The 1,153,433-nt window shown below is 35.9% G+C and overlaps 3 protein-coding genes and 1 pseudogene across 10 annotated transcripts; 1 reads left to right on the plus strand and 3 right to left on the minus strand.

The window, feature by feature from the left end:
- Positions 1-49,256: 49,256 nt before the first annotated feature.
- On the minus strand, positions 49,257-631,720 carry GRM5 (glutamate metabotropic receptor 5). 5 transcript variants are annotated; one of them, XR_010121538.1, is made up of 11 exons: positions 631,405-631,720; positions 612,673-613,533; positions 411,599-411,848; positions 198,548-198,783; positions 151,048-151,294; positions 143,301-143,469; positions 136,704-136,830; positions 111,449-112,388; positions 69,907-70,002; positions 52,086-54,171; positions 49,257-50,622 (listed from the first exon to the last, which is right to left on the minus strand). XR_010121538.1 is itself a non-coding variant. In XM_055283195.2 (10 exons), exons 2-10 carry the CDS (start codon positions 613,331-613,333, stop codon positions 53,265-53,267), a joined length of 3,633 nt encoding a protein of 1,210 aa, XP_055139170.1. In that variant the 5' UTR covers positions 613,334-613,533; positions 631,405-631,720; the 3' UTR covers positions 49,257-53,264. The 5 variants fall into 5 exon arrangements, 4 of the variants coding, with proteins under 4 accessions (XP_055139170.1, XP_055139171.1, XP_055139172.1 ...); XM_055283195.2 differs by having other exon boundaries at positions 49,257-54,171; XM_055283196.2 differs by lacking the exon at positions 631,405-631,720 and adding an exon at positions 629,111-629,282 and having other exon boundaries at positions 49,257-54,171.
- Positions 631,721-744,188: 112,468 nt separating this feature from the next.
- On the plus strand, positions 744,189-860,665 carry TYR (tyrosinase). Its single transcript, XM_055281345.2, has 5 exons — positions 744,189-745,007; positions 757,617-757,833; positions 793,596-793,743; positions 850,987-851,168; positions 860,317-860,665. The coding sequence occupies exons 1-5, from the start codon at positions 744,189-744,191 to the stop codon at positions 860,541-860,543; spliced, it is 1,593 nt and encodes a 530-aa protein (XP_055137320.1). The 3' UTR covers positions 860,544-860,665.
- Positions 858,890-859,651, minus strand: LOC129484103 (chromobox protein homolog 3-like; annotated as a pseudogene).
- A 26,694-nt stretch (positions 860,666-887,359) lies between the features above and the next one.
- NOX4 (NADPH oxidase 4) lies at positions 887,360-1,057,016 on the minus strand. Of its 4 annotated transcripts, none has more exons than XM_055283208.2 (18): positions 1,056,960-1,057,016; positions 1,056,225-1,056,320; positions 1,016,896-1,017,006; positions 1,014,742-1,014,826; positions 1,009,450-1,009,547; positions 1,005,756-1,005,783; positions 997,921-997,993; positions 986,831-986,911; positions 967,078-967,294; positions 964,965-965,129; positions 964,767-964,829; positions 935,217-935,277; positions 916,821-916,902; positions 903,611-903,730; positions 901,613-901,721; positions 898,998-899,066; positions 897,379-897,479; positions 887,360-887,813 (listed from the first exon to the last, which is right to left on the minus strand). In XM_055283208.2, the coding sequence occupies exons 1-18, from the start codon at positions 1,057,014-1,057,016 to the stop codon at positions 887,693-887,695; spliced, it is 1,737 nt and encodes a 578-aa protein (XP_055139183.1). In that variant the 3' UTR covers positions 887,360-887,692. The 4 variants fall into 4 exon arrangements, with proteins under 4 accessions (XP_055139183.1, XP_063498090.1, XP_055139186.1 ...); XM_063642020.1 differs by lacking the exon at positions 1,056,960-1,057,016 and adding an exon at positions 1,056,622-1,056,739 and having other exon boundaries at positions 1,056,225-1,056,322; XM_055283211.2 differs by lacking the exon at positions 903,611-903,730.
- Between the last annotated feature and the right edge of the window lie 96,417 nt (positions 1,057,017-1,153,433).

Raw genomic sequence — 1,153,433 nt, forward strand, 5'->3', positions numbered from 1 at the left:
GACTTTGCTGAAGTTGCTAATCAGCTTAAGGAGATTTTGGGCTGAGACAATGGGGTTTTCTAGATATACAATCATATCATCTGCAAACAGGGACAATTTGACTTCCTCTTCCTAATTGAATACCCTTTATTTCCTTCTCCTGCCTGATTGCCCTGGCCAGAACTTCCAGCACTATGTTGAATAGGAGTGGTGAGAGAGGGCATTCCTGTCTTGTGCCAGTTTTCAAAGGGAATGCTTCCAGTTTTTGCCGACTCAGTATGATATTGGCTGTGGGTTTGTCATAGATAGCGCTTATTATTTTGAGATACGTCCCATCAATACCTAATTTATTGAGAGTTTTTAGCATGAAGGGTTGTTGAATTTTGTCAAAGGCCTTTTCTGCATCTATTGAGATAATCATGTGGTTTTTGTCTTTGGTTCTGTTTATATGCTGGATTACATTTATTGATTTGTGTATGTTGAACCAGCCTTGCATCCTAGGGTGAAGCCCACTTGATCATGGTGGATAAGCTTTTTGATGTGCTGCTGGATTCGGTTTGCCAGTATTTTATTGAGGATTTTTGCATCAATGTTCATCAAGGATATTGGTCTGTAATTCTCTTTTTTGGTTATGTCTCTGCCAGGCTTTGGTATCAGGACGATGCTGGCCTCATAAAATGTGTTAGGGACGATTCCCTCTTTTTCTATGGATTGGAATAGTTTCAGAAGGAATGGTACCAGTTCCTCCTTGTACCTCTGGTAGAATTCGGCTGTGAATCCATCAGGTCCTGGACTCTTTTTGGTTGGTAAGCTTTTGATTATTGCCACAATTTCAGAGCCTGTTATTGGTCTATTCAGAGATTCAACTTCTTCCTGGTTTAGTCTTGGGAGGGTGTATGTGTCGAGGAATTTATCCATTTCTTCTAGATTTTCTAGTTTATTTGTGTAGAGGTGTTTGTAGTATTCTCTGATGGTAGTTTGTATTTCTGTGGGATCAATGGTGATATCCTCTTTATCATTTTTTATTGTGTCTATTTGATTCTTCTCTCTTTTATTTATTAGTCTTGCTAGTGGTCTATCAATTTTGTTGATCTTTTCAAAAAAGCATCTCCTGGATTCGTTGATTTTTTGAAGGGTTTTTTGTGTCTCTATCTCCTTCAGTTCTGCTCTGATCTTAGTGATTTCGTGGGTTCTGCTAGCTTTTGAATGTGTTTGCTCTTGCTTTTCTAGTTCTTTAAATTGTGATGTTAGGGTGCCAATTTTGGATCTTTCCTGCTTTCTCTTGTGGGCATTTAGTGCTATAAATTTCCCTCTACACCCTGCTTTGAATGTGTCCCAGAGATTCTGGTATGTCGTGTCTTTGTTCTTGTTGGTTTCAAAGAACATCTTTATTTCTGCCTTCATTTCGTTATGTACCCAGTAGTCATTCTGGAGCAGGTTGTTCAGTTTCCATGTAGTTGAGCGGTTTTGAGTGAGTTTCTTAATCCTGAGTTCTAATTTGATTGCACTGTGGTCTGAGAGACAAGTTTGTCATAATTTCTGTTCTTTTACATTTCCTGAGGAGTGTCTTACTTCCAACTATGTGGTCAATTTTGGAATAAGTGTGGTGTGGTGCTGAAAAGAACGTATATTCTGTTGATTTGGGGTGGAGAGTTCTGTAGATGTCTATTAGGTCTGGTTGGTGCAGAGCTGAGTTCAATTCCTGGATATCCTTGTTAAGTTTCTGTCTCATTGATCTGTCAAATGTTGACAGTCAGGTGTTAAAGTCTCCCATTATTATTGTGTGGGAGTCTAAGTCTCTTTGTAGCTCTCGAAGGACTTGCTTTATGAATCTGGGTGCTCCTGTATTGGATGCATATGTATTTAGGATAGTTAGCTCTTCTTGTTGAATTGATCCCTTTACCATTATGTAATGGCCTTATTTGTCTCTTTCAATCTTCGTTTTTTTAAAGTCTGTTTTATCAGAGACTAGGATTGCAACCCCTGCCTTTTTTTTGTTTTCCATTTGCTTGGTAGATCTTCCTCCATCCCTTTATTTTGAGTGTATGTGTGTCTCTGCATGTGAGATGGGTTTCCTGAATACAGCACACTGATGGGTCTTGACTCTTTATCCAATTTGCCAGTCTGTGTCTTTTAATTGAAGCATTTAGCCCATTTACATTTAAGGTTAATATTGTTATGTGTGAATTTGATCCTGTCATTATGATATTAGCTGGTTATTTTGCTCATTAGTTGATGCAATTTCTTCCTAGCCTGATGATCTTTACAATTTGGCATGTTTTTGCAGTGGCTGGTACCGGTTGTTCCTTTCCATGTTTAGTGTTTCCTTCAGGAGCTCTTATAGGGCAGGCCTGGTGGTGACAAAATCTCTCAGCATTTGCTTGTCTATAAAGTATTTTATTTCTCCTTCACTTATGAAGCTTAGTTTGGCTGGATATGAAATTCTGGGTTGAAAATTCTTTTCTTTAAGAATGTTGAATATCCGCCCCCACTCTCTTCTGGCTTGTAGCGTTTCTGCCAAGAAATCAGCTGTTAGTCTGATGGGTTTCCCTTTGTGGGTAACCCGACCTTTCTCTCTGGCTGCCCTTAACATTTTTTCCTTCATTTCAACTTTGGTGAATCTGACAATTATATGTCTTGGGGTTGCTCTTCTCGAGGAATATCTTTGTGGCGTTCTCTGTATTTCCTGAATTTGAATGTTGGCCTGCCTTGCTAGATTGGGGAAGTTCTCCTTGATAATGTCCTGCAGAGTGTTTTCCAACATGCTTCCATTCTCCCTGTCACTTTCATGTACACCAATCAGATGTAGATTTGGTCTTTTCACATAGTCCCATATTTCTTTGAGGCTTTGTTTGTTTCTTTTTATTCTTTTTTCTCTTAACTTCTGTTCTCACTTCATTGCATTCATTTGATCTTCCATCACTGATACCCTTTCTTCCAGTTGATCGAATCAGCTACTGAGGCTTGTGCGTTCGTCACGTATTTCTCATGTCATGGTTTTCAACTCCATCAGGTCCTTTAAGGATTTCTCTGCATTGGTTATTCTAGTTAGCCTTTCCTCTAATCTTTTTTGAAGGTTTTTAACTTCCTTGCCATGGGTTCAAACTTCCTCCTTTAGCTCGGAGAAATTTGATTGTTTGAAGCCTTCTTCTCTCAACTCGTCAAAGTCATTCTCCGTCCATCTTTGTTCCGTTGTTGGTGAGGAGCTGTGTTACTTTGGAGGAGAAGAGGCGCTCTGAGTTTTAGAATTTTCAGTTTTTCTGTTCTGTTTTTTCCCTATCTTTGTCATTTTATCTACCTTTGGTCTTTGATGATGGTTATGTACAGATGGGGTTTTGGTGTGGATGTCCTTTCTGTTTGTTAGTTTTCCTTCTAACAGTCAGGACCCTCAGCTGCAAGTCTGTTGGAGTTTACCGGACATCCACTCCAGACCCTGTTTGCCTGGGTATCAGCAGTGGAGGCTGCAGAACAGCAAATATTGGTGAACAGCAAATGTAGCTGCCTGATCGTTCCTCTGGAAGTTTTGTCTCAGAGGGGTACCTTGTCTTGTGAGGTGTCAGTCTGACCCTACTTGGGGGTGCCTCCTAGTTAGGCTACTAGGGGGTCAGGGACCCACTGAGGAGGCAGTCTGTCCATTCTCACATTTCAAGCTGTGTGCTGGGAGAACCACTACTTTCTTCATAGCTGTCAGCTAGGAACATTTAAGTCTGCAGAGGTTTCTGCTGCCTTTTATTTGGCTATGCCCTGCCCCCAGAGGTGGAGTCTATAGAGGCAGGCAGGCCTCCTTGAGCTCCTTGAGCTGGGCTCCACCCAGTTCTAGCTTCCAGGCTGCTTTATTTACCTGCTCAAGCCTCAGTAACGGCAGATGCCCCTCGCCCAGCCTCGCTGCTGCCTTGCAGTTTGACCTCAGACTGCTGTCCTAGCAATGAGCGAGGCTCTGTCAGCATTGGACCCTCCGAGCCAGGCATGGGATATAATCTGCTGGTATGCCGTTTGCTAAGACTGTCAGACAAGCACAGTATTAGGGTGGGAGTGACCTGATTTTACAAGTGCCATCTGTAACCCTTTTCCTTGGCTAGGAAAGGGAATTCCCTAGCCCCTTGCACTTCCTGGGTGAGGCAATGCCTCGCCCTGCTTTGGCTCACACTCCATGTGCAGCACCCACTGTCCTTCACCCACTGTCCAACAATCCCCAGTGAGATGAACCCAGTACCTCAGTTGGAAATGCATAAATCGTACGTCTTCTGTGTTGCTCATGCTGGGAGCTGTAGACTGGAGCTGTTCCTGTTTGGCCATCTCTTGGCTAGAGTCCCAAAAATCATAAACCTATTCTGTTTCTTTATAAACAATCTAAGAATAATTCCCAAATTTCTATTTTTAATTGCTTTAATATGAAATTGTTTCACAGTCTTTTAAGAGATTTTCCTCATTGATAACTGTGTATGTTCATTATTTGAACCATGAACTTTATTTATTTTTATCTTTTTTAATTTTTTTATTATTATACTTTAAGTTTTAGGGTACATGTGCACAATGTGCAGGTTTGTTACATATGTATACATGTCCCATGTTGGTGTGCTGCACCCATTAACTCGTCATTTGACATTAGGTATATCTTCTAATGCTATCCCTCCCCACTGCCCCCGACCCCACAACAGTCCCCGGAGTGTGATGTTCCCCTTCCTGTGTCCATGTGTTCTCATTGTTCAATTCCCACCTATGAGTGAGAACATGTGGTGTTTGGTTTTTTGTCCTTGCGATAGTTTACTGAGAATGATGGTTTCCAGTTTCATCCATGTCCCTACAAAGGGCATGAACTCATCATTTTTTATGGCTGCATAGTATTCCATGGTGTATATGTGCCACGTTTTCTTAATCCAGTCTAGCATTGTTGGACATTTGTGTTGAACCATAAACTTTAGGCAGAACATGATTACCATTCTGATAGAAATATGTAAATACCCAGCACTTTCAATTATTAATGACAAATATTTCTTTTTAACTTTACGTTTTAGTTTTTGTGGGCATATAGTAGGCATGTATATTTATGAGGTATATGGAATATTTTGATATATGCATACAATATGTAAGAATCACATCAGGGGAAGTGAGGTATCTATGACCTCAAACATTTAGGCTTTGTGTTACAATTTTCTAGTGTCATTTTCATCAAACCTTTATGTTACAAGCAATAGTATGTCACTCATTGATATTTTTTGGTTGAAATGATCAATTTGGCTGTCTTCTGACTCTTCCACATCATCGATATTCCAGGCTTTTCTGACTTTTGCACACTATCAAAAAAACTTCTGGACTATGGTTCATTGTTGATGTACTATTTTCTCCTGTAGATTTAGAGGATTCATTGAAATGCAGAAGTATTAGTCACAACATAATTGGAGGACAATGATAAACCAGTGCTTCCTCTAAAGCACAAAGTGTTTCATAAACAATCCTCATATTAGCCTTATGACTGACCATAACTCAGGCCCACTGTAAGACAGAACCATGACTGTTTGGCAGATGCTGCCATGATAGCAATCTAATGCCCCAGTGGTATTCTGTGGCATCCTAAAACAGTCAGTGTAAACCAATGAAATGAATATAATACTTTGTTATTAATCTTGCTGTTTAGCACAATTACAATTCTATTAGTTACCAAATGATATGAAATTGTCTTAATTTATAAAGACAACAACAACAACAACAAAAAGCAGTGTGGCTATTTCAGTACTGAACTGTTAAAATGAAGTTCTGAGAACATAAGAACCAAGACAGTACGACTGGAAGCAGGTAGACTTAGATGGCAAATTTAAGAATCTAAGCAAATAAAGAAGGAAATATATTCGGTGTCAGATGGCAGTGTCATACAGAAAAATGAAGCAGGGTTGTTGGGAGATGTTGAGGTTGGAGTTTCTGTTCCATGTTGGAGAGTCAGGGACGACTTCCAAAAAAATGTCAGTAACATCATTCTGTTATGATAATTTACTGAGCTACAAATTTATAATTTGTATACTTTTCTGTGTATTGTGTTTCAAAAATATTTTAAAAATTCAATCATCAACAGTGTTTCAACTATTCAACAGTTTTACTCATTTAAAAAATTTACTTAAAATGTAAAATTCATGACTTTGAATTATTTTTGTGGTTTATGCTTATCTCGTGGACTGTTAGAGACCTTTATAAAGTAATATATCTAGTTTTATTATTTATGACTGAGAAAAGAGGGATTACTGAGAATTTTGAAAACTATTAAATCTTCATGCAGATGGTATAATACAATACTAAAGAAAGAGACTAGAGTTTCAGCCAAAATTTTGAACATTTTTTGATGTTTTCATTGGTACTGTCTCCAAATAAAAGTTCCTCTGGACAATGCAATAATTAGGTAAGTCATTTTAATCATTTTAAAATTATATTTTCTGAGTAAATTTTATATTTACTTCTAGTCAACACATAAATATCAAGGAGAATTAAATAGTATGTCTGAGGAATTAGAAATTGTAAATTGGAAGAATATTTATGACAGCCAAATTGGCAGCTCTTGTGTTCTAGCTGCAGAAATGGTTTGTAAATTGTATCAGATCTTAGATATTTACCTTAATGGAAGTTATAAAATGGAAATCATTAAATATTTGAAAATTAATTTTTTAGCTAGGTTTGGTTTTTCTAAATGATGTATTTAACAGAGATGCCAGTATTCCCTTTCCTTTCATAAAAGACGTATCACTAATAAAGCTGAGAGATTAATTAGATAAACAGTTCAAATAATTGAATATATAAAACAAAACAAAGGATTCATAAAAGAGAAGTGAAACTAGAAATGAAGAAACATAATATACTCCTTGAAGCAAAACAAAGTAACAGTTCTTAAGGCTTAGATTGTCTACAAGTGAAAATACACTTGTTGTAAGATGATAAACATGAAAGTCAAAATAAGATTTTCTATTCCTTTCAACTTGTTGAGTCCTGAAATTTGGTGCAATGATATGTGCAAAGCACTATGAAATAGCAGTACAAAAATAGTAATAAAATCAAGATAACAAAATCACATTCTAGTAAATACTTAACAAAATCTAATAAATGATTTTCCTCATTTAGTAAAAAGTAGAGAGATTGAATATATATGTTTTTAGTTTGTTATTTTAAATTATTATGGACACATAACACATTGTATGCATGTATCAAAATATCACATGTACCCCCAAATAAGGTATGCTTTTATCAAATTGTACCCTATTTTTGGGGTACATGTGATATTTTGATACAAGCATACAATGTGTTTTGATCAAATCAGGATAATTGGGATATCCATCACCTCAAGGATTTATCATTTCTTTATGTTAGGAACTTCCAATTTCACTCATTCTGTTCTTTGAAAATATAACAATAAGTTAGTGTTAACTATAATCTCCCTATTATGCTACCAAATACTAGATCTTATTTCTTCTATCTAACTATATTTTTTGTACCCTTTAACCATCCCTATTTTCTCCCTCTCTCTTTACAACACTTTCCAGCCTCTGGTAACCATCATTTCACTCTCTCTCTGAGTTCAATTTTTTTTTTTAGCTTCCATTTATTAGCAACAATGTGCAACATTTGTCTTTCTTTACCTGGCTTATTTCACTTAACATTGTCCTCCAGTTTTATCCATGTTGCAAATGACAGTATTTCATTTTTAATGGCTGAATAATATTCCATTGTCTAGCTATGCCACATTTTCTTTATCCATTTATCTACTGATGGACATAGGTTGCTTCCATATCTTAGCTACTGTGAATAGTGCTGGAATAAATATGAAAGTGCAGATACCTCTTTGATATATCATTTTCCTTTCTTTTGAATATATATCAAGGTATGGGATTGCTAAGTGATGTGGTAGTTCTATTTTTAGTTTTTTTCAGGAGGCCGCATACTCTTCTTCATACTTTATTAAATTACATTCCTACCAACAGTGTATGAGGGTTCCCCTTTCTCCATATCCTCATCAGCATCTGTTATTGCCTTTTGGATAAAAGCCATTTTAACTGGAGTGAGATGATATCTCATTGTAGTCTCAATTTGCATTTCCCTGATGATTAGTAATGCCAAGCATTTTTCACGTATCTGTTGGCAATTGGTATGTCTTATTTTGAGAAATGACTGTTCAGATTTTGCCCTTTGTTTGATCAGATTACTTTTTCCTATTAAGTTGTTTGAGCTTCTTGTATGTCCTGGTTATTAATCCCTTGTCAGATGGGTAGCTTGCAAATATTTTCTCCCATTCTGTGAGTTGTCTCTTCACTTTGTTGATTGTTTCCTTTGCTGTGCAGAAGTGTTTTAGCTTGATGTGAATCCCTTCTATCCATTTTTGCTTTTGAGGTTTTACTTGAGAAATCTTTTCCCAGACCAATGTCCTGGAGTGTTTCCTCAATGTTGTTGTCTTCTAGAGGTTTCAGTTTCAAGAATTAGATGCAAGTCGTTAATTCATTTTTTTTTTAATATGGCAAGACATAGGGGTCTAGTTTCATTCTTCTGCATATGAATCTCCAGTTTTCCTAGCACAATTTATTGAAAAGGCCGTCCTTTCTCCAATGTATGTTCTTGGCACCTTTGTTGAAAATAAGTTGACTTTGGATGTGTGGATTTATTTTTGGGTTCTCTATTCTGCTCCAATGATCTGTGTGTCTATTTTTCCTGTTGATGTCACACTGTTTTGGTTACTATAGTTTGAGACTGAATATATTAAACTCTCAGGTAATACTAAAAGAGCATAAAAACATTTTGAATGTAATTATTGTTTAAGAGATGCTCAGAGAGGATTCAGCACTATGAACAACATTTTCTTTGTTAAGAGACATTTTTTTTTAACTTGTTGAGGTTACATCTTTAATGGAAGTATTCATTAAAAATACAAATGTGGTGCTCTCTGTTAAAATCTGTCAAAATGTGACACAGAAAAAGGCATTTATCTAACAGCTGAATCAATCAAAAACACCCACCACCAATTTCTAAAATAATTATTTTGAAATTACAAGAATGATCTAATAGATAATTATTCCTACAACTTATATCATTTAGTATTTGACTTGGAGAATAAATTTTAATGTTTTAGACTTAGAATTTTCTATATCTCTACCAGTTATTAAATATTTCTAATACCACACAACTTATCACCTTCTAAGTTAATACATGTCGTCTTTATTTGTTGTATATTATTGTGGTTTTCTGTAAATTAGAATATAAGATCCTTGGAGTCAGACACTTTTGTCTGTTGTGTTCTCTTCTTTTTCTGCAGTACTCATAGAAGTAACTAGCACATTACAGATGCTTCATTTCATCCTTTCAAGAGAACACATACATTTTTACATATTAATATAACTAACATATGTAGTCATGTACTTAGCTTTAAAACATATTTAATTTTTTAAAAGTAGAAAAAGCATTCTCTGATAGAAAGCCAACATATTGGAAATAAATAATAAAATAAAAAGTACTTGTAACCTTTAGAACATGGTAGAAATAAAAATCAAATTACTTAATTCCTGTAAAAAGACAAAATGCGAACACTTCAAACCAAACCCATGTGAGACAGCTAGCGCAATTAACAGAAAAAAATACATAATTTTATTTTATTATTATTATTATTATTATTTTTTAAGGCAGGTCTTCTCACCCAGGCTGGAGCGCAGCTGCTTGATCACAGCTCAATGCAGCCTGGACCTCAGGGGCTCAATCAATCTGCTGCCTCAGCCTCTTGAGTAGCTGGGAATACAGGTGCAAGCCACTACACCCAGCTACTTCTTTTTTCTTTTTTCTTTTGGTAGAGACGGGTTTTGCCATGTTGCCCAGGCTGGCCTTGAACTCCTGGGCTCAAGCAATCCACCTGGCTTGACCTCTCAAAATATTGGGGTTGAGGTATGAGTCACCACACCTGGTCAAAAATGCATACTTTTAATATCTTCATTATTAAGGAATAAAAAGACTAAAATCAAGAAATTTAATATGTATAACACAATTTAGAAGATAAAGCAATTAAAAATCACCCAAAATATAAGTAGCATAATTAATAACTTTTCAAATTAACAGAATTAAAAATAAATATATTAGAAAAATGAATTCTGAAGTTGCCATTTGAAAAGGCCAATACAATGTATAATGCTTAAGCGAAACAGTGAGAGAAAAAAAACTAGTTGAAATTAGGAATGAAAAAAATATATACAGTTGAAACTTGAACAATGTGGGGTTTAGGGGCACCAAAATTTTGCACACTTGAAAATCCATGTATAAATTTTGACACCCCAAAAACCTTAACTACTAAGACCCTACTATTGACCAGAAGCCTTACTGATAAGATGAACACTCATTAGCACATATTCTGTATGTTATATATATTATATACTGTATACTTACAATAAAGTGAGCTAGAGAAAATCATAAGAGAAAATACATTTTTAGTGCTGTACTGTATTGGTCAAAACCATAAGTTTATGTCATCTGTTTACAAGATGAACCATCTGTCTGAAGTAGCTGCCAACTGCAGCTGCAGATCTCACTCTATGGTATATAACAAGCAATTCAACTTTCATTGTTTGTCATGACTTTTCTCTGCTTCTTAGGAGTTCTAACTTCATTAGTGGCACGTTGTTGAGCCCCATGGGTGGTTATTCAACGTTTACAATATTGCGGTAAACACAATGAAAAATTCATGAGAACTGTAATATATCAGTCTTTACTGTGATACATAATTTACTGGAGAGACAAGATGCTTACGTGATGACTAGCGTCACATGGTATTTTAAGTGAATACTCAGGACACAGGTTCACTGCAATAGCAACAGGAGATAATTATGAAATTTTTACAGTGGTACAGTATGTGTTGCAGTTAATTTTATGCAGTTATGATTTAATACTGCATCTTTACATTTGTTTACATTTCTCTGAACTGCAAATGGTGCCATGTATGGTCTGTGAGTGATCTTGTGTGTGTTTTGATAAATTTTAACTATTTATCATAGATTTGTGTGTATGTAATGGTAGTAAATGATAAAATAAACTAGTATCTATGTATATCGTATACATTCATGACATACATCACTTGTCCTTAATATTTTCAGTATCTCTAGGCCACATGTTTCATCTGTAAGTTTTTTCAAATTGTCACAAATCTTTAAAAAACCCCTTCAATGTGTTTATTTAAAAGTCTGCCTCTAAGTGGACAGCACAATTTAAACCCATGTTGTTCAAGGGTCAGCTGTATATCCAGAGATATATTTCCTCATGAAATTGAAGCAAATACATATAAGAATATTATGTGCAACTCTTTGACAAAAACCTTAAAATCTAGAAGATGCCGAGAATATTATAACAATTGTTATGATAGTTAATTTTATATGTTAACTTGACAGAGTTGCCAACTGCATTTGGCGGCCACTTCAGACAGACAATCAATTTTGTAAACAGATGACATGAACTTATGGCATTGATTAATACAGTACAGTACTAAAAATATATTTTCTCTTATGATTTTCTTAACCCTTTTTCTCTAGCGTACTGTATTGTTACTATATAGTATATAATACGTATAACATACAAATATGAGTTAATCAGTGTTTATATTATCAGTAAGGGTTTTGGTCAATAGTAGGGTATTAGTAGTTAAGTTTTTAAACAAATAGCTGATAAAGCATGATTCTCGGGTTTGTCTGTGAAGATCTTTCCAGAAGACATTAGCATAGACTGAGTAAAGATCTGCACTCACCAATGCAGGTGGGCATTATCTAATCTGTTGAGGGCTTGAATAGAACAAAAAGGTGGAGGAAAGGCGAATTTGCTCTCTTAAGTTGGGACATGTATCTTCTCCTGCTCTTGGACTTCAGTAATCCTGGTTTCCAGCCATTGGATTTGGATGGGGACTTTACGATATTGGCTCCTCTAGTCGCCAGGCCTTCCAGTATGGACTGGAGCTACAACAAAGACTTTCCTGGGCCCCCAGCTTGCAGAGAGCAGATCTGGGAGTTCTCATTCTCAATAATTACTCATATACTTTTAAAGATATTTATATATATAAAGATATATATATCTGTATCTACACATATACCTAAACATTTTTTATATAAAGACATATATCTATATATGTAAGATATATAGTTTCTTACCTATATATCTTATATAGATACATATGTCTTTATATTAAAAAACTATATAAATACATGAATATATGTTATATATTTTACATATATTTTAATATATATTTACTGTTTTCTATCATATATAAATATATAAACAGACATATAAATGTATAAAAATATCTTGCATATAAAGTTCTTTATATATATGTAAAAATGTGTGTGTGTATATATATATGTATATTTTCCTATTGGTTTTGTTTTTTTGGATAGTCCTGACTCAGATACATATTAAAAATAGTCTAGCTGGGCATAGTGGCTCATGTCTGTAATCCCAGCTACTTAGGAGGCTAAGGTGGGAAGATCACTTGAAGTCAGGAGTTTCAGACCATCCTGGACAACATAGCAAGACCTCATTCTCTTAAAAATAAAAATAAAAAATTATTTGGGCTGTAGTTCCAGCTGCTCAGGAGGCTGAGGCTGGAGGATAGCTTGAACTCTGGAGTTCGGAGTTTGAGGCTACAGTAAACTATGATTGAAAAGGTGGGCTCTTAGAATGGTGTTTGTTCTATCACTAAAAGTTAGAAAACTAAAATCATAGATATGAAATTTGGGCCACAGCCATCTAATGCCATCCAAGGGAGTAGAAGTCTTACACCAAGACAAGACCTCCTCTATTATGAGGCTCCTATAACAGGTTTGCATATAGTATCATGCTGTTACACTTGTGATTCTATGTACAGTCATCCCTTAGTATCATGGAGGAATGGTTCCAGGAACCCTCATGGATACCAAAATCCACAGATGCTCAAGTCCCTTATAAACAATGGTATAGTATTTGCATATAAACTATCCATATCTTCCTATGTACTTTAAATAATCTCTAGATGATTTCAAATACCTAATACAATGTAAATGCTATGCAAATAGTTGTTATACAGTATTTTTAAAAGTTGTATTATTTTTATTGTTGTATTGTTATTTTTTTGTTGTTTTTTTTTCCCCAAACAACTGCAGTTGGTTGCAACTGTGGATACAGAACCCTTAGATTTAGAGGACCAACTGTAATTCCTTACATCTTTAATTCCATATTTTTTTTTTTTTTTTTTATACTTTAGGGTTTTAGGGTACATGTGCACAATGTGCAGGTTTGTTACATATGTATCCATGTGCCATGTTGATTTCCTGCACCCATTAACTCGTCATTTTGCATTAGGTGTATCTCCTAATGCTGTCCCTCCCCCCTCCCCCCACCCCACAACAGTCCCCGGAGCGTGATGTTCCCCTTCCTGTGTCCATGAGTTCTCATTGTTCAATTCCCACCTATGAGTGAGAACATGCGGTGTTTGGTTTTTTGTCCTTGCGATAGTTTACTGAGAATGATGGTTTCCAGTTTCATCCATGTCCCTACAAAGGACACGAACTCATCATTTTTTATGGCTGCATAGTATTTCATGGTGTATATGTGCCACATTTTCTTAATCCAGTCTATCGTTGTTGGACATTTGGGTTGGTTCCAACTCTTTGCTATTGTGAATAGTGCCGCAATAAACATACGTGTGCATGTGTCTTTATAGCAGCATGATTTATAGTCCTTTGGGTATATACCCAGTAATGGGATGGCTGGGTCAAATGGTATTTCTAGTTCTAGATCCCTGAGGAATCGCCACACTGACTTCCACAATGGTTGAACTAGTTTACAGTCCCACCAACAGTGTAAAAGTGTTCCTATTTCTCCACATCATCTCCAGCACCTGTTGTTTCCTGATTTTTTAATGATGGCCATTCTAACTGGTGTGAGATGGTATCTCACTGTGGTTTTGATTTGCATTTCTCTGATGGCCAGTGATGAGGAGCGTTTCTTCATGTGTTTTTTGGCTGCATAAATGTCTTCTTTTGAGAAGTGTCTGTTCATGTCCTCTGCCCACTTTTTGATGGGGTTGTTTATTTTTTTCTTGTAAATTTGTTTGAGTTCATTGTAGATTCTGGATATTAGCCCTTTGTCAGATGAGTAGGTTGCAAAAATTTTCTCCCATTGTGTAGGTTGCCTGTTCACTCTGATGATAGTTTCTTTTGCTGTGCAGAAGCTCTTTAGTTTAATGAGATCCCATTTGTCGATTTTGGCTTTTGTTGCCATTGCTTTTGGTGTTTTAGACATGAAGTCCTTGCCCACGCCTATGTCCTGAATGGTATTGCCTAGGTTTTCTTGTAGGATTTTATTCCATATTTTAAATAACACAATCAACATCTTTCTTCTCATGAAAGTTTGTCGGAAGAGAGAAAAATTGATGCGATTTCTATTTTAACTACTAAATTCTCTGATTATTATATCTTGTCATAGATTAGAACATTGAAAGTTTGTTTTTTTCCCGTTTTATTCAGTTGTATATTAGAGTCTACCACTGAGAAATGGACTAGTCCTCCTTGTGCTGATCCTACAAAGCTGAGGTCCAGACTGTGATGCATAATAAGTTAAATACATCAAAGTGATAAGGAAACTGTGATGGGATTTCTTGGCACTTAGGGCCACTCTCTTTGCCACAAATGCCAAAGACCAATCTCAACTGGTACCTGCATGTGTTAGTTAGCAAAACTGGTCAGCAGACTTTAAAATACAGTAGTCCTCTCTTATCCTCAGGGAATACATTTCAAAACCCTAGTGGGTGCCTGAAGCCACTGAACCCTATATATACAATGTTTTTCTATCTGAAAACCAAGTTGACTAAGGGACTAATGGTCAGGTAGTATATAGAGCATGGATGCCCTAGACAGGTTTGATTCACATCTCAGGTGATATGGAGCAGGGCAGCGCAAAATTTCATTCATCACTCTATTCAGAACAGTGTGTAACTTAACATGTATGAGTTGTTTATTTCTGGAGTTTTCCATTTAGTATTTTTCCATTTAGTTCTACTCAGAACAGCATGTAACTTAAAATGTATGAATTGTTTATTTCTGGAGTTTTCTATTTAGTATTCCATTTAGTATATTCCATTTAGTAAATGGAGTGTTCCATTTAGGATTCCATTTAGAATGGAGTTCTGGAGTATTCTATTTAGTATTTCCATTTAGTATGGACTGAGGTTGACCAAGGGTAACTGAAACCATAAAAAAAACCATAATCACCGGTAAGGGAGGACTACTGTAATTTCTACTTGCAGTATCTTTCTTATTTTCATCATAGTATCAGAAAAGATATTTTTAGTGGAATTTGATAAGTAAGGAAACTGAGGTTCAGGGAAGCATAATGATTTGACCAAGGTCATGCAAACAGTTGAAAAGCACAAACAAAAACCCAGTTTTTCTGAATCCTGGCCAAGTACTTTTCCCATTATTTTCCTCTAATTCTGTCAGTACTTAACAATTAACCTGTAACCATGTCATATCAGAGATCTGCAGCTTTCAAAATCTGTTCAGGAAATTAAATTATACTTGATTTATAAAATTTATTTCATCATCAGAGTGCATTTTTGTTTATTCTTTTCCTGATGATTAAATGCAATGGGATTCTCCAGTGTATTTGTGTCTTAATTGCTTTGAGGCTCATTAAGTAGAGGATTTGTCACTGTTTTATGCTGCACTGTTGAAAAAATCATTTGGAATTTATATTAACAGACTGGTTGGGTGTCAGAAACACAGTATCATCAATGTTTACTTGGAAGTAATAACAGAATTTTAAGTTATGTTACAAATGGATTCCCGTTATACAGGACCAATGTTAAAATGATAATTTTCTATGAACATATTAGATATATTTATAGGATAAATGCATGTGATATATCTTGTAAGCCTAGAATTATCACCTTATCACATCTCAACCCAACAATCACTCCAAATGATATGTGAAGCTCATGACTCCAAAATCTATACCTCTCCTTGGGTTCCTGAGTGCCATATTGTTTCAAATCTTCAGTCACATATTTTTTTGCGAATCTCCTTTTTGTACCTCAAAATCTACCTAGCATGAACCTGACACAGTCAGTCTCCCTGTGCAAACCTGCTGCCCCCTTGTTCCCCAGCTCTCTTTCTGCTGCTTCTTAGTAACCTAGAGTCATCTTTACTTTCTTTGTCTCACAGCATCAAAGCTTTTCCCCTAAATGTCCCACTGACTTTATCTGTGAAACGTCTCTTACATTCATCACATCTTTATAATACTTTAATCAAACACGTATAGTGCTCAGTATATGCAGATATTTACATAATTAATCAAGTAACTCTCTGGGGCCACAAAGCTATTTAACCCTGAGAAAGGATTCAAAACCAGGTACTCTGGTCCTAAAGGGTCTTAGTGACTGTACTGTGATGCCTCCTGCTGCCTGCGCATTGTAGTACTACCAACATGATTCGGGTTTGTTAATAGCCCAAATGGTCTTTCTGCATCCAGTAACTCTCTTTTTCCAAACCATCAAAAAGGGAAAAGGGGGTAAAGGGAGGGAAAGGAAGCAAAAAAAAAAAAAATTATCTTGTTCGTATTATTTTATCTTCCTCCCACTTAAAACCTTCAGAAACTCTCATTACCTACCCCTTTCCTTCCTCCCCTCGAAATTCCCCCAATGTATGCCTTTCCTTTATAATATGATCCTGACCAGCTATTGTCACTTTCCTTCAAGTAGCCCTTTGATCAGTCTCATCTGACAAAGTGCTCTGTCCTGCCTCAGTACCGTGTATCAGTGCTGTTCCCTGCTTTGGAATGCCTTTTCTATGTCATACCACATGTTCAGTGCTACTGGTTCCTCGAAATCAAGTTCCTCTTTTAAAGCCTTCCTCCATAAACGTATTTTGAGTTTTAAATTAAGTAATCTCTTGCTCTCCCTTCTTGTGCTATCACAGCACCTCATTTATAGTACTGTATGTAAATAATTCTAGGGTATAGGGAAGATGGAGCACATGAAAATGGAAAGAACAATTCCATTTAGGATATAGAATACTCTTCTATGGAATGCCGGTGTTAAGTAAACCACCTACTTCAGTCACCTTCTTTTACAAGTAAGGAACTTAAGATCTTATGAGAGAAAGGGACTTGTTACGAATTGACAGAAACTGCTGTCTCTGATTCCAGGACATTTAATCAATACTATCAATCTGCCTTATCATCCATAAAATAAAATGCTAAGCAGCCACTAAACATGATGATGGAAACCTTGGAAAAAATATCTATGGAAATGTTCAAAGAAGAAGATTAATAAAATGTTCAATGTATTTGATTTTATTTATATAAGATTATGTATGCATATGCACAGATGTGTGTGAGGTGTGCATGACAGAGGAAAAAAAGAAATAGAGACAGAGAAGAGATATCTGTTGAAGAATGTTCATCTAAATTCTAACAATGTTCACGTCTGCGTAATGACATTTTTCTCTACATCATTTTTGGCATCATTTAAAATATTTATTACAAGAATATATTTATGATTAGAACAAAACACAAAATGGCTGAATTAATATTTGGAAAAGGATGGCAAATTACTTCCTTCATATATTTACTTGGGAGATACAACACAGATTGTATTAAAGGATCCCTGTCATTTTTTAAAAATGTGCATTTTGATGGTATTTTCAGAAAGGACTTTTTAACCAGGTAGTAAGGACAGAACTGACTAGGTTCTCTGTTCCTTTTAAATTCAACCTTAGGTAAATTAACAAAGTTGCTGTAGTTCTACACCTATTAAAAAGAAAGAACACAATTTCCAAATAAAACATCTGTATTTTTTTTCCCTGAGGTATTTCATGATCATATTACCCGAGAAGATTGAAAGTTTCCTGTGTGTTTCCTTTAACAATCTGTGTGATTTAAAAGTATGGCCAAAAAGGACACTGATGGACTGAAGGATCACACTTTAAATAAATTCCATTTAAAGGTCACATTATATCTATGGAGTCTTCCCAGAACCAGGCACACTGTAACTTTTAACAGCATTCCTGATTGACTCACTGAGAATATTTTACTAAATCTCTGACTGTTCCTCATAACAAGGACGTGAGGATTCTATTTAAACAAAAATGTTTTAACATTCTGAGAGCAACAGATTTTTTTTTCATAGGCATGCTCTTTGATTGTTTGTCCTGGTTCCCATCAGTTGGTACACTTACTTCTGCCTAGTTTCAGCATCTGTCCCGCCCACTTAAGAGCCCATGCCAATGTGCTAATCATAACTCCATGTAGTTTTAATTTGGGCAGCATCTGTTATTTCATACTGCTGAGGCAGTGCCATGTGGTGCCAAGAGCATGGGCCTTGGAGCCAGACAAACAGGCTTGTGCCTTGGTCTTACCCATTACCAAGTGACCTTAGATAATATGCTTAACTTATTTGAACCCCAATTTCCTCATGTGAGAAAGAGAGTAATGCTAAATCCTGGTCATTGTGAGGAATTAGGAAGTCAGTGTATGTGTTTGTAGAGTGTTTAGCAGTGACTGGTATATTGTAGGTTCTCTACAACGTGTAGCTATTAAGAATCTAATTAAAACCTCTTCACTTCTCTCCTAAGTGATACCATGATGCTTTTTCTCTATGATAATTGTGATGTGAAAACTGATAGGTGGTTCATGGTCTTTTCTATAGCAATATGAGTCATTTGGACTTTAAAATATTTTATTTTACAAAGTACCTCTGAATATAGTATGTTACCACAACAATCCCATGAGATGTATAAGTATACATACATATATATACACACATACAAAAGAGCACACACACAAACATATAATATCCTCATTTAACTGATGAGACCATTGAGGCTAAAAAGGTTAAGTCTTAAAGTACTTTAGGTAGGAAGAGGGGAGGTTAGTAACAGAATCCAGGTGTTCAGAAATGAGGAGAAATTGTCTGTATAACACATCCATGTGGCCCCCCAGCTTTTGACTGCTAGTTTACAGTGATGGCCACAAGTCTTGCTTCAGGTTGGTCATAGGAACACAACTACCTATTCAATTTAAAATATAAAAAAACTTGAGTTCTTACTCTTTGTCAGGCATACTGCTGGACATTTGTACAAATATCACATCATGTAATCTGGGTAGCAACTCTCTGGAGTAGATATCATCTCTATTTTACAGATAAGGTCAGTTGACTTGTCTGTGGTTGCACCACCACTAAGGGTTGGATGCAAAAATGTTTGAAAAATATTGGATCAAATGGCCTATAAATCCTAACAAGTTATATACTTTTGGGCTTCTTTTCCCAAAAGACATTGCTTATGTGGAGTTCTAACTTTTGGAAGTGAGTCATTTTCATAATTTCTGAGATTAACCAAATAAGCAAATCAAGACAGCATAAAACTAAACAGCAGTAAGAGTGATCAATCTACAAGTGCTCCAACCATATGGATGAATTTCCCAAACATAATATTGAGTGACAGAAGCCAGATACAAATAGTATAAATTGTATTCCACTTATAGAGAGCATAGAAAAAGGCACATCCCATCTAGGATGATAGAAGTAAGAAGAGTGGTTAGTCTTTGGGAGAGGCAGAGGCAGAAAGGAAGCAGAAGGGGCCCTTCTGTGTGTTGGTTTCATCTGTGTTTAGCTTACACTTCTGGTATGTACTCTTTTCTGTATTTATTATATTTAATAGAAAGTTGTTAGAAAACCATGTGCTTGATGCTGCATGAAATTAACACTAATTGGCTATTAACTTTTAAAAATACAGTTAGATATGTTTTAGTTTGGGGCCTCCTTCGAGTTGGCCTTTGAAAGAGCACAAACCCAGGAAGTAGTAAGAATGACCTCATTTGGAAGCCTGGGGATACTGGTAAGAAGAGAAGGTTCTAAAACTTCTATAGGGAGTGTAAGCAAAAAGGATTTTTCTGCAGAGGCTCTATGTTCAAAGAATTTGCTGAGGAAGGAGTGTAGCCGTGCAGAGGAAAGTCAGTGTGCAGTCAGCAACCATCAGCAGAGCCAGGTGAGAGAGCTGATCCTCCTGATCCTGGGCACAGGCTAATAAAAGTCAAATAAGCAGCATGACGGAGAATAACAGTTGAAGCTTTGGATGAATTGGTTTCAAATCTTAACTATTACATCAAGGAAAAGTTACTTAAACTCAATGAGCTTCATCTACCTTTTTTCTCAAATGGGTATCATAATGCCAACATTGTGGTATTAGGAAGATTACATTGGGTAATTGTATCAAATATATATTAATAGCATCGTATTTGGCAGGTAGTAAATGCTGACTCTTCCCATTCCCTCATCTCCACACTTTGGATTTTAAAATAAAGATTAAATGTAAATGTTTGGAATCAAAAGGCAAGGGCTTTCCAGTTATCAGGAAGAAGATAATGAAGTGCAGAGAGGTAGCGAGACACAGCCTGTGTGCTAGGGACAGGTAGAGTTAAAATTTAGGCTGGGGTAGGGTTATGGAGGTTCTCAAATGGCAAAGTTCAGATTTTGTGTTTTAGGCCCTGCTGAGCCGTTAAGCAGAGTTTCACTTAATGCGGGCACTGAGGATGGATTAAGATTGGAGAACACCTGAAGATGCAGATGGCATCATGGGGGTTTTGGTTTAACTACAACTATGAAGTTGAATCTGAGTGAGGCTTTAATGTAAAACAAAAAATAAACCAACCCCCAAGCTGCTTTGACGTTGTGGACCCAGAATCCCACTTGAGAGGAATAATGTAGAAATTTGACATCAGCAGGATTAAATTTCCCATCTTTCAATCAGATTTATTGAGTATCAACCACAGCTCAGCTGTCATGCTTTCCCAGTTCTGTTTGGATTAAAGCTATTCTGCTCAAAAGGTTAAAAAAAGCCACTGACAGTGAGCTGCATGGAAAATCCTAACACAAATCCCTTGTTGTCTCCCAGATGCTGCCTCTGGCATGGTTTTTCTGGGTCAGGCTCTTTATGAAGACACTCAACCTTCTCATGGAAGAAAAAAAAAAAAAAACACCAAGAGTTTTAAAACAGGGACCAAAAGGGATAGCGTATTTCAGTCTTCTACTCTGGTGAAATAAAGAGGCTTAAGAGGGGAAAATGTTTCTTGTTTCTTAAGAGTGAAGAATAGTACTTTACAGTGAATAATATACACCCCTCACCCCCGCCACACACACAAACACACACTTTTTTTTTTTTTTTTTTAAGTCATTTGGTCCAGGTGAGCTTTTCTGCTATAATCAGGATATATGTCCCTGGTGCTCTACTCTCGGAGCACAACTTACTCTGTAGGTGAAAAACATACAAGCAATTGCTTCCCTTGGTGTGGGGTGAAATGAGACTGGCATTCGTCCTAGGTAACTGGGCATTGTTCCCCATTTCTCTCACCTCCTCAGCCAGGGCCATTAACTCAGTGTGGCAGCTTCTGTTGAAGGAAGCCCCAGTTAGTAAAACACTGTGCCAATAAAATAATCATGTGCTCTAGGGGAAACAGCCAGCTGTTACAGGCCATGCTGAAGTGCTTTTCAATTTGGGGACAACCATCCTTTTCTTAACAATGACTGCCAAGTACAGATTTGTCATTCACTGAAGACGTGAGGAAGCTTGATATTAAGACCTGTTTCTTTGCGTCCTTTCAAAATCAGGTGTAAGAAACGAGAAAGTCAGGGAAAAAATAGAAAAGGACAAGAAAATAAATGGCCTGACTATGTCATTCATAGAGTTATAATGAGGGCTCTATGAGTTTACTACTTGCTATCATCATCAGGATGATTCAGCATTTAGAAAGATGTTCAAGTATACTCTTTTCCCAATTTCCCTGTCTCTAACTTACACATCACCTCCAGCTCCAGCATGAAGATTTCAAAAATACCACTTATTTATTCTCTTCTGTCATTTTCCTTTAGGACATTGTTTCTATGATCTGAATGTATGTTACCAAAATTCACATGTCGAAACCCCAATGCAATAATATTCAGAGGTGGGGTCTTTGAGAGGTGATTAGCTCATGTTGGAGTCCTCATGAATAAGATCATTGCCCTGATAAAAGAGGCCCAACAGCTTGTTTGCCCCTTGTATTATATGAGGATAAATAAAAATGGTGCTGTCTATGAAGCAGAAAGCAAGCCCTGACCAGACACTGATCTGCTGGCATCTTGATCTTGGACTCCTCAGTCTCTAGAACTTTGAACCACACATTTCTGTCATTTATAAATTACTGCATCTAAGGCATTTTGTTATAGCAGCCTAAGTGGACTAAGACAATCATTCACGTCAGTTTTCCTCTCCGTGCTCTAGCAATAACTTGGACCAGATCCTCAATAATTCACACCTAGTCTGTGGCCATATTCTTTTGGTTGTCTTTAGTGCCTCCTGGCTGTACATTTCAGCTCAATTCATCTTCTTTAAATGTCAATTTTATTATAACATTTCTTAATTTAAGCTCCTTTAATAGTTTTGTCTCTGAAAGTCCATCACCTGGCTTTCAAGCTCCTCTATAATATGGTCCCATCTCAATTTTCTACCTTCTACTGTTATTTAATACATCTCTCTTATTTATGTAGACTCTCTATCTATTCATTAGTCAGGAACTTATGGAACACTCAAGCACATTCAACTATGAGATCTGGCACATAAGAGAGTTTCAGTTAAAATAAATCTGTGAATCAAATCTCCCCTTTCCAATCTTTCCTATATGGAATGGCCTTTACGGATCCCAATCCAAACCCAGCAATCTTTCCAGGCCCAGGTGACATTCAAGCTCTCCAGGGAACCTTCTTCTATGATGCTCATTTTTCTCTGAGTTTGTACAGCACTGGCTGTCTTTACTGCACCATGAAGTGTTTCATTAGACACCGATTTCTCTTTTAGTTTTATGTGTTTTATTGTTTATTTGCATAGTCTGATATTTCAAAAGGGAGCTCAAACTTTGTGAAGTAAAACTACCTACTTTGGGCTATGTTGTATCTTTTTCGAAAGTTCACAATTAGTCAGGACTAGTGAATGATATTGGATAGTTAGGTGTGTCTACCCAAGTCAAACTCTCTTCTCCTATAATATACTCTTGCACATAGTTTTGGCTAAGTAAACACTGTAGGCACCTTGAATCTTCCCTTGTAGTTTATCAGACCCAAGCAAACATCTGAATCAAAGTTTGGCTATCTCAACTGCTGCAAAAAGATAACCTGTAATTTGCATTTGGTTTACATATATTGCTAAACTGAATTAGGGGGAAGTAGAAAAAAAAGAGGTGAATTTGTTGCACACACAACTACTGAGTTACAAAAATGGTGGGCCTCCTGGTGAAGACTCTTGCCCTTTACTAAGGTTTCTAGCCGCAGCTCCTAGAATGCCCAGCTACACCAAATGTCCTGTACTAACATTTTTTGAGCCCCAACATATTCTAACCACACCTCCCTTCATTTTTTTCTAAGTTATAAATAAGGCCTTACTTATTAACATCTCTTCCTAGAGAACATACTCCTTTGGGAAGTGACCAAGATTTTCCTCCTTTCCCTGGCCCTCTGCCTAGGTCTTTTGGCTTTTTATTCTTTGACTCAGCCATTCTCACCGTTTTTCTCATGCTTTCCTTTTCTTTTTCTGTAGGACCTTACTTTGGAACTAGAACTGAGTGACACTGACATCCCAAGGCAACAATAAATTACACAAATTTCATGAGCCATAAAACCAAATGAACACAACAAATTAATTTATCATGGAGCCTTCAACATATTTGTCATGAGAGTCAAACCAAATGTTTTCCAAAAGACTCCCATGAAATAAATTAAAGACAAAATTAATATGTATCTTCCCTACAAAGACTGAAATAGAGCAAAATCAGAGTACTAAAATCGTGTAGGAACAAAAATCCAAATGCCCAATCATATTTCATTAGATTAAACATTGTTTTTTGCTGTTAAATGCAGTGGTTGACAGTAGTAACAATTTCTCATGTTTGGATAGTGCTTGGTATAGGTTACTAGGTCTTTTCATACCCATGTAAGGAGTGGTTAAAAACAGACTCAAAAGCTATGTTTCATAGTGTATGGATTACAGCTGTGTGAGCTTGGGCATGTTCTCTTATCTTCTCTGATTCTCAGTTTCTTCTTTTGTGAAATGGGAATAAATTGGTATCTATATCATAGGGTCAAGCAGAGAGTTAATGTTAGTAATATATCAAACACTTAAAATAGTGCTTATGCATGATAAGCACTTTATTAGTTTGAGCTATACTAGAAAACAGTTATTCCATTTGGCCCTCACAATCACCCTGTGAGGTAGACTGTGAAGGATAGTTATGAGTATCTTGTTTTTGAGGAAATCAAGACCTAGAGAGAACAAGTGACTTGTTAATGATAGTTGTATAACACAAATCTAAGTTTAGGCCTTTTAAATTTCAAGTCCAAGGATGTTTGATGATAAGTTGGGTAGACTGTGCAATTCACAGTCATTGCCAGGTAATAACTGCCTCTTATTTCAGAGATGATCCCTCCAGTAGCTGTTGTTAGTGGAGACCTTAGACCCTAATGACTGGATTGAGTTGGGCGTCTACTCACACTTCAGTCACAATTCCTTTGCTAGGGATTTGGCATTGGATAGAGAATAAGAGTATAAATAAAGATAAAACTGAGATTAAAAGAGTGAGAGACCCATGGGGGCTACAACTCAACTATGGAAACTCAGGAACTCTGGGTTGCCATGTTCCTCTGGTTGTCATACTCCACCAGGTGGCTGGTGAGGCAGAACTGAGAGATCAAAGCTGAATACTGCTTTATTTGCCACCTGTTTTCCTATTTTTCTTTTCATCCCTTCCTAAAGGCTGGCTACATTCCTTTGAAGGGTTTGGTATTTTGTGAGGCAAATGTTAACCATGGGGAGGTAATGTTGACTTCTGATTAAGAGCACTCTGGACTGGATTCAGATGCTACTGAATTTGAATTTGGATTCAAATGCTACTCTTCTCCTTTATCAGCTATGTGACTTTGGTTAAACCTCTGGCGATATGAAAATACTCTGCTCATATGAAAATAATACCTATCTTACCAGTACTGTGAAGAGAAGGTAAATAAGATAATAGTTATAATGCATTCTTAACAGTTCCTGGCAATGCAAATGTTCAATAACTATTAGCTGTTACTCTGTTTATAATAAATTCCCACTTGAGGCTTACATTAGGTCAAAATGGTCTACAACTAAAGTGTTTTAGGACATCATCATTTTCCAAGCAATCCAACTTGAAAATCAGTCAGTCATCTGACTTCTTTTTTCCCTTTATTTTCTGAATCTAATCAGTCACTAAGTCCTATTGATTCTTGGACTGGGAGCCCCTGCTACTGCTCTATCCTATATATCCTCCTTTCATCATATGTGGCCCACTGGATGGCCCACATGTCTAGCTGTCTTTTACACTGCTTCCAAAGTAAAGGATTATACGCTCTGAACTGCATTGCAGAATGGAGTTGATCTGCCATATCTGAATAAGAGCTGTCCATTTCCAGTAGAAAATAGGCTCTCCTATTCCCCACAAACTCTAATTAGAGAATAGCATCTAATGTCAATCTAGAGTTCAAAGCTCTTCATGATCTGGACCCCACAGAGCATTCAGTTCTCATTTCCCAGTTTATCCTTAACATCACTTATACTGCACCTTCACTAGACTGATTATTCACTTTTCTTAAATCCATCTAGTCCTTCTGTATCTTGATATCTTTTTTCCCTCTGGAATCTTTCCTGCCTATCACAATCCTACTTATTCCATAAGCCTGAATCAAGGACTTTGTCTCACAAGAAATAATCCTTGCAAAATGTTTAGGCAGATTGAGGAGGGCGGGGCTTGGGAAGAAAGATGTTCCTAGCACATCCCATTTTTCTTGCTGTCTTTTGCTTTCTCACTGGTAGGCTGCAAAACTTGCAGACATTGTATAAGAGGTAGAGTTCATATCACAGATAATGTAAACTGACATGTTATTGAAAGGCTACAACTGAGGAATTTGGCCTTTTTAGCATCCCCAAACAAATCACAAAAGAAAGCTACAAAGAGGTAAAAATTGGACCATTTAAATTATCTTATTTCCTCCTGAATAATGAGATGGCTTTGTGCATTTGTCATCCTTCAAGTCAACAGCTAGTTATTTGGAAATAAACTATAATCCAGATATGTTGAACAAAATAGTGATGTGAAATGAAAGTATTTTCCCACAAGTTATTAAGTGTGTCATGTGCAAACCATTATCTATGTCCCCTTCAAGGCTGTGAGTCTCATTTCTTAAGGGAAAAAGACAGTTGGGAACCCACTGCATGTATGTACTGGGGAGAAACCATTTTATTCACCTGCTCTTTACTCTATGCCATACCAACATTCTTTCCACATTATTAATAATCACTACAGCCTTATGAGTAAGAAGGCAGTATTATTTGCATTTGTAGTTGATGAAACTGACTCTTTGGGAGGTAAAGTAACTTCCACAGATGCCAGTTTAAGTAAGATTTTTTTCTTAACTCATGGTACCACTAGTAAGTAGAAGAGCAGGGATTGGAATGTAGGTTTGTCTGACTCCAAAGTCTTTGTATGGTAGAGGTACATCCAATGACACCCATCTTTGACTTCTATTGTCTTCTTATATTTAATATTCAGGTATATATATATATATATATATATATATATCTCACATAATTTGCCAACCAAATTGGTACATTTTGAGAGTGACAGTAGATACTATCAAAATTATGCTGGTTATTCCTTTTCACAATTGCCAAGAAAGAACAACAAGGATTTTATTTTTTTTTAAGTTCACCAGGTGGTTCTGACAAGTAGGCAAGGTCATGCATCACTTTCTAAGAGCCTCCTTTTACTTATTCTAAACAAACTATCCAAGCAGTTCAATCAATAAACAATCATATATTGGGCACTCAATATATAGTAGATACTGGGTGCAGAGGATATAGCCCTAAATGCAACAAATCCTGATCTTATAGCACTAAAGGCAGTTAAAGCCTTAATTTCCAGATAGGTCAATCCTGGGAGAAATACTGACTGTAGGATAAACTCTTGTGGTTTATGAGGAACAAGTCCCGAGATTTTCACAAATTTTCAAATGTTTGAAGACAGAACAACAAAGCCAAGGTGAAGGTTCATTCATTAGCTAAGTATAAGAGGTTTTCAAGTATATCATGGAATAGTTAAAACCAAAACTGTAAAATTTGCGAAAATAAAATTTCTGCTAAGTTCACAATAAAATAAAAATGTGTTATTACCTTATTTTTTATGTTGTCTGTTCCCTGACAGCTGATATTTAAAACATATCTTTACATTTGCAGCTTTCATATTTGTTTGTGTAATTAGTTGATTTATCTTTACTTCTGGATTAGATGGCCCAAGAGAGTGACAACTACATGTTTCTTTTCACCATTGCATTGTTAGTGCCTAGCACTATGCCATACACATAGTAGGCAATCATAAACCATCTGTTAAATGAATGAATGCATGAATGAATGAATGAGAGAGACACTTGTCCTAGTCATCATATGAGAATATTCACATTCTAAAGCATTTAGAGCACCTACAGGTAGTACCTTTGGGAAACTTCATGTTTCCCCTGATGAGTCTAGTATTACTAAATCATTTATGGAAGGCAAGAAAACCTGTCATACACTTTGTTAAATTAATATTTTTAATAGGAATTAAACATTATAAAGGTGGCTTTTATTTTAAGAGAAAGCCAAAGGTCACACAGTAAATAAGAAGACAATGAACATATTTGCATATAAATTTTGGTGTTAATTCCTGGGAAAATAGCCATTGCCAAAATTCTTTCCAGAGAAGCTGTGAGTTTACATTCATTTGGATGAGATTTTTTCCACTTTGAGTGTGTGACTGTTGTGTATGTTGAGTAGCATTCTTTTTCTTTGTTTCTTGTGCTTTTAGGGGGCCAAAGATCTGTATAAATTCCTTGGTTATAGATAGCCTTCATGTAGTGGTTTTCTTAAATGCTGGCTGTTTGTACATTGTAGCAACAGTGTACTGCATGTGTCAGCAGGCTTGTTCTCTCTTACAGAGATGGGAGGTGGAGGTCTCTGGAACTTTATTCCTCCGTGCTGTGCGTGTGTGTCAGCAGGAATTATATTGGCTTTTGCAGTTCACTCTACTGGCCTGTAGGTGGCACTTTCAAGTATGAGCTGCCTGAGTGCTCTATAATGGTGTCAGCAGAAGTTGTGATGAGACATATAGGTTGACCTTCTGGCTAATAGGTGGCACTTGCAGGCGGAGGTAGTTGTGGTGGTGGCCGTGGAAATTTTACTTGACCTTTGTTAATGAGGGGAAATACAAGAGTATCCTTGGCAATGGGCTGGACCCTGGGGTTTCCAGGGGTTCCTGTCCTGTGCTCTGCTACCCAGGCAGCTGGAGGAAGCAAATCTGGGTGGGGCTGGGACAGGCAAACCTGTGACCATGCTCTCTGAGGTGAGCGCAAGCCCCAATCCTGGCAGGGCTATAGGCACACTCTCAGGCAGCTGGGGCCAAGGGGCTGAGTGCCTCTCCTTTACCACAGAATCTGCTTAAGGCAAGTTAGGTGGCCTGCAGTTTTCTGCCCAGCAGGCATCAGTGGGACTGGCCCAGCTCCCACACCCCTGGTGCAGCATGTCTTCCTCCAACATTCTGCTGCTGACAGCAGGCCAAAATGGTTAGGCTAGACTCAAGCTATCTGCATTCAGATTACTTAGTCATTCCAGGTGTTTTGGGCTGTGAGACTCCCTTGAACAGAAACCATGGCATCAGGCCTCACTCTTCCCAGTCTAGTCTTAGGAAGGGAGGGGTACCCATCTCCCATGCCACTACATGAACCTGTGCTACACTTTTCTCTTTGTTCTGACAGCGGGGGTTCCTCCCTGACTCAAGATCGCCGCCAGAGAGTTTTGTCTGCCAGTCTAAAGGTCTAAAAGGGTCATGGAACTCTCCTGTAGCTAGGATCTCAGAGGTCTATGGCAGGAATGTTATGCCCTGAGGTTCCTTCACTCATCCCTTCCTTGGATCTGGGTCCAGGTCTGGAGGCTGGTCCTGGCACCTGGCAATGCTGAGCAGGCAGCCCTGCTCCCTCTCTCTTCACTCACGGTGTCTTCTGTTGCCTCTCTATTGAATTTCAGTGTTCTCTTTCAAAAAATCTTTTCAACGTATGAATATTTCCCTGATATTTTGGTTCATCTTTGTGGCAGAGGCTCATCCTGGCTGCATCTAGTCAGCCATCTGGAACCCTTCCCTCCAAAATGTTATAATTTTTGTTTTTCCTTGCTCTGTTTTTATGTGTTCCTCCACCACCCCCCTTTCTCTCTCTCTTTCTCTATCTTTCTCTCTGTGTGTGTGTGTGTCTGTGTGTGTGTGGTGAGTGGTGTATATGTGAGTGTGTGTGTTTCTTCTTTATATAATCTCATAATGTGGAATTGCTGCTTTGGAGAACAAAACGTTCTCTCTCTTGTTTCATCTCTTCCCCCAGTAGGAGAGCTAGTTACTTCTATTTTCTTTTATCCTGTTTCTAATGGGTCTCAAGGTTCTAATACTAACACTTACAGTGTGAGAGTGACTTTGAAAAGGAATCAGAAGAAAAGAACAAATGTGATGTTCACTTGTTCTGAATCTTGTATATGAGGGTTATCAAAGTTGAAGAGATCATTTTCTCTGGTGGAGCTGGCCTAACTTGGAGAAAATATGTTAGTCAATGTTTGGCTACATATTGACAAGTGTTCCCTGCTAGATTGTACAAAAAGGTTTTTGGTTTTAGTTTCACAGAGATGAAAAGAGATATTTTATCTCAAATTTTTAGATATCACTTAAATTTTAGACACAGGGAATCTTGAGATTAAATGATACACAAGGCAATGTATATCCTTGTGACAATAGCCAACACAATGCCTGACACATAAAAAGTGTCAGTAGATACAAGTTTTCTTCTGTACAAAATATAAAGCATAAAAAGTATTAATATCTTTTTTGAGGTCATAAAACTTGATAAAGAATTTTAGTTTTAGAATAGTATTGCTAGGCCAAGCATTGCTGCTCAGTATATGCTAGCCGTGTGATCTTAAGTTACATAATCTTTCTGTACCTTGTTTCCTTAATTTAAAATAAATCCAATTCTGTAGCAGTTTGTGTTACGTTTGGAATATACAAAGAAAGCCCAAAATAACAGTGGCATATTTCCTTCTTACGTAAAAAACTTACAGAGGCGGAAAAGCCAGGGAAGGTATAGTGGCTTCTGCTATCATCAGGAATCCAAGCTATTCCTATTCTGCATCCTTAGCAAGTAACTTCTATACTTAAAATCACCTTACAGTCCAAGGCAGCTGTTAGAGCTCCAATTATTTTGTATATATTCTATGCATCAATACCCTTTAATGAAATTGGGATTCTTTTTCTAAGGATGAATGAGAGAATTGCTAATGTGGAGGAATATAGAAATAGTTGCCATACATTAGGTCTTTTTTGCAGGGTTGGTAGGATAATGAAACAGGATGATGTGTGTAAGATGTCAAGGACAGTGTATGGAACATAATAATAGAACACATAAATGATAATTACTGTTGACAGATATTACAAAGCAAATCAGTCACAGAGTCAAAACTTATGTCTAGGACTCCAGACCCCCTCTACATTTCATTTCTCATGTGTTAACTAAAGATGAATGAGAAAAATGTAGTTGACTATTTACCAGAAGCTAATATATAGGTCTTTAATAGGGTAAACATATACTTGATCCTCTCAAGACCTGGAGGTTTACAGGTTCAGAAAGCTGACTTTGTTGATACATGGTTGTGAATGTGTCTCCTAGAGCAAACTCACAGTAAACAAGTACATGGAGATTGATGTATGGTTACTAAGATGTCAATTATTAATTTACACTGAGAAGCATAACTTCCAAAGGAAAAGATACTATAATCTTTTGCCCAGATATTCATTCCATGATGGTGACCTAAGCATAACTCAAAATTTTATTTGAGGATTATTCGTGAATATAATGACAAAACAAATAAAATAAAATGATCTTACATTGGAAATTGCATCATCTGATTACATCATCTTTTGTGTACTATATTGAGGTGATACTTTCTATATCAGTTTTTCTTTTTCCCCCATCATCTAAGCCTCTGTCTTCCCCTAAAATTATTAAAATTAGCCTTAAGCAAATTATTTCTAAAATTTCTGATCATTTAACACTGTGTCATATACCTAGGTGTTTGGTCAGATTCACTTAATCTGAACTGGGAACTTCCAGAGAAGTAGCTTAGAAACTTACGTTTTTAAATTTTCCCCCAGATGATTCTGCTGAAGAATTCTTTTAAATCTGTTTTTGGGAATCATTAGGCTAGTTTACAATTTTCTTTTTCTTTTTTGAGATAGGATCTTGCTCTGTCATTGCAGCTGGAGTGCAGTAAGGCGATCATAGCTACTGCAGCCTCAGAGTTCTGTGCTCAAGAGATCCTCCTGCATTAGCCTCCTGAGTAGCTGGGACTAGAGGCACATGATATCATGCCCAGCTAATTTTTAATTTTCTTGTAGAGACAGAGTCTCACCATATTTTCCAGTCTGGTCAAGCTCCTGGCTTCAGATGACCCTCCTACTTCCACCTCCCAAAGTGCTGGGATTACAGGCATGGGCGTCACACCCAGCCAGTTTACGACTTCAACATCCTAATGGAGTCAATACTTTGACGTGAGAGAGAGAAGGAAGGAGATGTGAAAGGGATAGCCCAGATCTCTCTGAAAGGGTACTTTACTCTGCAGCAAAGTATTGCCTTCTTCGATCTCCTTCAACTTCCATCCTTAAATTCTGAAGGACCTACTTTCTATTTGCTTGGAAAAAAATGTTATAATGAGCGACACTTACTAACTTTGTCTTCAAGGAGTCCATCAGTACTTAGCAGACATACCCAGTCATTTAAGATGTGTGGAAAATGACTTACAGACTAAACTGGAAAGACAAATTATGGGGGTAGAGGGTAGAGGAAGGAACAACCACAATTGACTGGATGGATTAGTTGAGGATCCAGGAAGGCAGTGACATCTAAACTCGGCCTTAAATAGTGGGTAGGATTTTGACGAGAAAAAGCAGTTAGGGCAAAATGAACACTGTGCATAGACATAAAGGCCTAACATTGTAGAATAGTCTCTTTTGGGTTTAGAATAAAAGTCAACATTGTTTCCTCTCTTGACTTGACTGTCAGGTGATTCCTCTAACTTTTGGAGAATTTCAGGTGAATGCAGGTGACACCTATGTTGAAAAGTTGGTTTCTGAATCTTGGAGATCCTAGTTTAAAGCCAAATTTTGTAAAGAAGCAAGGAAACAACAGCAGAAAGGGAACTGGCTTGAGATGAGGTCAAGCCCTCTCGGAGATGGAGGTAAATGGTTTCAGTTTTTCTTAGGTAGTCTTCAGAGACCAGGAGTTGTGTTGACACATGTGTTCTGATTCATTAGCTAGACAGCTTTAAGGAAATAAAAGGCTCTTGGAGGTTATTGTAAAAGTTTTGGCTTTCACTGTCATGAAAGTCTAGGAAGCTTTTGAGCAAGAGTGTCTTGTTCTGACTTATATTTTAAATAAATCATTCTGGCTATTATGTTGAAAATACACTGGGGAAAGGAGCAGGGAGGCAAAGTGGAAGCAAAGAAACCCTTTAAAAAGCTATTGCTGAAATTCACACAAAAGACAATAGTATTTTTGACCAGCTGGGAGTGGATTGGTGTGAAGTGTTCTGGTTCTGTATACACACACACACACACACACACACACACAGACATTTAATTGACACATGGGAATTGTGCCTATTTATGAGGTAAAATTTGATGCTTCTATAGATTTATATCTTGTATAATGATCAAATTAGGGTACTTAGCATATGCATCACCTCATGCATTTATCATTTCCTTGTGGTAAGAGCATTCAAAAGCCTTTCTTCTAGCTGTTTTGTAATATATAGCACCTTAGCGTTAACTATGGTCACCCTGCTGCGTAGTAGAACACCAGAATGTATTCTTCTTACCTAATTATAACTTTATTCCCATTGAACAACCTCTCTCTTTTCTACTTTCTACTTCTATTATCAACTTTTTCCCCCTAGGTTTCACATATGAATGAGATCATGTGGTGTTTATTTTTCTGTGTCTGGCTTATTTATTTTACTTAACATGATGCCCTCTAGGTTCAACCATGTTGTTACAAATGACAAGATTTCATTATTTTATATGATAGAATAATATTCCATTATGTATATATGCCACATTTCCTTTATCCATTCATCCATTTTTAACCACTTAGGTTGATTCCATGTCTTGGCTATCATAAACAGGGCTGCAATAAACATGGGAGTGTAGATTCATCTTTGACATACTGATTTCATTTCCTTTGGAGATATACAGTATTAGGATTGCTAGATCATAACCAATGGTTCAGTGAGGAAACCAAGGGGAAATTAAAAAAAAAAATTCCCATGAAAAACAAGAATAGAAACACTTCATACCAAAAACCATGGGGCATCACAAAAGTAGTTCTAAGATAGAAGTTTCTAGTGACAAACACCTACCTCAAAAAGAAGAAAGACTTCCAATAAACAACCTAATGATATACCACAAGGAACTAGCAAAACAAGAACAAACTAAGCCCTAAATTGGTAGAAGAAAGGAAATAATAAAACTCAGAGCAGAGAAAACAAAATAGAGACTAAAAATCCTTAAAACATCATTGAAATGATGAGCTGATACTTTGAAAAGAAGAATCCACCAGCCTTTAGCTAGTCTAAGAAAAAGAGAGAAAACACTCAAATAAAATTAAAGATAAAAAGGAGACATTACAACTGTTAACACAGAAATATAAATAAACATAAAAGACTAATATGAACAACTAAAAAATTTCATAATATAGAAAAAAATGGATAAATATCAGGATATATACAAATTATCAAGATAAAATTATGAAGAAATAAAAACTCTAAACAGACTAATAATGAGTGAGAAAATTGAATCGGTAATTAAAAGTCTTCCATCAAGGAAAAGTCCAGGACCTGATGGTTTTACTGCAAAATTTTACCAAACATTTAAAGAAGGACTAATACCAATTCTCCTCAAACTATTCCATAAAACTGAAGAGGAGGGAATATTTCCAAGCTCATTTTACAAGGCCAGAATTACCCTGATTCCAGAACCAAAGACACAACAAAGGAAGAAAAGTATAGACCAATATCTCTGATGAAACTTAGATGCAAAATTCTCAACAAGATACCAGCAAACCAAATCCAACAGCACATTGAAAAGATCATTTACTATGATCAAATGGGATTCATCTCAGGGATGCAAGGGTAATTCCACATATGCAAATCAATAAATGCGATATGCCACATTAACAGTAAGAAAGACAAAAACAATATGAGCATTTCAACGGACAAAAAGCATTTGACAAAATCCACCATCCTTTCATGATAAAAATTCTCGACAAATTGGGCATAGAAGGTATGCACCTCAACATAATAAGGGGCATGTATGATAAACCCATAGTTAACATCACACTGAACAAGCAAAAGCTAAAAGCTTCTACTCTAAGGTCAGAAACAAGACAAAGATGCCCACTTTTACCACTTCTACTCAACGTAGTACTAGAAGTCCTAGCCATAACAATTAGGCAAGAGAAAGAAAGAAAGGGCATCCAAACTGAAAAGGAGAAAGTGAAATTGTCCCTGTTTACAGATGACCTGATCTTATATGTAGAAAACCCTCAAGACTCCACCGAAAAACTCTTAGAACTAATACATAAATTCAGTAAATTTGCATGATTCTGTACATATTTTGATGTTAAATGAGAGCTATGAAGACATGAAAAAGGAAGAAAGGAAAAATGAAGTCAAGGTTAGATTTTGACTAAGCAACTAGAATCGAGTGGATAGAAGATTGAACAGAAATATTTCAATATTTTAGTGCTTAGTATAACAGCCAACAGCTAGTATTTTTCATAGTCCTTTATAATTACAAAGGCATTTGTACACATTATAAAATTATTTTAGCTTCAAAGCAACACTGAAATAGGCTGGACATAATTATCTTCTTCATTTTATAGAAAATAGAATTATGATTCAGGGATATTCAATTATGTGGCCTAAGATCCCATGGCTGGTTAGTAATGGACTCCAATTTTAACCCAGGTCTGTTGAAACCAAATCTAGGTCACTGTCTCTCTGTTTGCCTTTTAATTTGCTATTGCTCCAATATTTATTCAAACTAAAAGTATTTCTACTTTCACACTATTTTCTTATATTCCAACCTATGTAACCAAAGCAGCTGTCATCTAATACCATTCTGTGGAGATGCAGACACAAGGTGAAGGGAAAGAGGAATGTTAAACTGCATGACTGTGCTTCTCTAAGAAACAAACACACTTAGCCATGTTCCTTTGTGACCCGAAAGTGGCAACTTCCTTTACAAATGCTGTTTTATAGCAGAGTTTAATAAAAAGGAGGAGGAAATGTGGTATTGTGAAGGTAGTCCTTACATCAGGACAGAAGTTAGAAGATCTAGTTCAAGTTTTAGCATTTGAACATACTGGATATATGATCACATTCCTAACAAAAAGCTCATGCAAATCTTAGAATGGAGCTCATTATAATGGAGATTAATAATTAACAACTAACATATGACATTGATCATAAACATTATTTTGCTTCAGCCACCATTTATAAAGAAGGACTTCCAACTGGTAAGGATTCTGAGAATGTTAGTAAGAAGCAGACTTGGGGAGATTACAAGTCCATTGCTTTTTGTATGAACCTTCCCATTCTTAGTCCTCTGGAAAACCTAGGTCAACCTTCTCTTTATTTCTTTTTTTTTTTTTTTTTTTTTTTTTTTTTTTTTGAGACGGAGTCTTGCTCTGTCACCCAGGCTGGAGCAGCGCAGTGGCGCGATCTTGGCTCACTGCAAGCTCCGCCTCCCGGTTCACGCCATTCTCCTGCCTCAGCCTCTCCGAGTAGCTGGGACTACAGGCGCCCGCCACCACGCCCGGCTAATTTTTTGTATTTTTAGTAGAGACGGGGTTTCACCGTGGTCTCGATCTCCTGACCTCGTGATCCGCCCTCCTCGGCCTCCCAAAGTGCTGGGATTACAAGCGTGAGCCACCGCGCCCGGCTCTTTATTTCATTTACCAATAATTTTGACCAGAATTCACAAACCTATTTAAAACTTTAAAATAAAAATGCTATCTGCTAGGCACGCTGGCTCACGCCTGTAATCCCAGCACTTTGGTAGGCTGAGGAGGGCAGATCATGAGGTCAGGAGTTTGAGATCAGCCAGGCCAACATAGTGAAACCTCGTCTCTACTAGAAATACAAAAATTAGCTGGGCGTGTTGGCGGGCACATGTAATCCCAGCTATTTGGGAGGCTGAGGCAGGAGAATCATTTGAACCTGGGAGGTGGAGGTTGCAGTGAGCCAAGATCACGCCATTGCACTCCAGCCTGGGCAACAGGGCAAGACTCAATCTCAAAAATAAAAATAAAATAAATAATAAAATAATAATAAAAATGCTATCTAAAAGCTTGCTGAACCCCTCCTTTCCCTCTTCTACTCTCTGTGCATTCTCTGTCCAGATAGTTTGTCACTTGAGTCAAGGCTAAACGCATGGCAAGGAGAATTTATATTGAGTTATTTGCCTGGCTCAGACAACTGCATGTCTCTTAGCACTCTGAATGCCTCTCCTGATGCTATGCATGTCCTTCCTGAGCAGCAGAGGGGCATGTGATGGTGAGATTGAGTTAAAATAAATTAATCCAAGTGGACTGAGTAGGGAAAGAAAGGTATAATCTTGAAAAGCAACCATTTTCACTTAGATATTATCCTATGCAACATTGCCTATCTGTTAGAAGAATGGATTTTTAGCATATTGTCCACACAGATGGATGATGTTAGCAGTGGCTACAATCTCTTGGCCAGGGCTTCTGAGCCAGAAGTGTATCAGACTCATCTCTGGAGAATGCTGAGAGAAATGCTGCTCTATACCCTGTCTCACTCCTTTGCTGCAAATGTTTCCCAACTGGCAACTGCATGAGCACATGATATTCTTTATTTTAAAAAAGTGAGAACTTATTTGGGACCATCCTGAATTACTCTCTCTGGGAAAGAATTTGGAAGGAAGTAAGATTTCCAATTCTGATTCCAATTTTGTAGGATCATATGAACCTGAATGTCATCCTGACCTTGGCTTGCCAGCTGCTCTGTTCTGCCTCTCTAGAATCCTATCTGTTTATGGTTTTCAAGCCACCTGTCAGCATGGCAAGCAGGAGAAAGACTACAGCAAGAGGGCAAATTAGATGTAAATGTCTCCGTGGGCTTTTCTGCCATTGGCAGCTAATGCAATTACACATTGAGCAAGCAGAGTGCCAAACCAAAGAGAAACAGCATGCTGGAGCAGAAAGCCTTTAGAATGAGAGCTAGGAAATGGGTACCAGTCTAATCCACAATGGCTTTTGCATGAGCTAAATGACATTTTATGTCTTCCATTTCGAGTTACAGGCTCATGACAGGTGCTCAATCCTTCCTGGTCCTGACTCTTTTATGAATTAATGGTGGCATTGGGCAAATTAGTACTCTCTGCAACCTCATCTCTAACTAAAAAAGACATGAAAATTAAACAAATACATATTCAGACACAATATTGCTGAGCACAATGCTACGGTTTTTTTAAAATATATAAGTTTAATATACAATGAATGCCTTAATTTATAATTGTGTTTATTCTCTGGTTTCACATGTCCCCATCACAGTGTTAGTTCCTAGTTACATGAATATTCAGAGATATGGAAATGATAAGCTGTGGTAGGTGGTCTCCATGGTCTTTTCTAATTTTCATGATTTATAGGTTTTACAGATATGGTTTGGGTCTGTGTCCCCCCACAAATCTCAAGTCAAATTGTAATTCCCCAATGTTGGAGGTGGGGCCTGGTGGGAAGTGATTGGATCATGGGTGTGGATTTCCCCTTTGGTGCTGTTCTTGTGATAGTGAGTAAGTTACTGTGAGATCTGGTCACTTAAAAGTGTGTAGCACCTCCCCCTTCTCTCTCTTTCTCCTGCTCCGGCCATGTAAAATGAGCCTGCTTCCCCCTTGCCTTCCACCATAATTGTAAGTTTCCTGAGGCCTCCCCAATCATGCTTCCTGTACAGCCTGCAGAACCATCAGCCAATTCAACCCCTTTTCTTTATAAATTACCCAGTCTTAGGTATTTATTTATAGCAGTGTAAGAATGGACTAAAACACTGATTTTCCTGGTTATCAGGAAATTAGGATTACATAGACATACAGTTGTCAGTGTTACTTAAAAAATATAATACTGCATTGATCCAAGAGTGACTGATTAAAGTGTTGGTAATGGGCAGTCTCCTAGGCTGATACAAGGAACAAGCTATGAGAGTTTAATGACTACCCTCTCCTGGGTAAGCATATCTCATGCACTCAACTGCCATACTTCTAGGCAGCCCATTTGAGATGTGAGGGCAACTTTGAAGACAGGGAATATGACATTTCCCAGTTCCAAGACCACAGCGCCTTTAGGTGGCCCTCTCCTAAGCTGCAGCTCTTATCCATTAAGTAAATTTTTCCCTCACCCATTCAGGGCTGGGGTTCATGGCAACTTCATATTGTTACTAGTTCTGCTAATCCCTAGTTAGTTTCCTAACCCTGCTCCTGTCTGTGTAATTTTAATGTATTCATTAACACATTTTCAATGATCATTTTGGGTGTGCTGTTTCCTGCTCACTCGCTTTCTCTTTCCTGAGATCTACTCCCTTTATCCACTGTTTAGTGGACATATTGACTGTAGTTTTACAGTCATCTCAACTCTGTAATCCAATAGAGAACTCATCACAAATCTGCTCCTCAGCTCAGCAATTGATGCTATTCTCTGCTAGTCAAAAGATAGCTGGTGGCATCCTGGACCACTCCATCTCACCCTTTTTATATCAATTTATATTAATCCTCATTCAGAAAATTTTCTAAATTCACTGCTTCTTCACCATCTGTACAATTCTTGCTCTGATTAGTTCCCAAGTCCAGTAGATTATCATCTACATTGGTCTGGCTTCTCATCTACTATTTCTTTGTTTTCATGACTATCAAAATCATATTTTAGAAAAAAAATTTACACATGCCAATCTACTCTTAAAACCCTTTGAAGTCTCCCTATCACTTTAAAGATAAAGTCTAACTTTCTTGGCGAAGCATATAAGCCCTTAAATTTTTTTTTAACCTGTTTTTGCTGTTTTCCTAATACTTACTTATAAGAACTCTACTTTAATTCCACCAAACCACTGGTTGTTTATTACAGATAGTTGCATTTTACACTCATGTCTTTGTACATGCTGTTTCCACTGTCCAGAATATCCTGTGGGTAGTAGTCCCCCAATCCTACCTCTAGCATCACCTTCTCTAGAAAACTTCACAGATAACCCTCGACAACTAGTTGGGTTCCTCTTAGTTGCTGCAATGGCTCCTTACCTTCAGGTGATGGCATGCCCCAGGGCAAAGTGCTCTGTGTTCTGCCGGATGAAATACCACCACTTTGTCCTGCTCTATGCCCCGTGAACACCAGAACACTTATGCCTGCTCTTCTCCTTAAGGTCCTATCTCTTTCCTGGCTGGAGAATGAGGCGTAGGACTCAGATGTGGGCTCTTTTGGAGGGAGGCATCTTATTTATGTCTCATGATGTAAGATGTGCTAGAATGATTGATGGATCTTGGAGTCTGAGATAGTTTTGAATCCCAGGTCTTCTGCTTACCAGCTGCATACTTTTCAAGAAGGAAAATGTTGGAGAGTGTTATACCGACGAATAGCTTGCTTAAGAGTGTTGTTGAGTCCCCAAGTTTAATGGGGTAGTTTGTGGTAAGAGTATTAGTGAAACTGGCTCTGTACTTTGCCTTTGAGCCAGAGCTAGGATTGAGGTATTTATTTATTGATCAAGCTTATCTCAACTACAACATGGAATGTCCATTTTTCACTTGTGAAAAATTATTGCTCAGGTAGATATAGTTTAAAGCTTCCATTTCTATTATAAAGTTCAGTGATTTTTAAGCTAAAATTAACTATAAGGATAATATAAAAAAGTAGTATTCAGTCTTTGATTAGTGAACCCCTTTCATAGAGATTTGTAATCTCATAACATCCCTTAGGATTAAAAAGGTCATAATTTTCAGGTAGTAATGATTAAGAAGTAACTTTAAGCTTAAACATTTATTTTTGATCTATGTATATAACAATTACGTATTACATAAGATTTGCTCCTATATTATCTTTATTCATTGATATATGTGGATATGTGCGTGTGTATGTATATATTCTATATTTATATAAATATAGATATAATTCTATATTTCTATATTTATATAAATATAGATATAATTCTATATTTCTATATTTATATAAATATAGATATAATTCTATATTTCTATATTTATATTTATATAAATATAGATATAATTCTATATTTCTATATTTATATTTATATAAATATAGATATAATTCTATATTTCTATATTTATATTTATATAAATATAGATATAATTCTATATTTCTATACTTATATTTATATAAATATAGATATAATTCTATATTTCCATATTTATATTTATATAAATATAGATATAATTCTATATTTCCATATTTATATTTATATAAATATAGATATAATTCTATATTTCCATATTTATATTTATATAAATATAGATATAATTCTATATTTCCATATTTATATTTATATAAATATAGATATAATTCTATATTTCTATATTTATATTTATATAAATATAGATATAATTCTATATTTCTATATTTATATTTATATAAATATAGATATAATTCTATATTTCTATATTTATATTTATATAAATATAGATATAATTCTATATTTCTATATTTATATTTATATAAATATAGATATAATTCTATATTCTTTATATAAATATAGATATATATTATATATCTCTATATATCTCTACATATGGATATATAGATCTTATAAGATCTCTGTACTTCATTTCCACCAAACCACTGGTTTGGTTATACAAATATAACCAAATCAGAAGTATATTATATTTAATTATATAAATTAAGGAGTATATATAAAATAACCAAACCACTGGTTTGGTTATATAAATATAGTTATCTAAATATATGTATATATATATATAATATATATATATTCACAATAGCTAGGATGTGGAAACAACCTAAATGCCCATCAGTGTATGAATAAAGTATATACATACAATGGATTATTATTGTAATATACAGCAATAATACTATTAAAAAAATAAATCTTTCATATGTGACAACATGGATGAACCTGGAAGAAATTATGTTGAGTGAAATAAGCCAGTCATGGAAAGATCTATATGAGGTATCTAAGACAGTCAAACTCATAGGCTAAAAGAGTAGAATAGTGGTTGCCAGGAGCAAGGGTTAGGGGGAAAGGAGGAGCTGCTAATCAAAGGGTACAAAGTTTCATTTATGCAGTTGAGTAAATTGTAAGGATCTGCTGTAAAACATTGTGTCTATAGTTAACAATAATGTATTGTGTAGTTAAAAATGTTTACAAGGGTAGATCTCATATTAAATGTTCTTACCACAATAAAAAAAAAAAAAAGAGAAGTTAAAATGTATGTTTATACTGCCTTAATGGCGTTAAGGTTTTAGAATAACTGAAATTTTTGGTAACACTGATCTAACTGTGACAGTTGTTTCAACCTATAAAAGAAAAAAGATGGACAGAAGGGAGCTTACCTGAATGAAGGGGACTCTAGAACTGAAGAAGTCTCTTCACCAAAGTCATATATAATGTAGTTTATATTCTTCTAAAGTTTCTTTTTTCTCTCTCTCCAGTTTTAAGTATTTTGATTCGAACACCAGGCCTTTGCCACAATATCTCCCATTTTTTTTTGTAATTGAGTATTCTTTATGTATTTTCATTACTTACTAAGCAGAAACAATTTCATTTACTTTTTCATTTAATCTAATCTGGTTGTAAATGGCTATATCAACTCATTTCTTATATTTATTTCTGATATTTGTTGCAACAAAATGAGTGATTAGTATTTTTATTTGTGTTTCAATTGTTAGGGAATACACACAAGAATATAAGCAACAATAACTAATTTTGCATGGGAATATCGCCACTCATGTTTTATGTTTTATATTTTAAATATTTTATTAGTTAGATCTAAACATCTAACACTGCTACTATTACCACTACTACTACTACCACTAGTAGTGTTACTACTAAAGCAGCTAGCATTCAAAAAACATACTGTATGTTCCATGCTATGCTAGGCACTTCATAGAGTTTTATCTAAAAGGTTAAATACTTATTGAATAGTAATAAGTTAAAGTGGGCTTATGTCCTAGTTTGTTCAAAAGAGTCCAGATATAAGCAGTTTTCCCAGGTAAAGCTATTCTCCAAATATCACTAACACTTTATTCAACTCTCAGAAATGACCTGTTTTGTACAGAGCTTACATATTCACTTTAGAAATTGTGCATATATGACATACTTCTTTTACACCTGATTTAATGGGAATTCTTCTAATATTTTGTTATTAGTATTATATTTTCTATAGGTGTCTGTTTTTTTTTTCTACCTTCAGAAAGTTTTCTTTTAGTTTTAGTTGCTAATTTATTTTGTTTTATTCAGAAATTAGTGTTGGATTTTATCAAATGTTTTTGTATTATATATTACATTTTCTTTTTAATATGTTAATGGAGTAAACCATATTAATAGATTTTTCTAGTTTTGAATAAAACTTTCAATCTAAGGGCAAAATATACTCCTTTATAAAGTATTTAATAGTTTATTAGGTTTTATAGTGTTATATAAATGCTTAGTATTTTACAAAATAATTATATATATTTGATATTTGATCAAATGAAATTTGATTAAATGAGATTTAACTATAATTTCCTTTTATTTCCATATTTGTCTGATTTGTGTACCAAAGTTATGAAAGCGTCATGAATAAGCTATAAATATTTCCATATTTTTTCATCTTCTATATTTATATGTTATGGTGTAATTTACCTGTAAAACATTTAGGCTTATACTTTTTAGAGTAAGATATTTTAAAATTCTCTTTTATAATATTCTATCATTATGGTCTAGGGTTTTTTTTACTTTTATTTCAGTTTGGTAATTATTTTTTTTAGAATAATATTCATTTTACCTATATTTTCAAATGTATTAGCATAAACTTCTACTTAGAAATTTGATATGTCTATATTTCTATGTATATATTTTTTATTACTAGTTTTATGTTTATAATTTGTGCTTTCTTTTACTCAATTAGATTTGATGAATGTTCACATGTGGGTCTTTTCAAATAGATGACTTTTTTTTAATTGTATCAAATTTATTTTTTCCCTTCCAAATCTATTGAGGTGCTTGTGTATTTTCATGTGATAGATAACATCAATAATTTTTCTCACACTGAACTATTATTACTGAACCTTAATTGTGTTTGGACACTATTTCATTTTGTTTTAGTTTTTATAATGTTTATTTGAGAAGACCGAAATTGTTTGCCCTAATTTTTATTTCCATCCAAAGGGAAGGAGAGCTATCATGGTTACTTGGGTCTAATCTTTTTTATTATACTTTAAGTTCTGGGGTACATGTGCAGAATGTGCAGGTTTGTTACATAGGTATACATGGGCCATGGTGGTTTGCTGTATCCATCAACCCGTCATCTACATTAGGTATTTCTCCTAATGCTATCCCTCTCCTAGTCCCCCACCTCCTGACAGGCCCTGGTGTGTGATGTTTCCCTCCCTCTGTCGATGTGATCTCATTATTCAACTTCCACTTATGAGTGAGAACATGTGGTGTTTAGTTTTCTGTTCTTGTGATAGTTTGCTGAGAATGATGGTTTCCAGTGTCATCCCTGTCCCTGCAAAGGACATGAACTCATTCTTTTTTATGGCTGCATAGTATTCCATGTTGTATACGGCCACATTTTCTTTATCCAGTTGATGACTTTGGTTTTAATGGTTAGTTTTAATTTTTTAAAATGTTTGCTTGTATTACTTTGATTTGTTCAATATTAATTATTTGTATTGTATTTGATTTTTATTTATTTTACAACATCTTCAGTTGAATGTTTTCAGTCTTCTTGAAAACATATACATTTATGATAAAACATTTTTTGAGTACTCTTTGGCTGTTCTACAGATTTTAATATACAGAACTGTCACCAATGTTCATTTATAAACAGGATGTCATTTTAGTTAAGTTTTTCTCTTCATTCCAGAAAGCTATCTTAAAAGAGAGATTGTAAGTGAACATATTTCTTTTGGATAACTTTTGTTTTAAATTTAAGATTTCTTATCTTTTAGTCAGTGAATGTGGCCTGTTTAATTTTTGTTTCCTGGAATTTGTTAAAATTATCTTCCTGGTTTAATCCAAGGTTAATATTTATGAATGTTTTAATGATGTAAAAGAGAATGTCTGTCGTCTGTTAATAGGAACAAACCTCTAAGTAGATGTGTTTGATTATTCTTGCTATTTGTGTTACTTAATTACGTAGATTTTTTTTTCTTTTGGCTTCTTGATGTATTTGCAAGTTAAATATATTAAAGCGAGTCATTGTGATTGTGGATTTTTTTTTCCTCTTGTGTTTCCAATAATCTTTGTTTTATAGGTTTTGAAGCCCTATTTTTAAGCACATATAGTTTTATCACTGTTCTATCTTCTGTGTAGATTTTTATCAATTTTAAATATTTCTTTTAATCCTTTTAATGGCTTTTATTTTCAATTATTTCTTGTTGGACATTAATATTCTTACACCTGCCTTTGTTTATCATTTGCTCCTTTAAATGCTTTGTATATATCAGAACTAGTTAACTGATGGTGCTGGTTCAGCAAATACCATCACTTAAGGACATGGTTGCATTATTCTTTTTCTGAGTGCTTCTTAACTTTCTTTAATTTATTTGGGCATTTAAGTCTGTTTGTTGGCCCTGTGGTCATCATTCACATTTTTCTTGTGCTCCTGACCTGTGCTTTGTCAATCAGAAATGGTTGTATCTTATTCTTATTCTTTAGGAATTGACTGCTTTTTTTTGTTGTTGTTTAGTTTTTTTTTGAGAAGGAGTCTCGCTCTTTCTTTTTTTTTTTTTTTTTTTCGAGACGGAGTCTTTCTCTGTCCCCCAGGCTGTAGTGCAGTGGCGCGATCTCGGCTCACTGCAAGCTCCGCCTCCCGGGTTCACGCCATTCTCCTGCCTCAGCCTCCCGAGTAGCTGGGACTACAGGCGCCCGCCACCACGCCAGGCTAATTTTTTTTTGTATTTTTAGTAGAGACAGGGTTTCACCGTGTTAGCCAGGATGGTCTCGATCTCCTGACCTCGTGATCCGCCCGCCTAGGCCTCCCAAAGTGCTGGGATTACAGGCTTGAGCCACCGGCCCGGCCGAGTCTCGCTCTTTCACCCAGGCTGGAGTGCAATGGCGCGATCTCAGCTCATTGCAGACTCCGCCCCCCGGGGTTCACGCCATTCTCCTGCCTCAGCCTCCCGCGTAGCTGGGACTACAGGCGCCCGCCACCTCGCCCGGCTAATTTTTTGTATTTTTAGTAGAGACGGGGTTTCACCATGTTAGCCAGGATGGTCACAATCTCGTGACCTCGTGATCCGCCCTCCTCGGCCTCCCAAAGTGCTGGGATTACAGGCGTGAGCCACCGCGCCCAGCAGGAATTGACTTTTGAGCTTGTCTTTCTTTTTCTTTCATTCTTTCAATTTTTGTTTTTATTGTTGTTGTTGTTGTTTGAGACAGAGTTTCATGATCTCGGCTCAGCTAAGTTTTGTATTTTTTGTAGAGGCAGGGTTTCACCATGTGGCTGAGGCTGAACTTGAATTTCTGGGCTCAAGTAATCTGCCTGCTTTGGCCTCCCAAAGTGCTGGGATTACAGGGATGAGTCACCCGGCCAACTTTGGTGCTTTTTGTTATAGCCATACAAAGAATAAGAAAGCATTTCCACCAGCTTCTTTCATACTGACTGGATAGAACTGGCTAGGATGTTCTCCTAATTTTGTTGCTAAGTTGTCTCGGGTTATTAGAGTGGGTACTTGTCTTCCCAAAACAAGATCTTTTTTTCTCTGTATGCATTTAGATTGTTTCATGCCTTTTTGAAAAGTAAGATGAATTACTAGGGCTAATGATGGGATTTAAGCTCTTCAGAAAATATGATAGAGAGTACCACACACATAGGGAAGTAAAGGGCTAAAGTCTTATCTTAAATATGCAAGAGTAGAAATGCATTTATGTGGTATGTGTTATAGACGTGTTCATGTATTTTTGCTCTTATGTTTTTAAATTAGAAAGAGTTTCTAAAAATAGCTTCTGGATAATACCTGATAGACTTCTACTGCTTTTGGAATACATTTCACTGGTTAGGCAACATCTATTAATGCCGTATCTCACAACATACTGCTTCATCTGAGGCTGTTGAAGTTAAGGAAACTTAATTTCATTTGGTTCAAAACGTTTTGAACCAAAATGAAAGAACATAAATTGTAAAAGAAATCCCTCAGCTTGACCCGTGAAAGTAAAGTAAATGTGCTGACAGAGGTCTAAGAAATCAAAAAATGGGAAGAGAACGAATAATAAAATTGAGCAAGACTTCCAATGGTTCAGTAAAAGGGCTCCTGAAGACAATGCTGTAACTCTATCAATCTGTGTTTACTTCTCTAAAGGCCTAAGGAGATCATCATGGAAATGGCAATGAATTTTGAAAACTAAAAGAAAAAGTGTGTATAAATTATAACTTTTATATATCATAGCATTTCCAAAATAATTTTCATGAAACTCTGAGGAGACAGCTTCATTAGCAAAGTTAATGGATATTAGAATACTATAAATTGGGCTGGGCACGGTGGCTCACGCCTGTAATCCCAGCACTTTGGGAGGCCAAGGCAGGCGGATCATAAGGTCAGGAGATCGAGACCATCCTGTGAATGGTGAAACCACGTCTCTACTAAAAATACAAAAAAGTAGCCGGGCATCATGGCGGGCGCTGGTAGTCCCAGCTTCTTGGGAGACCGAGGCGGGAGAATGGAGCGAACCCCGGAGGCGGAGCTTGCAGTGAGCCGAGTCGCGCAACTGCACTCCAGCCTGGGCGACAGAGGGAGACAGAGCGAGACTGTCTCAAAAAAACAAAACAAAACAAAAAATACTGTAAATTGGTAAGTTCTGAAGTGAAGATAGCCATTTAACTTGGAATTACTACATTTTTCAAACTTTTAAGACTCTAAGAACTTTTATGAATCATCTATTACTATTCAGCAGTTCAGAAAAGCCACAATTTATTATTTTATGTGGTTTTCACGGACATAGAATTTGTATAATTTATAATATAACATCTATCTCATTATAGAAATCTGATAGTATGAAAATCTTTATTTTTAACGTCAACGAATAAAAATACAAGCTTATACATAAATAAGCCAAAGTGTCTGATATGTATATCACATAGCTATCCTGTATATAGATCATATCTCAAAGAGACTTATGTCCTGGCAAAAATAAATGTCTTTGTCCTGGTCTAACAATAATTTAAAATATTTATTCTAGTGGAGGTTAAGTGTTCCTGGAAACTTTTGGTTCAGGATTCTAAGAGTGGCTGGAGAAGATGAATTTAAACATTCTCTTCATAGAACTTATTTACTAACATAATAACCTAAAAGTAATATACAGAGTGAGAAGTAATAACTGATTCTGAATTTTAAAATACCATGAGAGAAACTGTAAATACTAAGCTTTTGCTTAAGGAGATTATTTCATTAATATAATTCTGCCTATCTATGTACTTACCTACCTATTTGCCTAGCTATCATACAAAGTAAATATTTGAAAATTGTTTATGTTCTAACACTGATCATTCATGTACAGCATAACCAAAAACTTGGCCAGCATTCAGCAGAAATTATAACAGAGGAAAAGCATTCTCTCTGTGGTGTTCAATATCAATTTACTAAGTTGTCCTTGATAGACAATTCCAAGGTTGCATATGAGTTCGAATCTCAATAGGTTTCCCCCAGGATATGTGCTTTAAGTTGGACAGGAACTTGTTAAGCTCCACAAATAACATTGATATAACAAATTTAAGCTTCCTGCTGAATATTAACTGTATACTAAATACCACATCGCCACTAATAATACCTATTGAGCATTTATCAGCAATGTTGAAATGAAAGAAACTTCACAGATTATTGTAACTCACTTCTGCATGTAAAGCAAGAGGAACAAGTTGTAGAGAAATCAGAGTGATTTATCCAAAGTCAGTTGGTGACAGGGTAAGAGATACTGGGTTTTAATTCAATGCTATTTCTATTGCATCCGCTGGTTTTAAATTGCCTTCCATAATTTGATGGAGTCTGATAAGGCTCTTTGGATTTTTAGAAGGTAATTTCCTGTACCTGGTTTGTATATGTCACTTCATCCTCAATTTTATGTGAACATATTACCATTCATATCACATTAGAATAAAAGATACTGAAGGGAAGAGTCTGACAAAACAGATAAAATGGCTTTCTTTGTTAAGATCAAACACGTTTTGTATAATAATATATGTATCTACATATGTATATATATCATTATGCATTTAATACAATGTCAGAAGCATAGATCAAATATATTTTTAAATATACCTTGTTTTTCTCTTCCATACATCAAGTATCTACCTTATATTCTGTTGTAGTTTTTCACTAATTTGTGTCCAGGGAATGTATATTTGCTTAAGAATCAGTCAAAGTAAAACTTCTGTTTTCTGGAAAAATTATGTAATATGCACATACATCTACACACAAACACATACACAGAGACACACACGCAGATGGGCTCAAAAGTCAAATGTCTATATAAATACGTAGTTTGTAGACACACATCTATACACACGCAAATAATCTATTTTATCTGTGTGATGTTACCTCTATCAACACATATAATTACGAAACTATTTCTATAATTTGTATGTCTAGACACATAAACAATGCATATTTCCTATATATTTTTAAGTACTTCTTTATGTAACAGTTGTTTGTAGATGTCTTTGGGGACAACATCTCTGGTTGGTTTGTGGTTGGTTTATATTTTCATTTAAATCTATAGTCCACTGCTTACTTTGTAAACCCCATAACTCAAATGTATAGATCATCCAGTATTCAAGATTAATTAGTATCATGGCTCTTTTCATCTTAGAAAACACTATTAAGACAACATTCTAAACATTTGAGGGGAATAATCTTAAAATCATATTATAGTTTTTTTAATGTTTTTTGAAAAGTAACTGGCTTCACAAACACCAAGTACAACATGATTTAGACAACTGAGAAACAGGCAAGTATATTTTGAAGTGCTAAAATAAAACATATTTATACAAGTACAAAGCAAAACAATGCTGATAAAAATGTTAAACTTTATGAAAAAAAATCATTTGCAATTCACATCAAAATAATTTAACATTCTCTATTATTTTAATAGTACAAGCTGCCACAACAGAGAAAGAACAGATACACGCACACAATTTTAAAACCAAATCAGTTATAAGTGCAGAAAAAAGTAAGTACAAGCACTTTTAGCCCACACAAATCTTTTAGGATTGGCACCGTCTTTCTAAAACATCTATAATCTATATAGATTTCTAATTACAACACCATCAGCAGCTGCCATTGATTTCTAGAAATACACACAATATACATAGTATATTTGTTCACATTGGGAAGATCAGTGAAATTCAACCAACTATTTTATACATGCCTCATTCTTCAATAGACAGTAGAGACTCTACCAGGCCTCAGACCCTCTTCAAAGTGAATTCTGACTTATCTTTATGCTTTCACTGATCTGTATTTTTTCACAGTATAAAATTGTAAATGGTAACTATAGAGATTCTGACAGCTTGAGGGTTATTAATAAGCTGTTGCTAAATGTGAACTCACATAATACCTTTGAAGTCTCCAAAACATGTACATTTTACTGGGAGACTAGCATAGGAAATGCTTTTGTTTTTTGTTATTCTTAAAAAGAGCATTTAATTCCTGGCTTGGAAGTCACAGAACTGCAGCAGAGCCATTATACAATTCATTTACAGTCAGAAATAGCTCCTAGTCTTCCTGATCACTTGCTGGTAACAGCAGTAGTTTGGGAAAGATAGTTACTTTCAAGGATTAGCACATTTGGGGATTTGCTTTTTTTCCTTGCTTCAGTCAAATCTCTTATAATTTTTCTTTCCATACTCCCTTTCTGTTACCCATCCCTAGCCCGGAAAGACGGTTCTTCCCAATCCAGATATGTTCTTCTTAGGCTGCTCCCACTCCTTTCCCAAAATAGAAGGACGAGTGGACTGCTTAGATTAGTCAGTATAACTTGGTTAAACCACGTCTTCGTCTTTCCATCCTGGGACATATCTCTCCTTTAGGGTCACTTTGCTGAGCCTTAGCATATCCCCTTGCTTTTAGTCATGCTGGTCCCGACTGAATTATCACTGGGCACCAGGAACAGATTGTTTTGAAGGAAATTCAGTGAGAATGTACCCAAATGAATTGTGAAGTTCATATCCTATAGCCCTAGAATGAATATTCAGTTCTCTTTGTACTGTAGAGTTATTACTTGGAACCTGGTATTAGAATTGGCAAAGAGACAGAGTTAGCATCATTCCAAAATAAAAGATCTCAAGAATGCATTACTAATAATCTTATGTCCAACATACAATGTATTCAATGGAGTGGCAAAAGTTATAGAAACACAGAGAAAAATATACCTTGTTCTCTTCTAATTGGATAAATCATTTTTATTATTACAGTTGATTATGATAGCATGTGGAATTATCAGATGGCAATTTACTTGCATTAAATTTAATTTCTAATGAAGTTTTTTATAAGGTAGTGTACTTTTTAAGAGATATGTTACTAAAAAATAGAAAATGAATTTGACCATGAACAAAGTTTAAACATGTTCTTCAATTGGTCTAGAGTGAAATGTATTGTACTCAAGAATAAAATGAAAATCAAAAGGATTTTATGAGGCACATTTTAAAATGTAGAGCATATAGAGAAAGGTTTTTAATACCTAAGAAGTCAAGATAGGAATCCTCAGGTGAATGCCATCCTTTTGATGAGGATACAAAGGGTATTAATACTTCAAAAGATTTCCATTTTTTTTTTCAGATAGAGGCAGACATTTGCTTTTAATGAAACCATGAAACTTAGCTAGATTTCACTTACATTTTAAAAGCCTCGGTATAATATTTGGGATCAGGGTGCTGTGATGATGTTATTTTCAAATCTAGCATGGGAGGTTCGCTTTCTTTTAAATTAATACTTTAGTATATTAATGTTAGCTTTTAATGTTTTGTATTGGGAGGTTTAACTTAAAGTTGCAAGTAAGAACAAATAGCAGAAAAGAAAACTCAAGCAGAATATTTATTTGAATTTTTTAAAGTGAAGAATGATAAATTATGCCAATGGACTGACTTCTATTTCTCAGTTTATTTTCTTTTAAGTAGATGTGAAATAAAAAAAAAGTACTTACCAAAATAAGGATATTGAGCTAAAAGAAAAAGTTTTATTTATTTTTCTCTCTGCCAAAATATACTTCTGCCTCACAGCATATATTTTTCATAAGGCTATCTTAAGTATAAGGCTGGGTCAACTGAACTTTAAATTTATAGGACACCTCCTCCATTTATTACTATCCTTATTTAAAAATCAAAACATTTGGTACCTGAGGATAGCTGCAATGGGAGAAAGAAAGAGATGACAGTGGATTCAGGTCTTGAACTATGAATTCTACCTATTTGAGACTATCAAAGCCCACTTGTTTCTGTTGTAACTCTAAATCTCTTTTCTGCAGTTTAAAAAGTGACAGTATGAAGTGCACAAAATCATATTAATCATTATTTTAAAAAAGAAAATAAGAATTGCTTTGCCTCTTTTTGGAATGGCTAAGAAAGACTGTGTGGTTAATATTCATTAAGGTTCCTCTTTTTTAGTATTTTGTATTGCTTTGAAAAATCTACATTTGTCATAGTTCATAGCTGCCCTGTTCAAGCAGCCAAGAATAGTTAAAATCACTGCTCACCGGCATAGCTAAATCTCCACTAAGCTGGCTTGACACAGTTTAAAATTTTCAGTGTATTAAGATTGTGTTAATCCTTTCAACAGCAGTCTCTCAAATCGTGACAATGTCTTCATGGGGTCTATGGACCACTCTTCCAGTGGTAGAACTCAAAAAGAACAAAGGAGCTCTTTGTGCATCAGGTTCTCAAAATAAAGGAATGAAGAAGTCCCAATGCATATTTTAATATTTTAGTTGGCGATGCAAACGGAACAGCATTCCTAAAGAGTGGCCATGTTTCTTGAAAGAGATAGCCAGGCTGGAGCTCAAGAATGATTATTATAAAGAGAATTTCCAGCTACAATGCACCCCAGTGAGGGAATTACAAAACAGTATTCCAGAAAATATTTTTTTGCTACTCCAGTATTGATTGGCAACATGGTGAAATAGTCAAGAAATCTTCCACTGGTTTTCTTGGTTAATGGAGGTGAATCTGAAATAAGTAGGTGGAATCCCCGATGCAGGCATTTGGAAGAGTATTTCACAACCCAATTGGAGAGGAAAATCTCTGGTAGAAGCCCTACGTAGTACATTAGCGCAGCACTCACTATCCAGTAGTGTGTTATGCGTGGGACACATTCACAACGCCTCAGTAAATACTGGACCCAAGTTACTGCTTTTCAAGGTCTTTACAGGAAAGAAAAAACAGAAAGAAAAAAGAGAAAAAAGTTGATGTTTTGGTCCCAGATTTTGGGTTTGTTAGAAAATGTACATTCATGTTTGGTGAATCAAAGACTCTTCTGGGAAAAGAATTAAAGTAAACAAATAAAACTTTTTACAGTTGCTTATTAACTACGCTCTTCACCCTCCGTTACGCTGTTTCACACGCACTGCTTCTCTAGAGCAAAGCACTTGGAATGGAACTGTTTGAAGAGATGCCTTGTCAGCCCTCAAAGATATCAGCCGTGTTTCTTAAAAGCCCATGTTTTCTAAGGCCACTAGAAGAAAATCTGCCAAAAGATTTGTCGTCGGTTTCTTCGTCGGTTGTCATGAGATAGCACTATTGATCTCGTGTTTCCATTAAGGGGTGCCCTTGGCATCTTCCCCCTGGGCCGTAACCAGGCGACTATGCTTGCCATTGTGTGTGTGAACACGGGGGGGCTCCACTCCGCACGCGGAGGTCGGGGCGCTTTCCAGGGCCATTCACAACGACGAGGAGCTCTGAGTGTAATCTCTTATGATAAGAGTGTCATATTTGGGAGACGACGGGATACAGAGGGCCGACTCGGACACTGGCGAGTTGGGGGTTGTGCTCCCCGAGTCCACCGAGTCTCTGAAGGGGGACGGCGGGGTGAGAGCCACCAACTCCTCCAGGTCTGGCTTGGCGGCCGCAGCCTCGGGCCCGGCCGCGGGGCTCTCCCGGGCCGCGTCCCCAGCAGCCTGTGCCCCCGCCGCGGGCTGCGCGCCGCCTGTGACCTCGATGGCCGGCAGAGGCTGGATTTCGGCAAAGGTCGTCATGGTCGTGGGCAAATGGATCTCTTTGGGGATCAGGTAGGACGAGCAGAGCGGGGCGCCGACGCTGGGGCTGGGGGCCGCGGTGGATAGCATCATGGAGTTGAGCTCGCTGATGTTGGCCGTGAAGCGGGTGACCACGCTGCTGATCTGCTCCATGAGGGAGCCCTGCGAGGAGCTGCTGCGCGCCGCGGGCTCCGAATGCAGCGACGGCACATCGTCGTCCGTGCGGCTGGCCGAGCCCGCGCGGTGGCTTAGCGTGCTGATGGGTGACGGTGAGCGCGGCCGCGCGGGCGCCGGGAAGTGCTCCTCAGCCTCGGCCACATCATACAGCGCCTTGGGGCCGGCGTCTGGGGACTCCGGCCCGCCAGGACCGGCGCCTGCGCAGCCCGCACCGCCCGTGGCCCCCACGCCCCCTGCGCTCCCGCCTGCGCCAGCGCCCAGGCCACGGCTCTCCGTGCTCTTGGGGAAGGGCTTGATGACGGCCGTTTGGTTGGGGTTTTCTTTCTTGTTGATGTGGATGGACAGGCGCTGCCACAGGTGCTGCCCCCGGCTGCTCTTCTCATTCTGGGCCCACGTGACGGATTTTCCATTGGAGCTGAGGAGAGAAGGGAGAGGAAAGGTGACTCAGCGAGGTGCCCAGGGGGCTTGGATGCCGCTTCCCCAATGGTGGTTGCTCATGGGCTCCGGACTGGGGAGGACTTTTCTAATTCTTTCAGGAAACACAGCATCAAAAGGACATCATGGAAAGAGACCTTGGAAGTGGCTTTCCTTTGCTTGTTTTGAGTTAAAGTCTGCTTTCTATATCAGGGCTTCCGTTTATCATTATCATGAAAATGTGTTAAAGGGGATGCTTGTCAGGATGAAGGAGTGTTTATTAGGATTCTGCGGGAGTTCTGAGCCCACCTGTGAGTGCAGCAGCACACAGATGCAAGGGCTTGCAGTGTCCCGGCTGTGTGCAGAAGTGCCTGGTACAGGACAGGGGCTTCCTAGAGTTAGTGGCCTCTGAAGGAAAACATTACCACTAGGACCCAAACTCACCAACAATCATCAGAGAGGAGGGAAGGGGTAAGAGAGTCAGGGATTACCAGGAGGTAGTCAGTGGTTCCAGTTCCGCCTTTATTCTGGAAGTTGGTATATCTATAACTAGGGTTTTCTGTCTGAACCCCTGATTTTGAACATAGTGTTACTTAGGCTGCCTTACCTGCTGGAAAATAAAAATTTAATGAACACACATTTCTAATGAGAACTTCTTTACTTCATAGAAATTCACCTCACAAATGTATTTTGAGTTCTATACTTGAATAACAGTTCAATGAGTGAGAGTGCTGTATAATGCCTATGGCACTTAGCAGAGTGATCTCAAATTAGGATCCTGGTGAATATTGTGGGACTGACAAGTTTTTTAAAGGCCTTTCTCTCTCTTTCTCCTTTGCACTTCCACCATGGGGTCTGAAAGCCACTCTCACGATGTGATTGGTGCCTCAGCCTCAGTGCCCTAGTACTTCTCCTTACCACTAAAAGCTGACACAGTAGCTTCTGAAGCTGCAGACCTTCTTTCAGAAACTTTACAAAGGTCAGAGAATGTGGCCTGACACTCAGGATATTTTTTTATTTTTTATTTTTTAGACGGAGTTTTGCTCTTGTTGCCCAGGCTGAAGTGCAGTGGCGCCATCTCAGCTCACTGCAACCTTGGCCTCCGGGATTCAAGCAAATCTCCTGCCTCAGCCTCCCGAGTAGCTGGGATTATAGGCATGTGCCACTACACCCAGCTAATTTTGTATTTTTAGTAGATACGGGGTTTCACCATGTTGGTAAGACTGTTCTTGAACTGCTGACCTCAAGTGATCAACCTGCCTCAGCCTCCTAAAGTGTTAGGATTACAGGCGTGAGCCACTGCGCCCGGCTAGGAATGTTATATGAAGAGATTCTGGTGTAGTTTCCCATCAAAAAGTAATCCCAGATCTCTGTTACTAGGGGGTCTGTTATTTTCAGTCAAGACAGCTCTGTTCTAGGGGCTGTGACCAACAGATAGCCTTGAGCAGCCTGACGACCAAAGAAGTTGAAGACTGCAGTTTTATCATCACAACCTATGGTTATTAAACTAAATTCTGTGTAAGACTCACCTAGGATATTTGTCAAAGATATAAGATGTGACTCCCAGTAGAGTTTGATTGTCTGGATTGGCTTCCAAGAATCTATGCTTTTGACAAGCATTCTGTTCTTCTGCTCCCAAAGTAATTCTGAAGCACTTTGTTTCTCAGATTCTTTCACAATCTGAGAAACTCTGGCAGAAAGCCATCCTTTTTTTCTACATCTCCATCGCTCTCCTTGTGCCTCCTTGCTGGAGGGCTGGCTTCCTCTGAGGGGCTGGGGTTGTACCTCATTTGGAATCCACCAGCCTTGAGGCTGCCTGACTGGCCCTGCAGGATCCACTCTGTCTGAGAAACCCACTCCCTTGGTAACAGACCGCCGTTTCTGCAGCCCCTTTAATGACATGCTTTTTCCCTCTTTCCACACTGCTTCCCATTTCTTTATCTGTTCCTTTCCACTTCATGGTCCTTCTTTCTCCGCTCTTTCCTGTGAAATTTCTTTCCATGTAATCTACCCAATATATTGTAGTCTCATGTCCTTCAGAATCCTGGAATATGAGCTTCTTCCACCTCACCCTGCCCTTCCTGGAAAGGATGAATGAACCATTTCCAGGTTTGGAGGTTGCTGTGCATCCATAGTAGCAGAGGGGGCACTGCCAAACAGTTGGTGTTCTTTTCTAGTAGTTTCAGGATTTATTTTTCAATTTTGCATTAGCCTGACTTGCGTGTATTACAATTCTTTTTCCCAGGTGTCCACTAGCTTCTGGAACATGGCAGAGAAGAAATGGGCCAGTTTATTTACGGGATTTGATTGGGAGGATGGTTGCCAACTACACCCTTTCTCCTATCAGAAGGATAAGAAACAGGTGTTTCGAAAGGTACAACTATTCTTTCAGGTCACTAAGGCCCCTTTTAATACAAAGCATGGACTTGAAATCAGGAGACTAATTGGATTTATTCCACCAACTTTTACCTTAGGGACACTCTTGCTCCTAGTACAGAGAGGTTTTGCAAACACTAGCTTTAAAAAAGTTTCTCTCTCTCTCTCTCTCGAATGCCTTTAGTTGAACATGATGGAACATACTTTGGATGTTAGCAGTAACAGTCTTTGGAATCACCTGTAGCCATGCCCCAAAACATGATAGCATGTTGCAAAACCTCTAGGTGAGTGTGTGATGAGGAAACCATCCTAATCAACCAATTCTGTACGAAGTATTGACATCTTTTTCCTGGCTGTGCCTTTGCTTACAGTGCCCATGGCCATAAGGGAGAAAGAGCACCAGACCATCTGAATAACGTGAAAGTGGACACACGAAACACCAGACACCCAGAGAAATGGAGTCCAAATGTGAGTACTTCATTTCATTCTTTTGAACATGAAAGCTTCTTTTTCCCTGAAGTAAATGAGAACTCTTAAGAAAAAAAATCTCCCTACTCACGACATTATTCTGTTTATTAGTAGAATGTACATTCCATGAAGACACAGATCTTATCTATCTTGTTCAGTGACACTCAGCATGATTTTAATAAGCATTTGATGGATAAATAGGATTTTTTGGTTAACAGGGCCACTGTGGGGTGTCATGGAAGGTGCAATAGAATAGAGATCCTAAAATCCCATTCTTATTCTGGATCTGCCATCCCAGATACTTGGAAAGGAATAATCTTTTTAAGCCTCTGTAAGAAGCAGACAATATCTCATTTGGTTCGGGTTGTTTTGAGATTAAATGAGACAATGTAGGTGAAAAGAGCTGGTAAAGAGAAGGTGTCTAAGGATGTTCAGTTTTTGTATTTTATGTGAATACAACATTTCAGAAAATAAAAAGTATACTCAATGCCTTTTTGAACCCTGGTTTAAGGAACAGAGAATTCAGTGCAAAGTAAAATATTTGGTAAGCCATAAAACCTTTCACGTTCTTTCTCTTTTACCTGACCTGGAGTTCCATGATCCATGGCCTCTTTTCACACCCTAAACTATCTCCTTGGGTGATCGCCTCTACCCCATTAAATTCCAAATTAACCTTCTTCCTCAAATCCTTTTCCATTTGTGCTACATCCTCTCTTCCTTTTTGCTTAACTGTATCCTCTTTTTTTCTTATTTTATTTTACCTTAATTGTCTTGTCTTAAAGAAAGCTTTCCTGACCCTGCTAGGCTAGATTCCTATGGCCCCTGCATTCAGGCATATCATAACTCTTTGCTATATGTCTATCTCACCTGCTTGATGGGACATTATGAAGGCACAGACAGAGGGTTTGCTCTTTCCTATATGCCCAGTAGTACCCATGCATTGTTTAGAACATGGTAGTGCTCAGTAATATTTTTGGGCCAATAATTGAGTAGATGAAATGCAATTTATTTTTAAAATTTATACTGAATTGTTTTTCTGTTAGAATTAAGTTTTTAAAATAATTCAATGTTAATGAAACTCTATTTTGCCTTATGGATCTACTTTTACTTCTTACATACCTCCCTTTAATCAATACTACTCAATGTCTACATATTTAAAAAATTTCATTAAATATGAGAATACAAAGCTTGATATCTGCCATGAAAATTGCAGAATAATTACTTCCTTATAACTCATATCTGTCTTAGTGAAATTGCTCAGTGGCGAAATCTTATCGAGGCAGTAGTGATAGTGGAAAAGAGAAAGGACCCAGATTCTCAGTCCAGGATCTGACTCAGAATGATGTTGAGCAAATCACTTGCCACCTTTGAGCTTCTTTCTTTATTGGAAAAAAAAAAAAGAAAGAAAGAAATAAACCTCCCTTGCCCACCTTGCATGATGTCTGGGAAAAAAACAAAAGGATAATACATATGAGGGTACTTTATAGAGCATAGCCCTTCTGCAAATGCAAGGGGTTATTCATTAACATTAAATCTTCTATTCAGCTGAGCTAAGATGTTGCATTTATTATTTAGGCTGAGATTTTTTTTCAGCATCCGTGTTATATGTTTGTCCTTGGGGGCTGAAGTAAGAAAAATGAAAGGGAACTTTTCTTTACCCATCTATGGCACGTCACCTTCCCTCACTGAATATTTTGGACATTAGAAAAGGAGAGGGAAAGAAGAATGGAGGAGAAATGGACAAGATGAACTGATCGCCACATCTGAGGAGAGGGCCAAAAGTAACTTCTTGCTCTCTTCCAGGCACCATTTAACCCTTTTGCAAAATATAATATGATGCCATCTAATGTTCTCTCTGTTATAATTATTTGCTCTTTATTTCTGAAAAACAAAAAGCAGCATATCAATAATGTTATTTGAGGATTAAGTTTTTTGTTTATTTGTTCCATTAATTTTTGTTTACATTTTGGGTCTGCCAAAATGACACTTTCTATCTTTATTCTCAGAGGTTTATTTTTCCTGTTTTTCCCTTCCATATCAGACACTTAGCAATTTTATTCATTTTCAAACAGGCTCTGAATGTCATGTCAATAACCTCACCCAGTTTCTCTATTCCTCTGCTCAAACCTGCAGATATTAGAGTATTCTGCCATGTACACCATCATTAGGAAGCAAACATTAATAAAGGAAAAAAAAAGTTTGACCATCAAAAAAGTCTATGGAATTTATAATTCAATACAGGAATACAGTGTTAAGGTATTCACAAGTGTGACAAAAATGAGGATGGAAAGGAATGTACTGACATGAAAACTACTGCAGAAAAAAAAAGACTGGGTTTTTCTTATCAGGATTAGAAGAATTCAGAGAAAAAGTTGTTCACTGAGGGAAGAAGTTTCAAGGAAGGATTTGCAAATAAAGTGGATATTAACGAGGTCTTAAGGCTTGGGGATGTTAACATAGCATGGATAAGCAAATCTCAATTAATACATGTATTGCATATATGGAAAGGAAACTAATTCTACATGCCTAATCCCATGAAACTCCTCTAACAGCCCTAAGTGACGTGGATTTTCACCTCTCTCTCAAGTAGCAGTCGTTGCCTGTTTCCACAATAATTCCCCCAGAGAATCTCTCTTACCAGGCTTTTAATCCCTAATAAATTCCTGGTGGGAGGAGAATCACTCGATCCTCTCTTAACTAGTCTTTGGTTTAACAACAACAGGAAGCCTTTTCAGAAGCTGCATGTTCATTCACGGTGGGTTATCAAAGTACTTAATGGTACTAGTACAGTCACTACTTCCCCTGAGTCCTCATAAGGAGCAAGCACCTTAACAAAGGAGAATATGACACGGGAGCATATGCCAAGCATTGGAATTGTGTTGAGTCATCACAAATATTTCCTTCTCAAATCAAACTATTTATTTTGATCCACAATTCTGTTACCTGGACTTGGCCTCAAAACTAAACTACTCTAATTGGTATTAGTTGGTAAAGTGATACAAAATTATAGCTAGATACGAGGAATGAGCTCTGGTGTTCTACAGCACTGTAGGGTGAATATAGTTAACTATAATTTGTTGTATATTTTCAAGAAGCTAGAATAAAGGATTTTGAATGTTCACAACACAAAGAAATGATAAATGTTTGTGGTCATAGCTATGCTAATTACCCTGATTTTGTCATTACACTTGGTATACATGTAAGGAAGCATTCCGTATCCTATAATTGTGTACAATTATTAAGTGTCAACTAAAAATAAGTCAAAAAAATCTCACTAAACTACTCTTCATCCTGACATTTAAGTTCTAGGTGTTAGCTGAGATGCTTTAACAGAGATTAGAAGGAATTTTAGATTTTTGTACTTTTTTTTTCAAAACAGGAAATGATTTTTACCAGCAATTACTATAAAGCTCAATTATAATTTAGTAAATAGAGAACAAAGCCAGACATAGCTGTTTTGTGTCTAGAAGCTGCTGCAGTCAGGAAGACTTTGTGGAGGAATTCAGTTTGATGTAAACCTTGAATAAAACATAGAATTGGGATTGGCGGCAAAGAAGAGGAGAATCCTGGAATGATAATAGTTTCCATTTTAATAGAACTTTTCAGCTCACAAGGTGTTTTCACCTATGTCATCATATTTTACCTTCATAACAGCTGTCTAGGGTAGCATTTATCAGATAGTTTTTTAATTACTTATTTACAAGTCTGTTCCCGCACTAAACCTAGAGCATTCCAAGGGCAGATGCTACATGTATCTCCTGTGCTTAATGTGGTGTCTGGTGCAGAGTAGTGCAGAGGAGTGTTAGTGAAATAAAATGAACTATATGATCTTGAATGTTTGATAAAGACAGGTATTATTAACCTTCACTATAGATATGAGAAATGAGGCTTATGGAACTTAACCAAGTCACCCAAGTCAAAGTAAATGGCAGGACAGTGCCCCAAATCTGATGCTAAATCCAGAGTCATTCCCATTGTCTCTGTGCTGAGTGCCAAGATACACACATGAACCAAGGGGCTAACAAGACATACCCTTGTGGAGCATCCAAGATGGCAGTGCCCCAGGCTTTGCCCATAAAACAACCTGATAAATTCTAAAGCTCTGCATCAACATTGCTGAGATAAATCCTGAGGGACTGTAAGATAAAAGTTGTCCCAGGATGTTTAGAATGGTTGCTGGGAAAATAATTTCTGTTTAGGCAAAAGACTCCTTTCTATCTTAGAGCACCTCAGCTGAAGCTTGTGATTTAAATCTGATGTACAAAGGGGATGTTAGTTATGAGGCTTGAATCCTGGGTGCAGATTCACCACCAATATGTTTATTATCAGTGAAGTCTCTTGGTTTAAGAAGGAAGTTTCTTGGTTATCCTAGTTTTTTTTTTTTTAATTGGATAAAATGGGCACATGCCTTATATCTGTCAGTCCTAGTCTCATTTCCTGTGGAATTCTTGGGATGCTGAGCACTGTATCTTTGTACTATTAAAACAAATTTAAATCTACCATGGAAACCATTATTTTGCTTAATGTCAATCTTGTTGTTTCCTCAAAGACAATAGAAATCTTTCCTTTCTCTGGACCCTTAAAAAATTAATTGGGTAGGTTAATTAAGATATTTCCTTAATATTTCCAGATTAAGATATTTTGTTAATATTTCCAGATTAAGATATTTTCTTAATATTTCTAGATTAATTGTGTACCCAATTAATTGGTTACACAAACATACAGCTATTCCTGATTAATGTTTACTTTTTTCTTACAATTGTAATATATTGGCTTCTGTACACACACACACACACACACACACACGTTTCTGATCCCCTCATTTAAATTCTTTTAATCTTTAAAAATATCTGTGCATATGTGTTGTCATATGCATGCTATTAAATTGACTACAAAACTGAGGATTAGAGAGGTTCAAAGAACTTGTGTGCATAAAAGTAGAAAATACTTAAGGTATAAACATCTTGGTAAAGCCAAGATTTTTGATAAGCTACTGATTCTTGGAGGATGGAAGACTGTGTGTAAAAGCTTAGTGTGCTTTGAAGGCATGTGAGAGACAGTGGCAAAAAAAGGTTTTAAAAATGATTAATAATAAATAACGTTTGTGTTGAAGAATCAGTTCAAACTAACTCATTAAACATAGGATTAGATAAAATGATTGATTTAAATTTTCAGAGCACTCAGCTTTGCTGAGTAACTTCCGTCTACATTTCAATATTACCATTATACATAATGGGAATATGCCAATAAGATTAGTTGGACACAATTCCCAGATTTTATCCATATCTTTAGGTGAGACTAAATAGAAAGTATTCCTTAAAATTCACTTCCCTCTCTAGAGCATACAAGTTTGGACTTGATGACCACATGTCAGGCTGTTCCCATTTTGGCTTGGCATTTTCCATTAGAAATGATTTTGATTTCCTTTTTCCTTTTTTACAGAAAATTATAAGCTAGCAAATCTATTGTTTCATATAAGATATATGCATATATAGTATATAACTACTGAATTATCTACAAAAACTACATTTGTGCATAAATGTGTGCGTATAGATGTGTGTGTACATATATATGTCTATTTACAAAATGTTTTTCACAGGCAAGAACAGCAGCCTCACACAAGGCTTTGACCAGCTCCTCCTTTTTTTCAGTAAAAAGAGTGTTAGATAAGAAGAGAACTGAGCAGAAACTGAGATGAGAGAGTCATAGAATTCAAGTATTCCTGTTACATTTCTGTATTACATTTTTTACAGGCTAAGAAAAGAGACTGTTCAATTTAATAATATAAAAAATAGAATATGTTCAATTTAATAATATAAAAATAGAATATACTCTAGTTAGTGATTCTTTCAGAAAAATAAGAAAAGATAATTAGAAATCTGGTTAATATTTGTGGTACTTAATAAAGCTAGTAAATTTCAATTCCAGTCACCAAACATTAGTTACTCTTTTTGGTTTTTGCTGGTCTTATAAGGACTTATCTGGAAAAATGCTTATAATAAGATTTCAAGGATTATTATAAGCTACTCAGCATGCATAATTTTGATGCTATGTTTTTTGATTAACTTTTTAATAAAATTAATTGGCAAATGGTATCGAAAGTAAGAATGACAATAGATGGTTCATGAATAAATGGTTTCAGGGTCAAATAAATGGTTTCAGGGTCAAATAAGTTAAACAAATGAAACTAATTTCTGATGAATTTATCAACTTTTTATGTAATTATTCATTGAGAATTTCCAAGAAGGGCATATGAGCATATATGTTGGCTCCATTATTGTTAGCCATACTGTCATCCCTGCTTCCCTCCAATCCTGACCACCATCCAAATCTTGGCCTTATTATTGGTACCACAGATCTAAAATCTTCATGTAGACTATTGCTCTTGCAGGTTCCATCAGAGTGAGTTTTATTTCTTTATTAAGATTGTCATTTCCTTTAGAGTGGAGATTATTTTATACTTCCCCAAACACCCCATGGTCCCTAAAACAATGCTACCTACATACACAAAAATTATCCGGGCACTTTTAGTGAGTGGTTGATTGAATCAACAGACTCCTCACACTGTTGAGTACTGAAGACATAAAAGTGAACAATACATTTTTGTTTTGTGGCCTTAAAAACCTCAAGTTTAATGAGAAGACACAGGCAACTAGAAAATATGCAATATCAGATGTAAAGGTAAAATACATTAGAGTTATGAAGTTGGGCAGAGTCTAGCTAGACTAAGACTTTTAAAAACGTCAAGGAGGAATGGACATTAGAGTTGGGTTTTGAAACCTGAGGAGGTTTGCTAGGTAGAGCAGGAATGGGGTTTCCTTCTCCCTGGAAGAAGATGGATAGAAAGAGAAATGAAGGATAATCCAGATAGAAACACAGCATGTCTTAAGTCTTAAAATGTGCTGTTGTAGAAAATAGTCAGCATGTTTGGAGACTTGTATATCTGGGATGTCTGAAAAGGAGAACATATGTACATAAGCAGAAGGAATAATGGTCAAATAGTTAGGTTAGGGTTAGTTTATGAAGAACCTTGTATTCTGAGTGCATGAGTTTGTATTTTTTTTCTGGGTGGCTGATAACATAGTGATTATAGTGTGTGAATTGCAGAATCAGACTGAGTTGGGCTCTAATATGGGCTTTACCAATTTTTTAAAAAGATTAAATGAGCAATCATGCAGATAAAGCATTTGACACAGTGTCTCATGTATCTAAGTACTCAATAAATGTTGGCTGCTTTTATAGGCAAACATGGAAAAACATGAATTTTAAAACAGGGAAATTATATCATTGAATTTATTCTTTTGTTATCATTAGATTTTGTTTTACTTACTTTTCCAGAATTGATTTTTGAGCAAACAACCATGGTGGCAGGGTAGAGAAAGACAAGACAAAATAGTAAATACATAAAAAACAACCTTTCTAAACTGGGTGGCCTTGGATAGTAAGAGCACATGCTAAAATTTATTGAATGCCTATTGTGTGTCAGGCAATATGCTAAGTGCTGTACTTATATAATTGCATTTAATTTTCACAGCATCATAGTAAGATAAGTGCTATAATATAATCTGACGTTTATAGAAAATGGATATTAAAGAGTTGAAATGGCACTCCGAGGTCACACACTGGCTAGTGCCAGAACTAGATATTGAAGTTCCTTCGATTTTAGATTTTTCATGAGATTGCTCTACTGTGTATGTTATTTTATTTCCCTGATCCTCATTTTCCTGTGTGTAGCATGGAAAGAAAAAAATTATACCTTCTTTATATGTTCTTGGGAGAACTTAATGCAGAACCTCCATGAAGGGACTAGTATAGTGTGTGATACATGGTAATCATAGCAACGTTACTAATTCTTCTTCTTCTTATTATTTTTTAGAGTATGTTAGAATATTAATATGCAATTGACTTTGGAGATAAAGTGAAGATTATTGTAGAAATTCTAATCTGTTCTCAAAAACCAGCTGGCTTTTATTGTCTGTACTGGAAAGGCAGAATCTTTCTTTTATCTATGGAGTTTAAATTATATAACTATATGCCTTACACTTTCTGAATACTCAATTTAGATCTGTTATTATGTGTTATTCTGTTACTTTTAATTCTGTTTGTACTGGTATAAACTATAGCATGTGATAAGAAATGGGGACTTAATCTGAGGCATAAACTCTCCTGTGTTACAGGGGTTTTATATTGCATTGCAGTTATCTGTTTTTCTGACTGTTTCTCAGTAGACTGCAGATTTTCAAGGGCATTAGTTATATCTTGGTCATCCATTTATCTCTAGAGTCTTTTGAGTGCTTGGTTCATAATAGGTGCTTAATAAATGAGCTTTACCTGAAGGAAGAAATAATTGAATGAATGAAAGGCAATCCTTACACAAGACATTATATTTGGGGCTATCTGAGGTCCTACTCATTTAACAAGGACTATTATGACATGACTCTTACCAAATTCTCCAAGGTTTTATTAAACATTTATACCTACTAAAATTAGATGCTGCATATCACAGGTGAAAATCAGTTACTCAACCAATTGAAAGTTAATAGTTCGCATAGCTTATATCACAAAAGAGTAATAATAATAATTCTCTTTTTGTTCAAAAATAACCCCATACCACCCTCCTTCCTTCTGGCACTGGTGGGGGACTAGAGATCTATTTCATTTGACTGAGGGAGCCCTTCCTCAAAGATAGACTAGGAGGCTCAGAATGTCTTTGTTTCTCCTACATGGCCTACAACATGAGCACATCAGAAAGCAGATTCCAGCCAGGAGTGGTGGCTCACGCCTGTAATCCCAGCATTTTGGGAGGCCTAGGTGGGTGGATCACAAGGTCAGGAGTTCGAGACCAGCCTGGCCAACATAGTAATACCCCGTCTCTACTAAAAATACAAAAAATTAGCCAGGCGTGGTGGCGGGCATCTGTAATTCCAGCTACTCAGGAGGCTGAGGCAGGAGAATCGCTTGAACCTGGGAGGCAGAAGTTGCAGTGAGCCAAGATTGCACCATTGCACTCCAGCCTGGGTGACAGTGCAGACTCTGTCTAAAAAAAAAAAAAAGCAAGCAAGCAGATTCCAAGTACTCCAATGCCATGCCCCTGCTGACACAGAAGATAATAACATTCAGTGTTGAGGTTTCAGTCATTCAGTCATTCCTGAGGCTGGACCATCTTGCCAGGAACTCACATGGTAACAGGGTTTAGAGAATTTCAGTTCTTAGAGCCACCTCCCTGTTTAGGACTCTCTTTCACTTCTCCTGCAAATCAGGAGGATTCTGCTCTGAATCACACTTAGACTGTCCACTGTGAAAATATGAAAAGATGACAAGTTATACTATATTCAGACATAAGGTTAAAAAAAGCCTCTTCACATAAAGGGAAAACAGCAACATATTTCAGGAAGCTAGTATGCTATGGGTACATATTATATTCTCATTCCTTTCCCAGCACGAGGGTTGAGGGAGGAGGGCAGAAGTAAGGAAGCATCTGTCTAAGGCCCTGCTAATGTTACAGATCAGAAAATAGTGCTCTGCTCTGCTTCAACTGTAAACACTGTGAAATGCTTTCTTTCCCCACCAGGCAACTGGGCTCTGGGATAATCATCCTAGGCACGAATTCATAGAGTACTGTCCATTCTACAGCTTCATTATAGAAAACAGGCAAATGAGATGCAGAGTGACACTCTTGGTTTTCTGTGGTTGTTTGAGCTCCCCTTAACCCCTCCCTGGAACTAGTTATTCAATAATGGCCACAGAATAGTCCCAGATATTTGCAGAGTAAATGTGATGCTTGGCTTTGACTCCTGGAAGCAATGGGGGGTGGAGTAGGGATGAATTACAAAGAAAGGCCTTATTAGTTGACACTAAAAGTACCTATAAAAGTCTCATGTACATAGAGGTAACCTTTCTCCAGCCCTTCTATTCAATTCCTGAGTAAGCAAATTTGGATTAACTACTCCAACCCCTTACTTAGAAACTGCTTCCATCACAGTTATCTCCTCTCTGATATCTTTCTATTAATGTTCATTTTAAACTTATTTCTCCTGGATAAATATTATGTGTGTGCTGGCATGTGTGTCTGTGTTTATGTGAACAAATGTGAAGTTGGAAAAGAAGATACCAAGACCTTGTGAATTTTGACCTCTCTTTTCATACGTCTCTAGGCCTTTTCTACTCCCTAAGGGAAAGCTTAAGCATGGCAGGTCTCTCCTCTCTCTCTCTCTTTCTCTCTCTCTCTCTCTGTATGTGTGTGTGTGTGTGTGTCAGTTTTTATATAGTGCTAAAGAAATGAGAAGGAAGAGATACTAGGAAGGGAAGATCATTTGTTTCCAATTAACTCTGCTTATCTGTGTGGCTGAGGTGGATGATCTAACACAATTGTATTTATTGTAGCATGCATTATTCCCCTCTCCTCCACCAGGATATACCAATGTAATAAGCCTTTCTATTATCTCGGCTATATCCAAACAAGTGAGGAAACAAAAATTAAATGATATCTTGCTGTTGTAGAGAAACTCAGACCATTCTTGCTGGAGATACGTCAAGTGATTACATTTGTAGATCTGGACCTGACCCAGGGAAGCCTGGTATGTTTATCTGGGATCTCCTACTCTCCGTGTACTACCCTCTCTGTCCCTTTCCCCTCATTCTCAATCAAGACAGGCTTGAGCAAGTCTAATTTCTGGGATGATCAGATCTAAAGCTCTAAGTATTGACTAAACACTGCTAAGAGCATCGCATGGCATAATTGAGACCAAATGCTTGCCACAAACAGCTCCATGTCATCTCCTACATGAATGGATTACTCTAAAATATCAGTTCATGCACTGGCTACATTGAGATGACTTAGGAAACTTGTTACATGACACATTCCTAAGTTGTATTGCCCAATATTTTGCCTCAGTGTGTTTGATAGTCAGCTAAGTTTGCCAGGTTTGGGAACTCCAGTTTTAGACCTCAAATTAGAAGTCACTCTGGGAAGAGCCCTTGAGCACTCATTTGGTGAAGTCACTTTCACCTTGTCCAGCTTACTCTGGTGCTGTTTGCCTAATTTTCAAGGACATGAATTATGCTACTCTGTTATATCTAAGTGGAAGGAAAATAGGAGCCCCAATAGCATTCTGTTGAGTCACTCCCACAAAATGATCCTCCGAGACTCATTTTGCAGATGAACTGAGATCCAAAGATAGCTGTATAAAGGGATTGTAGGCATAAGGCCATCAGATACACCAAAGTGCACACATATATGCCTACACATGTACACACACTATCATTGCCTTGTCTCGGAGAGCCGTAGACAAATTTGGCCAAGCCCTTGGCCAGGGCTATTAAGAATGATTGCTCAAACTGTATGCTGAACAGTTCTGGGCACCATTTTCATAGACTGCAAAGTGAATAGTCCTCCAGCAGTTGTGCAATATGGTGGGCCTTGGAAAAATTTAGTCATTATTTTGAAAATAGGAAGGAGCCCACCACCGAGGAAGCAAACACAATGTTTGTGGTGAAATTTCAACAGGATGATCTTCTTGTTATGCAATTAGGTCTCAAGCTCTGCTCTCAGCACATGGACACACATATGCACACACTCTACTTATTGAATTTTTCCTTTTCTCTAATCCAGGATGATTTGCAAAAGTTTTCCTTCCATACCTCTACACCACAGATGGATTGAGAAATGTCACAACAAATTAGAAGTGAAGAGTTAAGTCATGGCAAGTGACTCCTCAACTCAAGACTCCTTCAACATTCTAGAACTGTTTAATGTCAATCTTGACTGTCTTTGTCTCCAGGCCCTTTTCTTTTTTCTCTCTTTCTTTTTTATTTTTGAGATAGAGTTTTCGCTCTCGTTGCCTAGGTTGGAGTGCAATGGCATGATATTGACTCACTGCAACCTCCGCCTCCTGGGTTCAAGCAGTCCTCCAGCCTCAGTCTCCTGAGTAGCTAGAATTACAAGCGTGTGTCACCATGCTTGGCTAATTTTCGTGTTTTTAGTAGAGACGGGGTTTCACCACGTTGGCCAGGCTGTTCTTGAACTCCTGACCTCAGCTGATCCACTCGCCTCAGCCTCCCAAAGTGTTGGGATTACAGGCATGAGCCAACGTGCCCGGCCCCAGGGCCCTTTTCTTAAAACCAAATCCCATGCAATAAAGCACGTTTATTTCATGCAACACAGCTTAGTTAATGCTTATAGTTCCAAATACTCCGGTTTACTAGGTACAACTCAATCGCGAGTGCCTAGTATAAAGGAACATGCACAGCACAGCAACAGAGAATGTTCATCACCAAACACAAGGAAGTAAAGGAGATGCAAAGCTATGGTAGCTAGAGGAGGATTAGCTTTCCTGATTTCAGTTCGAGAAAAGCCACTTGTCTCTACAGTCCACTAGTTTGGCAAGGCATTTGCCCTTGGCTGTGAGATGATGTTACATTCAAAGTAAGGTATATTAATTTCCAGGCTTGTCCAGGATCAGGGGCTGGAGTCTTCCCTCAATTGTATTCCTTTCCTTAAAACCAGTTCTAAGCTTTTGCATTTGTTTTATTAAGTGATTGGGTAGCCCTGAAATATGAATTTCCTCCAATCTCTTCCACTTTGCAAACTCCAGAACCATTTGACCAATAAGTTAAAACCCAGAGGAGGACTGACTGTGAGCTAAGGCTTCAGACATGCAAAGCGCACAACCCTGGGAAACAGCAGCATCTGGGACAGGAGGCTCCCATTACTACACATGAGGACATCATAGGTTTTGCAAATCAAACACACACAGAAAACCAGTAGTAGCCCAGGTTGGACACACTGTATGAGTTGCACAGTTGAGTGAGGACCCAGACCAGGGAGCCACCTGTTCCTCTAGCTTGCATACATTTATTTCACACCACCTCAGGCCACTCATAGTTTGCTTACCTGCTCATTGTTGCTCTCCCACCATTCCCCATACTCCCTTTGGGGGTGAAACACTCTATTTCCGACTTGTGCTGGGCCAGTCTCCTGTCTTTGTACCTGGTGAGCATGAACAAGGACAGGAGCAAACAGAAAGACGTGATTGTGTGCTTAACTGCCAGGCTGAAGAAGGGCCGTGACTGTGGAGATGGTCACCCTGTGCCAAAACGGGGGTTCCTGCTTCTCAATGCAATGACCAACCTGTGATACTTATTAGATGAATGTAATGGCATATGGACAACATCAGGGATGATGTTGTTACTTTTTGGTTAAACCACATTTAACCCATTCTTTCACATTGCCTATTAAACTGTGAATATGTCACATTTAATAGTCAATGGTAAAAGGTGTGCAATTTCTAGCATCTTAGAAAAAGATGAATATCAATCAATACATTAGAATCTATTCAGTGCTTACCATGTGTCAGACACTATGCTAGAACTTTACCTAAATTGTATCCTGGCAACAGCCCTGGGCCAGAGGCTTTGTTTTCATTTCCATTTTACTGATGAAGAAACCTAAGATTATAGAGGTTAAGTAAATTAATCAAAGATTAGTTAATTAAGTAAGTGGTTGGGCTGGATTTTGAATACAGGGAATCAAAGTTTAGAAATCACACTTTAGCCATTATAATGTGTTGCCTTCCATTATCAAGTTTTTAAGCTAATTATTATCTTGAGCAAGGCCTCATTGAGTGATACCATTCTGGGTGTTGTTAGACATTGGTAATAACAGAGGAGAGAAGACATGTTCTTTGGATATTAAAAGTTTCTATAACCATTAAGCTAAAGTTTGACTGTCAGTATTGGGATGCTGCCATTATTTTTGTATTATAATTGGCAGTTCACTGCCCTTTGAAGATACTAAATATTTCATCTAAAATAAGTGATGAGATTCCCAATATTACTCTTCTACGTGGTGCATCAAGATGGGTTCTTGTATTTCAATGACAGTTTTTTGAGCTAACATGATTTCACAGAAATAACCTCTTTTACTCATTGATTCGATTATGTAAGGTTGTTGAAAAAGAACTGTTATTTCCATTTGCCAGATGAGGAAGCTAGATTTACTTAACTGACTTCGTGAAAGTCACAAGCCTCATCAGTAGAGAATAACCACCAGTAGAGCTTGCAGGGGCCCAAAGCTCTTAAAGGTTTTATTACCTTTTCGCTAATTAAACTAGAACCTGGTATAATACCACTTCATCCACCTTCCTGGTATCCAATAGGCTATGATAAAAGGAGTTACTGTAATAAGACTTGTTTATCTCAGTACAGTCACACTCTTTTTATTTTCCTGCTGTTTCGAAAGTAGTATAAAATAAAACAAAATGCATAAAGTCAACATCATTATTGATCCTGGGGCAGAGGCCTTCCTCTTAACTTTTTTCCCTTCTAAAATGTTTAAAGTATCTAGTATTTGAAGAAAAATGGCTTATTACATCAAGCAAAATGAATTTAATGGATTACCTATTTAACGGACATTAGTTGAGCATTTATTAAATCCTAGGTAATGGACTTTGCACTACAGATGTAAAGATAAGTAATCTGCAGGCCTTGCCTGATAGAATTTACCTAACAGTAGGAGAAGGAAGGAAAGAAGAAATACATACACAAGTGACTTTAGGTGTAGGCATAAAGAAGAGAGGAAAAGAACTTAGGGACTTTGTTAAAGGAGGTAAATCATCAGACCAAGCTAGATTGAGTAGACTTAATTTTACTAAGAAAATACCTTAGAAGTACCAATGGCCAAATGATGCTCAATGTTTCAATGCAAAGTATTTTGTGCTTATTTGTGAATTGGATTGTTCAACCAAAATACTGCTCTACAGCTCAAATTAAAAAATATTGATAGAATAATAAATTATTGGTGGTCATACAGTTCCTTACAAAGGGATCCTTAACATATTTTTGAATATTTTCTGTTAGGCTAATTGTGAATTAATCATTAAATATTTCACAGATGAGTTAAGAAACCTACAGTCTTCATGCTTATAAGCTCTTCTCTCTCTTTCTCTTTCTCTCATGACTACACACTCTGCCAGGTGACCTCTGTTTATGAAATATGGAATAGATCCTAAGCATCCTATTCTATCTATCAAACTCTAACCTCTGTGAAGAAAAAGGAATGCTTACACACTGCTGATGGGAATGGAAATTAGTTCAGCCACTGTGGAAATCAGCTTGGCAATTTCTCAAAGAACTTACAGCAGAACTACTATTTGACCCAGAAATCCCATTACTGGGCATATACCTAAAGGAATATAAATCTCTCTACCATAAAGACATATCCATGTATATGTTCACTGCAGCACTATTCACTATAACAAAGTCATGGAATCAACCTAAATGCCCATCAACGGTAAACTGGATAAAGAAAATGTGGTACATATACATCATAGAATACTATGCAGTCATAAAAAGAATGAGATGAGGTCCTTTACACATGGATAGCACAGGAGGGCATTATCCTAACCAAACTAATGGAGAAACAGAAAAACAAGTACTTCATGTTTTCATTTATAAATGGGAGCTTAACATTGAGTATGCATGGACACAAAGGGAAAAATAGACACTGGGGCCTCCTCGAGGGTGGAGGGTGGGAGGAGAGTGAGGATCAAAAAACTACCTACCAGGTACTATACTTATTACCTGGGTGATGAAATAATCTGCACATTATACCCCTGCAACACACAACTTACCTATAAAACAAACCTGCACATATACCCCTGAACCTAAAAGTTTAGAAAAACCATAGAAACAAGACAAAAAACAAAAACAAAACCTAACTGCTTTTGGTAAAAGCTTTCACTGACATATAAAAAAGAAAATAATGAAAATTCTAAACAAACAATAATAACAAAACTCATTTTAAAAATGTGAGCAATGTCTTAGACCTTTTGGAACTTTCAAGTAGTTTTTATATTCAATGCAAGCTGAAAATGGCATTAATACAGAATGGGAAACTCATCATTGCTTTCAGATAGGACCCTTCTTGCCTGTCTGTACCTGTAATTATATTCACCAAATATTTAAATAGACCATGTTTTTATTCATTCACTTACTCATTGTCCCATTTACCAGTAATATGCTGTTCAAAGTTACTAATAGCTTTAATAGTCTCAACTGTTGAGTTCAAAAACTCAACATTTTTTTCCAGTTGAGTTTATTTTAGAAATATGGAATTGTCAATTAAAAATAGTTTAAGCTTTTCAGAATTTACAGCTCATGGAATATCAATTTTAAAATTTCATTTCTTTTACATAATAAATTTATATATCAGACACTAAAACAGCCATACACTCATACTTGCAAGGCACTGTTTCAAGTGCTTTGCAAGTATTAACTCACTTTTCAAATGAAATGTTTAATTTACTATAGTTATATTCAAAGTTATAATAAAAAGTAATGACAAAATATTGAGCATGCCAGGCTCTTTGCTGTACACTATTGTAAATTATTAAAACAGCCGTACAAAGCAGCTGCTATTATTCTCATTCTGAAGAGGCAGACACTGAGGATCAGTGTCAGTAAGCCCAACATCATGTGGTTTATGAGCAGGGAGCCCAAGGTTAAAAATCAGGTTTCTCTGGTTCTAAAGCTCATGCTATTTCCAGTAATTTTTCCTCTAAGTGGCAATGTTACTACGTTTAAAAACAAAATTACAAAAGCTTATTATTTACCTTTTCTCTTCTTGACCCCGTTTTGCAAATAAGTAGCAGAGTTATCAAGCACAGGCAGTAGAGAATCTAGTGACAGGACTTTACATTTTGTTACTTCATTTAGGTCCCTATGCCTGTACCAGGCAGGTTTAGTTTACATCATTCAAAACCGTTTACTGAATAGTCCATGTGCTGGGCACTGTGATAAGGAGCATATGGGTGATTATGTCATTGATAAGGTCACAGTCTTGAGTGAGAAGATGAAATGTAAGCAGATAATTTCCAAACAATGTAAGAAGTTTTATTATAGAAACAAATACAAGAAGGGTTACTTAACCCATACTAGATTGGCAGAGAACACTTTAGTGAGATATGATACGTGAGACAAATCTGAAAAATTGAGCAGACATGCACCATGAAGAGAAAATCAGGTGCAAACATGTAGAGAGGTTTAGCAGCATGGTGCATACTGGGAAACACTGTTTAGTTATTTTTATTGTAAGAAGTATAAAATAGGAGGTCAAAGGGGAAAGCAGATGGAGAAGTATATAAAAATGATGAATTTGCTTGTTGATTATGAGATGTCATTGTGGAATCCTTATGCTAGATAAAATATGATCAGAGTTGACATTTAGATAATATGCAATGGACTTGAAGGAACAAAACTAGAGATAGAGAAATACTACTACAGTTATGTATGTGAGAGATGATAAGCTAATGCTTAGGGTAGTGATGATACAGATGAAAAATAGAGCACAGTCTCAAGACTATTTAGGAGGCAAAAATGAGTAGGATTTATTGGATGATGAGTATAATAGGGAGAAGTATAGAATGATACCCCAGTTACTGTGTTGGATGGTGCAGTTAACTGAGTTAAGAAAATTCAAGAGAAGGAGTATATTTGGGGAAGGAAATAAAAAGCTTCATTTTGGAATATTTGATTGGAGATGCTGGTGCGACATCCAAGTAGACATATTCAGCAGACACATGAGTATAAACATTTGGAGGTTAGAAGATTGTTACACACAGGGGAGCTCTCAGCATACCGATGGTTACAAATACAATGAGAATGGTTGAAAATATTCAGAACAGGAAAACTATGTAGACAGTGGAAAGAAGAGGTGAATAGCCATGCTCATTCTACCTGTCCAAAAACTTTCATAACACTGTTAGTGTAAGCATTCCCTTAAAACATTTACTGAAAAAAAAATTTGCTGAGTACCTTGTATATGCTAGACATGGAGTTCAAGGCTCTTCAAGCTTATAAACTTGCGAGTTTTCTTATAAACTCTGGATTTCTAGATTTATACCTAATATAGCTTTGACAATTTAGTTTATAGGCCAGAAGCTTGGCATGAAAAACTCTCACAATAGATTTAATAAATTTCAGAATGACTTATTATGAAATAAGTTTTGCTTATCTTCTGTAAAGATTTTTGTTGTTGTTCTTCTTCTTCTTGTACCTTCTTTGTCCAGGAAGTTCTAGCTCTTCTGTACCGTGTTCTATAAGAGCCTATGTTCATTTGGTAAATCTAAAAGATGTGCAGGTAAGAATAACTTAGGATCAGATAGTAAATGTAATTTTCCATTATTATTTGGATCAAAAATGTCATTTCTTCACCTCAATTCCTCTTTCCTACCAATACCTACCGAATATTGGATTACTGAAATTTCTGTATTGGCTACGTGATTCAAAATGCATAAAAGCGTGCAGAATGAAGTGAAAGATTAGAAGAAAATAAACGAGTTTAAATAATAAATGTGTATATTAGGTGAAATAGCAGATAGATGGAAAATTATGACTGAAGCTGGCAGAAAAAGAGAGATTTTGATATTGGAAATAATGATGCCTTATGTGGGGCTGATCAAGTTTGAGTAAGTGACCAGGAATAGGAACATTAAAATGTATTAGAACTGGGAGGAAGAAAGAAGCTTGGTACTCATCTGTCCTTTATACAAGCACTAAATTCACTCAGAATGATAGCCGGGCTTGGGATAGACAGAAGTTCTTTATCCAGAAGTTGGCAGTAAATAGTAGTTATAAACGAAGCTAAAAGATAGAGGGATAACTAGATTCCATGAGTCTAAATTCAATCAGAGCTTTAATTTTCACATTTTTGTGTGTAAAGGTGTGAAATATATCTGGAAGCAGGGTTGAGTTGCTGACCTCCATCTCTGTGTCCTGTGAAACACGTGATATGGAAGAATAAGAAACTTTACTTGAGAGAGATACGGGGTAGAAATGTCCTTAGTAGGGAACTGGGTTTCAGTTTAAGAAAATAACAGTAAATAGAGTGTTTAGTGAAGCGGTTGAATAAGAAGGGGGGTTTGTCATTAAATAGGAATTATATACAGGGCCTCTATATGGTTTGGAAGGGAAAGGTCCAGTGGATGAAGCAAAGAGCAATATATAGAAGTAGAATTTACAAATGTGGTACAACTTATGAGATGCTAGGAAGATTCCAATGATGAATTCTTTCCTCATTTTTCTCTGATGCCAAAGAGCAAATGTTTTCCATCCTGTATGAGTGAGGACACTCAAGATGCAAATGCTGTTGTGAGTATCCCATGGCATACTGAGACATATTTTCTGATAGATATTGCAGACTCTCTGAGAACATATTTGGTTAGAAATGAGTGGAGAAAGAGCCTAAGTTTCCTAGAGAGTTCAAGAATGGAGGGGAAAAAACACAGCAAATGAGAAAGTTAAAGGCACCAGAGGCACATTTCCCTTACTCCAGTTTTGTCATAGGCTTATCCTGCTCCAGGTTTTGTTCTTTCCAGTAGATAAAACTGTCTTAAAAATAATTTTCTTTTGCCACTTTCTCTCTCACACCGACATCTACTATGGCCCATAGTCTTCCCCTTGAAGGAGCATTGTGCTAAGGCTTGTGAGCACTTAAACTTGTTTTCCATTCCTAAGCTAGCTGTCATTCAGCTTAGTGAAAACCACAGGGAGGTATTTTCTTATATGTGTAGAAACCACAGTATACCTATTTTACTTCATGCTATAATGCTTTAAAGTATTCATAGAAAAAACAGTATGATTTCTCTAAGAAGTCTGTGAAAGGGAGTTGGAAAATGTTGCATATTTCACATATGTCTTATGTGTAAATTTTAGTAACTCAATATAGAATGGACACTAATGAGGCAGAAGGGTAAGTCTGGGGAGTTAAGTGGGTAGGAGTGTGTTCTTCAAGGAAACCTCTCATTTAAACCAATATAGATGCATCCCATTTACAAAGCAAATTTAAATTCTCTCTTTCCTCAACTACTTTTTATTATTTAGAATAGAAGTATGGTATGAGCAGACAAAAACAATATGGGAGGAAAAGAGTCTTTTTGGCCAAGAAAGTGCCAAAAATAGTAAAAGTTATTGAGTGAGGGACATTTGAACTATAGTCATATGACAAGTCACTGTGAATGTTACAGAAAATCCTATAAGGGATTTTCATACCAAAATTGCAGTAAAGATGGCAGAGTTTTAAGACTAAGCTTGAGCATAAACATGGAAGCGCAGAGACTTAAAGAAAAATGACCACGCGAATAAACCCTAAACATAGTGCCTGCATTGTGTAAGCCCTCAACCAACATTTTCTGAGGGAATACCTCCATGAATAAATGAACAAAATGGAATTGTAACTTTAGGGATTATCAAATCTCCAATGGGATTTGCTGTTGTTATTTGTTTTGTTTTTAATAATAAATACAAACTGAAGACATTCTGTACATGTTGGTCAAGAGATCAAGGAAGATGGAAAATATTAAAGATGTTTACAGAAAGTGGTAACTAACGTACAGAGTTTTGAGATAAAGTAATTGTAGAAAAAAGAAGGAAAGAACAGACTTTTTTTGTAATCAGTCAGCATATACTGTGGACTCCATCTACAAAACATACCTAAAATCTGACCTTTTCTCACCAGTATTTATTACCCTGGCCCAAGCCAAAAATACCTGTTAAAATTGTTAACAGTTTCTCAAACTGGTTCTGCTTTGTCCGTTACTAAATTTCCCCAATCCAGACCAAACCCATTCCAACCTCCACCCAGCAAGCAGAATATCCTGTCAAAATAGAAATCTTTTCATATCATTCATCTGCTCAAAACGCTGTTAGTTACCCATTTCTCTGAGTAAATTATGAATTTTTTATCATGGTTTACAAATCCCTACACTTACCTCCCACTCCCTGACTATCTCTCTGATCCCAAAACTCACTTTTTCTCCCTTGCTCACATTGCTTCATCTACAATGATCTTCTTGTTGCTTGAAGACACCAGATATTCTCCCAGCATAATGTCTTTGCTTTGGCCATTTCCTCTGCCTTTAATGCTTTCCTTAAAAATATCCTGAAAGCTTACTTCTTTCAAATTTTTGCCTAAATGTCACTTTCTCAATACATCCTGCCAGACCACCCTATTTAAAAAGGCAACTACCACTCTACTCTTTTTGTTACCATTTCCTGCTTTTATCAGGAACACTTATCTAAAATAATTTATATTTTACTTATTTATTTTATTTATTCTGTTTTCCCCCAGTGGAATCTGTGATGCAAGCTCTATGAAGGCATGGGTTCTGAACTGTATGCTTCACTGCTATCTTTCCAGTGCCTATGATAGTATAGGTAATAATATTTATTGAATGAGGTATGCATGAATGACTGACAAAAAGGAGAATTAAATTATAAATTTCCAGGAAAGTTGCATAAGTAATGAGGAGGCAAATGTTAATCCCCAAGACAATGGGGAAAATGTCTCCAGAGCACATCAGAGGGCTTCAGGCAGCCCCTTCCATCACAGATCTGGAGGCTTAGGAGGAAAAAGTGGTTTTGTGGGCCAGGCCTCGGGTCCCTGAGCTGTGTGCAGCCAGGGACTTGGTGCCCTGCATCCCAGCCACTCTAGTTATGGCTGAAATGGGTCAACATAGAACTCAGACTGTGGCTTCAGAGGATGCAAGCCCCAGGTCTTGGCAGCTTTCATGTGGTGTTGAGCCTGTGGGTACTCGGAAGTCAAGAATTGAGGTTCAGGAACCACCTAGATTTCAGAAGATGTATGAAAATGTCTGACATCCAGGCAGAAGTTTGTTGCAGGGGTGGGGCTTTCATGGAGAACCTCTGCTAGGGCAGTGCAGAAGGGAAACGTGGGGTTGGAGTCCTCACACAGAGTCCCTACTGGGGCACTGCCTAGTGGAGCTGTAAGAAGAGGGCTGCTGTCCTCCAGATGCCAGAATGGTAGATCCACTGACAACTTGCACCGTGTGTCTGGAAAAGCGGTAGACACTCAACACCAGCCTGTGAAAGCAGCTGGGAGGGAGGCTGTACTCTTCAAAGCCACAGAGGTAGAGCTGCCTAAGATCATGGGAGGTCACTTCTTACATTAGTGTGACCTGGATGTGAGACATGAAGTCAAAGGAAATCATTTTGGAAGTTTAAGATTTAACTGCCCTGGTGGATTTTGGACTTCCATGGGACCTGTTGCCCCTTTGTTTTGGCCAATTTCTCCCATTTGGAATGGCTGTATTTACCCAATTCCTGTACACCCATTGTATCTAGGAAGTAACTAACTTGCTTTTGATTTTATAGGCACATAGGTGGAAAGGACTTGCCTTGTCTTGGAAGAGACTTTGGACTGTGCACTTTTGAGTTAATGCTGAAATAATTTGAGACTTTAGGGGACTGTCAGGAAGGCATGATTGGTTTTGAAATGTGAAGTTATGAGATTTGGGAGGGTCTGGGGCAGAATAATATGGTTTGGCTCTGTTTCCCCACCCAAATTTCATCTTCACTTGTACTCCCATAATTCCCATGTGTTGTAGGAGGGACCTTGTGGGAGATAATTGAATCATGGGGGCAGTTTCCCCTATACTGTTCTCGTGGTAGTGAATAAGTCTCACGAGAGCTGATGGTTTGATAAGGGGAAACTTGTTTTGCAAGCTTGGCTATCATTCTCTCTTTGCCTTCTGCCATCCTTGTAAGATGGGACTTGCTTCCCCTTGCCTTCTGCCATGATTGTGAGGCTTCCCCAGCCACGTGGAACTGTAAATCCAATTAAACCTCTTTCTTTTGTAAATTGCACAGTCTCGGGTTGTCTTTATCAGCAGCATGAAAACGAACTAATACAGTTATATGGAAGATACTTATTTTTTAAAATATTTGCCTTTCCTTTGCATTGTCACATTCTTCTTAACAAGCCGTCCCATCCTTACCTTCAGGATGTAGACACTGATTAGACTAAGATGATAATAGTAATTATCAGATTCACTTGCCACTTTACTCATCAGTTTTAGCCAATGATCATGGGAGAGAGTCTTCTGGAGACTTCTGAGAACAATTTCTTTAGTATTAATAAAACACTGGAAAACATAGTCTCTTTTTCTGTGGACAGTGGTCTGGATGTGATACCTGACAGTGCTCCAACCATATGGCAGGCATGAGAGAAGCTAAGCCAACGTTTCAAAAACTGTAGTCCAGTGATTCAGTGGTAGACTGGAAAGGTTGAAATAAGTAGGTCCTTGAGCCACTGTGTCCTTTGAGCTACTGAATTAGCCTTTTTAGTGTCAGAAATTCTTTTTATGTGAGATTAATTTGCTTATCATTTAAGCCACTTTGAGTTAGGTTATAGATTTTCTGAGGCTGAAATCCTCCTATCTGCTATACTTGGTTTCATTAGTTTTTCTTCCAAAACTGAGTCTAAGAATTTCTGAAATTGTTTATAGCATTTACTTAGGTTTGACTGTAAATATTGTGTGTGTCTCTGTGTGTGTGTACACATGTGCGTGTGTGTATATATATGATGAATCTAAAGAAGTTACCACTAACAAATACTTTAGTTTTACTTAGATGTTTGTTTTCTTTTTAAATAATGCTCCTTTCTATATGTGCCATTTATATAAAATAAGTGTGAGAGTTAATAAGTTAGATTCGTAAGGAGCAAAAAAGAGAGAGATCGATTGGGTAAAACAAAGTATTATTTTCTCAATAATCCACACTTAGAGAAAGCCTAGACAATTGGTCCTTATAATTATGGAAGAAACGCCCTTGTTCATTTCCTGAAAGCTATGTTAGTTACAGTCATAACCAGTTACTGTGGGTTTAGCGTTACATTCTTAAACTGATTAGGTAATGGGAAATGATTCAGCTCATAGCACTGAAGCCTTATAACTACTCTGAAAACGCTTTTGTTCACATATATTGAAGAATTGGCATGGGCTTATACATATTTAACAAAAATTGTTGGCAATTATCTTTTGTGTAATTCGAATAAGAAAGTGTCACACACACAAAAAAGAAAATGAACCTCAATGTACTTATGTGCTTATTCCTTATTAGTCAGTGACAGATCCATATACAAGTCGTCCTGGCTCAACTCAGTGATGATTTAGGAGTTCCTTTCCAGCCACCATCTTCTTTGAGACCAATTATAGCAAATTTTGGAGCCAGTTTTTATTTCTTAGCTCTCTCTTTCCCTTTGCCTCCCTGGCTTGAGACAGAATTTTTCTGACTTTAGTTTTTAATCTTGACTTTGCTGTAGTTATTGTATCCACTCCCCGCTTTGTACCAACACAAAGCGTTATAACAGCTTTGAGCACATTCAATTCTGTTCCCATGTTGGTTCCTTGAATACCAGCCAAGACCTCAGCTTTTCGACCTCAGGTGAAATTTGGATCAAATATCTACCCCTAGATGATATCTTTAGTGATCACCCAGAAACACAGTTTATAATTTTAAAACATCTTAGGGAAAATATATGAGGTAGAATGCTGCACATTGCATCTTATTCTACAGATTTATTGCCACATTCCTTCTGGGACCATCCTAATTTTGGATCTTGGCAGTCATAAAGTTAAGAGAGAAACTATGGTGTAATATACTTTTGAATAGCATTCACATTATTATAGAAAAACTTTCCCTATATCATTTAATTTTCTTAACAAACTCAGGAATGTAATTATCCCCATCCAGCAGATAAGGAAACTGTGGCTCAGAAAGCTTCACAATTTGGTCAAGATCCCATAGCTTGTAAGTCTCAGAAGTGCCACTAGAAACCAGATGTTTTACCTCCAAATCTCATGCTCTTCATTAAAAACTTACTTTTTTCTTTATTTCATTCTTAAAACCCCCCTTTTAAATAATCTGATGGCACATTTGAGAGACTGAAAAGGTCGTACATGAAGTTAATAGTGTATACTTAGAGGAGTTAGGCTTTGAGCACAATATACGCTTATTTTTTAAAAGGTCAAATTTGACTACATAATGGTCAAGTGGAATGAATCACCCTCTAGGCCCCTTGCTAACATGCAAACAGATTGGCATTTCTCTGGCTGGAGTTTTCCTAGACAGAAATACACCAAAAATCTGAAGGCTGTAAAAGAGGCATCACTGAGAAGAGCTGACAATCAGTTTCGATGTGTGGGATACAGTGTGATAGCAGAAGACAGACAGGGACGAGATGGTAGAATATTTTAACAACTTCAAAGTGTTACAAAGACAGCTGAAGGAAAGCCCAAGTCAGCCTTCCAAGTCTAATTGATCAGAGGAAAATTCTAGATGAAGGCAGAAGGGAAGTCATTATGGATCTTTAGGTTAGAGGGAAAGAGTGAAGCCAAATTTAAAAACATCAATATTATGCAGTACTATTGCAAAGTAATTCCTTTCTTCAATATCATCTCTCAACCTTCTATGTATCTATATATGTAAATATATTGGAATGATTTACTAGATATTCCATCAGATATTGTGGTCTCCATGTGCAGAAAAACATCTTTTGCACAGACTTGAAATGTCAACTTGATTCCTTCAGATAAATCAGATTAAAAACAAAAATTGAGCATGATTAATAGCTTCAGAAACTAACGGCAAAGTGAACATAAGTTGCAAAATGATTTGAGAAATTGCCAGGTAACATATTTCACTGTGTTCTGCGAAAATAATGGAAAGGTAAAAGCTGAAAAGTGGGGAAGCAATGCAAATAAGGAATTAAAAAGTAAAAAATCAGCTGTATTGACTTAGTAATTCTAGGAATTTGTTCTCAGGAAACAATTCAACATAAGCTCAAAGGTCCCTGCACAAAGATTTTTTCCTTCAATGTTATAGAAAACAGAAAAAAAAAACCCTCAACAAAACAAGAACAAACCAACCACTGGAGAATAGTATAATAAATTACAGCATAGCAATATTATGGAAATGTGTTAAATTTTGTATCGAGTACAGCCTTTCATTTAGCTTCTGAAGAATTCCCAAAGGATGTATTTTAATCCTACTTATGATGAGAGCTTGTTTTCAGATATGAATCATCATAAGTCATTGCCATTTTATTGTGTACTTTCCTTCGACATTACTATTTGTTGTGCAATCAATAGAAATTCAGGAAGATACAGATTTCAAAACCAATCCTAAGGTGCTTTACAAGCTTATACAACATCCTCAATAGGGAAAACTTTTTAGGGAGGGACAAAATGTTAACTATAAGAAGGGTCTCCATAGGAAACATTTCATTATAACATTAATTAAAAGTTGCTAGTTTCTATCTTATAGGACTGAGGAATTTTCAGACAGATAACTTAGTATTTCTAAAGAGAGATAGGTAGTTTTCCAATAGAGATTTTTCCTCACATTTTTACACATGAACAACTGGAAATGCTGTGAAGTCAGATGAAGCTAGATAATAAATATAATAAAAGCCATCACTTACTGAGCACTTGGAATATTCCAGACACAATTCTAAGTCCCTGAATTTACTGATTTAATCGTTGCAACAGTCTTTTGAGTTAGGTACCATTATTATTCCTACTTTACAAATGAAGAACTAGGACACAGGAGATTAAGTGATTTGCCTAGGTTACTAGATTGATCAACTGTGAGGTCAATTTCTTCTCACTAAAATGCTGGCTACAAATAGTAGCTGTGCCATTTGTTAAACCTAGTTCTGTCTTTAAATGGCCCAAGGGATACAGGCAACTGTACTATTTTTCAAAGCTTATCATTTTTTTTTCCCATAATCTCCTTGGCTTGAGCCACTGCCTATGCTTTTACTTGAGCCCTTTCTACCCTTTTGGATAGGAAGACTGATTCCTCTGTGATACTAACTTTGATTAAAATTTGCACCAGCAACTTAATTTTCTCAGTGTGGGGACTGATGGAGCTTAAACCTCAGTAGTGCTCGATGGAAGCAGATTTGCTCTAAAGCTGATGGAGTATCTGGGTCCCTCACTCACGGATGCCCCTGGCAAGGCCTTGTTTCTATTTCTGTATTCATATTTTGTAATCTTTTTCTTAAATAAAGCTCCCCAAGTAGAAGGAACTTTAGGTCTCACAAAGCCTGGATCTACCTGTTTACCAGAGTTTGCCTTTGACCCATAAGGGAATCATAAACTAACTGTGTTTATGTTCATAGGGTTGGTTATGCTTTCTGAGTTACAATTTCCCCACATATAAAATGGAAATATTGAGGATCAGGTAAGATAATTCATGTAAAATGCTTGATTTTAGTATTTGTTTCATAATGTTGCTTTCATATCTGTCATTTTTTTTCTGTACTAATAACTTCTATAACCAGGCAGGCTTTTCCCAGATAGCTCTGATACAAAATATTTGTCCTGTTTCCTCCACATACCCCCTAATACTTACGAAATAGTACTTCCTCATACAAGACATAACCAATATAATCTCCATTAATTCTTTTAAGTTAATGCATCTTTGATTTTCTTACCTCCAGATGGACCTACCTCCATCTGGACCTACCTCCATTTGGATCTGTCTGTTCCCACATACCCTAATTTATGCTGCTGCGATTTAGGCTGGATTTGAAAATGATATGGAGACAGATGATGTTCTTCTCTTTACTTCGTCTCAGCCTGTCTCCCTTGTTAATCTGTAATAGAGCCTATTGTCTTCCTTCATACCAATTATTACAAATTATAATTAAATATCTGCCTGACTACTAGTTTAGTAACTGTCTTTCTCACTACACTGTAAACTTTATGGGTATATGGGCATGTCTGTTCTTTTAACAAGCATCTAGGATAGGGCCTAGTATAGAGCAGCAACTCAACAAGTGAAATGGTAAAAGCAGGGACATTTATCAAAGGCAAGGCAGTACTATTTATCTAAATCTAACTACATCAAAACTAGCCTCCCCCTTCTATCATACACAGAAGTTCATTCACCAGTTCTTGTCTCAACTAAATCATTCTGTTTGCCACCCTCCTTTTTTCCTCTAGCCTTCTTCCTTTACCTTTGTTGCCCTTTTAACCCCTTCTGTCCTATCTCAACGCGTAAAACTTGTCTTTTTTTTCTCATTCCTTTGTCTTTGGACTACTTAGAAACAAAAAAGCTTTCTACATTTTGCAAGAAGCTTAGTTCTCATTTATTTCAGGATTTAAAATAACCAGATTTTCACAAGAACAAGATGAGATAGGGGTGGAAGGAGATTGGGATGTTTCTTTTGCCTATATATATGCGAGGGGTGAAGACTGAAGGGAGGGGAATCATGCTTACTTATGATAGTTGCAGCTGCCCAAGAGTGGGAATGACACCCAGGGAGAGAGAAGCAGTTCTGGAAAGTCCTGGGCATGCAATTACAGGTAGCTAGTGTAAAGTTGTGCACTTACATGGCCATCAAAAGAATCATCTCCACTTCATGACACTGGGAGGAGAGAACTAAAATCACAAGCCTATGACTAGAGATTACCTTTCCACTTCCTCTATTCTTCATCACATTGTCTTTATTTTTATTTCTATTTTTACTTTATTTTATTTTATTTTTTTTTTTGAGACAGAGTCTCGCTCTTTCACCCAGGCTGGAGTGCAGTGGCGTGATATCAGCTCACTGCAAGCTCTGCCTCCCGGGTTCATGCCATTCTCCTGTCTCAGCCTCCTAAGTAGCTGGGACTACAGGCGCCCACCACTATGCCTGGATAATTTTTTTTTTGTATTTTTAGTAGAGATGGGGTTTCACCACGTTAGCCAGGATGGTCTCAATCTCCTGACCTCGTGATCCACCCTCCTTGGCCTCCCAAAGTGCTGGGATTACAGGCATGAGCCACCGCGCCCGGCCCTATCACATTGTCTTAAGAGTATTATTTTAATAAAGGTAATTATATTTCTCCTGGTGCTAGGATAATGTTTTATGGTTAATTATAATCACACATGATTACAGCAGATGGATTTCCTAATTTTGTCATTTCCAAGCTGATTTCCACACTGCTGAGTGTCTATCACAATAAAGGAGAGTGAGATTACTTTAATTTCACAACGCAAAATACCCAAAGAAACATTTACTGATGTTTCTTAAGTACTTAGTATTTGCTAGGTCCTAAGCTAGGAGTTTCATTGTGATCTATTATAGATATTAGGAGTTTATTATGTCAGATTGTGATAAGCTAATGCATGAAGTTAAGTAGTATCATCGTATATACACACGTATATAAGCATATATAAATATATAGACACAGATACACGTATATACACACACACAATCATACACATATACCTATATAAACATACATATAATAGATATACCATAGCTCTTCAGATTTGTCTAACTTGACTGGGCTTTAGTTTGCCTGAGATGGGCAATATATTATGGTAATTAAGTGCACTGGATTTGGAGTTAATTAACATGGATTTTATTCTCAGCAATACCACTTACTAGCTATATTGTTATGAATAACTTGGATAACTTTTTATCAAATTTTCTATTTGAATAATGGAAGAAATACGTAATTTACAGGATTGATGTTTTATGTAGATTTTAGCATTTAATTTCACTAAGACACTTATATGGTTTGGCTCTCTGTCCCCACTCAAATCTCATCTCGAATTGTAATTCTCATGTGCCAAGGGAGGGACCTGTAATCCCCACGTGTGGAGGGAGGGAGGTGATTGGATCGTGAGGGGGAGTTTCCCCCATGCTCTTCTCATGATAGTGAGTTCTTGTGAGATCTAAAGGTTTTATAAGGGGCTCTTCCCCCTTTGCTTTCTCTTCTCTCTCCTGCTCCCTTGTGAGGAAGGTGCCTGCTTAACATTTGGCCATGATTGTTAAGTTTCCTGAAGCCTCCCCAGCCGTGCAGAACTGTGAGTCAATTAAACCACTTTCCTTTATAAATTACCCAGTCTCGTGTAGTACCTTTACAGAAGTGTGAGAGCGGACTAATACAGACACTATGACATATGTACTATTATTATCCCCCTTTCACCGATAAAAACAACTGAGGCACAGAGTGGCTAGGTAGCTTGCTGAAAGTCACACAGTTAGATGAGGCAAAGTCAGCACTCATATTTGGGCTGTTGAACACTGAGGCTTGTATTGTAGAATGCTAGATTAGAGAAAATAACCACAATTACCAAAGGGATGACTAAAAAGAAAAAAAAAACAAAAAAATCAAGTAGAGGGCAAAGAATGAAGAAGAGAAAGAGGAAGAGCAAGCATATGTAACAGGCACTATACTCAGAGCTTTTTAAACATTGTTTCAAACATTGTCTCCTTACAATCCTGGGGAGGGGTATTGATGATCCTATTTAAAAGAGATCTGTAGGTCACAAAGTTTGTAAATGTTGATGTTGGAATTCAAAGCTAGGTTCTTCTGTTTGTAAATGATATACTTAGACACATATTGTGTATTTTCTAGATACCTGGCATAGTTCTTGGTTTTCTACTTGACATCCAGAAAATACATTTCACAGCCTCTCAACTCAAGGAGCTTAGAATCCAATGGGGATGAGAAACATTGACTGTCATAGACAAACAAATAGAGAACACCAAACTCATGGTAAAGATAATAACACCTGCTGGGCATGGTGGCTTATGTCTCTACTTGCAGTACTTTGGGAGGACGAGGCTGGTGGATCACCTGAGGTCAGGAGTTCGAGACCAGCCTGGCCAACATGGTGAAACACCATCTCTACTAAAAATATAAAATTAGCTAGGCATGGTGGCACATACCTGTAATCCCAGCTACAAAGGAGGCTGAGGCAGGAGAATCACCTGAGCCCAGGAAGTGGAGGTTGCAGTAAGCTGAGATTGGGCCACTGCACTCCAGCCTGGATGACAGCGGAAGACTTCATCTCAAAAAAAATAATAACACCTAGGTGTCCTAGAATGAAAAAATGAAGCTCGTAGAAGTGAAATGGAAAATGCCATGGTGGAATTTGAACTTACCCTGGCCTGAGAGGCACAAGCTTGGCACACTGTGCACAACAACTGTTTGTTAACTGCATAAGTGATAAGAGCTGATTAAGTGAAAAGACATGATATTCTTTATCTGTTACCTTTCTTTCTCACACGGAGCCTTGTAGAGCTGACGGTTTAAGATTTCTCCTTCAAGCCTAGAAAGAGGGCAGGGTGTAGAATGTGTCGTTGGAGGAAACAAATGGGTGCAAGCTGACTGCCTTGCTTGTGACTGTCACGTTCACCACAAATAAAATAGCAGAAGGTTTCTGAAGGCAGGGACCATGTATGTATCCCAGTGCCCACAACAGTGAATGGGACCTGGCAAGACTCAATAATAAAAAAAGTGCTGAATGAGAGAATAAATAAATGAGAAAGAAATATTTCAGGGAAGACATAGAGAAATCAGAGAAGAGGAAAATAAAAACCCCACAATCAGGAGCCATACCATCATGTTATCCTTTTTCTTTGTTTTTTGAGGCCTTTCCTGTCCTAATAATTATTTCCCTTTTTGTATACCCACAGTGTCTCCTACAAAGGATCAAGTTACCTATGCTTCTTTACTAACATTATTTCTTGATGACACTGAATTTATTATGAAGAGAAAAGTTATCTGGGGGAGGAATGGTATTGTATTCATTTTTATATCTCCAGTGCCTAACCTACCATCTAGCCCATAGCAGACAACATGGTTGCTATAGCTTGAAAATGTCACCAAAAGTTCACGTGTTGAAAACTTAATTGCCATGTAACAGTATCAAGAGCTGGGGCATTTGGGGGTGATTGTTGTGAGGGCTCTACCCTCACAAATGGATTAATGCTGTTATCCTGGGAAAGGGTTAGTTATTGGGAGAGTGGGCTCCTGATAAAAAGATAAGTTTGTCCCCCATTTGTTCTCTCTCTCTCTCACACACACACACACACACATACACATGCTCTCTTGCCCTTCCAACACCGGATGACCCTCACCAGATGCTGGTGCCATGGTCTTGGATTTCCCAGTCTTCAGAACTGAGAAATAAATTTCGTTTTAAATAATGTTACCCAGTCCATGGTATTCTGTTATGGCAACACAAAACAGTCTAGGAAAATGGTGAAATGGTACCTATTTATTATGATTGCTTGGGTAATAACATTCACTGAGCGGACAGCCTTGCTTTGCTGTGACTGACTTCTGGTCACTCTTTTCTTTCCTAGCCCAGCCTTGTGTTTGCTGCCTGGTTCACATAGTAGACTTTTCTACTGTTTGTATTACGGACTTCCTTCATTTCACAAAGCTTAACTTCATTCTCCATAAATGTGTGCATTGCCCCCTTGTGTCTCCTTGAGTGAAACTCCCCACTAACCTCTGTTTTGGGCTTTCTCCCCACTCCTGTGAGGCTCTGCTGCCCTCTAGGGGGCCTTGTTCATCACACACTTCTCAGGGCCCAGTTGGATCTGCACTTGGCAACACAGTCCTAGTGTAGGAGTGTCATGACAGTGCTGCCAAGCCTCAGCGCTCCTTTGCCTGCTCCTACAGTCCCCAATATAAAATGTGTGGCTATATAATGCGGTTGATTTAGGAACATTAAACTTGGGCATAAGCAAGCAAGAAGTCTGTCAGGAACTGAAACCCATTGCAAGAGGAGGCTGGAAGAGGCTACCACAGGGTCTCAGTGCTCTTGGTACCAATGAAATCCTTGGCGATGAGTATCACACCTGCATCTTGATAGTTTGCACATTATATCACGGTTTACACTATAGAATCCGGTAGCCAACTAATGAGAATGTTCTATTTGACGAATGAACATTGATTTACATCTTTGCCTGGGCCTTTGGGAGACAAAAAACTTCCTCAAAGAGATGGGGCCTGAAATTGCTTTTTGCTAAACCCTCAACCAACATCTGGTTTCCATACCCAATGATGACTCTTAAGTCTATCTAACCTGACTCATCTGCAACTGGAACTATTGACTACTTCTTCATCTTTGAAACACATTTTTCCTGTCATGCTATCACTTGTATCTGGGTCTCAGTTTTTGGACTTTCTTTATTTATCTAGTCTCTGGGCTTGGTTCTTCCAAATTGTGCTTCCAAACAAACCCCAAACTCTCCTAATTATTGGTCCAATTTTCTCGCAGGTTCCTGGACTTGTTCACTTAGATATCTCTTGGAAATTTTAAATTTAATAGTTCCAAAAACAAACACATATTTCTTCAAACCTATTCTCTTTTACCTTACCCACCCCCAATCCAAATTATTTCTAGGTAGTCCTATTATTATCAAATGCAGTTGGCTCCCCCTCCCCCACCCTTTTATTCTCTAGCCTGAACCTTTCCTTTGAGCTCACAGGACATAATATAAACATGTCCAAACTTAGTTATCGATTTTACCCTTCAAACCTCTTCCCCTCGAGGTTGAATTACACAGGTCCAAATCCTCCATTCACAAAGGTAAAATCTAGCACCCATCCTTAAGTATTCTCTTTTCTTTATATGCAACATTCAATCAGTTATTAAGTTTCATCATTATACATTCTAGTTGAAATCATTGTAATTTCTCACCTATCCTGTTGCAATGGACATCTGATTTCCCTCTTCTCTTCCTGTCACTCTAAATTTTATTCTATCTACAGAAACCAGAAAGATTTCTTGAACATATTAATCTTATGATGTAACTCTTCTTCTCAAAGCTTCCAAAGCTTCCTATCACATTCAGGACAATATACAAAATCTATACCTCACCTAGTCTGATCCCCAAATACCAGTCCACATTTTTCTCTTGCCCTTCTCTCCTTTTCTCATTCTACTTTAATCACAATGGAGTTTTTGCTAGTCCCCTAAAATGAAAATCTGTTTCTTGCCTTAAGATATTTTTGGTTGTTGCTGTTTTTGCTTGGGATACATACCTCCACCTCCCAGAACCCTGTGTGTCTTATTTTCTCGCTTCATTCTTCCTTCTCTTCAACTTATTCAGAAGGCTGTTCATGACACTATATCTAAACATATCTAAAATTAGTCCCAAATCAATTTCACTGTAATACCTCACCTTGCTTCTCTTTTTTAAATGGCAATTAATACTATGTATTTGTTTATCTTTTATTGGCATTCTTTCTGACTATAGTTGAAGTTCTTTGAGGGCTAAGATTTTAGATTGTTCTTCATTTTACCCTCAAACCATAGAACAGTTGCTGGCACACAGCATATTCTCAATGAATAGTTACTGAATGTGCTAACGAATATAGTCAAGATATTAAATTATAGCTAAAGTTCCCCAGAATTGTCCTCTATTACAGTGACTTTTGCTTTGCTTTATGTTTAATAATTATATATATTAAAACTTTTGTTGCAGTTTGCTTGGAATTTGGCTAAATGGAGTTTTCTTCCTTTTAGGAAGATGTATACATATATATGATCATAGCCATTTCAGTGAATGGTAAAGTCTTAATATGGGCCCTATGTGTTCAAAACTTCTGTAGACTAGATAGTGAAGAAAGACTTTATATGTGGTGTAAGCTTGATGCGTGGGGATAAATTTCATGCTAATGAAATTCATGTAAATGAATTTATATAAATTCAATGAATTTACTTTGTAAAAACAGCAATGTACAAGAACAATTTGAGTGGTGAGGCAGCTTGGTTTATGCAGAAGATTAATGCTGAGGAGAAGCATAAGGTTAAATTGAAAAGGTAAGAAGAGCAAGCTGAAGATACTATGAGGAATTGCCAGCAGTGTATTTTTCAACAAAAATGGGGAGGTATCGAATAGTTTTTGGTTGGTCAGATGTATTGGTTTCTCATTCTTCTATTAATTAAGATGTATAGATATATGATATTCAATTGTATAGCAATTGTGGAAATTAAAATGAGGATACAAAATCAAAACATTAAAAAACAGTTTTACCTATATCTGATTAAAAATGGGTAAATTGAGGACCAAGAAAAATTAAACGTGATTACATTTTCAGAGTGGGAAGTAGAAAAATTTGTTGCATTTAGTAGAAACCTGGGAAGAAAGAAACTATTACAAATGGATTTATTTGATATAAAAGAAAGTGAGTTTGGATATATTAAAGTTGAGGTGATCCCAGGTATGATAGTGGAGCTATCTAGTTGTCATTTGTAGACTCACAACCAGAACTCAAGGAAGACTAATACTTGAGAATTGAAAGTATAATGATGGGATGGTTGAATTCTCCAAAGAAGAGAACAAAAGCAGACAGAACTCAAGGACCACAGATTGACGTTAGGGAATACCCTCAGTTAGGAGATGAGAAACGGCCTCAAGTAACCCCAAACCTTATTTTTGTGCCTGATGTTATCTCTTGCTGGAATGCCTTCCCCATATAAGCAACTCAAACACTCCCATTATTCTTATATTCAAGGCTATCTCCTCTATGAGTTCCTTTAATAGATCACTTGAGAGTTGAAATTCTATACCTGATTCCCTCTTTTCAGACTGACAGGCAAATATTTTTCAGCTAAAGAATAATGGAGGCTATAATAAGGCATAGTATGAAGAGCACAAGGAGTAGGCTGGCAATCATGGGTTCACATCAGCTCAGTAACAAGCTGGGCATACAGGCTAAAAAAATTATTTCAACTCTCTGAGCCTCAACTTTCACAAGTATAAAAATTAGTGTATTTTTATTTTGCAAGGCTATTGTACAATGAAATAAGATATAATATGTAATAGCACACAGTACTTTGAAGAAACTTGATAAATATGTTTTCTTCTTTAACCAGCCACCAGATATATCCCTATGCCTACCAACTAATGGAAATATTAGATCTACGAAATGCCTTGTTGTGGATGGGGAGGGGAAGGAGTTGGGACATAGAAGGTAAGACCAAAAACGTGTGTCCAAATGATTAAGAAAAGGTAGAAAACTTATTTTAGCCAAAGGGCTAGAGAAAAGGATATTCCTATTTTTCTCTTGTTTCTTTCTTTCCCCGTTACCAAAGGAATGCTGCTTGGGAGAAAAGAGTTGTTAACTCACAGAATTATGCCTGAGGCATACTTTTCTCTGATATAAAATGTTATGTTCTGAAGGAAATATGATTTGCATGCACCAGATATGGTGCAGCAAGACCACTTCTAAGCAGGACTTATGTAAATAAAAGGAACATTTCTTGAGACAGAATTTTGAAAATAAAACTGCTTCGTTTACCTTACCATTCAGATAATTTATAACAATTAATCAAAAACATTTCAATCAAATTTAAGTAGTAACAAATGAGGCCACTAACATCACATGCAAATTTAAAAAATCCACTGTAATCACAGCACTCAAAAATATCAATTCATTATACAAAGGGAGTGTTTTAGATGCAATTCATCAAAATCATCCAGACATAGTCTTTAATAGCTCCACAAATATACTTCAATTATTACAGAGCCAAACCATTTAATTAATCACTACAAAGCATTTGTTCCCTCAAAATAAAACACTTTAAAATATATCATTCATAACATTACAACCGGCCAGATCTAAATCTTCTTAGCATTTACCTTCTACATCTCCAGTGAGAGACATTAATATATTTAAAAAGTATATTACTAGGCACTAGTGGAGCACTTGGAAAGTTGACTTATTCTCTTGGAAAATGAACTACTATTGAGTGTTGATTCACATTAAGGGAGGAGCTAAGCCTTCACCAGAGACTAGAGAAGTGAATCTTCGCTGGTCACCCAGCACATATTTATCAGATAACTTGCTAAAAACAAGCACCAAATTAGTTGCTGAGGGTAGAGAGAAAGCAAGCAATGCCTACAAGAAATTTACAGTCAAGCACAGGGGAAAAACATGCAAATCGATGGTACAATACAACCTGATGAGTTTTATAGGAGATCTAGAGGATCTAATGGAAATACAGTTGATAAAATAAGTAAAACATTTGGGTTAGGAATTGGAGAGTAAGAAGGCATTTTCTAGGTAATAGAAAGGGAGATAAATTCAGGCATTAGTAGAGGCAGGAAGAATACCAAAGAAATGGCCAAGGGGGCCTGGCACAGTTGCTCATGCCTGTAATCTCAGCAATTTGGGAGACCAAGGAGGGTGGATTTCTTGAGTTCAGGGGTTCAAGACCAAGTGGGGGCAACATGGTAATACCTTGTCTCTACAAAAAATACAAAAATTAGCCAGGTGTGGTGGCATGCACCTGTGGTTCCATTTACTTGGGAGGATCACTTTAGCCCAGGCCATGGACAGTGTTTATGCCACTGCACTCCAGCCTGGGCAACAGAGCCATACCCTGTCTCAAAGAAACAAAAAAAAACCCAAACAAAAGGAAACAAACCAAACCCCGACCCCCCAAAAAACAAACAACAACAACAACAAAAATGTCCAAGGATTGTTGTAATTGGGAACTGTATGCACTTTGGTACCGTGTTATAGTATGTGTTCGGAGGTTGGTTGGAGGCACACTGGTGGTGGGAGCTCTAGGGGCTTGACGTAGCAGACTGGTGGCTGGATCCGAGGTTGGGAAGGCCAAGTCATCGAGGGCCAGGTCATTAAAGCTCTGTGAGCCATGTGAAAGAGTTTTAGATTTTTATATTGTAAGGCATGTATACCCCCTGAAATCAATTTGAGTATTGAATAATGTGATTACATTTTCACTTTAGGAAGATTACTCTGGTAGCTGCTGGGACAGGGTGGTGGATCAATAAGAGAGATTTAGAACATTATGTCAGCAGTTCAGACAATAGGTTATGAAGACCTCATCCACGAAGATATCAGTGAAAATGCAAAAGATAAGGTAAAATTAGTAAGAGAAATGACTGGTTGGAAGTGAAGGGTCAGAGCAAGTAAAATTTTAAGGATGACACAGGTTTGGGAAATTAGTTGAAGTTACAGCTTTTATCCAGAGAGGAAATAGAAGAAGAAGAAGAAACTTCAATCAAGGTCTGGAGAAGTGATGATAAAATCATCACTTAATTTCTTGGTCAAAACAGTATTTTCTTCTGATGATCTGATTTAAACATTTAAATTATCCAGATTGTCAAGTACACCTAATTCTAAAAATTGACTGAAGTATTTCTACTAGGTAGGTGCTTAAGAATAGCTGATGAAATTCAACTGTACCTGATCACTTTCTAAAATATATGTTCCACAACAACTTTAGAAGTAGTCTTCATTTGAAGAAACGAAATAAAAATAAAACTGATAAAACGAAACCATGTACTTCATCTGAATCTGTCTTTAGGACACACATCCAACTCCTTGTACCAATTTAGTTCAAGTCAGCCCTGCTTGCATTATGCAGACATTTCAGCTAAGAAACTTAAATGTGCTTCTTGTGTATACTTGCTTTCATGACCAAACCATATTGTCTTCAGACGTTGACTGGATTATAATACAGAGGAGTACTTCAGACAGTGGCTTTATATCTTCCAAAAGAGAAACTGATAAGGGAGTGGGGGAATAAAAAAAGAAAACAGGGAAATGGATAGTTATTTATTCAGTTTATCAAGAGGCTTAAATCGGAAGATTCCTAACTGAAATCAAGTTGTAATGATGATAATATCCCAAATGTCTTTCTCAATACTGACATTTCATTGATTTCTACAAATTATTTACCAGTCTTTCAAATACAATCTTAGTGTTTATAATTTCTGGTAGCTAAGCTAATGGACTCTAGAAACAAACTGCTTAGATTTGAATTTAAAGTCCAATCCTTTCCAGCTGTTTGTCCTTGGGCAATTTAACCTCACATGTCTCAACTTCCTTATTTATAAAATGGGGATACTAATGTTACCGGTCTCATGGGGTTGTTTTAATGGTTCAGTGAATATCTATGCGGTATTGACAGTAGTACCTGTTACTCTCAGTCTCAATTTCACGTCTCAATTTCCTTATCTATAAAGTGGGAATAGTAATGTTACCTGTCTCATGGGGTTGTTTTAGTGGTTCAATGAATGTCTATGTGGTACTGACAGTAGTATCTGCTACATCATAAATGCTCATTGAAAGTTATCATTAGCTCCTATCATCTCCTTTCCACATCCTACACTCCACTTTCCCTTCTGTGGGTTCTGCCTATTTAGACTTTAGCTGGAATGTCCAAGAACTTAACTTTAAATCCTGTGATAGTTGCAAAAACAGTCTGACTTCATTCTTGGTCTCTTTTCTCATCTACCTCCCACCAACAGACCTCAACCTCTTCATACTTACATTGAGCACTTACTTAGGTATAAAATGTTGCAGACCCTGACATATTAATTTTCCCTGATAGTAAAAGGCTATGTGCCCTTTCACAATTCTTTTATCCCCTCCAGAAATGGGATGAGTAAGCACGTGACAAGGCAGATTCGATTCTTATTCAGAAGGTCAAGCTTTAGAGAAATTGATACATTTTAGTATATTTTAGAGCTAAAGTCCTTAACCTCAACAGTTGAATTCAAACCTTAGTTTAGCTATTCACTGCCTTGGGCAAGTTTCTTTCCCTCACCACACTTCAGTGTCCTCATCAGTATAGGAGTCTAATAAACTTTTCTTACAGGGTTATTGTAAGAAGTGAATTAGATTAAACAGAGAGTACACATGGGCACATGGTACATCACCAATCAATGGAAGATCATGGTCGTTTGACTGAAGAATTAACATTGGAAGCAGAACTCATTGAATTGTAAAGGCATTTTCACTGTCAAAAGTGACTGGTAGGAGGATATTTAGGCAAGGCTCCTTCTATAGTATGTGAGGTATATGTTTTTAAAATCTAGCATCAACATTCTAGGAAACAGCTACAGCTCATTTTTTCCAACTTTTAAATGTCACATCTTTTTTTTTTTTTTGAATCAGGATCTTTGTTGCCCAGGCTGGAGTGCAGTGGAATGACCATAGCTCACTGTTGCCTCAAACTCCTGGGCTCAAGTGATCCTCCCACCTCAGCCTCCTGAGTAACTGGTACGATAGCTGTCTGTCACCACATCTAGCTATTTTAATTTTTTTGTAGCGATGGGGTCTTGCTATGTCATCCAGGCCGGTCTTGAACTCCTGGCCCCAAGTGATTCTTTCACGTTGGGCTCCCAACATGCTAGGATTGCAAGCATAAGCCATCGTGGCTGGACTGTTATATCATTTTTATGGATATGGAAATGTGATATCAATGATAATCAGCAAACCAAGGAAAGAAATTTAGAAGTTTGTATTAGGAATCTTCTTCGGTTGGTCCATCTGGGAATCAGCACCTCTGCTCTTACCATTGCATCTGCAAAAGTTTGTCTCTGCTGCTTACATTGAGCTCTCTGTGCAAACCCACAGTGGTAGTCTTTGATTATTGCTACACAAGCTGAGTGCATCTTGGGCAGAAAGGTTCTCTCGCTGGAGTTGCCCAAAGAACTTTGCCTGCCACCTACTGGCCAGGAAAGGGACCTGGTCGGCTGACCGCTGGGGGCCAGGTTAGGGGTTGAGGGGAGAAGAAAAGGAGGAGGAAGGAGTCCATAGACTGTTGACACACAAGGTCTGATTCTTCTCTAGCATTACTGAGGATGGTCAGAAATGCCCCAGAGTTTAAAGGCTTTCTGCTCCTTTCAGCCCACAGCTCATAGTCTGTCTGGCACTATTCTCCCTGGGGATACAGTCACAAAGCAGTGTCTGTACAGTGAATGCAATTAAACAAAAGCCTCTAAAAATTTCCAAGGGGAAATTAGATAACATGTGCTTTGATGTAGGGATTTGGAGTTTGAAGGTGAAAAAGACAGCCAAGACATCAGAAGTCTGCATCTGCTTAGCTCCAGTTCAGCACATTAGCATTCTGCTAACGTGTCTTTTTTTTTTTTAAGTTTTTCACTAAAGTCAATTTGCTCAGTTTTTCTCAAGTACCATCAGATATTTTAAACATTCTTTAGATTAAGACAAGTCCTGAAGTTGGACTTCTGTTGTGAGTGAATGATGAAATCAATTTTTCTTGTGTTTTTATTAGTTAATCAATGAAATGGAAAAGTGCTTGCTAGTCCATTTGGGCTAGAACATTTGGTTCTCATTTTGCTATGCCGGCAGGCCCTAGCTCTGTGCATGGAGGAGAAAAGTCTACTTTTGTCCTTGTCCATTCTCCAGCAATAAGCTGCACACTCAGCTGTATCCAGTGGCTAGATAGTTCCTGAGAGATGTGTCCACAGTTCACTCAGAGTTCCTGTTCCCTCTCATTTTCCTCTGCTGTTCCTTCTGTGCCTTTTCTGCATTGTCATAATGTGTCTGCTTGAGTCAGAGCACACTGTCTGGTGTGCCTGACTCTCACTAATGGGCCAAGTGTGGTCCTGCTTGCTCTCTTCAGCTTCTAATCAAGACTCCAGTGAGATCCAGAGTAAAGTGAACAGGCCACAGCATAGGGGAAAATTAAGATGGATGGTATAGCACAACAGGACCTTGTTTATCCCTGAGGAATATAAGTAGGGGGAATTGGTAGGACTTGCTCTATTTTTACACCTTGTATTACCACGACAGTGATTTACTGAGTATCTACTCAGAGCCAACCTAGGGATGAATATATTCTTGTCCTCAATGATCTCTGGTAGAACAAGCATGTTGGGGGGAAAATACAGTGACTTTCTGTGTGATATGTATGACCTAAGTAAAACCTTGTAAGATGTCATGAAACCTCACAGGAGTTTTGGGTAGGGAAGACCATAATCTCCTCTCCTTTTGCCTAATCCAAGATAGTCTCCCTTTTAAGGAGTGTTGTGGTTAGGAAAGGATCATTCATCTGGGATCCAGATCTTACGAAGGGTGTATTAGTTTTCTATTGCTGCTTTAAAAGTTGACCACAAATTTGGTGGCTTTAAAGCAAAAGAAATTTAATATCTTATAGTTCTGGAGATCAGAAGGCTGAAATGGCTTTCACTGAGTTAAAATCATGGTGTCAGTAGGGCTACATTACTTTCTGGAGGCTGTAGGGGACAATCCATTTCCTTGTATTTTTCAGCTTCTAGAGGCTGCTTGCATTCCTTGGCTTCTATACCCTTCTTCCACATTCAAAGTCAGCAGAGTAGCACTTTCAAATGTCTCTCCGACTCTGGCACCCTGCTTCCCTCTTGTAATATCTTTGTGATCACACTGGGCCCACTGGATAATCCAGGATCATCTTTCCTTAACATAATTGCACCTGCAAGTCCCTTTTGCCATATAAGATAACATATTCACAGGTTCCAGGGAAAAGCATGTGACCATGTTTGGGGGCCATCATCTGGCTACTAAAGAGGACTTCCAGGTTGATATTATTCTATTCCATTACTTCCCTTGTTTTATTCATGCTATTGAAGATGTAATAAGATTCTTTTGTTTAATTTAGCTTTTGTGTTTACAGCAATTCTACATGGTGATGCTGAGATACTAGCCAACTTGTATCCCAAGTTCTTTTCTAATTCCCTGTTAATTAACTGTGTTCCTGCATCTGGCACTGATGCAGTTGTTTGTTTGGACCTGAATGTAGGGGAATGGCAAACAGTCTTTTGGATTGGACATTGGCTCCTAGTGAGGTGAAAAAGTGTTCCCCTCAACCAGAAGTGGAGAAGGTGGATGAAGACTTTTAGCGTAATCTCTGAGACTGCTATGGAATTTACCAGATGGGCAGAATGGAGAGTATGCTTAATAACCCAACCAATAGCAAGCCTCTTATAATAGCAGTGTTATTATCTTACCCTCAGGTGGGCAAGCAATGTCCTAGACTTTAATGAATCTGCAAAACAGAAGTTTGAATATGGAGCAAACAGGAAGGAGGGAACAATTACCCACTTGACATATCCTCTTGAAAGCTTACCAGTCATGGTACTGTGGAAAGAACATGCTGTTTGGACTCAGACAACCTTGAATGTCAGGACCATTTGTGTCCCTTACCAGCTATGTAATCTTAGATCACTTAACCTCTTTCAGCTTCAAGTTTCTCACTTTTAAAACAGAGTTAATAATATCTGACTCATATCACTGTTGTGAGCTTAGAATATGTAAGTTCATGGTTCTCAAAGTGAATCTATATTGTGATTCCTAACCCAGGAATGTCATCATTACTTGGAAGCTCCTCAGCAAAGCAATCTCTCTGGCCCTACTCCAGACCAACTGAATCAGAAACTCTGGGTTGGGAAGTCTTACCCCATAAAATAGTAGTATGCAAAACACATGGAAAAGTGTCTCACATGACTGGGACTTACTTAACAAATGCTGATTGTAATTATTCTTTTCACTGGGAGCCTCATTATATTCACCATGCTTTTTGCTTTAAAGTTACTGTTCGTTTTGGAAGAGCATGGCCAATGACAGATTTATGTTTGTTTACCAAGTTGTGGTCTCTCTTTTTTCTTAAACTAAAAAGTCACATAAATAAATGAAAGAAACAGCATTATTAGTTTGTATTTCTGGCTGTGCTGTTTTAACTCAGCAGAGGGGGAGTCACGCACTCTGGCAACTTCTTTATCCAGAATGTGCTGTTGTGATGCCACAGAGCAAGGCTAGGCAGAAACCTTATGCACCTGAGAGATGCTGTGACTATTTTCTTCAATTGCTTTTTAAATTTTTTGACTAAATATACGTGAAAAACATGAGCGCACACATGCCTCACCAAATACAGCTTAATATTATATGATGTATAAAATTTATTGCAGTGATTTATCATTTAGTTTCTATGTAATTAAGTAAAGATGGATCCACATGTTCTGGGCCTAGTTAAAAATCATATTTTTTATGATTAACCATAAATGCACTGCCAAACCACAACAGGAATGAGAGAAATGGCTAAAACTCACAAACCACCTTTAAACCCTGAGGAAAGTTTGACTTCTAGAAAAGCAGTTAAGCAGAAACTTATTAACTTGCCACCGAAGGATGTAATGAAAGTTTGGAAGGCCATGGATCCCCAGGATAGAGCAATGATTTCCTAGTAATTCAAGCAGGATTCCTGAAGTCAAATATTTCCATGTCAGTAGCATTCTAAAGAATAAAGTCATGTAACCTACTCTTAGATTGTCACCAGGACTGTCTATTAGGTGGGGTCATGAGATGACCCCAGGATTAGTGAAAAGAAAACTCACATTTCATGGATCTGAACTGTGGGACAATTTTTTTTTTTTAGATGGAGTCTTGCTCTGTCACCTAGGCTGGAGTGCAATGGCACAATCTTGGCTCACTGCAATCTCCGCCTCCTGGGTTTAAGCAATTCTTCTGCCTCAGCCTCCCAAGTAGCTGCGATTACAGGTGCCCACCACCACGCCCCGCTAATTTTTGTATTTTTGGTAGAGACAGGGTTTCACCATGTTGATCAGGCTGGTCTTAAACTCCTGACCTCATGATCTGCCTGCCTTGGCCTCCCAAAGTTCTGGGATTACAGGCGTGAGTCACCATGCATGGCCCTGTGGGATACATTCTGTATGATGTTCATAGTGGCCCTTTGAACACAATACAGAGTGAAATGAATGTTTTTGTCCTTATTTTCTAGAGGCTCTGAGAATTTAAATGCTTAGTCTAGGGTCCTGGCTTGTAAATGTCAAAGTCAGGATTAGAATGCATGTCTTCACTGACCAGGCTCACTTTCCTATACCACACTACTTCTGTCAAGTTATGACATGAGAGACACTGACTGCTACCTTGTTCCATCAGGGTCACTTATACTGATTTGTCTATATACCAAAAAAAGAAAAAAAAAGTTGCCTTTAGGGTTATTTCACTGAGATTAAAAATCTGTGTCAAAATATGTGGCAGAAATACCTTCATCATGACCTTATTTATCAACAGTAACAAGAACAAAATGAGATACATGCTTGAGAAAATAATTCCACCAGTAAAGCAATGTTGGAATGAAAAAGAACTTTGAAGACATACAGACCTGCGTTTGAATCCTAAATTTTGGTTCTACCACCTATTAGTTCACTAACTAAAGGCTATTAGGCCTCTATGTGCTTCTGTTACTAATTTTTCTTTATACGTGGATAGGCACAGTATCTGTCATAAAGTAGTTGCTCAGTAAGAGTTTACTGCATACAGGATGAAGCAAGCCATTATTAATCCTTATCATCATAGCACAGATTAATTTATCTATTCTTTAGCAGAGAGGAGGGGAAGTTTTGATTGCGTATGGTGTGTGGAGCAATCAGGTTGATGCTGGGGAGGTAACCATGAGTATTATGGAACTGGATGTCTAAAGTGGGTGTTAAGAAGGGAAAAGAGGCAACTGAAAGGAAATTGGGAGAGCTGGAAGGTGGTTGGCTGATGGCTCCTTGAGGCTAAGCTTATAAGGAAACAACAGAGGATCCTCCTCTGCCCCTTCCCTGTCAGCTTCATCTCCTGTTATCTGCTGACACACATTTTACATGCTCGTGATTCCCTGCACACACCATGTTGTTTCATACTTCTGGGCTGTTGTTCCTGTTGTTTCCCAGTATGGTGTATTCCATGGTTTTCACGTGGCTTAATCATACTTTTTTTTTATATATACTTTAAGTTCTGGGGTACATGTGCAGAACATGCAGGTTTTTTACATAGGTATACACGTGCCATGGTGGTTTGCTGCACCCATCAACCCATCACCTACATTAGGTATTTCTCCTGATGCTATCCCTTTGAGATTCAGCTCAAGTGTCACCTTTCCAGAAACCTTCAAATTGGACTCAATTTACTCTTCAGTGACTTCTGATTTCTCTGTGCATTTTTCTCCCTCATCACTTCATACTCTAAAACACTGAGTTATGTATGAGTTGATCTCCCCCACTACTCTGCGAGCTTCTCCACAGGGCAGGCTTTGTGTCTTGTTTATCTTTATTCTCCCAGAACTCAGCAATGTACCCAGTATATAATGATTATTCTAAAAACTCTGGTTGAATTACACTGGACTGAACCAAGGTGGGAAGCATAAGGATCCTTTGCCTATTTCATTTCACTTCAGATTAGGCACTCTGTCCAAAGAAAAGTAACTATATCAGGGTTTGTGATTCAGCTCTTGGCGATTTATGGCCACGTGAGTTTGTAAATACAGTCCCACATTCGAACCATGGCCAGTCCCAGCTTGTTGTTCTCACTGCTTTTGGGAGCTGTCATTCCAGTCAGTGTTTCTGCAGTTCCTCATTCATTGTTATTATCCAAAGTAAGCACCTGTTGAATGCCATTGTGCTAAGGGATAGGTGGGATTTGGAAAAGGGTTGCAATTTCTGCTGTTGAGATTTCACAGGCCGCACTCCTGTAATTTTGTTCCAAGGGGAGAGAGCAGGAAAGGGTTAGATGACTTGAAACATTGACCCACTGGCAGGTGGATCACGAGGTCAAGAGATCGAGACCATCCTGGACAACATGGTGAAACGCCATCTCTTCTAATAATCCAAAAATTAGCTGGGTGTGGTGGTGCACACCTGTAGTCCCACAACTTGGGAGGCTGGGGCAGGAGAATCACTTGAAACTGGGAGGTGGAGGTTGCAGTGAGCCCAGATCACGCCCCTGTACTACAGTCTGGCAATAGAGCGAGAATCTATCTCAAAAAAAAAAAAAAAAATACAACAAACAACACAACAACAAAACAGCATAATTCTCAGAGTATATTTATAAAGTTCTGTTTTTTTAAATTTGTGGGACTTCTTGGAGGGAAAAATTAGTAAATAGAAGCTGAGTAAAAATGTGGTTTATAAAGAGCTCATAATAAAAGTTTATAATAAAAACTTTGTAACTAAAAATATTATACAAAAAAGTAGTGTAAGCCTTCTCAATTCCTGTAAAAACATTATATGTAATAAAAATAAGTCAGTCAGATTTTATTCTCATAAACAAAATCTGTGCAAATATTTGAAAATCACCACCAAATTTCAGGCAGTTCTTGAGGTTTAAATTTTATCTCAGAGGCTTTTGTGTACTCTATTCACAATCAAATTAGGTTCATTCAGGATATGATGGAATCAAAAGTGTACAGTGCAATAAAGATGCAGGGAGCAGTTTTCAAGGAAATTCCTTGGTGGAGAGTTCTACTCTTCACTCATTAACCTCAGTTTTTCCTCAGTTAGGGCTGCCATGTTTGTCATAAGGGCTGGAATAGGGAACACAGCTTAACGGTTACCTGAGTGGGCTATGAAGCTAGCTTCCTTTTATTCTAATCCTTCCTCTTCTACTTACTGTCTGAATGGGGAAGTCAATTAGCTTCTGTTTGCCTCAGTTTCCTCATGTGTACAATAAATGAGCTAATAATGCCTACCCCATAGATTGTTGTGGATATAAAAAGATTCATTACATTTAAGGGGTTTAGAGCAGTGCCTGGCCCATAGCAAATGCTCAATAAATGTAATTACTCCCTAGCTTCAGCCTTTTCTTGTTCACTGGCAAATGCCAGTGCAGCTCAGACATCATTAGTTATTTATCCATGTATTCATTTAACAAACATTTTTTGAGTACTGAGTATGTGATTGGCACTGTGCAGGGTGCAAATGATACAGAAAATGAGTAAGATACAGCTCTTCTCTTTAATAAGTTCATGGTATTGTGTGTGTGTGTGTGTGTGTGTGTGTGTGGCGAGGCTAGAGATGATGGTGTAAAATAGTCTTTCAATTAAACAGACAATTCTAACGTGGGATGATAAATGCTCTGTAGTGAGAAGCACATGGCTCATTTGGATCATAAGGAGGGGAACTTAATGCAGTCTCAGAGGGCCAGGAGAGGCTTTCCAGCAGAATTGGTATCTAAGATGAATATGAGTTGGCCAAGTGAGAGTTGAGGGTGAGATGGGGTAGGTGTATTTCATACCACAGTAGCTGCCTCTCTAGAGGCCCTAGAGCAAGGAAATTATATAAGGATCAGTGTGGAAAGTCAGGCAGGGGGTGGCCAGAAGCAAGGCTAGCTAAGGGTGAAGGAGTCAGATTAGCAAGGGCCTTTCCTATTATGCAAAAGAAATTTGGCTCTATCCTGTCCTACTGGGTGGAGAAGCCCTGAAGGCTTCTAAACAGGGTTTAAAACACTTAGATAGTTTCTCTTGTTTGAATTAGTATCTTTTAAACATTATTTCTGATTTCTGAAAGAATTTACTACTTCTACCTTTGGGTCCCTCGGTTTCTCTATAGGCTCCTATCATGGCACTGTATTGCTTTATTGAACTTACTGTTTCTAATCCTGCCTTCCCTGGGAGACTGAGGGCTTCTCAAAGATTGTTTTTTATCTATCTCTGTATCCTTAGGATCTGGAACAGTTATTGATGCTGAGTAGGCATTCAATGGAAGCTTGATTTTAAAAAGAAAAGTTGATTTTAGAAAGAAAGCATTTTTTTCTTATATTTTTAGAACAAAGCATTATCAGATAAAATCTGGCCCATCAAGTCAACAAAGTGAGTAATCTTGTTCACTCTGAAGGCACTGTGAGCTCCATGAGGTGCTGCCCAACAGATCTCTAATCCACCTGTCCTTCTGTATGCTCTTTATTAATCACTGCTGGGCAAGCACTGTGCTAGGCACCAAGGGAGATATAAATACGCTGAAGATAGCATTAGATAGTTATGAAAATGTTACATATGTACACAAAACAAACTCTATATCCCGAGGGCCTAGCACAGTGGTGGTATTGCTCAGTCCTCAGTCAATGTCTGTGAATAAATAACAAGTGAAGAAAGGGTGAGGGATATGTGTGAAATATATGGTATACATAATAAATGCTCCAAGAGTCCAGATGAGGGAAAATCTGTGAGATGGGTAAATCTGATAGGGTCTCATTGAGGTGTCCTAGCCTTGGAAGATGAGTAGGATCTGGAGAGATAGAAGGAAAAAGTGGAGGACTCTAAAGAAAGAGAAATAGCATGAACATCACTTCATGCAGACTAATAATGCCTGAAGGAAATATAAGCCATTGGAAATTATAAAAGCTCTGATAACAATTGGGGTATACTGGAATTCACACAAATGAACCAGTTTTCTAGGCATATTGTAATTCGGCCAATGAATGTGGGGAGATCAGCAGTTGCTTTAGCAGACAGCCAAAGTGGGCCCTCATGACAATGCTAATTAAAGCAAAGTTAATTAGTTAATTAAAACGGAAGTGGCAAATGGCAGTTTCTAAATTTCAGTTAAGGTGGAGGCAACACTAATGATTCTGCCACCTGACTAGAATCCCAAGGGAGGGTTTTGCCTTCTGAGAAAATTTATAACTCTGAGCTGTAGGTCTCTGTCATCAATTTAGCTATGAAAGGCCCATTGCATTTTAGAACCCCAGTTCCATGTGCCTGGAAATTCTGAATCTTGCAGAGCTAGAACTTTAGATTCATCAGATTCAATGCTTTATTTAGGTCAGAACTGGCCTTGTGTTCATTTGTCAATTTGCAGCTGAAGTGAATGGCTTAAACGGAAGCCTGGCATTATCTGCTTGACAATGATTTGATGCTGCACCATGTTGTGCTGGAAATTAGTGTCTAGAACCAAAATGTTAATCACAGGGACCTCTATACATTGATGGCATAAATAGCATGTTTCCATATAAAAAAATCTGTAGTGACTCATTTCCATTTAAATAAAAATCTCCCTTTGCTATTTCAGTGAATTGAATGACTGATTCCGGGCACTTTTCTATTTGTGCTCTAGGTTGAGCCAATTTAACTTCACAGAAAATTGTTGGATCTGTTAGAATTACCTCTGTTGTCTCCTTAGGTGCTCAGAGAGCTCAAAGTGATTCTTTCTCCATGATGAGAGGTGGAAATTTGCTTTGTCTAGCCCCCTTCTCACTAAAGATATGAACTACTCTTTGGGCCCCATAAACATGTCTTCTCTTGGGTCTATGATGATGCTTTCCGAAGTAAGTTCTTTGGAGCATCAGTTCTTCAGAATGTTAAGAGGTTTACTTGGAAAAAAATGGTCTTGTGTATATGTTTGCAAAATGATAGAAAGAGTTAACAAATAGATGATAGGTTTCTACAGTGCAAGACTTCTCAGTGTTTATCTCCAATAAGAGAATAGAGTTTTTCACCTTTTTGACCAAATAATTTCTTTTTCATGGAGCTATTTAATTTTTCAAAGAATACACTAATTTTCCAGAGAAAACAGTCCATATATGCTCAGCTCTAGTAATCATCAGCTAAGACCTTAATTTAAAAACTGCTCCATTACTCATTAGTCGTGAGACAATAGGCAAGTCTTCTCACCATGCAGGATCTCAAATTCCTCATCTGAAAAATGGGAGGATTGTTGCTTCAACTTGCAGTGTTTTGTGACAATTAGAAATGTTAGACTAGTTATACATATGAAAAGTTCTGTAAGGTGGCAGAACATAGTAGGTAGGTAATAAATGAACCATTTCGGGGGACTACTTTGATTTGAAACTTTTTTCCAGTCTTCCACTTTGTGCTCCACTTCATCTTACGTCCTTCCTCTTCTTTGCCCACTTCTCTGTTCTATTCCTCTTCCTTCTGTGACTACTACCACTGTGACTACTAGGTGCTAACATTTTAGGCACTATGCACTGGATTATCTAACAAACACCTGACACACCATTTTTTCTTTCCATTTCCATGATAGAGATTGAAGAGACTAAATGTCACTTTCTCATATTCTCTTATATTAGACAGTTTGGGCCAGTGAGACACAAGGGCAATTCTTATGGGACTCTGAGGAGACTTTTGTTTTCCCTAATGAAAGTATACAATGTATGGAACAATGACAACTATATTACAACCATTAGTAAAAGGCCTAGAGAATGGCAGAAGTGTTTGCCTTTGCATCACTGAACCAACACCTGAAGCAATCTCCCTCCACAAGTTTTAAAACGTGAGGAAAATGAGCCCCGAAGTGTGTGTTTGAAAACAGGCTTTCTGCTACTTGCAGACACAATTCTAAAAGGTTGAGGTAGCATTTATTGAATACTTTCTACGTGCTGGTACTAAACACTTAATGCATATTACCTCATTTACTAGTCAAAATAGGAATTATTATCTATGATTTTACAGTTGAGAAAACAGACTAAAGTGCCTTATTCAAATTCATAGCTGAATTGAAATCCAGGTGTGGTTCCAAAGCCAGAACTCTAAACTAGTATGCTGCCTTTGCATTTTCCATCTCTGTACATACAACTTTCCAGGAGCCTGTACTAACTTTTGGAGACATAGTTACCATAATCTTAGATATTATTATATTCTTCATTTTGAGGTATACAATTAGTATCCTCTTTAAGACAGAGAGCCCTTACCGTCTGCCATTCCATGTGGAAGGGACACACACACCCCATCCAGAAACAGACGGCATACCCAATCTCAGATTATAGCAGCCTGTTTCTTCATACACCTGACAGAGGACAGCAGAACAGGGCTGGGCCGAGCATGGTAGATGCTTCTCCACCAAAGACCTACATCCAGAGGCTTGATTTACCTATTTAAGCCCACATGACATCCCAAGAGATGGGCTCAATGGCGTATTAAAATTTTCAAGCCTCAGAAGCACAACTCATGGAAGTGATTTAGAAGAAAATGTAAAAATATTAGAAATACTTGAATTTATTTGTTTCCCATTAGTTAAGCTAAAGTGTGGCGAACCATGTGTTATACATTGGCTTCTATAAAACTAATTATCAAATGGAAGCTGAATCCCTGCATAACCAGCTATATCCTACAGTGTAATAAATAATGCTAAACATCTTGATTTTGTATCACAGAGAAGAAATATTTAGTTTTGGAGCTCATGGAAGCTATAGAGGAAAGGAATTTTAGTTTGCATCTCTTTCTAATGACTGTGGGTTAAAAAGGAGAGCAGATATCAGATGCATGTGATACAAAAGAATTATAGCTTTCCCTGCCCCTTTTTCTTATCCATATCAAAAGCAGGTTCTAGCTTGAATATTCCAGTTGATGGCAAAAAAAGAAATCTCCATATAATCAGACTGTGGCCTGTGTCAGCTATAATCACATAGACAGATCAAGATTTGCCAAGATTGCAGAAAGAAGACCAGACACTTGCCAAAGATCTCTCCTTTCTCTCTTTCAGATTCTAACATCCAAATGCACAGATTTCAAAATTGTAAAAAACTACATGGCCCTGTAGGAAAAACAAGTTAAAACATTGCGACAAAAATCTTTAGAATTTCCATTTTCCAGTGGTTGGCACTATCAGTAAAATTTGTTGCTTTTGTGTGTCCCTTTGTTTATTAAATTAGAAACAAAACAGTTGAAAATATTTATTGAATGTTACTAGAGAAACATTATAACTATAGTAAAGCAAGGGATCAGTGATCCAATTCTTGAGCAGAGACTGATGACCACAGGAGTGAGAGAGATATCTGTAATACAGGACACTGTTGTCTTAATCTTATAAAAGTTAATAGGACAACTAGGGAGTAAGAGTGTGCACATTTGAAGACAAGCAAAAAAGTACCTACCACATTAATACCATCCCAAATTCATTCAACAAACATACCAAAAATCATTATTGAGCATATTCTATGTGCCAAGCACCCTTCAAGGTACAGGCAGGTATTGGAGGCACAGTGATGAGCAAGGTAAAGAAGGCCTCCACCCTTAAGGAGCTTGCTCTGCTTAAATTGGAACATAGGATGTGCTATACAGAATGGCAAGGAGCTGGACAACATAAAGATCGAGATGCCCTGGAAAACTCAGACTGTATAATCAATGTCTCCATAGGTTTGTGCTGCCGTTTATAGTGCTGTCTTTGTTATTAAGATCATCCAGATTGTGTATTTGGTACAGTAACTTTCGTGAGTAAAAGAAGACTGACAATGGTTAACTTAGTTAATCAAACAGCAAACACTTAAGAAGGGCTATGTGGCAGACCCTATACACATGTTAACTTATTCAGTCCTCACAGCCAGTCTATGAAGTATGCATTTCTTTATCTCCATTTTTTCGGAGGAAGAAATCAAGGCATAGAGAGGTTAAGTGAATTTGCCTAAGGTTCTGCACCTGTTAAGTGATGCTGCCAGTATTTAATCCCAGTGCTCTCTAGCACTATACTGTGCTACCTTCAATAAAGTGCCTACTATGTGCCAGCCATTACACATATTATCTCCTTCACTTTTTACAATCCAGTTTGTCAGATGGTAGAAATAAGGTGCAGAGAGATGAAGTAGCACTGCTGTTGTTCAAACCCAAAACAATCTGGCTAGGCAGTCAGTGTTTTCTGCCACCACTCCATGCTGTCTCCCTAAGGGGCTGTCTCTAGTTAGCTTTTTAGGTGCTCAGACATAGACTCCCAATTCCCTCCCTCCATCAATATGTTTGTTTTATATACCAGGCTTTCCTGGGACATTCTGTTTACATATAGGACTTGAAGAAAAGCTGATAAAACAAAAGTTTGAAAAATAAATTTTCTTAGCCAAAAGGAAAGGCTGATCTTGCAGAAATTTCAGAAAAAGAATGGTTCATAGAGGAGTCAGGAAGGCAGATGGAAAATAGGCCAGCAGGTTAGATATATGAAAGGCCTTCTGTGTACAGACCATGACATTGCCAGGATTTATTGAAAAAGAAGACATGAATTACAGTTTAGTTGAACGTCTTGTACAATGTACGTGGAAAGAGATGAGAAGTGTAAAACAAGTAGCAAAGAGTTGAAAGAGGTAAGAGTACAAATTAATAATGTAAACAAATTGGACCTTGTGGATAAAATTCAACTATCCTCTGAGTTATTTTCAAACCTCAGCAGACATAGCATCTTTACCATCATAATAAGTCATGCTTTGAAGATTTAGGACTGATAGAAAAGTAGGACTTTCCTGCAGGCTAAGTGATGGTATAGGAGAATAGTTCAAGCAATGTTATTTAGATATGTAGCTTCCATTTGAAAGCTACATATCTTCCATTAATTTATCTAGGTTTTAGAAATACTGTTAAATTTCAGAAGAGTTAGCAGGGCTGATTTCTTGACCGGCTCTTTTGATGTGTACTTCTTAAATAGAGGTGATACTTTGTCCCAATTATCAATAATCGGTGTTGCCTTTTTGGTACTTCAACATTTTTCCCAAGCCACTGATAACATGATCTTGTCTTTTGAAGTGCGTTGGGATCATTTATCACATAAGGAAGTTCCTTACATGGGGGGAAATCACTGGCTTTTGGCTTTAGATTCTTTTCGGATTGAAATGATCGAATAACTACTACCTGTGATACTGAACTTGGGGTGGGACGAGGCTATAGGCAACAAAGAATTGGGAAACTGACTGGTTGTTTTTATGTGCAAAGTCACTTTGTTGTTTTGCCCTTTTCAGTTGCTTAGACATCTCCCAAAGATTTCATCTTGCCCATTAAGAACTAAAATACAAATCCTACACTCTTGTGCCTCTATCGGATGGGCATTTAAGCACTCTTCTGGCTTGAATAAGGTTTAGGCACGTGCAAGTGCAGTCTGATGTGTCGAGTTCTTGTCATTTTGCTCTCAGTATAATCTTTGTTAGTAATATATTTTTACTCTGTTCTGGTGAACTAGAATTTAACCCACAATGTCACTCTGTTCCCTCAGAACTTGAGGGTCCTTGCCTTGGCTTTGTGAGCTAACTCTGCTCCGTCTGCCCTCTCAACCTCACTCCCCATATGCTGTAACTCTGCTTTATTAGAGATTTTTAACTTCCATGTTTCTAGACTTGGCCTAAGTAATTGGACCCACATCCCATTAACCCCATAAATACAATTTTATGAGAAGGTCCATGCCGTAAGTCACCCTGCCTCACATGGTTTCATTTACTTGGATTTCTACCATTTAAAAGACCCAGGAAACACATGTCTCTGCTCCAGTTTTAGGGGCCAGCGCCCCTCTAAGCCCCCACAACTTTTACCTTAAGGTTTCCCCAGAGGAGCCCCTTCTCTTCCACAGGTTGACTAGGCTGCTGGATCTGCTGGCTGCGGAGGATGACTTGCCATCCCCTACATGCATGCGCACCACGGTAGATGTGGTGAAGGCGCTGCGCACGTTTCTCTCTGGTTTGGCCAGGATGATGTACACCTTCGGCACAAACATGCAGCCTAGGGCCACTGTGGCACTGAGGCTGACTGAGAAACACATGGTGATGATTTTGTAGTTGCTGCCAAAGTAGATTGGCACAAAAGCTAGCCATATAATGCAGGTCGTGTACATTGTGAAGGCAATATACTTGGCCTCGTTGAAGTTAGCTGGAACATTTCTGGTCTTGAACGCATAGAATGTGCAGCTCAAAATCAACAATCCATTGTATCCAAGTGGAGTGACAACTCCTAGGTTGGTGGTGTTACAGATCAGGTAGACTTCTCGAATGCTTGGGTAGTCATGCATTATGTCAGGAGGCTCCATTATAAAGAGGGCAACGATGATGCCCAACTGGATGCATATGAGAATGAAAGCAATCACTAGCTGGGCACAGGCACTCATGAATCTGGGCTTTTTGGTACAGATCTTCTTCTTGCTGCCAGCCAGGATCCTTGCAATACGGTTGGTCTTTGTTACAAGGGCTGAGTAGCTCATGGCTGGGGAGAGACCAATGCCAATTCTCTGAAGGTAGCAGTAAATCTGTTTGGGCTTCGCAATGAGGCAGAAGGTACATAAGTAGCCCAGGCAGATGCCAGCAAGGATAATGTAGCAGAGTTCCCTGCTTGAGGACTTGACTACTGGTGTATCACGGTAAATGATGAAGACTACAGTAACAAACAGGGTGGCCAGGAGGCCAAGGCAGGCAAACACCACAGCTGCAATGGGTTCAGGGTCACCCCATCGAAGATACTGTACTGGGATCAAATCACAACCTGCAGAGACACAAACACATATTGTAAAGGAGGGAGAGATGTTGACTTGGGTCACATATCCCTAAGTTACAAGCAGCTGTTTATGATCATTTCAGTTTGTTCCCCATCTACCTTTCTAATTTCAGAATCTCATGCTACTCATTGTTTCATGTATTCATTCAGAAAATTTTAATGATGATATTACTGAACACATACATGGTCTGTGATATGAACTATTCTAGGTTCTGAAACAAAATAATGCAGAACATGTTTCTTGCCCTCATAAAAAAATAATCAGTGGTATTTTAAACAATTAAAACTGTGATAAGGGCCATGAAGAGGTATAACATGGGTTCTAAGCAGTCTCTGGAAGCAGCAAAGGCCTCCTACAATAGGTATTAGCAAATAAATGTGTTGGTTTGATGGAGTTGGGGATTTCATGGGCTTGTCAAACTTACAGTTAAACTACATTAACTGTAAGGAAGAGAGGCATGAAAAGAAGCCACTGTATGATAGTGTAACAAGTGGCCTAAGATGAGGCTGGGAGGTAAGCAGGAAGGGGATCTTGCAGGTTAGAGAGTCCTAGATCAGTAGGAAGTTATTCTAAGGATCTATGTAGAGCAATGACAGGCTCAGATTTGTGTGTCCGTGTGTGTGTGTGTGTGTGTGTGTGTGTGTGTGTGTTTTAAACATTTCTTTGGTTTCTATGTGGGTTTTGGATGAGATAAAGTTGTGGACACATTTAAGACTAATTTTAGAGCCATATAGAGTGTTTGAATGGATGTGGGAGTGTGTGAAAAGTGAAAAAGGTATGAAATATGACCAACACTAGTAAAGAAGAGTTGGAATTTTCAGAGAATCTTGTGGTTTAGATGTTTTAGAAGATTCTGTTAAAAAAAGGAGGATGTTTATTTTTATAAGAAAACTGACCCCAAAGGCAAACAATTGGCAGGCAAGGGAAGTGCACCACTCTCAAAATCATTCCTTATTCCTTATTTATGACATGGAATTTTTAAATTATTCCTTGGTTATATAGCAGAAAAATAGTGACAGAATATAGCATCATTTGGATTATCTGTCTTTTACAATTTTTTAGGACAGTGGTTCTCAAAGTTGGCTACACACTAGAATCACGAAGACTATATATATACATATTTACACACATATATAAAATCCTGAGACCTGGGTGTCCCATTGGTTGAGCTTCTCACTTAATTTGTCTGAGCGTGACATGGGCATCAGGATTTTTTAACAATACTGTAAGTGCTTCTAATGTGCAACCAAAGTTGAGAACCATTGTTCTAGGAGGATCATTCTTGTCAGACTTTTAAAGAAAATAGACTTGAGATAGCTTCACTGAGTAAGTAGGAAAGGAGGCAAGTAATCTGGAGCATTGGGCATTTGAGGAATGTAGCAGAAATGACTAATTGCATGTCAATATCTATTTTCCCCTTCATTCTCAGCAATAGACTTCTAATTTCATTTGGGATGGTAAAGGCATCAGTTACAATACTACATTTTTCATCAACCATTGCTGTGAAATGTGGCATATGAATAGGTTTTAGCCAATAACATGTACACAGAGGATTCCTGAAAGGAAAATGACTCATGGTAGAAAGTAACCTTTTTCCCTTCTTTACTTTATTCTTCTGCTGCCTGACATATAAACATGATAGCTAGAGCTCCAGCAGTTGTTTTGGACTTTAAGGTAACTTGAAGGACAGAAAATGTGTTCTGGGTTTGGAAGAGAAAAATAGAGGGGGCTCCACTCCCTGAGAACCATGGACCCCCCACTACCTGTGGAATATGCATATCCACATCTTCTTTGTTTAAGCTTCCTTTATTTATTTATTGTCTTGATATATGCAGGGAAAACAAATCCTCATTGATAAGGAGTAAAGTTTTCCTATTAACTTGTCCTATCCCATGATCAAGGGTGTTGCAGTCAGTGGCTTTGAATATCAATGGTTACTGGGAGGTAGGGGAGGCAACAGTAAGTAATGACAGCAAGGAAACATGTAGTTGTTTCAAAATATGCCTAAGGGTAGCTTCGTTGTAGAAAGGGAAGGGAAAGGAAGAGGGAAGGGAAGAAAGAAGGGAAAGAGAAGGGGAAGGGGAAGGGGAAAGGGAAGGGAAGGGAATTATTCTTCCCCTTATTTCTGCTCTGCTGCTGTTTTGCTTTAAGATCTCACATTTCAGATAGTACTATTGGTACTATAATTAAAGTCATAATGGATTTAATAGGAGTTATGAGCTAGCCTGGGATTCTCAGCACACTTTGCAAAATGTTTCTATGGGAAAATGTATTCTTACTCTAAATAATTGTGCATTTAATATTGAAACAAAGGGCTTTAAATTTTAAAAAATTGTGGATAGCTCAGACTAAATATAACTAAATACAAAATAGTTGTGTTATATGACCTCATTCATTATAAAAATACATATCTCATTGCTAATTAATATACCTATATCCATATTTCTAGTCATCTATGTTCCCATGTGCTTCCTATATAGTTGGAATTCAACCTCTGATACTTTAGTACGGCATAGAGTTTAGGCTTATATTTACAAATTTGCTCCTTGGAGAGGCTATTTTACAAAAGAAAGTATCAATCATATATATATATATATATATATATATATATATTTTTTTTTTTTTTTTTTTTTTTTTTTTTTGAGACATAGTCTCGCTTTGTCGCCCAGGCTAGAGTGCAGTGGTGTGATCTTGGCTCACTGCAACCTCTGCCTCCAGAGTTCAAGCGATCCTTGTGCCTCAGCTGCCTGAGTAGCTGAGATTACAGGCATGCCCAGCTAATTTTTTTGTATATTTAGTAGAGACGGGATTTCACCATGTTGGCCAGGCTGGTCGAACTCCTTGCTTTGAGTGATCCACCTGCCTCGGCCTCTCAAAGTTCTGGGATTACAGGCATGAGCCACTGTACCTATCCCATTCCTATATTTATTATTTTATAATAGTTCATTTATAGCAATGATTTGATAATAAAATTTATTAAATATATAGAGGTCTGTTTCTATTGCTAGGTCATATGCTGCTAACGTCCATAGCAATTTACTTATATAGGAAACGTTATGTTTGTATATAGGGCAGGAATCTTTTCATTACCAAAAAGAATGAGCTGGAAAAAGTAATTAAACACTTTAGTTTTACCCCATTTTTTCCTACTGTTCTGCTAAATCTTAATTGTTTTCATCTTAATGTAATTAACAGTTTAATTTCTAAATACTTTGCATAGAATAACATTTACTACTTTTTTATCAGATATATTTTTGAACTCTTCATGTTCAGCTTATTAACATCTGTGTGAAACTAAAGAAAACTCATTAGATATATGTGTTAAAAATGTACATGAGGCTTGCCTCTAACGTGTTGTAATTATTTTCACAAATTTTTCAGAATTTATGTATTTAAATGAATGTTTCTTTTATTTAATGTAAACCATTTAGAAAGTCTTACATTTAGTTTGATGCCTTCATTGCAAAAAATACTGTTGTAACTATTCTCTAAGAATAGCAAATTGGACTCTGATTAAAGGGTTATAATCACTGAATCTTATAATTGAATAAGATCATAGAGTTTCCAAAAAATGGATATGTATCACAATCACTTGGGAAGCCTACAAAACTGTAACTCACGAGTCTAAACTCAGAAGATTTTGAGTCAGTACATTGTGGTGGGGCAAAGGAATCTTTATTTTGAATAAGCAACTTCAGTAATGCCCTATTAGTCTTTGGTGCTTGGTTTGCAATTTAACCTTAGAGATTATCAAGCCAAATTCTTACCCATTGTGCAAATACCTTATGTGATAACTCCAAGATGTAATCATCCTAACCTTACTTAAGGCTTTTTATAAAATATATCATCTCAAGGGCAGCACTGGTGGTGGCGGTGGGGAGATAGATTGAAAAGGCAGGAGGTTGTGATGGCAAGCGAAGACTGGAAATGAAGAAACCAGTCAGAAGACTATCACAAGGAGACAGGGATGATAAAGACAAAAACTAAGTCACTGTACTAGAGAAAACAATTAGTTGGTAAAGACATTTCAGAACTGGAATTGAAAGAAATTATGAAGAAGATAGAAGAATCAAGAAAGGCTTTGTAGCTGATAGTAATACTGTTAACTAAGATGAGGGCTTAGGAAGCAAAGGGTCACATTTCATGGGAATGATATCTAGTTCCAGTTTGAGCATGCTGTTTGTACTGGGTCTGACCTAGTGAGCTTTGAAAAGCTGTCAGTGTGGAAGTTACAGCTTTAGGAATCATCTGTTTATAGAAGCTGAAAATCAGAGACATGGAAATAAACACAACCAATGAGGAAATTCTTAGATGTGGATGAGAACAGAGCCTGGCAGTCTGGTGTAACACCAATACTAATGAATGAGAGAGGGACAGAATATGTCAGGGAAGATGTAACATCAGACAGAAGGAAGGAAGTGTATCAGAAGCCAAAGGAAAGTGTTAATTGGATGGCCCACCACAGTCTCCTCTAACGATATCAGTTCTGTTTCACTTTTTAAAATTCTTACCCAAACAGCTTGCACAAAGCTTCAAGCTTCAGGTTCACAGATATCTCTTCTGACATTAGATAATTATATGTTTTTTTCCCTTCACTAGTATTAGATTTATTTCTTTTGAATAAGGGATATTATACTTTCTAACCTGAAACAAGGTCTACCAAATCTCAGAATCTTGAAATAATGCTAACCTTATTATGATATAAATTTAAATTCTCAGTGATAACTACCCTTACTATGTACACTGTTATACAAATATCTGTGTAGTTATTGTTCCTAACTTCCTTATTTTCTTCTGATCACTGGGCATTTTTTCCATCAATGGTTTTATTTTTTATCCCTGTTTCATCCTTACTGTAATGGTAAGCTACTTAAAGTGTATGTAGAGGTTACCTAAGAGTCTAAAGTGCATATAATGTATAGTTTTATTATGAATTTAATCAATTTAGCATGTTATTATATTTTAAATTAAATAATCTTGATCATGTCAGTGAAATTCCTTCCTAACATGCATATTGCCATTTCTCTGGTTCTCAGAAAATGCACAATATTATATTATTTTCTAGAAATGCAGATGAAACATGGATTAGAAAACTGTGGTCCATTTTCTGATAACATCTATTTAGGTAGCTATTCTCTTTTCATTTTTTTCCCTTTTATACTTGATTCATAAGTCTGTGCTTCTCTTGTATAATCCATCTTTTCATAGCTTGAACTAACATATATTGAAAAGACAAGTTTTTCTTTTTTTAAAGAGGGAAAGTGAGCTGCCAAAACTATACTGTCCACATTCATTCTATTACTTCACTAATGTGTTTCCCATAAGTCTAATAGCAGAATGGATGATCTACTGATTTTCTGGACCCCTAAAAGTGGTGTGACTGCTCATTCACAGCTGGTACTCATGCTTAGTGTTTGATTGTTAGTTTTGCAGTATTAATATTCCTGTAGTTACTAGTTTCTAGACTGCTGCATTTTTCAAACCCTGTTCCAAGTGTCTCTTCAGGGAGAGATGCCTGATGTTCTGTAAATTGGGATGAACAGGAGCTCCTTACCAAGCTCCTAAATTCCTGTGTATTTTGGATAAAGGAAGTTGCTATTTAGAATCTCTGAGAATAAGATGTATGTGCTCTCAGCTGCTGGTTAGGTCATTTCAGGTATACAATGAGAAGGAAGATATAAGATAGATTATAAAAAACTGATATATTAAACTAATATGGGGATACAGAACTGACAAAGGACTCTTGTGGGTTTCCCCTTTGATATGTGAGCAACAGATCTGCCCAGAGCACAAGATGTTGACTGGTGACTAACAACATCATGCTTGCTTTCCATCTATTTAACCAATAAGCCATCTTTCTGCCTTTCCTTCTTTCTTTACCTCTCTGGATTTGGATCTCATGGATGTTGAACTGGGATTGCAGGGTGATACAGAATCAGAATTCTTTCTGTAGTGTTCATATCCCTGATCCTTTAATATTTTTTCTTTACTTAGCCTGAGCTAAAATTTTTCATCACTTCCATAATTCAGAGAATTTGAAGTGATGGGTGTCTGTGTGTGATGTGAGACATTGAGGAAACTAATTTCTCTCTGTAGCACTTACTGTATTTATAATCTAATTTGTGGTGGAGGAGTTTGATTGATTATATCATTAAGGTCTGTCTTCTCTACTTGACTAGAAGCACCCTGATGATAGGGAGTTTGTCTCTTTTGCACACAAATGAGTCCTCAGTATTGAGCATAGTGCCTCACTCATATGGTTAATAATAGCATTTTATAAATTAATATATTTTCTATACAATTAAATATAGAATTCTAATTCTAGTGCATAGATAAGTCGTTCTCAAAAAACTTTTGTGTTGCCTTCAGAAGTCCCAAGTTACAGAACTATTATGTACTGTTTTAGACAGAAGTCTAAAATCAGTTCACTACACTTGAATTTGAGTCTAGTTTCTGGAACCCAAAGAGGGCAAAATTAGATAAGCAGCTCAAAAACTTACTTCTGCCTAGGGATGTGACATGTTTCACATTGGAAATATTCCTCGTGGGTGGGTGCGGTGACTCACGCCTGTAATCCCAGCACTTTGAGAGGCCGAGGCAGGCGGATCACAAGGTCAGGAGTTCAAGAAAAGCCTGGCCAATATGGTGAAACTCCATCTTTACTAAAAATACAAAAATTAGCCAGGCATGGTGGCAGGGGCCTGCAGTCCCAGCTACTCAGGAGGCTGAGGCAGGAGAATCGCTTGAACCCAGGAGATGGAGGTTGCAGTGAGCCAAGATTGCACCACTGCACTCCAGCCTGGGTGACAGAGTGAGACTCCATCTCAAAGAAAAAGATATATTCCTCATGCTGACTAGTCATTTGGGACATTTTTTATGACTGATTAATCTAACTTTGAGTAATTCATTGGATCTGGGAAGTATGTATAGAGGAAAGAATGAGACAGTAACCAGTAAAGTCATTCTTTAAAAAGTGCCATCCAACTATGAAGGTCAGACAGATGTACTTTTCTTAAGGAGGCTGTTAATTGTAACTTTTGTTTTTCTTTTTTTTTACTTTAGGATAGAAAACAAAACAGAAAAGTTCCTAAGTTTTCATCAAGGAAGGCATATTCTATAGTTGATTGATTTTTACCATTACCTTAGCATGAAACAAAACATGGCATGATTGCTTTCTCCAATAAAAATAGAGTCTTTATCCAAGGTGTTAGGCAAGTTTTATTGGTAACTGTCTCAACAGGAAGCTGCCATATTCCTCTTTATGTCAGTATCAAAAACAAAAAAAAGAAGACACTAACATTTATTGAATGCCTACTATGTATCATGTGTTATCCCAGAATTTTATGTAATCATCATAATAAAAAATGAGGTAAATATCATTATCTCTATTTTTCAGAGGGGGCAATATGAAGTTTAATTAGATATGTTAACTATCTGGGACCGAGATTAAAACTCTGTGGTTATCTACTAGCTTATTTAATTTATTTATTTTATCTCTGCTACATCAGGGGAGGCAACTTGGCCAATTACTCCTCTGAAAGAAGTCCTGAGTCTATTTAGTAGGAAACAGAATCATGGTTAATTAACAATGTCTGCATGGGCAAGGTGGGGCTAGTGGTTGCATAAATATTTGATAGCTTTATCTTGACATAAATCCATGCTTCCTCTCAAGAAATCTCATTGGTTCAAACCCTTCAGCAAGATTTTCATTCTGGGCTATGTGTCCTTAGAGTTGCTGCCAGAGACACTGATTGATCAGTTGTTTTTCTTGGGTTCCTAAAGTTTTCTAGGATAGAAAATGTTCCGAATGATCATTCATGGGACATTCCCAACTTTGCTACATAGTAGACTCACAGCCATCCATTTGTCATTGGACCTAGCCTATTCCCCATCCTTCAAAGTTTATTACACATCTCGTTTTAGATTCCCTTAATAGAATTCCTTCACAGAACTGAAAATTCAGAGCTATAGTTTTTATTTTTGTTTTTCTAATTGGTTATATTTTATAGGGGAATTTGAAATTGTGTTCAAAGATTTATAATTAAGACATAAAGAATGATTTAATAGTACTGCAGAGTACTAAAGGGAAATGTGATCACAGATGCACATTTGTAGGAAATAGCTTTGAAAAATATGACTTCCGGTCATACTGCACATGAATAAGAGTGGAAAAACACAGCATGTGAATTTAAATAATAAAGTGTGCTGACTGGAATAATTCCCTCCCTTTCTACTTTTCTCCAGTCCCTTTTTACTAGCTAACTTCTCCTTATTCTTCTACTTTCCAGATTCTCCTTGACGATTATGACTTTTCTGATTCCCTGAGCCTGACTGACAGGTTCCTCTCATGTGGTCAAATGGCTCTCTGGGCCTGTACCCGTCATAGCACTCGCATTCTTACTAATTGTGTATTAGTATTGTCTCTTTGACATGGTAGATTGAGCAATTTGAGAGGAGGAGACTGTTTCTTTGCTTGTTGTATTTCTAGTGCTAGTCATAGTACCTGGCACACAATAGGCAATTAAATAAGTTGAATGAATGAATGAATGATTAACAAAGAAGAGGGCAAGTAAGGAATAAGGAGACATGCCTTTCATTTTCAGCTTGCACACAAATATTTCTTATTAATATGAGCCTTTTACTCTATGTCTCAATTTTTTCATACATAAAATGAAAATAATACAGACTTATCTATAATTAGGGTTTTAATCTGGAGAAACCCTTGCATAAGAATTCACAGATGAGAAATTAAAGAACAATGACCTGAAAAAGGTCAGTGAAGCAATTTCTCAGAAACAAATTTATAAAATGCTTAAAGTTGTTTTTGTATTTTATTGAAATAAAACATTAAACTCATCCCTTTAAAACCTATAGGATATCAGTGGAATTTTGCACACATAATGGGAGCTATAATTTGGGTTTTACAATTCATTTCTATTTACCCTTGCTAGCTTGCCAGACCCTTGTCAAGATCCCTTTCCTGCAGTTTTAGTCAGACTCATAAAATTGCTTATTTTGCAAATAAGCTGCATACTAAAAAGCACTTTCCTCCTATAGCTGGTCATCCATCCAAATGTTCAATAACTTTCTGATTTTATGACTCAGAATTTTGCAACCACTCTCCAGGCCCCACTATATTCCTTCTGTGTTCCCATATACCCTTGATTTTCTTTTCCTTTGAGGCATACCAGGACTGTTCTAAGACCTGAAATTACATTACCTTTCCTAAGGAAGGTTGCAAAATTGTATGCATATTCTGCCACAGATTTTACCTCCTTTTTCTCTTTCCAAGCCTATTTGTTCCTAAATTTTAAGTATCATATTGTAAGTATTCGCCACTTGAGCTATGGGCATACATTTAACTATTCAAATGCTCATGTTTATTACAGAAAGAAAATATGGGGACAAAGTGCACACATGTAAGAAAAGTGTACAAGGGGAAAGATTAATGCCTCATCCTACCCATTAAAGAGATTGAACATTGTTCACACAGCACAGCTACAGCATTTCACTCTTGAGCACCTACACCATTCATACTACTTGGTCCACACCACTATGGTGATAGAAAGGTAATTGTTTGTTCCTTTAAAATAATGTATTGACCAAATGCTCAGGCTCTGTGACTTTACCCTGCTAGTCATTGTATTGAACACTTTATTCTTATTACCTTCTTTAATACCTACAAGGTCCTCATGCGATAGGGACCATTATTTCATCTATTTTCAGTTAAGGAAACTGTTTTCTGTTGGAACTAAAGAGCATTTGAAAGGAACCATAGAAAGAGAAACACAGACATAGAGAAAAGCAGAAGAAATGTAAAGGAAACAGCCAAAATGCAAAAATCAGATATGCAGAGGAAAAAACTCTACAGCATAGTAATGTATCACAAGAGAATTACAATGTCTTTGGGAATTATTGCTGATAGTTCAGATGGGAAATTAGCAAAAGCTTTAGGAGGGAAGGTGATAAAACCTATGTGCCTACATCTCAAGGATTAGTGTGAGGACCATATAAAATAACTTGAACAGTGGCATAATAATTATGAAGTGAGAGAAAGTGGAAATGGGGAAGTGTATACAAAAAACGGTGTGACTCAACATCTGCTAAAGTGCCTGTTTTATTAGATTATGCTTTATTATTCTGGGGAAAAGCCAGGCTACTTTCTCTTTCTAGCTTGTTTAGGTATATATTGCCCTAAGTAAATGGTATTATGTTGTCTTAAATTGTTTGTAAGTACAAGACAGCCCATAATGCTTTGAATTTTTCATCACTTCAATTAAGTGATTTTTTAAAAGGTGTCAAGATAGGAGGGATTTATCTGCTTCATATTACTCATATAATATTTCAATGCTTTGTGAAGCATTTTTCAAGTAGGTTAGGTAATGTAGTAGTTAGCACTGTATCATAATGTTTCATGTTCTAAGGGGAAAATGTGATAATTTATTTTGGGTAAGCTACATTGATCAAAAACTGAAATCCACGAAATCACATTATTGTCTTCAGTCTGGCCATATCAGAGTGGTTTTTGACCACAATGCCATTGTTTTGGTCAGACCACCAATTTATCATTGTGAAGAAGAACGTGGTGAACATTTTTCACTGAGTGGTTTCTGGCAAGATGAAAACTGGTTTATATTCTTTTCAGGGACCTGTTTTGATAAGTTCCATTAAGAGAGGGGCTTTCAGCACTTTTTTTCTTCTTTAGTCAGTGGCGTTTACAAGTTTAAATATACTGTCTTTTTGACTCATCTTGTAGGAAAAAAATTATTAAAAGTTAATGAACGTTGAGAAATTGGAAGAGTAAGAAGGCATTTTAGAATCTATCAATGTGTAAGCCCTGGAATCTCATTTTAAAAGAACCAAAACACAACATTGTTGTTTTTAGTGTTAACTGAAACAACTTTATCAAGCTTATTGTTTGAAAAAAAAGTGCACAAAATTTTTCATTGCATTTTAGAGATCCTGTTAGAAAGAATCCAGTGATTCACAGTCACTTCCATATTTCCTGCAGCATCATGTCATGGAAAAAGCACTAGTTTTACAGAAAGATGGAACAGGGTCTGAGCCTTACTCTCCTGCTTACTGTGTGATCATGAGCATGGGTATTTTCAATTTTCAAACTCAATTTTCTGTAAAATGGAAATCATGATTCCAACCTTTTTTAAAGTTTATTTTTATTATTTTAATTTTTATGGGTACCTAGTAGGGATTCCAACCTTTTTGAGCTGTCAGGAGGATTAGGTGATGGAACACAAACTTGCTATTCTGATAGGTGACAGGTACTCAATACATGGGGATTTCTTACCTTTCTTCCATCCTGTATTCATTTCTTTAGTGAATATTCATTGAATATCTACTATATTCTAACAGCCTGGTATTCTCAAATGAGGAAAATATATAAAAGTTACCGTATTTTGGCTTATATCCTAGCTGAAGGATCAACAGTATATGATCAGCAAAAATACATTAACACATAAACAATATAAAATAGTATGAGGTGATATAGGAGGTAGAGAAAAGAAGAGGTAGAACTGGATACGAGGGGGGTTAGTTTGTAGTATTAAACAGGTTGCTCAGGGTAGACATTTGAGCAAGGACTTGAGGCAGGAAATAATAGTAGTCATGTGGTTATCTGCAGTAAAGCCTTCCAGGCAGATAACTGCTAGGGAAATTACCCCGGGATAAGAGCCTTTCTGACCTATTAATGGCAGAACAAAAAGACCAATGTGTTGAGAGGAAGAACCAGATGAAGTGAAGGGAAAAGTAGGTCAGACACATGACAAAGGACCAGGTCATACAAAACAGGAATTTGTAAGTACTTTGGCTTTTACTTTGAATGAAATGGGAAATCATTGTAGATTCTTATACAATGGAGTAACATTACCTGGCTTATTTTGTAAAAAGATATCTCTGCCTGGAATGTTGAGGAGAGACTGTAAGTAGGGGCAAGGGTAGAATCAAGGAGAAAAGTTAGGAGGTTATTTTCAGAAGAAAGATGATTAATGATGATTGTTAGGCACTTTTACTGGAGATAGTGAGAAGTGGTGGAATTTGGGATATGAAGGATTAGCCAATGGGATTTCTTTACTGACTAAAGGATGTGCAAGACGTCAGTAAATTGACTCCAAACTTATTGGTCTTACCTAATGAAAGAATGGGTTTATCATCAGATCAAATGTCATAGTAAGGATAAAGCAGCCTGGGAGATTAAGAAGGTGTAAAGACCTGGATTTCAGTGATGGAAGTGTAGAATTTAAGATATCTATTAGATATTCAAATAAATATGTCAAGTAGGCAATGGAATATTTAAGTCTGGAGATTAGGTGAGAGATCTGGACAAGATACTTTACATCAAAATGTTTATTGTATAGATGATATTTAATGACATGAATGAAACTGGGTATGATCACCAATGAAGCAAGTGTAGACAGAAAAGAGGATCAAGCCTGAGCTCTGAAGCACTCCAACACAATAGCCTTCATTTTATTTGAAACTCATAAATGTAAAAATATCAGTGACAATAGATGCTAGATCCTTTTTGGGAAAGTTATTTTTTTATTTTTTATTTTGCCAGTGAGGAAAATGTCAAAAGTATATAATGAAGTGATCAATGAAACTAGAAACCTTTTTTATCAGGGACAATGATAAGATAAAAAAACAAATGGCAGGTGCCGTGTAGTATTGTCACAGCTTATGGCTTTCTGGGATTTCCAAGTCACCATTAAACTTCTGCAATTTATTCATTTAGAATCAGAAAGGCTATGAAGCTAATCTAAATGAAGTTAAAAGAGATGTTTATAAGAGTAACCTTAGTTCAACAGATAAAAATTGTCTACTCTCTGCCATTGATTGGGCTAGATAGTCATTGACTTAAAGGGATCTTACTTTCAAATGTAGAAGACATTTAATAAACACATGTTAGGCCAGGCACAGTGGCTCACGCCTGTAATCCCAGCACTTTGGGAGGCTGAGGCGGCCTGACTAACATGGTGAAACCCCATTTCTACTAAAAATACAAAAAATTAGCTGGCATGGTGGCATGTGCCTGTATTCACAGCTACTCAGGAGGCTGAGGCAGGAGAATTGCTTGAACCCAGGAGGCAGAGGTTGCAGTGAGCTGAGACCGCGACACGCCACTGCACTCCAGCCTGGGAGACACAGCGAGACTCCATCTCAATAAATAAATAAATTTAAATAAATAAATAAATCAACACAGGTTAAAACTTTCCCCAAATTTTCTTGTTCATTCATTCTTAAATCAATCCATCTATCTCTCTATTCATTTTTCATCACTGTATTTTAAAAACTTTATTAACAGTAGAGTGATAGTAGTATTCTTGAACAGTTAATGGATACTAAACTTTTTGTATGCTATAAAATTGCTCTAATAATCTTATGAACTAGTTACTACTGTTATCTCAATTTTATGGAAGAGAAAACTGACACTCACAGATAAAAATTTCCGTGCTTTAAGTCGCACAATGAGTCACTGGTGGAGTGTGAATTTGAACATGGGCATGTTTGACTCCAAAACCTTTTGATTTAAACCACTACACTCTTAGAAGAAAATAAAGATGAATTGTTGCAGATTGATATTTTATGCAGCCCAACTTCTCAGCTGTACTTTGTTACACTACATTTGCCGTAAATTCAACTTCCTTAGATTGTACTGGTGAGTGTGTAATGTAGTGAACTTATCTAGAGAAACCTAAAAAGTGCTTAGAGAACTGGGAATTCTGTTGTTAAGCAAAAGTCACTTTCTTTTACAGCTGATCGCCATTATGATCTTTGGTATTTAGGTAAGGATAGTTCCCATAATAGAGGCTTTGATGAAAAAGCGACTGTGAAATGGTGGTGTACTTGCTCTGAATATTATATTGGAAAAAGTATTTTGAGACACACATACATTCCTTAGATATGACGTTTCATTCCTTATGGTCTTTTTTTCTGCCTGAAAATTCATTTCTGTTTTACCTGGTTAGCATCTTATTCTCACATACATGAATTCCCTTTCCACCCAGAAGCTACCTCTGAACTTCCAAGACCTGGTTAATTTCCTCTCATCAATGTTTACTCCCATCCTAGCACTTCCTTTCCTTTCTTCATTCATTTCTGCATTTCCTCCCCTCTCTTTTATTCCTTCATTATACAAACATTAAATTGGTTCTTACACTATGGCAGGGATACTAAATGTTTAGAAATTGCCTCTTTATTTGCATATGTCTCTGCCTAGGCTCTGGGATACTTGAGAGTAGGAAGTGGGGCTCGATCATCATTGTGTGCCCAATACTGGATCTAGTGCTATGTTTGGCACTAGTTGGAACTCAAATATGCGCTAATGAATAATTTCATCCTTTGTGCCACCACTGCATTTGGTGTGTGGTTTAATTATTGTATGTATTATATGTACAATTTAATGCAATTATTTAAGTAAGGTTAGGTACCTTCCATTTATATTTGTATCATGAGAACTTAGCGCAGTGTTAAAAAAAGAGTAGGAACATGATAAAATATCTTTTGCTGAATGAATTAATGAATGATAGATAGCCAGCTGTATATATATGCTCCGGTTCAGATTATTATCTAACCTAGAAACCAAGAAGCTAGATAGCAGAATTCTGAAAGCTATTCCAGTTTCAATATTAACAAAAAATTATTTATTAAAATTGTAATAATAAACACTTATTTCTCATCAAAACTCATCAGAAATTTCCCCTAAAGAATCAGAAACAAATAATATTTAATAGATGCCAAGAATTTTCCCTCCTTTCCTCATCTAAGTTTAATTATAATAGTCAAATAGCACATTTTAAGCACATTTGGAATAAAAAATATCAGAGCAGCCTGGAGATAATTAACATGTGAGTAGCTTGAAGCCGATTTTTTTTTCCTTCTATAATTTCCTGAAAATATGGGGCTCTAAAATGTGATTGTGGAGAGAGACAGGTAGTATAACATAAAAACCCCGCAATCATAGCACCTGGGATTTCTTTTCCACCAGTTTTTTGGTCTTGTCCATGTATAGAATGTTCCTGAGTTTTGTTTCATTCAACTGTAGAATAATATCTATCTAAAAGGATTCAAAAAGATAATGCTTAAGATAGTTATAATAATTGGAAATGAAAAGTAATCTTCCCCATGTTTTTATTTAATGTGCTTATTTATTAAAAGGTAAAAAACCAAAAAGTCCCAAGAAAAATAGGACAAGCTGAGGAACACAAATTAAATGCACATTTGTAAAAAGAGAGCAATTCAAACACGGGAGTTATAAAACCTGCCAGTGGTTACACCTCTTGGAACTCATCCTCTGCTCCCTCCTTGATTCCTACCAACATCTCTTTGTTTAACTCTGCGGCTTTTTTCCTCTTAAGTGAAGAGACAAATGTTCCAACCTCCAAAGCAATTAGGTAACCCAGGGAACCAAAGGAACTTCCTAGAGAATATCCCTATTGACATTACGCTGTTGATACGTATCGTCTTGGATGGAATAAAATGGAAGCATTTTACAGCTTTGGACTTACGTAAGATACATTTCTTTTATGATTGAAAAGCAGGAGATAATGCCAACTTCTTGTCATAAGACTTCCCACCTGGTTACTTCTTGAAAGACAAGATATTTTTGCTCTTTCCTTTTACTTAGTTTATTGGAAGGTTGGCAGCATCTGGTAAGCCCCACCTGGAAGTATTTCTGTGGCTTTGGACTGGGGACCTGAAGATCTTTAGAACTCTTACTACTTATATCTCCTCCTAAATTCTTTGATAAAAAACAAAGATTCTTTCTAGGACAATTTTTGCAGATATGTGGCAGGGAATGTTGTCCCAGAAAAAGCATCTTGGCAAACGCTTTTCAGATAATTCTCTGAACGTCTAGCTCAAATTGTTGCCTTTCACTACTTTTTCTCCTTTCTCTCTCAAACCAGACTACATTTTTCTCAGAGAACTAATTACCTTGTTCTATTGATTTTAATTCCTAATCAAATCTTCGTTGCTTTTGATTCACACTACCTTATCCTTACCCAAACCACTGGTAGATTCACATTGATTTTTGCAAAATTTTCTTACTCTTATCCTCTCTTTATAATTCCCAACTTAGTTTTATATTTTAAAATCTTATCTTTTAGTGTTAAATATTTAAATAGCACAAATAGTATGGAATCATTTAAATTATAAAATTTTTAAATATGCAGAGAAAAGTATAAATGGTATGGAACAAATAAAGTCTATATTAAAAATGTTAATATTTTGTCATATATGTTTCAAATTACACACACACACACACACACACACACGCTAAAGCTATAACTAAAACCTGTTTTGTAACTCTCATCTAATTCCCTTTCTTCTCTTACCAGATGATACTGCTATTCTGAAATCTGTATCCTTCCTTTTCATGTTTTTATACAATATCTACTCTTCACATTGTGACTATGTAAATAATATTTATAAAGCAGCCCATCATGATTGCATTTTCTTTCTTTTCTTTTTTTTTTTTTTTTTGAGACGGAGTCTCGCTCTGTCGCCCAGGCTAGAGTGCAGTGGCGTGACCTCCACTCACTGCAACCTCTGCCTCCCAGGTTTCCCAGGTTCAAGCGATTCTCCTGCCTCAGACTCCTGAGTAGCTGGGATTACAGGCGTGCACCACCGTGGCTGGCTAATTTTTTGTATGTTTAGTAGAGACAAGGTTTTGCCATGTTGGCCAGGCTGGTCTCGAACTCCTGACCTCAGGTAATCCACCCAATGTAGCCTCTCAAAGTGTTGAGATTACAGGCATGAGCCACCGCACCTAGCGCATTTTCTTTCATATTCAATTTTGAATATTTCTGGAGATAATCACCTTGCTTAAAACTATTCTCACCACTAGAATGTAAATATTATAAGAGCAGATAATTTTTTGTTCATAGAAATATTTTCAGCATTTAGAACATTGCCTGAGATGAGGTTCACAACACTCTACTCCAAAACATGGCACTTTGGCATATTGAATTTTTTAAGCTGAAGGAATTTGAGAAACAGCAAGTGCAGAAAGACTTTATGTACTTCTCCCGTCCTTCACCCTTGAAGCAGGTCATAAGACCCTCAAGTGAGAGGTGCCCTCCTTAGACCTGGAGGGAAGGAGCATCCTTGTCTCAGAGGAATCTGAAGGAACAGGCCTTGCTAAGTTTACCTGAGTTTACTTATGCCCTTTATTCTATCTCTTTTCTCTACAACTCTTCATTTTACATTAAACCTAGCATACAAACAGCCAGGTTTACCTGCTTCTTCAGGTCCTTAGGAAGGCTCCAGTGTTACATAAAACTTATATTAAATAAATGTGTATGCTTTTCTTTTGTTAATCTGTTTTTAGTTATAGGGGCCCCATCAACGAACCTAAGATGGGTAGAGGGAAAATGGGAAAATATATATTTCCTCCCCTGCAACTGGAACAGTGAAAGTGCTAGATGCACATTTATTGAATGAATGACTAGATGACTGAATGAATGAATGTTTTTAAATTTCCCTTAAGATAAACTATAAAATATTTACCATCGTTTACCAGGCTCCCCAAAAGGTGGCCTTTGCTTTCTTGTCTCATTTCTCCCTTATACTCAGTTCCATTTCAGTTCCTGTGTTCTGTGTCCACAACACTCTTCTCTTTAATTTTAGTTTGGCCAGCTCCCATCATTACTCCAATTTTTGCATGCCCACAATTCATTGAAGAGGCAATTTTAAGTATCACCTAACTTAGCTTTTACTGTTATGGGCTCTCACACCATTCTGGTCTTCTCTGTTGTCAATACTCAGTATCTTATTATTATTACTTGTCAATATTTGGGAAAATAATCTCCATGAGGGCAGGGATCCTCTTTATCCTATTTACTGCTAGCATAGGTACCTGTTAATTATAAGACAAAGAAATAACTGCTTGCTGTCCTCAATGAAAATAAGTTGAATTGGGGACATGGGCTGTGTTCTGACCTCATCCTCCATTTATTTCTCATTTCTTTCATGTCTTCTTGGTTTTCATACCAGATTCTCTTTATTTCTCTACCTAATTCCTGGGGTTCCTAAGAATTTATGACTGCTATTGAGAATATGGCTGGCTTAAACATCATTTTAATGATTTTATTGATGAAGATACATTCTCATAGTATCATTCAATGCTCTGCATACATGTTTACACACACACACACACACATATATGCACATGTATTTATGTGTAAAAAAAGGAACTTGTAATCCTACCACCTGTAAACATCTTAACGTTAGGTAGCCTTCATTTAGGATATTTTTCTATGAAAAAAATATATACACATACAAAAAGTATATGGCTAAATATATAGGTAGACATTAATGTCAGTTGATTGCTACTGTAAGTTGATTTCTGAACAATTGTTTAATTCCAGGTGGGCTGAGATCTCTTAGCCATGCTGATAATCTTATAGGATTGTGTTGGCATAAAATGAAATAACGTTTCCAAGATGCTGCAAACAGTTCTTGTCACATAGAAAGCATTATATATGTACTGGTTGTTATTATCACAATGAAGGCACTGACCCAAAGGTAACTTGAGCTGTCACATTATAGGCTGAAGTAAGGTAACTATAAGCCAAGTGCATACAAGAAAGGCTTGCAATATTTCCTAAAGCTGGCCCTAAGCTTTTCTGTGGCAGGCTTTTGGAACAGCTGAAGCCATCAGGACAGTCTTCTAGGTAGCAATTCCGAGTGATGTGTTACTTTGAATCAGTCACTGAGGTGGCTTTGCACACAGCTATAGGCTCTTTGGAAAAGTGCTGTAGATTCCAGTTAAAGGTTAAACTTCACATAATATAAACGCAAAGACATTTCTAGGTTTGGCATTTGTCCCCTACCCAGACCCCCACACACATACGCACACTCACATGTATGCACCTAGCCAGAGACAAATCATTTTATTCTTCTGTTTGAAAACCTCCACTGGCCCCACACTGTCTATAGGATAAATTCCAAACTCGTTAAAGGCTTTACTCACAGGCTGGCCTTAATACCTACTTTACAATCTTCATTTGTAACACTCTCCATCATTTTACTGGAGGTTGGCACATATTTACTGAAAGCTTACTCTATGTCAGGCATTGTATTAGGTGCTGAGATTACAAATATGTTTAAGAGACAGCTATGTCCATGAGAGACTAACATTTCAGTGGAAGTGGCAGATATGTATATAGATCATTACAATCTAGTTTGCAAAGTGATTTAAAGGGGAAAGCAGAATTTGTTTTAGAAATACAGAAGAGGAAACTTAGCAGTCCAAGTATGTCAAAGAAGTCTTCATAGAGAAAGTAACACCTGAGCAGAGTAAGGGAGGGTAAGTGGGAGTTACTCAAGTAAAGAAAGAGGGGTAAGCACATTCCAGGCGGAGAAGACAATATGTACACAGACAGGGAGGAATAAAATAGCATTCTGTGTGGATGAGAATTATGAGCAGTCTTTGACAACAGAATGTAAAATGAAAGATGGAAAGCAGTGGTGATTGAAACTAGAAAGATCACAGGAGGGTGGGAAAGAGGACATTTTGTATGTCATGTTGAAAGCTTGGAATATATCATACAGAGTTATAAAACCAGTGGTAAGTTTTGAGTGATGGGATTCAGGAATCCAAGTGTGGCACCTTGGCATTTGAGAAAACAGCAGAAGCAGGAAGGTAACTCTCACCTTCCCCCCAACGTTCTCCCCTGAAGCAGGTCATAAAACTCTCATTTGACAGGTGCTCTCTCTGTACCCAGAGGAAGTGAACATCTGTATATCTCTAAAAATGCAAGGTCACTGACAGCAATCTGAACAAACAGGAATAGCTGAGTTCTATAGCTGAGAGCTAACTATCATTAGATCATGCTTTTTTAATCCAATCATACTCCTCAGTGACTTACCACTTCTCTATCAAACCTAGCATAAAAATACACAAGTTTTCCTGTTTCTTTGTGTTTTCCTTTCCCTATGTAAAACTTATATTTAATAAATGTACATGCTTTTCTCTTGTTAGTTTGTGTCTTGTTCCAAGGATTTAATCCACAAACCTAGGCTGGGAAGAAAAGACAATTACTTTCTCCTATATGAGCAAGGAAATAAAAAAGACGATCTGTATTTTGGATACATTATTCAGTAGCAAGATCATCTTCTCCCGTCAGCACCTTCTTCAAGTAATGTGATGACACCATTTCTTGTGTGCTTGGAAAAAGTTTCAGCTTGCTGTCTCCTTTGTCGTTTTAAAGAAGTGTTAGACAAAGCATTGTTTGCAAAATCTAGGGAGATAATGGAGTCCACTTTAATTGGGAATTCTGTGTGAGCTATGATCTAAGTTATTGGCTCTTTCCAACTTTAAAAATTTTTGTTGTTAGAAGCACCTTGCTTAGGAAATGTTAAATATTTATGTCTGCAACAATTGTCTCAAAATAATAAACTGTGCAATTCCTGTCATTAAAAAAACATCTGAATTCTCCCTGAAAAAATAGCAAGATCAAAAGTGGATTAAAAGGCATGTGGCATAAATCTAGGGGCAAGGGAATAAATTGGAAAGTTACTGCAATATTTAAATATGAGATGAAGAGAACCTAGTTGAGTGAAGAGTTGTACTAGGAGAGGAGGTAAGGTGGTTGGGAATATTTGGCAATTCAAACCATTAGGGTAGATAAGTGACTGGATATGGGTGGCCATATCCACCCAGAGAATAGAAAAGCACGTTTATAGTTAATTAGTAAAGGGGTACAATGTTGAAATGATAAGGTTTGGATATACTGCACTGAAATAACTGAGGACTAACCAAGTTAGTGAGAACTAATCCAGCAAGCAGTTAGATTCATGATCCTGAAACTCAGGAAAAGAATACAGGCTGAGCTGTGCTACTGGGAATTGACAGCATGCGGGTAATAATTAAAACCATCAAAGTAGATGACATCATTTGGAGAGATGGTGTAGGGGGAACAGCACAATGAGCTAGTGATGAAACCCTGGGAAACTTCAATTTTTAATGATCTAGATTAAGTGGAAGAGGCAACAGCAACAACAACAACAAAAACAAAAATACCCAGAAGTGGTGTTTAGGTAGGTAAGAGAAACTTGTGTTATTATACGGCTGGCAGAGGAGAAAACTTCAGGAGACTGTGCAGCATCAAGCCCATTAAAGTGAGCACAAAAGTTTGTAAAATAAGGACTGACAAGGAACTAGCAGTTTGGCCATGTGGTGGCCACAGACATCTTCAGCTAAAATATTTCTGATAGCATGGTAAGGGTGGGAGGCAAATTGGTTTGATAAATCAAGAGTGAAGAAGATAAAAGAAAGATTTATTACTCAAGAAAGCTGATTGGAAAGAGGGATGAGATGGAATTAACAATGCAAGGATTTGGATTTGTCTTTACACTGTAGTAGGACATTTCTGAGATAACACACAGTATATAAGGATGTGTGTGCACCTTTTATATGAGGCAAACCAATAGCCCATTAGCCATTCCTCAGTCTTCCTTAGGTTATGATGTTAATAATTCTGAAATAGCAACTTCCTCTTTCTAGTATCTTCTTCACTTTTTTTTTTTTGTAAAGTAAGCTTCAACTCATGTTTCAAGATTAAACTTTCCCAGATTATCCAGGGTTAGTTTTGCCCCCCCGCTTCCATAATACTTTGTTTATTCTTCACCTATAGCCCCAATAACACTGTTGTTACCTGGTTACATGCTTTTATTTTGCAAGATTATAAATTTCTTAGGAACTTAGACTAAATCTTTGTATTCCCAATCCAAATTACATTTTCTGGCACAAACTAAGGCCTAAATTTGTTAAATTAATCAATTAGCACTTGAAAATCTCAAAGACATCTCTGATATTTTCTATAACTAAACTTTTGATCTTTATGAAATAATCTATTTTAGCCTTCAAAAAAGAAAATTTGGCAACTTCTTTAACACCTTCAGCATCCAATTCATCTGTATGTCTTGTTGGTTTTACCCCAAAGTATATCTCAAATCTTCCAATGCACTACTTAGACATTAAGAGTTCTTGTCTGCAACTACCCAACTTGTCTTCCTGTTTCCACTTTCTATCCCTCTCCAAATTATTCTTGGTAACAGTAACCAGAATAATATTTAAAAATATATTTATAATCATGTATTTTTTCTTATACTAAAATCTCTGCAGTGATTTCTCATTGTCTTGATAATAAAACACTAAAACCCTGAACATGTTCTCCTAGGCTGCATAGGTTCTTGCCCCTGCTACTTTTTTGACCTCTTCTGACACTGTTCTCCTACCTGCTTACCCATATGCAGACATTCACATGTGCTGTTACCCCAGACTGAAATCTCTTCTTAGTTATTATTTGCTAAATATTTATATTTATCATTAGGTCTCAGTTAATTTTTACTTCTTCAGAGAGAAATTATATGACCACAAATTTAAATTATGACCTCTCTGATATTTCCATATTTTTATTCCTGTTCTTTGACTTCATATACAATTTGTCAGTGAGGCACACAAATAGCCCATTAGCAAACAAAGAGCTGACTAACCACGTGCATGTGTTGTTTTATGTCTCTTTCCCCACAAGATGGTAAGATGTATAAGGACTAGGACATAGGGAACAAGTGACACAGGAAGCATTGCTGTTTTTTCACCTCAATTTCTCAAGTACCTAATATTATAATGAAAACAGTAATAACAAAATATTTATCTGTTGAAATAATGAAAGAGTGTGTTCATTCTCAATATCATAGTCTTCCAGAACATGAGACAAAAAGTTACATCTGTATATTCATTCACAAGGTGCTTAGCCATGCAAGTTAGTTGATGATGCAAGACAGTTTTTTATTTTCACAATAATCCAGTTTAAAATTAGACATGTAAATAAATAGTATAAAGAAAAGATAGGAATACTGCTCCTCACCCTTCTTCAAGAAAACCAATCATAGTATTTTTTTTCTTTTTGGCATTCTTACTGTGTGTGTGCACACAGGCACACTATAGATCATCTATTCAACAAAATTTATTGAAGGCTTTGTGTTTAGCACTGAGTCAGCTCTGGGGAAAACAGGATGAATAAGAGCATCAGAAAGCTCATAGTCTAATGGCGAAAATAAGATTCAAATGTAATCAAAAGGCACTTGGATGTTTTATTAAATCAGATTTTTTTTTAAGAAAGGAAAAGTCTTCTGTATACATACCAATCACCAAAAAAAAGTGAGCTGTCTTGAAAGACCCAGGATCATGGAATTTTTAATAACCAGACTTTTGAAATAAGTGAGTACAACTACTATGAATAAAATCATTCGTCCTGGGAGGGATGGAGTCTAACATTGATGACTATGATTTTCTAGCTTCTAGAAGTTTTGTGCTAAATCCATCTGAATTCTAAAACCACTAGACAACCTGACATACCACATGGAGGGCTTTCTGCCTGCAAGGCTTTTCTCCTCTTTTTCTTGCATACTCAGTTCACGGGTGCCCTCCTCATGCTCCCATGTCTATAAATCTATGTCCTCTTATTATATTGTAATCATACTTTTTTGCCTCCTTTATTAATCTGTGAACTTCATTAAGATAGAGGTAGTACTTTTATTTCTATATTTTTATTTTAGTGGTAGGAAAATAAGCACATGAGTGCGTTTAATAAATGTTTATGGAAGAAAAATTGGAAGACAGTATGAAAGGAATCATATTCTGTTTATATATTATAAAAATTAGAAAAGACTATGAAATATAGACTGGAGAACATGATGACATATTCTTTAACATCTGTTGGCACAAAGAAGCAAAAGCCAAAACAAAACAAAAAAGAAAAAAATAAACAAGTAAAATCAAGTCTTGCCCTGTGCCAACAATACTTAAAAAACTTATTAGTTGGAGAATCCTGATTTCAATTAATAAAAACAAGAGAAGAAAAGAACTTTAGATGACATTCTGCCCAATTCGGTGATACCTTCTTGTTCTTGGATATGTCATGACATATTTTCCTCACTGGCTAAAACTTCTTTCTCTTCACCTAAAATGACACACATAACTGGGACCCTATTTAGGAACTTCTGGGAATGTCCTGGGAATGAGGGAAGAATGCCCAGTAGACAAGCTAGGAATTCTGATCTAATTTTGGAGTGAAGACGGACATATAGGTAGATCTCTCCCAGAGATCTGAAGATTTGAATAAGTAGCTCAGACTTTGGGAAGCTTGTGTTCCCAAGGAAATTATTTGTTCGATAAATAAGACTACCCAAGATGAGTAACGCTTGAGGATGTGACCCCCTCTCCCAAGTCTGCATCTTTTTTCAGTTAATTTATATGTGGTGAGATTGTGATAGATTACCTGTGAGATCATCAGTGGGCCAAGACCCCAGCTGGCATGCCTTGCATGTGTACTCATCAAAGACATACTCATTCTCCTTACAAGGTGTACAGGTCCAACAACAGCTGACTTCTCCCTTTCGGATCACCTAAGGCAAATATTTGAAATTTAGATTTTTTTTTTTGCACAGATAAAAATCCAACAATTCTATATTCCAGTGTGCTGTTTTGCAAAGCAGAAAGGCCTTTCGCATACATTATTTTAAGTGTTATCAGATAAGCAGTACAATTTTTAATATTCTTAATTTATAATTAAAGAAAGTAAGGCCGAGTTTAAACAAGTCCAACATCATAAAGTTAGCTGGTGGCAGGATAAGGAATTAAATTAAATGCAAGTCTTGGATAATTAGCCTTGGAAACTTGTATTTAATTAAGTACCTGTGCTTGTGCTCATATGTACATACACATAACTGAATTCACCCCAGGATCTGCTCTGCCTCTCCTTTCCTTAAGTTAAGAACTTCTGCTCCCTGGATTTACTTTAGCTTCCTTCCCTCCATTAGTTGAATAATTGTGAGCAAAAAAAATTGTATATTTCCTAATCTTCTAAAATCTATCCATATTGATAAAAATAATTAGGAATTTGTATTGGGTAGAACAAAGCAAAAGATTAAGATTTTCCTGGAGATGATCTCTTGATCTCTTTCTACTAAAAATCTGATTCAACAATTCAGCCTATTCTTTCCTATTTTGGTAGCTTTGTTTTGTTTGAAGGTTGGTGAGGTCACTGAGACTATTATATACCTCTTAATCTATTTGACTTTTTTAAGGTAATGGAAAATAATTGAAATAATTTAACAGTTGAAAGAGTCACAGATGTTATTCTTTCGAAATAGATGTACCTTTTCTTCCTCACCATTGGTGCATGAAAAGCCTCTCCAGAATAGACAGCATTCATTAAATGTTCTTTTAAATAATTAAAACTGTGATTAATATTCAGCAATGACCAGACACAGTAATGATTACACTTTATATTTCTAGTCTTAGATGCTTACTCTAGTAATGACCTTTGATAATAACATCAGCTAGATACCTATAGCCAAATATAATTGTAAGCTGACAACTGTTTTTTACATTTTTGTACTATTTATTGTACTGACTCTTAAAACTACAACAATACAAGCAGAGAATAATGGCAAAAGGACCTGAAAAAGCTTTTCCCTAAAGTAACTAAATAAGTGAGGCAAAATTGCTCCTTAGACCTGATTAAAGTATTTTTCATAATAATATCGACTATTTCCAGGCTCTTTAGTACTTGTCACGTACGGTTATCCCATTAAAACATTAGAACAGCTCGGTATGAAGTAGCTGGTTTATTTTTTTCATTTTCTTAGGGGAGAAAACTAAGGTAAAGTTAGCTCACATAGCATGTTAGGTTAAATGAGGGATCAAACAATGTATGTTGGACTTCAAATGCTCATGCTTACAAACATTGAGTCTTACTGGAAGATAGACTGCGTGATATTTTGAAAGATGCAGGAGAAAGAGTACTAGCTTAGGAATCAAGTAGCACCAGGGTTCTAGTCTTATTTATAGCCACTAAGTAGTTGTGCAGCCTTAAGCAGTCCTCCAGCTAATGCTCAATTTCTTTTAACTGGACCTATTGCTTTTACGATAATAATATCTACCTTATAGGATTTCCTTAGGATTAAATAAAACAACACAGTGATTTGTAAAGTGTAGAACACTCTAATAATGTTTCATTAATAATATGCACATGAATGACCATATATAGAAATGAAGAATTTCATTTTCAAGGTATACCACACTTGGCAAAACTATCCTTGAACAATCATTAGATTTTGTAATGCAAACAGACATATTGCAAAGCTGAAAGAGTTTCTTTCAGACGTTAGCAGGGATTAGCAAATAAAAGCAGCTGCATTTCCCCCCACTAGAAATACCTTGATTTCTTATGGTTCAGTTTTCATTGGTTTGTGAATTTCAGGTGTTTATTAAAATAAGTTCATGCCCTTTTCCAAGAAGAATTCCAATATTACAATCTCTTTTTGAATCAATAGTGATAACTTAATATGTTTTCCTCTGATCATTTAGAAATTGTTTTATGTTTTCATATTTTATGTTCTGTTTACATTTATTTTGAACACGAGGTAGTGACAGTTCTCTTTCATGGCAATTTAACATTCTGGAAGTAGTGGTGCTTTCTTTTTTATTTATTTTATTTTTTGAGACAGAGTCTTGCATTGTTGCTTAGGCTAGGAGTGCAGTGGTGCCATTTTGGCTCACAGCAGCCTTGACCTCCCCAGCCCAAGAGAGCCTCCCACCCCAGCTTCCTGAATAGCTGGGACTACAGATGTGTGCCACCATGCCCAGTTATTTTTGTTTCTTATTTTTTTGAAGAGATGGGGTCTCACTAAGTTGCCTAGGCTGATCTTGAACTCCTGAGCTCAAGGGATTCTCCCACTTCAGCCTCCCAAAATGTTGAAATTATACTCATGAGCCACTGCACCCACCCAGCTGTGCTTTCTTTGTGAATAACAATATATAACATATCTGAACCTTTACTAGACTAAACCCTTTCATGGAAACTAAGTTTGCAAACTCTGGACAATGCCATGAGATGTTGATATCATGAATGAAATTGCTGTTACAACCTTAAATCATATTAAGAAAATCTTGTAAATTGTATATTTAATAGAGTAAAAATGATATCTGGTTAGGAAAATGGAGTTTGGGATTTTTAAAAAAGGACTAAGCAAATATTATTACAAAATAACCAGTATTAAAAATATGATAATAGGCTGGGTGCGGTGGTTCACGCCTGTAATCCCAGCACTTTGGAAGGCTGAGGTGGGCGGATCACGAGGTCAGGAGATCGAGACCATCCTGGCAACATGGTGAAAACCCACCTCTACTAAAAATATAAAAACATTAGCCAGGTGTGGTGGCACGTACCTGTAATCCCACCTACTCTGGAGGCCGAGGCAGGAGAATCACTTGAACCCGGGAGGCAGAGGTTGCAGTGAGCCGAGATTGTGCCACTGCACTCCAGCCTGGAGACAGAGCGAGACTCTGTCTCAAAAAAATAAAATAAAATAAAATAAAAATAAATTCTGCATTTGGAAGTTACATTTTCCCTTCCTTCCTTCCTTCCCTCCTTCCCTCCATCCCTCTCTTCTTCCCTCCCTCCCTCCTTCTCTCTCTCTCTCTCTTTTTCTCTTTCTCTCTTTCTTTCTTTCTTTTTGACAGAGTGTCACTCTGTCGCCCGGGCTGGAGTGCAGTGGCGCGATCTAGGCTCACTGCAAGCTCCGCCTCCCGGGTTCACGCCATTCTCCAGCCTCAGCCTCCGGAGTAGCTGGGACTACAGGTGCCTACCACCTCACCTGGCTAATTTTTTTTTGTATTTTTAGTAGAGGCGCAGTTTTACCATGTTAGCCAGGATGGTCTCGATCTCCTGACCTTGTGATCCGCCTGCCTCGGCCTCTCAAAGTGCTGGGATTACAGGTGTGAGCCACCCTGCCCGGCCCTAGAAGTTACATTTTCAAAATGTATTGCTGTGAAGGGTCAAAAATAAACAAAAATTATATGGTACTTTACACTGTGTAATCTTTCTACAGGAAGCACTGGAAATTATGAATATTTATATTCTTGGTGGATATGTAAATAATTGTACATGAATTTAAACCCCTCACAATGAAGAGTTTAACTGCAAGATAATTGGCCAAGATGAAAACCTCTTTTGTCTTGATATAACAAGTGTTAGCAAACATTTTTTTGTACAAAGGACCAAATTGTAAATATTTAGGCTTTGGGCCATACAGTCTCTATTGCAACTCAGCAACTCAGCTATCCTGCTCTGCCACTGTAGCAGGAAAGTAGCCATGGAGAATATATAAACAAATGAGCCTGGCTGTATTTTAATAAAACTTTATTTACAAAGACAGGTAGTAGGTCAGATTTAGTCTGTGGGCCATAGTTTACCAGCTCTTGCTGTATACCATAACAAGACATACAGAAAATTTCAGATATCTAATATTTTGTCATTTAGCAGATATTAATGAATTTATTTTTATCTTCATTTACCTTATCTTTCTTCTTTCTGGTCTTATGCTTTCCAAATCTTCAGACCTACCCTTTGAGGGCCTTACTATCAGTATTAAAATATTTCAGTTACAGTCTTAATCACAGATGAAAAAACATGTGAAATGTCTTCTAAACAGAGTGAAGGTAAGGTTGATTGAAAACACCAAGTCCAATGGCTCTAGGAATACACTGTCTGAAATGTGGTATGGTAGTGCTTCAAGAACTGTTTGATTAGCAAATAAATTATTTTGATATCATTTTTCCCTACGGCATTGCATACCAATAGCTGCCCTCACTCCCTTTTTATTATATCTTTGTCTTCTCTTCCTTCACTGAATTTTCATTTCCTGTAAGTGTGGCCACATCTTCTTTAGCCTAAGGGTAATTTTTTAATGTTCTCAAATTACCAAATTATCCCTTACATGTTTTTTTTATCACATACATCTTTTTCTTTTACTCTTTATTTTTTCAATTGACACATAATAATTGTACATATTTATGGGTTACATAGTGATGTTTTGATACACATAATGTACGGCGATCAGATCAGGGTAATTAGCATAGCCATCATCTCAAATACTTATTATTTCTTCATGTTAGGAATGTTCAGTATCCTCCTTCTAGCTATTTGAAACTATAGATTACTTTTAACTATATTCATCCTACAGTGCTAAAGAACACTAGAATTAATTCCTCCTATCTAGCTGTGATTATGCTTCCTTTAACAAAGCTCTCCCTATCCCTCTCTTCCTCCTTCCCTTCCTACCCTCTAGTACGCTCTGTTCTAATTTTTACTTCTGTGAGATCAACATTTTTTATCTTGCACATGTAAGTGAGAACACGTGATATTTAATTTTCTGTCCTTGGCTTATTTCACTTAACATTCTGTTCTCCAGTTCTGTCTACGTTGCTGTGAATGACAGGATTTCATTCTTTGTTATGTTTGAATAGTATTCTATTATGTAGATATACTACATTTTCTTTATCCATTCATCTTGATACTCAACTGCCATCACATTCTGTTCAATCTGGCAGGCCCAGATGAAGGGTGAACCCTCAATTTTCATGCCTTTCCTTCATTGTTCCTCTTCTTTGACCTTTCTCTTCCACTGACTACCATCTTATGTGACAGTGTGCTCTCTGGTTGTCTCTCTCTCTGTACCTGTTGCTGCTCAGCCTCTACCTTTTCTTCCTTTTTTATACTTTGAAAGCAGAAATTCTCCAAGGTATATTCTTGGTCCGTATTTATTTTTTATTTACACTTTTAGGTTCTGCAATTTTATTTATTTTAATAGCTTCAACTTTATTCAATCAGTTCCTAAATCTGTATTCTTAGCTTTATTTTTCATTGCTCTAGACCAAGCTTTTAATCATTGGATGGCTATTTTAAAACCAACATGCCCCCAAACTAACCAATCGCCTTTTCTCTAAAGCCATCCCCATTTTTCTATTCCTGGAAATGCAATCTTTTAGTTACTAACACTTAGAATTTCAGTTGATTGTGCTGACTTCTTTATCTTCCACAACTCGACATCAAATTGGTTGTCAGCCTGATTGAATCTACAAATGTTTTCTCCAAATATGTCTTCTGGCCCCTTTTCATTCTGTTTCTTCCCTAATTCAAGGCCTTGTTACCACTATCATAGCATCCTTCTAACTTGCCTCTTCTTTCTTGTTTTATAAATCTATTTATTCGTCTTCCTGACCACAGCTCAACTTATGCCAGCATCTTGGTCAAAATTATTCTCCGACTCCAGTTTAATGAAAATTAAGTTCAATGTATTTAGTATGATGTTCAAAACTCTCCACAAATCTGGGTTCAACTTATTTCAACTTTCTCTTTTATAATAACCATTTAGAGCATTGCACTCTAGATTATTCACTTGTTGCTGGACAGTCTTCAATTGACCACTTTTGTCCCTTTTCTTTTACTGTGCTTTCTATGTAAATGTTCTCTCCCTGAAATCATACTCATTTTCTATGGTCCAATGTTTGACATTTTATTCAGTAGAAATATCTCTATCCCTTTTGTACAAACTTATATAGCCCTCTTCTTTTCTTAATGAAATCATCACATTTTACATATTGTTTATCTGTGTCCATGATATTTTCTCACATAGACTGTAAGTCTTCTGACAATAAAGCGTGTCTTACTTATTTTTGCCCAATCAATATTATTATATTAATAAACATTTGATGAATATTTATTAAATAAATTAGAATTAGTGTCTTTTCTAACTGTAAACTTTATTCCCAGGAAGTCGTGTCTTTAAAGGCTTGTATGAGCAGAAACGGTGTGGGCAAACATGACTCATCAACTGGTTCAATCAAACCAACTAATAAGACTATTGTGAGTTGCACATGGGATTTCACAAGGAATGAATGAGAATTTCTGACATTAGAAGCTTACAATATAAAAAGTAAAATAAGTGTCTAAAATTATTTAAAATAGCCAATGATAATTAACACTGTTGAATTTACAACAAAAATGAAAGAAACATAGTTTCCATTTTACCTTGATCTGGCCTTTCTCACATGGTTCGCTGCACACGGATCTGATGATGTTGGTTTTCTTGGACCATACTTCATCATCATCCATTTTTAATTCTCCATTGTCCCAACTTCCAACATTGATATAATCAAAGTAATCTTTTCCCATTTCCTTGAAATTCATTATTTCATACCTTAGGAATAAGAATATGATAATTATGCAGTTTGAGATGTAAATATTCAGCTTTGAAAAGGCAATATATTTTATTCCCAAAAATGTGTCTACTGTCATATAAGTAACACTGGAATTTTCCATGACAGTACACTTAGAATAACAAAAAAAAGTCTGTCTATTTCACTTTCTCTGCAGAGACCATTTTTGTACTTTCAAGCTTACACCTGAAATAGAAAGTAATCCCATGGGAGAAGGTGACTTGACCTCAGCAGGATGAAAGACAGTTTCGAAATAACTTCAAGAAGTTTAAACAAGTACTACTGTTAGGCTTCTACAAAAGATAGAAAGGTTTTTGTCTGTATTCAAGCAAAATGATAAAACTTACATTTACTAATCAAGTGAGAAATTTGGTAAATCTTTCATCTTATTTTCAGCTTTAGGGGATATAGGGGTAATTTACAGAGGGCCTCATTTTACCTTTCTTACTTTGCCCATTATCAATGGCTAAATTCATTGTACAAAGAAAATTTTGAGAGTGACGTTTAAAAAATTTGAAAATAGCTTCTGAAGCACCTCATGCAATGTAACAATCCTGGAAGAGGGTAGTTCCTTGTGAGTTCTCAGCCTTTGCTAGCTATTGTTTTTTGAGTATGTGGATAGAAATGTAAAAAGAGAAAATCAATGTGCTTACTTACAAGCCTTTTCTTATAAGTAAGCTCATTTCTAGAGAAGAATCTCTGAAATAATTTTCCAATTTGAGGATATTGGATAAGCAATATCACCACTATCTCAGTTTCTACAGGTATGTCTCAGGTACACACTGTGTTCAGATAGTATTTTATACTGTTTACCCTCTCAGGACTTAGAGTACTGACAGATAGACATATAAATGCCTCTTCCAACCTCCTATGCTCAGCATGTGTAGCTATCTGGAAATTGATATGAATGGAAAATGTTCTCGCTTTTGGATTCAAGTGATGAGATTACTATACACAAACCAATGTTCTGTACAGAAATACTGAGAACAAAACTGGCATCAATCTATTGAAACCTATGTTATAAAATGATGCCATTCTGTTTTCACTCCCAGTCACATTTTTTACTGTATTTTTTTTTTCTTCAGAATATTACCTCATTCTTGTTTTGTTGGTTGTTCAGTAACTTGAGGATTTTCCTGCAGTCAGTAACAATTTGGTGTAACTGTCTAAATTCTACTTCTAAATTAAAAATACCAATTTATAGGATACTTTCCTTCCCTCTAGGTCACAATTATCCTGTGGCCTCTGTGCATGCAATGAGTTGAGATATTAGAGCACAGAGACTGAGGTAAAAAGAACTCACGTGTTATGTCATTGGCTACTTCAAATATATGAGCTTTAAGTATTCAAAGGGTGACTTTCTATGAGCAAATAACCTTTGAAGATTCTAGGATGGGAGAAAGAGAAATGTCAGTGTCAGACTTGTTTCTTTGCTGCTGATAATTTGAAGAAATATGTGGGTGTCATTCCTTACTCAAAAATGAGCTGTCAACTCTGTTTCTAGCAATTCTTAAGTCTGAAAAGTTTAGTTCACACTGTTAATTTTACAGATAATGGACTGAAGCTCAGTGAGGTTAATTAGTACAGATTACAGAGTATGTAAGCATCAGAGCTAGGACCTAAACCAAGTCTTTAGATTTCAAGTCTGCAGTTCCTTCTTCCTTATTAGACTGCTCCAAATCCTGGGTACTGCTCCAAATCCTGGGTAGAGCTGAGAGATCATATTTTCCTTGCTTAAATATTGTAAAAATTTGAACCAATTTATATTGGAAAGCTTTTATCTCTATATCCATGCCTCTTTGTTTTATGTATGACAAATGGTAAAAAGTAAAGGGATCCAGTTTTTGAAAAATAAACATGAAAACTCTATAGATTGGAAAATCACATTTGACAGGGAACTTGTTTTAAGGAAAGTTAAACCTGAATTTCAGTTGAACTCAATAAACTTGTTATAATTACATTAGAGACAATGAACCCTCCCTTTGAAATTAGCCTTTAGATTTCTGGTCATTGTTTCTTAATACAAGGCAAACACAAAGAGATATTATCACTCACGGCTTAAGCTGTGAAAATAGAGCATTGCTTTAAAAATCTTTTTTTAGTACACTAAAAAAAGAAATAGATAATATGTCTCCACAAAAGAATATTCTCTCCTTCACTTGTGAATTGGTATGAGCCCTTTTAATTTTCAGAGATAGAATATAGCTTTTATTCTCCGTCAAAAGGAAAATGAAGTGAATGTTTAAAACATACTCTTACGTAACTTTTAGTTAAGAATCAAAAGACATAATGGCTTCTTGCAATCTTTAGCCATGATTCAATCTAGAAGATTGTATTTTGTTTTCCAAAAAAATAACAGGAGGCCAGGCGCGGTGGCTCACTCCTGTAATCCCAGCACTTTGGGAGGCTGAGGTGGGCAGATCATGAGGTCAGGAGATCGAGACCATTCTGGCTAACATGGTGAAACCCCGTCTCTACTAAAAATACAGCAAATTAGCCGGGCGTGGTGGCAGGCGCCTGTAGTCCCAGCTATTTGGGAGGCTGAGGCAGGAGAACGGCATGAACCTGGGAGGCGGAGCTTGTAGTGAGCCTAGATCGCGCCACTGCACTCCAGCCTGGGCGACAGAGCGAGACTCTGTCTCAAAACAAAACAAAAAAACAGTAATTCAGTGTGCTCTTTGTTTTTGATGGCTTTAGTAAAGATCCAACTTGCACATATTCAGTGTCAGAAGCAAAGATTAGTGTGTCATTCCAATCACAAGACACTTTAATATAAATTTCCAGCCCAGTTTCTTTTTTCTCCTTCCCATCCCCTTCCTCCCATTTATCTCTTCCTCCTTCTCTTTTTCCTCAATCCTCCTCCTCCTCCTTCCTCCTCCTTCTTCTTCCTCCTCCTCCTCCTTCCTCCTGCTCCTTCTCCCTCTCCCTCTTCCTCTCCCCCACCCCTTCCCCGTCCCCCTCCGCCTCCCCCTCCCCTCCCCCTCCCCCAGCCTTTCTTTCTCATTGTACCTCTTGGTTTCTATATTTCTCTGCTTCTGAAATGTTTTTCTCAGCACAGTGTGTTTGTATGTGTAATTTATCTTCTTTAATATCTGTCCCTTCCTTCCCCTTACTCTCTACCTCCTCGTGTCTGCTCTTCCTTAACCAGCCACAATTTAAACCCAGAATATTCTAAATAATTTTAAAAATAAATTTTATATATTGCTCAAAATCAAAATAAACAAACTATGTTACAATAACTACAACAAAAAGTTCTATCAAAGCATTTAAGTTAAACTAGAGAAAGTCAGGTTTCAATTGAACAGAAATAAGGAACTTTCTAAATGGCTAGAACTCTGAAAATTAGAGAAGATTGTCTTCAGATGATAATGAGGGATTTATTCAAGGGGCTGAAACAGGGTTGTTGTTAGAGTAAGTGAAAAATCATTTGGAGAAGACTGCAGAGTATTGCATTTATGTGGGTCCTAAGGCTCTTTCAATCTATAATTCCAATGCTAAGGTGCTTTTGTTAAAAATTCTTAAATGTGTGCTAAATTATCTGTGGGTTGGCATAATAGATACTCCCAAGCCCTGGTCCACACAACAAAGCAATTACAATGATCTGTGCCTTTGGGATTGGATAATCACAGAGTAATGAGAGATCACAGAGTTAGACCAAAAACGTGAATGGCACCTAATACTGGAACACTTTTATACTATATATTAATACATTGATTATATACTATATATTGATTTCATACTATATATTAATACATTAATACATTGAACCATTTCAAATGTAATATAAGAAAAAAAAGAAGGTAAATTTTTACTTGATGATTGTGCCTGAGATTTGCATATGTCCTTGCCTTGTTATTTAATTGACTATGCAACCTTGGGCATGTCTCTTTCTTTCTATGACACAGGTTTTTTACCAGGAAAATCTGGACATTGAAGCAGAACATCTGTGTCTATGAGCAGAGACATATATCAAGAATCCACGTGCACACAAAGTCGTTATCTGCCATTTCTACTGTTCTAGCCTCATATTTTCTATTTACTGCATCTGTTTGTGCTCCTCTGTTCTTTCTTTCCTGCCCTATTTTGGGCCTTTCTTTTCTCTTTTCTTTTCTTTTCTTTTCTTTTCTTTTCTTTTCTTTTCTTTTCTTTTCCTTTCTTTCTTTCTTTCTTTCTTTCTTTCTTTCTTTCTTTCTTTCTTTCTTTCTTCTTTCTTTCTTTCTGTCTTTGTCTCGTTCTCTTTCTCTCTCTCGTTCTCTTTCTCTTTTGTTTGTTCTTATCTCTCTATTGGCTTTTAAATACTCCTCTTTGTATTAAAATTTTTGTGGTTGCTCAAGAGATTACAATATGCATTTTTATTCTACTTAACATTGAGTCACTTAATGTAAAATATAAGAAATTTGGCCTTGTGCAATTTCAAATTCTTTTTCATTTTTGCCATTGTTTTCAAATATTTTGCACCCATATACTTACAAACCCCACAATATAATGTTTTAGTTTTTTGCTTTAATTAATTGGTTGTACTCAGTCTAACACTGGGTGTCCATGTTTCCTCTGCCTACTATGGTCAATTCCAGGCAGCAGCCACGCATCTTAAACTTTAATTCTCAATGGAGTCCCTAAACCAGAGATTAGTAAACTTTTGCTGTGAGGGGATATATGGTAAATATTTTAGGCTTTGAGATGGTTTCTACTTACCTCTGCCATTGTTGTGTACAAGCAGCTATAGCACCTAAATAAATGAATGTGACTGGGTTCCAAAAAACCTTTCTTATAAAAACAAGCAGCAGACTCCATGTGGTCTGCAGATCATAGTTTGATGACTGGTGAACTAGTCTGTTAATGGTAAAATAGTAAAGGTCCATATTTCTTATCTGTAATTGTGAAATCTTTAGAACTCTGAAAATTGTTTTTTTTTTTTTTTTTTTTTTGTAACTCACTTGGCAGTGAAACATAACATTACCTGAACTTTATCTAGGGATGAAACGTGACTGGAGCTAACATGAGGCTATTTATAGTCTTGTTTATCACAATTAATGTGAATATTCATATATTTTGCTGCAGAAATATTAATGTGTTTATTAGGGAGTGCTGTTACATATTATGTTAGGGGCATTACATGATTGTTTAGGCTTTTGTAAATTCAAAAATTCTGGATTCTGTAACACCTGGCACCATGGTTTTCATTAGAGCATTGGGTACTGATAGTAGACTAATCAGATGAGAGATTTAAAAACAATGATTAAAACATACTTTCTAACAGTCTGCAAGTGTGTGCCAGAGTGAGTTGCCATCTCTCTCAGCTTCCTCTGTTTAGGATCCTCCACTTTTAACTCTGGAATTGTAGAGGATTCCTTAATCACCCCAGGATCCTTTGCTTTCTCACTCAGCCGGGAATGCCTTTGATCTGTCAGAACGCTTTTACTCCACAAAAATAACAACCTAATGTCTACAAATAAATTTTCTCAGAATATAGTGTCTTTAAAATTTTGATCCTGGTTGATTAATTGGCAGGCTGTTGTATAAGGTTAGAAGTTGAAGCCCAGGAGACAGAGTTAAAATTTTGACTCTATCATTTACTAGACTGTGTTTTTGGGCAAGTCATTGAATAAGCCTTGGTTTTCTTTAGCTGGAAAAAAGAATGGTAACATTACTTACCTCATAGGATTAAAAAGTAGAGCACTTGACTTAGTGTTTGGCTCAGAACACTATATAACTCAATATATGCTAGTTATAATTTTTTTTTGTAAATGTAACTGGATTATTTGGAGAAACAAAAGGTGGTAAATCACCTTTTCCTGAGTCTGCTTCATGCCCTTAGAGGCCAACTCTGATAATTTATTCATGGGTTAATGTTATACTCAAACCCAGTGGTGCAGGGATAGACTCAAAGCAATCCTGAATTCCCAGAAATTGTTTGCAAAATTTTAAGTATGTTGTTCTTGAAAGAATTTCTATACATTTTGTCTGAGTCTTGAAGGGATGATTGTTCCAAAAAAAGATTAAGAACCCCTTACAACATATTTGGATGATTATGAATAAGGCAGCAATGTTCTGCCACATCCATCAAGGTTTCCCATTGGAATAGAGCTGGACCTTCTGAGGCATCTCCTCCCTCCCTGGTTTGTGGAATGGTTTGGGTACCTGACATAAAAACTCTTGAATTGGTGGAGCTACAGTCTGATCAGATTCTATCAGCAAGTCCTAAGCTGATGTAAGAACTCTAGAGATGCACATGGGAATAATAAATTCATGTGCAGCTATCTGAGCCCAGGCCTTGACCTAAGCCTAAAGACTGAGCTCATTGGTCAGCCTGCTCTTAAAAGATTTACAACTGTGAAGTTTTATTTGGCCCTGAGAAAATGCTTGTATTTTTTCCTTCATGGATATATGGAAGAGCCAAAAAGTAGAAAACAACATGTGAAAATTCAGCTTATTTTGGCAAACAGCCTAGTTATAGCAATATTCAAGTCTCTGGAATAGAAAAAAAAAAAACCTAGGTTTTCACTTGGCTGTATGACCTGAAACTAGCTATCACTTATAAGTCTGGCATGTGAAATAGTAATAGCTGCATTTGGGATAAGCTCTAGCTCATCTTAGAATGTAGAAGTGTGATAAACCAAGGTTGCTGACAGAATGTGTGGGCACGTGTGGTGTGAATTGTTGAGGATTCATGAAACCTCTTTGCAGCGTCAACCACAAACAGAGTGTATAGACAGTTTTCCAAGCACAGTTGTTAAGTATGAGCTATTGCTAGAAGGGCACTGAGAGACCAAAGGACCCTATTGTTTTGATACAAGGCTGAGTGAAGACTCAGCCCTGCTACAACTCAAAATATCATTTCAATGGCATTATTCCTTATAGATTAAAAGTGTCTATAAGTCTTAAATGACTGTGTAGAGTCATTTAAGAATTTGGAGTAGAAGATAAATGTGAATTCTGGTAAGTTCTGGGTACTTAGTGATTTCTCTGGGGACTGACCTATACTTATGAGTTTATGTTCCTCAAGTTCCTCTACAAATAATAAAAGGTAAAATTTCAGAGAAAAAAAACAATTTAGTCCTTAACAAGGAAGAAAGTGATCCAGCTGGAGAATAATAAAATAAAATGACTTGTAACTCACTTGCTGTAGGTACAGCAAACAACAGAACCGAACCTCAGCCCTATTTCTGGATTACCAGAAATCAAATTGTTCCTATTTCAGAATAGTTCAATTACACAAGAAAATATCCGAATACAGGGAATAACATGACAAGCATGTACAGAGAAACCACAGAGATGGTTTTTATTTATCTGTGATCATGTGAGGTTCCTGCCTCTTAGTTTCGGTCCCTGAAATGTGATGATTCCCAAAGCACATTTTGGACATCAGCACAAATGCTTTTTTCCTGGCCACAGGAAATGGGGCTTCTTCTCTCTATCTTTGCTCATTTGGGATGTCAGGGAAGGGGAAGCATTACCAGGAAACCTAGATTAACCACAAAGGAGAGAAAGAGACATTTCAGGATCAAGAGTTGGCTGTTGTTCAGTCTCTACTGTCTAGAGGAGAATTGTAACAATACCTTCCTGGGGAGTCTCCATTCTCATCGAATAGTATTGTATCTCCAGAAACCCCAGTAAAATTGGTTTTCATCAGGGACTCCAAAAGTTTCCGTCCATCAATTGGCTTCATGGCATCACAGAGTCCTGCATAGCCTGGGCAGAGGGACATCTGCATGTTGTGGAGCCCATAGGCCATCGAATAGATGGCGTTGATCACAAATCCCATTTTGGAATCCTGAACATGATGTGTTTTCAGAGTCAGAGAACCTGTTGGGAAACAAATTAAGCGTAGCTTTGAGATACAAATCTACTCTTGCGACATTCCTGGGTACTGAATAATGGGTTACCTGTAATTAGAGAATGCACTAGAGCAATTTTATCAGAGTTAAAACCACGGGTAACACTGAGAAACAGTACCGACATAATGGGCCTGATAGTTATCTTCTGTATTCAGGTTTTTCTTCCAAAACTCTGAAAAAACTTCTGAATCACCAACAGTAGCAAGATCCACTTCCTTCCAAAACCAAACTCTAAGTATGAATGCAGGATAGAACTGTATTTCTGTACCATAAAATGTATCTTAAGGACAGATTCATTTCATTAGTATCAGCTGTGATAATACACCTTTTTGGTGCTCTCATTTACTTAGTGTCTAAGGGCAGATGAGCATCTATCTAAGCAGGCAATTATAATGTGTTTTGATAAGTGCTGAGACAGGACTGAATAGTGAATCAGACCCGGAAGCTCTCTGAAGCTGAGCATTAGGCTAAGTATCAATCGGATGAAGGGGGAGAAAGAGTGGTCCAAGCATTTTTGAAGAATAACAGGTAAGATAGAGCATGCTAGTTTGGGAGACTTTAAGGAAATCAATGACCAGCACAGACAGTAGGAGGTAGGAGAAAGGAGAGAGCTGAAATGGTAGAGGAAGGCAGAGATGCTTAAGCCATGTTAAGATTGCTGCATTTTGGCTAGGCTTGGTGGCTCACGCCTGTAATCCCAACACTTTAGGAGGCTGAGGCGAGTGGATCACCTGAGATCAAGAGTTCAAGAACAGCCTGGCCAACATGGTGAAACCCTGTCTCTACTAAAAACGCAAAATTAGCTGGGTGTGGTGGCACATGCCTCTAATCCCAGCTACTCAGGAGGCTAAGACAGGAGAATCGCTTGAACCTGGGAGGTGCAGGTTGCAGTGTGCCGAGATGGCACCATTACACTCCAGCCTGGGCAACAAGAGGGAAAGTCAGTCAGTCTCAAAACAAACAAACAAACAAAAAAGATTACTGCATTTTATGATAAGAGCTTTGGGATCAATTGAAGTGTTGAAGCTAGGGAGGGACATGATCAGATTTCTATTTTAGAAAGACCAAACTGGCTACATTGTGGAGAAAGGTTTAAAGGGCTGTAGGAGTAGGGCTGTCAGGGAAACTCAAGAGGGAATGCAGTGATTCCAATGACAGAAGAAAATGTTCCTGCCTGTGGTAGAGGCCATGATTATGGCAAAGGTGTCTAGGAAGTGAAATCTATTTCCAGGCCTGGTGATTGTAGAATGAATAGGGTTAAGACATATAGGAAGAGTGTGGTAAAAAAAAAAAAAAAAAAAAAAAAAAAGTGAAAGAAAGAGCTGAGGTAAAGCCAGAGCTTATCATTTTGGAACAAATGTTTTCTTTAAGAAAGGTGTTTTTTTTTCAACAATAACAAACAATAAAAACTCTCCAAAGATAGTATGTTGCTTTATGGCTTCCGAAATTGTAGAGGCCTATCATCTCCATCTTGATTGCTGGCCCAAATACTGACACCTTAAATTTCCCCTGTAGAGAGTCTCCCTAGAGAAACTGGCATAGTTCATTCTGACATAATATAAGATGGGAAATCCTGCTTCCATCTCAGGACTAGACAATAGACCCAGGCTACACTCTAGGCAAATCTTACAATTTCCTTCCCCATACAGACTGGATTCATATTTCCACATTTTACCTCACACTGCTGGAAATTCCATTATTCTAGTTGCCAAGTCGAACACTTTTGAATCACTTTTGACTCCTCTTTTTCCTTCATACCTTCACAACTCTTATTTGATTTATCTTCAAAATTTATCTGGAATTAGACTACTTAGCACTAATCTACTGCTACCAGACTCAGTATATATCCTCTCTTGTCTAGATTATAGCAATAGTCTTCTAACTGGTTTCCTACTTTCTCCGTTTGCCCATCTTCCCTGCACTCCAGCCTGTTTTTAGCACAATAGCCATAATAAGTCCCTTAACTAGAAGTCAGATCATGACAATCCTCTGATCAAACTTCCCAGTGACTTTTTTCTCATTACTAAAAGTAAAAGCCAAAGTCCTTGCAATGGCCTTCAAAGACACACAGGAGCCTGCCTCATGGTATTTCACCCCTTATTCCTTTGACTCAATCTCTTAATACTCTTCTCGTAAATTATTCCGCCCTAGACACACTGACCTTCTCCCACATCTTCAAACATGCTAGGCATGCCCCTGCCTCTGAGCCCTTGTAATTGCTGTGTCTTCTACCTAGAATGCTCTACCCACAAGATTTGTGCAGGACAGTTCTCCAAATGGCCTTGGACTGACCAGGTTTTTCTCCCTTTCTTGCTTGTAGTTTTCAGCAGTAACTGTATGATGGTCTGATAATGTAACTTACTGAGATAGAGAGAGACTGGCTAGAAGAGCCTAGGTTCTGTTTTAGTCTCACCAGAACAGCATGTCCTTCAATGATTTAGCACAGTAAGTCATGTGACCCCGGGATATAACACCCAGGGCAGGCTGCTTTCCAGGGTCCCTTATCTGCTATGCAAGTGGGTTACAGGCAATTGAGACTCTATCCACCCTAGGCAGCTTTCTGAGCCTTGGGGGAGCAGCTCACAATGAGTCCTAGGCTTCTGATGTTTTTTGCTGCCTATCTGTAAGTAATAAATCCATTTCCCATAACTTGCATATGAGTATGTTCTGTCACACAAGCTGGTAACCAGTGCATAGTAAGCTTGCTTCACAAGTTGCAGAGCATTTTTCCTTCCCAATTTATGACTTTACTCAGGCATCATCCTCTCTGTGAGACCTTCTCTGGATATCCTGTCTAAATTGCATCTCTACCTCCCCCCACCAACACTCCCTATCTTCTTTTGTGACATTATTTTCACCTTACCAACACCTAACGTATTTTATAAATTTATCTTATTATCTTGCTTATTGGCTATCTTAAACACTACTCACTAAAATATAAGCTCTATGAAAACAGGGATTTTTTTTTTGAGATGGAGTCTCTCTTTGTGGTCCAGGCTGGAGTGCAGTGGCGCAATCTTGGCTCAATGCAAGCTCTGCCTCCCGGGTTCACACTGTTTTCCTGCCTCAGCCTCCCAAGTAGCTGGGACTACAGGCGCCCGCCACAACGCCCGGCTAAATTTTTTTATATTTTTAGTAGAGACCGGGTTTCACCGTGTTAGCTAGGATGCTCTTGATCTCCTGACCTCGTGATTGGCCCGCCTTGGCCTCCCAAAGTGCTGGGATTACAGGTGTGAGCCACCGCGCCCAGCCTGGATATTTTCTTTTTTGTTTTCTACTCAGTGTGTAGAACAATTTGTGGCACACAGTTGGCCACCAATAAATATTTGGTGAATGAATTAAATTAACAAACTGTCTTCTCTAGACTACCCTTCTATTTTACTTTTTCTCCCTAATCCTACACTAGTACTAGTCCTAACCATTTTCTTCCTCTTACTTTTATTTAGGTTCAGGGGTATATGTGCAGGTTTGTTACATGGGTAAATTATGTTGCTGAGGATTGGTGTATAAATGATCCTGTCACCAAGGTAGTGACCATAGTTCCTGAAAGGTAGCCTTCCAAACCATAGCTCCCTACCACCCTTCCTCTTCAAGCAGTCTCCAGTGTCTGTTATTTCCATATTTATGTCCATGTGTATTCAATGTTTAGCTCCCACTTATAAATGAGAACATGTAGTTTTTGGTTTTCTATTCCTGCATTAGTTCACTCAGGATAATGGCTTTGAGCTTGATCCATGTTGCAGCAAAGGACATGATTTTATTCTCTCTTACAGCTGTGTAGTATTTCATGGTGTATATGTACCACATATTCTTTATCCAGTCCACCACTGATGGGCATCTTGGTTGATTACATGTATTTGCTATTGTGAACAGCACTGTGATGAACATATAAGGGATGTGTCTTTTTCGTAGAATGAGTGCTTTTCCCTTGGGTATATACTCAGTAGTGGGATTCATGTCTGTTCATATTATTTGCCCATTTTAAATGGGGTTGTTTTTTGCCTGCTGATTTGGTTAAGTTCTTTACACATTCTGGATATTAGACCTTTGTTGGATACATAGTTTACAAATATTTTCCCCAATTCTGTAGGTTGTCTGTTTACTCTGCTGATAGTTTCCCTTGCTGTGCAGAAGCCCTTTGCTTAATTAGGTTCTATGCATCAATTTTTGTTTTTGTTGCAATTGCATTGGGGAATTTAGTCATAAATTCTTTGCTAAGGCTAATGTTCAGAATGGTATTTCTTAGGATTTCTTCTAGGGTTTTTATAGTTTTACGTCTTACGTTTAAGTCTTTAATCCATCTTGAGTTAATTTTTGCATATAGTGAATAATAGGAGTCCAATTTCAATCTTCTGCATACAGCTAGCCAGTGATCCCAGCACCATTTATTGGATAGGAAGTCTTTTCCCCATTGTTTGTTACTACTGACTTTGTTGAAGCTCAGTTGAGTGTAAATGTGTGGCTTTGTTTCTGGGTTCTATATTCTGTTTCACTGGCCTATGTGTTTGTTTTTCTACCAGTACCATGCTGTTTGGGATGCTGTAGCCTTGTAGTATAGTTTGAAGTTGGGTGTGTGATGCCTCTGGCTTTGTTCTTTTTGCTTGATTTGAGATCTTTTTGGTTCTATATAAATTTTAGGATACACATTTCTAATTCTGTGAGAAATGAAATTGGTAGTTTGGTAGAAATAGCAATGTATCTGTAAATTACTTTGAGTGGTATGGCCATTTTAACAATATTGATTCTTCCTAACCATGGGCATAGAATGTTTTTCCATTTGTTTGTGTCATCTCTGATTTCTTTCAGCAGTGTTCTGCAATTCTTTTTTTTTTTTTTTTTTTTTTTTTTGAGACGGAGTCTCGCTCTTTCACCCAGGCTGAAGTGCAGTGGCATGATCTCGGCTCACTGCAGGCTCTGCCCCCCAGGGTTCATGCCATTCTCCTGCCTCAGCCTCCCGCATAGCTGGGACAACAGGCGCTCGCCACCTCGCCCAGCTAATTTTTTGTATTTATAGTAGAGACGGTGTTTCACCGTGTTAGCCAGGATGGTCTTGATCTCCTGACCTCGTGATCTGCCCGCCTTGGCCTCCCAAAGTGCTGGGATTACAGGCATGAGCCACCACGCCCGGCCGTGTTCTGTAATTCTTATAGAGATTTTTCACTTCCTTGGTAAATTGTATTCCTAGTTATTCCTTATTATTATTTTTGGCTATTGTAAATGAGATTGTGTTCTTGATTTTGCTCTGAGCTTGGACGTTATTGGTTTATAAAAATTCTACTGATACTTGTACATTGATTTTGTATCCTGAAACTTTACTGAAGTTGTTTATCAGTTCTAGAAGCCTTCTGGTGCAATCTATGGGGTTTTCTTGGTATAGATTCATATCGTCTGCAAAAAGAAGTAGCTTGACTTCCTCTCTTCCTATTTGGATGCCCTTTATTTCTGTCTCTTGCCTGATTGCTCTGGCTAGGACTTCCAGTACTACATTGAATACAAATGAAGAGAATGAATATTCTTGTCTTGTTCCAATTCTCAGAAGGAATGCTTCCAGCTTTTGCCTGTTCAGTATGATGTTGGCTGTGGATTTGTCATAGATGGCTCTTATTATTTTGATGTATGTTCCTTTGTTGCCTAACTTGTTCAGTTTTTACCATGAAGGGATATTGAATTTTATGGAAGGCTTTTTCTGCATCTATTGAGATGATCACGTGGTTTTTGTTACTTCTCTTGCTGTGGTAAATCACATTTATTGATTTGCATATGTTAAACCAACCACGAATCCCAGGAATAAGGCCTACTTGATGGTAGTTAATTAACATTTTCATGTGCTTCTGAATTCTGTTTGCTAGTATTTTTTGAGGATTTTTGCATCTATGTTCATCAGGGATATGAGCCTGTTGTTTTATTTTATTGTTGTGTCTCTGCCAGGCTTTGATATCAGGATGATGCTGGCTGTGTAGAATGAGTTAGGGAGGAGTACCTCCTCCTTGTATTTTTGGAGTAATTTTAATAGGACTGATATTAGCTCTTCTTTGAACATCTGGTAGAATTTGGCTTTGATTCCATTGGGCCCAGGACATTTTTTGGCTGGTAGGCTTTTTATTTCTGATTCAATTTCACAATTTGTTATTTATCTGTTCAGAATTTTTATTTCTTCCTGGTTCAATCTTGAGAGGCTGGGTGTTTTCAGAAATTTACCTATTTCTCCTAGGTTTTCTTGTCTGTGTGCATAGTGATGTTCACAATAGTCTCTGAGGATATTTTATATGTCCGTGGGGTCAGTTGTAATGTCACCTTTGTCATTTCTAATTGTGTTTATTTGGATCTTCTCTTTTTTTTCTTTATTAACCTAGCTAGCAGCCTATCAATCTTGTTTAATCTTGCAAAAAACCAACTTTTGTTTTCATTGATGTTTTGTATGGATTTTCACGTCTCAATTTCAATCATTTCAGTTCTGATTTTGATTATTATCTTCTGCTAGCTTTGATGTTGTTTGGCTTTTGTTTTTCTAGTTCTTCTTCCTTTCCTGGGTGTGATGTTAGGTTGTTAATTTGAGATGATTCTAACTTTTTGATGTAGGCATTTAGTGCTATAAACTTTCCTCCTAACACTGCTTTAGCTATGTCTCGAAGATTTTGGTATGTTATGCCTCTGTTTCATTAGTTTCAAATAATTGTTTGATTTCTACTTTAATTTCATTTTTTATCCCAAAGTCATTCAGGAGCACATTGTTTAATTTCCATGTAACTGTACAGTTTTGATAGATTTTCTTAGTAATGATTTTTAAGTTTTATTGTGCTGTGGTCCGAGGGTGTGTTGGGTATGATGTCAATTTCTTTTAATTTGCTTGGACGTGCTTTATTCCTGAGCACGTGCTCATCTTACAATTATGTGCCATGTGCAGATGAGAAGAACGTATATTCTGTTGTTTTGGGATGGAGTGTTATGTAGATGTGTAATTAGCTCCAACTGGTCAAGTCTTGAGTTTAAGTCCAGAATATCTTCATTAGTTTTATGCCCTGATGATACGTCTGACATTGTCAGTCAGGTGTTGAAGTTCCCCAAGATTATTGTGTAGCTTCCTAAATCTCTTCATAGATCTCTAAAAACCTGTTTTGTGAATCTGGGTGCTCCAGTGTTGGGTACATACACATTTAGGATAGTTGAGTCTTCTTGTTTGTATTGTAACTTTTACCATTATACAATGCTCTTCTTTGTCTTTTAACAAAGTATCATTTGTTTAATGTCTGTTTTATATGATATAAGAAAAGCTACCACTGCAGTTTTTTGTTTTCCATTTGCCTGATAGATCTTTCTCCATGTCTTTAGTTTTAGCCTGTGGGTGTTGTTACTTGTGAGATAGGTCTCCTGAAGTTAGCAGACAGTTGGATCTTGCTTCTTTATCCAACTTGCCATTTTATGCCTTTTAAGTGGGGACATTAGCCCATTTACACTAAGGATATAAATTGATATGTGAGAATTTGATCCTGTTATTGTGCTATTAGCTGCTAACCATTTTTAAAGGATTCAAGAACACTTCCTTCATGAAGACCACCATGACTGCAGATATTAAAATTAAGTTGCACTTTGAACACTGGATCATTTTCTCTAGATCTCTCTCTGACACTCTATATACCTTATTATAGAATTGTGGGAATACTTTAGGGGAGCAGAGTTTGAAACATCCATTTCCTAGGTCAGTCTTATAACCTACCTTTCCCTATTTAACATGCTAAGTAAAGAAGAGGTTACTCACAGGATTGATTCTATTTCCAGAAGACTGGGTATTCAGTGGCAATCTCTGAGGCCACACTTACGTGCTTTACCTTGACCCTAAGCCATGTTCTGCAACTCTGCCTCCCAACCACTATGAGAGTTCAGCAGTACATGTTTTTCTGGCTGTTATAAAAGTGTGGGTTTGAGTCTCATTCTTTTATTTTTCTCTCTTATGAACAGGGTATGGAGATCAATGTTTGAATCCTGTTATGTGTCTTCCTGGCTCTGTGACTTGTACAAGTTACTTCAATTACTTAACATTCAGTTTAATCATCTGCTAAATGATGACCCTTATTTTACAAGGATGATGTGAGGATTAAATGTTATAGAAAGTCATAAGTACCTCACACAGAGCCTGGCACAAGATGCCTCATAAGTAGTAACTGTGTCAAAATGTAAATCGTAATAACCTTTAGTCACTATATATTTCTGGTCAAGACTTTAGAGTATAAAAGTAAGTGAAAGGTCTCACCTGATGGGATGCCCATTAGACTCTCAGGCAGTCACTATTTAGCTTTTTTTTTATTTTGATTTATGCCTTATCCACAATAGACAGCAACTGGCACAAAGGCAAATTTGAGCCTTTTTAATTTGTAAATTAAATCACAGTGTTTAGGGCATGCTTACTATACTGTTTATTGCATTGAATGGAGACAATATTGACAATTTTCATTTGCTTGGCACTTTTCAACATAATTTTGCATGTATCCATTATGTGCCTCAACACTACAAGATAGACATGCACAGCAGAAACTATCCACACTGTATATATATATAAGCTGTAGACAAGTGAAATCGATTTTCCATGGTCACTCAGATGGTAAAAATCAAAAGTAGACAGAAACTTGTAATGTCATGACTAGTTTTCTTGTTATACTATATTGTTATTCACTGGAAAGAAGAAATACCTGTATCACCTTTTTAAAAATTATTCTAAATAAGAGATAAACTTCGGGAAAACAAACAGCAACAACAACAATCTTGAATTTTTCCTATATAATTCCATGTGCCTGTTCTCTCAGATAATGCCTGCTAGCACTGCCCAAGACCTGGGCCCAGGTATGTACAGAAGGTGCCAATCAAAAGCAAGAGCTTAAAAACTGACGGATGCACATGTTTTTTCACAGCTTGTTAAATCATTTGTTATTGTTGAGCATCTGGGAACAACTGGCCTATTTGAGCAGCATTAGGATCTTGTAGAAGTGCCTGGTGACTATTTTCCCTAATCACCCAAAGGCCCAAGTGATTGCAAATTCCTCCCCCTCAAAATGATAATAATAATTGGAAAACCAACAAAATACAAGAAGAGAACAAATAGAAGTTTAACTTTTGTAATTTCTTATTAAGTCATTTTGATGCTTATATATTTTACAGAAAGACATCATAATTTGTTTTAGCATTCATGAGGCATCAGGAGTTCAAGTCATAGAAATCCAAGTTTAAATTCTGCCTGTGCCATTTCACCTACTTTCCAGCCTTCTTCCTCCACCAGAGAAAGAAGCACATGGCTGACCTTTCACCTTCTTCAGGTAGCTGAGAGAGCTCTATTGAAATGTGTGCTAACAAAATCATGACTTTATAAAATGCTTTAATCTCATAAAACCCAATCAGGTAGGGGCCATTTCCACTATAGATTAAGAAACTAAAAAAATCAAAGTTACTGTGAATAGCTGGCAAGCTTAGCTTATTTTTTAAATTGGGGCCAGGTGTGGTTAGTATCCACATTTATAAGAGACATTTGTTAATACATTAGTCTCAATATTATAGATGTGGTGAATATATTGGTAAATTGGGGAATTTTCTTGCCTCTTATCTCTCTAGGTTTAGGTTCCCATCTATCTCCACTCCCTCCATAATTCCACACATGGCTGAAGGGGGTGAATATGCAAGATGACATCGCACTTTGTGTAGAGAATGCCTCTCAACTATTAAGAGCAGCAGAGCATAGCATATAAGAGCACGGATTGGATTCTGGAAGTAGACAGAAGGTTATAATCACAGTTCTGCCATTTTCTTGCTGTTCATTTTTACTAGCAAGTTAGTTAACCTCTCTGTGCCTGAAAAAAATGGTTTTAAAAATAGTATCTAGCAGATTGAGATGATACTTAAACAAGTTTATACTAACAAAGCATTTGATAAAATAAATTGATTTACGTTACCTGGTCCCTGACCCAAGTTTTGTTAATAATAATATATTTATTTCTTCACATTCAAAATATAAAGATCTGGGAGAAGTATGTTGCCAGAGGCATTAGCAAGTGCAAATATGCCTAATATGTTCTTTGAGGAATAAAAGAAATGCTGAAACATAATAAGGGGAAGAGAAATAGGATATGAGGCAAGAGAGATAGGGGTTGGATAAGATAGGGCTTTGGAGTGTTTTTTTTTTACCAGAAAAACATTACAATCTGATTTTCATTAAAAATTTTTTACTTTGCTGCATGGAAAATAGAACAAGAGTAGGAAAGGGGGGAAACACAGGAAATACTGTGACAGAATGCTGAGAGATTATGGTAGCTTAGTCCAGGGTAGGATTCTGAATATATTTTGAAAGTATAGAGAATAGAATGTACTAATGGATAGGATGTGGAGTGTTAGGAAAAATAAAGAATGAAGGATGAGTCCAAGTATTCAGTTAAGTAAGTAGATGGATTAGAGTGTCATTAATTGAGAAGTGAGAAATCACTAATACATAATTACATCTCTGTTCTGTTTTCCTATAATACTGGTACTGGTTTTTATCATATATTAAACATTCAATACAAAAATTGCCTGTTTACATAACTATCTCTAACCTGGATCTAAGGCTCAGTTTTGCTGTCTTGTAACTTTGGCGGTGATCTGTCACTGATTTCCAGGACACTGTGGGCTCCCTAGAGACAAGGATTCTGTGTTCCTCACAGATGCAGCCCTTGTATCTAGCATAGCACCTGAAACACAATTGGCTCTATTAATATATGTTAAGTACATGAATGAGGCCAAAGGGATGACAGGATGCCTCAAGGAGTGTGATCAAATAACAGGTCTCACTCTCAGATTGTCAAGTCAGTTTACCAGACAGAAGGCATTCCTTTGTAGAACAGCACTTATTTAAACAAAACTAAACATAGCCATGCCAATTTACAGCAGGATCTGTTAGGTGGACCAGACAATCTCATTAAGCAATCTCGTGTATTTTCACCATCTAATAAAACTACATGGGAAAAATTTTGGTCCAATCAAGATGGAGTAAGCACACTCTGATTCTCCCACTGAATACAGCTAAAAATCCTGGACAGAGCTGGAGAAGCTAGTTGAGAACTCTGAAAAATAAGTAGTAATAAGTGGATTGGGGAAAAATAACAGAATTCAAAACATCACTGAATCATGCATGAGTTTCTTGGATTTTTTTCCCCAATATCTTCAGATTTAGACTCAAAAGCAGCCAAATCATGGAACTGTGCACCAGATGTAAGCAGAAACAGCTCCAAGAGAAGTTCTTTATTTCCGGTCTGAGGAAAAGAAAATGACAACCTACAAATCAGAGAGAGTGGAAAAAATTCTCTTTTTGTTTTTTCTTTTCTTCTATTTAAGCCCCCAGGTAACCCTGGCAAGGTGATGATAGTAAGTGGTGGTGGCAAAGGCAACAGTGTCTGGGTGGATGCTTATAACTGTAAGGATGGAAACCCTTCTCTGTGACCAAAGGAACTGTATCCCAAGAGTGTGTGGAGGAAAATTATCTGTTGGTTTGTTCCTTTCTCTAGCCTTTCCCCACTTGGTTCCCATGGCAGGGTGATCTCAAGAACAGAAAGTGAGAGGGAGAGGTGAAAATTAAAGTCTCAGATTTCTAGCCAGAAGACCAGGAGGTGGGTGGAAGAGGCTGGAACCTGGAGTGGGACAGGGAGACAGTAGGGCAGGGAGATGGGGAGTGCTAAGAAAGTAGTCCTATAGCATTGAGTATGAACTCTTAGTTTCTCCCTAAGTTGTATAGGCATTGATTTGACTCGGGTCAGCATACCAACTTCTGAGAACTCAACTATGGAATGGAACAATGCCCAGGGCTAAAGACTGACCACTCAATGAGGCATATGTTTGATAAACTTTGATAGCACTGCAAAGGCTTTGAAAACTGACAGTTGGAGGCGGAGCCTAAGAAGGTAAGTGGGAACTTACCTTACAGACTAAACTAACCAGTTTGTTTGCCTATACTTAAAAAAAAAATCAATATTCTCCATTAGATTTAAACAGCACCCAAGATTGCATAACATTATATTTGAAATGTCCAGAATATGGCAACCGTATACAATTATTTGGGAGTGATGTAAAGAGCCCAGAAACTTTTACTAATCTTCTGGCTTCATTTTTAAACTCAGACTGTTGATACTATCTTTCTTTAAATGATTTAGTAGAATTCACTGAGTTTTATTCAATTCTTTTTTCTTGCTGCTTTGGCCCTAGAGAGAAATTCTGGCTCATTAAATAATTTATTAGTTGACTCATTCAGAGATTAAGTCATTGATTAAAAAGACATTTATTGAGTACTTACTGCATGTCAGACACTGTGCTGGATGCTGCTGACAGAAACATAAATAAGATGAATCTGTGTCCTCAAAAAAAAAAAAAAAAAACAAAACAACGATTCAACATATAAAGTATGGGCTCAGTGGTAGAAGCTTGTGGGGACCAAAGGAGTTTCATCTTATTAGGCAAACTTTAAAGTCTTAAGTGCACATAATAAAATGGTTTGTTTTATTCAAAGTTCTTTTCTTATCCAGTAAATGGTAGGCATGTTAATTAGTTGGCATGATAGTGCACCAAAGAACAGGACTTCATTCAGTAGTATTTACTTTGTTCAACGATTATTTTTTAGGGTCTGCTGTGAGCCAGGATTAACCTAGCCATGAGGTTCTGTACTAAGCCGACTTGCCAGGTGCTCTCTGGCTGGATCTGCCTCACAGCAGCATGTAGAGAGGAAATGGAAACAGGAAAGGGCTGCTCTTACTTCTTTTTTTCTTTATTCAAAACTAGATCCCTGAGTTACACCACTTAACATTCATTCCTAATTTTCATATTGTTTAAAAAAATCAGAAGCCTCCAAAAGGATTAGCAGAAACTATAACTCTCCAATCTGTGATTACAATTTAACTTTACAGACCCTCAAAACATGTTATTTAATTCATCTGGGAAACCGGAACTTTGAAGTAGCTGTTAAACAAAGGATAATCAGACTGTCTTAACAGTGCACAATCAAAGAATGTCTGAGATGCAAGAGATTTCAGAGAGCATCTACTCTACAAGCTGAAGAAAGGAAGCCCTTGGGCTGAATTTGGCCTTTAGATATGTTTTATTTGGCCTAAATGCTGTTTTATGGAAATTTCACATTAATATCTAGCTTTGTGGATTCTCTTGATAATTCAGAAGATGTGAAAACACTGGCTCCATATTCTCACATGGCAAATGCTCTGGACCCTGTCTCATCCAAGATTGTGACCTTCTAATTTGGTGAAATACACTAATTTTACAGACAAGGAAAATAAGACCAAGAGGACTTCCCTAAAGTCATACCTTTCGTTAGTAGCAGCTAGCCTCAGAATACTTGCCTCATAATTTCTTGGGTAGTGTTATTTTCATTATGTGAGGCTAATGAACCATTGTTTAAGAATGATTTTGGCAAATTAACTCATGACCATAGAGTAATAAAACAAGCAGCAGTTTATTTTTTTAAAAAATCTTGAGTTAAATCTTTGTGATAGTTCTTATTCTAGGTACTAAAATTCTTTCAGATTGTCCTCACTGTTTCTTCTGTACCCATTTGTAAGGGAAGGATAGTAAAAGGAAGGAAGATATAAGGGAAGGGATTGAAGTATTTTCTTGGAAGATGATTATAAATCTGGAAAATACCACTGGATAACATACGATAACATTGCAATAAAAAAAACTGCAGTGAATCAAATTCTCCCTACTCTCATTTATTTTGTGAATCTACTCATTCTTTATGCATATGGCAAATGGATTTCAGTTATGCACAGTGGATGATACCATATTTTTTCTGCTGTGACAGAAGAGCAGAACATCCCTCCCTTTAAGCCAGAATTAATCTTTTGCCATTACATGCTCCCACAGAAATGTTTATATCTCTATTACAACACACAATACTTTCTGCCATGCATTAGAATTATCTATGTGCTTGTCTATGCCCACCACAGAGTAGGAACTCCCCGAAGGCCAACAATTGTCATGTTTATCTTGGATCTTCCATAGTTTCTAACACCATGGCTTAGACTAGGCAATCCATTTCTTCATTTTGCATTTGCTAAATGCCTATTGTGTGCAAAAGCCTCTAAACATATCATGGGATTCAGAGATTACTTCAGAGTAGAAAATCAGCACTATGTGGATCAGACACACATTGATCTTGTTTATCATTGTTTTTCCAGCACCCAGAACACTGCTCGACATTGTCAGTAATATACCAGTGGATCACACTTATGATGGTTGAAGGTGGAATAGACTTACTGTATGGAATCTAACATAAAGTGGGCCCAACAGAGAAATGAATGTTACAATGAAGGTGCAGGTAGCTTTTTGGGAACATAGATCAAGTTTAATAAAACAAATGACTAGCTATTGATTTAGGGCTTGGGCGGTGACTAGTGTTGTAGGGAAGAAAACAAATAGTCTATGAAAGGGCTGGGGTAACTTATGACATCACATAAATCATTCATCCTATACCTAACACTATACTGCCTATTCTTTGTCAGGAAGCATGGCAATACTGGAAACCCAGAGCTGTATCCACATGCCTGTAGAGACACCAGTTCCTAATATTTGCAGTATCTCCAGTTTATAATTGTGTCCGAAATACAGGCAGTTGACCACTGAATGCTCATATTGAAATGCAAATGCACACAGCAGCTGCAGAAAGAAGAGGCTTCTTCAGGGAGCTTCAGAAATTCAACAGGGATTGCACGCTTCTACGTGCAGAACACCAAATTTTAAATTTAAATGATTCACCATGAACAGCCAGTTGGCAGCCCTCTGATGGACATATTATTTTAGATACCATATCTCTCATTCACATTACAGTATTTTGCAGAACTTCCATATGGTGTGTAAATGAAAGAAGAATTCCACAGGGACATGAGGGCTAATGGTTATGATATTATTTAAAAGATTGTGTGGCAAAAACCATAGCATCAGAGTCTTCTTACTATACTAAGATCAAACTCCTAGACCAGACTTTTCCCACTTGGCCCTGTCTGTTTATCTTCATCGCCACCATTCTTTTCAATGAGTTATATTTTAACTGTGTTTTATAATGTTTCCTGAAGATGTGGCTTTCTCATTTTTGTCCAGTTAGCTTCTTATCATACGTTAAAACACAATCTAGTGGTCACTCTATGATGAATCCTCGATAGCGTTTCCCAGGTAGAATTGCAAATGATTCTTTTTTCAGGGCTCGCTCACTTTGAAAAGGAGAAAAATAATACTTTCTTTTAGAGTTGTGAGAATTGGAGATAATACATGTGGAAGCTATGACCCCACAACAGGTACCAAATAATTAGAAACTTTCTGTTGTTACTGTACATCTAGTACAATTTACATACACAAGATCACTATTAGTATATTTATATAATTAACACTTTCCATCTTTGAAAATTTGAGAATTACTGTGCTTATTTATTCACACAATGTTCTAGAGTTTATGCTTCCGACAATAAGAGATGCAAAAAATTTAAGTTCCTTCAAGATTTATTTCTAATTAAAAATAATGAGCATGCTAAATGAGAATTCCATCTCTTATAATAAGCACTGTAATTGAAATGAAGTAGAACATTGCAAAAACGAATTACATTGCAGTATATAAACCTTCTACAAAGAATTGAACCAGAAAATGCAGAGTTCACATATTACATACATGAGAGATTAATCATCATCTCTAATACAAGAGATTTGATTAGAGTAGAAAGTAGATCTATATAAAATGATTAATATTGAATCATTTTTATCAAAAAGTTTTTATGAAGCTCCTCTTCTGAGTATAGTGGCTGTTGTACCAATGGTACAAATTTTGTAGGGTATAGATACTGCTTTAAAATCACAATGTTATTTTCAACCATGGCAATAATTATTTTCTATAAGCCATTTTATTCTGAAACATTTCAAAGGTAGCCATTAAAGAAGAGATAGAGGAAAGTATCCCACAGGTGCTACATTCTAGGTGCTTTACACTCATGAGCTCATGTAGCCCTCACAGCAAACACATAAGCTAAGCATCATTTTCTACCCTTGCTTAGATGAGAACATTTGAGATCCACGAGTTAGAATAAAATGCTAAATGACATAAAGCTAAAACACAGTTGGGGAGAATTTCAAACCCAGTTCAATCTGACTCTTTCAACTATGCTATCTACAGTATACCTAAACTTCTGCAGTATACCTAAAAGGAACATTTTCTAAATTATTATCATGTTTAAAAAGAAGTAACAAAGATAAGAAACTGCTTAAATACACTACCCACCTTACCATTATCAATACATATTTATTTCATTATAACCCAGACTTCAATTCCTTTGATTTATGGGATCACCCAGCTCAGCACATAGCTCAGGAGCTGCATGCTGGAGGGAGCTATGAGGAAGGGGTGGGGGCAGCAGACACCTGCCTTCTGACATCTGAGCTTTTAATCAAAACATGATATATATGCATGTATTTATTCAACGAGTATGTATTGAGCACCAACTGTGTGCCAGGGTGTTCTAGTTCACAGAGATTTCAGTAAATATTTGTCAAGAATCTAGTGTGTCCTAAAATCTGTAAAATTGCAGTAGCAGAATTAGTCTCATGCATATGCATATGGTTTAGCTTATTTGGAGTCATATAACCTAGGTTTGAAACTATTTTGCCACTTACTAGTTGTGTAATCCTGGGCAAGTTATTTACTCTCTCTAAACATTATTGGATTTTTGTTAAAAGGACACTAATAGTAATTATGTCATAAAATTCGATGGGAGCATAAAATGAGATAGTATAGGGAAAGTGTGGGTAAGAATAGAGCCTAGCAAGCAGCTGCTTGTTCAGTGTTAATTATGACAATGATGATGGTAATAAGATCACTTATTTTTTATTTTTTTGAGACAGAGTTTCACTCTTGTTGCCCAGTATGGAGTGCAATGGCACAATCTCAACTCACTGCAACCTCCGCCTCCCAGGTTCAAGCGATTCTCCTGCCTCAGCCTCCCTAGTAGCTGGGATTATAGCTGCCCACCACCATGCCTGGCTAATATTTTGTATTTTTAGTAGAGACAGCGTTTCACTATGTTGGACAGTCTGGTCTCGAACTCCTGACCTCAGGTGACCCGCCCGCCTCAGCCTCCCAAAGTGCTGGCATTACAGGCGTGAGCCACGGTGCCCGGCCAGAGACCACTTATATTGTCCTCGATTATCAAATTAAGCTATAGAAATCTTCATGATTGGGCTGCATAGAATACAAATTGCTTTTCTAATTTTGATGGACCCCTTATTTTACCTAGATTATGGAAAACTGTATTATTCTTTCATTTGGGAAATTGAAGTAGCTTTTATTCTCCTGTGTTCCTTTTACTTGACTGCCAAGCAATGGGAATGTAATCCAGGCTCAGTAAATTGGCAGCTGTATTCCAGGAATCTGGAGAAAGCTAAGTACAGCAAAAGAATGATCAGTATTTATTTGCAATCAAGTTCACGATAGCGTGCAAATGTAGTCATACTCTGGCCAAATTGCTAAAAGTTGAGTTTCCTGCTGCCTGGAATCCTTTGGACCTGGGCCAACTTTCCAAACTTGGTCTTCTAGCTACTAGTACATCCAGGTGGTGGGGGTGGGCAATATTCTTTAAACCAGTACTGTTTACTTCATTTATTTATCTTAAAAAAGTCAAACTAAAATTGGTTTTTAGTGATTGCAACAAAATCCCTGTCATGAGTCAAAATGTTGTTTGGAAAAGCAACCTACAATCAACTGGATACATATTTACTAATTATTTAAGTTCCAATTCAACTATTGATTTTCATAATAATGAGTGGCTTGACTCTATTCAGTGTTTGATGGGCTTGTATGAAGGCCTATAGTCCAAGAGAATTAAATTATTCAACTTTATATCAAAGTAGACCCATGGACCAAAAGTTTTCCTGAGCCAAATTATTTAAGAAAGAAAATGCAAACATCAAATTCAGTTCACTACTGGCTTCTCCTGATCTGGAATAGCACATACCTTGCACCCTGGAACCTGATTTCCCAAGGGAGAATACCTTCCAATTATCTGTGACTATTTGTATCTAGTAATTCTGTATAGAGAAAGAATCACCAGATGAATTTTCTTCCCGCTCTTGTCTGCTGAATAAACTTAATTAAATATTGCCTGAGAGGATAAGAGAAAACCCTGGGCCATGCCTTATGGACGTACTTATGTACGAACTCCAAAGAGAATGAGAAACATTGGAGGAAGGAACAATGACAAGAGGGAAACTGAAATAAGAAACTAAAAAGTTCAGGCTGGGTATGGTTGCTTATGCCTCTAATCCTAGTGCTTTGGGGGACCAAGCCGGGAGGATCTCTTGAGCCCAGCAGTTTGAGGTTGCAGTGAGCTATGATGGCACCACTGCACTCCAGCCTGGGCGACAGAGCAAGACCCTGTCTGTAAAGAATAAAAATTAAAAATTAAAAATTCAGGCATCAAGGGAACCCTTATTGTAGAAAATTTGCTATGTGCTTCTTAGAGAATCAATTAAAACATCAGTTTTGCTTTCTAAATTTTTCCATGTGATGTCAATAATACCTATTCAGGATTTTTAAAAATCCCCCTTTGAAGTTATTTACTATGTTTCAGACTTAATTTTCCTCTGTGCTAGAAACAGAGGTAAGATTTTGATACAACTAAGATGGTGTTATTGCTAGGGGATCTAGGAATACAGAATTCTATAAAACTATAGCCACTGTTCTGCATGAGGTTTATTTATGTGATACGGTCTTACCAAACAATGACTGTACCTCATATGTGAAATTAGAATGCCTTATTATTCAAAACATGGTCATTTTGAATGAAATAAACCTAAATTTTATATCAAAGGGACCTATTCCTCAGCCTCAGAGGCAAATCTTACACTAGTAAGATTTGGCAGCTCTACAGGGAACAGGTTAAAGAACTCAAGGGTGCCGAAGTTCCAGAGAGCCAGGATTTCTACCTCACTCAGAGAACAGGGAACAAAATGGCCAGGCTTGTCTCCAGATAAGAATGTGCCCCACTTCAACTTATTTCCATAGCAAGAGTGTATGAGGAAAGAGAGAAAAAGCTATACCCGTGTCCCTGACTTTGAATCCATAGTACCTCTGCACTCTATCACAGGTGGCCCAGTAAGTATCCTGGAATCTAGCCAAATTATTACACAAAGAGTAATTTTTTCTAAGGAAAAATCCTTAGAAAAGAAGTATTGCGTGGATTTGCTTCTCCAGGGGTCACAATTTGACCTTCATATTTAAAAATTATTAAGCACTAGCATCGGACTGGCATTATCCTATAGAATTGTGGGCATGAATAGGCCATGCAACTTACTCTTAAGATGCTGTAACCTAGAGGCAATGTTTAATTGGAGAGAAAGGGAGGGGGGCAAGGGCTGAAGAACTACCTGTTGGGTACTGTGCTCACTACCCTGGGTGATGGGTCTAACCACACCCCAAACCACAACATCATGTAATAAACCTTTGTAACAAATGTGTGCACATAGCCCCAATTCTAAAATAAGAGTCGGAAAAGAAATGAAAATAAAAACCGAAAAAAAATCAAACAAACAGCAACAACACAAATCCAAATTCTTCCTAGAAAAGAAGAGATAATTTTTAGCTCTGGTCAAAGGAGAAAGCTATAATGATTTCTCCTGTGCCACAGTCTAGGCAAAACACAAAAATTCCAGGTAGAATTCAGAGGCAATAGGCAGTGAGCTCTAAGAAATGTCACACATATAGAGCAGGTCTTAAGTAACTAGCTTATTTTTTTACCAGATTACCTCACACTAAACTTTCACAAACATACTTCTTGGCCAATACCTCCAACGATTTTGTAAATTGAGAGCAGCCTTTACAGGTTACACCAAATGTAGAGAGATTTAACAACTTGCCCAAGGTTACAGAGGCAGAAAATGGCAGAGAAGCACTACTGCTAAACATAGCTTTGTATAATGCCATGGATTATATAGCTATAGTATAGATAAGAGGTTTTAGACCATAAAACATTCTTAAATGTTGCTTTTCTATTTTGCTAGAATTTCACAGATGTAAAACGTGCCAATTAAAGCAGAATATATAAAACAGTCTAATCGGAAACCTTCTGGCAATAAGAGTTTGCACTTAGTTTATAAATGCACAAATCTCTCCACTGTGACTCACAGATATTTCTGACTTCCATTTATTTGAGTTTCATTTCTCCATACAATGTAATTTTTGGTTGAATTCTTTCTTAGATTTACATTCTTTTATGTGTTCGGAAGTGTTGCGATTCTCGGCTCTGTGAAATTGCTAGAAAAAAAGTGCAGAAGAAATATTCCTAATAATGTTGTAATTTATTGAGTTTTATTAAATGCCAGAGACTATGTGTTATGGACTAAATTACGTCCCCTCAAATACCCCCAATATGTTGAAGAAACTCTAATTCCCAGCGTGATGGTATTTGGAGATGAGGTTTTGGGAAGTAATTGGTTTAGATGAGATAATGAGGGTAGTCTGTTCATGATAGGGTTAATGTCCTTAAAAGAAGAGATACCAGTGACTTGATAAAGAAGATATGAAAGAAATTTGATTCATGCTCTGAATTTCTCTCCCTTTCTGCCAAATGTGGACATAGCAAGAAGGAGGCTGGCTGTAAGCTGGAAAATGAGCCCTCACCAGAACCCAACTATGTTCACATCCTGATCTCAGGCTTCCAGGCTCCAGCACTGTGAAAAAAAAAAAATGTTGTTTAAGCCACTGTGTCTATGTTATTTTCTTATGGCAGTCCAAGCTGACTTAACACTATGTTAAATGCTTCATAGGTACTATTCCATGTTCTTCTCATAAGATCTCTATCTGCTAGGCATTTAATATCCCAAATTTACAACTGAAGAAAGTGAAGAAAGAGTTTAAGCAATTTGTCCAGTGTCGTAGAGCTATTAAGTGGCAGAGCCAGGATATAAATCTAGCCTGTCAAATGCCAAAGCTTGTACAAAACCACTTTACTGTGATGTCATCAGTGTGCATAACTTTTCATTTCCATAAACCCATCTGTCACAAATCAATCAATTTAATCACATTATCACATTTATTAATATGAGATACATGAGTTTACCTTATATTTCTTTGTGGAACATTTTTTAGGTCTGATGGATCCAGCTTTTCCTGCAGTTACTATCTGAAAGATGCACATTAAGGACAGTTTCTAGCCTTCTATTCACTTTTAGTAATTTTGCACCAGGGATTCTTCATTACCACTGCATGTCATTAAGATGTCAGATATACTCCTCCTAATTGGCTGTACAACAGCCACATGTGCACACTTCAAATTTGAAATATTTTAAGCAGAGCTCATCTTCTCTACCTCAATCTTGCCCCTTTCCCTATTTCCAAAATTTTCTCAATCACCTAAAACTGAATCCTTTAAGTCACCCTTGCCTTCTCCCTTTCCTTCAACCCTGCAGAGGATCACCAAGTTTACCTCATTCTTCTGTCACCTAATGATAACTTCTGTGACACCCTCAAATTCTCAGCAGCTTAATAAAGGTAATCTCTCCCTCACCCAACAAACTCTGAATTATACTGTCAGATTAATATTTTTAAATATGGTTTTTGATTACATCGTTTTCTTCAAAATTCTTCAACAATTAAGATATAGAACAAAATTCCCAAATCATGGTTTGGCATGCATGATTAAAAAAATCTTTTCAAACTTGCATTCCCAGCCTTATTTGTTACAATCTATGACACTGAGTAGGACATGTATCTTCTCAACTCCATTATTCAGTTTGCCAAGCTGTTTAAGCTTGAAATACTCTGCCTCCAACTCCCTGCCTCACAGCCCAACCAAACTTCAGGATTCAACTCAAAGACTAGCTATGTCATTAATCTCTGATTTCCCCAGATGCATGCATCTTCTCTAATGCCTAGAGTCCTTAAGTCACATTTCAACTATTTTCTACTTATCATGTATAACCTTGTATTGAAGGTATTCCCAGATAAATTATAAGATACCTGATGGAAGAGATTAATCACTAACTATTCTTGGCCTCCTCTCTTGTAACTCTTAAAACCAGTTCAGGATCTTGATTAATGGATGTTAAATAGTGATAATTTGATAAAGAAGATATGAAAGAAATTTAATTCATGCCTTGAATTTGTATCAATACTTCATTGGAAAGAAATCATATGCCATTTAGGTTATATTTAATATCTGCTCTGATAGTCATGAACCCTTGAGCTGATCAGTAAAATGTTTTCCAAGCAACAGCTCAAATATCCTGGATCTAATCCAAAATAAATTGAATTGGCAGGGTCAGTGGGAATCACTATGGTAACAGATGGATCCTTTAATTCTTGTAGTCACTTTGGTGTAGATTGGCATTTACATATCATGGCAAAGGCCTGCTGCTGTCCATCAGGAGCAGGAGAAAGGTATATCAAGTCAGGGTAATTAACAATAGCTGCTATGACAACAGACTCAAATAACCAGTAGCTTAATACAATAAAAGTTTATTTCTTGCTTATATCACAATCTAATGTAGATTGTGAAGTGCTCCTGAGTCTTTTAAGTGACTCAGGGAGCCAAGCTCTTTCTAACGCATGATTTTGCCATCTTTGGATCCCTTTTTTTCTGGTCACATGAATGTAGGAGGGGACTGAGACCAGGATCTTTTGTGAATTTTTAGAACCCAGGCCTCTAAGTTTCACCCATCACTTTAGCTCATATTCTATCGACCAATTCTAGTCAGGTACTGCAAAGTAGGTTTGCAAATGGTGCTTTCCTATGTGCTCAGGAAAAGGAAATGGATTTGCTGAACATCTAGCCTATCTTTGCCATACCACAGCTTCAGCACCTGAAGGAATTTGATATCTGGATCTGATGGTTATTATTCTGGAAGAAGGACCCTGAAAAGGCATTTGCACTGGGTCTATTGGTAGTGGCAAAATTCCTTTAACATAAAATTCCTTCAAATGACCAGACCTTCTTTAGTAGAATTCCATGGCAGGGCTATGCTCAGTAATACCCAACAACTTTGCATTGCTATTCATTCTCAAGCTCAAATATGTCAGCTATGCACCAAACATATCTATAGTCTGGCTGCATCTTACCTATCCCACTTTATCTCTACTTATGTATAGCGTCTTCTCTCCTTGTTTTAATCTTCCTAATCCATTTCTGTCTGTGAACATGGCAGGCAAATTCTGAGACCCCCTCCAGAGGTAGAGGGTTTTGTGAATTAGAATGCCTTCTTTATTGAGCACGGACAAATAGAAAACCTCTTCATGATGGACTCTTCTACTCCAGCTCCACTTCCCTATTTCCTCAGGCTACTCTCTCTACTTGGCCACTTACCCATACCACACCCACTTACCCACAGGATATCCATGCTGTCTCCTCCAATTGCCCTTGGGTACTCTGACCTGAACTGATTTCTCCTGCGCACAGACTTCCATGACTTACTCTTTGAGTCACACATTCCAGTGATGCTTGATAACTAGACAATCTGTTTATAGCTCCATGGCAGTCAATGTTACCTGTTACAAAAAAGGCCAGTTCAAGTCCTGTCTTTGTCTATGTCCTCTAGTGGCTTCATGTCTCAATTGAGTAAAAGCCAAAGTCAGCACAGTGGCCCACACAGCTTTCCAAAATCTGACCTTCTGTGACCTCTTTGACATCATCTTCTACTCGTTTCCCCAACTTACTTTGCCCCAGCCACTTTGGTCTGCCATCTGTTTCCTTACCTATGACAGTTCCTACACCTTTCCAGGCTTTATTCCTGTGATTTCCTTCTCCTGAAATCATCTTCTCCCTTAATAACTTGGGTCACTCCTTCCTCACTTTCTGGGCTTTATAAAAAGTTCGTTCTTCAGTACGTTTCACCCTCCCCAACACTCTAAATCCTATCTCCCTGCTTTATTTTTCTTCTAGCAATTATCACCATCTAATATTATATATATTTCACTTATCTATTTTGTTTTACTCTGTCTCCCCTAACAGGAATGTATGTTCCACGAAGGCAAGAATTTTTGTCTGTTTTGTTTACTTCTGTAACTCCAGTATCTAAAATGCCTACTGATACGTAGTAGTTATTTAATAAATATTTGCCGAAGGGATAAATGAGTCTTCTAATTTTAATCTTTTAGTATATCTTTTATTCCTTAGCAGAATGTAGAGACCCTGAAGTTAAGTACTAGATCATATATTTCCCTTGTATTCCACTCCAGGGTTGCCCAATGTTGCAAAGGGCTTAATAATAATTTACTAATATAATACACACACACACACACACACACACACATACACACACATTGTGATGGAGTTTCATTCTTGTTGCCCAGGCTGGAGTGCAATGGCACGATCTTGGTTCACTGCAACCTCTGCTTCACGGGTTCAAGCCATTCTCCTGCCTCAGCCTCCCAAGTATCTGAGATTACAGGCATGTGCCACCACAACTGGCTAATTTTGTATTTTTAGTTGAGACAGGGTTTCTCCATGTTGGTCAGGCTGGTCTCAAACTCCTGACCTCAGGTGATTTGCCCACTTCAGCCTCCCAAAGTGCTGGGATCACAGGCATGAGCCACCACGCCCGGCCAGTTATTATATTTTATAAGTCAAGATCTTTCACATCATTTCTCAGTGACCATATCTTTGATAGAAGGCTCTCCTGTCTTCAGTACCACTTCACAGCTGTGGGGACAGCAGTTTATTTAGTAGCCATCTGGACTAGGTGTCAGTTCTCTGTAATTTTTAAAGGTTGTGACACTGGCAATTACTGAAATGTCAAAACACTAGGCCAAATATGAGGGAGGTGGCAAAAACCTTCCCACATAGTTGTCATGGTGATGTGGGTAAACTCATATATAGCATCTGACACTCAGCCATAAAATTGAAATTAAAGTTAGCTTTTTATAATATCTTAGAGAATGGCACCTGTTATGAAACAGGAATACTGCACCAAAACACCTACATGCATATGAAGAATAAGGTTATGAATAGGCAGAGGAAACATCTGTTTTTTGTTTTTATATTAAATGTTATATTCTAGTAATATGCTGTAAATCATCATTCCTAGCCTAGATATTATTGGGATATATATTTACTAATACCACACATTGTATTTCTTTTCCACAATAATCTAAATGCAAATATTTTCTAAAGCACAATCGATTGTAAGTGTAAAGTTTTAACGTAACATTTCTTGAGATCCTTTTATAGGATCTTTACCTATATCATGCCATTTTATCCCCATAATGTCTCTAAAATATAATTATTGTCTGAATTGTATAAATGAAGAAGGCAAGGCTAAGTAACTGGCTCCTTACAGAGTGAGTGAATGGTGGAGCTGAATTTAACATGGGTGATCACTCCAAAGCTCTCACTCCTGTTCATTTCACAGCATGGCTTACCTGAGCCATCTGAGAGACTGGGAGAGAATGAATCACTGAGCAGCTCAAAAGGGATAAGCTTAGGGATTAAAAGCAGGGAGAGAAAAACGTCCTTTTGTAAAGTAAATTTCCATTTGGTTACAGACATCAAAATCACAAAAGATATGAGAGACAAGGGACTTGGTTATTTGCTAGAATTCTTTGACGCCTGAGAAATAAGTCTGGCAGAGGATTATTTTATGTTTTATAGATACATATGTATAAAAGGACAAATACGTATTTGTCCTTATACATTTCTGACCAGCTTTATTAACGTACTAGTGACATAGAATAAACTGCACATACTGAAACTGAACACTTTGATAAGTTTTCACGCATGTATACTCTCATGAAACCACACAAAAATCAAGATACTTAACATATCCATCACCTCCATGAGGTTCCTCCTGCACCTTTGTAACCAATTACTACCCGTTTCCATCCCCAGGCAACCATTGATTTGCTTTCTGTCACTCTAGATTACTTTGCATTTTCTAAAGTTTCATAGAGATTGAGTCACACAGTATGTACTTTTTTTTTTTTTTTTTTTTTTTTGACAGGATCTAACTCCTTCATCCTGGCTGGAGTGCATGGTGCAATCCTAGCTCACTGCAGGCTTAAGCGATCCTCCTGCCTCAGACCCCCAAGCAGCTAGGACTACAGGTATGCGCCGTCACACCTGGCCAATGCTTCTATTTTTTTGTAGAGACGGGGTCTCCCTATGTTACCCAGGTTGATCTCGAGCTCCTGGCCTCAAGTGATCCTCCTGCCTTGGCTTTTCTGGCTACTTAGACTCATAATTATTTTGATTTTTGCTGTGTTGTTGGGTGTATTAATTGGTCATTCTTTTATGTCGATGAGTAATATTCCATTACATGAATATATCACAGTTTGTGTATTCTTTCACCTGTTGGTGAATATTTAGGTTTTTTGGAGTTTGAGCTATTACAAATAACATCATTTTGAACATTATTCCTTAAATATTTAGGAGTAGAATGGCTGCACCAAATGGTGAGTATACGTTTAACTTTTTAAGAAACTATCAAGCTATTTTCCAAAATGGTTACAGCATTTTATATTCTCACCAGCAGTACACGAGAATATTTGTTCCTCAACATTCTTCCTAACACTTGATATGACCAGGCTTTATAATTTTATCCATACTAATAAGTGCATAGTGGTATCTTATTGTGGTATACATTTTTGTTTTCCTAATGATTAATCATATTGAGCAACTTCTCCTGTACTTATCTGCAATCCTTATATCTTCTTTGATGAAATGACCGTTCATCAATATTTTGAACAAGCGTGTTTTGAATAGTCATTTTATCAAAGAAGATATATGGGTGGCAGATAGGTATAGGAGATGCTCAATATCAGTAATCATTAGAAAAGTGAACATTTATACCACAATAAGATATCACTACACACTTATTGGGTCATGTATCCTATAAACACATAAACCACAAAAATTAAAATGACTAAAAGAAATGGCTTTTCATTTTGCTCATTTTAAAAACTGCATTGTTATTATTTTTTAAGAATTTCTCATCTATCCCGAATATAGGTAAATTATATACAAATTCTTCCAATCTGTGGCTTTTCTTTTCCATTCTCGTTACAGAGCAAGTGTTTTTAATTTTGATGAAGTCCAACACAGTCATTTTTTCTTCTACTGATTGTGTTTTGCTGTCATATATAAGAAACCTTTTCTAACATAAGGTCATGAATGGTTTTTCATGTTTTCTTATAGATATTTTATAGTTTTAGTTTTCACATTTATATCTATAATTTTCATTTTTTGAGATGGATTCTTGCTCTGTAACTCAGGGTGGAGTGCAGTGGTGCAATCATAGCTTACTACAGTGAACTCCTGGGCTCAAGCAATCCTTCTCCCTTAGCCTCCCCAGTTGCTGGGACTATAGGCAGGCACTACTGTGCCCGATTACCTGACTAATTTTTTTTTTATTATTATTATTTGTAAAGAGGCAGGGGTAGTTTCACTTTGTTGCTTAGACTGATCTTGAACTCCTGGCCTATAATGATTCTATTGAATTGGCCTTCCAAAGTGCTGAGATTATAAACACGAGCCACCATAACTAGCTAAAATTAATTTTTAGTTAATTTTTATATACATTTATACATCACTTAATGACAAGGATATGTTCTGAGAAAGGTGCTGTTAGGCAATTTCATCACTGTTTGAACATCTTAGAGGGTGGTTATGCACAACCTACTAAACACATAAGCTATATGATACAGCTGGTTTCTCCTAAGCTACAAACCTGTACAGCATGTTACTGTACTAAATACTGTGGGCAGTTATACAAAGGTGTAAGTATTTGTATATCTAAATATAGATAAAATGCGGTAGAAGTATGACATAAAAGGTTTTAAAATGGTATGCTTCTATAGGATATTTACCATGAATAGAGCTTTCAGGACTGGAAGTTGTTCTGGGCAAGTCAGTGAGTGAGTGGTGAGGGAGTGTGATGGCCTAGGACATTACTGTATGTCACTATGACTTTATAAAGAATACACCCTTAGGCTACACTAAATTTATAAAAAACATTATTTTTCTTTCTTCAAATTAACCATAGTTTACTGTAACATTTACTTTATAAACTTTTATTTTTAACTATTCAACTCTATTGTAATAACACGTAGCTTAAAACACAAGCACATTGTATAGCTGCACAAAATATTTTCTTCTTTATATTCTTATTCCATAATCTTTTCCTATTTTTTATCTTTTAAATGTTTTTGCTAAAAACTAAGATACCTACACACATTAGCCTAGGCGTGCACAGGGTCAGGATCATCAATATCACTGTCTGTCACCTCCACATCTCGTTCTACCGAAAGGTCTTCAGGGGCAATAACACATGAAGCTGTTATCTCCTACGATAACAATACTTTCTGGAACACCTCCTGAAGGACTTGCCTGAGGATGTTTTACAGTTAACTTTTTATTTCTTATAAGTAGAAAGAGTACACTCCCAAGTAATGATAAAAATGTAGCATAGTAAATACATAAACATGTTATTATTTTCAAAATCATGTTGTATACATAATTGTATGTGCCATACTTTCATGCAACTGGCAGTGCACTGGGTTTATTTACATCAGCAACACCACACATAAGAGTAATGTGTTACACCATGACATCACTAGGCAACAATAATTTTTCAGCACCATTATAATGTTATGAGACCATTGTTGTATATGTGGACCATCATTTACTGAATTGTTATGTAGCACATGACTCTACGTTGCAAGGTACAGACTGAATTTTGGTGGGGAGGAAGGGCATGTGGATATACAAATTTTTCAGTAGCATTTGTTGAAAAGCTTATCCTTTGGCATTTAGATTATTTCCACCTCTTGGCTATTGCAACTAATGCTGTGATGAGCATTGGGTACAGATACCTCTTTGATATACCGGTTTCATTTCCTTTGGATATATATCCAGAAATAGGATTGCTGTATCATAAGGTAGTTTTATTTTTAATATTTTTAGGAACCTCCATTCTGTTTTCCATAATGGTTGTAACAATTTACATTTCTACCAACAGTATACAGGGTTCCCTTTTCTCTACATCCTTGCCAACACGTCATCTCTTTCATCTTTTTGACAGTAGCCATTCTAACAGGTGTGAGATGATATCCCATTGTGGTTTTGATTTACATTTCTCTAATGGTTAGCGGTGTTAACTACTTTTCATATATCTGTTGGACATTTGTATATCTTCTTTTGAGAAATGTGTATTCAAATCCTTAGTCCAGGTTTTAGATATATTGTTATTTGTGTTTATGTGTGTATGTTTTAATTTTGCTATTGAGTTGTTTGCATTTCTTTTATGTTTTGAATTTTATCAGATATATGGTTGCAAATATTTTCTTCCATTCCTTAGGTTGTCTTTTCACTCTGTTGATTGTTTCCTTTGCTGTGCAGGAGCTTTCTATTTTGATTAAATTCCTTGTCTATTTTTGTTTTCGTTGCTATGCATTTGGGGTCATACTCCCCAAAAAAATCATTGTCCAGGCCACTATCAGGAAGATTTTCCTATATGTTTTCTTCCAGTAGTTTTATGTTTCTAGGTCTTATGTTTAAGCCTTTAATTCATGTTGAGTTGATTCTCATATATGGTGTGAAGTAAGGGTCCAATTTTATTTTTCTACATGTGGATATCCAGTAAATGATACTAATGTATTAAAATTTTAGTTTCTAATTGTTTACTGCTATTATATAGAAATACAATTCATTTTTGTATAATTCATATCTTCTATTACAAAAATGTAATAAACTCACTAGAACTTAGTTTGTAAACACCATTGCTTTTTCTAGAAAGACAATTATGCCATCTATTAATAGAGTTTTACTCCATTCTTTAAAATATGGACATCACTTATTTTTTTCTTGACTTATTTCACTCACTAGAACCTATAGAGTTGAAAGCCAACCTCCTTGCCTGACCATAGGGAAAAATATTTTTAGTAGATTGAAAAAGTTTCTGCCAGGCACGGTGGCTCACGCTTGTGCTGGCACTTTGGGAGGCCAAGGTGGGTGGATCACTTGAGGTCAGGAGTTCGAGACCAGCCTGGCCAACATGGTGAAACACTGTCTCTACTAGAAATATAAAAATTATCTGGGCGTAGTGGTATGCTCCTGTAATCCCAGATACTCAGGAGGCTGAGGCAGGATAATTGATTGAACCTGAGAGGCTTGAACACAGGAGGTGAGGTTACAGAGAGCTGAGATTGTGCCACTGCACTACAGCCTGGATGACAGAGCGAGACTCAGTCTCAAAAAAAAAAAAGAGTTTCTGTCTGTTTTCAGTTTGCGAGTCATTTCATCAAAAATTATTATAATAGGTTTTCTCATTAAAAAATGTTATATGTCAATACAATCAATTTCATGGATCAATTTTTGAATATTAAGCCAAACTTACATTTCAAGATAAACACCACTTGGTCATAATGTGTTATACTTTTTAAATGTATTATTAGATTTGGTTTAAAAAATTTTGTTTAATATATTTACATCAATGTTCATGAGGTCTATATGAGGTATATTGGGGTATAGTTGTTTTGTTTGTTTGTTTGTTTTGTTTTCCATGAGATATTTTCATCTGGTTTTGGTATTAGTAATTCTGTCTTCATTGATTGAATTAGGAAGTATTTCTACTTCTTTACTTTTCTAGCAGAGTTTACACAGAATTGATATCTGTTCTTCCTTAAATGTTTGGCAGCAGCTCACCGGTGAAACCAATCTGGGTCTGGAGTTTTCTTTGTGGGAAAATGTTTAACTATAAATTCAGTTTGACAAATATAGGACCATTCATATTTTCTCTTCATCCTCCAGTGAATGTTGGTAGCATGTTAATTTCAAGGAATTTTTTTCATTTTAGCAAAATTAACTAAGTCATAAAGTTGCTCATAGTATTTATTTTCTTTTTCATATCTATAAAACCTGTAGTGATGTTGCCTCACCCATTCCTGATATTAGTAATTTGTATTGTTTCTCTTTTCTTTTTTTCTGATCAATTTGGTTTTTCAATTTTATTGATCATTTAAAAGAAACAGGCTTTAGTTTTATTGAATTTTCTCTATTGTGTTTCTGTCTTCTGTCTCACTGATTTTTCACTCCCATCTATTATTTCCTTTTTCTATTTACTTTGTGGTTAATTTGCTTTTCTTTTACAAATTTCTTGAGTTGGAAGCTGTGGCCATTGGTTTATGTCTTTTTTTCCTAATATTTAATGCTAGAATATGTCCTTAAAATATTTTTTGAGCTATCTGAACTACATGTTTTTTCCAGTCTGACTCCGTTACCATATGATTGCTGGGAACAGGGTTCTGTTTTAAGTGGTTCTGTCCCGGGTCATGCATGTTTGATGAATACTCAGCTGAATGCTAAGGAGGGAGCCTCTACACATCTCCAGCATTCTCTCTTCATGCAGTTCTTTCCTCTCTGATTCTGTGCTCTACAAACTCTAGCTTCGTTGATCTCTCTGAACTCAATTCCATTTCCTCACCTTACAAAGGTCACATCCTTTATTTCTTTTTTTTTTTATACTTTAGGTATTAGAGTACATGTGCACAATGTGCAGGTTTGTTACATATGTATCCATGTGCCATGTTGATTTCCTGCACCCATTAACTCGTCATTTAGCATTAGGTATATCTCCTAATGCTGTCCCTCCCCCCTCCCCCCACCCCACAACAGTCCCCGGAGTGTGATGTTCCCCTTCCTGTGTCCATGAGTTCTCGTTGTTCAATTCCCACCTATGAGTGAGAACATGCGGTGTTTGGTTTTTTGTCCTTGCGATAGTTTACTGAGAATGATGGTTTCCAGTTTCATCCATGTCCCTACAAAGGACACATCCTTTATTTCTTGTCTCTTGAGAATAATTGTCTTCATTGTTTGAGGTCCAGTGTCTCGCAAACTTGTTTTCTGAATTTTTTCTGGTTTTACTGCTGTTGTTATTTCAAGCAGGAGAGTAAATTCCATTTTTATTACTTCATTTTCAAAAGAAGCAGCCATTTTCCCATACATCATCATATTTAAGCCTCGTGATAATCTTGCGAGTTCATTTTTTTTTTTTTTTAAGATGGAGTCTCACACTGTCACCCAGGCTGGAGTGCAGTGGCACAGTTTCTCCTCACTGCCAAGCTCCACCTCCCAGGTTCATGCCATTCTCCTGCCTCAGCCTCCCGGTAGCTGGGACTACAGGTGCCTGCCACCATGCCCAGCTAATTTTTTGTATTTTTCAACAAGCTTATCAGGTCTCAATTTGGTGAATTTTAAATATCTTTAACATACCTTGGGTTCAAATTCTAGTGCCTTAGGAGTTTGTAGAAAATTAGTCTTTCTAAATTAAGGGCTTTCTTCTGGGATCTCATTGAGCTTCTTTTGACAGTGGATATTCATCATTGAAAACTGCCTGCACTAAACACTTACTTGAGTGGATAATTACAATCATTTCTTAAACTCTGGAATTTAAATAAGAAATGTGTAAAATTATTTCTCTCAAAACTTTCATAGCTGGGGCTTTGATATGGCTTTATGTTCTATTTCTTTAATGCTGACTCCAACATAGACAAACTTTCATTTCTTTGGCAATGAAACATATCAAAATATAAATAATTCAAGAATGGGTATTAAGCCAATAGTGTCACATGAAATTCTAATTAATTTTGTCTGATATGAAGACACAAATGGGCTTCTGATCGGGATATTTTACTACATGCACTAGTATCATGTGATCAATATTTTTCTTCAATGTCTGTTATTATTGTTCTAGCATAGTCTTTCCTAAAGTATGGTGCTAATCAGTGTTAAATAATAATGTGAGTTCAGAGTTCTGAGAGTAAAAACTTGAACTGTACTTTTTCTATTCTCTCACTCAGCAACAATCATCACAGAAGACTTCTGTGACCACATGTGTGGGGTTTTCTCCATGAATAAGCAAGCAATCAGTTCTGCAGCAAACACCAGCTGAGTGTCCTCCAATTAAATTCTGATACTATCTACTTGGAGATGGCATCAGATCCCACAGGTTGATGGAGTCCTCACAAGACCACCCTCCCTCTTCCCACCAGTAATAAGTCTGGGCCTCCAGAAATTGTGACCAACTGGCTTGAAGGTAAAGTTCACATCTCGTTGGGTTCAGTTGATTTGCTAGCGTGGCTCACAAAACTCATAGAAACTTACATTTACCAGTTTATTATAAAAGATATTACAAAGATACACATGAAGAGATGTATACAGTGAGGTATGGGGGGAGGGGTGTGGAGCTTCCACGCTCTCCCTGGGTGCTTCATCCTCAGGAACCTCCATTTGTTCAGCTATTGGGAGTCTATCTGAACCCTCTCTCTTTGTAATTTATAGAGATGCCATTAATTAGACATGACTGACAATACTGTAAAAATATGATTTGACAAAAGGTGTAGATTCTTCTTGGCTTCTGTGTTGGGGGTTCTTGCATTGCTATAAAGAAATACTTGAGACTGGGAACTTAATAAGAAAAGAAGTTTAATTGGCTCACAGTTCTGCAGGCTGTACAGGAAGTATAGTACAAACATGTGCTTCTGGGGAGGCCTCAGGAAACTTTTACTCATGGTGGAAGGTGAAGCAGGATCACGCACATCACATGTCAGAGCAGGAGCAAGAGAGAGAGTGGAGGCTGGGACAAGTGCCACACTTTACAACAGCTAGATAATGTGAGAACTCACTGTCATGAGAACAGCACAAAGGGGATGGTGCTAAACCATTCATTAGAAAACTTCCACCATGATCTGATCACCTACCACCAAGCCCCACCTCCATCACTGGGGAGTACAATTTGACATGAGATTTAGAGAGGACACATTACCAAAATATATTATGCTGCCCCTGGCCCCTCAAATCTCATATTCTCACATTGCAAAACACAATCACTTCTTCTCAACAGTCCCCCAAAGTCTTAACTCATTCCTGCATCAACTCAATCAACAGTCCCAAGTCCAATATCTCATCTCAGACAATGCAAGTCACTTACACCTATGAACCTGTAAAATCACATAAGTTATTTACTTCCAAGATACAATGGGGGTTTAGGCATTGGGTAAACATTCCCATTCCAAAAGGGAGAAATTAGCCGAAAGAAAGGGGCTACAGGACCCATTCAAGTTTGAAAACCAGTAGGGGAGTTATTCAATCTTAAAGCTCCAAAATAATCTCTCTTGCCTCCATGTCCCACTTCTAGGGCATGTGGGTGCAAGGGGTGGGCTCCCACGGCCTTGGGCAGCTCTGCCCCTATGGCTTTGCAAGGTTCAACCCATGTGGCTATCTCACAGGTTGGAGTTGAGTGCCTGTGACTTTTCCAAATGAAGGGTGCAAGTTGCCAGTGGATCTACCATTCTGGGGTCTGGATGATGGTGACCCCCTTCTCACAGTTGCACTAGGCAGTTCCCTGGTGGGGACTCTTTGTGGGGGCTCCAAGCCCACATTTCCTATCCACTCTGCCCTGGTAGTGGTTCTCTGTTGGGGCTCCAACCCTGCACCAGGCTTCTGCCTAGGCACCCAGTTTGCCTCATATAGCTTCTGAAATCTAGGTAGAGGCTGTCAGGCATTCTTCACTCTTGCAGTCTGCATGCCCACAGGCTTAACACCATGTGGAAACCACCAAAGCTTATGACTTCCATTCTCCAAAGTGGCAGTGCAAGATGTACGTGTTCTCCTTTGAGCCACAGCTAGAGCTTGAGTGGCCTGGATGTGGGTAACAACGTTCTGAGGCTGCATAGGGCAGCAGGGTCCTGGACCAGGCCAACAGAAGCATTCTTCCCTCCTAGACCTCTGGGCCTGTGATGGAAGTAGCTACCGCAAGGGTCTCTGAAATGCCTAAGCGGCTTTTCCCTCATTATCTTGGATAGCACTTGGTTCCCTTTTAGTTGGGCAAATATCTCTAGCAAGCGGTTGCTCCACAGCCTGCTTCAGTCTATCACCTGCAAAAGATCTCTTTCTCTGCCACATAGGCTGCAAATTTTTCCAACTTTTATGCTCTTCTTCTCTTTTAAATATAAGTTCCAATTTTAGGTCATTTATTTGCTCCCACATCTGAGCACAGAGAGATAGAAGCAGTGAGGCTACATCTTGAACACTTTGCTGCTTAGAAATTTCCTCAGCAAGATACTGTAAATCATCACTCTTTAGTTCAAACTTGCACAGATCTCTAGGGAATGAACAAAATGAGTGAAGCTCTTTGCTAAGGCATGACAAGGATGACCTTTTCACTAGTTCCCAATAACTTCCTAATTTCTAAATGAGATTTTATCAGCCTGAATTTCACTGTCCATATCACTATCATCATTTTGGTCACTAACATTTAACTAGTCTCTAAGAAGTTCTAAACTTTCCCTTATCTTCCTGTCTTTTCCTGAGCCCCCCAAATCTTTTGACCTCTGCTTGTTACCCGGTTCCAAATGTGCTTCCACATTTTCAATTATCTTTATAGCAATGTCCCACTCCTTGGTACAAATTTCCTGTGTTAGGTCATTTTTACATTGTTATTAAAAAATACCTAAGACTGGGTACTGTATAAGAAAAAAATGTTTAATTGGCTCATGGTTCTGCAGGCTGTGCAGGAAGCACAGCACTGGCATCTGATGCTGGGGAGGTCTCAGGAAGCTTTTACTCATGGCAGAAGGCAGAGCTAGAGCAAGCACATCATATGGCCAGAGCAGGAGCAAAAGATAGAGTAGGGTAGAGGTAAGGTTCCATGCTTTACAACAACTAGATCTGGTGGGAACTCATTCACTATTGTAAGAACAGCCTCAAGGAGATGGTGCTAAACTGTTCATTAGAACATATCCCCCATGATCTAATCACCTCTCACCAGACTCCACATCCAACACTGGGGATTCCAATTCAACATGAGGTATGAGCAGAAACAAATATCCAAACTATATCAGCCTTTTTGTGCAGCATTCCTTCCTCTAGACTATGGAACAGGATCCCTTCTGAAGGAAGATCTTATGATCTACAATAAGATGAAGTAGGTCAGAAAATTTAGGGCTTGCTCCATGCTAGAAAGACAAAGGAAGATTAGAGCATATTTTTAGTTTTGAGGTCTAACTCTGAGGCCTGCTTCTGAGGCCTAAAAGGCCCTAATATTATAACAAAAGTATATATCAAGAACTCTGGGAATTATGAGCCAGAAACTGTGGACAAATAAACACGTACACACACACACACACACACACACACGTATTATATATATTATATTATACATGTACATTATATATGTATATGTATTATATATGTATCTATACATATATTATATATAGTATATTATAGATGTATAATAATCTATACATACATATATAGTATATATGTATAACATACTATATATACGTAGTATATATGTATAACATACTATATATACATATATAGTATATATGTATAACATACTATATATACATCGATGCATATATAGTATAATATACTATATATGCATCGATGCATATATGTATAATATACTATATATAGTATATATGTATCTATACATATATGTATAGATACATATATAATATGTATACATATATAATATACATGTATAATATAATATATGTAATACATGTGTGTGTGCGTGTATATATATATATATATACACGCACACACACACACACACACACACACCTAAACATAAAAATGTTGTTAGATAAATGCTACTTTATTTATCATAGTGTTAAAAAGCTAGAGGACCTAGGACCACAGTGCCCAGTTTGTAGGCTGCAGGCACAAACACACACATACACACACACACTATATATATTATATTATATTATATATTATATATGTATGTATGTATCGATACATATATATGAATATATGTATACACATATGTATATATAGTATATTATGTATGTATATATCATATATACATATATACATGTATATATAGTATATAGTATGTATATATCGTATATACATATATATGTATATATGTATTTATACATATATATAGTATACATTATATATATAATATATAATATACTATATATAGTGTGTGTGTGTGTATGTGTGTGTTTGTGCCTGCAACCTACAAACTGGGCACTGCGGTCCTAGGTCCTCTAGCTTTTTATCACTATGATAAATAAAGTAGCATTTATCTAACAACATTTTTATGTTTAGGTGTGTGTGCGTTTGTGCATGTGTATATATACACGTATACTCTTGTAATATTATATATCTATATATAATAGAGATATAATTTCTGCTGTGACAAACTCTGCAATGAAGAATTTATAATAAAATTATAAATAGAGTTTGTCATTTTCCAACATGTTGATATACCTTGAGTCTCTAAAATATGAATAGGTAATAATTCCCAAAAACGTAACCATGGAATCCTTTTCTCACACTAGATTACTGTTCTCTCCAAATACAATCTTGAAAATGTTAATGTGGTGCAAGGATGAGGAATCTCAAATCTGAGTGTTAGCTGTAGCAGTTATTTAATTTAATTTTATTTGGCTCTTAAGTACTATTCCTGTATTCTAGCTACTCTCTCCCAAGCAATTATTTTCTTTCGGTAGACTTTTTTATTTTCCCCAGTTGTATTTTCAGTTTGAGAGATGCTGAAGTGTTCTGAGCTATGGCTAAGCCATTAATGAACATTTCAAAGGGCATAATAGATGGCAGAAGACAACATTCTGATGCATAAGGAAGTATCCTCTAACAACCCACTTCAAATACTAGTGAGACCTATTCATCAGAGAGATTGTAGACAACTCTAGATTGAAACTTACTTTAAGAGAAGAAGAAACACTTCTAAGCTAGTGAGACTAACCTTTTTGAATATAAACCCTTTGAATGTGAAAACCTTGCACACATTCTACAAATATTATTTGTACTTTTAGTGCTTTTGATTTAGTGAACACACAATGGCCATAAACAACTATGATTTCAGTAATTCTTAATTTATGATTTTGTAACGGCAACAGCTTGTACATGCACACAAGAATATGCAAGGCATACTTCAGTCCATGAACAATGCTCAGTTATATGAGGATTTTAGACCCAGACAAAGTATCTACAGTGACCCACAGTCCCTGCAGCCCACAAATGGGGTACTGCAGTCCTAGGTCCTCTAGCTTTTTAACACTATGAGAAATAAAGTAGCATTTATCTAACAACATTTATAAAATGCTTGCCTTATATTCAAGGTATTGTGATAGGGATTTGGAAAACAGAGATGATAAAGATAGCTCCTCTCCTTGAGACATTTATAATTTAATGGAGAAAGATGAATAAAAATGTTTGCTGCTGGTCTAACAATTTGAAAAATTCTACTTATTTGTTGATGTAATACAGCAAGAAAAAATTCTACTGACTGTAGTTACTTCAGCATCTGTGAATGGTATCATTTTTCTTTCTGCAGTAAATTACTTTCTGTGTGGCAAAGTAACTTTATCCCAAAGCAGTTTTGGGTTCAAAAGTTGAGCATCTCTGTCCAAGGGTAGAATTTTTGAAGAATACAAGGAAACAAAGAAACAGCTAAATAGCTCTACACATGAAGTGGAGAGAAACTTGTGTTGGTGTGTAGAAATACTGAGAAGAGATGAGGGAAAGATTACAGAGAAAGAAAGGGAGAGAATTAAGCACCACAGTGGCAAAAACCTTGTAGAGGAGTGGGAGTGTGTACAGGAGAGCACTATGGGGAAATGTTACACGGAAAGAAATTTATTTTGGTCACTATATTAGTGACCAAAGGGTCACTTTTATGGGGGAGTGGTTGTTAAGGTAAACACTTATGACAGTAAAGCATTAATGTAAAGAAGTTCAAAACCACAATGGTACATGAATTGTTAAGATAAACACACCCTGATAACCACCACTGAATCAATAAATGACATTGCTACAACCCAGAGAAACCTCATTGCCAATGTACTTTTACATTGCTCTGAACCCATTCATTTAATCTTCATTTTATTAACAGTAGTTTGGTACACATAGAGATGGTTGTGTGAGTAGGTTCCTTGGGGAAACAAAAAATGGAGAAGTATATCTGTGCTCAGTGTCTGGGTTCCCTTGTAGCAAAAAGAAGATAAAAGGTAAATGAGGTGAAAAGTGAGAAAATTAAAGTAGGAACAGAAAACTGGAGCGATTAGAAACCATGAGAATGTAAATTCATTGGAACTGATAAATGTCTTGAAGTGGACTTTTCACTGAGAAAGATTTAGCATGTACAAAAACACAGGAGCTTAACTGGGCATGCAGTTTTAAAATGAAAGCTCACAATTCATGAAAGGGCGGGAACACAGATTTCATGGGTTTAAGAAATAGGAGATGAGGCATAAAGAATATAAATGACCAATTTGAAGAGTTTTGACTGAGGCAGAGTTTGGCTTCCTTTTGTGTACATTATAGAACAAGGATGATCTTTAAGAATGGGAGTAACATTGATGCGATTTGCTCTTTAGGTGAAGACCTTTGAAACTAATTTTTAGCATCAAATGGGGAAGGAAGAAGCTGTTATCAAAAACATTAGATAGGGGGATTTTAATATTTAAGGTGAGGGATAATAACAGTTATACTGAAAACAGTAGAACACAGAGGTTAATTCCGGTAAGAATGAAAAGGAGGGAACAGAAGTATAAAATTGTGTAACAATAGAATGAACACTATTTTGTCACCAGTTGGCTATGTGGATGGAAGAGGTGAGGACTACTCACTCCTACACCTTGAGATACAGCATGGATGAGTATATCATTTACTTCAACTGGGGGTATAAAAAGGAGGAACCTAAAGTTTGAGGTGGTGGCTATAGAAGTTATAATGCAGTTAATTTTAGATGTTTAAGTTTGAGATGCTTTTAGGAAATTTAGGTGAAAATATCTGTTTGTTGTCTTAAGTGACACTCCTGGTAAGTACTGGAGATGACAGGGAGAAATTACAGAAAAGACACAATAAATGAATGTCAGCAAGTGACAGTATGACTGTAAAGGAAATCATCCTTAAAAAATAGAATAGCATAGTTATTAGGAAACAGTTTTAACTTAATTATTTGTAGCTTTATTACTGTTAAATATACTGTTAGAGAAAAATTATACTCAATACTTCTTATTAGTTTTAATTTATTATTAAATTCAACTTATAATTTAAGTTTTCCATAATTGTGCCATTTAAATAAAACATATTGAAATCAGGCTCACTGTTAATAGTATATATTTCTGGACTCAAATAATACCAAGTAGTTAAAACATTTAAGGGCCATAGTAATATTTTAAGTTTTTAAATGCTTAGAAGGAAAACAAAAATTAACAAGGCTGCAAACACTTTAGACATTATAAGTGACAAGCTTTATTTATACAACAGCATTAGGATTTCAGGAGTAGCAACAACTAAGAATAAAGAGTAGAGGAAGAACTGCTGTTAGGTAGGATGGAGAAGGAAGCAAATGAAAATTCCTTTACTGCATACTTGAAAAGGTGAAAGAAATGGGAAAGTCAAAAATCTTAAAGGCAGTGAAGATATATAGAAGCAACAAAGAAAAAATGAACTAACACAAAGAGAAGAGCAGCAAAGAAGCAGGGTGTCATCAGCTTCTTTTGTTGCCTAGGATACTTGCAGGTTCTGACTGCAGAATTCAGTTTGAGGATCTCTCTTGGCTAAAATGAAGGAATGTTAATTTTCTAAGGTTGCCATTACAAAAAAAACACAAATTGGGTGGCTTAACACAGTAGAATTTTATTTTCTCACAGTTCTGGAGGCTAGAAGTCTGAAATCAGGTGTCAGCAATGTCATATTCCCTCTGAGACTCTCGGTAGAATTCTTCCTAACTTCTGGTGATGACCGTCAATCCTTGATATTCCCTGGCTTGCTCCTGCGTCAATCCAATCACTGCATGTGTCATCCCATGGTGTCCTCTTTGTCTCACTTTCTGTCTCTGTGTCTCTTCCTCTCTTTTTATAAAGACATCTATCATACCGAATTAGGGGCCTACCCTACTACAGTATGACTTCACCCTTATTAGTTATACTTGCAATGAGCCTATTTCTAAAGAAGATCATACTTTGAGGTACTGGCAAAATATGTGAATTGAGGAAAAGGTAGCAAGTGCTAATTCAATGCAGTATAAGACACTCCTTAAAAAAGAAGAACCAGTAATGCTTTTGGTTATTAAGATGACGCTTTATAAATTCCAGGAGCCCCGAAAGCATGGTAACCATTTTCTCCCATGATTCACTTGCTGATTCTGGGGACTACATGAGAGGCTCAAGATTTTCAAGAGAGAGAGATTCAAATCTCTCATTGTTTTGTAATATTTATAAGAAAAGCTCACTTGAGGAATGGAGACTCCTCACACCTTAGTTGGCCTTTTCCTCAAAATATAGGCCAAATTTTCTTTCTGAATCATAGAAAGAAAAGACTACACAGAGAATAAGTCATATGTGTGACATGGTAAAATGGCTTAACAGCAGTGTAATTGGGTAGTAGGAATGGAGAGAGAAATTCAGCAAAACGAATGTTTAAAGTAAGGAAACTTTTAAACTGATGCAATTCTTTATTCTACAGGCTTAAGGAGCTCTGGAAACCCTAAGAAAGTAATATACAAAGGAAATAACACCAAAGTTCATTATGGTCATTTAAACTTAATATATATAATATATATTATATATATTACATATATAATATATAATATGTTACCTATATGTAATACATATTTATATATTTATTATATATTACATATATTATATGTGTATTAAATATATATAATATATAATATATGTAATATATTCTATTGTACAATATAATATATAATATATGTAATATATTCTATTGTATAATATAATATATAACATGTTATATATAATATATAATATGTTATATATAGTATATAATATATTTTATATAATATATAATATATATTATATATGTAATATATCATATATGTAATATACATAATATATATCATATAGTACATATATTATACATAATATATAGTATATTACAATATATATTATACATAATATATATATAGTATATTACATATATATTATACATAATATATATAGTATATTACATATATATTATACATAATATATATAGTATATTACATATATATTATACATAATATATATAGTATATTACATATATATTATACATAATATATATAGTATATTACATATATATTATACATAATATATATAGTATATTACATATATATTATACATAATATATATAGTATATTACATATATATTATACATAATATATATAGTATATTACATATATATTATACATAATATATATAGTATATTACATATATATTATACATAATATATATAGTATATTACATATATATTATACATAATATATATAGTATATTACATATATATTATACATAATATATATAGTATATTACATATATATTATACATAATATATATAGTATATTACATATATATTATACATAATATATATGGTATATTACATATATATTATACATAATATATATAGTATATTACATATATATTATACAAAATATATATAGTATATTACATATATATTATACATAATATATATTGTATATTACATTATATATTATACATAATATATATTGTATATTACATTATATATTATACATAATATATATTGTATATTACATTATATATTATACATAATATATATTGTATATTACATTATATATTATACATAATATATATTGTATATTACATTATATATTATACATAATATATATTGTATATTACATTATATATTATACATAATATATATTGTATATTATAATATATAATACATAATATATATTGTATATTACATTATATATTATACATAATATATATTGTATATTACATTATATATTATACATAATATATAGTATATTACAATATATATTATATATATGTAATTTTAAAATTCTTGAAATTTTATTTGCTAATTTTACTTGTTATTATGGCTAACTTCTCATGAAATCACAAAATCTGGAAGAAAATGAAATGACATTTTTTAAGAAAAAAATAAGAATGAAGCAAGTGAACAAAAGAAAGCCTGCCAATATCAAATGCTATACTCAATGAAAATATCTTTTAAAAATAAAAGGTAAAATAAAAATGTTCTAAGAAATATATACACTAATACAACTTCCTGGCAGTAAATCTGTGTATACAAGAAATACTAAAGAAATTTCCTTGGGCTGAAAGAATTATAGATGGGAGCATGGAAGTACAAGAAGGAATGAAGAAAAATAGCCTCAATAAATATAAAACTATTGATCATCTATGACTATAATCATAACACAGTCCTGTGGTATATAGAGTACATATAAAAGTAAACTATATGGCAATTGCAAAAAAAATTCTGAAGGGGTTTATAGATTTAAATATTTGCAAGCTTCTTGAAATCAGGAAACAACAGTTGCTGGAGAGGATGTGGAGAAATAGGAACACTTTTACACTGTTGGTGGGACTGTAAATTAGTTCAACCATTGTGGAAGTCAGTGTGGCGATTCCTCAGGGATCTAGAACTAGAAATACCATTTGACCCAGCCATCCCATTACTGGGTATATACCCAAAGGACTATAAATCATGCTGCTATAAAGACACATGCACACGTATGTTTATTGCGGCACTATTCACAATAGCAAAGAGTTGGAACCAACCCAAATGTCCAACAATGATAGACTGGATTAAGAAAATGTGGCACATATACACCATGGAATACTATGCAGCCATCAAAAATGATGAGTTCATGTCCTTTGTAGGGACATGGATGAAACTGGAAACCATCATTCTCAGTAAACTATCGCAAGGACAAAAAACCAAACACCGCATGTTCTCACTCATAGGTGGGAATTGAATAATGAGAACTCATGGACACAGGAAGGGGAACATCACACTCCGGGGACTGTTGTGGGGTTGGGGTAGGGGGGAGGGACAGCATTAGGAGATATACCTAATGCTAAATGACAAGTTAATGGGTGCAGGAAATCAACATGGCACATGGATACATACGTAACAAACCTGCACATTGTGCACATGTACCCTAAAACCTAAAGTATAATAATAATAAAAAAAAAAAGAACCAACTTAAAATATTCTGTATTAAACTAAGGACTCATTTGGTAATTTCTATTGAAAACTCCAAATAAATTATACAAAGAGATGAAACAAAAATGTTAGGAGAAAGGGAATAATAAAAATTATTGATTAATACAAAACAAAGCAGAAAAGACAGAGGAATAAAAAGCTAAATAACAAATTGAGCAAAAAGAAAACAAGTAGTATGAGAGATACAGTAAGGTCATAAAAAAGCCAAACTTCTGTTTTGGCAATTTTACAATACATATAGCTGACAAAGGACTCATGTCCATACTATATGAGGAATTCTTCCAATAGATATTAAAAAGATAATAAACTCAAAGAAATGTTCAAAAGTCTTGAACAGACACAAAAGAGGATACCAACTTTCCAAAAACATGAAAATGAGCTTAACTTTGAAATCCATCATGAAAAAGCCAATTGAAATCACCATATGATAGAACTACACACTCACAGATTGTCAAATACAAAAGAAAAAACCAGGTATTAACAAGGGTGTGGAAAAACTTAAACTGTCATACATGATAGGGAAGAAATATTCAATTGACATTGGATTACATAAGAAACTAGGCTCAAAAGCAGCAGGTAGTGAATATTTGAGTATCCTTTATTTCACTTCATAGTAAGACATATATCTAAGAATTATTTTCCTTATATCTTTGAACTATATATTGACTATGCAGATTTGGTGGTGATTTTTAATCTGTTATATTTAATTTATTTAGCATATTAGCTAAACTCTAGACAAATCTGAGTTCAATTTTAAGTTCCAATTTTTAATAGTTATATGACTGGAGGAACTTATTTTGTCTCTCTAAATCATGCTTTTGTTATCTTTAAAATGAAGATAATATTATACATCTCTCATTAAGAAGAATAACAGAGATAGTACATATAAAGTGTCCATGCCTATCTACTAAATGACATCTGTTGTCAGATGAGATTCCAAAGGGGGGGTTACTAAGTGGTGCTTTCCATGACTGCAGTAAAGAACAGATTCTGAGCAGAGAGATCACACCAAGGTGCTCACATGAGAGATAGAGAGCTACAGCAGCAAGGTCAAGGGAGGATTTTACAGAATGGTTTCCATAGAAATGATATTTTCATGGAAATCAAGTAAAGTTTTCAAGGCTATATTTAAGCAGGACTTCCAGCAAATAAAGAGTCAGAGAAAAAAATAACTATTTTCAAGAGGAGGCATTTCAGATGAAAAAACAGTGGGAAAAGAATAAATTAATAAAGAAAGAGGGTGCAGGCCAACTGGAAAAATTCCCTTAAATATACTGGTTAGTGTTGTCACTAATTCCTCTGAAAGAGGAACTAAAGATGAGATCAGAGCTACTTCTTACTTTTCAGAACTCCTTCAATGAAGCTACACATGATTAGTGTTGTCACTAATTCCTCATAAAGAGGAACTAAAGATGAGATCAGAGCTACTGCTTACCTTTCAGAACTCCTTCAATGAAGCTACACATAGTAATAAGTATACAAACATAGAATAGACCGTGGAAGGACACATGATCCCCAAATCTCAAGAGAGAAAATAAATCTGTTTTCTTCAGAAACTAGATAGAACTGTTAAAATATGAAATTAGCTACAAATTTGAAATTGTGAGCCATAAGTGACAATGCTATTGTTTCCCACATATTTTGCCATAAAAAATGAAAACAAAGGAAATGAGTAAGCATTTGAGGATTTGGTCAGAGTTAGAAGGATCTGAAGTGGGAGAGAAGCAAACATACTCTCACACTATGTTGCAATGATTTCTGGATTTCATTGATGGGTGTGTTATCCCACACTCCAGCATTCCTCCCCTCCTCTTCTACCCAAATAGGAACTGATATGAGATTGCTGAGTTCTTGTTTTATGAAGCAATTACATTTAAAAACAAGCACAAACCACCATTGACTATCTCCATCATTTCCCAAAAGAACAAACTGATACCAGAAACATAGGATGAACATGACCTCAGAGGGAGGAATCTTTATGAATAGCTCACTAAATTGTTTCTGTTTTTATCATTTTGTTGCTGGTATGTGACAACCTCTTTGTGGACTAGAATTGGGTAATGGACCAGGATTTCAAGCCCACTGCCCCACTGAATTCTGGTGTTCCAGCACCATGGGTAAAGGCACCTATACCACCAACTAACAAAAACTTATCAGAGCAAGTATTCACTCTAGTAAGATTTTAGATAATTTATTACTATTTATGTCATTCAAAAATTTGAACAATGTTTCATGTTCAATTTGCATTTTCCTCCAATGCAAATGCATATGGGTTTCTTATAACACAATGCGGGATAAGTCAGTTCCAAAAAAAATCCTTCATCAATTTTTACAAACTTTATCTTTTGCAGGCACAGATGTTTGATAGATAGATGATATAGATATAGATAGATAAAGTATATGCTGGCTCTACCTGGTTATTTCAAGATTCTTTTTGGACATGTTACAAATAATATTAACCCAAGCCCTTATTTTAAACCCTTAGTTATCATAACACTTATAATTTTCAATTGCAATTTTTGTTGGCATTACTATCTCCCTTCCAAGATAGTAAACCTTTGAGGGCAAGAACTAGCTTTCTCCATCTTTGTATCCTTACAACTAAAGCAAAATTTGGTACATTCTTAGCCTCTTATAAGTATTTGTTGAATGTTTGAATGAATGGCTCTACATAGGTTATGTTTCCTGAAACATCACAATTATATATAGCAAATCCCTGGTACTATTTTATGGTTTACTGATGGAAGTAGCAACTCGATCTGTCCTTCAACACTCATTTATTCATTCTTTGTACATATATGAAACCGTTACTATGTGCTTCCACTGTGCTAACTACTCTGGATAATAGAAATGAGCAGAATGTAGTCACTGCATTCAAGGATGTCAGAAATAGTTCCATTCTGGAGCTCATGTGATGTTTTTAGCACAATGCCTACGGAAATACATTCAATTTTTTGAATGATACAAATAGAAATGATCTACTCACATAAAATATCACTAAATACTTGCTCTGATATGTTTTTCCTAATGAGACTAAAACCTGTTTATCACCATAAGTGGCAATATCCACTCTAATTAGGTAAGAGTCCTCCCTTGTAACATATTACAGCCACTATCACCATGACATTGTTTACTTAAATTGGAGGCTTAGCCTTATTCATTTTAAATGAAACAATAAATCTGCTTACTATTGCAAGTCTTGTTGTATTTGCTGTTCTCCTGTGGAAACCCTTCCAGTCGGCACTGAAAACGATGCTGCCAAAATTCTTGAAACCAAGGGTTTCGGTGGTTTGTTTCTGGCCGGAGCTTCAGATAATAATCATCAAACCACTTGACATCGGGAGATTGGAGCTTGATTGTGATGCCACCAACAGCTTCTCGCTGATATCCATCTGTCACATCATACCTGTCAGCCCAGCCATCACTGTGGGGAAATAAAAAAACTCTCAGCTTAGAGCAGATATCTCCTAAGCAAATGAGTCCATTTTCTTTCCTTTTGACAAGATTAGTCATTAAATGGATACCTCAGGCCACATGATGGTCCTATATTACACCGATGTGATTATTGATATAGAAGCTTGTTAGAATAAAAAGTGCAATAACACCATGGAAACTCTGGGCCTAAGAGTGCTAAAAGGCACTAGCCTCACTTACCTTAAACTGCAGAAAATAACCTGGAGATTCTGGCACAATTTTACTGGTTGCAAAATATAGTATATACATGGAAGCTGCATAATATCATCATTCACATTTTTAATGGACATTTAATAGCCAGGTAAAGTTAACTTTAAATACATTATTTTCTTTGGCTTTAATAATAATAATTACAATGATCATAAAATAAGAATCAAAAATATCCTCCAACATACCTAATATTAATTTAATCATCCTGTGACACAACATTTTTGTTCAAATTTTACAAGTGAATAATAGGTTTAAAAAACCGTTTGCTGATTATGGTTACTGTATTAAATGTTGATTTGCCAAGCCTCAAACTGAAATCTTTTTAGTCCATAGTCCATACACTCTTTTCTATCCCATGGAATCTCTAAAATATATTAAAAATCTACATCTGAAATCACATTTTATATTAGAGTGCCCAAAAGAACTTCTGAACAATGTGCCATCAAAAGTGGTGAAGGGATCGTACTCCTCAACATAACTATCATTCTATGCACTGCTCACTCAAAGTTATTTAGGAATTTTAAGATAAAAGGATTTGAAATCAGAGGGCTCATATTATAATGCTAGAGGAGAGTATAACAGAATAAGAAAAAGTCTTCTACAATGATTTGGAAAATACATGAAACATTGTATTGGAAATAAAAATAAAAGGCATGAAAAGATGTTTGGGTGTACAATTTGGGTACACCCTAGGGCATCTAAGGGAGAAGGAAAGTGACTTGTCCCTCTTCACTGCCATTGGTATATACACAGTTTGTGCTGTATGTCTGCTGGAACCCAGTGGTACTGTCTTTCCCTGGAAGAAGTGCAAGCCCTTGTTAAGGAAGTATGGGGAAAGGGAAAATGTGACTAAATTACAAGTAACCTCAAAGAGAGAAAAGAAGGAATATAGAGAGATTTAAGGGGAAGAACAGACTAGAGCCTCCTAAATGCAAAGCAGAAAAAGTGTTAGGAGGTGAGCTGGGGGTAGGGGCAGTGTGTAGTGGGAAGAGGATGTGGCAAGAGATTTACACTACCAATCACTGCTTACCTCAGTGCTATTCAAATATTTCCATTATAACAGAATGTTTGTTTTTACTTTCCTTTCAATGCATTTTTGCCCTTAACATTTTTTTTTCTATGCAGAAAGCATGGTCCAATATTTTGCATAAAAAATCAGTGCCAAGAAAGTATTATGTAAGTAATTAATTTAAATTATACAGAAAGCATGCACTTTTTTCAGTATGCTCAGCTGTACCAACTTTGATATAAATATTGATAATTGGGAGTTATTCCAAAGGTCATATATTACTTGTGAAGATATCATAAGGGCTTGAGATGACTTGAGATATTAGCTAGGGCATCATTGGGTGGAGAGAAGGGAAAAAATAAACAAAAAGAACACTTTTTCTCTAAGTCCTCCATCACAAAAAGATATTTCATTAAAAATTACCTATAGTGAAATTTCAAAAACTTTTGTGGCAGATCAAGAAAAAAAAAGTAGTAATGTAGTATGTTTTGTCCCAATGTTGAATTTGGTTACTTCACACATTATCTTCCCTCAACTTTCCCATTTTCAGCTCCAGAAGATTTTATTTAAAGCTGACAAGTTGAAATGAAGTGGGCTTGTTTGCCTCATTTTCTCCTCTGTTTTGGAGGGTTTATTATATCACTGAGATGAGAGTGTGGGTCTCATTGGCACTGGAGGAGCTGCATGGGCGTGTTGCAAATGGGACAGGAAGCTCTGTTTGTCAAGCAGAGCCCCATTCTCTAAGGAAGTGGGAATTTAAATTGCTCCTTTTGTTAACATTAGCTCACTCTTATGTAACACTATGATTATGAATATTACATAAGAAATGTAAGATTATAATGGCTCCAATTTATCCTTCACAGTTCATTCATTGAATTTAACAGGGATTGTAAAAAGTTTGTCTTGATAAACTTTTTTGCAGGTGATATTTCCATAAAAGAAAACTGTCAGGATGAGAGTGATAATTTACTCATCTCTCATCATGTACTTTCTCTGTTTTTTTTTTTTTTTGAGGTATATATCTTTCCTGTAAGTTTAATAACTTAGAAAACTATGATGTTTTATTATTAGTCTTATAAGTTAGAGTTGTGAGTTTAAAATAATTTTTGTTTCAGATGTTTCCAATTAACAGCACAATATAAATCATAAAGGAGATAATGTGGAAACAGAAAATTGCAGTATCTATGTGACAAAACAGGGTCATTCTATTTAAATTTTTTGATAATATCTGCTATGTTAATCCCAAAAAGACAACTTAACACTGGCTAAATTAGAGGGTGCTGTATTGACTTTAGCTTATTAAATATTAACATTTTAATATAAATATGCTTTTAAGATTTGCATTAAGATGATAGGGCATCTCTAAGTATGATGCAATAGATTCAGTAGTAAAATGAAATGCTAAGAAAAAACCTTTCTGCCACCTAATGCTTTCTATTACTTTGGTAGAGTGGACCTTCAATATTCTTGTACTACTTAAATTTTTGGGTGACATGTATTTTACCAAAGCAAGAGAAAACAAAGGGATAAACATAGGGAAGGAAACTAACATTTACTAAAACTCTACCACATTTAAGACACTTTGCTAGATTTATTATTTATCCATCCATCCAATATCTTCCTCTTCTCACTGGTGGGCAAAACTCATAATCCATTTTATTCTTTTCTTTTCAGTTGTTTGGATATACAGTTGATCATCATTATTTACAGATTCTGCATTTACAAATTTAGCTACTAGCTGAAGTTTATTTGCAATACCAGAATCAATATTGGTGGCATTTTTGCAGTCATTCATGGGCATGCAGAGAGTGGTACACATTTGAGACTACTGAAGTGCATGTCCCCATCTGAGGTTGAAAAAGGTGACCCTCTGCTTTCTTGTTTCAGTTCTCATACTACAAACTTTCAGTATCTATTTAGTGCCATCTTTTGCATGTTCGTGTTTTTTATTGGTGATTTTGCTGTTTAACTTGGCCTCCAAGAATAAAGCTGATGTGTTATCTAGTGTTTCTAAGCACAAGATGGCTGTAATATACATAGAAAATACAGTCAGCCCTTCATAACTGTGGGTTCCATATTCACAGATTTCATCAATAATTAATTGAAAATATTTGGAAAAATAATAATACAAATAAAAAACAAGACAGTATAATGACTATTTATATAAGATGTATGTTATATTAGGGATAATAATCTAGAGATGATTTAAAGTATAATGGAGGATGTGTATAGGTTACATGTAAAAACTAAGCTACCTGATATAAGAGACCTGAGCGTCTTTAGATTTTGGTATTGGTGGGGTGAGGGGAGGAAGTGTCCTGGAGCCAATGCTCTGCAAATATCAAGGGACTAGGGATAACTGAATATAGACAATACATATGTTAAATAAGTTGCATGAATAAAGTGCTGTTGTTGCAAGTTCAGTGTTAGTGAGTCAACAATATATAATAAATAAGGTGTCTTTAAACAAGAACACACAGAAAACAAGGTTATGCTTTGACTAGTTGACGAACACATTGTGACTAAAGGCTCACAGCAACCTAAGCTTGTATTTCCTCCAGGAGTAATGGTGATTATTCACTAATTTACTGTTTGCTGCATGTTTATAGAACATTCTGTGAATGATAAGAATTGGCTGTAATTACATATAGTCTTAATCTAGATGTTGTTTTAGTCAGGTTTGTAGCCTTTCTTTGGCTATGGAAGCAGAATAACTTGGACATTTAAAATAGAAAAAGCATTCTTAACTTACTTAGCTTGGCTTAACTAAAGGAGGATTCTTTATACATATGTACTGGATTCTCAAAACACCTCACTAGCAGATACTTAGATCCTTTAAATATTCCCTGCAGACATCTTAAGGACATGCTAATCTAGAGAGAATTTACTTTCACTTTCTTCCCAAGATTGCATTACCAAAATTATACTCTCTTTCTCTACAATCTACTCTTCCTCTTTCTCCTTTCAACTCTAATTCCTATATTTCTCATAATGAGAAACTCATGAAAGGTTAATTTTTCTTTCTTTTCAACAGACAGTTCTGGTTTAAAACAAAATTGACTCCTGAATTACCCTGCTATTTTTTCCTAGGTCTCTATAACCTTCCTTCTTTTCTTCGACATTTATTAAATATCTACCCATCTTAGACTAAATTATGTCACAATCAATAGTCCCAGTATCTCACTGGTATAGAACAGAGGTTTATTTCAGCCTTTATATTCACTGCAGATGGCCTAGAACTCTGTTCTATGTCATATTCATTTTGAGTTTGAAGTCTAAAAGAATAGTCTGTTTCTGGGACATACTAATCTTATAAAGCAGGAGTCCCCAAACCCCAGGTTTCAGACCAGTACCTGTCCGTGGCCTGTTAGGAACCTGGCTGCACAGCAGGAGGTGAGCCCTGGCTGAGTGAGCATTACCTCCTGAGCTCTGTCACCTGTTAGATCTAATGCAGAGGCATTAGACTCTCATAGGATGGTGAATCCTATCTTGAACTGTACACGTGAGGGAGCTAGGTTGTGCGCTCCTTGTGAGATGGAACGGTTTCATCCATGAAACCAGTCCCTGGTGCCAAAAACATTGGGGACCACTGTTGTAGAAGGAAAAACAGATGATAGGGGAATCATACAATGGTTCTTAAGATTCTCCTTAAAAGTGGCACATGTTATTTCTGCTCACGTTTCACTGACTGAACAAATCACATGGCTAAACCTGACCTGAATGGGACAGACATCCATGGTTTTTCCCATGGAGAGGAGCAGTGTATATTTTGAAGAAAATGCAATTGACAGCATCACTATGTGTTGAAATTGTATTGAAACTGAGAAAAAAGGGAGGAGTGGAGCCAAGATGGCCGAATAGGAACAGCTCCGGTCTACAGCTCCCAGCATGAGCGATGCAGAAGACGGGTGATTTCTGCATTTCCATCTGAGGTACCGGGTTCATCCCACTAGGGAGTGCCAAACAGTGGGTGCAGGACAGTTGGTGCAGCGCACTGTGCACGAGCCGAAGCAGGGCGAAGCATTGCCTCACTCGGGAAGTGCAAGGGGTCAGGGAGTTCCCTTTTCTAGTCAAAGAAAGGGGTAACAGATGGCACCTGGAAAATCAGGTCACTCCCACCCTAATACTGCGCTTTTCCAATGGGCTTGGAAAACGGCACACCAGGAGATTGTGTCCCGCACCTGGCTCGGAGGGTCCTACACCCGCAGAGTCTCGCTGATTGCTAGCACAGCAGTCTGAGGTCAAGCTGCAAGGTGGCAGCAAGGCTGGGGGAGGGGGGCCTGCCATTGCCCAGGCTTGCTTAGGTAAACAAAGCAGCCAGGAAGCTTGAACTGGGTGGAGCCCACCACAGCTCAAGGAGGCCTGCCTGCCTCTGTAGGCTCCACCTATAGGGGCAGGGCACAGGCAAAGAAAAAGACAGCAGGAACCTCTGCAGACTTAAATGTCCCCATCTGACAGCTTTGAAGAGTAGTGGTTCTCTCGGCACACAGCTGGAGATCTGAGAACGGACAGACTGCCTCCTAAAGTGGGTCCCTCACCCCTGAGCAGCCTAACTGGGAGGCACTCCCCCAGTAGGGACAGACTGACACCTCACTTGGTCAGGTACTCCTCTGAGACAAAACTTCTAGAGGAACGATCAGTCAGCTGAATTTGCAGTCTCATGAAAATCTGCTGTTCTGCAGCCACTGCTGCTGACACCCAGCAAAACAGGGTCTGGGGTGGACCTCTAGCAAACTCCAACAGACCTGCAGCTGAGGGTCCTGTCTGTTAGAAGGAAAACTAAAAAACAGAAAGTTCACCCACAGCAAAAACCCATCTGTACATCACCATCATCAAAGACCAAAAGTAGAAAAACCTACAAAGATGGGGAGAAAACAGAGCAGAAAAACTGGAAACTCTAAAAAGCAGAGCACCTCTCCTCCTCCAAAGGAACGCAGTTCCTCACCAGCAATGGAACAAAGCTGGATGGAGAATCACTTTGACGAGTTGAGAGAAGAGGGCTTCAGACGATCAAACTACTCAGAGCTACGGGAGGAAATTCAAGCCAATGGCAAAGAAGTTAAAAACTTTGAAAAAAAATAGATGAATGTATAACTAAGATAACCAATGCAGAGAAGGGCTTAAAGGAGCTGATGGAGCTGAAAGCCAAGTTTCGAGAACTACGTGAAGATTGCAGAAGCCTCGGTAGCTGACGCGATCAACTGGAAGAAAGAGTATCAGCAATGGAAGATGAAATGAATGAAATGAAGCGAGAAGGGAAGTTTAGAGAAAAAAGAATAAAAAGAAACGAACAAAGCCTCCAAGAAATATGGGACTATGTGAATAGACCAAACCTACGTCTGAATGATGTACCTGAAAGTGAAGGCGAGAATGGAACCAAGTTGGAAAACACTCTGCAGATTATTATCCAGGAGAACTTCCCCAATCTAGCAAGGCAGGCCAACATTCAGATTCAGGAAATACAGAGAACGTCACAAAGATACTCCTCGAGAAGAGCAACTCCAAGACACATAATTGTCAGATTCACCAAAGTTGAAATGAAGGAAAAAATGTTAAGGGCGGCCAGAGACAAAGGTCGGGTTACCCACAAAGGGAAGGCCATCAGACTAACAGCTGATCTCTCGGCAGAAACTCTACAAGCCAGAAGAGAGTGGGGGCCGATATTCAACATTCTTAAAGAAAAGAATTTTCAACCCAGAATCTCATATCCAGTCAAACTAAGCTTCATAAGTGAAGGAGAAATAAAATACTTTACAGACAAGTAAATGCTGAGTGATTTTGTCACCACCAGGCCTGCCCTAAAAGAGCTCCTGAAGGAAGCACTAAACATGGAAAGGAACAACCGGTACCAGCCACTGCAAAAACATGCCAAATTGTAAAGACCATCGAGGCTAGGAAGAAAGTGCATCAACTAACGAGCAAAATAACCAACTAACATCATAATGACAGGATCAAATTAACACATAACAATATTAACTTTAAATGTAAATAAGCTAAATGCTCCAATTAAAAGACGCAGACTGGCAAATTGGATAAGGAGTCAAGACCCATCTGTGTGCTGTATTCAGGAAACCCATCTGATGTGCAGAGACACACATAGACTCAGAATAAAGGGATGGAGGAAGATCTACCAAGCAAATGGAAAACAAAAAAAGGCAGGGGTTGCAATCCTAGTCTCTGATAAAATAGACTTTCAACCAACAAAGATCAAAAGAGACAAAGAAGGCCATTGCATAATGGTAAAGGGATAAATTCAACGAGAAGAGCTAACTATCCTAAATATATATGCACCCAACACAGGAGCACCCAGATTCATAAAGCAAGTCCTGAGTGACCTACAAAGAGACTTAAACTCCCACACAATAATAATGGGAGATTTTAACACCCCACTGTCAACATTAGACAGATCAACGAGACAGAAAGTTAACAAGGATACCCAGGAATTGAACTCAGCTCTGCACCAAGTGGACCTAATAGACATCTAGAGAACTCTCCACCCCAAATCAACAGAATATACATTTTTTTCAGCACCACACCACACCTATTCCAAAATTGACCACATAGTTGGAAGTAAAGCTCTCCTCAGCAAATGTAAAAGAACAGAAATTAGAACAAACTGTCTCTCAGACAACAGTGCAATCAAACTAGAACTCAGGATTAAGAAACTCACTCAAAACCGCTCAACTACATGGAAACTGAACAACCTGCTCCTGAATGACTACTGGGTACATAACGAAATGAAGGCAGAAATAAAAATGTTCTTTGAAACCAATGAGGACAAAGACACAACATACCAGAATCTCTGGGACACATTCAAAGCAGTGTGTAGAGGGAAATTTATAGCACTAAATGCCCACAAGAGAAAGCAGGAAAGATACAAAATTGACACCCTAACATCACAATTAAAAGAACTAGAAAAGCAAGAGCAAACACATTCAAAACCTAGCAGAAGGCAAGAAATAACTAAAATCAGAGCAGAACTGAAGGAAATAGAGACACAAAAAACCCTTCAAAAAATTAATGAATCCAGGAGCTGGCTTTTTGAAAAGATCAACAAAATTGATAGACTGCTAGCAAGACTAATAATGAAGAAAAGAGAGAAGAATCAAATAGATGCAATAAAAAATGATAAAGGGGATATCAACACCGATCCCACAGAAATACAATCTACCATCAGAGAATACTACAAACACCTCTATGCAAATAAACTAGAAAATCTAGAAGAAATGAATAAATTCCTCGACAAATACACCCTCCCAAGACTAAACCAAGAAGAAGTTGAATCTCTGAATAGACCAATAACAGGCTCTGAAATTGTGGCAATAATCAATAGCTTACCAACCAAAAAGAGTCCAGGACTTGATGGATTCACAGCCGATTTCTACCAGAGGTACAAGGAGGAACTGGTACTATTCCTTCTGAAACTATTCCAATCGATAGAAAAAGAGGCAATCCTCCCTAACACATTTTATGAGGCCAGCATCATCCTGATGCCAAAGCCCGGCAGAGACACTACCAAAAAAGACAATTTCAGACCAATATCCTTGATGAACATTGATGCAAAAATCCTCAATAAAATACTGGCAAACCGAATCCAGCAGCACATCAAAAACTTATCCGCCATGATCAAGTGGGCTTCATCCCTGGGATGCAAGGCTGGTTCAACATATGCAAATCAATAAATATAATCCAGCATATAAACAGAACCAAGAAAAAAACCACATGATTATCTCAATAGATGCAGAAAAGGCCTTTGACAAAATTTAACAACCTTCATGCTAAAAACTCTCAATAAATTAGGTATTGATGGGACGTATCTCAAAATAATAAGAGCTATCTATGACAAACCCACAGCCAATATCATACTGAATGGGCAAAAACTGGAAGCATTCCCTTTGAAAACTGGCACAAGACAGGGATGCCCTCTCTCACCACTCCTATTCAACATAGTGCTGGAAGTTCTGGCCAGGGCAATCAGGCAGGAGAAGGAAATAAAGGGTATTCAATTAGGAAAAGAGGAAATCAAATTATCCCTGTTTGCAGATGATATGATTGTATATCTAGAAAACCCCATCGTCTCAGCCCAAAATCTCCTTAAGCTGATAAGCAACTTCAGCAAACTCTCAGGATACAAAATCAATGTACAAAAATCACAAGCATTCTTGTACACCAATCACAGACAAACAGAGAGCCAAATCATGAGTGAACTCCCATTCACAATTGCTTCAAAGAGAATAAAATACCTAGGAATCCAACTTACAAGGGATGTGAAGGACCTCTTCAAGGAGAACTACAAACCACTGCTCAATGAAATAAAAGAGGATACAAACAAATGGAAGAACATTCCATGCTCATGGGTTGGAAGAATCAATATTGTGAAAATGGCCATACTGCCCAAGGTAATTTATAGATTCAATGCCATCCCCACCAAGCTACCAATGACTTTCTTCACAGAATTGGAAAAAACTAAAGTTCATATAGAACCAAAAAAGAGCCCACATCACCAAGTCAATCCTAAGCCAAAAGAACAAAGCTGGAGGCATCACGCTACCTGACTTCAAACTATACTACAAGGCTACAGTAACCAAAACAGCATGGTACTGGTACCACAACAGAGATATAGATCAATGGATCAGAACAGAGCCCTCAGAAATAATTCCACATATCTACCACCATCTCATCTTTGACAAACCTGACAAAAACAAGCAATGGGAAAAGGATTCCCTATTTAATAAATGGTGCTGGGGAAACTGGCTAGCCATATGTAGAAAGCTGAAACTGGATCCCTTCCTTACACCTTATACAAAAATTAATTCAAGATGGATTAAAGACTTACATGTTAGACCTAAAACCATAAAAACCCTATAAGAAAACCTAGGCAATACCATTCAGGTCATAGGCATGGGCAAGGATTTCATGTCTAAAACACCAAAAGCAATGGCAACAAAAGCTAAAATTGACAAATGGGATCTAATTAAACTAAAGAGCTTCTGCACAGCAAAAGAAACTACCATCAGAGTGAACAGGCAACCTACAAATTGGGAGAAAATTTTCGCAACCTACTCATCTCATAAATGGCTAATATCCAGAATCTACGATGAACTCAAACAAATTTACAAGAAAAAAACAAACAACCCCATCAGAAAGTGGTCGAAGGACACGAACAGACACTTCTCAAAAGAAGACATTTATGCATCCAAAAAACACATGTAAAAATGCTCATCATCACTGGCCATCAGAGAAATGCAAATCAAAACCACAATGAGATGGCATCTCACACCAGTTATAATGGCAATCATTAAAAAGTCAGGAAACAACAGGTGCTGGAGAGGATGTGGAGAAATAGGAACACTTTTACACTGTTGGTGGGACTGTAAACTAGTTCAACCATTGTGGAAGTCAGTGTGGCGATTCCTCAGGGATCTAGAACTAGAAATACCATTTGACCCAGCCATCCCGTTACTGGGTATATACCCAAAGGACTATAAATCATGCTGCTATGAAGACACATGCATACGTATGTTTATTGTGGCACTATTCACAATAGCAAAGAGTTGGAACCAACCCAAATGTCCAACAATGATAGACTGGATTAAGAAAATGTGGCACATATACACCATGGAATACTATGCAGCCATCAAAAATGATGAGTTCATGTCCTTTGTAGGGACATGGATGAAACTGGAAACCATCATTCTCAGTAAACTATCGCAAGGACAAAAAACCAAACACCGCATGTTCTCACTCATAGGTGGGAATTGAACAATGAGAACACATGGACACAGGAAGGGGAACATCTCACTCCGGGGACTGTTGTGGGGTGGGGGTAGTGGGGAGGGACAGCATTAGGAGATATACCTAATGCTAAATGACGAGTTAATGGGTGCAGCACACCAACATGGCACATGGATACATATGTAACAAACCTGCACATTGTGCACATGTACCCTAAGACTTCAAGTATAATGATAAAAAAAAGAAAAAGAAAAGAAACTGAGAAAAAACGTGAGTTAAATAGGTTTTAGGGAATCTGCTCCAGCAGTTCACAAGTCTAGTGGAGGGATGAGAAAGGAGGACAGACATAAATAATTGACCACATACAAATTATTATTATGGGCATGTCCTAAATGCAGTGGGAAAGCAGATCAATAAATAATTGACCAACACTTCTTAGGGAGATAAGAGTTGAACTAAGTTTGAAAAGTATGGATAATAGAGTGATACCAGCATTTTGAAATATTGTTTTCTATACATTGAAAAAAAATTGTTAATCAAGGAATAGTGAATATGGAGCATTGCAGCTATACAGGATGCACAGGTCAGAGAAGTAATGAGAGGGTGAGCTGAAGAGAATCAGTTGTGAGTGTTCTTTTGTGCTATCCTGAAGTTTTCCAACTTTGTCATACAGGTAGTGGGGAGCCAGTGATGGCTTTTAAAGTGGGAAATGGTACAAAGACATGATGAGAAGTAGATTAACTCTGCTAAAAGCTTACATGACAGATTAGAGCTGTTGGAGATGAAGGTTAGGGAATCAAGTTAGAAAATATGTTGCAATGGTCAAGGAAGCCAATGGAGAATTGAATTGAGGGAGTGGCAGTAAGAATGAAGAGCCCTATTTATAAGGAGTCTTAACGTAGAACCTCTAAACTTGTGGGGCATAGAAGGTAAAGGAGCATTTTAATGATTTGTGGGAGGAGAATAACAACACTGCATGTAGCTCCATGTCCTAGGCTGGACAGCATTGGAAGAGAACAGGTTTTGTGTGAAAAAGGAATAAAACGAATATGAGTTGGGATCTGTGATGTTCAGATTTATCTTTATATGATCTCTCACATTTCTTTTTCTCCTGGATTTCTACATATTCTCTCCATATGCAGCTGGTTTGAATGTTAAAAATGCAAGTTAACAATGTTCTTACCAGTGGTTCCAGTACGATATTAACCTACTCTATTGTATTATTGTATATATGTTTTTGTTTGCTGTGCAATAGCTGTTGGCACTCAAAAATATGAGAAAAAAATGGTAATTATACATCTGTAAAGATTTATACCTTACACCATTGTATGCTTATACTAAAAGTATTTTAACGTTATTATTTCTATCATTCATTATATTAAATTTATGAAATAAAAGCAGACCAATAGTTATAGTTATAGCTATAAAATAATTATGATAGGATTTAACAACCAATAGGCTGAATATCACAATCTATTTTTGCTAGAATGTGAATCCTCTTGAGTGCTATATGCTAACAGGAATATATAAAAATAAATCTTAGACAATTATAAAGAAAAAAGTCTGAGGATTATGGAATGTTAGGGCAGCGATGCCAAATAATTTAAAAATCTATCTCCCTTAATGAAATCTAAATCCATAAAATGAAGACAATATAATTTTTTCTTTCTTTCTTCATTTCTTATCAATATATGTTATAAGTTATTGCTATGGAAAACAGAAAAATATACGTAACCCTGAAAATTGCATTCAGTGATCCTTTAGTAACAGTCTCAATGTTTTATTCATTTCAATTTATTAATTCACTAAACATTTGAATGCCTCCTCTGTGCCAAACACTGGTAAGTTCCAGGCCATGCCCTCAAGGAGTCAACAGTCCATTAGGCATGACCTGCCTGAATGGGCATTGCCAGCTTCCAGTCCATTGGGTTTTTCTTATTTATCCTTCAGATTAAACATTCCCTTTCCATTTTACTCAATCTTTCCATAAACAGTAGAAATCATTAGATTTCCAGTCACTGAATTATCATTTACTGAAAATCACATTCCTTTCTTGCCTCCCTAAGATTATTCTCTGATCACCTCAATTAGTATTCTGGATATTTCCAAGTTCTTAATTCTTACATTTATAATCTCTTGATTTATTTATATGGAAGACTAATTATATACAATGGGCATGGATTTTCACTAGAACTCTCAAATGGCAGCATGGTTATTTATTAATACTACAACTCCATGGAGATTTTAGGAAGGCATCCCATGGTGCTACCTGCCATAGGCAAACAACGTAAGTACATTGTGTACCAAAAGGAGCAATATCAATCTAAAAATGTTGGAATCTGAATGAATATTCCTAGAAGTTAGTGGTCAGTAAACTTGTGTCAGGAAATGTAACTATGTGTGGGGCACGCTAGGGCCACACAGTTATTCTTGCCCACTGAAATCATTAATTATGCTTATCGTGATGAAACTGGTACTGCTGAGACGAACCTCACACATTCTGTTCATTGGAGACATAGAACATTGATTCTTATTCCTTAGATATGTTATAGTTTCACACTCCTAAGCCTTTGAGTATGCTATTCCCTCTGCACAGAGTGCCATTCTTTTAACTTCTCACATGTTTTCTGATTTGATAAAATGTAATTCAAGCAGACAGATTTAGCTTGAATGCAACTTATCAAAAAGCTCCTCTGGGCTTAATGGTTCCTTCTGCTCTGCTTCTAAAATACAGTGACATTCATTGCTTTATTCACTGAACAAGTATTGTGTAACTAATATTCTAAATATGTGGATATAGTGGTGAAACTGGAAGGCAAGATTTCTGCTCTCATAGAGGTAACATGATGCTTTTAGTTTTGCAATTGTCATTGTATTAAAGATAGCTACATTTACTTTTGCTTCCCCAAAGTAGACTACAAATTTTATACTTTGCACATCTTTGTATCCTTAATGCTTATTATAATGCTCAGTACATACCAAATACTCGAGAAATGTTTAATATAACTTGTTTAAAAATTAGGTTTTAAAAGGAAAACTTCAAATAACAGATTTATTTTCAGATAACTATGTCTACTCATTTGTTAATTGAGAAAATAACACTGTCAAATGTGCCTTATAAATGATTCTGAAAGGCTGAATTCATTCCCCCGTGCAGAATGGTCCTCTTGTTATCTACCTGATGTTATTAAGGTTAATGAATGTATTCATTAGGCTGCATCTCAGTTTTTTTTTTTTTTTTCAAAATCTGTTTGCAACCCACATAATTATTATGGAAACTGCTGTTCTACCCACATGTAATCATCATCCTGCCAAATCTCTTACCAATAGATTTTAACAGATATTTTGGGATTTTAAAAAAATTCTAATAGTGGGAGTCTACGGACTACTTGGCTGTTTTCACATAATATTGCTCCCTGCACCCCCGGAAAGAGTAGGAAGTCTCAAATCTCTATACACTAGTGAAAATCAAGGAAAAATATTGAGACTCTATTTTATTTTATTTTATTTTTTAGATACAGTCTCACTGCGTTGCCCAGGATGGATTCAAACTCCTGGGCCCAGACTCTGGAGTAGCTAGGACTACAGGCCTTTGCCACTGTGCCTGGCTTTGAAATTTTAAATTAAGGTTCTTATGAATATACCCCAGCCAACGCTAATGAATTAATTCCAAAAAGAATCAAAATTTAGAATTGTTGAGAAAAAGATAATGTTATCAACTGAAAATCAACTTATTTCTGAAGTGTATAAGTCTCAATATTTCTCATTTCAAAGGATTCATAAAAAGTAAGTAGAGGTAGACTGGAGGAGTGATATCAGAACATTCAAAAGAAGAGAAAATTTCAGGAACTTGAAATTTGCCACCTGCATATTATAAGGTAATTTCCATTGTATGACTTTTTCTAAAGTTCTGCAGGCCTTAGAGATAATTATTAGCCCTAGTTTTTACATCTGAGGAAACTGGAGGATTAACTAGCCTTATAACTGAGGAAATCTGAGGGATTAAATAACTTACTCAAAACCCCATGGCAAATGTAGAGGGGATATAAACTCAGATCTTGCTAATTCCAAAACTCCAGCACATTTCATACTTCATAAACCTGCTAAGTAATGACATACAGAATTGACAGCAGAGAACTGTGTCTTGATGAATTTTATTTAAGAGACATGTATTGGAAAACAGGGATCAGATTGTATGTTGAAAATGTGTAGGTAAGATTCTAAAATGGCACCCAAGATCTCTGATCTTTGGGGTATACACACCTCTCTTGTTATTCAATCAAACACTCATCTAGATAAGTGCTTCTCTGGAAGGATTTTAAAGATGTATTTTAGGTTCCAAACAAGCTGACTTTAAAATAGGGATACTACCCTCTGTGAATCTGATCTAACTAGGTGAGTCCTGAAAGGGACTGGTGATTTCTGATTTAAAAAAAAAAAAAAGATTCAAATGAGACGGACTTGACATGAGAGAGCTGGAGGAGAATCTCCATCGTTGGCTTTCCTGATGGAGGGAGCTACAGGGAAAGGAATGCAGGTGGCCTCTCAGAAATGAGTATGGCCTCCAGCAAACAACCAGAATGGAGACTCAAGCCTACACCCACAGACCACCAAATTCAGCCAAAAACTTGAATGTATTTGGAAGCAGATTCTTCCACAAAGCCTCCAAAAAGAAATGCAGTTCACCAATACCCTGACTACAGCCTGTTTGACCCTGAGCAGAGAACCCAGTTGCCATATCCAGACTCCTGACATCCAGAAAGTATGAAATAATACATGCATTTTGCTTTCAGCTGCTAATTTTGTTATAATTTGTTTCACAGCAATATAAAGTTAATACTCACTTCCCAATTCTATTCTGCATGTCTTCAGTTGGAAGGCCAATGCCTGTTAATATTTGAAGAGATAAAATCTTAGGCAGTCTGACCTAATTCTGGGTGTGGTCAGTATAGACTGACTTACAAAGACATGGAGATTATAGAAAATAACAGATAGCAAGAGAAACCTATTGGAATAGTTGGAATATCCATCCTGTCTTGATTTTGGTCCTAGGATGGCAGGTATTATCTCCTCAGGTTTAATGTCTTGTGGCTCCAGGGATGCTTTCTCGTCACATGCATGCTCTAAAGAGGAGAAGCTGATAAATATCTTTATAAATAGATTGATTACGTTGTGTGTTACCCAATGTTTTGTTTCTCTCATCATATTATAGCCATTTGGAGAAATGCAAAAATTATGGCTATTGTATAAAATGTGCAACAATTTAGTAAGCAAAATGATCATTTCAACAGAGAAAACACTTTGAATGAGTTATTGTATCCATAGCTTTATATAACCTTTTCTGTTTTTTCATGAAGTTTCCTTTCTTAGGATGATCTTCCAGTTTTAATGCTATAAACCCTTATTCCACTGAATTGGACTAATTCTTTCTGTTAAGCTTGTAAACTTTTATCAGTGGGACTAGTGCTTAGAGTTTTCTGTTACATGACTGTGCTAGGATAACACCTTTTCAAAAATATTTCTTCTCTTCTTAATTGCCTCTTTTATGAAGGCCAAACAGCCTCTGAGAGCACAATCAAGGTGATTGCATGGTGCTAAGTGCAATATTAAATCAGTAATATTTTTATTGAACACCTAAGCAATAAGACAGGCTTCAAGATGATACCAATGAATATAAACCTCACCTCCCAGTTTGTTTTATTTCTTTTTATATCATAACAGGTCACTAGGGACTTCATAATTTCAAATCTATATTTTCCTCATACTTTCCTCAAACTTCCTGCATTATTTAACATTACTGATTCATTCAGTAAAATCTAACAAGTAACATTGTACTTGCTAAGTTCTTTGCAGAGTGCTGCATATGAGGAATAAAGAGAAGAAAAATTATTATTCCCTTCAACCTTAGAGTCAGGCAAATGAAAAAAATTACTTGAATGATAACTATGATAATGTATGTAGTGTTTTTTTCCTACCAAACATTGTCCTAAGCAATATATGCTTATGCTTATATTCTGCTAAGTATTGTATATACAGTTGGCCCTCCATATCCCTGGGTTCCACATGTGTGGAATCAATCAACCCAGATAAAAAAAAAATTGGAAAAAAATGGATGGTTGTATCTGTACTGAACATGTACAGACCTTTTTTCCCTTGTCATTATTCCCTAAACAATAGAGTATAGCAACTATTCACATAGTATTTTCTTTTCTTTTTTCTTTTTTTTTAAGATAGAATCTCACTTTGTTGCCCAGGCTGGAATGGAATGGCATGATCTTGGCTCACTGCAACTTCCGCCTCCTGGGTTCAAGCAATTTTCCTGCCTCAGCCTCCTCAGTAGCTGGGACTACAGGTGTGCACCACCACACCCAGCTAATTTTTGTATTTTTAGTTGTGACGGGGTTTCACCATGTTGGCCAGGCTGGTCTTGAACTCCTGACCTCAGGTGATCCACCTGCCTCGGCCTCCCAAAGTGCTGGGATTACAGGTGTGAGCCACAGTGCCCAGCCTCACATAGCATTTTCATTGTATTAGGTATTATAAGTAATTTAGGGATTATTTAAAGTATACAAGAGTATGTATGTAGGCTAAATGCAAATAGTATATGATAATGATTTGAGCTATTATAAAAGTGACTTGAGCATCCACGAATTTTAGAATCCACAGAGGGTCTTAGAAACAATCTCCCACAGATACTAAGGAAAGACTATATGTATGAAACTGAAGTACATAATTTTACATGTTCACATTCCACATGAGGAAACTGTAGCTTGCAAAGCAGCAAATTGCCCAGGGTCACACAATATTTAAACCCACTCTATCTAAATCTAGACATTAAAACTGAACTAGAACAATATATTAAATGTGATCTTTAATACAAATCTGTGTCCAAAGGTATATACATAAAAATGTAGATAGAAGAGATAATTTATTTACACACACACACACACACACACACACACACACACACATCCCTCTTGGAATTTCTTTCTTTTTTTTCCTTCTACCTGAATCGTCAAATAGAGAACTGCCTTAAACCATTAAATTAATATTCTGATAAAATGTCTATCTCTTTATTGTTCAGTATACTGTCATTGTTAGTAAGAGTCTCTATAATAACATGGAAATGACCAATTAAAAGATGCTTAAGAGACCTTGATTTCTGTACATAAACACAGAATGGACTCATTTCCATTCACATTTCACTTTGAGGCAACATGTTTTTCCTGGACAAAATATCCTCACGACACTCAGGGAAACCTATTGTGAACTTCTCACATTTATTTAATATGGTTTCCAAATAAAACTTATAGCTATAGAGGAAGAGTAAATAATCAAAAATTATACTGGGATTCAGATTAAGTTTTAAAAATAATCATTGTACAAGAAGTGACATAAAATTCAAAACCTAAGTTCCTGAAACAGATTAGGTATCATATGCCCAATAACTAATCCAAGTAGACTTAAATTTTAAGTCACATAATAGAAACTGAACAGCTACTTCCACATTTGCCTGTGATAGATTAGGCAAGCCCTCCTCTGAAGACAACTAAAAAGGCTGAATAATTTTTTTTAATTTGTTTAAGTTGTCAGAAAGCTATCTAGTCAGCCAGCACTGAGGGGGCCATGATCCTGGAGAGAAAAAAATGGACTGAGGAAAGACTTTCCCTTTGAAGTATGTGACAATTCATTGAAGTTGAACTCATTGATAAGAAGCTAAGAAGTTGGGACAGAAGCGCCAAGTGAGCTTTGAACATTTTTGAGTTCTGGGCTAATATTACATTTAAAATCTTATCAGTGAATATCTGTGAGGCAAGAGAAGCACAGATATCTGAAGCAGATATTATTTCCTCCCTTGAATCCTTTGTTAATTTGTAGGCATTTGCTGAAAATCTCAGAAGTGGCTAAGAGATTGGACAGATGAGAAGAGCTTTAGGCAGTTATATTGAATTGAAGAAAAAAAGAATTGTAATTGTTCATTAGTCCATTTCCTGTTGTTTATAAGAGAATGCCCACAACTAGATAATTTATAAAGAAAACAGGTTTATTCTACTTTTTATTCGGCAGGCTAAGAAGCTCAAGGGCATGCCTCTAGCTTCTGGTGAGGGCTTTTGTGCTGTATCACAACAAGGTGGAAAAGGAAGTGGACACATGCAAAGAGGGGAAACTTGAGAGGTGTTCTGACTTTATAATCACTCACTCTTCCGGGAACTAATCCATTCCCATGAGAATCAATCGAGTCTCTCAAGAGTGAGAACTCACTCAGGAGGAGAGAGGACCAACAAGCCATTGATGAGGGATCTGCCCTCATAACCCAAACATCTCCCACTAGGCCCCACCTAACAGCATCACAGGGGGGATCAAATTTCAGCCTGAGTTTTATTGAGAACAAACAAACCATTGCAGATAGTAACCACTTTGAGTTTTTATTTGGGATCATTAGAGGCTATATTTTAGTTAAGACAAACTGGAAAGTGATAGGCTCCAACAAAAATGGAAACTGCTTCAGATCCTCTCACTATCAAGCTAACTTAAAATGGTCTTCCTCTCTTCTAACTGCTATAAACAAGCAACAGCAAATTCTCTGTGGATGAACATACAACCAGATGTAGCCTTAGATTACCTCTACAATTTTTATACATGTTGTCTATCATTTCAGTAGTAAATGGACAGGCATATAAAGCATTAAAGAAAAAGAATGACATGATTGAAAATCAGGAAAAAACAGTCAATGAAATCAACCCCATCCCAATCATTAGAATCAATAGAGTGAATTTAAATACAAATATGAATAATATATTCAACAGAATAGATGAAAAGTCAGAGAATTACGTTGAAAGCAGTAATTTTTTTAAAAAGAGAAATTTAAGAAACTAAACATTTAAAAATTTAAGAACTCAATGGATGTGTCAGCTTCAGCAGAATAAACACAACCAAAAATGAAGTTTAGAAAACTTAGAGGAATAGAAAATATCCAGACTGAAACATGGAAAAACACAATTTTTGAATATAGAAAAGTATAAAATATGATGAAAACATCTAAGTCAGATAATTAGTTTTCCAGGGGGAGAAGAAAAAAGAGAATAGAGTAGAAATCATATTTGAAGAGATAATGATGGAATATTTCCAAAACCAAATGTGCAACCAGTATGAAACATACTAAAACACAGATTAATATGATGAATCCAAGCAAAATGAATATGAAGTAATTCACACCCAGGTTTATCATAGTAAAGCTGCTAAAAATTAAAGGCAAAGTTATTGAAAGTAAAATATGGGAAGTGAGAAAAAGAAGCACATTAAACCCTCCAAAAGCTAGAGGTGATAGAAAAATAAAAATTTATGGAGAATTGCTTTAAAAAAGTACAGTAGAAAAAAAAAAGTTAGGCCAGAAACAGTGACTCAGGCCTGTAATACCAGCACTTTGGGAGGCCAATGCAGGCAGATCACAAGGTCAGGAGTTCAAGACCAGCCTGGCCAATATGGTGAAATGCCGTCTCTACTAAAAAAACACAAAATTAGCTGGACGTGGTGGCAGGCGCCTGTAGTCCCAGCTACTCGGGAGGCTAAGACAGGAAAATCGCTTGAACCTGGTAGGTGGAGGCTGCAGTGAGCCGAGATTGTGCTACTGCACTCCAGCATGGGCGACAGAGGGAGACTATAAAAAAAAAAAAAAGTTAAAGTCAAAATTGATTCTTTGAAAAGATTAATAAAACTGATGAACATTTATGAACACTTGGCAACAATGAAAAAAATGAGAAATGCACAAGTTATACACTAAAAAGTAATTGTAAAAGGGCAGCCAAAAAGAATATTGTGAAATATGTTGTGGAAATAAATTTGAAAATTTAGATAAAATAGATAAATCCCTACATAAGTATTAAGTTATGAAACAGAAACAAACATAAAACAGCATAATTTTAAATCTCTTAAATCAGTGGAAGTTTATTTAAAACATCCCCAGAAACGTGCACACACACACACACACACACACACACACAGAGTTTGGCCCACCAACTTCACTAACAAATTATTCTATACCTTTATACGAGAAATAACACCACTACTCAACAATTTTTTTTCAAAAAAAAGCAAAGAGGAAAACTTCATTTTAAAAGTCCAGAAAAACAGTAATATCTAAATATTAAAATGATTTCAAAATAAAGACAAAATGTAGGCCAAACTCTTATAAATATCAATGAAAAATCTCAAATAACATTAGGAAACTGTGTCCAGCAATGTATAGAAATGCTAATACTCATTCAAATTTGGTATACCCCAGGAATGAAAAATTATTATTTATTGATAATAATAATAGTATTATTAATATTATTAATAGTATTAATAATATTAATAATGATGATGTAATAATATTAACAATAGTAATGATAATTATTATATGATAATGTTATATATTATAAATATATATCATATATCTCATATAAGATATATGATATATACCATATATAATATATATAATAATTATATATTATAATTATATATTATTATATGATGATAATAATGTTATTATATTATTAATAACATTATTATTATTATTAATATTATTATTGTAAAAACAGGTAACAAGAGGTCTGTCTTAACAAATTTTTCACTGTACAGTACAATATTGTTACCTATAAGCACAATATTGCACAGCAGATCATTAGAACTTATTCATCTTGCAGAACTGAAACTTTGTATTTCTTGAATAGCAGCTCCCCATTTCCCTCATCCCCCCAGCCCCCGGCAACTACAATTCAGTTTATGCTTTTATCAATTTGACTATTTTAGTCATCTAAGTTGAATCTATGTTATTTCACTTAGCATAATGTTCTCACAGTTTATCCATAGCAAAGTGGTGCAACCACTATGGAAAACAGTATGTAGCTTCCTCAAAATATTAAAAATTGAATTGCCATATGATCCAATAATCCTATTTCTGGGTATTTATCCAAAATAATGAAAATCAAGATTTTGAAGAGATATATACACCCTCATGTTCGTTACAGCATTGTTCACAACAATCAAGATGTAGATACACCCTTAATGTTCATTAGTGGATGAATGGATAAAGAAAATGTGGTATATACATATAAAATTATTTTAATTTTCTAAAGCTGGTCAGCTTAATTTACCACATTAACAACATAATGCTGTCAATAAATTAAAACGTGACAAATTCAACATCATTCTGATAAAATGACCTTGGCAACCTAGCTAAAAAAGATAACTTCCTTAATCTATGCCAGAGTCTTTACAGTGAAGATAACACAACAGTAAAATGTTGAAATATTTCTTCCTGATATCCAGCATAAGTAAAAGATGTCTTCACTCACTACTTTTTCCCAATATTTTATTGAAGCTTCTAGCAAGTTCAATAGGGAAAGAAAAGAAATAAAAAGGAGTAAACTGTCATTAGCCAAGAATAATGCAATTATTTACCTAGAAGATCTGAAATAATCTATAGATATACTACAGATACACTATTACAAATAACAAAGGAATTTAGAAAATTTGGTGTATACTAGTTTGGCATACATAAATACATTTAATTTCTATATATGTCCAAAACAAATACAAATTAAAAATGTAAATATACTACTTAAAAACCACTTAATACAAAGAAACCTAAATAATATGTGCTAGATCTATTCATGCCTGCAAGAAAAATTATGGGAGATTTTACTTGATAAAGAGTTATACTGTATTCATAAATTGGATGAATGAATAATGTACAGTTAATTCTCTTAAAGTCTATTATAGATAGATTGTAATCTCAATCAATATTCCAGTGAGTTTTCCTTGGTGGGATTTAGGTTGAGAGGGTATTTACAAGTAGATTCTAAAATTTATAGGGAAATGTAAAAGTTCAAAAATAGCCATGATAACCTTAATAAAGAACAAAGTGTATTTGAAAAATGTAGCATTAGATATTAAGGTTTTAGAAAGTTAGACATAATTTATAGAAATAGATAAGTAGACCAATAGAACAGAGTCCCACATGCATAGAGAGACTTAATTTCTAACAAAGGCAACACTGCAAAGAAGTAGGAAAAAATGTTCTAATAAAAAAGATTCTAGGTGAATCATATGTCTTTATGAAAAAAGAGTCTTGATACTTAATCCACACCATTTACAAAAATCAAAATTCAAGATAGATTGTAGACCTAAATAGGAATGATAAAATAATAAATTTTCTAGATAATAACAAAAGGAGATATTTTCACCATAGAATAGAAAAGATTTCTCAAAAAGGGCGTAGAAAAAACTATTAAAGTCAAAATTGTTAACAGTATCTGTAATACAACTAATAGCTTATTTTCATCAAAAGACACTACTAATTGAGTAAAAAGGTAGGCCACAGATTAGGAGAAGATCTTGTAGTGTGTGTGTGTATGTGTGTGTGTATTGTGTATACAGATGACAGATACCAAAATGATAGCTAGATAGGCAAAAAGATAGTCTGAAAATGACTCATTTAAAGTATATAAATAATTTCTATAATTTAATATAAAAATAGAAAATCCTATAGAAAAGTAAGTGGCCAGGAAGCTTGAACACTTCACACCTCACAAAATAGGATTTGAAATGACCAGTGGATGTTTTTAAAGTGGTTAACTTTAATCATTAGGAGAATACAAGCTAAAACCACTATGAATAGCACTACTCACAGACCAAAATGGCAAAAAGTTAAAAACGATTGACATAGTGCAGTATAAAATGAAAAGCAACTGCAATTCTCAATCATTGATTTTAAGAGCATAGGTTGGTACAACTACATTGGAAAACTATTTGGCAATATCTCCTACAACTGAATATAAGCATACAATATAACCCAGCAATTCTGGCCCTAAGTGTGTTCCTAACAGAAATGCTATTAAATACACACCAAAATGCATACAGAAGAATGTTCACTGACAGAGCAGGAGCATCGCCATCTTGGACAAGCCCCTCATTCTAAAGTTCACCATAATAAAAAAACATCTAAATCCAAAGAGCATCAGCTTAGTGGCTAGGGTCAGCACGACCATAAACCACAAATAACATCTCCAACAAGAAACATTCCAAAATCCTCCCCAAGCAGAGACATGCTAGACCCTAGACAACCCCAGTCCAGGCCAGAAAGATGTCTGCCCCAAGATAACCTCCCCTCCTCCCAGAGAGATTCCAACCCTGCCATAAACTTCTCCACATACACAAACATTCCAAGCTTGTAATAAGTCCGCTCACCCTAAAACCAATATATACTCTTAGTCTGTAAGAGAAAGAGCTCCTGACCGAGATCAGCCAGGAGCACCTCTCAGGTTTTGTCTAAAGTAAACCTGTCTTTAACTGCCAGCTGCGTTTAGTGTTTCTTTCCTCTTTGTTCAACTCTTACATTCACAGTAGCACTATTTGAAATAGTCTCATATTAATAATAACCAAAATGTTCATCATCAGTGGAAAGGATAATGAATTGCAGTTTATTTATATAATACAGTAGTAGACAGCAATGAAAATGAACAAACTACTGTTACATGAAGGAAAATGAATAATATAATAAACATAATACCAAGTTAAAATATACAGAAAGGAGAAGATTATACATATTCCACTTACATAAAATTTTGAAGAAGACAATAACCCAGAATATTGGAAGTTAAAACATTGGTTCCTTTTGAAGAGTGTGTTAGACTTGGAATGAGCAAGCTGGAATGTTGGGACCTTGCTCACTGGAGCACTGGTAAAGTTTTATTTCTGGATCTGATTGGTGTTTAAATGGGCTTGTTAATTTCATGCAAATTCAATGTACTGCACATCATGGTTTCTGTGCTCTTTTGGTTGTATATTATAATGTGTTAAAATATTTTTATTTAAACAGAAAACTTAAAACTTCTGATTAGTCAGGAAATTTATAATGCTGACTTGTAAAATTTCAGCAGCAAATTCTGCTTAAAGAAGATTCATCATTAATTCATTTCATTCTTAGGAGTCTTAAAATGCTCAGGCGTCTTTAAGACTATCTTGGAGTCCTTGGCCATCACTTTTTAAAAAATCCAGTGATATAATGATAAAACCGATTATAGCTAACATTGAGTTATATTATCCATATTTAGGCTTAAAAATTGAAATTTATAATTCATAGAAAATCCTTTTGGAATCTGAAAATAGCGGACCAAATTCAGTACAGTCCAAGTACATCAACATTTATTAAGCATCTACTATGTTCCAAGCCTAAGTCAAATTTGATGACAAACATATTATATCTGTCCTAAATCAAGCTTATACTCTGTTGGAAGACTTGAAGAAGGAAAGAATACAGAAAAGTATAATTTAAGTACAATTGAATAATATGTATAACAAAGACCTATACAAAATGAGACATGAGAAATTGGGCCCATGTCTTGAGGAAAAGTTATTTTATTTTTATAAGTTGATATCTGGTCTCAAATCTAAAGTGTCAAAGAGCTGACAATTGGTGAAATGTACAAAAATAAGGATAATTTTGAGAAAACTCTCTTGCTGAATACAGCAGAAATATTTTTACTCAAATCTGATAGGAGCAAACAGTAGGTCCAGGAAACAAATCTTCAAAGTAAAATATAAAATTCTAGGCAATATTTATATAATACATAATAATTATAGCAACAATGTTATAAAAAGACATTGCTAATAACTGGAAAAAACTGAAAGGTACTATAGAGTAAAATGGACATGATTGAGACAGAATAAATCAATTGGCAAATATATATTCAATGCCGGTTACATGTGAAGCAGTTTATTATATGCTGAGGGTACAGTGGTAATTAAGACAGAGAAGTTACTGTATCGAGTCTTGAGGTTTTTGCAAAATTGTCAGATATAAAAATGGAGATGGCATTTGCAGCACTGCAAATATCATGAACAAAGGCAAAGAGGCATGAATGCACATTTTTTTATGGAGGGAAAATTCCAGCCACTTAATTTTCACAGAAATTTAAAACATGAACATGACACAGTCTAATTCATACTATTTTATAGATGACTCTTCTTTGCAAACGGATTTAAACGTTTTCCATTTTCAAGTACTTATTAGGTGGCCATTTCCATAAGTCAGGTGAGAAGTGATGATTTGAAACAAAGAAGTGATTATAGGATGGAAAATAAGGAACTGAAGTAAGAAATACTGTATTTATGAGGCCAAAGAGGCAGGGTTTTGTGGCTAATATTCTATGGAGTATGAGGAAGGAAAACAAATCTAGAATGACACCGAATTTTCTGATTTGAGTGATTAGTAACATTTACTAAAGAGAAATACGTTTCTTGGGGAAGTTTAGTTTTAAACATGTTAACTTTGAAACGCTTGTGAAACAATCAAGTGAATATGTCACAAATGCAGTTACACATATAATCTGAAATTTAGAGAAGTCTGGCCTGAGATATTTAATTCAGATATTATCAATAAATCTATATTTGGTAGAACTGGTAAAGGGAATGTGATCACCCAATGAGGATGCTGCATGTTATGAGCAATTGAGAAATTCATTTATTATACTTTTTTAGTCTGACAAAATTTCTTTTCTAGTTTATATTGCCCCCAAATGGTTTAAATGTACTGGCTGTTCATACTTGAATGTCCAGTTAGAGCATAAGTCATATCTCAGAGACAGAAAGAGACAAAAATCTGTTTAGGGAGATGTATTGAGTAGAAAACATGAACCCAGGCTATAAGACAAGCGTAGAGAAACAGGCAGTGCCAAATGGTTCATAGTTCAGTATCTGTAATTTCAGATCAGGGGATGCGACACTATTTTGGAAAAAAAAAAACATACTGTAGAGTATAATTACCAAGCATTTCTGTCGTAGGTTGTGTTTGGAACAAGCAGATGTGAGGGTGAAGCTTAGACCTATATATAGAGAAGCACTGAGAGGATTCAAACAAGTACGAGGGAAGAATCAACACATCTCATTTGTATGCTGGATCTAAGAAATGTCAGGGTAAAGTGAAGAATCATTCAGGGTTGTATTTGGGTGTGAGAGGGAGTGTTGGGAGTCACTGACCTTTGCTGCATTTGAGATGGTTGACTACTTTCTCCTGGAAAATCTCTCATCCCATGGCTTTTATAGTATCAAATTCTCCGAACATTCCTCCCGCCACCGTTTTCTTCCTCTCTATCCTCCAAGTGAGTGTCTCATCCTAAACGCCAACTTTAGATATTAATGTTTCCTAGAGCTTTGTCTTTGAAATTTTTCTATTGCACTTTTGTATAGTTTCCCTTTCGGATTTTATCCTATGACTCCAATCACCATTTATATCTAATTACTTCTACATATCTATCTTTAGCCTTGTTATTCTTCCTGTGCTCTAGATTAAAATACTCAACACCTACTAGACAGCTTGATCCAGAGGAACCTCCAATAAAACTGGCCTAAAATATCAGTACTGTTCATTTCTCCAGTAGAAATTATTGCCCTTTCTGCCATATATCTCTAAAAGAATGCTACCATTGTTACTCTAATTGTTCAAACAAGGATTATAGGTTTGGGGCAGTGTCACTCTTTCTTACCAGGGATCTGCTGCTTCCAGAGACAAAGTCATGATGATTCCAATGACTTGGTGTCTTGGGAAGCCATTTTTTTCCATTGACTGTCTCAGTGATAGCTTTATTTTGAACCTTATTATCTCTCACTTGAATTAGGTGCTACTGTTCTCCCTTTGCTGTTATCAGTGAGATTTCTAAAACACAAATGTAATAATATTACATCTCTGCTTAAACATTTTATTTTGGCTTTCTTTGTCTTTAAATAAAGTCCAAACTCCTTGAGGAGGCACATAAGATCCTTTATGATACTGTAATTTCTCAGTAGTCTCTCTTCTCATACCCCTTTGCTTTCTGCATGCCACATTACTGTAGGTGCCTGCAAGATACCACATTTTTATTAATCATCCTTACTATGGTATTAATGTTCACTTCATGTTCACTTAGTCCAGTGCTTTTCTTTTCATTTTCCTATATTCTGGCTGTTTTCCTAACCCCATTTCACATGCCTTTTTTTCTAAGTCTTCTGTGATCCTACATGTGGGAAAGAGAAGTTTTGTACTTTAAACACTGTGTGCTTAATTCTGCCTTAGCGTGAATCACATAGTAATTTTAACTGTTACGTGCTTCTCTTTTTCAAGAAACTATTTGATTCTATCGTCCTAGCACTTCACTGGATTCATTGTCAATAAAGAAGGTGTCTTTATTATTGTTATTATTATTATTATACTTTAAGTTTTAGGGTACATGTGCACAATGTGCAGGTTTGTTACATCTGTATCCATGCACCATGTTGGTGTGCTGCACCCATCAACTTGTCATTTAGCATAAGGTATATCTCCTAATGCTGTCCCTCCCCCCTCCCCCACCCGACCACAGTCCCCAGAGTGTGATGTTCCCCTTCCTGTGTCCATGTGTTCTCATTGATCAATTCCCACCTATGAGTGAGAACATGTGGTGTTTGGTTTTTTGTCCTTGCAATAGTTTACTGAGAATGATGGTTTCCAGTTTCATACATGTCCCTACAAAGGACATGAACTCATCATTTTTTGTGGCTGCATAGTATTCCATGGTGTATATATGCCACATTTTCTTAATCCAGTCTATCGTTGTTGGACATTTGGGTTGGTTCCAAGTCTTTGCTATTGTGAATAGTGCCGCAATAAACATACGTGTGCACGTGTCTTTATAGCAGCATGATTTATGGTCCTTTGGGTATATACCCAGTAATGGGATTGCTGGGTCAAATGGTATTTCTAGTTCTAGATCCCTGAGGAATCGCCACACTGACTTCCACAATGGTTGAACTGGTTTACAGTCCCACCAACAGGGTAAAAGTGTTCCTATTTCTCCACATCCTCTCCAGCACCTGCTGTTTCCTGACTTTTTAATGATTGCCATTCTAACTGGTGTGAGATGGTATCTCATTGTGGTTTTGATTTGCATTTCTCTGATGGCCAGTGATGATGAGCACTTTTGCATGTGTTTTTTGGCTGCATAAATGTCTTCTTTTGAGAAGTGTCTGTTCATGTCTTTCACCCACTTTTTGATGGGGTTGTTTGTTTTTTTCTTGTAAATTTGTTTGAGTTCATTGTAGATTCTGGATATTAGCCCTTTGTCAGATGAGTAGGTTGCGAGAATTTTCTCCCATTTTGTAGGTTGCCTGTTCACTCTGATGGTAGTTTCTTTTACTGTGCAGAAGCTCTTTAGTTTAATTAGATCCCATTTGTCAATTTTGGCTTTTGTTGCCATTGCTTTTGGTGTTTTAGACATGAAGTCCTTGCCCATGCCTATGTCCTGAATGGTATTGCCTAGGTTTTCTTCTAGGGTTTTTATGGTTTTAGTCTAACATGTAAGTCTTTGATCCATCTTGAATTAATTTTTGTATAAGGTGTAAGGAAGGGATCCAGTTTCAGCTTTCTACATATGGCTAGCCAGTTTTCCCAGCACTATTTATTAAATAGGGAATCCTTTTCCCATTGCTTGTTTTTGTCAGGTTTGTCAAAGATCAGATGGTTGTAGATATGCGGCATTATTTCTGAGGGCTCTGTTCTGTTCCACTGATCTATGTCTCTGTTGTGGTACCAGTACCATGCTGTTTTGGTTACTGTAGCCTTGTAGTATAGTTTGAAGTCAGGTAGCATAATGCCTCCAGCTTTCTTCTTTTGGCTTAGGATTGACTTGGCGATGTGGGCTCTTTTTTGGTTCCATATGAACTTTAAAGTAGTTTTTTCCAATTCTGTGAAGAAAGTCATTGGTAGCTTGATGGGGATGGCATTGAATCTATAAATTACCATGGGCAGTATGGCCATTTTCACAATATTGATTCTTCCAACCCATGAGCATGGAATGTTCTTCCATTTGTTTGTATCCTCTTTTATTTCATTGATCAGTGGTTTGTAGTTCTCCTTGAAGAAGTCCTTCATGTCCCTTGTAAGTTAGATTCTTAGGTATTTTATTCTCTTTGAAGCAATTGTGAATGGGAGTTCACTCATGATTTGGCTCTCTGTTTGTCTGTGATTGGCGTACAAGAATGCTCATGATTTTTGTACATTGATTTTGTATCCTGAGACTTTGCTGAAGTTGCTTATCAGCTTAAGGAGATTTTGGGCTGAGACCATGGGGTTTTCTAGATATACAATCATGTCATCTGCAAACAGGGACAATTTGACTTCCTCTTTTCCTAATTGAATACCCTTTATTTCCTTCTCCTGCCTGATTGCCCTGGCCAGAACTTCCAGCACTATGTTGAATAGGAGTGGTGAGAGAGGGCATCCCTGTCTTGTGCCAGTTTTCAGAGGGAATGCTTCCAGTTTTTGCCCATTCAGTATGATATTGGCTGTGGGTTTGTCATAGATAGCTCTTATTATTTTGAGATACATCCCATCAATACCTAATTTATTGAGAGTTTTTAGCATGAAAGTTGTTAAATTTTGTCAAAGGCCTTTTCTGCATCTATTGAGATAATCATGTGGTTTTTTTCTTGGTTCTGTTTATATGCTGGATTACATTTATTGATTTGCATATGTTGAACCAGCCTTGCATCCCAGGGATGAAGCCCACTTGATCATGGCGGATAAGTTTTTGATGTGCTGCTGGATTCCGTTTGCCAGTATTTTATTGAGGATTTTTGCATCAATGTTCATCAAGGATATTGGTCTGAAATTGTCTTTTTTGGTAGTGTCTCTGCCGGGCTTTGGTATCAGGATGATGCTGGCCTCATAAAATGTGTTAGGGAGGATTCCCTTATCGAATGGAATAGTTTCAGAAGGAATGGTACCAGTTCCTCCTTGTACCTCTGGTAGAATTCGGCTGTGAATCCATCAGGTCCTGGACTCTTTTTGGTTGGTAAGCTATTGATTATTGCCACAATTTCAGAGCCTGTTATTGGTCTATTCAGAAATTCAACTTCTTCCTGGTTTAGTCTTGGGAGGGTGTATGTGTCGAGGAATTTATCCATTTCTTCTAGATTTTCTAGTTTATTTGCGTAGAGGTGTTTGTAGTATTCTCTGATGGTAGATTGTATTTCTGTGGGATTGGTGGTGATATCCCCTTTATCATTTTTTATTGCGTCTATTTGATTCTTGTCTCTTTTCTTCTTTATTAGTCTTGCTAGCAGTCTATCAATTTTATTGATCTTTTCAAAAAGCCAGCTCCCGGATTCATTAATTTTTTGAAGGGTTTTTTGTGTCTCTATTTCCTTCAGTTCTGCTCTGATTTTAGTTATTTCTAGGCTTCTGTTAGCTTTTGAATGTGTTTGCTTTTGCTTTTCTAGTTCTTTTAATTGTGATGTTAGGGTGTCAATTTTGTATCTTTCCTGCTTTCTCTTGTGGGCATTTAGTGCTATAAATTTCCCTCTACACACTGCTTTGAATGTGTCCCAGAGATTCTGGTATGTTGTGTCTTTGTTCTCGTTGGTTTCAAAGAACATCTTTATTTCTGCCTTCATTTCGTTATGTACCCAGTAGTCATTCAGGTGCAGGTTGTTCAGTTTCCATGTAGTTGTGCGATTTTGAGTGAGTTTCTTAATCCTGAGTTCTAGTTTGATTGCGCTGTGGTCTGAGAGACAGTTTGTTCTAATTTCTGTTCTTTTACATTTGCTGAGGAGAGCTTTACTTCCAACTATGTGGTCAATTTTGGAATAAGTGTGGTGTGGTGCTGAAAAAAAGGTATATTCTGTTGATTTGGGGTGGAGTTCTGTAGATGTCTGTTAGGTCCACTTGGTGCAGAGCTGAGTTCAATTCCTGGGTATCCTTGTTAACTTTCTGTCTCGTTGATCTGTCTAATGTTGACAGTGGGGTGTTAAAATCTCCCATTATTATTGTGTGGGAGTCTAAGTCTCTTTGTAGGTCACTCAGGACTTGCTTTATGAATCTGGGTGCTCCTGTGTTGGGTGCATATATATTTAGGATAGTTAGCTCTTCTTGTTGAATTGATCCCTTTACTATTATGTAATGGCCTGCCTTGTCTCTTTTGATCTTTGTTGGTTTAAAGTCTATTTTATCAGTGAGTAGGTTTGCAACCCCTGCCTTTTTTTGTTTTCCATTTGCTTGGTAGATCTTCCTCCATCCCTTTATTTTGAGTCTATGTGTGTCTCTGCACATCAGATGGGTTTCCTGAATACAGCACACTGATGGGTCTTGACTCCTTATCCAATTTGCCAGTCTGTGTCTTTTAATTGGAGCATTTAGCCCATTTACATTTAAAGTTAATATTGTTATGTGTGAATTTGATCCTGTCATTATGATATTAGTTGGTTATTTTGCTCGTTAGTTGATGCAGTTTCTTCCTAGCCTCGATGGTCTTTACAGTTTGGCATGTTTCTGCAGTGGCTGGTACCGGTTGTTCCTTTCTATGTTTAGTGCTTCCTTCAGGAGCTCTTTTAGGGCAGGCCTGGTGGTAACAAAATCACTCAGCATTTGCTTGTCTGTAAAGTATTTTATTTCTCCTTCACTTACGAAACTTAGTTTGGCTGGATATGAGATTCTGAGTTGAAAATTCTTTAAGAATGTTGAATATCGGCCCCCACTCTCTTCTGGCTTGTAGATTTTCTGCCGAGAGATCAGCTGTTAGTCTGATGGGCTTCCCTTTGTGGGTAACCCCACATTTCTCTCTGGCCGCCCTTAACAGTTTTTCCTTCATTTCAACTTTGGTGTCTTTAATATTGAGTAAATTGATGGAGTGAGGCAATTGTTAGAGAGAAAAGACTATTATAAGAAGAAAGAGAAAGATATGCCGGCAATTTAAATGAGTAAGGATCTTTGGAGGTTATGCTGATATTTAGGCTCAAGGAAGATATGAACCTGTTTGGAAGAAAATTAGAGTATTTCTGTCTTCCAGAAAATTAGAGTATTTTGAGTTAACAAAATGTTGATATAGAAAACAACTTCAAACCACCCGAAGCTATATATAAGCAAATGGCAGTTATTATAATGTACACATTAAGGGGAGTTGAACTGTAAGGATATTTACAGGAATAAAAGTAGTGAGAGCAATCTTTAAAGAAAAGACAAGACTTAAACTGAGTTTTCTCCTAGTTAGTTGCTCTATTTGGACTTCCGTCACGTCATCCTAATCCAAAACCTTGGACTCATTGTCCCATGTTTCTCACAGAGTCAAAAACATGTGATAGGCATTCTATAAATGTTTGTGGAATCAGCAACAAGCAAGAATTGGGAGTCCAATGTGGCCATGTAGAAGGTTAAACACAGGATTGAATACGGAAGTACAGAAATAACAGATGGCCATATTGAGAGTCTAAACATTCTCACACATAAGAGAATCATAGTATTTGTAGAGTGATAAACATCCAATGCTGGGAACTGCAGCTCTGGTTTCATGAACTCTTGGATAAAAACCCTAAGGCTAGTTATAATAAAGAACTCAGCAAGAAGGATCATTAGGAAAGTCAAAGTATTTTATCCTTTAGGGAAGTTACCATCATTCTATAAAAGATAATTTAATGTCTTGCATTTTATTATAACACTCTCAAACAATTCAGTTTATAATTCAGTGTTTTATTCTCCTAATGGATCAATTTTATAACCATGATTGATTGGAGCCCCACTCTCAGCACTCCCAGAGAAACTGAGTGAGTTGTAAAGTTCTTCAAAGGACGTTATTTATTCAGTTTTTCATGCATTATTTGTAAAGGTAACAAATATTTATTAGGCACCTATTATATGCCTATGCTATCATTTGAGATACAATGACAAATAAGCCGTTCTTTATTCACCTCTACCTCCACCACCACCCCGTACACACTTGAAGTTCCTTGGGGGTGGGAATTGTATATTCAATATATCTATATTCCAGTGCTTGGCAAATGGCAACATTGAATAATTATTTATTAAATTAATGAATGACAATTTAAAAATTATAAATACAGTGATTTAAATATGCACAAGATGCTATAGAAACTATAAAATGAAGAATAATTTTTTTTTTTTTTTTTTTTTTTTGAGACGGAGTCTCGCTCTGTTGCCCAGGCTGGAGTGCATTGGCGCAATCTCGGCTCACTGCAAGCTCCGCCTCCTGGGTTCACGCCATTCTCCTGCCTCAGCCTCTCCGAGTAGCTGGGACTACAGGCCCCCGCCACCACGCCTGGGTAATTTTTTGTATTTTTAATAGAGACGGGGTTTCACCGTGGTCTCGATCTCCTGACCTCGTGATCCACCCACCTCGGCCTCCCAAAGTGCTGGGATTACAAGCGTGAGCCATCGCGCCTGGCTGAAGAATAATTACTTATTCCCTAGCACAATGTATTTCAGAGAAATTTTCAAATGTGTTGATAAATTTTGGAATGAATAAGTGTATGAGATACTATGAATCCCTCAATTCAAATACTCCATTGTTTTCAAGATGCTATATAATGAAAATACTTTTAAAGTGAAAATTATAGTCTTGATAAGTTAATGCATCTTCAAAACTTGAAGTTAATTCATTCATTTAATTAACACATTTTTATGTAGCAATTACCGTGTGCAAGGCATTGCATTTAATGCTTGTGCTCAAATGGGGACAAGAAAAAGTCATTTTGTTCAAATAACTCAGTAATTTATCTGAATTTGTAGAACAGCTAATTATATGAGAAATAAAAATATAATCTCTTCTGATTACCTAAGTGCTTGAAAAAATACTTGAAAGTTGTGGAAGTATGGTTAGAGTAATAGGATGAAAGGTTGTATGGTAAACTAATTAAGAACTCTATACTTCTTTGATGGGACACCTATAATTTCATATTTGTATTTATGTTAATGTCCAGTAAAGTTAATTTTACTATATTCATTTATGTGACTAGAAGATGTATATACAACACATAGTAACTTTTATTCAGTTGTACATATACAGCATTATCTAGAAGCCCTGTAGTAAATTCATATTTTAACTGTAGAGAGTTCAGACTTGTCTCTGGCAACCAGAGTAATTCCTCTCTTTGCTTTAGTTATTAGTTTAGGTAACCTTAGTCAATCTGTTTAGCGCTTAGATTTCTCTTAGCCTAGTCAGAACCTTTTCTGGGAATTGTGGACACAGATATTCTCTTTCCCTCACTGGACAATAGTATATGAGGTTGTAAGTCTGGTGATTGCTACAGTGATTCTTCTACAACAAGAGAAATTAGCCCAAGAATTAAGTTGAAATATGGAGAATTACAAAGAAATGGAGCCAGAATCCTGATCACCCTATACCTTAAGCTTGACCACTTTGAACTTTTTAATTACATTCACTAATACATCCTCTTTAATGCTGAAGCCAATCTACAATGAATTTTCTATTATTTACATCAATGACAAAAATATTAAATGTTATAAGGAGGTGTCAAAATGAGATGTGATTATCAATTTCTCATTGATCATTAGGCTGCATCTTTCCATTTGATTTGCTACATTAAACATCTAATTATAAGAAAGACATTTTATTGAATATTAGAAATTGGCAAGCTTTTAGCTTGATAATGCATATTATCACAATACATGGAATGTTATTACTACATTCAGATAATTAGTTACCAACAATTATGCTGTACACATTTAAAAATGTTGGAATTAATAGATAGTATTGAAAATTGACTAACAAATTAAAATCACAATATATAAAAGAATGTGGAATTAAAATTACAAACATGATGCATTTTTATTCATTTTTAATTTCTGAATTTTGTTTTTTTTTAGAGACGGTGTCTTACTCTGCCTCCCAGGCTGGAGTGCAGTAGCGTAATCATAGCTCACTGCAGCCTCAAACTCCTGGCCTTAAGTGATGTCCCATTGCAATCTCCAGAGTAGCTAGACCTACAGGTGTGTGCCACCGTGTTCAGCTAATTGTTAAAATTTTTGTAAAGATGGGGGTCCTTCTATGTTAGCCAGGCTGGTCTTATACTCCTGGGCTGAAGCAATCCTCTTGCCTTGGCCTCCTGAAGCACTGGGATTATGGATGTGAGCCAAGGCCCCCAGCCATGTTGCATTTTCGATGGGTCTAGTCCATATTGAACTTCACCTTACTTGTCCATTATCTGGAGCACACCATCCACATCATTACTTATTTCATCTGCTCACCATTAGTACTCGTTTTCAACCTTTCAACACAGCTTGGCAATTAGCTCATTCTTTCTCCTCCATAATTTTCTCATTTATTCTTTCATCTACTCAGCTGGCATTTATTTAGCATGTCCTGTATGCCAGTCATTGAACTTAGGTACAAAATACCCACTAAATATATCTTTGATGCCATAAGAGAGAAGAAAAATGCTAATGCCAAATTTAAATGATATTTTTTTCATTAAAATTGATGACCACAATGGAAAGAAATATAATGAAGAAACTGATTTTATCTACTCTGAGGCTAGAAAGAATTCCATGAATAGTGAGCATTTAATCTCAGATCCAAAGATGAGTGATAATTAACTAGGTGAAGAAATATGCCAGTAATAGCCAGGTAAATCAATATCCCAGGAAGAAAAAGTATCCCATTTGAAGCTCTGTGGTAAAAAGAAGCTTGACTCATTTGAAAAAATAAGTGAAAGAAGGCCAGTACAGACAATGAGGAGGATAGTGGCACAAAGACAAACTCCACATCATATGGAAATCACAGGCCATTTTAAAGAGTTTAGTTTTTGTCCCAAGAGCAATGAAAATATATGAAATGTTGTAAATAGGCAATGAGAGGATCAGATTATATTTTAGAAACAACTTTCTATATAGTAGTTACAATATGAAAAATTAGAGAACAGAGGCAAAAGTGGAAGATGCAATTGCAAATTAAGTTTCAGTTGCACTGATTCAGGAGAGAGGTCACTGCAGTTTGGATCATGGCAATGGAGATGGGAAAGAGTGAGGAAATTTAAGAAATACTGAGGAATGGAGCTATGGATTATATGACTTCTAAATTTCTTGCTTAAACAACCATTAAGAAAAAGAACACAGAGAATAACTAGCTTTGGGAACAAAATTATGAGATTTGTTTTAAGTATGGTGACTTGATATTCAAGTAGAAACATTACATATACTACTTTAGAATTTCAAATATTTTACATTGAAAATATGAATCTGAGAATGATGAGTCAAGCCTCTTTTGGTTGCAGTATATATATAGTATGAATATTCAATCTATCTATCCCTCTATCATCTATCTATTATCTATCTATCAATCTATTTGGATTTTATTGCCTTGTATTACTGGAAAGTTGACTCAAAGTTAGCTGCACATATGATAATATCCTGGGGCTCAAATACTTTTATGAGTCCCTTTAATTTAGAAGCTGAGAGGAAGCTAGATTGAATTTGGCGATTCTGGAAGGTGAATAGTTGAACAGCATGTGCCATTATTCTCAGCAATATCTCTGTTGCTGTCACTTAGCTTCACCATACTTTATTTATATTAATTAAATTCAGTAAGACAAAAGCTTTACCACATGCTCAACAAATCTATTTTAAATAAGGCACCATTCTTTTTATGAATACACTTTCTCTTAAACCTTAGTTTCACCTTCCTCATTCTTCATCTTCTTAATCTGTTTACTAAAAACAAGTAAGACAAAAATGCCTGAGAGTTGATACAACTTCAATTATTAAACCACCAATTCTCTTACACCGAATGTAGTCTATTCTCTGCTGTTGTGCTGATAATCTATGAGGGTTAATTCTGTGACATTCTCAACATTAAACTAATATTTCTTTTATATATATATTTTTATACTTTAAGTTCTAGGGTACATGTGCACAACATGCAGGTTTGTTACATATGTATACATGTGCCATGTAGGTGTGCTGCACCCAATAATTCATCATTTACATTAGGTATATCTCCTAATGCTATCCCTCCCCACTCCCCCCACCCCACAACAGGCCCCGGTGTGTGATGTTCCCCTTCCTGTGTCCAAGTGTTATCATTGTTCAGTTCCCACCTATGAGTGAAAACATGCGGTGTTTGTTTTTGTCCTTGCGATAGTTTGCTGAGAATGATGGTTTCCAGCTTCATCCATGTCCCTACAAAGGACATGAACTCATCATTCTTTATGGCTGCATAGTATTCCATGGTGTAAATGCGCCACATTTTCTTAATCCAGTCTATCATTGTTGGACATTTTGTGGAGAAATAGGAACACTTTTACACTGTTGGTGGGACTGTAAACTAGTTCAACCATTGTGGAAGACAGTGTGGCGATTCCTCAGGGATCTAGAACTAGAAATACCATTTGACCCAGCCATCCTGTTACTGGGTATATAACCAAAGGATTATAAATCATGCTGCTATAAAGACACAGGCACACGTATGTTTATTGTGGCACTATTCATAATAGCAAAGACTTGGAAACAACATCAAACTAATATTTCACACCTTGATTTTTCATCATGTCTACATCCCACCTTCTATTACATCACCCTTATCGTTTTCCTACTAGGGCCTTCCTGATGGTCTGAAAAGCACTCTGAAAGAATTACATAAGGAATATGGAGAAGGAGGAGTAACAGTATGAGATCCATCCTGTAATTCATCACAGTGTCAAATACTATGTGAGAAAGATAGCTGAGAATTATAGATGAGAGACAATTACAGTAGGAAGTATGCAATATTCTGTGGTTTTTGTAAGATATCCTCATGACTCATTCTATGTCTCAGAGTCAACGTCTTCATTGTCTCTACACCTCAGATTTTTCCCTTCAGGACACATGTATGGACTTGCTCTCAGAACTCTTGTCAGTATTTCAATTTTTCTCATTGAATTTCACCATTTCACCCTTTCCAGGACATTCAAATTTACACAATTCTCAACATCTTGTTTTAAAAAGAAGTCTTGATTTGCTCTCATCCCCTCCTGAGTTATATTTCTCTCTTTCTGTTTACTTTCAAACTTGGAGCACATTGTATACTTCCATTCCTTTATTAATTCCTTGCCTTCTGAAAGTCATCTTCTCTTCAAAACTTCCTACAAAATTGCTTTGTTAAATGCTAACATTCTTTTTTGCAATTTACTTTTTGCTCTTTGACTTCTCTTAAACCCTTTCTTTTTGAAATTCCTTCTTCTCTTAGCTTTTGCATCCCAGTGCTATTTGTTTTGGAACTACTCTTCTGAATCCTTATTTTTCCTTTTCATTTCTGGATCATATTTCCCCTACTGTTTACAAACTCAAGAGGTTGAGTTCTTCTTCTTCTTCTTCTTTTTTTTTTTTTTTTTTTGAGATGGAGTCTCGCTCTGTCACCCAGGCTGGAGTGCAGTGGCATGATCTCAGCTCACTGCAAACTCCGCTCCCAGGTTCAAGCGATTCTCCTACCTCAGCCTCCCAAGTAGCTGGGATTACAGGTGCCCATCACCACATCCCGTTCAGTTTTGTATTTTTAGTAGAGATGTGGTTTCACCATGTTGGCCACGCTGGTCTTGATCTCCTGACCTCATGATCCACCCACTTCGGCCTCCCAAAGTGCTGAGATTACAGGTGTGAAGCACTGTGCCCAGCCCTCTTTTTGTTATTCATGTTGTATGCTCTTTTCTTTTTGTGAAAGTGGAAAACCATTTTCATGGTTATTCCTTGTCCTACTCATTAAATGATCCAAACTGTAGTCACCGACTATACTACCACACATTTAGCTATGAAAAATATATTGTTCACATAGGAAGCAAGATTACCAATATTTGTAGTACAATTTAAAAATTATGAGTACTGTTGATTTAAATCCAATAAACTGATTTTAAGTAACTGAGAGTCAGGGTCTCCAATAGACAACTTACTTCTCTATGGATTTGATAATCATCTCTATTGATATTGATTCTGAAATTTATTGTATCCAGGCCAGACCTCTCTGCTTGAGCTCCAGACTCATCTACTCTCTATGTATCAGTATATGCCTATTTAGGACACCAGGAAGGTGGCTGAACTAAGGAGGCAGGGCCTGTGAGATGTAAAGCAGCATCATGCAACTTTTTTGTGAATAGAATATAAACATTTAGCAACTACCTAGCCTTGGGGAATAATGATTTTAATTAAAGTGCTGAGCTTACAATTCAAACCAGAAAAAAGCAAAACATGGCTATAATCAGCTTATGTTGTTGAATATAACCATGTATATCAGTAATACACAGGACAGTGAGATACCTATCTACTTAGCTATATGACAACTATCACCAGAATATCAGTTACTCAACAACTGAAACATTTTTTTTTTTTCTGTTTAAATCCTACTTTCCTTCAAGGATACATTCTGGCATTAATTACTTTTTGACAGTTACCCAATCCTCCCTTCTCTCAATAATGAATTTATTTTTCATATATCTGCCTATGATGCTTTGTTTATATTTCTGTTAATGCAGTTATCTCTAATCATAGTAAGACAGGGTATATTTAGGTGTTTACCTGTGCATGCTACAGCTAATTTCTGATCTCTATGAATTAAAGAAATATGGACTTTTTTCCTCCTTTCTCACTTCTTCCCTTTCTCTTCACCTTCATTCTTTTTTTTCTTTGTATTTCCCACAATGTCTGGCTCATTATAGGTGCTCAATAGCTTACTGGTGTTTAAACGGAATAGTTTTTTTGTTTTTAATTAAGCAGCTGATGTTTTAGGCAACCATTTCATATTAAACATTTTACATCAATTTCATTACAACTTTAAGTAGTTAATTTCTTAACTCATAACAGAAAACAAGATACTTCCCTCCCAGCTTATATCAGCATTATGTTATTAATAAAATTTCTATCCTATTTTTCAAGGCACTTTTCCTTCTAATAGTTGCTGACAATGAGTCATAGCTACAATGCCACCACAGGCAGGTCTCAGGGGATCACTGTCCCCACAAAGCAGTGCATTAATTTCACACCATGGTTAATTACTGGTATTGTCAATGCCCCCATGGGGTATGGGTGTTTGTGAATCCCTGATGTTTCCTATTACTTGGTTTGCACTCTATTCCTTCTCCAAAAAGTCATTCCCACTATGCTGTCACCAGCGAAAACACTGCCTAGTGGTACATCATGTAAACTATGCACACAGTCAATTCTATTACTTTAGCATTTTATATTGCACCTGTTGATTTTATTTATGAATTTATTTTCCTTCTGCTAGGCTAAAGCATGTTAATGATTTTCTGGGTATAATGTGATAAGCTACGCTTGGAACTTTCAGATGAATATGTCAGTTCTCGTTGTCTTCAAAACTCACTAATATTCCCTCAGAATATTTTGAAAAGCCTTATTTGGAAATTAGTTTACCGTATAAATTAATTTATAGTTGGTAGTTTAAAAGGAACTCTTTCTGCTCTTGTGTAAAATTCAACATCTACTTTAGGTAAATGTAAATTTATTATATAGGAAAAAATAATTTAACAGCTAAAAATATTTGATAAGTGCTAATATGTGTCAAGCACATGTCTAGGTACTGGCAATATATGATAAGAGATAAGAAGGGTGTTTACTCTTATGGGGCTTTTGTTAGAGAATTTAGCAGAAAAAAATACACACAAACTCATAGATAGATAATATATTTAGACAGCAATATATGCTGAAATAAAACAGTAAAATGCAATGGAGTAGATAATAACGCTGGAGGGGATTGTGGCACTGCAGCTAGACTGGTAAGGAAATTGCGTTCTGAGATGGCGGCATTTGAACTAAGACCAAAAAAATTAGAAGAGTCATATGGAGGTCTATGAAAACAATGTTCTGGGAAGAAGTCACAATGTGACAATGTAGAGGCTTTGGTGCAGAAATAAGCACTGGTATGTTCTAAGAATAGAAGGAAGAACATTGGGGCTGGAGCATAATGTGCCAAAGGGAGACTAGTAAGAGATTACTTTGAATAGGTAGAGAGCAACACAATCACATTTGATTTGTAAATCATTTTATTCTAAATATGGTATGAAACCATTGGAATGTTTTAAGCAGGGGAATTATATGATTAATCTATGCTTAAAGATTATTCCAGGTACTCTGTGGAAAATGTACTAGAGAGGATCTAAAATGAAATTAGGGAGGTCAATTAGGAATCTAATATGCTAATCCAGGTAAGGGATGAAGATAGCTTGGAATTGAGAAGTGCAAATGTTAGCGATATATTTTGAAGGTAAACACAATGTAATTTGCTGTTGGATTGGATGTGTGGAGTTATAAACAGGAGCAAAGGGTGAGCTTAAGGTTTTTGGCTTGAAGAAGGCATGGTAGAAACATAACTGAGGTGGAAGTGCCTGGTGCTGAAGCAAGGTTTGGAGGCATAGACTCCAATATAGTTTGGCTCTGTGTCCCCACCCAAATTGTACTCCCATAATTCCCACATGTTGTGGGAGAGACCTGGTGGGAGATAATTTGAATCATGGGGCAGTTCCCCCAATACTGTTCTAGTGGTAGTGAATAAGTCTCACGAGATCTGATGGTTTTATCAAGGGTTTCTGCTTTTGCATCTTCCTCATTTTTTTCTTGTGGCTGCCATGTAAGAAGTGCCTTTTCCCTCCTGTCATGATTCTGAGGCCTCCCCAGCCACATGGAACTGTAAGTCCAATTAAACCTCTTTTTCTTTCCAGTTTTGGGTACGTCTTTATTAGCAGCATGAAAACAGACTAATTACAATAAATTGGTACCAAGAGTGGGATGTTACTGAAAAGATACCTGAACATGTGGAAGCAGCTTTGGAACTGGGTAACAGGCAAAAGTTGGAACAGTTTGGAGGGCTCAGAAGAAGACAAGAAAATGTAGGAAAGTTTGGAACTTCCTAGAGACTTGCTGAATGGCTTTGACCAAAAGCCTGATAGCGATATAGACAATAAGGTCCAGGCTGAGGGGGTCTCAGATGGAGATGAGGAACTTGTTGGGAACTGAAGCAAAGGTGACTCTTGTTATGTTTTAGCAAACAGACTGGCAGCATTTTGCTCCTGCCCTAGAGATTTGTGGAACTTTGAAATTGAGAGAGATGATTTAGGGTATCTGGCAGAAGAAATTTCTAAGCAGCAAAGCATTCAAAAGGTGACTTGGGTGCTGTTAAAAGCATTCAGTTTTATAAGGGAAGCAGAGCATAAAAGTTCAGAAAATTTGCAGCCTGACAATGTGACAGAAAAGAAAAACCCATTTTCTAAAGAGAAATTCAAGCCAGCTGCAGAAATTTGCATAAGTAACAAGGAGCCAAATGTTAATCCCCAAGACAATGGGGAAAATGTCTCCAAGGCATGTCAGAGGTCTTCGTGGCAGGCCCTCCCATCACAGGCCCAGCAGGCCTAAGAAAAAGTAGTTTCCTGGGCCTGGCCCAGGGTCCCAGTGCTGTGTGCAGGCTAACGACTTGGTGTCCTGCGTCCCAGCCACTACAGCCATGACTAAAAGTGGCCAAGGTATAGCTTGGGCTTTGGCTTCAGAGGGTGCAACCCCCAAGTCTTGGCAGCTTCCATGTGGTGTTGAGACTGCAGGTGCACAGAAGTCAAGAATTGGGGTTTGGAAACCTCTGTCTAGATTTCAGAAGATACATAGAAATGCCTGGATGCCCAGGCAGAAGTTTGCTGCAGGATTGGGGTGCTCATGGAGAACCTCTGCTAGGACAGTGCAGAAGGGAAATTTGGGGTTGGAGCCCCCACACAGAGTCCCGATTGGGGCACCACCTAGTGGAGATGTGAGAAGAGGTCAACTGTCCTCCAGACCCCAGAATTGTAGATCCACCGACAGCTTGCATCGTCTACCTGAAAAAGCTGCGGACACTCAACACTACCCTATGAAAGCAGCCAGGAGGGAGGCTTTACCCTGCAAAGCAACAGGCGTGGAGCTGCCCAAGACCATGGGAATCCACTTCTTGCATCAGTGCAACCTGGATGTGAGACCTGGAGTCAAAGGAGATCATTTTGGACCTTTAAAATTTGACTACTCTGCTGGATTTTTGGACTTGTATCGGCCCTGTAACCACTTTGTTTTGGACAATTTCTCCCATTTGGAATGGCTGTATTTACCCAATACCTGTATGCAAATTGTAACCAGGAAATAATTAGCTTGATTTTGATTTTACTGTTTCATAGGTGGAAGGGACTTGCCTTATCTCAGATGAGGCTTTGAACTGTGGACTTTTGGGTTAGTGCTTAAATGAATTAAGACTTTAGGGGACTGAGGGAAGACATGCTTGGTTTTGAAATGTGAAGGCATAAGATTTGGAGGGGCCAGGGGCAGAATGATATGGTTTGGCTCTGTGTCTCTACCCAAATCTCATCTTGAATTGTACTCCCATAATTCCCATGTGTTGTGGGAGGGAACTGGTGGGAGATAATTTGAATCATGGGGGAACTTTCCCCCATACTCTTCTTATGGTAGTGAATAAGTCTCACAAAATCTGATGGTTTTATGCGGGATTTCCGCTTTTACATCTTCCTCATTTTCTCTTGTGGCTGCCATGTAAGAAGTGCCTTTCCCCTCCTGCCATTATTCTGAGGCCTCCCCAGCCATGTGGAACCTCCTTTTCTTCCCAGTCTTGGGTATGTCTTTATCAGCAGCATGAAAATGGACTAATACAGACTCTGATGGCACTGACCAGATTTTGCCTCCTATTGCAGTTTTAAGAGTTATCTATCTCCTCTACTAAACCCACAGAGAACAGTCTCATCAGAGAGTTCCATTCAGGCTGACTGGAAACGTTATTTCCTTTCCCAAGCCCTGACTACTCCCAGCATTTCATCTGGCCTATATTTATTCATTTGGCTATTTCCTCCCCAAAGCCTTCCTTCATCCCACCCCACCATCTAAATTAGGCTCTGGTACAACTCTAGATTCACGTTCTCTGACAGTAGGAAAATCATTCAGAAGTTCATCATAAAAAATATATTTGGGCTGGGAGCAGTGGCTCACGCCTGTAATCCCAGCACTTTGAGAGGCCGAGGCAGGAGGATCACGAAGTCAGGAGACAGAGACCATCCTGGCTAACACGGTGAAATCCCGTCTCTACTAAAAAAAATACAAAACATTAGCCGAGCGTGGTGGTGGGTGTCTGTAGTCCCAGCTACAGCTACTCGGGAGGCTGAGGCAGGAGAATGGCATGGACCCGGGAGGTGGAGATGGCAGTGAGCTGAGATCGCTCCACTGCACTCCAGCCTGGGTGACACAGTGAGACTTAGTCTAAAAAAAATATATATATATATATTTATATATATATATATACACACACACACACACAGGCACATCTCTCTCTCTCTCTCTCTCTCTCTCTCTATATATATATATATATATGTATATATTCTCCACATATGCCTACCTGATGGAGGAAAATGAATTATACATGCTTTGCATCTAAACCTATTTTTACATAGTTGCACTAGGAAAAATGGTAATTTTCAATACTATATATACTCCTGTATGGTACTTTATATTTATAAAACCTCTGTCAGCAACATTATTTAATTAACTCATCTGACTTCTCCTGCTAGTTAACTATTTATTAGTATTACTAAACTCTATATGAGAAAAGTAAGGGTCAAGACCCTTCAGACATTTTAATTAAGGTTATGAGATAGTGATAGTACTTAGAATCAAATTTAGAACTCTGCTACAATTGCAATCTTCCTTCCGCCCTGACACAGCTTTTTCTAAAGTCCCAAATATTTAATTTTATCCTTGATTTAATTTTTAATCTTTTGCTTTCCTTCACTACATGTATTCACATACACACATTCACAGGTTTTGCATATAAATATCCATTTACATTAAGAGGTCAAGAAGCTTGGACACTTTGGAAAGGTCTTGGACAAAGTGAGGAGAGCAGTGACAAGTGTGATTATAGTCCTGTAAAAGTGAAGCTCTATAAAGATCTTCCTTCAGTACTGGATGTAAATACTAAATATTTAAACTCAGAATCAGTTTAAATAGATGTCCTGAAGGCACTAAATAGTGGATAAAATATAGTTTACATTTTAACAACTAGTTATTACATAATCTCTTTCAATTTTCCTTAATTGTACTTAATATTAAATCATTTTCTTCCCACTATTGGGGTATCAGAGGATATTTACAACTATAATAAGTGCAAATGGACAATAAGAAAACTAATTTTCTGATGCTTTGGCCCTGTGAAGCCCAGATAAGAACTCAGAAAAATATACTGTGGATTTCAGTACAAAGCTCAATAGCATCCATAAAATATTGACTAAAAGTTGGAATTCTTAAATTTTAATAAGGCGTATTTTCTTTCTTAATTAAATATAGCCTAATGAAAAGTAATTAAGGTACATAGAGAGATCTAGCTAGAAATTTTTTCACTAGTCCTGAGAATTTCGTTTAGCTATATAGACAAATTCCAAAGGAAACAAAATCATCCAAATATTTATTCGCTATTGTCAAAGACATCGAAGAAGAACAGAATCTCTCTATTTTATTTGCTCACAAAATTAGAAAATTATATTAATTATAAATATTCATAGTTGCATAGTAGGGAAATAATTGTCTTTGGATCAGAGAGACCTGGGTTTGATTCTAGCGCCTCATCTTATTAGGCGATTAGACCTGGAACAGTTAGTTAACCTCCATGAGATATGCTTTCATTAACTGCAAAATGTGAGACAAAAGAACCAAATCTACACATTTATTGTAATCATTAATGTTAAAATACTAGAAGCACCCATATAAAACAGACATGTAATGAAAGGGGTCATTGTAAGGTAAAAAAATTAATAAAATGCTCACAGAATCTAGTACAGTACCTGGGAACTTGATAAATATTTGTTGAATAAATAAATACTAGATACTGCTAACTGTCATACTAAATAGGCTACTCAATGTTTCAATAGTTTACTTCCCATTTGTAAAAACAAAACATGCCTCCTTATTTCATTCGACAAATATTTATCAAATGCCTGCTCTGTATTAGGCACTGTGTTAAGCTCTAGCTACTGGGAATAAGTTCAACTTTCAGAAAAATTAGTAAAACACATCCCTGAATGAACTATTTCCAGACACTATGATGGGTTTGGCAGCACAAAGAACAATATGACCTTATAGAAAGTTTTCCCAGTGTAGTTTTGAGGTGTGAAGACTTCTTAGAGAATAACTGAGATGTATAAGCCATACGAAAATGGCAGAAGAACTGAAGTGATGAAAGTAAGTTATAGGTGAAAGGAACAGTATAAATACTAAGAAAGCATGGCTTATTCTAGGCTCATGTGGTTTTGGTGTGAGGAACTTGTATACTACAGATAAACTGGTTAATTTTCTTAATTTGTCACTCATTATCTTCTTTAGGTGCTGATCTTAGAGAGTCCATAAGACACTGTTGTTTTCCCTTTCATCTGGATTCAGCTTTAGCAGATCACTTTCTGATCCCCAGCCTCTGTTCTTCTTCTACCTGCTCAGCTTTAAGGTCACACCTATGCCTTCTGGTGTCTGACGTCAGTTCATGACCTTCACTGACTTCCTACCTGTGCACTGTTCTTGCCAAGAAGTCAGAGGCTTGGCTGTGGAGCATAGTGATACAAATAACCAACAGACACTATCTAAGACTAAGCCAGTGAGGTATAAACAGGCCTGATCTCTTTATTCCAAAATTAAAAAAACATTTTTTTTGTTTTGTCCTTTATTGAAGAGATATGTTTAAAGTTCCTTCCTTATGCCAGACATTGTCATAGGTACTGGGGAATCAAAATAAACTGTCCTTTAGGAGCTTGTTCTCTAACTGGGTAAATAACATAAAAACAAATACATAACACAGCAAGGGAGGCGCTGATAAAAATCTATGAAAATGTCTATAACAGAGATGATTCTTATCTGGTAGTAAATTTTTTTAACTCAGATACATAAGAATACAACTGAGCATATATAACAGAGGCATCACAGTGTTATTATTTTCTGCTTTATGATTAAATCAACTCTTTTTATTACAGGAATGGTTTTACAATATGAGAAACTTGCTTTACCCTGAATTTCAGATATTTGATTCTAACTTAATTGTCCACATTTTGTTTTTGAACAGAAATCCATTTGCTTTTTGGGAGAAAAGAAACTCCATCATTATGGGAAGGCATATTATAAACCTTGAACAAAGAAAGTAATATGAAATAGATTCATTCATTAAAATAGGATATTATGCACAACTCCCCAGTGATATTTTTATTCATGCTGCTTTATTTTCTTAAAAAAACAATTAGTTCTGAAATGAACTAATTACAATTTATTTTTAAAAGTTCCTAATTCCTAAGGATCATCATCATTTGGCATTGATAGGTAAATAACTAAATTCCGAAAACTGCTGAAAGTGCCTATTTTGGATTTGATGTCACACTAGGTGTGGAGATGCCTCAAATGAATGACAAGGTCCTTCCCCTCAAGGATCTGTCATTTCAGTCACAGACAGATAAAATCTGTTCTGATGTGGTGTGGAAAGTGCTCTTTTATTATAAATCAGGTTGGTTTGGCAGTGAGAGGGGGCCATACAAGGTTTCTTGGCCAGAGATACAACCTGCACTGAGAATTAAAAGGAAATTCTATAATTGTGGAATCCACATTCAATTTTGACTTCACCTCTTTATTCATCTTTCTGCTCAGTGGTTTGGTTTAGCTCTTTAGATGGAACGTAAATAGGTAGAGTTTGGACGAGAAGCAATTTAAAACCAGCCTATGGATCAATTTTTTAGTCTGATATGTGAAGTTTGTAAAGCACAAAGAGGCTCCCTGCCTTTAAGGTCTTCTCTAAATAAGTTGCCACTGACAGTTGAAGAGAGGGTGGAAACTAACATTAAACCCTTCAAATTGCAGAGAGTGATGGGCTGGGAAGGGAGCTGGATGAGGAAAGCAGCACAAAAGGTGGTGTAGGAGAGGATAGTATATTTCTAATAAAGTTAAATAGGGGCTTAAATCAAACACTTTTTCTACCATAACCATAGTTTTATTTTTTTCTTGATCACTGGAGAAAGGGTCACATTTTTACATAATTTAATTATTGTATTTATCCGTGTAGTCATTTTCCCATATTCCTGGGAATAATGTATAAATGTGTCAAAATTTTGGTGTGTGGTGTTTCAAAAAATAATAGTTATTTCAGCCATGTAGAATAAACTGAAAGTGACCTTCTTATTAAAAGTAGAAATCACTATGCAGCCAAAGCAATTAGAAATATGGTTGGATATAGCAAAGATTTCACCTACATCCATAGTTTTAACCAATATCTCTATATCATTGACTATTTTATACCTCCTGATCATACTTCTCACCTTCTCTTTACTATGTCTGCTCTCTGCCATCTGGGTATTTTACAGACTTCAATCTCAACATCTACTTTCATTTTGTATTTTCTAACACTGCAATAGATGCTATCATCCACTAATGTATTTAAGCTGGAATTTTAGGGTTTATCCTGAGTTCCCACCTGTCTCTTTTCTATGACTCACATGCCCCAAAACCAGGCATTTAATCAGGATTCTGTTCTGTTATTCTATCATAAAAATCTCTTAAACAGGAGTCTTTTCCTATTAGTCAAGGAATACGACAACAATCGACAATCTGGTTCTACAATAAACTTTTTATAATGTAAATTTTATGACATGATCCTCCCCTTTGAAGCAGCTCCCTGTGAGCAGCAGGAAAGTCCAAAATACTTGCTTAGCATGGCTTCTTCAAAATCTGGCCTTAGCTGGTGCTCAGTTCTCCTAATCTGCTATACCTCTCTCCAGAGAAATATTCTGCCCCAGAAACACTGGAAGCTGCACATCATTTTCTTTTGTTTCTTGTTAATGCTTGCTAAAGTCTCAATGTTCAGCTCAAACCTCATATCCTTTATGAGATCGTTCTAGACCCCAGGATAGTTAGAACCTCTCTTTTATCCTTTCTTAGTTCCCTTACCTTATTATAGACTTTATCACTAGGTACTATACTAATTCATTTTTTGATCTGTCATTCATTGTGGGCTCCTTAAAGGCAGAGACAATGATTTGCCTATCTCTGTCTTTAGCAATTCCTATTGGATTTTATATAGAGTAAGTGCCCAATAAAAGCTTATTGAATGTTTTAAGGCGTAGATGCATGAATGGATGAATGAGTGAGTAAATGAATGAACTAGATTATTATTAGCTACAGAATAGCTTCAAATAAAGAATAATGCTGAATGAACAGACTCCAACCCCCCCACAGGCCCTTATGACATCCGAAAGTCCTATCACTGATGTTATCTGTCACCTCTAGTGAGTCACTTAATCTCTCATCTGTAAAGCTCAATTAGTGTTTCAGCAATAAGCTCAAGCTCTTAAAATGCTAGGTGTTAAATTCATTGCTTCATAAAAACTGTCATGCTCATATTCATTTGGAATAAAACTGTAAGATATGCAACAAGACTCCATTTTCTGTTAAAAATGCTAGGTTTCCTCACGCCTAAAATAGACTTAATGGCAGCTGGCTCCCAGCTACTCCTGAAGATGTCACAGCTTCAAACATGGGGGTACTGCCACTTCTGAGACTTGAAGTTCCTTCTCTTAATTTCAGGGCCACCCTCCATGCCTCCATCCTGGAGGCCTGCACAGGGTGAGTAATCAGAGTCAATGTGAGAAGAAACAAACAGGCAATTCTCCTAATGGGAACAGTTAACTGGCTCACTGTCAGTCAGAAGGCTGGCAATTTTATAGCTTCTCCACTGTGCCTGAATCACTGCACTGAGTGGTCTACTGCAGAGAGGAGAAAATGGAGTTTGTATCTCCTATGGCTCTTAACAGACTGCAGAATTAAGGGAAATATAAATGGAAAAAAAAAAGTTTAAAGCTATACACGAAGATTAGATAGCCTAGAAACAATTCAATTCAATGCAATTAAACACATGTGTTTTTGAGGTCCTACTATCTACAAAACACTATGTTAGGTCCTATGGGAGAAGCACTTATAAATGGGTGAGAGAAATAGTTCTGAGCTTCTGCATTTTCATACAGAGAGTTGTACAGTTTTCCACTAATAGAAATGAACATGTATAAAGGCTAGTATGGAAATACAAAGTAGCGAGGAGATAGGAAAGGGAAAGGTGATTTCTGACTGGGGGCCTGGGAAAAGCCTTTCAAGGAAGCAGAATCTGGGATTTTCGGCAGGCTCGCAAACAGTCTCCCTCATTCCTGTCTGATTCTGAAAACGTTGAGAAACAAAAGGTGGAGGAAAAAAAGTATTCACCATAAATACTGATGACACGGCTGGGAGCTTAGTCTAATGTCAAGTGGGTTTGCTGAAACTGACCCCTGAAAATAGGCAGACTTACCCACCCATCACGGTACTGGGAGACTGGGCTCACCTCTCCATATGGATGGGCTGCCCATGTAAGACTTAGATCCCCAGGACAGCTCTTTCTCTAAAAGAATTATCAGTCCCCAAGGAAATAAGGTAAAGATGAGCAGAGCCTAGTTACTCTTCTGAAACTTAGCAAATAAGTCACTCCTCCTCCTCTGAGAAAAGCCTAGAGCCACACTAATTGATCTCCTTCTAAGTAATGAAATGTTAGGTGTGTGAAAAATACATTCCTAATGCATGATAGAATCTTAATGGTGAGAGGGAAGGAAGGACATCTCAGGCTGGGTAATAGATAAATGTGAACTTTGTAAGCAAGTCCTGAGGAGACAGAAAAATGTCATGATTAAGAACACTCTTTTTGTAGTAAAACAGACATAGTTTAATCTTGACTCTTTTTTGATCTGAGTAAGTCACCTAAATGCTCTGGCCTGGTTTTCTAATCTGCAAATTGGAGATAATAGTACCCATTTCATAGAACTCAATAAATAGCTGCAATCATATCTAACCACCAGTGTGATTGAGCATGGGGATATGCTGCATAATCAGACACTTCCTTTACAAATTAATTTTGGAATTTTGTTTTATTAAATGATCTATTTCCTTTTAATTTATCAGCTTGGTGAGATCAAATTCCTGTGTATTGTGTTTTTCTTGAAGTGAACTCTACCTTTTACACACAGTTAGGTCTCCTATATTGCTATTATATATCAGTACAGGAGGAGGGTGGTATGGATTGTGGGGACTGGAGAGAGCAGCATAGGCAGGTACAATGAATAGCACACAGCAAAATGTAGAGGTGAATGCAAGGATGTGACAAAGTGTAAGTGATGTGGTGTGAATTTAAATGAAGACTACCAAAGGGGAATACAGGTGGAAAGAACAGCAGGCATAACTTCATTTCCAGCTCCATCCTTCTTAGAGAACTATTTTTTTTTTTTAATGAGACCATGCCAATGAGCTTGAAAAGTGTGAAACTGAACCAAAAAATGATATCTCTAATTCTTCAGGGTCCCAGATGCTTTTAAATGCATGATTGGACAATCATAAAACTATCATGACCATATAACTGAAGATGATTTAAGAATGTACTTTCTTGGTTATTTAGAGAGCAATGTTATGGCTGTTTTTCTTTTGTTATATAGATATGATTGCTTATGACTATGGTATCATATTAGGCTATTGATTACATGGTACTCTCGGGACAGATTATTTCTCTTGTATATGTATATGCTAGGATGCTAAAGGACACCTACCACACAGATAATTTTTGAAGAAGATGACTACATGAAAAACTGAGATCTTCAAGTGGAAGCATTTTTAAACTCCCCAATGAAGCATCTACTCTCACATGAGCTCTGAACTTAACCACATAAAACATGGCCTTGTACCAATTTAATGACTGATGCAAGAGAGATAAGTTATGCATGTGGGTCAAAAGCTATGGAATAATTGAGAGGGTTTATTCACAGCTCTCTAGGTATGACATCTGACAAGGAGAGAGAAAGAAAATAGCAAAGAGCTTGCATGTCTTTTCATTTCCATCAAATATATTTTCAGAAGGAGACCAAAAGGAATTGTCTCTGAAATTTAATAACCTCTAGAAATAATTACATAACATGTAGAAATAAGTTTGTTTATAATATGCAGTTCTTAGATGTTGAAAAAAAAGATTGCTTGATCATTTCTTAACCCAGCCATCTTCCAAGTATGTACTTCCATTATTTATATAGTGGAGCTGTCCTACTTGCTTTGTAAGGCAAAATACTGAAATTCACTAAAAAGAACTTTTCACACAAAGGTACATTTCTACTTTCTTTGATATTACTGCTTTGAATGGCCTCAGGTCAGTATTTTTAGGAAATAACTATAACTTTTTTGACTAAGTCCTCTAGATCCCAAGTAATTTGTATCTTTCCCATTGCCAAAGAAACATTCATATGAGTCTAACAAGATGACTTAGATTAAATTCACTTTTATATTTGAATATTTCCTGGGGCTTTTCTATACCTTCCAAATACAATGGTCCTGAAAGGATATTTGTAATTGAGTTTTCAAGGAATCAACACTTATTTTTGGTAGTTGTGTTATTGAAACGGGAGTGTCGTTCCCTTATCCCCCTCAAAGGGCGTGAGACAGGGGTGTGGCTCGCTTCTTCCCTGCTCTGCTGCTAGAAGCCCTAGGGGAAGCACGCAGAAGGGTAGGTTGTGTGGAGCATTTATGGGCTCCCACCCCATCGGCATCGTCTAGGGTTGAGTGTTTACAGCTCCCGAAGCCTCAGTGGGCATATGTTACAGTTTGCTCTTTCAGTTTTGCCCTCTTCAGGCGACTTGTGTGAATCAGCTCAATTAGACCCTCTGCCTTACCACAAAGACAGAAGGCTTTCTGTATCCTGGATTCTTGCCCTAGTGTACCAGAAAAATTGGGTCACACTTGGGCTTGGAGGATAGGTACAAAGTTTTATTAGCTGTCAGTGAGATGGATGGGGAGGTCAGAAGGGGGATGGAGTGGGAAGGTACTCTTCCCCTGGAGTCCGGCTGCCCAGCGGTGGGGCTCTCCTCCCACTGCTCCTGGCTGAATTTCACTGTTGATGGTCTGCCCGCATCTGCTGGTGTCTGTCTGTGGGTGTGCTCTTCTGCTCCTCTTCATGTCCAACTGCTTGTGTCTGTGCCTGCTAGAGTTTCGGGTTTTTTATGGGCACAGAATGGGGACATGGCAGGCCAGAGTGATCTTGGAAAATGTAACATTTGGGCACAAAAACAGGAGTGCCTGTTATCACTTAGGTCTGTGGGCACAGACCTGAGGGTGGAGCCTTTGTCAGGGACCCCACGCTTCTCTACCTAGCACCTCCCTGCCTCCCTGCCTCCCTTCTGTGGTTAAGAATGACATGTGATTCGAACATTAAATAATCATTATGTCCACCTTGGTGGGATGTGTGGTTTAAGTGAAGTGGTCATCTGTAAGATAATAATTGGGATTTCCAAGTCAGATACACCTGGATTATGACATTTGAGATTTGATAATGAAGCCCTGCTGGGAAAATTATGTAACATTTCTGACTCTAGTTTATTCTGACTAGTTTATTTTTCAGCAGAATGGGTTTTATAATGCTACCTATCTCATAGAATGGTTGTAAAGATTAAATGACATAAAGTATGTAAAGTGCTAGCACAGGATTTGGCATGCAGTAAGCCCTCAACATGTAATTTGATGTTATTACCTTTGAATAAGATAAATGGAAGAAATCTTTGATAACTTATCACTAAACTCCAAACAAAGACTAAATTTTGTATCAAATGATTGTGTAATTTTAAAAGAATCTTTGGAGAAGGTGATGCTGTATCTCTGTGTATGTGATTTTCCTTTAAAAAATTTTTCTTTCTAAGCCTGCCAGCTGCAACTTAAGCACATATCCTTTTTTCAATATTTCTCGATTGGCACAAGAGCTGATTTGGCATATAATTTATGTCTCATGTGTATACAGTATGTAGTGTATATAATTGCTATATATAGTATTTTTTATAAAATGTTCATCATGGAATTAGATTCTAAGTCAGCAATTCTCTTTCAAATGCAGCTGCATCCAAATGACTCTTTCCCTGGGGAAGGAAATTTTTTATTTTCCCCTAAGGTCATACAAAGCCATAAATGTGAAGAGCAGCTGTCAGAAGGCAGTTTTTCTCTGAGGCACTTTTTCCTGACAGTAGTGCCATGGCGACCCTTGCGTTTGGTTCTGTCATTAGGATTGATGCGCTTTTGTATGGGTTCCCAGAGGACCATTTATGTGTTGCAATTCCTTCCACAGATTAGGATAGTGCTTTGCAAGTGCTCACTCAATACTCATTTGTTGACCAACAGTAAAATACTATAAGTGGATACCTGTAGCAGCAATGCAAGATCATGTTCTTTATCTTCCAACTTTGTTCACTACAATGTACAAGTGCAGCCACAAGGTACACATTGTAAAGATTTAGTGGTTTCCTAGCCTCAGACCCATGGACTACATAAATGCCATGTGATATGAAACTTACTTGAATGAAGCAGACCCACAAAATACCTGCACAATTGTGAGTGACTAGGAAAGTACTTTTGTCTCGACAGAGGTTTTATAACTTTTATTAATTTCCTAAAGGATGAACAATTCAAAAATCAAGGATCATAACACTGACAAAAGCTCTAAAGTAATAGATTTCTCTTTGTATGCAAGCAAACTCATTAAATATATAATCACATTTTGCCTGAGAATGCTTTCATGTTTATATCTTGGCACTACTTCCATTCAATTGTGCTAACCAAAAACCCAGAGAGTCATACTGGACATCTCCTTTCTCATATGTAATCCAGTATCAAGTGCTGTCAACTTTACTGACTAAATTCTGTTCAAACCCATCTGCTTTTCTCCAGCTCTGCTAGCACAGTTAATCCATGCTATCATCTTTCATCAGGAAAACGGCAATAGACTCAAAATTCTTTACTGTCATTCAGACTTGTCCTCTGCCAATCCATTCTCCACAGGGTACCTAGGGAAACTTTTAAAAATGCAGATCTGATTATTAACTCCTCTGAATAAAAAGTGGTTTCCCATTTCTCTCAGGGTAAAGACAAAAGTCCTGAACATGACCCTATATGGTCTGGCCCTGCTTGTCCTGCAGATTCTCTTTATGCCATGCTCCTGTTTGGTCTCCCTATTCCAGCTAGAATAACCTTCTTTTTATTCTTTACGTGTGTCATGTCCTCTTCTACCAAAGCTTCTCAGCATGTATTGTTTCCTCTGCCTGAAATACTTAAAAACATTTTTTCTACAAATTCACTGTCTTAATGCTTCATGTATGCTGAACATATTACTTTAGCAAAATCTTCCATGACTTCCACTATTATGCAAATTCATGAAACCATATCCTCTGTTTCAGAGCACTTGTAACATTGCTAGCACAATGGGCTCAAGAAGAGAGTAGTTATTGGCTACGTATGGATTCAATAGCATGGGATCTTATTCTCCAGATTTGATCTAGTTACTGCCACCATCAAAGGGTCTGCCCAGAAGCAACAGAGACCACAGCTGAGTCCCCAGTGTGGCAATATGTTTTTATTTCCTTGTTAATAATTTGATGAATGTGAATCTTTCCAGTTATACTGTAGGCTTAGTGAAAGGAAAGTATTCTTAATGGTCAGATTTTCAGGTCTTGGCATTGCTCTTGGTACAGAGAAGACATCCATATGTACAGGCTGAATGAATGAAAAAATGGTCTCCTTCACTAAGCATAATATTTGTACAAGTAGAAATTATGAATGTGTGGTGGATTGAACAAAGTGGAGGATTTACAACCATTTTCCTTGAGATCAAATGCCCTTTCCACCCACTCGCTAGCTCTATATGGTCTTGGATTATACAAGTGGTTACAACCTATGAGTAAGGACTATTGCTATTTCAAGTTACAGATGCAGAAAACTGAGACTTAGAAAATGAACAATTCTGCATTAGTCTCCCATTCTGAGAAAACAAAACAAACAAACAAAAAAACGAGTTATTCTCTAAGGGTCATTCTTACTTATGGCCTCTAAGAAATTTGGGAATGACAATGTGTTCTATATTCACATTCTTTACATGGGTAAGCTGTGAAAGTGACTTAGACTTGTAGGTAGAGACAGAGGCTTTGAACCTAACTTTTCACTACAGCATTTTTTAAAAAAGAGTATATGAATGAAAAACTTATCATGGAATCAGATCCCAAGCAGGGTTGAGAGTTTCCAAACTTCTCCCATTTCCTAGGCCTTATCTCTTTCTTATTATCCTTTAAAACCTGTGTAGTAGAAAGTAGAGGTGCCATAAAGATTTCTCTTCAAGACCAAGGCAATCATTCCTTTGGCTGCCAGGAGTGTTGATTGCTGACAACTCACAGCTGAGTCTCTCTCTGGGCATCTCCATCATCTAAGAGCAGCTAGGAAGATGCCTTACCCTAGGCACCCCCATTTCATGAGGGCAGCCTGCTTCTAACGAAGGGTATACGTACAAGTACAAAAGCTGCCCTCTTACTTCAAATAGAGACAACTCTGGAGGGGGCGGTAGAATTTCATTAAAAGATGTAAATGTGATACATGTGGACCAAGCATGAGCAAGACTAGTAGATACTAATTTGCTGCATGAGCAGAGAGTCCAGGTCTAATGCCATTCACTTAAATATTGATTTAAATACTATTAAATACTATTACATCAGCATTTCTCCCAGAGCTAACACCTGTGGCTGCATGAGAAGTCTCCTATGACTCGATGTCAGAGAAGACAAAAGGTAAGCTTGATTCATGAATGAGCAAGTTCTGTGTATGTTTATGGCAAAAGAGATTTGGGGATGACAGTGTGCAGTTGGAGGCATTCTATACCATAGACCTTAGGGGAGTCCTGAAAGATAATGGTAACAGGAAATCCTCCCAATGGATAAAACTTTAGTGAATATCTACTTCATGTGGGAAAAAAAGTGGCCCAAAGTGAATAAGCATGAATTATTGGACAGAGTTGAATGGCTTGGCTGATTGATTAGGAAAGGCCTGCAAATAAAACAGATAAAAGGTAATCAGGATCAACCAGAAAGACTGGGGAAAAGGTATGTATATGAACCTCTGGGAGTGGCCAGAGTGTGAAGATCTTTGTATTTCATGTTAAAGTTTATCAGAGAGCATCTAGTACACAGGAGGTGTCAAACAACCATTTAATATTAGCTATCCTCTATTATCAGGCATCCCATTGCTAGCATGATGGGCTCAAGAAGAGAATAGCTACGGGTGATGCATGGATCCGAAAGCATGGGATCTCATTCTTCAGAATTGATATAGTTACTGCCACTTTAAAAAATACACCCTAGAAGCAATAGAGACAACAGCTGGGTCCCCAGTATGGCACAACTGCTCAAGGAGACCAACCAGCTATTTGGTGGAATGTTGTCTGCACTGTACTTCTACTTTGAAAGGGCAAGTAACTTATTTTGACTGAAATCAAAATATTTTCCATGTAAAGATTTACCTTTCCTTTTCACAGGGTCTCAGCTAGAACCACTATGGCAGCTCATAGAGTAATCTACCACCATGGCATCCTTTATAATGTTGCACTAGACAAAGGGACTCACAGAATAGCCAAGGAGGTGTGACAGTGGTCACGGGTAGATGGGACTCACTGGTCCTACACGTTTGGCACCTACTACAAACTGCTACACATATACAGAAACGGGACAGGCTCTTGAAGGTACAACTGAGGTACTGGCTTAGGTACAATGCCCTGCAAGGATGGGGTGCCATTTTATAAGATGAAATTTATTTAACCAATGGAGAGTAAGTTCTGGTTTTAAAATCAGGCTCTGTTCATTACCACCTGACTTGGGGCAAGGTCCTTCACTGCTTTTAGCATTAGTTTTCTTAAAATAGGTACTGCTATGGATTATTGTTTCTGTTTCCCTCCAATTCATATATTGACCCCTAAGCCCTAATGTGATGGTATTTGGAGGTGGGCTTTTGGAAGATAAAGAGGATTAGATTATGTCATGAAAGTGGGACCTTATAATGAAATTAATGCCCTTATAGAAAGAGAAAGAGACAAGACATCTCTTTTCCTCCATATGCATGCACCACAAAAGGGCCATCTGAAGATATAGTGAGAAGACAGATGCCTGTCAGTAAACCAGGAAGCAGGCCCTCACCAAACACCACAGCTACTAGGGCCTTAATTGTGAACTCCCTAGCCTCCAGTATTATGAGAAATTAACGTTTGTTGTTCAAAAAACCCAGTTGCTGGTATTTTGGCAAAGCAGCCCAAACTGACTAAGATAGGTATATTCCAGGTATTGGAAGGGTTGATGAGGTTGATGCACATGAATTTATTAGGACCTTAGCATATTGTCTGTGCTTATAAAAGTTAGACCTTGTATTGTGGTACTGCATTTATTGTATTATTATTTTAATGATTATAGTTTGATCCTTCCTACTTCACACTGATGACAGCAAAAAGCCAGGATGTGAGAAACCACACAATTGGGAGTTGGTAGGGGTAGATACTGATTATCACAAGAATAGCATGAGGGTAACCGCCCCTATGATTCAATTACCTTCCACCGGGTCCCTCTCACGACATGTGGGGATTATGAGAACTACAATTCAAGGTGAGATTTGGCTGAGGACACAGACCCAACCCATATTGCTTGTCATTTGCCTAACCTTTTGTTTCAAACTAAAAACTCCTAATTGAACTAGGTTTGGTTTGACCCATAGTCCCATTGTGATCACAGATTGGGGACAAAGTGTTTTAAGGTAACATGAGATGTCTATATACCATCCCTCAGGAGTCCGGTACTATCCCAATGTGACAAGTTTCTTTGCAAAAGATTGCAATTATTATTATTTAGAGTATAGCAAAATAAATAGGAACTACTGTGACTGAAAAGAGAATTATTCTTTCTTTAAATATTTGTCTTAGTGATCTTGATTATTCCATGGGGGTGTAGAGAGTTTACAACATGGGACAGAAGGGGGTTGTCTGGGGAGAGGACCCAGCCCTTTCTCCAGGTTACAGACATCTACCAATGCTTGCTTTAGAGTTTATATATAACAACATTTTAGGCTGGATTCTTCATTTTGGATTGCCCATGTTGAGAAAATATTTGCTAATTAAGTCAAACAAGATATAATATCCCCTGATTTAAAGCATGCTTAGGTATTAGTTTGCTAGGCTGACCTAACAGAATATCACAGATCAAATGGCTTAAACAACATAAATTTATTTTTTCATAGTTCTGAAGGCTAGAAATCTATGATCAAGTTGGTTAGCAGGGTTAGTTTCCTCTGAGGCTTCTCCCATTGACCTACAGATGGTTGACCTACAGATGGTTGACCTCAAGCTGCCTACTCATGTGGCTGTCCCCCTGTGCATGGTACCCCTGGTGTATATTTCTCCTCTTATAAGGACATCAGTTATATTGGATTATGACCACACAAAAACAGCCTCATTTCAACTTCATCACCTCTTTATATACTTATCTCCATATATGATTACATTCAAAGGTCCTGGAGGTTGGGCTTCAACATATGAATTTTGGGCAGTCACATTTCAGTCCATAACACCTTATCAATGAATCTTCAATGGATCATATGATTGTGGTCATATGAAATGGTCTTAAAATATCTTTCATATTACTGTCAACTACATGGTACCTTCCCAGAAAGCCAAGTACATACTAAACATTTAGGAGTAGCTGAATTTCTTTTGGGATCATAACAAATATAGAGGTTTTATTGGATAGTAATTTTAGTGACACCTGTGAGAGCTGAGCTAAGCAGGACCGGACAGAAAGAGAAGCTGCACTGTGAGGCAGTTGCAACAGAGATCTTTCACTGACCATTTGAAACTCTTGAGCTGGATAACCTTTCAGGGTAGGCCCAGTTTGAGGTATTTATTCCTTTTTATACCTCTGTATTGGAGGATTGCTGCCATGGATGGGGAATACCTCAGATAAGGCAGATTCCTTGTATCTACCACAGGCTATATGGTAGATATAACTTCATAGTAACTAGATAGTGTGTAAACCAAAAATGAAATCCTAACCCCCAACAAACAGACTGAATTAATGTCCTCTTGACTAACGGGACACCAGACAACCTTAAAAACTGAATTCCCTACCATAATAGGAAGGGAGGTCAAATATGACTCATTTTATCCCTTCCTTTTTGGACTTTAGACACAACAACTGGCCAGCGTTAATGTTAGAATAGAGATCATGAGACTAACAAAAGACACTCTTTTTGATAATAAGATATCAAATTATAAACATGACCTAAGTATGCCAGACAAGAGTTAAGTCATGTAACCCTACAGGTCATGCTGACCCAGTACATTGGTTAACAGCCTTCCATCATATATGGAGATAAGTATATAAACATTCCTTTATGCTCACTCCAAGTTTTTAGAAAAGTTTTACTCCTGTAACGAATTGCAAATTAAAGAACACATTTATGACCTGTAAGCCCCTGCTTCAAGATTTTCTACCGTTTTGGGCCAAACCAATGTAACCTCCATGTATCGATTTATGGCTTTGTCTGTAACTTCTACTTCCCTAAAATGTATAAGACAGAATCATGACCTAACTGTCTCTACTAGAAATAGCTGCTCAAAGATTCTGGTTGGTTTCTTTTCCAGGGAAAATATACAAAAGCAAGTTTGGTGGAACAAACTACAGGCCCCACCTCTGAAGCTGACCTTGAGTCCTCAGCTGTTGCTATTGTTATCCTCTCTGGTGCATTCTAAAGCTCCCCTCACTCTTCCAAGAACCCTTGACTCTGCTTATCTTGATTGCTTATCTAATTGTGACCCAGAATGTCATCCCTGAGGGGTCTGACTTCCTGATCACCATGTCCTTCTTAGTCCATGACCACTGTACTTGTCAATTTTCTGTCGAGATATGGCAAGGAGGTACCAAAAGATACCCCAGTGATTACAAAAACTGTGTATCTGCAGCCCCACTGCTCTCTCTATCAAGATGGTGGTTTCTTTCCTTGCTTGTTGACTTCTTCATTCCAGAAGCCTACAGTGGCTGAGTGGCAGCTAAATCTAAAAGGTTATTGGGAAACTCGCTGTGTCCCTTGCGAAGCATTACCTCCTTGGGAAGCAGGACCTCTGGAGCCACAGAATCCAGATTTGTATGGATGAAAAGCACAGAAAACCCAAATGGGACACTTGGAGTGATGGTTAAGTGGGACCACTCATATATCAATTGCCTTGTTGCTACACAAACGTATTCTGCCTCCTAGGGACACAGAAGCACTTCATTGGTTAAAGAGATGTCTTGTCTCTTTCTCTTTCTATAAGGGCATTAATTTCATTATAAGGTCCCACTTTCATGACATAATCTAATCCTCTTTATCTTCCAAAAGCCCACCTCCAAATACCATCACATTAGGGCTTAGGGGTCAATATATGAATTGGAGGGAAACAGAAACAATAATCCATAGCAGTACCTATTTTAAGAAAACTAATGCTAAAAGCAGTGAAGGACCTTGCCCCAAGTCAGGTGGTAATGAACAGAGCCTGATTTTAAAACCAGAACTTACTCTCCATTGAGACCATACTCTTACACACAGAGCATCAGTAAAAGTCATGTCTACACAGAACACCAAACCTAGGATGAGAACCATTGATAATTCCCCTGCCAAAGAAATTCAAAGCCATTTCTGCCAGAAAAATAAGCCCGGCATATAAGAGGAACTGAACATTTTGAAAATTATTTTCTCATCTCTGAGACTGTTCAGCCAGATTTAATGGACCAAGGAGAAAAAGCAGATGAGTAACTGCTTGACCCTTTTGTCCTCTCCATGCCTGCCTTTCTTCCATCTATTTAGACCTTAAATAAAACATGGGACTAGGCTATTTGCAAAGTGCTGTCCTTGGTGCTGAGGATGAAAAATGAACAAATTAGGCACAGCCCTTTGCTTTCACGGAGGATTTTTTTCTTCCTCTTCTTCGCTCTATACTTTTTCTGTTCTCTCCTAACGACCATTTCCCCATTCACTCTGGAAGAAAGCTAGTTTTTCCTATGATAGTTAGCCTTGTCTTCCCTTGGTCTGTGAAATGAATGCATGGTCTCACTTCATATTGTTTGCATAAACTCTTTCCCTCTACTTCTTTTCCTTTATTTTGTAATTTTCCTTTCATCTCTTATTTTATCTCACCATCTCTAGCATCAGCATAAACATAACATATGATTTTATATCAAATGTTCAAGAGGTTCTAATCTTGTTATAAGTGTGTAAGAAACTACATATGTTATAGGTAAGACAGTTAACACAATAATTACCCATATCATAAAAGAAGTAGAATATCTGAGACTCACATTCCACTCTGTCCAGTGTGGGGTTGGATGAGATTAATGGGGGTTCTTCAGCTTGGAAGCACATTAGAATCACTTGACGAGCTTGAAGACTCAGCAGAGCTTGAGCTGCACTCCCAGGGACCCTTACTTAATTGACAAAGTGTGAGTACTCAGGGTTGGTATTTTGCAAAATCTGCCCAAGAGATTTTAATGGCAGCCAGGCTGGAGAACCACTGGACTGGACCATTCCTTTAGGTATTTTCTAGCTTTAAGATTCAGTCACCTCTAAATGTATCTTTTAAAAACAGATGCTAGAAGTATCACTGTTTTGAAGGCCCACATTTCATCCCCACACCTTATTTTGGTTAATTAGCTTTTGTGGTGAGGATGCACTATAGCATGGTGAAGGTGAAGGTTTTGACACGTAGTTAGGTGGTGCTGCATAAAATGTTTCATGAGTAGAGCAGGGTTTTTTTTTTTTTTTTCCCTCCTACCTTGCTGCCATTCATCATCGACTGCAATATCTTTTCTCTCTGCTTTCTGCTAATCTCATCTCTATTCCATCCTCCACACACTTGCCAAGAATGATTAATCTTTTAAAAATCCAATATGATCTTATCTCTCCTCTATGTTTCTCTCCCCTTCAATAATTATTTCCCTTAGGATCATGTGCAAACTTCTTGGGTATGTCACCCAAGAATCTGTCTCCATCTCTCAACTTATGGCATTCACAATATATATATCAAACTTATTAAACCAATCTATTAAAGCTCTATGTATCACACACTTTTTAGAGTGCTTAAATGTATTAATTTACTGAAGCCTCACCACAACCCTAAGTGTTAGATTATTACTATTCTCCATTGTACCAATGAAGAAACTAAGACTCAGAGAGATTCACTAACGTCCCAAAGACACACAGCTAGAATTTCATAGTCTTGGGTTCAAAATCTGACATTCTGTTCCCAAATCCTGTGCTTCTTGATGAGTATGTGTTGTCACCTGCCTTACATAATCCATCAAAGTTCACTTGTTGTCCTTCTATTTTGAATGTTTATCTTCCATCATGTCTTCAAGTACTGATCAGTATCTGTGATCTTTGAAGGACCAGTTGTGTTACTGCTCCCAGAAGCAGTCCCTAAACTCTCACCCTTCCTCACTCAAGATTTAGGGCCTCTTTTCTACTACCCAGGCACATTGTTTCAACATCTGTGTTCTGGCATTTATTGCACTATGTTGTAATTTTCTATGTAAGTATCTCCCTTAAAGCAAAGTAAAATCCAGTCTGTGAAATCCTTGAAGGCAGCAAATATGTCTTTTATCTGTGTATTACTATCCTCCAACACATTGGAGAGTGAAGTCCCTAACATGAAATGTTCTTTTAGTAGTATTGCGATACAATTTGTCATCTAACCCAGGGAATTTTGGAAGGTGCTATTAATAATTTTCCTGTGATGATAGGTATGAACCTGGATGGATGGTCACCTTATTTTTAAAACTGCTTTCTAAGGTGATTTTTCTAATGCCTTATCAACCAAATCCTCTCAGAAATAATACAGAAAATGTTCTGCCTTTAAGTATTTTTTTATTTTGTGAGTCAGATTGTACAAATTCTCCAAGATATGAATGCTTATAATTCCTCAACATCTACACCTTTGCTTGTAGCTTAGTGTAAGAATTAGTAATTGAATGGAATCAGTATCTTGTTAAAGGAGATGGTACTTAGTTAAAATGACAAATGAATGGTGTTGTTGAGGAAAAGTTCTTGAAGTTGACGATCTTATATTTAAGTTTATTGCTGATTGACATGTACACATACTGCAATGTTTGAGGATCAGTGAAGTAGAAACTTCTGTGTCTTATTTCTGCTGGAAGTGCTCCTCCAAGGAATGATTCTGCATCACTCTGCACAACTCATTTCTGAGTCCCTCCAGGAGAACACTTGTGGATGATCAGATTGATCGTGGCTTAGTGATTAAGAGTGTGGTATTGGTACTTGAGTGTATGGGGTTCACTCCTCCCACTAGCTGTGTGATCTTGGATGGATTACTTAACTGTGCTTCAGTTTCTTTATCTGTAAAATATTACAGTACCTATCACATATAGAAATTTTGTGCATTAAGTTAATATCTAAAAATACGTAGGTCAGTGCCTGGGATTTGGTAGGTTCTGTATAAGCATATCCTAATTAAATAAATGGACAGTGTCACTGTAAACATAAAGACATTCTTCTCTTTTCCACCACATGAGGGGAGATAGAGATGTCTCCCTATCCATAACTACTCCACTTCTCTCATATATGACACCTGTCCATTTATTTTTCTCTGCATCTGGCTGAGTGTGTTGGTCATCACTTCAAATTTCTATGCCACGGGGCCTCCAGCAGATAATATAATTTTGAGGTTTAAATCATCTAGAAATAATTTAAAGTAGACAGAAGGATGTGTGTAGGTTATATGCAAATGTTACACCATTTTATATGAGGGGCTTGAGCATCTGTGGATTTTGGTATCTGTAGGAGTCCTGGAACCAGTCCTCTGTAGGTACCAAGGGATGACTGTGGCCAGCTAATGAAAAGTGTTACTTTCCATCTAATATATAAGTTCTTTAGGATTATTTGGAGAGAAAGGACATTTAGCAGTACAAGATTTGAAAATGCTTTGTGCCTTTAACTAATCTTATATTATATCATTAAAACCATATGCTTTTATTGGGTGAAGAGCATTAAGTAAGTAGTGATAGATCAAAGAAAGATCAGGTAGCCTAAAACTTATAATTTCTCTGTTACCATCACTGGAAGGCATTTCTGATTTTCCAGATTATGGTCTTTCTTTTATCACTTTCATGGATTTTACCTTATTTGAGAACCACCTGCAGTACAATTTTCCTCAGTTTTCTTTATATTCCATATTTGAAAACTTAAATATGTTTAAAGAAAACACTATGTCACTACTATAAATGTAGGAGCAAAATTGCCATTTAGCTTATCATAGATAAAAGATAGCCTAAAAATAAATATGATGACAAGAAAACAGTGATTAAGCAGATACTCCTGCTTGCCAACATGTTGAGTCCCAGGTTTGCTCCCCTTTTATTGCAAAAATACCTTAGCACATTTTTGTAAGTAAATGCGTCCCAGCACCAAAGGGAGACTGTCTTCCTGAGTTGATCTGAAAGGCTGAATAAAACAGGGAATAATTTTGTCAGCATGAGATTCAGTGGTATTTAGTGCTTTTTCTTTTTATAAATCTCTTGTAGACATCTCACATTTTGGGAAATATTGAGAGGAATAGGAAAGAAGCAAAGCAACGTAATATAAAGACTAAAGACTTTGAGGTATGAGTATTGTTTTTGGATTGTGTTTCTGTTACTTAACATGTAGTTTGATCTTACAAACCATTTTCCTTTTCTGAGATTGTTTCCATCTCCAAACATTTAAGACCACATCTACACCAGGGATTTAGTGACAATCACATTAGACAATGTATGTAAAAGTTCCTCCCACACTAAGCCTCAAACATTCAGGGTTTAGTAAATAATTTACTTTTTCTAAATTTATTTAAAATTTGTATAGGAAAATTAGCTTTTTCTATATCCAGCTCCCAAGATTTTAGGAGTAGTAAAGACTTTCTTTCCTAATTCTATATTGGATCATATCTGAACACTCTAGAGATACCACCTGGTTCATCACCCATAATATCTCTTTTGCTTATTGGAAAAAAATTCCTAAGGGCCTAATATGAACCAGACACTGTGGTAGGAAATAAGTTACAGAAGTGAGTGATTAAACACTTGTCTGCAAAAGGTCTAATGGCAGAAGCAAGTAAACGGAAAATTATAATACCATATTTAATCAGTTCTGGTTAGCCCATTTTTTTCATATTTTCACATTTATGTGAAATGTGCCTTATATTTGATGCCATCTTGTAAAGATGAAAATGGTAAGTACTATTTTGGAGAGAAGTCCCTGGACTTCTGGTGCTCTTGGCAGGGCAGGAGAAAGTAGACCTCAGAAAAAGCACTCCAAAGGAGGAGTTGCTTAGTGATATGGACCAAGTGAGGAAGAAATTGGCAAGAAATGGAGTGGCATGTGCAAAGACATAGCCATGTAAGGGATCATGTTCAGGGCCCATGAAGCATTCTGTGCAGCAGCAGCATGAGGGGAGAATGAGGGGATGGACCATGAGGCTAAAAGGTGAGTTATAGTTCAGATCATGGAGAGCCAGGGTAAGTGATGTGGACTTTTTTCTGAAGAATAAGAAATACTTTAAGCAAGGATCTGGGATGACTTGGTTTGCAATATCCACAGATTTCACTGGGTCACTGGCATGGAAGAAAGTAGGCAACGACATTGAGGAGCAAAATGAGGAAGAGACTTATCAGAAATCGAAATCCAACCCACCTCTCTGAAGTGAACTAATCAAGGAAACGCTCTGGAGAGGAGGTCACCTCAGCGTCATCCTGAGGGGTCAGAGCAGGAGCCAGCATGCTCTAGACATGAATCTGTGGCACTGGGTGATGGGCTGTTTGCCTGGACTCACCCTAAGTCAACAGAGGCTGTACTTCCATCACCATTTCCGGGCAAGCTTGTGCTTCTGGCATCATCTCCATGTGCCCTGGGGGCAAATTTAGCTGAGTTTTAAATGTGTGAATGCCCCATTATATCTGAGTGTCTGAAAATCTCTCTCTTCACAAACATGCACTGAACAAACAGAATCTGTTCTCAATAGGAAACAACTGTGCCGCTGGAGTTGGCAGGAGGAAGTTGGAAAGAAAGCAAGTCACAGCTCTGCTGCCTACCAAGCTGCCTCTTCCAGCTTCCTGTTGAAGGCCCCTTTGGTTCTCTCTCCACAAACCAGAGGGAAAATGCTGGGTATTCGCATTCACAACTTCAATTGTTTCAAATTAAACTACCCCAGGAGCTGAATTACCTGAGCTAATGTTTCTCATTATTGTGCCTCACTGCAATCTAACAGGTTTCAAATAAGATTCCCTGAAGATAGCCATTATTCCTTCGTCTGTTCAAAAATAAGGCACTTGCAAAATTGCAATCATGTTCACCACAGAAACTGTTGCTTTGTTTGGTTTCATAAAAGCAGTGGGTGGAAAGAACATATTGACAACAAAATAGAAAAAGAAAGTCTAGAAAAAAATAGTCTCCACCACATCCGTTAAATGTTTTATTGAAGCCCCTTGTATTTTTAGGGCCTGACAGAAAACCTTTGTTGAGCAGCATGCAGAACAGTGTTGCCTGGGCCTGCCTCACTAGGGACAGCCCAAGGGGCATGAATTCAAGCAGACCTGGGATTAAATCATGGTGCTGTCACTTACTACTTAAGTTTTTTTTTTTTAAACAAGTCACTTAAGTTACTCAGAACTCAGCTTTCCACTCTCACAGAGTGTCAGGAAAATATAATATGCTACTACAGATTGCCCCATAATAATAGGACTCTAAAGGATAAAAATTGTTCAAGAAAAATTTGAAGAAGGCAGTCTCTGGCTTTTAATTCTGTGAATTAACTTGAAAAATATTGAGATCTATTATATGTGGCAGGTAGGTCTGTTGAGTGTGTGTGTGCATGCATGCGTGTTTGTTGGGGTGAGGGGAGCAGTGAGATTGAGAAGGTGCATTCCAGGTAGAAGAAACAGGATATGTAAAATCTCTACAAAAAGAAGGTGCATCCAAGTTTGAGGATTAAAAAGGCTCATGTGACAGTAACGCTGAAAAATGAAGGAGAAAAATTAGACTATACAGCGTGAGTTGGGACCAGGAATGCTGATCATTTAGTGCTTTATAAAACTGGTATTTATCTCATTCCCTGGAGGGAATAGATTGGACACTCAGGTTAAAATAATTTAGGGAAATTTGAGGAAGATGAATAAAGGGACTGTTTATAAAAGTGTCAGCAAGGTGCAATGAAATCACTAGTGATAGTGCACCATTGGGGCCGACTTACCAAACCTAAAACAAAGGGATAATGGCAGGGAGCAATGGCCTTAAAGAGACCCAGGGATAGAAAAGTTTGAATGAAGAAGGGCTCTGACAGCAGAGTTTGTGAAAGGAACACAGACAGCCCCACAGGAAGGAAACTCAACAAAGCCATAAATATTCTGACCTCACTTGCCTTCCTCCGTCTATCCTCGTGCTGGTACCTTCCACTGACTGAATTCTACCACAGCCAAAGGCAAAAGAGCCTACTGATGCCATGATCCACTTGTGTCAGCTCCCAAGGCCCTGGCCAGGGCAAGGCAAAAGGGAGAGTGGGTCTGGAGGAGCAAATGAAAGGGACATTCTTTCTAAAGGAATATGTCTAATCAAATGGCAAATAGAAGCTTCTAGCCTCAAAATCCTTTGCCTTCTAGCACCCATGGTTCTCATGCTGACACGTATTTCTCCACTGTGATTGCTTGAGTTGACGGCCTGTACCAAGCACTAGTTGGCTAAATAACCATAAACAAGTCATATCATCTCTCAGTTTCTTCATCTATAAAATAGGAATAACAATAGTAACTTTTGATTGGGATTATTGAAAGGATAAATGCAATAATACATTGAAAACATGTAAAACAGTGTCTGACAAACAGTAGGCACTACAAAAATGCTTCCTCTCCTGACTCAGATTATTGACATTTCAAAGAATAAGGAACAAAGGTTTAGAGACTTTCCCCAAAAAATCATGTAACTAGTCAATGTGAGAACTCAGAGAGAGAGAGAGAGAGAGAGAGATTCCACTTCAAAATAGCAAGTCTAATAAGGGTAATCTACACTCCCCCTGACCACTCTCCTACACTGTGAATTCCTTTAAGGCAAGCATTATGTCTCGTTAATTTTGCATCTCAGGAACCCATTACGCATGTGAGTTTTTTTCTCAGACAGTGTTTGATGAATGAGTATATAAAGCACAGTGACAGAAGTTACAGAAGTAATTACTAGAGGACAGAGGAGAACGTCCCCTGAGAGTCTAAAATCCTTCTCTCTTGTCCTGTATAAATAATTCTATAAATAATAAGATATAACTTGGCTTTTTCAACAAGGTACTGAGATTCAGTAATATATTGTAAAAAATTAACATATTGTATGATTGCTCTGAGGTCCATTATTTTGGTTGAATATTTGAATCACCATTTCTAAAGCAGCCCCATCTCCAGGACATCCCATGTATGTCCTACAAGCAGAGATGATCTATATCTTGTAGGAGCATGTTAGAGCCAACATTCTCTGCAGTCTAGGGTGTTTGTTATGGTTTGGTAGAGAAATGATGTCTTATTTAACATATGCTTTTAGTGGTCTCATCGGAGTTTTATTTATTTCGTCTTGCACTGAAAGTATGATGACAGCCTGGGGCTTCTCTGTGAAATTGAGTCTGAAAGTGTATTACCAAGGTGATCATCTTAGCATCTTACTTGCATGGAAATAAGGTAGGATTCTTAAATTATAGTAGAGGCAACTCAGTCACCTTAGGGTTAAAATAGTCTTATAATGAATATTGTTCATAGTTTGATGCCCATAAAACCACACAGAAAATAGACTAGGAGTCAGGAGACATGGGCCATGTCATTGATAGTTGGACAGTTGTTTCCTAAACATTGAATTGTTGTCAATTTGGTTACATGTGAATTCAGAGTAATAACTTGCCTTGCCACCATCTCAGCAATGACATTAGAATCAGATGCAATTTTATCTGTGAACATGCTGTGAATAATATAAAGAATAATGTAAAGCCAAAGTTATTATTTTTCTGTTTACTGTATTTGACAAATATACATTCTTTTTCCTATGTGGTATCTTTGGTATTCAGTGAGGTTTGTTTCTTCCATTTGATTAAGGCCTGGGGCTATGCCAAGTGCAGGTAGGCGCCAGTTTAGAAAAAGGAATAACTGCCTTCTATTCCCTTCTAGATTTGGGTAGATATTAGTAGGTTTATGGCAAAATTTTGGAATATTCACAGCTTGCAATTGCATACCAGAAAGCATACTGCTATACTGTGCCTCTTAGTCACAGTGAACATTTAGTTTAAAAAAACAAATATTTATTAATCACGTATTAAAAGCCAGGTGCTATGTTAGCTAAGGGGTCTCTAAGTAAAAATTAATAAAATTTGCTCTTTTCTAGGGATGTTCATGGCTTATTACAGTGCAGTGCAGATATTGAGTAAGAACTTTGGGTAGATAACCTGATGTCTCTCTACACCTCCATTTCCATCATGTGTAAAATATGGATAATTTTATCTATCACTTAATGTTTCTATGAAGATGAGACAAGTTTGGTAATTATAAAGCTTTAATACAGTGTATGTCATGTAATAGGTGCTGAACTAATGCTGACTAGTTGTTTATTATTAGGAAGGACACACAAAGAAACAGATCTCTCTATACCTGCTACATAGTGACAGACAGAAATGATAATGTTATGTGAAGAATATTTACCCATCTTCTTTTACTCTCCCAGGGTGGAGGCATGTTTTCTTGTACACTCAAATATTAGAATGTCACAGACATGAATATGATGTTGCAGACATCATAGAAAGAAAAACAGTATTTTTTCTCCAGTGGGAAATATGTGTGTTTCTGTCAGTCCCTGCCAGCATATACAGGTACTCTCTGATGAAGGGACATTTTAGGAGACTTAAATTCATTTCGGAGCCTAAATGATTAAAATGCTACAAAAGAAAAAAATATTCCAATTATCTCTAGGAATTTCCCCAAATTTTGATTGTTCTTCATGAAATTAAGGAAATCATATATTTTGCTTTCAATTGAAAGCAAAATGTTTTTCAAAGACTATGCAGAAACAAGATTGACACTTTGTAAAATTTTAAGATTTATGAATCTTATAGGCTATAATTAACTTATCAAGAATTTTTTAGAGTTCAAATAGGTGGATGTTTTTCTGTGCAAAGAACATAGATTTTAGCTTTCATATCTTTCAATTCTAATTTGATATATACTTTAGGATTTTGTTTTGTTGTTTCAGTTAACTAGTGACAAAGTGGCATAGAGAATAACTTTTGGAGAAACTCAGAAGGCGGGGAAGTCACAACGGACTACAGGAGGCTGTGGTTTTCTTTCTAAAGGATATAGGCCATGTACTGGGTTTTCAGGGCCCATTAAGGCAGTGGTAGGTGAAAGGGGAGGGGTAGGAAGGTTTCTCAGTGAGTAGTAAAGGCATCCCTGATGTCAGGCATGCATAAAGGTGGGTAGAGGGATCAGCAGACAGGCCAGCTGCAAAATATGACATCTATATCCATCTTTGGGAAAGCATTGTGTTCATTCATGGTAAAAATGGAGGAAAATTATTGTGGTAGAGACATTCTTAAAAAAGTGATGGAAACCTAGAGCATATATTATAGTTTACAGGTATAACCATATAGTATTACAAATCTGGACAGTTCTCCAAATCCCTATAATCTTTTCTTTGAGATGTAGTTGCAGTTTGATCATTTCCTAGATGGTAATGAATTTGCCTCTGCTGCTTGCAAGTGCATTTACAGTCACTTCATAAAGCCCTTAAACACACTTGTGAAAGGAGCTTCATGCTCATCAGAATTAGTCTGGACTCATGTTTCCTGTGATGCACACTGAGTTCATCTGTAGCACAGCTGCATCCAGAACTCTGTGAAGATGCAAACTGCTAGTTCTTCCTGAGGACAAGTCAATGTGAAAAATCCCAAATGAGACTGTAAGTTCCACTAGCACTGCATGAAAAATGAGAGCCTAGATACAAGCCAAAGACCTATTTTGGACCCTACCCTCTGACTGAGTTTTCTTCAGAATTAGAATATATTTTCAAAGGGGACGTAGAATTATTTTCACAAAGATATTTTGGGGTCTGTATATCACTTGATGAAAATGAAAGACGGGGAAGGGAATTAACATTTATTGAATGCAAATATACAAGGCTTTTATGTATATTTTGCCTTCATAAAAGTCCTCTGAAATAGACATAATTATGCCTTGTAAATAAAAGCATTGCTAGGGCAGTCATTGTTGTCAGTGCTTAAAATAGTACCTGTTACATACTATAATAGATGCTCAATTAATATCTGTGAAAAAGAGTAATTGAATTGAATCTTGTAGCTGAAGAAATAGTAGTAAAGAACAGTTAAGTACATTTCTCAGGAATGACCTGCAGAGAGACTATGGGCTAGGCATGGTGCATGTGGGAAGTGAGAAAACTCAGATTGGGATGCAGGTCTATCTGACTGCAAGACGTATGATTTTTCAACTATATTTTAATATCCCTCCCTGATGGCATTTTTTCATGAAAAAAATAAACTATATAATTCTCAATAAGGTGGATGTTACTGATTTATAAGTTATCTATGAAGCAGACAGAGCTTCTGACCTCCCTGGATTATTTTACAACGAAATCCTCCCCTCCTGATCAGTAGAATAGAGACAGATTTTACATAAATCTTTGTCAGCTGCCTCAAATCCTTTTTTTGGAACAAGGATGAGAAAACATAATCACACAAATAAGTAATGCTGACGGTGTACTGTGATTTCATTTTCATTTCAACAGGTATTTACTGTGTGCCAACTATGTTTTCCAGCTTTGGGTATGCAGTATTAGAAAAGGAAGATATAGTGGAGAAAAGATACAATTCCTGACTGAATTTGCTCAGTTTTATTTTCGGTGGAAAGAAGAATCCAATCAGTGCTTTTAAAACCTGGTTGTATATAAGAATAACCCATGGTGTTTGCTGAAAGAACAGAATTAGACTATCTGGGTTTGGGTCTGGGAATTTCTATTTTTATCAAGAGCCCCAGATCATTCTGATGCACAGCCACATTTAGGAAACACTGAATTAGATGCAAGCTAGAATCCCTTCCAGCTTTTGAATTCTATGACTTTCTATCAATCATTACAGAACTTTCTCACAAAAATAGGGAGAAAAAAGAAATGTATGTTTCTGCCAACAGAGCATTAAGGCAAAAAAAGGATGAGAGTTTGTAGGAGGAGATTTTGTTCTGGAAGGTCATGGGCAGCTTGGACCAGCACCAGCCCAAATTCTAAATGGTTTAGGCCAGATGTAGATTCCCTAGGTACTTGATAGGGAATGGCATGGACTATGTTGGAGGGCTAGTGAAAAGTACAAAAGAGTAGGCCAGGAAGGTTTAAATGAGTGCATTTAGCATAGTGTATTGCACATAGTGAACTGTCAGTGAATTTTTGCTTAAGCGATGATTATCATTAGGGTGGTAGGTGAGTGATTAGGCTGAGGATTGAGATAGGAAAGCACTCACATTTGATCAGCAGTTAGAAAGGAGATTGAATTGGCCCGAATGAAGACTACCCAAAGGAGGTTTTAAATAAGACAAATGAAGCTGCATTCCCTAGGCATTCTATGTGGTGTGTGGGTGATTTGTATTGACTGCTTAATGCTTTCAGAGTGCTAGTCAACAATGTTAAGATACAAATATAATAAAAGAAATCAGGAGAGGCTTAGTATTTCTTGAGCACCCACACTGTACCAAATACTGTAAAGTGGCTTGCATGTTAAACCATTTAATGCTTAGATTTACCCACGGAGGCAGGTGACATGAGTGACATTAGTCTCATTTTCCAGTAGGGAAACTGAGACTGTTACATTTAACCCATGGTTATGTGAAAGCCATGGTCTAAACTTCAGGCTGAGTTGAGAAGTACTTACCATTCTCTTTTAACTGTCAGTCACTTAGGAAAATCACCATGATGGTTTTTATTCTAGCATATGCCTTAGTGACCATAAATTCACTCATTTTTTCTAAGGCCTAGAATGCCTCACTGTTTTATTTGGTTTGCTTTGCACTTTAGTTCAGCTGTGGCTAACTCAAGGGACTTAAACTAATTATGAAGAATAGGCCAGCCCTGTTGCTTGTATTTCCAATGGCTTTTCTTTTAGTAAGATAGTAAATTATCATGTATGTCTATACCTTATTAGCAAAGCTAAAGAATGCAACTGTTTTCCTTCTTTAGAAAAAAGAAACTCAGTACAAAATCACCTTCTTTAGACAAAGCCACTTAAATAGGAATCAGTTCTCTTCATTACAGAGAATCAATATAACAGCCATTGAGAGTTATATGCTTAAAAAAAAAGCCATTTATTAGTCTTTGTGTAGGCTAGGGTTGTTTTAGTGTTTACTAAAACATAGGCAAACAGTTGTTAATGTTTTATTATAGATAAATGACATTTGTTAATAGTGTTAATGATCCTAGTGGCTAATATTATTTATTGAATGGTTATTGTCTCTAAGCATTAGGCTTTTGAAATGCTTTCCGTATTTTATTTGATTTTCATAAAAACCCGATATACTAGATCTCTTTTGATCTCCATTTTACTGATGAAGAAATTAGATTTTACAAATATTTAATTCCTTTAAACATCCTGCTAGTAAATTTAATGCAAGGCCTAATTTGGTTTAACTCTTCAGCCCATCTTCTGAAACACATCACTGAATTAACTCTAAGTAAATAAATCTTTTCATATAGCAGAATATCATTCTATAACTATTTAATTAGGTTTCTGAATAATATTTAAAGGCATGAGAAAATGTGCATAGCATAAGAGTAAGGGTGTATGACACGTATCAAGGAAATGTATATATACATTTAGGAAAATACTTCAAGGAAATACGTCAAAACATTCACATTTTTCTCTAAATGGTTGAATTATGTATGTACTCTTGTGTTCTGCTCAGAACATCTCTGTTTTCATATTTTCTATAATAACTATTTATAGTTAGAAAGATAATTACATAACTAATAATTAAAATAGAACCTATTAATGTAGTAGGATTATAAGGAAATACATCAAAATAATGAGAAGGCTTTTATTTAGGCAACAGACTATGAAAATGCAAAAATATAATTCTTTTGTTTATAATTTTGACAGGCTCATCATAGAAAATATTTTAAAAATCCAAATGGCTGAGTTATCATACAAGATCCTTTATAATCTAGCCCCTGGCTACCTTTCCAGAATTAATTCTTAAAACTCTCTGTAAGATATATTGTACTTTGTGATTTTACCATATCACTTGGAGGTACTATATTCTTTTTTTTTGAGACGAAGTCTCGCTCTGTCGCCCAGGCTGGAGTGCAGTGGCGCGATCTGGGCTCACTGCAAGCTCCGCCTCCCGGGTTTGCGCCATTCTCCTGCCTCAGCCTCCCGAGTAGCTGGGACTACAGGCGCCCGCTACCACGCCCGGCTAATTTTTTGTATTTTTAGTAGAGACGGGGTTTCACCGTGTTAGCCAGGATGGTCTCGATCTCCTGACCTTGTGATCCCCCCGCCTCGGCCTCCCAAAGTGCTGTGATTACAAGCGTGAGCCACCGCGCCCGGCCAGTACTATATTCTTTCAGAAGTCAATGTCTATATATGTAATTCCATTTGCCTGGAATCACAAAACTATAACATTTTTGAGGGCAAAAGTCATATCATCTTAACTCTGGCATCCAATTTTCTAACACAGTACTTAACAATACAGTAAGCCTTTTTAAATGTATATTTGTAGAGCAAATAAGTGATCTTCTTTCACCTACTCCTCTCTCTGTTTTCAATGTAACAAAGTGATTAGATGATCCAGGCTTTAGAGACAGTGGAATTAAAAGAGTGGTGTATAACATTCACATTTACTCTGCTTTCTGTTTCAAAGTTTTACAGTGCAAATGTATTCATATATTACTTATATAATTTAAAATCAAAAGAGGAGGAAACATATTTTATTAAAATGTTCTCTGACAGAAAAGTAAAGTTGAGATATTATTATTAGTCATTATCATCTTTTAATCCTTTATTCAAAGACTACCTCTTTTCTAAAGCCTCCCTGAATTCCTCTTAGGCTCAGTTCACTTCTCTATCTTCCTAGTTTCCATTTTGATTTTTGTTTCTATATCTACATATTCTGCATGAAATTTTTCTATGATTTTCTATAATGTGAGTGAAAGCACAAAGTCTAAATCACTTTTATAGACTGAAGGCTTAACTCATAGTATACATTGGCTAACAACTGAACATGCATGTGGAATCCTTTCTCAAAGAAGTCACAGATTCTGTAAAAGACTTCACTGAGAAATTGACTTTTGATTAAATGTCTTGTCTTCTCCTTGTTATTCTCAGTGAAGCATGTTTGGCCACCTTATCTAAAATTGCCTCATGCTATCCCTTGTCAAACACTATTCCCCTTCCCTCTTACATTTTTCTCCTTAGTATGTATTATCATCTGACATACTTTTTTTTTAACTTTAGTTTAAGTTCAGGGGTACAAGTGCAGGTTTGTTACATAAACTCGTGTCATGATCATGGGGATTTGTTGAACAGATTATTCCATCACCCAGCTATTAAGCCTGATACCCATTAGTTATTTCTACTAACCCTCTACCTCCTTTTACCCTCCACCTTCTGAAACACCCAGTGTATGTTGTTCCCTTCCCTGTGTCCATGTGTTCTCATCATTTAGCTCCCATTTATAAGTGAGAAAATGCAGTATTTGGTTTTCTGTTCCTGTGTTTCCTGAGGATAATGGCCTCCAGCTCCACCCATGTCCCTGCAAAGGACACAGTCTCATCCTTTTTTATGGCTGGATACAATTACATGGTGTATATGTATCACATTTTCTTCATCCAGTCTATCATGATGGGCATTTAGGTTGATTCCATGTCTTTTCTACTGCTAATAGTGCTGCAATGAACACACATGTGCATGTGTCTTTATAACAGAATAATTTACATATTTTGGGGTATATGCCCAGTAATGGGATTGCTGCATCAAATGGTATTTCTGTCTTTAGGTTTTTGAGGAATTGACACACTGAGTTCCACAATGGCTGAACTAATAATTTACACTCCCACCAACAGTGTATAAGGGTTCCCTTTTCTCCCAAACCTCATCAGCATCTATTAGTTCTTGACTTTAATAATAACCATTCTGACTGGCATAAGATGGTATCTCATTGTGGTTTTGATTTGCATTTCTCTAATGATCAGTGATGTTGGGCATTTTATCATATGATTGTTGGCTGCATGCATGTCTTCTTTTGAAAAATGCCTGTTCATGTCCTTCGCCCAGTTTTTAATAGGGTTATTTGTCTTTTCCTTGTACATTTGTTTAAGTTCCTTATAGATGCTGGATATTAGACCTTTGTCAGATGCATAGTTTGCAAAAATTTCCTCCCATTCTATAGCTTGTCTGTTTACTCTGTTAATAGTGTCTTTTGTTGTGTAGAAACTCTTTATTGCTTGACTCTCTTCCCTAAAATATAATTCCCATGAAGACAGAACCTGGCATTTAGGAGGTATCCAATAGATAGTTGTTGAACAAATCCATGTCATGTACAAAATTACAGAGATATGCATGGAAGACAGGAAAAAATGGAAGGTCTCTACTATACACCATCTAAGCCCTTTTTTGAATGTTGTTTTGACAATAAATGAGTGGCTGTGAAGTTTTAAGATAATACTCTGGAAAAAGCTTTGAGTGGAAAGTGTTTATACTTATGACTGAGTGCAGATATGTTTTCCCTAGCAGACAATTAAGTGAAGGTGGAAGTGAGCATCATTTTATAACCTGTAAATAATCTGCTAAGAGGCCACTCTCAGCCTCTGGTACAAGGTAACTTCAGAGAGGAGCTGCCTGCGAGCCAGCATTTTACCTTAAAATCCTGTTCAGGATCCTGCATTTCATACCAACTGGGTGAAGAAGGCTATGAAGTTTTACCCCACAAATCGTAGTCGAAACGGTTTTAACTGAAAACACTCTTAATGCAGAAAAAAACAGCTACTGGCCATTTTTTTTTTCTCTGCAATAGGGAGACATATTCAGCTTATCCAAAATGTACTCAACACATTTTAGAAAAAGTTAAAAACAATATTGGAGAGCGTCTTTCTGTCTAATCTCCATGAAAATTGTTATGTGCCCTGTGAAAAAGCCATTTATATGGACAGACTCACACAGGTTTATAGGAAAATCATTACTCTGTGTGTGTGTGCGCGTGCGCATGTGCACCTGTATTGGGTTTATACTGCTTGGCACAAAACCAGTCCCTATCGAGAGCAACAAAATCCAGTAAGATTCACAATACCTCAGATGTGTTTTTTCATAATTTAAAAACAAATACACAGTGGTTAATGTGGGATAGCCATCATGCAGCATTTCTATATGTGGCTTCAAATCCTGGCTCTACCACTTCACCACTTGTGTGATTTTAAGTACATTCTTTAATCTTCCTGAAACTTATTCTCCTTAGGTGCAAAAATTTGGTAATAATAGAACCTTAAAATAGGAATCTTAGGGAGATTAAAATAGGATTCTTAGGGAGATTAAATGAGAGAATACATGTAAACATTTAGCACCACGATGGTGACACAAAGCACACTCAACAATCGTTGGCTATAACAGTGAATATTTTCATCATGAAAGGAGCAACTAATTTTTCTCCTTTCTAGAAATTCAGTCTTTTTTGGTGGGAGTACAAGGTTGAGAAAAGTCCCTGGAAGAGGTAAAGCCACCCCGCATCATTGGAAAATTTGAACTAAGAATGCACTATTTCATATTTTATTGATTCTATTAACTGAAGAATATAGCACTGCAAACTGTAAAAAAGTTGGACCACTCTTCCTAATTTCTAATGTTTACCAAGTATCTGGTGGTTACAAAAACACAGTCTAATATTACAGTTTATAGCATTATCTTTCATAAGTGACTTTAATCATGCATGCTTATACTGTTAATATAAATGTTAATAATTACTCCAAACAAGAATAAACATCTCCAGATTCATACTGTTACAAATGCACATCCATAACTTGATTTGTGCCATTTGGGTAAGTCTCCATCTTGTCACTGATGGTTGGAAATGAGTGAAAAACATCGTATCTATGAACTCACTTTCAGTAATGAAGTTTTTATGCCTCCAAGGTGAATATAGATAAGAACATCCTCTTTTACCGAAATCATCAAATATGTGAAAAGAAATTGACAAAAGAAAAGACAGCTTTTGTTCTCCACAGCACTGGATGCAAATTTGAAAGACTGTTCACTTTTATGAAGCTATACCTCATTACTTCTTAATTTCTTTCCAGAAAAAGAGACTGGGGATGTAAGGTGTGACTAAATGACTAGTGATATCTAATTTTCACAAACTGAACACATGGCCTGACACTGGGTATTTGGTCAATTCACATTTCTAAATTAATTAGCAAAGCAGTGAGAAGGAAACATCAAATAATGGAATATTCTCTTGGTTCACATTTGGTCAAAATTTCATTGCCTGGCTGAGAATTACTAACAATTAACACCTGTGCATTTAGCCTGCAACCATATTTGGCATTATGTTTGGTTTTAGCCTTTATTGGAGGGTGGAATAGCAGAATTATACTGTTAAACCACTCCACTAAAACTGTGGAAAAATCAGTTGGTATCACTGTAAGGATGCCCTGATGACCTGGTGTGAAATCTGCCTCCAACCATTTGTAGCTTCTTAGGGAATCTGCTGAGCTTTCTGACACAACTCCAACCTGCCTCAGGGCCGTTGCCGTGACTGCCTTTTCGAGACACTTCTCTAAGTGTTGAGCAGAGGGAGAACTCCGAAGTGAGAGGAATTACTTTATGGTAACTTTTGTATATTTCAGAAGCCATAACATGCAGAAAGCTCAGTGTAGCTGCTCTACTTCCTAGATCTCTCAGATTTGTCCAGGAGGGACTGGCACAATCAATCTTTATGTACTAAGACAAGGGAGATACCTGGACAAAAAGCTAGAAATATACCATTGTTTACTGTATAACAAAATGGTCTGTTTTGTTTGGATTTTCCAGCAATTCATGGCTATGCTATAATTTTTTTTAATAAGTAGATTTTAATTTTTAGCATAGTTTTATGTTTATAAAGATAATAATCAGAAAATACAGATTTCCCATATACCGCCTCATCCCCAGTTTCCCCTAATATTAACATCTTGTATTATTATAGAATAGTTGTTACAATTGATGAACCAATATTTATACATTATTATTGACTGAAGTCTATAGTTTAGGGTTCACTCTGTGTTGTGCATTCTGTGGCTTTTGACAAATTTATAATGACATGTATCCACCATTATAGCCTCATACACAATAGTTTCAGGCCCTAAAAATCCCCTGTGCCCTACCCATTCATCCTTCTTCTCCTGCTCCCCCCTCCCTTGAAACCCCTGTCAACCACTAATATTTTTACTGTTTCCGTAGTTTTTCTTTATTCAGAATGTCATATATTAAGAATAATACAGTATGTAGTCTTTTCAGATTGGCTTTTTTTTTCTCATAGCAATATGCTCTCAAGGCTCCTCCATAATTTTTCATAGCTTGATAGCTCATTTCTTTTTATCACTGACTACTATTCTATTGTATGAATGTGTCACAGTTTATACCATTCACCCACTGAAGGACATCTTGGTTGCTTCCAAGTTTTGGCAATTATGAATAAATTCATGAGAGTACATATTTATATGTAGGTTTTTGTGTGGGCATAAGTTTTCAACTCAGCTGGCAAAATGCAAAGGGGCATGATTGCTTGATAGTATGCTAACAGTATGTTTTATTATGTAGGAAACTGTTTGTTTGTTTGTATTCCAAAGTGGCTATACCATTTCGAATTCCCACAAGCAATGAATGAGACTTCCTGTTGCTCCATGCTTTTTTCTTGCTTGTCTCTCAAACAAATGGTTGTTACTATGGAAGAGGTCATTAAGCTACACAAGTTCTACAAAAGATGTGGGAAACCTCTGAATACTCAAGCGACTAGATAACAACCTTTCACTGTGGAACATTCGTTGCCCTTATCATTGAGGTTTTAAACAGCATTGTCAACCTTTGTGTACTCACTCCATCACTCTTCATAGCTCCTAGCATGATCCTTATCTTAGCCAGGCATCAGGACCCTCTAACCTCATGCTTACTCTTCTAGCATCACTTCAGGCTCTTTGTTCACTTGGCAGCCAGGATGCCCTTTTTATTTATTTATTTTTTACTTCTTAAATCTTATTTCATTTTAGATTCAGGGAGTACATGTGCATGTTGTTATATGGGTATATTATGTACTGCTGGGGAGTGGGCTTCTATTTGGATATCCATTACCGAAATAGTGAACATTATACTCAATAGATACTGAGAATGCCCTTTTAAAAATGAAAATCCAAATTTAAACTCTCTTAGGAGAGAGTTCAAATCCTTAATATAATCTATGAGGACTTACATGTGCTCGTAACTACCTATTCCTCCAGATCCGTCTTTGACCATTTTCTTTCCTGCTTAGTTTAACTCATCTCTATTGGCTGCCTTCTCATGCCACATGAGTGTTTAGTTACTAATCTGCCACTGAGCCTAAGCACATACTATCCCTGATAGTGGAAAGGTAACTTCTTTCCTACCCCATCTTCACCTGTTAAAATCATATTCTTTCTTCAGGTCTCCTCTGCACTGACCTTTTCTCAGGAGGCCGTCCCTGGCACTCTGCTTACATTGTGCCCTAAAGTTACTTGCTTCCCAATACTCCATACTTACTCCTAACTGTGCCCTCCATGGTGTTGTTGCACAGTTCTCCACTTGATATTTATCTTCTTCTCTAGATAGTATGTTTTGTGATGGTAGGGTTGCATCTATTTTACTCACTAGTTTATTCTTTGGACCAGTAATAGTGATGGGGCATTGTAATATATTAATAAGTACTTATTGCATGAATGGATGGATAATAACAAACATAGGTGGCTGGCAAGATGGCCAAATAGGAACAGCTCCAGTCTGCAGCTCCCAGTGAGATCAATGCAGAAGGTAGGTGATTTCTGCATTTCCAACTGAGGTACCTTGCTCATCTCACTGGGACTGGTTAGACAGTAGGTGCAGCCCACGGAGGGTGAGCTGAAGCAGGGTGGGGCATCACTTCATCCGGGAAGTACAAAGGGTTGGGGAACTCCTTCCCCTAATCAAGGGAGGCTAGGGCTGTGCTGTAAGAAATGGTGGATTTTGGCCCAGATACTACACTTTTGACACAGTCTTCACAACCTGCAGACCAGGAGATTCCCTCAGGTGCCTACGCCACCAGGGTTTTGGGTTTCAGCACAAAACTGGGTGGCCATTTGGGCAGACAGCGGGCTAGCTGCAGTTTTTATTCATACTCCATTGGTGCCTGGATGCCATGATACAGAACCATTCACTCCCCTGGAAAGGGGGCTGAAGCCAGGGAGCCAAGTGGATCCCACCCTCATGGAGCCCAGCAAGCTAAGATACACTGGTTTAAACTTCTTGCCACCAGCACAGCAGTCTGAAGTTGACCTGGGACACTCAAGCTTGGTGGGGGGAGAGGCATCCACCATTACCAAGGCTTGAGTAGGTGGTTTTCCCCTCACAGTGTAAACAAAGCCACCAGGAAGTTTGAACTGGGCAGAGCCCACCACAGCTCAGCAAATCTGCTGTAGCCAGACTGCCTCTCTAGATTCCTCCTCACTGGTCAGGGCATCTCTGAAAGAAAGGCAGCAGCCCCAGTCAGGGGCTTATAGATCAAACTCTCATCTCCTTGGGACAGAGCACCTGGGGGAAGGGGTGACTGTGGGCACAGCTTCAGCAGACTTACTTAAATATTCCTGGCTGCCAGCTCTGAAGAGAGCAGTGGATCTCCCAGCACAGCACTCAAGCTCTGCTAAGGGACAGAATGCCTCCTCAAGTGGGTCCCCGACCCCCATGCCTCTGGACTGGGAGACACCTCCCATCAGGGATCGACAGACACCTCATACAGGAGAGCCCCAGCTGGCATCTGGTGGGTACCCCTATGGGATGAGGCTTCCAGAGGAGGAAATAGGCAGCAATTTTTGCTGTTCTGTAGCCTCTGCTGGTAATAACTAGGCAAACAGGGTCTGGAGTGGACCTCCAGCAAACTCCAGCAGACCTGCAGCAGAGGGGCCTGACTGTTAGAAAGAAAACTAACAAACAGATAGGAATAGCATCAACATCAACAAAAAGGATGTCCACAAAAAACCCCATCTGAAGGTCACCAACATCAAAGACCAAAGGTAGATAAATCCATGAAGATGAGAAAAAAATAGTGCAAAAAAGGTTGAACATTCCAAGAACCAGACTGCCTTTTCTCCTCCAAAGGATCACAACTCCTTGCCAGCAAGGAAACAAAACTGGATGGAGAATGAGTTTGATGAATTGACAGAAGTAGGCTTCAGAAGGTGAGTAGTAACAAACTCCTCTGAGCTAAAGGAGCATTTTCTAACCCAATGTAAAGAAGCTAAGAACCTTGAAAAAAGATGAGAGGAATTGCCGACTAGAATAACCAGTTTAGAGAAGAACATAAATGACCTAACAGAGCTGAAAAACACAGCACAAGAGCTTCATGAAGCATAGACAAGTATCAATAGTCTAACCAATTAAGCAGAAGAAAGGATATCAGAGATTGAAGATCAACTTAATGAAATAAAGTGTGTAGACAAGATTAGAGAAAAAAAGAATGAAAAGGAACAAACAAAGCCTCCAAGATATATGGGACTATGTGAAAAGACCAAACCTGTGTTTGATTGGTGTACCTGAAAGTGATGAGGAGAATGAAACCAAGTTGGAAAACACTGTTCTGGATATTATCCAGGAGAACTTCTCCAACCTAGGAAGACAGGCCAACATTCAAATTCAGGAAATATACAAAAACACCACGAAGATAATCCTTGAGAAGAGCAATCCCAAGACACATAATCGTCAGTTTCACCAACGTTGAAATGAAGGAATAAATGTTAAGAGCAGCCAGAAAGAAAGGTCGGATTACCCACAAAGGGAAGCCCATCAGACTAACAGCGGATCTCTTGGCAGAAACTCTACAAGCCGGAAGATCATGGGGTCCAATATTCAACATTGTTAAAGAAAATAATTGTCAACCCAGAATTTCATATCCAGCCAAACTAAACTTCGTAAGTGAAGGAGAAATAAAATCCTTTACAGACAAGCAAATGCTGAGAGATGTTTTCACCACCAGGCCTGCCTTACAAGAGCTCCTGAAGAAAGCACTAAATATGGCAAGGAAAAACCGATACTGTCCACTGCAAAAACATACCAAATTGTAAAGACCATCAATACTATGAAGAAACTGCATCAACGAATGGGCAAAATAACCAGCTAACATCATAATGACAGGATTAAATTCACACATAACAATATTAGCCTTAAATATAAATGGGCTAAATGACTCAATTAAAAGACATAGTCAGGCAAATTAGATAAAGAGTCAAGACCCATCAGTGTGCTGTATTCAGGAGACCCATCTCATGTGCAAAGATGCACATAGGCTCAAAATAAAGGGATGGAGGAAGATCTACCAAGCAAATGGAAAACAAAAATCGGGTTGCAATCCTAGTCTCTGATAAAACAGACTTTAAACCAACAAAGATCAAAAAAGACAAAGAAGGGCATTATGTAATGGTAAATGGATCAATGCAACAAGAAGAGCTAACTATCCTAAATATATATGCACCCAATACAGGAGCACCCGGGTTCATAAAGCAAGTTCTAAGAGACCTACAAAGAGACTTAGATTCAAATGCAATAATAGTGGGAGACTTTAACACCCCACTGTCAATATTAGAGAGATCAATGAGACAGAAAATTAACAAGCATATTCAGGACCTGAACTCACTCAGCTCTGGACCAAGCAGACCCAATAGACATCTACAGAACTCTCCTCCCCAAATCAACATAATATGCATTCTTCTCAGCACCACATCACACTTATTCTAAAATTGATCACATAATTGGAAGTAAAACACACTTCAGCAAATGCAAAAGAATGGAAATCATAGCAAACAGTCTCTGAGACCACCGTGCATTAGAACTCAGGATAAAGAAAGTCACTCAAAACCACACAACTACATGGAAACTGAACAACCTGCTCCTGAATGACTACTGGAGAAATAACAAAATTAAGGCAGAAATAAATAAGTTGTTTGTTTGAAACTAATGAGAACAAAGACACAATATACAAGAATCTCTGGAACACAGCTAAAGCAGTGTTTAGAGGGAGATTTACTAAATGCCCACAGGGGAAAGCAGGAAAGATCTAAAATCGACACCTTAACATCACAATTAAAAGAACTAGAAAAGGAAGAGCCAACAAATTCAACAGCCAGCAGAAGACAAGAAATCACTTAGATCAGAGGAAAACTAAAGGAGATAGAGACATGAAAAACCCTTCAAAAACATCAACGAATCCAGGAGCTGGTTTTCCGAAAAGATTAACAAAATAGACCACTAGCCAGACTAATAAAGAAGAAAAGAGAGAAGAATCAAATAGACTCAATAGAAAATGATAAAGGGGATATCACCACTAATCCCACAGAAATACAAACTACCATCAGAGAATACTACACAAATAAACTAGAAAATCTAGGAGAAATGGATAAATTTCTGGACATACACCCTCCCAAGACTAAACAAAGAAGAGTTCAAATCCCTGAATAGACTAATAACAAGTTCTGAAATTGAGGCCGTAATTAATAGCCTAACCAAAAAAAGCCCAGGACCAGATGGATTCACAACCGAATTCTACTAGAGGTACACTGAGGGGCTGGTACCATTCCTTCTGAAACTATTCCAAAAATAGAAAAAGAGGGGCTCCTCCCTAACTCATTTTATGAGGCCAGCACTATCCTGATACCAAAGCCTGGCAGAGACACAACAAAAAAACAGAATTTTAGACTGATATCCCTGAGGAACATCAACATGAAAATCCTCAATAAAATACTGGCAAAATGAATCCAGCAGCACATCAAAAAGCTTATCCACCAGTATCAAGTCAGCTTCATCCCTGGGATGCAAGGCTGGTTCAACATACGCAAATCAATAAACACAATCCATCACATAAACAGAACTAGTGACAAAAACCATATGATTATGTCAATAGATGCAGAAAAGGCCTTCGATAAAATTCAACACCCCTTCATGCTAAAAACTCTCAATAAACTAGGTATTTATGGAACGTATCTCAAAAAATGTTATTTATGACAAACTCACAGCCAATATCACACTGAATAGGCAAAAGCTGGAAGCATTCCCTTTGAAAACTGGTACAAGACAAGGATGCCCTCTCTCACCACTCCTATTCAACGTAGTATTGGAAGTTCTGGCTAGGGCAATCAGGCAAGAGAAAGAAATAAAGGGCATTCAAATAGGAAGAGAGGAAGTAAAATTGTCTCTGTTTGCAGATGACATGATTGTATCTTTAGAAAACCCCATCATCATAGCCCAAAATCTCCTTAAGCTGATAAGCAACTTCACCAAAATCTCAGGATACAAAATCAATGTGGGAAAATTCACAAGCATTCCCATACACCATGAACAGACAAACAGAGAGCCAAATAATGAGTGAACTCCCATTCACAATTGCTACAAAGAGAATAAAATACCTAGGAATCCAACTTACAAGGGTTGTGAAGGACCTCTTCAAGGAGAACTACAAACCACTGCCCCCAAAAATGAGGACACAAACAAATGGAAAAACAGTCCATGCTAATGGATAGGAAGAATTATATTGTGAAAATGGCCATATTTCCCAAAGTAATTTATAGATTTAATACTATCCCCATCAGGCTACCATTGATTTTCTTCACAGAATTAGTAAAACCTACTTTAAAATTCATATGGAACCAAAAAAGAGCCCGTATAGCCAAGACAATCCTAAATAAAAAGAACAAAGCTGGAAGCATCACGCTACCTGACTACAAGCTATACTACAAGTCTGCAGTAACCAAAACAGCATGGTACTGGTACCAAAACAGATATATAGACCAATGGAACTGAACAGAGGCCTCAGAAATAACATCACACATCTACAGCCATCTGATCTTTGACAAACCTGCCTCAACAAGCAATGGGGGAAGGATCCCCTATTTAATAAATGGTGTTGGGAAAACTGGCTAGCCATATGTAGAAAACTAAAACTGGACCCCTTCCTCACACCTTATACAAAAATTAACTCAAGATGGGTTAAAGATTTAAATGTAAGACCTAAAACCATAAAAGCCCTACAAGAGAACCTAGGCAATACCATTCAGGACATAGGCATGGGCAAGGACTTCATGACTAAAACACCAAAAGCAATGGCAACAAAAGCCAAAATTGACAAATGGGATCTAATTAAACTAAAGAGCTTCTGCACAGCAAAAGAAACTATCATCAGAGTGAACAGGCAACCTACAGAATGGGAGAAAGTTTTTGCAATCTACTCATCTGACAAAGGGCTAATATCCAGAATCTACAAAGAACTCAAACAAATTTACAAGGAAAAGACTACCCCATCAAAAAGTGGGTGAAAGATATGAACAGACACTTCTCAAAAGACATGCGGCCAACAAACATGTATAAAAAGCTCATCATCACTGGTCATTAGAGAAATGCAAAACAAAGCCACAATGAGATACCATCTCATGCCAGTTAGAATGGTGATTATTAAAAAGTCAGGAAACATGCTGGAGAGGATGTGGAGAAATAGGAATGCTTTCACACTGTTGGTGGGAATGTAAATTAGTTCAACCATTGTGGAAGACAGTGTGGCAATTCCTCAAGGATCTAGTGCCAGAAATACCATTTAACCCAGCAATCCCATTACCGGGTATATACCCAAAGGATTATAAATCATTCTACTATAAAGACACATGCACACATATGTATATTGCAGCACTGTTCATAATAGCAAAGACTTGGAACCAACTGAAATGTTCATCAATGATAGACTAGATAAAATATGGCACATACACACCATGGAACACTATGAAGCCATAAAAAAAGGATAGGCTCATGTCCTTTGCAGGGACATGGATGAAGCTGGAAACCATCATTGTCAGCAAACTGACACATGAACAGAAAACCAAACACCGCGTGTTCACACTCATAAGTGGAAGTTGAACAATGAGAACACATGGACACAGGGAGGGGAACACCATACACTGGGGCCTTTCAGGGAGTGGGGGGCTAGGGGAGGGATAGCATTAGGAGAAATACCTAATGTAGATGACGGGTTGATGGGTGCAACAAACCACCATGGCACGTGTATACCTATGTAACAAACCTGCACGTTCTGCACATGTATCCCAGAACATAAAGTATAATTAAAAACATAAATATTATCATTCTGGATAGTAGTTACTATGAATTAAGAGCAATTTATTAATGCACTACTGAAAACAGAAACTTCTATTATCCACAAAAAATACCATTTTTTTAATGGCTCCAGAAAGCTGATAAAGTCCTTTATGATACACACTTATCATATGGACAAGGCTTTCATGACATCATTCCTGCTCACTTCTCCAGCTTCATAATTCACCACTTCTACTACACATGAGTCTCTAGTAATGTTGAACTGCTTCCTAATACCCACAGGCATCATGCTGTTTTGTAGCTCCGTGGCATTGCTTAGTATTATTCTACTGCTTGAAAGGCACACTCCCATTGCCTGACAAACCACCTTTGATTCTTGATACACCTTAGACCTCACGTCTTTCAAGAAGTTTTCTTTGAATACCAGTGCAGGCCAATTATATCTCTATGCTGTCACATCACTCTGTGTAGTCCTACATCATGGTGCAAATGTTCAACAAGCGTTTAATGGAAGAAAGTGAATCACTTGCCAAGTTCAACCGACATCATTGGAATATTTTGGTTTCTCTTCCTATCACTCTTGAGACTAGGAATGACATTATTGATGGGATTTTGTTGTTGTTGTTAACTGCAATATCCCCAGTGCCTTACAATGTGCCTGGCACGGAGTAGCCACTTGACCTATATTTACAGAAATTAACTGAAAGATCAAGGTAAACCAGTATTAAGATGTGTCAGATTTGCTCAAGAGCAGTTTACCAAAACAATCACAGCATCCATTTTGTTCATCCTAGATAACCTATTAGTTTATTTAAAATTGAATTTTCTGACTTTCTGAACAGCTATCAGAATTTATTCCTTTTAGGCTATAAAAAGGGTATGTTCCAGCTGCAGGCTGAGCTGACCTAAGACCATTGAATCAATGCTCACTATAAGTGATGCCTTGCAAAAATGGCCACAAAAGTAAGATTTGTCCAGAGTCTCTTGGGTTACATTCTAGTGCCCTTTTCACTAGTTGAGGCAATACTTATTCATCCAATCCCTCTTTGAAACATCCCTGCCTACCACCAACTTTGGCCACTCCTTTCTCTGAGCCCCACTACATACTGTACATGTCTCTATCATAGCACTTAGCAAACTAAACTAAAACCAAATGTTGAAATGTAGTCTCCTGTTTGACTGAAAATTCCCTGAAGGCAAGATTACTTCATTAATTTCTACACTTCAAGAATCTAATCCAGTGGCTAGCCCATGGACATATCAATTAATGTTTTTCGAATGAATGAACCAATGAACCTATGTCCAAAGGAATTAGTTGAGTTGTAGTGTTATTAATAAATGTCATAAATATATAAAACAAAAATTGCAATATTTGAGAACAAGATATAATTAACCTTGACTCTGGGGAAGGAACTGACGTTTGCTGAACTTCTATGATGTGCCACACACTGTTCTGGGCACGAGGGACTTTGTCAATGTTATCTTGTCACACCTTCACAACAACTTGTAAATAAAATCGCCTTATTTTCAGATGAGGACACTTGAATTTAGTGGAAAGGATTATAAATTTAAGATATTTCTGATATCAAAGTTTCTTTTCCTGCTGTTCAGAGAATATGACTTAAAGTGAAAAATGCTCAGAATGAGTGTGAATATATGAAGAAAGAAGATAAAGAGATTTCTGATTAAGGGTTAGTGGAGTGAAAAATACTCTTTACCATGCAAAATTTTATTGGCTCAGATTACAAGGTCTCCTTCCATCCACTTGACTGTCCCCTGCCCACCCCTCTAGTTAGGTAGAAATCATTCTTCCCTAGAGACTGTGGATGTCCTGTCCTGGCTATAGTTTTCCAGGACGGAGTGGCAGTGATAGATGCCTTAAATTAAGATTCTTGCCAAAGAAGACTTTCAAAGCAATGATTTCTTCAGTGCATTTTCTATTTGTTTATGAATTTCCTTAGTACTTTTATTATAGCACAATCTATTGATCTTGCTAAATGAATTTCATAGACATGACCCAATAAATCTATTTATCAATATTTAATTATAACAGCAAATGGAAAAATTCATTTTCTATAGGATAGAGCTCTACGTTGTACTATAACGTGTAGTTTCTCTGAGTATTGATGCATTATTCTCATCACTAGATTAGAAGCTTTTTGAAAGTAGAAACAAATTCAGTTTAGCTGCTTATCCCCAGCATCTAAGATAATATCTTGAGTATGACAGCTGCCAATTAAAAAGAGTCAGTCATCGAATAACTTAAAATATATATCATTCTATTATCTGTTTGGGAAGGTTCTGGAAATCACGATAAAAATATACAGGTCGAGATAAATAATTTTTCCATTATATATATATGAAATATGAGACTCAGTGATATCAAATACTCCTCAGACTATGCATTGTGAGGGATGGAACCCACATTCCGGACTCTGAATTATCTCTTTTCAATTTAAGCATGTTGGAGGCTAGGAGTTGTCTTAATATGGCATACCTTGAGAACCCAGCGGATTTTCTAAGAGATTTTCTGTTTTCACAAATTGCAAGCTATTATTTAAGCTATGGTAGTTTTAGACACATTAACAAGTGAAAATTAAGAAGCTGAAAATAGCAGTCTTTGTGGTTACATATTAAGATTTCTGAGAGTTGACCCACAGGTCTACAGACATTTTCTCTGCTTCTTTATGTTATACAATAGCAGATAAACTTCTCGAGAACATGTGTAAATTTTATTCTTGTAACTGTTTATTGTCCTAGGGGAGTGCAAGGACATTAATAAACTTTAGAGAAAGGCAGTTGGCATTCATGAAAACAAAATGCAGTAGTGAGGGGAAAATGGCGAAAAAGAGGACCCATGACCAATCCCACCCTTACCTTAGAGGTTTCTTGCTGATTCTAGATCACTAGTTTCCTGCTGTCTGCTTGCTTGGCATTTCTAAGACTATGAACAGTATTTACCAAAGTATGGCATAAGGGATGCTGGGAATATGCAAGATTATTTTAGGTCATTATTGATGAATATTTTTATTTCAATAGTCATGCATTTTTATTGTTAGCTTATATTTATAAAATTGCTGTTTTTTTTCACTTGGAGGGGGAATTCCTACAATTCAGTAGCGAAAAATCAAATAACCCAAATAAAAGATGAGCAAATAAACATTTCTCCAAAGAAAGCACACTAATGGCCAATAGGTACACGAAAGGACCCTCCATATCACAAATTACAGAGTGATGCAAATCAAAACTACAAGAAGATATCATCTCACAGCTGTTATTATTTTTTAAAAAGATAAGTGTTGTCAAAAATGTGGAGAAATTAGACCCCTTGTACACTGTTGAGAGGAATGTAAAATGGTATAGTAGCTATGAAAAACAGAAATACCATATAATACAACGATCCTACTTCTGGATGTATATCTAAAAGCATTGCAATGAAGATCTCAAAGAGACCCACCCTCCCATGTTTTTTGCAACATTATTCACTATAGCCAATTATTTCCAATAAATGAATGACTGAAGTTGAGGAAACAGTTACAACACAAGTCGATCCAAATATCTTCTATTTTAAATTTTTTCTTGCAAAATAGTAAATTCTCTTGGTTACACTTACTTAACATGCTGTAACTTTGTAACTTTTTAGATTACAGAATATTTTCATCATTTTCTGTCTGTCACAGATGCTAGTAACAAAGTTCTGTGTATAATTTTTCTTCAAAACATAGCACTTGGTACAGTAAGTGCTAAACAAAGACAACCAATTATGGATTTATTAAGTGTTTGTTATTGACAATGAATATGGAAAATTGGAAATGGATTCCAGAGATGGAGTCAACAATATTTGGTAACCAGATGGCTGTGCTAGCTGACCAAGGAGAGACATCATAGATGGATTCTGGGTTTGCTAAATTAGTATTTTAATTAGATAGTAACATATTAAAATAAATAAGTAGTCTACTCATAAACTAATTTCATCTTACTGAGATTACACATTTGATTTTTATAATTCAAAATAAACCTATCTTAAGCTAGTCCTGCTTTTCTAACACTTGAGTTATTTATTCTAAATAAAATCATCTTATATAACTCGAAGAAATACATTAAGCTTAGTTTTATTTTTTAAAATGATGATATTCACCACATTCTCACTCCTGTCTCATGGGATTTTCCTTCATTTGCCCAAAGATAGCTGTTACTTTAACAGTGAAATGAAGTCTCTCAGCTTCTCTGGCACTCTGTGGTCAGTAAATTTTATCTAAAAATGTAGCTTTGCCAGCATTCATTTTGCTGAAAAATGAAATAAAATGAGTTTTCAGGATAAACATTTCCTGTGCCCATTACCTTGTTGTTTGGTTCCACACTGCTAAAACTTCATTTGTCCCTGTTGCTATCGTCTTTGCCGACTTTCTCTCCACATAGCAGTCTGCAATAATAACTTGCCCAGGAGTGAGCTTAGTCCTCAGTCTCTGAGCCAAGGAGATCCTGGAAGTAGGTTGGGGCTTCCCACCTACTGGTAAACAGGATCTGAAATGGGTCTGCTACCTTCACGCCTGATATCCTGGGCAGGTAGGCAGCCCCAGGGTGTACCTAGAAACAATGCCACACACTTGCATTGACATCTGTCTGTGCATTCTGTCTTTCTATTAATTTATAACTGGAAAATAATTCAACATCCTTTCATTTTAATCTCAAATCTGTGAAGTCATCATATCAAAATGTCAGACTCTTCAGGAGACACTGACTGGGTTAATACTGTCCTTCACACTACTGATACACTACATGCACAGCCAGCCACAGGCTCTTTCCCAAGATCATGAGGTGGTGTACTCGTGTAATTGATAACCAAATTCAAAAGACATAATTATTAATTATTTCTATGCTGGAGCAACCATATGGCCTAGTTTTCCTGTGACATTTCCTTTTATGATTGTTCTCCCAGTGTTATAACACTCCTGAGCACTCTCAAAGTTAGAAAATCATTTGTGGTCATTTAGACAATCATTTAGAAAATCATTTGTGGTCAACCTATTTATGTCCTTAGAAAAACCCATCCACCTCTTTTAGTCTCAGTTAAAGGGATTGGACACTATGATTTCTAATGACAATTTCAGTTTTAATATTTACAATATATAAGGTCAGCCTCAAGTACACAGAAATGCAACAAACCTAAAAAAAAACTTTCCTGAAAGTAACAGATTCCTAATGTTCACATGAAATTAACTTTATTTTTGGATACAGAAACTGACTTTTGTGGGATCTTTGTGCTGTAATGTGCAAATTGATTTTATGAATATCCAACCCTTACGCAGGTAAAGAAGGGTAAGTTCTGAAGGTCCTGGAGGCTTGTTTTCTCCCAACTTTTTGTATCTCTTTGCAGGTGGCTAGATGTGTACATCTTAGTCAACTCAAAAACATGGCAGGTTGATACCAGCAACTGAATTTTGGAGCCCCCCTTTACTAAAAAGGCTATTTTCTCAACCAACAAATGTCTCTTATTACATAGTAATGTTCCCCGATTTCCTTTGCAACTTTGTTACAAACATGTGAGTGTGAGGGGCCATGGGGTCCTGCTTTGCTGGCATTTTTCATGGTGTCTCCAGCTGGTCTACTCAGGAACATTTCCCTGCAGGATGAGAATTGAAGGGGATTCTGGATAATTCACTGATTCTCTGCCATGTAATCCCTTGCATGAAAATACTGTAATACACCATGACAAGTGCCACTTTCATGGTATCAGTAGCCATTATAATAGGGACACTGAACTGTTTATCAATATACTAAAAATGAGGCAGCTCAGTTTGACAAGAAGAGTGTTGGAAAAGGTCTGACCCCTATGCTAAGGTTCCCACGCTGTGCCTCAGCAGCCTTGTCACAAAGCCTCCAAGTCTGTCCCTTCACTAGGAAATACATGCAGTGGATAGATAGATCAGATTAAATGCTAAACCAATAAGTTATCTAAACAAATTGATTATAGAATCTAGGATTAGGAAAAAGGAGGTCACTAGAGGAAGAAAGAAAAATTGAATCATATGTACTGTGTTGAGACCTAGGTGTACCTGCAACTTAAAGCTCACACTGTGAAAAGATTTCATGTCTTCAATGAGGATGATATATTCTCATAAGTTACTGCTTCTTATGCTCAGACACAGATTTCATTGTGGATGCCTCCTTTAACAGTATAATGCTATCAGGGCACCATCTATGTCTCAACCTTTTCACAGACAGAGGTAAGAGTTGAATTGTCCCAGCATGTGTAGCCTCCACAGCTATGTTGACATCAAGAAGAATGTTTTTTCTCTGGGAGGCTTGGTGCTTTAATCCAGTAGGTATTCAATGAACACTTAAATGTTGATTTAAAGTAATGAAATTCAGGACTGTATAACATATATTAAACATCTTTTATGGGCTAAGTTTTTACAGGTAATTTCTTGCTTCAAAAATAAGAAAATTGAACCTCAGAGAGTCCATAATGCTTATGAATGGAACAATAATTATTGATTTTTTAAAGCCCAACTATAGTGATCTGTCCTCTGTACTGACATGCCAGTATGGAGACAACAACAAAATAGTTACATGAGAGTCTTGTACAGAACATTTTGTGATATTTTTTCATCATATATTTGGAAAATAAAAAGGAAGGGAAGGAGCTTGTTATGATTTTAAGCAGGCTCATCTTGGCCATAGATTTTTATCACGTCTAATTTTCTTTCACATCTGTCTATACTACAATATACATGATCCATTTAAACAGATTTAAAAGACAAACTGAAATTTAGCTTTAAAATCACTTTTTAAATGTCATCAAGTTATATTTGGAAACTTTATGAGAGCAGTTATACAATCCTATAATTATCATGTTCATGAACCTTTCCAACAAATATACAATTCATGATTACAATGTTTTTGAAAGATAGATGTGAAAATGAATAAACTAAAATAAAGCCAGTTGTGAAACTTCATCTAGTGAAAATAGATTTTTAAAATTCATGTATTCAGAGAGTATTTTTGAAGCAAGACAGTTTGAGTCTGGCTAAATGATTGAAATCACAGGAATTTTTTGAACTGTTTCTGTATTTTATGTTATCATTTTATTATTTGTACTTTAGCACAATTATAAAATCTATTTTTATTATAATATGTGGCAGAATAAAGTGAAAAAAGATTATATAAACTGGTAAACACATTTCAACATTTGTGCAATAAATAAATATTTAATAAATATTGTGGAAAAATCAATGGTCAGAACTACAGAAAAATGTTGTCTTCAGATTACAGAATTGCACTTGAAATGCTGCATTTCCTAAATTTTGTTATAATTAAATATGTATGCACATCCAAGCCTTTATTTAAAACTGTCCCATTTATTGTAGGAAAAGCTGGGTAGAAAATGTATTAAGAGGTCTGTTTAATTCCACCATCTGCTTCTGCAAATGTGAAGAGCTCTGAGTTCATGATTCTTAATCAGTCCATTTAAACATGAACAACTATTTCACAGTTAAGAAAGCAATGCAAATACCTGTGGAATACTTCTTCTTCTCTTAATGTTGAATGTTTAAATAACATAAAGTGGTCAATGGATATGCCCTGATCCTTCCTTCCACCTCTTCTAACACAGTCACTCTTATACATCTCTGTTTACCAATCTTGACATTATCCTGCCCAAAATCCTTCCATGGCTTCTTACGGACTACTGAATGAAATCATGACATTTTGTCATTGGTTTCAACACTCTCCCTAATGAAATCTCAATACTCATGCCCAGCTAGGCTTCTACAAATACTCAATGCTCCAGTCCTGAACCTTTCACTGAAATCAACTGCTCTTGGCTCTTGGTCATGCATTTCTTACACTCTCTTCTTCACCTATCTTTGCATGCTTCAATTCCAGATGTCATTCAATGTGTGGCTAAAATGCTGCCTTGTTCATGAGGTATATTTTTCACTTTCCATTAGAATAAATTTCTATATTTCCAAAATTTTCATAAAATTAAAATTATGTATTTCATAGCACATAGCATTGTTTACATTGTCATTTTATATCCTTTACTAGACTATAAGCACTTGGACTTATAAACCCTATGTTTGCTTTCTGTAACCTTCTTAGAACTAGAACTACTATTCTTCTTGGCATATGGTAAACAATACTTACAAAAAATCTCACTATTGCATAATTCTTTTTTTTTTTTTATTATACTTTAGGGTTTTAGGGTACATGGGCACAATGTGCAGGTTTGTTACATATGTATCCATGTGCCATGTTGATTTCCTGCATCCATTAACTCGTCATTTAGCATTAGATGTATCTCCTAATGCATAATTCTTATGCGTTCTTCACTGAAATTCACCAAATGTTGACATATTACATAAACTAGTACAGTTTTTCAACATCAGGGAGCACCATTTCTAAACTATTAACTAATCCATTGACCTTTTTCAAAGTTTATCAATTGCCCCACTAAAGTCTTCTATAGGCAAAAATCTTATTCAGGATCATATACTTCATTTACTTATTGTATCATCTTACATTTATTTTAATTTAGGACAGATTTTCAGCCTTTCTTTGTTTTTGATGACTTTGTGGCTTTTGAAGAATAATGGCTGATATGGTTAGGCTTTGTGTCCCTACCAAAATCTCGTCTTGAATTGTAATTCCCACGTGGGGAGGGTGGAAAGTGTTTGGATTATGGGGTCGGGTTCTCCCATGTTGTTCTCGTGATCACGAGTGAATTCTCATGAGACTGGATGGTTTTATAAGTGTTTGGCAAGTTCCTCCTTCGCTCACACTTCTCTTTTCTGCCACCTTGTGAAGAAGGAACTTGCTTCTACTTACATCATGATTGTCAGTTTCCTGAGGCCTCCCCAGCCATGTGGAACTGTGGGTCAATTAAACCTCTTTCCTTTATAAATTACCCAGGCTTGGGCAGTTGTTTATAGCACTGTGAGAATGGACTAATATACTGGCTAATTGTTTTACAGAATATAGCACAATTTGGTTTGGTCCATATTACTCCTGATTATATTTAATATGTAGATTAGGCATTTATAGTAAGAACACAACAGAAGTTATTTTGAGCCTTCTCGGGACATTATATAAAGAAGCTCATGATACTGATTTGTCTCATTATGTTAGTGTTCAATTTGATCACTTGGCTAACATTATTTTTATCAAGTTTCTCCAGTATAAGGTTACAATTTTCACTTTGTAATGGCTAAGTACATTGTAGAATACTTTCAGAATATGAAAATATCCTATTTCTCATTACTTTCACACACTAATTTTAGCACTTATTGATTACTGAAACTATTATTTTGGTGTTTACCACAGGATAATTTTTTTTTCCATCTTTTTAACTGTTTCTATACTCACTAATTCAAATTCTGCCACGGGGAATAATAGCTTTCTATTGCCTCCTTTATTTCTTTATATTTAGTTATTTACCTTTCTTATTATTGACTCATGGATGTTTGTTCAACTAATATTTTAATGACTATTAAATATATCTTGGAGCAGTACATATATTTTTAGAGAATATACGCTTAAGATTCAGTTGGGTACTGTTCTCAATGTTCCACTTGTTTCAACTATTAATTGTCATAGTAACCATAAGAAGTTGGTAGTGTTACCACACTCATTTCAAAGATGAGGAAGTTGAGACACAGGGGAATTAGGTAACCTTCCCACATTACTCCACCAGAGTGACAGAGTTGAGATTAGGACCTCAGCAATCTGGCTTTAGAGTCCATGCTGTTAACAAAAATAATAAATTTAATCTAATAAGGCTTCGTGAGACTCAGGAGTAGTTTTTCTCTTTCTTGTCATTAGCACATCTTCAACCAAAGCCAGTATGTGCACAAGGCATGCTCAGATCTCAGCATCATGGGACCAGGAGGTGGCGAAGGAAGCTAGGATTAAGCAGAATTTGCTTCCAAGAGTAAAAGATTTGGCAGGTTGGAGGAAGATTATCTAGCCGCAGAGGTAAGTCTTAGTGAGGATGGTGGAGCAATCTGAGATATACCAGAATACAGTCCCATCATAGCCCAAATGGGATCTGTTTGTGGTATCTTCCTGCTACGTTCATTGCTATAGTAGATTAGGATTGTATACTATGGGTTCAGGATAGAAGGACAGCTTTACCTGTAGCAATTAATTAGTCAAATATAGAAGGCAGACCAAGAGTTGGGAAACTAGGCGGCAACCACAGCTTAAGAGGAGTTCATTGGTAGGTAATTAAATTATATTTATGATGAAGATAACAAATATCAGGGTGGCTAGTCAGGACCAGCTGAAATTATAGGTCTGGAATACCATGAAGATAATCAGGAAAACTACAGGGTACAGAAATGAAGTAAAAATTCAGTTTTGCAACTGGACCAGTACAGTAGGGAGAATGAAATATTGCAACTTGGTTGCAATAGGGCACCTGCTTCTGGTAGGTGTAGCAACACAGTAACCTCACTCCCAGGGTTAGGCCTAGAGTGATTAGACTTCTTGCTAAACTTCATTTGATGGGGCTGAGACTTCTGACACTCTTATTGCTCCTGCCAGGAAAGTCTTTACAGTTCCAACTCAAAAACTGTAAATATTTGAACCTATACATGGGATTCCTTTGACATTTATTCTTACATTCATGCATTCACTCCTTATCAAACACATACAATGTGCCATGCAAATGTGCAGGGGTTAGACCATGACCAAGACATAATCTATACTATACTACATTAATCTATACCATCAAGTAATTTATTTTCTAGTGAGGTAGTTCTCTAATAAGTACAGAGCACACATGGAAAGCAGTAGTGGCTCAAAGTTCTGGTGGTGTTTGTGGGTGGGAGGGTTAAGAGAGGATTTCCCGGAGGAAATAGATCCACCTGTGAGGATAATGGAGGCAGACAAATGTAGACAAGCACCAACAGGAACATACACCTGTTATAAAAGCAAACACATTTAAAACAGTATGGAAGTGGCCCAGCAAGATATCTACCCCAGTAAAAGAAATTCATGAAAACCACCCCCACTGCCATCTGATTAGCATGTTCAGCTGCGGTGAAGTGGAAGGAAGGTTAGGCTGTGCCACAGATATTTATAGACTCTTAAATAGCTGTAAAAGCATGGCATTGAATAACATTTGTGTAACCCCTTTCCTAATGATAGGGATTAGAGCTGCAGAAGATCTAGGCGGTCATGGAGTTCAATCTATGATCATTTCTAATTCTAGAAAGGTGTAATAATAATTATTTACATTTGCATAATACTTTATAAAGCACTTTCATAGCCATTATCTTGTTTGATCCTCAAGACAATTTTCTGAGATAAGCAGGAATAATATTATCAAGATTATTATTTCCTGGAAAAGGAAACTTAAGATGGTAAGAAATTTACGTTAATGGCTAGAGACGATAACACTAAGGAGTGGAGTCAAATCTGGGATCCAGATTTCTAACTTCTTATCCAATGTTCTGTCCATAATACCACCTGCTATAATTTGCTAACCAAGGGATAGCTGATACTTAGCAACTGGGAGTCTCATATCCTCTCTTGGTGACTCTCCAGGTATTTATTGTTCCTTTCTATGAAGAGCCTATGAGGAGAGGGAGAAATCACGTTACATAGAGAAAGTCCTTCAAAGTACGACCTCTCTGAACACCTATCTTAGTTTCTCTTTGGCAGTTTGTAGAAAAGCAATATTTTTGTCCTTACCTCAGGCTTTCTATTTGAGAATCTGTGGGTGTGAGGAATGCATTTTTAACAAGCCCATTTGGGAATATTGATGCCATCTGGGAATTGTAGAAGTAATTAGAGAACTGCTTCTACAGAGTGTTGGTAGCCTCTACCATCTAAGTCCCCCCACCCCAGTCAGAATAGATGAAGCAGAAACAAGACAAGGAGGAAGCTCCGGTCAGCTCCTCTTCATGCAGAAGTAGCATCAAAGACTAGTATTAGAGAGGATATAGCCCCCCACAAATTCTATCAACTTCTGAAAAGATGTATTTAAAAACAGCGAGATTGCTATGAAAATATACCTTCAAGGAGACTCTCCTAGGCTCTCCTTCCAACAGAATTGCCATTTAGCCCTGTTTTATAGAAACCCCATGTCTGTTCTTGCATGGGCTGTTACAGTGGGACCCACAGTTTTAAGGGAAAAGGGTGATGGACCACTTCACTTCTTCTGTAAGAATCCAGTAGGCAAGTAAATGTGTAAAGCTCTGAGGAAAATATCAAGAGAAAATATCTACTCAAGCTGCCACTACTTGGCACCAAACTGGGTACACAATAGACTCACGTTATGTTCAGGTTTTACTAGTACAGGATTCTAGGGGGGAAGGGGAAAGTGGTGGGCAGATGATATTTTCATTACCTGAGTATAATGGAACTTTATCTCAATCTCAGTTTCCAAACATCTAGGACATCCACACTTCTCATGCCGAATAATTTGCCTCACTGCTGGATTAAGTTTAGGGTGATTGGAAATGACAGAGTCAGGCCTTTCTCATAATGACCCTCAATGGAGACCTCCTCATAGAAGGCATTGTATCTTTTCTTCTATGGGCTCTCACAGGCTGAATGGGCTTGCAGGATTCAGTGCCAGTCAAAGAGATATGATTACAAAGCCTCAGGATAAGCCTTAGGCCATTTTACCAGGATCCAAATTATCAGTGAACCAAACGGCCTGGCTGGAGGAGATTTGAGGCAAACACAGTCACATTGCATCATATCAGAAATCTAACAACGATTTTCCACAAGTAATCACTAACCAAAAATGGCAGATTGTAGCCCCATAAGCAGCAGATACTTCTAATTAGCTCTAGATGATTGACCACACATACAGATTTGGCTATACATGCTAGAAGGAATTGCAGTTAATTGCTAATGGTAATGAAGCTTGTATTGACTAGTTAGGCAAACATCAAAAGCAAAATTCAAAGCTGTTTCAAGAAAATATTGAAATTATACAAAGGTTGCTGAACAGGGCAGCAGTCCACAGATTTGTGAAGTTAATATAAGAAGCATACTAGTAAAGTTCCCTCCTATATCACAATTTTAAGGGCAGATTAATCATATACTTCCTATTTCCTAAGGTCTAAATTTAAAAATCTAGGACCATAATTAGATAAATAACTTTGCATCTTCTTGTGGTGGAAAGCCAAATGAGAGCAATTTGATTTACATTAAGTATTTTCAAGTGAATAATATTAATGAAAGGCCAGAGGGAAAAAACGACGGGAAAAAAATTATACCAAGGCCTAATAGCAATACATTACAGACAGACAGGGAGACATTAACAGCTAGACATTCTGTGTAGCAAACCATTATTTATGACAAGGTCACCTTTGCTTTAAGTAGATATTCAGCAGCCATTGCATAATAGGCTAGTGGGGACTTCAGAAATCATAAAACCTCGCCCCCTTTTTTTATAGCTTTTGCAACTGAAGCCCAGGAGTGGAGAATGGAAGAGAAGGAAAGGAACAAGTATTGAGCACCTACGGTATGAAAATGCACATTTCTACGCCTTTCACACACCCCACCTTTCAATCCCTACATGAACCTTGAAAGGCAGGTGTCACTGGTCTCAAGTCATGCTTTAAGAAATTAAGGCTTCACAGCAGAAATGGTAGGGCATGTCCTACTGCACCATGCTGCCTTTCTAAAAAGAAAATAAAGGTGGCTCAGTTGGTGAACCAGCACTACCAGCACTGCTCTGGTATTAGAATCCAATCCTGACTCAGGAATCAACCCATAACAACTCTATCAGATGTACTTTAGAGCATCTAAAAACTAATATCCAAGAACCATTTAAAAAGTGACAACATTTGGCAAACACTGAGTTTAAGGTTGAGGTAAGTCCTATGTACTCCAGAATATGTATCTATATGCTTACTCAGAAATAAGGAAGTCTAGTAGAGTACATTGATTAATAATGATGACTGACATTGATTGAAGAGAGAGTATATGCCTGTCTCTATATTAGACTATTTTCATTGATACTCAATTATAATTATTATATTTTACAGGTAACAAATATACCATAGAATTGTTAAGTGACTTCACAAGTTATATAGTCAAGAAATGGAAAAGCCAAATTTTAAACCCAGGGTTATGGTCACCCAAAGCTTTTGCTTTTTCTCTACCACTCACTTCTCCCAATTTTTCTTTCTTTTTATTTTATTTTATATTTTATATTTTATTTTATTTTATTTTATTTATTTTATTTTATTTTATTTTACTTTATTTATTTTTTACTGAGTCAGAATCTTGTTCTGTTCTATCACCCAGGCTGGAGTGCAATGGTACAATCACAGCTTCACACTCACTGCAACCTCAACCTCCTGGACTTAATCCATCCACTCACCTCAGCCTCCCAAGTAGATGGGACTACAGGCATGTGCCACCCCACCTAGCTAATATTGTATTCTTTGTAGAGACAGGGTTTCACCATTGTGCCCAGGCTGGTCTTAAACTCCTGAGATCAAGCTATCCACCTGTCTCAGCCTCCCCAAGTGCTGGGATTACAGGCATGAGCCACCATGCCCAGCCTGCTATTCTTTACTCTTCACTATAACATTCTCAGGCTGAGCAGTTCATTTGGACCTTGGCCTTGTAGATCTTGCAACTTCTATCTTTTATTTTCTTCATATTTTCTAATTTTCAAGTTTTATGGTTCTTTTCTGTACCAGTCTTGTGTCTCCAAAAAGATGGAAAACTTAAGTATCTCTCTATTTAATTCCAACACCCAATATGAGACCTCACAGATTGTTGGCAGAGAAAATGTCAATAGTGATATCTGTGAGAGGAGCTGCTTTTGGTAGGCTCTACTGATAGAGCGTCTAGCAGCCAATCCACCTCAGCATTTTTATTCAATCACTTTCTGCTTATGCTGAGAAATTCCTGAGGCATTCAAGAAGTAAGCATTTCTGAAAAGCCCCATCTACCACTTAAGTGACCTTGGGAATATTATTTAGTCCATCTGTGTCTCGGTTCCCTCATCTTTAAAATGAACCTAAGATCACATATGTCAGAAGCTTGAGTAAAAATTGGAAGAAATAATTCTTTGTTGAGTGCTTGGCATGTTATAAGCACACAACAAATGTTGATCATTATGGCTCCCTTTGGTTCCAACATTTGCTAATCATCCTTGAATAATTCTTAGATTGATAACCCTTGGAATCCCTCTGCTCCTCCTTGACCTCTTTAACATGGCCCAACAAACAGCTTAACTCAGGTGTTGTCTCTCTAGGAATAGCATCATCATTATTCTTACCCCCACAACTCTGGCTTGGTTAATAATACATTTTTGTGTGTTTCCTCTGAAATATATATAGACTTCCATAATAACTTCTACAACATTGTAAAGTAGTTTTTCCCCTTTAATTTTCCTTTTTCCTTCTACTGGGCAATAATATGCTTGATAACAGGGATGGTGCCTAAGGTATCTTTGTTTAGTGTGATTCTAGCCTAGTAAGTGTCACATTTGTGCTGAATTAATCCCAGATATCATATACAAACAAATTTTTCCTATACTAGAGACTATAGTGGACAATTTATTTTCTTGAGGCAGAAATGGGATTCAATTTGGACTCAATGATTCTGGAGACAAAAAAAAAATAAGCTTAAGCCAACATCTTTTTCCAATATATGAGCTGATTTATTTTCACCTGCTTTCATCATATATTAACTGCTTATTAAATGAAAATAAATTATCTGAGTTTCTGACTTCTTGCTATAGCCAAAGACAGAGACTGTTAATATGCTAGAATAGCTATTTTCTATATATTCACACATCAAAGATGGTTGTAATGAGAAAAAAAGTAGCATGTAAGAAGTTGGGAATAAAGAAGTATGGCTGCTGTTGCCAATATCAAAATTTAAAAATTTAATGGAGTCAAGAAACCTAACCATAAAAATCCAAAAATCAATGAAGCATATCATTTAGACCTTGTGTTTCTTTCTGAAATTTTCAGGTATAGAGAATATCCAATTTAAACAGAATTTTTAAAAATGTTATATATTATTTTTTACTTTGAAATGAACAAGATTCACAAAGTGAGTATACTGTGAGTATAATATTGTCATCGCATAAAGAAGACACCCTGTTATCCAATTATTTTAATGAGATAATATTCCATTTCTAACAACCTTCTGTTTCTCACTAAAACCAAAGGCTCTCAACCTGGTTTCCCATTTCCTGGTAGTGACAAGTTAAGGTTTCAAAACTATTTTCAAAAACACAGCTCATGTTAGAGGACGATTTCAAATTGTTTTCCACAAAGCTCTAATGATTCATTCATATGCATGTGGTTTTCACCATGTCAATGTGAATACAGCATAACAAGCTGGGTAACACATTACTTAGACTTAAGCATCAGAGATAAACAGATTATGACTGAAACTGACCTAAGACTTGGAGTAGATGTAGAACAAAGATAAATACCTGAATTTAGATAAACATGAAGCTTCTTACTTATGTTTCTGTTACACTACCGGATCACTAGACCCCACTAGAATATTTCTGAACTGTAGGCTGTACATGTACCTCTAAATTTTAAACAGCCTCTCTAGATGATAGATATACACAGTAAATTGTAAGGACTACAGAGTGATTTCCTAAAAATGGAAAGGTGTCAAGTAGTTCTTCCATATCTAACATGCAGGTAGATAAGAAAAATTCACTAGAATATACATACTTTATTTCTCAGATTTTGTGGTAAGAAAAAGTGAGTGCAGTTTGTCTAACTGGCTATCTGGAAAAAAAATAAAAAGATCACATAACAAGGAGTGATACAGAATAATGGACTAAAAACATATAGAAATACCATTTTAATAATTGACCACCTTCTGCTTAGAAACTGATTTGTGTTATTTTTTATTAAGATTATTCATTGACCCACAGGGCCAATTAGAAGCAGCTGTGGTCTGCAGCACTCATAGAGAGGAATATAAAAGGGTGAGTGAATTCAGCACCTTCGACTGAAATATCCAGGTTCTTGCATTGGGACTGACTAGGCAAACAACCTGACCCACAAAGAAGGAAGAAAAGTCAGAGGTGAAGCATGGTCCACCCTGGAATGGCAGAGAGTCAAAGGAACCCCCATCCCCAGGCAAGGGAAGCGGTAAGTGATTGTACAACCCTGCCCAGGAAACCACACCTCTTCCATGGATCTTTGCAACCCATGGATCAAAAGATCCCCTATGAGGTGATCCCCACCAGGGCTTTGGGTCTGATAAACAGAGTTGTGTGGAGTCTCAGCAGAGCAGCCACTCAGGCACACACAGAGACTGGGAGTTTTACATACTCCAGCCCTGGGATTCCTAGCAAGGCATGAAAACCACCCATACCTATACCTAGGAACAGAGCTTAATCCAGGGAGCCAAGCAGTATTGTTCTGCAGGCCCTAATTCCATGTCACCTCACAAGTTAAGAACCACTGGCTTGGAATCCCAGAGAGCCAAGAGCAGTGGGCTGAGGTCTTCCTGAGATGGGTCTGAGTTCCCAGAGGGAGGGGTAGCCATCATCTCTGTGGTTCAGTTGAGTCAGCTGCTCCAGCCTGCAGGCTGTGGAGAACATAAGTGGTCTGGATGAGAAAGGGTTCACCCCAATGCAGAGTACCTGCTCTACCAAAAAGCATCCAGACTGCTTTTCTGGGCAGGTCCCTGATCCCATTCCTCCTGAGTGAGTGAGAGGGTCTCCAGCCACCTCCTACAGGTTAATGCAGGCTGGCAATAGGTCAGTACCCCCCTGAGACCAAGCTTCCAGAAAAGACACTGGCTGCCATCTTTGCTATTTCACAGCCTTCACTGGTGATACCTCCAGGTACGGGAAAAACTGAGGCAACTGAGTTCTGGAGTGGACCCCCAGCAAACCACAGCAGCCCTACAGTAGAGTGGCCTGATTGTTCAAAACAACCAAACAGAAAACAACAACAATAACATCAACAGAAAAACCCCACAGAAACCCCATTCAAAGGTCAGCAACCTCAAAGGTCAAAGGTAGTAAGCCCACAAAGATGAGAAAGAATCACACACAAAAATGCTGAAAACTCAAAAAGCCAAAGTACCTCTTCTCCTCTACATGACTACAACACCTCTACAGCAAGGACCCAGAACTGGACTGAGGCTGAGATGATGGCTGAATTGACAGAAGTAGGCTTCAAAAGGTGGGTAATAACGAAATTCACTGAACTAAAGGAGCATGTTGTAACCCAATGCTAAGAAGGAAAAAATGATAAAACAATAAAGGAGCTGATAGCCAGAATGGCCAGTTTAGAGAGAAACATAACTGATTTAATGGAGATAAAAAACACAAGAGAACTTCACAATGCACTCACAAGTATCAATAGTAGAATAGACCATGTGGAGGAAAGAATCTCAGACCTTGAAAACTATCTTTCACAAGATTAGATAAAAAAGAATTAAATTAACAAAACCTCTGAGAAATATGGGATTATGTAAAGAGACTAAACTTATGACAGATTGGGGTACCAAAAAGAGGCAGGGAAAGTGGAACCAAGTGGGAAAACAAACATACTTCAGGGTATCGTTCATGATAACTTCCCCAATCTAGCAAGGCAGGCCAACATTCAAATTCAGGAAATACAGAGAAACCCAGTAAGATACTCCACAAAAAGATCAAGCCATAGACACATAATCATTAGATTCTCACAGGTTGAAATGGAAGAAAAAATGTTAAGGACAGCCAGAGAGAAAGGCCAGGTCACTTACAAAGGAAAACCTATTAGACTAACAGTGGACCTCTCAGCAGAAACCCTACAAGCCAGAAGAGATTGGGGCTGATATTCAACATTCTTAAAGAAAAGAAATTCCAACCCAGAGTTTCATATCTGGACAAACTAAACTTTATAAGTAAGGAGAATTTTTTTTTTGAGACAAGCAAATGCTGAGGGAATTCTTCACCATAAGGCCTGCCTTGCAAGAGCTCCTGAAGGAAGCACTAAATATGGAAAGGAAAAACCGTTACTAGCTACTACAAAAACACACTGAAGTACACAGACCAGTGACACTATGAAGGAACCACACAAACAAGTCTGAAAAATAACCAGCTAGCAAAATGATGATAGAATCAAATTCACATATAACAATACTAACCTTAAATGTAAACAGGCTAAATGACCCAATTAAAAGACACAGAATGAAAAGCTGGATGAAGAGCCAAGACCCATTGTAATGCTGTCTTTAAGAGACCCATCTCACATGCAAAGACACACATAGGATCAAAATAAAAGGATGGAGGAAAAGGAATAGCAAGAAAATACAAAACAGAAAAAAGCAGTGGTTGCAATCCTAGTTTCTGACAAAACAGATTTTAACCAACAAAGATAAAAAATGACAAGGGCATTACATAATGGTAAAGTATTCAATTCAACAAGAAGAGCTAACTATCCTAAATATATATGCATCCAATGCAAGAGCACCTGGATTCATAAAACAAGTTCTTAGAGACCTCCAAAGAGACTTAGACTCCCACATAATAATAATGGGAAATTTTAACGGCCCATTGACAATATTAGATCATTGGGATAGAAAATTAACAAAGATATGTAGGACCTAAACTTAGCTCTGGATCAAGTAGCCCTGATAGATATCTACAGAATTCTCCACCCAAATTCAATAGAATATACATTCTTACCACCACACATCACTTTAAAATTGATCGCATAATTGGGAGTAAAACACTCCTCAGAGAATGCAAAAGAACTTAAATCATAACAAACAGTCTCTCAGACCACAGCACAAATTAGAACTCAAGATTAAGAAATTCACTGAAAACCGCACACCTACACGAAAATTGAACAACCTGTTCCAGAATGACTCTTGGGTAAATAATGAAATTAAGGCAGACATCAAAAAGTTTGTTGAAACTAATGAATAGAAAGAGGCATCTCTGGGATGCTGTAAGGCATGGTTAAGAGGGAAATTTATAGCACTAAATGCCCACATCAAAAACTAGAAAGATCACAGTTAGAAACTTCACATCTCAACTAAAAGAACTAGAGAAACAAGTGGAGACAAACCACAAAGATAGAAGAAGACAAGAAAAAAAAATCAGAGTGGAAATAAAGGAAATAGAGACATGCAAAACCCTTCAGAAAATGAACAAATCCAGGAGCTGTTCTTTTGAAAAAATTAATAAAATAGACCACTAGCTAGACTAAAAAGAAGGAAAAAGAGAAGAATCAAATAAATACAATCAGAAAGGATAAGGTGCATATTACCACTGACCCCATAGGAATTTAAACAACCATCAGAGAATATTATAAACACCTCTATGCACATAAACTAGAAAATCTAGAAGAAACTGATATATTTCTGGACACATACACCCTCTCAAGACTGAACTAGGGAGAAACTGAATCCCTGAATAGATTAATAATGAGTTCTGAAATTGAGGCAGTAATAAATAGCCTACCAACCAACAAAAGCTCAGGACCAGACAGATTCACAGCTGAATTCTACCAGAGGTACAAAGAGGAGCTGGTACTATTTCTACTGAAACTATTCCAAACAATTGAAAGAGAGTGACTCCCCGTTAAGTCATTCTGAGGCCAGCATCATCCTGACACCAAAACCTGGCAGAGATACAACAACAAAGGAAACTTCAGGCCAATATCCTTGTTGAACATGAATGCAAAAATCCTCAGTAAAATACTAGCAGACTGAATCCAGCAGCACATCAAAAAGCTTATCCACCATAATCAAGTTGGCTTCATTTTCAGGTTGCAAGGTTGTTTCAACATTTGCAAACCAATAAACGTAATTCATCACAGAAAAAGAACTAAAGACAAAAACCACATGATTATCCAAATAGACGCAGAAAAGGCCTGGGATAAAATCCAACATCCCTTCATATTAAAAACTATCAATAAGCTAGGTATTGAAGGAACATACCTCAAAATAATAAGAGCCATATATGACAAATCTACAGTCAATATCATACTGAATGGACAAAAGCTGGAAGCATTTCCCTTGAAAACTGGCACAAGACAATGATGCCGTCTCTCACACCTCCTATTAAACGTAGTATTGAAACTTCTGACCAGGGCAATCAGGCAAGAGAAAGAAATAAATGGTATTCAAATAGGAAGAGAGAAAGTCAAATTATCTTTGTTTGCAGATGACGTGATCCTATAGACCCCCATAGTCTCAGCACAGAAGTTTATTAAGGTGAGAAGCAACTTCAGCAAAGTCTCAGGATATAAAATCAAAGTGCAAAAATTGCTAGCATTCATATATACCAACAACAGGCAAGCCAGAAGCCAAATCATGAATGAACTCCCATTCACAATTGCTACAAAAAGAATAGAGTACCTAGGAATACAGTTAACATGGGAAGTGAAGGACCTCTTCAAGGAGAACTACAAAACACTGCTCAAATAAATGAGAGAGGACACAAACAAATGGAGAAACATTTCCATGCTCATGGATAGGAATAATCAATATTGTGAAAATGGCCATACTGCCCAAAGTAATTTATGGATTCAATGATATTCTCATTAAACTACCTTTGGCATTTTTCACAGAATTAGAAAAAATACTTTAAATTTCATTTGAAACCAAAAAAGAGCCCAAATGGGCAAGAAAGTGCTAAGCAAAAAGAACAAAGCTGAAGGCATCGTGCTACCTGACTTCAAACTATAATACAAGAGTACAGTAACCAAAGCAGCATACTACTGGTCCAAGAACAGACACATAAACCAATGGAACAGAAGAGAGAACTCAGAAATAAGACTGCACACTTACAACTATCTAATCATCTTTGACAAACCTGACAAAAAACAGTAATGGTGAAAAGATTTCTTATTTAATAAGTGGTGCTGGGAGAACTGGTTAGCCATATCCAGAAAATTGAAACTGGACCCCATCCTTACACCATATACAAAAATTAATTCAAAATGGATTAAAGAATTAAGTATAAAACTCAAAACTATAAAAACCCTAGAAGAACATCTAGGCAATACCATTCAGGACAGAGGCATGAGCAAATATTTCATGATGAAATCACCAAAAGCAATTGCAACAAAAGCAAAAATTAACAAATGGTATTTAATTAAACTAAAGAGCTTCTTCAGAGCAAAATAAACCATCAGACTGAACAGACAACCTACAGATTTGGGGAAATTTTCTGCAATCTATCCATCTGACAAAAATCTTATATCCAGATTCTACAAGGAACTTACTTAAATTTACGAGAAAAAACAACCCCATCAAAAACTGGGCAAGGACATGAACAGACATTTCTCAAAAAAATACATACATGTGGCCAATAAACACATGAAAAAAGCACAACATTACTGATCATTAGATGAATGTAAATCAAAACCACAATGAGATACCATCTCACACCAGTTAGTATGGTGATTATTAAAAAGTCAAAAAATAACAGATGATGGTGAGATCATTGGTAGAAATGTAGATTAGTTCAACCATTGTGGAAGAGAGTGTGGCAATTCCATAAAGACCTAGAGGCAGAAATATCATTTGACCCAGCAATCCCGTTACTGGGTACATACTCAAAGGAATATAAATCATTCTATTATAAAGATACACACACGCATACATTCATTGAAGCACTATTCACAGTAGTAGCAAAGACATGGAATCAACCTAAATCCCCATGAATGATAGGCTGGATAAAGAAAATGTGTTATATATACACTGTATTAGTCAATTTTCACACTAATGATAAAGACATTCCCAAGACTGAGCAATTTACAAAAGAAAAAGGTTTATTGGCCTCACATTTCCACATGGCTGAGGAGGCCTCACAATTATGGCAGAAGATGAAAGGCACGTCTCACATTGCAGCAGACAAGAAAAAAAGAGCTTGAGCAGGGAAACTCCCGTTTTTAAAAACATCAGATCTCGTGAGACTTATTCACTATCACAAAAACAGCACGGGAAAGACCTGCCCCCATGATTCAGTTATCTCCTGCTGGGTCCCTCCCACAACACGTGGGAATTATGGGAACTACAAGATGAGATTTGGGTGGGGACACAGAACCAAACCATATCATACACCATGGAATACTATGCAGGCACAAAAAGGAACAAGATCATGTCCTTTGCAGGGACATGGATGGATTTGGAAACCATTATCCTCAGCAAACTAATGCAGGAACAGAAAACCAAACATCACATGTTCTGACTTATAAATGGGAGCGGAGTGATGAGAACACTGGACACAGGGAAGGGAACAACACACACTGGGTCCTGTCAGGGAATGCTAGGGAGGTTGGTGGAGGGATTGCTAATGGATGCGAGGCTTATTACCTAGATGATGGGATGATCTGTACAGCAAACCACCATGGCACTTGTTTACCTATATAATGAACCTGCCCATCCTGCACCTGTACTCCTGAACTTAAAAGTTGAAGAAGAAAATTAATTATTCATTTTAATGTAGGTACATTGGCTTTATCAGGTGTGGCAGGAAAACAGCATTGAATATTCTACCAGAATGGAAGGGAACCAATATTCAAAGGTAAGCACTTTAATATACATCTGAGATTCTCAAAGGCGGTCATTACACTCCTAGATGTATCCCTATCAATTCCTACATTTTCTTACAATTATTCGGTATTAAATTTTTTGAGAATTATAAGTGCATATGTGATGGTCTGTATGTATCTGTGTTCATCATATCATCATCATATTCTTCCACCTTTTTATCCCCTCCTAAATTCAAAGATGGGGAACTCAAAATATAACTTGCCAAAGTCTGACATCAAATTCTGCAGTTACACTACAGTTGGGGTTGGTTTGTTCTCCAAATCAATTGTCTCTGTGCTTTGCCTAAGTGCTTCTAAAGACTTCAGCTTATTTTTGGGTCATCACTCATAGGCTATGCAGCTCTGAACAATTTTACAACACTTCTGTAGGCCCTGCTTTCCTCATATGCAAAACAGAGATATATAATCCCCACTTTCTCTACAGAATTACTGAGATTCAAATGAAATATTATATTGAAGAACACTCTATAATCTTGCTAAACAGTAGAGAAATATAATGGATTAACAATCCTTATAAGAAACTGAAGCAAATGTGTATTTAGATGTTTCAATAAGGTATTTGGAAATAGAAGATATCTCATCAAAGACAAGAGCTTGGGGATTCTCAAGAGCTCAAATTGTAACTAGCTTCTCCCAATAGTTTCAGGAAATGGAGTTTCAGAGAAGGTACAAGAGGCCATAAATTAATATATCTGAAATGGGAAAAAACATAAAGTAGAACAACTTGGTCAGTATTAACATGAACTTGACCAAATTAATTTTTTCATATAAAGTTATGGTTTAAAGATGAGACCTACCATATCTGTGTAGGTTGGGAAGAGTTTTTAATCATATGGTAGGAAGAAAATGAATTTCTTTAAGTGAAAAGTGTCCTATCACAATGGAAATGTAAGTATCCAGAAAATCAGTATTTTCATTTTATATTTATATTGCAATAACAGATGTTAGCATGATTTTTGTGCAAATTCTCTATATCCACCCCTGCTAAGACAAATATAATTTAAATAATTTATGAAATTGTAGTATGCCTAGGCAGTTGATGAGTTAGGGACACAGCAATTTTTTTCTATGCCCAAAGGTGGCCTCTATGATCTTTAAGTAGTTCTGACATTTACCAGGACCCATTTGCCTCCAAACAGAGAATTAAATAATTTTGAATTTTGAAGCTTCCCTTGAGAATATTGAATCTGGCACTTTTATTGTCAAGGTGAGAATTTTCTACCTAGGGAATGTGAGGATTTACACAGTCACACAGGAAATGGATGCCAAAAGTAGGATACTGTGCCAGGTTTTCTAACTAGAGGCCCAGTGACGTTTTCCCTAAATTTCTTACTAAAACAAAAGCCATAAAAAATAGGACTCTACAAAACAGAGGTTGGGATTGATTCTCCTCAACATGAACAAGGCTTATATTTACTTCTTTGTATCTGCTCCTAGCAGCCGTTTTCTATCTCTACATTCTACCCATCTAGGGATTGGTGATCTATGAAAATACATAGATTTATAAATGCTTGCCTCCAGTAGACATGGAAACAGCCTTACTTTAGCATTCTAACAGTCTGACTCTTTTTCATGTTATTCCAGTTTCTTCAACAAAATTGCCATTTAGAATAAAGAAATACTAGTCATGAGTGTTCATAAATGGAAGAGATCATATAAATCATGTATTCCAATACTCAAATTTACAGATGACAAACTAGAACCCAGAGAAATATTCTCATCCAAAGACAGAAAATCAGTAGAAGAGTCTACATAATAATTCAAGATTTTAGGGTGTCAGATCTTTTCATTTTCTACATCTGTGCTGTCATATTCAGTCAGCAAGAGTTCACTAGGCAGTTATTCACATGGCATTTGTAGTTATAAAATAAGAGATAAGACATCAGCATGACAAGATTTTATAAAAAATATAAAGTAGAATTAATATGTCTCATATAGTACTATATGATTTTTTGAGTTTCTATAAAATGTAAATGATGAATACATATAAAAAATTATATAGTAACTATGTTAAACTCTAAACTATAAGTTATAAACTATAACTTTGTTATATAAACTATAAACTATAAATTATATGTTGTATATTATACATTAAAATTAGCAAAATTGAAGATAGGACAATGGAAATGATTGAGTCTGAGGAACAAAAAGAATAAAGGTAGGAGAAGAGTAAAAAGAGACTAAGGGACCTATCTGTAGGACAATATCAAACAGGACAACCTATGCACTGTGGCAATCCCAGAAGAATAAGAGAAAGGATGACAGAGAATATTTGAAGAACAAATGGCTGAAAACTTCACACATTTGATGAAAGACATGAATATAAATATCTAAGAATCTCAATGAACTCCAATTAAATGGAACTCAAAGAAACTCACACCAAGATACATTAAAATCAAACTTTTTAAAGACAAAGACAAAGAAAAAATCTTGAAAACAATCAGAAATAAGCGGCTCATCACATACAAGGGGTCCTCAAAAATAATATGAACAGATTTTTCATCCAGAAATATTCGAGGCCAGGAGCTGGGGAAAATATACATTCAAAGCAGTCAAAGAAAAAAAAAATCTGTCAAACAAGAATTCCATATCTGGCAAAAATGTCCTTTGAAAGTTTGGGAAATACACTGCAAGCTTCCCTTGGGACCGCAGCCACCCTCCACATCATTTTGCCAGTGCACACGTATGCAGGTAGATTTTTGCATTCCCTGTCCTGCTAGCACGTGTGTGTGTGTGCACTCTGCCATGCCTCTGCTGCTGATGGAATGCACTCCATCCCACTTCCCCTACCCTACTGCCATTGCAGTTGGAGCCTTTGTGAACACAGAGCCTGCCAGCCTCACCCCCACCAATGCTGTGCTCCTGCAACAACACTGCCATTATAGTGAAACTAGTGTGGATAACAGTGGAACCACCCCTGCCTGCTCTGAGCAGCCACAGAGGGTGCACACAGACCTGTGCCCACCAATGTCCCACCCCCATCAATGTCCCACCCCCCTGCTAACACCACCACCAGTGGACCCACAAACACAGTCACAAATAAGGGATGCCCTCCTCCAGTTATGCTGTCTCCCCCATGAATGCCATATTGAGGCTATGTATGCTATGAATGCCATACAGAGGCAGGAACTTTGGCACCCATTAGCACCCTGCTGCAGTCAATGAATGTGCACCTCACCATGCTACCTCTGCCACTGGCACATGTGAACAAGAATGGATCCTGCTGCCATAGCCCTACAAAATGCTTTGGCACCTCCCATTGATGTTTAGAGACCAGTGGTCCAAGGGCACCATGGCTTCCCCCACTACCCAGCCAGTGTAGTTGGTTTCTAACCTTGAGGAGCTAGAGAGGAAAGTCAGACTCACAAGTCCCCTAGAGTTTGAACGCACAGTCCAGGTGTTGGAAGCTGAGCCTTGCTCCCCTAAAATCTTCCAGAAATAAAGCCAATCAACTGAACCCACCTTATACCACAATCAAATCCTCAAAGTCAACAAATAAAAGAAACAAAAACCCATCCAAAGGACAGAAACTTCAAAGATTGAAGGAACACCAGCCTACAAAGATGAGAAAGAACAAGCACAAGAACTCTAACTCAGAAAGGCAGAGTGCCTTCTTTCCTCCAAATCACTGCACTACCTCTCCCGCAAAGAGTTCTCAATCAGGCTGAGATGTCTGAAATGATAGTAGTGTTTGGAATTGAGTAGGAATGAAGATCATTGACAGGCAGTAGTACACTGAAGCCCAATCCAAGGAAGCTAAGAATCACAATAAAATGATGCATGAGTTGACAGAAAAAATGGCCAGTAGAGAAAAGTACGTAACCAACCCAATAGACCTGGAAGACACACTACAAGAATTTCATAATGCAATTGCAAGTATTATCAAGTAATGAGCAAAATAGACCATGCTGAAGAAAGAACCTCAGAGTTTTAAGACTGGCTTTCTGAAATAAGACAGTTGGAGAAGAATAGAGAAAAAAGAATAAAAAGGAACAAACAAAACTTCAGAAAACTATGAGATTATGTAGGGAGACGAAATCTAAGACTGACTGGTGTTGCTGAAAGTGTTGGGGAGAATGGAATCAACTTGGAAAGCATATTTCAGGATATCATTCATAAGAATTTTACAACTTAGCCAGAGAGGCAAATACTTATATTCAGGAAATGCAGAGAACTCCAATAAGATTCTTCACAAGAAGATCATCCCCAAGACACATAATCATAAGAATCTCCAAGTTCAAACTGAAAGAATAAATATTAGTGGCAGCTAGAGAGAAAGCTCAGGTCACTTACAAAGAGAAACCCATCATGCTAACAGTAGACCTCTCAGCAGAAACCCTATAAGCCAGAAGAGATTGAAGCCAGCATTCTTACAGAAAAGAAATTCAAACCCAGAATTTCGTATCTGGCCAAACTAAGCTTCATACGTGAAGGAGAAATAAGGTTCTTTTCACACAAGCAAATACTGAGGGAGCCTGTTACCACAAAACCTGCCTTACAACTCCCGAAGAAAGAACTAAATATGGAACGGAAACATCATTACCATCCACTACAAAAACCCACTGAAGTACACAGACCAGTGACACTATAAAGCAACCAAAAAAAGTCTACATAATAACCAGCTAACATCATGATGACAAGATCAAATCCACACATCTCAATACTCATCTTGGATGTAAATGGGCTAAATTTCCCAATTAAAGACACACGGTGGCAAGCTAGATTAAGAAGCAAGACCCAGTGTACAGTCTCTTCAAGAGACCCATCTCACAGGCAATGACACACAAAGGTTCAAAATTAAGGGATAGAGAAAAATCTACCAAGCAAACAGAAAACAGAAAAAAGCAGGCATTGCAATCCTAATTTCAGACAAAACAGAATTTAAGCCAACAAACATCAAAAAGAACAAAGAAGGGAATTACATAATGGTAAAGGGTTCAATTCAACAAGAAGAGCTAACTATCCAAAATATATATGCACTAAATACAAGAGCACCCTGATTCATAAAGCAAGTTCTTAGGGACCTACAAAGGGACTTAGACTCCCACACAATAATAGTGGGAGATTCCAACACCTCACTGACAGTATTAGACAGCTCATTGAGGTAGAAAATTAACAAAGATATCCAGGATCTAAAATCAGCACTGAATTAAATAAACCTGACAGACATCTACAGAACTCTCCACCCCAAAACAAAGGAATATATATTCTTTGATTGCCACATGGTACATAATCTAGAACTGACTACATAATCAGACATAAAACACCCCTCAGCAAATGCAAAAGAACTGAAATTATAACAACTACTCTCTCAGACCACAACAGGAAATCAACATGGCACATGGATACATATGTAACAAAACTGCACATTGTGCACATGTACCCTAAAACCCTAAAGTATAATAAAAAAAAAAAAGAAAAAAAGAAAAAAAAAAAAAAAAAAAAAAAAAAATCAAATTAGAAATCAAGACTAAGAAATTCACTCAAAACCATACAATTACATGGAAATTGAATAATCTGCTCCTGAATGACTTTGGGGTAAATAATGAAATTAAGGCAGAAATCAAGAAGTTCTTTGAAACTAATGGGAACAAAGATGCAACATACCAGAATTTCTGAGACATAACTAAGGCAATGTTAAGAAAGAAATTTATAGCACTAAATGCCCACATCAAAAAGTTAGAAAGATTTCAATTTAACAACCTAACATCAAAACTAAAAAAACTAGAGAATCAACAGCAAACCAACCCCAAAACTAGCAGAAGACAAGAAATAACTAAAATCAGAGCTGAACTGAAGGAAATTAAGAAACAAACATTCAAAAGATCAATGAATTTGAGAGTTGGTTTTTTCAGAAATATAAAATCGACTGCTAGCTAGACTAATAAAGAAGAAAGAAGATCTAAATAAATAAAATTAGAAATGACAAAGGTGATTTTACCACGGACCCCACAGAAATACAAATAACCACCAGAAAATATTGTGAATGCCTCTATGCACACAAACTAGAAAATCTAGAAGAAATGGATAAATTCTTGGATATATGCACTCTGCTAAGACTGAACCAAGAATAAATTGACTACCTGAACAGACCAATAACAAGCTCTGAAATTGAATCAGTTATAAATAGACTACCAACCAAAACAATTCTCAGGACCACATGGATTCACAGCCAAATTCTACCAGATGTACAAAAAAGAGCTGGTATCATTTCTGCTGAAACTATTTCAAAAAATTGAGGAGGGAATCTTGCCTAACTCATTCTACAAAGCCAGCATCATCTTGATACCAAAATCTCACAGAAATACAACAAAAAAGAAAATTTCAGGTCAATACCCTTCATGAACATTGATGCAAAAATCCTCAACAAAATACTAACAAACCAATTCCAGCAGCTCATCAAAAAGCTTATCCATCATGATCAAGTGGGCTTTATCTCTGGGCTGCAAGGTTGGTTCAAGGGAAGCAAATCAATAAACATGATGAATCACATAAACAGAACTAAAGACAAAAACCGCATGATTATTTCAATAGATGTAGAAAAGTCTTTCAAAAAATGCAATACTGCTTCATGTTAAAAACCCTTAATAAACTAGTAATTGAAGAAACATAAAACAATAAGAGTCATCTATGACGAACCCACAGCCAACATCATACTGACTGGGTAAAAGTTGGAAGCATTTGCTTTGAAAATCAGCACAAGATGAGGATGCCCTCTCTACCACTCCTATTCACCATAGTATTGGAAGTCCTGGCCAGAGAAATCAGGCAACAGAAAGAAAGAAACGGCATCCAAGTAGGAAGAGAGGAAGTCGAACTATCCCTGTATGCAGATGATATGATTCTATACCTAGAAAACCCCATAGTCTTGGCCCAACAGCTCCTTAAGCTGATAAACAACTTCATCAAAATTTTAGGCTACAAAACCAACATTAAAATGTCACTAGTATTTCTAAACACCAACAAACATCAAACCAAGAGCCAAATCATAAACACATTCCCATTTACAACTTCGCCCTTAAGAATAAAATAACTAGGAATACAGCTAACCAGGAATGTGAAAGATCTCTACAAGAAGAATTACAAAACACTGCTCAAAGACATCAGAGATGACATAAACAAATGAAAAATCATTCCAAGTTGATGAATAAAAAGAATCAACATCATTAAAATGACCATACCACCCAAAGTAATTTATAGATTCTATGCTATTCCTATCAAACTATCAATGATACTCTTCACAGAACTAGAAAAAACTATTTTAAAATTCATCTGGAACTAAAAAAGAGCCCAAATAACCAAGGCAATTCTAAGCAAAAGGAACAAAGCCAGAGACATCACACTACCTGGCTTCCAACTATACTACAGGACTACAGTAACCAAAAAAGCATGGTACTGGTACACAGACACATAGATCAACAGAACATAATAGAGGACCCATAAATAATGCCACTCTTACAACCATCTGATCTTTGATAAAGCTGACAAAAAAGAAAAAAAGCAGTGAAGAAAGGACCCTCTATTCAAATAATGGTACTTGGATAACTGGCTAGCCATATGCAGAAGATTCAAACTGTTCCCCTTTCTTAAACCATATACAAAAATCAACTCAAGATGGATTAAATACTTAAATGTAAAACCCCCAAAACCCTGGAATACAACCTAGGCAATACCATTCTGGACATAGGAATGGGAAAAGATTGTATGACAAAGACACCAAAAGCAATTGCAACAAAATCAAAAACTGACAAATGAGATCTAATTAAACTTAAGAGCTTCCGCACAGCAAGAGAAACTATCAACAGAGTAAACCAATAACCAACAGAATGGGAGAAAATTTTTGCAAACTGTGCATCTGACAAAGGTCTAATATCCAACATCTATAAGGAACTTAAATCTACAAGTAAAAGGCAAAAAACCCCATTAAAATGTGGACAAAGTACATGACCGCTTCTCAAAATAATACATATTTGCAGCCAACAAGCATAAGAAAAAACATTCAGTGTCACTGATCATTAGAGAAATGCAAATCAAAACCACAATGAGATACCATCTCACATCACTCAGAATGACTATTATTAAAAAGTCAAAAAATAAAAGATGCTGGCAAGGTTCCTTAGAAAAAGGGAAACTTATACACTGTTGGCGGGTGTGTAAACTAGTTCAACTATTGTGGAAAGCAGTGTGGTACTTCCTCAAAGAGCTAAAAGCAGAAGTGTCATTTGACCGAGCAATTTCATTACTTGGTATATATTCAAATGAATATAAATTGTTCTATCATAAAGACACATGCACATATAAGTTATCCATAATAGTAAAGACACGGAGTCAACCTAAATGGCCATCAATGTTAGGTAGACTGGTAAAGAAAACATAGTACATATGCACCATGGAGTACTATGCAATCATAAAAAAGAATGAGGTCACGTCTTTTGCAGGAACATGGAATCGACTGGAGGTCATTATCCTTAGCAAACTCACACAGGAACAGAAAACCAAATACTGCATGTTCTCAATTACAAGTGGGAGCTAATTGATGAGAACACATGGACACATAGAGGAGAATAACAGACGTGGGAGACTACCAGGGGGTGGAGCGGGAAAGGAGGGAGAGGATCAGGAAAAATAACTGATGAGTACTAGGTTTAATACCTGGGTGACAAAATAATTTGTACAACAAACCCCCATGACACGAGTTTACCTACATAGCAAACCTGCACATGTACCCCTGAACCTAAAATAAAAGTTAAAAAAGTGAGGGAGCTATTAAGACATTCTAAGACAAGTAAAAGCTGAAGGAATTAATTAGCACTAAATCTTTTATACATGAAATAGGCCTTGAGGGAGTCTTGTAGGGTTAAATTAAGGGACACTAGATAATAACTCAAAGCCATAAGAAGATATAACAATGTCACTGAAGGTAAACATGTCCACAATCATAAAAATTACTACCATTGTAACAATGGTTTACAATGCCACTTCTTGTTTTCTACATGACTAAATTACATAATCAAACACTTTAAAATTATTAGTTTAAAGCTAGGATTAACTTTGGTTAGTAAATCCACATTTTATTTTCCTCATAATTTATAAGACAAATTTGTTTAAAGTATTATTAGTGTTTGGGCTCCAGTGTGTAAAATTGTAATGGTAAAATCAACGGCTCAAAGGGGTGAGGACAGAGTTCTCAAAAGAACAGAATCTCTATATGTTATTAAAGTTATTAAAGTTAAACAGGTATAAATTCAAATTACGGTGTTAAAAGTATAAGATGTTAAATGTAATCCCCATGGTAACCACAAATAAAATAGCTATAGAGTATCTAGAAAAATAAAATTTGCCACGATAAAATATCAGATAAACCCAAAGGAAGATATTAATGCAGAAAGTGAGGGCATATAGAAAAGAAATAGCAAAATGACAGAAATGTCACTCCTTATCATTTATTGCCTTAAATGTAAATAATTTCTCCAATTAAAGGACAGAGATTGGCAGAATGAACAAAACAATTGATCCAAATCTGTGTTGTCTACCAGAGACCCACTGAGATTCAAAGGCACAAATAGACTGAAAGTGAAATAATGAAAAAAGATATGCCATGCAAATACAAACCAAAACACAGAAAACATTACTATATTACTGTTAGAAAAAACAGACTTTAAATTTAAAAGTGTCACATGAGACAAGAAGGGTGCCACATATTGAGAAAATATGTTCAATACAACAAGAAGATATAAACGTCTACATACACAAGAACAGACAATCAAAATATATGAAGCAAAAATGAACAGATTTAAAGAGAGAATAGTTTTACCATAACGGTTGCAGACTTCAACACCTCATTCTCAATAATGATTAGAACAAGACAAAAGATAAGGAAGGAAATAAAGATGACACAATAAACCAACTAGATGTAACAGACATATACAGAAGAACACTCTACCAAACAACACAACATAGACATTCTTTTTATGTGCATATGGGACATTTTCCAGAATAAAACATACATATTTTACCACAAATTAAGTCTCAATAGATTTTTTATAGATGTCATACAAAGTTATTTTCTCTGACTACAAAAGAGTGAAATTAGAAATCAGTAACAGGTGTAAAAATGGAAAACTTACAAAATTGTGGGAAATAAACAACCATTCCTAGACAATAAATGAATCAGAACAAGAAATCACAAGGGAAATTAGAAAATACTTAAAGATGAATGAAAATGAAAACACAATATACCAAAAATTATGTGCTAAGGAGGAAATTTATAGCTATAAATACTTATATTAAAAAATTAGAAAAATTCAAATCAGCAACCTAACTTACAAACTAAGATAGTAGAATAAAAACAAACTAAGCCCAAAGATAGAAGAAGGAAGGAAATAATGAAGATTAGAGCACATATAACTTAAACAGAAAAGTAATAGAGACTAGAAAAATTATACAGAAAATCAATAAAACCAAACTTGGTTTTTTCAAAAGATCACCAGAATTGATAAACTTCTAGGTAGATGGACAAACAAAAAGAGAGAAGACTCAATTACTAAAGTCAGAAATAAAAGTGGAGACATGGTGAACAATTCTTGGGAAATAAAAAGGATTATGAAAGATATTAAGAATAATTGTACAATAACAATTTAGATAATCTAGATGAACAAATTCTTACAAACACAAAACCTCCAAGACTAAATCATAAAGAAATAGAATATCTGAATAGACCTGTAAGTAGTAAGGATATTGAGTCTGTAAGCAAAATGTCTCCCAAAAAAGAAAAGCCCTGGGAATCAAAAAAATCTCCCCACGAAGAAAATCTCCGGGTCTGATAGCTTTGTGAGTGAATTCTACCAACTATTTAAGGAAAAACTAACACCAATACTTCTCAAACTTTTCCTAAAATTAATATGGAATTTCAAGTGAGCTCAAATAGCCAAGACAATTTGAAAAAAACAAAACAAAACAAAACAAAAACAAAAACAAAGTGGAGGGACTCACACTTTCCAATTTAAAACTTACTACAAACCCATAGTAATCCATAACAGTGTGGTTTTAGCATCTAGATTGATGGAACAGAACAGAGATCCCAGAAACAATCCTTCACATATATAGTCAAATCGTTTTTGAGAAGGGTGTCAAGACCATTCTTGAGAAGGGAAAATGGCAGTCTTCAACAAATGCTTGGATAACTGGATATCCACACACAAAATAATAAGGTCGAACCCTTACCTAACACCATATGCAAAAATTCACTCAAGTGGATGAAAGACCTAAATATAATTCTTAAATTATACAACTCAAAGAAAAAAAAAATCTTAGTGAAAATGCTTCATGGCATTGTATTTGGGAATGATGTATTGGATAGAACATCAAAGGCACAGACAACAACAACAAAAAATAGACAAATTTGATTTCAGGAATATGTTTTAAAATTGTGTATACAAAGACACTATCAACAGAATAAAAAGGAAACCCACAGAATGGGAGAAAATGTTTGCAACTTATATATATAAGGGACTTATATCCAGAAAATATAGAGAAGTCCTAAAACTCAACAACAAAATCAATCTGATTCAAAAAAAGGCAAAGAACTTGAATAGAGATTTACCCAAAGAACGTATATGAATGGCCCATACACACACAAAAAGATGCTCATGGATAGGAAGAATCAGTATTATTAAAATGGCCATACTGCCCAAAGCAATTAGTAGATTAAAATGCCATTCCTATCAAACTACCAATGATATTCTTCACATGACTAGATAAAACTATTTTATAATTTATATGAAGCCATAAAAGAGCTCAAATAGCTAAGGCAATCCTCAGCAAAAAGTACAAAGCTGGAGTTATCACATTACCTGACTTCAAACTATACTACAGGGCTCCCATAACCAAAACAGCATGGTACTAGTACACAAACAGACAAATAGACAAATGGCATGGAATAGAGAGCCCAGAAATAATGTCACACACCTAAAACTATGTGATCATTGACAAGCCCAGCAAAAAGAAGCAATGGGGAGTGAACTCTATTCAGTTAATGGTACTGGGATAGCTGGCTAGCCATATGCAAAAGATTGAAACTAGACCCCTGCTTTACACCACACACAAAAATCAAATCAAAATTGATCAAAGACTTCAATGTAAAACCCAAAACTATAAAAATCCTGAAAGATAACCTAGGCAATAGCAATCTGGACATAGGACCAGGCAAAGATTTCATGACCAAAGATGCCAAAAGCAATTGAAACAGAAACAAAAATTGACAATTCTAATTAAACTAAATAGCGTCTACAGTGCAAAAGAAACCATCAACAGAGTAAACAGACAACCTACAGAATGGAAGAAAATATTTGCAAACTACGTATCTGACAAAGGTTTAATATCCAGTATCTATAAGGAAGTTAAACAAATTCACAAGCAAAAACCAAACAACCCCATTAAAAAATAGGCAAAGGATGTGAACAGATACTTTTCAAAAGAAGATATCCATGTGACCAACTAGTATATGAGAATATGCTCAATGTCACTAATCGTTAGAGAAATGCAAATAAAAAACTCAGTGAGATACCATCTCACCCCAGTCAGAATGGCTATTTAATTTTTTTCTTTTGTTTGATACAGCTGGAGTGCAGTGTCATAATCACGGTTCACTGCAACCCCATCTTCAGCCTCCCAGTATGCTGGGATTAGAGGCCTGAGCCACTGTTCCTGGCCAAGAATGGCTATTATGTAAAATTCAAAAAAATAAAAGATGCTGGTGAAGTTGCAGAGAAAAAGGAACACTTATACACTACTAGTGGGAGCGTAATTCAGCCATTGTGAAAAGCAGTTGTGTCAATTTCTCAAATAACTAAAACAGAATTGCCATTAGATCCAGAAATCACATTATTAGGCATATCCTCACAAGAATGTAAATTGTTCTACCATAAAAACACATGCATGTGTATATTCATTGCAGCACTATTCACAATAGCAAAGACGTTAAATCAACCTCAATGCCCACCAATGGTTGACTGGATAAAGAAAATGTGGTACATGTACACCATGGAATACTATGCAGCCATACAAAAGAATAAGATAATGTCCTTTGCATCAACATGTGTGAAGCTGGAGGCCTTTATCCTAAGCAAAGTAATACAGGAACTGAAAACCAAATACTGCATGTTCTCACTTGCAAGTGAGCTAAACAACAAGAACACATGGATACTAGGAGGCGAACAACTGACATTGGGAGCTACTTGAGGATGGATGGTGGGAGGAGAGAGAGGATCAGAATAAATAACTATTGGATCCCATGCTTATTACCTGAGTGGCAAAATAATCTGTGCACCAAATCCCTGTAAGACCCAGTTTACCTATATTAACAAACCTGCACATGTACCCCAGAACCTAAATAAAAATTAAAGATGCTTAGCATAATTAATCATTAGGGACATTCAAATCAAAACTATGAGATACCACCTTACACACAATAGGATAGCAACACTATAAAAAGAAAAAAATAATAAGTGTTGGTTAGAATGTAGGGAAATTGGAACCCTTCTATATTGTTTATAGAAGTATAAAACAGTACCATGCTGTTTTGGTTACTGTAGCCTTGTAGTATAGTTTGAAGTCAGGTAGCATGACGCCTCCAGCTTTGTTCTTTTGGCTTAGGATTGACTTGGCGATGTGGGCTCTCTTTTGGTTCCATATGAACTTTACAGTAGTTTTTTCCAATTCTGTGAAGAAAGTCATTGATAGCTTGATGGGGATGGCATTGAATCTATAAATTACTTTGGGCAGTATGGCCATTTTCACGATATTGATTCTTCCAACCCATGAGCATGGAATGTTCTTCCATTTGTTTGTATCCTCTTTTATTTCATTGAGCAGTGGTTTGTAGTTCTCCTTGAAGAGGTCCTTCACATCCCTTGTAAGTTGGATTCCTAGGTATTTTATTCTCTTTGAAGTGATTGTGAATGGGAGTTCACTCATGATTTGGCTCTCTGTTTGTCTGTTACTGGTCTATAAGAATGCTTGTGATTTTTGTACATTGATTTTGTATCCTGAGACTTTGCTGAAGTTGCTTATCAGCTTAAGGAGATTTTGGGCTGAGACAATGGGGTTTTCTAGATATACAATCATGTCATCTGCAAACAGGGACAATTTGACTTCCTCTTTTCCTAATTGAATACCCTTTATTTCCTTCCCCTGCCTAATTGCCCTGGCCAGAACTTCCAGCACTATGTTGAATAGGAGTGGTGAGAGAGGGCATCCCTGTCTTGTGCCAGTTTTCAAAATGAATGCTTCCAGTTTTTGCCCATTCAGTATGATATTGGCTGTGGGTTTGTCATAGATAGCTCTTATTATTTTGAGATACATCTCATCAATACCTAATTTATTGACAGTTTTTAGCATGAAGGGTTGTTGAATTTTGTCAAAGGCCTTTTCTGCATCTATTGAGATAATCATGTGGTTTTTGTCTTTGGTTCTGTTTATATGCTGGATTACATTTATTGATTTGCATATGTTGAACCAGCCTTGCATCCCGGGGATGAAGCCCACTTGATCATGCTGGATAAGCTTTTTGATATGCTGCTGGATTCGGTTTGCCAGTATTTTATTGAGGATTTTTGCATCAATGTTCATCAAGGATTGGTCAGAAATTGTCCTTGGTTGTGTCTCTGCCAGGCTTTGGTATCAGGACGATGCTGACCGCATAAAATGTGTTAGGGAGGATTCCCTCTTTTTCTATCGATTGGAATAGTTTCAGAAGGAATGGTACCAGTTCCTCCTTATACCTCTGGTAGAATTCGGCTGTGAATCCATCAGGTCCTGGACTCTTTTTGGTTGGTAAGCTATTGATTATTGCCACAATTTCAGAGCCTGTTATTGGTCTATTCAGAGATTCAACTTCTTCCTGGTTTAGTCTTGGGAGGGTGTATGTGTCGAGGAATTTATCCATTTCTTCTTGATTTTCTAGTTTATTTGCATAGAGGTGTTTGTAGTATTCTCTGACGGTAGATTGTATTTCTGTGGATCGGTGGTGATATCCCCTTTATCATTTTTTATTGTGTCTATTTGATTCTTCTCTCTTTTCTTTTTTATTAGTCTTGCTAGCGGTCTATCAATTTTGTTGATCTTTTCTACAAGGCTACAGTAACCAAAACAGCATGGTACTGGTACCACAACAGAGACCTAGATCAATGGAAGATAACAGAGCCCTCAGAAATAATGCCACATATCTACAACTATCTGATCTTTGATAAACCTGACAAAAACAAGCAATGGGAAAAGAATTCACTATTTAATAAATGGTGCTGGGAAACCTGGCTAGCCATATGTAGAAAGCTGAAACTGGATCCCTTCCTTATACCTTATACAAAAATTAATTCAAGATGGATTAAAGACTTACATGTTAGACCTAAAACCATAAAAACCCTAGAAGAAAACCTCGGCAATACCATTCAGGACATAGGCATGGGCAAGGGCTTCATGTCTAAAACACCAAAAGCAATGGCAACAAAAGCCAAAATTGACAAATGGGATCTAATTAAACTAAAGAGCTTCTGCACAGCAAAAGAAACTACCATCAGAGTGAACAGGCAACCTACAAAATGGGAGAAAATGTTCACAACCTACTCATCTGACAAAGGGCTAATATCCAGAATCTACAATGAACTCAAACAAATTTACAAGAAAAAAAACAAACAACCCCATCAAAAAGTGGGCAAAGGACATGAACAGACACTTCTCAAAAGAAGACATTTATGCAGCCAAAAAACGTATGAAAAAAATGCTCATCATCACTGGCCATCAGAGAAATGCAAATCAAAACCACAATGAGATACCATCTCACACCAGTTGGAATGGCAATCATTAAAAAGTCAGGAAACAAGTGCTGGAGAGGATGTGGAGAAATAGGAACACTTTTACACTGTTGGTGGGACTGTAAACTAGTTCAACCATTGTGGAAGTCAGTGTGGCGATTCCTCAGGGATCTAGAACTAGAAATACCATTTGACTCAGCCATCCCATTACTGGGTATATACCCAAAGGACTATAAATCATGCTGCTATAAAGACACATGCACATGTATGTTTATTGAGGCACTATGCACAATAGCAAAGACTTGGAACCAACCCAAATGTCCAACAACGATAAACTGGATTAAGAAAATGTGGCAAATATACACCATGGAATACTATGCAGCCATCAAAAATGATGAGTTCATGTCCTTTGTAGGGACATGGATGAAACTGGAAACCATCATTCTCAGTAAACTATTGCAAGGACAAAAAACCAAACACCGCATTTTCTCACTCATAGGTGGGAATTGAACAATGAGAACACATGGACACAGGAAGGGGAACATCACACTCCGGGGACTGTTGTGGGATGGGGGGAGGGGGGAGGGACAGCATTAGGAGATATACCTAATGCTAAATGATGAGTTAATGGGTGCAGCACACCAACCTGGCACATGGATACATATATAACAAACCTGCACATTGTGCACATGTACCCTAAAATTTAAAGTATAATAATAATAAAAAAAGAAAATGTGGTATATGTACATAATGAAAGATTATTCAGCCTTAAAAAAAGAGACTCTGCCATTTGCCACCACATGGATGGACTTGGAGGACATTATGCTTGCTAAGTGAAATTAGCCAGACATAGAAAAAGAAATATTGCATGGTTTTACATATTGTGGAATCTATTTTTTTAAAAGCTCAAATACACAGAAAATGAAACAGTGGTTATCACAGGTGGGAGTGGGGAGAGGAAATGGGGTGATGTAGGTCAAAGGATACAATATGGCAGACATGTATGATAGACAAGTCTAGAGATATGTACAACATGAGGACTGAAATTAATAAAATTGTATTAACAATTTTTGTTAAACGAGTAGATTTTAGCTGCTCTTATCACCAAAAAACATGTGAGAGGACAGACATTAATCTGCATAACTATTGTAACCATTTTACTATCTATGCGTATCTCGTATCATCATGTTGTAAACCTCAAATATACACAATAAAATTTATTTTTTAAAAAACAAAAAAGAAGTATAAAACAGTATAGCTGCTGTGGCAAACAGTATGATGGGTCCTTAAAAAATTAGAAATATAATTTCCATATGATCCAGAAATTTCACTTCTGGGTACATACACGAAATATTGAAAACAAGGTATCAAAGAGATAATGTTTACACCCATGTTCAAAGTGTATTATTTGCCATAGTTAAAACGTGAAAGCAACCCCAGTGCCCACTGATGGATGGATGGATGAATAAGAAAACATAATATATGCATACAATGAAATATTATTCAACCTTAAAAAGAAGGACTTTCATATGCTATAACATGGATGACTTTGAGGAGACAATGTTAAATGAAGTAATCCAATCACAGAAAAGACAAATGATGTATGATTCTATTTATATTAGGTACTTTGAGTAGTCAAAATTATAAAGACAGAAAGTAGAATGGTGGTTACCAGAGGCTGGTGGGAGGAGAGAATGGATAGTTAATCTTTAATAGGTATAGAGGTTCAGTTTTACAAGATAAAAAGAGTTATGGGGATAGATGGTGGTAATGTTTGCACAACATCATGAATTTAATGCCAGTGAACCATACACTTAACAATGTTGAATATGATCCATTTTTGTTATACGTATTAGCCACCTATAAAAATTGAAAAAAAAAGAGATAATTTAAAAATAGCGACACCTTAAAGGTCATCACACTTGTCCTTATAAGAAGGAGACAAGAGAGTGAATGGGGAGAGAGATGGGATGACAGAAGTTGTCATGATGTGAAGAAAAGGCCACGTGAAGGGGTGATGAGAAGGAGTTATTGAAGATGGACCAAAGGATACAGACAACCTCTGGAAGCTGAAAAAGGCAAGAAAACAGACTTCCCTCTGAAGACTCCAGAAGGTATGTAGCCCAGATAACACATTCACTTTATATATTGGACCTCCAGAAATGTAACAGAATAAAACTTTGTTGTTTTATGCTTCCCTTCAAACCTCCATGAATCAAATAGCCTCACCAAGGAGTTGCTGGCCTAAGTTAACTTTAGAAATGAATGGAATCTGTAAGACTAGGCTAAAGAAACTGCATCTAAGTACTGTGCTGTAGTCAATAAATTCGTTTCCCATACGGATATGGGGTAACAATTCTGATTCTGATATATAAATATTCCTTAAGCAAGGAAGCAAATGAATAGCTCATGGTGGCAGCCAGGTTTTCCACTTCTGGAGTGGGAATTTGTGGATTGGCATGGTGAGGAGGTGAGATTGATCCATATGGTAATTGTTTAGAGACAACAATAAGAGACAACAACAAGATCCATATGGTAATTGTTTGGAGACAACAATAAAAACTCATGTTCACCTTAATATAGATATAGATGGTTTCATGTAGAGATATTTATGGACATGTGTATATACACAGGTCATTATACACACATCTATTTCTTTGTTTTGCCAACTGTAAGCGTCTAAAAGAAATAGCACTGGAGTAGTAATGAGTATATGCAACACCCAGATCCAGATCTTGATTTCTATTATTATTCTCCAATGAAAGGAACCAGTGTTGCTTGGAGAAATGGCTGGTTCAGGTGCAGGAAATATAAAAGATGAGCCTGGAGCATGTTGTGGTTGCATTAGGTAAGGAAGCCCTCACAAAGCAACAATAACAGCAACAGCAAGAACAGAATACATTGATGGCAGTATGTCAAAAAAGCACAAGAATCAACTGAAAGAACTCCTAGTGGACAAAGATGGACAATTTAAGCAGCAAAATAGTGCTGGATTTTAATTCTAAGTATAAAATTAACATCTGCAAGTCCAGACTGATTTGAATAAAAAATCGAATAAATTAATAAATGGAGGACAATAATCAACCATGCATAAGAATTCCAAATAAATTATGTAAATACTTCATCCAAAAGGAGGGAGAGCAAAACTCTCCACTGTTAAGTATGAGCTGTGCAGAGTGACTTCCTTCTAAAGAGTAAAGTATGGAAGTGGGGAGGAGACAGTAAATTTACAGTGGAGAAACCTGGCACACACTACTTCAGTCAGGTGATCAAGGTCAATACTAACAGTTATAAATCACGTTGATAGTATACACCCTGGATATGATGTGATTAAAATAGTACTTTGCCTCTGTGATCTAGCTCTTTAAAACCCATAACGCTAATTTACCCATGAGACAAATCTCCATTTGGAGACATTCTAAAAAATGCGTGACCTATACTAATCAAAACTTTCAAAGTAATCAAAAGTAAATAAGGTATGAAAAACTGTTACAGTCAAGAGGAGCCTAAGGAGTCCAGATAACTAAATGTAATATGGTATACTGGATGCGACCCCAGAACAGAAAAAGGGCATTAGATAAAAACAAAGAGAATCTTAATAAACTATAGACTTCTTAATAAATATTCTCTTAATAAATAATTATGTATTGATATTGTTTCATTAATTTTAACAAATATACTACACTAATGTAATGTGTTAATAATAAACTCTGTGTATGTCAGAGGAAAGAGAGGTAATGTAGGAATTCTTTGTACTATACGCTCAATTTTTTAGTGAATCTAAAAGTGTTCCTAAAAATGAAGTTGATTCATAGAAAATCAATTGAACAAATGTTGCTTTTGGTTAATTGATGATATAACTAAATAGTTCCTGTTTTAACCTTGTGGAAAGCAGAAATTGTTGGCTTGGTTATATATTTGATTTATTACTATGTGATGGATGGTATGTGTCACCAAAACTGAACAGAATTTTATCACATGAAAGGAGTAACAGGAATATGCTTCCAGAAAAGAATGTATTCTTGATAGGAATTGATATAGGTTACAATTTGGGGACATCTAATGATTTAAATCTTTTATGACACATGTATTACTAGAATTTGTCAGAACGTTAATCTAAATATAATCATGTGCTAATGTATTCGGTTTGAAATAGAATAACAAAGGGGCATTTGTCACTTAGCGTCAGAATGGATTCCTGGACAGATATGACCATATTGCCACTCAGCAGTAGCCAAGAAATTTAAATGAATTTTCTTCATTTTGTAGCCACTTAAATCAGACATGTATCTCTCACAACATGGCAAACCCATGTGCTTAAGAAAAATAATATTTGATAAAATCTGAAAACAAATGTCTTAATAGGTAGCTAATAGCATAGACAGACAAGGAAATATTTTTAGAGATCACCTAGCCCTGGCCTGTCCAGTATGGTAGCTTCTAGCCCCTTGAATGTGGCTAGTAGAAATTAAGACATGCTTGTATTAGGGTTCTCCAGAAGGACAGAAATTATAGGATATATGTATATATGAAAGGAAGTTTATTAAGGAGAATGGGCTCACATGATCACAAGTTAAAGTCCCACAATAGGCCATACGCAAGCTGAGGATAAAAGAAGCCAGAAGGGGCTCAGTCTAAGTCCAACAGTCTAAAAGTAGGGAAACTGACAGTGCAGCCTTCATTCCATGGCTGAAGGCCCAAGAGCCCCTAGCCACCCACTGGTGTAAGTGCAAGAGTCCAAAGGCTGAAAAACCTGGAATCTGATGTTCAAGGGAAAGAGGAACAGATGGGAGCATCTAGCATGGGAGAAAGATGAAAGCCAGAAGACTCAGCAAGCCAGCTTCTCCCACCTTCTTCTGCCTGCTTTGTTCTAATGGGTGCTGGATGGTGCCCATCCACATTGAGGGTGGGTCTTCCTCTCCAGTCCACTGACTCAAATGTTAATCTCCTCTGGCAACACCCTCACAGACATACCCAGAAATAATACTTACAGCTATCTAGGCATCCTTCAATCCAATCAAGTTGACATCTAATATTAATAATCACAATTATGTGAGTGTGAAACACACTCATGGTTTTGAAGACTTAGTACCAAAAGAGAAAGCAAAATAGCTCAATAATTTTTATATAATCGGCATACAGAAAAGTTTCATCTCCCTGAACATCTCCCTCCAGTCACACAGCAATCACTGGTTTGTTCTCCCTCACTATGGTTTTGTCTTTCTGAGAATGTCCTAAACATGAAATCATGTAGTTTGTAACCTTTGGAGACTAACTTCTTTTACTCAGCATACTGCCCTTGAGTTGCTTCATGTATCAATGTCTGTCAATCCTTTTTTTTTTTTTTAACTGAGCAATATTCCCTGTGGATATTCTGCTGTTTATTTATTCACCCATTGAAGGACATTTTGTTTTGTTTTACTTACTGTATCTTGAAACTCTTAAACTGTTAACATTTTATTTTAAGCATAAAGATATCTATTGAAACGTTATTATTGCTCTTATTTTAAATTCAGGACTAATATATGATTGGTGAAAACAAAAATAAAAGCAAAAACAAATGTAAAACAGAAGAAACAAAATGTGGGTGCACTCCTCTGACCCTCAAATACACATGAAGGCAGTAAGAAGTTCTGAACTGTTTTCTTTGCCTCATTGCAGACTTGCTTTATTTCTTACATTCCTTTTTGAAAACTCTTTTAAATATCAATCATGTACTTATTTAATGTTTTTTACTATCTGGCCCTTTATTTATTTTTATTTATTTTTTATTTTATTATACTTTAAGTTCTAGGGTACATGTGCACAATGTGCAGTTTTGACACATAGGTATACATGTGCCATGTTGCTTTGCTGCACTTACCAACTCATCATTTACATTAGGTAGTTCTCCTAATGCTATTTCTCCCCCAGCCCCCCACCCCCCTACAGGCCTCGGTGCATGATGTTCCCCACCGTGTGTCCAAGTGATCTCATTGTTCAATTCCCACCTATGAGTGAGAACATGCGGCGTTTGGTTTTCTGTCCTTGTGATAGTTTGCTGAGAATGATGGTTTCCAGCTTCATCCATGTCCCTGCAAAGGACATGAACTTATCCTTTTTTATGGCTGCATAGTATTCCATGATCTATATGTGACAGGTTTTCTTAATCCAGTCTATCGTTGTTGGACATTTGGGTTGGTTCCAAGTCTTTGCTATTGTGAATAGTGCTGCAATAAACATACATGTGCATATGTCTTTATAGCAGCATGATTTATAATCCTTTGGGTATATATCCAGTAATGGGATTGCTGGGTCAAATGGTAACTCTAGTTCTAGATCCTTGAGGAATCACCACACTGTCTTCCACAATGGTTGAACTAATTTACACTCCCACCAACAGTGTAAAAGCATTCCTATTTCTCCACATCCTCTCCAGCACCTGTTGTTTCCTGACTTTTTAATGATTGCCATTCTAACTGGCATAAGATGGTATCTCATTGTAGTTTTGATTTGCATTTCTCTGATTACCAGTGATGATGAGCAGTTTTTCATGTGTCTGTTGGCTGCATAGATGTCTTCTTTCAAGAAGTGTCTGTTCATATCCTTTGCCCACTTTTTGATGTGGCTGTTTGTTTTTTTTCTTGTAAATTTGTTTGAGTTCTTTGTAGATTCTGGGTATTAGCCCTTTGTCAGGTGGGTATATTGCAAAAATTTTCTCCCATTCTGTAGGTTGCCTGTTCACTCTGATAATAGTTTCTTTTGCCATGCAGAAGCTCTTTAGTTTAATTAGATCCCATTTGTCTATTTTGGCTTTTGTTGCCATTGCTTTTGGTGTTTTAGTCATGAAGTCCTTGCCCATGCCTATGTCCCGAATGGTAATGCCTAGGTTTTCTTCTAGGGTTTTTATGGTTTTAGGTCTAACATTTATGTCTTTAATCCATCTTGAATTAATTTTTGTATAAGGTGTAAGGAAGGGATCCAGGTTCAGCTTTCTACATATGGCTAGCCAGCTTTCCCAGCACAATTTATTAAATAGGGAATCCTTTCCCCATTTCTTGTTTTTGTCAGTTTTGTCAAAAATCAGATGGTTGTAGATGTGTGATGTTATTTCGGAGGCCTCTGTTCTGTTCCATTGATCATATATCTGTTTTGGTACCAGTACCATGCATTTAGGTTACTGTAGCCTTGTAGTATAGTTTGAAGTCAGGTAGCGTGATGCCTCCAGCTTTGTTCTTTTTGCTTAGGGTTGTCTTGGCAATGCAGGCTCTTTTTTGGTTCCATATGAACTTTAAAGTAGTTTTTTCCAATTCTGTGAAGAAAGTCATTGGAAGTTTGATAGGGATGGCATTGAATCTATATATTACTTTGGGCAGTATGGCCATTTTCACGATATCGATTATTCCTGTCCATCAGCATGGAATGTTTCTCCATTTGTTTGTGTCCTCTTTTATTTCATTGAGCAGTGGTTTGTAGTTTTCCTTGAAGAGGTCCCTTGCATCTCTCGTAAGTTGGATTCCTAGGTATTTTATTCTCTTTGTAGCAATTGTGAATGGGAGTTCACTCATGATTTGGCTCTCTGTTTGTCTGTTTATGGTGTATAAGAATGCTGTGATTTTTGCACATTGATTTTGTATCCTGAGACTTTGCTGAAGTTGCTTATCAGCTTAAGGAGATTTTGGGCTGAGACGATAGGGTTTTCTAAACATACAATCATGTCATCTGCAAACAGGGCCAATTTGACTTCCTCATTTCCTAATTGAATACCCTTTATTTCTTTCTCTTGCCTGATTGCCCTGGCCAGAACTCCAACACTATGTTGAATAGGAGTGGTGAGAGAGGGCATCCCTGTCTTATGTCGGTTTTTGAAGAGAATGCTTCCAGTTTTTGCCCTGGCCAGAACTTCCAACACTATATTGAATAGGAGTGGTGAGAGAGGGCATCCCTGTCTTATGTCGGTTTTTGAAGGGAATGCTTCCAGTTTTTGCCCATTCAGTATGATATTGGCTGTGGGTTTATCATAAATAGCTCTTATTATTTTGAGATATGTTCCATCAATACCTAGTTTACTGAGAGTTTTTAGCATGAAGGGCTGTTGAATTTCGATAAAGGTCTTTTCTGCATCTATTGAGATAATCATGTGGTTTTTGTCCTTGGTTCTGTTCATGTGATGGATTACATTTATTGCATATATTGAACCAGCCTTGCATCCCAGGGATGAAGCCAACTTGATCCTGGTGGATAAGCTTTTTGATGTGCTGCTGGATTCAGTTTGCCAGTATTTTATTGAGGATTTTTGCATCGATGTTCATCAGGGATATTGGTCTAAAATTCTCTTTTTTTGTTGTGTCTCTGCCAGGCTTTGGTATCAGGATGATGTTGGCCTCATAAAATGAGTTAGGGAGGATTCCCTCTTTTTCTATTGATTGGAATAGTTTCAGAAGGAATGGTACCAGCTCCTCTTTGTACCTCTGGTAGAATTCAGCTGTGAATCCATCTGGTCCTGGACAGACGACTGGTAGGCTTTTAATTATTGCCTCAATTTCAGAGCATGTTATTGGTCTATTCAGAGATTCAACTTCTTCCTGGTTTAGTCTTGGGAGCGTGTATGTGTCGAGGAATTTATCCATTTCTTCTAGATTTTCTAGTTTATTTGTGTAGAGGTGTTTATAGTATTCTCTGATGGTAGTTTGTATTTCTGTGGGATCGGTGGTGATATCCCCTTTATCATTTTTTATTGCATCTATTTGATTCTTCTCTCTTTTCTCCTTTATTAGTCTTCCTAGCAGTCTATCAATTTTGTCGATCTTTTCAAAAAAACTGGCTCCTGCATTCATTGATTTTTTTGAAGGGTCTTTTTGTGTCTCTATCTCCTTCAGTTCTGCTCTGATTTTAGTTATTTCTTGCCTTCTGCTAGCTTTTGAATGTGTTTGCTCTTGCTTCTCTAGTTCTTTTAATTGTGATGTTAGGGTGTCAGTTTTAGATCTTTCCTGCTTTCTCTTGTGGGCATTTAGTGCTATCAATTTCCCTCTACACACTGCTTTAAATGTGTCCCAGATATTCTGGTACATTGTGTCGTTGTTCTCATTGGTTTCAAAGAACATCTTTATTTCTGTCTTCATTTCAGTATTTACCCAGTAGTGATTCAAGAGCAAGTTGTTCAGTTTCCATGTAGTTGAGCAGTTTTGAGTGAGTTTCTTAATCCTGAGTCCTAATTTGATTGTATTGTGGTCTGAGAGACAGTTTTTTGTGATTTCTGTTCTTTTACATTTGCTGAGGAGTGATTTACTTCCAATTATGTGGTCAATTTTAGAATAAGTGCGATGTGTTGCTGAGAAGACTGTGTATTCTGTTGATTTCGGGTAAAGAGTTCTGTAGATGTCTATTAGGTCTGCTTGTTTCAGAGCTGAGTTCAGGTCCTGGATATCCTTGTTAACCTTCTGTCTTGTTGATCTGTCTAATATTGACAGTTAGGTGTTAAAGTCTCCCATTATTATTGTGTGGGAGTCTAAGTCTGTTTGTAGGTCTCTAAGGACTTGTTTTATGAAACTGGGTGCTCCTGTATTGGGTGCATATATATTTAGGATAGTTAGCTCTTCTTGTTGAATTGATCCCTTTACCATTATGTAATGGCCTTCTTTGTCTCTTTTGATCTTTGTTGGTTTAATGTCTGTTTTATCATAGAATAGGATTGTAACCCCTGGTTTTTTTTGTTTTTCATTTGCTTGGTAGATCTTCCTCCATCCCTTTATTTTGAGCCTATGTGTGTCTCTGCATGTGAGATGGGTTTCCTGCATACAGCACACTGATGGGTCTTGACTCTATCCAATTTGGCAATCTGTATCATTTAATGGCGGCATTTAGCCCATTTACATTTAAGGTTAATATTATTATGTGTGAATTTGATTCTGTCATTATGATGTTAGCTGGTTTATTTTGCCCATTAATTGATGCAGTTTCTTCATAGCATCGATGGTCTTTACAATTTGGCACATTTTTGCAGTGGCTCATACCGGTTGTTTCTTTCCATGTTTAGTGCTTCCTGCAGGAGCTCTTGTAAGGCAGGCCTAGTGGTGACAATATCTCTCAGCATTTGCTTCTCTGTAAAAGATTTTTCTTCTCCTTCACTTATGAAGCTTAGTTTGGCTGGATATGAAATTCTGGGTTGAAAATTCTTTTCTTTAAGAATGTTGAATATTGGCCCCCACTCTCTTCTGGCTTGTAGGGTTTCTGCTGAGAGATCTGCTGTTAGTCTGATGGGCTTCCCTTTTTGGGTAACTTGACCTTTCTCTCTGTCTGCCCTTAACACTTTTTCCTTCATTTCAACCTTGGCAAATCTGACAATTATGTGTCTTGGGGTTATTCTTCTTGAGGAGTGTATTTGTGGTGTTCACTGTATTTCCTGAATTTGAATGTCGGCCTGCCTTGCTAGGTTGGGGACGTTCTCCAGGATAATATCCTGCAGAATGTTTTCCAACTTGTTTCCATTCTCCCCCTCATTTTCAGGTACACCAATCAAACGTAGATTTGGTCTTTTTACATAGTCCCATAGTTCTTGGACTATGTTCATTTCTTTTTACTCCTTCTTCTCTAACCTTGTCTTCTTGCTTTATTTCCTTAATTTGATCTTCAATCACTGATACCCTTTCTTCCATCTGATTGAATCAGCTATTGAAGTTTATGCATGCGTCATGTAGTTCTCATGCCATGGTTTTCAGCTCCATCAGGTCATTTAAGGTCTTCTCTATGCTGTTTATTCTAGCTAGTCATTCGTCTTATATTTTTTCAAGATTTTTAGCTTCCTTGCGATGGGTTCAGCATCCTTCTTTAGCTTGGAGAAATTTGTTATTACCAACCTTCTGCAGCCTACTTCTGTCAACCTGTCAAAGTCATTCTCTGTCCTGCTTTGGTCCGTTGCTGGTGAGGAGCTGCAATCCTTTGGAGGAGAAGAGGCACTCTGATTTTTAGAATTTTCAGCTTTTTGGCTCCGGTTTCTCCCCATCTTTGTGGTTTTATCTACCTTTGGTATTTGATGTTGGTGACCTAGAGATGGGGTTTGGTGTAGATTACCTTTTTGTTGATGTTGATGCTATTTCTTTCTGTTTGTTAGTTTTCCTTCTAATGGTCAGGTCCCTCAGCTGCAGGTCAGTTGGAGTTTGCTGGAGTTTCACTCCATATCACATTTGCCTGGGTATCACCAGTGGAGGCTGCAGAACAGAGAATATTGCAGAACAGCAAATATTGCTGCCTGATCCTTCCTCTGGAAGCTTCATCCCAGAGGAACAGCCACCTATATGAGGTATCTGTCAGGCCCTACTTGGAGGTATCTCCCAGTTACATGGGGGTCAGGGACCCACTTAAGGAGGCAGTCTGTCCATTCTCAGAGCTCAAATGCCACGTTGGGAGAACCACCACTCTCTTCAGAGCTGTCAGACAGGGACATTTAAGTCTGCAGAAATTGTCTGCTGCCTTTTGTTCAGCTGTGCCCTGTCCACTGAGGTGGAGTCTAGAGGCAGTAGGCCTTGTGGAGCTGTGGTGGGCTCTGCCCATTTGGAGCTTCCCTGGCCACTTTGTTTACCTACTCAAGCCTCAGCAATGGTGACGCCCCTCCCCCCAGCCAGGCTGCAGCCTCGCAGAGCCATCTCAGACTACTGTGCTAGCAGGAAGCAAGTCTCCGTAGGCGTGTGACCTGCTGAACCAGGCACGGGAGAGAATCACCTTGTCTGCTGGTTTTTAAGACCTTGGGAAAAGCACAGTATTTGGGCAAGAGTGTTCCATTTTTCCACGTAGTCTGTCACGGCTTCCCTTGGCTAGGAAAGGGAAATCCCCCAACCCCTTGCACTTCCCAGGTGAGGAGATGACCCACCCTGCTTTGGCTCACCCTCTGTGGGCTGCACCCACTGTCCAACCAGTCCCAGTGAGATGAACCAGGTACCTTAGTTGGAAACACAGAAATCACCCGTCTTCTGCATCGATCATGCTAGGAGATGCAGACTGGAGCTGTTCCTATTCAGCCATCTTGGAATGCCCATTGCTCTTCATTTTTATGTTGTTATTAAAATACTTACAACTATGAATTGGCTTATATTTGAGGCCTCTCACACTATAGTTTTATTAGACAACATTGGTCTAGTCTATGTTGCTTTTTATGTAAAGAAAGAACCTATGGCCCAGAGAACTTATGCTCAATGCCAGGTCCTGTTTTTAAGTGATCTGGATATTTTTAAACAAAATTGTTTCTCTATTTAACTGGGGAGAGGAGTTGTTTCAAGTTATCTATCACTAAGAAAATTTTCACTTAGGCTTCATGAAGTTCAAATATATTTTACATAACATTTTCACTGTTTTCTACTCAAGTAACATCTTGGCCTACTGCCCTTCTGGGTTAAATAAAATGAGCTACCATTTATTGAGTGCTTACGCCATGTAGACCAGTGCTGCACTTTGTATAATAAATAGCTCACATAATTTATTATTGAGTATAATTCTCACAAAAATCTTTTATAGATGAAGAACCTGATGCTCAGAGAGCAATTTGCTTAAGCAACCACATTAATCAGAATGTGGTAAACAGAGTATTTAAATGCAGTTCTTGATCTAAAGCTTGTGTTCTCTCCGCTGTTCTCAACTGCTTCTGAACACATAAAATATTTGTCTAAGCTGCTACAGCTGTGGATAGAAACCCTGTAAGGCTTATTTAGCCTTTCACAGCTGTTTGGGATTAGTAAGAAGTTGATATTCCTTCAATTCTTCATCTGGCAGAACCTAGCATGGTAATATTTGCTCTAAAGAAAATAAGCATCTCTCATATCTTTTCCCTCTGGTGCCTAGAATACATCAGACTCTGCTGGGTTTAGTGGATCATACTGCAACAGAAGTTAAGGAGGAAGGAGCACCGTCAAGTCTAGATAAGTGCTCAGTTTTCCTGCTGTTTAGCAAACCCCCAATTATCTGAAAATTTCAATAACAGAATTTTGTTCTGTGCTCTTTCAGAAAGAAGAGGAAATGACATCAAAGTTTTCTAATTTCAGAATTAAAGAAATTAATATACTCACACACACACCCTCATACCCACCCACGCACAGAGCTATACAGGAGATTCATCACCCTTGGAACTGCTGCTCCTCCTCCTAAGTTCTACATTGCAGCTAAAATTTTTCCTTATTTGGATTCTTAGTCGCCAAAAAGCAAACACCAGAAATCATCTGATTCAAATGATCCATTTTTCACCTCGTACATCAACACTGTTGCTAAGGTTGGTGAATTCCAACTCCATGATGTTTCTTGCATCCTTCCCCGTTCTTTGTCATGGCAACTGCCCTAGTCACTGGTCCCATTCCCTTTTCCTGGATTAGTGCCCCATCTCCCTCTTGTTCACTATGTTCCAGTCATTTTGTTTTTCTTTAATCTCCTCAGAATCGAGAGCTATGCCCTGTGCCTGGAATGTTCTCCCCATGCCCTCTTTCTCTGGCTAAGTCTGACTAATTTTTCAGATCTCAACTCTTCTGCAGAATCCATTCCTGACCTGCACAGATGAGGGAGGTCTTCTTTTAATAGGCTCTCACGGTATCCTGTTTTCCTTGTGGCATTCACAATGATAACAATAATTGTACAATGATATCCTTAATAGCTGTCTTCCCTGCTGGAATGCCCTTAAATAGTATGCTGGGCTGCTTTATACTACACTGTGCTGCTTTTTTCTAATAAACAATTTCCTGTATTACTTCCATTGGGGCATCTTTGAAAATTTCTAAAATATTTATAAATGCAACAAGTGCTTATTCATTTATTTCTAACTCCCATTATAGATGGTTGAGAACATGAGTTTATAGTCATAACTTAACACTCTTCTTAGCTTCCCTATATAAGGCTGATCAAGCTGCCGTTAAGTTTAACATGTTGGGAGAGTCCCTTAGCTTGTGGGTGAGTCAATCTTCTCAACTGAAAAATGGGGATAATAATAGTACTGAACCCTTCAGAGCTTTACAGGTAAAAGTAAATCAGGTAATATACAGATGTAAGTTAATTCAGATAATATATTTGAGGGTACATACAAAATGTCCATGAAAGTTGGCAAATATTAATTTACATTTCAGGGGTATCTATATATTTATTTATTCATTATTTTTATTAAAAAATGTTGTAAAGATGGGGGTCTCATTATGTTGCCCCGGCTGGTCTCAAACTTCTGGCCCCCCACATCAGCCTCCCAAAGTGCTGGAATTACAGGCATGGGCCACCATGCCAGATCCTGTATATTTTTCCTATAGAAAAACTGTTCAATATAACTTCTCAGAAACAAATTCTGAGTACCAAGGGGAAGAGCTCTCAAGTGTGAGACAAATTTGCATCCTCCTTTGATCTATTCACACATTTCATTTCTGTAGTCATTAAACATGCTTTTTTTTTCCACTAAGAAATCTTTAAACTTATTGAAAATAACCTCAGGCTGATCCTAGTCTTTCTTAGTAACCATACATATGGCATACAGAGCTGGAAAAACACATAAATTGGACAATAGAGAAACAACCAAGCTGTATATTATATACACACATATATATATGTATATATATCTGGTGTATCCTTTTGTGCAGGGGCTTATTTTGCAGAGCATGTGGGAGTGGAGGTGTTTAAGAAAATAAGAATGAAGGGAAAGAGAAAATTCAAAATCTGTAAGATGCATGTATGTGATTATCATAACTGGGCATGTCTGACTCTAAAGAGTATTAAAATATGCTCTGAGAATCAGCAGCAAAGAACTGGAAACACTACATAAATGGAGATGGACCTCACAAGATACATTCAGGCATCCTAATTATACAGGTACACATCTTTCATTTGTTCACAGATATATTCAGGACCCAAACTACTGTATTCAGACCTCCATGCCCATATTTATGTCTGGAAGTACAGCTAAAGGAGGCAAAGGCATGGTGCAGTACTTTGCTCAGAATTTCCAGGCAGGCTGATTGTCCTGGCTGTGATTCCAGTCATCATAAATACATTTGATTCTCACAAATGGTTCCCTGGTTGCATCCAACCAGGTCCATTTGTAAGGCAAGTAGTTAGCTTGTTCTGCTGCTCTGTGACTTTTTGAAGAGTTCCTGGATTCCTGCTAAGCATGAACAAAGCAGGAAGACATTTATGTGCTGACCACAAACTCCTCTGGCCACCACAGGGAAACTAGCATAATGGATTAAATCATCTCTTTGCTAAATGACACCTGTTGAAACTGACAAGCCAACAAAGCTGAGATCCCATGCTGAGCAGAAGAATTACAAGCAATGGGGCTGCCCACAGCATTGCTGCATGACAGCAGGGGACTGAGAATCACATTAACACAGTATTGGATTCACACACTTGATTTCCAAGCATTCCTCACATGCCATCCTTCTTGGGTGTAAATTTTGCATTTATTCATTGAAAAGTATTGTGATTCATAAAATTATAATTTTTATTATTATAATTTGGATTCTCTACAGATTTTGTTACTGTATTGCATGGTATTTATTAATATGTATATTATTAAATCTAATTTTTTACAAAAGCTTTTAAAACATGAATTTCTAATAAGAAAATGACAATTCTTCTAGAAGTAGCAGTGATAATAATAATAATAATAATAATTGCTGTATTAGTCTGTTTTCACATTGCTGATAAAGATGTACTCGAGACTGGGCAATTTACAAAAGAAATAGGCTTAATGGACTTACAGTTCCAAGTGTCTAGGGAAGCCTCACAATAATGGTGGAAAGCAAGGAGGAGCAAGTCACATCTTACATGGGTGACAGCAGGCAAAGATAGAGCTTGTGCAGGGACACTCCCATTTTAAAGCCATCAGATCCCATGAGACTTATTCACTGTCACAAGAAAAGCACAGCAAAGACCTGCCCCTGTGATTCAATCACCTCCCACGGGGTCCCTCCCACAACACATGGGAATTCATGATGAGATTTGGGTGGGGACACAGTCAAACCATATCAATGGGTAACTTTCACTAATTGCATATTTTTTTGACATACACTTCTATATCACCTTATATATATTGGCTTATTTAACATTGTCCCTGTTATAAATGAAGCTTTAAGTCTCTGTTCTTCGAAAATTGGAAAGCTTTAGGTTTCACCATGTTATGGAAGAAAAATGGTCTTTGTGAATATAATTCCCAAATAATTAAAATATCAATTCACGTGGTCCAAAGCTGACGGGCTGTTGTTCTGGCAGGTTTCAGAGGAAACATCAATAGTGATAATGGCTGAACTCATTCATGGACCATTCACTGTATATGCCAAGCAGAGTGCTAAGCCCTTTACAGATATTATTTATTTTTATCCTGGCAACAAATGTATTAGTTAAAGATTAATATTGTTTTCTTCTGACAGATGACAATTGAAGTTTGGAGATTAAGCTATTTGCTAAGGATCACCATGCTAGATTGTGGCAAAACTAGATCCAGAACTAAAGTCCACCCAACTTAAAGGCTGGACTCTACATTACTATGCTAACCAGTGGTATTTAAATCAATTATTTCCTAAACATTTTGTTTGTGTCTATACTTTTAAGAGGGAGAGAAAACATTTTCCCATAATGTTAGAGGTTTAACTATCCCCTCTTACAGTAATTTGGGGACATCTTCAAATCAAACTCAACATAAAGGACTTGTGTTCAAATGATGTATTAATTATAGTCAGACTTGAATCTTTAGAATCCTGTAAACAATCGAACGTTAAATTTTGGGTATCTTACTCATTGTCCATATACATTATGACTGAACTGCTGTGAAGTAATATTTTATCACTCTAGATGTTGTCTATTTATCACATACAAGGTGGCTATTTAAAATTTTACAGGCACTAGCACACTAATAAGAAAAAAGTAATAACGCAGGTAGGTAGGTGTGTCGGAGCTGTAACTGGAATAAATGCAAAGACAAGGGAAACAATAGAAGCAAATGTCATAGTTTGAGCAGCAACCACATTGTATAGTTAGGTCTGTTAAACAATAATCATGATTTTCCAAGAGTTTGACTTTTAATTCGAATGTTTTGTTTTCTCCCTCTCTCTCTCTGGAAAATGAAGGCAACTCTACCTATACTCATCTTGGATGCTAGAACATCTATGTGACTGAGGCACAGATGATATAGGAATGACTCAAAAGGGCACTTCTGTGTCTTACTTTTTTGTATGCACTTAGAAAACATCGTAGCATTAGTTCTCTCATCAAAATGAATGAAAACACCTACTTTTCAGGGTTTTAGGAGGATTATATAGGTTAGTACTTGCAAAGCATCTTATACACCGGCACATAGGAAACACATTCCACCTTTTGATCCCATAAGTCCTTTTGAGTCCTTCTGTACAAAGAAGAAAAAATAATTCCCCATTATCAGTGGAGTACTGATGACAGCCTCATACCAGCTTACAGGAGCTGATTACATTAATTTCTTCTCAGCTTCTAATGATGCTAAAAATTAAGATCAATTTTTATACATTTACAACTATACCACTGTGTCCATAATTTATCTTCCATATTCTTTCCTCTAGGAAATCTTTTAGTAGCAGGAAGGTTACAAAGTAACTACTGGAAATAAAACAAGCATATAACTTGTTTGTGTTAGGCAGCAGCCTCATATTCTGCTGAGGTGTCAAAGACAATGCAATGTGACCTAATTATATACTGATCCATTAGATGAGATTTTCAACATCTTAGAGTGAAAATCTGCTAGTTCAGAAATACCAGTAGGAAGCACACTTTTCCTATTCTCCACTTATGTGCCCAATGTAGGACTAACTGATTAGTACACTCTTCTCACTGTGTTTACACATACTTCTGTGCCACATATTACACTAAGTACTTTGAATACAAATCATATTTAATCAAGCAAGTAATTTTCTTTGATAGGTATCACCCACCACTTACTATAAAGGAATAAAATAAGGCCTGCAAGGCTAAGTAAGGGACTTAATGTTGAAGAGCTGTGTTAGAGATTGACTGGCTAGAACACAGACTGCAAAGCCTGTGTTCTTTATCAGTGTATTCTATCCCTTCCCATTCTATTGAATAAATACTGTGTTGTAATGGGTAGAAATTATTCATTTTATAAATAAAGGTAACTGAGGGATTAGGAAATGAACGCTTTTAAAACATGATTCCATAAATGCAGGATTTCATTTCTCCCTATAGAATTACAAAATAAAAGGCAAGTCCATAAACCCGATTAGCAGATACAGGGCTGCCTGTCTTCGGGAATGTTAATCTCTGGTTACATGTCGCAAATGTTTAACTGTTCTATCCATCACATAATCTCTTCTTGTAAATTTATCATGAAATATATTTATAGCTCTCTATATGACATATAAATCATAGACCAAGAGCTGAATTTAGCCAACATTTTGAAACCATTCTCAAGAGATGTTATGGTATTAAATTTTATATTCAGTTTAGCACACTATGTTAACGAACACACTAAAACTGCAGGACATTTCAATTACTAGAATTAAACAGATCTCTTAAAATATTCCAAATGCATTCTGCAGAGGATTGTCAGTGGAGGTGGAGTGTATGGGATTATCTTTCTATCTCAACTGAAATGATCCCACAGTAAGCATTTGGTTACTTAGTAACATTAAAATTGCAATTAAGTTCCTTTACAATTAGCGGCCTTCAAATAAATAGTTTTGAGAACTAATTACATACTTTGTCAGAATTTCATTCCTTCTGTTTTGGTAGTTATTCTGGTAAATTTCTAAATGTAATGGGCATGATCTTCCTCTCCAAATGCTTTTTTACGTTTTAAAGAAGAAAGGCTAGTTTGTATCAAAACTTGATTTGGAGATGAATAGGTCAAGAAGAAATAGACGTAAGTTGTTCAAAAAATAAATTGAAAAAGATGAAATAAATATTTTTGTCCTATTACTTATGACCTCAAAACATCTATAGTTAAAATTATTAGGCAGATGAACAATCATATCTAAGAATATTTGTGTACTTATGATGTTAAAAACATCATGGAAAATGATGTATTATCCTCAGAGACACAACATTATGCAGTCAAAGCATTCAGTTCTTTGACCCAATTAGTCATTTCTACTACAGGATTTGCAAATAAAAAGTGTTTAGGAAAAGTCTGTTGTGACTGATGAAGTGAAGCCTCAAATTTTTATTGAACATTCTATAATTAAAGAAGTTATGAAAGAGTATCCATATGTTACCATTTTTTACATGGTTAGCGATAATAGTAGTGACTATGCACCATTTACCTTCAGGAAGGGTGGAAAGTAAACTACTGGAAAGAAAACAAGCTGATATCTTGAGGTGTAAGAGCACTTTCCTGCTTTGCTCAGGTTCCAAAGACAATAAATGTTACCTATTCATATATTGACACATTAGATAGGATGCCCATTCACTTAGTGTAAAAATCTGCTCGTTCAGAACTACCAAGGGGAAACATACATTTTCTGTTCTCTGCTTTTATACTCATGTGTCCAAGAGATATCAAATATTTGTCATACACTGTGCCAGGTACATGAATATGACATGGTCCCTAGTACAAAGAGAATTGTGGTCTGAGAAATAGATGATAAACATACAGCCTAATGAAATGGAACTATCTATAAGATGTAGCAGCAGGTGATGGAGGTAACACTGGACATGTGTTCTGAATGTGAATAGGAATTTGATAGGTAAGAGTCATTTCATTTCAGCTATAATTCTCTCCAACAAGTCATTTTTGACATTCCTCCCTTGCACCACCTGGAATGAATCTGAGGTGTTACCTTTGAGCTCACAGAATCCTTAATGCATTGCTTTGCCATGACTTATATAATTAGCTATACAGCGCAGATCCTTTAAAAGCTTCCAAAAGCCAAAGTGCTTATAGTTCTTACATTAACCGATCTACTCTCTTTAGCTTTTTGAACTCATCTCCTTCAACTCATCTCAGCCAACTAGACTCTGCTACTTCTGCAACGTGTGGAACATGTTCTACTTCTGAGCTTCGTTGTTCTTGCTGTGCCCTCAGCCTGGAGAGCTCTTTCCATAGGTACCAACATGGCTCCCTTTGCCCCATCTTTAAGTCTTCTCACATATCATCTTCTCAGTAAGGACATTCATGACTACCTTATTTTAAAAGATCATTCCCACAGACACTCTTTTAATGCCCCTTTCCTGCTTTATTTATTTTTTTACATTACATACCTTTATGTGTCTATTATCTATCCCCTTTCCTCACTCCACTTAAATATGAGCTTCATGAAGGCAGGGGCTTCTGTTTGTTTTGCTCATTGCTGGACTCTGGGACAAGAAGAGCTTCTGGCACATAAGAGGCAATCTACAAATGTTTGTAGAGTGATTTAAAACTGAAATAATGTATATATTATTCAGAATACACAGTAAGTTTTTATAATGTTTCAGATGCCCTTTGAAGATGGCTGTTAGGTGGAAAAGACTGACAATATACAAGTAAATAAGTAAAATGTACTAATTACAGATTGTCATTAATAGAATGAATGAAACAAGCAGATATCTTTATTTGAAAATATGATATATGATATGATATGTGTGTGTGTGTGTGTGTGTGTGTGTCTTTTAAACCAGGACAATCAGAAAATGCCTCTCTGAAGAGATGAGCTGAGATCCGACATCCAAGCAGCACTCATTTATAGAGTTGGTGAGCAGAGGTCAGTACTATTCAAAGCAGAGGATGGAGTAAGTATTAAAAAATATCCAGGGAAGGAAATAAATGAAATTTTTTATATAACAAAAATTAAAAAGGGGAGGATGTGGAAGACAGTGGAATGAGCATGGTTATTGGTGGAGGCCACACCATACAAGGTTGTAGGAGACATGATAAGGCATTTGGATTTATTTGAAGAATTTTTTGGAAAGTATCAAATGATTTTAATTAGGCAAATGGGATGATTTCCTATAGATTTTAAAGAGTATTCTCTTTTAAAGATCCTGTGTAGTGTTTGAATAGGACTGTGACAAGAATGGAACTGGAATAATAGAAGGCTCTTATAGCCATCCAGGTGAGATCCCATAATTTGGGTTAAGAATATAAATGATGGTGATACGTGGATATGTTTAAGATTGATTTCAAGGATAGATCATTAGATGTTGGATTGCATTTAGGAGGTAAAGAAAAGAGAGAGAGAGGAAAAACAACTCTTCATTTTCTGGCTTTGATAATAAAATAATATCATTTATTGAGATAGGGAATGTAGGGAAATGAATGGGAGAAAAGGGATAAAAAGGGGATAGAAATTTGGTTTCTTTCTGGGTATGTTAAGTTTGAAAGGCTTATGTGATATCCAAGTGGAGAATGTCATGTAGGCAGGTCAATACATAGGCTGGATTTTTGCCTGTCTTCATCATTACACAATGAATTTCCCAAGGGAAGCTATTTTACTGTATTCATCCCTAGGTCAGCAGTTGGCAAAATTGTTGTTTTATAAATGTTGCACTAAAAGACTACTCTCTTTATATCCTGCTGGGCTTACCAGCTAGACACGCTGGGCACTCTAGCTTTGGGAGGAACATCTCCTCATTCTTCTTTGTTCCTTAGATCAGAACAGGCCATTACATGTAAATGGTTAGCTCCAGAATAACTTTTCAAAAATATTTTACTTCATTTTGAAAATAGACCTGATGAGCCCTTCGGATATAACACAATAAGCTAGGTGGTGTATTTTTAGAAGAAACAAAGCAGATCAATCATAATAGTAATATTGTCAGAGGAAATATGAATAATTTTAGACTCAGGGATCCTGAGAGGGATTGGAAAACAGCAGGAATAGAGTCAAAGGAAGCCAGGGGCCATGTGAAGTGTTAAAGCACATGGAAAAAAATGGGATGGTGGGAAGAATTTTTATGAACAAGCAGATCATATTGTTATCCAATAATTCCATTTACCAAAAGTATTGAAATTATCATTTTATATTTTATTCCACAGGGTATATATTTCACATGATATCTCTTCTAATTGAGAACAGAAACATAGTCCAACTTGGCTCTAAAAGTAATAAGGATAAATTACTAAAAATATGTTAAAATATTTGAGATATTTAGAAATGTAACTATCTGATGGAAGTAGATTAAAACATAAATGCTTCTTAATTTCCAATTCTGTTTAAAGCAACTATGCTGTTTTCAAAATTCTGTCAGCTGCTAGGGAAACTAGAAAGGGGGCTATTAAATTGTGTATGGAAAGCTATTTTCCAAAATACATTAAGTGGAAGATGTGAGTAGTTAGATAAAACTTTTCATAGGCAAGAAAACGTGTGAAATCCTAAGTGAAGGATGAATGTCTCCTCAATTGATATTTTGATAGAGATTCTGTGCCTCCTTTACCATGAACCATTGTTATTTTGGAGGGCAGCAATGTTCTCATTGTCCTCTTGGGGAATGTATTCTTAAGGAAGGTGAGTAATCCTGGAAGAAAAGCTAAGATCTTTTTGGACCAGTAATGTTAATATAGTTACAGGAAAGATCACTAGGCTAAAAATTAGGAGAATCATGTTCTAAACCAGACCCAGATATGAACTTAGGAAAGCTAATTCTTCCCTGGTCTCCAGTTCCAGCATCTGGATATGAGTGAAATAATTGTTAGAGTTCCTTTTACCTATAATCATTTAATCTGTGAGTGACAGGTGAATGGCAATCCACAAAGTAGAGGATAATACCTTTAACGAGAAGGAAACTGTGGGTGATGAGATCAGTTGTCAAGGTCTGGAGGCCAAGTTCAATTTAAATAACATAAAAGCAAAAGAAAAAAAGAAAAGAAAACTTTAAGTGAAAATTTAAGAATGAATTATTTCGGGCCGGGCGCGGTGGCTCACGCCTGTAATCCCAGCACTTTGGGAGGCCGAGGCGGGCGGATCATGAGGTCAGGAGATCGAGACCATCCTGGCCAATACGGTGAAACCCCGTCTCTACTAAAAATACAAAAAATTAGCCGGGCGAGGTGGCGGGCGCCTGTAGTCCCAGCTACGCGGGAGGCTGAGGCAGGAGAATGGCGTGAACCCCGGGGGGCGGAGCCTGCAGTGAGACGAGATCGCGCCACTGCACTCCAGCCTGGGTGAAAGAGCGAGACTCCTTCTCAAAAAAAAAAAAAAAAAAAAAAAAAAAAAAAAAAAAAGAATGAATTATTTCGGTAAGGCTTATCTGTAAGTTAATGTACCTGATAATATATAATAATTTTCATTTTTGTCACGAATTGAACATTTTTGTTCAAGTACACTATATTTAGCCATTTTTGATGTTTTTAATACTCAGAGAATTTATAAACATTCCTAAAATCCTTTTATGAACCTTATCTTTTAGAATGATAGAAATCTCTTGATTATTCCCTTGTGGTACCATATTAAAAATGCAAAGGAAATTTTCTAACTCCTCAAACTACACACCAGTGGCATTCCAAAGCCTACAGCATAGCTAGTGAATATGAAGTTAACCAGTCCAAATGACCTTTCCTTCCACTTATTCTTATGGTAAATTATATGCTGTACCAATATTAATGTACTTGCAGCTTCCCAAAATTCAACAAATATTTATTGACCATCTACAATGTACAAGGCAACTTTTTTTTTTTTTTGATACGGAGTCTCACTCTGTCACCCAGGCTGGAGGGCAGTGGTGCAATCTCGGCTTACTGCAACCTCCGCATCCCAAGTTCAAGCAGTTCTCCTGCCTCAGTCTCCCAAGTAGCTGGGAGCTGGGAGATTACAGGCATGCAACACCATGCCTGGCGAATTTCTGTATTTTTAATAGAGATGGGATTTTGGCATGTTGGCCAGGCTGGCCTTCGATTCCTGACTTCAGATGATCCACCCTCCTCGGCCTCCCAAAGTGCTGGGATTACAGGCATGAGCCACCACACCTGACCCGTACAAGCAACTTCTAAGTATTCTCCCATATCCTGTATGCTATTTTTGCTCTAAATCCATATTTTCTTCTGTCCACCCATTAATTCATTTATAATGTATGAGTCATATTATTTACAAACACAGAACATCACACTGCACTGTGTTTATCAATCTTTGTGTTTGTTTTTCCCACCAAACTTTGACTTATTTGAGTAACATAATTCTGTCTTAATTATATTTGCTAAATAAGCGAATTAATTTTTAAAAACTATGCATTAATTAATTTTAAAGATACTCCATAACAGCAACCTTGGCTGGAAATATTTGTCCTACAAAAAATTTTACCATATAAGAGTTACAACTTTAGATGAAGCATGAAACTCTTCTTTTTTAATATATAGAATAGTACTAAGAGAGAAGGTATAATAACTAATTTAAAAAATAAATATATGATGCTCGACGTATGTGACAGATAGATCAACTCTCAGGATAGTAGGAGAGAACAGGATGCCTAGAATGGAAGAGAGAGAAAAAGCAGGAAGTACAAATGAGGAATAAAGACAAGGGGTAGGGTATCTTAGGCAACAGAGGTAATGGTTTGAAAGTAGGAAATATCACGATATACTGTATTTTGTAAAGGTAAATCTGGAGCATTTAGGAGTAAAAATGAACACAGTAGAAGATAAGTTTAGAGAGGAAGGCAATGGCTAGCGTATAATGGGCTGTAAATGCAATGACAAATAATTTGAACTTTATCTTGCAGGCAATGGGGAGCCTCTGGAAATTTATAACAGTTAGAATTGAATTTTAGAAAAATCACTGGCAGCAATGTGAAAGATAAATTGCAAGCACAGGAGAGGAAATGGAAGCAGAAAATACTAGACAATTGGAATGGTAAGAGATTACAAAAGTCTGCAAACAGTGGCAGTGTGAACGCAGAGGAATGAACACATAGGAAAGAATTTAAACCAGTAGAATGAACAGGATTTATTCCTTAATTAAAATTTAGGGATAAAGTTGTAAGAGGTTATATTTACTCTCATTTTTTTCAAGACTTAAACCAAGAGGAGGACAGGAGGAAGTGTCAATGGTAAGATAATGCACTGGCTGAGTTTGAGATGCCTATGAAAAATGCCCTGGAAATGTCATATAAGCAGCTGAATATGCAGGTGAATACGTTAGGAGAGAATTTTGAGTTGAAAACATACATTTAGGAAAACATAATAAGATGCTTGAGAAGAGCAGCTTTGTCTTGTTTACTCTTTATTCTCAACTCCACACATAAAGACTGAACCGTCAGCAAATGCTGAGCTGCTACTGCTAATGTTAAACTGATACTATCACCCACTTCCCAGCTCCCTTGATTAGAAAACTAATAGATGCAAGTCTCCTGACACATAATAAGGGCTCAATAAATGGAAATTTCATTGATAACTTGGTAACTTGGACAAGGACAGCCCTTTTTGTTTCTATTATATGTCCTAGAATATAAAATATGAATACACGACAAATGACCAACATTACAATGTATACTGAAGTATATGGGGCAAGTGCTATTAAATAAAGGACATTTAAATTATTTTAAGATACTCTATCAATATTTTAAAAGCATACAAGTTTGTGGCATAATCAGTATTGAAATGAAATCAATTCTAATTCATGTTTGACTTCTAGTTAGAGGTTTATACTCTTTCATTTAATCAGTGTTTACCTTGTACTCTGTAAACTCATTTGGTTTTCTCCGGGCTTTTATGTCACTAACTTCTTATTCAATAATTTGTAACATCCCATTTTAGCTTAGCTGAAAAAAGAGTAAAATGGATTTTATGGCATTGATCATTGTACTACCTAGGTCAATGTAAAAGCTAGGTAGTAGAACATGTTTTGAAACCAAAGAAAGTTGGGAAAGCATGTTAGATAGAATATGGAATCCCAGGAATAAGACTCACTCTTTAGGTTGTTTCATCTCAGCACCCAATTTTGTTACCAACAACCTAGTTTTTTAAAAAATATTGTAGTGGCATTAGAAAGTTGGGCCTTACACTAAAATCAATAGCCCTGTTTTCTTAGTAGGGGCCTGAAAATATCTCATAGATATTATTGCTCTAGAAAGAGTCCATTTCATGCATAGATGAGTCTGCATGTATGAATCTTACCTGGGCAATATTGGTTATGAGGAACTTAAGACATTTATTCTATTGTTCTGATTTGGGCTATTTAGAGGCCAGAATTAGCATCTTTGGTGCCCAATCTCAAAATAGAAAAAAAAAAAGCTAAACATATGTGGTAATGTGGTGACCAAGAAAACTACTCTTTTTATGAGTTTCCATTAACATACTGTGTTCAAAAAGCAAAACATGTTTATGACAGGACTCCTATTATTTCTGGTATCAAAGAAATGATAGTAACATTACAACTAGGGGATATTTCTAGAGATTGGTCTGATAAAGCTCCAGCTTACTTCTCTATTGTAAAAAAGTTATCTTAAAGATGGGGATTTTTCTATACAACTCAATCAATATTTAGTCTGCACATATTTTGTGTCCCACCCAACATACTGAGGTATTTGGGAAGGGGTATGAAAACTATAAGACATGGTTCTGAGGTCAAATACTGCCTTTTAAATTGTCTTTTCTTAAACCAATTATGAGTGTTTTTTTAATGAAATCATACCATAACCATTTGTGTTTACATACACTTAGAATATGTGCAAGTATTATTGAAAAATATTTAAAAATTACAAAGTGTTAAACATGTAAGACGGGCCTTGTAATATGCATCATCATGATCTATTTCTGATACTATTTAGAGTACTAGCCTTATGTTTATGATCACCATTCATTTTTATAGTTACAGATTATACCCTTCTGTTCAGACTCTTATCTCAAACTGATGATACGTATTACAGAGCAGTTGACACCTAACTGAATAACTCATATCAACCCTAACTGAAAGTGCAACAGCACTTAAATATATAATCTAGCCCAAACTTAAACCTAAGGTAGGTATTTCTATAGGAACAAGAAAGCATATATATGAACTGTATCTTTTCATTGTTTCAATTAATTTTAACCTGTGATAGAAGCTACGGGCTTTCCAGATTTACACATATATCAAAATTTGACATATAATTCGAGAGAATTAATGGATTTTATAGTGAACATCTAAGGACTGCTAGGTATTTCTGGACCTCAGGTTTAAAAACATGGGAATAACTCATTGATGGCAGAACTGTAGTGTCAATCTGGCATTTAAAGTATGGTATATTTTTGCATATTCTGAGGAAGGTTCTTCTTTTTATAAGACACAGAAATAGAAATAATAGTATTGGGAAGAATTTTAATTAGATCTAAGAATAACGTTCCTAATGTGGATATAAAAATTAAGATGTGTTTCTGAGATTCTCAGTAAAGCTTATATTTTATGATATAGTCATTACATAACTTTCCAGAACTTTAATAGTTTCAGAACAAACCTACTGGGAGGGCCAATACTGGAGTCAGGAAGCACTCAAGAAGTTAAGAAAGAAGGATCTGAAAGAAGCAGGGATAGGTTGGGAAAGGAAACAACAGAGAAGACTGTTTGTTGTTGTTGTTGTTGTTGTTGTTGTTGTTTTGTAGAGACAGGTCTTGCTCTGTCACTCTGGCTAAAGTGTAGTGGTGTGATCACAGCTCAGTGCCACTTCAACCTGCTGGGCTCATGTGGTCCTCCTGTCTCAGCCTCCTGAGTAGCTGGGACTACAGGCACACACTATTATTCCTGGCTAATTTTATATATAGACAAGGATCTCTTTATGTTTCTCAGGCTGGTCTTGAACTCCTGGCCTAAGGCAATCTGCCTGCCTCAGCCTTTAGCCTTGCAAAATGCTGGGATTGAAGGTGAGAGATAATTAATATAATGGTTTGGAATCCTCAATATATCTGGAACATGCCTGTTCTTAAGCATTCCCATCCCCACTATTCTGCTTCAGGGGACCAGCATCTCTCACCTGGACTAGTGCAATAACCTCCTGAATGCTCTACCTGCCTCTAATCTTACCCCATATTCAAGCCACTATTTGCACTAAATTAAAATGTTTCTACTAATATGAGTTATTTCACTTTCCTCTGTAACACCATTCTGTGGACACTTTTTGTTGTTATCAATCTGAATTATTTACCATGGCTTAAAATTCCCTGGCAGATCTGTGAGAGTGTAGTCAGCCTGGAAAATTGGGTTACAGTCAGACCACAGACTTTGAATAAATTCTTTTTTTTTTTTCTTAAAAAAATATTCTGTTAGACATTTAGAGGATGAATCAAGGTGGAAACACTAGAGGCAAGGTGATCAGTTAGAAATCTATTCCAGTTGACATGTTAGGAACATAAAGTAAGGTGAGTCCATGGGCATGGATGTGAGGAGCATCATGGAGGTAAGTTTAATGGAACTTGAAAATAAAGTATATGCAGGCCGGGTGCGGTGGCTCACGCTTGTAATCCCAGCACTTTGGGAGGCCGAGGCGGGCGGATCACGAGGTCAGGAGGTCGAGACCACGGTGAAACCCCGTCTCTACTAAAAATACAAAAAAATTAGCCGGGCGTGGTGGCGGGCGCCGGTAGTCCCAGCTACTCGGAGAGGCTGAGGCAGGAGAATGGCGTGAACCCGTGAGTTGGAGCTTACAGTAAGCCGAGATTGCGTCACTGCACTCCAGCCTGAGCAACAGAGCGAGACTCCGTCTCAAAAAAAAAAAAAAAAAAAAAAAAGAAAAGAAAAGAAAGTATATGCATTTGATATTAAATAGCTTCAAACCTGAGCAATAAAGAAGATGATGATGAACAAGTGTTAAGGTGAAGCATCATATCCTGTTACTGGAGGGTTATTATGGTTACTTTGTCTGCTTGGATAAAGAATTAGGCCAAATAGTACATTTCATAATAAATCTTCCTCTTAGATGGGCTACACATAGCATCCAATGTTCTTCATGAGACCAGTTAGCACAAAAAAATAGCTAAGATAGCTATGGCTGTAAAGCCCAAAGATCTCTGATACGGTATGATTACCATCCTTCACGATCTATTACATAAGAAAGAATTTCCACTGTGTGCCTCCAATGAAAGACCAAAATGCAATAAGTAGAACTTACAGAAATTTCAGATAAGAACAAACAAGAATATTTTAACAATCAGACTTAGAACATGTGGAAAAATGGTAGAATTCCCATTATATGAACATGAGACTATATTGAGAGGGATTGAGATCTCCATATGTAGAAATTCTACAATATTAGGGCATATGGAACTGAAAGGGCCTTTAATTCACAAGAGAGAAAGCAGTATTACAGACAGGGGCAGGCAACTTGGCCAAAGTTGTACAGCTGGTTACAGATTCTGATCCAGTTTCAGATTCACAGCCCAGTGACCTCCATGCTACATAATGGTGGCTACCCAAGGCCAAGGAGCAGTGTTGTGACTACCTCAAGGACATCATAAAGGAAAGGCTTGAAGTGGACTGTGCAGCTGGAAGAGAAGGGAAAATAAGTTGGCCATGAACAAAGATACTCTACTAGGATGGATCATATACTAGGGAAGGGCAAATATAATAGTGAAAGGATTGCTTTCCGTTTGAAGGTATCTGTGAAGCCATTAGAAATAAATAATTACTGTTAATAATAACAATAATACCTACAATATTGAACAGATTTTTTAATGCAAGCTTCTGTGATGAGTGTTCAACATATCGTGACAACCCTATCAATGAGATATTATTAGCACTCTCCATTTTACATATGCATAAATGAAAGCTTAAAGAGGCTGTATAATTTGCCAAAAATCATTTCTGTAGTAAGCAGTTGAACTGAGTCCCAGAATTCAGCCTATGTTCATAACCATTTTGCTATATTGCCAATGTGGGTATCATAGTGGGTCCCTTAGCCTGAGAAAACAACAAGTTTAATAGTTGCAAATGTCCCTATTGTGTAGGAGAGCCCTGGAGAGATATTTTAGAAGCTTTCTTGATAAAAAAGAAAAACAATTAGTTAATCCTCTGGATTGTTACTTATTTAATGAAATGTATTAGTAATTTGAAATGGACTACAATGAATTACTCAGAGAAAATGGGTTCAACTAATTGGTCCAGAAAAGTCTTCTGAAGGATATAATTAAATTGCCTAGTGTACTATTACTGCTAGCATAAACACTATTACTGATCTTCAAGACCACTTGCATTTCCAACGTAATTAAAAATAAGTAGTGGGAGAGACAAGATCCATGGACATAATGTGTTTCAAGGAATCAGTCATGTGGTTAGCTAATGAAAGCAAAGCAAGGTCAGTATTTGAACTGTTTCCAGCAATTAGGATTCTGTTATATTTTTGTTCCTATGAATCATCAATTTCAAAAAACTATTAAACACCTTTTTAATAGAAAAGTTACTATCTTATTTAATATCATACTTCTGGGTCCTAGTATGCTGTTTGGAATAAAAGATACTTAATAATGTATGCTGAATAAGTGAATTAAATTTTTATAAAAAGTGTCTTTTCTTTTAAATTTTACAAAAGACATAATTTAAAATATACATATGACACTCACCACATGACTTAGTGAAGATTAGATCAGAACATAATATTTGACTTCAATTCTGTATGGTTACTTCTATGAAGATTTATGATAAAAACAAGCCAGGAACAAATGGTAAGGAATGCAATTATTTTTTAAGTGCTGTGATATTTTCATGACTGATTTTCATTAAGCATGGGAAGTCATATCTGCCATGAGTCCTACATTATATATGTCTTATAAATAGGCTAAAATGATTTGAACTTCATAAACTGCTAAAAATGCTCTTGAGATCTTAGGATCTTTACTTAATTCTTCTTTTTCACAAGTTGACTTCTGTGAAGATCATGAAGCAATATTGCTCTCTAGGGAAGATGTGGAAAGAAACAGGTGCCTGTATTTCTTTTTGTGATTACCTAGATGAAAGGAAAGTAAACACACACACACACACACACACACACACAGAAACAAGCACAGTTTTATTACACTCTTAGAACCTGGATAATTTCTTAGTACAGAGTGGACAAACAGGAAATATTTGCTGTTGAATTAATGTATACCAAATTAGTTTCAGAGACTGTGCATTGATACCATCTCTGCAAAATTTAGGTGTTCAATATGAGAAGACTGGATTTTTTTTACTTGTTGTTGTTGTTTGTTTTGTTTTTTGTTTTTGTTTTTTTAGAGACAGAGTCTCGCTCTGTCACCCAGGCTGGAGTGCAGTGGTGCAATCTCGGCTCAATGCAACCTCTGCCTCCTGGGTTCAAGAGATTCTCTCCTGCGTTCAAGAGATTCTCCTGCCTCAGCCTCCCAAGTAGCTGGGTTTACAGGCATGCACCACCACGCTCCGCTAATTTTTGTATTTTTAGTAGAGACGGGGTTTCACCATGTTGACCAGGCTGGTCTTGAACTCCTGACCTCCTGATCCGCCTGCCTCGGCCTTCCAAAGTGTTGGGATTATAAGCATAAGCCACTGCGCCCAGCCCAAGATCGGGTTTTTAGTTATAAACTCACTTAAAAAAATCCTGAGAAAATGTCAGATATAGTAAGCATACCTTAAATGACCTAAGAAATAGCACAAATAATCTTACCATTAAATTATTCTAATTTGCTTGAGATGATACTAAGACACTGTAAGCAGCAGAAACTAGAATTTAGTAAGTCCAGCATCTCTAATTTTACAATGCTAATAATCTCTTCTTTCTTTTGCTTTTTAAAATAGGTTCTAAATTTGTTGAATTCTCTTACCTGTCACAATATAGGATCCTATTTTGGTATAAGATAATCGGGATGATTATCTTGATTATTTCTATCTAGATTTTGAAAATATTATTTACTGCGTCCCTTTAAACATTTTCATGAATTGCTGTTGTTTAAAAAAAAGCATTATGGATCTTGATCTCTTCCTCTCTCTCGCCTCACCTCCCTTTATATTTAGTTGGGGAGCTAAGAATAAACATAGAAAATAATAACTCTTAATATGTCATGACTATCATGACACATGGTAAAATACCATGCTGGTTTTTCCTTCCATGCATATTATAATGTTTCCTTTATCTCATGCTTCTCCCTCACTGACTGGAATCTCATGCTCTCCTGTCTGCTCTTTCTCCTTTCTCTTAGCAAATAGCAAACTCCTACTTGTTCCTTAAGTCCCAGGTCAAGTATCAATTTCTAAAGGAAATTATCTTTCTGAGACTACATGTTCCCCTTTACCTAAATCAGTGTCGAGTGATATTTAGCTTTGATTTCAATCAATCTTATCATTGGATATGACAATATCGTTCAATTTTTTTTCTCCTATCCTCTTCATTTGTCTGAAAAATGCCTTGAGGGCAGGCACTATGTCCAATTAATCTTTATCAGTCCCAAAACTTTTATTAAATATTTACTATGTGTAAAGCACTATATTTGTTGCTAGAAATTCTTGACCCTAAGTTCAGTATATTACACAGAAAACACTTTTGTAGAATGAATAAATTGGACCTTACAATACATCAAGGAAATTCTACAAGGCTTATTTTAAGAAAAGGTCTTAAATGAAAAGCTAGTGAATGTGGGGCAGCGATCAAGGCAGGACAAAGAACAACCATCTTCATCTCACATCATTAAGTTTAAAAGTTATGTCTTTTCCCCAGGTTTAACAACATTGACATGGAAAATAAAGAGAAAATAAATATGTATGTTTTTGGAAAGACTGTGGTGTTGTAAAAGTTATCACGGTCATAATTGTTGTTTTGTGGATAGGAGCATTTGAGAGAAAGCTGGGATTGAAATTCCTGACACTGAGTCAAAGTCATGAGTGTTTCTCTACTCTTCACTACCTAATGAAAACACCAAAAAAAAAAAAAAAACAAAAAACTGTACAACAGTAGAACTTATTTTATATGACAATCCAGGGAAGACTCAAAAGGAATAAAGCATGCAACCTTGGCACCTGTTCTAAGCTAGCTCTAGATGTATGTTAAATTAAAAAGGTATAAATAAAAAATAAAAGCTTTTGTTTTCATAAGTAAATCTCTGTTTAGTATCCAAAGTTAGTAAAGATGTGAAAAACAGAAACTCTTGTGCCCTTTTGAAGGGAAATTTTATAATACGCATAGAGAGTTCTAAAAAGTACATGGCTTTTAACTTAAAAAGTATATGGCACTTTTAGAAATTTCTCTTAAAAGCTACTAAGAAAGTGTTCACATATTTTTACATGAGAATTTTCATTGAATTGCTGCTTATAATTATGAAAATTAGATTTGCATTAATTTTCTAAATAACTTACAGCAGAAACTTAAAAAAGATTAAACACATTAAAAACAAAGATTTAAAGCTAACTGTTTAACATAGCAATTTATCAACAATAGTAAAGTTAGGGACCACAAAATAGTATATATAGCATTAATATAATTTTTTGTAATTATCTATATATGTATACTTCAAGAGATTTAGGCACGTATTATACATGTGATGCATTTTGATATAGGTATGTGAGTGTATGGAAATTTTTGAAACATATGAACTAATTATGTTTTATTATGAGTGTAGTGGAATTATGTATACTATGGATAAGTAGACAATGAAATAAATAATACAAAGAAGTAGAAACTCACACAGCAAAGATATCCCAAACTTAAAATAACACACTCATCATCTTTAATGGAAACTAGATATGCTTTCAGCCTAAGTTTAAATATGGATATATATGGCCCCCAATCTCGAGTTTCCCTAGAGCAACTTTAGCTATTTTGTGTATCCATGGTCACAGCAGTTCTACGATAATAAAAGTCAGAAGATTTCTCCTTTTTCTTATCCTTCACCTACAGAAATGAAAATGGCCTTCATAGTTTAGAAAGTTCTCAGCTCAAACTAGATACTGGATAATGCAGTAAAGCACATATCAATAATCCCAATTGAAACAGTCTGGGCTTTGATCCCAGACTTCCTGGCAAACAACAGACTCTGTGGGCCAATAGGCAATGGAAATGAGAATCAACCTCCCAGTGAAAAGAGAAACCAACATCATGAATGAGGTCCTAACTTGAAAGAAAATCTAAGAAGCAATTTCTGAAACAGCCCCACAGGGAGTTTATGCACATCTGTGAGAAAAGTAAAAAATAAATAAATAAATAAACAAACAAACAAAACCTCGGGGCTGGCAGGGAATTTACCTATCATTTAGCTTGATTCTTTCATTTCACAGATGAAGAAATTGAGGCTTAAAAGGAGGACAAATTGCCAAAGTTGCTCTAAAAATTAGTTCTATAAAGTCAAATCTCCTGATTCCTAACCTAGTGCAGTTCTTATGTAGGACTCTCCAGCCAAAACAGTACTGTTTTTGTATGCTATGTAATTTTCTCGACAAAGAGAGATTGTCATAGCAATTCCTTTTCTGACAACAACAGGCAGAGTTACGTAATTCTTTCATGGTTCTATAGTACTTAAAAAAAAAACAAACAAAAAAAAACCTACTAGATTACTTGCAAAACAATATCAAAATTTTTGCTTATCTATTTCCAGTAGTAAATTTTGTGTTCCTGAAGGACAAGAATCATATTGTGTTTACCTTAAATCCTTAGTGCCAATTGCATTGCACAAAATATAGCAGGTACTCAGCAAATATTTCATAAATGAATGAATGTTTTATCCCATTCATTAGATTCACTAGTGAGGAGAGGCACTCTTAATGGACTAGCCAAGGGACATTATGATATGATGGAAACAGCAAGTTCTGATAGTTGACACCTGGATTTAAGTCCCTCCTCTATCAGTTCCTAATGGCAATGACAACACCTTCAACTGCCCTGAGCAACACATTCCTTATTCATAAGTTGTGAGAAATCATACCTGCTAGGCTACTTTCCTGTGTGGCCATGAGGATCAATTGTGATAAATGTGAAAGTAACAGCAATTTTATTAATAGCAAATTATTACATGCATAGAAGGAATCTGTGTGGGGGCCTTTTAAACAGGGTCTAGCTTTTTCAGGGCATACCATTCGAGTACAATGTCCACTATAGTAAAATAAAATATATAGGATTGTTTCTACTTATATATGCTATATGCTTCAGGTATGTTTTTTAGAAATCCAAAGTCATTGGCTATATTGTACTGGGGTAATGACAGCCCAGAGGCATACCATTAAGCCTTTGACTTTTGAGTGATACATCCACAGATTTGGGGATTCCATAAACTTGTGGAGATTCTAAGTTCTAAAATTTTCTCCTAAAATGTATAATTGCTGGTGGGGAATAAGAAAACTACATTGCCATGTAGATACTGAGAAGCTGGCCAAATGATTTGTTCCTATATGTCTCCAGATGTGAGATTTTTATTTGTGTCTCACTGAAGCTATAAATTACTATTAACTTGGTGCAAAAGTAATTGCAGTTTTGCCATCAAAAGTAATGTAATTACTTTTTGAGAGGCACTCTCGAAGGCAATTTGCACCAGCCTAACACGGTTCATGCTTCTGGGTTCCTTCTAGTATAGGAGAAATTGTAAATGTTAAATTCCATATTGGCAGCAGTCTGCTAGTACTGCACAGAACAATTTAGTTATTTGAGACAAATATATCTGCTTGTAAACAATCATCCATGCAAGGGTTATTAGCATCAAATTAAGGAACAATTGAATCTTAACAAAACCCACAACATAAATTGCATGAGTTAAAAGAATGTATTAAGAGGACAATGTGGGAGGCATAGGTGAGAGTGAGGCATAGGTGAGAAACCCACATGATGGAATAATTTGACCTCTTTCACAGAGACAGTAAGTATAGTGAAATGAAAGGCACATTTGCTTCAAGGGCACATATTTCTCCATTTAAGTTTGAATTTCAATTCTAGTCTTGCTATATACTAGTTATACACTATCAAATTTTATAACCTCTAGGAGAAAAACTTATATAGGCCTTGGTGTCAGGAGCCAGAGAATTTAGTATGCTGAGCAGAGGTTAACCCTTTTCTGGTTACACCCATGTGGATGATGCAATAAGGGTCAGGAATATTCCTAAGCTGCAGGAAACCCCTTCTCTGCACCAAGCAGAAACAAGCGTGGGGGAGGGAGATGTGGTGAAAAGCTTTAGAATATCTCTTTTAAGTTTCAGGAAGATAGGTTCTATTTTTTCCTGGGTTTCTTTGATTTTATGCTTGCTTTCAAATCTTGCAGTGACAGTGATGAGAGCTCATGGATCAACATTTAAGAGTAGGGTCATAAAGACAAAGAACTAAGAAAAACACTTCTGGTGTAGGCTTTAAGACTCTGAGGTCCAGCTCAGCTCACAAAGATCAGAAGTTCTACATAGCAAAGACATAGAATCAACCTAAGTATCCATCAACAGATAATTGAATAAAGAAAATGTATATATACTATGTATAGTATATACATAGTATTCTGCCATTGAAAGAATAAAATCATGTCTTTTGCAGAAACATGAATGAAACTGGAAGTCATTATCATAAATGAAACAACTCAGAAACGGAAAGTCAAATACTGCAGGTTCTCACTTATAAGTGGGAGCTAAATGACATGTACACATGGACATACAGTGGGGAATAATAGACATTGGAGATTCAGAAACATAGGGGGGTGAGAGACGATGAGGGATGAGAAATTACTTAATGGGTACGATGTAACTTATTAGGTGATAGTTACACTAAAAGCCCAGACTTCACTACACAATATATCTGTGTAAAAAAAAATGCATTTATACCCTTTAAATTCAACAAATTAAAAAACTAAAAAAAGAGAAGTCTTATACCAAAAGCTTGATTGTAATAAATTCAGTGATTTTTGTAGACTGTTTCCTGTAAATGCATGTGTTAGAGGGATTGTTGCAACCCTAGTAGGCAGTTCGTTAAAGGGCTGGAGCCAGAGTTTCTGCTGTATCAACTTTCACATGCATCAGCTCATGAGTGCTGATATTTCTCCATATACTTATTTTATTTTATTTAATTTATTTATTTATTTTGAGACGGAGTCTCACTCTGTTGCCAAGCTGGAGTGCAGTGGCATAATCTCGGCTCACTGCAACCTCCGCCTCCCGAGTTCAAGCGATTCTCCTGCCTCAGCCTCCTGAGTAGCTGAGATTACAGGCATGCGCCACCACGCCTGTCTAATTTTTGAATTTTTAGTAGAGATGGGGTTTCACCATGTTGGCCAGGATGGTATCAATCTCTTGACCTTGTGATCCACCCGCCTTGACCTCCCAAACTGCTGGGATTACAGGTGTGAGCCACCACGCACGGCCCATATACTTATTAAAAACAGAAAATATTGATTCTTAATATGTTAAATGTTGGCTTCCAAAAAATAGAGCAGTTTAACCATCTTCATAGCTTTACTAATACAAAGCAAAATGAAATTTCAATGCAAATGGAACGGTATTGATTTGACTATGAATCTTCACTCTTCTAATCAAACATTCTTTTAAAAATTCTAAAGACTTAGAGAGTATGTCTTATGGTTCATGTTTTGTCTTCTCCTTCCTTTTGTTCTCAGTGATTAGCACATATGTACTTAATAATGTTTTCTCAGTAAGGGAACCCATCAATCTCATGAAAAAATATATCTCTCTGACGTTTTTCCCCTAATTGACAATTATCTGAACTTTTGGGTGTAGGAATCTTCCCTTTATTTTCTTCCTTGACACTGACATACTAAATTTCTGATCAGGGCTTCTATTTCTATAACTAGCTTTGACTTGCTACTCTGCCCCAGATCTCTAGGGTCAGACTCTTCCAGAGGCAGCTGTCAAGTACTGCCAATAGCACTGGAAAGGAAGATAATAATTCAAATCCCAATTCTGCATCTACTAGTTGCATGGCATTGAACAATTTGCTTCATCCCTTTGGACCTCAGTTTTCTCATCTGTACAATGTAAAGAAAAAACTTTGTGATTCTTAACTAGAAGTGCTCACCAAAATCATCTATGGACCTCTATTAAACATACACAAGCCACGATTCATACACAGAGATTCTGATTCAGTAGGTCCACAGGGAGGAGGAGAGCAAGAAAATGTCTGCTTTTCTAAAATGATCCATAAATTTCAGTCTGTAGTTTCAGCAATTCCTGGAATTCTCAATCATTTATTTAGCAAGAATTTATTAAAGATATGGTGTGTTCTTTTTATTTTAAATCCTCTGGAAGAAATACGCTAGATGTTTCGACATTGACTTAATTCATTTTAATTATTCCATTAATCATCAATTTTAATGGTCAATTTAATTATTAACAAATGAGTTCGAATTCCTTTGGTTTCTGCCTATAGTTAATCAAGTTCTAGAGGCAAGGAAGTAATATAGAATATTTTAGGCAGTTGATCTCAACTGTGAAAATAACTAGCTTTCAAGAATTGACTAATGCTAGAGAGGATAGCTCTGTGGCTGACAATACTGAGGTTACTTTACATGGGGCTAGATTTATACCTAATTATGGAGTAGATCAAGCTCATCTCTGGTGCTTTTTATTCCCTTCAACACCCTCATCCTGGGAATCATGTGGGCATACAGTACTTTAGGATTTTTTTTGCTGTCCTGTGAAACTTTTCCCATCTTTTTATACTTGTATTCTTTCAATGTGTTAAGGTTCTAATATACTAATTGGTCCCCAGATAGTATTGTTACCTCTCCACATCTTCTTTACGCCTAAACTGTAAGATATTGCTTAAATTTTAAAAGAGAACTTCAAGACAATGATTATCTTCTTTTAAGACTTGATTCAAATATTGCTTCTTCCGTGAAGTCTTCCCTAACTTGCCCAGGCAAAACAAGGTTTTACTTTCCCTAGGCTGTATTTGCATTTTATTTTATGTTGTACAAATTATCTGTTGACATGCATTTCTCACTGGACTCTACATCTCTTAATGGTAAAGGCATTGCCTTTTTACCTCTGTATCTGCGTTGTCTACCATAAACCTTGACATATACAGTATTAAAAAATGCTTATTGAACAAATGAATAGGTGGAAAATGTCAGAATTTCAAAAAATGTTTAAAACTGTCTTAAACCTTCAGTTGACCTTAGAAAGGGGATCTTTGGAATCCTCTCAAATGAAGCATATTACTGAATTTCTACCCTATCTACAAACCTATACTAAACTCAACTCTGTCCCTAGCCTGTAATGTCCATTCAACAAAATCTTGTCACTTCATTTTATTTTAGAAAGCTTATCCTATCTACAATAGGAATGTTATTTTAAAATCTGAAGAGAAAAGAAAAAGAGAAACTGATTAGGAGACTTTTACTCAAATAGGAAGCAATTAAGATTGAAACTAGGCTGGTGTCAGTGGGAGAATAAGAAAAGGACCCACTTGGTAAGCACTCACTGCTGGGCCCTGTGAGTCGAGCAATTGATGGTATGCCATCTTTTTGAGAAACCTTCAAACTACAAGTTATCATTGGTAATCAGTCTGTTAAGCAAGTCTGTCACCAAAAGAGAGATCTGATATTCAAATTGCATTTAGTGTTTCAAAAAACTGAGTGCAGCCAGGAGATTTTCTTCATATAAACTACTATTTTGTAGGCATCTGAAATTAATGAATTGCAAAATTCAAATAACATGTTTTATACAATTTGAATAAAAATGTGCTAAGAGAAATTGAGTTATACCTATTAGTCAATTAACAACCTGCTTCTCATTTGCCATGTAGTTTCTATAACACTTTAGAACATTTATTTCTCAGTATTTGTTATCATTTATAGAATAATTTTAATCCCAAAAATAGGCATATTAGACATTTTATAGCATATGTTTTGGTAGAATATTCATTTATAAATTTCTAGATACTGGTTAACCTATAATAGGGTGTTTACTGATTACACTGTATAATATCTACTATTTAATAATTGTGTATGTGATGGTATATATATTACATACTGGCAATTATTTATAGAAGAGTCATTTTACATAGTATATATATGGAATGTGCAGACATGTGTATTTAAGCCTTGTCACTTCATATCTCATATTTGAATTTTCCACTAGAATATAAGTTTTGAAATGACTTTATTTTCTAATCTCTAACTATAATAGCAAGATATAAGAAAATCTGGCTGTCCTTAGATACTGTATATATGTACTTGACAGTCATAGAATTTTAGTTGCAGCATGCAGGGTATGTATTTACCATGTAAACTGTATATTTAAAATAATTTACAGATGGTCAAATAAATAGAATACTAAGACTATGTGTTTGCATTTAGATTATCATTTTTAATGTTTCCACTATAAAGGAACAGATAAGCAGAGAATGGCATGGATCTTTATAGTTAAATAGCATGGATTTGTGAAAAACCACTTTAGTGAAGTGAAAAAGTAAATTTCCATAGACATTATTAAGAGGTGAGAATTTCTCAAAGCTCCTTTGTAACATAGTGACCATAACATATGACACTTCTCAGTGTCATCATGTTATGTTGGAATCTAAAATATTATTGCAAGAAAGATAATAAAAATGGCATCAAAATTATCTCCCTTAACAGCTTCTCTTTTTCAATCTCTTAGTCTTCCTAGATGAACTCCTAGCTTGGCAGAAATCTCTGAATTCTGCTCGTTCCATGTTCATGAATACTAATCATGTATCTCGAAATATGATCCCTGAACATGAATTAATTCTGCTTCCCAGGATATATTTTTATTTTTCACATTTCACAAAGATTTATGAGAAATAATTGTTTGACATTTATCGGCATCCATGTTCCACTAATTAACATCCTTGTATATCCATGGGGAAGAATAGACATAATCTAACAGTCCACTTCCTTTATCTTTTAATAACGTGTTTGTTTCTGTTTGGAGATTGTTAATTAGTTTAACCTTAGACTCTTTAAAAGCATTTTATTTCTTTTTTAATTCACAAGTTACTGAGAAAAAGCATAGAGCAACTGATTCAAATTAAGAACAAAGCATTATCTCATATATTTCTTATGAGAGGAATTAACTGAAAAATAGTCTCATCGTGGAGATAGGGGAATATCAGAAAGGAGGTGATAAGTCACTGTATTTTCTTATGTTTCATCAGACTTCCTTCCCCTCTAAGGGCCAAGTTAGAGGCTTATTCTAATAAGCTCTTAACTGTAGCCAGTTTGTTCAAGTTTAAGCTCTCAGCTTCATCATGTATTGGCTTTTCAATCCTAAGCAAGTCAATTAGGATGGTAGCAGAGGAGTGTAGAGGTTATATAGATTCATTTGGTCATTTGTTTCCTTTGGTCAGCCAGGCACTTTGCTTTATGTAGTTCATCTCATTTAATCTTCGTAAAGATTATTATTTTTACTGTTCATCAAAGTAGGCATGATTAACTTTGTTATATTCTAGAAAATGGAAACCCAGTGATATTAAACAACCAATTTAATGACTGGTAAAGATAATAAACATATACTTGGGCAATTTGGGGGAAGAAATAAAATAATATATGTACTTTGAAAACAAGGCAGCATTAAAGACATGTAAGATATGACATCATATAAGGACATTCAATCAAGATGAACTGAGACCAGGTATAATGCAGTTAATATGTCAAAAAAAAAAGTTGAGGAGATTTCTCAGGAATAGGGTTGCCAGATTTAGCAAATAAAAATATCAAATATCTCTTAAATTTGAATTTTAGAAAACTAGTTAATTTAGCATAAGTATATCCCATGCAATCTTAGGGACAGCTGATACTAAACAAATGTGTTTCTTAAACCTGATATTTGAATTTAATTGTGTGTCTTGTATTTTATCTGACTGCCCTACTCAGGGACTTTCCTTTATAAGAAATAAAGGCTAGAGAGGCCTCTACTACTGAGGACAGGAACTGGGAAAGCTGTTACAGTAGGACCTGTGTGCTTTGATTACGCATCAAATATGATGACTTTCATTCTTGGAGATTAGGCTCCAAGTATGAGAAAGATTAAAGAGTAAAATGGTTTGGAAAAACTGCAGCCTAGATTAGCAAGTTTGAGATAAGGGAAGGGTGCTATGTATGGCAGTAACACTGAGATCCATAAAAGCCAGTAATAATTAGGTTTGGATAGCTGAGTAAAGCTTTGATTAGAAAAACTTGGGCTGGCTCTTGAAAGATGAGTATATGAAGAGGAGTAAAAGAGGATTAGTCTCTGGTGGCATTGGTAAAAATAAAACATGGGAATGAGTCCTTTTCAAATATCAATTCTGTACAAACATCTGTAGCTACATAAATATTACATGAAGAAGCAGCTGAGAAAAAAGTAAATGCTCATAAATAAGATTAGCAAGGTATAGTGGGGCCCAGCAAGACAGGGATTAAATTAGGAAGAGAGTAGATACTGAAGATCAGTCAGGCAGCTGTTAGAGTAAGCATCCTGCAGAAGGGAGCAACGAGCAGGATTCATTCACAAACATGCAGCATAGGAGGAAGGGAAACAACTTTTACTGAGAAGTTATATTTGTGTCAGTCATTGATATTTTATCATATTAAATATTCAAAGTTAAATTAACTGTGAAGTATAAATATATATGTCAGTATGAAGATGACCAATGCCAGCCAGGATCACTGAATAAAAAAGAGTTGTGTTTAATCTATTTATTGCCATCTATGTCCAAAGAGGAAGTCAATATAGGCAGATAGTCTCCTTGTGCTCAAAGAGTTCAAAAAACTGTGTCACTACTTAAGAGAAACAGAACTGGAATTAGGAAATCTGGTTGTGCTATTAACAAGTTAACAGAGTTTGTTCATCTGTAAAATGGGAACAAGACTATCTCAGAGAAAAAGTATAAGGATTCTATTAGATAAGTTTTGGGCAAAGATTATCTCAGCTCTAATATTCTAAGTTCCCTCCTGCGGAAAAGCCATTATTCTACAAACACCTTTTGTGATGCTATGCCTTAACAACACGGGGGGTGGATCACTTAGAAGGACAACAATTCATGTATTCAAATATGTGTTTCCAGCAGGACAGAGGCTAAGCTGGTGCCTTTGAGGACAAATAACAGAAGATTTTTTTGGAAAACATTCTGAACACATTTTGATAGACATTGTGACAGTTTGGAGAAAAAAGATACAGAGCATTAAAAGCGGGATATTTAAATTCTAAAATATAAGGAAACAAGGACTTTGGGAATCTGAACCAGGAAACAGAAACTCAGTTTGAATATTTTATAACAAAGACCTTTTGTAGAATCCACAGTATTCTCTACTATTCTGTGCTGTAGAAAAATTATGACCCTGGGTCCTTTTAGACACAGAGAGAAGAAAACATTCCAGCAGGTCTCTTTTAGAAGTAGAGAAGAATATTTGTTTTTTTTTGTCTGATATCAGCCTTAGAGCATTTTTGCAGATTGGGCCCACTCTGTAGAATGAAAGTAGAATGAATTCTCAAAATTAAAGAGAACTGTCTCTATAATTTAATAACTATAGGACAAACTATATGTATGACAAGAAGGGAAGTAATGATACAAAATTATGTACTGTTGTATGTATTAAGTGAGATATCTTATATAAAGCATACCACAGGCACACAATATATGGTGATTTCCTTCCTTCTCCAGTCACACCCTACCCTTCCAGGTCCAATGCATATCCCCTTCCAGGGGTACCATGCACCAATTTACCCGGAGCCCAGTGGTACAAATTTACAGCACCTATCAGTGATAATAGCCAGAAATGACATACTCTTCCCAAAAAAGACTTTTCTCTGCAGTGTAGAGGGTAGAATTAGGTCAGTTATATAAGACTCATATTAAACAAGTACACTCTGGGCCACTTTGGTGATATTGTTAATGTTTCTGCCTTCAAGTGGTAACAGGAGGAAGGTGAAGTTAATTTCCCTTGCTTCGGAAGTTCTGTTTTATAAGTCTGAAGGGTACGATATTGAAATGATAACCTACATTCAATATTAACCATTTGCTGCCAAAGTAAATACTATATTTTGATAATTTCATAAATATCCAAGAGAAATTGTCCCAATATTCATATATATTGAAGTTAGCTCAGCAGGAAAAGCCATTTTAGTGATGAGGCTCTGAAGAGGCACCAAAAAATTGAGATAATTATATGTGATACATCAACTGCAAAAACCATATTTGTGAGAGCTGCTCAGTTATGTCTGAATAGGAATCTTAGAATTATAGAATGTTCCAACTGGAGAGGATCTTGTCTAATGCATTTATCATAGAGATAAAGCAATTAAGACCTGGAAATGTTAAATTATTTGCTTAGGATTGCCCAAGAAATGGAAGAGATGGTTCTGAACCAGGTCTTTTCACTTAATTGTTTTCTAACGCAGTTGTTATAGAGATAAAGCAACTAAGACCAGGAGATGTTATTTGCTCTGCATTGTTCAGTAAGTGGAAGAGACAAAAATATTTTTCAATCAACAAACTCTTACTGTTGATGTTAATATGGCTGACACTGTCTCTCTGCCTTAAAGTGTATTATAATAAAATGCAAAGAAACCTATGAAAACCTTTCATCATAAAAGACAAAATTTCATTTTTTTTCCCCAAAACCCAGGTTTTAACACAGAAAACTTTGAGCTCCAGGAATTTAAATACTCTTTTTGAAGCTAGAATACTAAACACCCAATTTTGCATGTAGGGAAATTGAAACAAATATTTTAAATGTTTTGAACATAGTTTTCACAGCTAGAAAATTACTTAAAGGCCTCTCAATCTCTGTATATGCTTATTTCATTCATATTTTATAGCTTTTCTCACTTGAATTCTGGTAAATCCTTATCTTTCTGTCTTACCTCCCTATCACTCATCCTGAATTTCATATATTTGTATTTGATTTTTGTTTTAACTCCAGGGGAAGATTTGTGTTTATCTTATTTTAATATTTTCTCTTTGTGCATTTCAGTACATTGCTTTAGCATTCTAATGTCCTCCAAAATTTTAAATTTCTTGCAAAAGAAACTGGAGATTCTTACCAGGTTTGTATCACAAATAAATCTTTTAAACACCATCTTTTAGTCTTCCAACAAGTTGCTGACGTTTTATTCATGTTTGTATCCCTGTGACTTGCAGGTAGGGGGTACTAAATGCTGTCTGCTAAGTGCATGAATGATTAATGGCACAGAACAAAGGGGAGCACCCCAGGCTGGGATTTTTTAGTTCTCTCACCAGGTTTGCCAAGATGTTTCAATCAGTATTCCTTGAGTACCACTTCAGAGTCAGCCTGAGTGTGACTTATTCTACCACCATCTACTTTACTTCAATTTTCTATAACTCATTTAAAAAAAGAATGCCAATGAAAATTCTGCCATATGCTTGAAACGTTTTGAGGCTCATATTAGTGGAATGACTTCTAGTTTTCCCAGCTTCTTCCAGTACAAGTTTTCTAAACATATCTCAAAAAGCCATAGTTTTATATCACAACAGTTTCATGAGAAAGCGAAACAGATTATGAACCTTTTGTACTGATCCGTAGTATCTCTAGAAATTAAGCAAAGTAGATACACAGATGAGTATGCATACATTTTTACATATAACATATAAAGATTCATATAAAATGTTGAATCATCTAGGGAATTTCAGGCTTGGGTAGGAATATACAATACTGAATAAAGTGGCTCATAACTTTTTAGAAAAGAAATATTATCTTTTTATTTCATCTCATTTGACTCCACCTATATATCCTAAACACAATTTTTACAATAATACTTTCCCTGATTAACCATTAATTCAAAAGATAAAAAAACAAGACTTAGCTTTCTAAATTCCAGTTGCTTATTGGATGTAATACTACTTTTAATTACTAAATGATTCCAAAATTAATACTATTGGACTCTGACTTCTGACCATAATGTTTTAACAGAAATCAGATATACCATCCTATGTGAAACAATTAAAAAACTGCACACAGAAGTCTGAGGACACAAAGGCTTCTAACATCTTCAAGACAGAGGACTATAGAAGAGGACTCTGGCAATCCACAGAGGGCCTTTTTTGAGTATTTAGCAGATAATTTATCGGTATCTGAATGTGAGTTAGCCATTAGAGCCTACAAAACATACAGTCTGAAAATATTGGATTGAACAGTACTCAGTATACACACAGGGCCTAGATTAGTACCTGTGTCCATAAATCTAAGTAGGACGTCTTATAATTCACAGACACAGTAGAATACTCAGAAGGCTCTTGCCTCTGTAGTGGAGAATATTTCTATATATATACTAAACACAGCTGTAGTCCTACCTAACAAATTATAAAATAGTAACAGTAAAGAACAAGCTGCTTCCAACTAACTGAACTGCATCCCAGAACAAAGTTGAACAGATTTATAAAGATAAAAAGAATACAACAATCACAAAAGTAAAATTTACAACATCTGAATTCCAATTTAAACAAGCTACCAGGCATACACAATAGTGGGAAAAAACAGCCAATAATGAAAAAAAAAACAATTAATTAAAACTTTCCCAGAATTGAAATAAACATTACCATGGAACAAAGTGTCAATTCATTAAGTAGTAGAATAATCCTAATCATGTAAGCACCTAATAACAGGTCTGTAAAATACATAAAGCAAAAATGAATGAAACTGTAAAAATAAAAAGAATTCACAACCACAGTCAAAATTTAAATGTCCCTCTCTCAATAACTTGACAAAACAAGTCAACTGAAAAATAAGAATATAGTAGACTTGAACAACCCATCACTCAACAAGGGCTAACTGAAATTTATAGAATATTCCATCAAACAATGACAGCATATACATTCTTTTTAGGGACACACAAAACACTTACCAATATGAACCATATTCTAAGCCACAAAACAAGCTTTAATAAATTTGAAACAATTCAAGTCATACAAAGTATACTTTTGACTACAATAGAATTAAATTATAAATCAGTACCAGAAGGATACCTGAAAAATCTTCAATATTTAGAAATTAAATAAAACATTTATAATAACTCATGTGTCAAGGACAAAAATCAAAATGAAAATTAGAAGGTATTTTGAAGTAAATAAAAATAAAACACAACATATTAAAATTTGTGAGTTATCAACTTAGGGCATTATATGCTATATTAGAAAAGAAAGTAGGTTCTTAATTGAGTTTGTGTTGCTATAACAGAATACCAGAGACTGGGTAGTTTATAAAGCAAAAAGCTTAATTTGGCCCATAATTTTGATGTCTAGAAGGTTCAAGATTGGTCATCTGCATCTCGTGAGGGCCTCAGGCTGATTTCACTTATCGCGGAAAATAACAAAAGGGAAGCTTGTATGTGCAGAGATCACATGGTGACAGGGCAAACAAAGACAGAGGGGAGGTGTTAGCCTTTTTCTAACAACCACTGCTTGTGGGAACTAACAGAGTGAGAACTCACTCATCTCTGACAGTGGGCATTAATCTATTCATGAGGAATCTGTTCCCATAACCCACAAACCTGTCATTAGGCCCCACCTCCAACACTGAAATCAAATTTCAACATTAAATATTTGGGGGACAAACATGCAAACCAGAGAAAAAGGTCACAAATCAGAGGCTTCAGCCCCTACCTTAAGAAATTGGAAGCAGGCTGGGCGCAGTGGCTCATGCTTGTAATCCCAGCACTCTGGGAGGCCTAGGCAGGTGGATCATGAGGTTAGGAATTTGACACCAGCCTGGCCAACATAGTGAAGCCCCGTCTCTACTAAAAATGCAAAAATTAGCCAGATGTGGTGGCACATGCCTGTAGTCCCAGCTACTCGGGAGGCTAAGGCAGGAGAATTACTTGAACCCGGGAGGCAGAGGTTGTGGTGAGCCGAGATCATGCCACTGCACTCCAGCCTGGGCAACAGAGCAAGACTCCATCTCAAAAAAAAAAAAAAAAAAAAAAAAACGAAATTGGAAACAGAACAAATGAACATAAAAATAAGCAGAAAATAGAAAACAAAAATCGAAGCAAAAATCAATGAAAGAGAACACAGAAAAACAATTAAAAAATCAGTGAATCAGAAAAGCTAGTTATTTGAGAAAAATCAATAAAACTGATAAATCTCTATCCAGATTGGTCCAAAAAAAAAAAAAAAAAGAAAGAAAGAAAAGGCACAAATAACCAATATGAGTTTTTAGAGCAGTTATATTGCTACAAATTATATAATATTAAATGGATCATAAAAAACCATTGTAAACAATTTTATGCCCACAATTTTGACAATTTAAATAAAATAGAAAAGTTCCTTCATAATTAATTCTGGAAGAAACAGATAACTCAAACAGATATATCTACCTATCTATCTATCTATCTATATACATAAATTTGAAAAATCAATGTGTAGCTTTCTAGCAAACGAATAAGCAAAAAATTTTATATTTTATTGTTGAGTTGCTTTTAATAATTTGAAACTGGTTTATTAAATACATAATTAAACTAAAGAACCAAAATATCACTCTATGAAGAGAACAAAATTTGGCTCATATAGTTGATTAGTGGTAAAATATCTTCAAATTGGTTTGGAAATTTTTAGTAGAAACATATATGGATATTTTATACAAATAATTTTGGGTATGTTTGCTTATTTTGCCACTGTTTACATGTAAACAGTGCATAAAATGCCCTTTTGATTTAGGAAATTCTAATATTAGATACTACAGAACTTAAATTTCTCTTTTTTTTTTCTATTGATTATTTTTCCACTAGACTTCTTTGTTTGAACTTGTGGACCTATCCAATTTTCAGCTGTACTTGATACAATTCCCAAACCCTGAAAAATTATTTTCCAGTTTCACGTCATCATGTGATATCAACTCAAAAAGTGTTAATATTTAACCATACTTAAATTTTTGCATTGATTTCTAATTTCTTTGACTAACGTATATAGAAATAGCATCAAATAGTGTAAGGTATTTTTATTACCTACCAATCAACATACAAAAATTCAAAATCACTCTGAATGTGTTAGAAAACAAACTGAAAGCTCCTTGAGGGAAATATAATAATACTGAGTTATTTATTAAATTATTGGGTGCTAACATTATGGTAGCCATGTACTAAGTCCTTTAAATATCTTTTCTGTTTCCTACAAAAATGTGAGATTAATTTATAATCATCATTATACATGAGAAAAATGAGGTTTAAATAAATTAAGTAACTTGGCTGAGGTCTCATGCTGATAATCCACAGTGTTAAGAACTGAACTGAGCTCTGTTAAACTTTGAAGTCTTTATTTTTAGCCAACATGTTACACTGCTTCCCTAAGTCTGTTTCTTTCATTTCTATAGTCATTGTAACTTACAAGCAGTAAGTACTCACAGAATGCTTATTACATGTTGAGAAAGTTGATTGCTAACATTTTCATTACTTAAACTAATCTAAACCTCAGTTCCTTTTTGGTATGAAAAGATAGTTTATAAAATATAAACATACAAATCTATAAATCTACCTCTATTATAAAAAAAGAAAAAAGTGAAAATGAATGAACTGGCTAAAGGATCTGTGACAGGCTGATTTTTATAATGCCTTGGAGGACAGATGAAATTTTACATGTCTTAGTTGGGACACCACATTTGGTTTACTTGCCACCATTATTGCTGGCTTTATTCAGCAATATGTTGTATCATGATTATGACAGAAAAATAATCAGCCTGTGACATTCCTCAAATGCCTCCATTCTGTGCAAAATTATTGCCCAACCTATATCTTAAAACTATGTACATGATTATATGCTGTCTTTTGGCTCTATAAAAATAAGAAAAATTATTTTATTCAGTAAACTTAAAGAAGTAGAATGATGAATACATCTTTAAGATGTGAATAAGTCATGTTCTTTCTAGTAGCAAGATTAGATTTATAAATGTAGGACTGCTCTGATACTTGTATAATTTTCTTATTATTTTTAAACACTTATTACATAGAAATTATTGCTTTGAAAGTGATAGTAGACCAATGTATTTATTATATTTGCAGAAGGCATTATTCATTTCTGTCATTCAAATTATTATTCTGAAAGTAGCTCTAATAAAGTAGTTCATTTGCAGAACAAAGCTGACTAATAAACATATGTCTCTAAATCACAGTTTATATAAATATTCAATGAAATCAGCAGAAGACACTAAAAGTAAATGCAGATTTCAATGTTATGCAAAGGGAAATAAAAAAAAAGACAGCATTATTGTATAGACTCAAAAAGTTGTTATGGTTAGACAGAACCCCCAAAGTCATTGAATCCATTAATTGAATCTATTATGAGAGTTTACATTTGTCCTTAATAAATTTCAACTTTCTAGAATATGTCCAGTTTTTCCATCAGAAAGGATTTTTTCCTTCCAATTCTTATTCTATAATTAGTCACATTGGTTTAAACTTCCAGCTCTACATGAAGGACAAATTTCAAAAGGAACATTTTCATGAATTCATACAAATCACTAATAAGAATGTTTCCAAAGAGAGAAAGGCAGTCCTAATAGAGTGGAAAGAGCATAGGTCTTGGAATCAAAATAAATAGGTTTGAGGCTTGATGACATAATTTCTGAGCTTGTGACCTTGGCTAAATCACATAACCCTGTGAACTCCAGCTTTCTCCTCTGGAGCAGAGAAAATGTATCAAAATATGAAGATACTTTATCAACTGAAAATGACTATATAAATTTACATACTTGTCTAGATTGTGCAGTAGATATGCTACTCAAGAATATTTTTCAGTTGCTATTAATAAACATTATTTAAATAATGAATCGGTCTAAATTAACATGTAGCTATTAATTCATCTAAACTCATATATTTATATAACCTTAGACAGTAACTGCACAGATTTTTCCAAGATATCTTGCTAAGTTTATTATCTCAATAGTCACTTTTTGAAACAAAAATGAAAGAATTCATGTTGTTAATGGCAATAGCATGATTTGTCATTAATTCTTGTTAAAAATGAAAATAAGTTTACTTTTTCTTAAATTATCCTTAGCAAATATTTGTGGGTTACTGTGGATCACTTAATTCGTTTTTAAGGACTTTGTCTTAGTTGATTTTTTGTTGCTATAACAGAATACCTGAAAATGGGTGGTTTAATAAGAACACAGATTTGTTTCTTACAGTTCTGGAGGCTGGGCAATCCAAGGTTCAGGGACCCATATTTGGCAAGTGCTTTCTTGCTGCTTTATCCCATGTTGGCAGACAAAAAGGCAAGCAAATATGTGTGCGAGAGAGAAAGGAAAGGGGCAGAACTCATCTTTTTTAGTAGGAGCCCACTTCTGCCATAAGTAACCCACTTCCATTATAATAGAATTAATCTATTCATGAGCCCAAAGCCCTTATGACCTAATCACCTCTTAAAGTCCTCCCTCTCAACACTGTTGTACTGGGGATTAAGTTTCCCACACATGAACTTTGGGGGACATATTCAAATCATAGCAGATTTTTTAAAATAAGCCAGTGTACATGCCTGTAATCCCAGCACTTTGGGAGGCCAAGGAAGGCGGATCACAAGGACAGGAGATCGAGACCATTCTGGCTAACACAGTGAAACCCCGTCTCTACTAAAAAATACAAAAAAAAAAAAAAAAAAAAATAGCCAGGCTTGGTGGCGCACACCTGTAATCCAAGCTACTAAGGAGAATGGTGTGAACCCAGGAGACGGAACTTGCAGTGAGCTGAGATGGCACCATAGCACTCCAGCCTGGGTGACAGAGCAAGACTCCATCTCAAAAACAAAAACAAAAAACAAAAAACAAAACCAAGCCAATGTAAATATAATCAGTAATATTATTTTTCCATTATTGCTGTTCTTTTTTCTCGAGCCCTGTACCTTTTGAAAATAAGGTGTTCACTGGTTTGCTGGTCTTTGCAGAGAAGTATTAGATAAAAGCACTTTATAATTTGAAAAACTATGATGAACCTGGCTTTTACAGTTATTAACCCTGCAATCTTGGGCAAATAGCTTTGCCTCTCGGAGCATTGAATTGCTAACTGATAGAAATGCAGAAAACATTTTTAACTTGGCAATTTGTGATAAAAATTAAAGGAAATAATGTATACAAAATATTTAGTAAACGTCTCACTCCAAATGTTATCTCTCTATGTCTTGTTTTGTTATCATCCCACTTTCCTCTGTGAAACAGAGTGAAGTATTTCTAAGTGTGTCCTTTGGAGGCATGGATTCCTAAACATATAATACAAGTAGAAAATACAGTGAGCACTAAAAAATAGTTTTTCTAAAATTTGCATAAGCCAACAAAAGCACAAAAATTATTCCTCTTGAAAGTGATTTTCTTTCGGGGCACTAGAAAATATAGCCTCATACAAGGAAAGAAAAATTATTTTTATTTTAATGTATAAGATATCATTTTAGAAATATATACAAATGGAGGGTGCTGCCTACAGATACACATCACTGAAGCCAGGAAGTTTTTAAGCCAAGGTAGTAATCAATGACCTCAGTTGAATTCCCGAAAGGGTTCTACATTAGTGTTAAAATGGCCATAGATAACAATATAACTAACTATCTGTCCTGAGAATATATTTGAAAGAGCTGTTCTAAGTTTCTGAAAGCAAACCATTAAAAAGAGAAAAGTGAAAGCAGAGAATTTAGGCTTATTCCATTCACTGGCCTCCTGTTTTCTATTAAAAGGGTTGTTCGTAACTGTTATTTTTTTGTTCTCTGCATCTTTGGACATTTGCTTGAGGGGCCAAAAAAGAAAAAAAAAAAGCAGGGGGCATAAGGTATGAGGAGGAAGGGTCATAGTTCCAAAATATTTCCAGACCATCCCCAGACAAAGAGCAGCTCAGCTTTCAATGTCACCTTCCTCCATGATTTGTAAGCCATATTCTTAGTTTCTCTGTTCCTTCTCCAATACTACTTTGCTTTCAATCCTGAGCAGTTCTTCTCTGGACTATTGCAATGATAGGTCAGTTGATATTCCCAAGCTCTAGTCTGGAGTGATCCTTTAGATACAAAACTTTCTCCTGAATTTCCCCTGCTTGAAATCTTCTATAATTCTACTGCTTTCAGGATAAAGTTTAGTCTGGAAAATAAATCACTTCAAATTTTGAACCTATGTTTCCAGAGTCTTCTCTAGCCACAGAAAATTAAAACTTGAAAAACACCCTTAACTCATGAACACCATGAACTCATTTGTCCCTTTTAGATGAGAGACAAGAGCTAGGCCCTCAATACATTCTCGGTGAAGAATGAATTATTGATACTGGAGTTCCCAATTTCCTACTTACATTTTATCATGAAGCAGCTTATGCTTAATTCTTTTTGATGACTCTTTCATGGAAAATCATTTCAGTGGAAGTTTTTATACATTATTTTTTGAATTGAGAAGAGATGATTACTTTCCCAGATTATTGTTTAAATCAAATCATTTAAGTGACTTCATATACCATATATTTTGTGAGCAACTGCTAAGTGCCAGACACTGAGAATACAATGGTAAAGAAATAGATATAATATATGTCTTCTGGAATTTATATCTTGGTTGGAAAGAGAATTAATTAAATGAATAATTTCTGTACAGGATGACGCATACTTTGATATTGACCTATTGTGTTATAGCCACTGTGCTGTACATAGTTGAGCTTACGATCTTGTGAATAAGAGATATATAGATTAAAATGCCAAATAATATTTAATTACAAATTACATAAAGGCAATGATTTTAAGATGTAGGATAATAAGCAATCATGCAAAAGAGGTGAAGTTATTTTAGGTAGCAAGGGAAGACTTCACTGAGGAAGTGACATCTACACTGATATTTGATGGATGAGTAGGAATTAGCTGAGCTAAAACTGTAAGAAGATCATTCCAATTAAAAGAATAGCATGTGCAAATACGGAGGCAGAGAAAAGCTTGGCATATTTTAAGAACTCAAACAAATTCAGTTCAGCTGATAAAAGATGTGAAAGTGTGGCAGCAGACAGAGCTGGAATACAATTACCTTCTTAAGAATATTGACTCTTCCAGTTCCTGAATGTGGTACCTCTTTCCCTTTAAGTCTTATTTCTTCTCGGTGATATTGCTTGCTAATCTTTTCAACCTTTCAATCCATATTATCTCTCTCTCTCTCTCTCTCTCTCTCTCCTTTCCTCTCTTCCTCCTTCTCTCCCTCCCCTTTTGTCCCCTGATTTCTCTCTGGAAACTTGAGATATCTTTTCTTTCTCTCCAGTTTTTTGAAGTGTAACTAAAACGCAGCTCGACAGTTTTCAACCATTAAGGAATTAAAAGGGTGATTTCAATCTTGAAATTCATGTTCTTCAGTTCTGAGGATTGTTCTTAAAACATGATTTTAATAATTTATTCAATTCATTTTCTCTATTCTTTTGCAAGTTTTTCTTATTCAAATGCTGGGAAATCCCAGAGCAGTTCTCCAGTTTTCTTGTGTTTTCTCTCCTCTATTCTATTCCTTTGCTTTTTGTTTTACATTTTTATATATTTCCTCGATTTGTTTCTTCATACCCTTCTATTAGGTGTTTTATTTGTTACATATGCTTTCATTTTAAGACCTTATTATATTCCTTTGTACAGCGTTTCCTTCCACTTTTAAAGATGCTGTATATTTTGTTTTGTGTTTGAGAATATTACTATTAGTTCTGTAACTTTCCATCTCCCTGAAGAGTTTCTATATCCTTCAGTATTTTAAGTTTATTGGTTTTGTGCTGTGTCTTCAGTGTTAGAAGTTTTCCTCAGATGTACTAGTGATGTGCAGTGGTCTTTTCATAATTAATGTTAGGGGATTTCAAAAAAAAAAAAAACACTAGAGACTGTGTCTGTGAGTGGGACCTGTCTACTGTAGATTTTATATTAGGAAATACTACTGACTAGGATGCTCTCTGGCTGATCACTGATGTTGAGCTGGTTTCATGGGTTTCAGGGAAGAAGATACTCCAACTCTCCTGCTTACATAGAAAGTTCTGGCTACCTGCATTATAGAATCCCAACTGGAGAAGAGAACTTGGGCTATCAACATTTAGTTTGTAAAGTTTTCTTATTTCCACATTTCAGTGTAGTGCCTTGCCTCTCACCAGATGTTGGGACCTTCAATCCAGAGATCCTCTTTTTCACCTTGTACTCTGGATAAATTTCAACTCTTCATCTAACTAGATGGGATTTTGGGGATGCTTATTGCTTAAACAAACTTTTTATTATTCTTGCTTCTTTTGTTCCTACGATCATTCCAGCTTCCAGAAGTAACCGCTATCACAGATTTCCGAGCTTTTGGAGGGTTCTATACTGCATATTGGATTACTCCTTGGTTGAGAACTTGGCTTTCTTTGTAAATTAGTTACTACTTGTCCATTTTAAAATTAGTGTTGCTATCATCTCTTCTTGCATTCCTTCGGTCTTTGTAAGATTTAAGGGTAATGTTTCTTTATTCTATTTGGAAGCATTAAGAAAAAAAAACCCTGAAATTAAATGTCAGTGTTCAATCTGCTGTCATTATTGGAAGTTGTTCTGATTGGCTTTTGTGGGCCTCACAGAATTTTCTGGTGGCGGGGGAGAAGGACTGAGGATATTAGCAGTCTTCAATGAACATATAAGGAACTACCAGAGCTAGATTACATGGAAAGATTCTTTTATCCCTTGGAATCGCTATACGAATTGCTCTCCTCCCCACCACCCTGTACACAAGCACTGCGGTTTATTTAGAAAGCTGTAAATCAGTAGCCCCCAACTTTACTGGCACCAGGGACCAGTTTCATGGAAGACAATTTTTCCACAGGACAGTGGGGAGGGGCAGGGGGGTGGTCTCAGGGCAAAACTGTTCCACCTCAGATTATTAGGCATTACATTCTCATAAGTAGTACACAACCTAGATTTCTTGCATCTAGAGTTAATAATAGGGGTTTTATGCTCCTATGAGAATCTAATGCTACCACTGATCTGACAGGAGACACAGCTCAGGTAGTAATGCTCACTTGCCCACTGCTCACTTCCTGCTGTGTTGCCTGGTTCCTAACAGGCCACAGACCTGTACTGGCCCTTGGCCTGGGGATTGGGGACCCCTGCTCTAAATAATTTACCAGTACCTACATATGGGTATGTGTGTGTGTGCAGAGGGGTATGCATATGTATATGGCTAACTGACATTTCTTAACTACCATCATCTTTTATGAGTCATATTTTGTATGGCATGTTCATTTTCAGAGTAACATATACTACATGCATAGTCATATTTGTAAATCTAAACATATGTTTTAATTTTAGATATATAACACAGATGAGTTAGTATTTATGAGCTCATGTGAAAACTTCTCTAAGCATGAAGTTTGCAACTAGGTACCCTGCACATTTCTTAGTGCCTTGGTCTGCCGTGTTTTCTTTTTTTTACCTTTTCATGTGCAAGTCTTTATTATTACCTATCTGATGGCTATTTAATTTATGCTAAGGATCATCACAGTTATTTCAGTTAACAGGATAAAATCAACTACACTGGATCCTGAACCTTTTTTTTTTTTTTTGAGTTAAGGTTTGTTATTTTCTTAAGTACTGCTGAATTTTTTCTTTGTTGATTTATATTGTTTTTGTGAACACCCCTCAAATAAGATTGAAACAATTTTGCTCTTTCATCCATAGTATCAGTTGCCTTCAGTTTTTCCTCTAGGGGTACTATATTTGCATTAGCCCAATCTGCTCAGAAATACCAGAGGCAGTCTTTACTTGCCTTACTTGCCACTCTACCATCTTCATTATATTGAGAAATGAGTTATGTCTTAAATCAGCAAACCAACATTTTCTATCACTTTTATCAAGATGAGGGAATAGATATTCAACATACAGTGTGGGTGTCTCTTGTAAAAGAAATTGACAACACAAATCACAAGTGGGGTACGACTAATGCTAGAGAGCTGCTTTATGTTTTAAATATGAGTAAATCTCTCAAAATATGAAAGTGGAAAGACAAGCTGGACTCAAATGATTACAGCTTTTAGAATTAAAATAAATTAGGGCAAATACTGGCTCTAACCACAAGAGAGATTATCACTGTTTGCCTATTTCTGAAGGAACACTCAAAGAAATTAAGGTGGCTTGGGTTTTAGTGCAAATAACACTACATGTTTTCTTTAATATTTCCAGTTCTCCCTAATTCATTTCACCTGTTAACACAAGGCATGCCCAAACATTACTCTAAACATTAACCAAACTCCATGTTCTAAGTTAGAAACAAAAGGCATTATATTTTTTTGGACAGTCACTGGGTTATGTAGGAAGAAATAATTATTTTTATATAAAAGAAAATGATGAATCTCACTTTAGGTGTTAAGCTGGTGTTAAGAGGTGTTTTCCTCTAGAATAATATCCTTAAAGGTATATGAACAGCTGGGGGAGGCCTTGAATGGTAGTTCACAGAGACCATTATGATGTCAAAATAATGTAAGGCCAACAGAGTATTGACAGTTCAATTTTCAGTTTTAGCAATTTTTAAGCAAAAGAAATTACCATAAATTACTGTCACCTAATAAAAGAAAGAGTATTTTACTTATCAAAATAAAAAAGATAGTTTCTTCGTTGTACTTACCAAAATTAAGTATTAAATATTTAGTACATATTTGCTATTTTTCTCAGACCTTAAGTTCTATAGGAATTAGTGATGAAAAATCATTTTTAAAATAAAGGCCATCATCAACTACAAATACACAGACACACGTGTGTTTACAAATAATTATATATATAATTATTTTATTTATTTTTCTTTTATTTGTGACCTTTGAAAATTTCATTAAAGCCTTCCAAGGGCCAATGGACCAGCATTTGGTAGCCACTAGTCTAATGTGTATTAGGTAACTGATGTCCATTTTCCACCATCTGGACATACTATCACTGGTGACTGTCATATATTTACTGGACAAGAAGGATTAAATGGCATAATGCCCATAAAAAGCATTTTGTAATCTTTAAAGCACTAAATAAATATAAGGAATTAGTACTGTTACGGTTATGATATTGCCTCAGAATGCACAGTAACAAATTCTAAGCTGAAAAAAATTCCATATATCTACTTAAAAATCACAAGACTATGTAGACTTTTAGAAATAAAATTTTCCCATGGGAGTGGTAATCACCAACTTTTTCAATTGTTTTGCTACGTAATCCAGCCTGCTATAGAAACTTCAAAAATGGAAAAGTGGAAGTGTCAGGCTATAACAATCTCTTGAGATGTCATATTAAATATAAATACATCTTGAAAGTATTTTGGCATATCATTAGATCAAGATTCTATTGTAGGATGTAAGACATTTATTTAAAATGAAGTATTTTTTTTTTATACAGCACTGTCTTCTCTGGCTGAATAAGCAATTTGTACAAATGACAAATGTGTTTATTTTGCTTGAGAAATGAGGATATCTGAACACCAGTTATTTACAAACCTCTATGTAAATAACTTCAAATGCAAGACCTATGTAAGTAATTTAATCATTGTGCTAAGGGCAGTGCCATTCACCTCTCCTGTAATTCCATCACCCTCTCCTAGGATCACCTACTGGACCTCATTTGGCACTACTCCACATCAGCAATGTTACATTTTCCTCCCTTAATCTTCCAACACACTTCATCTTTCTGGATGTCTAGTCACACATCCTTACATGCATACTCATATTTCACAGAGATTTCTAGACCTCATATTTCATGGAGATTTCTAGATCTTTTAGTTTTTAGTTTTCTACGAATATGTTATGCTCTTCTTGCTATGTAAACTTTGCTTTAGGACGAATGAAGAGTCAGCTAGTTCCCCTGCTTACACCATTTTCATTTCACCCTAACACTCTTTGAACAGCTGACTGTGCTTATTTTGTACCAGAACATAAAACTACTCACTTGGCTGGTTGTTTGAATCCTGCTTCTTCTCCCAGACCTGCTATTTTGATCTCAGATGATTCCAGGATTCTAAAGGAGAAACTAAAAAATCCTTTCTGCTAAAATATGGATTAAGGTTTCTTCAGCTTATTTATTTCATTAGGTGCTTATTTTGTACCAGGTATTCTTTATAGTGACATAGGATAGAGCAGTAAACAAACAAAATCTCTTTCCTCATGGAGCTTACCTTCTAGCATAGACTAGAGAGACAATAAACCAAATAAATAATAAATTTTGTAGCAAATATGCTACATGTTATAAGGCAATACATATTATTGGCAAAAATAAAGTGGGTGTGGGGTAAAGACTATCAATGATAGGGTATGTTTTATGTTTAAATGTAATGGTCAGAGAAGTTTCAGTGAGAAGGTGACATCTGAGTGAAGATTTTACGTGACAAATCTAGTGATGTTGATATCTGGGGGAAGATTGTTTCAGGCAAAGAGAACAGTAAGTGCAAAGGCCCTGAGGTGGAAGTGAGACTAGGAACAGCAAGAAGACCACTGTGGCTGAAGTGAAGTGGGACATGGGAGGAGCAATAGGACATGGATGGGAAAGGCAGAAGAGGTATGTGTTAATCTGGTAACATAGTGTAAGACTGTGGGTTTTACTGTAAATAAATGGCAAGTAAATTAGATGGATTGTTAGAGGAGAAAAAAGATAAACTTGTATACTTTAGTTACCATCTAAACCAGAGTCCAGATATAATTGTTTTGTGTTCCTTGAGATATAGGTAATTGTACATTCACAATTTACAATCCTAATTCTCATCCAATCTTATTTGTTCTAATTTGGGCATATGTGTATTTTTCTTTAAAGTATTTATTTGGAACTGGAGATATGAGGACCTAGGATCATGACAGGACAATATAAGAAGAAGAAAATAAGTAAATTGATAAAGACAAAAATATAAAATCTTATTTCTAAATAGTAAAATAACAAACCAATCCCATAAAAAGTAAAGAAAAGGATACTTGTTATCACAATTATTATACACCAGTGATTAAAAAATTTTAGTGAGTGTAATAAATCAAGAAAATCATATCATTAGTATAAGGATTGGAGATAAATTGACTCAGATACTTTGTGTTAATAAAATTATTGTGCATGTATAAAATCCAAAACTTCTGGAGAAAACTACAAATATTAAATAAGAATTTTGAATTATACAAATATTAAGTGGCTTTTCTCATTATTAGCAACAATTGGTTAGAAATCAAAAATGTACTAACAAAATTACAAAGGGTGGTAATAATTAAAGAAAACACAAAATATTTATAAAGCAATCTGTCTTTAAGGCAGAATATAAAAATAGGAATTAAATGTCTTCTCTTTTTTATTAGAATATTTAATATTATTAAAATTTCAGCCCTCTAAATATTAATATTTAAAAACTTAATTTTATAATTAGAAAAATAATCTTAAAAAATTCTTAAAGACCAACAATATTTAAGAGAAAAACAAAATTAGTATATGAAAACTAAAAATAATTAGAGTGGCATGACTTACAAGTATTAAGTATAATAGAAAAACAGTGTAATCAAAACACTATGTTGGCCGGGTTTGGTGGCTCATGCCTATAATTCCAACACTTTGGGAGGCCAAGGCAGGCAGATCATTTGAGGCCAGGAGTCCGAGACCAGCCTGGCCAATGTGGCAAAACCATGTCTCTACTAAAAATACAAAACTTGGTGGGTCGCGGAAGCACATGCCTATAATCCCAGCTGCTAGGGAGGCTGAGGCAGGAGAATTGCCTGAATCTGGGAGGTGGAGGTTTCAGTGAGCTGAGATTGTGCTACTGCACTCCAACCTGGGCAACAGAGTGAGACTTGGTCTCAAAAACAAACAAACATCCACCTACTATGCTGCTACAAAAGAAAAGATAAATAAAACTATAGTACCAAAGAGAGTATCTAAAATGATATAATAGTATACAGAAAATATATAATTTAAAATATGTACAATTTTAATGAAATATGAAGAAATGTTGTTATTTCAGTGGGAAAGAATTATTTACTAAATCATGCAGGCACATCTGATCATCTATCTCAAAGGACCTCGCAATGTACCGATTTTAATTTAAAAAATTGTAGCTGGATTAAATGAATAAAGGTACAAAACAAGAAAACAAAACTTTGCCAGTTTTCAGACAAATTTTTTGGATCAAAAAGGGGAGTGAAGAAGCTATAAAATAACTTTTAAATATGTATTTGATTATGTACAAGCAAAAAATGGCAAATTTAGCATAATCAATATCCTAGAACCAAAGTATATATTGAGGGGAAATCTGTATGTCAATGATTATAAAGCCAAAGAGAAATGTGAGGAAGAGAATGTCCATATTCACATTGATTACCTGGGGAGAAAGTAAGAAGAGACAGGAAGAAGGGAGAGGAGAAGGTAGACAAAAGGAAAAACAAACAAAACCACAAAAACCAAAAGAGATAATGGAAAGAAGAAAACAAAACAGATAATGGAAAAATTAAAAAAATATATGCACTAGCATAATGTCTACTTACATTAATGCTACATGTTAAAAAGGATGAATGGACACATTGCAAAGCATCAAAGAGGAAAAGGCAAATGAAAACAAAGATTTGATTTGGGGATTGGATTTTGGAAAGTATTCTTCTGACATTACAGCAATACAGTAAAAATACATTTAAATAAGAGGCTTCAAAATGGCTGACTGGAGGTATCTGGTACTTGCCTCCTCCGCAAAACAAAAACAAAACTATAAAAACTCCAAGCAAATGGATAATCACACTTTGAATGTATTGCCTTAGAAAGAATGCTGGAATTCAACAGAGAAGTAACAGAAAACACCTAAGGCAGAAAGGAGAGGGAAGTGAGGCAGCCTTCTCTGCCAGGAGCCAGGAGAGACTTCCCAACGTGGGGACAGAGTAAGTGAGTGACCCCTAATGGTCCATATCCCCACCACGGATTCCTGCAATACTTGCCAGAGCCATTCTACCCACACTGGCTATGAGACTAACAGAGAGAGCTACGTGGAGACAGCTCTGACAGCATGGCTCCAGAAAGGGAAGTCACGCTGTGTATTCATCCGTTTTTAATGCTGCTGATAAAGACATACCCAAGACTGGGCAATTTACAAAAGGAAGAGATTTAATTGGATTTTGCAGTTCCACGTGCCTGGGGAGACCTCACAATCACAAAGGTAGGCAAGGAAGAGCAAGTCAGGTCTCACATGGATGGCAGCAGGCAAAGAGAGCTCGTGCAGGAAAACTCCCCATTATAGTAACCAGATCTCATGAGACATACCATCATGAGAACAGCATGGGAAAGACCTGACACCCATGATGCAATTACTCCCCACCGAGGCCCTCCCACAACACACGGGAATTCAAGATGAGTTCTGGGTGGGGACACAGCCAAACCATATCACGCTGGATCCCACATACATCTCAAGCCCTAAACAACTACAGTGAGGTACCATTTCGAGAGCCCAGTCACCACCAGTCTGTATCCTGCATCTCCTTATTCCTGGAGTAAAACTAATATCCCCTGATCACAGATGGATGCTGCTGTCAGATGCTATGGCCAGTGCCAAAGTACGAGCCATTGGCAGCAACCCCAACTGCCACAAGTAGCAGGGCCATCGTACATTTAAAAGTGCCATGAAGAAAGACTATCTCACTTATAGCCACCACTTCGGGCTAAAGCTTGAACTCCCAGCCTTCTGCCTATGGCTTCTGCCACTGAATGCGACTCCACCATTCCCAGAAGCAGGGCCACAGTGCAGCCGCTGCCTCCCTAACCAAGCATTCTGCCAGGAATCTGGGCATCATTCAGCCCATGCCTACACACAGCCAGCATCAGCATGTACCTATTTGGGACCTCAGGATAGTCACACCCCATTCAAGTATCCCTCCCCCAGTGCCTGAACATGTCACTTGGCATCTGGGGGTTTGGCAATCGCTCTGCCCCATCCACCATCTCTCATGGTGCTGAAGATGAGCCCACCCAAATTGCCACTACCACCACAGCTGGCATCTATCCACACACACCAAATGTGGGCCAGTGATTGCAGCCACTGATAACACCAGCTTGGACTGCTTGGGATCCAAAGGATTGTTCTGCCACTGCTACTCCCATCACCAACACAACACCCACTGCTCAGGGACCTAAGTATCTGCCAACCTGCCCAGTGCAAAGCTGCCAGTACCAGCACCTGAGCAAGCTGTCTGGAGGCCAATGAATCAGCTAGCCTGAGCCCATTAACATTGGTGCCAGTGAATGCTGTGCTTGGTGAGGCCCAGGCACATTTAGCCTGCCATTACCACCACTGGGGCCTGAGGACTATCTCAGTGGATGTTCCTGTCTCCAGCAAAACATCACTACAGACTTCACTACCAATTGTACCATAAGCTACTAAGGAAATCACAGACTATACTGATACTGCCTATACCCAAAGAAATCATACAAAAATTACACTACTGCACACACTCAGAGCCAAAGTGCCCTATCCAATTAATACCACAGATACTAAATAATTTGTTGATGACATGATCTTACATATCTAGAAGAATTTAAAGACTATACCAAAAACCTTGTAGATCTAATAAATTTAGTAAAGTTTCAGGATGCAAAATTTAAACTAAAATACCAGTAGTATTTCTATACACCAATAATGAACTGACTGAGGAGAAAATAAAAAGGCAATCCCAATTACAATGGCCATTAAAAAAACCTGTAAGTATACTTAGCCAAGGAAGAAAAAGACCTTTACAAAGAAAACCACAAAATTCTGATGAAAGAAATTTAAGAGAACTTAATTGAATATGAAGACATCCCATATTCATAGACTGAATTAACATTGTTACAATGACCATACTACTCAAAGCAATCTACAGATTCCATGTAATTCCTTTGAAAATACCAATAATTTCTTCACAAAAAAAGAAAAAAAAAACTCTTAAAATTTATATGGAATCAAAAAAGAGCCTGAAAAACCAAAGCAATCCTAAGTAATAACAACAAAGCTGGAAACATCACACTACCTGACTTTAAAATATATTACAAGAATATAGTGACCAAAACAATATGGCATGATATGAAAAATGGTACACAGACCAACAGAACAGAATAGAGAACGCAGAAATAAAAGCATGCGTTTTTTATCCAAATGATTTTTGGAAAAAGTATCAAGAATATTCAATGAGGAAGGAACATCCTTTTCAAGAAATAGTGCTGGGAGTACTGGATATCCATATGCAGAAGACAGAAACAGGACTCCTGTCTCTCATGATATATAAAAATCATCTTAAATGGATTAAAGACTCAAAGTAAGACCCCAAACTATAAAACTACTAAAAGAAAGCATAGAGGAAACACTTGAGGACATTGGTCTAGACAAAGATTTTATAGCTAAGACCTAAAAAACAGACAACAAAAACAAAAATAAACAAATGGGATTGTTTTAAACTAAAAAGCTTCTGCACAGTGAAGAACACAATCAACAGAGTGAAGAGATAACCTGTTGAAATGGAAGAAAATATTTGCACAATGTTTCATCTGACAAGAGAGTAATATTTAGTATATACAAGGAACTTAACAGCTTAAAAAAAAAACTAACTCCCACCGCCCCCTAAAAATACAAATAATTCCATGAAAAAGTGGGCAAAAGACATGAATAGACATTGCTCAAAGATGTATAAATGGCCGACAGGCACATGAAGGAATGCTCCACATCAATAAGCACCAGGGAAATGTAAGTCAAAACCACAATGAAGTATCATCATCCCAGTTAGAATGGCTATTATTAAAAAGGCAAAAAATAAAAGATGCTGGGCAGAATGCAAAGAAAATGGAAAGACAATGTTGGTAAAACTGTAAATTTATACAGACACTATGGAAAACAGTATAAAGGTTTCTCAAAAAAGAAAAAATAAAACTATTGTATGATCCAGCAATTCCAATACTAGGTACATATCTGAAGAAAAGGAAATCAGTAGATCAAAGAGATATTTGCACCTCCATGTTTATTACAGTACTATTCACAAAAGCAAGATATGAAATAAATCTAAGTATCCATCAATGGATTAATTGTTAAGAAATGTGGTATATATAAACACAATGAAATACTACTAGCGCATAAAAAATAATGAAATCATTTCATTTTTAGCAACATGGATGAAACTGGTGTTCATTACGTTAAGTTAAATAAGCCAGGCACAGAAAGACAAATATTACATGTTCTCACTCATATATGTGGGACCGAAAAAAAAGGTTTTCGCATGGAAATAGATACCAGAGGCTGAGAAGGGTGTGTACATGGGTAGGGCGTAAATAAGAGAGGTTGGTTAATGGGTAAAAACATACAATTAGATAGAAGAAAAACATTCTAATGTTGTTAGCTGAGTAGACTATCATTAACAAAAATATATTGTTTGTTCTAAAATAGCTATAAGAGAGAACTTGAAATGTTCCCCACACATAGAAATGATAAACACATGAGGTGATGGATACTGTAAATACCCTAACCCTAACATGATCATTACTCATTCTATGACTGTAGAAAAAAATCATGTGTACCCCATAAATATGTACAAATATGTATCCATGACAAAAGCAATTTAAAAAATTACTTTTTGTAAAAAAATTGCCAAATATTATTTTTTAAAGTAAAATTAAGTAAGAAAACAGATTTTGGCATGTACAAAAAGGTAAATTGAGAGAATCTCTATAAATCATCTTGAAGCCTAAAGACTTGTATTCATGACTTGATAAGCTATTAGAAAACAATAAAGCTTTAAAATATCCTGAACTAATGACTGAATGATATCTAATCAATATCTACTTTATTAGCTGGCAAGTCTAATAATATGAAGTCAGAGTACTGAAGAAACAATCTATTTTCCCTGCCTTTGAAAGGAAGTTAAACCTATGAAGGCTTCCTTTAAAACAGCACAGACATGTGTCCAAGAATGTATCTGGTCTTCCTTGTCTCACCACTTTACTAATAATTTGACTTTTCCTATTGCAAGTGATTGATTAGTTAAATGCATGTTTAAGCCTCACAGAAAGTGCTCATTTCTTCAGACATGCTTTGCAAAGGCCAGAGATTCACCATTCAGTGAGAAAAGCTATGAAATAGACCTGTCATAACCTCTTGGGGAGGGTGTCCAAGGGAGTCACCTCTGTTCTCCACCAGGAGACTTTTAGCTGGCTTACTTGCAGAGAAATATACAATTAGTCTACTTTTTCACTTTTAGGGTTTGAGAATCCTGCCTTTTACTTAGGCTGACTGAGTTAAACAGAATCGTTTTTCTCCCTCTCTATTACTGCCAATTTTTTCCCCATGCAGTTTCAGCCACTCTAAAATATCTATAATGTGTTAGGTATGAAAGGTATGAAGATTTATAAACCTTTACCCACACTTTCAAGGAGCTTATATTCTAGTGTAAGAAGAAAAAGAAGAAAACAGAAAAATAAAAACAAAAATTCAAGGGATTTTTTAAGGGGTCTGTGGAAGTCCTACTGGAGTTCAGGATGTCTTCCAAACTGCCTGGAAATGTCTTACATGATGAACCTGATATATAAACCTGAGTATATAGGTAAAAGACAGGGAAGTAATTCCAGGGAGAAAACAAGGTAGGTTACACTGTAAGCTAGATATGTTCAGAGAATTGTAAGCATTTTGAGATAGAATAGGTGAAGACACAGCAGTGGGAAGGTGCAGAAGTGTGTCAATTCTGATATTCGGCTGGTATGCATCAGCATGAATTAACCCATTGGTTATGATTTGCATCTGTTTTGATTGGATCCACATCTTACTAGTTGTTACATATTTTAAATCTCACCTCCGAGTATCATAGGAAGTGATTGGCAGATTTTAGGCCATGTAGTGTATGCCAAATTATGGAGTGGAATATGACGGCAAAGGGGAGTCAACTAAGGTCATTTTGCAGAAGGATGACACAATTACATTTGTTTTATAGAAAAAACAACTCTGAGGAAACTGGGGATGATGGGATGAGGAAAAAAGAAAAGAAGCATTTTTAATCCATGTTATTGATACAATTTAGCAAATGAGAGGTGTAAAAATAACTGTATTAAAAAGACTAATATCTATATCCAAAGAGTACATTTCTTATTAAACTTAGCACATTCTTTTATTTTAGGTAAAATTAAATCACTTAGGGTTGAATGAGGAGGTAGTTCAAATGCATTGCCTGTTGCAATTGCTTTGAACATTATGTTCCAGGATGTTGAAGTCAAAAAAAGCTCCTTTGTTCTGGGTCTCCTCTCCACTGAGAATCACGGCATTCAAGCCTCTACCCTCAACTCCAACCAACACTCCTAAGACTCTCCGATCTCATAACCCATCAGAAGCCCTTAAACCTCAGGAAGGATTGAAAAAAAAAGTGGAGTTTATGTGCAAACCATGACTACTTTTGAGTAATATTGAAAACTTTATACTGCTATGTAAGTAGGCATATTCATCTTCACAGATGAAAAAACTCTGGATCAGGTAGCAAACCTCTCCTGTAAAGGGTCAGATAGTAAATATTTAAGGCTCTATGGGACATATGATTTCTATTAAAACTGTTCAATCCTGCAATTATAGCCCCAAAGCAGCCATAAACATTATGTCAATGAATGCGACTATGTTCCAATGAAACTATCGTACAAAAATAGAATTCAGCTGATGGGCCTCAGTTAATCAGTCAGCTTTTAGTATGATTTATCACAATGCCTGTCAACTAATAGAAATATACATATGTATATATGTGTGTATATAAATGTGTGTGTGTGTATATATATGTATGATAGTTCACATCTTCTGTTAATTCCACCAAATCATGTCAATCTTCTAGAAAACAGGCCAGGCGTGGTGGCTCATGCCTGTAATCTCAGCACTTTGGGAAGCTGAGGTCACTGGAAGTCAGGAGTTTGAGACCAACCTGGCCAAGACGGCAAAACCTCGTCTCTAATAAAAAATATACAAAAATTAGCTGGGCATGGTAGTGCATGCCTGTAATCACAGCTACTTGGGAGGCTAAGGATGGAGAATCGCTTGAACCCAGGAGACAGGGACTGCAGTGACTTGACATACCGCCACTGCACTCCAGCTTGGGTGATAGAGTGAGTGAGATTCTGTCTCAAAAAAAACAAACAAACAAAAAACAAAAACAAAAACAAAAAAACAACAAAAAAAAACAAATCTAGAAAACAAAAAAGAACAAATGTTTTTGACCAGAATTCAGCACAGAATAATATTCAGTTTGCCTTTATTTCTCTGTAGATGTTTATATACACTTATAAAGCAACTTCAAACTTTTCTGTTTACTAAAAACTAAAGTTTCATCAAGAAGTTTAGTTTCCTGGGAAAATGGAATTGCAGTTTGAATAGTCCATCTAATTATTAATTTTCTTGATTACAGAAAGTGTAATTGCTCCTGGTTTGTTAATCTTATATTTTTTAAAAAAGAAACATTTTCAGAATCACCTTTAATTCTACATTTTCCTTTGCTTAAATTATCTATCTTGAAAATAGAGAAAAACGTATTATCTTATACTGTAAGGACAAAATTTATTACTGAAATTGAGGATTATCAAAGATCCAGGGATGGTTTTCCAGAATGGTTTAGGATACAGGTTACCTTCTAATATCCTCACTGCCACTTACTGCCTGTGGGACCTTGAGCAAATTAGTTGTCTCTCTGTGTCTCAGTTTCTTCAGCTATAAAATGAAGTTAATAATAATAGCTTACAAATAGAATTGCTATAAAAAGTCAATAAATTAATACATGAAGATCAACCACTTAGAACAGTGCTTGCTAAATAAAGATCACTCTATAAAAAGTGATCATTATTAAAATGTTTTAAATATTTATCTAAACAAATGTTCACAGTGCAATCAATCTCAAAGCCACCAGCGCACTTTGAGATGCAGATTGCTTTAAAGCACAAGCTCTACTATTAGAAGAGGGCTTCAAAGTCCTGGGTTGGTTTCATTCTGGACATAGGAATACTTCTTCATCCAATAACATGAAAAGCCCCTGTTCATTTTCAGTTGTCAGACCTACAGCACCTCCCACGGCAACTGGTATTATTTAAATTTCAGCTTATATCTAGCAAGCAGAGTTGCCTTTAAAGATATAAGTAACGTCGGCTGGGCGCGGTGGCTCACACCTGTAATCCCAGCACTTTGGGAGGCAGAGGCGGGCGGATCACGAGGTCAGGAGATCAAGACCATCCTGGCTAACACGGTGAAACCCCGTTTCTACTAAAAATACAAAAAAATTAGCTGGGCGTGGTGGCGGGCACCTGTAGTCCCAGCTACTTGGGAGGCTGAGGCAGGAGAATGTCGTGAACCTAGGAGGTGGAGCTTGCAGTGAGCCGAGATGGCGCCACTGCACTCCAGCCTGGGTGACAGAAGCGAGACTCCATCTCAAAAAAAAAAAAAAAAAAAAAAAAAAAAAAAGACATAAATAACGTCTCTGAGTTTCAGATTCTTCATCTATAAAGTTGGGTTAATATTACTCACTTCAGAAGGGACTTGTGAGAAATAAAAGAAATATCTCATTCTTTACATTTTAATAGGGGTGTTTGAGGGGAACTTTTATGCTCCAGGAGAGAAAAGCATGGAAGGAAAACACACAGCTTCATTCCACCATCTTCCTACTATCCCTTCTGGGGATAGTGACTCACCTGTCTGATTAAACTGGAGAAGGGGTTAAGTGTGTATGACTCCATCTCTTCTTTTTATGGAGCAGTCTGTTCCCTGAACCTAAGAGTTTTTCTATTGTCCTTCTAAAAGCTATCTATTAAAGCAAGCAAGTCCTGTGATTGTGCAGCCCTGTCTGTGACTGTGGGGATGGAGAAGAATACTTGGTCACAGATCAAAGATTTGGTTTTCATTTAGCTAATATATACTAACTCCATGACTTCTTGCTGGTATTTAATTTGAGAAAAGAGCTATTGTTTAATGAACTTTTAAATCCCTAACAGTGAGAAAGTAATATAATACTTTATGTGACTCTACAGTTACAAATGTTAAATTTGGTGTTACTTTAAAAATATCTTGCATTATAGTTTACCTAAATCTTTCTCTCCTCATTGTTTATAACAGATGGAGTAATATCTTTCAAAATTAATAAATGAAACCACTTATTAGCAGTATAGGTTTCCTGGTTTCCTATCTCCACTGACTGTTTCTCAACCCACTGCCACACCCCTTATGCTACACACACACACACACACACACACACACACACATCTTCCTTCTCCACTTGCCTCCAAATTTAGAAAGAAAGGTCATAAAGTGATTTTTCTATTTCTAAACTTTTAAGCTATATCTGCCCCAACACATTTTTAAATTTCTGTTCTAGGTCTGTAGTACATCTTCTCAGTTGGTTTCCTCCACCTGGACTTTAAATGCCGCCCCTTTCCACATTTTTATGCATTTTATACTATTCATAACCCTCTTTTCATTAATTAAATCACCTATCCTACCTGGATACCAAAATTAACCAATTAAATAAACAACTGACCTTTGCATGCAAGATACAGACACTATATATCATAAAATTTTAAAAATCTAAAAATTACAAAACTTGGCATTGTCTGAAGATCATAAAGCCCAAATTAAATGACAAGAGTAAAAATATTTTCAACATATTCCAATGAGCTACCTTCCTTAATTTATAAAGTTTTTAGAAATCAATAAGGAAAAATAAACAAAAAAATGGTTTTAGTACATAGATAGGTAGCTTTTAGGAAATATTGACATAAGATAATATTTACTATCTTACTCATAATTTTAAAACTACAAATTAAAACATTATGATGCCATTTTCATTCATAATATTATCAAAGTACAAATGATTTAATAATACCATGAGTTGACACAGAAATACAAGTGCTTTTCACTATACATTTTGTTCGCCACTTAAATTATTTTTCATGATTATAAATTACATCTTTGGAGAGAAATAAAATGTTAATGTTGAAAAATCTCTATCTCATTTTCCCTTAAAATATACAGTTGCCCCTTGAACAACGCAGGAGTTAGAGGCAACATCATGTTACACAGTCAAATATCTATATATAACTTTTGACTCTCCTAAACCTTAACTACTAATGGCTTACTGTTGACCCAAATCCTTACAAATAACATAATCAGTTGATTAACACATATTTTTGTATGTTGTATGCATTATATACTGTATTCTTATAATAAAGAGGAAGAAATGTTATCAAGAAAATCATAGGGAAGAAAAATATATATTTACTATTCATTAAGTAGATGTGGATCATCATAAAGGTTTTCATTCTAATTGTCTTATTACTGTAGGCTGATAGAGAAGAGGAAGGGAAGGGGTTGGTCTTGCTGTTTCAGGGGTGGCAGTGGTGGAAGAGGCGAATGAGGTGGAAGGGGAGGCAGGAGAGGCAGGCACACTTAATTTAACTTAACACATTTAAGGAAATGCATTTTTGCCTTTTTTTCTTTTTCATTTCTCTAAAAATGTTTCTGTACAGTACCACTCCTTCTTCCACTGTTAGCTTTAATTTCAGTCCCTGTGTCATAAAAAGGATCATGTCATAAAAGAAGTCAAAAGCAGTCTTGAATAACTGAAACCCTCCTTCCAGATTATCTAATGTCAATTTGCTTTCTGTCACTACTTCTTCAACATCATCTTCCTCCTCATCTGGCACTGGTCCAAAAGCACTAATCTCCATCAAAGTCATCTTCTGTTAATTCTTGTAGTGTGATGTCTGTTAGCTCCTGAATTTCTCCAAGATCCATATTCTGAAACCCTTCACCCCCACCTTTTTTTTCCATATCCATGATCTCATGATTTCCTTGATTGGCTGTATCATAAATGTTGTGAAGTGATACACAAGGTCTGGAAACAGTTTTCTTCAGCAGGAATTTATTGTATCAGGCTTGATGGCTTTCAGGGCTTTTTCCATAACAACAATTGTATCTTCAGCGGTATAATTTTTCCAGACTTTCATGATATTGTCTCTATTTGGATCCTCTTCAAACTGTTGACGATCCTTTCCATAGATTACTGTGTGTAATGAGCCTTTATGGTCCTTGTGACCCCTAATCTAGAGGCTGAATTAGAGACTTTGTGTCTGGAGGCAAGTAGATACTTTCCATGTTGAACTCATGAGGTTCTGGGTGGTAAGGGGCAATGCTCAATAGCAAAGGAACTTTATAAGGCAGTCCTTCCTCGCCAGGTACTTCATGACTTCAGGGACAAAGTGCTGATGGAAACAATCAAGGAAAATAGCTCTAAATGTCCAGGTCTTCTTCTTGTACAACCGGTAGCTGATGATTATCTTTTCCCTTCAATGCTAGGAGATTAGCAACTGTGTAGGTAAGAAAAGTCATGATCCTAATAAACCTGACTGTATTGTCACAAAACAGGAGGGTTAGCTTATTCCTTCCTGCCTTAAATCCTAGTGCTCACTTCTCTTCTTTACTAATAAATGTTCTTTGCAGTATTTTTCTGTACAGAATAGAGCACTTTGACACACATTAAAAACCTGTTCCAGCAAATATTCCTTCTCCTCAGTGGTTTTCTTAATGGTGTCTTGGAAATTGTCTGCTGCTTCTTGGGCAACAGAAGCTGTTTTTCTCATTATCTTGACAATTTTTAAGCCAAATATCTTTTTAAAATTATCAAACCATCCTTTGCTAACACTAAATTCTCCAGCTTTAGATCCTTCACCTTCCTTTTGAGTGAGTCATCCTTTAATGACTTTGCTTTTTCTTGAATAATATTAGACTCTATATGTATGCCTTTCTTATACCCAATCCTACACCTACATAAAAGCTGCATTTTCAAAATTACATAAAAAGGGATTTCCCCAGAAGAGCAAGGTTTTCATATCTGCTGGTGTAGCCACAGGGATGGCTTCATACGTTTCCTTTTCTTTCGTTACGTTGGTCTTTCCTTATGCTGGATTTGTTTATCTTGAAATGAAGGGCATCTGCAGCGGTAGACCTGAATCCACAATACATATTAAGCAACTCAACTTTTTCTTATAATATCATGACTTTTCTCTTCTTCTTGGGAGCACTTTCAGCATCACTACTGACACTTTCATTCCCATGGTGTTATTTAAGGTTCACAGTATTGCAACAGACATGATAAAAAATGTGCAATAACCAGGAACAATCACTTTTCACTGTGATGTGTGATTTAGTGCTGAAATGAACTGTTCACAGGGAGATGATTAGCCTCAAACTGTGATTTAAGCAGATACTCACAATACTTGAGATCATTACAATATCAATAGGAGGTGGCTTTGAAATTACTACCGTAGTACAACATGTACTACAGTTAATTTTATGTAGTTATGATTTAATAGTAAATCTTTGTTTTCTCTTAATCAGGAATGGCTCATAAGTGTGCATAAAAGTTTTGATAAATTTTAACTTTTTATAATAGATTGGTGTAGATTTTATGGTAGTAAATGATAAAATAGTATATGTAAATATTATATTCATTTATGACACATATTTTCTTATTTTTAAAAAACATTTTTTAAAATAGGCAACATGGTTTGTCTGTGAGTTTGTCCAAATTATGGCAAATCTCAAAAATAAATTTCAACCTATCAACAGAAAAAAAATATGTAAACGGATACCTGCACAGTTCAAACTCATGTTGTTCAAGGGTGAACTGTAGATTTCGTTCTTCATTCCTTATTAGTTCAACTTCCCAAAATACTGGCTTATACGTCATGGGTTCATTTTCTCACCTTCTACTCACTTCTTAGCTACTTCATTGTTAATCTGCTTTTATTATTCTATTCATCCATGTCTTGTTAAACTGCCAATTCTCTCCACCTCAATAAATCCAAATGGCCATTTCAGTAGTATTTTCACCTGATCTCCTAAATTCAGTTGACACTGGTGGTCTTGCCTGTAAATACTCTCTTCCATTGGCTTGGATGACACAACACTCTTGGTTTCCCGTCTACATCTCTGGATTTGCCTGTTCCTGTCTCCGATTTAGAGTTCATCTTGTTTTTTTCAACCTAAATGCTGAGGTCCCTCAAAGATAATTTCTTAGAATTCCTCTCTTAATTTTAACAAACACGTCCTTGATTTGATATTATCCTAATGATTCTCTCAGTTCTATTTACAGCCTATATATCTCTTCTGAGCTCTCAACTTACATATTCTCCTACCTAGTAGACTACTTTTATCATTGAAATGTACCTGAACTCCACTTATCCAAAACTGAACTCACGATCTGCTCTTTACTTCATATCTGACATTTCCCAATGACCTCAGTAAAGGTACTATCATTCCTATTGTTAACTTTTATCCCACATTACAAATTAATGACACTGAATGGCCCAGTAGAAGAAAATTATGGATATGCCTTTTTATTGCACTTCATTTTATTGTAACTCCACAGATACTGCATTTTTTACAAATTGAAGGTTTCTGGCAACTCTGTCCTACACATCTGTTGGCACTATTTTTCCAATGGCATGTTCTCATTTTGTGTAATTTTGTTAATTCTCACAACATTTCAAACTTTTTCATTATTATTATATCTGTTATGGTGATCTGTAATCAGTGATCTTTTTTTGCTTGTATTATTATTTCAATTTACATGATAATTGTACACATTTATGGCATACAGTGTGATATTTCCATAAATGTATACAATATATAAGGATCAAATCAGGGTAATAAACGTATCCATCACCTCAGACATTTATTATTTCTTTGTGTTAGGAACATGCTACTGTTGTAATTGGTTTGGGGCATCACAAACTATGCCCATATAAGACAGTAATGAGGGTGGTATGTTCTGATTGTCCCACCCACTGGCTGTACTTCCGTCTCTCTCCCTCTCCACAGGCCTCCCTATCCCTAGAGACACAACAGTATTATAATTAGGCTAATTAATAGCCCTACAACGGCTAAATGCTCAAGTGAAAGGAAGAATTGTAAGTCTCTCACTTTAAATTAAAAGCTAGAAATGATTATACTTAATGAGGAAGGTATGGTGGAAGCAAATATAGGCCAAAAATTAGGCCTGTTGCAAAAAAACAGCCAAGTTGTGAATATACAGAAATGATAAGAAAGAGAAACAGCCTTATTGTTGATATGGAGAAAGTTTTCATGGTCTTGATAGAAGATCGAGTCAGCCACAACATTCTTCTAAACCAAAACTCTAATCAAGAGCAAGACCGTAACTCTCTTTAATCCTAAAAAGGCTGAGAGAGGGGAGGAAGTTACAGAAGATGTGTAAAGCTAGCAGAGGTTATTTCATGAGGTTGAAGGAAGGAAACTGTCTCTATAACATCAAAGTGCTGGGTGAAGCAGCAAGTGCAGATTGATAGAGAAGCTTCAACAACACATTTTCAGTGTAGACAAAACAGCCTTTTTTTTGGAAGAAGATGCCATCTAACACTTTCTCAGCTAGATAGGAGAAGCCAAGATCTTGCTGCAGATTGTCAAAGGACAGGTTAACTCTTCTATGAGGAGATAATAAAACTGGTGACTTGAAGTGGAAGCCAATAATCATTTCCATTCTGAGAAGGCTAGGAAACTTATGAATCATGTTAAATGTATGACTGTGTTCTAAAAATGAAAAAACAAAGCCTGGGTGACAACACATCTCTTTACAGCATGGTTTACTGAATATTTTAAGTCTACTTTTGAGAATTATTACTCACACACACACACACACACACACATACACACACATATATATATATATTCACAAAAATCCTTTCAAAATACTACTGCTAATAATTGACAATGTGCCCAGCAAGCCAAGAGGTCTGATGGAGACACACATGGAGTTTAATGTTGTTTACATGCCTGCTAACACAATATCCATTCTGCAGCCTATGAATCAACAAGTAATTTTGACTTTCATGTCTTATTATTTCTAGAATACACTTCTTAAAGTCATAACTGTCATAGATGGTAATCCCTCGGATGGATATGGGCAAAGTAAGTTGGAAACCTTCTGGAAAGGATTCACCATTCTAGGTGTCATTAAGAACATTCATGAGTCATGGAAGAAGGTCAAAATATCAACAACAGGAGTCTGGAAGAAGTGATTCCAATCCCCATGGATGACGTTGAGGTGTTCCAATACTTCCAGTCAAGGAAGTAACTGAAGATGTAGTGAAAAGAGCAGGAGAACTAGAATTAGAAAGTGAGTTTAAAGATGTAACTGAACTCCTACAATCTCATGATAAATCTTAAATGAATGAGGAATTGCTTCTTATAGATCAGCAAAGAAAGTGGTTTCTTGAGGAGGAATATACTCTGGTGAAGTTGCTATCAGCATTGTTGAAATGACAACAAAGAATTTAGAAAATTACCTGAACTTAGTAGATAAAGCAGTGATAGAATTTGAAAGGACTAACTCCAATTTTAAGAGCAGTTCTAACGTGGGTAAAATGCCATGAAACAACATTTCACGCTACAGATAAATACCACTTCCTTTTGTGAAAGGAAGACTCATTTGATGTGGCAAACTTCATTGTTATCTTATTTTAAGAAATTGCCACAGCCACCGCCACCTTCAGCAATTGCCACCCTAATCAGTCAGCAGCCATCAACATTGAGGCAAGACCCTCAACTAGCAAAAAGAATCTAACCCAGCAAATGTAAAAGAACAGGAATTATAACAAACTGTGTCTCAGACCACAGTGCAATCAAACTAGAACTCAGGATTAAGAAACCCACTCAAAACTGCTCAACTACATGGAAACTGAACAACCTATTCCTGAATGACTACTGGGTACATAATGAAATGAAGGCAGGAATAAAGACGTTCTTTGAAACCAATGAGAACAAAGACACAACATACCAGAATCTCTGGGACACATTCAAAGCAGTGTGTAGAGAGAAATTTATGGCACTAAATGCCCATAAGAGAAAGCAGGAAAGATCTAAAATTGACACCCTAACATCACAATTAAAAGAACTAGAAAAGCAAGAGCAAACACATTCAAAAGCTGGCAGAAGGCAAGAAATAACTAAAATCAGAGCAGAACTGAAGGAAATAGAGACACAAAACCCCTTCAAAAAATTAATGAATCAGGAGCCAGTTTTTTGAAAAGATCAACAAAATTGATAGACCACTAGCAAGACTAATAAAGAAGAGAAGAGAGAAGAATCAAATAGACACAATAAAAAGTGATAAAAGGGATATCACCACTGATCCCACAGAAATACAAACTACCATCAGAGAATACTACAAACACCTCTACACAAATAAACTAGAAAATCAAGAAGAAATGGATAAATTCCTCGACACATATATCCTCCCAAGACTAAACCAGGAAGAAGTTGAATCTCTGAATAGACCAATAACAGGATCTGAAATTGTGGCAATAATCAATAGCTTACCAACCAAAAAGAGTTCAGGACCAGATGGATTCACAGCCGAATTCCACCAGAGGTACAAGGAGGAGCTGGTACCATTCCTTCTGAAACTATTCCAATCCATAGAAAAAGAGGGAATCCTCCCTAACTCATTTTATGAGGCCAGCATCATCCTGATACCAAAGCCGGGCAGAGACACAACCAAAAAAGAGAATTTTAGACCAATATCCCTGATGAACATCGATCCAAAAATCCTCAATAAAATACTGGCAAACCGAATCCAGCAGCACATCAAAAAGCTTATCCGCCATGATCAAGTGGGCTTCATCCCTGGGATGCAAGGCTGGTTCAACATATGCAAATCAATAAACATAATCCAGCATATAAACAGAACCAAAGACAGAAACCACATGATTATCTCAATAGATGTGGAAAAGGCCTTTGACAAAATTCAACAACCCTTCATGCTAAAAACTCTCAATAAATTAGGTATTGATGGAACGTATCTCAAAATAATAAGAGCTATCTATGACAAACCCACAGCCAATATCATACTGAATGGGCAAAAACTGGAAGCATTCCCTTTGAAAACTGGCACAAGACAGGGATGCCCTCTCTCACCACTCCTATTCAACATAGTGTTGGAAGTTCTGGCCAGGGCAATTAGGCAGGAGAAGGAAATAAAGAGTATTCAATTAGGAAAAGAGGAAGTCAAATTGTTCCTGTTTGCAGATGATATGATTGTATTATCTAGAAAACCTCATTGTCTCAGCCCAAAATCTCCTTAAGCTGATAAGCAACTTCACCAAAGTCTCAGGATACAAAATCTATGTACAAAAATCACAAGCATTCTTATACACCAACAACAGACAAACAGAGAGCCAAATCATGAGTGAACTCCCATTCACAATTGCTTCAAAGAGAATAAAATACCTAGGAATCCAACTTACAAGGGTCGTGAAGGACCTCTTCAAGGAGAACTACATACCACTGCTCAATGAAATAAAAGAGGATACAAACAAATGGAAGAACATTCCATGCTCATGGGTTGGAAGAATCAATATCGTGAAAATGGCCATACTGCCCAAGGTGATTTATAGATTCAATGCCATCCCCATCAAGCTACCAATGACTTTCTTCACAGAATTGGAAAAAACTACTTTAAAGTTCCTATAGAACCAAAATGGAGCCTGCATCGCCAAGTCAATCCTAAGCCAAAAGAATAAAGCTGGAGGCATCACGCTACCTGACTTCACACTATACTACAAGGCTACAGTAACCAAAACAGCATGGTACTGGTACCAAAACAGAGATATAGATGAATGGAACAGAACAGAGCCCTCAGAAATAACACCGCCTATCTACAACTATCTGATCTTTGACAAACCTGACAAAAACAAGCAATGGGGAAAGGATTCCCTATTTAATAAATGGTGCTGGGAAAACTGGCTAGCCATATGTAGAAAGCTGAAACTGGATCCCTTCCTTACACCTTAAACAAAAATTAATTGGAGATGGATTAAAGACTTAACATGTTAGACCTAAAACCATAAAAACCCTAGAAGAAAGCCTAGGCATTACCATTCAGGACATAGGCATGGGCAAGGACTTCATGTCTAAAACACCAAAAGCAATGGCAACAAAAGCCAAAATTGACAAATGGGATATAATTAAACTAAAGAGCTTCCGCACAGCAAAAGAAACTACCATTAGAGTGAACAGGCAACCTACAAAATGGGAGAAAATGTTCGCAACCTACCCATCTGACAAAGGGCTAATACCCAGAATCTACAATGAACTCAAACAAATTTACAAGAAAAAAACAAACAACCCTATCAAAAAGTGGGTGAAGGACATGAACAGACACTTCTCAAAAGAAGATATTCATGCAGCCAAAAAACACATGAAAAAATGCTCATCATCACTGGCCATCAGAGAAATGCAACTCAAAAGCACAATGAGATACCATCTCACACCAGTTAGAATGGCCATCATTAAAAAGTCAGGAAATAACAGGTGCTGGAGAGGATGCGGAGAAATAGGACCACTTTTACACTGTTGGTGGGACTGTAAACTAGTTCAACCATTGTGGAAGTCAGTGTGGCGATTCCTCAGGGATCTAGAACTAGAAATACCATTTGACCCAGCAATCCCATTACTGGGTATATACCCAAAGGATTATAAATCATGCTGCTATAAAGACACATGCTCATGTATGTTTGTTGTGGCACTATTCACAATAGCAAAGACTTGGAACCAACCCAAATGTCCAACAACGATAGACTGGATTAAGAAAATGTGGCACATATACACTATGGAATACTATGCAGCCATAAAAAATTATGAGTTCATGTCCTTTGTAGGGACATGGATGAAACTGGAAAACATCATTCTCGGTAAACTATCGCAAGGACAAAAAACCAAACACCGCATGTTCTCATTCATAGGTGGGAATTGAACAATGAGAACATATGGACACAGGAAGGGGAACATCACACTCCGGGAACTGTGCTGGGGAGGGGGCAGGGGGAGGGACAGCATTAGGAGATATACCTAATGCTAAATGACGAGTTAATGGGTGCAGCACACCAACATGGCACATGGATACATATGTAACAAACCTGCGCATTGTGCACATGTACCCTAAAACTTAAAGTATAATAATAAATATATATATATAATAATAATAAAATAAAAAAGAATATAACCCACTGAAGGCTCAGATGATCACTTGCTTTTTTTTTTTTAGCAATAAAGTACATTTGAATTAAGATTTATATATTTTTAGACATAATTCTATTGTGCACTTATTTGGCTACAATATAGTATAAACATCTCTTTTTTTTTTTTTTTTTTTTTTGAGACAGAGTCTCACTCTGTCACCCAGGCTGGAGCACAGTGGCACAATCTCGGCTCACTGCAACCTCCTCGTCCTGGGTTCAAGCCGTTCTCCTGCCTCAGCCTCCGGAGTAGCTGGGACTACAGGCGCACACCGCCATGCCTGGCTAATTTTTTGTATTTTTAGTAGAGACGGGGTTTCACTGTGTTAGCCAGGATGGTCTTGATCTCTTGACCTCATGATCCGCCCGCCTCTGCCTCCCAAAGTGCTGGGATTACAGGTGTGAACCACCGCACCCAGCCCACTTTTCATATGAATTGGGAAAACAAAAACAAAATATCTGTGTGATTTTTATTGTGATACTGTTTTATTGTGGTGGTCTGAAATCGAACGCACATTTTCTGCAAGGAATGCCTGTATACTTGTTTGAAAATGACTTAATTTGGAATAAACATTCTTGCTACATGTAAAGATAAAGAATAATATCTACCTCTGGAGAATAGTCACTACCATAGTTTGACTAGAAAAACTGTAATTTCATTGGCAAGGATATTTCTTACAGTAAGTTCTTATCATTTCCATTTTGAAAAATATTGATGTAGATTGACCTCTCACTAAGAAATGCTACTTATAATCCTCAAGTACTTTTGAAATTTAAGTACATTTCCTTTTTGTGGCTTTGTAATAATCATCGTATTAAAGAATATTCTCAAATTATTCAAATAAAATTAATTATAGATCAAATAAAACCATCTTTCAGTAGTTAATTTGCTAAAAACTAGTTGTTTCCAAGTTTAATTTAAATTTCTAACTTTTAAATAATGTATTTCAAGTAATTCTTTCCTAGATCTAGAACTAAGACGGTGTATTCATTGCAGAAAATAAGCCCCTTAAGAAATGCCATTACTGTTCAGATTATTGACCTCAGCCTGCTGTCAGAGCCAAAGTGTTTAGGAAGACTATTCCAGGGACCTGAACAGGATATTTTTATTGGCAATGAGACAGCAGATTACCCACAGCTCAAATGGAAAGACCTAGTGGCCAGGTCTGTATCATTCTAACATTCTATTGATGTGCAGCACAGATGGTGAGATGTGTTGATGGATGAGGTTGTCTCAGCAGCAGAGTTGTCTTAGTCTTGCCAAGCACTTAAGTTGAACAACCTATTAAACATGGTTGACCTAAGGCAGTTGGAGATATTTATAAGTAACTACAGCTATTAAATATGGACCTTCTAGTAGGCTCTAAATATAGCCTTTTTTTTTTTCCACATAGCTTTGACTTCTAGTTCCTAAAGGTATTCATTCAAGTTTGAATTGGGGAAGAGAAGGAGCAAAAAGAGAGATTTGCAGAATATTTGTAAACAAAATAACACTAGAATACTGAAAGAAGTTATAGGGTGAACTAAATAAAATTTTTTAGGAGGTAACATTGATATAAAATACTAATTAAAATTAAAAATTTGAATTATCTAAAATTTTTTTAAAATAAACTCAGGTTCTATGTACAACCTAGGGTTTGCTATCAAATAATAACTTTCCCTCTGTTTCTACTGTACAGAAGACAAGTTAGTAGAAAAGAACACAGGATTATAAGTTATGGTAGTTGGGTAATTGTGTTATCCAAATTTTGGAGGTATCAGTTTCCTCATTTGTAAAATTAGAGTTAGTAGATGTCAACTTTTTCTTACAAACTATTAACTGTTGCTTTTCTGTTCCATTTCGCACATCAATATTTATTGAGTCTTACTTAGAATTCCTGTGTATAAAATAGAATAGTACTTCATATTCAGGTTGTTCTTAGATATGGGTTTTTTCATAACACTTATATGACCTTCTATATGACTTATCTGTAAGTTTCATAAGGGCAATAATTATTGTTTTGTTCACTGATTTATTTCAAGCACTTTTATATAGTAAACACTCAACATTTGTCAAATAATGATTAAATGAAACAATACATGTAAAGTGCTTAGCACAGTAATTGGCACAAAGTATTTGATAAATGATCCTATAGATGGTTCTGATAAGTGATTTTATTAACACCCACAGTGCCATCTCACTAAGATAGTTGGAAGAAGTTGGGATATTTCAAAGAGAAGTTGGAGAGTACTGAGGACCACACTGCTGTTCCCAAATATTTGAAAGAGCATCACACGTTACTTTTAAAGAAAAAAAAACATAGGCCAAGAGGCAGAAACTACAGGGAGATAGTTTTAAAATTTGGAGTAAGGAAGACCTAACAAAACTGCTCAAAAATGAAATGAACTGATGTTCAAGTAAATGTTGAATTACTAAATAGCCAGTTAATGGGGGGGATAAAAGATCTAACTAAAGGCTATAAATTCAGTATTCCATGAATTAAACGATATGGGAAGAACTCTATGTTTATCATATACAAAATAAATTTTAAAATACACAAAATATAAAATTTTGCAATGCTTCTGGAAATAAAATCATAGATGGAAAATGGCAAATATTGTAAAAGCCAATCTATTTACTTAGTGTACATGGGATCAAAGAATATTTGCTTTTTGGCAAATACACCATATGACTGAAAACAAATGCTGCTGATTTTTCTTATTAATGCTGGCAAATGGAGCAGATAGGAATTGTGGAATTCTTTATTCCCTATCAGAAAAGCAGAACTACTTAAAACCGGATTTTTTTTCTTTTCTGTTCTTTTTACTGCAGTGGTAACACTGCACTTCAGAATACAGTATAAGAATATTGGCAGTCGGCATGTTCGTGGGTTGTATGAAACTAACTGGTGCATCATTCCTGCCAACTAGCGATGATTTTGACAAAATGTATGACATTGATAAAAAAGGAATCTCACTCAATATTATTTTTATTGAAGGATGTGTGGCCTCATACCAAAATAGCCCCATCAATCTATTGCCATCAGATCGGACAGAAAAGAATTGGGTACATAAAATGGCTGTCATAAAATGTATCCCAGCTGGAGCTAAGTCTGATCACAGACGGTCAGTTAAGCATTTGGAAAAGGACGGAAGTACGTTTCCTTTAATAAGCCATCAAAAGTTATTAACAAGTGACTTGGCTCTCTATTTGGGGTAGAAATCCTGAGAAAGATGCAATGGTTTCTAAGGTTTTTGCAGTTCTTTACATTGGCTACATGTTAATAAAAAGATATATGGTACATAATGTTTTAAAGGTATGCAATGAAGAAGCAGCTTCCCTACCACTTATAACTTCCAGTGTTACCATCTCAGAAGTGCACCTCATTCACACATTCAAAACTACGGTGTTGTCTTACTAATTATGATAGTTAATTTTATGTGTCTAGTGCCTGGGCTATGAGTGCCCAGACATTTTAACAGACATTATTCTGCCTGTGTCTGTGAGAGTGTTCTGGATGAGATTAACATTTGAAGCAGCAGACAGAGTAAAGCAGATTGCCCTCTCTAATATGGATGGACTTCAAACAATCAGCTGAAGACCTGAATAGTATTAAAAGGCTAAAAGGTAATGTCTTTTGCCTGATAGCATGAGATGGACATTGGTCTTTTTCAGCTTTCAGACTTGGACTGAAACATTGGCTCATCTTGAATTGCAAGCCTACCAACTTTCAGACTGCAACTTAATATTATCAGCTCTCATAGTTCTAAGACCTTTGGACTTGGATTGAAACTACACATTGGCTCTCTTGGGTCTTTAATCACATGAACCAATTCCTTGTAGTAAATCTCATATGTGTATATATATATACATATATATATATGTATATATATATGTGTATATATATGTATATATGTGTATATATATGTGTATATATATACACACACACACATATGTATATACACACACAAATGTATACATACACATATATATGTGTGCAGGACACATATATGCATATTTTTGTTATTATGTATATACTTTTGGTTTTATTTCTCTGGAGAATTTGACTAATACACTGATTCAGCCACAACAACAGAGAATGTGCTGAGTTGTGTCAATCAAGTGAATTATTCAGATAATTAAAGTCAATCTCTGTAGAAGCTAGTATTTTAGTATCTTGTCTAGAAACAATGTAGGTCACCAGGCACCTACATTTTTGTGATATAAAATAACAAGCCAATTTTCTAATGCTTTAAAAATGTGCTCTGAAAGCAATCCCTCACTTTCAAACCCCCAAATTCTATGATTCCACATTATAAACCAAGCTCATGTAGTCATTTTTAAAAGCAACTATGAGTTTTAAAATCAGTTTTAAAAGCAACTATGAGTTTGAGTCATGTTTACTTTCCAAGTGAATTACTCAAGGATATAAAAATCCATTTCACTACCTTACAGTCATGGTTTTTAGGACTTAAAGATGCATCATCTCCATTTGTTGATTCCTGTTACTATTAATCAGCACGTGGCGGGTCTACTTATTTTTCATGATTTTCTCTAGGCACAGGTGCGTTATGAAATTTAAGCTCTATTTCCACTGCACAGATTAAGCTTTGAAATAATTTTTTATTGTACACTAAAAGCTACCCTTCGGTGCTGCCAAATTCCTGGTATTAACTCCATGTAAATTTTCTTATCACTCACCTGCCCAGAAGCAGAAATTCTCCCGCTAGACCCAGGCGCCTCATGGCCATCAGCAGACCTCTCACCGTCATGCCCTCACAGAAGCAGGCCACCACCCGGGCCTTGGGCAAGTGACTTGTGAGCTTCTTCAGCAGCTTATCAAAGCTCTGCTCCCCTGCATTACTGTAGATTTTGTAAGAGTGGGCGATGCAAATCCCTTCCTTCGCTGACATATCTTTGAAGGCTTCCATCCCACTTTCTCCATAGTTGCCTGTGTGAAAACATAGATAAGCAGAGGGATAGTGAAATGAGAGTGTTGCATATATTGGGTATAATCAGAATGCAGGTGTTAGGAGCATGAAAGTCATTGGTATGGGACTTGTAACCTGAAGACCTGAATTTCGGTTTTTGCTCTTCCGCTGAATTGCTTATTTTGGGCAAATTACAATTGAAACACATTATATATGCATTGATCATTTATATTTCCACTGTGATGGAGAGAATAATATAAAAAATGTAAGCAATTCATCATCCTTTTATGACACAAAATAGCTCTTATTCTAAATATGAGTTGATGGAAATATTTATCTGCTTTTTTTTTGCATTCTATCTCACTTCCCTTTACTTCTCATTGATGACAATTTCATCCCACTGAGATTTTTGTATTTAAAGACATAGTACATATAAGTAATATATGTAGTTTATATAGTATAGATGTTGCCATATAAATATTTTATAAAGCACTATACTATATATAATACTCAGTATATTATATACTTATAATCATGAGAATTTATGGTTTGGTCTTAATTGAAAAACTGAGATCCTTGCTTAAGATTTAAGTCTTGTCACAGATGAATGTGTAAACTTATGAAAAACATTTACAGTTTTATCCTATATAACCATGGAGAAGTTACTGATAAGGATAAAAAGTTCAAAGTCTTTTGTAAAATTTGGGGACTAAGGACTAATGTTAGTCTTTTAAAATTAATGAAAAAGGGGGATTAATATTGACAGTCAGCTGTATGCCAGGACACAAGGACCTTTATATATGTGATCTAATTTAGCACTCACAATAAAATATTGATGTAGATATTATGAGCTCCATTCCATACATAGATCAGAAAACAGAGCAGTTAGGTCCACATTTACCTGGAGTTACACTAGCGGTAAGTGGAGGGCTGAACTCCATTCACAGATCTAATAGCATAGGTTCTGCTCCCTCTACTTGTCTAAGGCTGACTCTTAGGAGTCTCAGAATTCTAATTACATTCGCATTTCTCTTTCCCATTTCAGAGTGGCAATTCTCCAATTTTAGACACTTTTGGAACATTTTAAGGCTCTATATATTATACAGGACTCATATTCTGAATTTTCAAAATATTAGATATATGAGGGGGATTGCTTTGAAGAGGCTATTACAAGATAACCAAGCTGTAGAACATATAAGGATGCGACTGACCTAAAAATCAAGTTGACCTAGGAACTGGAATCTCATCAGGAGGAGTAGATATCAAATTAATAAGGAGCACTGTGGGCATTCCACTGCATAGGGTTCACTATATGTCTATAACTGCAATAAAAATAACTCCGCAACAATTTGATTTTGGGAAAGTCAGTTTATATATGTTAGCTCACTGCCCCTTACAACAACTCTGTGATAAAAGTTAACGTTATCTCCCCTTGGCTGATAAAACTGAAGTTCAAATACAGATAGTAGGTGTCAGGATCTTTGTCTGAACATATATCTCTGATTCCTGTCCTGATGTGGGAGCTACCATACCACAGGTACCTTGCTGCAAATGAAATCTGTTAACTTTGAGGGTGGATTTTGGTGAAATTTTATTTCCATGAACAAACTGCAAAGGGCAGAGCAGAGCAGGTCAGCTTGAGTCTCAGCCAAAAATACTGGTGGGCCAGCTGCATCTTTTCCCTCCTTCTCCAGAATTAAAAGCAACAAGAAGCCTCTGTCATGATGGCAGGTGGGCAATCTAGTTATTTTGCAATTAACAAAGTTTAAAGGGCACTTTCTGAAAAATGTGCCAATGGGCCTAAATTACTACCAGTTTTACACTAATGTGAGTAATCTATTATTCTTTGATTTATTTTTAGCTAACTCTGTTTTTCAACAGACTGTCTTGCATTTCATGTTTTGATTTAATGCAGAGGCATTTGCATAAATAATTTGAAATTAGGTATAGTGATTGTGATGTGAATTTATTGAGAATTTCACATCATTTATTTACTTTTATTCTCAATATATTCACTGTTAAGCAAGAAAAGACACCTAACAAATTCAGATTATTTAGCACTTTGTTCCTAACAGCTTTAACTCTGTTTTTGTTTATACAATATGTTGTTGAGACGCAGCTTGAAATAGTGGAGAGAACTTTGTTATCAGAGAAACCTGAGTTCAACTCCAGTTTATATCGTCTTTTTAATCTCAGCCTTCTGAAGTAACATTGCTTCATATTCAGATATTTTAATATTATATTTAATGTATGTAAACTATCTGGTAGTTCACCTGAACCCAACTAATTGAACCTACTGAAATTATAAAGAATATTCCAGACAGAGTTTAGCTACTCTTTACTGGAGCATCGAAAACAAACAGTGGAGCAAATGGCACCATTACTGTACACTAGACTAAAAAAATAAGCTTACACTAGCAGAATAAAGTATTATTTTCCCAGAGCAAATCCCAAGCTGTACTCTTTAAAATTAAAAAAGGCAGGGGGTATATGAAAAATTTTCACTCAATTTTACAGTGAATCAAAAACTGCTCTAAGAAAGAAAGTTTACTTTAAACATTTAAATAAGAAAGTTTTAATACATGTGTGACATAAAAATTTTACAGAATATAATTTTGATTTAACAAAAGAAATCCTTTGTAAGCTGGGAGACAAATGAGAATATGTCTTCCAATAAAATGGAAAAGACTGAAGTGTTGAGACTTTCTGGTAGTTGATAGAAACACTGTATTCTATAATTATACATTTTAAAATAATGAAAAAAGTGCAGCAAAAAAAAAAAGTCTACAGGCTTCTCAAATAAGAATAGAACACATTTCAAGTAATATGTAGAATGAGGAAAAAGCTAAGGAAGCAACTATTACTTTTGCCAACAGAGGGAAACAAGTAACTGAGAAAGAAAGCTGTGGTATAAAATATGAAACTAACATGTGACTTTATTTTAAACAATGAATAAAAGTAAGACAGAATCCGTAGAACGTTTTTCTTTAGGTAGCAAGGGGTTTACAACTTGGAATTACGTGGAGAAAATGTAATCATAGCCCAGTGTCTTCACTCGTAGCTCACACTACTTACAGGTATAATGATGCAAATGTCAGTCATTGATTTTCTTTCTTTTTTTTTTTTTTTTTTTGAGACGGAGTCTCGCTCTGTCACCCAGGCTGGAGTGCAGTGGCGCAATCTCGGCTCACTGCAAGCCCCGCCTCCCGGGTTCACGCCATTCTCCTGCCTCAGCCTCTCTGAGTAGCTGGGACTACAGGCGCCCGCCACCACGCCCGGCTAATTTTTTTTTTTTGTATTTTTAGTAGAGACGGGGTTTCACCGTGGTCTCGATCTCCTGACCTTGTGATCCGCCCGCCTCGGCCTCCCAAAGTGCTGGGATTACAAGCGTGAGCCACCGCGCCCGGCCCAGTCATTGATTTTCAACCTTAAGAATCCACCTATAGACAAATGGAAAAACTCATTTTGCAATAAAATATATTTGTTATCAACTTTCGCAAAGACAAAGAAAGATGATGAAGGCTGAGAGGTAGATGCAGGGAAAGTTGTTGGGAAGAGGAAGGCCATTAAAATCACCCACTCCCAATTTGGAAGTCAAGATATATAGAAAATAAAATATATGTGATTAAGGGAATTATTTGATGCTAAAATAATCAGAAGGTAGCTAATGTATTGAGAGAATTATATTAAAAGAAGGAACAAGAAGATGTACAAGGTAAGGGATAATGTCTACAGTCATTTAAAAGTAGTTATTTTTTAAAAAGACATATTCATATTAGAGATATGGAGGTGAAAATAAAAGGATGATAAACTAAAACACTTTTTTTCACTTTAAGCCCTGCTGTACTATTTGACTTTTAAAAATATGAAAATATACATTTAATGAAAAAAATAAACTAGCATACTTAAAAGTCATTGAAAGGAGAGAGTTGATGCAGATAATTTTAAAAGTAATTGTCTTCTCTCTGCTTTATCATCTTATCCTGTTTTAGAGATAAAACTCACAGAAGTTCTTTATATGCTACCCTTGGTGGAAATGTAAATTAGTATACCCATTAATAGAAAACTTCATGGAAGTTCCTCAACAAAACTAAAAATAGAATTATCATATGATATAGCACCCCTACTTCTGGCTACCTTTCCAGCTAATTTTAACTGCACTCCCATGTTCGTGGCAGCATTATTTACAAAAGCCAAGTTATATCCATCAACAGATAAATGAATTAAAAAATGTGGTGTATATATATACATAATGAAATACTAGTCAGCCTAAAAACCCTGAAAAATGGGTTTAAAAAGAAAAATTTCTGCCATTTGCAATGACAGTATATTATTCACTTTTGTACCGCGAATGAGACCTGTTAGATAACTAACACATGTTGAATAAAGAAATAAATTATTGAATGAGCAGTACAAAATAATCAATGTCTATTTCCAGATTAAAATAATAGCCCAACTATGTGGCCAGCAATCAGGATTGCCACATTGTGTCTAGGGGGCATCACTCTAATAAGCTATTATAAAACATTTCACTTAAAACATGAACAGAGTTGCACAATAATCAAAATATTTACCCTGAGGACCCCAGTTTTTTCCTCAGATCATAACAGATTTTAATAATTCAACCTCAAATACTGGTTAAAGTTAGTGCTTTCACTAATACTATTTGACCTGAATTGCGTCAGCTGAGATCTAGAAGTATCTGCCTACATTGACCCTACAAAGCACACACTGGAAACAGGATTTGTTAAAGAGTAACTTTAAAACTTTCTTTCGTAATAGAGACTGAGGACCCCAAAAGGGAAGAGGGTAGGAAGGGAGTAAGGGTTGAAAAATTATTTATTAGGTACAGTGTTCACATCTGGGTGATGGGTACACTACAAGCCTCAAATCCAACAAAGGGCAATATACCCATGTAACAAACCTGCACATGAACACCGTGGATATAAAATTAAATTAAATTAGATTAAATTATAAAATAAAAAACTTTCTGCTAACCTAGGAAAAATTTTTTATTTGAACTGTATGTCAAAAGGCAGTGAATCATACTTTAGTAAGTAATTTGTAATCATAGGTAAATGCTATTTCAGATGGTACAAATTCAATATCATTAACAACTGTGTTACAGGGGTCACTTTAAGATAAAGATAATAAAGTATAATAGCATAGACAAGGTATACCTAGTGAGATATTCATTTTTCTGGCAAAATAGCCATTAAATATATTGTTTAAATTTATCAATCTCATGCATTAGGGAAAACTATCATTGGAATCAAAATCAAACTATTATAATCATAGTAAAGATACAAGTAATTTTGTTTTCTTTGATACTTTTCTTTTTTTCATAGTATCTTTATTTCCATAAATCAGACCCCGATTCACTGCATAGAAGCTTGTATACTATTTTCTCTATCATCTCTTATTTTTCATTTTCCCAAACCCTACCAACCACTATTTTTTGTTTTGTACTTTTTACTATTCTCTTTCATATGTATCATAGACACCCCACATATTCTCATTTATTTATTTTTACTAATGCTGTTCTTTCTACATGGAATACCTTTTCCCATGTTGTACAAATTCAATTCCCTAGATTCCTTTAGGATAGAGACTGCATCTTCTCCATAGTGCCATTATTTAATTACAGTATTTTTATAATCTCTGTAGTTTGTAATTGCTAAAAATGTTTTTAATTGTGGATCTTTCACCTTTATAACAAGGCTGATTATATTCATGATTTATTTGATTCTGAAAACTTGGTTAAAAATATAAACCATGATGTTGAATTTTTTCTTAGGAAACATAACTCACTTTAAATAATGTGTTTTATCATGGGATTTCTAAAATGTCTCAGAGTCAGGAAATGAGTTAAGGTACTAAGTATTATGATAAATTAGGCTTAAATTAAAATAGATATTCTATATTATATATGTTGCCTATTGCACATATTCATTATATTTTGGATGTATTTTCATATCCTACTTTTCAAAACTGTGAGCCCATAGAGGATAGTTAATGCTTTATTTAACTACATATCATCACATGGTAGGTACTTACGTATTTCTTGTACAGAAAAGTGGTACAGAAAAATAGGCAAAAAAAAATTTGGAAGAGTAAATACATTTTTCTAAGCAGAACACCAAGCAGATGCTAAAAGAATGTGGAAAATACTTTTTCAGAAAGTATTCACTTCAGGAAATACTAGATCTTTGCAAAGAAAAGGAATAAGTTTAACCTTCTGCAATAGAACTTTATTTTCCATCTTAGTTGGTCCAAAGTATCTTTTCCTCACAAGGAAATTAAGATTCCCATTATAAACAATTATTTTAAAGTATATTTCAAGTGGCTTTAACTACTAATATCTTGTTGCTACTGTAAACACAGTTCATTTTACTGACAACTACTAGTGAAGTAAAACTCAGTCATTTCTCATGTGAGTTGTGACATTAGTCTGGCATGATATCATCCCCTAAATATACATATAAGCAGTGTCCAGTCTCCACTTCATGTCCTTTAATGTGAATTAGAAGTGTTCATCAAGAGATCTTAGCCCAAACTGCCCATATTGACAGGGTTATGGTTTAAACTAGTGATTAACCAAAATGGCCAGGAGTGGGAAAAGCTTGACAGTGAAGCACCTCTTCTTATTTGATTAATAGTTTCATAAAGGTGTTCTTTTGTTTGATGCCATTTTCCCCACTACAGCCATATGTGCAATGGATATAGCATTCTAAACTCTGTGTTACACTCATTTTTTTAATATTTATCTCCTGTTACTAGACAGTGTTCTTTAACGCAGATATTTCTATCTTCACAACAAAACATTGTATATACATATTTTTATGCAAATAAAGAAGGAAGTTAAATGATGCAAGAAATGTGCATACATATTTTTATGGAAAGAAAGAAGGAAGTTAAATGATATTCCTAAAAATTCCTATATAATTGAGATTTAGGTGTTTAGGAACCTGGACATATTTCATTAATGTGAAAGTTTTAAAGCCAAAGGACTGTAATAAAAAGTTATCATTATCAGGCACCTTCATCAAGGTACCTGAATTATAAATGTCATGGATATGAAAACTTTGCTAACAAACAGTTTTCCAAGTTTTGAACACTGGCTCAATTATTTCTCATTCTGCCCTGGAGTCTTTCTGTAACACGACCCATATACCACAGCATTAGGCATAAGGTACGGCGTTATTGAATCTCATCCAAGGTGTTTATTATTGGAAGTACCAGAAGGATCTCCTTTAGAAAATTTGCTTTAGTTATTACTCCAGGAATGGATTATGTAAGTAACATTTGATGAACTCTTCAACAGTAAATTAAGCAGAAAACAAATTGCTAGTATAATTATGTAATAAAAGTAGATAAGTTATAAGTTTATAACTATGCATAGCCCCACTCATGGATTTTAAACTATATGTATAAAACATTATTTAAAGGAATACTAACCAGGGCTACTGAATATTGCCGTAAAAGTACATGCCACGTGGTTTGCTGAGTGGTATGCTGAGTTGGTGCATTTTCTTCTGGCTATCAAGTACGGAGTTAGAGAAAGAAGTTTGATCTTAAGAGCAAAGGTACATGTTGACCAAATAAATTTAGATACGGTAGAAAACAGGAAATCAGATTATTTAAAGAAGAATACGTGACAGTTTTAACCACCACACATGTTGAGGACAACAAGTTTGAGTGTCATATTTGGTTTGGTAGATTCCTGAGCCCTGGAATCAAAAGTTGATTCTCAACATGTATCTACTCCCTCCAGCAACTCTAGTTCATATAATTGGGTTGAATGAACTGATATAGACAAAACTGAAAGAAAACCAAATTTGGAAAGAAATTTTTAAATTTCTGTGAAATAGCCAAGTAGAAATGCCAAGTAGGAAATTAAATAAGAACATTCTGGCTAAGAGAATAGAAGTCTGAGTTGGAACTATTTGGGAGTCTTCAGAATACGGATAGCAACAATAATAGATAAAAGTGTAGGAAGTGAAGGAAAGAGAGCTCTGAGTTATACCCTAAAGAATTCAAATATGTGTGCATTAACTGAGAAGCAATAGCTCACAAAGACAATGAAGAAGAAGAGAAACCAAGATAATGTATTCTTATGGAAATCAGGAAAATAAACTGTTTTTACATTCTTTTTTTTAAACATTTACTCTGTTGAAAACTAAAGTAAGATGTGTAGTGAAAAAAATCCACTAATTCTGGCAACATAGTAGAAGATGTATAGGAGTAGGCTTGTGTGAATGGGAGTAAAAAAAGTGAAGACAATATATTTATACAACTTTTTTGAGACACTTGGCAGTGAACAAGAGCTAAGAGTATGGTGGTGATTAGAAGAGAATCTGGAAATTCAAGAAGTTTTGTTTGCTCATATTAAGAAGGGGTTATTTTAGGTGAAGTACTTAGCCCAGAAAATGGAACAGAGTAAGCACTGAATACAGGATTTTTTTTATAATCATCATCATCACCATCCTCAACATTTATCTAGATCCTGTAAAATTATTTGGTAAAAGGTTAATGATATGAACAAATTATTGCACTATTCACTCCAAATGTGTTATTGTTAAAACCAACCAACCTAATGAAGTTACTATTATTTCCCACATTTCTAAATAAGGTGTTGATGCTGAAAGAATTTGCCAAATAATTGACAGCTAGTAAATAGAAGAGCTGAAATTTCAACCCTCATTCTGTCAAATTTCAAAGCCCATGCTCTTTGCCTTCCATTTATTGTTAATCTTAAGACACTGGGTAGAAATTGTTCAATTTAGTCCTGTGGTTCTTCCAAAGGCCTGCTACTAAATATTTCATTTGAAACTAATTCCAATAGCTACTGAATTGAATTTGTCTCAGCAAACATATTATTTAATATGTAAGTATTTTGCTTAATTTCCAAAAGATTATAGATGTATGTGATTTAGCACTAAATGATTCAGTCCTCATGTTGCTGATAGATGGTGTTTAAATCCCAGAGCCTTTCCACAAAATACACAACGCTTAATTATAGCTTTCCTATGGACAAAGTCGTGTAAAATAAGAGGAGGCTCTTGAAAATAGACATACCATATTATCTTGTATTAGTTACTTAACTACATCATTGCTGAAGAGGGAGAAACTTCAGAGGGACCATAGAAAATGACAAAAACAGTGATTTTGGTGTTAAATTTTTTGTAATATTCCAAGCTTTTATTATTTTTTAAAATGGTTTGAGATTTGCATAATGAAAAAATCACTTTTTTAATCTTCTTAAAAATATTGGAGTCTTCCTCATTTTTTTCCTCTGGCTATTCTTCCTAGAGGAAAATAAAAACTTGAGACAGAAGCTATGACCCAGATTCCCACTCTAAGCTTCCAGAATTCAACTTCTTTCTGCTTTCTTTGTAAGCTGTCAAATTCACAGCTGAAGCCTTTGGTGCATGTCTCATTAAAACTAATTCCGTTTCCACAGAAAGGACAAAACTCTATACGGAGCTGCATGTCAATGGGTTGGGTGGATTGGTGTTACTTATTTTGCCTGTTTTAGCTCACTAGTCACCAATGATCCTTGATTCTAACTGGATCTAATGACAATGCAGAAATTCTCCCATCACCAGCTGAAGGCAGAAAATCCTCCACAGCGTAGCCAAAATTCTTCACGCTTGACAGCTTTTGCTGAAAAAAAGTCGCCTCTTTGACAGCAGCTCCCTGGTCTGCCACCACCTTCTCCAGTTTAGATCTGTGCTGCCTGGATTCTGTTGTAGCCAGATTCCCTTTGGAAGGACTTGGTGTCTCAACACAGTACTGAGAGGAGGAACTCACTTTGGATTCAGAAATGAGAAGAAAGAATTAAAGTGTAGTGTAATGGCTGTGCTGTCGTTGTTGCCAAATTTTGAGCCTCATTTAAGGGTGGGTAACTATGCTGTGTTCAGGCATTACAGCCTTGGTGACTTTCCTCTATAATTTAGACTTGTGCTGTCCAGTTTAATAGCCACTTGCCACATTGAGATGTTTAATCAGTGTAAAACACAAAATAGATTTCAACGACTTAATATAAAAGAAAGAATGCAAAATATCCCATTAATATGTGGATTACATGTTAAAATGATAGAAGTTTGGATATATTGGGTTAAATAAAATGTATTATTAAATTTAATACCATTTATTTTTACTTTTTCTTAAAATTACAAATATAGCTAACATCACATTTCTGTTAGACAGTACCACTTTGGGCATGCAAAGAAATTTAGATCCTATCCATTTCAGGATAGAATCCAAACTTCTTAGGATATTTAATGGCATCCAAACTTTTCATGATCTGCTGCTTAACTCTTCTCTCCAGTCTCACTGCCTGCCTTTTCTTGAGGCACAGCACATGCTCCAGCCATAACAAAGGATATGTAGATCAAATACACTAGGCTTTTTTATATCTCTAAATTTCACACAATCTCTCTTATTCCTGGAATACCTTTCTATTTAGCTAATTCCTACCCATCCTTCAAGAGTCGGCTGAAAGTGACAGAATTCTCTAAATTAAGTTTTTATTGTTGTTGTTGTTGTTGCTTTTTCTGAGATAAGGTTTCACTCCTGTCACCCAGGCTGGAGTGCAGTGATACAATCACGGCTCACTGCAGCCTCAACTTTCCAGGCTCAAGTGATCCTCCCACCTCAGCCTCCCAGTTAGCTGGGACTACAGGCGCACACTACCACACCCGGATAATTTTTGTATTTTTTTGTAGAGACTAAATTTCTCCATGTTGCCCAGACTGGTCTTGAACTCCTGGGCTCAAGCAATCCCAGGAGGCTTTGGGAAGCCTCAACCTCCCAGAGTGAGTGCTGGGATTACAGGCATGAGCCACCACACCTGGCCCACAATTTGAAACAGATATCTTCCACTGTGCTCTCATTGCTCAACTCCCCTCCAATGTCATAGGATATTGTTTATGTTTTATTGTAATTACATATTTGTCTTACTCCATAAAAGACTATGAGATAGTTGAACAAAGGGGTTAATTACCGCCTTTATCTCTAGAGCCTAGGCCACCTAAGTATTTGTTGAATAAATAAATTTTAGAAAATGAGCAGCAATTTTTCATAAGTAAATTACTGAGCATCTACTATGAATCATTGTGTATAGCAGCTTCTGTTATTGAAGCTACTCTGCATTCATTGTGATATAAAAGCACTAAGCTGGGCTAAGATAAGATATATTATCAAGGACAGCACAGCTTCGTCACAAGTGCCCTCGATAGAGTGAGGAGACAATGACTGAAAATCTATTTGTTTGATTTATCACTTACATGGTTTTTGGGAAATGGCTTACCTTTTTTATGTAAATTTGTCTCCTCAGTTACAAAATTATATGTATTCTAAGAAACCTTAGACAGTGGATTTTTAGACCTGCTTATATTGTTTTGTTATATTGTTATATATATATTTTTCTTTTTGTGACTAGTTTATTTCACTTAGTAAACTTTATTGTTTTTTGGGGAAATATAGTCATTTTCATATAAACGTTATTTATGTTAACATGCAGAGTAAATGAATAACAAACACTTAAAAATTCTCAGTTTTAAATTCAAATAGAAGAAATGTCAATAGATATATCCACTATGCATATTTCTATGGTGCTACTAGTTGCATTACTCTAATTATAAAATTTAATGTTTGCCTTTTTACTATATGGTGACTAGTGTGACAAGGACTGTGTAGTATTGATATTGTATCTACAGGGAAGATTTTATTTTTTTCATTTTTTTTAAGTTCTGGGACACATGTGCAGGATGTGCAGGTTTGTTACATAGGTAAACCTGTGCCATGGGTATTTGCTGCACTTATCAACTCATCACCTAGGTATTAAGCCCAGCATGCATTAGCTATTTTTCCTGATGCTCTTCCTAATTATCATCAGAGCAAACAGACCATCTACAGAATAGGGAAAAATGTTTACAATCTATCATCTCACAATGGTCTAATATCCAGAGTCCACATGAAACTTAAATAAATTTACAAGAAAAAAACAACCCTATTAAAAAGTGGGCAAAGGCCATGAACAGACACTTCTCAAAAGAAGATATTTATGCAGCCAACAAATACATGATAAAAAGCTCAACATCACTGATCATTAGAGAAATGCAAATCAAAACCACAATGAGACACCAATTCATGCCAGTCAGATGGTGATTTTTAAAAAGTAAAGAAATAACACATGTTGGCGAGGTTGTGGAGAAATGGAAACACATTTACACTGTTGGTGGGAATATAAATTATTTCAACCATTGTGGAAGATGGTATGGCAATTCCTCAAAGGTCTAGAGTCAGAAATGTCATTTGACCCAGCAATCCCATTACTGAGTATATACCCAAAGGAATATAAATCATTCTATTATAAATATACATGCATGTGTATGTTCATTGCAGCACTATTCACAATAGTAAAGACATGGAATCAACCCAAATGTCCATCAATGATAGACCAGATTTTAAAAAATGATACATATACACCATGGAATATTATGCATCTATAAAAATGAATGAGATCATGTCCTTTGCAGGGACATGGATTGAGCTGGAAGCCATTATCCTTAGCAAATGAATTGGGAAACAAAACCAAACACCGCATGTTTTCACTTATAAATGGGAGCTGAATTATGAAAACACATGAACACAGGGAGAGGAACAACACACCCATATATATTATGTTGACCACATAGACAGTAGAGCTGAAAATAGCCTAAAGGGCATATAAAACTGTAAAATACATTAAAAGGAATTATGTTTAATTAGAATTGCCTGATAGTTAACTTCTATTTTTTACAGTTTAATTATTGTTTATATAATTTAATTTTTAATAATGGTTGTGTTTAACAACAGACTCTTAAAAATTTACTATTTCTCTTACAATTGCCTAGATGAGCTGGTTCCAGCACAACACTGGACTATGCCAATAAAATATCCTAAAATTCTTCTAGTCAATGATCTCTGTCACATTTTCAGTTACTCCATGACTTTGAAGGGATCACTGACTTAACTGGATATAATAGAGACTCCCTTTATATAAAGATCCAGTACAATAAAGGTGAAAGTTTAATGATGTAGAATGGAAAATATTATTACTTCTGTTTTGCTGTGCTAGGAAAAGTTCTGTTCATAAAGTATAATTTAAATTTGACCCTGCAGAAGGAGTGGACTTTGGCATTCTAGATGGAGTAAACAGAGCATAGGCAGGTTAAAGTGGGTAGTATGTGGTCAAGATCCAGTCTGCCTACAGTTGGGGCTATATGATGGGAGGGCAAGTAGGCTAAGATTACAAGGTGGAGGCCCAAACTTCATACATAAAGAGGTGCAATAGAAGAGGTTTCTGAAGGCAGGTAACATGATTTAAACTGCAAGTAAGACTACACTGGCAATAACAGGATAAGAGAGTAGAGTGGCACTCCAGAAGGATACAATAGAGTATTACAATGACAGAGTTTAAAATGAACAAAGTTTTATCCCCAGGTATTTTATTCCCTTTGTAGCAATTGTGAATGGGAGTTCACTCATGATTTGGCTCTCTGTCGGTCTATTATTGTTGTATAGGAATGCTTGTGATTTTTGCACATTGATTTTGTATCTTGAGACTTTGCTGAAGTTGCTTATCAGCATAAGGAGATTTTGGGCTGAGATGATAGGGTTTACTAAATATACAATCATGTCAACTGCAAACAGAGACAATTTGACTTCCTTTCTTCCTATGTGAATGCCTTTTATTTCTTTCTCTTGGCTAATTGCCCTGGCCAGAACTACCAATACTATGTTAAATAGGAATGGTGAGAGAGGGCATCCTTGTCTTGTGCTGGATTTCAAAGGGAATGCTGCCAGTTTTTCCCCATTCAGTATGATATTGGCTGTGGGTCTGTCATAAATAGCTCTCATTATTTTGAGATACGTTCCATCAATACCTAGTTTACTGAGAGTTTTTAGCGTGAAGAGGTGTTGAATTTTATCGAAGGCCTTTTCTGCATCTATTGAGATAATCATGTGGTTTTTGTCATTGGTTCTATTTATGTGATGGATTACATTTATTGATTTGCCTATGTTGAACCAGCCTTACAGGGGATGTGAAAGAACTCTTCAAGGAGAACTACAAACCACTGCTCAAAAAAATAAGAGAGGACACAAATAGAAAATCATTCCATGCTCATGATTAAGAAGAATCAATATTATGAAAATGGCCATACTGCCCAAAGTAATTTGTAGATTCAGTGTTATCCCCATCAAGCTACCATTGACTTTCTTCATAGAATTAGGAAAAAAACTACTTTAAATTTCATATGGAACCAAAAAAGAGCCCATACAGCCAAGACAATCCTAAGAAAAAAGAACAAGAACAATGCTGGAGGCATCACGCTACCTGACTTCAAACTGTACAACAAGGCTACAGTAACCAAAACAGCATGGTACTCATATCAAAACAGATATATATAGACCAATGGAACAGAACAGAGGCCTCAGAAATAACACCACAAATCTACAACCACCTGATCTTTGACAAACCTGACAAAAACCAGCAATGGGGAAAGGATCCCCTATTTAATAAATGGCGTTGGGAAAACTGGCTAGCCATATGCAGAAAACTAAAACTGGATCCCTTCCTTACACCTTTTACAAAAATTAATTCATGATGGATTAAAGACTTAAATGTAATACCTAAAACCATAAAAACTCTAGAAGAAAACCTAGGCAATACCATTCAGGGCATAGGCATGGGCAAAGACTTCATGACTAAAACACCAATAGCAATGGCAACAAAAGCCAAAATTGACAAATGGGATCTAATCAAACTAAAGAGCTTCTGCACAGCAAAAGAAATTAGCATCAGAGTGAAAAGGCAGCCTACTGAATGGGAGAAAAGTTTTGCAATCTATCCATCTGACAAAGGGCTAATATCCAGAATCTGCAAGGAACTTAATCAAATTTACAAGAAAAAAACCCATCAAAAAGCCGGTGAAGGATATGAACAGACATTTTGCAAAAGAAGACATTTATGCAGCCAACAAACATATGAAAAAAAGCTCGTCATCAGTAGTCATTACAGTAATGCAAATCAAAACCACAATGAGATACCATCTCAGGCCAGTTAGAATGGTGATCATTAAAAAGTCAGGAAACAACAGAAGCTGGAGAAGATGTGGAGAAATAGGAACACTTTCACACTGTTGGTGGAAGTGTAAATTAGTTCAACCATTGTGGAAGACAGTGTGGTGATTCCTCAAGGATCTAGAACCAGAAATACCATTTAATGCAGCAATCCCATTACTGGGTATATACCCTAAGGATTATAAATCGTCCTACTATAAAGACACATGCACACATATGTTGCAGCACTGTTCACAATATCAAAGACTTGGAACCAATCCAAATGCCCATCAAAGATAGACTGGATAAAGAAAATGTGGCACTTATACACCGTAGACTACTATGCAGCCATAAAAAACAATGAGTTCATGTCCTTTGCAGGGACATGGATGAAGCTGGAAACCATCATTCACAGCAAACTAACATACGAACAGAAAACCAAACACTGCATGTTCTCACTCATAAATGGGAGTTGAACAATGAGAACACACAGACACAGGGAGGGGAACACCACACACTGGGGCCTGTTGGGGGATTGAGGCCTAGGGATGGATAGCATTAGGAGAAATACCTAATATAGATGACAGGTTGATGGTTGCAGCAAACTACCATGGCATGTGTATACCTATGTAACAAACCTGCACATTCTGCACATGTATCCCAGAATTTAGAGTATAATAAAAAATAAATACATAAAAATAAAGCACATAAAATGAACAAAGGCCTGATTTTGGATGTTTACCATGAAATGAAGCATTGACAATATGCAGGGCCACTTTTTAATGTAATTTGGTAGAGTTTGACATTCCCCTGGAATACAAAGTAAATAATGATCTTTGGAATTATGCTATACAATCTTGGCTTTTGTTGCCATTGCTACTGGTGTTTTAGTCATGAAGTCTTTGCCCATGCCTGTGTCCTGAATGGTATTGCCTAGGTTTTCTTCTAGAGTTTTTATGGTTTTAGGTATTACATTTAAGTCTTTAATCCCTCATGAATTAATTTTCATAAAAGGTGTAAGGAAGGGATCCAGTTTTAGTTTTCTGCATATGGCTAGCCAGTTTTCCCAACACCATTTATTAAATAGGGGATCCTTTCCCCATTGCTGGTTTTTGTCAGGTTTGTCAAAGATCAGGTGGTTGTAGATTTGTGGTGTTATTTCTGAGGCCTCTGTTCTGTTCCACTGGTCTATATATCTGTTTTGATATGAGTATCATGCTGTTTTGGTTACTGTAGCCTTGTTGTATAGTTTGAAGTCAGGTAGTGTGATGACTCCAGCATTGTTTTTTTTTTTTGCTTAGGATTGTCTTGGCTCTATGGGCTCTTTTTTGGCTCCATATGAAATTTAAAGAAGTATTTTTTCTAATTCTATGAAGAAAGTCAATGGTAGCTTAATGGGGATAGCATTGAATCTAAAAATTACTGGCAAAATATTACTTCATTTGAGGTTGAATATGAGAAAATGCAAGAAGCTTAGTTTGGAGGCTAATGTAGTAAGGAGTCCAGATGAGAAACGACAGTAATTTGAAAGAAAGTGATGAAAGCGAAGACTATATCATACATGGGCTGTTCAGTTTTAAGATGTTTTGTTGTGTCTTTTGTCATAAGAAGTTTATATTAACTTCTTAGTGTCATGTCAGAGCACTGTTGGCTTTTGTTATAGGCCAAACTGTGTCTTACAGAAAGTTCCTATGTTGCAATCCTAACCCCAAGTACCTCAGAATGTGACTGTGTTTGTATACAGGGTCGTTAAAAAGGAAACTAAGGCAAAAAAATCATATGGGTGGTGGTAGTCCCTAATCTAGCTGTTTGGGGTCCTTATAAGAAGAGATTAAGAAATAGACATGCACATTATCATGTGAAGACACAAGGAGAAGATGGCATCTACAAGCCAAGGAGACAGATCCTCAGAAGGAACACAGCCTATTGACACCTTGATCTTGGACTTCCAGCCTCTAAAACTATAAGGAAATACATTTCTGTTGTTTACAAATCACTGAGTCTGTGGGTTTGTTGTTATTGTAGCTCAAGCTAACTAATATAGTCCTCTGCAGCTGACCAAAACTTGCAGTCACAAAGAGTACCCAAATCCTTAGGCAAGATGAAGTTAATTTTATTGTCATAGAGATTATAATACTTGGAAAGGGCACTGGCCTTTGCCATATATAGACTGAGTTTGATTCCTGTATCCATAATTTCCTAGATACATGACTTTAGACAAGTTATTTAAATGTCTCTGAGCTTCAGTTTCTTTAATTATATCAGATACAGTAGGCCAATCACCAGACCAAAGTCTGGCACAGGATAGACACTCAACAAAATTTAGTTTCTGTCTTAGTTCTCTCATAATTTCTTCTCGGTAGGCAATCATAAAGAGCTCTTATGAGAATGGCTCTGAAATTAGATGAAATTTGAACTTCACTTGAATTAATCAAAGCTGATTTCAAATCCTGGCTCTGACATCTACTAGTTTGGATGTTTGAGCAAGTTACCTAATCTCTCTAAGCCTTTGTTTTCTCATCTATAACATTTTCATAAGGTGGTTATGAAGATTAAATGCGATTTTGCATGGAAAGTGCTTATATCAGAGCCTGAGATATAAATAATGGTAGAGTAGTATTTTTTAATATTAGTCACACACATTTTTATGAGTTCTTATTTTGCTATTAACTTCTTAGTTGTTGGTGTTTGTCACAACTATGACACACTCCTGAATGAAAACCATCTATTCTCCATGTTTCACTAACACCTATGGCTCCTAACTTATATTCTCAGTTAGATACCTGGCAAATGTTAATTCAACTATTGCCAAGCATTCTTCCTAGAAATTTAAAACTAAAACTGCTCATTAGATATGCACTGAGTATTCAGTAGTTTTTCCAAAGTAACAACACCTTAGTACTTCTTAAAAACATGGTCCTTGTCTCTTTTGCTTATGTAGGCACCTCACGAAGCAAATTAGAACAGATATATCCCCTGTAATCAGGGATCTTAATAGCTAAAGCATCTTGATTGGATTCCCCTAGTGTTTTAATAAAATCACTTATGGTCTAATTCTCCTGTCCTCATTTTGCTGCTGATGAAATCCCGGGATAGTACCAAAGTATTGGCTTTTTTCAACTCTGCTGCACTAATGTCTGCGGTTTTCTTTCCACCCTAATCCTTTAACCATACCTTTGAGATACTAGAATGTAAAAAACATTTGGGATTACCTAACACACAGGAATAGCAAGTTTTGCCCTGTAGCAGATGGAAGCAGCCAGTGTGGCTCCTTTTTTTCCTTTAATCTCAAGATATCTGTAATTCTGCCCAAGCCTCCAGGGGACACTTCTGGCTGAGAAAAATCCTGGAAATGGAAGTCCTATCTCTTCCTATTTCACTGAAAGGGTGAATCAGTTTTAGAAACATTTCAAGGACTCCGGATTACACTGGGTCATGAGCTCATGAAATTGTGTAGGTAACTATGGAAAAAGGAAATAATCATGGATGTGCTTTAAGTTTAATTAAAAACTCATTATTATTGATACAAAAATGGTACCTGTCCAGTTTCCAAGAACTCCAGCAGTGCAATGACTGTTCATAATCCCTTTTCCTGGAAATAGATCCCTGTTTCTCTGTTTATTTGATGTGTGTACATGATCCACTTTACTTAATAAATTGTAAGGCATAAGTTTTTAAAAGTGTTATAATAATTTATATTTAATAAAGTATAATTTTATTTTAGATTTATGACTCTTCAACCCCCTAACCTCAGTTATTGGCTTAAAGGACTGAGATGTCACCTAAACTGCTCATCGGGCCTTTTGCTTACATTTTTCAAACTCAAGCTAATAGAGAATCACTTTATTCCTTGAAAAACATTTTTATTCTCTTCAAAAATGTGAGCCAACAGCAGTCATTAGCCATGGTTCCAACCTCATGAAGAAATGAAAAGAGAGAACAATGCCTCTACAAAAAAGAGGGGAAATTAATAGGTGTAAGGAGGTGAATCTGTCAGTATAAAATCCCTGGTTATATTTTTTAGTGGCCCCTACTATATCCCTGTTTTTTCACAATTACATAAACAAGTAGGTTTTTTTTGCTTGATTTCAATTTCCATCACTTACAGTGATAGCATCCTGTCTTTCTAATAGAAGTAAGAAAAAATATAAGGGAAGAAATAATTCTAGGGAGAAGTTAGAACTTTAGTTAGGCCACAAAGAACGGGTAGAAAAGAAGAAATACTTCACTATATGAGAGGATATTCTAGATATGGGACAGAGCTTTATAGGGAGTGGAGTGACAGATACGGATATAAATTATGTTTTTGGTTGTCATTAGATTTTTCTGAATCATAGGGCCCATATGGGTGAACAATGGGAGAAAGCACTAAAATAAACAGAAGTCGCCAAGTCAGACAGATTTGCAACCTAATAATACACTAGGCAATGCAGACAGTTTATGTCTCAAGCATGAAAGTTATAGAATGAAAATAATATTTAAAAATATTTTTCTGGCAATGGTTCATAAGGGTGACTGGAGGCAAAAATGGTGTGTGAGAGAGATCCATTGAGAAGCTACTGAAAAAAATCCAATTGCAAAATGACAAGAACTTTAAATAGGTCACAGACAACAGAAAGCAAAGAAAGAGTTAATCATAAAGCCATTTCTACAAAGAAATCATGGTGTTTGGTACCATATTTTGTCTAGGGCTAAGTAATACATAAAAAGAGAGAGTTAAGAATGATTTCATAGTTTGTAGTCTGATAGACCAACTAACAGATAGGATAGCCAGGCCGTAGAAGCTGATGTTTGACAGGGAATGTTGTGTTCCATTATGGACACATGGATTACCACAAGGAATCTACAAAATGACATTTTGGACTCAAAAATTAATCTAATAATGAAGCTCTCATGAGAGGTCTGGGCAGTGGGGGATATGGGTGTACGTGTAAAAATAAGAGGTAAAGCCAAGAAACTGAGTGAAGAGAAAGAACAGAGAGCTTACGCCAGAGCTTATGCTCAGAATTAAGTAAATGATTAAAGGGAAGAAAGGTTGTTTGAAAACAATAATAGTAATAGATTGAATGCTCCCACCCAATACAAAGAAATGCTAAATGTTTAGATGATAGATATGCTAAATTAGTGTGATGTGACCACTATACATTATATGTATTGAAAACACCACTATGTACTCCATGAATATGTACAATTATTATTGTCAATTAAAATTTAAAAATGTTGAAAAAATATATCAATGACATCTAACATTATTGAGAGTTAGAGTTGGCTAAGCTTTTATGCACATAATCTCAATGAATGTTCAAAACAACCCAGTGAGACTGGAATGAAATATTATCCTTATTTCCCAGATGAAGAAACTACAGCAGGAGATTAAACAACTTACTCAAGGTCAAATAACTATTAAAGGGACACAGAGTAAGAACTTAAAATCAGTTCTAATATCAAAGCTTAGGTATTTATACACAAGCCTGTTCAACCTACTGCAGGAAAGAAAAATGGTCACTGGAAACAGAGGAGACCTACATGCATCTAAGAAAGACGATGATTCCAGAATGGAAAGGTGCCCTATAGTGTTAAATGCCATAATGCAAATAAAAATAACTAGGACTGAAAGAAGGCAGCAAGACATGGTGGTTAGTGACCTGCAGCAGCATTGTCTTAATGAAGCAGTAGAGCATAAATCAGACTTGAGTGCAAAGTTAGGATGAAGAATAGGAGGTAAAAAGAATATTTATGGAATGCAAATTCTAGTATATGGAAATGAAAGAAAGGAGAGAATCCATCTAAGTCAGGTAAATCCATATTGGCAAGGAAGACCCTAGCATATTAAGGAAGATTTTATTCATGTGATATTTTCATTCTTCAGAGTTACATAAAATACTGTGTGTACTGAAAAGGAATTTATAGGTGTTGAACAAATTGCTGTAATTTCAAACTACGTAACTTATTAAAGCAATTTACTAGACTCTTAAATATCTTGTAATCCCATAACAAAAAGGAGATAATAGGGTAGAAATAATTATACCCTATAAACAGCTGAAAAAAAAGTTCAATAGAATTCAGTAACATACTGAAGGTCACAAAATTAATAAATGTTAGGAAAAAAAACAGGCTGCTGAATTTTATCAAGCACTGTTTCCATTATATCACACAGAAACCTGTAAATCTAATTATCATTCAACTAATAGAAAAACCTACATTTTTAGTGAGAAAAAAATGAGATGGACAGAGAGGAACAAATTAATATTATTAAGCATTGTTAAGGTATTCCTGGAAATTTTTGTGACACTAATGAAAGCTACATGTTTCAGAAGATATCATATTATCATAAATGCTCAGAGTAATGAAAAATAAAATTAATTACCAAGGAAGAAGCATATCAAAAAGCAGGAAACAAGGCACTAACACAATGTAATAAGATAAATTCAATCATCTAAAAATTGTAATACAAAGAAGTGATGCAAATTAGTAATCATTTAAATTTTATATTTTATTAAAGTGAGCCTTCTATAAGATAAATTCATGATAATTTAAGGTGAGGCTGCAATTATTCCTCCTTCAAGACCTTTATATTTTTATATATTAGCTATTATTATTAAGAGATAGGCAATATTTAAAAATATATAAATTGTGAGGGAGGCAGAAGAAGATGGCAAATAGAAAGCTTCAAAGATCTTCCCTCTCCCACTGCAAGGCAGGGATGAAAAATATATTTCACACAAATAGAAACTAGAATAAGAGACTTTAATAAACAGACCTGAATCACTGACACCACCCCTTCCTCACCCTGGCAGTAACAGAGAGCATCTCTGGGAATTTGGAGAGGGAAAACACAGCAATTGTGAGGTAATGAATAAAAAACAAGGAATCAGAGCATATTACTAGAAAAAATCACTTAATCACAAAGAAAAAATGTAAAAGAAGAAATGCAAAAAGGATCAACAAATCAACTGGAAAACAAGTAACAAAATGACAGTAGTAACCCCTTACCTATCATTTATTACCTTAAATATAAATGAAATTCTTCAATCAAAATAAAACAGAAAGCCTGAATGAATTAAAAAAAAAGACATAACTATATGCTGCATACAAGAAGCTCATTTCATCTATAAAGACACATGAAGACTGAAAGTGAAGTAAGGAATGAAAAAGATATTCCACACAAATGGAAACTAAAATAAAGCAGGAGTAGCTATACTTACATTAGGCAAAATAGAGCTTAAGCCAAAAACTGTAAAAAGATAAAGACATTCATAATGATAAAAGGGTCAATAGAGCAACAGGATATAACAAGTATACATATACATAAGGAAAACATTAATAGACTTAAAGAAAGAGATTGTACTGCAGCACAATAATAGTGGTGGATTTCAACACTCCACTTTTGGCAATAGACAGATCATCCAGATATAGTGAAATATCAGTTTCTTTACAGAGTTAAGCCACACTGTAGACCAAATAAACCTAATAAATGTTTACAGAAAAATTCATGTAACAGCCTCAGAATATGTATTTTTCTCAGCAGCCCATGGAACATTCTCCAGGATAGGCCATATGTGAAGTAAAAAAACTAGTTTTATCATATTTAAAAACGTTAAAATTATGTCAGATAACTTTTCTAACCAAAATATAATAAAACTAGGAATCAATAACATGCGGAACCTTGGAAAATGTACAAATAAACGAAAATTAAACAACATGCTCATGGGCAACTAATGAGTAATGAAGAAACTGTGAAGAAACATTTTTGAAGAATGTTGATACAAACGAAAAATGGAAACCCAACATACCAAATCCTATGGGATGCTGAAAAAGAAGTTATAATAGGAAAGTTTACAGCAAAAACACTTACATCAAAAATGTAGAAAGATTCCAAAGAAATAAGCAAAAGTTGCATTTCTAAAAGCTAGAAAAATGAGAACAAAATAAACCCCAAACTAGTAACAGAATGAAGAAATAATAAAGATCAGAGCATAAACAGAATATAGACTAAAAATAAATATACCACAGAAATACAAAGGATCATTACAGACTCTTATAAACAACTATACCCCTAACAAATTAGAAAACCTAGAAGAAATGGATAAATTTATGGATATGTACAACCTACCAAGATTGAATAATGAAGACACAGAAAAACTGAACACCTGAACAGACCAATAATGAGTAATGATATTGATTCAGAAAGGAAAGTTCAGCACTGGATATGTTCACTGCCAAATAATTCTATCAAGCTTTTAAAGAAGAAATAATACCAATCTTTCTGAGATGATTTAAAAAAAAAGGAAGTACAAGGAATCCTTGTAAATTCATTCTTGCATGGTATTTGCATAAAAAACAGACATATAGATCAATGGAACAGAATAGAGAATCCAGAAATAAATCCATGTATTTCCAGCCAACTGCTTTTTGACAAAGTATCAGAACACACATTGGGGAAGGGACAGTCTCCTTAATAAAGAGTGATGATAAAACTGGATACTCACATGTTGAAGAATGACACTACAACTGTATCTCTTACCACTTAACAAAAATCAACTCAAATTGGATTAAAGACTTAAATATAAGACCTGAAACTATAAGATAATAGAAGAAAACACAGGAAAAAATGCTTTATGACATGGATCTGAACAAAGGTTTTTGCAATAAAACCTGAAAAGCACAGGCAACGAAAGAAAAAGTAAGCAAATAAGAGAATTATATCAAACTAAAAAGCTTCTGCACAGCAAAGGAAAAAATCAAGAGTGAAGAGACAACCTGCAGAATGGGAGAATAGATTTGCAAACTATGCACCTGAAAAGGGGTTAATATTAAGAATATATAGGCATACATGGGAGATATTGCTGTTTTGATTTCAGACCATTACAATAAAGCAAATATCACAGTAAAGTGAGTCACACAATTTTTTGCTTTTCCAGTGTATACAAAAGGTATAATACCACACTGCAGTTCATGAAGTGTGCTATAACATTAGGTATAAAAAATGGACATACTTTAATTTTAAAATACATTTTTGCTAAAACATGCTCATGAATATCTGTGCCTTCAGCAAGGCATAATATTTTTGCTGATAGAAGATTTTGTCTTGATACTGGTGGCTACTGATTGATCAAGGCGGTGGCTGCTGAATGTTTGGGTGGCTGTGGCAATTTCTTAAAATAATGATGAAGTTTGCCACATGAATTGACTGTTTTTTTTTTCATGAAAGATTTCTTGGTTGTATATAATGCTGTTGGATAACATTGTACCCAAAGTAGAACTGCTTTTAAAAGTGGAGTCAATACCCTAAAACCCTGCTGCTGCTTTACCAACTAGATTTAGGTAATTGTCTAAATCATTGTCATTTCATCAAGCATCACAACATCTTTGCTGTAGCAGATTCCGTCTCAAAAAAGCACATTCTTTGCTTATGTATCAGAAGCAACTTCTCATCCACTCAAGTTTTACCATGAGATTGTATAAATTCACATTGTCAGGCTCACCTTCTAAGTCTGGTTCTCTTACTCTTCTACCACATCTGTAGTTAATTCCTCCACTTGAAGTCTTGAACGCCTCAAAGTCATCCATGAGGGTTGGAATCAACTTTTTCCAAATTCCTGTTAATAATGATATTCTGACCCACTCCCATGAATCACTAATATTCTTAATGGTAATTAAAATGTTGAATCCTTTCCAAGATATTTTCAGTTTACTTTGCATAGATTAATCAGAAGAATCACGATCTGTGGCAGCTATTGCATTATGAATATGAAGTAATAAGAATTGAAATCCAAAATTTCTCCCTGATCCATGAGCTTCAGGATAGATGTTGTTTTAGCAGGCATGAAAACAACATTAATCTCCTTGTAACTTTTCATCAGAGCTCTTGGGTGCATTTTCATAAAGCAGTAATATTTTGAAAGGAAGCTTTTCTTCTTAAGAGTAGTTCTTAACAGTGGGCTTAAAATGTTCAGTAAAGCATGCTATAAACAGATATGCTGTCATCCAGGCTTTGCTGTTCCATTTTTAGAGCACAGGCAGAGTAGATTTAGCATAGCTCTTACAGGGCCTTGGGGTTTGGGGAACAATAAAAGGACACTGGCTTCAACTTAAGGTCAGCAGCTGCATTATCTCTAACAAGAGAGTCAGCCTGTCCTTTGAAGCCTTGAAGCAGGCATTCACCTCTCCTCTCTAGCATGAAAGTCTTAGATAGCATCATCTTCCAATATAAGTCTCCTTTGTCTACATTGAAACCGTACTGTTTAATGTAACCACCTTTATCAATTATCTTATATCTGGATGACTTGCTGCAACCTCTACAATAGTATTTGCTACTTACCTTGCACTTTTAGGTTATAGAGATGGCTACTTTCCTTACACTCCATTAGCTAAACTCTGCTAGCTGCAATCATTCCTTCTGAAGCTTCCTCACCATTCTCAGCCTTGAGCCAGTTGAAAAGATTCAAGGCCTTGCTATTAATTAGACTTTGGCTTAAGTGAATGTGGTGGCTGGTTTGATCCAGACCACTAAAACTTTCTCTGTATCTGCAATAAGGCTGTATCGGATTCTTATAATTTGTGTGTTCACTGGAGTAGCATTTTTAAAATTTTCTTCAAGAATTTTTTATTTGCATTCACAACTTGACTAATTGGCACAAGAGGCCTAGATTAGTTAGTGTATCTGGGCTTTTGACACACCTTCCTCATTAAGCTTAATCATTTCTAGCTTTCATTTAAAGTGACAGTCATGTGACTCTTCCTTCCAGTTGAAAATTTAGAAGCCATTGTAGATGATTAATTGGCCTAACTTCAATATTGTTCTGTCTCTGACAACAGGGAAGCCCCAAGAAGCAGGACACAAAAGGGGGAGTGGCCCGTTGGTGGAGCAGTCAGAACACAAACGTTTATTGATTAAGTTCACCAACATAGATGGGCATGATTTGGGATTCCCTAAACACAGATAAAAAATGTGGTATATAAACACAATGGAATACTATTCAGCCATAAAAAAATAATGAAATTGTGCTATTTGTGATAGCATGGATGAAACTGGAAGACATTATGTTAAGTTAAAGAAGCCAAGCACCTAAGGCCTAATAATGCATGATACCAATCATAATTGGAATCTTAGTAAGTTGAGCTCATTGAAGTAGAGAGCAGGATAGTGGTTACCAGATGCTGGAAAGAGTAGCAGGGAAGAGGGGAGGGGAGAAGTCAGTTAAATGGAACAAAATTACAGTTAGATAGGAGGAATGAGCTCTGATGTTTTATTGCACAGTAGTGTGACTATAGCCAAGAATAAGGTATTATATACTTCAAAGTAGCAAGAAGAGATGATTTTGACAAGTGTTTGAGGTGAATAATATGCTAATTATCCTGGTAAATTAGCACATTAAAATATTTCCATCATTAGACATTAGAAGAATGCAAATTAAAAACAATTAGATAATGTCACACAAGTATTAGAAAGACTAAAGTGAAAAAAAAGAAACTAAATGCTGGCAAAGATGTGAAGCAAGGGCAACTCTCATACATTACTGGTGAGAATACAAAATGGTATAGATATTTGGGGAAGAGAAATATTTATCTTTTTCATTAAGCAGTTTATTATTATTATTAAGGCAGTTTATCATTAAGAAATATAACATATCAGTCTGGCCCAGTGGCTCATGACTGTAATCCCAGCACTTTGGGAGGCCAAAGCAGATGTATGGATGTATGGCTTGGGCATAGGAATTTGAGAACAGCCTGGGCAACATGGCAAAACCCTGTTTCTACAAAAAAATACGAAAATTAGCTGAGCATGGTGGCACATGCCTGTAGTCTCAGCTACTTGGAACTTGGGAGGCTGAGGTGGGAAGATCACTTGAGCCCTGGAAGCAGACATTGCAGTGAGCCAATATGCTGCTGCTGCACTCTAGCCTAGCTGACAGAGAGACTCTGTGGAAGAAAAAAAAAAAAGAAGAAAGAAAGAAAGAAAGAAAGAGAAGGAAAGTAAAATATACCATATGACTCAGCAATCTTATTGTAATCATCCAAGAGAAATAGCAATTTATGTTCACAGAAAATCTACACAATGTTTATTTATTTACACTAGGTATATAAAATTGCCAAATTTGGAAAAAGCAAAAAAGCACAGATATTCTTCAATAGGTGAATTATTAAGCAGAACACCATGCACCAGTTGCCAATCCCTGGAGAGGACTCCAAATATTTCTGCCCATTGCATTTTGGTATTGCAGTTATCATGGGAATCACAACACAGTCAAGCACTGGATGGAACAACTCTTTATTCACATAGAGAGGAAACAGAGAAAAATTCATTCTGAGAGTATTTTTCAATACCCCATGGCCAGGGGGTCTCTCCCAGCAATGAATGCAGGGTAATTGCCCATGCACACTCCTTGAGTGCCACAGAAGGTCCCTATTTCCTCCCCACAATGCAGCTGGCCAAGTGACAAGTGATACACTTGCTTAAACAGAACAAAGGGAAATATACTAGGCTGGCAATGGAGAACGATATTCTCACACAAGGCAATAGGCCCTGCACAGGTGGTGTGCACTCTTTTTATCTTGGTAAGAAAGTATTCCAGGCCCAAAATACATTAGGTGGCCAAGTAGGAGAAAGACTGTACTCATGATACTGTCTTTTCCAACATGAATGAATTAACAAAGTGTAGTTCATCCATACAATGGAATACTCATCATCAATAAAGAGGAACAAACTAGTAGTTCATGCGATGGCTTGGATAAATTCCAAATGTATTATGCTAAGAGAAAGAAATTAGACTCAAAAGGTTTCATACTGTATGATTCCATTCAGGGCATTCTGGGAAAGACAAAACTATAGGAGTAAAAATCAGATCAGCAATTGCAGCAGATAAAAGAGACTGGCACAAATTACATTTAGGCAATTTGGCAGGGGGGTTGATGAAACTTTTCTGTACCTAGTTTTGGTGATAAAAACGTGTATATTTGTCAAAAGCAATAAAGAGAATTTTTTCAAAAAGTGAATTTTGTTGTATATAAATTTAGATGTCAGTTATAGGATAAGAAATACTATGGAAACTGTAAATAAAATATAAAATGTTAGGAAAATTTTATATAAATAATTTACTGAGAAGGACTCTAAATATAAATGTAATAAAGGGGGTTATGAGTGCAAAATGAATAGATTTAATGGATTAAAATGTAGCATTTTCCTCTCTTAAAAATAACAAACTGGGAGGAAGTATCCGGTAATCACAGATCTGACTTGTATCCAGAATATAAAAAGTAATCTTAGTACTCAATAACAAGAAAATAAACAATTCAATTTTTTAAATTGGGAAAATTTTAAATAGATATACCATAAAAGAGCTTAAGTCTTTAAGTTAGATATGAATATTATATTAATAATTAATAAAAAATGTCAATGCTAGTAGAAAAATGAATAATGGACAATAGCAAATTTCAAAAGAGAAATTTAGAGTAATAAATAAATGTAAGAAAAACACACACATTAAAAAGGCTGGTGAGAAATCTACCTGTAACCAGTCTCCTTCCCTTTCTTTCTTTTATAATGTCAGCCATATGTTTCCAAGATTTTCATCACCTTTCTATATTTATATGAGCATATTTTCCCTCGATTAATATGAAATAATTCCTGAGTAAATATTTTTTATCAGTTTATTCTATCTACCTTTCATCTACCTTGGTAGATGAAATGATCAGTATGGCAAGCATTATCAGATAATCTGCTTTTAGTACTATGAGGCTCTCAGCAGATTGCCTATAGAGCTGAAATCACAGCTCTTTCTTTGCAGCAAATTTTCAGTCTTTATTAAATATTACTTTATATTTCCATGAGGATGGAAGGTGGGGTGGGAGGAAACAAAACTAAACACTAGCCTTATTATAGAGAAATAGATACATGTATTTAATGAAGAAAATGAATAAGCCTTTAATGAAGTGTTTTGGGTACACAGGGAATTTCTGGAGAAATGCTTGAGATTTCAATATGAAAGACTGGAGAGGAGATGGTATGAGAATTTTGACATGAGCCAGCCAAGTCTTAGACAAGAATAGAAGCATCGTTTGCTAGGCATGAAATAGACAGCATGCAATTTTTGGCTGTTTGATTGCCAACAAAGAACGCTATGAGGCAGGGAAGAGAGAGAAAAGAAGCATGAAATGAAGGAAAAAGAAGGTCTTAACAGAAACAAAAATGTGAAGAGCAAGCAATGCGTAAATATTAGGTACAGCACATGAATAAATGAAATGGAATTGCAAATATGCATTGAAGAGATCATGGCAATAGGAAAAAAGTGAGTAAAAATTGTACATTTTGTATATTTCTCTAACTCTCATATTATTCATTCATTCTAACAATATGTATTAGTCAGCTCTTTTGTGACTAGGACCCAAAATTGGTATATTTCTATATAAGAATAACATACACTGAATTAACTTTATAAAAAGCCTTCCTTATATTTACATTTAAACAACAACCCCGGAATACAATTCTTTCCTCATTTTAAATTTGAAATTTCTGAATTACTTTAAACTTATTACTGAGCAAGAACTTGGTAGGAGGTCTTCTGACCCTGGTCCATTGTGTTTCCCACAAAACCATTTGACTTATATCATGACAAGACATATGGCTTCAAAAATTTGTTATCCTATCGGGAAATCATAAGTAAATAGAATGTTTTAAAGGAAACATGATTTACTGACAAAGGAGAGGTACAAACAATTAAGTGTGATGGGAAGTGTCTAGACTTTGAAGTCTTATTGGATTGGGGTCAATTCTCTTTCTGCACATACTATTTGTGTAACTTTACACAAATTAAGACTCAGTGTACTGTCCGGGGAAAAAAATCGCAATACCTATCTTATAGAATTGTTGTGAAATTAAATAGTTAATATAAGTCAAGAAGGACACAACACTGACCCTCAATAAATGACAGGAATTATGGTAAAAGGCAATAACACTAGACACTGGAGAAGTCCAGGAAAGCCTAAATGAAGGTGGCATTTTCTTTGGTCCCTTAGTAGGGTTTATATAGTCAAGGGAAGGACATTAAGTGATATGTATTTTTCAGTGTAAGCTTCAAATTAAAAAAAATATATTAGACATAAGATTGTGTTAACTCCATCTTATTTTCTTTCTAAAGGAATCCTCTTAAAAACTTTAATTTTTAATGGATTTGAGACTTTAAAAGTTTGAGACTATCATAATGATTTTAAACAATTTCTCTAAAAATGTTACCATGCTCAACCGTAATAGGCCTCAAAAAAAAAAAACTGTCACCTTGATTTCTTCAACTATGATGATCAACAAGAGATGAACTTGATGGATTTAATAACTGTAGAAAGTTACTTGGCAGATGGCAAAATATAAACATCTTCTGCGATAAAATAAGGATATTAAACTATAATATATCAAAAGAATCTGAAAACTTAAAAAACAAGTTAGTTTGGTTTCAGTTATATGGAATAGCAAGTAATCAAGCATGTATTTATTTTCTCTTCACTAGAAGAAAAGCAGTAACTCTTCAAAAAGATGAAACTGAGTTCAAGTATAAATGGAAACTGTAGTAACAAAGGATGAAAATCATGTGAACTCAGTTCTCTTAGACTTTTCTAGTTCTCATTTAAATAGTGGCCATGTGTTTTGCTCTTGCTAACTTCAGCTTCAATACTCCAATTTCCTATGGGAGACTTTCAGGTTTTGTGAAACACAAAATGGAAAAAAAAATCCGTATTGTTCTGTGAAAATCACAAACTATTTAAAAATTTTGAATACAAATCATATCCTACTTAAGAAATAATTCAATGGCATAATGAGTATTTATATAAAACTGCTTGAGGCTTTGGAGTTCTTGGAAATTTGTCATTTTCTATACAAAATACAAATCAGAATTGATGGAATCCTGGGCACGTTGGCTCACACCTGTAATTCCAGCACTTTGGGATGCCAAGGTGGGCAGATCACTTGAGCTCAGGACTTTGAGACCAGCCTGGCCAACACAGGGAAACCCCTTCGCTACTGAAAATACAAAATTAGGTGGGTGTGGTAGCATCTGTAATCCCAGCTACGCGGGAGGCTGAGGAAGGATAATCGCTTGAATCCAGGAGGTGGAGGTTGCCATGAGCTAAGATTCTGCCACTGCACTCCAGCCTGGACAACAGAGTGACAATCTGAATCAAAATAAGTAAATAAATAAATAAATAATAAAAAGAAAAATATCATGCCTGTAATCCCAGCACTTTGGGAGGCCAAGGCGGGTGGATCATGAGGTCAGGAGATCGAGACCATTCTGGCTAACATGGTGAAACCCCATCTCTACTAAAAATACACACAAAAAAATTAGCCGGGCACAGTGGCGGGTGCCTGTAGTCCCAGCTACTCGGGAGGCTGAGGCAGGAGAATGGCATGAACCCAGGAGGTGGAGCTTGCAGTGAGCCAAGATAGCGCCACTGCAGTTCAGCCTGGGCAAAAGAGCGAGACTCCGTCTCACAAAAAAAAAAAAGAATTGATAGAATGAAATTCACCTCTCATTCGGCCCCTTGTAAAATTGTGTGTAGACTACAATTTATTTATTATATTAATATGTCAGCCTATAGCTAATAATTTCAATAATTTCATTGAATTCAAGATCAAACAGCTGATGTCATGTTTATTATTATTATTAATTATTTTGTATTTCCATATGACAAGGTTTGGCTGTGTTCCCACCCAAATCTCAAATTGTAGCCCCAATAATTCCCACATGTCATGGGAAGGACCCAGTGGGAGGTAACTGAATCATGAGGGTGGGTCTTTCCCATGCTGTTCTCATGACTGTGAATAAGTCTCACAAGATCTGATGGTTTTGTAAAGGGGAGTCTCCCTGCCTATGCTCTCTCTCCTGCCTGCCAACACGTAAGACATTCTCCTCTTTTGCCTTCTGCCATGATTTCGAGGCCTCCCCAGCCATGTGCAACTATGAATCCATTAAACCTCTTTCCTTTATAAATTAACCAGTCTTGAGTATGTCTTTATTAGCAGTGTGAGAACAGACTAACACAGTAAACTGGTACTGGTTGAGTGAGATACTGCCCTAAAGATACCCTAAAACGTGGAAGCAACTTTGGAAGTGGGTAACTGGCAGACACTGGAACAGTTTGGATCGCTCAGAGGAGGACAGAAAGATGTGGGAAAGTTTGGAACTTCCTAAAGACTTGTTGAATGGCTTTGACCAAAATGCTGATCATGATATGGACAATGAAGTCCCATTCAGGTGATCTCAGATGTAGATGAGGAAATTGTTGGGAACTAGGTCACTCTTTCTATGCAAAAAGACTGTGGGCAATTTGTCCTTGCTTTAGAGATCTGTGGAACTTTCAACTTGAGAGAGATAACTTGGGGTATCTGGTGGAAGAAATTTCTAAGCAGCAAAGTATACAAGAGGTGACAGACCATAAAAGTTTGGAAAATTTTTAGCCTGATGATGCAGTAGGAAAGAAAAACCAATTTTCTGGGGAGAAATTCAAGCCAGCTGAAGAAGTTTGCATAAGTAACAAGAAGCCAAATACTAATCACCAAGACAGTGGGGAAAATGTCTCCAGGGCATGTCAGAGACCATCATGGCAGTCCCTCCCATCACAGGCCTGGAGGCTTAGGTGGAAAAAATGGTTTAATGGGCAGGCCCCAGGGTCCACTTGCTGTAGGCAGCCTCAGGACATGGTGCCTTGCATCCCAGCTGTTTCATCTGCAGCCCCAAGCCTTGGCAACTTACACATGGTGTTGGGACTGTGGGTGCACAGAAGTCAAGAATTGAGGTTTGGAAACTTCCACATACATTTTAAAGGATGTATGGAAATGCCTGAATGTCCAGGCAGAAGTTTGCTACGGGGTCAGGGCACTCATGGAGAACCTCTGCTAGGGCACTATGGAAGGGAAACATGGGATTGGAGCCCCCACACAGAGTCCCCACTGGGGCACTGCCTAGTGGAATTGTGAGAAAAAGGCCACTGTCCTCCAGATATCCAGAATGGTAGATACACCTGCAGCTTGCACTACATGCCTGGAAAAGCCACAGATACTCAATGCCAGCTCATGACAAGAGCTGGAGCTCTACACTGCAAAGTCCCAGGGGAAGAGTTGCCCCAAGACATAGGAACCCACTTCTTGCATCAGCATGACTTGGATGTGAGACATGGAGTCAAGGGAGATCATTTTGGAACTTCAATGACTGTTCTGTTGTAATTTGGACTTGCACAGAGACTGTAGCCCCTTTGTTTTGGCCAATTTCTTCCATTTTGAATGGGCATATATACCCAATGCCTGTACCCCATTGTGCCTAGGAAGTAAGTAACTTGCTTTTGATTTTACAGGCTCATAGGAGGAAGGAACATGCCTTGTCTTAAATGAGACTTTGGACTGTGGGCTTTTTAGTTAATGCTGAAATGAGTTAAACCTTTTGGGGACTGTTGGGAAGGTATGATTGTGTTTTGAAATGTGAAAGGGACATGAGACTTGGGAGGGGTAAGAGGTAGAATGACACAGTTTGGCTGTATCTCTACCCAAATCTCGAATTATAGCTCCTATAATTCCCATGTGTCATGGGAGGGACACAGTGGGAGGTAATTGAATCATGAGGGTGGGTCTTTCCCATGCTATTCTTGTGGTAGTGAATAAATCTTATGAGAGCTGATGGTTTTATAAAGGGGAGTTCCCCTGCACATGCTCTCTGTCTTGCATGCTACCATGTAAGACATGACTTTGCTCCTCCTCTGCTTTCCGCCATGATTCTGAGGCCTCCCCAGCCATGTGGATTTGTGAATTCACTAAACCTTTTTCCTTATAAATTATCCAGTCTTGGATATGTCTTTACTACCAGCATGAGATCAGACTAATACACCATATTTGTCCTTAAAATTGAATAATATTTCCACATTTCAAAATTTCCACATTACTGCCTTAACTGAATTACACATTCCTAAGATCTGAAAAGAAGCCATTTTTAAAAGAATATTTTATTTATATGTTTATAAATGTTTCTGAATTTATATGTATTATAAAATGAGGTACATCCCATTCTTGTTTTATCCTATTTTTTAGGCTATAGTTTAAATCAGTTTAAATATATAATTGTTACATTTTAGATCTTCCATCTACTGAACCACAACTCAAAGTGCAGAAAGGAAAAAAATACAAATCAAGATTAAATCCTCTGAAGCATATGTTTTATAAAGACACAACAAATGGCAACTCAGTAAAAGTATTATGATTATTCCACTTAAATTTCATTATAATTAGAAATCCTTCTATAGAAAAATCAATTGAGAACTTTGATTTTTAAATTACGGTCATCATTAGTAAAATTTCTGAATTCTGTATTAGTTATCTTTTTTTTTTTTTTTTTTGGTGAACCAGCTGTGTCTAAAGCTGGGTGGGAGTTAGGGCACTTTAGAAAGGTATTTGAATAGTACAGTATCCCTCCTTAAAAAGTTTTTCAGATCCAGTAAGAGAAACAAATTAATATATAAATAAGGTCTCCACAGATAACCTGCCTTTAAAACAAACCAAACCAAAGAGGCAATATGCAGTTCTCACAAAAAAATCTCCAGTCTCTTTGATATAGAAGTTAAAAAGAAATCACTTAGGGAGATAGCAAGGGTTTGGGAATCCTCAGTCACACTTTTTATTTCATGAAAAGCAGACCCAAATCATTTACTAACAAAGAGCAGCCTGGAAAGTTGAGCTGCAGACGTAGACAAGCGAGCTGGGAGCTTGCACAGGTGAACGTTGGCAGGAACTAAGGACTAGACATTTTCAAGATGGCAGCTCCATTCTTCCCTTCTCTGCCAGCCACATATACTGTAAAGAGCAGACAAGATGGTGCCAATCAACTGGAAAGCCTATTTGCATAATAAGATTAAGGTGGGGTGACCAGCCTTCTCTGCACTCTATGTAAACATCATACCAGATCAAACCAATCTATGAACCCTATATAAATCAGACACTGCCTCCTCAAACTAGACTATATATTTTGGTGCATTTGCAGCCAGCCAGCCCTTTCCACTCAGAGACCTGTTTCTCTATAGAGAAAGCTGTTTCTCTTTCTCTTCTCTTCTGCCTATTAAACCTTTGCTCATAAACTTCTCATGTGTGTCTGTGTCCTAAATTTTCCTGATGCCAAACCCTGGGTTTACACCCCAGACATAGCTGCTTTATAATGGGGGCTCGTCCGGGATAACAACATACACCATTCATCGAGATGGTGAGTAGAGGAGCAGACTCCAACTCTGTCCTTTTATTCTGAGGCCCTTGGCTTCCATTTTAGAACCAGATCAAACCAAATACAGGGCCCCTTTAAGCCATTTAAAAATGATTAGCATGGCTGCCAGCCTTACAAGACTTGGGGGACAGGATTGCTAGGGAGAACATGGAGCATCCCCAGTACCCATGGGTCACTGGGCATACTGGCCTTGTTTGAACCAGCTTCCTTTCAGGAGGACTTAGCTGTCATGTGGAACTGGAAGAAGTCCTGGTGCACCTGAGGATTTCTGGCCAGGGTTACCACCATTGTTATCCAAAGGTGTTTGCACTGACACCAGCCTCTGACTACCCTGATGAGATGTCGGCAACAGAATCTCCAACTTTTTATCATAATTTCCTCCTTTCCTTTCTGTGATCATCATATCTATTTCATCCTCTCTGTGTATGCAATGTGTGGGAAATTTTATAGTTCAGGGAGGTAATCTTGTTTGGCAAGATCAGGGAATGTCATAATAACCAGGGATATAGCTCAAGGGAAGGCATCTTTGTGATTTTCAAGGAACAGAGGGTCACCCTCACCACAGGAAGCATCTCTCTCTGCCCTTGGTCTGAAAAGCACATGACATTTCAAGGCCAACAGCCCCATCTAGTGGAACAGGGATCTTTTCCATGAGGCACATCATTGGTCCTTTACCAAAACACTCTAGCTACCCAATTCTCTCCCTTTTTGCATCCCTCTACTAGACACCATGCTTTATGCTGCTTCTGTTAACAGGAAAACTCTACCTTCAACAATTAGGATTAAAATGTCCTCTGGAACCAAATGCTAGTTCTTGATACTGTCCCATCAGCAGGAAAATGGCCATTTAGTCCCTACATTTTTAAGGCATCTATTCTGCCTCCAATTAGAATGGTACTTAATTAGTAAGGGGATTTTAAGTCTGGAAGTTAACCAGAACCATTCTCTAAGGGTAAACGCTTTAGTACAGCCCATAATATCAGGTATAGATTTCAGTCTAGCATGCCCCTTCCATTAAGGAGGCCTTGCCCAACTATTATGTAGTTTTTTTTGAGATCCGTTTTTCAGGGAGCCAGACAGGTCACACAAATCTAGGAAGTCAAAGGGAAATCACAGGCAGAGGACAGAGGACTAGAGCCACTTGGGTGAGTGTGACAAACCCCAATCTCTAAGTGCCTCTGTTTTCATGGCTGGCAGTCATGCCTGCAACCATGGGTGGCACGTTCAACAAGGTGCCGGGACCCAGGAACCATGGAGGGAATACAGCAAGGGGAAGGCCCCCACTGTTTTCCTCTCCACTCTGTGTCACACGAAAAGGAAGGAGACTAAAGGGATGCCTTTTTCTTATTTCTCTTTCTAGATGGGTACCATATTCAGCCTGCACTCCCCTGGAGTGCATTCTGAAGCACAGAGACTCCTCTTAACCTGAGACTTTAAAGAAAAAGCAGCTCATTTTCTTTTGCACAAGGGCATGGCCTTTTTACTAGATCTTTGCAAGCATTGCAAAATCAACCCAGCTCTTTTAGCAATCATATCAGGCAGGCCAAAAGAGAATAATTCTCCAAAATGAGAAAAGCAACTTCCAAGGGAACCATCTGAGGCAGGTATTGGGTGTATCAGCCCTTCCAGTACTCCTTAACTGGGGCCACCTCCAACCACGCCACCAGTTCTTCTACCTCCACCATCTCCAAAATTTTCCATTCCATCACCTTCTCACTTACCCCTACAGAAAATACATAACTGAGGTGATGTCACTAGGATTCAAGTACCCTTCTCATTGCAGGACCTCAGGCAATTAAAGGCAGATTTATGTCAATTTTCTAATGACCCTGTTAGGCATATAGATGTTTTCCAGAATTTAACTCAGGTATTTGACCTCTCATGGAGGGATGTTGTGTTGCCTCTAAGCCAAACCCTAACTGCAGCTAAAACAGACAGCTCTGCAAGCAGCAGAGAATTTCTGAGGTGAGCAATAGGTCTCCTACAGTAGGTCAAATAGGAAAAGAGAAGATAAAGTGAAGAAATAGGGGAAATGCCATTCCCAGTAGGAAGAGAGGCAATACCTCTTGAAATCCTAATTAGAAGACCCAGACTCTTCTATGGTGTTTTTCCTTTTTTCACTGTTTTCAATGGCCCTTTTATGATGTTCATTCAAGCTGGGAGAAGTTAATTTCCCCAAACCTTAAAATGCTTGGCTTAGGCCGGGCGCGGTGGCTCAAGCCTGTAATCCCAGCACTTTGGGAGGCCGAGGCGGGCGGATCACGAGGTCAGGAGATCGAGACCATCCAGGCTAACACGGTGAAACCCCGTCTCTACTAAAAAAATACAAAAAATTAGCTGGGCGTGTTGGTGGGCACCTGTAGTCCCAGCTACTCGGGAGGCTGAGGCAGGAGAATGGCGTGAACCTGGGAGGCGGAGCTTGCAGTGAGCCGAGATCGCGCCACTGCACTCCACCCTGGGGGACAGAGCAAGATTTCGTCTCAAAAAAAAAAAAAAAAAAAAAGTGCTTGGCTTAGAGTTGAGCTGGGGCAGAAAGAAAACCCAGAAGCCTGACATGCCGGCAAAAGGGTAAAAGTTTTTTTTACTAGTTGGATTTTTGGCTTCTCTATCCCTGTGCAAACCGGTAAAAGAAATAATAAGGATCACTGTTTATATTCTCTGAAAAGTTTTAATTAATGAGAAAGGATTTGTGAGGTTGACCTTAAGTTGTAGACAATCTGGTGTGCTTTGTTTGTCTTTCTGTATGGTTCTGTCAAAAGAAAAGTTACTTTAGGTTAGGATGCAGACCCAGGACCCCATAAGCCTGCTGTTCAAGCCAGCCCAACAAAATGATCAGTAACAAACTTGGCTAAAGGCCTCCATCTTGCTTCTTGTCCTTGGGAACATGACCTGTAACCATGTGGCAATGATTTGTTTTAGTCTCCGCCATTTTACAATGTTTTCTGACTTCTTATGCTAAGTCAGTTTCTGGGTGAGGGCCACAAAATCAGATAAGCCAGTTTGTCAATCAGGGAGCTGCCAGCTGATTGATCAAGGGCAGGGTTTACAAAATATCTTAAGCACTAATCTTGAGGGCTAAGTTAAGGGAGGGTCAAAATCTTGTAGCCTCCAGCTGTGTAACTCCTAAGCCATGGATTTTAATCTTGTGGCTAGTTTCTTGGTCTGGTCTCCAGGCAAGAGGAAAGTATATTTTAAGAAAGGGCTGATATTATCTTTGTTTTAGAGTCTAAACTGTAAACCAGGTGCCTCCCAAAGTTGGTTCAGCCTACACCCAGGGATGGACAAGGACAGCTTGCAGGCTGGAAAAAAAAATAGAGTTCTTAGGGTCAGATCTCTTTCACTGTCTCAGTCACAATTTTGCAATGACAGTTTCAAAAGCTGCTTATCACCCCTTTAAAAACACCTTGTACCTTCACTGTTACATCGTAACATAATTAAGGTTTGTTGATTTCACCTATGAGGTTACTTTTTGCAAAGTTCAAAAGCTGAAAATCTTAAGTGCTTGGCATAGATAAAGTTGAGTAACAGTGGATTTAAAGGGATTTTGTTAAAGAGTGCTCAGCTTAATTAAAACTCGGTATTCAAGTAATAACTATATTTAAAAGGCCTTTATATTTTTCTCTTCTTGGATCTTGTTTTCTGGAAAAAGTTTTTTTTTATTTTTCTCAGTTAACTAAATCATCTTTCTCCATTTTATTTCTTGACACTCTTAACGCATGCATGAGAGGCCCTAAGATAACTTCTGGTAGTCCTTGGGAAAAGCAGAGGAGGTGCCACAGACCCCATTGTGGAGGAAAAAAAAAAAAAAAAAAAACCTCTCTTTTCCTCATGAAACCCCAGGAATTAAGAGCAGATAGTTCCCTCTCAAAATTAAAGGCTCTGTTCAGTTTTGCTTTGTGTGTTCTGACCATTTTGAGTTTTGGGTGTATCAAAATACTTCACATTAGGAGAGAGCTTTGATGTGTAATAAGTAGGTAGGAAATATACTTTAAGGGATGGCAAATAGTAGTTATAAATCAGAGAAGCATGCTCTTGGCCACATGAAAGATATGGAAACATCCCCACCCCCAACTGAGAGATGATACTCCCATGGGGGATAAAGCTGATTGGCTTTGGGTTGCCTTGCAATGAAATACGTGGTAGAAGCAATGCACTGTTTTCTCCCATAGTATCTCCCTCCTTTAGGGGAATCAAAAATCTAGTATAAAATGGCACACTTAATTTTAGGGATCTGCCTTTGCCTTCAGCTGTGCCTACTTATTAGGCCCTAAAAATGTATGCTACCTGGCCCATTTCCACCAAAGGCTCCACCCTGAGGCCAGTAATCCAATTAAGAAACTGACAAATGAAAACTCTTACAAGTGCTGAATCTTCTGTTTGTGTGGCTATATATGTGTTGTGTGTAATGTCTATAATAAGAGCTCTAATTAATTGGCTTAAAAATAGTGCTTAAATCAAATACATTTTAGTTCATGTGACTTTAATTTTTAAGAAATAAAAATAATCTTAAGGATTATTGGTAAAATGCAAGGGTCATCAAAATCCAAATAGGTGGTCTAAATCGTAAAACAGATACTAGGTTTGCTAAATGTTCAAAGGTTGCATACTGCCTGATTTACAGATAAGTAAGGCCTGGGACACATGGAGTTAGATGCTGGAAAGAGTCAGATCTTATCTGCATTTCTGTCTGGGTCCTGGGCTCCAGGCCTGGTACATAATTAAAATTGCTTACTAACCAGGTTTCTCACCAAATGTAAAAGTTGCTAAGAGTTAACAGTGCAGCATGTATTTGAGATCACTGAACAGTTTTAAAGGTAAGGTGTATAAAAACAGTAAGATGTGTTTTTTATTAAAGGATTATAAGAAAGCATAGAAATGTAAATATTGCCCAGGGATTAGGAATTATCTCAAATTTGATAAGATAAAGCTACAGGTTTAAGCATGTTGTGGAAAGATGGTCTTTTCATAAATTGAGCATTGAAATAAAAGCACCACAAGGCTGTCTTAAGACACTAATCTGCCCTTTAGCAAAATGGGTTATAAAGGGTTTGTAAGGATTTCATCTCATGGTCAAATTGGTTAAGATTAGATGGAATTGTCTTTAGGGTGGCATTTAATCAAATTGGGGTTAACATTAATAAGTTAATGCAAAGGTAAAATTTGGCTTTGAGCACGATTTTTATGTAATAGTAAAGGCTAATGAAAGATTTTTCCCTTTTGAGTCATCATTTTGGCAAAATAAGTAATTTATGACTATCTGGAATTCTATTTCATAACATCAACTGTTTTAAACCTCTAACATTTAACAGACATCCTAAAATCAAACTTCAAGTTTCAAAATTGTCTTTCCTGATGCCTGGCTTTCTAGATGGTTCACGGGGTCCCTGAAACATTCAGAAAATAGGTGAACAGGATTATTTGACATGTTTAATCACATTGGGATTGCCAAAATGATGTCCAATCTTTTTTAACTTATATTTTTGTGAATAATACCAATATATGTTCCAAAATTTTATGGGATTTCTAAAATTCTAATGTCTAAGTATATGCTGTCAATCATAATTAATTTTAAAATTATTGTAAACCATGGAGATAACTAAACTTCTTTGTCAGTCATGTTTTTAACTGTAACTACCCTGAAAATTTTGTCACTTACAGACAATTGTTATCTTGCTGTGTTCCTTCTCAAAAGATGGGATATAATCAAGCTATAAGACTTTAACAGGTGTTCTCAAATGCAGATTTCCAATAGCTTTGAAGACTGTAACATCGGAAAAAGTGTGCAGTACTCATGAAGAACTGAAATGTTTATGAGTATCAAGTGAAACAAGAGTTGACTTAAATGGACTGTACTCAGAAAGCTAAAGCAATCTTTTTGACTTTTGCTTAGAATATTGCTGATCCTTATTTTGTTGTTCAGAGTCAAGGAAACTTATTTTGAACTATGTACAGCCTTTAATAATTGAGTAAGTTATACTCTTGTGAACAAAATTTGGAGCAGGTTTGTTTCTCTGTACCTGGTTCCTCTAGAATTTGGAAGCTATCTGTGAGTAATCTTAACTTACGGCAATATAGTTGTTTGCATCAGTGCCACAAGAAGTCTTTTTTTTTTTTTTTTTGCAATAAGACACAATTAGAAAAACTGGTTATTTTATCAAAGCTTTGACAGGAAGTGTATGCTTCCCCCTTTAAAGAATCAATCTCAGCTTGCAGAGCTGATAAAAGCACATTGGAGAAGACTGGCCTTATACCTTGTCTACACAGTCCCTGGATAAGTTTCTTAACCTGTGGTCAGTAAGAATGTCACTTTCTAATCTTGGGACCTTAAGTGTAAACTATTTGGGGTTAAAAACCCATTGCTGAACTCGGCTTGAAGAGGTCTTATCTGAGATTCCTTATGGAACAGAATTCCATCAAAGCCAATCCAAAAGGCCTATGTAGGGATAAGTATTCTTGCTGCACTTCATGCAAATATTCACACCATGTATAAGGCTAAAGTTTATTCTACAAACAACACAGTCCTATCATAATTTGTCTTTACCAAAAATGAGGACTGGAGAGAGAAATTGTGCTCCAAAACTTATCATACATTTGTCATTAAATTCTAGTCACAATAATTGTTTTTAAGCTTTTTACCTACATTTTAGACTAACCCTGCTTATTTCTGTGAATCAATTGGTGATCTCCTGCAGCTTGGAAGAAACAAAGAGAGATGGGTAATGTGAAAATCTGGATAAATATGCTAGTTCTGGGCAATTATTCTGCAAATTCTGCCAGGTAATGAAAGTGAATAGGGTGCCCATAACCCAGAGGTTTGTTTGTTTGGGAAAATAAAGCCAAGAAACTTCATAGACCCACCAAAGGGAAATTCTATATCTTGGCAGGTACAATTTTAGATGAAAATTATCTACTACACCACACTTGCAGAAATTGCTATACTCACTCTACTATTCGCAGTAGGCCTATACACAGTAGCACCTTCTAACTGGAATATCAGACAGAGAGTTTCCATTGCTTTAGTATTTTGCTTAATTATTATCCTTAAAGCAGGGATAACAGTCACAAAAAAAAAAAAAGAAAAGAAAAAAGAAGTATGAAAGTTTTACTATCACTGAATCTGCTAGAACTTCTTATTGGATTTGGTAATGTCACACCCTGGCTATATACAAAGGTTATAAAGGAAAAATATTTTACATAAGAAGGGATCTTGTATGATAAATACTTCTCCTAAAGAGAACAGTTGGTTGTTTAAAAGAGGGATGTTTAGGAGAAGTCAGAAAGTTTGAGCATGTTATAGATGGTTGTGGAAGTCATGAAAAGATTACAAGGATGGTAAATACCTGTCCTAAAAAGAATAGTTGGTCGTTTAAAAAGAAGGATGTTAGGACAAGTTTAAGCATGTCTTAGATGGTCTGTTGAAGTAATGAGGGAATTAATAATTACAGGAAAGATTTAGCCAAGATTAACACTAAAGTTACTCTAGCTACCCAAATCCAATACCACTTATTCAAAAAAGAATGTTACTTGCATATTAATATTTCAGCAGCACCTGGTGGAGGAAAACCAGTATCACAACCCATTGGAATGACTGACAGCAATCAAACTCCAAATGGAGCTCTGGACTGAACCATACATGGATGCATCTTTCTTTCAGGAACCCTTAGATTGAACCAAGAGGAGCCCTAGCTGCTATTCCCCACATGATGCCCCTTTTCAGCAGGAAGTAGCCAGGAGGAGTCATCATCCAACACCCCTTAACAGCAGTTAGGGTTACCACTCCAGAGAGGGGAATGATGGAGGAGTTAAGAAGAAATCACTTAGGCAGATAGCAAGGGTATAACAGTCTTTGGTAATGCTTTTCTTTTTAATGAAACAGAGCCCCAAATCATTTACTAACAAAGAGTAGCCTGTAAAGTTGACCTGCAGACATAAACAAGCAAGCTGGGAGTTTGCGTGGGTGAATGCCGGCAGAAACTAAGCACTAGACATTTTCAAGATGGTGGCTCCATCTTCTCTTCTCTGTTAGCTATGCGTACTATAAGGAGCAGACAAGATGGTACTGATCAACTGGACAGCCCATTTGCATAATAACATTAGGGTAGGGAGACCAGCGTTCCCTGTGCATTATGTAAACATCATACCTGATCGAACCAATCTGTAAGCCCTGTGTAAATCAGACACCGCCACCTCAAACTGGACTACAAAATTTGGCGTATTTGCTGTCAGCCAGTCCTTTCGGCTCAGAAACTCCTTTTTCTATAAAGAAAGCTGTTTATCTTTCTCTTCTCTTCTGCCTATTAAACCTCAACTCTTGTACTGCTTGTGTTTGTCCATGTCCTAAATTTTCCTGGCGGGTGACAACGAACCCCAGGTTTATACTACAATGTAGCTGCTTCATCTTGAGGTCTGTCCATGGCACTAAGGTACTTTCTCTTTGGTCCCACCACTGCAATTTTCTAACCTGTGTTCTAGTGCCTCCCAGGCACTAACCTTCAGAATTTCAGAACCTTTTTCTGGCTGTGTGCTTGAACATGGAACTTAATGGCAGAAACGGTTTTATCTTCACTGCTTATTTGTTCCTATTCCTGTTTGTGTTCTCTTCAAAAAATCATATGTTAAAATCCTATCCCTAAAGTGAGAGTATTAAGAAATAGGGATTTGGGGACAATATTATGTAATGAAGACATAATCCTTATGAATGAATTAGTACCCTCATAAAAAGAGAAATGAAAGAACACAATTTTTCTCTCTCTGCTCTCCCCTACATGAGAATACAATGTGAAGATTGTCATCAACAAACCAGAAAGTGAAGCCTTTCCAAACAACAGATTTGTTGCCACCTTGATCTTGGACTTCCCAGCCTCCAGCCTGTGAGAAAAAATAATTTCTGTTTTTGAAGCCACCTGGTGCTATTTTTGTTATAGTAGCCGGAACTGACTAAGAGAGTAGACAACAGTGATAACTCTGGAGTAAAATATACATATTACTGGAATAAAGTTTGTGCAAATTTGAAGTAGACTGATAAATTGAGATATACACTGTAAACCCTATTGAAACAATTAAGAAAATAACTAAAAAAGTAAATTAATTAAAAAAAGACTGAGTTGATTTTTCATTGTAGAATTCAATTGTTTTGGATTGGGGAAAGTGATTTGTAACACATAATTAAATAATTACAATCTTTTTGAAATAGTTTCCTCATCAGTAAAGTGGAGGTAACCCTACATCCTAGTTAGGCTATAAAGAATGATGAATATAAGTTTGGCAGTAGACAGGTTGGAATTTTTAACCTCAACTTATAGCTGTGTGACTTCAAGTGCATCACTAAACCTTAGGCTGTCTCTTTAACTGTAAAGAGGGAACAATCCATAATCATATCTGAAACCATTATAATTTAATATAGTAAAAATTTTGCACAATCAATGAGTATTAACTATCATAATTGGATTGTGAAAATATTTATAAACTCTGAAAAGTTTATTCTATTGGTATTCATTATTTTTTCCCACAAGCTAATCTGATTATTTGTAAAGGCAAAAATGGAAAAAAACAAGTCCACCATATAATTTTCACTTGGTTTCTTAACATCTATGCTATTTTTAAACAATAATGTCAATATGTGAACTATTTTAAATTGATTTTTCTATGAAAATATTTGCTGTTTATTGGCATACACTGTGCAATAATATGTCTCTCACATCTATTATAGAATTCAGGTCTGTATGATCAAATGTAATTCAACAAATATTTATTGCATCTTCTAAGTGTTAGTCACTATGTTAGGTGCTTGTGATGTAGAAGTTTAAAAACGCATGTTTACTAGTAAAAAAGATTAGGTTTTATAATATTTTAGAAGAAACAGCACTAAAATTGAGAAAAGTAACATTAGGATAAAATTAGAATTTTGAAGGAGGTTCTCCAGGCAAAGAAATGGACAAGGCATTTCAAATTGTATTATTAACTGCCTATTAGACAGAAGGTAATATGTATTGAAAGTTTTGCAACAAATATATCACTTACACAATAACTACTCCATTTCATAGATGAATTTAATGAATTTGATAAGGTAACTACATCTAGTAGAGGGTAGGCCAAGGCTCAAATCTAAGCTTGCCTGTTTCCAACACTTGTGCATCTAATCACTGACATACATAAATAAGGCAATTATCAGAGAAGCATTTCAAACTTTCCTGAACATTTCAAAAGGGAAAGGCATCGTATCATAAATAGGAAGATGACAACAAAGATTTCCAAAGGAAGATATGTAGAAAGGGATAGGAAAAAAAGGAGGAAATAAAACAATAGCAAGTATCAAAAACAAGAGTCGAGATGGGGCAGAGAGGGAAATAAGAGTATTTTAGGGTTCTACAGAGAAACAGAAGCAATAGGAGAATATATTATCTATCTATCGTCTATCTATCTATCTATTAATATAGAGAGGTTTATTTATTGTAAGGCATTTGCTTACACAGTTATGGAAGTAAAAAATCCCATAATCTGCAAGCTTGAGACTGAAGACGACCAGTGGTGTAGTTCCGAGGACCAAAGGGCCAATGGTGTGAGTCCTGGTCTGAGAACAGGGAAAGAATGGTGTCCCAAATCAAACAGAGAGAGTGAATCCTCCCTTCCTATCTTTTGTTCTATTGGGCATCATAAAAGATTAGATGATGGCCACATACACTGGGAAGGTCAGTCTGCTTTTCTTAGACTAGTGATTCAAATTCTAATCTCCAGAAACATCCTCAGAGATATAACAAAAAACAATATTCAGCCAAATATCTGAGCACCCTGCAATCCAGTCAAGTTGACACATAAAATTAACCATCATAAAGAGCAAAATTTGTTAAAAGTCTGAGCTTGCAGATCCTTTTAAGGGCAACATCCCAGACCCTGAACTCCAGGACAAAATACCCTAATCAAACGAACTGCCCAACTAGTGTTCTGAAACACAGGATGAAACATCAGTTCAATCATGGGTTGCTAAACCTAAAAAATTATTCCTTAATAATAACCATATGTCTGGAAGAAATCAACCTTCTAAAAAAGACAAAGTTAAGGAACTGCAAAAGGAAATTCAAACTCCTCTGAAACTCTTAACAGGCAAGAAGAAATATGCAGTTGGATAAACTGACATTTACCAAACTTAAAATTTTGATACAAATATTCATAGGGTTCATCCCTTTTCTTCTCCCTAGCACTACTAGCTAGAAGTCAGAATTTATAAAGGACAGCCCAATATTTCCCCTCCTGGGCCCACAGCAGACACAAAATTTCATAACGAAACGTTTTTTCTTTAATCTGCAAAAAGTCTATTATTCCTTCTTTTTTTTTCTTTTTTTAATTTTATTTTATTTTTATTTTTATTATTATACTTTATGTTTTAGGGTACATGTGCACAATGTGCAGGTTTGTTACATATGTATCCATGTGCCATGTTGATTTCCTGAACCCATTAACTCATCATTTAGCATTAGGTATATCTCCTAATGCTATCCCTCCCCCCTCCCCCAACCCCACAACAGTCCTCGGAGTGTGATGTTCCCCTTCCTGTGTCCATGAGTTCTCATTGTTCAATTCCCACCTATGAGTGAGAACATGCGGTGTTTGGTTTTTTGTCCTTGCGATAGTTTACTGAGAATGATGTTTTCCAGTTTCATCCACGTCCCTACAAAGGACATGAACTCATCATTTTTTATGGCTGCATAGTATTCCATGGTGTATATGTGCCACATTTTCTTAATCCAGTCTATCATTGTTGGACATTTGGGTTGGTTCTAACTCTTTGCTATTGTGAATAGTGCCGCAATAAACATACCTGTGCATGTGTCTTTATAGCAGCATGATTTATAGTCCTTTGGGTATATACCCAGTAATGTGATGGCTGGGTCAAACGGTATTTCTAGTTCTAGATCCCTGAGGAATCGCCACACTGACTTCCACAATGGTTGAACTAGTTTACAGTCCCAACAACAGTGTAAAAGTGTTCCTATTTCTCCACATCCTCTCCAGCACCTGTTGTTTCCTGATTATTATTCCTTCTTAATACCATGTTTTGGGCAACTACTCTTAATCAGGTAAGATTCATGAAATGAATTTGCTTGCAATACTGTTCCTGGGTGAACATCAGCAAGTTACTGATGGTAGTCATTCTCTGCAGGATCATTTTTGCCTCCTGAGGGACATTTGGTAATTGGAGACATTTTTTACTGTCTTAGCTGAAAGAGGTGCTGCTGACATCTAGTAGGTTGAGGTCAGAGATGATGTCAAACATTCTACAATGCATAGGAAAGACCACCTGAAAAAATATATATATTCAGTTCAAACTGTCAATACTGCTAAGGTTGAAGGCCTTTAGAGTTAGCCTGAACTCACAAAATTTTCCGATAAAAGGAGGCACTTTCCTTTCCCTTCCACCTTATAAGCTTTAATTCATCCTTAAAAGGTTTGGGTGAAAATAACTTTCTCTGTAAAGGAGAAAACATGTAAGCTTTGGAGCCAGGAAAGGATGATTGTGAATTACTACTTACTAGCCCTATGTTTGACCAACTTTATTTCCTTGGGCGCTGTAACAAAATACAATAAAACACGTGCCTTAGAACAACAGAAATACTGTCTCACAGTTCTGGAGGCTAGAAGAACAAACTGCAGGACCATGCTCCCTCTAAAACTTGTAGGGAAATTCTTCCTTGCCTCTTTCCAGCTTCTGAGGGTGTGACAGCAATCTTTGGCGTTCCTTGGCCTATGGATGCATCACTCCAATCCTCCATCTTCACATGGCCTTCTCTTTGTGCATGTCTGTTTCTGTATCCAAATTTCCCTCTTTTGTAAGGAAATCAGTTATATTGAATAAGGGCCCATACTAATAATGTTTAACTTGATTAATAATAATAATTAATAATAATGTTTAACTCAAAATATGTTTAACTCGATTGACTGTGTAAAGGCCCTATTAAAAATAAGGTCACATTCTGTAGTAATGGGCATTCGGACTTTCACATCTCTTTTGTAGAGGCGGGAACACAATTCAACCAAGACACCAGTTTGCTTAATTTCCCAAAACTCCAGTTTCTTTATATGTAAAATGCAAATAATACTGACTGTCTGTAGCATTAATTGAAAGATTAAAATAGATGGACTAAGAAATAAACTATGGAAAACCAACTAGTATAGCAGCTGCTGTATCACAGGTGCTCAAATATATATATGGGCACCCTGTTATCCAGTCATATATGTCATATATGCACACACACACATAAACACACAGGTTTGTGTATGTGTGTGTATAAAACTTTCCCTTTTCTCCCAGGTATTTATGTCTCTTCGGTATTCACACAAAACATGATGTATTTTTCTTTCCATTCATTACATTATATTTGAACTATATATCCATTTATCTATCTGGCTTGCTACTATTTTGATATTAGAAACTGTTGCAGTAACTTTTATATCAATACATAACTTAGTTTACTAATTAATAATTTACTTTTCAAGTAAAGGACTAAATGGAAAAATGGATGGATGAATATGCCTAGAGCTTACCAAAAATGCCCTTTATACCCGAATTTCTCTTCGTGGGTCAGAGTTTAGGTGGTATTCGAACGAATCAAAGGGATATACGTATTTTGCTTTTGTTATGTGTTTGTGTACATTCTCATTATTGTTACTTGTCAGTTTCCTAGGTTTCTGATTGTGATCTTTAGATTTTTTTTACTGGGCTACAAACTTAGATTGTTAAAATCCTAATGACATCTATAGCAGTTTCCCAGGAGCTTTCTTTCAGAATATCTGCCAAAATAATTTATTGCTTTCTTAGGTTATTTCATCTTGAGCAACATGAACATTCTGTCAGGCAGAGGGTATAGGGAGAAGTCTCATCAGTAAATAAGCTGGCTAAAATTTAGACGTCCATCAATCTCTGTTAAATTTTATCTCATATACCCTGAGATAGTAGAGTAATATAACCATTTTAAAATAAAACTTATTTCTTGCCCATTTACTATATTTGGAAGAAAAAAATAGTGGATAATTAGGAAGTGGATAATTTTGGATGAAAATAATTAGTAGACTTACTAATTATTTATGAGGGAAAGAACTGAGAACAGTAATTTTAAAACATATCCATATTCTTGAATATTTCCACCCTTAAGTAACTACAGAGGAAATGGACTGATTTATCACCAAAGATTACTTTATAATAATAACCTACAGTTTGAAATTTAAGCTCCATTTAGGGGCCTGAACCAATTATTTATAATACTAGAATGGCCTGAAATAATCTTGTATTATCCTGAAAAAAATCTGAAGTGGGAATAAGCCCACACCTCATTTATGTGTATAAAACAATCTCAGCCTTACATCTTTTAAGAAAATTCTGAATAGCTGCCTTATTTCCACATTTCTTTGCATAAAGAATGCAGTGCAAAAGTTTTGTCAGCTGATTAAATTTATATGCAATTTTGGTAAGACATTGTTTTCTAGTTCCACAATATATTTTTGTCCAGTCCACCGAAATGTGAGTTTGATTCACTCACAAAGCTGATCCTCCCAACTTCAATTAATGAAACGTAAGAAGACTTTAAAAGATATATTAGGAATAACTAGTTGGATATGGAGACTGTCTCATATTATTTATTTATTTTATGAATGTCTGCTAAATATATAAACAACTCTGTTGGTAATTATTTATGGGTACCCAGGTGGCATAAAAAATGAAGCAGAGACAAAATTAGATGTAGCTTCTACCTTAGATTGATAAAAACCATAAATGCAGAACTACACAGACTAGAGTGGATAGTATTAAGAACTATATGTATAGTGATGTACTGGTAAATGTATAACAACCTGGTTTCTGAGGAAGAAAAAATCTCTGCTTTCTAACATTAGTTGATTTCCATGGCACAAGCACTCCTACCATGACCAGTTTCAAGCCACAAATGTGAAATCACTGAACATAGATTTGGGAAGAGATGGACACCACTCTTGAAAGTCAGTGTGACAAATTGAAACACACCACTGCTTACATATAGATATGTAAAGTGGATGACTATTTTAACAGATACAAAAGCAAAGAATCTATGTGAATTTTTAACTAAAACTGAAAATGTTATATACTGAAAAGCATGTTGGTTAAAATGATCATTTTGAATATCTAAATCTACACAGTCGTAATTATACTGATGCTATTAAAACATGGTATAATGGCCTTCTGTATGGAGCTTATATTAATTGTAACAAAATAAATATTCAATTATATAAAATTTTAGAGATCATCTACTGTATATTAGACATTGTGCTATGAACAGGAGATACACAGATGGCTAGGACTTAGTTTTTATTTTTACATTATAAAAAGGGCCACCAAATGGATAATTCCAGTAGATAGAAGAATAAATACTAAGATAGAGGTAAGCGTCTGTCCCACAGTACAGAGACAGCCATTTAGCCCAGTCTCGTTTGGGATGGTTTTCTGGGAAAATGAAGTTGTCAAAACCACCTTATGAAACACAGGCTCTGTTACTTTAGAGTTATTCCTAGTATTGCCAACTACAACTTCGATCCCATATTTGAAGTGGTCTCTATAAATTTTGTTGAAGGTAATGCAGGTCCATGATTTTGTGGGGATGGTAAACAGAGGCTTAAAATAAGATAGAACTTTTAGGCAAGGTATCAGATCTTTAATGGAACTTAAACATATTACCTGACATGGACAGGTAGGGAGAGCCCTAGAGGAATGCTGATGGATTGGGTAACTTGTGAGATCCATGTGTGAGCTTAGTCAAGTCATTTTCTGGTATGTCAGTTTCCTTATCAATGGAAAAATAATGGTTTAGGGTGGATAATAATAATAAAATCATAGCTAATATCTATTGATTGACTTTGATGTTGTTATATCCCTTGACATACATTAATTCACTTAGTTCTCACAACAATCCTATAAAGTTGATATCCTTCTTTCTCTTTTTATATTAGATAAATCTGAGATAATTGTAAGCTATATACAATTTTAATGTTAGGAAAGACCAGAGGTAGAATTCCAACCTAGTTCTTTCTGACTCTAATCTCTTAGACATTTCCTGAAGTTGTTTTCAGCCTTCATGTTCTTTGACCCCAGAAGTATCTTGGAATGTTCCCCTAACTGCTGTGATGGCAACACAGCAGAGTGAGGGAAATCAAAGACCCAGGCTATGTCCCTTCATGTTTGTGTATTATTGTGAATGAGCTCTGAAAATGCCAGGGAATTTTGCCACCAAGTCTTCACATTAACTTTTCAGCAATATTCCTCAGTTTAGGAGAGAGGCCCATCCACTCCTTGTCCTTTGAAAAGTGATCATTTGCTTGATTACTCTCAACAGAAGTCTTCCCATAGCCTCTGATATTTTCTTTTCATTTCTTCTGAGTTGTTTATTTTTAATTACTTAACATTTTTGAAGCCTCCTTTTCTGAATGCATCTCAAACTTAGGGCTAAAAAGCCAAATGCTTCAATTTTGTTTTCCCATCTCTCAGGCAAACAGCCAAAATAAATTCCATAATTGAGCCAGGTTTTTCCATAACTCTGGAATTATATAAGTAGTTCCCATTTCATGGCATGGTTCCCATCCTTTTCTACATTTCTTAGCATGGCTAAATTCTCCTTATTCTTTATGATTTAGATGATTCCCTGAGAAGGTCCTAAAATGCCCCTGTGTTAACTTTATATGCTGCTTTTCTCTTTCTGGCTTAGGCTGCAGACTGCCTAAGGGCAGAGAAAAGTTTTTTTGTTTTTTGTTTTTGTTTTTGTTTCTTTTTAATGAGTTTATCTTTTGAACCTGATGCAATGCCAGTATAACTTAGGGTGGAAGAACTTGGGATCTGTAGTTAGGATGTCTAGGTTTAAATCTTACCTTTGCTACTTAATAGTCATGTGGACTTGGGAACATTTAAAAATTTCCCCCAGACTCACATTCTATCTGGGAAGAGAAGATCAAACAATTCACTTCAAAAGGCTTTTGTGAGGATTAAGTGGTCCATGTAAAGCACGTGGCATGGTATCTAGCACATACTGAGTATTCAAAAACCATTATTATTGTTATTAGGTACTCAAATGTTAAATGAAGAGTAAGAAAATGAAAGGAATTATTCATTCAGAAAATATTTATTTTTGCTAGACCCATTTCTAAGACCTGGAAGGGTAGCAGAGAGCACATCCAAGTTGCTCCCTGGTTTTTCTAGAGCTTACATTCTCTTAAAGGGAGAAAGACACCAAACAGAAAAATAAATATCTGTGAAAATAAAGCAGAATGGCTGGGCGCAGTGGTTCATGTCTGTAATCCCAGCACTTTGGAAGGCCAAAGCAGGCAGATCATGAGGTCTGGATTTCCAGGCCAGCCTGGCCAACGTGGTGAAACCCCATCTCTACTAAAAATACAAAAATTAGCCAGGCATGGTGGTACACGCCTGTGGTCCCAGCTACTAGGGAGGCTGAGGCAGAAGAATCGCCTGAATCCAGGAGGCAGAGGTTGCAGTGAGCCAAGATCCTGCCACTGCACTCCAGCCTGGGCGACAGACCAAGACTCCATCTCAAAAAAAAAAAAAAAAAAAAAAAAAAGCAAAGAAAAGGAAAGGAAAGAAAGCAGAGTAAGAGGACAAGCAACAGCAGGGGAAGTGTTATTTTAGACAAGGTAGCCAGAGATAGACTCCTGTTTATGGTAATATTTATTCGTGCACCTGAGCGAAAAGAGGGATAGATCTGTAACTCTCTGGGTTGGGGCGGGGGCGAAGCAAATGCGAAGGCCCTGAGGCTAGAGGGTTTCTGTCATCATCAAAGAAAAGCAAGAGAAAGGACTGATTTGGTAGAAGAGGAGATATGAGAGGACGTTTAAGAGGGATAATGTTAGGAGAAGAGGGTGAGCATCAAAGTGTGACACATTTTTAAACTAGTACAACTTCTATGGAAAACAGTATGGAGATTTCTCAAAGAACTAAAAATAGAATTACCATTTGATTCAGCAATCCCACTACTGGCTATCTGCCCAAGGGAAAAGAGTTCATTATATCACAAAGATGCCTGCTCGCATATGTTTATCACAGCATTTATTCACAATAGAAACGATACAGAATCAACCTAAGTGTCTATCAAGAGATGATTGGATAAAGAAAATGTGGCATATATACACAATGGAATACTATTCAGCCATTAAAAAGAACAAAATCATGTCTTTTGCAGCAATGAGGATGGAACAAGAGGCCATTATCTTAAGTAAAACAAATCAGACACAGAAATACAAATTCAACATTCTCACTTATAAGTGGGAACTAAAATAACATGTTTGCATGAATGTAGAATGTGTAATGATGGATAATAGGGATTAGGAAGGTTGAGTAGTGGAGAGGAGCACAGATTATGAGCAATTACTTAATAAGAACAATGTACATTATTTGGGTGATGAACACCCTAAAAGATCTGACTTTACCACTATGCAATTTAGGGATATAACAAAATTATACTTGCATCCCATATATTTATTAAAAAAGGTGTGACAGATTTTTAGGGATTGTTGGCCAAGTAAAAACTATAGATTTCATGCTGAGTGAGATGGAAGGAATTTCAGGGTTTGGAATAGCATTATGAAATGAATTGAAGATGCTCTCATTGAGAATGAAATAAATGATTAAAGGGTCTCGAGATAGATTCAGATAATTAAGGGTATAGTAGCCAACTGATGAAGAGGATGCATTAAAAAGATAACGTTCGGGGAAGGGCAGAGAGTTGACAAATGAGGTGTTAAGAAGTAAAACTAGACTCACCTCACAAAAGAGAAAATTAAGACAAAGGCATTGTGATTTATGCACAATTGTCAATTTGTATGTGTATATATATGGGTCCACTTGTCAAGCTTTCATTGCCTAGAACTGTTTTGACTATTTATTTTCCTTCAAGAGCCCATACATTAAAAACATTTTCTCAGCCAAAGATAATTTATTTATAATTAATTCATGCCACCATATTTTTTCAAAGCCATAAGTAACCTCAATCTCAACTTCCAATGGGCGACAGCAAACCAGTGTCATCCTCTCCTGGAGTCACCATTCCAGCCAAGAGCAAATGAACCTATGATTTCCATCAACCTGTACTACCTTATTGCAATTAATATATTCTATGCCTTGGTTTCTTTTAAACACTGGAAATAGCTTTAGCTTGTATACTCCCTTTTCTTTTTCGGTGGAATCCTAGGAGTCTCTGAACCATAAGTGTGGGATTCAAATTACTCATGTAAACCTACAGATAGAATGTGTATCTTACGTAACCATTATATACGTATTCCATCATATATGTGCATATATTATACACAATGCATTTTATCTCTAGAATATATGTATGTATTGTGTATACAGTGCTTTCAAATAAGGTCATATTCACAGGTTTACACAGTTAGGAGGTGGACTTATCATTGTAGGGAATACCATTCAATTCACCACAGAGTATTTATTGGAAAAATGTGTATTGGAAAGGAGAACTATCAGGCTGCGTTATTTGTTAAACATCTAAGATTATTATGTTAATATAAAAGAACTCATAAACAGAAGCTCTTATTATCTAGTCAATAGTTATTTTATTTCTTATTGATCTATGATTATGCTGCTGAATTGTGAATTTAATTTGGGGCATGAATGTGTCAAACATCTTCATCCAATCAGAAGATTCAGTTCAGTTGTGTCTATATAATATATGTGTTTATCTTTCAGAAACTTTGTAAGTAAAGAATATTACCCTTACAAGATAAGTCACTCTCACTGGAGAGAAGATTGTGAGGTAGGGAAGAATGTGGAAATTAACCATCTCTGAGTACATGTTCCCAACGATAGGGGCATACTGATGAGGGGTCGGAAAGCAGGAGCCGGCCAAAGAGCAAAAGATAGGCCCGTATGGACAAGAAGTTACTTTATTTTATTATTTATTTATTCATTAATTCATTCATTTATTCATTTACTTATTTTGAGACGGTCTTGCTCTGTCACCCAGACTGGAGTGCAGTGGTGCAATCTCAGCTCACTGCAGCCTCTGCCTCCCGGGTTCAAGCGATTTTCATGTCAACCTCCCGAGTAGCTGGAATTATGGGTGACCACCACTACACGTGGCTAATTTTTACATTTTTAGTAGAGATGGGGTTTCGCCAGGTTGGTCAGGCTGGTCTGGAATTCCTGACCTCAAGTAATCTGTCTGCCTTGGCCTCCCAAAGTGTTGGGATTACATGCATGAACCACCATAACTGGACAAGGTTACTTTATTAAACGGGGTAGGACCTCTTATTAGATTGGTTCACCTGGAGGATGGTCTTAGTGATACCTGACTTTGAGTCTCTTTCAGTCTCTTTACAAAGCTCATTTTGAAAGGCATTTTTGAGTCACCTACTAAATGCCAGACACTGAGATGAGTAAATGAACAAAATAAAAGTCTCTGACTCTAGAGAACATCAACCCTGGAGTGTGGCAAGGCAGAAGGCAGTGGTGGGGGACAAGGAAGAGAAACATATGCATTCTCTACATTCAAATCTTATTATACTTTAATTTTTTAGAGAATAAAACAAGACGGGAAGTCAGAACAAATAAAGGGCAAGATCTGAAAACTGTTAAGGACTTTAAAATTATATTCAAATTTACTTAAGTACCCTTAAATTTACTTAGTGTATAACAGAAGAGAAAGCTGAGTTATATTGGTTACCTTCCATTTTGTAAATGCAAATTAATTTTACAGTGTCTTTCTTAGCCAGATAAAACCATTGATATTTATTGACAAGTAAATCAAAAGCATTTATGGTTACTGGCTTATTAATTTCATCTACTCTTGTTTCTGTCATTGGGGAATTTTCAGCACTTATATTGGTCTATTTTGATGAAAGACTCACAACAGAGGGCAACTAAAACAACAGTGTTCCTCAAGTGATTTTTCTAGGATGCGAGACAAACATTATTACTTTATTAGCCCTCCCCAAATTTTGAGGACATTCATACATAAATCTGAGAGTTATTTTCATGAGATTATCTCACCAGATGGCTTACTTAGATATTTGTACCATTGTAGAAGTAATTACTTCATCTGGGAGAAAAAAAAAAGTTCAAAAGCCCTGGATTATTTTTGTCTGTTTTCATTTGTTTCATTTCTATTTTACTTTCTAGACAGGAGCAAACTTACATTTCTATGATAAATAGATGTTGGTAAGGTTTTGGAAAATACATATATGTCAAAATATAGGAAATTCTCTGTGTCAGAAATAACCACAATTATGGTGTAATGAATGTAATACTCAACCGAGAGTTGGAAAATAAGGCATACATTTTGAGTTTTAGTAAATATGAGCTATGTAACCTTGTGCAAGTCACTTAATCTTACTAACATCATATTCACCTGCTAAAAATTGAGTAAATAATGGAAACTCCATCGAGCCATTATATGAATTAAAACATAATGCCACATTTGAAAGTGCTAAGGAATCCATGCCAGAAAAGGCTAATTAAGGAGTTAATCAATTACCATTATTAATTTTTAAAATACTAAATAATTACTAGTTTGAACATCTAGTACTGCTAGTAACAGGTTATATTTTGCCTAGCTATTCAAAGCAGTTAAAAAGAGTTCCTTTGAGGATTTGAGGCAGTTTGGCTAACAGGGAAAGAATCCTGGCTTGGAAGCAGATACCCGAGTTCAATTTCTCAGTGTTCTATTTGCCTGAAGTGACACCTTGGTTAGGTTATTTGACTTTTCAGGGCCACATGTCCTCATCTATATAATGAGAATGGTTATGAAAAATAAATTACTACTTGTAAAGTGCTTAGAGGCTTGTCTGGAATGTCATGTCAGCCCTGTGGATGTTAGCTAGTAGCGATCATCACTGAGTTTTCCTGAAAGCCTGCCAACAGCTGGGAGGCCACAGCTGGCCACACTCTAGTGCCCCACAAACGGACCACAGGAGTCTCCTCCTCTGGCCTTCCATGCCCCCACTCTGTCCAAAACTGCTAGTAGTGCCACACATGGACGTAGAAACTGAGAGCAAGACTGAGAGAATAAGACTGAGAGAGAGAGAATTGTGAAAATAGAACAAAATGCTATTTTATCACAACAGAGCAGAGTTTGGAAGGCTTCTAGTGCTCTATCTTCTCACTAAATATTTGTATGACTTTAAAATGTCACAATTTCTCTGCAGCTGTATTTACTCATGCGAATATTAGAAATTATTATAATTACATGGAACATTTGTTTAGGGTTTTACCATTTACAAGGTGGAAGAGCAGAATAACTTAATCGTGAACACCAGAGCTTTGGAATCAAGCAGGATTAGATCCCAGGTTTGTTGTTTACTAGCTGGTCAAGTCATTTAACTCCTCTATGCCTCAGTGTTTTAATTTGAAAACTAGTAATTCAGAAATGTCCCTCAGAATTATTAAAGATTTAAATAAAATTGTTTATTCTCATATGTATATTTATAGAATCTCATAGCAGAAAATGTGGCAGTGGTGATGCACATAAAAGGTAGCTTTAAAAACAATTTTTCTGTCTGTTGTATATAATTTATATAATTTTCATGTAATCCCACCATGATTAGAAAAAATATTATCTGAGGGGACTAAATGCAGCATAAGACAATATTGGAGAAAGTGGTTATAAAACAATTCCACAGAAAACATGGGAATATGCCCTAAAATATTGACTACGGTTATTAAAATGAGGGAAAATATGGGGCAATATTTCTTATCTATACTTATCCATATTTTAGCATTCAATACAAACATCATGTTTTCCATATTTGAGAAAATTATATGTGCCATGGAAATACTTGTCAACTTTGTCCATCTTGCAAACCTGCTCTCCCCTGTCTTCTACCTAGCAACTGTAATAGGAAGTATTGCTCCTGAAACGTCTATGATCGCGTGATAGATTTTGAAAATAATGGTCATGATTCACCATATTTTCTTACATAATGGAAAAAACTTGTTAGTCTCTTTTCTAGTAATATGACTAAAAATGATCATCTTGGGTTTGGTAAGTAGTGACTGCATGCTTACTACCATCCCTGCTAGGAGTCTCTTTCCTCGCACCACCTCTTTCACATATAGCCCCCAAAATATATCTTTCTAAACCCAGATTCGGTAACTATCTTTCCACAAGCTTAAAAAATGACTGCTCAAAGCATAAAAATAAGAGGCTATTTTTTTTTGCCTGTTTTTTAAAAGTAGTACGGCCTTAAGTTCTATTTTCAGTTTCTTATCCTATTATACCTTATTTTAACAAAGTACCTCATTTTCTAGGTGTATTGGAATACAGTCTTCAAGTTTGGGGTCATTTTCTCTCTCTGACTGACATGAATTATGATTTCCTCATTATTTGACTGTGAAAATCCTTTTAAAATCTCAGTTCAACCTAAAACTTCACCAAGAGCAGACATTAAACTATTTGTTCAGATTTCAGAATGCCCAGTGAATGAGTCACATTTACAAAGTGTGAGCTTACCTATATGCATATGGTGGCCCCTTCTCTCCATACTGCAAGGAAACCCATTATTCTAGCATTCTTAGTTGCCTTGTATTAGTACTCTGATGGTCAGAAACCCTAATCACTTTGAACTTGGCAGCCTGTTAGTGGTAAGACTTGGACTTTGAGGCTGAAGTCCTTTCTTGGAGACATTAAGTCCAAATTTATATATTGTACTTGAATCCAGATTCTTCAAAACGTTAAATTGGCAGTTATAGGCACTGCCCCAACTAAAATTAAAGTGGAACTTTCATTTCTCATTTGTCCTTGTTCCTTGAGTATATCATTGCCTTGGAAGCCTTGTGGGAAATAGATGATTTATAAAGCTTGGTTCTATTAATCCTGGGTTTCTCTAGCCAAACAACATTTAACAGCAATCTAAAACTTATTGCACATGTAGTATATTAGCAAAATTGCCATCCTGTTCTTACTCATATACTTCCTCCCTCAAAGTGGCTGTTGTCTAAGGTAAAAAGTGTCTCCAGACTCGTTCATATTATTCTTTTCTACTTTTCACTGCCGGGTAAATCAATGGCCAGACTACACTGCCATGCCTTTTTTTTCTGAATTTTTGTCTACTTTTTTTTTTTTTTAACTCTGAATCCCATGCTTCTTTTTAATAAAGCAGGATGTTCCCAAATTCTTCATCCTCACCCGTACATACACACACGCGCACACACACACACGCACACACACATTTTCTATTTTCATCTCTTGCTTGTTTCTGTGATGGCACTTATAACTTACATTTGCTTCTTTCTGTTTGCTTGTTGTTTCTTGGCCACCCTCACTGGTATCTCTAAGATGCAGAGGGTACGCCTTTCTTACTCACCTCTGTAACCCCAGTTACCATAGCAGTGTCTAGCACGAATGAGGAGCACAATAATAACAAATTCATTCTCATCTAATATTAGTGCCCAAAGCTCTGGAGCATGAAGCCCAACTACTGCAATAATAGTCATTTTGAGGACAAATACGATTTTTCCTGCTACTTGTGTTTTTCCTCTAGAGATTATTTGTATATACTTTTTTAAATTGTGGTAAAATACATATAATCAAATTTTCCATCTTAACCATTTTAAGGGTAAAATTCAGTGGCATCATACACATTCACAGTGCTAAGTAACCATCAGCACTATTTCCAAAATCACTTCACCTCGGATAGAAACTCCATCCCCATTAAGCAATCACTCCCCAGTTCCCACTTTCCCAGGCCCTGGTAGTCTTTACTCTACTTTCTATCTCTGTCAACATATCTATTCCAGATACTTCATATAATTGAAATCATACAATATTTGTCTTCTTGTATCTAGCTTATTTTTTCAGTCTAGTGTTTTCAGGGTTTATCCACGCTGTGGCATGTATCAGACTTCATTCCTTCTTAAGGCTAAATATGCCATTGTAAATATGCCAGGACAACATTTTGTTCATCTATTTATCTACTGATGAACACTGAGTTTATCTGGCTATCATATGCAATGTTTTTATGAACATTGATATACACATATTTGTTTGAGTTTCTGTTCTCAATACTTTGAGAACCTAGGAGTTCTCAAATACCTAGGAGTGGAATTTTTGTTTCATATGTAAATTCTACATGTAACTTTCTGTGGAACCGCCGAATGGTTTCCACAGCAGTTACATCATTTTACATTGTGATGGGTATAGTTTTGATTGGCTTTTTTTCTTTAGCTGAGACTGTGAAGAGGGAGTGAATTAGACAAAAACCTGAACAATTCTCAAACATATATGTTTAGACTACGTATGTCTAAAATTGTCAAATGGTTAGACAAAGAGAAATATCCTATATGGTTTGAATCAGCAGCAGTTTTAAGCAAGAACATGATAAACCATACATTTAAAATGTATTTCAAGCAAGAATCCAGTAGGTGAAATGTCTATTTACATCAATATATAGCCATATAAATGGGCTCAATACTTAAAAACACAAAATGTAGAACATAGTTTTTGTTTCAGATAAAGTCCTAAAATATGCAACCCAAAATCCAAGAAATATTTTAAAATTGCTTGTCTCTATCTCTTTTCAGTAGCTAGAGAATAGGAACAAAAACATAAATCCAACGTTCTCCTGAATTTTAAGGTTTAAATCTTTTACTGAAATGCTCTAAAATAACAACCGAATGCATCCAGTCATGTTTGGAAAAAAAATGTTGCTTTGTAAATAAGAATATATTTTTTCCTAGTCACTTCTTGATTTTTCCATGCAACTCATGTGTTCCCAAAAGATGGAAAATGATTAAATATTTACCATAGAGCATCTAAAAACAATAAAAAAGGGACTAGTCCCGATTTATATAAAGCTCTGCTCCAGGCATAAGGATAACTAGTTGGAGTCTCTGGGCACTCATAAGAGAACAGATTCATTTTTAACAAGTCCTTCGCCTACACAGAACTGTAATTGCATAGCTTGTATGGTGTCTGTATCTTTATCATTTTCTATTTATTCATCTATCCTGTGTTTCCTGTTAATTTTCTGTGAAAAATGAATAATCAAATAAGCTAACAAATTTAACAAATTAAAACAAACAAATGAGAAAGCATATAGATTTTTTGTACTCAAAAGTGACACTTTCCCTCACTGTTGGAGTACTCTAAACTCTTTTCTATCCATATGATGCGTAGTGTATTTAATTCGTATACCACCCAGGTAGCATAGTGTATAGAAAACAGCATTGGGGTTCACAGACTTTGTTTTTATCCTGGCTCTACTTCTAATAAGCTGTTTGACTTTGAATACGTCACTAAAGCTCTAGAGGCTATGTTTCCTTATTTGTAAATTGAGCAAGTTGAACCAGATCACTGGTTTACACATTGTGTTGCCTCAGAAGCTAAAATTGGAGATGAGGGGGAAGTAAATTAGTAGGGCTCTGTGCTCACTGTGCTTACTTTAAATACAGTGGTTTTACTTTCATTTGCCTTATGCATTTGGCATCTGTGCACAATTTTATTTGGGAAGAAGAAAAAGTCCCTCTATTGGAAATGGTGGTGGGGAACCTAGAAATATGAACTAGTCAGTAACAATTCTTTGCTACCCAAGTATGAAATTATTTATTTTCTTAATATATAACCAGTAAAAATAACAGCATCTAACCAGTTGGGGTGTTGATGTGAAGTCACAAGTATTGTACAATACTGTAAGTATTGGCAAAGTTCAGAGGAACGTGTATCTGTATAACTTCCTAAAAGGACCAAATGAAGAGTATTAGAGCATTCAAAAGTTGAGATTGTGAAGCAGGAGTATTGCTTCAAAAATAACATTGTTATTTTTCAATAGATATTCTGCATCAAGATAATACATTTTTTAAGATGTACATACTTTGGTATAACTAAAATAATGATAATGCAACATTTTTCAATTTACTGCCATCAAACAAATTGATGTTTGCTACTTTCTTAAAGGGGCTGACTTATCCTAAGGAACTTTATTCTCTCATATTTCATGGAAGTAACGTTAGACTAGAAAACAAGGCTCTCATCTGGTCTTGGCTTCCTAAAGTGCACAGGTAAAGGCTTGCATTTGCCCTCTATGCATTTGATTTGCTCTCTCTTTCTCTGCATTGTCACACTTTTGTCATGGAGATCATTATATACTGTGTATGTATATGCATGCATGTGTATGTGTTGGTGGGAGTAGAGAGGGCTCAGGCTAATCTGTCCATATGAAGAATAATATTTCAGTTCATAAGTTTTTTTAAACTGTCAGATTTCTCAATCTTTATAGTTGAAAGCATCCATAATAGTCATTTTGTCCAACAACCTTGCTAACATTCAATCTTTCTACAGTATCTCTTAAAGATTTTCCAGTAATAGGAAGTATATTCCATTACGAAACAGCCGAACTTATTTTAAAACAAACAAAGAAAGGCACTTGATAAAATTCCATTCCTTGGATGTGAGTTTTACTCTCTTAAGACACAGACTAATCTTTACCTATTGACCTGTTGTCCTCATGCCAGTCCCTTAAATGCCTGATGGAGGCTGACATGTTCCCAGGTCTACGTACATGAGCATGGAACTTGGGATTGCGAATTTGAGTAGCAATATGCTTGATTCAATCCTCCCTGTTGCTATTTTAATATTCATAATAACTTTTGAACAAATGCTCCCTGATTTTTATTTTGCAGTGGGCCTTGCAAATTATGTAGCCAGTTATGCATAATCCTTAAATCATCTATTCTCAAGCTTAATAACCCGAGTTCCTACACTATCTGTTCATGATCACTGGTATTAAATAGGTTTGTTTGTCAATGACCATGTTAGAAGGTAATGGCCAGAATTGAGTACAGTGCTCTAGGTGTGGTCTGATCAGTGAGAAAATCAGAGGCATGATTATATCCCATGGTGATATCTCCTGTGCCTCTCTATTCTCACCCCCTCAAGATCCAGTCTCTCGACACTTCTCTGCCCTGCTCTGAGCCCAAGAAGGCCAACTCATGAAGAGGGTAGCAGTTGAGATCCCTTCCTGCCTGGCATCCAGCTGGGTTAATGGAAGGCAACAGGGGAGGGCAATGTAGAAGAGAGAATTCAGGGTATTTCCTTCCCCTCCCCTGTCTCAGAGCTGCATCCCTCTCTGTGGTAAAAACTGTATCCCTCTCTGATGAGAATTACTACTGGTTGGTCCCTCTTTTACAGTTCCATATCTTCTTTTTTTTCCTTCTCTCTCTCTTTTTTTTTTTTTTTTAGGTGGAGTCGTGCTTTGTCACCCAGGCTGGAGTGTAGTGGCACAATCTTGGCTCACTCCAACCTCCGCCTTTCAGGTTCAAGCAATCCTCCTGCCTCAGCTTCCCAAAGAGCTGAGATTACCAGCATGTGCTACCACACCAGGCTAATTTTTGTATTTTTAGTAGATACGGGGTATCACCATGTTGGCCAGGCTTGTCTCGAACTCCTGACTTCAAGTGTTTCACACACCTTGGCCTCCCAAAGTGCTAGGATTACAGTGTGAGCCACTGCATGTGGCCTACAGTTCCATATCTCACTGGTCACACAATACTGTTTTCTCTCCTTGTTCCTTCAGCCCTAGTGGGTATTAATGGTTTCCTGCTGCTTCTGCTCCTTTAATCCTGATCACATACCATATGCATTCCTTTCATAGAACCATCTTCATTTGAACCATATGGGGTAAATTCTGTGCCTTGTCAATGCTCTGATAAATCACTCATCATGTTGGTGTCATATGTCTCTTAATGTCTCCAGTTAGCATGTATTTTGGACATTTCTCTAGGAGGCTGAAGTTGACTTTCTTTGCTTCACTGAGTCACTGATCTAGGGTCTCCTTCCACATTTCCAATCACCTTCTGAAGACTGACAGAGGGTGCTCAAATTTCTATCTTTGAGACATCATGCTTCCAGAATATCATTAATTCAAAAATATGAACAAATAGTTCCTATACATCAAGCATTCTCTCTCCCAAGAACTGGAGATATGGTAGTGACCAATCACATCAAATTCTCTATCCTAATGGAGTTTAGTGAGATTCTTGTGAGAGATCAAAGATATAAACCAGAGGCCTCTAAGAAGCTAAATAACATGACTGGCCTAATTTAGAAGTTTTACTCTGGTTGCTGTATTCAGAATATGCTGACAGAATCCAGGAGAGGAAGCAAAAACAGTTAGAATAATACAACTGAGGAGACATGGCAGCTTGGACTAAGGCAGTGGCAGCGGGTGGTAAGATTATTCTCTGACTCAGCACACATCCTTGCTGCCCTGTTTCTCTGTTCCATTGAATCCCAAGGTAGGATCCATATCTTATCCTGTACTTTACCAGCTTACTACAAACAATTTGTGAATAACTGCATAGTGAATTAAAGGTCAACAATATCCACTTTAGACTCAAAGAAAATAATTTTCCTTTTTCTTAGCAATCATATTAGGTATTTTTCTTCTTTTCTCAAACATAAAGAAAAATGTTGTAATATTCCTGGGGACTATGAAAGAAATTAAAGGTCAAATGAAAACTGTTTATTGAATTATTCATGGAAAATTATCTAAAATGAAATGGAAAGGGATTATCATCTTCAATTTGTCTCAATATTCAGGTTTAGGTAAGAAAATACTCAGAAAATTAAGGTTTCCTTAACGAGATTTTTAATGGTTTTGTTAGTAACTTTTACAAAAACAAAAAGGTCACATTTTCCAGAAGATGGAATAATCAATAATTATACTATTTCGAGCACTAGGTTTGACTACTTCTACCTACTCTTTGTAGAATTAAAAAAAAATCTAATCTTTAATTATACTGAGAGCAAGAGAAATTCAGTGAAGGAAGAGGAGAGAGAGGAGGAGGAGGAGAAAAGAAAACATCAATAAATATACTATGAAGTAGTTCCCCAGAAATAAAGCTGCCCTATAGAGCTTTCCTAAAGCTCTATAAGTTGATGGTTTATAAAACAAAATGCAACCATCTTTTGTTGTTGAATTGTAAGACTTTTTTTTAATGTGCAGCATAAGTTTGATTCAAAAACCAATGATATCTAGGTCATATTAGAATAAATTAGTGGAGAGATGAAATGTAATTAATTGAAAATAAGGGGAAGGGGATAAGTTCTTGCTCCCTTGCCCCATTATGGAGAGTGTCTGTTTCTATTACAGCTGTTGTAGCTATCCAAGCCTAAATTCAATTTTCTTGCAAAGGTCATATATTCCCTCATTATCTTATCAAAGATATACTATTAATATATAATCCATTAATTAATTTAAAATTCCATTAATTCTTATGTGACAGGCTTTTGGACCTGGATCTTCAACAGTTATTTGACAATCCATTTCTTCAGTTCTTAGGAAATAATCTGACAATATGTATGGGCTGCAAACAGGTCTCTTTGGAGGATCTTCAAAGCACCACTACCAATGTCTTCTAACTTCAGATCTGCCAGTCAGGAAGAGGCTTGATAACTAGAGGTTTTGTTGTGCAGACATTATGTTCCTTAAGAACAGTTTTTTAGTCTCATGGTTGTCTACAAAACTGAAGGCCAAATAGTCTTTTATCTTCTGAAGAAAATGAAGTTTTTACTTAAGTAAGAAAACAAAAACTACCACAGAATAGTCAAACAATCCTGAAAGGCTATGGTCACAATAAATTTCTTATAAGATAAGATAATAATAAGATAAATTTGAGAATTAGGTAAATAATGGCTGTGCCATTTATTCTTCTTAATAATTCGTTTGGTAGGAAGAGAAACAAGATGGCTGAAGAGAAGCATCCAGCAATTGTTCCCCTTGCAGGAACACCAAATTGAACAACTGTCTACACAAGAAAGCATCTTCATAACCAAAAATCAAGCTAGCAATTACAGTGTATGCCTTTAACCTCATATCAAGGAAACAGGTATGAAAGAAGGTAGGAAAGACAGTCTTTATTTGCGTACACCACCACTCCCCCATCCCCCAGTTCACCACAAGGCACTAGGACAGAGAATTTGTATGCTTGGGAGAGGGAGAGTGCATTGATTTTGAGACATCGCATTCTAACTCAGTGCTGACTTGTCACAGGGGAAAGTAATGCAAGGCAGAATTCAGCCAGCCTCCAAGGAGGAAGGATTTGGACCAGACCTAGTCAAAGGGAAATAGCACATCTGAGGAGTAAGAACCTGAGCCATGGCAAGCACCACCACCATGAGTTAAATTGCCTTGAGATCCTAAATAAATTAGAAAGGCTGCGTGGACCACAAGAACTGTAATTCCTGGGCAGTCTTGGTGCTTTGCTGGGCTTGGAGCCAGTGGACTTGGGGTGCATGTAACTCAAGAAGAAACTAGCTAGAGCAGCAAAGGGAGTGTTATCCCTCCCCCAACTCTGGCAACACAGCTCACAATTCTGGGAAAATTCCTCCAGTTTGAGGAAAAGAGAGAGAAGAGTAAAGAGAACTTTGTCTTGCAACTTTGGTAACAGCTCAGCCATAGTACAATAGAGCACAAAGCTAATTCATAAAGACCCCAATACTAGGACATAGCTCCCAGATGACATTTCTAGACTCACCCTGGGCCAGAAGGGAACCTGTGGCCCTGAAATGAAAGACCTAGGCCTGGCAGGATTCACTACCTCTGACTAAAGAGCCCCTTGAGCATTGAATATACAGCAGCCATAGCCAGACAGTAGTCACCATAGACCTTGGGCAAGACACAGTACTGTGCTAGCCTCAGCTGTGACCAAGAAGAGTCCCAGCAATGGTAGTCACGGGAGGGCTTGTGACACCCCTGCTCCAATTTCAGGCAGCTCAGTACGAAGAGAAATAGAGACACTGTTTGCTTGGGAGAAAGTAAGTAAAGAGAACAAGACTTCACCTGGTAATACAGGGAATTCTCTTGTATCTTACTGAAGATAACCAAGGTGGCACCTGTGTGAGTCAGCAAGACTTAAAGTGTTACTGGGCTTGGGGTGCCCCCTGATGCACACAGTGACCAAAGACTTAGAACAACATTCAATTCCCTTTAAATACTTGGAAAGCCCTATCAAGAATTATGGGTATAAATAAGCTCAGACTGCAACGATTAGAATAAACTAGTTTTTCAATGTCCAGACATTGACAAACACCCAAAAGCATTAAGATCATCTAGGAAAACATGACTTTGCCAAACTAAATAAGGCACCAATGAGCAATCCCAGGGTGACAGAGATATGTGACCTTTCAGATAACTCAAAATAGCTGTTTTGAAGAAATGCAATGAAATTCAAGATATTACAGAGAAGAAATTCAGAATTCCACCAGATAATTTTAACAAAGAGATTAAAATAATCTTAAAAACTCAAGTAGAAATTCTGGAACAGAATAATTATCTGACAAACAGCAAAATGCATCAGACTCTCTCAAGAGGAGAATGGATGAAGGAGAAGAAATAATTTGTGTACTTGAACAGGCTATTTGAAAACACACAGACAGAGGAGAGCAATAACAAAAAAAAAAGCATGCCTACAAGATGTATAAAATAGCATGAAGAAGGAAAATCTAAGAGTTATTGGCCTTAAATAGGAGATAGAAAGAGAGATTGGGGTAGAAAGCATATTGAAAAAAATAACAGAGAACTTTCCAAACCTACAGAAATATATCAATATTTAAGTACGACAAGGTTATAGAACACAAGCAGATTTAACCCAAATAAGACTAACTCAGGAGATTTAATAAGCAAACTCCCAAATATCAAAAATAAAGAAAGGATCATAAAGGCAGCAAGAAAAAAAGAAACAAATAACATACAAAGGAGCACCAATACATCTGGCAGCAGACTTAAAGTCTTGATCTTACACGCCAGGAGAGAGTGGCATGGCATATCTAAAGTGCTGAAGGAAAAACAAAAACAAAAACAAAAACAAACCAAACAAACAAAAATCTCTTATCCGAGAATAGTATATCCAGTGAAAATATCCTGCAGACATGAAGGAGAAATAAAAAAATTCCCCAGGCAAACAAAACCTGAGGGATTTCATCCATACCAGATCTTTCCTAAAGAAAGTTTTTTAATCTGAAAGAAAAGGACATTAAGGAGCAATAAGAAATCATTTGAAAGTACAAAACTGACTGGAAATAAGTACACAGGCAAATATAAAATATTGTCACTGTATTTGTGGTGTGTAAACTACTCATATGTTGAGTAGGAAGACTAAAAGACAAATCTGTCTGAAATAATAACTCCAACAACTTTTAAAGACACACATAGTATAAGCAGATATAAACAGAAACAACAAAAAGTTAAAGAGCAAAAAGTATGAAGTTAAAGTGTAGAGTTGTTATTAGTTTTTCTTTGTTTTTGCAATCAGAGTTAAGTAGTCATCGATTTAAAGTAATGAGTTATGTTATTTGCAAGCCTCATGGTAACCTCAAATCAAAAACCCTAAAAAATATAAACACACACACACATACACACACACACACACAATACAAATAAAAAAATTAAAACATACCACCAGAGAAAAACATTTTCACAAAAAGTAAGACAGGAAGGACAGAAGGAAGAGAAGACCCCAAGACAACCAGAGAACAAAGTGGTAGTAGTAAGTCCTTATTTATCAATAATAACATTAAATATAATAGACTAAACACTCCAATAAAGAAAGTAGAGTGGCTGAATGCATTAAAACTAAACCCAACAATATGCTGCCTTCAAGAAACACACCTCACTTATAAAGACATACACTGAAAAAAAAAGACGGAAAAAGATATCCCACACCAATGGCATTTAAAGAACAGCTAGAGTAGATATATATATATATATCTCAGATAAAATAGATTTTAAGACAATAACCATAAAAAGAGGCAAAGAAAGTCATTATATATTGATAAAGGGGTCAATTCAGCAAGTGGATATAACAATTTTAAATATATATGAGCCTAACACTAGAGAACACAGATATATAAAACAAATGTTATAAGAGCTAAAGAGAGTGATAGATCCCAATACAATAATAGTTGGAGACTTCACCATCCCACTTGCAGGATTTGACAGATTATCCAGACAGGAAATCAATAAAGAAATATCAGACTTAATATGCACTATAGACCAAATGGATCTAATAGATATTTACAGAATATTTTATTTAACAACTGCAGAATATATATTCTTTTCCTCAGCACATACATCATGCTCAAGGATAGACTATATGTTAGGCCACAAAACAAGACTCACAAAATTAAAAGAAAATGAGATCATATCAAGTGTTTTCTCAGAGAACAACAGAATAACATTAAATAGCAATAACAAGAGGTACTTGGGAAACTATAAAAACACGTGGAAATTAAACAAATTGTTCCTGAATGACCAGTGGGCCCATGAAGAAATTAAAATAAAAATTTTAAAAATTCATGAAGCTAATGAAAATGAAAATGCAACATCCCAAAATCTATGGGATACAGAGAAAGCAATGTTAAAAGGAAAGTTTATACCAATAAGTACCTACATTAAACAGGCATATAAATTTTAAATAAAAATAAAAATTATTAGGTTAATAACACATCTTAAATAACTAGAAAAACAAGGGCAAGGCATACTCAAAATTAGTAGAAAAAAAGAAATAATACAGATCAGAGCAGAAGTAAATGAAATTGAAACAGGGGAAAATACAAAACATCAATGAAATGAAAAGATGGTTTTCTGAAAGGATAAAAAAAATCAACAAACTTTTAGCCAGACTAAAAACAAAAGAGAGAAGATCAAAATTTTAAAATCAGATGAAAAAGGGGATATTACAACTGACACCGCAGAAATCCAAAGGATCATTGTAGATTACTATGAGCAACTATATGCCAATAAATTGGAAAACCTAGAGGAAACAGGTAAATTCCTAGACACATACAAATTACCAGTATCAAATGATGAAGAAATCTAAAACCTGAATAGACTAATAACAAGTAATAAGATTAAAGTAATAAGAAAAATTCTCCCAGCCAAAAAAAAAAAAAAAAAAGAAAAAAACCTCAGGGCCCACTGGATTTATTGCTAAATTCTACCAAACACGAGGAACTAATACAAATACTACTCAAAGTGTTCCAATATATAGAGGAGGAGGGAATATTTCCAAACTCATTGGAAGTACTACTAATTCTATGAGGCCAGCAATATCCTGATACCAAACAGGACAAAGACACATCAAAAAAACAAAAATACAGGACAATATCTCTGATAAACATAGATGCAAAAATCCTCAACAAAATACTAGCAAACCAAATTCACCAATGCATTAAAAATATCATTTATTTTACTTTAAGTTCTGGGATACACATGCAGAACATGCCAGTTTGTTACATAGATATATATTGCTGTGGTGGTTTGCTGCACCTATCAACCCTTGTTCTCTGAGAGCACTGAGACAATACCTGCCTCACCTCACATTACCCAATGGAAAATAGGAACAAATCTACTTTGACAGGCAAAGTGCTACATAAGTGTACGGCATTCTTATTTTTATTTTTTAAAAACATGTATGTGCAGCTTATAATGGCTTTTAAAGCTGGCCTCCTTATAAGTGAATGATATATTAGCAAATTAATAGAATCTATTGTACCCTCAGTCCTGAAAAATCTTAATATTCCACACTTAAAAGACAATTTTTTTTAAAAAAAGTGAAATCTCATTGTGTTAAAAATAGTGTGATTAAAAACAATATTGTTAAAAAAAATCATTCACCATGACCAAGTGGAATTTATCCCAGGGATACAAGGATGGTTCCACATACACAAATCAATCAATGTGATACACCATATCAACAGAATGAAGGATAAAACAATATGATCATCTTAATCAATGCTGAAAAGGCATTTGATAAAATTCAGCATTCTTTTATGGTAAAAATCTTCAAAATACTGGGCTTAGGCCAGGTGTGGTGGCTCACACCTGTAATGCCAGCACTTTGGGAGGCCGAAGCGGATGGATCACAAGGTCAGGAGATCAAGACCATCCTGGCTAACACGATGAAACCCCGTCTCTAGTAAAAAATACAAAAAAAATTAGCTGGGTGCAGTGGCGGGCACCTGTAGTCCCAGCTACTCTGGAGGCTAAGGCAGGAGAATGGGGGGATCCCGGGAGGTGGAGCTTGCAGTGAGCCAAGATTGCGCCACTGCATTCCAGCCTGGGAGACAGAGTGAGACTCTGTTTAACAAAAAAAAAAAAAAAAAATGGGCTTAGAAGGAACATAACAACAACTGAAAGCCTTGGATCTAAGATTTGGAACAAGATAAGGATGACTACTGTCCCTACTGTTATTCAGCATAATTCTGGAAGTCCTAGTGAGAGCCATCAGACAATAGAAAGAAGTAAATGGCTTCTAAATTGTAAAGGAAAAAATCAAATTATCTGCATTTGTAGATGATAACTTATATTTAGAAACTCCTAATGATGCCATCAAAAACCTTTTAGAATAAATTCAGTAAAGTTTCAGAATACCAAATAAAAATACAAAAAACTGTATTTCTATATGCCAACAGTGAAAAATATGAAAAAGAAATCAAGAAAGTAATCCCATTTACATTAGCTACAAATAAAATAAAATCCCAAGGAATAAACTTAACCAAAAGAGTGAAAGATCTCTACAATGAAAACTAAAAAACATTGATGCAAGCTATTGAAGATGATACAAAAAAGGTGAAAATATTTTATGTTCATGGATTGGAAGATTTAACATTGTTAAAATGCCCATAACACCCAAAGCAATCTGTGATTCAAAGAAATTTCTATCAAAATACCATTTACCTTCTCACATAAATAGAAAAATGTATCCTGAAATTTATGTGGAACCACAAAAGACTCAGAACGGCCAAAGCTATCCTGAGTAGAAGGAACAAAACTGGAGGAATGACATTACCTCCAGTTATACTACAGAACTATAATAAACAAAACAGCATGGTGATGGCACAAAAACAGACACATAGACCAATGTAACAAAATAGATAACACAGAAATAAATCCATATATCAACAGTGAACTCATTTTTGACTAAAGAGTCAAGAAAATACATTAGGGAAAGGACAGTCTGTACAATTAATGGTGTTTGGAAAACTGGGTATTCATATGCAGAAGAATAAAACTATATTCTTTTCTTGCTGTATACAAAAATCAAATAAAAATGGATTAAAGACTGAAATCTGAGACCTTAAACTACAAAACTACTTAAAGAAAACATTTGGGAAAGGCTCTAAGATATGAGTTTGGGCAAATATTTATTGAGTAACACCCAACAACTACAAGCAGCCAAAGCAAACATGGACAAAGGGGATCATATCAAGTTAAAAATCTCCTTCACAACAAAGGAAATGATCAACAAAGTGAAGAGACAACCCATAGAATGGGAAAAATATTAGCAAACTCTACATCTGACAAGGGATTAATAACCAGAATAGATAAGAAGCTCAAGCAACTCAATAGTAAAAAGTCTGATAATCCAATTTAAAAATGGGCAAAATATCTGAATACACATTCCTCAAAAGAAGATATACAAATGGCAAACGAGTAAATGAAAGGTTTCTCAATATCACTGATCATCAGAGAAATGTAAATCAAAACTACAATATGATTTAATCTCACCCCATTTAAAATGGCTTTTATCCAAAAGACAGGAAATAACAAATGCTGGCAAGTATATAAAAGACTGGGAATATAAATTACTACCACCACTATGGAGAACAGTATGGAGGGGCCTCAGAAAACTACAAGTAAAACCACCATACGATTCAGCAATTTTACCGGTATGTATCCAAAAGGAAGTAGAACGGTACATTGAAGAGATACCTAGACTCCCTTGTTTATTGCAACATTATTGAAAATAACCAAGATTTGTAAGCAAACCTAAGTGTCCATCAATAGATGAATGGATAAAGCAAATGTAGTGCATATACACAAGATAGTAGTATTCAGCCATAAAAAAAAAAGAGACCCTGTCATGTTCAACAGCGTGGGTGGAACTGGAAGACATTATGTTAAGTGAAATAAGCCAAGCACAGAAAGACAAACTTATGTTCTCACTCATTTGCAGGGGCAAAAAGTTGAAATAATTGAACTCATGGAGTAGAGAGTAGAATGATGGTTACTAGAAGCTGGGAAGAGTAGTGGGGAGTCGAGGAAAAGTGGGGATGGTTAATAAGTACAAAAATATAGTTAGATAGAATGAATAATATCTACTATTTGATAGCATAGCAGGGTGACTACACTCAACAATTTATTGTACATTTTTAAATAACAAAAACAGTATAGTTGGAATGCCCATAACACCAAGAAAGGATAAATGCCTGAGGTGATGAATATCTGATTTACTCTCATGTGATTATTATGCATTGTATCCATGTATCAAAATATCTCATGTACCCCATGAATATATATATTCACATATATTCATATACATGTGAGTATACATATGAATATATATTCCTATTATACACCCATAAAAATTAAAATAAAAAAATTAAAGGGAAAAATAAATAAATACTAAAAATGGGCAATAGGCCTGAATAGACATTTTTCTAAGGAACACATACAAATTGCCAACAGACACATGACAAGATGTTTAATGTCACTAATCATCAGGGAAATGAAAATCAAAGCCACAGTGAGATATCACCTCACACCTGTTAGTATAGCTATCATCAAAAAAAAATAAGAAATAATCATTGTTAGCCAGGGTGTGCAGAATAGGTAACTCTTGTACACTGTTTCTGAGACTGTAAATTGGTACAACCATTGTGGAAAATAGTTTGGAGCTTTCTTAAAAAATTAAAAATATAACTACTATAAAACCAGTGATACCTCTGCTAGGTATCTATGTAAAGGAAATGAAGTCGGCACCTTGTAGAAAGATCTTCATTCTCATGTTTATTGCAGCATCACGCATAATAACAAAGGTATGAAAACAACTCAAGTGTCCATCAATGGATAAATAAATTATTTTATATATACATACAAATGAATACTATTCAGCCTTGAAAAAGAAGGCAATCTTGCCATCTGCAGCAATATAATGAATCTGAAAGACATTATACTAAGTCAAATAAGTCAGACACAGGAAAATAGATACTACATGATCTCACTTACATGTGGATTCTAAGAAATAGTCAAATATATGGAAACACAAAGTAGAACGCTAGTTACCAGGGACACAGAGGAAGAGAAAATGGGGTGATGTAAGTAAAAAATGTACAAATTTGCAGCTATGTAAAATGAATAAGTTTAGATATCTGATATTATAATGTATAGCATTATAATATTATTAACTACAGTTAATAATATTGTATTATATAATTAAATTTGCTAAGAAAGTAGATTTTAGGCGCTCTCACCACACATAAGTTACCTATGGAAAGTGATGGGTATACTAATTTGCTTACCTATAGTAAGAATTTCACTATGTATATGTTTATCAAAACATCATTTCGTATATATTAACTATACACAATAAAAAGAAATTTAAAAAAATCATTTTGGGGGAGGGAGGGTGTAAATATCTCACAAATGTTTTACTTCAGCTAGGAAAAAATCTGAAGAGTTATAAGGATCATGTGTTTTTATTAAAATTATGTAGTTGTATATAACTACACATGTTGTTGAAACATAGATAGATACCAAAGCAAAGAAATGATCGATTGGCCTGAAGACAGTCAGGAAGGATTTAATTAGCTCAACAGTGTCATGATTTAAACAAAAATAATAATGATAAAATAACTGACACCTACAAAATGGCCACTGTGTCTCAGTGTGGTTTTAGTGCCCAAGAAAAGAGCTATTACTCTTTCAGAGTTGAGGAAAGTATCAGAGATACTGACTACTTTTTGCTGCTTTATTTTTTTTCTTTTCCTTAGAAACTAGCTTCATCTCCCAAAGTCCCATCTCATCCTCCACCTTTACTTTGTACTATGCTTGACCCCATTAGCAACTTAATTGCTGACATGTCCTGTAGTTCTCTCTGATATTTGACATATCACATCCTTACAACATAACCTTATTCACCATTAGGGGTTCCTAATACAAATTTGAAGGCATAGATAATAGTTTACTGAGTCAACTGTAATGTATTACACGGGTTTAAACACTTAACTAAAAATCAGAAAGCACCTCAAGATTGTTCTAAGATGTGGCACTGGCCAGGTGCTGTGGTGGCTCACGCCCACAATCCCAGCAATTTGGAAGGCCGAAACAGGCAGATCACTTGAGGCCAAGAGTTGAAGACCAGCCTGGCCAACATGACAAAACCACAACTCTACTAAAAATACAAAGATTACCTGGGTGTGGTACATGCCTATAATCCTAGCTCCTCTGGAGGCTGAGGCATGAGAATAGCTTGAACCTGAAAGGCAGAGGTTACAGTGAGCCGAGATTGTGCCACTGCACGCTAGCCTGGGCGACAGAGCAACACTCAGTCTCAAAAAAGAAAAAAAAGTGAGGCACATTTATTCTCTTCCTGCCCATTAAAACTTTCCCCTTTACTATATCTGGAGGCAGCTAGGTGCACTCTCAAAGGAGCACAGGATTAAATCAAGCACATGAAATCCAAATTCTGGTCCTGTAAATACAAATGACCAGCCACTGATTGACTAGCTATTATATGCACAACACTATGTTAGGTGCCTCCTGCACCTTTTCCCATCTGATTCCCTAAACTCTCAATGTATGCATTACTTCTGTGTCTTACAGATAAGGTCACAAGGAGCAGTCTGTAGAGCCCATATTCAAAACCAAATCCTTCTAAAGTCAAAAACCAGGCTGACTCCCCTGGATGCTATTCTGATGTCAAATTTCAAATTATACTTTGTTTTCTACAGTGTGAATTGTGAAAAGCAGTACAAATCCACTGTGATTACCACTAGCCTGTTAAAAGATAATATTTTATGGGCAAAATAAGTACTTATTGCTTTAAAATGATAGCCACAGATATCATCCAGGCATTAAGTTTATATCTACTGATAGCGTTCATATAAAACTTAAGTATATATCTACTGATGGTGTTCATATAAAACTTGACCTTTCCATCGTTTCAGTCTTTATCTCTTCACATATACTTTTGTATTTGCTTAAAGACTACTTTGTCTATTTAGCAACTCAACTTTTGGTTCATTGGAGCTAGAATTTTCACCTGTATCTCTACAAATCTATATTAATTTTATTTCAAAATGACTGTTTTTGATTTGTTTTGCCAGATCTTACAGTACGCCCCATTGGAACTAGACTTCTAAATCATAAAGAAATCTATTTCTTAAATGACATCAATCTAAGATCCACCAAAATGTTAACCCTATAAGGGCAGTTCTGTGTTCTGTTCATTGTTTATCCCACGCCTAGAATGGCTCTTTACATCTATGGGAGCTACTCAGCAAATATTTGTTCAATGATTGAGTGAATCTAGTCCATCTATTTTGACTATATAAATTAATCATTTGATAATTATTTTTCAACTATTTAACTAACAGTTAAATATTTACATTTCAACTATTTACATGTTTGAACTATTCACAGGAAAATGCTATGACCAATTTATTTTCTTGTAGCCTTTCTTTTCAGGAGACTAAAACTTCAATGCATACAATGCTAATTTGTTGTCAGCCTCATGACATCTTAAATAAAGAAAACCCTCTTTATCCTGGGGTGGTTTGGATGAACTTAACGGAATGCTCAAAAACTAAAGGTGAACCAAAAAGAAGGAAGTCAATATAGTTGTTCAGGAAGCTCTTTCCTCCTGTTGGCCTTATTTCGATTCTTCTAGAGCTATTTACACATAGCCAAATACCCCAGAACTGAAAATTAAAGCCTTTGGAATGTCTGGCAGAAAGAATATATTCTAGAAGTAAAACCTCAGACTTAGATTCTTTTGACTGTCTGGCATCATTATTTTGAATTTGCAATGTCAATGAGAAACAAACAAATGAAAAAGATAAAGTAAAAGAAAACCCTCAATTTCAAAGTTACACATATTTGTCATTATTTAAAAAGAAGAGTACATGTTAAAGGCCTACATATTTTAAATAAACATTTTCTACCACAATAGCATTTTATCATAAATTTGGCATTTCTCAGACCATTGAACTTAATTTGAATGGACTAAACTTTGTCTCTTGGCAACCAGAATCCACACAAACTGGTAGGCACTTTCTCTGGAGGAAGATCATGCTTCTCAATATTTATGAACTCCTAGCTAAAGGCTGGCTTTACTATTGAAAACATCACAAAGTTAAGCCACCAGTACAGACAGGAAGGATTTTAAGTTTCTATTTTCTCTTGTTTGTGTGTGTGTTCAGATAATTTTAAAGAAATAACAGTGAGATTCAGATTTCTTAAAAATATTTTATTTTATTATTACTGTACTTTAAGTTTTAGGGTACATGTGCACAACGTGCAGGTTTGTTACATATGTATACATTATTAATAGCTCAAATAAAGCCATTAATACATGCACATTATGATGATCAAGTGATCCTGGTTAAAATTGAGGGAAAGGTACACTTTAAAAATATGATTTATAAAGCTCCCCCAATCACTTAACTTCAGAACGAGGGCCTGGTATCCCACCCTCTCCTTGGTTTTTAACATAGAAATTAAGGTGGTAGCTTCGGCAGGTGTTATTACCAGGGGCTCATGAGTAGACCCTAAAAGGTTTGTGAACCCTCTTAGGATTATGTGCAGCATTTCACATGGATGGGCACATATGCATTTCCCTGGGGTAACAGGCATCTGATTCTCAAAGGAGACATCAACAAAATTGATGAGAAATTTTGATGTAGGGAAAAGTACGTAAGACCAACATTTAGGAATTCTGGGTTTTAATTGTAATAAGGTGCTTACCAGTTATGTAATTGTAGGCGGATCATTTCTCTGGGCCACAATTACTTCATCTGTGGTTACTGTGGGCCCCAGTTACTTCATTGTGGTTCCACACTTGTGGGTTGCAATTAACTGCAACTCCAAAGAGTAGTTGTGGGTCTGTGAATCCATAAGTGCACCAAGCTTCATCTATGGATTGACAGTCTATCATATGTGTGTGTATATATATGTACTATTAATTCATAATGAGTGGTGATGTTACTGTGATTTACAAGAACACAAAAGCATTTAAAAATATCCTTAAATTGGCCGGGCGCGGTGGCTCACGCTTGTAATCCCAGCACTTTGGGAGGCCGAGGTGGGCAGATCACGAGTTCAGGAGATCGAGACCACGGTGAAACCCCGTCTCTACTAAAAATACAAAAAAATTAGCCGGGCTTGGTGGCGGGCGCCTCTGGTCCCAGCTACTCCGAGAGGCTGAGGCAGGAGAATGGCGTGAACCCAGGAGGCGGAGCTTGCAGTGAGCCGAGATTGCGCCACTGCACTCCAGCCTGGGCAACAGAGCGAGACTCCATCTCAAAAAAAAAAAAAAAAATTATTATAGTTTTTGGTCACTACATGTTTTCTGAATCAATCACTGATAAAATGACAATTATAAGTTTTGCCAAAACACATTTGAAGGACTAGTTCAAACAATTCTAAGCTGTGTCCAGCTCAGTAAGTGTAATGTTTAGATATTTTATTAAATATTCCAAATGTGGGTCTGTGATTTTATGTTTTAATTTATAAGTTTCTGTGTAACATATACTAACATATTTTTAAAATGTACACTGCTTGTTATCAGTGCAGTAAATGGATAGTAAGAAATATGGATGAAATTTTTTTCCCTTATTGGTTTTTAGAGAGGTCTGCACCTATGCCATATATATGGATATGTGTGCATGTGTAAATGTATGTGTCTGTATATATATACACACATATATACACATACATATATCCATACATATGTGTATATATATACACATACATATATCCATACATATGTGTATATATATACACATACATATATCCATACATATGTGTATATATATACACACGTATATATGTGTATATATCTATACACACATATATACATATATACGTGTGTGTATACATATACACATATGTGTATATACACATATATACGTGTGTGTATACATATACATATATATGTGTATATATATATACACATATATACATATATATGGATATATGTATATGTGTATATATATATACACATATATATGGATATGTGTATATATATATATACATATATATATGGATATATGTATATGTATGTGTATATATATACAGACACATACATTTACACATGCACACATATCCATATATATGGCATAGGTACAGACCTCTCTAAAAACCAATAAGGGAAAAAAATTTCATCCATATTTCTTACTATCCATTTACTGCACTGATAACAAGCAGTGTACATTTTAAAAATATGTTGGTATATGTTACACAGAAACTTATAAATTAAAACATAAAATCACAGACCCACATTTGGAACATTTAATAAAATATCTAAACATTACACTTATTGAGCTGGACACAGCTTAGAATTGTTTGAACTAGTCCTTCCAACGTGTTTTGGCAAAACTTATAATTGTCATTTTATCAGTGATTGATTCAGAAAACATGTAGTGACCAAAAACTACAATAAATTTAAGGATATTTTTAAATGCTTTTGTGTTCTTGTAAATCACAATAACATCACCACTCATTATGAATTAATAGTACATATATATATATACACACATATGATAGACTGTCAATACTCAAGAGTTTACTTCTTTGGTACATTGGCTGCTGAATATAAGATTTAGTTTTAGACAAATTTAAGTTCATACCATAGCTCTTTCTCTCACCAAAGAAGTGCTCAAGTAAATAGACATATCTGCATTCAAATTCCTCATGTGAAATTGGAATAATAATAACCAAATCATGGCACTATTGTTGCTCAAAAATCAGAGCCTACAGTCTAGCTCTGATAGGTCCTTGTTTCTGGCTTATTGGTCAGCCTGCACTCCCATGGATAGGTGTACCCAACTAAGACTAAAGACAGTTCCTCAATTATCATTTGAAGAAAATTATTTATTAAACTATTAAACTAGTTAAATATTAATAAACCCAGTAATAAAAATATGCTTTGTAAAGTAAGATTTAAACAATTAACCACATATAATTTACTTTTCATCTTCTTTATTATTAAACATGAATGAAATACATAAATTAAAAATAGATTTAATATGTTCAATTAGGAAATTTAGTTTTTCTTATTTGAACTATCCTATGTATATCCAAAAGCAAGATGAAAACTCTAAGGCCATTCTAATTTATCATGAAAAGCTTTTGTTCAGTCTAATGACCTATTTAATACTAAAGAAAAGTCCGGCAACAGAATTTGGGTTTCTTAATGTTCCTTTACATGACTAAGCATCTTGTGTTATTATTCAAAGGTATTTTATTATCTTGTAAACTTAAGTTTATGTTTGTCAGTGAGACCCACAAATTCTTCATTTTTAAAATAGATAACAATATGAAATTAAATGCATTTATTACTTATTAGTGAAGCTCTATAAATGGCTTCTAATTAGATACGAATAGTTTGGTCAAGAGGGGCCTCAAAAAAATGAGAACAAGTTTTCCCAGTTCATCTGGACTGAATCACTATATGCATAAGTGACACATGTTTTATTCTCAAACACTTGGGTTTTGTTTAAACACACCAAGGATCCTAGTTTGGCTATTTCCCAAGTTTGCTTTAAAGTAAGATTATTGGATCAGACTGGTGTTTCAAAGAAATAAATCAAAATGTACACAGTCAAATTTGTTAGGCAGAAAAAAACTGTCATCTCTCCAAACGTTTTTTGGTGCCTATGTTTCTCAAGCTCAAGGAAAATAAGACATGCCAAAAAAGGAGCATCTGTTTTAATATAAGTAAGGAAAAGTGATAAAAAATAATTTGTGCTGGGTACAGTGACCTGTAATACCAATGACTTGGGCGGCATAAGAGAAAGGATTGCTTGAGGACAGGAGATTGAGACCAAACTGAGCGGCACAGTGAGACCCAGTGTTCACCAAAATTAAAACAAAAAAAAATTAGTTTGGCATAGTGAAGAATGCCTGTAGTCCCAGCTACTCAGGAGGCTGAGGCAGGACAATTGCTTGAGCTTAGGAGCTGAAGGCTGCAATGAGCTGTGTTTGTACCACTGTATTCCACCCTGGGCAACAGAGTAAGATCCCATCTCTAATAAATACATAAATAAGTAAGTAAATTATCTGACACATTATTCAAGGAAAAAAGAAAAGCAACTTTTATCATGTGGCCCTCAAATACAACTTTACCTCATATTGCCAACTCCTTTGTTATTCTGAGATGGAGTTTCACTCTCGTTGCCTAGGCTGGAGTGCAATGGTGAGATCTCGGCTCACTGCAACCTCCACCTCCTGGGTTCAAGCGATTCTCCTGCCTCAGCCTCCGGAGTAGCTGGGATTACAGGCATCCGCCACCATGCCTAGCTAATTTTTTGTATTTTTAGTAGAGATGGGGTTTCACTATGTTGGCCAGGCTGGTCTCAAACTCCTGACCTCAGGCGATCCACCTTGGCCTCCTACAGTGCTGGGATTACAGGCATGAGTCACCACACTCGGCCTCATATTGCCAGCTCCTTAATGGTAGAGAACAAAAGTAAATAGATATATGAACCATTTCAATTCTAGATGAAGGGAAGTGTAGTAGGTTTTTCTTTAAAAAAATGGGAGATGGTAGTTGCTGATTTTATTATTTCTAGATGTGGAAAGTATATAAAGCATGCTTTATACAATTGTATTTTATATATGGGTATATAAAAATGGAGGACATTCTTTTAATGAGAGTTTTTTTTAATGCTATTATATGTGCTATTGATAAATACATGACTATTTTCAAATGAAAAGCTTAAAATTTCTCCTGAAAATAATTCAGTGTCATTTTTAGTGATTCTCCAATGAGTTTCAAATACTATATGCTATCTGAAAAGCATTATAAACACTTTATCTTACTCATTCAACAAATATTTTATGTACTTTGCCAGTTACTGTAATACTGACTTCTGATTATGCTACACAATTGAGTAAAATATATACCATTTTAAGGAATATGCATAAAAATGAGAGAAATGACTTTATTAACACCTAACCATGCAAAATTAAAATGAACACAAAGATAGAGAAAAAATATTGAAACAACCAAAGTAAAAAAAAAAATCATCCTAATTAGAGAGATTAAGGAAGGTGCAAACAGACACTAGCCTTTGATCTGGGTCCCAGTGATAAGCACAATGTAAACAGGCAAAGAAGAAACCAATAGCAAGGCTGGAAAACCACGTTGGGGAACTAGCATGAGCAAAGACAGAGACTTGTGAATTTCTAGCCCCACACAAGGCTCTAAAAGAGATAAAATGCAGTTGTTATTGTTGTTGTTGTTGTTTGCTCTGTACCGGCTCTATATCATAAACTGAGAATTATTTTATTGTGGATGATGTCACATCTCACTTTATTTCTTATTCATATTGCCATTTGTTTTTTTCTATATATGAAGAAAGTGGGCTGAAATATTTCTGAAGCTTTTTCGTGGTTCACCTTTGAACTAAAATGATAATATTATTTATATCTTCCCTACTGTCTCTGATACATAACACATTATATATGTCATGAAAACACACTGCATGGTTCATCAATGAAGATATCCTAATATTTGGTCTTATCTATTAGGAGAAAGAGTACCAATTGAGTGCATCCATAAATAAAATAAACCTGACTGGTTTTAAGACTGACCAGTCTCATCAAAGATTGAAACACATAAAACCAGAGTCAGCAAGGATGTAGGGAAGGAAGTCTCACAAAGTTTTATTGGGTGTATAGACCGGCATGGGATTACTGAGTTTACAATTCAACAATCCATTTCAAAAATCTCCCTGTTTTCTATTTTTTATCTTTTGATACAACAGCTAAATAATGAAATTTCAAAGGAACATGTAAATGTTTTGGTTTGGGTATTATACTTCTGACAATTTATCCTGACATAATAAATTTGGATGCACAAATTAAAAAAAATCTTATGTTAGTATATATAAACACAAATATTTGGAAATAACATAAATGCCTAACAATAGTTTATTGGCTAAATAAGTTATGGTATAATCATATAATAACACACTACGCAGCTATCAAAACTTACAATGTATATGCACATAGTTAGCTAGTGATATGGAAATTTTCATAATATGTGTAAGTGATGCTTAGCATAGTTCCTCACATATAGTGAGCACTTAATCCAGTTTAGTTATTATATTTGCTGTTGTGCCTGTTATTAATAAGATGTTATATAAATATATAAAAAATAAGCAGGTTTTAAATCTGTAAATACAGAATGGTCATAGAGAGAGAAATAGCTATATATGTAACAACATATTAAGAGTTGTTGGCCGGGCGCGGTGGCTCACGCTTGTAATCCCAGCACTTTGGGAGGCCGAGGCGAGCGGATCACGAGGTCAGGAGATCGAGACCACGGTGAAACCCCGTCTCTACTAAAAAATACAAAAAATTAGCCGGGCGCGGTGGCGGGCGCCTGTAGTCCCAGCTACTCGGAGAGGCTGAGGCAGGAGAATGGCGTGAACCCGGGAGGCGGAGCTTGCAGAGTTGTTATATTTAGGACATGATATTTTGGTAATTTAAAAATCATTTTTTTATGAATAAGAAGGGGTTCTGTAGACATTTTCCAAGGTTACCAATATTTCTATATCACATTGGCTCACTTCAAATTAAAATTCACTCTAGACAAAACAGTGTTACATGGAAGCTTCAGTTCCCTGCTGATTCATTAAATAAAGTCTCTAATGCCTGATGTTGCCAAAATGCCAGGTAGGATTTCATTAAAGACCGCCTAAACTGTAAACATTTTATTTGAAATTAGTTATCTTCTTTCCTTGACACACATATCTCTAAATCATGTGTATGACCTTTTAACAAATCAATTTTTTTTGGAAAACACACTATCTGAGATTCTTTTAAATCATCTCAGAGACAAGTCTTCCAAATGGGTAATTCAGAAAGGTCACTCATAAGTAATTAACATTTAAACTTTATATTACTTTCTATCTTTTAATAAACTCCAAAAAATTGAGAGGTTTTCAGAAAATACCTCAGGCCTGCAATTCAAATATTTGGTTTTTTTTGTTTGTTTTTTTTTTGTTTTGTTTTTTTTGCTAAGCATATGTTTGATTTGCCAGTGGAACAGAATTATGTTATCCTTCTCCTCAAGGATAACTAAGTGCAGAGTTCATAATTAAAAAATAATAATAACGGCAATGAAGGTGTAAGTGAAAGTACATAAGCTGGAGTTCCTCTATTGGTGAAAGGTCTTTGCTACATTAGCTGGGACTCTCCTGACTTACTGTTCATTGCTAAACTTCAAACTGATGTATTGAGACCAACTTAAAAGCAATCTCAACTGTTCATATATTCTATCTTATCTTGCAAAATCCATGAATGTGCTACTCTTTGGACAGACTTCTTCAATTTCTAAAAGTTTAAATACTTTCATTAGTGTTCTCAATTTATCACTCCATGTCACATATTCAATTTAGTCTTACTTGTAAGACCTATTTCGTTTGAGTGGTATATCAGTCTAACACCACACAATTGCATAAGTCAACTTTTACTGTCTTAATTCTATCCATTACTTACTGCTGCACTAGATTCAAATCAATGAAACCAAGAAATCACACATGTTTGAAAATGTTATTTAATTCATTCATTTGCTTACACATAGGCTACCTAAATCACTCCAAGGGGTAAAAATAAAGTATCTTTTAAAATATTCTGCAGATAATAAAATTACTCCTTTCTTCAGTAAAGGGCTTGGAACATCTCTTACATATGTTTGACACTGAAGGAAATATAAAAGTGAACCAGACCTGGGCTTATTAAAATTAAAACATACCCTAAGAAACTAGCAAAAAGAAAAGGACTTTTAAGGACAGATAATAAGATCTGTCTTTATCTTGCTGATAATTTTCTTTCTTTTTAAAAGGGATTCAACATCATAAAAGTAAAAAAAAAAAGCAAACAAAAAAATCTTCATTTCACACTGCCACACAACTCATTTCTCTAATTTTTACTATTTTAATAATGTCACAATCATCAAAACAATTACTAGAGGCTTTCTTCTTGATTCCTGTATTGGTCTTTTAATACGGAAAGATTTTCAAGCTGTGATCTCTATTCTTTGATAATAGAGTTCACAATGAGCTCTAAGAATGTGTCAAACTGTCAAGTGATTTCAAAGATAACCTAACAAGCTTAATAACTCTTATCTTCTGGATGATAACCTAATAACTAAGTATTGCACATCTTCAGTGCCCAAAGCTGCTCTATTTGTCATGTTATTTTTCAGGAAAACACAAATGGCTATTCAAAATTTACATGATGCATTTGCACCAGGTGAGGGTTAAATCATACCAGGACCCAATGCTGAAATAAAAAATTTGAATAATTTAAGTGAAAAGAGACTCAAGTCATCACATAACATGGTGACGTAGAAACATGATGAATGCAAAAGTATATCCAGTAATACATTCAGTTGTACATTGCGATTTAATTTCAGAAAGATAACATCCTCAATCACATTAATGATTTTATTTGAATTTTATTTTATTTTAATTATATTCAAACCTTATTTGAAAATTTGCTCTGGTCTTATAATTGAACATACATTATAAATAGTGTCTAATTCATAATGTAATGGTTTTATATTTTAAATATTATTATAATAAAAATGCATAAGTTAGTGGTAGGATTTCAGGCAAATGTTTTTCTTTTTAAAAGGAGTTGAAAGTTAAGTCTGAAAAACACTGGACTATAGAAATAGGCCGCCAATAGGCAATAAGGTTTGCCAAATTCTATGATCTAAAGTTTCGTGAAAGAACAGGAAAGGGCAAATTAATACCTGTCAGTTGCCTACTGTGGGCCTATTATGTCCCAAGCACTGTGCTAGTACGGTTTTGATTAGCAATTTCATTTAATTCTCACATCAACACTATAAATCTGCTATCAAACTGTTAATATGCCCATACCACGGGAGAAAAATTAGGACATATAAGGATTAGGTGACTTCGCCAAGCTTTCAACTTCATTAACAACAGAGCTGAGATTTTTAGACCCTGATTTTAGTTTTTTCCACAACCCCATGTTCTCTTCCAAAGCAATTGTGTTGGCTGTCACTTTAGAAAGTGACAAAAATAAAAGGAATGTATAAGGTGACAAGAATGTCTAGAATAGTGAAGATCACATGGATGAAGACAAAAAAATAGTGTGTGTGTGTGTGTGTGTGTATAATTTATATATATATAAAATTATCACTTTTCCAATTACTGACTTCCTATTTTGCATATAAGGAAATGAGGCTGAACAAGTTACATTGCTCAAAAGGGGCATAGAAGGAATGATCAATCTTGCTTGCTTAGGTCCAAAGGTAGTGCTCTAGTTAATATGAGCAACTGTGATTCTAAATAGAGATTTCTTCAGGAAAATCCATGAGCAAGATGTGAACTTCCCCCATTAGGAAAAGTGTGATGGTCAAAAGTCCCTCACTACAACAAAAGGCAGCTTGGCACAGGATGAGACTTATTTTCCAGCCTCACTCCTTCAATGGATGAATGAAAAGGGAAATACTCTTTTTGAAGACCTTCAAAGGAATACATATTTTACAGGATGGATATCCTTCATATATAAAACACACATTTTAGGTTGTTCATATATTATTTCCTGTTAATTATATTTTTTGTTAAAAGTTTTTTAAAAAGATACAGTCAAACATTTCTGAAAAGAGAATATTGCCTCATTAGTATAGAATTTGTTTGGGGTAAGACTAATTAAAAATTAAACTAAATACGATCCCAACTAATCCTAGTCCCTTTGACAACATTTAGATGACATAAAGAATAAATCCATTTTAATGTTTTTGTCAGATATTATTCTACAAAGTAAATCTCACAGTTCATTTTTCTAATTATTAATAGAGAGCCAAGAGAAGATGCTGATGATTAATGGAGTCAAGTACAAGACTACAGGCAGCTGTGAAAAGTGTGTCAGAAAGACTTGCACTCAGATCTTGTCTCAGCCACAGCAGCTATGTGACTTGATCAAGATATTTAAATTCCCTAAGATTTAGTTGCTAATCTGACTAGCATCTTCCTTGCAGGATGGTTGTAAGAGATTTAAAATAACAACATAAATATTTAAACAAAGGCCTAGAATTGGCAAGAAGTCAATGTATGGTGAGTATTATTATTAGCCAGATGACCACATTGTTTTAAGCCTAAGTGAAAACTTAACAAATAAAAACATTTATTAAAGGAAAAAAGAGGCTTGATTATTAGGCCAATAGCAGTAAGATTTATCTGGGTCATCAAGCTTTTTCTCATTATAATCTCTCATACTTTCTTCTGTTTACTAGTGTGTTTACTACTATGTCAAATAAAGAAAAGCTGTGAAAACATGGAAAACAATGTGAAATAAAGTATCTTTTAATATAAAGCAAAGAAAGCTGATATAACTAAACAAGACACATGGTAAGAACAAATACTTGATACAAAGGATGCAAATATGAATTGGATAAAAAGCCAAGTTTAAAATAACTACCTGTAATATTTTCAAACTGATAACTTTAAACATTCATTATGAATGTTAACAAAAATATCATTAACCCATTTATTCATAAACAAATACCAAGGTATAAGGGCACTGAAAAAGCCCAATCACTTTACCCTTTCAGTTAGTTTTGTTTAGACCAATTGAAATATTAAAATTGAACAGCCCAACATTGAGAAAGGAGCAAAGCCTGGACATAGTTTATGAAATAATAATCACTTTGAATGCTAATGGTATGTTAGGTTTAGCTGTTTTAGGTTTTGAAGTATAGGAAGTGGAGGGTGGAAAGATTAGAAGCTGGAAGATTCCTAAAGAAAGAGAAGTTCCAATATTGGCTATGGTATAATTTACACTTTATTATAGAACAAATAAGTAGCATTGTTGAGAGTAATTTAAAAAAACTCACTAAAACTCAAAGTGATCTATAACATGTTCATTTGAGTCTGGAGTCTTTAAGAAAGGTGAGTATTGAGCTTAATTTGAGCTCAGAGGGACCAACTGGGTTTGACCTTAATATGTGGAAATGTTCTCATCATTTCTTGGATAAAACATGCTACCACATATACTGGTGTTTATGGTACTTAAAATTAAATAAATACTAAATGACATTAGTAATGATATTCTCCGTATAGAGTGTAAAAACTTATAGTTTGAGAAGTTGATAAAGTAATACAATATTTATCTTTGCTTTACTTGTCTTCCTTCAGCATTTATAACGACTTTGAAGTCTGACAGATTTCTCATTTTCTAAACAAACAATGACAACACAGCCTTCATTCTTTCTGCTGACGATTTGCATAGCTTCATTTATCAGTAGTATTATAACTTATGAACCAAATGAGAACAATTACAGTAATGTTTCTCTTATCCAGCATTCACATGGCTGGATATTTACACAAAATACAGTCTTTTAACTAGAAGGAAACAAAATGTTTCCAAACAAATCCTGTAATGCAAATTTGTTGGACTCTGCATGTCTTTTTCAAGAGAGCCCACCAGGCCCTCAAATACAGTAGAGGATCTCTTATTTTATAGACAAATTTTAAAGCAAATTCAGTCCTCCAGTTTCCAAGCTGACTGCAGAATAGAAGCAGAAAATTAGAAGAGGTGTTTTGATTTGTTATGATCACATACTAATATCTGTGAGCAAAGCCAGTGGATACATGGGCAAACAGGGGGAGTAATGCATGAAACTGTATCTCACACAATCACTGTCATTTTCTAAAGAGAAAACCTTTGTACTGATTCAATAACTTTAGGTAGCAAAGTTGAATTAAAATAAAATGTGATTACAAATATTCATAATGAGCATGGTGCCTAGAGTTGAAAACAATGTATTATATACTTGAAAATTGCTATGAGATTAGATCTTAAATGTTCTCACGACCAACAAGGAAAATGATTAAGTATGTGAGGTGATTGATATGTCAATTAACTTGATTTATTCATTTCACAATGTATACATATATCATCAATATATCAAAACATCATGTTATACACTAAATACTTAAAATTTTATTTGTCAGTTGTATGTCAATAAAGCTGGGAGAAACCAAATATTTATCATGAGGAGTGTGCTGGATAAGAAGCTCTTAGCCTTATCACATTTTACTCCCCTTAGGAAGAGAAGAAGGTATTTAGTATGATTTTGATTTTTGTGTTTTAAAGCAATACATTGTTATTTTAAATGGTAGAGACATCTTTTATATTTTTCATACATGAAGGACTATATATCCATTATTTAGAAAATTTACTTAAGAGACAGAGCCTGATACTCAATAAGAAAAAGAAAAAGATAATTATTGGGTCTGCATTTAGCATTAAACATTGTACTAATTCTTTTTATATACTTTCTAATTCAATTCACACATTATTTTTATGAGGTATTACTTCATTTTTTTTAAAGAAGAAGGTACACCCCAGAGAAGTCAAGTAATTTGTAGAAAGTTACATATTCAGCAAGTAGTAGAACCAAATCCAGTCATTCTCATTCACTGGGTCCTCTGTACAAACACTGTTTATCTACTCACTTTCTTCTTATCTCACCTCCACGTAACAGGGTTCAAGTAAAAGTAGGTCTATCATTTGAATGTTTTTTAAAGAATATTAAAATTAGATTATGTTTTTACATCTATATATCTGCACCAAATTTAGAAAAGCTTCCATATATTTTTGATTTCCTAACTTATATAAGGTTTGCATCTTTCAAGATGGTATCAGTCTCCATTAACATGTTCCAGGATGGATTCTCTTTTCTCTCCATAACTGAGTTTGTACTGTTTTCTGCACTACTGATATTTGCCTAAAATGTTCTTGATTGCAGTATATTTTAAATTCACAATTGCTCTATTTTTTATCTTCTGCAATAATTTTCCTTTTTCTTTTCATATTCTATATTTTTAGCTTATGACTAATTCATCTGTGGATGACTCAAGAATTCTGTTTTATTCTGGCACATCTGAAATAATTTCTCTTCTCTTGAGATCACCAAATATGTATTCAAATTTCATTCTCTAAATGTCACCACTGAAGGCCTGAATTGTTTACTCAATTTTGTTTTGTTTTTAACTACCAGAACTTTGGTGCCTGGTGTGCTTACTTTAAAATAATATTTTTATAATGCAAAATAATTTTTAATCAAGGAATACAAGGGTGCCCACAATAATCGTATTTTCATGAAACCCAAACATACCAGATGCACCAACATTATCCTATCACGGCTCCTGAAGATAACAGTAGAGAAAATAGGCTAAATGATACCAGGACAATCGAAGCAAATAACTTTTGAAAGTTGTAATGTGTGTATTTTAGCTGCGTATTTGGGCAACAAAGGAAGAAATCATGATCATTCTTCTTTAGTAATTCTCACTTGGCCTTTTAACGATATTTACTGGATACCTCCATGTACAGCATTATCCTAAACCAAGTAGCTCACATTTTAAAAACAGATAAGCAAACACAAAACTAGATTAGAAAAATTATTCTAATATTATTAGAATAATCATATTCTAATACGTATGTGTGCATGTGTTTGGTGAAGCAATATGAGCACACCTGACATTTAGTACATAATGAATAAACAAGTGTTGAGAAATAGAAAAGGGAAAGAAGTACATGATGTCTAAAAAAACTTCTATTAAGAAGTAGTAGCTTCCTAGTTGAAAAAATAAGTCAGAGGAGCATTGCAAACAATGGCTAAAAGTACAGAAGTGAGAAGTAGCAGACCATGTGCAAATAACTGTACATAGGCTGGAGTGGCAGTAGTTGAAAGATCAAAGTATATAACATGAAGAGTGAAGAATTCAGTAATAAAAGGAATCAAATTGTAGAATGTCTTTTATATTATGTGTTATCTTACTCAAATATCATTCAATGAAGCTTACTGATTTCTCTCACACCTTAGTGGCCTAGTTTAAAACTTCAGGGTTCTTAACACAAAATTAAATACTCCTGCCCAAATGAATCACATTCAGTCTTCTATTAGTGCCCAGGCCTTAGGTGATATATTCCATAACTCTGAAGAAGAAACCAATTTTAATTTTCTTTGTGTTCTAGCATCTATTTGCAACATTATTGAAGTGGCCCATTTTTTTCCTGATTTGAAATCTTCTCACATAGTGTGATCTCATCCCAGGTTCATGTCTTTTTTTTTTTTTTTTTTTTTGGAAGACCTTTTAAAAGCAATTCAGCCTCCAGGGACAATTTTTTTTCTTTTTTCTTTTGTCATTTTCTTGGGGAAAAGAAGACTTTTTAATGGGAGTAGTGATGAGAGAAAGAGCTCCCATTATATAATTTTATCTTTTGAACCATAATATCTTACTACTCAAAATTAATATAAAAAATAAAACTCTGAAATTTAATAAAAATAAATACAGATAATCCTAATATGCTGCAAAATAGTAACATATGGAAAATTTAATGGAACGTTAAATTCCATAAACATATGGAAAAATTAATTCAAGTAACTTTGAAATAGATCATGTTGACTATAAACCTATGGGAAGTATGGCATAAAAATAAAAACTGAAAAAATGTTGAACTTTGATTAGTTGATTTCCTGATAATAGTCTTGGTGATGCAATTCTGAAACTACTCTGAGTATATTGAAAAAAAGTGACTAAACATATATATTTTGATAAATAAGAATATTCACTATAGAAACAGAGAAATACAAATATCAAATGGAAGAAGATGAGAAACAATCTCGTAATGCTGAATTTCATTTGAGGCAATCAGTATGAACACACTTGCATGTGCACTCATATGTGACAATGTATTAAGTGCACACACACATTATTCCCCCTAACTCTATCTCCAAAAGGGCCAAAGCACAATGAAACAAGCAAGAGGCAACAAACACTCCAAACTTAGATCTTTGTTTCTAAACGTCATTTTATACTAATAAGAAACAAAGTTTTTCTGAAAATTGCTTATTTCAGACTGAGGCAAATAAAAGTACAAGGTCAGCCTGAAGCACCTTAATGTGCCAGAAAATAAAGAAATGCTCAAAGTCTAATGGGGACATGTGAAAAAGACACAGAGGCCAGTTTAAAGGCGATCCCATTAACAAAGTTGGAACACTCTGAATATCAAAAATAATCATGAAACTAATGGAATATAACACATTTGAACTTAAAGAAATAAGCCATATATACATAATAATGAGAGAGAGAAAGAGAAAAGGAGAAGAGAAGAGAAGAGGGGAGAGGAGAAGAGAAGAGAAGAGAAGAGAAGAGGGGAGGGGAGGGGAGAGGAGGGGAGAGGAGGAGAAGGGAGGAGGAGAGGGGAGGGGAGGAGAGGGGAGGGGAGGGAAAGCGGGAAAAAGCTTCCTTACAGAAAAGAATGCCAACTGTAAATGTAGAACAACCATAGTAATAATTGACTTATATGGGATCATTAAAACATTGGCCTAACAAATGTTGTTAGGGAACATAATATCAATTTTAATTTTACAAAGTTTAAAAATTCCTTTACAATGGAGATATCTGATGGTCAGAATCTTAACCAAATAATGGCACATATGCACCTACTGATGCAATGATGTGGGAGACATACAACATCACCAATAGTATATTCTTGCTTGAAATGTTAGGTGTAAGTTTATCTCATTAGAAGATAGGCCTTTCTATACTATAAGATATTTGGCAGGACAACAGACCAGGACTTTTCAAATAATTCAATGTTACACAAAAAAATTCACGTGAGGAAGACTGTTGCTTCATGAAGGGTGACTAGGAAGAAATAATGCAAATATGTACACCTTAACTGGATTTTAGACATAAAAACAAAAACAAAACACAGAAATGCAAAGACAAAACATAAAACACAGCCATAAAGGACATCTTTTAGATAACTGGGGAAATTTGTATGGGCTGTGTATAATGATAGTAAATTAATGTTGACTTGTGCTGTAAGTATGCTCAGGCTGTGTCAGAAAATTTTATCATTCTGAAAATATACACATTTTAATATTTATTGATGAAATGTCATGACGTTCATAGCATACTTTCAAATGATTTGGCAAAAGGGAAGTGTGTGGTAAGATGTTAACAAATGGTGAGTTTGGTGAGGGATACATGAGTATATATTGTACCATTCTTTCAACTTTTCTAGTGTGATTTGTCTTTTTCAAACCAAAAACAAATAGAACAGCAGGAAATACAATTTGGCCAGTCTCATTCATCCTAAATCCCAGATAAGTGCATCCATTCCTTCTTCTGGGCATGAAAATTGCAGTCAGGACTGGCTTCCTGCTTCCTGCCAACACCAGTTTCTAGTCTTATGGCCCTCAAAGGTTTTCCTAAAGTTATATATTCATAAATCATACATGAGCCTCTTACCCAAGAATACTTTCAATGGTTCTATTGCCCTATGGGAAGACTTTTAAGCTTAGTAAAGCATTTAAGAGCTGTCATTTGATAATATAATGACCTAGATTTGTCATTTTCCCTGTAAAATGACAGTGTTTAAATTCAAAAAAAAAAATGGGACACAACTGAAGTTTGAAATTACTTTGATGTTTTGAGTTGAATTGATTTTAACAATATTTTATTTGCTTTTATAGAACCTCAACAAATATGTTTCAGCATCATTGTTATCTCAGATCTATCACTTTTATTTTGTTCTAATAAACTACAGGATACAAAGTAGAATCCCAGACCAAAAATTTTGGAGCAAAACATCTATCAAGCAAGCAACTCCAATTGTTCTCCTAATATGGCACCATTTCTTTATTCCTTCCAATCTCCTAGGAAGCCCAAGGACAAGTGGTCCCATATGAGTACATTACTGCTGTTGTTATTAATAACTGTTATTACTCTAAGGCTTAGAGAGATTAACTGATGAACTCTGCCTAACAGGGCTTCATATAGGTGTCGTTAGGAAAGAACTACTGAACTCTAAGACCAACATTATGTATTCTATCATGTGTTAGGCAATTCTTTTTGATGTCTATGCAGTTTTACAATTTCTAGTAGTCATTTAATCAAACATAACTTTCATTTGTGAAGATTGTATTCCAGATCATTTCTCCAGACATCTAGAAATCATCACAAAATTTATTCAAGTCTCTCTTCTATACATTAGCTTCACAATTAGCAGCAATCAGATAATCTTTTTCAGATAATCATTTTCACCATTTCTTCTACATAGAAATGCTCCCAATTCTGAAATGTGAAAGTCTAGGTCTGACTGTAATGGCTATTTTTCTATTGTACATATCTATGGAAGCATACTGCTACTACTCACTCATAACATTCCAAAACAAAAACAAAGCTTATGGCCCTCTCCTAAAAATTCGCCTTCTTCTGTAATTTCCTTATCAGTTAATGATGTACACCAAGCTCCCAAGTGGGAGCTCTTGATGCCTTGTAGGACTTTACTCTTTCCTTCTCACCGGCAACAAAAAGTAGCTTTAGTGTAGGGGAAATAGCAAAAGAACAGGAGTTGATCTTAATAATATTGAATTTGCTTTCATCTCAACATACAGGTTTCAATATCATTCATATATCCAGATGTCTCTCTTTTTGTTCTAGTAAACTACAGTATGCAACGTAGAGGTCCATATATAGGGGTCTTGGCATCCATAGCTACAAATTCACATTTTCTCTACATGTTCAACCAACCGAGCACAGACCCTTAATTGTTTTGGCCCTCAGTTTTGTTTCTCTTTTCTGAAATGGAGATGTCTAGCCTTACCTCAAGAAGTTGTGAATAGTAAACAAGAATAATCAATGTCAAATGCTTGGCACTTTAATAGTGTTTGGCAGAAAATAGATGATCCTAAAGCCGTGTTGCCTAAAGCGAGATGCATTTGAGCTGCATCTTGAAGGATAAGTTGGTTGTTGCTATGACCTCATGAAAGGACTTTATTAGCCAGGGGAAATGAGAATTTTACTCTGAAAGAATAAATGACGTAGAAGCAAACAGGCTAAACTTGAAGCCAGAAAAATAGAAGCCGGATTATAAGGAATTTCCTACGACAAACTAAGGAGTTTGGATGCTAGAGAACCAATAAATGTTCATAAGTAAGAGAGAAACATAACGGAGTTTTGTGTGTGTGCATGTTTGTGTTTGGGTCACAGTAGGAGAATTAAATAGTTGTTAAATTATTCCTTTATTTTATTGAACATATTCCAAGTTTAAAACATATTTTGATATATATTTACATAGTAAAATGATTACTATAGCCAAGCTAATAACATATCCATCATCTCATATAGTTACCCTTTGTGTGTGTATGGTAAAATTACCTAAAATCTACGTGCCTTTTTTTGCAAATTTCTGGTTTATGACTCAATTTTATTAACTATAATTCTCATGCAGTACATTAGATCTCTAGATCCCTTGTTTTTTTTAAAAGAAAGATAGTTGTGTGTAGCTTATAAAAAATACACTGGATTACAAAGGGCTTAAAACAAAGACTGAAATTCACTAGGAAGCTTAAAATTTGTCAGTTAGCCAGCTATGACAAAACCACAGCCAACAATATACTGAATCAGCAAAGCCTAGAAATAACCCCCTAGAGAACTAGAACAAGACAAGGATTCCCAGTCTCACCAATCATATTCAATATAGAATGGAGTGCTAGACAGAGCAATAAGGCAACAGAGAAAAATAAAAGGCATCCAAATAAGGAAATAAGAAGTCAAACCATTATTCTTTGTGGATGAGATGATCCTACGTCTAGAAAACCATAAAGACTCCACTAAAAGGCTCCTGGTGCTGGTAAATAACTTCAGTAAAGTTTCAGGATACAAAATCACTGTACAAAAATCAGTAACATTTTTACACACGAATAACATTCAAGCTGAAATCCAAATCAAGAATGCAATGTCATTTACAATACACACACACACACACACAAAATGCCTAGGAATACATCTAACCAAGGAGGTGAAAGACCTCTACAGGGACAACTACTTCAAAACACTGTTAAAAGAAATCATAGATGACACAAAACAAATGAAAAAACATTTCATGTTCATTAATTAAAAGAATAAATATTATTAAAATGGACATACTGCGCAAAGCAATCTATAGATTCAATGTTACTCTTATCAAATTACCAATTTCATTTTTCACAGAACTAGAAAAATGTAGCATTCATATGGAACAAAAAAAAAGAGCCTGAATACCCAAAGCAACTCTAACCAAAAAGAACAAAGCCAGATAAATCACATCTTCTGACTTCAAACTATACTATAATGGTACAGTAACCAAAACAGCATGGTACTTGTACAAATAAGGGAGATAGACCAATGGAACAGAATAGAGAACTCAGAAGTAAAGCTGCACACCTACAGCCATCTAATTTTCAACAAAATTGACAAAAATAAGCAATCAGGTAAGGACTCTCTATTCAATCAATGTTGCTGGAGCAGCTGGCTAGCCATATGCAAAAGAATGAAACTGGACTCCTACCTTTTACTATACTCAAAAATTAACCAAGATGGTTTAAAGATTTAAATGTAAGACCTCAAACTATGAGGATACTAGAGAAAAGCCTAGAAAACACCATTCTGGACATCAAACTTGGGAAAGAATTTATGACTAAGTCCTTAAAAACAATTGCAACAAAAACAAAAATTGACAAGTCAGACCTAGTAAAACAGAAGAGCTTCTGCACAACAAAAGAAATGATCAACCAAGTAAACAGACAGCCTGTCAGAATGGAAGAAAATATCTACAAACTATGCATCTGACAAAAGTCTAGTATCCAGAAGTTATAAGGAATGTAAACAGTTCAACAAGCATAAATGAATAACCCCATTAAAAAGTGAGTGAACGACATTAACAGACACTTCTCAAAAGAAGACATACAAGAGACCAACAAAGATGAAAAAAATTATCATCGCTAATCTTCAGAGAAATGCAACTCAAAATCACAAGATGTCATCTCACACCAGTCAGAATTGCTATTATTAAAAAGTCAAAAAACAAAAGATGTTTGCAAGGTTGCAGAGAAAAGGCAATTATTATATACTGTTGGTGAGAATGGAAATTAGTTCAGCCACTGTGAAAAGCAGTTTGGTGATTTCTCAAAGAACTTTAAACAGAGCTATCATTCGAACTAGCCCTCCCATTACTAGGTATATATCCAAAACAAAACCAATCTTTCTACCCAAAAGACATATGCACTTGCATGTTCTTTGCATCACTATTCACACTAGCAAAGATATAGAATCAATCCAGGTGCCCATTAAAATTATGTTCTTTGCAGCATCGTGGATGCAGCCAGATGCTATTATCCTAAGCAAATTAATGCAAGAAGAGAAAATCAAATATTGTATGTTTTCACTTATAAGTGGGAGCTAAACACTGAGCACCCATTTACATAACAAAGGCGATAGTAGAAACTGAGGACTACTAGAGCAGGGGTGAACAGGAGAAAAATTTTCTATGTCATCTCTTCTGGATCTGTCCATGCAAAGTAATCAATTATTTTAGAGACCAAATTATGTTTTGTGTTTTTGACATTTTCAGAAATTCTTTCTTTTGTGTGGGTTACTTATTCAATCTGGCCTCCCTACAGGGTTCAGGGAGTAAATGAGAACAGGATGGCATTCACATTACTGACAGAACGCCAGTCAATGAAACATTATCTCCTGGAGCCATTCTCTAACTGCTTTATTATTTTTGTGCTTTAATCAGTGAGAATGTTTACCTATGGGGAAAATCTTTGCATAGGTAGACTTACTGAGGAATCTAACAAATCTATCAGTAGAAAGCTTTTTGGCTTTAAAAATGGATTGAACATACTGAATTTTTTAAACAAAGAACTAGGAAACGTATTATAGACTGAACTTTTAATAATGTAAGTAAATGAGAGGTTGTAATGACAATTGTGAAAAAAAGATTCCCGTTTACTGTATCACTTATTAGGCCTCACAAGACTTAAATAATTTCCCCATTTTATCCTACCTCCTGCATTAATATTTTGCTGTTCTTGCACGTTAATGTTTATAGAAATTTCTATTTTGGTAAGCTCATTTTTTCTGTTGAAATATTTGCTGAATTAACTCTGGCTACTTTAAACAACATTTCCAAAAAGCATATTTACTTGCCTGCCAATGCCTTCCACATAGAGATAAATGCAAAATCTTCACTAGGACAATAAAGTCACCCACAAGCTTCACCTCCTGATTCAAATGTTGTACTTACAAATACACACCATGGAGGTTTAGGTACCTAAAATGTGTTCTTTTTACCATTGTGTCCTTGCATTGTTAGTTTTTTTTCCCCTATTATCCCTTTCTTACTCTTTGCCTGGTGAACTCATTATTCAAACACCATCTACGGCTGTAAGTATTATATTTGCTAACTACCCACTTATCTGTTTGTATAGATTTAGTTGATTAATAAAATAATATAATCCATTATGACTGGAAGAAATAATCCACTTTACTGGGTGGGGGGAGAGGGGTCACCAGGGCTTCTCTCCCCTTATTGAACAACCTTGTTCAGAGCTAAAGGAAAAGCAGTAAATAAATATCTACTATGTTTAAAGTTCAAGAAGTCTTATCATCTTTCCTCATACTACTATTAATAATATAAATAATTTGCACAGTTTAAAGATGTCCCTTGGAAACAACAGTTTACTTTTAAAAACAAGCTCTGGAGTCAGAAGTCGCAAATTGGATAGTGTAGCCGTTGGCTTTCAAATGTGATGAGCAGCAACAGAGCTTCCATGGAAATTCCTCAGAGGTGATTGGGAGAGTGGCAGGAAAATGGAGGCCAAAAGGATAGGTGCAGGATAAGGGAGGGGAGCTTGGGACAACCTAACCTAATCTCAGCCAGAGAAGTCCCGATTTTATCTGTTTTACATATTGGCTTTCTGTATGACTGTCCTTTTCTTAAAAGAAAGAAAACAAGAAAGCTGCTTTTTTTGTATGTTAATTGAAAACTACTGGTATAAACATTCTTACTGCCCATATTAGTGTTTTAAAGCATTAAGAACTTTATTCTGCAATTAATCAATCAGCTATTGGTATTCAAACCAGTTTGAGTCAGCTGCAGGTTTCTTTAATTAAGCTCCCAGTGTGGTTCACAAAGGACAGGTGGCTACAGTTTCACTGCTTTGCTCAAGGATGGCATGCTACTTTCAGTTTCCACTGTTATCTAATGACTAGAAATAAATTTTTACCAATGATACCGAAAAATGAAACGGTCACATTATATCCTTCTTTTACGCCTTTATGAAATTCACCTAACAGAAGAAAGCATTATGTTTCCCAGTTAACTTAGGTCTAACCTGGCTAAATGCAAGGGTTCAAGTTTGAGAATTCATAAAATTCCTAGAAGTTTTATGACAGTACATGGAGATCATTCCTGTTTTCCTGTATTCTGTCCAGCTAACATGCACACACCCTTTTTATTTTTACTGTTAGAAATAAACTAATTTCCAAAAGAAAACATGAAATCAAGAAAGCTATTGCTCTCCTATTATGTGCAAATATTAGATTCCAAAGAAATAGTTAATTATGAAAACAATTCAAAATACACAATAAAAGGATAAGATATGGACCTAAGAAAGTAATACAAATAAGGAAGAAGAGCAATTAAAGGCAAGTGCAAATAAAGTAATACAAGAGCAGAAACGAAGAGCAATTGTGTTCAAAAGAGGGGACAGATGAGAAATAAAAAATGGTCACTTCCTAATTTTACATCTGGAAAGATAGTACTGTGTGCCCCAACTAAACATGAAGCCCAGAATGGCTTGCTTTGTTTCCTCTTTACTGTCTAGATAGAAGGTTGATGTGCAGATACTTGATTTTCTGATTGTCCTCTGAAGCCACTCCCCTAGATGAACAAGCAGTTACTGACCACTAAGAGTAGGATTATATAATAAAAGTACAGTGCCTAAGGCATCAAACCCTGATTTTAGTCCGGGTGTTGTCCAGAGGGAACCAACTTTGTTTCACCATGAGCTCACATTCTTCCAATTGTTTCACCTTTGTTGTTGTGCTCTTCTACTTTTGTGCTCCCACAGCTCTGGATATCTTCCATCAATAGAATCCTCACACTATACTGCACTTGCCTGTTCAGTATGTCTCTTTCATTACTGTAATTCTTATGAAGGCAATACATTGTTCTACTTGATTCCTATTACATACCCGTTGTGTGTCGTTTTGAAATACAGTAGGTATACTAAATAAATATTTGTTAAGTGAACACATTTTACCATAAAACATACAACCATGAAATATTATCCTAGTTGAAGAAATACTTCAAGTAATTGACCAGATTAATGATTGAGACTGAGGCAGTGTTCCATGGGCAATTTATGAAGTAAGAGTTTAGTTGTCAAAATATACCAAATGTAAAAATAATAAAGCATAGACTTTTAAAGAAAGTTAAGGCAAAACTTAAGGAAATCTTTGAAATATATTATTTTTAACATTATTATGAATGCATGAAAAGTGTTATCTACAAAGATACTCATTGCAATATTTTTAAATAGCAAAAATTTTATTCAATACCCATACTATACAATAGGAATACAATCATTAGAAACAGTATTTTAGGAGCCAAAAAATGATATATACATCAATGTAATCAATATGTAATACTTTTATATTTTCAGATGGGGTCTTGCTCTGTCACCCAGGCTGGAGTGCAGTGGCGCAGTCTCAGCTCACTGCAACCTCTGGCTCCTGGGCTCAAGTGATTCTCCTGCCTCAACCTCCCGAGTAGCTGGGACTACAGGCACGTGCCACCACGCCTGGCTAATTTTTTTTTTTTTTTGTATTTTAGTAGAGGTGAGGTTTCACCGTGTTAGCCAGGATGGTCTCGATCTCCTGACCTCATGATCCACCTGCCTCAGCCTCCCAAAGTGCTGGGATTACAGGCGTGAGCCACCACGCCCAGCCGAATTTCTTTGTTATCTATTAGACACCATTAAGGGCAACTACTCTTTATTATTTACATTTTGTATCTGTGTTTAGAAAAATACCAGGAATATGTTCTATGCTGTACTGTTGATTGAAAAAAAAATAGGTAAATGAAAATATTTCTAAACAGAACCTATTAAGAGATATTTGTGAGATAAGTGTGTGTGTGTGTGTGTGTGTGTGTGTAACATATGCACAGAGAGGGAAATAAGTCAAAAAGAGCAAGACAATACCAATGGTATTCTCTGGGAAAATTTTAGTTTCTGTTTTCACTCAGAAATACCTTCTTAAATTTTTGCACTAAAATGTTAATGATAAGAATTAAAAATAGAACTAGAAAATAATGTGCAAACTATTGAAAATAATAAGTTTTTATAAAGTGAGATCCTTTGACATGTGACAATTCATTATTAGAATGGCAAAAAGAAGTGCAAGACTAAAAAATTAGAAAAAATACTTCAAAAAGCTGTCAGGGAGTCCTCCCAGATATTCCAAAATATTATCCTCTCCTTATTACAAGAAAACGCTCTACTTCTGTCATTATTTGCTGTGAGAGTAGCTACCCAAAAAGGTATTTTGTAGCAAAACCAGTTTTATTGTTATCATTGAACAGAATTTTTGTCTCACATGTCTGACCCAAATTCAAGTGTGATTCTAATTCACAGGTTTTTCGTTAGGATCAAGGGAGATACTACTTGTGAGATAAACTGTAAATGTATAAATGTATAAATCAAATGCAGTTATACTCCAGTTTTATGAGACCATCAGTGTTGGGAAAAACCAAAAAACCAGAAAATGAATTTATTTAGCAGAGAAAAATCAGTCTAGGAATTTTTATTTGACAATTTCTTTTTCTCAAATGGCAGATTAGTGTGTGTGTGTGTGTGTGTGTGTGTGTGTGTGTGTGAAAGAGAGTATATGCATTAGTTTTTAAAGCAATGAATAGAGGTCTATGTATTTCATTTCTGCTATGTAGGAAAAACTGTGCTGAATTCAAACCTGAAAGAGAGTGGCTAACATTTTCAGAATCAATTCCATTTCCAGAACAGTCTCTGTTTTTACAATGTTTTACTGAAGAACTATGAGGTAAGAACTAAGGTTGAAGTAAAAGAAAATTATTCTGGGGTTAAATGGGATATTGACATATTAGCTTTTGGGAGATATGAGAAGTTAAATGGGAAGAACTTTTGCATACCGGGAAGCTCTGGGCTTCCTTGCAAGTGTGCATGTTATATGCCCTGTCTGCCATTGAGCCTGCTGAACTCTCTATTTTGTGTTGGCCGATAAGAGCTCATGTGTCCTGTGTTTGCTTTTCCAATTTATCAATCTCAACAATGGCTCATATTGTTCCCTTGGGTTGACAGTTCAATAGAGAAAGAGCATAGTATGGTAGACACAGAATTTTTGGTCAGAGAAATATTGTCTATTTAACAAAGGAGAAACAGTAGCAACTTGCTTATCCCCTCTGATCTCAGTTTTCTTTCTATAAATTGTAAACAACAATGTCTATAGTGCAAGGATGTTGTGAGGCTGAAGATATTTTAAGTACAATTGTTGGCACATATTAAGTGCCTAATAAATGTCATCATAGTTACTAATTACTGATTCTTGCCTGATTGTCCGTTTGCATGTGTATGTATGTGTGCAGTGTGTATTTACACATTATTAAAGAAACTATGCATTACTTCACTTCTCAAGTATGGGTTTCATTCAGTCTATTTGCTTTTGACTGCTCCATATTGACTGTTCTGGTCACTGTTTCGTTTATGATACAAAGAAGACACTTCAGACAGAATTATCTTTCTGAAATGCAGTTCTGTTCCTGCCACTCTTCTCCATATAACTCATGTCCCAGACAACTTCTCAGGTGTCAGCTCTCAGCAAAGTCTCGCTCTCTTCCACCATGTGCACATACACACAAACACACACACTCACACATCGCTATAATGCACCATGTTCTCTGCTTTTTCTTTAAGCTAACTCACACCCTGTCCCCATTTCCCGGGATACCCAGTCTCTACCACTTCTCTGAAAATCTCCTATACATCTTTCAGGTTTCCTCATTGAAACGTTTTTCTGACCTCCCGGACTCTCTAATGTGCCCATATAGCTCTCTGAACTTCCAACTATTACTCAGTAGCATTGGATAGATTGAAATCCCTGTTCATTGGTATGTCTCATACACTAGCCTGAAGGCTGCACAAGAGTGGGATTTTTCTCCCTCCTCCACTGTCTCATTGCTGGCAAGTTGTAGAGTAAATGGTATTGGTATGAATTCAATAAACATTGGCTGAATGTTCTGATGCAAAATTCATATCCCAAAACATAAAGAAAAATTTCTACTATTAACTTCTCAGTACCACCTATTACCTCTTGTAAATTCCATAGTAAGTTAAAAAGGTGAACGCAGAAAGAGAGCTTTTTTTTAATCCCCAGGAATGCTAATGTGGAAAGTCACAGGGTTTTTGATAATGTCAGTATTTTTATTTTTCTCTCAATATGTATGTATAGAGGAAATCAAACAATGGGTATCCATTTTAAAAATAAATCAGAACAATTTATTTTCAGCCTTGGGCAATCATTTCCATTTCTTAAATGAGAAAAAAAAAGAGAAAATAACACAGGAACAGATGTCTATTTCTATCCATTATCCCATAATTGTTTTTATCTGTAAAATATCTTCTAAAAGGAATATAGAGAAGATGATAAGAAAAATAAAAATGTAATAGTTATTATATTTAAGTGTTTGGATAATGGAGGATTTTCCCCTCTCTTTTCTAAACTTTCTATAATGTTAAACTATCTTTAATGCAATGAACAAAATGAATAGAGAGTGAAGAAAGCAATCATGTTTCTGAATTACCTTCATTTATCTTTCTGCAAGGATAGTGAAATAAAAACCCTGATGTTCTAGATCAAATTTATTGCAGCCTACTACAGTACCTTGCAATTTGTAAGACTCATGTTTATTGTTTATGGATTGAGGGTTATGAGGAAAGAGAAAGGATCAAAGAGAAAGGACACAAATATCAACATTCCACTTTTTAAAAATTCATGCATTCATTGTAGTGTATACACATCTACACACACTTATATGCATACACACACATCTCTGCCAGTAGATTAAAATCCCATACCATAGAATTGGGCAGATAATAAGCTCTCAGAATAACACCTGGAGAATGACTAATTTGTTTCTTTATATTGCAACAGCCTACTTTATCATGTTTTTTTCTTTCTTAAGACAATATCTTCAAAGAAGCAAAAGAAGGTACATGAAGCAGAAATGTAAGCCAAATATATACACTCTGATGGCCCGTTCAATCACATATGCTGACCTCTTCTAAACAATAAAACCACAATAAGCCTCCACCTTCATTTGTTTCCTCTGTCCTTGCCCTAGGCACTACCAGAGTGCTCTATGGGGTGCTGTGGCCAGTGGCTATCAGAAAACCACATCTCCTTGGTGTCCACGATATCAACATTTCCTATGCTGGATACTTAATCCTAATATCCATGCTGCTGAATCACGTAATTTATGGGGAAAAAATCAAAATGTCATTTAATGGAGAAAGAAAAATTGTGAAAGAATCATACAGTTGAGTGCTTTATGCTGCTAAAGATATTTCAAGCAGTCATTTTCATATGACTTTTGTAATGTAGCATCTTGTCTTACAAGGTTTTAAGAGAAGTATTTTACCTAAATGTGCATGTCTTCTGACCATTGCATGGAGAATAAGCTTCTGTAAACACCACTGAAAGAACATATTATGTTTTATGTTAACACATTATATTTCATGTCAGTCTTTTGGTTCATAAATGGTGTAGATAAAATTACTGTTCAAAGAATGCTTATCAACCTGCTGTTCTCCTTTCATTAAAATTAGGTTCATATTCTGGTCATTTCTCAGCAGCTTTATTCAATGTTAAGTTCATAGGTTAGCTAAAATGCTGTTTCTTCCCAGTGGAAGAGTTGGGAAAGCACAATACCAGTCATGTGCTGCCTTCTACATCAACGGTATCAAAACTGTTCCACCTACATGGAAATGCTGCATATCTTAAAGAAAATTAGTTAAGAATTCAAAAGCTTGTCATTGACCTCATCAGCCCTCCAAAAATAATACAGAGATAGCTGACATTTGTAGTGTTCTTCTAGAGAATGCTAAAAAGTATCTTTGCTTAACATTTGTGTGCTCCCTAAGGTAAGTAAAGTGAGTGTTATTATTCTTATCACATGTTGTGTAAAGAAAAACAAGACCAGAGGGACTAAATAAAGGATAAACGTTTATTTAACAATTTAGTAATATAATCAGGTCTAACGTGAGGGCCCAGAACTGCTCAATAGAACTTTCTGCAGTGATAGAAATGGTCTATAAATCTAAGCTGTCTGATACCAGTGGCTATTGAGTACTTGAAATGTGGCTAGTGCCACAGAGAAACTGAATTTTTAATTTATTTAATTTTAATTAATTTTAATTTGAGAAACCACATGTAGCTAGTAGCCACTGTAGTGGACAGCACAGCTCTAGTCATTCCCCCTGTGTTCTGTCCTGTAATCACCCGGCTGATTTTGTTACCATTGTTGGGAAGCTTAGTCTGCTTGCTGTAGTTGTTCTAACCTTAAAGCCTGGTGGTGTGTACGGTACATGATGGAACAGGTGCTCGGATGGGTGAATGTAGAAAGGCTGCAATGGCAAGGGCTAAGGATTAAAATTTAAAAGACTGAATGTAAAAGACTTTCAGATCTATTTTTCTTTCCAAAATAACAAAATACATGGGGATACTTTCCCATTCACTAAGTTCCTGAAAAATGATGTGGACAATTTCTATAATGATTTATGGCCTGTCCAACACTTTCGCGTTTTTTTCCCCCATTGGCATTAATAGTGGTAATACAAAGCCAACAAGCACGTAATTTTATATTGTTTGTATACACACACAATCAAAAGCAAAGACAAGGTGGGCAACTTGTTCAGTTACAGAACCAGAAGGAGTTTACTATTATCATTCTTCAAGAATAAATAGAGTGAGGACAATTCTTTTCAATCTGCTACATAAAATATTCCGAACAGTTCAGCTTATGTTTTAGAGTCATACATTAATCACTAATGTGTATAAACAATGACACTAAAAGATCTTATGGTGATTACTCAGGTTCAGTGGTAACAGTTAATGATGATTATGTATGCCTTACTATAATCTCTTGAAAATTAGTAAATTTTGTAAACCATGTATGTTAACTCTTGACGAAGGCACACATAATAAAACTCATGTAATTATAAAATTAACAAAAAATCTGCATTTCCACAGCATACAGAAAATAATTTGCCATATTTATTTCCCCATTCTCAACTTCTTCGTTAGCTTAAAATGCTTTATTTCTATCTAATTTCTTCACATTTCATCTACACTGTGATCATACCTTGTTCCTGTCGTTGTCCCAAATGTATCCTGAACTTTCTTGCTTCTTTTCCATTGTGTGTGGAGCTCTGTTCATTCAGAGTGCTCTTCCCACCTGTCCACCTACTAAAACTTCACATTTTTCAGCATCTAGATCAAATGTCTCCCACTACAGAAAGTCTTTTCTCTCATCAGAATTCATCACTCCTTGTTCAGTATTTTCTTAGCAATTCTGACCTTGATCTCGTACTTTGCACAATAGATATTTATCTGAAAGCCTTGTTATTAGTTAGTAGTCTGAATGTACCATGAGTTGAAGACCATTTGAATCTCTTTAAAGTTCCTATAAGATAGGTTCTTAAATAATGCTGGTTACAAATTATTTTTTTAAAAATCCAGTTGTGAAACATCATTTGTATTTTGTCTTGCTAACGTCAGATCAGTTTCACCAAACAGCATCATAAACTCAAACCTCTATTCAGGCGTTCCTGATACTACTCACAAGTGAGAATCTGAAAGTGCAAAGCTTAGAGTAGCAGATTGGCACAGAATGCCCTCAGCTTGAAAATTTTGTCGGAATAAATAATCACCTAACACTTTGCCTTCACACTCTTTGCACGTAAAAGCTAAAGTGTTCAGAATGCAAATCCCTTAACAAAATTCCTAAGTAGAGCAGTCAGAGAATAACATTAAAATCTTAGTGATAGATGATATTTATCATAGTATACTGATTCTAATTAAGTGAATTATTTTGTTGCAAGTATTTTATTCACTTATTCAAGAAATATTTATTAAGCATACATCATACGCTAGGCACTCTGCTAGTCTAAAGATTGAATATAAATATTACATTGCTCCTATTCTCAAGAATTCATAGTCTCCTAGGAGAGGCACAGTATGTAATATATTAAAAAGAAAAACTGGGCAGGCGCGGTGGCTCACGCCTGTAATCCCAGCACTTTGGGCGGCCGAGGCGGGTGGATCATGAGGTCAGGAGATCGAGACCATCCTGGCTAACACGGTGAAACCCCGTCTCTACTAAAAATACAAAAAATTAGCCCGGCGCGGTGGCGGGCTCCTGTAGTCCCAGCTCCTCGCAAGGCTGAGGCGGGAGAAAGGCGTGAACCCGGGAGGCGGAGCTTGCAGTGAGCAGAGATAGCGCCACTGCAGTCCGGCCTGAGCGAAAGAACCAGACTCCCTCAAAAAAAAAGAAAAAAAGAAAAGCTTCAGTACAATAACTTCTATTTTGTTCTCAACTTGATCAACTAATCTGAGCCTATTTCTTCCTCTGTAAAATGGAGATACTAAAATTACATACCTTATTGGGTTATTGTGAGAACTTAGGAAGCTAATGTATGCAAATAGATAAAATATTTAGTCCATTGTTTGGAATTTAATAAGTGCTCAGTAATTATCAGTAATAATAATTGCAGTTCAAGGTGAAAAGTGCTATGAACAAGGAAAATAGAATATACTATGCAAATGTGAAAGGATGGGACCTCATTCTGTCAAAGTAAGTTGGAGAAGCCTTCTCAGAGGAGGATTGTTGAAAGTAAGACTTGAAAGATGAGTAGGAATTTTCCAGGTGACATCACTAAGAAAGGAATGGATGTTTCCGATTAAAAACACATCCTCAGAAGAATATATTCAAGAGAATTGTAAGCAGCACAGTATGGCTAAAGCAGAAGGTGGATGGAGAAGAGACTAAAAAACACGACAAAGAGATTTCATAAACATTCAGAAGAGGAGGGCTGTGGATGTATTTCCATTTTACAAAAAGCAGTGTGGGATGAAATACACTTTAGAGTGCTGAAGCATTAAATGAGAAAACAAGCTGTAAGTTTATCTCAACAGTTCCAGGACATAGATGACAAGATCTTGAACTTAGTTCTAAACAACAGGGATGAAGATAAGAAAAAAATGAGGATGTCTTAAAAAGGTGTAATGATTGGTAATGGAGATTGAGACATCACTATAAAATCACAGAAGAAAGTATGTTCCCGTTTTCTCACCAACTTACTATAATGAAAATGGACCTATAAATATATATCATTTATTGCTGGAAGACTAATGGGATCATATCAGAAAGAATGAAGGTAATTTCTCTCTATTAGATTGAAGAATATTGCAGGATTAGTTCATGCTTTAAAATGATCTTCCCCCATGGAGACAATATTTTTATTTTTACTTTAAATAATCTTCATTAATATTTCATTCATTTTAAAATTTAAATAGTTTACAAAAAAAGTATCCAAATTTATCCCACAAAAGCAGAAAGGGAAGATTAGAAATCTCAAACTGTGCATAGTGTTCTAATTTTTAAATTCTATAATTGTGTTTTATCCTATCTCAAATTGTAGAATCTTTTTAAGAACTATTTTTAACTTTAGAAATTTATATTTTTTTATACTACCAAAGATTGAAGTTGACAAGGTACAGAATTTTTCAACATCTAAAATTATCAAAATAATTAACTTCCAGGACAACACTTTAACTCAACTACTTCCCCAACCTATGCCCTCCAGCCACAGGAGAGAAGCCTTCAGGAGTCCCTACAGCACCCACACAAGCCCTCTCCAGTTTTCCCCCTCCCTTCCTGATGCTGTGAAAACAACAGAATAAATGTTTATAACTTTCAAAAATATTATATATATATATAATGTAAATGAATTTTTCTTTCTATTGAACATAATATAGTACCCTGTTCACCTCTCAGATAAATAAATCATACTTATCATTTTCTGCTTTTAAATACCCTGAAAATATAATATAAAAAGTTACATAAAATCGATTTTTTGAAACATAAAAAAATTAAAAGAACCACAAAAACAACTTGTTCAATAAATTTTGTCTTATAAAATATCTGCCAAAGAAAATATTCTAAAGAGAATAAAAATGATTGTTCCTCTAAGGCATAGGCTTAAATATTCACACATTTCAATATAAAATATAACTAAAGACATCTTTCATTTAGCATAATTTGTTCTGATACCTATTAGATAAATCAGTATTTGCAGTGAAGGTATTTTAAGATAAACCATTATAGTTCACAACAGCAATTCTCAAACTTTCTAAGTTTCGTAACACCTTTGCACTCCTAAGAAGTATTGAATGCTCCAAATGACTTTTGTTTATGTGGGTAATATCTACTTGTATTTACTACATTAAAAACTAAAACACAAATTTAAATATTCATTGATCTTAAATAACCTATTACATGTTAACACAAATATTTTTATTGAAAATTGTATATTTCCATAGAAAATATAGAAATATTTTTAGTGTGAAAGGTGGCATTTTTTCTTATTTTTAAAAAGTTTGCAAAGTGTTAGACGTCATAGAAGATAGTTGGATTTTTTTATCTATTGCATTTAAAATGCTGTGATACCATGTGTCAGAAAGGCTACAGAATATCTTCTATTCATAAGAGAATGAGAAATAGAGATAAATGGCATTCTAATACTATATAAAAATGGTTTTGACCTCACAGGACCTGTGAAAGGATCTTGAATCTCCAAGTGTCTTTGGATCACATGTTAGTAATTTCTGCTCTTCAGGAAAATGTCAATTGAAAGTGTAAACAATTTAAATTTTAGTAACTGAAAATACAAATTCTAAGATGATTGTAGCAAATTTATAGAAAAAATAAAAATTGTGATGTCATGTTGAAATAAATATATTCATAAAAATACCAGTGATTCCATCAGAGACAGATATGTCTAAGAAATTAATATTATGCAAATTTTAACTAATAATCTAGCTTTTGTCATTTTTAATGTTCAGATGCTGAACACAAAATATAAACATATTATAATTAATTTTATATACATCAATATATGTAATATTTCTAAATAACTATTTTTATCTGCATTTTAGATTTTAAAAAGTCAAATTCTAAAGTAAACATAGTTCTACAGGTATAAATTGATAAAAATATACTAATCATCTGACAGTTATAGCTCTTTGTAAAGCAGTTTTGAGATACTCTATTTTAAGAACAAATAAGAGACTATTAACACCCTTCCTTCCCTGCTCCACATAACAGTTTTACCTCTTATTTGAGAGAATATTCAGATACTGACTTTAGTTGAGTCAGCCAGAGGCACAGAGCTCCGGGTTAGAACCACTGCCTAGCCAGGAAGAGGGAAATGTGATAAGAGGTCAGCGTATTGCTAAAAATCACACTCCTATCTGCTATGTTTAGATAAGATGAGATGGAATAAATCATGAAGGCAAACAAAGTCTTGACAGCAGAAAGTATATGTACAGCTAGACTTTGGAAAGATTTTTTCTTGTTTTTCATAGAACATTTTAAACTCAGTTTAACATATGGTGTTTAGCAAAGGCATCGCTGATAAGATGACATTTGAGTAGATACCTGGATAAAGAGAGGAAGCAAGCCATGCAGACTCCGGGTAAAGCATGTTCTCAGCGGAGGAAACTGCACTTGGAAAGGATCTGAGGCAGATTTGTGCTTAGAATGTTTGAGAAAGAGCAAGGAGACCATTTGGCCAGAGAAAGATGGATGAATGGGGCAAGTGAAAGGCATGCAGTCAGAGAAGTAGTAGGGAACTGATTATGTAGGTCAGTTTATATTTAGAATGAATGAATTTGGGAATGAATGGAAGGCTGTAAAAAGAACAGAGACATTATCCAAAAATTAACACATATTACAATTACTGTGTGTCAGGCTCTGTTCTAAGTACTTTATATAAGCTAGTGTCATCCTCACAAAAAAAATAAAAACTATGAAGATGGCACATAAAGGATATTGCTAAATATTAAAAGGGCTTTGTGAAATTCTTCAGATTGACTTTCTAAACCACCTTTGGGCAAAGACAAATATTTCCTAGGAAGGAACATCCATTGCTAACTAAAGTTGAGTGAGTGCTGGTTAATGCTTGGTGCAACGGACCTAATATCTAACTTAAAAGAATCATATTAGATAGTCTTAAGAATAGATAGTAGTAGGGCAAGTGTGGAAGCAGGAAGATGAGTTGGGAAGCTTACAATACCAAGAAATTTTAGGAAACTTGGAGAAATGTGTGAGATGAACATGTTTCAGCTGATTTATCCTAGATTCCCCATCACTGCTGGTGACCTGGTAGAGTTAGTTGCAGTTGACAGAAATGGAAGTAAAGGAGACCACTAAAATAACATCACAGATCAGATCTGAAACCAAATGACCGTAAGATATTTTCCTTAGTATAAACAGTAAGCCAAAAATGAATTCAGGTGAAGTCAACCATTATTTCTGATTACATTATATATAAAAAAAATTCTAGATGAAGCAGTTTTTAACAGATATTAGCATTCCCATGATATTGATAAGAAAACAAGTTCAGAAAGAAGCATGTATACCAAAGAACACATAGCTAATAACTGGTAGAGTCTGGATTTCAATCCAATGGTGTTCGACTTTGGGGCCTAAAATAACTGCTAGATTATGTCACTGGCTCTTTAATTTATAGTTGCTAGGGGTCCTTTGAATCTCTAGGTGAGAAATTCTTCAAGAATAGCCTAAATAAATCAAGGAGGTTTAACTGGAGCCAGGTGGGGTAAAAGGAGAACACAAAAGTAGGTACAATATATGAACTCACTGTTTTAGAATATTGTTCTTAGCATCTAGACAGGTGGGTAAACAAATGGGTGCAATGTACAAGCAGCTCAGCTGTTCCCAGTGATTTGTGTTTTGTCAAAATAACTCAGCCAAGTTGTCCTCAGAAAAAATGTTACAGCATTTTTTTTTTTTTGCTTGTTTTAAAAACACTGGCAAACCCAAAGAGACACAGCAGCCAATAATTGAGGCTGCCGTTTGCAACTGTGCCAGGGTCAAAGTCACTGTCTGTCCTTGGGCCATTCATTCAAATGTTTTGAGACCTCATTTATCTCTCAGATAAATGGAACTCTTGCTACCTATTCATTTTTCCTTTGAGATCCTTCAGATAATTTGCAATTTAATGAGAAGTACGGGCAAGATATTATCACCTTCTCTCTGCTAATTAAATTCTTCCTTTCTTTACTTCCCAAACTTCAACATAACATTCCAAGACTTACTTGACTATTCATGATCCTTTTCTTTTTCAATTTTATCATAAATTTTCTCTGGCATTGAGCATTCCCTTCATTTTAATGGTGATAATCCTTTTATGCATATGGCCTGTCTACCCAGAGTTACTAGGAGATCCTAGAAGGCAGAACCAAGATTACATATATATTTCCATGTACACCCAGCGATCAGTGAAATGCTGTGCAGGAAATCAGAGCTGGCTGAGAATTCGATGATGGTAATGATGACTGTAATAGCAGTTACTGTTTATGGAGCACATACTTTGTGCCAGTCACATTATATAATGTCTTATTTTATCCCCAGAAAAACTTGCAAGGCATTTATTATAATGTGAATTTAGAATCGAGGAAACTGAAATGCATAGATAAACTGAGATGCATAAGTAGTGCATAAAAATCAGAAAGTCAATGGCAGAGGTATGATAAAAATCCAGGCTGTTCTAACTCTCAAATCAGTGCAAAATGGTAGAAGTGTCATTTCAGTTATATATGTATGTAGTATCCATTCACCATGCACTCACCAATATACTTATGCATCAGTTTATCCATCAGTTTAATAATTTAACCATCCACTCACCTTTCCTCCAAATATCCACTCTTCCATCCACACACTCATTTGTTCTTATATTCACGTATCCATTCTTCAGTTCTTCCGTTCACTTACCTTGTCATCCATTCCACCACTCTCTTCATGCATTCAACTAACCATTCACTCATACACTAAATAATTCATTCACATATCTACTCATCCAATTATTTTCTAACTCATCCATTTATTCCCTAACATATCTGTATATTGAAACCATTACCAATCTGTCGATTTATTCATTTAGTAACTGATTCATTCATTTAATTTAATAATTCCTGACATCTATCCATTAATTCTATCACCTATTCAACTATTTATTAAAACTATATCCATTTATTTCCATTATTAAGTATCTTCTTTGTAGCAAATCCTTACTAGATACAAGGAATACTAAAATGAGTAAGACATACTCTAACCTACAGTATCTTACAGTCTGATTCAAATAATCTAGAAAAAAATCATGTGACACAAAGGAGAAAATATCTTTGTTGTACGGAGAGAAAGTAGTTCAATAAAAACTTACCATCCCGGCACGGTAGCTCACGCCTGAAATCCCAGCACTTTGGGAGGACAAGGCTGGCAGATCACGAGGTCAAGAGATAGACACCACCCTGGGCAACATGGTGAAACCTCATCTCTACTAAAAATACAAAAATTAGCCAGGCATGGCGGCACATGCCTGTAGTCCCAGCTACTCAGGAGGCTGAGGCAGGAGAATCGTTTGAACCCAGGAGGCGGAGGTTGCAGTGAGCTGAGATCATGCCACTGCACACTCCAGCCTAGTGACAGAACAAGGCTCTGTCTCAAAACAAACAAACAAACAAACAAACAAACAAAAACTTACCAAAAGAGGTGATATACAAATGCAGGCTTAAAAGAAACAGAGCGGTTGACAATTTGGAAAACAAAGGAAACATTTCAGACAATGGGAAATGGTAAAGCAGATGCAAATTTACATTAAATAACAGGATGTATGTGGCATAATATTGGTCATTCCCCAATATTTATTATGCCTTTCTAATAGCAATAAAATTACTAATTAAAAGCTAGGCAAAATAGTTGCCCAGAATCAAATTTAATTTTTCAGCCTCACTAATTAACCATACAGTTAGTTAGGTATTGACATTTATGTTAGTTTTGATCACTGAATGTGAGCAGAAGTAGTGTTTGCAACTTCCGTGTTGTGTTGCAAAAGGAGAAGTAATAAACTTGCTGTCCCTTTTATCTTCCTTCTGGCTGGAATACAGTTATGCTATTTAGCCATGTTGGACCATGCAGATAAAGCAACCTGGTAGAGGTGGCAGAATTATGGGATGGAAAAATTCTAGACCCCATGACATTGTGCCAGTCAACCTCTTCTAGCTTTGGCTTTTACTTTTTTTATCTTGTTTAAACCACTTGTAATTTCTTAATTTGGACGTTTTATGGTATGTGACTCTTTATGCTATACAATGGACTGTTTCACTAAATGAACATAAAATACGTGGCATTCTCTTTGAGACAGTAAGAGAGGCTGTGAAGATACAGATATCACATCTTGGAAAGCTGAAAACTCTCAGTACATTATGGCCAATATTTGGTAAAACTTGTCCTAATACTTGGAAAGAAAACTCCTTCCTCTGAGAGTCTCTGCTCGAGAGGAAATGTTTAGAAATATTCTTATTCTTATTTTATGTTTTAGTAAAGGCCCACAAGAGATGAAGGACACTAGGGTGGAGATTTAGTTTACACAGATTGGAGATTCTACAGATGAGTGCAGGGACACACTCTTTATGTGCAATTTGTAATCTAAGTTGACTGAAAATTTCATAATTTGGGGCCTTATATATTCAAAAAGTGAATTGATTTTGTAACTTACATTGAAAAATAATATTAAGCAGCTCCGAAAAAGTACTTTACCTGGAGAAGAGAATATGGCACCAAGCGTTTGTAATTAAAAATTGTTAGTCAGACATTGGAGCCACCACAGTAGCAAAAATCAAATTAAGGATGTTACCTTCACATCCAAACATATTATTTTAGATGACTCGAAAGATAGCTTTCATTTTATTTTTCTGAGAGTAACAGTAGAATAGGCAGGACACAGAGGGTTTTTTTTTTTTTTTAAGACTAGACTCTCCAGACTTAAAACTATTTTAAATTCTATATTTTGCTCAGTAGTTTGGGGAACTAGAACAGGCACATTTTTAAAAAGCCAGGCAAACAGCAAGTTCACAAATTTTATTGAGCCCATCTAAGTACTGTGGTCACAGGACAACCAACTGTCCACCAATAAACAAATAGACAGACACCTGCAGGGAGAAGTGAAACATAGTAATTTTCCAAAATTATTGACTGAAAACAAAGCATGTATCCAAGAAGCTGAGAATGAAAAGCACAATACATATCAAAAGTGCCATATCTTGGCACATCATATTCAAGCTACTGAGAACCAAAGACAGAGAGAAGTTCTTCAAGATAGCCAAAGAATGAGGTCAAATTATATACAGTGAAATAGGAATAGGAATTACATCCACTCTCAACAATAGACTTGGCCTACTTTTGTATATTAAAAAAGAATTATATAGAATTATATAAGACTTCTCCTCAGAATTTGTGCAAATTGAAAGATAATAGAATGACATCTTTAAAGTGCTGAAAGAAAAACTGTGAAAATTGCATTAAAAAGTTGCTAAGTTAACTCAAGTGGTCAGAAAAAGAACAATAAAACAACATGTTGAACAAATACAATATACCCGGCAGATCTGTATATTATAATCCAACTACATCAATAATAGCATTTTCCATAAATGTTATAAACACACCAATTACAAAATTGTTAGACTGAATAAAAATCTAAGGCATATAGTTACATTCTATCTACAAGAAATGTACTTGTTTTATTCAGTTCAGGCTGCTTTTACAAATACCTTAGACAGGGTGGCTTATAAACTTTAGAAATTTATTTTTCGCAGTTCTGGAGGCTGGAAGTATGAGATCAGGTTGCCAGTGTGTTGATTTCTGGTGAGAGGCCTCTTGCAAGGTTGCAGACTTCCCATTCTATCCTCACATGGAGGAAAGAGGGCTAGCTCACTCTCTGGCCTTTTCTTCTAAGGATACTAATTCCATTCATGAATTAGGTCATGAACTCCATGCTGATGACCTAATTTCCTTCTAAAAACCCTACCTCCAAATACCATTACATTGAGATTAGGATTTCAACATATTAATTTGGGTGGACATAAACATTCAGTCCATTGTACTACATTAAATATATAGTCTTATGTATGATAAAGGTAAAAGGATGGAAAGAGATTTGACAAACACACAGACCAACCAAAGGAAAGCTGGAGTAGCAATATTAATAACAGACAAGGTAGAATTCAGAACCGGGGATATCATCAGGAGTAAAAAGCTACATAATCAGGTCATTTCTCTAAGAAGGTATTTTTAAAATCTTAATTTGGTATGTAGCTAACAACATATGTAAATACATAAAACCTGTTGGTACATAAAGGAGACATATACAAACACACAATTGTAGTGGATTTGGAGGCATCAACACTCCTCAGTAATTCACAGAACAAGGAGACAAAAAGTCAGAAAGCTTACAGAAGACCTCAAAGATACTAGCTACTACTTGATCTAAGTGACATTTTATGCAATAGTTTACTGAAAAACAGCAGAATATGCATTGTTCCCTCAAGCATACATGAAACTTTCATCATGACAGAACATAGAATAGGAAATTCAGCAGACTTTAAATTTACAAAAGTAAAAATCATACAAAGTATATTAGACCGTAACATAATTTAAATAGAAATAAATAATATAAATACATCTGGCAAACCTTTAAGTAGCTGGAAATTAAACAACACATTTCTAAGTAACCCAGAGGTCAAAGAAGAAGTCTCAAGGTAAAAATATTGAACTGAATGAAAATGGAAATAAGACATCAAAATTTGTAAGACACAGCTAAATAAATATTTAGAGAGAAAGCTATAGCATTAAATGCTTATGAAACAATAAAGACCTTAAATCAATACTCAAGTTCTAGCTTAACAAATTAGAGAATGAAGAGACAAATTCAAAGCAAGCAAATAAATGAAATTAAAAACAGAAAAGCAGTTTTAAAAAAAGCTGTGTTTTTGGAAAAAATAAAAATAAAAAAATAAAAAATAAAACTCTAGTCATACTGGCAACCAAAAATGAGAAAAGACATAAATACCAATATCAGGGATTGAATAAGGGACATCATTACATACCTTCACAGACACAAAAATAACAAGGGAAAATTGTGAGCAACTCTATATCCACAAATTTGGCAAGTCAGATGGACATTTTAGTGTGGTTATACTGTTCCTATTCTACTGTTGCATTTTGGGTAGGTTATAGGCCACTGGATCATGAAGAATCATAGACAGACCTAATAAAGGTGAGTACTCATAACCTCAAGTTCATGGATTTCAATGGACTTTCATGAATGAGACTTTGAAGTATCCCCCCGGGTATGAGATGAATATGTTCTCTATGTGAAAGGGAGTGTACAAAAGTGATTTTGGCTGATCAAGGAGGATACTATAGCAGATAATTCTGGTTTCCTTTAATATTGAGTGTTTTCTCCTCTCATGGAATAAACACGAAGCATAATCTTTAGCTGTGTGTATGGCCCTCCAGAATAAAGACTGTATTTTCCACCACCATCTTTTAAAGCTAGCTGTGGCCATGCAGCTATGCCAAGAGAAATGCAAACTGTATGCGTGGAATTCAGTGTCATACACCCCATCAGGCATAGTACATCTTATAAAATTTGAGACCAATCTAAGTGTTTCAATCAGATGATATTTTATAGAAGACATTTTTACACAGTGACAGACAATCCAAGAAGCCAAGCATAATGAATTCCTTAATAGCCACAATTTATCAAAACTCACTAAAGAAGATATATATGTCTGTGTGTATATATGTGTGTATATATATATATACATATACATATACATATATATATTAAAAAATATTCTGAAGAGTATTTTATCTATTAAAGATTAAAAACAAAATGATGCCCCTACCACTTATAGGGGTAGAGGGATATCTTAGTCCATTGTATGTTGCTATAACAGAAAACCACGGATAGATAAATTATAATGAACAGAAATTTATTTCGTATACTTTTGGCACCGGGGAAGTCTGAAGCTATGGGGCCCACATCTAGCAAATTGTTCTTGCCATGTAATCCTACAGCTGAAATGCAAGAGTGCATGTATGAGAAAGCAAGCAATAAAGGGGCTCAGCTAATTCTTTATAAAGACACTACTCCTGCAATAATGGCATTAATCCATTCATGAGGGCAAAGACCTAGTGTTCTAGTAATCTTTTAAAGGTCCTACCTATCAACACTCTAGGGATTAAATTTCAAAATGAGTTTCAGAGCGCATATTCAAGTCATAGCAACAGATAATATGATGAGTCCAAAAGCTAAAGCTCCCTGCTGATGGATGCATGTTGAGAATTGAGTCATGAGGGTATGGGCCATTTGTCTGAGGCTAGAGGTGCAGAGAAAAGGCAGCTTCTATAGAAGATGCACTCAAGACAGACCAAGAGGAAGGAAATACCTAACCTACCAAGGTCATTCATTGGATTATACAACAGAAAAGGAAAAAGTGAAGACTACACCTAAGAGCAAAAATAGAGTGACCATCAAATTTACAGGTGAGGTTAGGCCTTCCCCTTCCTTTGAATTCGAATTTGGATGTGATGTCTATTGATGGTGGAGCAACATTTATAGAAAGATTTAGGACTACTAAAAATTTTATGTGAAAAAGCCCAGTTCAGGCTTATACAGAAAGAAACACAAGTCATACTAAAATCATTGTTAATTTTGAATGCCCAATACAGTAGTCAATCTGTATTTTAATTAAAATTAATACAGTATGTTACAATTAGATCTGGTCAGCTGGAAGAATATGAAAGATGGAGTTACAAAATAGAGAAGGTTTAAACAGGCAGGAATATATTGTATAATTTCATTTATGTGAAAGGTACAGAATAGGCGAATCTAGAGAGACAGAAAGTAGAATAGTGGTTTCCAGGAAGTAGGAGTAGTTACTGCTAAAGAGTTCAAGGGCTGACCATGGTGGTTCATGCTTGTAATCCCAACTGTTTGGGAGGCCGACTTAGTAGGATTACTTGAAGCCGGAAGCTTGAGACCAGCCTGGGCAACAAAGAGAGACTTCATCTCTACCAAAAATAAAAATAAAAAACTTAGCTGGGTGTGGTGACTTGCACCTGTAGTCCCAGCTACTCAGGAGGATCACTTGAGGCCAGGAGTTTTGGGCTGCAGTGAACCATAAATGTACCACTGTACTACAGGCTGGGAGACAGAGTAAGTCCCTGTCTCTAAAAAATAAAAAATAAAACAAAGGGTTCGAGGGTTTTTTTAGGGTGATAACAATGTTCTAATATTAGACAGTACAAGTAATTTCAAACTTTGAAAATACCCTAAAAAGTCACTGAATTGTATACTTAAAAAATAAAAACTAAACTAAAAAATAAGTAGGTAAGAGTCAGATAATCAAAGGGCTTAGATGATATGACAAGAAATCTTTAATTATTTCTCTTGGCTGTGGATAGCCAGGATCGGGATTTTTAGATGTAGTAACAATAAGATTAGATTTTTTAAAAGAAAACTTCAGCATCAGTGTGGAAGGTGTATTGTAGAGAGCAAAGGACAATCCTGAAAGTAAGACAATTATTTAGCATAGATAGGAGGAAATAAGGGCCTGAACAGGAGAAATAGCAATGAATACAGAATGGAAGTAATGAACAACAGGTGAAGAGAAAACTAGGTGGATAATATAAGAATGCATTTCAGTCATTTAACTTTTGTTCCTATCAATTGTGCATTCTAGGAGATGAAATAAAACATCTATGCTTTAAAAAATTTTTATATTTTTTCTGTCACTGATTATTTATATATATATTTACTTGCTGGAAAAATAAGATGTAAGTCTCCAAGCATGTGAGAAACACTACCCAATGCTTAGAGACAGTATTTTTATGCCCCAAACTAAATCTTCTGCAGGTAGTTTTAGGTACCAAATTACCCTCTAAATTAAGATCCAACTGCTTCTTGTGGAATACATCAAATCTAATTTCCCCATCAAAAGCACATCTTTATGTCAGTGATTTCTTTACTGAAACCAATCAGTGATCTCCTGGAACTCCTATTAAGAAAACGCTCCTGGGTACTAACAAAATAGAGTATAGCAAATGAGCTGAAATTACTTTTAACTTTATCAAATATGTGATATAAAGGTGTTAATGTTTATTAACATGGCTTCATGTTAATAGCTTCATCAAGGCTCAGATGTTTATAGCAGTAAGAATTCTGTATGATAATTTATTTTACATCTTTTGCTTTAGACATGAGACCATCATTAACAGGGAAGAAATAAACTGATGTCAAAAAGAAAGAATATGTATATACTTTGCATTTTCCATTGAAATGCTAAATTAATTTCTTGCACAGAAAGAAATTCAGCATGACACATATAGCTTTATCTTTCCATGACTGTCTTCCCACATTTTGAGTTATAGTCATATCAAGAAACTTGACTTCCCTTAAACACAGTATCCACTGCCTCATTTGCCTTACTTTTATACATGCTGTTATCTCTAATGGGAACATAATCTTATTTCCTGCTTCTTTAATTACTACTTATTTTTTCCAATACTCAAGTAGGTATTACCTCCTGTGGGAAACGTTTCTTGATTTTCTTCTATGTCTAACATGTATTAAGTGACCTTATTCAGTGTACACATAATACACTATGCATAACTATTCAACAGGTATAATATTATAAAGATAATATTAGTTTAAGATGCTGTGTTAGTTTGTGTAACTTGAATAAGCTTCTGTATCAAATAGATCATAGGAGGTATAGTGTCTCCAAGATAAATGATTTTTTCTCACCTACCTAATAGCTCAACGTGGGTGGCTCTGCTTCACATAGCATAATGTACTAAGCTCTGCTTCTTCCATCCTATGGCCCCTGCTTCCCCTAGCTTTTCACTGATATCTGCACCCATCAGGCAAGAGTGAAGAGGTAGCAAAGAAGATATAGCTTCTTAAATGTCCTTGTCCAGAAATGGCCTATACCACTTCTGCTTGCATTCCAGTGGCTAAAACATCATCATTTGGCCTCAAGTAGCTAAAAAGGAAGCTGTGAAATGGAGCCTTACTCTGTACATAGGAAGAAGAAACATTGATTTATCTTGGACAGCTAGCAACAACGTTAAACTGAAAGCAATTAAACTACTACATTAGTCAAGCTTTGGGTAGGCATGCCCAGTGGGGACAGGGAACAGCATGTCAGGGCCCACTTTGGGCCAACACATTGGTATGATGCGTGTCACATATCTGGAATCAACAGTTCTAACTGATCAATTTTTCTTCCTTTTTCTCTTTCCCTTTTTGAAAGTTCAGCTTTCAGATGTTGTACACAATATGTGGGCAGTGGGAAGTAGGCAGTTGGCAGTGGCATGTAGGGGCCCAGCTATAAGTCAGCATATTAATACAGGGAAATAAAATTTTGGGATTGTGCTTCCTAAATGTCCTTTTCTCCACCCTTCTTCCTGCCCTCTTTTACCATCTTCCTTTCCCTACTTCTCCCCTTCCTTTGTGTGAGCTTTCAGCCAGTACACCCAGTATGGATGTGAGTCAAGGGCACTGCTTTCTGCTGTCATGGTGAGGAGTTTGTTAACACCGGCAGTACTGAACAAATTAGGAAATTCGCTTAGAGTAGTGGAAAACATATTTCTCATTGTTGAAAATGGGACTTATGAATATGGAAAGGAGATAGTTTTGGAATGCAAGTAGAAGCACCAGTGTGCACAATGATCAAATATGATAGAGCTGCAGTTAAAATTAAAATAAAATATAAAAACATACAAATATATGCATATGTGCATATTATTTGTATACATAGATTTGCTTTTTTAAGTTTAATTGTTTTTAACTTTTATTTTAGGTTCACTGGCACATGTGCGGGTTTGTCATATAGGTAAATTGTGTGCTGTGGGAGTTTGGTGTACAGATTATTTCATCGCTCAGATGATGAGCATAGAAGCTAATAGTTTTTTGATCTTCACCCTCCTCCCACTCTCCACTCTCAAGTAGGCCCCAGTGACTGTTGTCCCCTTCTTTGCATCCATATATACTTAATATTTAGCCCCCACTTATGAGAACATGTGGCATTTAGTTTTCTATTCCTGTGTTAGTCCACTTAGGATAATGGCATCCAGGTCCATCCATGTTGCTGTGAAGGGCACGATCATTTTATATTTTATGGTTGCATAGTATTCCATGGTGTGTATGTACCACTTTTTTTAAAATCCAGTTTATTGTTGATGGGCATTTAGGTTGATTCCAAATCTTTTTCACTGTGAATAGTGCATAAATAGATTTTTTTATCTGACTCTCTTTAGAGGACATACATGTAATTACACCGCAGTCACAAGGAGCACATACAGTGTCCTATTATTTGTTTCTAGATACTAAGGAGCCACAGCTTCCTGGAGAAGAGTACCTGACTCCAGGGCTGAGGCAGGGAAAATACAAGATGATCTGGTAACATCCTGTTGTGCCAGAGGTACTCTAGGGGCATGTGCAAAAGACATAAGAACCAGTTGAAGGAGCTTCCACTAGCCAAGTCCGGGACAAATTGAAATAAGTGATAATTGACCAGGGCAGGAGCATCACCATCTTGGACAAGCACTGCCATCTTAAAGTTCCCCTTGATCAAAAATTGCCTAAATCCAAAGGGTATCAGCCTAATGGCTAAGGTTAGCATGACCATAAACCAAAAATGACATCTCCGACCAGAAATATTCTAATCGAAAGATAAACCTCTCCCCGACCAGAGACATGCCAGCCCCGAGATAACCTCCCCTCCAACCAGAGACATTCCAATCCTGCCATAAAACTTCTCCCCCACATAGAAACATTTCAAGTCTGTAATAAGCTCCCTCACCCTAAAACCAATACATACTCTTAGTCTGTAAGAGAGAGCACTCCTGACCGAAATTGGCCAGAAGCCCCTCCAAAATAAACCTGTCTCTGACTGTTGAGCCACTTTTTGTGTTTCTTTCCTCTTTAACTCTTAACAATAATAATGACAAGTTATAATATTTTCAGTAAAATAAGAATTTATGAGATTTTACTAACATAAATGGATACATATATAAATTGGGAGTGGTGCTGGAATTAGAAGGGAATTCTTCCATGCCAACTAATCAATCTACAAAGAATTATGGAATTAGGAGATTACCACTTGATAATCATCAGTGAAAACTGATTCAGGCAGAATTCATCAATGAATGCCAAATCTGGTGTGTAAAAGACTGATGAAAAATGGAGTATTCACATAGTCTCAAAGTAACTTTCCATAAATGCATATTGATTATTTATTGATAAAATACTTATTAACTTTCTAGTGTAGAAATCTCACAGGCACCATTAATTAAATAATAAATGTTACCATCATCAATAATGAAACAAAATAAGCATGTATACCTTCTGATATACACACTGCAAAGAGTCCAGCATGACTTCTGTGGTATTCTTGCCAAAAACGTACAAATTCTTAAATATAACAAACATTACAAATGGAGTCACATTCTACACAGTAACTAGGCTAATTTTTAAAAATGTTAGGACCATTTAAAGACAAAGAAAAAACAATGGACTATTCCAGATTGAAAAGTATTAACGAGATATGACAATGAATAAAACCACTGATTATGGATTGGCTAGTAGGCCTAAAAAAGGTATATCTGGGATAATTAGGAAAATGTAAGTGGGGTCTGTGGACCAGAAAATAATATTGCATCAATACTTATTTCCTGATTTTGATGGATACATTGTGCCTATGTGGCAAAATGTTCTTGTGCATAGGAAATATATATTGTAGAATTAAGAGGTATGGTAGGAAGAATAATAGCCCCTAAAGGTATCAGGTTCTGAAACTTACACCTGTTTACCTATTGTCATATAACAGATAAGGTTCTTTGAAGATGTGAGTAAGTTCATGATTTTGAGACTGGGAGATTATCTTGGATTGTTCAGGTGGGCCCTAAAATACCACCACAAGTGCTCTTATCAGAGAGAGGCAAGGGGATACTTAACCCAGACAGAAGAGGAAGAGAAAGTGTGAAGATGGAGGCAAAAATTGGGTTAATATGGGGGCAAGTAGGAACATTGATAACCAACATTAGTTGAAAGAAGCAAGGAGCAGATCTCTCTCTGGAGGAGACCCCCATCCTGCCAATACCCTGATTTCAATCCAGTGAGGCTAAGTTTAGATTTCTGGTCTCCAGAACCGTGAAAGAATAAATTTCTGTTGTTTAAATCCACCAAGTTTGTTGTAATTTGTTAATGCAGCCACCAGAAACTAATACAAGGAGTAATGGGGTATCATAACTGAAACTTACTCTTAACTTTTTCAAAACAAGAGAAATGTTAACAAGGAAATCTGGGTGAAAGTTTTACAAGAGCTCCCTATATTTTTCAATTTCTATGTAAATTTTAAATTACTGAATAATGCTTTTAAAAATTTGAAAATTAGAAGATTAAGTAAAGACTAAAAGCTATTGCCTGGATAACATGAAATGGGAGGAAGATCAACACTTTCTGGAGGGATTCAGACACTAAATATTCTACTATTTTATCCTCTCAAAATGTTGGCCTTTATCCTAAAGCTATTTATTGCCTAGTTCTAAAGTGGTTATAGTATCTACAGATATCATATTTGTTTTCAAGATCAGAAAGAGAGTAGAGAAAGATGATAAAGGTTCATGCCAGTTGAACCTGTGTCTTTTTATCAAGAAAGCAGATGTTGTTTCAGGTATCTCCAGAAAATATTTGTTTAAATCTCAGTAGCCAGAACTATACCCAACTGTGAGGGAAGCTGTGAAGGTGGGCATTTGCCTTCCCAGCTTCTGGAGTAGATATGAAAATGGAGAAAAAGATTGAAAAACATCTATTGAGTTGGCTAATAAACAGTGTTATCTCCCTGGCAATAGAGATAGATGAAAGATAGATAGATAGATAGACAGACAGATAGACAGACAGATAGATAGATGATAGATAAATAATCTGTGTTTAGAGAGCCTAGCACAATGCTTTAAATGTATGTTCAATAAATGCTTATAATATTAATTGGTGTATGTATGAATGAATCATAAATGGATGAATTAAAGAATCTTATATTCCAAGTTTATATTAGCCATGTGAATAACTGTCAGCTTTATTAGAGCATAGTCCCCAATATAGAATCATTTCAGAATACCTTAGCACCCTAGGCCATCATTTGTGTTTCAGTTTGTAAGTTTTACATTCTATCATGACTTTTTGTCTTAGATTTTCTTTTGTGTGCCCAATTTTATGGTATTACACTAAAACCACATTGACTTTTAGCATGAATTGTTACAAAAATCTCTTCTCTCTCATCTCTTCAATGTCTTCTCTCTCACCCCATTAAATGAGGTAAGTAAGTAGGAACATAGTAGAAAGAAAAATAGGAAAGACAAAACTTGGTAAATAATTAGGCATAAGAAGTAATTCTTAAGAAGTACTCAATCAATATTCTGAAGACCCTGTCTTAGGTAATTGCAGTGGATGGGAATATCAAACACAGGAAGATAATTGAGAAGACTTACCGTGTAAAATTGATGAGTGCTGTTTTAGATATAAGGAGTCTGATGTGTCAGTGGGACAGACTTGTGCAGATAAATATGTATTTGAGAATTAGACATTTAGGACTTAAACTGAGAGAAGTTAGAACAAGAGATGTAAGTTTGGTATTCTTCTGCAGGTAGATGCTAGTTAAAGCTTGTGAATAGATAAAATTTCTCAAATATATCATATAAAGTATAAAGAAAGAGGACTATGAATAAAATCTTGACGTTTCACAAACCATGATGGCAGCCAATTCCAGCACTGGGAGAAACAATCTGGTATAGAGGAAGGGAGTGAGAAGACATCATTTCTTTTTCTGATACAAATTCAATATGCAATTTACATTAATGCTTCTCAAACTGTAGTGTGAACAAAAATTATCTTGAAGTCTTGTTAAAACACAGATTTTCAGGTCCTATTTCCAGATATTCTAATTCAAGGGGTTTGAAAGGATGCCAGGGAGTTTGAATTTCTAACAAACTCTCACATCATGCTGATGCCTCCCACCTAGGACCACCCTTCCTTATATCTCAAGGCTCTAAATTAAACCTTCTTACCCACAGTGTGGCCCATGGGCCAGAAACATTGGCATCACCTGGGAGCTTGATGGAAATGTAAAATCCTAGGCTCCAGCCCAGATCTACTGACTCAGAAACTGCCTTTTAACATTATCCCCAGTTGACTCATATGGGCATGAATGTTTGTGAAGCACTGCCATCTAAATGTATTATATAACATTTTGTTTCATATCTGTTAAAATGACAATGTTGGTCTCATTTTGATTCCAACATACTATGAGGTTAAAAATTAGGATTTGAAGCCAAACATTGATAAGTGAATTGTGCCTCCACTAACCTTAGTTTCCCCATGTATAAAATGGAGATCATAATAGTGTCCTCCCTTGGTTATAACAAGAATGAAATGTTATGAATATAATGTGCCTAGCTTCCATTTGAACAGAGAGCTATGGTCTCATATTGGTTTTATACTTTCACATGAATATTCAGGTTGCAGCTAGCACAGGGCTGCTTGTGAAATTGCTTATTTGTTATGTTGGTTCCACCTATTTGATTAGTTAATTTGGTAAATTTAATGATGCTTTAAGTGAAATGATTCCAGTTAATGATTATTGATTTTAACCTCAAGAAGAGGAAAATAAAATTGATTCCTAGGTAATTACAACTTAAAATACATACACTGAGTGTGTGCAGATACTGACTGATTAAATATAATGAATATTTAAAAACTGATATAAAATTGTGACCAAGTTGGAGAGAATCGGATTGTGGCTGCGACAGTAATTAAAACAAAAATTGAGAGATGGTTGGAGTGTACTTCGGTCTCGTGAATCTTGTGAATCTACCATTTCCTCTCCTTTCTTCAATGCCACTTTTTTTATTTCTCAAATAGAACTATGGTAGCCTGAATCTTATCTTGCAAAGGCTTTGTTTCTTTATCCAATAAATAGATATAATATATCTAATACATGGGGTTCTTTTAAGAAAATTTAAAAATCCAAGTCCTGAACACAGGGCTTGGCAAAGAAAATGAATTAATAATTGCTGTTATTCTGTAAATTTTACCCATAATAGATTTGAGGAGGAGGTTGATGATGCTGACTTTTTCAACATCGTATTCTTTAGGATTAGTAGCACTCTATTATATACAGAAGCAACACTCAATAATTGTTTGCTGAACTGAGCATCCGGAGTAAGTTTTTATATTGTGATACTTACAATTAAGCAGTAAATCTGACACACACACAATTTTTTTTTCAGAGATAAAAATAGAAGTTCTTTTATGCTGCTAGTGAAGACTTACTTCCTTTAACTCTTTTCTATAAATACAAAAAAAATACTTAGGTATGCTGATTTTTCCTGTATACTTAGCATATTACCTTTAAATAATACTGTTGGAAAGAGAAAAAATGAATAATGTCATCTGTAGTAAACTAGTCAATATTGAGGGAGAAACTCTCAGTTTACTTTAATTTTCTAATAGATCAAATAAAACTCTATTTCTCATGTGGGGAGATTTAGAGTCTAGCAAGGTTTTATTCTCAAATAATAGATTCATTTGAAGAGATTAAAACAAGTCTTTGTCAAAATGAAGGAACATTTTTAAATGAATTTGAGAAATTCATCCCAGGTGATTTAACATAAAATATTTTCGCTTCTATTTTTATTTTATATATTTTATTTTATTTTGTTTTATTTTATTTTATTTTTTGAGGTGGAGTCTCACTCTGTCACCCAGACTGGTGTACAGTGGCAGGATCTCAGCTCACTGCAAGCTCCAACTGCCAGGTCCACTCCATTCTCCTGCCTCAGCCTCCTGAGCAGCTGGGACCACAGGCGGCCGCCACCACGCCCAGCTAATTTTTGTATTTTTAGTAGAGACGGGGTTTCAACGCACTAGCCAGGATGGTCTTGATCTCCTGACCTTGTGATACACCCACCTTGGCCTCCCAAAGTGCTGGGATTACAGGCGTGAGCCAAAGTCTTTAAAAAACTGAGCTCATTAACAAAAATAAAGTTCCATTCAGAATGTGGAAATTCAAATTTCCAAAGTATTTTCTACTTGCTATCAGCTATGAAGGTCTTGAATATTTGAAGTGGTGTCACATGCAAGAATTTGAGACTAGCTCAAAGTAAATGACCACAGCAGGTAAGAAGCACATTTCTGCAAGTGAAAGATTAAGATTTTAATTCAAGCTTTCATATTTTGTTGTCCTGGATATTCAAGGAGAAGCCACTTGCTATAGAGGGAAAGACAGATGCAACATGCACAGAATTACCTCAAAATTCTGTGCTTCTTATGACAATTGACATGAATGTTATTTGGCATCACAATGCCCTGGTGAAGACAGGTAGAGAGAACAATTACTTTCTCTTGCACATCAACACACCTCCCTTGTCAACACATACAAACTCATAATAGTCTTGCACAAAATTGTTTTATTACCTTTTCATTCAGCATTTCTGCTTATATATCCTTAAGTATATCATCTACTTTATTGGGTATCATATAGAAAATTCTGCACATTTTCATTTGTAGTATATCAGTTTCTGCTCCACTTATAGCCAATCTTCCTCACAATTAGCGTGCTCTAAAATACAAGATAAAAAAGTCCTAGGTATTTACTGTGCAAACATAGTGCCTATGGTTAATGTTGTATTGTACACTTAAACACTTGCAAAAAGGGTATATCTTATGTTAATTGTTCCGTCACAAAAATTAATAATAATAAACAAGAAAGCTGGAAGAAACTTTTGCAAATGATGGATATATTCACAGCATTGGTTGTGGTGATGGTTTCATGAGTGTATGTTTACCTCCACACTCAACAAGTTGTATCCATTAATTATGTACAGCAGGGGTGTCTACTCTTTTGGCTTCCCTGGGCCACATTGGAAGAAGAATTGTCTTGGACCACACATCAAATAAAGTAACATTAACGATAGCGGATGAGCTAAAAAAAAAAACAAAAAACCTCATAATGTCTTAAGAAAGTTTATGAATTTGTGTTGGGCGGTATTTAAAGCCATCCTGGGCTGCAGTCGCATGTGGCTTACAAGGCTAAGGGTTGGACAAGCTTGATGTACAGTATTCTGTATGTCAAGAAATTAAATTTTAAAAATATTGAAAAGATAAAATGTTGATGTTGGAGAAAAAAAAAAAAAAGCAGCTAACATTTTGAGCACCTTACATGTGCCAGTAACCATACAAAAAGCTTTCTGTTATGTCATAGAATCCTCCCATTCTCTATTAGGTATCTATTTTCTCCATTTTGCTTATGAGGTAACTGATGCTCAGAGTAGGAAATTTGTCAAAGACACACATTCAGTGAGTGGAAGAGCCGAGATTGAACGCAAGATTCCTAACTTCAAGTTATATTTCTTTAAGATTGCACTCTTTACTGTGTGAGAGAAAACATAAATACCATAGAGTATATCAAAATCCTTCATATACCTCCTACCATCTTTAAAACAGTCCAAGTTTTAAGAAAAAATCATTTCACAAACAGCCATAACTTTTCCTCTTCTTGTTCAGCAATGCAGTTTCATTCCTGATGCTGCTATTAACTCTTAAATAATCTAAACCTAATGAATAATGCAAAAGTCACAGTCAGGTGAAAGGAGAATTAGGGCCTTGGAATTCTCCTGTGATGAGTAATTAGTTTATCCTGAAAGAAACCAGTCTTTTAAAACAACAGAAGCCCCTCAAGTCATGCAGGGCCTAACTAGTCTCACTACGATGATTTCATAACGCTGGGAGGGTTTATTGAACTTTTGATTCCGAAATGTAAACAAAATGATTTTTTGAAACACTGGAACCAAATATTTACTGGAATAAGAAACTGCACATTTATTCTCTAACTTAAATATTAATACACATATCAAGTGATAAATGTTCTGTGAGTCTGACATAAATTTCCAAGTCATTACCTTACAGGTATTACAAAAATATTAATCCTTGCTAGGAGACTATCTTATTTGCCTCAAGACTCTTTAGAGATGTCTGATTATTGTTGATGTGTTTTGTGAGTATACTATGCCATTCGCTTTTTTTCAGGGCCCATTTTACTATTTGTAGAAAAGCCTTCAGCTTTGCCCAAAGTTGTCTTTTGCCTCATCTGTTTAATATTCTGGTTCTGACTTTCTCTGTGCTTAGGTCTGATGCTTCAGTGAATTCCTGTCTGTGGCTCTCCTGTGCTGCAGTAGAGAGAGGAACACTTTATACTCCTTTTTTTGTGGAAAAAAAAATCACTTCCTAATAGGGGCTTGAGCTGAAATCAATGAGTAACTGTGCCGACATGTGAGACAGGCATTAACATTTTTTTTTTTTAACACTGCTGCTGTTGAGTCATGGTCCTTTCTAATTCCCAGATTCTTACTGAAGACCTCACATTGGCCTAACCAGGGCGAAAAGCTTGGAAATCTAAGGCATTTTACTGCATGGGCTATTTACCCAATAAAGGACTATACAATTTTAAATGTTGGAGGTAAAGAAATGTGGCAGATTCTGAAGATATGATCATTGGGAGATAAATAGAGTCTTAGTGTGCAGAGGTTGGATTTTGCAGACTTCTATCCACAGACTAATTCTTCAGTGCATATTTTTAGAATTGCCTCCTAATTTTATAATTGAAAAAACACAGCTGAAAATATTGGAAATACTAATCAGAAATACAATATCTCTATTACCTACTCAATTTAAATGGCTAAACATAAGCATTCAAATTTTGGTAAATATGTTCTGATTAGTTAACAAAAAGTAAATTATATCTAGGCAATGTTTGTTAATGAAATTAAGAGAGTCCTAAGTGAATGTGGTTTCTGAACATTTAGCAGGAGAGAGAACTATTGATGTCCTCAACCTAATGACTACCTCATGTTGGTGAAATACCTAAAATCTAAGAAAGATCTAAGAAATGCACTCCTAAAAAGTTATTTTAATTAAATAAAAGTGTTCTTATTTTTTTCTAGTAGTTTTTCCATTATAAAAATGATATAACCTGGCCGGGCATGGTGGCTCACACCTGTAATCCCAACACTTTGGGAGGCAGAGGCAGGTGGATCACGAGGTCAGGAGATCTAGACCATCCTGGGTAACATGGTGAAACCCCGTCTCTACTAAAAAACACAAAAAGTTAGCCGGACTTGGTGGCAGGCACCTGTAGTCCCAGCTACTTAGGAGGCTGATGCAGGAGAATGGCATGAACCGGGGAGGCAGAGCTTGCAGTGAGCCGAGATCTCACCACCGCACTCCAGCCTGGGCAAGAGTGAGACTCTGTCTCAAAATAAATAAATAAATAAATAAAAATAAAAGGATATGACCTGACCTGTAGTAGTTTAGTTAATAGTATCATACCAATTGTTTGGACAAATGGTGATATAAAATATCATTAAGGAAAACTGAGGGAAGGATATATAGAAATTATCTGTACTATTTCTACAACTTTTCTTAAACATAAAATAGTCCCTAATCAGAAAAAAATGAGCTATTTAAAAAAATCTATGGTTAGGAACTATTTTTTGCCCATATTCTCTTCTCAAAGATAAAGATGTTAATCTAGGCATACAAGGTACTCTGTAATCTCTGCCTCTTCAACCTCATTTCATCAATGCTTTCTTGCATTTGGCTTTATCAACATATGCATGTGTTTGTTCTATGCCATACACTTTGTTAATATTTTAGATATGCCATTGCATTAAAACATTATATGAACCTTATTACCCAAATATTAAATATGAGGAAACTGAAGCTCAGAGACATTAGGTAATTTATCTAGTGTTACATACATTCAATGAAACATCAATATGTACAAGTCTGTGACTTCCAAACCTAGACTCAAAACTGTCTAGATTAAAATAATAGTGAATCAGTATACTTTAAAGTTAAATTTTTAAACGACAAAAATTTCACATGGAAGCTTAATCTAGTTAATTGTGATCTTTATGCTATTTACAGATAAAACATTGGAATGGATTACCAAAGGATTGCTCTCCAAACTATGAGTCAAGGAGAGACAGTCATTCGTTCTGGCTGATTTAGACATTTATTAGCCAGAAATAGTATATACAAAAAAAATTATTTCTCTACCCTCCACCTTGCCATAAACAACTGGGTTCTTAGTTTCAGATTATAAAATTGAAATCCCTAATTGATGTTTAAGTGAAAAGAACATAGAACAAGGAGTCATTGAACTGAAGTTTGTATCTCAGCTCTGCCCTCAAATTGTGGTTACCTTCTATAGCCCTCACTTTCTTCATCTGAGGAATTAGAATAAGTCCTTATATCACAGATAGCTATAAGGATTAAATTAGATCAGGCAAATAAATTGCCTACAGGAGAAATTGGCATCTAGGAGGCTGAACTGAGTTTGAACCTGAGCTGTATCTTAATATTGATCAGCCATGTTAGTTTTTTCTTCCCTTTTGTATTCCTACAATGCAAGATAACTTGAATTTTGTATCCTCAATTTATTATGATGTATTGCTCCAACGTGTAAAAAACCTTAGAGAAAGCAAACTGATATTTCAAAATTCCGCTGTTGGTATTGGGCAACCAGTATTATTGCAAGTCAAATAGATTCCAATTTTTTGTTTCTATCAAAATTGAAGGAAAATTCAACAGATGATCAGCTGGTCACTAAAATTATTTTCTCATGTTCATCATGTGACTTTTGGAAAATAATCTAGAAAGAATTAAAAACATTCAATGTCATTGCAATAGAATTTCTTCTAGCCTACTTGTTCATTTATGTGAACAGTATTTCATAGCCCTTACATTTATAATACAAACTAAAAAATACAAATAAGTGATATATAAACCTTTTGCTTACATAAGTCTCAATTCTAATAGGAAATAATATTTATCTATGGATCCATGAATCATTTGGAAAAAGAACTCCACCCATCTTATAAAAATTTGTAATTGCCAAATTATTTTATGTGTAATAATTCTTTTAATTTGTAATATAGTAACAATGTTTTGATCAATTTAATACTAAAATATTTATGAGAATAACACTGTCTAGGTTTTTAAAATACAGGGAAATAGACACACACATATATATATATGTATCTGTACATATAATTTTTCTATTTTTTTGTTTTACACACATACAATAAATTTTTAAAAATATATCTTACATTATAATTAAATTTTGTGAAAGAAATGTAATGAAAATACAAATTCTAGAGGAATGTTAATTTTTAACTGTTAAAATCAGTACATTTGTACTGATTTCCATCTTATATAGAAGTTGGCCGGGTGCAGTGGCTCATGCCTTTAATCCCAGCATTTTGAGAGGCTGAAGCCAGTGGATCTCCTGAGGTCGGAAGTTTGCGACCAGCCTGATCAACATGGAGAAACCCCATCTCTACTAAAAATACAAAATCAGCTGGGCATGATGGCACATGCCTGTAATCTCGGCTACTCAGGAAGCTGAAGCAGGAGAATCGCTTGAACCTGGGAGGCGGAGGTTGCAGTGAGCTGAGATCACGCCACTGCACTCCAGCCTGGGCAACAAGAGCGAAGCTCCTTCACAAAAAAAAAAAAAAAAAGAAGAATGTTGCATGTTGCTGCTATAGAGACACATGCACACGTATGTTTATTGCGGCACTATTCACAATAGCAAAGAGTTGGAACCAACCCAAATGTCCAACAACGATAGACTGGATTAAGAAAATGTGGCACATATACACCATGGAATACTATGCAGCCATAAAAAATGATGAGTTCATGTCGTTTGTAGGGACATGGATGAAATTGGAAAACATCATTCTCAGTAAACTATCGCAAGGACAAAAAACCAAACACCGCATGTTCTCACTCATGGGTGGGAATTGAACAATGAGAACTCATGGACACAGGAAGGGGAACATCACACTCCGGGGACTGTTGTGGGGTTGGAGGAGGGGGGAAGGACAGCATTAGGAGATGTACCTAATGCTAAATGACGAGTTAATGGGTGCAGGAAATCAACATGGCACATGGATACATATGTAACAAACCTGCACATTGTGCACATGTACCCTAAAACCTAAAGTATAGCCGGGCGCGGTGGCTCACGCTTGTAATCCCAGTATTTTGGGAGGCCGAGGCGGGCGAATCACGAGGTCAGGAGATCGAGACCACGGTGAAACCCCGTCTCTACTAAAAATATAAAAAATTAGCCGGGCATGGTGGCGGGCGCCTGTAGTCCCAGCTACTCGGAGAGGCTGAGGCAGGAGAATGGCGTGAACCCAGGAGGCGGAGTTTGCAGTGAGCTGAGATCGTGCCACTGCACTCCAGCCTGGGCGACAGAGCGAGACTCCGTCTCAAAAAAAAAAAAACCTAAAGTATAATAATAAAAAGAAAAAAAAATTAGCTAATCTTTACAGGCATGATATAGCCTCCTTTTTCGATGTTTCTTTGGCCAGGCATTCAAATTCACATTTTTTAAGTGTATGCTATAAGAATAACAGACAAGTCTGGACTACTGACATAAATCTGTTGGATTATATCATTACAATTTTTTCTTCCTCATAGCAATTCTCTTACTACTTTACATTCACACACAAATAAAACTCTATTGTCTCCTTAGTTGTTTCTCAAATTTATCTTAATTGGCATCTAAAGAGTTATGTGCATAGTAACTACAGTTATGCACCACCTATTGCCAGAATGTTTTGGTCAACAACAAATCATATTGCAAAGGTGATCCCATGAGATTATAATGAAGCCAAAACATTCCTATTGCCTAGTGATGTCATAGTTATTACAATGTCATAGTGCAACTCATCACTCATGTTTGTGGTGATGCTGGTGTACAAACCTCCTGTGCTGCCAGTCTCACAGAAGTCTTTTTTTAATATCTCATAAAATCTAACACATACATTACATACAGTACCTAATACTCGTTAATGACAATAAATCACTATGTTACTAATTTATGTACTTCTGATAATATACTTTATACTTTTTATCAGTATTTTGGAGTATACTCCTTCTGCTTGTGAAAAAAGTTACCTGTAAAACAGCCCCAGGCAATCCATCAGGAGGTATTCTAGAATAAGGCATTGTTACCACAGGGGGTAATGGCTCCATGCATATTATTGCTCCTAAAAATTTTACAGTGAGAAAAGTGGAAGACAGTGATATTTACGGTCCTGATTCTTTGTAGACCTAAGCTAATGTGTGTGTTTGTATCTCAGTTTTTAACAAAAAGTTTAAAAATAAAAACTTTAAAAAATATTAAAAAGCATATAGAAAATGAATGTAAAGAAAACAGTTGTGCACAGCTCTTCAATATGTTTGTGTTTAAAGCTGTTATTATGATAATCAAAAACTTAAAGTTTATAAAATAAAAAAGTTACAGTAAGTTTATTATTGAAAAACAGGTTTTAATAAATTTAGTATGGCCTAAGTTTACTGTGTTTATAAAGTCTACAGTAGTACACAATAATGTCCTAGGCCTTCACATTCACTTACCACTCACCAACTCACCAGAGCAACTTCTAATCTTTCAAGCTTCATTCATGGTAAATGCCCCATATGGGTGTACCATTTTTTTTATCTTTTATATTGTATTTTTACTGTACCTTTTCTATGTTTATATATGTAAACACTTATCATTTTGTTACAATTGCCTATAGTTTTCACTATAGTAATAGGCTGTACAGATTTGTAGTCTAGGAGCAATAGACCATACCACATAGCATAAGTGTAGCGTAGGCTATCCCATCTAGGTTTATGTAAGTACACTTTATGATGTGCACAGGATGAAACTAATGTGGCATTTTTCAGACAGTACTTCGATTGTTAAGTGACATATGACTATAAATGTATATTATGCAGCTAATTAGCAATATCTTTATTCTCTTAACTCTGAGAATTACCTTCCTAAATTTAAATAAAGATTATAAAATTAGAATAAATGATATTCATTTTAAACTTGTAGGACCTATATATTTTTAATCAAAAAGGGTTAAAAGTTTATGTAACATTCAAATGGTTTATTAAAGATATAGGAGAAAAAAAGGTATTTATTTGAATTACAGCACTGCTGGGGAAACAGAGAGAGAGCACTTGGATGTTTTCATTTTCCAGGGCATCATATACTAAAGAATCATTCCATCTAATTTCTTCAAATCTCAAGAACACACACCTGGCAAATCATGAAAATAAATTTTATGTTGTTATCAATGATACTTTTAAATGCCATTTTAATAATTTGACTCACTTTTTTTCTAATCACAGTATTATGTGTATCATCAATCTAGTACTCAGTTTTACTCCATTCCACTTAATCATTTATTAAGTCCTTTGATACCAGGTCCAGTCTAAGAAACAAATACACAAGAGCCATAAATGCCACTCTAAAGGAATAAAACCTGTCATCCCACTCTCACACCCAGTTCTCTTAATCTCACCATGTTTTTTAAGATTTGGTTGCAGTATCATCATTTCTCTGGAAAAACTATTTTCATACCCACAATTCTAAAGGTTAGATGCCATAACTCATGCTCCTACATATATAACCAATTTTGTTTATTTATTTTTCCCCAGACTCTGGCAAATTTTAGGTACATAATAAAAATCCTTTGAATGATTTCATTTTAGTCATAATTAAGAGAATGGATAAAATTATAGGTGATTCTTCTGAGTATAAACTAAGAGTCAAGCTATTAGAGAAGCATTCCCTAAAGCAATCAAGATAACTAAAGGCACAATTTATTATCGGTGGATCTCAGTAGAGCTTACCCCATGAGTCCTTGTATATTGATCTCATGAAACCTCATATATGCTTGGGACTATATTTTAATAAACAACACTTTCTGACATAAAAAAATTATTAATCAAAATGAAGTCCTAATCATACCAAGAACAACAAATGTTTCACTTTTCCATATTAAGTTTAAATACAGCAGTTTTCAAACATGGCCAAAGATGCCTTTGGTGTCCCCACGACACTCTCAGAGGATCTGCAATGTCAGTATTATTATCATAGCAATACTAAAGCATTGTTTGTCCTTTTCTACTGTATAGATGCTTGCAGATGCAAGTATGCACATCAATCTATGTCCAATAGGGTTCGCTAACAAAATAATACAAGTGAAAATCAGAGTAAGTTATCAAAACATAACTGCTAGTGTGTCTAAAATGCAAAATTACATCATCAATCATTTATATATTGCTGATAGTAGTATAAAATGGTACGTCCAACTCTGGAAAACATTTTGGCAGTTTCTTAACAATAATAAATAATAAATAAGCATTCCACTATCATACAACCCACCAATTGCAATTCTGGGCATTTATCCTAAAAAATGAAAAATTATATTTACGTATAAATGTGTACACAAATTATTATGGCAGGCTTATTACAGATATCCTTTAATGGAAGAACGTTTAAATGACTGTGGTACATCCATCTCATGGAGTACTATTAGGTAACAAAAAAGAACCACCTATTGATATTAATATATACAACAACTAATATAATCTCTAGAGAGTTATGCTAAGTGAAAAAGCCAAAGGTCATATATGGTATGGTTCAATTTATATAACATTCTTGAAATGACAATATTAGAGAAATGGAGAACAGATTGGTGGTTGACAAGGTTCAGAAAAAAGAGAAAATGGAGGAAGTGGGTGTGGCTATAAAAGGATAACATGAGGTTTCCTACTGGTGATGGAACACTTCTCTTTCTTAACTGTATTAATGCCAATATCCTGGTGGTGATTTTATACTATAATTTTGCATTTGTATATTTTCTTTGGAAAGAAGTTTTGGGAAAAAATGTCTATTCAACTCTTTTGCTCATTTTTATTTGGGTTACTTGTTCTTTGCTACTAAGTTGTATGGGTCCCTTATACATTTTGGGTATTAAACCCTTCCTAGATATGTGGTTTGCAAATATCTTCTTCCAAGCCATAGGTTGTCTTTTTATGTTTTTGCTTGTTTCCTTTGCTCTACAGAAATTTTGGTTTAATATAGTCAGATGAGTTTATTTTTTCTTTTTTTCTTTTTTTTTTTTTTTTTGCTTGCACTCTTGGTATCATATCCTCCCCCAAAAATCATTGGGAAGACCGATTTCAAGCATCTTTCCCTGTAGTTTTCCTATAGAAGTTTTATGTTTTCACATCTTACATTTAAGTCTTTAATCCACTTCTAGTTAATTTTTGTATATAAGACAAGAGTCCAGGCCGGGCATGGTGGCTCACGCCTGTAATCCCATCACTTTGGGAGGCTGAGGTGGGTGGATCAGGAGGTCAGGAGATCAAGATCATCCTATCTAACATGGTGAAACCCTGCCTCTACTAAAAATACAAAAAAATTAGCTGGGCATGGTGGCAGGCACCTGTAGTCCTAGCTCCTCCATAGGCTGAGGCAGAAGAATGGCGTGAATCCGGGAGGCAGAGCTTTCAGTGAGCGGAGATTGTGCCACTGCACTCCAGCCTGGGGGACAGAGCGAGACTCTGTCTCAAAAAAAAAAAAACAAACAAAAAAACAAGATATCCATTTTTCCCAGTGGCAGTTATTGAAGAGACTTTCTTCCATCATTGTGTGTTCTTGGTACCCTTGTTAAAGATTAGTTGACCATATACGTGTGTTTAACTCTGGGCTCTCTATTTTGTGCTATTAGTAAATATGTCTGTTTTCAACTGAGTACCATACTTTCTAAATTATAGTAGCTTTGTAATATAGTTTGAAATCAAGAAATGTGATGCCTCCAGCTTTGATCTTTCTCAAAATTGCTTTGGCTATTCAGAGTCTTTTTTTGGTTCTCAAAGATAAACTGTTTTTGTGTAAAGGTAATGTAATATTATATATAGAAAACCCTAAAGACCCCACTGAAAAGATATGAGAACTATAAATGAATTCAGTAAATTTCTTTTCTGGTTTTATTTCTGGTGTTTTTAGTTTGTTTGTTTTTTGAGACAGGGCCTCACTCTATTGTCCAGGCTGGAGTGCAGTGATGTAATCATGGCTCACTGCAGCCCTGAGATGCAGTGATGAAGTGATCCTCCCACCTTAGCCTCCTGAGTAAGTGGAATGACAGGCATGAGCCACCATACCCAACTAGTTTTTTTGACATTTGTAGTTACCTCCATATGTTGCCCAGGCTGGTCTCAAGCTCCTAGGCTCAAGCAACTCTCTCACTTTGGCCTCTGAAAGTACTGGGATTACTGATACAAAGCACTGTACCAACCTCAGTAAAGTTTTATAATATAAAAGCAATATACAAAAATCAGCAGCATTCAATCACTAACAATGAACTATCCCCCCCAAAAAATAAGAATATAATCTTACTTACAATAGAATAAACTATAAAAAGAATTAAATGCTTGGGAATATATTTAACCAATGAGGTAGAAGATATATACAAGGAAAACAATGAGACACTGATGAAAGATACTTAAAAAAGATACAAATAAATTAACAGATATCCAGAGTTCATGGATTAGAAGAATTAATGTTAAAATGTTAATATTACTCAAAGCAATCTACACATTAAATGCAATCCGTATCAAAATTCCAATAGCATTTTTCACAAAAAGAGAGAAAGTATTTTTAAGTACCTGGTAAGGTGCCTGACACAAAAACCCATTATTATTATTTATCACTTTAACTGATAACTATATAGTTTTTTTGCAATTGCTGCAAAGTATTGATATGACAATAATATAGACATTGTGAATCCTCTGAGAGAATCTTGGAGACACCAGAGTTAGCCATGGTCATTCTTTGAAAGCCACTGAATTAAAGCATTACAAAAAAACAAACAAACAAAAAACAGTAAAACACTTTGTTGGTGTTCCTGGGATGATTCGGATTTAACTCAGATTAAGATTTTAATTTATATCAGAAAGTTCTTTTTGATTTGTTTTGTTTTGTTTTGTTTACAAAATCATTGTCTCAAGTGTGTATGAGGTTCCATAAGATCAAGATCCAAGGACTGGTGGGGGGTGAAGTTCTACTGGTATCTATAGAGTTTCCCTGTTACTGTACATTGTGGTTTTAGTTATCTTAATTGTTTTAGGGAATGCTTCACCTATAGCTTGCCTCTTAGTTTATCCTCAGACATTTACCTATGCTTTCATTCCTTCTCATAACAAGAACTAAAATGAAATTATTTAAAGAATGTTTATTATGTACCTATAAATTGCCAAACCCTGGAGATAAAGAAACGAGCAAAATGGTCTAGCTGTAGAGCTCCTAACCTTTGAGAGTTGTGAGCATGAGCCTGGTTAGAAAAATTCCCAGAACAATGATGATACCGAAACTAAGCTTTAAAAATAATAGAGGAATTTGAGGAAGGAATAGGAGACAGTTATTATAGCACCCACATGTAACAAGATATGAAATAAGAGATCCAGCAATAATTGGTTGTACAGAGCAAAAGTGAACATATGAGTTAAAATAAGGCCAGTGACCAGGCACAGTGGCACACACCTGTAATCCCAGCACTTCAGGAGGCCAAGGGAGGTGGATCACGAGGTTAGATCAAGACTATCCTGGCCAACATGACGAAGCCCCATCTCTACTAAAATATAAAAAATTAGCCAGGCGTGTTTGCAGGCACCTGTAGTCCTAGCTACTAGGGAGGCTGAGGCAGCAGAATCACTTGAACCCGGGAGGCAGAGGTTGCAATGAGCTGAAATCACACCACTACACTCCAGCCTGGCAACAGAGCGAGACTCCATCTCAAAAAAAAAAAAAAAAAAAAAAATGGCCAGTGAGGTACATGGTATAAGGTACTGAAGTGGTGTGCACTCATGTTGTAGAATATATTCTTGGCAAGGACAATTAAAGATTATCTGGACTTGACAACTATGATGGCTGCTGCAATCTGTAGGATGTAAATGATTTGACATTTTCTAAATATCAGTTCTCATTTCAATAATATGATTGAAAAATGGTATATAGGTTATATCAAACATGCGAAGGGTACCCAGCAAAACTCAAATCTTGAAATTCCAAATAAAATATCTACAAATGTATAAGAAGAATGATTACATATTGGGGCTCTGGGCATGGAAAGAGGAAGAATCATACGGCTGCTCTCCTCGCCTGAACCCTTCATCCAAAGACTTTCCAGAAATTGACATCTCCCTCAGAAATGGTCATCAAAACCATAACCAAAGAAAGAAAAAAGAAAAGAAAAGAAAAAAAAAGAAAAACCTCACAGAGAAACAATAGTATATAGCTGCTAGTCAAAGTAAATGTATGCTTGTATGAGATCTTACAGCTTCACATTTTTTAGGACAGTTTTAATTATCACGCAATGTATTAGTTTCACAGTTCAACTCAGCATGATAAACCCTGTGGGAGAATTTTACTACAAAATGGCCTATTTTCTATACACACAATTTGATTACAGTTGTGTCTTTATCTGAAATCCATGAGAAATATGATCTTCCTTTGCAGAAGAACAATACTGATAAACTTCCAAAGGACATCTCTGAGCACTTCTGAAGAGAAGAAATGGTATTTGGTGTGCTTGGGCTTCATAAGCCATGCAACACAAATCAAGTTATAACAATTCTGACACTATATATGGCTGCAACTAATTACTTGCCAAATTTGAATGATGATACATCAGGTCATTATACTATAGAATGATAAAAAAGAGGACAACCCAATCCTAAAGTTACATGCAACCAACAACAAATCTTCTAGTAATGTGAAGCAAAAGCTGATACAATTTAAAAGAAAAAGGGACAAAACCACATTTTAGTGGGGAACTTCCATGCCACTCTCAAAAATTGATAGAACTAGACATAAAATCAGTAAGGATATAGACAAACATATCTAGTAAAACATCTAATTGGCATTTATAGAACATTCCATCCAACAGAAGAATACGTTCTTCTTTTTCACGTGCCTTTGGAACATACACTAAGAAGGAAAACAAACCACAACAAACTTGAAAGACTTGAAATCATGCAGAATGTGTTGTTTGACCACAATGGAATCAAAACATAATCAGTAACAGAAAGATACCAAGAAAATCTCAAACACATAGATATTAAACAATACACTGCTAAATAATCTACAGGCTAAAAAGGAAGTATCCAGATAAAACTTTTTTAAATCATTGAACTAAGTTGACAATATAACAAAATTTGTGGAACACAGCTAACACAGTGCTGAGAAATGAATAGCATTAAATGATTTTATTAGAAAAGAAGAAAAATCTCTGGACAGGCACGGTGGCTCACACCTGTAATCCCAGCAGTTTGGGAGGCTGAGGCGGGTGGATCACCTGAGGTCAGGAGTTCAAGACCAGCCTGGCCAACATGGTGAAACCCCAGCTCTAGTAAAAATACAAAAAAATTAGCCAGGCTTTGTGGCAGGTACCTGTAATCCCAGCTACTTGGGAGGCTGAGGCAGGAGAATCACTTGAAACCGGGAGGCGGAGGTTGCAGTGAGCTGAGATTGCGCCACTGTACTCCAGCCTGGGCAACAAGAGTGAAACTCTGTCTCAAAATTAAAAAAAAAAAGAAAAGAAAGAATAGAAAAATCTTAAACCAGTAGCATTACTTTCCGTCTCAAAAGAAAGAGCAAAATAAATGCAAAGCAAACAGAAAACAATAAATATAATAACAAAAATTAATAAACTTGAAAACAAAAAATAGAGAAAATTAAGTTACATCGTTTAAAAAAAGTGAGTAAAATTGACAATCCTCTAAGAAAACTGAAAAAATGAGACAGAGAGAGAGGACATGAATTCATGAATTACCACCATCATGAGTGAAATGTGGAACATCAATACAGAGCCTTCAAATATTAAAGGAATAATGAGGGGATACTACAAATAGCTCTACAAACACATACTTGACAACTTTGAGGAAATTAATCAATTCCATGAAATGCATAAACAATCACAATTTACTCAAATACTTAAATATAAATAGATAATTTCAACATCCTATAACTATTAATGACATTGACTTTATAATGTAAACTCAAAAAAGTCATCTCCAGGCCAGGATGGTTTCCCTGGAGAAATTTATCAAGCATTAAGGAAGAGTTCAAATATATTTTATACAATCTCTTTCAGAAAAGAGAAAAGTAGGGAATACTTCCCAATATGCTTTATGAATATAGTATATTCATGATACCAAAACCAAAGAAAGTATTCCCTGGTATGAAAACTAATAACCAAAAAAATGAGAGGGGGTGGGAGAAGTAAAATATGAGAGGGGGAGAGAGAAGAAAAATAGTAAAGAAAGAGAAAGAGGGGAAGTGAGCAGTAAAGAAGGAAAGAAGGAAGGAAGCGGGGGAGGGAGGGAGAAACTACCTCGCAAAAATAACCACAATTTTTTTTTTTATTTTCTTATTGTTATACTTTAAGTTTTAGGGTATATGTGCACAATGTGCAGATTTGTTACATATGTATACATGTGCCATGTTTTAACAAAATATTATTATGTAGAATTCAGCAGTACATAAAAACGAATTCAGCAGTTTATACACCATGACCAAGTGGTGTTTATTCCAGGGAAGCGAGGTTGGAGTGATATTTGAAAATCAATCAATGTAATATACCATATGACATGATCATATCAATGAATGCAGAGATACCATTTGATAAAATTCAACATAAATTCATTGATTTAAAAAACCCAACTCTCAGGAATATAGGAATAGAGAGAAATTACTCAGCTTGATGCTTGATAAAAAGCATCTCCAAAAAACCAGCAGTAAATGTTATACTTCATGTTGAAAGACCAAATGCTTTAGTCTAAGATTAGGAACAAGGCAAGGCTGACCAATCTTCTCATTATTCAAAATAGCACTAGATGTTCTAGCCAGTGCAACAGGCAATAAAAGTAAATAAAAGGTAAAACTAAGATTAGAGATGAAGCAATAAAATTGTTTCTATTAGGAGATGGCATGGCAGTCTAAATAGAAAATCCCAAGGAATCTACAAAAATACTCCTAAAACTGAGAAGTGAGTTCAGCAAAGCTTCAGTATTCATAATAAACATAAAAATAAAATGTATTTTTATATACTAGCAATGAGCATGTGGACATTGAAAATAAAAAATTACCATTCACAATCACTAAAAAATGGTATATAAATCTACAAAGTATACAGGCTTTTTCTATATATAGACAAGATTATTCTAAAATGCATATGGAAAGGTAAAGGAATTAGAAGGCCGCATATCTACAACTATCTGATCTTTGACAAACCTGACAAAAACAAGAAATGGGGAGAGGATTCCCTATTTAATAAATGGTGCTGGGAAAACTGGCTAGCCATATGTAGAAAGCTGAAACTGGATCCCTTCCTTACACCTTATACAAAAATTAATTCAAGATGGATTAAAGACTTACATGTTAGACCTAAAACCATTAAAACCATAGAAGAAAACCTAAGCAATATCATTCAGGACATAGGCATGGGCAAGGACTTCATGTCTAAAACACCAAAAGCAATGGCAACAAAAGCCAAAATTGACAAATGGGATCTAATTAAACTAAAGAGCTTCTGCACAGCAAAAGAAACTACCATCAGAGTGAACAGGCAACCTACAGAAAGGGAGAAAATTTTCACAACCTACTCATCTGACAAAGGGCTAATAATATCCAGAACCTACAGTGAACTCAAACAAATTTACAAGAAAAAAACAAACAACTCCATCAAAAAGTGGGTGAAGGATATGAACAGACACTTCTCAAAAGAAGACATTTATGCAGCCAAAAAACACATGAAAAAATGCTCATCATCACTGGCCATCAGAGAAATGCAAATCAAACCACAATGAGATACCATCTCACACGAGTTAGAATGGCCATCATTAAAAAGTCAGGAAACAACAGATGCTGGAGAGGATGTGGAGAAATAGGAACACTTTTACACTGTTGGTGGGACTGTAAACTAGTTCAACCATTGTGGAAGTCAGTGTGGTGATTCCTTAGGGATCTAGAACTAGAAATTCCATTTGACCCAGCCATCTCATTACCGGGTATATACCCAAAGGATTATAAATCATGCTGCTATAAAGACACATGCACACGTATGTTTATTGTGGCACTATTCACAATAGCGAAGACTTGGAACCAACCCAAATGTCCAACAATAATAGGCTGGATTAAGAAAATGTGGCACATATACACCATGGAATACTATGCAGCCATAAAAAATGATGAATTCATGTCCTTTGTAGGGACATGGATGAAGCTGGAAACCATCATTTGCAGCAAACTATCTCAAGGACAAAAAAACCAAACACTGCATGTTCTCACTCATAGGTGGGAACTGAACAATGAGAACTCATGGACACAGGAAGGAGAACATCACACACCGGAGACTGTCATGGGGTGGGGGAAGCAGGGAGGGATAGCATTAGGAGAGATACCTAATGCTAAATGACGAGTTAATGGGTGCAGCACACCAACATGGCACATGTATACATATGTTACAAACCTGCACGTTGTGCACATGTACCCTAAAACTTAAAGTATAATAATAATAATAATAATAAAGGAACTAGACTAGCTAAACAATTTTGAAAAGGAAAAATAAGTCAGTCTACCTGGTTTCAAGTTTTATTATATAATTACAGTAGTCCACAATATGTTATACTGGCAGAGGAATAGATCAGATCAATGGAACAGAACAAAAAACTCAGAAATAAAACCACATAAATATGCCCAACTGATTTTTGACAAAGGTATTAAAACAATTCAATTCATAGCCTCCAATAAATGATATTGGAGTAAGTCATCATCAGTGGGCAAAGAAAAAAAAAGAATCTCAACCTAAACCTCATGTCTTATACAGAAAATAATTCAAGCTGGATCACGGACTTAAATGTACAACTTGAAATTATTTTAAGATTTTAGGAAAAAATAGACAAAGTTTTCATGACTTTGGACTAGGCAAGGAGCTCTTAAATTTGACACCAAACACAAGATTAAGAAAAGGAAAAAAAATTATAAATAGAGCTTCAACAAAATTAAAAATTGCTCTGTACAAGACCTAAAAGAGTTAAAGAAAATCAACAAAAAATAAGCTACAGACCGGGAGAAGATATTTGCAAACCACGTATTCAACAAAGGATTACTATCTAGAATATAGAAAGACTTAAAAGTCAATGGTTAAAAAGAATGCTCATTAGTATATGGGCAAAGTCCTGGTCAGACATTTCACTGAAGGGAATATACTGATGAAAAAAAAACACATAAAAATTTTCCAACATTATTGGCCACCAGGGAAATGCAAATTAAAACCACAGTGAGATAGCACTATACCCTTAGCAGGATGGCTAAAAATGAGAAAATAAATAAATAAACAAAACCATCACCAGTCATTTATACATTATTCATGAAAATGTAAAATAACCTAGCCACTCCAGGAGACAATGTTGAGGTTTCTTGGGGGAAAAAAAATTGCCATACTACATTTTCCTCTATCATACAATACAGCAATCACTCTCCTGGGCATTTATCCTAGAGAAATGAAAACTTCTGCTTACACACACAAAAAGTGCTAGAATGTTCACAGCAGAATTATTTGTCATAATCAAAAACTAGAATCAGATCAGGCATCCTTCACTTGGTCAATGTTTAAACTTCAATGGATGGTATATCCATATCAGGGGACAGAGATATTGATACCACCAACAACCTATATAAATCACCAGAGAATAATGCTAAGTGAAAAAGCCAAACCCAGAAGGTCATATTTGTATAGTTCCATTTATAGAACATTCTTGAAGTGACAAATTTATAGGAATGGAGAACAGGTTAGTGGTTGTCAGGGGTCAGGGACGTAGTGGGTAGGGAAGTGAATGCTATAAAAAGTAAACATGAAGGATCTTTGTGGTGGTGGAGATGCTCTGTTCTTGGCTGTATTAGTGTCACTACACTGGGTATAATTTGTACATAGTTTTGTAAACGGTTACCATTTGAGGAAACACTGGTAAAGAGTATATGAGACCTCTCTATATATTTCTCACAATTGCATGTGCGTCTATAATTATCTCAAAACAAAGGGTTTACTTTAAAAGGGTCCTAACATCAGCAACCTGGCTTATTAAAAATGTCATCCAAAGACTTTCATATCACATTAATCATAATTATGTCAACAAAAACAAAGTACATATATTTTAAACAGACTGTCAATTTTAAAACAAAAATACTAAATCTCATGTGTTCTTAATGCTCTAACTGAAGGGTAATTTTTACTTATACTAAAACAAAAAGCACCTACATTTCTTATATGTGAGCTATTTTCTCCCCCTAGAGAGCCAGAAATATGGTTGATAACAACATTTTAAAAGGCACGTGGAAGGACATCAAGTGAGTGCCTGGAGCTGATATTGTCTTCTAAGATTCTTGGATTGAACACATTTCTATTTCAAGTTTAACTATTTTTGGCATGTTTTCCTAACAGTATCTAGGCTGAGAAAAATGTAAGATGCCAGAGTAATGGTAATTAATAATTCCAGATGATTATGCTTTAAATAAAGTCATAACAAAGAGCTAACATGCTTTTATTAAAATGTGTAAGTTATTTGCATCAAGGAAAGAGCTAGTGAATATATTTAGCAAACCGGATATGCATTGATCTTGTTATTCAAGAATATTAGGTAAAGTGCACAGAAGAATCCTGTTTGGAAGCTCTGGCTTCCTAAAAAAAACTCAAAAATAAGAGGCTGCCAATGCTAATAACTAGATTTGTTGCCCCTGATTCCCACATAAAGACAAGCCTCTTTTGTAATGAATACTGATAGGTTATTCCCTTGGCAACCTGTCATTCAAGTTCATTAGTTCATTTATTCATCTACTAAATACGTTATCTGCAACAAGGGCAACTTTTACTTTGCATGGGTCACTTATTACTAAAGCACAGAACCAAAAGAGATAAGTGTTTAATAATTTATTGCAGGACATTTTACCACTGATTATATTCTCCTGTATTTTCACTTATGCATTTTAACATAAATCAGAGAACTTCACCCTTCTGTTCAAAACCCTCCAAAGGCTTCCATTTTTATAAAGGATGCCACACTATTCCCACTGCTCAGAATGCTTTCCCCCCAGAGAGCCACCTAGAGAGTACCTTCACCTCTTTCAGATCATTGCTCTAAAGTCCTCTTCTCAGTAAGGCTCACCCAGAGAACCTTATCTAATATTCGATCTAGCCTATCTCACTCTAACACATTTTAGGGTTCATTTACTTTTCTCAGTGTCCATCTTTACATTTCCTCTATAGGAATTTTTTTGTGTTCCTTTTCACGGCACTAGCCCAAAAATTTTTCTCATGACAAGCACAGAATATATGCTCAACAAAAACATGTTAAATGGAAGAACTTGAAGAACTTAACGTTTTTCTTGCTTTGCTATGCTTTCTACAAACACTTGCTTACTATTTATAATGTACCAGGCATAATTCTAGCAGTGGAATCAACTACATGCTACACAACCCTTGCTTTCACAGGTCTCACTGTGGAGGAAAAGATTGGAGTTGGGGTGAGAAGAAGGTATTAAAACCAGACGAATAACTGCAGTACAATGTGGGATACAGGGCTGGGCTTCTTGAAAAACCCTGGGATATAAAAACAAACAAAACACAGCACAGTCCTTAAAACTCTTATTTTTAGGAATCTAATTATCTAATGAGGGAATGTCATTAAAAGAGAGTGCAGGGTGATGGGGGAAGAGAAATAAACAGAAAAAGTTTAAAAGCAATACAATATAGCATGCATTGAGAGGAACACAAAAAAATGGGGATTCTTAAAGCATGGAAAAAGGACTAGCTAGATGGCCCGGAGAACTCTAAGAATAACATTGAACCAAGTCTTAAAAGATTAATGACAAATTTCTAATAGTGCTTTTTATTTTATTTTTTCTTCTTTTATTTTATTTTTTTTAATTTTATTATTATACTTTAGGTTTTAGGGTACAAGTGCACAATGTGCAGGTTTGTTACATATGTATCCATGTGCCATGTTGATTTCCTGCACCCATTAACTCGTCATTTAGCATTAGGTATATCTCCTAATGCTGTCCCTCCCTCCTCCCCCAACCCCACAACAGTCCCGGAGTGTGATGTTCCCCTTCCTGTGTCCATGAGTTCTCATTGTTCAATTCCCACCTATGAGTGAGAACATGCGGTGTTTGGTTTTTTGTCCTTGCGATAGTTTACTGAGAATGACGGTTTCCAGTTTCATCCATGTCCCTACAAAGGACATGAACTCATCATTTTTTATGGCTGCATAGTATTCCATGGTGTATATGTGCCACATTTTCTTAATCCAGTCTATCGTTGTTGGACATTTGGGTTGGTTCCAACTCTTTGCTATTGTGAATAGTGCCGCAATAAACATACGTGTGCATGTGTCTTTATAGCAGCATGATTTATAGTCCTTTGGGTATATACCCAGTAATGGGATGGCTGGGTCAAATGGTATTTCTAGTTCTAGATCCCTGAGGAATCGCCACACTGACTTCCACAATGGTTGAACTAGTTTACAGTCCCACCAACAGTGTAAAACTGTTCCTATTTCTCCACATCCTCTCCAGCACCTGTTGTTTCCTGACTTTTTAATGATGGCCATTCTAACTGGTGTGAGATGGTATCTCACTGTGGTTTTGATTTGCATTTCTCTGATGGCTAGTGATGATGAGCATTTTTTCATGTGTTTTTTGGCTGCATAAATGTCTTCTTTTGAGAAGTGTCTGTTCATGTCCTTTGCCCACTTTTTGATGGGGTTGTTTTTTTCTTGTAAATTTGTTTGAGTTCATTGTAGATTCTGGATATTAGCCCTTTGTCAGATGAGTAGGTTGCAAAAATTTTCTCCCATTCTGTAGGTTGCCTGTTCACTCTGATGGTAGTTTCTTTTGCTGTGCAGAAGCTCTTTAGTTTAATTACATCCCATTTGTCAATTTTGGCTTTTGTTGCCATTGCTTTAGGTGTTTTAGACATGAAGTCCATGCCCACGCCTATGTCCTGAATGGTATTGCCTAGGTTTTCTTGTAGGGTTTTAATGGTTTTAGGTCTAACATGTAAGTCTTTAATCCATCTTGAATTAATTTTTGTATAAGGTGTAAGGAAGGGATCCAGTTGCAGCTTTCTACATATGGCTAGCCAGTTTTCCCAGCACCATTTATTAAAAAGGGAATCCTTTCCCCATTTCTTGTTTTTGTCAGGTTTGTCAAAGATCAGATAGTTGTAGATATGCGGCATCATTTCTGAGGGCTCTGTTCTGTTCCATTGATCTATGTCTCTGTTGTGGTACCAGTACCATGCTGTTTTGGTTACTGTAGCCTTGTAGTATAGTTTGAAGTCAGGTAGCATGATGCCTCCAGCTTTAAATTATAAAGCTAGGATGAGCTTCAAAGGAAATCTGCTGAGACCCTGTCTTTGAACATTTAAACAACTTATTATTATTATTATTTTAGAGAATGGGAGAGTAAATTGATGAATAAAATGTAGTTGTGGTATTGGCCAGAAGTAAATTGAAGCCATATAAGGTTTGTGATAATAAATTTAAGTAAAGCCAGTCAGTAGTGTTTTGTGTTTGATCCAGCCGTGTTCAGTGGCCCAGGCACAGGTGTAAATTAGGCAGACAGGTAGAATTAGCCAAAGCTGGAGTTGCTCCTATCAAGTATGGTGGCAGGTACAACGTACAAGGGAATATAAAGATATCCCAATAAGGGATTATAAAGCTGAACTTGAAATATAAGCTGAATAAGGTCTGAGTGAAGGCTTAAGAAGGATAATGAACATTGAAGGGTAGGCAAGATCAATAGTGAGTTGTAGATCCTTTTGAGATCAAAGAATTATTGGAGTTCAGGGGGTTGAAGAGGTATAATTCAAAATAAATCAAATAGCAGAGGTCTTAGCAAATTAATAGATACTAAATGTTATGTTTTCAAATGAATACTTTACAACTTTCTCTTAAATGCAGGAGGCTGGACCAAATGATCTGTTATCCTCTAAGATAAATTCTAAGAGAGATGTCTAAGATAGGCTTTTCATTTCACTCAAGTTTAAGTTGTTTGCCGTATGATTTTATTCGGGGTAGATTATTAAATTCAAACAATATTTTAAAAGTCTCTAATATTGGCATTTATATGCTGGAATTTAAATGATATTGAACTTCTCACATTATTATAGATTTGATTATCTCTGTCAAAAGTCTCTTATACTTGGATCAAAGAGCTTTCCTTCTTTTTTTTTTTTTTTTTTTTTTTTTTTTGAGACGGAGTCTCGCCCTGTCGCCCAGGCTGGAGTACAGTGGCGCAATCTCGGCTCACTGCAAGCTCCGCCTCCCGGGCTCACGCCATTCTCCTGCCTCAGCCTCTCCTAGTAGCTGGGACTACAGGCGCCCGCCACCGCGCCCGGCTAATTTTTTTGTATTTTTAGCAGAGATGGGGTTTCACTGTGGTCTTGATCTCCTGACCTCGTGATCCGCCCGCCTCGGCCTCCCAGAGTGCTGGGATTACAAGCGTGAGCCACCACGCCCGGCCCTTTCCTTCTTTAAAATACTTTCTTACTAACCAGGATTGGGGATCACTGGTGAGTACAAAGTATGGGCACATTATCTAAGGAAAGCTTATGGAATTTGAGAATGCTTAACCTGAAACAAACAAAAAAAAATTTAGCAGTCCTAAGATATAGAAAGTGGGCATGCACAAGGTAAGATCTAAATAGTTCCGAATTTAGGCTCTGGAATCATTTAGATCTACATTAGAATTGTAGCTTTGTGACTTGGGCAAGTTACTTATCTTTCTAAAAATTATTTTCCTCTTTCTGAAGCATTTCTGAGGAAGCCATTTGTAAGGTTGGTGAGAAAGGGAATTTGGTTACACGAACTTAAATCTACAATTATTTAATCCCATATGCAAATAGATGAAATATTTATGTTTTTGAGACTAGAAGCCTTCTATTTAAAGACACTGTCCTTCAAACAGAGCTCTTCTTGATTCCTCAGTCTAATCAAGAACTCTGATGCCAGGAGAAATAGCATATGGGCTACATGCAATTGAAAACTCAATGATTCCACCTCCAAAACTGGAATATATTTTGGCAGACCAGACTGCCTCTAGGCTTAGGACATTACTGACTTCTCTGACTGTGGGATTTCACAGCTGGGAGCAGGACCAACCTAGAAAAACTCTTCCATAGATGAAATCTATCTTTGGATTTATGCTGACAAGTAAGATTCTGCAACTGGTTTTTAAAATATTTTACTAAATTTTATGTGTTTAAATGTAAGTATGAAAGAAAGAAATTTGAAGTTGTCAGAGCTTGTTGAAAGGCTCCTTATTTAAGCAGAAGTTGACAAATTTATTACATTGTGTACTAAAAGCAGGCTATACATTTCATATCGGGAAGGAATTGGAAAAAGCAGAAATAGCAGGAGTCAGGAAGAACCACTTGCTTGTATTAGGTTGGCTTGACTTGGAGAAAATATCCAATTTGTCAGGCTAGGGTCAGGAAAGTCAAGGTGTAATTTTCCATCTAACAATGGATAGTTATAAAGGGCCAAGCAAAGGTAACAGTAATGGGAATGGATATATTATAATCTACATCAAATATCTCTGGATTCAGAATGCCTTTAATGTTGAATTCCGGCGTATGTTACCTTAGATAAGTTACTCAGTTTTTCCTCAGCTATAATATATTTATATCTATTTTTAGAGATTGTGTGAGTATTAAATATGGCAAATTAGTAAGTATTTATTAGGAGGTGATCAGTAATGTATTACCAGTAATGTAATGGTGGATGCCTTCAGTGACCATTGGCCAGAAATGTTGTACAAAGGATTTAAGGGATGTTTGAGGGCTTGACTTAAATGTTTATCACAAGAATTCATTTAATTTAAATTTTGTTGCTCACCTGCCATATTCTTGTCATTTTGCTAGGCATTGGAACTATACAAATAAAAGCCCTATTCCTTGTATTTAAGAGTGCATAGTCTGGTAGAGAAAGAATAAAACAAGAAAACAAAATGTGCTATGAAAGCACAAAGGACAGATATTAGCAAAGACTGGAAGCATAAAGGGGGAGTGATTGAAGAAGGCGTCCAGGGGTTTGAAACAACGGAAGCGTATTTCAAATTGAGAAAAAAACAAATGAAAAGTTATAACATGTAAAAAGCACAGCATTGCAGAATATGGAAAGAGAACAGTATAGTAGAAAGAGGACGTAATTTAGAATTAAAGAACCTGGTTTCTGTGGCCTGGCTATGCCATATACTGCCATGGGACTAAGCAAATTGATACAACTTATCTAAGTTTCAATGTACTGATCTGAAAAGTGAGATTCATAAGATCTACCCTGGCATAGTTGTGAGGTTTAAATGAGATAAGTTATGCATTTACTTCAGAAAAGTATTTCTTTTTATTCCCACTATTTCCAAATGAGCTGACAGTCTTCCTTTCTTTTGGACTCTAGTCATTAACTAACTCTCTCCCTGCTTCCACCTGGACCCCTGCTCTTAACCCATTCTCCACCATCCAGGCTGAAGAACCTAAATGCACACCAGATCAAGTCACATCCCCACTTAAAAGCCCCCAGTGACTTCCCATTGCTCCTAAAACCAAATTATTAATGATGGGCTAACAGATCTTTCATGATTTGTCCCCTGCCTGTCTCACTAAAGTCATTTTCACACCTCGCTTTCCTCATTCTCTGTGCACCAGCCTCTTTGGCCTTCTTTGAGTTTACACATATCCATGCCCCCTCCTGCTCTTTGTATTTTGCATATTGTCTTTACCTTGTCCTTGTCCTCCTCTTTCTCCCACTTTGCCTACATAATTTCAAATCCTTTTCTTTGTTTGTTTGCTTTGTTTTTTGTTTTGTTTTGGGACAGATTCTCTCTGTCACCCAGGCTGGAGTGCAGTGACACAATCTCGGCTCACTGCAAGCTCCGCCTCCCGGGTTCACGCCATTCTTCTGCCTCAGCCTCCTGAGTAGCTGGGACTACAGGCACCTGCCACCACGCCCGGCTAATTTTTTGTATTTTTAGTAGAGACAGGGTTTCACCATGTTAGCCAGGATGATCTCGATCTCCTGACCTCGTGATCTGCCCGTCCTGGCCTCCCAAAGTGCTGGGATTACAGGCGTGAGCCACCGTGCCCGGCCCAAATTATTTTTAAAATCTTGCATCAAGTGTGCCTATCCCACCCTTATTTATTAGGCCACATACCCCTATCATAGGATCTCCCAGGACTTGCTTCCTTTACTTTTTAGCACACAGCAAAGATAAAATTTTACATTTGTTAAGTGATAATTTGCATCCTTCCAACCAGACCTTGACCCCAGGAGAGTAGTGAATATTTGCTTTTTCTTGAACTATAACACCACTGTTCTTTTCATATCAGCATATCTCTCTGCTAAGTTTAGTGCCAAGTATATGGTTTGTGTTCAGGGGCATCTTCTGAGTGGAGGAATAGATGAAACTTCAAATCCAGTGATTGGTCACATTGTTAATAATCAATCAACAAGACTGATTTTCATTACTGCCATTATCATTCTGCTGCTATTTTATGTTTAGGGTTTTTATAAATAGAGCATAGATGCAAGACAAGAAGGGAGAAAAGTGATGCTTGGGGGAAGTACAAAGAGACTAGATAGGTAATAAAGGTTTATTTGTTTTATAACTTGTTAGGTCGTATGGGTTTTATCCAAGTGTATAAGAGAAAGAATTAAAGGGGCTTAAGCAGAAGGGCATGATGAATAGCTCAATGTTTAAGAACCTCTGGTGGCAGAATGCAAAATTAATTACAACTATGAAGTGAAGACAGGGAGAGCAGTCAGAAGACTCTTATGAAATCAAGGTGAGAAGTAAAAGAAGGTACTGAATGAAAACTGTGAATCCTCAGTTTCTGTAGTTTTCTAATCTTCCTGTGTTTAACACTGTGTCATTAATAACTTCACATGATTGGTGAAAGTGGCAACCTTTCATTCCTTGTTTAATCACTCACAAAATTAATGCATCTATAATATAACTTCAAATAAAGAAACACAGTCCTGGATAATACTTAAAACTAGAATTCCAAACTTCAATATGATTGTATGTACTCAGAAAGAAATAAGAGGAGAAATATGTAATAAATTTTTTTGAGTCTTCATTAAAAAGGAAACTGTGAAAAAACAGTATGGCATAGAGAAGAAAAAGTCTCTTTGGACCAAAATTTCTTCTTTGAGAACCTATGCTGGAAAGAATTCGTATGCAATGCTGACATGTAAACTCAAGGATATATAATGTTTACTACTTAAACCATTTACTTTACTAACCAAAATAAAAGACATGGTTAGCTGGATAATCAAGCAAATATTCAAAATAAAATTAAAGTATGCTCAGATCTCTATCATAAATCATAAATTTCCTGTGGTGTTATTTCTCTCCATTATATGTAAATAGACAAGGACTATTCCTGCAAAACTGTTTTACTACACAGTCTGTATTTATGCATCTGAAACGTTATTCTTCATGGCTATGTTTCTATAGACATCAAGGTTATCTAAATTTGATTGTGATAATGTATATATATCCAAAACTATGATAACTAATAGTTCACTAGTTGTTAGTCCTTTTGCTATAATTGAACTCAAAGAACACAATGATGTTGTTACTGGTTTCATGGTAAGGTTAAGTTCTCCAGTGTAAAATTTCATTACTTCTTATGTGGGAGAAAATAGTTTGGTCTACTCTATTGTCTTTATATATTCTGCTATTTCTAATTCAAACTCATGAAAAAATGTTTCTTCACATGACACTACAAATATGATTACCATCCATAAGTAATGATGTACAGTAAAAGGCAGTCAAGAAAAATCATGTTTAGAAGATAGAACAATAAATATGCATAAGTTTTTGAAGAATATTCTTGTATTTTGATTTGCCTTTGTTATTTCTTTAGTTTGTTTCTTAAGGGCATTTTAGCATAATTTTAAAAACATAACTGACAAGTGATAACTTTTTACTTACAACTAATTAGGAGCCTAATTTACCTTTAGCCCTATTGTTTTACACACCTCATAAAAGGTAACATCAATGTCTGATCCCTCTTCTGCATCTCTTCCTTCTTTGCCCCTCTACCTAAATATAAAAATAAAAAACCTTAAGATGTATAAGATAAGCACAGGTTTTATAAGTTAATTTTAAGTGTATAAACGAATTAATTTGTTAACACAAAGGTAAGTTGACATATTAGCATACCAAGATGTAATGTCACTTAATTGTAAATCAAGTAATTACAGAGACTTTATTCATACCTCTTTCCTTCTTTGGTATTCCTTAACCTTTTCAAGTTTAATGAGCTAATTTCAATTTTGAAAAAAGGAATTGAGAATTAGATAATTACATCCAGCTTTATTTTAACCACTAATTGACCTAAGTTTCTTAGCAGCCCATTGAGAAAATTAAAGCTCAGAGAAATAGAGGAATATACCCAAGATCATCAAATTAACAGGTGAGAAAACTAGGACTCACAGAGTGGCCATTATATTCATTAAGTAATATAATAAAGTATGTATGAAATTGTGCAGAATACAAAACGTGTTTAAGATCTAAGAGCAATGATCTCTAAGCCATAAAATAAAAACACAAAATCAAAATGTTTACAATTGTAATAAATATATTTAAATTGAAACATCAATTAGCTACAAACTCCACATATGTATATACACACATATTATGTATAATATAGATATATATTATATGTATACATGTATATGAACATATATGTATATATGTACACATGTATATGGGCATATACATTACAAAGGATTGAGGCAAATATTGAGCAAATGATTATTAAATGTAAATTTTCAAAGTCTTAAGATCATGGCCTATTATATGGGATTATATGCAATAAAAGCATGCCCACAGAATACTCTCCCTTAGACTGTGAATATATGACGTAACCATGATTTGCACTGAGATCTTTTGGATTCCAAAGTCTAAGATTTTATCATGACACTACCCTATAAACATGGCCCACAGAAACTGTATAACTTGGTCAAATCTTACAGCAAATTCAGAGCTAGAAAATGTGTAAAATATACGTAACCCCTGCTTCCCAATAGACCCTATGAGTATAAGCTATTTGAGAAAGAATTTAAATGCCCAAGGATCACAGAATCATGACGGTATCATGTGGCCACCTAGATAAGGGTCCTTAGCCTAGAATTCATGCAACTGTAAGGGATTTAGGGTGGCACAGAATTGTTAAAATGATATATAGCTGTCTTTTGTGAAAATTTCATGTTCATGCCAATTAAAATTATAGACAACATGTTATTCTTAAAGGGAGTTATAATTGTTAAAAGTTTAAAAATTATTGATATAAACAACTTTTTAGATGACAAAGTGGAAACACAGAGAGCCAAAGTGACTGTGGAGAAACATACAACTGGATAATGGGAGAATAGTTATTAGAACATAGGTTTCTTCCTTCCTTTTCGTCTTCTACTGACCACGTCATGGTGCCATATGTATTAAGCCACACCATGAGCTTGCGAAAGCAAAGCTAATATCTGCAGAGGATGGCACACGATTATGAGAAAATGAGAAGCCTTAGTGGTCTGAGGCATCCTGTTGGACTCTAGGTAACTCCCTCCTTTGCTTTCCAAAAGAGTAATAATAAAAGCTATGTTTAATTTAATGTGATTCCATTTGTAGAGAGAAACAATATCTGCTGCTTTATAACTTATGGTGCAAGGATAACTGAGGCCCTTTTCTAAGGAAACTCAATGAGTTAGAATCTGCTAACCTGTCAGTAAACAAAACTTCAGTTAGCTGTAATTAATGTTCATAGTGCATCTGCTTAATTTTCCTAATGCACTAGCCCTTTTTTCTTTCTTTTTCTTTTTTTTTTTTCTTTTAAAACTTCTGTAATTCCTCATGAGCTTTGCTTTTGGTAATTTACAGGGAGGTTTCTTAATCTTATTTTAACATGGTATTGCAATATTAATTTGAATTTTTTTGAGGGTGGAGGGATTTTAAAAACAATTTTAAAACAAATAGGTCTATTCATCAAAATGTTCAGGCTAAAACAGTTGTGAATATCGTGGGAATAACTTATTAGGGAGATGACATCTTCATTATTAGTTCAGTGGTGTCTAGTTGAAAATGTCTATATTACAGAGAAGTTGGCAGGAGCTGCTAAAGAATGCTTCAGCTTGTCCAACAAGTAAGAATTAATCCTAACTGATTACTGAAAACCAGAGCTTTGTACAAAATTGCCTTTTCATTCATAGTGGCATCTCAACACTGATTACGTGAAATCTGCAATGTACTTTCAAAGAAACAGAGACGATATACTTGATAAAGCATAATAATTGATCTCTGCCACCACCACCAACCATGAAGCAGCCTACAGCATCTTGACCATTAACTGAATTGATTATTAGGGGCCAGTCTGCTAAATATATTGCATACATTATTTTATGTAATCTTCATGGGATTGCTATTATATAGATGCTATTACTCTTAATATATCTAAATTATAGCAATGTTATTTTATAGATATTTTCATAGATGAATAAATTTGCATTTAAGGAGAATTAAAAATTTGATCGTTTCACAGAATGATTAAGGGAAGAAAGTCTGGATTTGACCTCAAATTACCTTGATTCCAAAGCTGGTTCCATTAACTATCAAGTTACATTGTTTCCCATTCTGATAGCAATAATGCATAGGCTAATGGATACATTTTTTATAATGATCAAAAAATTACAATGAAAGAAAAAAAGGGTGGGAAAAAGAGAGAATGGAGGGAGTGAGTGAAGAACGGAAGAGAAAAAAGGAAACAAATAATTTAGAAGCAGAAAATCTACAATCAGAGGAGAAGACATTGAAGATAAAAATGAACAGCAAAGCAAGAGTAGACTTTTTGTTGCAATGGAGATTTGGGAAAAGAAGGTAAAATATATCTGCATATAATACTTGCAAATAAAGATCTGTAGGGGTAGCAGGAATTCCTCATGCCAATGAAGTAGGTGCCCAGCAGGAGGAAGCTGATTCGCACTCCTTATGTCAGAGCATTCTGGCATAATCCAGCGAATTCTGACATCAAGCTCCCGTGAGCAGAGTCTGAACCATTTAACCTAGCATGGTGAGACAGTCTATTTGGTGATCTTTATTGTTGCAAATAGGGGTCTTTTTTGGGACAATGCACGATGCGTAAAAAATATAATTACCTTATGACTCTACATTGAATGCATACATTATTCTCTCTCTAGGATCAAATCCACTAAGAGAATCAAGATCTGCTGCAGAGAAACCTTTGATAGCCAATGTCCTAACACGAAGAAGAAGCAAATGAACAGAAGAAGACATAGACTCAAAGCTCTCCAAAAATTGAACAGTATTTCAAGGCCCTACATTGACCAAACATTAACATTAAAAGAGCCTCAGCATGTCAGCATTCCAGCCAGCCCAAATCGTCAAAGAGCAAGAAAGCAATGCTAAAGAACAATTGAAGGAATCATTACATACTGTGTGAATAGTTTCCTAAATTCACTCAGTGCTCTATCTATTATTAGCTATAGCACAGAGAACTTGTTTCCTATTACAGATGGTAGAGAATTTCTAGTTTGCATAAAATCAACATCCTCTAAAGTCCTGAAAAAAACATATGTTTGCAGACGCTTACCCAAAGTTAGCAACAGAACATTCATTATTCATTAGCTGTTTCATTTCAAATTTTTTGTGATCTATTTGCCATATTTCACTGAATCTAAGATCTTGTGGACAAAGTCGATAGGTATTCCCTTTGTAATACAGTTAAGATCAGACTTTAAGATAGCATGTTGTGTTGCTACATGTAAGAGTTCTGTAAGTCTAATGCGATAGATGACAAATATTGGAAGCTAAGCATATGTGTTATTTTTCTGCATTTGTCAATTACTATTTTAGAGGAAATATTTAGGTTTTCCTTGCTCATGTTCCTGACTTGGTTCACAGAGAACAAATGTTCACAAATAATCTTGTCTTTACGGGAATATCAGAAAGTAACAAATAACTTCTTTTTCATTTTATAATTTTAAAAGCACAAGAAGAGGGAGGGTACTACTTCATTCTCCACGTATGGCTTGAGTCAAGCTGGTTTACGGATCTCTGCACTGCACATTAGGAGCATCATATATTGGTCAGAATCCTGATGGTGAAGTGAATAATACAAATTCAGGCCCCAAGCCTCACTCTCACACCTGACAATTCTGTGTATTTTGAAGCACTTCGAAATCTTTATGAGGGCAGACTTGCCCCATACTACTATCAGGGAAGAATTATCTTGCTTCTGGGTGCAAAAATAGCTGTAAACTGTCAAAGCTATTTATCTTCTCATGTCAACTCCCTGCTCGTTATTAGGGGTTCAGAGAAATGTCATTTCTACTGAGAAATGGTTTTTACAACCCAAATCCAAATCCAATGCTCCTTCTTCTGTGATCCCTTAACAATTTTAATCTTATTATAGCACTTACCACATCCTACCAGACAGTTATTAAAATTATTTGAGCATGCACCTTGCTCATTGACTAGAAGTGAATCCCTAGTGGTTAGAGATTAGGTAACACTTATTCATGTAGCCTCCCACTTCTTATAAAGTACATTACGTTTGAAAAGTATGGAAAGACTTGAATCTTTAAGGCTTATATTTTTTATTCTAGTTCAGAAAAGACAGTGTGCCCAACATCAGTAAGTCAAGTATTCTGGAGATAATTGCTACATAGTCACAAATATATCCATTATCATATGCACACACACATATACACAAACATACATATATATGTTTGTGCATGTGTCAAATACAAACACAAACACATAATCACAAATACAACACTACAGGTATCTTCCCTTTTCTTTTCACAATTGTTGCTAGTAACTCAACCTCTATTTCTTAATAGAAATTGAGACTACTTAAGGGAAGAAAATTGTAGAGACCATGGAGATCTACTAAGACCATTAGTATCACAGCACATGGTACAGACCACAGAATTTGTGTTACTGGTCAACAGTGCTGGCTCATCATAAAAGCACAAAGACAATTTGCTGAGCTGACCTGAACTTGGTTTCAGTGCTATTACTTCAATTCATTTTCCCCTAAACATAGGGCTGTTTTTTTTGCCTCTTTCAATTGAACTAATGTACATAGAGAGTAGAAAAATGGTTACCAGAGGCTTGGAAGGGAAGTGGGGGTGCTGGGAAGGGGAAGCACAGATGATTAATGGGTACAAAAACAAAACAGAAAGAACGAATAAGACCTACTATTTGATAGCACAACAGAGTGACTATAGTCAAGAGTAACTAACTTAATTGTATATTTTTAAATAACTTAAAAACGCAATTGGATTGTTTGTAACTCAAAGGATAAATGTTTGAGGGGATGGATACCCCATTTTCCAGGATGTGCTTATTTTATATTTCAGGCATGTATCAAAACATCTCATGTACCCCATAAATATATATACCTACTCTGTACCCACAAAAAGTCTTAAAAATAATTTTTAAAAAATTTTAAAAGCTTTGCTTAAATTACTCTTGAATGCTTGGTTCTGGCCCCGCCTACTTCTTGTGGGCATAGTGCCCACTGCACGTGTTCAAGTGAGCTGCACTCATCCATCTTTCACTAGGGCTGATTCATAGGGTGGCCAGAGCCCTATTTAGAACCATAGCGTGCTGCTTACATAAATCAATGGAATCATATGAAACACAATATAACATGGTTTCATTGAAAGAGCACAGGTGTCAAAAGGATGTGAGTTTACATATTACATAACTTAATATTTATTTGAACTTGGACTGGTCACTTAGCCTGGTTGAACTTCAAATCCTTTATTGGTGAAATGAGCATCCACTCATAACATTTCATAAACCTACTTCATAGGATTGCTACCTTATATAATTTTAAAACTATGAATTCTCATACAAAAGTCAGTGATACCAGATCACACAATTTAAAATTTATAGGCAGACACTTCATCACTTTTGCTTCCCTTCACTGTGAAGTAACATATGATATCACCTTGGTGGCACTCGTAGGGTATTTGTTGGCTGGCTGTTTTATTGTGCTTCTTCCTGCCACCCAGTGCTCATGACTGAGAAGAAATCAATGGGTGTCTGTTGGCAGTGTTTTGAAAGACATATTCCTTAGGTAATAGAGGTAGTCACTCCTAAAAATATTTTTTTCTGGATATTAGTCTGCCCTCATGGATATCTCAGGGCCTCATACTTCATCAGGCAATGGCCAGTTCATTTTTTTAATCCAAAGCTACACAGAGAGAAACACTTTATTCTGTGGGTGTTTTAAAACCCCAGGTAGCACTAAATACCATTTCCCAGGAAGGGTGCCAAGTACCTTGGGGGATATACATTGAACTTTTCATTAGAAAAGCTTCCCAAATGGATAAGAGTTATCTGATAGAAAATAGTTTCATATCTCATTACACCTTTGAGTGTGATTACACCAACCAGCTTGGAAGAACACCAGGCAGCACCTGGCTGTTCTCACCTTGACTCTACCGTTAGCTAACAATGTGAGTTAAGGGGGCATGTCATTTAACCTCATTGCTTTTGTTTTCTCTCCTGATCTAGAAGGCATGATATATTTGCCAACTGAGGTACTCCTGTTTCTAAAAGTGATCAAACGTGGTTTTTAGTAGAGCAGATTGCAGATATTGAAACAATCAAAACCCAGTTGGAAGGAAAGAGAAGATATCAGTCATCTATGGGGAAAAAAACACTATATTCAAAAATTTATTTTAGTGCTGAGCTTTCTAGTGTTAAGGTAAAACTAACTAAATACATGTAAATTATATCTATATATAAATATGTTACAATATATAGAACCATTATATATGTTATGTATTATACATATATTTATTTATATATACCATAAAACATATTTGTGCTTATCTATAACACATAACATATATAATATATATTCATCTTTCATATTTATTATATATACATTATATATATATGTACATATTATGTGCATGGAAATAACGGTTTTTCATATAGAGAGATATTTTCATAAAATTTATTTCAAAAGTAATTTTTATGGTGACATGTCTTTATATAAGGATTTTGAATAACAATATTCTTATTGTCTTTAGTAATAGAAAGAAATTATAGAATATAACCTGTCTTATAGAAAGAAATTAATATTACATTTCCAATATTTTGTGGTGGTGGTATTTGCTAACCAATGCATAATACTTTATATACACTGTCTGTAGTTATTTAAGTATCCCTGAAAAGTAATTGTTATCTCCTGTTTGAGAAAGGATGAAACTAGCATTTAGATAAGTCAAGTGATTTTCTTATTGTCAATTAGCAAGTATAACAGCCATTATGATGTGGCTGTTTCTACACATCTGGGTGTACTTTAGTGGGCATGCTTCTTTTGTGAGGCCAAGTCAATAAAGACCATGTTGGCTCCTGAAATTTAGTATATGCATACTAAGGTCTACCTCTAGTGGGATAGGATAAGACAGTCAGGAAGATATTTTCCTAAAGTAAATACTGTCTCCACTCAGTTTTTCATTGCAAACTGGATAATAGCCATCTGCAGATAAAATTTTTGATAGGAGTACATGATGAGAGTACTTTAAATTGTTTGTAGAAAGAAAAGCTATATAATTTAACTACCAAATACAAGTAGCAAGGCTAGCACTATCATTAACACCAAGAAGCTTTCTTCATATTCTCTCATTTATGACTACACAGAGGTAGATATAAGAATAAATTTGATGAGCTCTCACGTCCTTCCAAACTTTAACATTCTGTCACCACAGAATAAACTATATATGAACTAAGCAAGGGTTTGGCTCCATTAAAAATAAGAAATTCATCAGTGCATCCTTGTTCTGGTATGACCCTCAGACCACCAAGGTTTAACTAATGGACTTTTGAGTATTACCATGGCTCTAGTCTGTAGCAATGCTCAATGAATAAAAGATAAGTAGACTCTTCTGTTAATACTAGTTTATGCCCTACAAAATAAACTTTATTGAGAATGTCATTCTTGAGACAGACTCATTCAACAAAATTAAAAAACAAACAAGGCATAGCATAATGTATAGAAATTGAAAGCTGGCCTTCAGCATACCTCCTCCTTCCACCAGCTACTGTGTTTCACTTCTCTCCACAGGTGTAATGAAAATGCCTCTTACCATTTATCAAATAAATACCTACTCTGCTCTCAGTACTTGATACCTATAACATAATCCTTCCAACAACCTTTCAAGAGAAGAATGATAATTCCCACTTAAAAAAAGGAAGCAGAAGCTGACTGGCCAAGGTAACAGAGCTACTAATGGCAGACCCAGGATTTCAGTCCAAGTGTATCTGATTCCAAGCTTGAACCCTTTAACACAATATGCTTCTTCTCACAAGTACTATATCAGATGCACTGTTGTTTCCTGTTATTTGTTGAGTACTCACCACAGAGTTTCTATTCTAGAACGAAAATAACAGATTTAGAAGAAAATCTACAGAATGTTTGGTTTTCAGTTCCTACAAAGAAAGGGTCATAAGTGACCCAAGCATTTAGATAAAAGTCTAGGTCAATATGCCCATCACTAGCACTCTGTTTTTACTTCTTACAACCTCTTTCTCCAGTGCCTCCCTCCTATTCTTCCAGTTGTATATCCACTACTTGGCACATGATAGGCCCTTTAAATAAAATTACTTAAACTATCTGCCTCAATTTCCTCATCTATAAAATAGGATAATTTAAATTTCAGGTTTGTTGCATGGATGAAATCAGTCCAATACAGCATCTGACACAATATATGGCACATAATTATCTAATAAGGGGTAGTTATTGTTGTCATTGTCATTACACATTTGTTGAATGATTTAGTGAATGAAGTTCACATGCAGGACACATGTAGTGTCTATAGACGAAATAGCTGTGCTTAACACCAAGCAGTATCTGTGTACCAAATCCAATCCCCAGAATAGAGCCTTGCCCCTCAGAAACAAGCCACTTGTCAGTAAACTTTATGTTATCAGTGATGCAATAATATGTGAAATGTAGCGTGGCGAGATCCCTCAGTCACTGTTCTTTTCAACATCATATCAGTACAAAGGCAGCTGATGTCATTTGCTGGGCTTAATATTTCTGCCCCTTCAGTTACTAATTCCTTAAAAAATGCATTTATTTGTTCTAACATTGATTTATTCAGTATTTTTAAAAATGTATTCTACTATGTCTTGGACATCTATCTATCTACTATCTAGCCCAAATGCTGTGAGAGGCACTGGGACATGGAAATTAAAGACCCGTCCTTGAAGAACATTTAGTTCTGTGAAAAAATGGTCATACAATGCAATAAGGACTAGAGAGGAGGGGCTAATACAAACCATAGTGATGGGGGAGAGTGGGAAGTTATGGGATTATGGGAATACATGAAAGGTTAGGCTTCCTAAAAGAGCACCCAGAATTTTGAAGGATAAATAAGAATAATAATATTTCAAAATAAACTTCTCATTTCAGAATAGTTGTAGATTTATAGAACCATTGTAAATATTGCACAAAAAGTCCCTATATACTGCATACCAACATTTTCCCATTAACATATTGCTTTAATATTGTTCATTTGTCACAAGGAGTAAACTAATACTGATACATTACTATTAACTAAAGCCTATAGTTAGTTCAGACTTCCTTAGTGTCTTCCTAGTATCCTTTTTCTTATCTGAGATCACATCCAGGTTACCACACTAGATTTAGTTGTCCTGCCTCCTTAGGCTCCTTAAAACTGTGACTGATTGTCATGTTTTTATTGTTTTAGATCACCTTGGCAGTTTTGAGGAGCACGAATCAGGTATTTTTGTACAACGTCCTTCCATTGGGATTTGTCTGATGTTTTTCTCTCAGATTGCATTGGGGTTGTATGTTTTGGGGAGGAAGATCACAGAAGAAAGTGCCATTCTTATTTACATCATATGGAGGGTATGTGCTGTCATCATACCCTTATCATTGTTTATGTTACACTTGATCACCTGGTATTAGTGTTTGTCAGCTTTTTCCACTGTACTCTCTTCCATCATTTTATACTATCTAGGCTTTGCACAGAAAAATGTCCTATTAAGAACAAACCCTTTTAGCTGGGCATGATGGCTCACACCTGTAATCCCAGCACTTGGAGAGCCTAAGGCAGGTGGATCACCTGAGGTCAGGAGTTCAAGACCAGCCTGACCAACGTGCTGAAACCCCATCACTACTAAAAATACAAAAAAAAAAAAAAATTAGCTGGTCATGGTGGTGGGTGCCTGTAATCCCAGCTACCCAGGAGGCTGAGGCACGAGAATCACTTGAGCCCCGGAGGTGGAGACTGCAGTGAGCCGAGAATATACCGCCACTGCATTCCAGCCTGGGCAACAGAGCAAAACTCTGTCAAACAACAACAACAAACATACCCTTTCATCTCCAATACTTCCCAAATTTCAGAGTGGAAGGATTATTTCTGATGCCAGAACCTGTAGAAAAGTTTCTGCTATAAAACAGGGAGACAAATCAGACACCTTTGGCTTAATCATTCATATGATTCAATGAAAGAGGCTGTACTACTGCCTGAGAGATGTGACATGGCTCTGGAGGCCCCTCTTATTATGATTTTCTTCATACACACAAAGAGCTCTGTTTTATGGGCTGCAGCTGCAGCAACCATTAGGCAGTACCTCATAATCTCAACAGTGCAAAATCTGGGCAAGGACAGGGTGAGTTCAGCCATGCATGGTTTATGGAAGGACAGGGAGGTAAGCCAAAGCATTACCAATTGTTAAGTCTCACTATTCCAGGTGCTGAATATACCTTATCTAACTTAATTTAACCCACATAATTACCATGTGAGTTAAGCATTTCTGGTCCTATTTATAGTGCACAAGTGAAAGTCTCAGATAACACAAAATAGTAAGTGCAGAATTGGAATTTAAGCCCAGGTGTTTGAACTTCCAATCTCATGTTTATAGCATCAAAAGACATTTTAAGCAACAATCCAACATTAATAATATGTCACATCCATTTTCCACCACAGATGGTTCAGAGCATGCTCACTTACAGGAGCCATTCTTAAGCTAAGTCATCATATTTCCTGTAATGGGAGAAATAGTAGAAGTCCATACTAAGAATGTGAACCACAGCAGAATTTAGTGATAGACTGTTGGAATTGCTAAAGATCAGTGGGTGCTGACAGTAAGAGAATTAAAACTATAACACTGTTAGAGGAGTAAAAACAAGCCAAATTATGGCCATGATGGTCCTCATTCAATTATACTAGTAGTTAGTCCACTTAAAAACCTCCGTATAATCTGGTCTACATGTCGTAGACACAGAACCGAAGGAACCAGCAAAGTGCTCATTGCATGCATCGATTCCAGCTTCATGCCTATCCGGTTTTTAATGAATTAATGATCCATTATCCCTGTAAGACCATTCATTACATATTATTCTATGTTAAAAATAGTAAGTGTGACATACATTTATGCAATATATACTATGTGCCAAGCATGATCCTTAGGGCTGCATTAATCATTATCTCGTTTAATTCTCAAATATCCTTCCATGTAATCACAATGAATCTTATTTGGCAGGAAAAAGAAAAAACTGACTTAGTGAGATTAGTGTTTTCTAATGGTGGCAGAATTAGGGCTCAAATCCAGGATATTCTGTTTACCAAGGCTATTTCCTTTCCAATACCCTGTAAGAGTCTCCATGAAGAAGGATAAATGACACATTTGACCACAGTCCTCTCATTTCACCATCTAAATTCCAGGTCATAGTTATCTTTATACAACTTCATTAGTGAATACCGAATGGATTTGTTTATTACAACAGTCTGATACTCAATATTTTGAAGCTAATGAAAAAAAGAACAGAAGGAATTTAGTGGATATTTGGAGTCATGGAAAAAAGAAAAAGCTTTATGAAGTTCCTCACAAGTCCTCTGCTTCCCTCAATATCATAAACAGAAAGTAAAATGTTCAAGAAGAAATAAAAAAGAAAATATCACTAACAAGGTCACTCCATCACCTGCACAGCCTCTTTAAAATCAGCCCACGGCCAAGATTCCTGCTGTCAGCTCACTGGACTGGCAACTCATTGGATAACTGCTTCCTTAATCCTATCTTTCTGCTTCCTTGATTCTCTAGGAAGTTTCCAAAAGCTGGGGCTGTATATACCAAAATTATTGGGAGAACTGGTGGTATGCAAGTTTGCAGTATTCATTTCAACTCAAGAAAATGATTAACTGCACAGCTCAGTACAATTTTGAGAAGTTTTCAAGTGCAGGCAGTCAATACTAAAAAACTGCAGCTCAAATTCCTGTGATCCCTTGAAAAAACTGAAGACAGATATGTTAAAAGGGGAAAAATCATGTGAAGATGGCCAGTAGAGCTAAGAAACGCAATTTTTAGAATTGGGAAGAATTGAGCTTTAAACTCTAGGCTCTACATTTTTTGGGCATGTCACTTAAGTTGTCAGAGTCTCAGTTTATCTATGATGGGGTTATAATGTCTTCCTCACAATATTACTTACTCTTTAAGTCATTCACTCATTCAAAAGTATTTTTTTCCATAGATATTATGTACCAGGCTGCCCCTGACATTTGGGATACAACTGTTAATATATTAGACAAAGTCTGTCTCATGGATTTGGGAAAGGGGCAGACAATAAACAAGAGAACAAATTAAACCACATGAGAATTTGAGATGATGACAAACATTCTTAAGAAAACAAAACAGAGTTTTGAGATAGATCTTATCCTGGGAGGGGCTGGTGAAATATTTTTCCCCAGCATATCACATGCGGCCTGGTTTATAGCAGTTATTCCATTTACATTTTAACTAAACACATGCCTGGACTCTAGTTAAAGTGCTCATTGCATGCATTTTCTTTCTATACTTGTGAAAGCTGGTTTTTATAGCCTAAAGGAGCCAATATTCACTACACACGCTAACCGTAACTTCAACTATTTTGATATTACAGAACCTTTACTCCATATTCATCATATACCAACTATTTAAATATGAATATGATCCACCACAAGGTAGGAGTTATGAAAGATTAAAAATAAAAGAATGGGCCGGGCGTGGTGGCTCATGCCTGTAATCCCAGCACTTTGGGAGACCGAGGGGGGCAGGTCACAAGGTCAGGAGTTCGAGACCAGCCTGGCCAATATGGTGAAACTCCGTCCCTACTAAAAATACAAAAAAAAAAAAAAAAAAATAGCCAGACGTTGTGGCACCTGCCTGTAATCCCAGCTACTCAGGAGGCTGAGGGAGGAGAACTGCTTAAACCTGGGAGGCAGGGATTGTGGTGAGCCGAGATTGTGCCACTGCACTCTAGCCTGGGCGACAGAGGGAGACTCCATCTCAAATAAATAAATTTATAGACAGACACAAAGACAGATAGATAGATAAAGAGTATTTTACTCTTTTTTACTTTCCTTACTAGTCTGGCTTGGGAGGTAAAATGTGCTCAAATAGAACTGCAATAAACGACAGTGCATTATAAGGTCCCTTAGCATAAAATGTTTTCTATGTCAAGAAGTGGATCACTTATCATGGGGCTAGAGGAGGGTTCAAGCAGGAAATGGGTTTTGAACTAGGTCTTAGATTTAAAAATGAAAATGTAGGAGCAAATGCTTTGTAGGAAATCTGTTTAAAATGTCTCATCCCCAGAGTTTCTGATTCACAAAATCTGGGGTGGGTCCCAATAATGTGTATTTCTGACACGTTCCCAGGTAATTTTCATGCACGTTTCCAGCTATGTTTTTCCAAACAGTCATGTATTATACTTGGAAAGTTACTGTATCACTGCACCCTCCTGTACTATTATGGGGCATGAATGAAATATATGCAAAGTGTGTGTGCGTGTGTGTGCGTGCACGTGTGCGTTCATTGTGTGGGTACAATCACACATTGTATGGGTACATTGTGTGGGTACAATCAGAATAATGACAAAGAATGTTTCATACACCATCGGGGAAATTGTTATCCCTTTCTTTTGTCTCTGCTTTCCATCTTACACATCGTGACCCCCAAACACTCGTCTTCTGCTCTCTTCTGCATACTTCCCAGACTCATCCTACCTATTATAATGTTAAATCAATGGAGTATTGCTATCAAGTTGAGATTAAAAGCTGCTGGGGTCCTCAGAATCTCTGTAGTCTCAAAGTAATACAGAGTAGATCACAACTCTAGTCCCAGATATACCAGGGTCTTTCCTTGTCCAGCCATGTGTGTTCATCATTTCCTTAATATTTTACCTTACAGTGGGTCAATTAAGAAATCTTAAGGCCAGGGGCTGTGGCTCACACCTGTAATCCCATCACTTTGGAAGGCCGAGGCAGGTGGATCACGAGGTCAGGAGTTCAGTACCAGCCTGGCCAACATAGCGAAACCCCGTCTCTACTAAAAATAAATAAATAAAAATATTCAGGCATAGTGGCGCATGCCTGCAGTCCCAGGTATTTTGGAGGCTGAGGCAGGAGAATTGCTTGAACCCAGGAGGCGGAGGTTGCAGTGAGCCAAGATCACACCACTGCACTCCAGCTTGGGCAACAGAGTAAGACTTCGTCTCTAAATAAATAAATAAATAAAAAATTTAAAATAATGATCTTAATATTAAAGTTGTCCATCAGAGGCCAGGCACAGTGGCTTATGCCTGTAATCCCAGCACTTTGAGAGGCGGATCACCTGAAGTCAGGAATTCAAGACCAGCCTGGCCAACATGGTAAAACCCCATCTGTACTAACAATACAAAAATTAGTGGGGCATGGTGGTCCACATCTATAATCCCAGATACTCGGGAGGCTGAGGCAGGACAATCATTTGAACCTGGTAGGCAGAGGTTGCAATGAGTTGATATCTCCATGGCACTCCAGCCTGGAGGACAGAGTGAGACTCTACCTTAATAAATAAATAATAAAGTTATTCATCAGTTACCAAGTATCTTTTTTAATCCCAAAGATACTCATTGAAATATTACATAAATACAGGTTCAGACAGCTAGACCTGCCGTGCCAGAGATACTGAGGAGAGTATGCCTAATCAACCCTCAACTGCACCATCACTAAATTATCTGCAGCCTCCTTTAATTTCAGACTCTTATATCAGGATCTTCATAGCAAAAATTACTACGATCTTCTACCAAATTAACGAAGAAGCTTATTTTGGCATTAAATTCATTTTTAATTTGCTTCAAATAATAGAATTTTTCAATCGAGGTAGAGCTTATTAAACATAAAATAACGGCAGGGATGTGTATGTATATCATATCACCTCTTTAGCTCAAAGATCTCAAGATCAAAATAACAGAGAATATTTGCATTCTATTACAATATATTATGGCCAAAAATATTGGGAAAACAAATATTTTCTACTTTGTCCAGATTTCAATGACATATTTTCAATTCTTATGTTTATTACTGGAAAAAACAAATCTAATACCCTGGCCAATAAGCTTGAAGGATGAATCAAGATTTGCAACATAATATTGGACCTTCACAGTCTGCTAACAAATTATCTACACCTTGGCCCAGACTCGCTTGATAGTAGACTCTGTAAATAACCATAACTGACTGTTAAACAAGTGAATATCTCAAAGGACAGGTAATCAAATGAGCTCTACACCACTAACAGACAAGTTTGCCACTTAAAAAGGTTTATTTATATCTTCTTAATGTCTGCCTCAAGCCACAAATCTATACAATGTTAGTTAGCAGGAGAAGCTGAAAATTAGGTGTGGTAAGAATGAAATATAGAAAGTCATCTTCACGTTATATTGGCTTCATTTTTTCTTCTATATCTTGTAATGTTAGGATGCGGGAGTAGTGGCATAAGGAAAAAAAATGTTATGAACCATCCTTTTCTAGTCCAAAGAGAAAACCTCCATTTGTGTCTCTAACTACCAGGAAAAAACATTAACTCTGTTCAAGAGATATCACTAGACTGGATTTGCCCTGGTGGCTGACAATAAATTGTAAGCTCAGTGGCTCAAATAGACAGCAAACTTATGTTTGGAAGTTGCTAAGGATGGCAACAAGAGACAACATGGAAAGGGAAATATAGGTCATATTGCTAAAGACTTCAGTGAGAGTGAAAATATGAGAAAGGTTAATGCAGACATAAAGAGTGTAGAGTCAATATACTCTACACTCTTTAATTATAAAGGAGCATGCAATAATAGGAACTACACAATAACCTGGAAGTGATCTACGCTTACAAAATGCATCAGATGGAATTGAAAACATGTTCATGATATATTATTATTGTTTTTTAAATTAAGTCACAAAGGAAGGTGCAAAAATCAATCTTAATTTTTGTTCAAATATGATTTAATAAGATATAGAGCTAGAGAGGGAAGGAGGAAAAGAAATGGATTGTGAAAAGTTATGCTGGCAAGGTTGCATAGGAAAAAGAACACTTTACATTGTTTGTAGGGATATAAATTTGTTTAGCTGATGTGCAAAACAGTTTGGTGATTTCTCAAAGTACTTAAAACAGTACTACCATTCAACCCAGCAATCCTATTACTGGTTATACAACCAAAGGAATATAAATTGTTTTACCATAAAGATACATTCATGCATATGTTCATCACAGCACTATTCACAATAGCAAAGACATAGAATCAGCTTAGATGCTCATCAACGGTGGAGTAGATTTAAAAAATGTGGTACATATACACAGTGAAATACTACACAGCCATATGAAAAACAAAATCATGCCCTTTTTGGCAACACACATTTTCCTAAGCAAATTAACTCAAAAATAGAAAAATACCACATGTTCTCACTTGTAAGGGTGAGTTAAATATTGAAAGCAAATGGACACAAAGAAGGGAACAATAGACCCTGGGGACTACTTGAGGGTGGAGGGTAGGAGGAGGGAGAGAATAAAAATCTACCCACTGGGTACTATGCACATTACACAGGTGACAAAATAATCTGTACACCAAACACCCACAACACACAATTTACCCATGTAACAAACCTGCACATGTACCCCCTGAACCTAAAGTAAAACTTAAGGGGAAAAATTTAGAGTAAAATTAGAAAATTTAATGTGAAACTGCCAATAGTAGTTGACTCCGTGAGTAGAATTAAGGGTCAGGGTTTCATATAGACACTTTACACTTCTTTAGCATCTGCATTTGGAACACTGAATAAAGATAGCATGGTGTAACAGAAAGAGTCTTTGGAGTCAGAAACATCTAAAATAAAATTTTGTCTCAAGTTTACTGTGACTTCGTAATATTACTTATTTTCTCTGTACCTTAGTTTCCTTGGTTCCTATAAAAGACAATTATATCTGCATTGTAAGACAACGTGAAAATGAGATTCTATATATGAAAATACTAACACATGACAGTCATCCAGTGTGTGCAATCTACTATTATTTCTCATATTCTAAGCCCTGATGGAAGGAAGGAAAAGGAATACATTAGATTAATCACTCTTTCTTTACCTTTAAATGGAATACTTTTAAGAAAAGAGAACTCCATAGGGTAACAGGGAAAGTCACCCTGGAAAATTAATCTCATGACTAGTTATTTCTGTCTTCTCACAGTATTTCACAACCTATTGAAGTCATATGTTTTAAGTAACCCATGTGACAAAGTGGAGGTGTTGAAGTAAGGAATGGTCAAATGATTGTACATGGGACAGAAGAAAAAGGGCTTCATCCCACCTTCTCAAGAGACAGAGACAAGTTTTCCTTTCCAGGTGTTTGCCTTCTCTTTTATATTGGATGCTTGATCACTGGCCACCCCCACAAAGCTGTACCACATTTTTTTTTTCTTTCTTTTCTTTTTCTTTCTTTCTTTCTTTCTTTCTTTCTTTCTTTCTTTCTTTCTTTCTTTCTTTCTTTCTTTCTCTCTCTCTCTCTCTCTCTCTCTCTCTCTCTCTTTTCGAAATGGAGTCTCCCCCTGTTGCCAGGCTGGAGTGCAGTGGCACAATCTCGGCTCACTGCAACCTCCACCTCCTGGGTTCAAACGATTCTCTGGCCTCAGCCTCCCAAGTAACTGGGACTACAGGTGCATGCCACTACACCCAGCAAATTTTTGTATTTTTAGTAGAGACAGGGTTTCACCATGTTGGACAGGGTGGCCTCAATCTCTTGACCTCGTGATCCACCCCCTCAGACTGCGAAAGTGCTGGGATTACAGACGTGAGCCACTGCGCCAGACCGGCATTTTCTTACTCGCTCAAATATTTTTCAAAGCCTGAAGGAATTAATTACTAAGTTACAGTGCCAAACAGGCTACTGAAACAAGGAAGACTAGGAAGTTTGGTTTATTAGATAAAAATTGTTTATGACAAAGTTTCTGATTTTCACACTTCTACATTAAGTAAAAAATCCTAACCCTGGGGTTGCGGTACTGACCAAGCTCTTATAAATTAGTCACCCTGGTCTAGTCTACAAAATAAGACCATGACATCTAAATCCTTCCATATTATTTAGCATTTCTGTTTTCATCAGGACATATGAACATATTTAAATTCAACATTGAATAAATATAATTCAGTATGTATTTATTTGACCTCCATGTACTCAGAACTATGGCAACTGCTATGAACAATGTCAAAGAAATTTAATATCACTGCTATGGTCTGAATATCCTTTACAAAACACATGTTGAAATTTGCCCTTGTGGTGGTGTTAACAGGTGAGACATTGGGAGGTGATGGGGCCATCAGGGCTCTCCCCTCATTTGTAGAATTAATGCCATTTTAAAAGAATGAATTAGGCCCCCATTTGCCCTCTTTTCCTTGGATCTTCTGCCATGTGAGATGAAGTATTTCTTCCTCCAGGAGGACAACACAGCATTCAAGGCACTATCTTAGAATCATCAAATCTGCCAGCATCTTGATACTGGACTTCCCGGCCAACAGAATTGTGAGTCAATACATTTCTGTTTATAAATAATCCAGTCTGTGGTAGTCTGGTATGGCAGCACAAAACAAACTAAGACAAACCCTTACTACAAGAAGCCTACATCCTCATTAATTATAACTAACATCCATGCAGCATTTATCCCAATACAATTTTTATTATCTGTTTTTAAAAAATTGAAGTATCAAATTTTGGCATACATGGCAACTCATGCCTATAATACCAACATTTTGGGAGGCCAAGGTAGGAGGATCACTTGTGTCCAGGAGTTTGAGGCCAGCCTTTGCAATATAGTGAGACTATGTCTCTACAAAATGAAAATAAAAAATTAGCCAGGAGTGGTGGTGTGCACCTGTAGTTCCAGATCAGGAACTGAGAAAGAGACTGAGACAGGAAGATCACTTGAGCCTGAGAGGTCAAGGCTGCTGTGAGCCATGATCATGCCACTGTATTCAGCCTGAGTGACAGAATGAGACCTTGTCAGAAAAACAAAAACAAATCCAAAACACATTTGAAGTACTATAATGTTTAGCCATATATCACATGACCAAAGTGTTTGGTAACCATTAATAAACACACAATGTAACGATCTTAAAAAGGAAAGATGCCTCAGTATATCTCTAAAAGAATTGGTTGATTTCATTTTGTTAGTAATAGAAAATTAAATTAACCTTTTCTGTTTTTTAATTATATTTTAAGTTCTGGAGTACATGTGCAGAACATGAAGGTTTGTTACATAGGTGTACACACAAGTGGCATGGTGGTTTGCTGCACCCATCAATCCATCATCTACATTAGGTATTTTTCCTAATGCTATCCCTCCCCCAGCCCCCCACCCCCCTACAGACCCTCCCTGTTCTCCTCCCCATGTGCATATGTTCTTATTGATCAACTCCCACTTATGAGTGAGAACATGCATTGTTTGGTTTTCTGTTCTTGTGTTAGTTTGCTGAGAATGATGGTTTCCAGCATCATCCATGTCCCTGCAAAGGACATGAACTCATCTTTTTTTATGGCTGCATAGTATTCCACAGTTTATATGTGCCACATTTTCCTTATCCAGTCTATCATTGATGGGCATTTTTCTAACCAAAACATTATAGAATTTGTAATACAAATAAGCTTAACATGTTAATGAGAAAAGGAAAACTACAAGTTATCTGGTAGAAACACTGTTAAAAAACATTTTGGATTATTCTGTCAGTATATTATTTAAAGGAATCATTCAATACAACAGGAAATAAGCTGTGATAATTAATGACATATAACAAAGTCAGATAAATTAACTCAACCATACTTAGTGAGAAGGTTGATAGAAAACTTAAGTCTCCTTAATACTAGTGCTTCGCTCTTCAGATTCTAGTATAATTTGATAGCAGGACATATACATACATATAGCATATATTTCAATAAATCTATAGAATGCTTTTCTAGTTTTCTATCACAAGCACTCTGAACATTAACACTACACATGTTAAAATTTAAGCATTGAGTTTATTGAGGCTTTCTTCAAGTTTTCTTAACACCAGAATGCTGTATACTTGATTATTCCAGATGCGTCCCTAATGAGACTTTACAGGAGTCATTGTGGCTGTGCATGGTAAGGATGAGGCCTGCTGAAACTTTTTATTTCCTAAATGCCCTATTTAAAAAGTCCTTACATCTCTTATTCAAGATTTCCTACTAAATTGTTTACAAAACCTCCTTGCTGAATAATCACGGTAAGGTGGTTAGCTGGATAGTAGACACCAAGGAATGCTGGGTTTCTGGGGAAACAGTGCCACGGGAAGCAACAAAAGAGACAAACAAAGCTGTAGATGTTATATTACACAACATTTTTTTTTACTCCTGTTATATTGTTATACTTTGTTATTCTTGCTTCTTCCTTCTTTCTGAAAGAGAGACATTGTCTCTCTTTAAGAACTCTAAAATTGACACCAATAACAACACACAAAGCATGACATTAGTATAAAATCTATTAACCGGAATTCAACTTTTTTCAAAATAATACAATAACAATGGGTAGAATTATGAAATGTATTTTTTGATCAGCTGACCCTAATGTATTTCTTAAATGATAAAACTTGGATATTTGACTCCTTCCCTAATTCTTCCAGTAAAATTCTTTTTCAATAAAAGTGTCTTCAGAATGATTGGCCTTTATAAGAGAGCCCAAATGATTTTTTTCTTATACAATATATTGTGTCTCTTTGGCTTTATCAGTGGTTACAGAGCTTTGTGGTAATCTCAAAATATCAACACCATCCATCCTGGGGAAGTATTTTCTCCAGCAAAAGGAGAAAAAGCAACACAGAAACAATCATAAGGCCATGTGAGGTTGACATTCTCAGGGAGGACTTCGGTAAATACGTTCTTTTATTTAATGTCTTTGTGCCTTCATTTCCTCATCTGGCAAATGGTAATTAAAAGTACTTAACTCATAGTATTATTGTGAGGACTAAATAAAATAGAACCACAACAGCTGGAACATATTAAGCAGTTAGTATTAGCTATGACAATAAAAGTAATCATATATTTAAAGAATAATTCTTTAATAATATATAAAAACAAAGTCCTTAAGATGGGTTGTTTTTTTAGAGGGAGGGTGGAGCCAAGATAGCCAAATAGGAACAGCTCTGGTCTACAGCTTCCAGCGTGAGTGACACAGAAGATGGGTGATTTCTGCATTTCCATCTAAGGTACCGGGTTCATCTCACTAGGGAGTGCCAAACACTGAGTGCAGGACAGTCGGTTTAGCACACCCTGTGTGAGCCCAGCCGAAGCAGGGTGAGGCATTGTCTCACTGGGGAAGGGCAAGGGGTCAGGGAGTTCCCTTTCCTAGTCAAAGAAAGGGGTGACAGTCAGCACCTGGAAAATCGGGTCACTCCCACCCTAATACTGTGCTTTTCCAACGGGCTTGGAAAACGGCACACCAGGAGATTGTGTCCGGCACCTGGCTCAGAGGATCCTACGCCCACGGAGTCTCCCTGATTGCTAGCACAGCAGTCTGAGATCAAACTGCAAGGTGGCAGCCAGGCTGGGGGAGGGGCACCCCCCATTGCCCAGGCTTGCTTAGGTAAACAAAGCAGCCAGGAAGCTCGAACTGGGTGGAGCCCACCACAGCTCAAGGAGGCCTGCCTGCCTCTGTAGGCTCCACCTCTGGGGGCAGGGCACAGACAAACAAAAAGTCAGCAGTAACCTCTTCAGACTTAAATGTCCCTGTCGGACAGCTTTGAAGAGAGTAGTGGTTCTCTCAGCACGCAGCTGGAGATCTGAGAACGGGCAGACTGCCTCCTAAAATGGGTCCCTGACCCCCAAGCAGCCTCACTGCGAGGCACCCCCTAGTAGGGACAGACTGACACCTCACTTGGCCGGGTACTCCTCTGAGACAAAACTTCCAGAGGAACAATCAGACAGCTGAATTTGTGGTTCATGAAAATCCACTGTTCTGCAGCCACCGCTGCTGACAGCCAGGCAAACAGAGTCTGGAGTGGACCTCTAGCAAAATCCAACAGACCTGCAGCTGAGGGTCCTGTCTGGTAGAAGGAAAACTAACAAACAGATAGGACACCACACCAAAAACCCATCTGTACATCACCATCATCAAAGACCAAAAGTAGAAAAAACTACAAAGATGGGGAGCAAACAGAGCAGAAAAACTGGAAACTCTGAAAAGCAGAGCGCCTCTCCTCCTCCAAAGGAACGCAGTTCCTCACCAGTAACGGAACAAAGCTGGATAGAGAATGACTTTGACGAGTTGAGAGAAGAAGGCTTCAGACAATCAAACTACTCCGAGCTACGGGAGGAAATTCAAACCAATGGCAAAGAAGTTAAAAATTTTGAAAAAATAACCAATGCAGAGAAGTGCTTAAAGGAGCTGATGGAGCTGAAAGCCAAGGCACGAGAACTACGTGAAGATTACAGAAGCCTCAGTAGGCGATGCAATCAACTGGAAGAAACGGTGTCAGTGATGGAAGATGAAACGAATGCAATGAAGTGAGAAGGGACATTTAGAGAAAAAAGAATAAAAAGAAACGAACAAAGCCTTCAAGAAATATGGGACTATGTGAAAAGGCCAAACCTAGATCTGATTGTTGTACCTGAAAGTGACGGGGAGAATGGAACCAAGTTGGAAAACACTCTGCAAGACATTATCCAGGAGAACTTCCCCAATCTAGCAAGGCAGGCCAACATTCAGATTCAGGAAATACAGAGAACACCACAAAGATACTCCTCAAGAACAGCAACCCGAAGACACATAATTGTCAGATTCACCAAAGCTGAAATGAAGGAAAAAATGTTAAGGGCAGCCAGATAGAAAGGTTGAGTTACCCACAAAGGGAAGCCCATCAGACTAACAGCGGATCTCTCGGCAGAAACTCTACAAGCCAGAAGAGAGGGGGGGCCAATATACAACATTCTTAAAGAAAAGAATTTTCAACCCAGAATTTCATATCCAGCCAAACTAGGCTTCATAAGTGAAGGAGAAATAAAATACTTTACAGACAAGCAAATGCTGAGAGATTTTGTCACCACCAGGCCTGCCCTAAAAGAGCTCCTGAAGGAAGCACTAAACATGGAAAGGAACAACTGGTATCAGCCACTGCAAAAACATGCCAAATAGTAAAGACCATCGAGGCTAGGAAGAAACTGCATCAACTAACGAGTAAAATAACCAGCTAACATCATAATGACAGGATCAAATTCACACATAACAATATTAACATTAAATGTATATGGGCTAAATGCTCCAATTAAAAGACACAGACTGGAAAATTGGATAAAGAGTCAAGACCCATCAGTGTGCTGTATTCAGGAAACCCATCTCACGTGCAGAGACACACATAGACTCAAAATAAACGGATGGAGGAAGATCTACCAAGCAAATGGAAAACAAAAAAGGCAGGGGTTGCAATCCTAGTCTCTGATAAAATAGACTTTAAACCAACAAAGATCAAAAGAGACAAAGAAGGCCATTACATAATGGTAAAGGGATCAATTCAACAAGAAGATTTAACTATCCTAAATATACATGCACCCAATACAGGAGCACCCAGATTCATAAAGCAAGTCCTGAGTGACCTACAAAGAGACTTAGACTCCCACACAATAATAATGGGAGATTTTAACACCCCACTGCCAACATTAGACAGATCAATGAGACAGAAACTTAACAAGGATACCCAGGAATTGAACTCAGCTCTGCACCAAGTGGACCTAATAGACATCTACAGAACTCTCCACCCCAAATCAACAGAACATACATTTTTTTCCGCACCACACCACACCTATTCCAAAATTGACCACATAGTTGGAAGTAAAGCTCTCCTCAGCAAATGTAAAAGAACAGAAATTATAACAAACTCTCTCTCAGACCACAGTGCAATCAAACTAGAATTCAGGATTAAGAAATTCACTCAAAACCACTCAACTACATGGAAACTGAACAACCTGCTCCTGAATGACTACTGGGTACATAATGAAATGAAGGCAGAAATAAAGATGTTCTTTGAAACCAATGAGATCAAAGACACAATATACCAGAATCTCTGGGACACATTCAAAGCAGTGTGTAGAGAGAAATTTATAGCACTAAATGCCCACAAGAGAAAGCAGGAAAGATCGAAAATCGACACCCTAACATCACAATTAAAAGAACTAGAAAAGCAAGAGCAAACACATTCAAAAGCTAGCAGAAGGCTAGAAATAACTAAAATCAGAGCAGAACTGAAGGAAATAGAGACACAAAAAACCCTTCAAAAAATTAATGAATCCAGGAGCTGGTTTTTTGAAAAGATCAACAAAAGTGATAGACTGCTAGCAAGACTAATAAAGAAGAAAAGAGAGAAGAATCAAATAGACACAATAAAAAATGATAAAGGGGATATCACCACTGATCCCACAGAAATGCAATCTACCATCAGAGAATACTACAAACACCGCTACTCAAATAAACTAGAAAATCTAGAAGAAATGGATAAATTCCTCGACAAATACACCCTCCCAAGACTAAACCAGGAAGAAGTTAAATCTCTAAATAGACCAATAACAGGCTCTGAAATTGTGGCAATAATCAATAGCTTACCAACCAAAAAGAGTCCAGGACCTGATGGATTCACAGCCGAATTCTACCAGAGGTACAAGGAGGAACTGGTACCATTCCTTCTGAAACTATTCCAATCGATAGAAAAAGAGGGAATCCTCCCTAACACATTTTATGAGGCCAGCATCATCCTGATCCCAAAGCCTGGCAGAGACATAGCCAAAAAAGACAATTTCAGACCAATATCCTTGATGAACATTGATGCAAAAATCCTCAATAAAATACTGTGAATCGAATCCAGCAGCACATCAAAAAGTTTATCCACCATGATCAAGTGGGCTTCATCCCTGGGATGCAAGGCTGGTTCAACATATGCAAATCAATAAATGTAATCCAGCATATAAACAGAACCAAAGACAAAAACCACATGATTATCTCAATAGATGCAGAAAAGGCCTTTGACAAAACTCAACAACCCTTCATGCTAAAAACGCTCAATAAATTAGGTATTGATTGGACGTTTCTCAAAATAATAAGAGCTATCTATGACAAACCCACAGCCAATATCATACTGAATGGGCAAAAACTGGAAGCATTCCCTTTGAAAACTGGCACAAGACAGGGATGCCCTCTCTCACCACTCCCATTCAACATAGTGCTGGAAGTTCTGGCCAGGGCAATCAGGCAGGAGAAGGAAATAAAGGGTATTCAATTAGGAAAAGAGGAAATCAAATTGTCCCTGTTTGCAGATGACATGATTGTATATCTAGAAAACCCCATTGTCTCAGCCCAAAATCTCCTTAAGCTGATAAGCAACTTCAGCAAAGTTTCAGGATACAAAATCAATGTACAAAAATCACAAGCATTCTTGTACACCAATCACAGACAAACAGACAGCCAAATCATGAGTGAACTCCCATTCACAATTGCTTCAAAGAGAATAAAATACCTAAGAATCCAACTTACAAGGGACATGAAGGACCTCTTCAAGGAGAACTACAAACCACTGCTCAATGAAATAAAAGAGGATACAAACAAATGGAAGAACATTCCATGCTCATGGGTTGGAAGAATCAATATCGTGAAAATGGCCATACTGCCCAAGGTAATTTATAGATTCAATGCCATCCCCATCAAGCTACCAATGACTTTCTTCACAGAATTGGAAAAAACTACTTTAAAGTTCATATGGAACCAAAAAAGAGCCCGCATTGCCAAGTCAATCCTAAGCCAAAAGAACAAAGCTGGAGGCATCACGCTACCTGACTTCAAACTATACTACAAGCCTACAGTAACCAAAACAGCATGGTATTGGTATCACAACAGAGACATAGATCAATGGAACAGAACAGAGCCCTCAGAAATGATGCCGCATATCTACAACTATCTGATCTTTGACAAACCTGACAAAAACAAGAAATGGGGAAAGGATTCCCTATTTAATAAATGGTGATGGGAAAACTGGCTAGCCATATGTAGAAAGCTAAAACTGGATCCCTTCCTTACACCTTATACAAAAATTAATTCAAGATGGATTAAACACTTACCCGTTAGACCTAAAACCATAAAAACCCTAGAAGAAAAACTAGGCAATACCATTCAGGACATAGGCATGGGCAAGGACTTCATGTCTAAAACACCTAAAGCAATGGCAACAAAAGCCAAAATTGACAAATGGGATGTAATTAAACTAAAGAGCTTCTGCACAGCAAAAGAAACTACCATCAGAGTGAATAGGCAACCTACAGAATGGGAGAAAATTTTCGCAACCTACTCATCTGACAAAGGGCTAATATCCAGAATCTACAATGAACTCAAACAAATTTACAAGAAAAAAAAACAAACAACCCCATCAAAAAGTGGGTGAAGGATATGAACAGACACTTCTCAAAAGAAGACATTTATGCAGCCAAAAGACACATGAAAAAATGCTCATCATCAGTGACCATCAGAGAAATGCAAATCAAAACCACAATGAGATACCATCTCACACCAGTTAGAATGGCCATCATTAAAAAGTCAGGAAACAACAGGTGCTGGAGAGGATGTGGAGAAATAGGAACACTTTTACACTGTTGCTGGGACTGTAAACTAGTTCAACCATTGCGGAAGTCAGTGTGGCAATTCCTCAGGGATCTAGAACTAGAAATACCATTTGACCCAGCCATCCCATTACTGGGTATATACCCAAAGGACTATAAATCATGCTGCTATAAAGACACATGCACACGTATGTTTATTGCGGCACTATTCACAATAGCAAAGACTTGGAACCAACCCAAATGTCCAACAACAATAGACTGGATTAAGAAAATGTGGCCGGTGAAACCCCGTCTCTACTAAAAATACAAAAAATTAGCCAGGCGCATTGGCGGGCGCCTGTAGTCCCAGCTACTTGGGAGGCTTAGGCAGGAGAATGGCATGAACCCGGGAGGCGGAACTTGCAGTGAGCCGAGATCGCGCCACTGCACTCCAGCCTGGGGGACAGAGTGAGACTCCATCTCAAAAAAAAGGAAAATGTGGCACATATACACCATGGAATACTATGCAGCCATAAAAAATGATGAGTTCATGTCCTTTGTAGGGACATGGATGAAACTGGAAACCGTCATTCTCAGTAAACTATCACAAGGACAAAAAACCAAACACCGCATTTTCTCACTCATAGGTGGGAATTGAACAATGAGAACACATGGACACAGGAAGGGGAACATCACACTCCGGGGACTTGTGGGGTGGGGGGTGGAGGGAGGGACAGGATTAGGAGATATAACTAATGCTAAATGACCAGTTAATGGGTGCAGCACACTAACATGGCACATGTATACATATGTAATAAACCTGCACCTTGTGCACATGTACCCTAAAACTTAAAGTATAATAATAATAAAACAAAAAAAAAGAAGAAAAAAAAGATGGGTTGTTTGATGTTCTCAAGTTAGTATAAAATTGAGAATCTTAGGAACAGAGGATCTGATTCAAAATTCTTTGATCTTATGCCCTATTATACTTAAGAACACTGAATTATTGGTAAAATATTCTAATACTATGTACAAACACCCTATAGTTTACATGCGTATTTGACTAACTAGTCCATGATGGAAATAAAACTAAACGTGATTCTAAATATAAATGTGTCTAGGAGGGGAAAACTTATCCAATTAGATGATTTAAAAAATTATTGGAAGAGTTGAAATAAAAATAACTTGTAGAGTTAAGAGTAGAACTTATGGAGAAAGATTAAAGGATGATTTACCTTAGAGTTGAGGTCTAATGAAAGTTTAGTAAAAATCTTACTCTGGATATATGGACACATTATATATTTAAAATTTCAAAATTATATTTTGTAGGACAAAAACTTTATTTCAAAAGCAACTTAGAGTGGGTTATCCATGGGAAGGGATAGGCACAATGTTTTCTTTCTTAAACCAGTAGTAAGATGAGTGATTTTATACTACCTAAACTTTTTATGCCAGCAATTATTTATTTAAAACACTTACAATATTGCTGTTATAAGTAATAAATCTTAAAAACTATTAATATGTTTTCATGTTGTACAAGAATTTAATTTTTTGATTATTTTTGTTTTTGTTGTTATTAATTTAATTAGATTTTTTAAATACAGATATAAATATCACATATTTATGTTCCTTTATGTGCTTTTTGGAATTGTGAAAAATAAAAAAGAATCTGAGGGCTCCCAAACTGGCAATGTTGTGGAGAAAAGATAGGATATTATAATGCCATGAATAACAATGTCCATAAAAAGTATGAATAACAAGAGAAAACGTGCTCCTTACAATGCTCAGTAAAATGAAAAAACGCAAACAAAAACATCCAATATTATGTATATAGCTACTTTTTAAAATTGTGCATAAGATATTAGAAATGATAATAAAATGTTAAAAAGTGTTATTTCTGTTGCAATATTAGTGATTTAAAAATTTTTCTTCTCTTGTTTCTTTTCTAAATGTTAAATAATATCTAGCTATTAAATCATTTTTATATTTAGAAATCATGTATGTTTTAAAATATATTATTTGCATCCTCCTTATTTTCACTTAATACATATAGTTTAAGTTGTTCTCAGACACCAGAATATTCGGAGAATAATTCAAAATGCAAACAAAGGACTCGAGAAGTTACACTTGAAATCATGGCTAGGCCAAAACAAAAATAAGAAAAATAGTATTACCAGATAGCACTTACTGACTGCCCATTATATACTACACATCATAAATATTGCATACATATTTTTAAAATACTATCAATTTAATTTGAATAAATATTTGATAGTTATCTACCATTATTTTCATTTTCTCTGACTTGGTTTAAATAAATTAATGAATGCAATGTGCTCAGAAAACTGCCTGGACACCTGGTAAATTTCTTGTAATTGTTTTCTAGCAGTAGCAGCATCAATCATTTTACAACTGATGAAGTTGAGATTTACAAAGGTTAAATAAGTTGTTCAAATTCTAGTTTATTTAACCAAAGAGTCTAGATCTATGTCCTTTAACACAGTGATAAAAACAGTAAACTAAAAAAAGCATATAATATATATACATACATATTTCAATTATAATTGTACATACATTTGTTGTGAGAATGAGTGCCTTAAAATAAATATTATCTGAATATTAAGCATATTTTCCCAACATTACCCTGGCACCAGAAGCCTCGTTCTGTGCAAGCACTCCTACTCACCAGCTCTGTGACCTTAGACAAGTTGCTTAAATTTCCTAGACCTGAGTTTTTTTTAAAAAAATGAGGAGGTTGAAAAAGAACAAATACTAGCAGGAATTAACATTTTTGAACCCTTATTGTGTGCCAAATATTATGCTAAATTAATGATCACAACTGTCCTATGAGCCAACAATATTGATAATCATCCCTTTTTTGAAATATGGTAATTTAGGCATAGGGAACTTGCCTCATTTCCACAGCAAACAGTGATGGACCAGCAAATAAGATAACACCTTGTATTTAAACCCAAGTGTATCTGAATTCAATGTCTGCACTCTTTCTTGATGACTATTCAGTGCTCCCACTGTTAGAACTCTCAGATCTGTCCCTTCCAGATCTGAAACTTCATGAATATTGTTAATTACTGATGGAACATAAATATGTGAAAAAAGAGTTCTTCCCCCAGCCAATAAATATCTGTTTTCGCTGTTAAAAAGACATCATTAATGAAGTCTTTGATTAGCACCTAATTTTCAAAGTACTGTACTCAATATTTCGTAAGAAAAGTTAAAAGCCTAGTCCAAGTGCATAGATCTTGGCACATAGTGAGTGTTCATTTAATAATTAATTTATCAGGCAGCCTTACACTTACAAAGTGCATTAACTGATTATTCAACTGACCATCATAACAAAACATTAGTACAGAAAGTGCAGGTACAGCCATCTGTCATCTTGCAAATGAGGATCTGTGTATTTATAAAGGTTAAGTGAGCCGCCCAAGGTCATCCCAAAGTGGAAAATAAAATATGGTCTCCAGAGCAATTCCAAGATTAATACTCTTTCCACTGACCTTGAAACCAAATTGTTTTTATTTTATAAAAGGATCAGAAACAAAGTTTTACATATTCAAGCTGAATTACTTCAGCATTAATTTCTGCTCTTTCTTGGGAATGGTTAAAATTTATCTCAGTTGCCTATGATTAGAAATTGTGTACAATCTACAAAACTCCACTCATGTACACTTTAGTATTTCAAATATAAAATCTTGAATTTTTAAATTTTTCTTTTTTTGTGTTTCTAAAGGACATTTTTTAATCCAGCTAATGGCACAAGCGTTATACTCTCTTCAGCCTCTTCAAATTTTTAAATTGTATGTATTAATTTTCCATATATTTACAGATTGAAGGTAAAAGCAAAAGTGTGTAACAGGTTTTGAAGCTAGGAGAAAAATTTCCAGCCAAACAAACTCAAATTACTAATCTCTAAAGTCACAAATAATGCAGTCTCCTTTAAAGAAGGTACATTCCAAATACGTGAAAGCAATTCAATCCAGCCATCAATTATATTGATTATTCAAAAGAAGAGAAAAAGTTAGAGGTTAAGACTCAGAAAAAACAGGAATAAAAATAAGATAGAGAATTTCAAAAAAGAGACAGACACCAAGAAACATTTGAGATTATGAATCAATTCAGTCAAAGAATGTTAAATTTATACCAAGAAAAATGTAGCATGATTAAAATATAAAAAGTGTTTATTTAAGTCTTTCCATAGTTACACACAGATAATTAGATAATTATTATGAGAGGTCGAATAGTCCTAAAAATAAATTGTTTCACTGTTGTTAAATAAGCCAGAGAATATTTTAATTACTTATTATGGATTTTATAGGTTATTGTTTAAAGTTGTATGCTGTATCTGTTAGTGTGGAAGATTTAAAATCTCACTCTTCTATAAAAAAAAAGATATTAATGGTGTGCAACTCAGACTTCCTATCTCAAAGGGAACAGTACTGATGATCTTCATACTGAATCAGAGCCATTCAATAGCATAAACAAGAAGGAATTACTACACCATCTATGGTGCTCTAAATGATACAAAATCACACTGTATTAAACAAAAACACAGCACAATGTTTTTTTTTTTTTACTTCAACCAAAACTATCCATACATATTCTATTCATCTCTTGCCATATAGATAACTTTGTGAGTTTGTGCTTACATATGAACATATTCTTTCTATGAGGGGAAATGTTCTATTTTTACGGAGCCATGACTTGGTATATATCTGAGAAAACTCATGTGCTAGCAAGTGCTTCCATTTCACTTTTTTCACAGTATCTACCACAGAGCTGAGTACAGAGTATCTACCCAATAAATATTTGTAGACTAATGAATAAAATAATTTGTTTGTGGTAGTATCACATGGACCTCAAACTCTATTTGGTGTGCTTTCATGGACTATATATTTACATTGAAATGCAAATATCTGTATTTCATTGAAAATTATATTTTGTCCAAAAATTTCTCTGAAAGCACAAGTTTTAGGTTATTTTTATAAGTTCAAAATCTTGTCAAATTAAAGTACCACCAAGCCCTCAAATCCTTTTTTTTTTGGGGGGGGGGTAATGTATTAGGTATAAGAGGCTTTGCTGTTATCAATTTTACACAAATACAAAGTCGTATAATATTGTGAGCTTGATTTTTAGCATATATATTTTAATAAAACCTACAGATTTAACATAATATATAATGGAATCTATAGTTACTTACATGTTTTTGTATCCTCTGAGCAAAAAATTAGTATCAATTATTATCAATCATCCAAATTATAAGAAATGAATGTATTAATTTGAGAATTGAAAACAATAAAATTCAATTTTATTACAAATAATATAGCCAGATAGTATAATATTTCTCTGTCTTCACATATTTCCTGTTTTATGAAATCATTTCCATAAAAACATATTATCAACATCATTTGTAGCTTTTCTCTTTTTTTTAAATTATACTTTAAGTTCTAGGGTACATGTGCACTAATTCCGTAAAACTGAAATTAAACTGACATGTACTTCAGTATGTCTTACTTAACTTTTATATTTTTTCAGCTTCTCAAAGGATAAAATGCTATCATATGTAATTCAGTAATATATTTTTCATTAACAAAAATGGCACTCTAACTTTGTTAGGGAAAGTCAAGGATTGAAATCCTAACCCAAATCTAGTGAAGGTCAAATATATGACAGTTGAAAAGAGGGTATTTAACCAAGCAATATGAAGACAGTTTCTGAAGAAATAATTAAAAATACAAATAATTATATTTTTATTGTTCTTGAGGAAAGGAATGGAGAAATATCTCTTTATTCTATTTTTATTCTATCTATTTTTAATTGCAGCTATGAATGACACTACTGACTTTCAGGTAGTATTAATAATATATTAATAACAGCACAAAAATCTACCTTGATATCACTTTATAGAATAAAAGAACTTTTACAATTTCTGAAAATAAACACTTGATAAATAAGTTATATATTCATTGTTATTATTGAAACTACAACAATCTGGCAGAGCATTTAATTTAGTTTTCAAACTAATGCAGCAATTAAATGTAATCTGCCTATTTCCTAGGGTCCATGTTATTTCTTTTGGTTTTAACCTCAGGCCCACGGCATATCTCAATGTGCTACAACTTGTTTCTTCTATTAACAAAGTTTCTAGTTGGGCTAGTAAAGGCACATGAGCATGTCCAATTTGAAATTTACAAAGAAGTTATCTATCTATTGCTTGCACTTATTATTTTCACTATAAAATTTGCTTATGCTTGTTGAAAATGTAAAAAGAATTCAAAAGTACTTAAAGTATAGCATTAAGTTTCCATCTTTAATCCCCTCTAGTTTTATCTCCTACACCCACGCACATCAAAGATAACCATGTTCACAGCTCTGGAACTGTCCAGGCCTTGCTCATCTTACCACAGCATAATGCCTCTCAACATACATCACCAATTGGAGGAGGAAAGTGTGGGGTATATTTGTACTTATGCCAAAGCAATAAGCACCCTACCTTTTTCATGCAATTGCAAACTTATCTTCTAAAGTGAAAATCATTAAGAGTCTAAAACTCATTACATGTATTGGTAACTTTCCTGACCAATTCTCCACTCCATTATGTTGTCAGTTATAACTGGGCAAAGCTGAATTGAAACATCATTTATGTTTTTTTTCTTCAAGGCCAAGATAAGGCAAGACAGGTTCTTGGCAGGAAAATTTAGAAGATACTTACTGAATGTTTTCTATGTGCCAAGCTTGATACTAAGTGCTTTATATTTAGTTTTTGCAACAATCTTATAGGGCAGGTATTTTTATCTCAATTTGATAATAAGGAAATTAAATTTACTTGTCCAAAGTCCCTCAACTAGCAAGACTATTAATCAGTATTTGTAATCAAATTTGCCTGGGTTCATCCTACTACTTAAATGAGAATTATTTCAAAGGGTCAAAAAACAGATTCCAAAGATATTTTTGCAACAAACTGTGAATTTAAGTTATTGCACTGTAGGTTACTTATTTCATTAAACTACTTTTACAATACTTTTCAAAGCACACTCTCATACATTACCGTACTATATTTTACCCATAGTATTTGGCCCAAGCTTCTCATTCTCAAAAGAAGTCTAAATTTTAGACTTGACTATATATCAAATGAAATTATTCATATAATTTTTGGGACACTCAGAGAATAGTGGAAGATTGCCACTTTATATATTTAAACTTGTGGCTTATTACACAGAGTGCACACGTGGTGCACTATGACTTGTTTATATAGCCAAAAAGTTATCTTGTAAATGGCACAAATGCCTTACGTTATATTTTATGTGCTGGTACCTGTATGTCTCTCCGTGTGTGTGAGGAGTTAGAAATGTTAATTTGTTAAATATAAATGTTTAATATCAAAATAATAATATTTTTGGCATTTATTTCTTAGTGTACTATATTGGGATATTAAAAATTAAAATGCTCCCAGGCTGTCTTTATCACTGATAAAAATGAGGACTAGAAACTCCCCTGACCTCCTTGTCTAGTATCCACTCCATTGTCCTATCCTGATGCGTATACCATTTACCAAAATTATATCAATTATTTACATAATTGGTATAATTGTTCAATGAGTAACCTACAGTGCAATAACTTAAATTCACAGTTTGTTGCAAATATATCTTTGGAATCTGATTTTTGACCCTTTGAAATAATTCTCATTTAAATAGTAGGATGAACCCAGGCAAATTTGAGTACAAATACTGATTAATAGTCTTGCTAGTTGAGGGACTTTGGACAAGTACATTTAATTTCTTTATTATCAAATTGAGATAAAAATACCTGCCCTAAAAGATAGTTGTTCAATGCTTCTATCATTTCCTATCATGGGTGCCTTGAAATTTTTGCTTGTTTTAAATAAGACCTAAAACCCATCACTCCAGAAAATATAAATTAAATGACATCGTCACAGAAGAATAAATTATTGTGTATCGGTTACATTTCTCTAGAAAAGTATTTAGGAACAACGTGAAAAAGAGAAGTAGACCAAGCCACTTTTAAACTTTTAATTTTTTAGGTGAAAGACACAGAAGAAATATATTTTAAATGGTAAACCACAGGCTATTTATGGCTATGTGTAACTAAAGTGAAATTTACAAAATATCTAACCTATGATGTAATACATGTTGATATTTATATTTTACTCGTCTATTTTAATGTATTCTCTATTAAATTCTGATTTCAACCCTCTAAATTGGTTTTACAAATAACTTACGAGTTATCCACTATTTGGAAAAAAAGAAAAACACGGACTAGATCATCTTTCTTTAGAATTTCATTGTGTGTGTGTATGTGTGTGTGAAAATCAATGTGTAAATGTAACATTGGGCTGAAATCACTTTACAAAGTCCCCTAAAATAAATGCATTTGACTATTACACCTCTTGCCAAAACATCTCCTCAATTCAACATTTGAATGTTTGATCAATCTTTCTGGAGTATTTGCAAATGTGCCGAAATGAGATTTCATAACCCACAACGCTGATGAATTCCAAAGAATTGCCTTTCATATATAAGGCTACATCATTTAACGATATATCCTCCAGCTCTTAAAAAATTCTGTACCATATTGCTTCCTGCTATTATTGGCATCTGAAGGACAGAGTGTGGAGCCTGTGATGGAGATGTAAATAGAAACAACCAAGCACAGTCTGTGCTTTTCATCAGACTCACGAAGAGGTCTTCTGTGAGGTCAACTTGTTACCACAGGCCTCCTCCTTAATTTGTTTTCTTTTCACTATAATTAACCCCATTCCATGGGAACAAGGAAAGGTGCTGCTTTCAAAGCTAGATAAAAAGACACAAAAGTATGCTCAAAAGATACTCTCAGTGGAGAAACAAATAGGGTTTTTTGTTTCCCAGGGAAGGAAAAAGAACCAGGTGATGTCCATTCTACTTTTCCTTGGAGCCACACCTACTCCAATGTAAAGGAATGAGATTTAGATTTGTTTCAAAGGAGTTGGCCTTGGATCCAAATCCTTGCTCTGCCACTAACTTTAGCTGCAGAAAAAAATCACTCTTTCCTTGTCCATTCTACTAAAATGGTTACTTTATCAGACTGTGTTATGAAATAAACGAACTAACCAAATTTAAAATATAGCATATGTGGTTGGGCGCGATAGCTCACGTCTGTAATCCCAGCACTTTGGAAGTCCAAGGCAGGCAGATCATGAGGTCAGGAGATCAAGAACACCCTGACTAACATGGTGAAACCCCCACTCTACTAAAAATACAAAAAATTAGCTGGGCATGGTGGCACACACCTGTAATCCCAGCTACTCAGGAGATCGAGGCAGGAGAATTGCTTGAACCTGGGAGGCGGAGGTTGCAGTGAGCTGAGATCGCGCCACTGCAATCCAGCCTGGGCGACAAAGTGAGACTCCATTTCAAAATAATATATATATATATATATATATATATATATATATATATATATATATATAAAGTGATTATGTTTCAACTCAGAAAGTAGTAAGATACCAATGGCATTTGATTGTCAACATTGGGAATTATCAAAAGAACAAATAGTCCAACATCGTTCTTTCCTCAACTGAGGTTTAAGTCCATTTTTCCAGGGTCTTCCAAGTGATTGTCCATTCCAGGTTTGTGCACAAGGAGTTACAGAGAACTAACTCACTACCTCCTAAGAGAGGCAATTCCTTTATTGAACAGTTCTGCTAACAAACAAAAAAAAATTTTTAATTAAACCATACTTTGTTACTCTTGTATTTTAGTAATTAGCTGTCTCTGTCAACTGCTGGCCATACAGAGTGAACCTAGCTCTTTTCCACCTGAATTTACAAATATCTAAATAAACAAAATATGTAAATATATTAGATACCTAATGGTAGCAGTCAGGGCCCTGCTATGTCTTGGCTTCTATTAAATTTATTCTCTGAGGATATGATTTCAAATTGCATAACCATTTGGGCTACTCTCCTTTGAACAGGCCCCGCTTGGTTGCATTTGATACTGGTCTTGCCCTGTCACCCAGGCAGAGTGCAGTGGTGCAAACTTGGCTCACTTCAGCCTCAACCTCTTATCCTCAAGTGATCCTCCTGCCAGTCTCCCAAGTAGCTGGGACTACAGGTGCACACCACCATGTCCAGCTAATTTTTCTTTTTCTTTTTTTTTTTTTTTACTTTTTGTAGAGATAGACCCTTATTATGTTGCCCACCCTATGTCCAACATTTAATGTAGCCCAGCTGTAGTCTGCAGAAGTTTGAGCATAGCAAGTCACAGAAGCTTAGTCTTGGAAGAAATCTATATGAACATTCTTTGTAGTGCCTGTTTGTATATATATATAAAAAAGATGCAAGGAGTTGAAGTGACTTTCTTGGAGTCACAGAGTAAAATACTTAGTTCGCATGTCAGTTATCTTACTTTTAGCACAGTTAGTCATTTTAACTTATTTTTCCAACTCCAAGATAGTATTAATATAATCTTCATATTTTATCTATTCACTATCAAATTAACAGGATAATGACCAGACTTACAGAAGAGCCTGCGAAAACAAAAACAAAACAAAACAAAAACCCTTCCAGTTAAAAAGAGATGAGGAAAAATGATAAATAAGAAAGAAAGACAATGTCAGTTGTGGTAGCTCACACCTGTAATTCCAGCACTTCAAGAGGCCAAGGCAGGTGGGAGTTTGAGACCAGCCGGGAAACACAGTAAGGCCTCATCTCTAAAAAAATTAAAAAATAAAAATTATTCACACGTGGTCACATGTGCTTGTAGTCCCAGATACTTGGGAGGCTGAACCAGGACAATCATTTGAGACCAAGAGGTTGAGACTGCAGTGAGCTATGACCATGCCCCTCTTCTTCAGCCTGGGCAATAGAGAGAGACCCTGTCTCAAAGAATAAAAAAGAGAGAGAGAAAGGGAGAGAGACAAAGAAAGGGAAGGAGGATAGGAAGGTAAGAAGTTATAAAGGAAGGAAGGAAGGAAAGAAAAGGAGGATGGAAGACAAGGAGGAGGGAAGGAAGAAAAAAAAAATCTCAAGATACTCCCTCTAGAGTTTTGAGGATCTCTATTCTTGCTTTCTCTTATATGCTTGCTTAGTTTATGTTGGGCAGAATTTACTGTGCATAATTTGCTTTTCATTCTGTGTTTTATGTGTTTCAAACTGTACATTGGAACATAAATATCTCACAGCATGCCCTCTTATTCCCCAGCGTTCCTTATGCAGAAGCGACTTCAACAGAAGTGGCTGAACACTATAAACCTAGAAGCTAAAAGGTTTTAATGACATCTGGAATAAGAGTGACCAAGGGAAAACATGCATGTGTGCTGCTGCCATCCATAAGATGGGTAAATACTGAATACCTGATAGGCTACATCCTAAGAGATGATCTTCACATTTAGGTAAGCATCTTATTATTTAGAACTGTAGAAGTGTCCACATTTGCACATCACCAGAGATATTTGTGCATTATGGGGGAGCAGTGCAGTGAAATCCGCTGAAAACAAAATTCCTTTTAACTCAGCTTAGTCATCCTGGACATGGAGTATTTGTGGGAGTTTTCTAGCATTTTCAGCAATTGATGACAGCAGTGGTGCCTAAGAGAGAGGAAGGTGGGATGCTATCCCAGGCATTAGTCTCTTATAAGTGAGCCAAAGTCCAAGCCAGAAATTGTATCATCAGAAATGAATCTGAATATAGAAGAAACACTGCCCAAACCACACGTGGATATGTCAGCAAGCTCTATATTTTTCTCTGAAAGAGGCAATAATAACTCTCTTAGAAATTATTTACTGAGTCCATAGGCTGTTACTTCTGGAAGGGAAGAGGAGGGAGTGCCCCTCTAAACGATCTTTCCAGAGCTATCTGTATTTTTTTCACTGTTAGCAATGAAGTTTCTGACAGTGATATATGAATATGAAAAACTGTTCCTTTACAATTAGAGTTGCCCACTGTGTTTCCCAGATTACAGATCCATGATCCAACTTACTAAAGAATTCCCCTAAAAGTTTCTGCATCTTCTAAATTGTATATATTAAGTCAGTGGTAACCAATAAAATTATACAATCAACCCATAATCTCAAAGATTTCTGGGGATCTCATGTTTTCAGAATTTTTGTGGAGCAAAGGAAAATCTTTCAGTTTCCGCAAGCCTTTGATATGACCCAGGAAAAGGAGCACTTCATCTAATTTACAGATCAAGAGCAAATGGATCATACTATTTCTCAAGGCTAATTTTTATTTTTTGAGACAGTTTCGCTTTTGTCACCCAGGCTGGAGTGCAATGGCGTGATCTTGGCTCACTGCAACCTCCGCCTCCCAGGTTCAAGCAATTCTCCTGTCAAGGCTAATTTTTAGATGAATTATTTCATCTGTGGTCCCTTCTACTATTTCAGATAGTTATTAACACTTTCAGCCAATTGTTTAGAAATATTGGTGCCATTGAGATAAAGGAAGAACGAATAAAGCAATGCAATGGAAAGGTAGAAAAATGGCAAAAAGGAACCTAATAATCTCCAGCAATGTTTTGGAAACCAAGTTCTGGACAGAAATCTTGAGCTCCAAGACACAACTCTGCAACTAATTATCTGACAAGCAAGGTAGAGTTATGTGACCTTTCTATTTTAGTTTCCTTAACTGTAAAATACAGAAGATTAAATGCTGGCCTGAGACACAGTGTTAACGTTCTATGGAATGAATAGTAATTTATGTGTCTTTATTATTACCATGATCATCCCAAAATTTGTTTTAACTCTCATCACTATTCAATTCCTGGAGAAACAAAATCAAGTCCTTTTAAAAATTATTCAGTAGCTTCCACAGTGCCATTTATTATTTCTCCAAGCTAAATTGTTGCATTGTATAATGATAATTAGTAGAAATGCTAAGATGGGAAAAGTGTACTCCCACTTTTTAGAAGTCAAACAAGCATATAGACTATGAATCATACTGAAGGTCCTTCAATCAAAGCTGGATTGTTATCACATTTTTAAGTAAATAACTGATGGGAAGTCATATTACAACCCGAAATTGCAATCTCTAGGTTAACCTGAAGACAATATTTTTAATAATATATGCTACCAGTACAATTTATTGGTACATTTATCTCCCCAGAACATCACTGATTTGTTTTTTGCTGTAGCAAATTAACATTCCTGTCATTAGACAGAAATAACAAATTCAAGAACCAGTGAAAACAAAAAATGAAGGTAGCATGAACAGGATTTTACAATTATTCAACGGAGTCATTTTGACACCTCGTTTTTATAAAGAAGCAAAACTAAAAACTTACAAGTGCCTGCTATTGATCCACATACTATGTAGTCATAAATAGTGAGCTACGTACTTTACTAACACAAATTCCTCTATTCAGCAAATAGTCTTTGAGCACCTGTTATATGATGGGCACTCTAATAGGCCCTGTGGATATACTGTAGATTTTCAACTAAAGTCAGGAAAACTAGTGAAGTGTGAAATCCTGTCAATCACCCAGAAAGTACAATATAAAAATTTTTTTGTATAAAACACAATGCAATAATTACTTTTCTCAATGAAGTTGAACTAGATCAAGGTAAAGAATATAATAATGAAATATATTCAAGTGCTTAACTATTTAAAACATTCAGACTTTAAGGGAACTATCACATCTCTAGCCACAGAAGTATGGGCAAAGCATTTTAAATATTCCTTCTTGCCCACAGCATATGTTGTGTTTTATTTCATATTCAAATTTCAAGAATATCAATGCATGTTAATTTATTTCATTTTGCTTTTGAAGTTTAAGCAGTAGTATCTTATTTGGGAGGAGGGAAGTTAGAGACTAAAGTGAGAGGGATGAATATGTTTATACTGGACTCCATCCTGAAGGCATTTTTTATTGCTCACAATAATTGTCAGCTGGGTAATGTTGAGGGTTTCAGCTGGGCTCAATTATGTGATTGCAATTAGCTGTGGGTTGGGAAAGCAATTTTGTTGATCTGCATTGCATGCTCTCACATGCTTGAGGCCAACTGGTCTAAGATGCACTCATTTGGAAAACCTGGGTACTCTCATACTTCACAGGGTGGTGATAGGGTTCCAACACAAACTAGGAAGAAAGTTCTCATGTCAACCAAGTGCTATTGGTCAAAGCAGTCAGAAGGCCACTGCTGCATGAAAGTAAAAAGGAATTATCAAGTCAAAAGCAAATGATGTGAATACAGAGGCACCATTAGTGGAAGTCATCAATGCAATCTGCCACACTGCTAAACAGGCAAGCACCATCAATCCTGTGTCATCATGGGCACATGTACCAAGGTTTGCAAAAGTACTAAGGCAAAGCACCCTTTACATTTCCTTAGTGCAGACAGAGTTCTGACTCCATTAAAAGAAGTGATTTTACTTTTCTTCTGAGTCATTGCATATTCCTTTCCTCTGCCCAGGTGAAGAGCTAGTTTGATCTGCTCTTTAAAAAAATGCTTTCTTTTTTTTCTTCTTCTGTTTTATACTATGAATCTCTTTGCCTAGAAGTTCTAGGCATAATTTCTGTGTAATAGAAAAAGCCACAGTAAATACCCAGTCACACAGCCTACTAAAGTCATAAATCACAGGAAATAGCAAGTGTAAGAGATTAACATCGAAGCTGAAACCCAGTTTTCCTTGTACACTCCTCTGGAATTCTGTGATGACATACACTTTCTTGAAGGAACATTTTGTGGTACCCGTGACACAGTATGGTTAGGTTTAAGTATAAAATACATAGGCAATTAGGAGAAAAAACGTTTTTTGAAAATAGGACCACATCTTTTCACACACCTTAATGGTGTGAAAGCATTTGGAAATTTCCTTACTCTTCAAGAAAGAGAATATTGATGGAACAAAGGAGAATAATTATAAGACTATGAAGATAAATTATCAAGTACTGGGATTAATTCTCCTAATGCTAGAGAAAATGACCTCAACCCAGTGAGAGAAAGAGACTGGATGATTACTGACACTATCATTTCATGGAAGATCCCTCCAAGACTTTCTGAAAAACCAAGCGGCAAAAACAAACAAACAAACAAACAAACAAACAAAAACAAGCATGACCTTGGAGAGTTCCCACAGTACCCAATAAAGCTGTATCCTCTTTGACTCTCACTTTTCTGATCCTAGAGGTCAGTTTCACCTTGTGAAAATTCCTACCATGCCATTCTTGTACTGATAAATCATACGACTTAACACTACATAACCTCATTATCCACATACTTGCTTGGGATCAAAGCAAGATAAATATTTCTTGACACAACCACATAAACAGTAAGCAAAGGAGTGTTTCTTCCAACCTTTGAATGTCCAATTCCAAGGTTTGTTCTCTCCTGAATCCTGGTGGTACAACCTAAATATTTTGCCTGAATTTGGCATCGCAATTTCTATTGTCTTTTGTTTGCCCACAAATAGAATGTTTTCGTGTAATTGTTATATTTCAGTAGGTAAATTATGTATTTAATATAGAGCTTAAAGTGTATGTATATAAAAATTATGCATAAAATATTCCCCCTCATTTCTTAGATTTCTTTTCAGCAGCAGCAACTCTTAGTAGTTTTGCTCTTCTCTGAGAACAATTCTATGAATATCAATCAAATTGTTTGTATAAAAACCCCTTTTAGAAAAACTAAAATATTATATATACAGAAATGCCCCTTGTTTTTTTCACCTAAGATGACCTTGGAAATTGTAATCATTACCTAATAGGGTGTCTCATTTATTTTAATAGCTAAATGATAATGCATTGTTTGAATGCATCATAACTTATTTTATTAGGTTATTAGATTGCTATTGGGGTAAACTCAGGATAAAACAACAGTTTAAACTAGTAAAAGCCAAAGGTCATGACTAAGAGTTTCCCTTGGAGCACAATTGAATTAGCATTTGCCACACTGTGACCAAGCCCTGCTCTTCTGAAGCTAGAAGGTAGTCCCTAATAAAATGTATGATTTATTTGAGGCAAACCAAAACATACCTTTATAATTCGCCTTTTCAAACACATTTTTACTTTCTCACCTAGTCATATTTTCTTATGCTTTTCACTGAAAGTCATCCCTGCTAATTTTCACCAGTTGTCAGTATTCTTCTTGCTAAATTTCAATTGTCAAATTCCATTTCCTTCTGTAAGATTCCCACCATGACCCCCATAACCACAGAGGAGGAGGTGATTTTTTTCTCCATCAATTTCCTTGAGAGTCATATTTGTAACATTATGTCATCTTGAATTATGATTATATAAGTATTTGTGCGTGCCTCATCTCCTTTGCTAGAATGCAATCCCACTGAAGTCTGTGATATAGAAAACAAAGGGCTATCCTTCACAGGACTGTCAGAGAGCCTTGCATATGTATTTGTGCATAATATGTGTTGCATAAATATATTCCTAACCTCTGAAGTGGGGTTAGTAACTAAATTCCACATTTTACTAGACCAAAATATTTGGACTATATTGATACGTTAATGCAGAATTTTAAAAATCTCAATACAATAATTCGATTATTTATAAAAAGTATTTTGTATCTTCTTCAGTATTCTATACTGTTTAATATACACATTTTACTTTTCTAGAAGAAGATCTGCATAACAAGTGAGTCTGCCCATTTGGGTCACAACCTCTGTAGGTCAAAACAAATTTTTTCCAAACAGCCATGGTCAATAACTAATGATTTTTAAAACACCATAAAAAATAAAGGGCTACTTATTATTCACTGTTATAAAACATCAGTCAGATTTTTCTTTCCTCACTATTCTTGGAGAAAAAAGAAGCAATAAATTTTAAAGCAAACATGTTGAATTATTTAAAATTATACTTCTCAAATATGTTTTATACAAGGATAAAATTAATTTATTCTTATCTCCATTTTGGATTTGACCATGAATTCTGAAAAAATAGCTGTAAGACTAAACTTTTTGGTAATTCTCTATAACAACATACCTAGGTTAGAACTGGCTACTACCTTCAGTCCTGTGTGTATTTATGTGTACCTTGCTTTAACTATTAGAAACAATAGGCACCTAGAACAATCTTGAAATGACAAAAATGTGAGGTGTTCAATGAAGATATAGAGACTTAAAAACCTTTAGTAATGAATATAAAAAATTATTATAGCAGAAGTAAATAATGTAATTCACAATTGAAACAAAATTATATTTCACCAAATATTGGCCACATACACCCTCCTGCAGTTTAAGTCTATGTCTCTCTAGATATATGCAGTCCAGTCTGTTCTTATAGTACTGGTATAACTGGGACAATTCAAAATATCCAAAATAATTAGGAATGGTTTACTCTTCCCAAACCTGAAATTTTAACTGTTGAGTGCATAATAATATATACTGGATGTATGCAAAGGAAACTTACCTTCTGTGTGCACGGCTGATACATAGGTCCAGTTGTACCTCTTCACTATGTCCACCATGGCCCTTGCCTGCTGAGCATCTGAAGGTACAACCCTCATGAAATATTTGAACAGAGTCTTGTCACTCAGATCCATGCTGGTTGCTGAGTAAGCAATCTGAGGTATGTTGAAAAGCTGGAGCAAATTCTGGACCTGAATGGCTACAGAACTGGAGCCAGGCCCAATGACCCCTACTATGGGCTTCTTGGAGCGGAAAGAAGAGGAGGAGCCATCCACACAGCGTACCAAGCCCTCTTCCTCTTCTGAAGAAATGAGGGAATCTCTTATGAACTCAATGCTCTGCTCTAGGGCCACAGCCGAATGCCAGCAGGAATCCCTTATCTCACAGCCCAGTGTGATGTTGGGCAAGAGTGTGGGGTCTGAATTGATCCTTTCCAGGGTATGCAGCATGGCCTCCACTCTCTGAATGCCATACTGTTCACGGACCGCCCCACACTTCCTCTCATGAACTTTGTCCACAGTAGGCTGGTGATGAACAGAAAAGAGAGCTCCAATAATGATGTCACCCGGCATGTGAGCCACCACTCTCCTCTCACTGGACTGTGCACTCCCACGGACATCTTCTTTCAAAAGTAAGACTGACAGGATCAACAGAAGGACCATTTTAGGAAAGGAGTTCAAGCTAATAAAGATAGCATGGTGGGGAAAATTCAGGAGGGTTCCGATAGCTGTGAACAAGTGATGTCCTACATTGAATGGCAAATCAAGAAATTAGCCAGCAATTCAGATGTGTTCTCTAAAGGACCATTGTGTCCCCATGTACCATTTAGTTAGATGATCCATGTGGTCATGATCTTCTAAACCTGAAAAAAAAAAAAAAAATAACATGGGTCTTTAACAAACATAAGTGCAACTAGTTTGGGGAAGTTCTATAATCCATGTTAGCAGAGAAAACATTTTGATGATGCAGGTAACAAAAAATAATTCAAAAACGTTTCTAACTTTCCTTTGTCTGCTTCCTTTGTGATTTGATGAAGCAGCTGATGTAGCTTCTTGATCCTGCCTAGCTTAGATTAATAGTCTTTATTTGTTCACCTGCAATACACAAAACCAAATCTTATGTGTGGCAGGCAGAACTGTACTGTACTCTCAGGCAGAGATGACAGAGCATCCTAGAAGCAAAACTATGCCATGAACAGAAAACTTCAAGAAGATGCACCCCAGAATATTAAACATGGGTGATCTCTTGGTAATGAAACTGTGGATAACTGTTGTTAAATTTTCATTATGCTTTCTTTTCTTTTGAAATCTTTAGCCTTGAGCATGTAATTTATTATGCAATTACAAAAATAAAGTTATCTTTTCAAAAATGCCCCACATATTCTCTCTCCAAATACAATGTCAAGCAAGTTGAATAATCTTCTCAGGAATAAATAATTATTGCATCTAATTAATGTGGAAGATATAACAAAAACAAATGAAGAAAGGTAGGTGTTTCATGTTAAATAAACTGTAGAAGAGAAAGGAAAAGGTTGAGAAATTATAGAATACAATGTCCCCCAAATAGGCAGCAAGGAAGAGTCAAATTAGCACCAATTTTTAGAGAAAAGAATATTCACATTTCAATCCCTGTTCCTATATTAAGAAGTATTAGTAAACTGTTTAACCTCTCAGTACCAGAACTTGCTCACCTGAAAAATGGGGATACTATGTGCTAGGCTGTCCCCTATGGGAATCAATACAAGATATCAATGAAATAAATGCTTTACAAATTAAAAAGCGCTATATATATTCGAAACAACATCTTTTTGTTATTAAATTTTCAAGGGCATTCTGTAGCTAGGTCGTGAGGACAGAAAATTCTCTGGCAACCTACTTGGTCCTCCAGAGAGTCTTCAAAGTAATTACAGAGTCTTGTAATAAAATTCACAGTAATCAGTCCTCTAGCCCTGATCCAGAAAAAAATTCCACATCACTAAGGCTCAAAGGCTAAAAGGATGTATGTATGGAACTATTCTGCCAGGTAGAAATTTAGTATAGCTATGAATGTCATCATCTATTTCAATTCAAATTCCTGGGAAGAAAGAAATTTTGTCCCAAATTTTCTATGGCAAATTCTAGCATAATTTGTAAAAGAGAACTGACAAATTAGTGATTTGATCACTTAGGGGAATTGTATAAGAGACTTATTTTTTTATCAACTCTGCCAGCCAAGGATCTCAAATTATTTTAAAGTGACTAACTTTCTAAGCACTGACTTTCATAAACAGGTGATGTTTCTTCAGGAATGTATGTAAATATCGCACTTTTACAAGAATACTAATGGTTTCAAAGGTCATCAAATCTATAAAAAGTTAAGTCCAGACACAAAACGAATGTAACTTGAATCACATTTCTAATCACTCCTACCATCATTTTCACTATTTCCTTCTACTGTTTCCTATGGCAACAGAGAAAGTCTTCCTCTTCCTCTGTACAGTGACAAAAGCTAAAATTTTTAATATTTCATCAAATAACCAGATGTTCCAGAATAACTAGACATTTGGGAATATATAGAAAAAAATAGTTTTGGTACAAAAGTTGGGATTGTAGACACAGAGGAAGAAATGAAGACTAATGTTAGTTTTTTCATTGGCAAGTTATTTGAATATTACCAAACCCTTTCACTTTCCTTAGACCCAAGACCTAAAATAATTATTCTTATGGTCATGTGAATTCTACTGCAGACAAAAAGAAATATCTGAAATTAAAGAAAGCACAATTTCTTATTAAATCAGAATGTTAGTGAGTGAACAAATAACAAAACACTACTCATTTTTTATGTAAGAACATCAAAGCGATATGAGAGACCTGGTGTCCTGTCAGGCTCGTGTGGCTGAAATATCAATCCCATGCATTTTATTAAGTTGTTGTATGAAACCCCTACATATTGAGATACAGTATACATATTAAAACACTAAAATATTGCCTTTTGAAGTTATGCGGTTACTTATTTAACAAAAAATTATTAACTATTTAGTGAAAAAGCCTAATGTAACAAAGAACTGTAATAATATACATTGGCAAGTATCATTATTATCTTTCATTGAGCACCTAACATGCCCCATCTATTCATTAACTCACTTAACAAATATTTATGGTATGTATATGCTATAATTCTGTTCTGGGAACTGAATATTCAAGAGTGAGCAAAATATACAAGCTCCCTATACTTGTGGGCCTTACATATTGGTATTCTAAATGGTAACTTTAGCTGAAACCTAATGAATACAAAGAAAAATAAAGATCAAATGGTATTTCTGTCTTTAGGTCTTTGAGGAATCACCACGCTGTCTTCCACAATGATTGAACTAATTTATACTCCCACTGCAGAAACACTATTCAACCCTGCAATCCCATTACTGGCTATATACCCAAAGGAATATAAATCATTCCATTATAAAGACACATGCACACATATGTTCATTGCAACATTACTCACAATAGCAAAAACATAAAATCAACCTAAATGCCCATCAGTGATAGACTGGATAAAGAAAATGTGGTACATATACACCACGGAATACTATACATCCATGAAAAATGAGATCATGTTTTCTGCATGGACATGGATAGAGCTGGGGGCCATTAACCTTAGCAAGTTAACACAGGGACAGAAAACCAAATACTGCACGTTCTCACATGTAAATCAGAGACGAATGATGAGAACACATGTATAACTCTGGGGCCTACTGGAGGGTGGGAGGAGATAGAGGATCAGGAAAAATAACTGGTGGATACTTGACTTCATACATGGGTGATGAAATAATACGTACAACAAATCCCCCTGACACGAGTTTATGTAACCTGCACATGTACCCCTGAATTTTTAATTTTAAAGACTTAAAATTAAAGTTAAAAAAAGAAAAGATAGTCCCAGCTACTCGGGAGGCTGAGGCAGGAGAATGGCGTGAACCCGAGAGGCGGAGCTTGCAGTGAGCAGAGATTGCGTCACGGCACTCCAGCCTGGACGGCAGAGAGAGACTCCGTCTCAAAAAAAGAAAAAGAAAAATCTACAGAAGAATGAAAAAAAGCCAGTCACATAAAAAATATGCCTAGAACATGAAGAACGTGGGAAGCATGATGATACAAGATGAAGATGGAAAGGCAATAAAGGTCCAGGCCATGTAGGATGTTGTAGCCTCTTATAAAAAAAAAAAAATAATGTTGGCCAGGCGAATTGGTTCATGCCTGTAATCCCAGCACTTTGGGAGGCCGAGGTGGGTAGTTCACTTGAGGTCAGGCTTTCAAGACCAGCCTGACCAACATGGTGAAACCGGTCTCTACCAAAAATAGAAAAATTAGCTGGATGTGGTGTTGCATGCCTGTAATCCCAGCTACTCAGGAGGCTGAGGCAGGAGAATCGCTTGAACCTGGGAGGAGGAGGTTGCAGTGAGCCAAGATTGTGCCACTGCACTACAGCCTGGGTGAGAGAGTGAGACTCCATCTCAAGAAAAAAAAAAAATAATGTTAATTACAACAGAAAGCCATTGAGGAGATTTAAGTAAATGACTGGAACAATTCAGTCTTACAAAGGATTATTCTGGCTGCTCATTTTCCTGGATAATCAATTGAAGAAATCTTATAAGGAAACCTGTAATCTAGCAAGAAATGATGGTGACTTCTCTATGATTGGTGACAGTAGATATGGAGAAAAGTGGTCACAGTCAGATATATTTTCCAAGTTGAATCAACTGTACTTGCTGATAGACCAGATGTGAGTAGTAAGGTAGAGAGAGGAATCAGGGTCTACTCCTAGCTTCTAGTTTGAGAGCCTAGTGCATTTTGACAGCATTAATACAGATAGGATAGACTAGCACATAAACAGGTGAGGGGCAGAAGAAAATTAATGATCTTCTTTTGAAAATGCAAAATTTGAGATGCCTTGGAAGTATCCAGGTAAAGATGTCAAACAGGAAAGTGAATATGTAAGGTTGGACCCAGGGGAGAGTTTTGGTTTAGACATGCAAATTGAGGGTCATCAATATATAAAATATTTAGAATGCATGAAATCGCCTGGAGAGGAAGTATAAATGTTGCAAAGGTACAGCTAAAAAATAGCTCTGCTGAGGGGCCAGATTTGGGAAAAGCCAGCTATGAAAAGGAGTCAACCCAAAAAGTAAGAAGATAAAGTGAGAGTAAATGATGTCACAGAGGCCAAAAAAGAATATTTTAGGTACTTTATTTTTAAAGACATATGCAAGGCTTATATATTTCAGAGAAAAACGTATCTGATTCACATGGAAGATACTATATTCCATGTACATTCTATACACTGAAGATTTCTGACACAATGGCTACGTCTTTGAGTGTGTCTGTATGTGTGGCATACATATACCAATAATCCTTATAACAACCCTAAAATGTAGGTACAGGTTGAACAACCCCTACACAAAATGCTTAGGACCAAAATTCAGATTTCAGAATCTTTCAGATTTTGGAATAGTTACATTATACTTACTTACTGCTTGAGCGTTCCAAATCCTAAAATGTGAAATTGGAAATATTCCAATAAGAATTTCCTTTGAGTATCGCATGGGTACTCAAACATGTTGCAATTTTGAAGCACTTCAGATTTTTAATTTTTGAGTTTGGGATGTTTGAACGGTATTATTTTATTACCTTCATTTTACAAATGATGTAATATGTTTTGATAAGTTAAAAACTAGCTGATCACTTAGAAAATAATGGAGCTAGAATTTATGTCTATGCCTGTTGACTTTATAACACATTGTTTTAACTATTCCTTGCTGCCTCACAGCCCCTTCCTACCAAAAAAATAAAAGATATTACCAATGTCCATGAAAACAAGAAGGGCCACCCAGACCCAATTTGAACATCCAAGAGATACAGAATCTTACAGGAGTCACCTTTCAAACTGTACAGTAAAGAGCATTCCAGGGAAAAGATGATTCAGCTCATAGAGATACAAAAGGTACAGTGTGTAGGCTATCTAGTACAAGTGTATTTATATTGCCTGGATATCCACCCCAAATTATGGCTTATCAGATTATGAAGCAATTACTGCTTCATAATCTGATGAGGCAGATATTAGCTATGAACTTAGATACCTGGAATATACTTTTAAAAAGTTATGATATAGGAATGCGAAAGAACTGTGCTATTACTCAGATTATTATAAGGCTAAATAGAAAGTCATCTTATGTGCAATCAAAATACAAGAAATTCATAGAGTATAAATTCCAAATAGACCTGAAGGAAATACATCAAATCTATCAGCATCCCTCATGTGTTTCCTATAAATGTTTATTGAGTAACACACCCTTCCATGCCCCAAGGATCCAGTTATGGACAAAATAGATATAAAGTCACATCATTATGGAGCCTATACTCTAAGAGGGTTTGCCAGACAAGAAACAAAATAAAATGGCGTGAACCCGGGAGGCGGAGCTTGCAGTGAGCCGAGATCGCGCCACTGCACTCCAGCCTGGGTGACAGAGCGAGACTCCGTCTCAAAACAAAAAAAAAAAAAAAAAAAAAAAAAAGAAAGAAACAAAATAAATACCTAAAATATTGTGTGCTACATGGTGGTGAGTGTTCAAAAGCAAAAAAAACAAAATGCAGTGAAGCAGTATAGAAAGTGCCAGAGATATAGGAAATTTTGAGTAACGTGGCGAAAGAAGCATAAACTGAAAAAATAACATTTGAGTAAATAGCTAAAAGAATTAAAGGAATGAGTCACGCAGATCTCTAGAAAAACAACATTGCAGGTAAAGGATAAAGCAAATACAAAGCCTCTAAGACAAACTTAATGTTTAGTGTGCTGAGGAGTAGCAAACAGGCTCATGTGGCTGTAGAAAAGTTAAAATGCAGAGAAAGAAAGACGTGGAGAACAAGAGATAATGTGGTGATGTTGAGCCTGTTTGGACTTTAAAAGACTTTGACTTTAACATTTCATGAGAACGTTTTTCTGGGAGGATTCCAACAGAGGAGGAACACATTCTACCTAAAATTTTAACAAGAATAAGGGCACGAAGGCAGAAAATGAGGAGCAATTAGGAAATTTGCACTAACTTAGGTGAGACAAACGACAGTGGTTGGACTGGAGATACGGTAAGTACAAGTGGTGAGAACTGCTGGGATTCTGAATATATTTTGAAGGTAGAGTGAACAAATTGGCTATTATAGCTGACTTGGGATGTCGGAGAAAGAGAAAAATCAATGAGGACGCCAAGATTTTCAGTCCGAACACAAAAAGGATGGAGTTGCATCGGCTGTGGTGGAGGATGCTGTGGCAAAGATGTGGATGGAAACAACAAAACAATGTTAAGTTCAATTTTGATATATCAAGTTGCACATACTAGAAACTCAAGAAGAGATCATTGAATGAGCAGGCGGATGTAAGGGGCTGAATTCTGAAGAGAGGTCTGAACAGGAGATAAAATGTGGAAGGTGTGAGTATACAGAAGTCATTTTGTAAGCCATGAAACTGGATTAAATCACCGAGGAAGTGGAAAGAGAAAAGAAACTAGTGCCAGAGATTGTGCCCCAGGGAATTCCAAGGTTCAATGGTAAGGAATAATCAGCAAAGGAGACTGAACAATTTTTTGAATAGAAGCTTCCTTTTGTGAAGTGAGGAGAGAGAAGCAGTAAAATGTGAAGTATTCATATTATATCATGCAGAAATAAAGGTACGGTATGCTTTGATTTTCTCAAGAAATATTTTGGTTGGGCATGTATGCATACATAAAGACTGGAAACATATACATTGACATTAATAGAGTGTTCTCTGGGTAGTAAAAATATAGTACTTTTAATTTTATTTCTTGTCTTCATCTGTGTTTTCTAAATTTATAAATATAGTAATACAACATATTTACTATCATTATTATTTTTAATTTGGAACTGAGGGATATGCTTTCTAAATTTCTGCAACTTTCTCCCTTGAGACCTTATCTCCCTCCATCCATTCCTCCTTGGGAGCCTACTAGTCAAGTTAGGATCTTGTCCAAGTATACACTGTTTTATTCCAATGGCTTTGCACATGCTGCTTCTGATCCCTGATACGCAGTTGTTCCAATGGTCTTCATGGCAGAGTTGTTAAGAGGATGGGCTTGGAGTCCAATGACCTGAATTTGAATCCTGGCACAGCCATTTATCGGCGGTGTGTCCTTAGGCATTTAGCCTCTCTGAGCCTCATGCCTTTATTGGCGATTGGAGTGACAGCAGTACCTACCCCAAGGAGTTTTAGTGAGTATTGAATGAGCTAATATTTAAAAATAGTCCCTTCCTAAATTATTACCATATCCCTCACCTGGCAGTGTTTGCGCTATCCTCCAAGCTCATATGGCAATTTTTTATTTATACTTTCTTATAGTATTCATTACCAAGCTAATATTGTAGGATATTTAAGGAAAATAGCATCATAAAACTAGAGAGGGCCCTGGAGATGATTCCATTTAACTGAGATCCATGGAAAGCAAATGATTCATAGCAGACCGGGGACTTGAATTCAACAAAATGTCACTCAAAACACAATTTTAATCATAGTTTACAACTTGGTATCAGCTCTTATATAATTTTCTAAGCTTATAATCTTTTATATTTTTTATTTAAATAAAATTTTAATATGAAATCTCTCATAATATATTTTTCTTTGTATAATATAAATATCTTTCATATCAGTTAATTTGGATGATGGGGACAATTATAACAACAATTAAAATATACAGAGGGCATACCATGTGTTGTTCACTTTGCTAAGAATCTCACATGAAATGACATTTAGCTGTCATACAAACTGTAAAAAAAGTTATGTATGCACATTTTACAGAGAAAGGAACTGAGGCTCAGAGAGATACAGAGGCTTGGCCAAGATTCCCAAGCAAGTGGGTAGTAGCAGAGCCAAGAGTCACATTTAGAACATTTATTTAATTTTATCAGTTGCATGGCATTCAATTATATGTGTGTACCAATATTTAATTATTCCTTATTGTTAGATATTAAGGTTATTTATAGATTTGTCTTAATATCATAAACAATGTTGCATTTTGCTTGCTTTTGAAAGTATCTTTGTAGCACAATTATTTAAAGATTATATTTCTGGCATAAATGTTTCTCATAGTTTACAACTGATGGATGTAGGATATAAAAGATGATATCAACTTCACTCCAAGAGCTGTCTCATTAACATCATCAATTCTGAGAACTATCCAATATTCTTTCTGTGAGGATCTACTCTCTCTTGCTTCTGTATAAGTTCCTGAGTAAGGCCATTTCTCCTTGTGGTGAGATTTCTCCTGTGCAACCTCACCACAAGATTCATTCATTATTTTAACAGGTGTCTAGTAAAAGAAAAGACAAAGAAAAATACCATAATACTTTATTTTCAGTGTAAAGAGCCTTTTTTCATTCTTGATCTCATGTCTACCTAAAAATAATACTTCTAGAAATGTCTAAGAACCCCAATTTCTTATATTAGGAAACAAAGTCTCAAGTAAAATAAATTATTTTCTTTAGGTTATAGCTTTTAGATGGTGGGGATAATATGTCAGTAGAAATAAATGTGCAGGTTTATCCTATAGATAATGGGGAGGCATTAATTCTTGTAATGATAAAAAAGCTTTTAAAATGTTACGATCTACACTCTAATAATATGGTGACATTTAATTCACTAAAAAGTGAGTAAATGTTTTAATAGTTTGATTATCTAGTATATTAGTTCAAGTACCTATTTTCAAAAGTATGCTTTACTCAGTGTTATATTTCTGGGTCCTTAGCAGAGTAAATTAATTACTAGCACATTATAGAAAACAATAGACATATTTTAAATATATACAAAAGTATTTTGCATCAGGTAACCACACACTCTCATATTATATCCTAAATGAATATGAAAAAGAGATATTGATGGAAAAACTTTGCCATAAATTGCAATCTACACTATAATCAGATTCGCAGCTCACATTGTCCTTTATTTTCAACAATCTTCTAAAATACTGACCATCTTTCTGGCACAGATGTCTCTTATATAACTTAATCTCCACACAAGCAAATCACACAGCTCAGGACATAAACACTAAAATGATTTCTTCTGCCTGATCAGTGGCCTCATCACAAACAGTCAGGGGTGTCAATATTGCATATGCCATCAATGCATCTGATATATTTTTCTGAAAACAAATGCATACCATAGATAAGAGACAGTCTGAAGTGCAATGATACAGAGAACCCTGTAGTCTGAGGAAAGCTCCATTGTCATTACTATCTCAATCACACATTTGTGACCTTGTAAACAAGAAAATGCAGCATCCCCACTGTTTAGCCCCACAAAGTATAGGCCATATTTTAACTGAAACTCCCTCGACAAAAAAGGGCCATAAAACACTAGTGTACAAAGATGAAATCTGTAATTTTATCCATTAATTAAAAAGTTCTGGCAGTTCAATAGAGCTCACTAAATCACTGTAAATCATTTAAACAAGTGGTTTAGTAGTCTATGAAGACCTGGAACAGCCTACTGCAGCAAAGCAATAAAAATGATGCAATCCACTGTTAACTAGTCTCAGTTTAATTATAAAGCAGGGATTTTAGACTTTTACCCATCCTGTAGCCTTCAGCTGATTTCTTGTTATTAGGGGTATACCTCTGAAGACTGTAAAGCATTATTTATATATTACCTGTAATTAAATGCTTGAGACAGTGGTTTTACATTTCTATAACTTGATCTCCACTTACTTATTAATAGATAATATTTATAAATTGCCTTCTGTCTGTTAAATAATGTATAATAATTATTTAATGTAAGACTCACAATAACCCTGTAAGGTAGGTATAACTACTACCTATGTTACTACCTCTAGAAATCGAAGTTTAGAGGTAAGAATCTTCTCCAAAGTATCAAACCTATAATAAATGGTAGAACCAGGACATGAATCCAACTATATTTGGCTCCAAAGCCCATACTTAATAAACAAATGATGAGGTCTCCCCCCAAAAAACAAATGAATTAGTTATTCAAACCTTATACATTGATTGAAAAGTATTTTGGAGATACTGCTTTCCATTAAATTTTTTTTTTTTTTTTTTTGAGACAGAGTCTTGCTCTGTCGCCCAGGCTGGAGTGCAGTGGCGCAATCTCTTTCCATTAAATTTTTATGTAATGTACATAAATGCATCAGAAAGCATACAAACAAATCAAGTAAATATAGGGAACTCTGTTTCCTAACATCATTTAGACAACGGTTTCTCAACCTGAGCATTATTGACATTTTGGAGTAGATAATCTTTTGCTGTGGGCAGATGTTGTCTGTGCACTGTTGGTTGTTTAGCAGCACCCCTGGTTTCTGTTCAATAGATGACAATGCCATCCCCTCCCAGCTCTGATAAACAAATTTGTCCTCAGATATTAGTAAATGTCGCCTGTATGTCAAAGTCACTTCCAGTTGAAAAACACTAATTTACATGAAAGTTAATCCTGGCAAGGTCGACATAATCATGAAAGAAGAGCATACCTAAGAGCCAATCATCTGCACACATCAGTCTTACAAATTCTCTACCTGAAACTTCCAAGTAATGCTAAGGAGAGAAGGTTGAAATAGGCTTGCCTTTCTCAATGTTTACGTAGTTATTAGTCTGTATTATCTTGTTGAAAAGGCAGAAATTTCAATTTGAGAAAGACAAATTTAAGCTGTAAGAGTCAAGATTGATATTACCTTACATTAAATATGCATAGTTCTAAGTATCACAAATTACAAGAAATGAATGTGAGGAGAGTATCCTACAATATACTTCCCAAATTCAAAGGCTGCTTTTGATATGAAATGCAAAGTTTATTATAATTTTAACAAGACTACAACAATAACGATAAATTTATAAAGTAATTTACACGTTGATTTTTCAAAATTTTATTTATTTTTAAACAAATGATATAATAGTGTATTATTTACTTCTATGTGTTTGAATAATTCCACATTACTATGCATTTAGACAAACTTTTTTAAAAAATATTTTTGATTATTCTTCTGTAAAATATAATGAATGTAAGAAGGTTGCATTATTGAAGTGCCCACTATTATCATTGTGATTATAAGTTTTCATTTTCCTCAGAACATTTATACTCAAAATTTTAAAACCCATGGCCTGAACCAGCATTATTGTGAAGAACTAATCATTAGATAATTTTTCTCGAATCTGATATATTTGCAAGACCACTAGAATCATATATACATAAAATATATATTTTGCATCTAAGTCTTTCTTTTACACTTATTCTACAGTCTGACTAAAAAAGGAGATATTTGAGATAGCAATTATGTATTATTTTGATTTCTGATTATCTTCAAGCATTTGCATATTTATTTTTAAATATTCTTGAATATATGAGAAAAATAAATATTTGCACATTTCCTTGTTGAGGAAGGGCTGCTGACTCAAAATTAGTAGAATTCAAAAAAATTGATATATGTATGTAAACTGTAGGTCAGTATCATAAAAGTTTGGAAATCAGATGATCCTAGATTTAAACACCTGCTTTGTCACCTTTGTTTGTACCGTGGGACATTGGACAAGTTATTTAATCTATGTTGGTATTATGTTTTATCATTAAAGTCATAAAATAAAAATAAAACACAACCCACAGGGCAGTTGAACATTAAATGTAATAACATAGGAAATGCAGAAAACTCGATGTCCGAAGGCCTGGGTAGGATTGATAGTTTACGCTCTGTTCACTATGGGTCAGATACTTTATTTTTTAAATTTATTTTTCTCTTTATGTCTTCTAAAAAAAAAAAAAAGGGACACATGTGCAGAATGTGCAGGTTTGTTGCATACACCTATGTGTGCCATGGTGGTTTTCTGCACCCATTTTTTTTTAATTTGTGCAATTAATTCATCATATTCACTCGATGCCATGTACTGCTATAACCTATCTCCCAATTTGAAAATAGTGAAACTGAGGTACATAAATTTAAGTAACTTGCCTCAGGTCACACAAGTAGTAAGCCACAAAGCTGAGATTCAAACCCAGGCAATTTAAAGCTAGAACCTGTACTTCCAATCATACCACAACTCACTGGAAACCACAATAAAATAATCCCATAATGTTTAGTGTTTAGCCACACCACAGAGTAAAGCAGCTCAATACAATGGAAACAGGGTAAGTTTTAGTGCCAAACAAATCAAATCTCTCTCTTTTGCATATGCATGTATACATATTTCCATTATTTTTCTCTTTTACATATATGGTAAAAGATATATACACACACACACAAATATATATGAATGAAATATATGTTTCCTTATCTTCAAAATGGGGGATGGGTTATAGCAGTACATGTTATTGAATGAGTACAATGAATTAATTGCACAAATAAAAATAAAGTGACCCACAGTGAACACTGCATAAACTATGCAGTGTCCTTTGACAGTAGAATAAAAAACTTAGTTTTTATAACTGAAAAGGAAAAACAAATAATGCCTTTTATTGTTGATATAATTAAATAAAATAACATACCTACCACTTAGCATGACGCCTGATGTGCTTAATAAACAGTAGTTATTAGAGCAGGGATGAGGCTGCACCAAGACTTTTGCCTGGTGGCCCTTCTGACAAAAGTTATATATAGTTAAAATATGACTCAGACAGGTAAAATATAGATTTTCATCTCCTATGAATTTAAAGGAAATGAAAGCAAGGCTATGCCTTAATGTTTTTTAGAAACACATTTTAAACAACTAAGATAAAGGAATATCAAGATATTATCTGATTTACAAATAATTGAAAATTCAAAACTCAAAACTGAAGTTTCTTTTCTTGGGTTAAATACATCATGCACTAAAAATATTTCTCTTGATGCTCATGTCTTCTTATGTTCTCCTAAGCTTCACTCAGTGACTAAAACGACTAGAATTAATATTTCTCTGAATATGAATATAACACATAACACATATTTCTAAACTGCAGAATCTTCCTGCTTTGTAATAATACATCTTCAATATATCCAACCTCTAAACCAGCCAAATCACCTTTATCATATAACATATATATATATCGATATATATAAAAGGTAGTATCTAATATTTTATAAAGTTGGTTTATACATGATCTATCTATCTATATCAAGATATACATAAAAGTACCTCACATGTACATATATATAATACAATAAGAATGTGTAAGATAAAATATTTGGATATAGCTCTGTCTTCATCCCATGAGGATAGAAAACCTGGGATAAAATACGATACTTTTAATGATCAACCTCATCTCACATTTTCTACTTGTAGTACCACCTACCTTTTATTGACACTAAATTTAGTTTCTCTAACCAAAATGATCATTCTGTAAAAGACAATATAGTAAGACTTCTATAAAATATTACATGGGTTTTGGAAAAAAATAAGAAAAGTAGAATTATTAAAATGCTTTAGTCACAAAAGTGAGCATCTTTAATGAGGTTAAGTCATTTTATCATGAAATACAACAATGTTAATAATCAGAACCAAAATTAAAAATGGTATGTAGTTAATCAAGTATTCCCAAAGTCTGGATAGTTTGTGCTGGTTGGATATAATAGATATGAGTGAATTTTTCGATTTCCCCCTGGGTGTTTGTGATCATGTCCATAAGGTATACTATAAAGTGATAGTAAAGGCCTGTGTCTACCTATGGAAGTAAAGTGAAAAACTTGTATTATTCAAATGCCATCTCCCTCTCCCAAATAATCTCGACATATCCTTTCATAAGTGAACACTGAAGAGTTTGGGCTTTTTGTGAGTGTATAACCCGCAGCCAAAACATTCCCGTGTGATAGCACAAACCTCTAGGGGGCGCAATTAAAATATCTAGATTGTATGTTTTGTCATGTGGAGTGTAAATGACTAGGGAAAGCTTTTTCTCTTAAGAGAAGCTGTTATTTAGGAAGTGCCATGTACATTTTTCTCCTAAGAAAATTGAGAGATCTGTCCAGAGTGCTGACAAGATTTCACGGAGAGAAGGCTGGAAATTTGATGGGACGCACACTACTAACCCAATGAGTTCAGGACGCAGTATTTTCAAGTCCCAAATCAATGGCCTTTTTAAATGGGAATAAACATGCATAAAGGACAGAAATAGCCACAATCGATTCTTACATGTGTAATCACATTGAGGTAACTGAGAAATTAAAGAAGAAAACTCCCTGCACTCCATAAAGAAAACAGCAAAAAGCACACCTAACAAGAGGCAGCATACCTGAACACTCCACAGCTGACACTAGAATGTCATGCAACCAAGGCTTCCACAGAAAACCCCTTCTATGTCCCACTGGAGGAAGGGCTGCACGTAGTCCTGGTCAATGCACCTTTGGCTGCTTCAAATGGCCAGTACCCAGGATTACAGACACAAATTAGCTCTAGCTTTGTCCTGAGAAACTCTGAACAATAAAATACCATGTAGCGAATGGAGAAGAAGGTGAAAAGGAGAAGCTGCCTTCTCACTGGTCTGTATCAATTTCTTATTGAAAAAGTGAAGTATTGGAGACCCTATCTGCCTGGTTACTCGATGTTACAGTCCAGCTAAGGCAGCATCAAGATTGTGTCTAAATAAGCACAAGCGCTTGTTATCCTCTCCTAAATTTCCCTTCCACACAGCAACTCCTCTGAAAGGAAATGAGGGCAGCTGTAAATTCAAGTACCAGGTGAAAGAGCCCTCCAGGTGGACTTGTCACTTCCCTGGAGAGGTCCTAATGCACGTTAGGCTCGGGACACCGGCTAGCCACCGGCTAGCCTCCGCACTCGTGGGCCTGCCCTGGGTTTTCTTCCCTAAGTCGCTGGAGCCTGGGCTTCCTCCTTGGCATGCCGCTCATGCTCCCGCCGTGGGATAACTAGCAGGCTTTGTGTTCCAGGGGAAAGATAAATCCATGGAAGAGGAAAGAGCGGGAGGGCTCAGGCTGGTGTTCAAAGAGAGGCAATATAGCCTGAGTGAAAGAGATGTGCTTTCAGCACCACCCGCTGTCCCCCCTCTTCCTGCAGCAGGCGCCACGATGCGGCCGCTAACCGATCTATTGAAAAGCAATTCTCCATCCTCTTTCTCTCTCCACCTTTGCTTCTCACAATTCCGAGCCCTCGGGTGTTTTGCGGGAGCACACTCTACATTCGAAACCACGCGCACCTGGCCTTAGAGAGCGGGAACTCGGATGCGAAGGCATGCAGAATCTCCTTTTCAACCCTTGCAGCTCTTCCCTCCTTCACCCCATTGCTCGCGCCTTTTTCCCCAACAGGTTTAATTAAGGCTGTTCGCAAATGGAACAGACTTGAATCTTGTCGGCTTTGGCCACCCCTGCTCCACCCGCGTCCCCCTCCCCCAAACCAAACTATGAGCTACTCAGCAAGCTTATAGATCCTAAACCCTTCTCTGGCCAGGGGACACTTGGGCACACAGACACTTATCAAGCTTACCCCCCTGTTGGCTGCGCAGCGAGCAGTGAGACTCGGTCTAGCTAGCCCCCCGAAAAGTTGGGCCACGGGGATCAGCGGGGCAGAGCCGGCCTCTCCAGTCCCCGGCTTCCCCCCCAAGATGATCTCAAGCTCATTCCCTCCGCTCAGCGTGCGCAGAACAGCCGAGCTGAGGGCGGCGTGTGCGGCAATCTCCCCGCTACTGAGAAAGGGGGGATGGGGGGAAGGGGAGAGAGCGGAGGAGGGAGGGGTGGTAGTTTGTATTTATAGAGAATAGAGTTCTTTGCGCAACTTTTTGGTGCCACCAAGTGGCACAGTGAGTTCCTTTAGGAACATAGACTCCTGGGTGAATCTGGATGAGTAGACCAGCTCTGCAAACAGATGCTCACATGGCAAGGGAGTTGGAGGCACTCCCAGGACTTAGTTTTCACATGTTTACCGTCATATCTCAGCACCTGGGATACAAATCCCTAAATTCTAAGAATAAGCCTGTATTGAGTGAGAAAGGGCACCTGTGCCTTCCTCAGACAGGTGGAAGGAGTGTCAAGGACATGGTAGGTCCCAGTTGTCTCCTAGGAGTGTAGACATCCTTGTCTCAGGAGGAATATCCACTATCTTCTTCTTCCTAACCCCTCTGCCCAGATTACATTGCATTTATGTTTTACTCTAAACCCTTCTTCTTGCTGCCCTGACTACCTAATCTTTAAACTGGATTGGCACTTATTTTCCTTGCCACCAAAACTTCTTCCTCAATGCTAACCTTAAAAATAGCATATGACTTGTTCAGAACGTGCAGGTTTGTACCCTAGAACTTAAAGTATAATATAAATAAATAAATAATAAAACACTAAAAAAATAGCATATGACTTTAGGTCTCTGGATCTGAACATTTCTAAACAGCTCTCAGAACTCCAAGTTCACTGAACTGCAGGCTGGAGGTTGGATTTTCCTCACTCATTTCCACAGACCACTCAGCATGCATTACCCCAACAGCACAGTCAGGATCTTGCCAACTGCCTTTAGTACTTTGAGGAAGAATCCCCCAAAGCTTCCTTTATCCATATTTTATGAATGTTCTTACTTCTTAGTATGCAGATCTTCAAACACACACATAGACACTACTGCATGGGACCTTCATGTCCCCAAATGCAGAAGATCCTCTACATTGTTCAGTAGAGAAACTGAGTACATGAAGGGTAAGCGGTTTGTTCAAGGTCATGTTTCTCTAGAGATCAGCCCAGGAACTACCTAGGGTAGAACTGAATGAACGCAGTGATGCCAAACCCGATCACTCTGTTTTTGTTGCTTCTACTACCCCACTCAGCCTATTCAGTCATATTCAGCTCCCTTCTCTTCCCTCTATTCATTTCTTTCATATTCTCTCTCTCTCCCTCCCCCTGTGTGTGTGCGTGTGTGTGTGTGTGTGTGTGTGTGTGAGAGAGAGAGAGAGAGAGAGAGAGAGAGATTATTCTTTGCCAAAGTTCCATAAAGGAACCAAGAGTAAACATGTCTTCCTGGCTCCACTGGGAGTATATGAACTTGAGTTTATAGGTCCAGAGTTGCAGGTGTACCGTCTTTACATGATCCACAGTTACAGAAAACCTCTCCTTCCTAGTACTGTAGTCCTTTTAAAAATGGAACACTGACATTTACACCCAATCGGGTCCCTTCTTCGCTGCCTCTTTTTGGGGTGAAGCACCAGCAGCAACTGCTCTTATTAGCTCCCCCAAACACCTAATGGGCTCAAAGATAGAGCAGGCCATCTCCCTTCCTAAATCCTTGCCTTTCGTGCACATGTATTGGCATGACAGACAGACAGACACACACACACACACACACAGAGGGAGAGAGAGAGAGACAGACACACAGAGAGAGAGATCCAAACGTATCCTTTGGCTCGGATCTTTATTTTTTCCTCCTCTGATTTTCTTTTAGTTCGTTTTCTATGGAAACAAGCCCACTTAAATCCCTCACTTATGCAAATAAAAGCAAAATGATCTTCATAAACCTCCCATTGGAGCGATGCCGCGGTAGCCCAGGCTCCTGACTTAAATTTATGTCTGATTCACACAGCACACGTCCTTGCAGGGTGACTTTTCTAAACTTGCAGGACCTCGTACCGTTCCTGGCTCTACCAGCCCTCCACCTGCCCAACACTTGCCCTTCTGGGTCTTTTTAGCCCCAGCTCCCGCCCCTTGCTTGATCGCTCTCCATCCCTGCACTGGGGGAGGGGCTCCAGCGGTATCCTATATCCGTGGTAACCACAGCCAAGAGAAAGAAAAAGGCGCTGTGCTTACCAGGTGCGCGCCCTGAGCCTTGCGCCCCCAGGCAGCCGCTCCTCGAGGGCTTCCTGCGCTCTCGTAGCGGCCTTGGCTGCAGCTGGAGCGCTAGTGTCGGCGATGGAGGCAGCAGTGACAGCAGGCAGAACGGCTGCGGGGCCCGCGGCGGTGGCGCTCGCTCTCTCGCGCCAGCGCCGGGAGCACGTGCCGCGCTCGGGCAGACGCAGCTGGAAGCGCAGCGCAGGGCTGGCTTATACTCCCGCAGCGCGCGGCGGGGATTGGCAGAACGGCCAGGGCATAGACTCAATGGGTGAATAAGGGTCTTAAAGCCTCGTCGTTTCGGGGTTCAGGCGAGGGTAGCCTTGGGCTCCCTCTCCTGCTCCTCACATTCCTTCTGGGAGCCATGGGAGGAGGAAAGCCGTGCGGAGGAGGCGTGGGTGGTGTGTCACTCAGAGAGAAGCTGGGGGAGCAGGTAGATAATAAGGTTCTTTTTGACTATGGCACTTAAACCCCTGACAATGATTGGGAGAAGCGGCATCACTGCTGGAGGGTAGAGAAAGCTAGGAAGTCAGGGAACCCCGAGATGATTCAGAGGTGTGACTGGTTAGAAAGAACGGCCTCTAATGATATTACTTATTAATAATACCATTTTGCATTTTCTGCACTTCTTACAAACGATTCTTCCTACATCCGTTAAAATTTATTCTTCGTTGGCAGTTGAATGTCTTTACTTTCTCAGATGACTTTGTTTCCCTTCCTTCACTACCCTCATAACTGCCCAGGATTGTCAGATATGCTGAGATTACCTTTAAATACAAAAAGAGACTTCATTTCTGCCTCTGAAAAGGAGATTGGTATAAATTGCTTGAATGGCTTAATTTAAAGAAAAGAAAGACATTGCAGTAATATGATTATTATTCCCATTGTGTTTCCCTAGCTGAATTTTGGGAAACAGGTGCTTGCAGCAGCTGGGTCAAAGATTAAAAGATGAGTACACCAAAGTCAAGGGGATTGATGCTGATGGATTCATTACTAATGCTCATTAGATTTTCCACCAGACCCTTGTCAATAAGGTAAGTTATTGTTTGATAGCTTCAGGATTTAACAACAAGAAAAAGAGATCTCTCTACCACAGTTTGATGAGTTTTACAATGGCATCTTTCTTCTTGCATTTTCACCTCTACTGATGGGATCATTGTTACTTTTTGTATTTCTTTGATTGAAATTCACAAAACAAGTTTTAGTACTTTGGAGAGAGGCCAGGAAAGCTGTGAGCTTCTTTAATTAAAAAAGAAAGAAAGAAACATGGCATAGATGAGAAAATAGAAAGATGGCATAGGTGAGAAAATACAAAAAATAGTGAGTTCACAAGAAAACGGAGGGTGACATGACTAGATGACTGGTGATGTGATTAAGGCTGATGAATACAGTGATTTGTTTATCCAATTTTCTAAGGCATTAACAATAAAGATAAGGTCAAATTTGGGTTTTTGTATGAGACATTTAGCTTTGAGTGAGCGTAGGGCACTTCAAGCTCCCACTTTTTCTCCATCAGTTGGAGATGGATCAAAATACATTAGTGAATGGGAAAGAAGGAGATATCATGTTGGCCACTCAGTCACTTAAACTTTTCAATTTCCTACACATATTTCCTTCTCCCTGTCTTCCAGTGTTATGACGAGAGTGGGATGACATGACATGTCAAAGCATGTCAAAAAAATGACAAAGCACTCCATAAATGTAATACCTGCTTACCAGTATATATCGACTTATTATGCTCTAAAGGCTAAAATGTGAAGGACATTCTCCATGTTGAATAGTAAAATTTTCAGATGAGAAGGAAAATGTGACTATATAATCTTAAAATTGCTCAGTGACATTTTAAAATATAGCTTCATCTCATAATTGTAAAGTGCTGAATTAGGCAAAATTAAAATTAAAAGGAATATAGAAACAATGTTTTACATTCCAATAGTAAGTTCTGATTATAAATTGCTCAAGGGTATAACTTTTGCCTTAGGATGAGCGATTAATGAACAAAATATTTTAATTCTTATGTAGAACAGTAGAAAAAAGAATGGAAAACTCATTCATTCTCAGAATTGATCAAGCTTAAAACTCGAAATCTCCATTCATTTCTGTCCTTTCTTATATGTGAGAATTTGTCATGAAATCCTGTAGCTTTTATATATATAAAAATATATCCTAGAATCTTACCACTTCTAACCACCTTCACAGAGAACATGTTGAATCCATCAACTATCATCTTTTACCTGCCTTACAGGAATAAATTCCAAACTAATACAGGCTACATTCAGCACAGCATCCAGAGTGATCTTTTAAAGAATTTATCTGAAATCGAATCTCTCCAGTAACTTCTGATTTCACCGAGTAAAAGCCTAAGTCCTCTCAATAAATATTTAGAATATTTAAATGAATATTTATGAAAATGCAGGTATACCTGTTATATGCTGCTCTTCATTGTACAAATTGGCAACACTGATGGTAAATCATCTGAATGTTTGCAGGAGGTCTGAAAGACTACTGAGTGACACCACCTTTTCCGAATATGGGCACACTTACCCACTTCTTACACTGTGTTTTTGCATTTGTGATTCTCAGACTTAGCTAGCTCATGTTCTAGACTTCAAGGGGGTTATACAAATTCTAAATGTTTTGCAAGTATGTGGTTATCTGAGCTCATTAAAGGTTATAAGTGGCTTAAAAATTTTTGAATGTTTTTATCAATTTAATGAACACTCATTAAACATCTATTATTTCTATTATTTTTTGCGAGTTACTGTACAAAACACTCTAATAGAATGATACACAAAATATTAACATACACTTACTTGGCCTTAGAAAACTTAAAGTTATTACATATGTGTGTGAGTGCATATGTGTTTAAATTTATTCATTCATACCATTTATTAAATATTTATTAAACTATCATGTACCAGGAATGGCTAGGTGTTGGGGATAAAATGATGGATGAAATAGAATTTGTCTCCTGTCCTGTGAGGCTTAAAGAAACACATGAATAAACTAACTGATGTGTCACAATTTATGGGAAATACAATGAAGAACAAGGTACAGTTATAAAGAATAGCAGGACATGAGGAGGGGGCCTGGTATCTTGTTTTAATTGGATATTAAAAATAATTCTAAGACAAATATTAAATCAAGACCTAAAAAAGTGTATTATTATGCAAAAAATGTGACATATGTCTATGTTTCTGTTTGAGTTAAAAGATGTGATCAACAAGTGGTGGCTGATCAAAGAGTGGGAAGAAAATTAAGGGGGTTTACAGGCAGAGGGAACAGTATGTGGAAGCTCTGAGGCAGAACATTTGCTGTGTTTTAGAAACTGAAAAGACATCGCGGTAGATGAAGTAGAGCTTGACAAACCTTAACTATAGCTCAGCTTGTTCCACTCCCAAATGAAGGTAATTTTATCTAATTTTATTTACTAAATTTAATCTGCCAACTTTCTAGATGTGAATGAGTCAATTATATATGTTATTAAGAATGGAAAATGAAAGCCATGCAGAAAAAGGAAATGACAAATACTCCTATGGTATTGACTAAAGTGGTTTACCAGAAAATATTTAGTTATATCATTATCTAATATAAGAAATTTAGTCTGTTCATAGAAAGAATTTTATTATTGCTGCTGTTACCAAATGCTAGTACTATTATATAGACCCTTATATACATGGTCCCTAAAAACTCAGTGTCTTCAACAGGGATTTTATAGCAAAAATAGGAATCTTTTTTATATTATGCACTCTTATATAAAGCTTCAATTTAAGATCTAGACAAACCATGGAAATTTAATTCAAAGAAGTTGCTATTTATGAATCTATGTTTATTCATCTCTCTATTCTTCAGGGAGGACAGACCTAGAAATATAGCCCTGTGAATTAATTTTTGTTATGATACTTGGTAAAAAATACAGTAAGAAAAGTATTTAGTCCTTAAGTGCTTTGGAACTATAACTCCTTTAGACAGTGTTTTCCAAGATGAAGTCCTTGGTCCAAGCAGACTCTTGGCACATGTATGGCAAACACAGAGATATTTATCTTCACTCTGGGTGCACAAAATATAGTGTGTGTGTGTGTGTATGTGTAACTGTCTCATCACAAGGGGCAAAGGACTTCCTTTATATCCCAGGTGAAGACACAGAGCACTCATCCAAGGGTGAGGCAGAATGTCCACTGGATTTCAGTCCTAACTGATTGCATTTGGAAACTGAATTTTGGCTCTTTCTTGAGTAGGGGACTTGGACAAGCTACTGAACCTTGGAACCTCCTTTCCTTACCTGGAAATGGGAAAATCAAAAAGGTAATGTAAAAAATACCTAATTATCTTTCTTATACATAAAGTCACTCTGGAAATCAAAAGTGCTATAAAGTCTCAGCAAATCGTGGTCCTTCGTTTCCCTCACATGTCCTCACAATATGACTCTCTTGTTCCAGTACAATGTAATGTATAGGCAAGAATTTGAATAACGGTGTTGGATTACTAGGAAGGGTCATACATAACAAAAGAAAATCCTTTTCTAAATTCTGTTTTTATGTTAACAGGAAATTTCTTGTTTTTTCTGTAAAATGTGAATAATAGTACCTATGTAGAGGTTGCTAAGATAAACAATAATAGATGTGAAGCAATTGTACAGTCCTTGAAATGTGGCAGGTACAGGGTATTTGGTGGTGATGATGATGATGATGATGGGAATGAGGATTCGTTTATTTTAATTTCTAGTTATTTACATCCCACATTAGCATGGCCAAGACACTAAACATAGCCTGGGACAACAAGTCCACTTTTTAAGATACTTGGAAATTTGAAAACTACTTTCTAGTCTAGTAGAGCTCATCTCTTTGTAAATATATTTAAATTATAAGACCAGGTCTTGTAGTAATTCTTCATCAATACTTTTGGCAAAGACAGTAAAATTTTTCACTTACAATAAAAAATAGGTTAAGTAAAATGGCAGCAGTATTCTGAAATGCGTGTAAATGACCAAGTAAGGGTATACAGATGTTTTTGTCCTTCCAAAGAGAACCTCAGACTCATTGCTTAATAGAATTCCTGGGAATGCTTCACTATATATATAAGAGACAATTATGCTCTTAATGGCTTAGATATAGCTGCTGCAACTGTTTATATTACATTTAGTCTTGAGGACTCTAAGCCACCTGAAATCTAACATTATCTTTAACACAGTATAACTCTAGTGATTCGGGAAATTTATGTTGTTTTTCAGTGTTACATTTCCTAGAAGCAATTCATTGAGCTAAAGCCAGTAATTATTTTAAATTATGTAGTAAGCAATGAAAGCCAGAATTTTGAAAATTGATGAGGTGTGGCTTCTTTATGTTACTAAATATTTGCTTTTTATACCTCTTTAAGATTAAGTAAGAATGTTGAGCGGGGCTAGACACACAGATCTATCAGAAACGTTGATGGATAGACCAAGAGCCCATGTGCTTGTTGAAGCAGGGAATCATTCAGTTCTCTTTCTTAGTGTTTTTATCTGTAAAATGGGAAAAAATGCTAGTTCCATAACTTATTAACTTATTGTGAAGACCAAATTAGTTACACTTGCGAAGTGCAGAGCTTGGTACATGGTGAGCATTTAACACACTGTAGCACATGAGTAAAAGCATGATCTCTGAAGCCAATCTGCATGGATTTGATACTTGGCTGTGTTGCTTACTAGTTGTGTATTGACTATTTAAGCTTTCTATACCTTAGTTTATTTATTTATAAGTAGAGAGAAAGATTAGTGACAACTACTTCATAAAGCCATTGTTAGTATTAACTGTTAACTCCTGCGAAGCCATCAGAACAGTGCCTTGCTAATAGTAATCATACAATGTTAGTTATTATTAGCTTATAATAATTTAGTAAGCACTTTAGATCCAGTCATCATTCAACTCAAATGAGTCCTATAATCAAATTGAACCTAATAATTCAAGTCCCGGGAACTAGGAAACACTGGGCTTTCTAAACCTTATATTGGAATGAATATCTTCAGAATATTCAGAAAGAGTAGAAGTTCTCAATAACTCTAATTCCCCTTTTTCTCTTTTATCATGACTCTTTATTGTTTTGAAAGACATTTAATATTAATCTCCTTTTTTTCCCTCTAATGAATGCATGTTTACCCTTCAAGATTAACTCCAGTGAAACACTGCCTGCCCAACTCCCTTGAAAGACTGGACACCATGTCTTTCAGCTACCATAAAACTTTGCTAAAAAGCCCTAGCATATCATATTATATGGCAATTATTCATTAGGTTCCTGCCTCATCAGGTTGCCTTATATAATGCAAACTCTTCTTAGGCATTTTATGTATTCTCTCTACTGGCTATTGTGTCTAGCATGCAGTGGTTACCAAACACACTTTTAACAAATAAATTAATGTGTTCTAGCAATTAATCCAGATTTTCACAAGCTAGATTCTAAAGCAGCATAAACTAGTTCAGATACATAGACTTTTTAGTGCAAGGATTCTGAACTTTGGCTACATGTTAGAATCACGTGGGTGATCTTTTAAAACCACTGACTTATTTGATATCAGGTGAGGCCTCAAGGAATGTTTAAAGAGTTTCACAGATGGTGCTAACGTACTGCCAAGATTCAGAACCACTCTTCAGTCTTTTTTACATCCTTTGTGTTTATTTTAAATTAATTTGGTACAAATGACATAGATATGAGTGTAGGTGCCATTTTATCAAGTAAAGCACAATTTGTCAACATGAGAATAAACGAGCTTCTATGTGATTAATGCCCTGTTTACCCCTTCTGAGAATGAGAATTTTGTTTCCAATGGATACCCCCATTTCAGATGTGTAAAAATGTTAAGGCATACTTTATGTCAAAAATAGACATATCTCTCAAATATTATTCATATCAACTACGGGAAGTAACTGATGAGACCCAAAGAGGTAAAGTTGTTAGCACTTACCATATTTTTTTTAAGAGGCAGGTTCTCTTTGTGTTGCTTAGGCTATGCAGTGGCAATCACAGCTCACTGTAACCTCGAACTCCTGGGATTAAGAAATCCTCCTGTCTCAGCATCTCCAGTAGCTAGGACTACATATGTGAATCCTCAAACCTGGCTAATTTTATTTATTTTTTTGTAGCGATGGTGTCTTGCTATGTTGCCCATGCTGTTCTTGAACACTTGGCCTCAAGTGATTCTCCTACCACAGCCTCCCAAATTGCTGAGATTACAGGTATGAGGCACCACACCCTACATACCATACAATTTTAAAAAAGCAACTCCAATATGTAAAATCATATCCTAGATCCCCAAACTTGTGCTATTTCCAGTTATCTTATGCTGCATCCTAACTGTAAACACTCTTCCCCATTGACTCTTAAACTTTGTAAATCTTGAATATTGACATAATTAATTCACATATACTAGAATAAAATATTTTTGTTATAAAATCTCAAGTAGACATTACAGTATTTCTAGAAAAATTTTAAAAAGCAAAGTCATTTTAGCAATTCATTATATAAAAATATATTGGGAATTAAAATGTTCAAAATATTACAAGATAATTTATTCAATATTTTATGCAAAAACAAATAGGATGACAAATATTTATTGTCCAGTAAATTCAAAATTAAGTGAATATTTTTTGCATTTTGTTTTCAACTATTAATATATATATGTACTTCTGTGCATCCGTGTACTTAAGCAAATATTAATTGAGCAGTTGTTATATGCTACACCCTGTGCTATGTATAGAGGTTACAAAGAGCAATAACCTCAAGGTTCTGAAAGTCTAGTTGCATATACGTTATACAAAAAATCCTAGCTTTTAATTGTTTTACTTGAAATTGTTTTCTAAATTATTTCCTATATTTGTAAATATAGTGGCTAATGATTATTTTCAACTACACATTTTTCAATTTTATTCATATGTAACTATATAAGGATATCCTAGAGCAAGTGTTAAAATTTAAAAAAATACATTTAAGCTCATTCCTATTTATGAGTTTACTCTGAACTACCTAGAATATGTAAGCAATCCATTTTCCAATTACTGCTCACACTTCTATTTTTAATAGAATGTATTGCTTTCGCCACTTCTTAGTAATATTTTGAGTATAGAAAAGCCAAGAGATTTGTAGGCTTATCTGTAGATCATAGAACTCTGGAAGGGAATGTGGCTGGAACCCTCTACTAGCCAAGTCACCCTCTGAATTGAACTGTAAGTGCTTTATTTCTAAAGAATGACAATAACTAGGTTGCTATAAAAAACCTTTCTGAATGTGATTTTGAGAGAGGGCGTATATTATCTCACTTCTAGAGAAATGACTAGAGGCCTAGGTCAATTGATTGAGGTCAGTAATGGTGGTAGCACCCCATCCATTATGGTGAGTTCTCTATTAGAGCTATTATCCCCTTTCTACCTCTAACATTAATTAGTCTGGCAGACAACCTCAAAGGAAAAATTAGAAGCAATACACCTGTCCTTTTTTCTGAATACTAATAGATGGCCTCCCTCCATCCTACATCCTCCAAAGACCAAGTGGTTAAATGTATTGCTGTTAACATAAAAAAAAAACTTCTTATTTTTTTCTCTCATTAACACTGGTTTCTGCACATATCCAGAAGCTGACCACTGTTACTATGAATGGAAATCTTTAGACAATATTTCATAAGCATCTTCATTGTATGCAAACAGAGAGAGAATACTATAATATTTTAGGTCAAGAAATAGGAAATTTCAAAAATTAAATAAATAATAATAAAAAAATAAGAAATTGAAAAAAAAAGAAAAGCCACGAAAGTTTTGTCATCTCCTTTCTTTTTCCAAGTCACATTGTCACTCAAAACAATGAAGAACAATGGAAAGAAAAGAAGAAAGAGGAGAAAAAAACATTTAAATAGGAGATATGGAAGAAAGGGATGGAGGGAGGGAGGAAGGGAGGAAGGAAAGAAGAAAAAAGAGTGTGAGAATAAAGTGTGGGAAGAAGACAGGAAGGAAGGTAAGAAGGAAGAAAAAGAGAAAACAAACGCCACAGAGAATTATGCAAAAATTTAAAAATCCAAGAGCTATGTAATCTAAAATAAACCTCAGAATTTCTAAAGAAGTTATCATCAAATGAGGATTAAAATTTATGTCAAATTTCCAAATTTAAGACTGAGAGTCTCAGCTCAAGACCTCTCTTCTGATCTCTTGATGTTCCATAGACTCATGTCTTGTTTCCATAGTGACCGTTTTCATGAGCCTTTTAAATAAGAAAAATTGATTTTCTCTCAACACTTGTTTTCAGAATCTTTCCTCCATTCCTGAAGCAATCCAAAGAAAATTGTCTTTACTTAAATACATTTAAGTTAGGTATAAACTATCAACGGCGCATTAGAAGGAAGAGAAATAAACAAGAGGTATTGAGCACCATAAATTAAATATTTAGAGATACATAGATAGAATAATATAGCCTTGTATTTATTCTTGAGTAAATGGTTATAAACTTAGATTTCCATCTTTCATGGAAACGTGGACTCCGTAAACGTCAAGATCTAGCAAGAAAACAGAAACGTATTTGGAGCATAAGTTTTGCTATTGGGGGATAAGTTAATAACCAATAACTGCTTTTGATTTTTATATGCAACAAAGTCTAAATATTACTCTGCATTAAATAATCTGAAAAATACAATTCAGAAAGTTCCCTAGAAACCTTGGCCTATTCAACCAGAAACATGTGCTATCTAAATGTGAGCATTCGATTTTGTCAGATCCATAATTATTAGTTCAAAATTTTAACCTTATTATTTTTCTATTTGATCATTATATATCTTGTATCACAGTAATCAATTTCAAATTAGCAAAAGTAAATATTACATTGAATTAATGTGTAACAGTAAACACTAGTGGCTTCCTGATATAAACTTAATAATCTCCACCTCACTCATATATCTTGACAAATTCCCTTCCTTAAAGTATGAATCAGGTCGATTTTGTTCCAAAGTTCCACAAATTTCTATAATCACAGAATTTCACAGTATATAGTCATTTACTATTTATTTTAATGATTTCATTTTATTTCTATGAACGTATGGCCAATTTTATCTTTGTGAAAGTTCATTTTTTCTATCATGTCACCATCTCTGCTTAGAACATGTCTGCCACATTTTAGCCACTTAATAAATATTTACTCAATGAATACATGAATTGACATCCTTAAAGTTGCCTTTCATTTACTTCAATAACCCATTAATTCATGAGAAAAAAATTGAAATGAAGACCTATTCAGATTTATGGTTAAAAAAATTAACAGCAGAGACTAGGATTGCAACCCCTGCTTTTTTTGTTTTCTGTTTGCTTGGTAGATCTTCCTCCACCCCTTTATTCTGAGCCTATGTGTGTCTCAGCACATGAGATGGGTCTCCTGAATACAGGACACTGATGGGTCTTGACACTTTATCCATTTGCCAGTCTGTGTCTTTTAATTGGAGCATTTAGCCCATTTACATTTAAGGTTAATATTGTTATGTGTGAATTTGATCCTGTCATTATGATGTTGGCTGGTTATTTTGCTCATTAGTTGTCACAGTTTCTTCCTATCATCGATGGTCTTTACAATTTGGCATGTTTTTGCAGTGGCTGGTACCGGTTTTTCCTTTCCATGTTTACTGCTTCCTTCAGGAGTTCTTGTAAGGCAGGCCTGGTGGTGACAAAATCTCTCAGCATTTGCTTGTCTGTAAAGGATTTTATTTCTCCTTCACTTATGAAGCTTAGTTTGGCTGGATATGAAATTCTGAGTTGAAAATTCCTTTCTTTAAGAATGTTGAATATTGGCCCCCACTCTCTTCTGGCTTGTAGAGTTTCTGCTGAGAGATCCGCTGTTATCTTTTTTTCTTTCATTTTTTCCTTCATTTCAACTTTGGTGAATCTGACAATTACGTGTCTTGGCGTTGCTCTTCTCAAGGAATATCTTTGTGGCATTCTCTGTATTTCCTGAATTTGAATGTTGGCCTGCCTTGCTAGGTTGGGGAAGTTCTCCTGGATAATATCCTGAAGAGTGTTTTCCAACTTGGTTCCATTCTCCCTGTCACTTTCAGCTACACCAATAAGACGTAGATTTGGTCTTTTCACATAGTCCCATATTTCTTGGAGGCTTTATTCATTTCTTTTTACTCTTTTCTCTAAACTTCCCTTCTTGCTTCATTTCATTCGTTTGATCTTCAATCACTGATACCCTTTCTTCCACTTGATCAAATCAGCTACCGAAGCTTGTGCCTTTGTCACATAGTTCTCGTGCCATGGTTTTCAGCTCCATCAGGTCATTTAAGGTCTTCTCTATGCTTTTTATTCTAGTTATCCATTTGTCTAATCTTTTTTCAAGGTTTTTATCTTCTTTGTGATGGGTTTGAACATCCCCATTTAGCTGGGAGAAGTTTGACTCATCAAAGTCATTCAGAGTGAACAGGCAACTACAGAATGGGAGAAAATTTTCGCAATCTACCCATCTGACAAAGGGCTAATATCAAGAATCTACAAAGAACTTAAACAAATTTACAAGAAAAAACCAAACAACCCCAACAAAAAGTGGGCGAAGGATATGAACAGACACTTCTCAAAACAGACATGTGAAGAAATGCTCATCATCACTGGCCATCAGAGAAATGCAAATCAAAACCACAATGATATACCATCTCACACCAGCTAGAATGGCAATCATTAAAAAGTCAGGAAACAACAGGTGCTAGAGAGGATGTGGAGAAATAGAAACACTTTTACACTATTGGTGGGACTGTAAACTAGTTCAACCATTGTGGAAGACAGTGTGGCGATTCCTCAGGGATCTAGAACTAGAAATACCATTTGACCCAGCCATCCCATCACTGGGTATATACCCAAAGGATTATAAATCATGCTGCTATAAAGACACATACACATGTATGTTTATTGTGGCACTATTCACAATAGCAAAGACTTGGAACCAACCCAAATGTCCATCAATGACAGACTGGATTAAGAAAATGTGGCACATATACACCATGGAATATTGTGCATCCATAAAAAAGGATGAGTTCATGTCCTTTGTAGGGACATGGATGGAGCTGGAGACCATCATTCTGAGCAAACTATCACAAGGACAGAAAACCAAACCCCACATGTTCTCACTCATAGGTGGGAATTGAACAATGAGAACACTTGGACACAGGGTGGGGAACACCACACACCGGGGCCTGTCATGGGGTGGGAGGAGTGGGGAGGGATAGCATTAGGAGATATACCTAATGTAAATGACGAGTTAATGGGTGCAGCACACCAACATGGCACATGTATACATATGTAAGAAACCTGCATGTTGTGCACATGTGCCCCAGAACTTAAAGTATAATTAAAAAGAAAAACTTTTAGCTAACAGAAAAAAATTAACAGCAGATTCCATGTATACATACATTATATATATATATATATAATATCTATGTATGTAGATATAGATATAAGAATATAACCCAGACTACAGTACTTGATAAAAGGGTTGATTACTTTTTTAAATTCTGATTGCTATGGACTAAATCATGTCCTTTATTATTAAATGCTATTTAAAGATAAAATTATAGAATCTTCAGGCTATGATATATCTTTAAAGTAGAGTTTTCAGACAAAATACAGGAAGCTGTTAAATTTGAATTTCAGATTAATGAATTTTTTAAAGCATACATTCATAATGAAAATTGCATAATTCTGTGCCCCAAAGATTTCATGGGACATTCTTACACTAAAAATAAGGTTGTTTTACTGAAATTCAAATTTAACTGTGAGTCTTTGTGGGGAAAACAGTGATAATATGATCTGATGGGTGTCAAGATTATGTCCAGGTGCCACATGAGAGCAGATTACAAGCACTTTGGACGCATTCACAAGACACAAATTTAAGATCTCGAGGTCAAATGTTAGAAAGCCATAGTACAGCATGAAGCTACATATACTGAAAGTCAAAAACATATAACTGGCATACAAGAGTGGGATTATAGTGGAGGGCCATGGCAAAATTCTTTCAGGTGTTTTGAAAAAGCCCTTTCTCCTCTTTAAGCTGAATTGTGAAATCAAAGAGCCTACATCCTGTGGTAATTAATTACAGTAGATATCAAAGAAGCATCACCAAAAAGCAACACCCAGACTAATACAACGTAGCTATTGATGAATTTTTTAAAGTGCATGAAAGCATTAGTACATGAAGCCTCCGGCAGTTTCTATGAAATTTTGAAAGTAATTTTGATGAAAGTTACCCTAATAATATTTGAGTATCTAAGCACAGCAACTCAGCCTTACACATCTCAGTATTGCTAGCACTTAGCACAATGCCTGATACTGAGTTAGTATGTAATAATATTTTTAGAATAAATGAATGAATAACTTCTCACCCCCTTCGTTATTCTTTATCCTCTCTGCTTTAAATTCACTTTGTCTAATGGTTGGTCTACTGTGGATTATCTCAGTTAAGACTCAAATTTACAGGGACTATGGAAAATAACTAAGTTGTAGAGCTTCCTTCAAGGAAGAAATGCAACCAGAATCTCTGCTCACAGTATTCAAAACAGGGTAGCAAAGTTATACTGGGTTCAAATGGGCATCGCCATCTCTGAGAAGTAGCCTGGTACATACACAACAATGGCATCGAGGTGGCTGATGATCCTTGAAGTCAGATAGATGGAGGCATTCTAGTGCATGACCTGCCAGGGCCCTAAAGAGTAGCAAACACCTGTTTTCCCCTAGTGGAAATGATCAGGCCCAGGTTATGCCATTTTCATTATGAGAAAGGTGTGCTGTGGTTCATAAAATTCAACCCTAGCAAGAAATGGCAGTGTGGATAGTATATGGTTAGTGTGACATAAAGGCATAGGAAAATAATGTTATATAGTGAAGGAGATCTATTGGACACCAGGACAGATTTATTTTAGGATGAATAATGGTCCTAAATCTCCCCACTCAAAACAAACAAAAAAAAATAAAAGAAAGAAAATGCTTAAGGTTTACCCCCATAAAAATTCAAAGAAAATTTAAAATTATCTTTTAAAAAGTTCCAAAAAGTGCTACAATGTTTTGATTTATCCCCATGATAGAGGCTTCGATATTTATTTTCAAATAGCAAGAATAAAACAGAAAATATTTTTTTAAGTAGTGCATGTTTTTCATGCTCCTGCAATGCTTGTGATTAGTTTGCCCTTTAAGTAGCCCAGTAGTAGGTCTAAGACGCCAAAACTAATTCTAGCCAGTCCCTTCCTACTGCTGAACCCAGGCTAAAATTGTGACACATCCATTGGTAACATATGATTCTGTGATAGGTAATTCCATTCAATAGTCAACAGAGGCAGTCACATAGGATATACCTGTGTGCTGACTGTGGATGCTTTGCCACTATGTCCTTAATGCATTTAAAAATTGTATTTACTCATTGTGACTATCTTATAAATGCACATGATATATCATTTAAAATATATAATACATTAATGAGTAAAAGTAAGTATGCCTCCTATTTTCTTATGTCCTTTCAGATGTATCTGGAATGTTTATGTGTTCTTTATTTTTATACAAATTGAATACAGCATATTAAGCACACTGTTCTACATCTTATTTTTTTTATTTTCCAGTGCAACTATAGTGGTTTCATGAACGTACACCATTCCTTTGAAGTGATGTACTGTAATGTTTTACCAGTGCCTATAAACAAGCTGATTCCAGAATTTTTGTATTATCAATAATATAACAAATATTGTTATTAAATATATATTTTTTCACAACTGTGAATATGTTCTAGAATATGTCCAAATGGTATTTTCAGTTGTTATTTTGAAGTATATTTCAAAATTCCTTCCTTAGTAGTTGTTTTAATTTACACATCAACGGGAATTATTTGGTTTTGAAATGCTCATAATTTTATCTCCTTCTTTTCCTAATAACTACACATCCATCTTTCAAGATCAGCTACTTCCTCATACACCCACCAATGCAGCATGTCATCACACATGTGATCTTGGCAAACAGGACATAAGATTATATATCAATATGATCTTTATTTGCATTTTTATGAATATGTCAAAATATTATTTCATATGCTTAAGAACCAGCTATAATTTTTCTGTCAACCATTCCTAATCTTTACTACTTTTTGTTTTGAGTTCATCTTGTTTTCTTTATTGATTTGTAATAATCTTTTCTTAACAAGGAAAGTAGCTCCTTGTGATTCAAGTTGAAATTATTTTTCTAGTTTCCCGTTTATCTCTTGACTTTATCTTGTTGATAAAATGAGATTTTTAAAAATTTTTAAGGGATCAAACTTATCAATCTTTTCTAATATGACTTCTGAGTTTTGTTGCTATTTAGAAAGATTATTTTGAATAATCAAATTGTTTATTTTCTTCTAAGACTTTCATAGTTTATATTTCATGTCTATTTCCATTTCATTGTGTGAGTTATCAGAATTTATTTTGTTCTAAAGTGTGAGGTATAGATCTATTTTTATTTATTCTAGAATTCTATCCACTTTTACCAACCATAAAATTAAATAATCTATTTTTTCTCTACTAATTTGAAAGTCATGTTTTATTGTATATAAATAGCCAGTTATTTTTGGATATATTTTTATATCAGTAGGTATTAAATAACGGCAACTTTGCCCCTTTGGGGACATTTGGCAGTCTCTGGAGATGTTTTTGATTGTCACAACTAGGGAGAGATATTGGCATTTTTGGGTAAAGGCCATGGATGTTGTTAAATCCTACAATGTACCAGACACCATCTGACAAAAAAGAATTATCCATCCCTAAAGTGCTAAGACTTTACTAATGTTCTAGTTACTCACTACTGTTCTAGACTTTATATTCTGGTCCATTGATCTGTTTGTTTATATCATACAGTATAAACTATTATAGTTTTCTGATATAATATCTGTGATGGTTAATACTGAGTGTCAACTTGATCGGACTGAAGGATACAAACTATTGATCCTGGGTGTGTTTGTGAGGGTGTTGCCAAAGGAGATTGACATTTGAGTCAGTGGGCTGGGAAAGGCAGACCCACCCTTAATCTGGGTGGGCACCATCTAATCAGCTGTCAGCATGGCTAGAATATAAGCAGGCAGAAAAATGTGAAATGAGAGACTGCCTAGCCTCCTGGCCTACATTTCTCTTGTGCTGGATGCTTCCTGCCCTTGAACATCAGACTCCGTTCTTTAGTTTTGGAACTTGGAATGCCTCTCCTTGCTCCTCAGCCTGCAGATGGCCTATCGTGGGACCCTGTGATCATATAAGTTAATACTTAATAATCTCCTATAATATATATAGACTACATGTAATTATTTGCCTTGTTTTGTAGGAAATAGAAAAGAATTTTGTAGGAAATAGAAAAAAATAGTTTATTAAGTATATATATATAATAGAATGTGTATATATATATATATATATATATAAAATAGAATGTATATATATATATTCCGTTAATTCTGCCCTCTAGAGAACCCTGACTAATACAACATCTAATAAGGCTATTCTCTCTTCAGTATGTATCTTTTTATTTAAAAAAAAAAATCCTGGTTATTACTGATTGTTTACTTTACAAAAAGAAAAAAAATACATTTCCCTACCCTGCAAGCTACTAAGTAAATCTCAAAGCATTTTTATTGACATGGTGTTAAATGTTAAACAATTTAGGCAGAATCGCTGTCTTTATATTTTAACACCTCTTATTTCAAATCATTCTTTGCACTCAACACCTTCTTTTGTATCCCTTTTGTCCTCTAAAATTTTCTTTATTGAGTCCTCCTGTGCTCATTATATTTACTACCTTTTAACATTTATTTGAAATGGGAATTTACCTTCATTATATTTTTGTAGTGTTCTTTGTTTTAAACTAATGGGTTTTTATAAATTAATTTGCAGCTTAATTATTTTATCCTTTATATTTTTGACTCTACAAAGTTTTGAAAAAATTTTGTTTTACAGTAAACAGTTACAAGATCTCCAGAGAATAATTTTATATCCTTTCCAATTTTTATACCTCCTATTTTCCTTTATCTAATTGTATTGTCTGATAACTCACAGACAATACTATATAGTGGTGGTAATAAAGAGTTTCCTTGTTTTGTTTCTAGCTTTAATAAGAATGCTGTTTTCCAATAAGCATAATATATCTCTAACTGTTGCTATTTTGTACAAAATAAATGTTAAATTCTGACAATTTTTATAAACTTTTTTGAGATTATTGTGATTTGTCATTCCTAGGGAAATTTAATAGGTTACCCAATAATAAAATATTGTTTTATTCCTGGAAAACTGTAGCTGGTAATGATTATACTTTTAATATGTTTCTAGAATCTGTTTATTAACTTTTTAAAATTGTTTTGTGGTAAAGTATGCATAATGATAAAAATATTAATGCATTTTAATGCAGTAATAAAATATTAACATTTTATCTTTTTATATTGTGGTAAGGTATGCATAACATAAAAGGTATCATTTTAACCATTTTTAAATGTTCAGTGACATTAGTTACATTTACATTTTTGAGTTATCCAATCAATTTTACTCTGCTACTCATAATTTTAATAGAATCTTTAACTTATGCATTGCTGATTATTTTTTCAAACTATCTTATTTGGAGTTTTATCTTTTATCTTCTTTCTTTCTTTTCTTCTTGTTAACTTTGATCCATCATTAAAGTATTCTCTTGAAACACTTTAAAATTCTTATGTTTTTACATTTAAACAACAGGAAAATTGGAAAAGAATGTCACAAATATAACATGTTATTTGCCTAATGCTTTATCCTTTCCCTGGCTCTTTCACATTCATTATCTTATGTGAATCTCAAGAGAGTACCCATAGGACATACACAATGACTATCATAAATAGCAGTCCCTATTAGTACATATGATGTAACTGATTACAATGAACATGTTCATATTTAGATAATGTACAATAAAATAAACATTACTTAACTACTTTTTTGAAAACCAACTGTAAATTTGTACGCTTAAACAACTTCAGGACTAGCATATCATAGTCATCAATGCAACACTACTATGGATGTTGCTAACTTTTCCAAAATTCTTTTCTATTGCCTACAAAACAAGGCAAATAAATAATTACATGTAGTCTTTGTATGAAAGTTTTTTGGAAATAATAAGAAATTTAGAATACCAACATTGTGTTCCTGCATAGCATTCTAGTTTTCATTCTAGAGTCACTTTTTTAAATTTAAAAACCATCTGATGCCCCAGGTAGATTTACCTAATAGATAATCATGTGAATGTCAGTAAGTTGAAATCACATTTAGAAATTTGGTGAACAATACTGAAGTAAAGTGAAAATATTTACTGACTCCTTGCTACTTATCCTTTAGATCTCAGTTTAAATGATTACTTTATCAGGGAAACCATTCATAGCTCTTCAGGCCAAGTGATATCTCCATGTTAATATATGCTAATTACATTCTATTTGTTACTTCTGCAACTCTTTCAATTGAAATGAAATAAGAATGTGTATTGTCATTTCTTTATATATGTTTCTCTTGCTAGACATGACCCTGGTTAATATATCATAGTATCAATTAGTATTATATCTGTCACAATCCAATATAGAGTTAAATAAATGAGGTAGCCATCAACTATACAGTTTTGGACTAAGGCATGTGAGACAAACCACACAGTTAGGGTTTTACCCTCAAAATATTCATGATTAGGTATCCACAGGGCACTTGTGTGAAGTAGAGTTGAAACCATTCACAAATACTTATTACATATCTACTCTGAGTAAGCTCCAATCTGAGGATTGTGAAGCCTACACAAGCATCCAAAGGGTACAGAGTAATAAATTACAGATCTAATTACTAGATCAGAGTGACATAAAATTTTTCATAAAATTATTCTTTACCTTCTGAAGGAGCAGCAAAATGTGACTTGGAAAGAGCAGAGAGATATTTGTATGTGCACAGAGAAGACATAAGTTCTTTGTGAGAGATGGCAAGGATATTGGTTTGGCTGGCTCAGTCTCAGTAGTAGGAAAAAACGAAGAATGGAACTGGTTGTCTTTGTTCCCTTAACAAAATGAATTATTTCTCACAATAATGAAGAAGAAGGTCTAAAGAATTTAAATAGAAAGAAAACTTTATATAATTTTACATATATATTTTATATACATACATATACACATATATAAACACATGTATATATGTATATATGCAGGCATGTATATATGTATACATATTTGTATGTGTATATACGTACACACGTTTACATGTATATGTACACATATGTGTGTGTATATATATATTTGTGTATGTATGTGTGTATCTTTGTGTTTGTGTGTGTGTGTGTGTATTTTACACTAGTCCCAGTATTTCCTCTTGAGTGACTCTGCATGGCATGCTGTGTTCTCCCTAGGGAACTGTGAGTAACAAAACTCTGTAACTCCTTCAAGTTTATCTCTCTTGATCTGTGTTTGCCCTCACAATACCTCACACAAAGTAATGTGGCCAAACCACTGTTAACAGGGCATAAATATTCAATCAATTTCAGCAAAAGTATTTTCAGTTTCAGAATCAAATCAACTGAAACTCCCAGAGCATCTTATTTGTCAGCATGACCCTAATCGTCCGTGTTCAAACAGACAAAGGAAACTGAGACATTTACTTCTGTTATCTAAGAGAGTAAGCTGGAAAAGTTGAACCAGTTGAATGCCTGTGTCCAAGCCAGTTGTTAACTGAAAACATTCACAATGTCACCAACCTGTAGGAGGATGACACTCAACTCTAGAAAAATAAAAGAAAATATACTTTTAATTGACAAGAACAATTAGGTTTTGACACCTTAAAATAAATCAAGACGACAGCTAAAATTTATTGTAAGCTTTTTCCTATAAAATACATAAGTATATCAACATAAGAAAGCCTATTGTAAATGTAATGAAATAATTTTACAGTTTTATACAACTAGCTGAATGTTAAGTTTTAATTCACTTAAGAGCTATTTTTCATGTCTTGTTTTAATGGATCATTTTCTGAGGCTTATTTTTAAACAGACTTGAGGCGAAGGAAGAAATAAAAGGGACAGGATATGGCTTTCCCCAGGAGTACTCAACGAATTTATTCTGTAGCAGCTGTGTTTCTTAGGCATCTGTATGAGTCCAGGAAAGTTTCAGGTTTGAAATAATAATACTATGAATCACTATTAGATGTATTTATCAAACTGTATTTTTAACCTAGCTCTAAAATTCTCTGGAGAAAAAGCAGTAACAAAATAATTTATTTTTATTTATTTTTATTTTATTATTATTATGCTTTAAGTTTTAGAGTACATGTGCACAATGTGCAGGTTTGTAACATATGTATACATGTGCCATGTTGGTGTGCTGCACCCATTAACTTGTCATTTAGCATTAGGTATATCTCCTAATGCTATCCCTCCCCCCTCCCCCCACCCCACAACAGTCCCCGGAGTGTGATGTTCCCCTTCCTGTGTCCATGAGTCCTCGTTGTTCAATTCCCACCTATGAGTGAGAACATGCGGTGTTTGGTTTTTTGTCCTTGCGATAGTTTACTGAGGATGATGATTTCCAGTTTCATCCATGTCCCTACAAAGGACATGAACTCATCATTTTTGATGGCTGCATAGTATTCCATGGTGTATATGTGCCACATTTTCTTAATCCAGTCTGTCGTTGTTGGACATTTGGGTTGGTTCCAAGTCTTTGCTATTGTGAATAGTGCCACAATAAACATATGTGTGCATGTGTCTTTATAGCAGCATGATTTATAGTCCTTTGGGTATATACCCAGTAATGGGATGGCTGGGTCAAATGGTATTTCTAGTTCTAGATCCCTGAGGAATCGCCACACTGACTTCCACAATTTTTTATAATTTTGACTTATGTCCTACTCATAGCCTGGGACATCAGATGTTTTTGATTCCTTTCTCTATTAGATAAATTATAGCTTGATTTATCTAAACATCTGTTTGTTAAGTTCTATTAGCTACTTTTTGCCTTTATGGAAATATTAGATCTACTTTCCTAGGGAAAAAACAAAGCAGAGGACCTCTGGATTAGTGCGTGGTGGAACATCGAGGATCTGACCTAATTTGAATTCTAGATCCTAGATTTACTAGTTGTGCAAGCTTGAGATGATCATTTAAAATCTCTGAGCATCTGTTTCATATCTTTAAAATATCAAAAATGATAGCTTTCTTTTAGAGTTCTCAGAATTTAAAGAGCTAATGCATATGAATACTCTATATAAAACCTTCTAGATAGGAGGTGCTAAATAGTTTGCAAATGTGGGTATAATTTACCTAGGCTGTATATCTGTACATATTAATATAAATTTAAGCCAACAAAAGAAGAATTTGCCTTTCCTGATCTATCAATGTCTTGCCTTCATTGTTATCTTTGGCCTGATTATAATAAACATTGAGCTTATATTTCATGATACGTTTAACACTCGAGTGCTTTCCTAAGTATTTTACACGGAAATGACTGTTTTTATTTTAACAAAATTTAAAAGCTACCATGGATTGAACATATACTACCTACCAATCATCATACTAAGCATTTTGTTTTAATCTGAAAATCCTCCTGTGGGTTTGGTGTTTATTTGTAGATTCTTTCTCTCTTGTTTTCTCTCTCTTCCTTCCTACCTTTCTTCCTTCCTTCTGTCCTTATTCCCTATCCCTTTTATATATTCTATGTAGAGTTTATACAGAGAGAACACCTAGTCCTCCTTGTGCACAAGTTTGAACTTGGTCAACATTTATTAATAGTTGCCTAATTTAGCAATCTATGATTGTTAAATCACATCATTAATAGTTTTTTTAAAAAACTGAACATGTTAATATTGCAAATACTAAACTTCACCATTTAGGACACTTTCAAAGGAGAACTATACATGTTCCATGAAATTGTTGCCTAGGAAACAAATGATTTCCTCTTATTTTTAGCATAGAACTGTAGGTGTATGAAAGCTCTGAATCGGCCCCCACACAGCATGAACACTGATATTTATGAAACCAACATGACAGTAGGGGGGCTTCTACCTAGTGGTCATCAGAGATGAAATGTCTAAATTTTGTCTAAGAATTATCTGACAGATTATATGGATAGGGACTTTCCTCTAAATTACTGAGAGAAGATGGAAAGACAGGTCATACGACTAGATCCTCCGAATAAGGTGACCAAGTAGATTTCTACAGGTATTTTGTTCCTTTTTCAGATAAGAAGTAAGAGTGCAAGGACTAAAAAGGGAGATTTAGTCCACTCAAAGAAACTACCAAATATGTACAAGTAAGCAGCACTGAAATATTGCCACAAAATGTCTAGACTCTGCTGAAGGAATAGGTCATACTGTGAATAAAGGTGCAGTTCAGTTTATCAACCTAGGCCAAAGAATAATCTGTGCCCTGTCAGGACAAAAAAGATGCAGGTACAATTATCTGAAACAATCTAATACCAACAGCTTGGAAGTATAATCAAGGTATTCTGTGTCCTCCTTTATGGTTTAACCATTTAAGTGAACCATGGTTAATACATTTTTCATGTTTAAACTGCTTAGTTAAGTTGTATATAAATTATTTCTCCTCAAAGTTCTCAGTATACATATCCAAAAGTTTAGCTTCAAGGTCATACTTTTCTCAGAGAACAATAACATAAAAATAGTGCCACTGGTTTCTTGGAGAACTTCCAATATTTGAAGTATTAATATAAACACATATTTATTATAATTATTGCTTCTTAATGTGTTATGCTTCCCAATGTGTTATGTTATTTATTAAAATTATTGCTCCCCAATAAGATGGCAGAAACCTTCAGGGAAGCTTATCTTAAATACATAATTATTTTGTTTACATTGGGTTCTTAGACAGTTTGTTTCAGTTTAAAACATAGTTTTCATATCAGAATCCTCATTCTCTCCATTCTATTCAATAAAGACTTGAAATTTGAAGAATGGAAGAGTACAAAGATGGTTGATCTATTCTTTGAACATTTTTCCCCGATTTAGCACCTGGAACAGAAGTAGATGACTTCGCCTTTAAACGTCCTTCATGTTTTCTCTCTATCCTAGTTTCTCATTACTTTACCACTGAGGCAAAGAAGAAGAATTGAGGGAAAAAGAATCCTCTTTTGTGGCTGCTGATGTGGTAGTATAGAGAAGTTACCCCTGACCTTATTCAATTGGATGCTCAGATCCTCCAGGGGTATGTTGGATTCTATATTATTGATGAGCCTAGTTTTCTGATGGTATCCAGATTCATTTAGTTATCTCTGTCTTTAAGAACCCACTCATATAATACAGCCAAGCTCCTCAACAATGTCACCAAAGATATATGCTGTCAACCACTTCTCTAGGTTGGGCAATTTATTGCTTGACCAGTCAGCTGGCTAGGATGCTTCCTAAATTACGTCTCCCAGCTAACCTTCATTAACTTTATGTGGAGCTATTGGAACACTGGAGCCTGCTTCTGCACTTCCAAGATCATCAGAGAATTAAAATGTTGTCGGGTCGCCACCATGTTTTCTTCAGACACCATATTTTATCTTACAGTTCTGCTGGCCTAGGTTGCTCTAGAAGGCTCTAGATTTAAGATATGCCTATACTAAAAATAGACACCAAATATATCTATCTTCATATGTATACCTACACTTTAGGTTAAGCTCCCCCAAAAATAATCTCACCATGCCCCAGACTGACAGGCCAGATAATTTGTTTTTCAACCACCACTACTCAGGTAGTTAATAAGATACCAATATCCTCTTTTCATAAACCAACCCATTCTTAATTAGAGATTCCCCTGGGACACACTTTACTAGACCTGAAAGAAGGTAACACCTCACTTTTCTTTTCCTTTTTTTTTTCTTTTTTTGAGATGGAGTCTCGCTGTGTCACCAGGCTGAAGTAGAATGGCATGATCTCGGCTCACTGCAACCTCCACTTCCCGGGTTCAAGCGATTCTCTTGCCTCAGCCTCCTGAGTAGCTGGGACTACAGGCACATGCCACCATGCCTAGTTAATTTTTGTATTTTTAGTAGAGATGGCGTTTCACTGTGTTGGCCAGGATGGTCTCGATCTCTTGACCTTGTGATCTGCCTGCCTCGGCCTCCCCAAGTGCTGGGATTACAGGCAACACCTCACTTTTCTCTCCATTTCAAGAAAAATGCTTGTGCCTATGTCTGTGCCTAATCCAACAGCCAATGTGGTGACAGCCCAGTCCCCCAGAGAGCCCACCACACAGCCTGTTGGCACATTGTGCTCATATGCACCCAACATGACCAGGCCAAAGACACAGCCTCAAGCAATAGCACACCACCACCATCACAGACTCCTATAGCCTAGACCACAGAGGCAATAACAGATATCATGGACAAGGATTTCAACTGAAGTAACTGCATGGAGATCATACTACAGAATCCATCCACAGCTAAACGCAATGCACCATACCCAACTGACATCCTAGGACCCATCTTCAGGGAAAAGTCTTTTCTTACAAAAGTACTCAATAAAATAGGAGAAAAATGACTGTTCTACTAGATTTGCAGGTATCAACACACAGGCACCGGACATACAAAAAGACAAGGAAATTTGACACCCCAAAGGAACATAAGTCTTCAGAAACAGATTCCAAAAAAAAAAAAAACGTATTTATGAAATGCCTTAACAGGAAATAAAAATCTTACAGGAACTCAGGATGCAACAAAATACAGACAAACAATTCAATGAATTCAAGAAAATAATTCGTGATATGAATGAGAAGTTCAACAATAAGAGAAGTATCATATAAAAGAACCAAGCAGAAATCTTAGAGCTGAATAATTCAATGAATGAAATAAAAAACACAATTGAGAGTTTCAACAAAAGACTAGCTCAAACAAAGGAAGGAATTTCTGAACTTGGAAACAAGTCCTTTGAAATAACAAAGTCAGAAAAATATAGAAATAAAAGAGAATAAAGAGAGACTACAGGACTTATGAAACATAATTACATGAACAAATATTTGAAGCATCATATTATTGAAGGAGGCACAGAAAACCTATTTTACACAATAATGATTTAAAGCTTCCCAATACTTGAGAGAGGTATGGACATCCAAACCCAAGAAGCTAAAAATTCCCCAATTAGACTCAGTGTGAAAAGATTCTCTCTAAGCCATGTTATAATCAAACTGTCATTTGTCAAAGACAAAGTTTAGCTCCCACATATGAGTGAAACTTGCAGTATTTGTCTTTCTGTGTCTTACTTATTTCACTTAACATAATATCATCCAGGCTCATTTATGTTGCTGCAAATCACAGCATTTAATTCATTTTATGGTGGATAGTGTACCGTTGTGTGTGTGTGTGTGTGTGTGTGTGTGTGTAACATTTTCTTTGTATATTTGTTTGTTGATGGACACTTAGGTTGATTTTATGTCATGGCTATTGTGAACAGTGCTGCAGTAAAGTTGTGCCCATAGAAGTAGAAAATAGAATTATGGTTATTAGAGGCTGAGAAAAGTAAAAGAAAGGGGAGGATAGGGAGAGGTGATTAATACATACAAAGTTACACGTAGATAGGAGAAATATGTTCTCAGGTTCTATAGCACTGTAAGGTAACTATAGTTAATAATGATTTATTGTATTTGTCAAATAGCTGAAAGAGAGGTTGTTTAATGTTCTCAACACACACACAAAAAAAGTTTTAGATGATGGATATACTAATTACCCTGACTTGATCACTACCTATTGTATTCATGTATCAAAATATCACTCTGTACCCCATAAATATATATAAGTATTATGTTTCAATTAAAAACAACTTTTTAAAAAAGTTGTAAACAAAGAATTCTAGAAGCTGCAAGAGAAAAGCATCTAGTTACATGTCAGCAAATTCTTATTACTCTGTCAGCAGATTTCTGCAAGCATAAAACTGCAGGCTGGTAAAGAATAGGGAGATATATTCACATTGGTAAAAGAAAAAAACATGTTACTCAAGAATACTATATTCAGCAAAGCTAGTCTTCAAAAATGAAAGGGAAATAAACACCTTCATAGACAAGCAAACTCTTAGGAAATTCATTACCACTATACTGGTCTTACACAAAATGCTTAAGGGAGTGCTACAACCAAAAATGAAAGGATGGCAATTACTATCATGAAAACATGTGAAAGTATAAAGCTCACAAGTAGAGATAAGTTCACAATCAAATTCAGAACACCCTAGTGCTGTAATGAGCCATGTAAATCTTGTACTCCTCTAGTATCATGGTTTATAGTCAAAATGGTCAAAAACAATAGCTACAGTTAGTGGCTAAGGAACCCACAGTAGATAAAGATGTAAATGAAGGCAACAAAAATATAAATTGTGGAGTGTGAGGAAGAAAATTTAAATGGTATTTTTATGTGGCCAAAGTTAAATTTTTATTAGTTAAAAATAGTCTATTATAACTATAAGACTTTAGCTTCATAAGTATAAAGAAAAAAATTACAACAGATATACATATAAGAAGGAAAATAAAGTTTAGCACAACAAGTAACCACCAAACCACAGACAAAAACAAAAAGAGAGGAAAAATTGAATAAATAATCTACAAAACAACCAGAAAATAATTAACAAAATGGCAGGAATATGTTTTTACTGATCAATAATAACACTGAAGTAAATTGATTAAGTTCTTCAATTAAAAGATACAGATTGACTAAATGGATATAATGAGACACAACTATATGCTGCTTATAGGAGACTCACTTTATCCTTGAAGATACACGTAGACTGAAAGTAAAGGGATGGAAAAAGATATTCCAAATAAATGGAAACCAAAAGTGAGCAGGACCAACAATGCTTAAATTAGATAAAACAGGCTATTACAAAAACTGTAAAAAGAGACATAACAATGGGGGGAAGAACCACATGATCATCTTATTGATGTAAAAAAAGCATTTTACAAAATGCAGCACGCTTTCATAATAAAAACACTCAAAAAACTAAAAATAGAAGGAAATTTTTCTCAGTAAAGGCCATATAGGAAAAACCCACAATTAACATCATATTCAACAGTTAAAACAAAAAGCTATTGCTCCAAGATGAGAAAGAAGGCAAGAATGCCTACTTTTGTGACTTCTGTTCAACATAGTACTGGAAGTCCTAGCTGAAACAATCAGGCAAGAAAATGAAATTAAAGCCATCAAAATTGGAAAGGAAAAAGCAAAATTATATCTCTTTATAGTTGAAATAATCTTACTTGTAGAAAATACTAAAGATTCCACAAAAAACTTAGTAAAATTAATAAATTCAGCAAAGTTGAAGGATACAAAATCAATTTCATATACTCATGACGAACAATGCACAAAAGGATATTGAGAAAGCAATTTTGTTCACAATAGCATCAAAAAGAGTAAATTACTTAGGAATAAACTAACCAAGAAGGTGAAAGATTTGCACACTACAGACTATGAAATATTGATTAAAAAATTAAAGATGTAAATAAATACAATGAAATGTTCATGAATTAGAATAATCATTATTGTTAAAATATTCATACTACCAAAGTGATCTACAGGTTCAATGCAATTCCTATTAAAATCCCAATGGCACCTTTTTCTTAGAATAGAAATCCTAAAATTCTTATGGAATTCCAAGGACCCCAAATACCCAATACGATCTTGAGAAAGAAAAACAAAGCTAGAGATCTCATACTTTCTGGTTTCAAAACGTATCATAAATCTACAGTAACAAAAACATGGTACTGCTATAAAGACTGACATACAGACCATTGGAACAGAATAGAGAGCCCCAAAATAAGCCCACACATATATGGTCAATTGATCTTTGAAAAGGATGCCAAGGTTACACAATGTGAAAAGGAGGGTCTCTTTTTCAAATGGTATCAGAAAACTGGGTATCTACATATGAAAGAATGAAGTTGAACCCTTACCTTATATAACGTACCAAAATTAACTCAAAATGGATTAAAAACCTAAACATAAGACTTGAAACTATAAAACTCCTAGAATACAATTTAGGAAAAAACTTTATTACATTGGACTTGGCATGATTTCTTGGAAATTACATTAAAAGCACAGCAACAATGAACAAACTAACAAACTGAACTACATCAAATTTTAAAACTTCTCTACGGAAAACAATCAACTAACTAAAAAAGCAGCCTATGGAATATGTAAAAATATTTACAATTCATGTATCTGATAAGGGGTTAATATTCAGAATATAAAAACAACACCTACAATTCAGTAACAATGACAGCAACAGAACAAATAACTTGATGGAAAAATAGGCAAAGGACTTAAATATAAATTTCTCCAAGATGTAGAAATGGCCAATCACTATAGGCAAGGATGCTCAACATCATGAATCATCAGGGAAATGCAAATCAAAACCACAGTGAGTTACTACCTTATACCAATTAGAATTGTAACTATAAAAAACAGAAACAGAAACAGAAACCAGAAAATAGCAAGTATCAAAAAGGATGCAGAGAAATTGGATTCTTTCATAGTATTGGTGGGCATGTAAAATGGTACAGCACTTTGGAACACAGTATAAAATTTCCTCAAAAAATTAAAAATAGAACTGCCATACAATCCAGCAATCTCACTTCTGGGTATGTACCCAAAATAATTAATAACTGGGGCTGGAGGAAATATTTTCACACCAGTGTTTACACTACAGTGTTCACATTAGCCAACAGGTGAAAGCTGTCTCAATGTTCAACAATGGAATAGTCAGCATTAAAAGAAGGAAATCCTGTCACATACTACAACATGAATAAACCTGGAGGACATTATGCCAAGCAAAATAAACCAGTCACAAAAGACAAATATTTCATGTTTAAATTTACATGAGATATCTAACGTAATAAAACTCTTAAAAACAGGAAGTATAATGGTGTTTGCCAGAAGCTGGGGGAGGGGAAAGGAAGAGTTGTTCAATGGGTATATATTTTCAGTTTTGCAAAATAAAAATTCTAGAAATCTGTTGCACAACAGTGTGCATATAGTTAACACTGCTGTATTATACACTTAAAAATGGTTGCAATGTTGAATTCAGTTATGTGTTTTACTATAACAAAAATTATTAAAATTGTTTGGCTATTTAGATTTTTTGTCTTTTCATATAATATATTGTCCCTTTAATATATGCAGTGTCTTTTTTATCCTAATATTGGTAATTTGTATTTTTTATTGATCCATTTGAACAGATTAATTTTATTGATCTTTTTGAAGAAGTAGCTTTTAGTGTCACCTTTTCTCAATTGTTTTTAGTTTTCTATTCTTATTGTACTGATTTCTATTTCATTAATTTATTCCCTTATATTATTTTTTCTCTCTTTATTTAGAGCTTACTCTTCTTATTCTAGTTCCTTAAATTGACGGCTTAGACCATTGATTCATTGCTTTATTCCCCTCTAATATTAGTATTTAGTGCTATAAATTTATCTCTAAGTTGTATCTAGCATTTGAATACATTGTACTTTTCTTTCTGTTTATTTCATTTATATTTTAAAATTTCCCTTGAGATTTCTTTCTTATCCATGTGTTACTTACATTTCCAAATATTTGAAGATTTTCTCATTTTTTTCCTTTATTTCGTTTTAGTTCCATTGTGCATTGTGCTTCATGTGCATACTTTATATGATTATAATCATTTTATTAATATTTTATAGGTACAGGATATATATCTTGATGTGCTCTGTGCACATATGAAATAATGCTTTATATGTTTTGTTGGTTATAATGTTCTATAAATAACAATTAGGTCAAGTTGGCTGACAGTGCAGATCTCCTATATCCTTACAAATGTTTTCTTAATTGTTTTATCAATTATTTTGAGAGGAGCACAGAACTCTACAAATATGAACATAATTGTGTATTTTCTATTTATTCTATTAGCTATTTCTTTTCGTATTTGAACCTTGTTATTTTTTGCATACCCATTTTGGATTATCACATATTCTTATTGAATTTAACCCATCATAATCACATAACCACATTTGTTTCTTATTCCAAAGTCAATTTGATTATAATTTAGCTAATATTTGCCTGGTATATCATTGCAAATTGAATGCAGCCATATATTTTCAAAAGTATATCATTATTAAATAAATTTAATTTTATAAATCCAGCATTATGTCAGTGGAAATTATTGGAGAATAATTTAAGTATATAAACAAAATACAAAAAAGTAATAATTATCTCGACTGACCTACACAAATATTTGACAAAAATTCAAAATTTATTTGTAATAAAAACTCTCACCACAGTAAGAATTGAAGAGAATTTTCTCAACCTATTAAAGTGTGTCTATGAAAGAACTCACCTAAGCGTGAAGAATCAAATGTTTTCTCTCTTGAAAATCAGAAACAAGTCAAAAATATTTTTTCTTTCTAAATCTCTTTGATATTGTACTGGAGATAGGTCATTACTAAAACAATATGACAAGATAAAGACAATGTATATGAACTTGAAAGGAATAAATGAGTGTTTATTTATAGATGTCTGTGTAAAAATTGTCTATGTAAATAGACATGATAGTCTATGTAAAAATTCCCACAAAATATACCCCTCAGAAGTGACTAGAACTAATCAGTTTAACAAAATCACAGAACACAAAGTTAACATACAAAATGTAGTTGTATTTTTTTATACTATCCACAGAAGTCAAAAGAAGTGCTTAGCATACAAAATTTAAGATGGCCATCACTTTCAAGGCCGTAGTACTAGCAAGAAACAATTTTAAATTAAAATTTTAAAAATGTTTGCAGTAGCATCAAAACCCTAAAATAATTAGTGATGAATCTGTAAGATAAGATATAAAGTTGAAATTATAAGGGTAGAATCATATTTTTTGTTGTTGTTTTGGTAAGAGCTAGTGGTTGGGGAAGAGTAATTCCAAAATTAAACCAGGGAAGATTCTACGTCTTGACTGTGGTAGGGGTTACAAAACCGCATACAATTGGCCAAATTTATGTAACTAAATTATTTAAAAGAGTATATACTCTGTGCACACTGAACATCAATAAACTTGACCTCATCTGCAAAATATATCAATGAAGAAATATGAATCGCATAAAACCTAGTATTGATTAATCACATCAGATTACTATATTAGTGATTCAAATGAATGTCTTGGTTCAGAATGATACCACGTGGTCACTATCAGCTTTCTCACATTCACCTATTTTAACACTCACTATGCTATCATTTATTCATTTGTTCACTAAATCATCCTCACATTTATCTATTCAACAAATCTTTATGTGCTGCAGGACAATCATTGTACATAATAGAATAACCTAAGGGAATAGATTCAGGGCTCCTTTTATCTGAGTCACAGTTCACCTCTATTTTATCAGTGTGACCTCAAGGAGTTATGTGTGATTCTCATGTTTTTTCATCTGTAAAATAATGTTAATATTTACCTCCATGTAAAGCAATCTTGGCACAGTGATTCTGTGATATATCATGTGTGATTCTCATGTTTTTTTCATCTGTAAAATAATGTTAATAATGTTTACCTCTTTGTAAAGTTCTCTTGGCACAGTGTCTGGTGCATATACATAATAGAAAGTAAAATATTTTCCCTTCCCTTCCTGTTATGCCAGCATTTCTAAAGTATGACTTCTGTGCTTCTGGTGTCAGAATCACTTGCTATATATTAAAATCTAATCTTTGAGAATATAATTGCAGAAAGTACAATTTATTAAGCTTTGAAATTGGGCATGCAATAATCATCTGACGCCACTAGGCTTCACTTGTTTCCACCTTCTGCCTCCATCCTTTTTTTTTTCCACAAGCAAAATTCCCACCTGCAGAATCTCCCTCAACCTCTAAAAACAATTTTAACCTTGAACTATGATGGGTTAATTTTGTTTTCCTTAAAGTGTCATCAGAGGGCCTTCTGTATTATTTTGGGGGTGCTTAAGAATTCAGATTTTTAACCTCAATCCAGACCCACTGAATTATAATTTGGGGAGGTAGGGATTCAGGAATCTTCGTCTAAATAAGCCTCCCAGGTTATTCTTATGCTCTGTAACATTTGAGAACTTTAGCCAAACCCAACAATCACACTTTCCAAAACTCTGATGATATTTGGGCTCAGTTCTGGCAACCCAATTCATATCTACTGTCCTGTTCCTGGTCCTCTCTATCTAAACAGCAGGACTGGGAGAACTCATTGTATTTTTACTCTGCAGATTTGGTCTCAAACCTGCAGCCCCATGAATGAGGGTTGTTTCCTACTGGTATCTCTTTATTCTAAAAGTATTGATTGGGCAACTAGTGGGTGTCAGATCCTAATATAAATGAGGATATAATAGTGACAAAATAAAAAACAAAACATGTTTTCCTGGAGCTTAGTTTTTAATAAAATAGACAGTTAACTAAAAATTAAACAAACATAGCATGTTAGGTGGTAAAAATGCATTATAGAGAAAAGGGAAACAAGGATGGACATAGAAATTTGAAGAAATTTTAAACAAGATGACAAGGAAAGGCCACACGAGGAAGTGCTGGTTTACCTGCTGCTGCTTGTGCTTTCTAATATTGCTGAATGAAAAGCAATATTTTCATTGTTATTGACCTGCCTTCCCTCCTATTGGAAGCATGACAGTAATTTAGCATATCCCTGGCCTGATACAGCCTGCCTGCCTGGCCCACCACATGAAGTCTCTTGCCATAGCCGTAAGATGTCAAATTCCGCGAATGGACTTGGTTTTCTAGAGCCAGGAGCTGGGTCTGGCTATGTTTTCTGCCCCATGTCATTTTTCCTAAATTGACCATTACCAACCACACTTAGAATAGATTCACCTGGACTTGAAGGGTTAATTGCAGTGACAGGCTACTACCAGAAGAGGGTAGCAGAGGGTTGCAGAGTAAGAGCTGCTGCGGGCCTAGGTCTTCCCCTACTGAAGAATGAAGTTGTCTTCAAACAAATGACTAATATAGTTAGTCAAGAGGTGAGTTCACAGGCTAAAGCAATGGCCTGAGAAGAATGTTATTTATAAGAGATGGGACTGGTCTTGAATTTCACATGCCTTGGAAGAAATAGGGAGTATAGTGTATCAGAGACGATTCTAGTGCCCTTAGATAATATAGATCCCTAAAGTATATCCCATGACATGAATGTCTACTGTGCTATGGCCTCTGTCTATTCTTCAGGTTCCTCTCCTGTCATTCCTACCCATTCAACCCCTGTTAAGTTCCACCCAATGAAGAACATAATGGCTTCTAAGCATACCATGAGATCTCAAGATTCAGACCTTACTTTTCTTTCTTTCCATAGTAAACATTTATTAATCTCAAGTCCCCTGCTTAAACTGGGTATATAAAACTGAAGTCTCAGATCATTCCCTTATTTAGGAATAACCTGAAGTGGGACCCAAGACCACCTCTGGGGTTTATCTCTGCAATTCCAGGGACTAGCACTGTACCTGGTACCTTATAAACACTCAATAATTTTTATTGCAAAAATTAATCAGTTTATTATAAGAAGTAATTAACACAAATGGGAATTTTTACAGTTCTTCTTTCTTAAAAGAGCAGCAGGATGACAAATTTTATTTCTACCTTGTGCTCTGCAGAAACCAGATATAATACCTCCTCTGTGAGGCATACTTAGCAGGAAGCCTCCCACATATTGAACGCTTTGAGCAGTCCCCTGACAGTGATATCAAGTAGATAAAGTTGAAAATGTATTAGAGGAAAGCAGTATTTTCTTAAAATGATCATCACCCATGACCCTTGGTTCAAACCAACCCAGAAGTCATCCTTGCCCCTTGTGTTCCTCAGGGCCAGGACACTGCCACCTGTCAACTGCAGCAGATTTGCCAGCATCTCTCTCAGAACAAAACTAACAGGAATTCTGGTTTAAAAGCCACACAATATTCTTACCATCTAAAGCCAAAAGAAATACAACAGAGAAAGGAATAAGGATTGAGGTTTTTTTTTTCCTTTCCAACAATGTTGTAAGAACAAACAAGAAAAAAAAAGCCTTTATCTTTCTTAACCTTTATAAGAGACCTGTAAAAAGGTATGATTTTAATTATCATTTGCCTCATTTCTGGGAGGTTGTGAAATAAAGGGATGTAAAAAGCCTTGTTTGGGTCAGCCACTGAGGTCTTTTCATTTTAGAGCCCAGGTTTGTTTGTTTGTTTGCTTCTCTTCTGCCACGTTACCTCAATTCAATTCAGTGTAACTCATGTATTGTTTTATAATTTACAAAGTGTGCTAACATTGATTTTCTAACTTATCCATCATAAGTACCCTATCATACAGATAAAATACTAGTTCTATCTTTGGACAGATGAGGATACTGAAGTCATAACAAGAACACATGAATTTTGACTGTAAATATGGTCTTCCTTGAACAAATGGGCTCCCCTTGCAAAACGATTCAGTCTGCTTAAATTATAACCTAAGAATAGGCCAAAAGCAGGTCTTTGCAAGGTAAAATCTGTCCTTTTAGTCTTACTTGAGTGCTTAACTGCAACTCAAACTTGTGCATATATAAGGCAGAAAAACTTATACAAAATTGCATTTTCTTTATTCAAAATGCAGAAAAGAAAGCAAAAATCAACATTATCATTTAATCACAGTCCCCGCTGCTCTCTCATGTATTTGTATTGGGGAGGGAGGTTGTGATAGCATTAGTATCATTATTATCAGATAAGTAGAGGAAGAATAGAGACCAGGTGGAATTGGCCCAATTGTTTGGCAGTGAATTAATGAGTTTTGGGTTATTTGGTTGCTTTAAAAAAAAAAAAAAGTAAACGTTAGTGCTTACTTTGGCAATAGGGTCTTATAAGGATTAAAATAGTTACATTAGAAAATTAGGGGAATGCATTTGGTTTTACTTGAATTAGTACCAGGAAGTAATAAAGGGAAATTCCCACAATAGCAAAGAGTGATCCTTCGGCAGACCGGAAATCGAAATTGAAACGTGACTATGAGAACTGACCTTCCTCAAAATGTCAGCAATGTTAGAGAGAAACTCAAATATGGAACATGGGGTTCAAGATAATGCAATGCAGAAATTAAGAAGTAGGGAGAGCCTAACTGAGATATAGATTATACTTGCAAATCGCAAGATGACTAGTCAATTTTTATTGAGCAATTATTGTATGCCAGCCTTATTTAATACATTTCCCATACATTTTTAATTATCACAATTCTATTAAGTAAATACAATGATCATCAACACTGTACAAATGAACAATGAGGCTTAGATATTAATTTTTTCTCAAAATCCCACGGGAAATAGAATCAGGCTGGGAATAGTTAGGTCTATCTGATCCAAGTGCCTGTGACCTTAATTATTCTTCTTCATAACTTCAAGAACCTGGAAATATAATTTATAGCAGAAACTTTTTATCTCTAAATTATTCATTAATTTATATTCGACTCTGTCACATAGAATCAACAAGACTTCCAAAAATTATGCTAATAAAGCCATTGCTTAGGATGCTTCCTTATTATCACCACTTAAATTATAATCAAAATGAGCTATTTCAATGAAATTATCTCACAGTTTGCAAGTTTCTCTTCATTATACCCAGGAACCAAATGCATATATCAAGGAAAATCTTAGGTGAGGCTTTCCTATTTAGCTTTTAGAAATGTTGACTTCCAAGGACAAATTGGTATTATAGAATTGTTTAACAACTCTCAGGTTATTTGCATCTGTATAATAGAAGTGTGAAGCAGCCTTCATATGCAAAGAGATAATGATGGTTCTGTACCTACAGCTAGTTTGAAAATGTTCATTTCCATAAGCATGTCCTCTGTGACTGGGTGTGGTGTCTCACACCTGTAATCCCAGAAATTTGGGAGCTGAGGTGGAAGGATCACTTGAGGCCAGGAGTTCCAGACCAACCCAGGCAGCATAGTGAGATCCTGTTTCTATAAAACAAAACAAAAAAGTAAGTATGTTCTCTGAGTTGGGCTGTGATTGGTTGTGGCACTGGGGATGAGGAGAAAGGACCAAAAATAAAGGTAAGATTTGAACCCTATCCAGGAAGAACGTATGCTTCAAATGAAGAGACTAATTTATTACATATTAAATAACTGAGAATTTTTTCAGGAAAATTCACTAGGGAATGATAATATGCCGCTTTCATAATGTAAATGGATACCAATTCCTGAGTGATTTCTACTGCCAGGCACTATGAAAGAAAATTTTCATAGACTATTGTATTTAATCCTCACAACAGTTCTATAAAGTATTTATTCTTTACTTTCATCTTATGAATGAGGAAACCCAGATTCTGTCATGGTCATGGATATTTTGGGAATGAAAGGTATGGGCTTTCAGTTTGAGTGTATGAAGTTCTTGGCTTCCTCTCTTTCAATCTGGGATCCAGTGGGTCTTTGAAATATTATCGTCTAGAACAAATATGAAATTACTTCTACCTATCAAAATCATATAATGTCTTACAGTGCCTGCTATGTCTTATTCACTCTAAAATTGCCTTGTTGGATGATCAATGTATCAGTTAGGAGTGTTTGGTGATGCAGGTAAAGAAAACCTGTTAAATGATGACTTAAGATACATGGATTACAGCTCTCACATAACAAGCAGTCTGGCAGTAAGATGCTGTCAGTATGGTTAAAAGGTTCAATGAAAGCTGAGACAACATTATATTGTTCTCTTTGCTGTTTCCCATGGTGACATGAATGCTGCCCCAACTTCAAGTATCATATTTTCATGGCAGTAAGAATGAGTAAAGGGATCAGTTCATCTCTGTGGGTCTCCAGGTAGCTAAAATCACAACAATAATAACCATAATAATAACTTCAATGCATTTGTTGCTGCCTGTTTGCCAAGTTGTGTAATATTTTTCTATAGTTTTTCACATAACTCTTATAATAAAATGAGATGGTACTATTATTCTTATCCTCATTTTACATATTATAAAATTGAGACACAGAAAAGTAATGTCATATAGTCAAGGTCCTATAATTAGTAATAATGAAAAGCAAGATTGCAGCTCTGTTCTTTCTGGCTCTAAATGTGGTGTTTTTAATCCTGTGCTATGCTGATTCTTACAATCAGTAGATAAGGGCTTGAATATATGGTTATGCATCTAACCTTTAGAGCCTATTTGAGATGTCTCCTTCTACATCAAGCCCCTCATGATCCACCACTCTTTCAAATTCCCTTTCCCCTCTTTTCATTTGCTATGTATTTGTCACATCTTTTACAGCACTGTATTCTTTATTCTACTAGTCATTTACCACATTTTCTTATTTCTCAGATTCAGTTCTAAGAACCTAGTAGGCAGGATCCATGTCCATTATTAAGCGCCAGCATGCCACAGGTGTTTAGTAAATGTGTGTTGAGAAATCAGCTGAAACCCCTCTCCTCTGGTCCTGCTACTTACTACCTAAACTCTCTCAGTGCCATTTTTAAAAGTTTGCTGAAGCTGGGATTTCCTTTGGCTAACTCCTATTGCTTGGCTTCTTTTTTGACTAGATATGCTAATCATTAAACATAATTTATGATTTTTGGAAATATAAATAGGGATACAGTAAGTCAATGACTGTTATAGTCAGCTATTGTCACTAATAATCTGTAAAGTAAAAAACACAGCCTTTTTTCCCCCTTCATGACTTCTCAACACACATTTACTAAACACCTGTGGCATGCTGGCACTTAATAATGGACATGGATCCTGCCTACTAGCTTCTTAGAATTGAATCTGAGAATTCCATAAAACAATTAAGTAGTCTGTCTTTGTGGTATATGAAGTATTTGTAATTTATAAGGTACTGATCCTTTTAAAATCAATGTCATAATAATTGTCCCTATCTCGTTGCACATGACATCTCCTTACTCTAGAGCTTTTCTTATATATTTAATATTCATCAGGTGTCTTCACGGTGCTGTCTCATCTGTTAATTATTTCCTTTACCCATAAAATATTTAATAACATATTCTGTGTATGTCACTGTATAAGACACTGGGAATATAAAAATATTTTAGTATAACTATTAAGAAGAATCATATTCAAGGCACATTAACAGGCAAAGGAAGGAGTTGACGTTCATTAGGGTGGTATGGAAGGCATTATAGAAATCATGTGAACAACATCTTGAAGGAGGATAAGAATGTTATCAGATAGACAAGGAGGTAATTGGATGAAGGAAAAATTAGATATAAAGATGTTAAAAAATATGACACTTTGGGGAAATGTAAATAATTATATATGTGCTAAGTAGGAATGGCAACAAACGAATGTAAAAGCCAAGTTAACACAGTAAGTTTTCAATAAGTCATTGTACAACATACGAGTTCAAGGTGCTTTCAGTCCTTCTGCAGACAACAGCTCAGGGAAAATTAAGTAGCAGAAACCATGTCTAGATGCTACTGTTGTTTAGTGATCATAATGGATCCACCTTTTTTTTTTTTTTTTTTTGAGATGGAGTCTCGCTCTCACCCAGGCTGGAGTGCAGTGGCGCGATCTTGAACCACTGCAACCTCCCGCCTCCCAGGTTCAGGCAATTCTCCTGCCCAGAAAGTAGCTGGGACCACAAGCGCACACCATCACACCCGGCTAATTTTTGTATTTGTAGTAGAGATGGAGTTTCACCATGTTGGTCAGGCTGGTCTTGAACTGCTGACCTCAAGTGATCCACCCACCTCTACCTCCCAAAGTGCTGGGATTACAGGTGTGAGCTATACTCCCGGCCTTCCACTTCAATTTTTATCAGGTGAGACAATAAGACAGGGTGATGCTCAGATCAGTTTCACCACATACCATTATGCTGGACATGTGGTGTATTAGTTATCTATTTTTGGTGAGAAGAATACCCCCAACACTTATCAGCTTAAATCAACGTTTTATTCATATTAATAGTTTATGAGAATCAGGGATCCTGGAGCAGATTTATGAAGGGTTTGAACTCAAGGTCTCACACAAGGTGGCAGTCAAGCTGTCACCTGGGGCTGCAGTCATCTGGAGGGTTGACATGGGCTACACAATGTGATTCAAATATCAACTGTATAGGTTTGTTTATAATGAGAGAGAGAGAAAGAGAGAATTTTCAATGCCTTTTATGTCCTATAGATTCCAAAGTCTTACCCTGTCTCTTCTGTTTTATTCTATCAGACACACAGACCTTCCATAATAGAATGTGGGAAGGGAATACACAAGGACACGAGTACTAGGAGTTGGGGATTAGTTGGGGGTATCTTAGACGATTATTACCACAGTGTGCCCTCTGGCTGTAATGATATGCATACCTCCCACATGTGAAACACACACTTCTATATACATTTACAATTCCTTTTCAATAAAAGAGAGAAATGAGTGGCACATAGTTGTCTTGGTTTCTAGCAATTCTGAGACCCAACTGGGAAAATGTAGCAAGTTCTTTGATTAAGTCTCACTTTGCTTCTGCCCAGAAGTCATAGCCCTCCGCTTTCCCTTCTGGATTCTTGTTTCCACTGAACCACTCTTCCTTTTATAGGAGATGTAGTATGTATTTGCAGGTAAGTAGTCCTTTCAGCCTGTTTCCTGCTAGGAGAAATTTGGCAGGCCCAAAGGCCTTTCATTTTGTACTCCTTCTGTCCCTTTTCATCCAAGCTGGCATTGTTTCTATTGATATATTATCTTAAAAACTTTTTCAATCTCTTGTGAATCTTCTTGCAGTTCATTCCATTAGGTAAAATCCACACCAACAAATTTCTCCAGAGTAAGCCCTTCTTTACCTTGGATCTCTACAGATAACATTCCTAGAAGCCCAGTCTGTCTGGAAGGACTTTTACCTGACAGAACGGTGTATGTGGAAGTACCACCTTCAAATTATCTAAGATAAACATAATTTTTAAACATGGTATCTACTGCATCTTTGGACCTGGTTTTCCTTGCTCTTTGTTCAGAGGCCATGTCTTAATTTTACAATCTTTTGCTACCTGTGGAAGCTTAAAAGTTTAAAACTATGAAATCTCAACTTTTTACACATATATTAGCGTTTCCTTTTATTTCCTTCTCTCATTTCTCATTTACTATAAGTAGCGGGAAAAAAAAGAACACATGCTCAACATTTCAATGAACACTCTTCTTAATAACATTTCAGCTTGTAACCACTTCCTAGTTTTCAAGTTTTTAGATATTTGTTATGATAGCATACCCACATTGCAGTAGCAGAATCAATATTACTTATCTAGCCTGCATAAAGTTATTACTCCAAAATTCAGTGATTAAACATTTAATATCCAACATAATTTCTAAATATTAGGAAACTGAGTAGTGTAGCTATTGATTCTGGCTCAAGATCACTCAGGAGGTTGCAGCCAAATATATGCTGAAGCTGTAGTCATCTGGAAGCTTGACTGGGGCTGGAGGAGCCAATCCAAGTCATTTGCATGGCAGTTGGTGGGAGGCCTCAGCTCCCTGTGACATGGACCTCTCCATATGACTACTCATACAATGGCAGTTGGCTTTTCCCAGAGTAAGTTATTTTAGAAAGGTCTCCAGAATCACAAGCTGGCATTTCTTTATTTCTACTTTATTCTACTGGACACACAGACCAGCCCTGATATATTTTTGGAGGCAACTAAGCAAAGGGATAAGCATCAGAAGGAAGATCTATGAGGTCCATCTTAGAGGCTGGCAACTATACGTGGGTATAGTCACAGTCTCTACATTCAGTGCTTTCATATGTGAAAGCAGCAGTTTTATATCTGTTGTGGAAAACACAGGTAATTAATTCAGCAAGTTAATTCTGTTTGATTTCTATAAAATTTGGACGGGGAAGGGCAGGAGCTGTGAGTCTAATCTAATAAAACATAGTAAAAAGTATTTTCTGCTGTAACACATTTCAGACAATTCTTTTAAGGGCATAGATTATCCTCTATTTCTTCCTCATAAAATAACAAATTATGTCATCTTATGGGCTACAGTGCATATTCAAATTGTGCTAACTTATTTTTGATTAAGGAGAATGAGTGGAAGAGAGAAACTAACATTTGATAAAACTCATAAAAAGTAGAGACATTATACAATGTCTGTATCAAGGTCAATATTATTTAATCCTCACCATAACACTGTAAGGTAATGATAATATCCTTCATTTTACACTTCCAGAAAATAGAGCTATGAAACGTTGAGAAACTTAGTTTAAACTATACAGCTAACTTTTCATTTACAACCGTTATAGAATAATAGGGACTGGTTTTCCTTTTCATCTCAAGTTGTTGAACTTAAAAAATGGGCATAATATATGCAACAATAGTTTTCAGTTATTTGACAACCACTGTTTAGCACAAGTAATTACCAAGATATGGGAAATTTCAAGGTGAGCCCTACTATTATGCCAGGTTGCTTTCTGGATAATGTCCAAGTTTTAGCATGGGAATTGGAGTCCTGAGAAAGCCTGGCACTCTTTCTCTCGATCAAAGTGATAGGATTGAAATATGAAGAGGTGGTGGTGGCTACAATTTTTGGGACAGGTACCAGAGCAGACAGTGGCATAGAGTGGAAGGAACTACTGTTGTTTGCTCTAATTTGGCCTCGAGGTGTTTTTCTGGATAGTAACTGTAATCAGTAGCTTTACTCTCATGGGGATCCAAGGTATGTGGTTTTGGATGTTTGCAGTTTGCCTTTGGGGGGATACTTTTTTTTATCCTGGCAAATAACCTAATGCCTAAGTATCTGACCCACGACCAGGTGGTCCTCTCAAAATGTGTTGTTTATACTCACAGATACCCTTGTATATCTTTTCTTACCCTTGTCCAGTTTATTTCTACCATCATATCTACTCTTAAGGAGAGCCTTGACCAGAAGAAAAGTTAGGTCCAGGTGGGTAAGTCAGGTGAGACACAAAGGAGTCAATAGAACAAAAGCACATAAAATAACAGAAGCCATTTATTATTTACAGGTCATCAAAAGATAAGTACCAACAAGGGTCAAGGGAAAGATCACAGGGGCCATGTGTTCAACCTGAAAGTGAGGAGCCAGAGAAAGAGATGGACCTATGGGCCAAGGCCTTTACAGGGATCCGGGGTGTTACCCAAGGAACTTTCCTGTGGTAGTTCCTAATTCATGGGTTTAAAACAAGCATTCAGTGGGGCCATGCTGTGACTAAGAGGTGATCATTAAGACATATCTATGCAGTCCATGTGGAGTGTGGGAGTCAGTGGGGCAAGTCAAGTAGATTGTATCTCTAAATCCCACAGGGAGGTGATCACCAGACGTAGTTGTATAAGGCAGATATTTGTCTTTTATAATGAAAAACTGGGAGGAAGCAGAAAAGTGTAAATTGTGTTAAGAGTAACTAAACCTTGCTTCTGGTCTGAGAAAGTTAAACATATATTAAAAGTGAATACCAAATTGACATAAAATTACAAGAAGTCACTACAGCCTACATAAAAAGCAGGTGAGATCTACAGAGTTCCACCTGAATCTTCCACTTAGTAATGGCTGTGCATGAGTGTGAGAAGTTAATCAAGACCAAGGAAAGAAACACCACAAAGAGGCAAGAGGAAGAAGCTGTGAAGCTCACAAATGGACAGAAACAGTTTGTGTTCCCACTAAACAGGGTGAAAAATGTCATCATAATTCACGAAGCATCAGGTAGAGGACTCAGGAGGCTATCATCTGAATAGGGTAGAAAAATACGGCACTGTTCTAGACCAACTTAAGAAAGCTAAGAAAACAGGCTTCAAAGGAAAAAACTGATCCTAAGAAATTGAACTGCACCACAGAACCACAGAATGAAGCTCAAGAATATTTAAGGAAACTAATACCTAGTACTCATCCAGCTAAAGTTCACAATGCCTGACATCTAATAAAATATTGACAGACGTGAAGGAAGCAGAAAATATATGACCACTAATAAGGAGAAAAATAAATCAATAAAAAAACAAAAAGACACAGGTGACAATTAGTAAACAAGAACATAAAAGAGTTAAAACACATTCCATATGATAAAGCGAGTAGGCAAAACCATGACCACTTTAAAGAGAAGCATAGAAGACAGAAAAATGCAAAATTGAATTTCTAGAGATAAAAACTAATTGCATGAGATGAAAACTATCCTGAAGAGGGTAAGGAGCAGAATAGACACACTGGGAAAAAATATTGGTGAAACTGATGCATAATAAAAGAAACCGTCTGAAATGAAACACATAGGTAAAAGTAGTTAAAAAATCATAGCATCAGAGAGTTATGGAAAAAAACTAAATCTGCCTCATATTATGCACAATTGGGGCCATGGAAGGGCATTAAAATACATGAAAAAATAATGGCCAATACACATTATAATCAAATTGATTAAAAATTGGCTAAGTGTATCCAGAGATAAAACAGATATTTTGTGCAGAGAATCACAGGTAAAAACGACGAGGAAATTATTTATTGTTAGAAACAAGGCTTGTCAGAAGACAATGAAGCAGTATCCTGAAACTTCTGGAAACAAACAAAACAGTCAACTAAGAATTTTGTGACCAATGAATAGATCTACTAAAAATGAAGATAAAATAAAGCGTTTTTCAAATATAAAATGTTGAAATAATTCAACAGCAGGTTTTCACTAAAAGAAATTTTAAAGGAAGTCCTTCAGACAGAAAAACATAATAGATGGCAAATATGTGAATGAATATGTTTTTTTCTTTTAAAATATGTTTGAAGATAATTGACAATACAAAAACAATAACAATGTATTATATAGAGTTTGTGAAATATGAACAAATAAAATTTATATTAACAACATTACAAAGAATTGCAGAATAGGAATAAAGTGCTCTGGTGTTACCAGTGTACATAGAGTGTATCACTAAATAATTTTAAAATGTATGCTATAAATCCTAAAAGAACAACTACAAATCCTAAAGAATAACTATTCATATTTTATTAATACATAGGTAAAACTAATAAACTAACAAAGAAAATAAAGTAAAATAGTTAAAAATGTTGAATTAATCTAAAATAAGTCAGAAAATGAGAAAAATGTTGATAAAGCAAAAATGAGACAAACGGGAATAAATAGCAAGATGGAAGATGTAATCCAAACTGTATTTGTAATCATATCAAATGTAAATGATGTAAACACCAATCAAAAAGCAGAAAAATCAGGTTGAATGTTATCAAGGCTCTGTGCTGCCTAAAATAAATTCACCTTAATTATAAAGACAAATCAAATGATAGGAAATACTATATCATGCTAATACTACCAAAAGAAAGGTAGAATGGCAAACAATATCACAGTATAATTCAGAGTAAAAATTATTACAAAGAATAACTGAATAATTTTTATAATCACAAAGAATTAATTCATCAAGAAGATAATAATGCATCTAATAGCAGAACTTCACAAGACAGAAAGCATAATCTTATACTAATAAAAGGAGGAATAAATCCAAAATGTATTTGAGCATATCTCTCAACATTTCACAGAACAAGTAGACAGAAAATTAGCAAAGATATATAAAACTTTAACCTCACTATCAACTTACCTGATTTGACATTTATGCAACTCTTCATCCAACATCATAATATGTGTATTTTACAAGTACATAAGAAACATTACAAAATTAGACCATATTCTGGTTCATTAAACAAACCTTATTAAATGTGTATTTTCTGACTACAATGAAATTAAACAATAATCAATAATAGAAAGACAGCTGGACAATTACCAAATACTTGGAAACTAAATTGCACACTTATACGTGGTTCAAAGAAAAATTTAAAAATAGAGATTAAAAAGTATTTTTAAGTGAACAAAAACAAAAACATGGCATTACAAAAATTGTAGATGCAGCTAAAGCAGTTATCAGAGAAAAATTAGAGCATTAAAAGTCTGTTAAATAAGAAGGAAAGTCTCAGATAATGACTTTTTAATTTTTACCTCAGGACACTTGGAAAGTTGAGCAAATTAAATCTATAATAAGTAGAGAAAAGGAAATAATAAAAAGCAGAAATCATTAAAATAAAAAACAGTTACACAATATAGAAAATCAAAGAAACCAAAAGCTAGTTTTTTGAGAAAATTAATAAAATTGATAAACCCCTAGCCAGACTGCAGAGAGAGAGAGAAAAAAAAATCAACATTAAAGGAATAATAGGAAAATATTTTGAAAAATAAAAATTTCATGTCATTTATTAATTTCAACCACTTTGAAAAAATCTAATTCAAATTTTAGTAAAGAAATAAATGTGTGTGTGTTTGTGTGTGTGTGTGTGTGTAAATTTTCCACAAAGAAAACAGACGGCTTCATTAGTGAATTCTATTTAACATTTAAGGGGAAAATACTGATTGTATTAGGTTGGTGCAAATGTAACTGAGGTTTCAAATCATGAATTTCAAATCATTATAACTAGGTTCAAACACATCTTTATTATCAAAATAGGAAGCATTATAAACAACACATTTTTGCCAGCAAGATATGTTTGTTTATTCCTGTAGCATAAAAATCCATGCTTCAGGATTTGACAGTCTTGGAAAGCAAGTAATCTGTTTTGTCAGAGACTAGGATTGCAACCCCCTCCTTTTTTCTCTTTTTCATTTGCTCATAAATTTTCCTCTATCCCTTTATTTTGAGCCTATGAGTGTCTTTGAATGTGAGATAGGTCACTTGAAGACAGCATACTGATGGGGCTTTAAGCTTTATCCAGTTTGCCATTCTGCATTTTTTAATTGGGGCATTTAGCCCAATTACATTTGAGGTTATTATTGTTATGTGTGAATTTTATCCTGTCATCATGATGCTAGTTTGTTATGATACAGAGTTGTTTATGTGGTTGCTTCATAGTGTCATTGGTCTGTGTACTTCATTGAGCTTTTGTAGTGGTTGATAATGGTTTTTTCTTTCCATATTTAGTGCTTCCTTCAGGAGCTCTTGCAAAGCAGGCCTGGTGGTCAACTGATTTTTGTTCAAAAGTACTAAAGTGATTCAATGTGGGAAAAGATAACCTTTTCAATAAGCTGCCCCAAAACTATTGAGTAACCGTATGTAAAAAAGTAAATCTCAAACATTTCCTCACAGCATGTATGAAAATTAACTGAAAATAGATTACAGACCTAAAGCTAAAACTATCAAACATCTAGATTTAAACAACAGAAGATTTTGGATTTGGCAAAGGTGTTTTAATAGGATATAAAAACATAAAAGAATAAATAGGTCTTTATAAAAATTTAAAAGTTTTGCCCTTTAGAAGACTCCATTAGATAAGAGAAAGAAGAAACCCATTGACGGGAAAAAACATATTTGCGAAACATGCATTTCACAAAGAACTTATATTTGTAGTATATTAAAAAGAACACTTCAATTCAATAATAAGTAAAAAAGCAAGGTCAATATTAAAACTGGAAAAATACTTCAACAGACACCTTATAAAAGGAGGTATTAAGATGGCAAGGCCGGGCGTGGTGGCTCACGCTTGTAATCCCAGCACTTTGGGAGGTCGAGGCGGGTGGATCACGAGGTCAGAAGATCAAGACCACGGTGAAACCTCATCTCTACTAAAAATACAAAAAATTAGCCAGGCGTGGTGGCGGGCGCCTGTAGTCCCAGCTACTCAGAGAGGCTGAGGCAGGAGAATGGCGTGAACCCAGGAGGTGGAGCTTGCAGTGAGCCGAGATTGCACCACTGCACTCCAGCCTGGGCAACAGAGCGAGACTCTGTCTCAAAAAAAAAAAAAAAAAAAAGAAAGATGGCAAATAAGTATGTAAAAATTTACTCAACATCAGCCATTAGGAAAATGCAAATTAAAACCACAATAAGTTAATGCTTTACAAGTGCTAACATACAGTTGAATGGTGACAAGAGTTGGTGACAGGCTGGAACCTTAATACACTGCAAATTGGAATATAAAATGATATAAACCCTTAGAAAAACAGTTTTTCTATTTTTCCAAAAGTTAAACATAAGCATACTATGCATTCTAGCCATTGGATTAGTAGGATTCACCTAAAAAAAAAAAAAAAAAAAAAAAAAGCAAACACCCAAAGATTTGTATATAAAATTTCACAGCAGCTTTATTCTTATGAGCCAAAACCTGGAAACAATCAAATTATCAAACTCTCTGTTTACTTTTCCTGTATTTGTTTCCGTGCAAATGAACAGACATGTGTTTGTGTTCTAATCTCTCTTTTTCTTATACAAATGTTATCAACATAAAGTAGGCTGAGGAGAGGAAAAGGAGAGGTTGGTTTTCTTGTCTTGGTGGTGGCAGAGGCAGAAGAAAATACACATGTAAGTGGACCTGCACAGTTCAAACCTGTGTTATTCAATTGTCACTTGTATGTATGTATGTGTACATATATATGTTTATATATACATACATATATGTATATATGCTGCAAATGTATTCTCCCAGTTTGTCAGTCTTTTAACTTCATTTGTAGTGGGTTTTGTTTTGTTCATGAAAAGTGTTTTTAGAAATTATATGTATTCAAATTTATCAATTTTTTAATTGTATCTGGATTTTGATTTATAGTTAGAATGCCATTCTCTACACCTATGTAAAGAAGAACGCACTGCAATTTAACCTGTTTTATTTAAAGGGGAATAAAACATTTACAAATGTTGCAGTCTTCCATTACCTTCATGGTGTGATGTTTTACTATTACATTGCTGATCTTTTCAGAGTGCATTCATAAGGATGGGCCAAAGGATGGATCAAAATTATATTCCAAGTGACTAATTGTCCCAGTACCATCTATTAAAAAGTCAGTTGTGACTCAGTGATTTGAGGTGCCGTTTTTTTGTACTCAATAGACTTCCATATTAATTTGGGTCTATTTTTATGCATTCTACTCTGTTCTGCCTGTTTTTCTATTCTTGTGAACTTTCTGTCAACTCAGATTAACACATACTTTTATACATCTCATGTGTCTAAGATTTCCCTTCTTATCACCAACCTAGAGAAATGTCTTCTGCAAGTTTATATTTGCTCCTGGAATACTGCTATAATTTGTCCAAAATTTAACATCTTACCTGTTCCCTTTGCTTCACTGCACTCCATGTGAGTCCACTGATTTCCTCTTAGAAATACTGAAAAATAGCAATCAAATGATTTCATTACTTTAGGATAAAATAACTTGACACAAAATAAATACTCATCTTAAGTTTGATGGTCCTGTCAGTACTAAAGTATTTCCTGAATACTATTTTATTCTATACATCACTGCATGGCTGTCAGAGGTTCAGCTTTATCCAGCAAGAGCATCCAGCACATGAAATTCAAGGTTGTGCTTTAATGCTGAGACAAAATTTGGAACATGGAACCTATCAATTTTATTTCTTGGGGTATGTAAATAGAAGGAGTATGAAAATCTAAACATTTGTCTTTCAAAATAACTTTTACTTACTTCTTCATTGATGGTAGATACAATTGCTTGTTCAGTTGACAACAACCAAAAATAGAGTGGCTAAGTCAGCCAAATGATAGGCAAAGAAGAAATTTGAGATATTCTTTCCTGCAATATTGGTTTGTTTCACGCATGTCATTGCAGAAACGTAGATTGTTCAGATTAAGGTGTTTGGTACAGGCATACCTCATTTTCTTTGCTTTATTGCACCATATATCTATATCTATATAGATATATATATAGTGTGTGTGTATTTTTTAACAAGTTGAAGATTTGTGACAACCCTGCAAAGAGCAAGTCTATTGGCAGCATTTTTCCAACAGCATATACTTATTTCCCATCTCATGTCACATTTTGGTAATCCTTACAATATTTCAAACGTTTTCATTAATATTGAATCTGTTACAGTGATCTGTGATCAGTGATATTGATGCTACTATTATTGTTTTAGAGAATCACAAATCATGCCCAGATAAAAACCATGAACTCAATTGATAAATGCTGTGTATGTATGTTCTGCCTGCTCCACCAGCCAGCCCTTCCCCCAACTCTCCCTCCCCTTTGGACTTCTTATTCCCTGAGACAAAATAGTATTGAAACTAAGCCAATTAATAACGCTACAAGGGCCTCTAGGTGTTCAGATGAAAGAAAGAGTTGCACGTCTCTCACTTTAAATCAAAAGCTACAAATGATTAAGCTTAGTAAGGAAAGCATGAAGAAAGCCAATAAATAATGAAAGAAAGGCCTCTTATTCCAAACTGTTAACAAAGGAAAACTTCTTGAAAGAAATTAAGTGTTACTCCAGTGAACATATGAATTATAAGAAAGTAAAACAGCCTTATTGCTGATATGGAGAAAGTTTTAGTAATCTGAATAGAAGACCAAACCAGCCACAACATTCCCTCAAGCCAAAGACTAATCAAGAGAAAGGTCTAACTGTCTTCAATTCTACAAACGCTGAGAGAGGTGAAGAAGCTGCAGAAGAAAAGTGTGAAGTTATTAGAAGTTGGTTTATGAGGTTTAAAGAAAGAAGCTGTCTCCATAACATAGAATTGTAAGGTGAAGAAGAAAGTGCTGATGTAGAAGCTGCAGCAAGTTATTCAGATATTCAGAAGGTCTAACTAAGAGAATAGATGAAATTCAATGCCTGATTTAAAAGGCTAAAAGGATAGGCTGATTCTCTTGTTAGGGGCCAATACAGCTGATGACTTTAAATTGAAGCCAATGCCCTGCTAACATTCCAAAAATTCTAGGGCCCTTAAGCCCTTAAGAATTATGCTAAATCTACTCTGCCTATGCCTATAAGTGGAACAACAAAGCCTAGATCACAACATATCTGTTTACAGCATAGTTTACTGAATATTTTTAACCCACCATTGGAACCTACTTCTTAGAAAAAAATAATTTTATTTTAAAATATTACTACTCATCAATAATGCACCTAGCCAAGCAAGAGCTCTGATGGAGATGTACAGGGAGATTAATGTTTTCATGCCTGCTAAACAACATCCATTTTTCAGCCCATGGATCAAGAAGTAATTTCAACCTACAAGTCATTATTTAAGAAATACATATTATAAGGCTATAGCTGCCATAGATAGTAGTTATTCCGCTGATGGATCCAAGCAATGTAAATTGGAAACCTTCTAAAAGGATTCATCATTCTAGATGCCATTAAGAACATCTGTGATTCTTGGGCAAATGTTAAAATATCATTATTAACAGGAGTTCAGAAGAAGTTAACTCCAACACTTATAGATGACTTTGAGGGATTCAAGACTTCAATGAAGGAAATAACTGCATTTGTTATGGAAATAGGAAGAAAACTAGAATTAAAAGTGGAGTCTAAAGATGTGACTAAATTGCTACAAGGTCATGATAAAACTTGAATGGATAAGGAGTTGCTTCTTGTGAATGAGCAAAGAAAGTGGTTTCTTGTGATGGAATTCAGTCCCAGTGAAGATACTGTGAAAACTGTTGAAATGAGAACTAAGGATTTAGAGAATTACATAAACTTAGTAAAGCAGGGACAGGGTTTGAGAGGATTGACTCCAATTTTGAAGGATGTTCTATTGTGGGTAAAATGCTATCAATCAGCACCGCATGCTACAGAGAACTCTTTTGTTAAAGGAAGAGTCAATCAATGTGGCAAAGTTCCTTGTCTTATTTTAAGAAATTGCCACAGCTACCCCAGCCTTCAGCAACTACTGCCATGATTAGTCAGCAGCCATCAATATTGAGGCAAAACTTCTCACCAGCAAAAAATTATGACTCACTAAAGGCCCAGATAATTACTAGCATTTTTAGCTATGAAGTATTTTTAATGAACGTAAGTACTTTTTAAAGACTTGAACACTTAATAGACTACAGTATCATATAAAGATAAATGTATATGCACTGAAAAACCAGAAAACATGTGTGACTTACTTTCATATGACTTTTTCTTTATTGTGGTTGTCTGGAACCAAACCTGCGGTATCTCCAAGGTATGTCTGGAGTTCCTATTTTGTTGTTCATTTCAAATGGACCATGTATTAAATTCCTCTTGAAATTTAGTTACATAGGGAAAAAATGCTGTTTCCAAGGCTAGATCCACTACAACCACATAATCTCATAAACTATATCATATAATTTTGGTAGGTCTTGAAGGCGGATGGAGCATCAAACAATCAACTAAATAAATAACTTTGTAGTCTTATGGTGTCCAAAAATAGAAAAATAGATGCTTGTTTGACATAATCACCAAAAGGAGCAGCGTAGTAGGGGGGAAAGAAATCTTTCAATACGAAATTAAATGGATCGTGAAAGGTAAAATCAACCTAATTGATTATTCTGACAGAAAAAGTCAAAGATATCTAAATGCTGATACTGATATCTCTGTTAAAATAAATGAAAAATCCTTCTTCAAAAAATTTCCCTTAAGTTTTAAAGTCACCAGAAAATAAATTAGTCAAAATGTTAAATGATAAGTATACTGAACCTTTTATCTTGCTCTCCACAATGGTAGAGGACAGATTTTGAAGTTGTGGAGTACAATATTCACATGAAGTGAATTGACTGATTATGCATACTCTCTACTTTGGGACTAGACATGTCACTTGATAATTAAAGTGTCAATGACTTCAAGAGTATTTGTAAAATTTGTGTAAAGAGATTATTACTGTAAAAGTTGTTAATTTTTCCATGCAAATGGTGTCATTAAATAACATGTATTTGCTACGAAGGTTTTATTTAATGCCACATAAATATTTACAATAACAGGCATCTCAACACAACTTCATGAGCCAAATTTTTAGACTAAAGAGGAAAACCAATGTAAGAAATTTTATGTTAACTTGTCAAGAATGAGAAACAAAGACCCAGGATCACTTTGGGCCTTTGAACAGTCATTTTTATATATTTTCTATGTCCATTATTTCACGAAAGCTTTATTCTTGCTTCTATATATATATTTTATATATTTTATATGCCCTTTATTTCATGAAAGCATAAGAAGGAACAGAAGAAAGTCATTGGTAGCTTGATGGGGATGGCATTGAATCTATAAATTACCTTGGGCTGTGTGGTCATTTTCATGATATTGATTCTTCCTATCCATGAGCATGGAATGTTCTGTCTTCACAGAATTGGAAAAAACTACTTTAAAGTTCATATGGAAACAAATAGGAGACTGCATTGCCAAGTCGATCCTAAGCCAAAAGAACAAAGGTGGAGGCATCACGCTACCTGACTTCAAACTATACTACAAGGCTATGGTAACCAAAACAGCATAGTACTGGTACCAAAACAGAGATATAGACCAATGGAACAGAACAGAGCCCTCAGAAATAATACCACACATCTACAACTATCTGATCTTTGACAAACCTGACAAAAACAAGAAATGGGGAAAGGATTCCCTATTTAACAAATGGTGCTGGGAAAACTGGCTAGCCATATGTAGAAAGCTGAAACTGGATCCCTTCCTTACACCTTAAACAAAAATTAATTCAAGATGGATTAAAGACTTACATGTTAGATCTAAAACCATAAAAACCCTAGAAGAAAACCTAGGCAATATCATTCAGGACATAGGTGTGGGCAAAGACTTCATGTCTACAACACCAAAAGCAATGGCAACAAAAGCCAAAATTGACAAATGGGATCTCATTAAACTAAAGAGCTTCTGCACAGCAAAAGAAACTACCATCAGAGTGAACAGGCAACCTACAGAATGGGAGAAAATTTTTGCAAACTACTCATCTGACAAAGGGCTAATATCCAGAATCTACAATGAACTGAAACAAATTTACAAGAAAAAAACAAACAACCCCATGAACAAGTGGGCGAAGGATATGAACAGACACTTCTCAAAAGAAGACATTTATGCAGCCAAAAGACACATGAAAAAATGCTCATCATCACTGGCCATCAGAGAAATGCAAATCAAAACCACAATGAGATACCATCTCACACCAGTTAGAATGGTGATCATTAAAAAGTCAGGAAAAAACAGGTGCTGGAGAGGACGTGGAGAAAAAGGAACACTTTTACACTGTTGGTGGGACTGTAAACTAGTTCAACCATTGTGGAAGACAGTGTGGTGATTCCTCAGGGAACTAGAACTAGAAATACCATTTGACCCAGCTATCCCATTACTTAGTATATACCCAAAGGAATATAAATCATGCTGCTATAAAGACACATGCACACGTATGTTTATTGCGGCACTACTCACAATAGCAAAGACTTGGACTCCAATGCTAATGTCCAATAATGATAGACTGGATTAAGAAAATATTGCACATATACACCATGGAATACTATGCAGCCATATAAAAGGGTGAGTTCATGTCCTTTGTAGGTACATGGATGAACCTGGAAACCATCATTCTCAGCAATCTATTGCAAGGACAAAAAACCAAATACCACATGTTCTCACCCATAGGTGGGAACTGAACATTGAGAACACTTGGACACAGGAAGGGGAACATCACACACCGGGGCCTGTTATGGGGTGGGGGGAGGGATAGCATTAGGAGATACACCTAATGTAAATGATGAGTTAATGGATGCAGCACACCAACATGGCACATGTATACATATGTAACAAACCTGCACATTGTGCACATGTACCCTAGAACTTAAAGTATAATAAATATATCTATATATATATGACAGAAGATAACTATAAGCAGTTTGTGTTTCTTCAGTATGATATATAGGTAAAAAATGGTGACAGACAATGTTTATTGAATGCTTACCATTTCCTGTATATTGTGATATACTTTTATAAACATCTTAAATATTCACAAAATTGAAGAAAATTACAACTCAGAGAAATTAAGCAAATTCTTAACGACAGTGCTATACTATAATAGAGACTGACTGAAAATTTTTAAGCAAGAAAATGATGTTACCGTGTATGTATTGTTAGTCCTCTATTATTGACTCCTAAACGAGTTCAAAGAATATTAAAGCTATAATGGGCCTTGGAGACCATCTAGCTCAACAATTTAAACTTACACAATAAGGAATTGGAGCTTACAGAAGCACATTAATCTGCTAAGGCCATACAGATTTGGTGGTAGAGTATGATTATAATCAAGGACTCCAGATTTATCCTGCATCTTTATGCTGTACTTCTTTCATTAACACTCTCTTCCCAGCTTTTTTTTTTTTTTAATTTCGATCATCTGTTCAAACCAGTTGCAATGACTCTAACTCTGACCCTAAGGGCATCTCCTTCTTTCCTTTGTTTTTCAAATTTGTCATATCTATTGTGCAGTTTAAAACACAAAAGAAGCTGACAATGCTTTTCTATTACATGGAATTAGAATAGTTGGCATTCTTTCATGCTCATTTAGTCATTTCAAACAGACTTACTTTCATCCTATTAGAGCTTTTTGACCAAACTCCTGATAATTACATTAAATTTAACTCTTCTAATAAGCTCCCCTGAGAATTGTCAAGAAGGTATTTTTGAGATGGTTTTGGGAAAAGACTGTGGACTTAGGAGCCTAGATAGCAGGGCTTATGGTCCTGTTCCATCACCTACAGGTCTAGTGATTAGGACCAATTACTTAATACTTTAGTGAATTAGTGGTGGCATTAAATAACAACCTTGCCAACTTGTTGTATAAAACTCCTACCATGATAAATAGGTATATTTTTGTGTTCAGCACATACTGTAGGAGAAATTAAGTTTTTTCTCTTGAAAAAAATTTTATTTATTTTAAATTTACACATAATACTTGTACATTTTGTGGGGTACAGTATGTTTTAATACATGCATACATTGCATATTGTTGATGCTGTGCAATGTACACATGTACTAAAACATCACACTGTACCCCGTAAAAATATGCTAATTACACATCAACTCAGACATTTATCATTTCTTTTTGGTGAGAACATTCAAAATCCTTTTGTAGCTATTTTGAAATATATAGTTTTATTCTTAACTATAGTCACCCTAACGTTTAATGCAACACTAGAACTTATTCCTCCTTTGTAACTGTAACTTTATACCCATTAACCAACCTCTCCTTATCCTTCGATCTCGTTTACTTTTCCAGCCTCTGGTCACCATTATTCTACTCTCTACTTTTTTAGATTTCACATATGAGTGAGATAATGTGGTATTTGTTTTTCTGTGCCTAGTTTATTTCATTTAACATAATGTCTTGCAGGCTTATCCATGTTGCTGCAAATGGCAGCATTTCATTATTTTTATGGCTAAATAGTATTTCATTGTGTAAATATACCATATTTTATTTATCCTTTCATTCATTTATGGACACTTGGGTTTTCATATTTTGGCTCATTAATACTGTTGCAACAAATATAGATGAGCAGATACCTCTTTGACAAACCAATTTCATTTCTTTTGGCTATATGCCCAGTAGTTGGATTGCAAGATCAAATGTTAGTTCCATTTATAATTTGGGGGCGAACCTCCATACTATTTTTCATAATGGCTGTATGAATTTACATTCCCACGAATAGTATACAAGAGTTCCCCTTTCTCCACATTCATGTCATTTTTTTGTCATTTTAATAACAATCATTCTAACTGGACTGAGATTATATCTTATAGTGGCTTTGATTTATATTTCCCTAATTATTATTAATGTTGAGCTTTTTTAAATATACTTGTAGGCCATTTGTATGTCTTCTTTTGTGAAATGTCTATCCATATGTTTTGGCCTTTTTTAAGTCATTATTTGATTTTTTTGCTATTGAAATGTTTGAGTCCCTTATATATTCTAGATATTAACCCTTTTCAGATTTATAGTTTGAGCATATTTTATCATATTATGTAGATAATGTAGATTATTTCTTCACTCTGTTTATTTTTTCCTTTTCTGTGCAGAGGTTTTTAATTGGATATTATTCCATTTGTCTGTTTTTATTTTGTTGCCTGTGCTGTTGAGGTTTTACCAAAAAAGTTGCCTAGACCAATACCACAAAATAAATGTTTTCTGTGTATTTTTTCTTCTAAGAGTTTCATACTTTAGGATTTTACATTTAAGTCTATTCCTTTCTGAGTTGATTTTTGTAAGTACCGAGTAATAGGTATCTGGTTTCATCCTTCTGTATGTGGATATATAGTTTTCTCAGCACCGTTTATTGAAGCCTGTCCTTTTCCCATCCTTGTTCTTGTCAAAAATCAATTGGCTGTAAATCCATGGATTTTCTGGGTTCTCTATGCTGCTCTTTTTATGCCGATATCATGCTGTTTTGGTTACTATAGATTTGTACTATATTTTGAAGTAAGATCATGTGATGCTTATAGATTTGTTCCTTTTTCTCAAAATTGCTTATGCTATTCAAGGTTATTTTTGTTTCATACAAATTTTAGGAATTTTTATGTGTCTGTGAAGAATGTCTTGGGTGTTTTGTGACTGTAGATTTCTTGGGGAATTATGGACAGTTTAGCTACATTAATTCTTCCAATGCATGAACATGGTATCTTTTTCATGTATTTGTGTCCTCAACTTCTTTCATCAATATTTTGTAGCTTTCCATCGTAGAGATCTTTTACTTCCTTGATTAAATTTTTATATGTTTTATTTTTATTGATATCTATTGTAATGGGATTGCTTTATTTTTTTGTCAGATTGTTCACTATTAGCATGCAGAAAAGCTACTGAAATTTATATGTTGGTTTTATGTCCTTCTACATTACTAAATTTGTTTACTCATTCTAACAGTTTTTTGGTGTAGTCTTTAGGTTTTACTCTATATAAAATTATGTCATCTGCAAACAGGGACAATTTGATTTCCTCCTTTCCAATTTGGATGTCCTTTATTTATTTCTCTTGCTTAACAGTCTGGCTGGGCTTTCCATTATTCTGTTAAATAAATGTGGTGAAAGTAGGCAACATTTTCTTGTTTCAGATTTGACAGGAAAAGCTTTCAACTTTTTCCTGTTCTTGTATAATATTAGCTGTGGATTTGTCATATATGTGCTTTATTATGCTGAGGTATGTTCCTTCTATACATAATTTGTTGAGAGTGTTTATCATGAAATGGATGTTTAATGTTATCAAATGTCTTTTCTGTCTCTTAGTCATATGATTTTTGTCCTTCATTCTGTAAATGTGATGTATTACAGTTATTAACTTGCATTTGCTGAACCATCTTTGCATCCCTGGGATGAATCCCACTTTACGAGGGGAGTAATCTTTTTGATATGCTGTTAGATTTGGTTTGCTGGTATTTTGTTGAGGATTGTGATATTGGCCTACAGTTTTCTTTTTCTGTTGTGTTCTTTTCTGGTTTGGGTATCAGGACAATGCTAGGCTCTTACAATTAATTTCGAATAATTCCCTCTCCTTCAGTTTTTTGGAATAGTTTGAGAAGAACTATTATTAGTTCTTCTTTAGGTGTGTGGTGGAATGCAGCAGGGAAACTATTAATTAGGTCTTGAGCTTTCCTTTGATTGGAGACTTTTCTATTACTGATTCAATCTTGGAACTGATTCAATCTTAGAACTCTTTATTGGTTTGTTCAGGTGTTCAATTCCTCGTAACAATCTTAGTAATTTGGTTGTGTCCAGGAATCTGCCTTCTTCATTCAGGTTTTCCAATTTGTTGATATATATTCATAGTAGTCTCTCATGATTCTTTATATTTCCATGGTATAATTTATAATGACTCCTTTGTCATTCCTGATTTTATTTATTTGGGTCTTCTCTCTTTTTTCCTTAGTTTAGCAGAAGGCTGGTAAATTTTGTTTATCTTTTCAAACAACAAACTTGTTGCTTCATTGATTGTATTAGTCCATTTTCATGCTGCTGATAAAGACACACCCAAGACTGGGCACGCTGCAAAGGAAAGAGGTTTAGTGGAGAACTCACAGTTCCACCTGGCTGGGGAAACCTCACAATCATGGCAGAAGGCAAGGAGGAGCAAGTCACATCTTACGTGGATAAGGCAAAGAGAGCTTGTGCTGGAAAACTCCCTGTTATAGCAACCATCAGATCTTGTGAGACTTACTTACTTTCACAAGAACAGCAGAGGAAAGACCTGCCCCCATGATTCAGTTACCTCCCACTGGGTCCCTCCCACAACATGTGGGAACTGAAGATGAGATTTGGGTGGGGACACAAACCATATCATTGTACACTTTTAGTCATTTATACATTTAGAACTTTTGCTGTATCCCATAGGTTTTGTTATTTTGTGTTTCCCTTTTTATTTGTCTCAGAAAATTTTTGTTAATTTTCTTGATTTATTCATTGAGCTATTGGTTATTGCAGAGCATGTTATTTCCATGTATTTGTATAGATTCTAAAGTTCCTCCTGTTATTAATTTCTAATTTTAGTCCACTGGGGTCAGAGAGGATACTTAATACAACTTGATTTTTTAAACTTCCTTATGACTTATTTTGTGGTCTAACATGGTCTATTCTGCAGAATGTTCCATGTGCTGTTGAGAGTAATGTGCATTCTGAGGCTGTTGGATGGAATGTTCTTTAAATGTCTATTAGTTCTATTGTGTTTAGAATGTAGTTTAACATTAATCTTTCTTTGTTGACATTTTTTCTGAATGATCTATTGCTAAAAATGGGGTGTTAAAATCACCTATTTATTGTGGTCTAACTCTGTCATTAGATCTATTAATATTTTCTGTATATATTTAAGTGTTCTCATATGGACTGCATACATATTTATAATTGCTAAATCCTTTCCCTGTAATGTGCCCTTCATCATTACATAATGGCCTTCTTTGTCTCTTTTTACAGTGTTTGACTTAAAGTCTATTTTACCTGATATAAGTATAGCTACTTCCGCCTTCTTTCGGTTTCTGTTTGCATGGAATATCTTATTCCATCTCTTCACTTTTAGTCTCAATGTTTTTAACAGATGAAGTAAGTTTTTTGTAGACAGCATATAAGTTTTAAAAAATCAATTTAGCTATTCTATGTCCTCTAATTGGAGAATTTAATCTATTTCTATTCAAGGTAACTACTGATGGGTAAGAACTCACTGTAGCCATTTTGTTACTTGTCTTCTAGTACTTTTGTAAACCCTTTCTTCCTTTCTCTCTTATTGTCTTTCCTTGTGCATAAGTGTTTTGTTCTCACATGGTATGTTTCAATTCCTCCCTTTTTATTTTTAGTGTCTTTTATAGGTGTTTGTTTTATGGTTATCATCAGGCTTACAAAAAGTATTCTATCGTCATAGCAAGTTATTTTAAACTGACAACAACTTTGAATGCAAAGAAAAGCAAATAACAAAAAAATGTATATTGAACTTCATTTTGTCCTTTAAAATTTTTGATATTACATTTTATATTTTCTTATTTATTTCATAACAAATTAATGTAAAGACTTTTTAGTAGTTTTGTACTTAGTCTTTATACTAAAGATATGCTTTACAAACAATAATTACAGTAGTAAAGTATTAAAGTAAATATATTTTGTCTATATACCTTATTTTACCAATGGCTTTTATGTCTTCAGGTATACTTCTATACCTTCAGGTTTTCTTATTACCTGATAGCATGCTTTTTTTCAGTTTAGAGAACTCCCCCAAACCCCCCCTTTTTTTTTTCATTATTTGTAGGACAGGTCTGATAGTAATAAATTCCTTCAGTTTGTTTGAGTGGGAAGGTATTTATTGCTACTTTATTTCTGAAGACAGCTTTCCCCGGTGCTGTACTAGTGGTTGACAGTGTTCTCTGTTTCTTTGTTTCAGCACCCTAACTATATGTTCCCACTCCCTCCTGACCTGCAAGGTTTCTGCTGAGAAGTCTGTTGCCAAGTGTATTTGAACACTCTTATATGTTTGCCTCTTTTCTTTCACATCTTTCAGAATCCTCTCTTTGTCTTTGACCTTTGAGAGTCTGATTATAATATGTATGTATTTTCAAATAGCTTATGTTCAAGTTAAATGATTCTTCTGTTTGTTTGAATCTACTGTTGTTTCTACTGTATTTTTTATTTTGCTCATTGTCTTTTTCAGCTTCAATATCCTGTTTTTTATTATTATCTCTACTGAATTTCTCTGATGAGTTTCTGGACTATTTCTTTGTGTTTTCTTGAATTTTATTGAGTTTCCTTAAAACAGCTACTTCGATTTTATTTTCTAAGAGATCACACATCTTCATTAATTCAGGATCAGTCTCTGGTGCTTTGTTTTGATGCTTTAGTGACATCATACTTCTTTTAATGTTGATTCTTGTGGACGTGTGATATCGCATGCACCTCGAGGGATTATATATTTATTCCAAACTTCAAAATCTGGTTTTGCCCGTGCTCGTTCTTCTCATTGGGCCTTCTAGAGGTTTTAACCAGATTGTTGTGTTGCCAGAGCCTGTCACCACTGCAGCCATCTAAACCCTAGAGGGTGCTCTGGTGCTCTAAGCACAGGTTTGCCACAAGTCTTGCAAGGGCTCTGTGATCAGCATGATTTTTCTGGCCCAAATGGACCTGGGGAAAACTCAAGGTGGGGGTACCTTGGCTTTGTGGGAAAGCTGGCCAGAAACTTGAGCCAGAGATTTTCCCAGTGGCCCAGACAGGTACACCCCCCAAAGCACTACTCTTTAGAGGCAGAATGGTCCCTCAGTGGCAGTGAAATGGGTTGGAGCAGGGACTGGGCCCCCTCAGGATCTGCTATGAGACAGAGGCTGGTGACTTGTTTCATTGGCTCTGCCAGGCATACATCTCACTGAAGCTCCCTGCAGAAGTGGGATAGTTCACCAGCTGCAGTGAAAGGGCTTGGAACTGAATGAGCGCCCATTCAGAATCTGCTGTCGGGTACAAGTTGGTGCACCCATCTCCTTGGCTCAGATAGGTATGTATCTCCCAGCCTGTCTCTCCACCAGTGAGAGTGGTCTCCAACTGCAGCACAAAGGGTCAGAGCTGAGACAGGGCCCCTTTGGGATTTGCTGTGGGATGGCTAACTGTGAGCCTTTCTCTTTGGCTCAGATGGGTGCGTGTATCTCACCAGCACCTTAAACAGGCAGGAGAGGTTCCTGACTTCAGCATGTGTGGCTGGAGGTGAGCTGGGACTCCCGGTGATCTGTTGTGAAATGGAGGTTGGGAGTCCATATCCTTGGTTCAGATGGGTGTGTGTCTCTCAGGAGGTCTTGGCACAGGTGAGATAGGTCCCTGACTGCAGCAGGAGAAAATGGAGCTGATAAAGGGGCTTTTTGGCCCTCCTGTAGGATGGTTGCTGTCAAGCCCATCTCATTAAGGCAGGCATGTGTTTCCCAGCAGGATCCTGCACAGGCAGAATAGTTCATGGACTCTAATGCGAGGAGCTGGAGGCAAAATAGGGCCCCCTCAGAATATGATGTGAGACAGAGGCTGGTGAGCCTGTTTCATTAGCTCTGCTGGGTGCACATATCTTTGCGGGTCCCTGCACAGGTGGGATAGTTTTCTGATTACAACAAGAGGTGCAGTGCCAGAGGTGAGACTGGGCTCGCTCAAGATCTGCTATGGGATGAAGGCTGGTAAGTCCCTTATGGAGGCTCAGATTCTCGCTGCAACATATGGGAAAGTCTCTCTGTGGTCCTTTTGTGAGCAGTTCTAAGCTGGAACTTCAACTGGGCTGGACTGGAATTGAGCCACAGGACAAGTTTCAGGTCCATTGCAGAGATCAATGTCAGCAGGAAAATGGTCTTTTCTTGCTGAGACACTGGTGTTTGTGATTCCTTCTGGATCCCTTGGCAAATGGTTTTAGTAGTAGGCTCAAGGCCAAATGGTGCTGTAGCCAAAGCCTTTGGGGAATGGAACTGATTCTGGGTTTGAACCTGAGAACATCATCAGTGGATCTGCAACCTGGTTGCTATTCTACATTCTCAAAACAGTCTTCCTAGGTCCTGTGCTTTACCAGGGTTTCACAAAACTCCTACCTGAATCCCAAGGCTACTGCAGAGAGACTTTTACCCATGGATGGCTCCAGGATTCTTGTTGTTGGGGAATTTGAGCACATTGCCTCCTACTGTGTCATCTTGATGTCACTTTTCCTCTTTTTGTTTTTTGTAGTCCACTACGTTGCTGAAAGTAAAGGTGGTCATACAAGTGGATAATAAATTGTAAGACCTTAGTTGCTTGTAATAATATATAGCTGAATGCCAGGTGATGAAAAATTTTAATTTTTTATAAGAAAACAATTTTAAAGATTGATTTTTCTCATGAAGCTATGACAAGCATTATACAACTTTAGAGTAGTTAAGAAAAAAATATCTAAAATATGGAAACAATACAAAAAGATGATTTTATGTTTTTCTGTGCCACACTCAAGCACTAATAGACCTATCCAAATTTTCCAAGAGTATTTAAAAAATGCAAAGTTATGTAGCCACTAAAAAAAGTAATGTGAAAATGGTTTGCTAAATAAAACACATAATTAAAGGTTATCTTATTTTTAAGGTGAAGGTACTCATAAGTAAATTTCTCTTGCTATTGATTAGGACCCTACTCAGAAATTCTATAAATATTGTGAATTCATTAAACTAAAAAAAAATTCTGAACTTGCAAATTTTTTTAGAAAAAATGGAGATTATTTTTGTATAGTAGAAAAGATAACCCCAAAGGTTATAGTGTAATTGGCATATAGGATATTAGCCAGTTTTGTATTTTAACTTGACAAATGTATTTATACATTTGTTTTCTGGCTGATTGCAGAATTCTGTACAGATGTTTTTTGAACCTACTTTACCATCTTGCTGGCTCCCTCAGAGAATTAAATATATTTTGAAATGTGTTCAATATATACTTGTATGAAAGTCATCTCTAGAAATATTTTTTTAATTACATTTTGATGGAGTGGGCCTTTTCATCTTATTGTTCTAGGAAAAATCTCTTGATTGTTTCTCTCTAGCTAAGGTCATATAAGGAAAGATGGTCCTTGGCACTCTAGCAAAAAAGTGTGGAATAGATTATTTTTGGTAAGTTGTGGTGGTTAACTGATAATGTCTATTTACTTCATATCATTGATGAGTAGGTCAAAATATCTACATAGAATCCAAGTAGCCTCAGAGAAAAATACAGGTCCTAGATTCCAACCTTTCTTTAATTTGTTTTATCCTTTGTTTTTGCAGGTATATTGTAGGTATATATATTTATGGTCCACCTTTCTCTTTTTGAGACTTAGTTTCAGTAAAATCTCTCTGATCTCATGGCCTGAAGTCAACCAGGCTGAGGAAAGCTGGCAGAAAGTAAATCAAGGTCATCCAAGGGATACTCACTTAGAATAGTCTGGGCAGGTGAATCAGGCTCACTTCCAGAGCTGTGTGGTCATGGAGAAAGAAGTATCCAAAAAAATGTGTGGAAAAGGCTGAAAATCTCTGTTTCTCATTACTTTGGTCTTGAGGGGCTGATATAGAAATAGTCATTCAGCATATAATGCCAAAAAAAAAACAAAAAAAACAGTGATTTTGGAAACCACAGGGAGGGCACCTCTGGACATTTTCCAAATAAGAGTTGCCACAGACTGTGGAGGGATATGCACCAGCATGAGTTGCTCAGGGACAATCAGTTTGATAGACCAAACTGTCCATATGGCCACTAATACTAACTGTCCATATGGCCACCAAGGATAACACTTTGGGGAAGACTTTTTTTTTTTTTTCTTGGCCCTGCCTTCCATAACCTGAGTAAGTCCTGCCTGACTAGTAGAGGAGCTACTAGACTAGTGGACAATGTGGACATCCTAACTATATGTGTGTGTGAAGGGGGTGGCGGGCGGGGGCATTCTTCTTACAACAATGACGTTATGTGTCAGTGATGGAAGAAATGGCACCAGGAATAAAAAGGCTACTAGTAGAATAGATCAAATCCATTAAGCCTGTGGCTCTATGGTCTCATTCCAGTTGTTATGAGTAGAATTGTGCCCCCCCCCCAATTAACATGTTGAACTCCTAAATTTTGGAGATAACACCTTTATAGAGGTAATCATGTTAAATGAGATTATTTGAGTGAACCCTAATCCAAAATAATTGATGTCCTTATAAAAAAAGGGAAATTTTGACACAGACATGTGTATAGGGAGAATGACATGTGAGTATGAAGGCAGCCATAACAAGCTAAGGAGAAAGGCCTTGAACACAGCCTTTCCTCACAGGCCTCTGAAAGAGCCAACCACACCAACATGTTGGTTTCAGACTTCTACCACCAGAACTACAAGATAAACTTCTGTTGTTTTAAGCCACTCAATTTTTAGAATTTTGTTATGGCAGTCCTAGCAAATGAATGTGTGAGTTTTTATTTGGACAATTACCTAGACTTATAAAACCACATAAATGCAAAATACTATATAAAATCTTAATGTGTTTGTATTATATCATAAGTATTTCTATTTGCAAATGTTCACTCAGTTTATCCTTGTAAGAGGAGATAACTCACACCAATGATGCAGTTGTTGATCAAAAGCATTTTAGAAACTAATTTTAGTTTTACTGTTGGCATCTGTCTCATACTCTTATTTTCTGCTTCCCCTTGGACTGCAAGCACAAGAGTGGACATATGCCCAAGACTGACTGATCATGTTATCTCCTGCACCTAGCACTGTGATTCATCTGGTCATGAAATGTCTTCAAGATAGATGCTTTTGTTGCCTTCCAAGAAACTTCTCCCAATTTTAATAATTTATTCATTTCAAATAAATTAATAATAATTTATTCACTTCAAATAAATCAATAATTTATTCATTTCAAATAAATTAATAATAATTTATTCATTTCAAATAAATTATTTATTCATTTCAAATAAATTAATAATTTATTCATTTCAAATAAATTAATAATAATTTATTTCAAATTGTTTTCCTGTAACTTACAACTGAAATTCAAAAGTCTTGGTCAATACCTTCTCTTAAAAAAAAAATCTTTCCTTCATAGTAATACCCCCAAAGATTAAGTGTGGGTTATAAATCTTACAGTTTTTTTTTTAGAACTGGATTATATGACATTATAGAACTGGAAATCTGGATCATCCTTGCATGACCACACAGTTATAAATAGAATTAGAATTAGAAACCAACCCTTATAAATTAGTTTAAAAAAAAAACATATAGGCCGGGCGCGGTGGCTCACACCTGTAATCCCAGCACTTTGGGAGGCTGAGGGGGCTGGATCACAAGGTCAGGAGATCCAGACCATCCTGGCTAACATGGTGAAACCCCGGCTCTACTAAAAACACAAAAATTAGCCAGGCGTGGTGGTGGGCGCCTGTAGTCCCAGCTACTCGGGAGGTTGAGGCAGGAGAATGGAGTGAACCCGGGAGGTGGAGCTTGCAGTGAGCCAAGATCATGCCACCGCACTGCAGCCTGGACGACAGAGTGAGTCTCCGTCTGAAAAAAAAAAATATATATATATATATATATATAAATTAGCTCTTGGAGTAAAAGGGAGCAATAAAACTCACATATTCTAATTCCCAGTCTAATATTTGAATCCTCTTGATAAAAAATAATAAATTAATATGTTTACTATAACACATTGCCTTCCATCTTGATGGAAAAAATAAATGATATTTAATTCTAAATATTCCAAATGAGGAAAACAGTAATGCTGTTTTGTGCTAGGCATGCAGCAGGTATATAAAGTAATGGATCTAGTTTCCTATGGCATTTATAAATAGGTTTTACAAAGTTCAAAATCAAAGATGCTCCACAGTCTTGATTGGACGGCTGGCTACCAAATTTGTCATGTAGAAATAGTTAACATCAATAAAAATATCTATGTAATAATATTAACTCTTATGACAGCTTAGAAATATTGACATATTATATCCCAGACCTGCGCTTTCAGATATACAAAAATATATTTCACTTGGCATGAGATTTCTTTTTAATATGCAGAACCCTTTTTCTTGCATTGAATAGAACAATGTGGGGTGTGAGTGGCAGAAGATAATCACTATAGAACAATTGTTCTTTTAGTTCAAATCTAGAATATATATTCCTAAGTAGGGAAATAATACCTAAGGCTAAAGTCTCATACCGGATAAAATGCTGTTTCGATGATCACAAATCAAGGTTATCTCACAAGAATTATGTAAGCTAACAATTCTATTATTGTATACCAAGCGCTGAGGGAAAAATATGCAGGAATTTAAATCTATTAGATTTGCTTATTTTAATCCACTCAAAATACAAACAAATTACATATAAAACAACTAAGACAATATTACATGAGACAATTAATTTGCAAGTCATATTACCTTGACTTCTCTGCTACTACCAGATTTTTCCAGTTCTTATACCATAGATCCACGGTTAAAATAGCTAAAATTTAATATGTACTTATTATCTACCAGGTATTGCTCTAAGCACTTTACAATGTATGTTTGTGCCAGAAAGTGCTGGTTGTCCCTAATAGCTATTAATTACTTCCTCTACTGTAATAGAATCCTTTATCTTCAATACATGGCCACCCAGAATGAGGATTTTATTTCTAAGTTCTAATTAATGGGGAATTCATTGAAAGCATGGTACAATTTTCAGACTTGCCTTTAAAGGAATGGCATCTCTATGTTGGCTAAAATGCTGATCTTTTTATGTGCCACCTAGCAATAAATATCTTAAGATGGTGGGAAAAAATTTTAGAAAACTGAACCTGAGACCATTTCAGAAAGTAAGGCTACATATTACCCTGAAATTTCATGTGAAGAAGAAATAAATTGCTATCATAGTAAGATTTCAGAATTGGGGGTTTCGGTTAAGCATATGTAGTTCATATATACTAGTATAATCCAGTATGCCTCTATGAATTATAGGCCTTTTCTACAATAAAGTGTGTATCCATGTGAATTTTGTTTAAATTTTTGGGTATTCTTCTCCTTGCTGAAGTCCATTCATGTGCATTTGAATCTGAGGTTAGAAATCATTGCTTTAATGAATCTGTAAATTGCTTTGGGTACTATGGACATTTTAACAATACTAATTGTTTTAATTCATGAACATAGGATATTTTGCATTTATTTGTATCTTCTTCACTTTCTGTTATCAATATTTTATAGTTTTCAGTGCATAAATCTTCACTTCCTTGGTTAAATTTTCTATTTTTTGATGCTATTGTAAATCAAATTTTTTAAAATTTCCTTTTCAGACAGCTTGTTGATAGAAATGCTACTGATTTCTGTATATTGATTTTGTAACCTGCAACTTAAATTTATTAGTTCTAACAGTTTTTTGGTGGAGTCTTGAAAATTTTGTATATATCAGGTCAAGTCATCAGCAAACAGACAATTTTACTTCTTCCCTTCCTGAATGAATTATTTTTATTTTTTCTCCCCTAATATTCTGGCTAGAGCTTTTAGTATTATGTTGAATAAAAGTGGAGAAAGTCTTAAAATATCCATGAAACTAAGCTATCTACAGAGTCAATGAAATTCCTATTAAAATTCCAATGTCATTTTTCACAGAAATAAAGAAAAAAATCCCACAATTTGTATGGAACCAGAAAAACCACGAATAGCCAAAGCAGTTTTGAACAAAAGGAGCAAAGCTGTAGGCATCTCACTATCTTTTTTCAAAATATATTATAAAGCTATTTTAAGACATTAAATATATTATAATCAAAACACACGGTTCTGCCATAAAAGTAGAGACATCAACCAATGAAGCACGATAGAGAGCCTGGAAATAAACTCAAGTATTTATAGCCAAGTGATTTTTGACAAAGATGTCAAGAACACACAGTGGAGAAAGGACAGTCTTTTCAATAAATTATGTTGGGACAACTGGATATCCACACACAGAAAAATGAAATTGGGCCCTCCTATTACACCATATGCAAAAATAAACTTAAAATGGATTTTAAATTTGATCCAGCATTCTCACTTCTGGGTATCTACCCAGAGGAAAAGAAGTCATTATATGAAAAAGATACTTGCACACACGTTTATAGCAGCACAATTCACGACTGCAAAATCATGGAACAAACCCAAATGCTCATCAATCAATGAGTGAATAAAGACACTGTAGTATATTTACACCATGGAATACTACTCAGCCATAAAAAGGAATGACTTAACGGCATTTGCAGCAACCTGGATGAGACTGGAGACTATTATTCTAAGTGAAGTAACTCAGGAATGGAAAACCAAACACCATATGTTCTCACTAATATATGGGAGCTAAGCTATGAGGATACAAAGGCATAAAGTGATACAATAGATTTGTGGACTTGGGGGGAATGGTGGGAGGCGGGGAGGGATAAAAAACTACAAATATGGTGCAGTGTATACCGCTCAGGTGATGCGTGCACCAAAATCTCACAAATCACCACTAAAGAACTTACTAATGTAACCAAACACCACCTGTTCCCCAATAACTTATGGAAAAAAAAAATTAAAAATGCTTAAACATAAGATCTGAAATTACAAAGCTACTAGAAGTGAATGTGGAGAAAATATTCATGACATTGGTTTTGGCACTGATTTCATAGATACGACATGAAAAATACAGGCAACTAAAGCAAAAATAGACAAATGTGATTGTACCAAACTAAAATGTTTCTGCATAGCAAACAACAGAGTGGAGAGACAACCAATGGATTGGAAGAAAATATTTGCAGACCACATATCTGACAAGGAGCTAATATCCAAAATGTATAAAGAACTCAACTCAATTGAAAAAAACTATTAATAATGGGCAAAGGATCTGAATAGACATTTATCAAAAGAGGACACACGGATGGCCAACAGATTCATGAAAAAATGCTCAACATCTCTATTTTGGAAATGCAAATTAAAACCAGAATGAGATATCACCTCATACCTGCTAGAATGGCTACTATAAAAAAGATGTGTAAGTGTTGATGAGGATGTGGAGAAGAGGAACTCTTGTACACTGTTGGTGGAAATGTAAATCAGTACAATCATTTTGGAGAATACATGTAGGTTCCTCAAAAAACTAAAAATATAATTACCACATGATCCAGCAATCCCATGTCTGAGTATGTTTCCAAGGAGATTGAAATCAGTATGGTAAAAAGATATTTGCACTTCCATTTTCATTTCAGCATTATTTAAAATAGCCAAGATTTGAGAGTAACGTTAAGTGTCCATCAACAATTGAAAGGATAAAGAAAATATGGTATACACACAATGGAATATAATAAACCTTAAAAGAGAATGAAATGCTGTCATTTGTAACAACACGTATATAACTGGAGGACATTATGTTAAGAGAAATAAGGCAGACAGAGAAAGATAACTGCTTATAATCTCCCATATACATAGAATCTAAAAAAGTTGGTATCATAAAAACAGAGACTGAGGAGGGGTTAGGGGAGGCCAAGGGATAGGGAAAGTGGAGATGCTGATAAAAGGATACAAAGTTGTAGTTAGACTAGAGGAATAACTTTTAGTGATCTATTGTACTGCACAGTGACTGCAGTTAGTAATCATGTATTATAAATTTTAAATTGTTAAAGAAATAGATTTCTAACATTCTCACCACAAATAAATGATGCTGTTAGTGAGCTGATAGGTAAGTTAATTAGCTTTACTGAATGTTATCCAAACATATACATAGATCAAAATGTCACATTGTACTTCATGAATGTACACAACTATTATTTTTCAATCAAAAAGAAAGAAAAGAACAAAAGAAGGAAGGAAGGGAGGGAGGGAGCGAGGGAGAGAGGAAAATAAAAGAATCACTGGTATAATGGACGGATGACTTTCCCATTAACGAAATGTGACTTAAAAATAATGTTAATCTTGAATACCCTTAGCTTTCAAGCCTTGATAGTTGGTACTGCAAAAAAAGTCATTAAAAAACAGTATATATGTACATATTTATTTAAAAATACCACTTAAAAAACAGCATATACGTGTTAAAACATGTATTTGTTAAAAATGGCATATATATATAATATTTGTTGTGTATAAAACAAACTATTTTCAAATAAATTAAGTTGCTTGGTTATTGATAAGGCCTAGAAATAGTGTGTGGGGAGCTTTAGCACCTGCCCCTAAATAATCTACATAAAATCCCAAGGTGAATTCAAATATTGTTTCATAAAGTACTATTTCATAAACACATTGACATTTTTAAAATTTTATATAAAACCAAAAAGAAGCATTTTAGAAGGTTCACTTGCTTTTTTTATTTGTATTATATAACCTAAATAAAAAGAGAGTGGCTTCTAGGCACATCCAGATTTAAAACTTCCTTGACCGACCCTTCCACCAGATTGCTGCTCCCAAAATCAAGCTATACAGAAATTTTGAGCTGTCACTAGGAAATAGGTGCTAAAACTCGGCAAAGCAAAGGCAACTTGGTTGAGAAAATATGAGTGCTTGGCATCACAATTTACACAAATAAGAATTTGTATTCCATTTATTTTATTTTCTTTCTGTTTTCCATCTCCAGAATATAGAGGAAGTAACAGTCTTCGGAGGGTAGTAGGGCAGAAAAGTGAATTAAAGCCTTCCCCAAAATTCAGTCAGACAACTCAGGCTGAGTGAACAGAGCCTGAGGTCAAGTCAGAAAACATGTGACTGCTTCAAAGATAAGTGGCTCTAGTCTTTTGATGCTCAGTAAGGGTTTCCAGCTCTAAAATTCTGTAATTTCTTGTAAAACCAAAAGAACTAGCTAAGACACAAAGGGAGATGACAAATAAGTAAAAATTGATGAGAATAACATAGACCTTTAAAATATTCAGCATTACATCTAAAAATGTGACCTATGATGAAGATTAATTTATATCAGATACATTATAAATTATATGTCTTATAAAGTAAACATATAAGAAACATAATGTAGTACATTATATAATATATAATACCTAAAATGTTGCAATCTACCTACAAATATAAATACAAATACAAATACAAATATGACAATTAGACGTTAGTTGAGAACTATGCCCAAAGATATTATGTAGATCCTGCTTTGGGCACGAATTCTTATAAATAATTTCCAAAATGATTATCTGACGATCTGATGATCTCATGGCAGTATCACTAACTTGAAAGAGATTATTACACACACACACACACACACACACACACATATTTGAGCATATATTTATATATACACACATATATACACATATGTATGTGTATATAAGGCTATATGTTTTATATAGTTATGTGAACAAAATAAAGAAAATGCCATACTATAACTATACAAAATTGGCCCATTAATCAAGCCTAGAAACATTCAGATGATAAAGTGAATCTCTGAATTATAAGTAATGTTTCCCTGAAGAATTATAATAATTATAATAAATAAATTATACACATCCAGCAATAAACTTAAATAGCTATTACCATGGACATCCTTTCACTCAGGCAAACAAACAGCATAGTCACCATAAAATATGTACTTGCATTTCAACAGACCATGTCAACCTGGAGTGATAATGATGAGGTCCCTGCATTGACTGTTCAGCATATCTGGTATTATAGAGAATACACAGGGTAAAAACTTGAGAGGGTTATTCATCAGGCTGAAAAAGAGTTATGATCTTAACAGCTCACAACATATTTCCTCTTAAGGAATTAATTATACTTGTGTTTAGGAAATCATTTTCAAAAGTCACTTGCCATTAAGGTGAGACATTGAAGGCATGAGTAGACAATAAGTGACAAGATGTCTAAAAAGACAGTTAAACTGCACACATTAGAAATGTACAGAAAGGATTAGAGGAAAATTAAATAGAAGGAGAGGAGAGAAAGCCGAGGACAATGATGCAATGGCCAAAGACTTTTTAGGACAAGCATATCTAATGTGTCATTTGACCTACACATATCTTAAGTTATTTATGCTGCCTTTGAGGAATCTGAGCAGCTCATATTCTCATACTTATAACTACCTTCTTCACTGTCCATGAATTTAGCTTGTCAGATTACCTCTTTGCTCTTGGAATGAGTTATTTACCATAAATTTCCTGAGTGCATTTTACAAATAGATCCTTGGCAGTTCGGCTATACCAGCTGTCTGGACAGGTCAGTTACTCTGAATTCCCTAACAGTAAGCAACATGAAGCTTCAGATTGGGCTCCCAGCTTGTTAAATCCCAGTTCAAATCATTGCCCATCTTGACTTTTAAAGATTAATCTCAGGAAGAAGAAGTTGTCTTTTCTGTGTTGATCATGACCTTCCTTTGAGGCAACAGTGGGGAGATAGGGACTCAAATTCAGAGTGTTTATGAAATAATTACAATGTGACAATGTGTGTCTAATCCCTTCCTTGGAAAACAGGACAGGAGAAGCAATGGGAGAGGGACAGATCAGAAGATAAATGTTGTTGACTGTAGATATGAGTGATGTCAAAACCAAGGGGGTAGAGAGGGATGAGAGTCAATTGGGCAAGGTTCTTAAAGCAGAGAGGGACTCTAAATAAGCTCTCCAAGAAAAAGCCTAAGCCAGAAACAAAATTTGAGGGTAGAAATTGGACAGTCTGAAGGGAACAAAAAGATAAAACATACAAAGTGATAGGACAATCTAGTGGTGATAGCTCGAATCTGGGTAGAACTTAAAGAGACTTGAGGGATGACCATTTTTCAAAGATCAGATAGTGACGTTGATAATATAAGGGTAATATAATGAGATTTAAACCTGCTGCACAGCCCTGAACATAAACTAACTACATCATTCATTACTCACAAAAGAGGCATCTAATATTTGCAAAGTACTAGTTTTGTTGGGCTTGAGATACAAGATAATCACCTCCTTGAATATACTTTTCTTAGGGACTTTCAAAGTTTATTTTGACTATGTCTAAGGTTTGCCACTAGCCACAACATGTGAGACGGAACAGGTAGAAAGACAGACATGTAACCACACTAAATTCTCTAGTCCCATTATTGTTAAGATATTCAATATAACTAATTTAACAATGAAGGGTAATGTAATTCTCTGAATATGTTTGTTTCTTGAACAAAAGGATGTATAGAGTTAACATATTTTAGTAATATGATTCTTCTCTGCATCAGAAAACATTCTGATAACTTATTTAAATAAGTTAGACTGAAAATTATTCCATATTTAAAGGAAAATGACAAAGATCATCTCTCTCAAGTATGCAGAATATATTTGCTATTTATTTTTGTCCTTTAATTAAAAAAAATTATCAATTGTATAATTTGGTGAGTGATCAAATTTTTTTTAATCTACATAGAATCATACTAAGAAAACATAAGTTGATTTATAGTACAGTTATTTGAGCTATCTATTTTGCTAGACTGTAAAATTTATGAGAGTAGGCACCACATCTGGATTTCTTATTTAGCACAGCATTACAAAGTATAGGTTAAAACATATTAAATGAGCCAGTAGCTCTCCTTATATCAGATGCATGGAAAAAAAAAACCTCAATAATTAGAATTATTTTTAAACCACAAATTTTGTTAAATAAATTTCCCTGAAATGAATGAGAGCATTAGCATTTTGCATTTAAATTCAAAATATTAAGTACTGATGATGTATCAGACAGATACATAATCAAAAGTTTTTTTTTGATCATTCATTTAATATGTATATGGTGTTTTCTGTGTGTCATGCTTTTGTCTAGGCTTTGTGGATACAGCTATAAATACAAGATTCTGAATTCCTGAAATTCATATTTTAAAAAGGAAGACATAATAATCAAATAAATATAAAATACAATTTTAGGTAGTATGATTAGTGCTATGAGAAAAATTAGAACAAAAGAAGGAGCCAGAGAGAAATAATCATATAAATGGAGAGGGGATTGTCAGATGCAGTTATTCTGAATAATGGACTTTGAATAAAGGACAGAATGAGTAAAAGGAGTAAGCCAAGCTGATATCTGGGACATAATCATTACAGACAGGCAGAACAGCAAGAGGCTGTCCTCAGTCATCTTCTCATCTAGTTTCCAAATAATGGAGACAATAAATACAAATGTAGTCTAAAGACAGATCAAACAATAAGTTTACTAACAGCTAAGAAAATGTTCAATTATCCCTAAATTTAGGATTTCTGGAATGATGAATTAGAGGGTATGGATTTAAATTGGTATTACAATGGACCATCTTACTCTGTGCTTAAATCTAAACCTTGAAGCATACTGATGGGGACTATGGTTTGATATCACAAGTTTCGTCTACTTTGCCAGGCACCTGCTCATGCACCAAATTGCCTGCAAAGTGGACAGCTCAAGAATGGAAAGTGAAATTCTGAGGGGGAATGACAGGTTACATTATGGCAGGTCAGGGAATTGATCTATCTTTTTCTGATGGTGTGTTAACTGCATGGATGCAATGTATATTAGAGAAGATCAGATAATATGTGTACCCACTGGAGAGTGAATATAATATAGTTCAAACAAGAGACTATGTCTTATATGAGCAGTGACTTTCTGAATACAGTGCACCCACCAGTAGGAGAAACATGGCCTATTGACAAGTTCTCACCAGTCCAATTATTTGTTCTTATTGCTAAAAGGAAAAGTAAGGGGAAAGGCGGGATAGCAAGATATTACAGAAATTTCCTTAAGTATTTCTTCAGACAAGCTAAAGTGAGACTATTAGACAAAAGTTTACCTTCAACATTCCTCAAATATTGTTCTTTTATCCCAATAGACAATGACCAACATCTATGGTCAACCAGGAGTGTGTGTGTGTGTGTGTGTGTGTGTATACACATACATTGGTGAAAAGACCAACAAACCATGGTTGTTCTGAAGTTCCCTTTATCATGTTGTCCCCTAATCTCTACTACCAGTAAGCCTTTGTGTTATCCTAGGATGAGGCATGGGTGGTTCAGTGTTTATAATAAGGTGAGTCTAAAATGGACAATAAAGGGATTTTAGTTATATATTGTTTTATTTTTTGTCTTAAATTTTCCTTGTCATGTAGTCCAGTGTGTCTGGTCAGAGGATATAGGACAACCAACACTATGAGGTGGAATGAAAGTATTCCAGGGCCAGGTGCAGTGGCTCATGCCTGTAATTCTAGCACACTGGGAGGCTGAAGCGGGAGGATTGCTTGAAGCCAGGAGTTAGAGACTAGCCTGAGCAACAAAGTGAGACCCCCTCCGAACCCAAATCCATAAAAAAAAAAGAAGTATTTAAAATAATAAAACTTTTATAATATAAAAAGTACATAGGGAAAAAAATGAAACCTCTCCTCTCAATAAGAAAATTTAAGTCTGAAAAAATTAAATTACTGACTCTTTATAGTCAAAAGACATTCAAATCAGAAGTTTTTAACTATTTAATATTTTAGCATGCTCAGTCTCCACCCAAAGAATTTCTCTCAGATAATATCTGAGTTTCTCTGCACAACTCTGACTCCTTCAGCATCTTTAGATGGATGTCGCAAATTATCTCTTCAACTACACATGCTTTTTCTCTGTAAAAAATGCAAAAATAATTATAGTACTTTCAAAAATTATGCTAAGCAGGATTTTGTTTTCAGAAACTAGGACTTAAAAGAGTTTAGATCGTCATTTAAAAAAAACCATAGCAAAGACATCTGGATGGTATTTTGGAAAAATGGGAATTAGAAAAAAACAAAGGCATGTAAAGAATCTCAAATGCACTTATATTCTTTCAAAACTTAAACATTTGCAAATATGTCACATCTAGACACCAAGTCTAACTGAGGCTGCCTTCCTCCCCATAGTGTATTTCTCCCATCAATATTTAATTTTTTTTGGTCCAATCCAAAAAGAGTCTTATTTAAATGGAATCTGGGTTCCTTTGTAATAGTTGCCCTCTGAAAGACTCAAACTTTCTCATTTATTCTGCATTTTTAGAAGAATCAGAATCAATGTAACCACAAAATGGCTGCTGCCGTCCTTTTTCCCAATACTCTCTGCAACCACCTCCCTCCAATACACCAATATGCTGGAGATCAGTTACGGGGGAGGGTGTCCTACTGGTTCTATTTGATGGGAAAACTAGAAACAAGAAAATAAAAACAAAGTGAAAACCTTTTAATCAGCAAAGCATATGCCTTCTAACCCCAAAGCACACAGTGTTCATGGTAAAAGTGGAAGAATGTGGTTTAGATAGACATCAAACAGGATCCTTATATATTCACCCATGTGTACAGTCTGGAACACTGACTTTGCCAGGTACAAATAACTCAGATCTTCCACATTTACCAGTTACCTACAGGAAAAGGAGTGAGGAAGACAATGAGAGAAACTGACAGAAAACCCATACAGAGGTAGGAAAAGGGAAAGGAGACAAAGAGAAACACAGAACAGATGAAAGGATAAAGACAGGTAAAAAGAGAGACACAGAGAGAGAGAGAGATGAGGGGTGGGGTAACTGAGGATATTTGGCCTGCCTTTAGAAAGTAATCGTAGGACTTTGACCCAAGTGTTCATACCACATGGAAGCAGAAAACAGGGAAGAGTCCTTCCATTGATCTTCCTACTTATCTATGAGGTGTTCAGAGCAAAGAGAATGGTAAAGTATATTTCCAATGTGGCTCACTATACATCTGAGTTTCATAAATTATATTAACTACCCTTTATCTTATAAGCAGGGCAATAAAGAGATTCCTAGAAGATGCAAACTGCCTTCTTAGCATGATGCCAGAGGACACACGGTCTAGAGAAGTGCTCTCCTCTGAGAGCCCAGATAGGAATGTAGGAAAAGGAAAAATATTTCATCCACCATGCACACCACTTTGTAGAATTTTAAGGTGGATTTCTATGACAGATTGTCATGGCTGTGTCTGCAGCCATGAACAGAAAAGTGACTGATAAATAGAAATGTTGGAGAACTTTATGCAGAGGAGGTAACAATTGTAAGAAGCTGTAAAAATTAAGTAGGATTTTCATCAGGTTGTCAAATTAAAAAGACCATTCTAGGTAATAAGAGCAAAAACCTAGGGATATAAACTATATGTCTTGTTTAGCAAATAATGAGATTCAGTCAGAAAATGGTCGTGTGACTGGAATTGATAGAGAAGGAGAAATAGAGAGGTGGTGTATGCATGTGAGTGTGACGAGGTATGTAAAGAAGGCTACTTGTTATTATTCTATGGTTATTTTAAATGTCATACTAGGCCGGGCGCGGTGGCTCACGCTTGTAATCCCAGCACTTTGGGAGGCCGAGGCGGGCGGATCACGAGGTCAGGAGATCGAGACCACGGTGAAACCCTGTCTCTACTAAAAATACAAAAAAAATTAGCCAGGCGTGGTGGCGGGCGCCTGTAGTCCCAGCTACTCGGAGAGGCTGAGGCAGGAGAATGGCGTGAACCCGGGAGGCGGAGCTTGCAGTGAGCTGAGATCGCGCCACTGCACTCCAGCCTGTGCGACAGAGCGAGACTCCGTCTCAAAAAAAAAATAAATAAAAAATAAATGTCATACTAAAAATTTATATCTTAATCTTTAGCAATGGAAAACCAATAAAGGAATGCTCAGTAGAGGAATGACAGAATATGATGAGTGATTTAAGAAAAAATATCTCTGGTGGCCATTTCAAATGTGAGAAAGAAAAACTAAAGTTGATGTGATCACAAAGTCTTTGTGGCCCAGGCAATCTCATCTACATCAGTGGTCCAATGGTCCCCATGAGGTATGCGGTTTTATGATATTTTCACGAGACAGAGCCTCTCTGACAACTTTGGGCCTCTGTAGCTTTTGGTAATGCTCTGAATGAGTCTTTGACAAATCTAGCTATGATACCAGCATAGTTAAAGGATTTATGTAATAGGCCAAAGACAATGGGGAAGATCTAGACTCAGAGAGTTGCAGTGAATAACACTCCAAATTGACCAACTTAATCATCCTGTTCTTTGTGCCTAGTGACCAGCTACAAAATAGTTCTCAACCTTGGATGGCATCACTGACCTGAAAGTGCTAGGTAATTTACGGGAGTGTGTTTGATTATTGAAATCACTGGGGAGTGCTGCTGAATTTTACTAAACAGGATTCAGAAATGCTAACCTTCCTGAAACATGTAGGGCAGGTCCTTAGCAGTAACTAGCATAACGATCCCATTCAAAATGCCAACAGTGCTCCTGTGAGAAAAATTGTTACATCAATATTTACCAAAGTGTTCTGGGGAACATTTTAGTCCTAAGGAATTCTGTGAAAAACAAACCAGTACCCAGAAATAAACCCACATAAATACAGTCAACTAATTTTTGACAAAGGTGCTAAGAATACACAGTAAGGAAAGAATAGTCTCTTCAATAAATTATACCATGAAACGAAAAAGAATGAAACTGGACCCTTATAATACATCTTACACAAAATCAACTCATAATGAATTAAAGACTTAAAAGTAAGACCTGAAACAATAAAATTTCTAAAAGAAAGCATAAGGAAAAGCTCGTTAACACGAGTCTTGGCAATGCTTTTTTGAATTTTACACCAAATGTACAGGGGACAAACACCAAAATGAGTAAGTCGAATTACAGCAAACTAAAATTCTTTGCACAGCCAAGGAAACAATCAACAAAACAAAAAGGCAACCAAAAGAATGGGAGAAAAACATGCAAATCATATATCTGATAAAAAGCCAATATTCAAAATATTAAGGAACACATGCAACTCAATATCAAGAATAATAATAAATAAACACAACTTTAAAATAGGCAAAGGGCCTGATAAGATTTTTCAAAAAAGACATATAAATGACCAACAGGTATATATAAAAATGTTCAGTATCACTAATCATCAAGGAAATGCATATCAAATCAGCAATGAGCTATTACTTCACACCTGTTATGATGGCTATTATTTTTAAAAATGAAAGACAAGTGTTGGTGAATGTGGAGAAAGGGGAATCCTTTAACACTGTTGGTGAGAATGTAAATTGTTTAGAGCCATTATAGAAAACAGTATGGGGTTTCCTCAAAAAACTAAAAATAGAACTACCATATGGTTTAGCAATCCCGATTCTGAGTTTATAGCCATAGGACTAAAATAACTGTATCAAAGAGATATTTGCACTCTAATGTTCATAGCAGCATTATTGACAAAAGCCCATCTACAACTGAATGGATAAAGTATGGTATATATTATTCAACTGAATATTATTCAGCTTGAAAAAAGGAAATCCTATCTTTTGTGACAACATGGAGGAATCTGGAGGGCACCATGTTAAGTAAAATAAGCCAGACAGAAAGAAAAACATTGCATGCTCTCACATACATGTGGAATTTATAAAGAAGTCAAACTCATAGTAACAGAGAGTAGATTGGTGATTATTAGTGGCTGGGGGGGTGAAGAAAAAGGGGGCCTACTAGTTAAAGGACACAAAGTTTCATTTAAAGATAAATAAATTTCATAGACCTAATGTACATTATGATTACTACAGCTAATAATAATGTGTTGTATATTTGAAATTTGCTGAGAGTTGATCTAGGTATTCTCACCACATACACACAAACGGTAACTATGTGAGATAATGAATATGTTAATTATCTGTATTGTGGTAATTATTTCACAATGTATATGCATCTCAAAACATCAGTTTGTACACCGTGAATGCATGTAATTTTTATTTGTCAATCATACTACAAAAAGGCTGGGATGGAAACAAAGATACTGTTCTGCAATAAGTTAGTTTGCCAATTCTGAATACTATACTTCCTCCTAAGAGAAATTCATACATTTGCATAGGTAAAGAATTAAACACTTCTGTTATGCTTTAAGTAATTTGATTTTAAAAAACGTATGTGTTTATAACATCCTATGGGCCACTTTCAAATATGTACACTTCAAATAGCAAGGGAAACTGCTGGTTCTCAAATTTGCTTTTGATTAGACTCAACTAGGGATCTTTAAAAAAAAAAAAAAAAATCCTGGTGTAAGATTCCCACCTCCAGAGATTCTGGTGATGCTTATGCATCAATGTTTTTTAAACTCTCTTGGGGATTTTAATAATCTAGGCAGGTTGACAACTACTGCTTTGAATTATCACTGCCTTTACTCAACAGGCACTCATTTCTCATGACAGATGCCAATGGCATTTGTTTGTTTATTTATTTATTTAGAAGCTGTCTTAGTTTGAATTAGTATAGCAGCATGATAAACAAAAAATTAAAATCAGGACTATAATCATACTTGCAGGTCTATCTTCAGATATTAGAGCAACCACAGACTTATGTTTTTCAAGTTTCATTTTTCTCATTTAAGTAATGACAAAGTAAGTATGCATTGGTTTATCACATGGCAATAATAAATTGAAAGAGAAATAGATATTATGTTGGATGGAGCACATTTTGAAGAGACATCACAAAAATCACTACAGACCAAGGAGAGACATGTTTAGGCACATATTTAGAAAGAAGGCTCCAGCAAATTACAGAAATAGATGGAAAAAAGAGAGACTAGAGGTGGGAACGGTCAACAGAACTTACCAAATAACCAGAGAAGTGATTATGAAGCTTCAAATTATGGCTGGGCACTAAGGATGAAGGAAATGACTCAAGTAGAAGAAATATTTCTTTGTTAGGATCTTGCTGGAATGCTTATTGGTCTAAGCGAGAAAAATGAGAAAATTAAAATTTTTACATATAGCTCCCAGATTTTTAGTTCAGGAAGCTAAAATACAGGAGAATGAAATAATTTAGAAGACATACATTTAGAAACGCATTTTTTAAGTAGATATTTAAAACCATTTAAATTTAGATATTTATCCAGGCAGAAAAAATAAAGAAATTAAAGGAAAAGATGGAGAATAGAACTTGAGAAACATCTACATAAGGGATGACAGGGAGAAGAAAAGCAAGTGAAGGAGAAATAGATAAAATGATCAGAGGATGGCAAAACCACAGAAAACCAAAATGAGGAGATATTCAATGGGGAAGAGGAAGATAACAGGACCAGGGTACAGAGAAATGTCAAAGAACGAGAACAAAGGAAAACTCATTGTTCTAGCCACTAGGAACCTACTGCTGACCTGTGAGAGTTGTGTTTCCTATGCTGAATGGAAGTATGGGAAATGGGGAGTTGGGCTGTGAAACGAGGGAAAGGGACAGCAACCCTGAAAAGGTCAAGAGAAAGTTTATCAATAGAGAGACCTGACGAGTTTCTGGGAAGACTGAAAGGACTGAAGTAGGGTGTCATAAGGGGATGGAGGTGGGGTTTGGGAGGACAGATGAAAGAACAAGTTATAAGAGAAATCAAAAAATAAGGGTAAGCGTAGAGAGAGTATTAGCTTCTGAAGGGTAGAAAGTTTCCTTCTTCTGAAGCAGCAGAAAGTTTTCAGAAAAGTAAGACACCAAGTATGATGGCTAATTTATTATGTTAATTTGCCTGGCCCATGGTGTCCATATATTTTGTCAAACATTATCCTGGATGTTTCTGTTAAGGTGCTTTTGAGATAAGATTAACGTTTAAATTGGTAAATTTTAAATATGCAGTTTACCCTACATAATCTCATACAATCAGTTGAAGACCTTAGTAGAACAAAGACCGATCTAGAATTCTACCAGAGCAAGAAGGAATTCAACCAGTAGACTGCCTTTGGACTTTAACTGTGACTAATACCTGAGTCTTCAGCCTTCTGGCCTACTCTTACCAGATTTTGGATGAGCCAAGCCTCCATAGTCATGGGAGCCAATTTCTTAAAGTAAAAAAAAAAAAAATCTCTTTCTCTCTCTCTGTATAAACACACACACACACACACACACACACATATGTATATACAGGTACACATACATACAGATCTGTGTATAAAAACACATACATATACATCATATTGGTTCTCTCTCTCTGAAGAACCTTAACGAATACACCAGGTTATTTTCCAAGAAGAAGAAAGCGTGTAAGAGATAGGTGTCAAGTATCTATTATGGAAAAAACTCAATAGAAGTACCAAAGGTCCAGTTGAAGTTTAACAAATTTATCTTATATTTACCTAAGATGCCTTTTTCCTAGTGGTGACATTCTGGGAATTTAGGAGAAAAATGTTATTAAAAAATGTTACTTAATTTCTCACTTATTTCGAATAGAAAACAATGTAAAATAAGTCTCTATAATATTAGTGAAAATTTTTTCTTTAGCAGTGTATTAAAAGATATGAAAAAACAAATGTCAGAACTATTAACATTTCATCCTCTTCATGATCACAAAACTGGTGACAAAAAAATATCACAAGCATCTGACTGAATTGGGTCATTAGTCTAGTAACAACTGTAAAATTGGTGTGAGTGTGAAAACTTGGGCCAACTGAGGGAAAAAAAAAATCTCTGTCATCAGCTTCCTGTAAGAGCGATTTTGACTGCTCATCAAATACAAAAAGATGTTTTAGGTGATTTATTGCCTGTCATAACAGATTCAGGCTCGAACCCTAGGTATACCTTACTCAGTGTCAATCTGATCTATAAAAAGATAAGTGGCACTCCTGAAGTTTCATGGACACAGAGAAAATCAGGAAAGAAGTTAAATGTAAACACTGCAAAATCCATTTCTTATTTGTCCAGTGTCTACTGTTACAGCATGTTTGAACAGAAGTTCAAAAGGTAGTGTGGCCCAACGAGAGAGCATTTAGATGAAATTACTCCCATAGACAGAGTAATTACAAAGTCCTCATTGACAGATTTGGAGCATGTCAATCTTCAAACTCTCAGATACTTCATTTTGAAGTCTGCAAAAGTCTCAATTGCAATTTACTCTTCTTCACCCCATGGGGTTTTACTAAAAATGTGATGAGGAGTTCAAGTAAATTTAATAGTAGTTATTGATGCCTATAGTGTCCACACAGAAATAATCATCACTATGTTTTCCACTAATTAGGAACCAATAGTGTTCCTGTTATAGTTACCCACACCATCCCTTCCCTTTTTAATGGATGTGGCCTTTTGAGGGAGCAAGGTATTCTTACGTGAAAATATAATACAGAAAGAAGTGGAAGCCATTTGTCTGGCAGATCTTAGGAAGTTTTACTGATGCATGACCTTGCTTTGTAAGGAGAGATTTCACTGCTTAAGAGTTAACGTTGAAATAGCAAAATACTACAACCAGTATCCCACAGTTCCTGTCTCTTCTCATCATCCCATATAATACAAAAGATTAAAACATGTTTAAACCTAACTTGTCCCATTGCCTTCCTTTATCTTTGCAAGAATTATTCCTTTACCAAAAATTTGAGGACTATAATATAGAGAAGCAACCTCTTATTACAAGAGTTTTTACTTGTGTAGGCATGAAGAAGAAAATACAGCAGTGGTGTTCTAAGGGAAATATTTTTAGAAAAACAGAAAGAATCGAGGAATGTCCAGATAAATTATGCCAATAGTAGTTATTCCCTTTTGTTATCCTTTGAGGAGCCTTGGGAAAATTGGGAAAGGGCAGTTAGTCAATTTTGATTCAAAACATATTTCTTTAATACCCTTTAAAATGTACTAAAAAATATGGAGAAAACTGTAAAAAGTAAAAATCTGTTTCAATTCCAACCTTTAAATTTTAATCCTACAAAGAATTTTAGCTCTTTCAATACTCTAGAACCAGAGGCTATCACAAGTAACAACGTTAATATATACACTTCAATTTTTTGTGAACTCACAGAGGCATATTTCTATTCATAACATATTTGCACTTGCCAAGCTTCCATCAAAATGCAGTCTGTTTCTCTATTCACGTGAATCAGGAGACCCTGTAACTTCTTTGATTAATAGATGTTAAACGAAATAATGCTATGCTGGTTACAGGTCCACCCCTTAATTATACTGACAACTTCTACTTCCTCTTTCTTAGAACATGCTTTGGAAGCTCCCTCTCTGTACTCAGTTTTTATGTTGTATGAAGCCTATACATATAGCAATGTCTTGTGTAGCAATCTCTTCAACAGCTCCAGCTAAGCTCCCCTTCAGTGGTAGCATCAATTGCCATCTACGGGATGCCTATCCAGGTGTCCTCCAATTCCTGCTATCACTTCTATCAGTGAAAAAACATGCTTAAGAAAACTCAAGAAAGAATGGCTCAGTTTAGCCAAGTCAACCTACAGAACCATGAAATAAATATATATATATTTTGAATTAAGACACTCAGTTGGGGGTGGGTTGTTATACAGTAATAGATAATTGAAACAGCCTTTTCATATTTTGAATTTTCTACTAGTGGAATTACAATGAACGTGGTAAGAAGATATTTCAGTGTCATTTGCAATAACATATTTCTCTCCTAACAGTACATAAATTAATGGTTCGATTTATAATCAGTACATCTAATAATTAATGGTATCTCAGATTCAATAAAATATAATTCTTCATGATGCTGTGAATGAAAGCCTAACAGTTGTGATGATTGAGATGTGTTGGGGTATGTGTGGAGTTATTGGTATGCAGATTATGCAGACCATAAACAGCTAGGGTTACAGGACCGGAGATAAGAAGTGACAAAAAGGAGGGTACAGAACAGGTTGAGTAGGAGCACAAAAATAACCATCTACATCACAATATCTAGTGGAGCTTAAAAGTCAAGCTGTTTGCAAGGAGGTGTCAGAAAATTGATCTGGAAGTAGAAATTTTATATTTCAGGATAATAGCTATATTAAAGTGCAGACCTCTAAGTACTAATAATGAACTTAATAAATTGTGAGAAATTGGGCAAGGCATTTTATCTTCCCCCATTTCAGTTGCTTTATCTAAAAAATGAAGAAAATTATATTTTTCTGCAGGATTATTGTAATGATATTATAAAATAACGCTTATGAAAAAAATTAAACTGTAAATTGATAATACAAGTATTTTATTAATATTGTTAAAGTGAAGTGATGGCTTATAATGAATCATATACCCGATTTGGAGCCAAAATTTATCCCAGGATTCTATCTTTATCTTATTTTAAAATATTGAGCCTATAAAGCATATGATCGTATTTAGATCACAGGGATGCAAAAATTTCTAACAAATATAAACATATCAGATACAGCAACATACAAAAAGTATAATACCTCATCATAAAGTGGAATTTATCCCAGGAATATATGGTTTGAAAACAATTTAAAAATTAAACATTATAATTCACCATACTCATTGACTGAAAAGGACAAATCATATGATTATCTCAGTGCAGAATTAAATATTTTACAAAAATTAACATCCATTTATGATAACCACAATAAGGAAAGAAAAACTTTTAAAAAACAATGAATAGAAGAAAACATCCAAAAAATGATCAATTGTATCTACAAAAAATCCTATAACTAACATCATAATTAATTTTCAAAGATGGAATGTTTTGCCCCTAATATCAGGGACAAGACAATGATTTCTTCTCTCACCACTCATATTCAAGATGTGCCAGGTATTATAGCAAGTATAGCACAGAGAGTAAAGACATACGATTGGAAAGGAAGTCATAATTTTTTTTTTTTTTTTTTTTTTTTACCAGATGACATGATATAACATACCAGAAATTCCAAAGAACCACAAAAATTATAAATATTAATTAAAAATTTGGCTGGGAGTGGTGGCTCACACCTGTAGTCCCAACACATTGGGAGGCCGAGGTGGGCAGATCACTTGAGGTAAGGAGTTCGAGACCAGCCCTGCCAACATGGTGAAATCCTGTCTCTACTAAAAATACAAAAATTAGCCAGGCATGGTGGTAGGTGCCTGTAATCCCAGCTACTTGGGAGGCTGAGGCGAGAGAATTGCTTGAACCCAAGAGGCAGAGATTTCAGTGAGCCAACATTACGCTACTGCAGTTCCACCTGGGCAAGAGTGAGACTCCATCTTAAAAAAAAAAAAAAAAGAATACAAAGTCAACATACAAAAATTACTTGGATAATAAAAATGTCATTTGCAAAATAGTATTAAAATGCATAAAATCCTTATGGATAAATCTAACAAAATATGTACAGAAACATGTACAAAATTTTTGTGCTGAAAACTATAAGACATTGAAAGGAGAAATCAAAAACAAAAATTTTTGGTTTTTTTGTTTGTTTATAGTGATGATGAACAATGCACCATGTTCACAAATTGAAAGTCTCAATGTAGGTGATATATCAATTTCCACAAAATCTATCTATAGATACAACATAATTTTAATCAAAACTAGACTTTTTAGAAAATGGCAATTTAAAAACTTATGTGGGAAAATGAAGGACCTCAAATAGTCAAAAAAATTTCAAAATATGAATAAATTTGGAGAACATATATGACTTCATGGCATCATTTGAAAAGAGCAATGAAAGCAGTGTGGCATGGGCATAGTATATAGATTTCAATGGAACAGAACAGATTGTCTAGTTGTAAAGATCTCATATACTTCTGGTTGGAATGGAAAGTCACGCAGCCAGTTTTGAAAACAGGTTAGTAGTTTAACCAGTTTAATCAAATACTTAACATATGGCCCAGCAATCCCAATCTTGTTTTATCCAAGAGTAATAAAAATTTGTGTCCACACAAAGACCTGCACCTCAATGTTTATAGTAATTTTATTCATAATAGTCAGAAGATAACAGCCCCATATACATCAACCAGTAAAAAACAATTTTTCAACATCATAAGGAATTGCTGATACATGACATAACATAAATGGATCTTGAAAATATATTATGTGGAAAAGCTAGGTTTGAATGGATTAATGTATAATTATTATACGATTCAATTATACGGCATTCTGGAAAAGACAAACTATAATGAAAGTAGCAGCCATTCCTAAAGGTTAGTGGGGTGATGGAGGGTACTCACTACAAAGGGATGTGAGGAAACGTCCAGCAGTAATAAAAATAATCTTGTTTATAGTGATGATTACATGGCTGTGAATGTTTTTAAAAATTCAGCAAATCACATAATTTTAAAACATAACTTTTTTTCTATGTAAGTAATCTGTATTTATTTATTTATTTATTTATTTATTTATTTATTTTTGAGGAGTTTCGCTCTTGTTGCTCAGGCTGGAGTGCAATGGTGCAATCTTGGCTCACCGCAACCTTCGCCTCCTGGGTTCAAGTGATTCTCCTGCCTCAGCCTCCTGAGTAGCTGGGATTACAGGCATGTGCCACCATTCCTGGCTAATTTTTGTATTTTTAGTAGAGATGGGGTTTCTCCATGTTGGTCAGGCTGGTCTCGAACTCCCGACCTCAGGTGATTTGCCTACCTTGGCCTCCCAATAATCTGTACTTCAAAAAGTAAACTATGTCATTTATCACAATAATAGAAAAAAGAGAAAAACATTCAAGTCAATAGAAGCAGAAAGGTATTTTGATAAAATGGGTAACAACTGCATTCATTTTAAGAAAAGAAACCCAAAACCTCTTAAAAAACTAGAATGAGAAGGGAATGTCTCCAATCTGATGAAGACTGTCTAATCAAATTGAAGAACATAATTAATGGTGATACAGTAAAACTTTTCCCCTGGGAAGGAGACCCATTTTGAATGCTTATAGGTTGCATTCTACATAGTCTTTGCCAGCACATTAAATAAAAAGAAATATAAAAATTGTATGAGAAGTAGTGTAAATGTCATTATTCATAGAAAAACTATTATTTAGAAAACTACAAAAAAGTACACATATAAACAATTATAATAACTGAATTTACCCATATCAGTGGACATAAGATCAATATTAAAATAATTTGTTGACAGAAAAGAGAAAAACAAACTGTCATTGTCTATTCAGGCTGCTATAACTAAATACTTGAGACTGGGTAATTTATTTAAAAAGTTAGAAATTTATTTCTCACAGTTCTGGAGACTGGGAAGTCTAAGGAGAAGGCACTAGCAAACTTGGTGTCTGGTGAGGGCCTGTTCCTTTGTCCTCACATGGTGAAGGAGCAAGATTGCTCTCATTTACAAGGATATATATATTTTTTTAAAAAAATAAAGGCACTAGGGAGGCTGAGGCAGGAGAATGGTGTGAACCTGAGAGGCAGAGCTTGCAGTGAGCCAAGATCACGCCACTGCACTCCAGCCTGGGGGACAGAGCGAGACTCCGTCTGAAAAAAAAAAAAGAAAAAGAAAAAGTAAAAAAAAAAAAATAAAGGCACTAATCCCATTCATGAAGACAGAGACCTAATGATTTAATCACTCCCCAAAGGACCCTACTCTTAATACTATTGCATTGGTGATTACGTTTCCACATACTAATTTTAGGGGGACACGCACCTTAAGACTATAGAGCAAACTATTTTTAATAATACACTTACATTAGTGTAAAAAGGCAACATACACTTCAAGAATAAATCAAAGCTCCATATACACAAAACTACAACATATGATTGAGATAACTAAGATTAAGTATTTCAATGAATATGTTCTGTGTATAGATAGAAACACTTAGAATTGTAAATTTATCAATTTACAAATGTTCTCTAGATTTGAAATAATCCCCAGGAAAGCATCCCAGCTGCTTTTCTTATAGAAAATGTCAAAATTATTTCAAAATTTATATGAGAATATAAAGCCCAAAGAACAGCCAGGACAGACGTGAAGAAAAAAATTTTAATTCTTGTTGGTACCTAAACTTACTAAAAAGACACTTTATTTACTAACTTACTAAAAAGACACTTTAATTATGACAGTGTGACATTGGTGCAAGAAAAGCTAAATAGATCCCTAGCACTTACTAAAAAGTCCAGAAAAAGATTCACCGGGATGGTCACTTGATATTTGATAAAGATACACTGCAAATGATTAAAAGAGGACACTTTAAATGAATTAAATGGGTCCAACTATATAACTATATGAGAGAAAATAGACTTTGATTCCTACTTTACTACAATTCCAAGTGGATTTTAAATTTCAAAGTGAAACGTAAAACAACAAAGCTTCTAGATGATGATATAGGAGAATATTAGTATGGTCTTGAGTTAAGCAACAATCTATTAAAGGGTCACAAAATGTACTACTAATAAAGAAAATGAACAATATATTGTAATACATTAAATTTAAAGTTATCTGGTCAACAAATTATTCCTATGAGAGTAAAAAGGACAAGTAGAAGGATAGGAGACTATATTTCTTACACATGTATCTGACAAATAACACATTTAAGATATACAAAGAATAGCTACAAACCAAATAAGGAAAAAAAAGGAAATGATTTGACTATCTACTTTTTAAGAGAAGATATCATAATTATCAAGAAACATAAAATAGTGCTCAATTTCATCCATCAGAAGGAAGCAAATTAAAATCACAATGAGATACCACTATATACCCACCAGCATGGCTTAAATTAATAATGTTAATAATTCCAGTGTAAGTCAAAATGTAAAGCTATTGGGAGTCTCATATTCTGCTGGTAGAAGTAATAAGTGGGTGGTATTGCCTAGGTTTTCTTCTAGGGTTTTTATGGTTTTAGGTCTAACATTTAAGTCTTTAATCCATCTTGAATTAATTTTTGTATAAGGTGTAAGGAAGGGATCCAGTTTTAGCTTTCTACATATGGCTAGCCAGTCTTCCCAGCACCATTTATTAAATCGGGAATCCTTTCCCCATTTCTTGTTTTTGTCAGGTTTGTCAAAGATCAGATGGTTGTACATATGCGGCATTATTCAGGACATAGGCATGGGCAAGGACTTCATGTCTAAAACACGAAAAGCAATGGCAACAAAAGCCAAAATTGACAAATGGGATCTAATTAAACTAAAGAGCTTCTACACAGCAAAAGAAACTACCATCAGAGTGAACAGGCAACCTACAAAATGGGAGAAAAATTTTGCGATCTACTCATCTGACAAAGGGCTAATATCCAAAATCTACAATGAACTCAAATTTACAAGAAAAAAACAACTCCATCAACAAGTAGGCAAAGGATATGAACAGATACTTCTCAAAAGAAGACATTTATGCAGCCAACAGACACATGAAAAGATGTTCATCACTGGCCATCAGAGAAATGCAAATCAAAACCACAATGAGATACCATCTCACACCAGTTAGAATGGCCATCATTAAAAAGTCAGGAAACAACAGGTGCTGGAGAGGATGTGGAGAAATAGGAACACTTTTACACTGTTGGTGGGACTGTAAACTAGTTCAACCATTGTGGAAGTCAGTGCAGCGTTTCCTCAGGGATCTAGCACTAGAAATACCATTTGACCCAGCCATCCCATTACTGGGTATATACCCAAAGGAATATAAATCATGCTGCTATAAAGACACATGCACATATATGTTTATTGTGGCACTATTCACAATAGCAAAGACTTGGAACCAACCCAAATGTCCAACAATGATAGACTGGATTAAGAAAATGTGGCACATATACACCATGGAGTACTATGCAGCCATAAAAAAATGATGAGTTCCTATCCTTTGTAGGGGCATGGATGAAGCTGGAAACCATCATTCTCAGCAAACTATCACAAGGTCAAAAAACCAAACACTGCATGTTCTCATTCATAGGTGGGAATTGAACAATGAGAACACATGGACACAGGAAAGGGAACATCACACACCGGGGCCTGTTGTGGGGTAGGGGGAGCGGGGAGGGATAGCATTAGGAGATATACCTAATGTTAAATGACGAGTTAATGGGTGAAGCACACCAACATGGCACATGTGTACATATGTAACTAACTGTGCACTGTGCACATGTACCCTAAAACTTAAAGTATAATTAAAAAAAAAAAAGAAGTAGTAAGTGGGACTGAAACATACGTAAACAGTATGCTGCAGCAATGTAAATCCCAGGTATATTCCCAACAGAAATGTGCCCCTTTTGTTCACAAAAATCATGTTTATCACAGCACTATTCACAGTGGTAAAAAACTAGAAAAGGTTCACCTCCTCAAATGAACATGAACATAAAAACCGCAAGAGCAGAATGAAGAAACTGTGTGTATGTGTGTCTTTGATTACTATACATCATGAAAATGAATGAACTAGAGCTACCACATCAAAAACTGCCCAAATGAATTGATGGTGTTTGGATAGTGGTTACCTGTTCTAAGGATAGTAATAAATGACTAGTAAGAGGCATAGAAGGAGATTTTGGGTGTTGCACTGTTCTCAATCTCGCTTTCTCTTTTTTTCCCTTTCTCCCTCCCCATCTGTATTAGTCAGGGTTCTCTTAGAAGGACAGAACTAATAGGATGGATGGATAGATGGATGGATGGATGAATGGAAGGAAGGGAGGCAGGGAGGGAGGGAGGCAGGGAGGGAGGGAGGCAGGGAGGGAGGGAGGGAGGAAGGAAGGAAGGAAGGGAAGAAGGAAGGAAGGAAAGAAGGAAGAAAGGAAGGAAAAGAAAGAAAGAAAGGAAGGAAAAGAAATAAAGAAAAAAGAAAGAAGAAAGAAAGAAAGAAAGAAAGAAAGAAAGAAAGAAAGAAAGAAAGAAAGAAAGAAAGAGAAAGAAAGAAAGAAAGAAAGAAAGGAAGGAAAGAAAGGAAAGAAAGAATTTATTAAGTACTAACTTACGCAATCACAAGGTCCTACAATAGGCTGTCTGCAAGCTGATGAATAAGGAGAGGCAGTCAGAGTCCCAAAACGGAAGAACTTGGAGTGCAATGTTAGAGGGCAGGAAGCATCCAGCACAGGAGAAAGAGGTAGGCTGGGAGGCTAGGCCCGTTGTCTTGTAGCTTCACGTTTTTATGCCTGCTTTATAGTCACTGGGAGCTGATTAGATGGTGCCCACCTGAAAAGGGTGAGTCTGCCTTCCCCAGTCCACTGACTCAAATGTTAATCTCCTTTGGCAACACCCTCACAGACACACCCAGGATCCATATTGCATCCTTCAATCCAATCAAGTTGACACTTGGTATTAAACATCACACTGTCCCCCTCTCCTCCTTCCCCTCTCTCTTTTACCAGTGGTACACTGAGTTTTCCTTAAAAAAAAAAATAATTTCAACTTTTATTTTGGATACAAGGCAAATATATATATATATATATATATACACACACACACACAGATATATATACACCTATATATACACATATATACATATATATACACACATATGTATGCAGGTTTGTTACATGGGAATATGATATAATGCTGAGGTTTGTGGTACAGATCTTATCACCCAAGTAGTGAGTATAGTACCCAATAGGTAGTCTTTCAATCTATGCTCCACTCTTCTGCTTCCCCCCAGTAGGCCTGTAGTGTCTATTGTTCTCATCTTTATGTCCATGTATACTCAATGTTTAGCTCCCATGTAAAAGTGATAACATACAGTGCTTGGTTTTCTGTTTTTACATTAATTTGTTTCGGATTATGGCCTCCAGCTACATCCATGTTGCTGCAAAGGACATGATTTTATTCCTTTTTATGGCTATGTAGTATATACCACATTTCTTTATCCAGTCCACCACTGATAGGCACCTAGGTGGTTGGTTCCATGTTTTTGCTACTGTGAATAGTGCTGCAATAAACATACAAGTGTCTTTTTGGTAGAACAATTTGTTTTCTTTGGGGTATATACCTAGTAATGGGATTGCTAGGTCGAATGGTAGCTCTGTTTAAAGTTCTTTGAGAAATCTCCAAACTGGCAGTCAGCTGGGGCTAGAGTGTCTCAGAAAGACGTGAAGAGCCCTGGGGGATGGGCACTATAGCTACGCTCCATCAGAGGTGCTCCACGCCAAAAAAATTTAAAAAGCCCCTGGACTCCAGAGCAGCTGAAGCCCTGATTCTGACTATTCCCCAGTTAGTTTAGCCATTAATTCCACTGCCAGCTCAAATGTCCATGGGTCCATGGGAGACACAGGGTCTCCTTAAAGCTAGGATCCTAGAGGGTCATGATAAAATTAGTCTATCAGTCCCTTCACTCACCACTTCCTTAGAAGCCATTCTGGTATCCTATGCAGTGTTCCCAACTTCCACGCTCTTCAGCCTCAGAGTCTGCACCTCTTTATCCACTCTTGGTGTTTTCTCTTTGAGGTCTGCTCAAAGTATGTTGGTTTACTTGATATTTTGGTCTATCTCAGTGGGAGTGGCACTTCATTGCTATGTCTAGTTGGCCATCTTGTCCCTATAGCCATGTCCTTTTTTGGAAAACTCATCTATCCACTTATAATTTGTTCACTTATATCCGTATGTGCTACATTTTGATTAAAAGTTAATTATAAAAATAACTTGATGACATTACTTTCCTGACCTCATCTCCTTCTCCTCTCTCCCTCTACAGGTCCACCCAAATTATATAAGGCTCCTTGCTCTTCCTCAGACATACAAGTCTCAAACCCTTTGCAAGTGCTATTCCTCTGCATAGTGATCCTGTGCGCGCTCTCTCTCCCTTTCTCAAATATCCCTGTCACTGCCTAATTCTCCTAAATAATACATTAACTCTTTTCCTATCCTCTTCTTTCTAAATTTTCTGTTTCTGTTATTCTGCTTTTATCTCCATAGTATTTAATCCTCATCTGATGTTTAGTTACTACACTCACTTGTTTGTTGACTGTCTCTCTCTGCTAGAATCTAAACTGAATTGTATTTATTTATGTATCCCAAGAACCTAGAAAACTGCCTGCTTGTAGTAGATGGATGCTAAATATTACTTGAAATGATAAATTAATCTCTTATTCCCAACACCAAGTTTTGAAAATGCTCATTTTATATATTTGCTTCAAATCCTATTTTATAATAGGAAGTATTTATGGATAAAGTTTAAGTGCCTTTGCCTCCATTTCCAGTCTTATTGTGAAATCCTTCTCTGGGGCAAAATTGCCATGAATTTTATTCTTATCTTTCAGTCATTTTATTTTACATTTGCTGCTGTGTACCTGTAAATTATATACAATATCTTAAGCTTTTTAAAGCTAAATAAATAACATACTATATGTATCCCTCTGAAACTTGCTTATTTCACAGTGCACTTTCAAGATCCCGTAGCGTTTCAGGACCTAGTCCATTCTTCTTACGAACTGAGTTATATTTTATAATTATACTCCAACCTAGTACCCATCTTTTTATGGTTGCTATTTTATTTTTAATTACAATTTTTACATCTGCAACAAACAATATTGTAGTAAAGAAGCTTGTACGTGCCTTTAGGTAGAAATACAAAGTTTCTCTAAAGCAGTGATTCCTAAAAGTGTGGTCACCAGAATTGCCTCATCATCGTGTCTCAGGAAATCATCAAAAATTTAAAATAAGTTTCATCTCTTATTTTCCTAGAACATATTTCTAAAAATGACTAATACCTTTACAGAGACTTTAACAGTATTTGTTTGACATACTAATTGTCATACTAATTGACAGATTGTTTTCAATAACTTCAGACAAATTATATCTTTCCCAAGGCAGTATTTAAGACAGCTTGTTTCACACCGTCTCATAAACATCTTTTTTAAAAGTATTATTTATCTTTTCTAAAAAATATTTTTGATACGTAAAAAATTATAATGAAGATATATAATAATTTTGAGATTATTAGTTAGGTTGAAAATGTGATTTTGTCTTTTAGTGAATTAACTTTGTATTTCCTTTATTTCTTCTTTTCTTTTTTGTGGAATTATATATTTATATCCTCTGATCCCATTGCTTTAGAGAAATTAATATTTTTAATAGTAATTAATTGTATATATCAATTTACTTACTTTGCTTTTATTAACACAAGGTTATTTTCTAAACTAGGGCCAATAAAATTCACATATACTTGCTTTTGACTTTTTGTTATTTGAATTAACAAATAATAAATAACGAATAACAAATTATAAATAACAAATAACAAAAAGCCAAAAGCAAGTTAACAATATACAAATAACAAATAAGAAAAAGTCAAAAGCAAGTATAACAAACAACAAATAAGAAATAACAAATAACAAAAAGTCAAATAACAAATAACAAAAAGTTAACAAATAACAAAAAGTCAAAAGCAAGTATAACAAACAACAAATAATAACAAAAAGTCAAATAACAAATAACAAAAAGTTAACAAATAACAAAAAGTCAAAAGCAAGTATATGTGAATTTTATTGGCCCTAGTTTAGAAAATAACCCTGTATTAATAAAAGCAAAGTAAGTAAATTGATATATATAATTACTATTAAAAATATTAATTTCTCTAAAGCAATGGGATCAGATGATATAAATATATAATTCCATAAAAAAGAAAAGAATAAAGGAAATACAAATAGTTAATTCACTAAAAGACAAAATCACATTTTCAACCTAACAATCTCAATTATGTAGCTTCATCATAATTTTTTATGTATCAAAAATATTTTTTAGAAAAGATAAATAATACTTTTTAAAAAGATGTTTTGTTAATCACTCGCCCCTTTCGTTCCTCTCCGAGAGTGCGGCAGACCGCAGCTGCTTCTAATTGGACATCTTGGCCCCTCCCCTCCCCTACAACATCTTTATGAAATTTGTTTCCTTCCTATAAAGAAGAATTATAAGAATCCAAACAGATAAAATAAGTTATCTGTAAATAAAAATGAGATTGGCCTCATATTTCCCTGTAGAACCAAATGTCTGAAGTCAGTGGATATTGCTCTTCAGATTTTGATGGAGAAAGCTTCTGACCTAAGAGTTTCTGTCCAAATAGATTATTGTTTATATCAGCTAGGGTTTACAGTTTGTCACATCTTTACTTTTTTTTTTTTTAATGTTGGAAATTTCTTCAGGAATTTGGTGATGTTTGCTCATACTTAAACTTGAATCACTATAAAGTTTACTGGTAAATGTGGACACCTGGAAGAGTCTTGTAGACTGTAATCTACAAGCTTAATCATGGAGAGATCTGAAGAAGTGATTTCACTGGGAACCCCCACTCGTAATTTGTATAGTTACTTGTTTTCTAGGGCTGGTCAGACTTCTCAGAAAAAAAACTTCCAATCTCTTCCCTAACAGGAAAATAAATAAATATATAAATAACAGTTTCCAGAAATCCAGGAACTAAGTTGGGGATGAGGATTGAGGTTTGGCAGCTCAAGTGTCAATGGAGCATTTTCCAGTTCCACTGTTTTCAAAGCCTTACACTGTGTCTTGTGTCTTTCAATGTAGAAACTGCAGAGGTCCTCCTTACAGAATATGTCTATGCTTCTGACGGCAATTTATTGCAATGGAGACAACCTCTACCTTTGCAGAAACTGGGATGTTTGATCCGACAGCAAACTGCATCTTAAAAAGACTTTAAAATAAGCACATTGTTTTTGGTTTTCCCTCCACACCGATTCCAGAGGTACATTGTTCAATTCCTGAGCCTTTCAGAATTTCTGCAGTGCACGTTACATAACTTTGTTGCTGTCCACTCTTTCAGTGTAGGATTCAGCTTGATCAGGACTGCTACCATTACTATTCACTCTTTGCATCCCACCTTCCCAGACGGGTATGATCGCCTCTTCTTTTAGGCATATCCTTGTGAGTTTATTCATTTAAGAATCACCTTTGTCATGTGTTTTTGTTTAACTTTAGCAGAAAGTAACATTAAGTGGTTTAACCAAAATCTACTAATGAATTTTTCAATTTTATATCATAACTAGAAGAGTAACAGATGAATCTTAGTTGGTCATGTGGGTTTTTAATTTCTTTGCTAGTTTTGTTTGCTAAAATTTTATTGAGATTTTTGCATCATGTCCATTAGTGATAGTACCCTATGGTTTTCTTTTATCTTGTTGTCTTGATTTGGTTTTGCAATAAAGTAAACTGGATTCATATAATTAGTTACAGAGATGTCTTCCGTTTTTATTGTCCATAGCAGATTAATTTAGAGGATATGTGTTCCTAGGTATTTTGACAAAACACAATTGTAAAACCATCAGGAAATGTTACTTTTTCAAATAGACATTTTAATACTGATTAAATTTCTTTAGTAATTTGGGTTTACTTAGATTTTCTATTTCTTATAAGTCAACATTGTGAATTGTATTTTCCCTTAAATATACATTTTATCCCAGATTTATAATTTTATCCATAAAATTTTTGGTAGAATTATGATTTTATTTAATGACCACTGCATCTATAGTTATAATGCTTTTATAAGTTAAGAGTTAATTTGTGCTTTCTCTTGGTTTTCTTGATTAAATTTCTCAGAAACCTATCTATTAGTTCTCAAAAATATATTCTCTTTAAGATATTTTAAAAATTACTAATCTTACACTTATTTATTTTGTTCTATTTTTTCTTTTTTCTCTAACATTTTGTATTTAACATTTAAATAAAATGTTAAATTTTATTTAAAACAAAAAAATAAATTTTACAGTTTCACCTCTATTGTAATATATGTTATTTGAGCTATGAGTTCCTATCAAAAAGCCATTTTTTTCCTGCATCTTCCAAGTTCTGTTATATAAAGTTTATATTTTTCAATTATAAATATATGGTCATTTACATTAGGTATATCTCCTAATGCTATCCCTCCCTGCTCCCCCCACCCCACAACAGGCCCTGGTGTGTGATGTTCCCCTTCCTGTGTCCAAGTGTTCTCATTGTTCAATTCCCACCTATGAGTGAAAACATGCAGCATTTGGTTTTTTGTCCTTGCGATAGTTTGCTGAGAATGATGGTTTCCAGCTTCATCCATGTCCCTACAAAGGACATGAAATCATCCTTTTTTATGGCTGCATAGTATTCCATAGTGTATATGTGCCACATTTTCTTAATCCAGTCTATCATTGATAGACATTTGGGTTGGTTCCAAGTCTTACATATGTAACAAAACTGCACGTTGTGAACATGTACCCTAGAACTTAAAATATAATAAAATACATAAATAAATAAATATAAGGTGAGATATATTTTTACTACTTCTATAATTTATACATTTACAAATATGTCATTTGTGGTTTTTGGCTTTTTGTAATTAATTTATACTTTTATTACAATATGGCCAGAAAACACATCTGGATAATTTTACTTATTCAGTATTTTTTAATATTTAGTTTTTGGCTAGGTTGATGGCTGTTTATTAAAATTTTTCATATTTTACTAAACAAAATTTGGTGCATCACTGACTGAGAGATTCATTAAAATTTTGTGTTACAGTTAAGGATACTTCTATATCAATTTTCAATTTTGTAGCTTTATTGATAGGAACAAAAATATTTAGGGAATTGTATATTTCTGGTACAAAATTGTAAAATACTTAGAATTAAACAACAGAAACACTATAATTAAAATTTTGTATAAAAATAAAATGCTACTGAATCTTAATAGCCTTTAATTTGTATGGTAGAGAATTATTGCTATTCTTGTCAAGAAATGATCTTTAATAATATTTTTGGCTTAAAGACTATTTTATGTGATAATCAAAGTTATAACAGCTTTAGCTCAGCTAATAATTTCCTGGTTTTCTTTTTCTATCCCTATACTTTTAACCTTTTGGTATATTCACATTTGTATTCTAGATTGGGGCAATAAATAGGTATACGCAAATTTAGAAAATGTTTAGCTATTTGGTAAATGAATTGGTTCTTCCATCTGTAATAACAGCTTTTTTTAATCCTTAATAACAATTTTAGCTTAAAGTCATTTTCTGTGTTATATATAGTATTCTAGTTTCACATCATTTTTAAACCACTGCAATTATTTGTCATCACTCTTGTTTTTATGGTCAGTATATTTCTCACATTTTTATCTAGTTATTTTTAAAATTTATACAAGAAAATTTAATATAAATGTGAAGTTTTCTATTAGGTTTCCATGGACATGAACATCAAATTAAAAATAGGAAAAAACAGATCAATGCTGGAAACTACAAAGAGAACCATTCCAGTTCTTTCAAGTAATTTTAAATAGATAAACCATAGAACTGAAGAAGGCCTAGTGGACACACTCACCATTTTCCTGCCAGTGAAACTATAAATTGCTTTTTAAATAGTTTTTTGAGATACTGATATAAAATAAAAACTGCACATGTTTAATGTATACAATTTTAAGATGATAGATATTCATATATACTCAGGACACCATCACCACAATGGAGGTAAAAAAAAAAAAAATCCATCACTTTCAGAAGTTTCTTGATGTCCCTTTGTGTGTATGTGTGTGTTTGTTTTGTTATTGTGGTAGAAATTCTTAATCTAAGATCTGCTCTCTTAATGTATGTTTAACTGTATAATACTGTATTATTAACTATTGGAACTATGTTGTATAGCAGATCTTTAAAACTGTTTCATATTGCATAACTGAAACATTGAGAATATAGATACTGCCATTATGAAAAACAGTATGGAGGTTCCTCAAAAAGTTAAAATAGAACTACCATACAATCTAGCAATCCTACTACTAACTACTACTACTAACAATCCTATATATACAAAGGAAATGAAATTTGTATCTTAAAGACATACATGTACTCCCATGTTTATTGCAGCACTATCCATAATAGCTAAGATATAAAATCAACCGATGTGTCCATTGACATGTATGGATAAAGAAAATGTGGTATATATACACAGTGGCATACCATTGAGTCTTAAAAATGAAACAAATCCTGCCAATTGCAACAACATGGATGAACTTGAAAAACATTATGCTAAATGAAATGAACCAGCCAATAGCCGCTGAAAGAAAAATGTTGCATGATTCCACTTATAAGGTACCTAAAATATTCAAACCCTCACAGAAACAGAAATCAGAGTGATTCGTTGCTAGGAGATGAGGGAAGGGGAAACAGGTTGTTTTTAACTAGTTATTTTTGTTCACTATTGTTCTGAGTTCTTTCCTCCACAATCATATACATGGTTTAGTCATTCTCTCATTGAAAAGCTGTGAATGGTAAACACTCGCAGCCTTTCCCCTCAAAATACCTTTATTTAACTCCATTCTTAAATCATAATACATTAAACTGAAATTCTATGTTTTGATGCTATTTTTTCTTAGTACATTGGATATATTCCTTTATTATATTTTTAATTGTCTAATTTGGGGGTGGGGAGGAATAATCTGTTTTTTCTGTGAGGTTTCTAAGATTTGTGTTTTATTTTGGTTTTACTATAATATTAGTATAATATTTAATTATAATATAATATAGTAATATAGTATATATTATATAGTACTATATTATATTATAGTAATATATTACCGCAATGTTTAGGAGTATATACATCCTGCTAAGTTTAGCAGGATATATATATATATACACATATATATACACATATACACATATATATATATAAGTTTAGCAGGATATATATATACACACATATATATACACATATACACATATATATATACACACATATATATACATACACATATCATTTAGCAGTGTATATATATACTGCTAAAATATTATAATAAAACCATATATATATACACACACACACACATATGTCAACCTCTACCTCCCGAGTAGCTGGGACTACAGGCATGAGCCACCATGCCCAGCTACTTTTTGTATTTTTAGTAGAGACGGGGTTTCACCATGTCTTAAATTGTGAGCTCAGGTTCTATGACTGTATAAAAGTTTCTATCATTTGCAGCTGTAACTTTCCTCTTCTGGTGGATGTTTTTCCCATCTAACTCTTCCTGTAAGGGCAGCCTTTTTACATTGCCAAGTTTATACAAGGTTTTCTATTTCAGTCTCCTTTTCTTACATGCCTAGGACCGAATCTCCTCAATGAGCGTTAACGCCTCATATCCCAACACGAAGAGTCTGTATCTGGATTATTAACCTCCTAGAAACTAAGTGCATCAGATTGAAAGATTAATGCACTGGCTTTAATTTATTTCCAGAACCAAGTTTTTTTTATTTGATTTTAAATAATTAATGTATATTTAAATATTTTTCCAGAAGCTAAATTTATTTTAAATGGTGAGAGTCTGGACCAGTTTTCTCTCTGGATCATGTTTCTATAAATATATATTTATAATCTAGAACAAGAAAGAATCACATGAATTCTGAGGAGTTTGATAACCATAAGCTTATATCTGATAGCTTCTCTTACGCATTCGTAATATAGCTGCTAAAAGAAGATTGTATAACTTTTATAAAGAAAATAAGTCTGCTAGCCAGCTCTTGGATGGAAAAATTCAAAACCATTAAATAACAGCTTTGACAAGGTAGCCTAACTTTGAGGTAGGGCCTAGGCTGTCAAATCAAAGAAAAGCCTCCCTTTGTGTCATTCTGAAGGAGCCCTGATTTCCTTAGTTCACCCTATGTACACTTTAGCCTTTTTTAAAGCTTTGTATTTAATCATTATACCTCAACAAAGTGAAACTGAGTCATACAGTTAGCATAAAAGTATATCTGAACGCTGTGAGTGCTTCATATCTTCCTATTTTATAATAAACTATCATCTCCTGACAGAGGAAAAGATGGGAAGCAGGTTGGTTTTATAGTTATTGGAAGGAATTGAAGTTGTATATAACATGACATAGGTAGGAGTTCCTGCTTCTCTAGATAGATGGACAGTGAATGTAGATGTTGAAACCTGGATTTTTCCCCAGTTTCTCTTTCCCCAGAACTCCATCATAAAATAAATGAGATGTGAGGGCATTTGCCTGCTCTCCAGCTTCTTCTACGCTGACACAAGGCAAAAAGTTCATAATACATCAGAGTTGCTTTCTTATGGTATGAAACACGTTTTGTGTTTCTCAGTGCCATTGATCATATGATATAAATATGTCTTCCTGTACAGTAGCAATTTTCATCTGATGATATAAAAGACTACAAATGTGAGATCCTTAGGGGATTAAGGGATCAAAATGAATTCAGAATTCTAGGCCTGGGAATTTAGTTACAACTATGAAATTCTCAAAGGATCAAGAAAAAGTTTCTTAATCCCTCAGCCTGTTTTCCTAGCATATAAAATAAAAATAATATAGAATCTTAGTAGCACAAGTATAGATTACTAATTAATAAATTGATACAACGGGTGATGGGAAAAGAGTTCATAATTCAAAATTCTGTATATTCTTTTATATTCATTACTTAACTATTTTTAGAATTGTTACTATAAGAAGAAAACTGGATATAGTTTGATTCTATATCTTTAAAATTTAATTGTTTTAATATGTAATAGATGTACTTGTTTTCAGGATACATGTGACATTTTTATAGATTCATATAATGTGTAATGATCGTATCAGGTAAATTGGGATATATGTCACCCCAAACATTTATCTTTATGCTGGGAATATTCAAATTTTTCTCTTCTAGCTATTTTAAAATATATAATAGTTATTGTTAACTCTATTCACCCTACTGAACTATGGAACACTAGATTTTGTTTCTTTTGTTTTTTTTAATCCATTAATCAACCTCTCTTGTTTGAAGATGACAGGATCTTAGATTTAGAAAAACCTAAGGACTCCACTAAAAAACTGTTAGATCTTATAAACTAATTCACTAAAGTGACTAGCAAATCAACACACAACAATCAGTATCATTTATGTATGTCAATGGTGAACATCTGAAAAAGAATCAAGATATCAACTTCATTAACAATAACTACAAAAACATAAAATATTTAGAAACAAATTTAATCTATGAAGTTAAAAGAGCTCTACAAAAAAACTGTAAAACACCAATGAAAGAAATTGAAGAGAACACAAAAAACTGGAAAGATATTCCATGTCATGGATTAGAATAATATTCCAATTAATATTGTTAAAATGTCAATATTACCAATCCCATAAAAATACCAATGGTATTCTTCAAAGAAATAGGATTCCACATCTGTTTGTTTTCCCTGTCCTTCCTAAGTCAAGTAATGGCATGTCCTCCAGAAAGGAGATGTATAAAATATGAAGTGAAGTGTATAGACTATTTGGAGATCTGGGAAGCAGAAGCTTTCTTTTATGAAGACATTATCTAATTCTAACAGTAATTCTATGAGGTGATTTTACTGCCCCTATTTTACTTAAAGAGAAACTGAGGAACAAATGAAGTTGATGGCTTATATAAAACAAAACTTTAGTTTTGTATGATGATCCATTTTGTTTCAAGGGCCATTTTTGTGTGTGTTTGTTTCCTTGATATTTCTATGTATCATGATTGTCCCTAGACAAAAGGCTGTATTTTTGGCCACTGGATAAAAGAGGCATGTTTGACAAAAACGGTAGAGTTTATATGTAAGTGATATGGGGACCACACTATAACAAATGTGCTCTTATAGAATTTCTAGAAGTCTTCATAATATCTTTGTAGCCTTTGCATTATTGACTTTTTTACATATGCAAGATTTATGAAGCTGTAAGCCACATCAATGGCACAAAATTATTAAATTGTATACAGCAGTAAGAGATAAATTTTATAATAAAACTTCTGTAAATTGTTGGCATAGACCTCAAAAGTAAAACACTGAGTGCCAATGGTGAAAAAGATGGGTTTCAGTAATAAGCAAGCACATTATGTCTTTGTTGTAAAAATCTTTCTATCTCCCTTCTTATTTTCACCTAAAATAATCCTATTCATTTGTTCCTATGAACCTAATACCTATACACTGTGAGATATAAACCATACATTCTTTAACTCATCTTAATGTCCCTAAATTATGTTAATTTTTCACAATGCTACTATAGAGGTCATATTTTCTCGTTACTTCTGCCCTCTCTGTTTCAAACATAATCAACTACTTGAAGTCCTAAATGCATTTTGTCGTCTCTATATTTGGCTGCCCGCTTTACCTGGGCAACAGTTTCTGTCCCTTTTATCCTCTCTATTTTCTTATACCAATCTTCTTTCAAGCTCAGTTCAGGCATCATCTCTCTCTAGGAAGCCTTTCATGGCAATCTTGCCTCCCTTGGCCCATTTGCAGATAGTATAGGCTACATGTTTCTCTTGTGGTCCCATCATTTCCTGCACATAAATCTCAATACATAGACCTGAAGATGTAGCCACACTGGTGAGTTCAAACCTTGAATCCATCAGTTGCTAGTTGCATGCCCTCGAGTAAGTCGTTTAAACTTTGTGAACCTCATTTTCTTCATTTGCAAAATTAAAATAACCATTTCATACAGAGCAGTTGTAAAGATGAATAACATTATACGAAAAGCATAGAGTAGGCATTTGTGTTAGATATTATTCCTCTGGCCCCCTGGACCTATTCTTTTCCCTTCTCCACCTTGTTCTGGGCCCCATGAGGATGACTTGTAAGAATTGCATCAATGGGCTTCTTGCTCCTCTGGCTTGAGCTTGGCTTCATCCCCAGAGGTGCATGACTAGAAGATCAGAGGGCAGAAGAAAGTGACTTCTGTGGTCAGGATATTTAGTTCTCAAATCTCTCTTTGCCATGTAGCCAGTGGCTGCCTGCATCCTTCTGTAAGGCCACAGTTCCTGCCAGCTGGCTTAGTCGATACAGTGATCTTCTCTGTGTTCCAGTTCAATTGTTCATTGCCCTTGCCCTTCATTCCCAGTGTACTGAGTGATCACTTGTTTGATTCCTTAAACCCTCCTCCCAAAATTGTAAATAGTCTCTTTGTTAAGCCCTTCTCAATAAAACAGCTTCAGTGTGTCAGCTGTTTCCTGCCAGGGCCCGGACTGATACCACATTCCATATTTTGAACAATATGCACTTAATAAACTGTCCTGAAATTGTCTCTTGATTTCTCTGACTTCCTTATCAGGCTGTGAACCACTCCAGGACAAGGACCACGCTCATTTGTCACTGTTATCATCTGTTGTCGTGCACATGGCTTGGCACAAAAATTAACATTAAATAAATGTTTGATTAAATGAAGGAAGGGAACTAATGCATATTGTTCTGACACCTTAAAAATAGTCACTGCCTCATATTTTATCTGAACTCTGGATGTGGTACTTCATATTGGGTGTCTAAATAAATGTTTTCTATAATGGATGTAAATTTGCTCAGAAATAAGAGTGTCAGATGATGAAAAGGAATGTTTCAGGGCAAATTAATCTTGCAAGCAATCAACGGGCCATCAGGTTAAGTGCCACATAAAATAAGCTTAGGAGGATAGGCAGGGCAGGCTGAACTCTAAGGGAGGCACACAAGTTGGCATCAGGTATGTTAAAAGACAAATTTTAGGCAAATTATACTTAAGAGGTTTACTGAGTAAAGAATGAATTTGTGAATCAGGTAGCCTCCTGAGCCAGAGAAGGCTCAGAGAGACTCCCGTGCAGCCACAGAAAACGGAAAGCGAAGTATGGGAAATAGAAGTGAGATACGGAAACAGCTCAATTGGTTACAGCTTGGCATTTGCCTTATTTGAACACAGTTTGAACAGTTGGCCACCTTTGATTGGCCAAAACATGGTGTTTAGCATAAGAGTAGATTACAGTCTGTTTACACAACCAGTTAGGTTTCAGTTTACCTGTAGGGAGAAACCTTTAGGCTGAACTTAAAATATGTAAGGAGGCAGCTTTAAGCTAAACTTAATTTAACAGGTAAATATCTCTATAAACCCAAACTTAGTTTGGCAATTTATGTAAGTATTTGGAGAAAGGTGAGTGAGAAATAAGCATGATATTGATTATTTAGGTAAACATGCTTTTCAACCGCTGACTTGCATAACAATATTTGGTGCATCTATTTGAAAAGATATCACTTGAAGCTTAATCACTGAGATTAATTATGTTCTTTTCATCATAGGAGATATGTCAATTTTGCTAATTTGGTAGAAATTTTAAACTTTTAAAGTTGAAACTACTTCTTCCGAAATCTGAGTCCCTATCACAATTCACAATTTCTGATTGTCTACTCAAAACCTGTTGTCCTTTGTCTATGCCTAAGCAACTCCTATTGTGCCTGAGTGTCTAATTATCTCTATGATACAGAGATTGTAATGCCCAGAATTAGACCCCGGGGTAAAGAAGAATCTAAACGAGCAAGGCCTTCTCCCTCTGAAGACCCACCTGTCACATGAAGGTCTTCTGCAGAAAAGGAAGGAGGTCAGAGAGTGACCTTCCCAGGTTTTATGGCTTGCTTTAGGGAGGGGAGTTCTGGTTTCTATGACCCACTTCAAGGGAGAAAAGAGGCCAGGGGAAGGGCAGAGAGACCTTCTTGTTTCTTTGACACTCCCAATCTCCTTCAGCTGAAAATACTCAGCACACCAGGAAGTCATCCTTTGGGGGTATCATGTTCTGAGCTCTGAGACAAAAGAATTACTTTACTGACAGTTTGTGTCATTATTTATGTTCAATAAATATTGAAAGCTATGTGCTTTCTTCTAGAGGATCTGCACAGTTTATTGACATTAAAACGAGTGGGTTTTTTAAACTTGTGAAGGTTGCACATTTTAGTTATACGTGTTGGTTCATCAGCTAGTTCTGTTCTGAATTCATCCGAGGTTGTGCTCTCAGCAGCCATTCTTCAACTCTAGAGTTATATTTTCCTGCTAGCCTATTTTCTTCATAACATGTCTTAGATTATTCTTGCTGTTCTTGTAAAGCATATTTTGCTCTTTGGTAATGCTATTTAAATAGTTTAATAGAATTTAATTACAAGTGGTATATGCATTAAGTGATAGCAAAACTAGTTCTGCATGTAGTAGAATATACATAATCAGGAAATTGGCTTCCCAGAGATCAATAGCCTCTGCCATTAAAATAATTATAGACGGTTCAACTGAAGCAAAGAAAATGTAAATCATTCAACATTGTGATGACCACAATTTTCTTAACACTTCAACAACCTATGAAGATCAGTTTTAGGAGGGGCTTTAGTGCGTGATTGAGGTTGTGTGTGACTTACAAAGAACATTTTGAAACTGGAGCAGAGGGTGGCTAAAGACCCATCTGTATCCTAGAAGCCTATCAAAAATGTAGCCAGGTACCTAAAGCTGACACCAGAACAGATATGAGAATATAGAACATGAAAAGTATGAAGTCTAAAACTAGAAGCAGGATTAATATAGTCAAATGCAATCAGCAAGTAAAACTAACATTAGCATGGAAGATAACACAATGAAATAGAATATTTGTGAGACATGGCAATATGCAGAAAGACATGGCTCTGCAGTTTACTAGTTGCTTAATCTTAAGCATAAACATCAGGTTATTTAACTATAAAGGGATACAATATATACCTCAGTCTTGTTTTGAAGATTGAATTAGAAAAAATGTATGCAAAATGCCTATCTCAAAGTAAACATCCAATAAATAATGTGGAATGAAAATGATAGTTGAATAAATCCTACGTAAACACTAGTCTCCTCCTTCCAGCTAGACTTCTACCAAGGTTCTGGTATAATGAGTCCCTAATTCTGTTGAGTCTCTTCTCATATTGGGCCTTCTCATCTTCTCTGCTCTATGCTGAATGTATGGATGGGTTCTGCCCTACATGACACTTCATTCAAAACAAAGGCTAGTCTCATTCATACTTTTACCCTTTCTCCTCCAGCTCTGTTTTTCATGTGCCCGAAATGATACTATGTGATCTCAAAAGTGCATCTATTAGTCTAAAATTTTAAAATTTATCATATAAGTAATGAATTCATGAGCGCTCATTGTTTGTTTTTCTGCATGTTTGAAATATTTTAGAACATGTATTTTACAAAATAAGGAAAACAAAAGAAGAAATTGATGAGTGTTGATTCACTTATCCATCCATTCTCCATCTACTAAAGATATTTTTAACATGCAATGTTCTAGGCATTTGGTGTGAAACCACATTTTTACTTTTAAAGGATTCATGATATAGAAAGGGCATGAGAAACATCAGTAGATTATATGCACAGTGGTGAGTGCAATGACAAAGGTGAATTGAGGGTAGAATGAGAAAATGCAAGACAGTCCTCCAGCTTATCCTCAGAGAAGGTCTGTAGATCAGAAAATGGTTTTTTGAAGCTATGACACCTGAGATGTATCTTACAGTATGTGTAGAAATTATGCAAGTGAATAAAAGAGAAAAACATTATTTGTTAAGAGAAAGAACATGTACTAATTTCTAAATTCTATCGAAGTATGATATCTCAGTGTTACTGCAGAAGTTCAATATCCTAAGGAACACTGTTTTAATTGGAGAAAAAAAGGCAATTGAGATTGCTAATGAGAGAAGGAGAGGCCAATTTAAAAAAATGATATTTGATTATATCCAATAAGATACTTATTCCCTAGCTCTCTAGACCAAAAATAGCCTAAAAGTATTGAAAGCATTATAGTGATAAACACTAACAGCACCAAATTTATGGTCTTTAATGAAAATGGTGAATATTTATTAAGTACTTAATATGTGTCAGACCTTATATTGAATGTTTAATATCTAATAAATTATTTAAAACTCCAAATAGTCCTGTGTAGTAGAGTTGAGCACACTCAGGTTGTGATAAGTGAAATTACTGAATAAATCTTAAGTATATGCTAATTCTCTTCCCCCTTTTCTCTTGCCATGGGGCCTGAAACTAATAACTGGCAGACCTTGGATATTACATCAGAGATTCTGACTTCATAACATCAAATTAAGGGTCAGTGACTTATACAATTTGTTTATGCCCCAGGTATTTACTATAAGGTCTTAGGAATAATAGATGTTCAATATTTATTGAACAAATGAATGAATTTAAATTTCAAATATAAAGAGTTGATGGCTACATATTTTTTTCTTGAACTCCACACATGCACACACAAACATAAGCATAATGATAATTGACCAACAAATCATAATGTAGGTTGACTAATATCCACTAATTAGCAAAATATTGAACACAGATGCATCAATTTGTCTGCCAAAAGAAATGCACTACATACATAAAACTTTAGAAGTCTTCATGATAGTTAAAAATATATCATGTTTAGAGGTTGTTAGGTAGCCACACTATTATTCTGAAAATTGAAAAATGAAGGGCAAGAATCAAACATTTACCCCACTTCTCTTGTACAGGGTAATTAAATAGTTCATGAAGAAAGTTATTCTTTACAAAAAAAGGGGATAACCATTCTTGCAACCTTTAATAAAATACCAAATGTAGGATAAACTTATCAGTGAAAATAAAACCATATAAAAGTTTGTTAGAGAATTATGTAATTGAAAGGACAGTCTAACATCAATTCAAGCTGCTGATCAATTTTAAAAACAAATACTGAGAAAACCAGATAATATGGTCCTCTAGTATATCAAAATATGTAGTACATAACAATGCCTGTGAAGTAATTGTTAACAAAAGCAACAACAAAATTCAACCTGTATACAATAAAATCTCTAGATCTAACTCCCTGATTGTAGAAAATGCAAGATTTTATTATTGAAAATGTATAAAATGATAGAAAATACAGGATAATGAACATGTTAAATTCATAGAGATAAAAGTAGTTAACCCTGAAATGTGAGAAATTCTGTAGAGCAAAAACTCAGTTTCCTCTAAAAATAATTGCATTTTTTTTTAAAAAAAGGAAACTTATAGATTAATAGAAACTGATAAAATAGATCAACCAAAATGCAATGTATATACCTGTTTGAATCTTGACAAAAATACTTTTGAGATGATTAAACTAAATTAACCATAGATTTGAAACCAGATATTAAAAAATTATTGTTCTTTTTGTTTGAGATGTGTTTTATGTGTGAAATACACGGTTTTGTTTTTATGTTCTTAATTGTTAGCTCTACATAACTAAATTAGAGGTAGAATATGCTATCTGAGTTTTGTTTTAAAATATTCCAGAATTTTTAAGCTAGTAGAAACAAAACAAACAGAAAAATGCTAGATGTTGAAACTTGGAGGTAAGTAAATGCTAGTTTGTTATATTATTTTTTACTGATTTGAGCATATTTCTTTCCATAGTAAAATTTTTCTTTAAATGGTAGCTACTGATACTGAGATAATTGTATTAGTTGTATTTAATAAATGGTAGCTACTATTATAATTGAAAGGAGGGCTGAGAAAAAAAGACAGAAAATGGATTCAAACTACTACCAAATAAAAGAGCAAATACCAGTGACCTGAGTGAGGAAAATGAGGAATATTGACCAGGTTAACACCAGTGAGTGGGTGACTAATCTATACAGATACCAGAAATGGAGGACCAGTGATTGTGGCTAGTTTATACTCAAACTCAACATATCTAAAATTGAGCCCATATTCAATTCCCACAAACATTTATCCTCTATTGTTTCTTATTTTAGTTAATGGCACAAGCCAAAAACCTCGCATATAGCCCTAAATCTTCTTTCCCTTCACTTTTTACTGCTCTTGAATTTATCACCTACATATCTCTCAAATTCATTAACTTATGTCCATCTCAGAGATCATTACTCTAGTCTAAGCAATGTCATGTTTGCCTGGTTTACATCAATAATCTCCTAACAGTAATTTCTACATTTAGTCTGGCTCCCACCCCACATCTGCTGTCACCTCAGTTGCTTGAGTGAAAAGTTTTAAGTTCATGTATCATTACCCAAAATTTTGCTACAAAGCCTTTGTGGACTATGAGCTGGTCCATACACACACCTTAATACTTATATCACGCTTCTACCATTTTGGGGGTTGCAGCCACTGTACTTAAATCCCTTGAATATACCAACCTACTTCCACTTTGGAGACTTTGCGCATGCTATTCTCTCTGCCTGGAAAGCTCACACTCCTACTGTTCTCCCCTTCATCAAACAGACTTCTAGTGATCCCTCAAGTGTCACTTGAAATGTCGCCTCTCCCATAAAATTATCTCTATCTCTTCTCTCGTGACACTAGAAAGGCCCTTCTGTCATGTTCCCTAATTTCTCTCTTTAATTTTCTCTTATAGCAACTTAAAAAGTAATTTAATCCAGAAAAAAAGTTATTTAATGTATATGTAGTTAAAAATATTATTTAAAATTACTAAAATTAAAATAGTATTTTAAGAGACAATATCCTTCCTGATGATAGAGATTTTTGTTGTGCTTATCATAGCATTCCCATCTCTCCCCATTGTCTGCAAGTAAATACTTGCAGAGTATTTACTGAACCCCTCATTCTACTTTATAGAGCATTGCACTAATTTCATGTCAGGTCATACAATAATCTCCCAAAATAGGATAGGACCCTTTCAAATCCCACAACTGAAGATACCTAAAGAATGTACATCTAGAGTTAGGAAGAAAGCACTCTAAATGGGATTTAATATTTAGGTACCCAAGACTGGCAAGAAAACGGAAGACTACAACACATGTAGGCCAGAGAAGACAGTGGCCTATACTGGGGACAAATAAAGAGGTCTGTCTATTTAAGAAAATCAACCATGTAAAGGAAATTAATAGGACAAAGTACATTTTAGTAATTCCTCTAAGCAGGCTCTAAAGATTATGAAAAATAGACGAGACAGCAGACACAAAAGCTGTTAAAGAACATGATGAAGACTTTCTAAGTTATTTCACTGGAAGCCTGATAGTGGGGCAAGTGTAAGGCAAAATTCTTAATTAAATTGAACATGAGAAGTTGAATTCTGTCTGCGAGTACACAGAAAAGAATTATGAAATGCCACATGTGGTTACAAGTAATGCAGAGGCAAGGCTCCCCAGGGACTAGAAGACTTGTGTTAATCTCTTTGTGGCTCTGAAAGAAAGACAGAGAGAAAAGATTAAGCCTCCTTGTGGAGATCATGTGATGACTTCCTGATCCCAGCCAGAGGCAGCATTTCCATGGAAACTTCTCTTCCTCTTCACCCACACACTGCTCCATGTACCTGCAAAGCCTGCTCTGTCTCAAAAAAGTTGTTTGGAGGAGCTGTGACTTTTTTTTTTTTTTCTTAAATAATGAGACAAACTCCAGCAAAAAGAGAAAAATGCAGAGCAATCTGACACTCTGGCATCATCAAAATAGTGATGGCTTTTCCTAGAATGCTTCAGCTAAGGACCCAAACAGTAATGATCTCAAAGCTTTCACTTGCTTTTCCTTTTTCATTAATTTCAGTGGACCACCCAGATTTAAGTATGGAGGAGGACAAAGAAGGAAGCTTTGATTTGACTGCTCTTTTTGTCACTCTTCAGCTCACAAAAGGGCTCACTTTAGTTCAAACCACAAAGTCTTTAAGCCCCTCCAGGGATTGGTCCCAAGTTGAATTTTCTATGATGTGTGGAGGCCTGAGTTTAATGCTCCAACTCGACAGATGAAACACAGTTCCCACCTCTACACATTTCCCCTGTCTCGGGTGTTGTATCTATTCTCAATTGACTGTCCAACTTATGCCCACTCTTTGAGATATTAATCAAGGTACTCCCTCGATAACACTTGCATATTATCCAAAATTATGCAATTCTAATATCAGCCCACAAATCTATCTCTTCCATTAAAAGTTTGATTTAATTATCTATACTACTCACTTGAAGACTAACATAGTTAAGTTGTATTTTTAGCCATGAATTTCAGTTTCCCTAGATCACTATACACAGAGAAGGAACTTTTGAAATAATTGAGATGATCAAAAAATATTTGCTGAAGAAATATATTTCTTCTTTTTCATTCACTCACTAATTGAGAATTTCTTTGCACAAAACACATTGCAAAACTTATTTTCAAATAAATTCCTAATTTCTAGAATTTATAGGAAAAACAACATGGCTACAACATTGGAGAAAGAGACGAAAGTGAGAAAGGAGAGAGAGAGGAGAGAGAGAGAGGAGAGAGACAGAGGAGAGAGACAGAGGAGAGAGGAGAGAGACAGAGGAGAGAGACAGAGGAGAGAGGAGAGAGAGAGAGAGAGAGAGAGCTCTTTGCCATGGGATACCCCACAATGAAGCAAATCGCCCAGCTGTCAAAGTGAGCTATCCTTAGGAGTTGTCAGAAAATGCATCAGGATTATCAGAGAAAAGTATCAGAAAGATTTTTTTTCCGATACTTTGTATAAAATAAACAAACTGAAATGCAATAACATATAAGGAATTATCTCTGGGCTCTGAAGACAATCTCTCTCTGCATACTGAGTTCTTCAAACATTGTAGCCTGTTTATTGTCTCTCAGAAATAACCACCTTAAACCCATAATCTTTAATACTTCCTTAACTTTCTTAATAAGAGAAGCTCTATTCCTGACACTACCTCTCATTTGCAAGTTCAAATAATCATTAGTTTTGTAGTCTATTAACTGGGTTTGCTTAGGTCAGGCATTATTATTAATCTTATTGTTAATATTCTAACCATAAGAATTAAACTATTAATGGTGAATAGAGTTTTTCACTTTAACATAGGCCTATCCCACTTGTGGGATACAAGCCAATTCCAAAGAAAAGTCAGTCATGTGCTTTTCAGAGGATGAAAGCTTAAGATAAAGACTAAAAGTGTTTGATGCTGGAGGTGGGAGTGGTATTATATAGGTCTCAGCCAAGACATGTGATAATCACTGTAGGAGTAGCTGGAAAGAGAAGTCTGTGACTCCAGTTAGCCAGTTCCAGCAGACCTTGTGAGGACTAGAGGAAGAATGCTCCTGGCTGTTTTGTACTGCCTGCTGTGGAGTTTCCAGACCTCCACTGGCCATTTCCCTCGAGCCTGTGTCTCCTCGAAGAACCTGATGGAGAAGGAATGCTGCCCACCGTGGAGCGGGGACAGGAGTCCCTGTGGCCAGCTTTCAGGCAGAGGTTCCTGTCAGAATATCCTTCTGTCCAATGCACCACTTGGGCCTCAATTTCCCTTCACAGGGGTGGATGACCGGGAGTCGTGGCCTTCCGTCTTTTATAACAGGACCTGCCAGTGCTCTGGCAACTTCATGGGATTCAACTGTGGAAACTGCAAGTTTGGCTTTTGGGGACCAAACTGCACAGAGAGACGACTCTTGGTGAGAAGAAATATCTTTGATTTGAGTGCCCCAGAGAAGGACAAATTTTTTGCCTATCTCACTTTAGCAAAGCATACCATCAGCTCAGACTATGTCATCCCCATAGGGACCTATGGCCAAATGAAAAACGGATCAACACCCATGTTTAACGACATCAATATTTATGACCTCTTTGTCTGGATGCATTATTATGTGTCAATGGATGCACTGCTTGGAGGATCTGAAATCTGGAGAGACATTGATTTTGCCCATGAAGCACCAGCTTTTCTGCCTTGGCATAGACTCTTCTTGTTGCGGTGGGAACAAGAAATCCAGAAGCTGACAGGAGATGAAAACTTCACTATTCCATATTGGGATTGGCGGGATGCGGAAAAGTGTGACATTTGCACAGATGAGTACATGGGAGGTCAGCACCCTGCAAATCCTACTTTACTCAGCCCAGCATCATTCTTCTCCTCTTGGCAGGTAAGATGTGCTGGATATACAATGTCAGAGCAGGGAGGAACCTTAACAATCACTTCCTCAGGCAGGGTATAAACTTCTCTCCTGAACACCCACTGCAGCCCCCATCAAGGATAGAAATGGTGCCCTGTTAAGAACTCTCAATGTACCTTGTATTTTTCCTTTATAGCACACTTTAGATATTTGTGTAATTATTTGTCTAATGACTTCTCCTAGGTTTCTAAACTGCAATGAACAGAGTACTTGATTATTGTATTTCCCAGAACATAGTATGGTGCATTTAAAAATGGCAATAGTGCGTTATATGTTTTGTGAATTGAATAAATGAGTGAATGAATGCATATCTGGATGATTACAAAAACAAATAGTATACACTAATGTTTCAGAAAAATAAAATTATTATTCACAACAGCATTCATATGGTGTACAAATTAAAAATGCAAATTCCTGGCCCTATCCCAGACTCGTTGGTCAGAATCTTCAGGACAGAGTCCTGAGAAGGCACAGTTTACTGAATGTCTATGGTGATTCTTTTAATCAGGAATGTTTGGGAAATAATTATTGGATTTGATCTTCATTTTTGAAAGTATGAAGATTCTGAGGCTTAAACAGGTAAATAATGAAAATGGCTAATATACATTGAACATCTAGCATGTATAAACCCCATGGCAAGTGTTTTTGTGCATTTGTTCATTTCATGCTCTTATCAATCTTTCCCTATTTTAGAGGTCATAAAGGTATCAGGTAACTTGCATAAGATCATACAGTTATTATAAGCAGCAAAAAAAAAAAATCATATTTATTCTTTGATAGTCCAGCTGTATGACCACTGTATCCTATTTCCAAGGATGTGACTGCCGTGATATCTTTAGCTAAAGTATCTGGTCCATTCTGTCTCACTTTTTCTTTAGGCTGCATTAGAAGTTAGCTTTCTTTCTCAGTCCTTGAAAACTTTAGATAAAATATGAAGGATTACTATTTGGAATGGAATTCCTATTTCATCTATTCTGAATTTTTCATTCTGAATTAGGGGCAAATGACAACCAAAGAAATATGTGTTTAATTATTTATCATTTTAAAACCATATGTTAAAGGAATGCTTTTCTGCCTGTCTTCCAAAAATTTCTAATACAGCAATTTTGACTAGCAATGCTCTATGAAATTAAGCCCAATATGTGAATGGGATGGGAAGAATCTTGCACTCAATTTCTCACAATGTGCAGTTTTGAAACGTAGATGGCCTTCTCCGCCCAATCAAGTTTGTACCCCATCCCAGTGGAGTCTATTGAAGTTCATTAAAAAAATAGCCACTGTATAATTTCTCTTGTTATTAGTCAGCTATTTACCAAATGTAATGGGTTTTGTGCAGGAAAGGCTAGAAAAAATGTGCTTGGAAAAAAATCTATTTCAATAAGCTTTCAGACCTCCTACCTTAATCTATAATGTGCAAACTCTCATCTAGCTCTCATATCCTCTGTTCCTGTTTAAAATACTACCAGGATTGGACATGGGATTTCAGTCAGTTATAATGCTTTATTTAACTATGTGGCTTAACTTGACCCAGAAAGGTTGGAGGACTATCTAAATTACCAAAATAAGCTGCAACATCCACAGGAAAGCTTAATAGATAGATACACATTGATTTTTAATTACATGAGATGTGTAATACCAGATGCTATCCACAAATATATGAGTATTATTTTCCTAATTACTTACTAATTGTCAAGTGGAACTTTTTCCTTTTTCTCTCTTTATGAATGTGTTCAATTTTAACACTTTCTAGAAAAAAAAAATTGTGTCAAGTCAGTAAGCCTTGAACTGAAATAGTTACAATTATCAACTTAAACCTTGTTCTACGATTAAATTGCTGTGTAGAAACAGTTTTCAAAAATAAAATCAGAAAACAGAATGGAAGGAAGATGACTGAAGAGAAACAAGCAAATCACAGCTTAAGAAAGGTGAAATGAATGCACATTTGCTGCTCACCTACTGTGTTTTAGTAGTGTCAAGGGATTATTAGCAGCAGAGGTGACAGTCAAACCCCACTCGCATTGGCTGCTTCCATTCCTTCACGCAGCCTCTCTGGTTACAAAGTCCTTAAAAAAGTTAAGATCAATTGTTTACATTGATTTAATTCAGAGTTCTCAATGTCAAAATTATCTAGGAAGCTTCCAAAAAGCCATTTAAAAAATAAAAATAAAAAACTGTTGCAAGGTTTTTATGCACCTAATTTCTTGCCAGAAATTCAGATTCAGGTGGTCTCCTGTAAAGTTCAAGTGTTTTTTTTTTGTTGTTGTTGTTTTTGTTTTTTTTGGCAGTGGCGCAATCTCCACATGCTGCAACTTCCACCTACCAGGTTCAAGCGATTCTTCTGCCTCAGTCTCCCTAGTAGCTGGGACTACAGGGGCCTGCCACCACGCCCAGCTAATTTTTTGTACTTTTAGTAGAGATGGGGTTTCACCCTGTTGGCCAGGCTGGTCTTGAACTCTTGACCTCAAGTGATCTGTCCGCCTCAGACTCCCAAAGTGCTGGGATTACAGGCCTGAGCCATCAAGCTGGACCTTCAAGTGTATGCATTTTTAAACCCTCATTTTGTGATCCTAATGTGCAGACAGCACTGAGAATCATTGAGTTAATGAATATGGAGATTGTTTTGGTATCTCTTTACTTTCACTTTACAGAAATGCAGGTTCTGTAATAAACACACCATTAATTTGAATGCCTTTGCCTTCTTTTTTTATTGGCTTCAGATATCATTTTACTTGACCACAAAATTGAGATTTTAGAGATTTGATAGCATTTATTAACTCTGAGCTCAGAGATCTTCAATTTTATCTAGGGTAACCTGTGCATTTTATTAAAAAACTATAGAAAAGTCTAAAATGGTAGGATGATTGTCCAAAGTCACACCTCTGAGGACTAAAACCAAGCGGCTCTGACTGCAGTGCTTTTTAAGTCAATGGTGTTATTTCTTATTTATAAGGATCCATTTAGGTTCAGAAGGGTTCAAGTAACCCGCTAATTTCTGGATGTACAATTTGACATGTAATCACGTTGACTCCCTTAAAATTGTCCTGCCCCAGACAACATAGGCAGACACAGTGATGTAGTCCTTTTAATTTATATCATAATGAAAATATTCTGAGACTTTACTGATCCACCTCTGTTACTCAGGTAGAGTTGACCCTCTCCCCTTTGTGCCATCATTGTACTTTATACAGATTTGTATCATAGCACTTGTAACTTTTCATTACATGTAATGGTTTTCCAGCCTGTCTGTATCTGCCAGCCTGTCAGCTGCTCCAAGGTAGTGATCATTTCTAAATATTTTTGTATCCACAGAGCACAGGACTATAATATACACATGGAACAGGCTTTATAAATACATGCTGAATTTAACATCAAAGAAATGTTAGCTCCAATGCTAACATAGATAAAATATTAAACTCTGCATGGGTAGATTTCTAGGACCATTGACTGCAGTTTTTTATAGCACTAGATTCCCAATGCCAAGGATGCAACAATGTCAACAGTAGCCACTTACTCAAATTTGGGTATAAGATATTTTGTGTCGTTCTCTCTGGTAGTTCCATATGTATGTCTGTGTGTGCATGCAAAGAAAGACAGAATACAAGAAAGAAGATGAAGCAAGTTGCAACATAGCTGAGTGCGATTTAAATGAATTTAATATTTATCAGTCAGAGTTTTCTATTAAATATGTTAAAATCAGGTAATTAATTTATTTGGAAATAATGTGTTCCTAATTCATGTCTGTTGTTTGCTCATTTAATGCCCAAAGCTTTTAAAGTAGGGGCCATGTTTATCATCAATTAAAATAGTTCATTATATTTGGAAGTAGAGGGTTGCTCAGTAACATTTAAGTGCAGACTACCTGTGCTCAACATAATTAGATCTAATGTTATGCAACCAACAGATAAGCTAGCCATAAAAATAAAAGGGGTATCAGGAATAGGTGTCATGATGAATGGAAACAAAGAGGAAAAACATTTCCTAGCTGATAGACATGAGTGAATTTTGACCAGGGAATTAACTCATCAGGTGAAAAGCACATCACATGGAAGCAAACAGTTGGAAGAAAAAAAGTCACATTTCAGCAGAGAGTCATGGGTTTTAGGTAACCATGACAACAGCTCAGTGAAATAACAGCTTCTCTTTTTTCTTTATGAAAAAGATTTTGTGGAATGTCATATGGTTTACATTTTTCCCCAGATAAACCTCTAATGCTATAACAAAATCTTTGCTCCCAAAAGCTTTTAATAGCTGGCAGTTTATTGCTATTTCTTTAAACTTAACAGAACAGTATTTAGGTTCACCTTCCTCATTAATATATCTATTTCTTCTATCTCCCCTTTTTTTCTTTGACTTGGAACACTTGATCGTCCCCACAGCATATGTTATAAATCACTTGTGTTGAAATAGAAAAAGAACACAGTCATCATCAGAACATCCAGGCTCGAATTCTACCCCTGCCATTTAGTAGATGACATTGGACCACTTATTTAAAATCTTTGACCTTTGTTTTTTCCGAAGAGAAAAAAAATGGGGTAGAATTACCATCTATACATGTTTTGTGTGTGTGTTAACAGGAGGATTAAATGGAATGGAAAACAGAATAATGTAGTGGAAAGAGTATAGTCTTTTCAGTCACATCAGCACGAATTTGAGTGAACTTTCATGCTTAGCTACAAGACCCTAAGTTACTTAATTATTCTGAGATGATTTTTGTCCCTAAAATTAGAATAATATAGGTTAAAGCATTACTGTGAAGGGATTCAGTAAAATGTGTTTATATGGCTTGTTTAGGATCTGACCTATTGTTTGAGTTTCATGTGTGGAAATAATATATTTTTAAATGAGACATCAAAGTTAGATATTATAATAATGAATATTCAAATAGTGTTATACATCCAAATTTAAAAACAATTTGGTGACCTGCCCAATGGTCTTGTTTTAAAAAATAATTATAATAGTTGTCATTATTAAACACTTTACACCTGGCACTATGCTAAGTGCTTTATACATGTTAGATTATTTGATCATTGATAGAAAGGTGTAATTCCCATTTACAGATGAAAAAACTTAATACTCAGAGAGCTTAAGTAACTTGCCCAACGCCATGCAACTAATAGGGTCAGTATTGGAAACCAGGTCTTTCTGACTAGAATCTTCATGATCATAAGCACAATGCTAACAATTTCTCCTAGCCTGCCTCCTCTCCTGTATGCAGTGTAAAGACTAAGGTTTGGAGTTTTTCAAATTATTTCTGGAACCAGGGTAGATTTTCTCCTCGTTAGTAATACCTCCAGTCATCCGAACACTTAGTCACTTGGCAGTTGGCATTTCAGCAAAAATAGTTTCATTCAAGCCTCTCTAATTTAACTGAGTCTGCTGTAGGAGTCTTTAAGGCAGCAGGATCTTTTGAAAATATCCTGAGATTACTCAAAGAGGAATAAAAATGATTTAGTCTATATACTTGTAGTGCCTAGTTAACCAAAATTATAAAAGCATCCAACATATTACATTCAATGTAAAACTTAGGTTAGTTTTATTCAACCATTCCTAAACCATTAACACCTCATAATAAACGTAGTGGGTATTGCTTCAGAATAAGGAAGCTTGTGTTTCAGTGCTTTGGTTTTGACGCTAAACATCATATTACCCTAAGACAAGTCACTGAACAGTTCTAGTTCTCAATTATATGTGGATAAAAGGATTTAGAAATGTTGTGAAATATAAGGAAAACTAGAAACTGGCATTTGTTGAGCCAGAAATTATTTGCTGAATAGTTTCTTTTTGTATATTATGTCATAGTACAGTTTTTAAAAATTGAGAGTTAGCAATTCTAAAAAACATTTTCATTGCCAGTAAGAAAATCAGCCGGAATTGAAGTTGCGTCTACCTGCATTATGGAGCCCAATTTTTTCTCTACCACACAATGCATAAATTCCTATGTCTTAGTGACCAAAAATTAAGAGTAGGTTCTCTAAGCATTTCTTATCTAACACAGTAGCAGCCATCTATGGTGGGGGACTGCCCATTCAATTCTATTTGAGATGACTAGATTTGTTTATACATGCTTATAGATAGCAAATTCAGTGGGATAGGAGGCCAATAAAATAGTCTTGATTATTTTTAAATGTGATGCAAACAGTTGACCGGGAAGACATTTTACTTTTAAATTATTATTCTATGTCTTGCCTACTGTTCACAGAATTATAAATCATAACATGCGGCTTTATATCCTGTTAGCCTTTTGTAGTCTTCTACAGTCTGGCTTAGTATCCTCATCATGAAAATAGAGATAAAATCATAAAAATCCACATGGTAGGCCGGGCGCGGTGGCTCATGCTTGTAATCCCAGCACTTTGGGAGGCCGAGGCGGGCGGATCACGAGGTCAGGAGATTGAGACCACGATGAAACCCCGTCTCTACTAAAAAAAACACAAAAAATTAGCCGGGCGTGGTGGCGGGCGCCTGTAGTCCTAGCTACTCGGAGAGGCTGAGGCAGGAGAATGGCGTGAACCCAGGAGGCGGAGCTTACAGTGAGCCCAGATTGCGCCACTGCACTCCAGCCTGGGCGACAGAGCGAGACTCCGTCTCAAAAAAAAAAAAAAAAAAAAAAAAAAAAAAAGAAATCCACATGGTAGTTGTGAGAATTTCAATTTTTAATGTACAAAGAGATATCTCCCTTATGGCCTAGGACAGAGTAGGGACTCAATATATGTTTAAAAAAATAAGTTCTAGAAATATATTCTATGGCAGAGGTGGCACTGACAACATGACTAAGAAAAATGAGCACTCAACACATACTTTTTATAGGAGATTCTTTGGCTCATTCACTGACTCTGTTCATTCATCCAACAAATACTTATTGCGCATCTACAGGGTGCTAGAAACTGTGCTAGATTCTGAGAATAAATAAACAACAATGTAAAAATAAATGTATCTTCATGAAGGATGCGTTTTTATAAGAGATGTAATGATCGTTGTTTATTAGAGACGAAAATGAATAAGTATTAGTTGAGTAAAGAATAATGTTATCTCCCTAGTGGTCCCAAGCCTCCCACGGAAGCATGCACCTGTTGTGAACAGTCAATGATGGCAGGGTGGACTCTCCTGAATTTCGTCTTTTGCTTTGAATTTACCTCTCACTACCTAATTACTCTATTTTATTAAATATAAGGTATCAATGAATTTAAGTGATGCATTAATTTATGTACCACTAAGAAAAATAAAAAATTTATATTTATCTTAAGAGCTCTTTTTGGTTTATGTAGTCATATATTTTTATCATAGTTTATTCTTCTGCCTACATATAAATGAAACTACAAGAAAAATAATTTGGTGAAGGATTCCTGGAATGTTTTTACATCCAGAGTCAGCTCCTTTTGAGTTACTTTTTAAGTCAGAGTCAACAATGCCTGTTTTTACTAATTATTTGCTTTGGCCTTAAATAATGGGTAGGATATTAGATGCATGGCAAAGAGTGGGCATGCTTAGCCACACTCAGAGTCATGGAATGGAGAAGCACAAGCAGTGTCCAGAGAAAGCAGGCCATCTGACTTTAGCAGCAGGATCACACAGGATGTGAGCACGTGGAGATTGGTTTCCTGACTCGAGATATTTTTTGGAGGTAGAATTGACAATATAAAAGCAGTGCCATCGCACAATGCACCATGCTCAGAAGCAGACCCTACATTTGAGGTTTAATGATCTGTGGTCTTGGTGTTGAAATTCTTATTAATCTTATCTTTGAGTTTGTGCTTTATAAGTGAAGTTATAGGGACAATGGAACATATGCTTGGTTCATATGTGTCCTGCAGACCTTTTGTTCTTTGTTTTCCTGGGATGGGTCTTGGCTACCACTACCCATCCACCAGCCCTATGTAGTTTCCACCTCCTCACTCTCTGCCCAAGGCCACTGGTGGGAGGAAAGAGGTCAACATTTCACTGTCATTCTCCATCCCTGGTGGGGTCCTTGGTGCAAGCAAAAAGAGGTGTGAGGTTGGGTGTTGATCCCATGATTTGTTGGTTCAGGGTAAAACAGAGGCCTTCTCTACCGAGGCTGGCTGCACATTAGCATGGTGCACAGGTGATTACATATGGGCCTCTCACCCACTATTATGGACTGAATTGTATCTCCTAAAACGTGTGTGTTGAATCCCTAATTCCCAGTGTGACTGTATTTGGACGTAGGGCTTTAAGGAAGTAATTAAGGTTAAGTGAGGTCATTAACAGTGGGGTCCTAATCCAATAGTACTGATGTCCTCATAAGAACAGAAAAAAGACAGAGCCATTTCTTTCTCTGTGTATGCATACAGAAATGGCCATGTGAAGACAGAGAAAAGGTTTCCTCTGCAAGACATAAGAGAGGCCTCAGCAGATACCTTGATCTTGGACTTCCAAACTCATGAATTTTGAGAAAATAAATGTCTGCTGTTTAAGCCACCCAATCTGTAGTATTTTCTTATGGCAGCCTGAACTAATCTACCCACCTACTCAAACAAGTCTTAGCATGGAGGTTTCAATCCCTAGGGAGTCACCTATTCACTATGGACTGAGACTATGGGACACCTATTCCCTGTAGATTGAGAAAGTGAATATTGATTTCCCTACCCCCAGCCAAGGCCTTAACATTTATCTGGTGCTGTAAATTGCATAGCCAGTCCTGCCTAGAAAACTACAGTATTTACAGGTAAGATAGATGAGGAAGAGCTAGTAGGACACACCAAGTAGTAACAGCAAGAGATAAAGGCAAAAATCAAAGGGGATGTGATTATAGAAATCAGTAGATAGAGGAATGTGTTTTGTGAAAGTGAAAGTGGTCAACTGTGCCCAATGCTATCTTAACATGGGGACTTGCAGGGATAATTGGATTTTATAATGTGGAGTCTTTGAAGGTTCATAACAAATTCATTGGTCAAGAGTGCCTTTATGTGGGAATGGGTAGCCAGGAAATGGAAGTTTCACTTAAAATACTTGTTAAGATTTGAGCTTTAAATCATGCAGTCTATATTCAAATATTAACTCCCCCAGTTTTATAAACTAGATATGTTTGATGAAGTCACTTAACCTCTATAAGCCTGTTTTCTCGTTGATGAGATGGAAATATCAAAAGAACTCCTCTCACAGAATAATTGATTTATTGTTATTGAATTTCAAACCAAAGTTTTCAAATGTCTTTGTGTCAGGCACCATACCGTAACACAATAATACATAGTGAACAGGATACAGTTTATATTTTGATAGAGTTTATCATCTAACAGGTATGTTTATAAAGATTAAATATATACACCATATTGCCTTATCCATTGATTTAAAAATTCATTTACAAAAATATTAGCACTTTAAGTATTGAGTATTTTATGTAACATCTTCTAGTGGAGTAGGTCTAGGAAGTGTGAGTGGGTGAGACAGTAAAACAATATATATAATAAATTATATATAATATTTTATTTAAAAAGTTAAAGGAGTTAAAAAATATAATAAGTTATATATATTGTTTTACTGTCTCACCGACACACACTTCCTAGACCTACTCCACTAGAAGGTAAGTTACATAAAGTACTCGATACTTAAAATGCTAATACTTATTAAAAATAATGTTTAAGTCAATGAATAAGGCAATATGGTATAGACATTTAATCTTCATGACCATACTTATTAGACTTTAAACTCTATAAAAATAAAAACTGTGTTTATCCTGTTCAATATGTATTCTCGTGTTCTGGTATAATGCCTGACACGCAGACATTTTAAAACTTCGGTTTGAAATGAGGCAACAATAAATCAATTATTCTGTGGGAGTTCTTTTGATTATATAGTTTGTTAGAAGGTGCTAAGTGCACAGATAAAGCAGAAATTAGTGGTGTACAGTAAATGTTTAATAACTTGTTCTCAATGGGGAGTAGGAAAGTAGGGAGAGATGATTCTGATTTGCCAATTGTTGTAGTATAAATACTGACAATGGTAGATTTCCGTCTAACGATGGGATATTGCTGAACATTCCAATATTGAGAAGCGTTACACACTTTGAACTTTTGCTAGCTAGTGCTAACCAGCTCTACAACACTGCTAAAGTGGGTAAGGCTGAATATGGTGTTAAATAGATGTTTAGTGTAGATTTCAATAAGATAATGAAGATATGAATAACCCAAGCAGGTATCAAGGGAAAACAGTCTACCCAGAAAAAAATAACCAATACAAGAACATGTTGCATAAGAGTGATTGGTGAGTTTTGGGAAGTGCAAAGAGGCCAGTGAAGATATAGAAGAGAGGGAAAGGGAAAGATCAGTAGGAAATAATGTTTGTATCAGTCTGGATCTCAGTAGGAAATAGATACCCAAACCAAGTTATATTAAGACAGTTTGTTTAGAAAAATTTGATGAAGGTTTAGGGAAACCAACAAACAACAACATCCTGTTGTCAGCCACAACTGAGATACAGGACTAGAACTCCCTATTTTATTTTAACCTAGAAGCTACTTTTAAAACATTTTGAATGTTGAACTCTGCTAGACTAATTATAAAAGCACAAAATACACTAAAGATGAAGTTGGAAAACTTGGGTTGCCATCACAACACTGCCATTTATTTGCCATATAACCTGAGAAATGCCACTTACACTCTCTGAGTCTCATTTTCCTTATTTGTGAAGTGGGAAGTATTGCTTTGTGATTTAAATGAAACGATGCATGTGCCATGTTTTCTTAAAAAGTTTTGCTTATAAAAAGGTGAGAAATTCTTATTTTAAGATGGTATTTCTACAATGAAAATCACCTTGGTTCTAGCTAAAGGATCAGAGAAATTTCTATTTTTTAAAAAAACATAATCAACCACGAGTATTGTACTGCACATCAACAAAAAAAGGGACAATAATAGGACATTTTATGAACAAAAAGCACAAAGTGAAACTATTTCTAGTCCTTGACATTCTGAATATAATATAGATTAATGTTTTTAAAGCTACTGTTTATTGTTTTCTGTTGGTCATGCCATGTGCTATGGGCTTTATATACAGAAAGATGACTATCTCTATTGTTACCAACCCCAACCTCAGCACTTGGCACAGTGCTTAATATATAATAGGTGTTTAATAAATATTTTATTTCCTATAACTATGTGAGGTAGTTCTTATTATCTTCATTTGATAGATAAGGCCTAGACAGTTAAATCATTTTCTTAAGTGGTAGATGCAACACTAGAATCCCGTTCTACGTTTTAACTTTTATGGCTCATTCTGCAACCTTCAAAAAGCTAATTCCTTCAACAATTTTAAAATACAGTCGTATGCTGTACAATGGCATTTCTGTCAAGGATGGACCACATATATGACAGAGGTCCCACACTACTATAATGGAGCTGAAAAATTCCTGTCACCCAGTGACATCATAGCAGTCATAATATTATACACAATGCATTACTCATGTCTTCGTGGTGATGCTGGTGTAAAGCTACTGAAATTCCACATGTATAAAAGTTTAGTACATACCCTTATGTATATTATATAATACTTGATAATGATAATAAACAACTGTGTTACTGGTTTATGTATTTACTATCTATATTTTATCATTATTTTCAAATGCACTTCTTCCACTTATAAAAAAGTAAGTTAACTGTAAAACAGCCTCAGGCAGGCTCTCCAGGAAGTGTTCCAGAAAACACCATTGTTATAGAGATGTTAGCTCCATGTGTGCTACTGCCCCTGAAGATTTTCCAGTGGGACAAGATGTGGAGGTGGAAGACAATGATATTGACAATCTTGACTCTGTGTAGGCCTATGCTAGTGTGTATGCTTGTGTCTTAGTTTGTAACAAAATTTCAATTATGTTTATAATAAGTAAAAAATTAAATAGCATAAAGCTTATAGGCTAAGGATACAATAAATATTTCCTACATTTGTACAATGTGTTTGTGTTTTAAGCTAAGTGCTATTACCAAAAGACTCAAAAAGTTTTAAAAAAGTTACAGGACGCTAAGGTGAATTTATTGTTAAAAAAAGAAAAATTTTTTATAAATTTAATGTAGCCTATATATATAGTGTTTATAAAATCTACAGTAGTGTAGAGTAGTATCTTAGGCCTTTATATTCACTCATTATCCCCTCAATGACTTACCCAAAGCAACTTCTAGTCCTGCAAGGTCCATTTATGGTAAGTGTCCTGTATATACAAGTATGCCATTTAAAAACAAATTTTATACTGTATTTTTACTGTACCTTTTATATGTTTAGATAGGTTTAGATGTACAGATACTTGCCATTATCTTACAATTGCCTATAGTATTCAGTACAGTAATGTGCTGGACAGATTTGTAGCCTAGGAGCAGTAGGTTTTACCAAACAGCCAAGATGTTTAGTAGGCTATACCATCTAGGTTTGTGCAAGTACACTGACTATGATGTTCACGCAATGACAAAATCCCCTAATGATGGATTTCTCAGAACATATCCCTGTCATCAAAGACACATGATTGTAGTAATCTTCTAAGGAGAAGTCTAACAATAGTAATTAGGAATTCCAACATTTCTGCCTTCTCCTACTGACTCAGAGGTGGTGACAATTTCTTTAACATGAGGGTGTTTTGTACAGATTGTCTGTAGCCGATTGGAGGAGTACAACAGCCATCAGTCTTTATGCAATGGAACCCCCGAGGGACCTTTACGGCGTAATCCTGGAAACCATGACAAATCCAGAACCCCAAGGCTCCCCTCTTCAGCTGACGTAGAATTTTGCCTGAGTTTGACCCAATATGAATCTGGTTCCATGGATAAAGCTGCCAATTTCAGCTTTAGAAATACACTGGAAGGTAATCTCTTTCTTTTCACTTTTAATTTTTTTTCTCAATTCATATTTACAGTCTCTTATCCAAAGTCCTAGGAGGTGTTTGAGAATTCAGAATTCTCTGAGTTGACCAAGAATATGTGTTGTATATACTTATATCGACAATGACTCTAGCTGACACTGGTCAGCACGTTATAATTCAACATGTTAGCTTCAGGAGCCAGGCATGGTGGCTCATGCCTGTAATCCCAGTTTACTTGGGAGGCTGTGACAGGTGGATCACTTGAACTCAGAAGTTTCAGGCTGCAGCGAGCTATGACTGTGTCACTGCATTCCAGCCTCGGTAACAAAGTGAGAGACTCTGAAGAAAGCAGCAGCAGCAGTAGAAGCAGAAGCAGCAGCAGTAGCAGCTTTAGTGAAATATATGAATATATTCATCATGGTAATAAATATAGGCAATAGGCAACCTAATGGTGAGTAAAATCAGTTTTTTCCATTAAAAGAGAAAAAGTAACTTCATTTCCAGAACATTTTGTATTGTGGAATTTCAGATACAAGTCTATGGACTGATAGTATTTTTCCTACGTTTCAGTGTTTTAGTTTTCTCCTGTTTAAAATATTCTAGGAGTGGGTTCTTTGAGGTGAGTTCACTCATTTAACTGTAATAAGGACACAGCACATAGGTCAAGCCTCCCTCTCATTATCCCTTAAGTTTTCTGTTCTCCATCAGAGATTACATCTCATGATCTTCTCTAACTTCTAAATACTTCTCCTACAAATGTTTTCATCTTGCTTGCATTTTGCATTCAACATCTATTCATTCTTTTCTGCTTATAGCTGACCCAGTCGTGAAACCCACTTCACTCACATAAATTTGCATTAGGAAAACAAAATCACAAACAAACACAAAACAAAAACAAAAACAAAACTCATTCAAGTCACAAATTTAACAGGAGTTTGGGGAAGACGTAGGCACTGACTTGTGGCAAGGCAGACAACTCAAAATGTAACACTAGACATCCCAGCTCCTAAAAGGCCTGTGACACCTTACCATGTAGAAAAACTTTCCTCTCTTTTGTAATCCTTTCTCCTTAACTTGTTCTTTTTCCTTTTTGTCATTGTTTTACACCCTAACTTTTATTATTGTACTGTGCAGAGTGGTTTTACTGTTTCATTCATTTCCCTGTTTATTCAAAACCATAATCTCGGGGTCTTACATCCAGAATCAGTTGAAGCAAGGAGAGTCTCATCCTAAAGATGAATTCTGTTTTCCAGCCATGAAAATAGAAATTAGGTTTATTCTTCTATAGTAATATTCATGATTAACTTTTTAAAGTAATCACCGTATCCAAAACACCACATCAAACACTTTGTATGGCATTAACTCACTCAATTCTAATAACTATCCCCGAGGAAGATCGTATTTATTATTCCCACTTTTAAGGGAGGAAACATTATCAGAGATATTCATCTTTTGGTTATTGATTTCTATTGAAAAGTGGCAGAGATAATCTGCCCCCAGCTTTATCAAGTACCAAAGTCCAAGTTCTTTCCATCGCACTCTGATAATCAACAGTGGGTTGACAGTTTCTTTAAAGTGGACAATACCAGTTTGGTCTTTTGATATAAGAAGGCAAGACATAGTGCCAGGTAATCTCAGAGCCTATATAACAAATCTAAGGTACACAATTTCAAAGTCACCATCTGGGAGGACTGTGGCCCACTGGACTCTTCAGGGATTAACAACAGTACTCAGAATGCTGATATTAATGACATTGCAAAGCGAAGCTACATCTTTAAGGAAACTGGAGTATTTTGCTGTTTTTTCAGCCATGAGTGACAAAGCATATATTTTATTATTAAGAAGCACGGGTTGGTCGCAGAAATAAGGCAGGGGAACATCACTCGTCTAGGGTCTCAAGTCAAAGAAAAAAAGTGGCTCAAGATGTGTCAACTCAGCCAGTGGTTTTCAGGTGAGAGTCTAATACACATAGGTGAGGAGGGAACAGCAGATTTACTGCAAATGATTTGCTACTACAAATAATTTATGTTTGTAAATTATTTTTCCCATAATTTATTCTCATTCTTACACACTTCAGTAGGCAAAGTGTGTAAGAAGCAAACAGATGCAACATAGCATATTGTCTGGCACACAGTAGGCGTTCAGTATCTGATAACCGAATATGTAAATAATAGCTAGAATCCTTCAAATCGCATCTAAACTACCACTTACCTTATCCATGCCTGTTGTATGAAGTCCATGTCGTGAGAGAAAATGTGAGAAACCATTAAGCTCAGCTGCTAAGAAAAACTTTTCTTTACCAGGTACACATTTTTAAATGATTTTTTCTTAAATTTATATTCAGCAATAATTTTAAGCTTACAGAGATGTTGTGAAAATAAAAGCAATACAAAAACCATGAATATACATTTTACCCGAATTTACTTACATTGTATCCTGTTTGTCTCTCTCTCTCCCAGTCTGAGCCATTTTAAGGGTAAATTGCATAGACTGTAACTCTTTACCCCTGAATATTTTAGTGTGTATTCCTAAGAAAAGGAATAGACTCATATAGCCACAGAACAGTTTTCAACTTCAGTAAACTCTATATTGATATAATGCTTTTATAAAATCTACTGTATATCAGTTTTTAAAAATAGATATAATAATATCCTTTTCAGTATTTTTCCTCTGCAAAATAGAATCCAGTCTCGGGTCAAATAGCATTTAGTTTTCATGTTCTTTAGTCTGAAATATTTCCATAGCCTTGTACCTACGTGTCTTTGTGTACTTGACAGCTCTGGAGGATATAGTTCCTCCTCTTCCTCCTCATTTTTTTAATACAATGTTCCTCATTTTGAGTATATCTAATATTTCCTCATGACTAGATCCAGGTAATGCACTTTTAGCCAAAATTCCACATAGGTGATTATGCATCTTTCTGAGATGGTGTCACATCTGGAAGCACATGATGACCATCTGTCTCATGTTGGTGATGTTAATTTTTATCGTCTACTCCAGATGTGGTCCAATTTTCCCACCGTATAATTATTTCTTCCCCCTGTTTAATAAACTGTCTACATGGAGAGTTTAAGACTATGCAAATACCTCACCTCTTATCACAATTTCTTCTACAGTTGGCATCGTTGATGGTTACAAATTTATGATTTTTTCAACTCCAGCACTTCCTTTAAATTTATTAGCCAATATTCAGGATTCTACTATTAGCAAGAATCCTCCATTTTTTCTATCTATCTATCTATCTATCTATCTATCTATCTATCTATCTATCTATCTATTAATGGTATGCAGTAAAGGCCTTCATTGTTTGACAGTGTATAACTCATTGATGTGCTTAATTATCTTTGTGTTCCAATGGTTCCAGAATTTCCCCAGGGTACACCTTGAAGCCGGTTCTTATGTCTCCATTTCATATACACATTTTTTAAAACACACACTGTCTCTGGTAAGCAAATTATTCTAGAGCATCTTGTACCTACAATGCTCCAGGCCTGAAATTATCCATGACTCCAAGGAGTAATGTTTTCTTTCATTGGGAAGGAAATTCAAGATCAAGATTTGGAAGCAAGTTTTGCTCACCAGAGAGACACATTTTATCTCACAACATGAATAGGGCAGGGATGTGGCGTGTCTTGGTCTAAAAGGAGTACTCAGGTAAATATAGCAGTGAGGACAGTAGGACTTGAGAGGAGAGCAAATGTCAAGATTATACTCTGCTCTCTCAGTACATGCATAATAAATGGAATTGTTGCTTTTGATTAAACCTCAAAGTTATTGCTTCCTTTTTTTTCTTGGTCTTGTGATAACTCTATAATGCACTTCCCATGGAACAAAATATTCATAGTCATTGCTAGGACAAAGGAACTCTTGTATTTTTGTCCACTGAAGATGTTTAAGTAACCTCAGCTTTCCTCTTAGATTTCATTGCTGAAATAGTGAAGATGTATAATTTGTGAATTGTATAAGAGAGACCTCATGGCCCGGCGTGGTGGCTCACGCCTGTAATCCCAGCACTTTGGAAGGCCAAGGCGGGCGGATTGCCTGAGGTCAGGAGCTCGAGACCAGCCTGGCCAACATAGAGAAACCCCATCTCTACTAAAAATATAAAAATTAGCAGGCATAGTGGCACATGTCTGTAAATCCCAGCTACTCGGGAGGCTGATGCAAGAGAATCGCTTGAACCCAGGAGGCAGAGGTTGCAGTGAGCCTAGATCATGCCAATGCACTCCAGCCTGAGCGAGACTCTTTCCAAAAATAAATAAATAGATAAATATAAAAATAAAAATAAAATAAAATAAAAACCTCATGTTTCTAGATAAAGCAAAGAAAAAAGTCTGTATTATAAGCAGTTTTCTGACTAGGTTAAATAGGGGACCCTGTGCAGTGTCAGTTGTCACATTAAAACAGAAATTTTCTCTCATGAAAATCTCTGACTATCCATTATGTCCTGTATTTAAGAGTTTACAAGAGATTTTTTTTTTTAATAGCACTGTTGGAAAGTGGGACATGGGGACTGAAAGTTCAATTAATTGGTTAAAGGTAATCAAACTGACTAGGATTAGATCCTACCTCAACCACTTCCTAGATGTGTGACCTTGGGTATGTTATTTAACTTCTCCGGGTCTTAGTTTTATCATCTGTAAAATGTGGATAACAATAATAATGTATAAGGTTCAAAGAATTAAATGATGTAATACATGTAAGGTAGTTAGAACATTTTTTCAACAAAGGGCACAACAGTATTGTGTTAAGCTGTGGCTAGTTACTGACAACTTAGTCAGCAATCATTAACTTCTCTGGCAATTAGCTTAACAAAGTAAGTTAACAGTGAGTTCTGAGAAAATATATTATAATGGCTTACATTTACTGGAAAAATAAGGGAAAGGGGAGGGTGGAAAAGAAAATTCATGAAGATAGACCCAAAAGTAATGTTTCTGGAGACAGATAGGATTTCAGGGCAAGTTTCAAAAATGAGGTGACAGCAGGAACAAAGGTATCTTCTGTTACCTAAAAGGGAAGAAGGAGACAGGAACAAGGAACAACTTGTTGGTGTTTAATGGTGTGTTTCCAACTCTGAGCACAGTGGCTGCCTATAGTAGGTGCTCATTAAGTATTGGCTGACAGACTGATAAATAAATAAATAAAAGAAAGCTACCTTCACTGTAAAACTTATATATACCAAGAATAGTGTAAAGTCATATTAATCATAGGTAGGACCAAGTCAATCTTGGTTGATCATACATTGTTTCAAACCACCCCCTTCTAACAAATGCAGTTTATGACTATGGAAACTTACTACTGAAAGAGTCCAACAACCCACACTATGCTAAGATGCCCACTGGGATAACACCACTATGTGACCCATCAAGGGAAGACCTACCCCACAGGGAAAACAGGAAGTTCTTTAGGCTAAACCAAAATCTAATTCCATTCAACTTAGATAGAGCCATCCATGAACCTGGTATTATGGTATACTATGGAAGTACAAAAAAATACAAAGATGACTTACACAGTTTATCTCACTGAAAAGCTCACCATCAAGTGAAGAAACACCACAAAAATACATAAATACACAAAATGGTAATTGATATAAAATGAGGTAGGAACCCAGATACACCAGAAATATTTCCCAAGGAGGTGAAAATAGAATTGGATCTTGAAATATCAGTAACTGCTCACTGAGCAGAGGAGAGGAGGAGAGGCATTTCCAGCAGAGGGAACAACATATGCAATGACATAGAGGTGTGAAAGTGTGAGACGAGTTACCAAAAAATGAGAAGTTCTACGTGGCTAGAATATTGAGTTTGTAGTGGGAAATAACAAGAGATGTAAGGAGTTTAGGAAAATCCATGTATACCAGTGTCTTTCAATCTTCTTGAAGGAAAAAAACACATTATAGGCCTCTAAGAATATGTTCACAAATCCCTAGAGAACTAAGAAACTGAAGTTTATTCTAAGATTCTTTCAAATCTTCACTTTAAAAGAGTTATAAATTCATTAGTAATACATTAAACGTTAGCTGTCATCACCATAAAAACCCAATGTTTAAAAACTGTAACATGCTTATCTTCAAAAAGTATGTCTGCAAATTTGTCTTGAAAACATTGCCATTGACAAGGGTAGTTGTGATAGGTTACTAAGCAGGGAATTGATATTATCCTACCTATACTTCAAAAGATATGATGCTAGTGGCATTAGTAGAATGCAGAAAGATAATCAGTGAGCTATTGGGGGGAGTCATGGATGACAGCTTGATCTAAAGAAGTGAGAATGAGGATGAAGATGAGTTGGTTAGTGTATAGAATCAGAAGCTCTCGGTGACTGACTATAAGGCAGCAAGGAAAGCAACAAGTTCAGGATTATTCTGACACATCTGTGATTGATTTCTAACAATTGGTCCTTGTTTTTATCCTAGTAAGCTATACATCATTTAAAAATGTAACTTCTCTTCATGTAACAGTGCTTATAAAATTGATATTATGCTTCTCTAGAACCTTAACTTTTTTCTGCAGCCCTTCAGCTCTTTATGTTTCAACGTGACTGTCAAACACTTCACTAGGAAGTATTTCACCACTTCACATGCAAGGAGTTTTTAAGTAGCAATCTAGAGAGTGGTAAATGAGCTGTGGACTTTAATGAGAAACAATGGAAGTTTTGGAATTTTTAATAACATGTTAACATGAATAGTGTGTGTATTTGCAGAGAAAAGCCAGCTGAAAAACTACAATCAAGCCTCCATAAGTAATCTAGTTTTCAGTCTTCCAGCCTGAGAAATGGACTTTCTTAGTTCATGCAAAAAACAAAAAAAAAAAAAAAAAGAAAAGTCACACAGATTCAAAAAATTAATTCGTTTGACACTAATTGTGTAAACTAGATAGCCAAGGAGATAGTTAACATGGAGTGACACATTCTAGTAGCTGGAAGCCGAAATTATTTTCCTAGTACCTTCCTCACTAATTCTGAGGGAATCAGAAACTCAGTAGTTTGGTGTATCCTGACTCAGGGAGAGGCAGATGGTTTTGAAAGATGATTGCCCGACCAGGAAAACCTTTCTGGGCCTGTTTTACTTAATCCCCCAGATTTACCACCTTGATAACCACATTGGTATGCTCATCACGCAATAATCCTGGTAATAACAATAAAAATTCCTATGTGCCAGACATTAATACTTCTCACGTTATCTTATTTAGTCCCCACAACCGTCCCAGGATATTTCATTGATTAAACTAAAGCACCATTCTCAAAGTAATTATTCCAATAAATTTAGGAGACAGTCTCTGTCCTTACATTATAAGCTCATTCCACTCATTTTACTCAAAAGGTAACTTTTTTTCTCTTTTCTTCAAGTTCTCAGAGGAAATAGAACCCTTTTAATAACATGTAGGGAATTCAACAAATGACAATTGTATTGTTTTCCAAGTGTATTTGCTTTAAATGGAGTTCTTTAATCAGAAAATTACTGTTTTTAAAATTCTCAAAATAGGAAATGTTCTATTGTGAATAAGAGCTTTGTAGATATTTATGTATATTTTAAATTATTGAAGGCAGAAACTGCTCTCAGGGGAGAGTTAATATTTATGTAATAGTTTCAAACACCCATCTATACCCACACACATGTGCACACACATATAACGCACACTAACACAAGTCAAATGTAATTACTATATATGAAAATCCCTGTCAAATTCTTAATCAATGTCTTATTTCCCAAAGCAGAAGATTGGGAGAACCAGAATACATTTTTCACATCTGGTTATTATAGAAATTCTCTAGTTAGCGTGCAGTAATAGCCTACTAGAAATGATGACTATTTGAAGATTAGGGGGCATTTTAATTTTTGCAGAGACAGAGTTCTTTAGAACCAGTGACATTGTTGAGACACCTGAGTGGTAGAAAGTCACTGTTTTCTATTTCTTTCAGAGGGGACTTAGAATAGTCTAAAGTTTGAAGGTATAATTATTGCTTGATACTCAGTAACTTTTAAGCAGTAAGTGCAATAATTATATTGCTGGGGCTTTCTCTGTAAAGAAAAAAAAAAAATTCATCCCCATATATTTACACGTTTTAAAATGACTCTTCTACCTATTCCTTCTTCTGCTCCTCTAGTTGTACTGGCATATGGAATTTATTGTTCTTGCCAAATATGAATATTGAGAAAGTAAAGTGAATTTATGTAAGCCTTGTGTCATCTTCACTCTGAATTAAAAGGTGCAGGTATTATCTTATGGCAAGTACCATCTTAGGAAGCTTCACTGCAAAGAGAGAAAGAGACAAATTTCCCAGATTAGTGCAGAGCCCTTTAGGGTCAATGAAAACACTGATATTGAAGACATATAGAACTGGATTTCAGTATCAGTTCTAAAATTCTGGGCATCTACTTCCTCATTTGTAAAATTTGTTCAATAATTACATGTTCAGGTTATGAGAATTTATGTACATCTAGCTCCTATTACATACACAAAAAATGTTTCCCTTTTACTCCTGCCACCTTCTCTGTAATCTTCAATAGTCTTCTCAACTTCTCTTATAATTTAGCATAGGCTATCAGTCTTCATGATGTGTATTTATCCATGCTAAAGAGCTTTTGTTTAATTTTTCATGATTTGAACTCACTGCTGTGGAAAATGGCTATTTAAAAGGGATAATCTCATTTTCCAAGAATTCAATTGAGAGTCCTAGAAGATCTTTATGGAGCAAAATACTAATACAGCTTTTCTAAGTATAGAGTCAGGCATTAAGACATATAGACATTTCACTTCCTTGGGATAAGTCTTGGGAAGAATAGCACTACACATTAGCAATACATATTGCAAAGAAAATTTATAACTCTATTTTATGCATTTATTAATTAAACAAATATGAGTTAAAAGACTTCAAGAGTTTTGCTCTGTAGCCCAGGCTGAAGTGCAATGGCACAATCTTGGCTCACTGAAACCTCTGCCTCCCGGGTTCAAAGGATTCTCAAGCCACAGTCTCCCGAGTATCTGGGACTATAGGTGTGTGCCACCATGCCTCGCTAATTTTTTTGTATTTTTAGTAGAGACGGGATTTCTCCATATTGGCCGGGCTGGTCTCAAACTCCTGACCTCAAGAGATCCACCACCTTAGCCTCCCAAAATGCTGGGATTACAGGCTTGAGCCACAATGCCTGGCCTAACTTCAAGGTATCAAAGACAAATTAACAATGTCTGATGCATACATAGGACTGCTTTGTAATCTTCTACACTAATGATTTGTAGTATTTTGGTTTCAGAATCCATTTACAGCTCTTACAATATTTGAAAAATTCCTGCCAGCTTTTATTTATGTGGGTTATATTTATGACTACTTCTCATTTGTAAAACTGAAATAAAAAGAACTTGCATATTTGTATTAATTTATTTAAAAAATTAATTTGTTATGTGATAGTATAATATAATTTTAATAATTTCAAAAATACTAAGTGGAATGAGACTACTTTATATTTTTTACAAACAGGCTACATCTGGATTTTATGACTACTTCTACATTCAATATATTATAATTTATTGTTTGGTTGAAGAACTTGATAAAAATCTAGCCTCACACAACTATGTAATCGGAATAGAGACAAGTATTTTTAAAAACATTTTCAGATAATTGTGGATCCTTTCTTTTTGATGGTAAAACTTCACAAATGGTAATTTCCTCAGAGTTTACACTGCCAAATCTGAAATCATATCAATTAACTTTTTGTCCTTGCTACATTAAAGTCCGTTGATCTGTCTAGCATCATGAATATTTTACCCATTAGTGATTTTATAATATCATGCATTAGTCATTTGTAAAATACTCAGTTATGTGATCTTCCAAATGTTACAATATACAATATTCAAAATCACATTATTAATATCACCACCAATCTCATCAGAAATATCTTTAAGTATGAAGACATTGTCAAGCTCATAGTGATATTACCAATTTTTCTTAATTTAAATTTTTAATTGAAAACTCAAATTGTAGCATTGGCAAAAAAAAAAAAAAATGCCATTAGCTTTTTTATCTTTTTAAGTGACAGACTTGCTTTGTTCACATAAGAAGTCTGCCAAATGCCTGTCTAAATAGCCAGTTTATCTCTGAATTCTACATTCAAGTGAAAATGATTTCCTGTGGGAAACATGATTATTTCAGCTCTCAACACAAATAATGGCACAAATGTTTTTTCCCTAGATGAACATATTTCAGAATGCAGCATAAATAGTGCATATGTAGGTTCCATTCTGTCAAACAGAAAATTAAAAAGGCACGTAAAAAAAAAAGATAGTTTAAAAAAATTGTAATGCTTCATTAAGGACATTTAGTGAAACTAGCACTTATTCGTTTTTTACTGCAAGTCTGTGGCTAGTGAAGAATATAATAATTACAGTACACTTCGTTGCCACTACCTTGATTTGTGCTAAGACAACAGAAGATTTGCCCACCATTGCTTTTGCACCATCAGTGCAAATGTGAACACAGAAAAAGGCAAAATCACATCATAGTATCATTAGGAAAATAGTTTTGACATTGCAAATCCTCTGAAAGAGTTTCAGGGACTTCAAGGGGTCTGTTGGCCACATTTTGCTAAGCAATAAAATCTTGGGATTGTAGAATAATTTATTTTTTAAAAATAAGGGCATCTGGGAAGATATTATTAATTTCAAATATAATTCTGCATTTTCAGGATGCAATGTCAAAGAATGTTGATATCTAAAGGTACGTTTGCTAAATCCAAAGAGATGGTGGCTAACAACGTACATTATCAGGCCTTTTCTCTAGAGATTTTGGTTCAGTAGGTCTGGCAGTGGAAGTAGGGGTGTTTATGACCTCCAGTGAGCCATGGTGACTTATATAATATTATATATATATGTGTGTGTGTGTGTGTGTGCACAGATATATATATATCACACACATAATTATTTGTATTTATATATTAAACCTTATTATCAATACAAAGAGCACACACACACACTTATTTTTGTGGGGGCAGGGTAAAAGGTGTTTTCCTGCAATGGTACATTAGTTTTCCTGCAATGGTACATTAGTTACCTTGCTTCTGTCTCTGGTGGCTGTTGAGGTTGTCTACATGGATTGGGTGCATCCTGAGGGCCCTCAACAGAATGAGGTCCACACACAACCTTCTACTATTTGGAAAGTTGAGGGACAGCATGAAAATCCCACAGTAAAAGCACGCATTGCTGAGCTATGAAAATGAAGCAGTTTTTTTTTTAATAGTAAATAGTAGGTCATTGTGTTTCCCAAACTTCATCTAATTGGCTATTACAAATTATTGGCACATATATTGATTCCAGATGTGATTAGTGTTCACTTGGTTCTAGGGTTTTACATATACGTCAATTTGGCAGTCCTAACATGTTGATGTTGATAATGTTTCATGGCCAAAACTAGAATGTATTTTCATAATACACACACACACACACACACACACACACACACACACACACACACACACTATAGCTGCATCCTAGGAAGCTTTAATTTTAGTAAATGCCTCAGGTGATTTTTATGATCAGGCATACAGGGCAGCTCTGCTCTATAGCTGGTTACTATATTCACATTTCTTTTCTTATGATGTAACAAGTAATGGAGGGGGAGCAGATTTTATAATCAACTGTAGAATTATGGCTATAAAACCTTACTACTTCATGGCTTATACTTCTCTTCATTGCAAGCTCCTCTTACCTCAAGGACAGAAAAAAAATGATGCTGTTTCTATGAAAGGATTTTTCTGTTTAGTAAAATCTCTAGTGTAAAAGGAGTGGCCTATTTTCAATTTGCAAGTCTGATCATTAGCCTTTGATTCATAAAATATAAATAGACCTCTTTGATATCGAAAGAGCTTGGCTATATTAAAGTAAGAAAGTAATAGATACTTGCATTTCCACTTACAAGTGAGCAACAGAGAAAACAAAATTAGTACTTGTTGAGCACCTGATATCTTGTACATTTTCAAATACATCATTTGAAATTTGCAACTACACCATGAGATAGGTTTTGCCTTGATTTTACGGATAGGAAACCTGATAGTCACATGGTTGATAGCAACTACAAGTTAAGTCTACCATTCCAAGTTAATCTGACTCCAAGGCTGATACAAATTCCACTTCACTACAAAGTCTTCTTCAGCCTGCTAAAGTAAAGCTGAGGACTCTGATAAACTCCCAACCCTGCCTCTGGTTTATGACCCAACACTAACCACTCTGCTCAGAGCGGGTTTCTAAAAGAAATTCTTGTGTGAAACAATGAAATTTTGGTGGGCAAACAGAAACATGATAGTCAATAAACTAACAAAAGCATACAACACAGACTTCTACTTCTGGGAAGGTAAAGTAGGTATACTTTTCTCTATTTAGTCCCTCTAAATACAACCACAACCTCTGGACATTGTATATAAAAGAAACAGAAAAAATATAAATAGTAGAGAGAAGAAGGCAGATCAGCTAGGAATATTGGGATCTCATGGTATGATGGTGAATCTCCTGGGTTTTATTTTCCTCATATATTCAAGATTTGGAGCTGAAGAAGCTTGTAACCTAGAAACACCCAGAGGTACAAACAAAAGGGGCTAAAACAGAACAAAACAGAAAGAAAAAAACACCAACAAAAGCCTTCTCTCTCTTGTCAAACGACAAAGAAAGGTGCAGAAAAGTGTTAAACAGTAACTACTCTACTTCATTCAAATTCAAAAACAGAAAAACTAGGCACAATCCCCACCCAAGTCAGCAAAAGTTGATTAGGGAGACTAGACTTCCACCCTTACTAGGCTATAACAGGGTGTCTCAATACCCTTCCAGGGTGGTGTAAGAGAAGGCTCACTTTGTATTCCAACCAGGGAGGAATTAACCACTCTTCCTACTTTACATGGAGGCAATGTGGAGGACCTGCAATTCTATCCCTACTAAAAAACAGGAATCTTTTCTTCCCTTCTGGATTGTTGTCAGAGGAGGCCTATTGGAGAGTTAAGTCTTCTAGCACTGTCTAGTGGTAATTAGGCCACCCAATCCATGGCATTAGGGGAAAGTAGTTGAGGAGCAGTGATGAGGTATTCTTACCTCTCCTAGCAAGGAAGACATCAGTAGAGGCCTAGTGGGGAGCCAGGTCAGTGGGGAACTTGGACTTCTACTGCTACTTAAAAGTAATAATGCAGTGTTTCCCTTCTGCTGGAGCTGAGTCAGAGAAAGCCAGGAGATTATACATTTGTTTTTTTGAGATGGAGTCTTTGCTGTGTTGCCCAGGCTGGAGTGCAGTGGCCTGATCTTGGCCCACTGCAACCTCCACCTCCCAGAGTAGCTGGGATTCCCCTGCCTCAGTTTCCCGAGTAGCTGGGGTTACAGGTGCCCACCAACAAGCCTGTCTAATTTTTTGTATTTTTAGTAGAGACAGAGTTTCACTATGTCGGTCTGGCTAGCCTCCAACTCCTGGCTTCAAGTGATCCACCCACTTTGGCCTCTCAAAGTGTTGGGATTACAGGTGTGAGACACTGCGCCCAGCTGAGATTATAAACTTCTATAAAACAGAAGATTTAATAAGATCTGGAGTCTCATAAAATACCCAAAACGTCCAGGTTTAAAAAAAAAAATCCCTTATCATACCAAGAAAAATTACATCCTTGAATTTAAAAACAAAACAAAACAAACAAACAAAAAAGACAGTAACACTGAAGTAACAGATATGTTAAAATTATCTCAAATAATAGGTTGGAGCAAAAGTAATTGTAGTTTTTGCCATTGAATAGAATGGTGAAAACTGCAATTATTTTTGTACCAAATTGTTAGATTTTAAAACAGTCATTTTTGAATTCCTCAATGAACAATTATAAACATACTTGAAACAAATAAAAAAAAGACTTATCAAGAAAGTGGAAGATATCACAAATAAAAAAATAAAATTAGAACTAAAAAATACAGTTACCAAAGTAAAAGTCTCAATACTAGGTTCAACAGCAGAATAGAGAGGAAAGAAGAAAGAATCAGTGAACTGGAAGATAGAAAAATAGAAATTACCAAATCTGAAAAACAGAAAACAGACTGGAAAAAAAAATTTTAAAGGCTCAAAGACTTGAATAACTACATGAAAATGATTGAACATTTGTGTTATTAGTATCCTAGAAAGAGAGGAGAAAAAGCTGTTCTGAGAAAGAACTCAATGAAATAACGACTGAAAATTTCCCAAATTTAGCAAAAGAAACTACAAATTAAAGAATCTGAGTTAAACCCAATTTAATAAATCCCATAGCAATCCACATCAAAATATATCACTATTAAACTTCTAAAAACTAAAGAAACAAATATTGAAAGTAGTGAGAAATTAATTATATCTTAACTATTGTGGAAAAAAATGAATGACAGAGCTTTCCTTTGACACCATGGAGGCCTGAAAGTGGCATTGCATTTTTCAAATGCTGAAAAAAATGAACTGTTAACCCAGTGTTCTATGCCCAGGGAAAATATTCAGGAATGAAGGAGAAATCAAGATCTCCTCAGATGAAGTAAAATGAAAAGATTTTGTCACCACCAAGCAGACCTGCCCTGAAAAAAAATGGTTAATAGAAGTTTCTTAAAAAAGAAGGGAAATGATAAAATAAAAAACTTTATTAAGCAAAAACATGGCGAATTCAATAGACTTCTGTTGAGTTTTCTAAATTGTGGTTTGATAGTTGAAACAAAAATAAAATTTTATGTCATTCATCTAAATGAACATAAGATAAATATTTAAGACAAATAAGGTTTTACACTTAATTTGAACTAGTTGAAGGATGATGCCAGCAGAGATAAATTATGTAAAAATAATGTAATACTTAGATAAATCACCAATAAAGTGATACAAATAAATTTATTAAAAAAACTACTGATAAAAATGAAATCTGTAAAAATTTTCAAGCAACTCAAATGAAGACAGGAAAAATGAACCAAAAAATTCAGAAAAGTAACAAACAGGAAAAAGATAGGTTTAAGCCATAACATTATATAATATTTATATTAAATGTAAATGGTATAAAAATACCAATTAAGAGATTGGTAGATTAGATTTTATTAAAAAATGACCTAACTGTATTCAGCCTAGAGGAAATTCACTTTAGATATAATATTTGTGAAAGTTAAAGGATGGAAAAAATATCATAAAACATTAATCAAAACAAAGTGAAAGTGGCTATATTAATATGTAATAAAATAGACTTCAGAGCAAAAACAATTATTGGAGTAAGAGAGGCACATTTTATCAAGATGAGTCAATCCACTAAGAAGACATCACAATCCTAAATGTGTATGCACCAAACAAGCTTAAAATATGTGAAGCAAAAGCTGGTAGAACTTAAAGGAAGAAACAGACAAATTCACAATTACAGTTGGAGAATTCAATACTTCTGTTTAACCAATAGGACTAGGTAAGACATCTGCAGTGATGCAGAAGAACTTAACACCATCAGCCAAAAGAATCTAATCAACACTGATAGAACTTTCCATTCAATAACAAAAAAATAAAAATACTCATTTATAAGAAGTGCTGATAAAACATATGCTAAACATACGACTGCCCCTTGAGCCATAAAGCAAACATCAACAAATTTAAAAGGATTAGAATTATACAGATTGTGTTCTCCTACCACAATGGAATCAAACCAGAAATTAATAACATGATGGAAAGATCTTCAAACACTTAGAAACTAAACAAAGCACTTCTAAATAACCCAAGGAGTAAAGAGAAAGACTTAAGGAAAATAAAACACATTTAAATAAATAAAATTAAAAACCAAACTTACCAAATTTGTCAGACATACTATAAAATTGTGCTGAGAGGGGAAAGTATACTACTAAATGCACTCATGTGGAAAGAGGTAAAGTCTCAAGTCAGTAATACAAACTCAAACTCCAGAACCTAGAAACAGAAGAGCAAAAATAAAACCAAAGCACAAAGAATGAAGGAAATAATAAAGATAGGAGCAGAAAGCAGTGAAATTAAAAACAGGAATCAATACAGGATATGAATACAATAAACAGCTGGTTTTTTGGAAATATTAATAAAATTGACAAATTAGCAAGATTGAAAAGGAAAAAAGAGAAAAGACACAAATTACCAATATCAAGAATCAAACAGGGGATATCACTACAGATCTTGCAGACATCAAAAGGGTAATAAAAGAGTACAATGAGCACTCTACGTACGTAACATTTGACAACTTAGATGAAATGAACTAATTCCTAAAAAAGCACAAACTATACCACTCACCCAATAAGAAACAGACAACTTGAATAGCCCTATAAATGTAAAGGAAATTGAATTGGTAATTTTAAAACTACCAAAATAGAAATCCTAAGGCACAGTATGTTTTCCTTGAGAATCAACCAGGAATTTAATAAATTAACACAAATTCTATACAATCTGTTCCAGAAAGCAGAAGAAAAGGAAACACTTTTTGAGACATTTTATAAATCTAGTATTACCTTGATATTAAAACCAGATAAAAGAATGCCAAGAAAATGAGACAGATCAATATCCCTCATGTACATAGATGTAAAAATTCTTAACAAAATATCGACAAATATACTTCAGCTGTATATAAAAAGAATTTTATGCATTGAAGCAAACGAAATTTAATCCAAAAATACAAAACTGCTTCAATATATAAATATTCTGTATCTTGACCCTTTCAACGCCAATATCCTAGCAGTGATATTCTACTATACTACATAATATGTTTTCAAGGTTACCATTGAGGGAAATTGAATAAGGAGCACATCAGATTTCTCTCTATTATTTCTTACAGCTGCATATAATTCTATAATTAGCTCAAAATAAAAAGTTTTTAAAAAGACAAAGTTCTTTAAGGCAAATATTTGAAATTTACATTTAAATAGATGAGATAAAGTATTAAGAACCCTATCAGTCAAGCAATGAGCAATACTTACTTTTATTTATTGACCTTTCTTGATGCATAAACATCAAGAGAACCAATGTGTAACACCATCCAAGATAATATCAGCAGTTATCAATATATGTGAGAAAAGACTTAGGGAGGACTTCCAATATAGATTTTATTCTAAATTTTACATTATACAAACAGCTATTATCACTTTATTTCCTGCCAATTTGAGATGAATAATTATTGTGCCAGAGAATAAAATAATTGCTCAATAATGAGTATGTAATTCATCTGAATCTATGGATCATTTATGGAGAATTTCCTTAAAATATGCATCACAATTTTAGTCACTAAGATATACCCAAATCCTTAATTTTGTAAGTATTTCTAAAACATATCTAATGATCTTTGTAATCATTCTTAGATGTATTTACTTTGTTTTTAGTTATCTACCAGCATTAGCAGTTGCTTTTTATTTTTGTTGCTTACTTTATAAAAAAAGATTTTCCATATCAATCAATTTTTATGGCCACTATTTATGTTATTGTAAAGTAAGAACAAAGGTAAGACCTTTTGCTCAACTTTCAGTTGAGTTTAAATTCTTGCTTTGGGAGAGCTTCCGAGATGACTGAATAGGAACAGCTCTGGTCTACAGCTCCCAGGGAGATCAATGCAGAAGATGGGTGATTTCTGCATTTCCAACTGAGGCAATTCATCTCATTGGGACTGGTTGGACAGTGGGTGCAGCCCACAGAAGGTGAGCCAAAGCAGGATGGGGCATCGCCTCACCCGGGAAGCACAAGGGGTCAGGGGATTTCCCTTTCCCAGCCCAAGAAAGCTGTGAGTGACTGTACCTGGAGGAACAGTACACTCTTGCCCAAATATTATGTTTTTCCCACACTCTTTACAACTAGCAGACCAGGAGATTCCCTCCCATGCCTGGATCAGCAGGTCTCGTGCCCACAGAGCCTTGCTCACTGCTAGTGCAGCAGTCTGAGATACATCTTGCATGCTGGAGCTTGGTGGCAGGAGGGACATCCGCCATTGCTGAGGCTTGAGTAGGCGATACTATGCTCACCGTGTAAACAAAGCAGTAGGGAACTGGGTGGAGCCCACCACAGCTCAGCAAGGCCTACTGCCTCTCTAGATTCCACCTCTGGGGGCAGGGCATATCTGAACAAAAGGCATCAGACAGCTTATGCAGAATTAAATGTCCCTGTCTGACAGCTCTGAAGAGAGCAGTGGCTCTCGGAGCACAGTGTTTGAGCTCCGATAACAGACAGACGGCCTCCTCAAGTGGGTCCCTGACCCCGCGTAGCCTGACTGGGAGACACCACCCAGTAGGGGCCGACAGACACTTCATACAGGCAGGTGCCCCTCTGGGACAAAGCTTCCAGAGGAAGGATCAGGCAGCAACATTTGCTGTTCTGCAGCCTCCTCTGGTGACACCCAGGCAAACAGGGTCTGGAGTGGACCTCAAGCAAACTCCAACAGACCTGTAGCTGAGAAGCCTGTCTGTTAGAAGGAAAACTAACAAACAGAAAGGAACACTATCAACATCAAACAAACAGGACATCCAAACCAAACCCCATCTGTAGGTCTCCAACATCAAAGACCAAAGATAGGTAAAACCACAAAGATGGGGAGAAACCAGAGCAGAAAGACTGAAAATTCCAAAAACCAGAATGCCTCTTCCCCTCCAAAGGAACACAGCTCCTCATCAGCAAGGGAACAAAACTAGATGGAGAATGAGTTTGATGAGATGACTGAAGTAGGCTTTAGAAGGTGGATAATAACAAACATCTCCAAGCTAAAAGGGGATGTTCAAACCCATCTCAAGAAAGCTAAAAACTGAAAAAAGGTTAAATGGCTAAATAGAATAACCAGTGTAGAGAAGAGCTTAACTGACCTGATGGAGCTGAAAACCACAGTACGAGAACTTTGTGACACATACTCAAGCTTCAATAGCAGATTCAATCAAGTGGAAGAAAGAATATCAGTGATTGAAGATCAAATTAATGAAATAAAGCAAGAAGACAAGATTAGAGAAAAAAGAGTGAAAAGAAACAAAGCCTCCAATAAATATGCGACTATGTGAAAAGACCGAACCTACGTTTGATTGGTGTACCTGAAAGTGATGAGGAGAATGGAACCAAGTTAGAAAACAATCTTCAGGATATTAACCAGGAGAACTTCCCCAACCTAGCAAGGCAGGCCAACATTCAAATTCAGGAAATACAGAGAACACCATAAAGATACTCCTCGAGAAGAGCAACCCCAAGACACATAATTGTCAGATTCACCAAGGCTGAAATGAAGGAAAAATTGTCAAGGGCAGCCAGAGAGAAAGGTCGGGTTACCCACAAAGGGAAGCCCATCAGACTAACAGCAGATCTCTCAGCAGAAACCCTACAAGCCATAGGAGAGTGGGGGTTAATATTCAACATCCTTAAAGAGAAGAATTTTCAACCCAGAATTTCATATCCAGCTACACTAAGATTCATAAGTGAAGGAGATAAAATCCTTTACAGACAAGCAAATGCTGGGAGATTTTGTCGCCATCAGGCCTGCCTTACAAGAGCTCCTGAAGGAAGCACTAAACATGGAAAAGAACAACCGGTACCAGACACTGCAAAAACACGCCAAATTGTAAAGGCCATCGATGCTATGAAGAAACTGCATCAATTAATGGGCAAAATAACCAGTTAGCATCATAATGGCAGGATCAAATTCACACATAACAATATTAACCTTAAATGTAAATGGGCTAAATGCCCCAATTAAAAGACACAGAATGGCAAATTGGATAGTCAAGACCTATCGATGTGCTGTATTCAGGAGACCCATCTCAAGTGCAAAGACACACATAGGCTCAAAATAAAGGGATGGAAGAAGATCTACTAAGCAAATGGAAAGCAGAAAAAAAAAAAAAAAAAAAAGCAGGGGTTGCAATCCTGGTCTTTAAACCAACAAAGATTAAAAGAAAAAAAGAAGGCCATTATGTAATGGTAATGGGATCAATTCAACAAGAACAGTTAACTATCCTAAATATACATGCACCCAATATAGGAGCAACTAGATTCATAAAGCAAGTTCTTAGAGACCTACAAAGAGAGTTAGACACCCAGACAATAATAGTGGGAGACTTTAACACCCCACTGTCAGTATTAGATCAACGAGACAGAAAATTAACAAGGATATCCAGGAATTGAACTCGGCTCTGGACCAAACGGACCTAATAGACATCTACAGAACTCTCCACCCCAAATCAACAGAATATACATTCTTCTCGGCACCACATCACACTTATTGTAAAATTGACCACATAATTGGAAGTAAAACACTCCGCAGCAAATATAAAAGAACAGAATCACAATAAACTGTCTCTCAGACCACAGTACAATCAAATTAGAATGCAGGATTAAGAAATTCACTCAAAACTGCACAACTACATGGAAACTCAACAATCTGTTCCTGAATGACTACTGGGTAAATAACAAAACAAAGGCAGAAATAAAGTTGTTCTTTGAAACCAATGATAACAAAGACACAACATACCAGAATCTCTGGGACACATTTAAAGCAGTGTGTAGGGGGAAATTTATAGCACTAAATGCCCACAAGAGAAAGCAGGAAAGATCTAAAATTGACACCCTAACATCACAATTAGAAGAACTAGAGAAGCAAGAGCAAACACATTCAAAAGCTAGCAGAAGAAATAACTAAGATCAGAGCAGAACTGAAGGAGATAGAGACACAAAAAACCCTTCAAAAAATCAATGAATCCAGGAGCTGGTTTTTTGAAAATATCAACAAAATAGAACATTAGCAAAACTAATAAAAGAGAGAAGAATCAAATAGATGCAATAAGAAATGATAAAGAGTATATCACCACTGATCCCACAGAAATACAAACTACCATCAGAGAATACTAGAAACACCTCTACGCAAATAAACTAGAAAATCTAGAAGAAATGGATAAATTCCTCGACACATACAACCTCCCAAGACTAAACCAGGAAGAAGTTGAATCTCTGAATAGACCAATAACAGGTGCTGAAATTGAGGCAATAATTAATAGCCTACCAACTAAAAAAAGTCCAGGATCTGATGGATTCATGGCCGAATTCTACCAGAGGTACAAAGAGGAGCTGGTACCATTCCTTCTGAAAATACTCCAATCAATAGAAAAAGAGGGAATCCTCCCTAACTCGTTTTAAGAGGCCAACATCATCCTGATTCCAAAGCCTGGCAGAGATACAACAAAAAAAGAGAATTTTAGGCCAATATCCCTAATGAACATCGATGTGAAAATCCTCAATAAAATACCGGCAAACTGAGTCCAGCAGCACATCAAAAAGCTTATCCACCACAATCAAGTCAGCTTCATCCCTGGGATGCAAGGCTGGTTCAACATACGCAAATCAATAAACGTAAACCCATCACATAAACAGAACCAACCACAAAAATCACTTGATTATCTCCATAGATGCAGAAAAGGCCTTCAACAAAATTCAACAGCCTTTCATGCTAAAAACTCTCAATAAACTAGGTATTGATGGAATGTATCTCAAAATAATAAGAGCTATTTATGACAAACCCACAGCCAATATTATACTGAATGGGCAAAAACTGGAAGCATTCCCTTTGAAAACCAGCACAAGACAAGGACGTCTTCTCTCACCACTCCTATTCAACATAGTATTGGAAGTTCTGGCCAGGTCAATCAGGAAAGAGAAAGAAATAAAGGGTATTGAAATAGGAAGGGAAGAAATCCAATTGTCTGTTTGCAGACGACATGATTGTATAGTTAGGAAACCCCATTGTCTCAGCCCAAAATCTCCTTAACCTGATAAGCAATTTCAGAAAAGTCTCAGGATACAAAAATCTGTGTACAAAAATCACAAGCATTCCTATACACCAATAATAGACAAACAGAGAGCCAAATCATGAGTGAACTCCCTTTCACAATTACTATAAAGAGAATAAAATACCTAGGAATCCAACTTACAAGGGATGTTAAGGACCTCTTCAAAGAGGACTACAAACCATGGTTCAAGGAAATAAAAGAGGACACAAACAAATGAAGAACATTTAATGCTCATGGATAGGAAGAATCAATATTGTGAAAATGGTCATACTTCCCAAGATAATTTATAGATTCAATGCTATCACCATCAGGCTACCACTGACTTTCTTCACAGAACTGGAAAAAACTACTTTAAAGCTCATATGGAACCGAAAAAGAGCCTGCATAGCCAAGACAATCCTAAGCAAAAAAGATCAAACCTGGAGGCATCATGCTACCTGACTTCAAGCTATACTACAAGGCTACACTAATCAAAACAGCATGATACTGGTACCAAAACAGATATATAGACTAATGGAACAGAACAGAGGCCTCAGAAATAACACCACACATCTACAAACATCTGATCTTTCACAAACCTGACAAAAACAAGCAATGGAGAAAGGATTTCCTATTTAATAAATGGTGCTGGGAAAACTGGCTAGCCATATGTAGAAAGCTGAAACTGGATCCCTTCCTTACACCTTACACAAAAATTAACTCAAGATGGATTAAAGACTTAAGTGTAAGACCTAAAACCATAAAAACCCTAAAAGAAAACCTAGGCAATACCGTTCAGAATATAGGCATGGGCAAAGACTTCATGACTAAAACACCAAAAGCAATGTCGACAAAAGCCAAAATTGACAAATGGGATCCAATTAAACTATAGAGGTCCTACACAGCAAAAGAAATATCATCAGAGTGGACAGGCAACCTACAGAATGGGAGAAAATTTTTGCCATCCATCCATCTGACAAAGGGCTAATATCCAGAATCTACAAAGAACTTAAATTTACGAGAAAAAAAACAAACAACCCCATCAAAAACTGGGCAAAGGATATGAACAGACACTTCTCAAAATAAGACATTTATGCAGCCAATAGACATATGAAGAAATCTTCATCATCCCTGGTCATCAGAAAAATGCAAATCCAAACTGCAATGAGATAAAATCTCATGCCAGTTAGAATGGCGATCATTAAAAAGTCAGAAAACAACAGATGCTAGAGAGGATGTAGAGAAATAGGAACCCTTTTACACTGTTGGTGGGAATGTAAATTAGTTCAACCATTGTGGAAGACAGTGTGACGATTCCTCAAGGATCTAGAACTAGAAATACCATTTGACCCAGCGATCCCATTACTGGGTATACCCAAAGGATTATGTATCATGCTATTGTAAAGACACATGCACACATATGTTTATTGTGGAACTATTTACAATAGCAAAGACTTGGAACCAACCCAAATGTCCATCAGTAATGGACTGGGTAAAGAAAATATGGCACATATACACCATGGAATACTATGCAGCCATAAAAAATGATGAGTTCATGTGCTTTGCTGGGACATGGATGAGGCTGAAAACCATCATTCTCAGCAAAATATCACAAGGACACAAAACCAATCACCACATGTTCTCACTTGTAAGTGGGAGTTGAACAATGAGAACACATGGACACAGGGTGCGGAACATCCCTGTTTGGGGGTGGGGGGCTGGGGGAGGGATAATGTTAGGAGAAATATCTCATGTAAATAACGAGTTGATGGGTGCAGCTCACCAACATTGCGCATGTACACCTAGGTAACAAACCTGCTCATTGTGCACATCTACCCTAGAACTTAAAGTATAATAATAAAAATAAAATAAAATAAAATAAAATAAAATAAAAATTATTGCTTTGGCAAAAAATAAATGGCTATATCCCAATGGCTTTAAAAATTTGAGTCTAAGCAATCCATTAAAACAATCTATTTTAACTTAAAATTTTTTATATATTTAGGGGTACAATCGCGATTGTGTTGCACAGATATATTGCTCAGTGGTGAAGTCTGAGCTTTGAGTGCACCTGTCAATCAAATAGTGTTTATACTGTTACTAAGAAATGTTTAGAAATGTCATAAGTATCCCACCATTTTTGGAGAGAGATTATTAATACTAAAGACACAAGACCCTCCATAAGTCATTTAACTTCATACAGCTCATGTTTTTTATTTATAAAGTGAAGATAATATTTCTGTTCTATCTCTGTTTATGTAACTATCAACTAAGATACTGTTTGTTAAATATATGAAAACCTCTGTTACTATATTATTATAATGAAGAAAATCATTTTTAGGATTTATACAACATACTAGGATTTTGGTATCTTTAATCAATAATTTTAATTGAAACCGTATTTATTTTTCTTTTTCATCCTGCAGTAAATTCAGATTTTGTGCAGTGAGTGACTTCACTTACCAATAGAAGGTGTGAAAGCTTATGAACCTGGTGAAAGCTTATGAACCTGGTGAAAGCTTATGAACCTGGAATTGTGACTTTAGTGTATAAATAAACAGAAAATGCACTAAGAAAAAGCATCACATTTATAGGCGAAATACTTAAAGGATGGCAGTTAAGCAGAGTAAGAAATATGACTTGTATGTATACTAAAAGCAACTGTGGCTCAGATTATTCCTTCTGAGGTTCTATCTGCCATTCATTTCATGGAATATTGTGGAATTAGCCTATTCCACCTTCTATTAAATGGGGCCCACTTTATGGTATCATAAGAAAAACCCAAGGCTGAGATGGACTGATTGCCTGAGCTCCGGAGTTTGAGGCCAGCCTGGGCAACATGGTGAAACCCCATCTCTACTAAAAATACAAAAAACTAGCCAGGCATGGTGGTGCACCCCTGTAGTCTCAGCTACTCAGTAGGCTGAGGCTGGAGAATCGCTTGAACCCAGGAGGCAGAGGTCGCAGTGAGCCGAGATTGCACCACTGCACTCCAGCCTGGATGACAGAGGGAGACTTCCATCTCAAAAAAAAAAAAAAAAAAAAAAAAAAAAATGGAAAACCCAAATATGCCTTTAAAGAAAAAGAAGTTGATTTTGCTCTTATGAAACAATATGAAGTTAGATCCTCAAGATCTGGTAGTGCAATTCTGTCATCCTTAACTCACAGCTTCCATCTCTTGATCTTCATCCTAATGTTTTCACCCTAATCGAAAGGGTGAAAGTGGGAAGAATAGTGCATGACTATTTTATTTTTCGTTAAAGGAATTATTTAGAAGTGTTTCTTATCATGATCAAACAGACATGGTAACATTTAGCTTAAACTGGAAGATGTTATTTCCAGCTAGTGGCCATGTGTTGAACAACATTTAGATTATTTATTATTAGGAAAAAGAGAAAAAATTAGTATTTGTGAAAAAGCAGTAGTCTCTGTCACAATTTTTACCTGTGTTTTGTAAAATATTTAAAACAAAAATCAAGCACTCTTACCATAATGTTCTGTCACAGTGTTGTTTTAAATTTCATGTAAAACAACATTAGTTCTGTAGTGGTAAATGAAGTCTTAAAGTCTCTAACTCCAGACCTTTCAAGTTATTAAAATTGTGAGCATTTATTACCTAACTTAGGAAGTAGAGAATATTGGAGTAAGTAACGCTATGCAGTGTTAACAAATGTATGCCAAAATCTTAGAGACCTAATCCAATAAAAATGAATTTCTTGCTCATCCAAAATCCAATTTGGATGTTTCTGGTTGGGGAGTGACCTTCCCTATGGCTATGTTAGTGAGTCTACTGTCCCCCACTTATCTGATGTATCTTCTCCATCTTCCTGGGAGACTGAGTATGACGATGTATGGAAAATTGTACATAAGAAATATATGGGCCAAGCCTTGAAGCGGCCCACCTACCTTCTGCCCACATGTCATTGACCACTACTTATTCACAGGGCCACATATAAATGTGAGGTTGGTTGTGCATCCAGGAGTTAAGGGAAAGTGGTTTTTTGAACACAGTGAATGGATGTGTCTTGGGTCTTTCTGTTTGAGTCTCTTCGTTGTTTTATTTTCCCCTCTAGGATCCAGTAATTCCTGAACTTTAGTTCTGGCCTGGGCTGGCCTGCCTCATTTTCATTGAAGCCTCAATTCTTAACTGTGAAAGAATAGATAATTTTCTCTTTCTTACCATTGCTTGCTTGCCCTACTCTTTCTGAAACAGTTTCCCATGTTATCCCATTTTCTACCACATGGAAAAGGATCATGCTATTCTGTTTTCCACAATCATTATATATTCTTTTTTCCCCATGGTATTTCCCAAAAATTTATTCCATGTTTTATGAGTGAATAGTTATTTCTATTAACTACTTTTTTAGAGTGAAGAATCACCTACCTCTTCTATCCTAACATCTACTGTTATCTCCTCCATGCTGAACAACACCAAAACTATTTTTCATGTAGGTTGTTCAGGGCTTTCTCTCTATTCACTTAATTATTCCATCAGGAGACTATTTAGAGAAAGGCCTATAACATAAAAACATAAGGGTTAAATTCAAAGCCATCGTCAATCTTACTTAAAGACATAAACCTTAAAACATTGTAGGAATCTTCAAAAAATTTAGCTAAATTGATTTTAAAATTATGCCAGCAACTAAAGCTACATGTTTTAGAGAAATATATGCCTCATATTTATTGATTAAAAAACATTTACAGATACTTTGCAATACACTAGGAATAAATAATGACAGATTCTGCCCTCTTGAAACTTAATATAATTAAGAACTAGATTGTGAAAAACTAATTATAATCCAAAGAAAATAAATGATTAAAAGAGGCAAATTTAAGTGTCATTAAATGAAGGAACCTAACCAAATATTTTTTGTCAAAGAAATTTTTATGGATGATCTGATATCACCAAGAATGAGCTGGAATAGTTTCAGTAAAGTACAAAGAAGAAAAGGAGGAAAATTGACAAATTCTTTCCTATATCTTTACAAAATAACCTTACAAATTACCGGATAGCCTCTGTAATTAATAACGACTGTTAACATCACTACAATCCTACTTTTCTAAAAACCTTTCACATCCATTATCTTAATTATTCCTTTTAAATGCCTTATACCATATTATTATGCACACTTTATAAATGAGGAAACTGAGATTCTGATAATTTATCCAATTGACAATGTTACAGAGCTAACAGGTAGAAAACTTGGATCATTAGCAAGGGAGATCATGTCCTCAAGTGTTCCAAATAGAAAAGCCAAGTTTTAGATGCAGCTAGAGAGAAGCGGTTAAGAGTTGGACTACCTGGGTTTAAATTCCAGTACTATCACTTACTAGTTAAATGACTTTTATAAATTTAACCTGCCCTTGCCTGAGGTCCCTCACTTACAAAGTAATGATAATCACAATACCTACCTCATATGTTGTTGTGAAGATTACTTAAGTCAGTATTTGTAAATTACTTAGAACTATCTTTTTACTGCAATAATAAAAGTTCCTTAAAGTTACTGTCTTGCATGCTGATGCACACACTGTAATTTTCAAGCCCTATATAGAAGCCAAATTCCAAACAATAGACTAGGACTTGAGACTCAAACTGGAAAAAAATTGTTTTAGGAAAATATTCGTCCTAAATTAAACTTATATCCAAAGTGTAAAGAGCAGCAGAATGATAGAATGACTTTTTGTTTTGTTTTATTTTTGTTTTTGGAGACAGAATCTCACTCTATTGCCCAGGCTGGAGTGCAGTGGAGCGATCTTGGCTCACTGCAACCTCTGTCTCCCAGGTTCAAACAATTCTCCTGCCTCAGCCTCTCGAGTAGCTGGGACTACAGGCTAATTTTTGTATTTTTAGTAGAGACACCATGTTGGCCAGGCTGGTTTTGAACAACCCTGATGTCAAGTGATCCACCCGTCTCGGCCTCCCAAAGTGCTAAGAGTACAGGCATGACCCACCGTGCCCGGCCTGACAGAATGCTTTTAAAAGCAACCTTTAGGATGAAATTATGTCCTTCCACAAATTCTTACAATCTAGTAAAAAAATTAAATTTGATAAGAACAAAAATTAGCCATAGGTATGTGGGTATTGGGTCTTATACAATATTTTGGTGACACTACCAAAAATTCTTGCCTTCTCTGAGCCAGTTGACTATGTGCCCTGGAGTCTTGTGATAGGAAGCTGAAGAGGTTTGCATCCAGAGAGTAAGAACCAGCATGATAGGGCCTTCTCTACCCCCAAGAGAGTACTTTATGAAAAAGCTGGGTTTCAGCTTTTTATTCCAATGGATATGACAAGAATTAAAGGAAATAAAGGGACTATCATAACTGCAACAGAACATCTATTGCCTATTTTAAATTTTATTGCAACTAATGGCTTTATATTAACTGAAAGAATGTAACAGAATAACTAAGAGCAAAGCTTGTAAGTTTGGCAGATAATTGGCCAAAATTCTGACCCTGCCACTTATCTGCTTGTATTGGGCCATTCTCACATTGCTTTAAAGAAATACCTCAGACTGGGTAATTAAAAAAAAAAAAAAAGTTTTATTTACTCACAGTTCTGTAGGCCGTACAGGAAGCACAGTGCTGACATTTGCCTGGCTTCTGGGGAGGCTGAAACTTACAATTATGGTAGAAGGCAAAGAGAGAGCACGTCCATTACATGGCCAGAGCAGGAGCAAGAGTGAAGGATAGCAGGTGCCACACACTTTTAAATCATCAGATCTTGCGAGAACTCACTCACTATTGTGAGAACAGCACCAAACAGATGGTACTAAACTATTCACGAGAAATTTGCCCCAAGATCAAATCACCTCCCACCAGGCCCCACCTCCAAAAGTGGGGATTACATTTCAACATGACATTTGGGCTAGGACACATATCCAAACTATATCATTACTGAATGACCTTAGATAAACCACCTATCCTCTTCGAGCCTTAGTTTCAACACCTGAAAGTTGGTTAAATAATATCTTCTTTACAGAGTTACTATGAAGATAGCCAGGTGGCGGGTGCCTGTAATCCCAGCTACTCAGAAGGCCGAGGCAGAAAAATCTCTTGAACCTGAGAGGCGGAGGTTGCAGTGAGCGGAGATCCCACCACTGCACTCCAGCGCTAGGGCAACAAGAGCGAAACTCCATCTCGAAAAAACAAAACTCAAAAACAAAACAAAACAAACAGAGTTACTATGGAGATGAAGTTCCATAAAAACTTAAGGAAATGCAGCCTAGCACCTACCACATAGGACTAGAAGGTGTAGGAACAGCAGTAATCTTTGTCCTAGAGAGGCAATTAAGTAGTAGAGAAGAGAAAACACAAACACCGAGGTTAACAAGTAGAGAAGCCCACTTAAAATAATAAACACTTTAATAACTTAAAAACCTTTCTGGAATTTATGGAGATGACTTATAATTCATTGTGATTTGTCATTGTCTTTGTGCAAACAATGAAAAGAATGAGAGCAGCTGTTTTCAAACCTTATTGTGCATTAGAATCACCTGGAGAACTGGTTAACACACACGATGGGTCCCCACCTGACTTTCTGTTCAGTGATTCACTGTTAGGGTTAGAGGATTTGTATTTGTAACAAGTTGACAGGTGATGCTGCTGACTCTGGGACCACGTTTTTGAAAACCACAAAATATGTGGAGTGTTTGTGCCCTGGGCTATGCTGTAATAATTACATAGTATGAAACACTCATGCACCACTGCATTTCCTTCGTTACTCTATTCCTCATAATCAAAGAAATCTCCTGAGTCAAACTAGAAGTATTTTCTAGTAAACATAAATGCTAATTAATTACATTTATGGCTGTAGAGCTAGCACTTTGAGCAAACTGGAAGTTGGTTGAAAGTTAATGCTTCTCGTGTATCTAGGGACTTGCTTAGATCCAAAAACGTTTTTTGATCTGCAATTCTGTATTTCTTCTGTAAGTGGTTTAAATTACAAGCCTTTTCAAAGTATTCAGCCATCAAACACAGCCTCCTAAAACCATTGTGCGTAACCTTTTGAAGCTGTGTACTTAATTCCTCAATCAAGTTGCACATTAAGAGAGTAAATTGGAGGAATATAAGTCAGTGGGTCTAAAGTCACTTTTTAAAAAATTTTCAGATGCACTAATGTACATTTTCTATCTTCTTTTTATTTCCTTTTCTCCGATTCTATCTCTGAAACACTATGAAATGTTAAAATAGGTTAAAAATGCACTTAAATGAAATTCAATAAATTAAATGTGCTCTGTTCTTCTGAAGATTTAACTACACACCTTTTCACATTTCAGACTCTTAGCAGGTATGATTGAAGTGCAACATCTGTAACTCATCTTCCTAAAAAAATAAGATACGGAGTTATATGAGGTCATATATATGCCAATGCCTAGCCAGTGACTGTCACATAGTAGTTGCTCAATTTCTTAAATCATAATTTTCAAAAGAACATGGAACAGTTACCAGTAAGAAAATATGGCAAGGCATAAGTTTATAGTGTAAGATTTAAAAGGCAGAAGCATTTTTGGACTGTCAGAATATAGAAGGTTAAAATTTCACATCAAGGAAATCATATATTCAGAGGTAAAGTTTTTGAAGCATGAGCTCAGGTTTAGAGAATGGAGATCAATCTAGCTTAATTCAGTGCAGTGCAACCCTGGTCACATGTTAGAACAACCCGGATGGTTTTCAAACTCCAAGTGCCTGAGTCCCATTCTAAACCAGTTATATCTGAATCTCTAGGTATGAGAGATAAGCATCAATATTAAAAAGAAACAAACATGAACTTTTCAGAGTAGTATCAGGGAAGAAAAGAGCAAAAAGAGATCAACTAGTTGAAATTTTCTATTGTTGGGGGCCGGGCACGGTGGCTTATGCCTGTAATCTCAGCTACTCCGGAGTCTAAGGCAGGAGAATCACCTGAACCCAGGAGGTGGAGGTTGCAGTAAGCTGAGATCGTACCACTGCACTCCAGCCTGGGCAACAACGGAGCGAGACTCCGTCTTAAAAAAAAAAAAAAAAAAAAAAAAAAAAAAAAAATTATATTGTTGCCATTGACCTGAAACTGGGTTTATTAATTTCCTATAGGAATGTAGCTTGCAAATGTTAAGGCATAACATAATTTGGGGGAACTCTTACTGCCCTTCACAAAGAACATTGAGCTATTTTGGGATCTGTGACTAACAATGTCCCCACTGACTCATTAAAATTTCTTTCCATGAGGAATTCCTGGACAAGGTTGAGATAATAACACATTCTGCACCTTGCTGTAATTTGGTAGCTAAAAATGACAAGTCCACAAATTCATTGCAGGGGTATAGTGCAAAGAAATTTCCAAGGGTAAGTCAGTACAGACACTACCCAACTGTATATGCAAAAAGGAGCACAGGTATTGGAATCAATTATTCAGTTCATTGATTCCCCCATTACTAGCTTTAATGTATGTGTGATTTAACTTCTATAAGCTGTAGTTTTCACGTTTGTAAAATTGAGGTAATGATAATATTCATATCACAAGTATCCCTGAGATTCAAATGAGATTATTTACCTGAAAGATATTTGAAAAGCTGGATATATATGGGCACTATTTTGGGGTACTTAGAATTTCCTCTTTGACTTATTCTTCCAAAACGGAGTCAAATCTCAGCCAGAGAAGCTACCGATGTTGGAGTAATTCTTTCTGTTTTTTTTCAAGTTGACTTCACCAACCAAGAAAAAGAACTCTATGAAAAGATAAAATGGAAAATAGTTAGTTCACATCTTTATATTATTTGTCATTCATAACATTTTCTCTGTTTTGTCACTCGACAGGTGCCAGAGTAGAGCTCTCTAAAATTCCCTTGTAGGTTCTGTGGAAATTATCTCTCTTATTCCCAATCTCTGTAGGATATATAAGTGAAAGATTGAGAAGTATTTTATATTTGTTTATCTTTTAAATATGAAGGTGTTCAAGTCTCTGATTTTGATTATCGAAAATCAAAACAAAAAATTTGATCTCTAATTCTGAGGTGTTTCTAGTCTATTTGAAGAGACAATATATACATAGTTTATTTAAAAGTGTTACTATAATAAAACCATTTACAACTGTTTATATTAATCTGGTATGTATTACAAAGAATCTTGGTTCAACCCAGGCCTTTACATTATTTCTAAGCACATATCACAATGTATTCTGACAAACTCCATGTGCTTTTTCTTTAGCTGTTTTTTTTTTTTTTTTTCTTTAATAATATTAGAGGCTTTTCTAGATGCAACATCTGTCAGGTCAGTATAGGAGTGAGTAATGAAATACTAGCCTGGCTGAAAATGCTGTTAAAATGTCAGTCCATTCTAGTTCCTAAGACACCTAAGAACATCTGATATAGGATGAGGGCAGGCAGCAGGCAGGTTTCCACAGAACAATGAAGTTTAGGAAGGAGGGAGATGCATGATGCTAGGGTGGTACCTAATGGTGTGGAGTTGCAGCAAAAGAGACACTTTTTCATTGGGAATGCACCATATTCTTGGTTAGCAGCACCCATTTATCACATGCAGCATGATTATAGAAATACTAGTTACTACTCAGGAAGAATTCACTTTGCACCAGATCTGTACTAGGTGCTTTTATACCTGCTATCAAAATTAATCCTTGCCACCAACTGATAAGTGGACATTATTTACTTCCTCCCTTACCATTGAAGCCCAAAAAATATAAACAACTTGACAAGGATTATACTTCCAGTATGTAACATAGAATTTAAGCCAAGTTCTATTCAGTTCAAAAATCTTTTTTACAGCAGTATCTTCAAAGTGGCAGAGATACACTACTGCAGATTCACAAAGACTTTCTAAGCGGTAAATGGTGCAGAGAGTTTTAAGAAAATTTATTTTTAGCTCATCCTTCCAAGCACACTTTTCCAAATGAATCTGATTGAGAAGACTCCTGAAGATTCTCCTTCACCAATTCTCCTTTCAAAATCTCCCTTCTCTGATGTTTCAGAAGAGCGTATCTTCCACTTATCCTGAATTCATTCTCAATACAGTCTGCTCCCAGAATGGGAAAAACTTCCAGAGTGTTTAACAAGTGGGGAATCCAAAATATTGGTGCCAGTATTGCCAACATGTATAATTTTAATTACTAGGCAACAAACTTCTTATGATTTGGGTAGTTTATAAATAAATTAATCATTTGTGAAATTGCTTTTATCAAATAATTCTTGCTTGAGTTGTCAGTTGATGGATCAAATTGTAAAAACTATTTTTTTTTTGCTGGGTTGTATCATTATTAGCATATTTAGCTCAAATGAGTTCAAAAAAGTAAGTAAAATTTATATAAAATTTCTTTACCCTTATCTAGTTATTTATAAGAACAAAGTTTCTTGGCAGTTATTTATTTTTTAAAAAATTGGAATATAATTGATATACCTATTTTTGTTACTGAGAATTTTGGTAGGCTACTTATTCTTTTCCCTTTTCAAAATTTATAAGTAAAAATTGTATATATTTATGGTGCATCACATGATGCTTTGATGTATGTATACATCGGGAAATGGCTAAATAAAGCTACTTAAAATATCTGTTACCTCACATACTTATCTGAGTAGTAAGAACATTTAAAATCTACTCTCAGCAATTTTCAAGTATACCATACATTATTATTAACTATAATCACCATGTTGTATCATAAATCTCCTGAACTTATTCCTCCTACCTAAGAAAAAATTTGTATCCTTAGACTAACATCTCCTTAATCCTCACTAATATTTTTTAAATATTTTAAGTGTAACTTATATAACATTTAGATATAATTGTGTAGAAAAATAGTATACAAATACAAGTTCAAGTATAAAAAGGTAACTCTAGAAAGTTACAGACTATCAAAGAAGAGTTTAAGTTGTTTTTGATATGGATGATGGAATCAAATAATTATGGTGGATAAATTTTTTGAAAGTAATATTATATGTTCATTTTTAAATTGACACTATTTGCAATGTCCTTTTATTATATCCTCTGAAACTATTTATGATTATGATTAAAACAATTTGATAGTACAGTGGGAAAATTATAGTTAACAACAATTTATTCTATTGTATATTTTAAATAGCTAGAAGAGAAGATTTGTAAGATTCCCAACACAAAGAAAAGATAAATGATTGAGGTGATTGATATTCCAATTACTCTGATTTGATCATTACACCTTGTACATTATAGGCATCAAAATATCACATGTACTCCAAAGATATGTACAATTGTTACATATCAATGAAAAATATAAAACTTTAAAAATTATTTTAAATTTAAAAAATCAGTTTGGGATCTACTTTAAAAAGTGTGAGAGTATACATATAAGTGGTTTTAAATTTTGCATTTGGTGCTACTCAAAGATAAAATCTTGAAAACAACTTCTATGAGAACATTGTCCTCAGTGACATGATTTATTCCTACATAGCAAAGGAAGTAATCCATTGTATTTAGGAGCATAAGTTCTATACTAAAACAGGCATCTGCTCTAACCTTAACCTCCAATTTGTTATTTTACCTTAGACAAGTTCTTTGTTCCCTCTAAGCCCTTTTTTTCCATTTATATAATAATGTAGGTACTTAATTGGTTATATCCTTCTAAATGTCACATAAAATTATGTGAAGATCTAGAAAAATTTCTACACAGATTAAGTGTCATGTATGTATATTTACAGAAGTTGTCATAGACAAAACTTTGTAAAGGAGAGGGATGTGCATGTTCTTAGGCTAATCTTCCAGAGGGATCGGGGATTGGTATGGTCTCCCAGAATGAATAAAATAAGTTCAAAAGGAGGTAAAAGGAGGAAAAAGCATCACTACCCGAAGGGGCAGAAATACTACCAGCCACAATAGTGGGAGAGCACAAGGCATGTGATGCAAAAATTAAGAACTGCACCTTTAATAAGGAAGATATTGCAAATAAAATAGTTCTACTTGTATGAAATAAAGCTAGAACTTTCCTGCCTAAATCCTAATTTTTTCACTGTTTCTGTTATAACTCTGGTTTACATTATAATCTTATCCACAATTTCTGCTGGCTTGATATTTCTTAATTCTGAAATTTAATAATATGCCCTTCGTCATGTTCCCCCAACTTGGTTCCTGCTTACAATTCAATTTGTTATTCAAACTTCTTTTTCTGGTCCTAACTCTCAGTTTTGCCTGAGTGGGCACTAAAAAGTTATCTTCCTCTTCCTCTTCTTAATGGGCATATGAGAGAGAACACAAGATTCCAAGAGCTCATATCTTAGCGTCTAATTGATATGGGTTAAAATCCCAACTCTACCTGGGTAGCTTGGTAAACTCAGAACTTCTCTGAACCTCAGTTTTCTTTGAATAGGGATAATAATTTCTAACCAACAGAGTTACTGTAAAGATTGAAGAACATACGTCACAATAAACATTTAGCATACTCAACATTTAGAAAATAATAGCTCATTAAAATTTTTCCCATTATTACTGTTGCTGATGCAATAAACGGAAATATTTATTGGAGTTCTGATATTTTTGAAATGAATGTTTTGTAAAATCAGACACATTATGAAATGATATGAAAGATGTTCCTGTGAAAGAGGAATTGAACTGTGAAGAGTCACAAATTTTATGCTTTCTCTGGAACCAGAAACCAAACTTAAAGTATTCTCCAGAACTGGAAAGCAAGGGGACACATAACAGGCTGAAAAGATCTGTTATGAGTGTTGTTACAGACTGAAGTGAAAGTGACTGCTGGTTATTATAAAATGTTCCTATGACTTGTCCATATTGAAACAGAAATTATACGCAGAAGGAACAGGAGCGAACACAAATTGGCTCAGCCTCTTTTACCTGGTTAAGCTGTCCATTGTACCCAAATTTAGGCCATTTAATTCCACAAATATTTATTGAACACACACTGGGTATCCAGAATGTACAGAGTCTCAATATGGAATGAATTTTATTTTTGATTTTATATTTTGAAACAGTCTTCAAGTTATAGTTATAAATCAAATGGGATAATCACTTCGGTTTTCAGTCATTAAAGTAAACATGTTTTTTTCATTTTTTTTTAATGAACAGGATTTGCTAGTCCACTTACTGGGATAGCAGATGCCTCTCAAAGCAGCATGCACAATGCCTTGCACATCTATATGAATGGAACAATGTCCCAGGTACAGGGATCTGCAAACGATCCCATCTTCCTTCTTCACCATGCATTTGTTGACAGGTTGGTTAATATTTCTTTATAAATTATGTGCTCATTGGATTTAAATAGAGGGTGCTTATCAAATGTGATTTAAGTTATTAAGTAAAAGCTAAGAAGTTATGGTAGTCTATTGTCTATGATCAGGTTGTCCCCAAAAGAGACCTTAGGCTAAGAATTTGCATGCAAATATATAATAAAGAAAGTGTTTATAAAGATAAATTAGTAAGAAGGTGGATTAGGCAGGATACAAAAGAAAGAAAAGTAAAATAAGGGTACAATGTCAGTTGAAATCCCAGACTCCACTAGATCTTGGTAGAAGGTAAAGTATACCCTAGTTTGTCCTACCTTAAGAAAAAAAACAGATGAGTCTTTGTACTTCCATGCTAAATAGCCATTGGCTACAGGTTGCCCTGAGGTAGGGGATGTAAAACTCCCAGGAGCTTGAGTCCAGATAGGCTTTGTGGCCCCAGTACCCAAGGGCAGCCTTCTAATGGCTTCAGGAGAAAGTGGTTAAGAGCAAAGAATGAAAAAGCAGGAGGATGGACACACAGAACTGCTACAGGAATTTAAGGCCATGTGAGCCTGACACTAACCTACTACATCTGTCATCAATATATCTTTCTTTCTGGAAATTGTATTATTATTTCTTCTCCTTTTGAACCTAACACACTTTCATATAAGGAAGTACAAACTGATCTCTTCCACTGGCCTGAACAGTATATGATTAATTCTCCAGACAGAGTGCACTATGGCCCAACTGTCCTATTTAATGTGATTTAATCTCTTGGAGCTTTTATTCCCCTTATTAACCCTCTTCCATTACATGTGTAATGTCTTAGACATATTAGGTTTTAGACTTAATTGTAGGTGATGATAGCAGAAAAGAAAGTATTCAGAGGAAGGTCAGCTGTCTACTCTTGAAATTTTCAAGAAGAAAGGAGAAAATAAAGCATCAAATCATGACTGACAAATGCTGTGGAGTGTTCTTTGTCCCCTCTATGGTAATTTTCTCACCACAGTTAATGAATAAAGGGCACAGATTTATAATGCCATTAAGATAATACTATCATCCTCTTGAGTAAAAATAAGAGGAGTTATTTTTCGTGTTTTAAAGATAAGGAAACTGAAACTGAGAATTAAAGATTTTACTTAATTTACCAACATCTTCTCTTCACTCATGTCCACAGGAACATGGACATAAAATCAAATAAGAAAGTGACCATTATCCAGGAAAATGATTAGGCAGATTTTTATTGGCTTCATGGAAACTCTCATATAATGAGAATTAATTAACAGTCTATGTGAAGTTTTATTCAGAAATCAGTGTATAAGAACATGTATGAACACCAAAGTGTTCGTGTCAATACCAATATCACAACCACCTATACCCATATATAAGAGAGAAAAGCATAGTGCTGGAATAAAATGTTACCAGAAAAGATAAATTGAACGCTTTTTAAAGAGTCATTTTTATATCACTTTTTGGTGTAAATTTTTGCCATTTTTAATATCTAGAACTACCCAGTGAACTCTAAAGATTTAAGTATGACCACTCTTGCCACCTCCATTCAATATAGTATTAAAAGGTCTACCCAATTAGCAATTAGGGAAAAAAAAAAAAAAAGAAAAAGTATCAAAATATGAAAGGAAGAGGATATTGTTTCTGTTTACTGATGATCTGACCTTATACACAGAAAAGCCTGAGAATTCACTGGAAAACTGTTAAAACTGATAAATTAAGTAAACTTGCAAGATACAAATGCAACATAAAAAAATTAATACTGTTTCTGTACACTAACTATGAACTATCTGAAAAAGAAACTAAGAAAACAACACCATGTACGACAGCATCAAAAAATAAAATACTTAGGAGTAAGTTTATCCAAGAAAATGAAAGATATGTACACTGAAAACTAAAAAATATTGATAAAAGTAACTGTAGACCACAAAAATAAATAGATATCCTGTATTCATAGATTAGAAAAATTAATGTTGTTAAAATTACTATACTACCCAAAGAAATCTACATATTCAATGTAATCCTATCAAAATACCAAGACATTCTTTACAAAAATAGAAAAACAGTCTTCAAATTCATATGGAACTACAAAAGAGCCTGAATAGCCAAAACAATTTTGAATAAAAAGAACAAAGCCTCACATTCCCTGATTTCAAACTATACCACAAAACTATAGTAATTATAATGGCATGGTAATGGCATAAAAGCAGATTTATTGTTCATTGAAACAGAATTGAGAGCCCATAAGTCAATCCAACAATTTACATTTAATTAACTTTTGACAAAGATGCCAAAAACAATGGGGAAAGGACAGTATCTGCAATTAGTCTTTTGGGGACAACTGGATATCCACAGTCAGCAGAATGAAATTGGACCCATATCTAACATCACATCCAAAACCAATTCAAAATGCATTGAAGACTTAAATATAGGGATTAGAAATTGTGAAACTACTAGAAGAAAGCATATGGTAAAAGTTCCAAGACTTTGGTCTGGGCAATGATTTTTTTGGAGAGGAGCCCCAAAGCAAAGGCAACAAACACAAAAATAGACAAATGGGATTACATCAAACTAAAAATCTCCACACAGCCAAGAAAACAATTAACATGATAGACAACCTACAGAATAGGAGACTATATTTGCAAACCATACCTCTGATAAGAGGTTAATATTCAAACTAGATAAAAAACTCAATTCAATAGTTAGAAAATAGAAAAACTAATTTAAAAAATTGGGCAAAGGATGTAAATAGACATTTCTCAAAAGAAGATATGCAAATGTCCAACAGGTACATGAAAAGATGCCCAACGTCACTAATCATCATGAAACACAAATCAAAACCACAATGAGATAATATTAATATTACCTCACACCTTTTAGAACAGCTATTAATAAAAAGACAAAGACAAGAAGTGTTAGAGACTATATTAAAAAAAAAAAAAAGGGACTTTGGGAGGCCAAGGCGGGCAGATCATGAGGTCAGGAGTTTGGGACCAGCCTGGCCAACATGGTGATAACCCGTCTCTACTAAAAATACAAAAATTAGCCATGCATGGTGGCAGATGCATGTAACCCCAGCTACTCAGGAGGCTGAGGCACGAGAATTGCTTGAACCTGGGAGGTAGACTTTGCAGTGAGCCAAGATCATGCCATTGCACTACAGCCTGAGTGATAGGGTGAGACTCTGGTCTCAAAAAAAAAAAAAAAAAAAAAAAGGAAGGAATTGTTGTGCACTGTTCATGAGAATGTAAATTAATATAGTCATTTGGGAAAACATAGCAGTTTCTTAAAAAATTAAAAATAAAACTATCATATGATTCAGCAGTTCCACTCCTGGGCATATATCCAAAGAGAAAGATATCTGAACTTCCAAGTTCATTACATTATTCATATAAGGCAAGATACAAAACCAACCCAAATATTGATAAGGATGGATAGATTAAGAAAATGTGGTATATGTACACAATGGAACACTATTCTGCCATAAAAAAGGAAAACCCTCTCATTTGCAACACGGATGAACCTGGAATTCAATATGTGAAATAAAATGAGTCAGGCACACAAAGACAGAAACTGCATGGTCTCACTTATTTGTGGAGTCAAAAGAAAATTTAAACTCCTAGAATTAGAGAGTAGAAGATGGTTACCAGGGGCTGGAGCTGGTGTGGGTTGGAGGGAAGTTGGTCAAATGATACAAAATTTCAGTTAAGTATAAGAAGTAGGCTGGGCACAGTGGCTCATGCCTGTACTCCTAGCACTTTGGAAGGCTGGGATGGGTGGATTGCCTGAGCTCAGGAGTTCGAGGCCACCCTAAGCAACACAGTAAAACCCCATTTCTACTAAAAATACAAAAATTTCACCAGGCATGGTGGTGTGCGCTTGTGATCCCAGCTACTCAGGAGGCTGAGGTAGCAGAATCGCTTGAACCTGGGAGGCCAAGGTTGCAGTGAGCTGAGATTGCGCCCCTGCACTCCAGCCTGGGCAACAGAGCGAGATTCCATCTCAAAAAAAAAAGTAAATTAAGAGATCTGTTGTACAGCGTGATGACTAAAGTTAATGACAATATATTGTATTCTTGAAAATTGCTAAGAAAGTAGATTTCAACTGTTCTTAGCACATGAAAAGGAAAAAGTAAGTATGTGAAGTAATGCAATGTCAATTAGTTTGAATTAGCCATTCACAAGGTATGTATACAGGCACACATCAAAATACTGTGGGCTTAGTTCCAGGCCACTACAATAAAGTGAATATCTCAATAAAGAGAGACACAAAATTTTGGGTTTCCCAGTGCATCTAAAAGTTATGTTTATGGAATCAACCCAGGTGCTCATCAATGGTGTATTGGACAAAGAAAATGTGGTACATTTACACGATGGAATACTATAAGAAAGAAAAAAAGGATGTCCTTCACAGTATCATGGATGTAGCTGGAGGCCATAATCTGAAGTAAATTAACACGGGAACAGAAAACCAAGCACTGCATGTTTTCTCTTATAAGTGGGAGGTAAACATTGGCTACATATGAACATAAAGTTGGGAGCAATAGATACTGGGAACTACTAGAGTGAAGAGAGAAGGAGGGGCATAACAACTGAAAAACTACCTAATGTGTACTATGCTCATAACCTGGATGATGGGTTCAATCATACCCAAACCTCAGCATCATGCAATATACCTTTGTAGCCAACCTACACATGCCCCCCGATTCTAAAATAAAAGTTGAAAAAGAAAAAAAATTAAAACTAAAATGTTTATATTTTACTATAGACTATTAAGTGTACAATCTCATTATGCCTAAAAAGGAATTTATATACCTTAATTTAAAAATACTTCATTGCTAGGAAATGCTAACAATCATCTGAGACTTCATCAAGTCAAACTTGCTGGGGAAGGGTCTTGCCTTGATTTTGATGGCTGCTGAATGATGAGGGTGATGGCTGCTGAAAGCTGGGGTGGCTGCAGCAATTTTTTAAAATAAGACAAAAATGAAATTTGTCGCATCAATTGGTACTTCCTTTCACAAAAGATTTCTCTGTAGCATACTATGCTGTTTGATAGCATTTTACCTATAGTAAAACTTCTTACAAAATTGGACTCAATCTTCTGAAAGCTTGCTGCGCTTTATCAACTAAGTTTATCTAATATACTAAATACTTTGTTACAATATCAAAACATTCACAGGATCTTCACAGGAGTAGATTCCATCTCAAGAAACTACTTTCTTTGTTTAAGCATAAAAATCAAATCCTTACGTGTTCAAGTTTTATCATGAGATCGCAGCAATTCAGTCATACCTTCAGGCTGCACTTGTAATTCTCCTTCTCTTGCTATTTCCATGATATCTGCAGTTATCTCCACCACTGATACCCTGATCCCCTCAAAGTCATCTATTAGTATTGGAATCAACTTCTTCCAAACTCCTGTTAACGTTAAGATTTTGTTCTCCTTCCATGAATCAGAAATGTTCTTAATGGCATCTAGAATGGTGACTGCTTTCCAAAAGGTTTTCGATTTATTATGCCCAGATCCATCAAAGGAATCACTATCTATGGAATATATAGCCTTACAAAATGTACTTCTTAAATAAGATTTGAAAGTCCAGATTACTCTCTGATCCATGGACTGCAACATAGATATTGTGTTAGCTGGCATGAAAACAGCATTCATCTCCTAGTATATCTCCATCAGAACTTTTGGGTGACCAGGTGCATTATAAATGAGCAGTAATATTTTGAATGGAATTGTTTTTCCAGGGAGTGGATCTCAACAGTGGGCTTAAAGTATTCAGTAAACCATGCTATAAACAGATGTGCTATCATGCAGGCTTTGTTGTTTCATTTACACAACAAAGGCAGAGTAGATTTAGAGTATTTCATAATGGCCCTGGGAGTTTCAGACCAGTAAATGAGCACTGACTTCTACTTAAACTTAGCAGCTGCATTAGCCCCTAGCAAGAGTATCAGACTATCCTTTGAAGCTTAATCCTTTATTACCCTTTGAGCATTAATTTCTCCTTAGTAGCTGTAAAAGTTCTAGATGGCATCTTCTTCTAATAGAAGGCTGTTTTGTCTACATGGAAAATCTGTTGTTTAGTATAGCCACCTTCATCTAATATCTAAATCTTCTGGATAACTTGCTGCAGCTTTCCACCTAGTTTTTTATTTAAAGTGAGAGACATGCAACTCTTTCTTTCATTTGAACACATAGAGGTCATTTCAAGGTTATTAATTGGCCCAATCTCAATATTTTTGTGTCTTACGGAATAGGGAGGCCCAAGGAAAGGAAGAGATTCAGAGGAGTGGCTGGTCAGTGGGGCAGTTAGAACATATGCATTTATTAATTAAAGTCACCTTTTTAACATTGGCACAGTTTATGGTGTCCCAAAACAATTACCATGGTCACATCAAAGATTTCTGGTCACAGATCAGCATAACACATACAATAATAATTTAAAACTTTGTAATATTGCAAGGATTACCAAAATGTGACAGACATAAATTGAACACATGTTGGAAAAACGGGAGTGATACATTTGCTAAACACAGGGTTGCCAGAAACCTTCAATTTGTAAAAAAAAATGCAGTATCTGTGAAGCACAATAAAGCAAACCACAATAAAATGGTAACACTTATATTTCCAAACATAAATGGCTTATAAGCATATGAAAAAATGCTCGATATCACTAATAACCTGTGAAATATAAACTGAAACCACAATGGGATATCACCTCTGACTTGTTCAAATACCTCTTATCAAAAAGATAAAAGACAAATGTTGGAGAAGGTGTGGAGAACACGGAACACATGCACATTTTTGGCTGGGAATGTAAATTAGTCCATGGAAAACAGTATGGAGCTTCCTCAATAAACTAAAAATAGAATCATCACATGAGCCACTCATTCCACTTCTGATTATATATCAAAAGGAAGTGAAATTAGTATGTCAAAGAGTTATTTGTACTTCCATGTTTGTTGTAACATAATTCACAATAGGCAAAATATATAATCAAACTAAGTGTCCATAATTGGGCAAATGGATAAAGAAAATATGGTATATGTACACAATGAAATACTATTTACCACTTAAAAAGAAATTCTGTCATCTATCATAATATAGATGAACCTGGAGGACATTACATTAAGTGAAATAAGCCATGCACAGAAAGACAAGTAACCACATAAGCTCTTTAGATGCAGAATCTAAAAAACTTTGAACTCGTAGGAGAAGGAAATAGAATAGTAGTATCACAAGGTGATGTGCAGGAGTGGAAGGGGATGAATAGGGTCAATGAAAATGTTAGTTGAAGGGTACAAAGTTTTAGTTAGACATGGGAAGTAAGTTCTACTGGTTTTCTGCACAGCATGATGATTACAGTAAATAATAATATACTGTATCTTTCAAAATTGCTGAGAGTAGATTTTAAAGGTTCTTACCACAATAAAATGATAAATACGTGAGGTGATTGCTATTTTAGCTTGATTTAATCATTCCACAATATATACATATATCAGCATCACATTATACCCCATACACACATGTAATTATTATTTGTCAATTAAAAATAAAATTTTTAAAAGTGTCAATTTTTCTAGATGCCTTGATGTTTCCCACTTGTTTTTATAAATAAGGTTTTACTGGAACACAGCCATGACATTCATTTACATATTGTCAATGGATGCTTTCGGGCTACAATGTCAGAGTTGAGTAGCTGTGACCAAGACCACGTTGTTTGCAGTGTGGAAAATATTTAATATCTAGCCCTTTGCAGAAAAAGTTTAGGAATTCCTGCCAAACCACAAAATTCCATACACACACACACACACACACACACACACACACACACACCAGACAAGAGAAAGAAGTTGTTTTTTCTGTAGCCCACCTATATGTAAAGAAAGTACTATCATTAAATTCAATGTCTGTAGGCATGGTTGTTTAGTAGAGAGAATGTCATTATGTAGATATATAGCTGTGAAAAGCCACTCTGCAACCTTTGAAAATTAGAATTTTCTGCCCCCTTAGAATTGTCTATTAATTCTATTTTACGATTAGATATTTGCATAATTATTAAAATAACTCAAAAATAATAAGCAAAGATCAAGGTAATTTCTGAGCCTTTGTAACAAAGCTGATGAAGATTCCGATGATTCAATTATCATTATACAGAAAGTTAGAGAACTGTGGGTTACCGCAGAACATTGTGTGGCATCTGAGCCATCCTCTCAAGTTTCTACCTATGGAGACTCATTTTTCTAATCAGACAGGTCTATTGACTGCCATTCAATTATGCACAAATATATTTATTGGCAAACTATGTGCTGAGTGTATTTTCTTAAACATTCCACATTTATTCCTATTTCTGGGCTCTGCTTAGACCATTCTTCAAATCTGTAGCCTACTTTTCTTGACCTATCTAGTTTGTACACAATCTTCAAGACTAGTTTCAGTTTTGACCTCCTCCATAAACTATGCCCAGGTCATGTCTGTCTATAACTATCACTCCAAAATCTAATTATGAATACCATTTCCCAACTTGGCATTCAGTGACCTCAAGTCAGTAGACTGAAATCAGCCATGGTGAGAGTATTTACACCATGAAATTGGCAAACGGTACACGTCAGGGCTTTTATTCCAAAAGACCTAGTTGTTAAAATCATGGCCAACACACCACTGCTCTAATCTATTAACTCACAGCACATTCTTTCTATGTCCCTTATTTTGGACACATCAATTATCTTTTTATTTTTATCTCTTCATCTGTTAACTGTTTTCTTGGCTGCAGGAAGCTTTTTTGTTTAATGTAATCCTGTTTGTCTATTTTTGTTTTTGTTGCCTGTGCTTTGAGGATCATTTCCAAAAATATTGCCCAGACCAATGTCATGGAGCTTTCCCCCCATTTTCTTCTAGCAGTTTCACAGTTCCAGGTCTTACACTTAAGTCATTAACCCATTTTGATTTGATTTTTATATATGGTGTGAGATAAGTGTCTAATTTCATTATTCTGAATGTGACTATCCAGTGGTCTCAATACAATATATTGATGAGCCTATCCATTGTGTATTTGTGGCAGCTTTGTTGAAAATCAATCATAAATGATTGACTTTATTTCTGGGATGTCTATTCTTTTCCATTGGTCAACATGTCTGTTTTTATGCCAGTACTATTCTGTGATAATTACTACAGCTTTGTAGTATATTTTGCAGTCAGATACTGTGATTCTCCTGCTTTGTTTTTATTACTCAAGATTGCTTTGGCTATTCAGGATCACTTGTGGTTGCATAAATATTTTAGAATTGTTTATTTCATTTCTGTGAAAAACATCATTAGAATTTTGGTAGGGATTGCATTGAAACTGCAGATTGCTTTAGGTAGTATCAACATTTTAATAATATTCTTTCTTCCAAATTTTGTGTTTTATTATTTTTATTTATTTATTTATTTTTGAGACAGAGTCTTACTCTGTCACCCAGACTGGAGTGCAGTGGCGTGATCTCGGCTCGCTCCAACCTCCACCTCCCAGGTTCAAGCGATTCTCGTGCCTCAGCCTCCCGAGTTGCTGGGATTACAGGCACACACCACCATACCTGGCCAATTTTTTGTATTTTTAGTAGAGATGGGGGTTTCCCCATGTTGGCCAGGCTGGTCTCGAACTCCTGACCTCAAGTGATCCACTCATCTCAGACTTTCAAATTGCTGGGATTACAGTCATGAGCAACCGTGCCCAGCCAATTCTTCTAATTTTTGAACAAGAGATATATTTACATTTATTTGTATCTCCTTAAATTCCTTTCATCAATATTTTATTGTTTTCAGAGTATAGGTATTTTACTCCCTTGTTTAAATTTATTCCTAATAATTTTTAAAATTTTTATTTTTAATTAACAACTAATGGTATATATTTAGTAAGTACAATGTGATGTTTTGATCTATATATTTTTGTGATGCTATTGTAAATTGATTGTTTTCTTCTTTTTTTTGGATAGTTCACTGTTAGTGTATGGAAATGCTACTGATTTCTGTATCTTGTTTTTGTATCCTGTAACCTTACTGAAGTCATTTTTTAATTTTTAATAGAATTTTGGCAGATTTCTTAGAGTTTTCAGTATATACAATCATGTCTGCAAACTGGGACCATTTAATTTCTTCCTTTCTAATTTGGATACATTTCATTTCTTTTTCTTAGCTAATTGCTGTGGCTAGGACTTACAGTACTTGTTGATTAGTCATGGTGGGAGTGGGCATCCTTGTCTTCTTCCTGATAGGAGACAAAAAAGTTCTACTTTTTGCCATGAAGTATGATGTTAGCACTGGGTTTGTCATATATGCAAACTTTATTGTATTGAGGTAGGTTCCATCTATATATGTAATTTTTTGAGAGTATTATCACAAAAGGATGTTAAATTTGTTGAATACTTTTTTCTATTAATACATTTATTAAAATGGTCATATGATCATGTGATTTTTCACAAATATAACTGTGAAATTTGTATGTTTACTGTCCTTGCATCTTTGGGATAGTCTCTCTTGATGACAGTGAACCAGACTTCTGTTGAATTCACTGTCAAATTCAGTGTTTAGTATTCTTTGAAGATTTTTTGCATCTATGTTCATTAGGAATATTGGCCTGTAAGTTTGTTTTGTCATACTCTCCTAGTCTGGCTTTGGTATTAAGGTAAAGCTGGCCTTCTGAAATGAGTTTGAAAGTATTCCCACCACTTAAATATTTTGGAAGAGTTTGTGATGGATTTGTATTAGTTCTTTAAATGTTGGTAAAACTTATCTCCGAAGCCATCAAGTCCTAAGCTTTTCTTTGATGGAATAATTTTTATTACTAATTCACTCTCTGTACTCATTACTGGTCTATTAAGATTTTCTATTTTTTCATAATTCAGTTTTGGACATTGTATGTTTCTTGGAATTTATCTATTTTCTTCTAGTCTACCCAATTCATTGTTCTTAGTAGTCTCTTATGATTTTTGTATTTCCATGGTGTCTTTTGCAATGTCTCCTCTTTCATTTCTGATTTTATTTATTTGCATCTCCTTTTTTTTCTTATTCTGGATAAAGGTATGTCAATTTTGTTTACCTTGTTAAAAACCAACTCTTAGCTTCATTTATCTTTTGTACTATTTTCATTTACTTCTTCTCTGATCTTTATTATTTCCTTCCTTCTGTTAACTTTAGGCATAGTTTTTGGGCCTTTATTTTCAGTTTTTTGAAGTACAGCATTGGATTATGTATTTGGAATTTTTTTTGTTAATGTAGGCATTTATTGTTATAAACATCCTTCTTAAAACTGCTTTTGCTGCATCCCATAAGTTTTAGTAGTTTGTGTTTCCATTTTCTCTTCTCTAAAGGTTTTAAATTTCCTTTTTAATGTTTTCATTGACCCATTTGTTGTTCAGAAACATATTTTTAAGTTTCCATGTATTTGTGAATTTTTTGAAATTCTTTCTATTGTTGATTTCCAGTTGTGTATCATTTTGGTCAGAAAAGATACTTGATTATTTCAATCTTCTTAAATTTGTTAAGACTTGTTTTGTGTCTAACCATATGATCTATCCTTATGATAATCCATGTGTGTTTGACAATAATGTACATTTTCTGTTGCGGTTAGAATGTTCTGTATATATCTGTTGGGTCCATTTGATCTAAAATGTGATGTAAGCCCTATGTTTCTCTATTGAGTGGGGTAGGGTGGAGGGAGAGCATCAGGATGAATAGCTAATGGATGCTGGGCTTAATACCTGGTTGATGGGTTGATCTGTGAAGCAAACCACCATGGCACATGTTTACCTACATAACAAACATGCACATCCTGCACATGTGCCCTGAACTTAAAATGGAAGCTGGAAATCAAAAAATAAAAATAAAACGTAAAGGATCCAATTGGGAAAAATTATCTAACACCTATCCTATCACCTAAAAAATATTCAGAAAATACAAAAAGTGGAGAAAGAAACAAAATAACAAAATTAATTATACTTCATTTTTGTGAAATTTCTATTTACTTCCTTTGCTGTTTTATATTAGATTTTGGTTTTATTATTGCATTGTATAGGTTGTTCACAATTTTTAGAAATTAGTTCTTTTTGTCATAAACATTATAGTTTTGATCTTTTAATGTTTTAATGGCACTTTTTTGCTATTCAGAAGTTATTCATTTTCATATGGTTTCTTTTTAATTCAGTCATTTGTTCATGGCTTTAAGGTCATGAACATTTATTTCTTACACAGGATTACTATCTGTAAAAAGAGTGAATTGCTCTAAATCTCTAATTTCCTTTCTGGGCTTTACAACTGGATAATCTCTTTTTGAAGAAATGACAGTAATACATTAGTACAGTTGCAGGTCTTTACTGGGATTTTTAGTTACAGCTTAATCATGCTTTTAGTTATGATTAATAGGTAAGTTACAAATAGAGAAGTTCAACTTATAGTTAAAATTATTTTTCTCTTCTATTCAGTTTAAGGTTTGACAAGGGACTCTAAGCTGTTCTCAGGTTTGTAAAAACAAGCAAACAAACAAAAACTTTCTGGCGTGGAGATGGGGTTGAACAGTTTGAGGAGGTTAAAAACTCCAAAAGAAATAATTGGTTGAAGAGTTGTTTATTCTGTTTCTACACAAATATCAGATTTGGGAAAAACTAAAGACAAGGGCATCTGGGTCATTAAATCAGCCTAACACTATAACAGCCATCAAGCAAAGCTGATGGTGTCTGTAAATGCTCTTCAACTTGGATGGTGGGAGAGGGTGTAGAAAGTATGAAGAACTGTTTAAGAACATACTAAGTTCCAGGTCTTGTGACAGAAATTTTTCATATGTTACTTCTATAGATGTGACCTGCCTCAGGAAGAAATGTCTGCCTCATACACTAAAATTACCCTCGTATGTACTCTTGTCTACCCTGTGCATCCTCATCACGCTGTACTCTGCTTACTTGCCTGTTTTCTTAACAGTGTTCACCATTAGTTCTGCATGGATCACATCTAGTTTGTTCATAGTTTTATTGCTAGGACCTAGCAAAATGTCAAGAAATATGATATGTGTCCAGTAAATATTTAAGCCCTTTAAATATTGTATTCAATAATTCATTCATATTTATAAATTCAATGAATCTATTCACTCATTAATTCATTTAGAAAATACTTATTGCGCTCCTGACACTATACTAGGCAATAGGTTATAGCAGTGAACAAAAACCTCAAAAGCTTAAGTTATTATCAATATTATTTCAGTTAATTCTCACAATTAACTAAAATTGTATCAATACAATGATATAAAGTATTGCAGTCCATTCGTATAGATGTTAATATAATTTAATATACGAATATATTTAATATTATATGTTATATTACTATAATAGATATTATATAGTATATACTATACATATTATATATATATTTCATATTAATAGTGAAATTGTCTCACTACAATTATGTAAGGTATTGCAGTCCATTTCTATAGATAAGAAAACTGAAGATAAAGGGAAAAAATAATTCACTTTTCTTTAAATGGATACTAAAAGATGATACCACGTTTTGAACCCAGATTTTTTGAGCAATTTAAATCACATTGTACTGTTTCCCACCATAGATTATATTACAAATATTTTGGCATAGTGAAGAGCATGGAAAGAGCCAGGTGTGGATACACTTCTGAAGAAGATAAAGATATGTTATTATTTCAGAGAAAGATGAGTGTCTAGGATAAAATTTCAGAAGGGACTTCTTTGGCTCTTTATTGACTTTGTTTTTTGGGTTTTCTTTGTTTGCTTGTTTGTTATGTTTTTTGAGATGGGGTCTTTCTCTGCTGCCCAGGCTGGAGGGCAGTGGTGCAATCTCAGCTCACTGCAACCTCCACCTCCCGGGTTCAAGTGATTCTTCTTCCCCAGCCTCCCGAGCAGCTGGGATTACAGGCACCCACCAACATGCCCAGCTAATTTGGGTATTTTTTTTAGTAGAGGCACGGTTTCACCATTTGGCCAAGCTGGTCTCAAACTCCTGACCTCAGGTGATCACCCATCTCCGCCTTCCAAAGTGCTGGGATTACAGGCGTGAGCCACCGTGCCCAGCCTCTTTATTGACTTTATAGCACATAGACCTACTAGTGTGGAAGGACTTTGGTGAAGGTGGTCATTTGGACCTTGGAGATAAACTGGAGGGCTCTATTCTGACAACTAGCATTTCAGAAATTTTTCCGTATAGAACATTGTGTCAGGAGTGGTTAATGGCAGTGTGGGCCAATGGAAGAAAACATTTTTACATTTAGAATCTGTTAATTAGTATCCCTGGAAGTTCAGATAAATAATGTAGCTTTTTTGAGACTTCTTTTCTTCATCACTAAAATGGGAATCTCTAAAGAGGTCCTGACCAACTCAGAAGTTATAGAAATCAAAGAAGGTATGAATCTAAAATGCTCTCTATAAAGAGTAGGGTGCATAGTGTGGTAATGAATTAAAGAGTCAGAGAGACCTCGACTCAGATATGAGTCAGTTAACCACTCAGTCATGGAGCCTCTGCTCTGTATAATGGATATCACATAATACCACCTTTGTAAGGGTGTTGGGAGTATTTTAAATAATACTTAGGTGATACTGAATAATAAGATGCTACAATAATTATCATTCTCCAACAATTTGAATGCCTATTCTTCAAAAATTATGTTATTCTCAAAAGTTTATAGGTTTTACATGATTCCAGAGTGGACATGGCAAAGGAATACAGTGCTTTATTGGGGTTTAGAGGTCCCAATAAATTGATATAAATGTTACAGGGTAGTATTAATGTTTTAGAAGATTCCGTTTTATCGTTTTATCTATTCATTCTACATTCATTCAATAAATACTTATGGAGCATGTGTGGGCCACTCACTGGACACTTCAGCTTCTGCATTCTTCCTAAATGGGCATATTAATATACATGCTAATGGGGATTCCACTTATAAGTCAAGAGGTAGTTCAAGCATCACCTCGTCAGTGCAGCTTTCTCCACTTCCCCAAGGTCCTTACTCCAGTCTTTTGGGTCTCCAAGAATTTGGGGGCTGACCTTTTATGTTGAGCTTAAGACATTGTATTAAAATTGTATTATTATGAATTATATTATAATTGTCCAGTTTACCTAGCAAGATCTTGAATTATAATTTCAATTCTCATTTTATCTATCACATCTTTGTATCTGTAGTTTTCTGTGCTCAGGGTAATTCCCAGCACACAATGTTTAGTTGAATTAATAAAGTATAACAATGTCCAACTGTAGTGTGTTAACTAACAAACTGGCTAAGAAATGTAGTTGAAATATATTCTGTTGTTTCTCAAAGTACACTATAAATACATTTAGTGAACTCTTGCATACAATGGAAAATTCAGTAACCATTAAAATGATGTGTATTTATAATTGTTGGGTTTTAAATATTTATTATTTATTATATAAATAAGAAAGGTTATAGAATAGGATATTTAATAATATTCCATTTCAAAAGCATAAGCATGTGTATTCAAATGCAAATATATCTATTAATAGAGGTGAGAAGGGTATAAAAATGTTGGTAATGGAACTCTGGTTGGTAGAATTCTGCATAAACTTTATTTCCTTTGTGTTTTACAAATTTTAAAACTTTTTTGCAATGGATATGTACACTTTTGCAATAATACCAAAATAGAGCCTATTTCCAAATCTGTACAGATAAATAAGCAAACAAACATACAAAAGGGTAGAGGGAAGTGTTATCATTTGCCTACACTCTTAAAGTTCCTTAAAATTGTGTTTATTTCCTTTTATCTATTTTTATTAAAGTAATTACTGGTGACTCGTATTTTCCAGAATTATCTCTCTCATAGATTGATTGAATAAAGAGATCTACTAGGCAGTTGAGCTCCAGGTTCTACATTTTTCCTGACACACTCTGTATTACCCTCTGTCCTCTCAGCTTAGCATGGCCTGCTTATGGTGAGAACCATGTATTCAATGGCTCCTCCTGATTTCTGCAGGTCTTCAAATTCTCCTTTTGGTAATTCTCTGCATGGAATTCACTCTTGCAAATCCACATCTCACTTTTGTGTGACCTGTTTTGTCTTATGCTACACATTGTCCATGTTTTTGCAGTAGATTGGAAGCTTTTATGTGCATAGCTTCCTCAGGAGGAAAGTAAAGGGTTGGTGCTAGATGGTGCACCTTTGATAAATGTCAGAACAGCAAAAAAGGGGCTTTAGAAATATTTCCTTCTTTGCACATTCCCATTCAAGAATGGCTTATACAGAAAAAAAACAAGCACATCTCTGCACATATGCATTCTTTCATCTGTTAATTCAACTAAGTACCCTTTATGTGTCATGTGTTATATTAGACCATGGGGATGAAGTGATTACTAAGTACTATTATTCTCCACCTAGTTTCCCCCAGGGCAGATATGGCAACAACTAAGTAACGTAAAGCAAAACGTAACTCTGCAGTAATAGTGGCTCAATAGGACAGGATATTTGGAAGTGAGAAAAAGAGCACCAAAGAATAGGGACCACAGGAGTAGTCCTCTTTAACCCTGAATCTGCAGCACCTATCACTATGCCTAGCATAAGATAGTCAATGAATAGCTGTTTGATACTATTGTTTGGAATACAATTTTATGACTGGTGGTTCTATGAAGAATGAGTAGATTGTTTACTTGTGACATTTGCGTGTAAAAACAGTCAATACATAGAGAACAAAACAAAAAGGTATAGAAGTATGTGGTTGAAGGAAACTTCAGAAAACAGTCAATAGTTACAACATTACGAAAATACTAAAAACAAAACTAAGGTTTATTGTGTGCTTCCTACACACCAAATTCTAAGTGCATCACATGAATTGACTCATTCAATCAATACTTACAGAAGAATAGACTGAAATTCAGAGAGGTTAAGTAACCTGTACTAAATACTGCTTCATAAAGGGTTTCGATGGAGGCTTAATAGAAGGAAAGTGTATATTAGATAAAGACAAAGAAAGTATACTCTTCCTCCAACAAGGGAGGAGGAACTCTCAGGATACGTGATTATTTTGAACACTAGTCAAGCAGCGCAGCTACTGCTGCAGGAGGCATTCCAAGCAAAACAAGTTGATAAAAAATTTAGCATGCTCAGATGAGGCAGGCAGACAGAGAAATGAGGATTAAGAAGAATCTGAAGAGGAACAGGCCGGGCGTGGTGGCTCACGCCTGTAATCCCAGCACTTTAGGAGGCCCAGGAGGGTGGATCACAAGGTCAGGAGATCAAGACCATCCTGGCTAACATGGTGAAACTCCATCTCTACTAAAAATACAAAAAATTAGCCAGGCATGATGGCAGGCACCTGTAGTCCCAGCTACTCGGGAGGCTGAGGGAGGAGAATGGCGTGAACCTGGAGGCGGAGCTTGCAGTGAGCAGAGATTGCGCCACTGCACTCCAGCCTGGGCGACAGAGCAAGACTCCGTCTCAAAAAAAAAAAAAAAAAAAAAAAGAGAATCTGAAGAGGAACAAACACTGAGCCAAAATATTTGACGGTAGGGAGATGTGCCATTCCCAAAAGCTTGCTCAGAAGCTTGGGCCAGCAGTTTTAACTGATTCTTAAATACTCCGATGTGGCTGGGGCTCATAGGAGTCAACCTGACTGGACAGGCACTAGCTTAGGAACTGAGACCGAGGTATGAAAGGCAGGACATGACATCCACCACTGGAGCCCACAGTCTAAATACTAAATTCTAACTGTGAAGAGGAATCCTGTAGTGGAAGGATCATGAGACCTGGAGTCAGAAGTTCTGTGATTATGTCCTGGGTCTGCTTCATGCTTCTTTTGTGTGATCTTAGGAAAGTTGCTGATCTCCAAGCCTAATTTTCCTCGCTTAGAAAAAGGCAGTAAGAATACAACTTTCCTCATAAGAACCTGAGTTCATACTTTATGAACTATAACACATTAACAAAGACTAGCTCCTGTAAAGAGAGTAGTGTATAAGGGGCTTAAAAAAATATTCAGTGCTTTTGTTCTTTACTCACTGTACTCTAAATGCTTTCCAGTATTGGCATCACCTCACTGATTCTCCCACAGCGTGTCTCTTAAATGTGTAGGAATCTAGGTTAGGTGCAAACCTGAAACAATACATTCCAGAGATGGACAGCCTGCCTCCCTCCTCAGCTACAGATTAATTACATCTTCTGGAGTGACATTTTGGCTGTATTTTCCAGTGAGGCTACCCTTCTACTCTACTCTCCGAGCCTCCCCTGGGCCATCCTGCTAAGAAGACTGTCCTAAACCACATGCCTTCAAACCAGATGCCTTGCCAACTTGGCAGCCCAGAAACAGTCCAACCAGAAGGGTGGCAGCAAGGAAGGTCCCTGGGGCTTCAGGAATGAACAGCAGATTGCTTCCCTGCTGGTGATTGCAAGGCTAAAGCTTGCTCAGAAAGGCAGAAGTCTCAGGGTTATGGGGGTAGGTAAGATTGGAAACCAGAAAAATGTCTTAAAGTCTATTCTAGCAATCAGATGGGATGGCAGAGGGGGACCTGTCTGTTTCTGGGTTTCTTTTCACATTGTTGGATTGTGACCAGCTTTAAAAACTGCTCCCTGATTTGTTCTCTAAAGCAGAATTAATGCCCTAGAACAAAGAGCAGTTATACCATTATAGTCATACTTGTCTATATTCTGACAGCTGTTTTTCTTTTTAATGTTATTGTTAGATTTAGCTCTTATACCACTCTGCGCTTGTTAGATTGATTCATGGTTTGTCCATCTCTCCCACTGAATCATGGGTTCATGGCAGACAGGATCTATGTATCGATCATTTTTAGCACCTAGCACAGAACCTAGCATATAGAAGACATTCATTACATACTTATCAGACTAAGTTGTTGTGTAATTGATAACTCTGAGGCAGGCAGGCATTGACTGGGTTATCAATAGCATTTTGTTGTGGAGTGAAATATTAACCTAAGAGAGTTGAATTGCTTTCTATCAAGTGATGAAGACATCATGTACTATAACTAACAACCTAAAGAATGTTCCTACAACAATGTAGCTGCTCTTTGTAGGATTAATATATTCTAGTACTAGGAAAGTTAAATTGCTTAAATTAAAATATCGATAACTTAAAAAGTTTAAAGGAAGGGGGATAAAGAAACATGACTTGTCGTTATTGCTGAAATTTTAAAGAGAATTTCAAGATCATAATTCGAATTGTTATTTTACAAATAAGGAAATTGGGGTCCAGAGAAGATGATGTGCCCAAAGGCACACAGTTTTCTGCAAAGCAGAGGAAAGTGTGTCAACCTCCTGCCCTACAGATTAGGAGATCCTGGGGGCAATGTGGAATATACTTAACATAGCAGGAGGATATTTAGGCAGACAGAAGCAGCATGACTGTAGGATAGATCTTTATCATAATTATTTAGAGAGCCAAAGGTCAGACCCACTGAAATAGCACCAAATATCATATCCAACGGATGAACAGAGCTCTAAAGTAAATCAAAAGGCCAGAAATCAGGAGACTAAGAGGCAGTAAATCATGTGATTAAGATCATAGATTTTAGCATCAGACATGCCTCATTTTGAATCCCAAAGCTGCTACATCTAGCTACATAATCTCTGGCAAGCTGCTTATTCTTCCCTAAGCCTTCTTTTTCTCAGCCATAAAATGGTGCTAATATTTGTAGCCATCTAAAGTTACAGCTTTGATTTTTAGTATGATATTGTAAAAATATATATGTAACAATGTTCTTAGCACACAATTACTAGATAGACAAGGAACTTGCTATTAAAATATTTGCATTCTAGTGAGGAGAAACATAAGCAAACCAGAAAAGAAATAAATAAGCACAAAATTCAGTTAAGCACTATGATGTGATATAATATCTATGTATTTTATAAATAATTACTTGGGAGAAGGTTCCAGTTGAAATAGGCTACTTATAGCTGGCTTCTCTGAGGAAATAATCTATAACTTGACGCTGAGACCATGGAAAAGAGGTAGCAATAGAAATCCCTCTGGGCAAGATTTTTAGGAAGCAGAAGGCACACATTTAAAGGTCCCATGGCAAAAAAAGAGCTTGTCTTGCTTCAAGTTTGGAAAGGAGACTAGAAAAGCTAAATATGGTAAATAAGAGGAACTTGGTGCAATATGAGATTGAAGAGATCAGCAGAGATCAACAGAGCCCTAAGTACCATACAGAGGAAAGACTTTATTTTAATTCAGGTGCTGAAATAATTTTTAGATTGACATTTTTAAAAGTTGTCTTGGCTATTGTGACAAAGAGACTGTTAGAGTGAAAACTTCAAAACTGACATGGATTACTCTATTGCATTGGTCTAAATGAGAAATGATAGTGATTTCAACCACAGAGGTGACAATGGAGCTATTGGGAAAAAGAAAACTGAACCATGTGTATTTCAGAGGTAAAACCAACAGGGCTTGTTAATGGACTATGTGATAATATAGATGTAGTTAGTACTTTTAAAAATAAAGAAAAAAGAGTAATCAAAGATTACTCCAATAATTAGAAGCATTAGAGAGAAGAGTGGAGATGTTTACTGAAGTAGAAAGGATGGGTAAGTAATAAATTTAGCAAAGAAAATGAACTAAAGTTCTCTTTGAACATCTTTGGGTCTTTTTAGGATAGGGCAAATAGATACTCAAAAGAGACTGCCAAGTAGTCAGCTGAATCTTGGAGTATCAAGCTCAAAATAGAGAACCAGGTTAGATACATGTATTTGGTAGTTTTAGCCTTATCTATTTAGCATTAATCACTTTGTGTTATTTAATCATTTAAGTTTTAAAATTTAATTATTTATCATTATTTAAAATCAATGGAGTAAATGAGGTCACAGGAATTGAGTATAAACACAGAAGAAAAGGACGCAGTCTGGCATACCCCATCATTAAAAGGATGAGCCGATACAGATAAGTCAGCAAAAGCAAAGAAGACAGAGGGTTATTGACCAGTGAGGAAGAAGGAAAACAAGGACATTAAGCCACAAAAGCCATGTAGCAAAAAAAAAAAAAAAAAAAAAAAAAAAAAAAAAGTGGAAAAACAAATCAGGTACTCTTAAGAGATCAATAAAACGAGGACAGAAAAGTACCTATTGGGTCTGAAAATACAAGGATGATCATGCCCTTGGCAACAGAAAAGTTTCAGTAGAATGGAAGCTTCAGGAGCCAGACTGGAGCAGATTCTAAACAAATCTTTTGAAAAGTTTTCACAAAAAAAAGGAGCATCTTTAAGTGGGAAGCAGGAAAGGGGATATGAACAAGAAAGGAGGATTTGAGATTTTCTTTTTAAGAGAGAGGATATGTATTAGAGAATGATTATATGTTGTTGAAAATGAAAACATTCAGAGAAAGAGACATAGGAGAAAAAGGAAAAAACTGCCACAGCAAGGTACTGGAGATGTGAAATCTAAAGCCCAATGGAGAGATGAGCCTTTGCCATGAGTTGGGAGGAAACTTCCTTTATGCTTGAATGGAGACAGAGGATAGAGTATAGATACATGTATTGTTCTTGGACAAATTAGGGTCTACCGATCTAGTTATTTATATTTTCTTATTCAAGTGTGAAGGAAGGCCATCAGTTCTTAAGGGGCTGGGGGCTGACTAGGAGAATAAGAATTAGAAAGGAAGAGTTTGTGTAAGTTAGAGAAAACAATATTAGACAAATCATCCATTATTTATGTCATTAAATATATCAGTGGTCTGAATTTAGGAAGCATGCTGGTCTGGACAACAGGAAAGAACTATAGTGTCATGAGTTTCATTATTATCTGCTTGATATTACACAAGGCATTTCCATATAACCATCCTCTTTAATCCTTAAAAATGAATATTAATTATTTCCTTTTTTAAAGTCTGAAGGCGGAGGCAAAGAAAGATTAAATAATTCACCCAAAGTTTTAGCACTATTAATTGACTAAAATTAGGACTTTAACTCACTTCTGTCTTACTTGAAAGTCCCTGTGTTTTGATTCTGTCATTATATCAATTAGGAAGTAACTGATAATCATATCAAAAACATTATTTATAGGGTGGTATATTAGTTTTCTAGGGCTACCATAACAAAATACCACAGACTAGGTGGCTTAAAAAACATAAATTTATTTTCTCACAATTCTGGGGACTAGAAATCCAAGATCAAGGTGTCTGCAGGGTTAATTGCTTCTAAGGCCTCTCTCTTTGACTTGTAGATGGCCATCTTCTTGCTGTGTCTTCATAGGGTCTTCCCTGTGTGTGTGTCTGTGTCCTAACCTTCTCTTCATATAAAGATACCAGTCATATTGCATTAGGGTTCACCCTAATAAGGTCTTTAAAAACTTTATCTTAAAATACACTCACATTCTGAGGTACTTGGGATTAGGACTTCAACATACAAATTTTGCAGGGAAGCAATTCAGCCTGTTACAAGTAGTGAGAATGAAAGTCAAACTATAGTGGAATAATGACAGACTTGAAGTTGAAAATGTTAAATCAGACCTAGCTTTTAAAATTGTGATGATAAAATAGAGAAATAAGAAAACAAATCATTTGAAGGGAGCAAGAATTAAGAAAAAAGTATTTTAGAATTTTTTTTATTTTAAGATACAGGTGACTGAATTTATAGTTTAAGTGAAATTTGCTGAAGAAATGAGAGAAAAAACATTTAAGCATGTTGAAATGTTTAAATAGGTACTATAAAACATATGGCTTTAATTCCAAAAGATATTCTGTAGGGAAATTATCTCAGATTTTCCTCTAAGGAAAAATGAATTAAAGAACAATAACTAATGTATAGAATATCTATAAGAAATGCTATTTTGAAAACCTCCTTTGCCAAATTATTCATAACGTATCTGTTTATCATATGACTGTTTATTAATGTAATTTTGATAACATAAGGGTTTCCTGAAGTATCAAAACAAATTTCTGCTTGTCGGATTGCCACAGCACAGGACAAATAATAACATGCATGGACAATACAAATGTTATTTTTATCCTAAAGTAAAGCATGCCCAAGATATATCTTGTCAAGTACAAAATGTCACAATAATCTAGAATAACAGTAAGGATAAGAATCTGTTGAATACTCAGGAAAGAAATATTACTAAATTCAAAAAGTCAAAGAGGAAATGGCAGCTGAAAGTTTTCTGTAGCTGTGTCCTTATACAAAGCATATTTATTGAAAGGAAAAAAGTTCTGTTTTTGTTTTTTTAGAAAAAGTGCTTTCCCAAGAGAAAATGAAGCATCACAGCTCCTGTATGTCAGGTAAAAAAAGACAGGAGAACAAGCTTCAAGATTCACATGATGGGGTATTCTTTTACCAAACCAGGAATCAATTGCTTTGGAGAACGGAAATAACATTTTTGAAATCCCTTAACCCCAGTGATCCCTGTTCTGTGAGGCCCCTTGATACTAATCAGACAGTTGCTCATATCAGTTAAATCATTGAAATGTAATTACCTCTAGTACTCAGTGTTGAGGTATGGAGGTGAGGGAAGCAGGCCTTGAGAAAAGCCCTTATTGTAGTAGTGTCACTCTTAAGTTGCATCGCCCTCAGTTATGCCATCCCCATATATTTCCTTTTATCCTCACTACAAAATGAGGACATTGGCTTTTCTGATTTCCAATGTCCTTCTATTTTTTCATGTTCTATGAGTAAGGAGGACATTTGATTTATTTTTAAGATATTTTATGTGCAATTCTTAAAGTTGATATATGGCTTTCTGTTCCAGCGAGATATTAGACTATGAGAATCTGAAAATTCCCTTGAGATGATCAGTACAAAGCCAGAAAAATATAATAGGAAAATTTATTTTACATGCATATCTATCTCTCAGAACAGTAAGGCTAATAAGATTCAGAAAGAAAAAATAAATTAAAACAAAAGTACTGAGCTAGGAAGCTGGCCTGTACCTTACCTTGGCTGTTGGGGTTTTGGTCTCAATAACCTAAGGCATAAGATTTTAAAGCCCATGATGGGGCAGAAATGAAAGACTTGAGCCCCCCCAAGGCTAGGACCAAAATGTCCACATGAATCAAAGACCCTAGAAATCTGCATCATTCATGAATGAGTATAGTAGAAAAACAAAATCCACTACAAGTCAAAGGAAGATTTTAGCCTTCAAGACCTGGATAGAAAAATAATTCCCTGAAAAATTAGAAACCTGGCGCTTGCACTCCACATAAGTTTTGTGTTTTGAAATTAAACAAAGTACTGATTCAGAAAAAACAAGCGCAAAACCTTTGAAATTAAAACAAAGAATTTCAAGGAACAGATTGATTAGAATAACTGCACCATTGTAAACTAGAGAGATTGTACAGGAGAATAAGATTGGGGATGTAATGAGGCTCCTCGAGGATCATTTTAAGGAGTTTCATGCTTCAACATGAAAAGGAAAGCAACATTTAAGAAACATGCCTTTGTTATTTCATTTAATTATAGAAACAGTCTCATACAGTCTTTTGTTTTTAAAATAAATAAATTGAGTATTTTCGAAAAGTGCTTCTGAAGTACAAAGTGCTTAAGTGGTAAATTGAACCACAATCTTCTGATCCCAAATCCAGGTTAAGTTCTCTAAATTACATGACTTTATTTCTTCTTTCACATGGCAAGCAAATTAGTCATACCTCCAAATTTAAACTTCAGAATTCTAACTCATTTCAGCTGCATTAGAATTTCCCTTAATTCTTATGCTGTTTCTTTACTTGTCAATGAAAGATCCTTTCACTTTCTTTCTTTATAATTAAGTCAGTACCTATTGCAAAAGTAGACTTCTTAGCCTGTAAGCATTGCATACAGGTGACAAGAATTTGCCAACTACAAATGTTAGCTGCTTGAAGATATTTTTTTTCAAATCTCCGTTTTTGTTGAGGTATTTATTTAGTATTGTTGAGTTCTGCTCTTACATAATGCTTCATTTCCAGGTAACACACAGCCCTGCCAAGTATTGGTATCTAGGTAATGCTGACCATTTTAAATGAATGTTTCAATATTGAGTCTACCCATCCACAAGCATGGAATGTGTTTCCATTTGTTTGTGTTGTCTATGATTTCTTTCAGCAGAGTTTTGCAGTTTTCCTTCCAGAGGTCTTTCATCTCGTTGGTTAGGTATATTTCTAAGTAATTTATTTTATTTTTGCAGCTATTGTAAAAGGGGCTGAATTCTTGATTTGATTCTCAGCTTGGTTGCTGTTGGTGTATAGCAGAGCTACTGATTTGTGTACATTAATTTTGTATAACGAAACTTTGCTGAATTCATTTATCAATTCTAGGAGCTTTTTTGGAAGAGTCTTCAGGGTTTTCTAAGTATATGATCATATTATCAGCAAACGGCAACAGTTTGACTTCCTCTTTACCAATTTGTATGTCCTTTATTTATTTCTCTTGTCTGATTGCTCTGGCTAGGACTTCCAGTACTATGTTGAATAGAAGGGTGAGAGTGGGCATCCTTGTCTTGTTCCAGTTCTCAGAGGGAATGCTTTCCTCTTTTCCTCTTTCAGTATTATATTGACTGTGGGCTTGTCATAGATAGGCTTTTATTACATTGAAGCATGTCCCTTGTATGCCAATTTTGATGAAGGTTTAAATCATAAAGGGATGCTGGATTTTGTCCAGTACATTTTCTGCATCTATTGAGATAATCATGTGATTTTTGCTTTTAATTGTGTTTATGTGGAATATCACATTTATTGACTTGTGTATGTTAAACTATCCCTGCATCCCTGCTATGAAACCCACTTGATCACGGTGGATTATCTTTTTGACACGCTGTTTGATTCAGTTAGCTAGTACTTTGTTAAGCATTTTTGTATCTATGTTCATCAGGGATATCTGTCTGTAGTTTTTTGTTGTTATTGTTATGTTCTTTCCTGGTTTTGGTGTCAGGGTGATACTGTCTTCATAGAATGATTTAGGGAGAATTCACTCTTTCTCTGTCTTGTGGAATAGTGTAAGATTCATAACAATTCTTTGAACATCTGATAGAATTCAGCTGTGACTCCATCTGGTCCAGGACGTTTTTCTTTTTGTTTTTGGTAATTTTATTACCATTTCAATCTCACTGCTTGTTATTGGTCTGTTCAGGCTTTCTAATTCTTCCTGATTTAGTCTAGGAAGGTTGTGTATTTCCAGGAATTTATCCATCTACTCCAGGTTTTCTAATTTATGTGCATAAAGATGTTCATAGTAGCCTTGAATGATCTTTTGTATTTCTGTAGCATCAGTTGTAATATCTCCCATTTCATTTCTAATTGAGCTTATTTCGATTTTCTATCTTCTTTTCTTGGTTAACCTTGCTAATGCTCTATCAATTTTATTTCTCTTTTCAAAGAACCAGCTTTTTGTTTCATTTATCTTTTGTATTTCTTTTGTTTCAATTTCATTTAGTCCTGCTGTGATATTGGTCGTTTCTTTTGCTGGGTTTGGGTTTGGTTTGTTCTTCTTTCTCTAGTTTCTTGAGGTGTGACCTTAGATTGTCTATTTGTGCTTTTTCAGACTTTTTGATGTAGGTGTTCCAGGTTGTAAACTTTCCTCTTAGCACCACCTTTGCTGCATTCCAGAGGTTTTGATAGGTCATGTCACTATTATTGTTCAGTTAAAAAAATATTTTAAATTTCCGTCTTGATTTTATTGTTGACACAATGATCATTCAGGACCAATTTATTTAATTTCCATGTATTTGCCTGGTTTTGAAGGTTCCTTTTGGAGCTGATTTCCAATTTTATTCCACTGTGGTCTGAGAGAGTACTTGATATAATTTCAATTTTCTTAAATTTATTGAGATTTGTTTTGTGGCCCATCATATGATCTATCTTGGAGAAAGTTCCATGCACTGATGAATAGAATGTATATTCTGTTGGTTGTTGGGTTGAATGTTCTGTAAGTATGTCTTAAGCTATGGTATAGCTTAAATCCATTGTTTTTTTGTTGACTTTCTGTCTTGATGACCTATCTAGTGAAAAATAAATTAATGAAATAAAATAAAATAAAATGAATGTCCCTTCCTCTTTTAGTTTTAGGAAGGGTTTGTATTTAATTGACAATATTCCTTTCTTAAATGTTTGGTAGAATTTACCAGTAAAGTCAGCTAGATTAGAAATTTTCCTTGTAGAAAAGATTTAAAATTAAAACTCAACTTGTTTAATAAATTTAATGTTATTCAAGCAATCTATTTCTTCTTGAATGAACATTAGTAGTTTGTGGTTTTCAAAGAATTAGTTCATTTTGTTTAAATTGTCAAATTAGTGGCATACAATAACTCATAATGTCTACTTCTTATCCTCCTGATATCTGTAGGTTCTGTAGTGATGCCGCTAATTCATTCTTGATAGTGGTAATTTCTGTCTCTTCTAACTTTTTATAACCAGCCTAATTAGACCCTTATTCATTTTATTTGTCTTTCTCTAAGAGGCAGCTTTAGTTTACTTGATTGTCTCTATTGTTTTTCCGTTATAAATTTCAGTAATTTTTGATATTTATTATTATTATTACTTGCTGGTCTAGTATCTTCTGACAAAATGAGTCACATATTTTAATTAAACAGTGGCATTTTACTTCTGTTCTCATCTTTGACATCATTAAACTGCCATATATTGTTCAAAAATTTTACATATCGTTTGCTATAGAATCGGGTAATATGAGTAATAAAGACAATGACCTATATCTGCCCATGTGGCTAATGAGCACTTAAAATAGTGTTAATAAAACTCAAGAATATAATTTTAAACTTTAATTTAAAATCTGATAGTTGTTTGTTATTGAAAAACTTACAAATATTTTTAGAGCAACTTGGATGTGTGAACATAAGTTTTCGCCTGTAAAATGTATGAATTCTAAATACACATCAAGTATTTCTGATACTGTCCTATGTCATATACCTTCAACGTATACTCTGTAATTACTAGGTTTCTTAACTTTGTATGAAAAAAATCACATTAACCCACATTCGACTAGCTATAAAGAACTTTGTTTTCTATAGTTTTATACAAAATGATAGAGGTGTGTGTGTACTTGTGTATGTGTGTGTGTATGTGTGTGTTCATGTTTTGTATGAGTCAAGATTCAATGAGAAAAAACAGAAACAATGCTAGTTGTTTTAATAATGTCAGTTGTTTATATAATAATAAATAATAGCTTAAATAGATATTTGAAAATTCAAAAGTGGAAAAAAACTGAAAAAATACAGAGATAGGCGTTGGAGGAAGCAGTACCACTCCTAGGGCTGGGGAAAAATAACAAAGTAGTAAGAGATATTAGAATCTAGCAGATTTGGGAAGGGCTTCGAAAACCTGGACTCGGATTTCTGAAGAGGGGACATTTTTTATTTAGTAGTGATATCTCATATCACCTGACATTGGAGGAGGAGCCTCACAGGGCAGGAATTCAAACTCCTGAGTAGGAGGCTTTAGTCAACTGGTACTGATAGCTCAGGAGTATACCAGTGCTCTAAAGAACTAGATCTCAAGATTTTTGAGCAGAGAGGGATGTAGGGGTGTGAGGGAATGGGGAATACGGCCTAAAGCATGTTGAAATTTCTTAAGGGGAATGATAATGCTGATTATTGGTGTGCTGATAATAAAGCTGGAAGCTAGACTACTGCTCTTTGTAGGGTCAAGAACAGTCACTGAAATAAACAAGAAGGAACAAGTCCTTTGCTGTTACAGCCTACATGTAGTGTCTGTCAGGGATTCAACTAGCAAAAAAGAAATGCAGCTTACACATTCTCAGCCCAAGAATCCCAAAGTGGAATATAGTAGGAGATCGTTGGGGCTGGAAACAATAGCTTAAAAACTGACACGGTCCACCTCTTGTCTATCAGGCATTGATACACATTTACCCTCCAATACGTAGTTAAATTTCACACAATAACAATAACAAACTGATGCTATTTTTTTCAAACCAAGATTATTTCGTTCTATCCCCATGAAGAGGTAACTAATGTCCCAAAAGCCATTTCTGATTAATTACTCCTTTCTGATTAATAGCCATATTATCCCTCTCTGGGAGATGTTATATAAACTTCAGATTTTCTCGTGGTTCATATACACATTCTGTACTCTGAAGAGGGAATTATAAGATTAAATATCATTGATAACACATATGAAATAATGAGACATGAAATGTTAATATATAATAATACTGTATATGTATACACACAGACAGACACAAATTAGGTTATATGTGAAAACGCAGAAGGACCAGGGAAGAAAAGATGCATAGCTGCTGCAGACCTCATTTTATTTTTTTTTTTACTACCCATTAAATGTTATATTTGCACTTAGCCAGCATTTCGGCTGGCTAAGGCTCTTTACCTATCAAATGACTCAAACTTTCTTTCCTAGAGAATTTGAATTCTGAGTGATTTTCACCTTTCTTTGGTTACTGTAGTCTTCCATTAAATTATCGAATACAGAAATGCTAAAAACTCAAAACTCCTCAAAGAAGGCCCTGAATTTCATGCATATAGTCTTTCCTGCACTGCTATGTAGCAACACTCCAAATGTACCTTGAGAATAAGGATTTTTTAAAAAAATTATGTTCTTCATAAAACTTAATAATGTGCAATTGTGTTTTGGTGCAAAGTCCCAAAAGATTGTGCTAATTGATTCCACAATACTTATTTTTATGCCTTTAAATTCATGTTGAAGGTGTGGCATTATGACAATGGAATGTATATTGATTGCTATGGTGAAAGGTGAAAAATTTTCTTCTTAAATGGATTCTATCTGAACACAGATGAGAAATGCTTTTTATGTTTTTTTTTAACTATTTATAACTTGGGGAATTATGACACCCGATACCTTGAAAGTAGTGAAGGAGAAAAATTGTGTTTCCGTATTAGCTATCTATATCAAATCAGGCAAGAACAAAAAAGAAAATTGATTTTTTTTGCTAGAAGCCTGATGGATGTAACAACTTTTCCTTAAGGGAAAAATAAAGGAAATCTCTTATTACCTATATGGCAACATCTGGCCAAATGAAAATGTGCAAAAAAAAAAAAAAAAGTGAAATAAGTTGGGGCTGTTTCTGGCTCAGTGTGAAGTATGAGAAGATTTTAAAGTTAGGTGTTAGATTAGAAAAAAATGAGGATTTATGATCATCTTCTTTGACACTTTTTATAATGTACATCACAGAATATATGGGAAAAATTCCCATGAAATTATGATGAATAAACAAATATGATAAGTGGACAGATATTGGGTGAATTTAAGAAAAACAAAGTATTTTTATTGTACATTTAATTATAAACAATGTAAATAGGCACTGGCCTGTTTTCTAAGCCTTTGCATAGGTTCAACAATATGACTTTCTTCCTTCCAAAGACTGACCTATCTATTCCCACTATACAGTACCAAATCTAATACCAAAGACCAACTATGAGGCTCTGATAAAACACCATTCCTTCAGAGCAGAGTGGGGAGCAGCCAGTGCCTTTGCCATCCTCACTCAGCTGGAGTTACTTAATACATTGTTGTTATGTCTGTTTCATCTATTTTCTAAGACATACCTACCAGAATAGGTAATCTATTGCAAAAATATTTCTCAATCTTTGCTGCACGAATCAGTGTGCGTTTTTTTTTTTTTTTGATACCCGTGTGCAAGCCCCAAACACAGAAATTCTGAATTAACAGATATGGAAGTCTGGGCATCAGTATTATAATGGATTGAGAACCATTGCATTCACGCCCAAAATGAATGAGTCTAGAATTTGTAACATTTATGTAACCACAGATGTGCTCAAAATGCATTCTAAGAACACAATGACTATAGCATTCTCCTAATCTCTTCTTTACACAGCCTAGACATCTTCCTTGCAAGCTTAGCACTTTCCTTCTCATACTGAGAATCAAATTCTGCCCTGTTGTGTAGAATATTTGGCTAGAACATTAGTATTTGGCCTTATTCTTTTTAGTCTTTTTCCCAAGAAGGTTGACACTATTTAAACTTCTATCACTGAGAAAGTAATGCCAAGCAGGCAGACTACCCAAAGCTATAACCTCAACCACCTGTTTCTGAACAATAGATCTCACACTAAATTAGGTCCCTTTGGAAAACATCAAATATTACTACTCTGAAGTAGCTAACGTAGTTAGGTTAAAAAATATATGAGAAGTTGGAAGAAATAGGACCAAGAAATAAAATAGTAAGCCAAAGTCAAACCAGAGTTCATAAAATTCCTTGAATTCTCATGTTTAGACCCCTGGCTCCCCTGTTCAGGGGCTTACCTTGCCTAAAACCAGAATAATATTCTAGGCACATCTTTCTTGTGACCCCACGTCTTTCCTTCCAAGCTGGCATTCTACCAACTTCCCAGCATATCTGCTGGACAATCATCAATGCATAATGACAGAAACATATGTAACTTCTTAAAAATACATAACGCTATTGTTACACTGAATCTATTTTAATTTTGATTAATAATTATTCCCTCTTATTTAATTATATTATTCTTTTTAGTTAGGAGTTTATGGGCTTAAGAACCGGATTGGTTCTTAAGAACATTGGTTTAATTCCTGGCCCTGCCATTTACTATTTATGTAACTTTGGACATGTTATTTTCCAGGTGCTATGTTTTCTCTGACAACTAAAATTATCCACTTGTAGATATTCTTTGGTGGTTGAAAAGAGCTTGTGTGTTTTTAGTTTATCTTCTTTTAATTCAATGGAATGAGCCAATAACTGGGTTAAGCCCAGGACGTGTGCAGTAGTTTCTCATCTACTATCAGACAGTTTTATTACCTTACATAAGTCTCTGAACTTCTCATTCCATTGAGATTAGCCACTTTGAAGAATAAAATGCAAAAAAAAAAATTAAAAATGAACAAAACCTAAGAGATCTGAGCAACGTCATTAAGTATATCAACATATGTGTAACAGAAGTGCTAGAAGGAGAGAAGAGAGAAGAGAGAACTGACTTCTTACCAGAAACTATGAAGGCCAGAAAACAAAGGATTAGCATATTCAAAGTGCTGAAAGAAAATACTGTGACCCCAGACTTCTATATCTGGCAACATTATTCTTCAAATATGAAAGAGAAATAAAGAAATTTCCCAATAAATGAAAAACTGAGAGATTGCATTGCTGGTAGACTTCCTCCAACCATGCTAAAGGAAGCAGTTCAAGCTGAAAAGAAAGGACACTAAACTGTGCCTCATCCACAAGAAAAAGTAAAGAGCACTGTGAAAGGTAACTGCATAGGTAAATTTAAAAGACTACATAAATGCTCTTTGAGTTTGTAACTTATTTTTTATATCTGATTTAAAAAGAAAATATATAAGGCTATAATTATAAATCCAGGTTGGTGGGCATATAATGTATACACATAAAACGCAGGACAATAACAGCAGAAAAATGAGAGCATGCTCCATATAACAGGGGTCCCCAACCCCTGGGCCATGGACTGCTACTTGTCTGTGGCCTGTTAAGAACTAGGCCACACAGCAGGAGGTGAGTGGTGAAGTGAGTATAACCTGAGCTCTGCCTCCTGTCAGCAAAGCGGCAGGTGAACTGGGCGTGTGAGGGATCTAGGTTGCACACTCCTTATGAGAATCTAACACCTGATGATCTGAGATGGAACAGTTTCATCCCAAAACCATCCCTTCAACCTCAATCCATGAAAAAATTATCTTCTATGAAACCAGCCCCCGGCACCAAAAAGATTGGGAACAGCTAGGAATTATGTATTTAACACAAAAGAAGGCAGTAATGGAAGAACTGAGGAACAATAAAGAAAGACATAAGATATATAGAAAACAAACAGAAAAATGTCAAGAATAATGACATTTTATCAGCAATTACATGACATGTAAGTAGATTAAGTCCTGCAATAAAAGGACAAAAATTGGCTAACTGGATTTTTTAAAATGACCTCAATATATGTTGTCTACAAGAGACTCACATTAGATGCACAGATAGGTTGAAAAGAAAAAGATATTTTATGTAAAAAATATTCAAAAGAGCTTGAATAGGTATACTAATATCAGACAAAACCGACTTTAAGACAAAAATTTTAACAAGTGACAAAAGAAGACATAATATAACAATAAAAAGGTCAATTGCTGAAGAAGATACAAGAATTATAAATATGTATGCACTTATCAACAGAGCCACACAATACATGAAGCAAAAACCGACAAAATTGAAGGGAAACATTTGCAAGTCAACTATAATAGAGATTTTTAATACCCCACTTTCAGTAAGGGATAGGACTAGACCAAAAATCAGCAAGAAAAAACTTGCACAATACTATATGCCAATGAGACCTAACAGATATTTATAGAACACTCTACGCAACAACAGAGTGAACATTCTTCTCAAATGCACATGGAGTATTTTCCAGCATTAATTACATGTGAGACCATAAAACAAGTCTCAAAACTTTGAAAAGATTGAAATCATACAAGGTATATTCTCCAACCACAATGGAAAAAAAATAGAAACTAATAATAAAAAGAAATTTGAAACATTTATGAATATATGGGGAAATTAAGCAACATACTGCTAAATAATAGTTGAATTAAAGAAAGAATCACAAAAGATTTAGAAAATGCTTTGAGATAAATTAAAAACAAAATATACCAAAGCCATGGAGAATAGCAAAAGCAGCAATAAGAGAAATTTTTTTTTTTTTGAGATGGAGTCTCACTCTTGTTGTCCAGGCTGGAGTGCAATGGCACCATCTCAGCTTACTGCAACCTCCACCTCCTGGGTTCAAATGATTCTCCTGCCTCGGCCTCCTGAGTAGCTAGGATTACAGGCACCTGCCACTAGGCTCAGCTAATTTTTGTATATTTAGTAGAGACAGGGTTTCACCTGTTGGTCAGGCTGGTCTCGAACTCCTGACCTCAGGTAATCTGCCTGCCTCGGCCTCCCAAAGTGCTGGGATTACAGGCATGAGCCACCGTGCCAGGCCTGAAATTTATGGTTATTAATGACTACATTAAAAAAGGAAATATCACAAATTACTAACATAACCAGCCTTAGAAATAAGAAAATAAAAGATCAAACTAAACTCAAATAAGAAGAAAAAAATAGTAAAGGCTCGAGTAGAAATAAACAAAATAGAGAATAGGAACACAGCAGAGAAAATCAACGAAACCAAAAGTTGATTCTTTGAAAAGATCTACAAAAATGACAAACATTTAGCTAGACTGGCCAAGGAAAAAAAAAGAAAGAAGATTCAAATTACTAAAATCAGGAATGAAAGGGGACATTACTACTGTCTTTACGGGAGAAAAAATTGCAAATAAACAATTGTATGGCAGCAGTTGATACTAGATAAAGAAGATAAAATAAATTCCTAGAAACACACAAATTACCAAAACAGACTCAAGAAGAAATAGAACCCTAAACAGACCTGTAATAAGTAAAGATACAAGCTACTCATCCAAAAATAAAAGAAAATAATCAACAAAGAAAATCTCAGGACAAGATAGCTTAATTAATTGATTTTCTCACATGTTTAAAGAACATCAATTAAAGTCTTTCAAAAAAAGGTAGAGTAGGAGGGAACATTTCCTGACTTACTCTACGAGGCCAGTATTATCCTGTGAGCAAAGTCAGACAAAACCGTCACAAGAGAAAACTACAGAACAATAACACTTGCAAATATAAATGGAAAGAAAATTCTAAGCAAAATACTGAAAAACTGCCCAGCAGCATATAAAAGTGTTTATGTCAAAGCCAAATCGGATTTATTTGAGAAATACAAAGGTGGCTCAACATATTAAAATCAATAAATTTATTATACCACATTAATATAATAAAGAGAAAATCAAAACCCATGGTCATCTCAATAGGTGCAGAAAAAGATAGTACCTTTCACGATTTAAAAAACAAACATGCATCAAGCTAGGAATAAAAAAGAGCTTTCTCATTTTGATAAATAACACCTATGAAAAAGCCACAGCTAACATCATACTCACTTATTAAAAACTAAAAAAAAAACTCAAATAATTTTCCTAATGTAAAGAACAAGGCAAAGATGTTTACTTAGACTACTTCTGTTTAACATTGTATTGAAGGTTTAAGCCAGGGCCATTAGGCAAGACAAAGAACAAAAATTCTCCACACTGGAAAGGAAAAATTAAAACTATTTCTGCAGATGATAGTGTCTTAAATCATAAAGAATCTACAAATAAACAGTTTGAACGAGTTTAGAAAAATTGCAAGATACAAAATCAATATATAAAAATCAGTTGTATTTCTAAACATTAGCAATAAACAAACTGAAAAGGAAATTAAGAAAACAATTTCAGTAATATCAGAAAGAATAGAACGGTTAGGAATAATTTTAACCAAATCAGGGCAAGACTTATATACTGGAAACTATAAAACACTATTGAAAGAAATTAATAAAGATCTGAATAAAATAACAGGAAGACATCCCTTGTTCACAGATTGGAAGACTTAACTGTCTTTAACATGAAAATACTTTCTAAGTTAGTCTATAAATTCAACATAATCTCTGTCAAGTGAGAGGAAGTTAGAAGATCATGATTCAAATGCCACAGAGTCTCCCTGCTCTTAATGTTTTAGTAGATTTTCTTGAATAAATGTTTCAGCATTTGCTGTGTACCCTTAGAATAACTTCTAGAGACTTTAAGTGGGGGAGTATTATTTTTTCATAATTATTACTATTGTTACTAGTTACACTTGTTTTGCAAAGGACAAGGTCCATGAAGCTTCTCCCACTGCCAATCCAGAAGTGGAAATCCAGAAACCCTTTTTTTTTTTTTTTTTTTTGAAGCGGAGTCTCGCTCTGTCGCCCAGGCTGGAGTGCAATGGAGCTATCTCGGCTCACTGCAAGCTCCGCCTCCTGGGTTCATGCCATTTTCCTGCCTCAGCCTCCCGAGTAGCTGGGACTATAGGCGCCCGCCACCACGCCCCACTAATTTTTTTGTATTTTTAGTAGAGACGAGGTTTCACCGTGTTAGCCAGGATGGTCTCGATCTCCTGACCTCGTGATCCGCCCGCCTCAGCCTCCCAAAGTTCTGGGATTACAGGCGTGAGCCACCACGCCCGGCCCCTTTTTAAAAAAAATTCCTACACTGAATGTCATTTCAACATGTAAAACAGATACAAGTAGAACTGCTCTAATTGTGATGGGGTAGTCTCCGAAGTCCATTTGGGTGGCAAGTCCTCAAACATTTCACGGACTCTAGGCAACTTATTTATCAACTCTTGGATTAGATGACAGTATTCTTTCTTTTTTTTTTTTTTTTTTTTTTTGAGACGGAGTCTCGCTCTGTCGCCCAGGCTGGAGTGCAGTGGCGCAATCTCGGCTCACTGCAAGCTCCGCCTCCTGGGTTCACGCCATTCTCCTGCCTCAGCCTCTCTGAGTAGCTGGGACTACAGGCGCCCGCCACCACGCCCGGCTAATTTTTTGTATTTTTAGTAGAGATGGGGTTTCACTGTGGTCTCGATCTCCTGACCTCGTGATCCACCCGCCTCGGCCTCCCAAAGTGCTGGGATTACAAGCGTGAGCCACCGCGCCCGGACCTCTTTCTTTTTTTTTTTAACTTTTATTTTAAGTTAAGGGGTACATGTACAGGTTGGTTACATAGGCAAACTTATGTCGTGGGAGTTTGTTGTACACTGTTGGTTGAAGTATAAATTAGTTCAACCATTGTGGAAGAGAGTGTGGCAATCTCTCAAAGACCTAAAGACAGAAATACCATTCGACCCAGCAATTCTATTACTGAGTAATAGAATATAGAATTAGAATATATACAATTACTCTATTACTGAGTAATAGAATATAGAATTTGGGTAATTTATATTACCCAAAGAAATATAAATCATTCTATTGTAAAGAAACATGCACACATGTGTTCACTGTAGCACTATTCACAATAGCGAAGACATGGAATCAACCTAAATGTTCGTCAATGATAGACTGAATAAAGAAAATGTGGTACATATACACCATGGAATAGTATGCAGCCAAACAAAAAAAAAAAACGAGATTACGTCCTTTGAAGGGACATGGATGAGCAGTGTTCTTTCAAGCCCTAATATTTGTGAAGCGTCTAATATGTTATTTATATATCTAAGAAGTCTCCTCTCTCCTTTGTAAGGAAAACTGCTTTTCTTAAGTGCCATTTTTCTTCCACTCCTTCAAGGAAATCTGTTCACTTTTCTTTTTCTTCTCAGTAAATGGTATCTATGTATTCAGTGCATACTTAATTCTTTCAAGCTTTATTGATATTTACGTCAGTTTTGAGTCTAGCCCCATTAGGTAATCAGGCCTCTGAGAAGCTTATATTTTTTCAATGATTATACATAATAACAACTTCTAAACAACTACAGATTCTGAAATGTTTCGGGCAGATCAACAAAAAATGATAAATTGGACCCTCACTGATGCTTTTAAAAGTAAAGGAGCAAATCATAAGAACTCAGGGAGATCACGAGGTCAGGAGATCGAGACCATCCTGGCTAACACGGTGAAACCCCTTCTCTACTAAAAATACAAAAAATTAGCCGGGCGAGGTGGCAGGTGCCTGTAGTCCCAGCTACTCGGGAGGCTGAGGCAGGAGAATGGCGTGAACCCCGGGGGGCGGAGCCTGCAGTGAGCCCAGATGGCGCCACTGCACTCCAGCCTGGGCGACAGCGAGACTCCGTCTCAAAAAAAAAAAAGAACGCAGGGATATGGGAGATAAAAACAATGATTCTCACTGTCCAAGGATATATAAGTGGGTAGGGGAAAGCCTTCAAACAAGGAGTTTACTCCTTTGACCTTTGATAAAAGGATAAGCTTTGTCAGATGGGCCCAGGGAGGAGCTTGCTGGTAAGAGTTGTCACAACCACTCCACCCCTCAGAATTCCTCTGCCTTCACCACTTGGCTGTGGAGTGAAATATGTCTTCATAGCTCCTAATACCCTTGATTTTTCTTAACTGGGCCTTTCTGATTTCATGAATTTTACTACTGTCACTTGGGGAAAATAGATAATAAGTAATTAACTTGGGATTTTAATAGAAATTTCAAAATTTTCACTATCACAAGTCCATTTGGTTTATATTCTGGAGTCTTCTTGAGATGTTTCTGAGTTTTCTCCTTTGATGTTCTACCCTGTTACTTGTTTGTTCTCAGAGGGGGTTTCACTAGTCTCTCACTCTTCCACAAATTGTTCGTTAGCAGAAGAAATAGGAATCCTTTCCTCCATGTTATCTCCCTTTCCATAGTGGAGATTTAATAAAAATAAAATAATCAGTTTTTCCTTTTTTGAAAGTGGCAATTAATATTTTTAACTCCAGATCGAATGATGCTCAGATCACTAGCTTTTTTAAGACATATTTTAGTTTGTCAATTTTTCCAATCGGAATAGTGGATTAGAAGAGTAGAAAAGGAAAAAAAAAAACTAAGAAATATTATGTAAATAAAAATTTTGGCTGGAGAAGGAAATATATGGTAAGTACATGGGAGGATATCTAACTACTGTTTTTGGGCAAAATGCAAAGAAAATGGTCTGGTTTTTAGCATTTGATCGATCTTTTCTTGGGCTCCTTTTTTCCAGCAGTCCAGATCATTTGTTGTGATTAAGATGTCAGGTTGTCAGCTTCAGTTGAATTTGCTCTCTGAAGAATGTTTTACATTATCTTCTTTGTTCATTAGGCTAGACTTTAACACACCATGCTTTTTCTTATCTAAATTGCCAATGATATTAGTGTTATTATTGCATAAATTATTTGTGTGTTGGTGTTCTGTATATTTCTATAATTGTAAACCATAAATACTTTTAGTCATGCATGTGATATTTGCTGTTCTTTTGGAAAGAAGCATTTGAGTTCATAGATAATTCATAGAGAATTTTGCTTCTTTTAGATAGCATCTCTATGTTTACATATTTTTTACTTTCTTTGCTTTCTTGTGTTATCTACAGATATTACCTCTGATTTTTCTTACATTTAGTATGGGCCATAGATACTTAGCCCCATCATATGTGTTGGTCCCCTGCCTCTAATCTCTCCAACAGCAACAACAAAAAAATCCAAACTGCATAACACCTCCATATAACTCTTTCTATGCACTATTTTTTCACACAATTCCACTCTTCAAATGGCAATAGTCTTCCATTGCATATATATTACATACAGAATAAATTCAAATACTTTGGGCTGATACTCATAGATTTTTGCTATTTTGTTCTTGCTGCCCACTTTTCTACTATTCTTTTTAGTCTATAAGCACCAAACTAAGCACTCATTTTTCTCATTTTCTGAAGCAGGGGTGGAAACCTGGCCTGTTCATATGCAGATTATCATGCAGGTTATTACATGAAGATTATCATGTAGATTATTACATAAAGAATAATTCCTCTGGATTCCTACCAAACCATGTCAATTACTGGGGAGGCTACAAGTGTTAGAGTTTGTGTCTGAAGGGCCTTATGCACAATAGGAATGATATCCTTTTGTCTGGGGGAAAGACTTGTCATTCAAAATAAAGGAGTTCTACATCTGTACAGATAGTAGCTATATGACAAACTCTTCCACTGTAAATCTCAGAATCAAGTGAAATCTACCACAGTTGGGGGAGAGCAGTAAGGCTGTTAATGTCACATGAAAGTTGATGGTTAGGGCTCAGTGATATAGTACTGGGAATAGTTCAGTGAGGATGCTGGAAACCAGAAAGTATTGTCTGCTATGACAAGAGTGTTGGGTATGTGAAAGTGTGCCTGTACTACATATGCTCACTTTGAACTTACTTAACAGTTATTACCTTGAATAATGACTTTTACTTTATAGCACTTGAAGACACCTTTCTCCATCAGATACAGGTTCTTGGTCTTTGACTGAAGATATAAAAATCATATAAATGATTAAAGATATAAAAAGAGATAAATATATATAAATGGTTTAAGTGGCTTTCTTCCCTGAAAATTCCTTAAGGGAAGGACTCTGCTTTCTGAAGCTTTCCATCTACCATTTTACTATATACATTTCTTGTACTTGCCTCTAGGTAATAGATTGTTAGTACCTATTTTCTGAATATATGTTTTGAAGAAACATATAATACATTCTCCTCATTCCCAGGGGATACATTCTGAAAACCCTCTGGGATAGTTATTTATCAAATATTTATTGAGTATCAACTGTGTACATGCACAATTCTCTTTTCTATGGATATAGCAGTGAACAGATGAAGTTTTTATTTCTAATGTAAAATGTCACATAGTTTTCCACTCAAAGATCTTTTTCAATGTTTTTGTTTTTCCTGATTAACTTAGAAAATGGGCAAGTCATATAGGCTTACTGTGTGTGTGTGTGTGTGTGTGTGTGTGTGTGTATGCAGAATACACAATTGGAAGCACTTGGTGTCCTGGAAAGTGCCAAGTACAAAAGACTCAGGTTTGATTCCTACTGCTCTATTTACTAACTAAATAGAAGAAAGTTGCCTAAACCCTCACTTTTTGTTTGTTTGCCTACTTTTATATGTATTTTAATGGGAGTACTTTTGTACAAATACCTCATTAAGGCTAATAACACTTATCATATTTAGACTGCAGGTTTCAAATGTTGATTCTGCCACTTCACACTTACTGGCTGTGTGACCTTAGGCAAGTTTTATATCCTTTTGTCCTCCAGTTTTCTCATCTGTAAAATACAAATATAACATACCTAATAGGGCTGTTCTGAGGATCAAATGAGTTCCTGTATGTGAAGTACTTTGAATAATACCTGGCATACAGTGGTATATGAGCTAACTCTCACTACTGCTACCATTACTAATACATTTCTTGCAGTTTTGTTGGAGAAATAAATATGATATATATATATATATATAGCTATCAAAATTCTCAGCATAGCACTGGATGCATGTCATCCAACAAATTGAAATTATTACTGAAGCAATCAGTCATATTTTATTATTCTAAGAGCCTCAGAAGCATCACTCTAGTGAAGAATAGTAGGACAACAATTTATGTTAAATGAAGAGAAATTTTGGAAGAAAGAGAGGCAGCATAGCCATCTTAAGAAAAGTAATAGCTATTTGTCACATGTAGAAGTTCACTTGGTCACTATTGCTCCTCTGGCATACTATGATCTCCACTAAACAGAAGTATTATATTTTGATTTATTATAATTTAATATAATACACACATCCATTATAATCATAGTTCTAAAATTAAAATCCAGGAATGGTTACTTCTTATCTAAAGTACTCAGGTTCAAGTTAACCCTTGGGATCAAGCCCAGACTCCCCACCGTGATATGGATAAGGCCTTTCACCGTGTGACCCACCTCCACCTTTCTGGGCTCACTTCTTGTTGATGCCGTACTGTTCTACGTTGCATCCCAGACCAAATCACTTTTATTTTTCAATTACATCAGTGCCCAGGGTCCCTGTCAGTCCACACATTCTATGTGATACCTTTCCCATAATTTACTCATCCAATTTAAATACCACTTTCTGGTTTCCCCATCTGGTTAGCAGCTCCTGCTATAATCCCATAGGCTTTATAGACATCTTTAAGAGCATCATTTACATTGCCTTAACACTTTATGAATGCATTTATCACAAATGGAGGGAGGTCAATGACGATAGGGACTATGCTTCTATGTCACTGGAGCTTGACATGTCATGATTCTTGACATGATAGAATATTTATTGAATAAATAAATGGACAACTCAGTGAAGGGAGTGAGGTAAGTTTTGTTATCACCACTTCACAGGTAAGAGGGGTGAGGCTTTGAAGGCCCATCAGTAATTCCTATTGAAAGCCAAGTGAATAGACCTCCCATTTACACCCAGCATTGTCTGGAGGTCTGTTAGGAGACCTTTTCTAGACTCATCCTGACTACTGTGGCCAGTGTGGCCTGGCTCATTTTATTTGAGTGCAATTTCTGCCTAATGCAGTGTCTCTCAATCCTGGGTGCACACTGAATTGTTCATAGCAGGGTGCCTGCTACTTAATGATATACTTAAATGTTTATGGGAAAAGGAGAGAAAAAAACACTGAAACTGCCTTTCTTTCTTAAACTTTTAATTATTTAGGCGTTTCTGGTTCTTATACTAAGTTTCTCCAAGTTTCATCATTAGTTTAAGTAATTTTAATCTGATTTTAACTCCCTTACTGATTTCCCAAGGGTTTATTTCCCCTTTTTTTCAACTAAGTTAAGAACTTCTAGACTATATACTTAAAACTGTAGTTAATTGAGATTGGCCACAGTTGATTTTCTTAGGTGTATAAAAGGATTTTCATTTGAAGCTATTTATTCCTGACAATCTCTACTCTTAAAGTGTCGAGTTCTCTTAAAAGGGCTGTTTTGCAGTGAAAATTTCCAGATACTCCTCAAATGTGTTTCATCATTAGCCAGGAGCCAGGAGGAAATAGAGCTCCCGGGACGCTGTTATTTCAAACCCAGACAGATGCTCCAAGTTTTTCCCAGTGGTCTCAGTAAAAGCAGGCTGTGTATCTACAACTGTGTTGCTCCCTTTGAGCTCCCAAACTCAGCTGTCGGTCCATTGAATTATACAGTAACTAGGCACGATTATGTCACTCCTTGGCTTAAAATCCTCCAATGGCTTCTCACAGCTTTTAAACTAATATCGACTAATTACCTTTCATGCAAACCCTACAGTATTTGGGTTAAACCACATATACCTACAGATATCCACATAACATCCTTCCTTTCAATCCATCTGATCTACTTGCAGGATCCCAAAAACATACTTCTGTTCCTTCATGCTTGTGCTTTACTCCTCCTAGAGTGCTTTTTTCTCTCTTATTACTTTGCCTAGATCTCTGTTATTCATTTTTTAAAACTTAAGTTCCAGTGTCACCAAAGGGGCACCTTGACCGACACCACACAACCCTCATCCAAACGGATACTATCTCCTCTTTATCTTTTTTCCCAAGGCATGAAGGGCCCTTCTCTGCTGGCATTCACATTGTAATGTGCTGAATTATTGACCAGACATTAGCTCTTTGTAAGACAAGCACATTTCCTCATTTGGCTTTGTATTTCCAGCACTCGGTGCGATGCTTATTACATGCCAGGCACCGTTCCCTGACTGATGGGAATTAGTGAATGGTACAATCTACCAAGATTCAACCCCAAATCATCAACATTTCTTAGATCCTTTCTTCTCCAAGTTCTGATATCTAAACACTAAATTAGTGATTCATGAAATGTTTAAATAATTTGAATAATTTAAAGAATTTAATCTTAAAGAATTTAATCTTAAACAATTTGAAAAAATTTTGGACTCTCTAGGGAAAAATATACAATTCCTATGTATTTTATATATGGTTTATGAGACAATAAATAATATGAATTCAATCTCCTGGTTGAATTCATATTGTTTTTAACTGGCAAGCACTCTAATGGACACAGGACATATAATGACCAATAAGGCAATATCATTGCTTTCAGCGAATTTCCCATATAGACAAAAAATGACACAGGATCAAATAAATGCAATGCAATATGATAAATGTGATAATCGAAGGAGGAAAATGTCAACTCTTAAAAAGTTTTCATAGATGTAGCCATTGAGCTAATCTTAAAGGGACAAAAGATGTAGGAGAATATAAAAGTTTAAAGAACCCCTAAGGAAGAAAAATCCCAAAACAAAGTATTTATAATTTTAATAACAATAATAATAACACCAATACTTACTCTATGCTACACGTTACTCTAATTGATTTTACATACATTAATTCAGTTAATGCTAAAAACAATCCCTTGTAGTAAGTACTATTACCTATTGGTTTCTTAGGGCTTCCATAATACAGTGCAAGCATAACTCTAAGATATGGAAGGTTTGGCTTCATACCATCACAATAGAACAAACATTCTAATAAAGTTAGTCATATTAATATTGTGATTTCCCAGTGCATATAAAGTTATATTTATACTATATTGTAGTATATTTATGGTGCAATAACATTATGCCTACGAATAAAATGTACATACCTTACATTAAAAAATACTTTATGATGAAAAATGCTAAGAATATTCTGAAGCTTCAGCAAGTTGTGATCTTTCTGGTAGGTCAGACCTCTGGTAGGTCTAGCAGGTTGATGGTTGCTGACCGATCAGGGTGATGGCTGCTGAAGTTTGGAGTGGATGCAACAATTTCTTAAAACAAGAAAAAAATAGAGTTTGCTACATTGATTGACTCTTCCTTTCAAAAAATATACTTTTGTAGCATGTGATGCTGTTTGATAGCATTTTGCCCACATTAGAACTTCTTGCAAATATGGAGTTGATCCTCTCAAACCCTGCTGGTGCTTTATTAGATAAGTTTATAGAATATTCCAAGTACTTTGTTGTCAGTTCAACAGTGTTCATAGCATCTTCACCAGAAATAAGTTTCATCTCAAGAAACCATTTTCTTTGCTCATCCATAAGATGCAACCCCTCATTCATTCAAATTTTATTATGGGATTGAATAATTTGTTTCCATCTTCAGGCTCCACTTGTACTCTAGTTCTCTTGCAATTTCCCCCACATCTGCAGTAACTTTCTCCACTGAAGTCTTGAACCCCCTCAAAGTCATCCATGTGGTTTGGATTCAACTTCTTCCACACTTCTATTAATGTTGATATTTTAACCACCTCCCATGAAAATTAATGTTCTTAATTGTATCTAAATAGTTAATCCCTTCCAAAAGGTTTTCTATTCATTCTGCTCAAATTCATCAGAGGAATCACTGTATGTCAGCTCTACTCTTATGGAATGTATTTCTTAAATAATAACAATTGACAGTCAAAATTACTCCTTAATCCATGGGCTGCCAAATGGATGTTGTGTAGGCAGGAATGAAAGAAATATTCATCTCCTTGTGTATCTCCATCAGAGCTCTTGAGTGACCTTGTCAATGTGCAGTAATATTCTGAATGAAATCTTTTCTTTTTTTGAAGGAGTAGGTCTCAACAGTGGACATGAAATATTCAGTAAATCATGGTATAAATAGATGTGCTGTCATCTAAACATTGTTCTATTTACAGAGCACAGGCAGAGTAGATTTAATATTTTTGATGGCCTTTGGACTTTTGGAATGGCTTCAACTAAATAAGCACTGGCTTCAACTTAAACTCACCAGCTGCTTTAGCTCCTAACGAGAGAGTTAGCCTATCCTTTGAAGCTTTAAAGCCAGGCATTGAGTCCTTTCAAGCTAAGAAAGTCCTAGATGGCATCTTCCAATAGAAGGCAATTTGTCTACCTTGAAAATCGTTTGTTTAGTGTAATGGCTTTCATCTATTATCTTAGCAAGTTCTTCTGGTTAATTTTCTGCAGCTTTTCCATCAGAACTTATTGCTTCACCTGACACTTTTATTTTAGGAAGATGGGCTCTTTTCTTAAATCTCTTGAACAACTGCCAGATTCAAACTTTTCTTCTTCAACTTCCTCACTGCTCTCAGGACTCATAAAATTGAAGAGAGCTGGGGCCTTGCTCTGGATTAGGCTTTAGCTTAAGGGAATTTTGTAGCTGGTTTGATTTCTATCCAAACCACTAAGACTTTCTCCATGTCGGCAATAAGACTGTTTCATTTTCTTATCATTTATGTGTTCACTGGAGTAGCACTTTTAATTTCCTTCAAGAATGTTTATTTTGCATTTACAGCTTTACTATACTTCACATGAAAGGCCTAGCTTTTGGCCTATGTTGGCTTTGGACATGCTTTCATTATTATTCTTACCTCTAATATGTATCTAATATTATTCCCACCTCTAGGTAATTATTCCTACCTCTTGATTTAAAGTGAGAGATGTGTGACTCTTCCTTTGAATTGAACATTTATAGGACACTGTAAAGGTTATTAATTGACCTAATTTCAATATTGCTATGTGTCAGAGAATAGGGAGGCCTGAAGAGAGGGAGGAGGACTGTTGGTGATGGGGGCGTGAGGGAAGGAGGATGGCTGGCAGGTGGAGCAGTCAGAACATACACAAAACTTCACCATCTTATATGGATGTGATTTGTGGCACCCCGAAACAATTACAAGAGTGACATCAAAAATCACTGATCACAGATCATAATAAGAGATTTAGTAATATTGAAAAAGTTTGAAATATTGTGAGAATTACCAAACTGTGACAGACATGACACGAACACATGCTGTTGGAAAAATGTCACTGAGACACTTCTGCAATGTGGGGTTGCCACAAACCTTCAATTTGTAAACAATGTAATATCCGCATAAAGCAATAAATTGAATTGCAACAAAATATGGTATACCTGTGCCACAGACTGGGTAGTTTAAACAACAGAATTTTTTTTTTCTCACAATTCTGGAAAATTAAAGTCTGAGATCAAAGTGTCACCAGGATTGGTTTCTTTTAAGGCTTCTTCCCTTGACTTGTAAATGGCCATCTTTTTCCTGCGTCTTCACATAGTCTCCTCTCTGTCCCTGCCCATGTTCAAATTTCCTCTTCTTCTAAGGACTTTATTCATATTGGATTCTGGCCTATGCTAATGTCTTCATTTCAACTTAATTATCTCTTTAAGGATCTTATCTCCAAATAAAGTAACATTCTGAAGCATTAGGAGTTAGGACTTAAACATTTGAATTTTACAGAGACACAGTTTAGCTTATAATATGTTATAATCCCCACTTCACTGAAAAGAAGAGTGGAGCACATGAAGTTAAGTAGCTTGCCCCAGTTTGCAGAATTATTAAGTATCACAATCATCTAGCTCCAGAATCTGTGAGGCTAACCTTTAGATTGTATGATTCTCTTTTTATATTTTAAAATAAGAAATAAAATTCATAGACCTATTGAATTAATTTTTAGGGCATCTCTTTTGTTTGTGGTACACCATAATTCACAAATAGCAAAAATTTGAGTATGTCTATACCATAAGTGTACCAATTTCTTGAAAGCTAAGCAGGGTCTAGCCTGGTTAGTACTTGGATGGGAGACCGAATAGCAAATATTTAAAATGTCTTTTCTAAGGAAATTAAATTGGCTCCTGTATTAAGCTGTAGAACTAACATTTTCTGTTCTGTGCAAGTATAATGGCCACAACTAACCTCACTGCATGTTAAGCACTGTCCTTAGTGTACCTGATCTCATTTATGTCTCACAACTCTTTGAAGCTTGTTATTATCCACATTTTACAGATGAGTAAACTGAGACTTCCAGAGATTATCTTCTCTCTCCTCACAAAAATCGATAACAGGAATTTGAAACAAGTTTTCTTATCAGGAGGTTTTGTATTTCTGACTTCTCTTCTTGCTCCCACATCCCAAGGCCAAAGTTAGGATGCCTTGTATAAGCCTTTGTGCTTGTAGAAATTGGACTTTCCCCTTTTGTATGTTCATCTGGCAGGTTCTTCCTATGTTCACAACAAGAGATATTGTCCTGCTTTCCCCAATTCCCCTCACTTTCACTGCCTGTTGTGAATGTGAGCTCTTTAGGTCCCTTTCAGCACTGTTAAAGTCACCTCCGAAGTACTCTGTGGCCCTCCTCAGGAGGGTATTCTAAGCTAGTCATCATGGATACATCTAGGCCCAGATCCAGAATCTCATGTTCATGGCATCCTCTTTGACCTACTTATCTGTTGCCACCTTGTACCCTACTAAGCCAGTGCTGGTCTACAGCTCCTCATGGCCTGCGAATAAAAAAGGGTTTCAATTCTACAAGGATAAATCATATGTCTTTATACTACTGTTATTAGTGTTTCACAATTGTGCCATCACCCTTTCTTACATACTCTGAGAGATTTTGTAATCAAATGTCTGTTTGTCACGTGAGATGAAATCAGAAGATGCCTAGTTCTCACTTCTGTGTATAGCTTTGAAAGGCCTGCTAATGCTTGGAACAAAACATGAAAGCCTTGTCCACCTTTCTGTTTTAATTTCTAATTACTACTTTCTTGCACGTTAGTGGAAAAGAATTAAACTTGGAACAGAGCACCTTGATTCTGGTCCTAGCTCTGCCAGCTGGGTGTTACAATAAAAGTCACAGGAATCTAAAATGGAACCCCAGATCTTCTACTGCTTTCCAGTTGAGTTACTATTGGCAAATTCTTAAACTCTCTGACTCAATTTTTTCTTCTGTAAAATGGAATCAATAAAATATTAAGCAAGATATTGTTCAAAGGAAAACTTTGCCAAATTAAATTTAAAAGTGTTTAATTGAGCAAAGAATAATTCATGAATCAGGTAGCTTCCTGAGCTAGAGTAGGCTCAGATGCTCTAGCACAGCCACATGGTGGAAGAAGATTAATGTACAGAAAAAGAAAAATAATGTTAAAAATGTGGAGGTGAGGTACAGAAACAGTCAGATTGGTTATAGCTTGGTGTTTGACTTATTTGAACATGGTTTGAACAGCTGGCCACCTTGGATTAGACAAAACTCGGTGATTGGCACAAGAATAGACTATAGTCTGTTTACAACCCCATTTAGGTTATAGTTCACAATGTACAGAGAAGCCTTTAGGCTGAACTTAAAATATGTAGGAGACAACTTACAGCTAAACTTGATTTAAGAATATATTAAGAGTTTATTTTATAGAAATTGCTTTATTGCTAACTTTGTCATCTGGGTTAGATTATAAACTCAAGATTATTGGGTAAATAGTTGGCACCTAATCTGTGTGCACAGCACTGAGAAAACAAAAGATAAAAAGCTGTTATTCTTCAGCTGCTTGGCAGCATTGATATTCCTCCAATGTACTTGTGTCTGCTTTGAAAACAACAATGCCTCTGCCTCTATTTGGATTTGTTCCTTCACAGTGAAAGAAAAAATGTGATTGTGATCCTGAATTTCTGAAATAAGGAGCATGTTTAACTGACAATCTAGCATCTGTTTTCTGTACCTTTCCCACACTGTCGAGAAATTCTCCTCCATCTGCGTCGCTTAAAGCTTAGTCAGAAAGTAACAGAAACTTCCTCATGGAGAGAAAGGAAGGAAAGAACAGAAACCTAGACAGGGAACATTAAAGTGTCAGAGAAAGAAGCAGAAGAACTGGGTTCTCATCTTAACTCAGTCCCTTACCAACTTTGTTCACTACTTTCTCTCTCTCTGCCTTTTTTTTAAAGTATGATTTCACATTATCTCCTTTGTTGTATTTCTTATGCTAATACATATCCTTTCGTGATCTTGTAATGTATTCATTGCTGCTCGTTGAGTATAAAGTGTGTGAGTCCTGAGTCCTCTGAGAGAAGGAACACTTAAGGTGTTTAATGCTAATTAATGCAGGTGTCTGTTGGATAAACAGCTTACATTTCAAGATGAAGGTCAAGCAGAGCGTCTTCCAAGGGAGAGAAAATCTACACATCAGACTTTGGTAGAAGCATATGCATACTTGCGACTGCAGAAACACCCCTGTCATCCTGTGTAAACACACAGAGAACAGGGTATTTACAATTATTAGTAACAGAGTGGTAGCCAAGACCCCTTGATTCCAATATTGGTTGTACCATTAACTGTGACCTTTGGATTCAAATTTTATTTTGCCTCTGTAAAATGAGGGGTTTGGAAGGGAAGAAAACAAATTACTCCTTTTTCAGAACTAAGCCAATCATTTATATTGTCTCATTTTATCCTTAACTATTGTTACTCGACATTTCACTTCCTTATTTTATTTTTATTCTCATAACTACGTTAAAATAGATAGTACCATCCCCTTTCTATAAATGAGCACAGTTAGGCTTAGAGAGTTTTATTGGATTAAGTTTAAATGGAAATGTTTATTATCATTTAAAAATTACAAGTTTGTTTTAACAAGTAACTGCTTCAAAACAAGTACTACATGAAGAAACAAATAATAAAAAAAGAATAAAAATATAGGAATGCACTGGCCTTGTTCTTATACAACTGCAATTCAATAAATTTTTAGTGACTAGAAATTTGAGTGGCTGGAGGCATCTCAAGCTGTAGTTCTCAAAGAGAGTGTGACTGTCACGTCATCTGTCCTGGCCTTTCAGAAAGATGATATCTAAGAAAAATAACTACAGATTCTCTTGGATTTTCATTATCTCATTATTCCCATGGCTTCAAGTTATTAGCTAGAGGTTGGTGACTTCTCAATTTGTGTTTCCAAAGTTAATCTTACTCTGAAATCCAGACCCAGATATCTAGCGAATGACCTGACGTCCCCACTGAAATGTCTCAAAAACATCTTGCAGCATAGAACATCTAGAATCATGACATGAACATCCTCCCCTAACATGCCACTTCTTCAGGGATTTCTGTATCTGGTAATACAAACACTTTGCTCAGTATCCTCAGCCAGAAAACTAGGCATTTTCTGTGGTACCTGGCCACTCAGTTGTACTGCTTGGATTTCCGGACATCATCTTTTTTCCTGGACGTAAATTTTCTCACTGATTTCTTTATCCGCCTTGATGCCTGCATATCCACCAACTCCTACTCTTCCTCAGTCCCTTCTCTACAATGAAATCTGTGTGGTCTTTTACAAATGATAATCTGTTCATGTTATCATTCACCATCCAAGATACAAACAGTGACTTTCTACCACTTTTAGGAAAAAAAAACACAGATCTCCCTAACATGGCCTCTGCTACCCTTCATGATTTGGCCTCAGTTCACCTTCCTCATCTGGAGCTATTTGCTCCTTGATCCCTATAGACTATTGGTCAATTTTTAGTTCCTTGAATTTGTCACATACTTCCGATCAAAGATTCTTTCCAAATTACATTCTGTCCTTCAGAAATATTCTTCTATGATTTCTCTAAACAGTCATTCTTCAACTCTTGAAGAATGCACCATCAAAGACTTTTCCTCAGGCCACAGACAAGATGAGGCTTCCCCATTAAATCCTGTTACCATATTACATTCTTCCATATTTGCCAGTCCATAACTATAGGTTGATTTCTGAAATTGCTAGTTAGTGTCTATCTCCACCACTATACTCCAAATACTATAGGGCAGAAAACTTCACCAATGCTGGGCACAGAGCCAGTTTATTGTAGATGTTTAGAATATACTCATTTATTTTTGAAATGTATGAATGAATAAATAAAAAGGTCTTCTATTATATATGTGTATGTAACATTTTTGTGTGTGTGGTCATCGTGGTGGTAGATGTGTTACAACAAATCAGTTCCCAAATATCCAACTGTCTTAAGGCTTCCTTGTTTGTTCTTTTTTAAAATAAATATTTATTTTATAATTATTTTATTTGTAAAAATGTTGCAAAGATAGAACGCAGAGTTCCAACCTTTTCCATACCCAATTCCCCTATTATTAACATCTTGCCTTGGTATGGAACATTGGTCAACATTAATGAACCACGTTGATACAATTATTATCAACCACAGTCAATACTTTATTTAGATTACTTAGTAGTTACCTAATATCTTCTTCTGCTTCAGGATTCCACCCAGGATACTACATTACATTTAATCATCCTGTCTCCTTAGGTTCCTCTAGCCTATGATATTTTTTAAGACTTTCCTTGTTTTTTGATGACCTTCACAACTTTGAGGAGTACTGTTCAGGTATTTTGTAAAATGTCCCACAGTTGATATTTGTCTGACTTTTTTCTCATGATTAAACTGGGATATGTGTTGTGGGATGGACAACCATAGAGGTAAAGCACCATTCTCTTCACATCATATCAAAGGTGTATAGGGACTCAAAAATGTACCCCAAAGTATGGTGCCTTGGAATGCTGAGTATTTTGAAGTAAAGGAGATTGGAATTCCTCAGAAGCAATGTCTCTGGCCCCTCTTTCTCCTGTGAAATAAAACATAGAAACTAAACTCCCTCTTCCCCAAGATCATAAAAACTAGAACCCTTCTTTTCCAAAACAAGCCATAAACCCTAAAAATATTACTATCATCTTATCCCACCTTCCTGTGTAGCAGCTGGCCATAAAGAAATAGTCTGACCTAGGTTGTTTGATAGTAGATCATAAAACCTTCATTGCTAAGGTCCTGCCCTATACGTAGAAGGGACTGCTTCACAGAGAGGTCAATAAGAATACAAACAGACAGGGCTTACTGGGTTGTTTCTCTCAGTCTATTACCATTAGATCATACTCTTTTGTCCAAATTTCTGCAACACTGGCCATAAGCATAAAATCTAAGCATAAATACAGACAATTTTCCCTGGGTCTTTGGCTCTTCTTTTCTGAAGTCTTCCATGTCATATAAAACTTTGATTAAATAATTTATTATGCTTTTCTCTTGTTAATCTGTCTTTTGTTATAGGAGTGTTGGCCATGACCCTTATGATGGGTAGAGAGAAATTATCACACCTCTATCACTGCAAAAGGGCCACGCTATTAACATAATTTACCATTGTGAATGTTAACCTTGATCACCTGGCAGAGGTAGTGTTGGTCAAGTTTCTCAAACTGTTAAATGATTTCACCATGTTTTCATACTGTACTCTTTGAAAAGAAGTCACTGTGTGCATCCCATACTTAGTGAGTGGGGAGTTATATATAGTACCTTCAAGGCAGAGTATCTACATAATTATTTGAATTCTTTTACATGATAGATTTATTCATTTCTCTCCATTTATTAATTTATATATTTATAGATTATATCTGTATAGACTCCTCTATATTTATTTCATACGACTTTATTTTGTGACTCGAACTCTTCCAGCTTTAGCCTTTAGGAGTGATTTCAGTTGACCATTCTGTCCCTTTGACATATCTCTAACATTGTGGGTGGTTGTCGTTTCTTTGAACATATCCTTACTTTATGGCACTGAAAGATGCCAAACATTCATCTTGTACATTTCTTACACCAGCCCTAGAGCCTGCTGTTTCTTCGAGGAGCTCCGGTTCCCTTTATTGGAGAATATTTCTTCTGTTCTGCCTACCTTTCCTTCTTCTGGCATTCCAATTATGCATATGTTACACTTTTTGGAAATTATCCCATAATTCTTAATTATTTTTTATTCTTTCTCTTTGCATTTCAGTTTGGGAAGTTTCTACTAACCTAGCCTCAAGCTCACTGATTCTTTTCTCAGCCATATCAATGCTAGTGATATATACAACACTGTTGGAGTGTTTTTGATTTCTAGCCTTTCTTTCAATTTTTTCTTAGAGTTTTCATCTTTCTGCTTACATTATTCATGATTTTTTGCATATTATTTACTTTTTCTATTAGAAATGTTATTCTAATATATTAATTTTATATTATGTATAGTTTTTTAAAATTGATATTATTCATAATTATTTCAGATTCCATGTCTCATAGTTCCAAAATTTATATCATATCTAATATGATATAAATGATTCTAATGATTGCTTTATCTCTTCAGATTTTTTTTCTTCTCTGTTGCCATGCCTTGTAATTTTTTATTAAAAGCCATATGTTTTATTAGGTAAGATAAACTGAGGTAAATGGGCTTTTAGTGTACAAATTTCTGTTACTCTGGCAAGCAGTTGGGCAATGTTTAAATGTTTGTCGTAGTTGTTACAATTTGAGATCAGAGGCCTCAAGTTTCTCTAGTGTATTTGTTTTTGTCTCTATTCTTGGTTTTGGGTTTCCCTACATACTCTTCCTCAGAAATAGTTTATGTATTTCAGCTCTTTTAGCTGTAATCCACTGTTGTTATACTGGAGCTTTGTTGGATGCTGGTAAAGTATGAGAGAGGGGAGTGTTCAAAATATTCTAATTAAATCTTAGTCCTTTACTAGGCCAGTGCATTGGGGCTTCACAATACAGCTTTTCCTTCTTTTGCCTCTGCGCCTCTATTTGCTTCCCTGGTTGCAGTATTTCTATTTATTTCCTTGAAACTCTGACCCCTGTGTCTTATATTTACTTCCCCTTAGGTGAGACAGGAAGAATGAAAGAGGCTGGACTGAAAGGAATTCTCTTCCTGAAACTGGGATAAGGCTCTAACAATTTCCCCTGGATCATAGGGCTTTGATATGGAGAATATTCTGGGCATATTTCACAATGATCACTCTCCTCCTCCCTGTAACAGAGTAAGGAGAGTATCTTTCTGAGGTCTTCACCATAAAAACCTGGTGGAGTTCCTGGAGGTAAAGCCCCAAACACGTGGAAGTTCCCCTAAGACAGCAGCACCCAGGAATTTCCCACTGTCATCACTAGTCTAGACTCAGTCTCCAGCCATTCATCGAAGTGTTTCAGTGTTCCTACCACTTTAGGAATCCAGCTGCTCCTGTCCCTGGTAAGCAGATCTCAGCTATGTGCCTTTGGATGAACCCATCTCTCCACTTTTGAGGATGGCAGTTTTCCCTGCAACTTCAATTCTCTCATGGGTCCAAGAAAATTTGCTGATTATTAATTTGTCAATTTTTTTTCCTATTTTAAGGATAAGAGTGACCAGAGTCTTTACATGTCAGACTTGACATCAGAGGTCCCATGCCAGCTTTTATTTATAAAACACATCTTTCCATATTTCCGTCTGTGGTCATCTTTACATTTTTCTAATTTTTCTGTTGTGAATTTCACTGTTACTCAGATTTTCAGAAAACTATCTAGATTCAGTTCAAATTAAGTTTTGCTGAAAAGATGACTACCCCCTCCTCCCCAAATGTCAATGTAATTATCTAAGTTAAACATTAGTATTCCTATGTGAGCTATTCTAGTCATGGTTTGGTGAAATTAACTGAAGTTGAGAATCACTGGTGAAGAACTTAATCAAGATTAATACCTTCATTTTAAAAGGTTGATGAGGTGGGCGAGCACATTAATGGTTTCATCCATTAAATCTTTTGGTGCTGAGAATTGATGTCGTTGTCCTACTTAGGTAAAGAATTTTTATTTCATGTCAGAAACAAGATTATTTATAAATTGAACTATAGAAGTAATTTTTCTCAATTGACAAAAGGTACAATTTTTGCCTCAAGCCCTTATTTAGTGGTTCATTGTATATCAGGCTGTTCCAAAATCAGTCAAAGTTTGACAGGGGTGGTGGAGGGATTATCAGACAGCCTCCTTTTCATTTTAAAAAATTAATTTACCAATTGAAAACACATGGTTTAGTACAAATAAAATGTCTACTATATATTATTTGTAATGTGGTTTCCTTCTTTGGTAAAATACATGTAGAATGTTGTGGATACATATTTTAAAAACTAGATATAACAAAAGCATAGAGCAATTACATGTGATATTTTCTTTTCTCCTTTTTGTTTGTGTTTTCTCTATTTTACATAACAAACAAGTACTGCTTTTGTAAAGAGAAGAAAACCATAGAAGTTACAACAAAAGGACTAGTTTGTAAAATCATAGGACTTTAATAAAATTTGGGGTTTATTGTCAAGCCAGTTTCTAATTTCTTCTGTTGAGGAATCTGAAGCACAGAAAAACTAATCTTCTTAAATTTTCTAATTTCTCATTTTTGCCTAACAGAATAATAACCATCACTAAAGGCACTGCTCACATATATATGGCTTTGGCATTTCTAATACAGCATATGTTATGTCTCATCAATTTTAAAGTCATAATATTTAGGAGGGGGAAGAAGAGAAGAGAGGAACTGTGAGAAAGATAATAGCTTTTATGTACCATTTGGCAAGCACTTAACTGTGTATTTTGTGTTATTTTAATTAATCCTCACATTACCTTCATGACATAAATATAATTCCCATTTCGTAGAATAAAGAAGATCAAACAGATTATAAAATTTTACAAATCTTCCTTGTTGCAACCTATAGAACTCAGGTTTTTACACAGTTCTATGTGTAAGTTGACCTACAGTAGATACTCAGTAAATATTCGTTTAATAATTGAACTAATTGAGAAAGCATTTGGTATGCATGGACCAGATTTTTAGTGTTTATCAGTGGACTGCCAATTCCTCACTAAATTCACAACTGAAAACCAACTTTGACCCCAAGTAGTGCTTCAAGTTCAGATCCTCTAATAAACAAAATTGTTTTCTGTCATGGAAAAAATGATCACCATTTCTTCCATTTGGCTTCCTTGTTCTCTTCGTTACTGTGCTTCAAAATGTTGAAAATGGTTTTCTAAAATTGTATTCATTTTGTTTGAAGCATTATCACTTCTTTTTCAATACCACCTTTTCTACCATGTACAAACCTTTGACCTGCTAGCTTAAAATATACAGCTAAGTAACAATAGCTTACTTATTTAGTACTTTCACAAAAACTATCATGTTGGAAACAGGTAGGACAGATATTATTACTCTTATGTTAAGGATGAGGAGGCTAAGTCTCCATGTTCAGTGATTTGCTTAGAGTTATACAGCCAGATGAAAACACAGAGCTAGGCCTCAAGGAGAGTTCCCCAACTCCAGCTCTTGTGTCCTTTCTTCTATGTCATATGACTCGATAATGCAAAGCCATTCTCTTTGTCATATTGTTAATGGCTCACTATAAATTACCCTACAACTTGAGTTTCTACTCCATTCTTACTGGATTTTTTTCAATCCTTTAATTTTTTAGTTTTTGTTCCAGTCAAAGTTTTTAGTTGCATGAAACAGAAACTAACTGTGCCTGATTTAAGTAGGAAAAAATTTGCTGAGAGGCTATTGAGTAGCTCACAAAATCATGGAGCAGTAGGTTCAGAAACAGGTAAGAATAAGCAAGACGGGCATCAGCTAAGACAGCTGCCAAAACCATGCTATAGAACACGGGGCACTTCCTGGGCAATGGATTCTTTTGCTGGTACATCTGGCTTTGCTGCCCCTGAAAACTAAATATTGTTATATCAACTGCCACTGCCCATTTCTAGGATGGTTTCTGATTGTCCCTGCTTGTTTGTGTCACTATCTCCTGTTTCAAAGTCATGAATGAGTATGTCTGATTGGCAGAATATTTATCATATGGTCATATTCTAACTTTAGAAAAAGCCAGGAAACAAAGTTTAAGCATTTAAACCATTGTCATTGGAGGTAAGCTCTGTCTCCCATCAAGACTCATTAAGCCCACACTTAACCTATCACAACATGAATGTTTAAATCATTGAAAGCCTCCCACCAGTACCAAAAAAATGACCAAATTCCAGCACTGTTTCCAACTTAGTTTTATATGTTCTTTCTCTGGTCTTTCTTTGGGAATATATTTAATTTACAACTATGACTCAATTGTCACTCAACCAATAGTTACCTTTATTTTGTAGCATTCTGAAGGTTCAAAACTCAATGTGTAAGTTTTATTCACCTGCTAAGAAATTATTTTTTCAAAGCTAGCCTCAATATTTATTTTAAATTAGTGAACTTCAAGGCCTGAAAGAATAAACTGATACTTTACGAAATATTTTTGAAGTATAAAGAATATATTCAACATCTTTCCATGTCTCCAGATTTTAATATGTGCCTTATTTTACTTTAAAAATTTTCAAATGTTTCTTTTATCCACAATATGTTTCTTAGTCTGAATAACCCTTTCCTCTGCAGTATTTTTGAGCAGTGGCTCCGAAGGCACCGTCCTCTTCAAGAAGTTTATCCAGAAGCCAATGCACCCATTGGACATAACCGGGAATCCTACATGGTTCCTTTTATACCACTGTACAGAAACGGTGATTTCTTTATTTCATCCAAAGATCTGGGCTATGACTATAGCTATCTACAAGATTCAGGTAAAGTTTACTTTCTTTCAGAGGAATTGCTGAATCTAGTGTTACCAATTTATTTTGAGATAACACAAAACTTGATGCTTCGACAATGTTATTCCTGAACCCTTTAAATCCTGAAAGTGCATTATAATCCTTAATTTATTACCAGTTTATTAACACAGGAATCAAATTCTGAGGATCTTTAAAGTCATATTCATTTTGCTTAACATAGGCCATTTTGTACATGGCAACCATGGGAAGAGCAGTAGAATCAGAAGAACAAGAAGAAAAAAGGTTTTGAGACATGACTCAACTGACTGTAGTGTGATCTGGGGAAATTTGCTCTGCATCCCTGAATCTCAGGTTATTCACCTGAAATATTGGGACCAGAACACCTTAAAGAATTATTGAGAATGATACATTAATGAACCTAGTACAGTGTAACATAGGGTAAACATCCAGCAGTTTTGGAATCATTTTTGGAACTTTCTTGCTAGGGTTACCAAGAAAATTTGTAGGAATCTTGAACTTAAGTGTAGTTAATAATAATAGCTATTATAATGTTTATTGCTCTATGACGAAGATAGCAATATAAAACCCCAGGATTAGAATTAGATTTGGGCTCTAAATAATCTTCCTGCATAGAACCATGTCAGTATCTTCTTGACAAAATGAGGAACAGATAGTAGTGTTTCCTTCTACCTCAAAATCCACTACATGCATATTCTTTACATGTATTATTAATAAACCATATAGGAGGTAAGTTTTATTTTTCCAAGATAAAGGTGAGGACACTGATACCCAGAGAATTTAAGTGACTTTCTCAAAATCAAACACCAATAATGTGGAGAAGCAAGATTTCGATTCTAGGAGGTCCTCCTCATCTCACCACACTGTAATTCACTAACTCATGAGGGTTAATTATCAAAAACAGTGTGGCTTGTGGGTAGGAGGTATTTAACAAACATTGATATTTCATTGTATTCATTGATAATGAAACATAAATACATAAATAAATAAACAAATGAATGAAACTCAACCCGCTCACTCTTGTGCTCAAATCCAGTGATACATGACTGGCATAGTTTCATACCTGAAGAAGCTCCAGTGTGGAAGTAAGACAATTGTGCAAGGAAGTAAAAAACATCAGGCTGTGTTATGTGCAGTAAAAGAGTCATGAAGAAAATCCCACAGCAGTGCTAAAGAGAAAGCCATGACTTTTGAAGGGTTCAACCTAAAAAGAGAAAACGAGGCCTTGAGAATGAGCAAGCAGGTGGCAGATAGAAAAGGGCAGGGGGTATGCTAGGCAAAGAGAATAACAAGAACAGTAGAGGTGGAAAATGTACAGTATATTTATGAAATGCTGAATTATTCTATTTGAGTAGTATGAATAGTGGAAAAGGACATGAAGAAAATAAGTTGACCCAGTTTATAATAGTTAACACATACTAAGTATTTTTTATTAGCCAGGAACTCTTCTCAATGTGCCCCATGCATTACTTCCTTAAATCTTCATAATTACTCTATGAAGTAGATATCATTATTTATTTTTCTTTTTCATAGATGAGGAAACAGAGTCATAAAGAGTATAAATTGATTTTCCCAGGCCACTTACCTAGTATATGGTATAGTACATACACAATTTGGGGCTAACAGGAGAGCCTATAGGTTATCAACCTTGTTCTGATTATCCCTTTGAGGGATGATTAATTGAAAACATATGGGTTTAATTGAACTTTTCTGCTTTATCTGAAGACTATAGCCAATGGACAAAATGCTAACACAGCTGACAAAAGAGATCAGTTTTTGGAAAATCTTAAGATCACTAAGAACAGAGAAATTTGCGAAGAGTGGAGGTGTGTTAAGAGGAGCGGCTTCCTGTAAGTCTCAAGTAACATGCCTTCCATTTCTTCTATGAAAACCACAGTACATAAAAAAGGGAGCTTATTGGTAACTATTTTTCAAAGATTTTCCATTTAGGATTTTATGATTTAGTCTCTGTTTCCATTTCCAAAACATGCTAGACTTTCATGGGTTCATGCTTTTAAATATGGTATTGTTTCTGCCTGAATTCTGACTCTATTTCTCCATTTGTCAAATTCTCAGATATAAAAATCACTTTATACTTATAGTGATGTTTACTCACACCTTTCTCATAGTTACACAGTATTTTTTTCTGAGTATGAATCTGTCCTGGGTTTTATTCTTCCCCAAATCCCCAAGATCAGAATTTATCTTGCAAGCTTCTCCATTCTAACCATCACATTGTATCTGGTATGGACTGAAATCAATAAATCAATTTGAGTGCAAGTGGTATTTATCATGGTGTCATTTCTCTTAACTAATATAAGTGAAGTTTCCTAGAAAAATGCCACACCTCTTAATACTCAGGTCATTGTTGGACATTTATTTTAAAACACTATAAGTACTCTATCACGCCAGGTGTTTTTTTATGTGTCTGTACTGAGTTGTTTATTCTTTACATACACATTTATTGAATAACTACTTTGAATAAGACATTGCCTTAGATACTATGGATACAATGGTAAACAACATAGTCTCTATCTCCACAAAGTTTACAATGGAAGAGAAAGACCTTAACTGCTTGCTTAAAAACTCATTTATGTAGAGATATGTCTAACTCCAGGGGTCAATGAAGTGATATTTCAGATGACATCAATATGACAGGTAGCATTAACTAGTTGAAAAGGAGGACATGATTATGAATTTGGGCCATATTGTTAGAATAATGCAAGCCACTGATAAATTTTAAGCAGGTTATAATCAAATTTGAATTTTCAAAAGATTATTGCAGCTTCAGTATGCAGAAAAATTTTAGTAGTTGGAAAGCACATGCAGAAAGGCAGTGAAAATGCTATTATAAAAGTCTGAGGAAGAGGTAAAGGTAGTTTAAGTTGCATTGGTGGTGGCAGGAAGGGAGATAGAAAGCGTGATTAATTTGATATTATTTTGAAGGCAAAATTTACAGAACTTGGAAAATGATTTATATACCAGATGAAGGAGATTAGGAATGGCTTTGTGCTTTCTGGCCTGTGAAACTGATGAATGGTAATATAGTTCACTGATACAATAACAAGAAGAGCAAAGAAAGACCCAGAGGAAAACTTATGGTTTTGTTATACAGTGAAATGAAGTTATATGGGACGGCAAGGTAAATGTCTCTTGGGAAGTTGGATACACAGGCCTGAAACTCAAAAGTGGGGTCTGGCCCTCAGATCCAAATGCGAGAGACATCAGCATATAAATTGTTGACTCAGCTAATTTTTAAAACCCCATGGAGGGGTGACTTTTATTCTGTTTTACGGGGAAGTAAATTGAGACTCAGAAAGATAAAGTGATTAATTTTAAACTACAAAGTTAGTGTCAAATATTGAATCCAAAACTTCATCACTCCATCACTGCACAGAGAAGAGGGTTTTAACCCCTATATTGTCTTCTACACATATGCTCCACCTATTTGTTCCTTCCCTAGTGTCCAAATGGAACTTTTTGCTACAAAGGCAACAAAATTTCCTGGATGAGCCAGGGGAGAAGAGGCTCAATGAGTCAATTAGGGGCTTGAAGCTATTTATTTCCAATTAAATTCAAAGAAACAATTTATTTGAAATGCTTTAGAGTAATTTTCACACAGCTTTGAATTGACAAAGTTAATTTTAGAGAAGTTTGACTAAAATAAGCAGCAGCAGATACTTGGGAGGCTGAGGCAGGAGGTTCTCTTAAGCCCAGGAGTGTGAGGCCAGTTTGGGCAACACAGCAAGACTCATCTCTGAAAACAAAGCAAAACAAAATAAAACAAAACAAAATAGCTAAACTAAGTAACAGCAATTGCCTATTTTCTATTTTACGAATTTTTCCATATTATTGCTTCTGTTGTACTTTCAAGGAGTTTAAAATTTATCTCTATTCATAGCTAAATTTTAAGCTTACTAAAAAATTATTTAAAATTCCTTGGTATAATTTTGTTCAAGGGGATTATTAGTCATCATCCAGGTACTCATGTTTATAATTACTTAAGTGGTTTCTGTAAAAAGACAGCTGATATCTGCCATTTATCAAACTTTTTCTCTTATAATTGAATTTAGTGATTCTTTAGAAAATTGAGTAGCAGGTGATTTTCTTGTATGAATAACTAATTTACAAGGTGAGGCCAAAAATCTTTGGCAAAGAAGGGTTATGTCCTCAATGTTGTTGATAAATGTAATCTTACTTTCTACGTAGCAGAAAAACTCTCTGTTGAGGGCTTCCTTCTTCCCATACATTACAAAAGACCTGGAAATTTGGTTTCAAAAATGAGAAGGGAAAACAATGTTCACGGTAACTGCAGTGCCCCATTCTGCCAATGGAATTTGATGACACTTCTATCATTCATGAAATTGTTCAATAGCTCTGTTTGGCTGTGTATACCTGTGTGCATGCTGTTCCTTTCTGCCTAGGATGGATTGCCATCAACATTATATGCTCAGAATCTAATTCATTCTTTTACTCAGTGGGACAGTCTTCTGGGGTGCCTTCCCTGACTTCACAGAGATGTAGGAAGTCTTTTCTCCATGATCCCTTTGTATCTTCATCAGAACAACATTACTCTCAAAATGATTTGTTTGCCTGCCAGGTGCTGAGGGTGAAAAGGTAAATGAGACAGAGTGCCCCCCACCCCCCTGCCGACAGGTAGTATATCTCAATGAATATGTGATATTTTAATAAATGAATAGAAGAAAAATAAAACAAGTAAGACATAATACTTGCTCTTGAGAGTTTGTGACAAGCTTGAAAAATAAGACATATATGAATAGATGTAATTATAATAAATGGACATTTGTGCCAAATGTCACAAGGCAGCAAAGAAACTAGTTTGAGAATCCAGAAGACAGAATGGACCTGAGTCAGTAGTTGAAGCAAGTTTGGAAAGAAAAACTCATATTGTAAGCTGATTTAGTTGAAATATAGATGAAATTATCATTCTATCATGATAAGAGTCAACAGCAGTTGTAAATTGTTTTCTATATGGTAGACATTGTACCAAGGGCTATACATACATTGTCTAGTTTAATTGCTCCAGGCAGACTCCTGATTCATTAGAGTAATGGCCCCTAACTACTTCATGTGTTTGTTTTGTGAATAAATTGGCATGTTAATGCACTTTGGAAATGATAGAGCATAAAACAAAAATCTACATAATTATTCTGAAAAGAGTGGATGACAAGAAAAATAGGACTTCACATAGGGAAAGATGATCAAAAAATTACAGCATTGGGAAAGAACAGAAAGGTGCACTGTTGGGGCTCAAAAGCAGATGGCTTAGAAAGAAAGTCTAAATTTTAAAGATGTTGAGAAATAAAAGTGTTTCAAAGAGAGTCCCTTGGTGACAGTAAAAATTGAGACCACTTGGAATGAATTGAAGTGGAGCAATAATAAGAGAAGCTGGAGAACAGGACCGACATAGAAATAGTATTTAAAAGCTGTGAAAGCACTTGAGCCGAGCCTTTAACAAAAAAGAAAATATTTATTATGTAGCCTGTATGTATCCTGCCTTTTTTTGGACATTTTAAATATACTATCTATTGAAGCCACTAACAGCAATCTAAGCTAGGTATTGTAGTCCCATTTTCAAAATAATTTTAATATATATTAAAAACAGTAACTTTCAAGGTCCAGGGTTTACCCTGGATTATATAGTCCATGTTGGCTCACCAACAATCTGTCTATATTCTAGCTAGTCAGAAAGGAAAAGGTAAATGGTCAAAGATATATTTTTTTTCGTTTTAAGGGAACTTTCCCCAAAGTTATACATATATTTTTGCTCTAGACCTAAGTCACATAGCCGTGATTTGCTGCAAGGTGAGCCCAGGATGCACTCTCTTCTTTCTGCTATGTCAAAAAGTAAATTTATAGTATCTTCTGTGTATGTTCTACATACATATCTTCTATATACATTATAGAGGGCATCTTCTATAAAGGAATTGTTTTGTTAGAAAGAATCCGTTTGCTCTTACTGAACAGTTATTCAGTACAGACTTCCTCATTCACTCAAATCTTATAATCTCCTAAATAGATTCTATAGTTATATTTACATAAAATTTAAACATCTCTACTTAACTGTTACGTGCCTTAAATATGTATTTGATTGTGAGAATGAGATTTGTTTTTCATTAAAACAAACCTTTCCTTCCCATTCCACAGCTGCCATTCAGGGACATTCCTTCACCATATCTTCTGGGTCCAATAACACATTCAGTCATTCAGTAAACATGTTCATTCTCTCATATGTGTTTCAGACACTATACCAAATTATATCAATGATGAAAACATACTGTTGGCCTTCAAGGAGCCATTTTAATAGAAAAAATATTCATGTAATAGATAACTGGAATATAATGTGATGGGTGAGATAATAGAGGAAATGCTAAGCCAGTAACATATTGGATGCTATCTCTCCCCAGTGCCATGTTCTTGTGTGGTTTGAAGGAATATAAATAATCAGGAGGCTAAAGACTTTTCCTTGTTCAGAATTATTGTTAAAATACATGTGGTCAAAATCTGTTGTTGCTTTTTAAAGTAATATAAAACTATTGACCACTATTCACCTTTATTTACAATAAAGGAATCAATATACAATTGGATAACATTCTGATTACTACCAAGTTATTATTTTTCCTGGTTTCTGCTGAACCAGCAAATTGAATATTGAAAAGACTGAGTCTACATGTAAGGAATGAGTAAAGGTAAAGAACAAATATGCAAGTCAATACATTACAAAAGTTGTTCATCCATTTATGGCAGCAGATTCTAAACTGCCAAATCTCCAACCATCTGATTGGGTTCCTAAAGCCAAGTCTTAGACATCCCATGAATCATTACCTTTTAGTCAGTATAGCACAGGGATTTCACCTTTTTGTAAAGGAATGGCTTGCTAGAGGAATCTTTAAATGTCCCTTAAACTAAGGCTTGTTTAGATAATTAAAACACAGCAGGATCTGTCTAGTTCCCTCATCTGGTCGGGGAGGTCGTTGGTAGTAATAAAATTATTCCTTTTAGGAATTTTGCAAACAAACTGTTCATTTATATGACTAAAGGTGTAGATAGGGATTCTTATATGGCTGCTTTTAAATGATTCATTTAAATTGTCCAACTAATTATAGAATCATCTGTTTTATTTGAAACACATGGCTTCAGGAAAATTTTGAATTTAATTTGATGTGATTTATTTCTTAGGTTGCTCAGAATGATGGCATCTCAAAAACATGGGCTTACCCATGATTTTTGTTTGGTGAATGTTTAAAAACAACACAAAAAGCCATTTACGTACACATTTTATGCATACACACACACACACACCCACAAACCCAGAATGGTCCTTAGGCTAAACTTAAGTTCTGATTGAGTAATGACTATGGAAATTTTCCGCGACATTTAGAAATGCTGTTCTCCAATGTAGAGGAAATAATACATCATGATATCAAATGTTCTTTTATGATAAAGGAAGCAACTACAGAAAGCTTTTATTTGTTCAAAGTAACCAGTGGTATTGATGAAAAAAACACACACACACACACACCAAAAAAACCCAACTCTCCCAATACTACTTTTAAAATGAACATATCAAAACTGATTTTCATTAGAATGTAGTTATTTTTCCACACTAGTTAATTAAAAGCCAAGACCCAGATAGATATATAGATATATATCTATATATCTATATCTATATATATATATCACAATGCAAACAATTAAGCTTCATCATCTGGACAAGAATGTCAGCTTAGACTCTCTTTGTAAAAAGCAATTACAATGTCAAGACACTTCATATTTGCCTCTTTTGCCAGCACCAAGTCGGCCTGATGGGAATATTCCCATTTCGGGAGAAACATCCATTCTCCACTGCTGCCTGTGGCACCAATTATTCTTTCAGAATCAAGAGCTCTAGCGAAGCCTCTTGGTTTGTGGGCAGCATCTCTTTTCTTCTTTGATTTGCTGTCATTAGATTCATTGTCAGATAAAGAATTTCTTTCTTTTTGCACCTTTTTTTTTTTTTTTTTTACCAGCTTTCTGAGAATTAAGGAATGTTTCAATTAACTCTGGACAATCTAAATTTTCTGCGGGTTCCCAAGTACTGTCAACATCTGACGTCCCTTCCACTTCAAGAAATACTCCACCTTCCCTTTTGCTATAATTGGATCCAGTAGTTTTTCCACAAATTCTTCAGGCTCTGCCTCTGACTTTTTTTACCCTTTTCATTCTGTTTTCTTTTTTCCTCCCTTTTTAAAATTATTTTTATTTTTTGCTCTGTAGTTTCATTTAAGGCTTTTGGGGTTTTTTTGTTTGTTTTGGTTGTTGTTGTTTGATTTTGGAAGACCTGAAGGGCTATTATTCTTATATACATCCTCTCCCCTAAGTCCTGCCCCTCCAGGCTTTACTTTCAGCGACCTGAGGCCTATAAAGGCCAGGCCCCCGCCCTCCACCAGAGAGTGCAGGGTTCGTGGTCCGCGCATCTCCGAGGAGAAACAAAGGCTCAGAGTGCGGGCGCTCCAGGGTACCGCGGCACAGGGCCCACTCCTATGCCACTGCGGCCCGGTAACCAAGAGCGCCCCCCACCCCCGAAGCCTTGGGACAGAGGGACAGTGCCCATGCGCCAAAATCTGTTTCAAGATTTAAGACTGTGACCTCTGTGAATACAGAGATTGTTCAAATGCCCTGGGGTTCTTGGGAGGCTTCTAAGATTACTGAGCATTTGCCAACATTACTATTAATGTTTGTCAAATAATTAAAAGACTGGATTAGTGAATGGTTAATGATATAACAGTGTTCTAATGATCATCGGAATAGTTACAACATCCTTTTACAGAAAAAGATGGAAAAATCACAGCTAACATTTAATTGAGTACACACTATATACCAGGCTCTGAATCACTTACAGATGTTATCTATAAAATTCAAACATTCCAACAAAGGGGGTATTATTTTCCTACTTTTCTGATGAAGAAACTGAGGCTTTGGAGTATTAGGTATAACTTTCCCAAGCTCTTACAGCTAATAAGTAGTAGAGCTGGCCTTCAAACCCAGGTGTCTATTTCAAAGGACTGTGAAAGGATGAAGATGATGGTGATCGTAACAATGGTGGTAACAATAAAAACAATGGGATGTCTTTCTATTTCAGACCCAGACTCTTTCCAAGACTACATTAAGTCCTATTTGGAACAAGCCAGTCGGATCTGGTCATGGCTCCTTGGGGCAGCGATGGTAGGGGCCGCCCTCACTGCCCTGCTGGCAGTGCTTGTGAGCTTGCTGTGTCGTCACAAGAGAAAGCAGCTTCCTGAAGAAAAGCAGCCACTCCTCATGGAGAAAGAGGATTACCACAGCTTGTTGTATCAGAGCCATTTATAAAAGGCTTAGGCAATAGAGTAGGGCCAAAAAGCCTGACCTCACTCTAACTCAAAGTAATGTCCAGGTTCCCAGAGAATATCTGCTGGTATTTTTCTGTAAAAACCATTTGCAAAATTGTAACCTAATACAAAGTGTAGCCTTCTTCCAACTCAGGTGGAACACACCTGTCTTTGTCTTGCTGTTTTCACTCAGCCCTTTTAACATTTTCCCCTAAGCCCATATGTCTAAGGAAAGGATGCTATTTGGTAATGAGGAACTGTTATTTGTATCTGAATTAAAGTGCTCTTATTTTAAAAAATTGAAATAATTTTGATTTTTGCCTTCTGGTTATTTAAAGATATATATATATATATATATATATATATATATATATATATATATATATATGTTTTATTGGCCCCTTCTTTATTTTAATAAAACGGTGAAAAATCCACATTAACTGACTCCTTTAGGCTTCAGAAACACATTTTTATTTTCTTCAGAAAGGATGATATTCCCCTACATTTTACATTTCTGCTCCAAAATACATTATGGACTTCAAATAGAAAACAACCTTTAGCTCTTTCCTGTCATAGCTCTGACGATATTTTTTAAGGTCACTGAGAACAAGGGCCCAGCCTCTATAACACATCCAGCTAAGTGCCTTTCTCAAGATGTGTCCATTAAATATTTTAATGATGATAACTATATTAACATCTTTTCACCTTCTAAAAAGTATCTTATTAGAGAAAGTTTAAAATGCAATCAAACATTTGAAGTTTGAACAGTTATCTGAATATTAGCCTTTCTGTAGTTCTAGTAAAATAACTCATTTCCATTTTCCTCGCCTATTAAGATTTCAAATTAGAATGTTCAGATAATCCTACTACTTAAATTTTGGGGCCCTATTGATTTCCAAAAAAAGTACAATTGATATTACATTTGTATTATGGCTATGCATAGCATAAAAGACTAGGACCAGTGGGAAGAAGTTATAATGGGCCCATTTTAGTTCAATAAGGGGAAACATTGTTCAATACTCAGAGTTACAAAATCAAAATAGACATCTTTGGACAATAATAAGTGGTTACCACTGGAAGTCTTCACGTACTGGATTGGGTGGCTAATGTGAGTCTATATTATATTTATTTAAATTGGCTCAGGGTTCTCACCAATTCTCCCCACTGTAAAGCAAAGCTAACCATGCTCTATCAAAAGTCCCTATTACTCTTCCACATTATTTCAGCGGTTTTCACCATTCTTTCTTCCAGCCTTCCAACCAAATCAATTTACTTTGTCCAGGTGTTCCCAGTCTCTTCGGTTTCCTTATACCTAGCTGTGCTTGTCTGCTTAGGATTTTCAAATAGTATTTCAGTTTGACTACTTTTGTTTCCAGTGTCATCTTTGAACACCATACTTTCTCTGTCCCTTGTTGGCATATTAAAGGCAGACCTACTCAATCCAGGCTCCTAGATCTGGGTCTGGCATCTGAGTCCTACATCTCTGGGAAGGTAGTTAATATGAGACACACAGGATTTTATGGGGTACCTTTCAGTCACAAGATTCTATAACTACTAAAAGGTCTGCAGCATAGCATTCCGATAGTTTATAAATGCATTTAAAAATAAATTGGCTGAAAAATTTGAGCTCTTGAAAACACCTTTATCTGTATAAGACTGACCTGAAATCAAGACCACATAATTTTCAAATGATTATTTTTTATTTAGTCCCGTTTTAGATTTCAAAGAGAGGCAAATATCATCCCACTTTACACATGTCCTAACCACATATTTTGGTTAATTTTAAAATCTACAATAATTAAAAATTTACAATTATTTCTAAAGTTATCTTATTAATTATCAGAAATTCCTAACAGTTACTAAACTTGGTAATAGAGCAGCAGTCATCTTCTGACTCTCATTAGTTGTCAGACTTAAGCTAGCATGTCTAATTTCTGATACTGACTGCAGGAAAATCTGGCAAGAAGTGGGAAGTAGCTCACATGAACACAGTGGAAGTCTGTGGGAGGAAACGATAAATACCAGGGAGTATATCCTCAACTTAGTACATAACCAGCAAAAAAGACTTCAAGCAGATCATTAACAACGGTGTCTGAAGATCAGAGTCACTTATAGATGGGAATTGAAGCTAGTTAAATGAAGAGCAAGAAGGAAGGGGAAAGGAAATTTGCACAAGAGTCTGTAGAAGATTCTGAAGAAGAAATGGTGATTGGGGGCACTTTTAGTCACAGATCACACGTGTGGGTGGGTCTGCCTTACCTAACAGGGGCCAAGGTGTTGTGGACACTGCAAAATAACTATGTGTGGGTCACTTATCTAGGATTGATTTGAAGGCAAGATTTTAGTCCAGGGTGGCATGTTTAAATCATTTTTGCAACACATTTTGAATAAAAGTCCACCTAAGAAATTGTCATTGTTACTGAGAGGCAGCCATACAAAGTCATTTTTTTTCCTTTGTCACAGGCAATTCCCTCCATCACCGCACCTCAATATAGAACATCATTTTGTTTCTCTAGACGCTTGAGGTGTCTATTTGTATAAAAGCAGCATCTATGATGAAACCATCATCACTTTAATTCCATGGTTTTCTCAATATGGCATAGAAATTACATGACTGATATTTCAAACTGACAGTTCCATTAAATTATAATCAACATTATATTCTATGGCTTTGTTTTTTACTGAGACCTTTACAAATTGCTTCATTTGATGCTTCTGCTCTGATTATTTTCTATTGCTACATTATAAGCCACATTCTGTTGAAAAAAAAGAGAAATAAGCAGCTGCTACTCTTTTTTTAATCTTTCTGTGTTTTGTAAAAAAAAAAAAAAGATGTATTTTTAGTATCCAACCTTTCAAACAAGTCAAATACATAATTCTCCATCTGTAGAAATTACATTTGCAATTGGTATAAGTCATTTCAGCCAGTGTCTCCAGCAGGCTAACAGCTGGCATTAGTGGTGGATGTTTTTAGCTTTTTCCTTGTTTGTGTAGGCTTTGATTTTGTGGGATTTCTTTGTCATCATAAAAAAGGCCTTACTGGGGCCACCTATTGTGAGCTTGTTTCGGAGGACACGTCAATAGAACAAAGTTCCACTCCCCCTCTGATTAGATGCCTTCTGAAAGCTACTGAAATGCAAATGTGAAAAGAGTTTTGGTTTTTTAATAAACTTTTTATTGCTTATTTTCAAAATCATTTGCCATTTTGTACAATGTAATAAAAATTAAAATTGGCTATGGAAACCACTTAGACCTCAAGAGCTTTCAAATTGTTCAGCTATTTAAAACAATATGGGAAGAATTTAAGTATTTTTTTAAAGAAAGTCTTGCCAAAATTCTATATTGTTCACGTTTATCTTATTGTTTTATGAGTTTTCTTAATAGCAATGTAAGAAATTATTATGACTTCATGTTCATCTTCCAATTTTTATGTTTCATAATCATGATTATAAGGCATATTCTTATGACTTCTAGTTTTTCAATTAGAAATAAGTAACAAAGATGTTACAATTTAGTCAGTAGTTGTGATATTCAAAGAACTGTGCTAGGCACTTTCATGTATGTTAACTCATTTAATAATCGACATGTTACTAACATGAGACTAAGTACTATTCATATTGTCAAGGGAGGAAACTGGTTGAAATAGGGTAAACACCTTCCCAAGTTTACATGTCTGCTCAGTAGTTTAGGTAATTCATCTTGGATTTGAGTTTAGTTATTCCTAGGTGATTCTTATTATAAATTTAATTGTCATATTTTACTCAATTATGTTGAAGTGTAATAACCAACTCCTGTTACTAAACAGTTTTGATTTAGCTTTTGTCATCATTTTGTTTAATATTGTAATGCATATCTTGGTTCATATACCATTTTATTTATCTTAAGTTACTTTCCAGGAGTAGGTTCTCTGGGTCAAAGCACACGAATACTTTTATAACTTTTCTTTTTTTTTTTCTTTTTTTTTTTTTTATTATACTTTAGGGTTTTAGGGTACATGTGCAGGTTTGTTACATATGTATCCATGTGCCATGTTGATTTCCTGCACCCATTAATTCGTCATTTAGCATTAGGTGTATCTCCTAATGCTGTCCCTCCCCCCTCCCCCCACCCCACAACAGTCCCCGGAGCGTGATGTTCCCCTTCCTGTGTCCATGAGTTCTCATTGTTCAATTCCCACCTATGAGTGAGAACATGCGGTGTTTGGTTTTTTGTCCTTGCGATAGTTTACTGAGAATGATGTTTTCCAGTTTCATCCATGTCCCTACAAAGGACACGAACTCATCATTTTTTATGGCTGCATAGTATTCCATGGTGTATATGTGCCACATTTTCTTAATCCAGTCTATCGTTGTTGGACATTTGGGTTGGTTCCAACTCTTTGCTATTGTGAATAGTGCCGCAATAAACATACGTGTGCATGTGTCTTTATAGCAGCATGATTTATAGTCCTTTGGGTATATACCCAGTAATGGGATGGCTGGGTCAAATGGTATTTCTAGTTCTAGATCCCTGAGGAATCGCCACACTGACTTCCACAATGGTTGAACTAGTTTACAGTCCCACCAACAGTGTAAAAGTGTTCCTATTTCTCCACATCCTCTCCAGCACCTGTTGTTTCCTGATTTTTTAATGATGGCCATTCTAAGTGGTGTGAGATGGTATCTCACTGTGGTTTTGATTTGCATTTCTCTGATGGCCAGTGATGAGGAGCATTTCTTCATGTGTTTTTTGGCTGCATAAATGTCTTCTTTTGAGAAGTGTCTGTTCATGTCCTCTGCCCACTTTTTGATGGGGTTGTTTGTTTTTTTCTTGTAAATTTGTTTGAGTTCATTGTAGGTTCTGGATATTAGCCCTTTGTCAGATGAGTAGGTTGCAAAAATTTTCTCCCATTGTGTAGGTTGCCTGTTCACTCTGATGATAGTTTCTTTTGTTGTGCAGAAGCTCTTTAGTTTAATGAGATCCCATTTGTCGATTTTGGCTTTTGTTGCCATTGCTTTTGGTGTTTTAGACATGAAGTCCTTGCCCACGCCTATGTCCTGAATGGTATTGCCTAGGTTTTCTTGTAGGATTTAAAGACTTATATGTTAGACCTTTTATAACTTTTCTAATGGACTGCCACAGCGCTCTTGAAAAGGGTTGTGTGGACTTAAAAATGCAAAGAAAAGAGACTAAAAAAGGACATCAGAAAGAATAAATGAGAAAATTAAAAGGTAAAGAACTTAGAAGAAAGAAGACATGCTGCAGTTATCTTCAAGGGGAACTGAAGAGCCTTATTTAAGTTAGAGCCTTAACTTCATGTGAATTTAACATGGCATAGGCTGTGATATTAAGTGCATTAAAGATTTGAGAAAATTTTTAACATATGTGGGATCTCAAGTCAGACTCTATGAATTTGATTCCTGGTTCAATCTCTCACTAGCTGTATAACCTTGTGTGAGTTATCTTACCTCTGTGTGCCCCAGTTTTATCATTGTTAAAATGCATGTAATAATAGTACTTTCCTGAACATGTGAACATGTCCTGAAGAGTAAATCTAAAGCCTTTACAGTAGTGCATAAATATTCATTATTATTTCACAAGTTCTCATAGAGTATGTTAACTCACATGTTACCTGTTTTAAGAAAGAAGATAAAAATACAACCACACATTTTGTTTTTCAACAATAATTTTGCAAAACCATGAATAGTAATGTACCTATTTAATAAAATGATATTATGATAAATGTACTTTTAAGACACAGAAACATTTGGGGCCTAGAAATATTAATCACGCAAGTACATAGACTTCTAGCTCATAAACAAAAGTTGGCTATTAAAGCACCTATGATGTGGTACTGAGCTTGAACTTAATGCACATCCTAGGCCAACAGTCCCTAGCAGGATAAACTCCTCTGAGCCAGACAGTGTTGGTTCACTTTTAATCATTCACTCATTCATTCAGGGAACAAGTCTTTACAGAACACCTACTCTGTCTTGGCACTTTGCTAGAGATACAAACGTTAATAAGATTTAGTCTCTATTCACAGTGAAATCACAGTACTCTGATAAACAAGCCTATGAGCAAATCATTGCAAAATTATAAATACCATCATAAAGGAATATTCCATGTCTTATAGAAGTAATATAATTAATACTGCAGGTGTACAATCTCATCAGAGGAGCTATAGAAGATTTCAAAGAAAAGCTAATAATTGAATGGTATTCCCAGAAGTTCACCAGGTCGATGAGATGATCGATAATCTGAGCAAAATGATAACATGAGCAAAGGTAAGTGCTGACAAGTTATGGCTAATGGGCTAAATCCTGCCTGGCAGTTGTTTTTGTAAATGAAGCTTTATTGAAACACAGCCAAACTCATTCATTTACATTACATATCGTCTATTGATGTTTTAATGCTACAATGGTAGAGCTAAGTAGTTGCAACAGCAACCATATTGCCCAAAGCCTACAGTATTTACTATCTTGCCTTTGATTGAAAAAGTCTGCTGTCCCCTGGCATAAACCAAATCAGAAAAATTCAGATTAGGTGAAGATAGATCAATGTAGATAAAAAATCATGAAAAAGAACTTCACCTTAACAATTGAGACAACAATAGTTGATTAGGGTTTTCGTTATTCTACTGTTTTGCCGGTTTAAAGTTATAAAGTGCTTTGGTGTAGATATGTAGATATAGATATAGTAACATAGACACACACTGAATTATATGAATAAGGTATGTGGGATTTAAAATATTTTTTCTGCCAGCAAATCTACAAATTTCCTAGATTTTTGTTTTATTGATCTTCTTTTTATTCCCTACTGTATTAGTCAATTTTCACGCTGCTGATACAGACATACCTGAGAGTTGGCAACTTACAAAAGAAAGAGGTTTAATTGGACTCACAGCTGCACGTGGCTGGGGAGGCCTCACAATCTTGGAGGAAGGCAAGGAGGAACAAATCACATCTTACATGGATGGTGGCAGGAAGAGAGAATTCGTGCAGGGAAACTCCACCTTATGAAGCCATCAGATCTCATGAGACTTATTCACTATCACGAGAACAGGATGGGAAAGACCTGCTTCCATGATTCAATTACCTCCCACCGGTCCCTCCCACAACACGTGGGAATTCAAGATGAGATTTGGGTGGGGACACAGCCAAACCATATCACTCACTGTTGCCATTAAGTGTCCTTCCTATGGAGCACCCATCTCTTTGGAAGCTCAGGAACCCAACCCTTGTGAAATTGCTGAGTTTTTATTTCACTAGTTTTCCTCATTCTTCCCTGTGTCTTCAACCCTTCCCATACTGTAGGGTCCTTAACACTTCAGCATTCAGGTATGCTTAACTTAAAAAAGAAAAATCACTCTCCATTAATAGCACATGAGCTAAAATAAGTTATGCACAGGTGAGAGTTTCTTTGACCAAGAAAGGCCAAAATAAAAAAAGCTGAGTTTCCACTCAGCTATTGCCCTATTTCTTTCTATAGCCATGCTTCTTAATAAGGCTGTTTATATTTGTGGTCTTTACTGTTATGTCTTTTACTGACTAGATAACGCACTTCAATTTGTTTTCTGTTCTGCCTCTCTATGGAAACTTTCCTTACCATGGTCACCAAAGGTGTCTATACTGACAAATTAGATGACATTTTTGGTACTCATTTAACTTGATTCCCTCTTCTACTTAAACACCCTTTCCTTATGGTTTCTGAACAGTAACTCACCTGTAGGTGTTTTCTTCCTTTCTGCTTTTTCCTTCTTGGCAATTCCAAAAGGTTCAACTCTTCTATCTCTAGATGTTGAAGGTTTTTTAGTTTGGGTTCTCTAAGGCAGATGTCTGCATGCAGGTGGTTTTTAGAAAGTGTTTGTAAAATTTGTTCTCACTCATAAGTAGGAGCTAAATAATGTGTACATATGGACGCAGAGTTTGGAATGATGGACAATGAGGAATCCACAGGGTTGAGGAGTGGGAGGAGGATGGACAATGGCAGGTTCCTTGGTGGGTACAATGCACATTGCTCATAGTAATGAATGCACTGAAGGCTCTGACTTCACCACGTTGAACTATGTCAATGTAGCAAAAATGGCACTTGTATTCCATGATTATAAATAAAAATTCAAATAAAGGAAACAATAAAAGAAGAAAAGGTAAAATGCTTGCAGAACTAATATCTCTAATGGCATAAGAGAAGTATGGAGTGAAAGGAAGAGAAAAAGCAATGTAGTAGAGGCTTCAGCCCACCCTATGGGGAGCTCTGCAGCTAGGAGAAATATGAATATATATACAAACATATAAACATACATATAAGCATATGGATAAACTTTTTATAAGAAATTTGTCTCACATAATTATAGGGGTTGACTAAACCAGTCTGAATTTTGTAGGACAAACAGTAAGGGAAGATAAGCTGACTGAAACTAGAACCTCAAGGACATGAGCTAATGCACAGGTGAGAGTTTCTTTGACAAAGAAACGCCAAAACCCTTTTTTAAAGACTTTCCAATGGATTAAGCTCCACATTTCAACTTAAATTGTAGATCTCTTGGGTTCACAATTCATTTTAGTCATCCCTAAACTTTCATTGTTGTTTTTCAGCATCAATGTATCAATAGCACTCAACAAGAGCCACTTCCTTTGAACTTCCCAAATCCCTAAATTATGTTACAGGTACATTCAATTCTTCTATAAGCCCATTCCAGTTAATACTGGTAAAGTTTTTAACAATTGCCCACTATAGCATGCTAGGAGCTATCCGTATTCCAACTACTACTAGTGATGGAGTTTTCATTGCCAATTAACTGGTGGATTATCCAGCAGCAAAATCTTATTTCAGAGAATGCCTCCTAAGACTACTTTTGGCACCAGTAGTCTTCAGGTTCCCCAGAAGTCTCAGGTGAGCCGACAGCTATCTGCAGCTGGGATGGTCTTTTAGAAGTGTCCCACATCAAACAAGGAGCTTCAGTATTTGTTTTCCCACATTGTCTAGTCATTGCATATGGGCTGCCCCAGGCAAGAGACTCAGGCCAGAGACTCCCTTCTGTGAGCACAGTTCTTGAAGAGAGACTCAGCTATGAGCAATCAGCAGCCAACGCTAACAGTAACTGGGGGAAATGAATGCTTTGGTCCTTAAGGAACAATCTGTTCAGTACAGCAGAGCATTCACTACATGTGGATGATCTTATCACTCTCATCTTTCCATTCTACTTCCTGCTTAAGTATTCTTTTCTAAAATTTCAGAATTGTTGATGACTCCCAAGCTTATATCTCTAGTCCAAGCTTCATCTTAGAGCTTCTGATTGATATATCTAATTGCTTATTTTAAAATTTACTTAAATATTTTACAGGAATTAAAACTGAACACGTCTAAAAGTGAACTCTTACTATCATCCTAAATATCAATTCTCAGTGAAATAATGCCTTTTGTAGCAACATGGACGGAGGTTATTATCCTAAGTGAAATAACTCAGAAACAAATCAAAAACCATATGCTCTCACTAATAAATGAGAGCTAAGCCATATGCTATACAAAGGCATACAGAGTGGTGTAATGGACATTTGAGACTCAGAAGGTGGGAGGATAGGAACAGGATGAGGGATAAAAAAGTTACCTGTTGGGTATAATGTATACTATTTGGGTGAGGGGTACACTTAAAACCCAGACTTCACCATTATACAATTTATCCATGTAACCAAAAACTACTTGTACCCCTAAAAATTATTGAAAAAAAATTAGTTTTTCATCCAAACTTCCACAACTTAATAAATGGCACCTGTACCCAGGTTATTTCTCATGCAATAAACTTGGAAGTCTTCTCTAATGTAGTTTCCCACACATCTAATCTATTTGCAGTAGTCCTATTTCTGCCTGCAATATGCAATGACTTTGGCGTGTCTCTACTTCATTCTAACACGCCCTCACTGTCATATCACAGCAATCTCTCTATTTCAGTTCTAGACTGTCATAATCTTCTGTTGTTAAAACTACTGCAATAGCCACTTAACTTAATTCTAATTCCCCCACTTGCCTTCTTCTAATCCACATAGCAATTAAAGTGACCACTTAAAAAGATGCTTATAACACTTCAGAAGCTAAATATTTCTCTCCAGCTAAATTCCAAATCCTCATCAAAGACCTCCTGTTTTAGCCCCTGCCTGCCTTTCCAGTTTTATTTCATGCTATTCTGCAACTTACTTTCAGTACTTTGGCAAGTAAATCCAATGAATCTGTTTCCACTAGATAATAAATTTCATGAAGATAAATTCTGCATTAATTTTGAGAAATTATATTCCCAATGTCTGGTCCATAGTAAGAATAGGATAAATATTAAATGGAAGAATGAAAGTGAAACTCATCAAAAATTAAATCTAAGCAAATAGAGAAAAGTAAAAACAGAATAAACATACTTTATGCTTAAAAAACAATAAGATCTAGCCCTCACTTCAGTATGTCAAGGACTTCCAAAAAGTGAAGATTGCTGATAGCTCTGAAAGAAGTCCAGGTTGCACTAAACCAGGTAATACTTCAACTAAAAGGAAATACAGAACGCAAACTGGTAAACATGGTGACACTGAGAAGTGGGAACTACTTATAGAAAAATCCTCAGTACAAGTTGAAGGCATGCTGATGTGATAAATCTTCCAGTGACTCTAAAAGATAATGTTCTTAGATGGAGATGGTGAACATTTCCATCACAGCTTCCATAGCGTGATAGATCATAAAGAAAAGTTATTAATAATAGGCAATACTGGAATAATTCATAAAAATAGCTTGGTTCAAAAAAAATATTTTCAGATATCACTGGATGAAACAGGAGTTGAAATTAGAATACCAGGCTAAGATATGTGGGGCTACAGAAGTAGCTAGAAAGAAGTTCTGGCCCTGAAGATGGTTTCAGCCTAGGAAGAAATATAAGAAATATTTATACTCCCAAGCTACAAAAATATGATAGATTTGGCTTAGGGCTATAGAAGAAGAGTTATGAAAGATGACAGATTTTATGGACTTAATACTTAGGGAGGATTTTATAATATGTGTCAAGATCTGGGTATTTTACATATTTGATCTCATTGCATTGTCACTAAAATTTTGTGAATTTATTATTATCTTCACTTGCAAGATAAAGAAACTGATATGCTAAGAGGCTTAGCAGCATGCCCAAAGTCATGCTGCCACTATGAAATTGAGATCCAAACCTACGGTTTAACTAAAAGTTCATAGATTTTCCAACATACCATGTTAGTATAGATTACCGCCAGGTGTGTGTGATTGTTTAATGTGTGTATATGTATCTGGTAGTAGCATCAAGGAAAAATCAAGGAAATAATTACATTTAAACTGATCTTTCTGGTTATTCAAATGACTGGTGTATCTTAAATCAAGGTTTGAAGACCAACGCCAAAAGAGTGGGTTGAGAATTTTAAGTTTATGTCCTTTGATAATAATGTAGCTTTTCTAGAAAAGAAACCCTGCTCTCCTGCCCGTCAAACAACTACAGGTCACTGGGGTGTGCATCTTGTAAAACTTCATTAAGGTACATACTTAGTTGATGCCTAAAAATATTTTGAGTGTAGGCACAGACATTAAGTAAAAAAGAAGACCATGAGCTATAGATATTAAAATTTTTATGAAAACCATTTTCAAGTACAGATGGAAAAACATTTTTTATTGCTAGTAGTCTAATGTTAGCAGTCTTGAATTTAATGCTGCTCTATATTAGAAAATGAATTAACTAGCTGGTGTTAAATTATCTCTAAAACTAGGGTGGTGGCTATGGAAGGAGAAAAGGACAGATGTGAGAAACCTCAAAATGAGAAAATTAAGAGGACTTAGTGACATAAATAATAGAGAGGAAAAATCAAAATTCACATTCAACTTGAAAGTCTGTTTTTTCCCTAAGTTTTCCTTTTTTTCTAACTGGACTAATAACTAGTCTTTTCTCTAACTAGACTATTACCTAATTTCTAAGTACTAAAATGTAATGTGTTGATCATATACATAATTAACTGTTTCCATTTAGTTTTTCTTCATAATATTTTTAAGGAAAACTATTAAGATTCTTTTTATGGTTCTGAGTACCCCTAACGATACTCAATATTTCCTATTAGGCATGGCTTTTAGGTATAACAACACAATGAGAATTACATTTAATTTACCAGTTACTGAGAACTTATTGAAAATCAGAAATTTTGCTAGAACTCAGGGGTGAAAAGATGATTAAGACTCTAAAACCATGTACTACTTTGAAGAAATGCACACTTACTGGAGGTGACAGGCAAGCTGATAAATACCTATGAAATTATAATGAAAATGTAATCACTTCTGAAAACTATTTTAAAAACACACTCTCATAAGTAAGTTCATAATATAGAAAAAATAACAAACTATCCATGGTTCACTACCTTATTTCTTCAGGTTGGCCCAATTTCTTTCATAATTATTATAATAGATGCCTTTCTATCTTTTCTACGTTAGACATAATTCAATCACTATTACTATATAATTGACATATCACTGTCATATACACACTGGACATGAGTATATTATTTCAATTTTAATGAAGAGGACACTTGAAGAACAGAGAACTTCCCAAAGTCACACAACTAGTAAAATGGAGAGACCAGGACTTTTAATCACACATTCCTGATTTTACATCCTCATCTTTGTGCTATCCATACTATTTCCTTGACTTACAAATTCATCTTTGTCTAATTAGTACAATTATTGTACTAATTAGACAATATTTGTACTAATAACAAATATTGTTATTAACAGCATTAGAATTTACTTTGTGACCCTAGACACCTTACATCTTATTGACTCATGTAACCCTCATTCTACAGATAAAAAATCTAAAGCTGATAATCATTTTTAAAACATCGTCCAAGGTAACAGAGCTCACATTGGTGCAGGCAGGATTTTAACTCAAGCAGTATGACTTTACATTTTAGAGAGTTTGTCTGAGAAGAAATTGTAACCACCACATTATATGGTCAGTTCTGGAATTCAATAGGTCCAGAAAGGTATCAATCTATAAAGTCAATTGAAAGAAATCATTAGCCATCATCTTGACAGAAACCTAAAAGCTCCTGGACAAGCAATTGAAGCAGCACCACTGTGTCATGTATTGACCTTAAAACTGCTGTCTCAGGTAACCTGTTTATTCTGAATTAAAAAAAAATAAAGACTGGAAGAAAAACTCGTCACTGGTAGTATATAAAACCATCATAAAGAACAGATGATGAGGTATATTCTATTTTTCCTAGGAATATAACCTGTTGTCTAGGTTAAGGTTGGAATTATGAGATTCAATGAAATAAGATAGATTGGAGAATGCAGAAAAGATTACTAAGACAAGAAAGAAGACTTAGGAAAAGCTAATTCTACCAACACAGATGACATCCACCACAATCCACTTTGGAAAAAGATGGGAGGAGATGGGTTGAGTAGAAAAATGAGGAGAGAAAAAAGCAAGGAATATTAGGGCTTCGGTGATATTATAATGTTTTAACTCTGCCCTGCCAATCACCTCTGTTTTGTGTTAGGGAACTGACAGAGGAATATACAATAAACAATATGCAAAGCAGAGAGAAGTTTCTATTAACAGCGATGTCAGTGACTAATTCTAGTTTGGGGTTCTCTGTTAAAGCTAGGTTGGTGCACAAGACTTAAGCAATAGTCTCAAGTGAAACTTTCAATGGTTAGAAAAAAATGACTCCAAATCTGGGGCACTTACCACCCTTGGTCTATCAAATTGTGAAAGGAAGGCAAAGAGAGAAAAGAAGCACAACAAAGATGACAGCAATGTCATTGACAGTCTAGCATATGTATGGCATAGAAGAAATGGAAGAGAGAATGAGAATATGGGATACGGTCCTGCATCCACTTTTCTCCCAGGGACAAAAGACAATGAGAGATGAAGGAACTAAGAGGCATGCAAATTGTGTCAGGGGTGCCCAGTATCACCTAGGTTTACTAATTCTCTAAGGATACTCAAGATCTCAGTATAGTTTTACTCACAGCTATGATTTACTACAATGAAAGAATACAAAGCAAAATCAGCAAAGGGATAAAGTGTGTGGGGTGAAGTCCAGGGGAAATCAGGCACAAGCTTCCAAGAGTCCTCTTCAGTGGAGTCGCACAGGATATACACTTAATTCCTCCAGCAACAAGTTGTGACTTGCATGAAGTGTTGTCTATAAAGGAAGTTCTTTTAGACACTCAGTGCCAAAGGTTTTTATTGGAGGTTGATCACATAAGCATCTTGCCTAGCACTTACCGCAATTCCAGAGTCCCAGAAAAAAAGCAAGTGTTCAGTATAAACCTTATTGTTTGCACAAAAGTTTTGTAACATTCAGTCATTGTTATCAGTTAGGGTAGTGAGAATTGTCCTGAAATTTCAAGTTCCCAAATGTCAGCCAAGAGACAAGCTTGCAAGCACACTTTTCTAAGAAGGATGTCAGTCTCAGGCCTGGTGTATTAACTTTTTTTCTGCACACAGATATATGTGTAATCCTTTACACACAAGAATCATAGCTATTAATAAATGTGGACCAATACAAATTTCACACCCTGTCCAAATTATTATTCTCTATTCTCTATTCTTGAAGGCAGAAGAAAGAAAGGGATGAGAGGAAAGGCCGACCAATCAAAATAGAAAAGTATCTCTGTCTCCTACAGAAATGCTGAAGTTGGTTCAAAACCAGTAAGTGAAGAATAAAAACTAAAGATATAAAGTCACAGAATCTTCCTTCCCATTTACCACACCTAGAAAAAATAGATACTGTCAAGCCTCATTATACGTAGATTCCATATTTGCAAATCACCTGCTTGCTAAAAATTTTTGTGACCCCCAAATTAATACCTGCTGCACTTTCATGGTTATTTGCAGCCATGAGCAGAGCAGCCAAACATTTGTTTCTCCAGGTTGACATTCCCAGCTGAGCCCCAAGTGTAGTGAAGCTTTGTTTAGTGTTCCTAAGGACTTCCCATTAAAGTCTTTTGTCAGAATAAAACAAAACGTCTATCTTCTTGTCTTGTGGATTTCATATATATATATATATACACACATATATATGTATATATATATACACACATATATATGTATATATATATACACACATATATATGTATATATATATACACACATATATATGTATATATATACACACATATATACATATATATACCATATATATACACATATATACCATATATATACACACATATATGTGTATATATATACACACATATATACATATATATACCATATATATACACATATATACCATATATATACACACATATATGTGTATATATATACACACATATATACATATATATACCATATATATACACATATATACCATATATACATATATACCATATATACATATATACCATATATACGTATATATACCATATATACATATATACCATATATACGTATATATACCATATATATACACATATATATACCATATATACATATATATACCATATATACACATACATATACCATATATACATATATATACCATATATACACACATATATACCATATATACATATATATACCATATATACACATACATATACCATATATACATATATATACCATATATACATATATATACCATATATGTACATATATATACCATATATACATATATACCATATATATACATATATATACCATATATATACACCATATATATACCATATATATACATATATATACCATATATATACCATATATATACATATATATATACGGTATATATACACATATGTATACCATATATATACACACACAAACATATATACATATGGTAGATAAGCTTTGTCCAGGGATGAGTTTAATGTTAATTAATCAACAATATATATTAAATAAGGTGTCTTTAAAAAGAAACACACATACACAAGGTCATATATTAAAAGGTTGATGGAAATTTGATCATAGGTTCGCGGGAGCCTATCTGAGAGTAATGGTTTGCTATTCACTAATTCAGTCTGTGTGGCAACTTTATAGAACAAAACTACCATAAATAACGAGAACTGACTCCACTTCAAACATCACTTCATACACAAAGAACCTCTATCTACCATAAAGTCGCCGAGTTCTGCAGCACATTGTGCATGTCAGGGAGCTATAGAAACCACGGGCACAGAAGGGGCTGTGACTGGGCAGGGCCAGTGCCTCAATGACTCCTCTGAGCCCTGGGGCAGAGAAAAACTCAGAATCAAGGATAATAGGCTAATTCAAGTGCTGAATTGGGAACAGACAAACTTAGAGCTTGGATTAATCCAAAAACCCAAACAAATAGGCTTTTGCCAATTGTGGCAGCGAACTTTGGATCTTAAAGTCTGTAGATGGGTTATTAACCAACAGGGAAAAACAAGGTTCAAGGTTAAAGTTAGGTTCCAGGAAATAGGTGAGGAAAAGAGTTTATATTAGAAAACAAAACAAAAGATGTAGTCATCGTACAACTTCAAGGTATAGCTGTGGCTCTCAGGGCTCTGTCTGTCTGTTAGCTCTAATTTGAAGCACTCTTCTTGTTACTGGTAGATAAGGGTTAAAGGGAAGGGACAACTGCCTCAAAAGACAAGGCTTAACAATGCCCACATGGTCATAATATATATTACTAGATATTTTGTTTCAATCTGCTTTGGAAAATAGGTACAAGGTAACTATGCCCTCAATATTTTCCAAGTGTCCCATTAGATATTTAAAATAAATAACTAAAGAAACCACCTCCTACGATCACTATAAGAGAAAACCAAGGCACAGAGGCCGCTATTTAAAAACCTTGAAATCCGAGTTTATTTACCAGTCAAAACCTCCATTAAAGTCTTTTATCAAAGTAAAACACAAACTTAATTTCAGAAATCACCTTGTCAAAATGCACGTGCATTTGGAATCCGTCATAATTAGCAGTTACTCTAAGTGTATTTTTTCACACAATACTTTGGGTCTATATCTGAAATTCAAAGCCAATTCTGGCATGTATGCTTACATCTCCCAGTTGATTACACATTTATCAGCAAGCTGCAAACTTGGCCTCTGCAACACAAGCCACTTGAAAATATTTCTCAGAGATTTTCTTGCCTAATAAAAAGTCTGATGAGAAACTTTTGCTGTCACGTATTTTCATATTTTTTAGCCCTAGCAAACACATTCCTGACAGGTGAATCAATACGAATAAGGGAAGACACTTCAGAGAAACTTTTGGTCTTCAGAATTGAGATTTGCATCAATGCCTCTCTGATTTGTGCATCCTTCAAATATTTTTTTCCCCAATTATCTTTTGTGTTCTTCTCTCGCTGGCTGCTGCTGATGAGTAATTTTAAAACACTGGTGCTATTAAAGCATGCACTCATGACCCCATTGTGACACAAAGCAAATAGTGCACATAGCGAATGCAAGCACATAACTGCTAATCTTGCCTTTTAAATGCATTTGAACTTGACCTATTGAAATACCCATTACAGAATGTATGACAGCTTGGCGAAATACAGGGGGCAAGACACCATCTCAGGAAAGCAGACTCTTTGAAAATAAATCACTTGAAAGACTGCAGTGTGGTAGGAATTGATTGAGAAAAATGCAGTACCACATAGTAAAGTAACCTGCTTAAACCCTACAAAACAAGTCACTACTTCTAAAAGCTCTGTAAGTTAGAGCTCAGTGGAATCTAATTTAATCCACAAATGACTCTTAAAGAAAATAATGACTAAAAATTTAATGTACAGAGCATAGATTTAGAAACATCAATAATATAATGTCTTGTATTCTGAAGCAAATATATGTTCTTTTTTCTTTGTCTTTTTTTCTTTCTTTCTTTCTTTTTTTTTTTTTTTTCCAGATGGAGTTTCACTCTTGTCTTCACTCTTGTTGCCCAGGCTGGAGTGCAATGGCACAGTCTCAGCTCACTGCAACCTCCACCTGCCTGGTTCAAGTGATTCTCCTGCCTCAGCCTCCTGAGTAGCTGGGATTACAAGCGTGAACCACCACGCCCAGCTAATTTTTGTATTTTTAGTAGAGATGGGGTTTCACCATGTTGGCCGGCTGGTCTTGAATGCCTGACCTTAGGTGATCCACCCAGTTCGGCCTCCCAAAGTGCTGAGATTACAGGCGTGAGCCACCATGCCCAGCCAGCAAATATATGTTCATGCTGCTGATGCAGGAATGCATTTCAACTTAATATAGCCTAGGCATATCTTAGGACCTAAAGGTGCCCGCAGTCATATATACTGAAGCATTTTTACTCAACCTATCCACTATAAAATTATCAAGTCTACTGAGAGTCAAAGTCAACATAGAAACACAAGCTATAATGATTCTCAGGGAGCATTTTTAGAAAAAGATCTGATCTGCATTTTACTGACAGGAAAAGTAGTTTTCAGATGGTATCAGAACACTGGTCTCGGGGACAGGGCTTATGGTAAATGGCTCATATCCCACCTTGGTAAATGTCAGAAACACTTGACAGTAACTCTACTATTATTCTTTATTTTACGTAATTTGAAGATTTCAAAAAAGGGAGATTATGATGTGCTGGATAAAATCAACAAAAATCTGTAAGCAGGAGTTTTTACAGGTGTGTAAATATGTACGGTATACTTAATGTTTAGGCAAAATTGACTCCTCAATGGTCAAACATAAAAACTCAACATTTAAACTTCATAATGAACATATTATGTTTTATTAATTTTCTGTGCAAATATATATATAATTTTAATATTTTAAAATTATATAAATATTTAATGTTCCAATCTTACTGGGCAAAATTATGAGATTTAAAAATAATGACAAAAAACAAACCAAAAATAAAACCAAAATCCCAAACCCAGCATATTAAATTTAAATATCAGAATCCTATCATTCCCAATTACATATTCTGCTGTAAGGTAAATTACAAAAGTGTTGAGTGGCTTGGAAATTAGAATACTTTCAAAGTGTTTCAAAGGAGCAGTTCTTAAATACTATTTTTTTATTATCTTCACATGTAAGACTGGTCCTTCTTCAGGATGAAAACAACACTATGCTGTTCTCAAAATCCTGGAGAAAATTCTTGATTATTATTGCCCAAAGTGCATAATTCCCAATGAAAAGAGATTTTAAGTATGTTTGAACAAATTTTATTTGCTTCAGTTGTAAGCACTGTGTCATGTTCCAAAGCAATAAAGGTTTTCCTACATACTAGGACTTTATACATACTATGACTTTGTAGCAACAAAATTATTTATAAATATATACATATTTTCAATTCTTTATGAATACTGAATTTGATTTAGTGCTTTCTCTTCAGCATTGTATAATGCCACACTTCCATTTAACTAGATAAGAAGGATCAAATGCCAAACCTGGATTGCTGAGCATCTCACACTTGGATGGGAGGACTACACTTTCTCTACTTGCAAACCTGAAATTGTTGAATGCTATGAAAGCTGGAGGGTGTTACCACACATTATTCTAGAATTTCATTTTCACTTGAGTTTTTTTTATAATCCACCATAAAAATACACACATGCACACACACATTACTTAAATATAAAAATCTACAAAATAACATGAGCTTTGATGAAAACCCACAATGTAAAATATCTCCAGTAAGAGTAAGAAAGATATACTTTACTTTATTCCCATCTAAAAAAAAAGCAGATAAAACGTCTTGCATTTTTTGTAAATAGAAGGATTTCTAGTGATAAGACATAGCTCTTGAATTTAATTCAGTAGAATATCTCACAAACACCTAAATTTTCCTCCATTAAATCTTAAATAAGTGGGATAACTTATGCTACCCTCTGTAATTCATAACTTAATTTTCATAAGTCAATACAACTATCTCTAGCCATATTGGGCCTGACCAAAACTAGCTAAGAGGAATTCAGAAAGCATATACTAGATTTAACAAAAGACTTTCTTTGTGGGGAGCAGAACAAAGACAGATAGTGGTGCTGGTTTGCTGTGGGTGTTTCTTTACTCGCCCAGAAAATAAAATTAAATAATCAGTCTTTCAGGTACAATGGACTGCAACTCATAAAAGCCTGAGTTTTACTTTCTTATAACAGTTTGATTTTTACTCTGTCATCAAAAGTCTACTAAGGGAGATTTGCCTAGGAAATCTCTCTCTTCACCACACTTCTCCTCCCCTCTTCCACATTTTTGCACACTACATCCCTGGTAGATATTATTCCCATTTTTATGTAAGTGGTCTAATATATTTCAGGGATGAAGGCTCCAAATTTTCTGATTTCTCTCTCAGAATCCTATTTACTCCATAACCATTGAATGTGGCTGAATAGAGTGGTAACACTGGCACACTCTCAGGGTAGAACAGCATGTCATCCAATTGTATGCTTAATTTTTAAAGTGATTTCTACTTTTCCCACCTCTAATTTAATTTTTTAAAATTATTTATTTATTTTTGAGACTGAGTCTCGCTCCTGTCCCCCAGGCTGGAGTGCAATGGCCAAGCTTGGCTCACTACACCCTCTGCCTCCCAGGTTCAAGTGATTATCTTGTCTCAGCCTCCCGAGTAGCTGGGATTACAGGTGCCTGCCACCACGCCCAGCTAATTCTTGTATTTTTGGTAGAGACGGGGTTTCACCATGTTGGCCAGGCTGATCTCCAACTCCTGACCTCAGATGATCTGCCGGCCTCAGCCTCCCAAAGTGCTGGGATTACAGGCATGAGACACGGTGCCCACCCTTAAAATAAATTTTAATGAAAAGAGGAAAAAAAAAGATAATCTCCTGCTAACGCCTTTTGGTAAGCAGATAATTGTCATATTTAAATAAATGTGTAATTGCACCTGGTGGGCACCCAGTTCTGCCATTAAAAATGCCATATTCACTGAAGACGTTGTATTTTCCTAAACCTGTTAGTCCCTGGGAACCTAAAGAATAAACTGTGCAGCACATCTAATCACAGAGTGTAGGGTAAATGTCCCAGGTCATGTTCCAACATACATGCGGTAAGGTATTTTACATTCCTTTGAGGTTCAGCTGCAGATAAAAACCTAGAAAATTTAACAGCTTTGTCTTTAGCCAATGTGTTGGCTGCATTAAATTTTTAAGCAAGTAAGCAAAGCTCCCATTTTATGCACTGTGGATATTTCTCACCGCTAAAATGAATTACATAGTCATACTAAATTGATACTAGGTTCAAGTGAATATGCTTTTATAAGTAAATATATATACTTTTATGTTACAACAGAGACAATGTGTGTATCTCAATGTCTACAATTGTTAAGAAGGTTTTCATTCCCTGGGTGGAAGGATAACGGTTGTAAAATATGACCTTGCAATGACAGAATTTTAATGCATTGTGTATGTGACTAAAGCAATGCGTGGCATCCTGGCCTTCTTTATGCCATGTATATTCGAGTATTTTGCAGTGCTGGCTCTCATCTAAGTGTCGGGGTCTTCTCTAGGTCAAATAGCAGCTCATCAATGCTTTATTTCTTAAAGAACCTAGATGTAATTTTAATCTAAGATAAAGTTTCTTGCTAAAATTCTAATGTCAGTGAAAATGTGAAAAGTTCCCTAAAATCTAGCCAAACATCACATTCTTTTACATTCTTCCAAACCAGAGAAATAGCCAGTTTACCATGTATTTAAGCATCTTTTGAGTTATGAAAGGAAAAACATTATTATGTCCTGATGTGTTAAATGATTTTGCTTTCTCTGACAATTTTTATTTCTCCTATGAGACATTTCTTGCCCTTCCTAGTTCCAAAATGTGAATTTTAACACTCTGCATCAGGTTGTTGGTTTCCGTTCTAAAGCAACATTAAACTTTCCGCTAATTTTTATAAAAGATCCACATGGCCTTTTTTTTCTCTTATAATAAACCCCTCTTTCTTATGTATTAGATATTTTCTGCTTTTTCTCTTTAAAAAACTTAGTTTAGCTAGTCTTTGCAATTCTGTCCTTTAAGAATAAAGAATATAATGGTATAGAATAGAATAAAGAGTCTTACAGAATAGAATAATAAAGTTAGCGCAATAGGGAGGATATTTAGAAGAGAAATAACAGTGAGTTCTCATTGTCCTGAGGTGGCTGAAGTAAATGCCAATCTCATTACGTTTGATTTCATTTATTTCCTGTCTCACTAGTTTACAAAATGCTGACTCTTCTCCTGGACAAAAAGTGAGTTGTGGTCATGTGAGTAGTGAACAATAGTCATTTGTTTTGACATCAGTTTTTCCTGGGTGGTTAGAAAGCTGTTGAAGTTATGATTTTCATCTATGAACTTGAATTTAAAATTATATTATTAGCATTTCCTAGAAACCACAGTATTACAGATTTCTCCAATGCAAAATTCTGGAGAACACGATCCCTTTACCACAGTTATCATACTTAAAAACAGGTATATGAAAATGGTTTTTAATAAGCAAAACATATAAGACTAACAAATTTAGAATAAGAAGATAGATTCGTAAGAAAAGCATAATTTTCCGAATCTGAATCTGGAATTAACACTCAGTATCATATTTTCCACATGGCACTAAATAGGGTTTAACAGGGAGATTCAAACTCACAGCGCAAGATATTTTTATTAGATGAAGATTTCGTGGGGAGGTGAAGAGCCTTTCAGTAGAAGAGATTAAAAAAATTGAACTCCAGGCCGGGCGCAGTGGCTCACGCCAGTAATCCCAGAACTTTGGAAGGCCGAGACGGGCGGATCACAAGGTCAGGAGATACAGATCATCCTGGCTAACACGGTGAAACCCCATCTCTACTAAAAAAAGTACAAAAAATTAGCCGGGTGTGGTGGTGGGAGCCTGTAGTCCCAGCTACTCGGGAGGCTGCGGCAGGAGAATGGCGCGGACCTGGGAGGCGGAGCTTGCAGTGAGCAGAGATCATCACGCCACTGCACTCCAGCCTGGGCGACAGTGCGAGACTCCGTCTCAAAAAAAAAAAAAAAAAAAAAAAAATGAATTCCAGTCTCAGCTCTGCTACAAACTCAATAGACGACTTGTAGCAATTTTGGGCTTCAATTTTCCCAATCGTAAAATAAGACTACTCCTACCTTCAGTATTTTATATTCAATAATATAACTGTATATGGAAAAAGTCCTAGCTAGCACAAGAAAAGGAAACTTCTTAAAGTGAATAGCAACTTAAAAATTTTCCCCTTGGTTTGTTTAGAAAACTCACTTTCTGGCTAGTATAACCATCCTTAAGAAACAAAACATTTTTTCTTAAAATTTCTTCTCTTTTATATAATGAATATTCTTCAGCATTAGCATTATCTATTAATGACAACAGTCCATTTGCCTCCAGTGAATCTCTTTAATAATGGCTCATAATTTAAATCCACCACCCGCTGTGAATGCTCTAAGTAAACACTGATTTGTGGGTTTATAAATCACATGGCTGTGTAGATTAAATTGATTCAGCCTGTTCCTTGTCTACATTGCTTTTATGCTGTTGTTTTAAATGCCTATACTACCACAGTCACCGAATTGCCATTTTAAAGTCACTGAATGAAGAACTATCAAGCATTTCACTTTTAACTTGAAATTTTTTAAAAAGCAAATGAAGTCCCAAATGTATGTATGTATATGTGTGGATTTATGTAGTATATATGTATGAGTGTGTGTGTATGAATCATAGTTTTTTAGAATTATTTACATTTAAAAATGATAGCCTTCCCTTGCATAAATCAGGTGATACAGCAAGATTAAAAACTGATGGAAAGTCCTATTGAATTCTCTGTTTGGGAACATATAAAGAGAATGCCCTTATCCACAAAATAAATGTCTTGGTATAATCCTATAGAAATTGGTAGTTTGGGCCAAGCCTGGTGGCTCACACCTGTAATCCCAGCACTTTGAGAGGCCAAGGTGGGAGGATCACTTAAGCCCGGGAGTTTGAGATCAGTCTGGTCAACATTGTGAAACCCCTGTCTCTACTAAAAATACAAAAATTGGCTAGGTGTGGTGGCATGTGCCTTTAGTCCCAGTTACTTGGTAGGCTGAGATGGGAGGATCACCTCAGTTCAGGAGGTGGAGATTGCAGTGAACTGAGATCATGTCACTGAATGCCAGTGTGGCTGGAAGACTCTGTCTCAGGAAAAAAAAAAAAAAAAAAAGACAAGAAAAAGAAAAGAGGTGTATGAGTAGAAAGACCTATAGCAATAGCCATTTTGTTTAGAGGTACTTAAACAGGTGTGCTTCTTTCTGGAGTGTGTTTGTAGGTTCCCCAAAATTGTAGGGATGTGCTGTATGTCATACTAAGCATTTTAATCAGATTCTCAAAAGGATACACTATCCAAAAATTAATAAAATGATACATTTTAGTCTATGTATGAGAAGTAATTTGACTTAGTCACACCATTAGCCTGCAACAACACTGATAATTCCAGAACTCAAATTCCTAAGGCTTCTCATGCTAGTGTGCACTTAAATGCTAAACCCTTTTTTTTTTTTTTTTTAAGACAGAGTCTCACTCTGTTGCCAGGGCAGGGTTGGAGTGTAGTGGCGCAATCTCAGCTCACTGCAACCTCGGCCTTGCCTCCCCGGTTCAAGTGATACTCGTGCCTCAGCCTCCCGAGTAGCTGGGACTATAGGCACCCACTACCATGTCTGGCTAATTTTTGTAGTTTTAGTAGAGATGGGGTTTCACCATGTTGGCCAAGTTGGTCTTCAACTCTTGACCTCAAGTGATCTGCCTGCCTTGGCCTCCCAAAGTGCTGGGATTACAGGTGTGAGCCACCATAGCCGGTGCAAACGCTAATTCCTGACAAGCAGAGTGTGTTTCCTAAACTTGCATCATCTTGTGAACGAATGTTGCTGCTTTATTTGTTCCAAAGTTATAGTGAGCTTATAGAAATTTCAACAGCACCATTTCAATTTTAACATTTATTGCTACTAAAATTAGTGATTTAAGGCTTATATTATAGGAATAATCCCTTAAAATAAAACAAAGTTCTCTTAAACATGTAAGATGAAGCCCTGCAGAAGCAAAGATGACCTATGTTTAACATTTAACATTTGAACACCTACTGGAACTTAAATAAGCAAGGAGGTTCATCTAGAATGGCAGACTAGCTTTGAAACATTATCTTTCTTTTGAAAAATCTTCTACCTGTTTTAATGAAATTAGGTGCATTAATATCATCACATAAATAAATTATGATCAGTATAGAGTCAGTATTGCACATTAAGCCTGGACTAACTCAAAGTTTCTTTTTACTAGTTCTTTCTGTTAAATGTTTTTATGAAAATTCTTTTTAATCCAAAAACTGTTGTCAAGACATACTAGTTATTAAATATGCCTTCAGAGCTAAATCTGCATGAGCATTCCACATTTCCTATCACTTTTTTGGGTTCATCTTCTTTCCATAGAAAGGAGAATTTCAAGGAAAGGAAGAAATATCTACAAGTAAATATCATTCAGCATGGGTTAGCATGCTTGATTGCTATTGGTGAATTATAGCAAAAAAAGGCCTTAGCATCTATCATGTTATGTTTTATGTAAAATTTTAACAATGGCAAGGTAAGTCACACCGCTGATTTCAGCAATGTGTTATATTTGATAGCAATTGATAGCTGACTACTAAACAAAATCACTAAACTGTATGAATGCTTTAATTCTTTTTTTTCTTTTTTTTGAGACGGAATCTTGCTCTGTCACCCAGGCTGGAGTGCAGTGGTGCAATCTTGGCTCACTGCAACCTCCGCCTACCAGGTTCAAGCGATTCTCTGCCTCAGTCTCCTGAGTAGCTGGGATTATAGGCGCCCGCCATCACACCCGCCTAATTTTTGTATTTTTAGTAGAGATGGGGTTTCACCAACTTGGTCAGGCTGGTCTTGAACTCTGACCTCGTGATCCACCCGCCTTGGCCTCCCAAAGTGCTGGGATTACAGGCGTGAGCCATGAATGCCTTAATTCTTAAGATAGTAATGGGGAATATTGTTCTGAGCCAAGAATATGATAGCCAGGGAACATAAGTTTATAAGATCACACAGTGTAGTTCCAACAGTGACTTTAAACCCAACAGTTCCCTATGGAAACTCAGGATACCAAAAAGTGCAACAGTAATATTCTGGATGCTAAACTTAAGTTTGAATAAGAATATAATATTTCCTCTTACTTAAAAGGTAAAATACAGGTTTTAGTGTTCACGAATGTGACTAGAATTTCAATATCTCCATCATAAACCAATGTGTGACAAAGGAGATAAATCTTATATTCAGTCCCTACTGACAGACATGATGTCCTTTGGTCTCAAAGTGCAAATTAACTAAGTATCCTTAAAGGCTACAGCCTAAGACAAAGCCTACCTGGGAAAAAAAATAATAATAATAATAGAGACAAAAATGCTGAAAAAAAGGAAAAAGTTGTTAGTATATATATATATATATATATATATATATCCCTTTATAATTTATAGTAGGAATATTTTCATTACCATGCAATAGTGATAGATTAAATAAAGATGAAAGGGACCTATTAAATCATGTCTAATGCATGCTAAGGGAAGGCATATTTCCCTAGAGAGGGGAATAAAAAGAAAAAAATATATAAAAATAGACACTATAACAACATTTGAGGAAGGTTCAGTTAGCATATAGTCTTCAGATATCAAATAGAGGTATTAGCATAAGTAGTGGAGATGATTAGACATTGATACTAAGTACTCGTATCAATACAGAGTCTTGTGCTGTGTTTTCAAACATCTAATATATTTGCCTGGAGTGCTTGCAAATTAAAGCTACTCTGTTTATACACAACATAGAAAATGGAATTTGAGCTTCAATGAATTTTTAATTTTGTTCAATCTTGCATTTGTTCAACCAAAAACAATTTAAAGAGGAACATGACAATCAGCCTTAGATTGAGCAAGTTCAGCTCCTCTAGGGAGTTCTTGAATCCACCATAAAAATCAACAGTGTGCATCTAATAGTTTTCTTTTAATTTGAGAACTGAAAAGTGAATCATCACATCAAATATTCTTCAGGGTCTCTTTGGTTTCCAGATTAAACATGTAATGTGACCGGTCATCTTGCCACATTCTCACATTTCCATTTTAAATAATCATAAATAAGAAAACCTTACTATTCTTTGGCATAACACAGCTCTTTGATTCCGCTGAGTTTCAAAGTCTTAGAAATTGCACTCATTCCTTCTTTAGAATCCTGCTTCATGGCAAAAGTTTTCAGCTGAAAGACTCTTTATTGTATTCAAATCTTGTCCCATATGAGTTGTTCTGGTTACTCAGTTTATGAAGAGTCTTGGATAGTGAATTGGGTCCACAACAGAAAACACCAACTGTTTTCCTAGAACAAGAGCAGAGGAAATAGAAAATCAGGTGTAAAATTAGGCAGAACATGACAAGAAGTATGTTTTATGAGCATGGTTTAAAGTATTAACAAAGTCAATTTCTTGCTATTTTACATATTGAAAACAATTTTCTAATTATTTCCAAATGTGAATGTCAACCAGGAAAATATTTTATTTACCTCATACTTTTCGTTCTAGAATTTAGGATAATTCAAAGAATGTACCTATGAGCACAAATACGCTTATTATCAGGCAGAGATTTATGTTTGCCTTAGTCTTTTCATGACTTGTCATTGGTGAAACCAGCAACCACATTAAGAGCAGCAATTGATAGATGTCAATTGCTAAACAGCTGACCTCTGAATAGATGTTCAGTCCACACTGGACAATGTAAATTCTTCTTTTATTAGACACTTTACACATAGTTATCTAAAATTCCTACATGGATTTGCAAAAGCAGTGATGAACAAGGAAGGAAAGAAAAAAGATACTACCAATTTGAAATAATAATTTTAAGTGGCTAATTTATATTCACAGTAAAACAAAAAACATATTCATCTAGTTCTTTTTTATTTATGCACTGCAATAATGGTAACAAATTCCAAGCAGTTTTATTATTCTCTAATACAAAATTTTAGTAGTTAAATAATACATATCTCTAACAAATAGGCTAAATAAATCCCAGAAAATAAATTATATTTCAAATTGACCTTCTTCCCAAATTTGATTTGCATTTGATTCTTCCTAGGACATCAAAATGATTAATATTTCATCTCATATCTTGGGAAAATCCAGTATGTCTTAATTATCTCAGAATAACTCATGCTGAACAAAAGACACTGAATCCATTAAAATTGGTGCCAAAAATTAATAGTAAATACTGAAAAAAAAGTTATTAAAAATTTTTACCTTGAAAAACGAAACTAAAAGCTGTGAAAATAGAATTTTACTTGCAGCCATGATGGGGTAATAGGGAGTAGATCTACCCTCTTACATTAAGAATCTAGAGAAAAGCAAACAAAATAGATGAAATAAGTATTTTCAGACACTGAATAATAGGTAGCATGGAACTATGATCCCCGAGAAAAGGGAAGAAAACAAGCTAAGCACAGTCACTCTCTTTGCTTGTTGCCTGGAGTCAATCTACTGGCTGCAGCAGACAGGGGAAACTCCAGCAAAGATTGGTGATTACACTGAGGAGACAAAGAACGGAGTTCCTTAAGGCCCAAACAGCTGGAATTTGTGGAGCAGAATATGGAAGGGAAGGGAGATCCACAGAAAGATGCCTTGGAGATTGGTAGAGGAGAATCCTCAAGTCTTTGATTAATAATCTGTTCATATATGATAAGAAACTTCATGAATGTGGGTCAAGAGCTATCAGAGATCAACAGGACAAATAATTGCCAGAGTTTACACAGGACTGCAAATAATTTGTATTCACACACACCAGAATAGAAAGTCCTATAAATACAGGGAAATGGGTTGTATTCTCAGAAACGTATCACCTTATTTGCAAGGAGTAGAGGGGATATTGGTAAAATTAGCCTTGGACTGAAAGCTGCTCTGGACTTCCACTAACAAATCTTAAAAGTGAGCCTTGTAAAGATCAAACTGAACCCGAGTAACTTAACTGCATGTCAGAACAAGTCCAACACTATTAAAATAAATAAATCAAAATTTGGCACCTAACATTTAAACTTTAAAATGTACAGAAATCAACAAAAAAGTACCAGGAATTCAAAAAGCAAGAAAGCAAGAACTATAACTAAGAGTGTTATGGGATAGGTTGAAGTCCTAACCCTCAGTGCTTCAGGATGTGACTGCATTTGGAGATAAGGCTTTTAAGAAGGCAATTTAAGTTAAAATGAAGGTACTAGGGTAGGCCCTAATCCAATCTGAATGGTGTACTTATAAGAAGTAATTTGAACACAAAAAGAGACACCAGGGAAGTGCATACACAGAGAAAAAGCCACGTGAAGAGGCATTAAGAACATAGCCATCTGCAAGTCAAGGAGAGAGATCTCAGGAAACCAGTCCTGCCTGCATTTTGATCTTAAACTTCCAGCCCCCAGAATTATGAGAAAATAAATTGCTGTTGTTTAATCCACGAGTCTGTGGTATATTGCTATGGTAGCCCTAGCAAACTAATACAAGGAGAAAGAGCATTCAACAGAAACAGGCTTAGAATGATAGAGATGACAGACGTGGTCATTGAAACAGTGATGATATACAGGCTTCATATATTCAAAGAAAAGCATAATCATAATGAGATGATAAATAGAATATTTTTTAAGGCCCAAACATAAATTCTAGAGATGGAATGCAATATTTGAAATGATAAATACACTAGATGAGTTAATAAAAGAATAGGCATTGCTGAAGAAAAAGTAAACTTGAAGAAAAAGCATTAGAATCTATCCAAATTGAAGCCCACAGAGAACAAAAACTGAAAAAAAAAAAAAAAAAAAAAAAGAGAACAACAGAGCATAAGTGGCCCGTGGGATAATACCAACTAGTCAAAAATACATGTAACCACAGTCCAACATGAGAGAAGACCAAGGGAGAAGAAGAAAAAAATAAATAAACGATCTCATTAAATCTCAAGGAGAATAAACACAAAGGAAATTATACCTAGGCAATTGATAATAAAATACTAAAAACGAGTGACAAAAAGAAAAACATAAAACCAAACAGACTGGGGGAAAAGACACATTACAAATCATCAACAGAAAATATAAGAATGAAATATAAGAATGAAAGTGAACTTTATGTCATAAACTGTGCAAGTCAGAAGGCAATGAAGTGATATCTTCAAAGTACTAAAATATAAAACAAGACATCAACTATTATATATCAAGCAAATTTTACGCCAAACAAAAATGATTTTTCAGAAATGAAGATGGAATAAAAACTTTGTATACAAACAAAAGCTGAAAGAATTTATTGTCAGCAAACCAGCACTATAAAGGACACTAAAGAAAACTACTCAAGAAGTAGGAAAATAAAATCAGGTGGAAATTTGAATCAAGCAAAGGAAAGAAAGACACCAAAATAGTAAAATCTGTCAGTAAATATAAAATATTTATTTTGTCTAATTTCTAATCTTTTTAATACGTGCTTGATGTTTAAAACAAAAAATACTAATAATGAGAATTATAACATATATATGTAAGATGAATGCAAAAATAGCAACAGGGATGGAAGAAATGGAAGTACATGAAGTGTTACAATATTACTCAAAGTACCAGCCTGACCAACAGAGTGAGATCCCATTCCTATGAAAAATTTTAAAAATTAGCTAAGCATGGTGGTATGCAACTGTAGTTCCAGCTACTCAGGAGACTGAGGTGGGAAGAGCTCTTGAGCCCAGGAATTCAAGGTTGCAGTGAGCCTAGATCATGTCACTGCACTCTGGCCTGGGCAACAGAGCAATACTCTGTCTCTAAAAAATAAACATAAATATAAACATAAAAAATAAAATAGGGTGTGATAAGCTAATGATGTATACTGTGAACTTAGAACGTTTCTGTAATTTTGGCTTCATCAGAATCATTTTAGAGACTTCATAGAACACAAATAGCTAGGTCTCCCCATCCCTCGTTTCTGATTTGGCAGATCTTCGATAGGGCTCAAGAATTTGCTTTTCTAACAAGATTCTAATTGACACTGGTCCGAGGAATCCAGTTCAGGAACCAACAACCTAAAGCAATTACTAAAAAGAAAAAAAAAAATACAGAGGTATAGCTAACATTAGAGAAAAAGGGGAATTATAAAAAATACTCAACCCAAATCAAGGTAAAAAAAGAAAATCAAAGAAAGAAAGAACAAATAGATAAGTACAAAGCAATGGTGAACTGCTAGATTTAAAGCCAACCGTATTTTCATTAAATTAAATGTAAATGATTTAAACACTGAAACTAAAAAGCTTCAACATAAAGCAAACACTGATGGAACTGTAAAGACAGATAAATTCATAATTATAGTTAATTATTTCAATACTCTTCTCTCAGTAATTAATATAAGCAGACAGAAATTCAGTAAGCATATTGAAAACTTGAACACCACTATCAACCTACCGGAACTAATTGACATTTGTAGAATGTTCTATCTAACAATAATGGAATACAAATTCTTTTTAAGTACATATGGAACATTCACCAAGATTGAACATATTCTTTTTTTTTTTTTTTGAGACGGAGTCTCGCTCTGTCGCCCAGGCTGGAGTGCAGTGGCGCAATCTCGGCTCACTGCAAGCTCCGCCTCCCGGGTTCATGCCATTCTCCTGCCTCGGCCTCCCGAGTAGCTGGGACTACAGACGCCCGCCACCACGCCCGGCTAATTTTTTTTTTTTTTGTATTTTTAGTAGAGACGGGGTTTCACCGTGGTCTCGATCTCCTGACCTCGTGATCCGCCCGCCTCGGCCTCCCAAAGTGCTGGGATTACAAGCGTGAGCCACCGCGCCCGGCAGATTGAACATATTCTGGGCAATAAAACAGGTGTCAATACATTTTAAGGGATTAGAATCACAAGTAGTTCATTTTTAGATCAAATCCCAATTGAACTAGAAATTAAGAACAAAAAGATACCTGGAAAATTTCCGCATTTTTGGAAATTAAACAACATTTTTAAATAACCCACGGGTCAAAGAAAAAACATAAAAAATAAAAAATATTTGAACGAGATGAAAATGAAAACAAATCAAAATGTATAAGATTTAGCAAAAGTGGTGTTTAGAGGAAAACGTATAGCATTAAACACTTTTATTAAGAAAAACAGTCTGAAATCAATGACCTATGTTTCCATTTTAAGAAACTAGTAAAAATTTTAAAAAGCTAATTAAACCCAAAGTGAGCAAAAGAAATAAAAATATATGAAAATAAATGATGTTATACTTAATAAAATTTAAATTACTACTGAAACATAATGTAGCTTCCATTAAAATGAAAAGAGAACTGAGTCATTTTGTTTCTTTGTATAAACTTTCTGTCAACACCATATTACGGCAACAGGATACCATTATGGGCTTGCTTGGCTTTGACAGGGCAATTATAGAGTAGTTTGGCAAGTTTTTCAGATTTCCTAAAGGCACTTCTTAAATACTTGATAATAAAATCAAGTATTAATTATAAAATAAATAATAATAAAAATCATTATTTTTACATCACACAGGATATTATGATTTTTGTGTTTCTTTAACATTTTCTTTTGCAATTATTAACTAGCTTAACTCTCTGATATCCTTTGTGTGTGTGTGTGATTTGAGGATTCCCTAATGTCACTCTCACTAACTTAATGAAATCTTACTTTTTTTTTTCTTTTTCGAATTCTACAAGGAATCTTTGCAATTCATTTGCATAGATTTGCATTAGAGTGCCGCAATCCAACAATCATCTGGAGACCTGTCTACATAGCCTTTGACGGAATGGGTGGAGGTAGATTTGGGTACTAAGAAGAAAATGTGGTTTGGGGGTAGACATCAGAAACTAGTTCTATAAATGTTCATACTTGCTTTTTCATGTAGATTTGTAAGTGCAGAATCTTACCTAATGAGAACTTTATCACTCCGGAGAGCTTATTCACTCGTTGTATTACAGATCCAGGAGAACTGAGTCACTTGACTCAGGGTCACAGGAGTAAATGTGAGACTAAACCTAGTTATTCTTAATTTGTATTGTTTGAAAACACTACAAGGCAGTAAAATAAAGATATAATCTCAAACATTTCACCCAATCCCAGAGTAGTAATTCTCTACTCAAAAAGCCAAATAAAGTTCAACTTTTCTTTCTCTCTTTGCATCATGCATAAACTTCACAGCTCAAAACAGGATATACATTTTAATTACAAACAATAGGAAACCAAGTTTGGGTTAGACATAATAAATAATTTTCTAATAGTTTATTAAATACTAAATGGTTTACAATGTAATATTTAGAATATCTCTACTTCAAAAAAATAGTTATTAATTCTTTTAGTGTTACAGTTAACATTCTGCTACAGCATTCATAGTAAACATGGGAGTTTCTTGCAGCACCTCCCTACCTCCCATCTAAGGGGAACATGGTAAAATAAGATTGCCACTCTTTATCTGGGACAAGCTGACTATGTCCTGCTGCAAAGCACAATGAACTTGCAGTCAGGAGATTTGTGTTCATATCTGCATTCTGGCTCATTAACCATGGCTTTTGCTAAATCATTATATTTTGAGGTCCTAGCTTCTTCATTTGTAAAATAAAAATGAAGGCAGGTTGACTCCCAAAGCTCCTTCACTTTCCATGATCATATAATACCATCATATAATTCAATTTCTGAATTTAAAAAAAGCAGCAAAAGAAAGGAATGACTGTCACACACATGTGGAAAGTAAATTAATTCTGACTTTTAGTTTTGGTAGAGCAGTAACCAAATGTGTATACCTGTTGAGCCAGCAATTTGAACTCAAAGATCTTAATCTACTGCAATACTCTCACATGAGAAAGTATGTACAAAGATAATTACCACAGCACTATTTTTAACTGTAAAGAAATATAAGTAATCCAAATATAAATAATTAGGGTAGTAACAGTCATGTTATTCATACTCTAGAATACTTTGAGGTACAATTACACAGAAATTGTCCATGATCAAAAGAAGCACATCATTAAAAAGTTAGTTGGTTCTTCCTAGCAAAGCCAAGAAAAAAATAAAACAACAAAAACAACAAAGTAAGCTGAAGAATTACTTGTCATAGATTCAATTTTTGTTAAAAAACTAAGGTTTCGATTTTAAATATATTCACACACACACACACACACATACAAACATACGTTTACATATACTTTCATAAGTACACAAACATATTCTCACACAAACTTACAAAAGCTTCTGTAAGAATACATAACGAAGAGTTACCAGTCATTACCTCTGGGCCAGGAGTGTTTAATGCAATTTAAATTTATATTCTACATAGTATACTAACCTAATGCCTACTGGTTTAATAAGTAATCACTTTCTGAAAGTGAAAAAGTGTTGCCCAACATATGATATTTTAAAAGCTTAACTTATATGCCTATCTTCCCTACTGTTACCTCTATATGTTTTCAGCAATTTATGTGCATGAGGTTAATCAAAATGCTACATCACAAATGAAATCATCCATTTACGCGGTGCCTTTGTCCAGTTAATGAGACCTGAAGAATGTTGATCCATTCTTTTCCTAAGTATGCTACATAAAAATCCTTCAAAAAATGTTAACACATTTCAGGTACCTGCCTGAGAATCAATACAGAAAGTCAAAGTATTGTACAAAATGTCAACAGCAGATGGTGCACATTTGCTCTTCTTAAACCAGTTTTCCATTTTTTCCAGAAAAAGAACAAATTGCTAAATATACACACACACACAAATCGCTCTAAAACACAAACAGCCTAACAAATGAGACTTCTTGAGAACTAACTGTAGGAACCAACAGCCTCAATCTATTTCCCTGTAAATAATCTGCTCTTCAGGAATTTGGTTTCTGAATTCAGCCAAAGAACCTTTCAGTTTTCAGCAATATACAGTGAAAATCAACAAAAAACTTCTTGTCAGAAGTCAATAAATGGCACTAAAGAGGAACATGTCTGCAATGCATAGCAAGAGACAGATGAGTATGACAAGATTATCACATCTAAGATGGGTGAGATTGGAGAAAGATGGGAAAGGAAGATAGCCAAAAGTGGGTTGAAATCATTTTTTTCTAAATTTCAACTCTGAATATTACAAAAAAGTTCTGCTTTGTAAATCATGCTTACATCTTCATCCCAAAACTACTTCATCAAGGGAAGGGTAATACTATAAAAGTGTTTTAAACATGACTGTAATCTGAATCACATGGGTAACGTTATTTCTTCATAAATTTTGCTTCCCAAGCTCCATTCTGTAATTTCTTTCTTTTTTTTTTTTTTTTTGAGACAGAGTCTCGCTCTCTCGCCCAGGCTGGAGAGTGCAGTGGCGCAATCTCGGCTCACTGCAAGCTCCGCCTCCCGGGTTCACGCCATTCTCCTGCCTCAGCCTCTCCAAGTAGCTGGGACTACAGGCGCCCGCCACCACGCCCGGCTAATTTTTTGTATTTTTTTAGTAGAGACAGGGTTTCACCGTGGTCTCGATCTCCTGACCTCGTGATCCGCCCGCCTCGGCCTCCCAAAGTGCTGGGATTACAAGCGTGAGCCACCGCGCCCGGCCCCATTCTGTAATTTCTAAAACAAAATCTTTGAAGGTAGAGATAGAGATCATCTTGAATCAGTGATTTCTTCAATAAATAATATTCATCCATGATTTCCTAAATTGGATTTTTAAAAATATATCTATTTAATAAGCTGGCCTGTGCATTTATAATCAAATATCCTTTTGATGTTTATAAAAATATATTTTAAAAATGATGAAGTATTCAACTATATAAAGTAATTGCAATGATAACTCAAGCCAGAAGTAAAAATTAACACTAGAGTCTTATGATTACAGGAAATTTTAAAATGAAATATTTAATTTATGTTCATTCTTTTTGCAGAAGTATGATTAGGATTAGGTTAGCAATAAAAATATGATTAGTTCAAATGTAAAAATAAATTGAATTTTGATAAAATTACATGGGTTAATGGGACAGAAATACAACACAAATGAAAGAAAAAGAATGATGTAAAACATCCAACTGCTAAAAGAAGAGTTTATGTATTTTTGTAATAAATGACAATATCATCTAGCTATATTTATATTCCAGTGGATATGTTTAAAGAAATTATGTTAATTACAAAATGTCAATATCTGCAATATGTTAGAAATCACATCTTTTACAACTATGTAAATTTAAGATGAAACTATTTAGATGTAAACCTAAAAATATGTGAGTGGTTATATAGTTTTCAAAATCTTCTTAGAATTCTTATAGATCAGTGCACTGCACTAAGATCAATTTACAAAAGACAAATGGGCTGGCTGGTCTGTACCCTAAAATGAAAGCTTTCCTTCTTGGTAATTTCTTCAGATCATAGACACATAGTCTATAAGAACAAGATTGTTTATAAAATTATAGTTTCTAAATAATATTTTTGGAAATATTCTAGGTTTAAAGACTGCATATTACAATGCAGAAGGTTTTTTTAAAAACAAACAAACAAAAAACATATTCATTCTGGTAAAAAAAGGTATAAAAAATGTGATTTTTAAATGACTTTGTTATTAGAACTAATTGTAAAGTTCTTTGTTTGCAAACATGATTTTGAAAACTTTTCCTAGGATTACCTGATATATGCTGTGGGAACGAATACCCATTTTTAATACAGGCCTATACAAATTTATAATCAGATAGGAGAGTTTAGTTCATAAATACATTATAGACTATTTCTAAGCCAAACTTTAATTATTTGGAATTACAAAAATGTAGGACGATGCCTGCCTTACTTCTTCCTTTGATAGTGAAAGAGTGTTTCAGTGAATTTGTCATTTGTAAACTCATTGCCAATTCATTTTTAAACTTCATGTAATTATTTGAAAATATTTTAATTAATTTATTAGCCACATATCAAATTTTTGAGGTATAGGACTTACCCTCTGTTATATTTTGCTATTTCATCAAACAAAAGTTTCCACCGAGGACGTCCAATAGACAGTCTTGAATTCAGTGCATGATATTTTTCTCCAATTATCTTCTGCCAAAAAGAAAGCACTACATTATTCGAGATTTAGTTAAGCAACCTAGTTCTCTAACATCGTTACTGCTGGTGCTGCGGCTTCCCACCAAATTGCTGTGATATAAAGAATGTAAGTATCAAATGGCAAACTATTATGTACAATTATTTCAAAATATCACTTCTTTTCTCCTTTCTTTTAAAATCCATTATCTCCTTGAATTCCATTTGTTTTTAAACAAACAAACAAAATCTATTCTGGTAAAAAGTTACAAAAATTTGATTTTTAAATGAATTAATTGTTAGAACTAATCTCCTTGAATGCCATTCTGACAAATGGCTAATTTTCTTAGACTTCAGTTAGTTGTTTCATCTTTAAAGAACTGCAATGTAAGACAAACAATGAATTCTAATTGGTCAATCTCAAAAAGGCTCAGCACAGAGACTTCATTGAAGTATTTTGGCACCACAAATACAGTTGTCATATTTGGCTCATTATATAAGTAAAATACTACAAATTGTTATCGTAAATTTGGGGAAATGATCCTAGACAAGCCAGCTCAAGACAGCAGAACTCCAAAATTGGGTCTATCAACAAATGGCTGTGAATGGGCTCCTGTTTGCAATTAACAGAGCATTGGATCTAAATCAATGTGAAGAGTCAGAGTGAACTGCGGAGAAAGGAGGAAGTATCTGAGTCCCAGGCAGGCAAACTGAGAACCAAATGCAAATTATGCTTCATACCTTAATTATCGCAATACCAGGAGGCAAAGTGATATAGACTTACTTCGTGAGACTGGTAAAATGAAATACTTTTTACATACCAAGTAGGGTAGAAATATGACTGGAAAACTTAGAGTTAGATTAGTTTTGAGGTAACTGACAAACATTCAAATTTTGTATTCGAAGTATTGTGAAAATGTATGACAAAAAGTACCAAAATAAAATTTGTGAATGCATTCATGCCTAGATTTATACACCAATCCAGCTCTTCAATGTTGTCTTCAAATATTAGTTTCATCACTTGCAAAATGGGAATAACACTTACTGCTTGACTGTTTTAATTACATAAACTAATATATGTGAAATTATTAGCACAGTTCCTAGAACAGTAAATAAATAATGCATGATGGCTATCATTATTTTTTAGTTTTCTTTGTCTAGAAATAAGCTTAATTGTATATGAACTCATCTTCTCTCTCCACATAAAACATTCCCTCAATAAAAAGAAATCACATGGCTGTTCATGTGTCGTCTGAATTTTAGAAGAACTTGAGGCAACAGTGAAGAGGGGAGGGGCAGACTCAAAAGGTCAGACCTTTTGAGTCTGCCCTAGCTCCCTGTGAGAAGGACAAATGGAAGGCATAATATGGTTGACTTCAAGGACAAGTTATGACTTTTCTGGACATATTCCAAAGGAGGCCTTCCTCTAGGAAACTTCTGTTCGAACCGCCTGCAGGAATTTTCTTCCACCACAGCTCCTACAGTAAATCTATTATCAAGAGGCTTGTTTAATTTACAATAACATCAACCACATACCTGTATCCCATCTGTCTGACTGAGGTACAGCTGGATGTTGACATAGTCAGGTCTGTTCTCTTGCCAAAACTGAGAGGACAGAAAAAGGAATAGACTTATTGCAATTCTGTGGGTATACTCAGATTTTCTCCTATTCTAACATATGTGATTCTAGAATTTAGCACAACCCAGCTTATCATAGTCAATATCTATAAGAAAATGAATACACACACACATACATACACACAAATATATATAACAGATTCTAACGTTAATAATCTGGCCTCTTGGTATGAATTAGGTCTGATGGTGGTAGTGGTAGGGAATAATTTTCTGTTATCTTTATAGATATAAAATTTAGCATGCTAAATGCTACACAAATATTAGTCCTTCTGGAATACTCCTTATTTTATTCCTTAAAAGTCTCAAAATTGTACCAGTTTACTCATCAAGAACATGATTTTCTTGAGAAAAAAAGACAATCGTGATTTAATTTATGCATGCTAGCAAATATAAAACAAAACGAATAGACGCTTTTTCCTGTTCCTGCCTTCCGCTTATTCAGCAATTGGCTCTGGTTTCTCTTGTACAAAAATGCACGAGGCAAAAATATACCTGCAAAAATAAATAGTCTAGAAAAAAATATGGAACATCAACCCCTTATTTCCCCCTCCCCGAAGGCTTTGGCAACCTGAGAGGATTTTACTGTATCGGAATTGTTTGAAACATTTTTAGCAAGGATGCATATGTAGAAACTATTCTACTTCCTGCCTCTGCAAATTAAACTACTCTAGGGACGTCCTATAAGTGACAGCATAATATATTTGTGCTTTCGTGTCTGGCTTATTTCATTTAGCATTATGTCTTCAAAGTTCATCCATGTAGTATGTGTCATAATTTCCTTCCTTTTTAAGGCTGAATAGTATTACATTGTACATGTATATTTGTCTAACCACTCATCTATTGATGCATATTTGGGTTGTTTCCATCCTTTGGCTATTGTAAATAATGCTTCTATGGGCATTGGCATACAAATACCTGTCCAATTCCCTGCTTTTAATTCTTCTAGGTACATACCCAGAACCAATCTTTTTATTTATTTTTATTTATTTATTTTGCATAAAGTTTGGAGGACTTACGTAACCTACCTCCTCCCAGAAAAGCACGGACACTACCTCTCTAATTGCCTCTCCTACTATTCTTTCTCTTGCTTACTCTGCTTCATCCACATAGTTCTCCTTTCTCTTCTTTCAGGACACCAAGCATACTGCTGCCTCAGAGCCCTTGCCTATGAAGTTAGGTTTCTCTATCTTGATTTTTTTTCTCCAAAATATGTGTCTAGTCTGCTCATTCACTTCAGTCAAGTCTGCTCAAATGGCATTATAGCATTTTGTTTGATGGTTGTTCCTGAACATGCAATATAAATTAGCACACTCTCTACTGTTTATGCTGCTTTACTCCTACTTTCCCTTCCTTCTTTGTCCTAACCCGAATCTCAGAACCTGACGCTCGATGTATTTATTGGTTGTTGTCTATCTTGCCCCCTTAGAATGTAAACCACATGAGATCAGAAACTTGGTTTTATTTTGCCACCTGATGAGTTTTCAGATCCTAGAATAGTTTCAGATTGATAGTAAGCAGTTAATAAATACACACTGAATGATAGAATGACTGACTTAATGAGTGAATACATGCACAAAGAGGTATATATAACGATATCCATTTCAGCATTCTTTGTAATAAAAAAGTATCTAACATTAGAGAATTGTTCAGTAAACTAGATATATCTATACAATGAAATACTCTAAAAGAATCAGGTAGGTCTATCATCTCTAATTGTTGGCACTGGGAAAAACAATGAGGTAGTTCTATATGCACTAATACCAAAAAATAGTCAAGACATAGTAATCAATTAATAAAGCAATTTGCATAAACAATATAAATAGTATGATATAATTTATAGAACACTTAAGAGTCACCTCTATTTACATAGATTAGGTAGGGAAGATAGTAAGAGAGGACTTTACTTTATCAGAATTGTTTGAAATATTTATAGCAAGGATGCATATGTGTATCACTTGTATAATGTGAATAAAGATAAATAGGTCAAATATTACAGGTAGGATAGGAAAAGATTCCTGCTTTGTCTCTGCAAAAAATAAAACACAGAATTTGGGATTGTTGAGATTTGTATCGTATACCAAAAAGTCTGATGATTTGCAGTATTGAAGATGGCAATCAAGGGTAAGTGCTATCAGAACAAAGGATGGAAGGTGTTACAGCAGGTGCCTTCTGGTATTTCCCTCCATTGTCTTCCCTCATCACCTTTAGCCACAGGCATACATTTCTATGTGAAACACACTATGTTAAAACATAGAAATGATTTTTTCTATGTTAAAATATATTAGATATATATGCGTACTCACAAATATCCATATCTGAAAAGATGTGTGCCTAATTGCTAGCAGATATTATCTCTGATTTTTATGTTTAAGAGACTTATTTCTTTCCTTGCTACTTCTCTGCATAATTTCTATGGTTTATTCTATGGCAAGCATTTATTGATTTTGTAATATAGAAGATATAACTATTTTTAATTTGAAAAATTGCAAAACTAGAACCAACCCTAATGTTACCTTTTTATGCAACATACAGAGTAAGTCCGCAAACCAACGGAAGGACTGGATATCTCTGCATACCCAAATAAAGTATAGTCTTCTAAGCTTGTATGGTTTCCAGTCATCCCTTTAAAATTAAAATAACATGATAGTGATTAGGATGGCAAACACAAATATTAAGGAATTCCTATATTTTTGAAAGTTTGCTTTTCATTAGTAAGCAACCAATAGAAAAATCAGTCATTTACGTTCTAGCATCTGATACAGCACTTACCACGAGACCTAAATGAATTTAATATGCAATATACTGACTCAAGGATATGACATACTTCATGAATTTAGGCGTTTAAGTGTTCAATGAATTTAAGTGTGAATAATATTCACAAGTGTGCATATCATCCATTTCCAGTTGAAGGCCATAACTGAACTGGACCAGAATAATATTGGGATCTGCATCTCAGAAAAAAACAAGTTTTCAACTTTCAGTGAATTCTATCACAGACTGAGTAGGGCTCCAAAGGTCATTTAGTCTTGCCCTGGCTTTTCGGCAAAATGAGCCAAAACCATTCCAGAAACTTGGTTGTTTACCCCCTCTTAAAAATCATTAAAGAAAGAGATTTCACAATCATGTACGATGTAATGCATTCCAGCAACTCATAATTCCAAGTTTGGATCCCCATTTATAAAGTAGGCTTGAGGTTAAGAAAATGATCTTCCTTTTTCATAACATTAGGTATCCAAATAACTTGTAATATGTTGTCAGAAACAAACTATTTCTGGCTTAGAACATGATCATTTTTGTAAGAACCTCCAGAAAGTACCAAATTTACATCTAGTATTTAAAACTGAAATAAAATATCATTCAAACACATCACTTAAATTTATTATTGCTTTTTTGGTTCTGCAAAAAAAAAGTAAATGGAATAGATTTGAGAATAACTTTCTACTTTCATTTTGCTTTGTGTTTTCATAAGAATATAAATCAATTAACTTTTGCTTATAATCCTGAAACTAAAATAAGTTTTAGTATAGTATTTCCTGGTCAGACAATTTCACCTTTTTTTTTTTTTTTTTTTTTTTTTTTTGGCAGAGTCTCGCTCTGTCACCCAGGCTGGAGTGCAGTGGCACCATCTCCCCTCACTGCAACCTCTACCTCCCAGGTTCAAGAGATTCTCATGCCTCAGCCTCTGGAGTAGCTGGGATTACAGGCAGGCACAACCACGCCTGGTTGATTTTTGCATTGTTAGTAGAGACAGGGTTTCACCATGTTGACCAGGCTGGTCTTGAACTCCTGGCCCCAAGCGATCCACCCACCTCGGCCTCCCAAAGTGCTGGGATTACAGGTGTGAGCCAATGTGCCCGGCCATAATTTCACCTTTGAAGTTACTTTCTTTAGTCTGTTGTAAATTTGTTAAGTAATAAATGAAGGAATGATGTGTTCAGTTGTCATCTCAGAAAAGCCTGACCATACTTCAACAATAAACCCAGCCCTTTATTTCCATATCCATTAATGTCTACATTTTGTCGTAATTCTAATATTTTCTGAAAGAATTTTATTTATATTTCTCATTGCTTTCTTTTTTACCTGCCCCATTTGAATGTAAGCTTTTTAAGGGCAGGGACTCTGTTTTCATTCATTGCTGTCTTCCCAATACCTGTAAGACCTATTGGCACATGGGTGCTCAAAAATATTTGTTGACTGAATGAATGAGTAGAACCACTTACCGCTGATGAGGACATAGAAAATGAAGGATGGAGGCAAATGACTTTTAACAGAGGAAAAGGACAGAGGAATTCATAACTGTGATATGACATCTTTCTACAAGAGAATATGCTAGGAGCCACGGACCACATGTTGAGAATCACTGAATTATTCCTCTCATCAATCAGTAAATGGAGGTCCTTGATCAACAAGTAGAATAATTCAATAAGGAATTGTTTTATACTAAAAAGAGAGATATCAGAAATATTGGCAGTTCTCTATTTGGATTAACAAAATAGATCAAAATGACATACAACAGGGTGTTGAGTATTGATGCAAATGGAGTTACTCCAATGCCTGCAGCCACGCAGAGGCTGACCTCATAGTTCAGTGATTCCTCAAATGGACTTCCAAAAGGACCATCAATATACAGCCTGTAGAGCAGTCAGAAAAAGGTGGGAAAAAAATGAAAATCAGTGAAATTAATTTTCTGTACCATATAGCAAACTTGCTGAATGCAATCTCTAGGTTTTGTGATGGGTCAGGCCTTATTTCATGGCTTCTCATAGTGATTAGCCTAAAGGAGTAGCAAATGTTGTTTATGAAGTATCAAGATTAAAACAAATACATCTGTTTCTAAGTGTGCCTTTTTTGAGGGAAACATTAATTAAAAGTATAGGGTAATGTAAATATGATCATGCCAGGTAGCTATGGACAAGTTAAAGCTCTGATCATATTAGATTACTATATATGACTAAATTAAAGTAACAATTGCTTTACTGTGTCTAAATTCAATAAAGATTTTTTCAGTGGCTAGATCAGTACTGGAAATACTTATTTAAACATTTACTATGTGAACAGAAAAATAACAGGAGTAAGGAAAAGAATCTAACACTGTCCCTCCTCTTGTCCTGGTTGTTCATAAGTATAGAACTTTACTTACGAACTGATAGTTCTTTAGCTGTAAAGGACAATCATAAAGGAAGCTCTGAAGCTCTAAGTACTCTGCTTATGTTTATATATTCAAGTGTGTGTGTGTGAGACAGAGAGAGAGAGAGAGAGAGCATAAAGAAATCCTTCTTAACTGCAATAGAAATGCTAATTGTCCATATAATATTCATCCTCCCATTCTTTCTTAGTAACAGACAATTAATTTTATTCAGGGAAGGAAAAAGTCCAGCCAAAATACTACATTTCTCAGACTCCCTGCATCTGTTTTGGCTGTGTGACTACATTTTGGCCACTGCCTCCTCCTTCCTACTTGTCTGCTTTCTGAGCTACACACCCACACACACACCCTCCCCACTCCCCACAAAGCTACTCTTTGGTGTTTTGAAATAACTTTGGACAGGACGACTAGAACTCAGCGTTCTAGTCATTTACTAAGGCTGGGATTCCAGAAAAGTAATTTGTCCTCTCTAAACTGGATTTCTTTCATCTATAAAAGGGTCAATAAGATGGGATGCTACAGAAAAAAAGAATGCTAAGAATTATAGAGCGCCACACAAATATTAGAAATACATTTTGTTAACGGCATCAATGAGTGCCTACAGTATACTGACAGGCCTTCTGGGAGGCCCAGTATTGATGCAAGAAATGGGCTAAGTCCAGTATGAGCTGGGAAATGTAGGTGGGAATTTGGTTTTAAGGCCCTTAGAGAATCAGTTGTTTTTCATTTGAAATTTTTTTTTTTTTGTACCAGGAGAGAGAAAATTTTGCTTTTCTTGGAAAAAATAAGAAGATAACATTACTAGTATTTGATTACTTCTGGTTTTTTGAGGGAGATGGAAATGGAAACTGCTTAAATCACTTTTTTTATGTATTTAATCTGATGAATGTGTGAAATACACTGCCTTTCATTTCTGAGCAGTGACTTTCTCCCTATCATAGTACATGTTCTTTAAAAGAATGTTATGTTGCTATTATCATAATATATATAACCAGATTGTAGAAATTAAAGGCAACTCTTTAAAGTCTTGCTATAATACAGTAGAGATGAAATCAACTTCATATATTTTTAAATTTCAGTTGATAACTAATGAAAAGATCCTTTATGAAGGATTGTGGATCTAAGATAATTCTAAGAATAAGAGATATCTTCTTCCCTGACCCACTTCAAAGTATATAAACATTTTCTGACATTTAAGTTTTTCCTTTGAAATGAGAATTTATTTATATTTTAAAAAACTGACTTAAATCTTTTATTAAGGTTAATGAGTTTCAAGCTACATTTCTGTTTTATGTGGCTGAATGTGAATATACTTGTTGAAGCTTTTAACATGTGTCTGAACATAGTGAAACCTGATAAATATTAGATATTTAAGAATAATATAATAAATATTATATTATTATTAAAAGGAAAAGTTTGTAATTTACAACACTTCATGTTCATGTAAGTGTAAATTTTTGAAAAATATTTGCCTTTTAAAATCTTCTCTGATCATCTGTCACTTTAAACAGTTCTTTTAATTAATAAAAAATTTCAAGGGTCTGGTGCAGTGGCTCACACCTGTAATCCCAGTACTTTGGGAGGCTGAGGCAGGAGGATTGCTTAGGGCCAGAATTTTGAGCCCAGCCTGAGCAACAAAATGAGACCCTTGTCTTAAGTATTAGCTGGGCACAGTGGCATATGCTTGTACTAGGGAGGCTGAGGCAGGAGGATGACTTGAGTCCAGGAGGTTGAGACTGCAGTGAGCTATGATCACACCACTGCACTCCTGCCTGGGTGACAGAGTAAAACTCAGTGTCCAAAAATTTTTTCTTTTTCAAGACATGCCTGAGACTCTTACCTCGGAAACCTAAAATAAGCTATATTAACAATGGATACTCTTCACTGAACATTTAGTCCAAGGTTGGTACTGAATGTTCTATGTATACCTTCACTGTTAAGCCACACAACAACTTTCATAGGAAAGTATAATGCCTATTTTATTGCACTGGGAACTAAAACTCAAAAAGGTTAAATAATTTTCTTAAGGTCACACTTATATTAAGGGGGCATGACTTTTACTAAATGCATTCTGAGTCTAACTCCAAAGCTTAGTTTGTTAATAATCAGATAATAATCTTTACAATTACCAATTATTTTGGTGAAGGGTATTATATAAAGGTAAAAACAAAAAAAAAAAAGGTTCCAGGACAATTATCTAACAGTTCTCTCTTCATGTAGGAAAAAAGTGAGTGTGAAAAACTATTCCTCAGGAAAGGATGGTATTGCAGTTTTAGACCATTGTAGTCTGAGATAATCATATCAATAGAAATAACAAACAAAAGGAGTGAGTTTAAAAAGCCCACGATGGTTCTTCCTTGATGGCTTTCAAATTTTACTGCGTGTCAGAATTTCCTGTAGGGCTTGTTAAAATTCTAGGCCCTACCCCGAGACTTGCTGACTCAGAAGTCTGAGCATTTGTAGTTTCCACCATTCCCCCAGGAGCTACTGATGTTGCTGATAGAGCAGGTAAGGAGGATAAGGAGGGAGCTAGTGCAGGTGGTGATTTTACAGAGGGTCCCCAGCTTAGGATGGTTCAATTTAAAATTTTTTGACTTTATGATGGAGTGAAAGCAATATGTATTCAATAGAGACTGTACTTAAAATTTTGAATTTTGACCTTTTCCTGCACTAGTGGTATTTGGCACAATATTCTCTCATGATGCTGGGCGGCTGCCACAGCTTCCAGCCAGACACATGATCATGAGCTTAAACAACCAATACTGTACTCTACAGTGTACAGCAGCATTCAATACAGGTAGGTAATTTTTTCAATCCCTGCCCCTTTCCCTCCCACATCTTGTATTCCTCAGTGTCTATTGTTTCCATCTTCATGTCTATGTGTACCCAATGTTTAGTTTTCTGTTTTTGCATGTAAACATAAATAAACACAAATAACCTATTTTCATCTCAATAGATGCCGAAAAAGTTTTCGATAAAATCCAACATCGCTTTACGGTAAAAACCCTCAATCAACTAGGCATATAAGGAACATATCTCAAAATAATAAGAGCCATCTATGACAAACCCACAACCAACACGATCCTGAATTGGCAAAAGATGGATGTATTTCCCTTGAGAACCAGAACAAGACAAGGACGCCCACTCTCACCACTCTTGTTCAACATAGCACTGGAAGTCCTAGCCAGAGCAATCAAGTAGGAGAAAGAAAGGAAAGGCATCCAAATAAGAAAAGAAGTCATACTATCTCTCTTTGCTGATGATTTGCTTCTATACCTAGAAAAACCTACTCTGCCAAGAGAACTGATAAATGACTCCAGTAGTTTCAGTATACAAAGTCAATGCACAAAAATCAGCAGCATTTCCATATACCAGTAGTGTTCAAGCTGAGAGCCAAATCAAGAACTCAATCCCACTTACAACAATTTGTAATTATTATTTAATGCCATCTCATGTTAAAATAAAAGCAATATTGCTGAAAAAAACCAATTTGATGTTTATCTCTTGGAATTCTGAATGATTCAGTCGAGGCCTTACAAATTAATTAATTTAAAGTCTGCAAGGATAAAAATTCTTTGGCAAGGAGTCCCCATGAAATAATCATGCCAACAAAATTATACTCCAATAACCATTACGAATGGATACATTTAATATAAGATTTTTAACAAAGGAAGGACTTCAGGCTACTTTGTCGACTGACAATTTCTGCCTAAAAATAAAAAAAAAAAACCCAAATAAACAACAAAAATCCCTCAAACCTAAAAATTAAAGAGTCTGAAAAGATGTATGGCAGCTGAATGCAGGATGGGGTAACAAATAAAGAAAATGGCTCTCAAAGGCACTAGATGGAGAATCACCTGTGCTTAATCTATCTCCAGAAAGTGGCTACTTCCCAACTTGTTCTGAAATTTTAGCCACCTAACCTCCAGCTGTAGACTAAGCTTGGCCCTATCCTTCAACCAATTCTTATCTGAGTCAGGAACGAGTTGTGCTCTCAGTCAGCACTAAGGCTTGTTTATTGCTTGCTCATTAGCCTTGCCCTAACACAGCTTCTTGACTTACATCTCTGAGCCAAAATCTTTACAATTTAAGCGGTACCTCAGTTTTACAGTCCTGATGACAGGGTTTTGCCTTGTGAATCCCAGCCCAGGGGTCGGAATCCACTACCTGCTAATAGACCAGCATCCTTTGGACATCCTACTTGCCTAGTTTTGCAAACATCAATAGCATTAGGCATTCTTATAACTACATTCCACACTCTAGTCAGAATACTACCTTTTAGATCTCTTGCCATCCAGGTATTGGAATTTCACATGCTATATAAAAGAAAGCCTAAATTTAAGGATTAGAAGATGAAAGACAGTAATTCTTTAATGAAAGACAATATGTATACTGTGGAAAATCTTATGAATTACTGTGCTTGTAGAAACTGTACCAGAATAACCACTACACCAGAAATAGGCAGACACACAAGGGAAAGGGCCCCTTCCTGACTAATCCAAGCAGAGCATATCACCCAGAACCACCTCTACCAGACAGGACAATGCATCCCTTCTGACAGGATTTAGAATGGATCGAAGATATAAAAGCAGCCCACATGGCAGAGCCTTTCCCCCTGCCCTGAGGCAAGCAATCGCTGTGAAAAATGGCCGAACAGAGCTGACAATGAGAATGGTGATGAGAATTCACTTTTGCAAGAGGCCAGGTGCTTTCTACGACTTTATTTAAATACCACAAAGACTTACAAGAAAGAATTGTGTCACATATTGGGCATTCCTCAAAGTAACATTAGAAGGAAGGTATCTCCATTATCATCATTTGTAATACAGAACAAAAAGTCAACATAAAGATGCTCAGATTGCCACTCTCCCTCAATCATGAGGACTTAAACCAGAACGTGACTCAAGTGAAAAAGCTTGAAGCCACCCAAAGCTCTTTCCTTCTCCCTCTCATCCTCTCCTTCCATAATAGTCATCACATTCTGTTAATTATGCCTCCTAACACCCTTAGACATCTATCTGAACTTCCATGTTACTATTACCACACTATGAATCCATTATCATTTCCTGCCTGAATATGAAATTGCCAACTAGCTAGTGTGCTGGCCCCATGTGGTACCTCATGTACCTCTCTAGTTTCATGAGAAATCTATAAACATGTAAGTCTAATTATCTTTCTCCTTGGCTTAAAATCCTTTCATGGGTGTTCATTGTCTTTACAACAAAGTCCAAGGTCGTTTAAGTGGCAGTCCAGGCCAGAAGCAATGGCTCATATCTGTAATCCCAATATTTTGGGAGGCTGAGGTGGGATGATTGCTTGAGGCTAGGAGTTCAAGACCAGCCTGTGCAACAAAGACCAGGCCTGTGAAACAAAGACCAGGCCTGTGATAACAATGTGATAAGACCTATGTCTCTGGCCGGGTGTGGTGGCTTATGCCTGTAATCCCAGCATTTTGGGAGGTCAAGGCAGGTGGATCACCAGAATCAGGAGTTCAAGACTAGCCTGGCCAACCAATATGGTGAAACCTTGTCTCTACTAAAAATACAAAAATTAGCTGGGCGTGGTAGCACGTGCCTGTAATCCCAGCTACTTGGGAGGTTGAGGCAGGAAAATTTCTTGAATCTGGGAGGCAGAAGTTGCGGTGAGCAGAGATCATGCCATTGCACTCCAACCTGGGTAACAGAGTAAGACTCCATCTCAAAAAAAAAAAAAAAAATCGGCCGGGCGCGGTGGCTCACGCCTGTAATCCCAGCACTTTGGGAGGCCGAAGCGGGCGGATCACGAGGTCAGGAGATCGAGACCATCCTGGCTAACACGGTGAAACCCCGTCTCTACTAAAAATACAAAAAATTAGCCAGGCGAGGTGGCAGGCGCCTGTAGTCCCAGCTACTTGGGAGGCTGAGGCAGGAGAATGGCGTGAACCCCGGGGGGCGGAGCCTGCAGTGAGCTGAGATCACGCCACTGCACTCCAGCCTGGGTGAAAGAGCGAGACTCCATCTCAAAAAAAAAAAAAAAAAAAATCTATGTCTCTAAAAAAAAATTATATATATATATATATATATATGCCAGGCCTGGTGGCACACACCTGTGGTCCCAGCTACACTGAAGGCCAAGGCAAAAGGTTCGCTTAAGCCCAAGATGTTGAGGTTGCAGTGGGCTGTGCTTGCACCACTGCACTACAGCCTGAGTGACAGAGTGAGACCGTGCCTCAGAAAACAAAAGGTATTCTAGGCTCTGTCCACATTTCTCCTTATACCTTGACTCCAAGTGTATGTGTGTTTGCACATGCATGCACGCACATGCTCCACACATACACAGTTTTCAGCCACCTGGAAGTAATCCCTCAATGACCCACCACTTCTAAGTTAAGTATAATTTGAGGGGCCAAACAAATTTGGATTGGAGACCCAGCTCTGCCATGTGACTTTGGGTAGGGCATTTACCTCTTTGAATCTCAGTTCTCTTATCTGTAAAATTAGGGAAACAGTACTACCTAACTTATAGAGGAATAGTAAGAATTAAATTAATAATGCATATAAAGCACAATTCCTGGCATGTGTAGTGTTCATTATGTGTTACTATTATAAACAAAAATAACTTGGGCCAGGCACAGTGGCTCACACCTGTAATCCCAGCATTTTGGGAGACCAAGACGGGTAGATCACCAGGTCAGGAGTTTGAGACCAGCCTGGTCACTATGGTGAAACTTTGTCTCTATTAAAAATACAAAAATTAGCCCGGTGTGGTGGAGCATGCCTGTAAACCCTTCTACTTGGGAGGCTGAGGCAGAAGAATTATTTGAACCCGGGATTCGGAGCTTGCGGTGAGCCGAAATCACACCACTGCACTCCAGCCTGGGCTACAGAGTGAGACTCTGTCTAAAAAAGAAAAGAAAAGAAAATAACTTGGCTCAGGTTCAGATGAAAAATACATTACAGACATGCAGATCAAACAGAAATTATTGAAGATGGATGATGTCTTGAAGAAGAACTCAAAACTTGGCTAAGAAAGAGAAAGGAGGATAAGCTGGAGAACAGACTGTGGAAAGGTCATCTGAGGCTTTGCAGTTTAAGGGTATTACCCAAAATCACCATTTGAAGTCATTTGTATGTAGCCCATTAGAAATGAGATTGAGGTAGGACATTGCTTTTATTGTCCAAACAAACAAGGTTGTTCTTTGGCAGCAAACCAAGTCAAAAAAGAACAGCTCTAAAATTTGTCATAAATGATATTCCCCTCTCTAAACAGTTCTGGTATTAGGAAGCTCAGAGAACTTGATCTTTATGAGAACCAAGTAGAAACAGTTTATTCTTGTATTTTCACAATATTTTTACATACATTGTGGTTAAAACTTCCAGAGCCACTGGGTCATGTTTTGCTGGTTTAATTGCCAAAATGGTTGCAAGTAATTTGTGGATAAAATTATATCAGATGTACTTAAACATTTCACATGTCCAAGCTGTATTTACAAGGATAAAGATATATTATAACTACTCTCTAGTCTACATATGTTATAAACCTAAATCCTTCAGAGTTTATTAGCAATAAAACTTATTTCTTTATCTCCATTTGTTTCCTCCAACCTATAAATCAACAATATGCATTTTGTATTAGATGCCCATTCATTTTTTATTCCTTTCCACTCATCTATCTCTTTCTGACAACTGTCACACCTATTCATGCTCTGAGAATTTTCATGGAGCAATGTCTACAATTACATCCTCATGAGAATCGATGCCCTGGCTTTGGCAATGGGTCAAATAAGAGCTCACAAATGTAAAAATTGATTAATGAACATTCTTGTATTTTAGAAGAGTGTTCCCAAGCACCATTGCAGGTGATATTTTTTAAATACCTTTCCTTTAAACATACACATACATACACATATACATTTCAGAACTAGTGAGTTCTTTTCATGAATATTTTTCACCTAAATAAAGGACATACATTTCCTTATTTCATTATTTGTTAGATGTCTCTTGGTAACAGGAAGTTAAAGATTATAGGGACACTATGTTGACTAAATAGAAACCCCAGTCCAAATCCAAACTACCACAGCTCACACTAAACAGTGCACAATGGGTCCATGTTAGTGATGTTATGATCTACGTTGGTTATGCAATGATCTGTAAATACTCTGTGATATAGTATAATTTTATAAGGCAAGGAATTGCTTTGTAACCCATATTTTAGGTCTTAAAACATATTTCAATCAGAAAAATTAGGAAAAAATATCAATGTAGATATATATAACAGTGGTTGTGAATGAAATACATTCTAATTGTTTGACTTATTTTTCAACTTCACAGGATTTTTTTATGTTACAAAGCTACAAATTCTTTGACTTTCAGTTATCTGCAATGATGAATAAATGTGTGTGTTCTGACTGCAACTACCAACCATTTCTCCTTCTCATTCTCTTACCTGGGACCATCCTCTTCCCTGAGACAAAACAATATTGAATTTAGGCCAATTAACAACTCTAAAATGGCCTCTAAGTTTCAAGTGAAAGGAGAGTTGCATGTCTCTGACTTCAATCAAAAATTGGACATGATTAAACTTAGTGATGAAGGCATGTTGAAAGCTGAGATAGGCATAAAGTTAGGCTTCTTGTGCCAAACAGTGAGCCAAATTGCTAACTCAAGGGAAAAAGTTTTTGAAGAAAATTAAAAGTGCTACTTCAGTGAACATATGAATAATAAGAAAGCAAAACAGCCTTATTGCTGATATGGAGAAAGTTTTAGTGGTCTGGATGATTAAACCAGCCACAACACAACATTCTCTTATGCCCAAAGACTAATCCAGAACAAGGCCCTAACTCTCTTCTATTCCATGAAGGCTGACAGAGATGTGGAAGCTGCAGAAGAAAAGTCTGAAGCTAGGAGAGGTTGGTTCATGAGGCTTAAGAAAAGAAGCCATCTCTATAATATAAAAGTTCAAAGCAAAGCAGCAAGTGCTGATGGAGAAGCTGCAGTATATTATCCAGAAGACCTATCTGACATAATAGATGAAGGTGACTACACTAAACAACAGATTTTCAATGTAGACAAGACAGCCATCAAGTGGTAGATGCCATCTATGGTATTCACAGCTGGAAAGGAGCAGTCAATGCCTGGATTCAAAGCTTCAAAGGATAGACTGACTCTTGTCTATGGACTAACGTAGCTGGTCACTTTAAGTTGAAGCCAATGCTCATTTACCATTCTGAAAAATTTAAGGACCATAAGAATTATGCTAAATCTACTCTGTCTGTACTCTATAAATAAAAGAACAAAGTCCAGATGAAAACACATCTGTTTATAGATAGCATGGTTTACTGAATATTTTAAGTCCACCAGAAAAAAAAAAAAAAGATTCTATCCAAAGTATTACTACTCACATAGGCAGTAAGCAAAGCTCACACCAGAACAATAACAATGAAATGGATTCAACCTAAGTGTCCATCAATAGATGATTGGATAAAGAAAATACTGTATATATACATAATCAAATACTATTCAGGAAAAAAAAAGAACAAAATAATGACTTTTGAATCAATATGGATAAAACTGGAGACCATTACCGTGAATGAAATAACTCAGACACAGAAAGTCAAATACTTCATGTTCTCCCTTAAAAGTGGGAGCTAGATGATGTGTACATATGGACATAGAATATGGAATGATAGACAGTGGAGACTTGAAAGGTTGCAGGGGGGCTAGGAAGTGGGTGAATAATGAGAAATTACTTAATGCATACAATGTATGTTATTCTGGTGATGGATACCCTAAAAGCCCTGACTGGGCTACTACACAATCTATCCATGTATCAAAATTTCATATGTACCACATAAATTTATACAGATAAATGTTTAAAATTACTGCTCATTGACAATGCACCTAGTCAACCAAGAGCTATGACGTAGATGTACAAGGAGGTGAATGTTGTTTGCAGGCCTGCTAACATTACATCCATTTTGCAATCCATGGATCAAAGAGAAATTCTGACTTTCAATTGTTATTATTTAAGAAATACTTTTCATAAGGCTATAGCTACCATAGACAGTGATGCCTCTGGTAGATCTGGGCAATGTAAATTTAAAAACACCCTGAAAATTATTCACTTTCTAGGTGCTATTAAGAACATTAATGATTCATGGGAGGAAGTCATAATATCAACATTAACAGGAGTTTGGAAGAAGTGATTTGAGCCCTCATGGATAACTTTGAGGGGTCCATGACTTCAGTGGAGGAAGTAACTACAAACATAGTATAAATAGAGAACTAGAATTACAAGTGGAGCCTGAATATATGATTGAATTGCTGCAATCTCATGATATAATGTTAATAAATGAAAAGTTGCTTACTATGGATGAATAAATAAAGTAGTTTTGGTTTTGTTGTTTGTTTGTTTTGTTTGTTTTGTTTTGCTTTTGGAGATGGAGTTTCACTCTGTTGCCCAGGCTGGAGCGCAGTGGCACAATCTCAGCTCACTGCAACCTCTACCTCCTCGGTTCAAGCAATTCCCCCGCCTCAGCCTCCCAAGTAGCTGGAAATACAGGCATGTGCCACCACACCCGGCTAATTTTTGTATTTTTAGTAGAGACGGGGTTTCACCATGTTGGCCAAGCTGGTCTCAAACTCCTGCCCTCAGGTGATCCACCCGCCTCGGCTTCCTAAAGTGCTGGGATTACAGGAAGAAAGTAGTTTTTTGTTTTTTTTTTGTTTTTTTTTTTTTTTGAGGTAAAATCTACTCCTGGTAAAGAAGCTATGAAAATGCTGAAATGACAACAAAAGATTTAGGATATTACATAAATTTACTTGATAAGGCAACAGCAGAGTTTGAGAGGATTGAGTACAATTTTTAGAGAAGTTAGGCTGTGGGTAAAATGCTATCAAACAGCATCACACGCTACAGAGAAATCTTTTGTAAAAGGAAGAGCCAACTGATGCAGCAAACTTCATGGTTTTATGCTGAGAAATTGCCGCAGGTGCCCCTACCTTTAACAAGCACCTTCCTAATCAGTCAGCAACCACCAACATCGAGGAAAGATCCTCTACCAGTGAAAAGTTTATGACTTGCTGAAGGCTGAGATGATTGTTAGCATTTTTAACAATAAAGTATATTTTTATTAAGGGATGTACATAGTATTTCTAGATATATCTAGGCTACTGCACACTTAAAAGACTACAGAATACTGTTAAAGTTACTTTTATATGCACCGAGAAACTAAAAAAAAAAGTGTGACAGCTTTATTGCAGTATTGGCTTTATTGCAGTATTGACTTTATTGCAGTGGCCTAGAATCAAACCCACAATATCTCTGAGGTATTCCTGTAGCTGCAAATAGACAACCAACTGACAAACTACTGTGACTACCCTCTTCAAGCAAAGGCATTAGGCAAACTGTAAGCCTAAGAGGCAGAAAAGCAGGCATCATCAGCCTCTGCCAACAGCCACTGTAAGTAAAAATACAAATAGGCGTGCACCAATCCGTTTGGGCACATTCATGCTCCTGGCCAACATGTACATAGAGAGCAAAGTATGCATTCAAGGCTGTATAGGCACATGTATGTCTTTGTGTGTGCTATCAGGGGATTGCAAGTTTATTGCTAAAAATTAAGCCTGGATTAAAATTTGAAACAATACACAAGCAATATAATTAGGATTCTACATTTATTTTTGTGATCATAATTAAGTGAGTATTATCAAAGCTAAGTATTAGAGGGAAAATAATTTCCCCAGAAAGCAAAGTTTATGAATACTTGAAAAAACTCTCAAAGCGATCAAAGAATTTAGCATATTGATTAGATGAAATATGTATAAACCAAATTCTATTCCTTTAAGTTGATGGCCTTCCTTTTCTATTTCAGATATTAGTTTATTTATTCTTTAGCCTGTTGCACACTATTAAAGAGAGTTAAACACTCATAGGGGAGGCCCCAAGATGCCACAGGAATGATCAAGATTCAGCATGCATCAGTCTTTAGGGAAGGAGATGTGTTGTAAGAGTCCTGGTATTTCCTTAACCTTCAGGAAGATGAAGGCATATTCCTTCAACAAGGACATATGCTTGGGGCATCTATGAGAAGGAAAGATCTGCTTCATATAACAAAGCTTCAGAAGATTTCACTTCCCCAGTTTTCAATATGATAAATAAGAATATATAGAGATTGTTAAAAATCATATCTCGCCTGTGGCTATTTTCAAAATGACTTGCTACAATATAAATGAATCCTTGCATTTAAAGGACAGTAAATAGAAAACCAGATGAGGTATCACTGACAAAATACTGTCCCTATTGATACGGCATCAAGCAAAAAGAACCAGACACAGATGCACACAGCATGTTGTCTGCACTGTGCAGCAGCTCCTCAGTCAAAGCTGGGTTGCAATTAAAAGTAAGTATTTCTTCTATGACCCAGCTGCAAGGAGCCTGAGAAATTATATTGCAGAAGATGTCTTAGTTAGTTAGAGTAAGTTATTCAGGATTTTCAGAAATCTTAAGAAAGTTTACATTTTGTTTTTGCCTGCCCAAATCTCTCCCAGCACTATGCCCATTGCCTAATCAAAACACAGTGAACTCCTTTTGCTTACTTGGGATAATTTCTAGATTGAATGAACGGCAGAATTTCGGAGTCTTGACTAGATGGAGGCAGTAGTAAATCTCGAAATCGTTCTGTCAAAAGAAAAATAAACATCAAGCTGTGAAAAGATAAAAGTCAAGAAAATAATTTCAAAATGGAAGTATTTCCTATTGGTTTATTTTGTTAGCCATTTTGACTGTATATTCATCCTTTATTGGAAATTTACCCACCATTTTATGTATTACTAATATACATATAGTGTATGTACGTATGTGTGTGTGTATATATATATATATATGGATGGATTATAATATTTTAATCATAAATACATATGTAGCCATTAAGGGTAAATAGGTATAAATATATAAATAATATATTTTCATATATATATTTATTTTAAATATATAAAATTAAGCCTGGATTAATATCTGAAAGTTATATTTATCCTATAAATATTTATAATATATACATTTCTACATATACATATTTCTCATATATAAATATAAAAATACATATCTTTTTTCCTTAATGGTGACATATCTTTATGATCAAATCTCATCATTGAAAGGTTAGGGAACACATACATGACCAATAAACATACTAACAGATGCACAGTCTCATTAGTAACCCGTGCAATGTGAATCAAAACCAGACACCATTAAGTAGCATTTACATCACGTAGCTGTCAATTGACAGAAATTAGTCTCCCAAGACCAAGTGTTGGAGAGGATGTTGATCAACCTAAGCTCTTATACACTGCTGGTGGGAGTCCAAATTGGTACAATAGCTTTTGAAGACAATTTGGCATTATCATTTAAGTTTTACCTTTGCACAGTCTGTGGCCCAATATTTCCATTCTCAGGGACACACCCTGCAGAAACTTTCACATGTGTCTTAGACAGCAAGTATGAGAATGTTCACAGTAGCACCACTCATAGAACAACATAAATGGAAGCAGCTCAGTTGCTCATTGACATGAGAGAATGGACATTTGTGCTTATTCACAAAATGAACTACTAACTGAAGTGAAACTGAATGATTTCAGTTACAAATAAAAACATAATGAATCATATTAATATAATGTTGAGCGAAACAAAATAGCAGATAACATATAACAGAACATAATTTTTATTGAGTTAAAAAAACTAAGCAATGTATTATTTAAGTATGATATATGTGAAATAAAGCAAACCAATTAAAAAGAAAGGACATGCAAAATTCAGAATAATGATTATCTTTTAGGAAAGGTAGGGGGATGAAATAGGAGAGAAGCAAAAGGGCAAATGTAAGTAATTGTTGGTGTTTCATATGTATTAATTGTAATATCAAAAATGAATAAATGAATGAGTGAATGATGACCAGGAAAAGACCAATAATGACTGCATATCATGAGCTAAGAATTGATTTAGTAAACTTCAGTGTATATGAATTCATAATGAAGAAAAGAGAGAAAATAGGAAGGGGAGGGGAAGAGGAAGGGAGAAAGAAAAGGGAAAAAAAGAAAGACAAAGGAAAAAATCCTAGATGTTACCTTGGAAATACTTACACTGCATAGCTATCTGCATGGCATAGAGTATGCACATTTTCAGGAATAGGTATGCATAACCTCTAAAGTCATACCTATGGAAAGGCATCCTTGATCCCTCCATTACTTTTTTGTTCTCTCTTCCTGCCCAGTTTGGAATAGGCTGGAACTACTATATACTCCCAGTACGCCTTGTGCTTCCACCTTCACAGAATTTATCACACTATGTTTTATTATTATATGTATTTATCTCTCTATCCCTCTTTCTTCTTCTAGTAGATGAGAATTGTTCCACCAAGATACAGAACATTATCTAATATATAATTAAGGCACTGGATAAATATTTCTTGAAGAAATATTTCCAACATCTATTTTTACTGGACAGAGAAAACTGTTTGTTAAGGTTAATCATAATAACTCCCAGCAGAGACCAAACGGTCATATATCAACCATGAACAGCAAGTGGACCCATACTCCTGTCTTGACACAGTCACACAGTCAGGCTTAGATAGTATACAAAGCTAACACTCCCCAGCTGCAGTAAATCCATAGCTCACTGAAGGTGAGCATTTCCACAAAATGATGAAAATACACACTTGATGACAATTGCCATTTCCTAGTTTATGAATAGCTAAATGTTAAATTATTTGGAATATGGCAGTCACAAAGTGGCCACTGCTTCCTGAGAAGCAGAATGTATATTTTATCTTCATATTTATTAAAACATACTGAATCAGAGATACGTAACTGGCTTCTACTGGTTTTTTTTTCTCTCAAAATTCTGACATTTCTTACAATATAGGTGAGGAGGAACTAATGAGATGCAAACACAGATGTGCTTACACTCTGAAGTCTAGAAATCCAAAAAAAATTCTGTTTTTCTCTAATTATACTCTTTAATATTAGTTCATATTTTTAAATATTATATTATTGGCTGATATTTGGGCTGATATTACTCTTTTTAATTTATAAAATTAACATTTCTTTCAATCAAATGACTAGTAAACTTTCTGATGATAAATAACCCTTGGTTTTCAGTCTACTTGCCAGTTAATGGAGTACTCATTAAGTGAGTAACGTGTAATACTCTATCTTTTCAATTTTTTTCCCACTTAGCCTTTTCCTAAAATGAGTCTTGAAAAATCAAGCCAAAACCCAACAGCAAACAAAAACTTTACATATCAAGTAAAGAACTGTTAAATCAAACAGCTATATGTGTTATGATATTCCTTGAAAGGTAATAGTATAAATTAAAGTTTAGTGAATTTCTCCCACACTTGTAAAAGCAAGCAAAAATCGAAATTCTTAGTGCACACAACTGTAATATAATACATCCTTTTCGCAGCAATAAGTTTTTCTCTTTTTACATAACCATAAAGGACATATGACAATAATTTCAGAGAAAAGAATCTCTGCAGAAGACATATTGACAGGACTAAAAACACATACACAGATGCACACGTGTGTGTGCATATACACACACACACACACACAGAGCAAAAGCAGCATAAAAGACATCACTTATAAAGCTATAAGGAAATCTATAACTAATGTTCCTATATTTGGAATATCCTTTAATCAGATTATCATAAATACAAAGAATACCAAGCAAACATATCTTGAATAGCTATCGTGGTTGTCAAAAAGAGTTCATAGGCAGGGCATGGTGGCTCACAACCATAATCCCAGCACTTTGGGAGGCTGAGGCGTGTGGATCACCTGAGGTCAGGAGTTTGAGACCAGCCTGATCAACATGGTGAAACCCTGTCTCTACTAAAGACACAAAAAATTAGTTGGGTGTAGTGGTGGGTGCCTGTAATCCCAGCTACTCAGGAGGCTGAGGCAGGAGAATCACTTGAACCCAGGAGGCGGAGGTTACAGTGAGCTGAGATCCTGCCATTACACTCCAGCCTGGGCAAGAAAAGCGTAACTTAATCTCAAAAAAAAAAAAAAAAAGAAAAGAAAAGAAAAGGAAAGAAAAGTAAAGAAAAGGAAGGGTTCATATATAAACAGAAAACACAGAACTTTAAAAGCATGTCTTTTAAAAAATTTTATTTTTATCATTAATAAATTCTTAAATGTGAACAATTAATTTTATCTTATAAAGGCATACTGATTATTCATTTATTTCTTTATAAAAATAGATAAATGATAACAATTATCCTTAGAAAAGTTCAAGTAAATGGAAAAATTATTTATAGTTATTTAGTCCTTTAGTCTCACAGATTTTTGCCTATCAGTTGTTTAATTAGCATCCTATTGTCTATTTGATTATGAGGAAAAGGCCAAAATAATTTGATGTTTTATTTGTTAAGTAAAAAAAAAAGATATATTAATGCTACTTCTTTTGCAGCAAAATGTCAAACCAGATGATCTACTTTCTCAGCAGGCTCAAACTGTTTCTTAAGAAAATGGCACAGTTATCCAAATACTACAGCTCAGTCCTTTCACAGGACTTCTTAGAAGAAATTCATTAAAGCCATTGGAAAAAAAAAAAAAAAAAAACCAGGATTTTCTGGGAAGCGATACTGTGATGAGCTGACTAACGATGTTATAATGTCTGAACATGATTTTCTACCAGTAGGAGATATATCTTAATTAACACAAGCTTTTATAGACTTTCACCCACTCTTTCTTTCTCCCATTCAATCAACAAAAAGATTATGAGGCTCTTAGACCTGGATGACATACTGCACACAATTACATTAATTTGCAATCTCTGGTTAATCAACTGTGACACAATATACTTAATTATTTGAAAACAAAGATGAGAAAATTAAAATATTCTTTCCAATTCTAATTGAAACTTTTTCTACATCTTTTTGTGACCAACATGTTTCATTTTCTCCTTTGCAGAAAATGACCAATCTGTAATCCATCCCAATATGCAGAATATACCAAATGCAATAAGGCTTTACATAACAATAAAAAGCAGTAGATTTTTTTTTTTTTTTTTTTTTTTTTGAGATTGGAGTCTTGCTCTGTCACCCTGGATGGAGTGCAGTGGCATGATCTCAGCTCACTGCAACTTAGCAGTATGCAAACCTATTCCTGGGATGAGAAGAAAATAAAACCTCTTACCACTACAAAAAAAAGAAAGAAAAGAAAGAAAAAAATATATAAAAAGCAAAAGTAACAATGATTAATGCTATTCTTGTATAACCTAAAGATCCTTTGCATCTAGAGATGTGATCACTGTCGCATAATTAGTTTTTTTAACAGCAACCTAAGAAGCTACTGTTTGCTAGAGGGACCCAGACAGGTTTTGCCAATTCCAAATCATTGTTTTCCTTCAGGTAATCCCCCTTCCCTAACTGCCTTTCTATAACATCCTCTATAAAAATGAATATTTTAACTGTTTTGAGTATTAGATTTTTCAGGGCAATAAAAAAAGTCATATAAAATATTTCTAAGGGAGACAGTATTTCCCTAAACAAAAGGTACTTGAACAGAAGTTCTTTGCATTTTTATTAATAGGTTAAATTTTTTTTTATCTTTCTCTTAACGCTCACATTATACTAATTTGCCGGTTTTAATTTTTTTTAAATGGCATCAAAATGAAATCCTTAAGGGACATTAAAGATTAAGACTCTATTAAAGTCTTTACCTTAGTTTTAAAAACACCTAGTATATTGTAACCTATTAATAGTATTGGAAGTTATATTGCAAGGAATCAGACAGTACCTCATACCCCAAAAAGGGTCAATAAGATGAATGCACCATAATATTGATATTATTTCACATTTTTTGGCAATATAGCCTGAGGATTACTTCTTAATGCAGGAAATATTATCAGAGAGTGCAGTATTTAGCAGCAACAGGTCATAAGAGAAAAGACACTGTTGCCAAGTAGATCTTAAGTATTCTTACCACACACAACAAAGGTAACTATTAGAGGTGATAAATACGTTAATTAGCTTGAGTGTGGTAATCACTTCACAATGCATATGTATACCAGAGATATGTACTCCCTGAAAATACATAATTTTACTTGTCAATTATACCTAAATAAAGCAGAAAAGAAATTCTCTTGGAAAAAGAAAAAATAAAAGAAACAACACTCAACTGGTTGTCAGAGAGCTTGAGTTCTTGACCTAAGTCTGCCTCTATTCTTAATTCCTTTTCTGAACTCACAACTGAGTCAGATGAGTTCAGTGATCTTTAAGCCACCTTTTAACTTTGAGTTGCTTAAAAAGTATTTGCTTATATTCTCAAACTTTGCATCTGACAAAGGACTAGTTTCCAGAATCTACAAGGAATTAAAACAAATCAGCAAGAAAAAAACAAATAATCCCAACAAAAAGTGGACAAAGGACATGAGTAGACATTTCTCAAAAGAAGACATACGACAGCTAACAAACATGAAAAAGTGGTCAACATCACTAATCATCAGGGAAATGCAAATTAAAATCACAATGAGATGCTACCTTACTACTGCAAGAATGGCCATAATTAAAAAGTCTAAAAACAATAGATGATGGTGTGGATGTGGTAAAAAGGGAACACTTTTACACTGCTGGTGGGAATGTAAATTAGCATAATGATTATGGACAATACATGGAGATTCCTTAAAGAACTAAAGGTAAAACAACCATTCAATCCAGCAATCTCACTACTAGGTATCTACTCAAAGGAAAAGAAGTCATTACATGAAAAAGACACGTGCACATGCATGTTTACAGCAGCACAATTCACAACAATAAAGATAGAGAATCAACCTAAGTGCCCGTCGACTAACAAGTAGATAAAGAAAATGTGGTATATATACAACATGGAATACTACTCAGCCATAAAAAGGAACAAAATAATGTCTTTTGCAGCAACTTGGATGGAGCTGGAGGCCATTATTGTAAGTGAAGTAACTCAGGAATGGAAAACTAAATATCCTGTGTTCTTACTTATAAGTGAGAGCTAAGCTAACCTTTGAGGACTCAAAAACATAATAAAGATATAATGAACCTTGAGAACTCTGGAGGGGGAATGTTGGAAGTGGGGAGAGGGATAAAAAACTACATATTGGGTACAGTGTACATTGCTTGGGTTGGGTGATGGGTGCACTAAAATCTCAAAAATCACTATTAAAGAATTTATACATGTAACCAAAAACTACCTGTACCCAAAAAACTATTGAAACAAAGCAAAACAGAAAAGAATATTTGCTTAAGGAATGAAAAGAAATCTTATTAAAGTCACTGAAAGGGAGTGGGGCCACATGTCTTTGTTTGACTGGGACTATTCTGGTTTATGCCTGCTGTCCTAGCATCCTGCTGTATTTCATATTCACATGAGATTTTATTTTTAATTAAATATTAATAAGAAAACAAGCTAGGGGTCATGTAGTTGATACAGAGAAGTATCCCCCAAGTGCCTCTTCAGTGAAGAACTTGTTGCCCAGCTGTGGAGAGTACAGTTGGCAGGCAATCTCCAGCTGTCAGTTCCATCAGGGTCGGCCTCAGATGCAAAGCAAATACCTCTCACAGAGCAGCTCACATCCAGTGACTGAACAAGGCAAGGATATTTCAGCACTACACAGGCAACTCTGATGGGCAATATTTGCTGTAGATCTTCCCATCAATTTGGCTGGGCTTTGTTGAACCTGCCTTGTTTCAAACTCTTCCTTCACCCAAACCCTCTTTGTTCTCTTTCCTGTCATGGGTATTGATCCCTAATAAGCATTTTACATCACACACACACACAGCTTCTAGCTAATCCAACCTGAAACAGAGGTGCTTCATGGATCTCCACTTTGTACTGAGAACTTCTACCAAGTTCTCGGCCACTATGGGGTGTGATGCATGTGCATGTGTTTAAGTAGAATAAAGATCAGCAATAAATAATTTCTCTTTTTCCAGAACCTTCCAGATGTTACATAAATAACACCTCTATGGCATGTGCAGGCGGTCACTGTCAATCCATTTTGATTACTCTTCCAGCCATGCTGTCCAGTATCTTGATCATGCCCACCTTGACTCTATCAGTTAAGTATTGCCTGTTGGCTCCTGATCATATATAATAGCTTTTTATTTTATCTATGTCTTGTTTGAATTTTTAACTTTTAGATTTGTTTGAATTTTAGTTTTTAGTACTTATCTAAAAGTAATCTATCAATCATCTATCTATACGTGTGTGTGTATGTGTGTGTGTGTGTGTGTATATATATATATATATACACATATATATATATTTAAAGAGTAGATGTAGGGCATGGATGTGCACACTACCACACATGAACATATTTTCAAGAGTAGTTGTCATTCATACTCCCCATATTACAGATCTTGGAGTATTATCCCCTCCTCCAACTTCCAAGGAAAACACCACACCAATGCAGACACACAATATACACAAACACACACACACACACATGTTGCTTGAAATAGAAGGTACAAATGAGTTTTCTCACAACATGTAGGAATTACTATTTAAATATATAGACACAAAATTTGAACATCTAAAATAAGTAATTTCTCAGTAACATTTCTGAGCATGCACTGTAAGTCAGGCACCAAGTGAGGTTCTTCATGGGCTAAAGGTCTAGCAGAGAAGAGGTCTAAATAATGTGCTTCTTTCCCTTTTTAAATAATTTTGTAATCACATTCTAAATTCTTTATCAAAAGATACAAACACTACAAGTAAATAAGTGCTAAAGGTATGCTCTGAGAGTTTGGAAGAGAACAGTCAACTTAGCCTGTATATGCTGGTAATAAAAAGCAAAAGAAGCAGAGAGGTTTTATAAATAATAAAACAAATCAACAAAGGAAGTCCTTTTGAGCCATGGTACTAGATAAGTTGAATATTTTTGCTCTGTTACATATGTATCAATAATCTATAATGATAGAAAACTTAGAATTGAAAGTAAAATCAGTATTTTGGATAATCAGAACTTCATCAGTTAAATCATGTTTTATTCACTTTTTCACTCATCTAACAAACTTTTATTGAGTACCTATTATTTGTCACATACTGTGAATAAAAAAAATTATTATCACCAAGGCAGTTCTGTTTATTAAACACACACAAAAAATGCCAGGACAACAAAAGAACTTCAATGCCATTATAGCTACTTGAAAATAATTTAGAATGTAATTACAAAATTATTTAAAAAGGGAAAGAAGCACATTATTTCTAGGGATTTAAAGAAATTAATGGTTTGTCAAAATTTGGTGTTTATTTTCCTTAGAAATATGCATATTAATCTTAGAAAAACAAATTCCTTCTAAAAAGAAGAATTAAAGGGCACACTTAGAGTACATCCATACCAACTGGAAAGGTATGGAGCATACATCTCCCTACTGAAAAGTTTGTTTAAATCAAGCGAATGTCCTTTATTACCATGGTAACTCAATAATAATACATGGTAATACATAGTAATACATGGTAACTCAATAGTAACAATATTTATAATAGTAACAACAGTTGCTATTTAAACTATTGCTTTCAAATAAACATGAGAGGCACTCAAATTAGTACTACTTTACATAAACCAGGATATCAAGTTGCAACTTATTAAAGACATAGGCAGGCCAGGTGTGGTGGCTCATGGCTACATTCCCAATATTTGAAAGCTTGAAGCCAGGGATTTGAGACCAGCCTGAGCCACACAGCAAGACCCTGGCTCTTCAACAAAGTTTAAAAAATTAGCCAGATGTGGTGCTGTACACCTGTAGTCCTCGCTACTTGGGAAGCTGAGGCAAGAGGATTGCTCAAGCCCAGGATTTTGAGGCTGCAGTGAGCTATGATTATGCTACTGCACACCAGGCTAGGTGACAGAGTGAGACTCTGTCTCTCTCTCTCTCTCTCTTTCTCTCTCTCTGTATGTGTGTATATATATGTTTACATACACACATATATATATATACACACATATATATTTGCCCATATATATTACATATGTAGGCAAATCTTGTGTCATAAGATTCTAGGATTCAAATGAAAATGATTTATAATTCTAGAAGAAAATAAAATGATTTACAATTCCAGAAGAAAAAACCCTATCAGTTGCATGCTCTGGTTACATAAAACTATCTTTTTTGCAAATATTAAGGCCATGTCAAAGTAATATAAAAAACAGAATTTTATACTGTCTTACATAAGGGGAAAAAAAATCCCTAAACCCATACATGTAATTTTCAGAAGATGAGATGTATGTACAACCAGAGCTAATCAATGAATAAGAACACTAATAGGAAAACAAAATAAGCAACATAAAAGTCCTCTACTTGTCATGTATTCTCCACAGTATTCCCGTAATATTTTCTGAACTATACCAAAATTTATCTACTATCATTCACACATTATGTGGAATTGAATTATCTGTATCTTAGAATTTATTTCTTTCAAAATTATTATACCATTTTACAGCAATAATGAACTGAGAAATTAGGAAACAACTCCCTCAATTTGGTATGTTGTAGACAAGGAAACTAAAAACCAACCAGCTGGCTGATTGTGTCAAGGCCACATGGCTAGAAAAAGGCAAAGATACTTAAAGAATTAAGACAAAAACAAGACAAAAACACTCACAGTCCAGGGTTCTTTCCACTGCCATCATACTGCCTTATTCTCTCCTGAGAATATACAGTACTCCCTTCTCTCCCCTCCCTCCTTTTACTTTCTTCTTGCCTAAGGATTACAGGATAAGAGAAAGCTTAGCAGGGTCATATGCCATCTGCATGCCTTAACACCTGGTACTTTTAAATACTGTAAGGTCTGAAGGTAGACAATGCAGTATTACACAAAGGAAGATTATTTAATGGATCCTTTTATTTCCAGGGGGAGCAGAGTGATAAAAGTCTATTTCTGTGATACTCATTATCTTGCTTCTTATTTGTTAAACACACTATTTAAAAAAATCAAAAGCAGTTTTTGAAAGAACTACAGACAGATTTCTTGGCCCCTAAATACATCAATGAATCAATGCCTAGAACTGGATTTCTTATAAAATATAAATTCTCTTTTATTGCCACAGAGGCTAAACTATAACAAAAAATGAAAGAGTGGGAAAAAAAAAAACAGTTTCAAAGAAAGTGAAGGCAAATAACAGAGACATTTGGGTAAACACATTATTGCTACTAAGCTTTCTACAATCCACCTTTTAAGAAAAATGTTATATTTTCATTTGTCACATCAAATGCATTTTTTAAACAATGTTGGCTTTCACCAAAAGAAACACCTCAAACTGAGCAAGACTCAGCTCCATACTAATTCAGTTCCTGGTTTCTGCACAAACTGAATACATCTTAGACGTATATTCAAGAAAAAACAGGCCATTTTATCCAAGACCAAGAACCCCCCCCCCAAAAAAAAACCAGGAGATTTTCTTTTATGTTTCATGAAGTTCAAATCTAAAGACCCGAGCAAATAAAATCAATGCCATGCAATATATGAGCCTTTAAAGCAATATAAAACAGCCATGTAGTGAGTCTTCTCTGTTCTTAAATAGAAGATGGCTTGGCCGAAGACCAAGACTATGGATCAGGGAAAAACAACAAGCAAATACATAAAATGATTAGCAAGTGTATCAAGAAAATGAGTGCTTAAGAATGTTCCTGATAATAACGATAATGGCACAAAACCCTTGTCCTTTTGCTTCCTTTGAAATTACTTAGTCCATTAACACTAGGCTCATTTGGCAAACCGACATATGCCTTCTTAGCCATTCAGTACATTATGTCACATTTTTGACATTGATTAATAAATTGTTACCAAGAAAATCCCTCATAATTGTTATTTTCTTCCACGTTACATAGTAAAATCAAGTAGAAAATACTGGATAACAGAGACTCTAAACAACTTTTAGGAACAGAACAATTCCAATAAAAATATAACAATCCATAAAAACAAACCACTTCACCATAATAACTACTTCCAGGTCCAGTAATTGTATGATTTGTTTATTTTCAAAACTAAAAATTAACATTTTGGCCAGGCACAGTAGATCACTCCTGTAGTCACAGCACTTTGGGAGGCCAAGGTGGGCTGATCGCTTGAGCCCAGGAGTTTGATTAGCGTGAGCAACATGGCAAAACCCTGCCTCTACAAAAGATATAAAAATTAGCCAGGCATGGTGGTCTGAGCCTGTGGTCCCGTTTACTCAGGAGGCTGACATGTGAGGATCCATAGATCCTTTCATAGATCCTGGAAGGTCAAGGCTGCAGTGAGCCATCACCATATCACTGCACTCTAGCCTGGGAGACACAGCAAGACCTGTCTCCAAAAACTGAAAAGAAAAAAAAAGGAACATTGTGAAAATTGGATAGAAAACAAAAATTTGGTGTTTACTCCTATGTTTGGGTTTGTAAAATGGCTGGAATGAATAAAACTTAATGACTGGTGAATTCTTTATTTACTAAGCAATTTCTGTAGTATTTTAAGTGAGCTGTCACCTACTAAAAAACATGACAGCATATATTTAATGTTCATAAAATGAGAAACTAAGGGAAAAACAATTTATCCTCTTTCCTGAGAATGGATGGGCACTTAAATTGTAGTACACATAAAATGCGCCTCTCATTTTCCTGATAAAAAATTTCCTTGATTTCTGAGGCTGTAGAATTTATGCCCAGTTCATATTCATTGAATGATTTGTTATATTGTGATAGTAAATAAGCCATGTTAAGTTTCAGCATTATCCTAAATGATTTCCACATAGACTCACATGAGGCTAGAACTACAGTGTTTCATTATACAAAGCATATATACTTTAAGATACAATAGGTTAATCCTCATCCTGACACAGATCCATCCAGATATATACACAGGTAGTTGCATCTGTATTTGCCATTCATCTTCTGCCGCTAATCACAAGCCAGATCAGTATAAAACCAATCATTCTCATAGTTCTGGGGAAATGTAGAAACAGGAAGAATTTAGAAATAGGCCCATTTGCTATGTGCCTCTTATGTACACTAACTCTCTCCACTTACTGGTCTCCAATGCACTCAGTAATTCACAGCAATATGTACCATCGCCAGACCTTTCCTTTGCATCTTCCTAATGACATGATTTTTATGAGGCTAACAGTGATATTGCTCAGTCCCATTTATTTATTTATTTATTGGCTTGTTGCAGCAACCATAGATCACTCCTTTCTCAAAACTCAAAAGATAAAGTCTTCCATTTGCTTGGCACTAAAAAATCTTTAATGTGATGCATTTGCCTCCAGCCTAGTCTTCTTCCTTTCTATTTGATATAACACTGGCAGGGTGACCCATATAAAGGGCAAATTTGATTTCAGTTCCTGTTTAAAACTCCTCAATATTTCACCAGCATCTTTTGGGAAAAGACCAAGTTTCATAGCAAGATCTACAAGCTCTTCCTTGGCCTAATATTTGGATGCCACCCCAGCCAGGCCTCCCAATAGCATGACATTTTCCTGACATTCCAAGCTAGTTCACCCTTCTGAGCCATTCAAGCTATTTTTTCTCCCTGGAATAATCCCCCACTCTAGGCAAGTTCTATATATCTCTAACACTCAGTTTGACCCAGAAATCCTCCCAAGTTTTCTTCCCAGAAACCTGTACATCTTCCATTTGCTCCTGGAATTATATCCTAAATCTCTCCAGCAATATAAAACTTCCTCTCTCCACTTCATTCTCATCATTCAAATGAGTGTATAAATATATTATAACATATTTAGTATATTGTTATAATCATTATAAAATAATCATATATCTTTAACTTATATCTTCCTTGTCCTTATTTCCTCCTTTCAGTTGCTGACTTATTTCTTTATTTCACTTTACATACAAACTTCTTGGAATTTGTCCAGTGGTATTCTGGCAAATGTTTAATAGCCAGGTCTAATGATGGATAAATACATAAGACCTACTTTATGGTTGTCTTTGTTAGAGAGCTGCTATAACAAAATACCACAAATTAGTTATAGACAACAGAAATTTATTTATCACAGTTCTAAAGTCTGGGAAGTACAAGATCAAGGCACCAGCAGCTTTGATGCCTGGTAAAGTCTGCTCTCTGCTTCTAAGATGGCACCTTACTGCTGTGTCCTTCCATAACAGAAGAGCAAAAGAGGCAAAGGGGGAGGAACACAAATGGTAGAAGAGCAGAAGAGAGTGAATCAACTCCCTCAAGCCCTTTCATAAGGCACTAATCTAATCCATGAAGGCTTTATTCTCATGATTTAATCATCTCCTAAAAGTCCTACCTCTTAATATTATCATACTGGTGATTAAATTTCAACATATGAATTATAGGGGACACAGTCACACCATGGGAATGATGTTGGTCAATTTCTGTGGAATAACTACTATCACTGTGAGTGATGGGAAGCTATCAGACATGACTTCACTGACTATGGAGGTGGGAAGAGAAGCACATTCTCTCAAGCGCTAGGACCTAACCCAAGCATACTGCCAGATTGGTCTATACTTACCAGCTCCACATCCTCTCTTACTTTTGTTGTCTCTTAAACTTTTTAAAGATACGGTTTTACAGATATAAAATACTCTCTTACTTTTATTATCTCTTAAACTTTTTTAAGATATATATTTTTAAAATATCTCATTTATGGAGCTATTTTAAACCTGTTTTTTAGTCCCTGTACGCTACAAATGCAATTCCCCCATATATTTCTCCTCTTTATTCAGGGCTCTGTTCAGAGAGCTTTTCTAACCTTGTGTAACAGTGCAGATCCAGGCAGAAACACGACTGCATAAGTTAAGTGGAAGAAGTTCATTAGAGGGAACTAATGACTCAGGTGAGGGAAGAAGTGAGAAGCCAAATTGAGCACAGTGAAAAAATACAAAGAGTGGAAGAAAATTACTACCATCCACAGGGGCTGGTAGGACATAGGGTATAGGTGAGGCTACTACAATCTATAAACCATGGCTAAATGGCAGGAGATAGAGTCACACCAAAACATCTCCAAAAAAGTGATAAACTCCCCGTGGCGCGTGGACCAAAACACAATCTCTATAAGAGCAGAGACTTTGTCACTTTTGTTCAATGCTGTATCTCCAGTGACTAATAAACAGTCTGGAACATAGTAGCTGTTTAACATACATTTGATTATTAGCCAAAGTTAGTAGTTTAAATATTATCTTCCACAAATGACTAATCATTGTAATTCACTAGTCAGGGCAACAGTAACAACAAAAAGTACTTCCAGGCACTCCTTTGGGTATAAAGCAGTTGATAATGAATATTTATTATAAGTTTAAAGTTTACATTGTATGAACATGAATTATGTAAAATCTATGAGATTCCATATATCCAAATACGATTTATTTATTTATTGGCTTCTTGCAGCAACCAAAAGCTATTCACAGTGATATCTAATGTAAGGTGGTTGATGTAATTGGCCTAAAATATGTTGTCATAATAAAGTAATAACATTAATATAACTTAGTGTGGTTATAATCTGACTTACAAGGAGTTTCCAAAAATGGAAAAAAATACTTTAAACATGTAACACATGTTCTGTTTTAATCTTTTCATTAAAAATCTGAATAAAGCCTATAACACGACTGGCTCCAACAGTGATATAGAAACAAATAAGAGAGTTTTCAACTCTTTTGTGGCCCAGTCCTTAACTAAACCTATATTTAAGATTACTTGCACTGTGAGAAGTCAATATATTATGTGACTGAGGCAAATCCACGATAATATATGGCCCTGTCTTCTCATTTTTAATCCTAAAATATAACCATATCTTCTCACTGTGGAAAGCTTTTCCAGTAGACAACATGCAAATTTATACTCAAGATTCATAGATACATCATGTGATACATGCTATAAGTCCTTTATTGAATATTTACTCACAGTTATTACTAATTCATTAACTGCTGAAGGGATCAATGGCAGAAAGTTTACATTAATTACATGTGGATGTTATGTATTTAATTCTGTTGTAGCACAACACAAACACCTGTGGAATAAGTGGCTATTTAGACCACCAAAATAAGCAAGGGTATAGCATTATCTCAGACATTAATCAATACTAATCATCTGTAATGAAGAAATTAACAAAACATTTTTGTACACTTAAAATGATAATCAAGTCAATAATCTCTAACCATATGTTTGAAACTGGAAAGAATGGCTGCTTCTAGAAGAGCAATAAGATATTCATTCAATTAAAAGAGAAATCTACTTGGGTAATCCACTCCATCTACTGTACTACCATCATTTCAAGAAAAAACGCTGAATCATGTCTAAAATGTTTTAAGGGTCTTCTAAACTTTAAAAGGTCTTCACATATTTAGGAGATGCAATTAGAGATCTGGTGAAAATGAAAATCTAGACAACAAATATGAGACTTGGTGCTTCTTTGTCTTGTGCTGCATAGCTGCTTCCCTTGCTCCTCCAGCACTCTATAGCTAGGTATAGTTGATTAGTCTTGGAGAGATCATTCATGGAGCTATTTTAAACCTGCTCTTTAGTCCCTGTACGCTGCCAATGCAGAACATATTTCAGCAAATAAAAAGTCATATTAAATATCTCTAAGTCAGTTTTAAAAAAATAAATCTTTTATATTCAACCTCTTAGGTATCTCTTTGGTATGTCCTATACCTACTGCTCTTAATACCGAGTTTTAATCAATTCTTTTAGAATAAAAACCAACGATTCTTGATTTCAAAGGTAATGCTCCTACTTTTCCTTCAATAGTTGTAATCTCACTGTTGTAAGGCAGCTAAATCTCTTTGAACTAAAGTGTCAGACAATGACATTTAGGTGTTCTCTGCGTGACTGCTTATATTTTTTCCAAGTCAACAAATATTTCAAGTCAACAACAAAGAAGGTCTATTAATTGAAAAGTATCTGACTGGAACTGAACTCTCTGAATAGAATGATCTTGTTTCTCTCAGTGGCATAGTACATTAAAAAGGGAGAATAAAATTAACACTATTAAGTGTTCCTAATAGAGATGATTAAAATAGTAAGACATCATTTATTTTAATGAGCTACTGGTAATAGAAAATAACTTTGTGAAAAAACTCAGTAACAATAGCTAATAATAAACCATCATGAGTTTCTGCTTAATCTTATGAATTAAATTATGTTTTCATTGTATGTTTTCTTTCAGATAGAGAATTCTATCAATTTACCACTCATGACTGAATTTAATTCCTACTATATTGGGATTCTCACCAGAAAAGAACTTTCCTTATTCTTTATTTCCAAAACAGTAGCAAAAAAAACACTGTGATTATATCAACTTATATTGGGCATATTGTGATTATTCATATGTTCATACTCCACCAGTGTATGTCTATCAGAGGACGACCATGATCTCTTTTCATTGCTACCATCTGAAAATTATCCATGTAAGCCTGGTTTCTCATGACTCTGAATGAGTTATTACTGCTCAAAGATCTTTTCAATTCACTTAGATGTTTGCCCATTAAATCCTATGTTGCAGATTTCCTTCCTTTTTTTTAAGTCTCCAATTCCAAGCTGGCTACCCTTTCTAAAGACGTTACATTTTATACATACCACTACTTTTTTTAACTATATGAAATAACCTCCTTATATAAACTATTGTTCTCCTCATTTCAAAACACATCTTTCTTATTATCCAACATCTTATCCTTCCCTGGTTTTTACAGAAATTAGGTTCTTCCTTCTAATGCTACCTTCTTAACTTGTGTTCACAAATCCATTACTTCCAATTTCCATCCCCACCCCTCCACTGCCTCCTTCCCCTCTGCCTTTAAGTACCTTCAAGTCTTCCCCTGATTTTAGTCTGCCCAACTAGCAACTTAATTAATACCGTTTTCATCATAGTGCTTCAAATGCTTCAAAAATTCCCTAAAGTCCCTTGGTTACTCTAATATTTTGCTGAGGCATTCATAATCTTCACTAAGCTGGCCCTAAATGGCTTTTCTATGCTACTACCCAGAACAAAATCATTGCTTTTGTTTGATTGACTTTGTCTTTGTTTCATTTTGTTTGATTGACTTTGCTTTTGTTTAAGGGATTAAAGACTGATTGGATTCATCCTTTCCAAAGAGAGTTAACCATTGCCTTTCCTGATTTTTGTCAACACTGTAACTTTCACTTAAATTACCTACATCTTTCTTCATTTGTCTGACTTCTAAGCTTCAGTTCAAATTCTGTCTTTTCTGTGAAGCTTCTCTTACAGCCCTAGACCACATTTAATCTACATTTTTCTGGTTCCCTACAGATTTTACATACCAACTCCTTGTTTAGCACCTAAGTTTAAGAATATTTAAATTTACTTTCGCATTCATGTTTATATCTGCATTATTTCCTGCAACAACAACATAACCAACCAACTAACAAGCCAACATTTACTGAGTACTCACTTACTCTGGTGGGTCAAGGAAATATTAATATAAGAGTGAATAATGTTTCTTTTATTTACTCAGAGCTCTCACTACAATGCATCTCTCAGGTAATAAAAAGTATTTACTGAAGACAAGTAAAATATCACCAACAGGCCTGCTGTTAAAAGTATCTATTCCAAAGATACTGTGAAGTTACTATATATACTAGAACACCACAAAAAATGTCATGCAAGAACTGGAAGATTTGTGTGATCTCAATATCAGGTGTTGACTATTTTGACTCATGTTTTCTAAGAAACATATTTCAGCATTCCCACTATTGCCAGCACACCTGACAAGTAGGTAGAAACCTATGATTTGCAAGCACACTGAACAATATATTATTAATAATTACTGATATCAAAGGTATTCTGATTGCAAAAATGCATCTTAAAAGAGAAAACATAGATGTCAAAACTGCACAAGCAAAAAAAAAAAAAAAAAAAAAACCAGAACAGCTTGAAACACATACACAACTCTATACATGCTGGTAGTTATATTAAAACACATTTAAATTATTACATTCCATTATTTTCAAAGAATGTATCTTAAAACTGTATGTTCTACATACCTGTCCAGTCTCCTACTATTTTAAGATGAACCCCAAATGTTGCTTTGGTTTCAGTTGGACACTAAAAAAAAATACTAGAATCAATTGTGATTAATAATTACATAATATGAAACTATAATTCAATTACAACTTTTATATTGATAGCAAGTCCCCCAAATCAATAGATAACAGGAAGGAACAGACTAAAATCTATATAGATCCTTATTAGTGGAAGAAAAAAAATCAATGTCAACAGGTCAATAAGACAATCTACATTTCTCTAAAACCCAAAATACTTATATAAAACAATAAATTACACACGTTAAAATTGCTAGTGTATTTCATTTAACTACAAATCTTGCTAAAACATCTTCTAAGTTAAAATATATATATATAAGAAAAGCCAGTTTTTAATCACAAAGGAAGAAACAAAAACTAATGCTTTTTTGTGTCATTTTTTCCCTAGATATTATATACTTACCCTAACAAATTCCAGGGAGAAAAAAATTCTTAATGTGACATTAATTTTCCATGCCCAACAATTATGCTCCTACAGAAATAACTCTATTTCATTCCCTCCCTTAATTATCAGAAGAAATCTGGAGTGGTGAGGGTATCTGGGGAAGGGGATGAGTTGTGGAAGTGTAGGTAAAAAAAAGTGCTTGTGGTCCCATATTTAGGAAACCTAGAAAACATCCAAGTAATCAAAATGAAAGAATAAAATTTAGTTTACAATAAGAAAAATGAAAAATTTCTTCTTGTTTTCTGGATTTCCACTCACTTATCCTCAATTCCAAAATCTGAATAATGGTTTTTTCATAACTCATTTGGTAACAATATCTGACTTGAATTAATGGGAAGCTAATATTTCTGTGTAAAAATTCACACATAAGCATTGTCCTACAGAATTATCAACTTGTTTGAGATGCTGACTAACATCCTGTTAGATATATTAAGTACAATATGAAATATGCATACCTTTTAAAGTCCATAAATTCTGAATTCTAAAAATGCATCTAAACTAAGGGCTATGGGTAAGGGACCATCTGCCTGTGACTATCCAGCTTTTATCAAGTACCATGTGTCACGGGAAGTGTTAAGTGATTTATTTTCAAAATCTACAATAACTTTACAGAGTTGTTTTTTTATAGATAAGAAAATTGAGTAATTAAGGCTTAAAATATTGACTTGCCCAATAAAAAGACAAGACAAAATGTGGATCCAGGTCTCTTAATTCTTAATTATTGCAGGTCACGGTCTCTATTAAAGCAAAGATACATAAAATGGGTGACAGCTGAATAAGAAATCAAATGAAATAGGAGGAAAAAAGGCATGTGTTGATCATTAGTAGAACTGGTACGCCACAATATGAATTAAAAGGAAACAGAGGCTGAAGTTATGGCACAGGTGAAAGAAAACGGCAGTGGAAGGGCCCTGTGATTAGCGATTGGGTTACATAAAGCAAGTCCAAGACTTCAGAGCTCACTGTGTTGACTAGTTAATGTAGGTCTTGTGGGGATGCTATAAGGAGAGAAATAAATGAAGATAAATGTACCAGATCTTATGTTAACAACTCATTAGGCAAAAAGCAAAGGTAGCCTGAAAAATCAGTGAAAACACTAAATATAAAGGTAGGTATTTGTCATTGATTCATAATAAATTATGAACAAACTAAAAGCACATAATCTATGTCCAATGATTGGAATTAATGTACCATGGAATGTTCAAGCTACTACTTTACAATCAGTGTTTCTTATAGGATTATTACTGCTAACAGTAGTATAAAATATTAAAATTGAAATATTTTTAAGTAACATTGTTTAAACATTTGTATTATTAAAACTATTTTATTTTATTTATAAGTGTGATTCTGTACTTGTTTTATTTACATTGTAACTTTTGTTGTTGTTGTTGTTGTAACTTTTGTTGTTGTTGTTGAGAGTTGCTGAGAGTTGTTGAGAGTTGTTGTTGTTGAGAGTCTCACTCTGTCACCCAGGCTGGAGTGTAGTGGCGCGATCTTGGCTCACTGCAACCTCTGCCTCCCAGGTTCAAGCGATTCTCCTGCTTCAGCTTCCCAAGCAGCTGGGATTACAGGCGTGTGCCACCATGCCCAGCTATTTCTCTTGTGTTTTTAGTAGAGTTTGGGTTTCACAATGTTGCCCAGGCTGGTCTCAAACTCTTGGCCTCATATGATCCATCCACCTCACCCTCCCAAACTGCTGAGATTACAGGCATGAGCTACCACACCCAGCCCACACTGTGATTTTTAATAACTCTGAAAGCAAACAGTTTTGACATCTGTAAATCTCCAAGTAAAATATTATCTGCAAAAACCACCCACAATTTAAGTATATACTACTGAAGGCTGACCAGAGTCTCTGTAAAATAAAAGTTGTAGCTCTCGGAATGCAAGATACCCAACAGAGATCTGAGCTACCAATCTGATTGTCCACATGCTACTGGATGTCCTTCACTGTGAACTAGATCTCAGGTTATGAAAAGATGACCTATAGCCAAGAAGATATCAGAATGGAAGGCATAGAATGTTTGTCCTTGTGTGCCTGAGGGTACATGTGGCTTGAGTTAATCTCATAATGCATTCTAAAATAAAATACATATTTTGCCAAATATTCATATCTCTATTCAATTCTTTCAGATACTGTAAAAGGTAATTACACACAATGTTTAATATCACATTGGGATTCATAGGAAACTGTAAACCTCTCTTGTAAGTACCAGTCCAAGGTAGCAATATATCTTCAAATGCTAGTCTGGTTTTGAATGGATAAAACAAAATACTGTTTCTCTCAACCTCTTGGAAATGAGGTCTTTATAAGTCAATGATACTTCTCCAAACTAAGACAGACTTTAACAGTCTTTAAGCATGTAACCTCATATTTGCAAGGAGGCTTCACAGAATAACATAAAGAATGAATTCAGTATATGTGGTTTGAAAACATGAATGAAGATCTTAGAGTCACATTTTAGTATCTTTGCATAAAAAATATCCAGATTCACTAATATTGTCTAAATCACATTGTGTTGATTCATTGTTTTCTCACTGTCTTTTTGTTTTAGAAAACATCTCAAAGGGAAGAAATAATACAAGTATTGATATCTATAGCTCTATTGTTCCTCCTAAAACATGAATAAAAAGATATGCTTATGGCAATTTTTCAGTTAAAAAAGTTACAGTGTAATATGTGTAGTTAAGCACATATTAATATTAAAATAAAAACATGGCTGGGCGCAGTGGCTCACACCTGTAATACCAGCACTTTGGGAGGCTGGGGCAGGTGGATCACAAGGTCATGAGTTCAAGACAAGCCTGACCAAGATGGTGAAACCCTGTCTCTACTAAAAATACAAAAAATTAGCCAGGCGTGGTGGCAGATGCCTGTGGTCCCAGATACTCAGGAGGCTGAGGCAGGAGAATGGCATGAACCCAGGAGGTGGAGGTTGCAGTGAGCTGAGATCATGCCACTGCACTCCAGCCTGGGCGACAGAGCGAGACTCCATCTCAAAAAAAAAAAAAAATACAAAAATTAGCTGGGCATGGTGGCAGGTGCCTGTAATCCCAGCTACTTGGGAGGCCGAGGCAGGAGAATCGCTTAAACTCAGGCAGCAGAGGTTGCAGCGAGCTGAGATTGCACCACTGCAGTCCAGCCTGGGCGACAGAGTGAGATTCTGTCTCAAAATAAATAAATAAATACACACATAAAAAATAAAAAGACAGATATTTGTGCTTTTTTTTCTCATTGAAGAGATTATAAAATTAAATTTTAGGAATACTAACTTGTGAAGTATAATTGAAGACAGAGAAAACAAGAACTCTTATAATCATTTCATACACATCTATGCTTTAAAATTTATCACAAGCCTTTGCTATGATAATAATTTTAAGTATTTTGAAATTTTAATTTAACCGTAAACATTAAAATGTTGCTGAATCTATCTGGTTTCTTTGACATAAAAATAAAGTTTGGATCATGTCGACCTTAATATAAATTCTAGAATACACATTCACCTAAGTCTAAGGATAAGAAAAATAAAAAGTGACAATTTGACTGTAACAACAGATCTGGAGAAATATGTATTTTAATATTCTGGAGAAAATATAACCTTTACCTTCCAATTATTTCTTCAATATGGCATTGTGTTTTTACTGTGCACAAATGACTAATAATTTTATAACAGTCCCACAAAATATAAAAAGATATTTGTAACTTGTCATATGTTTGGGAATTAAATATAAAAATGATGTAACTGCACATTATTTTTGAATAAATATGAATTTATTCAATATAAAAAATTACAAGCTGCATTTTTTGTTTGTAAAGAAGTGCATTTTAATAAAAATTAAAAATGATTCCAAAATAGCAACTTTTCAATAACTAAATGTGTTAAATCTGAGAAAGTGATCACATAATATGATCTTCTTTAATCATTTTTGTTAAGTCTTTATTTTAACCCTTTCTTCCCAAGTTCTTAGTTTCATATTTTCTACTGCCTGTTAGACATTTATACCTGAAATTCACTCTAAATTTACTATATCTAAAATGACTATTATCCTATTAATACTTCCAAAACTATCTTCTCCTTCTAATTCCCATATATCTGGAAATAGAAACTACATCCTTCTCAGAGACTCAAATCTCTCTGATACCACTTATTTCTCTTGCCAACATTCAATCACCTTTCATTTCTTTCCAACAGGCTTCCCAAAGAAAATGTCTGATCACAGCAATCTCCTATTGATTAACCTTTTGTGTCCCCCTGTGAAAAAACACTCATATTCTTTCTGTCCTATTGCCTATGGCCAAGCACATCTGTTTCAAATTCTTTCTGGCTTTATAGACCACGTTTCTCCTTTTTTTACTCTAATCGAGCTAAATGAATACTTACCAACTAATACATTTTATCGTCCCTTCATCTTCACACATGCTAGCGTACTCATTTAGAGTGACTTCTTTTCCATTTCTTAGGTTGAATCCCAGTAACTGTTCAAGGCTTATCTTAAAGCCATCATTTCACAAAGATATTCTGATTTTTCCTGCCAAGAAAATTCTCACTCCCCTGAACCCTTAAATTATTAGTATGACTCTTATGCTCCTTATTACAGTCTAGCTCTTTATTTTTACATGATTTTTCTGTATTAATAAACTGTAAATGTCTTGAGATCAAGAACTATTTCTAAATCATTATTATATATTCCACAGCACCTTACACATAGAGGCTATCAGTTGAATAAATATTATAATATCAATTGAATAGTAAATATTGGAAGAAAAATATAGGAGAATTAACCTGAGAATGAATAAAGACGTCAAAGGTGGGCAGCTCTTCGAGAATTTATTTATTCACTCAAGAAATATTTATTTAGTGTCCAAAATACTCCAGAGACTATTATGCTAGGAGCTCATGCGATTTCACAACTGAAGATTGTTCTAAATGTCTGAGAGGAGATAACGTGGAGCACCGAATCTTCTACAATTAATGCAACATCATGACAGTAAACATTTTGACAAATTAAAACTTTAATGCTTTTGTGTTTATATGAAAGAAAAAAGTGTTTAAGTGTATATTTGAATGAAAAATATATTCAATATTAAAAAGAAAGATTCTGGAAGAATATGCAAGTGGAATTTTTATTGACTTGGATTGAACATGTGCATTTATCTCAGGTCCCTTAGGCGAACAGAATACTAAAATAACAATTTAGAGATATAAAAATAGAGCCACAATGGCAAAAATAACATGGGGAGTGATAAGAACGATAAAAAGATGTCAACACATTTTTGAAAAGTGACAAGTGGATGAGGTAGCTGTTTAGGAACTGACCAAACAAAACATGAAGCCAAAGTCCCACTGCCTTCAAACAGAGATTACCTTCAGAAGTAAGCCCATTTTTGATCACAACACTGGAAAAACCCAGGTCTCAGTGTGATAGGAGGAAGTTAGAGTTGGGGCTCATCATTAAAAAAAAAAAAAATCTGTTTGCGTCTGTATATGGGGTAATTTTATCCGCAGATTCACTTTGCTTTGATTACCAGCCATGTAACTACTACTCCACAAACCCAAAGACAAGGAGAGGTGAAACACAAAGCCTCTACATATAGAAATAACTGGTCGTGGAAGGCAGGGCTGAGATGCCAGTCATTTGCTCAATAAATATTTAATGAAAGCACTCTAAGTGTCATCTCAAAATAACACTTCCTAAGTGGAGTTGCACAAATTTCCATCAGAACCTTCTCTCCAACCCCAACCTTCCCTATCTCAGTTAATGAAATTCCAGTTGCTCGGACCAAAAACTCTGGAGTCAGCCTTGACTTCACTTCCTTTCACATTACATACACAATAAATGGAATACATTTTGTTAACTCTGACTTTAAAATATATTCAGAATATGACAACTTCTCACCACTTCCACTATCACCGCCCTGGTCAAAATCATCATCATCCCTTGACTGGATGACTGCAACAGCTCCTAACTGGACCCCCTGTTTCTGCACTTGCTTCCCCTCTTCTACTCTTAACACAGCAGCCAGAGTGATCCTGTTGAAAAGTAAGCCATATCATGTCATTTCTCCATTCACACTCTCCCACAAGTCCTTTATTAATCAAAGTAAAAGCCAAAGGCCTAAATGTTCTGGATATATAAGCCTGAATTATAGAGTTAAAATCTGGGCTAGGAATGTAAACTTGGGACATGAAGCATATGGATGCATCAATAAGATGAGAGAGACTACCAGAGAAATGTGTACAGCTAGAGAGGAAGAGAGGTTGAATAAATGAACACTGGTATGTTGTAATACTTAGAGCTCATGGGGATGATAAGGAACAACAAAAATAGACTGAGTAAAAATAGCCAGAAAATATGGAGAAAAACAGATAAGTGGAAAAAAATGTTTCAGTAAAGTGAATGATCAGCTGTACTAAGAGCTGCTTATTGGTCAAGCCCATTGAAGAGTGAGAACTGAACAATAACATGGTCACTGCTGAACCTGGAAACTTTTAGTGGTGTGCTGTGGGCAAAAGATGGTTGATTTGAGAGAATGAGAGGAAAGGAACTGGATTGCTGAGAGAGGGAGCAGTAGCTAGAAGGGATGTGAGTCAGGAAAGAAACTTTTATTGATCATTTCCTTTTGGTACTTAGGTAAAAAGCACCCAAAAATAAGGATTGAATAAAATAAGCTCAATATTCAATAGATTTACTCTAAATACAATAACCTTCTAAAGTTCATACTTACCATGCAGACTCTCATTAGACACTAAGGGAATATTTTTATTTCCCTTGGAAAAAAGCCAAACTAGAGCAGTTAGATGATGTTTACGTCTCAAGAAACTCAGATGTCCTGTTAATTTTTCATGAACATTAATCATCTTCTCAGGAAATTTTCACCACTTTGCTTCATCTATGGTTAAGATACATGGTCATCATGCTAACCTATAATGTATCCCAGCTGATTTTTGACAAGCAATAAAATTATGAAAACATAGAGCAAAATAATTTTTAAGATTTAAATAGTTGAGAGCAAGACCAGAGATCAAAACCGCTGCAGACTTCCTGGTTTCATTTAAACCCACTAAACTAAATAAACAATAGCAATAAAATGTTGCCAGTCTTTGTGAGATCCATAGCCATTCTTGCCTGGTTTTCACTGAAAACTAAAAAAACTATTCCTGGAAAAAACTCTTCCCATAGTGACTGGTTAAAAGATTAAAAACACAAAGTAGAAAAATGATGGCTAGTGCAGGCATGCTATGTAAAAGTACAGACAATAACAAACTAACAGCTAGACATGCCTCTGACTCACGGAAAAATATGTGAAATCAGGTTATTCAAGCTTAAAAACAATGAATCACACAACTTAGAATACAGATGTCAGGAAAGCATGTTTGTGTCAGGCCTCTGAGCCCAAGCCTGCATGCTAATGTCAGGCCTCTGAGCCCAAGCCTGCACGTATACATCCAGATGGCCTGAAGTAACTGAATAATCACAAAAGAAGTGAAAATGGCCGGTTCTTGCCTTTGATGACATTACCTTGTGAAATTCCTTCTCCTGGCTCAAAAGCTCCCCCACTGAGCACCTTGTGACCCCCATCCCTGCCTGCACCCAGGATAATAAACAAAGCTTTATTTCCTAGCTTACGCAAAGCCTGTTTGGTGGTCTCTTCACACGGACGCGAATGAAATTTGGTGCTGTGACTCGGATTGGGGGACCTCCCTTGGGAGATCAATCCCCTGTCCTCCTGCTCTTTGCTCCATGAGAAAGATCCACCTATGACCTCTGGTCCTCAGACCAACCAGCCCAAGGAACATCTCACCAATTTTAAATTGGGTAAGCAGGCTCTTTTTACCCTTCTCCAGCCTCTCTCACTATCCCTCAACCTCTTTCTCCTTTCAATCTTGGCACCACCCTTGAATCTCTCCCTTCTATTAATTTCAGTTCCTTTCCTTTTCTGGTAGAAACAGAGGAGACGCATTTTATCTGTGAACCCAAAACACCGGCACCAGTGACGGACTCGGGAAGACAGTCTTCCCTTGGTGTTTAATCACTGTGGGGACACCTGCCTGATTATTCACTCACATTTCAGAGGTATCTGATCACCACAGGGACGCCTGCCTTGATCCTTCACCTTAGTGGCAAGTACCACTTTCTTGGGGGGGGGCAAGTACCCCCCACCCCTTCTCTCCTTGTCTCTACCCTTTCTTTTCTCTGGGCTTGCCTTCTTCACTATAGGCAACCTTCCGCCCTTCATTCCTCCTTCTTCTCCCTTGGCCTGTGTTCCAAAAACTTAAAACCTCTTCAACTCACATCTGACCTAAAACCTAAATGCCTTATTTTCTTCTGCAATGCTGCTTGACCTCAATACAAACTCGACAATAGTTCCAAATAGCCAGAAAACGCACTTTCAATTTCTCCATTGTACAAGATCTAGATAATTCTTGTCATAAAATGGGCAAATGGTCTGAGGTGCCTGACGTCCAGGCATGCTTTTACGCATTTGTCCCTCCCAAGTCTCCGTTCCCAATGCGACTCCTCCCAAATCCTTCTTTCCCTCTCGCCTGTCCCCTCAGTCCCAACCCCAAGCATCACTGAGTCTTTTCAATCTTCCTTTTCTACTGACCCATCTGACCTCTCCCCTCCTCCCCAGACTGCTCCTCCTCAGATCACTCCCTGCCAGGCTGAATCAGGCTCTAATTCTTCCTCAGACTCCGCTCCCCCACCCTGTAATTCTCCTATCACCTCCCCTCCTCATACCCAGTCCAGCTTACAGTTTCGTTCCGTGACTAGCCCTCCCCCACCTGCCCAATAATTTCCTCTTAAAGAGGTGGCTGGAGCTAAAGGCATAGTCAAGGTTAATGCTCCTTTTTCTTTACCCAACCTCTCCCAAATCAATTAGTGTTTAGGGTCTTTTTCATCAAATATAAAAACCCAGCCCAGTTCATGGCCCATTTGGCCACAACCCTTAGATCTTTACCACCCTAGACCCAGAGGGGCCAGAAGGCCATCTTATTCTCAATATGCATTTTATCACCCAGTCAGCTCCTGACATTAAAAAAAAAAAAAGCTTCAAAAATTAGAATCAGGCCCTCAAACCCCACAACAGGAATTAATCAACCTCACCTTCAAGATGTGCAATAACAGAGGAGTTTCAATTACATGCCTGTGCTGTAAGAGAAACCCCAGCCACAAGAACTTCAAAACGCCTAAGCCACAGCGGTCTGGCATTCCTTAAGGACCTCCTCCCTCAGGATCTTGCTTCAAGTGCCGGAAATCTGGCCACTGGGCCAAGGAATGCCTGCAGCCCTGGATTCCTCATAAGCCATGTCCCATCTGTGCAGGACCCCACTGGAAATCGAACTGTCCAACTCACCTGGCAGCTACTCCCAAAGCCCCTGGAAGTCTGGCACAGGGCTCTCTGACTGACTCCTTCCCAGGTCTTCTCAGCTTAGTGGCTGAAGACTGACACTCCCCAATCACCTCTGAAGCCTCCTGGACCATCACAGACAATTTGGGTAACTCTTGCAGTGGAAAGTAAGTCCGTCTCCTTCTTAATGAATATGGAGGCTACCCACTCCACATTGCCTTCTTTTCTAGGGCATGTTTCCCTTGCCTCCATGACTGTTGTGGATATTGACGGCCAGGCTTCTAAACCTCTTAAAACTCCCCAACTCTGATGCCAACTTGGACAATATTATTTTATGCATTCCTTTTAAGTTATCAACACCTGCCCAGCTCCCTTATTAGGCTGAGACATTTTAACTAAATTATCTGCTTCCTTGACTATTCCTAGACTATAGCCACACCTCATTGCGGCCCTTTTCTCCAGTTCAAAGCCTCCTTCACTTCCTCCCCTTGTATCTCCCCACCTTAATCCACAAATATAGGCTACCTCTACTCCCTCCTTGCCAACTGATCATGCACCCCTTACCATCCCATTAAAACCTAATCACCTTTAACCCACTCAACACCAATATCCCATCCCACAGCATGCTTTAAAAGGATTAAAGCCTGTAATCAAATGCCTGTTACAGCATGGCCTTTTAAAGCCTATAAACTCTCCCTACAATTCCCCATTTTACCTGTCCAAAACCAGACAAGTCTTACAAGTTAGTTCAGGATCTGTGCCTTATCAACCAAATTGGTTTGCCTATCCACCCCACGGTGCCAAACCCATATACTCTCCTATCCTCAATACCTCCCTCCACAACCCCTCTACAACCCATTATTCTGTTCTGGATCTCAAACATGCTTTCTTTACTATTCCTTTGCACCCTTCATCTCAGCCTGTCTTCGCTTTCACTTGGATTGACTCTGACACCCATCAGGCTCAGCAAATTACCTGGGCTATACTGCCACAAGGCTTCACGGACAGCCCCCATCACCTCAGTCAAGCCCAAATTTCTTCCTCATCCATTACCTATCTCAGCATAATTCTTCCTGAAAACACATGTGCTCTCCCTGCTGATCATGTCTGGCTAATCTCCCAAACCCCAACCACTTCTACAAAACAACAACTCCTTTCCTTCCTAGGCATGGTTAGGTACTTCTGGCTTTAGATACCTACTTTTACCATCCTGACTAAACCATTATATAAACTCACAAAAGCAAATCTAGGTGACCCCATAGATCCTAAATCCTTTCCCCACTCCCGTTTCCATTCCTTAAAAGACAGCCCTAAAGCTGCTCCCACACTAGCTCTCCCTAACTCATCCCAACCATTTTTCATTACACACAGCCAAAGTACAGGGCTGTGCAGTCAGAATTCTTACACAAGAGCCAGGACCGCATCCTGTAGCCTTTCTGTCTAAACAACTTGACCTTACTGTTTTAGGCTGGCCCCCACATTATTTCGGATACCACACCTGACCCCCATGACTGTATCTCTCTGACCCACCTGACATTCACTCCATTTCCCCATATTTTCTTCTTTCCTGTTCCTCACCCTGATCACACTTGGCTTATCCATGGCAGTTCCACCAGGCCTAATTGACAGTCATTAGCAAAGGCAGGCTATGCTATAATATCTTCCACATCTATCCTTGAGACTACCACTCTGCCGCCCTCCACTACCTCTCAGCAAGCCAAACTCATTACCTTAATTGGAGCCCTCACTCTTGGCAAAGCGACTATGCACCAATATTTATAATGACTCTAAATATGCCTTCCATATCCTGCACCACATGCTGTTATGTGGGCAGAAATAATTTTCCTCACTATGCAAGGGTCCTCCATAATCAATGCCTCTTTAATAAAAATGCTTCTCAAGGTTGCTTTACTTCCAAAGGAAGCTGGAGCCATTCACTGCAAGGGCCATCAAAAGGCATCAGATCCTATCGCTCAGGGTAATGCTTATGATGTTAAGGTAGCTAAAAAAGCAGTTAGCATTCCAACTTCTGTCCATCATGGAAGTTTTTCTCCTTCTCATCAGTTACTCCCACCTACTCCCCCACTGAAACTTCCAACTATCCATCTCTTCCCAAACAAGGCAAATGGTTCTTGGGCCAAGGATCTCCTTCCAGCCTCATAGGCCCATTCTATTCTGTCATCATTTCATAACCTCTTCCATGTAGGTTACAAGCTGGTAGCCTGCCTCTTAGAACCTCTCATTTCCTTTCCATTGTGGAAATCTATCTTCAAGGAAATCAATTCTTAGTGTTCCATCTGCTATTCTACTACTCCTCAGGGATTGTTCAGGCCCCCTCCCTTCCCTATAAGTCAAGCTCGAGAATTTGCCCCTGACCAGGACTGGCAAATTGACTTTACTCACATGACCCGAGTCAGGAAACTAAAATACCTCTTGGTCTGGGTAGACACTTTCACTGGATGGGTAGAGGCCTTTCCCACAGGGCCTGAGAAGGTCACCGCGGTCATTTCTTCCCTTCTGTCAGACAGAATTCCTTAGTTTGGCCATCCCACCTCTATACAGTCCAAAAATGGACTAGCCTTTATTAGTCAAATCACCCAAGCAGTTTCTCAGGCTCTTGGTATTCAGTGGAACCTTCATATCCCTTACTGTCCTCAATCTTCAGGAAATGTAAAATGGAATAATGGTCTTTTAAAAACACAACTCATCAAGCTCAGCCACCAACTTAAAAAGTAATGGACAATACTTTTACCAGTTGCCCTTCTCAGAATTATGGCCTGTCTTCAGGACGCTACAAACAGGGTATAGCCCATTTGAGCTCCTGTGTGGATGCTCCTTTTTATTAGGCCCCAGTCTCATTCCAGACACCAGCCCAACTTGAACTGCACCCCAAAAACTTGTCATCCCTACTATCTTCTGTATAGCCACACTCCTATTCATTATTCTCAACTACTCCTAAATATCCTGCCCTTGTTTACACTGCCAGTTTACACTTTTCCTTCAAACCATCATAACTGATATCTCCTGGTTTTACCTCAAACCGCCACCCTTAAGTCTCTCTTAAAGTGGATAGATGATCTTTGCTGACAGGGTACCCTCCAATACTTTCACCCTGATGAAGTCCTATTCTTTACTTTTATATGCATTCTTATTCTTGTTCCCATTCTTATGCCACCCTCTACCTCTCCCCAGCTATCTCCACCACACTGTCAGGCCTCTGAGCCCAAGCTAAGCCATCATAACCCCTGTGACCTGCATGTACACATCCAGATAGCCAGTTCCTACCTTAACTGATGACATTCCACCACAAAAGAAGTGAAAATGGCCTGTTCCTGCCTTAACTGATGACATTGTCTTGTGAAATTCCTTCTCCTGGCTCATCCTGGCTCAAAAGTTCCCCCATTGAGTACCTTGTGACCCCCACTCCTGCCTGCCAGAGAACAACCCCCCCTTTTCCCTTACCAACCCAAATCCTATAAAACGGCCCCACCCCTATCTCCCTTTGCTGACTGTCTTTTTGGACTCAGCCCACCTGCACCTAGGTGAAATAAACAGCTTTATTGCTTACACAAAGCCTGTTTGGTGGTCTCTTCACATGGACGGGCATGAAATTTGGTGCCGAAACCCAGGATCTGTTTTCTTCCTCATACCTGTTGCATATACTTTCTGCTCCCTAGCTCCTTCAGCTGTACTCACTCTTTGTTAAGTCCCACAATTACCATTGTTCCTGGCCAGGACTTCAATCCAGCCTCCCACATTATTCCTGATACCACACCTGACCCCCATGACTCTATCTCTCTGGTCCACCTGACATTCATCCCATTTCCCCATATTTCCTTCTTTCCTGTTCCTCACTCTGATCACGCTTGATTTATTGATGGCAGTTCCACCAGGCCACACACCAGCAAAGGCAGGCTATGCTATAGTACAAGCCACTAGCCCGCCTCTTAGAACCTCTCATTTCCTTTCCATCATGGAAATCTATCCTCAAGGAAATCACTTCTCAGTGTTCCATCTGCTATTCTACTACTTCTCAGGGATTATTCAGGCCCCCTCTCTTCCCTACACATCAAGCTCGAGGATTTGCCCCCATCCAGGACTGGCAAATTAGCTTTACTCAACATGCCCCGAGTCACGTAATTAAAATACCTCTTAATCTAGGTAGACGCTTTTACTGGATAGGTAGAGCCTTTCCCACAGGGTCTGAGAAGGCCACCACAGTCATTTCTTCCCTTCTGTCAGACGTAATTCCTCAGTTTAGCCTTCCCACCTCTATACAGTCTGATAACAGACCAGCCTTTATTAGTCAAATCAGCCAAGCAGTTTTTCAGGCTCCTAGTATTCAGTGAAACCTTTATATCCCTTATGGTCCTCCATCTTCAAGAAAAGTAGAACAGACTAAAGGTCTTTTAAAAACACACCTCACCAAGCTCAGCCACCAACTTAAAAAGGACTGGACAATACTTTTACCACTTTCCCTTCTCAGAAGTCAGACCTGTCCTCAGAATGCTACAGGGTACAGCCCATTTGAGCTTCTGTATAGATGTTCCTTTTTATTAGGCCCCAGTCTCATTCCAGACACCAGACCAACTTAGACTGTGCCCCCAAAAAACTTTTCATCCCTATTATCTTCTGTCTAGTCATACTTCTGTTCACCGTTCTCAACTACTCATACCCTGCTCTTGTTTACACCGCCAGTTTACACTGTTTCTCCAAGCCACCACAGCTGACATCTCCTGGTGCTATCCCCAAACTGCCACTCTTAACTCTTTAAATAAATAAATAATCTTTGCTGGCAGGACTATGCTGAATCTCCTTAGGCACTCTCTAATCAGATGTCCTGAGTCATCCCAATTCTTAGAGCTTTTATACCTGTTTTTCTCCTTCTCTTATTCCATTTAGTTTTTTAATTCATACAAAACTGTTTCCAGGCCATCACCAATAATTCTAAATGACAAATGTTCCTTCTAACAGCCCCACAATATCACGCCTTACCACAAAATCTTCCTTCAGCTTAATCTCTCCCACTCTAGGCTCCCACGCTGCCCATAATCCCGCTCGAAGCAGCCCTGAGAAACATCACCCATTATCTCTCCATACCATCCACCAAAATTCTCGCTGTCCCAACACTTTATCACTATTTCATTTTATTTTTCTTATTAATATAAGAAGACAGGAATGTCAGGCCTCTGAGCCCAAGCTAAGCCATCACATCCCCTGTGACCTGCACGTACACATCCAGATCGCCGGTTCCTGCCTTAACTGATGACATTCCACCACAAAAGAAGTGAAAATGGCCTGTTCCTGCCTTAACTGATGACACTGTCTTGTAAAATTCCTTCTCCTGGCTCATCCTGGCTCAAAAGCTCCCCCACTGAGTACCTTGTGACCCCCACTCCTGCCCGCCAGAGAACAACCCCTCTTTTTCCTTTACCCACCCAAATCCTATAAAACAGCCCCACCCCTATCTCCCTTCGCTGACTCTCTTTTTGGACTCAGCCCACCTGCACCCAGGTGAAATAAATGGCTTTATTGCTCACACAAAGCCTGTTTGGTGGTCTCTTCACAGGGACGCTCATGAAACTATCAATCTCATTCACTCTCTCCTAGTCATTTCTAATCCTTTAACAAACAATTGCTGGCTTTGCATTTCTCTTTCCTTCAAAATCACGGAGGCCTCGACGTACTCACTGCTAAAAAAAAGAGGACTCTGTATTTTTAAATGAAGAGTGTTGTTTTTACCTAAATCAATCTGGCCTGCTGTATGACAACATAAAAAAACTCAAGGATAGAGCCCAAAAAACTCACCAACCAAGCAAGTAATTATGCAGAACCCCCTTGGGCACTCTCTAATTGGATGTCCTGGGTCCTCTCAATTGTTACTCCTTTAATACCTGTTTTTCTCCTCCTCTTATTCGGACCTTGTGTCTTCCGTTTAGTTTCTCAATTAATACAAAACTGTATCTAGGCCATCATCAATCATTTTATATGACAAATGTTTCTTCTAACAACCCCACAATATCACCCCTTACCACAAAATCTTCCTTCAGCTTAATCTCTCCCACTCTAGATTCCCATGCCGCCCCTAATCCCGCTTGAAGCAGCCCTTATAAACATTACCCATTATCTCTCCATACCACCCCCCAAAATTTTTGCCACCCCAACACTTTACCACTATTTCATTTGGTTTTTCTTATTAATATAAGAAGACAGGAATGTCAGGCATCTGAGCCCAAGACTGCATGTATACATCCAGAGTCCTGAAGTAACAGAAGAGTCACAAAATAAGTGAAAATGGCAGGTTCCTGCTTTAACTAATGACATTACCTTGTGAAATTCCTTCTCCTGGCTCAGAAGCTCCCCCACTGAGCACCTTGTGACCCCCACCCCTGCCTGCCAGAGAACAACTACCTTTGACTGTAATTTTCCACTACCTACCCAAATCCTATAAAATGGCCCCACCCCTGTCTCCCTTTGCTGACTCTCTTTTCAGACTCAGCCTGTCTGTACCAGGTGATGAAAAAGCTTTATTGCTCACACAAAGCCTGTTTGGTGGTCTCTTCACAGGGATGCACGTGACAGTTTGTTCCTGAATAAAAATAATAACAGAAGAATAAAGAGGTATTCATGTAAACATCGATTCATTACTAGTGTTTAAAAGGCAGATTTTGCATTATTTCCATAATTGAGAATCCATGGAATTAGTATGAAAATAAGGTCTACCTCAGCTAAATATGAAGAGATGCTACATTTTGTAGCAAGCAGTAGGTTTCTTGCTGTCTTACATTAGGGCTTTTTCCAATCATCTCTAATTAATACAGGTAAATTAGGTGAGAGCATACCTTAATAAAGGATTTGATTTGGTAGAAAGTCTTAAATTTGGTATTCACAGAGCACAGCTGGAAAATACTTGCAGACATTCATTACATACTTGAAGAACAAAACGTTACATTCTACACAGGCTTTAAATCAATACAAATGTAAAGCAGAAGAGTCAACAAATGGGTTCTGGCTATTGATTGTATTATTTTGGTTACTTTGGTCACTTCAACAGTCTATGATTTAGACTTCTCAAATGTAAATAAATTTGCAGTTTGGACAACAGATTTTTAAAGTTCAATTAGTATAGATAAACTAGAATTTATATGTACCTTAAATTTAATTTCTAGTTTTAAAAATGGAGAATTATCTCATAAAAGATCTATGTTTTTAAAAGCTACTTAATGGACACTGTGTTGCACTGCTCAGACCTTTTCCCTTCCCACCCTCCGCCCAACTTCCAGGATCAACACACTCATTCACCATTCTTCCAGCTTCTGAAAAGGTTGCCTGGGAGGGCTCACTACTGAGACCTGCCCCAAGAATAGCTATCCACAGAACAAAGCCTCCTTGTCTATGTCTAAGTGCCTCACCCTGGAGGTATCTCAAATCCAATGACTGGTCAATTGGGGATTACAAAGCTTTGGCCTCCTGACTTCAAGACAGGATCACTGTAAGCTATCATTTCATCTACAGAGCTCCTGTCAGATCTTCTGAGACCACTATGGACCTGTATCACATAGTTCAAGTTCAGCCTTGCCTTTTTAGTCAATCGTTATTGATTGTTGTCCTAAGCATACTTCCCAACAAATCTGCTGCATGCAATATACCTGCCAGCCTGTTTTCAAGGAAACCTAACCTAAAATGTCATTCAACCTTAAGGCTAGAAGACCTTAAAAGGCAAATAAGTCATCAGTTCCCCCAAAATGACTGTTTCTAAACCAATCTGTGGCCAAAGCTTAGTCAGTTACTACATACTAAAGAACAAGGCAAAAATCTTAATTTAATCCATGTCCTTGGTCCCTAAGTCACTATCTGAAACAACCATAACTAAATCCACTTACGGAGAGTTTACTATATTCCAAGCACCACACATACCACTTAATTATATATTTTGGATTAATATTCAGAGTAACTCCATGGATAAGTTGCTATCATTAACTACACTTTTATAAAGAAGTAAACAAAAGATTAAGTATGTTAATTTTCATGTCCACAGTCATAATACTAGAAAGTAGAGCATACAGGTCTCCATCCCAAGCTGTAGTATTCCAAAATCCACGATCTGATACTACACAGTGTCCTACAATTTCCATTAATCTTGTCAGCAAACCTGTGTGTGAGATTTTACCATGAGAAAATATAGGTGTACCACGGCAAGAAACAATCACAATTTCCTTGGAAAACCCATCAAATTAGGATATCCTTCTTGTGTAGGGAAGTCAATGACATGTATGAAAAATAGTGAAGCATTTTAAATAATCAAAACTCCAACCTTTGCCCTCCTAATAAATTAGTGCTTAAAGCTTAGCTTTACCTTGACCGAAATAGTATTTCTATGCCCTGTCTTTTGTACTTTGAAGTTGTACTTTCAGTGTGAAAATCTTAATCTCCATCTTAAAAAGTGAGCTAAAATGCAAACTACTGAATTTGTAATGGCTGTATATATTATTGATTTGATTGTTTCTAACTGGCACAGTATATGAAAATAAGTATTAGACTTTTTTAAACAGGGGGATTTATTCAAATTTCACCACTTCACACTATTTGAAGAGCTTAGTAGTATGGACAATCCAAAGCTTTCACATTACTATAGAAAACACCAGTTCAACCATTGTGGAAGTCAGTGTGGCGATTCCTCAGGGATCTAGAACTAGAAATACCATTTGACCCAGCCATCCCATTACTGGGTATATACCCAAAGGACTATAAATCATGCTGCTATAAAGACACATGCACACGTATGTTTATTGCAGCACTATTCACAATAGCAAAGAGTTGGAACCAACCCAAATGTCCAACAACAATAGACTGGATTAAGAAAATGTGGCACATATACACCATGGAATACTATGCAGCCATAAAAAATGATGAGTTCATGTCCTTTGTAGGGGCATGGATGAAGCTGGAAACCATCATTCTCAGTAAACTATCGCAAGGACAAAAAACCAAACACCGCATGTTCTCACTCATAGGTGGGAATTGAACAATGAGAACTCATGGACACAGGAAGGGGAACATCACACTCCGGGGACTGTTGTGAGGTGGGGGGTGGGGGGAGGGACAGCATTAGGAGATACACCTAATGCTAAATGACGAGTTAATGGGTGCAGCAAAACAACATGGCACACGGATACATATGTAACAAACGTGCACATTGTGCACATGTACCCTAAAACCTAAAGTATAATAATAATAAAAAAAAAAAGAAAAAAAGAAAACACATATTTGTGTTTTCAGTAAACCTCAGTTCTAAATGGTAATTTTAGACTTATTTTTGTTTTCTGACTCCAGCAACACAGATGTCCAAAAGTAAGAGCAGTGTTAGAAATATGAAAGCTCTCAGCATGGACGGATAGTGTGGCAGAAGAGAGAGAGTGCAGAACAGTAAATACCATGCCTTCAGCCAGACAGATCTGTGTTTGTATCTCACCTCTACCTCAACTAAATGTGTGACTTCGGGCATGCTATTTAGTCTCTCTGAGCCACATTCTTTTCTGCATCACCGAGTTAACAATACATGTCTCATAGGAATATAATAAGAATTAAATAATATAATATTTGCAAAAGCTATGAAAGAACCTCTTAGGCACTTAATTAGTAGGTACTATTATCTTTAACAAAAGATGTGATACTCACTTTTAGTGGGAATCGCCATGTGGGAAATTGCTTTGTTTTACTTCAAGAGAACTCTTAAGGCAACTATGCAGTGAAAATGTTTGAAAGCATGCATTTTACATTTCTAAGTGCCAAATAGAAGTAATTGGACAGAGAAGGAAATGGCAGGAAAAGACTGTAAATTAACATAATAGCATAATGTAAAATTTAGCTTAGAAATATTTGCCCTTCTCAAATTCATTTCTAGGCAGCAGCAAGTTTGCCTATTTTCCACTTATGAACACAAAAACTCCCTTAGGGGATAGTACAAATGAGCGAGCTTGTAACCCCCCAAATCTGGGAAAGCTATAAACCATTTCCTAAGCCTACATGATAAACAGATGGTCTGATAAAAATAATTTCTTTGCCTTAAAATGTTATTTAAAGCCAACTATTGTAACAATTTAAAATATCTGTGAGATGGAGTGGTTTTAAGAAAACAGTCAGTTAGTATTTATAATTGAGATTTAATAAGGCATAAGTAAAACATACAGAAACTGATGTTTAAAATATGAATGAATGTGAATGCAAAACCTAACCTTATAGAGTCAAGTTCTATTTCAGCCTACAAGGTGCTAGGTGAATCTAAGAAATATTGATGGCATTTGTCAGATAAGCACAAAATTAGGAGCAAGTAATTTTCTGTTATTGTTTGTGCTAAGAATAAGGGAGGTGAGGTGAAAAATGACTTCATCATAGACCAGATATAATCCACAAATTGCGTCTACTTGTCTTTGGTGGTTCTTTCCAAAGACCTTTGCCATAGGTACATTTTCCCCTCCTCTTTTCTTAGAAAGAAATAAGTACAATGACGTCAAATATTAGACTTTAATGAAATACTCTATTCTGACTCAGTCTACTCCAAATGAGAGCCACTTTGGAAATAAATATTTCTCCTTTCTTCTTTATCCCTCCAACACTTCCTTTTCTGTAGTTGCACCCTCTAAGGAAAAGTGTGCTATAAAGAGATGGGGAAAGGAGGCTCTATCCACAAAGCTTGTCTCAAGCTAGGTCCTGAACTCTATATATTAGGTGGTTTTTACTCTTTCAACAGATATGCATTGATTATGCACCACATACTGTGCTATGAATTCATCTTTCAAAGGGCTCATGGAGCTTATGGTCTATGAGGAGAAGAGATATTAATTAAACAAATCATTTAATGACTGGTGTGGAAGAGTGTACATGGGACGGCCATAAAAGGAAAGGTCAGGAAACTTAATCCAATAGGGAGGGTCAGTGAAGGCTGCTCAGCAGAAGTGATAGGAAGATGAGATGTGAAGGACGAGTAAGAGTTCCCAGACAAAGAGAATGGGTGGAGTTTAAGGTGTGAATACATGGAAGAAAATGAGGTTGGTTCCCAGGGTGAGACCCAAAAGTGGGAAAATGAGAAAGCATTAACTAAATGAGTGAACAAAATTTAATGGGATTGGTGGCATGTGGTGGCTCATGTCTGTAATCCCAGCACTTTAGTTGGCTGAGGCAGGAGGATTTCTTGAGGCTAGTTTGAGATTAGCCTGGGCAACTTAGCGAGGCCCTATCTCTATACAAATTTTTAAAAAGTTTAGCCAGTCATGGTGGTATGTGCCTGTAGTCCCAACTACTCAGGAGGCTAAGCCCAGGGGTCCAAGTTGGAGTGAGCCATGATCACACCACTGCTGCCCAGCCTGGGTAACAGAGGCAGACCTTGTCTCAAAAAAAAAAAAAAAAAAAGAAAGAAAAAAATTAATGAGATTATATATTAAAGAAGTCCTCAAAACCATTAATACATTAGTAGGCACTATGCATCTTAAAATATATATTAATCAGCATTTTCCAAACTAGGCCATCGAAAAATGTATTTTATTTCTTTCTCTCCCTCTTCCTTTTTCCTTTTCATTCCCCTTCCCCTTCCCTTTCTCCTTCTCCTTCCCCTTCCCTTTCTCCTTCTCCTTCCCCTTCCCTTTCTCCTTCTCCTTCCTTCCTTCCTTCCTCCCTCTCTCCCTCCCTCCCTTCCCTTCCTTCCTTCCTCCTGTGTCCCCTCTCCCGATCTGGAATAATTTTCAGAGAACAATCTTTCTTTAAAAGAATGGACGAAGTGGTCTCCAATAACCTGCTTTACTACAATTATCCTTTTTTCTCTTCTCTGTCATTTTGGTAAAATATTCTTACAGAACCAGAAGAAAAAAGATATTTTTTTTCTTAAATGAAAAAGTAAGAAAAGAAAAACTATGATGGATATAGACTGTAGACATCCAACCTCTTTATCTTCATCTCTTGCACTTCTGAACCTGAATCTTCTGAAACAAGCCTGCAATGGACTCAGAGCCTTCATACTGAGGGCTCCCTGGGCCACCTCGACAGTGAAGGCCCAGGGTGAGATGTCCTTTGCTGTAGGAGGCAACCCATAGGGAGGCTCCAGAGCCTCATATAACTAATGGAGCTTCCCTGAGGTGAGGAAAAGTTCTTTTGACTTTTTCCACCAACCCAAACACATTATTTCCCAAAATGGTCACTAAACCAGTATTTGTTCTCCAAGAACAATGTACTGTTCTTATTTCCACACTTTGAGATTCCACAGGGGGAAAGAACAAATCTTTCATTTATATGACAAAAATATCAAGTACATGAGGCTATCCTCATGTCATTTTAATTATTGACGAACTTGTTAGATCTTTATACTCCTATCCCACTTTTCCTTTTGATTCATATCCAAACTGTTATTTGGGCATTAATGACAGTGAATATGAAAAAAAAAGAATGCTGAATTTTAAAATAATCAAATTCTCTTTCAAAGGTCTACATCACATGAAAGTATTCAGGAACTCATGGTAACCAAAATAATTTTCATGGAATTCCAAAAAGGATTCAAGTTGAGTAAGCAAAATATGTTTTTAGATGATGATGTTTATATGCATACTTTAGCAGAATTCTCATAACACAGACCATTTGAAAGTGAGCTGTTCTCATTGACATGATTGGTGTCCCCAGAACACAAGCTAAGCACTCCCATCCCTCAAATTCCTATTGTGCTTAAATTCTCCTTTCTCACAGTGGCCTCTAAAAGAACATCCTGAAGCCCTTTAGAACTAGAAGCTATGTTGGACAACTATTGATCTAATGTGGTGATTGTCAACTGTAGGAGATTTTGCCCCTTAAAAGGCATCTGGCTACATTTGGAGACACTTTTGGCAGTCACAGTTGGGGATACTATTGGCTTCTAGTGGGTCAAGGCTACAGATGCTGCAAAACATCCTATAATACACAGGACAACACATCCTATCGAAGAATTATCTGATCCAAAATGTCAATACTGCCGTGATTGAAAAGTCCTGATCTACCGCAATAATCCTTGCAAACACTTCTGTGAGATAGCTCTTTGTAATTTCTAGACTGGTCTCATTGTTAGAAATGTCTTTATTATGTTAAATAAAAATGTGTTTTCCTAAAACTTTCTGCCTATTGGGATCCCAAAGGAAAAAAAAATCAAATCCTTCACCCACATGACAGATTTTCAATAACAGAGACTACTCTCATATTCCCAGTTTCTCATTTTCAAGTTGAAAAGCCACATGCTCATGTCTTGTACTTGCTTCTCAAAAAAAAGCATAATTTCAGAAATGAAAGCAATAATCCAAGTTAAAACCAGGTATTTTAAGATTATGAAAGTAATAATAATATCTGTACTACCAAGTATTGACCACTAATGATGTGCCAAGGGTTTTATACACATTATTTTATAAACTAATATTGACAATATCAAAGATGCCCCTCCAGGTAAGTATCACTAGCACTGTTTTGCAGATAATGAAACTGAGCCTTAGCAAGGTTGAGAGATACATTCACAGACACAGAAGTAACAAGTGAGGGATCTGGAATTGAGTTCTAAAATCCTTGCCCTTTGTGTGAATAGTTACTACTATTTTATTTCACATATAATTCAGTTTTCCTTTCTCAACCGTCTCCTACCTCCAGTTCCTTTTCTTCTGTCTGTACCTACATTCCCTTCTCTCGTTTTTCTTTTCTTCCTATCTTTGCCTCAAGCTGGCCACAGGGCTATCACATCTGTTACCATAATCACCTCATAAGAAGCAGGCCAGGCCGTAGAAGTGACTTACTTAAAGCCCTTCCAGCTCTACACACTACTTCTTTTGTATTTTCCCCTTGCCTGGTGAAAAGGGCCTAGGCCTGCTGAAAGAAATTAGATCTAGAAGCCTCTCTTCAGTGTGAACATAGGTGAAAAATTCTTTGATATACAGTTTTAAGAAAGCAAAAAAGTTTTCAGTGATTGAGTATATACTAAAAAGTAAACCTCTATACTTTTTATGAATACAAGGATTCATTATACTATTCTCTCTACTTTTGTTTATGTTGAAAAATAGTTTAAAAAACAACAACAAAAAACTCTTGCTGCTCTGTACTTGACATTCAGCAACTGATTTCTTATTCCATATTTTCTATTTAATGCTACGGTGAAGAAATGATTTTCAAAATAAAGTTGCTAACACAAGGGAAGGTTAATTTCTGAAGTAATTTTTTTTATTATTATTATACTTTAAGTTCTAGGGTACATGTGCACAACGTGCAGGTTTGTTACATATGTGTACATGTGCCACATTGGTTTGCTGCACCCATTAACTCGTCATTTACATTAGGTATTTCTCCTAATGCTATCCCTCCCCTAGTCCCCCACCCCATGACAGGCCCCAGTTGGTGATGTTCCCCGCCCTGTGTCCAAGTGTTCTCATTGTTCAGTTCCCACTTATGAGTGAGAACGTGTGGTGTTCGCTTCTCTGTCCTTGTGATAGTTTGCTCAGAATGATGGTTTCCAGCTTCATCCATGTCCCTACAAAGGGCATGAACTCATCATTTTTTATGGCTGCATAGTATTCCATGGTGTACATGTGCCACATATTCTTAATCCGGTCTATCATTGATGGACATTTGGGTTGGTTCCAAGTCTTTGCTATTGTGAATAGTGCCGCAATAAACATACGTGTGCATGTGTCTTTATAGTAGCATGATTTGTAATCCTTTGGGTATATACCTAGTAATGGGATTACTGGGCCAAATGGTATTTCTAGTTCTAGATCCTTGAGGAATCGCCACACTGTCTCCCACAATGGTTGAACTAGTTTACACTTCCACCAACAGTGTAAAAGTGCTCCTTTTTCTCCACATCCTCTCCAGCACCTGTTGTTTCCTGACTTTTTAATGATCATCATTCTAACTGGTGTGAGATGGTATCTCACAGTGGTTTTGATTTGCATTTCTGTGATGACCAGCAATGATGAGCATTTTTTCATGTGTCTGTTGGCTGCATAAATGTCTTCTTTTGAGAAGTGTCTGTTCATATCCTTTGCCCTCTTTATGATGGGGTTGTTTGCTTTTTTCTTGTAAATGTGTTTAAGTTCTTTGTAGATTCTGGATATTAGCTCTTTGCCAGATGGGTAGATGGCAAAAATTTTCTCCCATTCTGTAGGTTGCCTGTTCACTCTGATGGTAGTTTCTTTTGCTGTGCAGAAGCTCTTTAGTTTAATGAGATCCCATTTGTCAATTTTGGCTTTTGTTGCCATTGCTTTTGGTGTTTTAGACATGAAGTCCTTGCCCATGCCTATGTCCTGAATGGTATTGCCTAGGTCTTCTTCTAGGGTTTTTATGGTTTTAGGTCTAACATTTAAGTCTTTGATATATCTTGAATTAATTTTTGTATAAGGTGTAAGGAAGGGATCCAGTTTCAGCTTTCTACATACAACCAGCCAGTTTTCCCAGCATCATTTATTAAATAGGGAATCCTTTCCCCATTGCTTGTTTTTGTCAAGTTTGCCAAAGATCAGATGGTTGTAGATGTGTGGCGTTATTTCTGAGGGCTCTGTTCTGTTCCATTGGTCTATATCTCTGTTTTGGTAGCAGTACCATGCAGTTTTGGTTACTGTAGCCTTGTAGTATAGTTTGAAGTCAGGTAGCATGAGGTCTCCAGCTTTGTTCTTTTGGCTTAGGATTGTCTTGGCAATACGGGCTCTTTTATGGCTCCATATGAACTTTAAAGTAGTTTTTTCCAATTCTGTGAAGAAAGTCATAGGTAGCTTGATGGGGATGGCATTGAATCTATAAATTACTACGGGAAGTATGGCCATTTTCACAATATTGATTCTTCCTCTCCATGAGCATGAAATGTTCTTCCATTTGTTTGTGTCCTCTTTTATTTCATTGAGCAGTGGTTTGTAGTTCTCCTTGAAGAAGTCCTTCAGATTCCTTGTAAGTTGGATTCCTAGGTATTTTATTCTCTTTGTAGCAATTGTGAATGGGAGTTCAGTCATGATTTGGCTCTGTGTTTGTCTGTTATTGGTGTATAGGAATGCTTGTGATTTTTGCACACTGATTTTGTATCCTGAGACTTTGCTGAAGTTGCTTATCAGCTTAAGGAGATTTTGGGCTCAGACGATGGGGTTTTCTAAATATACAATCATGTCATCTGCAAACAGGGACAATCTGACTTCCTCTTTTCCTAATTGAATACCCTTTAAATGCCCCAATTAAGAAACACAGACTGGCAAATTGGATAAAGAGTCAAGACCTATCTGTGTGCTGTATTCAGGAGACCCATCTCACATGCAGAGATGCACATAGGCTCAAAATAAAGGGATGGAGGAAGATCTGCCAAGCAAATGGAAAACAAAAAAAAGCAGGGGTTGCAATCTTAGTCTCTGATAAAACAGACTTTAAATCAACAAAGATGAAAAGAGACAAAGAAGGCCATTACAAAATGGTAAAGGGATCAACTCAGCAAGAAGAGCCAACTATCCTAAATATATATGCACCCAATACAGGAGCACCCAGATTCATAAAGCAAGTCCTTAGAGACCTACAAAGAGAATTAGACTCCCACTCAATAATAGTGGGAGACTTTAACACCCACTGTCAATATTAGACAGATCAATGAGACAGAAGGTTAACAAGGATATCCTGGACTTGAACTCAGCTCTGCACCAAGTGGACCTAATAGATATCTACAGAACTCGCCACCCCAAATCAACAGAATATCCATTCTTCTCAGCACCACATCACACTTATTCCAAAATTGACCACATAGCTGGAAGTAAAGCACTCCTCAGGAAATGTATAAGAATAGAAATCACAACAAACTGTCTCTCAGACCACAGTGCAATCAAATTAGAACTCATGATTAAAAAACTCACTCAAAGCTGCACAATTACATGGAAACTGAATAATCTGCTCTTGAATGACTTCTGGATAAATAATGAAATGAAGGCAGAAATAAAGATGTTCTTTGAAACAAGTGAGAACAAAGACACAATATACCAGAATCTCTGGGGCACATTCAAAGCAGTGTGTAGAGGGAAATTTATAGCACTAAATGCCCACAAGAGAAAGCAGGAAAGATCTAAAATTGACACCCTAATATCACGATTAAAAGAACTAGGGAAGCAAGAGCAAATGAATTCAAAAGCTAGCAGAAGGCAAGAAATAACTAAGACCAGAGCTGAACTGAAGGAGATAGAGACACAAAAAACCTTCAAAAAATCAATGAATGCAGGAGCTGGTTTTTTGAAAAGATCAACAAAATTGATAGACTGCTAGCAAGAATAATAAAGAAGAAAAGAGAGAAGAATCAAATAGATGTAATAAAAAATAATAAAAGGGATATGACCACTGATCCCACAGAAATACAAACTACCATCAGAGAATACTATAAACACCTCTACGCAAATGAACTAGAAAATCTAGAAGAAATGGATAAATTCCTCGACACATACACCCTCCCGAGACTAAACCAGGAAGAAGTTGAATCCCTGAAAAGACCAATAACAGGCTCTGAAATTGAGGCAGTAATTAACAGCCTACCAACCAAAAAAAAGTCTAGGATCAGACAGATTCACAGCCAAATTCTACCAGAGGTACAAAGAGGAGCTGGTACCATTCCTTCTGAAACTATTCCAATCAATAGAAAAGGAGGGCATCCTCCCTAACTCATTTTATGAGGCCAGCACCATCCTGATACCAAAGCCTGGCAGAGACACAACAAAAAAAGAGAATTTTAAACCAATACCCCTGATGAACATTGATGCAAAAATCCTCAATAAAATACTGGCAAACCGAATCCAGAAGCACATCAAAAAGCTTATCCACCAAGATCAAGTTGGCTTAACCCCTGGGATGCAAGGCTGGTTCAACATATGCAAATCAACAAATGTAATCCATCACATAAACAGAACCAAAGACAAACACCACTTGATTATCTCAATAGATGCAGAAAAGGCCTTCGACAAAATTCAACAGCCCTTCATGCTAAAAATTCTCAATAAACTAGGTATTGATGGAACGTATCTCAAAATAATAAGAGCTATCTATGACAAACCCACAGCCAATATCATACTGAATGGGCAAAAACTGGAAGCACTCCCTTTGAAAACTGGCACAAGACTGGGATGCCCTCTCTCACTCCTCCTATTCAACATAGTGTAGGAAGTTCTGGCCAGGGCAATCTGAAGTAAATTTCTTATGAACCCAGGATTAGGACAAACTTCTTAAATTATTTAAGTAAAGACAAACTTACTTGTGTATTTTCTCCCTTTTCAATTATTCCCTTCTCTTTTCATGTTACCAAATTCATGTATATGGGATGTATAGATGTAGACAGATGGGAACATGTTTTACAATGTGCTTTACAACATGTTCCCATCTGTCTGCATGTATACATACCATATATATAAAATAGTTTTGCTATCTTTATTAAGTATACATTTAAACATGTGGTCTCTGTTCTCAATTATCTTTCTTAGAAAATGAATAAAGTCCAAATATCCAACATCAATGAGAATATTAAATAAATTACAGTACTTTCCTACTGTGAAATATTATACGGTCATTAACATGAATGAGGCACATACAGTAATATGGAAAGACGTCCATCACATGTAGTTGAGTGAAAGGAGCCAGTTGCAAAACAATATGATCCAGCAAATAAATGTTAGAAACTCATGTATGCAGAAGCATATGGGAAAATACCTGGAAAGATATATGTCAAACTGTAGAGAAAAGGATCGGAAAGTGGGGAAATTTTTTTTTTTAAGTTTCTGTTTTATTTTATATCTGTGAATTGTCTAAATGTTTATAATGAACTCATGCTATTTTTATAATAATATTAAATGATATGCTGACTAGCTAATCATATTTGATGGTGTCCATTATTTAGCTAGATGCCCTCCCATGCCATTATTTACTCCATTTGATTTTTCTAATTTTACTTCCCATTCTCTCTCCCATTACACTGGATTTAACCCTTTCTAAACACTGCCTGTTTTATTTAATGCTTCCACCTCAACCCAGAGTATCTATGTTTCCCCTAAATTCCATCTCCAAAGAAAATCGTGCATATATTAGATTTCCATATACATTAAAATACTCCATAAAAGGAGAAAAGTAAATATTCAAGAAATTAAATATACATATATATTTCTTTTTTGAGACAAGGTCTCACTGTCTTGCCCAGGCTGGAGAGCAGTGGTGGGATCAAGGCTCAGTGAAACCTCAAACACTGGGACTCAAGCAATCCTCCTGCCTCAGCCTTCCTAGTAGCTGGGACTACAGGTGTGTAGCACCACACCTGGCTTTTTTCTTTATTTACTGTAGAAATGGGGTCTCCTTATGTTTCCCAGGCTGATCTTAAAATCCTGGGCTCAAGTGGTCTTCCTACCTTGACCTCCCAAAATGCTGGGATTACGGGCATGAGTCACTGTGCTTGGCCTATGTTTTGAATCAATAAGTTTTAATACGTTTTAGTTCATTACTTCCTGAATTATAAGGTGTCAAAAAATAATAAAGAGTAGTTACAAAGTTCTTGAGCAGATAACTATTTTCCTTGTAAAAAGACAGCTTACTTAAACATCAAGAATACTGTGATAGCCTTGAATACCTTTTAGAATGAGATAGGACACAAAAAAAGAAAAAGATGCATAGCACCCTACAAATGTGAAAAAGCAAGAGATATGTTTCTTACCATTGTGAGGGTAAATGGATGATTTTCTAATGCAGATACACTGGGACAATGTAGAGTAATATACTAAAAAGCAACAAACAGACAAGTTTTAAATGACCAATTAAGAATTTCAACTATTTCAATGATGCTATGTTTGCTAAATTCCAAAAATTACATAAGGGTAAAGGCTATTTAAAAAGTTGCTGACCACTGACTCACCTGACCAGGTCTTGCTTTAAAATTTTCTTTGACCATTCGGATTTCCATGACATCTGAGGGATGACTTATGACCGAAATGATGGTGACTGGCTTATTGCTCCGGATATACCTGTAAAGTCTTTCGGCACAGTACAGGCACAAAGGTCCAGAAATCCAAAGCCAAGTCTAAGACAAATTTTTGAAAATATACTTCAAGAAATACTCATATTGTAGAAATCTACACCTGCCCCATTGCTTATTGCATACATTACAGTAATAGTATTTTAATTTGTATTTTAAATAAGAAAATATAATAAATGAGTAAAAAATAATAGATGCTCACTATCATTCAAACAAACAAAAGTATAAAATAAAACAGAAAGTAATATCAAGACCCTACCCTCAATCTCATGCTCTGGGTGTAACTATCCATGAACAAACAAGGGTATATTCTTTCATACACCTTTCTATGCCTACAGATATATAATGTATATACACAATATATTTAATAAAAGAATATGGGGGAGTTAACAATCTCTGATAAATCTGGTGATAATTTTAGAAATAAAGTAATAGTCTAATGTTTATTAAATAAGAAAACCCTAGATTTTTAATGTACATAATGTATACGCATATTATACATACATATAATATGTATATATATGTTAAATATGTATAGCACATACTTTTAAAAATGCAATATGCTAGGCATGTTGTTTACCACTTACTTTTATATAATATAATAATAACATAAAATAATATTTATAATTTGGAAACCATGACAATTTTGAATATGTGTTGCACGGTTAGCCCTGATCCCAGGATACATGCAAACTTTGGGAAGTGCAAAAGCCTACGTGGCTTACTGTTCTCCTAAAATTACACACTTTGTCTTTCACATCCCTTTGAGGCCTCCAACTAAAACTTTTCTTAATGGCCACTTTTTAAAGTCTGACTTTAGTTGTTTCAAATCTTCCTTCTTTCATGCAGACAGATCATGCCTCTTCTGCATATAATAACATTGAGCCCCACACTGTGTTATGAGTAGCATTGCAAGACAAGGTCTGCAATGTAGCAGCCTCGCACCTTTGAGACAATCACTTATTCTTTGAGTGTCAGGTCCCACATGAGCAAAACGGGAGTCGCCATACCTGCCCTGTCTAATATTTGTGAATATTATGTGAAACTCAGAAAAGTTCTGAAAATTATAGAGGCTAGTAGGGATCTAGAGGATTATTATTAATAATAATAAACACACAACTAATACGCTATTTCAAAGTCATCTACAAATTCATTCTAGCTTTTGACTTCTCTTTCTTCTCTTCCAATAGAGACATTTGACATCACTATTTCCTACTTCCACTTTTTATAGATGAGGAATAAACGGTGTAATTTGCATGGGGGCAGTTCCCACAGGCACAGAGGAAGATTAGGGCCCTTATTGAACTAATTGCTGAATACTTATGGACGTTTACCAGGAGCAAGTATATTAGTAAAAGACCTGGGTTTACATGCTTCCTCTGCCACTTACTGGTTTGGAGACTTTGATCAAGGTAAGCACAATTTCTTTATCAGAAAATTGAGGGTGATATTAATTACTTCAAATAGTCATTGTGAATATTGCAAGAAACATTCTGTATGTCTAATAAATGTTCTGTATTAGGCATACAGGACATTTTAGCACAATGCCTGGCAGATAATGTTAAGCATTCAATAAATTGATTTGCTATTTACTATTTACAATATTATACATAATATTGTAATACAATAACATAATAATTTGTGGTAGCGGTGGCAGGTTTTTTTTTTTACTACTATTTTTATTATTCAATCAGCTTTTCTCAAATGATGGGAAAAACATTTGTCATCTCTTGGCTGCAAGCACCAATGCTGTTGTATGCAAAGGTCATATGGTCAGTTAAGTAGAAATATTATACATCCTCTAACATCATAGATCTTTTGCATTGAACTGTCAGGTGTCTGTAATGGAATAATAGGTACTAACTTACTGTTGAAACATCCTGAAATATCCTATTATGCATGAATATATAGCTTGAAAAACACATTTATATGTGATGTTGATCAGTCAAATGGAAACAAACTTTGTGGAGATCAAACACAAAATTAATCTGACCTGTGGAAAATTAGCTTGGAATCTGGGTTCTTCCATACAAATCTTCACAAATGTGTTCTGGGTAAACTCTTCCGGTTTTGAAAATCCTTCAGGGAAAGGTTCATGAAAATGTTCTGAGAAATACTCTGGTAAGGAAATATTCTGAGAGCTGGTTCGGTTAAGACTGATGCAGCCGGGAGGGTGGGTATCTAAATTAGTTTGATACTTCAGCAGCCCTCTAAAATTAAATTTAAAACAAATGAACAGAGAAATGAAAAGATTTGAGATCGGGGACATGGTAAAAGAAAATAATGTATTTTTTTTTTTTTTTTTTGCTAACTTTACACAGCATTAATCCAAAAGGTGTTCCTTATGTATTATGTTTAGGAGAAATTGAAAAATCTTAAAAATTTTTAAGAAATTATTATCTATAGGACTAAAACAAAAATTTTGGCACTCCAAACAAATCCTATAAATATGTGGTAGAGAAGAATACATGCAATCTCTCCAGGCATTGTTGAATTTGACGGCCTTTACTTCAAGACTATTAGGCATTCATACAATCACATACAAGTTCTCACTTCAATAAACAGGATAATGAGGAATATTTTGCTAGATCTCCAAACATAAGGGAAAAATACAGGGAATATATTTAACTTGGCCAAGCCTGGATATAACAAGCCTTGCTGATTTGCAGAGAAATGTTAAACAGAAATAACTGGAACTGGAAGCTTGTCTCTCCTATGGTCTGAAAACAATGTATATAGAGCAATCAGTCCCTAAATCTGTTTACTTTTCAATTTCTCCATGGACAGAACCACATCATAAAAAGTTCAAAATAATAAATCAGGCAGGAGGGCCCACACCATAAAAATCTCATTCTGATTATTTCTTATTTTGTGAGAAACAAAGACAAACCATTCAACTTTCTGTGTCCTGCCTTTCTTGTCAAGAAGTGGATAACATCTACCTCGTAGGGATAATCCATAAAATGACAGATTGTACACAGCATCAACAAGGTCACTGCTGCATAAGCAAGTATTGCATGACAAAACAAGATTTGGAAATGCTTGAAAATTTTGCAGTATATTTTATTATTTTAAAGAATACTAAGGAAAAATTTATTTCCAAGATTATCTGTTTTGGGTTGGCTTACAGTATGTGCTTTTTAAATTATCTTTCATGCTCCCAAATACTTAATTTTAGTAGCTTAATTGCCTGAGGTCAGGAGTTCGAGACCAGCCTGACCAACATGGAGAAGCCCCGTCTCTACTAAAAAACATACAAAATTAGCCAGGTGTAGTGGTGCATGCCTGTAATCCCAGCTACTTGGGAGGCTGAGGCAGGAGAATTGCTTGAACTCAGGAGGCGGAGGTTGAGGTGAGCCCGAGATCACACCATGCACTCCAGCCTGGACAACAAGAGCGCAACTCCGTCTCAAAAAAAAAAAAAAAAAAAAAAAAATGTATGTGTCACGGCTATGATGCTTTTACAAAAATAATATTTTTAAACAAAAACTGTATAATGATACTAAGAGATCCATATATAAAGGTTAGGAAAGCAATGACCAAGTCAGTCTCTGGCTGTATTCACCATCTCCTCATCCCGATCACTTTCCTTTCTTCCCTCTTTGCTTATGCTCACTTCCTTTTTTAAATTTTATTTTCTTCCTTAAAGCTAGTCATCATGAAGTCATTAGGGAGCATTCAGTACATGTCAGGGGCATGCATTACATGACATCATAGTAGACCACACACAAACGTACTTCTTTTTTTAAAGTAATACAGTAGATATAGCCTATGTACGAGATAAATTGATAAATATTATACAAAAATGAGCCAAATTTTTGTCACTAATCATTTATAAGTTTCTAGTCACATAATACAATTGCTGGGATATTATACTTAGACAACCTATGAATTTGATTCAGCTTTCTTTACATTAATAATTTACCCAAACCTTTTGCTCCTGTTGGCCATCAGAAGGATAGTGACTGATAGCTAAGTAGGCAAAAGACCCCAAGCATTTATTCTACTGGCCAAAAGTTGAACAGACATGAGCATAATGCACTTAGCACTATTCCAGTGGTTCTTCAGAACTCAACAGAGTCAAATCTGGCTCCTAACACTCCAGAAACTCATGATCTAGTTTGGAAGATATCTTCAAAGAAGCTGAACATAAGTCAGACCACAGATAGTAAACTGGAGTAGTGCTTTAATAATAGCTTAGTAATGTATGGAAAACACCAGGTCTAGCCCAGAGAAATTTATATGCATTTTACATTATCCTCACAAAAACTGCATGAACTAGGATTATTATTCCCATTTTAAAATTTAAAAATAAAAGTATTTTAAAAGATGAAATAATACCCCAGTGTCACACAGCTGATAAGTAGCAGGGCCAAGATTTGAATTCAGATCTGATTCAAATTCTATACTCTTCACCTCTCATGATATATAGCATTAGTTCACTGAATCCTCACAACATAACTCTGAGAAAGGTAAGGAAGAGGGAAGATTAATACTTGCTAAGAAAGTATCACATCAGTAATTTTTAGAACATCTATTTCTCATTTAAACTTCAAAACAAAATAATCATACAAGGTAAGTATTTTTATTTCTATTACACAGATGAGAAACCTAAGGCTTTCATTCAGGTAAGAGATTAACTAAGTATAGTCAAAGCACAGGGTTCAGAAACCTACCTAGCTCACTCCATGCCCCTATGTCACGCAAAGCAAATCAGATGGTTAAACAGGCAGACATTGTAAAAGGGGTTCAAAATAAACAAAAGTCAGATTTTGTGTGTGTGTGTGTGTGTGTGTATGTGTGTGTGTTGGAATGGGGCTGCTTATAATTTAGGGTCCTAACACCTGTCAAATAAATGTCGTTAATTCCTTCTCCTGTCATAACATTCAAGTGGACATAACTCTACCATGTTCTAGGTCCTTACAGTAGTGAAAGTTGTTATTATACAGTAAAGTTCTTCAGGCCAGCCCAAACAGTGGTGCTGTTCTTGGCACATAAAGTGGCACATATTATTCTAAAATTCCTTTTAATTTTGAGAGCTTTGTGTTATTTTAAGCTACACTCAAGCTAAATAGCATAGGCCATCTCTGTCCTAAAACCCCATTAAAACTGTCCTTGCTTTGTCTTCTTTTTTTACTTTCAGATTTCAAGCTTTATTTCAAGACTATAGTAATAAAAACAATATGGTATATGCATAAAAACACAAAAAACAAACAGAATAGAGAGCTCATATTACTTTGTCTTAGTTGTAACTGTTGCCACCAAAGAAATATGGATAAGATCTAAAGACAGACAATGATAAAATCATTCATCAAAAAAACTCAAGTATGACATCCCAGGTCATTTGGCTATAATTAGGTGGTGAAGGTACTGAAAGTTCACCGGAAGGCAGGTTTTTAACTCAGTATTGAAAGGCCACATGCTGGTTAAAAAAAAAAAAAAAAAAAAAAAAAAAAAAAAAAAAAAAAAAAAAAAAAAACTTGTATGGTAAAGATCAGTGGCCTCAGATTGGGAGTACTTAAGTATCTCCCAACACAACAATGTCAGTCGGCACAGCTGGGACTGGAAGCCCAGGTAGTCTGATTCCAAAGTCCGTGCTGCTTCCTCTGTACCAGGCCTATTCCCCTTGCAGAATATCCACACTACTTTATGGACAATCTTTAAATTGAAGACCAATGTATACATTGAGCAAAATTTGATGGCTTTATATGGCTACAGATTTAGAAAAGGAGGGAGTGTATTTTATCAAACCAATAATTTTATGTGTTATTTTTCAAGCTCAATTGAATGCAATAACTTACTTTTTCACTGTATAAGAATAAAAGTGCTCATTTTTTTGGTATAGTGCAGAATTTCTCTAAATTCTTATATTTGAAGGCCATTATAACAATCTTTTTCTAAAGCATATTGAATAGGAATGTAGACTAGATATTAAGGATATTTGGATTGATAGAAAAAATCTGATATTATCTCTCTAATCCATTTACTTCACTGTGGCCACATTTATTAAAATTCAAGGCACACGTTCTATATGATTTTTATGGTGTTTTAAATTCCTGGTACCTTTATTTATTTTAGATGCATGCCTTTCTTTAAAGTAGAATGAAATCTTCTCAAATGTAACGGAACCCACTTAAGATAACACAAAGCTCTGTGTCTATTTGCCAAACAATCCTGCTCCTGCTTCTTGCCCCATACCACCACTGTGATATACCTCATTTGGACATATTATTAATTTTGGAACCTTATTAGTTTCAATATTATGGTCACTGCCTTCAAAGGTGTGCACAGTCTAGAGCAGCACTGTCCAATAGAGCTTTCTGTGATAGTGGAAATGTTCTAAGTCTCTGATGACCAACATAGTAACTATTAGAGAACAGTGGCTATTGAGCAATTGAAATGTGGCTAGTACAGGTGAAGAACTGAATTCTTAATACTATTTCACTTTAATTTAAATTGAATAGCCACAGCACAGATATAATGGGTCAAATCAAACTTAAAACCAAAAACGATAATTAAAAAGGGCAAAATGATTAATGCCATGTAACCATATGATAACCATCTTAGAGATGGGTAATGAACTTTGATTATGAAATTCCAGAAAGGCTTCACAGAGAAGAAGGCAGCTGAAGGATGTAGAGATTCCAGGGGTTAGAGAATAGGAGAATGGCATTCCAGTATGAGGAAGCGAGATGCATAAAGGTACTTGGTTTATTCCTGAATTAGTAGAAGGCATCATGTCTTATGCATTTAGCCCTTATACATTCATACTCACTGCCAAACCTCAGCATCCCTCTAATACTTTTCTTGCACATAATAGATCTCTAATGCATTTCTAGTGAATTGATTTTAAAAGCAAACAATAAACACATAATTTGTTTTAATATAGCAAGTCATGTAGGAATCAAAAAGAGAGCATTCTTGTATGTATTATTGTAGCTTTCATAAACAAATGCTAAATAATTTTAAAGCAAAAAACAAGAAGGGAAAAAGACATTAGCGAATGGTAAACAGAGAGTCTTGCCAAGTTATAATGACATGGCGAGGGATGAGGAAAGGAGATGCACAGACTATGTGGAAATATAAGTGTTTATTATTAATTTTTTAAGTTTCATTGTATGATGTTCCAAGAAGAAATTTTGAAGTATCTGTGGAATGTCTAGTGTTCTCCTATCATGAGAAATAAAGGATTTTATGGAGTTTCAAAATTGTTTCTGCACTCAAAAGGATCTTAACATGTGCTATCAAACATTCAACCATGTTTCAAAGTTGTAGGTTTCTTTTTTTTCCCTTGTTTCCCTCAAGAGGCATTATAGTTATTCTATCTGGGTTTTTTTGTTTGTTTGTTTTGCTTTCTGTTTGCTTCGCTTTCTGTTTGTTTCTTTGTTTTTAATATCTGGCTGTGACAAAGTCTTATAAAATAATACAATACATTATGTGAATCCTACTAAGTAATAACATGATTTTATGGCAATCAAAACATGGTTTTATGGCAAAAGATAAATATTACAAAATACCACACCTGACAAAAGGACAATCCTAGAATCATCCCTAATTTCATGTTAAAAATATCCCACAAATGCAGTGTAACTTACGTGACCTTTATATTTGTGGTATTTTAATCTATTTTTAAGGAGGAGAAAAAAATTCTCATCCCTTAGGAACCTACTTTTTTTCCTACTACTTTATAACATGATTTTCTTCTTTATGGTAAAAATATAACTTGATTCTGACAGTTATTTTTATTTTGCTTCAAGTACAAAGAAAAAGAGTTTAATTCAAAAAATAAAACCAAATTGTAGATTTTAAAATTTATTGCAATTTTCTAACTTCTGTAGAATCCAGCGGAATGTGCGCTTCTCAAAGTCAAGGGTTTAACCTGCTCCACTGCTATTTTTCTAGTGCCTAAAATAGTGCTTATGACTTATAATAAGTGCTCAATAAATATTCATTGATTAACTTAATGACCAGAAGTGTCTAAACAACTTTTGTTGTGATTGTTGTTGAAACACGTGATTGGGGAGTCATCTGGTTTTAACAGATATTTGAACTCATTTTCAAACTTCAAAAAGGTCTATATTTTAGCAAATGGCATGTAGTAACATGACAGTTATTAAGTAACAGACAGCAACATTAAGTAACAGACAGTTATCAAGAGAGTCAAGTCTACTTGCTAGGTGCATTTAGAAGTAGAGTGCTTTCCTAAACTACAGATCCAGTGTGCCTCAGGAAATCCTAAGTATCTGGGTACCCACCCTTCCAAAGCTTTCACTCCTGCCCCCACTTTGTTTCTCTGGCCTAACAGAGTTCTCACCCCTGCATTCTTTCCTGGCTCTTGCCTCTGATAGCTAAGAGTACTGCCATCTGCAGCTTAACCACAGCAGGAATTGTGTCTAGCTTTTACTGGTAGGGTGGTCCAAGCTTACAAGATAGGAATAACATCATGTGCTTGTAATTTGTGCAGGTGCACCAGACCTTGCTCTTTAGAAAGACCCTGCTATTGGCTTACTGCTCTGTTGTCATCACCTCCAAACGCTTAATAATTTTTTGATCAAGGAATCCCACATTTCATTTTGCAGTGGGCCCTGCAAATTAAGTGGCTGATTCTGCCACAATCTCTGTGCAACTGACTAATGTATAGCCTAGGGTCTTAAGGGCTTAAGATCAACATTTACAACTTCCTTGAGTACCTGAAGTAAAATAGGTCATTTCCCTAAGTTTCCTTAACTGAAAAAGAGAAATTGTACCTGAGACCAGACTTTTGAGACCAGCCTGAGCAACACAGAAAGACCATGTGTCAAAAAAAAAAATAAAATAAGAGGCATGGATTTTTTTTTTTTCAGAATTTTTAGCCGCAGAGATGCACAAAGACCCCCAACAAAAATGTGCCAGTCTACAATATAATAAAAATAGTACAGGTATATAAAGGGAAGAGCTTTGACTCTTTGCAAAGAAAAAAAAATGTAAGCATCCATTACTTCTTAGTATTTCCTCAGCTTTCATGCTTCACTAAAATGACAGTGGAGGATAAAATATTTATTTCATGTTTCAGAAAAACAGTACTATACTCAAAATGTTTCTTAAAATAAATACAGTCCCTTTTCCTTCTCCTTTCCCCCAACTTCCTCACCTTATAATTCCAGCTGTAAACACTGGCTAATATAAAAAAGTTCCCTGCAGAAAACCTGAAATAAAAATTATGTGAAAATGTATTTGGTCTATCTCCAAAACTGGGGAAAAAATAAACTTGCAATTTGGAAGTTTAAGAAAATCCATTAATATATACAACTTACAGTATAAATGACTTCATGTACTTAAAAATGCTCTGTATATACTACATTTATGTATATAAGTAGACATATATACATACAAGCTATAGAACTATAAGGCATCTTTAATGGGGAAAACATCACATGACCTCAATCCCTACTACCAACTGGCTTAGAGCATAAAATATCAGCAAATGTGAATAAACCATAAGATCTTAGTCCATAATTACTATAGAGAAATACTACTTTTTACATAAAATTTAAAAATCCAATGAATAAAAAATTGGAAGTTGGCAAACAAAATTGGCAGTTGGCAAACAAAAGATATAAAGGTAAAAAAAAACTTTATATCTTAAAGATCATAGTTGTATAGGACATTGTATTTATTAACATATTGAAAATATGTAAATTTATGGAGGAGAAGAATTTGGATTCCATCTAAGAGAGATCTAATTATTCCATAATATTTTTCACCCCATATATTTAAGTGAAAAATTGAAGAACTAAAAAGTGAAATAAAACAAATCAGGAGAGCCAGGGCTGAGCATGCTGGCTCATGCCTGTAAACCCAGCACTTAGAGGCTGAGGTGAGAGGATCACTTGAGGCCAGACTTTTGAGACCAGCCTGAGCAACACAGAAAGACCATGTCTCAAAAAAATAAAATAAAATATATAAGAGGCATGGATTTTTTTTTCTTTCAGAATTTTTAGCCACAGAGATGCACAAAGACCCCCAACAAAAATGTGCCAGTCTACAATATAAGCAAAATAGTTAAGATTTAAAAGCTAATTCTTTTGGCATGGGAATCAATATACTAGTTGCTGTAATAACTAATTACCTAGATAAGACTAAATATAAATGATAGTTACAAAATGATAGTCCAAGTTATAGTTAAACAAATTTAGAGATTATCCTTTATTGTCATCTGTAATGCCTTGATACTTGAGGAAAATTGGAAGAGCCTAGAAGGACAACACATTCCTACCTTAAACTAATTAATGCAATTCAGCTTCATCCAGTAAATATTGAGTGAGTGATATGTGAAAGGGATTCCCTGCATAAAGATGGGTAATAAACACTCTTATCCCCCAAACCACTATAGTTTACCTAGAATATGGCACAATGTTCTATTTTGTTTTTCTTTTTTGGGTTGGAACTCACAGATACATAAGGAGGTTAGGGAGAAGAGAACTCAGTGTTGCCCTGTCACAGTGAAAAGCAACACCAGGAAGAGCCCACAGAGGGAGCATGTAGACCCAGTCCTAGCCATAAAGGAATTGCCCATTCCAGCAGTCAAAACCTAAGTCCCAGCAAGCCTTGCCATTTTGGGCTAAAGTGCTCTGGGATTGTAAATAAACTTGAAAGGCAGTCTAGGTCTAAAGGACTGAAATTCCTTGCAAGTCCTGGTGCTGTGCAGGGCTCACAGCCAGTGATGTGGCGGGGCACACACCCCAGTGAGACACTAGCCAGAGCAGCCAAGAGAGTGCTTGCACCACCTCTCTACCAAGCCCAGACAGCTCGCAGTTCTGGGAGAGACCTCTTCCTTCTGCTTGAAGAGAGGAGAGGGATGAATAAAGAGGACTTTGTCCTGCCTCTGGGATACCAGCTCAGCCACAGTAGGATAGAGCCCTGGGCAGAAGCCTGAGGCCCTGATTTCAGGCCCTAACTGTCGAATGACATTTCTAGACACACCCTGGGCAAGCAAGAAACTTGCTGCCTTGAAGAGAAGGACCCAGTCCTGGCAAATTTAATCATCTTCTGACTAAAGAGCCATTGGCCCTTGAATAACCAGCAGTGGTACCCAGGCAGTACTCGCCATGGGCCTTGGGTGAGACTCAGAGATGTTCTGACTTTAGGTGTGACCCAGCAAATTCCCAACTGTGGTTGTTATGGAGAGGGACTCCTTCTGCATGAGAAAAAGAGAGGGAAGAGTGAAGGGGACTTTGTCTTGCAGGTTACATACCAATTCACCTACAGTAGGGTAGAGCACCAAGCAAGGTTCCCCAATTCCAGGCATTGGCTCTCAGATGACATTTCTTGACACTCCCTGGGCCAGAGGGGAATGCATTATCCTGAAGTAAAAGTCCCAGGCCAGGAAGCATTCACTACAAGCTGACTGAGGAGCCCTTGGGCCTTGAATGAACATAGGCAGTAGTTACGCAGTACCTCACGGTGGGCCTGAGGTGGGTTATATTGGTTGCAAGCCTCACTGTAACCACAAATCAGAAAACATACAACAGATACACAAAAAATAGAAAAAGTAGAAATTAAAACATACCCCCAGAGAAAATCACCTTCACCAAAAGGAAGACAGGATGGAAGGAAAGAAGAAAGAGAAGACCACAAAACAATCAGAAAGCCAATAAGAAAATGGTACAAGAAAGGCCATACTTATCAGCAATAACATAGAATGTCAATGAACTAAACCGTCCAGTCAAAAGACATCCAGTGGTTGAATGGAGAAACAAAAAGACCCAACGATCTGCTGGTTACAAGAAACACACATTACCTATGAAGATACAGACAGACTGAAAATAAACAGATGGAAAAACATATTCCATGCCAATGGAAACCAAAAAGGAAGAGGAGAAGCTACACTTAATATCAGACAAAATAGATTTCAAGACAAAAACCATAAGAAGAGACCAAAAAAATCATATTGTGATAAAGGGGTCAATTCAGCAAGATGATATAACAATTGTAAATATATATACACCCAAAACTGCAGCACACAAAAATGTAAAGCAAATATTATTAGGGCTAAAGAGAGAGAGAGACTTCAATACAACAATAGTTGGAGATTTCAACGTTCCACTTTTAGCACTGGACTGATCTTTCAGACAGAAAATCAACAAATAAACATCAGACTTAATCTGCACTATAGACCAAATGGACCTAATAAATATTTACAGAACATTTTATCTAATAACTGCAGAACACAGATTCTTCTCTTCAGCACATGGGTCATTCTCAAGGATCATATGTTAGGTAACAAAAAAGTCTCAAAACATTCAAAAACTTGAAATAATATCAAGCACCTTTCCTCACCACAATGGAACAGAACTAGAAATCAATAAGAGGAATTCAGGAAACTATAGAAATACACAGAAATTTTACAATATACTCCTGATAACCAGTGAGTCAATGATGAAACTATTGAGGAAATTTTAAAACTTTCTGAAATGCGTGATAATGGAAATACAACATAGCAGAAGAATGAAACTAGATCTCTAACTCTTCCTAAATTAAAAAAATCAAAATTGATTGAAAACTTAATCTAAGACCTGAAACTATGAAACCTCTAATAGAAAACACTGGAGAAACTCTCCAGGACATTGGACTGGGCAAAGATTTCTTGAGTAATATCCCACAAGCACAGACAATCAAAGCAAAAATAGACAAATGGAATTACATCAAATTAAAGAGCTTCTGCACGGCAAAGGATACAATCAACAAAGTAAAGATCTAATCCAAAGAATGGGGGGAAATATTTGCAAACTATCCATCTTACAAGAGATTAATAACCAAAATATATAAATAACTCAAACAGCTCTATAAGAAAAAAATATAATAATCAGATTTAAAAGTGGGCACAATATCTAAATTGACACTTCTCAAAAGACATACAAATAGCAAACAGGTATATGAAAAGGTGCTCAACATCACGTCATCAGATAAATGCAAAGTAAAACTACTATGTGATATTATCTCACCACAGTTAAAATGTCTTATATTAAAAACACAGGCAACAACCAATACTGGTGAGAACGTGGAGAAAAGGGAACCCTCAAATACACTGTTGGTGGGAATGTAAGTTAGCATAACCCTTATGGAGAAAAGTTTGGAGGTTCCTCAAAAGACTAAAAACAGAACTACCATATGACCCAGCAATCCCATTGCTAGGTATATACCCAAAAGAAAAGAAATCAGTATATTGAAGAGATATCTGCACTTGCATGTTTATTGTAGCACTATTCACAATAGCCAAGATTTTGAAGCAACCTAAGTGTCCATCAACAGATGAATGGATAAAGAAAATGTGCTACATATAACAATGGTGTATGATTCAGCCACAAAAAGAAGGAGATCCTCTCATTTTCAACAACGTGGGTGGAACTGAGGTCATTGTGTTGAGTGAAATAAGCAAGGCACAGAAAGACAAACTTCACACGTTCTCACTTATTTGTGGGAGCTAAAAATGAAAACTGAACTCATGAAGATAGAGAATAGAATGACGATTACCAGAGGCTGCGAATGAGGTGGAGAAGTGGGGATGAGTATTGGTTATAAAAATATAATTAGATGACTAGAGTCAACAATAGTGTACATTAAAAATAATGAAAACAGTACAATTTGTATGTGACACAAAGAAAAGATAAATATTTGAGATTATGAATATCTCATTTATGCAAATGTGATCATTACACATTGTATGCCTATATCAAAATATCTCATGTATCCCATAAACATATACGCCTACTGTGTATCACAAAAATTAAAAATAGAAAAGTTTTTTAAATGGAGAACATTACATAGGCAACAATAAAAATATAGTGTATATATATGTGTGTGTATAGTGTCAATTTTATGTACAATAGCTAATATTTCTCTTCTAATAGGTCTGGGAGATACAATTATTTTTCTTTATTGCACAAATCAGGAAGCTATAGAAAACTGATTTGTCTAAGATTAGTGATCTTGTAGGAATCAATCCTGTTTCTTCACTATTATAACCCAGGGCATTTGTTTCACTATATTTAAAGTCAAAATACCAAAATGTGTGGGATAGCAAAACTATGGTAATTCACAAATTGCATGCATACTTGGGTTCGTTTATGTATTTACTCTGTAATTCCATTATCAAATTCATTCCTCACATTTGAATAATAACTTGATGGGTAATCTAATATTTAGAGAAAATTTATAGCAAAATTCTAAAAGGTATGGGTTTTAGAAATCTGTGGACTTAATTGATTTTTCTATATGATGAATAATGTCTCTTCCCCATTGCTTTCTTTGCTATGCTTTGACTTAATCCTTTTATAAAGACACACTGGCAATAAAATACTGATAAGAATATCTCTTCCACAGCATTTTTATCTGTTCCAATCTAAATCCTAGTCTTCTTCATTGTTATTTTCAGGTTACATGGAAGAATTCTGGCAAGTAAAGTATTACATAAATATAATTTTATCATTAGATTTATTATAAAGTGATTACATTATATTATAAAGTTATATTATTATGTATCTTAACAAGGTCAAACATTTTAGGAAACATTTATAAGGCAGCACCATAAAGAAGGCATTTTCTTCTTACTCCACTTTCTGGGAGCTAGTTAGATTTCACCTTCAAAACCTTGAACTCTATGTACACTGAATCAAAATTGAACTTCTTATTCAAAACAGGCAAACATATATGTATATATACTCACCAACTTACATAAATAAATAGAAAAATATATCCTAGATTTTTACATGACATAAATATTTTTCATTCATAAGCAAGGGTACTTTCTAAATGACGAATAAATAATTCAATAATTCAAGAAAAGGGTAGAAGTTAAATTCAGGGGTCAAACTTCATGGGCTCAATCTTAGTTTTTTCAGGTATTAGCTGTGTGACTTTGGACAGTTACTTAATTTAATCTTTCATGCTTCAATTCCCCATCTGTAAAATAGAAATGATAGAAGAACTTATAGCACTCTGCATATTAAAAACAAACAAAAAATTAATGTGTGTGTGTGTGTGTGCAAAGTGCTAAGAATAGTCCCTGTCACATATTCAGCATTATCTAAAACTAGGGGATTATTATGAATAGTATAATTATTATCCTCTAAAATGATAATGCAGTTCTTAAGTTGTTCATTATATTTGTCAAGTTCTCTTTCCAGTAGCCTTCATGGAAGAAAAAAATTGCCCCAGTGGCTTTTATTTTTTCCCACAATCCAGTGTTTTTAACTCTAAATAAAACTGAAGCAGGCTATATAAAATGTGTCAATGTGATATTAGATATTATAGCTCTTTGGTTAAAATCTAGCTTTAAAAACTTCAGTTCCATATTTTTTGAAACGTTTTTGACCACACAAACTTTAGGGTATCTAATGAAAGTTGAGAAACTTAGTTTTACACAAAAATATACATATGTGTCTCAAAATTAAACATATACATAAATATGCAGATATATGTGTGTATGTATTTCAGGAATTAATGAATCTCTGAATCCATTCAATGAGTCCTAGGGATTATGGAGCCACGTTAAAAACCCCTATCCTATGGAAGGAGAAGTAGAATTTTGTGATAGAAATAATGGGCACCAAACTGATAATGAGTATGGCAGACTGATTAGAAACTAGGCCTCTAGGAAGTATTAGAACAGGTCATCTGTATCAGTGACAGAGTTTATAAAAGATTTTACCCACTGTCATGAACACGCAAATCCTCAGCCTTCTAATGACCATGGTAGTGGACATCTAATTACAGTCTCTAAAGTGAGACAAAGCTAGGCAAACCTACAGTGTGTATTATTTGAAGGTTCTGTTTCTCAAATAGACACACAGAGCCCCTGTTCAAGGTAAGGACTCCTTTTGTGGCTCTAGCTCAAAGTCTGCATTAAAATACTGCATTAGCCTCTCTTAAAACTTTCCCCACTGCCTAGGAATAGGTAGATTACCTATATGACCTGGTTTTTCTATAGCCACTGCTGAATTATCAATAGCATCCCCATTCATTCTCAAAAGTATCTGGTTTGGACAATAAATTACAAAGTCACTGCAAATGTACAGGCAAGAAATGGGAAACTGAAAAGAATGTAGAGGAAAGTAAAAATTTTCTCCCTCAGTACTAGAATAGGAGTGTTTAAAATACAACTTGTGGGCCTTCCATTCAAAATGCAATTTGACTTTCTAAGAGGAGCAAGTGCCTCCCACCAGTAGCAAGATGACCAAGCTTTTCCCTCTGCCACATCAGTACGGGTGAAGGAAGACTTCCACGAAAGTGGCTTCTAAAAGAGAAGATAATTGGGTATCAGCAGTCCTTAACACTTCACTATATTGCATAAATATCTCTATCCCCTAACAGTATATCCTTAATGTCCTCCTCCTGAGGCCTGAAGCCATAATAGAGGGAGGTTATTTTCCAGTCAGCACAATAAGCCTACCCCCACAATATCTGTCTAACCCTGGTTAACGTCTTGAGTCTAAACTCCTGCGGTGCTCCCTGTTAAACTACCTGTCTATGACACTGCTGGGGGTTCATTAATGTCACTGTTGACAAAGCCTGCCCACTGTGTTCCCCTGGCATAAAGAATAAATGTTTTTAAAAACATGCACATAAAAATACTCCTTTTAGATTTCCTAGAAAAAAAATGATTCAAGTAGAATATAAATCATGCTCTATGATTAACTTTTGCTAACAAGAAGTACCAAATGGCAAAGAGCTCTGCTTAAAAGAATAATTCAGGTATCATTCATATAATAAAAAGATCTGAGAAGTGCAGCAGAGCTAGCACAAAAAAACTATTTACACTATTAATGTGCTGTCATTGCCATCCAAACATTTGAGGAGGACCTTCCCCTCTATCATTTCCAGAATTATCACATTATAGTCTCTCTCACTCACTTAAATAAAGACATAAAATACAATCACCACCCACACAGCACTCTCCAAGCTAAAGCCAGTGGGAGTGTTGACTATGGTAAGATTGCAGAAGCTAAGGTGCCAAATCTCATTTACAATGCATTCCCTCCACATTTCTTCGAAAGGAGCTGAGTTAGGCTCTTAAGCAGAGGCTCTGTGACATTCATAATTTATTTTCCCTCCAATATCCTTTTTATCAGTAAGTGAGAATAGCAGTATGCATCTCCTTCGGAGTTTTTCAAAAGAAAAAGAGGAAAGAGATATCCAGTTCTACACATGTTTGGAAAGAGGAAATGGTTTTGTTTTGTTTTGTTTTCACCAGGTATCTTAGGAATTGAATATCTTTAACGCAGCACACCAATAGTAACCTCCTAAAAAGGTATATTAAAAATTAAAACAAAAATTCCTCAGGAGGAGGGCTTGTTTTGCAACGATAAACCTTTATTGCTAAAAATCAATAGAATTTTAGAGACCTTAGAATATTATAATTGTTGCCATATCAAGGAATATTCCTTTGAGCTGCTAAGTAGTTTTCACTATGTTCATCAAATTACTTTGCTGATAAGAAAATCTGGGATTTTCAAAAGTGTTGTGTCTTTATCAAAAAACCTGATTTTTCAAAGTTAAATGTGGAGTGTCATTCTCACGAAGCTATAAGTATTGGTACTAGGATAATTTGTTCTTACTAACATTTATTGAGTATGTCTATATTCTGCTTACTTTGCTGCATTAACTTATTTAAACCCAAGACAACACTATGATATAAATGATTTTATTAATCCCATTTAATTGCTAACAAAAAGCAAGGACAAATTATCTGCCAAGCTCATACGGGTATTAAGTGATGTATCTTTTAACTTCTGTGCTATACTAACATCTTGGAGAAGAAAATTAATGTATTTTAAAGATGTATTTTAACACTAAAAGAAACATCTAGCTTAGTGTACATGAAATGTCATCTTTTTAGGGTGGCATGCAACAGATTTACTTATAAAAAAATGAAGAGAATTGCTAAAATATACAACAAGAATGAAAACCAGGTTAAGCCAATGGCACAGATAATCATAGAACAAAAAATTTGGGTCCTAAATAATACCAATTGCAAAGTTTGTAGTGAAGAAAGTGAGACTTTCACTCTGCCAAAATCAGATCACATACTCCAAGAACATTTAGTTTGGTGTAAGTTTTAAAAGGGATACAGAGAAATGTTGCCAAACGGGGGCTAGCATAACTTAGTGGTTAAGAATGTGAATTTTGGTACCTGATACCTGGGTTCAAACTAGAAATCTACTTACTAGCCATGGCCCTCAGCAACTTATCTCTCACTGATCCTATTCTCTCAGCTGAATATTGATAATAATAATAATAAATTTACAGGGTTGTTAGGAGGATTCAATGAGAGCAAATGTTAGTAAAAGAGAAGCATTCAATTAATATTAGTTGTTAATCTATTCAAAGAGACAGTTCAGAAAATTGAGATCTGAAATATCACAACGTAAGAAACAGATGAATAGAATTTAGAAAAGTGAGCGACTTAACTCCATGGCCTCCAGAATCACAGACTTTTAAATAGCTAGACAGAAATTACAGTAAAATAATTCCAACCAAAAAAGAAAGAACATTGTGAGAATTAGGACTTCCCCTAAGACAGAATGGACATCTTCAAAATTAGGCATTGACTTAGTAGATATATCGTAGAGGAGCTTAAAAGAGGCTTGATCAAGGTGTCTTTTCAGCTTCCTTTAAAAAAATGACCTTAGAAAATCACATGAAGCAACTTCTCTTATTGTAAAAGTCCACTTAGGTAGAAAAACCAGTCAACAATGTCTCATCACCTCATCTTTGAAGCCTAATATTTTCTAAAATTTCTAGCCCACACTGATAATTCTCTGAACTGCTAGCATTCATGTAAATAACACAGGAATGTTTACATTTTAAAAATATACAGTTTTTATAATATGTCTAGCTTTTCCAATTGATTTTTCAAAATTCCAAATCAATGGTCAATGCTGGATGACTAGAGATCCTGCAATATATTGCTCTTCTTTACCTTATGGTACTTACCACATTGATGGACAGAGAAGCTAATGCTAAGCAAATAGTTATTTTCTGTTCAGACCTAAAGCATACTGTTGAACAGAAATTTCAATATAAATCCAAGAAATTTAATTTGAACAATTGTACTTTATTTGTATAACCAAAAGTTGAACAACAAAGTTACCTAGGTATTTCAGAAGTAAAAATATGTCTGTTTCCAACATTTGCACAAATAAGTTAAATAGACTTAATTATAAGCCAATCCTTCATCAATATAGGTTTTTTTTTAATTTTGAGAAAATGGTAAAATGTTATCAGTAGTAACATTTTTCATACCAGAAGCATATCTATGTTGCTTTTTAAAAAATTAAATTTCCTGGAAAAAATGTGCACTGTAGAATGCTTATTGTATTATGTATGGGTTGCACGACATGTTTCAAAATTAGAATAATTGCTTTCTTCATTCCTACCTATAATAAATAAATACATATTAATTTAGTTTAATAATTGGTTGATTATATATAATTCATCCTATAGATGCCTACTATTTCTCCTTATAATGTCACTTTCTATGACGCTTGTTCTATAAAAGTAAAAATCAAAATTTAAATATGCATTCTTTTTACTTCCAAAAAAACAAAGAACTCTCAATGTAATCCTCCTCTTTAAAAAGAAGTCTGTTTGAACCGCTGATACTTTAAAAAAAATTGACACTTTTTTGATTTACAAAGAAATAGTTTTTTTCAGAGTTTTAATTTAGTAAAACATAAAGGCAAAATAATACACAATTATACTAATAAATGATTGCATTTTTCTTTTCTATATCTATCTGATACAGATACATAGATGAATAGACAGATCACAGTCTCAAAGAAGTCAAAATAAAAGGGTTTAAACAAATACTAAGATCAAATTATCAGAAGTACAGACCTTTCCAAAAAAATAGAGCCTTGTAGTAAAAAATTAGGAGTTTCTGAATCAGAATGCCTAGGTTTGAATCTAGGATCCATCAGTTAAGTAAACTTCAACAAGCTACTTAATCTTTCTAAACATCAGTGTTCCCACTTCTGAAAGAGGTTTAACAATATTTATTCTCATAAAATTCTGGGCATTAAATAACATAAAGTATCTGAAGCATTTTGAATTTATACTTAGCATATAGTAAGCATTATGTAACTATTTTAGATTACTGTTGTTATCATTAGTAGCATCTGGTTATTCATAGGCCTCTTAAGGAGCACAGCCCTGGACAGGTAACCAATCCCACTTAAAGAGCAGAATGTAAAGCAGACTTTTCTCTACCCAGGGCTTTCTTGGTGCCCTGAGGCTCCAGAGAATTAGTTATAATGTGTGGCCATGTTTCCTGTGCTCTACAACTATGTGTTCTAGAACCTTAGTACTGAACAAAGCTAACCAGGACATGTGGGATAAACCCATTTGATACTGCTGTCTTAACCAGCAGTCTCCAAAATCAGGGGAAAAAAAACCAAAGCAACATTTTGAAAATGTACCCTGAAATAAATATATGATCAATGTAAATGACCCACTGTACTGATAAATTACATTATAAAACATTCTGAAGAAAGAACTAAACAAAGGTCTGAACCTTTCTTCAAACTGTTTCCCTGGAAATATTTCAGGTTAAGAAAAATAGGGAATGTCAGCTGTGTTACCAGCAACATTGTTTATTATCGGTGAAATGCATCTGGACCAAAAGGACTGTGATTGAACTATGAAATCATTTTGGGCCTCACAGACCTCAGCCTCCTTGTGTACAGTGTGTCCTTGATCCCAAGGGCATCCCTTGAGGGGACCTACGCTGTTCCCAAGATACAGGTTCCTGTGGAGTAGGAATGAGCCTTACCCAATGCAAGGTAGACCATGCCTACCCACATGGGTTTCTTATCTTAAAAGAGTTGCTACATGAAGGAGTGGGGATAAATGTTTCTGAACAACTATAGGGACTTCGTCTTAATAAGCACCTGACATTATCCTGTTGACATTCTGTGTGTCCTGCCCTGTATCCTGCTAAACCAAGTGAACCTGCTGCCAGACCTATTATGTCATGCAGGTGTGAATGTCACACCAAAGCCACCAAGTTCACTGCTGGTGGCCACACACACATATGCATGTACAAAAATACATTATTTTCTTCATCTATCTTCATGTATTGTTTTAAGCACCACGCTTTTGAGTATACTGCTTGGGTACACATACTTTCGGAATACTTTAGGTATACTCTTTGTAATAAGCTTAGGATACATTATTTTTTCACTTTATGAATTTTTTTTCCTTTGGTGATTTTGACAGATCCTTTTCTTTGGTTATTTTAAATCTTTGGCTCTCTCTGCTAGTATTACTTCCTGTAGAACTTTTAAAATGAAAAACTGGAAATTCCATTGTTATAAATCTTGCTTTAGCAGGACAGTTTCAGGAAATACAAATACTAAAATATATTCCTGATGTTCTTCATTCTTAAATTTTTTCCTTTAGAAGATATTAGGATATATCCATAGGAAGATTTAGAAACTAAAAGGTTGTGGGAGAAGTAACTCTAGCTTTTAAATTTAGTATACTTTATACTGGTTTCATTACAATATGCTATGCTAAAAATAGAACTATTTCTTCCACTCTTGACACTATCCTCAATTCCACTCTTGACACTGTCCTCAATAGTGGAGAAACTATTTCTTCCACTCTTGACACTTTTACCACCTCCTACAAAATTTCCTATAGAGTTGTCTTTCATTACCCCATTTTGGGGCACAAATGATTTTAAATACATATATGTGTAAACTTACCCTGAAACATGCAAAGTCAGCAGCATGTAGAAGACAAAGAAGAGGTTATGAGTATACCAGAAGATATCATAGTTAGAAACTCTGCAAAAACAAATACACTCATTTTAATGCTACTTTACATTCCATCGTACTAAAAAACAAAAAATACTATGTATCATTTCAAACATCTCACAATTTAAGAAAGCTAAATATGAGTACATCACATTCATCTACTAATACCAACGTATTAACACGCTATATAGAGAGAACTGACAAAAATTATGAGTAAGATTTTATCATTTTGTAAGTTCTTTGTATTCCAAATAAAGACACATGGAAATAATAAAAATAAGTTGTTTATTTTCAAGTTATTATGATATAAGGCTAAGAAGCAGATAGTAGTCTGCTAATATGTACTTTGGCTATTATTTTATCAATATTCTCAATTTTCAAATAATTTCCAAAACAACCGAAGCTCCTCTTTCAATATATATTCTGAGAGTAGTTCAAGGGAAACTCAAAAAGAAATAAATGAAATAGATGACGAACAAATTGTTATATTTTTTCCTGGACAGCGTGACAAGAATGATACCTCAATGTTATTGCTCTGGGGGAGGATAAAGACACTGAAAAGACGGGGAATGATAAGCATAATCTACAGAATGTTTGAGAGAAGTAAAAGAGAAACAGTTATTTTATTTCATATGTCCAGGGTGGATTTTATATATTAGAATCAGGGAAGTAGAGGGCAGATATTTACAAAAGCTTCCTAGATGAATCTGATGCTTCTCATAGACTCTTAGAGAAACCCTTATTTAAGCAGCAAGCAATTGTTTTACATTTATTCCACTCATAGTATTTGCTATTATAAACAATATCATTACCATCCCTTGTAACATATACAAAGTTCTGATTTTTTTTTTTTTTTTTGAGACACAGTCTTGCTCTTTCGCCCAGGTTGGAGTGCAGTGCTGCAATCTCAGCCCACTGCAACCTCCACCTTCCGGTTTCAAGTGATTTTTCTGCCTCAGCCTCCTGAGTAGCTGGGATTACAGGTGCTCGCCACCATGCCCAGCTAATATTTGTATTTTTGTAGATATAGGGTTTCACCATGTTGGCCAGGCTGGTCTCGAACTCCTGACCTCGTGATCCACCTGCCTCAGTCTCCCAAAGTGCTGGGATTACAGGCGTAAGCCACCGTGCTTGGCCCTCTGATTCTTTTAAAAATCAAAACCATTAGAATTTGCATTGCAAAATAAAGGGAAACACATTTGTAATGCTTTTAATACACACTGCCAATTTCCCTCTAAAAATATATTTATTAATTACAAACCCAACCGTAGTGTAGGAGTGCCTGTTTCCCAAAAACTCAGACTAAATTTTGTAAGTTTTCATTATTTTTTATAAGTAGAACGGGGTATTATTTCATATGTGTGTTACTCACTTTTAATTCTTCTGTGACCTTTCTGTTCAAAATCATTACCATTTCTATAGAGTATTTTTAATTAATATGTGTAATTTAGCTAGACCTACATTTGCTTAAACTTTACTTTCCTCATAAGCTTGTAATACCACCTTTATTATGTAGCAGGCTCTTATATATTGCAAGGCTTTTTACTGACTTTGTCCCTTGGTTCAATGTGTTAGTCATTTTCTTATATATCACTTTCTTATATATATACAGGCTTTTTACTGACTTTGTCCCTTGGTTCAATGTGTTAGTCATTTTTGCAAGTAAGTCTCATTCTCTTTTAAGTTACTGAACTTTAATCATTTTAATGTTTAGTAAGGCACATCCCTCCTTTTACTCCTCTTTTGAAATATGTACTTGGACATATCCCAGACAAACTTTGGAATCACTTTGCTAAATTAAAAAAAATAAATAAATAACCTGTCTGAGAATGTGATTGAAATTGCAAAACTCCTTAAAAAAAAAACAAAACAAAACAAAACAAAACAAAACAACACTGAGGGGTCAGGCATGGTGGCTAATGCCTGTAATCCAACACTTTAAAAGGCGGAGTACTTGAGCCCAGGAGTTTGAGACCAGCCTGAACAACATATTGAAACCTTGACTTTACAAAAACAATAATAAAATAAAGAAAATAAAATTAGACATGGTGGTGTGTGCTCGTGATCCTAGCTACTAGGAAGGCTGAAGTGGGAGGATCACTTGAGCCTGGGAGGTCAAGGTTGGGGCTGCAGTGAGCTGTAATCTTATCACTGTATTCCAGCCTGGATGAGAGAGAAAGACTCTGTCTCAAAAAATAATAATAATATAATAATTAAGGAAGAACTATATCTTTATAGTATACAGCCTTTATTCGGCTGGGCGCGGTGGCTCACGCTTGTAATCCCAGCACTTTGGGAGGCCGAGGCGGGTGGATCACGAGGTCAGGAGATCGAGACCATGGTGAAACCCCGTCTCTACTAAAAATACAAAAAATTAGCCGGGCGTGGTGGCGGGCGCCTGTAGTCCCAGCTACTCGGAGAGGCTGAGGCAGGAGAATGGCGTGAACCCAGGAGGCGGAGCTTGCAGTGAGCCGAGATTGCGCCACTGCACTCCAGCCTGGGCGACAGAGCGAGACTCCGTCTCAAAAAAAAAAAAAAAAAAAAAAGTATACAGCCTTTATTCAAATCTCTACCTATTTCTCTCAGTGAACATATTTCTTTAGTCTCCAGATATTACATGTTTTGCTGCAATTGTGAGTGTTATATTTTTATTTTATTCAATTTTTCAAACTAATTATAGTTAATAGAAGGATTATTTTTATATTTGCTCTATATTCAATTACCTTTTTCAACTCTTTTACTTGTTGCTAACACCAAATTTTTCCATAATTCTCTCGGATTCTCTTAGAAACCTAATAATTACCATTATTTCCAGAATATTGTATCTACTTTTCTGGAAATAATGGTAATTTATTGTTGCATTTTTTCTAATAATTCCAAATGTTTCATTTTTTACTATATGTAAATATTGGTAGAATTAAAAATACTTTTGCTTTTTTCCTGATTTTCTTAGGAATACATCTAGTGTTTAACTGTTGAGTATAACCCCAATTCTGGCTTTTACATTTTTTAATTCTACAATGGAAATAATTTTAATTTTTAGCTTATTTACTCTGATTATTTTAAGTCAAAATTTGAGTCCATATTAGTAACTGCCATTTTAAAATCAATTGAGATGAGAAAATGTATTCCTGTCATCTGATAATAGGATACATTAATTATTTTAATAGATTGACCCATATTGAACTCTCCTTGAATTAGGAGGCTACATTTCACTATCAGAAATCAAACACTGGGGACTTAGGGACTTATTTATTCACTTGATTTGTCTAATGCTTTAGTTTCTTACTGGTAAAAAGAAAAGATAAAATAAAAGAGATATCTGTCTCCATGATCATTTAAAAGTTTCATGATTCTAACAATAATACAGAAAAGCAAACTAGGTGTTATAATCTTGCTTAAACAAATTTTAAACAAAGCATAAAAAACACTGAAGATTAAAAAGTGCTTAAATTGTTTATGAGAGGAAATGTAAAAGCTCAGCTCAGGATAGAAGCTGATCTTTTTATTCCATTTGACAAAACTATACCTCAAGGATTTTAAAATAAGTAGGTCAGATGCTCTAATTTTCCTTCAAGAATTCCTAAAATTGAAAAAGTGAGTTTTTTTAATGATTCATCTATCTTAAATAAAATAAAATTGCTCCCCACAAAATTGGCACCCTCCTGTACTAATGTTAGTGAGTTGCCTTTCTGTACACAAATTTTTCATTCTTATGAAAAGGTTTAAAAGTGTTCTTACAATTTGACTCAGCTATTCTACATCTAATAATTTTTCCTTAGGACATCACTGAAAAAGCATGCAAAGACTTATGGATGGGGGTGTTTGTTTCAAAATTGAAATACCAAAAAACAAAAAAAAAAACAAAATCTACCCAAAACATTTAGTAATATGGGTCTGGGAAAATAATGTATAAAGACCTATATTGCAATGTGCTGTGCCATCAGTAAAGAGAATAATAACAAAATATTTATTAATGTAAAAAATGTTCATAATATAAATTTAGGCAAAAAGCAAATTAAAAGTAATACTCTAATGTGGTCCTATTTTGGTAAAATACATAGTTATATAAGAGAGAAAAAATGATTTAGGGGTAGGAGGAGGGGAATTAGTGAAGAAGAGCAAGAAGGATTTAATCTATAAAAATACATTACATATGTACAGTATTAATCTTTGGGTAGTGAGTAGACTTGCGAAATTTTAGGGTGTGTGTATGTGTGCGCACAAAGGTTAAAAAGTATAAAGACAGTTTCATTTAAGTATATTATTTGGCAATTACTTTCAAAGCTTATATACATATATATATATTTCTGGGTTTTTGTTAAATTTCACATCTCAACAAGTAGAACAATTGGAGATTCTTGAAGATTAGAGGAACTATGTGTTACATTCCTTTTTTTGCTTTCTTTAACTAAAAAGTTTATTCAGAAGCATCAACACTATAAATATTCTGAAAAATTGAATATGTCCATCAGAAAGGACGTGTGAAAGTGCTCCTGATAATGTATATCTGATTTTGCTCAAAATCTATTAACTATATCAATATGAATGCAGATAATTTATTATTTTAGCAGATGCAAACCAACACTTTCTCAAAAGTTTTGTATAGACCGTCATGTTAATTTACAGCAAGACAAACTCATATCAGGAAAATAGCTTTAAAATAATTTTAACAAGGGTTCCAAGATGGCCGAATACGAACAGCTCCAGTCTACAGCTCTCAGCATGAGTGGCGCAGAAGATGGGTGATTTCTGCATTTCCAACTGAGGAACCGGGTTCATCTCACTAGGGCTTGTCAGACAGTGGGTGCAGGACAGTGGATGCAGCCCACCGAACATGAGCTGAAGCAGGGCGAGGCATCGCCTCACCCAGAAAGCACAAGAGGTCAGGGAATTCCCTTTCCTAGCCAAGGGAAGCTGTGACAGACGGCACCTGGAAAATCAGGTCACTCCCACCCTAATACTGTGCTTTTCCAATGGTCTTAGCAAATTACACACCAGGAGATTATATCCCACACCTGGCTCAGAGGGCCCCACAACCATGGAGCTTCACTCATTGATAGCACAGCTGTCTGAGATGGAACTGCAAGGTGGCATCGAGGCTGGGGGAGGGGCGCCCGCCTTTGCTGAAGCTTGAGTAGGTAGACAAAGCAGCAGGGAAGCTCAAATTGGGTGGAGCCCACTACAGCTCAAGGAGGACTGCCTGCCTCTGTAGACTCCACCTCAGGGGGCAGGGCATAGCCAAACAAAAGGCAGCAGAAACCTCTGCAGACTTAAATGTCCCTGTCTGACAGCTTTGAAGAGAGTAGTGGTTCTCCCAGCATGGAATTTGAGATCTGAGAACGGACAGACTGCCTCCTCAGGTAGGTCCCTGACCCCCGAGTAGCCTAACTGGGAGGCATTCCCCAGTAGGGGCAGACTGACACCCCATACGGCCAGGTAACCCTCTGAGATGAAGCTTCCAGAGGAACGATCAGGCAGCAACATTTGCTGTTCAGCAATATTCGCTGTTCTGCAGCCTCCACTGCTAATACCTAGGGAAACAGGGTCTGGAGTGGACCTCCAGCAAACTCCAACAGACCTGCAGCTGAGGGTCCTGACTGTTAGAAGGAAAACTAACAAACAGAAAGGACATCCACACCAAAATCCCATCTGTACATCACCATCATCAAAGGCCAAAGGTAGATTAAAAAAACCACAAAGATGGGGAAGAAACAGCAGAAAAGCTGAAAATTCTAAAAATCAGAGCACCTCTCCCACTCCAAAGGAGCGCAGCTCCTCAATAGCAATGGAACAAAGCTGGATGGAGAATGAATTTGACGAGTTGGGAGAAGAAGGCTTCAGATGATCAAATTTCTCCAAGCTAAAGGAGGAAGTTCAAACCCATTGCAAAGAAGTTAAAAACCTTGCAAAAGAATTAGACGAATGGCTAACTAGAATAACCAGTGTAGAGAAGTCCTTAAATGACCTGATGGAGCTGAAAACCACGGCATGAGAACTACATGATGAATGACAAGCTTCAGTAGCCTATTTGATCAACTGGAAGAAGGGTATCAGTGATGGAAGATCAAATGAATGAAATGAAGCAAGAAGAGAAGTTTAGAGAAAAAAGAGTAAAAAGAAATGAACAAAGTCTCCAAGAATTATGGGACTATATGAAAAGACCAAAACTATGTCTGATTGGTGTACCTGAAAGTGATGTGGAGAATGAAACCAAGATGGAAAACACTCTGCAGGTTATTATCCAGGAGAACTTCCCCAACCTAGCAAGGCAGGCCAACATTCAAATTCAGGAAATACAGAGAATGCCACAAAGATACTCCTCGAGAAGAGCAACTCCAAGACACATAATTGTCAGATTCACCAAAGTTGAAATAAAGGAACAAATGTTAAGGGCAGCCAGAGAGAAAGGTCGGGTTACCCACAAAGGGAAGCCCATCAGACTAACAGCTGATCTCTTGGCAGAAACTCTACAAGCCAGAAGAGAGTGGGGGCCAATATTCAACATTCTTAAAGAAAAGAATTTTCAACCCAGAATTTCATATCCAGCCAAACTAAGCTTCATAAGTGAAGGAGAAATAAAATACTTTACAGACAAGCAAATGCTGAGAGATTTTGTCACCACCAGGCCTGCCCTACAAGAGCTCCTGAAGGAAGCACTAAACATGGAAAGGAACAACTGGTATCAGCCACTGCAAAAACACACCAAATTGTAAAGACCATCGATGATAGGAAGAAACTGCATCAACTAACAAGCAAAATAACCAGCTAACATCATAACGACAGGATCAAATTCACACAGAACAATATTAACCTTAAATGTAAATGGACTAAATGCTCCAATTAAAAGACACAGACTGGCAAATTGGATAAAGAGTCAAGACCCATCAGTGTGCTGTATTCAGGAGACCCATCTCACATGCAGAGATGCACATAGGCTCACAATAAAGGGATGGAGGAAGATCTACCAAGCAAATGGAAAACAAAAAAAAGGCAGGAGTTTTTTGTTTAGACTCCCACACAATAATAATGGGAGATTTTAACACCCCACTGTCAACATTAGACAGATCAATGAGACAGAAAGTTGACAAAGATATCCAGGAATTGAACTCAGCTCTGCACCAAGTGGACCTAATAGACATCTACAGAACTCTCCACCCCAAATCAACAGAATACACAGTCTTCTCAGCACCACATCACACTTATTCCAAAATTGACCACATAGTTGGCAGTAAAGCACTCCTCAGCAAATGTAAAAGAACAGAAATTATAACAAACTGTCTCTCAGACCACAGTGCAATCAAACTAGAACTCAGGATTAAGAAACTCACTCAAAACTGCTCAACTACATGGAAACTGAACAACCTGCTCCTGAATGACTACTGGGTACATAATGAAATGAAGGCAGAAATAAAGATGTTCTTTGAAACCAATGAGAACAAAGACACAACATACCAGAATCTCTGGGACACATTTAAAGCAGTGTGTAGACGGAAATTTATAGCACTAAATGCCCACAAGAGAAAGCAGGAAAGATCTAAAATTGACACCCTAATATCACGATTAAAAGAACTAGAGAAGCAAGAGCAAACACATTCAAAAGCTAGCAGAAGGCAAGAAATAACTAAGATCAGAGCTGAACTGAAGGAGATAGATACAAAAAACCCTTCCAAAAATCAATGTATGCAGGAGCTGGTTTCTTGAAAAGATCAACAAAATTGATAGACTGCTAGCAAAACTAATAAAGACGAAAAGAGAGAAGAATCAAATGATGCAATAAAAAATGATAAAGGGGATATCACCACCGATCCCACAGAAATACAAACTACCATCAGAGAATACTATAAACACCTCTATGCAAATAAACTAGAAAATCTAGAAGAAATGGATAAATTCCTGGACACATACACCCTCCCAAGACTAAACCAAGAAGAACTGGAATCCCTAAATAGGCCAATAACAGGCTCTGAAATTGAGACAATAATTAAGAGCCTACCAACCAAAAAAATTCTGGGATCAGACAGATTCACAGCCGAACTCTATCAGAGGTACAAAGAGGAGCTGGTACCATTCCTTCTGAAACTATTGCAATCAATAGAAAAAGAGGGAATGCTCCCTAACTCATTTTATCAGGCCAGTGTCTTCCTGATACCAAAGCCTGGCAGAGACACAACAAAAAAAGAGAATTTCAGACCCATATCCCTGATGAACATTGATGCAAAAATCCTCTATAAAATACTGGCAAACCAAATTCAGCAGCACATCAAAAAGCTTATCCACCATGACCAAGTGGGCTTCATCCCTGGGATGCAAAGCTGGTTCCAAATATGCAAATCAATAAACGTAATCCAGCATATAAACAGGACCAAAGACGAAAATCACATGATTATCTCAATAGATGCAGAAAAGGCCTTTGACAAAATTCAACAGCCCTTCATGCTAAAAACTCTCAATTAGTTAGGTATTGATGGGACATATCTCAAAATAATAAGAGCTATTTATGACAAACCCACAGCCAATATCATACTGAATGGGTAAAAACTGGAAGCATTCCCTTTGAAAATGGGCACAAGACAGGGATGCCCTCTCTCACCACTCCTATTCAACATAGTGTTGGAAGTTCTGGCCAGGGCAATCAGGCAGGAGAAAGAAATAAAGGATATTCCATTAGGAAAATAGGAAGTCAAATTGTCCCTGTTTGCAGATGACATGATTGTACATTTAGAAAACCCCATCATCTCAGCCCAAAATCTCCTTAAGCTGATAAGCAACTTCAGCAAAGTCTCAGGATACAAAATCAATGTGCAAAAATCACAAGCATTCTTATACACCAATAACAGACAGAGAGCCAAATCATGAGTGAACTCCCATTCACAATTGCTTCAAAGAGAATGAAATACCTAGGAATCCAACTTACAAGGGATCTAAAGGACCTCTTCAAGGAGAACTACAAACCACTGCTCAATGAAATAAAAGAGGATACAAACAAATGGAAGAACATTCCATGCTCATGGACAGGAAGAATCAATATTGTGAAAATGGCCATATTGCCCAAGGTAATTTATAGATTCAATGCCATCCCCATCAAGCTACCTATGACTTTCTTCACAGAATTGGAAAAAACTACTTTAAAGTTCCTATGGAACCAAAAAAGAGCCCACATTGCCAAGACAACCCTAAGCCAAAAGAACAAAGCTGGAGGCATCATACTACCTGACTTCAAACTATACTACAAGGCTACGGTAACCAAAACAGCATGGTACTGCTATCAAAACAGAGATATAGACCAATGGAACAGAACAGAGCCCTCAGAAATAATACCACACATCAACAATCATCTGATCTTTGACAAACCTGACAAAAACAAGAAATGGGGAAAGAATTCCCTATTTAATAAATGATGCTGGGAAAACTGGCTAGCCATATGGAGAAAGCTGAAACTGGATCCCTTCCTTACACCTTATACAAAAATTAATTCAAGATGGATTAAAGTCTTAAATGTTAGACTTAAAACCATAAAAACCCTAGAAGAAAACCTAGGAAATACCATTCAGGACATAGGCATGGGCAAGGACTTCATGTCTAAAACACCAAAAGCAATGGCAACGAAAGCCAAAATTGACAAATGGGATCTCATTAAACTAAAGAGCTTCTGCACAGCAAAAGAAACTACCATCAGAGTGAACAGGAACCTACAGAATGGGAGAAAATTTTTGCAATCTACTTATCTGACAAAGGGCTAATATCCAGAATCTACAAAGAACTCAAACAAATTTACAAGAAAAAAACAAACAACCCCATCAAAAACTGGGCAAAGGATATGAAGAGACACTTCTCAAAAGAAGACATTTATGCAGCCAACAGATGCATGAAAAAATGCTCATCATCACTGGCCGTCAGAGAAATGGAAATCAAAACCACAGTGAGATACCATCTCACACCAGTTAGAATGGTGATCATTAAAAAGTCAGGAAACAACAGGTTCTAGAGAGGATGTGGAGAAAAAGGAACACTTTTACACTGTTGGTGAGACTGTAAACTAATTCAACCATTGTGGAAGTCAGTGTGGTGATTCCTCAGTGATCTAGAACTAGAAATACCATTTGACCCAGCCATCCCATTACTGGGTATATACCCAAAGGATTATAAATCATGCTGCTATAAAGACACATGCACATATATGTTTTTTTGCAGCACTATTCACAATAGCAAAGACTTGGAACCAATGCAAATGTCCATCAATGATAGACTGGATTAAGAAAATGTGGCACATATACACCATGGATTACTATGCAGCCATAAAAAAGGATGAGTTCACGTCCTTTGTAGGGACATGGATGAAGCTGGAAACCATCATTCTCAGCAAACTATCGCAAGGACAAAGAACCAAACACCGCATGTTCTCACTCATAGGTGAGAATTGAACAATGAGAACACTTGGACACAGGAAGGGGAACATCACACACTGGGGCCTGTTGTGGGGTGGGGGGAAGGGGGAGGGATAGCATTAGGATATATACCTAATGTAAATGATGAGTTAATGGGTGCAGCACACCAACATGGCACATGTATACATATGTAACAAACCTGCACGTTGTGCACATGTACCCTAGAACTTAAAGTATAATAATAAAAAAATAAATAAAATCACAATGTCAAATGTTAAAAAAAAATAGTAAAATAAAATAATTTTAAGTCACATATTCCTAGGAATTTCTAAGGTCCCCGTATGTACACATTGATTTCAATCCTGTGTCCCATAGACATACACTATCCTTCAGAAAGATACTCAAATTCTGAAGAACTCTAATTCTTTTGGTCATCAGATGCAGTCTCCATACACAATTTCTTACCAATCCAGAAAATTTGCTAATACAAAGAGAATTTTCAGAAAGAAGAAGTCATGTATAGAAAAAGCTATACTTCCCCAGAATAGTCCATTAACCAGGACACTACAATGGTTAAACACTTTGATTACTCAAGACTTTTTCTAAATAACCTGACATATACACATCAAAATAATTGACTCTGACACTTACCTTATTGCATATGTAGAGGCTGTGATCATGAGGAATAGCACCACTACCATGCAGACCCCTGTCAGGCCAGGAACTATAAAAATGTACAGAAGTACGTTTTTACTTAAATCATAGTGAGAAAAAAGTACAAAAAATGATTACATTAGAATCCAAAATACTGTGCTGTTCTGTGGGAAGCCTAATTCAAATCCCATATTTACTTGTATGCTCTCCCTCAAACAAGCCTTTTACTTTTTTATTTTTTAAATTAATTTTTAATTGACAGATAATAATTGTACATATTAATGGAGTACATAGTGATGTTTCCATACATATTAAGTAAAAGTGATCAGGTCAGAGTAATTAGCATATCCATCTATCATCTCAAACATTTATTATTACTTTGTATTGGGAACATTCAATATCCTTCTAGCTATTTGAAAGCATATAATACATTATTGTTTACTATAGTCATTCTACAGTGGTATAGAACACCAGAACTTATTAAAATCAGTACAGTTTCAAAGTCTTTTACACCAATCAGGATCTTTTATCTATTTTACAGAAGATTCCATTTTTTTTATTCCCAAATATTCTACTCAGAATGGCAAATAGGTACTTACTTCTAAAGGTATACACTAAATGTCAGTAATTAATGCAACAGGACAGGGTTAACATTCAGCACCCTTTCTGTTTTGGTTTTAGCCACCATAGTACTAAATCTCCCTTATGCTCTCCCTCTTATGAAACTAAGTAGTGCCTTCAGTTTCAATTTCAATTAACTGCTTTTAGGCTTCACTATCTAGAATAATTTTAAACAAAAAATAAAGCCTAAAGTGTTTTCAAAAACCACAAAACACAGAACAAAAAGTGTAGATTTCTAGAATAAACTACAATGTGGATGTTTTAAAAATACTTGCAGACATATTTCTTCTTAGTATGAAAAATATGTTGAAATCAGTGCTTCAGATATGGCATAACATTTGTTTTTTTTAATGAAGAAAATGTGCAAATATATTGTCAAAATTATAATGGCAGGATAGATTGCTACAAATCCAACATTAGCACATATAGCATGTCCAAAATGAATAGGTAACTGAAAAACAATATCCTAAATAGCTAAAGTGTCAATGGTTTCCTTTAGTATTGTATTATTACAAAATTAACTATCCTGTCAATAAGTTATATTTGTTTACTCTCACAAGCAACAGTAAGTCCTGAATACCCCATCTGAGATAATCTTAAATCAGACTACAAAGAAAAGCTATTGGGACAATTCCATCTGGAAAAGTGACATTCCCCTGCTTCTTTCCTTGTCAAGAAACCTACTATGAAATAGAAGGGCTGGCATGGACTATGAGCCACCAGCAGAAGCAGACACCTTGTGTACAATGTAAAGGCAACACAGGTGTGTATCATTAGGATTCCAGAGTTAGAATCACTAGAAAATAACAACATTTGAAATCTCACAGTAGAAACAAATTTCACTTATAAAGCACCACATGAAAAATAAGAGAATTAGTCTGTGGGTTCTCAGCGCTTGAGTACTCGCACCTCCTCACTTTCCCAGTAGACAGTTTTAGAAGCCTAACAAAAGGTGCCCTTCCCTAATGTACCTAATCCAAATCATTTCTTCTCTATGCTTCCTTCCTAGAGTACTTCCTTTCCCATTGATTCTTCCATTTCCTACAGTGAGTGCTTACTTCCCAGTTGTAAGAGATGAGCAAGATAACTAGCCTAGTTCACTCTAAAGAACTAGCGGCATGAAAAATATACTATTTTGGAAATATAGCATGCCTGCAAAATAACCCAGGCATTGCACTTCCAAGTGTTTACCCAAAAGAAACAAACATATATCCATGCAAAGACTTAAGAATGTTAATAGCTACTTATTTTTAACAGTCAAAGTCTATAAACAACTCTGATCTTCATCAACAGATTAATGGATAAACAATTGTGGTACTTATCTGTACCTGGAAAATTAATCAGCAATAAAAAACAATAAAGTGTTGATAGATAAGAAACAATATACATGAATCACAAAATTGTTAGACTAGATAAAGGAAACTAAACCACCCAAGCCCTGAAAAAGTACAAATTCTATGATTCCTTATCTATAACATTCCAGAAAATTCACACTATTCTTCAGTGACAGAAAGCAGATCAGTTACTAGGAGGGGTAGAGGGCAAGATGCATTATAAAAGAGCACAAAAATCTTCTGTGATAATAAAAATATTTATCATCTAACTTTTGATGATGGTTCCACTATTGTGTATGTGTGTGTGTATATATATATCAAAACCAATCAAATTGTATAATTTACACGTGTATAATTAGTGTACTTCAATTATAATTTCATAAATTTGAGAGAAAAAAGAAGAGGTTGGTCTCACTGTTTTCAAGTATTAAAAAAGAAAACCTTTATTTGACCAAATGAATAACTAAATGATAGAATCCCGGATGGCTACACAGAGTGAAATTATAGTTAGAGGGGCCTTTCCAATATTTTATTGGGCCTTTATTAGTATTCTTCTATGTCTGCATACAGTTTCCTATATAGTTTTGAACATGCCAAGATTAGTCATGGGATGTCTGCAAATTACTTCATTGAAAGAACACCTGGAAAAATGGAGTATGTTTAGAATAGATCCACAATTTCCAAAGTGTATTATTTGAAAATTAATTCCTTGAAATATTAATTTCTATTACTAAAAATACTATAACCATTCCTTAAAAAGTCACAGGATACATTAATGTATAAAAGTCCCTGAGAAGTATTAAATTCAAGAAACCTGATTAAACTTAAATATTTTCTTAAACTTATTAGACCAGAGTATTCCTTTTAGGTCAGAACATGAAAATATATTGGGAAGACTTAGAGGAAGTAAAATAGTTCAATCATTTGAGGATAAAGTAGAAGGGCCAGACGACCCAACCAATGATGTATATGGTCTGGGATTTTACTCTTGTTACTGTCCCTCAGACAAAACTCCAATCTCACTGAATATCATCTGCAAACTAAGGAGAATAAATCTGATGATTTTCTATGTTCTTTCAGACTTATAAAGTTATCTCTTTTATCTAAAGAATTTGTTTTTCCTTCTTATTTCCCAAAAGTAAAAAAGACCAAAGTATATAATTAATAAAGTAATAGATTTCAGATCAATAAAGAAGAACTTACAATTAGCAGGGGCAAAAAAGCATACTATAATCAGAGTGATCAAAAAGTCAGGGGTAACTACCTTAAGAAGCCCACTGGAAGCAAACAAGCGGAGGCTGGCTAACCTATTATCTGGGATGTTGCAAGAAGATCTATGCATCAAATAAAAGAGTTAAACAAATGACTTTGATTCATCCAGTGAACAGTTTGTAGGCATATACAGTGTACTGTTAGATGTTAAATGCCAGAGATAAAATAAATTCTGCTCTACAAAAATTCCCAGTCCACTGGTGGAGACGGACAAGTTAAGCAGGAAATTGCAACGCAGGGCATTAAGTGCTGTAAAGAGAGCTAAGCATTGAGTGCTTTCAGGGCACATCAAAGGGCACCGTAAGCTAGCCTTGGTTGACAGCACAGTTAAGTCCCAATATATTAGCCTTATTACAACACATTCCAAGAGTCTGAAAATATCAGTTGAAAATCACTGGGCTATTCTAATCTCACTGGGCAAAGTTACTTGTCCAAGTGAAGTACCTTGATTCTCCTGTGAATTTTTTTAGTCCTTCAAGTTAGGAAGCCAAACCTATACTTGTTTCCTTAGCAAAATACATGTTTACATGTTTATTCTTATTGCTTTATATTTATGCATATCAAATTTATTAACTAGTAGCTTTTAAAATGAATAATTGCATGACACTGTAATTTCTAGATGAACCTGAGAGATTATTTTCATCCATACCCAGATGTGGTCAGAAATATACCATTATCTATTCATTATCCTATTTTCCTAACATAATTAGAAACATAATTATATTTGCTTCTGAGGGTTTTTAAAATTAAAATTAGATATTATCCATTTTATTCTCATCATAAAAGCTACTACCAAATTTGGAGATATATAGTAAGCATTTTTAAATGAATGTTTAAATAATTCAATCTATTAATCTTACCTTAGAAATCCTTAATTGGAATGTTTATAACATTTCTTATATAGTAAGTTTAGCCACTATATTTTATGTCACTTGTATAGCCAAAGACTTTATTTTTTACAAGACAATCTTAATTTGTCAATACAAGATTCCATTGAAAAAAATTCCAACACACAGAGATAGAAGACTCTATGTAACATTAAACAAACAAAAATCCATGAAATCTATTAACTAATAAAAATATTCATTATCAGCTGGGCGCAGTGGCTCATGCCTGTAATCTGAGCACTTTGGGAGGCTGAGGCAAGTGGATCATGAGGTCAGGAGTTCAAGACCAGCCTGGCCAACATAGTGAAACTCTGTCTCTACTAAAAAAAAATACAAAAAAATTAGCCAGGTGTGGTGACAGGAACCTGTAATCCCAGCTACTTGGGAGGCTGAGGCAATCTTTCCTAGGTACTGTGCCTGAGAACATTGAGAGACAGCTGTGGAATAGTTTTAGTCAATATTAGTGATACAAAGTTGGATTAAGTTCATTGATAGAAAAAGGTGTCTTTCACCCTATTACCATCCTTAGATTCTACTTTGCACTGTCACCCGCTATTCTTCAGTGGGGACAAACAGATGCCTTAGGAGCTCCAGACTCATGCTTAGGGAGCCCTGCGTCTGAGCCCAGTTCCAGGCTGATGACCTGGGAAGTGGATGCCTCCTGCTGGCCAGCATAGTATTTCTTTTCTTGAAATTATGTGAGAATGGGCCACCAAAATGGCGCTAATTTGCTGAATTGGGTGAGTCAAACTGTTTTCATTGCCAGAGGCCACAAAAAAATGTTTACCTAGGACCCTGCATACTCTAGAAGTAGCCCTTCCCAACCCAAGAGAAGCTCACCTACAAGTGAAAAAGACAGTATATGTAAGGAAATAAACTATTCTACAACACAGTATTTTTACAGTTATCCTTCAATATCCATGCGATTGGTTCTAGGACCCCTCACAGATACCAAAGTTTGAAAATGCTCAAGTATTTATACATAACCTGTGCACATCCTCTCACATACTTTAAATTATCTCTCGGTTACTTACAATAAATGCCTAATACAAAAGGCAGGTAGTAGTGAGACGGTATGCTTAAGAGTATGATGAGATGTTCAGTAATGACAGGACAGCAGCTCCCGAGGTACCTGGGAAGGTTAGTAAAACACTTTGCCAAGTCTCTTCCAGAGACACACTAAGGTAGGCCCAGGAAATTTGTATTAAGTGTCTTCTCTACTAAGGCCAACACCACTCATGGGGACCTCTGAGAAAGGACATAGGATGATGGGGTTGCATGCTAGGTAGTGAGACTACCTGCTTATAAGAAGTATTAGTTATTAGTATAATAATATTAGTATTATTAGTATATTATTATATATAGTAATATATTATTACTATATATAATAATATATACATATGTATATACTATATATAATAATTGTATATCTATTATATATACTATATATAATATATAGATTATATATTATATATACTATGTATAATATATAATCTATATATTATACACACTATATATAATATATAGATTATATATTATACACACTATATATAATATATAGATTATATATTATACACACTATATATAATATATAGATTATATATTATACACACTATATATAATATATAGATTATATATTATACACACTATATATAATATATAGATTATATATTATACACACTATATATAATATATAGATTATATATTATACACACTATATATAATATATAGATTATATATTATACACACTATATATAATATATAGATTATATATTATACACACTATATATAATATATAGATTATATATTATACACACTATATATAATATATAGATTATATATTATACACACTATATATAATATATAGATTATATATTATACACACTATATATAATATATAGATTATATATTATACATACTATATATAATATATAGATTATATATTATACATACTATATATAATATATAGATTATATATATAATATATAGATTGTATACTATATATACTATAATATAGATTATATATTATATATACTATATATAATATAGTATATATAATAATATAATAATATTATATATTATTAATATATTAGTAATATTAGTATAATAATATTAGTGCCTTAATGTGATATCTTAGTCACATAACAAATCTCTTTGTGTCTTTGTAAACTAAACTTTTCAAAGCATTTTAAAGGTTCCAAGGCTTCAATTAAACTTTATGTTTTAGAAAATAATATTAAACAAAGCTTTTGTTTCTCTCTCTTAAATGAATTAACAGTAAACCAAAAAATACATTGGCTCATACATAAGATTTTGTTTTTCTGTAGTTTTGCTCTCATCCAATTCTTCAGGCCTAAATGAAAACATGTTTTCAATGAGCAAAGTTGAAAGCAAAACTAAATTATGTTCCTAAAGAGAAAACTGTGAAATACTTTGCAAGTGGCAAGTACTATAAATCTATAGACAAAAGTAAAATGTATCTTATAAATCTAAATATATAGCTGTGACATGGATGGGGAAAGCACTAGAATTATTGTGATGTTTCATCATAAAATTGATTCAAAAGAAAAACAATGCATTTGCCAGGGTAATGTGCCTCAGTCCCATGTGCAATTCCAATACTTAATTGGGTATTACACCCAACAATTTATGATAGAGCATCTCAACTATGCAATCATCCTTGTCCCTGAAATATGTGCTAAAAATTCCCCAAACGCATCTTTCTTCTTTCATCTTTATAAATCTAAGGTTGGGAAGAAGAAGACTTTTAGTAAAAATTGTTTAACATCAGGGGAAATTTTGAGATGTTTAAACATGCTTTAACAAATTAATAGTCTAGACTGAGATTTCTTGGACGATAAGCTTGAAAAGGAAAAATAAATTACAAATGAAATAGGAGACACATTTCAAAGAAATAACTTATTTTAATGACTGTTTCTCCTCTTTGTTGTATATTTTAAGATTATAAAAAGTTGCATTAAATTACTGAATTATAAGAATTCCACGGATACCCACAGTGCTTGGTGTTCCTTTCCAGTACCTTGAGGGCAGGAGCCTGTTAAACATGCATTATCTCCTACAGCACTTGCCACAGCAGCAGGCACAAATCAGGCCCTCAATAAGAATGTGGTTACATTGTTTTGATTGGAAGAATATATGACAGTGAAATGTATTTGCTTATTTTTACCCTCCATTTATTCACACCCCAATGTTTGCCTTGTCTCTGTTCTCAGTGCAACCTTATCCTTTAACTCCAAATATTTATTCTTATATGCAAATTGTCCATATGTTATATTTGTAACATATATCTAATTGTTGTATAATTTGATAATGCTTAGTTTTTTTTTTTTTTTAATTTTTATTTTTTAGACGGAGTCTCACTCTGTCACACCCAGGCTGGAGTGCAGTGGCGCTATCTCAGCTCACTGCAATTTCTGCCTCCTGGGCTCAAGTGATTCTCCTGCCTCAGCCTCCTTAGTAGCTGGGATTACAGGCACTCGCCACCCACCATGCCCGGCTAATTTTTTGTATTTTTAGTAGAGATGGGGTTTCATCATGTTGATCAGGCTGGTTTCAAGCTCCTGACCTCAGGTGATCCGCCCGCCTCGGCCTCCCAAAGTGCTGGGATTACAGGCATGAGCCACTGCGCCCAGCCCAATAATGCCTACTTTTAAAGATGTTCCTAAACCTAAACAAAAGGCTGAGAATAACAACTTACCAGTGGTGAAGAGAAGTTTTCTAGGATCCTGAGAAAAAGAAAAAAAATAAATGATTAAAAACTAAAGTACTGATGATATATAATTCTATAAAGAGTATGCAGGATCTACAAACCACATATTTGTCATGTAAAATACTGTTCATCCAGCAGAAGTGAGAAAGACTCAAGTTTCATAACATTTTCACAATGCTAGAGGAGATTACAACAAATAAAAACCCAATTCAGAGAAATCTATCCATCTGAGGCAAAATACTGGATGACTCAAAAGGCCTAGGAATTATTCCTTTTTTTATTTTTTTGAGACAGAGTCTCGCTCTGTCGCCCAGGCTGGAGTACAGTGGCGCAATCTCGGCTCACTGCAAGCTCCGCCTCCCGGGTTCACGCCATTCTCCTGCCTCGGCCTCTCTGAGTAGCTGGGACTACAGGCGCCCGCCACCACGCTCGGCTAATTTTTTGTATTTTTTAGTAGAGACGGGGTTTCACCGTGGTCTCGATCTCCTGACCTCGTGATCTGCCCGCCTCGGCCTCCCAAAGTGCTGGGATTACAAGCATGAGCCACTGCGCCCGGCCTAGAAATTATTCTTAATGGTTACCTACAAGCTAGTGGCACTGGTTTTAAGCCCATCTTTGACCATTCTGAAACTCAGTATCTTAGCCATGACGTTAAAATATTATTATATACTCTATCTACCAAAACTGTGAAACTGCATCACAAGATGGGAAGACAGAATTAAAAACCAATAAAATATGTAGGGGATTTGCACACTATAAGCTCAGTATGAAGAAGACTAATTGAGAGCTTTCTGTGTTTCAAATATAGTGAAAAGTGGTGAGGATACTCAAAGATCAGTTTCTGCTACTTGGAAATATGAAACATTAATATTGTCATAATATTGTATGATTTCCGTTAAACTACATCTCTTATGCTCTAATGGTTATAGTCAGCACCCTTCTACCTTTAGATTTGTGGATTTTTTTTTTATCTCCATGGTGCTTAATATTTCACAAGTTTTTGAATTCCTTTCTGTGTGCTTCCATTGAATCTGGGGTCAGGCCAGACTATGTACTAAGAAGGAAACAACTGATAGAGTGTCATTTGGGAGTCTTTGAAAAAGGACCACTTGCTTAGGAATAGCTCCTCACCTGGCTTAATTCAACTGATTTCTATTCCAACTATTAGAAACATGGCTATAGGGTGATCTAAGAAAACTGAATACATAACCCATAAAAATATAATATGGGCTGAACAAAGTGGTATGAATAGAATTGGGAATAAATACCTAAGAAAACCCAGAAGATGGAACAATTAATCTTGCTAGAGAAAGAAAATGAAACATGAGAGTGAGAGATGTTTTCACAGTGGCAAGATGAGGCAGATTTAGCTGGGCTATCAAGGAAGTGCAGCAGTCACAAGCTGGAGGGTGAGTCCTTCCATGCAGAGTAAAAGCATAAAAGAAGAACAATAGGGTATATTGGCACAAAACCATCTTTTTCAAAAGTGCTTCACAAAATAACATATGTGTTGATTATATATATATCTATAATCAATATATAAATACATCAATATATAAAATATAATCTATATATAATAGATATGCCACATATATTTATTTACATAATATTTAAATACATAAGTATATATACACTTATTTTCATCTACATCTAATGCACTGCCTTGTACCTATTAGATGCTAAATACATATTTATTAAAAAGAGGGAAAAAATCATAAAGAGAGACATGAAAGAAGGAATACAAGAAGAAATAAAGGCAGGGGAAATACTAACTTAAAACACTGAGTTGCCATTTTCATCCCTTAGACTGGGAATAAAAAACAGAGATGAGTTGTAGAAATAGGCATTCTAATATTAGTTAGAAGTGGGAAAACAGAAGAAGACTTTTTAAAAAGGAATTTGGCACTGTCCATCAAAACTAAAAATGTGCAACCTTTTAAACCAAAATTCAACTACAGATCTGTGTAGAAGTGGACAAAGAAATACATTTACTGGAGTGTGGTTCATAACGAAACCTTAGAATCAACCTAAATGTCTGAATAAGAAAAAGACTAAAAATAAATTGTGGCATAGTCATATGGAGAGAATGAGATAGATTAAGTTATGTTGATACAATAAGCTATAAAAGTATATTTATGGAAACGAGTAAATTGCCAAGGAATATATGCCATAAAATGCCACTCAAAATATGAGAAAAAACGTAATAAACTGTGGCTTGTTTTGGAGGAGAAGCTTTCACTTTTAACTTCATTTACTTGAGAGTTTTAAAATATTTTATATTGAGCATGTATAACTTTTCAAAGAAAATAAATTTAATAACTGAAAATCTTGAAATCACTAAAAATATTGGAACTTAAGCAAAAGTTTATTCCATTAAAATGAGAAAACCATTGAAGTTATTAAAGACATGAATTCTGAAAAGAAAAGAAGGAAAAGAGAAAGAAAATGTAACAGAGGCAGGAAACAAGTAGCTAGTGATTTGAGCAGAGGGCAGCAGAAGAAAGGGAAGCAGGTGGAAGTGAGATGGGCAGAAGTGGAGGCTGGGTCTGAAATTACATGTGAAGAGCTGTCACTGGCCTGCTAAGGAGCTGGAATTTTCCAGTGGTTCTCAGTGCTGGATGCACTCCACAAGCCTGGTAAACTTTTACAAATTATCAATGCCTGCCTCCCATCCAAGACCAATTAAATCATGTTGGTATTTTTTAAAATACCAGTAGAGACAAGGGCTATATCAAAAGTTGCTGGCCATTTTGGTTTTGTGATTTGTTTCTGAATTTGTTGTTACTTTTTTCTTAGTTTTGTTTTGAGAGGGAGGTCAAACACATGATCACAACAGTATTAAACCTAGAAAACTCTGGTGATGTGTGGAGGAGAAAAAGGAGTGGGGAAGATGGGAAAAGATGTTAATAAGTCACTACCAAACTTAGTCTGCAGAACAGGGAAATGGGGGTGGGGGGATGCTGATTGAATGGGACAGAACAGTTCGTTTTTTATGTAGTCTTGGCATTGTGAAGCAAAGGCAGCCTGAGGACTGTATGAAAGCATCGACCAACAGAGATCTAACTGGCTGAGCATGTGCTGTTCATCAGGCTCTGGCCTGCACCTTGCACATATAATTTCATTTCATGGATGGCTTCACATGGAGAAAAGCACTCTACGTCAGATATTGCCTGCTACAGAATTGAATTCAACATCACTTAATTCGAGGAATGTTTTTAAATGAATGAATCATGAAAACTCACTAACATTTTTTAAGTCAAATAAATTGATTTGTCCAGGATTCACAAATAATCAATCTACTTTTCTTCCCTTTTCCCCAAAACCCAGTATGTGAGTTATAAAGTACTTTTACCCTGTAACGGCACTGTCGACACTCTCGGCTGAATGATAGGAATTAGACAAAAGCTGCTGGGAGTCAGAGGCAGACCTGAGTGGCAACCATCTGAACATTGCAGTATAAAAAAGTAGACATTCTACCAACTCCCACTTTCAGCAGGAGAGCCTATGAAATAGTAATTACTTATATTTTCTATTGAAAAGGAATAAAACTCAACTTGACAACTGCATTTTAAAAGCACTCAAAAGGAACAGTAAGGTACAAATTTTCAGGGAAAAATCACAGACCTTCATTAGTCATCTCATGACAAGTGAAAGAAAAAATGGGAAGACAGAGACCACCCACCTCATCTCGGTATCTTGCTGCATTCAGTTCAACAAAATCTTCACTGTAATTCACTGAGAAGTTGAGGGCATTCACCAGATGGGCAGCCACATGCACGCCTACAGAATCACACCAGGGGCAAGTTAGTGGGATTTTCATATATGCTCTATGTCAAGGACTCAGTTCTTCCTCTCCCTAAGTAAATACAGGGCCAAACTTTGACAGCTATGTGGGCAATGCAATATTACATTGAAAGGTGAAGTTTTAAAGACACAAAAAACTGAACTATAGATAGTTTACCAAATTTTCAAAGGCTGTAATAAAACAACCCTAGTAAGTCAGGGATAAGAGAAACTCACACATACACACACATCCTCCCCCAAACACACACACACACACACATCCTCCCCCTAACACACACACATACACACACACACACACACTTACATAAATATGCATCTAATGATATGGGTATTTATTTGCTTGAGTACTTCCCTGATATTTTAGGTATTCCACATCTTTCACCTCTTCCATAGTTCCAAATCTGCTATTAATATATATCTTGCATACTTCCCTACCCCATAAGGTAAATTATAGGCCACTGAAAGACTTTCAACTAGTAGAAATTTTTCACAATCCACAGATTTAAATCATAATATTCTTAACCCAACAGAAAAAGTGTTGGGAATCACTTCATGGGACAAAATTCAGGAAAACAATAATCACAATAAACAAAGGGCTCGACTGACTTAGAGCTCACATAAATAATAGCAGTGTTAGGAAATTACTAGAGATGTGAAGATGAACTCATTTTGGCAAAGCCAGGATAACAAAAATTATTTTGAGGAGGTTGGGTAAGGAAGGAGAAAGTGAGATGTGCACGGGCCCATCACATCTTCCCTCTTGCTCAAGCTTTGCTTGTAGGCAAAATAAGGTGTGAATTAACACCACATTTTAATGTATTGAAAATACAACAGGTAACTCGCTGGAAAATTTGTGATCTTGGCCATATTATTTGCCTTTCAGGGTCCTTAATTTACTTCTCTGTAAAATGATGGTGACAGAAATGAAAGGCTTAATGAGATAAGTGATCTGAAATTGCTTAGTAAACTATTACAGTTCACAATATGTGTAGTACAATGGTTCAAAAGAAGACATAGCCCAGAATCTAGAAAACTCTATAATTTCCCACAACCCATAATATGAGATGTAGAGGGCTTGGAGTTCTAAGGTACTCACACACACAAAAAAAATAATGAAAGTGAGAGAGTACTAGAATGCTAAAATGCCTGAAAGTTATTTAAAGGATTTATAAGGTCCTTCAAGTAATCAAATTAGAGGTAGGGGAAGAGTCAGGACTTATTATGAAGTTATAGTAATCAAGAATGTATGGTATTAGCAAAAGAAAAGACAAATAGATTAATGGAACAGAATAGAGAGCCCAGAAATCCACCAACATTAATACAGTCAATTGATCTTTGGCAAAAGAGCAAAAGCAATACAAAGAAGAAAATGCCTTTGTCACAAATGGACCTGAAACAAGGAAGCATTCACATTTAAATAAATAAATCTAGTCATAGACTTTACACCCTTCACAAAAATTAACTGAAAATGAATCAGAGACCCAAATGTAAAATGCAAAACTATAAAACTCCTCAAAGGAAAGATGAGAAAAAGTCTATAGGACCTTGGGTTTGGTGATGGCTTTTTAGACACAGTGTCAGAGACATTATCCATGAAAGAAGGAATTAATAAGCTGGACTTCATTAAAATTAAAACTTCAGCTCTGCAAAAGACGTTGTGAACACCATGAGAAGATAAGCCACAGACTGGGAAAAAACATTTGCAAAAGACATATCGATAAAGGATTATTATCAAAATATACAAAGAACACTTAAAATTCAATAACGAGAAAACAAACAACCCAGTTAAAAAAGTGTGCCAAAGATCTTAATAGATACCTCACCAAAGAAGATATACAGATGGCAAACAAGCACGAAAAGATGATCCACATTATATAACATCAGAGAAATGCAAATTAAAATGATGAGTTACCTCTACATACCTATTAGAATGACCAAAATCCAGAATACTGACAACACCAAATATTGGTGAGATTGCACAGCAACAGAAACTCTCATTCATTGCAGGTAGGGGAGGCAAAAAATGGTACAGCCACATTGGAAGTGAGTTTGGTAGTTTCTTAAAAACTACACATACTCTTACCAAATGATCTCGCAATCACACTCTTGGATATTTACCCAAAGGAACTAAAAATGTATGCCCACACAAAAACATGCACATTAATGTTTACAGCAGCTTTACTCATTATTGTCAAAATCTGGAAGCAACCAACATGTCTTTATAATAGGTGAATAGATAAAAAAACTGTAGTACATCCAGATAAGGGAATATTATTTACACTATAAAAAGATGAACTCTCAAGCCATGAGAAAACACAAAGGAAACCTAAATTCATATTACTAAGTGAAAGAAGCCAATCTGAAAAGACTACATTTGCATGATTCCAACTATATTACATTCTAGAAAAGGCAGAATTACGGAGACAGTAAAAACAAATCAGTGGTTGTCTGGTGTTAGTGGGAAAGGAAAGATAAACAGGCAGAGCACAGAGGATTTTTAGGGCAATGAAATATTCTGCATGAATAGTGGTGGGTACAGATCATTATACATTTGTGCAAACCATAGAATGTACAGTATCAAGTGTGAACCCTGATGTAAAGTATGGATTTTAGGTTATAATGATATGTCAATTAATGAAAATTTATCAATTGTAAAAAATTGTACCACTCTGGCAGGGGATGTTGATAATGGGGGAGGCTATACATGCATGAGGACAAATGATATATGAAAACTCTCTATATCTTCCTCTCAATTTTGCTGTGAACCTAAATCTGCCCTACAGAAAAATAGTCTTTAAAAAATTTTAAGAGAAAAAAAATGGACAGGAAGCTAAAATGAGTTAAGTAACAAGCAAGGACAAGTTTCCAAAGTAGTAAAACAAAGGGTGTCCAGGTGTGACACAACTATGGCACAGGTATAAAATATTACTTACAAAAAACTCTCTGTGTCATATAGCTTCATCAATACCCAAATGTACAGTAAAATAATCCTTTGATATTAAATTAAAAGCTTATATATTAACTACATACTCTATGGCTAAAAAATGCAAAGTCATCTATAGACGAATTACTATTCTTTCTGAATTTCTCTGAAAAAAAAGTCATAGGTAACAGCTATAGAAAATACATAATTAAGGGATATATTCATCTTTTTAAAGGACCTCTTAGGTCAAAAGAATTTAGGGCTTCTAATTTTAGGCAGCAAGAAAGCAGCTAAACCAAACACTTTACGTAGATTTTTTCATTTGATTCTCAAAACAAAACAATGTGGTAGACAGAGTCATCCCTATTTTACAGACAAGAAAACTGAAGTAAAGAAGGGTAATGTAGCCAAAGTCAGACCACTAGTGACTGGCAGAATGCAAACCCTCTGGAACACAAGCTCATGCTAGCTCAGTTGCTTGGTTGCTCTCCAGTTGAACTAGAATACTTGGACATGATTACAGTTTGGAACAAATTGAGTCACGAATATGCTGGTTTCATGATCCTCCTCCATTTCTGACCTTTCACTCTCCCTCTCCCTAATCTGTCTCTAACCCTTACTATACCCTTGGTCCTTATCTCATCCTCACTGAACTGCTAATCCTATCCCTGAGCCTCTCCCCATCTATCACCTGCAGAGGTGGGACTACCAACTGGAAGATATTCAGAGATAAAACAATGAAGTTATCCATTTTGACAATGCTTGGCAATTTTTTACAAAGCTAAAAGTATAATAATTTCTTGGCAATAGCTGCATCAAAACATTCATTAGTCAAAATGGCCCTACTATCAAAACAGCTATGTCATCAAATAATGACCAGGTGAAAATACCAGGTGCTATGCCACTGGAATAATTAACCCTTGCAACTGTAAATTATAATTACTAATTCTATCCTAAAAATTCTATTCATTTTCTCATTTTAGTCTTAAATCTATGAGGTAAGTCTTGCTGTCAATCCATTTTACAGTTAAAAACAACAACAACAGCAAATTGAGGATCAGAGAGGTAACATCACACATTAAAATAGAAAGGCAGCTGAGGACAGAATCTACGCATGGATTCCTCGGAATCCATGTACTTCATCATTATTTTTCTTACTTTCTGTTCCAAAAATTTGAAAAGTATCATCTAAAAGCTCAGGATAGAAATGTATTTTAAAAAGACTTATAATAACACAAAGATCAGTGCTTTATTTTCTAATTTGGAAAAGAGCAGGATAAAGCTTCACAAATTTTGACATTTGTTTTTCTACCAAATATTAATATCAAAGAAATATTGATCACATATAATTTGGGATGGAATCCTAATCTACTAATGAGTATTTCACATTCTAATTTTCATTCATTTGGCCAGGCACAGTGGGGCCCGCCTGTAATCACAGAGCTTTGGGAGGCTGAGGCAAGCAAATTGCTTGAGCTCAGAAGTTCCAGATCAGCCTGGGCAACATGGTGAAAGCCCGTCTCTACAAAAAAACATAAAAACTAGCCAGGTGTGGTGGCACACACCTATAGTCTCAGCTACTCAGGAGGCTGAGGTCGGAGGATGGCTTAGGCCTGGGAAGTAGAGGTTGCAGTTAGCCAAGATTGTACCGTTACACTCCAGCCTGGGCAACAGTGCCAGGCCCTGTTTCAAAAAAATAAAAAATAAAATGTTCATGCATTTAAACTCATATCATATCATCACTTTCAGAGCTTGAAAACTTTTAGTCTGTTTCTTCCAGTATTTCTTACTGGAATGAAATTACTTACTTTCAGGAAATAGTCATTATCAGCTTGGGGGCCAACTTTTGGATATCATAATGTAAAAATCATAAGACACATCCATTTTCTGTAGTTTCCCGTAGACAACCCTTTTTAAAAACATGGAAAAGAACTACTAAGCTATTTAATAAGAAAATCTTAAGTTGCTGACAGCAGATAATGTACAGAACGATAAAATCACACATTTTCCATGTATAATTTTATGTGTGGTTTAAAACACAAACCACACGACGATCTCACATTGTTCTCCATTAATGACATTATATGTTAATATATCAGCAGGCAGTTACCCCAAATTGTCATCAGTGGTTGTTCTGGAAGAATAAGATTAGGGAAAACTTTCTCTGATCATTCTTTGTATGTCTGGAATGTTTACATTTAAATGTGTAATTCTAACAAATTATTTAATATCTTGTGGCTTTCTCACCTGAGAAAATACAGATAGTAACACCACAGGTAATATGGAATGTTCTGCTCTTATCCAACAATCTCCTGGTTCTCCTGCTTGGAACCTAAACAAAAATCATTTAATATGGTAAAAATAATGCAACAAATGTGATAAAAGTTTTTCAATATAGCATTGTTCATTATGTCAAAATATGGTGGAAGCCTATTAATCAAAAATTGGTGAGATGAATTGTGATCTATCTAGTTAAAGGAACACCTAAACCATTAAAAAATATATGTGAGAAGTCTATATTATTGATATAGAAAGATGTTCAAGACACATTGTTAGGTAAAAAAAAAGTTACAAAAAAACTACACTGTGATCTTATATTGATCAACATTAATGGCATTACATGTTAATGTATCTGCAGGCACTTACCACAAATTTGTCATCAGTGGTTGTTCTGGAAGAATAAGATTAGGGTAAACTTTCTCTGATCATTTTGCATATTTCTGGAATGTTTAAGTTTTAAAATATATATGATTTCCTTTTGTAGCCAAAAAATAAGATTATTTTAAAATGAAGCAATCTCATCTATAGTTTGAAATGCCTGTTTGATCTTATAACAAAATAAAATGTCAAGCACCTTTGAATCACTATTTCACACTTGGGACAAATCTTTAAGAATTATTAAATACTGAGAGACTTAAGTGGGAACTTTTCATTCCCTGCCACTTATCTTCTCTTTCTCCAAGCCAAGCCAATAGCCAACCACAGGGATCAAAACCTAGCAGTTTAAATGGTAGGCAACCCAGAGAGAGTTATTTTCACAGATTACTGCATTAAAAGGAAGGAGTTTCTAAATATAATTACATAAAAAGGGTTGCGAAGTTTTCCTAGAGTAAATCTGCACACATTAAATTCATAGAACATCAAAGTGATCTCAAGTTAACAACTCCTTTTAAAATATTAATATCTATCCAGCGGTGCTTTGCTTAGTGAATCTTAGGGAAGAAGAATCAACACGCACACACACACAGTCACACATATACACAAAAATAGTCAAAGACAAAAAAGAATTTTTGTTGAGTTTCAGCAGAATGACTAAGTGTTTTTCTGTTTTCTTACAGACTTCATTTTACAACACTACATATAACACATGACATCACTATTTAATCAAGACATATTTCTCTGCACACATATGTTTATTGCAGCACTATTCACAATAGTAAAGACTTGGAACCAACCCAAATGTCCATCAATGATAGACTGGATTAAGAAAATGTGGCACATATACATGGAATACTATGCAGCCATAAAAAAGGATGAGTTCATGTCCTTCGTAGGGACATGGATGAAGCTGGAAACCATCACTCTCAGCAAACTATCGCAAGGACAGAAAACCAAACACCACATGTTCTCACTCATAGGTGGGAATTGAACAATGAGAACACATGGACACAGGGCCTGTTGTGAGGTGGCAGGAGGGGAGAGGGATAGCATTAGGAGATATACCTAATGTAAATGACGAGTTAATGGGTGCAGCACACCAACATGGCACATGTATACATATGTAACAAACCTGCATGTTGTGCACATGTACCCTAGAACTTAAAGTATAATAAAAAAGACATGTTTCTCAAGCCTATTACACACTTCAAAATGAGTATGTGTGTTAAACAGAGATAAGTTGTTGCCAACACCAGCAATCATTTCATGTATTGCTCAGAATCTAAAGGGCTCTAGTTTGCTCACCTGAATTTAGCTAAGTGAAAATACAGAATCTCAATGAGACATGACATAATGGAAAGAACTCAAATTAGGATTGACCTTAGCTCTGTCATTCACTAGTCTCAAAGTTACTCAAAGCCTCTATACCTGAGGTTTCTTGTGTGTGAAATGAAACTAACAATACCTGATTGTAGAATCCCTGTAAGAATTCGCCAGCATGTATGTGAAATACTAAGCATAGTACTGGAAATCCCTGTTAATAATATTACTATTATCCTCTGCCCTTATCTGGTGTTGCAGAATAACTCACAGATCATCTTGGCAGGTGACATGACTTCTACCATCATCTTAGAAGAAACCATTCCAGCCAAAATTCAGACTATGAAAAGTAAACAAACTAACATGCGACTGTTACACTTGATTTTTATGCTGGAATTTGAAACTAGAACTGTTTTTTCTTACCTTCTGTGATCCTCGGAGGTAAGCCAAGAGTGTTCGGCACATGGGTAAAAGGATAAGGCTGCAGTTGAGGTTAAGAACAGATGCGGAGGCTCTGCTTAGACACAATCCTAGCTGAACAAATAAGGCAAGGTCAGCACACAGTTAAGGACAGTAGCAAAGCCTTGTCCTGGCTCTACAAGCTACAGGTCTCACCCTATTGCTCTTTTAAGAATCATGCCAAATACCAACTCTTTCAAGAGCCTTGAATAGCCTTCCCTTTTCCTCTCACTAAAACCCCCTTTGAACAACTGTTTTCTTTCTGTTCTGCACTGCCACAAAACAGTACTCCTCTCATTAATGCTGATGTTACAATCACGTGAAAACACTGTTGCCACAGAAACTCCATTTCTTGTTCTGCCCCTCCCCCATTGTTCTGGCTGTTCAGAGCCTTAAGAGTTTCTGTATATACTGCACCTCCACATTCATGTGGTGTTGGACCCTTTATTCACTGATAAGGTCACAGTTTTAAATGACAGTTTTCTGGTGTGTTCTCTCGCTCTGGAACACTCAGTCTCCACACAACCCGCCCATTTACACACCACAGCTTTTCCGCAAGCTCTGCTTATCACTAACTCTACTCATCTTTCTGGTCACGTGGTAAGCACAACTCTTCTAGAGTTCTTCCCTGATCAGAAACCAGGAGAGAACCCACTGGTATACATGCACTCATTGCTTTCCGTACTTCCCTGATTATGTCTCTAACCTTCTTTCTAATGTTTTTTAAAATTTTTATTTTATTTATTTTTCATTGACAAATAATAATTGTATATATGTATGGGTACAATATGATATTTTAACACATGTATGCATCATGAAATGATCAAATCAAGCTATTTTACATATCCATCCCCCCAAAACACTTATCATTTCTTTGTGGCAAATAGATTTATTTATTTATTTATTTATTTATTTTTTGAGGCAGGGTCTCACTTTTTCTCCCAGGCTGAGTGCAGTGGTGCCATCAGGGCTCACTGCAGCCCCTTCCTCCTAGGTTCAAGCTATCCTCCTGCCTCAGCCTTCTGAGTAGCTAGGACTAGAGATGCATGCCATGTGATGAGAATATTTAAAATCCACTCTTAGTCGGGCATAGTGTAATATACCCGTAGTCCCAATTACTCTGGAGACTGGGGCAGGAGAATTGCTTGAGCCCAGGAGCTTGAGGCTGCAGTGAGTCATGTTCATGCCACTGGAGTACAGCCTGGGTGACAGGGCAAGACGCTGTCTCAAAAAATAAAAAATTAAAATTAAAATACCCTCTTAGCTATTTTGAAAAATACAATACACTATTATTAACTATAGTCACCCTGTTGTGCAATCGATTACCAGGCCTATTTCTCCTAACCGAAACTTTGTACTCTGTCCACTCCCATCCCCACCCTCTGGTAACCACCATTCTACTCTCTACTTCTATGATTTCAACTCTTTTAGATTCAAAATGTAAGTGAGATCATACAGTATTTGTCTTTCTGTGCCTGGCTTATTTCACTTAGCATAACATCCTCTAGATAATCCATGTTGTTGAAAATGACCAATCTTAAATAAGATGGTGCCTTAAAAAACTGAGATTCATATATTTGACTATGTCTTGGGAGGAGGATATATCCATTCTTTTGAGCACCATTTTCATTTGGTGATAGCTAACTTAACGCATTATCTTCATATGTTCACACTGAAAACATTACGTTCATACTAAAGCAAATGAAGAATATAATGGAATAAAAATGCAGAGATGTTAGCAAAAGCACACCTATCTCTTACTATTAGCCACACATAGTTTGGATCAATTTACACTTATTAATACATTAAACCTCTTTCTGCAACCCTAGGAAGTAATTAACAATATTATCTTCCTTCTTAAAAAGAAAGAATATTGAGTCATCGTGAAGTTAAGAATTTACCCAACAAAAGACAATCAGAAAGTTGTGGAGCCAGAATTCAAACCCAGATATACTGGCTCCAGCATTTATACTATTAACCCCCACTTTATCATGCTGCTAAATTGCCTTTAAAAAGAAAATGTCCAGAAGGCACATATTAGGTAATAAACATTTTGTTGAATGACTTGATGAATGAACAAACATTTGAGGTAAGTGGTATTAGACAACCACCCTAGATAAGACTTCCCTCCTAGTAACCTTCTCCAGCCCCAATAAAGTTATTGTTCTTGTTCTTCTATCATTAAAGGAAGCCCAGGTATAAATATTTGAGAAGTACTAGACAAGGTCACAGCCTCATATACATTAAGGATTGCCTACACAGTGTGATTAGGATGGGATTCCTAGCATAATTATTCTGTTACTTCCATTCAGTGTGTGACATGTTACCTCGAATTTTTTATGTTTTAACCTATTTCTCTAAGTAAATGTTAAACCCCTCAAGACCAGGGTAAATATTTCTAAAATGTTTTAATATTACCCTACATTTTTATTTCAATTATCTGTTTATCAATCGCTTTTGAATATATTTTAATGTATTCATCAGATCTACTCTGACAAGCTGAGTAGGTGTTATTATTGCCATGTCAGAGATGAAGAGCTGTTACAAAATAATAATAATTAGGTCCACAACAAGAAATCCTAAATTTAATGACTTAGGGTAGTGTCTGAACATTGACATTTTTGAAAGCTTTCCAGATGATTCTAATATGCCACCTGGGTTGGACACCACTACTTAAGGCTATTTAGCCAACTGTAATGTTTACAAGTTATGAAACAATTACAACCATTAAATTATAATAAGTAAATGTAATTGCATATTTCCAAACTTACTGGCCAAATGTAGCTTTAAAAATAGCATTTTTTATATTAAAAATACAAAATTAAATAGTCTGGGCATAAATAAAAAGCAAAGCAAGAACAATAAAGATCTCATCTATAGAAAGCTGACATAGTAAGGTACAACAAACAGGTTTACCATCTCTTTATCATCCAATACAGAACAGTCGCTAGGCTAAGTGTCTTTAATGAATCACTGAAAATATTTTCAAAAACCTTGTAAAGAAAGAACTATTATACTCTGTCAGATGACTTGTATAAGGATCTTAGAAGCTGTATACCTTGTCCAAAGTCAAACTAGTTGAAAAGGAATTCTGTATCCTGGACTCTATGACTCTTTTTATCTCAGGGTTAAAACTAAGGCAAAAAAATGTACTGAAGGATATGGAAGGATAAATATTAAATTGACAGACATGAGAAAAGCCTACTCCAATGGCTCCTATGGGCCATATACATTATGCTTAGTTGCCAGTAAAGTATGTTAGTTAAACACAGGTCTTGGGTTTCATCTTCCATCAAGCATGACTACGTTAGTTTATTACTTAGTCACGAGTTACCCCTATAGTCCTAGCCAGCACCATTTCCTCTTTAGTTGGTATATGAATTAATGTGTTCGTGTCTTATAATACCTCAAACTTCTCTGACTTTCTATGCATTACCTTGATTCTTATATATTATCACAAGGACATTCCATGGAGAAGCAGAAACCCCAAAGGTACTTCATTTCTCCTTATAACTGCCTCTTATATCTAGGATCTGGCTTACTCCTCCTTTCTATCCTTTTCCTGCACCCAGGTAGTAAGTTTTTCAAAAGCAGGATCCTTTTTTTACAGCTATGTATCCTCAGCCCTAATACAGTGGTAGTATTCAGTAAATCTTTGCTGAATTGAGCAGAATCTTGAAACACAGGTACCATGCTCTGATAAGCATTTTATTTGGTTACAACTCTCAAGCTTGTTCAAATATTTACAATCTTTGTGGTTATTTTATTCACAAAGCTTGTATGTCCACCAATAACTTTAAATTGCTCAGTATCATGGAAAATATTATGAGGTGGTCACTGAAAACTCCCCACTGTCATCAAGAAGATAAAGCCTCAAGCTCCTGGGCTCAAGCAATTCTCCTGCCCCAGTCTCCAGAGTAATTGGGACTACGGGTATATTACACTATGCCCGACTAAGAGTGGATTTTAAATATTCTCACCACATGGCATGCATCTCTAGTCCTAGCTACTACATATATATATATGAAACAAAAAGCAGGCATTTCAAGAAAATTCCTAGTTACATTATTCTTACTCCAAGAATCTGTAGGCTACTCTATCCATCAAATTGGGCAATCAATAAATCTTGAGTGAATACACATATGGGAGCTAAAAAAAAGAAATTGAACTCATGGAGACAGAGAATAGGCTGAGAAGAGTAGTGGGAAGTGGTGAGATGAAGAGGCAATGGTTAACAGGTACATGAACACAATATCCATTAAAAGGAATATCTATTGTTTGATAGCACAATAAGGCAACTATAGTTAACAATAATTTACTGTATATTCCAAAATAACTAAAAGAGTGGAATTACAATTTTTCCAGCATAAAGAAATGATAAATGGTTGAAGTGATAGATATCCCAACTACTCTTATTACACATTGCATGTTTGTATCAAAATATCATGTGTACTTTATACATATATACAATTACTATAATAATTAAAAATTAAAATTGTTTAAGAAGGTAAATCTAAGCAAGCTTCAAAAAGAAGTCTTGTGTGAATAACTGAATGGATGAATAGAAATAAATAATAAGTACCTTTAGAATACATATATTTTGACAAATATAAATGCACAAATATTTCTATTAACAGATTTTGAAAAGACTAAAGATTTAGTCTAAAAAGAAAGTAGGACAAGACCCAAGACGGCTGACTAGATATAGCCAGGGGCAACATCTCACACTGAGAGGCAGGGACATGGGGAAGACTAGCAAACTCTGAGCAGATCTTCAGCAGGAAAGCATTGAGAGTGGATGGAGTGAGGACACAGTGAGCTGAACTTGGGGAAGAAGCTGGGAGCCATGTAGGGCGCTGCTGAGCACTGGGGCTCATTGCTGGACCCCAGCAACTCCTGGGGAAGGAGTGAGTTAAACAGGTGAGGAGTGGTCTGTCCTCACCAGGAACCCCCCAAAATCCTGGCAACAAGAGAGCCCATGACTCCCACAGACAGAGGGTTTGGCACAGGAAGAGCTGCAGTGGAGTATGGCTAGGGTGCCCATCCCCAAAGACTCTCCATGTCCTTCTAAGTGACATCAGCCTTTGAGAGACTGTCGGACCTGGACAGAGCATGGTGGTGTTGCAAATGTGATGGGACCAGTCCAAATTGCACACCCTCTGTCTGCTGGCCTCTCCTGGGTACAGCCTGGCTGTATGTACCTGCTTGAAGCACAGCCTCTGATGCCCAACCAAGTTGCTTCCCAGGGGTTATCATCATAGCTCCTTCACTGGAAGACTGTGCCTGTTTGTTGAAGAGCTCCAGTAGACCAGCCCCTGACAATGCACACTAGCCAACCTGCAGCCTTGCCCCACTACAGTCTCCCTCTCCCTATGTGAGCAGACCTCACCTCCTTTACCCAGCCAGTATGTGTGTGTGAATGCATCCCACTGTGCCACCACAGATGATGCAAACAGAGCTCACTGTCCAACCCCTTGCTGATGCAGGTGCATACTGTTACACTGCCACCAACAGCACAAATGTGTACAAGGACGCTGGCAACTCTGCCTCTGCCACCGCCCTGCACCAGCCACACTGCCACTGCCATAGGCATGAGCATACACAGGACTACTTCAGGCTCACTCCCACCAGTGCACCACCCAAGCCAACAGGAGTGAACCCTGACAGCACCAGCTTTGTAGAGTTGCGGTCAGTAGACTGGGACACCTCAGCACCCCTAGTGAACCAGATTCCTAACCTCAAAGGGCTAGAGACCGAAGCTTGGGGCCTAGTACAGGCTCCCAGAGTTAACATGGAGTCCAGGAGCACTTAGCTGATCCTTGGCCCCCTAAAACCTTCCAGAAATAAAGTCAGTCTACTGAACCTACCTTAAACCATGACCAAACTTCCAAAGGCATCAAAAAAAATAAAATTGTAAAATCCTCCATCCAAAGAACAGTAACTTCAAAGACTAAAGGAACATCAGTCCACATAGATGAGAAGGAACCTGGCAACTCAAAAATCTAGAGTGTCTTCTTACTTCCAAATGACCACACTAGGTCCCAAGCAATAGTTGTTAACTAGGCTGAAATGGCTAAAATGACAGAAATAGAATTCAGAATATAGATAGAAACAAACTTCATAGAGATTCAGGAGAAAGTTGAAAGTGAATCAAAGGAAACTAAGAAATACAATAAAATGATGCAGGAACTGAAAGATGAAATGGTCATTTTAAGTAAGAACCAAACTGATCTGATAGAGCTAAAAAACTCACTCCTAAAATTTCATAATCCAATCACAAGTATTAATAGCAGAATACACCAAGCTGAGGAAAGAATGTTGGAGCTTGAAGACCAGTTCTCCAAATTAACTCAGACAAAAATAAAGAAAAAAGAATGAACGAAACCTCCAGGAAATACGGGATTAAGTAAAAGGCCAAATCTATTAATTGGCATCCCTGAGAGAGAGTAAGCAAATTGGAAAACATATTTGATGATATAATTTACGAAAATTTCTCCAACCCTGCTAGAGAGGCTATTACTCAAATTCAGGAAATGCAGAGAACCCCTGTGAGATCCTATACAAGATAACCATCCCAAAAACACAGTCATCAGATTCTCCAAGATCAAAATGAAAGGAAAACTGTTAAAGGCAGCTAGAGAGAAGGGGCAAGTCAAACTACAAAGGGAATACTTTCAGGCTAAAGTGGATCTTTGAACAGAAACCCTACAAGGCAGACAAAATTGGGGGCCTATATTCAGTATTCTTAAGGAAAATAAATTTCAACCAAGAATTTCATATCCAGCCAAACTAAACTTCATAAACAAAGGAGAAATAAGATGCTTTTCAGGCAAGCAATTGCTAAGGAAATTCCTAACCACAAGACCTGCCTTATAAGAGATCCTGAAGGGAGTGCTAAATATAAAGACAAAAGACCATTACCAGCCACGACAAAAACTGAAGTACACAGACCATTGACACTGTAAAGCAACTACACAATAAAGTCTGCATAATAACCAGCTAACAACATGATGATGGGAACAAATTCACATATATCAATAATAACTTTGAATGTAAACAGGCTAAATGCTTTAATTAAAAGACAAAGTGGCAAGCTGGAAAAAGACACAAGAGTCAACTGAATGCTGTCTTCAACAGACCCATCTGACATGCAATGACATTCATAGGTTCAAAGTAAAAGGATGGAAAAAAATCTACCAAGTAAACAGAAAACAGAAAAAAGCAAGGGTTGCTACTCCAGTTTCTGACAAAACATACTTTAAACAAACAATGAACAAAAAAGACAAGGGCATTACATAATGGTAAAGGGTTCAATTCAATAAGAAGACCTAACTATTCTAAGTAGATATGAACTCAACACAGGAGCACCCAGATTCATAAAAAGTGTTCCTAGAGATCTATGAAGAGACTTAGATACCACATAAAAATAACAGAAGAATTCAAAACTCCACTAATTTTATTAGGCAGATCCTTGAGTCAGAAAACTAACAAAGATATTCAAGACATGATCTTGACCCATGACCAAATGGACCTAACAGATATCTACAAAACACTCTACCCCAAAACAAGTGAATATACAATTTTCTCATCTGCACATTGCATATACTCTAAAATTGACCACATGCTCTGCCATAAAACAATTTTCAGCAAAATTTAAAAACCTAAAATCATACCAACCACACTCTTGAACCGCAATGCAATCAAAATATAACTGAACACTAAGAAGATTGCTCGAAACCATACAATTACATGGAAATTAAAGAAACGGCTCCTGGATGACTTTTGGGTAAACAATGAAATTAAGGTAAAAATCAAGAAATTCTTTCAAACTAAGAAGAATAAAGATACAAGATACCAGAATCTCTGGGACAAAGCTAAAGGAGTGTTGAAAGGAAAGTTTTTAGCACTAAGCACCCACATCAAAAAGAAAGACTTCAAATTAACTACCTAACATCACACCTAGGGGAACAAAAAATAACCAAAATCAGAGCTGAACTGAATGAAACTGAAGGAGGAAAAAATCATACAAAAGTTCAACAAATTGTAAAATTGGTTTTTTGAAAGAATAAGACTGATAGACTGCTAGCTAGACTAATATAGAAAAAGAGAGAAGATCCAAATAAACACAATTAGAAATGACCAGAGAAACATTATCACAGGCTTCACAGAAGTACAAAAAACACTCAGAGACTATTATGAGCAGCTTTATGCAAACAAACTACAAAACCTAAAAGAAATAAAGAAATTTCTGGAAACATAAACCCTCCAAGATTGAACCAGGAAGAAATAGATACCCTGAACAAACCAAATAATAAGTTCCAACATTGAATCAATAATAAAATTCCTACCAACCAGAGAAAGCCCAAGAGAAGACAGATTCATAGCCAAATTCTACTAGATGTATAAAGAAGAGATAATATCATTACTACTGAAATTACTCCAAAAACATGAGGTGAAGAGACTTTCTCCTAACTCATTCTGGTACCAAAACCAGCATCATTCTGGTACCAAAACCTGGCAGAGACACTACAAAAAAAGAAAACTTCAGGCCAATATCTTTGATGAAAATAGAAGCAAAAATCCCCAACAAAATATTAATAAATCAAGTCCAGCAGCAATCAAAAAGCTAATTCACCACAATCACGTAGGTTTTATCCCTGAGACAAAGGTTGCTTCAACATACACAAATCAATAAATGGTATACATCACATGAACTTAAATATTAAAAAACCATGATCATCTCAATAGATGTGGAAAAGGCTTTGAGTAAAATTCAACACTGCTTCATGTTGAAAACATTCAACAAACTAGGCACTGAAGTAACATAACTCAAAATAATAGTTATCTATGACAAACCTACAGTCAACATCACTTTGAAAAGGGAAAAGCTATAAGCATTCCCCTTGAGAACTAAAACAAGGCAAGGATGCCCTCTCTCACGGCTCCTATTGAACATAATACAGGAAGCCCTAGACAGAGCAGTCAGCTAAGAGAAAAATATAAAGACATCCAAATAAGAAGACAGGAATTCAAATGATCTCAGTTTGCAGATGATATGATTCTATGCCTACAAAATCCAATAATCACTGCCCAAAAGCTCCTAGATCTAATAAACAACTTCAGCAAAGTTTAAAGATAAAAATATCCATGTATAAAAATTAGTAGCATTTCTATACACCAACAATGTTCAAGCCGAGAGCCAAATCAAGATCATAATCCCATTCACAATATCCACAAAAATAATAAGATACCTAGAAATACAAATAACCAGGTAAGTAAAAGACCTCTGTAAGAGAATTACAAAACACTACTGAAAGAAATCAGAAATAACACAAACAAATGAAACAAAATTCCATGTTCATAAATGGGAAGAATCATTATAGTTAAAATGACCATACTGGCCAAAGCAATTTACAGATTCAATACCATTCCTATCAAACTACCAATGCCAGTCATCACAGAATTAGAAAAAATCTATTTTAAATTCATATGGAACCAAAAAAGAACCCAAATAGCCAAAGCAATACCAAGCAAAAAGAACAAAACTGGAGGCCTCACATTACCTGACTTCAAATTACACTACAAGACTACAGGAACCAAAGCAGCATAGTGCTGGTACAGAAACACACACATAGGCTAATGGAACAGAATAGAGTGCCCAGAAGTAAAGCTGCACACCTACAACCATATGATCTTTGGCAAAATCAACAAAAGCAATCAATAGGAAATAATGGTGCTAGGATAACTACAACTATATCTTCCTAGGATAACTGGCTAGCCATTTACAAAAGATTTAATCTGGACCCCTTCCTTAAAGCAATATAAAAATCAACTCAAGATGAATGAAAGACTTAAATGTAAAGCAATATAAAAATTAACTCAAGACTTAAATGTAAAACCTAAAACTATAAAAAGCCTGGAAGATAACCTAGGAAAAATACCATTCGGGACATAGACCTTGGCAAAGATTTCATGATGAAGACAACGAAAGCAATTACAACAAAACCAAAAATAGACAAATAAGATCTAATTAAACTAAGTAGCTTCTACACAACAAAAGAAATTATAAACAGACAACCTACAGAATGGATGAAAATATTTGCAAACCATGCATATGACAAAGACCTAGTACACAGATTCTGTAAGAAACTTAAACAAAGTAACAAGCAAAAAACAAACAATCTCATTAAAAAGTGGGCTAAGAAGATAAAAAGACACTTTTCCAAAGAAGACATACAGGTGGCCAACAAGCATATGAAAACAATATTCAACATCACTAATTATTAGAGAAATGCAAATCAAAACCACAGTGAGATACCATCTCACACCAGTCAGAATGGCTGTAATTAAAAAGTCAAAAAATAACAGATTCTGGGAAGGTTGCAGAGAAAAGGAACACTTACATGCTGTTCATGGGAATGTGAATTAGATCAGCCCCTGTGGAAAATAGTTTTGCAGTTTCTCAACAAACTTAAAACCAAACTTTCATTTGATCCAGCAATCCCATGATTGAATATACACCCAACGGGATATAAATCATTCTACCATAAAGACGCGTGCACACATACATTCATCACAGCACTATTCACAAGAGCAAAGACATGGAATCAACCTAAATGCTCATTAATGACAGACTGGATAAAGAAAATATGATATATATATATATATATATCCATATATATATATACACCATGGAATACTGCACAGCCATAAAAAGAAACAAGATCATGTCCTTTGCAAGAAATATGAATGGGGCTGGAGGTGATTATCCTAAAACAGAAAACCAAATACCGAGTGCATGTTCTCACTCACATTGAGTAGACAGGAACGTAAAGAATGGAACAACAGACACAGGGGTCTACTTGAGGGTGGAGGGTGGGAGGAGGGAGACATTCAACAAATTATCTATGTGGTACTATGCTTATTACTTGGGTGAAAAAAATAATCTGTACACCAAATCCCCATGAAACACAATTTATCCCTGTAGTAAACCTGCACATGTACCACTGATCCTAAAATAAAAGTTTAAAAAAATATGAGAAGAAAATATTTAAATCCAATATTAACATTATGGAGCAGAAGAAAGTGGAATGAGGGGAACAAAACCTCATTACACAACATCTTATAAGTCACAGGTCTTAAAGTAAAATTGACCAGTAAAATCCCACTATTATCTCTTTCAAGTTATGGAAAAACTATTTGAATTTTCTAATGTTTGCATTACTCATCTGCCAAGAGAGAACATAATACTACTATGTGAGGAAATTCAGCCACAAACTACTTGTAACATGCCTCTAAAACGTTTTCTATTCAATAAATGCAATCCTTAGTAAACTTTTGTTTTATTCTGCTACTTTTGGGAAGAAAGAAGAAAAAAAAGGAAGAAAGAGAGCAAGGGAGGGTAAGAAGGATAAACGAAAGCTAGCTAACTACATTACTATATAACAGCAACAAATATTTTTAAAAACATATTTTAAAGTTTTTATTTTATAAAAGTAATAAAAAATGTAAATTTTCTAGTAAAAAACTTAACAAAAAAACAAACCATAAGACACATGTAAAAACAAGGATCTAAAGGAACATAAGAGAAGGGCTAAGTAGATAACTAATACACCATGTTTCATATAGGGAGATTTAATATTGTAAAGATGCCAATCTCTCAAAATTGATTTACAAACTCAGTGTAACTAAAATCAAACTCCAATAGGTTTTCTTCATAAAACTTGGCAAGCTGACTTTAAAATGTATGCAGAAATGCAAAACAGCAGAAACAAAGTAAAACACTAAAAGAAAAGGAGAAATAATTTGGCCTTCACATAATAGAACTTACTATAAAAGTTACAGTAATTCAGAATGTGTTTCTTGTGTATAGATAGATAAACTGACCAACGGAACAAAACAAAGACCTATAAACAACTATATATATATATCAACTAGGATATGTGACAAAGAGGCATGTCAGATTAATGGGAAAAGAAGAGTCTATTCGATGAAGGAAAAAATTGGTTATCATATGGAAACAAAATCACATAACATCCTTCTTTCAAACCACCCCAAAACATTAGTTCCTGAATAGTTAAGAACTTAAATATCAAAATCAAAATTCAAAAGTTTTAATAGAACATAATATATGAATCTTTTATTTTTTTAATTTTATTATTATTATACTTTAAGTTTTAGGGTACATGTGCACAATGTGCAGGTTTGTTACCTATGTATCCATGTGCCATGTTGGTGTGCTGCACCCATTAATTCATCATTTAGCATTAGGTATATCTCCTAATACTGTCCCTCCCCCCTACCCCCACCCCACAGCAGTCCCCAGAGTGTGATGTTCCCCTTCCTGTGTCCATGAGTTCTCATTGTTCAATTCCCACCTATGAGTGAGAACATGTGGTGTTTGGTTTTTTGTCCTTGCGATAGTTTGCTGAGAATGATGGTTTCCAGTTTCATCCATGTCCCTAACAAAGGACATGAACTCATCATTTTTTATGGCTGCATAGTATTCCATGGTGTATATGTGCCACATTTTCTTAATCCAGTCTATCGTTGTTGGACATTTGAGTTGGTTCCAAGTCTTTGCTATTGTGAATAATGCCGCAATAAACATACGTGTGCATGTGTCTTTATAGCAGCATGATTTATAATCCTTTGGGTATATATCCAGTAATGGGATGGCTGGGTCAAATGGTATTTCTAGTTCTAGATCCCTGAGGAATCACCACACAGACTTCCACAATGTTTGAACTAGTTTACAGTCCCACCAACAGTGTAAAAGTGTTCCTATTTCTCCACATCCTCTCCAGCACCTGTTGTTTCCTGACTTTTAATGATCACCATTCTAACTGGTGTGAAAATATATATATATATATATATATATATATATATATATGAATCTTTTAGACATTAGCATAGCTACAGATTTCTCAAGACATAAAAAGTTAGAAATCAATCAAAACAAGTAATACATTAAATATACAGGCAAAATAAAACTATTTTTTTCAATGTCAAAGAAATGAGAAACTCAAAATTCACAATAGTGGTAATCTCTTGCAGGAAGAGAGAAGAAAAGGATAGACATATGATGAGATAACCAAATATATAGATGTAAATTATTTATAACATTCTAATTCTAGATGTATGTATCGATATTCATTATATCATAAGTAATTTGTATAAAATAAATAAAGGAGGATCATGCCTAAATTAACAAATTGGGATAGGAACTGAGGAATATTAGTAATCAGATTCTGTCCATTTAATATAAACAAATAAAAATAATTATGTATGTAAATTGTTTAATTCAATGCCTGTCATATAGCAAGACTTTCTATTAATAATAATAGGAACACTATTCTCTGGACTACCACTGAATCCTACATCCTAGATCAGCTGTGCTTCATACAAGCTAATTATAATCACATGACACAACATAATTTTCAAAGAATCAGTCCTCTTTGGTATTGATGCAATATTTTTTGGCAACAAGTTTGAATCATATTCTTGCTAGCTTGTCATCTGTTGTTGTCTGGTACTATCCACACCTTTTATATGAATAGCGTATAAAAATATAACAAGAGATGGGGTCATATCTGTATATTTTTCCTTAAGTAGGCCAGAAAACAACTTTGTTTTAATGACACTGACTAAGAATATGTGTAAGACAGATGCTTTTCTTGAATTTGTTCATGCACTTGATATTTCCAACTTAACTCTTGGCAAAATGTCAACTTTGTGTTTATTGTCAGCATATGAAATATTGTTCCTGAAAGGGAGACAGGATAATAAATAGTGTTTTCAGGAAAGCAGTAATTTTCAATGACTGATATAAAAAGTAATTAATATGTCCAGTTAGGCTATTTCTACATCTGAAGTTGGAACACCTTAGGGATACAGTTTAATGGATATACCAGTAAGTGGACAAATAGATATAATACTCTCTGGACTATCTAAAAAAGGTTAAATATAATTTTCTATCTCAATCAGTAAAATAATTATCATCTGAGAGTGACAGATTTTTCTTGCTTATATAGGCTTCCAGAGAAATAGAATAATTATCTCTTTTGATCTGGCATTTGCATATGATAAGAATATTTTAGCTCAAAGGATTGTATATGACAATTGTATTTGTAGTTTTAATGTAGCTGAACAACAGTTAATTTAAAATACATCAGCTAAAATCTATTACAAAAATTCAGGAATTAAGAGATACAAATAAATCATCCATATTTCCTTTGAGATTCAATGCTTTAAATAAAATTTTTATATATCTTCATTGTCTAACTATGTATTGCATGTCTGGAAGTGCTTTATTATTGTGTTTATATTAAATCCCACAGTAATTTAATTCAAAGTGGCTTTAAGTGTCCCCTTGGGATAAATAGAGCTTATTTTAGCATCAACTTCTTTATGATTCTGCAAAATCCAACTGGAAATTTTACCAAGAACGCACTTTCTCATACACGTTTGTTCCTGAATATAGTTAGTTTTTTAAACTAAAAAGAAAACTTTTTACTAGGTTTCCAGAGTACAAAACGTTCTCATTCAGAAGCAGTGGAGTGAGGAAAACGGAGACGGACCCATTTTTAAGAGGCAAGATTGTAAGAAAACATTTTATCTAGTTACTACGTGGGCAATATTCTGTTAGCTAAACAGATTGTTTTGTTTGATCATTATTAATCCATAAGCTTCATAAGCATCAATTACCTCAGGTGTTTATTTTTTAAAAAGTGACTGCTCTAAGTTATGTGTCCAGTCCATTCTGTGCGAATAATTTGTTTTACCCTTCCCAGCTACTCCAGAGTTTTTTTAATTTAATCAGGTTACTTGTCACTAGATGGAAGTGTTATTTTCAAGTTTCAAGTCCCACCTGTCAAAGTGTCAAAGATACATAATTAACTGAGGATTCCATATGTAATTTTTAAAACTACAAATAGATTTTAAATGAGGACGTATAAACAAAACAAAGTTTAATTTTTGTTATGAACTAAATGCCGTTTCTCTCCAAAATTCATTTGTTGAAGCCCTAGTCGCCAATGTGATGGTATTTGGAGTAACAGCCTTTGATACAAAATTAGATGTAGGTGAAGTCATGAGAATGGAGTCCCCATGATAGGATTAATACCTTTATTTTGTTAAAAAAAATTGTATTATACTCTAAGTTCTGGGCTACATGTGCAGAAAGTGTAGGTTTGTTACACAGGTATACATGTGCCATCGTGGTTTGCTGTACCCATCAACCTACCAACTACATTAGACATTTCTCCTAATGCTATCCCTCCCCTAACCCCCCGACCCCAAAAAGCCCCGGTTCATGATTGTTCCCCTCCCTGTGTCCATGTGTTCTCATTGTTCAACTGCCACCTGTGAGTGAGAACATACAGTGTTTGGTTTTCTGTTCTTGTGTTAGTTTGCTGTGAATGATGGTTTCCAGCATCATCCATGTCCCTACAAAGGACATGAACTCACCCTTTTTCATGGCTGCATAGTATTCCATGCTATATATGTGCCACATTTTCTTTATCCAGTCTATCATTGATGGGCATTTGGGTTGGTTCCAAGTCTTTGCTATTGTGAATAGTGCCACAATAAACATACGTGTGCATGTGTCTTTATAGTAGAATGATTTATAATCCTTTGGGTATATGCCCAGTAATGTGATTGCTGGGTCAAATGGTATTTCTATTCTACATCCTTGAGGAATCGCCACACTGTCTTCCACAATGGTTGAACTAATTTACACTCTCACCAACAGTCTAAAAGCGTTCTATTTCTCTACATCCTCTCCAGCATCTGTTGTTTCCTGACTTTTTAATGATTGCCATTCTAACTGATGTGAGATGGTATCTCATTGTGGTTTTCATTTGGATTTCTCTAATGACCAGTGATGATGAGCTTTTTTTCATATGTTTGCTGTCTGCATAAATGTCTTCTTTTGAGAAGTGTCTGTTCATGTCCTTTGCTCACTTTTTGATGGGGTTGTTTTTTTCTTGTGAATTTGTTTAAGTTCTTTATAGATTCTGGATATTAGCCCTTTATCAGATGGATAGACTGCAAAAATTTTCTCCCATTCTGTAGGTTTCCTGCTCACTCTGATGGGATCTGATTAAACTAAAGAGCTTCTGCACAGCAAAAGGATTAATGCCTTTATAAGGAGAGGAGGACACCAGAATACGCTCTCTCCTTCTCTCACGGGGTTAGGATACAGCAAAAACGCAGCCATGTGTAAACAAGGAAGAGGGCCCTCATCAAACCCTAAATCTATTGACACTGTAGTCTTGCACTTCCCAAGAAACAGAAGAATGTTTGTTGTTTAAGCTGCCTAGTCTATGATATTTAGTTATACCAGCCTGAATCAAGACAATCCTGTAGAAAAATATTTTTAAATGCCATTTAAAGTAAGTTATTGAAAAGCATAATATCTAGGTACACCAAGTACATGGTTATTTTCTTAAAATCTCAAACAGTTTCTTATCTTAAATATTCTACTTAATAAATATAATTTTGAAATAGTTGAGAGGGATACAATTTCCTTACCTATAAAACAAATATAATAATCCTAGATGTTAGGGCTTTTCAAAAAGTAAAAACAGTCTAAAAAACGCAGGCAGTATATAGAGTTAACTTATTGCCATAGGGTCATTGGATCACATCCTTTCACTAAACATTTTTTTCTGTACTTTTAAAGTGAGTGCTATCTGTTCCACTTATATTATTAATTGAACACATATTTATTGTGATCGGCACATATTTTGGGACACTAGGAGTTCAATAGTGAACTAAAAACATAAAATTCCCTTTCCCTTAGGCTGCTTATGTTTTAGTAGAGGAAATATATTAATCAAATAACTTATTAAGCAAATACAATTTGTAACAGTGATAAATGAGAAACAGAGTATGAATACATGTAACAGGAAATCAGATCTAAATGGGAAGATCAGCAAGCCTTCTTTTATTAATGAAAAGTAAAAAGGAAACTGAGATCTGAAGAATAAAACTAGAAGTCACCTAGAAATAAGAAGGACATCCATGCAGGGAAAAAAGCAGCATGAGAAATGATGTGTAGCAAATGAAAATATGGTGTATATGTAATAAATAAATAGTAGGCCAATATGGTTCGTTTGGAAATGAAGGGTGATGGAACATAAAGCTGGAGAAGCTGATCAGGGGACTTGCTGGACTTTGTAGGTTACATTAAGAATGTCTTTATCGGCCCGGAGCAGTGGCTTTACCTGTAATCCCAGCACTTTGGGAAGCCAAGGTGGGTGGATCATGAGGTCGGGAGATCGAGACCATGCTGGCTAACACGGTGAAACCCCATCTCTACTAAAAAAATACAAAAAAATCAGCTGGGCCTAGTGGCGGGCGCCTGTAGTCCCAGCTACTAGGGAGGCTGAGGCAGGAGAATGGCGTGAACCCAGGAGGCGGAGCTTACAGTGAGGCCAGATCGCGCCATTGCACTCCAGCCTGGGTGACAGAGCCAGACTCGTCAAAAAAAAAAAAAAAAAAATTGTCTTTATCTTTTTATTTTATTTTATTTTATTAGTGCAGAGCATCTCTCTCAGTCTGCTCTGGATGCTTTAAGAAAATACCATAAACTGGGTGGCTTATAAACATTAAACATTTATTTCTCTCCATTCCAGAGTCTACAAGTTCAAGGTCAAGGCAGATTCAGTGTCTGATTAGGGCCCACTTCCTCATAGACAGTGCCTTCTGCTGGCATCCTCACATGGTCGCTAACTAGCCCTCTGAAGCCTCTTTTATAAAGGCACTAATCCCAGTCATGAGAGCTTTACCTTCATCACCTAATCACCAAGTCACCCAAAGGCTCCACTTCCCAATACTATTGCCTTAAGGGTGAGGATTTCAACATGTGAATTTTGGGGGGACACAAATATTCAGTCCATAGCACAGAATGATTGTGTTTTAAGCCAGGAAGTGGCATGAAGAGATTAGTATTTGGCGATGATTATTCTCAATGAAGTGTGGACAACAGATTGTAAGGAATTAATTTTGGCAATTACATTACTTAGTATAGTTAATCATCACATCAGTAAAATTTTGTTAGGGACAAGGACTACATTTCAAGTTAATTATGTGTGAGTTACATATAGGAGGGATTCTGTTGTGACTAAATATTTTACTTATCAGTAAATTTATTTTGCTGAATACTAAAACATGTAACTCTAAAACTGGAAAATTGAAAGGGCCTAGCTCATATTGTACCTCCCACCCACTGTCTAAACTCCTTCTCTGACAGTCCCCAACCAAAGGTAACCTACACTCTGTTTGAATTCTTCCACATAACAGGCTGTTCCACTGCTCTATTTTGTTTTCTTACACTAGGATGAAATCTGCATCTCTGTAACTTCCACCCACAGAGCTACTCTGCATAATAATTTTCCTAAGGCAGACATTCAAAAACTGAAGATAAAAGTGGTATAATTTCCTAACCCAATCTTGCTTTCTCCATGCTAAATACAATTAGTTGCTTCTACAATTCTTGATATAATTTTAATACTCCATCATCTTTGTGCACCAATATTCAGCACATTCTTGACAAAAGCTGATTGCACAGAGCAGTGCTGAAGACTATCATCTCTGGTACTATGGATGCTATCTGCCAATTTTAAGATTGTGTTATCTTTTATGGAAATTATGTCACATAAAGGCTCATCTTGAGTTTCCAACATGTAGGTTTTCTTCACCTGAATTTTCTATTAAACAATGATCCCTTTATCCTATACTCAAAAGAAAAAAATGGGAGTGGGTAAGAGAAGGTAGATAAATGCAAGAATTAATCTATTCTATTATATTGGTTGTGAATTCTCTATTCTTATATTTTTCCCTCTCATCTTTGCCTCAGCTGGAAATTTTGATTGTCATTTATTTGTTTATTTTTAGAGACAGGGTCTTATTCTGTCACTCAGGCTGGAGTCCAATGGTGTAATCACAGCTGACTGCAGCCTGGAACTCCCTGGCTTAGCTGATTCTCCCACCTCAGCCTCTAGAGTAGCTGGGACTACAGGTGCATGCTACCACACCTGTCTAATTACTTTTATTTTTGTCTATTTTGCCTAGGCTGATCTTAAACTCCTGGCCTCTAGTGATCCTCCAGCCTCAGCCTCCCAAAGTGCTAGTATTACAGGAGTGAGCCACCACACAAGGCCTGAAAGCTTTACATTTATGCTTTTCACATCTTCATCCAAATTTTTGGCAAAGCTATTAAAATGCACCAAATCCTATGAAATAGCTGACTCTAGAGAGGACTCACAAACTACCTGTTTTGGTAAATTCACTTTCAAATGAACATTTTGTTCTCAACTGGAATTTCTTTCAACAAATTAAGGGAACATAAGATGATATTCTACATGTACACTAAACTATTGTTCAAAGGGATTTGAAAAGGCCAGAGAGGTTAGTTTGAATAATTGGTCATTTTTCTGGGTGCTTCTTGGTGAGTCAACAATTAGGAAAATAAAATTAAAAATAATGAAATCTTAAAGTGATAAAATATTTTAAAATTCTGATTTGGCATTGGTGTTTGTCTAAAAATATGTAAATTTGTGCTCATTGAGATCAATTTTATTGACTCTTCTATCCCAAGGAAAATTTTAATCAAACCAAATGATGCCTATACAAAGCCTAATTCTTTTGTGCTTTAGAATAAAAAATCTGTAGTTTTTTCATGACGCCTTACAAGTCATCCAGTTGAATCTTCTTTTTGCTTCTGTTTACACTGCTAGTTTGTAAAGCTGCAAGAATGGGAACCTAAGTCTCCTCTTCATGATCTGTGTCACTTCCCTTGTAATCCATCACTCCCCAGAACAGAGTTGCAAATTTGGACACCTTGCCTAGTGCTCTTTCCATATTTTTATATTTTCTTACTCTTTCAGTTGCTTATACTGTTACCCAATCAACAAATTTTCCTCTCATTTTATGTAAATCTTGACAAAGGCTTCTCATACTGGACTGTACATAGTTATTACCTGATGGGCTATTTTAAAATTAACCACTTTCTACTACTGCACTTCTGAAGTTCTTATTCCTTAGGTCTCGGGTGGAGTTCTGAGCCAGGATCAGCACTCACTGATTTAGAGGACAATTTGAAGTCACACAAACCTGAATATGAAGCCCCTTAACTAGCTGTGTGGTCTTAGGTAACTATGTGACTTTATCTCAGTCTCATTTTCCTCATCTGCAAAATGAAAATAATAATAATATACCTACCCCAAAGGGTTATTGTATTAAGTGAGCATATATAGTGTTTAATGCAGTGCTTGCCATATAGTAAGAAGTCAACAGAAGTTATTACCATCATCCTAGTGTCCCTTGTCATCCACACATTTGAACTAGTCTCAGAATTTAAATGAACTTATGGCATGGCTTCCTGCAAATCTCCAGGCTGCCTTTCCAGCCACAGCTTTGGAAAGTGACATTCTCACTGTAGTTATATAAACTGAGCTTTATTTCACTCACTTGATCTAAAGAGTTCAAAGAAAGTTCTAGGCAACTACTATGTGTTCTGTAAATATATGGTGAAAGAATGAATGAATGAATGAGGCTAAGAGATGATCCTTCAATGTCCTTATTTTAGAAAAAGAGAATACCAAAAGTGATTACCCCTGAAATCTAGTTAAGATTTGGAATCAGAACTCAGGACATGCACTTTCCATCCTGTTTCTCAGGCTCAGCAGCTCTACCTCCACCCTCCACTCTCTACCCCACCACTTCAGAGGCTGGGATTTCCTCTAGAACAGCATCCAACTAAAGAAAATTTTCAAAGCCACTATAGCTGTTGTATGAGACTGTGTAGATGTTCTAGTCCAACCTCCTTTTTTTGGTCCCAACTTATATTACAAGTCTGTAAACAGGCCTAACTGATGATACCATTAGGCTACTTGGCTACATATACTTTTATATTATATGCCTCAGTTTAGCTCCCAGATGCAGTATGAAGATTAGCTAGCCCAAGTTGTTACTACCTATCTCAGTTGACACTACAGATCCACAGCTCAGACTGCTGCTATCCCTTCTATTTGTATTGGCATTGTACCTCTTCCAACCACCATGATAACTACCAGATGGACTTTTTATTAATCTTTCAGTTACAGAAGAAAGTGAAGAAAGTGCCCCAGTGTCACTTTCTTTGTAAGGGCTTGCTAGGGCCCATATCCCTATCTCTACCCTCATTTATAACTCTTCAAATTTCCCTTTTACATATATTTAGACAAATCTGGAGCATCTTTCTCAGTGTTTCCTTTTTGCCTTTCACCATATCTGTCCTAGAGCACTTAATTCTTTCTATTGTAATGGTTTACGTATTTATCTCTTTGTCTCCCACATAAAGCTAGCAAGTGGCTGCACAGGCAAGTGGCAAAGCCTAAACTGCCTCTTACCTTTGAGGACCTCAAAAATGCATGGTTATTAATAAATAAAATTGTTTCTAATATGTACTTTTTGGTGAAAATACGATCTGAGCAACAAAAGTCAACAAAAAACAGTCACGAGACAGATACATGAATAAAAAGAGAAACCACATAAAGTAGGCTATACAATTTTTCAAAGCTATGGTAAGCATATTTTTATGGTCTATATAGTAATCAAAAAGGTCTATGGCAGAAAATCAGAAAAAAAATTATTTTTCCTATGCCTATAAGTCAAAACTGTATTCCTAATTAATATCATTAGGTTAATATCATTAATAAATTATAATGGGAATATAAATTTTGAATATAGTAGGCATTCCATGGGAACAAGACTGCAGTTAAGAATAAAAAATGACATTTCAGTGAAGGACTGGTTGAAAAGCTGATTACCTAACTTTTTTTATTGTTATTGTTTGTTTGTTTGGCTTTTGAGACAGTCTCTCTCTCTGTCACCCAGACTGGGTGCAATGGCGCAATCTTGGCTCACTGCAACCTCCACCTCCTAGGTTCAAGCTATTCTTCTGCCTCAGCCTCCTGAGTAACTTGGATTACAGGTGCATAGCACCACAACCTGCTAATTTCTTGTGTTTTTAGCAGAAACAGGGTTTCACCAGTTGGTGAGGCTGGTCTTGAACTTCTGGCCTCAAGTGATCTGCCCACCTTGGCCTCCCTAAGTGCTGGGTTTACAGGCATGAGCTACTGCACCTGGCCTTTATTACCTAACTATTTTGATAAGGCTATTTTGATAAGGTTTCATATGAAAACAATGATGAAGAACATGTCATGAGTAAACAGAAAATGATTAACAATAATCGAAGCAATCATTTCTTTTAAAAAAAATCCTGAAAATAAACTACCAATTCAGTGCTCTTGGGGTTTAACCAAAAGCTCATATATGTACCTTAATGCCATAATAAACTATAATTCATTCCAAATGATCCCAGCTCATTTCTGTCAACTAACTTCCCTTGAGACTTTTAACTGTGATGTAATTTTTGACTCAAGTTGACCTATCTTCTCATCTATAATCTGCTTTTCTTTTTCCTTAATACTGTCTCCAAAAGAAGATACCAATTCTAAAGAAAAAAAAATGGTGTAATTTTTTTTTCATAAAACTAAAGGGGCTACCAAAAATATACAGTTCATCATGACTTTATATCCAGATTCCTTATGCTTAACTGAAATCTTTTCTATCTGTTATATGTCATCATTTTTTTATCTACCCTTTCTAAAAATGACATTCTTCCATTTTCAGTGGAATGTGGTTTTTCCCTAGAAAAGCTATTAAAAGTCAGAAGGACACATAGCTATTACAGAGAGAGAAGAAAGCAATGTTATAACATTATATTTTTGTCCCAATTTTGCCTACCTTGTCTTTCCAGTGCCAAAAGCACAGAGGGCAGAAAACATTCACTTCTAGACTCTGTGTCTGTCTGGCAAAGTTAAACTTCAACACAAATGGGATTCAGAGTTGCATATGAACACAGCCAGGGGTTTCTAAAGACAATATTGTCTAGTGAACAGTTCACCAGGTGAAAATGATTATGAAATTTTAATCACAATTAATACCTGTGACCTCTACCAAGGCCACTTGTCTCTAGAACCTAGAATTGAAGAATTTAAACAATAGTAAACACCGCCTTCACTTTTCCTTATAGAAATGTACCAAGTGAAAATGGTTTGACTTCTTTGGCTGAAAAACATTATTGAAGTGGAAATATTTTTAGCTGATCTATTAAATTCCTATCAATATTTATACCCATCCCTTATTCTATACACCTTTCTAAGGCTCAACAACAAGGTTTCAAAAGTTACAGAGCATTTGATTTTATGTCACTCTTACATTTTCCTCCCTCTACAGAAATTATCTGTGCACACGAGAAGACATGGAGAAGTTGAAAATGTCTTGCAGAGCATGGTTGACTAGATAACTGAAACAGGCCTTGTGTCTCCTACATCATGGGTTCAGCACATCTGATCACAATTACTGAGTGTTTAGTTATCTCTCAGCTACTGCTCATCAAAAACAATCATTCCAAAATGTTGCCTCGTTCCTCTTTATCTTTAAACCATTTTTAATTTTTCAACGTTCCTCTGAACATTAGAAGCCAAAACAGATATACTGGTGGCCTGAACAAACAAAATAAAAATTGAGAGAAAACACACATGACAATAAAACCTCATCATTTATTAGAATTTTAATCAGACTATCCATAATGATATATATTAAAACTCATACAGTAAATATAGGATATTCAATATAAAGATTTTTTTCTCACGTCTCTTAGGCATAGCCTACTTAAACATATTGTCTATTTTACTCCTCCTGAACTCAATCCTGTTTCTTATTAACTTTTACTAATTGAATCTATAAGATTTTTTTTTTTTTTTTTTTTGAGACGGAGTCTCGCTCTGTCGCCCAGGCTGGAATGCAGTGTCGCAATCTCGGCTCACTGCAAGCTCCGCCTCCCGGGTTCACGCCATTCTCCTGCCTCAGCCTCTCTGAGTAGCTGGGACTACAGGCGCCCGCCACCACGCCCGGCTAATTTTTTGTATTTTTAGTAGAAACGGGGTTTCACAGTGGTCTCGATCTCCTGACCTCGTGATCCGCCTGCCTCGGCCTCCCAAAGTGCTGGGATTACAAGCGTGAGCCACCGCGCCCGGCCTTGTGTTTTATTTATTCAGTGAAATATTAAAAATAAACAACATATGCTTAAAGAGTTTGTGATAACAGAGATAAATCTAATATGATATTTATGCTACATTTTACAGCAGGAAGCAAAACTGTTGATTCTGAATAATCACACTCCTACTTAAAAAAATAAAAAACTTGTACTGAGGACATGCACCAAAATGTTAATGGTGCTTATGTGTGAGTGATGATATATATAACATTTTTTTCTTTTCCCCTATTTTCTATAATAAATAAGAAAACAATTAGTAAATATAAAACAGTTATAAGAAAAATTATTTTTCTTAAGAAAATAAAGTAGGGCAAGTCTTAAAAATACAATTTGAAGAATAATATTGTCCTCAAGTGTTGATAATATTTAAAAATTTTCCACTTCTACTCTTGTGCATTTTTCATTTTTCCCTAATGGTATGCATTATGTTCATACTGGAAAATGCATGATAAACTTCTAAAAATTGCTTTGAAAATATTTAATGGCTTAGGATGGAATCTTTCAGAAGAAGGGTATTAAGCCGCTGATCCCTTTTCTTCTAGACTTTTGATAACTGAGGATATATTAATGTAAAGCACAGGATTCAACAGAATAGGTTAGGATGAAATGGAACAGGATAGGACAGGACAGGACAGAATACAATAGAATAGGAACAGGGAAGAGACAAAATTATAATAATTGGTATTATACTATCGCAATCTAAGAAATAAGAGGGGTTCCAAGTAATATAGGGAAGAAATATTGAGGCACTGGGAGGGCATAAGGGACAAAAATTCCTGACTCTTTAACACTACTAATTGGCCCCAAACATTAAATATTTTCCAACCTCTGGTTCCCTGGTGATATCATATTTCTATACTATATTTCTTATGGTTTGCTTTTCTTGTGTGCTTTTAAGACATTTAGCAAACAATTTTGGAAAAAGTATGTTAACACATACTACAATTTAAATAAAGAAAATCCTAATATCCTGCCATGTACAAAACAAAGCACCTCCACTCATATTCCATCTCACAACCTTCCTAACCTACGATTGCTCCTTAGGGTTGGTACAAGCTATGTACTCTACTGTACTTTGCAGTTCAGGAAGTTAGGGTGAGTTGTTTTCTACTTTTTTATTTACCTGTCTTTTAAGAAAATCTATTCCACTATTTGCACCTATCCTTTTAATGTTCTCTTTTATATTTTTTATTCCATTGCCTAGTACTCCCAAGCTTGACGTTACATTTGTTAGGCTTGTTGTTTTTACTGTAACTATATATATAGCACTTTTTTGGTTAAATGGTTACTATTATGTGCAGTTCATAAGAAAGATATATAGAAGTTAAATCATACTTAAAATACTCACTACATTCATTCCTTACATCACACAATATAGTTTTCTTGCTGAAAACTAGTTATTAAAATCAAATATATTAATATTTGTTAACTCATCCCACATGTTGATATTATTTTCATATTTATCCTAATCTGACAAAATCCAACTCCTATAACAAGTAACTTAAAAAATGCTATTTTTTTAACAAAATGAACAACTTATTCATGCTCCTTTTTAAAAGAAAACCTAGTAGGCAAATCCAACAAAATACCATATAATATTTATATTACAACAGTATCCTTTATATTCATGATGATGCTATTTGAAGCAGCAGGAAATTAGAGGTAATCTGAGCTTACATGCCTGGAAGAATGGATATATAAAAAGTGGTAGATGTAAACAGTGGAATACCACGTAGCAGTTGGCAGCAAGAAACAAAAGAAGCACACAGCCACATAAATAGACTTCAAAAATATAATAACATGAGAAAAATTACGAAACTAAATAAGTCCTATGATCCAATGCCATTTTTGTGAATTAGAAGATACATATACATAAAACACCCAAAAAGGGATAAATATCAAGCACATTAGAAAGACTGCTATTATAAGGAGGAGAAGGCAGTGGTCCTCAACCTTTTTGGCACCAGGGACTGGTTTTGGGGAAGACAATTTTTCCAGATTGGTGGAGAGGACAGTGGTGGTTTTGGGATTATTCAACTGCATTACATTTATTGTGCACTTCATTTCTATTATTATTACATTGTAATGTATAATGAAATAATTATACAATTCACCACAATGTAGAATCAGTGAGAGCCCTGAGCTTGTTTGCCTGAAACTAATTGGTCCTATCTGGGGGGTGACGGGAGACAGTGACAGATCATCAGACATTAGATGTTCATAAGGAGCTTGCAACCTAGATCCCTCCTGTGCAGTTCACAATAAGGTTCATGCTCCTAAGAGAATCTAATGCTGCAGCTGATCTGACAGCAGGTGGAGCTCAGGTGGTAATACAAGCAATGGGGAGCCGCTGTACATACAGATGAAGTTTTGCTTGCCTGCCAGCTGCTCACCTCCTGCTGTGTGGCCCGGTTCCTAACAGGCCAGGAACTGGTCCCTGTCTGTGGCTTGGGGACTGGGGACCCCGGAAGAGTGGGATTGGATAATGGAGAATGATTAAATTGATAAATTAATAAATGAATGAATGATGAAGAAAGTAAAAAGAAGTCTTGCACAGACCCATGAGGATAGTGTGTTATGAACTGAGGTATATGTTTAATTAAATATCCTGTACTTGATATCAAAAAAGTTTTTAAAACTTTTTTGTTTTTATGGAAATAATTTACTGTTACTCTCCTATAAAATGGGTCCTTTTCATGTATATCTCAATTTATGAGCTGCTTGACAGAGGTTTTATAAAGGCCAAGAATTTGGGAGCTAAAATGTGGAAACCACAGCCAACTGGAAAACAATTAACTGTGAGCTTAAATATTTTTGAAATTCTAACTAAGAAAATAATATATACTGTCATTGGCAAAATATTTTTTCATATCACTTCAAAATGCATGCTTTGCTCTAAACTAGAAGGTATTTTCTCTTAGCTGTTGGAAATTTTTATAATCATTAAAAAATGTTTATAAATAAATTTCAACTTCAAAACATTCTTAATTCCAAAGATGTTTTCTGAAATAAATAAGTCAGCATTGTCATAAATTTGTCTACTATAACTTGCCATTAGGATGAAGGGAATTAACACTTTTTGAGAGCCTTCCACTCATTTCTTCCTCACCTTGGTTAATCTTTTCCTCTCTTTGCCTGCCCCTCTCCCCTGCCAAAAAAAAATCTTATAAGTGATATATTAGGTTACACTAAACACAGGTTAACCTAAATTGTCATTTTTTAAGTCAAAATGTTTCTATATTGAAATTTTCATGTAGCTCAATTAATATATAAATCTCAACTGAAAACTGAGAAAACTGAGGCTTTCAAAATTTTAATAAATCATTTACAGGTGTATTTGTTAAGAGGTGAAGTTGAGATTTCAACTTAAATCAATTTTCCACAAAATCTATGTTCTTTTCATGACATCATGCCACTCTCACTGATGTTCTCGACTTTTCACAGATATTACCATAGTTGATATTTGAGCTGATAGACAGTATGTGTTCAGGAAAAGGTGATAGCAGACACTTGATTTTAACAAGAATCAGAATGACGGTCATAAAGGATTTAACAAATTAACTTTCATATACCTAAAATTTGTGCACTGAACAAAATGTATTTTCTTCAAGCATGACATACTCAAGATTTAAACCCAGTACAAGTCTAAGACCAATTTTATTCAAGTAGATCAAATTTAAAGAAACCTTGTAGATCCATTTTCAGCCCACAAACTAAACTCTTCCAAGATTTACGTTTGACTCATTCTTTCACTCTTATGTTTTTTAAAAAAGTACAAAATCAAAATAGTAAAAGTTAGTTCAGTGATGGGTTCTACACAGTCCAAGCCCATTTGCAACCCCAGAGAATAATCACTTGAGCCAAGGAGTTTAAGGCTGTAGTGCACTATGATCATGCCTGTGAATAGCCACTGCACTCCAGCCTGGGCAACATAATGAGATCCTGTTTTGTTTCATCTTAAAAAAAAATGAAATGTGGCTGAGGAAAATCAGTGAGAAATAAAAGTACTCTCATGACCTTATCTCCTAAGTATTCTCAATAGGTAGTTATTTTCTTGTTCTACAACTTTCTCATCTTATGAGATCTTCACCCTCCTTGAAGTCTATGCTTCCATATAAGGTGGAGTAGCAGGGATTTTATTCAGTATAAGATGCTAAAGGAAAAGCACATAAAGGAAGGCGTATTGGAAGAAAGGGAAGCTTACAAAGAGAATCAAAAGTATAGCATGGGGAAAAAAGAAACTTGTTTGGATCACTGCCACTCCAGATCCTCCCACCGGACCTTAGCTTTCTATGATCATGTTAATGAGATTATTTGCAATTTGAAATCAAGTATTTGAAAATTTGATCATAAAGAAAAGAGATATAGTCAGAAAGGCATTCCATATAATCTTTTCTTTATTATACCCTATTGTTAAAATGCCTCCATTAGAAAAAAAAACTCTCAGCTATATAAAATTACTATACTTTGGTTATATCACTCATTTCTTCTTCCCTTAAAATATATCAGACCTCTGAAAGTCTTGATATGTGTCTGGAGACCTTGAACAATCCTTTCATGGGTTCCCATATCCATGAAAACCTTTGATAGTTTCCATTTAGAGATGAGAGCCATTGTCAAATTCAACTTTCTAATTTCTAAAGATGAACACAATTTCTACTGATTGAACAAAGTCCTTCTTTTCCTTTATTTACTTTTCCTTTAGTCTCACTGTCAGAACTGAAAGTAAACTACTTTTCACTAGACACTAATCACATTGCTTGAGTTTTATTATATCACAAAGTTGCATTAGGATGTAATTCTAGGAATCACACAGACTCACTCTCTACCTATGTAATTTGCTCTTTCAGTCATCCCTTGGTATATGTGGGGGATTGGTTCCAGGATCCCCACATATACCAAAATCTGTGAATATTCAAGTGCCCCAGTGGTCCCCATGGAACTGGCCTCCAGGAAAAGTCGGTCCTTAGTATATGCGGGTTTCACATCCTGCAAATCCACATTTGGTTGAAAACAATCTGCATGTAACTGGACCTGTGCAGTTCAAGTCTTTGCTGTTAAAGAGTCAACTGTATGTACTTGTTTTACTATTAATTACAACATGTCACAGACTTTCACAATCACACTTCAACAGTCACACTGCAAAGGTAAAGCATATTGCATGCTAAGGGTTGACTGCCATTTTTTTTGGCACGAAGACAAACATCTCATTCCTTTCTTCAAACCTTCCTTAATGATGTCCAGGGGAACAATGTCATGGCACCACGACTGGAGCCTTAAAAGCTTTGTGAAATGATAGGAGAGAAAAACACTACATAACAACTGTTTCACATTTGTGAAACTTAATTCTTCAAACTACTTTCTTATGTGTTAAATCATAATGCTCAGCACAATATTCTGAGATGAGTAGAATATTTCCATCATGTTTTCCTGGGGTATAAAACAGTAAGGTGAATTATTTTATGAGGCTGTGAAGGATAAGAGCAGAGGGAGGAAAGAAGACGACTGACATTTTTACAGCTCCTATTATGGAATAGACTTCATGTTAGGTGCTTATAATCAATGAGCAAATTGCTTACAAATTCTGTTCTTTAGCTTCCTCTTATGAATAGAACCTACCTTGTAGAATAGTGGAGACTGTAGCAAAGAACATAACAGGAACTTAGCACAATGTCAGGCCCATGAAAAGACTGCAATGAAAGCTAGCTCTAGCTATTATTATTATTTATTTTAATTTTCTTTAAAATTTACAATAATCTGAGATAGGTAATTTATCTTATTTATCTGTTGAAATTCCAAGATTCAGTGAAGATTAATAAAAAGTATTAAGTAATGTTTTGTTGAATGAAATGTGTTCCACCTCAAACTAAAATTCCACCCAACAATCATAGCCAAATTGCCACAAACTTTTTGCCAATAGCAAATAGCAGTAAATAGCCTTCCTCTCTCCAGAGGATCAGGGAGGCAGCCAAAGGTCAACCAAAGGACTGAAGGTAACATGTCCCTACTGACAAGCAAACATACAACCTCATCATCAAACATCCATTTATTAAGCACCCCTGTGAGCACTGAAATAATAGATCAAAGGGTAAATCTCTGTCCTAGATGTCATCTCATATGCTCAGCATCTGTATGCTCAGCAAATCCCTTCCATCTTTATGTCTCTGAATTCTTTTTAACATACATATATATATGTGTGTGTGTATATATATATATATATATATATACACAATACAATATTACCATTTGGTTCTATTCATAATATTGATGCCATTAATACTAATTACCATTATTTAATATTTATAGTAATAGTTACCAATTTGCTGAATGCCTATGTGCCACGTGCTAAGCACTTCACCAGCATTTTCTCATGCTGTCCTTCCATCTAAACTAAGAGTAGGGCTTAAGTCCTATTTTATGAGTAGGGTTTACAACTAGGCTGAGAGAATAGTATGTCAAAATCACAAACGGAGAGAAATGCTTAACCGCAATTGAAATTCATATCCATATAGCTCCAAAGCCTATGACCTTTTCAGTAAGAAATTATAATTATTTTTCTCTCCAGAATTACTTAGGCAATTTTAAAATCAGTTTTATGATAAACACAATGCTTAGCATGATAGACATGAAGAAACACTGACCAGGAGTTAGAGGACCTACAATCCACATTCAGCTTTGCACTGAGTCCATAAAGAAAGCATTTAACTGTATGAAATTCATCCATCAAGCAGGGTGAATGGACTAGAACAGTCCACAGTTCTACAGGCTCTTCTCCCTCCAGGCTGAGCATTGCCCAGAAGAAAGTATACACAACTATGACTAGGACTAGGGCTACGACGACTGCTACTATCATTGGCCTCAGTGGTGTGCAAGGTGAAGTAGTTCCTCAATATTCACTACTTCCTTTTCTGGGGGTCAGTTCCCTGAATTCATACTCTTGATGCCAAGATCTAAAAAGTCAAAATAAAATATTGATGCTACTCCTCAGAGGTGCTAATATATCTGATGCTCTTCTTTGAGGTCATGGAGGGAATAAAGGGTTGTGTAAGAGCATGTTTAAAATAGTTGTATGGTGGGGCTAAGAATAAAGCTGGACAAACCTCTAAGGAGGAACATTACAACACCTTCCTAAAAAGGCCTGGGAAGGACTCTTGTGCTGTGTCATTCTGGAATGCTAGTGCTCGGCTGGGCTTCTACAATTAAGGAGAAAAAAAACAACATTAATTTCAAATTAATTTCTCAAAATGCATGCTTAGCTTCCAGGGGAAGACTGACAAAGTTGGTAGTTGTACCAAGTTAAATTTAACTCACAATGTGACTATATTTGGACACAATCTTTAAAGGGGTAATTAAGGTTAAATGAGGTCATTGGGATGGGCCCTAATCCAATATGACTGGTGCCCTTATAAGAAGAGATTAAGACAGACACACAGAAGGAAGGCCATGCAAAGACATTGGAAGAACAGAGCCCTCTATAAGCCAAGGAGAGAGGCCCTCAGAAGAAACCAACCCTGCTGACACCTTCATCTTGGACTTCTAGCTTCTAGAACTATGAAGAAATTTCTTTCCTTTAAACCACCGAGTCTGTGGTACTTTGTTATGGCAGCCCTAGCAAACTAACAGAGTAGGTATTAGTTATACAAGTCCACCTCATATATAAGAATAATGCATATATGCTTGCATTTACTTCTGATCAAATACTTCTTAACAGATACAAAAATCACACTAACACGCAAACAGCAAACAGAGGGAAACACAAACAGTATATTCAGCGCCACCATGGCAAAATGTATAAGGACCTTAGACAAGAGTAGAGAATTGCAGGTTCTAACACTACCTGTTTCAGAACCTCACCTGGAAAGCAGAGTGATTGAGAGCATGGTCTTCAGTTTCAGACAGGTGTGGGCTCAACCTGGGCTTCTCTACTAGTCAGCTACCTAACCTAACTACTCAGAAAGTTACCGAACCACTCAGAATCTTAGTTTCTCAATTCTGTAAAAAGCAAATAGTTCCTAATCTAAGCTTCTCAATTCTGTAAAAATCAATAATTCGTATCTTCTACAGTTGTTACAAGGATTCAATTAAATATAAGGATTAAATGAGATTATAAAAGTAAGGGGCCAAGAATTGTGTCTGACACATCATATATAATCAATAAATGGTAACAGTTGCTATTAGGTTGAGCCATATAAAATGGCTGATATTTGACTGTTTTTGGTCTACCAGTCTATATGATTCAACCTAATATTAATGTTGCAAAGAGACAACAGAGCACAATGGCTCAGAATACAAATTTGGTCAACAGATAAATGGATAAAGAAAACATGGTATATATACCTAATAGGATACTACTCAGCTTTACAAAAAAAGAAGGAAATCCTGTCATTTGTGACAACATGAAAGGAGACCTGAAGGACATCAAGTTAAGTAAAATAAGCCAGGCACAGAAAGACAAATACCACATAATGTTACTTATATGTGTAATCTAAGAAAGAATGTAACTGAATTTACAGAAGTAGAGAGTAGAATGGTAGTTACCAGGAGCTGGTGGGGGTGGGAGGGGGTTGGGTAGCTGTTATTCAAAGGATACAAAATTTCAGATAGACAGGAAGAATAAGTTCAAGAGATCTATTGTACAACATGGTGACTATGGTTTATAACAATATATTCTTGAAAATTGCTAAGACAGTAGATTTTGTGCTTTTATCACAAAAAAAAAGATAAGCATGTAAGGTAATATACATGGTAATTATGTCGACTTAGCCATTTCACAATATACACATATTTCAAAATATAATGTGGTACACAATAAATACAATTGGCATTTGTCAATTAAAATTTTATAAAACAAGAATACAAGTTCTGGAACCAGGATCTTTGGGCTTGAGTCCTGCTTCTGTCCCTCACTAGCAAGTTATAGAATCCCTCTAACTCAATTTCTCAGCTACAAAACAAAAACTTGAAAACATGCCCTCCATACTATGGATGAGAGAATTAAATAAATTAATCAGTGCAAAGCTCTTAGACCAATGTGTCTAGTCTTAGCCAGTTATCACTGAGCACAATCTGTTATTGATATTATTCATATCATTTATTAAAAAATAAAGATTTGACTATCTTTGAGATTCATTCTAACTTCCAATTCAATGCTGTTTGGGATGATATTGATAAAGGAGAATTATGCAGTTAGCATTTAGCTATATATCACAACAAGGTTAAATATTGAGTCTTAGAATTCTGAAAAGTATTGTGAAACCAGAAAAAATTTAAATAAAAATTCTCATAATTCCTTCACAATTTATCGGCAAGTCTCAAACAACTATAATACTAAAAATATATTTTATTTTGAGAGTAAATCAATCATTTTCCCTAGCTTCTTAAATTGCTAGACATTTTAAAGTATCATTTCACCTAAAATGTAAAGCTAGTAGTCCATACAGTGTGGGGTTTAAAATGTTCTTGCGTGTGTTCATACAGCTGTTCATTATAGCGGCTAATATTGGACTAAGGAGAACAATAGACTAAATAGTGACCAAGTCACTAATTCAGTAGGTGATAGTGAACAAATCACTTCAATCTCATTTTTCCATTTTGGAAAATGAAAAGTTAAGTAAAGATATCAAAGTTTCCTTCCAAGTCTAAAATTCTATGAATCAGTGTCTATTGTAAATAGATAAAGAATATAATTTCATTAAAGAAATATAACCCATTTCACCTGCCAATAAACAAGAAAAAAATTGTGTTTAAATAGCAGAATGTTAAGAATGAAAAAAAAACAAGCAAAATAACACTCATCTAAAAATGTCCCCTGAATTGTTATCATAACGTGTGCCTGAGCAACTCTAGTTAGTGACTTTTATAGTCTGTATGATTAGGATTTAATGACCAAATCTCTTCTGAAAGTAACAGGGATCATATATTCATTCTCAGCAGAATTAAAGCTGCCCAGGCCAGCTTTGAAAGTAACATCGACTTAAAATCCTAGGTCCATTTGTCCACAGACTCCAGTCTCTGACCTTAAGAAATTCACATGACATCAGATTTCTGTCTCTGTAAAATGTTATGATATAACTTCTAGGACTCTTGGGAGGGTAAATTAGTTAATGTTTCTAATGGATAATGATAGACTAAAGAAAGATAATCCCAGTGTTTCACTAGAAAGAATCTGAATGCTCAAGAGCATAGATATTTCAATAAAAGTTAAAAAAAAGCTTCATGATCATGCAGCAGATCTAAAACAATATTTGTGAATAAAAGCAAAATAAAAATTAAAATATCATCATGACACCATGTGAATAACTAGTTTGAAATTGAATAGTTTGGAGGGAAAAAATCTAATATATATAACTAAGACACGTTGAATATATATACATATAAATAAGACACATTGAATCTGATATCATAAAATCATTCTCTTTTCAAGTTAAAATGTTTATGGGAATTACATGATATTCTTTAATTATTAAAATGTAAAAAATACAACTCAAAACAGGTAAACATGAATTCAAGAGCTCCTGTAAATGGTGTTTTGAGTTAAACTGCCCCAATATTTCCAAAAAAAGAAAAGAAAACTACATTTCTGAGAGTTGAACACAACCTGTTACTACTTTCTATAAAGTTCAAGCAACTACATTTTCCACTCTCGAAAATAAATAAATGAAAATGAGTTTAATTTTAAGCAATCAATGAAGTCCCTTATTTAAAAGGTTGCCATGGGGGAGTGGAGCAGGCTATTGTTTGGTTTGTTGGTTTGCTTGTTTCGGTGCTCATTTTGGCTGCTCTCAATAGATTTTTTTTCCTTTTAGCTAATTTTAAGATTCCGAAACTCATGACATGTCACAATTAAACATCTCCTAGGAAGTGCACAGTCTGCTTAGCAAATTAACTCAGGCATAAACCAGCCGTGACCACGTTGTCTCCAGTCTGGATCAGACCAGTCTGAGGAAGGATAATCATGATGAGAACCCTCAATAAAACATATTAATCCCAATGTTATTTTATCTTCTAGCAATTAAGATCTTATTTTTTCTGTCAATTCATATGTATTTTTTTACTCTTTAATTTTATTCTGAGAATAGTAACCCAGAAATAAAAGTGGATACTCTAGTTATGAGAAGTAAATATTTTCACCTTCATTCTCAAAGGTTCCCACCTTCAGAAAACTCAGAAGATGAGATGGAAGTCAGGGAGATTTTTATAATTCTATACCAATTTTATTTATTTGTTTCTTTATTTATTTTAGAGGGAGGGTCTAGCTGTGTCACCCAGGCTGGAGTGCAGTGGCCTAATCATAGCTCACTGCTGCCTCCAAACTCCTGGGCTGAAGCAATCCTCCTGCCTCAGCCTTCCAAGTAGCTGCAATTACATGCATGTGCCACCACGCCCAGCTAACATGTGTGCGTGTGTGTGTGTGTGTGTGTGTATAGAGAGAGAGAGAGAGAGAGATTTTTTTTTTTTGTAAAGATGGGGTCTCACTTTGTTGCTCTGGCTAGTCTCAAACTCCTGGCTTCAATCAATGCTCCCACCTTGGCCTCCCAAACCAATAATTTTTGTAGTTCCACAACTTCCCATCCTTTGATAATTCCTGCTTAGTAGAGGAGGAGCAAGAGGACTACCCATGTCCTGATGTCTCTTTTACTGCCTGGTTAGTTGGCTACATATTAGTAAATAAATGTCACTGGTTTCTTTTTCCTTTTTTAATGTGCTACTAGAAAACTTTAAATTATATATATGACTTGCTTTATATTTCTGTTGGGCAGCACTGGTAAAAATTAATACTAACCAGTGGTATAAGTATCTAAGATGGACCAGTGAAGTCGTTTAGAAAAGCTATGTAGTATGACGAAAAAGCAGAGGTCAGACAGGGCTGTATTCAAATCTTGGCTCTGACACTGACCATTCAAAGGTATTTGAGCGAGTCATACAGCTTCCTCAGCCCATATTTCCTCGTATGTAAAACAGAGAGAACAGTTTCCTAGCTTAAACAAAACACTTGTAAAATTCCTGGCATATCACAGGTATAAGTAAACATTTCAATAAAAAGTCATTCTTCAATAGAAAATAGAGATTTTCAAGCAATTACTAAGAATTAACTGCTTCTCATTGCCTGTGTCTTCCAATAAATGGACGATATACTGTGGGTCCTTCCTGCCTATAATACTAGTACAACTTTGTTACTACCTTACATTTCACAGACAAATGACAGCAACTTTATACTCAATGCTATTATCAAAATGTTCAGCAATGAAAGTATTGTTTCTATTTGCGTTTTAAATGGTACAATGAAATACATTTCCAGAAATAACATCATGATTTTTAGAAACCAAAAATCCACCAAAAAGAGACTTATAATATACCTAGACTCTCTTCAGGAATCCCACATGCCTATACCAGTGGGACCAAGTGTTTGCTAAGTTCTAAGATGCATCATTCTAAGATGCTAAGTTAATAACATATAGTTCTTAAAAATGTAAAACATGAGAACCAGCAATATTTATTTAAAAATTAATTCTATCTCTTTGTCATACTACATTTCTTTGCAATTTGAAAAGTGCCTGCAAATTGTTACTCTATGAAATAATGCAACTGTCATTATAAGATTAGAAAAGATAAGCCTAGGACATAAAATGAAACACTACTTCATAAATAGTAAAACTGCAGAAGGAGTTTCTTTTCCAATAAAAAGTAATATACAGACTGAAAATACCTATTCCAAAATAGCTTAGATAAATTAATGACTGGAAAATTCATAACAGGTAATTACTGAGAAGTTTATAAGTCATATTTTATCTCTCAGCATGTAGAAAGACCATTCCTGTCCACAGTGACTCTTGGTAAAATGAAGAATACTTACTAGATAGCTCAAATATAACTCACTATAATTATTCTTGTGTGTTCATGAAAACTAATTTATAACAACCTTTCCTTTCTTGAATCTGTTTCTCATCCTTTTTGCTCCTAGTCTTCCATTTGGTCCTTTTATCATTTTTTTTCTTCATTCTCTTGATCAGTATTTATTGAGCCCTGTGTACCAGCAGCCCTTGAAGCTCATTAGCCTGTCTATTATTCAAGCAGAAGCAGTGAAGTGGGATGGAAGTGGAGAGGTGAAACATAGTTTAAATGTTTTCCAAATTTGTTGGTTTATGTTTCTGTGCATATGTGATCTTAATCATATCTGACTTATCACCAAAATAAATTTGAAATTCAGTTATACAGTATCCAAGTTCATAAAAATTAATGAGTAGGTTTCCAAATAATTGTTTTTAAAAAAAATAAGATGTTATTTTAGCTTATACTATGTCACAAAGCTAAAATCCAAAGTTCAGTTATGGCTTTGTAGGTTATTGGAATAAATTTCCAATTCTTAGATCTTTATATTAATACAAATACCTCGTGATCCAGAGCAAATTTTACCATTCTATATCTAAAGAGTTTTCTCCAAGTTGTTCATCAAGTTATGTAATAGATGAGATAAAGCTTCTACTGAAAAACGTCCTATTCATTAACTTACACCTAATGGGGGAATACTAGAAAACAAAACCAAAAAGTTATCAGACCTCATGTGTTTATTAGAAGAAACCTTTTCTTGTTTATTGAATTATAATTATTTACTTGTTGGTTTTTCCATTATATTGTAAACAACTTGAGGGGCAAGGTGAAGTCTTACTCTCTGGGTGCCCATCTGAAATGTGTACATTTCAAGACAGTTCCTGGATTGGATGGATGAAAGAAATAAATGTTCAAATTGAAGAGTTACCAGTAAAATGGGTTTAGCTTTACAGACTATTTTTTTCAACCCATTGGCTTAAAACCTAGAAGTTAAACTTTATAAAGTGTGTGATCAACAGATTATGATATTACTTTGTTGTATAAAAAATGAATTAATTAATTCAACTGCAACTTGTTGCAGGCTTAATATGTGCCAATCACTAGTCTGGGTACTGAGAATTACAGATAAATAAGATCCGTCCATGTAAAACATAGAAGGGAGAGCTGGTTCCACTGAATGTGTCTGAACTCATCTTAATTTTAAGTAGTCATTAAACCATGAAAAAAAATAAAAAAGCAAAATGTGTTTTTTTTCTGCACGCCCCCCCTACCAAAATGCAAAATCTATTTTTTCAGGTTCCCTAAGTTTTTGCAGGGTTTTATACTTTTTGCCTGTTGCTTAGAAAATGCAATCTCGGCCGGGCATGGTGACTTACGCCTGTAATCTCAGCACTGTGGGAGGCTGAGGCAGGCGGATCACTTGAGGTCAGGAGTTCTAGACCAGCCTGACCAACATGGTGAAACCTCGTGTCTACTAAAAATACAAAAATTAGCCAGGCGTACTGGTGCATGCCTGTAGTCCCAGCTACTCAGAAGTCTGAGAATTGCTTGAACCAGGCAATCGGAGGTTACAGTGAGCCGAGATCACTCCACTGCACTCCTGCCTGGGCATCGCAGCAAGACTCTGCCTCAAAAAAAAGAAAAGAAAAGAAAAAGAAAATGCAATCTCCTTGTGCAAAGTAGTATCCCTTCAGTGACACTATCTTCTGTTAAGCAGTCAAATAAGAAGGAGATGGAATGGAAGAATGAAATCAGAAACATCATAGAAAAGAAAGAAAGAAAAATATTAACATAAAATAAATCAGAAAAAAGTTTTGCCCAGTATCTTTCTCACATTATAGTCGAATACTGGAATATCATCAGCCACTAACCCAAAGCAAGCACTGAGAACTGCCCAGAAATGAATAACCCCATTAGACCCATACTTTGTGAGAGCTGTCAGTAAAAGCAAACAGTGCAGAAATCCTCTGGATAAGCTCATGAGCAGGCTAAAAGCACTGATAAGTATAAACTAAAAGCTTGTTATTGGTTGATCCTCCTAGTCAATCAGATCCTTCAGGGTACTTAGCAGCTGGCAATAAGTAGCAAATTTTTAAGGCACCAATAACCTGGTCTGGCAGGTTCATTCGTTTCACTTCAGCAGATACTACCTTTGGTTCTTGAGAGAGTCAATCTTTTTAACTTGTATAAGTGTAAACGATAAATCAAGAAAATGTGACCACTTTAGAGAACAACAAATGTTTTCAAAGTGAAGAGTGCGCATTTCTTTAATGAATGGAACTGACCAAACCTGTAGCAATGTCTGCCAGTGTTAAACCCATTCCACCAGATTATCCAAGTTCAACTTACTTACCCCCAACATCTGGTGGAGGTAGTGATACTCTGGCCCTTGGTTATACAGCAAGAAGGTTTTCCAGAAAAGCAGGACATTCATGGAGAGCCAGATGAACTAAACCAATCAGACATGAGAGACAGAAAACAAAAATTGAAAATAATTATTACCTGATGAATAGAAACCACAGGTAAATTCTTGGACACAGTGCTTTCAATGGAACCTAAATCAGTAACTGCAGAAAGCATTTTCAATTAACCAGCAAGCTGAAAACCACTCAGAGGAAAACAAATCTGACTTTACCCAGCCCTTTCACCTGAGACTAAGCATTTGGGTTGCAAATAGGTCTCCTAAATGATTTACAGCTATCCCCTGCCGTACAAAATGAGATTAAGAAATTAATGACATCACCATATCCCAAGCAAACTGAAGTAATCCGAGAAAAGAACAAAGGGAGCAAAAATGTTTAAAAGGTAAAAGGAAAAGCTGTGTTCACTGAAAATGACCTCTTCTCTCTTCCTCCACATCTCTCCCATCAATGTGCAGAAAAATTATCATGCATTTGGGGGACAGGCGCGGGGGTTGGGGAGGGGGGTGTGTTCATTGTTATCTTCAGCACAAAGTTTTGTTAGTTGAGAATGTTCGAATTAAGACAAAACTTCCACTTCCAGCTTCCCACCCGTGCACACTCAGAGAATGAATCAAAATCGCTGCAGGACAGAGAAAACGCAAGGAGAGCCTAGCCCGCCATCCTACCAGGCAGAGGTGTTTAACTCCTTCGTTGGCCAGCCAGCTCCTCCACGACACAGCCATGCCGCCGGCCCCGCCGCGCTGCGCTCTGTGCCCGCCGGCCCGAGAAGGAGCGGGCGGCAGCCGAGGCAGCGGTTACAGTTGTGCGGCCTGTGGGGCCACTGAGCGAGGACCGAGGGTCAAAGACTGAGTGGAAGCCCGAAGGCCCGGCGCCGAGCCAGCCCGGGCGGGGTCTGCTACCCAGAGCCGGGTTTTCCTGGCGCCCTGACTCCGACCCGCACCGGGTCAGCTCTGCCCACTCAGCTGCCCCGACGCCCAGCGCTCCGAGCCGCGCGGCCCAAGCTGCACCAGTCTGCTGCGCCGCGCCGTGCCTTTGTCTAGGGGCGAGCCTGTTGTTGTGGCTGCTGCTGTTCAGGATGTCCCGGGTGGGAACTTGGAGGCGTCCCCCGCAGCCTCTAGCCAGGCCTTCCAGGCTCCAAAATACTGGCAAACATGTGAACAATGCTACTCATACTAAAAGTGGGGACCCTCGCCGCCCCCTCGTACACACACACACACACACACACACACACACAGCTCTTTTGGACTGGTTGTTTTCCCCCAAAAAAGTTCATCTCAAAGAGCCTTGGTAACGAAATTTGAGCCGGAAACAGCCTTTGTGTACTAGCTCACATTTCTCCCACCCTTCCTCAGCAAATTATCCCACTCCCAAACTACAGCCCCCCTGACAGCGCTTACCTAAGGCTTCCCACCAGCCATCAGTTTCTTTATCCCCTTGCCCGCCCATCCCATAATGATAAAAAGGTTTTAAGACATTACTGAATAAGAAGAACCCAGGGAATTAATGGTTAAAGCTGATGTAATTCTTAGGGGCTCTAGGGGAACTTAGATTCAGTCTATTCGGGAATCTTTTTGTTTTACTACCTGGTCTGTTTAGTAAGTAATAGGAATCCTCTCAATCTTGTACCAGAGGCCCAGTGAAGAGTGAGGAGGGTGTGGAGTTGACCCAGGTACCTATTCGACACTGCAACAAATCAGTATTAGAAAAGAGAGAGAAAAAAATGTCACTTTCATGTAGAAAAATATCTGATGCAAAATAGATATCTAATAAAGGTTTGTTAAACCAAGAACTTTTCCAAATTTAACAACTAATGAGAGACAGAAAAAGTTTACTACTAGTTGCTTAATTGAAGGGTTTTTAAACTCTTAAAAAAATCTTACAACACAGGCCATAGGATATAATTAAAACTAAAATTTCAAAAAATAATACTACTCTCACTATATGCAATATACTTATTCCAGTTAATTTAATGAACTGATTAATGATTGCAGTCCTCAGTTTGAAAAAGCAAAATGAATTCATATCAAGTCCCTGTTAGACTTCACACAATTTTCTAATAGCCTGTTTTTCCTGTTTCATGCATGACCAAATCCAGAAAGCTGTCCTAAATCTTTCTGAAGTTAGAGAGCATATTATTTATAAATAATACTATGTTCTTTTTGACCATGTGACACCTAAAGGATCAGGGAAAGAGCACACGAAGAACCCAAGGAGTCTCACCACTGGAGGGAAGTCAAATTCTGGGATGCACTGGTGCTCCTAAGCTTTAATTTCAATAGATGGGGGCAGAAGGTTCATTGGCAGAATAGATTCTTGTCATGAGTTGAGAAGCATGAAGCAATTCAAGAATAGTAAAATAAGAGACCATTTTTAAAAGCTAAGCGACTTTCAGAACAACAGCAAAAATAACAAAAAGATAAAAGGTTTAAAAAATGGCTCCAACTCTTAATAATGTACCTATTAAGTCCCAGGCTCTGTCTTTGCTACTTCATATACAAAATCTCACTCCATTCTCATAGTAGCCCTCCATGTGCGTGTTAGCACTCTCACTTTAAAGATGAGAAACGGACTGCCGGGCGCGGTGGCTCACACCTGTAATCCCACCACTTTGGGAGGCTGAGGCGGGTGGATCACCAAGTCAGGAGATGGAGGCCGTTCTGGCCAACATGGTGAAACCCCGTCTCTACTAAAAATACAAAAATTAGCCGGGCGTGGTGGCATGTGCCTGTAGTCCCAGCTACTGAGGAGGCTGAGGCAGAAAAATTGCTTGAACCTGGGAGGCGGAGGTTGCAGTGAGCCATGATCGCACCACTGCACTCCAGCCTGTGTGACAGAGCGAGACTCTGTCTCAAAAAAAAAAAAAATATGAGAAACAGAAGCTAAAAGAGATGAAGAAATTTGCTTGAGGTAATGAAACTAGGTTTGCTTACAATTAAAACAACCTATAATCAGGTACTTTTGTAAAATTATTTTGTAAAATGATAGAATGCTTATATAAATGTTGGTTATTACTTATGGCTATTATTTCATAACTGTAAAAGGGGCCTGAGATCTGTTTATGTTGCTTTACCAGGAAACAGTACTCCAAGCCATACCCAAGGGACAGAGCTAGTGTCCTGTTATACTGGAACTCTCATTAATGAGATTCTTTGCAATACAATTTTCTCTAAGCCAGATTGTTTTATCATTATTATTATTATTTTAGATGAAGTTTTGCTCTTTTTGCCCAGGATGGAGTGCAATGTCACAGTCTCGGCTCACTATAACCTCCGCCTCCTGGGTTCAAGCAATTCTCCCGCCTCAGCCTCCCAAGTAGAGTAGCTGGGATTACAGGCACGTGCCAACACGCCCAGCTAATTTGTGTATTTTTAGTAGAGACGGGGTTTCACCACATTGGGCAGGCTGGTCTTGAACTCCTGACTTCAGGTGATCCACCGGCCTCAGCCTCCCTAAGTGCTGGGATTACAGGCGTGAGCCACCGCGCCTGGCCAACCAGATTGTTTAATGACATAGTTGCTGTATTTCCCAAACTAGGAAAGGCCACTCTTGAAGGTAATGAGAAGAGAGTTCTGTAGCCACATCAGTATTTAAAATATTATAAGAAAATTCACACTTTTGCCAGGAACAGACTTCACAATAAAAACTCAAATGACAGATACCTTTGATTTTTGGCTGAAATAATGGTAAGCTAGTAGTATAACACTGATCTTCCTATGTTAATTATAAAACCTATTGGCGGTTAGAACTGTTCTTTACCTATTACATATTACTTAAACCCAGAAACTTTTTTGTAGACAGTGTTTTTCAAAATATGAAATGCACTGGGGAAATACAATACTCTTTGTACATAATCATTACTGCATTTTCCACAAATTAATTTAATTATACGTATGTGTGTGTCTAATTCTCCTACTCAGCTGAACTTCTTAAGGACAAAAATCCTGTCTTACTCCATTTTTATTCTAGGACTTAGCACAAAGCTTGACACATAGTAGGAATTTACACAATGTTTATTAGATGAAGGAATAGTGGTTAAGTATATCATCTTTCTTTCTATGCATTTCCCAAATCCCAATTTCTCAAGTGTAACTCTTCATTAATATAAAAATAGTTCCTGCTCAGCTTGACAATTAATTACCAGAAAAGGTAAAGAAATGGGGCAAGAACCCCTTAAAATGGATATTACCAACCCCACAGGTTAAACGATAGGAATTTAAGAGAAGTGGGCCCTTCTATTAGTTTCCTATGGCTGTGCTAACAAATCACTACAGACGTCATGGGCTAAAACAACAGAAATTTATCGTCTCACAGTTCTGAATGTCAGAAGTCTGAAATCAGTATTATTGGTTCAAAATTAAGGTGTTCACCAGATCACAATCTTTTCTTTTCTTCTTTTGAGACAGGATCTCACTGTGTCACCCAAGCTGGAGTGCAGTGGTGCAATCACGGCTCACTGCAGCCTTGACCACCCAGGCTCAGGTGATCTCTCCTTAGCCTCCAGTGTAGCTGGGACTACAGGAGCACACCACCACGCCTGGTTCATTTTTAGTTTGTTTTTTGTTTGTTTGGTTTTGTCTTTTGTTTTTGTAGAGATGAGATTTTGCCATTTTGCCTAGGCTGGTCTCGAACTCCTGGGCTCAAGTGATCCACCAGACTCAGCCTCCCAAAGTCCTCGGATTACATGCATGAGCCACCGCGACCAATACACCATCTTTTCTGACGTGCTAAAGAGAATCTGTTCCTTGTCTCTTCCAGATTCTAGTGGCTGCTGACATTCTTTGATTTGTGGCTGTATCACTCTAATCTCTGCCTCGGTGGTCACATTGCCTCCTCCTCTTCAATCTGTGTGTGTGTCAAATCACCCTCTGCCTCTCTCTTAACAGGACACTTGTGATTGTATTCAGGGCTCACCCAGATAATCCAGGATAATATCCCTATGCAGGATACTTAAATTTAATCACTTCTGCAAAGTCCCCTTTTCCTTATAAAGTAACTTTACAAGTTCCTGAGATTAGGATATGTTATCTTTAGGTGGCTATTATTTAGCCTAGGATAGCACCTAAATTAACCTAGATCATCTTAATTTTCTTTCTCTGATTGGATATGCTAGCCTTAGACTAAGACTTCTGAAGAAATTTACCTTAAAGAATAAATGTTTGGGACTCCTAGTTAGCATTTCCCTCAAGAAGTCAAAAATTATAGACCAGGAAACATGCCTGATAGAATTCAGTAAGATTTCTTAACCATTGTAACTTGATATAGTTTACCATTTTTGTTATTTCATGTCTAATTACCAGGAGGGATTAGTATTAAAATTCAATGTAAAAAGAGCCTGTGTGTTTTTTTCAGGAAGAGAAAAGAGGAACCTAGGAAAGCTACATCCCCATATGCAGCATAAACTGGTAGAGTGGGTAAAAGAATCCTAGAGGATTGAGTAACCGAAAGGGACATTAAAGAGAAAAGGAAACTCCATCATGTCCCTGAGGCCCTTGCAAGGATGAAGGGCCCACCAGGGAGCCAGGGAAAAGTGGTCCAAAGGCTTAACATTCCCAAGTCGGGGGACAAGTTCCAGACAGTGACTCATTCTCACTTCAATACAAAAACAAGTGTGGACCATCATCTGATTCAGTCATTTAGGAATGTCTACCGTGCACCCACATGGCTGGGTTAGCTCCTTGAGAATTCTGAAGAAGTTGGAGAGGTCCTTATGCCCTTAAGGACCAGATACTTTGTTGGAAAATAAGGCTTACAAATGTGAAGGCAATTTAAGAACTTCAAGATGAAGATGTTCAGTGAAATCTTGTTGAATAAAACTGAAGAATAATGAATTTTTGTTTAGAATTGCCCTACATTAAACAATTTTCGAAACTTCTAGATTTCATAGACCAATAAAATTTCAAGAAGAAAATACATAGTAAACATTTCGCAGTGTATATGTACATGAGAACATAAAATTGTACACCTTAAATATATAAAATTTTATATGCCAATGATAGATCAATAGAGCTGGAAAAAAAGAGAAAAAATAAATACGAACCAACACAGACTAGTCAAATTTTGCTGCAATTAGGGCAATTTTTAAAATGCAAACTGAAAACAACAGTCACAAAAATACATTCACGTCTGTGTTTATTAAATTCATTTTTTACAAAATAAAGGTAAGAAATACTCACTGCCTTCAGCTTTCAAAGAAGCTCTCTAGCTGCTATCTTTATGTTTCTCTCTGTCATTTCACAGCAACCCTCTTATTGTTTTTCTTTATTTGTTCCTCAAATCTATAAGGTAGGAACGTAGGTAAGGCCATTATTTTCTTCATTCTAATTTTATAGATGACAGAACTGAGGCATATGTACAGTAACTAACTGGAACTACCTTGCCCAAGGTAACCATGATATTAAGTAGTAGATTTCCAAGAGCGAATACCCCTGCTCCTTCCTCTACTTCATGTAGTCATTGTTGAACCAGAACTTCTACCTGTTCTTAGTTCTAATGCTTAAGGCCACAAATGCAGTTGTGGTTGGCAACTTTCCCCAGTCATCCCAGGTGTGTAGAGATTTACCAGCAGGCCTTTGTGTTGCCAAGACAGTGCACACTCTCAAAAGATTGTTGTGTCTATCGTTTATGATATCATTTGTGCTTTATCTTGCATGGCATTTCCTGAACACAGCTATTAACACAGTAATTCCTGTATGTGTGTGAAATGTTACTGCTCTTAAAGTTTTAAACAGAAGTGTCTGAAAAAATATTCTCAATACCCGAATCCATGTTTTCTGGTTGCATCTTCAAACAGCTTTAAAGTATTGAGAAAATATGATTGGACTTCTATAATCTCACTTCACTTTCTGAATATATTATGAAAATCTTAAACTCAAGCTATTAGAATCCATGTTAAATAATATGAGTTTTACAGTCATAAAAACATTGGAATTGGAAGAGGCTTTGGAAAGCATCATAACTTTTAGTTAGAAAAAGGAAATTAAAGCCTTTTTCTCAGCTCTTTGAGCTCACCGAGCACCTTCATGCTACTGCGTATTTGCACACTTGGAGGGTATTTATTTATATATTTATTGATGAGCTTATTTGACTAATGACTATATCTGTCTATATCTGACTAAATTGCGAAATTCCCAAAGGCAAATGCCATGTCTGTTTTGTTCATTCTTATTTTCCCACAGCCACACACAGGGCTTGGAACATCAGTAGGGGCTCAGTAATGGTTTTAATGAAAGAAATGAAAGACAGTAGGAGAATCTAAATTTCCTGACTTCTCTTCCAATAATTATTTCACACTGACATTTTCTTTTTTACACTAATATGATATTCTGTACTTCTTTAATTCTTTCTATTTCCCAGACATATCCATTTATGTGTATACTATTCTTATTTCATGGCACACCTTACCTGGAGATGCTTACTTACTCTCCAAACTCAAGACCAGTATCTTCTCCTGCTAGAGGCCCACGTAGACTCTTCCCAGCTGCATCAGGAACCTCTTCTTTGTGTCCACAGTGTGCCACTCTCTCTCAGAGTAGTTATTGTGCTACATTTGTTGGTGCATTTTCTAGGTTGTTTCTCCAACTAGACTAGAAGTACTTTGAGGGAAAGAAGTTTATGTTGTTGTTTAATGTATTGTAATAACAAACTTATAGGAACAGCAAAGAAGATAGATAACATTAAAAACATGTATTTGCATGTGAGACAACTTAGAAAAGTATAGTAAAAAGATAGAATCTACTATATGATAAAAATTATATAAACATCATTTAGTTGCTGTCAGTAAAAAATTTACTTGCCAACCCAATGTCAATCCAAATGTCCAGAATAACTTAACAGGTTTATTTATAATTGCTATAAAGTTGAATTGCTGAAAGTTGTTCACCGAAGTATGTTGACTTGCATTAATGCTTCAGATCCCCATGTTTATATTAAAAACTCACATACAAATGAAAGCAGAAAAACTGCAAATAACTGATTTCTGTACCCTATTTTTCCATTTGCAAGCATATATTTGGGTACCTTTTGACCCCATGGGAAAAAAATAACGTTCAGAATGACTAATAATAGGAAGAAAAGAATTTGGCAGGAGGGCCGAGGGATATGAAATGTTTCCCATCACAGGGGATTCTTAGGCATGGTTTCTATGTTTTCATTATTTAATGCCTAGTTGAATGCCTTTGGCATAATTGTTACACATTTAGCATGGATAACACACAGGATTGTGCCTTCAAAAAGGTTAACTGGATAGGTCTTCACTTGCCTCTTGCAAAGCACCAATAGCTGCACTCTGGAACCACAGACCTATTTTGAAGTCTTGAGAAATTTTTCACACCAGATGCTAGAAAGAAGTTTTTGAATCAGAAGTTCAATGGGCTTTTCATAATATCTAATTTCATGAAGCACTACAGTATAAGGCTTGTCTCGGTGAGGTTTCTTCACCCTTCCAGTAGAGGGTGCACTTGCTAGCGGCATTTGTAGCATTCGGTGAGGTTTCTTTACCCCTCCAGTAGAGGGGGCACTCGCAAGCAGCATTTGTAGCTAGTTATTTGTAGCTAGTTGCTTCCTGGGCAGTTTACTATGGGTTGTTTGCAACCAGTCCACTTGGTAGGAGCCATGGAATAGAGATTTCCTTACTTACACCCCTTGTCCTTTGGCTGCAGCTCAGTGAACTAGAGGCTGCACTGGCGTTAGAGCAAGAAATTTTTCTTCATTACATAAATCCTGGCACATAGTAAGTGCTCAAAATATATTTAATGAACAAATGAATAAATAAATTAATGTCTAACATGTGAAAACAGTTTAGGTTATTTTCAAAATGAAAACTCAGCGTTCACCAAATATTCTAATTGCCAACATTGTGACAAAGGTTTTAGGTTAGAGCTTGTTAAAGAAGTAGTTCAAGAATAAGAGAAATAAATAAATAAACAAATAAACTTGACATTTGTCTTGTCTTCTTCCTCAACAGTCTGGCATGGAATTTAGCCTTCAGCCAAACTTTCCTACTCTTCAAAAATTTAAGGCTGGGAATTTCCCAGTATTTTTTGTTTTTGTTTCCATTCTCACAATTGGATCACTCTTACTTATATCGATTTAATAGCTTAAATGTCTCTAACGCTAGTGCATATCACACTGTATAATACATTGGTTTATCTGTCTTCCCCATGGGAATCAGACAACTGCCAGTCAAAGAAACTGTGGAACTAATCTTTGTAATCCCAGGGCCTAGCACAATGTCTGGTTCATTATTTAATCAATGGATATTTAATTTTTAAAAAATAATGCTTGAGCACCTCTCTTATTATTATTTATCATTCTAACCTTGGACTTCAATACTGTGTTACATTGAGAGAAAAACTATTATAGGAATAAGATTCTATTAGAAAGGTAAATTACCTACATGGTATAGAATGTAACATCTGTACTTCAGATGTTATGCCTGTCATATTTCATTACTATTCCTCCTAAGAATTCACTCCCCTAAGTAATGTATTCTATTATGTGTTGCCTAGCTTATCAGGACTATTCAACATCTTTGAAAGATTACTGTGTAAGATCAAATGTTTAAAAGGAGAATAATCTTGCATCTTAGAGTTCTGCATTCTTTTCTACTATTGAAATTTTTGGTTAAGAAGAAAGTTTTGTACCTTATTCCGTTTTACCTTTTCTCTCAGTTCTGTCAATTTTTTGCCTGGAGACCCTTTTGATTCAGTCTCCTACAGAAGGCAGCATTATGCTTCCTGTGGTCTTTCATAGTCCTTTCTTAAAATTTATATGTGTTCAATTATTACATGGTGATGCAATTATTTGTCAACCAAATGTCTTCATATCAATGGAATTTCACTGGAGGAGCACATAGCCGGCAAGTTCTCCATCATTCTGCTCTTCTTTCATTTAGCAACAAAACACCCTGAGTTTCACCTGGATTATAGCTGTGAACTAGCCATTACTTGTTTTAGCCTCTCTTTCAGTCAAGATTAGCCATTGACCATGCTTCTACAAATGAGATGTGAGCAGAAGAGATGTGTATGTCCTTTCACAAAGGAAATTTCGTCCACATTTTCCTTTTTCTCCTTTCTCACAGGCTGGAAATAGGCTTTAAGCATGAATTTAAGGACAATGAAAGATAATGAAAGATATTATCTGAAGAATAATGAAGAAATATGATATTAAAAATTTAGATGACCTTGTAAATGAGTTGTAGCTACCCACTCACATGGTTCACTTCTTTATTGTTATGAGAAATAAACTGCTTTATTCAAGGCACTGTATTTTAGGTTATAGCTGCTTAACTTATTATAGCCTATTATTATAGAAATTGGTTCCTGCAAGTGGAGCATTGCCATAATAAAAATCAAAATACATGACATTAGTTTAGCACATTAGGGGGCAGGTAGAAAGGACCTGCAGGCTAGAAAGTGATGCCCTTTGATATGCCATTACAAAACATACGCCAACTTGGAAACATACTGCATTATTACCAAGCTGTAGCCCTAGGGAAACAGGATTTTTTTTAAATGTCGTATTTTTGGTATGTTTTGGCTGCTACTTGGAACTTTCAGCAAAATGTTACAAGAGACATGAAATAAAGTTAGGCAGGAAATGGCCCATTTGCAAAAGGAAATGAAAAGAAAGCTCTGCTAATGGAAAATCTCTCTGCCTGTGATCTGCAGTTTAATGGAGTAAAATTCCCCTAATTTGAGACTTCAGAGTGCAGAAAAGCTAACTGTTTCCATATCCCAATGAGCATGAATGAGCATGATATCAGATTGTCCCTCAGAGTCAGCTCAGAGGTAAAGAGCGGTAGTTTTGGATGGTATTAAGGTAGCTTATATTAAGTTAAGGGAAGGAACGATGAGCAGAGAGGAGAAGATAATAAAAAGGGGAGCATCTAGAGACTCTATAGACATTCCTCAAAAGACTGTTTTTGCTGTAGTTACTCCACATGGAAGTGATTGGAAGCAAATAAGCAAGAATCCTACTAAGGGTCTGAAAGAATTTTATTATCGTAAGAACCACAAGGCTGGTATACAATGACCTTTGTTGTTAGATCTCTAACACAATCCTCTGTCCTTCAAAGCTGAACCAAGGAGAAAACACTCACTCTTGCCACCTTCTGATGTGGACAGTGGATGAAGAAGAACCTCCCAAATACGTAAAGTCAAAGCTGCAGGGGGTAATGGATGAAGAAAATACTCATTGAGAGCAGAACAAGAGGTTGGTTAACCCAAACAACTAATGTACCAGCAGGATGGAGAGTATTCATGATTTCTACCCAGGAGAATTTGCGATTTACTGTGAGCCAGAAACAGCTGGCTGCTTTTCAGTTTTTACGTTTCTGAATGTGAGTTTTTGTTGCAGTTATCCTGTCCCTACTCCACCATTATATATCAGGACAAAGGAAGATATGTAACCTGTGTTTTTAAGTTTGTAAGTTGATGCCAGAGCACAAGGAGCCACTTCCAGACCTGAAAGAGAAGACTACATTTCACTCCAGTCCTGGATTTTTCAGCTGCAGCAGTAACTGAATAAGATTTTATGTGGGCCCCCTTGAAGAGGATTTGAGTGTATTTATGAAGAAAGATGAGGGTGCATGGATGCCTGGGTTGCTAGAAGGGCAAACTGACAGACTGATACCTATCCATTTTTATTAATTATCCCCTAGTCCACTTACTAATAGAACCCCACGAGTCTTATCTGAACACAGAGCTGCTCAGCTAGATGCAACACTTTGCAACCTACTCAGGTAGGTGTGGGCATGAGACTACATTAGTAGGAGTAATGGGTTAAACTTTCTAGTCGTACCTGTTAAAGAGAAAATTGCTTATATTTCATTTTCTCTCTTTCCCCGTTCATGAGATTGGAACACAAATGTGCTGATGAACTCTCTTTGACCAAGAGAAAGAAGACTATGCTCTAGGAGATAGTTGAGCAACTCAATAAGAAACTGGATTGCTAAATGACCTCCAGGAGCAAAGGTCCCTGCTAGCCAAGAATGGATTGACTCTTATATGAGAGAGAATAAAACTATCATTTTGATAAATCCACCATCATTTTTGGAATTTTCATGTTACAGTAACTTAGTCAATACTATAAATGCTACAATTGAATTACAACAATATGAATTGATGACAGAAGAAAATTTTTGATGTTGAGAAACACAGCCATATTAACATGCTAAATGTTTGCATCACTTTGTAAGTTATTGATAATTCAGGGAATATATCTTAATATTCATATTCCTAGACTTAACTGACTTTGTAATGGGTCCATATTTCTTTTATTAGTCAAATAATTCACAAAATGAAAATAGCAAAATAAGAATGGTTGTATGATTCAAACACTTCAAAAATGAACATAATTCTGTTCCATGTACTATTAATTGTAGTTGTCACCTTAGGGTCTAGCTTTGTACCTTCTCCTCAAGAGTTGAATTGAATTATTACTCATCGTATCTGGCCTACCTAAATGAAAGATACCCTTGATCTTTATTTCTTTGTCCTAGACTATTTAAATCATTTATTTTAACAGCAAATTTGCAAGAACAACAGTAGACTAAGTGTTTGATAAATGTGGACAGGCACTTGTTAGCAAAATACGTTAAAATTCCTTTTTATATATTTGGAATCCCATAGCCAAATTTTCAGTTGCCAATTCTATACTACTGACATTACTCCCAAATATCATGAGGTCACAGAAAGATAAGTCCTCAACTAGACTCTCCCACACAGACTAATTTAAACAACAAAAGAAGCCAATTCTATTTATGGTAATTATCTGAGTGATGATACTCATTAATAAGGTCTCTAGCAGAATATAAGCAAGAAATATGCATGGGGAACATTGGAATAATATAACCGTAGCATAATATTCAACACAATGATAAAAAAACTGCTATTCATTCTACTATTGATGATCAAATTACATTTCCTCTTTTCAGCTCATTAATACTGGACATGCTGTTGTTTTTCTCAATAAGTAAAAAAATCAGGTTGTGAGATTGAAAATGCTGTGTTAGGGAGGTATTCTGATATATTGGACAGGGCAGTGAATTCAGAGTTGGAATTCCTGACTTCCACTGAACATTGGCTCTGCCATTAATCTTTTTATTAACTTTAGACAAGTAATTTAATACTTTTAAGCTTCAAATTCTGAATGTATAAGATTAACGGGATGGGCTAGACAATATCTAAGGTATTTTCTGGTTCTAGAGTTTTGTGATTCTACAAATTTCCCAATCCATCCTATAACATTGAAATATCATGCAACATATATGAATTGAGCAATACACTTTGGGTTAGACATCATACTAGATCAAAGCTGAGATGAATGGCCACCATAGACATGATCCCTATCCTTCTGGAACTTACTATCAAGTGGAAAGACATAGGCTATGGTAATAATTATAACACAAAACACTTAATTGTATTTGTGGAAAGTTCTACACAAAGGGTACACAATGCTGTGCGGTACAAAATAACAAAAGCTTCGTAGTCTTGAGTACTATAGAATCATATCTGATCAATAAACTTTTAAGATGAGATCTGAAGGATAATAGCCAGGCAAGGAGGAGTGGTAGCAGAAGGGATGTCCAGACAGAGGAAATAGCATGAGCAAATTCGTTGTGGTGGAAGAGAACTCTTGGCCAAATTAAGTTGCTGAAAGCAAGCTAGTGTTGCTGGAACACACAGGGTGAGAGAGAAAGTGGTATAAAATGGCACTGGGGAGATAGACAGTGTCACTTCACTTGGAGCTTTATAACCCAATATATATTTTGGACTCCATGCAAAAATATAATATATGGGACAAGGTAGGCATGTTTTAAGTAGGGGTGCAATGTTATCAGTTTTCTTTTAAAAGCATCACTCTGTCATGGATGAATAGATAGGATGTGGCAATAGAGGGTATAGGGAAGACAGAACAGAGGTTATTGAAGTAGACAGGTGATAAGGGACAATGACTTTATCAGAGTTGTTATAGTTACAGTGGAAACAAATGGATAGATCTTTTACATATTTGGAAACTAGGGTCTACCAAAATTACGATGAATCAAAGACGATTCCGTATTCAACTGCTAGTCTAAGTCCCATTGTGAATTATATACCAGCATATTTGTAAGTAGAATATTATTTTGTGAATTAATACAGACATCTGTTTTACTGCATCTTTAAGCAATGATCATACAAACTTTGAGCGCCTCCAGTTTCAGAGGATTTATTGCATTTTAAAGAAGACAACTAGTTTTTGGACAATTCTGAATGTTAGATCTTCTTGATACTGTGTCAAAATTACCTGACTTTGTTGTTCTAATTCCCTTGTCTCACCTCAGATCCCCAAAGCAATAGAAAACATGATTAGTTCTTCTTTGGTATGGCAACAGTTCAAACATGTCAAGCTGGGTTTCGGTTGCCACCTTGCCTTCTAGCCCCATCTTTCTCTCTTACCAAGCCTCTTTTCTATAAGCTAAGTGCAGGAATTTCTGCTTTCTTGCCTTAATCACTCTTTGTTAGCTATTACTTACCTTTTAGGTCTCAGATGAAGGACTACTTTCCCAGAGAACCCTAACACAGGAATATTAGGTCCCCTCATTATAAGCTCTTAAATTTTCTCCTTTATAGCACTTTTTAAGTTAGAAATCATTATTGTCTGTCTTCCCTGCTAGACACAAAATACATTAAGAGAATTTGGTCTGCAGAGGGGAAAGACAAGCTAAGTCACTGTCTATGAGGAGATCATGTTCTAATGAGCCCGATAAGTTATTAAATAAGTAAATAAATTAACATATAATTAGAAACAGTATAAATAATAACATTAATTGGTGCAAAAGTTATTGCAGTTTTTGCCATTAAAAGTAAGTGTAACTTTAATGAGAGTGTGAGGACCAGGAAAGGCCTTTCTAAGGACCTGATATGTAAGCTGAGACTCAGAGGAGTCTCATATACTACTCAGAGGAGTAGTTAGTATGGGAGAAGTCTCTGAAATTTAGCATGCTGATATGGCTAGAGTGCAGTTGCCGAGGGGACAACTGGAGGAAATGTGCAGCAAAGAGAGTAAACATCTTGTGGTATTTGGTGGGAGTGTAATGTGAGGAGAAAACAGCAATCTTAGAGCTGGATAATTTGCTAGTGTAAAAGAAACTTGACTGATATCAGTTCTATGAAATAAGTACATTATTTGTAATTACTATAAAATATTACGGTACCATTAATTGGACTTTTGCTTCCAGATAAAATAGTAAAGCCAGAAATATATTTAGTCTTCCTCCTAAATTAACTATAAAAACAGACAAAATATGTAAAACAATGGCTTTCAAGACATTGGACATGAAGTGATGAAGAATAGTGATCCCTGAAAAATGGAAAACAAGTAGGGTGAGCTTTATGATTGTCCCTGCTACTGTCTTGAGAGAGTTTCTACGTTGAGGCAGTATGTATATTTGTGGTATTGATAAACATAGATATAAAAATAAATATAGATAAACAAACCAATGAAACTGATTCGAGACTGCAGAAATAGATCCACACACATATGGAAACTGATTTGTGACAATGTCTAATGTCAATTCAGTGGAGAAACTGTAGTCTTCCTAAAAACAGTTTTAAAACATTTGGATGTCCATTTGGAGAGCGAGAGAGAGAAAGAAAGAAAGAGAGAGAGAGAGAGAAAGAAAGAAAGAAAAAAGGAAAGGAAAGGAAGAAAAGAACGAAGAAACAAAGGAAAGAAAGAGAAAGGAAGAAAGAAAGAAAGAAAGAAAGAAAGAAAGAAAGAAAGAAAGAAAGAAAGAAAGAAAGAAAGAAAGAAAAGGAAACGAAAGGAAAGGAGAGGAAAGGCAAGGAAAGGAAGAAAAGAACGAAGGAACAAAGGAACAAAGGAAAAAAATAAAGGAAGAAAAATATTTTCATCCATATCTTACACCATGCACAAATATTAACTCAAAATGGATCATAGACCTGAATGTAAAGCCTACAACTATAAAATATCTAGAAATAAATATAGGAGAAAATTTTTATAACCTTGAATTAGTCAAAAAATTCTAAAATATGACACCAAAATCATGATCTATAAAAGGAAAAATTGATGTTAGAGTTCATTAAAATATATAACTTCTGTTCCTCAAAAGTCACTGTTAAGAGAATAAAAACAGAAGCCACAGACATGAATAAAATATCTGTAACTCATATGTCTGATAAGAACTTGTATCTAAAACACATAAAAGACCTTTACAACTTAATGGTAAGAAAACAAATAGTCCAGTGAAAAATACAGATACTTCACCAAAGAAGATATATGGATTGCAAATAAGCATAGGAAAACATAACTGAACACCATTAGTTATTAAGAACAAGTAAGTTATAACTACAATGTGATGTATGTAGATAGCACTACATACCTATCAGAATGGCTAAGATTAAAAAGGCTTTAAATGGTGTCAGGGAATACCATTTAAATGGTGTCAGGGAAACTGGTATACTCATACAATGCAATACTATTCACCAATAAAAGGAATGAACTCTCGATACATACTACAACATGTATGAATCTCAAAGTAATTATTCCGGGTGAAAGAAATCAGACATAAAAATATGTACTGCATGATTCCATTTTTCACAAATGCCTAGGGAATAAAAACTATATTCTATATTTATAGAAAGTAGATGAAGATTTTCTGTGGCTGGGGTGGGCTGGCATAGCAACGGATGTTATAGAGGGATTACAAAAAAGACTGAGGAATCCTTTGGTAAGGATGGATACGTGCATTATCTTGATTGTGGCGGTGGTTTCATGGGTGTATCCATATGTCAAAACTTATCCAATTGTACCTTTTACATAAATGCAGTTTGTGAGTTGTTTTAATGCTAACTATGACTCAGTAAAGTTACATATGTGTGTATATGTACATGTATAGATATACTATACATAATATATAATAATACACATAATAGATAACACATACCATATATAATAATACACAATACACATAATATATAATGCATATGTCATATAATAATATATAATAATGTAATACACATATACACACATACTTAAATAATATACATTGCAATATATACATATATATTGAATGAACATTAAAACTGTGTGTGTGTATGTAGGTATATAAATGACTTTTTGCTAAAAGCTATTCTCAAATCTATCCCATGGGGCAATTCAGTATCCACAACGAATGTGGTTTTTCCACTTTAGAATATCTTTTGTTAACATTCTGCTTCATTATGGTTATTTTCATTGACTCTTTTACTCTTATGTTTCTGCAGTACCAAGCCTAGTAGTTTGCACATGGTAAATGTTAGCTAATTCAAAGTTGAGTTTAGGATAGGTAAGCTTCTAAAGGGAATTACTATTTACCACCAAGGATAGAAGTGATGGGCCTTTAAAAATGTAAGAATTTCTTAGAAAAGTCAAAGTTTCATTTAAAGGTCAAAGCACCTAAACAAATAGGAATTAAAATCCAAATAGCCAAACACTCTCTCAGCTAAACACATTCAAAAGTTATATTTGCCCTCATAGTTTATATAGAGGGAGATTTATTTTTATACGAAGCGCCCATTCATTGGTAATATATACAACCAGGAAGATCAAATAAATAAACATGCTTTTAAAAATAATATAATGCAAAAACTATTGGTATGTAAACTGACTTTCTTGTAACCCTCCAAGATACTGTTAGCTATGAGAATCTTAATATCATACTGGTTTATAGGCTACCTAATTCATACTTGCATTAGGTAGAAAAACAAACATCCTCAAAAGTGAAGCTCCCAAAGCACTGCACTCATGATGTGTGTACTACAGGTGTGATGTCTTGTAAATGAGCACCAGCTCTCTGACAAGTGTCACTCTTTGACAAGTGTCACTCTTTGACCTGTGGCCAGACAGGTCAGAAGTGTACTTTTGTTCAGAGCTTGCCAATACACTTGATGGTAATTTTAATCACCAGTAACTCTGAACTATTTCTTTTCTTGAGCCTTTCTAAGATTACTCATGTTGAGAAAATAAAGGCAGTTATATCTTTAAAAACTATTTATGGTGTTTTGAATGTGCCAGCTTCTAAGCAATGAGATAGAACATAATCATGTGACAAATGACGTCATAACTTTTCATATTTTTTGATATGGTGAGAGACTGCCCAAACAGGGACATTTTTTGGAGAGGACGGATATAAGGAAGAAGTCACGGAGAGAGGATGGGAGTAAAAGAGAAACTAACATTAATTCTGTGCCTACAATCTCCCCGGCACCATGCCAGGCCTGTTCTCGATGCTGTGTTATGTAGTGCTCATAACACGTTCTCAGGTAGCTATAATTAACCCCATTTTGCAGACTGAAAAACTGAGGATCTGAAAGGTGAAGCCACTTGTCAAGTTCACAAAGCAACAAAGTGACAGAGTTGTTATTTAAATCCAGGTATATAAAGCTGCAAAGTTTCCATTGCACACAGTTGTCCAGTCAGAAAGACTCAGCACAGAGACTTTTTTTAAAAAATGGTGTTTTCCTATTATTCAGGAAACATAATTTAGTTCCCAATTCAAATCATGATGTCACTGAGAACTTTAGGAAGATATGACTCTTAAAGTGTTTTTATTTTTTAAATCATGAATATCATGATTCTGTTCCTCAAAAAAATAGAATCAGAAACAATAAGCACAATATACTTGTAAATAATAAAGAATTCTGAGCAAACCTAATTACCATTTTTCTTCCAATAGAATTGCATGGCCAAAAGATACTGAAAGTTAAAAATAAACAATATATCTTGATTACTAACATAACAGATAGTGCCTCTTAGACATTAACTAGCACAATTAATTAAAAATAGTCTCAATCTGGAATATGAATTGGCTTCATTGGAACAAAAGGGCAATGTCATATACTGTCAGGGGTCTCTCTGGGCTCCCTGTCCTGCCCAGCTCTAATTGCCATTTATAATGGTACTTGTAGGGGCAGCAATTGTCTGAAATTACAAAGAAGACAAATTCTTCAGTCCAGTGCTGCCTCTGCCTATCTCTAAGACTCAACTTACTTTAGATAGAGATAAAAGTTGGGAGCCGTCGACAAGTTACACACTAGGAAAATGAGTAGCAATTGTAAGATAAATACATAAAGACTTAGGAAAGCCATCATGACCTTTAGAATGGTATTTGTTAATGAATTTAAATTAAATTTTGCCAAACATCTGATGAAAGAGTATATCAGAGAAGAAATTAATCAGCCTTGAAAGCACAGAAAAAAGAACCACAGGGGCAGAAAGTAAACCATTTAGATTTAGCAAGGTGCAATAACCTGCCCTATAACACACAACAATCAGGGGTTGGAAGGAAAACTAAAACACGATGTGTCTGTGTCCACTGATGGTAATCAACTCAAGGGCTCTGATAGCACTCTACATAAAGATGAAAAAATGTCCACACAGACTTCTCTGCCTCCTCTATGCCAGGCACTGTGAGGCATTGCAAGACAAAGAAATGACCAGGTAATGATGGGTAGTAGGAATATACACAGCCTCCATTAGTGGAGGTAATTTGAACCTACAGAGTGGTGAATAGATGACTTCCTGCTTTCTTCTTTGGAATGTGTGGATTCTTTTGAAAAAGTTAGATATTGGTTGTATTATAAGGCATAAAAAGGCTACTGTGCAATGCACGTGTTGGACATCTAGGCAGGAAGGAGATGGCCAGGCTTTCCAAGTGACAGCACTTTCAAGCGTAACCTAGAAGGTACCCTGCTCATTCAGATCTTACAGAGTGACAGCTTGAGTTACTTATTAAGAAGGTGAAGAAAATTCCTCATAAATCATGCAGAGCAAAGAAGCTTATATTTTCTATTTCGAGATTAAAATATGCTCCAAGACATAGCTTCTATTTGCCTTACCTGAGATAGGTGAACACACCCTAGGCAAAAATATGAAACTTACAAAATACTCTTCCATATTCCTGAGATCTTCTCTGGCTTAACTACGAATATTATAGAGTGAGACTACTATAGTTCCAAATCAATGGTTCTCAATATTGCTCAGATGGCACAGTAACACAAAGTCACAGAAACTCTTGCAAAAGAATGTGGAATACTGTGTTTGTAATTACTAACAAATTATGTAATTTTTACAGAATCAGAAGACACTCTATACTTGAGTGTAGAATAGATAAATAATAGCAGACAACAATAGTTTAAGAAAAATTCAGAGAAAACAAAAAAGCAAGAACTTTTTACAAACTTAAAATGTTTGACAAATTTTTTTGAAATAGGATTATTTTTCCATTTTAGCAGCAACATGCTTCTGGTTTACATGGTACCTATGCATATTGCTTAAGAAATATCGGTTTGGATCCAGGAATTGCTTAATTTATAAAATTATATTCTAGCATTTAAGATGTGTCCATTCGTAAGACAAATCTACACAAGACTGCCTACCTCTGATCTTGTAGTACATCCTCCTCAGTATCTAAGGACAGATAATGTATTTTCTCCTAATTTTAACACAATCTCTTTTCCTCCTGCTTCAAAAGTCCCAGATAAACATTTTCTGAAATATTTGGAATTGCATTATTTTTTCTAAACATAATTCTTTGTGTCATGCTATATGTAGGTATGCTACCATTGTTTCTTTGGAGTTCTTATAAATTTTAAAAATTTATTTTAATTGACAAATAATCATTATTAATATTATATTTATGGAGTACAATGTGATGTTTTGATCTATGCATACATCATTAAAAGACTAAATCAACTAATTCACATTTTCATCACCTCATGAACTCATCTTTTTTTGGTGAGAACATTAAAAATCTATTCTTTTAGCAATTTTGGGATATACAATACATTATTATTAACTGTGGGCATTACAGCGCAATAGATCACTAAAACTGATTATTCCAGTCTAATTAAAATTTTATACCCTTTTGTCAACATTTCTCTTTTTTTCATCCCTTACTTTTCCCCCTATCCTCTGGTAACCACCTTTCCACTCCCTGTTTCTATGAGATTTATGAGATTAACATCTTTAGATTCCACATATTAATGCATAGTACTAGGGAAGCTTTTACTGGTGGGGTATTTCATAACTAGGGGTTATTGTTGAAGGCTAGCCTTTTCTGGACCGTCTAATTGCTAACAGAAATTCCGATGACAAAAATAGGATCCTGATTACAAATATCTGTGTGTCAGAGACAGTCTATTTCCTCTTTTAAATAATATCACATTTGGCCACCTCTTGAAGCCAAAGTGGAAGCTTCCTAAAATTGCTTCTTTGGGGTGTATTTAAGGGTTTAGAGCCACTTAAAACTATTTTTCAGGCTTCTTGTTTTCAGAAGCTTTCCTTTACCTGAACAAAGTAAAGTTTTCCAAAGAGAAGAGCCACTCTCCATATTTCTCTTGGAGTCCACACATACCTCACACAATACTTATTTACAAAAAGGCCTATGTCTTTTAAGACCAGGACAATTTACTGAAATAATAAACATATTGAAGAAACACACTTCTCACTTGGACCATCAATCTTCTCTGTTTGCAGATTACAGATGTAATTAGTAGGTGTTTATATTGCTGAATTTGGCTCTGAGCTCAATAGAAAATTTTTATTTGAACTTTTTACCTGATGTATTATCAGCTTGCCTTATATATTGCATTGTTTCCTCTTAATGAAGCCAATACATTAATCTTTTTTAACATATTTATTAAAGTGTTACTGATACACAAAAAAGTGTACATATTTAATGTGGTACATTTTAAAGAGTCTGGACATATGCAAACGCCCATGGAACTAGGAACCACAATCAAGGTAATAGACATATCCATCATTGCCAAAATTTGCTGTGTCCTTTTTCTTTTCCTTTTTTATAATAAAACACTTGATATAAGGTCTACTCTCTTAATAATTGTTAAGTGTACAATACAATATTATTAACTTTAAGTGCTATGTTTTACAGCAGATCTCTGGAATATGCTTATATTGTACAACTGAAACTTTATACCATTTGACCAACTCCCCATTTCTCCTCCCTCACTCTAGACCCTGATAATTACCATTCTGTTCTCTGATTCTATGAGTTTGACCTTCTTAGGTAACTCGTGTAAGTAGAATCATGCCGTATTCATCCTTCTGTGACTGATTTATTTCACTTAGCATAACATACTCTAGGCTTATCCAGCTTGTCACAAATGGCAGAATTTCCTTCTTTTAGGCTGAGTAATATTACATTGTATGTATATACCACATTTTAACTCCATTCTTCTGTCTATGGTCATTTAGGTTGTTTCCATATCTTGGCTGTTGTCAATAATGCTGCGATTAATCTTAATTTTAGGTTAAACATCACTTGACCATTAAATTCTTCCCTCAACTTTGACATACACTTCTAAAACATCCTGTGGTTCTTGCCCACTGATTACACTTGCAGTTACTGGTCTGTATGTAGCAACACAGTTAGGGAAAGAACTTCAGAGTAGGATTCTATCTTGACTTGTGCACCACTGTATGAGTAGCATCTAACAGAGTTCTGAGAACATAATCAGTTCTGAAAATATGTTGAGGAAGTAAGTTATTTAATTGAAATCTTTGTAGGAATATTTGTGAAACTCTTTGAAACTATAATATTTTCACATTCGGCTGGTTGCAGTGGCTCACTCCTGTAATCCCAGCAATTTGGGAGGCTGAAGTGGGCAGATGACCGGAGGTCAGGAGTTCGAGACCAACCTGACCAACATGGTGAAACCTCATCCCTACTAAAAACACAAAATTAGCTGTGTGTGGTGCATGCCTCTAATCCCAGCTACTTGGGAAGCTGAGGCAGTAGAATTGCTTGAACCTGGGAGGCGGAGGTTGCAGTGAGCCAAGATCCTGCCATTGTACTCCAGCCTGGGCAACAAGAGTGAAACTCCATCTAAAAAAAAAAAAAAAATCACATTCATAGAAGGAATTCCAACAGAGGTTTGTCTTAACTCACTAGATGCTATGGAATACTTGACTTTAAATCTCATTGAAAACCAAATAACAAAAATCCAAAGCAATGAAAAAATCTCTAGCTATAGAGAGTGTGCAATGACATGCAACAGAAATTAAGGTATTTATTTATAACATAATTTTTCAAACATAAGCAAAATATTTGCAATACAGTTGGTTCAAACAAAAAAAATAGCCTCCAGAAGAAATGCAGATTAAAAACTCCTGTTTTTAATCTATCCTATTAGTTCTGTGCCTCTAGAGAACCCTAATACACTCCTATTTGACATAAATATGGCCTTTGAAAAAATTATATTTTATTTAATCCTCAGAACAAACCTGTGATGTATATATTATTATCTTTATTTTTATAGAGGAGAATACAAGTTTGAGATGGGTAAGTAATCTGCTGAAGATCACTGAATGAATGTGCAAGGAAACCATAACATAAATCCATATCTCTTTCTACTACTTAATTTTTTCCTGTTACTATCATTTTTAAAAATAATATTTATGGGGGTTATAATTTATGTTTAATAAGATTTACCCATTTTACCATGTTATGACCCAACAAGAAAGCCTTCACCAGATGTGGCCACTTGATGTTGAACTTTCCAGCCTCTAGAAGCACAAGGTAAATAAATTTCTATTCATTATAAATTACCCAGTATATGATATTCTATTAAAGCAGCACAGAACAAAATAAGACACAGAATATTGTCATTTTAACAATATTAATTATTTTGCTTCATGATCATGGGGTGAGTTTTCAATTATTTAAATTTTATTTAATTTTTCAAGATTCTTATGTAGTTTTAGCTCATGAATATCACACCTTTTAAATAAAATTTATTTCTAAAGTAGTTTTTTCTTTTGAATGCTGTTGTAAATGGAATTGTGTTCTTAGTTTCATTTTCATATTGACATTACTAGTGTATAGAATTACAGTTAATTTTTGTAAAGCGACATTTTATTCTAAAAATTCTGAACTTATTTAACAGTTTTACACAGATGCCTTAGGATTTTCAACATACATAATCAACTAATATACAAAAAAGAGTTTTCTTCTTTCTTTGTAATTTGTATTTCTTTATAATTTTTGCTTTATCTTCATAACTAGTTTTTCTGACTACAAAGTCTAGTAAAATGTTTATTAAAATTAGCAAGAACAGACAACCTTGTCCTGATCATAGGGAAAGAGCATTGAGTACTTCTTATGATGTTAGCTCTGGGTTTTTCATAGGCACCCTTAAGTTGAGGGTTTGTTTGTTTGTTTGTTTTATCATGAAAAGGTATTGAATTTTATACAATGCTTTTTCTGTGTCTCCTATGATGATCATGTTTTTTGTTCTATTATGATGCATTACATTGATTTTTGTGTGTTAAACTAAACTTGCATTCCTTGGATGAAATGTATATGTTAATTTTGCCTATTCTTGAGTGTCATATTCATTTAATCATTTTATATGTTCTCTTCTGTTTCTGTTCTTTAGGTCAGCATAATATTTTTCAAACTCATACATGCTCCTGCATATATCAATAGCTCATTTGTTGTTATTGCTGAGTATTATTCCATGGTATGAAAATGACATGACATCTGTTCATCCATTCACTTGTTAATAGACATTTAATTTGCTTCTGAGTTTTGGCTAGAATAAATAAAATTTTTATGAATATGCATGTGCAAGACTTTGTGTGAACATTTATCTTCATTTATCTTGGGTAAATATCCAGGAGCACAATTGCTAAGCCATTTGGTTCATAAAAATTTACTTCAATAAGACACTGATAAATTCTATTTCAAAGAAGTTGTACCCTTTTAAATCTTCACCAGCAGTATATGAGAGCTCCATTTGCTCTACAAGTTTGCCAATTTTTTTAACGTGAGTTTTTTTTAGCAGTTCTAATAAGTATTTATAATGCTGAACATCTTTTTCATATGTTTATGGCTATGTCACTTATATAGCTTCTTTTGTAAAATATCTGTTCAAATTTTTCTCCTCTTTATTGTTTTGTTTAAAAAATCTTCTTATTGCAGTGTGTCTGTTATACACTTATATATTTTGGATTCAAGTATTTTTTTTCAAATACATGAATAACAAATATTTTTCACATTCTGTATCTTGTTTTTTCATTTTCCTAATGATGTCTTTTTAAAAGAGTGTAATGTTTGTAAATTCCAATTAATATATTTAATAGTTATGTTTCTCCGTTCTATTTAAGAAATATTTGCCTATACCAGGATTGTAAAAACCTTTTTTTTCTAGAAATTCTATAATTTTAGCATATATACTTAAGTCTATGATTCATGTCAAATCTATTTTTATGTATGACATGGGACGATTAATAGATGTTCATTTTCTTCCACATAGAATCCTGTTGTTCTAGCAATATTTGCTTAAAAGTAATTTGTTGAAAATCAGTTGACCATATACATGTGCGGCTATTCCTAGACTTTTTATTCTGTGCGAAACAATTACCTGAAAATATCCCAAATTTCTTGAAAAACATTTATTACATTGACCCCATCTTCCAACTCCATTCCCCTGTTGAGTTCATCCAATAAATTTGTTGTTACACCTAACAATTTGCATTGGCTTTTTGTTTGTTCTCTTTTAATTTCTACAGTGATATTTCTTATGTATTATATATTCACTTTTTATTTGGCATCTCTAATGTTCTTTATTAATTTCTTTAGATCTGAGTTGCCATATGATGTCATTCCTCTTTATCCTTAAAAAAAATCAGAATCTTTCAGCAGTACATTTCCATTCACTTCCCTATTGGTACTGTGTTATCACATGTATTGCATCTATATACATTATAAACCTCAAAATACAATGTTACAGTTTTGGCTTTAAACAGTCGTATATCTTTTAAGAGAAATTCAAAGAGGTAAGAAATTTAGTAAAATTGAATATAGATCAATAGAAATTAGAGATTCGATATGCTTCACAAGCCCTAATCAAATGAACACAAAGAAAAACACTGTCAAGTTATACTATCATCAAACTAACTATGGTTTCCTGATTCTAGAGTCCTCTCTAAATTTCAGCTGCTTTGACAACCTCAGGCTTTTTTTTATATCTCAAGATAAGATGCCTTCAGCTTTCTGAACTCCATATTGTTGAGGAATCCACTCAGTTAAAAAGTAGCAAACTCCTATCTTACCTGGTTCAGCACTATTTTTCAAGTGTAGGTTCCTCTCTGATCTCTGACTACATTTCTTACTAGTATCCTTGAGGGTCTTATCTGCATGTAAAGTCTGGCCGTCAAAATGGTATTTGTGCAGGGTTTATAGTCATATTTTGGGTGTTACTCCTGAAATTCTCTCAATGCCAGATTTTTCTCCTTTGAACTTCCAGCTGTTATTTCAGTCATAAATACAATTCTCTGGTACTTTGAGCCAGTAAGTCTAGGGGTGTCTGCTGTTCTTGCCTGGTAGCATCGTGGGTATTTGGGGAGTGCTTTCTGCCAGAAAGCCTTAAACGTGCAAGGCTTGCCCTTTCAGCTACAGTTTTTCGAAAACAAACTCAATGGCAGTGACGGCTGCAGTTTCCTCCTCTCTTCCTCTTCCTCCTGCTCTTCTCCTTCTCATTCTTCTTGTTTTCTAAGATGTTGAATAATTATTTTTAATATTTGGTTCAATGCGTAATTGAAATATGCAAAGGGCTTAAATGACCACTCTCCACCATTACCAGAAATACTCTCACTTATATCACTTTGATGTTATTCAAGTCATAACTGTATTATATCTAAGAGTGTATGTCAGACATATTTTAAAATGTGTTTCTAACAAGGACCTTTTTCTAAAAACTTTTTATTTCATTGGCCAGGATTATTAAAAGTAATGTAAAATGTCCTGCTACATTTCTTAAGGTCTGGATTATCGAGTTTTTAAGTTCATCAAGTTTTTAAGTTATTTGGTTGACCACTCATCAATATATTGATATCTGGTTAAACATTACTTGAGCGAGCAATCCTTCCTTTACTTTTTCTATGTGCTTCAAAAGCACCCTGTACCCTTTGTTAATGCTTATTTCCTTTATTATTTATTTATTTATTTATTCATTTTTAGAGACAGGGTTTTGCTGTGTCATCCAGGCTGGAGTACAGAGGCACAGAGGCATGATCATAGCTCACTTCAGTCTTGAATTCTTGGGCTCAAGGGATTCTCCCATCTGTTTTCTGAGTAGCTAGGTATATGCCACCACAGTCAGCTAATTTTTTTTTCAATTTTAAAAACATTTTTGTAGAAACAAAGTTTCACTATGTTACCCAGGCTGGTCTCAAACTCATGGCCTGAAGCAATCCTCCCACCTCAGCCTGCCAAAATGCTGGGTGATTTCTTTAATATATACTTTTCTCATGAGGAAATAAACACCATTAAATAAGGATTATGTTGATCTTATGTACTACTGTAAGGCCAGCACCCAGTGTGTAGCCTGGAAAACAACAAGTACTTAATAAATGTTTACTGAATAAATAAAGTGAAATCTATGGAGGAATATTTGTAAAATTCTATATTAACTAGACTTAATTGACTTAAAAACTCTATATCTAGCCTTAATCAAACAATTTCAAAAAAGCACCATTAGTATAGAAACTTTTAAATCTCTTTGGAAAACAAACACACAAATTAAGTCCCAAAATAATGAAGATCAAATAAATTGGCTAAACAGAGCTAGGTTTTTTAAACTTTGAAAAACATTGACATAAAAGTTGAGACACACTTAAGAATTTGCAGTTAGTAATAAGTAAAGAATAGAAATAAAAAGAAAAATGAAAACAAACCTATTTTTGGAAGAGACAAGCGTTCAATCAAAACAAATGGCTTGTACTTTAACAGGAACAGACCTTAATTCATACTAAGCAAAATTTGGAAAAGCTTTATGGACAGCTATAAAAAATGACCACAGGAATTCAATTATCAAAGTTCTTACAATGACTACAGAAAGTCTTGGGGAGGGGGACAAAGATGCTACTTGATTATAAAGAAAACAATAAAATCAAGAAAAACATAATCAGAATTAGTATCTATTCAGACTAAAATAATATGAATATTTAGGGATTCTATCCTAGTAATTCCTATTTTTAAAAATGATCTGCAACAGTCTTCTGAGTGTTCTTTGCAAGAGTATGTCAGAAGCATTTGGTCTGGATGAACTCTATTCCTTTGATACTCTGGTAACTAAAACCTGAATCCACAGCAGGTCCTCCTCCCTTAAGGAAAAATATGTGAAAAATCACTGCTCTACACTTTTGCCAAATTGGATAATCCAATACTAATAGAAAAGTTGTATGGTATAATAAAAGAATAATGGAAAGGAAATAAGGTTGGTCCTTAATGAACCATGTGACATGGAGTAATTCACCAGACCTCTGATCCTCAGTGCTCTAAGGACGACACCTAAGATATACTCTATTTTTTATACTTTCTTAATTTCTAATTTAATAATTTTCCATTTAAAGATATATCTGTGATTATGATAAAAAAAATCACTGAAAAGATGAGCAACAGAGTTAATGTAAAAAATTAGATGGTAAAGAATATTTTGTAGTACCTATGTAGGACTGCATTACATTGCAATTATTCATAAATCAAAAAGTACTTAGTGTTCATTATGTTCCTAGATACTGTGTTAGGTTGTCGGTATCAAATAATAAATACCACATGTAAAGTCTTCAATTACATTATCAAGAAATAAGGAAGACGGGTCAACAGAAAATTCTAAACCGTATGAGAAGTGCTATGATTTAAGTAAATGAAAACTAGTCTGAGAGCATAAAAGAAAAGTCACTTCACATGGTTTTCAGGGAGTTAGGGAAAGTTGTTCAGGTAGAAAATATCTTGTATTTTAAAATTTTAATTTATTTATTTTTGACTCTATTTACTGAGTGCTTCCTATGAATATGAAATTGTGCTGTATACTGTAGAGAAATTTTCAGATATAACCAAACAACCATAGGTTTTAAGGTGATTATAGTTTTGAACAGAAGATAAAATGCAGGTAAATGAGGTACTGAATAAAAAGTTTAAAAATATATAAGAAGTAATACATTGATGTATATAAAATTATTTTGTAAGATCTATGCGAATTTTTATCATTTTAAAACAGGTGAACATTTTTTCCAACAAAATAAATTAAGGGTATCTGTAAGGAGACTATCAGTATATAAGTTGGTATTCATCGGATAAGAAGAAGCAGTTTAGAAAGAAGAGATCAATGAAGCCAAAGTTTCAAGAGCTAGGGAGCAGCCAATAATGTCATTAAAACCCTGCAGTGAAGAACAGAACTATCTTAGCTTACATATATAAGGAGTACAAGAGTGTGTATTTCAAATATATAACATTTATATTCAGAATTTCACAAATATCAGGGCTCTCTGATTCTCTTTTCATTCCTTGACTTTCATTATCTCTGCCCTCTGTGAATGTTGATCTAATTCTTTTCTGCTACAGGCAGAACCAAGGCAACATCTTTAAATCTTAACAACACAGATAAGAAAGCATCATGCTGTCTCTCTTTCTCTCATAATATTTATATATCGGATATAATAAAGTACCCTACCATTTCTATGTTCATTACTTGGACCAGTTACTATGAAGTGTAAAATGAGGTAGGCTGCTTGACTAGACATTAGTTTGTACCATTGTGGTCAGGAAGCAAACAGTGCTTGATAGTCCCTTTAGAACTGAAAAGGGTTGGGGAAGGCGTAGCTCCCCAATATGGAAGAGGGATATTAGGTACACAGTGAGACATGTGCTATAGTTATTGCCCTGAAGAGGCTAAAAAAATGGTAAAATGTCTTATTTCCTCCTCTGCTATATGTAAAGATGTATAATGTCATGTGATTTTTACTGAATTTATAAGAAATATACTAATGATTCCCACTAATTTCCAGATTCCATAATGTTTCTTTGCATAACCTTGCCAAAACAAAATATTTAGGAATTATACTTCAAAGCATATATCCCTCAATCAGCAAACACAAACACACATTCAAGGAGCAAAAGAACAGTTTGAATTCCCTAAATAAAATGTAGTATGAAGATGTTTATAAATGCTAAGAAATAAAAAGTTATTAAAACTTTTGAATGTGGATCTTTAAAAATGCTTGAAATTCAAAAAAATAAGAGGCATTTATGACAAACCAACAACCAACAGCCCACACTGAATGGGCAAAAACTGGAAGCATTCCCCTGGAGAACTGAAACAATACAAGGATTCCCACTCTTACCACTGCTGTTCAACATAGGATGGAAGTGCTAGCTAGAGCAATTAGGCAAGAGAAAGAAATAAAATCATCCAAATAGGAAAAGGAACAAAGTATCTCTCTTCACTGATGATATGATTCTATCCCTAGAAAACTCTAAAGGCTATGCCAAAAGGCTCCTGGAACTGATACATGGCTTTAGTAAAGTTTCAGGATACAAAATCAATGTACAAAAATCAGTGGCATTTCTATTCACCAATAACATTCAAGCTGACAGCCAAATCAAGAACACAATTCCATTTGCAATAGCCACACACATAAAATACCTAGGAATACGTCTAAGTAAGGAGGTGAAAGATCACTACAAAAAGAACTACAAAACATTGCTAAAAGAAATAATAGATGACACAAACAAATGGAAAAACATTTCATACCCACAGATTGCAAAAATCAGTATTGTTAGAATGGCCATATTGTCCAACAGTTTCAATGCTATTCATATCAAACTCTTAATATTATTTTTCACAGAATTAGAAAAATCTACTTTTAAATTCATATGAAACAAAAAATGACCCTGAATAGTCAAAGCAACACTAAGCAAAAAGAACAAAGCCAAAGGCATCACAATATCCAACTTCAAACTACAGTGTAAGGCTACAATAACCAAAATGGCATAGTACCAGTAGAAAAACAGACACATAAATCACTGAACCAGAATAGAGAACACTGAAATAAAGCCACCCACCTATAGCCATTTGATCTTTGACAAAGTCAACAAAAATAAGCAGCAGGGAAAGGGCTCCATATTCAATAAATGGTGCTGGAATAACTGGTTAGCCATATGCAGAAGAATGACACCGGGCCCCCACATTTTACCACATACAAAATTAACTCAAGATGGATTAAAGATTTAAATAAATGACTTCAAACTATAAGAATCCCAGAAGAAAACCTAGGAAACACCATTCAGGACATCAGCCTTGGAAAAAAATTATTATTAAGTCCTCAAAAGCAATTGCTACAAAAACAAAAATTGTCCAGTGCCATCTAATTAAACAAAAGAGTTTCTGCAAAGCAAAAGAAACAACTGATAGAGTAAACAGACAACCTACAGAATGGGAGAAGATAATCACAAACTATGCATCCAACAAAAGTCTAATATCCAGAATCTATAAGGTACTTAAACAACTGAAGAAGCAAAAAACAAATAACGCCATTAAAAACAGGCAAAAAATATGAACAGGCACTTCTCAAAAGAAGACATATAAGCAGCCAACAAACACAAAAAATGCTCAACATCACTTATCATTAGAGAAATGCAAATCAAAACCACAATGAGATACCGCCTCACACCAGTCAAAATGGTTACTATTAGAAAATAAAAACAGCAGATGCTGGCAAGGCTGTCAAGAAAAGGGAAAGCTTATACACTGCTGAAGGGAATGTCAATTGGTTCAGACACTGTTGAAAGCAGTTTGGAGATTTCACAAAGAACTTAGAACAGGACTACCATTTGACCCAGCAATCTATTTACTAGGTATACATCCAAAAGAAAACAAATTGTTCTACCAAAAAAGAAACATGCACTTGCAGGTTCATTGCAGCACTGTTTATAATAGCAAAGCCATGGAATCAACGTAGGTAGATTTGGTAAAGAAAATGTGACACATATACACCATAAAATACTATGCAGCCATAAAAATAAATTACATCTTTGTAGCAACAAGAATGCAGCTGGAGGCCATTATCTTAAGCAAATTAACAGGAACAGAAAACCAAATACCACATGTTCTTACTTATAGATGGGAGCTAAACATTAGATACTCATGGACATAAATGGTAGCAGTAGAAACTGGAGATTACTGGGAGTGGCAAGGTTTGAAAAAACAACTATTGGATACTACACAGAGTAACTGGGTTTATGGGATCATTTGTACCCCAAAACTCAACATCATACAATACACCCTGATAACATACCTGCACATATATCCCCTGAATCCAAAATAAAAGTTTAAAATAAAATAAAATAAAATAAAATAAAATAAAATAATTTGAGAAACGTTTGAGGTTGATTCAGATGATTTTATAAGGTTATTCATAAAATAAAAGTAAACTTAATTTTTTTTAGTATAAAAACTGTATCTACCAAGGAAAGTAGAATAGTCCTTAGGAGTTTATCTACATTTTATTGCAGAGTACTTCCCAGGCAACCACAGTTATTCAGAAGGCAAAAGGGAAACAAAGCCCTTTAATAAATCAAACTAAGTATTCCTAGGATTCATGGTAGAGAGATCTCATTCGGTGTTTCACCATCACTTACAACAAACTTAACTCACTTAGCTATATGAACTCCCAGGATAACTGATTAGACCCAATAAGTGGAAAAGTACAGAACGCTTTTTTTTTTCTTTTTTTCTTTTTTGAGACAGAGTCTTGCTCTGTTGCCAGGCTGAAATGCAGTTGCGCGATTTTGGCGCACTGTAACCCCCACCTCCAGGTTCAAGTGATTCTCCTGCCTCAGCCTCACGATTAGCTGGGACTACAGGCACGTGCCACCACACTCGGCTAATTTTTGTATTTTTAGCAGACATGGGATTTCACCATGTTGGCCAGGATGATCTCGATCTCTTGACCTCATAATCCTCCCGCCTCAGCCTCCCAAAATGCTGGGATTACAGGCGTGAGCTATGGTGCCTGGCTGTAAAGTACAGAACTCTTAACAGCAGGTATATTGATAACTTCACGGAAGGGCAAAAGAAAGCTCAGCAATGAGAGAATAAAAATAAATGAGAATATATAAACGTAAAGTAGTCTGAGGGTGAAAGGCTCGTACAGAAACAGATGGATTAAAAGCTGCCATCTAAATTACCGTATTTTACTGTGTAGAAGATACATAACCAGGCTTTGTTATTTAACTGTTCATTATTTGGACCTACTGTTTTTCTTCTCCGTAGAAATTGAATTAAAAGAGATTCTTATCACACATTCCAATCCTAGGTATTTAACGGAGAGAAAATGAAAACATACGTCCACACCAAAAAATTACACATGACTGTTCATGGTGGCTTTCTTCTCAATAGCCTCAAATTAGAAGCAATTCAATAATCCATCAATGAGTGAACAGATAAACAAGACATGCTATATTCATACAAGGAAACCTATTCATCAGTTAAAAGGAACTACCAGTACATTCAGCAGCATGGATGAATAATCTTCAAATCATTATATGGACAAAAGAAAGTAGACACACAAACATATGTATAGCATGATTTTATTTACATAAAAATTTAAAAATACAAGCTAATCCATAGCAATTTAAAAATAAAACAAAACAAAACAGATCAGCAGTTCCTTGGGGCCAGAGGCAGAAGGAGGATGAACTGCACTGAGGTCATGGAAACTTTTGGGAATGGGAAAGAGGGTGGGATGCAAATGTTCTGTATTTGTTTGCTGTGGTGGTTTATGGATATACAAATCTGTCAAAATCTTTCTAATGCACACTTTAAGTAGATGCTGTTTATTCTCCATAAGTTCTACCCTTAAGAAAGTCCATTAAAAAACAAGTTGTTTCTGAAAATGTATTAACCTTAAATACAATATAGAGCACTGTTTAGTGCCTAGTTACTACAAATGTCAAGTAGGTTTCAGTTAGCATCCTTTCCGGAATAGTTTTGGAAATGATTCTTTTAATTTAAGGCCTATCAAAGGAAAACTATGTAATTAGTTAAAATAATGTAAGGAGAAAGGAACTAACAAGTACTGAGTACCTACTAGGTATAATACTTTGGTTATATCATTTATTTCAATATGACAGTTGTAAATTAATCCACATTATAAGTGAAGAAACATCAAGGCTCAGAAAGCTTACCTAATTTTCTCTGGTTTTCAGACCATATCAGACCATTGATTCATACTTCTATGTAATATCTGAATTATCATACTGAGGTTCAGATAAAGTAAAATTCATCCACTTTAAGGGCACATTCCAAGAAGAGTTAATAAATGTATTCACTAATGCAACCACCATTACAAGAAAGATACAGAACATTTTCTTTTTCAAAAAAAAGTCTATTATTTTTTAATTGACAGATATAATTATGTATATTCATTGCATGTACAACATGTTTTGATATATAAATACATCGCGGAATGGTTTAATCTGACTAATAACCAAATGCATTACCTCACATTAACATTTTTGTGGTGAGAACACCACACAAACATTTCCCTGTGCTATTTCCAGTTAATTGTTCCCACCCTGGCCCTAGTCAGTAACTAATTTGTTTTCTTTCATTATAAAATAGTTTCCATTTTCTGTATTTTTATGAGTAGAATCAAATTTTATGTGTATAACTTCTTTCATTCAGCTTAATGATTTCAAGATTAATACAAACTGTTATGCAGATTAAAATTTCTGCTTTTTAATTGTTGAGTAGTTATCCATTATATGAATATAATGCATGATTAAAAATTCAATCACCTAGTGAGTGATATTTAGATTCATCCCAGTTTCCAGTTTGGAATTATTACAAATAAAGCTGTTATGAACATTTGTATACAAATCTCTAAGTGAACATCTCTTTTTATTCTTTTATTTAAATTCCTAGGTGTGGAATAGCTGCCTAGATGTGGAATAGCTTGGTCATATTGCAGATGTATGTTTAATGTTATAAGAAACTGCCAAAGAGTTTTCTAAAGTGGTTGTCACCATTTTAAATTTCAGGAGTAGTGAATAAGAGTTCCAGTTGTTCTACCTTCTAGTCAGTATTTGGTATTATTATTTTTTTAATTTGGCCATTCTAATGGATATGTACTGTATCTCATTTGTAATGTGTAATGCAATGTATCTCATTTGCATTTCCCTAAAGTTGAGCGCTTTTTCTGTGCTCATTGGCCATTGGTTTATTTTCTTTTATAGTGTTTATTAAAATCTTTTGCTTATTTTTTTTGGGTTGTTTCTCTTCTTGTTGTGTTATAACTGTTCTTTATGTATTGTGGATAAACGTTATTTGACAGACATGTATGTTTTATAAGTCTTTTCTCCCATTTTGTACCTTGTCTTTTTATTTTCTTAATGATGTCCATTGTAGAGCCAAAGTTTTAATTGTTTTAAAAGTTAAATTTATCTGTTATGGAGGATTATAATGTTTGTGTGCTAGATAAGCAATATTTACCACCTGAAGGTTTCAAGAATTTGTCTTACATTTTCTTCTATAAATTCTATATTTAGATTTTATATTCATGTCTATAATCTGTTCCAATTTGATATTTTCTGTATCGTATAAGGTCAAGGTTGATGTTCATCTTTTTCCCATATCAATATTCAGTTTTAGAGAAATATTTGTTGAAAAGATTCTCTTTCTCCATTCAGTTACATTTACACCTTTTTCCAAAATTAACCATATATATGTGAGTCTATTTCAGGTGCTATCTATTCTTCCTATGAATCTTTATGTCAATAACACATTGTCATAACTAATACAGCCTTATAGTAAGTCTTGAAAGCAGCTTGAATAAGTTCTTCAGCTTTGCTTTGCTTTTGAAATTTTTTTTGACTAATGTGGGTCATTTGAACATTCATATACATTTTAGAATCTGTCAATTAATTGAAAACATACTGCATTTAAACTTTTTAAATTTTATACATACATAATAGTTGTACACATTTATGGGGTAAATCTGGTATATTTTGATGCAAGCATTTAATGAGTAATGATCAAACCTCTATAACTGGGATAAACATCACCACAAGCTTTGCTACTTCCTAATACTGAACATGTTTCCCTGAACTTTGATCTCCTTCTTTATAAAACAGAGATGAAAATATCAATTTTCAAGTCTTATATAAGGAATATCTATGATATGGTTAGGCTTTCTGTTCCCACCCAAATCTCATCTTGAATTTTAATCACCATAATCCTCATAATCCCCACGTATTGAGGAAGAGAGCAGCTGGAGGTAATTAAATCATAGAATCAGTGTGCCTCATGCTGTTCTCATGGTAGAGGGTGAGTTCTCATGAGATCTGATGGTTTTATAAGGGGCTCTTCCCTGGCACTTCCTTCTCTTTCCTGCTGCCTTGTAAAGAAGTGCCTTGCTTCCCATTTGCCTTCCACCATGATTGTAAGTTTCCTGAGGCCTCCCCAGCCATGCTGAACTGTGAGTCAATTAAACCTTTTACATCTATAAATTACCCCATCCCAGGCAGTTCTTTATAGCAGTAAATTGGGACTGGAGAAAGTGGGATGTTGCTATAAAGATGCCCAAAAATGTGGAAGTGACTTTGGAAGTGGGTAACAGGCAGAGGTTGGAACAGTTTGGGGGGCTCAGAAGACAGAAAGATGTGGGAAAGTTTGCAACTTCCTAGACGTGTTGAATGGCTTTGACCAAAATGCTAATAGTAATATGACAGTGATGTCCAGACTGAAGTGATCTCAGATGGAGCTGAGGAACTTTTTGGGAACTGGAATAAAGGTGACTCTTGCTATGCTTTAACAAAGAGACTGGTGAAATTTTGCCCCTGCCCTAGAAATATGTGGAACTTAGAACTTGAGAGAGATGATTTAGGGTATCTGGTGGAAGAAACTTCTAAGCAGCAAAACATTCAAGAGATGATTTGGGTGTTCTTAAAAGCGTTCAGTTTTAGGCATTCACATAAAGATAGTTTGGAACTGAAACTTATTTTTAAAAGAGAGGCAGAGCATAAAAGTTTAGAAAAGTTGCAGCCTAGCAATGCAATAGAAAAGAAAATCCCATTTTCTGAGGAGAAATTCAAGCCTGCTGCAGAAATGTGCATAAGTAATGAAGAGTCAAATGTGAATCGGCAAGACAAGGGAAATAATGTCTCCAGGGCATGTCACAGGTCTTTATAGCAGCCCCCACATTGCAGACCCAGAGTCCTAGGAGGGAAAACTGGTTTTGTGGGCTGGGCACAGGGCCTTGCTTCTTTGTGCAGTCTTGGGACTTGATGCCCTGTGTCCCAGATATGGCTAAAAGGGGCCAACATATAGCTCAGGCTGTTGCTTCAGAGACTGAAAGCCCCAAGCCTTGGCAGCTTACATTTGGTTTTGGGCCTGAGGGTGCACAGAAGTCAAGAACTGATGTTTGGGAACCTGCGCCTAGATTTCAGAGGATGTATGGAAATGCCTAGATGTCTAGGCAGAAATTTGCTGCAGGGGTGAAGCCCTCATGAAGAACCTCTGCTAGGGCAGTGTGGAAGGGAAAAGGAGGGTCAAAGCACCCACACAGAGTTCACACTGGGACACTGCCTGGTGGAGCTGTGAGAAGAGGACCATCATCCTCCATACCCCAGAAGGGTAGATCTGCCAACAGCTTGCACTGTCCACCTGGAAAAGCTGCAGGTACTCAATGGCAGCCTGTGAAAGCATCTGGGAGAGGGGCTGTACCCTGCAAAGCCACACGGATGAAGCTGCCCAAGACCATGGGAACTCACCTCTTGCATCAGTGTGACCTGGATGTGAGACATGGAGTCAAAGGAGATCATTTCTGAACTTTAAGATTTTAATGCCCCGCTGGATTTTGGACTTCTATGTGGCCTGCAGCCACTTCGTTTTGGCCAATTTCTTCCATTTGGAATGGGGTATTTACCCAATGCCTGTACCCCCCTTGTATCTAGGAAGTAACTACCTTGCTTTTTATTTTACAGGCTCCTAGGTGAAAGGAGCTTGCCATGTTTCAGGTGGGACTTTGGACTTGGACTTTTAGGTTACTTCTGGAATTAATTAAGACTTTGAGGGACTGTTGGGAAGTCATGATTGGTTCTGAAATGTGAAATGAACATGAGATTTGGGAGGGGCCAGGAGCAGAATAATATGGTTCAGATTTGTGTCCCCACCCAAATCTCATCTTGAATTGTAATCCTCTCAATCCCCATGTGTCAAAGGAGAGACTAGGTGGAGGTAATTGAATCATGGGACTGATTTCTCCCATGCTGTTCTCAGAATAGTAAGTGAGTTCTTATGAGATCTGATGGTTTTATAAGGGACACATCCCCTCATTACATAGCACTTCTTCTTGCTGCCTTGTGAAGAAGGTACCTCGCTTCCTCTTTGCCTTCTGCCATCATTGTAAATTTCCTGAGGCCTCCCCAGCCATGCTGAACTGTGAGTCAATTAAATTTTTTCCTTTATAAATTACTCAGTCTTGAGCAGTTCTTTGTAGCAGGATGAAATTGGACTAATATAATCTATCTATCCATCTATCTATCTGCCAGCCAATATATCTACCTATTGAGCGATTGACAAATCAATCAATTTATCTATCTATCTTTATCACTGTAACTTGAATGATGCTGGATACTATTATTATGTGATAGGACAAAATATTAAGCAACAATTCTCACAAGTCCCTGCTCCCTCCTTTTCTATGAAGAGTGGTATCCAATAAAGACAACTTCTGTTTTGTGAACAGGTAGAAGATAAGAATACAAACAGAGGAAATCAAATCCCCAGAAAGTGTAGAAAGAGAAAGAATTTAAAAAAAGACAAGGAAGAAATGCATGTGACTGTCATAAATTTGACTTTTGAGGGGTAGTAATGGATAGACAACTGGGATTGATAGAAAATTCTGTGTCTGATGTTCCATCTAATCCCTCTCTCAGTGCCCTCAAGATAACCTCAGTAAACATTTACATTCCTTTTCAGGGGTTTTTGCAGGTATATTTGTGTTTATTTTTAATATGACTTTGTAATAAGACTAGCTTTAAGGAAGGAAAAAGGAAATATAAATGTGTTCAATTTATAATCATAATCTAGTTAACTAAAACCACACTGGATATTGGAGCAAGCAAAGAAAGGAATGCATTGAGAAACTCAGTGAAGTAGCCTGATTACACAGACCTTCACTATACCATATAAACAATAATACTGGAAGATATTTAAGCAGTTAAATACCTGGGAACAGATCCCAGACAGCCCTGAAGCCAAGGTTACTTGTCAAAAAGCCATACATATGATGTTTAGATAGTTTATTTCATTTTTATTCCAGGTATATCCTGAGATGTTTATAAACTCAAGATTCTTGAAGAAGCTAGCAAAAGAACAGAAGACAAAATATCAACCAACAATCACTTTTAAAAAAAGATAAACTGTAGCCAAAGGAGATATACAAATTCTTAAGTTCTGTCTCCAGACAGTTTAATACTTTCATTCTTCAGTGACACACTGGAAAGCTTTCACTAGTATATATATCCAAGACAGGAAAATAAATCAGAGCTGTTTATCAAACTAGACACAATGTACAAAGATTGGACATGATGAAGAAATTATGTGGATAATAGTCATAGGATAATGGCTCCCATTTCACTCAATTTCGAAGTTATAATGTCTAAATAGTTTTGGTGGACAATGAAGCTTGTTTTACACATAGATAATTAGAAGAAACAAAAACACAAGAAAAGAACTGTAATGGCAAATATCAGTTTTTAGCACCCACTGTGTCCTAGCTATCTTACATATTTTATTGTTAAACATCACAGTAGTTATTAAAAGTAAAAATTACACTACAATATCACAAATAAAAAATAGATCTGAGTTTATGTTAAATTGAGCTTAAATGATCTGTGCAAGGTTAAACAATATCCAAATCCAGATTTTCTTGGCTCCAAATCCCATGTTCTTTCCAGCTGTAGGCTGTAGGTATTGTCAATGTACTAGATGTCTTCAGAGTGTCTGTCTAACTCACAAGGCTCCCATAATTGCCTTTTCCTCACTCTCTCCATAATACCATATTCTTAGTTGATCTTCACTTGTTCTAGATGTCTATTTTTTTTTTTTTTTTGAGATAGAGTCTCACTCTATCACCTAGGTTGGAGTGCAATGGCATGATCTTGGCTCACTGCAACCTCTGCCTCCTGGGTTCAAGTGATTCTCCTGCCTCAGCCTCCCGAGTAGCTGGAATTACGGGCATGTGCCACCACATCTGTCTATTTTTTTTTTTTTTTTTTGTATTTTTAGTAGAGATGGCGTTGCACTATGTTGGTCAGGCTGGTCTTGAACTCCTGACGTCAGGTTGCCTGCCTAAACCTCCACCCACCTTGGCCTCCCAAAGTGTTGAGATTACAGGTGTGAGCCACCTCACCTGGATTAGATGTCTATTTTTTAGGATATGATTCACTTCATTACCTGAAGTACACCATTTCTCTCCTTCCTGGCCAGAGTTAATTGATCTAGGGGTAGGTTCCTGATACAAGCTGAGCTAATTGGAGTCTTTTCTCTTGGTATTTAAAATTAATGATAAATAAATAAAATTAAGGGTAATACATGTGGCTCTGTAGACAGGGGAGCAGAGGAAGCTAAACTGTAGAGAAAATAAGAAACATAGGTACAGAGAAGAGTGAAGGTGAAGAGAGATTTCCTCCTGAGTTATTGATTATTTCTATTCCCAGAATATAATTCCAATCCTTCCAGTGACCCAGCTGCAATCTTCTCATTGGACTCCGTGACACTCCCTTGTTACATGATAATTTGCTGTCCTGTTTTGCTTAAGTTAGCTCCAGCTGGCTTTCTTTACTTGCAATCTAAGAGTTCTAACACCAAATATGCCAGGATTTATTTTCATCAAGAGGATAAATGCACAAAATTTCTCCAATCTCAATGATCAAGTTGACCCCAGAGGCTTATGTTTTTTCTTACAAGATCCACATAGCTCTGGGTAGGTCTCTAACCCTGCATTTCTTTCTATGAGGCCCCCTAAGGCCATTGAACTCTCACCAACACATTCAACTTCACCCACAACCTGAAGACTGAACCTCTTTCTAAGCAACAGTGATTTTAAGACACCTAGATCACCAGCTCAAATTAGTCAACATTAAGACACACAGAAGCTTTAGGTCAACAGTCCTGAACTTGAATAACAAATGCTAGCTGCCTGAGTGAACTTGGTAGTCACTTAGTTTTACTAAGTGACATTGATATGGTTTGGCTTTGTGTATCCAGCCAAATCTCATCTCAAATTGTAATTCCCACATGTAAAGGGAGGGTCCCAGTGAGAGTGACTGGGTCATGGGGGCAGTTTTCCCCATGCTGTTCTCATGAGAGTGAGTTCTCAAGAGATCTGATGGTTTAAAAGTTTATGGCAGTTCCCTGCTCACTCTCTCTACTGTCACCATGTAAGACATGCCTTGCTTCCTCTTCACCTTCTGCAAAAACATCTCCAAGGCATTTCAGAGATATTTGCAGCAGCCCCTCCCATCACAGGCCCAGAGGCTGAGGAGGGAAAAATAGTTTTCTGGGCCAGACCCAGGGCCCTGCTGTTTTGTGCAGACTGGGGACAGGATGCCCTGTGTCCCAGGCACTCCAGCTCCAACCATGGCTAAAAGGGGCCAAGGTACAGCTCAGGCCATTGTTTGAGAGTGCAAGCCCCAGGCCTTGGCAGCTTCCCTGTGGTGTGGGGCCTGTGGGTGTGCAAAGACAAAAGAGTTGGGCTTTGGGAATTTCCGCCTAGATTGCAGAGGATATATGGAAATGCCTGGATATCCAGTCCGTATGGAGAACCTCTGCTAGGACAATGCAGAGGGGAAATGTGGGGTTTGAGCTCCCATGCAAAAGTCCCCACTGGGGCACTGCCTAGTGGAGCTGTGAAAAGAGGGCCACTGTCCTCCATACACCGGAATGATAGATTTACTGACAGTTTACACTGTGCACCTGGAAAAACTGCAGGCACTCAACACCAGCCTGTGAAAGTAGCTATGGAAGCTCTACCCTACAGAGCCACAGGGGCAGAGCTACCCAAGGCCTTGGGAGCCCACCCCTTGCAGCAGCATGCCCTGGATGTGAGACAAGGAGTCAAAGGTGGTTATTTTGGAGCTTTAAGATTTAACGACCGCCCTGTTGGGTTTTGGAATTTCTGTAGCCCCTTTGTTTTGGCCAATTCTCCCATTTGGAATGGGAGCACTTATTCAATGCCTGTACCTCATTTTATCTAGGAAGTAACTAACTTGCTCTTGATTTTACAGGCTCATAGGCAGAAGGGAATTCCCTTGTCTCAGATGAGACTTTGGACTTGGACTTTTGGGTTAATGCTGAAATGAGTTAAGACTTCAGGGCACTGTAGGGAAGACACAATTGTGTTTTAAAATTTCAGAAGGACATGAGATTTGGGAGGGGCCAGGTGCAGAATGATATGGTTTTGTTCTGTGTCCCTACTCAAATCTCATCTTGAATAGTAATCCCCAAATGTTGACGGAGGGACCAGGTGGGCTATAATAGGATCATGGAAGTGGTCTCTCCCATGATGTTCTCATGATAGTGAGTTCTCATGAGATCTGATGGTTTAAAAGTGTGTGGCATTTCCCTGCTCACTCTTGCTCTCTCCTGTCATCATGTAAGATGCATCTTACTTCCCCTTCAACTTCTGCCATGATTGCAAGTTTCCTGAGGCCTCCCCAGACATGCAGATCAGTGAGTCAATTAAACCTCTTTCCTTTATGAATTACCGAGTCTCAGGTAGTTCTTTATAGCAATGTGAAAATGAACTAATACAGACAATTTAGAAAAACAGAGATAATACTATGTGTCTCAAATTATGGATGTATGTATTGGAATCAAACTATATAAAGTGTCTAGCACAGTGTGTGACATATAGTAGGCACTTATATGAGGTACATTTTATTTGCTAAAATTTTGGCCTTGTTTTCCTATTGTTAATAAGTGACATGCTCATGCACTTGAATTTCCTAAATTGGTGTTTTATATATTCTTCCTTTATATCAGTCTTCCTTCAATTTTTGTTCCTGCCTCAAACATTTTTGACTACCTCTAACACAAACTAAAGATATAGTTGCTGCCTTTAGAAGTTCACAGTCTATTGGGAGAAATCTCACAGCAATACAACAGCACAACCCAGTTGTAATAATAGAGGACAGTTTAGGGTTACATGACATAAGGTCATCTAACTTGGACTGCAGGTTCAGAAGAAATTTACTGGTGCCATAGTTTCCTGAGTTGCTGCTTGAAAAAAAGCTGCTCTAGAGGGCTGCTAAATCTGCTTGACATGCATTTTGAGTGAGAACTAAAATTCTTTTCTGTTAAGCCTTTAAGATTTGTGAGTTCTTTGTTATAGATACCAGCTAAAGTAATTATCTCGAATAACTTAGCTCCCAAGAACTAGACCTGAACAAAAGACCCCAGGCTATGGCTATCTGCAGTAGACTCAGGTACATTTTCCTGCACAGACCTCTGCCTATTGTTTTCTGTAAAGACTGTTGATTCTACACAGCTTGTCCTGAATTTTTTCTTTTGCATCTATCCTAGGTTGTCTCTGCTTACCACTACCCACATCCTTCCCCTGACACGGACGCCTATGGTGATAATGCTTTGAAGTAAAGCGTTGTCTTAGGCTTGTCTCAAGCCTCTGTCTTGTCTCATACACAAATATGTTGAGAGGTCGAATAGAACAAAGATCCTACTACAAAAAGTATAGCTTTAATTCCTTTCCCACTTACTCCAAGTCTCAAATTTCTGTTTTAATCCTTTTCCTTATTCTCTATTGGGGCATCAGTCATGCTCACTCTCAGTGGCACTGCTCTGTGATTAGACAAGGCAGGAAGACGCCTAGACATTCTGAAGAATGGCTTTTATTGTGCAGATAAGCACAGACTTTGTTTTCCTGCCTTTGTTCTTCCTGATACTTTGAGATTGGCCTTGATAGGTCACAACTGAAGTTTATAACCTGGCCTCAGGTAATGTCAGAAACAAGAGATTTATGCAGATGTTATATGCCAAGGATAAACCCTGAATATCCTTGTAGACATTTCTGAGTCACAATATTTTTTCTCTCTACCTGGTTGGCACAATCTATAGGCTTGACCCTTGTCTTTACTCCACATCTTCTCTCTCCACCTCTCCTCCTCTTCAATATACACTACCTGCTCACCACATATCATAACTAACATGATTCATTCTCATAATAGTTGAATTTCCCACAGAATCGTGTTTTGTCCTGTATCACATCCCATTGGGCCAGGTTCAGGTTCTTCTGTACAGCTCTTGCCAGGTCCTTATCCTGGGGACTGAGTCCACTTCTCTAAGTGAGTGAGAGTGCTGTCAGAAAAGCAAATCAGCTTAGAATGGTCTCAGAGTTCTGCCAGATTCTCCTCTATTGAATATCTTTACCCAGTAGACAGGACTGCCCTGGAGTTTTGCCTGAAACCATACCTGATCTTGATGAACTACTGGGATGTGATGCTTTGGCAAGCTTAGCTGTCCTACTGGATTCTCATTTCACTCTTTTGGTTTTACTGTTCATATCCAGAATAGTTTGCATATAGGGCTGTTTACATTGTGACTGCTTGTGTCTAGTAGTGGATAACTATCGATTCTGAGGAAGAATTTTCTAAAAGCCTGAAACATTTCCCCCAATTTTAAAGCCTTGAATTTGAAGTTTAATTTCATAAAACTGAAAAGTGACTTAAAATAGACCTTTATTACAAGCGGTTAATCTGTCTCTGCAATCTGAGAATTTTAAAATTTTTTGTTCTTGTTACATTTTTTTCTTATCAGAGTAATACAAACACATTACAAGGAAAAAAAGGAAGAATATAAAAGAACCATTAAATCTCAGTCCCCTAAGATAAAAAAAGTTAGCATTTTTCTACTGTCCTCCAGTCACTTTTTATGAATATGTGTTACAGACGTATTTGTGATTACACTTAATGTTCTTCTTAAATATAATTGTAACTAATCATCCAACCCCATTTGGTGTTTAGGTATTTGACTATGTGCTCTTTAACTGACTTTCACTCTAACGTTTCAGTCAAGAGACACATAAACGTGTTCCCTATGGGACTCTCACTGATTTTTCAGTGGTATCCAAGGCCAAATAATTGTCCAAGAAACAGCATTAATTTACACACTAAAGGAATTTTCTACCTCCCTCAAAAAATAATCCGAAGAACACCAGATGTTGTAGCAAAACTCTGCATTGGATCATTCATGTAATTTATTTTGATCAACCTCTCCTCCTTTCTGCTTTTTGCTTTCCCTCTTCTGTCTCTCTCTCCTTTCCTTTCTCTACTCTTTTTCTCTCTCTTCCTCTGTGTCTCTCATCTTCCAGACATAAGCACTGTGCTCTGGGATACAGAGTTTAAAAAAAAAGGACTGTATACAAACTTTTAACTAAAGAGTGTAGTATATATACAGATTCCAAATTAATAATTATAAACTTTTTGAAATTAGATAATAAATATAAAAAATAATTATAGCCACACCGTCATAATATATTACAGATTAATTATTCCCCCAAAGCCTAATTTAAAAAGCAATTGAGGCCGGGCGCGGTGGCTCACGCTTGTAATCCCAGCACTTTGGGAGGCCGAGGCGGGCGGATCACGAGGTCAGGAGATCGAGACCACGGTGAAACCCCGTCTCTACTAAAACTACAAAAAATTAGCCGGGCGTGGTGGCGGGCGCCTGTAGTCCCAGCTACTCGGAGAGGCTGAGACGGGAGAATGGCGTGAACCCAGGAGGCGGAGCTTGCAGTGAGCCGAGACTGCGCCACTGCACTCCAGCCTGGGCGACAGAGCGAGACTCCGTCTCAAAAAATAAATAAATAAATAAATAAATAAATAAATAAATAAATAAATAAAAATAAAAAAAATAAAAAGCAATTGAAAATAAAGCAGTCTATTTATTTCAGCCATGGAGAAAGGCAAATTTCCAAAGATAGAAGCACTGAGTAAAAAGGAAATCCCACGGTCTCTGCTTTAGTTCAGGCCTGCACTTTTTCTTACCCGGAAAACTTTACTAACCGCTGCCTTCAATCTGCTCCCGGGGTTTTCTTTCTGATCATGTTAGTTTTTTATTTAATTACCTTTGGTAGATCCCTGTCACCCATCCAGTAAAGTTCAGGGTTCTCAGCAATCTTTCTAATTTTTCTTGATCTAGTCCTTTTCTTTTCTTTTTTTTTTTTTTTTTTTTTTTTTTTGAGACAAAGTCTTGCTCTGTTGCCCAGGCTGGAGTGCAGTGGCGCAATCTTGGCTCACTGCAAGCTCCGCCTCCCGGGTTCACGCCATTCTCCTGCCTCAGTCTCCCGAGTAGCTGGGACTACAGGCGCCTGCCACCATGCCCGGCTAATTTTTTGTATTTTTAGCAGAGACGGGGTTTCACTGTGTTAGCCAGGATGGTCTCAATCTCCTGACCTCGTGATCCGCCCGCCTCAGCCTCCCAAAGTGCTGGGATTACAGACGTGAGCCACCTTGCCCAGCGATCTGGTCCTTTTCTACCTCTGCAGTTCCATATGATCCTTCTGCTTCCTTTTCCAAGTTCTACTTCAGTTACCTAAAGTGTTGTAGAGCCGCTACAAGAATTAAATTGATTTAGATGTTCTAATACTTCGAATAGTGCTGGTGCATCAGGAGTGACTCAATAAATATTACTGCAAATATTATTAACACTACTTCCATTGCTAGTAGCACTATTATTACTACTTCTCCTTCTACTGTGGCTACTCCTTTTTCTCCTCCTCTTCATTATTATGATTATGGCTATGGTTATGGTTATGATTATGAATAGCTAGATACTATGCCTGGCGCAAGGTGAATATTACCATTCCCATTTTTTACTCAAGAAAATAACATTTGGAGAGGTTAAGTCAATTGCCCAATGTATGAAGCCAAAATTGAACTCCAGACTGATTCAAAACTTCCACTCTTTCTTCCATACCAGTATCATTTCCAATGAAAAGTGTGTATTGTGTGAATATTCATTTTGAAAACAACTACATAGTTATTGGAGAACTTCATGTTGTACATCTGAACTACGCAAATGGGATTATGCCCACTTCCGAAAGTAACAATCTAAAAGTAAGCTGCACTGGTGTGAAATTTTTGACTGAAATCCAAAAAGCAAGGCATATCCAGAGCCAAGGAGAGCAGCTTGGCTTTTCATATTTTGAGTTTTTGCCATTGTTTAAAAATATAAAGACAGAATGTAACATGTTAGAAGTAAAATGTCAGCCAACGTCCTTAGTCAAAACTAGGAATTGCTTTATTTTTATAATGTTCTAAAATGATGTTAAGCAAACATTATGACCTATTGAGTATATTATTTGATTTTTTCATATTGGTCATTAAAATATATAATAAGGTGTTTTATTTTAAAAAGCATATTTATATCTTTTTATAATCTGTCTCAATAGTTATACATATCTATAGTTATATGTATAGTTATATATACATATTATATAATATGTATAGTTATATATAATATTATATAATAGGTATAGTTATATACCTATTTTATAATATGTATAGTTATATATACATGTACATATTATGTCTCTCATATAGTTATTATACAGTGCTTGTAAACACCCTTTTATAGACATAATATGTACATGTATATATAACTATACATATTATATAATAGGTATAGTTATATATACCTATTATATAATATGTATAGTTATATATACATGTACATATTATGTCTCTCATATAGTTATTATACAGTGCTTGTAAACACCCTTTTATATATGCTGTATAAAAATTGTACTAAAAACAGACATATTTCATTTGTTCTGCTCAAGTTTATCATAAGACAGTTAAATTTCAAAATGCAAGTATTAAGAAAAAGCAAAGCACAGACACTCAGGCCCCCCCACGCTAAACTGCTCATTTTTAGATCTAGTAATGTTACTTATCTAATGTTTACCCATACTATCGAATTGAAAAAAAATCGATCACATATTAACTCTTCCATTTGAAGGCCAGTTCTCAATCCTGGAGTTGACTTTGTACAACACTATGATATTCTCTGCTAGACTCACACTTTGTCCAGATTTTTAACACTAATTCCAGGCAAGTAAGCACATACGACATAGAAGATGGCAGTAGCATGTCTGTTTTTCATCTCCAGCTCTAACTCAAATCTCTATTCCGTCTTCCTTTTGAGTTTTCCTACACCAACCACCTACTTTGATAACCTCTCTTTTACTTTCCTCATCCAATCTTAAACCAGAATATGGTTGGAACAACTAGTGCATTTTTGCCCTATTTCTCCGGTCCCTGGCTCTCTGCTGTTTTTCATGTTCTTTTATTTTTCTGGTGTCTTGTTTTAACAACTTGACATGTCTCTTAGCATGGACTGGAACCTGCCTTCATGCTGAAAACCATCAACATGGGGAAATGCACTCAACTGCAGTTCCATTCATCTATGTGCCAAACAACTTCCAAAGCCTGGCTGCATTTGTTTGCTCTTCATAGCCTACACGTAGTTGTTTATTTCAATATTTTGTATAGAATTTATAACTTTCATCTATAAGCAGGTTAATCTGATAAGAGCTATTGTTCATGTCCTGAATAGAAATCTCCACAATATGGTTTTCATTTTCACTTTTTAAAAATCAAATTTCTGACAATCTTCTTTAAAATTTAAAATTGAATTACCTTAATAATTATTTATTTGAAGCATCTGGTAACACTGATATAAAATTGTTTTTGAAATTCTGCTTCTGATAATGGAGGCAACATGTTAACAGCTAGACCTTCACTTTTCATACATGCCCAGCAAAACTTGGAATTGAAATAGAATTAAATGAATTTGGAACACTCATTTGATCTAAAAAGGATGCTTCACAGATGATATGTAAAGGACCTTTCTACATCTTCTGTTTGGGGTTTGATTATGTATTACTAAGTAATAAATTTCTCCAAAACTCAGTGATTAGTGGCGTAAAACACCTCATTATTTTTTTTTTTTTTTTTTTTTTTTTTTTTTGAGACGGAGTCTCACTCTGTCACCCAGGCTGGAGTACAGTGGCGCGATCTCGGCTCACTGCAAGCTCCGCCTCCTGGGTTCACGCCATTCTTCTGCCTCAGCCTCCAGAGTAGCTGGGACTACAGGCGCCCGCCACCGCGCCCGGCTAATTTTTTGTATTTTTAGTAGAGACGGGGTTTCACCATGGTCTCCATCTCCTGACCTCGTGATCCACCCGCCTCAGCCTCCCAAAGTGCTGGGATTACAGACGTGAGCCACCGCGCCCAGCCACTATTTTTTTTTAATTTTGCGATTTCCTAGATCATAAGTTAAGAATAAAGTGTAGCAGGGAGAGCTTATCTCTGCTCCATGATATATGGGGGCCAGATTTTATGGACTCAATGTTTGTGTCCCCCTCAATTTCATATACTGACACTCTAACTCCCAATGTGATAGTGTTATGAGGTTGGACCTCTGGGAGAAATTAGAGTTAGATATGTCATGCTGGGGATGAGGTCAACCTGATGACACAAGTGCTCTATAAGAGACCAGGGAGCTTGCACTCTCTCTTTTCCCCAACTCCCAACCCCAACACTTGAAAATACAGCAAGAAGACTGCCTTCTGCAGGCCAAGAAGAGAGCTCTCACCAGAAATTAAGTGTCTGACACATTGATCTTGGACTTCCCAGGGGTCACAGATAAAAAAAAATAAATTTTTGGGCAGGATGCGGTGGCTCATGCCTTAATCCCAGCACTTTGGGAGGCCAAGACGGACAGACCATGAGGTCAGGAGATCGAGACCATCCTAGCTAACACGATGAAAACCCATCCCTACTAAAAAATACAAAATAATCCAGGCGTGGTGGCATGCACCTGTAGTCCCAGCTACTCAGGAGGCTGAGGCAGGAAAATCGCCTGAACCCAGGAGGCGGAGGTTGCAGTGAGCTGAGATTACACCACTGCACTCCAGCTTGGGCAACAGAGCAAGACTCCGTCTCAAACAAACAAACAAAAAAATTAATATAATAAATAAATAAACTTTTGTTGTTTAAGCCACCAAGTTTATGGGATTTTTGTTATGGCAGACCAAACTGACTGATAGACATTTCTCTTTTCCCATTGGCTCTGTGTCCCTTTCTCTCTCCTTTTTTGCCTTCCCCTCTCTCTCTTTCCCTTCTTCCTCACCCACCCTCTTTCTCTTTCTTTCTCTAACTTTCTTAGAGAATGAGTGCCTTAAGTTTCATGTTTTACAAGGTGACTCAGGGCTCCAAGAATCTTTTAAGAGACAAGAAATAGAGGCTGATAGACTCCTAAGTCCTGATACCAGAACTAGCATAGTAGTATTCTGGAGTATTCTTTTGGCCAAAACAGCCATAGATCCCACCCAGGACAAGGAGAGCAGTCATGTACCCAATCTCCCCATTGGAAGAGAGTCAAAGAATTTTCAGCCATTTTAATTCACCTTAATCTACCGTCTAGTCATAAATTACTTACATCTTCCCTTGCAGAATATACCCTCTCCCTCCCAAGTCTCCCCAGATTCTCAACTAATTATGGAAGCAGACTCAGGCTTGAGTTTCAAGATCTCGTCATTTAAATCTAGTCTAAGAACAGATTAGGCACCTCAAGCGTCATTCTTCTCACTGTGAAAACTTGTGAACTAAAGGAACCTCATACCCATGTCCTTATACATGCAACATAAAATGCCAAGACAACCATGGGAAATCCACAGTAGATGCTCCTATTCAAAAAAGAGAAAAAGAAGCCATATAGAAATACTTAGTCCATAACAATTCTGAAACCTAGCTAGTACATGTTATCAGTTCTTTTATTAGGGTATGGTTTTGTTCCCTGGGAATGATTCTTCATGTCTCTTAGCTTTGCCAGCTGGGTACTTCTTTCATCCTCCGAGTCATTCTTCCATTCCTATAAGAAATTGCCTGTACTTACAGCTAAGTAGTTCTCTCAGCATGTTTATTGCTCATATATTAGGTATCCAAAAGCCATTTTTTTTTTCATTTTGAACTGTTGCTGCCCCTTTTTGTGCCATGCTCCTAATTTCTTTAAAAATTTTGAAAGCTTCGGCTGGGCGCGGTGGCTCACGCCTGTAATCCCAGTACTTTGGGAGGCCGAGACGGGTGGATCACGAGGTCAGGAGATCGAGAGCATCCTGGCTAACACACACGGTGAAATCCCGTTTCTACTAAAAATACAAAAAAATTAGCCAGGCGTGGTGGCGGGCACCTGTAGTCCCAGCTACTCGGGAGGCTGAGGCAGGAGAATGGCATGAACCTGGGAGGCGGAGCTTGCAGTGAGCTGAGATCGCCACACTGCACTCCAGCCTGGGTGACAGAGCGAGACTCCGTCTCAAAAAAAAAAAAAAAAAAAAAAAAAAAAAAAATTGAAAACTTGGCCAAGCAAGACCATGTTTCTTTCTAAGATAGATCCCTCTCTACCTCAGGTCCTTTTTGAGGAGTTCTATTGTTTAACAAACAGAATCCAAAAGGTAAACTCTTAAGACACTAATAACGGCCTTTTACTTGAAGAGTCAACAAAGTACTTTACATTTTTCTGAGGACTTACCAAGGTGTTTTATAGTTGTTTACTCCATCTTTACCCTGAGGCAGTGTTTTACTTAGAGAAACTTTTGTTGACTGGAAACTCTGCCTTGGGCCCTCAAAATCCTCTTAAATTCTCTTTGAAAACTAATAGTTTATTCTTCTGTAGTTCATTTCTCCATATTATATTTTATTATAGAAAGTTAGAAGAAGCAGTTAAAACTTTTAAAATTCTGCCTGGAATTGTCTATAGCTAGATCCTTCACTTAGTGGGTACATTTCCTATTTTCTACTTTATCTCAGACAACAGTTCTGTCGAAATTTCCACCACTCCCTAAGAAGAGTTTTTTTTCCCCAGCCTCCAATAATATTTTTCTCGCTTTCCTTCAAGTTTTACCAACTACTTCCTCAAAGTCCTTTCAGTCTCTTCCAACCACCAGGTCTCAATGCCAACACATGTTTTAGATTTTAATTATAGCAGCAATACACTACCAGGTATTAGATTCTTTTTAAGTTAACAAATAACTTTTAAAGCATATACTGATTTTTTTTTCAGGAGATATGTATCTTCTGGTTTTCAGCATAGTCGATGCTGAATGCAGACAAATATTTTATTATAAGGGATATATTCATCATTAGCTTTATTCAGAAATGAACATTTAATATCAAATTTTTATTAAATGTACAGAAAATGTACTTTAAAAAATTTCTTGAAAAGTTTTCACTATAAAATAAAAGCATGTTTCTAAACCAAAAAAAGAATAAGTAAACATCATTTGATAACTGACAAAAATCTCTGTAGCAAGAGTCTTCAAATTATACTATTTATTTATTTATTATTAAGATAAGTTCTCACTATGTCACCCAGGCTAGAGTGTAGTAGTGCAATCAAGACTCACTGCAGCCTCAAGCAATCCTCCCACCTCAGCCTCCCAAGTAGCAGGGAGTAGAGGTGCACAACACCACACCCAGCTAATTTTTGTGTTTTTTTTGTAGATACGTAGTCTCACCATGTTTCTCAGGCTGGTCTCTAACTCCTGGATGCATGCAATCCTCCTGCCTCAGCCTCCCAAAGGGCTGGGATTACAGGCATGAGCCACCACCACACTTGGCCCAAAGTACTCTTTAAACACCTCATGACTGCTCTTCATCTCCTAAAAGAAGGGCTAATATTTCTCTTTTTACTGAAAACATAAAGTCTTTGTAATACATTGAGTTTGTGCACAACAGAAGATTGTGATCCTAATAATTGTCTAAGAATGATTCAAAATAATTATATAATGAAAATATTATATCTAATATATGTCTTCTAATATTTATCTGGCTTTTAGCCAACAGTTCTATATAACTGGTCAATCATTCAGATACCTCAGGGCACTCTGCTCAACTAATTTACTATAACCTACTTAGAATTTACCCTGTTTAAAGTTAGAAGTTATGTGATTTTTTTTTAGGCTTTATGAATTAAGGCTATGGGAAACCTTGTTGATTGTGAGCCAATATGCATTCTTCTTTACTTGCAAAGTAAGAAAATATTAAGCCAGGCAGATTCTGTCCAGAATACGAATCCTGTTCCCCAGCATGCCCTAAAGCTGGATGTGGCCATGAGAATAAGAACTAGTCCGTGTTTCATAGGGTGGCTTTTAGTGGTGTTCCTTGTTCTCTCCCTTTTTATCCCTTTCTTCACTGCCTGGAACAAGAACATCATCACCTTGCTCCATGCAATGAGCATCACATCCTGGGGGCAGGAACCCAGGTTTCTAATTAAAGTGTTGAGGCAAAATAAAAGCATTTTCAGTTTAAGACTGAAAATTTTTTCTTCTCTCATATTCCTGAGAAAAATAGCAAACGACGCACTCTGACAAAATAGGAAAAATAATTCAAGGAAGATAGGGGATTTAAGAATGCTAATAGCTAACTTTGTGGTAGGGAAGTATATTGAAATTCTGATGGAGGAGCAGACCTTCACTGAAGTAGGAGCTCTATAGAAATGCCCTTATGTAGAAAATTAAAGCTCTTTAGAAATGCCATCATGTAGAAAATAGATTCCATAATTTCAACACTGTAAATAAGATAGGAAAGCTATGTGATAGGATGAAAGTAATGTACATTATTTGGGTGACGGCTACACTGAAAACCTAGACATCACCGCTACACAATATACCCATGTAATGAAACTTCACTTGTACTGTCTAAATCTATATAAAAACATTTTTAAAGAAAAAATAAATAAGCAAATTAGTGAATCTGGTTGTCAAGAATTGACAAGACGGAAGAAAGAGATTTTATGTGATCTCAACAGAAGTTGTTGTTCAAATGAAAAGGATTTGGTGACATAGAATCACATATATGTTATAATTTTCCCTATTGTTCTACATATTAATTGGTTCCTCAATAAACAACATGTTGATTATATTTATCAGTTTTTCGTTTACAGATTTAACACGGCTATAAAATAGAGAAGACTGGATTTTAGCTACAGAAAAATGTAAGTATTCTCTACCCTCAAAACAAAAAAGCAATATATATTCCTGACAGAATTTTAAAGAAGGGTGTGAGGGGGAAAAGTGATAGAATGATAAATATGCAAATATCTTCATTTTACATAATGAGTCGAGGATGCTGTCTAAAATTGATGCAACAAAAAATTTAGTATATTATAAATTTATATAAGAAGTATAGTTCTAATAGAATCATCAAAACCCAGCAAAAGTATGAGGATGACAGATACTATAAGTCAACTAACATTAACTCCTCAATTGTCATTGTGGAAAGTAAATAGATATTGTCTGAATTTGATAGATCAAGAAATAGAATTATACACATTTTATTAATAGTCGAGGTGACCACTGAAAGAAATAAAATTAGATATGCTTATAAGTAATTGCTGGGGAGTAAAAGTGGGGAAGAAAAGAAAAGGGGGACCTGTTCCTTTTCATTTATGTAATCCTGTGCTCTTTTTTGTAACTATAAATATATTATTTTGAAAAAATAGAAGTAATAGAAGCCATTTTTCTAATACTGTAGACTCCTTCATAATATTAAACCCTGTGTTGCTAAAATTTCAAGCTCAGGCATGGGCAATGATTTGGTCTGATTTATCTCAATACATTTCAACCAATATTTGTTAAGTTTCTACTCTGCTAAGCCTATTCCATTCTTCTTGAAATCTCTGCTTAAATGTTTTTCTCCTCCAAGAGGCTATTTCTAGCTCTTTAGTTTAGGTTATATCTTCCTAATCTCTGTTCCCATTTTACATGTTTAATTATTGCCTGCCTTCCCTCCTAGACTTTGAGCTCTGTGAAGGTAGGTACCACCACTTTTAGTTTTATCCTGCTCCACAATAGAATTAAGTCATCTTCTGATGTGCAATATCAAATAAATGCGGAACTGAACACTGGCGAGTGACTCAGAGATTCAGAGTGCTTTAGCAAAAGAAGGTGAAAGTCATGAAGTAAAAGACGCATTTAAAAGTGGTATAGGCAGCATTGTATCTTAGCATACTGACAATAATAACACAGTCTAGATGGACATCTTTTAAGGATTCCTGCATTGAAGAAATGTATACTGAATACCTAAGAAGTTTTAGAAAAGATAAATCTTAGAGTCTTTCTTCATCTTTACAACACAGTTAGTTACGTGTAACTTTTCCAATTTTGTCGTAAGGTCATGCTGGGCTGAGAGTGGCTCAGTAATTTGCTGTATGTCATACAGCAAAAAAAAATTTACAGTCTTATTTTCAATTCACATGTACCTTATTTCAAAGCCACATTGCCCTTAAACTTTTAAAACTCATATTATTTTATAACACTCTAAAATTTGCCCTTAAAGAAAATATGTATCCTATGACCCCACCCAATTACTGAATGTACCAAACAAGAAACAAACAAACAAACAAACAAACACAGAACTCGGTAGCAGCATCACCAAGTCCAGATGCTCAGTCTCTTTTGAGTAACAGGATACTTATTTAGCAAAGTCTCATGAACTTTTACATTTAGATTAGCTAGTAATCTGTGCTCTTGCTGTTGTGGTCTGCAAGTTGAATAGAAGGAAACTAAAGTAGCTTTCATTTTTTGTCCCATTTCTGTCTGTACTTACCATGACAGTTACTGCAGAGCAAGTGCTGTTCCAAATGATTTTTCAGCAAAAGGTCATCTTATCAGATGCTAGGCATTTAGTTCTGTGTATGTTTTCCTGCTTTGACTACGATTGTGAAAATGAGGCTGTTTCTGTCCAGTAGAAACCTTTGAAAGACTGTGTTATGAGTCTAAACTTGACAATCTACCTGTTAAAACAGTAAAAATGACTTTTCTGGTTTTTAATTTACAAACCTTTTCTCTGCCATGACTCTTAAATAAAAATCCTTGGCAAATACAATTTCAGAGCCTTCAAAATAACATTTCTAACCTCTGCAGATTATAAAAATAATATATGATCATTGTAAAAAACTTAAAATACACAAAATATATAAATAAATTTTCAGTGGTTTTACAAATACACCTTTAGTAAGTTTTTAATAACCTTCAATGTAAGTATTAATAATGTCACAATAGAGAAATTTACAGATGACAATACGTCACCAGAATTACATTTAGATACCTCAAATATAAATATGGTTGAGGCATTGTAGCCCCTGAACTGGAAACAGTTGGATAAATACTGAAATTTGGATAGCAGAAGTACTTCTTAAAAAAAAAAAAAACTCTCACCATCATTATTTTATTTCTTCCCTGCAGCATTATTCCATTGTCATATGAAAAAACAGAGTGTCAGATTTAACCAATGTCATATACCTACTCCTGAAAAAGAGACTTGATGCCAGTCCTCTGAATTCAGAGTTTGACCCCCCATTCCTTAATCTGTACAGCACCTGTCTGATCTGGAAAATGAGTCTGCCTGCATTGTATGACTTACTGCACACCTATCAGCCCCTGTACGCCTATTACTTCATTTTTGGTCTTCCTGTGGTAAATATTAGAGTTAGTCCATTGAGTTAAAAAATATTTAAAAATTTCTCTGCATTTCAAACATTGTGACTGTTAAAAGTAACATTAGTTATTAGCCTATTGAAAATTTCTTTTCAACTAGTTCTTTATTTCATTTTAACCACTATTCCCACTGTCACTGCCTTAGTTCAGGCTCTCAAAATTACTCTTCTGCATAATTATAATAGCAATCATTTATTCACTTAATAAATATTTATAACTACTATATTCCAGGCGCTGTGCTTGGTGATAGTAATTTAAAAAAGACATGTTTCCAGTTCTTAAATTATATTGATAAGCCTATGAAATTTCAGCATCTTAGAGGAGGAATCCTAAGTGGGATCTAAGCCTCCATTCTTACCCTGCCTATATCCTTCATGCTGCTGGATCATCTTTGTGTTTAAAAGCTGTCTTTGACTTCCCATTTAAGCTTGTTGCAGGATAAGAACAGGGACTCAGGAGAGAGAAAGAGACTTGGCTCTCATCACTTATTAGCTATGTGATCTGAATCCATTTACATAAACTTTTCAGTTTCTTATGGTTTCTTACTCTGTTTTGCATTGCTATAACATAATACCACGCGCTGGGTAGTTTATAAAGAAAAAACTAATTTCTCACAGTTCTGGAGGCTGGAAAATCTAATGTCTAGATGCTGGCACCTGGTGAGGGTCTTCTTGCTGCAACATCTCATGGCAGAAGGCAGAAAGGCAACAGAGCATGCACATGAGAGAGGAAAGAGGCGGAAGTAATTTTTTTTATAAGGAATCCACTCCTGTGCCAACTAACCCACTCCCATGATAATAGCATTAACCCAGTTACAAGGGCAGAGACTTCATGAACTAATCATCTCTTCAAGGTCTTACCTCTCAACACAGTTGCATTATGAATTGTTTCCAATACACAAACTTTGGAGGGAACGTTCAAACCATAGCAGTTTCTAAGCTACCTCATTTCTCATTTTAATAAGTATTTTCTTCTTGTAGACTTGGTGTGGGGATTAAATTAAATAATGTATATAAAGTATATAACAAAGTGTCTGAAAAACAGTAAGTGTGCAATGAATGTTCAACATTATTGTCATTTAATGAACTGGTCCTTCTCTCTGCAGGCTTTCCCCTCATCCTTTCCCTAAATGACCCCTACTACTGACTATACCAAATTACTTGTAGAATTAACATACAGAGTCCTTCATGCCCTATAAATTGCCATAGAATCACAAGGGGGGGACAATCTATACCATTAATTTAGTTAATTGAATCAGTTACTTGATAAACAACAGTAAGCAAAGATTAGTGAGATACAGTAAATTTTCTGACATGGCAAGATGCTCTTTATCAGCATCTAAAACTAGAATGTACTCATGAAATAATAATTTCTCCTTCTTGAAGCTTGAGTAGGAAAGAGCATATTTCAGAAGACTTACACTGGTGAGATATAATTAATTTTAAATATTCTAGGACCTTGCTATTCAAAGTGTAGTCCCTGAAACTACAACATCTACTTCTCTTGGAGGCCTATTAGAAATCACAATTTCATGGCTCACCCTAGATCTACTGAATCGAATCTGCATTTTAACATGATATTCAAGTGATTAATACAACATTAAAGATTGAGAAGAAATACTGTCTGGGACAGTGGTTGCCAAACTTGGCCACACAGTAGAATCAACTGAGCAGCTTACAAACAAAACAGGCACATGATTTTCAGGACCCAAGCTCAGAAGCTCTACTTTAATTGAGAAGAGTTTAAGGATGGGTATTGTTTAAAGCTTTTCAGGTAATTCTAATATACAGCTGTGGTTGAGAATCAGAGCTGGGAAAGTATAGCTATATCATGCGGCAATAGATCCCCAATATTTCTCTAACGCACTTTATGCATAGACCCAATAATTTATGGACCCTCTCACCACATTCTATCCCCACACTACAGGAGTTATGAACAAAGAGACATGGCCACTCTTCTGCAGAGCAACAGTAACTAAAAAGAAAAAAAAAACCTTGGAAATTTAATTAAAATTGATAATTTTAGGATATAGTAGATGAGATGGAGGGAGACTATATATGTATAATTTTGTAGAAAAAAGTGACTGATTCTAGAGAAAATGAAAAGATACAGTGCAATGGGCTGAGCGTTTGTGTCTTCTTAAAATTCATATGCGGAAGCCCTACTCCCAGTGCGATGGCATTTAGGAGGAGGTGCCTTTGGGAAGTAATTAGGTAATAAGAGTTGAGCCCTCATTAATGGAATTAGTGTCTTTATAGGAAAAGACCAGAATGCTAGCTAACTCTGCTTCGACCACATGAGAATACATGAGAAGTTGGTCATCTGCGAACTGAATGAGAGCCCTCACCAGAAGCCAGCAATGCTGGCAGCCTGATGGGACTGCCACTTCCAGAACTGTGAGAAATAAATTTCTATCATTTACAACCCACTAAGTCAATGATACTTTGTTGTAGTAATCTGGACTGACTGAGACATGTGGACATTTGACAGCAAAAAAAGATCTAAAGACTGCAGGGTATGGAGAAGGGATCAGAAACTTGGAGAATGAGGAAGGTGTACTGGGACCCTCACAATGAGGCCTAGACAGTGAGGCCTTTCCTCTAACGGGGTAAAAAGAAGTGAGATACTTGACTTCCTGTCTATCTACTTGTCTCGATTCTCCTTGCTTTCACCTGCCATGCCACCCAGCAGATACTTGGAGATAATTATTTGAATATCTTAAGAACCTTCACCAAAATCTGGTATTTTATAAAAAGATGGGTGAAATGGTATCTGCACTAAAGAATAGTATTTCTTTCTTTGCACCACAGACTGGAAGCCACTGCTGTGTTTGCTATCTGGAGACATCAGCAGGAGAAACCATAAAGCTTATCTCCAGACTCACCCCACCTCACTGGAAACTCAACCAAAGTTTCATTCCCTATCAAACAGAGAAAAAAGTCTCATAAAGGTTTCATGTGTTCCATGTAAGCACCATATATAATAAATCTCAAACCTTTTCTTAAATTGGAGAATGTTTCAAAAGCAATAAAACTTTAATGTAACTATTTTATCTCCTTCCAGGGAGCAAACCGAAAGGCCCAGAACTGCCTTTCATTGTTTATTGTAATTCTTGTGTGGAACTCATCTTGCATATTTCTTTGACTAGATTTTTTAATATTATTTACTATCATTTAGCATTATAAAACAATGTTACTGTGTGTTGCTACTAATAGTTGCAGACTAAATTCACATTTAATTTTCTATAAGCTAATTATTCTTAAAACCAACCTTTTCTCAGCTTTTATCCCCCTTGTTCTCTACTATATTTAACACCATTAATCAGCCCATCCTTGAAGCTCTCCTCCCTTGATTTTTGTGACACGTCTGTTTCCTTCAAATGTGTTTGTATCACATAAAATACTTTTTATGTATTATAGAGTGCTGCTTTTTCAAGCTTGTTTAAAGACAATCCATAACAATAAGTACATTTTAATTTTTTTTATTATACTTTATGTTCTGGGATACATGTGCAGGACGTGCAGGTTTGTTACATAGGTATACATGTGCCATTGTGGTTTGCTGCACACATCAACCCATCATCTACAGTAGGTATTTCTTTTAACACTATCCCTCCCCTTGCCCCACATCCCCAAACAGGCCCCAGTGTGTAATGTTCCCCTCCCTGTGTCCATGTGTTCTCACTATTCAACTCCTACTTATGAGTCAGAACATGCAGTGTTTGGTTTTCTGTTCCTGGGTTAGTTTGCAGAGAATGATGGTTTCCAGCTTCATCCATGCCCGTGCAAAAGACATGAAATCATGAACTCATTCTTTTTTATGGCTGCATAGTATTCCATGGTGTATATGTGCCACATTTTCTTTATCCAGTCTATCACTGATGGGCATTTGGGTTCGTTCCAAGTCTTTGCTATTGTGAATAGTGCTGCAATAAACATATGTGTGTATGTGTCTTTTTAGTAGAATGATTTATAATCCTTTGGGTATATGCCCAGTAATGGGATTTCTGGGTCAAATGATATTTCTTGTTCTAGATCCTTGAGGAATCGCCACACTGTCTTTCACAATGCTTGAACTAATTTACATTCCCACCAACAGTGTAAAAGTGTTCCTATTTCTCCACAGCCTCGCCAGCATCGGTTGTTTCCTGACTTTTTAATGATAGCTATTCTTTTTTGTTTTTTGAGACAGAGTCTTGCTCTGTTGCCCAGGCTGTAGTGCAGTGGCATGATCTTGGCTCACTGTAACCTCTGCCTCCTGGGTTAGAGTGATTCTCCTGCTTCAGCCTCTTGAGTAGCTGGGATTACAGGCACCAGCCACCGCATCCAGCTAATTTATGTATTTTTATTAGAGATGGGTTTTTACCATGTTGGCCAGGTTGGTCTCGAACTCCTGACCTCAGGTGATCTGCCAACCCTGGCTTCCCATAATGCTGGGATTACAGGCGTAAGCCATAATGATATCTATTCTAACTGGCATGAGATCGTATCTCATTGTGGTTTTGATGTGCATTTCTCTAATGACCAGTGATGATGAGCTTTTTTTCATATATTTCTTAGCCATATAAATGTCTCCTTTTGAGAAGTGTGTGTTCATATCCTTCACTGACTTTTTGATGGGGTTGTTTTTTTCTTGTAAATTTGTTTAAGTTCTTTGTAGACTGTGTATATTAGCCCTTTGTCAGATGGAGATAGCAAAAATTTCTCACAATCTGTAGGTTGCCTGTTCACTCTGATGATAGTTTCTTTTGCTGTGCAGAAGCTCTTTAGTGTAATTAGGTCCCATTTGTCGGTTTTGGCTTTTGTTGCCATTGCTTTTGGTGTTTTAGTCATGAAGTCTTTGCCCACGCCCATGGTATTGCCTAGGTTTTCTTCTACAGGTTTTATGGTTTTAGGTCTTATGTTTATGTCTTTAATCCATCTTGAGTTAATTTTTGTGTAAGGTGTAAGGAAGGGTTCCAGTTTCAGTTTTCTGCATATGGCTAGCCAGTTTTCCCAAAGTCATTTATTAAATAGGGAATCCTTTCCCCATTGCTTGTTGGTGTCAGGTTTGTCAAAGATCAGTTGGTTGTAGATGTGTGGTGTTATTTCTGAGGCCTCCGTTCTGTTCCATTGGTCTATATATTTGTTTTGGTATCCATACCATTCTGTTTTGGTGACTCGTAGTATAGTTTAGTTATAGCCTTGTAGTATAGTTTGAGGACAGGTAGTGTGATGCCTCCAACTTCATTCTTTTTGCTTAGGATTGTCTTGGCTATGTGGGCTCTTTTTTGGTTCCATATGAAATTTAAAGTAGTTTTTTCTCATTCTGTGAAGAAAGTCAATGGTAGCTTGATGGGGATAGTATTGAATCTATAAATTGCTTTGGGCAGTATGGCCATTTTCACAGTACTGATTCTTCCTATCCATGAGCATGAAGTGTTTTTCCATTTGTTTGTATCCTCTCTTATTTCCTTGAGCAGTGGTTTGTAGTTCTCCTTGAAGAGGTCCTTCACATCCCTTGTAAGTTGGATTCCTAGGTATTTTATTCTCTTTGTAGCAATTGTGAATGGGAGTTCACTTATGATTTGGCTCTCTATCATTGGTGTATAAGAATGCTTGTGATTTTTGCACACTGATTTGCATCCTGAGACTTTGCTGAAGTTGCTTATCAGCTTAAGGAGCTTTGGGGCTGAGACGATGGGGTTTTCTAAATATACAATCATGTCATCTGCAAAAAGAGGCAATTTGATTTCCTCTCTTCCTGTTTGAATACCCTTTATTTTTTTCTCTTGCCTGATTGCCCTGGCAACGTAACTTGCAATACTATGTTGAATAGAAGTGGTAAGAGAGGGCATCATTGTCTTGTGATGATTTTCAAAAGGAATGCTTCCAGCTTTTGCCCATTGATTATGATAGTGGCTGTGGGTTTGTCATAAATAGCTATTATTTTTATTTTAATTTTTAATCTTATGATTCTCTTACACACACTCACACTCACACACATACATACAATCACTAGAATAAAGTGTTACAAAAATACTTATTTTTACCATGAGTGACGCATTCTACTTTTCTTTTCCAAATCTTTCTTATTAAAATGCTGTGTGTTCCTCATTAAACTGTAAAGTTAATTTCTCAAGAAAAAGGCACAACCTGTAGTTTTAAAATCACTAACTTTATAATACATTTCTGAAGGAAGTACTGTTTGTTCTATTTTACACAAAAGGAAACTGAACCTGAGAAGAATCATGTAACTGTTGAATTCCAGACAATGTCAAATCTGGGACTTGAATTCAGTTCTCATAGACACCGAAATCCATATTTTTATCTGCTTTACTATCTTGTGTCAACCATTGATCATTTATGTCTCATTTTAATTTAGCATTTGCAGAGGAACTTATCAAGCTCCTTTAATTCTTTCAGCAGTTTATCTTTCTGTCTCTTTGTATCTCTATTATGGAAACCTTCTTATAATTCATTGCCTCACATTTAGACTATTACAACAGATTCCTTAACTTTTCTTCTTTTCTTCAGATCTGCCCACTCCCATTCGTCCCATAGGTAAATTGCCATCTAGATCAAAGAGAAAGAACAATTCCTCAGTTACATTTATTTATGTTCTTTCAGTCCCAGGCACAGGTCTGCGCACAGAATATCAGCTTAATAACTACTTAAAAGTTGTTCTCTTGAGTTCATTGGATTTAGTTCAGTCTTTAGATCAAAGTCTGCAGAATCTAGACATTCCATCAGATTTACTGGGAATAAACTGAAAGAAATCTAGTATCTGATCACACAGTAAGAATTCTGCTGAGAAGAAGTGAGACTGTAGGACAAACTTTATCAAGTAACTTACTATTGAGTCAAAATCAGAGCAGAATTCTCAAGACTCACATGTGTTTATTATACATCTTACTATTATTCCAATACCAGTTAGGCATGAGATCATGCCCCAAAATTATCATTAGTAATAACATTTTCATTCAAGTCAAGCAGTAAGAAATTCTGGAAGCAACGTGCTTGGTTTTAATCCCAGCTGATAGATATCTCCTGCCACTCACCCCAGAGCAAACCAGGCTGGTTAACCTGCGCCATCTCCTTCCCACAGTGTTTTACCCCACACAGGGCCCTAGTCAGAATTCCAACCCAGACAAGAGAACCAATATAAAAACAGGGCTGATATGGTTTGGCTGTGTCCCCACCCAAAGCTCATCTCCAGCTGCAATCCAAATTGTAATCCCTACATGTCAAGGGTGGGGTAGGGGTCATCCTGGTGGGAGGTGATTGGATCGTGGGGACAGTTTCCCCATGCCATTCTCGTGATGGTGGGTGATTTCTCACAGGATCTGGTTGTTTGATAAGTTTCTGGCAGTTTCCCCTGCCTCACTCTCTCTCCTGCTGCCACGTAAGAAGTGCCTTGCTTCCCCTTCTGCTATTATTGTAAGTTTCCTGAGGCCTTCCCAGCCATGTGGAACTGAGTCAATTAAACCTCTTTTCTTTATAAATTACCCAGTCTCAGGTATTCTTTATAGCACTGTGAAAACAAACTAATACAAAGACTATTTACAGCAGAGGAAATCTGTATTAGCAATATTGGTGATAAAATAATCTCTCAACCTAGAAATCTTTCCTATAAAAGTAGTAGAGAAACAAAAAAAATTTTCATTATTGAATAAGAATTAATCTAGAATGTGAGCATATCACAGGCAATCCACGAAGAGATTGCAAAGACAGAAAGAAATTTTATAAACCAAGCAGATACAGCCCATTACACATATATTATTGAGATAAATAATAACTAGTCTTCGAGTAAGAGGGCTTGACAGCACCATTTTAACTTTACCAGATAACTGGGGTGACCATTTATTTTAGCTAATTGGAATTGGCTTTACTTAGAAGAGAAACAAACATCTTTTTTTTTTTTTTTTTTTTTTTTTTTTTTTTTTTTTTTAATGACAGGAGGTAGTTTTGCAACTTGGAGGGAAGTGCCTACCCAAGTTAGACTCCTATCCACTCACAGAAACTGGCAGGCAGGGTGCTAACTCCTTTGATGTTTACATTTCAAAGAGACAGCTTCCAGGTCCTTGAGAAAGACATTCCTGGATGATTAAGCTGAAAAAAGTCTTGACTAGGTTTCAAAAGGATGTATTTTTTTTTCAGAAATAGTATCAAGTATGTATAATTACAAGTTTTCTAAAGTAAATGCTCAAAATAAAAGGAGGGGAGGGGAATCTCTTATTTTCATAAAGCATGGATCTAGCTTTTTAAAATTGCATTTTATTTATTTTTCTAAATGGCTGTAAAACTGTGGTCCTACCACTATTGAAAAATTCTTTTCACCATGATCTGAAATTCCACATTTATCATAAACTACTTCACATATGTATTTTTGAGTTTATATTCCTTCCTAGCTCTATCAAATTCATTGATAAACCAATAGTATTTTTAAAATTTTAGCTGCATAATATGCTTTAATATTTTAGAATGCTATTCTTTCTCATTATTCTTCTCTTACTAAAGATTCTCAGAGATTCTGAGATCTTTTATTTTCACAGAATTCATTTAAAAGCAACTTGTCTAGATCCAACAATCCCCATATTTTTAGATATCTGTATCTTAATAGATATTCAGGTATAGTTATAGATATAAATATCTTGGAAGGAGGCATGCAAGAGACTTCTAGATATTACCTAATTCAGTGTCTCATCTTTAGAGTGGATTGGTAGATTAAATATCTTTCTAAATCTATGACCTTCACTTGTATTCTTAATGATTCCTAAGAGTACATGGTAGATGTTGACATTTAGTTAGCAATCGGTAGAAAGGCTTTTACAGATTACATTTTTAAAAACCAATCTGATGTATTTTTAGAGGGCTGTAATTAGAAGGCATAAATACACAAATGATCAAATTTATCAAGTTATCAATTTACTGAAATCAAACTTTATGCTTTATTATTCATCTAGGTCTGCTGTCCATTTAAATTTAGTGAAAAATATAATCCAAATTAAAATAATTTGATGAGAAATACTACAGAATAACTAGTATACTTTTAATGTAAGCATATAGAGCTTTTAAAATTTATCTTCTTAAAAATTAAAATGGCATGTACATGATTTTAGAAGCCTAATAGTGGTACAAGACTTATAATAGTTTCCTGCCCTAGTTCTCCTTACCCTTAGGCACTTTCCCCAGAGGTAATTAATTCCATTCTCTTTGCTGGTTCTGCTGGAATTCACTTCCAGAGTTGTTAAAAAAAAATGCTTTTAGTCTGGGAGCAATGACTCTGGATTGTAAATCCCAACACTTTGGAAGGCCAAGGCAGGAGGATTGCTTGAGCCTAGGAATTTGAGGACCAGCCTAGGCAACATAGCAAGACCCCATCTCCACACACACACAAAAATTAGATGGGTGTGGTAGTGAACACCTATAGTCTCAGTTATTGTCAGGCCAAGGCAGGAAGATCACTTGAACCCGGGATGCTGAGGCTGCAATGAACCATGATTGCACCACTACACTCTAGCCTGGACAACAGAGTAAGAATCTGTTTCAAAAAAAAAATAAAAGAGTTTTTACTGTGCCTTCTTATTCTTTATTTATCCTGTTACTGATTTATCCTCTTACTGTTGTATAACACTTCATAAACGAAAGGATACTTGAATTGAATTTTGAAAGATGAGGCCCTCTCCAGGACTTCAGTGGGAATTTGGGATGGGAAAGGCAGGCTAAGTGTAAGGAGCAATATGAACAGAGGCACATACAGAAGTACCGTGGACACCATTTGAAACTCCTATAGGAATCTCTAAATGCAACGCTTAAATTATTGATCAATCAGGAAACTTTTTTCTTACCGTGTGTGTAAGCAGAGAAAGAGAGAAAGCTGACATATATTATATGATATTTAATAGCCAGTAAAATCTGCAAATAAATATATGCAGGGTATATACAGGAACCGTTCTGGCACTTCCTGGTTTTTGGTTTATTCATTCAAACCTTTAGCTCAACAAAAGAATGTTTAAACAACGACATGGAAACAAAAAGTAAACTAGCATTGTTTGCTAATTTATAGGTCTCAACAAACAGTTTGTGTGCTAAAAAAACCTTTGTGAAGGTATCTGCTGCATTGAAATACAGACAATTTGGCCAAGAACAGGGTAGACAGCAAGAGCTTACATCTCTAATCAACTAATTGTTGCCCTTGCTTACTTGAGATCTAGCATCTACCCTACAACATAGTAAACCATAACAAATATTTATTAATTGAATAAATAAATGATCATATGGGCAAATAAGTATAATCACAGCCCTAAACCAAAGGAAACATAATGGAGGTTCTGGAAAGAGGGCATAAGGAGAAAAAAAATTCTAGCACAAGGCGAATGGATTACCTGAAGTCAGGAGTTTCAGACCAGCCTGGCCAACAAGGCGAAACTTCATCTCTACTAAAAATACAAAAATTAGCTGGGCGTAGTGGCATGTGCCTCTAATCTCAGCTACTCGGGAGGCTGAGAGGCAGGAGAATGGCTTGAACCTGGGAGGCAAAGGTTGCAGTGAACTGAGATCACACCACTTCATTCCAGCCTGGGTGATAGGGCAAAACTCCATCAAGGGGAAGGGAGGGGATGGGAGGGGAGGGGGAAACCCACATCTTCAGGAGTAATAGCAACACTACAAATCCATGGGGAGTTATCTGAAGAAACATACCCTAACTTGGGAAGAGGCAAGTCAAAGAAAATAATTAAAACTATTCACTAAAAAAATGGGAGGGTTACCTCAATTCAGGGGAACAGTAATTAGTAGGATTAACCATAGAGATATACAGTGAGCTCTCTATTCATATATGTTAAGCCTTGAATACAGGTCAACTTCTATCTCCAAGGGATCAATAATGAATGCTGTAAACTCTGACTAGTTTGGATCTGAAATATGAAATCTCTTGGCACCATTATGAGATGGGGTGGAGGAGCCAATCCTGCAACAATGGTCTGGGGAGAAGTTCATGCAAATATGCATGATGTTTTAATGAAAATGTGATGTTGCCAATGCTAGCTTCACACGTGCAGTCATATTACCATGACAACCAGTAGCTCTCTAGAGTTCAGATATGGAGTAATGACTTGCTTATGCCTGAACATTTAACTTAACAGTTTTTCATGCTGCTAACAATGATTAAATTGAAAAAGAACTCTGAGCCAAATCTGACAGATATGGGAGACATTGATTTCTGAAAGCAGTATCTAAAATAATTGCTGGCTACATTTGCTTCCTAATTCTGAGAAAAAAAATTCCAAACTGTGTGGCAATACAAAAGCCTTGCTTATGAGTTTTTGGGTGGTGAATGCTAGAATTATTAAGTGAAGATGATTTTGCAGCATGAACTTGAATAATAATTACAACCAGGGCAGTATTTGAAATGCTTCACTGACAGCTACTTCTCCGGGAAAGGAGGGACCCAAAAGCCAGGTCAATTAATTACATCTCTAAAGAAATCTTTTCTCCTGGAAGACTTCTTGTTTTTAATTCATGCCACATCACTGGCACATTGCTGAGTAGTAAATCACACCCTTTAAACACTTATCATGTTCCCTGGTCCCTTGACTGCCTTCTGGTGACTTTTTAAACATAAACAACTGCCAGGTACTGACATAATTTAAGGGACAAGAGAAAAACAGGTTTCACGTGTTTGTTTTTTTACAGCTGAGACTGAGCAGGTTTATTGGCACATGGAGAAAGGCAGCAGTATTTCATGCTCCCTAAACTCAGTCTCCACTAGCACTTACTCAGGATACCTCATACAACAAAATACACTTTATGATTAATTACATGGGATGGGGGGTACACGGGGTAGAGCAATGAGAACAGGGTAAACGACTCTCTGTTATCTATTCAGGGTCTGAAACAAAGATACTTGTAGAAAATTAAAGTTGAACTAACTTGTCTCCAAGGGCAAGGAAATCCAACTTGATAGTGGTGTGGTGGAGACAGGAAAGAGAAGAAAAGGAGGAGAGATTTTTGGGAAGGAAACTGGCATTTGTGACAGGGTTAAGTTTCCAAATACAGCTCAATGTTTTAATATAAGATCTTGTTTAATCTTTACCTCAGGCCCAGGACCCAGAATGATTGTACAGATCCCTTGCTTCCTGTATTTAGAGGCCAGTAGTCTTGTACCCTGAGTATGAGCACCAGAAACAAGAAACTATCTTTTTACTTAGGCAAAAGAGTCATTTTCTTGCCAAGCCATTAGCTAGAGGGACTGCATTAGCTCAGAGTCGATGCCCTTTACTAATTCATGCAAAACTTCCTTAAACTTTAGTGGTGGTCTCCTTTCTCCAACAGGTTTGTACTGTTACCCCAATTTAAGACATAAAGAAACCAACTGCAGAAAGATTAAGTACATTACTGAAAGTCATTTAATAAACTAAGAGTTAATTTTAATATCTCAGTATGTCTACTTTCAAGACTCTTACTCTTACCATTTGGCCATGCTTGATAAGTCTGGGCCTTCGGTAACCAAGTCTCTGGATGGAATGAATTGCTTCCTAACTACAGCTGATACTGCCCATATATAGGTGTTTAATTAAAGCCTGGAAGCCAAGACTAGTGCCTACCTCTTCTGTCCCTAGATTATTTCCCAGGCTCAGTAGTACCCCAGAATACTTCAAATATGTTGACCTATCCTCCCATTGAAGGCATTTATTATTTTCATTTCTACATTGAGCCCATGTTTATCTCATGTAGCTCCTTACAGTGAGGTCACCCAAGGATTCGTTGGCACAAATGGTAAGTCGGTAACTATGCCATAGGCCAGTTTGCATTCCTTTCTTCAATTGTCAGATTCTTTTATTAGAATAAATTTACTACATTCTAGGAACCTCTCACTGGGTATATGCCATAAACATCTCTCTTTACTTCAATTGTCCTATGCATCTGATTAGATTATTTATGTTTACCATTACAAATCATAAGTGCAAAGAGGCAGGAAAAATAGATACCAAGGAATTAACACTCTCAGTTTTCACCTAAATTTAATTACACATCTTAGCAGGTAACTTGAAACTCAGTGCCTCTTGGCCATGCTTTAACTTTGCCTGATCACCAAACTTAACATACTATCTCATAATTTTGATTTTCCATTTATTCCTCAACTGCATCATAAATATTTTACAAATATTTACTAAGTGCCTGTCATATGCTGAATGCTGTATTTCTGTGCTAGAAATAAGTAGAAATAAAAAAAATCATGGGTCCTGCTCTCAAGAAACTTAATTTAGTGAGAGAAACAGATATTAAATAAATGCATATATAATGGCACAATTACAAAAAATAGTTTCAAGAAGAATAGAAAAAGGAATTCAGAAAGAGAATAATGAGAGGAAGGAGTCTATTTTAAATGAGTGCTATGGAAAGCTGTCTGAGGAGATGAAGATGAGGCCTAAAGGAAGTACAAGAATTAACCGGTATATCTGGTAAATATTTAACAGCTGCTTTTCCAAGGATAAAAAAAGACCTGATTTGTACTGGTAGTTGATTTCTGTACTATAAATATATCCACTCTGTGGCCGATTTCAAACTACCAAGGTGAGGTCACTGAATATGGATTTAGGGAGACATATGAATACCAATATTTTATATTTCTGCTATGTAAATATAATAGACGCAAATAATCTAAAGAGTATAGATAGATAATAATCAAATCAAATAATCAAATGCAGCAAAATAGCTAGAAATGGATGAGTTTTTAGAATGTATTACCATTGCTTTAAGTGTAATTAATTATGTTTATATATTTAATTTTTAATAATTGCTGTGTTTGGCAACTGGCTTCTGAAAATTTAACAATTGACCCTCAGGAGCTGGTGTGAGATGGCTCCAGTACAACACCAGAACTTGAGCAAAGAGTAGGCAGAAAAGTAAGGCAGACAGAGGAGACAATACATGGGAAGTCTCTGAATTGAGAAATAGCTTGATACATTAAACCCGTTATTAGCAATCCCATCATGCTGATGCTCTCCATCTGCTATGGGTTGCATTGTGTCCTCCAGAAATATATGTTGAAGTCCTATACCCTGGCATCTACGAATGTGACCTCATTTGGAAGTTGGGTCTTTGCAGGTATAATCGAGTTAAGACAAGGTCAGTTAGGGAGAGCTCAAATCCAGTATGACTGTTGTCTTCGTAAGAAAAGAGAAATTTGGACACAGACACACACACACATACATAAAAGATGAACACATGAAGATAAAAACACACAGGGAGAATGCCATGTGATGACAGAGACAGAGATTGGAGCGATGCATTTGTAAGCCAAGGAATGCCAAGGATCAATGACCTCCGTCAGAAGCTAGGAAGAGACAAGGAAGATTTTCTCCTACGGGTTTCACAGGGAGCATGGCCCTCTCAATATCTTGATTTTGGGCCTTTGATTCTGGCACCTTTGATTTTTTATCCCCCAGAACTGTGAAACAAACAAAAATTCTGTAGTTTTACATGAGTTTTATGTCTGTAGTTTTGTGGTGTTTTGTGACAGCAATTGTAATGGTTAATTTTAGATGTCAACTTGACTGGATTAAGGAGTACTTAGAGAACTGATAAAGCATTATTTCCATGAGGTATGTCTGTGAGCGTGTTTCTGAGGAGATTGGTTCATGAACTGTGAGTTGGTTGACTGAATGGGGAAAGATCTGCCCTCAATGTGTGTGGTTAACATCCAAACGGCTGTGGACCCAGGTAGAACAAAAAGCCAGAAGAAAGGCAAATTTACTCTCTCTCTTTCTCTCTCTCTTCTGGAGCTGGGACACCCTTCTTCTCCTGCCTTTGGACATCAGAACTCTAAGCTCTCTGGCCTTTGGACTCCAGAACTTACACCAGCAACTCCCTGAGTTCTCAGGCCTTTAGCCTCAGATTGAGTTACACCATTTGTTTACCTGGTTCTGAGGTTTTCAGAGTTGGACTAAGCAATGCTATCAGCATTTCAGGGTTTCCAGGTTGCAGAAAGCCTGTCATGGGAGCTAATTCCCCTAAAAAAATCCCGTCTCATCTCATCTCTCTCTCTCTCTCTCTCTCTCTCTCTATATATATATATATATATATATATATATCTCGATAGATATATATAGATATATCTCCTATCAGTTCTCTCTCCCTGAAGAACCCTAACACAGCAGCTCTAGGAAACGAATACACCACCTCTCTTTCAAAGTTTGTTCTATCCTATCCATAGTATCTCTTATGGTAATTCCATAAAGGATTAAAGTACATTTAATCAGTAGGCAAATATATAATGATAAGCCTGCAATTCTTCAATATATAAGCAGAAGGTGGAAGAAAGCTAAGGGATATAAGGCAGATGAAGTGCAACCCAGCAGGTAAATTGCTAGGAAACATGGATTCCATCCAAATATAACAAACCACCATTTGGTCAGAAAATTATTCTTCTATCCATTAGCTAGCTGACCTTGAACAATCTATACAACTGTCTGCAGTATCTATCTTACAGCATTGCTGTGATGACTGGAGCTAATTTATATGTCAAAGCATAGGTTTGTAAAAATAGTACTAAAATGACAGTGATAATAATTGCTAATGTTAAGTTATATTCAGCAAGTTGTTGAATTTCTCTAGACTTTAATTTCCTCATGTGGAATTCTTTTCACCACATTTTATAGGAATATTATTTACTAATTCATTCAATAAATATCACCTAAGCATCTACACTGTGCTAGACACTGTCATTGGTGCTGGGGACATACGGCAGTGAACAAAACAAAATTCTTGCTCTTGTGGAGCTTCCTTTCTTGTGGGTGAGGCTGACCACAAACAAGCAAATCCACAGAATGTCAGATGGCGATAAATGCTGTGGAAAAAAAGGGGAGCACAATTGGAAAAACAGAATTAGAGGTGGTGGGAAAGTGAGCAGCGGCCTTTGCTATGTTATATACCGTAGTCAGAAACAAGGTGATTTCAGAGATCATACATGAATATGCCCTGTAGATGTATGAGGAAAGTACGTCCCAGGGAAAGGGAACAGCAAGTACAAACGCTGTGAGCTGAGGCAATGCCTGTTTTGTTAGATAAACAGCAATAGGGTAAGCGTTACTGAGATCAGAGTTACTTCCAAAAACCTCCAGGCATTAGGACACTGTAATCCAAGGCATTAATTAATAAGCACCTATATTCACTTGTTGCATGCTAAATATTCCTAACATTAGATTAATTATAAATATTCTTCTTTATAATATCTAATGAAAATCTTATCAATGCAGATGTAAGTTCACATGAGATATAGAAATTAAAAATGAGAAAACAGAATTGAGACTTGGGGGAATTAGAAAGGAGTCAATGAAAAAAAAAGGAGCCTTAGGAAAAACTATCGTCTGCCTAAATTCCATGGAAGCTTTTTGTTAGATAATAAAACTATGGTTTATCCTCTCCTCTCCCTTCCCTTCTCTGACCCTTCTTCTCCTCCCCACCCCTTTTATCCAATCTATCCCACCCACTGATGCCAATATAAGTAACCTGCCCATATCTCTCTCTACTGTTTAAAAATCAGCTGATTTATTCCTACTACCTTCAGCCTAAAGTACTTAATATGGCACATAAGATAAATCAAAACTTGGTCTTTATTTCTGATACTGATTTTTCATCCTCATAAGGCTCAAGAGCTAACCATGTGAGACTATGTATTTGTCATCTGTCAAGACCTAGCTCAAAGATTCTTTTCTGAAACTGTTCCTGACATTCCTTGAAGAATGGGCTCCTCCTTCTTTCATAATGTTATGGTGTTAATGCTATTATGAAACTTTTCACCTATGCTTTGTGTATTTATCATTCTGTCTAACAATTAGATCATATGATACCATTTGGCTCTGTGTCCCCGACCAAATCTTATCTTGAATTGTAATCCCCACATGTTGAGGGAGGGACCTGGTGGGAGGTAATTGGATTATTGGGAGGATTTTCCCCCATGCTGTTCTCCTGATAGTGAGTGAGTTCTCATGAGATCTGATGATTTGAAAGTGTGGCACTTCCCCTCCACCCACGCTCTTTCTCTCTCTCCTGCTGCCTTGTGAAAAACGTGCCTGCTTCCTCTTCACCTTCTGCCGTGATTGTAAGTTTCCTGAGGCCTCTCCAGCCATGCAGAACTGTGAGTCAATTTAACCTTTGTTTATAAATTACCAAGTCTCAGGTAGTATCTTTGTAGCAGTGTGAGAATGGACTAATACATCATAATATTCTGAAAAGAGGCCCTACGTTTCATTTTCAACACTTCATTGTCAATTTGCATGGTACCTGAAACAATGGTTTAGCTCTTCATATCTTTGTTAACAACTCATAAATACTTTTTGTTAAATTACCAGAAGTTTCCACTGTTTAGATAGATGGGAGAGGTAGTTTGCAGGTGGTAGGGAGATGATTTTATGCCACTCTTACTTCCGGCTTGGTTTCTACATTCTGAACCTGGGAAGTGGCTCCTTGGGAGACTGATAATACTCCAACAATATCACTTATCTCTGCCTCTGAATCTCAACTCCAACCCCATTTGATCTCTCTGCTATATATTTTTGCCTTTCCAAATGCTTTCTGACAATAACTTCAAAAAAATACAGAAAAACATGCTTTTTTTAATTCCCTGAACTCATTAAATGAAACCAAATCTTCCAGAGTCTTTAAATTTTGTATGCCAAATTTAGTAACTTTGATAGACAGTTGATCCCTGCTTTCACCTCCAAATTTTGAACATGTAATTTTAATTTTCCTCTGATTATTGTAGAAAATGAATTTATATGAGTGAAATTACAATTTTGAGTGTTTGCTATATTATTTGTCTTTCTTAACATGACTTTTTTTAGTAATAAGCTTTTATTTCTAATATTAAACTTTATAATAAATAAATTTTACAGTATTTTGGAAATACAGAATATGACACTTGCAAGTTTGTAAGTTCAACTTTTCAAAACGAAAGCCTTCAATTTTCAGCTTTTATTCCTTTACATATAATTTAAATTTCTTCTAATGACATTCTAATTTAGAGGAGTTTACTGAACAGTAGCCTTGCCTTCGACATGGCAAGACCGTTTAGATAAATAAAAGGCTTTGTGGTTGGGGAGGAACACATTTGAAATGTACCATATTATAAAAGATCTACTAATAATAGAGAGTAGATAATTAATCTATTAGTAGATAATAATAGAGAGTAGATAATTAATCTATTAATAGATTAGTTAGATATTAATCTATAACTAATGATAGAATGCACTGCATGTTTCCTTAAATTGCAAATCCTGAACTGTATTAGCCCATTCTCACAATGCTATAAAGAACTACCTGAGACTGAGTAATTTATAAAGAAAATAGGTTGATTGGCTTGCAGTTCTGCAGGCTATACAAGGAGCATGGCTGGGGAGGCCTCAGGAAAATTACAATCACGATGGAGGGGTGAAGTGAAAGCAGGCACGTCTTACATGACACGAGCAGGAGGAACAGAGCAAAGAGGAAGGTGCTATACATTTTTAAACAATCAGATACTGTCTTCCCATCTCATGCACTATCACAACAACAAAGGAGAACATTTGGCCCCAGGGTTCAATCAGCTCCTAGCAGGCCCCTCCTTCAACATTGGGGATTATAATTAAACCTGAGATTTGGTCAGGGACACAAATCCAAACCACATTGTGAACCTTGACTCTAAGAGTAGTGACAAAGTGGGTAACTGGGTAGCCTTTTAATAAAAATAAGGTGGAGCTTGTTTGTTTGCAACTCAGAACTTGACACACTTGCCAAAAGATCAACATTACATTTCTTCAGGGAAATGGGAATTTTGGAGGAGTTTTGTTTTGTTTTGTTTTTTATAGTTTCCCATCCCAATGTGCATAGTGGGCTCATTCTTCCCTTTGTAGCAGTTTTGCAGAGTCTTCAACCAGCATTAAGAGCCACTCATCTAGAACCAGATCTTCCAATTGCAGCTTAATATTTCTGTTCTGGAACTTGGAAGATCCAGTCATGGAAATATCCTGTAACTTGGCTCAGTTGTGTGAAGTGAAAATTTATCCCCCAGTTTTCTTGGCCATATTCTGAAATAAAAGCAGGATAACTTAAAAGTCTGCTTACTGATATCTAAAAATACCTGCTGGGATTTTGACTGGGATTTAGCCAGTGAACATATAGCTCAATTTGAGGAGAATTTACATCTTAAAATATTGAGTGTTCCTATTCATGAACATATATTCTGCTGTCTTTAAGTCTTCCTTAATTATGAACATATATAAAAGATTTCTCAATAATGATTTACAGTTTTCTCTGTCAAGATTCTTGCAGGACTATTTTTTGGTATATGATATATCAATAATATTATAATATTATGTTTTAAATTTTATTTTCAGTTGTTTACCACTGGTTTATACATAAAAAAATTTTTGATATATTACCTTGCACCAACATCCTTGCCAAACTTCTTAATAATCCAGATAACTCATCTGTACATTCATTGGATATTATAGAAACATAATCATGTATTTTGCAGCTAATGAGCATTTTATTGCTTTCTTTCAACTCATAACTTTTTTCCTCTTGCTTTCCTGTTTTGACAAGAATGTATAGTATAATTTGAAAGGGAAATAATATTAGGAATTTTTTTCTAATTTCTAATCTCATTGGATAATATTTTAACAATTCATAATAACATTTGCTACAAGTTTTTGCAAACTCCATTAGATAAGAAAATTTTCATCTATTCCTACTTTGCTAAATACTGTACCATAACGATTATTGCATTTTATCACTAGATTTTGATTTTTATTATCAATAGCCTTTTCTGTACGTGATTTTTTTCTGCTTTATTTTGATAGAAAAGTAAATTACATTAACTGATTTTTCATTATTAAGCTAACCTTCCACTTCTGGAACAGAGAGCCTGCATGGTTGTGATATACTGTACTTTTTATGTATTGCCGGATTTGTGCACTAATGATTTAAGATAGCTGCATCTCTGTATATAAATGAAATTAACTTATTATTAATACTTTCTTTTTTCTTTTTTTTTTTTGACACAGAGTTGCGCTCTGTTGCCCAGGCTGGAGTGCAGTGGCGCAATCTCCGCTCGCTGCAAGCTCCGCCTCCCGGGTTCACGCCATTCTCCTGCCTCAGCCTCCCGAGTAGCTGGGACTACAGGCGCCCGCCACAGTGACCGGCTAACTTTTTGTATTTTTTAGTAGAGACGGGGTTTCACCGTGTTAGCCAAGATGGTCTCCATCTCCTGACCTTGTGATCCGCCCCCTCGGCCTCCGAAAGTGCTGGGATTACAGGCGTGAGCCACCACGCCCAGCCTATTAATACTTTCTTTCCACATAATATACTTGTTTGCTTTTAGCATTATGTTTATGCTGCCCTTATAAAATAAATTGAAAATATTTCTAAGTTTTTCTATTCTCTAGGAGGTTTTATATAATAGTTCTCGTGAATATTTGGTAGGATTTATTAGTGTAGGATTTCTTTCTTGAATATTTGGTAGGACTTACCAGTGAAGTCATCTAAATTTGGTGCTTTCTCTGTAGAAGACATATACATAAAAATACACATGCAAAAAAGTGAGAGGAGCCAAGATGGCTAGCTAGACACAGCAAGGAAAAGCATCTCCCATGGTGAAACCAGACCATCATGAAGTCCAGTATACTCTAAGGAGATTTTTAAAAGGAAACCATTAAGAGTGGAAAGAGGGAGCATGCAGACACTGGGCTGAAGGGGGAAGAAGCTGGGAACCCTGCATGAGACTGCCAAGCACAAGGACTTGTTCCCAGCCCCCAGTGACTCCTTGGAAGGAGTGAGTTGAATAGGTGAGAAGTGGTCCATGGACTTACCATGGACCTCTAGAATATTAACCATAAGAATCCCCATGACCGCCATATACATCCGAACTGGCATGGAGAGCTGCTTGGAGAAGTGTCAGGGACAAGACTCCAGCCTTTGGGGAACTGGGGGGTGTTGGCATAGCATGACTACAGTAGAGCACAGCCAGGGATGCGTATCCTCCAAGGCTTACCACACTCCCCTAGGTGGCTTTGGCCTTTGTTGACTGTCAGACCTGAACAGAGCAGAGCTATCTTGCCCATGGGACGGGGCCAGTCTGATCTGAACACACCCGTTTGCTGGTCCTTCTCTGGGGCACCTCCCTGGCCACACCCATTTGCACTGCAGCCTGAGATCCCCAACAGGGGCATTTTGCAGCAGCTGCCACCATAGCTACTTGGTATGGACCCTACCTAACCATCGGAGAGCTTCAGCAGACAAGCCTGGCTGACATGCACCTGCCAGCAGCCTCCTACCACTGCTTTGCCCCCAAGCACCTGCCCATGGCCTCTTCCTACTACTATGCTATGGTGTTCACTCTGTGAACCTCACAACCCCAGTCTATTTGTTCATTCTCACACTACTATTAGGACATACCTGACACTGGGTAAATTATAAAGGAAAGAGGTTTAGTTGACTCACAGTTTTGAATGGCTGGGGAGGCCTCAGGAAACTTACAATCATGATGGAAGGGGAAGCAAACATATCTTTCTTCACATGGTGGCAGAAGAGAGAATGAGTGCAGAGTGAAGGGGGAAGCCCCTTACAAAACCATCAGATCTCATGAGAACTCACTCACTATCACAAGAACAGCATGGGGGAACCACTCACATGATCTAATCACCTCCCATGAGGTCCCTCCCCCAACAAGTGGGGATTACAATTCAATATGAGATTTGGGTGGGGACACAGCCAAAACATATCACCCAGTACCACAGATGCATGCATGTGGAACTCACCACCATAACCCAGCCCCTGCTGGTGCCTATGTGCATGGAGACCCAGCTACTCCACCACGACATGCTGTGTACACCACATGCTGTGTACACAGCAGGAGCATGTATACACAGACTCCATCACACTGCCATCACACTGTTGTCAGTGTGTGTGCATGTGTGGACCCTGATGCCACTATCTTGATGAAGTGCTTTTTCCAGCACCCCTTATCAGAGTATTGGTGCTTGTGCACTGGGAACATCTCTAGCACCTCCAGCACAGCAGCTGCTTAACCTCAAGGGGACAGAGAACGAAGTTATGGGCCTGGAGACTGCACCTTATGGTTAGAGCATGCAGCTCAAGAGTGCTCAGCTGAGCCTGCTCCCCCCACGCCCGAAATCATCCAGAAACAAAGCCACTCAGCTGAACCCAACTTACAGCAAATCAACCTCAAAACTAGCAGAAGAAAAGTAATACCAAAATCCGAGCTGAACTGAATGAAATTGAGATTAAAATAAATACAATAGATTAATGAAACAAAAAGTGGGTTCTTTGAAAGAATAAGATTGATAGAGCACTAGCTGGAGTAATAAAGGAAACTGAAGATCGAAATAAACCCAACTTACCAATAACATCCAAGCTGAGAGCCAAATCAAAAACACAATCCCATTCACAATAGCCACACACATACAAAAATACCTAGGAGACAGCTAACCAGAGAGGGGAAAGATCTCTACAATAAGAATTATGAAACACTGTTGAAAGTAATCAGAGATTAAGCAAACATGGAAAAATAATCCATGGTCATCTGTAGGAAGAATCAATATTGTTAAAATGGTCATACTGCCCAAAGCAATTTATAGATACAATGCTGTTCCTATCAAACTATCAAAAACATTTTCCACAGAATTAGAAAAATATATTCCAAAATTTATAGGGAACCAAAAAATAGTCTCAATAGCCAAAACAATCCTAAGCAAAAAGAACTAAGCCAGAGGCATCACACACACGCTACTACAAGGCAACAGTAACCAAAGCAGCATGGTACAAGTATAAAAACAGACACATAGACAAATGGAACAGGATAGAGAACCCAGGAATAAGGTCACACAACTACAACAAACAACTTTTGACAAAGTTAACAAAAACAAGCAATGGGAAATGGACTCCCTATTTAATGAATGGTGCTGGGGTAACTGGCTAGCTATATGCAGAAGATTGAATTTGGACCCCTTCTCTTTACTATAAACAAAAGTCAAGATGGGTTAAAGACTTAATGAGTTACATGAAAAGTGTAAAATGTAACTCATCTTGAGGGCTAAAGACTTAAATGTAAAACTTTTAACTATAAAACCCTAGAATAACACCTAGGAATAAACATTCTGGATTCAGGTCCTGGCAAAGATTTCATGACAAAGACTCCAAAATTGAAACAAAAACAAAAATGGACAAGTGGGATCTAATTAAATTAAAGAATTTATGCACAGCAGAAGAAGCTATCAACAGAGTAAACAGACAACCTAAATTGTAAGAAAAAATATTTGCAAATTATGCATCTGACAGAGGTCTAATATCCAGAATCTATAAGGAACTTAAACAAACAAAACCAAAATAACCCAATTAAAAAAATGGGAAAAGGATATGAATAGACGCTTCTCAAGAAAAGACATACACTCAGCCAACAAGCCTATGAAAAAATGCTCAACATCACTAATCATTAGAGAAATGCAAATCAGAACCACAACGAGATACTATCTCATACCAGTTAGAATAGCTTATTAAAAAGTAGATGCTAATGAGATTAAAGAGAAAATGGAATGCTTATACACTGCTAGTGGGAATACAAATTAGTTCAGCCCCTGTGGAAAGCAGTTTGGAGATTTCTCAAAGAACTTAAAATGGAATTATCAGTCATCCCAGGAATTCCATTACTGGGTATATATCTAAAAGAATATAAATGTTCTCGCTGGGCGCAGTGACTCACACCTGTAATCCCAGCACTTTGAGAGGCCAAGGCGGGCGGATCACGAGGTCAGGAGATCGAGATCATCCTGGCTAACACGGTGAAGCCCCGTCTCTACTAAAAATACAAAAAATTAGCCGGGCATGGTGGCGGGCGCCTGTAGTCCCAGCTACTCGGGAGGCTGGGGCAGGAGAATGGAGTGAACCCGGGAGGCGAAGCTTGCAGTGAGCCGAGATCGCGCCACTGCACTCCAGCCTGGGCGACAGAGGGAGACTCTGTAGCAAAAAAAATAAAAAATAAAAAAAAAAAGAGAAAGAATATAAATGTTCTGCCAGAAAGACACATTAATGCATATGTTTATTAAAGAGCAATAGCAAAGATGTGGAATCAAGGTAGACACTCATCAATGCGGAACTGGATAAAGGAAATGTGGTAGATATGTACCATGGAATATTATGCAGTCATAAAAAAGAACGAAGTCATGTTCTTTGCAGCAACACATGTGGAATTGGGGGCCATTATCCTAAATTAGTTAATGCAAGAAAAGAAAACCAAACACCACATGTTCTCACTTAAAAGTGGGAGCTAAATATTGAGTATACCTGGTTATAAAGAATGGACACTACGGCCTACTTGAGGGCGGAGGGTTGAAGGAGAGTGAGGTGTGAAAAACCACCTCTCAGGTACTGTGTTTATTACCTGGGTGATGAAATAATCTGCATAAGAAACCCCTGCAACATGCGATTTACCCATGTAACAAACCTGTATATGTACCCCTCCAACCTAAAAAAAGTTGGAAAGAAAAAAAGTGATTTTCAAAATATATGTATATATTTTTAAAAGGCCAAATACTGTGGCTCATGACTCCCAACACTTTGAGAGGCTAAGGTGAAAGGCTCACTTGAGCCCAGAGTTCAAGACCACCATGGGCAACACAGGGAGACCTTGTCTCTATGAAAAACAAGAAATTCATCAGGTGTGGTGGTGCATACCTGTAGTGGCAGACAGGAGGCTGGAGTGGAGGATCATTGGAGCCTAGGAGGTTGGTGCTGCAGTGAGCCATGATTATGCCACTGCACTCCAGCCTGGGAAAGACAGCAAGACCCTATCTCAAAATTAAACAAACAAAAAGTATGGTTTATTGTGTATGGCTCAATACTTTCTCTTGTCAACATGCCACACCCAATGGGAGGGAGAATTAATCTCTGTCTTGACCTCCAAAACCATAGATTAGGTTCACTTAATTTTATACTTTATGCAATTTAATCATAGAATATGTATACTTTTTATGTAACTTCTTTTGCTCAGTTATGTTCATGAAATTAATCCATATTTTTACTTGTAACCGTACATTGTTTATTCTCATTTCTGAAGAGTATTCAGTTTAGCCATTCTGGCACAGTGGCTTTAATTTACATTTCCTTAGTGACTAAGGATGTTTAGCATCATTTCTTCTGTGTTCTTGATCCAAATAATTGGATATTTTCCCACTTTATTGGTGGCATTTTTACTCTCTTGATGGCACATTTTTGATAAACAGTAGTTCTACATTTTAAAATAGTCTGATTTATTATTTTTCGTTCTCTGATTTATACTTTTTTTTTTTTTGAGACGGAGTCTGTCACCCAGGCTGGAGTGCAGTGGCATGATCTCGGCTCACTCCAATCTCCGCCTCCAGGGTTCAAGCAATTCTTCTGCCTCAGCCTCGCGAGTAACTGGGACTACAGGCGCACACCACCATGCCTGGCTAGTTTTTGTATTTTTAGTAGAGATGGCATTTCACCACATTGGACAGACTGGCCTCCGACTCCTGACCTCGTGATCCACCAGCCTGGGCCTCCCAAAGTGCTGGGATTACAGGTGTGAGCCACCGCACCCAGCCTGTATCTTTTTTAAATAAGCAAAATTATTGCCTACTCTGAGAGCAATAAGATGTTTTCTTTGTAAAACGTGAATTGTTTACCTCTGTGAAAGAAAAATAAACCTCAGGACCCCCAAATTACTAAGCCAAGGGAAAATTCCAGCTGGGAGCTATGTCACCCAAACCTGCCTCCCATTGTATTCCTAAATAAGGTAGCTACAAAGATAAAAAGCTACATACCTCCCCCACAGGGAATTTCCTTGTGGACAAAAGACAGACAGAACTCAAAGTCATCCCTCTGAGGCTCACCTGAGACAAATGCATATCTGATTGCTTTCTCCACCGTATTGTTTACGTAAAAATGTAGATTCAGTGAGCCAGACCAAATTGTGTATTCGTGTATTCAGTAGAAGGCTGGCTGATCAAGGACTCAAAAGAATGCAATCTTTTGCCTCCTCCCCCCTCTTCAAGTTGTCCTGACTTACTGTACCTAATCAATGTTACACATATTGATTGATGTCTCATGTCTCCCTAAAATGTATAAAAACACACTTGAACCCTGACCACCTTGGGCACATGTCTTCAGGACCTCCTGAGGCTCTGTCAGGGGCCGTGTCCTTAACCTTGTCAAAATAAACTTTCTAAATTGATTGAGACCTGTCTCAAATACCTTTTGGTTTACAACTTCACATTCAGATCTGCAATCCACCTGGAAATAATTTTTGTATATACATGAGCATTTCTTTGTTTTAATTTTGTTTTATTTTTTCTTATTTTGGCTCGTTTTTGCTATCGACCTCTAGCTCAACTAAATTGTGGTCAAGAAACATTCTGTATGATTTCAGTCCTTTGAATTTTATGAATATGCATTATAACTAGTGTTTGGCTAATTGCTATTAAAGTTCTCCTTGAGACAATAAAAATGATGTGCATTCTGCAGAATTATATGTTTTTTTGTTTGTTTGTTTGGTTTTTTGTTTTTTTGTTTTTTTTTTTGTTTTTTTGTTTTTTTGAGACAGAGTCTCGCTCTGTTGCCCAGGCTGCATTGCTCACCCACATGACTCAAACTTTTAATAGCTGTTTTGCTTCTGATGCACCCTTAGACCTGTTACTGGTGGCAGGTATCTGAGTTACCAGCCACGAATCTGTATGGGTCTGCAACAACCTGAATTCTTACCTCCTCAGAAGAAAGAATTCAATTTAGGGGCATAAGGCAGAAAAAGAGACAGGAAGTTTCAGAGCAGGAGTGGAAGTTTATTAAAAAGGCTTTAGAACAGGAAAAAAAGGAAAGATCACTTGGAAGAGATCCAAGTGGGCGACTTGAAGAACAAGTGTTTCATTTAACTGTGATCCTGGGACTTTGTAGGCTGGCATCTTATGCCCCTTTTTGGGATTCTTCCCTTAGGGTGGGCTGCCCACATGCGCAGTGTCCTCCTTACGCTTGGGAAATGAGCATGTGCACTGTCTTTAGGAAGTGGTATACATGCCCACCTGAGGCTTTCTTCCCTTTTCTGGTGGAGTGGCCCCAGAAGGTCATACTGACATTTTGTCTCTTAATGCACATGCCTGGGAAGTTGCTTCTTCCTGGCTGCTGCATAATTTTAACACTTTAATGTTAATAGCTTTGGATGGTAAGGAGGTTGTCTTTCCCTGATGCCCTGGCACAGGCTGCCAAATTATCATTTTTAGAGAGGCAGTGTGATAATTGTCAAACCATCCCTTGACATCGCTAGTGGGTAGGGGTGAACAGTCCTCTCCTTCCATGCTCATGCCTGTCTAACTACCTGTAGCAGACCTAGAGTACGCTTATCTGATTCCAACCCAATCACAAGGGATTTACCAGAGCCACACTATTTGGTGACATTTATTTCCACAGTAATTTTCCATGGACCCAGGAATCTTCCCAAAGTACTGCCCAATCTGTCAGATACCTATTCTGGGCTGCCAATGCCTACAGAGCAGAAGGATTCCAAAAACCAGGCTCTTCTCTCTAGATTTCTGGTTTCTTCCAGGTATTGAAGCCATGATTATTTCCTACTTTATTAGTTATCAGATGACATAAGGAAAATGTTTCATATGTTTTGTTTAGCTCTTTCGTTATGCTCTTCAGGAAGTCTGGTTCAAAATATTCTGTTTGCCATTACCAGAAGTCTATAATGACCTTTTACAAGGCTTTTTCTCTCAACTGGACTAGTTCTCTAAGAATTATCTTATTTTCTGTTCCACTTCTAAGTACCCGCCTGGCACTTAGTAGGCAAATAGTCAACATTGTTAAACAAATTATTCACTTTACTCAAATAGCCCCAAAGAAAAACTACAATACATCAATAGTGCTATCTCAAACATCCATACATTTAGAGATGAATCTGCATGAAGACAGACACATTTTCCTATGGCTGTGTTTTAATAATTTACGTAATTACCTAGTATACCAAGGCGTCATTAAAGATATTGCTAGTGAAGCCAGGCGCGGTGGCTCACGCCCATAATCCCAGCATTTTAGGAGGCCGAGGTGGGTGATCACCTAAGGTCAGGAGTTTGGGACCAGCCTGACCAACATGGTAAAACTCCGTCTCTACTAAAAATACAAAGATTAGCCAGGCGTGGGGGCACATGCCTGTAATCCCTGCTACTCTGGAGGCTGAGGCAGGAGAATTGCTTGAACCCAGGAGGTGGAGGTTGCAGTGAGCCAAGATTGTGCCATTGCACTCCCGACTGAGCAGCAAGAGCAGAACTCCATCCAAAAAAAAAAAAAAAACAAAAGATATTGCTTGTAAAAGCTCAATTTACCTTTCTAATGAAGCTTAGTGCCTATTAAGAAATGGAGGTACATTGTAGTAAGTGTTTAATTTTACACTGATATTTTAAACTAGGCAGAACCAAATAATTATTTTTCTGTGTGATGATGCCAAGAAATTTTTTCACCCAGGAATCAGTTTTATGAGAAACAGCCTACAGATCTGTAGATAAAAGGGAAGATGAGTGAAAAATCAAAATGAGAAAGCACATCTATTGCAAAATTGAGAGAAATTGAGTAAAATAATCTGACAATTTAAGCCAAATATAATCATTTATTTATTCTACTTGCTATACATACTACGTAAGTCAAGGTTCATAGACTATAATGGGCAAGTATGGCATTGTTTTCCAGCCACTTTATAATATAACCTGTTCTCTCACTCACTCCATCAATAGAATTACAGTAGTAGCTGCCCATTTTTGTTTCTGTTTTTTACTTCCTTTCTTTCCCTTTTATTTTCTTTCTCCATTTCAACCTTCCTTCCTTCTTTCCTTCTTTTTCCTTCTCCCTGTCTTCTTCCTTCTCTTCTTCTTGCTTCTACTTAATTTCCTTCTCTTCCTACTTCATTTATTTTTCTTTTTCTTTTAATAACTTTAAGCATTACAAAAACACTAGATACTTATTCAAATTCAAGTTTTGTCACTTGGTCAAGTCTCTGAACATTTGTTGTCACAGTTCACTAATCTCTAAAACAAAATTATTAGAAAAGTGCTGTTTAATGTGTCTCCTATTTGTAACAGTCCATAAGTCTATGAATGCTCCATGTTGCTAACAAGACCCTATTTCTCTGGCCACAATTGTTTGTCCAGTTTTGGGCACATGATCCAAGCTGAACAAATGATTCCCTTCTCTGCAATTTTTGGACTTGGAACCAGAGATAGCAGCAGTTAGTAATGTTTTCTCTTTGGAGGTTAAATTGAAAGGTGTACAACTTTAAAACTGCTTGTAGTCAACTTTACTGCTAAGTTGAAAAAGTTTGAAAAGGAAGGGAAAAACAATGTGAGCATTCAAGATGCAGCAGAGATGAAAGCCCAAGTCCCTGATGTCATGTGAGTTCTAGTGTTCACTACCTGTCACTAGATCTAGTGTCCCTGGGGTACAAATATAGCCCTCTCTTTTTTCTGGTTTGGTTTCCATAACATGACCTAGAATCCTTCCAATAAATTACTTTTTTCCCTGAGATCATTTAAATTGGATTTCTGTGTCTTTAAACTTGAGAAATCTTAAAAATCATACGATATAAAAGCTATATTTCATCATTGTGGCTATATTTTTCTTGAGAAATGTTATTTATATCTAGCTTCTTCTTACATTTTTATATCCCCTTATGATGACTGTCTGCTCACATTTTCACATGCTATCTGCCATTAACTCCATATAGTTAATGCCAAGGGGACACAATCCAGCTTTGTCTTTAGTGTAACATTATTCAATTTTCAGGCAAATGGCGAATATTTCTCAAAAAGCTTTTGGTTTATAGGACATTCCTTCAATCTTTGTCACATTCATATAATCTCATACTCAGTTCTATTAATATACAGAGTAAGGATTATTTCTTTAGTTTTACAAATATTTCCTGAACATTTGGTTATGTAATGGAGCTATATACGATTAAAAAGTAGCAACTGCGCAATCACAGTAACACCAGTAATTTGTTTCAAAACAAATTCTTTAACTTCATATGTACACAAAATTATGCTATTGGTAAATTGAAAAGTTAGAGACCCAATACTATGCCATTTATATAACATGTGAAGAATGCCAGAGGCTGAGATGTCTTGTCATAGCACATCTAGTACTGATTATGTAACTTAGATTAAATCCTTTTACCTGTTAAGGGTCCCAATTTCTTTTCTTCTGCAAGGTGGTATTAATAATATCACCTTATCTCCTTCAAAAACTTTTTCTAAAACAGCTCAGGCAGCAGTGGGATATGATGGAAGATTTATATTATTAATTTTTTACTAGCATAATTACCCAAATATTTTAAATTTCAATAATATAAAAACAATTCTGTAGTTTTGATAATCTATTCTTACATATTTCATTCTCAATGATGATATATAAGATAGATCTAGAAGATTAAGTCACAGGATACACAGGAAAATTTGATTTAAAAATATCTAATGTAAGAGCCAATTTTCTTAAGCCATTTACATATCTTGCTGAAAAATAGAATGCTGGAAAGGGCTCAGATAAAGGATTTAGATAAGGAAATCCAAGCAAGAGTTACTATCTGAAGATCTTTTATTATGAATCAGGAGCTTTACAAATATTGCTTGCCATTTGACAAATAACCCAGAAAGATAAGAAATATTATCTCAACTTCACACAGAAGGAAATTGAGATTAGAAAGGTTAAATCAGGTGCCAAATTTATATAGCTAGTTAATCACTGACCTGGGATTCAGCTCCTCTCCAGCTCATTATGGCTACAGAGAACAACTTTTTTCTATTCTGCAACACAGAACTGCTTCTCTAGATGTCACCAGCTATGCCTTATCCTCTGCAATTAGTTTATAATTTCTTTTGGAGTACATGAATGAAATAATTAATGAAAGAATTCATATGTACATAAATTAATTGATATATTAATAAAGTATATAAAACAAACCCAGAAAATTTTACTTTTCCAAGGATTTTACAATACTCTGAGAATCGAGGAGTGTGTATGATTTTGTAATCAGTACACTGCACATTTCTAAGGCAAAGTTTAAAATTATATATTAGTGCACATCTGTCAATTTTTTGGAACTTTGCATGGTGAGGTTTGGATTTTTTAGGTATCCAATACCATATGTTTTCTTAGTGCCCTAGAAGGTGAGTTTCTGTGGCTCATGTCAATTTTTTTGAGTTAGACAATCCAAGCTTGCTCTTTTGGAAGTATATGCTGGGAATTTTTACATGTGCATCATTTTCCAAGTTATTATTTAAATCTTTTTTTTTTTTTTTTTTTTTTTTGAGACGGAGTCTTGCTCTGTTGCCAGGCTGGAGTGCAGTGGCGTGATCGCAGCTTACTGCAACCTCTGCCTCCCGGGTTCAAGCAATTCACCTGCCTCAGCTTCCTGAGTAGCCAGGACTACAGGTGCATGCCACCACGCCCAGCTAATTTTTGTAGTTTTAGTAGGGAAGGGATTTCACCATGTTGGCCAGGATGGTCCCCATCTCTTGACCTCTTGATCTTCCTGCCTCAGCCTCTCTCAGGAGGCATCCCTCGGATTACAGGCATGAACCACTGCACCTGGCCTATTTAAATCATTTCTAATAGATATAGCTACAATTTACCATTAATACTCTCAACAACCCTAAAATATAGTCACTTTACATATAGATAAACTAATATACGGAAAGATTATTCTACATGAAATAATATAGCTCGTAAATGGTACAATCAGTTAATAAGACAAACTTTCTTACTCCAAGGTGAAGATTCCATAGCCACAAACAACCTCAATTAATGTTGAATTCATAGATATATTGAGGTCAACAGGAAAAATGTGTAAAATGATGCAAACACATTAAATCAGATTTAATAACTATTCCTGTGGGTTTAATCTAGCAATTGTATATATTACATTGTAATACGAATATGTATTTCTTTGAAAAACTATGCCCATACAAGAAACTTCACGAGTATCTTTAGCAGCTTTATTCCTGACTGCCAAGACTTAGAAACAGTCAAGAGTGTTGGCACTTCAGTGGGTGAATGGATAAACAAATTGCAGCACTTACATACAATGAAATATTATTTAGCAATAAAGTAAATGAACTATCCAGTCATGAAAAGACACAGAACCTTAATTTCATATTTTTAAGTGAAAGAAGCCAAACTGAAAAAGCTACATACCATATGATCACAACTGTATGACATTCTGGGAAAGACCAAACAATAGAGATAGTAAAAAGATAATTGGTTTTCTAGAGTTCATGGAAGAAAGGGATGGAGAAATAGGTGAAGCACAGGGAAGTTTTAGGATGATAAAACTATTTTGTAGGATACTGTGATGAATACATGCCATTATTCATTTATCAAAAACTCGTAGAATGTACAACACCAAGAGTAAATCCTGACGTAAACTATGGGCTTTGGGTGATAATGGTGTGTCTGTGTATGTTCATCAATTGTAGTGAATGTACCACTCTGGTGGGGGATGTTGATAATTGGGGAGGTTATGCATGTGTGGGGACAGAGAGTGTGGGGAAAATCTCTGTACCTTCCGCTCAATTTTGCTATGAACCTAAAACTGCTTTAAAAAAAGTCTATTTAAAGTACAAAATAGCCATAGAATATACAACATAAAGAGTGAACCTACCTGTAAACTAAGGACCTTAGTTAATAATAATATATAAAATTGGTTTATCAACTGTAACAAATTTATCATACTAATGTAAGAGATTAATAATAGGGGAAACTCTAGGGAGTGAGGGGGTATAGGGAACTTTGTACTTCCTTTTCACTTTTTCTGTAAACCAAAAGCTGCTTTAAGAAATAAAGCCAATTAATTCAAAAATGAAGTAGATGTATATGATGTTGATATTATGAGTGTACACCTATAGAAATTGCCTTTGTCTGGACAATTCAGTAAATGCTCCAAGGTCAAATGAAAAAAAAAGACAGTTTAGAAGATATGTCAATTGATTATGTCTGTGAAATAAAATTTCCAGAGACTATAAGAATCACATATTCAAAAAACGCTTAGATTGCCCCCTGGGAAATGATCATGAGGACTTTAAATGTAGCTCTAGAGAAGATAAAGATCTTGATGAGCGAGTTTTGTGTAAGAGTTTGAGTAAGTTGTATCATGTATCAAGCATGAGATGAAAAAACATGCTATTTCTTAATAATTTTGTTATTTGAAAAGATATACTATTTATTTATTTATGCAGTTATTTTGAGATAGGGTCTCACTCTGTCACCCAGGCTGAGTGCAGTGGCATGATCATAGCTCACTGAAGCCTTGACCTCCTGGGCTCAAGTGATCCTCCTACCTCATACTCTTAAGGAGCTGGGACTACAGGTGTGCACCACCACACCTTGCTAATTTTATTTTTTGTAGAGATGAGGTCTCACTATGTTGCCCAGGCTAGTCTCGAACTTCTGCATGTAAGTGATCCCCCTCCCTAGGCTTCCTGAAGTGCAAGCATTGCATGTGTGAGCTACTGAGCTCAGCCTAAAATATGTGGTTTAAATATGTAAATGTAACTAATTTAATAAACTAAGAATTAAAACTAGTTATTAGATAACCTCATAAACATTAAACTGATAGGTGAAATGTACATTATTCTAGGGCAAAATCATTTGATTAGTAAAATTCTCATTGGGAATATGGAGGCTCACTCTATTTGGGGAATTATATTATATTGAAGCATTCATGGTATTTTTTAAGTGCTTATCATATATTAGGCTCTGGGTTAGGTATTGTAAGGCAGATACAAAATAATCACCAAGATATGGTTCCTGCACAGAGTCCCTAAATTATGATTCTATGATAGGGATTGAATGGAAAGAATTGAAGTGTAACTCTAGTCACTGCTCAATGTTTATGAACAGTTCCTGTGAAACATGGAATTTATTATGCCCGTCTAAGGTAAGGAGAAATTGCCTTGTCTGGAGAATTCAGTAAACGCTCCAAGGAGAAAACAATATTTTTGATGGCCTTCAATGGATTTGAAAAATGGAGAGGAAAAGATGAAAATTTTAGGTTGAAAGAAATTCCATAAGCACAAATAAAAGTGCAGAAAATAATAAATTCTGTCTGAGGGTTGACAGGTAAGTCAGTAATTTGGTTAGATCACAAGAATCTGAGTATGAAGTGGAGGGGAGAATTCCTATGGAAATGGTAGATGTGGGTAAGGCATGTGCTGGATTGACAGCAAGATAAAGCATAGTCCTTTCTCAGTTAGCAATAGATGGGCAGATATTAAAACGATTAAGAGTTTCCGAGCAAGAGCGATCCCTTAAAAAACTCAATGTTGTTCTTCAGTTTTGGGATAATACAACTTATCTTACTGCATTACACTTTATCAGGTCCTTTTGTCCTTTAGACTGTAAGATTCTCAAGGGCAGATGTCATGTTTTATTCATCTTGTTATTTTCAGCACTTAATATATAACTGGTACACAGTGTAAGAACTATAAATGCTTATTAATGAATAATTTAATTGCCTTTTTCTTAAACACTTTTTTTTAATTTAGGTTTTAGGGTACATGTGCACAATGTGCAGGTTTGTTACATATGTATCCATGTGCCATGTTGGTTTGCTGCACCCATTAACTCGTCATTTAGCATTAGGTATATTTCCTAATGCTCTCCCTCCCCCCTCCCCCCACCCCACAACAGTCCCCGGAGTGTGATGTTCCCCTTCCTGTGTCCATGAGTTCTCATTATTCAATTCCCACCTATGAGTGAGAACATGCGGTGTTTGGTTTTTTGTCCTTGCAAAAGTTTACTGAGAATGATGTTTTCCAGTTTCATCCATGTCCCTACAAAGGACATGAGCTCATCATTTTTTATGGCTGCATAGTATTCCATGGTGTATATGGGCCACATTTTCTTAATCCAGTCTATCGTTGTTGGACATTTGGGTTGGTTCCAAGTCTTTGCTATTGTGAATAGTGCTGCAATAAACATATGTGTGCATGTGTCTTTATAGCAGCATGATTTATAGTCCTTTGGGTATATACCCAGTAATGGGATGGCTAGGTCAAATGGTATTTCTAGTTCTAGATCCCTGAGGAATCGCCACACTGACTTCCACAATGGTTGAACTAGTTTATAGTCCCACCAACAGTGTAAAAGTGTTCCTATTTCTCCACATCCTCTCCAGCACCTGTTGTTTCCTGACTTTTTAATGATGGCCATTCTAACTGGTGTGAGATGGTATCTCATTGTGGTTTTGATTTGCATTTCTCTGATGGCCAGTGATGATGAGCATTTTTTCATGTGTTTTTTGGCTGCATAAATGTCTTCTTTTGAGAAGTGTCTGTTCATGTCCATTGTCTCAGCCCAAAATCTCCTTAAGCTGATTAGCAACTTTAGCAAAGTCTCAGGATACAAAATCAATGCACAAAAATCACAAGCATTCTTGTATACCAATCACAGACAAACAGAGAGCCAAATCATAAGTGAACTCCCATTCACAATTGCTTCAAAGAGAATAAAATACCTAGGAATCCAACTTACAAGGGATGTGAAGGACCTCTTCAAGGAGAACTACAAACCACTGCTCAATGAAATAAAAGAGGATACAAACAAATGGAAGAACAGTCCATGCTCATGGGTTGGAAGAATCAATATCGTGAAAATGGCCATACTGCCCAAGGTAATTTATAGATTCAATGCCATCCCCATCAAGCTACCAATGACTTTCTTCACAGAATTGGAAAAAACTACTTTAAAGTTCATATGGAACCAAAAAAGAGCCCGCATCGCCAAGTCAATCCTAATCCAAAAGAACAAAGCTGGAGGCATCACGCTACCTGACTTCAAACTATACTACAAGGCTACAGTAACCAAAACAGCATGGTACTGGTACCACAACAGAGACATAGATCAATGGAACAGAACAGAGCCCTCAGAAATAATGCCACACATCTACAACTATCTGATCTTTGACAAACCTGACAAAAACAAGCAATGGGGAAAGGATTCCCTATTTAATAAATGGTGCTGGGAAAACTGGCTAGCCATATGTAGAAAGCTGAAACTGAATCCCTTCCTTACACCTTATACAAAAATTAATTCAAGATGGATTAAAGACTTACATGTTAGACCTAAAACCATAAAAACCCTAGAAGAAAATCTAGGCAATACCATTCAGTACATAGGCGTGGGCAAGGACTTCATGTCTAAAACACCAAAAGCAATGGCAACGAAAGCCAAAATTGATGAATGGGATCCAATTAAACTAAAGAGCTTCTGCACAGCAAAAGAAACTACCATCAGAGTGAATAGGCAACCTACAGAAAATTTTTGCAACCTACTCATCTGACAAAGGGCTAATATCCAGAATCTACAATGAACTCAAACAAATTTACAAGAAAAAAACAAACAACACCATCAAAAAGTGGGCGAAGGACATGAACAGACACTTCTTAAACACTTTTAATATAATTTTGAGAACTTAGAAATATTGGTTTGAAAATACTCAAATCTGAGTCAATTCTAATAAACACTAACTTACTACCTCTGACTGGACTCTTCTAACCCTCCACGTCAGACATCTGGAGTTGATAGGGAAGGGACAAGGGAAGGAATTAAAATGTCAAGGTTCAAGGAGATTAAGCCCCTAATAAATATATTACTGCTTTACTTTAAAAAAAGCCACATGATTGAGGTATGACCTACACACAAAATGCCGTACATATTTAATGCATTTAACTTGATAAGTTTGGAGGTAACTCTATACCCATAAAATCATGACCACAATCTATGCCATAAACTTATCTATCACCTCCATAAGTTTCCTTTATTTATTTTTTCTTTCTTTCGCAGGAGTACTTGACATAAGATCTATCCATGAAAGCAAACTTTTAAGTATACAATACGGCATTGTTAACTATAGGCCATACACTGTACAGTAGATCTCCAAAACTTATTCATCTTGCATGACTAAAACAATTTTGTACCCTTTGACCAATACTTCCCCATTTCTCCCTCCCTCCAGCCACTGTGAGCTGCTATTCTAGTCTCTTGTTCTATTAGGTTGACTATTTTAGATTCCTCATAAAAGTTGAGGTCATTCAGTGTTTGTCCTGGCTTATTTCACTTAGAATGTCCTCTAGATTCAAACATGTTGTCACAAATAGCAAATTTCCTTTCTTTTTAAGGCTGAATAATATTCCATTTTATATATACACATGTATACACACACTATATATTCCATATTTTCTTTATCCATTCATCTGTTGAGGGATATTTAGGTTGTTTCCATAACGTGGCTATCGTGAATAATGCTGCAATGAACATGAAAGTACAGATATCTCTCCAAGATCCTGACTTCAATTTCATTGAATATATACCCAGAAGTGAGATTGTTGGATCAAATATTTCTATTTTTAACTTTCTGAAGAATCTCCATACTGTTTTCCATAGTAGCTACACTAATTTACATTCCCACCAAGTGTGTACAAGGGTTCTCTATTCCCCACAAAACTTGTCTTTGAACTATTGCTTTTCTTTGAACTCACGATCCTCCCAATATACTAGACCTGGTAACTGGATATTTAGATTGTTTCTTGTGCCTAAAACGTCTTTGTGACACGTCTGTGACCCCAGCTTCTCTAAGACGGTGGCTTATTTTTCTTCTCCAGATTCCCTGCTTAAGGTTTAACCTTGAAACTCAGGCCAGTGCCTGCAATCCAGTGAGCTACCTGCTGACAGGTGTCCTTCAGGCGTTTCTCCTGGAATCCTGAATGCTGCTGTTGGAATTTGTCTCTATGCCCTCCTCAAACCTCCTTATCAGGACACTGCTCTGAATACTACATTCTGTCCTTCAGACTGTCCTTCCCCTCAGCATCTGCTATTCAGTTTCTATAAGCAGTGCCTGTTCCTCCTATATAGGAAGATTTTGTTCTAGGTCTGGTCCCAGCCTTCTATAAATAACTGAGTCAAATACAAGCAACTTCAAAAATATTACTGAATATCACATTAAAATAATCTACATTTTAAAATTAAAAATACACAATCAAAATAACACCACTTCTTTTATTCTGCCTTATCAAGCTAGCATAGCAGTATAATTTATCTTTTTACATTACAAACAATGGCCTAAATGATCAGAAAATATGTACTTGAAGTTAATTACTTTTACAAATATGATAAGATGTCTTGGAGAAATAAAAGAGGAATTTCTGCCACAACCATTTCTGATGTCTGAGAAAAAAAAAGCGTTGTCCTCAGCACTGCATAAACTCAGGTGAAACTTAATATTGTTTATTTTTAACATTTCCAATGGTTATTAACTAACAGACTGTCAGTGTTGGAAGAGACTTTAGAGGTCAGCAATAATTTCTTTCTTGAACGGGGTAAGTGCAGTAATCTTACAACTCTTTAAAAGTAAAATGGATTAGCTAAACTAATTCCCTTTCCACATTGAAATGCTATGCAACATATTAGAAAAATCTTTATTGCTTCCATTCCAGTAGCAACAAACAGAAAGTTTTCCTTGCCTTGTCTGTCAGCCTTGTTACTATCAAAGATTTATCCTAAAAAGAGCATCAAATATTTTCTAACAAAAATTATACTCGTGTGGATTTGCTATAATAAGTTATCCTCCTAATTAAGACTTTCCCACCTAGCAATGGGAAAAACTTCTGTCATCGCTATCCCTGTGGTAACATTACACATTACAACATTATCACATCTCTGTGGTAACATTACTCCAGGAATTGCACTGATCCCTCTAAGGTCTGTCTTTTTACCTGAGTAAACATTCTGAGGGTCGCATCTTTGTTTACCCAGGACTACTACTGCACTTTGCACATGGCAGTGGTTCAATAAATATTTTTTAAAAGAAATAATAAAGGAATGGATAAATGAATGCAACCAATAAAAGATAGCTAAATAATTATTTGTATCAACACACAATTGAATGTATATCTGAAATTGAGTAATGGTTAAAATCACTGATGCCTTTGACAAATTACCTGAATTTCACATTGTTACTTTCCTTCTGTTATTACTATCGTAACAGTAAGGCAAGCCAAACACAGTCTCTCCTCTTGGGTAGTGAATTCCTACTAATTCTTCTTAGGATAAAAATTTGATTCTTTCTGAAGTATTTCTCATTCCCTCAGGCAGAACTTTATATTCATTTCTCTTATTACTTATCACATTGTATTGTCATTTTCTCCTCTGGAATTATCTAGGCCTTAAGTGAGAACTAAATATGAGTCTTTATATACCACCCAAGGTTGTTCACTGTGTTTCTGTACCTCTGGATTTAAATTTGCTGCCCCGATCACATTCCCTGTGCTCACAGATATCTTTGAAGGATATACACATACATGACATTTTTACCAGTTTTGCACCATAATCAACCTTTTAAATGGACTCATTTTACTTTTTTACTCTGTCATGTCAACAACTACTATTAAAAGGTAGTAACAGACGTTTGAAGTGTGTGGTAAATAAATTTGTGTGTGTAGCACAGATAATAAATATACTGCTGAGCTTTGACAGTTTAATTCACATGAAATCCAAACGGTTTGAATGAACAACTTTAAGCAGGCTGTGGTAACTATAAGGCTTATTGGGAAACAACGAATATTTTATATTCTAAAAAATACAGCATGTTTTCCTTTGTCCTAAGTAAAAATGTGTAGTTCAAGAATTGAGCATTGAAATTCCCCCATATAGAATTCTCTACCTGAAAAAGAATGACTAAAGATAGATAATGTATATATATATATAGATATATATTTCTGCGTGTAGAAAGAGATCATTCTATCACTCATGTATCTATCTAAATGCTATACTGCGAAATGAAATGATAGATTGCTCATATACAATGATTGTCTTCATTTTTGGTTTGTGGTCTAGTAATCCTTGGGATATACAAGGCCTTGTAGCCTAGGGGTGTTAAATTCTTTTTGGTATAATTACTTCTAGTTATGCAGTAATGTCCCCAGGCTTAGGATCTCAACCAGGGCCTCACCATTATTGGGTGGGTGAATTTTATATGGTCAGGTTTCTGGCATCACCTGAAGCATTAGCTTACACGGGCTCTTATAGAACCTGACACCGTGATTCTTTAGGTGTCATTAGTCCTTTTTAGTTATGCTTAGAAATTCTTAGTCACTGCCCCAAAGATAAGCTTTTCAGTTTGACCACCTTCTGGTAGCCATTCTCATACTGCTCATTGCTGCTCCTCCTGGACACATTCAATTTCTCCTGCTTCCTTTCTTACCTCTCTTAACATTCACCAGACCTGAAATCCACTGTTTGTGGTAAACTCCTCTTCATGTTCTCAACTAGACACAAAATTCTTTTCTAATTCCTTGCATTAATTATATCCTAGCATATATTTGAAGACACAGATTTGGCTGCAAACTTCTAGAGCATGGTTAAGCAAGCTTTCCCTATAAAAGGCCACATAGTAAATATTTTAGGCTTTGTGGGCCATATGATTTTTGTTGCAATTAATCAACTCTGCAACTGCAGCACAAAAACAGCCGCAGACAATGTATAAATTAATGAGTGTTGCTGTGTTTCAATGAAACTTCATTTACAAAACAAGCAGCAGGCCAGATTTAAGGGGCCTGCTTTACAGTAGCGAGTGTCCATCTTCCCATATGCCTTGTTTCACAAAAGCGAATGATTGAGTCACAAATC

This window comes from Symphalangus syndactylus, chromosome 6 (assembly GCF_028878055.3).
Source record: "Symphalangus syndactylus isolate Jambi chromosome 6, NHGRI_mSymSyn1-v2.1_pri, whole genome shotgun sequence".
NCBI lineage: Eukaryota > Metazoa > Chordata > Mammalia > Primates > Hylobatidae > Symphalangus > Symphalangus syndactylus.

Coding starts and splice junctions, on each gene's coding strand:
- GRM5 (XM_055283195.2), bottom strand. CDS start 613,333: ATGGTCCTTCTGTTGATCCTGTCAGTCTTACTTTTGAAAGAAGATGTC. Junction 143,470..151,047: donor AATGGAGACTCCCCAGGAAG/GTATTGTTACAA, acceptor CTTATTCCTAAG/GTATGAAATAATGAATTTCA. Junction 112,389..136,703: donor GCCCACTGATGATCTCACAG/GTAATCTATCAC, acceptor GTGTCTCTGCAG/GTTGTGATTTGATCCCAGTA.
- TYR (XM_055281345.2), top strand. CDS start 744,189: ATGCTCCTGGCTGTTTTGTACTGCCTGCTGTGGAGTTTCCAGACCTCC. Junction 793,744..850,986: donor CACCATGCATTTGTTGACAG/GTTGGTTAATAT, acceptor TTTCCTCTGCAG/TATTTTTGAGCAGTGGCTCC. Junction 851,169..860,316: donor TAGCTATCTACAAGATTCAG/GTAAAGTTTACT, acceptor TTTCTATTTCAG/ACCCAGACTCTTTCCAAGAC.
- NOX4 (XM_063642020.1), bottom strand. CDS start 1,056,739: ATGGGAGAGATGTGGAGGAAGAGAGAAGAGGTCATTTTCAGTGAACAC. Junction 916,903..935,216: donor AATAGTAGGAGACTGGACAG/GTATGTAGAACA, acceptor TTCTTTTGACAG/AACGATTTCGAGATTTACTA. Junction 901,722..903,610: donor TCAATACTCAACACCCTGTT/GTATGTCATTTT, acceptor TTAATTTTAAAG/GGATGACTGGAAACCATACA.